Here is a 1,153,433-nt window from a genome sequence, read left to right as displayed (position 1 = left end):
TTTGGCTTCAGGTCATGATCTCAGGGTCTCAGGATCGAGCCCCATGTCAGGCTCTGTGCTGGGCATGGAGCCAGCTTAAGATTCTCTCTCTCCCTCTCCCTCTGTCTCTCCCCTTCCATCCCTTTAAGAGAGAGAGAGGTTGCGTGCTCTCTCTCTCTTAAAAAAAAAAAAAAATTTTTTTTTTCTCTCAATCCTCTCAACAACATTTTTAAAAAGTTAATTTTTGCTCTTCCCATCAGTGAATGTTCTTTAGGTTGTAGTCCATTTTCCAAAGAGACGCACTATCTACAGTCTCATGAGGCAGGGGAAAGAAAGAGATAAATAAGGAAAAACATATTGTGATTCAAAACAATTCTTTTAAAGTGAGGCATCTTCTGCTCTTTGTTTTGCTGCTATGGGGAAATGTCAGGCCTGAGCTGTGTCATGAAGGACGGCAGTGTGTACAATGGCTTTGGAGGCAGACGATCATTTGTTCACGTGAAACTCTGAGCAGGTCACTAATCTGCCTCCGGGTCAGCCTCCATGTCTGTGACATGTATCAGGGAACCTTGTCCCCTCAAACTCAGTGGCGCAGTAAAGAAGACCACATAAATTAAATGCAGATACAGACTAGGCCGGCAGATTATAATGACTCCTCTCCTCTTTAGGAAGAGGAAAATTAAAGGAAATTAATTAAAGGAAAATTAAAGTCTCTGTGCCTGTGTGTAAGCGTGTGTACATACGCGCGCACATGTGTGTGAGTGTGTGTGTGTGTATACACTAGAGGAGAAGATAGACTGAAGCCAACAGAACTAGAGGCAGGTTAATAATTCCATGTCATTTCTCTTTTTTATGGATAATTTTTACTCCATCTCCCCACTTCCTCTTTGCCATCAGTGAAACTTACTTAGGTGATAGTTCTTTTTCCAAAGAAATGCATTATCTACATTCTTGGAGGTCAGGAAAATATGCAGAAAACCATATATAGAAATATAAATATATGTGTATATATATGTGTGTGTGCATGTGTTTCCTTTGTTCTTTGTTTTCTTGCTTTTTGGTCCTATAAAGAGTGAGCACAAGACAGGAAAAAGCAGCAGCAGGGTTAAATTTTTTATTTTTTTTTTTCCCCCTGCAATGGCCCTGAATTCCCTAAATGTTTTGACTTACCTCTTAGCTCTCTCAGGGTTAACTGTGCTCAAACCATGAAGTCAGAGAATGATGTCAGCCCCACCCCCCACACAGGAACCCCCTGCACACATTCACATCAGTCCTCTGCTCTCTGTCCCAGGAACCTGGAGGACTCTTTGTTCTTCTGGGTGGGTGGGCTCTTTGGAGGTCATTAAAGCCTTAATGACCTGCGCTTGCAGAGGACAGTAATGCGTGCCTTGTCTTCAGGCCAGGACACTGGCTCCCTCGCTCCCCCTCTGCAAAGACGGTCCCAGTTCTGTGAGCCCAGAGTGCTAAGCTGCTCCTCGCATGACAAATCCAGGCGCACACGCTGTAGTTCAGCCCTGAGAGTGTGACTCTTGCCAAGGACATACCCCACACAAACGCTTACTGGACTCTTTAATATTCCCATGCAGAACCTGACATGTGAGCCACAGTCAGTTTGCTTGATTGTCTCTGGATGTCATCAGTTGAGTCATTTTTAATCAGATAATGTCATGCATATTCTTATAAGAGACTCTGCCATTCAGGAACTCAGGAGCTGGTTTAAAAAGGTACAGCAGAAGTCAACCCGTTCTCTAAAGTGGCTGTGATGTGGTAGGAACCATCCTGGAATCGCCTTTCTAAAAAGCTGGTTCAGACCTACATCTGCCCAGTAACTGAGTGGAGTGAACTGGGGCACGTTATGAGATCACCTCATTTCCTTCTCTGGGAGAAGGGCACAGTGATGCCTCTGTACCACGGCAGACTCCAGTAGAGAATCGATGGGAATATATATTATGTAATCTATTGTAGGTGATATATTCTGTATCCTATACGGTACACTATACGTTATAGAAATATTACATCCTCCATCCTGTACTCTCAGACTCACCATGACCACCTAATCCCAGCCACAATTTCCTCTTTTCTATTAGAAGTGCAGTGACATTTATACCACAGTGAAGACTCAGTGAGAAAATATATGTGAAATGACTTTGTAAACTATAAAATACATCGGAGTATGACTTATTACTTTAATATAAACATAATATAAAATTATATATTCTGTTATATAATATATATGGTATATTATCATGTACTATGTATTATACATTTATATATGAAACATTAATACATATATTATTTTAATATATGTTATGTATTTTATTATATTAGCATATAATAAGCATGTAATATGCTATATATAATTTTATATATTAGGGTGTATTATTTATGTATAATTGCTTTTTATTTTATTCAATATTATTATTGAATATTAATATTATATTAATATTAATTGTTTTTTATTTTTATTCAATATTATTATTGAATATTAAGCTAAGTGTTCCAGACGATCTGACCATGGGATGATGCAAAAATAATTTTAAAGTAGCTTTTAATAAAAGAAAATTTTTTATTATTAAAGTATAGTGGACATACAATGCTGTATTGGTTTCAGGTGTGCAACATTGTGATTAGCTATTTCTATACATTACACAATTCTCATCAGGATAAGTGCAGTTACCATCTGTCATCATACAGTGTTATTACAATATTATGGGCTGTTTTCCCAATGCTGTACTTTTTATCCCTGGGATTGATTCACTTTGTCACTGGAACTTTGTACCTCTTAATCCCCTTCACTTATTTTGTCCATCCCCCACTCCCCTGGCCACCACTAGTCTGTTCTTGAATAATTCCTATTACTCATAAAGTCAAGAAAACAGGTTAAAATTAATTAGTTCCAAAAAATTTTAATTCATGTGGACCTGCCTCTCGATTCCTCTTCAGCTTGAGGGAACTTTGAAGTTATCCCTTATACTTCACTTATTTTCATCCATGTGTGATTTGTGCTGTAAGTTCTATACTTGATGTTCGAGCATGTAAGCTCTTTCCACCTCCTAGACCATCTCTCCACCATGAAGGCACAATGTCAACAAGTGGCAGCACGGGACTACAGAAACTTTGTCAGAGAAAGATCTATGCATTTTCTGATATTATTAAAAGACCATCTTTATGTCAACACTAACAGAAATGATTCAACATTAAAACTGAACCTTACATAAGTTTCTACCATCCATCCATTTGCAGGAGCCATAAGAATAGGCATCATCTTCAACATTCTTTTCTACTTCATTTCAGCATCAAATTTATTATCAAGGTCAGTCAATTTTTCCATCGAGAAATGTACATAATCACCTGCTTCTATCTCCCTCTTCTTTCAACCTCTGCTGTAACCACCTACCCCCCGCCACTATTGTCTCCCCTCTGGTCCGCAGCATTGTCTGCTGAATGTCTGTAGTGATTTTTTTTCACTATAGACATGGGAATATGTCAACCCTAACCTCCACTCCTTCCTTTCACTCTTCCCAATCCTCATAAAGGTTTCTCTTTATTCTTGGGGTAAAACCCCAAACTTTAATTCACTTTACTAACCTTTGAATTGGTTGCCCCACCTACGTATGAGTGTCTCCTGCCCTTTGTTCTTCCTTGCTCTATCCTCACGTAATCCTCACTTTCCTTAATTGTTCCTATGTACCAAGGTCCCTTCCCTTCTGCCATCCTGTCTTTGCACATGCTTCTTCCTCTGCCTGGAATCTCCCTCATCCCAGACCCCTTAATATCTGGCTAATATCTATTCACCCTTCACATTGTCATATATGTCACTCGCACTGGAAACTCTGTAAACACAAGTCCCCTTGTTAATGCACTACATAACTAATTTAGTAACTCCGATCATGCCTGGATTTCATTTCATTAATTTCTATCGCCTCTAACAATAACAGACTAGCAATTAGACCATTCCTACTTACCACAAATCTCCAGCACAAAACAGAAGGTCTGATTGGGACACTCCTAGACAAGTCAGGATGAGTTTTTTACTCTAGCATGCATGCATTCAAAATTGTGTTTAGAAATGAAGTTTGAGGATTAAAATCCTTTGGTTCTATATGCTGTGTTTGTTACAAATGCTTAGTTACTAAGGTCTTAAAGCTATCTCTTTTTCCTTCAAATTAACAGATGAAATATTTTCTTTCCAAAGTTAATTGCTTTGTGTCACGTTCGTAAATTTTCCTTGCCGGAGTTTCAGTTTCCTAGCTGGTAAAATTCATTACAAAGTAACTTTTTAAATAAAATCTAGTATTTTTGAAGGAAAGAGTTCTCAACGCAGTCCTGCCACTTACTCTATGACCTTGAGGAAAAAATCTCAGTATGTTCTTCCATCTATAGACCTAATCATTCCAAATTCACGGGATTATGATAGCAATCAGACACAATCATGTATATTACTGATGGCTACTGGGGTCGGGGAGGAAACGGGTGAAATAGGTGAATGGGATTAAGAGCACACTCGTCGCGATGAGCACTGAGTAATTGTATAGAATTGTTGAATTACCGCATTGTGTACATGAAACTCATATAATACTGGATGTTCGCTATCCTGCAATTAACATAATTTTTAAAAATCTAAAATTCTACTTTCCATAGAGTAGGAGCCCCTTGCATTTATGTGTCCCTCTTCAGTTAGGGAGTTCCTCAACTAGAAGTGTGAAAAGGACCCTCCGTTTCCTGTGTTCATTTATGAAAGCCGTGGCCGGCTTCTCTTCGTCGCCTACTCTCAACCTGAAACCTCCGTGATTGGCAAAGAAATCACTGTATGTCACTTCCCAGAGACCACTTCAATGAAATCATGTTTCTGTTCTCTCAGACGTATCTCAAATGGTTTTGGGCTTTCTGGTGATTTTATTAGGAGCTGTTCGGTGTTCATCTAAGACATGATAAGCAAGTATGGGCAGAAGGCCACACGCCAGCTGCAGAGAGAGCAAGGCCGTCTCTGTTTCAGGTGAAAGCCCTTATGCTTTTGTTTCCACGAGACTTCAAGGGAAGGTTGTGCGACAGTATTTATTTGGTTTATGGTAACCTCTCAGCTGTAGTGCATCTGCTTTGCAGTAAAGGATGTGGGACTCCCTTCTGGTAACGTGCTGCCCGCCGCAGACAACAGGCGTGTTTGTCCTTCTTGGCTTTGATCTTTCTTGCCTAGTATCTAAATGAAGGCTTTCTTGTGCCTTCAAAGCTAAGTGGCTTGTTTGGCTTCCAGTTACAAACAGCCGTGCTCCTCCTGCCACCGGGGCTCCCCAGTCTTTGCTTCCATTCTGGCTCTGGCCGTGGGAGGATCGCAGGGAGCCAGGATAAAGTACAACCAGCATGTACCAATCAAGTGTAGCAAACAGAAGAGAGAACTGGTGCTTTCTGGGGACAGCTCCCAGGAGGCGGTGTTGACCTGGTGGTGTGACCTGGGAGATGAGGTCTGGGGGTCGGAATGGGGACAGGGGAAAAAGAGACCATAGGAAAAAGTGACATGCTTAGAAGAATGTATACCACTGAAGTGAAGGACCCAGATGCCAGATTTGGGCAGCCTAGGCTGGAAGCAATTATTAGCTGTGATGAATTCCCTAGGTTGCCAGGTCTGTTTTCCGGTCTATGAAGGAAGGGTGATGATAGCAGCCATCTATCTCATCATGAGTATTAGATGCAAAATCACAAATGATGTGCTTAGTACACCCCTGGACGTAGAGCAAGGACTCAGTGAATACTACTTTTGGTTATTAATAGTAGTGATGTGCATTTTTTATTATATTACTCAGTGTCCGCATGAAATGGTCTCTCCCATTTCCTCTCTGAAGAAATGGTACTGACTCATAAGGGTCACATTCAGATGTCTACTTCTGAGCATATACTCCAGTAGCCTTGTCATCTAGTCAGTATGGACACTGGATCCTAGAGCTACACAGAGACTACTTTAGAGAATTATTTAGTCTTTTATGTCTTTAGTTCATAATTTACAATTCGATTATAAGACTGGTAACAGCCTGAGTTGAATTAGTTGTTTGGTTACTTGGCTAGTCCGAGAGACTGTGAGCCCTTGAGGGTGGGTCCCTGGTGTCACCCACTCCTGTGTCCCATGCAGATGTAGACTTCGGCAAATGGGCCGTGCTATTTCAGAACTCACTTGATTAGCGCTCACAGCAGAGAAGCAAATGGAATGTGCCTTAATCTTTTGCCTTCTGTGTTATTTCTCCCAGCAAATTGGCCAGTTTGACCAAATCACAGCGATGGTGAATCATTTTTCCTCCTCCTCCAGATGTTTTGCAATTTCATCTCATTTCTGATATATACTATACATCAGATGGACAAATAGATAGTATCCTGATTTGTCTCTACTTTCTTCCTAAATACAACCAAGTGACCTACTGACATTAAATACGGATTTTGGGGCCACCTGCATGGCTCAGTGGGTTAAACCTCTGCCTTCGGCTCAGGTCATGATCTCAGGGTCCTGGGATCGAGCCCCGCATCGGGCTCTCTGCTCAGTGGGGAGCCTGCTTCCTCCTCTCTCTCTCTCTCTCTCTCTGCCTGCCTCTCCACCTGCTTGAGATCTCTGTTTGTCAAATAAATAAATAATATCTTTAAAAACAAAAAAATTTGAAAAAAAATATGGATTTTTATACTGGATTCTTTTTTACACAAAAAGATTTAAATAAAGCAAATTCTTACTATGTTTGTTTACATTTAATGCTTTCTTAATTGAGACGGGTGACATTAGAGAAGATATTAGAAAGAATGGAAAGACTTTAGATAATAAAGACATTAGAAAGATCTTAAAGTAATATCAGAAAGATATTAGAATGATCTAGAAAGATAATAGAAAGATTAAGAAAGTAGGGAACAAAGAAAGGAAGGAAGAGAAGAAGGGAGAGAGGGAGGGAGGGAGGAAGGAAGGAAGAAAGAAAGGAAAAAAGAAATGAAAATAACTTTTCCTCTTGCTTTCCAAAGCAAACTATGAGCTCAGGTTTTCCATATTTGTTTAATAAGTATGTGGGTATGATATATATTACATGTCTTCATTCCCTGTATCAGTAGTTCTCATAATTTTTAGTTCAGGACTCCTTTACATTCTTAAAAAAATTGAAGACACCAAAGATCTTCTTTTTATGTGTGTTATATTTATTGATTTTACTGCATTCAAAATTTTAAAGAGATTTTAAAGAATATTATCTATTAATTTATTTTAAATAGTAATAAATCCATTACATGGGAACATAAATAGTCTACTTTTAATTAATAATTACTGTGTTTTCCAAAATAAACAACAGCAACCAAAAGGTTCAGTGAAGAGTAGCACTGTTTTACATTTTTGCAAATCTTTTTAATTCCAAGTTTAAAAGAAGAGAGTTGGATCCTCATACCTGTTTCCACAGTCAGTCTGATACAATGTGTTATTTTGTTTGGTGTATGAAAACAATCTGGTCCCACACCGATATATAGTTGGAAAAGGGAAGAGTATTTTCCTAGTCTAGTTAGATAATTGTGGATGTTCTTCTTTGATACTACTTCAAAATTCTACAGGCGTTATTTCCTTAACAATTGCAATGTGTAATTTAAAACCAGATTAATGAATCTTTTATACTTGGTATACTCACATGACAATGTGAAGGGAAAGCAAATCATGTCTTGATAGAATAGTTTTGCCCTTGTGGATCTCATGAAAGTGTTCCAGAGATGCATATGTATGCCTAGACCACGCTTTAAATACCACTGCCATATGTCATTAAATTCTTATAATCTTATTGTAGAAGACAAAAAAATAAAACAAAACAAAACAAAACAAAAAAACCCAGCATCACTGAGAAAATTATGCAAGAAACTTAGGTAAATTGCCTAACCTTTGTCCAGTTAACTCAGGATAGAACCAAATTTGGATTCAGTCTTCTTCTCTTATCGCTCCCATAGGACATATTCCTTCCTCAAAATATGGAAGTGAGGAAATACAAAAGCATACAATATGATTTTTCCCTAGGAATCATAATTGTCAAGAGATAAATTGGATTTTATAGCTACTGAGAATCAAATTCTGGAAAGAGCATGGCTGGTGTTTTAGCATTGCTATAAGGTCACATTGAGTGAGAAGATCTTCCGGTTTAATGAAAAACAAACTCCAGGGTGAAATTTAGGAAGGAACAGAAGAACCAAAGTAGGAATATGGAAGGAAAGCTTGGAAGAGGTCAAAGAATAAGTAATACGGTCCATAACGAAAGCTCCAAACATCCTGGGGCAGGGTAGGAGATTAATATATTTACCCATGTCATAGTAAGGCTGTCAGCTTCTCCTGCAGAACCCGGAGGAGACGGAAGAGGAGGTGACAGAATACCTGTCCTTCCTTGTCCCCCACTCCCCGACCGTGCCCCCATCCATCCAATTTTTGATTCCAGGCCAATGAAACAGGGTTCCTTGTGATATTCAAACACTGGCATTATTATGGAGAGCACGTATTGCATGGAGCATTGGGTATGGTGCATAAACAATGAATTCTGTTACACTGAAAAGAAATTAAGTTAAATTAAAAAAATAAAAATAGCTGAAAAAACAAAAAAGAGAATAAAGAAAATCAAAGAAAATGTTTTTAAAGTACCAATATTAATAAAATGTGTTTAATACAGTACTGTGATATATGCAGGTATAACATAACCAAATTCTATTTTAACCAGAAGATGGAGAAGGGAGTGGGCACCCACGGTACACCTGTTACAGATGTGTCATGCATGGCACCCTGCTCCATGCTTGAGATAAAGCAATAAAAAACGTCAATTAACTAGGTATTGACACCGGGATGTCCCATACCTCTCACTAACAGAAAAACTAGATTTACTGAGAATGTCTAAGAAACTTTAGACTAATCCCATTAAACCTATATGATAACCATAGATTTTTCAAAATTGGAAAACACCGCTAATGTTATGGAATTAAACATTTTACATCTCACGACCTACATTTTATGTATCTGTTTCTTTCAAGAAATTATCCAAGGTAAAACAAACAGTATACAGGGTAAATCTAGGTAGGTTTCTATTTTATTTAATTAATTAATTAATTAATTTTTTTGACAGAGAGAGAGGGAGAGATCACAAGTAGGTAGAGAGGCAGGCAGAGCAGGAGGGGGAAGCAGGCTACCCGCAGAGCAGAAAGCCTGATGTGGGGCTCCATCCCAGGACACTGAGATCACGACCTGAGCTGAAGGCAGAGGCTTAACCCACTGAGCCATTCAGGCACCCTGGCAGGTTTCTACTTTTTATGCTACTTTAGCAAATACCATAGCTGTGCTATTATGTTAGAAATAAACTTAATAAGCCCAAAATAACTAGAATTCAGTTTAGTTTACAAAATTAGATTTGGTTAAAATTAAACTTTACTAAACCAAGTATAAATAGAAACATTTCGTTAAGCAATTTTGAGAACATTTTAATGTAAGGCACGGATAGGCTGAGGGAAGGAGAATGTCATAGGTCAGTTTGAGATTCTAAAGACTTGCAAGAGTTTTACAATATTTTTTCTGTAATGACCAGAAGAAATAAAAGATGCTGTAAGTTTTATATTATTAAATTTACTTCCATTTACATAGCAGCAACCCTTGATAAAACTTTTTCAAAAAAATACTTATTTACTTATTTGACAGAGAGCAAGAGAGATCACAAGTAGGCAGAGAGCCAGACAGAGAGGGGGAAGCAGGAACCCGCTGAGCAGAGACCCTGATGCAGGACTCGATCCCAGGACCCCGAGATCATGACCTGAGCTGAAGGCAGAGGCTTAACCCACTGAGCCACCCAGGCACTCCTCAAAAAATTATTTAAAAGCCTTGCTAGTAAAACAAAACAAAACATAACATAATCAAAAAAGTGTTGCTAGTAACCAAATAATGTTAGTGATCAAACACATTAGTCTTTAAGCTTCCTATCAACTGGGATTATATCTACCTGTCCCATATTTTCTTCCCAGGGCCTTCCAAAGTACCTGGAATATGGTAATGGAACAGTATTTGTTGACTATTTTCAAGGAATACATGTAAAAAAGGGTACTGTCTTCATTATTCCTTTTCACAAAATTGAGAAATTGATAAATATAAGCATATCTTGGTCTACCTTTACCTAGATTTTTACTGTCTGGATGCCACCTGTAAATCAAGAGTATGGATGGAGTTATTATTCGGTCAAGGAGGTGACATCATGGATCAGACTGAGCCAGAAGTGGTACTGAGCGGGTGGGGGGGGTGTCCACTGGTACAAATAAAGAGCTAAGAACAAAGAAGAAAGCCCTATCTAAGAAGATTCCTGGGTTTGGAAGGAAAAAAGGCAAGAGAAGAGAGAGAAGTGAGACAGTGTCTGGAGAGAAATCACCTGTGAGTTCAGAAGGCAATGGAATAAGGAACACTTAGTAATTTGTACTGGGAAGATATAAACCTATGCATATGTGGCCATGCAGTGTAAAAACCACGCAGTTTTTACACAGAAGTGTCTACTTTGAGGCGCCTTCCCATTGGATGGGACCTGGTGGCAGAGGCAGTGAAAGGATCCACCCAAGGTGGAACAAAGAGATACAAGTTTACTGAATACACGCGAGGGAGGGACAGGCAGGACAGCAGAGGACAGAGTGTCTGCCACGAGGTTGGAGTGATGAAGCATGGGAACGTTTGGAATTTTCTCTCTTTAGTAATCTTAGGAATTGTCCATGGCTGGTGGCAAGTAGCCCATTGGTCAGTTAGGACCTATGGCTATTTCCAGGTGGGTCTTTTAATGAGACTTGTTTGTGTCAGCTCAGTGGTCACTGTGAGCCCTTTAGCCTTGTTCAAGTTTTCATTGCTCAAGCTTGTTGCCTAAAAGCAGCCTCTACATACTTCTTCCAAGGACTAGAAGAACTTCCAGTCACACTGAACCAAACCAGACCCCTACAGTTACCCTGTTTAGTGCTTTGATGGAAGAGACTATTTCTGAGAGCAAGACACACCCTCTGCCTGCCTGTGGGTCTAAGAATCACATCATTTCTCCAACCACAGTCTAGTTTCTTCCACTCTCAGTGGATCTATGCAAGCTTCTGCTGGGGAAACTCATTGGTATTCGAGAGAACAGGTCTGTTCATCCAAACCCAGAATGCCTTCTGCCATCTTAGATCTATGGATCCAGTCCTCTCCTCCATTTAAAGGATGGGGTTAACATTTAACATGTTAAAATGACATATAGGGGGGGCGCCTGGGTGGCTCAGTGGGTTAAGCCGCTGCCTTCGGCTCAGGTCATGATCTCAGGGTCCTGGGATCGAGTCCCACATCGGGCTCTCTGCTCAGCCGGGAGCCTGCTTCCCCCTCTCTCTCTCTATCTCTGCCTTCCTCTCCGTCTACTTGTGATCTCTCTCTGTCAAATAAATAAATAAAATCTTTAAAAAAATAAATAAATAGGGACGCCTGGGTGGCTCAGTTGGTTGAGCAGCTGCCTTCGGCTCAGGTCATGATCTCAGGGTCCTGGGATCGAGTCCCACATCGGGCTCCTTGCTCATCAGGGAGCCTGCTTCTCCCTCTGCCTCTGCCTGCCATTCTGTCTGCCTGTGCTTGCTCTCTCTCCCTCTCTCTGACAAATAAATAAATAAAAAATCTTAAATAAATAAATAAATAAATAAATAAATAAAAATAAAATGACATATAGGGCCATTTTAACATAACCCTGCATGTCCCCCTCTTCTCAAGCCTATAACACCTGTACTTGAAAAACACATAAGTCACACTTCCTTCACAAAGATATTTGGCATATCCAACCATCAATCAATGCACATATGCATGAATGAGTGAGTTCTTTTCAAAGTTAGGGTGAGAGGTAGAAAATGTGACTTAAGTTGTTTCTACATCTCTATCTTTCACCTACACACATGAAGGTGCGTTGTAGTTTCAAGAGTCATCATAGTGAAATAATAGGGGAAAATAAAGTACAAGAAAATGCCAAGTTTTATTACAACTTACTGGTTAGAGCAAGCTGTGAAGACAGAGTGCTTAGACTAGCGTACTGAGTACTTACTCTACCATTGGTAAGTTATGTGAACGTGTTAGATATAAATAAATAGATATAAACCTCGGCTTATGAGGTTTGGGGACTATTATCTTAGAGCAATAGCTGGTGCATAGCATTTGCTCACTTGTTAAGTATTGTGAGGGACTAAAGAATATAAGACAGCCTGTGTTTTCTAGTAGAAAACAAGGTATTCGGAGAGGTGAGGCATATACATTCAGTTACAGAGAAGTTACATATCTGTCTAACTGTACCAGGATGAAAACGAAGCCCAGCGCTGTCTAGTGCTTGTGTCTAGGGGGTATGTATTTGTTCTGACACTGTCTCTTTATTGGCTCTTCAATTTATTTTTTAAGTTTTTGCTTTTGGCCGTGACCATATCCTCTATTACATATCACATATCCATGCCACCTCAACCACTTCAATCATGACTCATCTCATGCAAAAATCACCTACTCTTATTTTCAGTGGGTTTGAGGCACAGGAAGACTGGTTAGATCTGACTTCAGCAAGATGGCTTGGCTAGCATTCATAGCCGACATCTAGAAAGAGAAGCAATTGTCCCCCTGTGGTGCCACAGTTTTAACAAACGTGAACCACTAAGTTGGACTTGAAAATGACTCGCTTCGAGAGAGCCAGGGTTCAGCGCTCTTACCTCTAAGAAACAGACCACTGCATTCCAGGGCTGTGCCAGAAACTCAGCTTTCTCCTCTAGGATGTGACTTGAGGCTGGAGGTGTAGGGAGATTTCTGGCAGAGGGTAGAATACTCATGTCCATCTTGTCTCCCTCCATAAACCAAGTTTCTCAATCTACCAAAACATCAGGAAATGTGCTCATTTCAAGATCTGGATCATTTCAGCTCCGAATTGTGGGATTGGCATCCCTCTTGTGGATTTCAAAGCACACACCCACACCCACAAGCTCCCCGCCCCGCCCCCACCACTAATGCACGCTTTAGGTTAAGGCTTTTAAATGACATGTCCCTCTTTCTACGTCTCCTGTATGTCCCTTCTACTTTCCCCTTCCCCCCACTTTGGCCTCTTATTTGTTTACAAGCCTTGTATTTCAAGCCACTGAAAAACTCAGGTCTTTTTACTTGAAAAATGAATTTCCATTTGGGAAGGAAATTCGTAGGAGCAAAAAGGCTTAGCTGAACTAGTACTAAATATCTTTGTGTCCCAATGACTGAGAGAACTGGCCCTTGGGCCATCCCTCGCATTATTCTCGGAATGCCATGACCTATATGTGAAAGTGAGAGGATGCTAGGGGATGGTTCTTGTCTTTGAAAAGCAATGCTCCAGGGACAAAGAGGTTCTTTTACTGGACAGTAATGACGGCCACGAGGTGGGAGCCATAAACCAGGCCAGCCTGGGCAGTGTGCATGCTGACATTTTTCATTCCTGATATCCCACAAGTATTTCCAGCTTCAACAGAGCCTCTGTGCAGATGAAAAGGAACGTTTTTGTTTCTTGATTTTGTTATATTATGTTTGAAAATTCCTACCAGCCTCCCAATGACCCATTTGAAGATAGACTAGCAAAACTATTTTTCACCACCTTTATATCCTCCCTTTTATAAGCAAAAAGAAACACGAATATCGGTGTTGTTTCCTGTAGGTAAATGAAATCCGTGCTTCAACTTTCCCCAGACTGCGTCGCGTCTTTGCGCGTGGGGCTTGGAAATCCCAGGAGCTATTGTTCAGCTCGGCCAGCCCACGGGCCAGCCTCGGTGATGTCCAAGTAAGCAGATTAGATCCCAGACATTAAAATTAAAGGAAAAAAAATTAAAAAATAAAAAGCACGGCCAACTTTTGTAAACATGAATGACCTATTCTGAAAGAAAAAGAACAAGCCTTTTTGCACAAAGACAGATGGATGTGTGTGGGGAGCAAAACTGCCAAAGTCAGCAGGGGCAGGATGTATGGGATAGATGGACTGTCGATGACTTCAAGAAGCAGCTACAGGGCAGTTTTTTTTTTTTTTTTGAATGGGAGAGGAATGCAGGATTATTCCATACCTTTGATAAGTTCACTCCTTATTTTTGTTGTCTGTTGGTTTGTTTTTTCCATGTAGAGACAGTTTACAAGAATGTGTCCCCTTTGTTCTACACTCCCCCCATCCACCTTGTCACGCAACATATCTTCTTTGGTGGAAAACTCCATTTAGAGCCTCCTTCCCTCCCTCCCTTCCTCCCTCCCTCCCTTCCTTCTCTCCCTCTTCTCTTTTTCAAACATTTTTGAATGTGTGTTATATGACAGGCACTGGGCTCCGTTCAAAGGAACAAAACCATCAAAAGTAATGACATAGTTTCTTCCTTTATAGTTTATAAGCTGGTTGGGAGAGGACATTAAATAGATAATTATGTACATAAATCCACCGTTAAACTGCTATGAAGCAAAATCGAGGGCATTATAGGAGTGTACACTGAAGACTTAACCTCTTCACAGGTGTCATTCCATTTTCCCTGAGGAATGGTATTGAAGCTGATACAGAAAGGGTGAGAAAGTACAATGAAGTATCACAGAATTTATAGTGAAGTCTGTTTAGGATACCATGAAGGTGCAAAGAAAGGGGAATTCTACCTGGGAGAAGAGAACTACGGAGCTTTCTAAAGGAGGCTGTGTTTGAGCTGAATATTGAAACACTGAAAAAGCTGAAATAAAATATATTCATTCTCAACGAAAATCATATTGACTTTCATTCAACAGGTGCACACTCCTTCCCTGCGTTTAGGTTGTCTTCACTTTGCTCTCTGAGCCTATGGACTGTGCCTGGTTTACACCAGTGAGTACCTCTTTCTTCACATTGTGAACTCATAGTAGGAGGAAGAAGTCACATCTGAACTCATTTCCTTTTTTTTTTTTTTTTTTTGCTCACTTACAATAATACACAATAATCCTGACTATGTTTGAAAAATATCACAGGGAAATGGTGGTAACAAGAGTTGTTCAAGAAAATAGATTTATAGGTGAATTTTCCATTTTTTAGTTTGCTCCTCTATTCTTCAAATATACATGCTGGGTTTTTTTTTTTTTTTTTTTTTTTTAGATTTTATTTATTTATTTGACAGACAGAGTTTACAAGTAGGCAGAGAGGCAGGCAGAGAGAGAGAGGAAGGGAAGCAGGCTCCTGCCAAGCAGAGAGCCTGATGTGGGGCTCGATCCCAGTGATCGATCCTGGGATCATGACCTGAGCCGAAGGCAGAGGCTTTAACCCACTGAGCCATCCAGGCGCCCCTATACATGCAGTTTTAAACCAAAGTTTTATCTATTTCAATCTTTAAAATGCTTAGTGTTTATAAACAGTGTTACTATCTAGGTTTTTCTATATTATCTTTGGTTTGATACAAGTCATCCTAGATGCATTCTTCTTTAAAGTGAAGGTATGATGAACAAATTTTCAATAGTTGAGGCTGCCTTTACCTACCTCTCCTCTGAAATTTGTCCTGCTCTGTTAAATCAAATCCCCAAAACAGCCTGAAATTCCCACCCCCAAGCCATCTTAAACTCTTACTTTGGAGTGAGAGTATTAACTGAATGACAGTGTCAGCTAGGTGATAATGTTCCATAAATGGCCTTTCTCCCAGACTATGGTCTATTACTGTTTGGATTTTCATTTTTGCCTTCACTCATGTGATTTATAGCAATCTTTTAAAAAAAACAATCTGAGAGTTTTTATTGAAAACTATAAAATTAAGAGCACTTTGACTTAAATTTATGCTGTAAAGATAATGTGTTATATTTTTAATAGTAAAAGTGATCAGGGAAAACAGCTTTCTCATTTTATAACCTTAATATACTTTCCCCCAACAGCTAAATTAAATCAGTTATTTCTCATTATTTTACTTCATCTGTGATATCAATAGCAATACTCAGCATTTCCTTAGTTTTGGTTGAGGATTAACTATATATAAGGGCTTTATAACTTTTGTCATTGTTTTGCATTCATTAAGATGGTTATAAGTTAGGGCGCCTAGGTGGCTCTGTCATATGAGCATCCAGCTCTTGGTTTCAGTTCAGGTCATGATCTCAGGGTCATGAGTTCAAGCCCCGAGTCAGGCTCCCTGCTCAGTGCAGAGTCTGCTTGGGTTTCTTTTTCTCTCTCTCCCTCTGCCCCTCCTCTCAACCCAGCCCATTCTCTCCCTCTCTCTAAAACAACTAAATCTTTAAAAAGAAAAAGATGGTTGTAAATTTCTTTTCTCCTTTAGTCTGTAATATAATAAATTACCTTGATTTATTTTCAAATAGTAAGTTACTATAGCTTTCATGCAATAAACATGATTTTGTTGTGATGTACCATCTATTTGTATATCAGTGGATTTGATTTTTCTAAGATTTTGCTTAGGGGTTTTATGTCTATGTTCATGAGAAAGAAATTAGCTTATAATTTTTATCTCTTGTAATGTTATTTTAAGGTTCAATGGGAAATGTTCCTTCTTTTTTTTTAATTTTTAAATTTATTTTCAGCATAACAGTATTCATTGTTTTTGCACCACACCCAGTGCTCCATGCAATCCATGCCCTCTCCAATACCCACCACCTGGTTCCCCCAATCTCCCACCCCCCGCCCCTTCATACCCCTCAGATTGTTTTTCAGAGTCCATAGTCTCTCATGGTTCACCTCCCCTTCCAATTTCCCTCAACTCCCTTCTCCTCTCTAACTCCCCTTGTCCTCCATGCTATTTGTTATGCTCCACAAATCAGTGAAACCATATGATAATTGACTCTCTCTGCTTGACTTACTTCACTCAGCATAATCTCTTCCAGTCTTGTCCATGTTGCTACAAAAGTTGGGTATTCATCCTTTTTGATGGAGGCATAATACTCCATAGTGTATATGGACCACATCTTCCTTAACCATTTGTCCATTGAAGGGCATCTTGGTTCTTTCCACAGTTTGGCGACCGTGGCCATTGCTGCTATAAACATTGGGGTACAGATGGCCCTTCTTTTCACTACATCTGTATGGGGTAAATACCCAGTAGTGCAATTCCAGGGTCATAGGGAAGTTCTATTTTTAATTTCTGGAGGAATCTCCACACTGTTCTCCAAAGTGGCTGCACCAACTTGCATTCCCACCAACAGTGTAAGAGGGTTCCCCTTTCTCCACATCCCCTCCAACACATGTTGTTTCCTGTCTTGCTAATTTTGGCCATTCTAACTGGTGTAAAGTGGTATCTCAATGTGGTTTTAATTTGAATCTCCCTGATGGCTAGTGATGATGAACATTTTTTCATGTATCTGATAGCCATTTGTATGTCTTCATTGGAGAAGTGTCTGTTCATATCTTCTGCCTTCTTTTTTAAAATTATCTGGTATAAGTGTATAAGATTAATGTTGTCTTTTCCTTAAATATTTTGGAAAAATTCAGCCCTGACATCATCTGAAACCATGAATGAATAAATTGAGCCCTGGAAGGTACAATCATGAGTCACCCAGCAAGTTAACAGGAAAATTAACACAAGAACCCAGGTTTCTAGGTTTCCAGTGTGGTGCTATGCTCACTCTTATTCTCACTTCAATTGTGACTTTCATTATGCTATCTATAATCATCAAGATTTGTTCTGGAAAATAGAAGTCATTCTAGATATCTTTGAAAAATGTAATTCAGTACATGGCATTAGACTCCTAGAGCAGATGGTTAGAGCACTTTTAGGGATTCTGGAAGTCCAAGGATATTGTGAAAGTGACCCCCAATGGTCTATTTCTTCTGAAGCACTGGGGTAACAGATTCTTTAAAGGAACCAGGGAGCCAGGGAACAAACCCCACATTCACTGTCTGTCATGGACCAGGTGGTTACTGATAGCTCCTACCATAAAGTATGGCTTACTTCTCTTCCACCATCCAGATCTCAAATGAATGCCTCCCATTGGCTAAGCTAATAGAACACTGCTGGCCAAAGGGACTATTGAATAGGTTCTGAGAGTCTTAGTCTTACCATGAGGTACAAGGAAGAGTGTAGGATATTGCAGAGCAACCACAATCAATATCTGGCATTAATTAGAGTTCAAATGAGTATCACACCCTTTTTTTCTTAATGTACTTTGCTAATGCTCTTTGGAGATGAACAGTAAGAGTAAATAGTCTTATTATATTGTTAACTATTTAATAAAAATGATTCCTCTTAAGCTCTTTCTTGTATTTACACATTTCACTCTGTAGTTTTAGTATTTTTTCAGCAAAGATCAGGTAGATGGTGGCATTATCGAATCACTCTCGAACACAGGTGTGTGTGCCTGGGCAGGCTGTTTGATCATCAGCCCGACATTTAAAGTACCTGCAAAATGCCATCTATGTTTTTCTGTATAGCTGATAATTATCGAAAGGTGGTCCCTGAAGGTTTATTATATGGCTATACAAAGAGAACTGGGAATTTCAACACTTGAAAATCTCCATGAAATGATTTCATTTATATAGGACAAAAGGTCTTGCCATGTAACCTGTATCAAAACAAACAATGTGGACAGAAATACAAGAGATTACTAAATTTCAGGAGTGAAAAATCTGGAAACAGTCTTGAAACTTCTTTCAGAGGGACAAGGTCTACAGCTATGTATAACAGTTAAAAATTTGCTTATGATTCAGTAGTCATGAACTTCATAAAACATATCTGATCATAAAAACTTCTTTAACCCAGGTTAAAAAACCCTGATAATAAGTAATGAAAGACAATGATCAAAGTAAACTGCAAATAAAATACTTTAACTTTTTTTCCCCTAAATATTTATTGTTCGACTTTTTGGAATAAATCTCTCAATTCTCTGTATTTTGTTTATGTACCAAAACTATTTATAAGACAATTTCTCCAACCACAAGTAGTAGTGACTATTTGGGGATGCTCACTGTACCTTTTTATATTTGTTATTTGGTTTAATTCTCATGGCAAGCCTATTATCTGTCTCCTTGTGTAGAAGAAAATACTGAATTTTTTAATAGTTTATGTAAATAACAAGTTTACACATCTTGCTGGTGTTGGTATAGCTATTACTGAGCAGTCTCAACCCAAAGCCCATGTTCTTAACCATTATGTGGAATTGCTTCCCAGGGAAAGGTAGTGACATGAATAGATCTAAATTTAGTAGAAAGAACACAGGGTTTGGAGTCATGTAAGCCTCGTTTTGATTCCAAATTAAGTGTATCTTGAGCTCACAAATTTTTATTTTATTTTACTATTTTATTTTATTTTGTTTATTTTATTTTATCAGAGTAGGAACATAACATGAGTCTACCTCTTAACATTTTAAGTATACTATACAGTATTGTTGACTATGGGAACAGTATTGGACAGCACATCTCCAGAATTTATTCATCTTGCTTAACTAAAACTTTATGCCCATTAGTTAACAGTCAATGAGCTCAGGGTCTTTTTAATCTCCCTGATCTTCAAACAAGGAAAATAAGTTAGAAAATTATTTAGAAAATTATGGAACTCAGCACATCACAGTCAACTTAAAAACTGAGTATTTAAACAATCCCTTCTCCCCCAGTGCCTTTCCCAAACATGCCAAAAGGAGGTGAAACTTGAGGTGAGAGAAAATACTGACACTTTGTTTATATGGTTTTAAACCACACACATTATAATATCACAATTTACCTAACTGTGCTCTACAAACCATGAGAGTTTCTTGAAATATTTCTTGAACTATATTAACATTTTAAGAGGCCAAATAAATATAGGAAATTCTGTGTTCTATTTAATTCTTTTTGGAGGATCACAATACATATTAAAACATTAAACTCATTTCTGAGAATTCCCACAATAAAGAAACTGAGTTAACTTTTTAAACTTATTATATCAGAAATCAAAATTTAATTTATTTAAATAAAGAAAAGCAGTTAACATCTTACCTGTTACTCATGTCCTGCAGAAGATATTTTGGTAAATAATGCTTTACATACTTTATTTGGACTGTGTGTCAACTGCAGAATAACTAAAGTGACAGTTACTTCATTTTTAAAATAGAAAAATTCAGAAATCTGCTTCATGGATATTTAAGTGCTAACTAGGGAAAATTCATTATGAACAGTGAGTCCTCAGAAAAGACATACCCTATTATTGCTGCTTCTGAGTGATTTATAAGCAGTGCTTGGCTAGCTCAAGGAAAAGAATAAGGCTGAGCTTGTGTTTGTATCCACAGATGTATTTTGGTCACAGATTCCAATAACCCATCCAATATTGAATCACAAAAAGATGATTTTGTTTGGTTTCCGTCTAATTCCCCTGAGTCACCATGATATTTTCTAGGAAATAACAGGAATTTTATTCTTAGAGATAGTTTTAGCATCTTATAAATGTATTTAAATTAGATTATATTTTAATTCTTAAATGTTGTTGGCACAAATGTTTTATAATTTACAATTCTTGTTCTATTATTCTGACTTAGTTGTGATTTCCTATGGAAAAAATTAAGGCTTTATAATACTACTTTTCTAGGCAATCCTTAAATTTCTTTTAGAAATAAGCATTTCAAAACCATACTTCTTTAACTACATTGCTCTTCTTGCCAAGAAATTCACTGTTAAGCTAATTAATTAATTTGCATGATTTTTCATAAAATATTTGAATGCCTCATGTGTTCTAGGAACTGGAATAAATGTTGAAAATGGGGAACAGAATTAAGTTTTGTCTACTTTTATAAAGTCTACAACCTAATTGGGAGATAGATATTATGCACGATAGCAGATATAAATATAAAATGAAGACATTAATAAGAATAGATATGGGGTGTGTTATAAATTTATAATTGGGTAATGTGACTTATTCAGGGAGATCCACAAGATTTCCAAGAGGAGGTAATAACTAAGTTCAGACCCCCAAAATGAAAGATTATTAGATAAAGATAAGGTGAGGAGAATTGCAGCTTGTGGGGACAGCATGTGCAAAGGCCCTGGGATGGAAAGGAATATGGCATATTTTGGAGCTGTAAAAGTCCAGAGGATCTGTAGTAGAGAGAGAGGAAAATCTTGATACAGTTGAAACTAGAGAAACAATAGAGACCAAACTATTCAGGGCTATGCTGGCCACATTAAGAATTGCGTTCTTTGGGGTGCCTGGGTGGCTCAGTGGGTTAAAGCCTCTGCCTTTGGCTCAGGTCATGATCCCAGGGTCCTGGGGTCGAGCCCTACACAGGGCTCTCTGCTCAGTGAGGAGCCTGTTTCCCTCTCTCTCTGCCTGCCTCTCTGCCTACTTGTGATCTCTGTCTGTTAAATAAACAAACAAACAAAAAATCTTAAAAAAAAAAAAAAGAATTGCGTTCTTTATCCCCCAAATAATGAGAAAGCATTGAAATATTTTAAGCATGATCAGATTTGCATTCTGAAATTATCACTTTAGAAGTACTGTTGAGAGAAAAGATGGTAGCTTGCATCAGAATAATGGTGTTGCAGATGGAAAGAATTGGAAGGACTCAAGACATATTTAGGATGTAAAGTCTAAATTTCCACTTGATAATGGAAAAGGATGGGAACACTGTGAAAGCAGATGTTGTCAAGTTTGACTTGAATGACTCCTCATATTGTATTTTGAGGAAATAATAGTTTGTAAGGGTCTAAGTTGGTTTGATAAACTTCCAGACTTCTGGTAAATTAAGAAAATGTAGCTACACTGTATACCTAACTGGAAAGCAAGCTATGTTGTTCACTAAAAGGCCATGGTAATTATAGACAAAAAAACTTGAGCTAACATCTTTTTTTTTTTTAATCTTTTAATAGCCCTTACATAAGTTTGATCCATTTTAAATTCAAGATGGTGCTACTTATCTCATGGGTCTTTCTAACTATGAAATGAGATCTAGTATTAATTGCCTCCTATTAATGGTTTGAGGACATGTGATTGAAGTTGAAGACACAATAACCTGGAAGGTTAATTAAAAGTGAATGTTTCGGGGATGGGGTGATACCCAGGTGATGGGCATTAAGGAGGGCACATGATTTGATGAGCATTGGGTGTTATATGCAACTGATGAATCACTGAGCACTACATCTGAAACTAATGTACTATGTACTATGTACTATGTGTTGGCTAATTGAATTTAAAGAAAAAAAAGGTGAATGTTCCTGGATGTCTCTAGAGAACCACTCAATCATGCCCAGGAATCTGCATGATTAATTCTCTAAATGGCTCTTAAATTAATTAAAGTTTGAGATATACTCACTGAATGCAAGCTGAATAGATTTCTATTTCATTATTCATTTTTTACCCTGTGCTAAAAGTGATCATCTCCTCCTTAAGGAATACTCACCCTTTATGTTGAAGTCTGACTGGCTTGCAGTGTTTGTTACATATGTTTGGGTCATATATGAGGTTTTTTTTTTTTGTTTTTTTTTTTTTTTTTTTTTACAAAAAGCTTTAAAAAATGTTCTTAGTTCTCATGTGAATGATTTCTTAAACTATGTCTTATATTGGAAACAGATGTTTGTAAAAAACCACTGCCTAAGGACATTTTAACACCCTGCATGATCCTTTCATTTCATTTGGGTTCTTTTTTTAAAAAATTGATTCAGCTTTTCACTTTATAGTATATTTTGGTGTATATTCAACACCAAAAGTATGTAAATATGGTAAAATGTCATTCCCCCAGCCTTTTTCCTTAGCTGAGTATAAAATGTGATATTAGAAAAGAGCTATGACTTGTTTGATATCCAATATACATTGATGAGATCAGGCAGAATTTCTACCTCTGGCTTAAATAAGTATGAACTATCTATTAGCTCTTTTGGACAAGGCATACAACATATTCTAGATTTAGCTGTAACGTAGTTGGAAAAATTAAAGGATTGTCTACAAAAAATGTACTGAAAAAATGCAGAATGTCAGTAATCAATAATTCACTGGATGAGCTTACAGCAAATTGCACACTGTGGAAGAAAAGCCCATTGAATTTAAAGAGACATAATAGGATTATACAAACTAAAGAATAGAGAGAAATATGATTTTTAAAAGCAGCAGAAATTGATAAAATAGATAGTAAAAAAATAAAGAAAAAATTGAAAGATAAAAGTTACTTTTTTGAAAATATTAATAAAATTTCTTAAATCATAATAAATAAGGCATTAAAAAACAGAGACAATCCACATATTTCCTTGGTTGGCAATGAAAGAGGAGACATCACCACAGATCCTATAGATATTAAAAGATAAGGGAATTGTATAAGAAACTTTATGCTGATCCATTTGAGAACTTAGATGAAATAGACAAATTCTTTGAAAAATACCACTAATCAAACTGCACAGTAAGAAATGGGAAATTTAAATAGTCCTATACCAAAATTTTTAAGTTGAATTATTAAATAAAACCTCCTCCCCAAAGAAAACTTTGGTCCCAGGGAGTTTCACTGTTTTTTCTATCAAACACCTAAGGAGGATTAACACCAATTCTAGATAAATTATTTCAACAAATAGAGTACTGGAGAACAATTTTGAACTAATTTTATAAGTCCAGAAAAATTTGGATAGCCAAATCTGACAAGCATATTACAAGCAAGGAAAACTAAGACCAATATCTCCTATGAACATAGATGAAAATGTTCTTAACTAAATATTTAAAAATATAAAATGCAGCAATAATTTAAAAGGATAGTATATCACAGTTAAATTGGAATTATTCCAGGAATGCAAAATTTGTTAAATATTCAAAATTCCATTAATGTAACTTGACTCTCAAAGATATCAGATGACCATCTCAATGGATGAAGGAAAAGCATTTTTAAAACTCTTCTACCTATTATAAAATACCTGAGCAAAGGTAATAAAAACAAGCTTTATCAATCATATAAAGAGGATCTACAAAAAAAAACAACACCTTAAGTTAATATCATACTTAATAGAGAAGAGATGGAATGGTTTCCCCTATAAGACTGAGAAAAAGCAAGGCATCTATTTGCAGTACTTCTACTCAACTATTCTATAGGTCCTAACCAGTGTAACAACACAAGAATAAGAAATAAAAGGCATATGGATTGAAAGACAGAATTACAACTGTCTTTGTTCACAGATGAAATGATTGTTGTGTGAAGAAAACCCTTAGAAATATACAAAAAAGATAACAAGCAAATTTATCAATATCACAGCTTACAAGGTAAATATACCCCAAAGTCAAATGTATGTCTATATAATAGCAGTAGCCAACAAATTTTTTAAAAAATGCCATTCACAATTGCATCAAAAAGCATAAAATACTTAGAGATAAAATTTCAAGAATTTGTGTAAGATTAGAGCCCTGGAAACTATAAAAATATGTTGAGAGAAATCTACAAAGACCTAAATAAATGAAGGAATGTACCATGCTTATGGATTTTGGGATTGTTACCTTTTGGACCCAAGCATTTGCGATTTTTCTAGCACACCAAGCATCTTTCTCTCATTGCTCTCAGGCCAGTGAGTAGCTGACATACTGTTTTCAGGCAGGTCTACCCTAACATTTGTTGGGTTGAGGGTAACCCACAGACCTCACGTCTAAATGAGCTTGAACTAACAAGCTAACAAGAATATGCTATGTTATCTTATATCCTCCAAATATGTACCTATAACACAGAAATTATATTGTACATAGGTAGAAAAATAGGGTTTATGTGATTGCAGGTCAGTAAAATATCAGATAATTGAATATAATGTCATTATTATTGCATGTCTCAGTGTTCTGGTTGAAGGGCTGGTGATTATTTAGATTAGTAATAGAATAAAGGCATACATATTTTATAAACTATTATATAATAATTCCATGAATCTAATTTTCTTGCCTTTACTTAGCAATATCATTCATTGTATTGTTGTACTCAGTGTGTTTGTACAATTTGGAATGAATTCACAATAATGATTAATAGGACCAAAAGTAAAATTTAATTGATTTGAAGTATACCATATTTGAACATACTTAAAATATATAATATTTGAGTATGCTTTTGTCAGAGTTGTAAACATTGTAATATAAATATCAGAAATAATATATTATTTGTCATGTTTTTAAATGGTTATTTTTAACTAAAATCATTAAAATTAGAGTGCTTGCTTCGGCAGCACATATACTAAAATCATTAAAATTAGAAAGATAAAAGACAAATGATAATGTATGGCTATTGTTTTGAAATAAAAATTATATAACATTTTAATATATTTCATATAAACATTTATATATTTAAATTTGGGAGTTTTAAGTAAATATTAAATTTATTACATTAGGGCGCCTGGGTGGCTCAGTGGGTTGAGCCACTGCCTTCAGCTCAGGTCATGATCTCAGGGTCCTGGGATCGAGTCCCGCATCGGGCTCTCTGCTCAGCAGGGAGCCTGCTTCCCTCTCTCTCTCTCTCTCTCTGCCTGCCTCTCCATCTACTTGTGATCTCTCGTCAAATAAATAAATAAAATCTTTAAAAAAAATTTATTACATTAAATTTAATATATAATTATTAAATTCATTTAATATAAGTGAAATATATTTTAACTTAATAAAAATTTTTATATAGTAAATATTAGATTTATATATTTAAATAAATAGTAAATAATAAAATTACAATTTTAGAGTTTAAAGACTATATCTCAATGTAAAGATTTTATGTAAGACATCATGCATATTACATTAGATCTACCAGACATAAGTAGACATATAGATACAGATGAAATAGATGTATATTTACATAGGCACAGATGTATACATGTGTATAGGCAGCAAATACTATCCTGATTTGCACCCACCTCCAGAAACAAAAATTTAAAGACAAATAGCAAGAAAATAGACCTATTGTTGCACTAAGAAATGATTCTTTCTATGAGAGACTCTATGTATTTAACAGAGAAGAATTTGCATTTTTTCTTACCTAAGTAAGTCAGTTGCTCAAATCCTTCATGAACTCCAAAACAGTGTCCACTTCAACATGAGCAGTGGACAATGCCAAACCTCCACTGTATTTGTTTGGAGGACAAAAGGCAAAGAGAGTTGAAGCCTTTTCCAGGGACCTGAATCCCACTAGTCACAAAGGTAGGCGTTTAAGGTCAAAGCCCATATTGTGCCTAGAATAATAGATAGAACATGACTTGTGTGTTTGCATGTATGTTTTAAACAAATTTGTCTGTGTGTGTGTGTGTGTGTGTGTTGTGATATTCAGAGTGCTAAAGTACCAAGTCTTAATCTAAATTCCTACCACAGGAACATAATACCTTCCTTGACTTCCAGCATAATTGTAACTTCCTTTCCCTACTAATCACTTGCTATTATGTTTTATCTTCTTTCTAGTACATCTCATGATTTACCTTATTACCTTATAGTTATCACCTTACATGATCTTATAGTTTTCCCTATTCATAATGGGACACCTCTCTATAAAACATAAGTTTAGAGGAGGAATTTTTTTCTGTGATGCTCCTCAAAGCAACTTTGATAAAACAGAGCTTTGCACATAGTAAGCTCTCAATAGTTATTAACTGAATGAAGAAATAAACTATACATTTATCTCTAACTTATTGGGCATCAGGAACAACTATGCCTTTAAAATGAATCACTCTTTCCTCATGAATATGCTCTTCCCTTTATCCCAGTTTTGAAATGTCATTTCCCACAAATATAGTCTTTCATTCTTCTGAAACGGTCATTAGAGTAAAACATGAAACAAGTCATTGTTCCTAGAAGTAAGGGAATATGAAATTATCAGAATATGCTATGGAGGACATTGTGTAATGTTTTCTGCATAGTATGTATAGTATACCACAAAATTTCCTCCTTAAAGATTAACCGGAATTTGTCTTTGTAAGTTCAAATGAGTAAAATGTAAAAGTTGTTAACTTCTTCCTTTATTCTTCAAAAGTACAGCTTTTATTCTTCCAAAGTATATTAATCCTTTCTTTCCTTAAGAAATCACAAAATCTTCAAACAATACAATACACTTCAGTAAGAGAGACCAGTTTCCAAATCTCAGATCATTTGGACAAGAACAGATCAAAATCTACCTTTGCATTTATCTATGAAAAACAGTTTGCTAATCATGTAATACTGCCAAGATTATTTCAAACAGGAGGTTTTAAAAAACAACTGATTTCACACACTTAATAGTAATTTATACAGCATGATATTATGCTAACTTCCAAGATGTTTGCCTTTTTCCAGTGCGTATCTGCTCAGGCCACATCTGGAAAATTTGTAATTAATCTCTGTTATTGTTTGTGTCTGAGAGTGTTAACAAAGTTAGGTTAAGAAAGTACTGCCATACAAACTAAGCCATAAATTCAACTCTGCTGTTTACACACACATGTGCACTAGCGCACACTCACAAAATAATTGTTTTCTTTGTGAAAAATAACTGTTCATATCCTCAGATAATTTAACATTACGAGAGAAAATGTGTTATTTCCAGAAATAATGAGAGCTCAGCTTCTGAGAGATTTTTTTCTCCACTTTTTAAGTTCATTAGATAAGTAGAAAGGACCAGATTAAAAGAAGAGCTTTAATGTTTTAAATAGACAATATATTCACACATATATACAGAAACACACACACACGCAGAATTTCTTTTTTTTTTTTAAGATTTTATTCATTTCATTTGACAGACAGAGATCACAAGTAGGCAGAGAGGCAGGCAGAGAGAGAGAGGAGGAAGCAGGCTCCCTGCTGAGCAGAGAGCCAGATGCGGGGCTCGATCCCAGGACCCTGGGATCATGACCTGAGCCGAAAGCAGAGGCTTTAACCCACTGAGCCACCCAGGCGCCCACAGAATTTCTTTTTCATCAACCTAGCTAATAATACTTTTCATAAAATATTAACTGTGTTCTATAAGAAGAGACCCCATACTCACCCCCCCCCCATTTTTTTAAAGATTTATTTGAGAGAGAGAGAAAGACAGAGACAGAGGAGAGCCTGAGCAGGGGAGGAACAGAGGGAGAGGGACAGCAGACTCCACAATGAGCACTGAGCACTACACGGGGCTCGATCCCACAACCCTGAGACCATGACCTGAACTGAAACCAGGAGTTGGACACTCAACCGACTGAGTCATCCAGGTGCCCAAAACCCCCCAAATTTAAAAACTGGTGAGATCCTTATTATACACTTGATTAAAATTATAACATAAATGGACACATATCTACAATAAATATTTAATCATATTTATCAATTAATCATGTGGCTTAATAAAAGCTAGATTTGTAATATCAGGAAACACTCTCTTACATCTTTATTCCTGCTGATGTTGGTGAAATGCTATCATACCACCCATTTCCATCTTCTTTTGTTTTAGACCCACTACCCCACTGCATACAGAAACCCATGCTTAGAGGAAATTCAAGCATGTAATTATTTACAACTTCTATCCTCCTGGCCCCCCATAGGCAAAGCGTAGAGGTCGAGTTTACTCTTATTTTTCTATACTTTGCTTTGGATCTATTACATCAGATATTCACCAGACATTTATTGAGAAAATTACGTGGCAAATACAATGTTAAGCGCTAAAGAAACAAAATTGACATCTTTTCTGATTTAAAGGAGCTCACATTATAGTGGGCTTAAAAATATGTAAACAGCATGTCAACTACACTTCGATAAAAAATAAAAAGGGACTTCTTTAAGTGTGTGTGTATGCAGACACACACATATATACACAAATAAGAAATATTTAGTACAGAAATGTTTGATTAATGTATACATGTGGGGAAATGGCTTTGCCACTTTACCAAAATGAGTTTGCAAACTTCGTTCACTTGAATACCGTCTTCCTGATATTTGCTCTTTTTGCATATCTGACCCTCATGTATTTATTATTTTTCCATGGGTTGATCTATCATTTCAAAAGAAACATTTTTATAAGACTCGTACATAGAAACTTACATCTTTTGCCACAAAGGAAGCTCCTTAAAAACAAATGCAGTGTTATACAGTTACGGCCAAATACTATCCCCCAAATACCATCACCAGCCACATCTCCCAATCTGAGACCGGCTCTCTCTACTTTAGAAAAAGAAAGGTAAGCGACATCCGAGAAGCGCTATAGATTTCTGTCAGGGCTGAGGCACCTGGGTGGCTCAGTTGGTTAAGCAACTGCCTTCGGCTCAGGTCATGATCCTGGAGTCCTGGGATCAAATCCTGCATCAGGTTGCATGGTCAGCAGGGAGTCTGCTTCTCCCTCTGACCCTCTCCCTTCTCATGCTCTCTCTCTCTCTCTCCAGTAAATAATAAAATCTTAAAAAAAAAAAAAAAGGAAATGAAAAGATTCCTGTCATTGGACTGGGACTTCTGCCGGATTTGATCAGAAGTTCAAGAAGCACTAAAAAGGGAGAGATTTTCTCACTATGTAATTCAACACTACCTTGGTTTTTGGTTTGTTCTCTCTGTTTTGCCTTTTTTTCTTTTTTTGGTGTCTCTTTTCTTTTCCCTGTCTTCCTGTAAGTCACTTGAACATTTTCTAGAATTTCATTTTGACTTATCAGTAGCGTTTTTGAGTACCTATTTTATTCTCAAAATAGTGTAACCTTTCCATGGGTGCTCTGAGTGTTAGGTTTCGTCACATTACATGCTATACAATGGATCACAGTCTGTTTGTGTCCTCATTTTACCAGTTTCTGTGACGTCTGGAAAGCTTAGCACACTTTACTTCCCTTAACTCTCTCCCATTCATAAAATAATTTTCTTAAATATTTCCTCTGCAAACATTCAGGACCACATCAGGCAGTGGTATAATGTTTGCTTCAAATGGTGTAATTTAGAAAACATGATTTAGGAATTCAGGAGGGGAAAAAAAGTCTATTGTATTCACACATATTTTTGCTTACTGTGTTGCTTCTTCCTTCCAAAGTTTTTTGTTTCATTTCGTTTTTTGTTTTGTTTTGTTTTTAACTGTCAGAAAAGAACGTGCGTATACCCCTTCCTCTCATCATTCTTTTTGGGCAGGTCTGTTGGTGACAAAGTCCCTTACTTCCCATTCATCTGAGAATGTCTTGATTTCCCCTTCATTTCTGAAGGATATTTTCCCTGAATCTAGGATTCTTCAGCACTTGGAAAACTATGGAGCCACATTTTCCTGATGTTTATGTTTTCTGATGAGCAACGGGCTATCATTCTGATTTTTCCCCTGAAGAAAGGTGCCATTTTTCTCTAGCTGTTTTCATAAGTCTTTGTGTTTGGTTTTCAGAGGGTCCGTTATCAGGTGTCTAGGAATGATTTCTTTGGGCCCATCCTGTTTAGAGCTTGTTTCTTGAGTCTATAGGTTTGTCTCGTGCCAAATTCAGAACTCTCAGCCATTATTTCTCTGAGTACTTTGTCAACTGTGCTCTGTCAGTCTTTCCTTCTGAGACGTCAGTGAAGCAAATACTGTATCTCTTTGTTGTAGTCCCAGAGGTCCCTGAGGCTCTGTTCATTTTCTTTTCACTCTGTTTTCTCTCTTTTGTTCAGATTGGGTGCTTTCTATTGTTCTATCTTCTAGATCCTCGATTCTTTTCCTCTGTCCTCTCTATTTGGTGACTGAACCCACCCACTGATGTTTTTATTTTGGTTATTGTATACTTTAGTTCTAATATTTACCTTCGATTCTTCTTTATTTAGTCTATTCCTTTGGATTTCAATTTTAGAAATTTATCTCAAGCATATTTATAATTGCTTATTAAAATGTTACGATGCTGCTTTCAAATCTTTGCCACATAATTCTAATATCTGTGTTATCTCTAAATTGTCTTTTTTCAGTCAGCTTGAGATCTTCTTGGTTCTTAGTATGCTAAATAACTTTTAATTGAAATTTTGGAAATTTTTATATTATATTATGAGAGTCTGGATCTCTTTAAAGATTTATTTCTTTGAAAGAGAGAGAGTGAGAGAGAGAAAGAGAGCATAAGCAGGGGGAGGGGGAGAAGCAGACTGCTTGCTGGGCAGGGAGTCCAATGTGGGCTCCATTCCAGGACTTCTGGATCCTGACATGAGCTGAAGGCAGTCACTTAACTGCTAAGCCATCCAGGCGCTCCTCTGGATCTCCTGCAATCTTCTGTTTTACCTGGCAAGTCATGCTGTTGCCCCAACTGCAGAAGGCAGAAGGCATGCCACATCATTACTTCCTGGTGGAGTCAGAAATCCAGATTCCTCACTCTGCCTCACACATAAGGAGGAGGATTCCTTATTACTGGTTGGGGGTGTTAATTACAGATATGCACACAGACTCGACTGATATCACAGTAGTGGGTGCCTCATTAACACTAGGTGATGATGAAAGTCCTGATGGTTTACTAGCTTCATTTGACACCATGTTGATGGCTAAGCGAAGGCGTACCTAATTAGTGTTCGTGAGGGTGAAAGATCAGGTTCCCTAGCAGTCACCGACACTACCTTTTCAGCATCTCTACCACCACACAGGTGGAGGTGCTGGGATGCCTCATCACAGCCTCACGAGGGTAAAAGTCTAGGTGCTTCATTTTGCCTTTGCTGATGTGGGTGAAGGAAGAACCAGAGAATTTTTTCTGTAGTGTTTGCCTAGCATAGAGGGATTATGGTCTTAAAGTTTTTTCTGTCTTGCTCATCTGTCTCTCTCCTGGTTCTTTGACTAAAGAGAGCAAGTTTCTTGGAGGAACTTTTGTGTGTGTGTGTCTGTATCCCTGGACATTTCCAGGTTACAACGATTTTAGTCTGGTCAGGCTATCATGAAAGAACACCACAGCCCGGGTGGGTTTATAAACAACATAAACTTACTTCTCATCATTCTGGAGGTTGGGAAATCCAAGGTCAAAGTGCTAGCAGATAAGGTGTCTGATGAGAACCCGCTTCTGGGTTGATAGACGGCCATCTTCTCACTGTGTCCTCACCTGTGGAAGGGATAGGGGAGCTCTTGGGGTCTCTTTGATAAAGACTCTAATGCCATTGTGAGGGCTCCACCCTTTCAACCTTATCATTTCTCAAAGACCCCACCTCCTGATATCATCATATTGGGAGTGAAGATTTCACCATAGGGTTTTGGGAGGACATAAACATTGTCTATAGTACCAGCTTCTTTGGTGCCAAGTGTAGGATCCATGAGGCAAAAAGAAGACCCAGGGAACTCACCATTGTGCCATTCCTTGGGTATCAAGTCGCAAGTCAGGTTGTCATCTCTCCACCTCTCAGAATCTTCTTGTCTTTGTTTTATAGAATGTCCAGGAATTTTAGTTACACTTAGTGAGATAAAGCACAAGTCCAATTCAATACTTCAATACACCTTGCTGGATACCACTCAAAATTATTTCAAGTACCACTAGTACCTGCATTGCAGCTTTGAATATACTCATCTGAACACTTTAATATCATTTACTCTCATCCATCATGTCTTTTAAAATAGTATATCGTTTGGACCTGCTGTCCTTATTTGAACTGAATTTCTAAGCCTGTAGTATAACGTTGTGAAAAGAATACCAGATTACAGCCAAACAAACTGCATTTGGGTTTCATTTCTACCATTTGCTAGCTGAGCAGTCTTGAAGAATTTATTCAACCACCCAATGGATTAAAGTCTTCTTTTGTGCAATGATTTTTTTTTTCAATATTTCCCTCTCCACAGATTTTTTTTTTTTTTTTTTTTTTTGGTGAGGTTAAAATGTAACAACGTGTATGGAGACATAATGTCCTTACAACATAATAGTTTAACAAATATTTATGGAATCTAGTGTCTGTAGCTGCCACTTGCCCCTTAAATGAATATGATTACTTTTACTGTCATTACTGAAAAGAAAGGTAAGAAGGTCTAAGTTAAAGGAGGGATGGGCTAGATGGTAGAACTGAGTAAGTTACACCATTTTGGTGGCTAGCACCCTCAGAAAAAGAAGAAAAATGGAGGTAACCCTACTTGACTAGTTCTAGCATTTGAATTTAGCTGATATACTTTAAAAACACAGCTTCACTGGCTTTAAACATTGAAGGTTTATCTCTCACTGACTCATGCCTCCATTTCCACAGCAGCTACCACACATTGCCAAGGAAGGCTGGGAGCATTAGCAATTGGTGTAGTAATTAAATGCTCTTTGCTCAGAAGTAACATCCATCATAAACAAATTTCATTGTGCAAAATTAGTCACATGACCTGGTCTCAGTAGGCATGGAATTTCATGCTTATCTTTGGCTAACCAGAGGAGGAATACACGTGTTGGTGGGCATCAACAGTGTCTATCACAAAGACTTTCCATACTGTGCCATTGTGAGGGATAAAAATGAATGATGTCTATGGGGGACCTGACTGACTGTGTCAGCAAAGCATGTGACCCTTCATCTCGGGGTTGTGAGTTCAAGCCCCATGTTGGGGGTAGAGTTTATAAAAAATAAATGAAGGATGTATATATGGCAGAGGTAGCAGCTTACTCCCCCAGTTTTTATGTTAAAAGAAGCAGGACTTATTTACTTTAGGGGAGACAGAAATCCTCTTTGCTCCTGGAGGTGAATCTTGATTAATCTTCCAATCACAGCAATTATTTGGCTAATAAGTAGTGAAAGTCTCTTGCCACAGATTGCTAGAAAATATTCATGGCCGTTAAAAAACAGCATGAGTTTTTTTAAACAAAATAAAATGAATCTGTAATATTTATTTAAAGTGACATAGCATTTATTTGACTTTAATGTACTATAAACTTAAAGCAAGTTAAATGTGTACTCATTTTTATAAACCAACCTAGCAAAATATTATTACCATGAGTACTAAGACCTTAAAAAGTACTTGTCAAAACAGCCTGCTTAGGAGTGAAAACTTCTATCTAGAATTAAAATGTTTAGAAAATACAGTAACTAGCTTTGGCAATTTAGTGTTTTCTAAAACATTGGAACCGTAACTAAATAAATACACTCTCCATCAGTGTGTTGAAAGTACTGATTTGCCCTCAGGCACACATGTTAAACCAGAGACTTCTTCCCCTTCTAAGCATGACTACATTTGTATTACTTGTAGTGTATTAGACACTAATAAATAAATTTTGATAATATTTTATATTCATTCAGTCAATCCAGGATCCCCGTCACACATGGGGTTTACTGGATTACCTGGGCCTGCCAGGGGAGGGTAGGCACATGCTGAGCCAGTCACTGTTGTGTGCAGCCTGGACATAAAAGGTCATCACAGACCTGATATTGCTCAATCTTGGGTGGCTGAATGCCACTTGTCCCTCTAAAAAGTTGGAGGACACCGATGGCTCCTGGGTTGCATAACTAGTTAGCATGCCAGATTTCATTCTTTATTGAAATTAACCAGACAAATTGCTCCACCAACTAACAGTGATGCAACACCACCCTCTTCTTCCCTTCCTCCCTCCTGACTTGATTGTATGATAATAAGAAACTAGAAGCTATAGCATTCACTTTGAGATCTTGAGTGGACAAGCTGAGGACCAAGTCTTCCATGCTAAGAATGGCAAAGCATGGAGATATTAGCAACCTGGGTCCTTGGTGATTCTATGAAACTGCTGAATTAACTGACTCTACATATTGACCGTGTTGCTATGTGAGATCACAGTTTCTTCAGTCACTTTCAGCTGAGTCTTCTCTTATTTGGACAGGGTTTAGGAAGATCTCATAAATTACTATGCATATATAGAAAGAATTATACAGACAATTGGAAATTTAGATGTAGAAAGACAAAGAGATATATCTAGATATTTAGTATCAAAAGGTTTTGAAATAATATATAGAGGCATATTGTTTTCTCAATCTTGCCTCAAATAATGAAAAGGAAATCACAGTGACACCCTATCTCTCCATCTTTAGGATTGCAGTAATTTCCTGTCCCCAGAGCTAAATAAACACTTTCGGGGCACCTGGGTGGCTCAGTGGGTTAAAACCTCTGCCTTCGGCTCAGGTCACGATCCCAGGGTCCTGGGATCAAGCCCCGCATCAGGCTCTCTGCTCAGCAGGGAGCCTGCTTCCTCCTCTCTCTCTGCCTACCTCTCTGTCTACTTGTGATCTCTGTCTCTCTGTCTGTCAAATAAATAAATAAAATCTTTTTTAAAAAATTAATAAATAAATAAACACTTTCATGGAAATAGACAGTGTTTAGCAAAGGAAAAGTCCACCGACAGTTCTGCCTTTATGAGCTGTGTAAATCCAGAGAAGAAATTCTATCACAGAGACTAGTTGTTGACTGATTAACAAGTGGTAACATCGCTGTGTGAAGAAAGGGGCGGGTTGTTTTATGCAGATTCCCAAGGCCTAAGTCTTCTGGCACTGCTAACTAACTGGTGGTGCTCCTCCCTCAAACATTAGCTCTACCCCTCGGAAGGTTGATACTCCCAGTGGGTAAGCATTGACGTACAGCCGGAATGGTGTGTGAGATCAGTAATGCACTTTTAATCATTTTGGAATTTAACTTGAAGCTAAAGCCTCAATTAAGGGGATTAAAGGTAACTAACACATGCCTTACTTAGTCATCTTTTCTTACACTGCCCAAATATCAGCAGAATCATTCTCATGTCAGGCTCTCTAAAATTCCACTCAGAGGAGTGCTGATCAATTCTTTGGTTATTTATCAGACATTTATTGGGCAGAATGCTGGGTCCTTTAAATGAGACAGAGTTAAGAAGACCTGGGCCCAGCCTTTGGTGGGGGGGGATGGTTAGGTCACAGGCAGCCTGTCAAAAATATAGAGAGTAAGGGAAGATAATACAAGGTAATACAAGAAGAAAAATGACAAGGGCCTCAGGAGTGGAGAAAAAAAGAGATGTTTCAAATCTCAGGGTGATCTACTTAGGGGAATTATGAAAAGTTTGTGCAGTCAGTGATCTTGGGACAGGTCACGAAGGAAAGACTCAATTTAAACATAAGGATTCGCAGACGTAGAGCATTTTAGCATCACAACACAAACTAAGAATAAGGGGCTCACGTTTGAACCCAGATGGGTTTGCAACCTGGCTTTGCTCTTACTAAATGGACTCACTTTAGGAAATGAGTTAATCATTATGAGTCTGTTTTTTCATCTTAAAAATGGGGATAATAATATCTTATAGACTAATTGGAAGAATTAATTTCTATAGCCTATGTAAAGGTATTGGTGTCTGACCTACTTTTTATCTTAAATATATTAACTATTATTACAACGATTTATACCAGTTTTCCTGAACAGATGACATCTGAGATTGCTTCTTGAAGGAAATTCAACAAATGGAAATGTGGCATTATAAATGACTGAACAACATATCTAAAGACCCAAAGAACTCAAAGAACAGGAGCCAGCGAGTGGTCTTTTAAAGAAAGTCGTACAATTCGGGAGAAATGAGAGAAATGGAGAGCCTACAATGCAGGTGTGACTTCAAGAATGGGGCCTGGGAACACCAAAGTTCCAGTCAAGACATCAACATACAGCTTTGCTGAGTTGGTTGTATTAGTCTTCTAGCACCATAGCATGAACAACGAGACAGAGTGTGTCAAGGTCAACAGTCTAACGGCAGATAGAAGAGAACAGTTAGAGTTGACCAACACCACTGGAGCAACCTTCCTACTGTGATTTCACTTTCTGAGGAGCTCTAATACAGAAAGAAACTCAGAGAACAAACATTTATGTTAGCTGCTATATTAGTACTGCAAATGACATGCACGCCAAGACTTTCTCCATCTACCACCTGTAGATCTATGCAAGTACATGTAGATGGTATCACCAAGGGTTTGTTACAGCTGAGGTCTTGCCCAACTTCATTAGAGACTCAGTATTTTTCCCTGTATAGCATGTGTGGCAGCCACTAGCACTAAGTTGGAGTTGAAACCTGCTTATGTCCCTGTTTTGGTTTTGCTAGCTTGTTGGACCTTAATTATACTAAGAACTGGCAAAAGTCAAGTTTTTGAGCTGTGAAACTGAAGATCAGGCAGAGAGATGTGGCAGAAGAGGAGGTCAGAGAGGTTTGAAGTTTGACTTCATTCACCACTGGGGGCTTTGAAGATGGTGATAAAGGGCCAGGAGCCAAAGAATGTAAGTAGCTTCTCGAAGACAGGAATGAACCCCCTTGCTGGCAATCAACAAGAAAATGGGGACTTCAGTCCTACAACCACATGAAACTGAGTGCTTCCAACCCCCTAAATGGGTTTGAAGTGGGTTTACCTACAAACCTTCCAGAAAGTAGCAAAGTCCTGCTGATATCTCAGTATCAGTCTTGTGAGACTCTAGGCAGAGAATTAGCTCACCCTTCCTTGCTTTGCGGAATTTGACCTTCAGAAACTGAAATAATGAATTTACAATGTTTTAAGCCTCTAAGTGCATGGTAATTTCTTAAAATAGCAATAGAAAATTAATGTACTATTAATTGAAACTTTCTAGGAAATTTGTCCTAACTCCCAAGCACCATGAGAAAATACCCCAACCCCAATACCTTCACACCAGGCCAAGAAAGCATTCACTGAACACTCAAATGGGCAGAAAATTTGAGTCACCTCCAGTACAGAGTAAGGATTAATGTACATGAAAGTTAGATTACTGAACTCATGGGGCTGTGGAAGTCCCTTCTGTAACTGGAGCTCTATGGCATATGAACACAGCTGCAACTTTCTAGTATTAAATTCCCAGTGTCAGTTCTAAAGGAATGGGAAGCAGGAAACAAAGGAAGTAGAAAACCTAATTAGTAAGATTAATTATGATAAGACCCACAGCAAGTTTGGGGCTCTGTATAGCTGTGGATGATAAGGATACAATGCATGAAACTACAGATAAGTCCCCATATTCATGAGAATGATTATTTAACAGATGTTTCCCAGCCTGGGGATACAAGAGCATGGAGGGAGGGGTGGAGAGGGAAGAGCTAAGAATAATAATTCTATGGCTCATTGCACTAGCTAGATGGCTAAGTTGCAAAAGTCCAGCTGGCTTCCTCTTCTTGACCCTCATCCATACTTCTAGCACTTTCTGCTCCTGCCAGATCACTAAGGGATAGAAACGAATAAACTTCACCTTGAAGCTGAGGTCGAATGCAGTAATGTCATGCACACATTCATTGCTTGGCCTGTGCAATGCTGTTATATCCTCACCATCATTATCATCAATCAGCCTGTACTGAGCACTTACCACATGCCAGGCACGTGGTCTACATTATCTTGTTTAATGCTAACAATAATACCCTATGAAGTAGGTACTATTATTATTCCATTTTGCAGATGAAGAAACTGAGGTTTAGAGGATAGATTACTTGCCCGACGTCTCAAACCAGGAAGTGACCACTGACCCCTAGAAGTCTGACTTCTTCATCTCATACTTCAAAATTTCTTTATCATACCGAATTCTTTATCTCATACCAAATTTTCTCCTGGTAGAGGTGCCTCGATTCCTCTAAAGTGGCACCCAAGGGCTGGTCTGCTTTTGACCTGATGAGCTCCAAGATGAGGACATGGCACAACTGTGAGGCAGGAGGTGGAAGGTGCCTTGGGCTCCTCTGCTGGTGCTGAATCAGAAGTTGGGGACAGATGGTCCTGAGTACCAGCAGAGAGCCTGGAGCAAAGGTCTCAGAGGTTCCCAAGCCCTGGGCACCTCTCCAGATCTGCCTTCTAGCCTCTCTTCCAAACATGGAGCTCTGTCCTGGAATCTTATTCTCTCTGCCTTTCCTCCTGCTCCTTGTCTACTCAGAGGGTCTCTCTGGATGTTGCCTGTAGCAGGACTCTTGAGTCTAGAGGCTCTTTGACCAGACCCCTTCCTCCCACCAGTGCTTCACCCAGTCTAGCCCCCAGCACCTCGGACCCTGAACTTCTGTCTCTGTCCTTCAGGCACACAGTTTCTTTGAGAAGACAACGTCACACCCCTTCAATCCATCAAACATGGCTATCATCAAGCCATAACTTCTCATTGCTATGATCGTGCTTTCCAACCTGGAACCTTGGATGCTTTTAATTTATTCTCAGTTGGATGCAGCCCCTATTTCAAAACTAGTTCAGCTGCTTCTCCCCACTTTAGGTGTGTCTCTGGAAATGTATTCACTGGAGTTTCATCTGCACCAACAGCCTGTAGTTTTCTGCTCCCTTGTTCACACTTTCCTCACCCAGAAGGAGCGTTTTTCTTTCCCGTAGACATAGCGCCTATGCCGGTTGGAATTCTACTGCTCTCCGTCTACACCACAACACTTCCTTTTTAACCCAATCTGGGCCTTTTAAAACAACCATTTGAAAAGTAATAAATACACATGGTAAAAAGTTAAAACAGGGTAAAAAGATATTTAATGAATAACATACTTCCTTTTCCATTTGGCCAAAGGAGCCACTATTGGCTCTTCTTGCTCTAGCTATCTAGAAATTTTTCATGCAGATACACAAACACAGTTACACACTCGTGTGTGTATACATTTATACATATACCAATATATTCTTTTGCTTATTTTAAATAAATGAATTATATTATTGTAATATATAATATATTATATTTTGTGGGGGCTATTCCTGTGGGAGGTATTACCTCATCAGCACATGCATAAAACCTTACTTCATTTTATGGGGCACCTGAGGGCTCAGTCAGTTAAGCATCTGCCTTCTGCTTAGGTCATGATACCAGGATCCTGGGATCGAGCCCCACCTCAGGCTCCCTGCTCAGTGGGGAGTCTGCTTCTCCATCTTCCTCTGCAGCTCTCCGTGCTTGCTCTGCTCTTTCTCTTCTCTCTGTCAAATAAATATATAAAATCTTTTTTTTTTAAAGAGCCTTACTTCACTTTTTAACAGCTATGTGTAAATATTATTTACCTATCCATACTATAGTTTTTTCAATGAATTCCATATTAACAGATATTTTAGTTGTTTCTATTATTTTGCTACTATAGCATTATTTTAAGGAACACATATGGATAGCATTATCATAATGAAAATATATGTCTATGTGAATGTATAAGTTATATACATATGTCTCCATTTAGTCTATCAATTCCCACTCTTATCCCCCTTATATTATTATAAATTTATCTAATTTTATCTATCTCAGTTTATTTGTTTGTTTAATTTACTTATAAAGATTTTATTTATTTATTTGACAGAGGCAGACACCCAGAGGGAGGGCACACAAGCAGACGGAGTGGGAGAGGGAGAAGCAGGCTTCCCAATGAGCAGGGAGCACAACGGGCTCAATCCCAGGACCCTGGGATCATGACCTGAGCTGAAGGCAGATGCTTAATGACTGAGCCAACCAGGTGCCCCTCAGTTTATTTATTTGTATTTCGCTTCCCCCCCCCCCACTAACCTGTGATCTAAGCACAAGGACTTTATGTAGGTGTGTATGTATTTTGTTCACTCTTATATCCCTAACACCTAAATTAGCATCTGAAACCAAGGAAATATCCAATCATTCTTTAAATAAATGACTCATTGAAGAATGGTGCCTTCTTGTACGTGATTTAACGTAGACGTGTGGGACAAAGCAAAGTGGAGATGTGAGTTTAAGACACTTATTGGTATTGCCAGCTGTCCCCTAGAAGAGGTTGTAGCAATGTTTAGTCTGTCAAGAATTCTGAAGTCTTGTTTGCAGACATCTCCAATCAATTCTGGACAATCAGCTCTGTACCTAAAGTTATAAGGACATGGCCCTTTTTCCTGCGCCACCAACCCTACTGATCTCAGTCCCTTACCTCAATGACCTGTGGGTTTATGGACACCCCAGACCACACATCAGATCTCTGTCCACCACTTCCCCCACAGACGCCCTCAGGCCTCACTTGGACCTTTGGTTTTGGTTGCTCAGACTTCTGTGGCAGTCACCTGAGGGCTACAGACTCAGGGAAGATGGTCACACAGGAATCAGGCTCAATCCAGGCTTTCCCTTTCCCAGAGCATGATCTAAAGGGACGTGTGTTGGCGGACACATCCCTTAGGTGTACCAGCGCAGGGATGTCTTTTTCTAAAAAATAAATCCCTGAACACCATGCTTCCTTCCCTCATAGCTTCTAACAAGAAGCAAAATAGAAATGTCTACAGGAATGGAGAACATTGGAAAAGATGGAAAAAATTGCTCTCCAGTGTCAACATTACCTATTGTATCTTTGAAGCAAGAAAATTCAGGAAAAACAAAAGGATTTAGTGTGAACATTATAGGTCATTAACATACGGGAATTCTAACCTCAAGAAGATGTGCAGACTGGAAATATAAAATATTGTATAGTCCTCTCAGCTGAAGACTATAGTTTCAAAAACGTTTTCTTGCAAAGAAATTGCTGGCACCTGGATGGCTCAGTGGGTTAAAGCCTCTGCCTTCAGCTCAGGTCATGATCCCAGGGTCCTGGGATTGAGTCCCATATGGGTCTCCCTGCTCAGCTGGGAGTTTCCTTCTCCCTCTCCCTCTCCCTCTGCTGCTTTTTCTCTGTGTCAAACAATAAATAAAATCTTTAAAAAATAAAAATAAAATAAAACTTAGGTGATATTAAGCTATGATTAGGAAATATAGATATAAATGCATTTATCAAAGCACTTATAGTAAATATTTTGTGTGCATATTAAATAAAAAGGATAAATTCAACAGTTTACCTAATATGATTATCAACGATATTTTGTATATCTTAAAATAGGAATACTGGACAATGTAAAATTACCTTCTCTTGCTTGGCAGAAACTTTTTTTATTATCTTCCCCCACAGTTTTAATGTGATGACTGTAAATTTGCTCTACTTTATTGGAAAAAAATATTAAATCTAAGAGAGTACTTCCCACTATCTATGGTAGATGTCAAATTTTTTCCTTTCCCAATCCATCCTTGACTGATATTTTTGTAAAATAAAATAAAGAATGAATCACTAGAAATGTAAAATGAAAAAGGCAGGTAAATACATAAGATGAAACAAAATAAAAGCAACACAAGAAACCGAAGGCATACGTCACAGCCATTTTTTACAATCAGATGAAAGAAACATAACATTATTTCCAAACTACTGGACAAGTTGCTTACAGCTTGTTCTCCGTGTCTATCCTTCTCCAGCAGACAGATAATAACCCCTCAGGGATTGGCCCTGTCCAGAGACCACAAGAGAGGACTCTCCCAAGGGACCTATTTATTTTCGAGGGTTGGATTCCTTGTCCATACATTCAATTCATTTCAGACATTTTATGAAGTTTTGACTCATCCTTGGCACCCTATTTAAATCCTTTCTTTATTCCTCCTGGAAATTCAAAGTAACTTTTGACAGAAAAGGATTTGGAGGACCTGGATTTAATCCAGTGGCCAGGGCTGAGCCCGCAAATTCCTGTTAGCAATTTCACTTCCTTGCTAGGCCACAGTGCGCAGGGCCCCATCCCTATAGGGCTCTCGCCACTCCGACTCCACTCCTCACTGCGGGCAGACCCTCCAAGGCATTCCTAAGACTCGGGGTCCTTATTTTATTAAATGTCCTTTATTTCTCTCAAAACTCAATTGTGATGACCCCTACAGCCCCCACTCTCTTTATCTCCATTTTTATTTCTCCAGTATCTTACTTCTGCTTTTGCGAAGGCTCCACAAGAGAAGCCATGTAAAGATGAGTACGTGATGAACACAAAACTCTCCTAGTTGAGGAAGATAGAAGTAGATGCAAAAGACTTCTGCCAGAATCTCAGGTCAAGGTAGAGCTCGCAAAGAAAATTCATTTTAGGCATAAAAATATTTTAGTTCAATTTACGGAAGACAGATCTTTAATGGACTATAACAAAAATCACATGTTTGAAGAACTTCCCTAAAGTTTTTGGTGTTGGCATCTGCTAAGACTAGGCACGTCTGTACTGACCGAAAGGGTCTGATGCTGTTTGCCCAAACATATTTTCTTTTTGAAGTCGTTGAAACTGGACTTTTAAGCTCTCTGCCACCATATACAACCAGCTGTGAGCTCTCCCTTGGAGAGGTTCAATAGAAAGCCCTATGGCGGAATGGCGCCCCAGCTCGGAACCCGGCTCTGGTGCCAACAATCTGTGTGATTTTAGCACCTCACTTAATTGGGGGCTTCTGACTTGCCATTTGTTAAATAAAGACAATGACACCCGTCAGAGGAAGAGTGAGGATTGACAGAGGTATTGCTGAAATTTAAAAGCCAAGTCACCTCTCTGCAATGAAACAGTCATCGCTAATGACCTAATGAGATTTTAATCTGAGCTTTTCATTGAACATATGCTGTCTGCCAGGCTTTGTTCTAAGTACTTTATGGGAATTAACTCCTGTAAGTCTCACGACCGCACGATGAGGTATGCACTATATTCTGCATTTGAGCAAACCAAGGCACACATGGATTAAATCACTTGCCCGGGAGCACATGGCTGGGAAGTCAGGGTGCCAGGATTTGAGCTAAGATCATTCCTGAGTTTACATCCTTAACACTCTGCTATACCTTGTCCTGGAGAGCATGTGCTCTAATTAATACTGGCACCCAGATGTTGTTTTTCATTTTGACTGGCAAGTCCCAGTATTTTTACATATAGAATATTTTAAAAATCTATCCCTTGCTCTGAACTGACCACACTGTTTTTATTCAGGTCATGTACTCACACATCAATAAATGATTGTTAATAACATAGTCTCAGGCATTTGTTAAATGCTGGGGCTATCAGAGTGAACCAGCCACATTTGTTGCCATAATCATACTTATTGTCTCACAAGGAAAGAGAAAAAGAGATTATTTATGGTGATACCAGTTCCTTCTTATATTCTTTGCCTCCAGATTTTGTGCTGCAGTAATTAAAATTGTTTCTAGTCTCTAGTTGCTTATGCATGCCCTGTGTTTTGTCATTCTATGCCTGTGTTCCATCTTTTCTCTCCTGGTTCGTACTACTTTCAAGAACCCTTTCCTTGGAAACCTTACCCAGACCCAAGTTAAGATGATCTACAAACAAATCAAGTGAAGTGTTCATTCCTTGATCAGGTACTGTGTTTTTCCGTTTTTTTTGTTTGTTTGTTTTTATCACTGAATAAAGATGCTGTCTTAGTCTGTTTGGGCTGTTATAAGAAAATGCCATACCATCCACTTAAATGAAAGAAATTTAGGGGGCACCAGGCTGGCTCCAATTGTAGAGTATGTGAATATTGGTCTCCAGGTTGAGTTCAAGCCCCATTTGGGGCATAGATCTTATTTAAAACAAACAAACAAACAAACAAACAAACAAACAAACAAAAACAGTAAATGACAGAAATTTACTTCTCACAATTCTGAGGCTGAGAAGTCCAAGATCAAGGCCCTAGCAGATTCAGTATCTGATGAGGATCCACTTCCTCGTTCATCCATGGCATTTTTTCACTGCGTCCTCACGTAGTGGAAGAGGAGAGAAACTCTCTGGGGCTTCCTTTACAAGGAACCTAGTCCCATTTATAAGGGCTCCACCCTGACAAACTGATCAACTCTTGAAGGTCCTACTCCTTAATATCATCAGCCTAGGGGCTAGGAACATGTGATTTTGGGGGGATGCAAACATGTAGACCATAGCAGGTGCCAACCGCAGTGTCCGGTACACCTTCAACATTCAGCACGTGTGCACAGAAATAAACCAGAGAGGTTCACATGTTCTACCCTCTCTCCCAAGTGGGTAGTCCCAGCCTTGTTTCCCTCCCACTTGCCTGCAGAAGAGCATATTTATAACTATATCATAGTGTGGATAATCAATATTCTTTCCAACCACCATTCTCAGCACATGTTAAGTTCTTGCTAAATTAAGCACCTGAATTCTGCAGATCTTGGGAAATTCACAGCCCAGATATCCCCATCATCCACACATTTGATGAGGAAAACAATTACTCACTTTCAGCAGGCATAGAGATTTTTTTTTAAAGTATCAAGATGATTCTGCAACAACATTGCATTCTTTTTTTTTTAACCTTGTAGATAGAATGGGTGGGGTTGAACATATAATATATCACATAATAATTAAATTTTGTCGTATTCTAGAACCAGACTTCATAGACAGTACAGGTGTTTGACAAGCTGGTTCTATTAATTCCTTTACATAATCAGTACATATTCTCTTTGTTCAATATATTGGGGGAAGGCCCAGGAACATCCAGCAAAGATCATGGCTGAAATGGTTTCTACCATTTCTACCACGATTTTCTACCAAAAATGGGGATAGAAATTATGAGTCAGAAAACAAGTTGAAATTACATTTGTAAACTAAATAACCAACTTTTCAACCCATCTGTCAACTGTTCCCTTTATGGTCACACACCCATCAATGAGAAAATTGGCATTTACAAAGTCTAATATAGATTTCTAAGGATATTATTTTTTTCTAAAATTGTTTATTGTTGTATATGAAATAAAAATTAATGTACTGACCTTTTATGTACATGAAAATACGTTTAATATTTAAAGCTTAAGGGCAAGAAACATCATTGTGCTTTTCTGCCTTGGCCTGAGAAAATAGAAATTAAAAGTATTCTGCAAGTTTTAGAAAAGTCTTATGGGAAAAGCCAATAAAAATCAAAGAATCAACAGAATTCTGTAGTACTCTTGAAGTTAAAATTGTGAGCTATGTACTCCTGGTTTAAGTCTGAAGCAGTAACTACCCTTCCGAATGTATGGTGAAGGGCATCATTCCACCCAAAATCAGTCACCTCAATCCTTCTGTATCCTGCCATAAAATGTGCCACAAGCAAATAAGAACTTATTTACTGCTGCATAAAACTTTGGCTGAACAGGCAAGGAGAGGAAGTCTGCTTTCGATTTCAACCATCTGGAAACATTACATCTCAAAGCTAAGATCTTTCCAATTTTCTTGTAGGATAAGAAGCATGTCTTCTCCTTAACTCTACCCTCTATAGACCAGAGCAGATATCAGAGAAATGAAGATCATCATAGGGAAATTAACCCATGTGAGTCTATCGGTCCTCCAGAACTTTCAAAAACTTGGAGAAAAATATTAATAATGGCCTTTTCAAATGTGAAATCCCCACACGTTTTAAATTAGAGAAATAATTTGCAAAGTCATCACTGCTGTGTTTTGTAATCCCTTGTAAATGTTGAACATAGTTCTTTTACATCTATTTACCCTCAAAATTACTTCCAAAATAAATAATAATCACTTTTTCTCAAGAATATCCGGGTAAGGAGATGTGCCCTGAGTTTCTAGATCAGCCCCCTGAAATATAGTTTGACACTCTGCAGGTTACTTGACGCCAGTGGAACTTCTGTTTCTTTCTATGCCTAATACTGACCACCCACCGAACCTAAGGACATAGAAACAGCTTCCGACAGGAGTGTGCCAGTGCTGAGGATGGTAGTGTCCCATAAATTCCAGGGAGGCAGTGTAGTCCAGTGTGGAAAGTTTCAGTGAACCCACCAGGAGACCAAAGGGTTTTGTTTTCAATTCAGAGGCTAAATGATCCTCAAGACGGAATCTGCTCTTAGAGCCTCAAGCCTGCCCCCACAAGGGAGTGTCCAACCTCAATCACTACTCAACTGGGTTTCAAACTCTTTTGTCTTGCTTATTTCAATTTTTTCTCTTATACTCTGAGCAATTATCCATTTTCTTTTTCCAACACATTTGAATTTATTTATCTATATTTTGGCTTGTAAAATATGAAAACCGTTATAAGATCGCAGAGTTCTTCTTGGGAAAAGCTAATGGAAATGATAAACATAAGTAGCAATAACTACCTGGAGTGTTCTCCAAACAGATGAAGTGCTTTTGCTATTTTCAAGGAATAGACCAAAATGAAATCGGGTTTCTTAATTCCTCCCTTCTATTGGTCCTCAATTTAGTCTGACCTTGAAGGAAAGATTGAAGAAAAATTCCCCATGTCATTTTAACCATGAATTAAGGCAAGTAAAATTTTTTTAAAATTATTTATTTATGTATTTATTTGACATACAGAGATCACAAGTAGTCAGAGAGGTAGGCAGAGAGAGAGGAAGAAGCAGGCTTCCCGCTGAGCAGAGAGTCTGATGCTGGGCTCGATCCCAGGACCGTAGGATCATGCCCTGAGCTGAAGGCAGAGGCTTTAACCCACTGAGCCACCCAGCAGCCCCTAAGGCAAATAAAATTTTGCACTCAGTACTGGAAAATAAATTTTATTCAAGAGATAATGAATAGAGCTCATCCAATAAAAAAATTTTAAAATAAATAGCAGTAAATGTCTTCAAGTTAAAATAATCACATGAGTCACATCTAACTACAGTAAATTCAAAGAGGCAATATTCATTCATATTGCCTTTATTATGGTTAGGAACAACCCTACTCAAAATAAGAAGACCTTTGTACAGTGCTTAACAGTTCTATTTATTATTTGATGATTTGAGGTTTTCATAATATTTGCTATTCTGGGACATGATCTTTTTTTAAAAGCTCTGCAACGCTTACTCTTCCTAAGCCAAAATAATTAGGAATGTGGCTTTCATGATGATAGACATAATACACTTTCAGATTGTTTCTGCTTGGTGCTTCCCATTTGTTTCTCAGTATGTTGATTACATGTGTACTGGACACCATGGATAGACCCCCAGATGTTGAACGGAGTATAGAATAAATACCTGTGACAATAGTCCCAGGTGGGTGTCAAAGTGCTTAAATGACCAGCTGCAGAAAGTATGATTCCTTGCCAGGAGATTTAAGAGGCTGTGCTCACTTGGATCCAGTTGTGCTTTTTTTGGAGGGAACCATTGCATCTAATTTCCCTATTGAGAGAGGAAAAATATAGAAAAAAGACAGTGGAACTGTAGGATGTTCTTAGTTGACTTCCAGTAGTACATATCTTAAAACGAAGTAGAGAGACATATTTGATATTTAAAAAAGAAGGGAGAATAGAAAATAAAAGAGAAGACTTTAAAAGGCATAGAAGTAAAAAAGTCCTTCGCAGAGAATCCTAGTACATAAATCAGGACTGTGCAAATTCAGTACTGAGTTGTGGAAAATTTGCCATGATTTTCTGTTTTGCAGATTCACTCCAAAGAACGAATAGACACAGACCAGAAATACAAACTAGTCCCAGAGGTGATTGAAGCTGTAAAAATAAGTGGCAAGAGGAAAAAACGAAAAACAAAAAAACCCAAAAAACCAACTAGCTAAGAAACCAGCAAGACTCTAGTAAGTGTGACAGAAGAACGCAAAGGCATGAGGTGTCCACATCCTTCATGTGACAAATGGACTAGAGAAGCTAAAAAATATCACGAGCACCCTGAGGACTAAGGTCTGCAAAATGGAAAAGGGAAGGAAGTGAGGCAAAGGACAAAAAGGAGGAGAGCAGCCATCTGTGAGGTCCTCAGGAGGGAGTCCAGATGAGAAGAACCAACGTGCCCCAGCTGACCGACCAAAGGCACCATCTCCCAGATACATGAATGGAACCAGCTTGGATCCCAGCCAGTCAATCCGCCGTCATCTGATTGCAGTGGCCCAAGAGAGTCCAGGTAAGACCAGTAGAATCATCCTCCCACCCACAGAATTGTAGGGGAAAAAATAAATTGTTGTTCAGAAAACAGATCTATCTTTTTGAGTCTGTATACGCCACAAGGGAGTATAAAGTCCATTTGAACCATGTTACTCGGCACATAATAAAAGCAATGTTTTCCTTTTATTGTTTTGTTTTGTTTTACATCTGTAATCAGTCCTTTTGGCAAAAACATCTGTAAATTCCAAATAAGGTAATTTGTCACCAAAAACATTAATTTTGCTATAATCCAGAAAGCAAAGCAGGTTGAATATCAAGGAGTGCACTAAGTGTCTTATAACAGTTGCTTTAAGCTGTGGAAATTCCAAAAATTCAGGTTCAGTAAGGAGTTTCCAAACCAGAGCCTTAAGGAATCTGTCTTTCCATTAATCCTGGTGAAAGTTCTGAATTTCTTAATGGCATGATCTCCATGTTGTGAAAAGAACCAGCGATATGAAATAATGAACAAATGCTTCCATGATAGGAGCATGTTCTAACCTAGGACACTGATTAATGGCCCCTTCCTTGGATCTTATATGAATCAAGTACATTCGAGAGATATGTGTGGTTTCTTTGCTGTTCATTTTGATTGTTGAGCTCTTTCAGTCAGCTTGAAGAATCATTATTTTCTTTGTGAAATGGAAATTATGGTTCTCATATTACACAAGAGTTTTGCCATGACAACATAATAGTCACAGAAAGAAACAAATCCAATCTTAAGCTACCATAAAATATTAAACCTCCTATTGCAGAACCCTCACAGTTACAACGGGCTACAACAGCTGGGATGATAGCGGGGGAGGGGAGGATCTTCAAGACCAAGACTAGAAGACCGGGACTGGCCCCCCAAAAATGCAAACCAAGGTTTTTCACGCAGTGACCACTAATAATCAGTTAGTTGTACCAGTGCAAACATAAAATACACACTTTTGGGGTGCCTGGGTGGCTCAATTGGTTAAGTGTCTGCCTTTGACTCAGGTCATGATCCCGGGAGTCCTGGAATCAAGCCCCATACTGGGCTCCTTGCTCAGTGGGGAGCCTGCTTTTCCTTCTGCCTGTTCTGTCTGTTCTGCCTGCTGCTCCCGTGCTTGTGCTCGCTCGCTCGCTCTCTCTCTCTGACGAATAAATAAATAAAAATTTTTAAAGAGATAAACCCTTTTGGGGTGCCTGCGTGGCTCAGTGGGTTAAAGCCTCTGCCTTCAACTCAGGTCATGATCTCAAGGTCCTGGGATCGAGCCCCACATCGGGCTCTCTGCTCAACAGGGAGCTTGCTTCCACCTCTCTTTCTTTGCCTGCTTCTCTGACTACTTGTGATCTCTCTCTGTCAAATAAATAAATAAAATCTTAAAAAAGAGAGAGAGATACACCATTTTCTCCATCTTTTTATTTTTCATTTTAATATTTTTGCATCTTTTCCAGTGGCCCCATCAGCGTATTTAACAGGCTCCCTCTTTTGTGTGTTGGTAGCTGGGTAATGCCAGGTCTATAGAGGCAGGTCTTAAACATACAAATAAACAAACACTACTATTCATTATTTTTTTTTTCTAAATTACCCTGGTCAAAACCCAAGCTAACCATTGCAACAAACAACTATGATTCAAGAAAGAATGAAATCACACACGGTCATCAACAGCAACGCAGGATGCTGAACTTTCTCCCCCCAATATTAGAACAACCATGCCATTTGGCATCAGCAAACCGCACTCCTATTACCAACTTCCCTTTAACAGAGTTGGCTATAAACTTTTCTCTAGGTGTTGCTGCCATCGAGGATTTGTCTGCATATTTGAGGAGAGCCAGGAAAAACAGTCATCTTTGCCCAAGAACATAAGTCTACCCAATAGTGGAATAAGCCCCGGATATCAAAGTGAGCTTTGGGTTTTGCACTCAGCTTAAAGGTGATCCTTCCCTTGATCTTTTCCATGCATTTTCTTAAAGGTTTTGAAAGCTGAACGCCTCTGCAGAAAGGTTTCTGCAAACAAGGCCAAGAACCCTAAAACCTCAAATCTATGTGGATGGGATCAGCTGTTCGTTCTAAATCTCTTACTCACTAGGAGCGAGTCAGCTAACCCCACTCTTTTGCACACACCCGTGTCTTCTTGGAATAGAATGATATCTTGGGAGGGTTAAGTAAGGGGCCAGAAACCTCATAGCTAATGACTGGACTAACAGAGTGAGGATTAGAATATATTAGAATATATCCCATCCCTGACTCCCGATCTTCATGGGCAGGAGCCCGTGTCTAGTCTCTATAGCGAGTTTCGACAAGTGTGAGATAAAGGACTGTCCCAAAGGAGCTTCATTCTCTTCCAATAAGATGAAAACAGCATCGATTAAATAATAAAATATTGAAATGGTCCAGAAAAGTGGTGGCAAACGCATTTTTAATACCAACATTTCAGAGAAGGTTACAACTGTAAAAAGCACTTAATCATGTGTTCTAGAGATAATAAGTTGAACAGGCCAACTCCTAACTGGTTTTTCACTTAGGTGGAGCAGAGAAGAGTGGAGATAGTCGGGAACTGGACTGAGGAGAGCTCGAAAGCCTCGCCTGGAGTCTGAGATCTAGGATCAGGGCCTTCTGCTACCTTGAAAAACACACACTCTCCTCCCAACACCCTGTGTATATTTCCCATGATCTGTCTATGGTGGAGGTTTTCTCTGCATTTTGAAGTGATAGTTACTAACTGAATAAAAAGAGGGCAACTTTTTTAAAGGGCTCAGAAGCACATGGTTACTAACAAAAAAGTATATTTGAATCTTGCCTTTTGGAGCTGGCGTCCCCAGATTATTTTTCCCCTGTTGGTGATTCATGGGCAGGGAAAGGGAGCGCTTTTGCAAGTGAGGTGGTGGAATGCTCAAGTTAGAAAGAGCTTCCTGCGGTCCCTGGGTTACATCCACAAGGCTCCTTTGTGCATAACATCACCATCTAGGTCAGTAACTGCTAGGTACCGAAGTTCGAACAACACGTGGTGATTAACATAACATTTTCACTTGAGGTGTATTAAACTGACACAGAATAGTTATTTCCTTTTTAGAAACCAATCTTTAAGCTCAGGAACTTCTAATTTATCAACAGGGCTGCTGAGCCATATAGTCATTCCTTCCGATGCTGAAGTCTTTTTGTGATAAATTATTTTATCCACGTGTTTACTTCTTCACCCTTCTATGCAGCCCCAAGCAACTTGGACGCAGTTTAAGTCAGTCACAGGATGCCCTGAAGTTTTCACACTGCCCTCCCAAATTTGTAAAATAAAAACTATGTCGATCATTTGGATGGAGAAAAGACATAGGAAGAAAAAGCTTCATTGTATCTATATTGTTTGAATTCTTTTGTTTTTCCTTTTGGTTAAAAATGTGGTTACAGAGTGTACCTTTTTAATAAACAAAGGGCAGAAAATGGAAATTAATTTTATACTACTTATTGTAGTATAATAGTGCTTATTTTAGATACATAAATAATAATTGGCGAACAGTTAGCTTATTAAGAGTGTCACCTAATAGCTATGGGTTTGACACATACTGTGTGGAACTTTCATAGAAATACTTCTACCAGATGTTTGATTTGCTTTTATTCCCATAGCCCACAGTGAGGGATGGAGTAAGACACAATGTTATTAAACTAGCTTTTGCTTGAACGCTACAGGTATAATTGAAATGGGGGAAATATCTTTCAGGACTTGAGTCTAAGAAAAGCTTGGTTTCCCTTGAGTAGCAAGTACTGATGTTGTTGACTTTTCTGCCTTGGCCTTTGGGAGGTGCAGAGTTAACTTGAGTCAATGTAATTGGTCAGGACCTTCCCAGATACATTTTTTTTTAAAGATTTTATTTATTTATTTGACAGAGAGAGATCACAAGTAGACAAAGAGGCAGGCGGAGAGGGAGAGAGGGAAGCAGGCTCCCTACTGAACAGAGAGCCCGATGCGGGACTCAATTCCAGGACCCTGAGATCATGACCTGAGCTGAAGGCAGCGGCTTAACCCACTGAGCCACCCAGGTGCCCCCAGATACATTTATTTACAGCACATTAACCCCTGGCTTCATTTGCTAGTCTTCTCTTTTATCCCATAAGGCTTTAATTTTTTTTTTTTTAAACATGACACTTACTGTTATGGAGTGAATTGTGTCCCCTCAAAATTCATATATTGACACCCTAACCATCAAAATTCATATGTGGACACACTAACCATGTTGACACTTTAGAGGCTGGGGCATCTAAAGAGGTAATCAAGGGAAGTCATGAGGGTGGGACTCTAATCCCATAGGACTAGTGTCCTTGTAAGAAGAGGAAGTGAAACCCGGGAATGCTCTCTCTGTGCATGTGCAGGTGAGCACCCCATGAGAAGGCAAGGTTCTGCAAGCCTGGAAGAAATGTCTCGCCAGAAATTAACCTTGTGATATATATATACAATGGAATACTATGCAGCCATCAAAAGGAATGAAATCTTGCCATTTGCGATGACGTGGATGGAACTAGAGGGTATTATGCTTAGCGAAATAAGTCAATCAGAGAAAGACAACTATCATATGATCTCCCTGATATGAGGAAGTGGAGATGCAGTGTGGGGGGTTTGGGGAGTAGGAAAAGATTAAATGAAACAAGATGGAATCGGGAGGGAGACAAACCATAAGAGACTCTTAATCTCAGAAAACAAACTGAGGGTTGCCAGGGGGAGAGGGGCATGAGAGGATGGTAGGATTATGGATATTGGGGAGGGTATGTGCTAAGGTGAGTGCTGTGAAGTGTGTAAACCTGGTGATTCACAGACCTGTACCCCTGGGGCTAATAATACATTATATGATTATAAAAAATAAATAAATAAAATAAAATACAAACGTAAAAAAAAAAAAAAGAAATTAACCTTGCAGGCACCTTGATCTTGGACTTCCAGCCTCTAGAACTGTATGAAAATAAATTCCCATTGTTTAATTCACCCAATCTCTGGTATTCTGTTACGGAATCTCAAAGAGACTAAAATCCCTACCATAATTTTTTTTTTTTTAACCAGTCAAACAAACCTTCAAGGTAGAAAAGCGAAATTGCACAATGTAAGCCATGTAGCCATCCCTTCTTTGCCTGTCTCCTTAGAGATACTGTTCTGTTTCTACAACCCTCTCAGAGTGGTTACTGTGACTGTGGTGTACTTCAGGGATAGTCACTTGTACTGTTCCACCTAATGTGCAGAAGTACCCTCTCCCTTTAACCACATCTTCCTCTTTTTTTATCTGTTGTGTGGGTCAGGGGCACAGGGGGGATTATTGATTCAAAAAATAAAATCTCAGTCCATGTTAACCCATTCTCATTCTTGTAAATGCTGCAGCCTTAGATGTCAGTGGCTTTCTTGGCTCTCCCTCCCTGGTCTAATAAAAGCTGTTCCATAAGGGTCAGGAATGGACTCTTTTTAGTGGTTTTCTGCTCCTGCTTACTTATATAGAAGCAAGGATGAGATGGCGAGAACATGCGCTTGGGGTTATGTCTGGTATTTTATAGAGTACCTAAAATCAAACACATCTTGCCACTTCCTTCTGAAGCAACATAAATTCTCCCAAATAATCCAGGGACATAAAAAGTCATATGCACTCTGCCATGAAAACCTTGTTACTAATTCTTATGAATGAATAACCATGACCTTATTATGCCAGGAGAGCATTTGCCCCTTCTCTGCCTTAAGTTACATTAAACATAATGAAGATTTCTACATAGACTAATAATAGATGACATCCCCCAAAATGTCATCTCTCTAATGAATCGTCAACTCCACCGACCAAGAGAGATGAGAGGAAACATACAGTTCCTCTTCCCATAATTATTGATGCAAACTGAGTCATTCCTAAGAACTAAAGATGACAGACTGTTGCAAAATTGCTTTCATAGCCCTGTGATATCAACTTGCAACATTTCTAACACAAATTTTGTATCTAAGTAGCTTGCTACGTTAGGAGTGCTTGGTTGATTGGTTGTCATTTGTCTTAGCTGCTATAACAAAATACCATAGATTGGGTGACTTAAACAATAAGCATTTATTTCCGGAGCCTGGGGAGTTCAAGATCAAGGAGCTAGTAGATTCAGTGTGTCTGGTGAGAGTCCTCTTCCTGGTTTGCAGACGGCTACCTTCTTGCTACGTCCTTACATGACAGAGAGCATCACCATCTCTCATGGCTCTTCTTACAAGGGTACTAGTCCCATTCATGAGCTCTCCATCCTAACGACCTAATTACCTCCCAAATGGTCCACTTCCAAATATTATCTCACTGGGGATGAGGGCTTACACCTAGGAATCTGGGGGAAACACAAATACTCAGACCATAGCACTGTTTTGAAAACATAATGAGGCAAAGCACTACTGTTGGAAGGCTTTCCTTGAAATTGAGAGGGAGACATCACTTGCCCTGAACACTTTCATCTAGCTTTAGTTGTGTTGAAATGTTGGCCTTGCCTTTTTAAAAGAATATTTGAAACTCTCACAAACTGACCTAAAAGGTCGAACTTTTGATCAGATGATAGGGTGAGAACTTCTAGTGAGACATGGCCAAAGTGCACTCAGTAGATGTTATTGTGACCAGAAAGTCCCAGAGAGCTTATAGCTGTCAACAGTTTCAAAGATTTCAAAGGCCAGTCTTCCTACTGCTTTTAATCCTAGACTTTTAAGAGCCACCAACTTTTCAAAATGGATACATTCTGAAGCGAGCCCTCGGGCACTCTCTGTGAGCTTAGCAGCTTTTCTTGAAAGATGCATAGATGTTAAGAGCTAGAAATTTGACTCTTTGGCTTTGGTACCTGGAAAAGGACAAAAATTTTCTATCAAACCGTGGAAAGAAGAAGCATGTGATTTTTTTTTTTTTTTAAAGATTATTTATTTATTTATTTGACAGAGAGAAATCACAAGTAAGCAGAGAGGCAGGCAGAGAAAGAGGAGGAAGCAGGCTCCCTGCTGAGCAGAAAGCCCGATGTGGGGCTCGAACCCAGGACCTGGGATCATGACCTGTGCCGAAGGCAGCGGCTTAACCCACTGAGCCACCCAGGTGCCCCCGAAGCATGTGATCTTGATTTAACTCAGGAAAATGAGACCCAAGACCCTCATTTTTTCCTTGCAGCTAAGGTTCATTTCAATTTTACCTCAATCAGTTCAAGTAATAAACGAGTCTCTTGGATAAAAATAGCTCTGACTCAATAAAATAAACACCCAATACGTGTGTGAAGGTGTGCATCCTCATATTTGTGTATGTGTACATCTGTTCATGAATGCATGTGGAGAGAAACATCCATCTCCCGGATGAAAATTCACATTTACTTTTTTTTTTTTTTTAATTTTTTCCATGTAAAATTGAATTATTTCTTCTGTTTTTATTTCTCAGACATAATGCTGGATAGGAGTGTTTTAGAGTGTTCTATCTTCAGCCATGCATACCAACTGGTTTAATCTCTTGGTACTGACACTCTCTAGTTTATGAAATCATTTCTTGGGTATGGTGACCTCTATCAACTACAATTGGGTGAAGATTAGAAGAGATGTATGGAAATATGATGCAACTAACATTCATTTTTTCTCTTTTAGGACCTAGATATATGGATTAGATTCATGAAAATAAGTTCTGAGGGTATCCTATTAGAACACAGGGCATAAATTAAATAGTTAAGTAGCTCATGATGACAATTTATTAACTAACCATTTATTTCAGGCAAACTACCTCTAAATGGCTGTGATTGCTTCTTCATCAAGAAAAAACATCACACAACCCAAATACATGTACAGATTTGGAAAAACATCCTATAGAGTACAAGATGTACAAAAATGGGCATTTAAAACTATTACATCAAGATGAAACAAAATTTTACAATTTTTATTATGTTTAATAATAGTACAAAAACATTTTGCTGTCATTAAAATATTATTAGCAATTACATTAATCTGATTAGTACTGTCTCCCCTGTAGTAAGGGCAGTGACTTTTCATTGGCTTCTCATAATAAATTTTATTTCTGGCTTATATTAGAGTCCAATGTCAATATGCTTTCTGGGATAATTTTCTCTCATGTGACTTCAGGCTGAGTTCATATTACAACACTGAAATATGCAGCCTCCACAATCACTTTGAAAAAGAGAAATAAGATCTAAAAGATTGCAGTAGAAGTTTTAAGGGCCAGGCTCAGAAGTTAGTGCTCCACCCTTCAACTTATATGTCTTTGGCTAGAATTCAGTCAAATGACCTGATCTTACAGTGAGCAAGGCTAGGAAATGAAATCTTTACCTGTGTCCAGAAAAAGAATGATAGACTGAACATCTAGCATTGTTTCTGTGATAACAGTATGCATTATTGTTACTATTAATGCAGTTGATTAATTTAGTAAGAGCAAAACAAATTAACAAGCTTAATATTTTATAAAACATTGGTTTAATACACCATATTACAGAAATCTAAAGATCTCGTTCTAAATTGAATTTATTTCATAACTGGCTTTCAGGGCTTATAATTACTTAAAAAGTTACTTCATAAAGATATATAGATTTGAATAGGAGAAGAGAATTTGAAAAGGATGTTTTTGTTTTATGAGCCTTAAAACTCTTGCCTGAAAAAGGACTGCATTTCTCCTTCGGGCCCAGTTGTCTATCACATCCTGCAGGCGTTTCTCTTCAGCAAGCAAATAGCTGATATTCTAATGATTTCAGCTTGTTGCTAATAAAGAATCTCAACAGTGGTCCCTAAGCATTTATTTCACCTTGAGAGGAATTTTGAAAAAATGCCTGCTTTAGTTCCAAATATCTTAAAGCTTTGTTAAAAAAAAAAAAATCAAAGGCCTACATCTTGCTAATGATGGTGTCCTGCTGGTACTGACTTACAAACTCTCAGGGCACAACACGCCCTCAAGAGGAGCTTCAAAATTAATTGAAATGGATACAAATCCGTAGTTGGCATAGTCTCCCAAATAATTTTAAATATTCAGGTTAACATCTTACTTTTATTTCAAAGCATGGGGATTAAAAAGCCTGTTCTGGGAGAATGGGTTATTCTCTATGTCCATGTCAGATGCTACTGTGCATACCTTATTAATGCCAGCTTCAATTTCAATGTCTTAATAGGAATATTTTAAGCCACTTGCTCATTTCATTAGCATTAGATTTTTAAACACTAATTGATATAATTTATAAATTCACTTAAGTGGTAAAGGTAAACTACAAATTATTGCAATATATAAAATACATATATATATGAAAATGAAAGTTCCACAGCCAATCCCTCCACATTTTGAGACTTTCACTCTTCCCTCTGGACATCTCTTGAGTAGTAGGTGACCATCTGCTAGATGGCCTGAATAGGGCCTCCTTTGTCCATCTATGTGTTAAATATTTGTAAAATAATTGACTTATGTTCACAAATAAATACAAGCAGAAGTTATTTTCTTCCTTCAAACTAATGGAACATCTTGGGCATTCCCTGAAGCCACTCTCCAGGAACCTACAGATGATAAGAGTTTTTAGGATAGGTTCATCTTAAAAGTTTTAGGCAGAAGATAAAACTGCATGTTTTTGCCTGCATGTTTTAGTTTTCTAGGTTACTACTATTTTCTTTTTATTGTTTATCATAATCTCTCAGTGTTTACATTTTCTAAAGTCTTAATCTGGCTCTGCCCTTTAGGGTAAGTGAATTATTTTTATGTGAAAAGTTCAGGGGTGGGAGTGCAGGGGAGTATGGGGATTCAGCATGAGCCAGCAAGGCTACTTCTGCCCATGTACTGAAATCAAGGTTGTTTCAGTTTTTGACTACCATCCACTGGCAAATTTATCTAAGAAACAGAAGATGCCCCATGTTTTAATGTCTACCCAGTTTGTGATTAAAAAATAAGAAGTAATTAAAGGCTTTCTTTTTCAACATTCCTCTGGCTATTCAGGTCCTTCTGGTTCCATACAAATTTTAGGATTGTTTGTTCCAACACTGTGAAAAATCTCGGTGGTATTTTGATAGGGAATGCATTGAATGTGCAGATAGACATTTTAACAATATTTGTTCTTCCCATCCATGAGCATGGAATGTTGTTCCATTTCTTTGTGTCTCCCTCAATTTCTTTCATAAGTGTTCTGTAGTTTTTAGGGCACAGATCCTTTACCTCTTTGGTTAGGTTTATTCCTAGGGGGTCTTATGGTTTGGAGGGCAATTGTAAATGGGATTAACTCCTTAATTTCTCTTTCTTCTGTCCCATTGTTAGTGTATAGAAATGCAACTGACTTCTGTGCGTTGATTTTATATCTTGCCACATTGCTGAATTCCTGTATGAGTTCTAGCAATTTTGGGATGGCATCTTTTGAGTTTTCTACACAAAGTATCATGCCATCTACGAAGAGTGAGAGCTTGACTTCTTTGCCAATTTCAATGCCTTTTATTTCTTTTTGTTGTCTGATTGCTGAGGCCAGGACTTCTAGTACTGTGGTGAACAACAGTGGTGAGGCTGGGCATCACTGTCATGTTCCTGACCTTATGGGAAAAGCTCTCAGTTTTTCCCCACTGAGAATGATATTTGCTGTGGGCTTTTTGTAGATGGCTTTTATGATATTGCGGTATCTTCCCTCTATTCCTACACTGTGGAGAGTTTTAATTGAGAAAGGACACTTTTTCTGCATCTATTGAGAGGATCATATGGTTCCTGTCCTTTCTTTCACTAAAGCGATCTTTCATGTTGATTTGATTTGCGAATGTCAAACCACCCTTACAGCCCAGGAATAAATCCCACTTGGTCATGGTGAATAATACTTTTAATGTACTGTTGGATCCTATTGGCTAGTATCTTGGTGAGAATTTTGGCATCCATGTTCATCAGGGATAGTGGTCTGTAGTCCTCCTTTTTTGGTGGGGTCTTTGATTTTGGGATCAAGGTAATGCTGGCCTCATAGAACAAGTTTGGAAGTTTTCCTTTCATTTCTATTTTTTTGAAACAGCTTCAGAAGATAAGTATTAGTTCTTTAAATATTTGGTAGAACTCTTCTGGGAAGCCTTCCAGCCTTGGACTCTTGTTTGTGGGAGATTTTTGATTACTGCTTCAATTTACTTGCTGGTTATGGGTCTGTACAGGTTTTCTATTTCTTCCTGTTTCAGTTTTGATAGTTTCTAAGTTTCCTGGAATGCATCCATTTCTTCCAGATTGCCTAATTTGTTGGCATATAGTTGCTCACGATATGTTCTTAAAATTGTTTGTATTTCCTTGGTGTTGGTTATAATCTCTCCTCTTTTACCCCAAAGATTCAAATGTAATGATCCAAAGGGGCACATGTACCCCAATGTTTATAGCAGCAATGTCCATAATAGCTAATAATAATAATAATAATAGCTAATAATGGAAAGAGCTGAGATGTCCACTGAAAGATGGGTAAAGAAGATATAGTATACACACACACACACACACACACACACAATGGAATATTACTCAGCCATCAGAAAGGATGAATACTTACCACTTGTATCAACATGAATGGAACTGGAGGGTATTATGCTGAACAAAATAAATCAAGCAGAGAAAGACAATTATCACATAGTTTCATGTGTGAAATCACATGAAATCACATATTTCATATGTGAAATAAAAGGAAAAGCACAGAGGATTGTAGAGGAAGGGAGGGAAAACTGAATGGGAAGGAATCAGAGAGAGAGACAATCCATAAGAGACTTAACTATAGGAAAAATGAGGGTTGCTAGAGGGGAGGCAGGTGGGGGGATGGGGCAAGTGGGTGATGGGCATTAAGGAGGGCATGTGATGTGATGAGCACTGGGTGTTATATGCAACTGATGAATTACTGAACTCTACATCTGAAACTAATGATGTGCTATACATTGCTAATTGAATTTAATTAAAAAATAAGTTTTAAAAAAGATGTAATTAGAATGCCAGGGTGGCTCAGTCAATTAAGCACTGGACTCTTGATTTTAGCTCAAGTCAAGATCCCAGGTTTCCAGGATCCAGCCTTGCATCGGGCTCTACCCTCAGCTCAGCTGGGAGTCTGCTTGAGATTCTCTCCTTTTGCCCCTTCCCTCTACTCAAGTGCCCTCTCTCTCTCTTAAATAAACAAATCTTTTAAAAATAAAACAAATCTTTTAAAAAATAAGAAGTAATTATAATTCATGTATATATGGAATTTCCTAAATTTTGTATCAGATTTTATAATACTTTGGGTAAAGTGTTATTACAGCTACTAAACATACCAAACACATTGTGGTGATTAAGATGGGGCTCTGAAGTTGGAGTTATCTGGGTTTGAATACTAGCCATGCTACTTAATACCTGTACAGCTTTGATAATTTATTTAATGTCCTCAATTTTCTATCTCATAAATTCATTTGAAGTATAAATAATACACAATCTTGTATGTAATGCTCAACAGACAATACATGTCCAATATGTAGTTTTATTATTATACTAATAGATATTACTAATATCTATGACCACTGCCACTGGATAGTGTAGGGGTAAATACGTACATATGTGTGTATGTATGTATCCTTTGAAAAATTTAATTCTATTTTAAAATGTTTAAGTTTCTTGATTCATCCTTAGGCCACTAATACTAAAATCCTCTATCCAACTTTCATCATGACCATTCTCCCTTTTGTGCTATATAAACTTAAGGGTAAGAGAACGGACATCAGAATGTGGGTCTCAGTGAATCTATTATAAGACTCTGATGTGCCTGGAGCATTTTATTTTTTAAGTACTATTGTTTATTTATGTATTTATATATTTGTTTTAATTTTTTATCATACTACCCCATTATTGTTGTTGTTGCTGTTATTGATCTATGGATAAAGCATTTCTGGATTTCAGTGTGGAGTACAAAAGTAAATGCAAAAACAACAAAAAATTGTCCTGTTTGTATCACAGGCTGGCCCCATGACTCAAGGTCAGTATTGAAGCCAACAAAGAAAAGAAAAATAAGCCAAGGGCTGAATTCATATTTGGACTGTTGCATTCTGGGTGTGTCATGGGGCTTCACAACCTTTTAGGTTAGATTACTTACTCTGTTCTCATTTCCCCATGCTCCTGTGTTTTTCAGGAAGAGCTTCCAATGGAAAAGGCACTGGTCCATACCAGCTGCAAGGAGTTTGTTTATAATGATCAATTTAAACGAGCAAACAGTAATTGAACACCTATCCTATGACAGAATTCATGCTAAGTGGCACAACACAGAACAGGGAACCAAATACGAGGTCTGCCTTTCAAAGGTTCAAACTATAGTTGAAGAAAGAGGAAGAGGAGAGGCAGAGAGGGAGGGAAAGAAGGAGGAAGGGAAACAGGGAGGGATGTCCCTCAGGACTTCCACAAAGATAAGCACTAAACAGAAGAACAAACAAATTGTAGTAGAAGAAGGGATATGAGCTAAATTGTTTCAATAGTCCAAAGAAGATAGGAGTCCTTTTTTGAACCCACCTATAAACTAAATTTCCTACTTGATTTTGAAATTGTAGAGGGATATCCAGGTTTCCATTTCTTATTCCTTTTATATTAAAATTAAAACTATTTTTTTAATTCCCAAAGATGTGATGCTACAAGTGGAGACTGGTTTTCCTTGCTGAGTTTATAGTATATCTCACTGCTTTAAACAAACCTACCTCATTCTATCCAGGGCATTAATAAAGCCAGAGTTCATCTAGTCTCCCCTAGCCCTTGCAACTTAAAGCAGGGAGGGGTGGCTGGCTACTAAAGGGTTCTTCCTGGCAGCAAGTCAGAGTTATTTTGGGAAAGGATGGGTTAGGGACAGGTTCCAACAATGGCTGCCCAGACAGAGCAGGCAGCAAGTAATTGAGATATGTGTGCTTCCATTCCCAATGTACAGATGAGGAAACAGAGACAGGAGGTGCATTTCTCAGGTTCATGTGGCTAGAAAGCTCTAAACTGGGATTTGAACTCTGCTGATCTTAACCCCAAGAAGCCACTTCTTATTTCTACTCTATCATAAGCATCTCCATGCCATGATTACAATCCTCTCAATAGGAGAATGTCTTTTTGGACATTGAATTGCAAATAATTTTTATTCTACATAAATTATGTTCTTAGAGATGCTAATTTATTATGGATCAATTACTAGAAATGAGCAATAATAATGAGAAAGTGGAACTAGGATTTCATCTGTTAGGAAGAGAGACATGGAATCTCCTAACTTAACAGAAGGCTTAAGCTCAGGTTCTCCCTCCTTCATTGATTGATGAAGTTCAGAGAGGGTGATGGAACCTACCCTAGTTCTAACCGACCCTAGTTCTCAGCTACCTTGTTGAAAAGCAGGGGTAAGAATCTGCATGTCCTGAGACCTCATCTAACCATCTGTCAACATGGATTCTTCCCCCAGTCGGTCTACTAGTTGTAGCAGCCATGTTAGAACTGGCAATATTTCAGTCTTTCTTCAACCTTCTCTTGTCTGGCTAGGTCTATGCATCTGGGAGCTGGTAAGACTCTATTCTACAGAATCATCTTCCCCCTACATCTACGCTTGCTTAAGAGCATGGTGTGCATACATGTATTTTACACAGTTTTCCAAGAAAACTGTTTCGTACTACACATCACTCCAGGGATCTGATTGTTTTAGGTGAACACAGGGAAGCATAATACATCGCTTAAGAGCTAAGCATTTGGGACCCCATCAGGGTTTGAGTCCTGGGTCTGTCCCTCACTAGTGATCTGCCTTTAGGCAAACTATCATCTCTGTGCCTCAGATTTCTCATATCTAGAGTAAGGGGGAATAATGAAACTTACAGAGTTACGGACATCGGAAGAGGTACTATATGGAAATATACATTGCATGTATTGGGAATTCGTTCTTTTTTTGTTATTGATCACATTTATTTATTCTATTGATGGGCAGTTGAGCTGTTTCCAACTTGGGGCTATAATAAGTCAAGTTGCTATGAAAATTTTTTTAAAATATTTTATTTATTTATTTGACAGAGAGGGAGATCACAAGTAGGCAGAGAGCAGGCAGAGAAGGAGAGGGAAGTAGGCTCTCCACGGAGCAGAGAGTCCAATGTGGGGCTTGATCCCAGGACCCTGGGATCATGACCTGAGCTGAAGGCAGAGACTTAACCCACTGAACCACCTAGGCGCCCCCGCTATGAACATTTTTGTACAAGTCTTTTTGTGAATATTTATTTTCACTTTTCTTGATTAACTACTTCGGAGTATAGTGTCTGGGTCGTGGGGTAGATGTGTACTTTACACCAATAGAAAGAGCCAGATTTTCCCCTGAAGTGGTTGTACCACTTTATATTCCCAACAACAGGGTGTGAGGGTCGAGCTGGCTTTGTTCATTTTCTCTATTACACATGTTTTCTTTTCCATTGATTTCTGCTATTGTCTTTATAACTTCCTTCATTCTTCTTATTTTGGGGTTACTCTTCCTGTTGTTTCCTACTTTCTTAAGGTGTAATCTTAGGTCTTCTGGTTGAGTTCTTTTTTTCATTTTTACCAGAAGCATGTAAGGCTATCCATTTCTTTCTGAGCACTGCTTTAGCTGTATCCCTCAAATTTTGATACCTGTTTGCATCGTTGTGTTAAAACTATTTTCTCATTTCTCTTTTTAATAAACTGACATTCCAGAAGAGTTTTGTTTTATTTTATTTTATTTTATTTTATATTTTCAGTGTTCCAAGATTCCTTGTTTATGTACTACACCCAGTGCTTCATGCAAATGACACTATCAACAAAGGACTAATATCCAAGATCTATAAAGAACTCCTCAAACTCAATACCCAAAAAACAGATAATCACGCCAAAAAATGGGCAGAAGACATGAGCAGACACTTCTACAATGAAGACATACAAATGGTTAGCAGACACATGAAAAAGTATTCATCATTATTAGCCATCAGGGAAATTCAAATCAAAACCACACCGAGGGGCACCTGGGTGGCTCAGTGGGTTAGGCCTCTGCCTTTGGCTCAGGTCATGGTCTCAGGGTCCTGGGATCGAGCCCCACATTGGGCTCTCTGCTCAGCAGGGAGCCTGCTTCCTCCTCTCTCTTTGCCTGCTGCTCTGCCTACTTGTGATCTCTCTCTTTCTCTGTCAAATGAATAAATAAAATATTTTAAAAAAACCACATTGAGATACCACCTTATTCCAGTTAGAATGGCAAAGATTATCCAGAAAGATTTTTGACTTACAAAAAAATTGAGAAGCTAATACAGAGAGTTCCCATGTACCCCCCAGTTTGCTTCCCCATTATCAACATCTACATTAGTTGGTAAATTATGTACAATTAAGGAACCATTTTGTACAGTTATTATTAGCTAAAGTCCAAACTTTATTCACATCTCCTTAGTTTTTACGGAGCACAGTTTTTCTGTTCTAGGACCCCAAAGGATATTACAATACATTTAGGGATCCTATTGGCTGTGACAGTTTCTCAGACTTTCCTTGTTTTGATAACCTTGACAGCTCTGAGAAAGACAGGTCCAGCATTTTATAGAATTTCTTTCAGCTGGGATTTGGCTGATATTTTCCTCGTAATTAGACTGGAGTTATATGTGATTTCTTTTTTCACAATGGGCTCTTGATAAATGTGCTTATGCTATCCACATGTTTGGGATTATTTCGTGGATGTATTATTATTAATAACTTCTAATTTAATTTCACGTGTAAAGAAACCATGCTATTGTTTTTTTTTTTTTTAATCAGGACTCGAAGATCAAAGTGCATGGTACCATTTTTGAAGTATCATTTTGAAACATCTTTTTCTTGATCTTGGTGAGTATACCATGAACAAGTGAAAAAAAAAAACATGTATTTGACAGTTACTGAGTTTATTCTTGCCTAATTATCAGTTAGGGCCACAATTAATGTCATTCATCTTATCTCTATCTTTTCTGATTCCTTTTTTTGTTCTGTTACTCTCTCAATGACTGATAAAGGGGTGATAGAAACTTTAACTGTGATTATAGGATTGTCTATTCTCCTTTTCTTTCTGTCAGTATTGAAACTTTGGTACTAAATACACACATTTATAGTCTCTGATTAACTGACTTTGTTATCATTGTGGGATGTCTATATTTTAATTTGGTGATACTCCTTGCCTTAAAATGTACCTGATATTAACACCAGATAAAAGAACTCTGCTTTCTTATGCTTACTCTTTGCATGATATATTTATCTCCACTTACTTTCTTAATTCCTATTTGTGTCTTTTTATGTAAATTGTATCTCTGATAGCTCGGCTTACAGTTGTATGCAGTGTGACAAGCCTTGCCTTTTAAGAAGAGTATTTTGAGATTTTACATGGCAGAACGATGGACCACAACAAAGCACAGAATTCCTAGCTTTTAACTTCAAAAGCCACAGGTTAGCTTTTTTCAGCGTTCAGGTTAAAGTTTCTATAAGCTGAATAAGGTAAATAGGAGGGCAACACACAGATGAGTAGAGTTAATATTTTGAGATGCTATCAAGCTCACTGAGAGTTCAGCAACATTCGTCCCCAGGGCCAATAACATTTAGAGCGATTGTGTTACTGCAGGGAAATTTTCTGGGTTATCCACTTCTCCCTGTACAAACTTGAGCAAATTTCTTTATCTCTCTGCCTTTAATTTTTCTTTTCTGGAAAATCTCAAATTTCTTGGATTGTTGAATTCTTAGCTGAAATAGTGCTTCACTGGGGAGACCTGTCACCATTCCATGATCAGAAGTTCATCTTTAGGTTACTTTTCATAATATCTATCATGGTACTAATCGTGATTTGCAACTATAATTTATTTATGTGTTAACTTTTTAAATGTCTTGCTCTTCAAATAGGCTGTAATATACATAATGACATGTTTAATAAATATTTTTATCTGTGTGTGTGTGTATACACAGGTAAAAATATTTATTAAATATGTAAACACATATAGTGCCTAGTCTAATACCCTGACATACTAATAATCATCATTTGTTGTGTATTTATGATGTGACAGACATTTCTCTAGGTATTTATATGCAATTTTCATAGCAATCTTATGAGGCAGATATGACTATTTTTATGCTTATCTCACAACTGAGAAAAGCAACATAGGACCCAAAACACTAAGTAATTTGCCTCAAGTTAAAACTAGAAATGTAACATTCTGGGTCAACTATACTAAAATAATAAAAAAAATTAAAGAGATAAAAACTAGAATAAAGTACAGGCAATTTGGCTCAATAATGTTACCTGAACAAATTCTTAGGAATATTCTATGGTGATTCATAGGAATATGGAAAGCACCCAGAGAGCATTTTTAAATGTATATTAAAAGTTTAAAAGCTAATAATTTGAGATTGTGCCAAATAATTTACACAAAACCATCTCATTTATTTCTCTGAGCAATGTCATGACATAGATGCTGTTGTAATCCTATCTAATGATGTAATAGTAAGTGGCTGGACCCAAGTCACACGACTAATTTGTTTAAATGTCTATCTTTATCATTGAACTTGCCTCCAAAATTTTTGAGAGGATGGAACAAAGAGTGGTTGTAAAATGCAGAGCAACTTCTGGTAGAGAATTCTCACAGGATAGTGTCATCTATAGTCTGCGCTCATGCGGAGGTACCACCTCAGCTCCTCAGGCCTCTTCATATGACATTCTTTGCCATGAGACTTTGCAACTCTTTCCGCTGAGTCAAAGTCTGTTTAACCACACCTCGGGCTGAGCTTGCCTTCATGACCTGTTTGTCCAATGAGACAATCAACAATATGACACAAATAAAGGCTTGAAAATCACTTGTTTATCGGGACTTTCTGCCTGCTGCTCTTGGGAATCCTGCAGCCATCACCGTGTGAATAAATCCGGGCGAGGCTGTGGGATAATGAGAGACATGTGGCCCGTCACCCCACTGACACTGAACCAACAACCAGACTTGTGAGTAATGCCATCCTGACCACCCAGCCCCAGCCGAGCTGCTAAGTGGGCCCAGACTGGAACTGCTCAGCCAACTCACAGAATTGTCAGGATTAATACATTTTGTTGTGTAAGCCAAAATGTTTTGGGGTGATAGTTACATAGCAAGGATTAACTGACACAATTCCCACCTCTGGTCTACATGTTACGTACTTTTTGGGTATGCGTCACTAGGTACACGTTCCACGTGGTGTTTGTGGTGCTGGAGAGGGAGTTGGTTACTGAAAATAAGATAAGCAGTCTCAACCGATCGTGTGATCAACAGATCAGTGTGCCCCATACTGTGCAATATCCTGATTCATTTTATGTAGAGTAAGAGAAATATGAATTCAACAGTGGCTAAACGCATTCTACCCTTAAGTACAAATAACTATGGTGGCGATGAAATATTTTTGGTGATTATATTTTACTAAATATAATGTAATACTACTAAATTAATTTTAATTAATTAAATTAAATACTAAAAATAATTTTACTAAATATAAAGGATCTTTTTTTTTCTACTATCCAAACACACTAGCTGGCTTATTTTGCAAGACATCTTGGAAAGAGCATTAATGAATTTTCATGCTAAACTTGTTCTGCAATGTTGGCCTTCATGGAGGAATGGATGTTAGGGATCACTTCTGTAATGTCTCCTTCAGATCATTTTGTCTAATCCTCTTCTAACCATAAGACACCTTCTATAAATGCAAATATTTGATGTTACTTAAAACTACAGATAGAATCTATTTAATATACAGCAAACATTGCCAGGGTATTGTGGTAAGCTCACAAATTCAAACATATGGTTGACTGTCATCAATCAAAAATAAATTGGATATTTTTTATCAGAAAGCAAACAGGAATCCATTTAAAATATACAATACTTAATGAGTTATAGAGTTCATGTTTGTCATTGTATGGGAAAGCTCATCCAGACACGAGATGCCAGGGTTCCTCTTGGACAACCCAGGCCAGTCTTTTGTCTTGGGCCAAATAGCTTATGCCAGGCATATGGAAGGAACACAGGGTTCAGATTCCAAAAAATTCTTTTTGATTTTTAGCATTATAATTAAAAAGCCATGTTTTGTGGGATAATTAGACTACTTAATATCTTCACAAATAAACTTTCTTATCTCTAAAATAGCTTTTATTTATTGAATATTTACTAAGTGCTGGGCACTGGACAATACGCGTTATATGGGATACCTCATTAATTCTCACATAAACCGTAGGAGGTAGACTTTTCATTATTTTCATTTTACCTACAAGGAAATTAAAGTTTGGAGTTTAAATAATTTGTCTGAAGTGATAAAAACTGTTATTTGTAGAGCTGGGGTTCTAGATGGTTCTGACTCCAGAGCTCAAAGCTATAATTATTCCACCATAATCATTTTCCACACACCCCCGCCCCAGCTACCTCCATCTCAGTTCTCTTGGGAATTTTGCTCCTTTTCAATATGAAAGCATTAAAATAAGGACAAAATGAGAATGCATATGTAAGAGTTTATGTACTTTCAAGCTTAGTGCTTTCAAGCACTATACATATTAATATTCATTCAACAAATAATTATAAGCAGCCACCATGGAAGTAACAATTGCCAGACTGGATTTCAACCAATCCAGTGTATGGATACAGAGAGTTACTCCCAGGAATACATGCTACAAGTCGGAATTGTCCTCCATAACACCAATATCCAAAAGTTCATGATGTACCCCAAATATTTTTGTTGACGTAATAACTTTGTTGATCGTCTGCAAACGTATGTAAATATTTTTGAATTAGTATGTGTATCTTCATTCTCTACCTCTGGGGTAACAAGTTCCATATGTTTATTCTCAACTCAGTTGTCCTTTTGTTTGTTGCTTAAAGTCTCTCAGATTTCAAAGGATGTTTCTAGTATTCTGAGATCTCATGAATGAGTTACAGCGAACTTATTTAAATCCTTCGTAATTGTATAGATTTCAATTATATCTAACTTGGTCTTTGTTGTCCCATCTTCCCAATCTGAAGAGTCATAATATTTTTGAAACTCTTTTTAGAAACATTAGGTGTTGTCTCTGTGATGCCGAACATCTGGCTGAAAATGGACTAAAGAAGGGAAACATTAGGATGCATTCACATATCCAGCTGTTTGGCATTAGGTAAGTAAGTTTCTAGTTCTCATTCAGATACATAGAGGCAAGGACTCGATGGCCAATGGCCGTATCATCCTTCCTCTAAGGGTTACTGACTGGTGCAAGAGGGTCATAAGGTTTAGGAATGATAAATCAGGATGTCATGGTGTCAACACATCCAAGGAGGTGATTAAATTCAATTTCTGCTCTCTGGCTTTGAAACAATAAGATGATTTTCCTCTGGTGACTTGCAATGGCAGAGAACCGAAAATGAATTCCAAAAAGGAAGCCTCCAAGAGTGTTTAGTAACTAGATGGGAGCTTTGTTGCTGTTGTGGTAAGTTTTAAAGTTGGGACATCCTGTGGTTTGGGAGGGATTAGAAAAAGCGACCAGGAAGAACTATTAAGAAAGTGTTCTTGAAAACCCTTTTCTCAAATGAGGCCATAATTGTGAAACTTGTATATAGTTGCAATACTTTCATAGTGTGCTGCACAAGACAACTTCCATGATAAATTACCTACAACATTTGGATAATGGAAGGAAAGGGCCATTTAATATTACATACAATGAGCAAAGTATTGCGGTTTCTAATTAAGTGCCTAAGTCTGTTGTACAATGAACTATTTGTTGAACTTTTAAAATATAATTTGGAACCTTTGAGTAAATGACTTACGGCCATGTGGCAAAAAACAGAGACATTTATGCTGGGACACATGGATTGCATTATCTTTTCTTAGGCTTGCTTGCTCTTCCACAGACTGGGCAAGACTACCTGGTGTAGCCAGGAAACAAGAGTCCAGGTGATTTGGCAGGAAAGACCCTGCTCTACCTTAGCTGGCAGTAAGCCAAAGGTCATTCTGAAAGAAATCCTTAGATTAGCTGTTGTCTGGGAGCTGGTACCTTCTGATTTTGAAATTTTAGAGGCATCAAGGACAAAGAAATCCCAGTAGGGCCCAGGGAACTGTGTAATAGTTTAAGAAGGGTTCCGTAGGTCACGTTGTGCAACAACCTGTTTCCTGAAATTTACCTTCAGGGAGAAATTGAAAACCTTCCTTGTGCTTAGATATATAACTTCAGGACAAAAGACCACATGCCAGCGTGTTCATGCATATATTTTGATCCCTTTAATAGTCTTAAGTTACTTGAAGTTCCCATTTATTGGGATTTGGCCAGACACAGTCTCAGTTCTCAGAAAAATAAGGTCTTAAAGAACCACCAAGAGGCCCAAGAAGCTTCTTGGACATCAGACATCTTTACAAACATTTTTGATGAGTCAAGTGTAAACAAATGAGATAGATAGAGGCCAATTTTTTCTTGACAAACATGAACTTAATAACAAGGGAATGAGAGTTGGGAGGAAGAAAGAAAAGGTGGGAAGGTCTTGGGAAAACATGTTCTGAGCTTTGAGGATCACAAAGTGTCATACAAAGATTTCTTGATACATGAACATGACCAGAGCTGGATTCACTCAACATTGTGATTGTTCCAGCAGGAAATCTGGTGATAATATTTGGTTCAGTTGCTATTTAGTATCTGCCCAAAGTGACTCTGATATAAAACTCTTCATGATGTCACAATTCTGCATAGTAATTGATAGTACTATTTGGGGGTGTCCCTTTTTTTTGAGAATTAGAATACTCCCTTGCTTAGTGAATGTGAATATAATCACATCTAGAATTCAGGAAGTACAAGTAAGGATATCAGAAAATACAAGAGGATACTTAAAATGAGTTTTAAGGGATATAAAGAATTTAACCATTCGTAGAAATGTGGTCAAGTTTATAGGAAAAATGCTTCAGATACAATAAAAGCGAAAGGCACTTTCAGGAAACTGCAAACTGTTTGGATTCCTAGAATGTCAAATGGGAGGAGGTGGAAGGGGATGAGATTGGAAAGGAAATTAGGGCTCAGAGCATGACAATATTTTGAGGGTAATGATTAACTTTAGAGAGGTTATAATGAGGAAGAGGAATGGCCGCATTAAACCTGGTGCTTAGCTGCAATGTGGAAAATGGATTACACAGAGCTAAGACTATAACTGGGTAAAAGATTTTTTTTTTTTTTCATTAAAAGTAATGTTGCAGTATTTCAGGAAGGATCTTGAAAAGATCTCAAAAGTGGCCATGGAAATAGGGATAGACGACAGGATGGGAGAGTAAATAAAGAGCATCCTTTTCTCTAGTTAAAATACTAAAAGCTAACAAACTTGGAGAAGTCATGGATAGCCTTCCAATTAGCACAAACTCTGGAACACAGATTTTGGGTTCGGAAGTCTAGGCTCAAATCCCACCTCCAACACTCACCAAATAGGTGAGCTTAGACAACTCACTTAATCTGTCTATCCCTTAATTTCTCCATCTGTCTAATGGGAATAAAATAATCTAACTCAAAGGGTTGTTATATGAGGATTGACTTAATATATGAAGCATATAAGGATTGTCTGGCAAAGGGTAAGGATTATACATTATGTATTTTTAGTGCTATGCACAGGTATTTGCCCAGCTCTTAATATCTATTTTCTTGGTTAATCTTTAAAATAACCCCATGAAAAGGGCATGGCCTTCTTATTTTTCAGATGAGGATACTGTGGCTCGGAGGGTTTACATAACTTTTCCATAGTCTCAGAGCCTGTAAGTGATAAAGATTCAATGTAAGTCCAGAGCTCCATGCCCTTAACATTTTGTTATGACTTCAGTGAAAGTTCAAGCTTCCTTTCCTTTGAAAAGGGAGAAACTCATGCATAATGTGCAATATATGATGTCTCTCCTCTTTGTGTCCAGAAGAGAATGGTTGCAGCAGTATTCTTTGTAGGAGGTGGTGTGCTACTGCAGCAAGTAGGGGTTCAAATTTAGGACACCTGGTTTAGATATCAACTCCCTAGTTCATGATTATTGCTTTGAGAAATTTCTTCATCTGGGTGTGGTTGAAGATGGAAGATAATCGAGCTGGAGAAAGCCCTTTTTAGATGATAACATGCCAGATAAGCATTAGTCACTGATTGTCCCTTTAAAAGGAGTAAAATACTAGTCAGCCATGATAGTGACTCCTTTTCTCAACCACCAAAACCAGCCATAAATAAAAGTCATCCCTCTCTGATATCATTAATTCTACATCTTCCGAAAAAATATCTTTGTCACTTTCGATTGTACACAAACTTGACAAAGTAATTCACTGTTGCTTCTTCCTTCCTTCTAGTCATCACGACGTTAGCATGACTCAAACATTATTCTAAATCATTTGTGGCATAAATGAATGCTCCTTCTAGATGGGAGAGGAGAGGAGGAAGACCAAAAGAGAGCAGCTTAGAACTTCCTAAACTAAGATCTTTTGTCCTCTGTGGATCCTAGAGCATATTCCCAATAGTCCATGAGATTTATTTTGACTTGGGAATTTCATATCAATGGCAATCTACAAATATGTACATAAACATATTTTTGACATCTGATGGCAACGTCATAACCAAGAATTGTCCCCATATTCAATAATGTTTTTGTTTTGAGTTTGTTGTACCCACGTTGTTCTACTTCATCCTGGACTAGAGTGAAAAAAAAATGGAGGCAGACTTACTATGTAAATGGTGCATTTCTGCCAAGTGAAGGCCAAATGACATCATGTTATGGTTTCACAGTAGTTGGAACAGAGAACAGTGGTGGAAAAAATGACTGATCTCACAGCACACAGATGTATGGGCATGATGACCGCAAAAGAACTTGAACCTTAGCAGTGAGTACCATGTTCCTTTGTGAGTGGTTTTAATTTCAAGAAAACAACAACAGCCCTCACATTAAATAAATGTTACTAAATTGAATTTTACTGGGTTGCAACTTTTGTTTGCATTTAATTAGTAACTGTGTTTAAATTTTATAGTTTAAATGATTTATAGGCCAAAGAAGTTACATCCAGGTTTCAAATTGGAAATATTTTAGCAACATTATAACAAAAATAATCTAAATCAACACTGACATTAAACAGAACTTTTGTTTCTTTTGAAGGCGGTCTATCCATCACTCAAATTTGAGAAACACCAAAATAATGGGAAAGAATACAGGTTTTATATTAGATAGAATTGGGTTCAAGCCTCAGTTCTTCTGCTCCGTGGCTGTGTCATCTTAGGTGACTTGCTTGACTTTTCTAAGCCTTAGCTTCTTTCTTTCTAAAAGGTATTCGTTATAATAATCACAAATACAAATTCAGTTCTTCCTCTGTGTCAGAAATGCTGAAAGTCGGGGCGCCTGGGTGGCTCAGTGGGTTAAGCCTCTGCCTTCGGCTCGAGTCAGGACCTCAGGGTCCTGGGATGGAGCCCCACGTTGGGCTTTCTGCTCAGCAGGAAACCTGCTTCCTCCTCTCTCTCTCTGCCTGCCTCTCTGCCTACTTGTGATCTCTGTCTGTCAAATAAATAAATAAAATCTAAAAAAAAAAAAAAAAGAAAGAAATGCTGAAAGTACTGAGCCTATATTAACTCTTACTGCTAAAACAGTCCTATGAAGTATAGGCCAATATTATTTGTTTTCACAGGCAAGGAAAATGGACATAGAAAAATCAAGCAATTTGTACAAAATTACATAGTTATCAGAACATGGATCTAGGTCATCTGGCTCTAGAGCTGAAGCTAAACCACTTGTTACAGTGCCATTAGAACAGCCACCATGGTTTCTTACAGAAATTTGTGTTACATATGGGGCACCTGGGTGGCTCAGTGGGTTAAGCCTCTGCCTTCAACTCAGGTCATGATCTCAGGGTCCTGGGATCAAGCCCCACATCAGGCTCTCTGCTCAGCGGGGAGCCTGCCCCCCGGACACTCCCCCCCCCCCCCGCCTCTCTGCCTACTTGTGATCTCTCCCTGTCAAATAAATAAATAAAATCTTTTTAAAAATTGTGTTGTAAATATTCATATGCAGCTTTCCAGGATTAGTTTCTGAGCTCTCTCCTGACACAATCCAAATTCCATGACTGTTCCTCCCCAAACTGGTAGAAGCACATTTGGGGAAAAGCTGGGAACAGTTCCAAAGACAACCTCTGCTAGTGTCACAAGGAAGGCTAACTCACTCCTTCTCAATGTCCACTGAATGTCAGACAATGTGCCTAACAATTTACATGGTGACCTTATTCAAACGGGAAGCAACACATTTAACAAATTGATTTCATTTAAAAAGGAAACTTGTTTAGTGCTGAGTAATATTCCATTTAATGTATTCTTTAATGCCCTCATTCACAAATGGACATTTAGGTTGATTCTGTGTCTTGGCAAATATGAATAGTGCTGCAGCAAATATGGGAGCTCAGATATCTCTCAGGATCCTGATATCAGACCCTTCAGATGTACAGTCAGAAGTGAGATCGATAGACCATGTGAAAATCCTGCCATTTGCAGCTACATGGAGGAACATGGAGGTTGGAAGGCTAAGTGAAATCAGCCAGACACAGAAAGACAAATGCTATATGATACTTCTTACTTGGAAAATCTAAAATAGTCAAACTCACAGAAGCAGAGAGTAGAATGGTGGTAGCCAGGGGCTGTGAGGAAGAGGAAGTGAAGAGATGTTGGTCAAAGAGTACAAAATTTCAGTTACGCCAGATGAATGAGTTCTGGAAATCTAACGCACAGTGTAGTGTTATAGGTAACTATCTTATGCTTATATAGCTGACTCTTGAACAATGCAGGGGTCAGGGGCACCAACACTCACTCTCCTGCAATTGCAAATCTGTGTATAACTTTCGACTCCTTAAAAGCTCAACTATTAGTAACTTTCCATTGCCTGGAAGCCTTACCAATAACATAAACAATAGATCGACACATTTCGTATATGTTATATGTATTAGACTGTATTCTTACAGTAAAGTAAGCTAGACAAATGTTATTAAGAAAATCACAGTGGAGAGGAAAAATACACTTGGAATACTCAGTGTGTGTATTTTTTTTTCCAAAAAAAAAAAATTTTTTTTTTTTTTTTTTGGAAAAAAAAAAAAAAATCTGCTTAGAGTGCCCCAGCAGACCAGGGATTGTGGAGGCAGCTGGCCTGGCCCCAGGATTGTGATGTTCTGCTGCCTGGGGGCCTGGATCTTCAGCAGCAGGCACAAGCAGACCCACAGGAGGTAACAGTGGCTGGGAGGCATAGTACCTAGAGCAGCCTCTTATGTGGAGGTGTGCCCCTGGCCAGTGGCCAGTGGCCAGCAGCAGCCGCTGACTTACATGGCTACCTGGCCTCTGGAAGCCTCACGCTGGGAGGAGGGTCCTTGCCAGCCCAGGAAGGGCCCAAGGCCAGCGACCCTGGAACTCTGAGAATTCAGATGTTCTTGGGATTGCTCACTGGACCACTCCATCCTGCACACAGAGTGACATGCAGCCCAGCATGGTCCTGGCCCTGAAGGCTGCTAGAAGCTTTGGCTGGCCTCCATGGATACTCCGAGGACAGCAGGTGAGATCTCTGGGCCAGTTGCCTTTAATCCGATCCTGTGAAAACTTGGGCAGGCAGTTGTAAATAAATGCCTTGTGGCTTTTGCTGTCAACTCTGAAAGAAACCCATGTATAAGTGAATCTGTGAAGTTCAAATCCATGTTATTCAAAGGTCGACTGTATATGTTTGTGTATGTATATGTGTGTAAAAAAAAAAATATATATATATATATATATATATAGAGAGAGAGAGAGAGAGAGAGAGACAGAGACAGAGACAAAGACCAAGAGAGACAGAGAAAGATTTATTTCTAGGGATTGCTCATGTGATTATGGAGACTGGTAAGTCCAGACCCAGGCTAGCTGTTCGTATACATGAGTATGGTTTCAAGAGCCCAAGAGCCAAGATAGCCAATGCTTAAATTCTAGTCTGAGTGTGAGTCCAAGTGTTAGCTTTTATTACTTGAATTACAAGAGAAGACTCATGTTCTCAGCTTGAACACAGTCAAGCAGGAGAGAAAATGTTCTACTCAACGTTTGTTCTTCAATTCAGACCTGCAGTGAATTGGATGAGGCCCATCCATTTGGGGAATAAAAATGACTCAAATGCTAATCTCCAGAAATACCTTCACAAACACACACAATAGAGTATTTAAACAAATATCTGGGTGCTTCATGGCCCAGTTGAATCGACACATAAAAATAGACAGCACAGTAATCCTTAAGATGGCTGATTCAGTCACTGATGAACTTCATTCATGTACTCATTCAACTAGGGAATCAACAGATATCTGACAGGCCTCCCTGTGCTGGGCACTACACAAAGCTGAATATTCAAAGGTAATTATAAATCTCATCCTGTCCTCAAGACTGCAAAATCCATTGGTCACATTGATAAATAACTATTTTGTATGATTATAATATAAAAATTGTCCTCATAAATATTCTATGATCCTTAATAATTGCAACATTTAGTGTTTTGTCAGTATGTTTTAAATATACAGGTTTTACACTTTTATAAATGGGATCCAAGCTCAAGCCACATCTTCATATGGAAAGTCTTGAAATCCAAGGGTAAAAGCATCAATTAACGTCTGTGAACTTTAGTTCTCTCCATTGGAGTTTTTCATAGGGTATATTCCACAAAGTATGGATCTTCAGTGATGCCTCACTGGATATGTTCTGAGGAAGTGGAAATTGGAGGAGTGGGGGTAAGATTCCTATTCAGCTTCTCTACAAGCATCTTTGACACAGTGGGAATGGGAGGTGAAAGCAGTACAGAAAGGATTCATTCATCCAGCCAACCAGTAAAATGAAAATCACCCCCTCATCTACAGGGTATTAAGCACCACAGGGATCACTCAAATCATGTTTAGCAGTAAATTAGAATTAAAATCCAGTGTAAGGTAGGGAAGGGTTAGAGGCAAAGGATGGGATACACCACTTACCATGTCTTTCTCGAGAAGTGAACTTTTTTTAGGAAGGGAGCTCAGACTAACACTTTGTTTTATGTACCCTCACCCCTTCTCAGTTCTTAGCGTGACTGTTGGAAAGAAAAACTCTGGGGTTATGAAAAAACATAGTTGAGAGGTAATTAGGTAGAGCAGGCAAGAACTTGAGCTCTGGATTCAGACAGATACGAGCTGGAACCCAGTTTTGCTATCAAGTAGGTGTAACACCTTGGGGGAGATATTTAATTCCCTGAGGTTAATTTCTTCATCTATAATATGGGAGTTGAGGATCAGACCTAATTTTTAGGCATGATGCAAACATACATGTGGGAAAAATCTGGAGGGGGACTGAACCAGAGAACGGCACTTGAGTAGTTAGCTTTTATTACTTGAATTAAACTAAGTCTAAATAGATGTCTTTCTTTTTGTAGTGATTGGCACAATGGAAACACTCTGAGAATTGCTAATTGCTAGTGATAATTGTTGGTAATGTAAAAATTATAACTGCATTTTAAAATTACACTATCATAATACAGAAACTTCGTGAAGAAAGAAAGTGATGGAGAAAAACAAATTGTCGTTGTCAAACGAGACTTCAACCAAAATCTCAGGACGAGTCTGCTTTTTCCATCTTGAAAATGGCCGAATTTTACCACAGGTTTTCTACAGAGAAAAAAAAGCTTACCTTGTCTCTACTTCATCACTCAACCTCACAAAACAGAAAACCAGATTATCCAGTGTGTCTCTTGTTCTTAGACCAAGAGTAGACATCCTCTTCCATGTGCTTGTGGGAAGGTTTGAGGTTTGTCTGGTTCCAAAAACCTAATCCAAGGAAACATCTTCCATTCTTTACTGGGATATTAATCCAAAAGAAAATTGGAGGCTGCTGTGGCTGAGCAGTTGGAAACATTTCCCAGAAATAGTTAGCATGTTACAATTCTGCATTAGCCCTTCTCCTTTCTAGAACTGCAAGGCTGCATTGAATTGGCATGTGTCGATGTCATCACTTATGGAGGGCTTTCTGTGTGCTAGGCTCTGGCAGGTGTTCTGTAAACATTATCTCATTTTCGTCTTAACAACGGGGCTGTGAAGTCAACACTAACACCCCAAATTTACATGTGAGAAACTTGAAACTCGAAGAGGTGATCCCTAATGAGGAGTACCCCCCACCACCACATTATGGCAGACAGTTTTGTTAACTATTTTACTCTTGAGTGAGTTTGAAAGGACTCGGGTTGGTGAGGAAAGCCAGGTTCATAGGCTCCTCACCTCTGGCCATGGTGTTAATCCCAGTCCTTCTCAACTCTGGGAGTAAGGCAGCAACAACCACAGTGGTGCTACTCGCTGAGTATGGGCTGGTTCTCTCCACAGAATGGGCTGAATAGACAGTTTGTTGACTGTGCCTTGGGCCAAGAAAACCTGCAAGCCATGTGCTCCAAAGAAAAGCCAGACTTCTCAGGAGAAGTTATCTTTTCCAGATTGTGCAAAACTTTGGAGAGTGAAGCTAGTCAGGTTAATACAGTTGAGCGCAAAGGCAAAGTAGGAGGGGAAAGAAAGCAAAACTAATGAAGCTCAGCCTTTGATCTCTGCTAATCAAGGCATTTCATGAGGTACTTTATGATCATGTAGTACTCGGTTCCTAATGAAAATGGTTTAAGTATGATTTTACTGGAGAGATCTAAGAAGCAACCATTTAGGGAAGCCAGCCAGATATTAGGTAACTCAAGACCACTCAGGAAATCAAAACAAAGTTACAGCTCCATTAGCCAAGTGTAATGTTTTCAGAGGGAAGGCAAAGGGGCCCAGGTAGCCAGAAATTTTCCCTGCCTTCATTCTCCCAAGGGAAAATATCAAGTACATTGCACGTTCTGGGGCATCTTAATCCCTATTCTTAACCCATATGCAAGCAGGGCTACAAGTCTTTACCACCTTTGCACACCAGCACCCAGCTGTTTACCTTATAATAATTTGCCTTCCCACTCTTGGCAGAGTCTAACTTGCCAGATGGACACTTCATTGAGTGTACATGTTCTGGAAGGAAGGAAATGTCTCTCGGGATGTGTCTGATGGAATACAAAGATGTCCAGTGTATTACTCGACATTTCAATAGCACTTCATATTTGCAGAGGGCTTTATCATAATGTTTTATTAGTGATTGCATAAAGCAACCCAATGATGGGAGATGGTGATGTTTTTGCCATACAAACAAAACTGAGACACATTCAGGCTAATTTGCTTCAGCCCACACAGCAAGGATTAGAAATTCCAGACTCAAAGGTAACACGTTACCAGAGCCTCACTTGCTTTATGTTCTGTGAGGTTGCGGCCGTGTGTATACAAGCTCAAACTGATGTTGAATATCAACTTTTAGTGGTACTCTGAGTATCCTTGCTAAATATAAACTTTATATAAGGCCCAATAAATACATCGTAATGGAAAGACCATGAGAGTGGTTTGCCACTTTGTTCTTTATTTGGATGATCTCACATTTTTCTGGTTCTTCCACTTGATCTACAGTGACATTTCTGTTACGCCTCCTTTCTCCATTCCTGTCCCAACTGTGAACACCCCTGAGGGTCTGACTCCTGTGTTTCTGATCCCATTACTCTGTCCGCCTTCAAATAACACCACAAAATTAATAAATCCCAAATTACCAAATTGTTCTTTCTCTTCCTAATTCCTTCTGTCTTTTATTCATTTGTTGATTCAACACATGTTTCTTTTATCTACCACGTCCTAGGGGCACATGACAAAAGAAAGGTTAAACATCAGACCTTCCTTTCAGATAGGTCATGGGCGATCAAGAGAGCCACATAGAGAGAATTCCAGTATTCCATAACAAATGTTGTAATAATCTGGTTTTAGTAGAGCAGAGAAACATTTTGCCTTACCTGAGACTGGCAAGTCAAGAAGGAAATCCTGGAGGAATGAATCTTTTCCCTAATTCTCAGTCCTAATTAATCACTCAATCATTCATCTATCGGGTGATTTATTATTTAGCACTTACCGTATGCAAGCCCAGAAGGAGAACACAAAACATTACATAAGCCACTTATCTGTGACCTCAAGGATTTTACTATATAGTCAGGAATAAGGGGTATTTCTACAAAACCAGAAGAAATCCTCATCGTGTTAATATTTGTCTTCCTTTATTTATCTGATTGAACAAATTTTATCTCTCACCTTCATTGCTTATTTTTGGTTTTGTTTATTTTTGATCCTAGTGGGAAACTAGTTTTCAAAAAGATTAGATCCTTAATGGAAAACTTTGTGTCCACTAACTAGTTGCCATATAGCTGAAAAGAAATTGAATAGCCTTTTTGAACTTAACTTCTTTTTGTCCCAAATGGGATTTACTAATAGTATTAATACAATAAGAATGTTGTGGCCATCAAATTGCAGGGATGCAATTTTAGAAAGTATTTTTCAAACTCTGGCCTCCCCACCATGTGAGTAATGGTTACATTATTTTTTAATATTTATTTATTTATTTATTTGAGAGAGAGAAGCATGAGCAGGAGGAGGGGGCAGAGGGAGAGAAACAAATTCCCCACCGAGTGTGGAGCCCCACATGGGACTCCAACCCACGATCTAAAGATCATGACCTGAGCCAAAACCAAGAGTCAGGTGCTTAACTGACTGAGCCACCCAGGAGCCTCTGGTTAGATTATTTTTACATTTTAAGTACGATAGATTTATTTTAAATGTTTAAATTATTTGCAAATACATGCATAAAAATGTTATCACATCTATTTCAAGTAAGATAGATTATAAGATGTTTAACAATCTTGAATCTATTTTCATCATATGTTCCAAGTAATTCGTACAATGTTAGTAACTGTCAAAGGCATTGGGTATCAGAATTTTGATTTTATAGGAAAGATTCTAGAAATCATCAAGTGATAGCTCTCATTTTTGCAAAAAGAGAGTTGAGACTTACAGTGGTTTAGTATCTTTCCTAGGGTCATAAAACTGATTAAACGTAGACATGAATGTGGAGCTCGTGCCTGCAGGTTTCTCATGCATTGAACTGTACTTCTTGAATTGAGTCAATTTCTTACTGGAGGCAAATTACTTAGGTCATATTAGGCCAAGGAAAACAAGATCCCATCTGTGGGATATGTGATCCAATGGATTTTATTTCTCTGCTGTTCTGCTTTACTTAGCACCATGTTATACATAAGATGGAGAGGGAAACATGTTGGCACCAAGAATAATGGACTCCCAGAGGGCAGGCTTGGAAATTTGTCTCTCCTGTTATGAAGTCCCAGAAGCTCTGATCACTTATTCCTCAGGACTCCATTCATTTCCATCTCCAAATCTCCCACCCACCACACACACACACACACCCCGAAGATCCTCTGAATGGTCTCCTGAGAGATGAGAGAGCTAGGCATTTATTCAGCACCTCTCATTCCATATCGGTCAGGGGCTGGCATACAGAGAGACAATTCACTCACACCTCCACAGATGATGCCTGGGGGGTGCCACTGGGAGAGTTACACGCTAGTGTCAGGGAAGAATCCAGAACAGAAAATGAGAGATGGCCGCTGTAACTGTAGCAGGTACCTACACAAAAACTGAGCCATCACTGAGGCCCCTGCTGGAGTGGGGCATGCCAAGAATCAGTGAGGGCAAACACTGTGTCTCATATATTCTCCTGTGCAAATATTGACCTAGTACTTACTACGCGTCATATATTCCTCCATACAAACACGAGCAGAGTTTTTAATAAGCATCCTACACTCTTTGGACTGCTTTCTACATATTAAAGTCATGTAATCCTCATGATAACTTAGAGTGTAGGCAGTAGGACTATATCCATTTTGCAGATGATGAAACTGAGGCAGAGAGATTAATCGAGTTGCCCAGATTCACACATTACCAAGCGGTATCACTGGGAGTTCAACGTGGGCATGCTGGCTCCAAAGACCATGCTCGGGCTATAGGGCATTGGGCAATGTTTCTGAGGTGAATACAGAAGAGAAATGTTTGATTTCTAAGCTGGTATAAAATGAGTAACGAAAAACATGCCTGAGTCACTCTAATGATTGTAAGAAAGTTTAATGTAATACTTCAGAGAACGAATTTTGGGGTCAGACAGGCATGAATTCACTTTTTAAAAAAAATATTTTATTTGTTTATTTGACAGAGAGAGAGATCACAAGTAGGCAGAGAGGCAGGCAGAGGGGGAAGGGGCAGCAGGCTCCCTGCCAAGCAGAGAGCCCGATGTGGGGCTCGATCCCAGAACCCTGAGATCATGACCTGAGCCGAAGGCAGAGGCCCAACCCACTGAGCCACCCAGGCGCCCCCGCATTAATTCACTTTATCATCCTTCCCCTGGCTACCTTGCACAAACCACTTAACCTTTATACCTCAGTTCTTTCTTCTGTATAAAGGACCATATTTATTTCATAGGGTCATTAGGAGAAGCAAGCAACTCTAAAATGCAGAGCGTACTCAGTAAGTCCTTAAGAAATAAATGGTAGCTTAAAATTGTGTATTTTAGGGAAATTTTATTATGTCACATGTCTCTTCTGCTTTTGAAAGAAATGGGAACAAACAAAGCTTGGTGCTGGCAGTATATGGCTCAGAAGGAGGCAGGCACATTATTTATTTATATATATCTGCCTTTTAGTTGAAATTCCTCCAAAATATTTTTCCTGCCCTTGGCTAACACAAAAAACAAACAATCCTAACACAGGAACAGGACTTTGTCTCTGAAGAACAACCCAGAGTCTGCAGCATGTAAGGGGTCCTAGAGGGAGTGGTCTGAGTTAGAATCCCAGCTCCATGATTACTAACCTGCTGGGTAATTTTTTTTTTTTTCTTAACGTCACTGAGCATTATTTTTTGTATATTTGAATCATATATAATAATAATGCTTATCTAGCAGGTTGGCCTAATGATCAAATAATATAAAACAGATAAAGTAACTGACCCATACTACATTCCCAAGACTGTCTGGTAGGAAAGAAAATATGAGTCCAAATTCTGTCCAAGGGGAAAAAAAATCCTTGCTTTGATTTTTTTCCACCCTTATTTTCCTCTTTATTCTCTATTAGTGTTTCTAGGGCCAGGGGGAGGTGCCTTCTGTGTATACTTAAGTTGGTCTTTGTTTATTAACCTAGTGAAATGGCCAGTGGCTAAAGAAGATGGGGCTAGTCTGTGACAGAATGCATAAGCTTGGAGTGGAAATATTGGTAAATAATAAAGGAGCAATCCATGCAAATTTAATTGGGATGCAATTTTGGAAGAATCACTTTCAAAGCATGTAGTACAATGTACTACGTGCAATGCATTTTAAGAACAGAGGGTAGGAGTGTCTGGGAGGCTCAGTGTGAACCTCTGCCTTCGGCTCAGGTCATGATCTCAGGGTCCTGGTATTGAGTCCTGGGTCAGGCTCTCTGCTCGGCGGGGAGCCTGCTTCCCACCCCACCCCCTCCCCCACCTCTGCCTGCCTCTTTGCCTACTTGTGATCTCTATCAAATAAATAAATAAAATCTTAAAAAAAAAAAAAAAAAAAGAACAGAGAGCGGGCCAGAACCAAGTCTTATTGGTAGGTGATAAGAGAATAGAAAAGAAAGGAACTTAGTCTGTTTTCCAGAGATTCAGATGGGACACTTTTGGCCCCACAGTTTCTTCTTGGACACCATACCTACAAAACTGGTTGAGCATCAGTTCTTGTAGTCTGAGGTCTGAGCATGAGGCCGGGTCATACATAAGACTGCTCATCTTCTGTTTAGGTCTTGCTTTGATATTTGGCCAAAGCCGACGTTGGACAGGTACATAGTCGCCTCCCAGGAGGTTGTTGGATTCAGAGCATAGCATCTGCGTTACAGCAAAGATCACATCGTGGATATTGCGCATGAAATCTCCTAGCACTCATCATATCCAAATCCATTCGGTACACGATGTAGATTGGCTCTGGGATTTAGAAATGAAGTTGGCATTACTCAATTTCTCATGTAAATGTAGTGATAGTATATTAATAGACATAATATATATTTCATGGTTCCAGACAAAGACCTGCTCATCAATAATTTCTGGGGAAGTATCCTTTCCCAGATGGGGGAAGTCTTATCCTTGCCTATAAACTTCTCATGACTCATGCTTTTCCGTGGTAGTCGCCCACCTTCCTCCAGCCCGCATCCCTCATCCACACTAAGGTGCCCTGTCAATGACGTCACCGCTTTAGACTGGTACATCAGGCTATTCATTGTTTGTGACTTCTGAGAAATGTTGCCAACTGTATCAAGAGTACTATTTCCCAACTCACCCAATGTTGTGACATTCTGGAGATTCCAAAATGATGTTTTGCTGAAGACTTCCTAGGACTGGAAAAATCTTTTTTTTTTTTTTTTTTTTTAATGCAGAAAGAGAGTAAATAACCTTCCCCTCTTACCCAGAGGCAGATGTACTCTAGGACACTATAAGGGGCCCTAGCAATGTGTTCCCATTGTTCTATATTTTATAATATTCACAGCATATGTTTAAACTGCAGTCAGTTAAGACTACTGTCTCTTTCTTCTACCCCTCTGTCATATTTAGCCCTGTGTCTAATGGTGTTGGAATGGCTAAGGGTATTTGGAGGATCCAGCTGAGGGAAAGTTGAATTGGAGGATTCTTTAGCTTGGATTTAGTATGTGGTTTATAGATATTTCTGTGTTATGATTAATATATTTCTAGCCACCCAGTATAGAAATGGCTTCTAGAAATACTTCTGCTGCCCCATCTGCTGGCACAACATTGTGATATGGAGTTCCAGGCCAGATGATTTAATGTGATATTAATGGTTCGTCTGGCATGCAGAACTAGAATTATATGGCTAGAGGGAAAGAAGAAACAAGTTTGAAATATAGGACCCAGGAGCCAATTCTGGAAAATTCTACCATTTTTTAAAAGATTGTAATTATTTATTTCACAGACAGAGATCACAAGTCAGACAGAGATCACAAGTAGGCAGAGAGGCAGGCAGAGAGGGAAGCAGGCTCCCCACTGAGCAGAGAGCCCGATGCAGAGCTCAATCCCAGAACCCTGGGATAATGACCCGAGCTGAAGGCAGAAGCTTTAATGCACTGAGCCACCCAGGCGCCCCTACCATTTTTTTTTTTTTAAATGCAAAATTGCAAGCAGAGGACTTGGGTTTCATCAAAGCCTAGAGAAAATGGAAGCCCTCCACTGTCAGAAACATACATGATGATGTAACATAGATAATTATAAATGTTCCATATGCTTTTTGTCTTGTACATGTAAATCACCCACAGTGGAATTTATCATTAATTCTGTGTTTATAAGGGCATAATTCCAAAAGATACTACAAAGAATGAGTATGTTTATTACTAAAGTTGCATATTTTATGCATGCTATTGATAATAAAAAGGAAATTTTGATCGGTTATAATAGAGCAAAGGCTGAGTTATCTTTCTATTCTATTGCAAAAATCACAAAAATGTCCTATGACTAGGTGGTGATCAAGGAACATGTAGCCAAGAAATGTAGAAAAAAAGAACTATAGAAGTGTCAGGCAGTTAACAAAAATATCATTTTTGTGGCTCGTTGGGAAATGTTTATAGTGATTATCACTATACAGGTGATATATCACTATACAGAGGTACAAGCACCACTGTACCTTCTGTCATCCAGTTCCAGGATGGCTGTGCCTTGATTGTGCCTCTGTGCAGTATGGTGAACTCCCTTTAAACCATTCACTCAGCTCCCACTGCCCCTGCTCCCTACTGTTTCCGCCAACGTGCATGGGGTTGAGCCGGGTAATAGGAATCATTCTGATCTCTTCCGAACCCAGTGACCTCATCGACTATCTCTAATCTGAATCACTGACACCCCCCGCCCCCCAGACCACATCCTTTCAGGCTGCTCCTGTCCCAGGCAATCAACACATAGACAACAGGGGAACCTGACTCCTCACACAGACATGTGGAAATCTCAGGACTGGCTGGTGCAGGACTCCTGCAACAGAGCGTAGTCTAACCGAGGTAACGAAAAGAAGAAACAACCATGTGGGTGTGAGCACCAAAGTCCTTAAAAAATTCCTAGGAAGGGCGCCTGGGTGGCTCAGTTGGTTGAGCGACTGCCTTCGGCTCAGGTCATGATCCTGGAGTCCCGGGATCGAGTCCCGCATCAGGCTCCCAGCTCCACAGGGAGTCTGCTTCTCCCTCTGACCTTCTCCTCGCTCATGCTCTCTCTCACTGTCTCTCTCTCTCTCTCAAATAAATAAATAAAATGTTTAAAAAAAAATTCCTAGGAACAAGTTTAGGGAAGCTGAGTCACTAACTTAATGATGGGCAAGAGAAATGCTCTTCTTTGAACAATGAATTGCACCACACCACTCTCTGGCCTAACGCCTTTCTGTAACTTTCCTTTGCATCTGAAATAAAACTGAAAGACCTGGCAACGGTCTTCAAAGTCCTTCATAATTTGCCCTTCCCTCCAAACTTTCTAACCACATCTGTTGTGACTTTGAGTTTTGTTCACCAAGCTCTGCCCATCTGACTTGTCCAGATTTCTACCTCTGTGCCTTCAAATATCACATCTTACCTTCTAGACATTCTCGTCCATGCTTTTCATCCAGTTTTAATTTTCTCAGGCTTTGGGTATTCACTTATACGTCTCAAACTTCTCAAAAAAGACTTTCATGACCACACTATCTAAACGAGATCCCATCCCTTACTTTCTTTCTCAGCACCAAACACTCAGTATTTAGCACTTCTTATAATTATTAATTAATCTATATACTTACTTGTATTTTTGTCTGACTCATCACCACACTAGAAATTAAAGGTACCTAGAAGGTTCTCCAAAGATATTTGCATATTATCTTCAAGTGGCATTATAAATAGAGCCACAGGAACTGAAAATGATGTATATGATACTTTAAACATGTGTACAGTTTCAGATCACACTGCCTGTTGATAGATAGATGGATAGATGGATAGAAACAGTCAGATAGATGATAGAGATGATAGACAAATGATAGATGACAGATAGATAGACAAATGGATATGTGCTGAATTAATACATGGTACATGCATGAATGAGTGATTCATAAACTGAAGATAAGGGCCAGGAACAGAGTCGGGTGAATGGCATAGGCATGTATGACCTAGGCCACAAAATTTAAGAAGACTAACATCCTTGGTTCCTGAAAGTTTCTTATAATGTTTCATATGATGATTCTACACTTCTGTGAACTTAATAGAGAGCCTCCTTAAATTTTCAGCTCTAGCCCTTTCTCTTATCTCATCCTACTCTGAACCCTGAAGTAGTGATCTAGCAGAGACTTCAAACAGGGACAGTTGTCTTTTGCTTGCCTTAACTGACTGTCATTTGGGGTGGGAACACATCCCATGTTCACAATTGGTATGGACGATTTCACTCCTTAGCCATGTTCTTGCTGGCACAGATCTTGATAACTCATAGCCTGGTGGTTCTCCATATTCATGTGCATGGTGAATCCTACAGGATGCTAATTTAAAAACGTGGATTACCATCTCTTACCCCAAAAGTTCTGATTCAGTGATCCTCAGAGCACAGTTTGAAACTAACTGCTCTGGTCCTTCTTAATGTCAGCTGTGTGTCCTTCAATCAGCTCTATGTGAAAATACAACAGGAACCTGTGGCAGAGACATTGTTACAGGGTCACCAAACCCTGCTTTATTTTCTTTCTAGAAACACAAGCCACAACTCCTACCTACCTTGAAGTCAGGTGAAGCCATGGGACTGATTTCTGGGCAGGAGAGATACATGTCACATCTGGGAGAGGTCCATAATAAAGGCCCAGTGGATCCTTTCTGTTCTCTTCCTTCTGTCATTGACCAATCAGATGTAGAGCATACAAGGGCCAATCTAAAGACACAGGAGATGAGAGGAACCACTGAATGGAAGAATCTCACATCTCTAATTGCGTAGAGCAGCTCCCCTGGATCCAACATGATCTGTTCTATAATGTGAGTAAAAACTAAACATTTATTGTGCTAAGCCACCAAGATTGTGTGCTCAACAGTTAATGTCACCTTCCCTGACAAATGCGAAACTCAGTTTTCCCCTCTGATCAAGGTAAACAAACAAACAAACAAAAATGTGGTACTTGGCGTTAACATGCTGAATTACTTTTAAAATTTTCCTTTGTATTCAGCATATTTAAATTCATATTTAAATATGGAGATGACAAAGAATTCATTATAGGAGATGACAAAGAAATTCATAGGAGATGACAAAGAAACACATTAGCTCCATATTGAAGATCAAGGCATGGGCTCTAGAATCAGACTACTTGGGTCCTCATCCCAACTCCACCACTTACTAACTGATATTTGGGAAAAGATGTGTAAACTTTCTGAGCCATGGTTTCTCATTTATAAAATGAAAGGGATAATATCATCCTATAACTGGTAATGATAGTATGGTAATGATTATGACTATAATCATTATCATCATCATTAGCATATAGTTAACATGATAATTTTTATTTTTACTAACATTAATAATGTATAAAGTATATAATAATAATGTAGTTATAAGATATAATAAACCTATTGTATTACTATTACACATCAATAATAATATTGATGTTCATTGTTATATATAAATATTAGTACAATATTTTTATATAACAATATATTAATATTAGTAATACATATTAGTAAATACACATTATTAGTAATTGGAAAATTGCTTAGTAAAATTGGGAACATCTTACATGTATTTTTTTTCTTGATCATATTTTCAGTTTTGCAAATCCAGAGTTTTTATCCTATGTACTGGATATTGATGTTATAATTCTAATTATGTTGAAAATATTCTTAGTTAATCCACAAGGTTGTTTGATAGCATTTTTTGTAAATAATTAGTGTCTCTTACTTTAGCAAATATGTGACCCTACTGAGACACTGTGAGGAGTGAGGGTACCAGCCACTGTCCCATAGCTGCGCAGGGATGTTTTATGTTGTTGGTTTCTACTTCATGAGGTTATGCCATGATCTGTTCTCCAGGCTTTTTGTATCTGATTAAAATAAATAAGAAAATGTCTGAATTTTGTGTTACTCCTGAGATATAAACAGATTTCAACAAGATGTCAAGTTAAATACAACAAATGTGTACCCACAATCTTTGCCAATAGTATTCCAAGAGACACTGAAGTCTCTCTTATGAAAAATTTGACTCAGAGAAGTTTCATCTTTTAATAAATTAAAAGGAGAAAAAATGACTCATTTTACATATCAGAGATAGGCAATCTATATGTTGATACATATTACATTAAAAACGTGTGTATGTAAAAAGTTATAATTTAAGAGTTGACAAGAACAGATTTCTTTTTAACTGCTTTATGGAGGTATAAATAACATTCACTAAACCACACATGTTTCAAATGCACCATCTGATATATTTTGACAAATGTCTGCACCCATGAGCTTATCATCACAATCAAGACGACAAATCTATTGGTCACCCGCCAAAATTTCCTGTAACCTTTGAGAATCCCTCCCTCTTTCTTCTCTCTAGGAATCACTGATCTGCTTTTAGTCACTACAGATTAGTTGGCATTTTCTAGAATTTTATAGAAATGGAATTCTATAGTATGTACTGTCTGTTTGGCTTCTTTCTTGGCTTCTTTATTTGGAGATTTACCCATGTTGTTGCATATGTAAACAGTCCATTCATTTTTATAGTTGAGCACTATTACATTGTATACATCTACCACAATTTGTTTTCCCATTCACTCAATGGGCATTTGGATTGTTTCCAGGTTTGGGTTATTACAAAATAAACTGTTACATATATTCATGTAAGTGTCTTTGTATGGACATATGCTTTTATTCCTTTTTGATAAATTCCTAGGAATGGAACAGCTGGATCATGTGGGAGGTATACATTGAGTTTTTAAGAAACTGTCAAACTGTTTTCCAAAGTGGTTGTACCATTTTACATTCCCATACACAGTGCATACGATTTCAAGTTCTTCCATAGCCTCATCAGCACTTAGTATGGTCAGTGCTTTTATTTTAGCCATTCTAGTAGGTGTGCAGTGTAGTGTTTTAAATGTGCATTTCTCTAATAACTAATGTAGGTGAATGTCTTCACAGGTGCTTATTTCCATTTGAATATCTGTGATAAAGTTCCTGTTCAATCCTTCTGCCCATTTTGGGGGGGGGGGTATTTTTAATGTAGGATTTCAAAAGTTTCTTTAAAATCCTGGATATAGGGGGTGCCTGGGTGGCTCGGTCCATTGGGTGTCTGACTCTTGATTTTGGCTCAGGTCATGATCTCAGGGTTATGGGATCAAGCCCCACATTGGGTTCTGTGTTCAGCAGGGAGTCTGCTCATCCCTCTCCCTCCTCCTGCTTGTGCTCTCTCTCTCTCTTTACTTTTTTTTAAACATCCTGGATATAGGTCCTTTTTGCGATATATGATTTGCAAATATTTTCTTCTAGTTTGTGGCTTTTCTTTCTCTTCTTCACAGTGGGGCAGAAGAGTTAACATCAGTCTTTTAAGAAAACAGGACACTGGCCTTAAGTCAGTTGTTAACAAAATAAACTGTGAGTTGTGCTGCTAAAGCAGTCCATGTTTATTCACGTATGATTTCCACAAGGTTTGGTGGCACCTTGCTTACCTAATGGCCTTTGTGGCAGGGGTACCCTTTGTCTTTGACACTCCTCTCCTTTTCACTATCCAGTCTGCCTTACTTATCCTTCATACAGTTAATCATTGAATGCGACCAGAGCACCCTTTCAAACATGTAAATCCAGTTTCATTGCTGTTGTTATAACTATCTCTGATCAAACGAGAAACAGCCAGGATTCTGAAGGCTCAAGCCCTTCACCACCTCCCAGAATGGTGTGACACTTCAGAATTTATAATACACAGAGCATGGGAATGTACATGTGACAACATGCAGCACCCACAGACCTGCAAGAGAAACATACAAACCACCACAAGTATCTCTGTAGAAGGAGACCTAAGAAACGTGGGATTGGCTTTCGCCATAGACTGAATGAGAGAGCAGGCTTTCATGTACAAGCAGGTTCAAAGCCTGACTGGGCCACACTTTAATTCTGCAAATTAGGGTAAGTCATTTAGTATCTTTGTACCTCAATTTCCTATTCTAACTCAAAGAATGGGTATGAGATAATATATCTAAAACTTACATAACATGAGATCAAATGATACTTTTTCATTGTTGTTGTCTGTAAACAATAAAAGTAGAACAGGAAAAAGTTGTTTGGATCAATAATTATGCCTGATAACATTTATAGAGAGCTTTCCATGTGCTAGGGGTACATCACTCTTATTCCTATTTTACAGATGAGAAAATTGAGGGAGACGGATTAAGAAAAAAAAAAACTTGTTCACATTGATTACATCTTGAACAAGGACTTTCCCATAGGCATTTTGAATGGGATGAAATCCCTCAAGTTATCTGGTCTACTTATTGTCTGTCTGGTGAATTCTATGTCAGGGTTTCTCAGTACTATCAGTGTGGACATTCTGAGCCAGATAGTTCTTTGCTGTAGGAGGCGGTGCTGTCCCTGTGTTATGTACAGCAGCATCCCTGGCTTCTAGTCACTGAATGTCAGTAGCACCTTTACCGCCCGCCCCTGCAAAGTGTGATAACCAGAAATATCTGTGGGCTTTACTGAATGTCCCCAAGAAGATACCATCACCCCTGTCGAGAACCATTTCAATAAATGAAACAGCCACTCTGTAAGTAGATAGAGTTTGGGCCTATAGGTAAATGAGTTCATAACACAACATCACCCTGGGCAGTTAATACAATCCCCAAATTGTGTGCCTGACTTGTGAGGTTGTCAGATTACAAAATGCTCAGGTAATGCAGGGGGGCCTGAACTTTGACTCCCGCTTAAGAAGTGGAGGTTTGGGGCGCCTGGGTGGCTCAGTGGGTTAAAGCCTCTGCCTTCGGCTCAGGTCATGATCCCAGGGTCCTGGGATCGAGCCCTGCATCGGGCTGTCTGCTCCGCGGGGAGCCTGCTTCCTCTCTCTCTCTGCTTACTTGTGATCTCTGTCTGTCAAATAAATAAATTAATTTAAAAAAAAAAGAAGTGGAGGTTTGAAGGTAGTTGTCACTGTGATGCATTCTGGATCCTCCGTCACTGTCACCAAAAGCTTGAACATGTCTTTGGGACACCTTCCTGGCTGGGCACATCTGTAATGTTTCAAGCTTTTGTGTGCAGGAGGTCAGTACGTTCTATTCAGGGGAAGAGAGCCCTCCAGAGAGCTGGAAGTAGGTCCCTGGGTCTTGGTGGGAGCTTTTTTGCCAAAGGAGTTAAAACTGTGGCTTCTCCTGGTCTCAGGGGTGGCAACACTTGCATATGTTACTAAGACATATTTTCCGGGGTCTAGAAGAAGATGAAAAGTGAGACATATGTCATAAAAATTGCCAGTGGGTTCACTTGGCCCTTGTTGAATGGATTCTGTTCCATAGGCACATCCAGTTGGACCCTTGGTTTTTTAACAAATATCTGTGGCCCCCAAGCCTGGGGCAGTTTACTCTCCTTCATAGATTTGGTCCTTTGTAAAGGAAGAACTTGTGGGAACTGAGAATACAGGAAGCACATCTGGTGGCCTACATGGCCTGCTTCTTGGGGGATGGGGGTCAGAGTAAGTGAGGAAGCTAAGGGTGTGCGTCCCACCAACTATGTGCTGAAGAAACTATTTTAATGCTAAAAAAGGCTTAGCAGTAATGGTAGGACTTGCTGTGTGAGCTTAAGAATGGCTTCTCTTCTGAAACTCATTCTCCTCCCTTGTAACTTAAAAGAGTCTGACTAGACCACATCTGATGTCCTGCTAATCAAAGAGTTATCGGCACTGGAGTGACTGGGTGGCTCAGTCGGTCAAGTGTCCAACTCTTGGTTTCGGCTCAGGTCATGACCTCAGGGACGTGAGATGGAGCCCCACATCTTGGCTCCCCACTCAGCATAGAATCGCTTGAGATTCTCTCCCTCTGCCCCTCCCTCCCATGCTCTCTCTCTCTCTCTCTCTGTCTCCCCAAAATAAGTAAATAAAATATATTTATTTTTAAAAAAGTTATTGTCAATGCTATGGCTAAAACCTGGGTTTCCTGACTGGTCCTTCTCTTGGAAGAAAATGGAGTTCTCAGTAAATCATCATCAGGAAAGAACTTTCAGCTCTTACTTTTAAAGGTCTCACAGATTTGTTCTTGGATACCAATAATTCAAAGGAGGTGTCTTGAGAGCAAGTGAAATGGCTTTCTAGTTGTAACTGAGATATTTTCATAACTTACTCCTGAGAGCTTCAGAGGAAATATTTTTATATTCTCGTGCTGAGGAGAACTCCTTTTTGTTCAAGATAGTGATGGTTCCTTGCCCTTTTGGAACTTACAGCTTGGTAATTAAGAAAATACTGGACAACAAATTCCAGATCCCATGTGAACCCTCTGAGCCAGAGAAATGCAATGATTGGGCTTGAGGATATCTCCTTTTCTTGAATTAGAATTATTTTTCTCTATTTTATTTTCCTCGCTTCCCAAAAAGTAAGTTGGAGATGAGAAGTGGTATGAAAGAGAAGACAGTGACATAAGTCTTGGAATAAACTAGGAGCACCTGGGTGGCTCATTCGGTTAAGTGTCTGCCTTCAGCTCAGGTCACAATCCTGCTATCCTGAGACTGAATCCTGTGTGTGGCTCCCCACTCACCGGGGATTCTGCTTCTCCCACCCCTTCGGGCCTTCCCTCGTCCCCTCTCCCTGCTCATGTTCTCGTAAGCAAATAAATAAATAAATAAAATCTTTTAAAAAAATGTTTAAAAAAATGTCTTGGAATAAACTATATTTCTTTTTTTTTGTTATTTCTTTTCAGTGTAACAGAATTCATTGTTTTCGCACCACATCCAGTGCTCCATGCAATGTGTGCCTTCCATAATACCCACTAAACTATATTTCAATGCATTACTACCATGACTTTTGCTATCTGTATAATCCTGATCCTCCATTTTCTCATATGCAAAATAAGAACAGCATTTTGCTGGGCTCTTGTGAGAATCAGATTTCAAGCCAGTACCTGCCCTGTAAAATGGGTAAAAAACTGATAGTCTCAGAACCACGGGACAAATGAAAAGTCAATAGCAAAATGGGCACTAAACATTTTAGACAGGAGAGATGTCCACAAATATTGGAGAATATTCCAGGTTCGTGTAATTGGCAAAACCCAGGAAATAACTTTCTCCATAATGCCAAATACTTCAAAACTTAGAACTTTATGGAGAGTTAAATTTTAATGTTTCCTTTCAGATGTCTGGCATTGTACAGACATAACTGAAGAACAGTGCAAGTATTTGCTCTTATTATAACATGGTCTTTGTAATCGGTCATTGCACATCTTCTAAATTCTCTCAGACAATTGAGATAATGATGACCTAAAGCACCTGAGTCTACTCTGTTTTCCAAGGACAGTTTTAGATCTGGCACAGGCTGGGAGGTATGAGAAGTATAAAATCTAACCCTGCACATTTCCAGGACTCCATTTAACATTCATTCATTCATTCAAAACAATGTATTGAATTCCCGCCATATGCCAAAAACAGTGCCAGCGCTGGAGAAAGCCTAGTCCTTGCCCTTAGGAGGGTAATTGTCTAGGGGACAGAGCTATGAATTAAATAATCAAACAAGCAAACCCGAGAGTCCAGCTATGATGGGGTATTTTATCAAGAAAGCTATGGGGCCATGAGCACACATCATAAGGACTGACCTTCCTGATAGCTTCTCTGAGAAAATAAGACTCACATCTGGGGAAAGGTAAAAGAAGATTGAGTCAAGCGGGAGGGAAGAAGATTCCAGGCAGAAGAAACAGTATGTGTTTAGACCCTGTGTTATGGGAGAGTATAGGAAGCATATAAAATGGAAGGAAATTTCTGTGGCTAGAGAGGCTCAGTGACAGGGAGACCATGGCAGTGGGATGGACAGTAGATGACACTAGGTGTGGCCAGTGTAATTCAGTGACATAGGACTGTTTCAGTTTTAGCAGGAGCCAAAGCCTCCCCATTTCCCGACGAGCAATGGGAAGACACTGATGACGACTTTAAGGCAAAGACATGATTGATCAGATTTATGCTGCGTGGAAAGGCTGCTCGAGCTGGTGGGTGACAAATAGATTGTGGAGGGGGTCAAGGTGAGAACATGCAGAGAACCACTGAGAATCTACTGAAGTTTACATGGAAGAGAATCACAGCTCAGAAGGCTATTTTGTTTGAGGTAGAGAAGGAAATGCAAATATAGGAGAGATAGGGGAGATGTGAAATCCACAGGACATGCTATGGACTGACCGTGACTGTGGGCGAAGTCAAAGAGGTTGAGGACAAGTCTCGGGCTTCTGGTTCCACAGCCAGATCTAGAGCAGACCCTCTGTCGCCACAAGGGTATGAGATAAGGAACAGGCTCAAGAGTATTAGAAAACTATAAATTACGTTTTGGACGTATTAAGTTTAGGAAGTGTTTGGAGGAGATATTCGTAAGGATTCTGGAGGGGCGCCTGGCTGGTTCAGTTAGTATAGTGTGCGACTCTTGATCTCGGGGTTCTGAGTTCGAGCTCCATGTTGGGTGTAGAGATTACGTTAAAAAAATACAATAACATCATAAGGATTCTGGAGATGAGACCAAGCAAAAGTAAAGGTTTCTTCTGTATCACTACACTGGAGAAAGTGAACTGTGGTACCGGTAGGAGGCATGTGGATGAGAAATGGGTACTGGTTTCCAGCCAGCCAGCTCCACCTCCGGGAATGAGTAAGGAGCTGGGTGCTGAGCCTCATGAAGAGGCTTGGACGGTCTAGGCATTTTCCAGGACAACCACTCCCATTTCTTGTGTCATCCCTCCGGAGTTCTTCTGGAGTCACAATTCTAGCTGCCTGTTCACTGAGACCGCATGTGCCTGGGGCACCAGGTGGAGGGCCATGTGCAAGGAGAGCCAGGAAGAGCGTCCCACTTTGCTCCAGAAAGGATGCCTCTGATTCGAAATGTGTCCTTGCCATTCAGAACTCATCATGAAACACAGGGCTCTTTGACAGTGAGAGAGAGGTAAGATATAAGTGGCCTGCTGAAAGGAACATATGCGGAAGAGGGAGTCTAGGAAAGGTTATTATCCTTCCATATATAGGAAATGACTTCATCCTGATGTGAGGAGAAAGAACAAACGGAAAAACATTATCTGAGAGTGCCATTTTTGATGGAAGTTAGAAACACATCACATCTAATTGCTAGATAAGCTCATTTCCCACTCACTCACATTCTATTGTTACTTACCGTATTAATTTTTCCACCCACTTGGAGAAAAAAAATTAAAGTGCATCGGTGTGATATTCTTCTCCCCACTACCACCACCTGTTTTTTCCTTCATGAAAACTGGAGGATCTTCATCTGTTATCTGCCACTGAAACATGAAGAAAAGGTAGCTGGAAAAAAAAAATCTTATTTCCATCGTCCCCCCAAAATCTCCCTCTTTCTGTTTGATAAGCATTCGCTTTGTTTGACTTGAACTAATACATCAACTGAACAGGGAGAAAATGCTGAAGCAAAGGAGAGATTCTTCCATTAAAGGGTTTGCATGATACTTGAGATTGGCTTGCTTAACATCTTTTCCATCCTCCTTGGGTGTGTTTTCCAGGCTCAGAGGCTGCAAAGCTGGCTTCCAGATGTGATTTCATTCCTGCCAGTTGGGTGCAGTGATTGGCAGTGAAACTGAATTCCAAACGGGATTAAGTACGGAGAGAGGCGGCAGGATCCAAGGCACTCGTTTTGCTTGTGCAATGGAGTAGACCCAGCATCGCTCCGGAGCTAATTCTAGAGGTGGTTACTTGTCTCTTGACAAAGAGTATGGTTATCCCAGAAGAAGGCATCATTTCCAACTCTGCAGCTCCTGCCTGGACCAGAGCTAGCCATCTCCTTGGCAAGTCAGCTCTGCGGTGTTATCCTAGAAGTCACCGCTGGAGGCACAGCTTTTCTGGTCCTTTCAGGAATTTGGAAAATACCTTATTCTCTGTAGAGTAGAGCACAGTCATTGGCAGGTATACTCCAGGACCAGAATAGTTGGGTTATAATCCTGGCTTAGCTAATCAGTAGCCCTCTTACTTTGGGCCACTCTCTGAACTTTGGGGTTTTCATCTGAAAAATGGGGAAGTTGCTTACTACCAGGGCTGTTGTGAGGACTGAATCGGTGGGCATACACAACACACTCCGTGCAGAGCCTGGGACAAAGGATGTACTCGATACATATTAGTTGTGACCGCGATTAAATCCTTTACTATTTACAACGGTGAAAGTGTTTCCTTCTTCCCGCATCTGAATCCTGATTGATACAAAGAGGATTCAAGTTTGTCATCAGTTGCACAACTCTGGATGAATTGCATTTTTAGTTACAAGGTTCATAGTCTCAAAGATGAACATGATTTTGATGGCCAATGAACTACATTTGAATACTTGCAAAATCTATTTCTCCAAGTCCTGAAATATACAAGAAATATTAAGGAAATAAGCAATGAGAATATAGGGTAAGTGCATTACTCTGCAGGATTAATAAGGAAAGAAAATGTGGAGTTTTTTCCCTCATATATTTGGTCTTTTAGATAGATACCCTCAATTTTCATGAAATCCACATGAAAGTTATGATTTGCACTTCTGCACCTACAACAGGAAACAGTATTCTGAAGCGCCACTGTTTCTTCCCTTTGTAAAATATTTGTTCATTTCTGCTTGTTACTAGCTGCCAGTTGCAGGAAGCATTTAGAAGTGAAAAAAAGCATTTAGAAGTGAAATGCACGAAGCATTTAGAAAAAAAAAGGGAGTTTATGTAAAGTTGCACCTAAAGATTATTTTGGGCCAGTAAGAACTAAGAGTAAGAACAATAGACCAGCAACTGAAGTGACTTTTCTCGCTCACTGTTTCGAGAGGTGTTGTGCTCAATCAAGATCAGATAAAAAAGGAAAAGAGTGAACAACATTAACAACTGTGCTTGCTGTTGGCTATTCTTACCATTTGCCAGGCCTCGTCCTCTGAACACTAACAAGATCCCTGTGAGGCAGTATTATTATTACCCCCACTTTACTGATGAGGAAACCAAAGCACAGAGAAGTAATTTTCCTTGTCCCATAGTTACAAGGGACAGAATCAGGGCTGAACACAAAACATATGCAGTACTGAAGTCCACACATTTAATCCCTGCATCACACTGCCTTTGTTTTATTAGAATAGCCTTGCTAGGTTTTCATCTTTATTTATTTTTTTTAATATCCTATTTATTTATTTCAATGAGAGAGAGAGCACAGGCAAGGGAACAGGGAGCAGGGGGAGAGGGAGAAGCAGGCTCCCCACTGAGAAGCCCGAGATACTGGGCTCCATCCCAGGACCCTGAGATCATGACCTGAGCTGAAGTCAGACACTTAATACAGAAGCTTAACCCACTGAGCCACCCAGGCACCCCACCAGTTTTTCATCTTTAAATCTAAGATAGAGTTCTCAATATATAAGGACCCATACTCTTCCCATGTGAAGAGAAGGGACAGTCTGGAGATTAGGGGTAGGCAGCCACAAATCTCTTTTTAAACACAGCAGAAGCCAATTTCCTTGTTTATTTATTTATTTATTTATTTATTTATTTATTTTTAATTGTTAAAGATTTTATTTATTTATTTGACAGAGAGAGACACAGTGAAAGAAGGAACACAAACAGGGTGAGTGGGAGAAGGGGAACAAGCTTCCCTTGAAGCAGTGAGCCCGATACGGGGCTCGATCCCAGGACCTTGGGATCATGACCTGAGCCGAAGGCAGACGCTTAACGACTAAGCTACCCAGGCACCCCTTCCTTGCTTAATTGTGTGTGAGATGTAGCAATTTATAAACTACGACATATCCAGCCATCCACATACAGGTAAACTACCCAGAGTGAAGAATGAAATTACATCTGTCTTCTCACAAGCCACGTGTCTTCTGAAAGGCTGCTCAAACTAATTACCACAGGTAGAGACAGAAGAGCTTTGAGTTTCTCAAAGTCTGATCTTCATATTTCCAACACATGAAAACATCCTATTAGGTATTGATGCTTATTACCAGAAAAGAGCCTATAATTTTTCGTCATTTGGCAAGTGTTCAGGTATTGCTAACCTTCAAGTTTTAGAAACAGAGCAGGCATTTTATCATGAAAATATATATGTGTATTAATATGAAATGGAAGGAAATTTCTACTAGTGTGTTGGGCTGCATTTATATAATCGTTATTTCTTTTTTCTTCCCTATTCAGTGGAGACCTTAATTAGGTACTATGAAAAATAGTTTTAAAATTCTCATTTTGCTTTTCAGTAGTAGATAAAAACTTTCTTTGAAAACACACACACACACACACACACACCCATAGCCATCATCATACGTTCTGAAGGGGATATATTTCCAAAAACAACATTATATATAAAATTCAAAATAATACAAATATGTTCTGTATATTTATCTGAATCACTTGGTGTATAAATAACATAAATGTTCATCCTTTTTTCAAGGTAGGCCAATAAAATGAAGCTCTATTAATATCTACATTGCCTCACTGAAAACATTTTAAATCAAATTCATATCAAATATAGAAACAGAAAAAAAAAAAGAAGAACTGCATCGATTTTCCAATGCCCTATGCATATCTATATTAAAGCCTACGTGTAGAAACCAACCAGTTTATCAGGAAATATATCAGTCTGCAGTTGGGTCAAATGGTGTGGGTCCAATATGAAAGTACAGAAAATACCCTTCAAAAACAACTTAAATATGCATATACTCTAAGGAGAGTCTGTCCACCAGTGATTCAGACAGAGGTACCCATGAGCCATTTAGGCTTTAATCTTCTGGCCGGAATTGAGTTGGAACTGGTTGGAGCAGAATTTGTTTATCCAATGTATCTGGAGTCAAAGCCAGTAAGTCTCCTAGCTCTGAATACCCTTAAATGCCTATTCCCATTTGGACAGGGTTGATAAGCCTATCTGAAGATAATTAGTCCCCACATGTGAGCTTCTGCATGCACTTTGGTTGGACCAAGCCATGTTTTGAAAAATGGCCTCCTCTACAATAGTATCTATATGTGGATTTCAGGCTTGTGAGGTTTCCTTCTTTCTCGAGTGTTTGAGGTAAATGTATACGTTGGCAAATGTGACTGTTGGCCTATCAAGCAGGAGATGAATGAAGGACAACTGAACAATAGATCGAAAGCAAGCTACACTGCTCTGCATTCCTAGGGAAGGATGGACGGGATGGGTCACAGTAAGACGATCTAGGTTTCATTCAGGGAGGAGAATGGGGAAGAACAGGATGGTAGGAAGGTAGCCAGCTAGCAGAAACCTACAGGAAAACAGTCTGAGGGAATTAGCTGAGACAATTTTGAAGAAAGCAGTGAAAGGGATAAAACTTTTGTAGGGAGAACCAAAGAGAATTACTGAATCCAGAATGGGGGTGTTGGGGGTCATGTTAATCTTCATGCCTATACTGCCTAGAAAAACCTTTAAGTGGTTTTTCAGACAATAGTAGTTGTTCTTACCATTAAGAGTTGAGGATTTTTCCTGATCTCAAAGGGAAGGCTGTCAGCTTTTATCCATTGAGGATGATATTCGCTGTGGGCTTTTCATGGATAGATTTTATAAAGTTGAGGAACGTTCCCTCTATCCCTATACTTTGAATTGTTTTAATCAAGAACAGATGCTATATCTTGTTAAATGCTTTTTCTGCATCAATTGAGAGGACCATGTGGTTCTTCTCTCTTCTCTTATTGATTGTTCTATCACATTGATTGATTTGCAAATGTTGAACCACGCTTGCATCCCATGGATAAATCCCACCTGGTCATGGTGGATAATCTTTTTAATGTACTGTTGGATCCTATTAGCTAGGATCTTGTTGAGAATCTTGGCATCCGTAGTCATCAGGGATATTGGTCTGAAATTCTCCTTTTTGGTGGGGTCTTTGCCTGGTTTGGGGATCAGGTAATGGTGGCTTCATAGAAAGAGTCTGGAAGTTTTCCTTCTGTTTCTATCTTTTGAAAGAGCTTCAGGCAGATAGGTATTATTTCTTCTTTGAATATTTAGTAGAATTCTCCAGGGAATCTGTCAGGTCCTGGGCTCTTGTTTTTTGGGAGGTTTTTGATCACTGCTTCAATCTTGTTACTAGATATTAGTCTATTCAGGTTGTCAATTTCTTCCTAATTCAGTTTTGGATGTTTATAGGTTTCCAGGCATGCATCCATTTTGTTTGGTTGCTTAACTTACTGGCGTATAACTGTTGATAATAATTTCTGATGATTGTTTCTATTTCCTTAGTGTTAGTCATGATCTCTCCCTTTTCATTCATAATTTTATTAATTTGGGTCCTCTCTCTTTATTTTTTTATTACTTTGGGCAGTTGTTTATCAATCTTATTGATTCTTTCAAAAAACCAGCTTCTAGTTTCATTGATGTGTTCTATTGTATCTCTAGTTTCTATCTCACTGATCTCTGCTCTAATCTTGATTATTTCCCTTCTTGTATGTGGGGTTGGCTTAATTTGTTGTTGATTTTCCAGTTCTTTAAGGTGTAAAGAAAACTGGTGTATTCTGAATTTTTAAATTTTTTTGAGTGAGGCTTGGATGGCTATGTATTTCCCAATTAGGGCCACCTTTGTCATATCCCATAGGTTTTGGACCCATGTGTCTTCATTCTCATTGGTTTCCATGAATTGTCTAAGTTCTTCTTTGATTTCCTGGTTGATCCAAATATTCTTAAGCAGGGTGGTTTTTAGCTTCCAAGTGGATCAGAAGAATAAACATTGTTAAAATGTCTATACTGCTTAGAGCAATCTATACTTCTAATGTCATCCTGATCAAAATTTCACCAGCACTTTTCAAAGAGCTGGAACAAATAATCCTAAAATTTGTGTGGAACCAGAAGAGACCCTGAATTGCTAAGGAAATGTTGAAAAAGAAAAACAAAACTATGCTGGCGAGGATGCGGAGAAAGGGGAACCCTCCTACACTGTTGGTGGGAATGCAAGCTGGTGCAACCACTCTGGAAAACAGCATGGAGGTTCCTCAAAATGTTGAAAATAGAACTACCCTATGACCCTGCAATTGCACTGCTGGGTATTTACCCTAAAGATACAAATGTAGTGATCCGAAGGGGCACGTGCACCCGAATGTTTATAGCAGCAATGTCTACAATAGCCAAACTATGGAAAGAACCTAGATGTCCATCTACAGACGAATGGATACAGAAGATGTGGTATATATATACAATGGAATACTATGCAGCCATCAAAAGAAGTGAAATCTTGCCATTTGCGATGACATGGATGGAACTAGAGGGTATCATGCTTAGCGAAATAAGTCAATCGGAGAAAGACAACTATCATATGATCTCCCTGATATGAGGGAGAGGAGATGCAACATGGGGGGTTGAGGGGGTAGGAGAAGAGTAAATGAAACAAGATGGGATTGGGAGGGAGACAAACCATAAGTGATCTTAATCTCACAAAACAAACTGAGGGTTGATGGGGGGAGGGGGTTGGGAGAGGGGGGTGGGGTTATGGATATTGGGGAGGGTATGTACTATGGTGAGTAGTGTAGTAGTAGTAGTAGTAGTAGTAGTAGTATGCTGTGAAGTGTGTAAACCTGGCGATTCGCAGACCTGTACCCCTGGGGATAAAAATATATGTTTATAAAGCTGTAAAAAAAAAAAAAAAGAAAGAAAAAAGAAAGGATGAATACCCAAGTTTTGTAGCATCATGGACGGGACTGGAAGAGATTATGCTGAGTGAAATAAGTCAAGCAGAGAGAGTCAATTATCATATGGTTTCACTTATTTGTGGAGCATAACAAATAGCATGGAGGACAAGGGGAGATGGAGAGGAGAAGGGAGTTGGGGGAAATTGGAAGGGGAGGTGAACCATGAGAGACTATGGACTCTGAAAAACGATCTGAGAATTTTGAAGGGGTGGGGGGTGGGAGGTTGGGGGCACCAGGTGGTGGGTATTGTAGAGGGCACGGATTGCATGGAGCACTGGGTTTGGTGCAAAAATAATGAATACTGTTATGCTGAAAAAATAAAAAATTAAAAAAAAAAAGAAAAAAGAAAAACAAAACTGCGGGCATCACATTGCCTGATTTCAAGCTTTACTACAAAGCTGTGATCACCATAGTACTGGCACAAAAACAGACACACAGACCAGTGGAACAGAGTAGAGAGCCCTGATATGGACCCTCAACTCTATGGTCAAATAATCTTCGACAAAAATACACAGTGGAAAAAAGAAAGTCTCTTCAATAAATGGTGCTGGGAAAATTGGACAGCTATGTTTAGAAGAATGAAACTTGACCATTCTCTTACACTATACACAAAGATAAACTTGAAATGGATTAAAGACCTCAATGTGAGGCAGAAATCTATCAAAATCCTAGAGAAGAATATAGGAAGTAACCTCTTTGACATTGGCCACAGCAACTTCTTTCAAGAAATGTCTCCAAAGGCAGAGGAAACAAAAGCGAAAATGAACTTTCAGGACTTCATCAAGATCAAAAGTTTCTGCACAGCATAGGAAACAGTCAACAAAACAAAGAGGCAACCCATGGAATGGGAGAAGATATTCACAAATGACACTACAGACAAAGAGCTGATATCCAAGATCTATAAAGAACTCCTCAAACACAACACTCAAAAAACAGATAATCCCATCAAAAAATGGGCAGAACACATGAGCAGACACTTCTCTAAAGAAGACATACAAATGGCTAACAGACACGTGAAAAATGCTCATCATTATAGCCATTAGGGAGATTCAAATCAAAACCACATTGAGATACTACCTTACACCAGTTAGAATGGCCAAAATTAACAGGACAGTAAATAACAAGTGTTGGAGAGGATGTAGAGAAAGGGGTATCCTCTTACACTGTTGGTGGGAATGCAAGTTGGTGCAGCCACTTTGGAAAACAGTGTGGAGATTCCTTAAGAAATTAAAAATAGAACTTCCCTATGACCCTGCAATTGTACTACTGGGTATTTACCCCAAAGATACAGATGTGGTGAAAAGAAAGGCCATCTGTGCCCCAATGTTCATAGCAGCAATGGCCACAGTCACCAAACTGTGGAAAGAACCAAAATGCCCTTCAACGGACGAATGGATAAAGAAGATATGGTCCATATATACAATGGAGTATTATGCCTCCATCAGAAAGGATGAATACCCAACGTTTGTATCAACATGTTCGGGACTGGAGGAGATTATGCTGAGTGAAATAAGTCAAGCAGAGAGAGTCAACTGTCATATGGTTTCACTTACTTGTGGAGCATAAGGAATAACACAGAAGACATTAGGAGATGGAGAGGAGAAGTAAGTTGGGGGAAATCAGAGGGGGAGACAAATCACAAGAGACTGAGGACTCTGAGAAACAAACTGAGGGTTTTGGAAGGGAAGGGGGTGGGGGTTGGGTGAGTCCAGGGGTGGGTATTAAGGAGGGCATGTATTGCATGGAGCACTGGGTGTGGTGCATAAACAATGAATTACGGATCACTGAAAAAAAAAGTTAAATTAAATTAAATTTTAAAAAAAGAGTTGGGGATTTTTCTTTTTTGGTTGAATCTTTTTGTTTTGTTTTGTTTTGTTTTGCTCTCTTCCCTCCCAACTGATAATACTCAACTGATATTCAGAAACCTCAATATGTCTGCCTCTATAGGCTATCGTTTGCAAAAATTGACTCAAGTCACAAGATTAGAACAATTAGTTTGAGATTTACAGTTATTCAATTTATCAATATTAAAGCCCGGGTCAACTCCATGAATATGCAAGCTACACAATTTTCACCAGACCCCACACTCAGAAGGCCTTTCTTGAGGTGTAATGCTCGGAGGACACCATCTTGAAATTCTTAATAATTCACTCTTTGAATTGGAGTTTTGTAGGTCAAGTTGGACAGGACAGTGGAGCATGAGCAAGGGGCCTGGAGACTTGGCACCCAAACAAACCACCTCTCGCTGCCTCCATCTCTGCCTTCCTGCCTTCCCGGGATAAGTTCTTAGCCACCTGCTCTGCTCCTCCCCTCAGCAATCACTGACAAGCTCCACTTCTGGGGGTCAGTGCAGCAAGAGCTGGGATCAGGTTCACACACTCTGTGTGCTGAGTAGTAGGGTGGGGGCCTGAACCCCTGGGAGGGTCTGACTCACCCTCAAATGTCCCTGTGCCCAAGGGACCGTGTGCTTAATTAGAAAATTAAAACCGCCATCAGAAAGAGAGAGAGAATGAAAACAAAGGACACGGGGAAAGCTTTGTACTGCTTTTTGGTTTTTTGTTTTTAAAGATTTTACTTATTTATTTGACAGACAGAGATCACAAGCAGGCAGAGAGGCAGGCGTGAGGTGGGGAGGGGAGGGAAACAGGCTCCCTGCTGAGCAGAGAGCCAGATGCAGGGCTCCATCCCAGGGACCCTGGGATCATGACCTGAGCCGAAAGCAGAGGCTTTAACCCACTGAGCCACCCAGGCGCCCCATTATATTACTTTTTGAACAAGGGGTTCTGCATTTTCATTTTGCACTGGGCCCCATAAATTATGTATCTGCTTCCAACTAAAGATTCCTTTTTTTTTTTTTTTTTCAACCAGAAAGAAAAGTGATTGTTTGAAGGACAGGACTCATTTTTCAAGGAAACATTACGGGAATCACCCCCCACTTAAAAGAGATCAGAGAGAAGCTGCCTTTTCCTGCTATCCCATGAAGTGCAAGGCCCCAGTGATTCTGTTTCCTCACTCTCCCTCCTCCCACAGGAGACCACCACCCAGTCGTGCAATCCTACAGCTCCAGAACAGACCATCTGAAAATCAGTCGGCTATCCCATACTCTTCATTGACAGAGGTGGAAACCCAGGCCCAGAAATGAATTAGCTTCTTCAGATTCACAAAATGTTTCATGGTCGAATCCTGGTTAGTATCCAGATAACCTGATATCCAGGCCCATACTTTCCTTCCTGTGTTGCCTCCCTTCGGATACTTCCTTGCAGTTTATGAAGGAACAAGCCTGCCTTGGTGATGTTGAAGGATGCCCTAGATGGCATCCACCATGAGCATGTTGGTTGTAGCTGAACATGTGTCCTAGGGGGATGTCCCATGCCGGGGACACAAGTCCTACTTGGTCACCTAAATGTCCCCTCTCCCTCACTTCTGCTTTTTCACTCTGTATTTTCCATATGCTAGCCACTGAGCTAAGAGCTTTGCTGAGAATAATACTACCCTTACTTCCCTTGGTACCTCTCTAATTGGTCAGAATCTGTGCTCCTTATTCTAGACACAGGGATACGGATCCCTAAAAAGGTTAAGTGAAGTCCATCCAACCAGGAGTGGCAGAGCTGGGATTTGAGCACAAATCTGGCTGTCTCCACAGTCTTATGCACCCACCTGTAGGCAAGCCATCTCCTTTCCTAAAGAGAGGCAAAATCAGAACTAGTCATGCCTGTGCTCCTAGGGCTCTCCAACCTCTTTCAGCCAGGAACCTAGAGATCTGAGGACCTAATGGGCCTCTCTCCAATGGGGTAACAAGCATCACCCACTGCAGGAGGCTGCCTGTGTTTAGCATCTCCTAGATTCCCAAGGATGGGATGGGACTAACTATGCATGGGAGCTCAGATAGAGTTGCTCAAGGTGCATATCTCAGGAGTATATTCCAGAGGGAAACTAAATCATCAGTTCTAATGACTGTGTGAGCTTCTGAGCCTGCAGGCCCTGTGGTTGCAGAGTTGCCAGGGTCCACTGTTGCCTCTTCTAGCGGCCCTCTTCTAGCGGCCACTCTTGGCGGGTTGACAAATTTTACCAATGAGGGACAACTCTGTTGTTGCTTCTTCTTTGGATCACTCGTAACACTTCAGGAATTTGCTACAGCTGATGCCCTCAACCACTGGAGTCTGGACACAAAGTTTGTCCCCACACTAAGGAAAGGGGGTGGGAGGTTGACAGCAGTCATGTTTTATGAATATTGTTCTTTTTCTGCCTCAAAGGAGACATTTGGGGTGCTTTGTTATTTGGGGGCTAAGTTCTCAGCTTAATTAACACTGAAAATTTTCTTCCCAGACACACAAGGAAATTTGATGTTACTGCATTGCAAGATAAATACTATTTACAATATAATATCTGTAGGCAATAGAAGCGCTCAATATATGTGAAAGGCAGTTTCCTGATTTTAACATTTATTTCAGATTCAGGAACCCATAACTGCCCTTTCCCTGAAAGTTTCAACAGAGCAGTACAAAATAATAGTAGTATATTTTACATTAGATACATTCATGCATTTTTACCACAATATTTATTAAATATGTGTTATTTTCTAAATTTTGCACTAAGGGCAGAGGACGTGGGAATATATTGGCTCCATCCCCTCCCCCGAATATAACTGGACCAAGAACTGAAAGTGTTGTGATTCAAACAGTTTCTGGGTACAGGAAAGGCAAAAAGGAAAGAGTGGTTGGTAGTACTTGGGGTTGGTAAATGTGGGGCTGGGAGAGACAGTTCAAGAAAGCTTCATAGCTTTCTTAGCTTTCATAGACTAGAAAAGTACAGAGTAGAAAAAGGAAAAACACTAGGCAACATTCAATGAATTTACGTGTAGTGTTTTATTAGTTAACTACCTTATTTAATTGACATGATCTCATTTGGCTTTTGTGCTACACCAAGAGTTCTATAACAAAGGGATCATCTCTATTTTACCAGCAAGATTGTTTTGGGGAACGATCAAATAGAAGGTAAAATACAGAGCCAGGACCCCCTCCCCCGGTGTTTTTTGTTTTTGTTTTTAATCCTACTTACCTTCACTTTCCATTATCTAAGAGTCAGGGCAGGGCACAAGGCTGCTGGTTATTACTATAATACCACAATACCCAGTGCATAGTCTATCTTGATGACTCAGCAACACCCCAGCAAGAACATAGTAATTCATCAGAACTGCAATACAACTCTGTTGTCATAAAAGTAAAGAAGCCCTTAGGATTGGGACATCAAATTCAAATCGCCACACTGTCACAAGGTAGGGGTAAATCACTTGGCCCATTTGTAAGTTTCTTATCCTGTACAATCAGATAAAGTCATGCCCAGGACACATAATTACTGCAAGGGAATGTTTCTGTTGGAAACACATACTTGATTTTAGTTGAATCTAAATTTCAATTCCCTCTACCACTCCTGCAGTCCATAGCAGCCAACCCCAGTAACCTCCAACCCATCAAAGATGGCGGAGCTATGGAAAACCGGTGAGCCGTAGAGTGACAAGGTCAAAAATGTTTTCAAATTCATCTTTCTTCTTCATGTCACCTTTCCTTTAAACATTTGTTCATCTCCCCTTAAAATTCTTTTTTTTTTTTAAAGATTTCATTCATTTATTTGACAGAGCGATCACAAGTAGGCAGAGAGGCAGGCAGAGAGGTGGAAGCAGGCTCCCTGCTGAGCAGACAGCCCGATGCAGGGCTCGATCCCAGGACCCTGGAATCATGACCTGAGCCAAAGGCAGAGGCCTCAACCCACTGAGCCACCCAAGAGCCCTGTCCCCTTAAAATTCTTTTTCAGAAAAGTTGACCCTCCCATGGGTGAGACACAAACCCTCACTTGAGTATTTTCTTCCATCTGTTCCACCTACTGAAAGGAGGGGTTCAACATTTCACTGCAGTGGGTGTGGATACAGGGGGATACGAGCATCTGAGGCCATTGTGGTAATCAACTCGCAGCTGCAAGAAAGAGGCAGAAATGCAGTATCTCCCTTTATAGCCACAGTGAGAACCATATCCAGAAATATAGTCAGAAGTTTATTTTAGGTGATTTGTTTTCCTTAACGGATCTACTTCTAATTATTCTGTGCACATTGGAGCAACGGCTCTGAACATGGGAATTTCTCTAACATTCGAGTCTGGCGGGGTCATCAGAAATCAAGCGAACAAGGATCGGTGAGGCCAGGGAACTAATACCAGGCAGCAGCCAGACCCCATCAAGCCCACATTTCAGCCAACGGGGCAGTTCCTTAGAAGGGGGTAGGGATGGCTTTGTAAATGTCAGGAGGAGCAGGGAGGGGAAACCAGATGACCTCAATGCCCGAGCAGTCCAAGCCCTGGCCATTGCTATGACTAATGATTTGATAAATGAAAAAATGTATGTCAGCTGACAGGTCACTACATAACCATTGTGTGTTTTCCTTTAAACCCTGACAGCCAGAAAGGAGGATCCTTCTGCTGTTTGCAACCAGAAATTGATGATTTATTTTCTCACACGCAGACTTGGAAGCAGGGACCACATCACTGTTTTTCACATCGTAAGCTGTCCTCTCACGTGGCCAGGCAGGCGTTCCCAGCATAGCCTGCCTCCACCTCTGGCCTCTCCCGGGTATATTTCAGCTGTGATGGTTTTGAGTCATTTACATTATGGAAAGAAATAGAGAACAATTAAGTGTGACCACTTAGGATGTCTGTATTCATAAGATTCTATGGCATACCGTATCAAATTTGAAAGCAAAAACATGTAATTTCAATGAAGTGATTTGTTGAAAGATTAGAAGGTGTAAAAGGCATCGTTTGTGGTGTTAGAAGAGACCTGACAGATGTAAATGATCGAATTGCATGTTTTTATCACATTAATACACTACAGATACCTGCAAACACTTTTTTTTTTTTTTTTTTTTTTTACTCATCTTCCAGGAAAAGTAGGTTTCAAATAACTCACCCCTCTTTGAACAGAATCGCGTAACTATCAGCCGGTTACATACATGAGTGGATCAGAGGCCAAATCATTTCGCCAGTATCTTGGCACTGGACTAACAATGACCACATCTTAATGGCATTTTAAATCTACTTTCATTGCTTAAATGTCAAATGCCATTTTGTCACTCGAATCAGCAAAGTAGTGATAAAGGTGTTCCAATTCTGAGTCCAAATCTCTATTCACAATACAGATATAATGAATTCATGACTAATTTATTTCTAATCACAAATTTTATATGTGGTATCCAAACAAATACAAACCTTTCACTAGAAGTTGCCACGGAGGTCATGAAATATTTAGGCTTATCGCTTTGTTTTGCTTTCCTTTAGCACGTAGAACTAATATCTTGATCGATAGCCCAAATTCAGAATATTCCTGTACTCTAAAACAGAATTTCCTGCTGGGAAATTTGTTCAAGAGAATTTCTTGTAAAATCTCACTAATCCAGGAGATTTGGGATCAAATTTGCATATTCATCCATTTTTAACCCTTCCCAAACCACTCTTACGACACAGTTTGTTAGTTCCCTGAGTTAGGGTTTAGATTACAGTGTACTCGCTGGATTTTGTTTGAAGGCTATTTAAAGAAGGGATGTATCAGAAGGTAAGGCATTAAAGAATGAAGAGAAAATCCAGTTTTGGCAAGGACTTGGAAGACAGGACTGCTCTCACATTCCCTGTTACATGCAGTAATTAGTACAATCTTTCTGGAGGGCAATTTGGCAACAGGTATGAGAAGCTGTAAACATAGGCATGCCCTTCCATCCATTAGTTCCACTTCTAAGAATTTAATTCAAACAATGAATTAGACCAGTCTTTATAAAAGATGTGCATAAAAACTCAGCATTCTTCATTCCAGTGAAAATGAGAAACGATCAAAATGCCCATTAATTAAAGATTGGTCAAATACGTTCTGGTACCTTCAGAAAAGGAAACAGTGTCATTATGAAAGTAATGATATAAATCAGAATGAAATGATATTAAAAGTGGTTTCAATATTAAGTAAAAAAGCAGGTTCCAGAGCAGTGTATTTGTGATTCTACTCTAGTAACTACAGCAGTAACTTTATGTGTGTGTGTGCGTGTGTTCGCTTATACATATCCATATGGATTTGTGTGTGTATACACACAAAGTCGGTAGCAGTATGAACAGAGTATAAGCAGTAGGTATACAGGGGTGGTAGGAAAATGATGAGAAAGGTGATGATTACTTTTTAATTTCTATTTTTTTAATTTTCTTTTTTTTTCTAAGATTTTTTATTTATTTATTTGACAGAGATCACAAGTAGGCAGAGAGGCAGGCAGAGAGAGAGGAAGGGAAGCAGGCTCCCCGCTGAGCAGAGAGCCCGATGTGGGGCTTGATCCCAGGATCCTGGGATCATGACCTGAGCCAAAGGCAGAGGGTTTAACCCACTGAGCCACCCATGCACCCCTATTTTTTTTTAATTTCTAGTTAAACTTTTAAACTCAGGTTACTCATATCAAAATAAAACACAAAAGTAGAGTAGGCTAATTCAGTTCTTGTACTTCCCTAAAGAGGAAACGAAACTGCTGCCCAGATAATTCATTGTCCAGACTAGTCTGGCTGATAAGGGACTCTTGAGGCTATTTGAATCATTTATCCTAAGGAAGTTAGGTAGCTAATACAGAATCAGATGATTTATCTAAAGTTATTCTTATAGAGAATTTCTCAATAACAAATTTTCCTTGTCTCTTCCAAGTTTCCTTTTATTCAGAACATTCTGACCACTTTTTTTTTTTTTTTTTTTTTTTTTTTTGGTCTCTGTCCTAGTGATTAGTTTGTCTTTGTCTATTAGGAAAGAGACATGGATCCCCTCCCCCCACTGCATAAATCAGGGTACAGCATTGCTCAGCACACATACACGGCCCCGTCGTTCATGGTGACCCAGATTCTCTAGCTGTATTTTTTGTATAAAACCTCTTCTGTCCTCACAGTCTCTGCCTCACACTGAGAAGGAGGAAGAATATTTAGGTTTCCAAAGTGCAGGAAGAATTTGGATAGAGTCCTCAGACAACTTACTCATTTTTTTTTCTCTTCCTGGTTTCTGGCTGAGATATGTGATGTTGGAACATTATAAATCCACATCCCAGTCTTTAAAAAAAAAAATGAGGAAATACCTCTGTAAAGAAACAAAAGCTCCTGAATTGGATGCCCTTCGAAATCTATCTAGCTATAAATAGTCTTTAGAAAAAGCAGTCTGGGTGCTGAGAGCGAGTAAGTTGGCTGGGGTTACACTATTTGTATGTGGCACAGCCAGAATTTGACCCGAAATTCTCACACTCTTGGTCAGATTTGGAACGGGGTTGGGGGCAGAACTAGGGAGAAGAACGTTAAGAGAGTGTAAGGATGGTATATGAAATATTTGTTAAATATTTGTTAAAATTAGAGCCAGTAATAAATCTCTTCACTGACCAAGGTCTAAAGGGAATAACAAATAAGAATAAGACAATGGGATGGCAAAGATGGCCTTTATTACTGGTAAAACTGATACAGGAGGCCGTTACTATATCTGGGAAAGTGGACTTACCAATACTGAGCCCAGAATGAGGGCAGGCATCCTCATCCAGATACAGAACATTCTGGAAAACCATAACTTCCTCTCTGGGAGCAGGCAGAGAACAAAAAGGAACCCTTGTTCTCTATAGGCAGGATACCCCCAAGGAAAAGAAAAAGTGGGAAGTGAGCTGAGTATGCCCACTTCACTTTTCCTTAACTTACCAGTAAGGAATCTCTCCTCCTCTCCTACAGAGCAGTAGATAAAAAGTCAAGAAGAGATCAGGAATGTTACACTAGGAGAGCTTTCTCCAAGTGGCAGGAAACATCAGAGGTGTGGAAGAATCTTTCCCATACAGCAGTCTGTGGTGTGCAGTCTGATAATGTCAAGCACCAAATAGTGTTTTCTTTTTCTGTTATCCTGAATTTGATGGATTCCTTGCAAAAAAAATAAAGATGACATGACAAACCGGGAGAGCTGGCTCTACACGTTCCTCCTCCCCCCATCCCATCACTTCTTGTCCCTTCCTGCCCCAGATGAAGTATATATGACTCTGAGTTAGAGGAAGAACACTTTATTTGTAAAGAAAGGAGATTTTTGGAAGATGAAATTCTCAGGTAGGAAGGCAGTTGAGGAGCACCTAACTGATGTCCTCTTCAGGTTGGAAGGACCCACAAGGTAGAAGAGGCTAAGATTTTTCTCCATAGATTGAGTATGATGAAAGAGAGCTCAGCAGATGTGTCCTGGGACTCTAGGACATGAGAGAGGGTAAAAAAAAAAAAAGAAGAAGAAGAAGAAAAGAAGGTAGCATGGTCTATCTAGTAACAGCTCCAGTACCCACAACCCACCAAGTGAATAGAGGAGATTCAGAGTACCAGCTTGACAACAAGGTAAGCGTGTATCTGTTGACAGTAAATCTTGGGTCACAGACCCTGGTACAAGAGCAGAAGAGGTGAGGAGAGTATTGTCAGTTGGTTTCATAGGTAAAAAGTCTGAGGAGAATCAACAGGGTTGAGAATACTCTGTCAAAACCGAAATAGCCTCTCAATGTAGCCAGGCAAAGCAATGGGATGAGTATTCTCATCCATAGCATAAAGTGCACAAGAGTAGAAATTAAATCCCACCTTCATACTGAAGGTCATCCGTGACCATCCGTGTATGGCCTCCCATGAGGAAATTGTCCCCTACTTGCCCAAGAGATCCCCTTCTCTTCCCCTCTGCTTTATTCTTGAGAATTTAGGATTGAGGTCAAGTAGAAAAAAAGGAATAGCTAAGGGAAAGCTTTGAACTGGACTGAATCTGAGGAAGCAATCTTGAATTTCTACAAAAAGCTCTGGATTGAACTAATACATTTAAAAAAGTTGTATCCGTTATTCTGTGAAGGACCAGAAATGGGGCTCATGAGCTCAAGTAAGAAAAGTTCCTTTTTGCATATGTGGGTTTTATGAATTATTTTGACTGTGAGTCAGTATAACCACATCCATAATTTCATGGTGCTATTGTGGTTTTGCTTCGAACCACTTCAACTTCAGGTGGGGGTCACTGAATAGAAAAATTATAATTTATCACATGCACTATAATTAACAGAGAAGCAGATTTTTACAGACCTGATTGTAAAGTGCTCCAAGGAAGGCAATTCTAAGTACTTCCATGAGAGAATATTTCTCAGTTGTTCTTTGGCCTTTGACTAAGACCCTCAAATGAGATAAATCCAAAATCACAGCTCCTGACAGCAGTAGCTGAGAAGTGGTTGTTTGGAGGATGTAATCTCTATGACAACTTTGTGTTTGAGAGAGTTCTTTTTAGATTACATCAATGATACAAATTTCCTTGGAGAATGATGTAATGGGTTTTAATACTCATTTTTTTTTTAACTTTGCATAGATGGTGATGTAAAAGGCTGAACAAAACATGACAACCAGTCTTCTATCTACCATTCCTGTGTTGCATTGGTAACTTACAGCTGTGGTTTCTATGTAGTAATTAGAATATTTATGGTTAACCATCATCATATAAGTTATCTAGGTGTTCCACAATATGTGATCCAATAATCTTAGAATCAGAGATTTAGAGAAATTTACATATCTTTCCAGTCTCCTTCTCCCACTCCAGTTTCACAGATGATGAATCCAGGGTTTAGAAGAGTATTTTCGGGGCGCCTGGGTGGCTCAGTGGGTTAAGCCACTGCCTTCGGCTCGGGTCATGATCTCAGAGTCCTGGGATCGAGCCCCGCATCCGGCTCTCTGCTCAGCGGGGAGCCTGCTTCCTCCTCTCTCTCTCTGCCTGCCTCTCTGCCTGCTTGTGATCTCTCTGTCAAATAAATAAATAAAATCTTTAAAAAAATAAAAATTAAAAAAAAAAGAAGAGTATTTGCTATTTGGTTAAGACAACTGAATTCACCTGTGGCAGAGAGAATCTAGGTCTTGGGAAAGCCATTCTTGGCTTCTTGTACTTGCGAGTAATGTATTTCTATTTTGATTCAATGTCACAGAAAACATAATCTGTGAAGATGTGTTGTCAATCCAGAATCAGGCAGGAGAACATAGAGGTCCAGAGCTTGGCCCCTGAGATTAGACTGCTTGGTTTCAAACTTGATGTCACCATGTATTAGCTGTGTGAGTGGGTAAGTAGCTTAACCTCTATAGCCTAAATTCTTCATTTGTGTGATGGAAAAATTAATAATGTCTATCTAATAGAACTCTTATGAGGGTTGAATGGTTTAATGCATATGTAGCATTTAGAACACAAACCTACATAATAAGACTCAATAATGTCATCTCTTCATACATATGGGGACATTCACCCAAGGACTCACACACCAACATAAGCATGGTGAAGGGCTGAAAGGCCAATATTTTTTGTGTTTATGTTTACAATTTGCTTGTATACAGATATAATATTTATAGGGATTGAGTGGAGATGTAACACTGGTAAGAAAGACTAAGAATTCTGAGTAATTCAGCCCCTTAATTTGGGATATCACCCTTTGTTCTCTGAGATATTTTTAGCCCTTTTTTTAATCATTTCTAAAATTATAAGGAAAGTTTTAAAGGAAAAGGGAAAATTAAGAGCAGCTGATGGAATTCTGCTGGCTCCTTTACTGGCCACTCTGAAAATGTAGAAAGAGTGACCTAAATTCAAACACAAAACATCCTGTGGATATCCTAGAATCCCCTTTTCCCTGATTAGCCTTATTCTCCTACACTGCATCTCTCAGCTGGGGAATTCCTATTTGCTAATCTCAATGTGTCCTCATTTGGATGAATCCTGGGAACCCAGACATATCACACAGCATCTGGGAAACATGGGAAACCCTTGAGTTTGCCTCCCCAGCGCTATCCAGGGATGAGAAACATCTGTTATCATCTTTTCAGTGACAGGGTATTTGATGGGTTTATTTTTCTGCTTCGCTTGGGATATTCTCAGCTCAGCAAAATATTTTCCATAAAGAAGTCATCACAAATAAGGTATGATAAACTTCTGAACTTGAGGTGTTATCAATCATAAAAATACTGTAAAACATCCCAGCTATCCCCATTATTGAAAAAAATGTACTTATAATTTTCAAAAGATTTTTTAAAAAGGAGATTTTCAAAAGATTGTGTTTGGGGCTCTTTGTAGAAGAGTGCCCAAGAAGCAAGCTATCTGTAAGAGTAGTTTGAATATAACTGGAAGAAATTTTAAAAAAAAAATACAATGAAGCGGGTGCAAAGGGTGTTATTGTCATTGAGGCATTGATGTAACTGTCTTAAGTCCCATAAAAGAGTAGCATTTGGCATGTCTCTATATAAATGAGGTTAAGTTTGCCAGAAAAGTAAAGTGACACTACTGGTAAGTTAAAAAAATCATATCCTATCAGAATTTCCCTGCATTCCATCCAAAACTTCTACGAAACTTTAGTAATAGGCTGATTCATCACATATAAATTCCATTCCAAAAAATAAAAAAGGAACTATAACTTTCCCACTATTGCTCTGTAGAAAAGAAAGAGTGATACTGAAAAAATATTTGCTAGTTTCTTGTTCATAAAGAAACATGCCATTTTGCTTAGTGACTATTTCTCTCTTGGGCTCTACCTCACTAAGGTAGAAGTGTGATAATAAGTGGAGTATCTACAATGATAAAACTGGACTATAAAATATTCTTTTTCATAATTAAATGGCTTTGGTTACATGATACAAATGAATATAGAGGAGTCTGCCTGATTGAAAACAGTCATTCATCTAAGTTTCAAATTGTTCACCCATTTAAGCAGCTGACTTACAATAAGTTTAAGATTGCAATTCCAATGGGTAGCTTTAAACCCTGATTAATTCATAGATCATAAGGTCTAGAATTTTTTTTTGTTATGGCTGTGAGGAGAGAACGTGCTGGAAAACAAGTGTTTGGATGGAGTACTGGGAACATTTTTTTTTTTACTATTAAAATCTGTTTACAAAAAAAAAAAATCTGTTTATAGATTCCTGCCTCACGTTGAGGTATTTTATCCATTTCGAGTTTATCTTTGTGTATGGTGTAAGAGAATTGTTGAGTTTCATTCTTCTACACATAGCTGTCCAATTTTCTAAGCATCATTTATTGAATAAAATCTGTTTACAGTCTACAATGTCCCCTTTGGGCTGCACTTTAGCTAAATAAAATGATAACCATCTTCTGTTTATATCTTAGAGATTCTTGTGGTTGTGGACCTTCAACTCTGGGACTAACCTTAACTCACAGAGACCCCTCCCAACCCCCACTCCATTTTTCTTACCCATAAGGCTTTGCAATGATTCCACTTCCAGTTCAGGAATGGATGCCCTAGAAATATTGCTTAGGAGTATGAACTGGTATGTATGAAAATGATAATATGGAAAGTTATTTGCTTAGCTGGTGACTATAAATAAAAGTACACTAGTTAAACTTGTTAAGTAGAGATTAGGCTAGGCTGGTGCCCAAAGGAAAACAATCTGTAATAATATGAGCCACCTCACCTTCAAAGTAAGGAGTCCAGAAGATAGAAACGGTGAGGGAGACGTCCTACCCTGGGAACAATAATCAAGGTTTCTGACTATTGGTTCACATGAAGCAACTCCCCCAGTTGGGTGGATAAAACTTTTAGTAAGCCACCCGCAGGGAGAAGCCTTACAGACCATTTTCCCCCACCAGCTATTGGCATCCCCCTGACATTTGCTCACCTGCCTGAAGAATTGACTAGAAAGCCCCTTAGACATGATAAGTCCTTCATGACAAAGAAGAGGGATGGTGGGTGAACTGAGAGAAGTCAGAGGCTCCATAACATGACAAAGGGTCCAGGAGAGTTTTTTGGTCCCTCTTCTAACCAGTTTCTCCACTTATGTTCTCCAGAGGAAATAGAGGTTGGAAGAGGAATAAAAATAAACACTTGAGGGGCGCCTGGGTGGCTCAGTGGGTTAAGCCGCTGCCTTCGGCTCAGGTCATGATCTCAGGGTCCTGGGATCGAGTCCCACATCGGGCTCTCTGCTCAGCAAGAAGCCTGCTTCCCTCTCTCTCTCTCTCTGCCTGCCTCTCCGTCTACTTGTGATCTCTCTCTGTCAAATAAATAAATAAAATCTTTAAAAAAAAATAAAATAAAATAAACACTTGACACGTCATGCCTATCTACCTTTGCTCTATTTGTTGGCCAGGGTCAAAATTATTCACTACGAGCAAAGGGTTTTTTGGTATGTAATGCTATGTGAAAACAATTCAGGTTTTGATATTTAAACTAAAAAGACAATTTCGTTGTCATTAATCAAGCATGGTGTTGATCAATGTCTGAAAAAACAACTGTCTAGGAAGGACGAGTGTCTTCTGAAATATTAGTAAATTCTTCATTAAAGCAAATTCTGTGGTCTAATTAGTTTGGAAATCACAAGAAACAAAGTTAAGTGGATTTATTTTCTGTAGAAATTCTCACAACGTTTAATACACTCTTGATTTGCTATCAGAGCTAATTAATTATCCCAGCTAACAGTATTATCAGACAGAGAAAGAGAAGAGACAGGGGAGGGGGAAAAAAAAACATAATAAATTACTTTAGGGAGGCAACCAACCATATCTGCTGAAATGTAATCAGCATGCATTATGGTTCCCCTTTGGCCAGGAAAAAAGTGATAAATAATACTGCATTAAATATCAGTTTATATTTTTTAATCTCCCAGTTAACATAGTTCGGGAAAGACACCAGGCACAACCCTGCTCTCAAATCTCACAGGTCACTGTCATGTGTTCGTGCAAATTAACTTAACTTCTCGGAGCCTAAAACTTCTCAGCCATAAAAGTGAGCCAATGCCTAGCTCTTGGGTTATTGTAAATGTTGCACGCAATTACGAATGCTCTGCCAGGTACAGAAAATCCGTCGTTTCCCTCTTTCTCTCCCAGACCTTCACACTTTCCCCAGCCTCAATCAGCCATTTGAACATAAAGTGACTCACACAAGAATGAGAGTCACTCTCCTGCTACAGTGTTCCACTTCTCTGGGGGAACAGTGTCCAAGGGTGATTGTCCCTAAAACGTCTTCTGCTGTTCATCCCATGTGTCCATTCAGTTAAGCGGTGAACACACCCTATGAGGATCAGGCACCAGGCATGCTTCGTTCCCTGACTGAGCTTACTGTCTGGCAGTGGAATGCATCATGAAACAAGCACCAGATCTGAGGTGAACGTTCAGGGTGCTCATTGTGCCCCTGGGGATCTGGGAGAAGGAGTAGAAGCATAGTACAGCCCACTCTTCCTCTGACACACAGTGAAGGAGCCCGCATAAGAACCACATCCATGGTGAAGAAGGAAGTCAAGACTGAAGTGAAGAAAAGAATGGGAAGGACTGTGCCTTCAGGTTTTCTCACTTGACCTCCACAGCAACTCACAAAGGTGGTAAAGCAGAGTAAAGAATTTTTCCCAAGGGCAAAGAGCCAGTTGCCAGTGGAGCCAGGGCCATTGTCCAGGATTTCTGAGATCTAGCCCAGACTCTTCACCATTGTATGTGTATGTAAGTGGCCACAAGTGGGATAAACCTAGAGGAACTTCCTTAAAACCTCCAACTAAGGATGACCCTATGATTAGTTTTTTCAAATAACACTTCTTTAGAATTCTGTTGTTTTCCCTGCTGGCTTTGGCAACACATATACAGAATTCTGTTGTTTTCCTTCTCACTTATGCTATTCCCAAAATTTCGCTTTGTTCTTACCAATGTCATAACATATCTGTGTGTACTTACACAAAGCCAAGGATAATGTCATTTCTCTCCATGTATTTTCAGTACCTAGCTTATGTTGACTGATTTAATTAATTAATTGAGGGGTGCCTTGGTGGCTCAGTGGGTTAAAGCCTCTGCCTTTGGCTTGGGTCATGATCCCAGGGTCCTGGGATGGAGCCCCACGTCGGGCTCTCTGCTCTGCAGAGAGCCTGCTTAAAAAAGAAAAGAATAAGAATAAGAATAATTAATTAATTGACATGTTAACTGAGATTAGCTTACACTACTTTATATAAATAATTAGTAAAATCCTAGTTTTGTTTCTTTTTTGAAGTTTTATTTATTTAAGTAATCTCTATACCTTCCATGGGGCTGGAACTCACAACCCCAGGATAAAGAGTCACATATTCCTCTGGCTGAGCCAGCCAGGGCCCCCACAAAACCTACTTTTTAAATTTTATTTATTTATTTATATTTTTTGTTTATTTTAAGATTTTATTTACTTATTTGACACAGAGAGAGAGATCACAAGTAGGCAGAGAGAGAGGGAAGCAGGCTCCCCACTGAGCAGAGAGCCTGATGCGGGGCTCGATCCCAGGACCCTGAGACCATGACCTGAGCTGAAGCAGAGGCTTGACCCTCTGAGCCACCCAGGTGCCCCCAAAACCTACTTTTAAATTGGATATTTTTGGTGAAATGTAGTAAGATCTTACTGAAATTATTTTGACCTTCAATTTTGCTACCACTCTGTCTATCCATATAAATGACTAGAGCAGAGAAACCATGGTAGTAAGAGGAAAGGTCTCCTCTTTGAGTGATATACTGGAGTCTAAAGAGTTTATAGTCTTTTTCTCACAAATGCCTTCTGGAAAAAACATATTAAAGACCAACAGAAATTATGCTTGATCTCCTCTCCCCCATTTCTGCACAAATGGTGAATCAGTTATCTTTTAGTGCAGTAAAGATGATCAAGCTAAAAATCTTTTGGAAAAATTATCAAGACAAGTCAAATAGAACCCAACTCAAGCACATAGAGCCTTATTAATTTCAAATATCTTTTTGGAAATAACTTATTCTTCAAAAAAAGAAAAGGAGCATATTAGATACCAAGTTAGTCTTGAGCTTAAATGGTCATGTTAATGTGGATTTAGAAATCCATAGGAAGAGCTCTCTATTGATGATGAATGGGACTGGGGGATATGTTTCAACAGGCTTCGTTATCCTACAGTTGTGTTTCAATTTTAAAGACTTGCAGTTCACCTTAGAATCTGGTGATTCTATTCACAGACATTGTCCAGTCACTTAGCAAAAGATGAACAAACTAATTTTAATGCTAGAATTGTTTTAGTACTACCTTAAATGATGAACATTAACTCCTTTAAACTAGAATTGGAAAATAGTTTGCCTGCTTGTTTGTGGGAAGCATCTTCTATGAATTCATTGAGATCTTCCTTCATTTGGCTTAACAGTCAAAATTTGGTTAAATAAATATTCTCACTAAAGAGCTAATGTACATAACACAAGTCAGGAAATAATGTGCCTTTTGGGGGCACTGGGGTAGCTCAGTTGACTAAGTGTCTTACTCTTGATTTGACTCAGATCACAATTTTGGAGTCCTGGGATCAAGCCCCATGTCAGGCTCTACACTCAGCAGAGGGTCTCCTTGAGGATTCTCTCTCTCTCTCCCTCTCCTTCGCCCGATTTGTGCTCTGTCTCTCCCTAAATAAATAAATAAGTAAAGTGTCTTAGAATATAGCTTTTCTAGAATATTTTGACACAATTTTGATTTAAGTTGAGCATTGTCACCAAGGGTAGGAATGAAAATCTCTCCTTTACTCATCTTCCAAGGCTGTTTATATGACTCCATTTGTCTGCCTCTAATTCCTTAGGGATAGAATTGTATTATTGGATTTCTTGAAGGGTGTTTCACATATTTATATGGTTAGTTTAATTTCACATTGCCCTTTCTGGACAGGACTATTTGTCTTGCCAAATGGAGAGCCCACACAAAAGTCTCATGAACAAGTTTAAGAAAAAAAATTTTTTTTACTTGAAGAAGAGACACCACTTCTTACTCTAAAAAGATATAGAAGAAACCAACCCTCTTAGTCTATAACTGGTTATTAAGAACTTTTGTTTGAATTATCTCAGTACAAACAAAAAACTTGCTCATCAACCAAATGTGTTTCAATTACAAGGTTTTATTTATTGATTTACTTTATTATTATTTATTTTTGAAGTATAATTGACAGTGTTATATATTGATGTACTTCTTAAGTCAAAAGTGAGAATATTAAGACAAATCTACTATGGAGCTAGTGAGAACAAAAATATTTGATAATTAGGGATGCCAAGAAACCTTTGAATAGACAGGATACACAGACACTATTGCAGAATGATATGAAAGATAGGGAATTGTTTGGTAATTCTGGCACTGGGCCTTTCTTATCTCATGTGATTTTTCCATAGACTTAAGATATATATAGAAGTCCGATAAAAGTCAGAGCCCCAGTAACAAAAGACTGAATTTCCAGAAAGCTTGATAATGCACAGGCAAAATCACCCACTGCTAAAGATCTGCTCTCGTTATTCAGACAAGACCAAAAGACACTATCCAGATGAGACCCAAACACATGCACACATATTCTTCTCTCTTTTACTCACCATACAGATTGATAAAACTCACCTATGTCCAGATTTAAAGAAATATAAAAGCTCTTGGTTTCCAAAGGTTTCAGACAAATTCCAGCTCCCAGACAGTCTTGGCCACAATGACTCAAGAATACCCTTGGCCACTTCCTAATTTATTTTTACTTTGAAATACATGCTTGCCTCTCCCATTAAAATATAAGTCCTATGAGACCAAGGACTTGGTTGTGTTCTTTACTGTCTACGCAGCACTTAGAACAATGCCAAGAACATGGTGGATACTCAAGAAATATTTCTCAAATGAATGAGTGGTATCATTTGATTTTCACAGTCATCATGCAAAATAACCAGGAAAGCCAAATTCCTTGAGGCCAAGAGCAATTTCTGTCCTTCTATAGCACTGTCTCCAGCTCCTAGCATAGGATCTGGCCCATAGAAGTTGGAGCTGGAAACTATTTGTTGACTGGCTGCTGCTACTGAGATTTTAGAGATGAAAAAGTTGAATGTTGAAGTGCTAATTGATTGACACAAGGACCTAAAAGTACTGTTCTAGATTTAAAATACAGACTTTCTGTCTTGAAATTTGATGTTCTTTTTAACACCCTATTCCATATTCATCTCACCAAATTACATTGTGTGCATACAAGGGATCAAGTACATGGGATGCCTGGGTGGCTCAGTCGGTTGAGCGGCTGCCTTCGGCTCGGGTCATGATCCCAGCGTCCTGGGATCGAGTCCTGCATCCAGCTCCTTGCTCGGCTGGGAGCCTGCTTCTCCCTCTGCCCCTGCCTGTCTGTGCTCTCTCTCTCTGACAAATAAATAAATAAAATCTAAAACGAAACAAAACAAAAAAAATGGATAAAGTACACTAGGAAATACAATGAAGAGAAACAAATTTAATCCGTGGACTCCAGATATTTACTATGCACTGAGGGAGTTAGACATTGGTTACATAAGCACACAAACCATGTAGAAGTGGCACTGTGATGTGATCTGCAAAAGATAATGCTATGACCACAATAATAATTTTTGATATTATAGAAACAACAGTGACCCAACAGACATCTTATTTCCCTAGTAGAGCTTCTAGGTCCGTTACAGAGGCAATATTTTGGTGATATAAGCACTGTGCTTTGATTTATAAGACCTGGTCATAGTAATTTAATATAACCTGGGAAAAACTTTCTGCTGTGTAGGGATACTAACACATGCCTCAGAGTGAGGTACTGATACCATTGAGAATGTCCACCCTCTTGCCATGCTCATCTACCAGATTCTGGTAAGTGCCAGACTTTTTTAAAAGATTTTATTTATTTACTTGAGAGGGAGAAAGAGAGGGAGGGAGAGAGAGAGCACACACAGGGGGAGCTGCAGAGGGAGAAGGAGAAGCAGACTCCCCGCTGAGCAGGGAGCTAGACATGGGGCTCCATCCCAGGACCTTGGGATCATGACCTGAACCTAAGGCACTAAGGCAGAAGCTTAACCAACTGAGCCGCCCAGGCACACACACACACACACACACACACACACACACCATTTTTTTTTTTTTTAATCTCCCTAGACTGAGCTTGAAGTAGACTTGACCTCTTAAATACTATCATAGCACAATTCCCAGAAGGAGTAATTGGTTCAGCGGATGAAAGGCCCTGATTTTAGTTCTAACTCTGCTCCTGATGAGTGGTTGCCCTAGTATAAGTCAGGGCACACTTAGGACCTCAGTTTCCTCTTTTCTCAACAAAGAGATTTGCCTGGATTAGTTCTAAGGGCTAATTCTCAAGAGGGTCCACTCCTGCTCACCACCACTGTTCTCCAGCACATACATACCTCCCCTCACACACACAAACTTTATAATCCTCAGCAAGAATCTACCTCTCCTATTGCTCTGTCAGCCTCGGGTTACGTATCTATCATGGACTGGAGAGGGAAAAAAATGGAAAAGAGGAAGAAGTAGCCTCAGGCACAAAAACTGATGTCATCCATTTACCCCTGCTAAGATAGTGCCTGCTTTCCAGTTCTATAGACTCCCTGTAGCCTCTAACAAGTGCTCTTTGGGGGTAAGGGTGAAGGGTCTCTAAGTTCATTTAGCATTGTGTGCTAATAAGACTTCTCAGCATTAGTTCCTTGGATGAGGCTTTGTCCCTGAGCTGCATTCATAAACAAAGCTGTCACAGCGTTAGAGGAAATTTGTTCCAGGAAGGAAAATGCTATTAACTACAGAAGACAAGGGTAAGCAGAGTCCTTTGCAAATGACTGCTAATAAACACGCAGGGCCAGGTGTGAAGTATGATTTACATTCTCCCATGGTACAAAGCCTTACAATGCCTTGGCTGCCGATGGTCATCTTGGAAATGCGCCATTCTCCTCCAGGACGTAGTTACGGTCCAGCATTCCAGGTGGGGAGCAGCAATTCCTTGGTTTTTATTCACCTCAAGAAGGAAAGTTCTGGGCCAAAATTAATAAAGGCAAAAGAGCATGAGGGGAAAAGGAGATACGTGACCAATGGTGAAAGAAATCTCTTCATGATTGAAAGTCATCTGGTCTGAGGGCTCCACTGGCCTGGGAAAAACGTCCTCCAACGTTGCAACCGAGAGCAGAGCTCTTCCCCACGTTCAACAATCTTTCTTCCAGAGGTTTGTGCTAGTCCGGACTTATTTTTTTTTTTAATTTTAATTTTTATTTTTTTTAAAGATTTTATTTACTTATTTGACAGACAGAGATCACAAGTAGGCAGGGAAGCAAGCAGAGAGAGAGAGGGGGAAGCAGGTTCCCTGCTGAGCAGAGAGCCTGATGCGGGGCTCGATCCCAGGACCCTGAGATCATGACCTGAGCTAAAGGCAGAGGCTTAAGCCACTGAGCCACCCAGGCACCCCACTAGTCCGGACTATTTGACTCTCGACAAGAGTGGCCTTATGCCAGGTCATAGAGGTAGCAAACTGGGTGACATTATTCCATCTTCTGCCCGGCCGGCCCATCTTTTTTTTTTTTTTTTTTTAAACATTTTATATGCAGTTTCAGGGGATTTTTTTTAATTTAAAATTAATTAATTAACTTATTGTGTATTATTAGTTTCAGAGATAGAGTTTAACGATTCACCACTCACATGTCACACCCAGTGCTCATGCCATCATGTGCCACCTTAATGCCCACCACCCAATGACCACATCCCCCAACCAGCCCCCCTCCAGCAACCCCCAGTTTGTTGCCAATGGTTAAGAGTCTTTTATGGTTTGTCTCCCTCTCTGATTTCATCTTATTTTATTTTTCCTTCCCTTCCCCTATGCTCATCTGTTCTGTTTCTTAAATTCCACATACGAGTGAAATCGTGCGATAATTGTCTTTCTCTGATTGACTTATTTTGCTCAGCATAATCCCCTCTAGTTCTATCTAGGTAGTTGTAAGTGGTAAGATCCATGTTGATAAATGTACTGTGAAAAAGAAGATTTTTCTTCAGGAGAAGAAAAGTAGAAGCTGGGCAAGAGGTATACGGGAACTCTCTGTACTATCTTTGAAACGCTTAGGTGAATTGAAAATTATTTCAAGAGTAAAAGTTAAAAAGAATCGAATTCCTGCCTTCTCTTTGCAACCTGATACAGTCCCATTTGTCTTGCAAAACCCAGCTCCTATCCTGTCACAGGTAATGTCTTACCTAGTTTTTTCAAGAATTCCTGCTTTCTTCCTCAGTTTCCTTAACTGTTTTGTATCACAAAACCTGAAAGTTGTCATTTCCCTTAAACCCCTGATCCGGAACTCATTAGAAATTCTTTTGGATAAAAGACAAGTTATTTTAAAATGCAAGTTCAGGGGCACCTAAAGCATCTAACTCTTGGTTTCTGTTCGGGTCATGGGTGGTGAGATCCAGTCCCATGCTGGGCTCACAGCTCAGTGCTCAGTGCAGAGTGGGCTTAGGATTCTTTCCTTCTTCCTCTCCCTCCTCCTCCTCCTTCCACATATACTCTCCCCCTCTCTCTCTCTAAAAATAAATAAATAATATGAACGTGTAGTCCTTTAAAAAATGCAAATTTATTTGACAGAGTGAAAAGCTATCAACCGCTCATGACCTAGGTTGACTTGCTTTGATAGGATTAGACTCTCCCCACTACCTCACTGAGAAAAATTGGGGTTTTGTTCGTGTAGTACAGAGGTGAGGAAGGAGGAGGCAGCAGGCAAGCCGGAATCCCATGGTCACCTGAAGGATGGAGACAGAGGGGTCCAGAAGGACACAAAAACAGGGAGAAAGGACAGTGAGAGCCAGCGCTTAAGAACATGTCTAATGAGTTACCTTCCACAAGCCTCTGAGAATAAGTTTGGCTTTGAAGTGTTCCCTAGTTTGGGTTTCCCCAGGAAGGAAAGGTGTTTCCCCGGAAATTGCTTGAGTCCCCATCAAGCAATTTACATGGGAGGGGATTGCAAGATACACTCAAGAGCGGGGTGGGAAAGTAGACAGGGAAGACAGAGTGAGCATTAGGAAGGCAGTTTCCAGCGCATGGCGCCGGAGCTTTGTCCCGCTGGAGACCTCCAAGTGTCGATAATGTATGAGTCTCAGAGTTTTCCCACCCAGAAGATATTGGCGTCGGAGTATTTGATTTATATACTGCTTGCCGTGATCCATCGTTGGCTGCCTGCCAGGTGTGTGTGTGCATGTGTGTGTGTGTGTGTGTGTGTAGCAGGGGATGTTCTCTGGGACTCCTAGCCTACCTTGGGGCTGCCACTGAAAGCTCTCGGGCAGGGATAGCTGGCTTGCCCCCCAAGAAGGAGGAGTTGTAGACGGGCACCAGACACTTCTGCTACAGGGAAACCAATCAGCTCAATTCAAATTTCAATTTTTCTGCTTCCTAACTGGGGGAGCTTCGACAAGTTACATGGTCCCTTTTTCCTTGGGCCGTTGTGAAAATAAAGAGATGGATAGCGTAACAGCATTTAACTCATGGTCTCTGACCTGGAAGGAACCCAAGAATTATTCTGCCCACACCTCTCCCCTCAGACCATACCCACTTTCTGTGGCACAGACCCGGAGCTACAGCCTCAGAGATCATACTGGGACGTGGAAACCAAATACTCCTATGACTGCAGAATTCCATGCTGATAGAGGGGATGTCTCCCTTCGTTCAAAGGGGAATGAGGGTAGAGGAGGGAACAGAGTAGCAGATGGAAATGAACATCATGGCAGCTGAATGGCTCTTACACTGAATTTCTAAGGCCCATGTGAAGAAGCAGGAAAGTCTGTTTCCATAATTACCTTTCTCTTGGGGCCTCCCAGGGATCACCCCCACATAAGGCCCCATTAGCCCCTTGACATATGTATTACATAATCCAGCCTGCAGGTTTGAGGCACCAAGATGTTTTTAACGAAGTACATTTATGGTGCTTTGCTAAAAGCTCCTCATAGAAAAACTAATATCTTTTCCATTTCTTGGCTCCTTGGGGAAAGATAATATTATAAACCATTATCCAGAGATTCTTCTTAAGACTTTCACAGCTTGACAGCCCTTCCAGTTTCATATTCTTTTCCTTGAAGGTTGAGTTCCCATTGTTTATGCACCAATGTTTTCTGAAGTCCCCTTTTCATCCCAAATCTAACAAAGTTAAATGGGAACCATACATTTTGAACAGGAACCTCCCATCGCTAAACCTGAAATAACCGCTACTGAACAAGCAGGGCCCTCAAATAACTGAAATTTGGTGAGCAGTGCTTTTGAGAGCAAAGAAGAAAATGTCAGTGTATCACTCTACGAGGAGAATTTTTTTTTTTTTTTTTGAAGCAGCCCCTTACGGGGAATGGTCTGAGGTAAGTGACCCTCAGTTTCATGGCTCAACCACCCTTTATTTCTATCTCTGGATGACCCAAAGAAAACCACACAGCTGCCATTTATGCTAACGATAATGACCTGCCCATGAAGACAAGGAAACCAATCCTTTCTAGTGACTTCACTGAGAAAATGATACTGATTGGCTTCTCCTGGTCAACTCTGAGACTGAGCAGAGCCTATCCCCCACAAGACAGGAGCAAGTGACGAGAGGAAAATTATAGAACTAATTATACTCAATTAGTTACAACATGTGGGCCATTTCTTCTCTGAGTGTTTTCACCCCAGCACCTTCCTTTCCATTTTCTTCGCCAACCTCACTTTCAAACTCTCACTCCCACGGCACTGGGATGTGTCCACGGATACTTAGCTAGTCGCCCTGCCTCTGTGGATCCAGACCACAACCTGATTCCTTCAGTTCCTCATCTTCCCGCCCTTCCTCAGAAACCCGTAGCCTTCTCTCCTTTTCAGACGAAAAAAATGGAGACTCCTAGAGCTGGGACCTTGCTCCCACCCTTAATGTGGACTACTTCCTTGCATAAATCTCCCCCCTTTTCAGGCTAGTGTCTTTATAGTCTCTCAAACACAACTCGTGATTTCCTCTTTCCACGTGTTTGGCATTTCTTCTTTGCTCTTTTTCAAATATCACCCACTTATCAAAGGCTGACTAAAATCGCACCTCCTCCATAAACCTCACTGAAGCATAAAGGCCCTGCTGAGAGGGAAAGAGGGGGGAGGGGGAGGGAGAGACAGAGAGAGACTGAGCCAGACAGAGAAAGAGGTACAGGTTCTAGAGACACATTAAAATGCTCTTGAATCTGGAGGGAGACAAGCCATAAGAGACTCTTAATCTCACAAAACAAACTGAGGGTTGCTGGGGATGGACATTGGGGAGAGTATGTGCTATGGTGAGTGCTGTGAAATGTGTAATCCTGATGATTCACAGACCTGTACCCCTGGGGCAAACAATACACTATATGTTAATAAAAATAGTTTTTAAAATGTTCTTGAATCTAACTTTTGCAATTTATGAGTGATGAAAGTAAATATCTTAACTTCTTTGAATCTCCTTTGTAGACAGTCATGCATATTTTAGTGAGTTTTTGTTCGGAATAAGAAGATCAGATGCAAAAAATTCCCAAAAGGAATTTTGGGGGCAATCAATTTATTTATTCAACATTTTTTTTAAAGATTTTATTTGAGAGGGAGACAGAAAGAGCACACATGATGGGAGGAGGGGCAGAGGGAGAGGGAGAAGGAGACTGCCGTTGAGAAGGGAGCCCAGGGGACGCAGGGGCTCCATGAACTCAAGGTCGTGACCTGAGGGGAAGGCAAATGTTTAACAGCGTGAGCCAACCAGGTGCCCCTTTATTCAACAATTCTCAATTCGATGCCCCTTAACTTGTAAGCACTGATGCAATGTGAGGTTACCACTAAATTTGTTTGTGTGATTTAGTTTCACTGAATACTCAGAAACTGAATGAGACTATATTACTGAGTGAGGCTCTATTACTTAGGCATTGCACTCTTCGATATTTGCCAGAAAGAAATAAAGATACATGTCCATACAAAGATGGTACCCAAATATTCATAGTGGCTTTATTTATAATAATCCCAAGGTATAAACAACCCGAATGTCCAAGAATAGGTGAATGGTATACCCATGCAATAAGATAGTAATTAGCAATAAAAAGGAATAAATTGTGGGTAGAAGGGACAACGTGAAAAAAAAAAAAAGGGACAACGTGGATGAATCAAATATTCATGCTGAGACAATGAAGTCAGATCCCCCACCCCAAAAAGAGTGCCTATAATGATTCCATTCATATAGAATTCTAGAAAATGAAAACGAATATATAGTGATGAAAGGCAGGTGTTGCTGGGGTTAGAGGTGATCAGGAAGAGGGGACTGCAAAGTGACAGGAGAAACCATCTTCACAGTGGACGCAGACATGTCAACATGTATCAGATTACACACATTGCCTTTGCTCAAATTATTGTATGTCATTTATACATCAATAAATCTGTTTTTAAAAAATTAAAAATAGCTGTATTACATATTTGGTGCAAACGGCCTGTAGAGCTATGCAAAGACAGAATACAGCCTTTTTGACATCATCTTCATAACCCCGAAATTTCTAGGACTATTTGTCTTTACTGGGATGGATGGTAGGCACAAGGGGAGGAGAAAAGAATATGTCATCGAGGAGGAAGGATCTTCATTCTCCTTTTGGAAATTTAGGTGAGAATCCGCACACTGGATGTTCAACATTCAGGAAAACTCTGGAAGATTAGAATTTTTAAAAAAATTCATTTATGAATGAGCTTTCTCATATATGGCCTTCAAATGGCATTATTAAAATACTGAGAAAGTTAAATACTGTTCTCAGAGGAACTTAAAGGCTATTCTCGTTTTTACTATTGTTTGAGGGTGTATTTACAATAAGGAAAATAGACCTCCTAGCAGATCTTCTCTTTTCCTCATTCCTAAACACCGGGGCTCCAAATTCCAGAAAGGAAATCTTTCCACGAAGAACAAGCGACAGAGTAGAAACCACAGAGAGGATTTTGGCTGACCCTAAAGAAGAACATTTAACAGTCAAAAATGTCACTAAGTGTTGTGAACTGCTTCAGTATGGAGTGAATTTCCTGTCACTGGAGGTATTTGAAATATGCTACATTCAGCAGGATAATATTGCAGGAGAGTGATGACCTGGGGAGGCCTCAGAAGGAAGATGGGAACAGAAGATCTTCTCATTCTGTGGAGAACTCCATCCTAAGGCAACGGCCTCCGCAATCATGTTGTAAGGTTGCAAAGGTAGAATTATAATAGCATGGGACAGAGATTTTTGCCCCTTCTCCATAGTAAGGAAGAGGTCCCAGAAGATCTGTCATTCTCTTCCAGGCTACCACCAATTCCTAGGATATTTTCACCTCCCTCTCTATGGCAGAGAGTGGATAATTTTAACATAGGAGAGACACTGTGCACATTGCTTCTCATTGGCATTTAGGGAAACGCATTTGCCATCTTTTCTCAAGTTGCACAAGGGGGGAAATCCAGAGGGAGTTGGCTGGGCCAACAGAAGACAAGCCTGTCCAGTACACTTGCATGGATCTGTCTTTGGCTCATCCTATGCCAGAGGAAAGGGAGAAACGATTCTGTGAGTGCCCTACTAAGTACTCACATTTCCTTCTCCTTCTCCTCCTCCTTCTTTTTTTAGTATGCTCAGTTAGCCACTGTATAGCACATCATTCGTTTTTGATGTAGTGTTCAATGATTCATTAGTTATGCATAACACTACTCACATTTTCCAAGGGCACACTTTTCCGGGAGAAGGAAATTGAATTCTCTGATAATCTGACACCTCTTCCCCTTCTCTTCCCTCCCCCATTCCCCGGCCATTCTCTGCCTTGGAGGAGATTTTTCTCCTCTGTAATAATAACTTACAGGTGGGAAAGTTGACATGTTCAAGTCTGTTTCCTCTTCTCAATCCTCTACCATAACTACCTACCCATTCGCCCACCCACCCTGAATCTTCCTTATCTGGGTTCCCCTAATAAATAGAAGTATTGGCACTATGATCTTAAATGGGGAGAAAAAAAGAGGAAGCATGAAAACACAGGGGGCTCTGAAAGAGAAGACAGTATCATCAGAAAGTCCTGCAAACGAGTCTTATTTGCGAGAAATGTCGTACACAGCCCTTAACTCCGGCTTGTGCTGAAGAAGGAGTGAGGCTGCCAGTTCTGCCCCAAAGTGGCTCTTGTGACCTTGAGTAATTCCTTTCATCTGTCTGGGTCTCTGTGTTTTTTCTCTGTAAAGTGTTGAGCTAGAGAGTTTCTTGAATAATGCAAATTTAAGACAAGTATGTATGAGGGGAAAAAAAAAAGAAAGAAAAGAGTAGACAATTGGGAGGGGACATTCAGCCACTCTGCAGCGGTGACATATTCTGTTTGTTTAGCAGGGTGGTGGGGAGGTTGAAATGTCATTGGCACAAAACTCCCCAGATTGTGAAAATTTACCAACGTCTCCTTTTCCGTGCATGAGGAAATGGCAAGGCATGGGGGGGGTGGGGGAAGGGCCTGATAAAGATCCAAAGTAGAACATTATTAAGAAATTGCAGCTTCTATTGATGCTGGTAAAGCCTGAGGATCTCTTTGTAAGACTAACAATTCCAGGGTCACGGCTGTGTTTTAAATTATTTCTAAACCATCTGAGCCAGAGTTATGGTAATTGCTTTATGAGGTAAAACTTATCAGCCTCTCCCAGCCTTGTTTTTTATTAGCGATTAGAGGTTTCAATGTGAAAACTGTGAACTCTGATTCTTTGGAGGTGGTGTTTCCCTCTGTATCACCCCCTGGACATGTCAGTCTCATACAGAAACACACATGCGTACAGTTCCCCCGGGTCCACACATGACAACGCACACTCACACACAATCCTGGATCAGATCGTTAGCCAGATTCAACCCTCAAATGTCATGGCCTTCATCATATCTCTACGTTTACTCATTCCCTCATCCTAAGAAGAATGCTCAAGCTTCTCTCTCACCCTCAGTTTTCCTGTTGGACTGCTCAGCCACACAAAAGTGTTCTTTGTCTAAAGGAATTGCACCCAAAATCCTACAAAAAAAATCATCTACTCATCTTTGGTCATTTGTTCCAAGAACACCAAGCCTCTGAGTCTTTTCAAATCTGAGAAATAATATTTCTTTAAATAATTTTTTGAAAGCAGCCTCTGAAATCAAACTAAGGAAGAAGATGATGTAAGGCACGAGGGAAAAGAGAATGAAATCTAGAAAAGGAAGCAAAGATCTCTGCGCTCAAGGAGCCATGAAGATCACCAGAAAGGCAAGATTAAGAAGAAAGAAAGAAAGAGACACAAAATGTCACATAACAAACACAAAGTCTCATGAGCACAAAGGACGAACCACAGCCCTTAAGTGATGGATATCCAACCACAGAAAGTCTTGTAGATTTGGGTCTGTCTTGGCTCTAGTTGGGTCTCCTGTGATTTCTGCTCCATTTCCAGCCACATTTTCACTCCCACATCTTCTCACAGTCCCCAAGTCCCTTCCAGTCTTTCCTCGCCACTCCTCTCTCCCCATGATGTCCTCTCCCTCCTCTGGATGCTGCTGCCTTGAATATTCTTTACCTTCTTAAGTGCCCAGCAAATGTCCACTCAACTGTGCGAACATCTCTTCTGTGATGAAGCCTTCACTCACCTATGAAGTTTCAAGTCAATAACTTTTTTTCTCATTGTCCCCAGAGCACCTTGTACCTGACCATCAATGCTGGCATTTCAATAGTTGATTATGATCTCCTGTTTCCATGTTGCTACTCCCCAAAACTCTGTGCTTGCTTTTTTCCTGGGAATTTTCAATCACTCCAATCATGACCACTTACGAACTGACGCTGACTCATAGACATGGAACTCTGGCCAAAGCCTCACTCCTGATTCCCTGGCGGCCCAGGCAGATGCATGCTCACTGAACATTTCCACATGGATAGGATCACCATTGGCCTTTCACTGTAGAACATGATCCTGTTTCTGTATGTATTAGGAGTTTATTTTATGTGTCTCCAGACTCCTACTCTTATGGAACACATATTTGTTGTTTAAGTGAGAGTCTGACATATAGTTAGGCACTCAAGACATATTTTTATTTTTTTAAGATTTTATTTATTTATTTGGAGAGAGAGTGAATGAGAAAGAGAGAGAGAGAGAACATGAGTGAGGGGAGGGGCAGAGGGAGAGGGAGGTGCTGATTCTCCTGCTGAGCAGGGAGCCCAACATGGGGCTCTATCCCAGGACTCCAGGATCATGACCTGAGCCAGAGGCAGATGCTTAACTGACTGAGCCACCCAGGGTCCCACTCAACACATATTTTTAAAGTATTTACCCCAATGTGAACTTAGTATCTTTCTTATAATGTGTGTATCATCTCCTGAGCTCCCTACTTTGCTCAGTGATATAACCATTTATTCATTCACTCAAAATAGGGGTCATTTTAAATAACTCTCAGTCTTACTCTTAACGTCCGTTGGAGGATAAATGCTTCTTTTTTTAATGATTTTATTTATTTATTTGACAGAGATCACAAGTAGGCAGCAGGGAGGAGGGGACAGGCTCCCTACTGAACAGAGAGCCCAATGCGGGGCTTGATCCCAGGGCCCCGAGGTCATGATCTGAGCCGAAGGCAAAGCCTTAACCCACTGAGCCACCCAGGTGCCCAGAGGATAAATGCTTCTTAACATTTCCTTACCTCTTTCCCTAATGATGGCTTCAGCTCAGACATGAATCATCCCCTGAAACATAGCCATTATCCCAAAACTGCTCTCTTTACCTACGTCTTAACTCTCTCCAGTCTTAAGTCACTATGCTGCAGAGTGATATTTTTTGAACATTAAATGTTCTATTCATTTTTTTTTAAATCTCTTGACTACTACAGTTTAGAAAAATGTAATGTAATGAGAAAAATGTAATGAGAAAGCATCGAATATTAAGAATAGGAAGAGGTAAATTGACAGGGCTTTCTGAAGGAGGTAAACACAAAGCTCAAAGGATATGAAAGAAGGAGCATGGAGGTAGGACTTACTATATCACATGTGGAGGATAAAAACCCAGTGGATTTTTTTAGAAGAGACTAGTCTTCTTGAGGAGCAATGGAATCAGCATATGGTCAAATAACCTATCTGGCCATGTCACCATGCTCTTTATAATTTTCCCTTGCTTTTCCAGGGCATAGTGAGGGATCCTAGAATCCCAGCCAAGGCTTGGCCTGCAGGGCTTCTGCTCAGACATTGTATTTCACAATGGCAAATAAATCTTTCAGCCAAAGTAGGCGGCAACTTGTCTTTTGAAGATAGAATGAGACTGCTAAAACTTATCTAGCTGAACACATTTTCCTTATAGCTGTTGATTTTTGTTAGCTGTATAGAATGACTGTTTGCTTTGGCTAATTCTTAATCAATTTCCTCTGGAACACCTTTCGTTTTGAGACCTCTTTTTGGACAAGTATTCACTTATAAATACCAGTTGGTGGATTGTATATTAAAAACACTGAAGTGCTAATAGATATATTGCAGGGGTTGATGAATCTACCTGTGCATCAAACATTATATGATTAAACTGGTAGAAGGATCTGACATGTAAAATGCATTTTTTGTACAGATAGACACAGTTAAATGAACACAAATTTATTTGAAAAGGATTGACTGCATAGCAGCTCCCCATTAGTATATTTTTTTGGCAATCAACTGACCCTAAAATCATAAAACTATCTTGTTAATGTCATGGAGCAAGATCTATGATGTATGTTGGTATTATAATGTGATTCTCAGACTAAAAAAAAATCAACTATCAAAGAATTCCAAACGAAGGGCTAGAGCCACATAGTTTCCCAGTTTCTGGTTCATTTATCTGCTATACTTACAAACTGTCTAACAATTTGTCTAACAAAAACCTAAACAAGTAATTGGCTAGCTACTAATTTCTTGTTCCCTCATTTGTCTGGCTGTCTCCCTTCTTATTGGTTCTCTGCATTTTTTTTTAAAGATTTTATTTATTTATTTGACAGGCAGAGACCACAAGTAGGCAGAGAGGCAGGCAGAGAGAGAGAGAGGGAGGGAGGCAGGCTCCCTGCTGAGCAGAGAGCCTGATGCCCGGCTTGATCCCAGGACTCTGGGATCAGGACCCGAGCCGAAGGCTGAGGTTTTAACCCACTGAGCCACCCAAGCGCCCCTGCTTCTCTGCCTTTGTGTCCCTACTATCTCTACCCTTTGATATAAAATAGTCCAAGTCCTTGGTGACTGAGAACTCAGTATTACATTCAATAGCTCATCCCATGCCTCATTCTGGAATCTCTTTCTTTCCCCCATCCTCACATTGGCTTCTCCTGAATGATGCCCACGTCAGTCCATGGTAAGCCCATCTGCTCAGTCGCTTTTCCTGAAAAACTTGGAGTCATCTGATTCATTTTCTTGACTCATCCGTTGGTTGTTGTTCCAAATGAAACCCTGAAATCTGCTCACTTCTCACTATTCCCATCTCCAACATGCTGGTGCGGACTCCTGCCTCTGGGTGCCTTCTGGATGGTGGCAGTGACCTCACAACCATTCTCTCAGCCTCAGTCCTTGCTCTCCTAAGGTTTGTCCTCTACCCAGAATCCCACTGGATCAATACTCTTCCATAACCCAGCTGTTCAGTACTGTATTTAATCATGCCCCATTTGACCCAGAGTAAAAGCTGAAACTCCTATATAGCCTACAGGACCCGACATCGTTTGGCCATGCGACTTTCCTCCTTCACGTCTTCCAGCAATCTCCCTTGTTCACTCTCCTCATTCAGCTGCACCAGCTTACTTGCTAGGTTGAACATTTCAAGAGTGCCCCCTTCCAAAGGGCTGTCATGTAGGGCCTATTTCTTCGGGCTTAAACACTCTTCCTTCATATATCTTCATGCTAATTCTTTGCGCCCTTCAAATCCTGGCTGATCTTTGTGAGCTCTACTATAACCACCCTACTTAAAATTGCTACCTATGAATATTTTACCAGCGACTAACCTATAGGGACTTATCAGAGCCTAACTGACCAAAGAGAAAGGACAGGGCAAACTTTAACCCCTCTAGACATTCTGTGTCACCTAAGAAAGGAGAGAAAGATTATTAGGTATTTGTGATATTTACAGCCCAGGGACACGGGCTCACCAAAAAACTGAAACCTAATCGCAGAACTCTAGCATGCTTCTCATTCCCCCTTTCCTTACTCCCACCTCAGCAGGGAGTCTGCTTCTCTCTCTCTCTCTCTCTCTCTCCCTTTGCCCCCCTACCGTGCTCTGTCTCATGTACTCTCTGTCTCTGAAATAAATTAATAAAATATTAAATATAAAATAAAATATAAATAATGAATACAAAAGAAATCAATATAAAATACATGGTTATTACACAACACGCTTCTAGAGAATACTAGAGTCAAAGAAGAACTCTCAAGAGAAATTTAAATTTATCTTGAACCAAAGACAAATGAAAATACAACTTAACCAAATCTGTGTGATGCAGAGAGCAGAGCTTGGAGGGAAATTTTTAGCATTGAATACATATATTTAAAAAGAAGATCTAAATTCAACAATTTAAACTTCCAGCTTGTGTAACTAGAAAAAGAAGAGCAGGTTAAATCCAAAATAACAGAGACAAATGAAAAGACATAATAAAAATTAGGACAAAATCAGTGAAAATTGTAAACAGGAAATCAATAAAGAAAACAACTGAAGGAAAAGTCAGTTCTTTGAAAAGATCAATAAAATCAATAGTAATTGTCAAAATATTATGTTGTATAGCTGAAACTAATACAATGCTATATGTCAGCTATATTTCAATTAAAAGTTTCTTTTTTTTTTTTAATGGGAAAAAGAACTGAACAGGCAGACACTTCACCAAAGAAGATCTAGAGGTAGAAAGTAAACATATGAGGGCGCCTGGGTGGCTCAGTGGGTTAAGCCGCTGCCTTCAGGTCAGGTCATGATCTCAGGGTCCTGGGATTGAGTCCCATGTCGGGACTCAGTCCCTGCTGAGCAGAGAGCCTGCTTCCCTTCCTCTCTCTCTGCCTACTTGTGATCCCTCTCTGTCAAATAAATAAATAAAATCTTAAAAAAAAAGAAAAGAAAAGAAAAAGTGAGCATATGAAAAGAGCAGCATTCCATTCTGCATTGGGGAACAGTAACAATTTCTACATATGCTGTTTTGTGGAACTCTCAGAATGGATCACTTCTTCTATCATGGTATAATCACTATAAAATAGAAGATGATCAATGTAACGACTTTGTGGGGTAAAAGGAAGATATTGCCAAGACAGCATAAAACCATGAAATGAACATCTAATTGCTGAGATCAGATGTTTCAGCAGCATACAAGGAAAAAACTTATTTAGAAGCTACAAGAGTTGTTGATTATTAATGATTCAAATTAGATCAGTGATCTTCGCAGAACAAAAACACAATGTGTCAATCAGAGGGGGAGTGTCAGCGTAAGATGTCGGAGAAAGAAGCTTCCAAACAAAATCTTTGGAAGTATTTGTTCTGTAGTGTGACTCGGAAGGGAGTCTTGGCCTTCAGACTTGACATCGCCAAACTGTAGGACCAGCACAACCTAATTTTGTGTTGAGAAATAATGTGCACGCTAACTGGGAGTGTCAGCTATGAAGTCAATGTATCCTGGGTGTGATACGGATCCAGGCACTATCTAAGCAGAGTGGTGTTGCATCAGAGTTCCAACCCACTTAACAGGCAGTTTTTATATATGAAGAATATAATTGCTGAAAATACCATATATAACTGCTGTTACGGTTAAGCAACATGGCAAATGCTTAACAAAGAGTAATTTCTCAGTAGATGTTAACTGTGAATTTTATTTTTGACTGTTTAGGCTATGAATTTACTGTACTGGCATATTGTTGCATGGTTCCACTTACTACCATCTCACGAGGCAACCTTGAAATGAGGGTCAAGACCATCCAATAATGTTTTCATGTGTTCTTATGTGTCTATATGTTTATGTGTTTTCATATGTGGCCTCAGACCCATCAAACAGCAAGCTCAATAAAGGTTAAATTTTCATTGGTTTTCCCGAGTAAATCTGCCCTTAAGAAGAGATTGTTAAAAAATGAGTATTTTAATTACACATCTGTATCTTGTAAAAATGGTTTTAATAACAAAAAAAGTGTGATAGTTTAGGGAACTGAGAAGGGTGAGGGAAGATTGTCCAGAAAAATCTGAGACAATAAAAATAGTTAGTGGATATAGATTCTCTACAGTGGAATTAAAATAAAAAATAGTTATGGAGATTCATCAATCAATATCTGTCTAAAGTCAAGAGAGACGTCAAGAGAACATAGAAAATTGTGTTTTGATTTTGTCTTTGCCTTATTTTAATGAACCTATAAATATCCAAATTATATTACAGGTTTATGCTGACATGAGACTTCATACTATTATTCTCATAAAAGGTGACATTCTGGGGGACCTGGGTGGTTCCCTAGGTTAAGGGTCTGCCTTCGGCTCAGGTAACGATCCCAGGGTCCTGGGATCGAACCCCAAGTCAAGCTCTCTGCTCAACAGGTAGGGAGCCTTCTTCTCCCTCTCTCCTCTCCTAGTGCTCTCTGTCTCTCTCAAATAAATAAAGAAATAAATAAAATCTTTAAAAAAAGAGGTAGAATGTCTAAATAATCCTCTTTTGGAGGATTTTACTTCCCCAACTCCTATGTTTGTGCAGAATCTATCATATTTTGGCATTAAATTTTAGGAAATAGAAATGAGGGGAGCGATGATTTTGGAACCAGAAAAGTGTAGTAGAAATGCCTTGGTGCTGGGAGTCAGGAGACCAAGTCCCAGTCTGGACTGGGCAGGAACAAGTCACATACCTAAGGGTGGGCTCCATTTCATGTCTATAAAATATAACGGTTTGAGCTTCCATAAATCAATTTACATTCTTACTTTCTGGGATTCCATTACTCGATTTAGTAAAGACTCTGAGAAAGGTGTAACACTTAAACTCCCTGGGTTTTTAATAGACTCAGAGAGAAAGAGGAACTTTCTTAGAGTTTTACGGTTGCTGTAACAAATTACCACAAATGTGGTGGCTTAAACCAATGCAAATTTCATCTATTTTAGTTCTAGAGGCAAGAATTCCAAAATCCGTTTCAACAGACCAAAGTTAAGACAACGACAGGGCAGGCTTTTTTTTGAAGGTTCTAGGGGAGAATCAACTTCCTTGCTCGGTCCAGCTTCTAGAAGCTCCCTGAATTCCTCATGAATTCCTGACCCATCACTCTAGCTTCTTGCCTCCAATATCATCTCTCGCACTCCTGTACTCAAATCTCCCTCTGCTTCTCTCACATAAGGACCCTGGTGACTGCATTTAGGGCACCCTAGGATAATCCAGGATAATCTCTCCACCTCAAAAGGCTTCACTCAATCACACCAGCGCAATCTCTTTTTCCATATAAGGTAATATTCATAGGATCCAGGGATGAGGACTTACATATCTTTGGGGGCTGCTACTCGGCCTATCACTAGAACCATCCCAAGAATCCAATAAATGAAGTCTTATTGGAGCCAGTGGAGAGAGAGAAAGGATAAGGGTTTACTGGCATCAGATTATGAAAAATTTTTAAAGTCAGTGGTATTTTAACCTGCCCAACTGGGAGAAAATGGACCTCTGGGAAAATCTAGTGCTAACAAGCGTATGGGAATATGGAAGACTTTCTTTTATGTTATTTTGGGGAGTATAAATAGCTACAATCTTTTTGGAGGGCAATTTGTCAATATCTATCTAAAATGTATAGTATTTGAACCAATCATCCCACTGTCTTAAATTTATGCTACCCATCTGCCAGGATGATTGCCTCTCTATTGAAAGACGTTCACTATAAAGTTGCTTATAATAGGAAAATTTGGAAAGTCCAATAAACACATTGCTGGAGGGCTGCTTTAATCAATTTTGGTATGAACACACAAAAGAATACTCTTTGGCTATTAAAACAAATAACATAATAAAAATATTCATAAGATACATTGTTGCACAGAAAAGTTAAGATGCACAGGGAAGTATATACCATGATCCATTTTGTGTAACAAGTAGAGTTTATTTACAAATTAGAATGGGCATGACTTTTTCCCCCAGAGTCATATATATATGAAGCTATTAATAGAAATCTCCCTTGAGCAGAGGCACTCTGGGGAAGAAGACTGTGTTTCCTTTCTGCCTTATACTTTTTCTATTTACTTAGAAGTTTCTAGCTATATGCCTATGTAGTACGGTTTTGAAAGTGCAGCGTCTGCTACCAGAGTTTGGATTGTGACATGAATAGGCCAGTTCATCACCTGCCTGTGCCACAGTTTCCCCAACTGTAAAATGGGGCTAATAGTACTTCATCCCCAGGCTTGTTAAAAGGATTACGAGCAAATGCGTCTAAAGCACTTAATATGGTGCCTACCATATTGTAGCTTCCTAAAACATTTATCTATGATTACGTGTTGCTTTTATTTACATGAAAGCAATAAATGCTAGCTAGGCAGTAAAATTATGGGATATGTTTGGGTCTTCTGAGTATTTTCTGTATGTTAACAAAAGTCTAATAAGTGCTATTTAAAAAAATAAAATAAAATAAATCAGTGTAGGTCTGGAAGGTTCAGGAAACCTTTAGAGGTATTTGAGCCGAGGAAGCCGAAAAGCAAGCAAGCACATAGTGCACAAGAATATAGATAGCGCTTACTTTGTCTTTTACAGTCAACGAAACACTTTCAGGAATCACTTGACATTTTACGTTTAGAAGCATGCCACGCCAAAAGAAGACAGATAAATCGGAAGGGAGATTGACTTCAAAGGTGCCAGAAGTAGAGGTACAGCACCTCAGCTACAAGATATCAGGAGTTGTGCCTGGGTGGTGGAAGCAGAGGAGACTAAATGGAGCTGGTGGAAATCGGGGAATTGGGAGCTGGTGATTAGTTGCATAAAGGTGATCCAAGAAAAGGAAGAATCAAGGATTTCCAGCATGGGAATCCGTCAGAATGGTGGTACCAGCAATACAGAGAGAGTTTGGTAGCACAGAGGAAGGTAGAAGCTAAGTGTCCGAGTCTCAGTGATGGGATGGTGATTAGTTTGAACAAACACTGTCATCGAGGGGCGATGTAATTAAAGAGAAATTCATAAAATACAAAAGCACATGAATCAAATAACAATTTAGAGTAAGAAGTATCTTCATTATAAAACCCAACATCTTTTTTTTTTTAAATATACCTTAGTGTTGATTCATTTGATCCCATGTTTTGAACATTTCAGATTAAGACATCAGAGGGACCTGCTCTGTTATAGGATCAGTAGTAATATGTCACCATAGTCATTTACCTGCTTTGAGTCTCAGTTTCCTGGTGCATACGATGGGGGGGGTAATAATACTATCTATTTATATGGTGGTTATATTGAGGTAATACTTGCCAAGTGCTTGGAGGTGATAATGCTCAATAAATTTAAACAGAGGTGAGAATGGGTATGGGTTGAAAGTGTTTCTTCATGCTGCCTTCTGACCTATGTAGAGTCCCCTGCCAGATCAATCATCTAGATAGTCTGGATGAATTCGCTACATATTCCATTTCAGCTGTTGCTGTGAGTAGGGAAGCAAGATTTTGAATAATCAAGAATCACTGTCTTCAGACAAAGGTCAGTAAAGAGCAGAGAGCCAGAGCTGCTCTCTCTTTTCCATGGTAGATGTGACAATGCAACGCGGTCCTAGTACCTAATTTGAAGCTGACCCATGGGTTTCCTGGAAAGTAAGCGTCCTCATGTTAGATGCAAGTTTTCTCATCATGAGGCTTTCTGAGGAAGCTTTATGGTTAAGTGTGAGCATGTTTTATGCAATTAGCCAGATGTTTGGGCAGCTCAGAGACAGGGACGGTCCTCTGATCCCGGTCACTGGAATTTGGCAGTTTGATCTCCACCCAAAGTTATGGGAAAAGGAACTCAGCAAAACGTGAAGGAGCTTTAAAAAGGGAGAGGAAGAGAGAGAGAATTTTTTTCTCCCTTTTTAAAAATCGATTAAATGTGATCTTTCCTACCCTTACTGCCGTCTCCCACACACAAAATTCCGAGGAACATTCAGACACCAAAATCTGAGAAAGAACCAAAGACCATAAATCTCTCTTTGTCGGCGAGGAAATGACTAACTCCATTCCCGCTCATCCCTTCTACATGAGAAAGCCTCATAAAGCGATCCTGAGTGAACCCTGACACAGACGTTTGTGCACATACGTGTGTGCACATGAGTATGCACATACAAAACTGGGAGACTGTCCTAATGCTTTCTGTATGTTCCATCTCTAATTCCAGTGTCCAAAGTGACAGAGTCGGTGACTTTCCTACACGGTTTCTGCAGTTTACACAAATAGCCGTGTTCCCTGGCTCCTAGACTAACAGACACCCACATTTGTGATTTTGATGGCACATTTCTCTGCCTTAGGGAGTCAACTGTAAGGGTGTGGATGTCTGCATCAGATTGACGGTGAACTTATGCACAAAAGTCACCCATCACCATGATACCAGCAGTGCCTGGGAATGAGACCAATTCTTTTATTAGAAGAGACCTCAGTTTTGTGTGTGACTTTGCCACTATGCGATGTTGCCCGTCTTCTGATCTTATTGTGGCCTCAGTTTGCTCATCTGTAAAATAGGGTTCACAATGACTATCTCATCAAGTTCTTCCCAAGTGACTGGCTCCTCTCTCTTCACATCATTCCATTTAATCCCTATCCAGAGCTTAATATTTTCTAACATATATTCAAAACATTCTGTGTCAGTAAACAGATATGAGGCAAACTTTCTTCTTTCATGGGTAGAGAGGGTAGATAGAAGATTACGGTCATAAGAGAATGTGCCAAAACACAGTTTAAGAAATTCTTGGCATCTGGAGCGCCTGGGTGGCTCAGTGGGTTAAAGCCTCTGCCTTCGGCTCGGGTCATGATCCCAGAGTCCCGGGATCGAGTCCCATATTGGGCTCTCTGCTCAGCAGGAAGCCTGCTTCCCTCTCTCTCTCTCTCTGCCTTCCTCTCTGCCTACTTGTGATCTCTGTCTGTCGAATAAATAAATAAAATCTTTAAAAAAAAAAAAAAAGAAATTCTTGGCATCAACCGATCAACACTAATACACTCTGGAAACATGTTTTTAGCAGATGTCAGTAGCTAGAATAATGAAATGCTATCAAAACCAAGGAAAATTTCATGTTCAAGTCAGATAATGGTAAATGTGTATTTACACAAATCCCTATTTTAAAAAGTCACATTTCATCAGCTGTTACCCAAAGTCAGAGTAGAACTCCACCCCCAGAGCTCCACTCAAGCCTTGAGTCTGCGAGGAGAACAGCTCATTGACCTCACAGCCACACCACTGGAGACATACCAGGAGAGAGGAAAGAAGAGGGGAGAACAGCAGATTTCGGATTTCATAGTGTAGTTAAATAGGGCAATTATACCTTGTCCCTCCAGTGCTTCCAAGTTTTGGAAGTGGGAGGCAATTGTAAAAGGAAAGAGTCTTATTTGTTCCTGATGATGAAAGGGCACTCCTTTTCTCTCTCCCTTCTTATTAATGCCACATGCAGATCTATCAGTTCTTTTCTTACAGGAAAGAGAACTAAGGATGTGGATAATCATGAAAGTACGCCTTGTCTGTAGACTTTCTTTTTAAGTAAATGGAATTTTAAGATATAACTGTTTTGTTAAATGTAGCACTCATCATAGTTACTGAATGTAATGAATTGTTAAGTGCTAATAGACACTAGATTTTTTTAATTAATATTGAGCTTTTCATAAGTTAAATTTAAATAATCAACTCTCCTGTTCATGGAGAGAAGACCTGATGAGCACGGCAGGGTGGGGGTGGGGGGGTTGTTGTGGGGATAGCACTGTATGCCAAAACTTCTTTAAAAAAAAAAAAGTTTATTGGGGGTTCCTGGGTGGCTCAGTTAGTTAAGGATCCAACTCCTGATTTCGGCTCGGGGTCCTAAGATAGAGCCCCGTGCCTCAGGGCTTAAGATTCTCTTAAGATTATCTCTTTCCCTCTGCTTCCCCTACTCAGGCTTGCTCTTGAGCACTGTCTGCCTCAAACAAAAACAAAAACAAAAACAAAACAAACAAACAAAAAACCAACAACAACAACAAAAACAAAACCAGTTTATTAATATTTATTAAGTTCTTAAGTGTAATCCAGAGACTCATTTAAGTGTTTTATACACACCTCATTTAATCTTCACTTGAGATTTCTGAGGTAGATTTGAACACCCCTATTTGACCAACAAGCAAAGACACAAGTTACACAGGTAGCAAGGGATAGAGTTGGAGTCTTAGCATGCAAAGTCCCCATTTTATTGATGGGGAATAGGGAAAACCGTGTTGGGGGAGGGGCAACCGAACATGAAAATCTTGCCCTGCTCATGGAGAAAGCATGGACTTTCTCTCTTTGATGACAATAAAACTCTGGTTGAACAGAGTGTTTCTCAGAATCCAGGCTTCTCAACCTCTACACTATCGACATCTTGAGCCAGATAATTCTTTGTTGCGGGGACTGTCCTGTGTATGGTAAAATGTTTATAGCATCCTTGGATGTAAGAGTACCTCCACCAGAGCCGTGACAGCCAAAAATGTCTCCAGACAGTTCCAAATGTCTCACCAGAGGCAACAGTCACCTCTTTGAGAACCACTGCTTGAATCTACTCAAAATACTCACTTTGCTTTGGTATCTCTGCCTCCAAGCCTCATATGCCTGGTATAGAAAATGCTAAACTCTGAGAGTATTTGAGATCATATTTATTTTAGGCACATTTCATAAACAGGTCTAATTTTCAGAATATTTAAATGAGTACCTTACTCTCAAATATATAGGCAAAGTATTTGAAATCCCATGTTGCAAATAAGGACTTGGAAACCCAAATGGTCGAAAGAGTGCATCAAGTTGATAGAGAGAACTCAAAACACCAAACAGCGTTTGAATTTTACATCTGCAAACTCGTGAGCAGACCTGGGGCAACTCTCTGATTCTCTATCTCCATTTTCCCCATCTATTAAATGGAAGTTGTAAATCTTGTTCTGTCCCCTCACAAAGCTCTTGGATGGGTGACGTCAAAAGATGCATATACGGGGCGCCTGGGTGGCTCAGTGGGTTAAAGCCTCTGCCTTCGGCTCAAGTCGTGATCTCAGGGTCCTGGGATCGAGCCCCACATTGGGCTCTCTGCTCAGCAGGGAGTCTGCTTCCCTTCCTCTCTCTCTGCCTGCCTCTCTGCCTACTTGTAATCTCTCCCTCCGTCAAATAAATAAATAAAATCTTTTTTAAAAAATTAAAAAAAAAAAGATGCATCTACAAGTACAAAGTGGGACAGGGTTTATTACTGTTGATTTGCCCCTGGTCACCCAGAAAAGTAAGGGTACAGCTGAGACTAAAAATATCACAACTAATCTCTTTTCTTAAAGTAAGTGTGAGAAACGTGTGGGCCCCACTTCCCTGCCTGGGCAGATACTGCTAATTAATCACAGATCCGCTTCCTAATGTGACCCCAGAGCTCAGCAACACACTCCAAGTGACTCTAAACTAAAGGTCAGATTTTGAACTTGAAACTGGATCTACTGGTTATTTCTATATTCAGCAATGCTGCCGCTTCGTTCCGAATCCTTCAGGGATCAGCTACTTTATCCCTTATTTTTTTATGTGAAATATTAATTTATAGGTGTTTATTTAGGTTCTGTGACAAGCAAGTCAGGTATAATCCGCAAATCCAATGTTCATCTCAGACCTTCCAAGTGTGAGCCTGTGGTGAGTCCAATCTCTATCCTCCTTTGGGAATCAGGGGTCAGAACACTAGTTCTCAGACTCTGGAGGACATCTAAGCACCTGTACAGCTTGTTAAAATGCAGATTGCTGGACACACCTTCAGAATTTCTGATGCAATGGGCCTGAGACCAGTTGGAGTATTTGCATGTTTAACACACTCCCTAGTAATCCTCCCTACTTCTGGTCCAGGGACCACATTTTGAAAACCACTGCCCTAGAGAGAGAAAAGACAACCGTCTTAGAGCAAGTAGATTTCGGCTTGAGAAATCCTTCTTTTTTTTCTAATTTCTGTAATCTTGGGGGAAATGGTAGGTCTTTCTGGCTCGAGGCTAGTGCTTTGTAAGGGAGCTAATGAAAACTGATCTGCTCACCTCAAAGAGTTGTTTGAAAGATTAAATTACACAGAGGATGTGGAAGAGTCTTACACATAGAGAAAGCTCTAGATGAATAAATCTTGTTAGTGCTTTTGTTGTTATTTGGGGAAGGTGCCTTTTTAGCCTGGACTTCTAAAGATTTTATTTATTTATTTATTTGTTGTTTATTTGACAGGCAGAGGTCACAAGTAGGCAGAGAGAGAAAAGGGGGAAGCAGGCTCCCCGTTGGGCAGAGAGCCTGGCATGGGGCTCGATCCCAGGACCCTGGGATAATGACCTGAGCCGAAGGCACATGCTTTAACCCTCTGAGCCACCCAGGCGCCCCTAGCCTGGATTTTTAACCACCAATTTATGGACCCACCGCTTCTGGACGGCTGACCAGTTTTCTCTCCTCTCCAAGGAGCTGTATGAAGCGTGTCTCTACAAAATATTCCCGCCTCTTTCTCAGGCTTAACCAGAGTCTACATGAAGGAAATGGTTTCAGAATGTTCTGGACATTTGGCCCACCGCATTGTTCCCCTTTGCTGGTCTCCAGGGACTAAAGGAAATCTGTCAATCAGCAATGAAGGGGTGGAACCGTCCTCCATTGGCAGTCACTCCTCAGAGATTTGCTGGTGACTCATGGCAGCAACTTGCCAGGAGGAGGGGGAGGAAATCATCTGGAAAACTCCCTCCCTCCATAATACTGAAACAAACATTCTGGGAAAGAGAGAAAAAAGTGAAAATAGTGGTGAAACGAAGTCAAGGTCCCCCTTAGGATCTCTGTCAGTCTCGGGTAAATTTTTTCTTTGGTAGCAGAAAAGAACCCAGATCTTGACATTCAGGTTCCTGGTTCAGACCCTGGTTGGATTGTGTGTCACTGGAGACATTACTTCTCGACTCTTAGTCTAAAAGCTCCAGGGAGGCAAAGACCACCTCTGTCTTTTTCAGAACTCTATCCACAGTGACAGATCAGTGACAAACATGGCTGCTTGATAAATATTCATTCAGTAAAACTCTCCTAGCCTCAGTCCCCTCGATGTCAAAGGGGACTAAGAAGGCACAGGTCTCAGGGTTCCTATAAATAGCCAGTGAGCTGGTGAGCAATACCCAGAGCACAGCAGGCCCTCAGTAAGAGGAGGCTGCAGTTCATGGAAGTGGATATACCAGTAAACCATATTTTTTGTTCTTAATGTCCATTCTTTGAACTTATAGGCATTAACTCAGTTGAAATCTTTTGGGGACTCACGTCTTGATTAACTTTTAATAATCCTAGAAGGAGGGGTGCCTGGGTAGCTCAGTTGGTTAAGCGACTGCCTTCAGCCCAGGTCATGATCCTGGAGTCCCGGGATCGAGTCCCACATCAGGCTCCCTGCTTGGTGGGGAGTCTGCTTCTCCCGCTGACCTTTCTCCACACATGCTCTCTCTCTCTCTCTCTCTCTCGTTCTCTCTCTCAAATAAATAAATAAAATATTTAAAAAAAATAATCCTAGAAGGAAAGGAATTAACTCAAGTGCAATACTGTTTTGACTCTAAACTCAAGGCACAACTAACTACCTAGTTTGATGAAAAGAAACATTTATTCTCAAGTCAACTTTGCATTTAATATAATTCTGTTAATTTTATGTTAATTGTGTGGTTTTCAGAACCTTGCTATTTTTTTTTATGGTCTTTTTTTTCCCAGGAGACAGGGTCCAGGAGAAGGAATAGAACAAAGATTAACCCAGAGCTTTGATAAGCTTCTTGTAAGCCCCCGAGAAACCAAATGTGGTCATTGAGTCCACGGTCCGCTTAGAAAACGTAGAGGAATAATTCTTCACCCATCACTGTCTCTGCAGGGTCTGAAGGGTCAGAAATCACTAAAAGAGCCTTTAAATGGCTCAAAAAATAAAAAACCTGTTCTCCTCACAGGACTTACTGGAAAGCCTGCACTTCTTTGTTCACTTAGAAGGACCACAAAGAGCTGTAATGTTCTCTCTCAAACCAAACCCACCCATTCCTTCATTCACTCACTCACCTCCTCTTGTCCAGTTACTAGGATTAGAAGCCCCATGACTTGATCTTCAGAATCCTTCGCCATGCCAAAGGGCAGGCCCCAGAAAATCTATACTCAAGAGTAAATTCAATCAGGTAGGATGCGGAATTTATCCTTTCCCTTTTACTCTGGTCCCTATCTAACAGGTCTGTTGCCTTTGCCTTCAGACGTAGGCATCCTCATCTTCCCCCGTAGTCCCCAAAGTTCCAAAGTGCATGTTGCTCTTGCTTTCAGCAACTGGTTCTTTTCTATGTGGAGACCAAAGCCTGGCCTGGGGCTTTCAAAGTTCTCTGTAAAATAATACTTTGCAATTGTTACTTCTAAGACTCTTACTCTCGAAAAACACATCTCTCCATGAACTAAGTGGTACCATCAGAAGGGCAGAGACGGGGAGCTAATCTCCTTAAAACCTGACTTTTTTGATTCTCTTTTCTTGAGGTGACTTATCTTCTAGGACACTCCACTATGGACAACTCCAGAACTCATGCTTGAAACACCCTTTTCCATTCCGAAATATATTTGCTATCTCAGCCTTGAGCCCCAGCTTTTGTCTTTTCAGCATCTGTGGATCGTCCCCCCACCTCAAACTTGCCAACTCTATCAGTATTTCCATTGCCTGCTAATTCAGCCTTGATTCCTTTTAATGGCTTATGTCCCAGCCTGGATGGTCATTTCATAAGACCATAGTCATATTCCCTCCAAGTGGAATGGATTTGGGTCTGGTCCCAAAACGAAGATAAAGCCGGCCTTAAAATCGGCTGAACATCATTGAAATCTCTGTATCAAAGCACTGATAGTAATAGGAAAGAAACATTGATAGTTTACTGCCGCCACACCCCGTGTGCTTTGTATTACTTAACTCAATTTTTCTCATAGCAATCCTATGAGGCCGACACTATTATTATCCCCATTTTGTGGATGAGAAAACTGAGGTACATACAGCCAGCAAGTGGCACTGAGGTGATCCGAGGCCAGGCAGTCTCCCTCCAGAGTCCACATTCTTCCTTCCCTCAGTCCCAGGACTGCTCCAGAAAGGATGATGGGCTTTCTAAGGCTTAGCTCAATGAATCATCATAGCAACTCTATGAGTTAATTACTGCTGTCATTCTCATTTTTATTTGGGAAAACAAAGGTGCAGAAAAGTAAAGTCCTGCAATTTATTCAGTATGGAAGTGGAACAGAAATTCATGTAGGACTGATACCTGAGCCCTTGCCCTTAATCACTGCTCTGTTTTATGTTCATCTGCAAACATCTTCCTCGTTAGCCCTGCCAGTGACACTTGACCCAGTGTTACTCAAACTTAAGTCATGACTGGTATCACGAGACATAGGGAAAAAAAAGTATTCTGAACCCCCAAATTGATTTAAATTACTCTGTTTTATAAATATATACAAATATAGGGGCATCTGGGTGGCTCAGTGGGTTAAGCCTCTGCCTTTGGCTCAGGTCATGATTTCAGGGTCCTGGGATCAAGCCCCACATTGGGCTCTCTGCTTGGCGGGGAGCCTGCTTCCCTTCCTCTCTCTGCCTGCCTCTCTGCCTACTTGTGATCTCTGTCTGTCAAATAAATAGATAAAATCTTTAAAATATATGTATATGTATATGTATATGTACATATAAATATATGTATACAAATTTAAAACTAGATATGTAATTTCTATGCTTCAGTTCCTTTATGATTGCAAACCCAAAATTAGTTTACAAATCAAATGAGAATAAAAACAAAAAATCAATATAATTCCAATTAATACGAATACCACCAACTGTCATTCCAGTGCAAGGTTTTGATGGGTAAGTGTGACCTGAAACGACACTTGCAATGTGCCTGGGGGTGACAATTGCTATGAAACACCCACTTGGAGCCCGCAGCTCCCAGCCAGCATCTATCCTGTGATGGTGCTGTCTCCCGCTTGCTGTCTTTCTTCAGGTCCTGAGGAACTTTGATCCATTCAGTGTCGTTTGGTTTTCGCAAGCATGAAGACATTTGCATAGGAAGTTCATCTCTGTTCCTGCATCATTAGGCCCCAGTAATGAAAATAGCTTAATTTGTTGTTGCTCTGTCCATGACACAAGGCACAAACTCCCTCAGAGGGCAAAGACAAATTTGATCCATTAGTGAACTGCATTTGAAGGTTATCTAAAATTTTGAAATCTCTCCCTGCTGGAAACACTTAAGTACTTTTAAAAAACAAGAAAAAAAAAAAGGGAAAAAAACCTTAAAATGCTATCTCAAAGTGGACCTGTAGAAAATACCTAATATACACTATTGTATAAGAGTATACGTGTACACACACACACACACACACACACACACACACACACACACACACTGCTCTTTATGGTGTATTAAATGCTAAGTTAAATTCAAGTTTCAGTGTAATGTTCAAATATCAGCTCTGTACAAAGGGAAATACATTTTAAAATTAGGATCAGGGGGCACCTAGGTGGCTCAGTTGTTAAGCATCTGCCTTTGGTTCAGGTCATGATCCTAGCGTCCTCAGATCGAGCCCCACCTCCGGCTCCCTGTTCAGCAGGAAGCCTGCTTCTCCCTCTCCCACTCCCCCTATTTGTGCTCCCTCTCTTTCTATGTCTCTCTCTGTCAAATAAATAAATAAAATTTTTTTTTTTTTTTTTTTTAGTTTTGAATCGGTTCCATAGGTAAGGAACCAGAATGCCTGTTAGTTCCATTACCAGCATGCTATTAATGTGTAAGATTTTGATTCAAAATGGAGTGGCATGTCCTGGCTTCTAAGTCAAGAAAGAAAGGGACCTGGAAGGGAATCAGGTGGAGGTCAGTCATGGAAGTCATTTTTTTTTTTTCCTTTTTGCCATGGTACATGGAAGAGAGCAGACTGACCAGGAGAAATGGAGCTAATGTTATCCTCTGAGCATGACCTTCTGTAACCACAGGAGCACTGAGGCTCCAGAATGGAACAGGTTTAGGGGTAATTGTACTCCTGGAACCAGGTGGCTGTGTATACCTTCCAGGAGTACTGAGAACCCTGTAGTTGGAAGGATTAACCTGTAGGAAGTTGAGAGGAAAAGAATTCAAATTGATAAGGCTTCTGTTTTCAAAATAGAAAGTGTCATTTCCATAGAGTTTGATCATTTGTGTATATTAAACATACACTTTTTTTTAAGATTTTATTTATTTGAGAGAGAGAGAAAGCACAAGCAGGTGTTAGGGACAGAGGGAGAAGCAGGCTCCTTGCTGAGCAAGGAGCAGGATTCGGGACTCGATTCCAATACTCTGGGATCATGACCTGAGCCAAAGGCAGCTGCTTAACCAACTGAGCCACCCAGGGGGCCCAGCACTTTTAATAATAGCAATAAAGTAGTATTTACTTGCATTTTCTTTATTAATTTCATTACTAATATTTATTTGCATTTTTCTTTAAATAGATTATTTTATTTGGCCCTCTTGATGTCAACAACCACATGAGGTGGGCACAATTAAAGTACCCATTTTATAGATAAGAAAATTTGGCCATGCAGAGGTTAAAGAACTTGCTCGAGGTTACACATCTATCAGATGACAGGGCTAGGATTGGAGTCTAGGTCTCCACAATTACTAAACCAGAGCTCTTAATCCCTAGCACCAAATTTCTTTCCAAAAAGCATTCCCCAGGTAATCAAATCCTAATAATATAATACACCTTAGGAATTTGCTGTCAAGCCTGCTTATAATAGAGTTGACACACCTGAGACCCAGAGATATTAAATGAATTTCTCCAGGTTATACAATTAGAGGTAAAACCGGTTTCACATTCCCAGCAACTTCTGTGACATATATTATTATTTAATAGAAAAACTACTCACATTCTATGTTTTAGGTCTAATTTAATTCCCACAATACTGTGTTTCCAGTAGATAACTTTTTTTATATATATATAAAGATTTTATTTATTTATTTGAGTGCATGAGCAGTGGAAGGGGTAGAGCTGAGCAAGGAGCCGGACGCGAGACTCATCTCAGGACCCTGGGATCATGACCTGAACCAAAGGCAGATGCTTAACCGGCCGAGCCACCCAGGCGCCCTGATAACTTTTTAAATATTAATTTCATAGATAAGAAAATCGAAGCCTAGAATTTGTTAAACAAATTCTTAGTAATCTCAAAATTAATGGTTTTGACTTCTGTTAAAACAATCATAGTTGACAATAAAATGGAATTATCCCTGCCCTTTCTGTTAACTTTGGCCAAGCATTCATAGGCTACAGTGCTGACTATCAAGCTAATTCAGCTTCCCGATGGGTTGTGTTCATATCTGAATGCCTCCTGGCTGGTTTCCAGTTTTCCTGAGCCCGGTTACCTCTTGTTGCCACAATCCAACAGTCCCTGATAGCATTTAGAGTGTAAGTTTATACCAGCAAAATACTTAGAAACTAGGGTGACAGGCTATCTTGTTTCGTCCAGGACTGAGAGGAAGGGAGTTCTCAGGACACGGAGTTTTTAGTGCTAAAACCATGAAAGGGTGGGGAAAACCAGGGTAAGTTAGTAACCTTATCACGTAGTATAGCGGAGGGACATTGGAGTCTAGCTTGATAAACACATTCCAGGCATCATTCATTCATTCATTCATTCATTTCAAAGAACATTTCTTTTCTTCTCTATGCCACACAACTGCTAAGCACAAGTGATCAGAGCAGGACAGAGAACCTCTCTCTTCAGCAACCACAGCATCTAGAAGATGGCAATAAGGCAAGCTTATAATCAACTGTAACCCCAGGCAGAATGATGAAAAGAGCACTGAAAGTCCAAACTCAGGTTTGTTTCTCTGTCTTTGCAACATGGTGATACGGGTCCCACTTGGTAGCCACGTGGTATGGTTGAAGGTCCTGGGAATCCGAACCCTCTGCCTGAAAAATATGACAAGGTCAATACAATGAAGGCTGCATTGCTAAGGGTGAACCTAAGTTCTTAGCTGTTTCTAGGGGATCCGACTTTTAAAAGGAAATCCCAGCCTTTAACAGAAAAGCCATTCTTGTGGGGAAATCAATATTTATGAGATAGTTTCTTTTTTACATACATGCAAATGCCTCTTAATTGATTTACTTGGACACTGGCAGCTTCGTTGAACATGAGCTGTTTTTTTTCAGGTGAACCTGGGGGCGGGGTGAATGGGCCTTGGAAAACCTCCCAGGGGTATTAGCTATGGAAGACCAGTAGCATATGGCAACCAAGCTATGAAAAGTAACTTTATTACCATTTTCCATGCTGTCGCAAGCTCTGTATTTCTGCTGAGAAACACTAAGGAAACAAGTCAGTAGAAGCCTGATGTATCCATCCGTACCGTGGGCCACATCCACTTAACAATCCAACAGACCTTCACGAATCATATCTAGTGACAGAGAAGGAAGTATTACAGTGAAAGAAGAAAGAAGAGTGCCTGGGTGGCCTTCAGCTCTGGTCATGATCCTGGAGTCCCGGGATTGAGTCCCACATCAGGCTCCCTGCTCCACGGAAAGTCTGCTTCTCCCTCTGACCTTCTCCTCGTTCATGTTCTCTCTCACTGTCTCTCTCTCAAATAAATAAAATATTTTTTTAAAAAAAGGAAGAAGAAGAAGAAGAAGAAGAAGAAGAAGAAGAAGAAGAAGAAGAAGAAGAAGAAGAAGAAGAAGAAGAAAGAAGAGGAAAACTTGAAGGAAAAGGTCACACTCGACTGGAGAATTGATGGTTCGGTAGTTAGTTGTTCACTCAGAGGGCAAGAGCAGAACTGTCAGCTTGGCAAGTCAAGAGGCGAGCAGATGGCTGCAGATGAGAAAGGTAGGAAAGAAACAGCGATGGCCAAAGCGAAAAAGAGTTGGCCAGACAGAGGGGAAAGGGTGGGGACAAAAACATAAAATTAACAAGTACTGGTTATTGAACTTGAACTCTGTGTCAGCCACGGCTGTGAGCCTTTCTTGTATTATCCCACCAAAGGCCCTGACATCAACCCTGTGAAGCCGGAGCTGTCCCTGTTTGCAGATGAAAAGCAGACCGAGGGTGATTTGCCCAAGGCCATGCAGGTGGCTGGCATGGAGAGCTGTGCTTGGACCCCATCCCTTGGACTCGGCCAGTTCACCATAATGTTCTCTCTCTCTCTCTCTTCATGGCCACACTGGGGACACCAGGGTCCTAGCCTAGTGAAAAGAGAAGTCCCTTCCCCAATGTCATCCTTATTTTCCTACCTACCTGCAGATGGGGATCTCTTTCTGGCCACTGTGGAAATGCCCTTAAACAGCTGGGTCACACTGTGCTCAGAAATAAGAGGCGACCAGTTGGTATGAGGCCATATGATCGGTCACAACATCCTGAAAGCCAGAATCTGTGCAGATGTTTTGCTCTAACATTGGCCCCCAAACTTCCCACATGACGCTCTCCCAGCCAAAGTCACCATTCATTCTTAATGCTCACAGAACAGCGACTCTAGTTTCCAACCCCAAAAAGGGAAGCAGAGGAAGTGAGCTCGAGAGTCCGTTGGCCTTCAAAGCGCAGTGCCAAGGCATAAAGCAAACGAGCACATTTCAAAATGGAAAGCTCCCCTAACTTCGACTCGGGGAAAGTGCTGCAGGGGCCGGTGAGGCTGGCTGCTCGGCGGCTCGGCACAGCTGGACCTAATTCGGCTTGGGTCTGGGAAGCCTCTGGTTGCTGCTGGCCTCCTGGCACGCTGCTGAGAGGAGAAATCCAGGGAGACAAGAATATGACTCTGCATTCCATCAGAAGCAGCCACGGATACACTCTCTGCTAGGGGACATGGAAACATTCTAACCTACAAAGAAAGGGGCTTTCCGTGGATTTCCCAATAATGCGCATTTATCTGAACAGGAAAGTAAGAAAAAGCCCCAGCCAGTCAGACAGAAAGCAAGTTCTGTCCCCGGCACAGTGCAGGCTCTGTTCTGACTTCATTCTTATGGAAGAGACGCCCATGACACATACTGTTTTAAATAACTGACTATTTGCTTCTCATTTGGGATGCGTAATCTACTCAATGAAATGGGCACTTAATAACCCTCTTTTTGAAACAGAACAATTGAGTTAGGGGCTAGTCACACATTTCTGTCTCTCACCCTGAACAAACATCCACGGAGTGAAAGAGGAAACTTTTCAGGGTTCTTCCAACATAGAAGGCTTTCTGCCTTTCTGCCTTTGCATAAGATGGTCCCTTTGTCTCGAAAACTGCTTTCTCTCTCTTTAACTAATGCTTAAGAATCCTTCCAGATAGCAATGATGGCGGTGGTACGCTGGTGTTGATGATGATTGGAATACAAGATTTGTGAGAGCGTAGTCTGTGGTGCATGTTCAAATTTGCACGGATTGTTTCATTGATTTCTCAAAGATAAAGGGCTCTAAATAGCCCCCCTTTAATATACAGGAAAACTCAGGCAGAGGAGGGTGTGTCCTTTAGGACATATAGCAAAAACACTGCACTCCACATCAGCTAAAAAATTGAAAAATCAGCACACAGCAAATGTGGAGAAGGAAACGCTCATACGCCGCTGGCTGGCGTGCAAATTAGTGAAACCACATGGGAAAGTTGTTTGGTTGCATTTACTCAAGTTGACAATAAACATACAAGTAATTCCACTAAAAGGTATATAGACCACCCCCGCCCCTGCACCATCCTCACCAAAAGGCAAATATATATTTGTCTACTAGAATTCATCTATGAAAATACTCCATCCCTGGATATGTAGACCCAACTGAAATGCAAGTGTATGTTCACTAAGAGATTCATACAATAATGGTAATAATAGCACTATTTATAATAGTCCCAAATTTGAACTATTCAAATGTCTTCACCAGCAGAGTAAATAAGATTGGGTATAATTACACAATTGGATAATAGAAGACAGTGTGAAAATAAACAAATTACAACTAAGTGTAACAATATAGAAAAGCTCACAAAATAATGTGGAAAAGGGCACCTTGCTGGCGCTATCAGTAAAGCCCATGACTCTTCATCTTGGGGGTGTGAGTTCGAGCCCCACATTGGGTGTAGAGATTTCTTTAAAACAAAATATTTTTAAAAAGCAATATAGAAAGAAAGAAGCCTAACACAGGAACGTATATACCCATTATTTCACTTACATAAAGTTCAAAAACAAAGTGAAATGATCTATAGTGCTGGAGGTTAGGGGAGTGGTTTCCCTTGGAAGAGTAACTCTAATGGAAGCTTCTAGAATGCTGATTATTTCTGTTGAGAGAAATACAAATGAATAAAAAATTTTTTAAAATCTTAAAAAAAAAAGATGTTACACTGTCGTGATAGACAAGAATATCTATTCTCATTACCCTTAATCAACATAGTAATGGAAAAGTAGCCATCACAATAAAGCAATAAAGAGAGAAATAAGAGCATACAAATTAGAAAGCAAGAAATAAAACTGTGCTTTTTGCAGAGGACATAATTATGTATGTAGAAAATCCTATCCTCCTAAAACCCCCCAAACATTCCTATAACTAAGTGAGTTCAGTAAGGTTATAGGATATAAGATCAATGCAAAAATTAATCATAACAGCAAACCCATGGATGTACATATTAAAAACACAATATCATTTGCAATTTCTCTAAGGAAGTTAAGATATTGAGGTATAAAGTTAACAAAACATTTGCAATATCTGAAAAATACAAAATGTTAATGAAAGAAATATTTTTAAAAGATTAAATGCATGAAGAGCCATACCAGGTTCGTTGACTGAAGTTCCATCCCAGTAAAGATGTCACTTCTGAACTCGATCTGTAGGTTTCATGCCAATTTTTATTAAAATCTGGCAAGGTTATTGGTAGACACAGAAAGATTAATCTAAAATTCATATGGAAAAGCACAAAGACAAAAATAGCTTAAACAGTTTTGGAAAAAAAAGAATGAATTAGGAAGGGGCCACAGCTACTTGATGTTAATCAGTAATCAAGACCATTGTGGTAAAGGCAGACGGATGGACACAGAGATCAATGGAACAAAATAGAAAACCCATCTCCATTTTATAGAGGAAAAAAATTAAGGTCCTAAGAGGCTAAGTATGTTGCTCAAGGTTACATATTTTAAAGAACAGAGTCAGAATTTGAATTCAGACTTGAGTGTGTTGTTCTGTACTTACTATGTAAGTCCATCACATAAGACTTCCTTTATTTTATGAATAAAAAAAGAAAGTTGGGGTGCCTGGGTGGATCAGTCAGTTAAACGTCTGGCCTTTGACTTCAGCTCAGGTCATGATCTCAGGGTCATAAGATGAGTCCCACGTGGGGGTCCATGCTGAGCATGGAGCCTGCTTCAGATTCTCTCTCTCCCCCTCCCCTTGCTTGTCCATCCCTGCCCCTTCACACCCAACCTGTGCACTCTCTCTCTCTTTCAAAAAAAAAAAAAGTTAAAATAAAAAGTCTTTGGCAGAAATATGCTTGTGGGCTCTGAGTTTCTTACATATTTATGAATAAATCCTAAAGCAAATCATACATCTGGTTGTGTTATACATTTGATTGTGTAACACTATAAGAGACTGTGAATGTTAATTAACTGCAATGGTCAATTATGAAATTAAGTTAATTAACATACTCATCACCTCACATAACCCCCCCACCAGCCCCATTGGTTGTTTGTTTGTTTGTTTGTTTACAGTGAGAATGCTTAAGATCTACTCTTTTAACAAAGAATTTTCAGGTATGCAAGATTGTAACATACAGCACGGATTCTTCCTTTATGTCCCTCCATAGTGTTTTCAGAAGCTAACATTCTGAACCTCAGTTTCTCCATTCAAAACCAGGCGAGTATCTGCTATACAGAAAGTAGTTTGTGTCTTTTAATCAAGCATGTTAACAGTCCAAAGTTATCTCTTATTGGCACATTAATTTCATCGCTTTGGCCAAGATGGGAACACGTTGATCACAGTAGCTTGTCACTTCAGTGTCCTAGAGCATAGACACAACACATCTCGAACATCTGGCTCTTGTATAGCAATCCCTGATTGAGATCATATATGCATATTCACTGAGTCAGGACATAGATGAAGACACACTGTTACACCCCATACACTGTGCTAAGAGCTAGGAGTACAAAGAAATGTAACAGGGTTTCCACTCAAGGACCTCCTGGTCCAGAGGGACCTCATAATTTAACAGAACATAGGGGCACCTGGGTGACTCAGTTGTGTAAGAGACTGTCTTCAGCTCAGGTCATGATCCCAGAGTCTCAGGGTAGAGTCCTGCATCGGGCTCATTGCTCAGTGGGGAGTCTGCTTGTATATTTTATATATATGTATAGTGTGTATGCTTTGTGTATGTGGGTGTATGTTGAGAAGGAGCGGCAGAGGGAGAGAGAAAAGCATATTTCCCGCTAGATCCCAGGACCCTGAGATCATGACCTGAGCCCAAGGCAGACCTTTACTGACTGAGCCACCCAGGCACACCACAACATTTTCATATCTTAAAAATCTCCAAAATCAAGCCAACAAGTAAACACTTTGGGCCCTAAATACATTTCATTATCTATTGGGGTCCTCTTCTCTTCATGAACTTCCAGCCTCGTGTGAAGGATTTCCTTATGAAGGACAATAATAAATAAATAATGCAAAGTTAAGTGCCGCTTTGAATTACCATGATAGAGACTCTAAAAGGAGTCAGAGTTCAGAGCTACGAATACTTATGTTGTGCCGAGTACATGTCAGGTAGTGTTCTAGGAGTCTGGAATACAGAATGAACAAGACAGATTCTCTGCCATTGTCAAGTTTACATTCCAGTGAGGGACATAATAAATAAAGAGATATGTAATAATTCATATATTGTGAAGTGCTATAAAGAAAAATAATAAAGCAGGCAGGGACCATGTGATGGGAGGAGGGCAAGGTATTTTAGATAGTGTGGTCAAGACAGTCCTTTGAATAGGGATCCTTTCTGTGCATACTCCCTGCATCAGGGCAAAGAACCTCAAGGTAGGAGCAGCAGCCCATGCAGGCGTCCTCAAGAAAATGAGCCCTTTGTTGTGTGTGAACCGGCGAGAGGGCCCCTGTGGCCGGAAGGGAGTGGGAATGACAGACAGAAATAAGAAATGAAACTGCAGATGTAAACATGAGTGTGAGATGAAGGACCCCTTAGGCTATGAAAAATACTTTGGATTTTATTTTAAGACTGATGAGAAGCGATTGCTGCTTTCCATTCGGGAAGTGACTTGACGTGACAATGACCACCCTGTGACTTTAGCTGCAAAGAGTTACTATGAAGACTGCATGCTCTCAGAATGCTGGCGTTTGTAATACTAATATTAATTCTGTTTTGGGGTGCCCGGGTGGCTCAGTGGGTTAAGCATCTGCTTTCAGCTCAGGTCATGATCCCAGGGTCCTGGGATTGAGTTCAGCCTCGTTCTCCCTGCTCAGCGGGGAGTCTGCTTGTCCCTCTGCCTGCCGCTGCCCCTGCTTGTGCTCTCTCTCTCAGACAAATAAATAAATAAAATCTTTTAAAAATACACAATTCTATTTCATAGACTCAAATGACTTTCCACATGACCAGTGGAAATGTCACTTTGCTATCTGATAGAAACGCCATCATGCAGCCATTAGAGTGGTGTACTGTACAGATAAAATCTAGGAGAAAAAGAATTAAAATCCAATTGTTATTTTAGTAGCCCTGTGATATCATAGTGTTAGAAATTGAATTATTTGGGGACACCTGGGTGGCTCAGTCTGTTAAGATTCTGCCCTTACCCAGCATCTTGGGATCGAGTCCCCTGTCAGGTTCTCTGCTCGGCAAGGAATTTGCTTCTCCCTCCTCCTGCCCTTGCACGCTTGCTCACTCTCTATCTTCCTCTCTCCCTCTCAAATAAATAAAATCTTAAAAAAAAAAAAAAAAGAAGAAAAGAAATTGAATTATTTGAATTTTAGACCATGAATATTTACTTATGTGAACCTTTTTTGGTCATTTTATTTTATTTTTTTTTTTAAGATTTTACTTATTTATTTGACAGACAGAGATCACAAGTAGGCAGAGAGACAGGCGGAGAGAGAAGGGGAAGCAGGCTCCCCGCCGAGCAGAGAGCCTGATGCGGGGCTCGATCCCAGGATCCTGGGATCATGACCCGAGCTGAAGGCAGAGGCTTAACCCACTGAGCCACCCAAGTGCCCCCTTTTTTGTCATTTTAATGATTAAGGTAAAGTCCCCACCCAGGTATTCTGCTAAAGATCTTCGATGGTAAAAGGCCATTTTGGTCTTTTTTGATTTCCATCAAAGAGCTAAAACCCTTCAAAAAGGGAAAAACACAATCTCAGGGGCCACAGCCTTATTGCTACGTGAAACATTGTAACCAAGATGGTGCCTCCCCCTCTCTCTGCACAGCCCATTCTTCACCCTCCAGCTACTTCAATACATCATCTCCGCTTTCTACCTCCTTCCAAAATGTATCCACTTCAATGATTTTTTTTTATCCTTTGAATTTCAAGTCAGGCATCACAACTTTGATAATTTCTCCATATTACCTCAGAGACAGTCTCTCTTACACACTTCCTACAGTTGTTCTGCCATTACAACTAATTAACCAAACTTGCTAACATTTGAGGATTTTTAAACTTGTTTTTAATTCTTTTTAGTTTTTTTTATTAAAGTATAATTGACCCACCAGGCTACATTGGCTTCAGGTGTACAGCGTAATGATTAGACAAGTGTCTATGTTATGCGAGGAGCATTTATTGTATACTAGAAGAACATGTGGCATATTGTGTTATTTTTCTCCTATTACAAATATGAAACGTGAGACTGTAGAGCTGGTAAGTAGCTTATAGGGGGCCTGGACGTACTGAGTTGCAGAAAACAAAACAATGTGAATCTCATCTAGCTTTGTGCTGTTTGATGGTAACCCTTATTTAGATGCACGGTTTCTAACGTGCACAGTGGGGTGTCCTGAGATGCCTCCACAAATGTAGGGGACCGCTGCAGGATATTTTAGATTTTTAAGGGGAATACAGAGCTGCACTCTCTATCAGACACTGCAGGAACGTCTAGCTTCAGGTAATTCACAATTCTGTTAGGTGACACTGCATTTTTTTCAATGTCTCATGAAGTTACAATGCTGGCTTTCTTACGGTTGCTGTGATGAACACTGAGCAAAAAAAAAAAAAAAAAAAAAAAGAAATTGTCAGCATGCAACAGGAAATGAGGGTGATGAGGTCCAACCTGATTTCCAGTTTTGAAAAGTTGTGCCTGACAAGTGTCCGCATCTCATCAGTAAGGAATTGTGGCTATTTAAGAATGAAATAAAAATATTGCTTTTTCTTTCTGTATGTGTGTGTGTGTGTGTGTTTCCAAAAGGCTTATAAATTAAGACACAAATACTCATAAGGTTGCTTGGACATAGCTTGTTAATTAAAGGAAATTTCAGGTGTTTCTTTTGGTCCAGGGGTGCTGTGAAAAAAAAATTGCTGAGATACCAAAGACACCGTGAATGGAGAAGGTTGGGGAATTTCTGGCTGATATAGCTGTCTCACCTACAGATGGTGATTTTCTTAAATGTAGGATAAAATCAGATTGCGGGAAGTAGACAGAAGAAGCAATCTTTTCCTTCTGGTCTTTCTCTCCTCTGTGAGAGCTGGAAAGCTTTTTGCTGCAAGAAATAAATGATCCAACTCATCTTGTCTTAATTAATAAGGAGGAGTCAGGGAAGCATGCAATGGGGACTGGCTTGTGTAGTATATTTCCTTGTTTATCTCCTTGAAAGGAACACATCTCCTTGGCCCATATTTGTTAGTGAACGTCCATAAATTACATCGCTACCACCTTTGGGATAATCACATAGATGCTTGCTAAAAAAGTAACTGAAAAATCCTGATAAAGAATCTGGAGAAAGTATATGAAAAGAAACCTTTCATGACATTTCTGGCTAAGTTCTCTGGATAACTATGTCAAAAGTATCTCCTTTTGGGTACTCAGTCCCTCTTCAGGAGGAATAAAAGGATTTATAATTTCCATTATAAAAATGGATTTATAATTTCATTGCAAGTGATTAGTAGAGAACCCAGCTCACCTGGGGGCAAAAGAGATCAGGGAAATGTATCTCTAAATTCTTGTCTTTCAATCAAATATTCACTGACATTTCTAGATGAAAACTAGTGTTGCCCAATTTATCCAGTAAAAATTCAGGTGGTTCAGTTCAATTTAAATTTCAGATAAACCCAAGGAATAACTTTTTGATATAAGTATGTACTAAATATTGCATAAGGCATACATATACTTAAAAATTACTCCTTATGTATCTAAAATTCAAACTGAACTGGGGGTCCTGTACTGAATCTAGGAACTCCTTTGAAAACAGAAATTCACTTCAAATACACTTATTAATGTGAACAGCATTTAATTATTACCATTTTACAAGCTCCTAATGAAATAATGGATCTAAAACAGTGATTTTTGAAGTGTCATTCCCTGAGCAGAGACATCACCAGCATCTCGGAAGCTGTTCAAAGACAAATTCTGGCCATCCACCCCATACCTGTACCTCAGAAATGCTGAGGGTAGGGCCCCAATATCTGTGTTTTATTTTTTTTAAGATTTTATTTATTTGGGGCGCCTGGGTGGCTCAGAGGGTTGAAGCCTCTGCCTTTAGCTCGGGTCACCATCCCGGGGTCCAGGGATCGAGCCCCGCGTCGGGCTCTCTGCTAAGTGGGGAGACTGCTTCCCCCTCTCTCTCTCTCTGCCTGCCTCTCTGCCTACTTGTGATCTCTGTCCATCAAATAACTAAATAAAAATCTTTTTAAAAAAAATTTTTTTATTTGCCAGAGAGAGAGCACAAACAGGAGGAGCTTCAGGCAGAGGGAGCCAGAGGCAGATGCTTAACCCACTGAGCCACCCAGGCGTCCCACAGAATCTGTGTTTTAATGAACTTTTCAGGTGATTTGGATCTGCCAAGTTGTGGTAGGCAGAATAATCTTCCTCCAAAGATGTCCATCTTAATCTCCAGAACCTTCGAACATCTGAGCTTGAATGGAAAAGGGGAATTAAGATTGCAGAGGAAATTTTGGTTACTAATGATCTAACGTTAGGGAGCGTGTCTGGTATTATCCAGGTGGGACCAATGTAATTGTGAGCAACTTTAAGAGAGTCATTCAGAGGACGACAGGACATGGAAAGAGGGTGGTGAGAGATGCAATATCGTGGCTTTGAAGATGGAGGAAGAGGGTTATGAGCCAAGGAATGTGGGTGGCCGCTAGCAGCTGGAAAAGGCAAGGCAAAAAATGCTCCCCTGGAGCCTCCAGAAAAGAATGAAGCCCTGGTGACACCTGGGTTTTAATCCAGCGAGATTTGTTGGACTTTTAACCTAACAACCATCCGATAATTTTTTTCCTGTTCAAGCCATTGAGTTTGTGGTCATTTGTCAACAGCCATGGAAGAAAGTTAATAGAGCACTGATCACAAATGCCTGCTAAAACCATTAGCTAACAGACCGTGCTCCAATACCAGAACCGGACTTGGATGGTAGTTAATATCAGACCCTTCTGTGGTTATTCGTGTGTGTTATTGCTAACTTATTTCTAACTTATCTTACCAATATGTACAGCATTTATGTCTTTTAAAATAAGCATTTAATTATTTCTAGTGTCTACAGCTCTATGGAAACAACAAGCATCGGTATACTCTGGATTGAATGTTTGTGTCCTCTGCCCCCCACCCCCACACCCCATTCATATGCTGAAATCCTAACCACTCCCCCCCACCTTGGGACGCCTGGGTGGCTCAGTGGGTTAAGCCTCTGCCTTCAGCTCAGCTCATGATCTCAGAGTCCTGGGATCGAGCCCCGCATGGCTCTCTGCTCAGCAGGGAGCCTGCTTCCTCCTCTCTCTCTCTCTCTCTCTCTGCCAGCCTTTCTGCCTACTTGTGATCTCTGTCTGTCGAATAAGTAAATAAATAATCTTTTTTTTAAAAAAAGGGAGAGAGAGAGAGAAAGAAAAAAGAAATCCTCACCCCAGATGGGATTGTATTAGGAGGTGGAGCTCATGGGAGGTAATGAAATCCTAAAGGTGGAGTCCTCAAGAATGGGATTAGGGCTTTTACAGGGGAGGCCCCAGAGAGTTCTCCTGACTCACCCCCAATCCCTCCTGCCTCGGGAGGACCGGGGAAGAACACAGCCGATTGTGAGCCGGGAAGCAGGCTCTCTCACCAGATCCTGAGTCAGCTGACACCTTCCTCTTGGACTCCCTCGCCCTTAGAACTGTGAGAAATACATCCCTGGTGTTCCTAAGCCACCGGGTCCATGGCATTCTGTTCCTGCAGCCCAGACTGACTGAGACAGGGTGTATTTGAGAAATCGGAGATTCAACCTAGTGTTGGCCAGTATGGGCGAACTGGGTAAGCCGGTCTGGGGTAGATGAAATCTGAACTCCTCTACCTGTTGGGTTGAAATGATTTCCCAGACAAGCGTAGTGTCCCTGTTTTTCCCCTTTCCCTTCTGAGCAGAGGGAATCTCCTCGCTAATTTATTTGGAAAGTAGCCCAGGGAGAACTTGGGAATAAGGAAAAGAGCTAAGGACACATGTCCCAGAGGCCTCCAAGCAGTCACAGAAGGAAATTTTTTATCATGACTTTACCACAGACAAAGAATGCATCAAGTTTTAACAGTTTCCCAAGAAAGAGTTCTCATTTTCTCCACATATTCTGTTTGTACTTAAGCCTGTCTAAATCAGCATGAAGGGGCGCCTGGGTGGCTCAGTGGGTTGAGCCACTGCCTTTGGCTCAGGTCATGATCCCAGGTCCTGGGTTCGAGCCCCACATCGGGCTTTCTGCTCAGCGGGGAGCCTGCTTCCTCCTCTCTCTCTGCCTGCCTCTCTGCCTACTTGTGATTTCTCTCTGTCAAATAAATAAATAAATAATCTTATTAAAAAAAATAAAAATAAATAAATCAGCATGAAGGCAGAACATTCATGTGAATGCTACCAGTTAACTAAAATTTGGGAAAATAAACAATTTTGTTTCTTTTTATGTTTATTAAAAACATCATCTGTGGCCACATAGAACCCCTGCCAACACTTCTGACTGACAAAGAATCTTTAAATTTTTGTTCATTATTGTCATAGCATTAATAGTAATCTACAGCTGTTAAACAAAAAAATGACTTGCTTTGGAATATAGAACAATCGGTCTGTGTGAGTCACTTGGACCCTGTCCTTGACAACCTCTTAAGAAGAAACCTTTGAAGAGTTTCTTACTGGTGTGTTTAGCTGTCTTGTCCTAAGTCACAAGAGCCAACCAATCAATTTTCAGGACTTCTGCAAAACTGTTGTTTAACATGACAGTTACTGAAATTTAAATTCTATAAACTTACAATTTTAAAAATCATATTAAAAATTTAATATGCTCAGGGTGCCTAGGTGGCTCAGTGGGTTAATGCCTCTGCCTTCGGCTCAGGTCATGATCCCGGGGTCCTGGGATGGAGCCCTGCATCGGGCTCTCTGCTCAGCAGGGGGCCTGCTTCCCTTCCTCTCTCTCTGCCTGCCTCTGTGCCTACTTGTGATCTCTGTCTGTCAAATAAATAAAATCTTTAAAAATAATAAAAAATAAATAAATAAAAAGTCAGTATGCTCAAAATGCCTCACTTTCTAGTCAGTTTACTACATTTTACTATCATCTGTGCTCTGACGTTACTGACATTATCAGGTGTGTATGGTAAATACAGCCCATAATGATGTACTGCTGGGCACCTCTTCCCACCTCTGTGTTCAGTGAAGTCACTTTGGTAGCTTGGAGGACGCCACAGTGGGTGTATTTACACAACAGAAATGAGCCAATGTTACAAATGAGTTGTGATGACATCTATAAGCATGCCGCCCATTCCAGTTCAAATGAATCATTTGGAAGCCGCTGTAGTATACGAGGCCATGATGTTCTGATTTCACATTCAAAATGGATCAGTCTTGACTGATATTGGAAATTATCCTAATTGGAAGAGGAGGTTAAAAAACATCACACAAGCAACATAAGTGAACATGTTCCTAAAATGATATGGGCTTTTTTCAAAAATTAGGAAGTTATATTCACTTTGGTTTCAAATCCAATCTTTCTTGTTTTCTTTCTCTCTCTCTTTTTTAAGATCCATTTATATTATTTTAGAGAGCAAGCACGTTGCACAGCCAGGTTGGAGGGGTAGGGGGAGAGGAGGAGGGGGGAGAGGGGGAGAGGGAGAGGGAGAATCTCAAGCAGACTCCCTGCTGAGCAAAGAACCTGATACAGGACTCAGTCTTACAACCCTGAGATCATGACCTGAGCCCAAATCAAGTCAGATACTTACCTGACTGAGCTACCCAGGTGCCCCCAAATCCGATCTTCCTTTAATGGAATTTTTTTTTTAACTTGAAGGATCATAAGCTCTGAGAATTAAAAGAGGAAAACTTAGGTTCTCTAAGGCATTTCCCACCCTCTCCTGAACACTACAATCATTCTTCCTCAGATAGGAAATGCTTTGGTCCTGAATTTTGATAACACACTATTTGCATCTTGAAGAGCTATGACCTTTTTAATCTTTTTCAAGTGTTCATGTTTTAATGTATTTATCTTCCTTGTAATACTATGGATAAGTTAAAGTAAATTCTACTACAATATAAAGACACATCCCCATTTTTTCAATGTATTTTATGGTTTAAATACAAGGTTTACCGTGGATTCTGTGTTAATTACTGTGCTTTGAATCCAGTTTTTGTTGTCTTCCATCTTTCTAGTCAGTTATTACAAAATTTTAATAAATTGTTACATACAATTCACCTAAAATAGTTGCTAAATGTATTCAAATATTCAGCTTTCAGGATCTTACGCCCAGAGGCTCTGCTTCAGAAAGTGGAACAGTTAACAGAAACTACAAATGTAGGCATTCTTGTTAAAGTGGAGATAAAAAAATAATCTTCATTCCAGGAGTTTATAGAAAATACAACCAAGTCCACCATTGTCATGTTTATCTCTAGTTGGGAAGCTGGAGAAGCAGAGAGAAAGGAATCTAACATCCTTTATTTATTCACTAGATATCTATTTAACATGTAGTCTCTCGCACTGGCTTCTAGGTGTTGGGATGACAATGTTGAACAAAAAACAAAAATCTCTGCATGACCAAGAATATTTAGAGAGAATACTAAAGATGAATATGGAGATTCAAAACATGTGGAAATAAGAATATTATGTGTCCAGGGGGAGGAGTCAAGATGGCGGAGAAGTAGCAGGCTGAGACTACTTCGGGTAGCGGGAGATCAGCTAAATAGCTTATCTAAAGATTGCAAACACCAACAAATCCAATGGGAGATTGAAGAGAAGAAGAACAGCAATTCCAGAAACAGAAAATCAACCACTTTCTGCAAGGTAGGACTGGCGGAGAAGTGAATCCAAAGCGACGGGAAGATAGACCGCGGGGGGAGGGGCCGGCTCCCGGCGAGCGGCGGAGCAACGGAGCAAAATCAGGACTTTTAAAAGTCTGTTCTGCTGAGGGACATCGCTCCAGAGGCTTAACTGGGGTGAAGCCCAGGCGGGGTCAGCACGGCCTCAGGTCCCGCAGGGTCGCAGAAGGATCGGGGGTGTCTGAGTGTCGCAGAGCTTACCGGTATTAGAACGGGGAAGCCGGCTACAGAGACAGAGCCGAGGAGTGACTCTCAGCTCAGGGTTGCCTTGAACCGGTCGCAGGCTCGGTCAGCTCGGAGCGCGCCCGGAGGCCAGGGTGACGGGAGTCATTTGGCACTGTTCTCTGAGGGCGCACTGAGGAGTGGGGCCCCGGGCTCTCGGCTCCTCCGGGCCGGAGACCGGGAGGCCGCCATCTTTATTCCCGTCCTCCGGACTCTACGGAAAGCGCTCAGGGAACAAAAGCTCCCGAAAGCGAACCCGAGCGGATGACTCAGCGCGGCCCCGGGTAAGGGCGGTGCAACTCCGCCTGGGGCAAAGACGCTTGAGGATCACTACAACGGGCCCCTCCCCCAGAAGATCTACGGGAAACCCAGCCAGGACCAAGTTCACCTACCAAGGAGAACGGTGGAATTCCAGAGGAGAAGAAAGCAAAGCACGGAACTCATGGCTTTCTCCCCATGATTTTTTAGCCTTGCAGTTAATTTAATTTTTTTTTCTTTTTCAATTTTTTTTTCTTTTTCTCTTCTTCTGCTAAATTTTTTTTAACTTTTACCATTTTCTTTTTTTTAACGTTTTTTAAATAGTTTATCTAATATATATATATTTTTTCCTTTTTTTATATTTATTTCTTTATCGGCTTTCTTTTTTTTAATAGTTTTTTTTTTTCTTTCTTTCTGAGCCCCTTTTTATCCCCTTTCTCCCCCCTCACAATTCAGGATCTCTTCTGATTTGGCTAAAGCATATTTTCCTGGGGTTGTTGCCACCCTTTTAGTATTTTACTTGCTCCTTCATAAACTCTTATCTGGACAAAATGACAAGGCGGAAAAATTCACAACAAAAAAAAGAACAAGAGGCAGTACCAAAGGCTAGGGACCTAATCAATACAGACATTGGTAATATGTCAGATATAGAGTTCAGAATGATGATTCTCAAGGTTCTAGCCGGGCTTGAAAAAGGCTTGGAAGATATTAAAGCAACCCTCTCGGGAGATATAAAAGCCCTTTCTGGAGAAATAAAAGAACTAAAATCTAACCAAGTTGAAATCAAAAAAGCTATTAATGAGGTGCAATCAAAAATGGAGGCTCTCACTGCTAGGATAAATGAGGCAGAAGAAAGAATTAGCGATATAGAAGACCAAATGACAGAGAATAAAGAAGCTGAGCAAAAGAGGGACAAACAGCTACTGGACCACGAGGGGAGAATTCGAGAGATAAGTGACACCATAAGACGAAACAACATTAGAATAATTGGGATTCCAGAAGAAGAGGAAACAGAGAGGGGAGCAGAAGGTATATTGGAGAGAATTATTAGAGAGAATTTCCCCAATATGGCAAAGGGAACAAGCATCAAAATCCAGGAGGTTCAGAGAACCCCCCTCAAAATCAATAAGAATAGGTCTACACCCCGTCACCTAATAGTAAAATTGACAAGTCTTAGTGACAAAGAAAAGATCCTGAAAGCAGCCCGGGAAAAGAACTCTGTAACGTACAATGGTAAAAATATTAGATTGGCAGCAGACTTATCCACAGAGACCTGGCAGGCCAGAAAGAGCTGGCATGATATATTCAGAGTACTAAATGAGAAAAACATGCAGCCAAGAATACTATATCCAGCTAGGCTATCATTGAAAATAGACGGAGAGATTAAAAGCTTCCAGGACAAACAAAAACTGAAAGAATTTGCAAATACCAAACCAGCTCTACAGGAAATATTGAAAGGGGTCCTCTAAGCAAAGAGAGACCCTCAAAGTAGTAGATCAGAAAGAAACAGAGACAATATACAATAACAGTCACCTTACAGGCAATACAATGGCACTAAATTCATATCTCTCAATACTTACCCTGAATGTTAATGGGCTAAATGCCCCAATCAAAAGACACAGGGTATCAGAATGGATAAAAAAACAAAAACCATCTATATGTTGCCTACAAGAAACTCATCTTACACCCGAAGACACCTCCAGGTTTAAAGTGAGGGGGTGGAAAAGAATTTACCATGCTAATGGACATCAGAAGAAAGCAGGAGTGGCAATCCTTATATCAGATCAATTAGATTTTAAGCCAAAGACTATAATAAGAGATGAGGAAGGACACTATATCATACTCAAAGGAACTGTCCAACAAGAAGATGTAACAATTTTAAATATCTATGCCCCTAACGTGGGAGCAGCCAACTATATAAACCAATTAATAACAAAATCAAAGAAACACATCGACAAGAATACAATCATAGTAGGGGATTTTAACACTCCCCTCACTGAAATGGACAGATCATCCAAGCAAAAGATCAACAAGGAAATCAAGGCCTTAAATGACACACTGGACCAGATGGACATCACAGATATATTCAGAACATTTCATCCCAAAGCAACAGAATACACATTCTTCTCTAGTGCACATGGAACGTTCTCCAGAATAGATCACATTCTTGGTCCTAAATCAAGTCTCAACCGGTATCAAAAGATTGGGATCATTCCCTGCATATTTTCAGACCACAATGCTCTAAAGCTAGAACTCAATAACAAGAGGAAATTTGGAAAGAACCCAAATCCATGGAGACTAAACAGCATCCTTCTAAAGAATGAATGGGTCAACCAGGAAATCAAAGAAGAATTGAAAAAAATTATGGAAACAAATGATAATGAAAACACAACAGTTCAGAATCTGTGGGACACAACAAAGGCAGTCCTGAGAGGAAAATATATAGCGGTACAAGCCTTTCTCAAGAAACAAGAAAGGTCTCAGGTACACAACCTAACCCTACACCTAAAGGAGCTGGAGAAAGAACAAGAAAGAAACCCTAAACCCAGCAGGAGAAGAGAAATCATAAAGATCAGAGCAGAAATCAATGAAATAGAAACCAAAAAAACAATAGAACAAATCAACGAAACTAGGAGCTGGTTCTTTGAAAGAATTAATAAGATTGATAAACCCCTGGCCAGACTTATCAAAAAGAAAAGAGAGAGGACCCAAATAAATAAAATCATGAATGAAAGAGGAGAGATCACAACGAACACCAAAGAAATACAGACAATTATAAGAACATACTATGAGCAACTCTACGCCAACAAATTTGACAATCTGGAAGAAATGGATGCATTCCTAGAGACATATAAACTACCACAACTGAACCAGGAAGAAATAGAAAGCCTGAACAGACCCATAACCAGTAAGGAGATTGAAACAGTCATCAAAAATCTCCAAACAAACAAAAGCCCAGGGCCAGACGGCTTCCCGGGGGAATTCTACCAAACATTTAAAGAAGAACTAATTCCTATTCTCCTGAAACTGTTCCAAAAAATAGCAATAGAAGGAAAACTTCCAAACTCATTTTATGAGGCCAGCATCACCTTGATCCCAAAACCAGACAAGGATCCCAACAAAAAAGAGAACTACAGACCAATATCCTTGATGAACACAGATGCAAAAATTCTCGCCAAAATACTAGCCAATAGGATTCAACAGTACGTTAAAAGGATTATTCACCACGACCAAGTGGGATTTATTCCAGGGCTGCAAGGCTGGTTCAACATCCGCAAATCAATCAATGTGATACAACACATTAATAAAAGAAAGAACAAGAACCATATGATACTCTCCATAGATGCTGAAAAAGCATTTGACAAAGTACAGCATCCCTTCCTGATCAAAACTCTTCAAAGTGTAGGGATAGACGGCACATACCTCAATATTATCAAAGCCATCTATGAAAAACCCACTGCAAATATCATTCTCAATGGAGAAAAACTGAAAGCTTTTCCGCTAAGGTCAGGAACACGGCAGGGATGTCCGTTATCACCACTGCTATTCAACATAGTACTAGAAGTCCTAGCCTCAGCAATCAGACAACAAAAGGAAATTAAAGGCATCCAAATCGGCAAAGAAGAAGTCAAACTATCACTCTTCGCAGATGATATGATACTCTATGTGGAAAACCCAAAAGACTCCACTCCAAAATTGCTAGAACTTGTACAGGAATTCAGTAAAGTGTCAGGATATAAAATCAATGCACAGAAATCAGTTGCATTTCTCTACACCAACAACAAGACAGAAGAAAGAGAAATTAAGGAGTCCATCCCATTTACAATTGCACCCAAAACTATAAGATACCTAGGAATAAACCTAACCAAAGAGACTAAGAATCTATACTCAGAAAACTATAAAGTACTCATGAAAGAAATTGAGGAAGACACAAAGAAATGGAAAAATGTTCCATGCTCCTGGATTGGAAGAATAAATATTGTGAAAATGTCTATGCTACCTAAAGCAATCTACACATTTAATGCAATTCCTATCAAAATACCATCCATTTTTTTCAAAGAAATGGAACAAATAATCCTAAAATTTATATGGAACCAGAAAAGACCCCGAATAGCCAAAGGAATATTGAAAAAGAAAGCCAAAGTTGGTGGCATCACAATTCCGGACTTCAAGCTCTATTACAAAGCTGTCATCATCAAGACAGCATGGTACTGGCACAAAAACAGACACATAGATCAATGGAACAGAATAGAGAGCCCAGAAATGGACCCTCAACTCTATGGTCAACTCATCTTCGACAAAGCAGGAAAGAATGTCCAATGGAACAAAGACAGCCTCTTCAATAAATGGTGTTGGGAAAATTGGACAGCCACATGCAGAAAAATGAAATTGGATCATTTCCTTACACCACACACGAAAATAGACTCAAAATGGATGAAGGATCTCAATGTGAGAAAGGAATCCATCAAAATTCTCGAGGAAAACACAGGCAGCAACCTCTTCGACGTCAGCCGCAGCAACATCTTCCTAGGAACATCACCAAAGGCAAGGGAAGCAAGGGCAAAAATGAACTTTTGGGATTTTATCAAGATCAAAAGCTTTTGCACAGCAAAGGAAACAGTGAACAAAACCAAAAGACAACTGACAGAATGGGAGAAGATATTTGCAAATGACATATCAGATAAAGGGCTAGTGTCTAAAATCTATAAAGAACTTAGCAAACTCAACACCCAAAGAACAAATAATCCAATCAAGAAATGGGCAGAGGACATGAACAGACATTTCTGCAAAGAAGACATCCAGATGGCCAACAGACACATGAAAAAGTGCTCCATATCACTCGGCATCAGGGAAATACAAATCAAAACCACCATGAGATATCACCTCACACCAGTCAGAATGGCTAAAATTAACAAGTCAGGAAATGACAGATGCTGGCGAGGATGCGGAGAAAGGGGAACCCTCCTACACTGTTGGTGGGAATGCAAGCTGGTGCAACCACTCTGGAAAACAGCATGGAGGTTCCTCAAAATGTTGAAAATAGAACTACCCTATGACCCAGCAATTGCACTGCTGGGTATTTACCCTAAAGATACAAACGTAGTGATCCGAAGGGGCACGTGCACCCGAATGTTTATAGCAGCAATGTCTACAATAGCCAAACTATGGAAGGAACCTAGATGTCCATCTACAGACGAATGGATAAAGAAGATGTGGTATATATACACAATGGAATACTATGCAGCCATCAAAAGAAATGAAATCTTGCCATTTGCAACGACGTGGATGGAACTAGAGGGTATCATGCTTAGCGAAATAAGTCAATCGGAGAAAGACAACTATCATATGATCTCCCTGATATGAGGGAGAGGAGATGCAACATGGGGGGTCGAGGGGGTAGGAGAAGAGTAAATGAAACAAGATGGGATTGGGAGGGAGACAAACCATAAGTGACTCTTAATCTCACAAAACAAACTGAGGGTTGATGGGGGGAGGGGGTTGGGAGAGGGGGTGGGGTTATGGATATCGGGGAGGGTATGTGCTATGGTGAGTGTTGTGAAGTGTGTAAACCTGGCGATTCGCAGACCTGTACCCCTGGGGATAAAAATATATGTTTATAAAGCTGTAAAAAAAAAAAAAAAAAAAAGAAAGAAAGAAAGAAAGAAAGAAAGGATGAATCCCCAAGTTTTGTAGCAACATGGACGGGACTGGAAGAGATTATGCTGAGTGAAATAAGTCAAGCAGAGAGAGTCAATTATCATATGGTTTCACTTATTTGTGGAGCATAACAAATAGCATGGAGGACAAGAGGAGATGGAGAGGAGAAGGGAGTTGAGGGAAATTGGAAGGGGAGGTAAACCATGAGAGACTATCGACTCTGAAAAACGATCTGAGAATTTTGAAGGGGTGGGGGGTGGGAGGTTGGGGGCACCAGGTGGTGGGTATTGTAGAGGGCACGGATTGCATGGAGCACTGGGTGTGGTGCAAAAATAATGAATACTGTTATGCTGAAAAAAAAAAAATTAAAAAAAAAAAAAAAAAAAACAAAACTTTGTTGTATTTCTTACAGAGTATCCTGTGGCATTGTTCATATCCTTTTATCTACCCTTGTTTTGACTTCAGTCTGTGTGTGTGTGTGTGTGTGTGTGTGTGTATATTTTTCCTTTGGAACAAGAAGGACATTAATTGCAACAATTGTTGATCAGTGTGCAACCTGGAAGGGGTCATCTTATGTTGCCTCTGAGAGCTATAACTTGCTTAAATGTATGATGGCAATATTAATGCCTTGGCAATATTAATGACAGAACAGATGGAACTCTGATGCTTGGCATGTACCTGCTCTGCAAAAGGTCTCAGAATCTGGATCTCCAACCAGAGCATTAGTGACGGAAACTGTCAAGAATGCCTCCAGTAGGAGTGCCTGGGTGGCTCAGTGGTTAAGTGTCTGCCTTTGGCTCAGGTCATGATCCCGGGGTCCTGGGATCGAGCCCCACGTAGGGCTCCCTGCTCTGCAGGAAGCCTGCTTCTGCCTCTCCCACTCCCCCTGCTTGTGTTCCCTCTCTTGATGTGACTCTGTAAATAAATAAAATCTTAAAAAAAAAAAAAAAAAAAAAAAAAAAAAAAAAAAAAAAAAGAATATTATGTGTCCAGGGGCACCTGGGTGGCTTAGTCAGTTAAACCTCTGCCTTTGGCTCAAGTCATGATCCTCGGGTCCTGGAATCGAACACCCCCATGTTGCCGGGGGCGGTGTGTGTGTGGGGGGTCCCCGCTCAGTGGGGAGTCTGCTTCTCCCTATACCCCTACCTCTGCTCATACTCTAGCTCTCTCTCAAATAAATAAATAAAATCTTAAAAAAAAAAAGAATATATATGTCTTAGGTGGTCGCTAGAGAGGTACCAGCTGGGATGTGTGGGGCAGGGTTGAAGCTAAAGGGTTAGGAAGGAAGACACATCAAGGGTGGAGGGCAACTGAAGTGAAATTAACCAGTGTACATACGTCACAGTTTTGGAGCTGTTCATTGCCCAGCAGAAGCTGGGATTCTCTGATACACAGGCTGACTTCCTTGTCAGAAACTTGAGACAGACCAGATGTTCCCGAAGGAGTACCTCCACATCTGGTCAGGCAGGCAGGGCATGGTCCAACTCCAGGTGGCTCTATGTGCTTCGGCATTTGACAATGGCACCTTCGTTGTACCCCATGGCAGCTCTGCTCTGGGTCATGTTCCAAGAGCTCACCACACCCAGCACTGGGAGGTTCTACTTTCACAGATTTATTCTCACCTAGATAATTTTTAAAATCTTGTCCAATGACATGGGGGATAATTTACATCTGGACCATAGAGATTCCTTTAGCTCCAACTTTCTATAGGGCTAGGTAATTCTGTAATTGTTACAGTTTTTAGAAAACTTGAGGAATTAGAAGAATAGAACAAATCCCACTCATTTTTCAGGGCTCAACTCAATTCTCACATCTCCCCAGCACCTTTTCCTCACCATCACTGCTTTCTCTAAGCTCCTCTAACAATTATGCTCTGAACTCTCCGAGGCTTAGGTCAGAGCAAGCAAGGTTCTCAGGAAAAGGGCTGTTGAGAATAAACAAGATGCTAGAGTAAGTCATAATGGAAAACTATAAAAATCAACAAAAGGTGTGGCCAGCTGTCCAAAGTATGCTTTCCTGGTGAGGATGGTGATCTTAGCCTTCCTTAGATAGGCTGTCACTATCAAGGGAGGTATATGGGAAGGGCAGAATACATCTAGAAGAAAAAGGTTTTTCTACACGTGCTAGTAGGGATTCCAGTTGTCATCGCACTCATAGCAAGATCACGGGAGAGTGGGGGTAGCCTGGAACAGCATTGAGCTCTATAGGGAATGGCACTGGTGAGAGCCAGGCAGCTGGACTGAGACATGGCTGATTGGACGATCTCCGAGACAGCTGAAGTCCCCTGTGGAAATAGGAAAAAGGGAAAGAGTGTGTGTGTGTGTGTGCGCATGTGTCTAGGAGAGGGGCTTGGGGTAGACACTCACCTTCATGGATGCCGGCCAGCAATTCCTTGATGGGCTCTCAGAGACCAGGCAATTTAGAAATTGATTAAACCAGCAAAACTCATTTTGATTTACACTTACTGCTGTACAAAGTGTTGCTGATGATTAGTCAACAGAGCAAGGAAGGCAGAAGCTGATGCTCTGTTTCAACCCTTTTATTTTCCAATTGTTTCATGCGGTTTAGCAAGAACATAATGAAGTGTTTACATATGCGTATATACAGAATATGGAATATGGAATATATAACTATATGTAATAAATACATTATATTTAATACTCGTATATTACATATATAAGGTAGATTATGCATATATTAATACAATGGTAGGTACATAGAAAGTGCTCAATAAATATCTGTTGAACATTAGCCTGTGAAGTCCACAAATCATCACTATTCTTTGATTTTCCATATTCAAATGGATTAATTTTCTACAAGTAACTGTTCACTGAAACCCGAATCTCTACATAATCCTGGGCTGCCTGGGTGGCTCAGTTGGCTAAGCGTCTGACGTCAGATCAGGTTATCTAGTCCTGAGACCAGAGGAAAGAACAACTATTTTCTAGAACTAGTCTCAGTTCCATGGGACAAGAAAGCAGTCACACCAGAGGCTGTGCCCAAGGACACAAGGCTTGCCATGGATCCTGGTAATTGGAAAGCATTAGACCAGATGTCAGATTGAAACACACATTTCACAATGTTATATGTATATCAAATCATCACCATATACATCACCTTAAATATATATCATTTTATTTGTTAAATACACCTCAATAAGCAAACAAACAAATAAATTGGAAAAATTGCAGATGTCAGGGACAGAAGAAAAAAGACTTCTTTAAAACAGTAGAACAGGGACACCTGGGTGGCTCTGTTGGCCAAGTGCCTGCTTTCAGCTCAGGTCTTGATCCCAGGGTCCTTGCTCAGTGGGGAACCTGGTTCTCACTCCACCTTCTGCTCCCCATGCTTGTCCTCTCGCGCTCTCTCTGACAAATAAATAAATAAATTTTTAAAAAAAAAATAAAAATAAAACAATAGAAGAAATTAGCAAAACTTATAACATTCCTGGGCCTGGTCATGGTCCTAATAAGTGAAGACTTCTAGCAGCCAGCAGATTCCTTAAAATTCCTCTCAAAGAAATCTTAGAAGTATCCCTCTCCTCTTATCCAGCTGCCTCTAAGCAAGCCAGCGGTCATCTCTCTCACACACACACACACACACACACACACAAGCAGGTGCACAGTTAAACACACACATATAGACTCGAGAACACATACACTTAACCTGTCATAGACTAAGTGTGGCTCACAGGTTGGATTTCGGGGAAGGAGGCGTCGTACTTCTCTGCTTGAAAAAAACTTCTCTGTTTTATTTTCATTATAATATTTGTCATAAAATATTTCAGACTCATTAGATTTAAAGTTATCCCTGGAATTTATACATTTATTTTTTAAAAATTCAAAGTCATTTCCAAGCTCAGGTAAGGCCCAGGTCCCTAAATCAATTTCACAGCCTCGGGAAAGGAGGGGCCATTTCCATTCCTCCTGTGAATTGGTAGAGTCCAGCAAAGAGGGTTTAAAGGAAGAGAGGCCTCACCGCACTCTAATTATTTGTGTTAGAGCAAAGAATTGAATTGTCAACCAGACAGAGCGGCCAGCAGGCAGACCTTTGTATGGAAGCGCGTTAGCCTCATTAGATAAAGACAGGAAGTGGAAGGAAATCAGAGAGTTTATTTTAACGATCCTATCCTGTCTTCCATCACACCGTAAACAGCCATCCCCTGTGGCCGTCCAGGCGACACCGCCTTCCACAGCCTCGTGCGGCCACAAATGGGAGCCCCACACCAACCAGCCACTGCTGGCAGAAGATAAGGACGAAAGTGTGTCCATATGAGGTTTATTTATTTTATCAGAGGCAGCAACTGTCGGGGGAAGACTGTAAATGCCATGCACTTTATTCTGGACAGCCTGTCAACTTCAAAGCGGAGGTCTGAGGTGAAGAGTCTGGAATGGTCTCCCCCCCTCCACGAAGCAAAGCCTCCCACCCCCACAGGTTAAGCCCAGCTTCTGCAGTGTGTCTGGGAAATGAAACATACACAACCGTAGGCTGTGATTTTGTTGGCAGGTAGGAGTTGTTAAGAAGAACGCTGCTGCTTGAGAGGGTTCAGAGCTGCCAAGGCAGAAAACTCAGGGCACAGCGGACAAAAGCTGGAGTTTGTGTTAACCCTTGGCCCGTGATATTCCTGGCCTTTTTGCATTACTCACTTCAGGATATTTTAAGAAAGAGGACTGTGTTTTCTGACTGTAAATATGAGTGCAGCAGGTTGAACCAGGATACACCAAATATTTTTCTAACTGAGGGAGACCAATGTAGAATTTAGATGCCAACAAGATGACTAAACAGCCATTTGTCTCATATTTACTCATTTAGGGCTGATGGGAGTGGAAAGAAACAGCTGGTGTGAGCTATTTCTATGGGAAGCAGCAAGATACACCATGCCATAGGGGATTATTTTAAACCCAAGGTACGTTATTGTCCCAGGTCTTTTACAGAGCCCTCACCCTCTGGAAGCTTCTTTGTCGCTGTATATACACATACACAAAGAAGCTTTAACTGCTTTTCATGGGTGAGATTTTTTTTTTTTTTTTTTTTTTTTTTGGTCAGCACACTTTGCCTTTAAACCATAAAATACATCTGTGTGATAAGAAAGAAAAGAAGACTGTATTCAAAGTTAGAACTCAAGTTGCTTTTAAAAGAGCAATGAAAAAGAAAAAGGAATGTAAAAACAAAACAAAAAAAACCCCCAAAGTCATGTTGTGCTACATTCACCCTTAATGGTCACAAGAACTGCCCTGTTTTTTGTTGTTTGTTTGTTTGTTTGTTTTGATTTTAAGAAGTGTCCTGCTAGGGCATCTGGGTGTCTCAGTCGCTAAGCATCTCCCTTCGGCTCAGGTTATGATCCCGGAGTCCTGGAATCGAGTCCTGCATCAGGCTCCCAGCTCCACAAGAAGTCTGCTTCTCTCTCTGACCTTCTCCCCTCTTATGCTCTCTCTCACTGTCTCTCTCTCTCCAATAAATAAATAAAATCTTTAAGAAAAAAGAAAGAAAGAAAGAAAGAAAGAAAGAAAGAAAAAAAGAACTACCCTGTCAAGAAAGCGCTATCCTCAGTTTTCATGTGGGATGGAGAATGACTGAGTGGCCTCCACTTTTTTCCACGAGCAGATGGTAACCGCCTCACAAAAGCCTCCCAAGGCCCGAAGGCTTGAGCACACTGACTTTTCCATGACTAACACTTCCAGCACCAGGGCCAGCCTCGGAGTCTCCCCACCACTAGGGAAATAGCCAGCTTGGATTCTCTGGAGGAAGGGCTTCAGGTAGTGCCACTTTGTATTTCCCTTACTAGTTGAGGAACCTTGATCCAAAAACACAATTCTAAGGGAAGGTCTCTGTTCTCATAGAATTTTAGGGCCAAAAGCCATTGGGGGAAGGGGGGCTTCAAAAAGTCAGTATCTTTTTTAATGGGGATAGCCTCAAGATGGAGCAAATTGCCTGGCATTTAAACGCTCCATTGATGTTAACTAATTAATACCAATGGCCTTTTTTTCAGATCCCTGTAGCTTTCATTTCCAATACTGGTTCTCATTATTCAAGATTCTTGCCGTGGCCATGGAAGGGTATTGTGCAGGTATTGGGTATCTGCTTTTTTAATTTTTTTCTTTGCCAAATCTCTGCTGGTTGTCTTATGTCACACTTGTTATGGTGGTGGTTCTGTTTGTTTGTGCTTTTATGTTATCTGTTTCTTTCTCCCGAAGACTAGCCCAGGAAAAACATACTCGATGTCTTTTCTTAAGTGCGGCATCCTGATCTCAAGCTCCTCCATTGCCAGGACTCACACACTCATTCACACACACACACACACACACACACACACACACATATTCAGGACTCTTGCAAGGGACTGCTCTCTGGACTTCGGTCATCCTCAGGAATCTATTTCCTGCCACATCCCCCAATAAGGAAAAGTTATTCTTTTTAAGACAACTCTTAAAAGCTGCAAAAAATCTCATGTCTCCCCATCTTCACTCCCAACATGTCTTTCATGCTGACATTTCAGTCCTGTGCTTGGCTCTATTTCATAGAAGGCCCTTTGAGATCACTTTCATGGTACAACCTTGGGAAGAAATTAAATGTTTCGGCCAAGGTCTCCAATACAGTAGTACCAGAAATAAGGTAAGCACCCAGGTCTTCTGAATTCCAGGTCCATGCAATTTCATCAACCTGAAGGTCTTTGATCCAGGAGACCTAACATTCTCAGAGGGAGAGGGAAAAAAAAAAAAAAACCAAGGCAACACGAACAACAATAATCACATTGTACAATGATTTCTCTAGAGCTATAAATGTCTACTGTGTTACTCAATGAAATAAACTGGTGCCAAATCAAATAGCATGAGCTGTGCCCAGAGGCGATCGGAGGGTAACAACAGAAATGATGCAACCTCGGGCAAACCATAAAGCAATTGTGAGATTGATCAGAGGGCCAGGGAGATACGAGAATGGTGGTAACCCAAGAATTCCTGATGGGAAAAAGCTTAATGAGAGCTTAGCATCTATGATATCTCCAAAAAAAAAAAAAAAAAAAAAAAAAAATCCACTCCAACCACAAGGTATACCTGCTTTCCCATAAGTAGCATCATTGCTTACATTGTAGCCGTTGTCCAAAGTACCTGTCCCTTTCCATCATCCAAGCTCTACATTTTCCTCAAGATTATATTTTGCCCCATGAAAAATTCCCTGAGTCTTGGCCCACAGTTTTCCACCTTACTCCTGAAACCTTGTCTGTGCTTTGACCCTGCTTAAAAATCCTTTTTTTTTCCAAAAAAATATTCTGTGTATTATTTTCCCCAGTTGGCTGGAAACCCCTATGCCTTCTAATCACTTGGGTTTTTCCCCAAATAGCTCAATACAACTCAACACATTTTTTTAAGAGTGTATTTGAAAGAGAGAGTAAGTGGGAGGCAGAGGGAGATAGAATCAGAAGCATACTTCGTGCTGAGCACAGAGCCCAACAGGGAGCTGGATCCCACAAATGCAAGATCAAGCCCGGAGCGGAAACCTAGAGGCAGACACTTAACCAACTGAGCCATCCAGGCACCCCAATACATTTCTGATAATGACCTGACTCGGGGGTCAGGGAGGAAAGTTACGTGGCAGTTACAGTAAGAGGTAGGGAACATTCTGGATGTCTCAGAGGTGTGGGACCTGCATTTGTAGTCGGTCTCTCCTTGCATCCCTCACCCCTCCGTGTAGAAAGTCATCCATGGCCATGAGAGCTCTGCCTGAAATTCATGAATAAGGGCAAAGACTTACTATACATTCAGGTATACAGATGTCCATTAAAACTAGGGAGCAAAAATTATTTACAATTATAATATTTAATGAGTCTGAAATTGGAATATAGGGCCAGAGAATGGTTTTTCCCCCCTAATTTTTAAATATATGTTTCAGTGATGGTGCCTGGGTGGCTCAGTTGGTTAAGTGACTGCCTTTGGCTCAGGTCATGGTCCTGGAGTCTCAGGATCGAGTCCCGCATCAGGCTCACTGCTCAGTGGGGAGTCTGCTTCTCCCTCTGATCCTCTCCCCTCTCATGCTCTCTCTCTCTCTCATTCTCTCTCTCAAATGAATAAACAAAATCTTTTTTAAAAAGTCTATGTTTTGGCAGGAATGCATGACCTTAAAAAAAAAATTCAGCTTTTAGAATGACCAGCATCTGGAGCACTGACAACACCAAAGTAAATTGACAGTAAAAAGATTAGTGGTTGTCAAGGTTGGAGGAGAATAATAAAAAGGCAGAACACAGAGAATTTTTAAGGCAGTGAAAGTACTCCGCCCGATGCTGTAACGACGGATGTATGTTCTCCTACATTTAACCAACCCATAGAATGTACAACATGCAAAGCAAACGATATTTTGAACGACAGACTTGGGGTGATAATGAGGTGTCAAATGCTGGCAAAGACGTGGAACAACATGAACCCTCATTCATTGTTGATGGAAATATGGAATGGTACAGTCACTTTGAAAGACATTTTGGAGGTTTCTTACAAATCCAAATATACTCTTATCATATAATCCAGCAATCAGATTCCTTGGTATTTACCCAAAGGAGTTCAAAACTTAGGTCTGTAGAAAAGCCTGCACATGGATGTTTATAGCAGCTTTATTCATAATTGCCAAAACCTGGATGCAAACAATGTATCCTTTAGTAGGTGATGGATAAATAAACTGTGGTACATGTGGACAATGGAATATTATGCAGCCCTGAAAAAATGAGCTACCAGGACAGGGAAAGACTCGAAGGAAACTTAATTGAAAGTTACTAGGTAAAAGAAGCCATTGAAAATCTTTACACATTGGGTGATTTCAATTATAGAACATTATGGAAAAGGCAAAACTAAGGAGATGGTAAAAAGATTAGTGGTTGCCAGGGTTAGGAAGGAGAGGAATAAATAGGCAGAGAGGCAGAGAACAGAGGATTTGGGGGGTCAGTGAAACTACTCTGCATGATTCCATAATGATGGATACATGTTCTCACACATGTATTCAAACCCACAGAAGGTGCAACAGGAAGAGGGAATTGTATGATGAACTACAGACTTGGGCTGATAATGATATGTCAGTGTAGGTTCATGGCTGGCAACAATGTATCACTCTGACAGGGGATGTAGGAGGAAGGCTGCCCATGTGTCAGGGGCAGGAGGTATTTGGAACATCTTTACCTTTCCTTCAGTTTTGCTGTGAGCCTCAAATTTCTCCAAAAATAATAATAATAATAATAAAGTCTCATCTTTAAGGAAAGACACACAAAACATAAACGTTAGTTATGTTGATATGCCTGCCGAAGTATATGGGGGGGATCCACTGCTATCTGCATGCAACTAATCTTGAAATACACCAAGATGGATGAATAGACACGGACGGGTGTACGGGTGTGTGACAGGTGTGCAAAAAGAGCACAATGCTGATTATTGACCCTAAGTGGTAGGTTAACAGATATTCCCTGTAAAAACTCAACTTTTCAATCCTTTTGAAAATATTTATTATAACCAATGTTGAGAAAAAAATCTAATTATGATGTAAAAAGGCAATAAACATAGGCATTCTCCTATTTTACTCACTGATTAATCTAGAAGCAAAATGTGATCTTTCAATAAAGCCCATGCATGTGTCTGTGTGCACATACATGCGCTAACAGTCTGAAAAATTCCATGTGTTAGTAAAACCAGCTAATATTGACTAGGTTCAAAAGATATCTTGATAGATCAGACTAAAATGTGTTCATCTCACCTATCCCCTGCCTTCTCTATGCCTGGTGAAGGAAGTCCCTATCTACATGGGGCAGAGGGCACATTTTGAAAATAGTAACTCACCTGAAGCTTAAATAAAAATATTTGATGTGCCAAAAAAGTTTACCTTTTTTCCTATTGTAAATGTAACAAATACTAGCTATAGAAGAAAACAGATGATATGGAAAAATGGAAAAAAAATTTTAAATACATTTTTTTACACTTTTTTCTATGCATAATTTTTTTAAAAATTTTTTATTTTTTCAGCATAACAGTATTCATTATTTTTGCACCACACCCAGTGCTCCATGCAATCCGTGCCCTCTACAATACCCACCACCTGGTGCCCCCAACCTCCCACCCCCCACCCCTTCAAAATTCTCAGATTGTTTTTCAGAGTCCATAGTCTCTCATGGTTCACCTCCCCTTCCAATTTCCCTCAACTCCCTTCTCCTCTCCATCTCCCCTTGTCCTCCATGCTATTTGTTATGCTCCACAAATAAGTGAAACCATGTGATAATTGACTCTCTCTGCTTGACTTATTTCACTCAGCTCTATGCATAATTTTTATTATTTGCTTCACATAGTTAAACTTGCTTATTTTTAGTATTTATTTATTTCTCATTACAAGAACAATATATTGTCATTGTACTATTTAGAGTACACAAAAGAACACCAAGGACACAAAAACACTCTGTCTCCATGACTCCCATGCAACCATTTATAAATTTTTTATGAAAAGCTGAACAAAGGTATAAAAATTAAATCATGCAAATCACACCTAAAAAATAATTGAGAATTTTCCCAACTTCAGGTTTTTTTGGATCCAGCCAACCTAGAGTCAGATACTCCTTCCCGAGAAATACATGTTTTTCCTCCTTGCTTTGTCCATGGTCCCACGTCTCGGGGTTTTTCCAACCACAGGGAAGACATCATTTCCTCCCTATTGCCTGAAGCAATCCTCCTTTGGGCTGAATATCACCTCCCTTTAAAATAGTAGTTTAGGGGCGCTTGGGTGGCTCAAGCCTCTGCCTTCAGGTTAAGCCTCTGCCTTCGGCTCGGGTCATGATCTCAGGGTCCTGGGATCGAGCCCCACGTCGGGCTCTCTGCTCAGCCGGGAGCCTGCTTCCTTCTCTCTCTCTGCCTGCCTCTCTGCCTGCTTGTGATCTCTCTCTCTCTCTCTCTCTCCCTGTCAAATATATAAATAAAATCTTTTAAAAAATAAAATAGTAGTTTAAGGGTGGCTCAGTGGGTAAAGTGTTTGACTCTTGATTTTGGCTCAGGCCAGGACATCTGTGATGAAATGGAACCTGGCATTGGGCTCTGCACTAGGCAGAGTATTTTAAGACGCTCTCTCTCTCTCTCCCTCCCCCATTGCTCTCCCCGACTGTCTCTCTGTTTCAAATAAATAAATAATAGTTAAATCCAACCTGGACCTGGATGGATGGATGGATGGATAAATATAAACAGATAGATAGAGAAAATAAAATAAAATAAAATAAAATAAAATAATAATATAATATAATATAATATAATATAATATAATATAATATAATATAAATAGTAGTTAAATGTGACCTGGACCTGGATGGAGGCTCTTAGGGAACATTCTGGAGATTCAGTGGTTTCTCCTCTCGCCTCTGCAGGTGTGCCAACCCCCGGGGCAGAGGGGAGGCACAATCTCAGATCTGATATGTAAAAGCTGGGAAATCTGGGCTTCAGCCTTCTCATCCCTACACTAGGAATAACGAGAGTAGACAGATGAAATTGTTGCAAAGGTAAAATGAGTCAGTACATGCAATATTCTCAGGAGGGTGCCTGGCACACGGTAAATCCTGAATAAATCTTAGCTCTCAGACAGGGTTGTCCTTGACCTTCCAAGTGGATCTCTTCTTTTAGCCATTGTCCACGTCTCCTTGCTATTTTTTAGTCATAATGTAAAATGAGATGCTATTTTGAGATTTCTTTGTGAAATGTAAGGGCTTGATCTTAGCATTTGTCTCCAGATTTTTCCCTGGAAAGAGGGACACTCTGACTCGGGGTGGTAGGGACCCACACAGACCTGGGTCCTACTTTATCTTCATAACTTTATCCATTAGGCTTTGCTGGCCTGCCTGGTTAATCAACCCCATCACTGCCTGCTCAGCCTGACTTTGCTTCCAGGAAACCAAACGTGCCCCCATCACGAATCCATCTTCAGCTTCCCCTGGTAGAGCTCTCAGTGCTTTCTGGCTGCATCACTGATTTCTGGATGTTTCTTTTTAAAGTAGCAAATTTTACAGCAAATGTTTCATTTAATGGTGAACTACTAGAAGCATGCTATTACTTTTTATGTAACCTCGTGGTGCAGGTGTTAGCCAGCTCAACAAAAGAGTAAAAATAAATAAAATTATATGAATTAGAAAGATATAAAGTTCCAATTATCACATATAATATCATTACTGAAAACCCAAAGTAAACTATAAAATAATAACTCCTGAGAGTTGAGAGATATTGTTGGGCATGAGATCAATTGCATGAATATATACCAGTAGAAAATTTAGAGATACAAAAAAATAAATAAACAGAGTACTATTTGTGCAATGATTGGTAGACCAAAGAAACAACAGAATTAAAGGCCCAGAATCAGACCAACACATGTTATTTTTTAATAGGTGTTCCCTCTTTTTCTTTTTTTTTTTTAAGATTTTATTTATTTATTTGACACAGAGAGTGATCACAAGTAGGCAGAGAGGCAGGCAGAGGGAGAGAGGGAAGCAGGCTCCCCACCAAGCGGAGAGCCTGATGTGGGGCTTGATCCGAGGACCCTGAGATCATGACCCGAGCCGAAGGCAGAGGCTTAACCCACTGAGCCACCCAAGCGCCCCCCCCTCTTTTTCTTATATGTCTTTTTTTCCCCCAGGTGGGCCAAAATGTCATTAGAGATAATATTTATTTCTTCTAAAGCACCTAACACAGAAGGACGGACTGTTTTACAAATTTTATTTTTGTTGGGGTTTTTTTTAGTACCAAATTTATCTTTGGCAGAATATATGAGGATGTACATACTGGTAAGTTTGGGACATAAATGATGGAAGACATTTCCAAAAAAATTATAGTAAAGGTTAAAGTGTAAAAAATGGAAGGAAACCCTAAAAACATAAGTATCATAAATTGACCTACAGAGTAAATCTACCACAGCTTTATTAAAAAAAATTTTTTTTATTTCTTTGAGAGTGATCAAAAGTGAGAGAGATCACAGAGGGAGAGGGAGAAACAGACTCTCTGCTGAGCAAGGAGCCTGATGCGGGGCTCCATCCCAGGATCCTGAGATCAGGACCTGAGCCAAAGGCAGATGCCTAACCAACTGAGCCACCTAAGGGCCCTATTGCTAGGCTTTTCATGCCTATTTCTCTTGCTGCCGTGCTAAGTCTGTGCCACAAGCAGCTGCTATGTTCTCACATCCCTGATGTCACACTGCCTCCCTAGCCCTAGACATCGTGTCCTATCTGGGAATGCTGCTCAAGAGATCTAATTGAGGGCATTTTGGAAAATAAAAAAACTAGATAAAGAAAATAAGATGTCGGGGCGCCTGGGTGGCTCAGTGGGTTAAGCCGCTGCCTTCGGCTCAGGTCATGATCTCAGGGTCCTGGGATCGAGTCCCGCATCGGGCTCTCAGCTCAGCAGGGAGCCTGCTTCCCTCTCTCTCTCTCTGCCTGCCTCTCCGTCTACTTGTGATCTCTTTCTGTCAAATAAATAAATAAAATCTTTAAAAAAAAAAAAAAGAAAATAAGATGTCAATCATCCTACGTGTTTTTATGCTGCTTACGTATATCCTCACTGTCCTTATAGGACAATCATAGAAGCTATGACAATTTTACATTGCCCTCTGGGTTATCACGTGCTTATAAATGGTGTAAGTTATGTCCAATAGGTTATTGTACTTCCATCATTTCCCTCTTAGTCAATATCGATTCTTCCCATCTTTCCTATTATACAGAATACCGTGATGCATGCGCTCATCAAAATTTCAACATTTCCTCAACACACTATTGTGAGAAATACAATGACCAGGGTCAAGGTCGAGTGTTTCTCTTCAGACACTTGAGGAATATTGGTTTTTTCCAGACTGCCTTAAGAAAAAGCCCAAAGATTCTCCTAGCACGATATGCTGGTCACACTTTTCAGATTATTAAGTATTTTTTAATTTTTTCAAAGCTGATAGTTGAAAATTAGAAAATTATATGTACCCTTATATGCATATTTCTATATGCATAGAAAACACATGCAATAACCTTATTGCAGCATCATTTGCAGTAGCCAAGATAGGAAAGCAGCCCAAGCATCCATCAGTAGGTGAGTGGGTAAAGAAGTGGTATTTGTGTATACATACATATATAATGGAATATTATTCATATATTACTCATATATATAGAATATCACACACACACACACACACACACACACACACACACACACACACACACATAATGGAATATTACTCAGCCATAAAAAAGAATGAGATCTTGTCGTTTGCAACATGGATGGGAAGATGAGTGAAACAGATGAAAGGATTAAAAAAGAAAATGAGAGAATTATTGGTTTTATTTGCATTGTTTGATTGATAATGGTGGCAAATATATTCAAAAGTGTACTAGCCGTATGCACGTCTATGAATTACTTCTTCAGGTATTTTAGCTATTTTCTATAATAATGTAGGTATTTTTTCCAATATAGCAAAGATATTCTTTATCTATGTTAGTTTGAATAAATATTTCCCACCATTACTTTTCATTTGCATCTACATTTCAGTTGTATTTAGAATATGTTGTAACATAGAAAATATATAATTTAAAAACACACATACACACAAAATGCACCCATCAGAAATGTACAGATTGGTGAGCTTTGGCCAATGCATAAATTTATGTAATCACCACCCTAATTAAGGCAGAGATTCATTCCATCTTCACAAAATTTTTCTCAGCATCCTTTTGCAGGCAGTTCTTCTCTACCCCAGCCCTAGAAACCACTGGTTTGCTTTCTGTTGCTCTAGATTGATTTCACCTTTTCCAGAATTTCATATAAATGGAATCCTATAGAATGTGTGGCCCTTTCTTTCTGTCTTCTTTGGCTCAGTTTATTGCTTTTAAGTTTCATCCATAGTATCAATATTATCGGTAATTCATTCCTTTTTATTTGTATTTGTTACAAAGCACTCTACTTCAAAATGCTAAATTTTATTATTCTCTATTTCATAAAGAATCTGTTACATTCTTTTCCAAGATTTTGTTTTAAATTTTCTTGGCTTCCTACATAAAATATATTTTAGACACGGATCCTTCTTTTGAGTCTTCAGAATAATATGCATCTCCCCTTTCTATATTATTTCTCATGTTCAAACTTTTTTTTTGTTTTTTTGCTTTGCTTCATTTTAATTAATTTTGAAAGAAGGAGAGATGTACCCAGACATGCCAGCAAATCTCTGCGTGAATTACCCTTGGCTTCTCTCAATGCTCATTTGCTGTTAGTTCAATCTTATGTCCTGATTAATAGGTGAGGTGAAGAGGGAGGGTAAGGGGGGGTAGTTTGATAGTTTTTATTTTGACCCCATTCCCAGTCATGAAGTCACCTGCTTTAACTCTGGTAACTTGAAATGGGATTGTGTCTAATGTCTAGTACCTGATTCTTTATCATTCTGCCTAAAATCCCCAGCATGTCATCTTACCAGATTCCCATTTCTGCCCCATTCCCTACCTAATTAACTTCCCAAATGTCTTTATTATGGAGACATAGATCCCCAGATTCAATGCTTTATTGCTTTATACAAAAGGAAGATAAGGATGATATAAGTCTATAGGCTCGTGTCTAGTACACAAGTATGCAACAAGGGTTGCGGGAACACAGGAGTATGAAGAAAAACACTCTAACTAACTCCAAAATATAGAACTGGATATTAGAGGAGCAATCACATAATTTCTCTTGTTCCTCCTGGTTGAAACAGGATTTAAATCCAGAGCAGTTTGACTACAACATCCAAGCCCCCTACAGCAGACACTGCTTCTAGAAGCTGATCCATTTTTGTAAAAAAGAACCCAAAATTTTCCATCTCATTTATACTACAAGATAGACAAAAGAGAAAGACGTGTTCTTAGCCCTCAATGGTGCAAACGCCTACCTATAAAATAACACAATTTGCATGGTAAGTTCTCGAGTAGAGATAAGGTAAAGGAATACATTTCTTAACATGATTATTAGACGATCCATTGTCATGATACAATAAACTCCTCTTGGTACAGAGCACTATAAAGAGTGGGTATTTGGAAGGTGCCTGGGGGCTCAGTGGGTTAAAGCCTCTGCCTTCGGCTCAGGTCATGATCTCAGGGTCCTGGGATCAAGCCCCGCATCAGGCTCTCTGCTCAGTGGAGAGCCTGCTTCCTCCTCTTTCTCTGCCTGCCTCTCTGCTTACTTGTGATCTCTGCTTGTCTAATAAATAAATAAAATCTTAAAAAAAAAAAAAAGAGTGGGTATTTGGGGTAAATAAGAGCTGCAGCACATTAGGTGTGGTCTGCTTCATGCCGAGACAGCAGGAGGATCACTCCCTTTGGTCTGGACACTGCAGCCCTGTTAATTCAGTCCCAGATCAAATTATCCTCTTGGCAGCCTCAACACACTGGTGACTCATGTTGGGCTGGCAGTCAACTGAGATCGCTAATCCCTCTCACACGTGCAGCTGTTTAACCACATCTCCCCCATCCTGGCCTGGTGGGTCGCTTCTCAGAGCCTGAGTGCTAGGTTCTCATATTCCCCTAAAACATCTCATTTGCAAGGATGCACATTTCACACACGGCATAATCGTCACGACATAGAGATGAAACAAGCTTAAACTGCTATTCATTTGCCCTGTAAGCTTGAAAGTCTAAGTAAGTCAGAAAAAGAAGCAAGAAATTAGGAAGAATGTCAGTGTCCCCCAACCTCACATGTCTAATAAATCAACATTTTCATCTGTCCTCCCCCTGAATATAAAGATGATACAAATTCTCTGTCCCTGTATTTTCCCTGTAAAGGTCCTAGCTAAGAACTCCTGGGGAATTTTTTTTTTTAATCTATTTATTTGACAGAGAGAGATCACAAGTAGGCAGAGAGTCGGGCAGAGAGAGAGAGGGAAGCAGGCTCCCTGCTGAGCAGAGAGCCCGATGCGGGGCTTGATCCCAGGTCCCTGAGATCATGACCTGAGCTGAAGGCAGAGGCTTAACCCACTGAGCCACCCAGGCACCCCCCCGCCTTTGGGGAATTCTTAAACACAAGGCAGAGAGGTACTCTAGGCCCTCTAAGCTGGTCACCTACTCCAAATCAAATGTGATTCTAAATGTCTGCGTGTCCCCCGGGAAAGATGCCTTCTTTCGAAATGAATGGGCCATGCTAAGGGGGAACTCACCTTATCTGAGCAACTGCTATATTTATTCAGGTTTAAACCCTTTCTTTAAACATGCTATTTATTTCACTGTCATGACAACCTTGTATGTTACACATGACTCTCTTTGTTTTATGGCGACAGAGCTAGAGGTACACGGAGGATAAGGATATTATCCTTGTTTTCACTGAAAAAAATAAAGGAGCGAGCCAGGGTATGACCATCAAAGTGTCTGGATTTAAGGCTTAGTCTGTTCAATAAGCCATATAGATATCCCTTGCCAATGCATAGATAGCAGCCAACTCCAAGAGGGAGGGTCTAGGGTGGAAAAAATGAAAAGACACTCACTCTGAAGGGTAGATAAATGAGGTAGTATGCTTACTTTGGTCTTGGTTTCTTTTTTTTTTTTTTTTTTTATAAAGATATTCTTTTTTTTTTTTTTTTTAAGATTTTTTATTTATTTGACAGAGAGAGATCACAAGTGGGAGGAGAGGCAGGCAGAGAGAGAGAGAGAGGAGGAAGCAGGCTCCCTGCAGAGCAGAGAGCCCGATGTGGGACTCGATCCCAGAACCCTGAGATCATGACCTGAGCTGAAGGCAGAGGCTTAACCACTGAGCCACCCAGGTGCCCTGGTCTTGGTTTCTACAGCAATGCCAAAGTCATAATAGACATTCAAGAAATCATTGAAAATTAATAAATAGCCAGGAAATGGTCAGGTATTTTCAATTTTCTTATCAAACCAGTAACTTTCAATTAATCAGCAGAAATTTCTTAAGTTCTTACTGTATATTCAATACCTCCTGGTGTATCATGAGTATATGACGATCTAAGACAATCTGATTTGAGTGAAACCCAATATACATGACCAATATTCTCCAATTTAATCAAGTAGCAAAAATCAGCATAATACTGATTGTTCATGCTACAAGTATTTAGAGATAGAATGCTTGAAAGGATTTGGGGGAACATATCTACAGCTCACATGACATAGTGCTCACATGATGTGAGCCTAAAAGGATAGATAGAAAAATCAGTGCATTTTAGGAAAGGAACACATTATGAGGAAGGGAGGCAGAGGTACAGAATGGGGAAAAGGAGAAACAGAGGCATTGGAGTGACAGGAAATGAGTGTAAGTTAAGGCAATGTTAGTTGCTGTTAACAAACAGAAATGTATCATGCATGGGAAAGCTTACTGAGAGCTTTTTAGACCAGATCCAGAAGTGATACTCAACATATTAACACTCACATTCCATTGACCGAAACTCAAATATTCAATCACACCAAACTGCAAGGCAGAGTGGAGAGTGTTGTCTTTCTGTGTATACAGGAAGAAGAGGAAGTGGTTTTGGTGAATAACTAGCCAGTCTCTGCAATAGAAATGAACTAATTTGGCCAAAAAAAAAAAAATCACATAGAGCTCAAGATTGAGACCTAATCACTGCTTGAGTTGTCTCAATTGTACAATGGAGCTAAAACCCTTGATGAAATACTCATAAGCTTGGCTTTTAAGGGGGCAAAATGAATGAGGAATATAAAATTGCACTGAAAACTCAATGGATTTCCTGATTTGGGGTTGACTTCACTTCTTAGATGCCAAGAAATTGTTATGCTGCTACCGTATATAAAGAAGATGGAGAATACAGCAATACCTTCAAGAATCAAGGTAGTCCAAAGCAGTTTGGACTGGGGAAAATAGGAATAATCCTTTTAGGACTACTCCCCATGATTCCAAGAATTTGCCAGCTATATGTTAGGTACTAGTTAAATATTTGTTGGGTTGATGAATAGGGCCTTATTTTCTTAGTATCCAGAAAATGTATATCAAGGTCATATTTGGAAAAGAGAATTCTGTGAGTGAAGATGTAAGACAGAACAGAGGATGAGAGAGAGGGAAAGAAAAAAAAAGAAGACAAAATATAGAAGGATCAGCGATTGTTACTTTACTTTATGACTGTGGGTTTTGTATACACATTATAATGTTTCATAATGATAACTAAATTAGGGATGTATTATTATATTCATTTTGTAGAAAAGGGAACAAAAGTCTATAAAAATTATGTCAGTTGGACAAGTTAGCATTGTCGATCATTGACAGAACTAGACTGAATCTGAATCAGATTCCAAATCCATGCTTTACCCCCGATCCTCACTACAGCTATTAATTAACAAGGTAAGGAAAAGACTGGAGAAATTTAAAAAAAAAAAATCGTGGGGCGCCTGGGTGGCTCAGTCATTTAAGTGTCTGCCTTTGTCTCAGGTCATCATCTCAGGGTCCTGGGATGGAGTCCTGCATCAGGCTCCGTGCTCAGTGGGGAGCTGGCTTCTCCATCTCCCTCTGCCACTCCCCCAGCTTGTGCTCTCTCTCTCAAAATAAAATCTTTTTTAAAAAATGTCTATGCTACAGAGGAGAAAGTTGGAGAAAAAGGAGGAGCTGTGTCTTGCCCAGGGTCAGAGAACTTTAATGGCAGATCCAGACCTAGAAAACTCAGATCCCCCAATTTATGGTTCCACTACAAAAGTTTCAACTAGGGAACTGCTTTTTAAAACAGCATGTAGTGCTATAAAGTCATACTATGCTTGGCAATATACACCTAGAAATTTCCCTAGATTTATGCTTCCCACTGTGGGGTATTGTGGCAGAATTATACCCCAAAGTAGAGCTGAATCAATAAATAGTACCTGAACTAGGTTTTACTGAGTGAGGTGAAGTGGGCACTGAGTAAAAGGAAGGGTCAGATGTATAAGATCAGGATTCCTAACTGAGTTACAGAAGTGATCACCTGATATAGTGGAAAGGAACTCAAGTGGAGAGTTAAGAGATCTGACTCTTCAAACCTGAGTGCCCCTGGCTACCTCTGTGACCCTAGCCCTCACATCCTCTATTTCAGTAGCTGGATATACTTCATCTCTTTCACAATAAGCCCATAAGCTGAGTACCTAACATTTTCAAAAACCAAGGTTCAGAGACATTGTGTTGATGAACATCTATAGGTTAGAGATTAGGTTCCAGGGGTCTTGACTATCAGTCTTATACAAAACATTGTGCCAGGAGTACCAAGTGCAGTCCCCATCAGCATCACCTGAGACTATATTAGAAATGCCACTTATCGGCATCTCCCAGACTTCCTGAATCAGAATATTTGGGGCTGGGTCCTGGAATCTGTGTTTTAGCAAGCCTCCTATGTAGTTCTGATTTGAGAAGCATGGCGTCACTATGATTTGGCATGGATATCATCACGTGTTAAATGATACAGAGAAGGGAACCCAAGATATAAGCCAGATGGAAAGGTAAAGTTCAGGAAAAAGAGGCACTGAATCAAGAGTAAGAAGATGGGATGATGACGCATGGAGTCCAGTAATTGCCTGGAATGCAACCCATTAGTTTTGGATTAATTTGAACTTTTTGTTTGAAAATAAGTATAAATTCTCAGGAAGTTGCAAGAATAGTACAGGCAAGTCCCATTAACCCTTAGCCCAGTTTTCCCAATATTTATATTTTAGATAACTATAGAGAAATATGATTACCAGGAAGTTGATTTTGGTACAATGTGTGTAGTTAGTTCTATCTCATATTTATCACATGTGTAGAGACATGTAACCATCACTACCACAAAGATCTTCTCAAGTTATACCCTCTTGCCATCCCATATACTTGTCAATCACCACTTTTGTCTCTGTTGCTATAATTTTACCATTTAAGGAATGTTATATAAATGTAATAACATAGCATATGACCTTTCATATGTGCTTCTTTCTCTCAGCATAATTCCTTAGATCGTTCCAGGTTGATATGTATATCAATTGATTATTCTTTCAATGCTGAATAATACGACTTAGCGTGAACATACCAGTTTTTTGTTCATTTACCCATTGAAGGACATTTGTGTTGTTTCCAGTTTGAGGCTATTATGAATAAAGATGCTATGAACATTCATGTACCAGTTTTCACGTGGACATAATTTTTCATTTCTTTGAAACAAATGTCCAAGAGTATGATTGTTTGATTGTATAACAAGTATATATTTAGTTTTAGTTGTTAATTTTTAGGAAACTGCCAAATGATTTTCCAAAGTAACTCTGCAATTTTATGTTCTCAACAACTGTGTGTGATATCCAGTTTCTGTGCAGCCTCATGAACATTTGGTATTGTCACTATTTGATTGTAGTTCTTAAGCGTGTGTAGTGGTATCTCATAATGGCTTTAATGTCCTTAATGGAAAGTGATACTGAACAAATTTTTATGTGCTTATTTGTTATATGAATATCATTTTTGATGAAATATATCTTTTTCTATTCATGTTTTTCACCCATTTCCTACATGGATTGTTTGCTTTCTTACTGTTGAGTATTGCATATTCTTTATATATGCTAAATACTAGTCCTTTGTCAGATATGAAATTCACAAATAATTTCTCCCTCTCTGTAGTTTGTCTTGTCATTCTCTTAATAGGGCATTTCTCAAAGCAAAATTTTTACTTTTGATGAAACCCAATTTACCAATTTTCTTTTTAAGAATGGTGATTTTTAGTGTCATACCTAAAAAACTCTTTATCAAGCCTTAGGTCCCAAAGACTTTTTTTCCTATGTCATTTTATAAAAGCTTTAGAGTTTTATATTTTACATTTAAATCTATGATCCATTTGAACTTGATTATTTTTTAAACTTTTTACTATGCATGAACTTTGAACATACAGATGAACAGAAATATAAACTCTGTAAACCTATCATCTAGATCTGACATCATGTTATATAAAGGAAGGCAGGCAGCAGGGCAATTGTCTTAATTGAAATTTATTTAAAAGACCAAACAGTCAAATGCAATGAATGGAAATTGAATAGATCATAGTTTGAATAGAACAACGATGAAATACATTTTGAGATAATTCGGGAAAGCTGAACATGAAGTAGGATGGTATTAGATAATATTGATACAATTATAGTAAGTTGTATTGGGTATAATAATAATCTTGTCATTAAACAAAAAAATGTTCTTACCTTTTAGAAATACATACTAGGGTTTAGAAATACATACTAGGATATGTAGTGGTAAACTATCAAGATGTTTGATATTTCTTTTTATAGTTTCAGCAAGAAAATTATGAAGTAAGTATGGAAAATTGTTACCAGCTGTTCACTGGTTCCCTAAAGGGACTGGAACAGCTGTTCTAACATCTTAGTCTTTGAAGTATGGGACAAAGGGACAGTAATCAGGTAAATTATGAAGCAGAACTTGGGACAGACTTGATTGAAAAAGAGAACATGGGGGAGGGTGCCTGGGTGGCTCAGTGGGTTAAGCCACTGCCTTCGGCTCAGGTCATGATCTCAGGGTCCTGAGATCGAGTCCCGCATCGGGCTCTCTGCTCAGCAGGGAGCCTGCTTCCCTCTCTCTCTCTCTGCCTGCCTCTGTCTACTGTGATCTCTCTCTGTCAAATAAATAAATAAAATCTTTTAAAAAAAAGAGAGAGAACATGGGGGTAATAGTGAAAATTTAACTAACTTAATTCAATCTAATGGATATTTACTAAGGAATTGAGCATTTGTTTTCTACAAAGTACTGTTCAGCATTTTGGATGATTTGAAGGTTGATAACACAGTCTCTCCTATCTAGAAAACAAAGTGATGTCTTCAAAAAGTTATAAAGTATTATAGGAAGGATGAGGAAAAGTCTTCCAGGTAGAGGAAGTGGAGAAGTCAGGGGGCGAGGACATCCAGACAAAGACATCACCTTAAGTAAATACATTCATGGGGCGCCTGGGTGTTTCAGTCTGATGTACATCTGACTCTTAGTTTTCTGCTCAAGTCATGATCTCAGGGTCATGAGATTGAGCCCTACATTGGCCTCCCCACTCAGGAGGCAGTCTGCTTGAGATTCTATTCCTCACTCTCTCTCAAAAAAAAATAAATAAATCTTTTTAAAAATGCATGCATTCCTTCATTCATTCACTGAATTCTTGTTAAACACTGTGGATGCAAGGTAAATAAATCAGGGAAAATCAATACGACTAATAAAATCCTGCATAATATCTAGCCCAGGGAAGACTTTTCTTCTTTCTTAAATCAAGTTCATCTTTATTCTTAGAATGACCTATGTATTCTTTTCCTAAGGCTGCTCTAACAAAGGAGCACAAGCTGAGCCCCTTAGAACAAGAGAAATGTATTCTCTCTCAGTTCTGAAGGCTAGAAGTCTGAAATCAAGTTGATGACAAGACCATGCTCTCTCTAATGGCAGGGGGAAAGAATGCTTCTTGCCTCCTTCTAGCTTCTCATGGTTGCTGACCCTACTTAGTAGCTTTTTGGTTTGTAGCCTGTAATCTCTGCCTCTGTTGTCACATGGCCGTCTTCTCCCTGTGTCCCTCTTCTCTTCTTATAAGTCCACCAGTTCTACTGAACCAAGGACTCACTCTACTCCAGAATGACGTTATCTTAATTTCGTTACATCTACAATGGTCCTATTTTCAAATAACCTCATATTCAGGAGTACTGGGGGTTAAGAGTTCACTATAGCTTTGGGGGGACAGAATTCAACCCATAAGAAAACTGATTCTAAAAATCAATTATTTCCATAAAATGTGTGCCTTGGGTTTAGCTAACTTAGAAATATGACAGCTTTGCCTCAGGAACAATTTCCTTTTACCTTTTTTTTTTTTTAAGATTTTATTTATTTCTTAGAGAGAGAGCACAAGTTGGGGGAATTCAAAGGGATAGGGAGAAGCAGGGTGCCCCCTCAGCAGGGAGTCCCATGCAGGGCTCAATCCCAGGATCCCAGGATCACGACCTGAGCCCAAGGCAGACACTTAACTGACTGAGCCACCCAGGTGCCCCAAGAAACAATTTTCTCAACCTACATTGGACTACCCAGTCTCTGAGATAAGGTCGATAGTATTTAGTCTCTAGCTTTCTGTGATCAGTAAGTTCTTGTCCTAATTCACATTATTTAATCATGAAAACATATTTTTAGGATGTTAATGATGAATCCATCTTATATTGCACAAACATAAGTTAAAGCTTTAAAGAGCAATCTTTCAGAATTTCATTTAACAATGGATTTATACATCTGTTTAGTGCGAAGTTACCACCACACATAGGTTTCTTGGCAACTGAGCTATTTTTGCCTACAGAGAACTAAAGAGGAACTGAAGGGTATTTAAAACAACAGATTCCCAACTGTCGGGAATTATGAGTCTGTGTCCTTGTTTAATATCTTTCTGGACAGCTGCCTCCTGCTTTAATGGCTCTGGAGCCCTGCTTTCCACTGACCAGACACGTTCTGAATGGCCCATGGCAGGGCTGGCAGAAGCCATCAGGCAGCATAGACTTTACATCAACAAGATGCTGCATAAACATTTGTCACGTGAGAGAACGCTGTGAAGTCAGGGATGTTGCTTGCCTTGGGAATGCTGTAAGGTTTATTTCAGTTAGTTTCTACCTATAGTGACTGATGTGAGCTACAGCAGCATGGCACTGTGGTCAAGGATGAAACTGTGGCCCAGAGTTCATGGGTGTGGGTGAGGTTTCGCAGCAGATTCATAACCTCTTTCATGCCCAAATGTCTTAATTGGTGAAATTGTAAAATAAGATCCACCCAACAAATCTGTGGTGGCAGTCACCTAGGGGAGAGCCTGATTTGCGGAAGGAGGGCAGAGAAATTCTTGCTTTGACTCTTTTCCTTTCTTTCATCTTTCCCATCCTTTTGGAGTAACCCAGGGACAGTGGGAGTCCTTTTTTGGGGGGAAGGGGGTGGATTTTATTTTAAGACAGTAGGGCTTTCTTTCTAAAGAGGTGGGAGCTTCATTCCCTTTCCACCCGTTCAAGGGAATAAGAAACTCTACTGTCCTGGATTCCTGTCCTCAAGAAGATGACACGTGGTTGAGGAGGAACGATATACATTTTCTCAAACTTCGCCATTGTTAGCATCGTCACATTCCCATAACCGTCATGCTACCGTCATCATTATCAATAATCATTAGCGTTTATGAAGTGTCTACTATGGTCCAGACACTGCACTACAACCTGTTTATACAGGGCTCATTTCGTATCACCTGAACCCTTTGACTTAGGTTCTGGTCCTTTCCAGCAAAGTTGGAGAAACAATGCAGCATAGCAAGTAGGCACTGTGTCACCAGAGCTGAACTTGCTAGGTTTAAAGCCCTGTCTGCTGTGTGTAAGCCTGCCTCCCAGGGAGCCCTATTTAATCACTCAGTGCCCTGTTATTCTCAATAAACCAGGGGTGACAATGATGATAAGAGCACCTGCATTGTAGGAATATTATGAAGATGACATAAGTTGGAAGCATATCGTGCTTTGAACATATTTCACAGGGTAAGAATTCAGCCAATGCTTGCTATTCTCATCTCTCTCTTTTAGATGGAGGAACAGACTCTGAGTTTAACCCACTAGACAGAGCTGATGCCATTTTTAAATAGTGGCACTGAAATCTGACCACGGGCAATGCGATTCGGCCGCTCGCATTCAAAACCTCAATGCTCCGCAGCTAAATTGAGTTTAATCATGAAAAGCCATTGGCCATCAGAGAGCTGGCACGGTGCCATGCAAACCTAAGGGCTGGGGACTGGCACAGCTGATCGAGGCTCACACCGCATTCCCACAGGCTGGAGTAAAAGTGAAATGTGGCTCTGTTTGGAGATTCCCATGACACCCTCCAAACAGGGTGGAGACACACTGGTTTAAAACCCTTCAAATCCTAGAGATTGAATTGCGGGAAAGGTCAGGAGCAGGGATATGGGAAACTCTCATTGGCCTTTTGAAGGCTGAACTCAGCTGCAGTTTCAAGAGGCATGCACACAAAAATTCCTCTTTGCCTTCCCTTTCCTCTTGGGTTCCGTAGACGAAGCCCGAGGACAGCCTGTTCTGAGGGTAGATTGAGAGCAGAAGTTGGGACACCCAGGGTGGCTTAAGTTACTACACTGAATGTGGAACCCAGTCTCTCTATCGGAGCCAAGGCTTGGGCTGCCCGGCCCTGTAATTAGCAGGGCTGTTGAAATCCACAGATTTGTCAGGCAAGGAAATGCCCTAGGCACAAGGATCCCATCCCAGGCACTCACCTTCCAGTTCTTTCTCACATGCATTTAGCTGCAGCTGTGATAGAGGTCGGACACTGAAGTCTGATGATACTAAAAGCACTGGCTCCATATTTTATAAGAACAAACACACAAGTCTTTTCCTTTTTGCTATTTTTTGATTATAGGCAGTCTTGAGCCAAACTTCTCTGGAGCTTGGAGAGTGTTTTTTGTTTTGCTTTTTTTTTTTTTTTTTCCCCTCCTTCTCAAATCTGGCACCACAAGTACTACATGACAGAGTTGAATCAGAATCAATCTTGAAATCTTCTACTTGGAGGGCCCAACCAGACCTAAATGAAAACCACCATCGCCAACCCTAGGGGACCCTAAAGTTTGAGCACAAGTTTTGTCACGGGGGCTGGTTGCCAGGGACCTTCCTCTTTGTTACAGGGAGCTCAGGGTACCTATGTGTTCCAGAATGCCATGTTCTCTGCTAACTTCCAAAAAGCTGTATGCAGGGCATATGGATCCTTTATTTATTTATTTATTTATTTTAATTTTTTTTTTCTTTCCAAAAATGAAGACAGAGAGCGAGGCATCTTTAAGTAACCTCTTTGTCGAAGCAGTGAGCTCTGAATAAATGAATCCCCCATCTGCAGAACGTAAGTCAGAAAGCGTTAGTCCTTTCCTCAGACCACATCCCCATCTCTCTCCTGGACTTCCTTTTCCCCAGCTCGTAGACCAGACTGTTTGGATTTTCATTCTGGGAACTGGTGTGGTGTTAATGTTCGACCACCGCTTCTAGAGTTCTGACACCTGACACAGAGCTCATCTTCAGAATGTACAAATCATGACTCAGACCCACAGAACAGCCAGGCACACATTGACTTCAAGAATCTCAGTATGCAAAAGGGATTTTATAGGTTACCTCATTCATTCATTTGGCCTTTGTTCCTAGTTCTCCATATAACTGATAAAGACCTCTGACTTCAAAACCCACTTCACAAGCCCCTTTTCTCTTGTTCTCTTGTGAGCTTCAGCTTTTCTCTCTGAGGAAGATGGGCTTGACTATGTCCGATGTTTCTTTTGACCTGTAATTACATTTCCGATTCATTTTTTAGTATCCCCCTTCTACAACGCAGCTTCCTTAACCTCACAGAGGAAGTATTATAAATATAGAAACATAGCAGGCAAGGCCAAGTTCTTACAATTCCTGATTCCCCAACTAATGATCAATTACATAGGACTTTTTAAAATTTTAAGTATCGAAAATTGATTCTAAAATCGTGAAACCCCAATCATTAATACTGGCGTTAATCAAGCAGTCTGTGACTCGAAGACCAAAGGTATCTGCCTTTCTCTTCCCCTCCTTTGAGTTCCGGTCCTTCCATTGCCATCTTCAGAATAACCCCATGAAGGAGTTGCATAGATGTCTGTTGTTTGCCAGACTCATGGGTTTTTTGGGTAAGAGGATTTCTGTTACCTTTTGGAGAATGACCTCCTTTTTACTGTGTATAGAATTAATGGCAATGGCTGTTGAGTTCTGTCCAACCTTAGCCAAAGGGTAGTCATAGGACGTATCAGAATAGACTTGTGGACCAATCAGAATCTCCCTTGTGAGAATTTAAACAAAGACAGAACCTGGGCTGAAGCTCACTCCATGTGGGAGGTGGGCATGGGAAAGAGTAGGAATCAGGAAGAGAATTCTCCTTTAGTTATCTAGAACTACTATGTGCCTACCCTCTTCTTTACTTGACTCTCTGGTCTTTCCTCATTAGAAACTCCAGTACATTCTTTCTCTCCTCTGATTAGCCAGTCATGTTCTATTGCATTCAAGAGAAGGATTAGTTAAAACTGAGAAAACAGGGGCACCTGGGTGGCTCAGTCAGTTAAGTGACTGCCTTCGGCTCAGGTCATGATCCCAGGGTTCTGGGATTGAGCCCCATATCGGGCTGTCTGCTCATGCAGAGCCTGATTCTCCCTCTGCCTACCTGTGCTCACTCTTGCGCTTTCTCTCTCTCTCTCTCTCTCTGTCAAACAAATAAATAAAATCTTAAAAAAAAAAAAAACTGAGAAAACATAGCCTCATTGAATCTGTATAACCTATCCAGGGTTACCCATCTTATGAATGGCAGAGCAGGATTCTAATTCATGCCTTTAGCCCAATCCAGTGTTTTTAACCATTCCAATTTTAAATTCTTTTAGATTCTCTAAGCTCCGTATTGTTAGATAAACAGATATCCTTTTTTCTTTTGGTAATTGGTGTAACATAAATGGACTCCGTTATTTTAACACCCTCCAAAAATGTGTTTATTGAGATATGACTTGATGTAATGTTATTAGAATTTATAGGGGGGGAAACAATGTAAGGAGGTTATGAGAAATTGGAGAGAGCATCAAACATGAAGGAAGCAAATCTTTTTAAAATTAATTCTGCCTCATTATAGACTTTTAAAAAGTTTTTTATACTGCTGAGTCCCAAATTCTTCATCTATACAATAGGGTTATTATGGAAGATGAAAAAGTTGAACAGCAAATGTCATTATTCTGAGGGATATCTCTGTTGATGCCAGTTATCTTTTTTTTTTTTTTAAGATTTTATTTATTTATTTGACAGAGAGAGATCACAAGCAGGCAGAGAGGCAGGTAGAGAGAGAGGAGGAAGCAGGCTCCCTGCAGAGCAGAGAGCCCGATGCGGGGCTCGATCCCAGGACCCTGAGATCATGACCTGAGCCGAAGGCAGCGGCTTAACCCACTGAGCCACCCAGGCGCCCCGATGCCAGTTATCTTGATTTCTATCAATTAAGTTCAATAAAATACAAGTTTGGCCACATAGTGAACAAATTCTTTTTAAGTGAGACACTTTTCTCCTTGTTAGATCTTGAAGTCGGCACTCGCTCCCTCAACCCTGTTTCTTGACATCTTCCTTACTAAAAAATGAAAGGGTATTAATATTTAATTTATAGGCTTGTTTAGTGTTAATGAAATCATATATTCAAAACTGTCATTTGGTAAGCACTCAACCAAAATTTACTTGTCATTGACTTAAGAGTTCTGTATTTTTTGCTAAACTAAGATAAATTACTTTTATTCACTCACTTGATCAATTATTACTTCATCAGCAAATACAAAGTCTTCAGTTGATAAGCATTTCATGTTGGCAAGATATGTTTGCAAAGATGAGTAAGACATAGCCCTCCTCCTTGTGCATATCACAGTCTGTTAGACAGAAGAAGAGAGAAACTTTTAAATAACTAAATATAGTATATTAAGGGCATTATTACTGGAAAATACAAGTGCCATATGGAGACAAAAGATGGAGTCACTGACTCTTGTTTCGTCACTACCCAAAATCTTCACAGAGGAGGTTGTTACTTCACGTGGATCTTACGGGATGACGTAATAGGTTGAGGGAACTAATCAGGACTGGTGAACTAGTCTTGGATAGGGATCAGTTGAATTAAAGTAATTATCTATGATTAAAGTGATTATCCACTATTTTTACTGCAAACCTAAGTCTTCATCCAACTGTACCATTCACACCTGTCAACTTAGTTTCAACAGGAAAAAAATGAAAAGATTTTATCAGTGGATTTAGAGTAAAAACAAAACAAACAAAACAACTGGTCCATATGTTCTCATTCATGATAGTAGAAAGAGAATGAGGTTATAGCTGGGGCCCATATCCATCTGACTCCAGAAGTTCAGCTGGACTAGATCAACTCTGAAAAAATATTTCAGTGTTTATATATGAATTCTCACCCAGTTATATTTCTGTAGACTGCCCATTATCTGGTCTATGAAGGAAATGAGTCAGGCATAGAAAGGAAAGACAGATAATACCTATGGCATCATTGGATTTGTCCCTTGCCAGATAGTATCATTCCAACGGAGATGCTTTCTTAACTGGATCTTGTCCAGCCTGGGCGTCTGTCCATGCAGTGAGATATCAGCTCTATATGCCCAGAAGTAATGTTCTGAACTGTTTGGAAAGTGGTCATCTAATGGGGGTCACAGCAACATAAGCAGCCTCAGTCAAGGTCCCAGAAGGTCAATGGAAGCTTTTAGCCCTCTTTACACTCTCTAATCTCTAGCTGTTTCTTTTGCTAAAAATATACTTGTGGAAAATTATTACTGGTTCCAAATTGCCATGCAATGCCTAGGTTCTTGGCAATGGTGGGTGGGACTTTCCCTGGGTGGAGCTGAAAATTAGGCAAGAGATAGCTGTGGTCATCAATGCACACAGAATTAGTGTATTTCCCTTTCTAAAATTATCTTCTCCATTTACCCAGACGAAAAAAAAAAATGTTGCCAGCCATCAAAGACAGTAAAAAATTTAAAACCCTGATTTGTGTGCTTAAACACACTTTCATGCAATATTTATTAAAACATGGATAAAAACAGTTTTGGATCCACAGTCTATATATAACCAAGTCACACAGTTTTAAGTATTTCCTTGGGTCTCACTTGAGTAAGTTCTTGATTTGTGGAAATGAATAGCAGAGAAGAGGGAAATCCTTTTTCAAAATTTGATTTTGGGTAGGCAGGTACAAGATTTACAAAAGTTGAACCTTTAGCCCCATTATTTTGGACCTGCATGCATTCTGTAATGTTTGTTGGGCACATTCTATCTATCGAGCACTGCTCTAGGCTCTGAAATCTAGACTATTCCCCCTGCTCTCTGGGTTTTATTGATACTCCAGGTCCCGAGAGAGACAACAACCAAGTAAACATAAATATGTATTGTTGTTTCCATTAATGATAGATGTGTTGAGAAAAATCACAGGATACTGTGTTGGAAAGTGCCTGGGAATGGGGATGTCTCTTTAGGGAACATGGTTATTAGAGATAAGGTCTCTCTGAGGAAGTGAACTACATAGCAAATAAATAGCAACAGGTAGTGATCCTGAAGTAGAAACAAGCTTGTCTTGGCTGAGGAGCAGAAAGAGTGCCAGTGTGTAGTGTAATAAGGAAGAAAGATAGGAGTTTCACAGAGGTCATGAAAACAGAAGGCAAATCATGAGGAACCCTGTGGAGCATGGTATCCCAAGAGAAGAAGACACTTGAAGGCTTCTACACAGGTGAATGACATGATCTCACACTGACTATTCCATGGAAAAATGAAGAGGAGCAAGAGTGGAGGGAAAGACGGATGTCTGTGAAACTAGGGACAAGATGGTAGGCAATGTGGCTGGGTGGTCGCAATAAGTACCCATGAGGACTTGGGGCCCCAATCTGACTTGTGCCATAGTACATATATGAATGTCTCCTAATGCTCAGAACTCATAACAGGAACTCAAATCTGAAGGATTTTTCTGAATTTCCAATGGCCTTTCCCTTCTTTTATTTTTATTGAGCCTGTCAGCAGCCCTATGAGCTTTGTAGCAGGGGAGTTCTTAGACTTTGACAAATGAAGAAATTGGGGTTTTTGCTAAGAGTCAACCAAAACATAGTAGAGCCAGGACTCAAACCCATCAGATGCCAACTCCATGCTCCCACTGCCCCCCCCACCATGTTTTAGGCATTACAGAACATTTAATTTATCAGACACAAAATTGTATTGAGTTAAGTGCTCTTCTCGAAGTCAGAACATACTAGAAAATTATAACAGTTCACCTGCTTTGTATCTAAAGGAAAAGAAGGCCCCGTATTCCTAGGAAAAAAAAAAAATCTTCGGGATGTATTAGAAGCCACCAAAAGGGTGATTTAAAATGCATTTTTGAGGGCACCTGGGTGGCTCAGTGGGTTAAAGCCTCTGCCTTCAGCTCAGGTCATGATCTCAGGGTCCTGGGATGGAGTCCCGCATTGGGCTCTCTGCTCAGCAGGGAGCCTGCTTCCTCCTCTCTCTCTGCCTGCCTCTCTGCCTACTTGTGATCTTTCTCTATCAAATAAATAAATAAAATCTTTTAAAAAATTTAAAATAAATAAAATAAAATGCATTTTTGAGGTACGTTGAAGGACACAACTGGTGGCATTGGTGCCTTTTGCAAGACTGAAATCATGGCAGGTTCAGAAACTGCTGTCCCCTTCCATTTCACTGGTATCCGAAAAAACTTAACTCTCATACTTTCATAAGTAGAATGAATTGTGTACTAGACACATATGGGGGCATTGCTGTGATGGTCTCAGACTTAACGTTAAGGTCTAAAAACACATTACCTGTGAAAGCAGCATAAATGGGTTTTATACCTTACTACAGCTGTTGAGTTCCCCAGGCCTAGAGAAGCTAATGATAGCTCATCATGTGATAGTAATTTGTACAATACATTATGAACCTGGGGCAGGGGGAAGAAGTTAGGATAAAATGCATTTCTAAGAAGTAAAATTCCTTGGTATTTGAGTTAAATGTCTCAGCCCTTGATCCAGAAATTGCTATGGAAAGAAATTTTAAGAAAGAAGGAACAAATGAAAGAAGACAAAGATGAAGACGAAAACAAAGACGAAGACGAAGATGAAGGAGAAGGAGAAGCAGAAAGGAACATAAATGAGGTTAGTTGCTTAGGAAGAAGGGGGAAATGAAAATAAAATTTTATTAAACTTCTATTATGTGGCAAATATCTTTCATAGGGACATTGCATAGGCTACCTTGATTGCACAGTAACTTTGAGATGTGGCATCTCCATTATTATTCAGACGAGGAAAATAAGGCTCAAAGAAGTGGGGTAATTCCCAGTTTAAGTCAATCTCCAACCAAAGCCCAGCTATAAAATAAATGAGACCTCCAAACTTGTTCTGGCCTTGTGCACTTCCAAAGTGGGTAGGATGGCAATGATTTATTTGAGGGCAAGAACTTAGAAGATCCATTTTTGATAGGTTATGAGATTTCTTCATGGTACTGAAAATTTCAGGTATTGTTGTAGACAGCCCGGGGTGGTTTTTTATTTAAAGTCTAAATATCAAAGACCCATAAAGCTGAAAAGCTTATAATTTACAACTCTTTTTGCGGGGAATGGATTTAAGCATAGCCTCAATCTGTCAGATTTAAGAGAGTAGCTGCCCAGAAATTGCTAATTTGAGGTTTTCTGCATTATAAAGCAGGCCAAAACATCTGGATAAAAGAGACTCAGATGCTATCCTCAGGGTTTGTAGCCAGCTGTGCAACCTTGAGCTCTGTGCTAAAATCAACTGGTTTGCAGTTGATTCCTTTGAGATAAGGAGCCTTCGCTCTCCCTTTCTTTCCTTAGGTCTTGACTCATTCCAGCAAGGATTTGAGGCAGCTGAGTTGGACTCCTGTGAACTTCAAAGTTCCTTTGTGCACTGATGATACTGATAGTTTCATTTAAACAGCCCTTCAACTTTGATCCCAGCAATCCTTCTTCCCAGATTTTTATTTCCTTTAAACTCTCGTCAGTGTTCTTTGGGTTTTACTGGAAGAGACATACCACATGTTGTCTAGAAAAGTGGGATGTGTCCTTACATGACACGCTCCCACCTCCCTTCTTTCTGAGTGAATGTGTACAATTGCGATCCTCACCTGATCTAGTTAAAAAATTATTGCATTCGATTTTTCAACTCGACAACCCAACTCAACCCAATATAAAAGGCGACTTTTTCTTCAATTTGTGAAACAGATGTGCTTCTTCTGAGTTAGTGCCCTATACGATGCCAAGTTGTTTCAAAGGTTAGGTTCACCTAGTCTTTGCACATTTCCCCAACATACCAGGATTGAACTCCCGGTTGCCCTGAACCGCAGAGCTAAAACAAGTCACCTAGGTTTGTTGAAGCCAGTGGGGAGAGCTTTGTGATAGCAAATGGGCAAACTGAGATCCTTGAGAGGAGCCTGTCTCTGTGGCTCAAAGGCCCAGCGGAAGGAAACTGAAGGCTCCTCCCCCCTTCACTCCTGTGGTCTCCACACCTGGAGCTGATTACTCAAGAAATAAGGAGCTTAAACGTTGCATGTTTTTCCTAGATTTGAGTGGAAACAATTCCAACCTGCGGTGTCAGGAATTATACACTAGTGTTACCTATACAAATTCTGCAGGATAACAGTGTTAATCCAGATGTGACCTCACTTCCCTGTAGAACGGACACCCTAGTTGTCTAAGTGTAGAAATTTCTGTATGTGATGGGCCTTCCTTGCAGACTCGTAAAACATCATCAGCATGTGAGGTTTCTGAGAATTTCTGCAGGAAAGAAAGCTGACTAAGGTAAAAGGCAAATGTGTGCAAGGGGGGGCAAAGCAATCTACTTTAGTAGGACTGCAAAAAAGAGTAGGATTAAGGCCTGCCAAGAAAGGGTAGAAACAGATCAATCATTAAGCTTGAAGTTTCTTGAAGAGATTGAATGGTTTTCTCTTGTTGACAATGAGATGAAATTAAACCTTTGTATTCAGAGTAAGGTCTTAGAAGGAGAATTGTAACAGAAATGTAAAGAATCCGTTGGATGGAACAGAAATGAGGAAAAGAGGTAGTTAGGAGGTATCTTCACCATTCAGGTAAGAGATGGAGATTGTCTTAACTTGGGTGAGAGAGGAATTTGAGTGTCATGGCAAGCAGGAAATTAAACAGTTGTTGCGACCAGCTGGTTACAGGGTATATAAAAGAAGCTGAAGATGGTGATTGAGCAACTGGAGGGAGAGCTGGAGGGAATGGGATGAAAGCAGTCAAGCGCCTGGAAGAGCAAACTTGAACGAAATCTCCTATTCGTTTATGTGGGACACTCAAATCCAAACCTCCATCATGTAGTTTGGTTTGTGGTATTTTTAGCACCCCGTTCAAAATTATCTACATACCCTGTGCCCTATCAAATTGAAACATCTCATTCTAGTACTTCTCCCAGTTGGATTATGGGAGATACCCTTCAATTGTATTTTTTTTTTTAAAGATTTTATTTTTAAGCAATCTCTATGCCCAATGTGGGGCTCAAACTCACAATGCCGAGATCAAGAGTCACATGCTCTACCAACTGAGCCATCCAGGTGTCCCTCAAATGTACTTTCTATAGCTTAGTTTGCCCTCTTGGTTAAATACCAACCCCACCTTAATTAAACTTGTTAATTCTGTGAAAAGAACATATACCAAAATCATACCTTTATTACTTTACCCATATTCTTTTCATCTGAAAAGTCCCCATAAAATCTGTACCTCCTTAAAGAATCACCCCCACACCACACCACCTTGAAGGCTATCTTAACAGAGCTAATTGTCCACTCCATTCCTTCCTTATATATCCCCATGCCATTCTTCACACCTTTATTATTCCATTTTGCACTGAATGTTTGTGTAATTATCATATCCCTCTTACTCAGTTATAAGCTCTTTGAGTCCACCTTTTGATTTCTTGCTCAAGACAGGTGTTCAGTAAGCTTCCTTAAAACCAGGTGTCTGTCAACATCCATATTTGAATAGCTCAAAAGGAAAATGCTAATATTTGAATGACAGTTGTCACAGAGATGATGCTTCGTCTGAGGAAAACAGAAGATACTAGATTAGAGCAACACTTCTCAGATTCAGGGTGAGGAAATCATCCGAGGGATTTCATTAAACAAGTTCTGGGGGCTGGCCTGGGATTTTGATTCGGTGGGTCTGGAGTGGGGTCATGCCTTTGCATTTCTAACAAATGCCCAGGAGATGCTGGTGTTGCTGGACCATGGATTGCGCACTGAGTAATCACCTATTCAAAGGGTTAAGTCTGACATCAGATCGCCTCCCCCTAAGTTCCACCATCACGATTTACTAGCTGTTTGAGCTCAAGGTACCAACTCAATCTTTAAGCCTGTGATTCCTCACCCGTAAACAGCAATCATAGTGGAACCCCTTCCTCAGACTGATAGAACTAAAACAGCCGGTCTATACACTGTGCTCCTGGCAGTCCCTGACACCTGGTAGGTGCGCAAAAACTAGGTGTTGGTTTGAGTATTTAATGGTACAATGTACAAGGGTACAATGGTATTTAATGGTACAAATAAATCAGCAGATTCCTAAAGAACAAGGGCCATTAAACCATGGCCAAACCTGGCTCATTGCCTGTCTGAGTAACGCAGATAAACTTGGTATGGTTTTAAAATACTTAAATGACTAAAAAATATGAAAGATTTCATAATGCATAAAAATTACAAATTCAAATTTCGATGTCTGTAAAGGGTTATTGGAACATGGGCACAGGCATTCGTTCGTATAATGCCTGTGGACACTTTTTGTGCTGCAGGAGCAGAGTGAGTAGTCCCATGACTGACCACATGGCCAGGAAAGCCTAGAGCACACACGCACTAGCCCTTTCTATGAAGTTAGCCAACCTTTTAAAAAGCACCGAGTGACTTTATCAGTCAACTGGGATTAGAGCCATCACTAGATGGCAATAATATTCAGTGGCTACTGTATGTATATTCATAAACTGTTTATACATATACTGTTTATATATATAATTTATATACTCTTGTATATATGTATATAATTTATGTTTATAGACAGATAATTTAACTGTACCCAAGTAACAAGGGAGCCTTAGGAAACAAATTAATAAAAGAAATTGGGAAATAAGATGAATTTGAGGGATGAGTGGCAAATTGGATTACCATGAAAGCTTCTCAAAACAGGAAACGCTATTAGATGTCCCAATCCACTTAAAAAAAAAAAAAGCAATACTTATTGTCCTTTTTCTGATTATCAAAATAATACAGGATCATGGCATTTGGAAAATACAAAAATGTATAAGCATAGAAATCGGTGATATTCCTAAAAATAGAGATAACCACATTTAAACATTTGTATTTTTACAAAATCAGGATGTTACTGTACAAAATGGTTATATATTTTTAATGTAACATTTGCTCAATTTCTCATATCTTGAGGATATTTTAATGGGTAGTAATGTTCCATTGTTTGGAAATGCCCAAATTCATTTAATTATTGCTCTCTATTAGTTTTGAAGTTACTTTAAGATATTGCTATTATTTATAATTAAACAAACTTAATCAAGTGACTTTTCTGGAAATGTATCCCCCCCAAACACTCTGATAAATTACTGTAATAAAAGTTTGTCTAAATTTGAGCTGTTTCCAAGAGAAGTAGAAGGTTAAGATTAAAGGCAAAGTTTATATGAATTGAATCTTTCTCTGTATCTGTTTTCCAGATTTCCAAACCACACCAATTTAGGGGATTTCTGCTTCATGATTAGTAATATAAGTGACTTTTATTATCTTTGACCAGGCATGTTTGTTTTCTGCATACCCCATTCTTGAAAATCTATTCTACTACAAATCAGGAAAACAAAGCTTTTGTTTTGTTTGAAATGCCCCCTTCCCTTAGAAAAAAAGGCAATGCTCTTATCAAAAATATTTTATTTACAAAAAAAATCAATTATACTATACATCCTATACTGGAAATACATTGAATAATTGCTAAAATAAATACAGGCAATTAATTCAATCTCTTAAAAGAATGAGAGAATTTGACATTTGAAAGTTATCAAAGCTTAACTTAGAACATAAATAGTTAAAAAGGCAAACTCAAGTTTTAGTTTCATTTATTGGCATGCTGTGCTCTGTTTCCCACAAACTCTCCCATCCGTGAGTCTGAGTTGCAGAATGGTTATGTACCTTTTTGAAGTCCAAAGGTAGAATGTGCAGCTTTTTCTTAGGCAGAATAGATGAAACAGGGCGTCTGCATGGAGAGGAAGCACATGGAAGCAAGTGGCAGAAGCAGGTGGTTGAACACGTCTCCACATTCACACTCCACTTCATCACAACATTTTTTACGCAACGACTCATGTGTTTGTTTCTAACACAGGTCTACACAGCACCAGCTACAAGGCAAGATGGGTCACATCGAAAAGTCAAACCAGATAACTGAGGCCCTTGGAGTAGTGAATTAGCCAGGTTAAGGGAACCTGGTTCATCCATTTTTTCATGTGCCAATTCTTGATACACTTCTTAAACCTGGGTATTATTTTGATTACGTAAACCTATCTATGGAGGCCAGTAACAGGACAAATGGATCGATTATCTGTATGAATTCAGGAAAAAATACCCTCCCTGGGAAGGAGAAGATGAGTTTAATGCGCCAATTTTGTAATCTGTAAGCTTTTACACTTATCAATTGTAGCCAACTCACCCGTGTAAAAGTCCTAGTAACATGGAAAGTGAACTGGCAAGCTGAAAGAGAGACAGGTCAATTATGTTCAGTTTGTTGACAGGGATCTGGTGAATTCAGGCCACAGAACAAACGATGAACTGCATTGTAGTTGTCCAAATAACACAGGTAATTTCTTCCACTTTCCCTTTTACTCAGCCTGAGAAAACACCGCCAGAAGCTCCATATTTGCCCAGTGTTTTCTTTCAAGGACTAGCATTACTCCCCCTTTTTAAAAAAATCTTATGAAAAATTGCACTTTTCTACCCCCTTTGGCCTTGATTTTCAATGATTTCCTTTTGTGTGTGTGCACCTAAGTATGTATTTCTACTCCCAAAGTGTGAAGGCCTTTTCTAAAAGAAATGAAAAAAAAAAGTTAAAATATTGAAAGTTTAAATATTTTTCACAGAAATAAACTATTCCAAGTTAAAAGGTAGAGAGAGAGAGAAACATTTTATTCTTTCTATCATGAACAACATCAGTCAACCACGCTTCACATTTTGGGTAGGTTTTTTTTTTTTTTAAAGTATGAATTTTTCAGAACCTATTTTAATAATAATAAAAAAGAACAGGTGTATTTTGGCAGAGAAGTAAAATATAGAATATGCAAAATTTGTTTTAAAAATCGGCATACAAAATTTTAAAACACAGTACAATTATATAAAAATACAGCACAGCCAACGGCCTTTGAAATTTCCTTTGGCATTTCATTTGGTAGAGTTAAACAGAAAATCCTTTCTTAAAAAAAAAAAAAATTAGCTATCGACACAGTCCATAAGTTAGGTTGTATATGTTGAAAGAACTTTTCCTTGAGTTTCCAAAATCCTTTTCTTCCATGATAACCCACATAAAGCATGGCTAGTGAGGTATATAGGGCAAACACTGTTAGGCAGATGTACATAAGGAAAAAGTGCATAAACAAAGAATGCTTCCCATTTTCATAGAAATAACAGGTTAAATCTGAGTTTCTTCTCATTGATGTCGTTTTACTTTGGCTGAATCAAAATAAACCCACAGAGACATGTCTTGGTTCAAGTCCCAGCAGCAGTGATGTGTCTCCTTTGGTGGCATTATTGGATGCCACAATACTGTACAGTCCCGAGAGGAACTAAGGTTTTGTGTGTGTCTGCGTGTGTGACTGCAAACGTCAAACAACGTAAGATCATACATCGAGCACCATGTCATACTGTTGTCCCTTCTTCCTCCTGCCACATTTATTGATGAGAACCACATAAAGCGTCAAAAGCATGACCCAATAGCATGCATAGAGCAACGTTCCAACAATGAGAACTGTCTGCTTGGATTCTGAGAATGGCTTTTTAGATTCCTTATAAATGGTGAAAATCACACCACCCAGGAGGATTGTAAACCACACCGATACTGGAATGAGTCCTATGAAATTGACAACAATGGTCTTCCTTCCAGACGTGCCCCACCCAGCTTTGTTTATCGTTGCGATTGCAAACATCTTGGCAGGAAGTAAACTTGACATGTATAACACTGAGTAGAGGGACATGAAGACCATGACAATATTTCCTCTAAGGCAGCTGGCAAAGGACGACTTTATGAGACCTACTAACTGGACAGTTAACAAGAAGAGGAGGATGTTCCAAATTTTACCCCGGTAGAAGAGCTGGATGACTGTCGCAATGAGAAAGAAAGGGAAGAATCCAGTGATCACGGCCTCGTAGGTCATCCACAAGTGATGTTTATGAAACCACATCGCGTTGTACAGCCACTCTCGGAAGTATGACTTGCTCCAACGGGTCTGCTGGTTTAACCATCTAAGATACTCTATCGGTGTCTCCGTAAGGCACTTGGATCGAGCTGTGTATTTTGTTGCATAGCCCAGGCTCAGCACTCGGTTCGTTAAATGCCGGTCATCACCAAAACTACACTGGCTGCCCATAAATTCCTGATTGTACCAGTCTTCCACAAATTCATGCAGTAAGGAGTTTCTGTACATCCCCAGAGGTCCACTAATGCACTGGACACACCCAAAATAAGACTGGCAGGCCCTTTCTATATTAAAAGCCATCCAGTATCTCACACTGCTGAGGAAAGAGATCCAGGAATCGTACTTGTTTAAAATCTGCAAGAAGGAAAAAAAAAAAAAAAGAAAACAAATAAGTAAAACATAGGCCCCCACTAAAATACCAACAAAATCCGCATCATCACGAAATTACTACCTAAAGTGAGGTTTGTTGTTTGATCCTCCGGGTATTAGCATCCTTCTTATTTTTGACATGATTGTTCTTTATTTTCTCTGATTCTGTGTTACTGGATTAATCTGATAAATTGTGTGCCTGTGTTGGGACTCCTGGATGAGCAACCGTTTTTCTTCTACATGACCCTGTCCTCTTTTTTGCCCAGGGCTTTTGTTGTTGTTGTTCTTGTTATGCTGTGATATTGAGCGTGTTTTTAGGCTCTAGTTCTCAGATCCTAAATTTTCCCACTCTTTCCTACCATCTAAGATTTGAAGGTTTTTAAGCCCTATTCTCTCCTGTTCTGGTTAATTTCCAACTCATTCAATTCCATTAATTTTCTTTCTCCTTCTTGCCCTCCTTTATGCAATGCCAGTGATTAAACTGTTTGTTCTGGCCTCTCCCCAAAACTTAAGTCCTGAAATAATGCTCTATGTAAAGGCTATTGAAAGTTATCAGCTTTTTCTTGGCAGTATTTCTAAATTCTTTCCTCCATCTCAATTTTGCACGGTTCTCATCTGGATTTTGCATGTTTCCTCTTTTTACACCAGGCTGTTTGTCTATTCCAGGCATTGTCTTTGCCTTCATTATCTCCATGCACGTATAAAATGGGTTACATAGCAACACAATACCTAATTTTTTTTTTTAAGATTTTATTTATTTATTTGACAGAGAGAGATCACAAGCAGGCAAAGAGGCAGGCAGAGAGAGAGGAGGAAGCAGGCTCCCTGCTGAGCAGAGAGCCCGATGCGGGGCTCGATCCCAGGACCCTGAGATCATGACCTGAGCCGAAGGCAGCGGCTTAACCCACTGAGCCACCCAGGCGCCCCCACAATACCTAATTTTTAAAGTTAAGTTTCCATGGGCTTCTCACCTTTTGCTAAAATTTGATCACGCATTGGCAAAGCACTCATTTTAATCTTCACATGTGATCACATATTCACATATATGTGCATTTCCCATCCCACAGATTCCAAGTTGCCTTCATTAATATTGACTTCATTGTTTCTCCATTTTTAGCAAATAATGGGAAATAAATAATTATAAGTGGGAAATAAGTCATAATCAGAAAACCCACTTAATTATTTGTTCCTTTGCCTTTCTTACCATTATAAATCTAAGTTGCTATTTCTCTTTTCTTCTTTTGTGTTCCAACTTGAATTTTTAATCAACCATATATTAATCATCTTTTAAATACATAGGTATAAATATAGAATCCATCCTCAGCACTTCCATTTTTTTACCTTCACAACTAAATGACCTCCAACATCAGATTTTTTTTTAAGATTTTATTTATTTGACAGGCAGAGATCACAAGTAGGCAGAGAGGCAGGCAGAGAGAGTGGGGGAAACAGGCTCCCTGCTGAGCAGAGAGCGAGAGGCGGGCTTGATCCCAGGACCCAGGGATCATGACCTGAGCAGAAGGCAGAGGCTTTAACCCACTGAGCCACCCAGGTGCCCCCAACATCAGATTTTACCAGAACATTAAGTTATGGTTCGAGAAGATATGGAGATCATTACACATTTAAATTAATTATATGTAACTTATATAACCTATCAGCCATACCTAACAAGGGTTACATTCCAGGGTTTAAAAAAAAAAAAAAAAAAAAATCCTTTTTTTTTTTTTTCAATGTAGAAAAGAAGAGAGACAGGGCACCTGGGTGGCTCAGTGGGTTAAGACTCTGCCTTCAGCTCAGGTCATGATCTCAGGGTCCTGGGATCAAGCCTTACATCAGGCTCTCTGCTCAGCAGGGAGCCTGTTTCCCCCTCTCTCTCTCTGCCTGCCTTTCTGCCTACCTGTGATCTCTGTCAAATAAATAAAATCTTTTTTTAAAAAGAAAAGAAAAGAGGCAATAAAGTGGGTCCAAGGCACATACTCATGTGTCTCTATCACCAAAGCAACATCTGGTGTGTAGTGAATATACATGCAAAGAATCAGTGTGTAAGAGTTGATCTAAAAGGGAGGTGAGAAGGAAGTGAAGCCATATGCACCTGGACATCTCCCCCGACACCTCCAACCATGGGGTCTTCTTCTAAAACTTTCACCATCTCCACAGAGGAGGCAGGGTCAAGCATGGTGTCGGAATCACAGACCTGCAAAGAAGAAAGCAGAAATGAGTTAAAGAGGAGGAAGAATTATGAGTGTGGTCACTACCGTCAAACTGGGCACACAGAGTAGGCCTTCAGCTTGACTGTCACAGGGCCTCAATAAGCAAGTACCGCAAGGATGACAGTTTGTTTTGTCATGACCAATACAAACAGCACGCTCAGTACTGAAGGAAATGGCACAGCTGGAAGGAACAGCGGCAGTGCTAGGCGTGTCCTGCAGGCTAAGCAGCTTGTCTTGGTTTACCACGGCTGTTCCTCATCTTGGCAATGAAAAGTCTTAGGTCCCAGGTAACATCCCAGTTTTCCAGAACTTGGTAAACAACTTAGGTTGGTCACCAGAGGTCTTTTTTTATTGTTGTTGCTATTGTCTTAGACAAGCCCTTTATGTAACTTATCCCTCAGGTCTGAATGATGGTCAGAAAATCCTTTGAAGACTATCGAAAGGGAGCATGTTTAACAATAATTTCCCTCCCTATTTTAATATGGTGACTAAAAGACAGGAAAGCAATTCTCTTACGTCTGGTTGTATACTTTTGAAGCAAGATGTCCGTAAGAGCTGGACTTAGCCACTGATACAGCATCAGGAAGGGAACTAGCGTGATCTGCAGACCACCTTCTTATTCTAAAACATTAAGTATTCATCTAGCCCTTTGTACATAATGTAAATTATCATAAGTCATTCTACAAATGCTAATAATTGTTCTTAAAAACAATCTTTCTATGGGTTCAAAAAAGTAATTCTGAAATGAAACCAAACTACAGCTTCAAGAAAATTATTGGGATTAGCCTCCACCAATGAACCTCTGAGAGCCCCTTCTGTTGGAGGCCCAAGGGGGCAGGGTTATAAATACTTTTCTTTCCAGCCTGATTTCTGAGCCTACTGGAAAATGAGACAGAAAATGAGGGAGATGAGAGACCAAAATATTACCTGTATAATCCTAAAGAGAATAGAGAGAACAGATCTAATTACCTGTGGAATAGCACGCTTCATAATTAGACTTTACTGTATTAGACAGACCTATCAAGTCCAAGTAACATCTAAGTGGGGTCAGATAACCTGCATTCCCTTCTAAAAGGATGGAAGATGCCAGCTTCTTAGTGGTAGCCCACTCCCAGAAGAAACGGGAAAGGAGGAACCAGCAAACCCTTCTCCTATACTCACTAATCAGATGAAATCATTTGGGGAGGAAGGAGTCAGGCCTCTGAGAAAGGCTACTACTGCCAGGTGGGTTACACCTGTGACCAGACCTTCTAACACATGATCAAAGAAAATCAGAAGTAGGGAAATGCTCCCAGCTCTCTATCCCTGATTAATACCAATAAGACACAGTATCCTTTTCTGGACACTGCAGCAAAGCCTAGTAGATAAAAATTGATCAGAGTTGACCTATAATGAACCACTTTCATTCATATCCCCATCCAAATGACAACATAACTGATAGGGACTGGAGAGTTATCAGCAATTCCCATTATTTTGCCATCAACTCTGACTACACTGTATGGACTTAATCAAGATTTAGTCTATGGGGCGCCTGGGTGGCTCAGTGGGTTAAGCTTCTGCCTTCAGCTCAGGTCATGATCTCAGGGTCCTGGGATGGCTCTCTGCTCAGCAGGGAGCCTGCTTCCCCCTCTCCCTCTGCCTGCCATCTCTCTCTCTCTCTGTCAAATAAATAAATAAAATCTTAAGAAAAAAAATTAATCTATTTATTTGTATCAAAAGTAATTATTTTTACAGTTCTCCATACTACTTCATTAAAATAATAGGGATTTGATATACCAGTTTAAAAAAAAAACTAAGAAGCATAAACTGAGTTTAAGGGGCCTCTCCCCCCGCCCATATATAGTATGAGTCTCTCACATAAATAGCTATGGAATTTCAACATTTTATTTTTAAAGATTTTATTTCTTCATCTGACAAAGAAAGAGACAGTGAAAGAGGGAACCCAAGCAGGGGGAGTGAAAAAGGGAGAAGCAGGCATCCCGCTGAGCAGGGAGCCCAATGCGGGGCTGATGGGGGGTTTGATCACGACCCCAGCCTGAAGGCAGTGCCTAACAACTGAGTCACCCAGGCGCCCTGGAAGTTCAACTTTTTTTTTTTTTTTTACAGACAGAGATCAGAAGTAGGCTTAGAGGCAGGTTGGAGGAAGCAGGCTCCCTGTTGAGCAGAGAGCCCTATGCAGAGCTGGATCCCAGGACCCTGAGATCATGACCTGAGCCGAAGGCAGAGGCTTTAACTCACTGAGCCACCAAGGCGCCCCGAAGTTCAACATTTTTAAAACTGTGTCTGTCTCCATTTTACTAACAGCTACATTTTTCTGCAAAAAATATTAATATATATTAATGAATATAATGTTGGTGAAAGCAGCAATTTAAACGCATTATTGGAACTTGTAAATTAAAGGTATATATACAGGGTATTCGGTTATAACCTTATAAACTCTCTGGATTTAACTAATCATAGTAATTTTAGGGTTAACATCTGAATTTTTTATTTTATTTTACTGGTTTAGAACCATTTATTTTCTAAATAAAAACCGTTTATGTTGCTTCATTTTTCAGCATTCTATTTTGGTCCGGCATGATCTCACTTAGGCAACAGCAAGGCATTAGTTTTTCACTGTAGAAAATAGGATTTTACTAATGCTTGGGTTGGTACACTAGCCTCAAGACTAAACAAATTTCTCCAGAAGTGACTTTTTGCCTCTCGCGTGCCTTGTCTATTCACAGGTTTGTAAATGGATGGCGGCAAGCTTGTCCAGCCCTTCATGAGGGTAGAAGCTGCGAAGGCAAGAGTTCAAACCACCTTCAGCATCCAGGATCCTGAGTCTATGGCCACACCCACCTCTATTGACTCAGGCTGGGAAAGGTAAAACCGGAAAGCTAAAATAAGCATAAAAACAACAGGAAGGGGGCAATCTAGAATTAATGTTCAAGTAACTCCGCCTTGTGAGCACAGGCAAGCCAAGGGAACTGCTCCTTTGAAATGACTACCCGTGAACCAAACTTCTGAGGTTCTGAATATTTAAATGGGTCCTGTCCTTGCCAGTTTCCAACAGCAAAGCGCCAGCAGCTCTCTGAGAGAGACTGTTCTCGTGGTGGGTTGAGCTGTGTCAGAAGGGAAATCTCCCACAAGTCTCCTGGGCAGGGATATGCATCAGCCGAATGAAAGTGCTTTAGAGAAACTCAGTTTCTGTGACTGGCTTCCAACTGGGAACCATAGAGAGAAGACACATGTGGCCCCTGGGTATGGGCGACATCCAAAGCTGTGAAGCATTCCATATTAAAAAAAAAAAAAAGAAGAAGAAGAAGAAGAAAAAGAGAAATAAGAAGTTCAAAATCTGGGTTTCTGGATGCTCTTTGGTGACAGAATGCCAGCTGGAAAGCCATCACCTGGGACAGTCAGCATGTATGTTCACGGACCTACTAGTATGTATTCATTACTCTCTACAGAGTGTGACTTGAGCCCCTTCTGAGTATCTGTATAGTGGGAACAGGATTTCTAGTTGCCTTCCCACCAATTATAACAAGTATGTAATTTCATAAATGTCGGCCATTTAGCTCTAGGCTAGACTGTGAGGGACATACACCAGCTGACATAGAGCTTGACCTCACCTGGGGACACAAACTACAGGGCGTGATTTGCCCACAGGAAACAATTAGAGAACAAATCGAAACGTCTCTCTGTGCATACTTGAGTCTCCCTGTCATTGGTTTAAAGCCACGTGATCACAAGTCATAAGATTTCTCACTAGGAGATATGGAAATGAAGTGAAGTCAGCAAAATCTCACTAAAATGAGTGGAAAATGTCAAGACAAAGACACTTCTGGAAGGAACCAGCCACCTCAGTCTCAGTCACAGAATCATCAACTGAAGTGCCTAACACTGCTCTCTTCCTCCTTCCTCCTGCCCTTTCACAGTCAAGAGGTGGCAGCCTCCCTTCCCCCCACCCCCGACACGGCTCCCACCACTTCCACTCCCCACTCCCCACCCCCCTCCCGGTCTAAAACAGGGCTTGACAAACTTAGGTCTTCAGGCCAAGTCCAGCCTGACACCTGTTATGATATGATCTGTGGAGTCATAGTGGTTTCTACCTTTTAAAATAACTGGAAAAAATGTTTTAAAGTACTATTTGTGGGACATAGAAATTATGTGAAATTCAAATTTCAGGATCCGTAAGTACAGTTGTACTGGATCTCAAGCATACCCATTCACTGTCACAGCATCTATGCCTGCCTTCACACGAAAACAGCAAAGTGGAATAGTTGTAATAGAGACCATATGGCCCGCCAAGTCTAATAGTTCCTATCAGGCCTTTTACAAGCAACGTTTGCCAACCCTGGGACTAAAATAATTGGTTGCAGGGGGAGGGTTCTCTTTCATAAAATTAAAAAAAAAAAAAAGTTTAGATTAAGTATGTTCTAAACCCAATTTTAATTCTAGTGGATTTTTTTAAAAACATTGCCTCCATCTTTATGTGTTGTAAGGAACAGGAAAGGCATAAAAGGTGTAAAACATTAGGTAAAGTAGATTTTTTTCCTTTGGCCAAGATTTGCCCATTGTAAGGACAAATGCCTTCAGAGTCAAGAAGTCTTGGGGCCTGTATCTCGCAACTTCTGAGAACTTTAACAAGTCATTTACCATCTGAATGGTACTGGAGTGAGATTCTGCATATCAAGTCCCTTGTAAACTGAAAAGGACCTTAGAAAAGTACACCATTAGCAGGAGGTAATAATCTTTACATTTTTGTGCTAAGTAAACCCATAACCTAAGGGATCATGACAATCCTTACCACCAATGGACGGTTCAGCAGAGCATCTCTAGAATGACCATAGGAATTGATTACATATCGAGGATCTCTTACCTCAGTGAACAAATTCAATGTGTCTGCAACTGTCTGTAATTCAGTTACAAACTATTAGTTTATAGTCTATTACATACGTGATTAGACTATAAATTCATTCCAACTTATCTCACTGTAAATTTAATCTAACAAACTCTCCTTTAGAAATATTGTTACCTGTTCTACCAAATGCTGTTCAAATTCTAAGACCCAAGACTAAAACAAAATGTTAAGTCTCTGTGTTTCACTTTTTTAAATGTTTCACTTTTTTTTTACGTGTTTCCTTTCAGACGGCCTGGTGGATCTCCCCACCCCCGCCTCCACCCCCATACCACTTCAAAGGGCATTGAGAGCTACACAGATTAAGAGAAAATCTTAATTACTCTGGCTGCCTTCATTCAATGAGTTAACAGGTTGAAAATAAATCAGGTCCCCTTCTGTTGCTACTGCCTTTATCCTTTGCCTACTTGCAAGGCTTGACCCTTCATCTTAACCTTGACCCAGGGAAACTATTTTTTTTCTGTAGTGTGTGGAATTTACTCTTGGTCACGACCCCGCTACCAGCTTTCCTGACACAGCTTTACATGAAGTAAATAGAGTCTCCCTCCTTCCCCCCTCCTTTCCATCAGGGCATTTCTCTAGCGAAAAGGGATAGGCCAGAACCACCACCAAAAATCACTATTTTTTAGTGATTTTATTTATTTACTAGTTATTTACTAGCAAACACAAGATGGTGCCCTCCTTGAACTCTTACCAGTGTAGTACCAGAAGAAACACACTACTGTAGAAGAGAAAGCACCATGCAAATACTGGAACCAAACAGATCGGTCTCAATCCACCACTCATGAAGTTTATATAAACATGGACTAGTTTCTTGACCGTGGTGCCCTCACCTCACCTTTCTAAGCCTTCACCACTCAGATGAAAAATACGGATCATCACATCCACCTGAAGTTTGTTGTGTTGGTAAGTTAATTCGATAATGCATGTAAAACACTGAATAATGGCTAGGTCGTAGTAAATGCTCAATAAAAGGAAGACATAAAGTGATACCTAAACCAGAAGTGACAAACCAAAAACAGAGGACCCAGCTAAGGACACTCATCCAATGAGAAGGGGCTTTCATACCCTTACTGTGGGTATGTGAAGGCTCAGGGAGAAAGGAAACTGATGCCTACTCCAATACCCAATAAGCTGAAGTTAAGAAAACTGAATCCTGGGCAGGCAATATAAAAAATTGGGTCACTCACTAGAGAAAAGAAATTTAAAAAAAAAATTAAAGAGCAGTTTGCAGCTGATTAGTATTCATTCATAACCTTGAATGTACCCTTGGGGTGTAATGTGTGGAAGTTCATCTTTTCCCAAAGGATAGACCCTGGGCCCATTAAAACTTATAAAAGTGTTTGTTGCATCTTGACTTCATGCCTCATTGACGTTGAACCTGCTGAATGTGATACAATTTAAAAGAGGAAAATACTCTTCGGTTTTGTAAGTATCTAAATGTATGGGACAGAATTTTATTTTTTAAGGGGCGCCTGGGTGTCTCAGTGGGTTAAGCCTCTGCCTTCGGCTCAGGTCATGATCTCAGGGTCCTGGGATCAAGTCCCGCATTGGGCTCTCTGCCCAGCAGGGAGCCTGCTTCTCCCTCTCTCTCTCCCTGCCTCTCTGCCTACTTGTGATCTCTCTCTCTGTCAAATAAATAAATAAAATCTTTAAAAGAAAATTTTTTTTATTTTTTAAAAATGGACTTGAGAACTCAATTTTATCTGCCAAAAAAGAGTACATAATTTGATTGATACCACAGACATGCAGGAGATTGGGGAACTAAAAAATAATAATGGAAAATAACCTTCACAAAAAACAGAATATTGCACACAATTTAAAATTTCTCATATAACCAAAAAGGTTATTCAGAAGTTCATAGTATATGGTAATTAATTTTATTATAACAAACTTCTAGGACCTTATCAATATTGCATGATACTTTTAACTTTTAAAAAGTCTTGATTTTCTATTTATTTGGATTCTGGATAAATGGAATTTACAAGTAAGCTATAGCTAAATTTACTAGCCTCAGATTAAAGTGGCAAATACAAAATCATAAAATCTAAAAATTTTAGAACTAAAAAGACACTTTGAAATTCATTAGTAAAACCATTCCAGAAAAAAAAAATACCCTCAAAGAAAAAAAGATAAGGGGTGCCTGGGTGGCTCAGTGGGTTAAGCCTCTGTCTTTGGCTCAGGTCATGATCTCAGGGTCCTGGGATCGAGCCCCACATTGGGCTCTCTGCTCAGCAGGGAGCTTGCTTCCCCCTTTCTCTCTGCCTGCCTCTCTGCCTACTTGTGATCTCTCTGTTAAATAAATAAATAAATAAATAAATTAAATAAAAAATACAATAAATAAAATAAAGAAAGATAATCTTTTGTGAGAGGGAGAAGGATAAGGAAGACCACCTTTTCTTACCATCAATTGAGATTATGGCAAGGGGTCAAATCTAGTCAATGAATATCTAAGACCATCATGAGTATCTGAGACAATCATAGACCTCTAAGCAATTTGGCCCTTCTCTGTTGCTTAAAAAAAAAAAAAAAAAAAAAAGGAAGATATATGCCTTTCTTGGTAGAATGAATTATCCAAACTATTGTAAAATAATTACTGACTTTGGTCAACCTAGAATCTCTTCAGAACATGAAGGTTAAAAAAGGAGTCATTGGTCATTCTCTTTTTAGGAAGGCTTACACGAGTGAAAAAAGTCACAGAAGGTGCAAAAAAAAAAAAAAAAAAAGGTGACAAGCCAGCTGGGAACATGGGAACATGGGAAACCAAATGTTATCACCTCTAAGGCTTAAGCCATTAAAACACCCTTATTCCAAATGGCTGGAATTCTCATTCTAAAGAAGGGAGTCAGGAAATCCCATTATGGTGCCACTTAACACAGGGCTTACATTCAAGAATCCAAATTTGGGGCAAAGGGCAGATTAAAAATGAAAGTGAGGGGAAGCTGGCTGGCTCAGCCAGTAGAGTGTGCGAATCTTGATCTCAGGGTTGTTGAGTTTGAGCCCCATGGTGGGTACAGGGATTACTCAAAAATAAAATCTTTAAAAAAGAGAGAATACAATAAAAATGACAAAATAAAAATGAAAGTGCAAAACAGGACAGTAACTGCTAAATGAAAAGCAAATTCTGGTAACCCCCTCCCCCTGTTTTTTGGCTTTGTTTTTTGACTATACTCATGCAAAGTCTAGGTGTATTGCCAGAAAGAAATTACAAGGTCAGAGGAATTTAAATTATCCTGGAAAATTTAAAAAAAAGAAGAAGAAGAAGAAGGGGGTACCTGGGTTGCTCAGTGGGTTAAAGCCTCTGCCTTCAGCTCAGGTCATGATCTCAGGGTCCTGGGATTGAGTCTCCCATCAGGCTCTCTGCACAGCAGGGAGCCTGCTTCCCCCCTCCCCTACCCCTGCCTGCCTACTTGTGAACGGTCTCGGTCAAATAAATTTTAAAAATCTTTAAAGAAGAAAAAGAAGAAGAACCAACTATACTGAGCTAGAGCTTTGAGCTCGGGATGTATCTCGAAGATCATTTGTTCTACCATAGCAAGACAACAAGAGTCAAGTCTAGAATTCAGATTGCCCCATTCCTGTTTCAACATACTCTAATCTCACCCTCTAGTATGAACAATACAGGAAAACACAACATTCTCAACATTGGCCCTCGGAGTATTTGAATTCCTTAGGTTTCCCATAGAGAACAGGAACCAAGGAAATATGACATCGGGTGATTCTCACAATCCTGGACAGTTACGTCCCACGAAGTTTCCACGAACACCAACTTAGAGTAACACCAAAACAATTGCCTCTGGCACAAATATGGGTTCAGTTCCTCTGAGCCTCTGGTTGCAAATTTTTGTCTATGGATCAATACCGAATCCTGTTTTATTTGCATTTCTGTTTAAATACATCTTAAAATGTGAATTTGAGTCATTAACATTGAATTCAGGGCCGACAGCACTTTACTGACCTCTGAACAAAGCCCCCCAACAAATCCAGCTCCTCCGTGAGGCAGTCCCACTAGCCAGCACTCAGCACTACATTTGGGGGGCACTTTAAACAGCTGTATCGCCCACAGAAGGCACAACAATGTGAGAAACATGATACGAGGCAGATTATGAAGCTCCTTGTTTACGCTGTGCTGTACCATGTACAGGACAGTTGAGAGCACGGTCTTCTCTGACCTCAGTCGGGAACACGCACGTCAGGTGACTCAAACTGTACGCTGTTCTCCACGTCTGCAAATGATCCCCACGGCACTGCAAGTGCTGATTTGAGGCTTACATTTTAGTGAGTGGGGTCATTTACAAATACAGATTCCATGAATAATGGAGGTCAGATCTACAATTATGAATAATTTAGTCTTAACTTTTCTCCTGCTAAAGGATCATGGATACCTAGGATAGCATCAAGAGTAATTAATCAGGGCGCCTGGGTGGTTCAGTGAGTTAAGCCTCTTTCTGCCTTCTGCTTGGGTCATGGTCTCAGGGTCCTGGGATCGAGCCACACATCTGGCTCTCTGCTCAGCGGGGAGCCTGCTCCCCCACCCATACTTGTGGTATCTCTCTCTCTGTCAAATAAATACATAAAATCTTTAAAAAAAAAAAAGTAAATTAATCATAAAATTGTCTCCTCTAATCTTCCCCGGTAGAAAATGTTTATGCTTAGTATGTTATTTTGTGCCTGGACAATCCCTAATACACACATCAGGGGATAATGATAGTTACACCTTGGTCACATGGTTACCAGTGGCCACTTATGTTGGAATATCCATGTTCAGTAAAAAGGCAGAAGAATAAAGAAATTACATAATCTAGGTATCAAAGTACACCTAAAAAGTCTTCTGACATTGTTAAGAAGTAATAAACAAACAAATAAAAAAAGGAACTACAATATAATCTGAAAACTATTTCAAAATAGGGGAAAATCAGAAAGGTATAGGCTGTCAAGTATCAAATTTGAGACTCTATAGGTCAAGTATTTGCTGCGGAGGATATTAACTTTGTTCATTGCGCTTTTCCATATTTTTAAACACACCACCATGTGTTACTATAGTAAATAAAAAAGCTAGTAGAAGTACTATTTTGCAAAAGTAAGACAGACTTTGCCCTACCTTACTTAAGCCATACGAGACAGATCTGTCTCTCTTTGGGGGAAAAAAAAAAAAGTTCTTTCCAGAAAACACTTTGATTCGAAATTCAGAAAATCTTCCCCATTCTCCTCTTTTATTTCTCATTTCCTTCTTTTCTCACTTCATTATTTATGTTTTCCTGTATTCTTTATCTCTGAAAGCAGCCACTAGCATCCTAGGTGAATTTGCTACCACACTGGCTTTCTCCCGGCTAAAACTTCTCTGTATTCTAGGTCGGTGTTAATCATTTGAAAAGCTTAAGGCGGAGAAGACCAGACAGGAGAGCTGAGACAGGTAGAGGGACAGGCAGTAGAGCCTTGCAGTGGTAGAGATTAGAGGGAGCTGCCCCAGAGTGCCCAGGCGAATATGCAGAAAGGTTCACCTTGAGACAAGAGGTGAAGTTGGGAACCTTTGCCACTGTAAAGGAGGAAGAGAAAAGACGACCTTGACAGCATTTAGAAGCAGTACCTTTGATTTTCTCTTGTCGGAGGCAGGGCTATGTGTTAATAGCTAGGGAGGAAGTTTGGGTCGGTGCTGGAAGGGCGGTGAAGGCATGAAATAATAGGTCATGAGAATAAGCAGGACAACTACTCAAGGTCAAGTGGAAAGAGAGCTAACCAGTGCCCAAGACCCAGCTGCAACCAGAGGAGACCAATCGCCTTGGCTGTGTCTGCACAGCTAAGCAGTGTCTTCAGCCAAGTTAGCAAGCCTGTGAGCCGATGGTCCTACACCCGCCCCAACCCTGTCTTCTCTTGTGTGAGCACCTGAACTTCACTTCTTTCTGTAGCTAACCTGCTCTTCCCATTCAGTCACTTAAATGCTTAGTAGCCAACCTCCTTTAACCCCCTCTCCTTTGTCTTTCTGTGGCTTCTGCTTTGCAACGCTTGGACCCTGGGTCACTCAGAATGGATGGTGAGAATGCACAGGTTTGAACCATAGGACATTTCCATTTTTATAGGACACACACGGTTAAATATCGGGGGATGGGATGAGGGATGACAGCATGGAATCACCTGGATTCAGAATGCCGAAAGGTTTTCTACCCTTGTTTGAGAGCGTAGAATGGGCTGAGAATTCCAGCAGGATTCAGGGCCCAGGGAACAGCTGCTGCTTGGGTCAGCCTCTCTGGAGGCCTCAGCTTGATGGAAGGAAAGTTCTCGAACCTGATTAGGGCTCTAGCAAGAAGCCTACTCTAACATTTCACAGTTTGTGTTATTTTGTCCTGGTCAGGCACAGTGTCAAGTTGTCAAGGATACAAACAAAATTCAAAACAAGAATGAAGGGAGAAGATTTGGGAAGAACAGGCTTAAAAAAGAAAGAAAGAATGAAAGCGCTCACAATGACCTCTTGATTAGAAATGACAAACATAGCAATGGTTTTAACTAGAATTAAAGGCAAAATATCAAAACATGCTTCCTCATTTTGGGCCCAGAGCTTCAGTCTTCAAACCCTCTATAAATTCCCCAGCCATCCCATCACTTCCTTTAAAAGGGTCATTTTAGGGGCCCTGGCTGGCTCAAGGCAGTTAAGCATCTGCCTTCAGCTCGGGTCATGCTCCCAGGGTCCCATGTCTGGCTCCCCTCCTTCTCCCTCTATCTCTGCCTGCTGCTCCCCCTACTTGTGTGCTTTCTCTCTCTGCATCAAATAAATAAATAAAACCTTAAAAAATATTTATTAAAATAAGTAAATAAAAGGATAATTGCCTCCCCTATCTGGGCCTGAAGTTGCATTATGAAAATACATAAAAATGTCCTGAGTTAACTAAAAAGTACCTCAACTGTGACCATTCCAGAAATTAGGAGATTAGGAGAAACTAGAGAATGAAACTATATATCAACTCCCCAGAAGATAGTAATATGCAGACTAGTGTGAACTAAAAAAAAAAAAAAAAAAAAAAAAAGTGCCTCAAAACTCTTCAGCTATTAACCAAAATTTACCCCATGGTAATCCCAAACCCCTTATGAGATTGGTTTATTCTATGCAGGAAACTGAGGCTTAGGGAGATGGTCCCATTCGAGGTCGTCCAGCTAGCATCAACCGATTCTGAAGGCAGTGTCCATTCCCAACCCATGACACAGAGCCTGTCATGCCACTGCCCATGACTTTGTGGCAATCAAGTCCCCTAAAGTATATGACAGTTCTTCTGAAAAGTAGAATTTCACCTATTAGAGGACTAGGAGGGTATCCCAACGAATTTTCTTAAGTCAGAGATAGGTCTCCCTTTTCCATATCATCGTGCCAAAAACCTAACGAAAGTATCTGCAAGACAGTTGCAACCAGCAAATTCACAAGGACCCTACCAACATTCTAAAGAAAGCTTCAGTGAGAACCAAGAGGGGAGAAACCCAAGGGCGAGCAGTCAGGGAATTAATGACAGACACAGCCTGTCTCATTTTCATGAGAGCAAACACCATCACAAATGCTTTCAAAGGTCAAGTGCAGTGAGTGAGGTAATGCTGTTTGGGGAGTGAAATAAACATTACTTTGGTTTTGCTCTGGGAAGGGTTTTTTTTTTTTTTGGGTCTGTTTGTTTTTCTCTTTTTTCTTTTCCTTTTCTTTCTGTCTCTCAGTTTTGAATTCTTTACCCTTTTAAATCAAAATCGTTCTCACCAACCCCATTTTGCCCGGTCTCTGTGAAAAACGTTTTTATAGCCATCTCTCAAGCCTGCAGATTTTCTCAAGACCCTTCTGCTTGGCAGACACTATTTTCTTACCAGGCTGGAGATTTTAAGACTGTGGAAAATGACGTTGGATTTGACTTGGCACAACTGAGGGGGCAGAGAAGGTGAGGGAGGGAGGGAGAAGGAAGGAAGGGTCTCCTGTTCAAAATAATCTTGATTTCCAACCCATAACACTGCGTAAGTTAAGCATTTTCATAGATAGTCTTAACAGTTACCCAAGATTTTTTTTTTTTTTCCCTCTCTTTCAAACTGTGCTTTCAACAGTCAGGCTGTTTTCAAATGAACTGAAAGGAGTACTGTGTTCAGAGAGACAAGGATGGGCTATATAGCACATGCCTGGAGAGATACAAAAGCTGCTTTATTTAAATGTATGTTTGCCCTGGCAGGAATTCGGAAACCCACCTGTACATAATCCACACTGCGTCCCAGCGCTCTGAAGGCCGTGTACATGACTTCTCTTTTTCCACCCCATTTTTGCATGATGCAAATACTTTTGTTGGACAGGACCAACTGGGTGACATGTTGCGAGCTTTCTTTATGTGACTCCTCCGTCTCACCAGGACCTTTCTCGTGGAAGTTGTTCTTCCAGATGTAGGTGGCTGATTTGTCCCTGCCCATGACTTCACTAAAGATGTCCATCATATAGAGGTCGTCTTCCGAGTTCCCGTCTATGACCATGACAACTTTAATCCCTGGGTAGGTCAGCCTCTTCACCGATTGCAAACATTTTCGTAAGTAGTCTGGATCTTCTTGATACGCAGCGATGCAAAGAGCAACACTTTTATTCAATTTAATGGGTGTTTCTAGGGATTTTTTCATTTTTCGGTGCTCCAAAAAGGCAAACAGGCTTTGGATGATGAGGTGGGACGCTAAAAAGGCACCGTACAGTCCAAAAGAGAAATAGTAATTATCTGTTTGGATAAATTGGTAGCCCACGATATAAGCAGCGGTGATTCCGAGGAGGAGAGACACTCCGAAAAGCGTGGTTCCAATTATTCTCAGGATACACAGAAACCTCTCACAATGCATCTGGAAGAAAATCAAATGATACTGCTGGTTAACCACTCTTTTTTTTTTTTTTTTTTTTTTGACAGAGAGAGATCACAAGTAGACGGAGAGGCAGGCAGAGAGAGAGAGAGAGGGAAGCAGGCTCCCTGCTGAGCAGAGAGCCCGATGCGGAACTCGATCCCAGGACCCCGAGATCATGACCTGAGCCGAAGGCAGCGGCTTAACCCACTGAGCCACCCAGGCACCCTGGTTAACCACTCTTGTCCCCTACTTGTTATAAACATGGCATCATGGGGAGTATTGGGCTAGAAGCACCTGAGAGCTCCAAGCTCACTTTCTCACTTAACTAGCTGCGTGACTTTCTATGCCTCAGTCTTCTCATCTGCAAAATAGGGTAAGGATGCCCTTCTGATAGACCCCAGAGGGCTGTTTCAAGAATCAATTGAGATGATGGTGGCGAGGTGCTACTGGAAACCATACATGTCAAAAACATATGTGGAAGTATTATTTTTAGCATTTTGGATCACTTACCTAAGGATACACTCTATGTAGGAGGCCACAGCTAGGTGTAGAACCTAATTGTTCTAGAGAGCAAGGCATTCTTTCTTCCTATACCACAGGGCCCTCTACCCCCCAATACTGACCAGTGAAAAATGCATTGGAGATTTTCCTAAATTTCATCTCCTCTCCAATGCAAATCCCTCAGCTCACACCCTCTCCATGCAGCCATCCGCGTTTGAAGATCTGGATTCTAGTACTAATTCTTCCAACAATTAGCTGTGTGTGACCTTAAGTCACTTTACCTCTCTGAGCCTCAGGTTTTTTAATCCATTACATGAGGGAATTTAGACTCCAAATCTCTGCTGACATTAAAAGTTCTTTAAGCCTAGGGACCCAGCACATACATCTCTCAAGCCCCTGTAATTCTGATTTGTACTCCTTTGTTCAGAAGTCTGTTTCCTCCAACCACCAGCACAAGAAATCCTGAGGATCAGAAATCTTACTGTAACACAGTCAGCACACAGTAAGTGTTTATAGAAACCATTCATAAATTAAGGAACAAACAGCAACACACTGTAATATATTAGACCTGAAACACATTTCAGCTTTTAATGGTAGCCGGTTGCATACTCCTCTCTAGAGTTTGTATTATCTCCTAATAAGGCTTTGAACAACCAGAGTATAGGAGGACATTTTTTTTTTTTAATTTCCTTGAGTATCTCCAAAGCTGAACATAGAAGAGTTACCTGGCAGACTTTTGTTATTTTGTTTCTCTTCTGGGGTTCTTGGACCCAACTCTGGTGTGTGATGGGAAGGAGGTTTCCCACACACCCAACAAACAATTCTCCAGCAACAGTGGTTGTCCCACCATTTAACTCAATTCTGACACAATCCCCCCAACAGCATCAGACTCCTCAGGTTAAGGGTTCAGTCCCACAGGACTGCCCCCATCTCCACAACTTCAGAAACCAGTCCCAAACCCAGGGGGTGACCTGTACTTCTGATCTACCAGTTCTATCTAAATCAGAGGTTCCCAAGACCCACCTACCTTGGTTTTGATTAGTTTGCCAGAGCGGCTCACAGAGAACTCAGGAAACCAGTTTACTCACTAAATTCCTGGTTTATTTTACGAGGAGCAGCAGCCAGCAAAAAAGGTCTGAAGGAAGGGCACGGAGCTTCCATGCCTCTCCAAGAGCACCACTCCCCCCAAATCTCATTGTGTTCACCAGCCCAGAAGCCCTCTCAACTCTCCCCTTCTGCGTGTTTATGGAGGCTTCATTACACTGGGGTATCTGATTAAATCATTGGCCATTGGCAATTTGAACTCAATCTCCAGCCCTTCTAGACTCCCCAGAGGTCTGGGGGGTGGGACTAGATGCTCCAATCCTCTAATGAAATGGTTGGCTCCACCAGCAACCAGTCCTCACCCTTACTTAGACTGTCTAAAAGTCACCCCATTAACATAATAAAAGACACCTCTATTGTCTCACTTCAAAATACCAAGGGTTTGGGGCACCTGGGTGGCTCATTGGGTTAAAGCCTCTGCCTTCGGCTCAGGTCATGATCTCAGGGTCCTGGAATCGAGCCCCGCATCGGGCTCTCTGCTCAGCAGGGAGCCTGCTTCTCCCTGCTATTTGTGATCTCTCTCTCTCTCTCTGTCAAATAAATAAATAAATAAAATCTTAAAACAAAAAAAAAAAAAAAAAAAAAAAAAACCCACAAGGGTTTTAGAAGCTCTGTGCCAGGAATAAGATGAAAACCAAATATATATTTCTTACAAAAAGCCATGATAACAATCCCCCACCCCGGAGTTTATGTCTTCCTCTTCCAATAATGAACTATAATGAAGGATGTCACTGGTGTCTATAAACATGGTGTCCCCATCTTCAATCATTCACTCTGACTTTGGGGTTTTTGTCATATCTATATATAATTAATACTTGACCTTTTTCTTGAATTCAACCAGCTTTTGAAAACTAAATAAATCTATTTTAAGTGGAAACTTAAGCGATGATCTCTGCAAAGTCTCTTTCTGTTTTCCCACTCCACGTTGACTTAAAATTGAATGCCTACCCAGCACCTGGTATGATGTTGGTTGTTACCCGGTGTGTGGCCAACACGTCTCCCAGATCCAAGAGGCATCATTCATAGTCCAGTGCCTGTCGTTACACACTGAGGTGGTCTTGAGTGGAAACACATTGTGCTTTGGGGAAACTTTGTGTGACTTCTCCATCAACCGTGTTTCCCCTCCTAAGCACAAGATGGCTTGGGGTGGCTGGCTCTGGTCTTCCAGCTTTTAGAACCCTGACATGGGCCACTTCCGATAGGGACTTGAAGGAGGGTCTCCTGCCATCTCTCTTTTCCTTCCACAGGCTCGATGCGCATACCGACAAGGTCCCCGGGGTTTGCAGAGCCCAAAGATCAAGGAATCTTGTTTTTTTTTGTTTGTTTGTTTGTTTGTTTGTTTTTAGTTTTTTTTAAAAAACATTTTATTTATTTATTTGAGAGAAGAGAGAGACAGTGAGAGAGAGCATGAATGAGGAGAAGGTCAGAGGGAGAAGCAGACTCCCCACGGAGCTGGGAGCCTAATGCGGGACTCGATCCCGGGACTCCAGGATCATGACCTGAGCTGAAGGCAGTCGCCCAACCAACTGAGCCACCCAGGTGCCCGGAATCTTGGTTTTTGAACTGCCACATGGAAGGGAGCCAGCCACCAATCAGGAAGACCTGCCTTGGATGCTCTGTTAGCAAGAATTAATTGCTGAGTTTTGGTTTTTTTTGCTTACCCACTACGAATTTTGAGTTCACTTCACTCTAACTAATACAACCCAGGTAATGCAAAGCAGCCTGGAGACCAGGATGCTAGCTTGTGGACATGATTTTCTTTTGTTAAGAGGAGATAATAGTATTTGTCAGGACCCCTTCACAGAGCTGCAGTGAGGAGCCAAATCCTTATGAAAGGGTTTTTAAAAACCCAAAGCATGACAGTTCCAAGTATTGGCTAACAAGAAAGCTAAAAACAACACACACAGATGCGTGTTCCCCTTCCTGCACTTAATGCAGGACATCAGAGGCTGATAAAGGTAATCGGAACACAACGGAAAATTCTCGGAGCTGGGGAGCAGCGAAACGTGAGTTCCCAGTGGAAGGCCAGAGAGCACAGCATCCCTCGTTAATTAAAACAGCTGACAGGATGCTGAAAACTCCCACCGGGCACCTTAACCAATGCCTAAAGGTGCGCGGAGCCCCAGACTTGGAACTTGTCATTTCCAAGATGTGAGTCATTCTCACAAGAGTGAAAAATTTCAAGGGGACTACTGCGCTCTGCCAGGGAGAAGCTGAAGTGTGTGTTTCGCTTGTGTTTAACATCGCCAGAGCCAGCAGAAGAACTGCCTGCCATTCTTTTCCATTATTCACAGTTTCCTTGCTTTTATCAGCACATGCAGACAAAGAGCGTTTGCAGAGCATCTGCTGGCCACAGCTGAAGTGGGAACACCCTCTTACATCAGAGGAAGTCTCCAGAATGTCCCTTTGAAGCCTGGGAAAAGTTGCTAGTAAACCGCAGCAACACAGTTAAAAATCGAACCTTTCTATTTCTGCAACATATTGTACTGCTGCCCGTTAGGACACACGCAGCATGTCGGTCCGGGCCAGAGGGCACAAGGCACATTTCAGAGCCAGCTTTACGGAGATGCATTGATCTCCAGAAGGGACACACAGTGTGTGTTGCTTTCTAGTCCCCCCCACCCCGCCGCCCCCCAGGGCAACTTCATAGATATGGGCACCATATGTGTGAGACTTTGAGTCTGAGACAATCCTCAATTCAGATACTCTGTTTCATAAGCAAAGTCTCCTTGTCAGACATACGGCTTTATTGTTAAATTGGAAAATATAGTTAGTTCCATCCTGAATCGTTAAGAGTTTATTGCTACATGGAAAAAGGACCTAGAAATCACCTTCTGTAAGCATTTAAAACATAAAACTTGGATTTTTTTTTTTTTGCCCAAATCAGACTTTAATTGATTTTTAGGCTGCTATTAGACCTGATACCAGTTAATTCACTGAATACTAGTCTTCACAGTAAATTCTTAAACTAAGCCAAGTGTTAACGAATATCTTGATGTACCATAAGGTAAGTTCCGCAAAGTCAACAGATTTTTTTTTTTTAATCTATTTTCACTAATGTGCCCCAAGGGCATTAGAACATTGCCTGGCTTATGGGTGGTATTTAGTAAATATTTGCTGAGTGAATGGTTACAACTTTACCCATCAATATTGTCATTGGCATCATTGTTCTACCAGCTAACATTCCCCATTCACTCTGTTCCAGGCACCAGGACAAGTCTTGTCTGTTTTGTTGAGTAGCATGATCCTATTTAATCTTAACAGTTTTAAATGGTAAATGTATTCTTAATCTCATGTTACAAATAACATCTACAAAGGACGAGGAAACCTAGGACTCTCCAGTACAGAAGTAACTTGTCCATAGTCCCAAAACCAGGGGTAGGATCCACAGGGTAGCATTAATGCCAGATTCAAGTATTCTCCATAAATATTTGCTGAATAGATTTGACTCACCATGATGCAACAGGCACCATCCCTTTGTCCCTGGCTAATACAACATGCTGTGAAAAGAAATTTTAGCAATGAACCTCTAGCAATGAACCTTTAGCAATGAACCTCTTTTCCTGCTGTTATGGAAAATGGGGAACTGACAGGTACAGATACAAGATCAACCAACACTCCAGAAGGATTTCTGGGCTCCTATACTCTTCTATGTGGATGCAGCCAAAAGTGACATAGAAATTCGTTATCCCAAAGAAAGCTGGTGGTCGCATCCATTCATGTCTGCAGCCCAAATCCTGCTTTCCCATGAAAGACACTCTTGCATTCACTGTTCCATCTGTAGAACAGAGAGCAGCTTTGCTGTTAGCTCGCGTACCCCGAGCTGGACTCCACAGGTCATTGGGTATCAGAACCTTTGTCCCCCTTGACCTGTTATTAACCAGAAGTAACATGGGATGAGCTAGAATGACAGCTGCTCCCACAGCACTAGCGCCGTGGCACGAACTGTGTTCCCATAGCTTCACAAAGGGGTCCTTATGTGGGGAACGTGGGAGAAGAGGAATTGAGTTCAAATGATTCGTCAGCATCTGGGAAAGGCTAGAGATAAGCGCCAAGGGATTCCTCTTCCCAGAGGTCTTAGCTTACCACTTCCTTCTAAAATGATTCCTCTCTCTTTACTCCCTGTTCCACTCCCCAGATTCTACTTGATTTTCTAACGAGCCCTGTGTACACTCTATGGCTACAGGGCCTTGATGATCTGTCAACTATGTGTTCTTGTACCCAAAATAGGGTCCACCATGTAGTAGGCATGCTGAGTAAATGAGTAAGTCCTTTTGGAGTCAGACGGTCAATGCAGAATAAGAACAGGTCCCTCTCCTATCTTTGCTGCAGGGGCGATGGGTACATGTTGAACCCTTAAGGATACCCCTCATCTGGCAGGATTTTTTTTTCTTTACTTTTGAATGATTTTTTGCCCAGCTATCTAAATGTAATGGTTTTAGGGAGTGCCAGACCAGCTGTAGAAGCCCTTAATGATAATAAAGTTAGAAAAGGGCAAATGGCCTTCTGAAAGCATTTCCAGAAATTGTGAGTTACAGTCTGAAGAACTTATGAATTCAGGGGTCAAGTCTGGGGCACGGGGCATACTGGTACTCTTACACTACTTACTGTCCATTGATCCATACACTGTTTTGTGTTTGGTTCTAATGATGTGTGTGTATGTGTGTGTGTGTGTGTATACTTGTGTGTTGCACACATGCCTACACGTCTCTGGAACCAGACTGAACTGGGCCAGATTCAGGGCTCTTCCTTTTAATGGCATGGTACACACTGAACCAGTTACGTAATACCTGACATCGTCAGTTACTCCATGTAAGATAAAAGGGAAATAATCATGTTGACTTCACAAACAGATTTTTAAATTAAAAAAGAGAACACATTTAAGCACATAAAAAAAAAAAAAAAAGACCAACAGAGCTCAGCGAGGTTAGCCCTCTGCCACTTGTTGTCCTTCCGCTAACTACCCCATCAGCCTGACTCTCCTTCCCTCTGATCCACTGTTAGTTAATAAAGGATAAGCATGGCATAGTGAGCACAGCTGGACTGGGAAGAAATGGACTGAAGCCCAGGTTTTGCCTCATATTAGCTCTCTGACCACCTGAGGGTTCCTGTGAATGAGCCATGTGCCCTTAGACAATCAATATCCCTGAACTTCAGATTTGGGGGACAGGGTTGAAACTTTATTTTCCTATCACAACCGCCCACAGCAGAGTGTCTAGGTGGATGAACGTTATGTTGCAAAGGGGACGTGCTCTTCACCTGGGAGGAGTACAGAGAGTAAATTCCTTTTGGTATCTGTCTACTCCCTGCGCTTTATTTCTTCTCTGCAAAATAGGAATGTAACTTTTTGTGGGCTTGCTGTAAGCAGTCAAGGAATATATATTTTTACATATGCATATATATATATCCATCCCAGCTTCTGTGGGATACTAATAGCTTTAATGTCCTAATGTAAAGAAAGAGTAACTTAAATCATAAAGTACACCTGTCCCTCTTCCTCATCATATTCCAAAACCCACAGAAGACTAGATTGCTGTCTTTTTAATTTGTAGCCAATATCTACACATAGAGAGCCCAAAAGGAGATCCGTAAAGAATATTTCTTTAGCGAATGCACTGCTCAAAATCATATCTCACAAACAGCCGAACTGGCTCTGGAACACAGGTTTTCTTAACCCTTAACTTGTTGTACTGCAGGGGGTGGGGGTGGCCAGGCCTGCAGTCATAGATAGAACGATTAGAATTAAGAATATTAACTTAGGTGGGAGATCCTAGCGAGGAGCATGGAAACCTGCTTCTTTGTCATGTAAGACATACTCTGCTTTTAGCCATTTGCCTGCTAAGGGTGGGTTAGGAAGGCATGGTGAGCAAAGAAAAAACAGGAGTTCCCAAATTTTCCTGTACATCCACATTACTTGGCGGGGGGGGGGGGGGGGGGGGGGGGGGCGGTCTGTAAAAACTACCCATGCGCGTCTTCCACAACATCCTGTGTTCATTGGTATGGAGTGCTAAAAGGGCATCAGTAATTTTCAAATCTCTTTAAGTGATTCTAATTGCAACAAAGTTTGGCAATCACTGGGTTAAAGTCCAAGAAAACTTCAATGATTTGTTTGCATCCACCCGCATCTCTCCTGTACTGCCTCTGCCACTGTCCTCAACCAGAAATCCGAGGAAAAAGTGCCCAAATAGAGCCTCTCAACAGACTTCACATTACAGCACATTCCCCTCTGGGACATATTAGAGCACATGACCCTCATCTTGTCCCCTTCTGACCTCCTCTCCCTCTCTGGCTTTGAAGTTGGCCTTTGTCTCTCCAGTCCCACTGCATTGATCCGAGAGAGACCCTGGAGCCAAGCTTGCAAGTTTAGGCAACGGGCCTCCCCAAGGCCTTGTCACTCCAGCTGTGTCTGGATCCAGAGCTCCGGGTTTCAGATTTCTCTCCATTTGTACCATCAGTACTAATCGATCACTCCCAGGATGCCAGTTCTCCCAACTGCCCTATTGGTTCCTAAACTTCACCATCATAAACTTCATCCTGAAATTCAGCATGGCAAAGGGGAAAGTTTGCAGAAAGACGTGGCATGGAATCTTCGTTCTCTGTGTTCCTCCTCCATTGGCTCTTGGGCACGATCTTCACGGGTCAGAGCCCCAAGAAGCCACAGGCACCACAAAGGCCAAGAATCCTAGAGAAATCTTTTCTCATTTCTCTCAGATGTGGTTTCTCCTCAACGCTGGCCCCCATAAAATTCGACTAGTCTGGCTGCAGCATAGACCCGTTCAGGGGCCTTATATTCGAGAAGTATTGGATTTTTTTGTTTAAAGATTTTATTTACTTGAGAGTGTGTGAGAGAGTGCATGAGAGGGGAGAAGGTCAGAGGGAGAAGCAGATTCCCCATGGAGCTGGGAGCCCAATGCAGGACTCGATACCCGAACTCTGGGTTCGTGACCTGAGCCGAAGGCAGCCACTTAGCCAACGGAGCCACCCAGGAACCCAAGAATTGGTGGGTTCAATTACATTCACACTCCTCTCTAAACACTGTGACTTTGACTGAGTTGCTTCATCATTCTGAGGCAAGGTTCCTTTAACTACAGAATCTTCTTTATGGGGGGTTGGGATTAGACATAATGTATATCAAGTATCTAATTCAGTGCCTGATACATATTAGACGTGATATATAGCAGCTATTATTTTACTTTTTTATGGTCCCCATTATATTTTGCCTTACACTATGGTTATTTATAAAGACTTCTCTGAGTGTATTTTTTGTATGACAAATTCCATTAAAATGCAAACTGCATCTTATTTGTTTTTTAGAACTTTGCAGTAAAAGTTATGCATTTAAGAGGCATTCTTTTCTATTTTATTATTTAAGTTAAAAAAAATATTTAAGATGGGCACCTGGGTGGCTCAGGCAGTTAAGTATCTGTCTGCCTTCAGGTCAGGTCATGATCCTGGGGTCCTGGTATTGAGCCCACATCTGGCTCCTTACTTGGTGGGAAGCCTGCTTCTCCGCTCCCCTCTGCCCCTCCCCACAGCTTGTGCTCCTGCTCACTCGTGCTCACTCTCTCCCCTGAATAAATAAATCTTAAAAAATATATATTTAAGAGTGTAACCTCATTATATTTAATGTTGAGTCCTGTATCAGTAACATCTTCCTAGATTGTGAGGGGCACCTAGCTGGCTCTGCCAGAAGAGCATGCAACTCTTGATCTCCGGGTCATGAGTTCAAGTCCCACCTTGAGAGTATCTTGGAAAGACATTGTAGAAAAGACCATATATATATATACACACACACACATACATACACACACACACACACACCCTACACATCTGTATACACTGATGACATTCAAGATATACTTGAATAATTTAAGGTCTATGCACCGGGGTGATACTTATTCTATGCAGATTGCTCCTAGAGAGGAAAGGATTAAAACCAAGTTAGGGTGGCAATGACTTTTCTGCAGGGAGCTGTCTCCCCATTCAGCTGTCATACCAGCTGCCACTGGCTTGGTCCTTGCAGCCTCTTAGTGGGACACAACCTGAGTGAATTTGAATTTAAAAAAAAAAAAAAAAAAAAAAAAACAACCCAGAAAGGGACAGTGGAGTTTATGTTCTGTTCTCCAATTACATTAACTCAGCACTCCCACATTACGCAAAAGTCAAGAAGCTAATAATTCAACAAACCACTTGTTCTTAGATTGAAAAAAATGTAATTGTGTAAGTAAGTCAAGTGGTAAAAGGCACAGCATAGGGAAAACGGTCCATGGTACTGTAGTACTGTCCGATGGTGGGGGGGGGTTGGGTAGTTATACTGGTGGAGAGCATGGCATGAAGAACAAACTTGTTCTATCACTTCTATCACTGTGTTATACACCTGAGACTAATGTAACATTGTGTGTGAACCACACTTCAATTAAAAAAATGTAACACTGTACTATAACTTGGCCAAAGGGGACCTATACATTATCCATAAGGGCTTTCCCCATAGTTCTAATAATAGATAATAAATAAATCCGTGAGCAGTCTGTGCCTAAAATTTCAAGAAAGAAAATTGTCTCAGGGGCACCTCGGTCTCTCAGTTGGTTAAATGTCTGCCTTCGGCTCAGGTCATGATCTTAGGGTCCTGTGACCGATTCCCACTTGAGGTTCTCGGCTCAGAGGGGAGTCTGCTTCTCTCTGTCCCTCTACCCCTCCCCCACCCCAGCTCATGCGAGCGCGGGCGCGCTCTCGCTCTCTCTCTCTCTCTCTCTCAATGTCAGCTCTTAAAAAAAAAAAAAAAAAGGTTTAACAGAAAGCTGGTACGGAAACCATGTATAAAAGTGTTTACGAGGGACGCCTGGGTGGCTCAGTGGGTTGAAGCCTCCTGTCTTCCGCTCGGGTCGTGATCCCGGGGTCCTGGCATCGAGCCCCGCAACGGGCTCTCTGTTCAGCGGGGAGCCTGCTTCCTCCTCTCTCTCTGCCTGCCTCTCTGCCTACTTGTAATCTCTGTCTGTCAGATAAATAAATAAAATCTTTAAAAAAAAAAGTGTTTAAACTATGAGGCTCTTCTATAAACCTAACAAGAACAGTTAGTTTCAATCTGACTTACTTTCTAGGAAGTTTCTTATTCATTTATTGCTCAATTCCTGTGTTCCAGGATGGCAGCTACTTCCTTTGCTTTGGAGAGTGACATTCAAATTCGAGACTAATCACCAATTTAAGACCTTAATTTATCAAAGATGCAGATCTTTCTCTGGTAAAGATTTGGCTCTAGGTACATTACCGGGTAATACATTGGCCAATATTATCTACAAGACATTTTCCTACTCTCCCACCTCAGGAAATACATAAGAAAAAGTGAGTAGGAGTGTTGATATTCTAATTCCAATGCTATCATTGAAAAATGTTGACCTAGAATTCTGAATACTTGTTCCAAAACTGCAAACTTACACATGACATAATATAAAATCTATAATAGGCAACTTTAAAGAGTTAACCTTTTATTGAAAATGTAAAATAGCCAAGGAGTAAAAAGACCTGCAATGAGCATGATGGGTATTATAAATGCAGTACCAATCAATCAATAGTAAATAATAAAAATAAAAATAAACGTAAAAAGGCAGTACCTCAGTAGTTTGAGTAATCTTATTTAGCATCTAGAAAAACGCAGCGAAAATATAATGAATGAGTCAATTTGCACACACTGGAATGAAAAGAAAATGTTTAGAACTTAAGTATTCTTTTCAATCCTAGTCTCAAAACTTAAATCCGTATCTACAACAGTTTACCGGGCATAAATATTTGTCCTAACCAAATCTATATAAATACACCTTTTAATTTTAAGCCTTTCATCATTGAATGTGTCTGATTACGTGCTGACCTTTTAAAAAGTTAAAATTACCTTTCTAAAAAAATCACAATCCCCTTTAACGCTTTCCCAAAATACATTATCCTACTCCTTCACTGCAATGAAAAATCTGCGAGGAGAAATGCTTGAAATCTACAAAAGGCAGTGAAATCTACCCCCCTCTTAATCGTCACCCTCACTTCCCCAGCAGAGTCCAACTCCCAATACCATTCTCTCTACTCCTAACCCTGAGCCGAAAGTCTATATATACTCAGGCTGCCAGGTCGGGGAAGCCCTTTGTAGCCAATCAGAGCTTCCCGATCTATTGCGTCACACCTCCCCCCAGGGTGTGACGTCAAAGGCAATCCCAGGCCAGCCACGTGGGTTGGAGTGCAGCGGTTCTGGGCAGCTGCTCAGGAGACGCCCGGCTGCAACGGTCCCCAGGCGGGGGGAAGCGGCCAGGGAGGAGCCGCCAGGACTCCGACACGCACCTTCGGGGCGCACGGCTGTAGCTGCTCGCGCACCCGGAGGCGCGCAGGGCTGCTGAGTCCAAGTACACCACGAGAGCGGTTGGGGGGGGTGGTGGTGGGGGATGCAGGAGAGGCGCTGGCACCTAAGCCGGTGTAACAGGACCCGGGTCTCGTAAACCCTCCTCCCCAGGCACCGCCTCTCCGCTCCCAGCCCCTCTTTCCAGCCTTAATTATTCTTTCAGCGCCGCTTCCCCTCAGCTGAGTGAGTCTCCCTGGCCGGAGGGAAGAGGCTCGGTCGCCTGCCCATCCCGCCCGCACACAGACCCTCCTTTCAGACCCGCCCTCCCGCTCGCAGGGACCCACTTCGGAGCCCTCGCTCACGCTGGGCGGGAACCGGCGTGACGAATTCCGCCCAAGGTGTTGATTATCCATCCCGACCCAACCTCTGGCTCGCCTCCCACTTCGCCCCGGCTACCGCGGGCCCCCGGCTCCCACCCCCCGGCCGGGCGCTAGGGACGGCACCCCCAGGCCCCCCACCCTCCCTGCCCCGCGCTGCAGCTGCGGAAAGAAGCGCCAGCGTGCTCGGTGCCACGTCGGAGTTGGCTCCCGGGACGCTGCAGCTGCGTGCGCTGCAGCGCCCGGTCCCCACGCACGCCCTGCTCCCGGGCAGCGGCGGGAAGAGGGACGCGCGCCCTCCTCCCTCTGGTGTCCCTGAGTGCCACCGCCCGCGTCAGGGACCCCCGGCCCGAGTAAGACTTCCGGAGCCGAGCAGAGCCGGGGCAGACCCAGCCTGACACTTTCCTGGGGTCGGAGGAGAGCAAAGGAAGGGAAGCCCGGGAAAGTGGGAGTGGCCGAGCGAGGCCGGTAGCCGCGAGGAGGTGGCAAAGGACCCTCCTTCTCGGGGGTCCCGGCTCTCCGGAGCGGGGAGCCCGGATCGCTTTAACCCTTTGCTTTCCAAGTAAGAAGCGGGTTTCCCACTTGAAAGTAAAAGGCTCTGGGCTGTTGCAGGGTTTTCCTCCCCACGTACAGTGTGGGGAGGGGGGGTGGGGTGGGGAAGGGAAGGGATGGAAAGGATAGGGGCAAAGGGTTGGGGGGAGTAGGGGTGCTGTGCGGAATGCATTTTCCTTGCCCAGTGGAAATTCCTGTTTCCCAACTTGGGAGCCCCTCTGCGGCTCCGGAAGATGAGGAGTGGAAAAGTACATCCCGGGACACGCAGTCTTTTCCCAGGCAGAGAGGTTACCTGTGTTCCCAGAAAGGCAGCGGATTTCTGGCGAGCGCCGCAGGGATGAGAAAGGGCAGGAATACATTGCCAGGCCTGACAGTGATCTGAAGTAGCCCCTGATTTTCAGTCTGTTGGAAATTGGCAGACCTCAAACCTATCTGTCGAAAACCAGCTTTACAATTTTCTAACACTTACTTGGATAATTTCTTCCCTCTCCCTGGCCTATTCGGGGGGCCCTCCTGGTTCACCATATCGCGCCAGTGTAACGTACCTTGTTCAGCTCTTGGTCATAAAGTTGTCCTCAGCCTGTCTGTGTGGTCCCGGAGGGTTGGTGGCGGGCAGTTTCCAAAATTGAGGTAATAAGAGATCAGATGAATTTGAGACGACCGGCCAAAAAAAATAAAAAATTTAAAAACAACATTTAAAAAGATGGGGGAGTCTTAAATGTTTGGTTCTCCCCCACTTTAAAAGGAAATATCACTACTATTCTGTTTAATTTCTCCGTTGCACTTCAGTCTAATTCTTAAAAAAAAAAAATTGTGCTTTAAAAATAAGTTAACTTTATTTTATTTTATTTTATTTTTTGCTTCAGTTCCCCCTCCCCTGATATCGGAAAGTCTCTTTTCTTATTCGGATCAAGAAAAGCCCGGTGACGACTCAGAAGAACCCAGGAAGCGCAGAATCAGGAGAAAGTCTTTGGCTGGGGCTGGTTCAAGTCCCTGGTTCAATGGGCTGCTGGAAGCCAGGACTGGGTAATTCTTTCCAGACGTCTTGACTTCTCCTTCCTCGCTGTTGTTGCCTTTCTGCCTCCTCCAACTTAAGGGGGTCTTAACAAGTGAGCTGGTGGGTGTTTTAATAGGGCGGAGGAGGGAGTGGGGGGTGAGGGGAGTGGAGAAGGGAGGTGCGGACTGGGGAACCCGGAGGGGAGGGAACTGGGAGCGCGGGCGGGCGGGCGGGCGGGAGGCGGGGAGGGGGAGAGGAAGAACGAGAAATTGGCCATTCAAAGCCCTCTCTGAGCTAGAGGCCGGTTCTAAACTCCAATGAATTCAATTAACTTGATTGCTAACGTGTGCAGAGAAATTCACTGCACAGATGCTGGTCACCACCTGATTCCTTCCTTCCCTCCAGCGGTGGAGCGGGGAGGTCGCCTTTGCGGACATCCCAGAACTCCAGGGTGAGTTACAAGGATTCCCTCTTCGCGAAATAACTCCCCACACTGTTCCGCTAATCCACTTTAAGGCCAAATGGTGCCCTTAGGCTAAGGAACAGCCAAGGGGAGAGATATCTGGGAGGTGTGTGTGTGTGTCTGTGTGTGTGTGTACACACACCTGGAAATTCGAAAGCCGCCTGCGACTCTAAGTAAAATCAGCTACAGGTCTACCGCGTGTTAACCCTTTCTTCCCGGGAGCTCAGAAGTTTCTGAGCATATGTCAAGTGTCAGAGCTTCCTTACACAGACGTTTTCGTATTGGGTAACGGAAAAAGTGAAAACATGATCATATTTTTTTTTCCTAACTTGAACCCCTCATGTAAAAATACGCAAGCAGCATGCATTATAAACAAAGCATAAAATAAAAACCGTGCTCTGGAGAACTCGGAGGCAGCGCCATGAGAAAAAAGCCATTTCCAAGAGAATGGCTTGAATGAATGGCTTTTGCTTCTTGTGAGCCTTCTAAGAAGCTGACGAGTCAGAATGCTTCCATTTGCTCCCAGGCGCTCTTTTCTCAATCTTTTTTTTTTTTTTTTTTCCCAATGCCCTAAAGCTGGGAAGAGTTACTTTTCCCGGTTAATCTCCCCTTTATTTGTTTGGTCCTCGCCAACACGTCTCCTGATGACTTAAAATGGACAGTAGGTGGCACTGTTTAGGAAAAAATGGGAATGAGTTTACACAGGCACCGCTTTGGCCATAGACGGCTCCGCTGGAATTATTACAGGGGAACAAGAGATTCCTTCCTTCCTTCCTTCCTTCCTTCCTTCCTTCCTTCCTTCCTTCCCTTCCTTCCTTCCCTTCTTTCTCTTTCTTTCCTTTCCCTTCTTTCTCTCCTTTTCTTTCTTTCTCCCCTTTCTTTCTTTACCTTCTTTCTCTTTCTTTCTTCCCTTTCTTTCTTTCCCTTTTCTTTCTTTCTTTCTTTCTTTCTTTCTTTCTTTCTTTCTTTCTTTCTTTCTTTCTTTCTTTCTTTCTTTCTTTCTTTCTTTCTTTTTCCCTTCTCTTCCAAGGTTTCTCTGAAGTGTGGACTTCTTTGGAACTCGGCTAGGCCTTGAAAAGTGGGGTTTTGCTCCTTATCACATATTTTGGATAATAATGAACAAGTCAAAACAGAAAAGTCGAGTGAAATTTGAAACGATGCTTTTCAAGGAGTCGCGCAGGGTGTGGTGTTAGGGGATGTGCTTGGAGGTCAAGAATTTTATGGCAATACCAGGTAGGCAGCCAACCCAGTCCCCAGGGGCAGACCTGCAAAGTACCACGCATTTCCGCCAACACCTCCCCCCTCACCCCCCACTGGGAAGCATTACCCTGGCCTGATGACTTCACACCGCTCTGGAGAAACCCACTTACTAATTTTCCCCTACACACCCTCAAGGCTTCAGCCTTTGTTTGAACACTGCCTTAGGTGTGATTCAGCTCCTGAGGAACTGGCTTAAGCTTCAGAGCTCAATTTCATCCCACTTAGACTCCTCTTTCTTGAATTTTAGTTGGATGATAGCTTTTTTTTTTTTTTAAGATTTTATTTATTTATTTGACAGAGAGATTACAAGCAGGCAGAGAGGCAGGCAGAGAGAGGAGGAAGCAGGCTCCCTGCTGAGCAGAGAGCCCGAAGCGGGGCTCGATCCCAGGACTCTGAGATCATGACCTGAGCCGAAGGCAGCGGCTTAACCCACTGAGCCACCCAGGCGCCCCTGGATGATAGCTTTTAAATGCTAAGTTGTAATTTAAAATATATTATCCATCTTATGCACTCTTACATATACTATAGATTAAGCTTATTTAGGGGTAGGGTGAAAATCGTGGGTGTCAGGTGTCTAGCTGTGGGACTTCACAGGAACACTTAACCTTGGCTCTGAATTTCCATGGTATTATGTGTAATGCAGGATTGCGGATTCTTGCTTAGTAGCATTTAGCTGTCCCTGTGCTAACAGTTCCAGCAATGAGAACATTTAGTGAAACGGGGTTTCTTTATTAAACAGAAACACATTTGCTGTTTGTCCCCTTGTACTTGTAATTCATGGCCCATAAAGAAAAAGTAAAATGTTTAAAAAAAAAAAAGTAGAATGTTGCCTATGGATGACTATAAAAGCTCATTACACATCCATGGATTTCTATCAGCTCCCCCACCTCAAGAGAACAGGGAAGAGGCTAGTGTAATTTAAAGCCAGACATGAAAGTTCTTTTTTTTTTTTTTTTTTTTTTTTTTTTTTTTTTTTTTTTGACAGAGAGATCACAAGCAGGCAGAGAGGCAGGCAGAGAGAGAGGAGGAAGCAGGCTCCCCGAGAGAGCAGAGAGCCCGATGCGGGGCTCGATCCCAGGACTCCGAGATCATGACCTGAGCCGAAGGCAGCGGCTTAATCCACTGAGCCACCCAGGCGCCCCGAAAGTTCTTGAAGGTAGATACTATATATACATACATACATATATATGTATGTATATTATATATACATATATTATATATATATAAACTTACATATAAATGTTTATATATTTTATTTACATATATTTTAAATATATATGTACTTACTTACATTTATATATGATTTTCTTAGAGAGGATCCAGGATAAGAGACACCTGAAATTCAAACCCTACCTTTGACATGGCATTGTGTGATGATGTGGAATCCGTTTGTGTGATCCTGGAAGTGTACTCACCCTCAAGACCTGTATTTCCTAGTTGATAGATGAAGAAGAAAATACCTGCTTTACACAGTTATGATGATATAGTTTGTTCAATACTTGTAGGAGATTAGCATAGAGCCCAACATCTACTCTGAGGTAGTGTGAGCCGTTGGTTCCTCATGTAACCCAGTGGTTTCTCATACAACCATTGTGTGTATTCAAAAAACATTAGTACCCTTCTCTTGGCTTTCTATTCTTTATATTTTCTTGATAAGCATTCACTGAGGTTTTGTCCCATGTTCATTTATTTGACCGACTTCAGCTTTCCACTGTCCCCTCTGTGACTCTCTTGGATTAAACTATTCTGTGTGCCTGTGCATATACCCAAACCTTCACATTTAACCAGAAAGCCTTTCTGAGTCCCAGGCCTGAATTACGGCCACCAGCCATCCAATACTGATTTGCAAGCAAAAGGTTAGGGGACATGAGACCGAGTTTCACAAATAAGCTATGACACCAACCGATTGAATAACATTTGATAATCTAAATTTTAATTTCTATTTTAAACATGAGCCACTTGGATGGATCAGAAGATGACAGATGTTTCAGGTTTTGACATCCTAACTCCTACCTCATCCAACGTTTTCAGCTCTACAAGACAATGTGGCAAAGAGCTTCAGAGGTAAGAGTTTTACTTCAGTTAACATAAGGTAGCAGTAAAGTGTTGCAGATCTCCTCCCTCCCGCATCACAAAGGAAGTGCTCATCATCTGAGAGGCAGCTTCCAGAAAAAGGTTTTAGTACCTTCACGATTCTGTATATTCTAAGTGGTTCTCAAACTTGTTGGTGTCAAGGGCCTCTACATTCCTAAAAATTACTGAGGGCTTCACAAAACTTTGTATGGGTTATCGCCATCAATATTTACGTTAGAAATAAAAGCTGACTGAAAAGTTTAACAACATTTATTAGTTCATTTAAAACAATAACAAACACAATAGCCTGTCAGTAACACTTGTGTGAAATGTAACATTGTTTTCCATTTTTGCAAATCTCTACTAGCTGGCTTAATAGAAGACAGTAGGATTCTCACATTTTCTTTATCATCCAGTTGTTTTTGACTGAAGTATAAAAAAAAAAAGTTCTGGCTTCAAACAGATATGTAATGGGAAAATGGAGAAGTATCTTCCTAGTCTCTTTATTTATTTATTTATTTATTTTTCTTCCTAGTCTTTTTATTATTTTATTTATTTTATTTATTTGACAGACAGAGATCACAAGCAGGCAGAGAGGCAGGCAGAGAGAGGAGGAAGCAGGCTCCCCGCTGAGCAGAGAGCCCGATGCAGGGCTCGATCCCAGGACCCCGGGATCATGACCTGAGCTGAAGGCAGCTGCTTAACCAACTGAGCCACCCAGGCGTCCCGACAAACTAATTTTTTTTAAAGTAAACTCTACCTTCAATATGGGGCTCAAACTCATGATTCTGAGAGTCACTGAGCCAGCCAGTTGCTCCAACACAGTAATTTTATAAAGGCGAGTTGCAGTGTTGTATCTAAAACAACAGGAATGAACTGTATGTACTCTGTTACATTAAAATCTCTTGTTTTTTTTTTTTTTTTAAGATTTTTATTTATTTGACAGACAGATCACAAGCAGGCAGAGAGGCAGGCAGAGAGAGAGAGGGAGGCAGGCTCCCTGCTGAGCAGAGAGCCCAATGTGAGGCTCGATCCCAGGACCCTGGGACCATGACCCGAGCCGAAGGCAGAGGCCTTAACCACTGAGCCACCCAGGCGCCCTCTTGGTTTATCTTAAACCTTAAATGCATCTTTACAACCACTCATGAGTTTATATCCTGAATTGATTCTTTGGAAAATACCAGTTCACTGAGTTATGCACATTTTCCAAATGTTGATATATTTCATTATTTCATGTACATGTGAGATGTAGCATTTCTCTAAACCCTAAGACTGTACCCCTGTGGGGATTAAAACACAACATTTTTTCAGCTTTACAAGAAATAGAACTCTGTGAGTCTGAGTTATACAAAGATGGAAGGAGATTGACCTGAAATTTTGTTTTCTAGATCCCTGTTTGGATTATGTGAAGGAGTTTCCAGTAATCGCGTAGAAATTGGAGTTCTTACTTTTAGTGTTAATTCCAGGCTAAACTCTTGAAGCTCTAGTATTAATTCAGACCACATTTCGAAGAAGGTATGGCTATCTGTGCTAATGACTAAATTTGAAGATGTGAATAGAGAGAGATATGGAATCAAGGTTTTAGAGTGAACACGTTGGAAGAGATCAAAATATTTATTGATGATAGATATAGAAGAGGATAATTTATTTATTATAATTATAGCTTTTGACTATCTCACCGTATCAGAGTAGTAAATTATCAATTGTTGATGATTTCAGATTAGATACTGAATTGTTATTAGAAGTATGCTTTAGGGGACGCCTGGGTGGCTCAGTTGGTTGGACGACTGCCTTCGGCTCAGGTCATGATCCCGGAGTCCCGGGATCGAGTCCCGCATCGGGCTCCCAGCTCCATGGGGAGTCTGCTTCTCCCTCTGACCTTCTCGCTCATGCTCTCTCTCACTGTCTCTCTCTCAAATAAATAAATAAAATCTTTAAAAAAAAAAAAGAAGTATGCTTTAGGGATTACTCAAATGAAAGAAAAGGGACAAATGTATCTCATCAGACACTATAATTGTCGTCTAGCGTTTCTTTCCATGGGTGAGGAAACTGGCTTTAAAATATTATATGACTGGGGCGCCTGAGTGGCACAGTGGGTTAAGCCTCTGCCTTTGACTCAAGTCATGATCCCAGGGTCCTGGAATGGAGCCCCACATGGGGCTCTCTGTTCAGCAGGGAGCCTGCTTCCCCCTCTCTCTGCCTGCCTCTCGGCCTACTTGTGATCTCTGTCAAATAAATAAATAACGTCTTTTAAAAAATAAAAAATAAAATATTATATGACTTAGTCTACACTTTGAAAGGTGGCTACTCGAAAGCACTTGAGATTAATGATTATCAATTTGATTGACAACAAAATCCCCTAAATGCAACCATCTGGATGATTTATTAAGGAAGGAAGGAAGGAAGGGAGAGAGGAAGGGAGGGAGGAAGGAAGAAATGAAGAGAAAAGAAAAAGGGAGGGAGAGGGAGGAAAAAGAAAAGAAAGAGGGGTTCCGGGCGGTCTCTATCAGTAGAGCACACAACTTCTAACTTAATATATGTTTACATATACATTTTTTTTAATTGAAAAGAAAACTTTATATTTTGGAACTTCACCTTAAATCACTGAATATGGGGGAGCTTTACTTTCATATTATTAGACTATTTAAATTTTAAAAATTACAGCCAGACTCCTATATTTCAGATTAGAGGGGGAGCAAATTCTTTTCCACAGCCTAAAGGACACTTTTATCACTTGCATTTTTCTGACTCGGGTTACAGAAAAGGACAAAACTATTTAACCTCCTGGATGTAAATGCCAACTATTTCTGTCAACAGGGGTTTATAATTTACATGACAAATCAATAAAAGCAGAAAGTGCCACACAAGGGGAAACCTGTGGTCTAATTGTCCTTTGATATTTTAGTAGCCTTTTTTTTTTTTAGAGGATGTAGGTTTTGTTTTTTTTTTTAAGATTTTATTTATTTGACACAGAGAGAGAGATCGCAAGTAGGTAGAGAGGCAGACAGAGGCGGGAGGGGGAAGCAGGCTCCCCTCTGAGCAGAGAGCCCGATGCGGGGGCCCAATCCCAGGACCCCAAGATCATGACCTGGACCGAAGGCAGAGGCTTAACCCTCTGAGCCATCCAAGTGCCCCGATATTTTAGTAGTCTTAATCAGAATGACTAACGGAAAGATGTTACCATGTCTGTGTCCACAAGCAGTTGCTAATAGTCTTAATTGTGGAATTCGAGTAAATCATCGCAATATTTAAATTATCTGCCTTGGAGATTTCAACTTATTCCTGAAAAGATTAAAAAACTTCCCAGCCTTTAAAAAAAAATCTTAAAAAGGATATGCTCAATTTTAAGAAATTAATTTATTTCTTATTCTTTGTTTTTATTTATTATAAACTAATTTATTTCTTCCTATTTGTTAAAATTTTCTAGGTAGAGGGGACCCCTTTTTTTGTAATAAAAAGGGATTCTGTTCCCAGAAAAGTGAATATTCACTTAAGATTTTTCATACTAGTTCAGGGGTTCCTAGATTGCTTTCCCCAAAATCTGTTCACGGAGGAACTGAAAATCCCCTTCTTCCAGGGAAGTATTATTCAGTCTTTGGAAATACATTTTCCTAATTCATTGTAAACCACACCCTATACTTAAAGGTTGAAATAGAAGACAAAGGTGGAAAAAAACTAAGCAAACTTTCTTTTCTCTAATGATTCACACTAATTTTCTTTTTAAATCATAAATTGCCGGGAGAGGAAATCTCAAGTTAAAGGAATCTTGGGCATTTGGGAGAAAGCCCTTCAAAAGGGAATAGGAACCTAGACATGAAAAGGTTTTCAAGAATCCATCACATCTAACCTTCCTCAGGCACTGAGACCTGATTTTGTATTTTTAGGAAAACAACAACATCCCAAAAGTGATTGCAGACTTTCCTGGTAAGAAGCCTGCCTTCCAGTAGAGGTGCTGGAATCTTTGGGAGGAAAACCCCTGAACCCACTTAGTGAAGTGAGACTTCCTACCTTTCTCCAAGAGAGGTGTTAGCTCCAAGACCCAATTAGCCGAATTACCATCCCAATGGCACCTGAGGGCTGGTCCTGCTGCTCTCAGGCCTAAACATACCATTAAGAGGTGTGACACCATGCATGGCATTAGTCACTTCCTGCCTACCGTAGGTATCCGACAACCAAGCCACGGAGCCGCTACCCTGAAAGAATTACGTTTTTCTGAATGATGCAAATGTTTTCACCCACAGAATTTTCTCTCTAGTGTTTTAAAGTTACGGCACTCAGCCTAGATCTTACGGTTTTGAGAACTTAGTAGGCCACGGTTCCATCTGCGTATTACCCTGAGTCCAAGAATCAGGACACACACTTTGATTCGGGTCCTGACTCACTTCCTGCAGTTAACACCTGGTGTTTGTTCGCACCGAATTTGTCAAGCTTCTAATTAAGCAATTTGGGAAGTAGCCTTATTGTTTGTTTTGAAAAGTCAGGTGTCTCCAAGAGTCTGAGGTGACAAAAAATTTTAAAAACTCTCTGCACGTGTGGTTAGAGGGTGGCTTCCATGGCAGTTAGCTGGCTGCTTTTAAAATATCTGTAGGGATGCCTGGGTGGCTCAGTTGGTTAAGCCGCTGCCTTCGGCTCTGGTCATGATCCCAGGGTCCTGGGATCGAGCCCCGCGTCGGGCTCCTTGCTCCGCAGGGAGCCTGCTTCTCCCTCTACCACTCTGTCTGCCTGTGCTCACTCTCTCTCTCTGACAAATAAATAAATAAAATCTTTAAAAAAAAATAAAATATCTGTAGATTCCATATCCAAATCCCAGGCCTCCTTCAACCGAATCTATAGCAGCGAGTGCAGGGAACGTGCCAAATTGGAAAAACTGCGAAGGTGATCGCAAAAAGTCTTTGCACCCTCTGAGGCTTGAAAGCTTCTGCTGTAGAGATGTGGTAGGTGGAGAGATCATTTCCTGGGCTTTGTACACGTAGCTCTTTAAGATTTGGATTTTTGTCTCTAACTCTCCTTGGATAACAAAAGAGTGAAAATGCCTCTTGCAGAAATCAACTGAATTGTGAACTCCAAAGAATTTCTTTTTGAATCGCAGCATCTTGGCTTTCAAGAGGTTTGTATCCTCCATACATTGTCCACTAGTGTCTGAATCCAGTGAGTTCTACCACAATCGAGGCAATTATCGAGTATAAAAGGGAGAGTTCTAACCTCGAACTACCTGTTTGGGGCAAAACTGTCTAGTCTAGGGCACCTGGGTGGCTCAGTTGGTTGAGCGACTGCCTTCGGCTCAGGTCATGATCCCAGACTTCCAGGATCAAGTCCCGCATCGGGCTCCCAGCTCCTTGGGGAGTCTGCTTCTCCCTCTGACCTTCTCCTCTCTCATGCTCTCTCTCACTCATTCTTTCTCAAATAAATAAATAAAATCTTAAAAAAAAAACAAAACTGTCTAGTCTAGGGCAAACTGCTTAATCGCTCTAGGCCTCAGTTTCTCTTTATGTCAAACAGGCATAGTAGTAAAACTTGACTTTAGAAGTTCATGTGGGCAGTAAATAAAATTACCCATCTTAAGCTCTGATAAGTGTGCAGGCAATTTTTTTTTAAAGATTTTATTTATTTATTTGACAGACAGATCACAAGCAGGCAGAGAGGCAGGCAGAGAGAGAGAGGAAGAAGCAGACTTCCTGCTGAGCAGAGAGCCTGATGCGGGGCTTGATCCAAGGACCCTGAGATCATGACCTGAGCCGGAGGCAGAGGCTTAACCCACTGAGCCACCCAGGCACCCCAATGTGCAGGCAATTTTAACCATGATTATTGGTATCAGGGAAAACGGTTTTTTTTTTTTTTAAGATTTTATTTATTTATTTGACAGAGAGAAATCACAAGTAAGCAGAGAGGCAGACAGAGAGAGAGAGAGAGGAGGAAGCAGGCTCCCTGCTGAGCAGAGAGCCTGATGTGGGACTCGATCCCAGGACCCTGGAATCACATGACCTGAGCCGAAGGCAGAGGCTTTAACCCACTGAGCCACCCAGGCACCCACGGAAAACAGTTTTAAGTGGAAAGACAAGCAGCCAAGAATTTGTCCCTTCATCGGTATGGAGATACCCTTCCTGGTAGGCTTCCTGCTCCTGTATTATTTCTAGATTTGCTCAGAATTCAAAACATTTAAAAACTAGTCAAATCTTGAAGATTTCAAAGCTGCAGATTTGGTTTTTAATTGCTGAAGAAAATCCTTTTAAGGGACTGAGAGCCAGAAGGAAGTATGCAGTTCATAAGGCATTTGCTAGGCAAGTATTAACCAAATCCACCTACATTATCTGAAGCCCCATATTTAAGAATTGAAAGCCAAATTTAAAATACTTCTGTGAAAGAATTGAATGTTTTTTCTCCCATGACATATTTACCAAAAGAAGCCGGTTTAGAGGGAGCATCTGGTTTTCAGCACACCCTTGCTTTACATCTATGTTTCCAGCGGAATGTTCTGTGGTGCTGAGAGGTCAAGTGACTTGCCCCAGGTCACACACACAATGAGTCAGTGATTCAGGCCTGATTGAATCAAGGATTTTTATCCCCCAGCTTCTGGTAAATTTCTTTGGTAGGAGTGTCCACAAATAAATGGTTAACTGAGACAAATATTTACGCTTCTGTTTTTAGAGCAAGAAAAGGAATACATTTGCTATTTTTTGCGTCTTTATTAAATTTAAATTTCTAAATAAAATTAAAAAATATATTCCTAAATATAATAATTCAAACATGGCTTACCAGCCGTCTTCCAAATAACTAAATTTATGCTGTTTGACTATACTGAGTTGAAAGTATAGCAGAAGAAAATAAAAAAGTATAGCAAAATAGTTTGTCTTGGAAATTCTGGCCAGTTTGGTCTAATTTGGTCTAACTCCTCAGTTTGAGTTACTATGATCATTGTTGCTGAGTGTTCATTCCCCAAAAGTGTCTCGATTATCTGCTTTGGACTATTGTAAAGTCTTGCCACTAACATTTGCAAGACTCAGCACGAGGGTACTAAGGCAGGCTTACATGCCAAACGTCTGACTGCCTAATATTTGTAAGTCAAGGTGACTTCTTTTTTCCCACTCTAGGCTGCATTCTGTCATGTGATGTGGAACTGAACCCATGCGAGTTCATTCTTTAGTGAGTCAGAAACTGCCCTGGGTTGAATTGTACAAAGAAAACTTCTATTTGCAGTAAATAAGGAGAGTGCAGAATGGCTTCCAAAGCCAAGGGTTCCCAAGAGAGGAGGAATGGGTTCCTTTTGTTTAGGGGGAGGATGAGTATTTAGATAGGGAAGCCTTGTCCTTGCAGATAGAGGTGGCAGAAGTTCCCGCCTGCACCTTAGGAAAATGTGCCTATACCTACGTTCTTTATTACGTAAATGAGGCTGAGGCTTCTCCTTGGGTGGAGATTTTAGTATTATAATGAAGTAAAGGTAAGGGTGGGTCATTCCAGAGGTCACTCCATGGTCCTTCTGCTCAGGTGCTAGTCGGGTGTAGCTCAGAAGGGGGTGGGGGGTGGATGGAAGTCTTGTCAGGACAGTCAGCATCACCTGAGGCGGGGGGGGGGGGGGGGGGGGGGGTTGGGGTTTCATTTGCCTGAGTTCAGAGGTAGGTTGTCAAGGAGATCTTAAGAAAAAAGGTAGGATAAAAAATAATAATAATAAATTAAAAAAATAAAAAATAAATAAAAAAAAAGAAAAAAGGTAGGATAAATGTTAGTGACTACAAGCAGGTGGACAGTAAATGTCAGGTCCTGGAGACTAGGTGGTGACAGTGGCCTTGAACACATGCATTGGATACCAGCTTACACACCCCAGTGCATCCAAGGTTCCCAGCATCAGGCATCCCTGCATCATTCTTTTGACCCCTGTCCTTCTCCCTAAGGGAATGTGAGCTTGCGGGGAACAATCCTTTTCTTTCCCTATTAACTTCTTACCCTGGCCTCTTTCCTATTCTGTACACCTCCCCGGGACTCCCCTCTGCTTGCTGGCGGGATGCCCCATTTCATGAATCACTTAATAAAACTGATTAGATCTTTAAATGTACTCATTGTCTTTTTGATCTTTAACACCAGTGGACTCCTGGTAAACAAGTTAGAGTATGTTCCCTTCGAGGTAACTTAACTGTCTTTGTCCTTTCTGCGTACTTTTTCCATCTCTGCCCGGCTTGATACGCGGACTCATCCTTCCTTATCCCTTAGGAGGCTCCAAGCTATTCTCTCCTTCAGACATCCCTTACTAAGTCTCTAGTTGTATGCTTCAACTAGTTTTGGTTGTGAAGTCTTACAGACTAGTCCAGTACTGTTCACTTTCTTTCAGTTCTTTGAAAAGAGCTTCTTTTGTTTTTGGTTTTGTTTTGTTTTTTTTTTTTAGAAATTATGCTTATTTGTTGTAAATAAATCACACCACAATAGAGGGCATAAAGAGAATAAAAACCCGGAAATGTTGCCAGTTTTTTCCATGTAGAATCATGGATTGAGGTATAGAAGTTATACAGAGAGGAACAGGGATCTTTTGTACCTTTTCTTTTCTATTGATAGAGATCTACATAGTCTATTTAAGTGACTAATTATTATTCTATGCTAGCATTACTTTAAATTTGATTTAACCAATCTCTCTTGCTTCACTGTTTATTTATGCTCTGTTATCTATTATAAAATATATTATAAGACATGTTCTTCATTTTGAACAGGTCCAGTCATGTACAATTATCCCCTTGGGATAAATTCTTAAAACTAGAGTTTCTATCCTGTCAAAGCAAGTGTGCCATTCATTTTTGCATCTCTTGGAGCACCTGATGTAAAGCCTAAAAAATAATGGATATTAAATAAATATTGGCTACATGAATAAATTCATTAGTAATTTGTGATTGGTTACTTAATATATCTATTTATGTAACTGACCTAATACAGTACTGTAATTGGATGTTCTGGGAAGAACCATCTGGATTTATGCTACTTGTTTACATAGACAGAAATTGAATGAAAGACAAGAAAGGAAATAGTAAGTCTTAAAACCGAAGGAGCAAGGTCCCTTTACAGTGATACACTTCATTACCTGTAGGCTGTTTTTTGTTTTTTTTTTAAGATTTATTTATTTATTTGGGGTGGTGGGGAAGAGCACGCAAGCCAGGGGGAAGTGGGGGGTAGGGTCAGGGGTAAGGAGAGCGAGAGAAGCAGACTCCCACTCAGGGTTCGGTCTCACGAACCTGAGATCACGACCTGAGCTGAAACCAGGAGTCATGACACACAGCTGCCTGAGCCACCCAGGTGTCCCCATTACCTGTGATTATTTGCTTTTCCTACCAAAGCTATGAAAAGATTAAGATGATCTCATTGCCTCTATTTTGCAGATGAAGAACTTGAATTCAGATAGAAGAAAGGATTTGCCCAAGGTGACCTGACTTGCCCAACACTGTTTTCCCTCCAGTCTAGTGTTTTCTCAAATACACCACTTTGCCTTTTAACTAAATAATGGTTTTCCACCATTGTATCTTTATGAAGAACAGGCACTGGCTTCTTAGAATCACTGTTTCTGTATAGGCGGTCTCTCTTTTTGCCAGTGGGGAAACACAAATTGGAGAACAACCTTCTGTATCTTTGATGGCCTCTGACATAACCAGCTACACCTGAGGGCGACTCCTTTTTTCAGTGGGTGAAGATTGCAAGTTGGTCGAAAATCTTGTCACTTGTTCAGATGAGGAAGCAATGTGTGCTGCCCAACTAGGAGTTTTGTTTTTTGGATTTTGTTTTTGTTTTTTTTTAGATTTTATTTACTTATTTGACAGAGAGAGAGAGAGAGAGAAGCAGCGAGAGAGAGGAAACCCAAGAAGGGGGAGGGGGAGAGGGAGAAGCAGGCTTCCTGCCAAGCAGGGAGCAGGATGAGGGATTCCATCTCAGGACTCTGGATCATGACCTGAGCTGAAGGCAGACACTTAACGACTGAGCCACCCAGGCGCACCCCCGCCCCAAACTAATTTTTAAGTAAAAACATGTAATTCATTTTAGGCGGGGACAGATTCTGCCCTATTCTTTGACTAATCCCTAGCATCTAGCATACTGCCTGGTATGTGTTAGATCCTAAAAATATACATATTTATATAAAAGGAGGGAAGGAGCAAAGAAGAAAGGAAGTCTAATGCTGATATCTTCTACAAACTATTATTCTTTAACAATAACTGTCACTGGCTTATTTTTATTTTGATAGATGAAATTTTCATCATCCCCAAATATCCACAGTAACTGACCCAAGTAAGATTAGATCAGTCTTCAAAGGTTCTTTGTTCTTTTATCTCTCTCCAAATACATCTATATTTATTTTATATTATAATATATTATATATATTATATATAATATATAATATATATAAAATATATATTTTTATAAATATATATTTATATATATAATATATATAAAATATAATTATATTATATTATAAATACTCCTATTTATATTTTGAAATATGGGGCTCTAATCTAAAAGACTAAAAGTTTTTATTTTGGGGGAAATGGTGACATTAGGATCAGTGGGGGAAAATGATTGTGGTTTAAAAATGATTGTTTAAGCAAATTGGCATAAATCGTGCTTCTTCTGACTTTCACAAATATTTCTATTCTTTGTAGAGACTAACACAAAAATGTTTTCTATTGCTATAAAAATAATATCAAGTTGAAATAAATATAATTATATAATAATATATATTAATTTGTATAACAATATAAACAAAATATATAAAGAAATATGTACAGATATATATAGATTTTTTTCTCCCCAACCACACACGTATCCACGTTCTTTAACTAAACTGACCATAGAGGGAGAATTTACTAGGCAGTCCCCATTTCAAATACTCTAAAACTTTATTCACTTAATGTAGTCCATGCAAGTCTTGAGTCTAGGAGAAAAGTGGTGTCAGTACCTACAGCTGATAGAAATGACAGGCTCTGACAGGATAATAAGGAAACTCATTTGCATATATCAGTCCCCTGAATCTAAGTTACAGTACAGTACAAAACACGACCCCAAATCACAAGAAACTTGTGAAAACCAAGGTTTATTTCTCTCTGTATTTGAGTGATTGACTGAGGCTCTGCTTCTTGGCTTTTTAATTTGGGTCTAGGCTGAGAGAAATACTCCTGCCTGGCGAGGAGGCTGGATTCTGGAAGCTTCTGCTCATAATTCACTGGTCTAGACAAGTCACATGGACAAAACTGACATCCGATGGGTGGAAAGTATAATTCTCCCACAGGGCGGGGGCCTCCCAAAGAACAGTACCTCTAGGGAGAGGAATGGCATGTTTGGTGCAAGTATACTCCAGTGATCCCGTCTGGTACGTCCTCCCAGCTAGAGTTTACAAAGTCATCTTTTTGTCTGCTACTTCCCTCAATCAGTGAACACTCAAGTTATTTTCATTTCATACTTTTCCCTTCTAGACATTTCTCAGATCTAATCTCCCCTCTATAACTCACCTACCAGTCCTTTGTTCAGGTTCTCAGTACTTACAAACAGGTCTTCCGATCATAGATGAATTCCATGTATAGCCACCAGGGTGAAGCACGCAAAGCGCACAGATCTAAAATGTCATTTTTCTGGGGCACCTGGCTGGCCCACTAGAGCTTGTGGCTCTTGATCATGGAGTCATGAGTTCAAGCCTCATAGTGGACATAGTGTTTGCTTAAAAAAAATCAACTGAATTCAGTAAAAACTTCTTTAAAAAGTCAGTGTTATAAAAATGGGTCTTTTATTTTCACAAATAAAATTGTATGACAGGGGCGCCTGGGTGGCTCAGTGGGTTAAAGCCTCTGCCTTCGGCTCAGGTCATGATCTCAGGGTCCTGGGATTGAACCCCACGTCGGGCTCTCTCCTCAGTGGGGAGCCTGCTTCCTCCTCTCTCTCTCTTTGTCTGCCTCTCTGCCTACTTGTGATCTCTCTCTCTGTCAAATAAATAAATAAAATCTTTTAAAAAAAAAGTATGACAAATAGAACATATGAAACCAGAGGTAAAAATAAGTCCAATTATATTTTTAAAAGTCCAATTAAAATGGCAATATAATACACATAAGTGTATTTCCATTTGCAAGATTTCCATTTTGCCTATCTCTCTCTCTCTCTCACACACACACACACGCACGCACACACAGAACTCTACCACTTTTTTCCTGAAACAGACATATTTTCAGTGACAAAAAAAAGCCAACCCAAAAAAGAAAGAAAACTAATAGAAATTTAGAAATGATGGATAATACACACCAAATGAAAGCCATAATAGCAATTTAGTATCAGTTGCTACTCTATTCTATTTAGTAGTAAAATTGTAGCTACTTATATATTTCCTGTATTTTTCATTTGTTATTTATTGTGGCAATTAACAATATCCTTTTTGTCTCTTAGTCATACAAATTTGTAAATCAGTAGCAGTAGTAAAATAAATTAGCAACTGGTGGGATTAAGAACATACAAATGAATCTAAGTTAATATGTAAGAATTTTTTTCAAGATTTTCTCTCATACTTATTTAGATATTTCTTCTTTTCTAAAGCAGTCATGTAGAACTATAAATTTCCCTCTCAACACTGTTTTAACTACTCCCCACATGCTTTGGTGTGCTGTATTTTTATTTTCATTCCATTTGGTATATTTTCTTATTTACTTTGAAAGTTTCTCTTTGACCCATGGCTTATTTAAAAGTATGTGGTTTAGTTTCCACATGTTTGGTGATTTTCTTTCCTTTCTGTTATCAATTTCTAATTTGATTCTACTGTGGCAGAAAAACACAGTCTGTATGATTTCATTTCTTTTAAATGGCCCGTGATACTATCCACCTAGCAATACTTTTTGTAGACGCTCGAATACGTTCCACTCTTGGTGAATGGAGTGTGAATGGTGCCGGCTGATGGTGTTGTTCCATTATACTATTTCTCTGACTTTCTGTCTGGTTCTCCCAGTTGTTGAGAGAGCAGTATTGGAAGTTTCTGTGTGAATTTGTCTGTTTCTCCTTTCAATGCTATTATTTCTTCCTTCACAGATTTTGAAGCTCTGTTGTTTGATGCATGCACATTTAGAATTATTTTTTTTTTGTGTAGATTGATCTATTTATCATTATCATTAAAAATTTATTTTTATTTGCATTCAATTAACATGTAATGTACTATTGGTTTCAGAGGTAGATGTCAGTGATTCATCAGTCTTATATAATACCTAGTGCTCATTACATCACATGCCCTCCTTAATGTCCGTCACCAGGATACCCCATCCCCCCATGTATCTCCCCTCCAACAACCCGAATTAGTCTCTTATGGTTCGTCTCCCTCTCTGATTTTGTCTGGTTTTATTTTTTCCTCTCTTCTTCTATGATCCTATCATTATATAATATACCTCTTACTACATGGTAATTTTTGTTTCTTTGAAATCTACTTTAGTTGATATCTATACAGCTATTTCTGCTTTCTTTCCATTTTTTTTAAGTTTTTTTTTTGTTGTTGTTTTTTGTTTTTTTTAAGGAATCTCTACCCAGTGTGGGGCTCATAGACAATGTCAAGATCCAGAGTTGCACGCTCCATCAACTGAGCCAGCCAGGTGCCCATGCTTTATTTTACTATTTATAAGATTTATCTTTTTCCATCCATTTAATTTTAGCCTACCCATATCATTATATTAGAAGTAAGTTTCTTATACAGTGCTTATACTTGCACCATGTTTTTTTAACCTACTCTGCTTGTTTACATCTTATAATTGATGTATTTAAACCATTTACAGGGGTGCCTGGGTGGCTCAGTCTGTTAAAGCCTCGCCTTCGGCTCGGGTCATGATCTCAGGGTCCTGGGATCGAGCCCCGCATCGGGCTCACTGCTCAGCGGGGAGCCTGCTTCCTCCTCTCTCTCTACCTGCCTCTCTGCCTGCTTGTGATCTCTCTCTGTCAAATAAATAAATAAAATCTTTAAAAATAAATAAATAAAATAAACCATTTACATTTAATGTTATTATTGATATGTTGGAGTTAAAAGTCTACCATTTGAAATTTTTTTATCTTCCTGTTCTATTTTTCACTTCTTTTTTCCTTTCCTTCCTGTGGATTGCTTAAACATTTTTTTAAAATTCCAGTTTGATTCATTTATAGTTCTTTCAGTTTATATCTTTTTTAAAAGGATTTTATTTATTTATTTGAGAGAGAGAGAGCGCAAGCAGGAGGGGTGGCAGTCAGAGGGAGAGGGAGAAGCTGACACCCCACTGAGCAAGGAGCCCCATGTGGGGCTTGGATCCCAGGACCCGGGGATCATGACCTGAGCTGAAAGCAGACGCTTAACTGACTGAGCCACTGAGGTGCCCTGGTTCATATCTTTATATGGTTGTTGTAGATACTAGAATATATATATATATATATACATATATATATATATATATATATGTATATATATATATATATATAATTACATATATATATATGTAATTTTATCACAGAATACTGGTCTTGAAATTTTATCAGCCTGAGTGAAATGTAAAAGCTTTACCTCCACTTCGTGTCCCTTTAACTTCCACATTTTATAATTGTCATAAACATTTCCTCTTCACAAATATTAGATCTTTCATGATAGTCCCATAGGTTGCTAAGGCTCTGTTCTTTTTATTTTTTTCTGTCTATATTCCCTCCATTTTCCAGAAACAGACTTTTCAAGGTCTTCTTTTGTTTGTCTTCCATATAATTTCAGTGGTTTTTAGTTGTACATCGTAGGAGAAATAAAGAAAAGTTTATCTACTCTATCTTTGTAGAAGTAGAAGCTTACCCTATTTTGGCAGTTATGATTGTGGTTACTTTAATAAATGATACATAAGTTACAGACCATTGTGTATGTTAGGGGTAATAAATTGATCTATAAAAACTAACATTATTTGAAATAATGGTCATCAAATTAGGTATTGATGAGAAGCTACTAAAAATTTTCAAGGTTTCTGCATTGAGATCATGTTCCAAGTGTTTCTAGATTTCTTGCTCTGCCTATGGAAACCAAAACTGAAATTATAGAAGTTGCATCACTGTTATGGCTCATAAAAGATAGATGGTATAGATGAGTTGACTTATGTTTCTTCTCTTCTCCAAAATGCCATATCTATAGATCAAAAGACTGACGAATTAAAGTGCATTTACATGCAAAGTTAAACTAAAATATAATATTTATTTAATTTTTTAATACTTTAACTCTTTAAATCTTGATTGGGAAGGAGATGTGAGATAAAAATTCTCTATTTGCTGCTCAAATTTGATTTCCCACTTTAAATGTATCCCTTTAAATTAGCCGGACTGAAAAAGTGAAGTTGTCTCTTAGAAAATTTAGATTTGTCCTACGAGACCTAGATCATTCTTGACTGAATGGTAAATGGCTTTGACAGGTAACTGAGAAAAATCCACCCAAAGAGCAATTTTAACTTAATATGAATGTATCTGTGATTTACCTTTTAAAATAGTCCTTTTTGTGAGACGTGGTCCTTATGTTGCACAGGGGTGCACATACGCATGCATGTGTGCACACACACATGCACACACACGGATATGCTTCATAAAACAAAGCTAGCTATATCCTTGCACCTGCAACTTCTGGGTGGTAATAACTTGAATTACATTGAAACCCATGTGATGGAGATGTTAACTTCTCTACTCTCTTTGGACAGTGGAACAGATGCGGTCTTAAACTTCAAAGGGCCTTGACTACTTTCTGAGTTTCATTAATGAACAACAACTTTTCACAGCTTGGCTTAAACAAAAAAAATCTAACAAAACATACAAAGGAAAAAGACCAATGAGGAATCCATCAGTATTTTCCTTCTGAAATGTTTTTTAGGAATAGAGAGGAAGTCAAACTCAAAACATTTGATCTTTCCCAGGAAACTGGACTGCCCTGTATTTATTGCTTTTCAAATCTGACAGTTCATCCTGTGGCCTCACATCATGGTAAGGGACCCAGTTGTATGAGGCGAAGATGGGCTTGGGGAGATAATTTGTTTAAGAGTTGGATAAAAAAAAGAAAACCCAATTGGTGATAAATGTTTCTAATTTTTTTTCTGTACTATCTTCTTTAATTCTGGCCGTTGAGGTTAACACAGTTTGAAGACAGTAGACAAAGAAAAGAATACAGACTCAGTAGTTTTGAGTATTCTAATAGAGTCTTTAGGTTCTGAAGAGAAGAAAGTAGGTTGATCACTGTTCTAATCAAAAAAAATTAAGAAAATATTCAACTCCTAGAAAAATTTTAGATCTCCATTACATTGACTGATTTATTCCAGGGGATTTTTTTTTTTTTTAATCAAGAGATTACTTATTTGTTAGCTTTGTACACACAGTTACAAATTTCTTCAAGAGAAGTGGATGAAGGTTTGGCTTCTAAGTTTACTAGACACAAATTGGAATACCAGCCTCACCATGTAGCTGTGTCATCTTGGGCAAGTAACTTAACATTAACAACCTTTTGTTTTTGTAAAACTGATGTGGTGATAATGGCTTATAATCTTTTAACCAAAACTCAGGATCAGCTGTGAATTTAGAAGTAAAATATATAGTTTTTATGTATAAACTTCTTTAACAAATATTTTATTTATTCGACAGAGGGAGAGAGAGCACAAGCAAGGGGAGAGGGAGAGAGAGAAGTAGTCTCCCTGCTGAGCAGGAAACCCCTACAGGGGCAGGATCCCAGGACACCGAGATCATGACTGCCTGAGCCACTCAGGCACCCCTTTATGTATAAACTTTTATTGAGGAAGTGGTTTAATATAATTCAGATATTCATTAGACTCCTAGTTAAGCATTTTTTATGCACCATGAGTAATACAAAAATGGATGAAACTATCCTCACTGTCTAGGGGCTTAGGATTCTGTATAACAAATGCAGATGGACTAGAATGCATGATTAAGTTTTCTTATAGAGTCAGAAAAGTCTCCGGAAGCTCAGAGGGAGAAAATGAATTCTGATGCAATGTGGTGATTCAAGAAAATTTATAAAAAGAGGTTGTATTTGGACTTATTCTTCAATTTCATTAACTTTTCATTAATTATTTTTACTACTCAAGTTCATTTTGTGTATGTGCGTGTGGTTTCCTTCTCTTTTGCAAACACTGCTACACTACTCACTCACATGTCATTACAGATTTAAATCCTGTGTAAATAGCACTCAAGTATTTTTTAGCAGCTAGATCCTGCTTCAGTCTAAAACCCCAAACACCAGGTCAGCTATTACAGGTGTTCCTTAATTAACTTTCTTATTCCTAGTAATGATACATGTTTTTCTTTTTGTAATGGCCTTGTGAACATAGCTTTATGAAGGTATGATTTATATATTATATACATTGAGCTGTTTTATGTGCACAATGCAATGATTTTTTTTCAGGTTTTATTTTTAAGTAATCTCTACACCCAACATTGTGCTCGAATTTAAAACCCCGAGACCAGTAGTTGCATGCTCCACTAACTGAGCCAGCCAGGCATACCCAAGTCAATGATTTTTTAAGGAAATTGACAGAATTGTACAACTGTCCTCACAATCCAGTTATAAAATATTTCCATCATCCTTGAAAGATACAATTTAGAAGTTTTGAATAATAAAATGTAATGCAGTGCAAACACTATATATTATCTAACAACCTAATGTATATTAACAGTCTCAGGGGATTTGAGAAGCACACCATTATAAAAAATATTAAATTTCTATAGTGAATCATACTCATGCTCACACTAAATAGAATAAAGCCTATTCATAGCTTTATGTCAATTCAAGTCAGATTTTTGCCTCTAAAGCAGTTCATGTCAAATGACCCAGTGATTAATGAAATGCTTTCAGTTCATTTTGGAATTGCAGGAAAGGTACTGCTGACTGAAAACACTCACCTTATAAGATCGCTGTGAGAAATAATGAGAAAATGTAGTAAGGTGCTTAGCACAGCACAGAATACACAGTGAGCTCAGTCTCTGTGCCTGTGTGGGTAGTTCATGCAAGCACTCTGTTAGAGAGCACGTGGTACCGTATAAAATGCACTGTTTGTGTGGCCAGAGACTTGGGTTCTTAGACCCCCTGTTCTGTTAACTGGTGTGAGATGTTGGGTAAGGGTGGGAACTGACCTTTAATACTTCCGATGAGTCGGGCACTGCTCTTAGCACTTTACATATGCCAACTAATAAATCTTTATATCAACTTTGTCTCATAGATATCATCATCTTCCACTTTACAGATAAGCACCGAACATTTCAACAACTTGCCTAAAACCACAGAGCCAGCAAGCAGTGAAAGTGATAGTCAAACCAAGGCATTCCATCCCAAGAACCCATCCTTTGAAACAGCACCCTTTATTTCCTAAATACCATGAAGAGTGCTAACACTCTCTGAGCTCTGCTTTTCTAATTTTTGAAATAAAGAGAAGTCGGGGTGGCTGGCTGGCTCAGGCAGTAGAGCACCTGACTTTTGATCTCAGGGTCATGAGTTCAAGCCCCATGTTGGACCTAGAGCTACTTTAAAAATAATTAATTAAATGAAATAAGGGGAGAACAAAAACTGCATGTTTTAATTTACATGATGTTACAATTACAAACTCAGAATTTGGGAGCCGAAAAAGAACTTTGTAGTTACTGTTGGGCCCCCCAATAATGGGTCCATGGTCAAAGGAGCGAGACTGATACAAAGCAAAGGTCAAGCAAAGCTTTATTTCGCGCCAAGCATCAAGAATCAAACTGACCGGGGCGCCTGGGTGGCTCAGTGGGTTAAGCCGCTGCTTTTGGCTCAGGTCATGATCCCAGGTCCTGGGTTCGAGCCCCACATCGGGCTTTCTGCTCAGCAGGGAGCCTGCTTCCTCCTCTCTCTCTCTGCCTGCTTCTCTGCCTACTTGTGATTTCTCTCTGTCAAATAAATAAATAAAATCTTTAAAAAAAAAAAAAAAAAAGAATCAAACTGACCGTCAAACAGACCCGTCAGGGCCGCCCCTTACAGAGAGGGCAACCCCTCCCTGCCTCACAGACTAACTTTTATAGAGCAAAGACCATGTGGTTGAGCCTGGGAGGTGACCAATGAGATTGCAACACACAGAAAAAGCTGCACAGTCATGCTAGGTCACACACGGGTGGCCAATTGAATTACAATTCACCCCATAGTAGCTATTTGAACTAACGTATCACCTTGGTCAGAATTGGCGCCCAAAAGGTAGGGGCCCACACTCCTTGGTAGCTAGGGAGACAGTATGTGCTCTTTATCGATTGGATGTCTCCACCTGACCTGACCCACTCTTGTATTTGGGCTTTGTTACCTGGGACTGGTTTCCCGGACTTGCTTTTAAGTAAGTTCCCCACCCCACCCCACCCCCCCTGTGGGGGGGCAGTGTCAATTTAAGTTTTACTGCATAAACAACAAAATGGCTGTTCAACCGAGGTGGGACCGCTCTGACTAAATAGGCCCTTACAGTTACATAGTCAAATTAGCATTTTATAGCTAAAGAAACAAAATTCTAGAGATTAAGCAACATACTCTGGGTCACATAATTAGTGACAGACCTAAAACGTAGTCCTCGGGTTCCTTAAGAGGCAATCCTTAGTGAATGCCAAACAACATGTGTAATAAGGATGCATGTATTAATATAGGTAGACACGATACCCTAAATTGTATATTTACAGAACAAGTAACACATTAATCTTTAATTATTTTAATTTTATTTTATTTTTAAAGATTTTATTTTTTATTTGACAGAGAAAGATACAGCGAGAGAGGGAACACAAGAAGGGGGAGTGGGAGAGGGAGAAGGAGGCTCTCCACTGAGCAGGGAGCCTAATGCGGGGTTTGATCCCAGGACTCTGGATCAATGACCTGAGCTGAAGGCAGAGGTTTTTTTTTTTTTAGAAGAGTGTATTTATTTACTTGACAGAGAGTGAGAAAGAGCACAGAATGGGAAAGAGAGGGGATCCCCGCTGAGCAGAGAGCCCTATGTAGGGCTTGATCCCAGGACCCTAATATCCTGAACAGAACTGAAGGCAGATGCCTAACCGACTGAGCCATCCAGGTGTCCCTTATTTTTTTTTTTTCATTAAAAAAATTTTTTTTTTAAAGATTTTATTTATTTATTCATGAGAGAGAGCACAAGCAGGTGGAGAGACCAAGGGAGAGGGAGAAACAGACTCACTCCAGAGCAAAGAACCTGATGCGCAGCTCGATCCCAGGACCCTGGGATCATGATCTGGGCTGAAGGTAGATGCTTAACTGAATGAGCCACCCAGGCACTGCCCACCCCCCTGCTTTTTTTAATTATTAAAGTAATCTCTACACCCAACGTGGAGCTTGAACTCCAAAACCCAACATCAAGAAATGCATACTCCTCCAAATGCACCAGCCAGGCACCCCTTCCTAAGCTTTTAATCATTAAGCATTTTCCTTTTAAGTATTCTTTTACAAAAAATGATTATGTTCTTAAAATCTCCTTTATAAAATCCTTTAAAAAAAAAAAACATTTAAGCTCACATAAACTCAAACACATGTGAACAATACAGCTTTCTCATCCTCCCGCTTGTTTTCAAAACCAGACCTATGGATAAGGCTGGGCTCTCCCAGAAGACACTTTCACAATTTAAACTCATCCAAAGAGTTAGGGAATTCACACATGTTTCCCGTCCGCTTCTTGTTAGACTGACCCTTGTGCTCAACGAACCAGACTGATTCCTCCCTAAAGAAAAGTCTAGAAACTACAAAACTCTGAGAATAAGGTGGGGTGGGTTCTTATTTTCATGTCTCCACAGTATGGCTTTCAGATCCTTTCTAATCACCCTTAAGGCAGCCCCACCCCCTTGGATCCTGTTTGTTGTTTTAATTTCCCATCTCAAGAAGCCAAACTGACAATCTAGTTCCCATAAGAGGTAATTAGAGTAAACCATCCACAAGGACTTACGAAGCTTCAGCGGCAAATGATTTCACAAACGGCAGTCAGTTCCAAGGAATTCAATCTAATGCGATCCCATCAAATGGGACAGAGGCCTGCCAGGTTCCCTACTCTGGGAGATAAAAAATGAAGTCAACGCTGTCGGCAAGAAGTTCACAGTCTTATAGAGATAAGCCGTTGAGGCCAATCCGGCAAGTCCCTGCAGTGCCGAGAGGGAGGTGGGCGTGGGTTGCTGGGAGTAATGGAGGATGGCGAGCCCCGTGACCTGTTGCATTTGGAAAGAATGGATACGAGGGACCTGGTAGGCAGCTGGTGGGGAAAGACATCCTGCAGGTCTCTGCATGCAGGTTCGTATGCTGAAAAGAGGATACAATGTCTAAAAGCTGGAAAGGAAGAAGCATTCAAAATGGAATGAAGGTAATGTCATGGAAGCATGAAGGACACCCTGAGGGGACAGAGAAGAATGTCATTTGGCCAGGGTGCCCTTCGATAAAAGAGTCAAACTAATGCTCGATCTGCAGGTTAAATAATACCAAATTACCTGTGGATTGCCAGTTATTTGATCTTCATGTACTATTTTAATAGTTATTTAATTATAACTGTCAATAAAGAGGTAAAATGTATTGAACACATAAAGAGGCAGGCAGACGGGGGTGGGGGGAAGCAGGCTCCCTGCTGAGCAGAGCGCCCCGATGTGGGGCTCGATCCCAGGAGCCTGGGATCATGACCCGAGCCAAAGGCAGAGGCTTTAACCCACTGAGCTACCCAGGTGCCCCGGCATTTTACATGTTATCCTCAACAGAACACAAAGGAGAGTGCTACTGTTATCTCCACTTTCCAAGTGAAGAAACAAAAGAGACAAAGGTTAAGTGACTTGCCTCAAGTCCAAGGTAGCAAGAAAAGCTCAGGATTGCAAATTCAGTTTCTAGAGCCACAGGCTGACTCCCAACACAGACGGGAGTGCCCACTGTATGCCGAACCGTTGTCTCAGCTCTTGAGTTAAACGTAAATGACTAAGGGACACAGTCCATGCTCTCTGGGACCTCCTCTTGCTCATCAAAGGATTTCAACAGCTTCAATTAGATGGAGCAAAAATGCCAGGAATAAAAAGCCAGTTATAAAAGGCCCCTTAGGGGCGCCTGGGTGGCTCAGTGGGTTGAGGCCTCTGCCTTCGGCTCGGGTCGTGATCCCAGGGTCCTGGCATCGAGCCTCGCACTGGGCTCTGCTCGGCAGGGAGCCTGCTTCCCTCTCTCTCTGCCTGCCTCTCTGCCTACTTGTGATCTCTGCCTGTCAAATAAATAAAAAAATAAAAGGCCCCTTATTCCTTGCTACAGTTACATATAATTCCGCAGTTCAAAAGAAGGGGAGGCATAACCACTTGAGAGGAGAGTAGAAGAAAGGGGAAAAGATGTCTGTGCCAAGGACAGGTTTGCCTACCAGACCGGTAGGATTGTCGTCTTCACAATGGGACAGCCTGGGGATAAAGAATAAACATACAGATACGTTGCAAGCTACATGTTTCCACATGCATTTGTCCGTGTAATTCCTACAGCCAACTTGTGAAATAGGTACAGTGATCCCATTTTATAAAAAAGGAAAACAGGAGGATGGACCGGTAATTTGAGACCACATTGTATGGAATAACATAAAAAGTGTGACATGACCTTTGCCTGCTGCCTCTTTCCTACCTTAAATGGTAACCTCTTGGTTCAGACATTCTGCTGCAGATTAGAAATGAGTATTAGAAACCATGGCAACCGCAGAAATATTCGGAACACAACAAATGTATGTGGGATGGAAGTATATCCAAGAACACGGCGTAATTTAGGACAACAAGGTTTGAGGGGCACCCCCTCCCGGGATTCGGGGGCTTAAGTGGAGGTTTCCTATGAACTGCTGGGTGAAAAAGCTAAGGCTTTTAATAAACAGAAAAAAGTTTCTCGGCAAAAGTTGGCAACGAGTCGTTTGACTCTTTGTAGAGATATGATTCAATAAGTTGGCCTCTCACCTTCAACTTGGGAATTTGTCTTCCTATTATTTAATGACAACAATAATAATAATTGCCATTTATTGAGCACAGACAGTGCCAAACACCATATTGGATCTTTTCCATACATTATCTGAGATCTTTTTATTATCCCTGCAGGTGAGAGTTATCTGTTTTGTAGATGAAAAAGCTGTGGCTCAGAGTTTAAGTAACTTGTTCAGGGGTGCCTGGGTGGCTCAGTTGTTAAGTATCTGTCTTGGGCTCAGGTCATGATCCTGGTGCGGGGGAGGGGGGGGCCTCTGCTCAGAGGGGAGCCTGCTTCTCCCTCTCCCACTCCCCCTGCTTCTGTTCCCTCTCTCACTGTGTCTCTGCCAAATAAATAAATAAAATCTTTTTTTTAAAAAGGGAGTAACTTGTTCAATTTACTACAGATTAATAGAGACAGGATTAAATTCAGACTCTTTCCATTAGGCCATCTTGAATTCATTAGAATTATTATTTGATTTTAGCATGGGAAACCAGTGGCCCACACTGAGCTGATGTAATTCCAGTCAAAAGCAAATAAATTAGTTAGCATGCAGTCTGTCTTCTGCTGATGGTGGCCATAAACAACTGAGTTTACTGAGATGCTAAGATAGGTGTTAGATTCGTGAGCACATCATTATCCTGGGACTAGGTTTGAAATCACCGACCTCACCTCTCCAGGTCTTGGCTTCGCCATCTCGAACACAAGAGTATTGAATTTGAAGTCTAAGGTATGAGGCAGCTCTGTTATATTTTCACTCTTTGCTTCCCATCTTCCATTGTCTACAGGACCAAACATCTCAACCCATCAGGTGTTCTGGATTTTTGAGATTTCTGGAGACTTGGCTAAATCAAGGAGCATTTTCTTGTTTGCAAGGGTGGTTTTTCTCCTTTCTTCCTTGAGACTCTGCTTAAAGGGCTTCTCAGGCTCAGGAGTGAGATGAAAGTTCCTGGGTATCTTTAATCTCCCTAACTTCATGAGCTTATCAATTTGCCCTGTTTGACAGTGCTACTGTCCTAAACAGTAAATTGGATCTCATGGCTTTCTAGCTTCTTCACAAATCATCACATGTGAAAACCGGAAACATAACAGAAAATTATCTCTTTTTCCTAAGAGATAAGAAAAAGTTCTAAGGAGCTCCTCTGCAGAAGAGCACTTAAGAGCACATCTTAGGGCTCCTCGGAAATCTGCATTCCAACATGACTCTCCGTATCTACTGGGCAGAATCTGACGCTGGGTGGTCTGCTTTCTCTCCTCCACACCTAACCGATAATGCACGGATGTTGAAGTTGAGACAATGGGCAGCGTGTCTGTATCAGGCTGTCTCAGAATTGGAAAGTCGGAAGAGGCAATTCAGGGTCAAGAAATAATCTAGGTTCAAACTGGACCAGGTCTCCTGCCAGAACCAGGCTCACCCAGTGTCTAGACATGGCAGCCAAGTTTCCATCCGCTTTGCCATGATTAACATGTATGGAGACATGCATTTCTTAGTAACAGAATGTGAAACCAAACAGGAAGGTAACTAGCTGTGAGAGTTGAGGTTTCGTTTCTGGGTAGATCAGCAGTCATCTGACAGAGGCGTTCCTTCTGTGTGTAATCTGAAACCAGCTTAGACAAATGAGACAGAGTAAGAGAAAATGTGTTAGCAGCTGCTTTTAAATCCCCCCCCCCCCCCCCCCCCCCCCCCGGTCATCAGGATCTGTCTTCGTTTGGGTTTTAGACTCTTTAAGGTAGCAGTTGTCATGTTCAACTCTAGATAACCCCATAAATCCGGAAATCGCTAATGTGATTCATGTGGGAATCAGTTACGGTAATGATCTATGCCCAAATCTTGGTTTTTCAGTCATACCTATTCCAAGAACCTATTCTAAGAGCTGTGTTCTATGATAGGATGGCAAGTCAAGGTTTCTGCAGCCTTGAGTCACTGCTCCTTACCTACATAAAGCCTATGATCTGGCCTGATTTTGAAGTTGGCCTGTTTGTCAGGCTCTTGGCCAAGTTTGGACCTCCCGGGCCGGAGTGACAGTGGGAGCTGGGGGAGGTGGAGAAGGTCTGCTCAATGAGATGAGTATAAAGTGAGAAGATCTTTTAAGGGTTACAGAATATAAATGTTCCAAAGAATTGTTTATGTAAGTTGCCTTTGTGATATGAAGCCTGAGATATTTGTGTGTGTGTGTGTGTGTGTGTGTGAATATTAAAGATAGTGAAAGTTCTAGCAAAACTGACACACCTCACCCTCTTCCTCTTCAAAAACTTCTTACCTTCATCTCAATTAACCAAAAATATAATTGAGGATCTGCTGTGTTAAAAGCTCCCCTATGGAGGTTACAAATAGGAAGACAGAAATGTACAAATGTCATTCTAAATCAGGGCAAGCTGGGAATGGTAGAGAAATCACTTCATCTTGGAATCTTGCTCTGACCTAAATGTGAGTTTCTGACCCTTCATCTGAACACCTGTAACAGACTGTCTTTGTGGCAAAGAATACCTACCACCAATCAATATCCAGTCCCACCTTCTTAATAATGGAACCCCAGTGTTACTTGGGATAACAATGCACATATTAGAATAATCCACTTCCCATCCTCCTTTTGCAGCTAGATGTGGAATGTGACTAGTGTCATAGATATGGCAAAGTAATTAATTTCTGGCCAATACAATGTGAGTGGAAGTACTGTGTGGGACTTCTAAGCTGCTTAAGGGATGCAGACTCAGCTGGAAGAAATTCTCTTTTTAGCCCTTCACCATCCTCCTTGAGCCAGCCTCGAACTTAGATGTGCTGGCCATGTACCCAAGAGCTAGCTATCCGGGACCAGAAGTGGCCCTGAAGGATGGAAACCATGTAAGTTCTCTGAGAACTTTGGAGAGGTGTTCTATCCAACCTGGACTATTCTCCTGCCAAGATGGATGGATGGATGGATGGATTCATTCATTCATTCATTTTACATGAAAGAAATTTATATCTTTTAAAAGGTCTATTTGCTTTATTCTTCAAGGAACACAAACCTAATTATAGCTAACATACCTGACATAAAACTTAACACACTGCATGTGATCGCTTATTTCATTTTCTGATCTTCCACATATCCAGACTTTAATCTGCTTAATGAGGGGCACCTGGGCGGCTCAGTCATTATGGTCTGACTTTGGCTCAGGTCATGATCCCAGTGGTCCGGGATCGAGCCCAGCATCTTCTCCCTCTCCCACTCCCCCCTGGTGTTCCCTCTCTTGCTGTCTTTCTCTCTGTGTGTCAAATAAAATCTTAAAAAATAAAAAAATCTATTTAATGAAATAGACCTTGTTTACTTAGTCCTCCTTGTAAAGATTTATGGGTTAAATTGAAAGATAGAAAAAGTGGGGCATGTGGGTGGCTTAGTGGGTTAAGCCTCTGCCTTCCACTCAGGTCATGACTTTGGGGTCCTGGGATCGAGCCCCACTTCAGGCTCTCTGCTCAGCAGGGAGCCTGCTTCCCCACTGTGGAGTCAGAGAAAAATTAAGGCCATCCTACCTCAGGTTTAGCCTTAGCATAAGTACAGCCATCTTAGCTCCTGCAGCCATCTCAGACCCCTGTGTCCAAGGGCTGAACTTTCCCTTATTTTACTTTAGTTCTAAGAACCCTCACCCTGCTGTAGTAACGGGAATCCCCACCTTGCTTTAGTAACAGGAACCCATAAATACCCCTGCCTTAACTAAGCTCGGGGTCTAAGTCCCTACTCCGCTGTGTCGGATATACTTGGGCCCAAGCTTAAGCTTGTTAAATAAACCCTCATGTGATTGCATTGGTGTTGGCTCCTTGGTGGTCCCTCAGACATGAAAACTTGGGTACAACACCACTCTCTCTCTGCCTGCTTCTCTGCCTACTTGTGATCTCACTCTCTGTCAAATAAATAAATAAAAATCTTTAAAAAAGATAGAAAAAGTAGATTTATTAGATTGGGTGAATTTCTTAAGTTGAAAGATGTACAGATCTATTGGAAATTGGAAATGGATCTGAGAGCACAACAGAAGCCAAGTATGACTTACAAGTATTTTGTCTGAGCAGCTGAAAGGATGGTTCAGGGCAGGTTTGGGGAGAAGATCCAGCATTTGGTCCTGAACATACTAAGTTTCAGCTGGGCATATAAATTTGGGAGTTGTCAGCAAATAATTGTGATTAAAGCCATAAAACTAGATGAGACCTTCCAGGAATTAATGCAGGGAGAACAGAAGCAATCACAGGATTCAGCGTAAGGCAACGAATTCAACTGTTAGCAGTCTGTAAGATAAGGATGGTCAAAAAAAGAAAAAGAAACCAAGAATCATCACTGAGTTAAAAATGAAAACAAAAGGGCTCCTGGGTGGCTCAGTGGGTTAAGCCGCTGCCTTCGGCTGAGGTCATGATCTCAGGGTCCTGGGATCGAGTCCCGCATCGGGCTCTTTGCTCAGCGGGGAGCCTGCTTCCCTCTCTCCCTCTCCGCCTGCCTCTTTGTCTACTTGTGATCTCTCTCTGTCAAATAAATAAATAAAATCTTTAAAAAATAAAATAAAATAAAATAAAGTAAAAAAGAAAACAAAAGTGGTTTCCTGGGAAGCTACATTAAGAAAAAATTTCAAGGAGAGGAGAGTAATCAGCAGCCAGAGACCTCTGAGAGGTCAAATAAGCTAAACGCATGTCACTGACCGTGAGACTTAGTGCTGTGGCAATCACTGGATATTTGGATGACATGGTGGCGACTGTATGGTCCCACCAGAATGATTTTGAGGAAAAGCAAAAGCGGAGGGAATTAAAGACTACATTTTCAAGGAAGTTAGTGTCTGAAGTCACTGGAAAATGGTACTGGAGGAGATTTCAGTGTCCTAGGACAATTTTTAAAAAATATTTATGTATTCGACAAAGAGAGAGATCATAAGCAGAGGGAGAGAAGCAGGTTTCCCACTGAGCAAGGAGCCCAATGCAGGGCTGGACCTCAGGCTCTAGGATCATGACCTGAGCCGAAGGAAGGCAGTCACTTAACCTACTGAGCCACCCAGATGCCTCCACCCCAGGACAATTTTTTTGTTTTTATTGTTTTGTTTAGGTGGAAGAAATCCTGCATGTATCCCAAGAGAGGCAATTACTGCTAATTCCTGAGAGAGGGAAGCATTGATAAAACTTGCCTCCCAGTAGTCTTGTTGCTTTCATGGTTTGCCCCTTGTATTTGATTCTCTTATAAAAGAATTTATAGGATCATAGGGAGCTTTTTGTGCCTTTCCTTCCATGCAATTACACTGTAAACTCTTTGTAGGCCTGGCCCAGGGTTGAACTTTCAGCTCAGTGGGCGGTAATTGATAGGTTGATTAGCATCATAAAGTGTTAATGACGATGGGAGGTTTAATGAGTCACTAGGACCCAGAGACTTCTGAGAAGCTGAAGCTCAGAGAGGTGTTGCCTTATTCTTGGACACAAAGGGATGGCTCTCAGTGATGGGATTTGGGAAACCCGTAGCAAGTGATTAGGAGGCGGGGACAGGAATTCTTCCCAAGGTTTACTGTACATTTTGCCTAAAAGAGCAACTGGAATAAATGCAAAATCTTCCCTGTGAAATCCCAAACTATCCATGACCACGCGATGAGCAGACAGTCCCTCAGCACCACAAGGAGACATTGACCAAACCTACTTACACATGAAGAAAGCAATGGTTGGGTGGCTCAGTCTGTTAAACATCTGCTCTTGGCTCAGGTCATGATTTTGGGTTCCCAAAATCGAGCCCAAGAGGGGACTCCCTGCTCAGTGGGAGTCTGCTTCTCCCTCACCCAGCTCATGCTCTCTCTCTGTCAAATAATAAATTTAAAAAAAAAAAAATCTGAAAGAGTGAAAAAGAAAAGAAAAAGAAAGAAAGGAAAAGAAGGAAAGAAGGAAGGAAGGAAAGCAAGCAAGCAATGGTCACACCCCTGTTCCCTATGATAATTTTCTTCCTAAACAAAGGCCCTTCAAGAACAGAGCTTTCTCACTGACTCACAGTTGGAGAGGTAAGCACCAGGCAGTCAGGAATGCCTTCCATTTACCATCACTCACAGAAGAGGTGGCGCTTGTAACAAGGCTCTCTCTCACTCTCTGCCAAAAGAAATTGTCTTCCTACAGGTTCTCCATTTTTTGAGGACTGACTCATTCAGTCTAGAGATGACCCAGGTAGGGTCATGACGTAGTCACTTCCCTCTCCCTTCTCATCTACATCCCACCTGACAGAAAATAATCATCTTGAAACAGTCCTCTTGACAAAGCAAAAGGACTGCTTAAGGCAAAGGGGGCAAACACACTGATGAAGGGGAAAGTTGGGGATTTTTGGGAAAATCTACATATTTTATTTCTGCTGTAAACATGAAAGATTTTTTTCCCTGTGTGATTACTTCATGTAGGATAATGAATCGTATACTTTGAAGCTGCTTCAGACACCGTTGCCCTTTCCAAGGTTTATTTAACACATTTTTCTTGAAGATGTACATTCAAGAGTTTATGGATTAAGGAATAAATATTTGCCTTCCTTTTCCCACTGCACTTGCCTCCGTGGAAGTGCTAGTAATTGCTCCCGTGAATGACTACAGTAATCAATCGTTCAGCCGAACTTCCTTCTTCTAATCCTGTGGCATTCATGCAATTTGCTGGCACACCTTCCAAAAGCATGTTGGAAAAACTACCCACTCACAAATTTCTAAACTGACACATTTCTAAATTTCCAGACAGTTTCATCTTAAGTTTGCTGTAAAACATGTAACATCTAACACGTCATAACATTGACATTTAAATTATTGCTGCATCACTTTAAAACATATCTAGTAGAATCCAAGTTTGGGAATGACTTGATGGGTTACATTTAAATTTTAAAACACCCTGGGGGACGAGGCACCTGGGGGGCTCAGTGGGTTAAGGCTTCTGCCTTCAGATCAGGTCATGATCTCAGGGTCCTGGGATCGAGCCTCACACCGGGCTCTCTGTTCAGCAGGGAGCCTGCTTCCTCCTCTCTCTCTGCCTGCCTCTCTGCCTACTTGCGATCTCTGTCTGTCTAATAAATAAATAAAATCCTTAAAACACTGTGGGCGGGGAACCTGGCTGGCTCAGTGGGTAGAGCGTACGACTCTTTGATCACAGGATTCCAACTTCGAGGCCCACATTGGGACATAGAGCTTACTAAAAAAAAAAAAAAAGAAATAAAATTTGAAGACATCTTTATTGATATATAATCCACATATTATATAAAGAGTTCTTTTAAAGTGTTCAGTTCATTGTTTTTAGCATGTTTACAGGGTTGTGTGGCATTTACCACAATATAAATTTAAAACATTTCATCACCTCTAAAAGAAACTGTACCTGTTAGTGGTCTATCCTTCCTCCCCCATAATCTTCCTTTCCCTCATTCCTAGGTAGTCACTAATTTACTTTTTAAATATATAGTTTGCCCACTCTGGACATTTCAAACAAACAGATTCATAGGATATGTGGTCTTTTGTAACCGTATCCTTTTTTTTTTTTTAAGATTTTATTTATTTATTTGACAGAGAGATCACAAGTAGGCAGAGAGGCGGGGGGGGGGGGAGCAGGCTCCCTGCTGATCAGAGAGCCCATGTGGGCCTTGATCCCAGGACCCTGAGACCATGACCTGAGCCGAAGGCAGAGGCTTAACCCACTGAGCCACCCAGGCACCCTGTAACTGTATCCTTTTAAGTAGTAATATTTTCTAGGTAATATGAGTATTTTCATTGTGCAATGACATATTTTCAAGTGTAACATTTTCAAGGTTCATTCTTATTATACAGTTTATCAATTATGTATGGTACTGACCTTCATCAGTTACCCATCATGTTACAATATGTATCAGTACCCGCATAAAAACAGACTCATGAACTAGTCAGAACAAAATCAAGAGCACAGACATAAACTCACACATATGTAATGCAACTGATTTTTGACAAGGGTGAGAAGACCACACAATGGGGATAGGACAGTCTGTTTGATCAATGGTGTTGGGAAAACTGGAGATCCACATGTGAAAGAATAAAACCGAACCCCTATCCTACACCACTCACAAAAATTAACTTGAAATGGTCCAAGGCCTTTAATGTAAGACCTGAAACCATAAAAAACTCTTAGACAAACAGGGGATAAGATCCTTGCCATGAGTCTGGGCAAAGATTTCTTTAGATAAGACACCAAAAGCACAAGGAACAGAAACTAAAATAAACACTGGGACTACACTAATCTAAACAGATTCTGTACAGCAAAAGAAATAATCAATAAAATGAAAATGCATCCTACAGAATGAGGAAAACATTCACAAAACATGTATCTGATAAGAAGTTAATGTCAAAAAGGTATAAAGAACTCATACCACTTAATAGCAAAAAAGCAAATGATGTAATTAAAAAACAGGCAAAGGACCTGAATAGACATTTTTTCCAAAAAAGATATACAAGTGGCCAGTAGGTATATGAAAGGATGCTCAATATCACTCATTATCAGGGAAATGCAAATCAAAGCAACAATGAGATACCACCTCCCATCTGTTAGGATGGCTAGTATCAAAAAGACAAGCGATAACAGATGTTGGTGAGGAAGTGGAAAAAAGAGAACCCTTCTACACTGTTGATGGGGATGTAAAATGGGTAGCCATTTTGGGAAGCCATAGGAAAGTTCCTTGAAGGGCACAGGGGAGATGCATAAGGCTACAGACTTACAACTAGTAAATAAAATAAATTCTGAAGATCTGATGCACATGTCAACCTAAATAAAGAAGGAAACAGAGGCAAGCTTGAATGACCAGAAATTGAGTTAATTTTGGAATAGCAGAGGAATTGCAATTCATGCAGCAGCAAGCCATAGGAAGTCCATTGAGAGTTTGGGATGGATTCTATCTATGGGCAAGGAGTGTGAGGAGGGGAAGTCCAGCCAAAGTCCAAGCAGGAAGTTTATTGGCTTGAGGAGGGGAGAGGTTCTTGTCAGATACTCATTGGTCAGGAGGTAAGTCTTGGTCTTGGGTAAATCAGGCATATATGGAAAATCAGTCTCTCAGATTTCAAGCTTTGTCTTAAAACTTTAAAGCCATGAGGATGCATGCATGAGATTGATTCTTCATTTCATACCCTCCAGTTCTATTTTAGGTTGAAATTCTCTCACATACAGCATAGGGAATATAGTCAATAATTTTATATTATAAACTTCAATATTTCTTTCTTTTTTTTGAAGATTTTATTTATTTATTTGAGAGAGAGAGATGATGAGAGAGAGAATATGATGGGCGGAGGGTCAGAAGGAGAAGCAGACTCCGCGCTGAGCAGGGAGCCTGACATGGGATTTGCTCCCAGGACTCCAGGATCATGACCCCAGCCAAAGGCAGCTGCTTAACCAACTGAGCCATCCAAACTTCAACATTTGTAAGGGATAAGACCTTAATTGTTCTCACCACGAAGAAAAATGATAATTATGTGATGTGATTAAGGTGTTAGCTAATGATTTGGTGGTAAACATTCTGCAATATTATAAATATATCAAACTGAAACTTTGTACATCATAATCTTATACAATTTTATTAACTAAATATAACCTAATTTTTAAAACTTTTAAAATAATTTTGGAGGGGCAAATAATACCCTCTCAAAAAAGGAGGCAATATCTCTCTTTAGGAAAGAAATGGGAAAAACTAAGCACCACCCCCCCCCCGCCCCGCCTGCGACCTCCAGGCTTTTTTCTCCTTGTACTGTTTTTCATATGAAAACAATATAATGGAAGATTTGGACTACCAAAAAATAATTTTCAGGATTCTAGCAAAATAGAATCATCTTTCTGTTTCCTTCCAGCCAGTTTCTACATGTGTGCATATTTTTGTATCAATGAAACCATAGTGTACACATAATTTGAAAGTCTGCTGTTTCTAATTAATAGTATATCATAAGACTTTTTCATGTAGTTACTCTAATATCATTTACAGCTGCAAAATATCCCATTGAGGATGTAACTAATTTGATTAACCATCCCGCTATCCTCAGAAATTTACTCTACCCTTACTTTGGGGGTTTATAAAAAGCAATATGGCAAACATCTGTGTGCATGTAAGTTCTTGCTTTCATTTGGATTATTACTTTAGGCTAGATTGATTTTTCAAATTAGTAGGATTAAGTAGGATCAAAGGGCATGATCTGTTGTTTTTTTTTTTTTAAATGACCAATTTTTAAAGAATACATTTTTTCCCCCTAAACTTTAGGGTCACAGAGAGATAGGGCTAGAGGGAAATTTTACGAACGCCTCATCTATAAGATGGGAAAACAGAGGGCCAAAAAGGCAAATGGACTTGTTTAGTGTTAAACATTAAATAATGCAGTAGATTAAGATTGAAGTTATATAATAAACTAAGTGACAAAACCAACACCAGAACACATCTGAGCATCTTCAACAACCTTAAAAAAAAGTCCTTTCTAATCCTTTTAAAATGTAACTCCTGAGTTAAATTGGTATTCAAAATATCTTGACTTTTTTCCTGTCACCTTTACAGTAAGCATATTTTGGGCAAAATGTAAAGTATATTTAATTTTAGTATTTTAGCAAATTGGGGCTGGATGACAGACGAAAAGTGCAGACAAATGTAAGAGAAGACGGAAATTGTAGAACTGATCATTTTCTGCGTGGAAAAGTAAAGTGGGAGGTTTGGGTCATGTAGAAAATGTGTATATATCCTATTTGGTATTATGTCATATTCTGTTAAAGCTCTTCTTCATCAGAACTTAACAAATCACTTTTTATATGCTTTTTCTCTCTCCAGTGCTGACATAGCTTTCTTTTTTGCATGTGATATCAAAGTGCCATAGTGATAGATAGTGATAGATATATATACTGATAAAAACCTATATATATGATATATATAAAATATAAATATATATACTTACAAAGCAAAAACATATATATGATATATATAAAAATATAAATATATATATTTATAAAGCAAAGAGAGCTTCATGTTTTTATCAGTATATATATATATATATATATATATATGTACATATATATTTTTTAATATGTTTCATGCCTAACATGGGGCTTGAACTCATGACCCAAGATCAAGAGTCACATGCTCTATCAACTGAGCCAGCCAGACACCCCATATGATTCTTGATATATCAATAAAAAAAGGGTGGTCAAGCTTCGCAGCAATGAAATCAGTCAGAGTCAGCAATATTCCATATTTTATCAACTATAATACATGCATGCATAACTATTCTTAAATTATTATAATAGAGTTAAAATGTGGACATCTATATATCAACTTTATGATAAAGTTGTGTGTGTGTGTGTGTGTGTGTTTTTAAAGATTTCATTTATTTGCCAGAGAGAGAGAGAGAGTACACACAAGCAGGCAGAGAGGCAGGCAGACGCAGCGAGAGAAGCAAGCTTCCTGCCAAACAAGGAGCCTGATGCGGGACTCGATCCCAGGACCCTGGGATCATGACCCGAGCCTAAAGCAGCTGCTTAACCAACTGAGCCACTCAGGTGTCCCAAGTTGTGTTTTTGAACCAGAATATCTCTGGAATAGATATATGGGTTGTAAGAATAGATTAGACTAGGAAAATGGGTGAGAGACTGTCCTGGCAGTTTGGATACCTGTGATTAGGAAAACCTACTTGCAAAACAATAGACCTTATGACACACGGAAAAAAATGAAAGCGAGATACCATTTTTCAGGAGACATTAATTATCCTAAGGATTTACTCACATATTTTTTTTTACTTATGAGAATATGTACACTAATTTACTAAATGTACTCATTTACATCCTTCTAAGCACAATGCCCTGTGCTAACTCTGTGGAAACATGTTACAAGTTATGTAGAATTGATGCCTGGAGACATGTCTGATGTCATCCAGCTTTAAAGCTATGGAGTAAGAATGTGAACCTAACTATTATCCTAGGAGGGAAAAAAAAAAAAATCAGCCAAATCTACTTGGAGCTCTGTGTTCTGGAAAACCATTCTTTATTCATTTTCCAAAACCTATTATTTCTTCAGAACACAAATTCTAGTTCTAGTAAGTAAGTCCCTGCTTTGGTTTATTTTGTTTTGTTTTCTCATTTCATGTTCAAGAACATATCTGGCAGCTTCATTATTATTATTATTATTATTCATATTCTGACTTCATTATTCCTCAGACATCATTAGGAAAATATTCACATACTACAAGGGTGCTGGCTGCTGTTACTCCTTATTGAGTGTGTCTTACTAGTCTTTACACCCTACTGAAGTACCTATGTCTTGGGAGGAGACAGAAGAGAGCAAATATGGATGATGGTGCGTTTTTATTTTATTTTTTTAAAGAGTTTATTTATTTATTTGACAGACAGAGATCACAAGTAGGCAGAGAGGCAGGCAGAGAGAGAGGGCAAAGCAGGCTCCCTGTTGAGCAGAGAGCCTGATGCGGGGCTCGATCCCAGGACCCTGGGATCATGAACTGAGCCGAAGGCAGAGGCTTAACCCATTGAGCCACCCAGGCGCCCAATGGTATGATTTTAAGGCACTGATCACATGTACATATTTTATTTTCAGCAGCAACTCCCTATACCTCCCTTCCTGCACCATCATCAACGCTTTTTCTGAGCAATGGCTTCTTACGGTAGACCTGGGATAAGCATGGGGAAGTGGCACAGTTATGGGTTAGTTATGGGCTGTTACTGAGAATAAATAGTGAGAGCGAGCAAAGAGAGCTTTATGTTTTTATCAGTAGGTCTTTGTGTAGTAGGCAACCCTGTTTGAGTGAAAGGAGACAAAATTGAATTCAAAATTGTTCAAGGAAATGGGAGATTTCTGGTGTATACATTGGCAAATTTCAGCTGGGGGTTTCTTCATTTATAGTTAGATTAAAAGGCTCAAGCAATGTGTTAGAAGATATACTGAAGCATATTAAAAATTTTAAGAGCTTGTTTGAGCAAAAATTGATTCCGATTGGGCAGCACTAAACTGTAAGTGGTTGGGAACACACCTTGGAGCCAGGGGAAAGACAGAGAAAGTGTAGAAGCAAAGAAAGACAATTACTCAGTTGTTTATAGCTTAAAGACTGGAGTTTGAATGAATGCAGTGTAGCCTCAGAGCAAATTTTAGAGCAAATATTCCTTCTCTGTTCATCCCAAAAAAGGCCACAAGGGAAGAGAAGTGTGCAAAAAGATAAGAGGCTAGTGGGCTAAATAGGTGTTTCTAAATGGAGGGAAGGACAAGAATGTGCCTTCAGTGAACAGGGTGGTCTCTGGAGAAAGAAGAGAACAATCAGGAACCTTCTGGACATGAGATCAAAAACCTTCTGGAGAACCAGAAGGAAATCAGCACAGAAAAAAGTGCTCCTTCCAGCACTGAGAAAATAGTAAGCCATCAACAAACATGGGAAGACAAACTAGAAAGTCAGGAGTGTTAGCTTGAGAGAGAAAAGGCAAAAAGTCATTGCTATGGTTCTATAGGGCCTACATGATATATCCAACATCTTACCTGGAGGAGCAGGGAGTTTATAGCATTTAATGCCTGAGATGTGCAGATTTTGTCTAAGTGAAATATATCATTCCAGCACTGGTGTTTCCAAAACTAAACTCCAGTATGAAAAATCAGGTATTTACCTCTCTGTTACACTTCTCTACTACCTAATAATATCATTAGGACCACAGATCACACCAAGATTTGAAGCCTGTTGCATCAATGACTTCATTTCAAACCGTCCTAAGCATCTATTCGATAAAGGACTGTAGGAATTTCAAAGAGCAAAACTGCAGCCAACCGTCAGATGATATAAAGCTACAAAACATGTGCAATGTCCTTCCAAACATCAAGAAAAGCCTTCCTGTATACAGGATTTAAAAAAAAAAAAAAACTCTTAAAATTTAGGGATGCCTGAATGGCTCAGTCAATTGAGTGTCCAACTCTTGATTTTGGCTTGCGTTTTGGGATCGATTCCCACATCAGGCTCGGCAATCAGCATGGAGTCTGCTTGTCCCTCACCCTCTGTTCCTCCTCACTCTCTCTCTCTCTCTCTCTCAAATAAATAAATAAAATCTTAAAAAAAAAAAAAAGAAAATTTAGATCCTTGAAAATCACATAGGACATCAGCAGAAAAGGGATTTGTTGCTTCTCAGTTGCTGGAATGATCAAACACAATTTATGCACATAAATCATACATGTTAATTCTTGACACTTAATAATTGAGTGCACACACACACACACATAATGCTTAAACTGAATTTACAATGAACTATTTTGCAGGATCAAAGTCCTTTCAAAACTCAGCATAATTAGGAGGTATATTCATGACTTTTCAGAGAGCTGTCAAATAACATTATCAATGTCATCAATATTACCTGAGATACCATGGAACATAACCCAAGCTCTACAAATAACTTTGTGTTAAGATTCTGGGGTGCCTGGGTGGCTCAGTTATTAAGCGACTGCCTTCAGCTCAGGTTATGATCCCAGGGTCCAGGGATCGAGCCCTGCATTGGGCTCCCAGCTGGAGGGGAAGCCTGCTTCTCCCTCTCCGACTCCCTCTCCTTGTGTTCCCTCTCTCGCTGTCTCTCTCTCTCTCTGTCAAGTAAGGAAATAAGATCTTTAAAAAAAATTTTTTTTAATTAAAAAAAAAGATTTGAGGTAACACAAGCATGGCCTGTGACTATCATCTCTTAATTTGTAAAACACCAGAGCATGGTGACAGTTTGGCCTGACTACGACTACGTCTGAATAAAGTACTTTTCCTTTTGTGTAGTAAGAAATCTTCTAGTATGGGAACTCCTTTCTCTCCTTTCAGTTTATTTTAAAAATCATTTATTAATTTTCCCTCTGTTTAAAGTAAAAGTAATTCCAGAGTTTGCCTTTTTTTTTTTTCTTTTGAGGAATAAGAGGTAACTTTTCAGGCAGTTTCCTTAGTCATTCTAGGCAACTTGCCAATGGAATATAGACTAAACAACACAGAGGATATTAATTTTACCTCACTACACAGGCACACAGCTAGTGATGCATAAAGTCTTCATTCCAGAACTGACAATAAAAGGGTTGTGTAATTGTCTAGAGTCCAACGTCACTAACAGTTTTCTGAGGGAGTTGGAAGAAGATAAGAGAATAGACCTTGGGGAATAATTTTAAAATGGCTAAATCATGATGGCAGAGCCAAACTCATACTTACATCAGTGGGGTGCAGAGAATTAATCTTGGAATATCTTTAATGCTGAATTTGAGAAGAGAAACTTCACAATGAACCTTAAAAAAAAATCTGTATTTCACTGTTATATTTGGTGTTTCCTGGTGGTAGAAGAGGCTGGGTAAAAAGAGGATTTTGAAAAAGCAAACTTTTTATTAAAATGCAACATGCATACAAAACAATTCACAAATCAGAACTCCTGGATAGCTTGGTCGGTTGAGTGTCTGCCTTTGGCTTGGGTCATGATCCCAGGGTCCCCACATTGGGCTCCTTGCTCAACGGGAAGCCTGCTTCTCCCTTTCCCTCTAATCCCCCTGCTTGTTCTCTCTCGATCTCTGACAAACAAATAAATAAAATCTCTTTAAAAATTCACAAATCCTAAATCTAGAGCTTGGATAAACTTTTACATGGGAATACACTTTGAAAGCAACTCTCAGGTGAAGAAACAGATCATTGACTCCCTCTGTGAAGACATGCCCATACCACCACGCAGTTAACACCCTCCCTCAGGTAAACCACATTCTGGCCCATATCATTACATTAGTTTTGTGTATGTCCATTACATAAATGGACAATAAATATGGTGTACACTTTTTTACGATGTTTCTTTTAAATTAACATTTTAATTAAGTGTGGTTGTAGTACATTCTCATTGCAATACATAGTATTCTCGCTGTGTCAATATACCTCTCATCTTATCAATCTGTGACTATACCTTATTCATTCTACTATTAAGAACTATTCTGGGTAAAACAGATGATGCTGATCAAGGAATGTGTGTGTCATGATGAGCACTGAGTAATGTGTGGAATTGTTGAATCATCATATTGTACACCTGAAACTAACGTTACACTATATGTTAACTACCTGGAATTAAAACAAAACTTAAAAAAAAAGAACTATCTTATTTTACTATTTGAATACAACATATCATACATTTTGTATGTCATTGTTAATTTGTTAATTTAATTTAAAAATTGTTTAATTTGTTAATATTTTCTTTTGGACTTTTTTAAAATCAACATTCATTAGAGAAGTTCTGTAATTTTTGTTTCTTGTAATTAGTCTTGCTGTGTTTGACATAAATATTTTTCTGGCTTTATAAAAATCATTAGGAAGTATTTCCTCTATTTCCATTACCTAGATTTTTATTTTATTTTTATTTATTTTTAAAGATTTTATTTTATTTATTTGACAGAGAGAGAGAGAGAGAGAGATCACAAATAGGCAGAGAGGCAGGCAGAGAGAAAGGGGGAAGCAGTTTCTCCACTGAGCAGAGAGCTCAGTGTGGGGCTTGATCCCAGGACCCTGAGACCATGACTTGAGCTGAAGGCAGAGGCTTAACCCACTGAGCCACCCAGGCACCCCACCTGGGAGATTTTTAAAATAACATTAGCATTATTTCTTCCTTAAATTTTTAGAAGACTCAATTAGCAAAGCCTGGAATATTTTTTTCTTATAAACCCTGAAAGGTCTTGGAAATTTCTGTTCTCTCTTTGACAGATGTTTGATTTAACCTTTCTGTTCCCCTGGCCTGTAACTTCAAAACTTAACAATGTCTTCAGGAAGAGGAAGGCTCTGTATTTTATGTTGTTTTGTTCTCTGATTTTGGCACTTCCATTATATGGAACTCCCCAAAACTGTCCTGGTTTCTTTGTCCCCCAGGAAGACCTTTCCCAGGGCAAGCTCCAGTTTCTAACCTATAATACATTCCAAGACCAGCTAAAGCTTCTAGGGAGAAGAGTAGATCTCCAGCTCACCTCCAAAAGGTTTCTTTCTCTCTGAATGCTTCTGCAGACCTCTGATATCTTCAAATATGTGAAATTATCAGGTAGTTTTGGTGTTTTGGAGCATAAGTTGGCCTTGCATAAATTACCCCATCCTTTTCAGAAGATGAAACTAAAAGGAAGATTTAAAAAAAAAACAACAACATTTTCTTTCATATTTGCTTTGTGCTGACTGCTTATAAGAAATTCCAGTACCCCCTAGGGCAGTTTGCGGTCTGAAGTGGACAATTACACATCTAAAGAATTTATAATTACAAATAATAGTGAATGCTAATTCAGCCACCTTTTAAAATAATTCCACTTAAATTGTTGTCAAGAACTTTTAAGTGTTCCTTTGTGTAACTATTCTAAAATACAGTGCTCTTTGGAACTGTTAAATATTTCTTTTCTTCCTCTCTTTCTTTTCTTTCTTCCTTTTTCTCTCCCTCTCCTTCTTTCCTTTTTATTTATTTATTTATTTATTTATTTATTTCAGAGAGAAGAAAAAAGACAGCATGGTTGGGAAGGGCAGAGGGAGAGAGAGAGAGAGAGAATCTCAAGCAGTCTCCCTGCTGAGTGCAGAACCTGATGCAGGGCTTGATCTCAAGACCCTGAGATCATGACCTGAGCCAAAGTCAAGAGTCAGACATTTAGCCGACTGAGCTGCCCAGGCACCCCCAAGTTTTCCTTTTTTCGGTTAAAAGTTATTTTAAAAAGTCATCTGCACAATGAGTAAAAAGCTGAAAAAACTGAAAAATCAGCACCCTTTTTAAAGAAATGAGGTCACAGGGCAAACCGTTGCCCCCAAACAGGAGACACCAACAAGCAAATACAGTGAATCACAGCTGACTTTAATATTATTAGAAATCTATGCAGGAATTAGTACCATGGTAGGGAAACCTGCGCTGTAATGGAAAAATTGCTAGAGGCTCCGTGTAGAAAACTCTAAGAGCTAACTCCAGGGACACTTAGTCATCAGAGGAGCCCCAGACTTTCTTGAGTTGTACCTCTAGAACTCTCCCAGGTTCTCACAGAAAACATCAAAGAAAAATCCTCCAATGCTTCTGGCAGGGGAAGGGAAGAGGAACCATTCTGAAATATCTCAGAGCAATCTGTCCTTCTTAACAAGATCTGCCACCAGTAGAAATTATTTAGCCACAGCCTAACCTGCTAGGGTTTTAACAAAGTCTAACTGAATTGGGGGAAGGAAATGTGCAATTCCAGCTGGCTCAAGCCTTCCATGTGGATTGAGGGAAATTACAAAGTTTGGCGTACTCTGGCCATCCCAAAGAGCATGTGTGAAGTCCACAGTCCAACAGTACTAGCCCATACAATTGAGACCTAACCATGAGACTACGGAATGTCTCTCCTCTCCCAGCACCTTACCACCACATTAATAAAGGCTGATTTACAGCAGTGTCTTTTACTTAGTACATCATGTCTAACTATAATGAAGAATTACAAGAGATACTAAAATACAGAAAACACAGTTTGAGAAGAAAAAAGGAAGAGCACTTACCAGAACCAGACTCAGCAATGGTGGCACTGTTGGAATTTCAGACTGAGAAATTCAAATAATTATGATTAATATGGAGAGGGTTTTTTTTTTTTTTTAATGGAGAGGGTTCTAATAGATAAAGTTAGTAGAATGCAAAATGATGGGTGATGTAGGCAAGAAGGTGGAAATTCCATGAAAAAACCCAAATTAACAAAAAAAATGCTACTGATCAAAAACACCTAACAGAATTGAAGAATGCCTTTGATGGGTTTATTAGCAGATGAAAAGGCTGAGTAAAAAACCTCACTGAGCTTAAGGATATCTCTATAAAGACCTCCAAAAATGAAAAGCAAAGAGAGAAAAGACAAATAAATAAGTATCCAAGAAAAGACAAATAAAACAGTATCCAAGAACTGTGAGACAATGACAAAGAGTGTAACAGAAATATAAGGGGAGGGGTGCCTGGGTGGTGCCATGGGTTAAAGCCTCTGCCTTCAGCTCAGGTCATGATCCCAGGGTCCTGGGGTGGAGCCCTACACCGGGCTCTCTGCTCAGCAGGGAGCCTGCTTCCTCCTCTCTCTCTGCCTGCTTCTCTGCCTACTTGTGATCTCTGTCTGTCAAATAAATAAATAAAATCTTTTTTTTTTAAAGATTTTATTTATTTATTTGACAGAGAGAGATCACAAGTAGGCAGAGAGGCAGGCAGAGAGAGAGGAGGAAGCAGGCTCCCCGCTGAGCAGAAAGCCCAATGTGGGGCTCGAACCCAGGACCTGGGATCATGACCTGAGCCAAAGGCAGCAGCTTAACCCACTGAGCCACCCAGGTGCCCCAATAAATAAAATCTTAAAAAAAAAAAAGAAAGAAAAAAAATAAACGTAAGGGGAATATCAGAAGGAGAATAAAGATAGGAACAGAAAAAATATTTTGAAACCAAAATGACTGAAAATTTCCCCCAAATTAATATCAGACAGCAAACTATGGATCCAAGAAACTCAGAGAACATCAAGCATGATAAATACAAAAAACAAATAAACAAACAAGCGGCAAACACCCCACTAGGCTTTGGTACATCACATTTAAATTATAGAAAATCAAAGACAATGAAAAAGTCCTAAAAAAAGTTAGAAGGGGAAAAAAGAAACTTACCAATAGAGGATCAAAGAAAATAATTACATCTGACAGCTCCTCAGAAACCATGCAAGAAAGAAAAGAGTAGAGTGAAATATTTAAAGTATTGAAAGAAACATACACACACACACACACACACACACACACACACACACACAAGCTAAATTTTGTACCCTGTGAAATTATACTTCTAAGGTGAAGGAGAAATAATGACTTTCTCAGACAAACCAGTAGTCCTGCCTTAAAAGAAACACTACAAGAAGTTCTTTCAAGAGAAGGAAAATATTGTAGGTCAGAAATTTGGGTCTACATAAGAAAGGAAGAACATTGAAGAAGGAAGAAGGTAAAATAAAAAAGTTTTATTTTTCTTATTCTTAGTAGACCTAACAAATAATAGTTTGTTCAAAATACCAACAATATTTGAAATATTTAAATTTTAAATATTTCAAATATTTTAATATTTGATTGTATATTCTTATGTATCCATAATCTTATATGTATATATTCTTATCTATATAGTGTATATGTGCTTATATATGTGTATATATAATGAGTGAATGACAGCAGTGATATAAGAGAAAGAAGGGAAGAATTAAGATTGTTTGTAATTACAAGGTCCTTGAGCTACCTGTGAGGCAATGTAGTGTACTCAGAAGTAGACTTCTATCAGTTCTAAGTGTATATTGCAAACTTAGGAAAACCTCTAAAAAAAGAAGAAGAAGAAGAAGAAGAAGGAGGAGGAGGAGGAGGAAGAGGAGGATGAGGAGGAGAAGAATGGTAACTGTTGTGCTAAGAAAAGAGGAAAAACTCAGGGCACTTGGGTGGCTCAGTTAGTTAAGCATGTGAGTTTGGCTCAGGTCATGATCTCAGGTTCCTGGGATTGAGTCCCACATCAGGCTCCTGGCTCAGTGGGGAGTCTGCTTCTCCCTTTGCCGATTGTTCCCCCTGATTGTGCTCTCTCTCTCTGGCTCTCTCCGTCAAATAAATAAGTAAAATCTTTTTCAAAAATAAAATAAAAACAAAAACAGGGGTACCTGGCTGGCTCAGTTGGTCCAGCATCTGACTCATAATCTCAGGATCATGGTGAGCTTGAGCTCCACTTCGGGTATAGAAATTTCTTAATAATAATAATAATAATAAGTGCAAAACGGCATAGATCAGCTGTAGTAGCATCCTGGGAAATCAGGGGGTGGGGGCGGGATGCACATTAGGCAAAAAAGAATGTGGAACACAAAAATAGGAACAAGGACAAAAAAATAGAAAACAGTGACAAAAATGATACATATATATTTGAAAATAAGAGAGATCTAAAATGAATAATCTAAGTTTCCTTTAGGAAACTAGAAAAGGAAGAGCAAATTAAATCCAAAGTAAGCAGAAGAAAAATGAGAAGTAGAGCAGGAATCAGTGAAATTGAAATAGGGAAATCAAGAGAAAATCAATAAAAACAAAAGTTAGTTCTTTGAAGAGATCAATAAAATCAATAAGCCTCTAGGCAGGCTAACTAGAAAAAAGAGAAAGGACACAAGTTACTAATGTTAGAAATGAAAGAGGGGATATCACTACAGAACCTCTGGACATTAAAAGGATATGGTAAAGAATACTACAAAAAACTCTATCCATCTGAAGCTTTCCCACTAAGATCAGGTAGTAGGCAAAGATGGCCCTTCCTACTACTTCTCTTCAACACCATACCGGAAGTTCTAGCTAATGCAATAAGACAAGAAAAAGAAATAAAATATAAACAACTTGGAAGGAAGGAAGAAAGAAATGAAATATCTTTAAAAAAAATTAACATATAATGTATTATTTGCTTCAGGGGTGCATGTCTGTGAATCATCAGTCTTACACAATTCACAGCACTCACTGAGCACATACCCTCCCCAATGTCCATAACGCAGCCCTCTATCCCTACCTCCCTACCCCCCAGCAACGCTCAGTTTGTTTCCTGAGATTAAGAGTCTCTTATGCTTTGTCTCCCTCCCAATCCCTTCTTGTGTCATTTTTTCCCTCCCTACCCCCCCCAACCCGCTACCTCCCTCTCAAATTCCTCATGTCAGAGAGATCATATGATAATTGTCTTTCTCTGATAAAATATCTTTTTTAATGATGTGATTGTCTATGTGGAAAATCCAAATCAATGAAATCAAAGAAGAACTAAGCAAATGGGCAGACAATCCATGTTCATTGATAGATGTAATATATCAAGTTACATTTTTTTCTCAACCTGAAAACCTGAACCTACAATTATATGATTCGGTGTCTGTGTTCTCCAATAAATGCAAACTCTCTGAAGGCAGACACATTTTAAGTTTTTATCTTTCAACACCCAGCAACTGTCATAGTGCCCAACCAGAGATCCATAAAAGTTGAATACATGGATAAATTTCTAGAAGAAATTTCTATATTTCTATATTATATTTCTATAAGAAAATATCATACAACCAAAGAGAAATCACTGAACTATATATAATATGCTTTCATATTCAAGTTTGTTTGGGGAAATAGCCTTACTCATGATGTCAATGACAGAGTAACATACACAGCAATAATATCCCTTTTTGTGGCATTAGTATTCACAAATAAAGTGGTAGAAAGCCCTGATACTCCTCTAGTTATGATTTGGTTCTCAAAATAGAGAGCAACGGGGGGCACCTGGGCGGCTTGGTTGGTGGAACATCCAATTCTTAATCCATAGAGTCATGAGTCATGAGACCCAAAGTCTTACTTTGGGTGTGGAGCCTACTTAAAAAAAAAAAAAAAAAAAAAAAAAAAAAAAAAAAAAAATTAGAGAATAACAAATATTCTAACCAGGAAGTGACATGAAATTACGTGTGTTCCAGAAAGATCAATCTGTCAGTCCTGTGAAAATTAAATAGGGGAGGAGTGAAGATTGAAAAGTGAGAGAGGTTGGGGGCACCTGGGTGGCTCAGTTGGTTAAGTGTCTGACTCTTGATTTTAGCTCAGGTCATGATCTCAGGATCCTGAGACTGTGTTCTTCTTTGGGCTCCATGCCCATCTCAGAGTCTGCTTAAGATTCTCTCTCTCTCTCTTCCTCTGCCTCTCTCCCTGCTCAAGCACATGCTCTCTCTCTCTCTCTCTCTCTCTCAAATAAATAAATAAAATCTGAAAAAGAAGACAAAGAAATAAAATCTTAAAAAAAAGAAAGTGTGAGAGGTTACAGCTTGAACTATGGTGACTGTAGTAGGGCTTGAAAGATTTGATTGCTGTTGCTTTAACTTTTCTCTAGAAATTCTACAATGTGTGTGTGAATGAAAATATTAGAAAATACATCTCTTTGCTAACATTATCTTTTTTCTTATTTATTAGCTTAAAATCAAAGACAGCAAACTTTATATGTCAGGGTCTTTCTAGAAAAATCTGTCTAAAGTCCAGTTAAGCTGTAATTTAACAGATGCACTGTGGGTTTACCTAATAAAACTTTTTATTACCAATCTAACTTTTACACCATTTTACAAAGACCTGGTAGCCAATGTGTGAGTTTATTCTTTTGAATGTGCTTTTCATCTCTTGATTGGGAATGGGGCGCTAACTAATTCAGCTGTTTTTAACTGGTGAACAGAGAAGTTTAGGCACACACAGGGAACAATGTTACCCACCATACATAGGAAATGCCAGTTGGCGGTAACAGGCATATTGAAAAGAAAAGGTGTCAATTTAAAAAGGAAAAAAATTTTTGATGTGAAAATATCTTTGTTAGTGCTATTATTCTAATTTACCATATTTTTGTTTAAATTTGGCATGGATTGACTAGAGCTCTGTAAGTTCTGAGCCTTAGTTTCATCATCTGTGAAGGATTTTATGAGATTAATTTTTCACCTAGGGAATAAGCAGAGTCAAGAGCACAAACTTTGGATTTCAAGGACAGAATGCCCAGCTAAAATTCCAACTTGACCTCTAGTAGCTATGTGACCTTGGGTAAGTTATTTGCTTTCTCTGTACTCAGTGCCCTCATCTGTCAAATAGGGATAATAATAGTACATATTTTGTAAGGTTGTTAGAAGCTTAAACAAATTAATATTTACAGGGTGCTCAGAATAGTGCCTGGTACATAGTAAGTACTGTGTTGTTTACTAAATATATAACATTAAAAATGGAGAATAAAATAATTTGGTCCCAGTGAAAGCTTCTTTCTTTTTTTTTTAACATTCCAAATGCTCCATAAAAGAAAAACTTAAAAAAGTCTCCTCTGGATGAAATATAGTATATGATTTACGTCAGTAGTGAGTGACCAGTGAAAAAGAACATTTCTTTTTAAAACAGTTTTCCACATTTTCCTTTAAAATCTCTTCCAGGCATATCCATACACATAAATGTTTATTTTCATAGGAGTGGGACTTTGTGAATATGTCCATGTTTACATACATAAATAAAAGTAGTTTTATGTAAAATGTTATCTCCAATGACCTCTGATTACATTTTTGTAATTGTTATGATCTCTGGGAGGATGACGAGTTTCTGATGGACTGGTCAGCCAATACCAGGACCAATAGTGGTCTCAGCTTCTTACTTTCTTGTTCTTTGATAGACCAGAACTGGAAAGGAAAAAAAGCAATAGTGTTCTGATTTAGTTCTGATCTATCTTGCTTTGCAAAAAGGGATAGTGTTTACGTTAGAGTATTTGGCAAGCAAGAATTCGATTTTTTTTTTTTTTTTTGGAGGTCTGCTTTTAAGGCCAAATTTGTTCAGGGTGGGGCTGTGCTCTTGGCTTAGAAGCTGCGTTCACCACCGGCCCTTAGCTGGAAAACACAAGTGGTCGATTATGTATGCTGGGACCAGTTGCTGAACTATTACAGGCGTGCATAGAGAGTTCTCAGCAAACAACCTTTAAGATGCTGGCGGGCTGACGGTGTCAAAGATCTCCATTCCAAGGGAAGGACTTTATCACAATGCAAATCGTGCCTGACTTTTACACTGGAGGCACTCTGGTGACTATTTCATTTGGCAATCAGGAGGGTGACTCTGTGTAACGAGAAGGGACCATCCTGGCAAGAGAATAGAAATGCCAGGAGTGTTTTCACTGCCGATGTAGGCCCCCCACGGCTGGTAGGCAACTACAGGGCTCTAGAACTTTCCTGAAGAGACATCTAAGGGTTTTCAGTGCGATGTGATTTGATAGCTTATTTGGGGGGCTTTTCCTGACAGCTGAGGGAGGGGCAGGGGAGGGACGGGAGCCCGAGACAGGTAGGTGGGCTGCATTTCCTTCAAATGAAGACGACTTTTTAAGCTTCCAAAATCAAGGTGGTTGATGAAATCGCTCTTACGTTGAGTACGTGTGTGCGTGTGCTTTTTTTTTTTTTTTTTTTTGCTAAACAGCTATTCGCTTTCACACCTCTTTCCTTCCATCGCCCTACTCGGGTCGGGTCATAGCAGATCCTCCCTCAACCGTCCCGGAAACGGTCTAAATGAATGGGGAGGTGGTTACAAGAGATGACCCACCCGCCGAGCTGCAAAGAGTTTCACCGCGGGGGGCGAGAGGCTGCCTCTTTGCTGTTCCTTTTACTTCTTTTCCCCTGGATCCCTCCCTCTGGGAGGGAGCTCTATCCCCTTCTTAACTTCCTGGAGATCGCATTGTGATAATGATGTCTTCCAGCTGCTCGGTCGCTTTTCTTGGAGGACCTGTTCGGATCCCCAAGATCTACTCAGTCATTTTCTTGATGGTCCCTCTGTAGACTCGCGGAATCTTGCCAGAGTTGCACTGATAATTTTTCACCACCCACTTCAGCAAATAAAAAATTGTAGGAAAGCAACTAGTGCAATGGCTGTATTTACATATTACTCGACTAGAACCCACGAAGCCTATACTCCAAGGACAGTAACGCTTAATTCTGTGGGGAAGGGGAACCGCTCCCACACTTAGATATTTGATATCTTGGCAGTTAATTCTTCTACTCCTTAAATTTGTCTCTGCAACACTTTGACAGAAGTTTTGTTATGGTACGGGTGGTCTTGCTAATCACTTCTCTGCTCAGAGGTCCCTTCTCTGTGCTTTCTTTCTCTATGTTAACATTTTTGTTTTTTTAAAATAATTTTATTTAATAATTACATTAAGTTAAAGTTTAATAATTTTAATAATTTTTAATAAAAACTGTATATATTTAAACTGATATCATATATCTGGTCAAGCTAATAAGCATACTGTCTCCTCACATAGTTATCTGTGTGTGTGTGATAAAAACACCAGAAATCCTTTCAGCAAATTTCCAGAATTCAACCCAGTTTTACTAACTCCAGTGACCAGCAGATCTCTAGATTTTTCCATCTTACAAAACTGCAGCTTTGAGCCCTTTGGCCAACACTTCGCACATCCGCTGACCACCGGTCTACTCTCTACTTCTCTGTGTTTGACTTTTGTAGATTCTCTATGTGAGATCATGAAACTTCCTTTTCTTTCTGGGTCCCTTTACCTGTGTTTTCTATAGTTTGAGTAATTCTACCAGCATACAGAAAATTCAGCCATTTCATCTGTAATTATGCAAAACTGCCCCTCCTTCCCAGAGGGGATGGTCGATAAAAGACTAAAATTAGAACTACCAAAAATAAAACTCACAAGTCTGCACAGAGTTGTGTTTCTTCATTCTGTGAGGCTTAGGACAGGGTGTGAGGCCTGCCAGGAGGACTGTGACTCCAATTACTTTTTAAATTATCTTCCTGGGGATTAGGCTTTGGGAATCAGTGGAGATAAGAGCTTTGATGTTTCTTGTTTTTGTTTTCATTTTTTTTTTTTCCTCTTTCTTTACAGAAAAAGCAATTTCGGGCTGCCGTAGGGATGGCCTTTCCAATCAAGAAGGAGGCGGCTTCTGAGGGCTGTATCAAATAAACCCATAATAATAAAAATGGTGCAAATAACATGGAAGACAGGGGGAGATGGAGAGGAGAAGGGGGTTGAGGGAAATTTGAAGGGGAGGTGAACCATGAGAGACTATGGACTCTGAAAAACAACCTGAGAGTTTTGAAGGGGTGGGGGTGTGGGGGGTGGGAGGTTGGGGGATCCAGGTGGTGGGTATTAGAGAGGGCACGTATTGCATGGAGCACTGGGTGTGGTGCAAAAACAATGAATACTGTTACGCTGAAAAGAAATTTTAAAAAATGGTGCAAATATAAATTATAAAAATGGTGTGTCAGTAAGCGTGCAATGAGTGTTCCGGAATCTTACATTGCTTGGGGTGATTTTGCGTCCGCAAATGATGAGTGTCCAGACTCTAACCAAGAGACTTGGTCACAGAGAGACTTCTGCCCCAAGTCTGAGATGTTTTGACAGTTCACTTGGATCGTTGTTTCTGTTCACAAGGCCATTCGATCTGGTAGACTGCGGAATCAGGCCCCATCTGCATCCCAAGCTCTTAATTATCTATCTGAACTTAGATAGGGTTTGAGTTTAGTTTTCTCTCTTGTAAATAGGAATAGTAGCGTTTGCTTCAGAGTGTTGCCGTGAGGTTTCAATACATGCCACGTATTAAATAACATGCCTTTTCCCTCCTTTTCCTTAGCTTATGGTCTTAAGAACTTACTTTCTATTTAAAAAGTAGAGCATTTTTCTCTCTCTTTTTTTTAATATTGTATTTATTTTCTTAGAACATGTGGGACGGAGAGAAAGAACATGAGCAAGGGGAGAGGCAGAGGGAGAAGCAGCCTCCCCGCTGAGCAGGGAGCCCGACATAGGGCTCGATCCCAGGACCCTGACCCAGGGCTCCATCCCAGAACCCTGAGATCATAACCTGTGCGAAAGGCAGCTGCCTAACCCACCGAGCCACCCAGGTGCCCCAAAAAGTAAAGCATATTTCTAAGGAAGGGCTATCCTTTAGTTACTGATCACATCCTTTCAAAAACCCAAGAGTCATTCGATGGCTAATAACAGGAAAATAATTAGTAGCACAATGATGAGTAGTTCTGAATGGGTAAGCAACAAATTAAATTTCCAGAATGCCCCCAAATGATGGCACGACAAACTGCAAAGAAGTTAGGAAAATGGATTCCAATAGGTGTATGCATCTTTTAGGACTACTGGTTAACTCTCGGGGAGGAAGATGTTAGGATATTTTTTTCTTATTTCTTGAAGCAGAATCTAGAGGAAACCTCCATGCTTGGGGAGTCAGGTTCCACTGCGTGCCCTGGACCGATGGGTCTTTCTTTAGCTTAGAGCTACTTCAACACTGCCTCCTGGTGGTGCAGAGAAGAGATATTTTATAGACAAAAGGTGCAAGAGCTACTGGTTTGATTAAATAACACTAATTAATAAAGGTTCCAAAGGAGAACTAAATTCTGAAATCCAAAATGGGAACAGTATCAAATCAAGTTAACCTATGTTTCCTACTCTGGGCAGGAAACTGGGTTAGCACCACGATGGGTTAGATTTGAGAATCCTTTTATCAAATATGAGCAATGGGTGTTCCTTTGGCAGATGCGAGATGAAGAAGTCACAGATTGGTTGAATGAGGGAGATGGGGATTATTTCATTCTAAGTGTTTTTGGGAGGAACAGTGTTTTTCCCTGTAGTCATTATAGTAAACTGGTGAACACCTAGAAAATTCAGTTAAAGACTAGTACAATATTAGAGTTGAAAACATAGTAAGTGTCCTTTAAGCCCAGCTCCTATACTGTATTGAGTACTATCCCCAAATCACACAGGCAATGAACGGTCGGTCTTAGAACCTGGAATAGTCGTTATTCTCTGAGCCCTTATTAAGGGCCAGCTATTATGCCAAAGAACAGAGGCACAGTGACAAAAGACAAATAGAGTCCTTGCCCTAAGGTAGCCATCGGCACACTGATAACCAGTTCCTCTGTGTTCTCCCATGAGGAGACTGTAAAAGGAATGAACTTCAAAGCTGATACTTGATTGTTTGTAGATATCATAAGTTCAGGCAGTAAAAGTCCTGGGAATTCAGATTCCTAGCATAGGCAGGACTCTGCCCCCACTTAATTTATAATTGTCAAGAGCGATGACGTCAAGTCCTTGCAGCAGATAAAAAAGAAATGAAGTCTTTAACATTAAAGTAATAACGGATGGATCTCATTTTCACTTTACTGATGTTTGTCTATAGAAGTCTGGGTGTGTCCGGGATATCTGGTCCCTGCAGAGGAAGGCGAGGACTTACTCACTGTAGCCAAGATGGAAGGAGTTTACCTGTCACTGCTTTAAGTCATTACCTCATACAGCGCTGTAATTGTCCAAGTATGAAATTCATGAATTGGTTCAGAGCATATTTCATCATAATGATTAATGTGGTTAAATAACAGTAAATGGACTGTATCCTTCTCAATGGTGTAATGAACTCCCGATGCATTTCAATATAGAGGCTCCAATTATCTCCAAAATCACTGATGATAGCTTTTAGACTTTTGTGTTTATCGAAGCAGAGAAAAACAAGTGGTATGAGAATGCGAGTGTGTTTCATTGTCCCTCCCCCTCCCACCACATCACCAAAGAGAAACAATAGGGCTCAAAGGGTGTTCTCCTATAGTTTCTCATTCTAGTCTAATTCTTTTGGATGGTTGAGGGCACGTGATTATCAAGTTCTCATTCTATAGACAATTTAAGGATATAAAGTTTTCATACGTGTGTTACGAAAGCTCAAAACACGTAGACCCTTCTTGTCTACCGTATAAAGTTTCTTGCCAAGTTGTTTTGAACAAATCACCAATTTGCTTTGACAAGCCTTGACAGAAGTATCTTGTTGGCCCAAGTTGAAATGCCATCGGTGGTACTAGGCACTTATATGCCCAAAACACAGTAGCGATTAATTTTACTATTTCACAAAATAATTGCCAAGTAAGCTGATAAAGACTAGTCAGCAGAAGTCCAAGTAGGTAGGTAACTATCAGGCATCACATTGTCCACAGACCCAGTCATAGGGAGATTTGTGTCCAAGTAGAAGATTGTACGCATGTGGGGGTGGATAGGATACAGAGCAACCACATAATTATTGTGAAACCGTGGCGTGAGATGGAAATCTTAGTCGTTAAAGACTTGAAGAGGAAATAGCTATTTCAGGGCAGGATTGAGACACAAAGAAGGGAACGCCATCTCTGGGAGTGTGAATTTCAAATCCAAGCCAACCAGTCGCAAGTGATCCTAGCATAGGGATACACAACCCTCCATAGGACATAGGGGCCGGTAGATCTTCCTTAATCTTTATTAGGACTGCACACCTCCCTGCCACTCTCCTTGTTAGGGCTCTGCTAGGAAGGCTAGAGGGAAGAAGGGCAGGACCAGCAATTGGTTGTTTTCCAATGGTAGAGTCAAAACTGGTGAGGGAAGAAAGGACTTAGTATAGACTCCAGGAAAATGGGTGTTTGTGCATCTAAGAAAACTGGCCCTTGAACACCTGGAGAAGAAATTAATCCTTAAACAAAATCTACAATCCCTGTGCAATAGAAAACAAGCAAATAGGCTAGAATTTGGAGCCACAATGCTGTGTTTGATTTCCCCCTCAACCTTGGACAAGGTACCTACCCTTACGGAATCTTAATTTTTTTCCTCTGTAAAAAGCAGTGCACATTAAAAATGCAGAGTTATTACAGCAAATGAGAACATGCATGTGAAGGCATGTTGAGGACTGTAAATCCTGCAGAATGCTTCTCATTGTCTGTTTTTACCCACTCCTCCCTGCTGTGTCTTTTGCAATCCTTCTTCCTCTCTTTCTGACCATGCTCCCCTACATTCAGAACACAGTAGGTTAGACCAATGCCTTTTCCCCTCATATGAACGTTGGCAACAGGGGGTTGGGAATACCTACTGGTGTTGACCTCACAGAGGTAAAAGGCAGGGAGCTCCGCAGGACAGAGGTCCTGGCTGAGTGGCTCAGACTCTAGTCTCTTAGCTCTTGACTTCTAGTTCCTTGCCCTCAGAAGAATGAAGACAGTACCTGGCACAGAACTACTTCCCGAATGGGTGGAAAATCATTGAGAGGCTCTCCTTTTTATGAGAGGTTCTCTTCTGCCTGCCCATCCCATTAAGTTATCTGTCCTTTTCTAATTTTATGGTTTATTTGCAGATTTATTATTACACTGCTCTTTCCACTTGGAACACCAACTGGTTTCCTTTCTGTAGGCTCTTTGGGGTCTCTTCCACGATTCTGTACCTGTGGGAATGAGAAAGGGAGGGTCTTTTATTTCAGGGGCAGGGAGAGCCCCCTGAGAACGATGCACCGATTTCTTAGGGAGAGGGAAACAGACTTGTGTGATTTTTATAGAGAAAATGCATCCAAAGTTGAAGAAGCAAGGGGCAGTGCAGAGGAGCTGGAGAGATGATTCTCTGATGAGAAGAGACCCATGACATCACAGAGGAGGGATCTGCTTCGGTTTCATGGGCTATCACTGCAGTGAGAGCCTCTGGCCTAATTCCACTCTTAGTCGGGGTCAAACAGTTTAAAGCTTACGTCTGTCTGCATGTCTTGGTGCTGACAGCTTGGCAAAAGATGGAACACAAGGTATAACCATCAGAATAAATTTATGGAGGGATCATTATTTGTTATTGTCTTTGTTTTACTAGTTGCTTTGGGATTCAGAGTTTTCCTCCATTCTAATGGTGATTTTAGGATACTGAGCTAAAAACATTCCATTCCACTCTGAAACACAACATATTTTTCTTTCTTTCACAAATGATTATCAGGAGTTCATTCCGTGCTCCACACCGAGGAATTACTATGTCCATGAAGTCACTTCTCCAATCTCACACATCTTCACCACCCTGCCTCTCTGCATTTCTGCACCTTTTGTTTCTGGCAGAACTTTTCTTAACATCCAAGCCTGAGGCAAAAAGTTGGAAATAGGTTTTTCTCCAGGGCTATCCTTTTCCTACAGTCAGGAAAAAATTTTTATTTTTCTACCACCTGGATGGGATGGTATGGAAACTTCAGCAAACAGAAGTTAGTTTGGTTGGGTCACTTCCCTTAATTTTGGGATCCTTGAGAGAAAACCCTCACTCAGTTATGTTTTGTGGCATGGGGGAAAAAAAATCATTGTTTATCACAGGTTATTTATAAATATTTAATGTCGTGTGTTTTTCTTAAAAGAGTTGAGGGCACTTTCATGCCCATGGTAAATTGGATAGTTGATATTTTATTTTATTACTTTATAATTATCATACAATTCATAGTTGATTATTTCATTAAATTCTGGTTGCAAATATTCAACTAATGTCTTGATATTCAACTGTGATCAAGTCATTAACCTCAAATATGCTTTGTACTGACTATTGCCTCTTTTTTAAAAAATTTTATTTTTTTTATTAACATATAATGTATTATTAGCCGCAGGGGTACAGGTCTGTGAATCGTCAGGCTTATACACGTCACAGCACTCACCATAGCACATACCTTCCCCAATGTCCATAACCCAACCACCCTCTCCCGACCTCCCTCCCCCCAGCAACCCTCAGTTTCTTTTGTGAAATTAAGAGTCTCTTATGGTTTGTCTCCCTCCTGATCCCATCTTGTTTCATTTTTTCCTTCCCTACCCCCCAAGCTCCCCACTTTGCCTCTCAAATTCTTCATATCAGGGAGATCATATGATCATTGTCTTTCTCTGATTGACTTATTTTGCTCAGCAGAATACCTTCTAGTTCCATCCACGTCATCGCAAATGGCAAGATTTCATTCCTTTTGATGGCTGCATAGTATTCCATAGTATATATGCCTCCTCTTCTTTATCCATTCATCTGTTGAAGGACATCTAAGCTCTTTCCATAGTTTGACTATTGTGGACATTGCTGCTATAAACATTTGGGTGCACGTGCCCCTTCGGATCACTACATTTGTATTTTTAGGGTAAATACCCAGTAGTGCGATTGCTGGGTCGTAGGGTAGCTCTATTTTCAACTTTTTGAGGACCCCCCCATGTTGTTTTCCAGAGTGGTTGCACCAGCTTGCATTCCCACCAACAGTGTAGGAGGGTTCCCCTTTCTCCACATCCTTGCCAGCATCTGTCATTTCCTGACTTATTATTTTTATCCATTCTGGCTGGTGTGAGGTGATATCTCATTGTGGTTTTGATTTGTATTTCCATGATGCTGAGTGATGTAGGGCACTTTTTCATGTGTCTGTTGGCCATCTGGATGTCTTCTTTGCAGAAATGTCTGTTAATGTCTTCTGCCCATTTCTTGACTGGATTATTTGCTCTTTGGGAGTTGAGTTTGATAAGTTCTTTATAGATTTTGAATACTAGCCCTTTATCTGATATGTCATTTGCAAATATCTTCTCCTATTGTCAGTTGTCTTTTGGTTTTGTTAACTGTTTCCTTTGCTGTGCAAAAGCTTTTGATCTTGATGAAGTCCCAATAGTTCATTTTTGTCCTTGCTTCCCTTGCCTTTGGCAATGTTTCTAGGAAGAAGTTGCTGTGGCTGAGGTCAAAGAGGTTGCTGCCCTGTGTTCTCCTCAAATATTTTGATGGATTCCTTTCTCACATTGAGGTCTTTCATCCATTTTGAGTCTGTTTTTGTGTGTGGTGTAAGGAAATGGTCCAGTTTCACTTTTCTGCATGTGGCTCTCCAATTTTCCCAACACCATTTGTTGAAGAGACTGTCTTTTTTCCATTGGACATTCTTTCCTGCTTTCTGACTATTGCCTCTTAAATGAAAGTTCATGTCTTAACTCTACACACACTTACACAGAAGTAGGTCTAGGTTTTTATACCAGCACCTAAGTTGGTATAAGATAGACACTCAATCAGTACTTGGTGACTGAAGGCATAAACATGGGGCTGGGGGCACAGATCTGGGGACAAGGCTTGCCTGGGGGATGAGTCTTACACTTTTCTTGGTCGACAAGGGAGCAAACTTTAAAGAAAGGAGATTCCACTAATCTTTTTTTACACTATCTATCAACATTTGCAAAGTTTCCTTTAATCATCTTCATCATAATTTCACTAACATTGGGTCAACATACTTTCTTTGAATTTAGATGAAGCCATGCCGTATACATAGAGCGGGCTTCAGGAACACATGTTCTCCATCATTTCCCCCAAGCAATATTTCTGTCCTCAGGACTTGACTTCTCTATCTGCCTTATCTCTCACCATTTTTTTTTTAAAGCAACAGATTTTTTTTTTTTAAGATTTTGTTTATTTATTTCACAGACAGAGATCACAAGTAGGCAGAGAGGCAGGCAGAGAGAGAGAGAGAGAGGATGAAGCAGGCTTCCCATTGAGGAGAAAGCCCAATGTGGGGCTTGATCCCAGGTGCCTGGGATCATGACCTGAGCCGAAGGCAGAGGCTTTTACCCACTGAGCCACCCAGGCACCCCTATCTCTCACCATTTACTGGTTACTTGCTTTCTGGAAAACAACTTGAGAAACATTGGGGTAGTTGATCCCTTTTGATTTGAAAACTATTTATTTCTGTGTTGGCTCACCCAAATACTATATTTATATCCTCTGTAGGTAGTAAGGTGCCAGGAAATTCCTTTTTGAATTACTGATGGCAGCATCTACCCAACTCAACCCTCTGCTCCAGAAGGATAGAGACCTATTGCCTGGAGTTGCTTTGGTGGTCTCCTTCCGAAGGCAGGCTCCCTTAGGTGCATTTCTCCATCACTTCGGGTCATCTCTTCCGGGACTGTCTGTGTTTGTATGTGTGATAGTGAGTTGGGAGTGGGAAACATAGTTTCCCAGAGATTGTGAGAAAACCTCCTTTAGAAGGTTGGGAACATAGACCACTATGCAGGTAAATAAGTAAAGAGGGAGTGATCAGATTGTCTGAATATTGAGATTTTATTTATTTTTTTTTTTAATTTTAAGTAATCTCTATGTTCACCATAGGGCTTGAACTCTTGACCTTAAGATCAAGAGGCACATGCTCTACTGATTGAGCCAGCCAGGAGCTCCTAAATTTTGAGATCTTTGTTTTGTTTATTTTATTTAAAATTTTTAAGCCATCTCTACACCCAATGTGCAGCTTGAATTTACAAGCCCAAAGTCAAGAGTAGCATGTCACCAGCTGAGGCAACCAGGTGCCCCTACCTACATTTTGAGATTTTTAATTTTTTTTAAAAAAGACTTTTATTTATTTATATGACAGAGAGAGATCACAAGTAGACAGAGAGGCAGGCAGAAACGGGGAAGCAGGCTCCCCGCTGAGCAGAGAGCCCAATGCAGGGCTTGATCCCAGGACCCTGAGATCATGACCTGAGCTGAAGGCAGAGGCTTAACCGGTTGAGCCACCCAGGTGCCTTTACATTTTGAGATTTTAAAGGGATATGCTTCTTAGGAAGCTAGCTATGAAACCCTGGAGAAGGAAAGGAGTCATCATTTTAGATCCATGGGATTGTAGGTGTTTTATCAAGTCCTAAAGACTTGAATATAAACTTCCTAAGAGCAGAGACCCTGTCCGGGTTGTTGACCATTGTACCTTCAGAACAAAACATAGTGCCTGGAACATAGTAGACACTCCACATCCAGGACACATGATAAATATTTATTACATGAGTAAGTAAATGACCCAGTATGCCTGATTTGGCTCGCTCATTTAAAGGCACTTTGCATTTGAACACAAAATACTGCAACCTTGCAAACCCATGGCCAGAGTACTCTAAAATGGATTTGGAATTTAAGAAATGGCATCATTCCATAAAGACCACAACGGTCGGCTCAGGAACCTGGGTCAGCAGGTGACGCTCTCTCTACGTGACTAACAACTTTTCAACCTCAACTTCATATCATATGGAGAATCGTTAGCAGTTGAGGGCTGGTGGGATGATATCTCTGGCTCTGTATGAGTGTAGAAACCTGCCTGATGCCTTCCTTTGAATCATACAATTCCCTAGAGTTCTTTGGGAAATCCAAGTAGAACCTCAAGAGGAAGATCTTGAACTGCTTCCTGCCAAAACAAAACAAAACAAAACACCCAACCACAAGAACAAAATATGCATGTTTTTATATTATTACATAAAAAATTCAAAGAACTGTGACTGCATGTGTGCTGAGTTTGTGGAGTAGTTCTTTCCAAATGAGAAACTAGATAAACACATGAGACCCGATTAGAAATAAGGTATAAGTATGATGCAATGGATACGTAGTGTCACTGCTTTCCTAGAGCTATTCTTCGAATCACTCCTTCACTCAAGCAGAAACATCGCACAGATTACACAAAAGCTTTTTAACAGAGGCCAAAACACCTACCACATACAATCGGCTTAAAAAATATGGTGACTTGTCAAGAACACTGGATTGGGCTCAAGCCACCTGGCGTCTGGATCTTGCAGGCAGCCCTGCCACGTGGTTGTCATGCAGTCCTGGGCAAGTGACTTCATTCTCTGACCTTCTCTCCTTTCTCCTCTTGAAACTGATGAGGGTAGGTTAAATAAGTTTTTCCTTTCAAGACTCACGGTTCTTTTATCTCCTGAATGGGACATGTTGTCAAAAAGTTTCCTCCACCTTGGCTCGAAGAGTAACTTTTTAGAGGCTGTTCTGTAGCAAGAGAGAAACTGAAAAAGATGAGATTAATGGTTATAAAACCAAAATGGTTTACAGGCTTTAAAAAGTAGGATTGCTTGGGGTCCTTTATTCATTGAGCAAAATCCAGTGATGAGCTCATCATTTCCATTATAAATGGAGTACTTCTTGGTGTTTGTAAGTTAATTGGAACATTTTGCTTCGAATTGAATCCTGCCAAGAAGTTTTTCAAGAGCTTTTAACGCAAAAGTGATACTCTATCATTTGGTAAGAAACCACAGGGGGAAAAAAAAATACATCATGAAACACTGGTGACTTTGAAATCTGGTGACATACCTTCACAAGTCATTTAGAGAATCTTCACCTTCTGGTCTTATTGAAAGTTAGTACTTGAAGCCAAAGGAAGAAAACTGAGGAACAGTAGGAGGGGAACAAGGGTGTGCATGATTTAAAAAGTCAAAAAAGGAGAACAAGAAAGTGTACTGTGATTGATAAGAATTTAGTTTCTGGAGAGGGGCCCACCTGGATTTGAACACTAGTCCTGCAAGTTCATGGTTTCATGAATGTCAGAGAGAAGAACTGAGGCAGGATTCTCTTGAGTGAAATGTCAAGGTTGGACTACAGAGAGAGAAAAAGACATGTCCTGTTACCATCTCCTTAAATTCCTAAGAGTAGTGTGGGCTTTAGAACCAAAGTAGAAATGCAATCCAACTTTGCAATCAGATGTTGGCCCAAGAAGTAGAGAAAATGGGGAAAAGAAATATAGCCTGTGGCAAGAATGGACTATAGCCTAGCAGATGACTGGCCTAACTGGATGGTGCCCTTTGGAGACCAAGAACTATCCTGAGAACTTAAGGCTCTGTCTGGGTGGTCCCATTTCAATCAGGACAAACAATTTCTTTTATAGGGTCTTAGATGTTTATGGCATGAATTTCAAAATTTCAAAAGCTCAACATAGGCAATCCATCATCTTAAAAGGAACGCTTGACTTTGAGTTCTAGTTAAAGAATTATGACAGACAAAATTACTAAAAACACGTTCTAATAAAAAATCCTATAAGTGATGGATAAAATATAACGTACATTTTTTTTTAAAGTAATGTCTACACCAAACTTGGGTCTCAAACTCACAACACTGAGATGAAGAGTTGCATTCTCCACCCACCGAGCCAGCCAAGTGCCCCAAATACATTCCTTTTGAAAGCACAAGACTGTAAACTACAACCCCAAGGCTTAAAAACAAATCATAACTAAAAGCCAGGTTGTTGGGTATATAGACATCTACTAAGACTTCCCTGGAGGTTAGAATGATGAGGGTAACTAGTTGTTTGTTTTAATCGAAGTTTATGTACCATTAATATAAAATATTAGCTTCTAGTATACAGCAGAGTGATTTAACAATTATATGCATTATGAAATGCTTGCCATAATGAATGTATAGGATAACTACTTTTTGATATCTAACAAGGGACAAGAAAGAAAACTTAGAACATGTGTCTCACGGGGAATTGGGACTGACATCTCTCATTTGGGTCCAGAATCTGGGAAGTTATACACCCAAAGTAAAAGAATGAAATAGTAGAAAACTCTACCTATCAGGTTAATAGCAAGGAAATCTCTCTCCCAACTGGGCTGTAGATAGGGGAAAAACAGTTTATACTGAGAATTTACACTGCAGGCTAATTCTTCCTGAGTTTTGATATTAAAAGCATTTGTTTCTACCACTGTTGAAGAAAATGCAAAATCACTATAGAAAGACTTGCATTCATCCTATTTTGAAAATCTCCACAGATTAAACTCTGAGGATAATGGGCTTACAATCTAAAATTTCAAAACATGTTAAGAAACAAACAACCAGGATAGAATCAGCAGATCCAGAATTAGGCCACACTCCAATGTAAGAACGTCAGATATAGAATTCTGACTAAGGGACAGCTGGGTGGTTCAGTTGGTTAAGTGTCTGACTCTTTTTTTTTTTTTTTAAGATTTTATTTGTTTGTGAGAGAGAGAGTGAATTAAAGAGAGAAGGATGAGGGGAAGGAGCAGAGGGAGAGAGATAAACAGATTCCCCACTGAGCAGCACTCGATCCTGGGACTCTGGGATCATGACCGGATCCAAAAGCAGACACTTAACCAACTGAGCCACCCAGGTGCCCAAGTGTCTGACTCTTGATCTCAGTGCCAGTCATGGAGCCTACTTAAAAATAAAATAAAGTCGGGCGCCTGGGTGGCTCAGTGGGTTAAGCCGCTGCCTTCGGCTCAGGTCATGATCTCAGGGTCCTGGGATCGAGTCCCGCATCAGGTTCTCTGCTCGGCAGAGATCCTGCTTCCCTCTCTCTCTCTGCCTGCCTCTCCATCTACTTGTGATCTCTCTCTGTCAAATAAATAAATAAAATCTTAATAAATAAATAAATAAATAAATAAAATAAAGTAAAAGAGAGAGAGAGAGAAAGAGAATTCCAACTAGAGATGACAAAAGCAATGTATTTAAATAACTGAAAATGCAAAAGGGAAAATTAAAAAAAAAAAAAAAAGAGAGAGAGAGACCCAGAAAAATTGGGCAGTTCTTCAGAGTCAAGTGAGCTATCTAGAAGGAAAAAGATAGTTGACATAAATGTTTAATTAATAGTGTGACAGAGACATAATTTCACACACCTCCTCCTTTCATTCTCTCTTCTTTCTAATAGAATTCTGGCGAATGTTCCTACTTGTAAACAAACAAACAAATAAACAACAACAACAACAATAAAAAGCAAAAACATTCTTAGCCTCCCATGTAAGTCTAGCTTTGTTACTAAATTTTGGCCAGTGAAATATGAGCAGAGCTTATTGGCTAAGTTTCCAGGAACCATGCTGTGACTTTATTTTATTTTTTAAAAAGATCTATTTATTTTATTTGAGAGAGAGAAAAGGTGGGGGAGGAGGGACAGAGAGAGTCTTATGCAGACTCCTCGCTGAGCACAGAGCCCAATGGGGAGTTTAATCTCAAAACCCTGAATTCGGGACTTGAGCTAAAACCAAGAGTTAGATGCTTAACTGACTGAGCCACCCAGGTGTCCCTGTGCTGTGACTTTATGAATGGAAGCCAAATGCTAAGATTACTGTGACCTCACAGAACTGCCGTAACAGCACAAGAAAGCATCTTTCTGGATACTTTTTTAATGAGAGAGACAATAAGCTATTGGCCTTTTTTTTTTCTTTTGGATTCTCTATTTCAAGCAGTTAATTATCATTATTTTAGATAAATTGAACAGCAGAACACAAACTGCTAAAAAGAGAACTGGTAAATCAACAGATAGAAATGGGAGGACAATTTCTCAGGAATGACAAAGAGAGCTAATGGGGTGGAAAATACGAGAGTGAAGGTCAGAACTTTGGAAGACAGAATGAGAAGGTTGTGTGTGTCTGTGCGTGTATGCATATGTTACTGAGGATGAGCACACAGAGAGAGAGTTTGGGGAGCAGCAGAGGCATGTTAATGTGTGGGGAAGAAATGTTTGAAAAGATGATGGCCCAGAGTTTCCTAGAACTTTGAGAGCTCAGCTTCAGAAAGCTCAGCTTCAGAAAGTACATACAAATAAATTTCTTGATAAAACAATGGAACACTACACAGAGATCCTGAAAGCAACCAGAAAGCAAAGACAGAGTGTCTTCAAGGGAGAAAAGGTAGACATCAAAAGGCAATGGGAGAATGGAATACAATTTTCAAAATATTGGTAGAAACAAGACAACCTATGGTTCTATACCTAGCTAAAGCATCCTTTACATTTGAGGGGGAAACTGAGACATTTTTAATTCTATGAATCCAAACAGTTTGGACCTCTAAATCCTGGAAGAACTGCTGAAGGAAGCACGTCAGAAGAAAGCTGAACAGAGGGAGAGGGGAAGTGACTGAAGGAATGGTAAGCAAATAACTTGTAAACATATGTGTCAACCTAAATAAATACGGACGATGGTTGATAATAAAAAATATTGATGCTTAATTGTGGTGTACCCAACCTCAAGGTATAAGTCATTGGCTAACAATAATGCAGGAGACAAGTGAGGCAGAGCAGAGTTAAAGCATCCTAACCTTCTTGCATTTCTGTAGAGGAAGGTAGACATACTGATTATCATTAGATCTTGCTACATAAAATTTAAAGGGAAGCTCTGTAGTGTCAGTACAAAAAGGGTAAATGTGTGGAGTTTTAAATTTTTTAAAAAATTGACATTTAAGATAATATGTCTGACCTGTGAGGACTGCCATATATACAGAACTACAATAAATGATAAAATGAGCATAGAGGCAGGAAGTAGGAATGAGACTGGTAAATAAATAAATAAAATCTTAAAAAAAAAAGAAAGAAAGAAAGTCAAGTAAAAGGACAAAAAAGAGCAGAGAACCAATGAGACCAATAGAAAACAAGGAGAATGATGTCAGATTTAAGTCATATGTCAGCAACTATATTAAATAAAAATGAAGTTTGTCTTTTACAAAACAAAGGTAATAAATGGATTTTTATTTTTTTAAAGGTTTTATTTATTTATTTGACAGACAGAGATCACAAGTAGGCAGAGAGGCAGGCAGAAAGGGGGAAGCAGGCTCCCCGCTGAGCAGAGAGCCCCATGCAGGGCTCAATCCCAGGACCCTGAGATCATGACCTGAGCTGAAGGCAGAGGCTTTAACCCACTGAGCCACCTTAAAAGTCCCTAAAACAGACTTTTAAAAAAGTTCAATCCTGCTTCTCAGAGACACAACTTAAATACAGGAACCCAGAAAAGTTGAAAGTAAAAGGATAAGAAACAAATGCAAAAATTAATAAAAATAAAATTAGACTAGCTATATTGATGTCAACAAAGTAGACTGTATAGCACGCATGAGTATTGGCAATAGAGATATTTCACGATGATAAAGAAGCTTCTTGAATAGAAGGATAGAATAATTCCAAAATTTCATGCACATAATGATATAGCCTAAATCCTAAGAGAAACTGATAGAACAAAAGGAGAAATGAGACAATACACCTCACGGGATACCTGGGGGGCTCAGGGGGTTAAACGGCGCGTTCTGCTCAGGTCATGATCCTGGGGTCCTGGGATCAAGTCCAGGTTCCCTGCTCAGAGGGGAGTCTGTTTCTCCTTCTGCCTGCTCAGCCTGCAGCTCCCCCCTGCCTGTGCTCTCTCTCTCTCTCTCTCTTAAATATAAAATCTTAAAAAAAAAAAAAAAGATTTCATAAATGATGTACATGCGCTAGGACACAGATGGGAACAAGAAACACGAAGGAGTCGCACCTTCTCCATCCCAGCAAGAAGACTGCTCGGTTAAGGACAAGGCTAAGCTGACTCTGGAAGGTTAATTTCTAATTATCCATGTGGAGAGAGTGGGGAAAGATATCCAGGTAAAAGGCACACTTGAGCAAATCCCCACGTGTCCTGTTGCTGAAGGACGAGAGTGCAGTGCTTTTTAAAAATCAGAAGCAAATCGCTTCTCTGCCTTTTGGCTAAGATCAAGTGTAAAAACCAGAAGCAAAAGAGAAGGCATTTCAAAGAACTCATCCCCTTGCCAGCCATCATCCTTCTCTCTCTCTCTCTTTTTTTTTTTTTTTTTCCAGCCAGACTGTGGGCTCTCTGAGGAGAGACACCCTGGCCTGTACATTTCATAACAAGCTTTACCACCTTCTCCCAGCCTTTAGAGTCACGATTTCTCTAGCGCCCAGCCCTGGGCCTGGCCAGTGTGTGCGGATTGAATAAATGAGCTAGCAAGGAGTATCCCTCCCTGGGAATGATGTTTGCATCTGGGATCCCTGGGGTCCTTCCAACCCGGGACCCACCTGCCACCCCACCCAGACCCCAGCGTGCTGCTGTGTGGCCTCTCACAGCTGCTGTGTCCACCCGACATCAGCTGTGCCTGCGTCATTGCGGGGGGGGGGGGGGGCGAGGGGGGGTAGCTAAGGGGGAGGGATGAAGGGATCCCCGTGTACCGTGCGCACACTGCCTTGTTTGTGATGGATTGTTAGCCCGAATCCCCCCGGGGAAAGCCGACTGCTCAGCCAAAGCTGCCCTTCGCGTTTCATGTTGTTGTGTTTTGTGGGAGGGCGTGATGGGGTGAAGGGCTCGGGTGGGGGTGCTCCGCCTGCAGCCTGGAAGGACGCGCCCACAGGTTGCCACGCTCCGTGCCTTGCTCCCCAGGCAGCAAGGGAGGGGACCAGCGCTGTTCCTTTCAGCACTGCCAGGTCCCTGAGCAATCGGGGAACACCCCCTCTCTTTGCCAAGTGGGCAGTGTTTCGGCCGGGCCTGGCTAGGAAAGCTGCTGAGTCACTTGGGACTGAAGCGGAGCCTGCTGCTGGGCTGGGGAGAGGGAGGAGAGCCCGGGTGCAAACAACGCAGACAAGTTTCCTGTCTGCAAACACTGAACCCCAAAGCACACCGATGAGCCTGTTTGCACCCCTGCACTGAGACACCCAGGTCCCAAGGGCAGCCCGAGTTGTCACAGGCCTGGAGAAGATATATTTAAAAGGGGGGGGGGGGGGCGGCTGTCTCCTCTTCTCCAAAGAACAACAACAAAACCCCAAAGCAAAAACCTTTAGATCTCAGTCCCAGGATATGTCTGCTATTTTAAAAATTTTGTTTTTAGGGGAGCCTTGGTGGCTCGGGTCAGGATCCCAGGGTCCTGGGATGGAGCCCCACATCAGGCTTCCTGCTCCATGGGGATCCTGCTTCTCCCTCTCCCTCTCCCTCTGCCTACCCCTACCCCTGCTTGTGCACTCTCTGTCAAATAAATAAATAAAATCTTAAAAAAAAATTTTTTTTTTGTTTTGTTTTAAAAAATGATTGTTGTTGGAGTGCCTGGGTAGCAGAGTCAGTTAACATTGAACCTTGATTTGCGCTCAGGTCATGATCTCAGGGTCTTGAGATCAAGCCCCACAGTGGGCTCCCACTCAGCGTGGAGTCTGCTTCAGATTCTCTCTCCCTCTCCCTCCACTGCTGCCCACCCCCATGCTGCTCACGTGCTCTCTCGCTCTCTCTCTCTCAAATAAGTAAATAAATAAGTCTTTTAAAAAATAATTGTTACTTAATTATATTACTAAGAGAAAAACCAGAGTAGGGGCGCCTGGGTGGCTCAGTGGGTTAAGCCTCTGCCTTCGGCTCAGGTCATGATCTCAGGGTCCTGGGATCGAGCCACACATCAGGCTCTCTGCTCTGCGGGGAGCCTGCTTCCCCTCTCTCTCTGCCTGTCTCTGCCTACTTGTGATCTCTCTCTATCTCTGTCAAATAAATAAAAATGTTAAAAGAAGAAAAGAAAGAAAAGAAAAACCGGAGTAGATACATCAAGCCTAAAATAAAATTTTAAAGGTCTGGAAGAAAAAGTTTTCTCCACAGGTAAGAAGAATGTAGATGGAACAATATGTTGCCTGGGATTTAACTTCAGGTGGGGGAAAAGTACTGACAGGACACAAGGAACACAGGCAATGAAGAGGTGGTGACTTTCCTCTGCCCTTCACCCCCCCAGTGTTCTCCTCTGGGGATGTCAGGGCTTGGGCCAGGGGATTTCTAAATTTCTGAATGAACCAGTCTCAAAGTCTATGGTGCAAAGGTTTGTGATGCGCTTTTAAAAGCCTCTCAGGTTTCTCAGCCTGTTTATTCAGTGGACTAAATCTGGCCATCCTCCCCTCTGCTCCCCAAAGGGACAACCCTACATAAAGGCTGGTGAGAAAGCAGAAGAGAGACAAGGGGTAGGAGTATCTGAAGCCTTGGAAAGGATAATGAACTAGAAGAAGGAGGCTCTGATATCTGGGATCTGTTTCATGCTTTGACTCATTAACTCTGGGCATTCGCTTGTCTGGAGGTTTGATTTAATGATGTTGTGAGAACATTAGTTCACATGAAGGTCTGTGTTTCCGATGACTCTGCTGAGGCCAGGAATGCCAATATCTAGTACTGAGGACAAATGGGCATGGGCCCTGTTAACAGTGGGGGATGGGGCGAGAGGGAAAACCGGCTGCTTCCATGCTCGTCCCCTGGCTCCCCGGGGACCCGCAGGGTGAGGTTGGCTGTCCTGCCCTTAACAACTTCTCAGTGTAATCCAGCGACAGGTGGATCTGGAACTGGTTTTGGGTGCAAAGTGACATGATGGGGTTCTGAGTTTCACTGGACATGATTCTTGACTTCCAAGCATTCTAGATTGCAGAGAAACAGCCCTCTGCTGTTGGAAATCCATGCACAGGGAAATCCTCTACAGCCAAAGGCATGGCTGCTTGTTGATAAGATTACAAACTCCAAATCACGCAGCCTCGAGTTCAAGTTCCCGCTCTGGTAATTCTTAGCTCTGTGTGTCTGGGTCACTGCTGTCTACGGTTGTGCAGGCTTTTCTCTACCCCAGGGAGTCAGGCCCGGAAGTGAAGAGTGTCTGAAATCCAGCCTCTACCTTGCTCCGTAAGCCTAGTGGCCTGGCGCAAGGGCAGCTTCCCCTGGGAAGAAGAGGTTTATTTCTCTCACTAGCACAGAGACATCATTCACTTGCTAAACCGTATGCCCTTGGGATGCACGCACTTAGAGGGACCTTTTTCTCTTTTGCAAAAAAGGCATCATAAGACCTAATGAAGAGGTCGGGAGTGGACTTGTGAACTTTGATGGTTCTCAGTTTCCTCGTCTGGGAAGGGAACAGAATGAAAACGCACTTGGTAGGATTGTGCCCTGGTGCGGGTAAGCGAGGAGTCCAGGAAAGTGCTCCGTACTCCCGGATAATAAATGCTCAGTAAATAGCACTTTTATTATGGTCCTCATAATCTCTAGCTTCGAGATTTGCTCTGAGGATGAGCTCTGTAAAAATCATGAAACAACAAGTGTGCGTTCCACTAATGTTAGCAGGGTTTTTGTTTTTGTTGTTTTTTTTTTTTTTTCTTTTTACTCTGTTTTGCACAAGGTGCTTGATGGTATCATGCTAAGGAGCAGAAACGATGGATGAGATAAAACATTTTTTCTCTTTCTTTAAGATTCTATTTATTTATCTGAGAGAAAGCGCACCTGTGGAGGGGGAGGGGTAGAGGGAGAAGCAGACTCCCCCCTGAGCAGGGAGCCTGATGCGGGACTCGATCCCAGGACCCCTGGGATCATGACATGAGCAGAAATCAGCAGCTCAGCCGACTGAGCCACCCAGGAGCCACCAAGGGGCCCCTAGAGGGAGGTCCTTTCAGTCAGGGACTGGAAGTCTCTTTGGGGTAGAGGTAGAATTTATGTTGGGTGCTTTATGCAGAGACCGTTTGGGAAGGAGGAAGCATGAACTGAAGCCAGGGCGTGAAACTCAGATTTTTCTCTCTACTCTCACTATGTCTTAACTCATTAACTAAATATCTAAATAACTAAATTTAAAATATATAAAAATATCTTAATATTTATATATTTATATAAATATACTTATATAAATAAAATATATAAAAATATATAAATTTAAAATATAAAAAATATCTAAATAACTAAATATCGAAGGGAGAAAAAACCATCATACAACTGGAGATTTCTTTTTTTTTTTTTTTTAATAGCAGTGGCTGGACATCATTCAATGGAGACACCTTATCTCGGGAGCCACAGCGGGTCCTGGAGCCCTGATAACGGTCTCTCAAAGGAATGTGCCTGCGCTGTAGGCGGGCGGGCAGAGGAGCAACAGCTGCACTTGAAGAGAGAAAATCTCCTCCACGCTTCTGCTGGTGGCATGTCAGCGAGAGGGGAGAGCCAATGGCAGCAGCTCATGGATTTGTCACCATCGATTTCTATTCCACGAGCCCCGTTCTGTCAACAAGCCTGACGGCTGCTTATTCCTTGAAAGACTGAGAGGCACGATCTTGTTTCTGTTGCACGCTCCGAAGTCTGCTCCGTCTAAGACTGTAGACAGCAAAAGGATACAGTTCTCTTCTGGCTCTTTTAAGAGTAGTAGAAGCCTTGCAGCTTTCAAATCATCAAACGCAAACATGAAGACTCTTCTCTTTCCCATTTTTCTGCTTTTTGTTTTGGGTCTAGAATCTAATTCTGCCTCTAACTGCCCGTGTGACCTTGGGCCAGTCACTTAATCTCTCCAAACTTTTTTTTTCTTTCCATTTATTGTTTAAATTGATAGAACTTCCCTCATACCCTTTCTAAGGTAGATCTTCCTATTATTCTTTATGGCACTATCATTTTTATTAACCTTCTAGGACTTAGCAAAAGTTGTAACTAGTATATGTGTTTGTTATTATTTTATTGTTTAAAACGCTGCCTCACCTGTCTAGCAAAGGCTGCGTCTATGCTCTACCCTATTTTTAAATTAAGTTTTAAATTTTAATTCCAGTATAGTTAACATACAGTATTAGATTAGTTTCCTGTGCACAATATAGCGATTCGGCAATTCTGTACATGACTCAGTGTTCATCACAATAAATGTCCTCTTATCCCCATCACTGATTCCATGCCACCCCCCCACTCACCTCCTCTGGGGTATCAGTTTGTTATCTGTAGTTAAGAGTCCATTGCTTGGTTGATCTCTTTCTCTCTATTATTTTTATCTTTGTTTATTTGTTTTGTTTCTTAAATTTTATATATGATTTAAATCATATGGTATTTGTCTTTCTCTGGCTGACTTATTTTGTTTAGCATAACAGCCTCTTGTCCATCCACGTTTTTGCAAATTACCCCATACAAGATTATCTTGTAACATACAAGATGGAGTCTTAGTGCATGGGAAGTGCAGTGATGTAATGAATTGATCACATTCATTAAGTATATGGACCTTTTGGTGGGGGGAAGGGTAAGCTATTACATAAATTTCAGTCATTATCTTAGTCTTTATTTGCCATTGAATATTTATTTTCAGTCATTTTTCCCGCTAGTTCACTCTTGGGTTAAAGGTAAAGTCAGGAGAAAAATGTCCTGAATCATGTCATTACCACTTAGACTGTAAAAATCTAGGACCATTTTTAACCCAGAGCTATTTTGTGTGCTTTAAAGGATGTCACTTCTGCCCTAAGGTCCTTTTTTTCTGCTGTCAGCCACTTAATTCTGCCCTGAGACATGAGCTTATTTGGTTAAGGTCTTCTATCTCACGTGTAGGTAACATAGGATAGAGAGAACTCATTCACACATGACCAATCACTAACAATGTTCCTTAGGATAAGGAGCACTGCTGTTCATGAAAGCCACGTGCAGAGAGCTGGTGGAAGGGAATCACACAGACACGTAGCCATATCTTTATAAATAAGCAATGCATTCCGGCATGAGGCTATGTTATTCCGTGTATAGAGAAGAATTAAGTTGGAGGTAAACAGAGTCTGCAGAGAGAGAGAGAGTTCAGCTACCACCAAAACTGTCTCACTGTTACAGGAGTCAGTTTGAAGCTATGGGATATATCTTCATTATAGAAGATTTTTCTTTTCCTTATTTTAAAATTTTACAACTGGGTAATGAAAGGGTCTTTTAAGTTTTGATTCCTGCCTCCTCAATGGGAAAATAGCCTGCCTTTAACCTTCTGCATCTTGAAAAGCAGATAACTATTTGCCACTTTAAATTCGTAACATTTCTGGGGTGCCTGGGTGGCTCAGTCGTTAAGTGTCTGCCTTCAGCTCAGGTCATGATCCCAGGGTCCTGGGATCAAGCCCAAGGCTCTCTGCTCAGCGGAAAGCCTGCTTCTCCCTCTCCCACTCCCCCTCCTTGTGTTTCCTCTCTAGATGTCTCTGTCAAATAAATAAAATCTTAAAAAAAAAATTCGTAACATTTCCACTTGCAAGATTAATGACAACAATGAAAGTCTTGGAGTTCCATCTCAGACACAACATCTCATAATATATAATGGAAATCAAATATAGTCACAGCCTATCAGATGTTTGCAAATAGCAGTAACAACCAGAAACTACAAAGAATAGCTTCAATTTATTACATCCTTACAATATTTCAGCCATTATGGTGGGTGTTTGCAAGTGTATATGTTTGTTAATCCTTCTTCATAAGTTATTCTTGAAGACTGAGTCAGATAATACCCCATAAAACGCTATTTCTAAACAGATCTGAAACCCCAAATCTAGTTTACCAAAATCCATTTTCTCTCTTTCTCCAGTAGCAGAGTTGTAGCTGGACTCCTCCTTACGTGCTTAAGAAAAACAGTTTAGTTCTATAACCTACTCTTTATCTCTGCCTCCTAACAAAGGAGATGAAGCTGGCTCTAGCAAACTTCGAAGCTTTGTCTTAAGGATGACATCACAGCTATCGTCCTCAGTCTCAGAGTGACCATGAGGAAGAGAACCTTGGACTCTCATGTGAGTGAGCAAGAAAGTCCTTTTCTCTTTTGAACCACTGAATTTTATTTTATTTTATTTTATTTATTTATTTATTTTAGAGGTTTTTATTTATTTATTTGACAGAGAGAGAGAAATCACAAGTAGGTGGAGAGGCAGTCAGAGAGAGAGAGGGGGAAGCAGGCTCCCTGCTGAGCAGAGAGCCCAGTGCGGGGCTCCATCCCAGGACCCTGAGATCATGACCTGAGCCGAAAGCAGCAGCTTAACCCGCTGAGCCACCCAGGTGCCTCGAACCACTGAGTGTTAGAGAGTCTTTTCAAAATTGCAGTTCTCATTCCTCTAATAGGAACATTAAAGAAAGTTCCCGGAATATAGAAATCATTGGATAATTGCTAGTTATCATGATTTTATTACTAGGAGTAATTATTCTCCCAACAACCCTGTTTTTAATAACAATTACAGTAGGCAATACAGTGAACACTGGAAAATTGTGTGCAATATGAGACGATAATTTCTAGTGAATGAAAGAATAAAGTTCCGTGGAGGAGATGAACATTTTCCTTGTTATTTTAATTACTGATTTGAAATCTCTCTTATTTTTTATAAATTACATTTTTTCCCTGTTCTGCAAATCGTTATGATAATGGGAAGCTGAAAAATAGCAAATGCCCTTAAAAGTAGAGGGATTCACAATGAAACGTGTCTGAGGAGGGAAGCTTTTAATTCCAGCTTTTAACCTTCCCCGCAGAGGAAGGGTCCCATAAATCTTAATTCTAAGGGGATAGGAGAGGAAACCCTGGTTTGCGTTTCTTCTAAATCCTCGTGGGGAGTGTTGGGCCATCTCAAGAAAAGATGTGAGTGCTTCTGATCATCGTGTGTGTGGGTTAGAGCCAGGAGATGGAGGAAGAGTTCTGTATTCCATTTGTAAAATGTGGACTGCTCTGGGGTGCCTGGGTGGCTCAGTGGGTTAAAGCCTCTGCCTTCAGCTCAGGTCATGATCTCAGGGTCCTGGGATAGAGCTCCACATCGGGCTCTCTGCTCAGCAGGGAGCCTGCTTCCGCCCCCCGCTGCCCCCCTCCCATCGGCCTGCCTCTCTGCCTACTTGTGGTCTCTATCTCTGTCAAATAAATAAATAAAATCTTGAAAAAAAATTAAAAAAAATAAAATAAAATGTGGACTTCTCTGTCCATACTTCCATGAGCCATACTCTCAGATCCTATCAGCTTTCCTCATCATGCCACCCCAAAATGGTTGAGGCTAAAGCTAAGACTTAAAAAGGAGAGGAAATAATTGATTGAAAACCCTCCAAAAGGAAGAATTGGGTCATGACCTTTCCGAGCAGGCCTCCCTTTGTCTGTTTCCCCCTTTCTCTACAATGGTACCACCTCGGATTGTTCCAACAAGCTCTCCATATACAGAAAATCTGCATCTCATTTCTGCTGAAATATGTTTTCAATTTAGGATTTGAGTTTCCAGATTGACTTGTGAACATCTAAAGGACTCAATGTCACCGTGACATAATGTTCCCCAAAGGCCAGTTTGCCGTCAGCAAAGAAATGGGCAGTGATTAGCTAGCTGTCAGTGGTCAAAGGGGCTGATGGGACCACAGAAAGCAACGTGGGAAAACTGAGAAGGAAAGAGGGGGAGACCCGGGGTGTTGTGGGGGAGGGAAAATGGCACAAGGGCAACTTTATAAGCTAAAAGGATTGTTAGGAGATGAAATATGAAGGACTCGATGGGCAAAAATGGAAATTTTGCAGATAATTTGGACCGTGTTTAAAGGACCATGTTAAATAGAAAAATCTTAAGAAACAGGTTTTCAAACCAAAGGATAGGAACCAGAACAAAAAGGAAAGGTAATCTACATCTGAAGGTATTAGATTCACCCCAAGGCCAGGGGCTAATCGTTATGGAATGTTTCTAAAAATCATGATAATAAATATTTAAAAGCAGTAATGCCAACTACTATGGCTACCATCGCTGAAGATCTGTTTACATGCCATTCATTTCTCCAGCTTTTAGTTTAGATCCTCTCGAATGATCATTTGGGGGAGTATCACTCCCCTACCTCAGAGGAGAAAACATAAAAATCAACAAGTCTAAAACGTAACTTCGCTCTGCTTCCGCTGTATTCTCTCCTCCCTAAAACAATGATTTGACCAAGATGAATTTAACTGCATTTGTTTGAAAGGTGAAAAGGAATCCCAACTGTGTAACTCAGGACATGCAGAGAGGGGAGGAGGGAGCCAGGCTGTTAAATTTATTTTGTGAATGATGAAGATGATATTAATGGGATGTGTTTAATTTATTAATGTATATAGGAATCCCCCCTCCACTCACATACCGACCCTGGGAACCACTTCATTTTTCCTCGTCGGCCCCTCTCTGACCCCCAGTCTGGCTGCCCATAAAGCAGTCATTCCCTGTACCTCCAAGGAGATGCTCTGATTGATTCATTGGTTTTAGGGACAGCTGTGTCCAAAATCTGTCTCTTACATAACTGAGAATCGTGAAAAGAGTTCATTTTTTTGTGCTATCTATGGGAAAGTGGCCTGGAGGAAGACAACCCTTTTCCAGTATTTGACTTGATTTTGTTCTGTGAGAAAAGAAAGCTCAGTAAAGCTTTTTTGTTCAATATTTGTGTATCTAGCACTGTATGTATACACTATACACACACATATATAATAGAAGTTTTCTCTCTTTCTCTTTCTTTCTTCCTTTCTCTCTCTCTTCCTTCCTTCCTCCCTCCCTTGCTCTTTCTTTCTTCCTTTTCTTCTCTTCTTTCTTTCTTTCTTTCTTTCTTTCCCATTAAAAGCCCCCTCAAGGAGCCACTCTTGGAAAAATAAGAAAGTTACAAACTTTACATAGGTGCCCTCATGATCCCCTTTAAAGTCTTTTTTTCTCTTGTCCTCCTAACCCCCCAGCCCTATTCCATTTCATGCTGGTTTGAGTTTATTGAGAGTGGGTTTTTATTTAAATAAGAATGAGATCCAGTTGGACAGAAAGTTTGAACCCAAGGACAAGTAGTTCTGGAATTATATCGAATACTGTTTCTTAGTAGTTGTGTGACTTCAGTTTTAACATCTCTGAGTTTTGTCTTAGCTGTAAACATGGGGATAATAAAGCTTTCCTTTCATAGTCCTTAAATAGATCCTATGTGAACGGGCTTAGCTTTTTCACAAGTAGCAACTTCTCAATAAATAGTACTTTACAGTTTTGAAGTCTTAAAAAAATCTTTAAGAGTCCAAGAAAGTAAGTTATAATGATGGAGTAGAGCTCTGTGGGGAATGTATCTGTTGAGGAATTTTCTTTTCTTTCTTTCTTTTTTTTTGGAATTTGAATTCAATTTTTAAAAATATTTTATTTATTTATTTGACGGAGAGAGAGCACAAGCAGGGGGAGTGGGAGACGAAGCAGGCTCCTGCCGAAAATGGTTAGTGACCCTTCGCTATTACTTTCCACTTATCCCATGGTTCTGAGATGGTTGGTTTAATACACATTTTATAGGCCAGGTATTGGCTTTAGATCAGACTCTCACAACAGCCCCAGCAAAATGCTGTTCCTATTTTGCAGATGAGAAAATTGAGGCTCAAGTTTATACCCATAGCAAGAGTGATGGTAGTATTGCCATATAGTTTATTCCAAGACTTATTAAAAAACATTTTAAAAAAGATTTTATTTATTTAGCTGAGAGAGAGAGAGAGAGAGAGAGAGCGTGCAAGGGAGCACAAGTTGGGGGAGGGGCAAATTGAGAGGGACAAGCAGACTCCCCACTGGTCAGGGAGCCTGACACAAGGCTGGATCTCAGGACCTTGAGATCATGACCTGAGCCAAAGGCAGACACTTAACACTGAGCCACCCCTGGAATTTGAATTCTTTTTTTTTTTTTGATATTTATTTGACAGAGAGACAGTGAGAGAGAGCATGAGAGAGGAGAAGGTCAGAGGGAGAAGCAGACTCCCCATGGAGCAGGGAGCCTGATGTGGGACTCGATCCCAGGACTCTGGGATCATGACCTGAGCCGAAGGCAGTCGCCCAACCAACTGAGCCACCCAGGTGCCCTGGAATTTGAATTCTTGATCAGAACTAATTCTTGCTTCCCTTCTGCCCAATAATCCTTTCTTCGAGTTGGTAACATAGCCCTTGCCATGCTATAGGAACTAATTGTTAACATATGTGGCCCACTGTTAGGTTATCCATTTCCTGAAAGTTGGGATTATGCCTTTTATATTCTTTGAGGTTCTACAGGACCGACATATATTACTGGATACTTACTTCTTGTAGTCAGTGTGTGAATTGGCTTGGTGCCTCCCGCTCTTCTGAGACGTTGTAGAAGCCAGCTTTTAGTCCGGGGCCATGGCTAACTTGGCTTTTTGAGACTTGCAATGAATGCACTTTTCTAAAGTATTCTGATGTCTTCCTCTTTCTTACAATTAGAGTGCTTTTCTTTTCTTTTTTCTTTTTTTTCTTTTTTTTAATCATTTTTAAAAATTTATTTTCAGCATAACAGTATTCATTGTTTTTGTACCACACCCAGTGCTCCATGCAGCCCGTGCCCTCTCTAATACCCACCACCTGGTTCCCCCAACCTCCCACCCCCCCACCTCTTCAAACCCTTCAGATTGTTTTTCAGAGTCCATAGTCTCTCATTGTTCAGAGTGCTTTTCTAATTAAAAATGACAGTGGCACCTGGGTGGCTCAGTCAGTTAAATCTGACTCTTGGTTTCCACTCAGGTAGTGATCTCAAGGATCACTACCTTGATCCTTGCCCCTCCCTACTCATACTCACATGCTCACTTTCTCTCTCACACATACTCTCTCTCAAATAAATAAATAAATTTTTTTTAAATTAAATTTTTTTTTAAATGACCAATTCCTGCCCTAGGTTGGACAGACAGGATACCTGACACCTGTATGAGATGCAGCTCATAGAACAGTGATTTTATCAACCTATCTGCAAGTTATTACATTTCGATTATTGACACAAATGATTATTTCCCCCAAGGAATTCCCTGGAACAAGTGACGGAAAAGTGAATGCTTTCTCACCATTGCTCAGAACTTATAGTTCAGGTTTCAGGTGTTCCTTCATCCTTTGGCAACAGAAAGGAAGACAAACAACACAACCAACACCCAAACAACATAACTAATTGGTTGAGTCAATCCTCAGCTTGTGTCTGTTGGGATGATTACCTTGGGGAGTGATACCACCCAATTCTTCTGTCTGGGATTTTAGCTTCAGTAATTCTATTCTCTGCATCTCAAATCTGCTTACTCAATCTGACTTGGAAAAAAAGAAAAGATCCTCACAGTGAACCAATGAGTTCATTTGGTCCATCTGCTTCCTTTGCTTTCTAAATTTTCACATGCAGATATGTAAGTTTTAATTGCCAAGATGTGAAAAATATCTTTAACTTGTACATTCTGACCAGAAGATACACTAGAGAAATCATATTCTGCCTAACAATTTTTTTTAACAGATTTTATTTATTTATTTGAAAGAGAGAGATAGCCAGAGAAAGCATGAGCGGGAAGGAGAGGGAGAAGCAGGCTCCCCACTGAGCAGAGAGCCCCTTGTGGGCTGAATCCCAGGACCCTGGGATCATGAATGGAGCTGAAGGCAGACACCAACTGAGCCACCCAGGCACCCATCTGCCTAACAAATTTTCTGATTAAAAGGTTGTCCTGCAATGTGTTCAGTGTGGACGTATGAACTTTTTCCTAATGAGTCGTCCTTATGTGAAATAACTGAGTATTTAATAGTGCAGATAATTTTTTGTGCTTAGTCTCATTATACAAGCTTTATAGTACTGAGGAGCGTCGGTGATACTTTTAAGAAGTTATCTGTTCCAAACTGTAATAGTAATCCCTGCCCATTACGACCTTGAAGTGAACATGGTGAAATGTTGAGTCTGAGTTTGGTGGGTGACAGGCAATCCATATTTACTCTATAATAGCATGACTTTCAAAAGGTTCCTTCCTTTTTTTTTTTTTTAAAGATTTTATTCATTTCATTTGACAGACAGAGATCACAAGTAGGCAGAGAGGCAGGCAGAGAGAGGAGGAAGCAGGCTCCCTGCCGAGCAGAGAGCCCGATGCGGGGCTCGATCCCAGGACTCTGGGATCATGACCTGAGCCAAAAGCAGAGGCTTTAACCCACTGAGCCACCCAGGCGCCCCAAAAGGTTCCTTCCTTTTTTATCCTCTTTTCCCACCCCCCTATTTCAATCTACCCTACTCCATAGAGAAAACTTTCTGCCCTTTCAAAGTTAAAAGCTACTCCTATTCTTTTGGCTCTGGACTTCTCTGGATGACCAAGTTTTGTTAACGTCTCCGAACTGGGTCCCTTCTGAGGAAGTTCTTTAGAGGTCAGAGACTAATGGTATCAAACGTCGGGCTGTCTGGTTTACTGTAAGGATGTTTGTTAAGATCTAGATCTCAGATAAGAGTGGAGTTGCACTAGCTGGGAACGGAAATGGTTTCCAATACAGCACAGCAATTCCTAGAAGGAAGCCAAGAGCAGGAGAGCCACTGAACACGTGTTAAGTTGTAGTTTGTTTTTCCTTAAAACTGTTAGATTGCCAAATACCATCATTTCATGAGAACCAAATGTTGAATTATAGGTAAAAATAAAACTCACCTCCAGATCTACACGATTAAGCTGAACAGCAAATCAGAGGGCTCTGAAGGAGCTGTGAAGCAAAACAAATGAGTTTCCAGTTCCCTGAGTTTAAACCCATACTCCCTGGATTTGGAGGTCAAAGCTCACCACTCAAGGTGACACCTCATATTTTATTTAAGCACATTTCTTCTAAGGAGCTGAAAGCACCTGGCAGACATGGACTCTTTTGTGCAAAGAAAAGATAGATATCACCAAGTGAGGAACTACAAAGATCCGAGTCCCTTGGTCCATTCAGTTTAATGATATTGATTTTATCCTCACATTACTTTGTTTCTTATGTACACTTTCAAGGTGATCTATCACTTTAGCCAGGGGCCTGGTTTACAGAAGACAGCTTTATCTCCTTGAAATCTTATCTTTACAGGGACCTCAGAGTTTCCTCAGGGTCACCACAGAGGCCCTATGCATGAGATTGTGTTCTGCTAATATTTGTTCTCACTGTCCCCCTAAATTTTACTTTCACTGATCAAGGACAATCTTGATAATGTCCAACTGTCAACTGAGGAGAAAGCATTCAGAAGAACATGGAGAAGAATTCCAGTATGGGCAAAAAATGAGGAAAAGTGTTTACGGTGATACTGTAGTTCAACCTCTTCATGTTACTGAAGAGGAAACTAAAACCCAGAGAGTTCCAAATTCTTTATTCTCAGGAGGGAAAAAAAAAAGAAAAGAAAAGAAAAGAAAAGAAAGACTCTGTGTTTATGGTGCAGCTGTCCTTTGAAATTCCAACCTTAGAGGAAGTCCTGGTTAGGGCAGTAGCTAGTCTGGGAAGGACCACAGTTCTGGAACCACCTTGCATCGTCAGCATTGTCCTGGGTGACCTGCGCCTCAGTACCTTAAACCACGGCCACGACTTCCAGCTCTTAATGATGAGAGTAGCCTGGTGTTCCTCCCTTGGATCCTCTGACTATATATTTTGTTCTGAATTAGGTATGGCCTTAAAGCCCAAGGCTCATGTGGAGTCAGTGATTCATGTCTGGCTGGCTTTTTCACACGTCACCTCACCTCAGTTGTTACTCTGGTTGCATTTTTTTTTTTTAAGGCTTCCAGGTACTCTTTGGGCATATCATGGAGGAAGGGCCAGAAAGTATTTGTTGCCGTGGATAACAGGTCATCCTTGACCCAGCTCAGCTGGTTCCTGGGATCCCAAGGGCAGACCACAACATTCTTCTGTATCTAACCATTCTTTCAGAAACAGCATGAGTTCATTTCCTCCATGAAGTCCTACCTGACCTCCGTAAGCTGCTTCTGAGCCATTATGGTTCCAACCACATTGCTTAGTTGACACTGGCTCTTGGGTTTATTTTTGGCATGTGCCTTTTGCACCTGTCTTATCTCCTCAGTGACTCTGTGAAGCCCATAAAAAAGGGAACTATGTCTCTTGCGTCACTGTGTCTACTCTGCTGCTGGACATGAAAGTAGATGCTTATAGTAGTAGATTAAATTTTTTCTCTCCTTCAAAGGCTGTAGTTGCAAGGAAAAAACTTCTTCCTCGGTTTTGTCCTCTTACTCAGTTCCTCCCCACCCACTGTGACAACGGTTGCTTGAGTGTGACTAATACTAGAGTAACTTTACACTGGTTTACTCATGTACCTTGAAGTTTCATTCTCAAAATCACACTGTGAGAGAAATGCTATTATCCTTAGCTTTTAAACGAGAAGGTAGAGGTTCACAGTGGGGTAAATAACTTGCCTGGAGCCAAACTGGCAGCAAATGGCAGAGTAGGCATCTAAGACAGGATGTAGAGCTCCGTATTGGGAGAGCTTTCCCTAGTCCTTGATGTCTCTTTGTCCTCCCTAAGATAATGTGACAGTGTTGCATTACACAAACTGCTCTGTGAAAAATGCTGTGATTAAATCCAGGTGTAGACAGGACACAATCATAAAGGAGATGTCGTTTCTGTTGGCTACTAGTGTTTTATTTTCAGGAATTTTCACCCTTAGTTATTCTCTTGTCTGGAGACACTCAGGGTTTCTCAGTGTCCTCATGCTCTCACCATCCTTTCTCAACCCTCCTACCCCACGTACCCACAGCCCTTAAACTCACTGACATTGGCATACCGGTGACCGCCAAAGTGTATTTCTTCTTCTGCAGTCATCTGTAATTCTCAGGTGGAGAACATTACACAGAAGAGATGGTTTTTGACTGATTCAGACATATCGTGGAGAACGCGGGGGTGTCCAAAAGCATCCCCTGCCTCATATTTTCCCTCACACAGAGCCACAAGATAAAAATAAAGATTTGGGAGGAGAACATTGTCCCTGAGGCAGATTTCCAAAATCATATCCTGGTTTTCGAGGTCTCTGGATCATTCTGCTGCAGCAGTAGTCTGCGCAAAAATGTGTAGTAGTAAAACCTACAGGTTGGGAGTAAACCACGTTAGTGTCCCCAAGTGGGCCTAATCCAAAGTCCAGATGCTCCCCTCAGAGCAGCTCTATGGTAACAGCGAAACAAACAGGTGCAGGACAGGTGCCGTGAGATAAAGACTGCCTCAGCTAGGGAGCTGCAAGGGGTATGGAAAGATCCAGAGGAAAAGAACAGCTCCTGCCATGCCAGTCTTCCATATTTTTCCCTATTAAGCCATTTTACTTAGGACTAAAAGTAAAGTAAATCCAGCAAGGCTTTCTGGTTGAGAATTTTAGCCAACTCCAGAAAATCTTTTGTTAGTTTTTTATTCGATTACTCAACTTAGATTACTTTTCCTCACTCATCATTTCCCCCCAAATTCATCTGCTTTGTATAATTTGATTGCCTCCACAGCATCTACTCTGTTCCTTATAGGCTCACAAGGATCGGGATCAGGACAGGATTAATCCGCTCCTATATTCAGGGGTTGGTTCTTATTAACATGACCTTGCATATGTCCACTCCTCTGTACTAAAATGATTGGTTCATAGATAAGTGTGTAACCCAGGCTTCTTTCAGTTTCTAAGGTTAGGATATAAGTAAGTCCAATGGTCCCTTGACTTCGGTTCGTTGGTTGTGGTAGAGAATCAGCATCTTTTTCTGGACAGTGTGCGGATGTAAGGCCTAAGATGGCTATAGATATTTTGTTATAATAAAAAGTGTCAATCTGGAAACAAAGTCTATAAGAAGAATAATGAAGAAGAGGTAATTTTAGAACAGTGGAACTACAGCCTGGATCAAACAACACCTATAGCTATAATTGGTCTTTTTATTTAAAAAAAAATCTTTATTGTTTAAATCTATTTGTCAGATTTTTCTATTTCTTATTACAAAACTAATGCTAAATGATAAGCCATCTATTGTAATATATTGATAATTCTACCTCATATGAAATATATATATATATATACACACACATATATATGTATATAAGATTTATCTTAAAGGAAAGATAAAGGAAAGATTTATCCTTTAAGATAAATCTTATATACAGGAAAATGCACTGATTTTGAGTGTACATTTGGACAATGAGTATACACTCATATAAATAACATTTAAATGAAGATCGAAATAGATTGAAAGAATGGCTACAAACTCTTAGAATCTCAGGATGGTCATCTGAATGAACCTGAGCTATTCTGCTGGGTGATAGGAGGACACCTGGAGGGGAACCAAGGAAACCTAGCTTGGAGCTGGCAAACAACCAGACACATGAAAGAGCCCTTCCTACAGGATCCAAATCATACAGAGCAGTATGTATGAAAGATGTGTAAGATCAGCTGAGCTTGTCCAGAGGACAAAAATCATACAGCTGACAGAAAAAAATCATGAGCTAAATAAAGTAAATTTTGCTTCAGGCTATGAGGGTTTGCCGTGGTTTGTTGCACAGTGAAAACAAACTGATGGAAAAGTATAGAGCATTCCCCTTACCTTGAGAAGTTTCCTCATGCCCCTTTTCTGTCGAGTCTTACCTCACCATAAGCTACTCTTCTGATTTCTATCCCTATTATTTATGTCTGTCTTAGACTTCATAGAAACAAATTCATGTATACTTCTTTATGTCTGACTTCTCTTACTCAATATAATGTTTCTGAAATCTTAACTTTTGTGTATTTGTTCCTTTCATTGCTGAGTAATGAATGCATCATTGTGTGACTGTATGATAAATTGTTCATCCATTCTCCTTGATAAACTTTTGGGTTGTTTTCACTTATTGAATTCTGTCTCTTAATCAAGCAAACTTTTTTTGTTCGTTTTCTTTTTTGTTGTTGTTGTCGTTTTTTTGTTGTTGTTTTTCCTGCTTGGTTGAAAGCAGCTACTAGAATTAACTATTAGAACCTCCTTCTGGATTTATTTTAGCAACTCCCTAGCAACTGGTTTCTTTATAGGGACATCACTCTTTCAACCAGAACAGTAAATCACACAAATAGTAAGTGGTTTTAATATCTAAGTCTTAGTCAGACTTTCAGTCCATTTTTCTTTCCACACCATAATCCGAACAGGAGGAACATAATCCTGATAACAGAGTAAGCGAGAAGGAAGAGGGGCACTGAGATCTTTTTTGTATGTTATCTAATCTGTTAATGCTTGAAAAATCTCTATTTTACTTGGCCATCGTTTTTACTTCTTCCCTATGACACTCTAAAGTTACTGTCCCCAGAGAGCTTTGTAATTCAAGCCTTGGTTGTCTCAAACTGAAAAAATATTTTCTCTTTTTGTTGTGAGCATTTATTAGTTAATTTCTAAATTACATACTGTTCAGATTCTTTTCCTTTTTACCTCTCCAATTGCTTTATTCTAGAGAGAATACTTTATCCATAAAAAGCTTAGCCTGGTGCTAAAGCCTTGGTTGGGGCTTGATCAATGGTATTTTTGCTTTATTTTTCCTTCTGCTGAATGCAAAGGCAGAGTTAAGGACAAGTGGATGTGTTCATACGACATGTATGAGGTGGAAATAAAAATATTTCTCACCAGGCTTAGGTTGAAGAAGTAATGCACCCAACCACAGCTGACAAACCAGTTGGCCAATTCCACAAAAGGTAGATGAATAGAGTTTATTTACAGCAAAACAAAAGGCTTGGACTTAACAACCCACAAGCAATTTTAGGGTGTTATGAATTCTTACTCATTTTCTTTGCCTATGAATTGTAGTTCTAAGGCATATCATCCTAATATTTGACTGTCAGTTTGATGAAAAAATTCTACATGGATGGCAAGAAAATAAGAATATACTGATAACCAAATTTCTTGGCGGGATGATAACATATTTATGTTGAGTTTTAGGGTTATTACACTCTGTCGCTTTTTTTTTAAGATTTTATTTATTTATTTGACAGAGAGAGACACAGAGGGAGCATAAACAAGGGGAGATGGAGAGGGAGAAGCAGGTTTCCCGCTGAGCGGGGAGCCTGATGTGGGACTTGATCCCAGGACCCCAGGATCATGACCTCATGACCTGAACCGAAGACAGACGCTTAATGACTGAGCCACCCAGGAGCCCAGTTTTTGAGGGACTAAGATATTTCCTGCCCTGTACCTCCACATATTCTTTATTGGCAGAAACAGAAATTCTGTCTTAGTGTTTGATTTTTTCATCCATCTAGAGAATAAACATTATCTCTCCACTGATGAAAATAAAAGAGATTTCAGGATTTACCATAATGGATCTTAAATGAGTATAAATACAGAACAGATCTGGGTGTCCCCAGATGTCTGGGTCTAGTGGCACCCTGGCATGCCTTTCCCTCTTAAACCTGCCTGTAGACTAGCCTCATGACCTGGTTAACCCCAATCTGATGGCATGGGAACTGGGAAGACTCATTTGAGACCACTCTCTCAGGCCTTTGATTTTAATGGAATTAACCTTGTTTTGTTTTGGGGTGTGTGTGTGTGTGTGTGTGTGTGTGTGTGTGTGAGCCCTTGAGCAACATCACAGTGAAAATTATAAATGAAAAGTGGAGAGAAGTATAGAAATCAGAGCATCTCTCTAATTGGCTGTGTTATGCCACCAATGGAACACAAATAAGGTGAATGGGCAAAGGAGAGATGAACTATAAAGAACATTTGAGGAAGAGCCTTCATCTTGAATAGATGCTCCTTCATGTTTGCTGCTAAGACTTAACTGATTTTTTATTTGCCTAGGAATTCTTTTCTTTGCACAAAATGAAATATGTTGAAGTGTATTTATGTCATAGAAGAATGATCAAAGGAAATATGTCTTCTCTCAAATTAATAAAAGAACTCATTATACACTTTAATGAAAAGTAGACATGTTTTTAATTAATATCTCCTTATAGAGCTGCTGGACTAAATGATACTATCCATTCACTCAATCAGTCATATGGCTGAAGCCCACAGTGTTCTGAAAGCTCATGACTAGGAGGATTTTGTCTAGGTGTCTACACGCCCCTGCTCCTATCAGATGAGCTGAATGTTTACCAATTGTCAAGCATGGTGGCTCCCAAATTTGTTTATGCCAACCCTTTAGAACCATTATGTAATTTAATTAAACATCAATAAAACCAATTAAATATGAGTGTGGAAGAAGAGATTGTTTCTAAGAAAAATAAACTCTGTGCTTTGCAAAGCATGGATGTTCTACACCATTAAAAAATGCTGCAGCATATAGAAGGACAAGACAACCATTAAAAGAAAAAGTGTAGGGCAAACTGTAAGTCTATAATGTCTCTGCACTTGAGTTGCTTTGCAAGTATCTTTCAGCAGATTCTGCTCCAACTTGAAAGCAAATGTAGAAATCTCACAAATGCATTGTGGTGTGATTTCATAAGAGAAATGATACAGATTTCAAATCAGTGAACCTGTATTCAAAGAAATGTCTTGGCTTTACATCAAAATGATTGACTAATTTTAGGGGCTCCTGGGTAGCTCCATGGGTTAAATGGCTGCCTTCAGCTCAGGTCATGATCTGAGGGTCCTGCTCAGCAGGGAGTCTGCTTCTCCCTCTCCTGTCCCTACCCCCTGTTTATGCTCTCTCTCTCCCCCTCTCAAATAAACACATAAACCCCCCCAAAAAAAAAAGTTTAGCTAATTTTAAAAAATTTCATTAGATTAAATACTTATGTATTTATGTATTTAATATTTACATGTTTATGTATTTAATATTTTTATTTACATAAATATCTATATATTTAATATTTATGTATTAAATACTTATATATTTATATATTTACCATTACTCTTTTTTATTGTTCTTTTCTTTAACTGATGTTTTGATTCATAGGCTTATTATACATTTTAAGATGAGTCTTCAACAGTGTAGTGTTTTTCTTTCTTTTAACAACAATGCTATGAGGAATATAGGACAAAATTATTATAATTTAGATATAAATTGGAGTATCTTTGCTCATAAATCTAGTTAAGTTTTTCCTCAGCCCTACTTTCTATAATCTATTAAAAATTCAAAGGTGTTCATCTTATTTCTTACAATTAATGGCTTCTCTTGGCAGTCTCTGTTTGGAGCCCTAAATCCACAGGTATTCCTGGTATGATAACCACTTTTCACTCATTATCCTGGAAAAGTTGAGGGGCCTAAATAAAATAGGGATGCAAAGATGTTAGCCCAGAACCTGGCACTCTTTCAAGTGTAGTAGTTGATGCTATTAAGATTTTTGTTGTTTTTAATCACAACAAAACTTTGCAAAATGGCATCTTTCCCATTTTGTTAAAAACCAAGACTCAGAAAAATTAAATTTTTTTTGCCCTCTGGGTTGCATAAAAGTAAGTAGCAAGACCAGGATTTTAATGTAGGTCAATTCCTCTTCCAAGCCGGCGGCTGCTGTGTATCTGTGATGTATTGAAAGAAACCAAGGCTTCCCTGAGCACATCCAGAACCAATCCAAGGTAGGGGGAAAATGTGATTCCAGCCTTCTTTCCAACACAAGAAGGATGAGTGTTTTTGTATTCCAGCCTCAATGGATTGGTTTTTTTCTAGCCACCATGCCTCTGCTGAGATTTCTTATTTCTTTTTTTCTTTTGTTCAATACCTCCTCCTCCTCAATCTATTTTCCATTGTGGAAATCCTCCATTCTTTGTGGATTCATGTAATTTCTCCAAATCTTCTTGTTAAAAAAACCATTTTATCGTTATTGATAGTAATAACAGCCATAATAATACATAACATTTGTTAACATTTCTCCTGTAGTAGGCAATACATTAAGTGGAATATTTGACGCACAGGGTACCCATGAGGTCGGCATACAGATGAGTGTATTAAGGATTAGGAAATATTAAGGAAATCCCAAGGTCATCCAAATATTTTTTTTTAAAGATTTTATTTATTTATTTGACAGAGAGAGATCACAAGCAGGCAGAGAGGCAGGCAGAGAGACAGGAGGAAGCAGGCTCCCTGCTGAGCAAAGAGCCCGATGCGGGACTCGATCCCAGGACTCTGAGATCATGACCTGAGCCGAAGGCAGCGGCTTAACCCACTGAGCCACCCAGGCGCCCCAAGGTCATCCAAATATTAAGTAACAGCTTTGGTTGGAATGTTTATGTCCCCTTCAAATTCATATGTTGAAAACTTAATGCCCAGTGAGATGGTATTAAGAAGTGGGGCTTTGGGGTTGTAATTAGAATGTAGGGCAGAACCCTCATGAATGAGATTAGTGCTTCCATAAGAAAAACTTTCTCTGCCATGTGAAGATACTATAAGAAGTTGGCAGTCTGCCACAGAGGAGAAGAGGGCTTCCATGAGAATCTGCCCATGCTGGTTGGTATCCTAATCTTGGACTTCCTGCCTCCAGAACAGTGACAAATAAATTTCTGGTTTTAATAAGCCACTGAATCTCTGGAATTTTGTTGTAGCAGCCAGAGCTGACTGAAAGATGAACACAGTGGGGTTGAACTCAGGAATTTTGACTCTGGAGTCTAGATTCTTACCCACGGCATTCCCTTTGGTGAATGGATGTGTTATATGCATTCAATATTTACTCTTAGGAAGCCTGGAGCAATTTATCTTTCTCTAGGGTTGGTAAATCTGTTAAAGCCAGGATACAGGTTTTACCTGGAGTTGAAACCTTTCCATGAAGCAGAAGAAATCATTTTTGAGCCACCAGACCCACAGAGGTTTGATTACGAAACAAAGATGTTTTCAGCATGAAAACAGAAACATGAAAATGATAATGAAATTGTTATTCAACTTTGAAAGAAAATGTCCTTGGTAAGAACATCACTTAGACTTCAGGGACAGAAGAAAGTCAAAGGAAAGCTAAAGTGAAATAAATCTCAATGGATTTTCCCTTCCTTCTTCCCTCGTGTTCCCCACCCCATCCCAAATTTGCCATATATACATACACTTATTAAATACTTAAATCACAGAAAATTATTTTTGCCCACTTCTGTCTTTACACGTTAATATTTCCCTTTGGTCTATCTGATTTCTTATTTTAAAAATAATGGAACAAATACATGTAAAGGAATTACTATAAATCAGTTTCACACAAGTCCAAGATAAAGGAAAACATGTAAATTACTGTACTAATTAGAACTTGCAGTGCTCTTCAGTCATATAAAAGATCTTTGTGAAGTATTTCTACTCTCTTTGTTTTCTACATTGTATGAGTAGACACTTAACCACAAATGTAGAAATTTGGAGAATTGTTTAATAATGCCTCATAAAAATGCCTGCCAATCTCTATTGAGTAACTGATGGATGGATATTTAACAACTTGAAGTGTTAACATATTTTGACATCCAATATTTTATCTGGCACGAAAACGAATTCTTTGTTACTGCTACTAATTCTCTTCTTTCCATTTAGCAGTCATAAGAATGTGGTTTTGTTATTATTTTGATATTTAGGATTAGATATTTAATGAAAAGTTCATAAAACTGTCTAAATATTAAACTTTGGATAAGGAACACATGACAGATAAACTCAAAAATTGAATGTAAGTATAGCTTGCAAACCCAAGTATCCCGAGTGTGTACTATAACGCCTGGCACATAGTAGATGCTCAGTAATCATGTCAAAATCAAAGGAAATCAACACAAAAAGTAGCAATAAACTGTATTTGAAAGAGTCCAAGGTGAGCTCTCACATTGAGTATTTTGTCAAAGTGTGTGATAGAGTATGCATTTGAATCACCATTCTCTTACATGTTAATTGTGCGAGTAAATAATTGAGTCTCATTGGGAAATTGCTCTGGGCCTCATCTTATCTTCACTATAAAGTGGGGCTTGTCATAATACTTCTCTATAGAGCTGTTGGAATATGCTCCAATGGCTCGCACATAGTCAACAATACATAGATGCTAACCTATTTAATTTCATACTATTGCTATTTTCCTGTTTGATATTATTCCTATCTTTTGAACATGAAACATCTTGAAAACTCAAGGTAAGCCATGTTTTGAAGGGATATCTACTCCATGCATTGAATTTTTTGAAGGTCGTTAGCTCTAAATAATAATGGAAACTTAGCTAGACTTTTGTGTTCTTATGCTTGCATTTTTAAAATAGATTTTTCTGGCTTCATTTGTTTTCATTTTTAAAAATTTCCTTCTCAGCCCCAATTAATTATTTCTCCTTTTGTGACACCCAAAGGTTGCTTTTTTTTTTTTTAAAGATTTTATTTATTTATTTGACAGACAGAGATCACAAACAGGCAGAGAGGCAGGCAGAGAGAGAGAGAGAGGAGGAAGCAGGCTCCCCGCTGAGCAGAGAGCCCGATGCGGGACTCGATCCCAGGACTCCGAGACCATGACCTGAGCCGAAGGCAGCGGCTTAACCCACTGAGCCACCCAGGCGGCCCCCAAAGGTTTTTTTTAATTTTTATTATTTTTTAAAGATTTTAGTTATTTATTTGATTGAGAGAGAGAGGAAGAGCACAAGCAGGTGGAGCAGGAGGCAGAGGGAGAAGCAGGCTCCCCACTGAGCAAGGAGTCTGATGCAGGACTCAATCCCAGGACCCTGGGATCATGACCTGAGCCAAGGCAGACACCTAACTGACTTGAGCCACCCAGGTGTCCCCCCTGAGTTGTTGTTGTTGTTGTTTTTAAAGGAACCAACCCTCTTGCAAATTCAGCACGTACATTTCAGGTAAGAATCCATCCTGCCTCACAACAGGCTTCCTTTCTCTGTGACTGCTATGTTTGTTTCATATCTGTGACTAGGGGGCTAACTAACTAGAATTAAGAACAATCATTGAGACTATCTGGGGGGTCCTGGAAGGAGCAACAGGCATACTTTGTTTTTTTTTTTTTTTTCCAGCTTTTATCGAAATTGGAAAATAAAAATGTGATTCCAGAGATATTGGAGACGCCTGGAAGTAAAAGATGAGGGCAAGAAACTGAATCTTAGTCTTATATTTGAGCCATTGGAGTCCCAGGTTCACAAACAGGTAAGACATAAATTATTAAGTTCTCTTTCCTAAAGTGAAGGTAATAATTTTTCTGTCACTTGGAACCAAGAGAAAGTAAAGCGATAATTTACCCAGAATTGGGTTACCATTACTCTATTTTATTTTATCAGTGTCCTTGTCTCTCCCCAACAATCCTCAAAACACCCCACTAATTTGCTACTATTAATTGACTCTTGGTTTAGAAATGAAAACCCATTTGTTCATATTTTATCCTAACATAAATCAATAGGCTCTAATGAGTCTTGACAGAATTTTGTGACATGTGTATTTAATTTCTTCGAAACATTCTATTTTTTCAAAACTTTTTTCAGAATCTTGGCTTTATTTTAGATCATTCGTGCTGCTGGATCATAACATATTGCTGTAGGATGCCTGTAGAGCCTAGCATCAAATCTCAAACTTATCACTGAGGAGTGCTGTATATCCGAAAAAGTGACCTACTATTTCATCCTGTCAGTTTCTTATTTTGCAAAGTGGGGATAAGAATACCTCACTTGGTTGAAATGAGGAGTATAGTATAAGCAAAGCTCTTAGAACAAAACATGGCATATGATGGCTGCATATCAAATCTGCTACCCCCTTTTAAGTTAATCTCTAAGTTGATAGGATATTTCCAACTATTCAAATGATGATTATTGACCCAAGTATTCTGTTCATAGACTTTTTTTTTCCCCTCTTCAGTGTTTATTTTAGCCTATTTCATTTTCTTCTTTTACTTCACAGGAGAGAGCCAGAAAGAAAGGAGAAAATGTAAATAAATATTACTCTTTGTTGCCTAGTTGGTATCAGACATGTCAAAAAAGGCTAAAGCTTTCGTTTTTATGCGCTTCAGGGTTTGGATTTTCAGTAGCATATTTCTTTGTTCTTGTGTGTCCTCTATGTTTAAAAGTTTATTTTCTGCAAATGCAATGTTCTTAGAAGAGCATTTTACCAGACATTTAAATTCACTGAGGCAACTCCTGGTTTCATATCCGTTTAAACACCCCTATAATTTCAGAGGAGTTATTATATATTTCTCAGCATTCTAATCATTTAAATGTGCCTTAAATGCATATGCTTTTCTTGTTGGTCTTCCTGTTCCACCGTCTCTCTAATTCGTCCTGCCTTCCCCACATGGAAGACAGCTAAGAAACCTGCTCAGATTTCCTTTCTTCAACCTCCCTGCTGCCAGCTTCCCTACTCCTCTGTATCCCAGAGGAAGCCAAGAGACTGTTCAAATTTCCTTTATGGGGGATGTGACCCACCTGGCTTCTTCCTCGCCTGTTGGGGAACAGGTGGTTACTTTTGTTCTGTCAGTGCTCCCTACCCCTGGCTGTCAGAATTCATTCCCAGTGGAAATGTAGACATTTGAGTTTCTTCCAGACTTCAATGGGTAAATTGCCAATTTCCATTTTATGAAAATAATTTTCTTTTGATGGAATAATCTTGTTCCTAAGCCATTCCATTAAGCCAACAAACTGGATTTTAGTCATACTTAAAGGCTGAATTAGTCATTGATCTGTTTGTTGCCTCTTTTAAAAATTTCTTTCAAAAGGTCTCCACGCATGTGGATCATATCAAATTAACCAATGAGCAATGAAATCAGAATTCTGGCAGCCCCATGTTTTAGCCATGTTGTATCATGGATTTCAGCATCCTTCTCTTTACCATTGTTTTTGGGTTGGAAAAAACGAATAAATCAGAATATCTGAGGATAGAACACAGGATTATATGCTTAAAAATTATTCAGCCCAGGTGACAGTAAATGTTCGTTAGGTACGGAACCAACTGGACAAATCAATGTCTTAGCAATGGTAAATGACAATGTTTAATATGTGGACTGAGGAAGGGACTAAGAAAGCAATGCCCCCACTCCCATGCAAAAAGAGGAAATGAAGCCTAAAGGACATGATCAAAATGACAAATGATCTCACCAATAAACACCAGGTATGAATTTTTGACAGCAATCTCAGGAATGTGAGAAATGACACACATTTAAAGATTGATCACACTGGATTTTACTCTGAGCTCTCATCATGTCAATCTGCCCAAAACTTCAGTCTCTGTTATTACTGGGAATTATTCCCTTCCCCTTCCTCAAGAATTAGGCAAAGCTTCATGTGATCTGATACAGAGTAGAATATTCTGGAAGGCCCTTCCTTTCTTAGTTCTTATGGGTCATCATTAATGGGTTCTCCATTCTAGTCCCCATAGTGACTGAGTATCAGGAAGCACTCTGGCTCCCTCGCACTTTTGGACATTGGATTCTTGGCTTTGCCAGGAAGTGCACCAAGGCCCTCTCTGAGGGTAAGCTGCCTCAGAAAGCCTCAGTAATGGACCAGGACTTGGAGCCGCTGCTCAGTTTCTGCTGACATCTCTCAGGTAATCACCCTGTCCTTACTCTCTGATCATTTGTGGTTCTGCCCATTGATCAGCAATCCCTTGTCATCTATTACCCTCAAGATGTGGTATGAATTCCATGTTCAAATAAGATTAAAACAGCTTTCATCAACCTTTTCATTATTAGGGGAAGAGGAGCTTTGGGGAAACAAAGGACAGAGTGGTGTAAAGGGAATAATGTTAGCTTGAGAGCTATACATAGGGAGGCTTAAAATTGGAAACGGCCATATGCATGGCGCATGTCTGAGTATAATTCTCTAATTTCTGAAGTTAAGATAGTAATACTCGTCTGCTCTAGAGGTAACATTGCCACAAAAGTGGCAGCATGTGATGCCTCCAGAGAAAGGAAAAAAGGAAAATAAAAGAAAATGTAAAGCAAATCAATTGGGCCCGTCACCAGCCCCAGTGACAGGCGATCCAGATCTCATACACAGCTGATCGTACTGGAGGACAAGGGAAGAGAGGTAAAGACGGCATTCGATACAAAGCACAACGCAACCCATCACCTTTCTGTGTTTTTCTGTCGTGTCACTTAAAATTTAAAGGGCAGTTCCCCCATGACAGCCCACCCCCACCCCCAGCCCCAGGAAAAAAAAACAAAAAGTAAAGACCCAACACCACGGGAAAAGACTATGGAGTGTGTTAAAAATGCTCATGGATGGGCCATTAGTTTTTGAAAGAGCCAAACCGAAAAGAAAAAAAAAAGTACCATGCCAGTTTTATTCCCATTGAATATTTACACCTTGGACAGCAAACCTTGCTCACATACAGTAGAAAACGGATGCGATAAACATGGCTTGAGAAATGACCAGTGTAATACACTTGGCCTAGAACCAGTGCTCTCTCATTATTAGGTACCTGATGGTTGGCATGAGACTGGGTGGACCACTGTGAACAAGGAGTGAACTTATATCAGCCTTTAGATGATACCCTCAACCAAGAGAGCTCTGTGTTTTTGAGTGTAGGAGTCCAATTTCCTCTCTTCATGAGAGACCATTTTTCTGTTCTTTCATTCAACAAATGTCTATTATTTAAGATAAATCATATCCATTGCTATATTCTATGATTTAAATAATATAAGCTAATACAACCTGTCACAGAGTTTATATTGAGGCACACATATGGTGGGGGATGGCAGCCAGTTACAATGAAGTGTGTTGGCTGCTAAGACAGATGTTGTAAAGAGGACCTTGTATTCACAGTGACAGCAGACCAAGCCTGAGTGAGGGAGAGAAGAGATATTTAGACAAAGAGATCACCACCTTCTACTTTATTAATTCATGCGCTATTTGTTTCTTACCTTTCTTTCAAGGCACAAAATGTCCCACAGTTACTTGGGTCATGCTTTAGAACACAAGTGTTTTCCCCAAAGTTCTTTTCCTTTAATTTACATTTAGTTGCATCAGGTAAAAAAAAAAAAAAAAAAGAAAGAAAGAAAAGAAAAGGCTCTACTGTTCATGTTGGTAGCGTCTCACACCCTTCCTTCTCTTAACTTGCTTATTAAGATTAAAGAAGTAATTTTTCCTTCTTTTTTCTTGTTTAAATTGGGTATATTGGGTATATTTGTTTATATTGTTTATATATAATATTGTTTATATTGGGTATATTTTTTGGAGTATTAAATATTTAAAATAGAAAAAAACCCCAAATATGTTCCTGTTAATTAAGAGCTTCTCAAGTGTTCTCTGACCTCTCCTCATGATTCTTACCTAACACTCTAGAAATCCCCCTACAGAACCCTAGTTTAGCTAGGATAGAGTCAGACAGGTCTAGGAAGACGCCAAACTTTCTACAAGAGAATTATAGTGAAGAAATGATTCTGAATTTGCCATACCTGAAATTCAGGAGTTTGGTCAAGATGATGCTTAAAATTATTTTTTGTGGTAAGAGTTTACGGATAAATGATGCTTTATTGAGATTTGAACACCTTTTGTTCAGAACAGTTTGTCTTGCGTGTCAGTGATGTTTTTCAGGTCACGTAGATTCCAAGCCTGCCAATGTCACTGGAAAACGATATAAAACATTTCCCAACAGAATATGAAGAAAGGGTGCGATGGCATGGTATCGCTAATCTTACTCTTGGGGAAGAGCATGGAAACTCTGTGTTTCTTCTTGCTGGTCTTTCAAAATTCAAAGTCTCTCGTTTCATATACAGGGATTTGAAAAGGTCAGTATTCGGTAAGAGGGGAAAGATTTGGCCATATTTTATGCAACTCGCGGGTGAAAGAGAGCGCAAGAAAGAAATTTTCCAAGTGGTTGCACGAATGAGATATTATTGTGTGGTGTACACCTTGCAGCTGGTAGTAATCACCCCTCAACATCATACAGTTATTTTCCGGTATCAAATGTGAACACATGTGAGCCTTTCCTTTCAAGGACACTTTTTATTCATGTTCTTGAACATAGGTTATCATTGTGATCCTAACCCACTTTTATTAGAGTCTGTTTTTAATCAGATGAAAGGTCTTTTACTGGAGAATATTTCTTGTGGGTAAAAAAGTAAACCGACTGAAAAATTAATAACAGAACTTCTTTGATAATTCATTTAATTTTCCTTCCTTTTGAAAACATGCCTTTGGTAATGTATGTATAGAGGCTGCTTATTCACAAGCGCTATACTTATCTGTTTACAGTTAAGAGTTTACAGCTCTAAAAAGCAGTTCTCTTGGAGAAGACTATCATCTATCTTAATTTAAAATGATCTTAATGAGCATCAAGGTAAAGGGTATTTTGGCCTCACTTCCATTTATTTTCACAATATTTAAAAGCAGTTCTTTAAGATATACATTGGTATGATGTCAAAATGGTCCTTCAGAGACACATTTATGTCCTAATCCCTGGAATCTGTGACTATCACCGGATATGGAAAGAAGAGTGAATGTTTCCTTGAGCGGCAAAAGATGTGATTATGTTAAGAATCCCGAGAGGAAGTGTTTTGGCTGGATTATCCAGCAAACCCTAATGGCCATCACTAGAGTCTTTTTCAGAAAGAGATAGAGGGGATCAGAGATCTACAGAGGAGAAGGTGATATAAACATGGAGCAGAAAGAGATGCAGCCACAAGCCAAGGAAAGCTGACAGCCAACAGAAGCTAAAAGGGACCAGGAATGGATTCTTCCCCAAGGTCTCTGGAGGGAGTTTAGACCTGCCAAAATCCCGATTTCAGGCTTCTGGTTTCCACAGTTGTGAGAGGATAAATTTCTTCTATTCTGAAATACCAAGTCTGTGCTCATTGTTAGAGCACTCACAGGGAACAGTTAAAGTTATGTTTAAAAAGTAAGAAATGAAGCTACCAAGGAAAGTTTAAATTCTTATTCCATGATGAAATGCAAAACCACCTCCAGCCTCTGTGAATTGTAGGGCTTTTTATAGGTTAAATTCATCCTTAATCCATTTTCCCCCATCCCATGGTGCATTTTTTTTTTCCTTGTTGCATTTTTCTTGAAACATTTCTTCATTTCTTCTGATTATGGCTCTTCATGAGGTATGAGTCTGATTGACTTGGATAAATCTGGGCCTGTGTTTAAAATTCAAAGTTGCTCTTGTCATCTGAGCTGCTGGATTTTCTCTTTCTCTGTTTTCATTCATCATATGTATGTTTATGCCTCAGTGAAAATATTAAGCCTGCAGGATTCATGATTAATTAATAAGTTAGGTGTGTTCCTGGCCTTCATGGAGTATGCAGACCTGTGAAAGGGTAAAGCAAAAAGAAAATTTACAAAGCATTGAGAAAATATTCACTCTACATGAAAGCTGTGTTGTTCTGATCAAGTTTTGGAATAGCCATTATTTTATGGGATTCTTTCAAAAGGCTTAACAAAGAGGATATTGATTTGAATCCACGCATACAACATCTGTGTGTGTGTGTGCACATATCTATACACAAACATGATTCTTAATTTTTTTTTGTTCTTTCACTGAAAAGACAAGGAAATCTGATTATAGTAGTATGAGTCTACAACACTTCTAGTGCTCTGGCATTAAATGTGCTGCCAATTATACAATATGAAGACAGAAATTAAAATTCTATTCCCTCATGCCAAACTCATCAAGTCTACCTGTGCCACCCAGAGCAACAGGGCGAGGGTAAAGGGATGCCTTAGAATTTACTTCTCGCCTTAAGTTTCAAGTACTAGCATCCTTTCTCTGTGAAATTATTCCTAACGTAGAATGTGTAGGAGAAAACCTTAATTTACTATTTCATTAAAAGGCTGTCAACAAACACGTATTAGCCATTTGTCAAGGGTTGGAAAATAAAGCAAAATCAAGTGCAGAGCCTGACAAAGAAAGCTTGGTGAAGAAGATGGATATTAAAACAGACTCCTTTCTTTGTAGAGCATCTTATGAAATCCCATGAGCCGTAAGAAATAGCTGATATTTAATTATTTTTGACCTACAAAAACAGTGTTTTCGTATTTTTCAGTAGAATAATTAGTGGAGATTTGGCAGCTCACAGGTGAATTGATTTGGACTTAGTGTAGTGTGCCAAATCTGGGAAATTTATTCAGCTGGTTTTCAGTTTGCTTCAATCATATTCACTAGAAATGAGCGGTTTTATTTTTTCCTCCTACATATGTATAGACTCAATTGCATTTTCACAAACACCTCTGAGAAATACTCAATTTCTATTAGGCTGCCATTCCAGCAAAAGAAGATGTCCTTCTCATTTAGTTAAGTTCCTTAAGACTCTAGACCAGAGATTGACAGACTTTTTTTCTGTAAAAAACTAGATAGTAAATATTTCAGGTTTACAGGTCATATGGTCTCTGTGGCGATGAGTCAACTTTGCCATTATAGTGCAGCTAAGCCATAGATACTAGGAAAGTGAATAAGTATAGCTGGGTTCCAAGAAAGCTTCATTTATTCACACTGAAATTTCAATAGAAATATTTTGATATTTTTGATGATTTTTCTTTGGATAATTTTTCAATTGTTCAAAAAGGCAGAGTCCAGTCTTGGTTAATGGGCCTTATAGGATCTTGCAGAAGGTCATTGTTAGCTGATGGGCTGTGGTTTGTTCACTATTGTTCTGGAAGCATGCTTGCCAAAATGTTTAGGAAACTCTTTGTGATATTCGTTGGGTCCATAAAGCGTCAGGTTTGATGGAAAAGCCAAGAGAATCCTTCAAGTTTAAATTTCCCAGAATCCTACAACTTTAAATTTCTACCTGGGAAGGCCACAACTTCCATTATTCTAATATTCCGGAAGTTCTGTTTTTAGAAAGAAGATGTCCTTTATTCTCCAGAAGATATTTTCAGCAGTACTGTACACTAACTTACTGGAAAAAAGGTAAGAAAATCGGAGAAGAAACTAAACTAAGGGAAATTTCATTTCCTCTCTAGCAGAGAAATACCAGGCAGTGTCAGGTTTTCCTCCTCCATTCATCAACACCTGTTCCAGATGAAGGTAGCGCTTTGAGGGTCAAATAGAACAGAGCACTGGGCATCCCCATTGAGATCCAAGGACTTCCTCATGAGCCGGTTTCCTCATTTTGGAAGCCCTAAAAGAGATTAACTTGCTTCTTTCTTTTCCTCTGTCGTTTTAACTATTAATATCTACTGAACGATCTTTCATTTTGCCAGCTATAATCACAAACAGCCACAAGGTTGGACAGTTTATGCCCCTAACTTAACAAAGGTTTCATTGAGTGATTGATTTCATGTCTGAAAAAAAAAGAGATTACCTACAAGGTGTAAGTAATTGGGTGTGAGCAATCCCTCTTTTTCAGGAAAATGAGGACTTCATTCTGAGCTGGAGGTTGGCCAACCCAACAGCGATCTGAGGCCATTTTTTTCATCCTCTCCTTTCTAACTACTCTTTCCATACTAGATAACTAAAGTTTTCTCTTTCATCCCTGTCTAAAAATCAAGCCATTTGCAAATCTATGCTGCTTTGAAAGGGCTGGTTAGGAAAAGAAGGGAATAGTGTTATTTCATCCTACCTCAAACAGAATAAGGTGATTTCAGTTAACAAAGACCTCTAATGCATAGTTGAATCTTTTTTCCCTTAATATGGAAAAAGTCCAGGCAGAAATTATTGGCTTAAAAATAGTTAAAAATTATAAAATCAATTCTTAGTTAATGGGCCATTAAGAAATGCAGGAGGTCATAATTAGCCCATGGGCTATAGTTTACTGTTCTCTGCTCTATTACATGTAAAGTCCTTTGCTTTTTGCCATAGTGGTGGGTTGTAGAGCTACGATGCCCGGTTTGATTCAAAAAAGTTTCTTTACCTCCCTGTGCCTCAGTATTCTCATCTGTAGAATGGGGTAATAAATAGCAGGCTATTCTGAGGGCAAATGAATAGCTTCATGTTCTTTGTATGGTTTGCTTCATTTAATTATTATTGTCCCAAATATCAGCATCTCTACTACCCAAATTCCACTCACTGAGTACATCCCCCTGGGAAGATAAGGATATTAGCCCTTGGAAAACCTGCTTTTGCTTAACTCTTGTTGCTTTTCTACTCAAACCCTGTATTCTAGTCACAGAGAAGATCAACCTTGATCCCCAAAGGCTACTAACTCCTACTTCTGTTCCTTTATATATACATTGTTCCATCAGTTTAGAAACCCACTTCTCTTTCCCCGACCTGCCTAAAAACCAAATTTCTAGATGCTTAGATAGCTTCTCTTTGAGGAAGGCATCCCAGCCTTCACTCTCTGCTCCCCATGCTAAGCCTGAAGTTTCTGGGCTATAGGCAGACCTTTTCTTGAGCGCTCGGATGGCATGATCCATTGATCTGCTCCCAAGGGTTCCATACTGGTACCTCTTCACAGCAAATGGCTGGTTTTCTTTAGCTTGAGTCCCTTAGCTTAACATTAGGTCAGAAGTAAGAAATTAACCTTATGAGCATAACTGAACGGTCAAAAAAGATTTAAAATGACAGATTGAATTAGAGCTGTAGAGAACACTTGGAGAGGCTTTCTTTTTTCTGCTTAGTCTTAGAGACTTAATCAAGAGCAAAAGAACTATGACAGCCAGAAGAAGGTTGGCAGTACACCACGTTCTAGCCTTACAACCTGTTCAAGATTCCTGTATTTGCTTAGATTCTGCCGCATTACATGTGGTCCTGTTCTTTCTCCTAGTACTGCATTCTTTTATGTCCCATGCTCGTGTCTGTGTCACAAGACACTCAATAAGAGCCGAGGAAATGTAGGCAGAAGATGCCCCATGCCCTCGGGGACAGCCTCTTTTTGGAACGCCTCGAATCATTTTATCAGGAGACAGCCAAGAGACAGCAAGAGTAACAGATGAGATGACGAAGATAACATGGAACCAGCAACCCCATACTCGTTCCTAGAACACAGACAAGCCAAATTTTCAATGTGTGCTACTTGCATGAAAGTAGGAAGATCTGTGTATTATAATGAAGCATACATTGGACCAAGGGTCACAAAACCGGGGTCTTGTCCTGGCATGGATCTCTTCCCAGCTGTTCCAAGTGTGTGTCATCCTTTTACTCCCAATTTTTGCATTTGTGCAGCAGAGTTGGTTATCTTAAGCTCTGATATGCTTTCCCAACCTAAATCTTATGTTTCCACCCTGCCTCTCTGGGACACTGTTTGGCTTGGGAAGTTGTGGAGTAGTGATTTTTGGGGGAGAGCACCAGCAAACAGGATTGCTTCTAGTTATAAAAAGCCCATGATAGGGGCACCTGGGAGGTCTCAGTGGGTTAAACCCCTGCCTTTGGCTCAGGTCATGATCCCAGGGTCCTGGGATCGAGCCCCAAATCGGGCTCTCTGTTCAGTGGGGAGCCTGCTCCCCCCTTTCTTTCTGCCTACCTCTCTGCCTACTTGTGATCTCTCTCTATCAAATAAATAAATAAAATCTTAAAAAAAGAAAAAAAAAGCCCATAAGAAACATAAAGAAGGCTCTGGAAGCTGGGCAGGCATTCTCCAGAACATTCTCCAAAATTTCACTCCGATATGTTTCATTCCCTACCCAATTATAGGATGGGATCTACAGTAATCAGAAGAAAGTCCCCTAGACCTTATTTCAGGCTCTGTTGGGACAACTCATTCATTGTGACTTAGCCCATGGTGCTTCTGTAACTGGAAAACTGTTACAAAGTAGTTGTCAAGGACAATTTATATAGTTACAAGCCACTGGTGGGACTCAGATCCAGAAAATGGGCTCAAATGAGTTGAATTGAAGTTTCCCATCTTCTGATAAAGATCATCTTTCCTTTTTTTTTTTTTTAAAGATTTTATTTATTTGTCAGAGAGAGAGGAGAGCGAGCGAGCACAGGCAGACAGAATGGCAGGCAGAGGCAGAGGGAGAAGCAGGCTCCCTGCCAAGCAAGGAGCCCGATGTGGGACTCGATCCCAGGACGCTGGGATCATGACCTGAGCCGAAGGCAGCTGCTTAACCAACTGAGCCACCCAGGCGTCCCAAGATCATCTTTCTTATGCTGAATACAGTGCTCCTTGCTCTCCCTCCACCCCTTAATCCTGGGCCCCAGAAGCCTAGGCGTTGTGGGAAAAGTTTTCATAAATTAAAGGAGATGACATTTGTGTGTCTATTCAATTGAAAATATCTTTTCTAATTAGTTTATTTCTTCTTTTAATTAAGGGATGCTCTTCCTTCCCTTTCTCTGAATTTATACTTTCTGTTTCCTTCCAGAGTCCCACTGTGCTCATGTATCTGGCTCTCCCAGAGGCGACCGTTACATCTACCCCTAACTTCCCCATCCCCCCATCCCTCCTCACCCCTGCCCCCCCGACCCGGACACCCATCAAGTTCCCAGCTCTGAACTCTAACTTCTCTGGACTCTGCTATATGAGTAATACAGATGAAGTTAAATTGTCAATAGCAGGTAAGAGTATAAGGCTTCTATCACATTTCTTAAATATTAACAGCATTTTAATGAGAATAAATTAGAGCTATAATCTGTGGGGTAGTATTTGCTAATATCAATTGGTAGTTCCATATTCTGCCTTCGATAAACTTGGCCCCGTCCCTATGTTCTGTCCTGTGATTTGAGGCCTTCATTCTTCCGGAGTTCCAACTACCTCTGTAGACATTTACTTCCATGCCAGGGAAGACATTTTTGCTAAAAAGAGGTATATCATGTAAGATCACTTATACTGATATCAGTTAGCCAAAGACAAGATCTTAAATTTATCTGCACCTCATCCTTGCTTTCTTCTCTGCTCTTACCCCTTGATTTCTGCAATTTCTTGGCATTGTGTTTTACGAAAACATTGCTTGTACTGAATGTGTTGAGAGGGATGAAGAGTCATTCCAATTGCGCTCCTGATATTGTCAAGGAATAAATTGTCCCTACACCTCATTTCTCCACTCTGTGATCATCAAAATTATTAACAAATGTCAGCGGAGAGCATCCTCATTCTGTTGGACAGATTCTGAGCAGTAAACAAAAATTAGACTTACTGCATTTTGAGGACTCAAACTTATTTTGAAGCTTCCTAAATGAATTAATTCGTACAGGATTTTTCTTTTTAAAAACTTACTATGTTCCCTTCACCCTAAATGGTATCAAACTTACTACTCTTCTGGGGGGAAAAGGAGATAAGATTTTGAGCTCCAATTTATTCTTAAGAGATTTGAATCACCAGACAGATAGTAAAGGAATTGATTCAAGTGTATTTGGCAGAAAAGAAAGGCTTTGTAACCCACCTCCCCCATGTGGTTGCCATTGCGAAACCACCAAAGGAATGAATGGGAGGGTGCCTCTCCTTGGGATGAGACACCATCATGGTGACGTCTGGATTGGATTAACTATTCCAACCGAATGTTCACTCCCTCGCTGAAGCAGAAGCAAGGGCATGGTCAGATTGTAAACACTTAGCACAGAAGAAATGTCCAGAGAAATCCTAGGGTCCCTAGCCAGCCTTTGAGAATTCACTATCAGGCCCCACAGGATTGATCAGCAAAGTGGGGAAGTATATCTAAGTTTCCTCATTGAGTTGAGTTCTCTTCCTCTTGCTGGCTGACTCTTGCAGAAAGAAAGAAAAAAAAAATGTGTATCAACAGCAAAGGGACCACACCCTGACATTTTATTTCACCAGGATTTCATAGCCAACTTGGGACTGGTGAAAAATAAAATTTCAAGTCAAGTTACATTCTTGGTCGTTTTGTGGCAGTTTGTTCTTATTTGGCAAATAAATAATAGGGATGTGAGAAGCAACATGTCTGTTGTTTCTGATTTTTAAGACGACACATACAAAATAAACCAACATTTTTGGTCAGCATGAACTTTGTCAGGGTCAATTACTTTTGTTTCCCAGGGGAGGCTTAAATAACACATTCACAGCTAGACCTTTAGCCTTGGGTACAGACTGTCGGGATTTCCTTAGCCTTTGAGAAAATACACGTTTCTCTATCAATCTACCTTATTTTCCTTAACATATTGATGGGATTCGGTAATTTCTCTGTAGGCTCCAGACAGCACGTTAAAACACGTTTAAGAGGTGTATATATATAAATTCTTCACTGTAATTGATAATCTAAAAGATAATTCCTGTTTACACTCTCCTTGGTCTGGTTTAAATAAAAATGATAACTAAGGTCATATTCATTTGTACATATATTCCTCTTTCATTCATTAATTCAGTGTCTTCTATGAGCTCAAAATATTGTAGACACCAGGGTTATTGTGGTGAAATTTAAACTCTAGTACACAGAAGCCTGAAGTGGTGATGTGAGGTAGACAACCCGTTTGTATTCAGTGATCAAGGAAGACCTCTCTGAGATCTGAATGACAAGAATCAGAGTCCTGGGAAGAATATTCTTGCTGGAACAAATAATTTAAGGCAGAAGTGGACTTGACATATTGAAAGAAATGAAAGAAGACCATTGGTTGGGAGTATGTTGGAGAAGGAGAGGGGCAGTGACATGAAGTCAGAAACAGGGGCCAGGTCACTTAGACCCTTGTGAGGATAGTGATATGGGGTTTGAATTTATCCTGAAAAGCCACTGGAGGGTTTTCAATTCATAAATAAAGATTTGGTGTTGTCATCATCATGAAGAGTTCTCTGTAAGCTATTACTCCCATCTGCATAGAAAGGAACAGATTGAGTATGTAAGTAAGGTTCATGATTTGAGCTAAGAACTTTAAAATGGAAGACAAGAGGTTGTTTTTATGCTTATACCTATGTACTGAATGAAGGGAAAAGAATTAGGGAAAATTGATGGGAATTAGAGCACATAAATGATTACTCTTCGTGGAACCAGAGTGATGTTATAGAATTGCAAGTCACAACCTCAAAAAACAACAACCAACCATACTAGGACAAGGCTGCCAATGACAGAGCGACTCTCCTGAAATACCAAGATTCATGGTCATCTAGAATGTTCCGCGTTTTCATGGTATTGGGCCAAATAATTGGTCACTTTGGTTGAATGACCTCTACAGAGCAAGCCAAGTAAGTATCTGTCCCTGAGTCAAGGACAAATGGTTGGATGGAAAAAGAAAAATTCAGCTCAATGTACAGACGTTTCATCAATGGAACACCAATCAAGTAGATACTGTGAAATAGTCGGTATTTATTCCGCGACTGTCGTGGAGTTGAAGACCCTAGATTTCCAGAACAGGAAATATTTTAAGTCTTTATTTATTTAGTTGACAGAGAGAAACACAGCCAGAGAGGAAACACAAGCAGGGGGCGTGGGAGAGGGAGAAGCAGGCTTCCAGCTGAGCAGAGAACAGGAAAATTTGTAAATTAAGAGCCTTGTATAAAGAGTGGAGTAAGCTGTGGGAGGTTCAGCTACAAAGTGATCTTGCTTCTGATTCCTCTTAATAATATCAGATGTTTTTTTTTAAGATTTTATTTTATTTATTTGAGAGAGAGACAGTGAGAGAGAGCATGAGCGAGAAGGTCAGAGAGAGAAGCGGACTCCCCGCGGAGCCAGGAGCCCGATGCGGGACTCGATCCCGGGACTCCAGGATCATGACCTGAGCCGAAGGCAGTCGTCCAACCAACTGAGCCACCCAGGCATCCCAATAATATCAGATTTTTAAGATCGAAGTGTTTCCTGTTCAGTAGTACTTTCGCCTGCATTCACATTGCCATTATCATCATCCATTTCATTACTAATATGAGAAGTCTGTTACAGTGCGTAGTAAATGACACACAGGCAGTAAATGTTAACTTCCTTCCTTTCTTGTATAAGTGTATCATTTGGTTAATTTGGAAAGCTATTGAGCATGATGTATATAGATTAGCCTCAACTTATATTTTAGCACTTTAATTCAATAGGACTAACTCTGCACTCTTTGGTAACTGCCTGTTCACAAGCTACCCACTGTACACAGGCTACCTTTGCTAGCCTGAAATTTGCTTCTTCTGTTATTTTTTGTTTTGTTTTGTTTTTAAATATTTTATTTATTTGACAGACAGAGATCACAAGTAGGCAGAGAAGCAGGCAGAGAGAGAGGAGGAGGCAGGCTCCCCACCAAGCAGAGAGCCCGATGTGGGGCTCAATCCCAGGACCCTGAGATCATGACCTGAGCTGAAGGCAGAGGCTTTAACCCACTGAGCAACCCAGGTGTCCCCCCCCCCTTTTTTTTTTAGAGAAAGAAAGAGTATGTGTGCATGGGGGTAGGGGGAGAGGAAAAGGAGACGGAGAGAGAGAGAATTTTAAGCAGGCTCCATACCCTGCACAGAGCCTGAGTTGGAGCTCAGTCTCATGACCCTGAGATCATGACCTGAGCTGAAATCAAGAGCAATTAGGAGAGACTAAGAGAGCTTAACGGACTGACTCACCCAGGTGCCCCGAAATTTGCTCCTTCTGTTTTTCTTTTGAATTGAGTCCTCAATCCAAATTTTCTCACTATCTGTGGCTTATTTGTGAGCAAAACTTGAATTTATTCACTTACGACTTATTTTCTAATTTCTTGGAGGAATGACTTTCAAGACAAATATAACTATGTAGAAGATGAAACCAATGTTATCAGATGTTAATATAGTAAAAACAAATGAAGATTTCTTCCTACTGTTTTCTTTGCAGAAAATTGATACGTTTTTATGTTTTAACTTAGCTGATTTCTATTTCCTTTTTTTTTAAAAGATTTTATTTATTTATTTGAGAGGCAGAGATCACAAGCAGGCAGAGAGGCAGGCAGAGAGAGAGGGGGAAGCAGGCTCCCCGCTGAGCAGAGAGCCCTATGTGGAGCTTGATCCCAGGACCCTGGGATCAGCACCTGAGCCGAAGGCAGAGGCTTTAACCCACTGAGCCACCCAGGTGCCCCTGATTTCTATTTCTTATCTAGTTTGTTATTCCAAGTCATACATAAAAACTTTGATTCCTTTTACTGAATAATGTTGGTCTCAATTATAAAGAAATTGCTTCAGTTCTCAAGTTCACTTTTCTAATTTGAAAATATCTAATATATGAACAAACATATTCTTAAAAATATCTGTTGCTCTCTAGCATAGTGGGTCTTAGCCACAGGGCCATGAATTCTTCAAGATCATACTACTAAATTTCTATGACTTGAATTCTTCAAGATCATACTACTAAATTTCTATGACTTGATGTGTTTATTTTTGGTGTAAATAAGACCATATCCCATCAGAGCATTACTTGTTAGATGTAATGCAGAACTGAAATGAAATGGTAGATCACATTTTTATTAGATTGTGCAATAATTTGGGTTCATGAGCATGTAAGAGAGTACAATCTGCCAAATTGACACAAATTTCAGTCAAGTTGGGAGGCATATTGCACAGTGATCAAGTGAACAAATGAATACTTTTATAGATATTGGGTCTTTTTGTTGATTTTCAACTCTAAATTCCTTTATGTATGCTACTCAAATCCCAGTATTTGAAAACAGTCCAGGAACACACCAGAAGCATGGTCCTTTGCTCTATCATTACACCTTAAGTGACCTACCAAAACTTTTATATTTAACTCAGAGGAACAGGTAGCAACATAGTGTTTCTTTGAAGTTAGTTACTTTATCACTTGAATAAATAATTTTATTAAAATACTACAATATTATAGTTAAGTGCAGACCTGTTACATTTATTAAGAACTTACAGTCATTTTTCTGATGCATTTCTAAGTATACAATCACATATTCTTGGAAGAGTGACTTTCATACTTTCTTCTGTACACATAGACTGTACCCAAAGATATAACCAAAAGTGATCCTTATTTCTATGCTCTTCCTTTTGCCTAGATACTGCTCTTTAATAATCTTATATCTAGTTTATTTGAAAAGATACACATTCTACCAATTCCATGATATCATTTCTTTCTCTTAAAATAAAACATTTATGTTCCCACCAGGACAACAAAGTTTTCTCTTTATTATATTTATCTGCTCGGAGAATGGATTTCCTAACTTAATTTTCAGGTGATGATTAGGTTTTTCAATAACAAAAGCACTGGCCCAAATTGCCACTATTCATAGAGCATCTTTGTACAAGACTATGTGCAAGGCCTCTTACCTACATCCTCCCAGCACTTACAATACATATCTCCCCTCAACCTTACATAGGAGGGAGCTTTGCTCTAAGAGGGGAAGTGGACTTAGCTGAGCTCAGAACGTTGGTAAATGGGGAGGTGGGTGAGGGATGAGTTAAATGGGTGATGGGCATTAAAGAAGGCACTTGTTATGATCAATACTAGGTGTTACATAGAAGTGATGATTAACTAAATTCTACTCCTGAAACCAATATTACACTATATGTTAACTAACTAGAATTTAAATAAAATCTGGGGGAAAAAAAAAGTTGGTAAAGGGAATTGGAATCAAGGTCTATCTTACTTCATAGTCTATACTCTTTATAGTATAGATACAGTATGTAATATATGGTTTACCTGTAACCTAATATGAATAGATCACAGAGAATTATCTATTGTGTGTGTGGGCTCCAGCGCCTCCTTTCTTGGATTATGGGATAATATTTGATTCTGCCTAATAGACTCAAATTGTACATTTTAGGAAAGACAGTTGACTCTGCCATAAGTCTCTTCCATTTATAAATTTTATAATAAATAAATCAAGAAAAATTTATCAACATGTAATTCCATGTTGAAGGTTGTTATATTTTGCCCAAATATATCATTTAAGTATATTGCTTAATTTTTTTAACTTACCATCTATTTGTCACATATTCTGGCCAACAGAATCTTTAAAAGAAATATTTGAAATAGACCCTGCAATTGCACTACTGGGTATTTACCCCAAAGATACAGATGTCGTGAAAAGAAGGGCCATCTGTACCCCAATGTTTATAGCAGCAATGGCCATGGTCGCCAAACTGTGGAAAGAACCAAGATGTCCTTCAACGGATGAATGGATAAGGAAGATGTAGTCCATATACACTATGGAGTATTATGCCTCCATCAGAAAGGATGAATACCCAACTTTTGTAGCAACATGGAGAGGACTGGAAGAGATTGTGCTGAGTGAAATAAGTCAAGCAGAGAGAGTCAATTATCATATGGTTTCACTTATTTGTGGAGCATAACAAATAGCATGGAGGACAAGAGGAGAAAGGAGTTGAGGGAAATTGGAAGGGGAGGTGAACCATGAGAGACTATGGACTCTGAAAAACAATCTGAGGTGTTTGAAGGGGCAGGGGGTGGGAGGTTAGGGGCACCAGGTGGTGGGTATTGTAGAGGGCACGGATTGCATGGAGCACTGGGTGTGGTGCAAAAACAATGAATACTGTTATGTTGAAAATAAATTTAAAAAAATTTTTTTAAATAAAAAAAAAGAAATATTTGAAACATATTTTATCTGATTTTCTTCCATCTCAAGCATTTTATGTATTGTGGAATAAGCAACCATTCTACACTTTTTATCTAAAGTCAAAATGGAAATCCTCCCTTAAATTTGATTGATTAGATTTCAAATAGTTTCATATATGATTCTATATATTTCTGAAATCAAACAAAAATACCTTGTGCTAGCTAATTTCCCTTAGTGTATATACAGAAACCATAATTTACAACATACACTTACTCAAGAAAGTTAAAACAATTAACTATATAATATATAATTATTTAGTCAAAGTAAAAAAATTAAATATACAATCATTCTAGTAAAATATATAGATAAGATATATAGTCACTCTAGTATGAATTTAAAAAGTTCTCTAGTGAGAAATAAAGAAATTTAAAAAGTTAAATTTGAAGTCTGAGTCTAGTGCTTTTCTCAGAGAGGTTTCTTATTCCATCTACTGCTAAATTTGTCCTTTTATCTATGTTGGAGGTTAAATTTAAAAATTTAAATATTTTTCTTACTAAAATATTTTCTATTTTTAAGCTCAGAGTCTTCTAGTGCTAACATATAACCCTTGGGTTATCTCTATGGTTGTATGGCAGCTTTGTACAAACGATTCCTGCAGGATATGGTCTTCTGTCTTTAGTTACTCAATATTTGGAGAAGGCTTCTTCTGTTCATCTTCTAATAACAGGCCCAGTCAAGCCAGTTGGCATTATAGTGGCTTTGGGTCTAAAGTGAGCAGAGTTCCAAGCAGCTGCATAGACTATTCTCTCTTTCCTAAGGAAATAAATAATTACATTATTTATTTTTTTAAAAATTTTTTAAATTTTTAAATTTTTAATTAATTTTTCTAGATACATAGTTATTTTTAGGTGACAAAGACAAATATTTTTTCTTGAATAATTATAAAAACAACTAAAAGGAGAACAAATAAATTTATGGGAAATCCTACCATTCCTATCAATAGTAGGATTTATAAAAGAATTTTTAAATGAGAATTTTTTTTGTCTCTCTAGGTGATAAATAGCATACACTCATGGCCCTTAGCCAAGCTAAGGATGCATTTATGTAAAAAATAAGACAAGAATCACCATGAACTCCCCTTCTAGGTCTTGTCTTATGTCACAGCCTTTTTCTCTAGAGGGCCCTCTGTGTTTCAGTTTCTGGGTTCAGAACTTCTCCAAAAATAGAATTAAGATTATTCCAACTCATTGTCAATTTCTCTCCAGACTTCTAACTGGAGTACATTGTAATACAAAAGAAAATCAATGAACACATGGTTCTAATAACAAAAAACCTAAAAGACATCATACGATAGCAAGAACATTTATGAATATCTCATTTTGCTAATTAACCAGGTTTCAGAAAGATTCACTGTTAGGTCTTTAAATGTAGGTTTAGAGCACTACATTGACCTGTTCAAAAAAAGTAACAAGATCAGATTTTTAAAAAGTAATTTTGAAACTTTAGGAACTTTTATAAGATAATTTAGGGGAAAAATAAAAAGAAAGCAATCATAATATAATTAAATAAATTCTAGTGTAAAATGCAATAGACTACTAGGAAATTGTGAAAAGTGAGGTAGTTCTACATGTCTTGACACAGAATGATATTCATAATATATTGCGAGTAAAAGAAGTTAAGTTACAGAAAATATGTTTTGTGTGAATGCCTCTCCTTCAATGTCCCAGACTAAGACCTTGAAATTCTCCTTGACTCATCTTCCTTTATCTCACACTCTGCTTCCAATTCTTCAGGACATCTTTTTGGTTCTACTTTCAGAATGTGACACCATCTCTCCCATGTCGTAGGCTCATAGGAGCCTCTCCCTTTGCTCTTACCTGTGCCTCCTATCTCAAGATAGCAGAGTAATTTTTTTTTTTTAGATTTTATTTACTTATTTATTTGACAGCGAGAGAGGGAACAGAAGCAGAGGGAGTGGGAGAGGAGGAAGCAGGCTCCCCGCTGAGCAGAGAGCCCAATGCAGGGCTCGATCCCAGGACCCTGAGACCATGACCTGAGCCAAAGGCAGAGGCTTAACCCACTGAGCCACCCAGGCGCCCCTCTCCTCTGCTTCTTACTCCGTGCCTCTTCTGATCCATTAGTTTCCTTGCTAGTCCAGGAACATACCAGGCTTTCCACCTTAAGGCTTTCTCATGCCTCTGGAATGACTTCCTCCAGAATTTCCCATGGCTGACGTACTTTATTAAGTCTTTTCTCAAGTGTCATCTTCTCAATGAGACCTACTCCAACCACTTTGTTTAAAATTGCAAACCACATTCCCAGCTTCATCTCTAGCACTCTCCAGTCCCCTTACCCTCTTCTCCCTGTTCTATTTATTCTTTTTTTGATAAGTTTTCGCATTTCCTAATATACTATTTGCTGTTTATTATAGTTATTATTTATTGTTTGTTTCACTCTAAAAAAAGTAAGAGGATGGTTCTCTGTCCTTTCCCTTTACTCCTATATTCCAAGTATCTATAACAGTGCCTGGCATGTAGAATGTACTTAATAAATATTTGTGTAAAAAACTTGTTTTTAAAAAATAACATAGAACCTAGTCTTAAGGAATGAATATCAACTGTTAGTGAAGATTATGACTGAAAAATATGGATAGTGGGTAGAATTTTTACCCTTTACCTTCTATATACCTTAATGTTAGAATTTTTTTTTTTAGCAGTACTACTTTTATAATAACAATCTATATCTAGAGACAAAAAGGGGAAAAGAAATCACCCTTTAATCTACTAACACATTCAGTACTGATTTTTCCTCTTCAATAAAATGGACTTGAAATTAAATTTGGATTAAATTACCTTTGCAGGGGCACCTAGGAGGCTCAGTCAGTTAATTGTCTGCCTTTAGCTCAGGTCATGATCTCAGGGTCCTGGGACTGAGCCCCAAATCAAGCTTCTTGCTCAGCAGGGCATCTGCTTCTCCCTCTGCCTTTTCCACCTACTCTGTGTGCCTTTCTCTCGCAAAAATAAACAAATAAAATCCTTTTAAAAAATAAATAAAAATTAAATACCTTTGCAGTTACATCCTTTTGGGAACTTGATTCTCATATACTGTTCTAAATTTCTTTTTATTATGAAGAAAAGATTCTTAATATATGTGTAACTATGAGTTAAGCAGAGTAGTTAAAATCCAGACTGGAATTTTTAGTGTCACCCACCATTAAGACTGCATTTACTCATAATTTCTGATGAGGCTATGCTTCAGAAGAAGTAGAAAAAACCCACAAAATGATACTTCAATGTGGTATGACTTGAAAGACCTGAGGTCTGTGTGGACACAGATACATGATAGTCACGTATGTATCTCTTTTTTAAAATTAAAAAAAAAAATTTTTTTCTATGTGTAAAGCCCATCAGACTGTGGGTATTATCCATGATTCTTTTCCTAAAAGAATCTGCCTTAAATGTAGGGATAAAAAATTAATAGATTAAAGATTTCATAAGGGTCAACCTTTGGCAAAGTATGTTTCTCTTGGTGGGTCGTAGTCATAATATCTCAAATAAGCGTAAATAAGAAATTTTCTGCAAGACTACTGCTAAGATTTACCGCCTTTTCCAGGAAGATGAACACTGAAAAGTGACAGAACTACATTTCATTCTGATCAAATGGGCAACTGTTTTCGAGCATGGGCTTAAAACAAAGGCTCAAAAAGAGATTAACTGTACAGGGTAAGGAGAAGATGTTATAGGGAATTTATAAGGGAGAGTGGAGTGGCAGAGAGGGAGAGGTAGGTGGGAGGGGCCGTGAAAGGGGCAGTCATGGCTGTCCGGAGCTGCTTGAAGGACCCAAAGCACATCTTGGATTCTGCCCCTACCGAGAGCCAACAGAACTGCACTTTTTCCACGCAATCCGTTCACTTACCAAAATTTCACTGAGCACGTACCATGTAACAAGCACTGTGGTTGGCCGAAGAGTACATTTGTAGAAGATTAGGACCCAGCATGTGCCTTTGAAAGGGACTGCATTGGAAATTCAATGAGGTCAAGTGTCTGTTGCTTCCTGCCCCAGAGCAGCCCTTGTCAAGCTCACTTGGAGCTTTTCTTTCATTTCCTGAAGGGACTAGGCCAGTCCCAAAGCTGCCAGGAGCATACAGCAGTTTACACAATCTGACTCCCGGCTGCTGGAGCAGCTCACGTGCCCAGCTGCTTGGACGATGACATGGAAGGCAGCTGTGCAAGCCCACAGGCTTTGCCTGGCCACCCAGGAGCTCTCCCCAGAGGAGAGAAGCCGGAGCTACAGCCCACCTGGCTACTACCGGACACTGAGAGGTCAAGCTGAGAAGGGCCTAGAGTCTGCAAACCAGCGCCTTCACTGCTGAATAGTGCAGAAGAGAGGTTTTTTTTTTTTTTTGGGGGGGGGGGGGTATCCTGGGGCCCGAATAAACTGTGTTCCATCCTTGCTTTCCATGGTTTGGCATGGGGAGGAGAGTAAGAGATGGGTTCTGGCAAATATAAAGCTTAATTCAAGTAGAATCTATAGCTGTAGCTTAACATCTGTGTGATTCTGAGTGAGGTACTTTACTTCTCCGGAGTTCAGTGGCATCATCTGTAAAGTAGGCAGAATAATAAAACCAACCTCAAGGCTATCATGAAGAGTGAAGGAGGAAATATATGTCAAGTAATTACTGTATTTCCTGGAATGTAGTAAAGGTCAATGTTCTTGACCTGCTTGACACTTGTTGTTATTACCTTTTTAAAAATTTTATTTTTTTCTAATTTTTAAAAAAGGATTTTATTTGAGAGAGAGAGAGAGAGAGCTGATGTGGGACTTGATCCCAAGATCCTGGGATCATGACCTGAGCCAAAGGCAGATGCTTAACTGACTGAGCCACTCAGGCTCCCTTAACTTTTTTTTTTTTTTTTTTAATTTGCCAGTTTCTAGACCTACTTTCCTCATCCTCCTGATCTGTCCTCATATTTGTGAAGCAACTCTTTCTTGCCATTTTACAGAACCCTGAAGATTATGGAGGTGGGATGGATACTGCTCCTTCAACTAAGAGCTCTGAAAACTTCAAGGAAAGAAGAACGTCACCCAACACTCATGTGTTCCCACTGTGTGTCAGGATAGGAAAGGGCATCATATGCAAACTTACCCGATGCTCACAGCAACCTCAAACGTAGCTAAATATTATTGCCAGCTAATAGGTTAGGAACCTGAGCCCAGTGCTCAGCTAGTATGTGGTGAAGGAGTGTACAGTATAGGTTTCCAAGCCAGAAAGACCTAGAATAAAATCCCAGCTGTCCTATCAGTATTATGTTACCCAGCGTGACCTTTTGAGGTACTCAAAGCTGCTCACTATTTTACTGTAAAATGGGAATAATAGTTAGTCCATTGGGTTTTTCTGAAGATTAAATGGAATCAAATACCCAGTATTAAACCCAGTTTCCAACACACCAATGGCACTAAGTAACATTACGATTATGTTGTGAAAATTGACATTTAAATGTAGGTCTGTCTGACTCCAAAACTCTAAAACATACTCTCTTATTATAATAAGTTATAAGGAAATGAGCTAATGGAACATTTACTTAAAGAAAAGCTTTAAAAGTCAGTTTTACGTAGGAGTTCTTTCTGCAATTTAAGTGTGTCTTTGTGTGTGTGTGTGTGTGTGTGTTTAACACTCCCCTATAACTTTTCTACAGTGTGTTTTTGCTTTTTAAACTCAATTTTCAATTTTGACAAGGGGGAAAGAGATGTCTGCGTTCTCCAGGTTGGTGGAACACTGCTCCACCGGCCATCAAGAAAACCCAGGCGAAAGCTGGACCCCACTGTAGGTTCCTCCTCTCTGTAGGACTGAGAAGAGGATCAGTAGAGGGGAAGCAACATCCTTTAAGTAACCGACACGGAAGTTGCTAACAACACATCCACTGACATTCCGTGGCCTCTGTCAGCTGCCAAGCAGGCTGAGCAACATAATTTCTTGCTAGACAGTCATAGGCCCGGATACAACACTTATCTATCTATGCAGGACAGTTTGAGAAGAGAGAAAAAGTAATTAGGAATGGGGAAATGTAATCCTGATTCTAAGTTCCAGATAATTTATCATGCACCATCATGGAATTTGGTTGGTTTTCCTTTTATATGTGATTGAATGAGTTGACTGTCAAGGTTACGGACTTGGCAATTGGTGACGTCTTTGGGGGCACCACTTTTAAGACCCAGCTTAAATAGAATCCTCTGGAACACATCTTTTATTATTGCAGATACAACTATTTTGCCTCTCCTCTATTTTTATCCATCATTAATGTTTTATTTCATAAGATATTTATATGCCTATCTCCCTTCCTAGATGATCTTCTCCACATAGGTAAGAAGTACTGTCTTATATATCTTTATATCTCAAGGGCCAAGCAATGAATCTGCATAGATTAGAAGATTAATATTGAATACATGAATAAATGAGCTGAAATATATAACATACAAATATATTTACATACACATTTATATAAAACTATGTAATATATATTTCTTAAGTGGTGGTTGAGTTGACTCATTTATTGAGTATATTTTATGGGATGTTGTTAGATGATGATGACTGATGACAGAAAAACAGATTACCTCCCCCCCCATATGCATTTTAAATATATTCAAATTTATTTATTCCTATCCTAGATATATTCTTGATTCCCTGAGGTATACAAAAGCACTAAGTTATTTAAAAAGCAAATAGCAGTGCCTGGGCAACTTCAAGGTCAAGATACATAGTTGTTTATGATATAAAATGTTTAATAAAAGGCACTTCCTCTCTTGGATCTCTGTTGCATTTGTCTTCATTCCCAGCTGAATCTTCTGAAAGGTTTGCAATTCAAGTAAAGTTTACAGGAAGCTTCTTACCTTCCTGAAGCAGTTTATGAGAACTTAAAAGAGGTTTCTCCCCACTCCCAACAAAATAAGCTTGTCTGTTGATTTATTGCACTTTCCTCTCTTTTCCCGAAATCTCAATCTCTTAAACACACACACACACACACACACACACACACACACACACACACACACACAGAGCTTTGCCTGTTTTTAATTTTCATTTCCCTGGCAAGCTGTATTGCTTTTTCTTTCCTTTCATTTTTCAGAAATGCTCTCCCGCACTCCCCCTCCCCCTCCAGTCACCACTGGTTTGAGCTTCTTTGTCCCAAAGTTCTGCCTTTGTTTCCTCAGCTACAGTGCAATGAAATGTCTTTCTCTAAACATTCTGACCCCAAACCAAACGATTTTCAGGATGAGCTCTCATGTTCCTCTTGTGTAATATCATATTATAGATGTAGGGAAATTGATACATTGCAACTTGTTTGTAATAACTTGCATGTTTAACAAATATAGCCAAGAGTACTTAGAATGTCTTTAACGGTTTCAGAGGGGACATATAGAGCACATAAAATCTGTTGGCTGTTTGTAAATCTATCAAAATTCTTAGATTAGGTGAATGCTACTTATATCTATCTTAAAGTAAACTTAGCCATATTTATTCTTAAATAAACTACATTCCGATCCAATATATGCCATTCAGCAAATAGCCTTCCCCAAATGAGACTGCTACATCGATAAAGTTTGGTAAAATGTTCTGTGTGTCTATATAGCACATCTCCATTTTGCTATGTGTGTGTACCCAGACATCATATGTGTCTAAACTTTCAGCTCTTTGTTGTCCCTTATTACCTGTTTATCTGTTGCTGGAACCTGAAAGTGTTCTGAACAACATAGATGCTTGATAACTGTTTGTTGAATAAAAACTTTTTTTTTACTCCCTAAATCAAGCATCTGCTCTGTGCCCAGCATTGTATCAAGTACTAGCAAACAGGAGTGAATGAAGCACAGCCTTCACTCTCAAGGTGTTCACAGTCTAATTGAGAAGAGAGAGACAATTGGAATCATTGTGATAAATTACCTGATAAGTGTGTTAAAGGAAACATATCCTAGACTTAATCGAGGTAGGCACGCATCTAGATCGGGGTAGTAAATGTTTAAAAAGACAAATAGTAGTTTCCCAGGCAAAGAAAATGAGGATAGAGTTGTAGATAAAACACATATCTGGGAGCCTAAATACTGTACAAAAATGTAAACAATGTATTTTTCAAAAGTCATTAAAAATTATTATAAATATTAAATAACCATACCCTTGTGATAATTGCCGTATACTTTATTGAAATGACTGGCGTGTTGAAGGTGGTGTGACTCACTGGGCTGCAAATTAATGCCTGGGGTGACGCCATAGTTTTTACTGCAGAAATAAAGACTTCGGTGCTTCCGATAGCCCTCAGAAGCTGTGCCCTTCCTGCAGCTGGCGTGTGGACATACAGAATTCACATGGTGTCGTACTACAGAATGAAGATGCTTATAAAAATCTGTGCCTGGTTATCTCCCTGTATGCAAAGGCTACTGACACCAAAGTCAGACAATCCCAGCAAAGATAATGAGCATTTATCAAGGGAGTAAGTGTGGGTAAGTACTTCAAAGTCACTGAGATCCAGGGTCCTCAAAGTTGAGAGAAGGTCAAGAGTAATTGCTTAGCATGAGGATTACATGAGATTAAACTATCTCTGTCAGAGTTCTTCAGAGAAACAGAACCAATAGAACGTGTATATATATACACGAAGAGATTTATTTTAAGAGATTGGCTCACATGACCACAGAGGTTAATGAGTTCCCACATCAGCAGGGTAAATTTACAAGGTGAAGACCAGAGAAGCTGGTGATATAGTCCATTCTAAGTCAGAAGGCCTGAGAGCCAGAAAAACCAGTGGTGTGGTTCCAATTCAAATGCTGGTCGTATGAGACCAAAGAAGACCCAATGTTTCAATTCAAATCTGAAGGTAGGAAAATTGATTGAAAAAATTGAAGTCCTTCCGCACTTCTCTCCTTCTCAGGGAGAATCACCCATTGTGTTCTGTTCAGGCCTTCAACTCGCTGGATAGGCCCAGCCACATTAGTCGGAGGAGATCTGTTTTACTCAGTCTACAGATTTAAATGTTAATCTCCTCCAAAAACACACTCAGCCAAACACCCAGAATAATGTTTGACCAAGTATCTGGGCATCCCGGGGCCCAATAAAGTTGGCATGTAAAATTAACCATCACAATATCTAAAGTTCCTTGCACAATGATTGAAATAGGGCCTCATAAAAGTTTTAAATAAATGAAGGAATAAATGAAACCATGTTAAAAATGAGGACAAATGGCTTTCTTCATTTGTTTGATAGGGAACAGGAAAAAATTGGCACCATATAATTGTTTCTGGAGAAGCTAAGTGTCACTTTGGGAGAATGAGATAGAAGAGTGAGGAGGAACCGATCTCAGGAATTTACTATAAAATACAGAGTATTGACATAGTTTTCACAGGAATGAATATGGCACACAATCAACCATAGCAAACCACAGAATGAGAAAATCAGCTTGTGGCCAACCCAAAGGACAACTTTCTAACCACAAGCTGGGATGCCTGATGAGCCATAATTCTAGTGGTAATCCAACATGGAAATGAAAGGAAAAATCTTGTGCTTGATGCTGTATCTATCAGTGGACTCTATATCCAACAACTCCTCTAAGACAACAGATAAAGGCAATGAAACCACAAAGCATGGTTATGACTTAATTTTTCCCACAGAAATAAATGAACTCCTAATGGAGTGGACTCCTAATGGGAAAGAAGCTATAGATATGAACATGGCCTGGGGTATGTCTTTCAACAGATCCTAGCATTTGGACTTGAATATATCTGAGTACTTTACATTTACTCAGTGGCTGTTAGTGCCAAGCTGACTGCTACCACTTATGTTGCATTCATATAAAACTTCTGTAAGACATATGCAGGTATCCATCTAACAAATGAGGATCCTGGACCTTCCATTAACCTTGGGAAGGTTAATGTCACTGGAGAACAGTGGGTCTGGAATTTCAGCTCAAGTCCTCTAATTCCAAAGTCAGACTATTTAATAATCTTGGGTATTCTTAATGTGGACCCTTTTGCTCTTGCATGAAACATGAGAAATTAAAATTATATTTTAGAAATTCTTTGAAGATTATATAAGCTTCTGTAAGCTACAAGAAATCTGGCCTCCTAGATACTTGGGTAGAATTAAATTTGTCAATATTTTATCATTTGAATGTAGAGCAAAGTAGAAAAATCTTGCATAAAGAAAGTAACACTATGCCCAGTTGGACCATCTATCATGGTGAGAGGGGAAATTTAGTATTACAATGTCTTTAAGGTTCATCATTAAAGTTACACTACATGTGTATGGCAGTACTCTTCAGTGGCAAAGAACGTGGCCTGTGAGTACCTTTCTAGAACAAGGAAGACTAAAGAGACATGAAAACTAAATCTTTAGATCCTGGATTGAGGAAATATGTCTACAAAGACTATTACTGGAATAATTGTTTTTTTATTTTATTTTAATTAATTAATTAATTAATTTATTTATTTATTTTAAAGATTTTATTTATGTGTCAGAGAGAAAGAGAGAGTACAGGCAAGCAGAGAGGCAGGCAGGCAGAGAGAGGGGTGGGGGGAAGCAGGCTCCCCATGGAGCAAGGAGCCCGATGCGGGACTCGATCCCAGGACTCTGGGATCATGACCTGAGCTGAAGGCAGCCGCTTAACCGACTGAGCCACCCAGGCATCCCTGGAATAATTGTTTTTAACAAAAAGAAAAGTCAGTACATTTTTGACAACTGATGAGCCTAGACAAACAGTATATTCTTGCCTCACTCTTGCCATTTTTTGGTTAGTTTAAATTTTATCAAAACAAAAATTCGGGAGATAAAAGCAAAAATAAAGTAAAATACCTCCTTTCCAAAAAATAGCATGGGTTTTGTAGCTGGATAGACTTGGTTTGGATATCAGGTCTGCCATTCACTAGTAGATACGGGGCTTTGAGAGGGGTACTCAATCCTTCCAAGCTTCAGTAATTTCATCAATAAAATAGAATAAAAGAAACTAATCATGAAAACATGCTGAGAAAATTAAATAAAATATTTTATGTGACATGCTTAGAATTCAGTATATACTAAAAGTAAAACATTTTATGATAATTATTGTAATAATTACAATTTCTTTGATGAGTTTAACTTGCCTGTATTGTCAGAGCAATTGCTGTAATCTGGTCCTCCCGCCCACCCCCACCCCCCCGTCCCACACCCCACCCTCGCCCCCACGGGATTCCTGTCTCAGAATTACTGCAAAAAGATTTTGCTGCATCTGGTCTTCTTAAAACATCAACTTTGATCTCAGAGTCTGTCAAGGTATATTATATATCACTTTTTAGATAATTGTATATCTCTTTGGGAAAAGCCACTGGGTTATTTTTATAAGGCTAATAATAAAAACTTCTAGAAAGAGTGAACAACCCTGTTTTACAGATTCCAGTCTTTTCCCTAGCAGTGTTTTGTCAAAACAAGGTCTTTTCCCACAGGAAAATCTGTCAGAAAACCCAGCCTCTCCCCAGCTACTGTTTAATACCATTTTCCTTTCAGCGGGGCCACCAAATAAACCAGAAAACCTACTGTTAACAGAAGATTATAATTGTCTAAGAAATATCCTTGGTGCAAAGAATAGCATTTAACTGTTTGTAATAAAATTACCTTAAGTAATAATAATAATAAATAGCTGACACTCCTTTAGATAATTTAAAGTTAACTGTGTGATTGTATTTGTGTAATATTCTTTAAACGGCAAAATTATAAAGATAGAGAATAGATCAGTGGTTGCCAGGGCTTAGTTGCAGATGGAGGTGGGGTGGGGGTGGGGGACCTAGGTCCATTGTTTATTAAAGGTCAACTTTATTAAAGGTCAACATGAGGGATCCTTGTGGTGATGGTAATGGAATTGTTCTGCATCTTGAGCATGGTGGTAGATACAGGAACCCACGCCTGTGAGTGTAGGCAAAACTCATACAATCTAAATAAATTTGGTGGATTTACCAGTGTCAGTTTTCTGATTGTGATATTGTGCTACAGTCTTGCAAGGTGTTATCACTGGAGGTAAAGAGTATTTTGGAACTCTTTGCGTTATTTGTTTCAACTGCATGTGACTTCATATTTTTCTTAAAATAAAAAAAGTTTAATTGGGAAAATATTGCTTAATATCTTTAATCTACCTTGATGCGGATGGTAACCTTTTGAGGGACAGGAGAGGTATTTTCCTAGGCCATTTACATGCATTTTAATAACGCTTTGATATTTGACTTCCAGATAGAATCTTCGGCTTTTTAAAAGGCCAGCAGTTAATACAGAACTCCTGACTCCAGCATCCTGAGATAAACAAGTTAGGCAAACGTGGTTGTATTAGATCTGTCATTTGATAAATGAGGAAAAACTTCTCCAGGAAGAATAGGAGTAGCTTGAGTGAGTCCAGCATCTTGAGCACGCCCAGGGGGAAAATGAAGTCATTGTTATCTGATGTGACACCTAGAGCGGCCTGCCTCGCAAGCCTGCCACCAACGACGACAGTCCATAAAGAGAGTCTGGGATCAATTAAGGAAAAGTGAACTTCTAACCTATGGGAACTGTCACGGGTGAGTCCTGGCCTAGCTGATCTCTGAGTTTCCCGAGGTTAATCATAGCCCTCCATAGCTGACAAGGACCTCCCCTCTTTCCCTACCTTCACTGACTAAACTCATGCCCGCTGAAACCCGGAGGGGACAAAGTTCCATTTCTCCTTTTTCCAGAGGGGTTGGTGGGGGTGGTGGGGATGAGCCAAGGATAGTCTTGCCCAAGAGTAAACCTCCCTTACCTGGAGCAGGAGCTGGCATGTAGTAGGTGCTCAATGTATTTGTAACAAATATTAATTTGAAATTAGCTTTAGGAGGAGTTCTAGCTCACAGCTCCTACCTACACACCAGGGAAAAAAATCAATCATCTATCTGTTAAATGCTATGCATCAGACATCATCTTTACATATGTAATTATTAATCATTCCTTTCAAGTATTTTATACAGTAGTTGATATTTTTAACATCTGTTTAACTGATGAGGCCGTGGAGGCATAGGGAGATTGAATAGCTTCCTGGGTCACACGGCTGCTCAGTGGCGAAGCTGGATGTACGTACAGCCAGAGCATTCCCAGTCCCTGTGGTTAGACCACCAGCTTGTCTAGCCCCTGATAATTTATGGGGATTCATTAGGCAGAAGTATGTATTCAAAAGTGAAGGCATCCATTTTGGTTAGAACTTAACCAAAGTTCTCACATAAAATTTCTAAAAACATTCTAATCGGCTTTTAGTGTTTTTAGCACTCCTATGAAGTGTAAGATATCAACCTTATTTTATTAAATGAGAAAATGGCATCCATGAGGTTAAGTGGCTTATAATGATAACCCATTTAATAAGTGTTGAACTCTGTCTCCTGAGTTTTATCTTCCAAACCAGAATCTTGGGACTACCGTGTGCTGTTCCTTCTTACATTTCAGGGTCAACCTACCTTCCACGAGAATTTTAATTAAGTTTTAAGGCCGGACTCTGACTAATTAGGCTCATTGAGCTTGTTGAGATACAATATTTGTAATAATATCTGCACTTTCCTTCTTGGTCTGTTGATGTGAAGAAGAGATGAGATAATGCAATGAAAAGTCTTTGTCAGCAGTAAACTAGTAGGCACATTGAAACTGCCACTATGGTTATTACTTTTCAGAATCATTTTTAATTCTATGGCAAATGGGGATCTTGTTGGATTATAATTTGGGGGTATTATACACTTAAGTCTGAATTCATTCATTCATTTGCTCAACAAGTGGGCTTTGGGTTCTGAGTATCTATAATATGATTTGCATTATACCAGAGCCTGTAGAAAATGCAAAGTTGTAGTGCCTTGCATAAATATTATCTGTCAAATCGTAGGGCACAGAAACCATGTCTTACCATTACTCTGTCCCACCCCCATGTCTAACCATAGCCAGCACTCAATAAATGTAGATTAAATGTGGAAAAAATAGAAGGCTCAGTCTTTTTCCTTTAGAAGTTAATGATACAGAAAGATCATGATACAGAAAACAGATACCTAGAGTCAAAACAGACATGTAGATATAGCCTTAAAGAATTGAATGAATAGAAACTTTGTAGGATTATAATTGTCCAGTTGAGTCTGTGAAAGAAGTGGGAATTACCCTAGATGAAGAACTTGATATCCTTGGTTAGTCAGGAATTATTTACAAGAGCGATTTTCAAACTTAGTTATATCAGTAGACCTCTCTGTCCAGAGATTCCGTTCTGGTTCCTTGGACCAGCCTGAGGACAGAGAAACCGTGTTTTTCAGAAGCACTGCAGGCAATATTTATGGTCAGGTAAGTTTCAGGAACACTGACGAAGAAAGATGAAAGCTTTTACGTTGGGTAAAATCCCTGAAAAAGATGAGAAAGAAGGCTTAGAGAATTATGATGATAGTGTCATCGTCCCTCCCTCCCATTCAGCAACAGTAATCTTCCAGAAACTGGCAACATTCGGCAAAGAATCTTTCAAATGTATGTAGGTTTAAGGACACGGGTTAGTACTAGCACTCATGCTCTTCTGTTGGGTTTGACTTGGTCATTAATTAATACTTCATGCAAGTGATTATAAACTTCTGACAGTGCTCACGCTTACCACCAGCCGTGTCTTCTGCCCCAAATACACACACACACACACACACACACACACACACAAACAGTGTGCCAGGCTGTAGATATTCAAAGTCTTAAGGATGTCACAGTCTCTGTGAAGTAAGACAATTAAATCAATTGCTGTCACTCCAAGGACTCTATAGGGTTATGCAGAGAAACCTGGGGCTTCACAATCTGATACTAATGCATGGCCTTATAAAATCATTTAGCCTTGGTTTTAACCACATCAGACTAGAAGAACAAATGGATCTAAGAACTAGAAAATTCTATGCAGTGAATGTTTTTAAAACTGCTAACAGGAAGAGGTTATCTCCAAACAAACTGGAATGTTGTCTCTCAGTGTAACAGGTGTTACTTTATCCCCTCTCTATTGTAAACACTGGATTTCTTGGCATCTTTGAAAATAACCACCAATTCTCTGTAGGCAGAAATATATTCTCTAGAGCTGTTTTTCCAATAACATTTATTTTAACAATAATATGCTTAGTCTGCTGTGAAAATACAACCTCACTGATTAGATAGCCAGCCCAGTCAAACATTGTTTGGGGTTATAATTGTAGCTATTAATTGTTGAACAATCTCATAATAGCAGAAAAAGAAGCCGGGTTTGTTTACATGCAGCAATTTAAAACTTGTTTTCCTCTCTTCACCCTTTTTCCTCTTTAAAAGAGAACTCGGGCTAAGTCTAGCCTGAAGCCCCAGAGTATAATTAAGTCCCCTACAAAAACGAATCAGGGCTAGGAGGCTCCCTTTTGGTTAAAGTAAGGAGCTGTTGCCATGATTTGTTTTAATTTGATAAACAGAGAGAGCTGTTCCGTTCTGAGACCTCTTTCCCCCAACTCAGAAAGGGGGTGTTTCTGTACAGCTGTGGGGAATTATTCACAAGGGGTTTAAACAGTGGAAAAAGAAAACCTCCTCTTTTCTTTTTGGACCCACCCAGCCCACCAAGGTTTACAGACGTAGCCAATGGAAAGATAGATTACAGCTCATTGAAAACTCCCCTTGGAAAACGGAGACCCAGACTCCATCAGGAGAGTTACCAGATGGGAAGGGCTGGAGATCGGGCAGGGGGGATGGCAAGGCGGCATCCTTGGGAGAGGCTTTGTTCAGAGACAGCCTGTAGATTAGATACCAACGTAGACACAGCCATAGGGACGGGGGTTGTAGACAAATGTCTGGTAGAGTGAAAATATTGCACTATGGTTCCTGCAGGGCCATTAAACTCCCTCTTGGCCAACTGCACAAAATTTAGATTTTCTTATATCCTTATTTTGTACAAATGTTAGATAAAGGATAGAAAGGTCTCTTTCAATTTTTCCCTCAATCATCTCTTTCTATGCATTCTATTTAATCACTTTGATCTGTGCAAAACAAGCAGATAATTTAACTAACTGAGGAATTTGGTTAAAATACCTCAGAGTAATTTGCTCAGCAACACCTTGAAATGAGTGGTTAAAATTTTAATAAGTCAATCACTAACTGTGCTATCATTTTTTTTTTCCAAATTAAACATCAAGGGTTACTCTTTGTGGGCTATTTTTTTTTTTTACTTGTGTATAATGTATAATTTGTTTCAGGGGTACAAGTCTGTGATTCATCAGTCTTGTACAGTTCACAGCACTCACCATAGCACATACCCTCCCCAGTGTCCATCACCCAGCCACCCCATTCCTCCCACCTCCCTCCCCTCCAGCAACCCTCAGTTTGTTTCCTGAGATTAAGAGTCTCTTATAGTTTGTCTCCCTCTCTGGTTTCATCTTGTTTCATTTTTCCCTCCCTTCCCCTATGATCTTCTGTCTTGTTTCTCAAATTCCTCACATCAGTGAGATCATATGATAATTGTCCCTCTCTGATTGACTTATTTCGCTTAGCATAACACCATCTAGTTCCATCCCGATTTGTGGGTTATTTTTAAAGATAGTGAGTGTTGACCCACTTGCTAAGACCTATAGGGAAACATATTTAATGTTATGAGAAGGATGAATTTTGAGCTCTAAAAATATGCAGTATATGCTTTTTCTATTACTTTTCGGTTCTCAGGACTTTGAGAAGTGAGTCATGAAGTAAGAGTTCTGAGACTAACTAATAAATAATAAACACATTATTTTGAAAGTATAGAATCAAATTGTAATGTTTTGTAGCTTACATTTTACCTACTATAGTTTAAAAAGAAGAAAGAAAAGAGAAAAATAGAACATTTCATGCTTGTTTCTCAGACTGGAATTCACAAAATAATATCTATCATAATATCTTTATGCAGAACTGTAATAGCTATATATTTCTGGAAAAAAGCATTTACAGAAAACTTTCCTACATGCATGGCCTAGTTAAATTGAGCTTTGTTAAATCTTCCTTGAACTATTGAATATAACAGTAATAAATTACATAACTGAGAACTCCTTAAAATATTAATACACCTGCTTTAAATAATTTTTCCAAATTGTTGTGAAGATGTGAAAGTAAGGATAAGATTCTTAATTTGTCTCAGTATCTCTGCATCACTAGACTCTTAAAATATCTTCTTTTTAAAAAAAAAATTTTATTAAGAAAATCTTACACCCAACGTGGGGCTTGAACTCACGACCCCAAGATCAAAAACTGCATGCTCTACTGACTAAGTCAGCCAGGCACCCAGGGACTCAAAATACTCTTTAAAAATCCTCTGACTAAGTCAGCCAGGCACCCAGGGACTCAAAATACTCTTTAAAAATCCTCTACGTCTCACTTGGAGTGACATGAAAATATGTTCAAAATCAATAATTCTGAATTAATTTCATTCACCATTTCTAAATTTATTTTGAATATTACGCCCAATTATGGTGATCCAATTTATTAATGGTAAACTCAGGCACTAGGTCATATACACATGTTTGCCATTTTCACCTCTAAAATGATACAAAATGAAGATTGTTAGACTGAATAGCTTTCTTGTTTGAAAATGTCTTTCATGATGAACCTGGATTTTTTTCTTTTGAAATCTAACTTCCAAGAATATCATTATGACTATTTCACAGGGATTGGATTTCTTCCTTAGAGTGTATACAGTTGTTAAGCAGAGATAAACTAAAATCAAACATAATCAACAATAATAATGGTAGAAACCCCATAAAGTAGTTAGGATTTTCCAGTCTTTTGTTTATAATGATAACAAACACTTTATTCATTTAATTCATTTTTTTAAAGGAAAAGATATCATGTATTGATTAGCATGTCTGATATTATTGGGGAAACCCAAAAGTCATCATTACAATGAGATCATTCCAGAGACAATGTTTGGTTTATGTGAATTAGCCAGTAGTTGGAGAAGAGGAATGCACCTTCAGTTTTCTATAAAAAAATCAAAACCTTAACTTTCAGTTTTGGGGGGTCTTTTGCAGTAAGAACTGAATGATTTCAAGACACTATTCTTCCTTTCCTCCACTCTTAGCTTTCTTTCTTCTTGCTCTCATGATAAACTTGCTTTTATATTTTTAAATGTCATGATTAATTTAATTTTATTTTTAAAGATTTTTTATTTTTAAAATTTCTTTTTGGTGTACCAAAATTCATTGTTTGTGCACCACACCCAGTGCTCCATGTAATACATGCCCTCCATAATACCCACCACCAGGCTCGCCCAAGGATTAAATTTATTTTTATTCCTCTTCCTAAAACATGATGTCTAATTTTTTTGTTTTGTTTTGTTTTATTTCACCATTGTGAACACCGTTGTGTACAACTCTACAGTGTTGTAAGGTGGTCTCCCCTATCTGGTACATATCAGCTGTTCACGAATACTCGTTGAGTGAAAATGAGTAAATTAAATCATACGAATCGCAGAAAATGTGAAAAATATCTCCCACCCTCCAGAAGAAGGATCTAGAAGAAGAAAAGCCAGATGTTTGACATGCTGGACCTTCCACCAGTTTCTCAATATCTGTGCAAAACCTGCCCTTGGGTTTGTGAGTGCCCTGAAGCCATTTTTAATCTAGTTGTGTCCCTCTTTGAAGACCTCTGAGGAGGTGGGCACAGCTAGAAAAGGTAACAGAAGCAAGCCAGATAGAGGTAGCCTTTAAAACATAATTACCCTGGACTCCATGGGCTTAAAAAAAAAGTCCATTCATGGATAGAAAATGAACATTATTTATCCAAAAAGTTGCAGCTGTTACATTCTCTTGAGAAAACACGAAGACCTCTCCATGCCAGGTTTTTCTCATTGCCTAACTTCAATGATTCAGAGATAAAATCCCAAAATAGGCATTTATAAAGGCAAGGGTGAGAGGAAGAAAGGACTCAGAACTGGGGTTGGTACTCACGGCAGCTTGTTCTCAAACTACAAACACATAAGCTATTTTTCTTCTAATTTTGCCAGTTTGCCTAGAGGACAGTCCTGCGCCAGCCAAAACAGTCAAAGGCATTTCCCTACAATATATTCTTCTCCATCTACACGGGTGGTGATTTCCGAAAAACAGAACAACGGAAGCCCTGAATCAAATAATGAAACCAGAAAATTTAAGCCCTTAGATTAAAAAGAAGAAAACAAAAAAGAAAGAGGAGAAAATGTTATTTTCCCAGGAATGTTCACATTTCTGCAGACTCAGTTTTCAAAGTGGATTTTCTTTGAATAGGGCTTGGATTTGCCAACCGGCTATTAGGATATAATACACCACTCACAATTCTCCAAGAAAGGATCTGAAGTTTGTTGTAATTTCCCCACTTTCCCAGAGATGGGTAGAGCCAAGAGAAAGGGGTGAAGGCAAGTAGGCAAACGATTGTGGAAGCAGAAGAAAACTTGCTGGATCCCATCCAGTCATCTTCAAAGGATAACCTCTTCCAAACAGAGCAAACCTTCAGGGTGCGATTATGCAAAGCCCCTGCCTTCCAGCACCCCTGAAAACCTGCCACCCCCTCCATTCCGATTTGAGGATTAAGAAAACCAGGGGAATGAAAGCATGCATTTAGCTCTGGTCCATGTCAAGAATTGGTCTGGGCTGGATCCTATGGCTTTATTGGTGGTGTGATCATCTCCTTTGCCTTTTTTTTTTTTTTTAAATGGGGGGCAAGGAGGGGGGAGCATCTGCCTTATTTGATAGTTCTGTGTTTATTTTTTCAACAGGGATGCTTAATTGTGTAACTCCTGACTTGATTTGTCTTGCCAAATGATAGAAATCAGAGCTGGAAAAGACCTATTAGGTCATTTTATTCTAACTCATGCCAGCGAGAATTTCGCCTCTAAGATGCAGGATGAACGTCCACCCCTTCCCTTGGGAGATTAGCTTCGACAATCCAATTAGCCCACAGCTGCCAACACATTTTCCCTGACATTCAATTTGCAATTAATGTCATTGTTTTTCTTAATTCCATTCTGACAAATTAAGTATTTACTTTCTCTTACTGTTTTCAAATTTTACTCCCCCGGTAAGTCCATTTCCTTATTTCTCCCCCAAACACACTCATTTGTCTCACTTATTTATTTTTTTTCCTAGAATCTTTCGTTCACTTGCTCACGTTTGTTATTCTTTGCACAGCTCTGGATGTCTTTGATACGGAGATAATGAAGGCCTTTATTTTCCCAACTTGGCACATCTCATTAAGAAGCATGTATGCCGTGGAAGTAAACAGATAATCCAGACACTTCCATTTTTTTCATAAAAGGCAGCCTTCCTCGATATGTTGCTCCTATTTTCCAGAAGTTTCTGGAAGGGCAGTTAGTGGCTTGGGATATGTCAGCAATTTCTAATGTCTCAGCCTTTCATTGCGTGTGTGTGTGTGTGTGTGATGTTTTCTGCTGTGGAAACCCTGGCTCCGGTGATCAACTGGGAAAAGGCAGGCAGAGATAAGAAGGAGGAGGAGAGGACCTCAGGGGCTGAGGTAGCTCAGCCACCCACTAGGAAACCTCAGTCCCTGAGGAGAGAGACCTTTTCCAGGCTGTGGTGAACCACTGTGGGCCAAAGCCGCCCACTGCACGCATGTGGTAGACCTCTCTGCTAGGGAGGCTTTGCCCTCCTGGGATTTATGTCCTTATTGCTTAAGGAACTGGCTTTGCTCCTGCTTTTCCCCGTCCCCCTCTTCTGATCGCCTGGCCTTCTTGTGGCCAGCAGATTACATTGGCCTGTCCAGTTGACCATATAAATGCATTCTCCTCCTCATGACCTCTTTCTTCTCAGACTGCCGGTCTAAGGGAGGAGCCCCTGTTTCTTGATCCTGCCCTCTGACTAAGTTCTCTCTTGCCCGATGAGCCAGTACAGACACCTGCCCTAACTCCACTTTTTCTCTACATCTCCAATTATTTGGTGGTCAGGACTGCCTGTCCACTCAAACGTGCCTCCAGCTTGCTCAGGGGCGGTGGCTCTGAGGAAAACAGCCTGCTTCTAGAGTGCTTTAAGAGATAGTCGACTTTCACAAACATAAGGAAAAAGTTCTTAGAGAGGTCTCAAAGGCCCTGGAGAACTCCTGGCAGGCACCATAGCCCAATGCCATGCCATCTGTCCTCCTCTCACTCTACACAGCCATGTTGGCTTGTCCTTAGTTCTTTTCCTGGTGCTAACACAGACGTCTTCTCCACTTAGGGATCATCCTGTTATTCCCTCTGCGTGCTGCACGCATCACGCCACAGCTTACATGGGACTTAGAGAGATCATCTCTAAGTACCTTCACCTGGACTGAGTTAGGTCCCACTGTTGTACTTCTGCCTTTAGCCCTATATTTGTGTTGATAGCACTTTCCCGAATGCTGAGCATATTTGTACTTAATTGCTAAGTTATTTGACATTCGTGAAACTTGATGATACGTGAAGACAGACCCATGATTATTGTTGATTTCTGTTTGTGTCTAGTATATTGTGGGTACTCTGTTATTTCAACTATGTCACTTCAACCACGGAGGCAAAAAGTAGGGAGTAGAATAAAAGTTGGCCAAGTCAATCAGCCCTGTATTGATAACCAGTTGTTGTAATTTACATCATTCTGTTATTTTTCTTCAGACTTTTAAACATATGGTTTGGCTTACATGAGAAATTGGCATTGTGCGAATCTATGTCAGATATTGTGTCAGTGAAATTTTTTTTAATTTTAGGCAAGAGAGAGAGAAATTGTACTTTTTTTTTTTACTTAAAAAGGGGCTTTTTGGAGAAAATAGGGGGCTTGTATAATTAATGAAAAAATGGAGGATTATGTATGGTACACAGATAGAAATTAAACGAGCATAAATCTAGGCAGTAGGAACAATGCTTTCATGATGCTTGTTGTCACTATACCATTGCTCCTAGACACTGTTGGAATTCCTAGCCACTGTCTTTGGCTTCCACTAGAGGACACCATGTTAGCTATCATGAGTGAGGTTCAGCCCATCCATTTGTTTGCAACTGTCTCAGGCTTCAAAGCCTAGGACTAAAAGGCTGCTTGACCAAGTCCTGATCAGCTAACCGAGCCCTGTTCTGGATCAAAGGATACCCCACCCTCTGCACAGGCATTTTGAGGTAGAGAACCTCTCATCATCTCCAACTCTTCATGCAGTGAGTTATTTCCCCCAAAAAAGTACGGGAGGTGAATAATGGACATTTGTCCAGCAACAGATCTACCAAACCAGCCAACAGAGAAACCAACAAGCAGCTGCTAAACCTTAGTTATATGCTCAGGATAGGCTGTTTCTAATGCTTTAGGCATTAATCTTGCTTCATGATCATCTCCTATGTTGCTCTCCATATTATTAATTCCAGATTTTGTGTTTTTTTTTTTTTGAATCTGCATTTCTAAAATCTCAGAGATATCAGGCTGGTAATTTTGAGGATTTTATTTATTTATTGAGAGAGGAGAGAGAGCACAAGCAGGGGAGAGGCAGAAGCAGGCTCCCTGCCAAGAAAGGAGCCCAACCCGGGGTTTGATCCCAGGACCCTGGGATCGTGACCTGAGCTGAAGGCAGCCATTTAACCAACTGAGCTACCCAAGCACCCCTATGCTGATAACTTTGAATTATACTGCAGGTTCCTTTGACAGCACAGATTGTTGTAATATTGTCTTAGACTAGTTCCCTGGGAGCTAAATCAGAGACCCTAATTCTATTTATTTATTTATTTATTTGAGAGAGAGAGAGAGAGAGAGAGAGAGAGAGAGAGAATGAGAGAGAGAGAGCATGAGAACAGGGAGGGTCAGAGGGAGAAGCAGATTCCCCACCGAACAGGGAGTCTGATTCGGGACTTGATCCCGGGACTCCAGGATCAGGACCTGAGCCGAAGGCAGTTGCTTAACCAACTGAACCACCCAGGTGCCCCTCGGAGACCCTAATTCTTGAAGAGGGGATGTATTGGCAGAAAAGCCCATAAAGAATGGAGTGAAGCAGGACAGAGAAAGGGAACGTGTTGACCAAGAAAGTGGTCTCAGATAAAATCTAGCCTTGGCTTGGTCCATAGTGGAAAGTCTTTGAATCCTTAGTCACCTAGCTGTGCTGTCCTGCTGGAGGCAAGGGGATCACCCTTTGGAAACCCCACCAGTCAGTTATTTGCCTTGAGCTGCCCCCAGGGGGTGGACATAACTCTTTAGCTGGAATAGCAGCTGACAGTTAGGGGCACACTCTCCAGAAAAGGGGGAATTTATGAGCCATCAGCAGGTGACTCTCAGGGAAGATGGGATTGGGAGATGCCCAAATGAAAGGTGATGGCGGAAGGGTGGATGGGTCTGAGAAAGACACCACAGTATGTACTCTAGGTCTCTTCCATCTAGCCTCTGTTGGGCTGATCAGTTTATTGTTTGTGTTTTCAAACACATCAGCCAAAAAAGAACATTATAGAACTTACAACCCTTGCGCTTTTTTTTTTTCGACTTTGCCAAGGTGTAAAAATGGCTGTGGCAACATCGTGCCAAACTTCTGGATGAAACAGACATGATTAAAACACCTGAACATTTTGCCTAAACGACCCCAAACATATGGACACTTAGAAGAACACAGATCAACAATAAACTGATGATTTTATTTTCTCATCCAGCTCTTGAGTGTTATTTTGAAGCATGAGTACGATGAGTAAGAACTGTGGTGCCTTTCTGCATAGACTCAATTAGTCCTTGCATAGAAGCCCTGAAATACTGGAATTGAGATTTATTATTCAGGGAAAAAAAAAGAAATCTACGATGGTACTATTATTAATAATAACAACCTCAAAGTTTTCTTTTAAGTCCTCTGCCTACATTAACTCATTTAATTGGCCAAAAATACTCTGTGAAAATCTCAACATTATTACTATCCCGATGTAACCCTTGGACGCACAGACAGGTTCATAACTTCATTAAGGGCACACAGCTAGCAAGTGACAAAGTTGGAATGATTTTTTTCATTACTGCTGGGTGTGTCAAAATGACTTCAGCATTTCCCAACAGACTGCAGTTCATTTTTACTCTGAATTAGAGGGTTGATAACAGAGTCCTTTGTAAATGTCTCACTTTCAACTCTGTGCATTGAAATCTCAAAGGGAAGCAACCCTCTACTCTTTGGAGATAAAGATGACCTACCACCGACAAAGGAAGCTCTAACCTAGTAGCAGTGCATAGTGCACTGAACCTCCTGAGGGTCCCTCTCTGCTTACCATCGTGAACAAAGCTGAGTGGCCCATACAACAAAATTAAGCTAATTAATTGGTCAATCCAGGAAATGAATATTAATCTCATGAATATTAGTAGCTATCGTTTTTGAGAACTTAGCTGATATTATACCAGATACTCTAAATGATGAACAAGCTATTTTACTACTTAGTTTTGGTTTGACTCACACCTTCTCCTCCTTGTTTTGGTCCAAGATCACATTTTCCATATCACAGTTCTGGAAACATCACTAAAACCGGGCCAATTGTATGATGGATTCCATTCACCAGACAACAGCTGAGTGGTCCAAAAATGAGCATGTGACATAAGTGGGAACATATCAACTTTCTTCCCCAGGATTTTTCTAACTGAAGTTGGTTGAAGAGAACTTCTTTTTTCTTCATTAAATTTATGAGACTATAAGCTCCTGGCTGGCTATAGTTTTGTGTTTAACCCTGTAAACATGGTTAGCTTGAAAGAACACAGCTCCTTGCAAAAAGAGGCAAATACAGAAGGCAGAATAATAATCGAATGGTTTGACTCCACAGATTCCATTATGGCATTTTGTTGGTTTTGTTTTGTTTCTGTGGTTTGATTAACTGAAATAATTTTTTCTGGTCTTACTTACACTTCCCGCATCTTGCAATCCAAGTGCTGTGCATGATACACTTATATTATTACTGACGTATACAGAGACCTCCTGAATTAGGTATTATTATTATTGTTATTTTACAAATATGAAAAATCAAGGCCCAGGGAACTGATGTCATTGACCCAAGGTTGCACAATTAGCCAATAAGTTACAGATGTTGGAGTCTAAATTTTCGCACTTCAAAAACAGTAGTTAGATGCTAGAACTTTTAAAGAGAACCTTTAATAATAATAATAATAGAGAAACATAATTGTTTGTCAAACCTAAGAGGTCCTGACATGAACAACAATGTGGATTTTACACATGGGACAATATGTATATGTTAGCTGTTGTTGGTTGGTTGTTTGGTTGTTTTATCCAGGATTTTTCGCTAGTTAGTCCTTCACTCAAAATGGTTAGTGTTAGTACAAAGTTCAGGAAATGGAATAAAATGAAGTAATTACGAACATTTTAAGATTTTTGAAGGAAATTTTTTTTACCAAGTATGTAATACCATACAATTTTGGATTTGGAGCAAATAAACAAAAATATTAAGTGAAATGCATCCTTTCACATAGTGTTGTTTGCACATTGGAAAGACTTAGAAAATTTATGGTTATCTACGGATTTTAATGATTTAGTTAGTCAAAAATATATGTTTTTCAACTATGAAACACCTCACATGCTTTGTTGTGTGACAAAACTGTCTGATAGATACTTTTCATTCTTTTATCATATCTAGAAATAAAGAAACCAATTTTTTAGAATTATAAGATGAGAAAATAAGAGTCTGTTTCATGATGACTTCACACAAATAGAATAAGAATTTCTTAATATATTTTATCTTCCGTTTGTGTCATTTATTAAAGTTTGTCTGAAGAGACTTTATGAATACTCAAAGACTGGGTCTAAGTTTCACTGTCTCTGAGATGCCCTCAGATATGAGGTTTCAAGAGTTATGAGATGGGGATCAAGGAGTGTTCCTGTTGTGATAAGCACCAGGTGACATGTGGAAGTGTTGAATCAAGTACATTGTACGCCTGAAACTAGTATTACGTTGTATGTTAACTCACTGGAATTAAAAACAAAAAAATAAGTAAAAAATAGGGTTGAGGACAACCACAAACTAATAAAATTAGGTTTTACTGGTAACATGTAAATGTCTGTTTATGTGGTTTAGCAGTTAGCTTTCACTTTGCAGTACTACGGGAACAATTTCCAAATCTCAGCGGATTAGAGCAATTAAGTTTTAGGTCTCACATTCCACTGTCAGCACAGGTCAGCTGCAATTCTGTTTCAGTCTCTGGTTCGGCACCAGGTATCTTATTCATTCTGAGATACAGGCTGAAGGAGCAGTTCCTATTTGGGCGATGGTGATCACACAACAATTCTTAATGTTTCCACTTCTGTCGCACACAAGTCACTTGCACACACAATTCATTTATTGGACAAAAAAAGTTCAGTATGTTCAGTATGTTCTTACCATGGAGTCTATGTAGGTCTCCAGAGAAGGGGATGCATAATCTTCTTATGAGAAAGGCAGCAAATAATGGAACGATGGTATAACCTTCCGCATGTGGTTCAAGAGAAACAAATACGACCGTATCTCCATGGTACAGTTGGATGACCTCAGAACCCTCATGCATGAGCCATCTGATGATGGTCGTCCTAGACATTCCAAATCTCCACTTGTGGCTGCCAGTGTCCACAGGGGTAAAAGAGAATGGCTATCAGTGTGTTTGCCAATGAAGATGAAGGTTAGTGGAATGAGGATTCTTTACCACTGATGGATAATAGTGATTCACAAAGGAAATACTGTGGGCTATCTTCTCTTTAGTCCATCAACACCAACCATTCCAACCAGATGATTGTTTAGAATATTGCCCACAAAGGGACATAAAAAAATTCATTGCTGTATCCCCAGCACCTAGCAAAGTACTTGGTACATTGTTCTTGGTGAACAAATTTTTTTAGAATATATTGAATTATTCTTAACTCTGACTATCAAAGAAAGAAGGACTGTAGAAATTCAGTAACTGACATAAATGAGTATTTTATGTTTGGTGAATAAACAAATAGAGTGGACAGAGATAAAATACCCTTAATTAGCCTACATTTGTTCTGATCATCTAGGTAGATATTCTCCTTGTATTTGTCAACGGTTTCAGAGAGTAGTAGCATTATCCAAAGCTATGACAATCATGAAGAAAAGGTGCCAAGGCTTTGAAAATCTCCAAATACTCAAAAAAACTTAGCAAAAATTTTTATTTACAAAATGCTCATATGGGAAAAAATTAAGAGTCCTTTATACTGTTAATAATTATATATATAATTATATATTACATATAATGATTATATATATAATAATTACATATAACCATTAACAAAAATGTTAAATTCCATTCCTTTCAAATCATATTTCCATTAAAATAGCCTCATAATCTAAGTAAATTAGTTTTTTACCTTTTGCTAATATTTAATCACTCACTGAATAAGAGGTTTTTTGCATTGGATAGAGCATTTGCTAAAATACTTTCACAAATGTATTTTTTCTAATTTTGGAAAGAGCATTTATGAACATGTTAGATATTCTAGCTATAATCACCTTTGACACATTCTCTTTAATTTATATAATACTTCTACTTTTCTTCTAAGAAAATCTGGTTAAATCCTTCTCATTTACTCTTTATGTCTATAGGTACTTTGCTTGATTTTTCTTGCTTATTTACTGTGAGAGTCATTTGAATCTCTTTTTTTACATAGAAAATGATATTTCCCCAACTTCAACAGACCTGTGGTATTAGAAATGCGAATGGAGGAAATAACACATACAGAAGTAAAGAGCTGTGGCTCAGGGAGAGTCTAGCAAAGTGACTCATGCTTGTACATCTGCCTCCCTCCTGACTCACAACTGCTTCACAGGACACCTCATTGAAATTTGTACCCCAATAAAATACCCATTATTTCATGACATATGAGTTACTAGGCAAGAATTGTAATATTTGATGTTCATTCTAGCCAAAGACACCCGCTATATAGGTATCCTAAAATATCACTAATAATGTGATATTTTGCCTAAAGAACTTCTAGAGAAGACTTTGACATGAATTTACTCACTCTCTCTCTCTCTCTCTCACACACACACACACACGAAACTATGGATCACATGAACTCTAATAGCCATCTGCTTATTCATTCATTTATCACTATTCATCCTTCAGACCTTTAGAATTAGCACCAGATCCTAAAATTCCCACTGAGATGTGCAACCAGCGAATGCCTGAAGATTCGAAACTCCTCCATAGAGCACTTTCCTGTGTCTGGGCTAAAGGAAAGGTATTTCTTCCCAACCTCATAAAAATCACATCACAGAAGTTTCTTTTCGAATGCCCAAACTGCCCTCATTATACCTCCTCTGGCCTTTTTAATAGTCTAATTAAGACCCCTGATTCTTTGCAAACAGGACCTAGTCTAATTGCTCTCCTCCTTATGTCTTCCTGCCAAGTGTGTGTAATGAATGTATCATTTGGTATTTCACTGATAGTAGGAAAAGATTCAACCTTTTTCCATTCATCTCAGGATATTTAACCCACCTCTTTTGTCCTCATGTATCTTAGGCCAAAGACCTTAAAGTCCAGTCAGAGCAATGGGAAAGGTAGGTTGGTATTAAGTTCTAAAGGAGAGACTAGTCTTCAGTTGGGTTTGAACATAGGCTTGTAGGTTTAAACTTCTGGGAGTTTTCCAGGAGAAGGGAGTAAAATAGGGCTGCCTAGACAAGGAACCCAAGAGCTAGACTGTGATAGTGAGACTTATTTGGACAGTTGAGTTTATTTGAACATGATTGACTTCTCAATAAGCGTTTTCTTCCCCCTGACCACAGGCTCTGACTCCCAGCTGCTTGATTAGTGGGCCTAAGATACTGATGTGTGCCATCTTCTTTCTTTGTACTATCTTGCCTTGAGCTGGATGACCTGAACCTTGGACACTTTACCCTTGCCATCTCTGAAAATTGTAATTTCATCTATGGGACAGGTATTTTATGCTTTGTGATTGTCCAAAGTTCTCCAGAAGCTGGGGAGATCCAGGGAAAAGAGCATACAGACTGCTCAGGCAATGAGGCATCATAAGGCAGCAGCCTTCTTCTGTTTTAAATGGTAGGATTCCCAGAGAAAAGCATCAGATATGATGGGTGGGATGGGTAGATTGCAGAAGAAAGGGTGAATGAGATAAGGTTCCTTAAGGAGAACTCATTAATCTTAGATACGGAGATGAGCTGCTGATGTTGAAGATGTTGACTGCAGGGAAAGGGTTAATAGTAAGGCAAGAGGTCTGCACTCGGGAGAGACAGTCTGGGATCTTAGCTTAAAAATAATTATTCTGTAATGTTGTCAATGTGAATGCAGCATCTTTATGTGTCTGTGCTGATGGTGTTTACGGAGTAGAATCATGTCATCTTCTATTGGCGATTATCTCAGAATCCATCCGGTTCAATTTCTGATCAATGCAGAAATCACCCTCCCCCCCCCCACAAACACAAGGGAACCTTAAGACACTCTCCTTCCTCTCTTCTCCAACATATCTAGTGACTGACAACTTTTTGGAGTACCATTTCTCAGACTCAGACTATGCTTGGTGTGAAAATGGTCTTTTTTATGCTGTACTAAAAGCATCAACATGGTGGCTGCCCTTGAGAAGGCTCTCTGTCTCAGTTGTGCTGATTACAAAGCTGAAGTCTTGCAACTTTGATTTTTATATTTTATGTCTTTCATCCAAGCTAAATGATGTGATGAGAAAGCTGGACCATTATTATAGAACTCCAAGTTGTAATACCTTAAAAGGAACCAAAATCAAAACTGTGGTTCATTTGCTTTATATCAATTACAGCAATTAATGGGACCAGCTTACCAATCTTATCCACCAGCCTGTACCCTCAGAACTAGGGCATATGTATTTAAAAGTTCCAGTTTCACAAGACCGTGGTTGTGTTTGATTATAGTCGCCATATATTGCTCATTGATAAGTCATGGTTATTGATTTGTTTATAATTTTATGAAAGAAAGCAGGAAAGATGACTTTACGTCCTGTTCAGTTTGGGATTGGATTCTTTCAAATACTGGGAAGTTCTGGGTGACAGGTGGGGCAGTTCTCTCTATGCAGATAGTTTGAATATTCAGAAGCTCCCTACACTTCAGAACAAAATAGCCTTTAGCCTTAAACAACAGCAACAACAAGTCTTAAGCAACAACAACAACAACAACGAGGACAGCGACTGTTCTTCCTTTTAACCAGAGATCAACTACTGAGCATCTTTGGATCTGAACCTTTTTTTGGTAACTTTTAGGCTGAAAACAATTTGTATTTTCCTTTCCAGACTGGTTGGAATCAGCCCTCCAGCTGCTCTGTATTGATTACTAGGACGTATCTGGGAGAATCCTGGCTGTGTCCAGCCTATTGTCACCAATCCTCTGTAGGTTCGCTCTGAGAGTTTCCATGTGGGCTCCAGGGAAGGGCTGGATTGTCAAAGGATCATAAATATGAGCCTTGGGTGGGGCCCAAGTCTTCCAGATGTGACTCGTTTCATATTTTCAATGTGAATTTAAGGACCTACCCTCCTTTCTGACGGAGATAAGTGTCTTTGGTCCCATGGCATCTCCAGAAAAATGTGGTCATTTGAGTGGGAATGTCTGCAAACAGCTCTGTGGCCCTGCCCTATGGCTAATAGGCATGACATGTTCCCTTCTCTCTCGTTAACCAGGCTTCTGCACCATGCTGGATCACTGAATCTTTTAATATCGAGGATTTGGCTCCATCTTTACCTATCTTTTTATGAGAATAAATGAGAGAATTTTGACTGGTAAGAAAGTTATCAGAGGAAATAAATTATCAAGTGAGTCAATGTGTGTCTGACCAGAGTTTCCTCTTTCTGTTGGCTTCCCTTGCGTCTGACATGCTCAGGCTTACTAGTGGCAGGAAGTAGTTCAAACTAAATTCCTGTGGTCACTCTTTCCATTCTCAGGCAATGGGTCACTCACTGTTCATGGCAATTAGCCAGGCATTTTGCTTCTTTTTCTATGTCACTTAAGTGTAGTCCTTTTAAGGCACATTTCCTACCCAGAGGGGAAAACGGACAATATGTAAAGGAATCTTTGGCCACTTGCTAATTGCTATGCTACTAAATTAGTGGGGGACTTGGTGGAATGAGGGGAAAAGTTATTAGGGGTGAGTAGAATTCTACCTAGTCCTTTGTACATCTAGCTTTATTTCCTTCAAAATATGGTGTATTAAAACTCCCAAAAAATAGAGCACCCATGAGTGGAAACAGTAGATAAACTGATACCTTCTTCACATATTTCATGTGGAATATTGTAAATATTTGGAAGTATTTTAGTGTATTCAGTTTTTGGATCCAAAGGAATAAATCTGACTTTACTTTTAACAAGCTTTCAATGTATACCTCGCAATGACAATATACTTTTTCAAAGCCTATAAGCTAGTTTCAACTATACTTCCATTGCTTAAAAAACAGAGCTCCTCTTTTTGTACAAGTCAGTAGATTTCATCTTTTCTCCTAATCAAACCCACCTGAAGTGTATCGTGCACTACCCCCTCCTTCCTCCACCAGCCTATGGGTCATTATGGCCGTGAGTCTCCAATGGAGGTGGCAGCAAAACAGATACTCCTTAGAAGGATGCGTCAGAAGCATTTGTGTTGGAGTTGGGAAAGATGTTCATTGCCATATTTTGTATGATCTAGAATGTTCGGAGATGATCAAAATGTTCATTACTAAGGATGTGACTAAGCAAATTACAGGACATCTACATAATTCTGTAGATTATTTGTACTACTTTTCTACCACTGAAATGATGCTTATAAAGGTGCTTTTAGTGTTACAAAAATAAGGCTAATAATATAAGGCAGGGTATAGAAATCGATATAAATAAAGAAACTTTCATATTGTCAGTCTGATTGTCACCTAGATGAACACAAAAGAACGGGAATAAAACTGGAAAGAAATGTGCCAGAAATGTTAACAGTAATTCCTTGTGTTCACTGGGATTATAGATGGCTTTCCACTTCTTTGTGCTTTGTTTTGTCTAATTATCTGCCGTGGGCTGCCATTGTTTTGATAGTGGAATAACACTAAAAATGGAATAAAACAAAACAAGAGTGCTTGAGGCAGAACGGGAGCTCACATATTCTGTCTAAGTTAAAAAGCTAGATATTGGGAGTTCATTCCCCACTTTGAGTAAACTGGGCCATTCACTGATAACAGGCATCCTTGAGCCCTTATAGCTTCTTGAATTGTTTCCACCACTCCTTTCTATTAAGCTTCTCCTTCAAAGTCAAGTAGGCACAGCTCTGCTTTCAGTTCAATTTACTTTCTTTCCTATATATGAGAAGAGCTCTCTTGCTGGAAGGAGGTTTTCAGAAGTCTATGGGTGTTCTTCATGTTCTCACAGTCTCATCTTGAGCTGCTTTTTAGACACTGCTCATTCATTGCATGGGGCAGAATACTTAAAGATGGCTTTGTCTCCTTGTTCCCATTGGTTGGCAGATGCCTCTGAAAAAAGACAGAAAAGCCCATCCACTCTTGGACCGTCAGCTAGCCATTCATGTATTGAAGTCACTGGAGGCTGATGTAATGATAGCAACCATTCATGTTGGCAGACAAGAGAACTCTGTATGTAGTACAGAAGACTGGGGTGATTTTAACTGGCCATTCCTCACATGGAATCATTGTTGTAGGGCTCTGATTGGCTGGGCATCGACAGATTTTGAAGGGGGTGCGAGGTGGTCTGAGCTAGCACAATGCTTCCAGAGGGTGTCTCCTTCCTCCTTCAGTCTGATAAGTAAAACTTCAGTTTCTAATTGCATTGGCCTTTGGAAATAAGTAGCCAGAATATGTGGAATATTATGAAAATCAGTCATAAAAAAAAATTTGTCAAGTTGTTGATGAACCATTATGGTATTTTTTTTTAAGCCCTGAGGTTAATACCCCCAAACTTGTCTTTTTCCCATATAAAATTAAAACCAACATTAAAGAAAAGGCTACTGGCAAAAATGTGAGTCCTGGGCACTGTTTTGTGCCTCAGGATTAAAGGCATACAATGTGGTGATTAAAAACATGCTGACTCTAGAAATTTGGAGCTTAATTAATGAGTTAATGAGGGGAATAGAGCTGTTTTTCTTTAGAATTTAAAATTCCAATTATAAGCATTTGTGGTTTTGGAAGTTCATCACAAAGGATCTCAAATAGGTTGTTATTGAATGACTGATTTATAATAACACCTGGGATCTGATAGCTGCCCAAAAAGGTGACAGGAACCTGGGGTTTCATGAATATTTCTATGGGAGAGCTTGTAGGCAGACACTGTTTTTTTTTTTGTTTTGTTTTTTTTAAAGATAATTTTCCAGAGTTTCATTTAGCAAATCTGTCATCAACAAAGTACAAAGGAGATTTGAATACTTATTAGACAATGCACTCAGCATGAGCCAAAGCATTTATGGTCTCAGGCAGTACCTGTCTGAGAAATTCTCTCAAAGATAGGGACTTTTTTTTTTTTTTTAATTTTAATTCCAAAATAGTTAACATATAGTGTTATATTAGTTTTAGGTCTACAATACAGTGATCCAACAATTCCATACATCACCCACTGCTCATCATAACAAGTGCGTTCCTTAATCCCCATCATCTATTTCACCCATCCCCCACACCCCCTCCCCTCTGGTCACCATCAGTTTGTTCTCTACAGTTAAAAGTCTGTTTCTTGGTTTCTCTCTCTCTCTCTCTGTTTCTCTTTCTCTCTTTTTTCTTTCCTCATTTGTTTTGTTTCTTAAATTCTACATAGGAGTGAAATCATATGGAATTTGTCTTTCTCTGATGGACTTATTTCACTTAGCCTTATACTCTCTAGTCCATCCATGTCATTGCAAATGGCAGGATTTCATTCTTTTCATGGCCGTGCAGTAGTCCATTGGGTATACACTACATCTCCTTTATCCATTTGTCTGTGGATGGATGCTTGGGCTGCTTCCATAATTTGGCTATTGTAAATACTGCTATAAACATAGGGTTACATGTATCCCTTTGAATTAGTGTTTTTGTATTTTTTTGGGTAAATACCCAGTAGTGTGATTACTAGATTGTAGGGTAGTTCTATTTTTAACTTTTTGAGGAACAACCATAATGTTTTCCACTGTGGCTATACCGTTGGCATTCCCACCAGCAGTGCACAAAGTTTCTTTTTTTCACATCCTCGCAACACTTTTTTCTTATGTTTTTTATTTTAGCCATTCTAACATATGTGAGGTGAGATTTCATTATAGTTTTTATTTGCGTTTCTCTGATGATGAGTGATGACGAACATCTTTTCATGTGTCTCTTGGTCACTGGATGTCTTAAAGATGGGGAAATTTCAATAAATTGTCCAGATATTTTCTAATCTCTGTTTGGTAGGCAGTACCTAAGCTGAATTAGGACACGATTTTTTGAGATTATGTTGATATTTTAAGCTTCACTAATCTGTGTTCTTTTCTTTTCCTGAGAGTTGATTTCATTGTCTTGCCTAAATGAAGTTGATGGTGGAGGTAGCGGATAACCAGGGTTGACTATAATAACTGGGAAGTCACTTCATCTGCTATTGCCTTGAAGTGACCTTTGGATTCCTATTTCAATCTTTCTGTGGTAAGAAGGAGCAATGGAGACAATTGAACCAAAAGCTGTTAAAAAAAAAAAGTTGAAGATAAAAAAAGAGAGAGAAAATGGTAATCATTTCCCATTCATTCTTGAAATATATATGCAGAGTTGGGGGGGTCTCTATGTCAGGAACTCTTCTGGGTGCTTGGTTATTACATGTATTCGACAAAGCCTGTTACTGCCCCCAGAATGTTTCCAATCCAGCAACAAAGATGAACATTCAGATATAAATACAATGACCTCATTACAGTTTGGATAAGACACAGAACCATAAGGTACATAGTTGCACATTGGTCAGGATGCTTTTTAGCTGAAAATGACAGAAACCCCATTCACACTGGTTTAAAGGATAAAAGAAAATTCTTTGATTTACAAACCTAGAAAATCTAAAGGCAGACTGGCTGAATCCAGGAGCTCAGGTTACATGGCTGGAGCTTAACCTGTATTCATCCTCTGCTGTGGTTACCTCATGGAGAAGATCCGAAACTCTCCTTCCCCCATGCTAATGCCCCAGTTCATATCCTCGCAATTCTGAAGCCCAGCAGAAAAAGGACTTCTTTGTTTCCCATACTCCCAAAATAGAGAATTAAGAATCATTGGTTCTAGTCAAACCTCGGTCAAACACTCATACTTCAAAGTATGAATAGGGTCAGCCTTATCTCATCACTATAGGCTAAGAGTAAGACTATATTTTTCATCAGAGAAAATCAAGACCATATTATGAGAAATGAGGGAAATGGTCATTGCACAGGAAAACCATAACAGCTGTCACCACGCAGAGGACTCAGACACATCAGTTGGGATTTTCTGCCTGCTAATGAAAAAAAATCTCAGAAATCTTTGCTAATTGCACCTCAGATAAGGGTGCTCAAAGAAGGAGACTACCATTTTGGGCTGAAATATTAGTCATGAAGGAAGATCTGGTGGTGAGAAAATTGTGACCATTTCCTTTTGGGAAGAATCTCCCACCTCATTGTTTATTATTTCTCTAGTATCCATGGTGTCAGGCATTATACAAAGCTCCTAGATAGGATGAAAAGTGAAGTTAGAGTCAGATGTGCTATGGACCCTAGATAATTAGATTTTAAATTCCTCAGGGAAACATTAAAAAGAGAATGACTCTAAGGAGAAGTATGTCTCTAGAAGAATGGATGGTAAGTAAAAAAAGTATGTTGCAGACTATCCAGTGCAAACAAGTTTAGGATTAATCAACCATCAATTTTATTTTAAATTTAAAAAATGAGACTTCACAGGGAAACATATGATGAGGTCAGATCTGGTGTTAAGAGGACTGCAGAAAAGACAAAAGTCCCTAACTTGTGCAGCTAGTCACATGTTCTCAGAGATAGACTCTCTGAGGTCTACCATTCATTCACCTTTAGCTTACCTTTAATTCAGTTACCTTCCAGTTCAGGTATCAGTTATGACTAAAGCAAGTACATCATCTACATTGACATCACCATTTACAGGTTGTGATCCCTAGAAATAAAATCTCATGCATGCTTGTTGGTCTTTCCTTAGTATCCTTTTCTGCCATTCAAGCTCAAATTTCAAGCATCAGTGAAGATGAGCCTGTGTAACATCCTGATCTTAACAAATGGGCCAAATCTATAATCCGTATCCTGAGCATCTGCCCAATTTCCCTCCTCTCAATTTCTGCCTTGTTTCTAGCTCTTTCTAAATCTAAACCATGTTCCAAATTCTAGCTGCCTCCCTGAGTAGAATCCTGTCTCTTTAATCCACGACAGATAAGTATACAAAATGGGTTAGTGCCTGGGAATGGATTTCCCAAAATGATGTGGGTGGTAGACAGAATATGCTTTCCCCACCCCAACTGGCCAAAGATCTCCATGCCTTCATCTCCAGAAACTGTGACTATCTTGCTTTACACGGTGAAAGGAGCTGTGCAGATACAATTAAGGTTACAGACCTTAGGGGAGGAAGAGTATCCTGGATTACCCCAGTGTATACAGTCTAATCACATGAGCCCTTAAAAGCAGAGAAGTTTCTCTGGTTTGAGCAAAAAAGATGTGGCAGAAGAGGAAGGATGAAGAGATGCAAAAGATGGGGAAATCAGAGAGCTTTCAAGTGTGAGAAGGCACCATTGCTGTCTCTAAGTTATAGGGGCTCACCTGTGGACTGAAGAGAGGCTTCTAGGAGCAAAAACTGAGCTCCCTCACTTACCAGTGAGTATGGAAATGGTACCTCAGTCTTATAACAGTAAGAAACTGGATTCTGCTGGCAACATGCAGGAACATGGAGGCAGATTCTTCCTAGGGCTCCCTAACAGGAGTGAAGCAGACTGTCACTTTGATTTCAGTCTTGTGAAACCCAGAACAGAGAGATCAGCCAAGCAGACTTGGACTTCTGATTTACAGATCTGTGAAATAATAAATTTATGTTGCTTTAAGCACTAAATTAGTGACGAGAAAATTTTTTTTTGCAGCAGCAATAGAAAATTAATACAAGTTCTAGATAAAGAGGAAAAGTATGAATTAGAAGGAGGTGAAATCATGGAAGTCAAAGAAACAGGTTAATTTCAAATGGAAAAGTTTTCTAGTGATGCTCTATATGGTTCTGACTATAGTCCTATCTTGTAAAAAAAAATGAGTAATTGTCCATTAAGGTCCAAGGTCCAAGGTCCAAGTCAGTATCTAAGGTCCAAGTCAGTATCTAAGTTATAGGCATAGTTTGTGATGAGATAAAGAGACAATGAAAAGTAATAAGTGGAAGATATAAAACTTGCCACATGAGTAATCATCAATCCTACTGGTATATGCCTAGTCTTTGAGTTAAAAATAAATCTTTTATGATTTGAAGACAAGTCTCAATTTTTGGAAGGGTCTCTTTAATGTCAAACCTCATCGGATGTGTTGGGGAAAAAGTTGGAAATAAGAATTGTTATAAATTAAATAGAAATAAAGCAATTGACAGATTTTAACATTCTTGTTAGTTGTCTTGCCTCCAAAGAAGTGACCTTCTATGATGTTTTATGTGTGCTTATGATATGGTAGATGGCTCCCTCATCTGTACTGAGAAGGATCACATGAATAGAATCTCATGACTTTGCAAGCAGTTGTACCCCAGGATGAGCATGAAATAAGCCTGCCAGAAAATAAAAATAAAAATATTTGTTTTAACCACTTTCACAGGCACTAGACATTTCTAACTGCAAAGGATGTTTATATTCATGTTGGGCTATTTCCAAGGTTTTATTTGAGCTATCTCTTTTGGACATAGGCCTTCTCCTAGAGAAAGGTATCTCTTTCCTCTTTAAGAAGGAATAAAAATTCTTGCAATTTGGAGAGAAGAAAACCACCAATGAGACTTCCTGCATTTTTAATGATGCATCACAGTCTTCCGCCAACCACCATATCAAGGGCCGGAAATGAAGAGAGTGTGTCATGTCTTAGATAAATCAACGGGTAATATTAGCTTCTCGGCAATAACAACCAAAACATGTCCAAATTTTGGAAGTCAAAAAAGCCCAGTCAACTAAGCTCAAGAGATTTTTTGGATACGTAGATAATACCAAAAGAGATGGAAAATTTGGAGTTTATTTGGAGTATCCTTGATCTGATAGGGATTTCCCCAAGAGATTATGACTATGAAGGCATACAGGCAGGCTTTTCTCTTTTCAGACTGTTGAAAATGCTCTTCCTCACAGCCCAAACATCTAGGAGAAGCTACTCAAGGTGTGACCCATTATCTAATCCTCTGGAAATTCATTTTTTTCCATACAAAGTTATCTTTTAAATCTTATGTACTTGGGGCACCTGTGTGGCTCAGTGGGTTAGTCTCTGCCTTTGGCTCAGGTCATGATCCAGGGGTTTTGAGATTGAGGCCCACATCGGGCTCCCTGCTCCACGGGGAGCCTACCCCCCCCCGACCTGGCTCTCTACCTACTTGTGATCTCTGCCTGTCAAATAAATAAATAAAATCTTTAAAAAAATAAAAGTAAATAAATCTTATGTACTCAAATTTATCAAACTTATCTTTAGGGGAATCTAGATTTTGGTCATAATAGACCATTTTTCAGTTCCCTGATTATAAAGGAAGCCATCCACATACTACTTGAGTGTTTATGTAGCTTTTAGTTTTGCATTCAAATATCTAAACCATTTTGAATTTATTCTGTTATATGGTATGAGAAATAGATACAATTTTAAGTTTGTACTTATGGGTAGCCAGTTATCTCCCTGGTTTTTAAAAATTTTATTTTTCCTTATTGCTTTGAAATATCCTCTTTATCACATACTAAATTTCCGTATGTATTTTTATTCATTCTGGATTTTACGTTCTGTTCATTGGTCTCCTTCTTTATTTGTGTACCAATATTGTACTTTTTGTAGAATAAAGAGGCTTTATGATATGTTTTAATGATCTATAAAGATCAACACTCTTCCCCCATCTTTTCTTATTTTTAAGGGTTTCCTAGCTAATTTCACTTTTTTTTTTCCTTTTAATTCTTTCCACTGAATGTTACTGTCAATTTGTCTTGCCCTAGGGAGGCAGGGGAGAGCATTATCATTGGGATCACGTTACATTAAACAATTAACACAAGGAGAATTGACATCTTTATTATACTGAGTCATCCTTAGCAAAAATATGGAATGTTTCCCCATTTATTCAATTTAGCTCTATGTTTTTAAGAGTCTGTGTGTAGGTGTTCTACTCTTCTTTTGAAGTTCAGGCATGTGTCCTATTTCAATTCATTTTATTCTGCTTTTGGAAAATTAAGTTTGCTCCTCCCCTATGTGCTCCATCTGATTATGTTTGTATACATGTAAGTTATTTCTTTTGGCCGATTTTGTACCATACTCTGCTAAATTGTCTTGTTTATGATAGCTATTATATTACATTTTTAAGGTTTTTCCAGGTTTATAATTTTATAATCTGTAAGTAAGAATTGTTTTACCTGTCCTTTGCCCTCTATTTGCTTTTTAGACTCAACGCACATGAGCTAATTCCTCCAATACAATTGTATATAATAGAAGAGATCATGGGCATTTTTGGTTTGTTTCATGGTGTCCTGTGCTCTCACATCGTGCAGTGAAATGTTGGTTTTCATCCCAGCACAGCTTTGGAGACAGCATGGTGAAACTGAAAGCACACCACCTTTAGAGTCAAACAGCAATGTCTTTGAATGATGCTTTTATCATTTCCTGGCTGTGTGACTGTAGGCAAAGAGCTTAACCTGTATGAGTTTTAGTTTTCCCACCATAAAATAAGAATGGTCGCTTATGTCTCGCTTTCTGTTATGAACATTAATTGCAATGAACAATGTAATGACCGACGTGCGGTAAGACTCAAAAATGTTGGCTCATTTTTCCTATCACCTGAGGATGCCTTGAAAATGCAATAAGTAGAAGACCCTAGACAAAAGAAATTGCAGCGCTCACAGTCACTGAGAATGGAATACAGGGCAAGTGGAGATCAAACACCCTCCGCGGCAATTTCTGGGGAGCCGGGAAACCATTGCTTCAAGCCTCCAGCCTGTGTATCCAGTTCAAAAGCTTAGCTGGGTCTCTGTGCAGCGCCCTCTGGTGGTTAGGATATGTTGCTGTAGTTTTGAAAGCCTAGATCATGCAGCACAATGTTAATAAAAAGAGCCAATATTTAGTTATCGCTTGCCATGTTTCAGGCCCTTTGTCAAATAATTTACATGTATGCTCTGATTTAACTCTAACAAAATCCCATGGAGATACGCATATGTTTGCTCTTTCTACAAAGGAGGACATTGATACTTGCAGAGGTTAATTAATTTAACCCAGATCACATAGCTAATTACTGGGGATGCTGGGATTCTGTATCAGATATGTTTCGTTCTTATCTGCTATATCTACACTTGTAGTTATCTACACTTGTATAGAATATGAACAAAACATTGACTTACAAGCACCTTAGAGATCATCAGTGCTCACTCATATTTGACAAATAAATGAAAGCCCAGAAGGAGAAATGCAAAGTTAGCTACTGAAAAATCTGAGCTGAATTCCTGAGTCCCCGGACTCTAATTTTTGTTCTTTTGTTTGCACAAAAGCTGCCTGGCCTTATTTGATTTAATTTGCCTCTCCTGTGAGTGTTTGACATTTCCCCAGGATAGTAAGACAGCCCTACCTACCCTTATAAGAAAAAAAAAGGGGGGTGGTGGTGGTGGTGGTGGATAACCTCTACCAAATTTGACAACTCATTAACTACACTTTATTAAAAAGATTTAATTGCTTGCCTTATATCCTGTTTTCAGCTTTCTTCTTCAGTAGCAAATATCAATTAGATTCCAATAACAAAGAGTCTTACTGCAGTTGACAAATAATCCTTTTTAGGAGAATTGCCCTCGGTGACTCTCCACAGGCAAAATTTACAATTCTTTCGGCCACAATTCTTTGCTGCTGTTTCCTCTAACATCGGATGTGACAGGCCTGCCAGGACAAGAAACAGGCTTGCCCTCTGAGGGCATTTTCCCATATAATGAGGTGGCCCTTGCAGAAATCACTCTGCAGGTAGTGACAGGCCACTCTAACTCCTGAGGGCTGACCATACAGCTGCCTATAATTCACCCAGCTGACCAGCATCAGCGCAGGACCAATTTCCTAGGACGCTGTTCTGGTTTTGCAGAGAAGTTGTTGCCAAGAGAACAGCAAAACTAGATCCCTTCACCCAAAGTCCCAGGGAAATAATTTTACCTCATCTTGAGGCAGCCTTTTGTCATAACCAGAGCATATAAAAACAATGTGCGCTTCTCAGAAGGCACCGGCTTCCTCCAGCCATGGTGTATATTAACGTAGAATCTGATTCACCAACCGGTCAGGATATGGTCAAAATGACTCAAGCTCTAAGCCAACTAGATAACTGTCAAATTCTTTTCCAAGCCCTGGGGTATGTGCTTCCTTGATTTAATCATCAGTTTCCCATTAGTGACCATTGCTCTTAATTTGCTCTGAGCAATAATGTGCTGTAGCTACAGAACCAAAAATTAGACTCCAAAATTTTGACTCCAAAAATTAGAAAAGCAACAAATCAGTGCCATCAGAAGGGCGAACGAACGTAAGCCACAGATGGCCACTGGTGTTGGTATATGAACTATATGTCTTATAATTTTGAGGTTAGGTCAAGGACGGTAGTAGAGATCATAGTTCCAGGGAACTTACCTGCATGATTATTAGCCAGACCACATGAGATTCAGAGTGATATTAGAGACTCAATATCTTGTGCACAAAAGGTATGGGAAAATAATTTAGATGATTTCCAATATCTCTTTCAATTCCAGCCTTCTATGAGTCTAGAAATGACTTTGAGGAGATCATCCATTGATCCCTAAGTGAACAAAGGTAATAAGAAAACCCACACTAGATTAAGAGCTCAGATATCTGTGGTTATCTTGTGCTTATCCTATTCTATGTGCATATAAATTTTGCTTGAATTATATATATAATTTATTTAAATCTATCTATCTATCTATATATTTAAGATTTTATTTATTATTTATTTGACAAACAGAGATCACAAGTAGGCAGAGAGGCAGGCAGTGGGTGGGGGGAAGCAGGCTCACCGCCCAGCAGAGAGCCCGATGCGGGACTCCATCCCAGGACTCTGGGATCGTGACCTGAGCTGAAGGCAGAGACCCCAACCCACTGAGCCACCCAGGCGCCCCTATATATATATATATTTTTTTTAAAGATTTTATTTATTTATTTGACAGACAGAGTTTACAAGTAGGCAGAGAGGCAGGCAGAGAGAGAGGAAGGGAAGCAGGCTCACTGCCGAGCAGACAGCCTGATGCGGGCCTCGATCCCAGGACCCTGGGATCGTGACCTGAGCCGAAGGCAGAGGCTTTAACCCACTGAGCCACCCAGGTGCCCCAAATCTATATTTTTTGAGAGACTTAATTATGGCATATGAAGAATAGTAAATCCACTGAAAGTAGTAATCAAATGAAGAGAAGATACAAGGACTACGTAATGAGTCTTCAAATATAGAAAGGTATAAAAGTCTGCCATGTCCGTGAGATCCAACTTGTTTTACATGACGCTAATAGATATGAGTTAGAAGAAAAAATAATGTCTATGTCACAAACATGTTGCCAGATTGTTGGGAGAGAGAATAGTCTACCTCCCACAGGATATTAAATAGGGAATTCAAGTATCATCCCCCTTGCCATCTTGTGATTTTGTCATTCTACGAATCCAGTCCTACAATCTCATTTATGAAGTAGGATGGGTAAGTCCTTGTGAGGCCAACCAAACCGGTTCAGAAGAGTTCATTACTCTTCAAGGATATGTACGAGCCAAACAGATTGGTTATGGTCCTATCTTTGGTAGTTTGTAAACCCTCCTCTAGCTATTCCTCATTGCAAAGAAAGCAATTTCCCCCAAGAATGTCCCCCTTGCAATTAAGTTCCACAGAACATGGGGCTTCACAGCCTGCGATCTTTAATTCACTCCTCCTGGGTAGAGTCAAACTTCATCATGCCGCTAAGTGAAGGGATACCTACCACAGTCAGGAAACAAACTGGGAAAGTATATCTGTCAGAACCTCTAGCCACCCAGAAGGAGCTCCAAGAATCTTAATCCTTAGTGAACCATGAAACTCTGGGGCAGGCCGCTTACAGCTGGGGATTTGTTTGCCTATGCAAATTCCCCCATAAATCCCCTCATCCTCAGCTCAAAGGCTAAGGCGAAGGCCAAGGTGCTGGTGCTGCACTATCCTTGGGTCACAAAGGCTCAGTATTTATGAGCCCAAACTGGCGCAGATTGGTTCAGTCTTTCATTAAGTTGGGTACTTGAATTCCCATTTTCCAGATGAAGAAACCATAATCTCAAATATAATAGACTTTCCTCCTGCCATCTGGTGCTATATTTCCTCTCCAACCAATCTGCCGAGATCAGTGACTTCAATTCCTGTTAATGTCTCAAAAGCTAATGATGGTGGGAAGCACCGTGACATTAGGTCAGCGGCTAACCCATCATTGCCTCTGGTCGCTGACTGTGTAGTTATGTATGGCAGTTGCTAAACAGTCAAAAGCATTCCTCCACCCACGTCATCATTTCTGCGTTTCCTTGGTGAGGAGTCACAACATGTGTTTCTTGACAAAATGCTTTCTGTTTTCAGAGAACTAAACAGTTTCTCCCTGCTGGCTCTGAGTAGTAATAATGTTGTAAGGGCAGCCGAAGGGATAGGTGATTTGAGCAGGGCTGGGTGTAGTCCAGGGCAAGGAAGAGAAGGAGAGAGAGAAAATGCAGAAGACACTTAACTATAAATCCCAATGGTAACATACAGATCTAAATTTGTCTGGATGTGAATATAAATTTATGGGTGGATTTGGAATTGGAAGATTTGAGTTCTCTCTTTCTGTGAGACGCACACACTTGTTCAACAGGCTTGAGAACACATTCGCCCTCGTGGAGCTTGAGTCTACCTGCAGGGAGAAAATGGATAATATCCTGTGTCCCCCAACACACACACACACACACACACACACATACACACACAGTGCACGTGAAGACTGCATTAAACGAGATAGCATATGGAAAAGTCCTTCTGAAAATTATGAAGTAACATAGGCATAAAGAAAATTATGTGTGCAAGGCTAATGTTGAGGTGGCACTTGGTTACAAGGAGTCATCTAATGGTAACCCTGGGGGCTGGCCCCACCTCCACCTAGGCCCACTGGGGTTCGAATCTTTACCCCATCATTTTCTAGTTATGTGGCACAGAATGATTTATTTAAATTCCCAAAGGCTCATTTTCACCTTCAGTAATGGAGACGACAGTCCCTTCTTGATCTCTGTCCCAGGGCTTTTGCAAGCCAAGGGATGTGAAACCAAATGCTTTGAAACTTGAAACCTATATTATGCCCACAGTTAAAGAAATCTTATTACTATGGAACCTTAGTCTCCCAGGAAAGGCACTGGACCTCCTGGTCTTCTGGTTGGGGAACTGTGTATTGTGTTGCATGGAACACAGTAGGGTGTGGTGATTAAGAGAAGGACCCCAGGGACACACTGCTTGCCTGTGCTCTCTGATCCTACCATTTGCCAGAAACATGAACCTAGGTAAACATTTTACTACTCTTAGTAAACATTTACTACTATATGCCTCTGTTCCTCTGTCTATTACATTAAGATAAAAATGTAAACTCATAGGGCGATTTTAAAGATTAGCTGAGCTAATATGTTTAAAAAGTTTAGCGGCACGCTCAGCACATGGAAAATACTCTCTAAGTGCTAGCTACTGCTTCCCTGGCTCAGCCCAGTGTAGACCCCCTTTCTCAGGATCAACCTGCAAAAAAGATTTATCTTCAGGACGAAGGCAGGGAAAGGCAGGTTCATATTTATCTCTTAGTTTGTCTGCCAGAATTTGCCTCCTCTGAGGACTCAGCTTGGTCCCAGAGATACAGAAGCTTATTGGTGCAGATTTCCCTAAGTCAGATTGGCTGTTCTCAATTCTTGGGTTCTTTTCTTAGTTTGTGGCCTTTTGGGATCCGTTAAGGTTGTAGGTCTTTTCTTCATGATTTCACTACTTCGCGAAAATGCAAACAATTAAGTATGAGACCAAACTCAGCTACACGTATCGACACCTATTGGCAAAGAGCAGAAAGTCCTGTAACTTCTTGTGAAAGGTCAATGGAATCCCAGTTCTCTGTTGTTTTAGGTGCGCTAGTAGCTTCTTGAGTAAAAGGGTCACCTGATCATATTCTCATTAGGATATGGCCAAATGCCTGGCTGGGGCCCCATGAATTGTCCAAGCCAGACAATGGACAGAATTTCTTAGAAATTAACTTTATGGTTTTGTTCCTACAGGAATAGACATCTGGCATAACAGACTCCTCACACATTACCTTTGCTAAAGAAGAGAGTACGTCTATGGTATTTCTATCCAATCCACATACATTCAACCCCATTAATGTAGCTAATCCTCATTTCTCATATCCATGATACTCTGGTTTCACCAATTAAAACTCCCTTTTTACAATTACGAAGTTAATATAATCTTTGGTCCTGAATAGAGATGAAAAATTGACGCCTTTGTGGTAGCTGCCTCTTAGGTAGATCAAAAGTTCTAGGGTGTAAATCCCCAAATCAACTAAGTAACCTACCCTAGAGTAGAAATTAGCAATTAACATCCACACATATACACACACACTCACACACACATGTCATTTAGGTTGAAGCAATTTCCTAAAATAATTTACAGGGACATGTGGATGGTTTAGTCCGTTAAGTGTCTGCCTTCAGCTCAGGTCATGATCCCAGCGTCCTGGAATTGAGTCCTGCATCAGGCTCCTTGCTCAATGGGGAGTCTGCTTTTCCCTCTGCCTGCTGCTGCCCCTGCTTGTGCTCTCTTTCTCTCTGATGAATAAATAAATAAAATCTTAAAAAAAAAAGTGAATTACAGACCATTGATCAATTATGTGGAACAGCTGATATATTTCGGGGATGGTAGTGCATTTCAGTCATCCTGTCTGAGAATTTCTCAAAAAGCTTCTGAAGTTTTCGACTAATCATCATCAAAGAGACACTGTTTGTAATAGATCCAAATTTCTTAGACGACTTCCTCTAACTCAAGAACTGAAATCATTGTTTTATTTATTTACTTATTTATTTTTAAGATTTTGTTTATTTATTCAACACACTCTCTCTCTCTCTCTCACACACACACACACAGAGATTACAAGAAGGGGGAGTGGCAGAGGGAATGGGGGAAGCAGGCTCCAAGCTGAGTAGAGAGCCCCTTGCGGGGTTCCATCCCAGGTCCCTGTGATAATGACCTGATCCAAAGGCAGATGCTTAACCCACTGAGCCACCCAGGTGCCCTGAAATCATTGTTCTTTAGGCACCATTAGCTTTATCTAGACTTTTGCTCATGTAAACCCAATGTCTTCTCACTTTCTTAAACTTTGTCTTCATTGATCCTTCTTTCTTGAATGCCCCTTTCCACTTATTCAACATGATGATCTTCATCCATACTTTTAATACATAATTCAAACCTTCCCTTTGACAAAAATTCTCAGATTTTTCCAACATAAAACTCTCATTTCATATGATACTTGCCATGCTAACTTCTGATTTAATTGTGTATTTGTTTCTACTAGACTATAGATTCTTGAGGGCAGTAAATATATCTGTTCTATCTCTATGATCATCACAGTAAATATACTGCCTTTGATAATCATGGCATCATATACTGCCTTTTCTTACAATCAGTAACTACTTATGGAAAGGACTCCTTTTCAGTGGGTTGTAGAAAGAAGACCTGAATTATTGGACTACTATCTTCCCACTTCTCAAATGTGTGACATTGTGAGACCCATTAGCTTTTTATCTATAAAATGTAAATAATTATACTCAACTGGCTTATTTCAGGTTGTTTCAAGAATCAAATAAAAATGAAGATATGGATATGAGGAATTTGAGAGGCAGGGCAGGAGGGTCGTGGGGCGAAGGGAGGGGAGAAAATGAAACAAGATGGGACCGGGGAGGGAGAAAAACCATAAGAGACTCTTAATCTCAGGAAACAAACTGAGGTCTGCTGGGGGTGGGAGGGGAGGGATAAGGTGGCTGGGTTATGGAATGATGATTCACAGACCTGTACCCATGAAGTAAATAATACATTATATGTTAATTTAAAAAATGAAGATATGAAAACCCTTTGTTCATTCTGAAAATAAGATATTACTGATTCACCTATTTGGGTGATTCTCCATTTCATAGGAGAATAGCCTCAAATCAAAGGCTGTTTAGTAAACCATCACCATTTTACAGATGAAAACAATGAGGTTCAAGAAAGAGAACTGACTTTGGTGAAATCTACCATGCAGATTCCATGACTCTCCACCCTATATTATGTCTCCTACATTTTCCTCTACTGATCTAACATTTTCAAAACTTTTTGATATCCAGTGAGAGACCCAGAGGTTTCTAAGTGATCAACTAGACATTTTGTTTGTTTGTGTTCAAATTTAAGAAAAACATGATTCCTTCAAATAAATCACAAAAGTTGGGATATTCTGATAGCTTACTTTCCATATTATTTTGAAAGCGAAAGCAATAACATAGAGGCTTCAACATTTCTTTCCTCTCTCTTTCTCTCTAATATCAATGTGTAGGTCTCACAGATCTCCACTGGTTTTCTTAGGGAACTCTTTCCAGATCCTTGCCATTTCATTGGATGAAGTCATAGTTTAGGACTCAAAGAAAGGCAACCCTTCTTCACAGGGTCTTTGTGAAACTAAATGATGTGTATAGTAATTTTAGCAAGTATGCTGTTTGACACAACAATTTAATCAATCGCCAAGTGAAGATTTGAGAGGGCCTGGTGGTTGTCCTCCCACTCCAGTGGTTTTGATTTGAATCCAGTGTTCACCATTCACCAGCTGTTGGCCTTAGGCAAGGTAACTGCCCATTTCTCATTTTCCTCAACATGAAATTAAAATTGAGAGAAAAGGACCTAGTACTATTGTCTTGCAGACATATGCACAGTTTCTAATACAGTTCCAGCTGTGCAGTAGAGCCTTCATGAATAGCAACTGCTCTTCAAGTGCCATATTTTTGCCAGGGTCTCTTATCGTTATGTCTGTATGTCTGCCCGCTGTGAACGGGAGACAGGATTTGAGCTCCCACAGGTATTGCTGTATCTGGACAAAGCAGGACAGCATTGACATGCTTAATAAATATTTGGTGAATGGGGGGATGAAAAAGCAGCAGAGAGGCCTCAGAAGAGAGGCCTTATCTAACTCCTAGTCTGGTCTTCACATCTGAAATACATCTGTCCTACGTGGCTTTTCATGATGATAGTCTAGAGATTGAGGCCATCCAAAATGTGAGCCTCTTTCTCCATTTTTTTTTCCCATTTGCAATGTTTTTATATAGATATTTTCTAATCTTAAATAAGCAGCCACATGAGACATGATGACCATAAAATAAACCAACATATGCCTTGATGAACGAGGAGGAGTTAGAACTCATGTCTGAACTGGGTTGGAAATGGTAGTGGTGCTGTGGGTGTTATGAACTGATTCACACAATTCTTTCTAATTTTTTAAGATTTTATTTATTTACTTGAGAGAGAGAGAAGAGTGAGAGGGAGAAGCAGATTCCCCATTGACCAGGGAGCCTGATGCAGGGCTCGATACCAGAACGCTGGGATCATGATCTGAGCCAAAGGCAGATGCTTAAATTAACCAACTGAGCTGCCCAGGTGTCTCTGATTCACACAATTCTTATTTTTGCACATCTTAATGATGTCATCAGTCTTTCTTCTATTTCCTGCTGCACTGAGTGACTCTCTTCCGTCAGCCAATTTGATCCTGAAGTATCAGCTTAACTCATCTAAAACCACAGGGCTCAGTATACTCTGCTCACAGCTAGAGATGAAACCATCCTCCTATGCCAGTCACACTATTAATCATTCTGGATGGAGATGACAATGATTGTATTGATAATTCTAAGGTCTAACCACTCATGGCCTCACCTAAAATAAATAACACCTATCTGTTTTCCATGGCAAAGTTTTCATAGCTTTTATGCCAATTCTGTCATATAAGTCTTTCAGGAGGTAGAAGAGGTATTATTATGTCATTTTTTTAAAAGATTTTATTTATTTATTTGACACAGAGAGAGAGAGATCACAAGTAGGCAGAGTGGGGGGCAGAGAGAGAGGGGGAAGCAGGTTCCCTGCTGAGCAGAGAGCCCGATGCAGGACTTGATCCCAGGACCCTGAGATCATGACCTGAACGAAGGCAGAGCCTTAACCCACTGAACCACCCAGGCACCCCTTATTATGTCATTAGTTAAGACATAAAGAACTAAAGTTCATGCTGGTATTACCACTTCAGAGTGGGAAACTTTATGGTCTCAGTAAAACTTGGCCCTACTCTCATCTTTGGAATGAATCTGTTGTTTGATGTTAGGCCACTCGTGCTCTTTAAGTCTTGATTAGCTCCTCTATAAAGTGATTTTACGCTTAGGAGCTGTCTTGGTTTCTTTTCAGATCTAAGATCGCCCAGATTCTTACCATCATTAAGGATAAAGAATGATGGTGGCAAAACTAGAACCTGGGTCCTCTGAGTCCTAACCTAGTCTTTTTATAGACAGCTGTCAATGGCCACCATGAAGACAGTCCTGGGTATGTCCTTTATGCCAGGGGTTTCCAGGTCTGAATGCTCAGATTCACCTGGCTTTGTTAAAAATGCAAACTGCCTCAAAGATTCAGATTGCATAGGTCTTTTTTTTTTTTTTCAGCCTGCTTTGGGACTCTTCAAATTCTATTTTTTTTTTCTTTAGGAAGTCTGATATCTAACTCGCAATTGTTGTCTTTCTCCCATTTAAGGCCAAGTCTTAGGATAGAGAAAATGGGGTGAATGAGCATGATATTTAAGACCCCAGAGCCATGTCTATAGGGGGAAATGATACTGAATCATCTCCCCCAAGAATATCTTTCAGCAGGAATAAATTAATTTAATTAGCTGCTATCAAACAACTGAATTTCCGACAATGACATTTCATCTCCTCATTTCTCCCACAGAGAGAATGTGAAGGGTGGCCCCATGGTTCCTGCTGTTAAGTGGGACCTAAGTGGAAGAGAAGAGGGACCTTTGTTTCTGAGCTGATAATCAGCTAAAAGAAAAAAAATAGCACTTAACAAAGTCTAGAAGGGATCTCAGTTGGAGTTTTTATGAGGTGCAAAAATGTTCTGTTTCTAGGTCTTTATAAGTTATATACAATAATAAGAAAAGCTTGAGAAAATGAGAGCAATCAAAGCCGATCACATTACAGTATAAAACTGTGAGTCAAATTCTTTCATATATTTAAAGTTATATGCTCATGTATTCTTTTTTAAATTATATTTTCACAAAATAAGTTAAAAGTCCCAAATAGCACAAGTCTCAAAGTAACTTTCTGGCTTGGCCACACACAGAAAGGAAGTCAACAATATCCAGTAACAGTGACCTTTGGGTCACTAGGAAGTAGCAACACACAGTAGAGGAGAGTCACGCACGTTAGGTTTGAATCCTTATTCTGCCTCCACTATGAATGCGACTTCGGGCGGAATCACTAGCCACTTGAGTTGTGGTCGGTAAGCCTCCTAATGAGCTCGCTGCTTTTGTTGTTGCCCTTCAGTCTCTCCCAGCATAGCAGCCAAAGAGATCAGCCAAAATGCAAGCCAGATCCCGCCACACTGTGGCATGACCTCCCATCTCCCTCAGAGTCAAAACCAAAGTTCTTGCACTGGCTTACAATGCCCTGCATGATCTGAGGTCCTCCACTGTTTCTCTTATAACCTCATCTTGTACCTCCCCTTCTTCACTCTGCTGTAACTGTGCTGGTCTCCACAGCATCCCCAAATGTGCCAGGAGCCCTCCCCTCGCCGAGCTTTACAACTGCTATTATTTCCTCCGAGATCGTTCTTCGTTCGGATAGCTGTGGGGGCTCACTTCTTCTGTCCTTCGGGTCTTTACCCAAACGTGGCCTTCTTGGTGAAACATTTCTCAAACAGTCTATTAAAAATCACAACCTTTCCCCACCACATGCTTTATCTCATTCCATGCTGACTTTTTCTCCTTTCACCATTTTGCAAGCTGTGTATTACTTATGTCATTTACTGTCTGGCTCTCTTCAGTAGAAGGCAGGCTTCATCAGGAGAGGACAGGGAATTTTGTCCGTCGTGTTGACTGATCAATTCTTAGTATCTAGAATTAATGCCCAGCACATGGTAAACATTCAGTAAATATTTAATGAATGAATGTGGGAGACAAGGACTGTAGTAGAGACATTAGGATTCTTTAAGACTCATTTCCTCATCTATGCAATGGAAATAACACCTCCTTGCATAGCTCTGTAGCATCCTAGGTACATAAACCATCGCAAATCTCTTCTTTACATCAAGGCTCATATAAAATTAATTTCTATCATCTGTATCCCAAAGATAGCATTAACAATAAATTAGTTCCTATAACACCAGCATTCTATCCAATTCTGCAGTCCCTTTATCAAGATTTCATTTCACAAATTAGTTTGACAAATAGCTTATTTCTGATTGGTCCATGCACTTCTACAGAGTGGATGCTCAATAAATATTAATTTCCTTTTTTTCCCCTCTCCTTCATTTTTATGTATGTGAACACTATCTCAACCAGTAGCTCCTTGTAAAGATGCTTTGCTTATCTCGGTAAAAATCTGAAATGCCACAATTCACAAATACTAAGCAGAGACTCAATCAATGTTGGTTTAAATACATATAAACGATCAGGACCATACTGATATTTTTCTCCTTCCAGAAACGCATATCGTTAGGATTGCTTAGCTGGTTGTTCCCAGACATGAGCTATTTTCAGGACAAGCGTGGACCCTGCTAGAACAGCCAGGATTTTGCCTTGGGTTGCTTATATCTCTTAGAGGCAGTGAACAAAGGGCTCCGCAGGCCCTCACCAGGGGCTGCTCTGTTAGGATTCTGTTGTCCACAGGGATCTTCCGCTGACCACATGCACACTTCGGTTTATTTATCTAAGCACTCCTCCTGCAGGGCTAGACCAGAGGAAAGGGGAAGGTGCTGCCAGATGTGTTAAGAAAGGCAAGTGCCTGGAAAGCCTTGGATAGAGTTTCAGCTAGCAATTATAAAATGCTAAGTATAATCCGGGGCACTCTAGTTTCCCTTCCCAGACCACAGAGCCCTGGGGGAAAAGCTACTATAACAAATAAAGGTGCCCTCTTAGCACAAGGGGGGAGTAGTCCCAGATTTTCAGAGAATTTTTTCTTCGAGAATCCAAACTTGAATTGAATCATGTTTATGTGTGTGTGTGCGTGTGTGTGTGTGTGTTCCCTACATAACAATGGGTAATGAAAATAAAATGGTTTATAAGTAAAATCCCAGGTTTGAGGACTCAGTGATATTATCCACACTGCTCAGTCTGTGGTCCTCTTTCCTTTAAACCCAACAGGGAAATCGTATCACGTTGGCTATAAACTTCTTTCCTAGACTGTAATGAGGTTAAAAGCCCAGACAGAGCAGATACAAAGAGCAGCTCTCAGGGGAGGAAATCTTCAAGGCAATATTAATATACAGAGAAGCAATTATCTGGATGACACAAAGATATTAGGTATTGTGAAATATGTAATTATTAAGGAAAAAAAACACCTCCTTGAGATATGTGCAATTAAAAATGAAGAACTAAAGACAGGTGAAAATATTGGTAATACAATACTAGAAAAGAATAGCATCTTTTTTTTTCTTTTATAGAGATTAAGAGGGAGAGAGAGCACACATGGGGGGGGCAGAGGGAGAGGGAGAGAGAATCATAAGCAGGCTCTGCACCCAGCTCAGAGCCTGATGGGCTCAATCCCATGCCCCTGAGATCTTGACCTGAACTAAAAACAGAGTCAGATGCTTAATTGATTGAGCCACCCAGACGCCCTAGGAATCAGCATTTTTTGAATGCCTATTTACTCTGGCTGACCCTGAATGAGGCATCCTATATAATTATCTCAACTAATCACAAAGTAGTCTTTTATGGTAGTTATGGTCCCATTTTACAGCTAATGAAACTGAAAACACATAGAACAAGTGACTTGCCCAAGATAACACAGTTACAGCTTAGGAAAACTGACAAGCTAGGTTTGTCTGCCTCCAAAGTGCACAGTCTATGTCCTATGTTAACACAGACTTACTAGTTAACAAACCTGAACTTTGAACCATGTAAAACCAGGAGACAGATAATTCTCTGGTTTGGTGCAAGAAAAAAGTGCATTTCAAATGACTAACAAAATGCTAGTAAGTGTGAAATAAAATGAGATTTATTTACTAATGACTGTGATATTACTAAAATACCTTTTTGAGACTTAAGGTTTGGGAACAAATGACATAGACTCATTTCTCCCTGCTCCTCCTTGCTAAGTACAATTAAAAACACCTGGAAATGAAGGATCAGGCAACCATAGGTGAACTCTGAAGGTGGTAAAAGAAGGTGGGTTGACTGGGGACCCCAGGACTTGAGGAAAAGCTCAGTGGTCTGATGTCTCCCGATTTTGCACCTGGTGGAGGAAGGTGGAAGAAGCCTTGTATCCCATTGCTTTACCCATTCAGAGGTGGTAGCTCAAGTAGATATTTTCCTTTCCTAACACCAGTCGACAAAGCGAGAGCCCTCGCAACACTTGCCAGCCTGGAGAGCAGGCCAAAGGAAATGATATCTCAGCTCCTAAACAACAGCCTACAAGGTGCCTTCCTCACCCACTGATGGCCCCAGCAGGGACCAAGCAGGAAGCTCACCAGCAGCCAGCAGCTTAGAGAAGAGCTTCCCACCGACACTGGCCCAGAGTCCTCTTTCCATTCCCACACGAGCAGTACCAGGTCCAAGGACGTACTTTCTATCCCCATATCTGCTGTAACACCAGCAGAAATCAAGCCAGACCCCAGATGTCGTGTAGAGGACAGCTCTTCAAGAGCTCTGAAAACCAAAATGGCCCTTGGACCATGGCCTGCTGAAACAGGCACGTGCCTGTGTGCTCAACTGAAACACAGCTAGTGCCTGCTAAAATAGAAGCTTTCAATAGGGTCCAGAGTCTTCTAACATAGTATCCAAAATGTCTAGGAGACAATTAAAACTCACTCCTACCCAGAAACAGAAAACTCACCACTTGAATAAGAAAAAAAAATCAAGAGATGGCTAATTATTTGACAAGGATTTTAAAGCAACCATGATAAAAGTACTTCACTGAGCAATTTCAAATACCCTGGGGGAAAAAAAGGAGGAAAAAATAAAAAAAATCTCTCCAAAGAAATAGGAGATATTAAAAAAAAAAAAAACTAAATGGAAATTACAGACCTGAAAAATACAATAAGTTAAAAAATCTCACTGACTGAGCTTGAGAGTAACATGAATATAATGAAGAAAAGAATCAGTGAATTTGAAGATAGACAATTATAAATTATTATCCAATTTGAACAATGGAGAAAAAATAGAATAATAAAAAATGATGAATAGAGTCTCAGGGGTCTATGGGACAATAACAAAGATCTGATATCCATACCATCAGTGTTCCAGAAGAAAGAGGAGGAAGAATGTGGGGCTGAAAATTTATTTAAAGAAATAATGACTGAAAACTTCCCAAATTTGGTATCAAGATACAAGATTACAGATTCAAAAATGCTGAGCTAACTACAAATAGAATAGACCCTAAGAATTTCTTGCCAAGGCTCATCATAATCAAACTTCTGAAAACTGAAGACATAGAAAAAATCTCAAAAGTAGCCAGAGAAAAATGACTCTTCCTATAGGGGAACCCTAATTTGAATCCACAAATTTATTTTTTCATCTGCAACTATCATGGCCAGAATGAAGTGGCACACTTGAAAATAATTGTAACTGAATCCTATATTCAGTGAGAATATACTTTTAATATGCAGAGGGGAAAAAAATTTTCCAGATGACAGAAAACTAAAAGAATTTATTGTTCACAGAATAAAGAGTAGCTAAAGGTAGTCCTCCAAACAGAAAGATAATGATTGAGGAAGGCTTGGAACTTTAGAAAGGACAGAATAAAGAAATGGATGAAAATAGGGATAAATACAAAAAACTTTCTCCTCATGAGCTTTTTTTTTTTTTAAAGATTTTATTTATTTATTTGACAGACAGAGATCACAAGTAGGCAGAGAGGCAGGCAGAGAGAGAGAGAAGAGGGGGAAGCAGGCTCCCTACTGAGCAGAGAGCCTGATGCAGGGCTCGATCCAGGACCCTGAGATCATGACCTGAGCTGAAGGCAGAGGCTTAATCCACTGAGCCACCCAGGTGTCCCTCCTCATGAGCTTTTTATACCCTATTTGATAGTTATAGCAAAAATTATAACATGTGGGGGTGCCTGGGTGGCTCAGTGGGTTAAGCCTCTGCCTTCAGCTCAGGTCATGATCCCAGGGTCCTGGGATAGAGCCCCACATCGGGGTCTCCGCTCAGCAGAGAGCCTACTCCCCCACCAACCTGCCTCTCTGCCTACTTGTGATCTCTGTATGTCAAATAAACAAATAAAATCTTCTTAAAAAAATTATAACATGTGAAATGGTGCTCAATGCACACATTAGACATAGGACAATTATATTTCTTGAATGGAGAAAGGAAAAGGACCAACGTAGAAGTAAGTTTTCACTACACTGGAAATGGTAAAATGTCAACACTAATAGACTGTTATAAAGTATGTATGTACAGGAGGACAAGGGGAGATGGAGAGGAGAAGGGAGTTGAGGGAAATTGGAAGGGGAGGTGAACCATGAGAGACTATGGACTCTGAAAAACGATCTGAGAATTTTGAAGGGGTGGGGGGTGGGAGGTTGGGGGCACCAGGTGGTGGGTATTGTGGAGGGCACGGATTGCATGGAGCACTGGGTGTGGTGCAAAAATAATGAATACTGTTATGCTGAAAAAATAAAGAATTAATAAAAAAAAAAAGTTAAAGTATGTATGTACATGGTAATACCAAAAGCATTAACTAAGAAAACTATACAAAGTGATATATCTAAAAATACTAAATAAATCAAAGTGGTATTCCAAATAATGATCTTGTAACTCACAGGAAGTCAATTAAGGAGAAGCAGAAGAATGAGAAACAGAAAACAAATAGACAACAAAAAATAAACAGAGAGACTTAAGCCCTAACATTTTAATAATTAGTTTAAATGCAAGTAGTCTGAATGTACTGATGAAAAGAGCTTGGCAGAGTAGAGAAACAAAACAAAATAAAACAATATAAACCATGATCCAACTGTTATGAATTGATGTTTGTTTCCCAGAAAAATTCATATGTTGAATCCTTACCCTGCAAAGTGGATAGCATTAAGGAGCGAGGCCTTTGGGAGAGACTTAGGTTTAGATAAAATCTTTTTTTCTAAAGATTTTATTTATTTATTTAAGAGAGAAAGATAGGGAGAGCAAGCACGAATGAGAGTGGGGTGTGGGGAGGGGGAGAAGTAGGCTCCCCAAGGAGCAGGGAGCCCTATGTGGGGCTTGATATGAGGTTGGATGCCAGGCTCGATCCCAGGACCCCAGGATCATGACCTGAGCTGAAGGCGGATGCTTAATTGACAGCCCCCCAGGGGCCCCTAGATGAAGTCTTTAAGGTAGTGTTCCATCATGGGATTCGTAAACTTACAGAGGAAGAGACACTAAGGCTTCTTCTCTCTATCATGTGAGTATATGAGGATACAGTGAGAAGGCGGCCACGTGCGAGCCAAAAAGTGAGTCATCAAGAATTGAATCTGTGTACACCTTGAGCTTGGATTTCCCAGACTCTAGAACTCTGAGAAATGTCTGTCTCTTTGGGCCACTTGTTGTAGAGTATCTTTGTTATAGCCGTCTGGCCTTATTTACTAAGACACCAACTACGCTGTGTCCAAAGGAAATCCTTTTCAAATATAACATGAGACATTTAGAATTAAACAGGTAGAAAAAGATACTTTATGCAAATGTTATTAAAAATAGTTGGAGTGACTATATTAGATAAAATAGAATGTAGAACAAAACAATTACAAGATATGTTGCACAATGATACATTTTAGTTCTTGACTTCAAGCAAGGAATCTTCCAGTATTTACAGTGACAATATGTATTAAATGAAATACATAGAACCTTTGTTTTGTAATACAGCAGGGAAGTACACAGTTTATCATGTAGCTTTTCATACAACCTAGAGGCTTTCACTACTATTAATATCATTATTGTTTTTCTTTTCTGGTTATTTAATTAATGCAAAACAAAACAAAACAAAATCCAGCCAAATTGATAAATAACCCAAAGGTCTATAGGCTCAACAATCTTAGGCATGTTAAACATAAATAAAGCCTATATAGCAGGAGGGAAATTCTTTGGATGGAAAGTGAGAGATGAGTTTAGAGAGACAGCCAGAGGGCCAGACCATAGAAGGGCTTCTAGGCCATGGCAAGGAGATGGGCTTTTTATTCTAAAGGCAATGGGTGGGAGAATTCTGAGTGTAGTCGTGATATATAGGATCAGTTTAGTGATTCCATAACTGTTGGGAAGAAAGAGAATGTGAATATAGTTTAGAGAATGTTGAGACTGAGATACATGTGGAACATTCAGGTAGAGATGCCCAGTTATGCAAAGCGGGTCTAGAGCAAAAAAGAATGTTGGAATTACAGATGCGAGAGTCATCAGCTTACAGCTGTCATCCAGGAGAACTGAAAAAAGACCAAAGAAGTCTCTTGGAAGAGACTAAAACATCAAGAAGAAAAACCTAGATAAGACCAATATAGAAAGTGAAGGAGAGAACCAGAAGGAAGTCACCAATTGCCTACCTTTTACATCTGAGTTTATTTCCAGACCCAGAAGCTATCCCCTTACCTTGTGTTATCGAATCTTTCCCAAACCTGAGGAAATGGATTGAGAAATCCTTTGGCCTTCGCAGTACTTTATTTAATGCAGGTTTTAAATCACTTTATCATATAAAAGTGGTCTTGGGGAAGAGAGGGGACTAGAATTTAAAACATACGAGATTGTTTTGTTTGCATCAGTGTGTGATGAAGAAAGCAAACTACCCACAGGCCGTTTAATCTGGATTTCCGTACTTCTGCACGTGTGACTGATGGTAGTCGTTCCAGAGTTAACACTAAATCAACCAAAGAAGGGATACATGTTAACAGCCCCCTTCATCTCATATCTTGTTTTCAAATCATTGCCTCTCACTTGAGGTTATGACAAGAAAGATCATCCTCCTCCTTCGATCTCTCTGTTTCCATATGTTTATCTCTTCTTTAACAGAATGACCATAATTTTAAACTTGGAAGCACTATTTCATGAAAAAAGAAAAAAAAAAAAAGGAAGACCTAAAGTTTGTAGCAAAAAAAAAAATGTGCAAAGATAAAGGAAGTAAGAGCAATAGCTAAACGTTTTCTCGTTTTATGAGTAAATTAGTATATTTAGTGAGCAAATTTTTAATTTGAAGTTTCTCTTAACAAGATGCTGACTTGAGTATCACTTTAGTACACATACTGCCAATAATGTCTTCTAACCTGAATGAGAAGAGATACTGCTTAAAGATAAGTATACACGTAGGAAGAGAGACTCTTGACTTTGGCAGGAGCAAGGTGACTGACTCAGTGAGTCAGAGCCCAGCATGAAGAGTGCATAGAACCTTCAAGAAACTGAGGCACCTGGGTGGCTCAGTAGGTAAAGCCTTTGCCTTTGACTCAGGTCATAATCCAGGGGTCCTGGGATTGAGCCCTGTTTTGGTCCTGGGACTGAGCCCTGCTCAGCAGGGAGCCTGCTTCTCCCTCTCCTTCTTCCGTTCCCCCTGCTTGTGCCCTCTCTCTCTCTCTTTCTCAAATAAATAAAGTCTTAAAAAAAATCCTGAAGGAAACTGAGGCAAATATCCTGCCACAGGGATGTACACATCAGGTCCCAGAACACTTGACTCTTACCTCCTGCCACAGTTTACTTCTCTGGGTGCATTTGATCCTAGAACAGTCATTAGGTTATTCCTTTTTGTAATGTCTTAAAATTGAAGGCAGGAAATTTTAAAGTCCTTTACAATAAAATCAAGAGAGGTGACAAGACACAAATCAGAAGGCTCAAATAGTAGGCTGGCCCCTATCTGTGGGGAAGGTGTACTAGAAAAGTTTTGGATTCCAGCTCTAGCTACGTGGTCCCTGACCTGAAGTCGCCTTTAATCATTTAGATCCTATGAAACAACTTGCACCCTGTGAAGATTTCAGAGAATTCACTTGGTAAAGTACCTGGTACATCGAAAGTGGGCGGAATTGTTTATAATGATTGCTTATCTCACAGGTTTAGCCATCTCTTTAAAAATTAAGAACAGCTTTACATTTCCAAATCTGACCAACAGAATCTCATCACAAAGTTTTGCAATCTGAACGTCTGATGAAGAGGAGAAGAAAGGGGGAGGTGGGTGGGGGGATGGGATAACTGGGGGATGGGCATGCAGGAGGGCGCCTGATGTAATGAGCACAGGGTGTCCCATGCAACTGATGAATCACTAAACTCTATCTCTGAAACTAATAACACACTATGTTAATTACTTGATTTTAAATTAAAAAAAATAGGAGAAGAAAGGGCTGTGGTCTGGGAGTCCTTGGTTTACACTACTTATGCAATGAACTTGGACAGAATCCCTCCCTACTCTGGCCTCCAGTCTCATCAGTTATAAAATCTGTTTATTTGCAAATGGCGTTTGGTTGCCCCGGTTACCACACATTCAAGAGCGGTTCAGCTTGGCCACGGTCATTATAGTAGTAGTAGTAGTAGCAATAATAATAGTGCTTATCACATGCCAGGCACTATTCTAAGCTCTTTGTTCATATTCACTGAGGTAACACATCAACTGCAGGTAATAAGTACTATTTTTTTAAAGATTTTATTTATTTATTTGATAGATCACAAGTAAGCAGAGAGGCAGGCAGAGGGGTGGGGGGAAGCAGGCTCCCTGCTGAGCAGAGAGCCTGAGCGGGGCTCAATCACAGGACCCTGGGATCACGACCTGAGCCGAAGGCAGAGGCTTAACTCAGGCGCCTGGTAATAAGTACTATTATTACTATTCTCACGTCTTACAGGAAAGGAACCGGGGCACAGAGAGGTTAAGCGACTGTCTTGGTGTCACCAGCCATGGTAAATTGCAAAAGGAAGGTTCACGTGCAGGCGCTCTGCAACCACCTTCCAGATCCCTAACCCCCATGCATACTGCATGTTATGGCACCAGCACACTTGGCCATTTCCACTGCTGCTATTTTTGAAGAGGAAATTAGGACTTTTAAGACTTTTAAGTCTTCATGGGTGGAAAGGAAGAGGGCACAGAGTGGTGACCTAGAACTGGAGATTTCTACTCCAGTTTGCCAAGCATGAAGGCTCTCACACCTTTTGGGGACTCTGGTGGTCTGGAACAGCTCCAAAGTTTGTGCCCATAAAGCAAACAGACAAAAAAGGAGTCTGGTTTGACACTGATGGCATGCTTATTATGCACGGAGGTTTCTTGCATATTTTGCGTTTTATTCCCCACCCCAGTCCTCTCTGTGCTCTAATGCATACTGGAATTTTCTTCCTGGTTCAGCCTGTGCACAGCTCATTCACGCTGCCCTGTGACAGAAGATAAGAGGCAAATACCTTGATGTCATCTTTTCCCTGTATGTTGTTCCCTTTTAATTTTCACTTAATTTAATTTTTTAAATTTCCACTTAATTCTTAAATACCAGATTTTGCCCCAAACAGACAGAAGAGAATAAACAGTAAAAAGAAGGGAAGCAGCATATGGTTGGGCAATAATTCCTCCTGGGTTTAAAAGTCTGAATTCTTTTCCTGATTATGGGGAATCCAACATTGCCTTTTCTGAATCTCTCCTCCTCCATGTGGCTCGTGTGCCCAGGGATTATTATGTCCGTATCAGCATATGAAATCTTTCATGCTCATTATTTCATAATGGAGTTGTTGAAAACACAAGAGAAATTGTAACACTTTTAATGAAAAAGAAAACTCATTACACTAGAAATGCGTAAATCGGAGGAGTTCAGTTGCCTTGGCGTTAGGTCTCTGGTGCCCCACTTCACAGGGTTTTTTCTTTTTTTTTTTTTTATAATTTTTTTAATTTTTTATAACATATTTTTATCCCCAGGGGTACAGGTCTGCGAATCGCCAGGTTTACACACTTCACAGCACTCACCATAGCACATACCCTCCCCAATATCCATAACCCCACCCCCCTCTCCCAACCCCCTCCCCCCATCAACCCTCAGTTTGTTTTGTGAGATTAAGAGTCACTTATGGTTTGTCTCCCTCCCAATCCCATCTTGTTTCATTTACTCTTCTCCTACCCCCTCAACCCCCCATGTTGCATCTCCTCTTCCTCATATCAGGGAGATCATATGATAGTTGTCTTTCTCCGATTGACTTATTTCGCTAAGCATGATACCCTCTAGTTCCATCCACGTCGTCGCAAATGGCAAGATTTCATTTCTTTTGATGGCTGCATAGTATTCCATTGTGTATATATACCACATCTTCTTTACCCATTCGTCGGTTGATGGACATCCAGGTTCTTTCCATAGTTTGGCTATTGTAGACATTGCTACTGTAAACATTCGGGTGCACGTGCCCCTTCGGATCACTACGTTTGTATCTTTAGGGTAAATACCCAGCAGTGCAATTGCAGGGTCATAGGGTAGTTCTATTTTCAACATTTTGAGGAACCTCCATGCTGTTTTCCAGAGTGGTTGCACCAGCTTGCATTCCCACCAACAGTGTAGGAGGGTTCCCCTTTCTCCGCATCCTCGCCAGCATCTGTCATTTCCTGACTTGTTAATTTTAGCCATTCTGACTGGTGTGAGGTGATATCTCATGGTGGTTTTGATTTGTATTTCCCTGATGCCGAGGGATATGGAGCACTTTTTCATGTGTCTGTTGGCCATCTGGATGTCTTCTTTGCAGAAATGTCTGTTCATGTCCTCTGCCCATTTCTTGATTGGATTATTTGTTCTTTGGGTGTTGAGTTTGCTAAGTTCTTTATAGATTTTGGACACTAGCCCTTTATCTGATATGTCATTTGCAAATATCTTCTCCCATTCTGTCAGTTGTCTTTTGGTTTTGTTAACTGTTTCCTTTGCTGTGCAAAAGCTTTTGATCTTGATAAAATCCCAATAGTTCATTTTTGCCCTTGCTTCCCTTGCCTTTGGTGATGTTCCTAGGAAGATGTTGCTGCGGCTGAGGTCGAAGAGGTTGCTGCCTGTGTTCTCCTCGAGGATTTTGATGGATTCCTTTCTCACATTGAGATCCTTCATCCATTTTGAGTCTATTTTCGTGTGTGGTGTAAGGAAATGATCCAATTTCATTTTTCTGCATGTGGCTGTCCAATTTTCCCAACACCATTTATTGAAGAGGCTGTCTTTTTTCCATCGGTCATTCCTTCCTGCTTTGTCGAAGATGAGTTGGCCATAGAGTTGAGGGTCTATTTCTGGGCTCTCTATTCTGTTCCATTGACCTATGTGTCTGTTTTTGTGCCAGTACCATGCTGTCTTGATGATGACAGCTTTGTAATAGAGCTTGAAGTCCGGAATTGTGATGCCACCAACTTTGGCTTTCTTTTTCAATATTCCTTTGGCTATTCGAGGTCTTTTCTGGTTCCATATAAATTTTAGGATTATTTGTTCCATTTCTTTGAAAAAAAATGGATGGTACTTTGATAGGAATTGCATTAAATGTGTAGATTGCTTTAGGTAGCATAGACATTTTCACAATATTTATTCTTCCAATCCAGGAGCATGGAACATTTTTCCATTTCTTTGTGTCTTCCTCAATTTCTTTCATGAGTACTTTATAGTTTTCTGTGTATAGATTCTTAGTCTCTTTGGTTAGGTTGATTCCTAGGTATCTTATAGTTTTGGGTGCAATTGTAAATGGGATAGACTCCTTAATTTCTCTTTCTTCTGTCTTGTTGTTGGTGTAGAGAAATGCAACTGATTTCTGTGCATTGATTTTATATCCTGACACTTTACTGAATTCCTGTACAAGTTCTAGCAGTTTTGGAGTGGAGTCTTTTGGGTTTTCCACATATAGTATCATATCATCTGCGAAGAGTGATAGTTTGACTTCTTCTTTGCCGATTTGGATGCCTTTAATTTCCTTTTGTTGTCTGATTGCTGAGGCTAGGACTTCTAGTACTATGTTGAATAGCAGTGGTGATAACGGACATCCCTGCCGTGTTCCTGACCTTAGCGGAAAAGCTTTCAGTTTTTCTCCATTGAGAATGATATTTGCGGTGGGTTTTTCATAGATGGTTTTGATAATATTGAGGTATGTGCCGTCTATCCCTACACTTTGAAGAGTTTTGATCAGGAAGGGATGCTGTACTTTGTCAAATGCTTTTTCAGCATCTATGGAGAGTATCATATGGTTCTTATTCTTTCTTTTATTAATGTGTTGTATCACATTGATTGATTTGCGGATGTTGAACCAGCCTTGGAGCCCTGGAATAAATCCCACTTGGTCGTGGTGAATAATCCTTTTAATGTACTGTTGAATCCTATTGGCTAGTATTTTGGCGAGAATTTTTGCATCTGCGTTCATCAAGGATATTGGTCTGTAGTTCTCTTTTTTGATGGGATCCTTGTCTGGTTTTGGGATCAAGGTGATGCTGACCTCATAAAATGAGTGTGGAAGTTTTCCTTCCATTTCTATTTTTTGGAACAGTTTCAGGAGAATAGGAATTAGTTCTTCTTTAAATGTTTGGTAGAATTCCCCCGGGAAGCCATCTGGCCCTGGGCTTTTGTTTGTTTGGAGATTTTTGATGACTGTTTCAATCTCCTTACTGGTTATGGGTCTGTTGAGGCTTTCTATTTCTTCCTGGTTCAGTTGTGGTAGTTTATATGTCTCTAGGAATGCATCCATTTCTTCCAGATTGTCAAATTTGTTGGCGTAGAGTTGCTCATAGTATGTTCTTATAATTGTCTATATTTCTTTGGTGTTCGTTGTGATCTCTCCTCTTTCATTCATGATTTTATTTATTTGGGTCCTTTCTCTTTTCTTTTTGATAAGTCTTGCCAGGGGTTTATCAATCTTTTTTTTTTTTAAGATTTTATTTATTTATTTGACAGAGAGAGATCACAAGCAGGCAGAGAGGCCGGCAGAGAGAGAGGAGGAAGTAGGCTCCCTGCTGAGCAGAGAGCCCGATGCGGGGCTCGATTCCAGGACCCTGAGATCATGACCTGAGCCGAAGGCAGTGGCTTAACCCACTGAGCCACCCAGGCGCCCCAGGATTTATCAATCTTATTAATTCTTTCAAAGAACCAGCTCCTAGTTTCGTTGATTTGTTCTATTGGTTTTTTTTGTTTGTTTGTTTCTATTTCATTGATTTCTGCTCTGATCTTTATGATTTCTCTTCTCCTGCTGGGTTTAGGGTTTCTTTCTTGTTCTTTCTCGAGCTCCTTTAGGTGTAGGGTTAGGTTGTGTACCTGAGACCTTTCTTGTTTCTTGAGAAAGGCTTGTACCGCTATATATTTTCCTCTCAGGACTGCCTTTGTTGTGTCCCACAGATTGTGAACTGTTGTGTTTTCATTATCATTTGTTTCCATAAATTTTTTCAATTCTTCTTTAATTTCCTGGTTGACCCATTCATTCTTTAGAAGGATGCTGTTTAGTCTCCATGTATTTGGGTTCTTTCCAAATTTCCTCTTGTTATTGAGTTCTAGCTTTAGAGCATTGTGGTCTGAAAATATGCAGGGAATGATCCCAATCTTTTGATACCAGTTGAGACTTGATTTAGGACCAAGAATGTGATCTATTCTGGAGAATGTTCCATGTGCACTAGAGAAGAATGTGTATTCTGTTGCTTTGGGATGAAATGTTCTGAATATATCTGTGATGTCCATCTGGTTCAGTTTGTCATTTAAGGCCTTGATTTCCTTGTTGATCTTTTGCTTGGATGATCTGTCCATTTCAGTGAGGGGAGTGTTAAAATCCCCTACTATTATTGTATTATAGTTGATGTGTTTCTTTGATTTTGTTATTAATTGGTTTATATAGTTGGCTGCTCCCACGTTAGGGGCATAGATATTTAAAATTGTTAGATCTTCTTGTTGGACAGATCCTTTGAGTATGATATAGTGTCCTTCCTCATCTCTTATTATAGTCTTTGGCTTAAAATCTAATTGATCTGATATAAGGATTGCCACTCCTGCTTTCTTCTGATGTCCATTAGCATGGTAAATTCTTTTCCACCCCCTCACTTTAAACCTGGAGGTGTCTTCGGGTTTAAGATGAGTTTCTTGTAGGCGACATATAGATGGGTTTTGTTTTTTTATCCATTCTGATACCCTGTGTCTTTTGATTGGGGCATTTAGCCCATTCACATTCAGGGTAAGTATTGAGAGATATGAATTTTGTGCCATTGTATTGCCTGTAAGGTGACTGTTATTGTATATTGTCTCTGTTTCTTTCTGATCTACTACTTTTAGGGTCTCTCTTTGCTTAGAGGACCCCTTTCAATATTTCCTGTAGAGCTGGTTTGGTATTTGCAAATTCTTTCAGTTTTTGTTTGTCCTGGAAGCTTTTAATCTCTCCTTCTATTTTCAATGATAGCTTAACTGGATATAGTATTCTTGGCTGCATGTTTTTCTCATTTAGTACTCTGAATATATCATGCCAGCTCTTTCTGGCCTGCCAGGTCTCTGTGGATAAGTCTGCTGCCAATCTAATATTTTTACCATTGTACGTTACAGACTTCTTTTCCCGGGCTGCTTTCAGGATCTTTTCTTTGTCACTAAGACTTGTAAATTTTACTATTAGGTGACGGGGTGTGGACCTATTCTTATTGATTTTGAGGGGGGTTCTCTGAACCTCCTGGATTTTGATGCTTGTTCCCTTTGCCATATTGGGGAAATTCTCTCCAATAATTCTCTCCAACATACCTTCTGCTCCGCTCTCTGTTTCCTCTTGTTCTGGAATCCCAATTATTCTAATGTTGTTTCGTCTTATGGTGTCACTTATCTCTCGAATTCTCCCCTCGTGGTCCAGTAGCTGTTTGTCCCTCTTTTGCTCAGCTTCTTTATTCTCTGTCATTTGGTCTTCTATATCGCTAATTCTTTCTTCTGCCTCATTTATCCTAGCAGTGAGAGCCTCCATTTTTGATTGCACCTCATTAATAGCTTTTTTGATTTCAACTTGGTTCGATTTTAGGTCTTTTATTTCTCCAGAGAGGGCTTTTATATCTCCCGAGAGGGTTGCTTTAATATCTTCCATGCCTTTTTCAAGCCCGGCTAGAACCTTGAGAATCGTCATTCTGAACTTTATATCTGACATATTACCAATGTCTGTATTGATTAGGTCCCTAGCCTTTGGTACTGCTTCTTGTTCTTTTTTTTGTTGTGAATTTTTCCGCCTTGTCATTTTGTCCAGATAAGAGTATATGAAGGAGCAAGTAAAATACTAAAAGGGTGGCAACAACCCCAGGAAAATATGCTTTAGCCAAATCAGAAGAGATCCCAAATCGTGAGGGGGGAGAAAGGGGATAAAAAGGGGTTCAGAAAGAAAAAAGAAAAGAAAAAGAAACTATTAAAAAAAGAAAGCCAATAAACACAAAATATAAAAAGAGGAAAAATATATATATATATTAGATAAACTATTTAAAAAATGTTAAAAAAGAAAACGGTAAAAGTTAAAAAAATTAGCAGAAGAAGAGAAAAAGAAAAAAAAATTGAAAAAGAAAAAAAAATTAAATTAACTGCAAGGCTAAAAAATCATGGGGAGAAAGCCATGAGTTCCGTGCTTTGCTTTCTTCTCCTCTGGAATTCCGCCGCTCTCCTTGGTATTGAAACTGCATTCCTTGGTAGGTGAACTTGGTCCTGGCTGGGTTTCCCGTTGATCTTCTGGGGGAGGGGCCTGTTGTAGTGATTCTCAAGCGTCTTTGTCCCAGGCGGAGTTGCACCGCCCTTACCCGGGGCCGGGGTGAGTCATCCGCTCGGGTTTGCTGGGTTTGCTTTCGGGAGCTTTTGTTCCTTGAGCGCTTTCCGTAGAGTTCCGGAGGGCGGGAATGAAGATGGCGGCCTCCCGGTGTCCGGCCCGGAGGAGCGGAGAGCCTGGGGCCCCACTCCTCAGTGCGCCCTCAGAGAACAGCGCCCAATGACTCCCGCCACCCTGGCCTCCGGCCGCGCTCCGAGCTGACCGAGCCTGCGACCGGTTCAAGGTAACCCCGAGCTGAGAGTCACTCCTCGGCTCTGTCTCTGTAGCCGGCTTCCCCGTTCTAATACCTGTGAGCTCTGCGACACTCGGCCACCCCCGATCCTTCTGTGACCCTGCGGGACCTGAGGCCGCGCTGACCCCGCCTGGGCTTCACCCCAGTTAAGCCTCTGGAGCGATGTCCCTCAGCGGAACAGACTTTTAAAAGTCCCGATTTTGTGCTCCGTTGCTCCGCCGCTCGCCGGGAGCCAGCCCCTCCCTCCGCGGTCTATCTTCCAGTCGCTTTGGATTCACTTCTCCGCCAGTCCTACCTTTCAGATAGTGGTTGATTTTCTGTTTCTAGAATTGCTGTTCTTCTTCTCTTCAATCTCCCGTTGGATTTGTAGGTGTTTGCAATCTTTAGATAAGCTAGTTATCTGATCTCCCGCTACCCGAAGTAGTCTCAGCCTGCTACTTCTCCGCCATCTTGACTCCTCCCTCCACAGGGTTTTTTCTTATCAGTGACCCCAGTGATTACTGGGTTTGTCATCGTAGATAATGAATGTAACCAAAATTGGAGTTCAGAAATTAATGCTTGAATGGTACAGCGATATGTGTGTGCGTGTATGCGTGTACATGTATGTATATGTGTATGCATTTATCTGCATATATGTGTGTGTGTGTATATTAAAGAGATATATGTCTTTAATTCCTAACCATTTCCAAATCCAAGTTCCTTGACTTGGGTTTATGATTCTTGAAAACTGGGAGTTTACCTTTCCAAGTATCCCTAAACACACGTGTTAGTACTTCAAGTGTGCAAATCCAGGTTACTCAATTTTCTACTAAGGTTGAAGGCAGGTGTTGAAACCTTCACTTCAGATTATGGGAAGTGGCCAAGACAAGCTGAAAGATTGAACTATTGGACTAGCATTGCCTTTAATTTTAAATTTACTGTAACACATTACTCACTAGGTGGACCAAGTTTCCAGTTGTGATATCCCAGAATCAAGAAGTGCCCATCGCAGAACTTCTCAAGATAAGCCATCTCCCTTGTTTGCAGACGGGATCTCTACCCAACCCCAAACCCTGCCTGCCCCAGGCCACTGGACCCACCTGCCTTTAAAAGGATCCATTGGCTTTGAAAATATTCATTAGGATCAAGTCTGTACTATTCAGTGTGGTTTACAAGGTTCCTGCCTGTTCTGACTTTTTCCTCTCCCTCTAGGTGAAGCTACTTGCCCAAGAAACTGTAGACACATGGACTTTTTCTTCTTCTTCTTCTTCTTTTTTAAAAAGATTTTAATTTTATTTATTTGACAGAGAGAGAGAGAGAGAGAGGCAGTGGGAGAGGGAACATAGCAGGGGGAGTGGAAGAGGGAGATGCAGGCCTCCTGCTGAATGGGGAGCCTGAAGTGGGGCTCGATCCCAGGACTTTGGGATCATGGCCTGAGCTGAAGGCAGATGCTTAACCACTGAACCACCCAGGTGCCCCTGGACTTTCTTTTTGTTCTTCCAATCTTCAAAACTATCTCTCTCATTAGGGTTTTTGATCATCTTTTTCCTCCTCTTTGGCGTATTCCGACCCCCCACTCCCTACCTAAAGCTCATCTCTGCCTAGTTAATGCCTCTCTCAGCCTATGAGGTAACTACTACTCTCTTGGCTTCAGGAGAAGCCCAAAGAAAAATCCTAAAAGCCCGAGAAAGGAGTAGCCAGTACATGAACTCAGTTCTCTCCGATTTCTTGCACCTGTCCTTTTACCGCATAACACTATCTCCCTTTCCAATACTCTTATTCAAAAGCCTGAAATGATAATGAATGTTTTTTTGTGTATTCAGGCTGTTAAGAATTTAATTTTAAAGCATGATACTCCTGTTACTTTTGTGTTACCCTGACCTGCTACAGACTCATTGTCTGAATGCTAGCTAAGTCCCCATGATGGTTTGGCATGGTTTGGTCTCTTGTCCCTTGACCATCAAGCTTACACTGCTCTCTCCCCCTCTCTCAAGGCTCTGCTCTTTGGCAATTAATCATGTCATGCATAGCAATATCTTTTGAATCTCAGTACAGTATTACTAACTCTTACATCATTATTATTTTTGAATATGTATCTCTGATTCCTTCAAGTAGTCTAAGTTCCTCAAGTGTAAGGGAAAATATTTTACACTATCATTTGCGTGAATACTACAGCATATAAAGTTCTTCAGTACCACAGTTTTTCGAGAAGGCAAGATGGTTGTTCTACAAGTGAGGAAATGGAGATCAGAGATACAATTGACTTGTCTACCACACCATAACTTTTAAGGAGCAAAAGCGGTCTTTGGATTTCTGATTGAACCTCTTTTGTTTCAATTTTCCCAATACACCAAGCTGTCTTTTACACACTGCCTACCACAGGGTTCTCACATAAAATAGATACTAATTATTTGTGGATTGATTGTAGATTTTTAAAGAAACCAGAAAAAAAAAAAGTAAGGAGCATCAGAATCAATCTGCATGACAAACATTTGCATGGAAAGTAAATAAATGAATTCACTGCCTGGATTCTTCCAAAATGTCCATGTTTCCTGTTGAGGAAATGAATCGTTTTGGCTGAATTGATCTAGAGTTTTCCTTTTTTTCTAGAATATTTATGGTTCGAATACAGCTCAAATCTTGCAAAAACTGGAGAGCACATGTATGAGTTAAAGTAACTTTTACAAGTGTCCATTTTGTCAGGACCTCGCATGCCTGGGATTGTTGTAATGGGAGTAAACAGCTCTCTGTGGCCTTCAGCTCATGGTGAAGGAGGCGTGTTGCGTCTGTCTGGGAAGTCAGAAACATGTGGTGGCTCAGGATCTTGGGCAAAAGAGGGTAACAATAATAGTCATTTTTCATTTTCTAGTCCTTGGTGTCTAGAGGACTTGGGGGAATTTAACAAAATATACATAAAGCCCAATTCTGAAAACAAAGCCACACATGCCCCAGCCTCAACAAAGCAGAGCTTTAGGGAAAATAATAATAAACGCTTTCCTTCCTTTGCCACCAACAGTTATAAACTATCAGCAGTGGCAGTGGGAACAAAGAAGTCAGAGGTTATGGGAAGGGGAAAGGGCGAAAGGAGAGAGAAAATCAAGAAGAAAATGAAGGTACTTGATGTTTCTAGAAACTGTTCTAGATGTAGGTAGAACACAAATTTGACATAAAATACCAGCCACTAAATGACCCCTCCTCACACACACATACGATATACACACAACCCTGTCACCAATTACATGAAAATACCTCAAAGGGAGGCCCGTCATCATATAAAAGGAGGAAACGGACTTAAGGTCACAGGTAGAAATACTAGACTTGCTTATTAAGTGATGTAATACATCTTAATAATTGAAAGACGCTTGCAATGTATTACTTTAAAAAAAGCAGATAACAGGGGCGCCTGGGTGGCTCAGTGGGTTAAAGCCTCTGCCTTTGGCTCAGGTCATGATCTCAGGGCTCAGGGATTGATCCCTGCATTGGGCTCTCTGCTCAACAGGGAGCCTGCTTCCCTTCCTCTCTGCCTGCTTCTCTGCCTACTTGTGATCTCTGTCTGTCAAATAAATAAATAAAATAAAATAAAGTAAAATGAAATAAATTAAAATATAAAAAGCAGATAATAATTGATACTACATTTTGTTCTATTTTTGATACAAATGTGGATATACATATGTGCAACAATGCATGTTAGGAATGCATTGAAATATGAATAATTATTTTTCCCTTTTTTGATGGGGAGAATATGGACATTTTAAAATTCCATTCTTTAATTCTATTCCAGGCTCATCTGGTTTTGGTATTTATCTGCAATGACCATTTATTGCTTTGTCATAAAAACAAATGTTTATTAAACATTTAAAAATACCAGTCATTAATGGCAAGCCACACTCACACAGAAATCCAAAAAGACGAACTTGGGCATGATCACTGCTTAGGAATTTGATGAATTGAGGGTGAGATGAATCGGGGACTTTGAGATTATGGCTGAAGAAGAGTTTCTATTTGAAGAAAGGGTACTTTGCTGGGTATCTCCATGTTTCTCCTGCGGATGTCCAACTCCATCTCCTCTAACAGTTAGTGTCAAAGTCTGGCTCCAGATGTACCAGATGTAAACTCGGCAGTTTACTTAATCTTCTCTGCCTATATTACCCCAACTGAAAAATGGAGCATAATAATAATACCTTATTGAAAATGATAATATAATATAATATGATATATATTTTTTGATATATTATATTATATTATAATATATATATTTTATAATACAATATAAAAATATAATATAATATAATAATACCTTATTGAAAAAACCTTATTGAGCTTGTTGAGTTTTTTTTGAAGATTTTATTTATTTGAAAGAGAGAACACACAGAGAGAGAGAAAGAGAGAGAGGAGAGAGCATGAGCAGAGGTGAAGGGCAGAAGCAGAGGGAGAAGGGGACTCCCTGCTGAGCAGGGAGCCCCATCCGGTGTTCGATTCCAGGATCCTGAGATCATGACCTGAGCCGAAGGCAGAAGATTAACCGAATAAGCCACCCAGGCGCCCCAAGTTTGCTGAGTATTAGATAGGACAGTCCATGTGAAATGTTTGGCACAGGGCCTGACAACCCGGGGTCGACTCAGTAAGTGTGAGCTAATAGTATCGTGGTCGGCAGAAACCGCGTCCTCCTCAGATCCGTTACTCTTCCCTGAAAGGACCTCAGATTTATGTCTCCAACTGGTATCTCATCCGTATTCTCCAAATCCATATATCTCAACAACAATTCAACAACCTATTCTTGAACATATCGACAGTTTTAAAACCCAAACATTTCACACACAACCCATGTAAGTTTCTCTTTCTAAACTAAGCTTCATGCAGTCATTGGCATTTCTGTGAATGATTATACTCTCCATCCAGTTGTACTGGCCAGAACCTTAGAAGACATCTTTACGGTCATCTCTCCCATCTATCTGACCTATCTCATTTTTTTAAAAACCAGGTTTTGGGTTTTACCATTTTATCATCACCCTTCTTGATCATTCTAACATCCTCTCTCCTGTGGACTGCTGTGGGAAATTCCCAACTGGCCTCTTCATTTCAGCAGCCCTAGTGGAAAGCCAGGACATAATTAATTTCACCAGCATCTATGTTACTCTCAGAGAAGGAGAATTACCAGCCCAGAATAAGTCCATTCTCCTTGCTTTGGAACAATTGCCGTCGCCAGGTACGTCCAATCCTATATAACTGGGCTGAGCCAGGGACATGAATGCAGAGAAGGAAATGGGGACATAAAACTTGCCAGACAGATTAAAACAGAAATCACCAGCTACCATAGACCACTAGTTCTACATGATCCCAAGAATGATGTCTCAAAAATAGGCCAGAAACTAGAGAGAACAAGACTTCAGCACAATACTGTGTTCAACATCTTAAAAAAAAAAAAAAAAATAGTAGAAACTGAATAAAGGTGTTGAAATAAGTGACTTGGTGAAGTGGTGAGTTCTTCATCTCTAAAGACGTTCAAACAGAGGCCAGAAGATACATTCCTCGTAATGTCTGAAGAATATTTTTTGATTGCATTTGCTCGAGCTTCATGAGCTGTGGAGAAGGCACTCAGGGTTTGCACGAAACACAGATTCAAACAGAGCCTTTCTACTTGATCTCTTTCACATGCTGGACTTCCTTATTTGTATGGTTTTAGAAGTGGTTTTATCAACAAGAAGTGAAATGTACTCTAATAACTGGGGTAGGTATTCCTTAAATAGCAGATCAGACAGCCTTTAGATTGTGAGATTTCCTATAACCCTGTACGTGAAAAGAGATCAAGAAGGATCATCCAAGTTCATTTGAATGATAGAGTGCTATGATTTTACAAGCCTTTTGAAGTAAGGTGCTTCGGCCATGGGGCACTCGAAAATACTAACGCAAGTTTCAAAGTCTAGCTAGGATTGAAAGATCAACAAATTCGCCTTCTGGAGGCTTCCAGAAGCATGGAACTAGCTTCCATGAAGCTAGTTCAGGCGTGCTCCCTTAATAAGCAGCATTCGGTGTTTCTTTCACATGTTCTGGCCCCACGTTCTAATGGGTCTAATCCAAGTCAAGCTGTTAAATTTAAAGAATTTTTTTAAAAAGACAAGGGAAAGGTGGCCTATTCTTGGGTATTTCCAAAACATCATTCATTATCATCTCATCTGGGGAAGTGTGTAGAACAGGGCCCGTGGCTATGCATTTTGCAGACGGGAGACAGTGCATTAACTTGCCTGAATTTCACAGGTAGTGAGATCTCTGACAAGTTAAGTTTATTGACCCCTTTTATGATTAAAAGCAGTTTGGATTTTAGAGTTAGGGAAAGAAGTGTGAGGATGGAAAGGGGAGAGATGATTCAACTAGCAGGTAGATCTGGGAATGCTGAAATTTCATATTCTCAGGGATGGCAGAAACAGGAGACCAGTTCCTTTCATTGATTCAAAGAATTTGGATTTATCAAGGGTCTTCTCTGTAACAGACACTCTGCTAGGTGCTGGGGTACAAACATAAGATGCGCTTATGTTTCCCGTAAATCATCTAGTGGGAGAGAGAGGGTAAAAAGAAATGGTGATTGACATGTTCAAACGTTTTGTGGGGAGGTCATGGGGCATAAAAGACAATTTGTATAATCAAGGAGCTTGAAACATACAAATATACAAATATATTTATTTGTGCTAGTAAATGTCTTACTATTTCTAAAAGGAAGCTGTAGGAAGGTATAACAATGGTACTATAAATAGAATCTTCTGCCAGAATGGAGGACAGACTTTTTTCTCCAGGAAGGTCTGCGGGAAATTCTCAGAAGCAGCAATATGTAGAACAGGATTTTGCTGCTTCATTTAAAACTGATTCTAAGAGTAGAAATTTCTTATACTCTGCTGGCTCGGTGTGGATGGTTTTTGTTATTTTTCAGCAGCTGAGTCAGTAATATCTCCCATTTCACACCGATTCTGCTCATTCCTGGACTCAGGTATCAATGGAGCATTTTTAAAATGGCATTGTGAAGTTTTTTTTAAGATTTTATTTGAGGGGCGCCTGGGTGGCCCAGTCGGCTAAGCGTCTGCCTTCAGCTCAGGTCATGATCCCAGGGTCCCAGGATCGAGAGAAAGACGCTTGCAATGTATTACTTTAAAAAGCAGATAACAGGGGCACCTGGGTGGCTCAGTGGGTTAAAGCCTCTGCCTTCGGCTCAGGTCATGATCTCAGAGTCCTGGGATCGAGTCCCGCATCAGGCGCTCTGCCTGGCAGCGAGCCTGCTTCCCCCTCTCTCTCTGCCTGCCTCTCTGCCTACTTGTGATCGCTCTCTGTCAAATAAATAAATAAAATCTTAAAAAAAAAGAAAATATGAAGAGGAATAAAATAACTCTCCATTTCTAATAACAAGTAGCTCTTTTTTTTTTTTTTTTTAAGATTTTATTCCTTTAAGCTGTGACAAGGCAATTTTGACCCAACTTGACCCAAAGATAGCTTCCATGGTGTGGTGGTAAATTTGGTCCCTTGAATTTTAAAAAAGTCCTTTTTTCCTAGGCGCCGACTGGCTTCCACATGCCAGTAGATGGCCCTGCCCAGAACCAAGAGGGAAGGAGGATGCCACCTAAAACAATGATGTCACAAGCTAGGAAAGAAACTGGAACTAAAATTATGACCCTAAGTGCCAGAGACATACGAAAATACATTTTAAAAGAACAACTAGAACCTTTGACTTCCCTAGCTAAAATACCATTACTTAACGATGATCTTAGGCTAAAGTCCAGAATCTTTCCCAAGGCCTGTAAGTGTCCACATTATCTTTCTTCCTTACTGCACGCCCTTGGATGCTTGTTGTTTTATAAAAAGTGGCATCTGCTCTTTTCGGCCACAAGCTGGCGTAGGATCTGCTCCCTGCCCTTAGCATAGCCAACAACACATACTCCTTTTTGAGTCTCAGATATAATGTCCCTTCCTTAGGGTGGATTTCTGAGCCCGACCCTCTCCATTAGCTCATGCAAACTGTTACACAGGTACGCCGTTCGCTCTCACAGGATACCCCAGTCTTTCCTATTAGCACTTACAGCAACTCTAGTAAAGCTGTTTGTCTTGTTGGCTCTTTGTTACATTAATAAGTAAAACAAGAGAAACAAAGAACTCAAGTATTCCTCAGGAGCGGAGCTGTGACTAGAACCTATTTTACTTTTAAATTATTTTTGCTTTTAAAACTCTCCCATCTTCTAGTCCCACAGTGGCTTGCCCAGTGGTATCACCTTTCCTTACGGATGCTGCCCACGCTTGTCTCATCGAATCAATCAGCTCGCTAAAAAGAAGTCTTAGCCGCTTGAAAACTTTTCAGCAAACCTCCTCTTGCTTCTATACTTCAAGGAAGAGGTGCGTCTCGCTGCAGGGGTGCTCCTGGAGGTCGTGCGGCTGTGGAGGCTGGGGAAGCCTTGAAAGTACAGTAGGTCCTTTGAAAGTTCCTAAAGGCTTTTAGGGAAACCCGAGTCTCGCGCCCTCCGCTCAGGGTCCTCGGGCCGTTTTCATGGCTGAAGGTCAAAACAAGGAAATACAGAATTCTCCAGGCAGAACATCAAGAGGGTTTTGAGTTTCACGTGCGCACTTGAGAACCATCTCCCTCAGCGCATGTGGATTTCCACACACTTTCAGCGGAACACCGTCAGAGGCACACCGGAATATTTTTCCTATTAACCTCTTCCTCTTCTCCCCTTGTGATTTGACATTTCCTTCCTCGGTTGATTTTCTCCTAGGGCTTAGAACTGGGATTTTGAATTTCTAGAGCTGAGTGTCCAGACGCCCTTTTCGCCTTGCCTCAGCTTTGTTTCCGAGCCATCGCCTGTGTCCTCAACTACAGGAGGGGGGGGGGGTGTAGTTCTTCAGGCCACGTGCCGTCCTCTGTCCCTCTCCGTATTTACAGCTTCTTCAGTCCCCTTCCTACGTCTGTCATCTCACTCACCCCTGCATCACTGGCTGAGAGGCAAGCCTTCATTTCCGGAGTTGGGAGTATGGTTTCTATTAGAAAGCTCTGTTTTCCCCCCTGGTCATCACATACTGGCTTTCAGAATCCCTGTCCACTTTTCATGACTGTCATCCTCTGGCCACAGTTTGCCTTGTTAAAACAAAATGATCTCATCTTCTCTTTAATGACTTGACCTCATTTCTTCCCCTGAACCGTATTACATTATGGGTGACATTATTTACGTGTTCCTTTTTGCCCCCGTGACATGCTTCAGGCTGTCCATTTTCCCATGTGTGGGGTCAGAAAGCACAGGCCATGTGTTAGCACAACCTAAGTTGATTCTTTCTTTCAAAAGGACCCCTCCCAGGGTCCCACAGATGCCCTCAGACCTACATATACTGAAGTCACAGAGATAATTTTGCCAAGGATGTCAACCAGGTAGGAAAACCTTAGATTGGGAATCAAATTCCTATTTTCAGCTTAGAAAGAAAAATTAATGGTTGAATCATCTCTTCAGGAAAAGGATGGAGGAAGAGACTGTGAAAGTGTAGATTCAGGGCAATAGAAAGAAAAATCTGGAGACAGGAGTCTTGCTTTTGTAACCCCATCTTGGGTCCTTGCTTGAGTGATTTCTTCAGTCCTGAAGTTCATGTTTTGTTCCGTTTATCATTTAAAAAAATGGCTCTAATAATACTTGTCCTCTTTGTCACAGAATTAATCAAAAAGTCTTGAGCTCTCAAAAAGGTTTGGAATCAGCAAGACAGTAAAGGTAGAGGGTAGTGTTTAAGAGCATAAGCTTCTGAGTCATACTTCCTGGCTAAAGTTTAGGTCTTGATCTTGAACGAGTTATTCAACTAGAAAATGGGATAACAAAAGTTTTCACTTTACAGATTTCTTATGAGTGATAAACACAATAATTACACTAAAGTCCTTAAAAGAGGGTTTCATAGAATGTGCTTCATAAAAACATGGGGTGTTGTTACTATTAACAATATCTAATATCTCTACAACTTCTAAAAGCAGTCTCAGAGAATGGAATTACATGGAATTACATTTGTTTATACAAGTTTACTTCCCTCAACCTGACTTTGGATTCCTTAGAACAGATAGCATGTCTTTACTTTCTTTCCTTAGCACCAACTACAAGGCCTGAGACATAGAAACTTGGTAACTGTTGTGCGCACTTTGAAAGAAGACAGGTGATGGGCCATCTGGGTGGCTGTTAGTTAAGAATCTGCCTTCGGCTCAAGTCATGATCCCGGAGTCCTGGGATGGAGCCCCACAGTGCTGAGCTCCCCACTCAGTGGGGATTCTCCTTCTCTCTCTGCCCCTCTCCTGCTTGTTTGTGCTCTCTCTTTCTCCAGTAAAGAAATAAAATCTTAAAAAAAAAAAAAAAAAAAGAAGATAGGTGACAACATCAGTGTCTCTGCATCTGAGCCTCTTCCAGCATAATTGCTGGACAATTTCAGGTCCTCTTTTTCATTTGCCTGAATCCAAACATAACTCATGTGTTATGTACACACTGTGTCAGGGGATGGGTCTTCCTTCCTACTATTAGGAGGTTTTGTTGGTTACTTTTCTCTCACTCCTTATTTTTTCTGTAAAGCCCAATAAAAATCTTAACAACAAAAGTCATACAAAGTTACTCTAAGATCCCAATTCAAATGTTAAAAAAAAAATTAGTGAAACTTATTCCATCTTTTCTTCTTATTGGCAAATGGTGTTGATATTCTAGTATGTACTTCTCCAAATTTTTCTTTGTGGAAACTTTTACATACCTATCATATACGGTTTGTTGTTTTGTTTTAAAAACATTAGACTATAAATATTATTAGTCTTGCCTTTTCTACTTGTATTGATAAATAATTTCATGAAAATACACAATTTGAAGAATATCATGTATATCTGGGCAACTGAGTTACTTTCTTTTAGTTCCACATTTCAAATAAATATACATTGCTGTCTCTTGATTCAGCAAGCTTAAATATTGACTATTTATATTCTACTAAAAAAAGGCAAGTTTTTAATTCTCTTCCTTTTTTTCCTGCCATTTTACCAATATATATATATATTGGTAAATTTTACCAATATATATATATTGGTAAATTTTACCTATATATATATATATTGATTAAATTTTGTATTCCATACTTTTGTTACTAAGACTGTATAAACATTTGTTTTTCATTGCTGAACCAAGTAGTTCTTAGGGTAACATTTTTTTCCCCCTTGAACAGCTGCCCAAAATCCTTCTCCTGGATTTGTTATTGCATAATTTTTTCATCCTGTGGACATTTAGCTAGATCTTCCAACATCTAAAATAAGCTCTATAAAGTGTCTCTCAATCGAAGTTCTTACAGAGTTCAAACCAGCTACATAATCTATGAGTTCCATTTTTCCTAGAGGTATCTTCTGGAGTCCTCTTTTATCTGTTCCAATCTGGATTTGGTTTTGTCTATGACTGCCATACTGCTGTTGTTCTGGGAATTTCCCCCAGTATCCTAGGAAGTGCTTTCACTTTTCATCTGTTTTCAGTTGCCTGTTTCTAGGAGCTCATGTGTTTGTTTGTTTCTTGATTGACTTGCTTATATTGGGACATTTTCTTGAGAAAGAGTTCAAGGATATTTCACTCTTTGAAATTACTTCTCTTAGTTACTAATTTGAATGGGTCTAGAATTCTAGGTGGAGATTTATTTATTTATTTTTAAAATTATTTATTTTTTTAAAGAATTTATTTATTTGACAGAGAGAGATCACAAGTAGGCAGAGAGGCAGGCAGAGAGAGAGGGAGAAGCCGGCTCCCCGCTGAGCAGAGAGCCCAATGCGGGGCTCGATCCCAGAACCCTGAGACCATGACCTGAGCTGAAGGCAGAGGCCTAACCCACTGAGCCACCCAGGTGCCCCTGGAGATTTATTTTTGATCAGAATTTTGAAAGTATCAGTCCATTACTTTTCAGCTTCCATTATCATTCATTTGATGCTCTTTGTGTGCAAGATTCTTTGTATGTTAATTCCAGACCCTTTGTATGTGGTAAGGTTTTATTTACTTCTTCTCTGAAAGCTTTTGGAATCTCTTCTTTAATCTTGTTTTTTTTTTTAAGTTCCCAACCGTTCATCTTGGAGTGTGCCTTTTAAATTTTTCTTTTGGTTTAAATTTTGTGGGCACTTCCAATTTGGAGAATCATGGCCTTCTGTTATGTTTTATTTTTAACTTATTCATTAATTTTTTCTACACTATATTCTAGGCATTTTGTTTTTTTGATGTTTATTTCACTGATGGAATATCTTTTTCTGTTGTTGAGATATGACCTATCATATAAAAATAATTCTGAGTTCTGTTTTTGTTGTTCTTGTTGTCCTTATAGTTCATGGTAAAAACTTTCCTCCAAAATTTTGTGATCTTTGAGCTTTTAAAAAGCAAAGAATTCTTTTTGAGCCTTTGGAAAAAAGAAACTCGATGAGTCGGCAGAGCTTAGTAAGAAGGCTATCAAGTGGATGGTTAGCATTTTTCAAAGGACTTATCTCAATTTTCAGAATTTATAGGCCTTCTGTGGGGCAGTTTAGCATCTCAAGAGAAAGACATGAGCCTCTTGTGAATAAGACAGAGGGAAAGGACCTGAGGTCCTTCCTTTCAGGCTCTGTCCCTTGACTTTGTCCTTCATGAAATGATTTCCATCTGGATCATTAACTTTTATCCTTTTCTGAGCTTATTTCCTCATGTCTCCAGAATACTTTCCCCTAGTATCCAAAAATAGAGTGTTCCCATGAAATCTTGAGTAAGCTGAAATGGCCAAAAGCAAAGAAGCAATTACCATTTTGTAAAAGCAAAAACCCACTGAGGACTCCCTGCAGCTAGCAGAAACAGGTACTGATGTAAGTCTTTACTGATGTAAGGAAACCTGTGTATCTCTTCTCCTGTAGAGAGAGATAAGGGGTAGTCATTTATCTGCATAGGGTAGGGATGAAAATGACCCTTTCCAAACAAACTACGTGCTCTGGTCCAGCCTCTTCACCACCACCTTGTTCTGCCTACTGCCTTGGTCTCTGAAGTTTGAGTGGTTTCTGTGGGGGCAGTCATCCCGTTTCTCATTGGTTTCCTATTCCACTCTCACTTTATCTGGTCTGCTTTATTTCCTATTCACCCTTCCAAATTCTGCTGAATCATACTTTGCAATTCAGTTACTGATACTTCAGTTTCATTAACAACTAAAGATGTCCTCTCTTCAGTTCTCTTTGTAAGCTTAGGGAAGAAGAGGGCAAGAACATTTTGGTAATTTTAACTCTACTTTAACTGGTTGAGGTAAGGTAGGGTCATCAGTTTGAGCATTTTTAATTAGAACTTGATGGCTTTAATGACTTAATTTCATAACTGATGTTACAATTCTCTTTTTTCTTTTATAAGTTTTAGTTGGTTGATTTCCTCACTGCTTTCTCATGCCACCTTTGGCAGCAAATAAGAAAATAAATAAACAAATAAATAGCACAAAGTTCATGAGCAATACAGTATGACCATGAAGCAATAAAAAATAACTTGAAATAACACTAATTTTTTTTTCATATTTTGCAACACTGAAGTTTGCTAAGACTTTCTCTTACTACAGGATTTTTACTGTTTCACACCACATTATTATAAATAAATTAATGGCATAAGATACTTAATAAAATAGGAAAATACAAAATCATAACACTAAAAGTAATAGATATAAACTTAAAAAACGTAAAACTAGAGATAAGAACCCCTCCCTCCCACACCTACAGACGACGACATTTCTATGATATATATTCCATTGTAGTCACATATATTAATTTTCACATGCATTTTGTTTGGTGCTTCTGTGTATGACCAATGATTCAGTGGATTTTACATTTTAGTTGTTATTAAGAGAAGGATTTCAGTGATAAAAGGCTGAATAAATAAGATACTCCTCACACCTCCTCCATCCTTGCCTTGTTCTGTTTCATGTTACTACTAAGTTATTCACACATATCTTCTAAATAACTTTTTTTAGGAAGATTTTATTTATTTATTTATTTGAGAGAGAGAGATCACAAGTAGGCAGAGAGGCAGGCAGAGAGAGAAGGGGAAGCAGGCTCCTTGCTGAGCATAGAGTCTGATGTGAGGCTCGATCCCACGACCCTGAGATCACGACTTGAGCCAAAGGCAGAGGCTTAACTCACTGAGCCACCCAGGCACCCCTAAATAACTTTTTCTATTCAAAATGAATTCCCTATCCATCTGGATGTAATCCCTGAGTATTAGGAGGCCTCTCTAGTAACCTTATCTACTTGAGACTATTTATTTTCTGGCCTGACCTTGGGTTCCAACCATGTGCAGCTACACTCACTCCCAAGTGACTTACAAAGGTGCCCACCAAATGACACTGTAAGGACCTATTTTATATTTTTATTTTAGCCAGAGGCTTCCATTGAGGTTAAACAATAACTTTGTTGTTTAACACTTAAACTGTCCCTGCTCCCCTTCCCCCAGGGGACTTACTTAAAACAAGTCCCAGAAACCAGCTCCAGGTAACAAAGCACAGATACAAGGGTGGGTCAGGCCAGGTGGAGACATCCAATCAGTGGGGGTGCATACTGTCTCCTAGCTACCAAGGTGATGGGCTAGTTTCCATGGCTACTGTGGGTGAATTGTAATTCAGTTAGCCACCTGTGTGTGGCCAGGCCCAACAACATGGCTTTTGCTCTATAAAAGTTAGTCTGGAAATCAGGGAGGGGTTGTCCTCTGTAAGGGGCAACCCCCACCTACAGGTCTGTTTGATGGTCGATCTGATTCTTGATGCTTGACGTGAAATAAAGCTTTGCTTGACCTTCGCTTTGTATCAGTCTCACTCCTTTAATCACGGACCCATTATTGGGGTACCCATTTTTGGGGGGACCTAACAGACACCTTAATTTCTAGGCTGGGATACTGAAACTATCTGATGGTCAGTTTAAAGCCTTTCTCAAGCTGTTGATGACTTACTGATAAAGCTGTGCCACTTAGGAGGTATAACCAAGCAACCAATGCAAAAATCTCCTGGATGAGCTTTGATAGAGAGCATGCACTGGGATTTGGATGGAATGTAACTTCACTTCAGGCTCTGCCACTTTCTGGTTAACTGATCTTGGGGAAAATCATCTCTTTGAGGTGATTCTCATAACCATCAAGATTTAGAGATTTTTCAAATAAGTGTCCAATGCTTAGGAGGTACTCAGAAAATTATAGTGCTGGCTACTATTACTTTCATGTATAGCAGAGAACTTCCATAAGGATATATCTGTGTGAAGAATAGAAGTAATTTCAAGAGGACTTCTGACCTAAATACTCCCTCCAAGGATTTCCCTTAGTGCTGGAAATACCTAAGGAACACAATTTGTCATACGTATCCTCAACTGACAAATCAGTATATGACAGTGATAGTATATGATGGTTCTATGAGAACTGTAGAAAGCATCCTCAGATCCTTTCTGGTTGAAGCTGAGATATAAATAACTTTAATGGAACTAGAGGCATGAGTTAGGGGGCACAATATTCCTGATGCACATAATCTGGCTATTAATATATTCAGTACATTATAGTGAGCAGTTAAACTTTTTCCAAAAGTTACTAATCTGGATAATTATCTAACAAGACACCTCTAAGTGCAATGAAAGAACCAGATATAGAGAAATCTGATTTTCTAAGGGGAAAGTGGGTGGAAAACATGGAACACAAAATAGGCATGTTGAGGTGAGGCTCCTTGAACAAGATGAAGACATTATGTTTCTAGGTGGGGAAGGAGGATTCTTAGAGTTGGGGGCATATATCAGAATTGAGATGGGGCATTTTTCAATATTAGTTTAGTTTAAATTGTCATTGGCGAGTTCTCTAGCCAAGTCCACTTTCTCATGACTCATTCCATGTCAGTATCATATGGATCACTTGGAAAAAAATCAACTCTATATTGAACATCTTTCCCCCAGTATCTGGGATTACACTATAAAATTTCTCCTGTGAGCCAACTCTCCTATGTCACTTTGTTGAATACATTTTTTAGACCTCTCTGTATCGAGGAGAGAACGTTTTAATAGATCTTCCCCCCTCCCCCCCCCAATCTGGGTTGGCCCTAGAAATAAAGCCTATGCTCCTTGGGGTGATGATGAGCCTTAGGTGAGATTTGCTCATAACCACAGCAGAGCTTCTTGGAGGAATCTCACTGTGTCATCCTTGCTTATGTCTTCTGCCAAAAAAGGACTTTCTTTAAGTTCTGGCTTCAATAGCTCTCACATCTTGAAATCTCCTATCAAGTCCTATTGATTATTGCTGCACTGCTCAAAGATGTTTTTCATTTGTCTCTAAACCTTGATTTCAACCCAAGTGTTTGGATGACTCAGAATCTTAGTTTAATGATAATAAATACCTTTTTGCAGTTTGGAAGAGGGAATGCTTGAATTTATATAGGCACATACTTAACCTAAGGGTTTCCTTTATTTATTTATTTTTTCCCATGCACTTTTGGTAAAATTTTTCAATACAGAGATTTAGGAAACAAAACAAATAAAAAAATACAACTATGTCATCTCTGCATTGTTGTCAAAGTAAATTTCCTTCTATTGTTTCTACTGCTTCATATCATGTTCAAATTAAGTGAATTTACTCACTTTCATAGCAGACTTACACCTGCTTTGTAGGGTTTCTTATAATAAAGAATGGCATAATTAAACAAGAAAGGAAGAAAAGTGTTACAGGGAATCAAACCTGGGTAAGGTACTTGTTTTAGCACCTTGGAGTGATAAAATTGCTTTTGAAGAAAACAAGAAGTTTAGAAAGATGGCTCCTTAAAGTATAAGGCAGATTTTAGTGGTATATGCAATAGGAGGGGGCATTCTAGACATAGGAAAGTATCAATGAAGGTAGGCAAGGTAGGGAAATAATCCAATCCCTTCAGGGATATTGGTGAAAATATCCATTATAATTTGTAGGCAATAGTAACAGCAGCAGTGAAAATTGTTATTTAAGCACTATCATTTCCTGAGTACCTATTATGCGTAGTCTTTTATATATTTTAATCCCATGTGACTCTTATTATAACAGCAGTTTAGATAAGCCATATTATTTTTTTAATTTGCAAATAAGAAAACTGAACCTCTTTTTTTTTTAAGATTTTTATTTATTTATTTGACAGACAGATCACAAGTAGGCAGAGAGGCAGGCAGAGAGAGAGAGAGAGAGAAAGGGGGGAGGAAGCAGGCTCCCTGCCGAGCAGAGAGCCTGATGCGGGGCTCAATCCCAGGACCCCAAGATCATGACCTGAGCCAAAGGCAGAGGCCTTAACCCACTGAGCCACCCAGGTACCCCAAAAACTGAACCTCTCTTAAGTAACTTGCTAAACTAAGTGGTAAAAATGAATTTCATCTGAACCAAAAATTTTCTTGTATTTTCACAACATCATGAGTTTGGGGGACTAAATGTGATCTTGCTGCTGGAGAATCATCAGAATGATGCATAATCTGGGGCCCCTCAACTACTATATGATAGAGACAGGATTAGAAAAAGAGGGTGAGAGAGAGGGAGAAAGAAAGAAAGATAGGATTTTGAAAGGTTGGGGCTTATCACAAAGAAAGATGTTTGGTATATAGTGAACAAGAAAAATGGATCTCTTCCATTGAAGCCCATTAAGGAAACAGAAATTCAGGTTTAGGAGGCATAGGGTGTCCCAACAAAATCAACCCAAGAAAGTCCACACCAAGACATATAGTAATTAAAATGGCAAAAATTAGTGATAAAGAGAGATTTTTAAAAGCAACAGAAAATAAAACAGTTACATCCAAGGGAAACACCCCAAGGCTATCAGCTGATTTTTCAGCAGAAACTTTGTAGGTCCGAAGAAAGTAGCATGATATATTCAAAGTACTTAAAGAAAAGAAATTGCAATCAAGAATATCCAACAAGGATATCATTTGGAATAGAAGGAGAGATAAAGAATTTCCCAAATGAACAAAAGTTAAAGTTAAAGGAATTCACCACCACAAACCAGCCTTATAAGAAATGTTAAAGTGGATTCTTTGAGTGGAAAGGAAAGACCATAAGCAGGAGTAAGAAAAGTAGGAAAGTACAAAAGCAGTAAAAGTAACTAGATCTATAAAATGTAGTCAAGGGATTCACAAAATAAAAGGATGTAAATTCTGACACCATACCTAAAACATGACAGGGAGAAAAGTAAAAATTTAGTGCTTTCAGAATGGTTTCAAACTTAACATAAACTGTTATATGCACAATATGTTATATGTAAACCTACTGGTAACCACAAATCAAAAATTGGTAATAGATATGCAAAAAATAAGAAGAAAGTCTTCCAAGTACATCACTAAAGAAAGCTAGCAAATCGTGAGAAAAGAGAGCAAGAGAAGAAAGGAATGGAGAAGAACTCTAAAACAATCAAAAAACAAGTAACAAGATGTCAATACACACCCACCAATAGTTACTTTGAATGTAAATGGACTAAATACTCCAGTAAAAAGACTGTAATCTACAAAAGATTCATTTCAAACCTAGACACATGGAGATTGAAAGTGAAGAGATGGAAAAGCATTTATCATGCAAATGGAAGTGAAAAGAAAGTCAGGGTAGCAATACTTATATCAGACAAAGTAGACTTAAAACAAAGACTGTAACAAGAGACAAAGCAGGACACTACATAATCTTAAGGAGAACAATCTAACAAGAAAGTATTACAATTGTAAATATTTTTGCTCCCAATGTCAGAGCACCCAAATGCATAAAACAGCTATTAACAAGCATAAAGGAAGAAATAGATTGTAATACAATAACAATATTACAATAACAAGCAGAGGACTTTAACACCCTACTTACATCAATGGAAAGATTATCCAAATAGAAAATCAATAAGGAAACAGTGGTTTTGAATGACACGTTGGACCAGATGGATAAACAGATATATTCAGAACATCTCATCCTAAAACAGTGGAACATGTGTATTTTCCTTTTTTTTTTTTTTAAGATTTTATTTATTTATTTGAGAGAGAGACTGTGAGAGAGAGCATGAGCGAGGAGAAGGTCAGAGAGAGAAGCAGACTCCCTGTGGAGCTGGGAGCCCGATGTGGGACTCGATCCCAGGACTCTGGGATCATGACCTGAGCTGAAGGCAGTCCTCCAACCAACTGAGCCACCCAGGTGTCCTGGAACACGTGTATTTTCAAGTGCACATGGAACAGCTTCCAGAATGGTTCACATGTTAAGGCACAAAACAAGTCTCAACAAATTCAAGAAGACTGAAGTCATAGCATGCTTCTTCACTAACCATACTATGAAAATAGAAATCAATCATAAGAAAAAAATCTGGAAAGGATACAAATATATGGAGGTTAAATAACATGCTACTAAAAAATGAATGGGTCAACCAGGAAATCAGAAGAAATCAAAAAAGACATAGAGACAAATGAAAATGAAAACACTATGGTTCAAAATCTTTGGGATGCAGGGGCGCCTGGGTGGCTCAGTGGGTTAAGCCGCTGCCTTCGGCTCAGGTCATGATCTCAGAGTCCTGGGATTGAGCCCCGCATCGGGCTCTCTGCTCTCTTGGGGAGCCTGCTTCCTCCTCTCTCTCTGCCTGCCACTCTGCCTGCTTGTGATCTCTCTGTCAAATTAAAAAAAAAAAATTTATAAGAACAGCTGAATCATTTAAAAAAAAAATCTTTGGGATGCAGCAAAAGCTGTTCTGAGAGAGATGTTTATAGCAATACAGGAGTACCTCAAAGAGCAAGAAAAATCTCAGATATAAGAACATAATCACACCTAAAGGAGCTAGAAAAAGAAGAATAAACAAAACCCAACAGTAGAAGAAAGGAAATAATAATAATTAGAGTAGAAATAAATGAAATAGAAACTAAAAATATTATAGAGCTGATCGATGAAACCAGGAGCTGGTTCTTTGAAAAGATCAACAAAATTAATAAACCTTTAGCCAGATTAATCCAAAAAAGGACTCAAATAAACAAAATCAGAAATGAAAGAAAAGAAATAATAACCAGTACCACCCAACACTACAGAAACACAAGGGTTATACGAGAATATTATAAAAAAAAATTTATGCCAACAAAATGCACAACTTGGAAGAAATGGATAAATTCCTACAAACATAACTTCCCAAAACTGAATCAGGAAGAAATAGAAAATTTGAACAAACCAATTACCAGCAATGAAATTGAATCAGTAATCAAAAAACTCCCAACAAACAGGGACACCTGGATGGCTCAGTGGGTCATCTCAGGGTTCTGGGATCAAGCCCCGTATATGGACTCTATGCTCAGCAGGGAGCCTGCTTTCCCCTCTATCTCTGCCTGCCTCTCTGCCTGCTTGTGATCTCTCTCTCTGTCAAATAAATAAATAAAATCTTAAAAAAAACCTCCTAACAAACAAAAGTCCAGGACCACACATCTTTACAGGTGAATTCTACCAATTCTACCAAACATGTAGAAAAGAATTAATAGCTATTCTTCTCAAACTATTCAAAAAAATAGAAGAGGAAGGAAAGCTTCCAAATTCATCCCATGAGGCCAGCATTACCCTGATACCAAAACCAGATAAAGACAATGAAAAAAGACAACTATAAGTCCAATATCTTTGATGACTATAGATGCAAAAATCCTCAACAAACTATTAGCAACTGAATCCAACAATACATTTAAAAAAATCACTCACCATGATCAAGTGGGATTTATTCCTCAAATAGCCAAAGACCCCAATTTTACTGCCTCAAAAGCAGAGATTAATTGCCTTTACATGTCACTAATGACTTGCATTACTTCATGATATGGTTTCATTATAGTACAATATGCTTATTACTCCTCAAACAAAAATGCTATTTCTCTTCTTAAAATCTGTAACTCTGTACTTCATTCCTCCCTCAGACATTGCCTTTTCTGCCAGGTGCACTCCTATTCATTTTTTCAAACTTAGTTCAGATTTCCTCTTTGAAATTATCTCAAATAGTTTCTGACATTTATTTCATCAATCTAATAGGCAGAGTTAAATATTTGTATTTTAACACTATTTATATTCTACTAAAACCAGGTGTTTTTTCCTTTGTCCCCTACTAGAATACATGTTTCTGCAAGGCAGAAATAGTTGTCTTTTGTATCTTTAGCCCCTGAGGAAATGACAGTCAGTAAAGTATTTTTAAAGTTTATATTAAATAAAGATTAAGTTTATAAGCCAATCAAAACAATGTTTCATTTGTTCGCTGATAAAGTTGTTTCTTAAAGATTAAGGTAAAACCAAGTCCTTTTCTATTTTCATTTATGGACAATCAATATAAAATAATGTTTTGCTTTAAGCCCATAAAATATTTTGCAAAATGAATCACCAAGGTCTTAAAAATTTATCATTGCATTTCTATATACTCATAATGAAGTAACAGAAAGAGAAATTAAGAAAACAATTCCATTGACAGTTGCACCAAAAATAATAAAATGCCTAGGAATAAAATTAACCACGGAGGTGAAAGACATGTACTCTGAAAACTGCAAAACATTGATAGAAGAAATTGAGATTAAGATACACATATTTACCCTAAATTCAGGGTGCCAAAGACCACTACTGGATTTCCTATTGATTTCCTATTGGAACCCATTAAGGATATGTTGTAGAGAAAATAAATCAAGCTTTGGTTGGAGAGAGGGAGGGGCTGGCAAGATAGCTCCTGGCTAAAAACAACCCTTCTGTATCCATCCCTTTAGTTTTTCCCTAAAGATGGGTGGAAAGTCACAGACTCCATATCAGAAAAAAAAGGAAGCAATTCCACAGATTAGGAAGTTAACATGTCCCCAAGGCTGCCCCTCTATAATATTTTAACTTTTCTCTCCTTCTTTTTCAGATCATTGACAAGTCACACTTCTCTTATGGTGTCAAATAATTTGCTCTTCCACATCTAAGGCTTGGTGTATCTTGAATCTCTATATTAGAACAAGGAAAAATAAATAAAAATATATTTGCATATGTCTGTATAGACACATAAATTGATCATGAAGAATATTCCAACAAACATTTGAAAATAATTATCTCTGGAGGATACAATTATGGAAAACTTTGATGGGTTGGCTTTTATTTTATGCTTTATTTATTTTTGGTATTGTTTGAATTTTTTAAAAATAAGAATGTTCTGATTTTTTATTTAACCAGAGTATGGATTTAAGCTATTTTTAACTTCCAAATGTCACGAAAGATTATTTGGCTGAGTATCATGTATAGAAAATGGGAGGAAACTTTCCCATAAACTGGTCTGAGCTTATCTTGAGTGATTTATTTTTACTTAATCCTGGGTACCATATTTTAGAGGTGAGGTGAACACTGAAAAAGAGAGTTTATATCAATGGTTGACTATGGGAACCAAGGCTGACACATAGGGATTGTGCTGATTGAAAAAGGACATACTAAAATCCGATGAGGGCAGAGTCTCCCACAGTGTTTTGTAGCTAGCTATGGAAGCAAGCAAGAGACTTCTAAAATTTGCTGATGTTTAAATGACGGAAATTAATTCAAATTATTTAAAATCAGTGTCTAGCCTTAAAACTTATGCCATGGGCTGCCTGAATGTAATCTCTGATCAAAGAAGAAAGTGGTCATGATAAGAAAGGCTCTAGAAACTAGTTCATAAGTAGAATAGCTAAAAGCACCAGAGAGTTTTCCTCCTATAGAATTCAGAAGAAAAACTTTTAAATGGCATGGCTCTCTTGTCAATTTTATTTTCAGAAGCTTGATGACAACATTAAGGATAAGGGATAAGTGCAGTGATCCCTGCACTGTGTGGTATGATTCATTATCTCTAAGATCTTTCCAAATATTGTTTGAGTCTTCATCCGAGCCATAAAGGAAGGATACAATATTGCTTTAGCTGCTGTGTCTTTCAGGAAGTCAATGCAAATTGAGACCATGGACCATCAAAGTCACAATGTGTGATTTTTTTTTAAATGACTTTGTTTTTTAAAGCCTGTTGGATTTCTAGGCTCCCCACTAGAAAGCCCGAATACATATATATCATTTTAGCAGGTAAATAAGACTGTAAAAAGTCTTATTTACCTGCTAAAATGTAAGTTTTATCTGAATCTTTTTACATTTCTCATTTTAATAAAAATTTTAAATATGTGGTTGTGTTCAGATATGATTTAAAATATTTTATTTATTTATTTGACAGACAGAGATCGCAAGTAGGCTGAGAGAGAGGAGGAAGCAGGCTCCTCGCGAAGCAGAGAGCCCAATGTGGGGCTCGATCCCAGGACCCTGCGATCATGACCCAAGCTGAAGGCAGAGGCTTTAACCCACTGAGCCACTCAGGCACCCCTCAGATATGATTTAAAGCTTTGTATCCCTGGTGATAGTTGTGTGGGTGTTGTTTTTTTGTTTGTTTGTTTGTCACGGCCAGCATGACAAATCGACCAGGAAAACGTGAGGGCTAAGAGGATGGTGAAAAGAAATTAAGAGACAAAGAGATAGGGGTAGGAGGGACACTGAGGAGGATGTCCAACAGTGCCAATTTTATTCCACATCTTACAATCATTTATAAGGCAGACCAGAATAGGAGGAGTAATACATCAGTACCTAGTCAGATGACCGCAAGTTTCTATAACAAGTTTACATTAACTACAAGCAAACCTCGTGATGTCAGGTAGTTTCGGCTAAAGCCATTAGCAAGACAATCAACCAGGGAGTGGGTTATGGGAGGTACAGAACAACAAGGACCAACTAAGAATTCATGACCCTGACCACATTGTTCCCTTCTGTAAGGCGGAGTGTGTGGGAAGTCACGTAGGCGAGCGCACGACACATAGCACAGACCCTTTTCTCAGTGTACTCAACTTTCCCATCCTTAACCTTGTCAAGGTGTCCGGACTTCGAAGGAGACACAAGTCAGGGCCTGGTTTGATTCTTGATTCCAACCGTGCCATGGCCTCCAACATTTGTTTTTTGTTTTTTTCATTTTTACACCTTGTCAAGAAATTTATTTCTTTGTTCAAAGTGTTTTACCTTTACTGGAAGCCAGGAGACTCTTTGGTGAGGTTTTACTATTAAGTGCTTATGATACACCAGGCGCTGGGGTGGGACCATTTCATCCTTGGAACACCTGTATGATGAAAGTACTTATTCCCTAATATTCCTGTGGAAACAGAAGCACAGAGAAGTTAGGCAACTTATTCAAGGTCAGAAAGCTGGTAAATGGTGTGAGTTGGGATTTGAACCCAAGCGATCTTGCTCTAGTCTGCATTCTTGACCCCTATGCTATGGTGCCTTTCAAGTCTTAGATTCATTTTGATCTGGAGTAGAAGATGACATTGAAGTCTAGTAAATTTCTTCCTCATCTTAATATTTTTTTTTAAATATTTTATTTATTTATTTGACAGAGAGAGATCACAAGTAGACGGAGAGGCAGGCAGAGAGAGAGAGAGAGAGGGAAGCAGGCACCCTGCTGAGCAGAGAGCCCGATGCGGGACTCGATCCCAGGACCCCGAGATCATGACCTGAGCCGAAGGCAGCGGCTTAATCCACTGAGCCACCCAGGCGCCCCCTCATCTTAATATTTTAAGTAATTTCTGATAAGAGCCAAACTCTTAACACCTAGCTGGTAGCTCAGAAATACTTACTGAGTAATGAATTAATGAATTAATATGCAAATTGTTGGTGAGCCCCATACTGTGCACACATATACACACATATATATATTTGCATTCTTCGTTTTGCTTAAAATAGTTTTGACCATGATGTTGATGCACAGTGTTAAAATAACAAACAAGGCATTGTAGAGTACAAGTTCTCCTGTAATACTTTTCTAATTGAGTCATCAAGGATTACTGGCAGATGGTATAGTGGATATTAATTAATTGATATTCCTTTCCCTGGTGTACCTTTTCTCCTCTCCCCTACTCAACAGGGTCTATTTTCTATAGAAAGATCGGGGTCCTAATAGGTCCAAGAGGGAAACTTGGACCTCACTTTCAGGTCCAAGAATGAGGTATATGACCTACACTGAGGAAGTCATTTATTTGACCACGGTGATTGCTTTGGAGTTTGGGGAGAAAAGGAGACACATATTCTAATGAGAATAAATTTCTGGACATCTGTTAGAATGTTAAGACAAAGGCTTCTCACTGGATGGGTAAGGTAGTATGTGTAAGAAGAAACCAAAGCTGCTCCAACTCTTGAAGCCAAACCAGGGAAGAAGTCAATACATGGATTTGGGAAAAATAATAGAAGCTTGGAGCCAGAGTCCCAATGACAACACAAACATCTGAATCAACCTACACCTAATCTGTCTAATCTATGTTGGATCTTTTAATTGCATGAAACAAGAAATTCTCTATTTAAGAATTGTCTTTTAGCTCCTATTATAAAATATACCAAATGTTCAGAGAATAATTTCACTACTGTTTATAGCCCAGACCTAACTTTAACACTTTGTCCTATTTGCTTTGGAACTTTTAAAGAAATAATAAAAATAATAGTCAAGTTCAGGCCCAGTTGAAGCCATGTGTATGTACCTTCTCAATCTAATTCCCTTTACTTATCAAATCTTAAGATCTATTATTATTTTTTTATTATGTTATGTCAGTCACCATACAGTATGTAATTAGTTTTTGATGTAGTGTTCCGTGATTCATTGTTTCCATATAACACCCAGGGCTCCAGGCAATACGTGCCCTCCTTAATGTTCATCACCAGGCTAACACAGCCCACCACTAAAACCCTCAGTTTGTTTCCTGGGATCGTTAGTCTTTCATGGTTCATCTCCCCCTCCATTTCCCCCACCTTTGCTTTTCCCTTCCTTCTCCTAATATTCTCCACGCTATTCCTTATGTTCCACAAATAAGTGAAACCATATGATAATTGACTTTCTTTGCTTGACTTATTTCACTTAGCATAATCCCTTTCAGTCCCATGCACATAGATGCAACAGTTGGGTATTCATCCTTTCTGATGGCTGAGTAATATTCCATTGTATATATGGACCACATGTTCTTTATCCATTCGTCTGTTAAAGGGCATCTTGGCTCTTTCCACAGTTTTGTTATTGTGGACATTGCTGCTGTGAATATTGTGGTACATGGGGCCCTTCTTTTCACTACATCTGTATCTTTGGTGTAAATACAAAGTAGTGCAGTTCCTGGGTCATAGGATAGCTTTATTTTTAATTTTTTGAGGAACCTCCACACTCTTTTCCAAAGTGGCTGTACCAGCTTGCATTCCCCCCAACAGTGTAAGAGGGTTCCTTTTTCCACATCCTCTCCAACACTTGTTGTTTCTTGCCTTGTCAATTTGTGCCATTCTAACTGGTGTAAGGTGGTATCTCAATGTGGTTTTGATTTGAATTTCCCTGATGGCTAATGATGATGAACATTTTTTCATGTGTCTGTTAGGCATTTGTATGTCTTCTTTTGAGAAGTGTCCATGTCTTCTGTCCAGTTTTGACTTGATTATTTGTTTTTTGGGTATTGAGTTTGAGAAGTTCTTTATAGATCTTGTATATCAGTCCTTTGTCTGTAGTGTTATTTGCAAATATCTTCTCCCATTCCGTGGGTTGCCTCTTTGTTTTGTTGACTGTTTCCATTGCTGTGCAGAAGCTTTTGATCTTGAAGAAGTCCCAAAAGTTCATTTTTGCTTTTGTTTCCCTTACCTTTGGAGACATGTCTTGAAAGAAGCTGCTGTGGCTGATGTGCAAGAGGCTACTGCTATGTTCTCCTCTAGGATTTTGATGGATTCCTGTCTCACATTGAAGTCTTTCATCCATTTTGAGGATAACTTTGTGTATGGTGTAAGAGAATGGTTGAGTTTCATTATTTTGTATATAGCTGTCCCAGCACCATTTAATTGATTTACTCTTGAACAAGGCAAAGTTTTTAGCCTGCATTAAGCACAAAATAAACTCTCCTTCTTCCTTGATATTACTTTCAAAATCTGACTTCTACTTAAAAAAAGAATGAAACAATCATTATTTTCTTAAAGTTGTTTCAAAAAAGTAAGAAAACTGTATAATCAGGTTGGTTCTATAGAAATAGAATGATTTCATATGATTCTTTTTCCTGCCCTTTTCTCTTCACTTAGTACACCTAGTATAATCTCAACTCTTTAGCCTGTATGAAGTCTTCCCTCCTCCAAGAATCCTTTACAGGCTATCTGGGTCCAGTGATGAGCACATAGCTGACATTTTTCAACACTTGGTGACTTTGACATTCATTTGACTGCCAGCTTTAAATAACATTCTGGTATCTCATTATCTTTTAATTTTATTTTAATTTATCTTTAATTTAATTTTTTATTTAACTTATCTTTAATTTAATTCTCCATTGTTATATTGACAGTTTTCAATTTTTCCTTAAGTATGTCTTGTGTGTTTTGAGGAAAAGCTTCATAATCTCATAATTCTTCGTAACCCCCTATTGGGGCTTTCCCACAGCAGGTGCTCAATAAATGCTTCTTGATTATCTATCAGTAAGTGAAACATTCCCAAAGGGGTTGAAACTCAAGATTTAGTGCATGGTCATTAAGGAGCCATGGTGTTAACTGATGAATTGTGGAGTGACTTCATGCTGTGTAACATGAAGAAAAATATCTTCAACTAAGACAGCAGTTTACCCAACACCCATACAATGCTAATCAAGCTGTTCTCAATTCCCCTTCTGTGAGCTCCTGAACATATGGAGATAGTTAAACTGCTAGCACAGGGCAAGAAGAAACACAGCCACTGAGCCATGCAATAGCCAAAAATCCCACAACTCTCAGTGCAGCAACTGACAATGACCCAACTTATCACGTATGTTTGTATGAGGAACAGCTTACCAGTAATTTTTTCTGCTTGTGGTTGTCATGGTATCAATGTGTGTGTGTGCAGAAGTGCTGGGGGATATAGAAGCAATATAGCACAGCAGGAGGCACTGTGATGTAAAAATCAGAATAAGACATATAGGGATTTAAAATGCTGGTCATATGATTTACTTGCATTTTGTGACCTGGGAAAAATTACTAAAATTGTTTGAACATCAACTTCCTTGTCTGGAAAATGGGTATAAGTATATTCAGCTCCTAAGATTATTTTTAAAGAGTAGAAAAGATATATTGCATGGAAACTGTGTCGGCTAGTACACTGGATAGTTTACGATAACTAATATTTGAATTTTTATTAATTGTATTGGATGGGGAAAATAAAAGCCAAGAGAATACAAATATTAAGGGAAAGGTGTTTACTAATAAAAAGTTGCATGGGAGAATTGCTCTTCCTGTGGGTGAAGAACTCCTTCAGCCAAGGTTGGGTCTGGTTAGATTAAAAAACATTATGAAAACCTTTTTGGAATTGCTTTTTGAAGCAATTGGAATTGCTACTACAATTCTTTGTTTTGCTAATTGCAAGGGAAACCTACCATGGATGAAAGCAAAGAATATGCCTCTATTTCTGCCTTCTTGGACTTGGGAGTCTCTGAACCTTTTCCATTCATTCATACACTCACCCATGTATTCAAGAAACATTTGGGCCCTTCTATCAATACATAGATGTGAAAGGTATTGCAGTTTGACCTACCTGCAGTATTTTTGGTGTAAATGAATTCAAATGGTCTAAATGAATTTAAATGAATTCAAAGTTCAGCCTGATGCTCAGTACATAGTAGGAATTTATCACATAATTATTGAATGAATAGATGATTTTGTAAGAACAGATTCTGCTGAGACAAGTAAATAAATGGGTGCTGTCTCGCAAGTCTGTGTGACTATGCTAGAGATTTCCATGGATATCTAGCATGGTGCTGTTAAAAGATGTATAACAGTAATTCACGTTGATTTATCTCTTTTCAGTTCATGTACTATTATACATTCTTTTTTCCCTTGGATCTGTCATCTCGCTTGCTATTTTATAGTGGATACAAGGCTTAGAAACAAAAAGCATGTACAGAATAGGTTATGAAGAAATCCCAGCATGGATAGTACATGGTGAAGGAGAAGAGGACCCTTGGCTTTGGGACTCAGTTTCTTCACTGAGTTACTACGTGAATTTCACGGAGTCCCTTCTATTCTGTGGGCATTATGTCTGCGATCTGAATAAGGAAATGAGGTTAGATCAACTCTAAGGCTTTTATCAGCTTTAACATTTTCAGTGACATTGAAATTCAAAGAATAGAAATATTGGAAAAGGCAGCCTCATGTTGAGCAAAGCGCCAGGCAGGCATGGTTCAGAGTCTAGCTGTTGTGACAGCTGTGTGACTTGGGGGTGAGTGGCTTAGAGAAACCTTAGAGCAACACTGTGGTGTAGTAAAGTCTGGGCTTAGGTGGGGTTCAGACCCCACTTTTGCCATTGTGTAACCCTGTTTACTGGGACAATTTATTTAACATCTCTTCACTTCCTTTACCTCAAATTTAAAGATCCACATAAGCCACAGAGTTGGGGCAAAGATTTTTAAAAAATGAATATTTGGAAAGCTGAGCAATATTTGATATATATTCAAATATATATATATATATATATATATATATATATATATATATACACACACTTCATATATGTAAATATATCCATATTTAAGAGCTAGCAATTATATTATGTAAGTATATATATGTCTGTGGATATGGTTTTGTATATAATGTATATTTGGTGAGGATAATAATGCACACACGGTCAGTATGTTGTTTTTTTGTAGGGTTTTTTCAAAGAATGTCTAGGCACTTGCTCATAATCATGGACCCATTTAAATGAGAGCTAAACATACATTAGACAAGAGCCTGGCAACTTTATGCGTCCCTGTTGTTTTTAGGGATTGGTGTAATTACAGAAGGCTTTACAGGAGGTGACAAGCGCTGGACTGTGGAGGACTGTTAAAATTCATAATACCATTCTCACTAGATATATAGCATATTCTTTTCTTGAAAGCAAACTGTATGTGGTAGACACTGTCCCAGGAATGGAATGAATAGGAGAAACCAAGTATCCACCCTTATTTAGAATATATTCCAGAAAAAGACATTGCCAACATAAAAATAAATAGTTTTGGTAGCAAAAATTTCTATAAGGTAAGTGAAGCAATGGTAGGGACTCATGACTGATGGGATGAAAAGAGATTTAGAAAACTGTCAGAGATAAAATATATAGAAACGGGAGACTCTTTTGAGTATTGCTTACAGGGAAGATGTTCTTAACACAGTAGTATAAAAAATTGAATAATACATGTTCCTTTGACTTATATTATTTTATAACCATTTTCCTTTGCCATTTAGCCTGAATCATAAATGCCTGTGGTCTCCTCATCCACAAGCTCTTTCTCTGTTTCAGATTCTCTGACATGTGGGTCATCCAAAATAGAGTGAATCCACACAGGATTGGGTCTACCCTGTGTCAGACAAGGGGGGCATATGGCAATTTTTATTTGAATCGATAGTTTATTTTAGGTTTATATAGGCAGAGCCATAGATGCTTGAAACACTTTTAGTTTTACACTTCCTGCCAGAATTTGGAAGTTTCAGGTATGGTGCCTGGTTCAGGACTTTGGGTGGGTGTGGTTTAATACATCCATCTTTCCATATTTGCAAATGACATATCAGATAAAGGGCTAGTGTCCAAAATCTATAAAGAACTTAGCAAACTCAACACCCAAAGAACAAATAATCCAATCAAGAAATGGGCAGAGGACATGAACAGACATTTCTGCAAAGAAGACATCCAGATGGCCAACAGACACATGAAAAAGTGCTCCATATCCCTCGGCATCAGGGAAATACAAATCAAAACCACCATGAGATATCACCTCACACCAGTCAGAATGGCTAAAATTAACAAGTCAGGAAATGACAGATGCTGGCGAGGATGCGGAGAAAGGGGAACCCTCCTACACTGTTGGTGGGAATGCAAGCTGGTGCAACCACTCTGGAAAACAGCATGGAGGTTCCTCAAAATGTTGAAAATAGAACTACCCTATGACCCAGCAATTGCACTGCTGGGTATTTACCCTAAAGATACAAACGTAGTGATCCAAAGGGGCACGTGCACCCCAATGTTTATAGCAGCAATGTCTACAATAGCCACACTATGGAAAGAACCTAGATGTCCATCAACCGACGAATGGATAAAGAAGATGTGGTATATATACACAATGGAATACTATGCAGCCATCAAAAGAAATGAAATCTTGCCATTTGTGATGACATGGATGGAACTAGAGGGTATCATGCTTAGTGAAATAAGTCAATCGGAGAAAGACAACTATCATATGATCTCCCTGATATGAGGGATAGGAGATGCAACATGGGGGGTGAAGGGGGTAGGAGAAGAATAAATGAAACAAGATGGGATTGGGAGGGAGACAAACCATAAGTGACTCTTAATCTCACAAAACAAACTGAGGGTTGATGGGGGGAGGGGGGTTGGGAGAGGGGGGGTGGGGTTATGGATATTGGGGAGGGTATGTGCTATGGTGAGTGCTGTGAAGTGTGTAAACCTGGCGATTCGCAGACCTGTACCCCTGGGGATAAAAATATATGTTTATAAAAAATAAAATTAAAAAAAAAATCTATCTTTCCTTCTCTCTGTCTTTGACCATGTGAGCATTAGCACAAGAAAGTCTTGTGAATCTAGGGAGGGGAACTGAAACGGTTGGGAAATGAAGCCAGGAGGTGAGCTTTGATGCTGTGCCTATCCCACCTTGCTCCTCAAGCGACTTCAGATGGGGTGCACATGAACGCTGTGGAGACCCACTGTCAAAGAGTTAGTGATGCGCAGAAACCGAGGTACTCTCAAACCAGAACAGCTACAGAACATCTGGCACCAGCTTTGCACTTTCTTTTAATTCTTTTAAGATCGGGGGTATAGGAAGAGGAACACAGAGCTATTTAGAAGTCCTCATGATAGGGAAATGGAGACAGGTTGGGGATGGGGAACAGCAGTTGCTTTTCATGGAGGAATGAATGAGAACTCATTGTCCTGCGAATTTCTGCATGCTAGACATCACACACTCTTACAAGCTTTATCTCAAAACAAAACTGAACAATGTTACTACTTAAATTCAAACAAAGTTTTCCATGTACGAAGATCCTACGTTGTTCCTCATTGTTATTGTAACAAATCTCTTTTTTAGATATATAGTGGTTTAAAACGTGAGTTCTGGATCAGGATTGGTGGAATCCAATCCTAACTTCACTACATTTTTGATATGTGATTTTGATGAATGTCTTTCTTTCTGTGCCATGTTGTTTCCATTTCTAAAATTAGAATAAAGATAGTATTGACTAACCTGGAACGATTCAGCAAGTACTATAATAAGCGTAAAGCACTGAAACTAGGCCAGCGGCTGGCACGTAGCAAGTGTGCAGTAAATGCCAGCTGGTATTATTACTCTGCTATTACAGTCCAGGAAAAGGTAGCTTTGGAAAATAAGTGTCTTATCCATGAATATACAGATAACAGTGGCAGTATAAGACATTCGACCTTGATTCATTTTTTTTTAAGATTTTATTTATTTATTTGTCAGAAAGAGAGAGAGAGCAAGTGCACAAGCAGGCAGAGTGGTAGGCAGAGGCAGAGAGAGAAGCAGGCTCCCCGCTGAGCAAGGAGCCCAATGTGGGGCTCAATCCCAGGACCCTGGGATCATGACTTGAGCCGAAGACAGAGGCTTAACCCACTGAGCCACGTAGGCGTCCCTCATTCTCTCTCTCTTTTTTTTTTTTTTTTTTAACTCACATTGCATTTAATGCCCTGTGATTAACATGGAGGAGAAAGATGAAAGACCTAGTGCTTGCTCTTAAGACAATTTCCTGGTCTCTTCTTCTTTGGAGTAGAAGTGAACCCATGTCATAAGAAGCAATGGGCAAAAAAAGAGTGTTGGCCTGTATCTTAGCATTTAGTAGTCTTTACCCAAGAAATTCAGAAAGTATTCACTGAATACATTCAAAAGTATTTAACAACTTTTTCAAAAGATCTTCAAAAAGTTCACACTAAGTGATGAATAAAATAGCATTAGGTGATAGGCTTTGATTTTGTGAACTAGCAAATTCCAAAATATCTCATCAACGTGTGATAAAGAATAATAATAGTATCCTGGGTTTTTTTGCAAGCTGGAGGTCCGTGACTAGACTAGCAAGTAGAGGGGCTAGTTTGGAATGGTACTCACCACAAAGTTTATTTTCTATAGATAACTCTCCTGTCGGTTAGAAACATACTGATTGCCAATTAATATCCTTAGACTTGGAACAAGAGGTCAACTTTGGGACTCACAGACTTAACTGAGTTTTACCTTTGTAAAGGGACGGAGCTGCGAGAGCTTAGAATTTTCCCCTTCCGGCCAAATGCAAATTCTCTGTGTGCAACAATGACATCACCTCCTTCTCCCTCTTTCTCTTCCTTTTTCCTCCAGCTCCGAATCCTTCTGTACCTTCTCCTCTTCCTCCCCTTCTTCTCCTTCTCTCCCTCTTCCACCTCTTCCTCCCTCCCGGTTCTTTTCCTCCTTCTTTTTACAACTCTTATTATCTCCATGGATGCTCCAATGTCTTGGAGATAAAGGATTTTGCTATTCCTTTATCCTCAGGACAGCATTCATATGCAAGTACTCAGATGACATTCCCATTTGTATGGATTTATTTCACAGGAGAAAGAGGTTTACCTAACTTTTAGTCATTGTTAACAATTCAGCTCAGATTGGTTATCCCAGAAAGCCATTTCGGAAGACACCCTTCAGTGAAGTTCCTTCTTCCCCATTCTTCACAGAGAAGTGTGTGGTGAAGTAAACACAGTATCCAAATCCCACCTCTACGAGTTCAAATCATGGATTTTCCCCCTTGGTCAAGATACTTAACCTCTCTGGCCTCACGTTATTTATCTAAAAAGTAACCAGTGAATGACAACAATGATAGTTCCCTCAGAGGAGATATATATATTCAAGATGCTGAACAGATATAAATATATTATTTTATTATATATACCATACTGATGTTTATATAGTCAGTTACATATCTGTATCACTTTCTTAAGTTAGAGCTTTTAGAGCAGTGTTGGCCAACTGAACTATAACGCAAGCCAAAAATTAGGGCCCTATATAAAATATTAATTTTTCTAGTCACCATATTTAAAAAAGTAAAAGAAATAGGTCAATTAATTTAATAGGACAATTTGATAACACCATAGACCCAACATATTATTTCAAAAAGTAATCAAAATAAACAATATGAACAATTAACATTTAATTCTAGAAATTATATTAAATTTTAGAAATTAGATTGTTCTAGAAATCCAGTGTCCATTATACTTTCAGCACATTTTAGTATGGACGTGCCACATTTCAAATGCTCAGTCTTCACACGCACCTAGTGGTTACTGTATTACACACACAGTACCTACCATGTGTACACGTGTATGTAAACACAAGTCTAGAAGACAGGGAGCATTCCATTCCATTCCTTTGTACTGCCAGTGCAGAAAAAGAGGTCTTCTGGTATAGAAGTACTTAAATACATATTTTTAATAATATATTGAAATAATAAAGCATAAGAATAGAACATTTCATAAATATTAAGGATATGAACATATTTAAATGAGAAAATGTACTACTTTGTGATTGACATATTAACTTATCCTCTCCATTGACAGAAATGAGCATTCTGGTGCAGATATAACATTTTCCAGTAGAGGGCAGAGATCTAACCTGTAACTAGACAGTGACTGCTTAATGGTGCACGATAGGTTTTTTTCAGTTTGGTAGAACCATTCATACCTAAACTTTAGAAAGGGAAAACCAATGTGATTTCTCACAAGGAAATGCTGTCATTGCACTGATGGCCCAGACAACTTTGTCAATGGGCATACAGGGGAGGAATAGAGCAGTATTTCTTTCTCTTTCTGGTTTAAGTTGTCTTGATAAATGCCTAATTATTTAATAAATGGACTTCTTTATGTAAGGTTTACAAACCCCAAAAGGATAGCAGTTCACATAGGAAGTTGATAAGTCAGCCCACATCCTTTTTTTAGGGATCCTTTTTTAAAGAGATCATTTCATTTATTGTTCTTAAACTCCATAAATATTTTGACATAAACCTTCTTGTCAGTGCCTCTGTATTGGCAAAGAATTTCTCAATCTCACTGCTTCCTCCTATTTCTTCCCTCTTTTTATTGTTCTTTGGCATTCCTTGTAAAATCGCACAGAGGAAAGTGAAAAATACATGGGATTCATATTTTAAAGTTCCAAGACTTTTCTTGAACAAGCATGCCAGAACTCACGCATTCACATGAGTGTTGCCTCCCAGTATAGTCCTTTTAGATTTTACTTAATTCTCATCATATTTCTGATGAGATATATTTTTATATTTTAAGAATTTACTTAATTCTCATCATATTGCTCTAGTAAAGATATTGCTGTGACTCCTAATGGCACTGATTTCAGACAGATTTTAAGCAACTCCAAAATACCAGTGATTTAATGAACACAGTTTGTCTTCTTTTTGAAATACTGCATTATTTTGTTAACGACACACATTCATTCACAACACTAGAGTGTGGATAACTTTTGCCTACTTTCAAAATAATATTCACCTATAAATAAAATGACTTTTCAAAGGTATTAAGGTAGTTCCTAAAAGATGGTGAGAAATGGTAGTATTAGAATAAACCTTCAGGGGCTGCCTGGGTGGCTCAGTGGGTTAAGCCTCTGCCTTCAGCTCAGGTCATGATCTCAGGGTCCTGGGATCGAGTCCTGCATCAGGCTCTCTGCTAGGCAAGGAGCCTGCTTCCTCCTCTCTCTCTCTCTCTACTTGTGATCTCTCTCTCTGTCAAATAAATAAAATCTTTAAAAAAAAAAAAAAGAATAAACCTTCAGTCTCCCAAAGGAACTATTCTGAATACGCCTTGCTTACATTTCATGTGTCACTATACAAAATTTAGACTCACCTTTAACTTCCAGTTACAGGAAGAGGCTCTGAAGATAACCATATTTGCAACTCGATACTGTCTCTGACAAAACCTATGAAAATTATGACACAGACAATGCAATAAACCATAATATCTTGTACATCATTAGCACACAATTTTTACATTGCTCATAATAGTAGACCTTGCTAGACTGTGAGGTCTTACGGCAAGACTGAGTTCACCTCAATCTAGTCTGAAATCCTTTCCAGCCTGACTCAGTAAAGATGGTCTATATTTACCTCTACCCATTCTACTTTCTACCCAAGCTAGAGCTTATTTTCTGTGTATTTCTTGCTCAACACAGTCCAAATCCATTGACTAAACACTCACTCTGACAGTGGGGACTCCAAACATGAATCTGATACTGTTATTGAGGACATGAGCTTAAAATTGGTTAGAGAACCAGACACTTGAATGGTTCATTTTAATTTCTCATAGTCAGTGTTATGGTGGAGAGATGCAGTAGTTTTGATTATTATTGATTATATATGCGCTAAAGGGCAAGTACTGATAACACGAGGTGTCTGGATGGAGTTGAGCTCCTGGTTGGGCCTTACAGAGAAGTGGGGCGTGTAACAGATCTTAGTCACCAAGGAGAAAAGAACTCATGTGATTTCCCAGAGTTTTCTCAGTTTGGATTGATGTGCATTTTTGAAAAAGCCTTGTGTCTCTGAAAATTGCTCTTTCTCCCAGTCCCAAGTTCTTTTGAACAGTTTAAATTGCCAAGTAATTCCATATTTTATTCATTGAACACTCTGTCTGTGTCTTCTTCTTTCCCCCCATCCTACCACACATGGTTCTGTTTACCTCATTTACATGCCCGGATCCTATGTTCATCTAGTGCACAAAGATTCTTACAAATGAACATTGACCCCTGTAGACCTTTAACCTTTATAGACTACATACATCAGTATACAAATGGCATTCTCTGTATGGGAAAAGAATATTAAAGTCATTTTCTGGCTGTTTGGGTATGAGTGTATCCTTTAAACCCAGAGATGCAAATAGTCCTCTCTCTATACATGCTTTGGCTAAAGCCAAAAATGACCAAAAGAAATTACAAATATTACAAGTGTTCCTTGTGAGACATTAAAACACATCTAATTCAGGGCACATGGGAGGCTCAGTTGGTTGAGGGCTGGGCTCTTGATTTCCACTCAGGTCATGATCTCAAGGTCCTGGGATTGAGCCCCATATTGGGCTCCGTGCTAAGCAGGGAGTCCTTGAGGATTTCTCTCCCTCTCCGCTTCCCCTGCTCATGCTCACTCGCTCTCTCAAATAAATAAATCTTTTAAAAAATAAAGATAAAATGGCTTCCAAAGAAATGTACCTAATTCATAACTTCAGCAACGTACACAACACCTGAGACTCACTTATAACCCTCCTGACAACATCTATACTCAATATTTCTTTTTCCAGTAAAAGCAACTTTTATTCTATCTCCCACTCTGGCTCTTCTCCCCCACCACCTACATGGTATATAGACTGACTTAACCTTCCATCTACTGTCCTGCTCTTTCTCCAGCCTTCTCTGCTTTTACTCTGACAGCATGCACCATAAAAGAATAAGAGTTTGCCTAACCAAGATCGAATCTTCGGGCTTAAGAAGAGGGTTTGTGTGTTAGCAATAAGAGAAGCCTCTTTTGAGGACTAGCATAGTCAAAAAGTTTGCAAATACTCCCATATTATTAATTTATTTCTTTATACGTGCATATTTATAGCTCTTGCACACAATAGATGAAACATTTTCTTAATCCAAAGTAAACTGAATCTAAGTTCTTCAAGTAAACCGTTGATTTTATGGTGGTTTTACATTAATAAACTCAGTGTAACTAGGTCTTATATTTTATTTACAGGTCCCATTGCCATAAATTGATGTCCAAAGGCTTAGAATCTTGTTTTTATTAAAATTAAAATCTGATGTTCTAGGAATGGGAGTTGTTAGATGTGGCTTTGCCCCCAACAATGCTTTCCAAATAATCTGTTGCAAATGTTGAAACAGGGTACCAGGGAGTAGTGTTCTGTAAGATTTTGGGCAATACAGATCTGTGTCTGAATAACAAAACAGGACAATGGCATCTACTGCTGGCTCCTACAGTCTTTAAGCTTTCTGATCTTCAGAAAGGGCTCTGGCTGTGTTTCAAGTTAGAAAGATCCAGAAGGAAGAAAAACAAGTCTTCTTGTTGGCTTGAACTTTGGTTTGTTTTCTAGGAAATGTGTTGTGTTATTTCATATTTTGTTTCATTTTTTTCCCTGTATTTCCAAAACAATTATACTAGAGTTTAAACCACAATTTGATGGTAATCTTGTGCTTATTTCTTTTGTTTTATGTGTATCATGTCTGTGTCCCTTATGGTTTCTATGATACAGAGAAAGAACTTTGTCTCCCTCTTGTTTAGCAGTGGTCCTAGATATACAGTGACTCTTCAGAAAATGTACGAAGTTGGAAAATTCTCAGGGAAGTAAACTAGAATGAATTGAGGGATTCCCATATTCTAGGTATCGTGCCAGATGTTCCAGTGCATTGTTCTTTACTGAAACCTCACAACAATGCAGTGTGATTCTTTTATTCTTATTTTTTGAAATGAAGGTCTTCATACTCAGAGAGGCTATTTTTTATTTGCCTGCTATTCTACCACTAGTAAGTAGCGCATTTGAGATTTCTGCATTTTTTCTGGTTTACTTTTTTTTTTTTAAGATTTTATTTATTTGACAGACAGAGATCACAAGTAGGCAGAGAGGCAGGCAGAGAGAGAGAGAGAGGAGGAAGCAGGCTCCCCGCGAAGCAGAGAGCCCGATGCAAGACTCGATCCCAGGGCCCCGAGACCATGACCTGAGCCGAAGGCAGAGGCTTAACCCACTGAGCAACCCAGGCACCCTATGTTTTACTTTTAATTTCATAAAATACTTTGTCCATGTTGGTGTATTTATGAAAACATCTATTTACTTTAAAAAATGTTGGAATTGGTTGAGCACAGATATGAACTTCTTTTTTTTTCAATCACTGTGCTCACACCTGCTGTGTCATTTTCCCCCTCTTTGTCTGATGGGGTCTCAGGCAGTCACAGCTGGCCAACCTCATCTTCAGTTTCAGATGAAACTCTGAAGTTCCAAATTTCTCCACCTTCCAGGTCAGACTGACCTTCAACTTCCACGGTTGAAGGGGGGAAAAGGAAGTCTGCTCTGTGCTTTGTCTCCCGGCCCTCTGCTCTTTTGCTCTTCCTGTCCTCCTTCGACCCCAGAGATGCTTCTGAATTCTCCAGGTTTGGGAAAGTGAAAATGGTTCATGAAAGGAATGGATTGGTTTTGTTCTACCTTCACTATTAAATGCCTTCTGTGAGGCAGATGCCAAAGATTCAGATGTCAGTGAAGGCTGCAATATGGAATAGTTTGTTAGATGGTTTTATTGTAAAGAAAGACCTCATTAATGTGGCTTTTTATTTAGAAAAGTCTGGAAAGTGAATGTGAGATGACCCAATGGAGAAATGAATTATAGCAGTAAGAGAGGAAAGCAATGAAGGAGAATTTCAATGGAGAAGACATTCAGAAAATTAGAATTGGTGAAAACACTCAAGTGAACTGAAAACAAAAAAAGATTTATGAGATCCGTGTAAGCATACTGATACAAATAAAATGGAGAAGACATGTGAAGTCAGTTCTGGGTTGACAAAAGCGATAAAGGAGATACAGACTGAAAGACCATCTGTCTTTCATTTCCCAAGTACATGTTGATTGAAATTCTCATTCACAACATATGATGATTTGATGCAGGGTTCTGTAATTGCTCAGGCTCTATAAAGAGTTCTGGAATCAAGAAACAATAGGCAAACTCACAATGGGGCTTGTGTGTTGAAGGGTAAGGAAGGAATATAAAGAAAAATAATGAATACGTGCTTTCATTTAGAAAAAAATACAGTAAGTTTAACAAACCTATGAGAATTTTGTTTGTGAAGAGAGTTTCCCTCTTTCCATCACATTGAAGTTTAGGTAACGAATCCTCTGAGAGCATCAGCATGTCAATTGCTTATTGTGTTGTGGCTTATTGTGTGGTCTACTTGCCTGTTGGAATCACATGAAAACTTTTATCTCTGATCATATTTATTCAAAAACTATTCTTGATTGGCTTCAGGTTTCACTGTAAGTGTTCACAGGAACATCAGCAGTATTTTTCTAGTACTTTTAAAGCACATTATGAAACATTACATTTTTTTCTCTTCTTTTTTTTTCTTTTATTGGGAGGGGGAGGGGCAGAGGGAAAGGAAGAGAGAGAATTTTAAGCAGGTTCCACATCCAGTGCTGAACCTGACATGGGGCTCAATCTCATAACCCCAAGATCATGACCTGAGCTGATATCAAGAGTCAGGCACTTAAGTGAACCACCAATGTACCCCTGAAATATTATATATCTATAAAACTCTTTATAACAGACTGTCTGTTTAGGTACCTGAGCCTATGGTGGCAGAAAGGATTACAAACTACAGTGTGATTATATTGCATTGATCTTATTTTTTAAACTATCCAGATTGGAATATATCATAATTTTTGGATTATCAATCCTCAGTCTTAGTTAAGTCTCAATAACAATCATCATCATCATCATCATCATCACCAGAATCCATTGACTTTTTTCTCTAAGAGTGCAAATAGGATATCAGTTGCCTAAAACATGAAATACTCATTTGGAGACATTCTTTCTCTCTCTCTCTCACTCTGTCTCTCCCACACTCTACTCTTCCCACATACACTCTTACACAAGTTCACATTCACACTCCACTGTCCACATCTCTATAATTGCTAGATAGGGATTGTCTTCTCCCACAATATAACAATCTTTAGGAAATGTCCTAAATAAGAAAGCCTTTCCAAAGTCATATATTTGAAAACAATTATACATTCTCAATGCTGATACAGTAACAAAGTTAAGTCACAAAGTGGGGCAATAGGGATGCGCTGGTCCTGATAAAGGAGGAAGGGGATCTATACCAAAAGAGTTGAAGAACCCAGCCAGCATGCACTGGCAGGAGCTGGGAGAGGATGATAGGAGTAGATTCTGAAGATGTTTAATCAAAAGATGGGAACATAAAGTTGAATAAGGGAGAGTTTATCAATTTAAGAACATTCTCCTGATATACAGAATTTAACACCATAGCAAAAATAACAGGTAATATCTTCTGATGACTCCTAGAATGGAGAGAACTATGGCCAGAATTGCTGTGCCAGATGAGGGAAGATGGTATTAATAGTCTCCAAGATGTGGACATGCTTAAGTGGATATTCCACACAAGGCTAGAGAACTCACCAGAGGACTATGTTCTGTGGGAAGACAAAGAGGATACACCACTTATAATAAAAATGCACTGATGAGGGGGACACCAAAATAATTTAGAAGTTCAATGGTAACCCTGGATTAATAACAGGTGATGCTGTTTTAGAACTGGGTTCTTTAATACAGGACAGTTGATAAACCCCAAAACAATAGAGGCCAGATGGTTTTGCTTATCTGTCAGAAGCCAGGTAGACAATGTCAGATGGATGGGAGGGATGTCTGACTCTGAAGGGCTATAAAGATAGTTTAGAATAGAATAGAATAGAATAGAATAGAATAGAATAGAATAGAAGAATAGAATAGAATAGAGTCACCCATAAAGGGGTGACCAACAAGGTTACTACTCAATATAAGCAATCATAAGAGAACAGAGAGGGATGATCAGAATAAAGGCAATGGCCCTAATAAAAACCAGGCCCTTTGCCCAGTTTTTGGAACTGAGTCTGTTTTTGGACTCAAAACCAAATGACTGAAAGAGAAATTGGATCTATTACTACGGAAGGATTTGGTAAACTCAAGTCTTGACTTAATTCTCATTCTGTTCTCTGGTGTTTAGTGTTCTCCCTTGGCCCTAGATTGTGCCTTCTGGAAGGTCCTTACCTGTCCATTATTCTCCATGATGACTCTGGAAGATGGGGTTGGGATCACATCCTAATAGAGCTGTATACCACTTCCGAAGTCCAAAGTAACAAAGTTAAGTCACTGTGAGGCAGTAGGGATGTGCTGGTCCCGATAAGGCAGGAAGGGGATTCTATACCAAATTTCCAGTTGGTGCAAGCATGGAGCTTGAAAGTTGATTTAAGTCTTTACACATTTTAAAATTTTTACCCTAAGCTCATTTTCAAGGGCAATATAATGCCTATGAAAGTTTATAGTAAGTTTCCATTTATTTACAAATTTATATGCTAGTAATCATACTGATGTCCTTTTTTCTTTTTTCCTTATTATTTTATTTATTCTCAAATCTGCTCTCTTTTCTTCCTTTTCCTTATGATTCTCTTTCAAATTAATGATGACTATTTTGAAGTTCCTTGAAATAATATGCTTTGGTAGAAAGGCTACATAGCTAAGCTTTTATTCATCTCAGGATTGAATGTTAATGAGACTTTTTAATTCTAATCCTTTTATAGGCTTATATCTGGTCACTCCCAGTACGGTAGATAGAAAAATGTTCTCTCCTCCCCAAAGATGTCTGTGTCCCAGAAACTATAAATATGTTATGTGATATAGCAAAATAGACTGCAAATGTGATTAAATTAAGATCTTGAGATGGAAAGATTGTCCTGGATTGTCTAGGATATTTCATTGTGCCCAGTGAAATTACAGGGGTCCTTTCCTTATAAGGAGGCATCAGAATCAGGGTCAGAGAAGATTTGCCATCAGAAGCAGAAGTTGGAATGATATGAGGATAGGAGAGATGGGCAGCCCCTAAGTGCTAAAATATTGGGGGTCTTTTAGCCCACTACTACTTCTTAACCCTTTGGCCTGGCAATGACGTATCACAGTTTCATTCATATTCAATGGGCAGTACTAGTCACATGCCACCCAGGGAAGTAAGAACAGACCAAGAGTTGTAGAACCATGGCCAGAAAGAAGAGTGAATAGATTTTGATGAACACGTAGAAGTTCCTGTTACAGTCAGATGAGGTCTTCTTCTGGAAGTGGTTTTCATGCTGCACTCTGAATCTCAGTAGGAAACAACCAGGTTAACAGGAAGTAGACTGCTTGATATTAATGAAGCACTTAATAAATATAGATTAAATAAATGCATGGATGGAAGAGAAGTCACTGAGCAGAAATGAGCATAGCAGTTTGAGAAACAGAAGATCCTGGTCGGTGAAATAAAGTGAATAAGGTAAAAAGTGTTTGATGGTGAGGATAAAATATAGGCAGGGGCCAAATCATGCTCGATTTTTGTAGATTCTGTTAGTTTTTAAGTTAGTTATATGTGTGACGAATTTCACAGAAGGATGGTAATGGTGGGAGGATACCAGTGATTTGCATGATTGGGTGTGAGACAATGATTTCCCTAGGGTGTGAGACAATGAACAGACAGAGGTACAATAAAATAAGACAAATTTGAGATTTTGTCATAGTATTTTTGATAGGAAAAGTGGTAATTACATTTTAATTTAAAGAAACCAAGATGAAATTTGTGATATGTTTAGGAATTTGTTTCTCCTATTGGAGCCATTATCTCCTCCAGTTTGAAATCATACACCGAAGCACATGCACACCACACACACACACACACACACACACCCCAAAGAACTTTCTTTTCATCGCTATCATTGATTTTAAAAAAATTACTTAATACTTTTGGTCCAAAGGAACACCTGCTAATGGAAACATAAACGTGGAAAATGTACATTAAATTTAAACACAGAAGGGTAGAGTGACTTCAGGTAGACTGGGCACCTATATGTGAGCTGACTGAATTATAATGTGTTGAGAAGAATTCCAAGACAAATTTGAGGCAGAAAGAGCGCCATGACCGACCCTTTCTGTCAACTATGGGCACAGAGAAAAAGGAGAGGTGACCTATGTGCCATATGTATGTGTTAACATTCTAGCAATGAGGCAAAAAGTCATTATTTCCACTCTGCCTCCATTTTCAGATCTTTCTTTGGACTGGGGAAAGCAGGAAAGCACAAGAAAAGAAGGAACATGCCAAGAGGGGCCACTCAGGCGCTTGCCACAGCTGTCTCACAACAGGGAATTATAAAGGAAACATTAGCATAAGAGGGATACAGTATATGTCTCGTGATTGCAAAACCATACTGAATTCCCTGTTCATTTGAGTCATGTTTCACATCTGGTCCATATGTGTAAATGGGAATCTCAGAACTGCATTTTCATGAAGGAAGATAAAGATGCCAAATGCTTTGCAGAGACGATTTATTTGTTTGTGAGTAATACGCATGGAAATGTGACAAAAGGAAAGCTATGCCTGGAACTGGGATGTAGCACTAACAAGTGAGAGAAACACTTCCTTTGTAAGGAGGTATATAAGCAATTGAAAACTTTTACTCGATTTAGCATAAATTAATAACCGGAAACTGAAACAAAGCACAGATGACATAAAGTCCATCTAGAATCTTCTGGAAACCTTTCTTAAGACCCCGCCCCCCCAAAAAAAAGCCATAAAAGAAAGTAGAAATTGAAAATCTGAATTACTCAAAACATCTTGCTCAAATTCAGGAGGCTCCTTAATTCAATGCATATCTTAACTGAATCTACATGATGCCAAAGCATCCAGATTGCTGGATAATTAGAGATGAGGATAAGGAATAACTGATGAATGGTGGAATTTTTGACTTGTCATCCAGATGTTCTGACCCAATAATGAACGAATATTTTATTGCAGATGATAGTAATTTGGCTTCAACATCTTACATAAAAACCATCAACAAGATTACTATTGTATACAACAAATGTATACTTTTATAGCCTACCACTCATCCTTATAATTGTCAACGGTTCCGACATTTCCTCCTATGAGCATTTTGCTATTTTCATTGTTTTCTTGCTTTGAACAGGCAGGTGAAGCAAGACCATCCTCTTACTCAGCGGCCCTAGGGTGCACGTGTGAGTGTCCCAGAAGGGTCACAGGCTCTTGTAATGCACTTCTCACCAAAAATATCTCTAGCTCTGGCCAAATTGCTTGTTCTCATTGAACCTCAGTTTTCTTTTCTTATAAAGGCATTAGGATTAATAACAGTAACAGGAATACTCTGAGTATAATAGGAGAAACTGAACTAATAGAAAGTTGGCCAGAAATAGATTTAATTTTTCTTACATAATAAATAGTCTGGAGGTGAGTAGTCCTACATAGGGCTAATGACCCCATGACATCCTTACCGACGAAGGCTTCTTCCGTATTTGTGCTCCGCTACTCCTAGCTGCTTGCTTTTCAGCTCATGATCATACAATGGCAGACAGTATTAGTTCCAGACATTGGGTATACACCCAAGGTAGCAGCCGGAAGACAAATGGTACTGCTGGCTGTGCTGGCTCCTTACATTAGGAATACATAATTAAAAAAAAAATAAAGCCTTAATAGGCGTTGTCTCATGTATCGGTAACCAGAAATATGTAATATGGCCACCTCTGGCTGAAAAAAGGGAAGGTAAAAGCAAATATAGCCCTGGATACATTTTCACTCCCAACCCAAAGAGTGCTGTTAGCAAGGAGAAAATGGAGAATGACCAGTTCATAGGCATCTGTCTTTCCCAGGGATTCCAAAGGCCCCTTAGAGATTCCAAACTCTGTGATGCAAAGTGAGGATAGGTAAGGTTCAGGGAAATTGCCTAGCTGGTGTTAGGAAATCTTTGTCCAGTTCTTGTCACTATTTGGTGGGTTGCCCATAACTGAGAAGAACCCTTTGGATCTTCCCATTTATGATTACAAAATTTAACTTCTACCAACGCAAATTGCATGATTAAGAGAAGTAACTTAAAACAAGAAGTACAAGGATCGTTTCTAAGTTTTTGGAAAGATTATCACATTACTTCTAGGATTCATGGGCTTTGTGAGAAAATTCCTGCACAACTTTCAATTAAATTAACAGTTGTCAGGATGTTGCCTTTTTAATATGGTAGCCAGATGTATCATTTTAGTCTGATTGTACTCACTCTTTTTCTGCCTTTCTGAAAATGGATATAAATGTGGGTTTTTACTTTGCCAAATTCCTGTGTGTGTTGTGTGTATTTGTGTGTGTGTGTGTGTGTGTGTGTGTGTGTGTCTGATGGCCGAAGATAAAATCATGTTGCCATGGGATTCTGGAAGATGAGCATACAGAAACAAAACTTCGCTAGAGTTTTGGAAGGGTTCCAATACCTTTCCAGCTATTCTCCTCTGCTGAATTACTAGAATCAAAGAAGCTACAGGGACGTTTAAGGCATTCATCCATTCACTCAACAAATATTTATGAAACTCTTACATAGGCTGTATGACAGGCACTATTCTAGGCTATGGGGGTAACAGTAGGAACAAGAGGGAAGAAATTCTTCTCTTCATGAAATTTATATTTCAGTGAAGACACAGCAGTGAAGACACTCCATTCTGCTGGAGAATGGGAGAGGAAGTCATTAGGTGGGGTGGGGTGCCATTTAAGATAAGGCATTCAGCAAAGGCATTTCCCTGACTTTTGAACTAAGGACCAATGTTCCTTTCCTCTGTTTAATCCCAATTTCTCAACTCATTCTTCCACAAAACTCCTTTATATGAGCTTTCTGACCCCCCACAGATCATTGAGTAATTCATCATTTTCCTCCAGAATTCTCAATGTACACACTGGGGCAAAGAAATTTTGTGAAAGTTGATATATATTCATCTTGAAGGACCCGCTTTAGGAAAAAAAAAAAATTACAATTAGAAAATTAGATATGAATGCAAATACTTATTTATACTAGGGAAAAACATACTAAATTAGAAGAATTTTAAAAGCTGACAAATTCCCTAAGCATCACAAAATCCAGAAAAGTAACAACATTTTTAGTAATTTATTGATCAATTCACTCTATAGTCATTTCCTCTTTATTTTGGCTACATGGTGAATAATTTGACATAACTGGACAACTTTGTAAAATAATTTCTATAAAGAAAATGAGAAAGATAATTTACCCTTGCCTCTGGCATGACAGACTGATTTTTTAAATGTATATTCAGAATGCATGGGTCATGTAAGCTCTCACAAAATATATTCTATTCTCACTTTTTATTATAGGTTGTACTGGACATATTAAAAGAATCTTATTATCATGCACACTGAAAAAGTAGAAACAGAGTGGAGAACTTTTATATGACTAGTTAACACTTGTTTATGTTAACACATAAACATTTTCTACGGTAATATTATCTAACTAACATTAACGTTAACAGCCCAACTTCTGGCCTTGCACATCTATGCCAGAATGAGCCAATCCCACACGGGACAACTAGCAAGAAATAGACTTGTAAGTCATGTTTCAAAAATCACATAATTCTATTCTATTAACCCAACACAGTTTCCCATTAATCATATCTCACAAATGCCTATTGCCATTCCCATGTCCCCTTGATATAAGGGGAATTGAAGTAAGGGGAAAAAGCAGTAAGAGTCTACTGATCTTATGATTTTTCCTTGGACAGAGCCTTTCTATATTGTTTATTTCAGATAGCAGAAGGTGATGGCTCCATTCCTTCATAGACAGAGAAAGTTCTGGCAAAACTTAGAATTTCTGGTTTAAAATTTATAGGGCGTTGAGCCTCTAACTCTTAATTTGAGCCTCTAATTCTTAATTTCAGGTAGGTCATGATCTCAGGGTTGTGGATCCAGCCCCATGTCAGGCTCCACACTCAGCCAGGAGTCTTCTTCTCTTCCTCGCCCTCTGCCCTTCTGTGTGCAGTATGGTAGGTCTCTCTCTTGCTCTCTAAAAATAAATTAACAAACCTTTATAAATAAAATAAATAAATTAAAATAAATATATAAAATATTAAAGTAAAATTAAATTAAATTTGTAGAAGCTCCATTTGACTCACTGATATTCCATGTCGCCCCCTGGTGAAAAGGTGAGCATTCCATCCATTCCATCCAGATTCTCAGGCCCTAATATTTGAAAGGAAATAAGTCAATATATCAGTAAAGCAAATTTCTCTCCATTTTTCTCTAAGTTAGAATGTTTTGGATTTCAAAAAACAGAAATTCCAAACCAACTGGCTTAAAAGTAATAAAGAATTTTATTGGAATGTATATCTGACAAGGCAGGACACAATGTAGCACAGTTTACACCAACTCCAGTCAGTAACTCTCTTGGCTCTACCCTCTTGTGTATGTGGCTTCAGCCAATTTCCTTCATGGTAGTAAAACTGCAAAAGCTTCCAGACTTATATCCACAGGTTGTATAATCTCAGGGAAGAGAGAGCTTCTCTCTTGTATCTAGAGAAATGTTCTGAACGAATTTTCATAGGCCTGTGATGGGCCAATTTCCTAACTGATAATTGAGGAAAAGGTAGATTACAAATTCCTCAGCTGGACCGGCCTGTTTATGTCTGAGCCTTTCCCAATCTGGTTTCACAAAAGCAATGACTGGGATGGAATCTGAAGGTGCAAACACCAGCTCCCACCTGTTTACAGGGCATCGCCCTACTGACCAAGTACTTTCACATACTATATACGTACAACTTCTTTGAGGCAACTTTTCTACATACAATTAAAAAGTTGAAAACTTAGACACTATAATTTCCCATAACTATTTGGGTCCCTTCATGGAACATTTAAAATGTTTTCCAGTTACATCAGCTTGAACAATGGACCAAAAGAGAATATGAAATGGCTTAAAAGAAGAATCAGGAAATTTGGGGCAAAGCCTTGCTTGTAGCTCTAGCTGTTTGTCTCATTCTGCTCAAGTCATACAGCTTGCCTGGGTCTCTCTTTCACCATCTTAAAACCAGAAGTAAGAAGGTGCACCATGAAGTCCCTAAGTTTCTAAAACTGGAGATACATACATAACAAGGTTGACTTCCTTTTATTGAAATGCAGAGTGTGGTTGAGAAGGGAGGGAATCAGAAAATAAAAGAAAGGTGATGGGGGTGCCTGCATGGCTCAGTTGGTTGGACATCCAACCCACTCTTGTTTTTGGCTCAGGTCATGATCTCATGGTTGTGAGACTGAGCCCCAAGTCAGGCTCTGTGCTCAGTGAAAAGTCTGCTTGAGAGTCTGCTCCCTCACCCTCTGCCCCTCCCCCCTGCTTGTGCCCTCACTCTCTCTCTGCAATAAATAAGTAAAATCTTCTTTAAAAAGGATGATGTAGGGGCGCCTGGGTGGCTCAGTGGGTTAAAGCCTCTGCCTTCGGCTCAGGTCATGATCCCAGGGTCCTGGGATCGAGCCCCGCATCGGGCTCTCTCCTCAGCGGGAAGCCTGCTTCTCCCTCTCTCTCTCTGCCTGCCTCTCTGCCTACTTGTGATTTCTGTCTGTCAAATAAATAAATAAAATCTTTAAAAAAAAATAAAATAAAAATAAAAAGGATGATGTATAGACAAGATTAAAAAACCCTTATGTATAACTTCCATCCTCTTCCTTTTATGGAGGCCCAGGCCAGTAGACCCTATCAACATAGATTACCCAGTTCAGAACTGGTTCTCAGAAAGCTTCACCCAGAGAGTTGCTGCGCCTATAGCTAAAAAGTGAGAGCAAAATTGTATCCATAGAGATTGTTCAGGATTAAAATATGGAGAAAGATGTTAAAATACGTCAAAATTACAAAGGCTTAGCAACTCCCCATTTCCTGCTCTCCCCAGCCCCTGGCAACACCATTCTTTTCTTTGTTTCTATGAATTTGACTCTCTTAGATACCTCATAGAAGTGGACACACACAGTATTTATCTTTCTGTGACAGACTTGTTTTCATCTAGCACAACACCCTTAAGATTCATCTATGTCCTCACACGTTACAGGATTTCTTTCCCTTTTTTAAGGCTGTATGCTATTCCACTGATATACAACGTTGTGCCTATAGACAGCAATTCTGTATTGTCCCCTTGTACACTTAAAACTGTTGAGAGGGGGGGCGCCTGGGTGGCTCAGTGGGTTAAGCCGCTGCCTTTGGCTCAGGTCATGATCCCAGGGTCCTGGGATCGAGCCCCGCATCGGGCTCTCTGCTCAGCAGGGAGCCTGCTTCCCTTCCTCTCTCTCTGCCTGCCTCTCTGCCTACTTGTGATCTCTCTGTCAAAAAAAAAAAAAAACTGTTGAGAGGGCAGATATTACAGTCAGCATTTTTACAAAAATATGTTTCTTAAAGGAAAAAGTCTCAAGGGCTTAAAGCTGGATACATAGACAATATTAAAGAAAAGTGGACATGCACAAATGGGAGATCCAAGAGGCTAGGAAGGGCAGATGCAGTGGCATTTTGAGTGGGCATTCCAAATCCATTTACCAACTGGGACATGGTATTGCTTTTGTAAATGATAAGATTAGAGTCAGTATTTAATTGGAACATTTTAATATTTTGAACCATGTTAAGTTTTCAATAGCACATCTTTCAAGAGGTTTGCAAAGAAATTTTCTACTGAATTCAGAAAGGAAATTCATTTATGTTGGCCTTATAATAAGCATGCCTCCCACAAGATAGGGTAAAAAGACAATAATCACCTATATAATTTTTAGACATTATATTAGAGAAAAATATTTGTTGAGTGGTATGCTCAGGGTTGAATCTTTGATATTTCTGCTTATAGTAGGAATGCAGTAGGAAAAGGTGGTTGTACTTTTTAGAATTTTAACAGAGGCTTTGCCCACACATAAGAAGCCTTTTTAAAAGTGTGAAACCCAGTCAGTCACTAAATATTTTGTAATTTTCCTTTTAGTTAAAAGTTTTGCTGAATCATCCACATTTTCCCCCAAATTTCAGGTTTTTAAAAATACTGTTTTTTTAATTTAAAAGAGAACCTTCTGAATCATACATTAAGAGAGAGGTACCATATTTTGCTGGATTTGTACTACTAGTCTGTAGTCTAGCCTATAGAGTGAAAACTTTAGATTTAGATATTTGGTTTCTACTTGTCTGGTTGGTAGGGAACTCATCCATTAGCAACTTTCATGTTTTTTACCAGTAACCTGCACAGCTGCAAAATATGAGAATGCTGGATTTTCTTCTAATATACTAGAATTCAATGAGATAACTCATATGTAATAACTTAGGGTTATGTGCATTTGTATTGCCAATTGTGGAGGATGGAAAGTTAAGTCCAAGTGTGTGGACCTCCAGGCTTCTGGAGGCAAGAGGCAGTGGTAAGAAGACTGACCCACCAAAGAAGTATACACACATAGGAACAGGATTATCTCTTAAATGCAAAATTACATAAAGAAAGTATTTTATATTTGGTAAATGAATAAAAGGTATTGTTTTCATAATGAAGATTAAAGGAAAAAATTTACAAAGATGTTTGAGAATTACTAAGTAGTCTGTTAAAACCACTGTAGGTTAATGGGTTCAAAAATCAAATATTATATACAAGTTCCTGGTAGCCCTTCCTCCATGTCACTATAGGCATTCCTCTGCCATTTGCCTTGGCATGGATGGTTTATTTCTTTATTCTACATCTCTCTCCCACCATTTTAGCAAGTGGTACTGGATGAAAGCTGTGTTGGACAAGAGAGCCATTAATCTCCTAAAGAAAATGAGTGCCCACCCACCCCACAGCATAGCGGAAAACAGCCAAACTGTGGAGTGAGAAAACTCTGGGTCAATATCACAAATCCACAATCACAATTTTATTGCACTACCTTGGATAAGTTTGACGACTAAATTGAAGGTAATTTTTTGAGGATTCATGAGAAAACTATGGGAAAAGAGGTATGTGGGAGATCAATTTTCTTTGAAGTTTAAAAAAGCATAGTTGTATTATTAGTAATAACAATAGTACTAGTATTATTAGAGTAATAGAATAGGAATAATAGGAAGAGTAATAATGATAATTATTGTTCTCCATTGCTGAAGTCACCCTTGGCAACAGCTATTTTGGAAGCCAAAAATCACAAGAATAAGCCAGTTAATTATGAAAATATGAAGCAAATACACATTCTTTTCTCTTGAGGAAGCCCTCGAGCAGCAAAGTAATCTATAGTCAGGTGCTTCAATGTGAAATGTTAAATATTCTCTTCAGAAATATAATCTGGTGCATTAATGTAAGCAGAACCAGACAGAGTTACAACTTTTTCCTAACTCTCATTTTTTTTTTTACTTTTGGGAGGTGTGTATGTGCGTGTGTGTGTGTGTGTGTGTGTGTGTAAGAGACAAATTCTGGACTGGTTTTTCCTTCACGGTAGGATGTTGGAGGGCTCCAGGAACCAAACTCTTGGGCCTCACACATATTTAAGATCAAATTGCCCACTCTTCGAGATGTATAACAGGGGCTTCCTCAACCGGGTGCAAGATCCATAAGTACAAAGACCAGGTTTGTTCTTGTTTGATTTTGTTGTTATTATTTGTAGTCATGGACTACCGCTATCTAGTGCAATGCCTGGTACTGGAAATTACTATACCTGTTGAATAAATAGATGACATAATTTTAAATGAGTGAATATCCACCAAAGCATTCACCTTGAGTAAACAGATGTTGTCATCTACATCCATCCAGAGGGCAGAACTGATTTGTTCCTGAGCTTATGGAAGGAAGTTCTACCATATTTGGGGCTAAGAGGAAGTTGAATCTGGACCCTAAGGAATAGAAATGAAAAGTGGCTCTTATTACTGGGAATTAGCTTACCTTCAGCTCATAGAAGTAACAGGGCTTGGGAAGGGACTGTGAGGGTGAATTTGGTCTTTATTTCTTAAGAGCATTCATTTGTAATAGCAAAGTATTCAACCAATTAATTATTAGTCTGCTTTATATATGTATGAAATCAGATAACTATATAGTTATATATTATATATATAGACATATATATGGTTACAGAATTATCTATGCTTTGAAGAAATCACCTTAAGATTTTTAAAAATATGGTAATCTTGAACTAGTAGCAATTAGCCTGAAGGCATCAGATTTTATGTGATTTTTGGAAAGTTAGCTCAAAGGAGGATGACCAGCTGGAGAGACAAGTGAGATACAGGAAAAAGTTGTAGAGCACATACATGATTTCGAGGGGAAATATCAGACACCGCTCCAGGAGAGGAGCCTGGTAAAACCAGGAAAGATAAAGGTGTGAAACAGAAATGTTACCTTCTTTCTTTCTTTTTTTTTTTTTTAAGGATTTTATTTATTTATTTATTTGACAGAGACAGAGATCACAAGTAGGCAGAGAGGCAGGCAGAGAGAGAGGAGGAAGCAGGCTCCCCGCTGAGCAGAGAGCCCGATGTGGGGCTCGATCCCAGGACCCTGAGATCATGACCCGAGCCGAAGGCAGAGGCTTAACCAACTGAGCCACCCAGGTGCCCCAGAAATGTTGCCTTATTTCTAAACAAATGTTGGTAAAATCTGAGGGTACACCTGTGACATACATGGACGGCATCCCTAGAAAAACTGTCTGGCACATAGCAGGTCCTCCTACACTGGTCATCATTGCCACTATTATTATGTCTGTACATATTACTCTGATTGGTGTTATTATTTTTTAACTATTACTCTGATTCACATTGTGTCCAGCCAAATAATACATATAAAAGCACTTACTCAATATCCTGCACTTCTGTGGTTGTGAACCAAAACTTGGTAACACCTGCAGTAAAAAATGTAAATTCATCCTTTCAGATAAGATATGTGTTCTGAAAAGATCTCATCAACAAAGAAATAAAGCATATAATAAAAGAGAAATGTATTTACTACTACAAGCTAGGGAAGCTCATTCTTTTTCACTGAGTGCTCGGAGTCATGACTAATTCTGGAAAGAAGTGGTCATGGGCTCCCGGAGAGAACTCATCTCGTCTCCAGTTGTGGCTAAGTCAAAAATCAAAAGACTTATCCTATTAGTTTTGCAGCCCACGGAAACCCAAAGTTGAATGGACACTTAGGCAGGACATGGATTTCAGGTCTTACTGAATTTCAGGTCTACTTTGCCAAAGCAAACAAATGTCATTTTACTCCTCCTCCTCCCCCTCACTCTCCTCCTCCTCCTTTTTTAACGGGGACATAAACAATTGTAAGGAAGCTGTTATTGCTGCAAAGGGATCCAGATAGTGAAAATCCATGGAAAAATGAGGCATCTTTTTCAAGGTCCATAAATTTCCGATTCCTTCCCCAAGAGCTGAGAACAAGTGTGATTCTTCAATGTGCAGGGTGTTTTAATTAGGAAATGAGCTAACAATTTCCTTTTGAGCAGCCCTCTGTGCTGCTGACTATCTGAAGCAGAAATGTTCAGAGAGGCCAAATCTGTGTTCATGTGCAATGTGAAATGGCAACACAGGAGACAATATTTCGGCCAATAAATTCAGGCCAAACCAATTTTTTTTGTATGAATTATGCAAAGAGAGTATAAATTTTCTGTTTTCCTTATATGTCAAGCCAGCATTCCTTGAAAAAAAATATTTTATAGCTTTCTTTTGGATCATAGACTTGTCAATGGGAAGGCAGGAGGAGACTCGAGATATAAAGCTTAATATCTTTTCTCTCTGAAGATGTAATTAAAGGCTTTTTAAGTGGGTTTTTTTTGAAGTTTTGTTTATGCTTATTATCATCCTAGTATAAAAGGGAAAAATGGATTGACTTTTTTAAAAGATTTTATTAATTTATTTGACAGACAGAGATCACAAGCAGGCAGAGAGAGAGGGGGAAGCAGGTTCCCCGCTGAGCAGGGAGCCTGATGAGGGGCTGGATGCGGGGCTGGATGCGGGGCTGGATGCGGGGCTGGATGCGGGGCTCGATCCCAGGACTCTGAGATCATGACCTAAGCCGAAGGCAGAGGCTTTAACCCACTGAGCCACCCAGGCACCCCATGGATTGAGTTTCTTAAGGAATGTTTTAAGAACCGCAAACATGAAAACTGGAAGCTTTAGTTTATAAGTTTCCAAATGGAAAATGTATTGTTCTCTGGTTACCTAACAGGTGCTCATCATAAATGCTTACTATAAGCTAAAGAAAATAACTTGTATGGAACTGGAAATGGAAAAAGTGAACTGTAGTTAAGCAGCAGGAAAAAATTTAAAGGTAATCAAATTAAAAATTCGTGTAAGCAATCTGGAGGAGAATAGTGAGCTTCTCCTTCTGATTTGATAAGTAAGAACTGAAACAGGAAGGGTTTATTTAAGTAGTTAGTATGTGGAAAGTACATAATTCATAAATAAGAGGCTAATGCAGACATCAAAAAAAGAAAAATGTCGCTTACAATAGGGTAAAGAGAGAAAACTGAGAATACATTATTAATTTATTTATTCAGTCACCAAATATAACTTGGCACTCACTAGTATTTAAAATTGCCCTAGGTTCTAGGAGGGAAAAAAAAAAAAAACAGTGTGCCAAAATGAAAAAAAAAAAAAAAGTAACATTTAGAATTAATATCTAGGCAAAAATAAACTTTCATTGACTCTTTCACATCTACCCAGGACCCCAACAGTGAAGAGAAAATCTGATGAACATGAGAAGATGTGTTGTATAAAGGCAGTCCGCCCTTCTCTTTCAAATTGGTGACCTTTGGGATATATTTTATGTGCAGTTTTTAGGGTTCTGTGATTCCAAGGATCTCAGAAGAATTGATAAATCAAAACTGGAACAGATGCAAAGGACAAATGCAGTTTTCTCTTGGTCTAATGTATTCAGAGTATGCTATTGGGGATCTTTGACCTATTTTCGTCAATTCAGAGAACACAAGTATCATACAAGAAAACACACCATTATGTAGTCTTCATAGCCACCCAAATATACTCCACATTACCTTATGGTTACAGGATTCTTGATCTTCTACTTTCTACTGTAGTGTTGATTTTATTGTTACCAGATGTTTGGCCCCGTGCCTTGGGTTACCCAGGTTCACTGGCCCAACAAACAAAACAAAATTGGAATCATACTGAGTACATACATTTGATGAAATAATGATATGTAAGAGAAATGAGAAGGATAGTGCCAAAGGGGGAAAAATTGAAGTGCTGTCTTATGAGGGTAGAAACACAAATGCCAAAAACCTTCAAGAAGAAACTCCGCATTCTAAAGAAAGCTTTAATGTGTGAGCAAATTCCAGTGGCTACCAGGACAAACTGTACTTTTATATGATTCACAAGGCTTTGTTTTAAGGGACTGGGAGAGGGACTGACTGTGCAAGAAATGAAATGCACATTCCCTTCATGTCCAAAAACCCACTGCAGTAATCTTTGTCACAGCCCGCATGAAATTAGATTTTTAATACATTTTTATATTTATGTTAGATTGATCTTGGCAGATAGTTTTTAGTAAATCCCAACATTCAGTAAATCATGCTGAACAACTTACCTTAGAGCACAGATTCTGCTGTTGCTCAAATAAACAATAGCTGTGTGTTTGGTAATTTAAGAGAAGAATTTTCAGACAGTCCAATTGAAATTGATCACCCGGCTTGCCACCTTTTCTGGATTCTACATGCTAGCCCTACTGAGCACTCTTTTGTTAGCCTCTTGGATTCCTACCTCCTGAAGGAGGACAGATCGGAGACATCAGGGACATATGTAAGGTAATGGAAAAGAAATGTGTCACTTGGAGCCAGAAAACAATAGGCAGAGGAAGAGCTCTGCCATTTCCAAGCTATGTGACTTTGGAAAACCACTACCTCTCTGAGCTCCAGTTCTGATATTTTATCTATGAAAAAAGGATTGTAATATACTCCTTGTCTATCTAATAAGGGAGGTGTGATGACTGAATGAGAACATGTGTGGAAAAGCTTTGTAAGTGAGAAAGGACCTCACTATTGCAATCTATTTACAAAGTGTGAAAATAATATTTAAATCTGAAACTTGAAATTGTGAACATTTGACAGGGTGCCGTTAATATGTCAATAAGTATTTTAGAGACATTTGAACACATCCTGTCTCATGGGCTTCAATTTATTTTTGATTCCATTTGATCTGAGAGAACCTTGACCTACTTGTTGTTATAACACCCGTGTAATTGTATATTCAGAATATACGAGGGGCTAACAATAAGTGTTAAGCTACCCCATGTTTCCACTGAGATGAATTTCTGGGTAATACAGTTTATAACAAAAGCCAGAACTGTGGCCTTTGACTTCCCAATTACAGTGACCATTTTCTTAGCCAAAACATGGAAAGGTGTTTGTGTATGTGTGTGTGGCAAAAAATAAATAAATAAATAAATAAACAACATTAAATATCTCACCTTAACCATTTTTAAGTGTATGATTCAGTAGTGTGAAGTATAGTCACGTTGTTGTGCAGCAAGTCCCTATAAATTTTACTCTTGTAAAACTGAAACTCTATGTTGTTCATTAAACACTAATTTTCCTTCTCATCTCCCCACATCCTTGTTTCTAAGATTCTAACTGCTTTAGATACTTAATATGTGTGGATCATATAGTATTTGCCCACCTGTGACCAGTTTATTTTGTTTAGCATGATGTCCTTAAGGTCCATCTATATTGTAACATGGGACAGGATTCCTTCTTTTTTAAAGCAACATAATATACCACTGTACATTCCACATGTTCTTATCCATCTGTCAAAGAACGTTTGGTTTGGTTTCCTTCTATCTCTTGCCTATTGGAATAATGCTGTGGTGAACATTGGCGTGTAAAAATCTCTTTGAGAGCCTGCTTTCAGTTCATTTGAATACATCTTCACAAGTAGGGTTGTTGGATCATATGCTAATTCTATTTATAATTTTTTTAGTAACCTCCATGATGCTCCCCATAAAGGCTACACCATTTCATATTCTCACTAACAGTGTACAAGGGTGACCGTTTCTCCATATCCTTGCCAACACTTGTTATTTTCTGTTCTTTTGACAGTGGCCATCCTAATGGATATAAGGTGATATCTCATTTTGGTTTTGATTTGCATTTCTTTTGCAATTAGTAATGTTGAACGTCTATTCATACGCTTGCTGGTCATTTGTATATCTTCTTTGGATAACTGTCTAGTTAAGTCCTTTGCTCATTTTTTAAATTGAGTTATTTGCTTTTTGGTTTTTTGCTTGTTTGGGTGTTTTTTTTGTTTTTTTGTTTTTGTTTTTGTTTTTACTTTTGCTTTTGTTTTTTTGTTTGTTTTTGCTATTGAGTTGTACAAGTGCCTTATACATTTCATGATATTAATTCATTATTAAGTATAAGATATGCAAATATTTCTTCCTATTCCATAGATTGACTTTTCACTCTATTGGTTGTTTCCTTTGGTGTACAGGTGTTTCTGAATTTAAGATTGTTAAAATATCCATACTTTGGGTACTATATATAGATTCAATGCAATCCATATCAAAATCTCAATGGCATTCTTTGCAGAAATAGAAAAATATTATCCTAAAATTCATATGGAATCTCAAGAGACCCTGAATAGCAAAAACAATCTTGAAAGAGAACAAAGTTGAAGGCCTCACACTTCCTGATTTCAAAACATATTATATTGTAATCAAGATGGCGTGGTTTTGGCATAAAGACAAATATATAAACCAATGGCACAGAATAGAGAGTCCATAAATAAACTCTTACATATATGGCCAAATGATTTTCGACAGGGTGACACAATGGTGAAAGCATGGTCTCTTCAACAAATGCAGTTGAAAAAACTGGAATATTTACATGCAAAAGAATGAAGTTGGACCTTTATACCCTACACAAAAGTTAACCCAAAATGCGTTAAAACCCTAAGTATAAGACCCAAAACTTTAAAACCCCAAAGAAAACAGGCAAAACGTTTAGGACATTCGATTTGGCAATGGTTTCTTGGAGATGACACCAAAAGTACAGGCAACAAAAGCAAAAACAGATAAATGGCATATCAAACTAATACACATTTTAAACTAACAAAAGTACAGGGTAATGAAAATTATGGTATGAAACTTCATAATATGTCAAATAACCACAATAGAAAACACTCTAAATCACATAGGGGCCTGTTGGCAAAGCATTGGGGAAAATGTTGGCATTGGCTAAGTGAACTCAGTAGGGGTGGACATGGCCGGAACCCATGTGTGATGGTTTAGAGACCTGAGACCATATGACCCAAGCAAGGAGGTTTAAATAATCTGGTTTGGCTGGAGCAAAGCATACATGTAAGTGAAAGAGATTGCAATCTGCCCCATTTTCTAGGGGACGTTATATCGAATTCCCATACTTTATCTCACAATTCATTATGGTCTGAAATAAGTACAATAATTCTTGCTCAATTCCTCTCTATCTTCATTTATGACAGATAATATAAAATCTTTATTCATTTCAACATTTCGTGAGTACTTCTTATATAGAAGAGGGCTAGGACTGCACTAAGATATAAATCTTCTAAAATCCATATTCCCTGAAAGCCTCTTCATGTTCTTAAATCTAGTTCACTCATAGATTTATTGAGTTTCTGGTATCTATCAGGCCACATGAAAGGCACTGGGAGTACAAAGAGAAATAAATTCAAGTTCTTTTCATTTGTATCCATAGGTTCTACTTACAATGTTTTATCTTTTCTCTGAGTCAGGCCCAGATTGTTCACGAACATCCTAGATTATACAGCTCGGTCCTAGATGTAATGCTCTTATCAGTGTCTGACAAATGGAATTTGTTAGATACTTACTTGTGTTGGATTCAGTAAACACTGAGCAACCTTACCCATGAGGCATCGATGTACACTAGACAAGTGAAGGTAGAGAAGGTGCCACCTCTCCCCTTGGAATAGGAAAGGACAAAATGATGGCATAGGAATATCTAGCACTTATCTTCCTAGAAACATCATTTTAAACAACTATCCGCATGTGAAAATACCTTCAAGAGAGCCAAGGATCCCAAATAAGAGAGGATAGCATCTGAGCGAAGCCCGGGAGGGTAGGAAAGATGGATTCTGACTCATCCCATCACCCTTCCCCCAAGCCCAGGCAGTCCAGGAAGGACTTTCTTCCACTGGGAGAAGGAAAATGGGGTGAGCACCTGATTTTATCGTGGATCCCAGAGCCAGGCTGCTCAGCACCAGGCTGACTCCTGCAGCCCTACTGGCTCCTGCAGACTCCTGCAAAAGCAGGCTCCCATCACCCAGTACTTGCTGGCTCTGGTAGTGCAGGCATCATCCTTGCTACCACATTCCCCATGGCTTCTGCAAACCCAGGCCCCTCGTTCACCCTAGCTCCCACTGTCTCCAGGGGCCCCAGGCAACTCTAACAGCCCAGGCAGCTCCTGTGGCACCAAGCTCCTAGCTGGCTCCTGTGAATCCAGGCTCCCCGGCAGTGACTATCAACTCCAGGGGTCCCAGGAGGATCCTACAGCTCCAAGTGGCTTCCTAGTTCCAGGCTCCCAGAGGGCCCTAATGAACAAAGGCCCCTAAGCCATCAGGACACTGGCTAGCTACCTCCAGGGACCTCAGGAGGCTGGGGAGGCCCCAGTCAGCTTCCATGGCATGAGGCCCCCAGAGGCTTACACATACCCAGGATACTGGCCATCCTAGTACCAGTTGGGCCCCAGGCCCAGGGCTGCTTCTATGATGACAAGCTCCCGATCAGCCCCCACAAACCCAGGTTCCCAGCCAGGCCCACCTCCAGGCCAAATACCATGGATACAGGTTTTTAATGTACCCCAGTATCAGGCTCACCCCACGGACCTAGATTTCAGACTGGCTCCTACAGACTCAGGCTCCCACCTACTTCACTACCACGTGAACCTTGTGGTCACAGCCTAGAGGTTGGTTCCCACAGACACAGGTTTCTAGCCATCCCAGCACAAGATTGGCCCTGCACATGCAACCTCCAGGTTGGCCCCTGAGGCCTCAAGTCACAGGCCTCACTTCCCTCATTTGTAGAAGAAAGATCGTACAGAACATTCTTCTCTCAGATAATCTGGTTGTACAACCAGCTACAATACGTAAGATTTCTGAGTGGTGCCTGGCACTGGTACATACATGTTCAATAAATTTTGGCTGTTACCATTAATTTGTCCTAAGTATGAACTGTGTTTTCTTTTTCTTTTTCAAATGTAAAGGCTTGCAAATGCAGGAGTGTGATTTATAAAGAAATACATTTCATCTTTGTTTTTATTGCTGTCAGATGTAATAGCTCACCCCATTTTCCTTATAAGAATAATAAACTCTTCTGCTCCAGAGTGTGAAATTCCTTGGCCCAAAGATAGAGTAATAGAACTTGGTACAATATGTGAATGATGGAATTCATTGGTATGTGAACCATACCATCTGAGAGGAGAATATCTGGGCCATGGATGTACACTGATGCACTTTACTTAGAGGAGACAGGAATGGTACATTCCCTGAATGAAAAAGATGCATGATCACACAGGAGACATTAACTCAGATCACGTGACACAAGAATACCTGGGGGGGAACCAAACAGTTAGGAACTGGGCCTTGGACTCTGGTCCAGGGGCATGGAGAAAGTGGGTTCCACGGGTAGCATAGAAGTTGTACACTAATCCTCAAGCAGAATACACAAGGTTGGACACCATTTTTGTATGACTAGAATGGATAGAAAACTATAGGCTCTTTTCCCCCAAATGATCTACACTGCAAAAACATCAGCATTTATGTGTTTTGCTGTGAATCATAGAGAGCATTTGGATCCCCAATGCATAGAGGAACTACAGTTTCCTGCCAAACTTGAGAAAGATTTATTTTGATAAGGCAAAATAAGGTGATTATTTTTTTATCTGATAATCATAGAGCATAAATATACCCATTATATTTAACAACCCGAGAAAAATACTGTATTGAGCCCATGCCAATGTCATGTTATCCAGCATTATCCTGCCTCTCTTCATGGGTCTGTTCTTTATTGTGGTGATGGAGATGAGTGGAAATGAAACTAGTAATATCAAATGTTCTTTCCACAAACACCAAAAACAAAGAGGCAATAAATTGGAACCATGTTGGGTCTAAGGTCATGCTTATTTAGAATGAAGGGAGCCCTGGAGGATGAGAAAGACCCCCCATTTGGATGAGCAACTCAAAAATTAAATGGTCACATGTGGAAAAAAAAAAAAAGACGACAACACTAGCAACACGTGGTCATTTTGCATAGGGGAAGTTTACCAGCCAGGCTGACTCAGAATTCTAGAGATAACACAGGGTACTTTATGCACAGGTGGAAGACTGTGTTGCTGAGTACCAGAATGTCAAGAAGGTGGCATGAGTTTGAAACCCAATTCTGTCATTTACTTGTTGCACATCTTTGTGTAAAATATTTTACCATTCGGCTCTCATTTATTTTATAGTAAAACCTGGGATAATCATGGTCAATTGGGTAGAAATATTGTAAGAGTTATATTATTGCAAGAGTTAATTCACATTTGAGAGTCCCTCACTCTGTACATGGTACATTTTAGGAACTTAATTTAGTTTAGTTGAGTTGAGTTGAGAGTCTTCCAATCAGGACTAATTTTTTAAAAATGTTGGTAAAACATCTGGTTGTTCTGGTGTTTTCTAGACATGTTGGATTGACTCTTACTTTCCAGCCAGATGTTGGATGTTTTACAGACACACTAGGATTATATGTTTAACTATAAAAGGACAGCCAATAATGCATTGTCCAAATAGATATGCATGCAGAGAGAAAAATAACAAATTGACCTAAAGCATTTTAGAAGCCCTGAATCTCTTTCTTATACATTTTGTGAAGTGTTCCAGGAATTTTAATTTATGGAAAAGCTGAAGAGCATGAGTTTGATTTTAAGAGTTGCTTGTGTAACATTCGATTTACTAAATGAGAGCAACAAGGCAGGGGGGACAATCTGGAAAAGGACAAGGTGGAGCTACCAAGTGCTTGTTGTGCATTTTAGACTCAAGATTGGAAAGAAAAAAAAGTATTAGCAGAAACTTATCAAAAAGATTGTTACTAGTATTTGGATGTTGGCTTGACAGAAGTCATCCAACAGCGGGGAGAGAAATACAAATAGCGTCATACAAGTAAAATGTCATTTTACCCTTTCATGTCTCCTTTCTTTTTCCTGCTCCAGACTTAGAAGACTAGGGAAATGGGATTTGGAGAGTATAAAAGGCCAGGGAAGAAACTAGTCACATCCCACAATTCCACAGCAAGTGACTGAGCTTAGGTTGGGCACATACTGGAAATAAAGGTGGCAGGGGGCCCAGGAGGGTGTGAGGAAGGAGAATAAGAGGCAGAAAGAAAGGGAAAGAATCAACTAAATAGGAGATTGAATTATAATGACTAGATCACAGTTTAATAGTAATATATTCTTTTTCTAATTCATAAAATGGAGCTGTTATAATAACACAAAGTGCCCCAAATTTATTACATTTTCCTGATATTCTGAACAGTGACAGGGATTAGTTAGGTAGGAAGGGCTATGGTGAAGAAAAATAGAACTATGGCTGATTAAGCCTCATTAAGACTTGTAACATCAATATGTCTTTTACAAATATATTCCAGAAAATTTCTAAGAAAACTCCAACTATGTTCACGATTATTCCCAAAGAACTCACATCTGCTCTCAACAACTTTGGCACAAAAACACCTCTCTTTACTATGACATCAATTAATACAAGCTCAATGGCATCTATAATATTTTTTGCAGTGAGCCGAAGCTGGCTCACACTAGCTTGCAAGAAACAATTGTTACATATTCAGAAATTTTGCAAGCCAGTAGTTAAATTTAGTAAAAATTAGATTATGCTAGGTATAAGCTTACAATCAAATAAGTTATATTAAAAACAAAGGTAGTAAGCACTCAAAACTCATCACTTTCTAATTATTGTTACACATATCACTATCATCCATGCTTAAGTTTATTTATGAATACTATATTTATATGCTTGAAGTACTGCATAACACAGTGCTACTGTGCATCTCTTTCCAATTCCATGTTCAATGGCATCCTGTTGGTAGCTTGACATAAGTGAGATTATTTACACCACAGAAATTGGCACATGCTATAAATCAGATTCCTTCATTTCCTGTTTTGTTTTGTTTGTTTGTTCATTCTTTCCTGGAGAGCCATTTTTAAAATCTTTACCAGTACACCACTGGTGATCCCTTTTAAGAGATCTTTAATACCTCCATATTAGTTTAAGAATTGCCGGGGCACCTGGGTGGCTCAGTGGGTTAAGCCTCTGCCTTCGGCTCAGATCATGATCTCAGGGATCTGGGATCGAGCCCCGCATCCGGCTCTCTGCTCAGCGGTGAGCCTGCTTCCCTCTCTCTCTGCCTGCCTCTCTGCCTACCTGTGATCTCTCTCTCTCTCTCTCTCTCTCTCTGTCAAATGAATAAAAATAAAAAAAATTAAAAAAAAAAAGAATTGCCTTCTCATTTTGTTCATTAGAAATCCTTACACCTCTTTCCATTCCAACATAGTTGGTCTCAACATTCCTTCCAAGAAATTAGTAAATATTCAGAAATTGTATATCCGTGAGGAAGTGTTGTGAACTAGTAATGTTGTGCTATTCTAAAAATATGTTTGAATGGTTCTTAAAGGAAAAACTCTTTTAATAAAAAAAGGATCGCTAGCCTGAGAAACTTCTTTTTGAAACAAAGAAAATATTTAATGCTAAAGATGTTTGTTATAATTTACCTTGTGAAAAGAGAGTAGGATATGTATGTCTATACATGTATCTCATTTTTTACATCACTGTCAAATGAATCAAAGCCAAATATAATTGGCCAATCTTGAAAAAACAAGAGAAAATGATTATCAGAAAAAAAATAAGTAGCAGGAAAAAATCTAATGACATATTCAAAATGCTGAAAAAAACTATCAATCTAGAATTCTACTCACAGTATTATTTTTATATCTATATCTATCTATGAATACATATTCATAGTTCACTTCTTTTCATTTTTAATTGCATAAAACAAAATATATATGCAGAATTTTGCTTGGTTTATTTTATACATAATGTAATATATATGAATACAAGAGCATAAAGGATGGAAGAGTAAATGGAACTATATTTTTCAGGGTTCTTATATTAGTACTGGTAGTAATTCATTATAATAAATATAATTTAATTATGATAATCTAAAGATGATCATTATAATTCTTAGAGCAACTTCTAAAAATAATTCAGACAAACGTATAAATCCAGTAGAGGAAAGGAAATAGAATACAAAAATATCTGTTCAGTACAAAACATAGCAAAGGAAGAACAAAAGAAATAAATTTATGAGACGAATAGGAAAGACATAGCAAATGGCAGACTTAAATCCATCAGTTTCAGTAATTACTTCAAATTTAAATAGATCAAGTACTCCAATCAAAAGCAGAGACTGACAATAAATTTAAAAGAAGACAGAGTTATATACATCCTAAAAAAATTCACTTCAAGTACAAATATACAAGTAATTTGAAGATAAAAGAATGATAAAATGCAAACAAAATTATCAGAAGGCCAGAGTGGCTATACTGATATCAAATTATATAGCCCTCAAGACAGACTTGTTTATTTTGAGGTTAAAACAGAACATTCATAATGATAAAAATGATCAATACATCAGGGAGATGTAGCAATTATAAAGACATATGCACTGAAAAAACAGAGTTTCAAAAGATGTGAAGCAAAATCTGACAGGTAAAGTGGGAGAAAGATGGGTACCTTGTTAGAAGAAGAATGAGATTAGAAATTATGTGATAAGGAGGTAGGTATAGAGTGGGTGCTAATGGGAGTGTAAGGGTCACATCAGGACTTCTATACTACTGTCACTTTCACAGTGAACATGACTTGATACTGAATCTTGAAAGTCATTCATTGTTCATGCATTCATTTAGCAAATATTTATTGAGCATTTGTGTGTGGGACAATAAGCTTAGGGTGATTATACAGTAGGAAATAAAATAGACATAATCCCTGCCAAAATAGAATTTGGTGTTTCTTTTGTAGGAAGCTGATTTAATATAACGATTTTTCTTCAGAAAGAGAAATTCAAGTTTTCCTAACCAAAAGAGAGGAGAAATGGAGAGACTGACACTAGGCTGGATGAGACCCTAAGTAATTACAAGTAGAAAATACCGAATTACATATGCCAGAGGACAGGAAGCAGGATCAAAATAAGTGAAACATAATCTTTTTTAGTGAAAAAATGACAATAGGATCAAGAAGACATGTAACAGGACTATGGAGCTTAAAGTGATTTGTGCAATATGAATTCCTAAGTGGTAATAAAGCAGAATAGAATGGGGAAAAAAAAGAAAAGAAATAGACACATATAAATACAAATATGTAATATTCATGATAAATAAATAAATAAATCTAAATGAAATAGATATGTTTCAGAAATAGGCAAAGTTTTGAGAACTGCTTGGAAGAAGTGATAGAAGACAAGAAGGTAAGTGTGGTTAGGTTTAAGGAAGAATATCACAAAGCAAGGCCATATGTAATTTGGGTAGAGCTCTCCCAAGGGGCAATGGTAGCAGATATGCTCTGTAGTGTTGAACACAACAGAAAGTATTGAGAAATGAGAATGGAGGAGAAGGGGCTAGGGAAGAATGCTGATGAATGTTTGACAACTAAGTTTTATTTTTTATTCTTTTTTAAATTTTTTAAAAGATTTTATTTATTTATTTGACAGAGATCACAAGTAGGCAGAGAGGAAGGCAGAGAGAGTGCGAGGGTAGCAGGCTCCCTGCCGAGCAGAGAGCCCAATGTGGGACTCGATCCCAGGACCTTGAGATCACAACCCGAGCGGAAGACAGCAGCCCAAACCACTGAGCCACCCAGGCGCCCCGACAACCAAGTTTTAAATGAAAGATGGAAATGTGAACAAAAGAATAATCCAAATAAAAATGATGTTGGAGAAAAATTATCCTTGCTGCTCTGTCACAGATTTGGAAATGGATTACCACATCAATACAAGTTGATCAATGCCTCTTACTTCAGTCCTACTTAGTTGAAAGATTATACACATGCCATTACATTCCCAAACTTGTGGGTCTAGATCAAACACACTTAACTAGGGAAGAGGAATAATTAATTACTCAATCTCTTTAGAATATTAGACACCTACATCATAGCAAGTTAGAAAGTCTGAGTTGAGCATATTTTCCATTAACTTTAAGAAATGAGGAAATTGAGTCCCTGAAAAAATGAGTCATTTAAAACTACATGTTGATTCTGGGGCTCAGCCCAGGATAAGGTTAAGCTTTCAGATTCTAGTTTAAAGCATTGGAATGGCCAAATTCCTCTAACTAAGCTGAAGTGACACCACTGGCTATTGCATATTGAATGCCCATATTGTGGTGGCCACTGGGTAGATTGACAAAGAGAAGTTCGACAGCTGTTAGAATATCTAATGACTGACTAACCACTAAAAGAGATTCAAGGAAAACAATGTCAAATACTCAGAAATACATAATTTGGACTATATTTTAAAGGCGAATTGTGGGCACATCTTACAGAGCCAAAATGGCAGCTCATCAAAAGCATACTTATTTGGGCTTTAGCCATTGAGACAAATCTAGATTCCAAAGGCAGTTACTCTAAGCACATATGTTTTTTTGTTTGGGGGTTGGATTTTTTTTTTTTTTCATGTTTCAAACCCTCTATGCCTTCTGATTAGTTATCAAAAGTAGTCTCAGGTGGTTGGGTTACGGACATTGGGAAGGGTATGTGATATGGTGAGTGCTATGAAATGTGCAAGCCTGAGGATTCACAGACCTGCACCCCTGGGGCAAATCATATGTTATATGTTAATAAAAATAATTAATAGAAAAAGAAAAGAAAAAAAAAGTAGTCTCTATCAGCAAAATCAAGGGTGCAAATATAGCCTTACATGATAGGAAAACACCAGAATCATGTTTTCCAGGTTATTTAGTGATAGTGAAGGCAAAGACTATTTCTGTTTTACCAACAGTAATTGGTGCTTCTGCAGAATTCATGATTTCTGCTAAGAAAGTCACTTAATAATCATAATAATCTGAAAGCCTGGCAGAGACTTACGTATTAATAGAAAGCATTTGCTCTTGATGTTTATGCAGATTTCAAAGGGTATTTGAAATCATTGTACAAGGATTTTATATGTACTTGAAACAAAAAAAATGAAAACAAAACAGAAAACTGGGCATTATGAAGAGCACTTCATTATTGAAAAGAGTGAGTTTTATTTTATTTTATTCTACTTTCACCACAAATGCATTTTCTTTTTTCTTTCATTGTTTTTAAATTTTAATTCAAGTATAGTTAACATACAGTGTACTATTAGTTTCAGGTGTATAATATATGATTCAACAATTCTATACACCATTTCTCAGTGCTCATCTAAGAGTATTCTTAATTCCTGTATTCTTAATCCCATTCACCTATTTTACCCACTCCCCCCACCTCCCCTCTAATACACTTTATTTTAAATGAGTACCCTCAGTTAAAGTTATTTTTTCTTTTTCAACAAGAACATTTTTTACTTGAAGCATACTTCAGAATACATGGTTCTAAAAGATATATAGAAAACATTCCATCTAAGAAAATAGAATACACATTTTCTTCAAGTACGCACAGAAGAATCCCCTGGTTATTTCACATAAAAAGGGACATAACAAATATTACAAATTTAAGAAGATTGAAATCATGCCAAGTATATTTCATAATCATAATGGCACAAAATTAAAGATCAACAGTAAAATAAAGCTAGAAAATCTACAGTGTAAATATTAAATAACAGACTACTACACAAGCAATGGGCCAAATAAGAAACCAAACATCAAATCAAAATATGCCTCAAAACAAAAGAAAGGAAGGTAAGGGAAGGGAGGAAGGGAGGAAGAAAGGATTAAAGGAAGGAAGGAAGAAAAAGAAGAAAGAAAGAAAGAAAGAAAGAAAGAAAGAAAGAAAGAAAGAAAGAAAAGTCACTATTCCAAACCCTATGGGATGCAGCAAAAGCAGTTATTAGAGTAAGATTCATGCTATAAATGCTTGTATTAAGAAAGAAGTTCAAATAAACAACATTATACCACAAGGAACTAGAAAAAGAAAAAAAAAAACTTAGCTGAAATTTGGGAAGAAAAGGAAGAAAATAAAAAAGAAAAATTACAAATAAATAAGATAGAGACCAGAATAAACAATAACATAGCATTAAAAGCAATGGCCAAAAAAATGAACAAAATTGGCAATGCTTTAACTACATTAACTAAGAAAAAAAAAGAGAGAAGACTCAAAAAACCAAAAGGAGAAACGGAAAATAATACAACACATAACTACAGAAATAGTGTTCTAACACATTATTATAAACAATTATGTACTAACAAATCAGATAACTCAGAAAAATAATTCCTAAAAATGCAGTTTACCAAGACTGAATCATGAATTTTTTTTATTTTATATTTTTTAAAATTATTTTTTAAGTTTATTTGTCAGAGAGAAGAGAGAGAGAGCTCAGGCATGGAGAGTGGCAGACAGAGGGGGAAGCAGGCTCCCCACCAAGCAAGGAGCCCAATTTGGGGCTCGATCCCAGGGTCCTGGGGTTATGACCTAAGCCGAAGTCAGACTTAATCTACTGAGCTATCCAGGCAACCGAATCATGAATCTTGAATCCAAGAAATAGGAAATCTTCTTAGAACAATAATAAGAATGAAAGTTGAATTAGGAATCAAAAATCTCCCAGCACAGAGGAGCCCAAGACCACATGGTTTTTCATTGGTGAATTGTACCAAACATTTAGCAAAATAATTAATGACAGTCTTTATTCAAAATCTTACAAATAATGGAATAGAGTGAACATATTCAAAATCATTCCATGATTTTATTTTACTTTCACCACAAATGATTTTCTTTTCTTTTTTTCATTAAGTTTTAAAATTTTAGTTCAAGTATAGCTAACATACAGTGTTATATTAGTTTCAGTCCAGTACTGTCCAGTACTACCCTGACCGTAAAGCAGGATAAAAACAATACAAGAACAAAAAAAGCCTAGTTTGTCTGATAACAGTATTGCTATTCTGATTTTCCTTTGACATCTGTTTGAGTGATAAATGTTTCTTCAGCACCTCACTTTCAATCTGCAGGTGTCTAAAATGAGTCTCTTGTAGGCAGCATACAGATACAGATGGGTCTTATTTTTTTATTTCATTATGATACCCTATGTCTTTTGATTGGAGCATTTAGTCCACTTATATTCAAAGCAGTTATCAATAGATATGTGTTTACTGTCATGTTATTGCTTGTTTTGTCATCGTTTCTGGAGATTTTCTCTGATCCTTTCTTGTCTTTGTCACTTTTGGTCTCTCCTTTGCACTCACAAAGTCCCCTTTAATATTTCTTGCAGGGTTGGTTTAGTGGTCATGAGCTCCTTTAGTTATTGTTTCTCTTGGAAACTATCTCTCCTATTCTGAATGAGAGTCTTGCTGGACAGAGTATACTTGGCTGCAGATTTTTCCCATTCAGCACTTCAAATGTATCATGTCACTTCCTCCTGGCTTGCCAAGTTTCTGTTGAGAAATCTCCAGCTGGCTTTATAGGTTTTCCCTTATAAGTTAAGGACTTCTTTCATCTTGCTGCTTTCAAGATTTTTTTAATCACTATATTTTGCAAATTGAATTACAATATATTCTGGTGTTGGCCTGCTTTTGTTGATTTTTATGAGAGTTCTCTGTGCCTCCTGCATCTACATGTTGTTTTCCTTCCCCAGATAAGGGAAGTTTTCTGTTATTATTTCTTGAAATAATTTTCTCCCCCCTTCTCTCTCTCTTCTTCTCTGGGACTCCTATAATACAAATGTTATAATGTTTGATGGAGTCACTGAATTTCCTGTCTATTCTCCTGTTGCATAATTCTTTTTATTTTTTGTTTAGCTTCATTATTTCCCATTATTTTACCTTCTACGTCACTAATTTGTTCCTCTGCTTCTTCCAGCCTGCTGTTCATTGCATGAAGCCTGTATCCAATCTCATTTATTGTATTCTTCATCTCTGATTCTTTTATAACTCTTTTATCTCTGTTGTTAGGGTCTCACTGATATCTTTTATTCTTTTCTCAAACCCAGTGAGTATCCTTATGATTGTTGCTTTAAATTCTCCATCAGGCATGTTACTTATATCTGTTTTGTTTAGATCTCTAGCCATGGCCTTATCTTGTTCTTTCCTTTGGAATAAATTCCTCTCTCTTGGAACCTTGTCTAAGTCTCTGCCTTCTTCTCTGTGTTAGAAAAGCTAGCTATGTCTCCTGCTCCTAAGGGTAATGGCTTTATGAAGACAAGGTCTTGTACTGCCCAGGATCTGACACTTCAGGGAGTGTCTCCAGTGTGTGCTGCATCCACTCTCCTATTGTGTTTTGGCTGCTTTTCTTCTTGTTTTCAGGCCAGTCTTCTGCAGAGGCTCCCCTTGCAGGCTGTGGGCAATGTCTGGTCCCTGGTCTGACTATGATGAGTTTTAACTAAGTGTGCTCTGGTCTCCTTGTGAAATGTGACCTGACACCAACTCCACCAGTACTGAAGCCTTGAAGAACTCTGGTCCCCACCACGTGGTGCGGACAGAGGCTTGTGCCAGTCTTTCTTGGGGAGGAGCCTGCCACACTGGGACTGAGGCATGGCTGACTGAGAAGGGCATTGCTGCCAGAGTACAGGGTAGTGGAGCTTGGTGTAAGCAAGTTAGGCAACCAGTGTCTGCCATCTCTATGAAGCATGTCTCCCAGGGAAGTGCTCACAGAGTCGTGAATAGTCTCCGTATTGTGTGCCCCAGGCATTCTTCGAATCTTAGCTTCCACACTGTCTGCCCTCGGGTTGTTTGCCTGCTTTCTCTCCAGTAATAGCACAATGCCCTCCAGTCCAGGCTCTATCCCAGCCAAACCCACTGACCTTTGAAACTCCAAGCTTTAAGTCCTGCTCATTGTAAGAACTCCTGAAATTCAGCCCCTCTCATTTTCCAAGCCAATAGCTTTGGAGAAATGTTTTCCTTATGCGGTCCCTTGTATGTTCCTCCCTCTCACACTCTCTCCCTTCTTTGCGACCGTGGGTCCCTCCCCTCCACAGCACTCTCAGTCCATTTCTCCCCTAAGCCACAACTCCACACTTCCTATTGTCTTCAATGTGGCCTCTTCTCGCCCTTTAGTGGAGGAGTTTGTTATGTCAATCCTCAAACCAATTTCTGAGGTATTTAGGATGATTTGATAGTTATGTGGTTGTGCTCATGAGATGAATCAAACCTAGGGTCCTCCTACTCAGTTACCATCTTGGGGCCCAAAGAGCAAGAGTTTTAAACTGAGGATATTTTTCTTGACTTGATAACCCCAACAAGAAATATTCACAATTCCACTTTAAGCGCCTTAAAGGAAAGGACTGGAAGTGGTCAACAAATATACAGCTGACCTTTGAACAACATGGGAATTAAGGGCACTGACACCCTGCACAGTCCCAAATCTGTGTATAAATTTTGACTCTCCCAAACTTAACAACTAATAGCCTAGTACTAACCAGAATCTTTACTGACAACAGTTGATTAACATATATTTTGTATTTTATATATATTACGTACTGTATTCTTACAATAAAGTAAGCTAGAGAAAAAAAATGTTATTAAGAAAATCATAAGGAAAAGAAAATACATTTATAGTATTGTATTATAGGGGCGCCTGGGTGGCTCAGTGGGTTAAAGCCTTTGCTTTCAGCTCAGGTCATGGTCTCAGGGTCCTGGGATCGAGCCCCGCATCGGGCTCTCTGCTCAGCAGGGAGCCTGCTTCCTCCTCTCTCTCTCTCTCTGCCTGCCTCTCTGCCTACTTGTGATCTCTGTCAAATAAATAAATAAAATATTAAAAAAAATGTGTTGTTATAGTATTGTATTATAAAAAAATCTGTGTCTACAAAAAATCTGTGTGTAAATGGACCTGCAAAACTCATATCCATATCGTTCAATGATCAACAGTATATTTGGGTCTACTCTGTGTTTATTTGAGGGCCTATAACAAACTAAAACAAATTTGACTTGGTCTGGGTCTTTGGGAGTTTACAGCCAAAAGAGAATTATGGACTCCTAAGAAGATACTTTGAATAAAATATGAACATGGGGATAATAGGGGGTTGCTTGGGGTTGTCAATGAAACACAGAGGACAGCACAGAGAAGTCAGGGAAGATTTCCTTGGAAAGCTATGTGTTAGCAAAATCTTGTTAATTTTTCCTCACTTGTTTTTATATGTGTATTATAAAGTAAGTTAAAGTGAAATCACCACATCAATCTCTGTTTAGAATAGGAAAGAATCTTAAAAATCATATATTATCCCAATCCAGGGAGGTTTAATTCATGATTCCAAGAGACTCAGTGACAATGGCCAAAACAAATGGAGGCATTACATGGCCCATGAGGTTCCGAGTACAGTTTCACAGTTCCAGAGGTTAACCAGGCTAATTGCCTAGTAATGTACTTCGTTTGAATAAGTTTCCTTACTATTCCCTATTATTATATCACTATCATGAAACACCAGTGAAGCTAGCAAGGAGAGAATAATTTTTCCCTCAACAGGGATGCTTCAAAATTTTACTAGGACACTTTGCTTTTTTTTTTTTTAAAACTAACATATAATATATTATTAGCCCCAGGGGTACAGGTCTGTGAATCACCACGTTTACACACTTCACAGCACTCATCATAGCACATACCTTCCCCAGTGTCCATAAACCAACCACCCTCTCCCTCCCTCTCCTTCCCCCGGCAGCCCTCAGTTTGTCTTGTGAGATTAAGAGTTTCTTGTGGTTTGTCTCCGTCCCAATCCCATCTTGTTTCATTTTCTCCTTCCTTACCCTCCAAACCCCCCATGTTGGCTCTCAACTTCCTCATATCAGGGAGGTCATATGATAATTGTCTTTCTCTGATTGACTTATTTTGCTAAGCATAATACCCTCTAGTTTCATCCACATTATCGCAAATGGCAAGATTTCATTTCTTTTGATGGCTGCATAGTATTCCAGTGTGTGTGTGTGTGTGTGTGTGTATGTATATATATACATATATATGTATATATATACCCCATCTTCTTACTTTGCTTATTTTTAAAAAGTAGGAGTGTCTCTTCTGTCCCCTCAAGACTGTCTCTGTCTGTAGCCCACAGACAGAAGTTTGGTAAGAAGATGTGCATTTAAGTACACGAGCACCCTACTTTGATGTTAAAGGTACCTTTTTAGGTTTTCAGCTAGGTTTGGACTTTGGAAACAATCAAAGAAAAAATCATTTTTAGTATGTTGTATTAGTTTCACAATGTTGCTGTAATGAATTACCAAAAATGTAATGGCTTAAAGGAATACAAATTTATCCCACATTCTGGAGGTCAGAAATCTGAAATGAGTCTTACAGGACTAAAATCAAGGTGTCATTTGTTTCTTTTGGAAGCTCCAGGAGAGAATAAGTTCCTTTGCCTTTTCCAACTCCCAGCGTACATTCTTTGGCTCAAGGCCTTTCTACACTGCAAACTCTCCTACAACTGTCACATCTCTGTCTTCTGCCCCTCCTGCCTTCCTCTTGTATGGATGCTTGTGATTACATTGTGTTCACCCAGATAATCTGGGATAATTTCCCCATCTCGATATCCTTAAATTAATCACACTTATAAAATCTTTTCTGGCCACCTTGTAAGATAAAACACAGATTTGGGGGATTAGAATGTGGCCTTCTTTGGGAGTCCATTATTCAGACTATCATACCCATCCATAACTAAGTCAGAAAAAAAAGAAAACAAAATAATTTTCAAGAAAGCAATACCTTTCAAAGCAATAGCTGTAAGAGAATATCTTCTGTTTCTTTTTTTCTCAAAAAAAGAGGCAAAGACACAAGTATCTCTATAACCAACATAATATGAACATAATAAAAATTAAATGCAAGATTTTAAGTTCCTTCCAGAAAGTAAATGAATGTTTGCCAAGTAAGTCATAGTTTCTGATTTCTAGTGTGGTCAAGGATAAACAAAATGTCACTCTGCTGTATGAGGAAACTATTTAACATGTACATAGGGGAAAACTCATTTAGAAACACATTATCTGCCAAAATAAAATCGCAATTTTAACCTACCAACCTGAAATTACACAGAAATTCCAAAAGTAATTTAAAATCATAAGCTGGAAGGGATTAGAGGCAACATAATCTCCTAAATGTGCTAGACAGATGCTTATTTATGCCAGAGGTCAATGTTTAATTATTCTCTGTGTGTCATCAGCTGAGCCAGACAAAGGGAGGATGTGTGGAGGGAAAAATGGAAGAGAAGAAGAAGATCAGATATTAAGATACACACAACAAAAAAGGGGGGAAATCAAATACAGGAGAAGATGCACTATAAGCAACCAAAGAGGAAGAAAACAAAACAACCTGCCAGTCATTTTCTGCACGGGCAATTCCTGAGTGTAGAAAAACAAGTAAGACACTGACCTTGGTTGAGCATTCTACCATGCATGTGACACAAATCCTGCATCACTTAATTTAATTCTTTTGGAAATCCTGTGGGGGAGACACACCTCTAGTCATTTTATAGATAAGAATCCTAGAGAACAATATATTGATGGGGTGAAAGTCACATGGCAAACTTGGCAGCAGAGAGAAAATTCTAAATTGGGCCCTTTGCACCCTCTTTCACACACTATTTCCTGCTGCCTTAAATTTTCTGGGCGGGGGGTGGGTGGGGAACCTTCTGTGTTACACTTGTTTACATTAGAAGACACAAAGAAGACACAGTATTTTTCTCAAGGTAACGGAAGTGAATTGTTGTGATTGCTATTAGACAAGATATTGTGATGGATAGATAGGGTATATTATATGTGTAAAAAGCTGACTCTTTTGCCTATATTCTCAAAACAGAACAAAAACTATTCAATAATACAACAAATAGAAAATCTCTACAAAATGCCAGACTCTGTTCCAGGAGTTAAGAAATCCAGTGATAAACCCAGCATGAAGTTCCTGCCCATGGGGTCTCACTGTTTAAATGGGGAGCAAAAACATTGATTATGTTAACATTGATAATAAGAAGGGATAATTATATGATAAGACAAGTTTAAGTTGTAGTGTGTACTCAGAGTAAGGGCAATGAGCTTGGTTTCTAGAGAATCAGAGATGGCTTCCAAAAGAAACGGCTTTTGGACTGAGACTCAAAAGATAGGTGTTAGCTAGGAGTAAAGGTAAAGGTTGATTAAGGGATATTATCTAATTAATGTCTATATTTCAAGTATCCTTAGCCCAGTGCCTGAAACATTAAGGTTAAAAATGAGGAATACCATTCTTGTTGGCAGTTATAAGGGTATATGATTACAAGCTGTAAGGATGCTGAAGCTTGAAGAGGGGAAGTGCCGAGTTCTTTCCCCTGACCTTGTATAATAGAGCTGGGGAGAACCGGCTATAAGAAACTCTGGGAAAGGGGCACCTGGGCAGCTCAGTGGGTTAAGGCCTCTGCCTTTGGCTCAGGTCACGGTCTTGAGCCATAGTCCCAGGGTCCTGCGATCCAGTCCTGCATCAGCATCAGGCTCTCTGCTCTGTGGGGAGCCTGCTTTCCCCTCTCTCTCTGTCTGCCTCTCTGCCTATTTGTGATCTCTGTCTGTCAAATAAATAAATAAAATCTTAAAAAAAAAAAAAAGAAACTCTGGGGAAAAAATTTCTTAATGTTTTTAGCAGCATAAAGGAACTATGAACTTTGAGACCCTCTAGACCTTAAACTCCATGAAGCATATTTTATTTCATTTTTATTTGCAGTGCATTCCCAGCATGAAGCTGAGGACTTCGCTAATGTTACCATGGTCTTCTCATAGTGTTGTCCGGCTGAACGCTTTGCAATGACAGAAATGTTCTGTACATCTGCGCTATTCAACATGGTATCCAACATAGGTGGCTACTGAGCCTTTGAAAAGTGGCCAGTGTGACAAGCTGAATTTTTATTTTTATTCAGTTTTAAGAAATTTAAACAAAAATAGCCTGTTGAACAGCACAGATCTACATCCACATCCCCGCAGGGAATAATAGAACATATCATTTCTAAGAAGAGACTTTGGTTAAAAATATACAAGTGTCCAGATGAGTTCATAGTTTTATTGTTAACATATCTGTGGTTGAGATCAAGAGAACTATATTGTGTTCTCACCATAGATTTTAAGGTGTTGGAGTCAAGGACCGAGTATTATCTGGGAGACAAAACATAGGAGTCTTGTGGTAACTTCAGAAGACTGACACATATCTCTAAGTGCAGGACGTCGAATCATCCTGGATTAAACTCCACGCCTACCCTCTGCTTAGTATCCATACATTTATGGCAAGTCTCTCCATTTCTTTGTCAGTGCCCTCACCTGAAAGATGGGACCATTAATGACCACCAAACCCAGCATGTGTTATTTGACTAGTTCAGTATCTGTCACGTATTACGCACATTAGAGAAAGGAGTCGATTATCCTTTCCAGAAGTATTTAACTCATTTGGAAGGAGAATGAGTTGAACTCTGGGCCGCATTTAACACTGAGGATTCATTTATGGGTACTTTCTGACAAGTCAATGAAACGCAAATAGGAGTGACTATTAAGATGTAGACTGTGAGGAAAGACCAAGACAACTGGTTAATTTCACACTCTCCGGAAGAGCCAGCATGAAAAATAACTGCCTTTATCTATTACAAATCATGACTGGAGTTAAGCTGCTGCTAATCCTTGGAACCATTCAGACTTTCCAGAGGGGATGGGAGAAGAAAGGAAGAAAGAGCAAACCCACAAGGCTCTAGGTAAATCTTCGCAACTGTTTACAAGACAAAAAGGAACTTCTCTATAGAAACCAAATATAAACAGCATATGTTATTAAACTCAAAACACATGAAAGAATAAAAGAAAGTCACATATATTTTCTCAATGTGACAGAGTCTGAGGCAAGCTTTGGGGGAAGTTGAAGAAGGCCACAAAAAAGGCCTTAGCTTCTTTCAAATATCATTAAAATATGCCCCCCCCAAAAAGGGATTTTGTCTCTTTAATATGGATGCCACTCAGAAGCCCATAGAATACATTACTTTCTTAGAGTATACATCCATTGTTATGTGGTAGAAAGCAACTATAGATGCATCATGTAAATTTATAATTGGATAATGAAGGTCTTTCCTGCTTAACCCTTTGAAACAGATGAGGATTGTTCCCTGAACTTACTTTTCATTTTAAAGGTTTCATTACAATTTCTTCAAAGAGGGGAGCAACTATCACTTATTTTACAGTTAGTTCTTATAAAAACAAGTCTGTCATCCTCTATATCTGCTTTTTACTGTTGTGTAATGAATTATTACAAATTTAGGGGTCTAAAACACGCCCACTTATTAGCTCACAGTTCTGTAGGATTCTCTGGTATCTCGCAGAGCTGAGGTCAAGATGTTGGCTGACTGTATTCTCTTCTGGGGTGTGGGGTCCTCCTCCAAGTTTATTCCTGTTGTTGGCAGAATTCAGCCAACAGCTCTGTAGCTAGGAGACTGAGTCTATTCCCTTCCTGACTGTCAGCTTCAGGCTCTCTCAGTTTTTTAAAGTCACCCACATTCCTTCTCTTGTTGTACCTTCTCTCTCTTCATACCAGCATGGTGAGGCAAATTCTTCTCAAGTTTTGAATCCTCTGACTCTCATCCCACCACCGGTCAGAGAAAATTCTATGGTCTTAAAGTGGCTTGTATGATTAGATCAGACCCACCCCTATCTTCAGGTCAGCTCTGCCATATAATATATCGTAAACACCAGAAAGAGATCTCATCCCATTTATAGATCCAAGGGATGAAGGCTTTAAATCTGGGGGGGGGGGGCATTCTTGGAATTCCCTACCACGCTTTATATGGTACCCACAGGATGTCTTCTCTTTCATGCAAGTAATATCAGCAGCATTAAAATACTTCCCAGTTTTTTGCTCTTCTATTTAAATAAGCATTGCTAATGTAACCCATTTTCTGGTACCACACCACTCCCAGAAAAGGGAAGATTGGTTTTTTCTGGGCTCATTCCTCTAATTCTGAGTATATTCATTTAATAAAAATGTATTGAGTCACACGAGAGGCCAAGACACATGTTGGTTACTCTGGATAGCAACGCAAAGAAGAGGAGGTCTGCTGCGCATAAAGAAGTTGTAGTTGTAGTTGTACTTGTACTTGTACTTGTAGTTCCTTAGTGCAGGGAATGAATATGCAAACCACTGTGATAAATGACAAAACGTGATAAGTGTCATGCTGAAGGCCTGTGTGAAGAGCCACCTACTGCAGCTCTTAGTTGGTTAACAGCACCTCTGATGTGATAGAATGTAAAATGCATACATCTTAGAGACCACGGAAGACATTCACCACCGAGTAGCTTTTCAAACTTGGGATATTTGCTTAGCCTTTTCGAGCCTTGATTTATTTAGATATTTCATGGAAATAACCAGAGATACCCCTTGTGTTTGTTGGAAGATTATAAGTAAACCAATATGAAAGCCCAAAGTATATCTTAGCATTTATATGTCTGTTTCTCTTTTAGAGGAAGTCTTCATAGCCTCTACCTCAATGCCAACCCCAGAAGTTCAGGTGGGAAGTGAGCCAAACCAATAGCTTTATTTTCAGGCTCCTGATAGTCAAGGGGAGATCTACCCCAGAAACTGTCCTATCACTTGGTCCTTCAGGCTTCCATTTTTGGTATTTTGGCTAAAATTTAATGAAAGGTGCTCTACAAGTTGATTTGCATATAGGTATGGAACAGTAAATACTTATATTGTTTTGTCCTTCAGAAGCTTTTGGATTACTCACATAATAACCACCTAGCATGTGATGATAATTAAGTTGAAATAATAATGCACCAATGAACAACACAGATCTCCAAAAAAGGCTAACAACAGCCGGTCAGTTCTTGTATGTCAGCTATCTCTCTAGAACTTCTATTTGCACTGCCGACTGGCTTATTAGATTTTTTCTTTGTGGGTAGAGAAAAAGAGGTGTTTCATACATGTTTGAATGACTGCAGATTCTAAATGAGTGGGGCCTGAATCAATGATATATTCATCAGTGTACATGTTCTTTCAAGTATTTTTCACTTGGGTTCGTTGGAAAATGGCAGAATTCATTCCACGGAAACAGGTTCCGCGTTAGGCTTAATTCTGAGAATTATGAACTTCCTGTGTTTATAGTAAACATTGGGAATTCGAGACAATTGGGCTCTTTGTCAATCTCATAATGAGTGACTCTGAAAAGGTGAACAGATCCAAATGTAAGATAAGGCCAGGATCATGTGTCCTAGTTGCCTAAACTTCATCAGTCTCCAAGATTTAACTGTAACAGTTATTTACAGCCACAGTGGGAAGCTCACAGTAATTTGTTGGTTGTGGATTTAAAGACAACCTCAGTTAGGGAAAAAAAATCTAAGATTTCAATGTTTCTTCTTAATCAAATTAAAAAAACAACAAAATTTTAGAGCTTGAAGTCCGGAATTGTGATGCCACCAACTTTGGCTTTCTTTTTCAATATTCCTTTGGCTATTCGAGGTCTTTTCTGGTTCCATATAAATTTTAGGATTATTTGTTCCATTTCTTTGAAAAAAATGGATGGTATTTGATAGGAATTGCATTAAATGTGTAGATTGCTTTAGGTAGCATAGACATTTTCACAATATTTATTCTTCCAATCCAGGAGCATGGAACATTTTTCCATTTCTTTGTGTCTTCCTCAATTTCTTTCATGAGTACTTTATAGTTTTCTAAGTATAGATTCTTAGTCTCTTTGGTTAGGTTTATTCCTAGGTATCTTATAGTTTTGGGTGCAATTGTAAATGGGATGGACTCCTTAATTTCTCTTTCTTCTGTCTTGTTGTTGGTGTAGAGAAATGCAACTGATTTCTGTGCATTGATTTTATATCCTGACACTTTACTGAATTCCTGTACAAGTTCTAGCAGTTTTGGAGTGGAGTCTTTTGGGTTTTCCACATAGAGTATCATATCATCTGCGAAGAGTGATAGTTTGACTTCTTCTTTGCCGATTTGGATGCCTTTAATTTCCTTTTGTTGTCTGATTGCTGAGGCTAGGACTTCTAGTACTATGTTGAATAGCAGTGGTGATAACGGACATCCCTGCCGTGTTCCTGACCTTAGCGGAAAAGCTTTCAGTTTTTCTCCATTGAGAATGATATTTGCGGTGGGTTTTTCATAGATGGCTTTGATAATATTGAGGTATGTGCCGTCTATCCCTACACTTTGAAGAGTTTGATCAGGAAGGGATGCTGTACTTTGTCAAATGCTTTTTCAGCATCTATGGAGAGTATCATATGGTTCTTGTTCTTTCTTTTATTAATGTGTTGTATCACATTGATTGATTTGCGGATGTTGAACCAGCCTTGCAGCCCTGGAATAAATCCCACTTGGTCATGGTGAATAATCCTTTTAACGTACTGTTGAATCCTATTGGCTAGTATTTTGGCGAGAATTTTTGCATCTGTGTTCATCAAGGATATTGGTCTGTAGTTCTCTTTTTGTTGGGATCCTTGTCTGGTTTTGGGATCAAGGTGATGCTGGCCTCATAAAATGAGTTTGGAAGTTTTCCTTCTATTGCTATTTTTTGGAACAGTTTCAGGAGAATAGGAATTAGTTCTTCTTTAAATGTTTGGTAGAATTCCCCCGGGAAGCCGTCTGGCCCTGGGCTTTTGTTTGTTTGGAGATTTTGATGACTGTTTCAATCTCCTTACTGGTTATGGGTCTGTTCAGGCTTTCTATTTCTTCCTGGTTCAGTTGTGGTAGTTTATATGTCTCTAGGAATGCATCCATTTCTTCCAGATTGTCAAATTTGTTGGCGTAGAGTTGCTCATAGTATGTTCTTATAATTGTCTGTATTTCTTTGGTGTTCGTTGTGATCTCTCCTCTTTCATTCATGATTTTATTTATTTGGGTCCTCTCTCTTTTCTTTTTGATAAGTCTGGCCAGGGGTTTATCAATCTTATTAATTCTTTCAAAGAACCAGCTCCTAGTTTCGTTGATTTGTTCTATTGTTTTTTTGGTTTCTATTTCATTGATTTCTGCTCTGATCTTTATGATTTCTCTTCTCCTGCTGGGTTTAGGGTTTCTTTCTTGTTCTTTCTCCAGCTCCTTTAGGTGTAGGGTTAGGTTGTGTACCTGAGACCTTTCTTGTTTCTTGAGAAAGGCTTGTACCGCTATATATTTTCCTCTCAGGACTGCCTTTGTTGTGTCCCACAGATTCTGAACTGTTGTGTTTTCATTATCATTTGTTTTCATAATTTTTTTCAATTCTTCTTTGATTTCCTGGTTGACCCATTCATTCTTTAGAAGGATGCTGTTTAGTCTCCATGTATTTGGGTTCTTTCCAAATTTCCTCTTGTTATTGAGTTCTAGCTTTAGAGCATTGTGGTCTGAAAATATGCAGGGAATGATCCCAATCTTTTGATACCGGTTGAGACTTGATTTAGGACCAAGAATGTGATCTATTCTGGAGAACGTTCCATGTGCACTAGAGAAGAATGTGTATTCTGTTGCTTTGGGATGAAATGTTCTGAATATATCTGTGATGTCCATCTGGTCCAGTGTGTCATTTAAGGCCTTGATTTCCTTGTTGATCTTTTGCTTGGATGATCTGTCCATTTCAGTGAGGGGAGTGTTAAAATCCCCTACTATGATTGTATTCTTGTCGATGTGTTTCTTTGATTTTGTTATTAATTGGTTTATATAGTTGGCTGCTCCCACGTTAGGGGCATAGATATTTAAAATTGATAGCAGACCTGTACCCCTGGGGATAAAAATATATGTTTATAAAGCTGTAAAAAAAAAAAAAAAAAGAAAGAAAGAAAGGATGAATCCCCAAGTTTTGTAGCAACATGGACGGGACTGGAAGAGATTATGCTGAGTGAAATAAGTCAAGCAGAGAGAGTCAATTATCATATGGTTTCACTTATTTGTGGAGCATAACAAATAGCATGGAGGACAAGGGGAGATGGAGAGGAGAAGGGAGTTGAGGGAAATTGGAAGGGGAGGTGAACCATGAGAGACTATGGACTCTGAAAAACGATCTGAGAATTTTGAAGGGGTTGGGGGTGGGAGGTTGGGGGCATCAGGTGGTGGGTATTGTAGAGGGCACGGATTGCATGGAGCACTGGGTGTGGTGCAAAAATAATGAATACTGTTATGCTGAAAAAAATAAAAAATTAAAAAAAAAAAAAAAAAAAAAAAAAAAAAAAACAAAATTTTAAAGCAGCATATGCCTAATTCATGAATTCCACTCTTAGTCTTCAAGGATCCCTGCAACTTCATAGTGATCGTACTGATCTCTTTTGTTCTACTTAATAGTTGTTCTATAACAGTTTAATAAAGACAAGTTGAAGATAGGAATGTTCCCATCATTTTTATTACCTAAAGAAGAATAGAAATCTGCCCTTCATCTTTCCATAGAGAAGCTTAGATATCTATCTATTATATATTAAACAGATCTATATATTAAACAGACATGTAATATATTTACATATATATTACATATGTGTGTGTGCGTGTGTATATATATATATATATATATAATAAAATGAACTTTAAAATATATCTAACTCCCTCAGAAATTTGTCCCAGATTATAGTAACACTTGGGTATAGCCACTCTCTGTTATCAGAGTTTGAATATATCATCTGTGGTTTATATAGGTCAAGAGCTTCCTCCTTCTTTTGTGCAATTTCACGTTTATAACCATTTCACTGATACGTACAACATTTTTCCATAAATACCAGTACTAGTAAGTACAAATGTATAATGATTAAAAATGTAAAATATCTTAGGAAGACAGTGCATCATATAAAAAAACGCAGTAGGTATTTTATGTGTGATACAATTATTTAGCAATGCTGCAGATTTTTTTAATACAAACTCTATAGGCAGTATATTTCCTCATTCATAAAGTGTACAGAGATTGAGTTTTCTAATAAATTTCACATGAATTGCAATTACATGTTTAAATAATTTTCCTTTTCAGAAAAAAATGTCACAACAGGACTCTTTGTCCTGTTTTGCAATTTCAACTCCTGGGTTTTTAAACAATACCTCATAGTTTTATTTTCTATACTCCAGAAAAATATAATCTATAATTATTCACGAAACAGTTACAACAATCCTTTAATTATTATTAAATCTCCATTTTAGAGCTTAGGCATGAAAGAGGTGTGATTGAGATATGTCTGCTCTGTATTTCTGCCTCCTCTCTTCCCCTGATAGCCAGCTAACACACAGCAATATTTAAGTTGCTGAGCTACTCATAGATTAAGGTCCCAGACTTTTCAAAATTTAAAACCACACATATACACACTGCACACAAATCTGATTTTAGTTTCTTGGAGAAAGTGGCTTTTAGGAGTTTTCAAAGCTTATATTCATGTTAAGATGGATTAAGCATCCATCCACTAAAATTTGAACTTGATAAATTGTCATAAATTGCTGTGAATCTGTGTACATGTCCCAATTTGAATTCTTAATTTTTTAATTTTATTTGAATTTTTATTTCCCACCTAATAAACAACCTTTCAGTGACTCGGAGACACTGATGATCAAGAACTACATTAACAAGAGTAAGAACATAGGTCAGGAAGTGTGTATTATCCTTTGAAATGAAATAAATAGAAGAGACCCTTTGTCAAAGCTCCTGCATCTTCACAGGGCCCCTTTGTTACCATAGGACAGGAGATGAATCTTGTAGTTTCGAAAATGTGTGGGAGGTGGGCTCATTGATTCCAGAAAGAGGGGTAGGAATGGTAAAGAAAGAATCTCTTCATCCTCGAGTGTCAGGAATTTTGTCAATCCAGGTTGGGACTAGTTCATGAGAAGCTTTAAAGATAGGAGCAGGAAGAAATGGGCTTTTTTAGTGGGTAACTCTCCTCGGAGCAAAATAATTCCCCACCTGGGTTAGGTGGAATAGTGGTTTGTTCCATAGATGGAGAACTTGGGGAACTTTTCTTTTTAAATATTTGTGATTTGTATGATATTTATGAAATGAGTTACCATATTCTTGAACCAATTATATCAGCTTTCTTACCCAGCTTGTAGTGATTGAGCATTGTGGGGGAGGGGTTGCAACTGTGTCTCTCTTAACTCAGCCCAACTTCCCATTACTTATTTTTGAAAATGCCCTATGGACTCTCTAGTCATCAAATATTATTGAAACCCCATGTGAAATAACCAGAACATTTGTATTGAGTTTCCATATGGATTATGCAGGGGTTTCCAAAATAACGCAAAATATAATTGGTTTGCTGGGTCTGCACCATGTGAACGTAAGATTAAAACAAACCAACACAAACTAACCATTTTTTCACGAGATTATAAACCTAGGGCACACCTGGTTTTGTCAATTAGGCCACTAATAAAGAAGAGATATGGAACCAAAAGCCCAAAGAATGGATCTTCATTAAAAAGGAAAAGTTCACCAAGCAAGTGGAGAGATGACAGTCATCAAAGCACTTGTGAAACAACACAGTGTGATGAGGAAGGCCTTGCCTGGGGTCAGACAGACTGGGGCCTCAGAACTGCTCCACCCTCGACCAGCCATACCCCTGACAAATTAGTTGTCCTTTCCAAGCCCCACTGTTATTTTTTTTCCACATATAAAACAGTAATAATGGCAATTTTCATCCATTTATATTCATTTTCATCCATTTACGACATTGTGTTGAGCGCCTCTTATGAGCTACACCCTCTTTGGGTGCCAGGAAAATAGTAACAAAGACTATAAACAAGAGCGTCTGTCCTTGTGAAACTTACCTTTTCGTGGGGGTGAAGAAAAGATAAACAAAATGATTAAGTAAATGGATAGTGCAGTAAAAGATGAACAAGAAGAAGATGGGGAGTGCTATAGGTAAAGAGATTGTAGGTTGTGTGGTCACAAAGAGACTTACTATTATAGTGATGTTTGAGCTACTTTTTTTTTTTTTAAGATTTTATTTATTTGACAGAGAGAGAGATCACAAGCAGGCAGAGAGGCAGGCAGAGAGAGGAGGAAGCAGGCTCCCCACTGAGCAGAGAGCCTGATGCGGTTCTTGATCCCAGGACCCTGAGATCATGACCTGAGCCGAAGGCAGAGGCTTTAACCCACTGAGCCACCCAGGCGTCCCTTGAGCTACTGTTTTAAAGATGAGGAAGTGAATAGATCTTACCTGGGTGAAGAGATTCGAGGGAAAGAGAATGTGGATCCACTTTTTTGGCCACCATGTTGCTCTTCTCCAAAATAAGAACACTTAGCTCTCACGGGTAACGTCCTGTTAGGATCAGCACCTCAGTGAACCTGGATTCAAGGTTGACCTTCCAGTAGGGGATGAAGTTGGGGTCTCTCTCTGTGAGAGACAGTGTGCTGGAGTTAGACGAAAAATTCATGGCATGTGACCAATATCCATCTTATGCCTCATGTTAGAGAAATAGTGTATAATACTGTTTCAAAAATGGAAAAATGGGATTTGAATTCTTTGATTGGCATTTCTCCTAATGGATAAATCAGTCATGAGAACAGGAAAAAGAAGAAGAAGAAATGCAGTAATGTTATTCTAAGTGACTATTTAAAATTAAACAGAATCACAAACACTGGACTCTGATGATACTTTCTCCAGATTTTTTTTCTTTTCGATCTGTGTGTGTGTGTATTTTTTTCCATGAAAATTCATGCTAAGGAAGACCACATTCTAGAAAGTCTAGTTTAGTTTATGACTATTATGTTGACTATTAAGCCAATTATTAAATATGCCTACATGATCAAGTCATATTTCCATTTTTTACCTCCATTTTTGATATGTAGAGAAAGCTTATAAATTATCCCCTGCCTTACTTATAAGTATCCAATAAACTAATTTGACTATTTCTCCACTGGTTATTTAATGGGAAACTTCTGGGAACCATTTTGTAAAACAAATCAGTCTCAATTCCTCTGAATGCTTATATATTTACATAGGGCTTTTTTCTAGTATGGGGAACCCCCATTTCTTCAGCAGGAAGGACAACTCAGAGCTCCAGGAAATAAAAGCTTGTCATTTTCTTCCTTTTCTCGCTGTCTCCTGCCCAGGCTAATCTTGTGTGGCCCGGAGAGGAGCTGAACTGAAACACCCATTAGACTGCCCCGTATACATCACCGGGGAAGTGAGTGAGAGCTGATCTGTGGACTGCTTTGTTTTGGCATCGTCACAGCCACTCTGCTGACATGGAGAGGGCAGACAGGGAGCCCAAATTGACTGTGACCTTGGGAACACAGAGGAAGGCTGCTCCACCTCTCCATCACACATGAATCTGCAGCTGACCTTTGTATATAAGTGTTGAAAGCTTATGCTTTATGGAATTCACAGACGGCATTCCCAAATTCCCAGCAAATTCCCTCTCTTTAACAGGTGAGCTCTATGGCAGGAGAAATTAAGGGATTAGCATACTATGTCATTACCCTGACAAAATCTTCTCAATATAGTTCTAAGACTTAAGAATAGCATTCATGCATGATTCTTATAACTTGGAGCTATAAAAAAGCAAACACTGGAGTAATATCTTAAAGATCAGACTAACAGGGGCACCTGGGTGGCTCAGTGGGTTAAAGCCTCTGCCTTCGGCTCGGGTCATGATCCCAGGGTCCTGGGATCAAGCCCCACATCGAGCTCTCTGCTCGGCAGGGAGCCTGCTTCTCTTCCTCCCTTTCTGCCTGCCTCTCTGCCTACTTGTGATCTCTCTGTCAAATAAATAAATAAAATATTAAAAAAAAAAAAAAAAGATCAGACTAACAGAGGGGATGTGGCTTTCCCATGGTGGCTCATTTAGGACCCAGAGGTAGAATGGATGGATGCTATTATTAAATATACAAATCTATTTATATAACTAATCCTTATTGCCTCCTTTTAAAAATTTTTATTTATTTATTTGAAAGAGACAGAGAAAGCACAAGTAGTGGGAGAGGCAGAAGGAGAAGCAGGCTCCCCACTAAGCAGGGAACCCAATGAGGGGATAAATCCCAGGCCCCTGGGATCATGACCCAAGCCAAAGGCAGATTCCCAACCGACTGAGCTACCCCAGTGCCCCTAATTATTGCCTCTTTAATAACACTAGTATTAGAGTTTGCCTAAGGTCTTAGAGATATGTATTATTTCCTCACCCAACCAATACATGTCGCAATAAAAAGTTAGAAACCAAGCCCTAATCCTGAATCTATTCATTGCTCTCCCTCAGCTCATCTTGAACATGGCCTCCAAGGAAAAACTGCAGGTAATTACGCAGATAATTATGTTGGATCCTCAGCAACCTCTAGTATCATCCTTCCCCTTCATATCCTATTGGGGCTTACACATACGCCTTTGATCTTTGTGATGTGTTGTCTAGTGAGAGGAATTTGCAAGCCATTCATGAAATTTAGTCAAAGCCGTGTTAAAAATGTAACCGGTACCAGGAATACTGATTTCAGAAAATATCTGAGAACCATAAAAGAGAGAGCACAGAGAAAATAGTAGGTGTCCATGTTTCTTTGCCTCTCTGTGTATTTAAAAGGAACAAGTATTTTCCTGGAGTGACAACAGAAGAAAGATCATTTTTCAATTATGTTATTAATTTTGCATCATAATTCTACTCATCACTTGGCTTTGTTTGTATGCATATGTGCATGTGTTTTCTCTTTTGAAAGCAAGGAGAAAGGGTTGGAAACAGTAACACTGCCCAGGAAGGGGCAAAAAAAGTTTAAATGAGTAGATGATGCTTGGGTTGGAATCTAAAAGATGATGCTTCTAGTTGGTTGAAAATGGGGAAAGAAAAGCAAGGCAGAAAGAATAGAGTTTGCAAAGGCACAAACAGGCACATTCTGGGCTTGCTTTGAAAAACCATGTTAAGTTGAGCCTTAAAGCATGGCTTTTAGCTTGGCAGTGATGAGAGGAATAACTTTCCATCTTAATTCGAGTTCCACCAGAAGAAGATTCTGAGGCAAGGATAGTAGTGCACAGCACTGAGTTGGCAAGAGATCCCAGGAAACTCATTTAAGGAAATATGGGAGTAAATAGGGAAGGGAAAGAAACCACAATCTGGTAAGTTATGTAGACATTTATCACTGTGGACAACTGGAAGTCAATCCTGCAAGGATTGAATTGGGAAGAGTATAGAGAATATAGTTCAGAGTTTATCAAGACCCAAGCACGCTGGGGCATTAACTAACTAATCAGTTTGTCATCATTGGAAAAAAGCACTAGCTCTGGTATGTGTGGTTTGTTACAGTTGAAAAAAATCTAAAATCATGTCCATGACCTGCAGAGCTCTAGGTGATCTGTGTGGCCCTTCTTGCTTGTCTGGCCTCATGTTAACTTAGACCAATTGGAGCTCATTCTGGTCTGGCCATACTGGTCTCCATCCTTTTCCTTCAACATGGCAAAGTCCTCAGGGATCTGGATGTTCACTTCACCATCCTAGACATCTCCTCCCTATGTTTCTGCTCGTTTTTCATTTTATTTATATCTCTATTTAGAATTCACTTTATCTGAGATGTTTCCTAACCTTCTGTTTTGAGATGCCGCCATGCTTCCACTTTATCTCCTCAGGCTTCCTCATGGTTGGTTTACTTTTTGTTTACAGATTCATCCCTAGTGCCTGGTACATAAAAGCTACTCAATAAACATATGTCAGATGAATAAATGACTTTGGGTCCTAAGCCGGACATTTTTTTTTTTTTTTGGTCCATCATATCTGAATACTTTTCCACTTCTCAAAACTGATTTTAATTTTGTGATTGCAACATGAAAGATGCCAGACAGTTTCCCTACAGATAAAATTTAATGGAAAAAAAGATCATATATGGATCCCAAAGATTATAGAATTTATTCTTATGGAGAAAAACCAGCAATTATTTGTGCATGATTGTCCTATCTGCAGTGGATAAAGTTTTCATTAGGGAGATAGAAATTTATAGGAAAGGGCACAAGGTTGCATTTGTGTGAGGACTAGTGATGGACATAGTGATCCTTTTCTGTGTGCTTATTTTGTTTGCTTTACTTTGTTTTGGTTTGATCCAGAATGCAAGGGTTTCCCTCTCACTCTGTCACGTAGTTTGTAAGGTTATCCTGACTCCTAATGAGGGCAGGGCAGGATATTAGTTTCACTTTGGGTTCAAGTTTTTGCCTTAAGGCAAGGATTTGACAGCACTTATTAACTTAACAATCTTCTGAATCACTATGATTCATTTGGTGTTTTATTTGCCTGTTTATTTACATGAGCACAATAAGAGCTGCTGATTAATACACAAAGAACTTCTTAGTGTGTGGTTAATAAAATAGTCCTAAATTATATTAAGACTTAAAAAAAAAAGCTTTATGTGGAGATTTTATATATCCTCGGGGGTTATAATTTCAACTTTTGTGTGCCAGAAATATCTAATTGCCTTTATTAGCTTGCTTATAGATAGCACGAACCAATAAATATTGTTTACTTCTCTGGGTTTGGTCTGGCCTGCCTATCACTGCAGAAACATCTTTTTTTTTTTTTCTTTAATTCTGAGATCCCCTAGCTTGTCTCTGCTCCTGGCTTGCCAAAAGGAGACTTTTTTTTTAGCTTTTTGTAAAGCTCAGATCCCTTGAGTCGTAGACCAGATAATGGGCCAGTGACCATGGAAGACTTTTTAGATACCAGTTCTCACTTTTTATTACATTATCCAGAATTTCTAAAATAAACACGTTACTCCTGGGACAAAGGGGAAAAAAAAAAAATATATATATATATATATATATATAAAGTAAAGGTGTGGGAATGATATTTCCCCCTGTGGGCACATTGAGAGAGAATATCTACCATCCATTGAAAAGTCATGCAAAAGGAATTTGGCAAACAAAAGACATAAGGAAAAACAGGTTCTGGTAAGAACTCCAATTAAATGATAAATATGGTCTCTTGAAGTAGTATGGTTTCAATGAGGTGGGTCTGATTATTGATTAAAAGAATAATCTTAAATGTTTTCTTAAATATCAAGCCAATACCCCAAGGTATCTTCAGCTTCTCCTTCATCCGTGTGCCAGGCCCATGGAGAACTCCTCCTGGAGGTTAAGGGCTGAGCTGTTTGACTTTTCTCAACCACTGATTTCTGCAAGAAGGGATGCCTTTCTGATTTACTTTTCCTCACAGCCTTAGTGTAATCACTTGCACACAGTAGGGATGCAATTAGTGTTTTTTCAAAAACGTGCCATATAAATTTATTCAGTGACATTTTCCTTGTTGAAGATATTTTAAAAGAAGATAACTGATATTTTATGAAAAGTAAATATCTAGTAGAATGATTTAGATAATGGGAATATACATGATTTAGCTCCCAAATATCCATTTTTGTTTTCATTTCAAACATCTTTTTTTTTAAAGAAAAGGAACATAAAAATGATAGATTGCTGCATTCCTCTTCTTTCCTGATTCTCAGAAATTTTAATTCAACTTCCAGTCATTTTCTCAACTATACTCCTACTTTTGAATGGGAAAGGTATCCACTTTCTGTTTTCTTAATGGTGATATTTAGGTTTTCTTTCTCTGATTCTTTAAGAAAATGGTTCACATTGGTTTCAAATAGTAATCGAATCTGGTCCAGAAGGTAATGGGCAACTACAGATCTTTCTAATTTTGAGAGTCTGAGATGGGAATCTATTCAAAGTATTCAGCTTCAGTTCTATGAGAAGAGTGTGTGGATAACCACTCAGGCAACTTGGGATGACCTTGGAAGCTCTCTGCAATCCCATCTACCACCCAAACCCTGAAACTGGCCCTTCTACCCACACAGAACTTTCCAGCAAGCTGGAGTCGGATAGCGTCAGCTTTAGCTTCCAGTGTCCTACCGTATGTCCATCAAACATACATTCCTGCAATCGAGACTGTCATTACTGTCCCCCAAGTGCCAAGCTATCTCCCTGGACAAATGGCCCAAATCACTGTGAGAAAAATCAGACCTAAGACTTCTAGTAAATCAAGGCAGCTAGCTTTTTCCACAGCGTGCCCAGGAACCACATGCACTAGTTCTTAACCCAGAAGAAAGAGGCAGGTTGATGAACGTCAGTTAACACTAATCAAAACCCCAGTGAAGATGAACACTTGTCCATTTGGAATCAGAAAGGCAGTGCTCCCCTTGGCAATACACACCCTAAAATTGACATCACAGAGGTATTTATATCTGAGGAATCAACAACTGAAATAACCCAGGGGGCTCTCAGAGACCCCTGGGGTATATTTCTTTATGTTCAAAGAGATGATAATCCACTTCTTTTATAGTCTTCTCTTGGGCATCTTTCTCACTTAGCATATCACTTAAAAATTCTTCCATTCATGCTTCATATTCCAGTTCTGACAGAAGTCTGAAAAAGTACTTTTGTCAATCAGAGTAGCTTGCTCCTTCCTGTGTTCCACTCACTTCCAGGGGAGTAAAATAAAACACCGCAAACAGTAAACCACAACTACTCAACCCAAAGAATAATTTTAATATTTTTCCCTTCCTTACCCTCTCATTAAATAGTTCCTTCTCCTTCAGAGGAAGTGCTCACCACCATCCCCTGATGCCCCCACATATTTACAAGGATTGCAAGTAGTTTCTGCACTGGTTTAAGAATTATCAACAGGAGAGAAGCCAGAGCTGTTGAAAAGAAGTGTAGGAAACTGCACGCATCACTGTTCAAGCAGGCATGATCTTTTATCAGTAGCTGCCTTGAAAAAGAGTCATTGCAGACAGTGCATTTTTGGGTAAGTATTCCTTACTTTTGGTACTCCAGAGGCATCCTGTTCTTCTGTTATTGAAAGTCCTATAAAAATGAAAGTTTCCAGGCAGAAAAGCCAACGTTTTCTTGTAAAATGATTTACTTCCAGGCCCTGACACTTATTTACTATGTGGTTAATTTGTACTTGATGGCGGTCCAGTGAGGTTACAGCTAATGTGTTACATTTTCTCCAGTTGGTCACTGAATTAGAAAAAAAAAAGTACAACTTAGTAGCAGGCTGTAGGTCATAGAGGAAGGTCATCTTTTTTTGCTTATCCTAGCAGAGGCAAAAGTCAAGATGATTCCTTCCAGTTAGAGACTGTGTTTGTTTGCTTGCGTTTTGGAGTTAGTAAGTATTGCAAATGCCTCTTTTTCTTCCCTGCCATAAACTCAATGAGGGAAAGAACAATGACTTGTTACTATTATAATACCAACACCAGGGACAATACTTACAAATAATAGATGCTCCATAAATATGTTGAAGGAAAGAATGCAGGAGCCAGCAAAACCATTTCGTAAATGCTCATTAGAGCGCTGTGGTGAAATCAAGTAGACTTGACCTAGAAATCAAACAGGTTCAAGGCACAATCCCTCCCATTTTCATTATCTATCCTTTCCTAAATCTTTTTTTTTTTTTTAAGATTTTATTTCTTCATTTGAGAGAGACAGACAGACAGAGAGAATACAAGCAGGGGGAAAGGCAGAGGGAGAGGGAGAAGCAGGCTCCCCGCTGAGCTGGGAGCCCGACATGGGGTATCATCCCAGGACCCTGGGATCATGACCTGAGGGGAAGGCAGATTCTTCACTATCTGAGCCACCCAGGTGCCCCGATCTTTCCCTAAATCTTGAAAGTTCTAAGCCTCAATTTCCCTAGCTAAAGAATGAACAGAAATCAGTCTGACTAGACCTTCGAAGACTCGTGAGCTTCTCTGAAGACAATGCAAAGGCACGGTGTGTTATAAACTGCTGTATGAATGTATGTTCAGACATGGCGTGCCACCCTGACACCAATCAGGGAAATAAATAAATGTTGGAAGAAACATTTGATAAACCACTTGAAGTGATGGGTGAGAGCTTTTAGCACTCCTATACCAAGAGACATGCTCCTTTCAAATAATGCTGAATGAAGCTTTCTTCTAAGAAGAAGTTCACTTACTAGCAGACTTTTGAATCTAGAGAGGGACAGAAGTATGGAGCCAGAGGTGCATTGCCTGAGGCACAGAGGATGACTCCTCCACCCCCAACAGCTTTCCCTGAAAATTAAAGACACAAAAATTTATTTCTTTAAATTAAGGCTTTGAGATGATGTCTGCCTAACAAAGACAACAAAGTAGAAGTCTGCCTGGGATGTACACCTACTGTCCATCCAACCTCCTGTATAATCATGTGAGAGTCTTATTGGACTACATCAGACCTGAAGAAACTCAGGTATCATGAAGTCAGAATATATTATATTAATGCAGGAGGGACCAAGCTCAGTCTTATTGGCCAAAAAGTTAATCTCGCATGGCAATGTTGGGACAGACCTGGAGTGAGAACCTCCTGGTATACCAAATGTTTTACAGGTGATTATATTTTAAGTATTGATTCAAAATCATTGAACAGATTGGTTATTTGGAGCACATTTTCCATTCTCTCTGTCTTGAAATGGATGGACTCCACTCCAACCAGGAAGATGAAAACTGGTAACAGCTTGCTAATGGATGTCAGAATCTTAGCTCATTTTATTCAAGTGTTCTTTCCCTTATTCCTTAATTCATCAAACATGTATTAGATGCCTAAATTGTCCAAGCATCTGGAGTTGCATAGGGAATTATAGCAAATACAAACAAACATTGTGTATATGTGTGATCTGAAATGTTTACTAGTTGTGGTGTGGGAGAAGAAACATACCATTAAAATAAAACATTTGGCTCTTGGGCTAATTTCCAAGGTGTTTGGAAAAAAAAAAAAAGAATGTCCATTTTGTGTGTTCCCTCTTCATGACTGGGTTGGATCAGGAAAAGAAAGCCACCAGAGATTTGACTACAGTATTTCATTTCTCTTCTACAAGTTAATTAGAATACTGACATTCAAATTCTGCCTACTCTCACCTTTCGCAAGATTACCCGAAAACTTCAAAACAGTTTGAAATAAACTCCCCTATTCATTAGTGAATTCAACAAACATTTATAACACCTATCCTGTGCCAGGCACAGTGAACAAGAATGGGGGAGAAAACACAAATAAAGAGCTCCAAAAGAGCTCATTATTTGAAAATACGCTGCCGTTGAATGAAGAGCTTACAATTCTGTGTGATAGTATAACTGTATGATTTCATACAAACTACAGAAGAGGCATAACGCGGAGAAGGGAGAGGTTGATTGGACCTAGGTGTTCAGAGGTTTTCTGGAAAACATTAAGTTTAAGTTACATCTGGAAGGAAGGATGGGGGTGAAGGTAGAGACGGGCATGTCAGAAGGAAGGACCAACATTCACCGAGGAAGAGACACCTGCAACAAAACGTGTGCCTGGGAAATTTAATCAATTCATGACTGCTGGAGCAAAATGTGCTGAACAGTACTTATATACTTAGTTTTTCAGGTATTGAGACCTTGAGTATAATGACCTTTCTGATGCATTAGTTGAAAGCTGCATGGAGTCTTCCACATTCTCTGGCTGTTCTTGACACTATGGTGCCTTTGTGATCATATAGTTATGATATGGTTAAACCCAACAATGTCCTTGTGAAAATGGTCAAGTGTTTGTAGAATTGACTACATGAGGGCAAAGATAAAATTGGGAGACCACTTTGAAATACTTGTCTATGGCCACAGAAAGATGTGTCCAAGATCTCTAGCCCTCTTTGCCATCTCCTTCCTAGCAACTTTTATTTTCTAATAGGCTTTTTCATCCATTCCCTCCCTTTACCCTCCCCTTTCTCCCTCCCCCTCTTCCTCCTCTCCTCCCCCTTCTCCTCTTTCTTCTTCTTCTCCATCCCCCACACCCCTTTTCCTCTATGACCTTCTATGTTTATGACTACATACCAAACCTGGCCTTTCATCTGTAAAGTGATTTTAAATCTATCCTTCCAGAATTCTTTAGAACTTCCTGTGGAGAATCCTCGGGGATGACTGAGTCAGTGACATTATAGGCTTACTGTCTTCACAGACCTTTGACAGAGTCATATAGATCTACTATTTAAATTGGGGCTTTGGGCAAGATTTCATTTGAAAAAAGAGTGCTTATGCCTCTTTCAGTGTTAAAATTACTCCCCTTCTAGTTTAATTCTCATCTTTTGAGGATAAATGGAAGTAAACAGAGGAGCAGTGACAGTATCAACACCATATAGCTACCTAGACAGAATTACACTCAGACATGGGTCTTTTATTCTCAGATGTTCATCCCATAGGTTATTCTAGGCAAAGAGTCTCCTCTACCACCTTGCCCCTTATAGCAGAAGAAATCCCTGTCTGGCAGCTGTCATGACAAAGAGGGTCACCATGTCCTCCGTGTTTCCCCCTCAACTTAGTTATCTCCTAACCTCCTTTTGTCAGAACCCCTCTGTCCACAACTTTCCATACTGAATTCAATTTGAACCATTTACTATGTTTATTATGCTCAGCCTGGGAAACACAAGGTTAAAGGTGTATGTGCAGTCTTTGAAATGGAGTTTCTCATGACTTCTCTGGGGATGGGGGACATAGACCTGCATACACCCGACTCCTTCAGTGAAACCATGAGAGTCATGTTGTTATGGGTTGAACTGTGTCCCTAAAAAGGTATGTTGAAGTCCCAACTCCCAGTACTTCAGAAAATGACTTTATTTGGCAATGAGGTGGTTGTTGATATGACTTGTTAAGTTAAATGGGGTCAGACTGGAGTGGGGTGGGGCCTTCATTCCACATGACATGCCCTTGTAAGTAGATGGCCGTGTGGAGACACAAGGAGAGACAGAGCACACCATGTGAAGATGGGGGAGAGGCTGGAGTGATGGATTCACAGCCCAAAGAACACCAAGGACTGCCAGCCATTATTTGAGCTTAGGAAAAAGGGATGGAACAGAGTCTCCCTCAGAACCCTCAGAAAGAACTAAACCTGATTTTAGCTCTCTGATGTTGACTTCTAGCTTCCAGAACTATGAAACAGTAAACTACTGTCTTAGGCCACCCAGTCTGTGGTACTTTGTTAGAGCAGCCCTGGGAAACTGAGACAGAAGCATAACATCCACAGGTGAACAGCCATTTTCAACTTGGCTGTGTGTCTGGCACACCGCTGGGAGTAGATGACATTTTATTTGGGTGCTCACGGGTAAGTTGAGATTGTTCAGAGGGGAAGAGGAGGATGGGCATTCACAGCAAGGAAGAAAAAGCAGAAGCAAAGGACAGGATATGAAAAGATCTTTTGACGTTTCAGCAATGCTGAGTAGCCCTGTACAGCCAGCCTGGGACATGAGGTGCTTTGGGTAAAGACTGTTGCAATGTTCTTTTGCAACAAGAGAGTTTACTTAAAAAAAGGGAAAAAATCAAGTTTTGAAATCACTGTGTGTTTTTGTCTGTGTGTGTGTGTGTGTATGCTTGCGTTTAAATATGTATCTATCCCCAGATGGTTTTTCTTTCTTTCTTTTAATTTCTTTTTAATTATGGCAGCTATTCTCCAAACATGTTTTTGTTTATCTCAAACTAAGTATACAGTTTCAACATATGGAGCATATTTTGTTTTACTTCAGTTTATCTTAAGAAATCAGCTTTCCTAACTCTTGTTGGCAGTGGACCCAAATGATTTCTTACTTTTTATTTCCCTCTTTACTTTCTCCTCTTCCTTCTTTTCTTTCAGTTATGATTGGTCTCTCTCTCCCTCCCTCTTTCTTTCCCTTCTTCCTCCTTCCTTCTTTCCTCCCCTCCTTCCTTCTTTTCTTCCTTCCTAACTTCCTCCCTCCCTTCCTTCCTTTCTTCCTTCCTCCCTCCCTCTCCCTCACTTCCTCCCTCCCTCCCCCACTTCCTTCCTCCCTCCTTTCTTTTCTTTTTCCTTCTGGAACGTTATAACAGATTTCCCATGTGGATGTACTGGCTCATTTAGTGGCAGGAACCAACTGTTCCTTGGCTTGTGCACATTTAGCCAGCCTAGAAAATACACAAACTGGAAATAATGGGAATAAACAAGTCAGGAGTAATATTTACTCTTTCATTTATAGCACCATGAACCTGGTATTCAAGTCTGTTCATAATCTGGGCCCAAACTTTTTTATCAGCCCTGTTTTGCATGATGCTTTTCCAAAACTTGGTGTATTTGTCTCCCTTACACTTTCTCTCATTAGAAAGCTCATTTTCATCTTCTCAGCCTCCTGAATTCCACTGACCCTTCAAGATCCAGTACAGATATCCCTAGCTTTCACCCATTTTATGATGCTCCTTGGCAGAATTAATCATATTCTCCTCTGGATTCTCCTAGAGCTTTGTATGCCTCTATCCTTGCTTTATTGTGATTGGTATTTACTTCCACATCTATCTCCTCCACTACTCTGAGGTCAAAAGTGGTTTCTCATTGTTCTAAACTCTTCAGTCCAACAGAGCAGTGGCACAGAGTGTGCGCGCCATAAATTCTAACTGGAGATACACTGGACTGCAAAGAGATTGCAATCCTTCTACAAGGAGTGAAAAGCTTGTCTTTTATATCCTTGCAACTCCTAAAATCATTTGTGTTCTTCCCAATTTGCAGAGTGCTGGGCACCTGAGGCATAAAGCCACCTGGAAGGCTGAGTATGAGACTGTAGGGCAGCTTATGGTTTCTTGGTACGTATATCCGTGTAGCAGAAACTGGACGTCAAGCAGACTTTAAATGTAGCGTAGACGCGCAGTCATACATTTGTGAGTATTTCTGCGGTGACACTAGACAAAAGTGTTGACCACTTAAGCCAACTTTAAAAACTGGAATCAGTTGCACTATTGCTGAGATGGCTTCTGAGGGTAAGTGTGCTGGCAATGACACATGAGGTCTGCCACAAGCATGAAAGGAGTAGTGGCATGTGTGATGACTACTTAGCACGTCTGTTCTCCCCTAAAACAAAGCCAATGTCTTTGGTCCTAAGACCCCCAGCACATTACTTGACACACTGAATATGATCTACGCAGGGCTGCTAAGTGAATGAATGAATGAATGAATGAAGATTGTCTAATCTGATACATAGCAAAAATGCCAAATTGCCAGTTTCATAGGCACAGCTCTGCAATTCTTTTTTTTTTTTTAAGATTTTATTTATTTATTTGACAGAGAGAGAGAAAGAGAGAGATCACAAGAAGGCAGAGAGGCAGGGGGAAGCAGGCTCCCCGCTGAGCAGAGAGCCCGATGCGGGCCTCGATCCCAGGACCCTGAGATCATGACCTGAGCCGAAGGCAGCGGCTTAACCCGCTGAGCCCCCCAGGCGCCCCCCAGCTCTGCAATTCTTACACTCCTCTATAATTATGAAGCCTCTTCAATGACCCTGTGATATCAGAAACGTTAAAAATTATATTGCATGACCCCTAATTTCAGCAACTTAATTCCAGTATCAAAGAATTATAATGGCCTTTTTTTTCCTGTCCTCCAAGCACTGTCCAATGGACATCGGTGCACTGAGTAGAGTTAGTGGTCCACAAGCTAAGCTTAGGTTCAAACCATGTTACTTACAATGACTGTGGTTCCCCCTCTTCTCGGCCACCTTTTTTCTTTTTCTTTTTCTTTTTTTTTTTTTAAAGATTTTATTTATTTATTTGACAGAGAGAAATCACAAGCAGGCAGAGAGGCAGGCAGAGAGAGAGGAGGAAGCAGGCTCCCCACTGAGCAGAAAGCCCGATGCGGGGCTTGAACCCAGGACCTGGGATCATGACCTGAGCCGAAGGCAGCGGCTTAACCCACTGAGCCACCCAGGCGCCCCATCTTTTTTTTTTTTTTTTTAAGAGAGAACATGCAGTGATGAGAGGCAGAGATTGAGGGAGAGATTCTTAAGCAGGCTTCCCCTGTAGCACAGAGCCCAGCTCGGGACTCAATCCTATGAAGCTGAGATCATGGCCTGAGCCGAAATCTGGAGTCCGGCGCTTAACCAGCTGAGCCACCCACGCACCCCTGATCACCTCTTTCTAACAAGGGGCTTGGAAGTAGCAGTAATATAACGTGGGAGAAAAATGCAGAGAGGATGAAATGGATGAGGTGGCTTGTGAAGCCAGGGAGGAAGGCAGATCACAGGTGGACGTGGGTGCCGGTGGGTGGGGTGGAGGAGGAAGACCAGAGGGCCAGTTGTGCAGTATGGGGACCCACGGGCACCAGGAGTCAGCCTCACCACCCAGTGCCTCTGGACTTAACTGTGCTTCTCCCTGACGTCCTCACCTTCACTCCTTATGGGCAGATCGAACAGCTTTGTGTGCTATTATACTAAGAGACTTCTACATCTGTCTGGCACTTTCCACGGGAGAGTCACAGCCCTGAGCCTGCCTTAGGGTATGTTTGTGCCACATCAGGACTATGGGACTTTGTGACGGAGGAGAAATCCTACTGGCTTCTGTCCATCCTCATTAAAAGTGGTGCGCGAGGGGCGCCTGGGTGGCTCAGTGGGTTAAAGCCTCTGCTTTCGGCTCGGGTCATGATCCCAGGGTCCTGGGATCGAGCCCCACATCGAGCTCTCTGCTCGGCGGGGAGCCTGCTTCCTCCTCTCTCTGTCTGCCTGCCTCTCTGCCTACTTGTGATCTCTGTCTGTCAAACGAAATGAATAAAAATCTTAAAAAAAAAAAAAAAGTGGTGCAAGAAGGAACCGAGATTGCAGATGAGAATTACAGAATGTCAAATGCTACAGACGTGTGTCTGCATTATTGTCTTTATATGGTCCTTGTGGTAGGATATTACTTCTCAGCTGAGGAAACTCCATCTCAGGCCCCAAACCAGAGCCTGAGAAAGCACCCAGTTCCTCAGTGGCTGAGTTCTAGAAGCCAGCTTCATGGCTTTCACTCCCTTCTGTTCTTGTTTTTGCTTCCCTCACCCTCTTCTCCAGAAACCAGGTTGTCTCTGCTAGGAAGTGGGTGAGTTTTTGGTTTTGGTTTTGGTTTTTTGTTGTTGTTGTTTTTCATTACAAAAGCAAAACCTCACTTATTATATTATTATTTAAGGACCTTGTTTCATTTTTCATTTAAACTTGCAGTTAAACAATCAAAATAAGGAATTTATGTCTATACTTGGAAGGGAATTTTCTAGTTGAACATCTCCCAGATCTGGATGCTGAGTTCTGAGCGTTTGATAAATTGCCTACCTGGTGACTAACGAACTAAAGCTGGGGGGTGGGGGGCGGTCCCTCACTGACGCATGTCTCCTGGCCCAGGGTTGCCTTTCATGGAGAGCAGGGTTAATCGAGAGATAACGTCTTTCCAAGCAACATTAAATATTTCAAGCAGTACCTGACAGTGGAATCCTAAACCAGCCATGCCATCAAGTCAGGGGTCTTAAGAGATTTTCCACATGCATGTGGAACTTGGATCCAGCAGGCAATTGTTCTCAGGTGTCCTGAGTGAAAGAAAATAGTTTTGATGAGGAAGGAGCTGGGTCCCGATCCCCACCACATGCTATGGAGAGGGGGAGTGGTCCAGTCCTCCTTAGGGAGCAAACATGGAAGGAAGGTAGGCAGGACACCCACAGGGGAATTGGTTATAGTTCACCACAAGACCACCCAGCTACCAACCCATCAGTCACCAGCTGACAGGTTTCCCTCCCCTTCTTCCTCTGTTTTGCAGTGAGGAAAATCTTCCTCTGTTCTCTGTCCTGGGAGACATCCTGGGTTTCTCTGGCTCTTCCCCTCTTCAGCTAAGAAGCACACACACGTATGATGAATCAGACTATGAATGCATATTGTCAGTCAGAGGATGGCTTCTTTAGAAACAGCCACCGGCTGCATATTTAATGCACGGAAGCACATTTTCACCCCAGGAGTTAAGCTAACTTCTGTTGAGAATTGTTCCCAACTCTGTCAATGAGGAAACAGAAGCTTCTCCGTGAACCCCAATTTCATGCCATGAAAAGATTGCACTTTATGCTAAGACTTTAAGAATGGTTTGGGTGTGGGGGGAATGTTATAGACTTCTAACACAGGAAACCAACGAAACTCCCACAAATCTTCACATCACATAGTGATTTCTAATTTACAAAGCACTTTCCACTGGCTGGCCTTGTCTGTCTTTGACTTTTAATCACAGAACAACCGCACTGGTTAGGAGGAGTCCATCATGGAAATCTACCCCACTACTCTCCATCCAGCTCCACTGACAACACTTGGGCCCTTGAAAAAGCCATGATCCTCTCGTCTGTTCCCACTGTTTTCCTCTGTCAGCACTTCCCAAGGGAGTCCTGCCCATTCTCTCCCCGATCCTTGTAAGGAGAAAGTTCCTCTTACCCTTGAGTTGTGAGCTCAAAGTAAGTTTTTCAGGGATCCCTGTTCTTTTGTCATCCGAACATTCCTTTGTCTTCCTATTAGGTTATGTTTCATTTCTATGTTTCGCTTACTATTTTATCCATAGTACATGTTTAGCGTGGAACAGCCCCGTAAGTAATGGAGAAGGACGTGAATGACTACCATTCACTTCCTTTTTTAGCTAAGAAATTTGAATCTAAAAGCAACATACCTAATAAAACCAAACATACTAATAAGAGTTTGGGGAGTCAGACTTGAAATTTCAAATTTCAGCATTGTCATGCTCTCACTTGGGTGTTTTTTCTTTGAGTCTCTGGTTCTCCTTTCTTTTATTTGTTATAATAGAAACTAAGAGGGTAGTTATTAAGTTCTACAAGAGATAAATTATATATATATATAAATATATATTTATATATATAAAGTATATTTATATGATTTATAATTAAATAAATTTATAATTAAATTTATAATTAAATATATATAAAAATTATATTCTTTTATTTGTTATAATAGAAACTAAGAGGGTAGTTATTAAGTTCTAAAAGAGATAAATTATATATAATATATATATATAAATTATATAATTATATATATATATTTATTTTATTTACAATTAAATAAATATATATATAAAAATTATATTCTTTTATTTGTTATAATAGAAACTAAGAGGGTAGTTATTAAGTTCTACAAGAGATAAATTATATATATTATATATATATTTATATATATATAAATTGTTCTGTGGTTGTTCTGTGGTTAAAAATATATATATTATATATAATTTATCTCTTGTAGAACTTAATAACTACCCTCTTAGTTTCTATTATAACAAATAAAAGAATATACTCTGAATAAACTCGTTCATATCTTTTAAGTCTGTTAGCTGGACTCCTGATTTCACTCTACAAAATTATTTCTCGTGGTGAAACCAGCCTGAACTCACAATGCTTGTACCGGTGGATTTGCTAATGGATGGAACTGTGGAAACAGCCAAGATGGTACTTCAGTCGTCTGAAAAGGAGAAAGAAAGAAAGAAAGAAAGAAAGAAAGAAAGAAAGAAAGAAAGAAAGAAAGAAAGAAAGAGGAAAAAAAGAAGAAAAGAACTAGAAGAAAGAATAAGCATCAAAAAGGGATACTTCACCCCAGTTTCTCGACAATCTTGTGTTCGATCTGCCAGGCCACCTGGGGTGCACTATAATATTATTATGTCTAATGTGTAATTTGTATCCTCTGCATAGTATTCCTAAACTATTATAGGCAGAACACAGATCCAGAGTACGTATATAAAGTATTGAACTGTAATAACAAGGGACTATAAAAGTACTATTCTTCATTCTATTCATACATTCATTCATACATTCTATTTCAGGCTAAAGATGAGAGAAGGATGTTGGAAAATCCACACATATAGGACTTAATATAAATTATTTAATTTATCTAACTTTAAAACTGCTTTAAAATAGCTACATGAGAGGCAGTAATTACAATTACAATACAGTAATTACATGTATTTAAACCTAGCTAGAAAGAGCTGATTGAAAACATTGACATGGATAGCAAGATGTTTGTGTATGAGAATAGGCAAGGGAATTGTGGTAAAAAAGACCTGGCTTCCCATTCTAGTTCTGCCCTTCACTGTATGATGTCTGGGACATTAAGGTTAGGAAGTGAAATGTGAGGATAGTAATGCCTACATCACAGGACAGATATCATTAAATTAAGATTAATGTGGGGTAGATTTCCATGACGGACTCCTCCTAACCAGTGCGGTTGTTCTGTGGTTAAAAGTCAAAGACAAAATTAAAATTAAGATTGAAAATAATTTGAGTTACATCCATATACTAACACCTGTAATATAGTCGATTCCATAAATTCTGTTTTCCCCCCTAAAAGCATTTGTTCTTTCTGACTCTGATTTTCTTTGGACTTTCTTGTTTTTTAAACAGGAGAGAAAGGATAAAGTATCTTTGAATACTAAATGGTGTACACTTCCCATGCTACCAGAAACTGGAAAGTAAATTTGTTTTGTTTACTGGAATGGTGCTACTCTCATCCACTCTACACCTGATTCCTTCCACCTCCTCTACCTTTACATCAGCTACTTTAAGGAAAAAAAATGAAAAGGAGTGAGGCCAAGATCTCCCTCATTCTAAAGGGGAACAAAGATCAAACACATACATTGGAGCACGCTGGTGATCTTCAGGAAGGAAAAGGATTCAAGTCTTTTTTACTCTGCATATGTGGACATCCACGTCACTTTCTTTTCCTTGACCTATTGTACTTGCTGAAACCTCTATTACAATATTTAAATAGAAGTGAAAGAATGAGTATCCTTGTCTTGTTCTTGACATTCGGGGGAAAGCATCTGGGTTTTTCACCATGAAAATATGGTATGAACTGCATGATTTTCATAAATGCCCTCTAGTAGATTAAGGAATGTGTCTCCTATTTCTAGGTGGATGAGACTTTCTTTTTGGGAATGGATGTTGAATTTTGACAATTTTTTTTCCACATTTTTGAAGAGACCATGTATTTTTTTAGTCTGTTAATATGGTTAATTAAATTGATGAAATTTAAATATTAAGATAGTAACCCCATCTTGCATTATGAAAAAATTATTTTGATCATGATCTATTATCTTTTTTTTATGATTTGAATTGAGCTAGGCAAAATTTGAATTAAAAAATTTCTGGACTTAGGGATGCCTGGGTGGTTCAGTTGGTTAAGCCTCCAACTCTTTGTTTCAGCCCCAGCCATGATGTCAGGGTTGTGACGTCAAGTCCCAAGTGGAACTCTGAGCTCAGTAGAAACTGTCCTTCTCTCCTCCCTGAAAACCACCCCCCACAATTCTCCCCTGCTTGTACCACTCATATCGCTCACACATTCTCTCTCTAAAATAAATACATCTTTAAAAAAAAATTTTGGGGGGGGATTTATTCCATGGAAGATAGAAGTCTCTAGCTTATTTTTCTTCTAATTTTTCGATCTGGTTTTGGTACCAGAAGAATGCTGACCTCATAGAATGATTTGGGATGTGATCTTCAAGTTGATGGAAGAATTTTTGCAAAATTGTGTTATTTCTTTCTTAAATACTGGGTGTAATTCGCTATCAAAACAACTTAGCCTGGAGTTTTCTTTGTGGGAAGTTTTCTCACTACAACTCAATTTCTTTGATAAGTACAATGCTATACAGGTTATCTGCATTTTCTTTTATGAAAGTTGGTGTTTACTGCCTTTCAAATAGTTTTTCTATCTCACCTAAGTAGGTGAATTTACTGGCATAAAGTTGTATATAATATTCCATTGATATTTTTTATATACATAACATCTGTATTGGTCACATCTGCCATTGTAATATTGGTAATATGTATCTTCTCCATTCCCCGTTATATGTAATCTAACCAGAGATTTAGCAATTTTATTGATATCCTTAAAGAAGCCTTTTTTAAATTTAATTTTATTTATTTATTTGAGAGAGAGAGTGAGAGAGAGCATGAGCAGGGAGAAGGTCAGAGGGAGAAGCAGACGCCCCCTGGAGCTGGGAGCCCAATGCAGGACTCGATCCCTGGACTCTGGGATCATGATCTGAGCCGAAGGCAGATGCTTAACCAACTGAGCCACGCAGGTGCCCTAAAGAAGTCATTTTTAATTTTTGATTTGGTTTTGGATATTTTTTCCTATCATTTGCTATTGTTTTTCTATTTTCTATTTCACTTATTTCCACCATAGTCTTTATTATTTCCTTTATTGCTGACTTTAGATTTTATTTGCTTTCATTCTAATTTCTTTTTTTTTAATTAAATTAAATTTTTTTCAGTGTCCCAAAATTCATTGTTTATGCACCACAGACAGTGCTCCATGCACTACATGCCCTCCTTAATACCCACCACCAGGCTCACCCATCTCCCCAACCCTTTCCCTTCCAAAACCCTCAGTTTGTATCTCAGAGTTCACAGTCTCTCATGGTTCATCTCCCCCTCCGATTTCCCCCAATTCACTTCTCCATCTCCCAATGTCCTCTGTGTTATTCCTTATGCTCCACAAATAAGTGAAACCATATGATAATTGACTCTCTCTGCTTGACTTATTTCATTCAGCATAATCTGCAATGCCATCCATGTTGATACAAAAGTTGGGTATTCATCCTTTCTGATGGAGGCATAATACTCCATTGTATATATGGACCATATCTTTTTTATCCATTTGTCTGTTGAAGGACATCTTGGCTCTTTCCACAGTTTGGTGACTGAGGCCATTGCTGCTATTCATTCTAATTTCTTAAGATGGAAGCCCAGGTCATTGAGAAGATTTTTTTCTTAGTAATAGATATTTAAGGCTACAAATTAATCTCTAATTCTGTTTTAGCAGCGTCCTGCACATTTTGACATTTGGTGTTTTCATTTCATTGAGTTCAAAGTACTGAATTTTAAAAATTTCTTTTTTGATCTTCTTGTGATGCACAAGTTATTATTTGGAAATTAAATGATTTCCCATGTTTAGGGATTTTCAGATATATTTGGTATTAATTTCTAATTTTTTTTAAGATTTAAAAAATTTTTTAATTAATTAATTTTTTAAATATATTAGACAGAGAGATAGAGAGCACAAGTAAGCAGAACAGCAGGCAAAGGAAGAGGAAGAAGCAGGCTCTTGGGTGAGCAGGGAACCCGATGCGGTTCTCGATCCCAGGACCCTGGAATCATGACCTGAGCTGAAAGTAGTCACCTAACCAACTGAGCCACCCACGCCCCCCTCTAATCTGGTTTTATTGTTAGGAAATAACATATTTTTTACTTGAATTACTTTACCTTTTCTGGGGGGACAGTTCCCAGAATATAGTTTATCTTGGCAAATGTTTTGTGTGTACATCAGAAGAAATATTACCAAACTGTTGTTGGGTAAAGTGGTCTGTAAATGCCTATTAAGTTGGCTGACAGAATTGTTCTAGTCTTACCTATCCTACTGATTTTCTGTGTATATTTTCTATCAATTAATGAGGAAATAATCTTGAAATCTCTGACTCTCATACTGGATTTGTCTATGTTTTCTTGAAGTTCTACTAATTTTTCTTTCAATATTTGGAATTTCTGTTGTTTGAGGCATAAACATTTAGGATTGTCATTAATTGTTCCATTTATCATGAGATGGCCCCCTCCTTCTCCATGTAGGATTGTTTTGAAATCTATTTTGCTTGAAATTAATTAAGCTACTCTGCTTCCTTTGATTAGTGTTAACCTATTGTTTTCCATCTTTTTATTTTTTTTGTCTTTATATGTAAAGTTGTTTTATTAGAAAGAGTACATAACTGAGTCTTGCATTTAAAGCAAATGTTGGGGGCATCTGGGTGGCTGAGAGGGTTGGGCCTCTGCCTTTGGCACAGGTCGTGATCTCAGGGTCCTGGGATCAAGCCCCGCATCGGGCTCTCTGCTCGGCGGGGAGCCTGCTTCCCCTCTCTCTCTCTGCCTGCCTGCTTGTGATCTCTCTCTTTCTCTGTCAAATAGATAGATAAATAATCTTTAAAAAAAAAAAAAAAAAGCAAATGTTGCTTTACTGTCTTCTATGCATTGTTCCAGTGACAATCAGCTGTCCTTTTATTCCTTTGTATATAATGTCTTTTCTTTTCTTTAGCTACTTTAAGACTTCTTTTTATCACTGATTTAAGCAATTTGATTATAATGGGCCATGTTACCACTTTCTTTGTGTTTGTGATATTTGTGTTCATTGAAATTCTTAGATATATAGACTTATTTTCAACAAATTTGGAATACTTTCAGCCATTTTTTCTTCAAAAATTATTTCTCCTATCTTTCATTTGAGAACTCCAATTATTCATATATTAGGCTTCTTAAAATTCCATAGCTCATTGATCCTAACAGTTTTTTCAGTCATTTCTTCTCTATTAGCTTCATTTTATAGTTTTTACTGCTCTACCTTCAAATTCAGTAATCTCTTCTTCTATAGTGTCTACTATGCCATTAATCCTGTTCAGTGTATTCATTTCAGACATTGTAGTTTTAATCTATAAAAGTTCAATTTAAGTATTTTTTAATACCTTTTTATGTCTCTATATTTTAAATATCCCTTCTGGATTCTTGAACATACAGAACACTGTTACAATGTCCGATGTAATGTCCTTGTCCACCAATTTTGTTCTGTGCTCATTTGTATCCGTTTCAACTGATTGAGCTTTTCCCCTCAGTATTCATTATATTCTCCTGCTGGCTTTATAAACTTTTAATGTTTTATTGGATGCCACAATTGTGAAGGTTTTTGGGGGTTGGGTATTGGATTTTTGCCTTTCCAGAAATATTCTGGAGCTTTGTAATGAAATGTGGTTAGGTTATATGAAAATAATTTGTTTCTCTGAGTCTTCCCTTTAAGGCTTGTTTGGCCAGAATAGGCAGTCATTAATATAGGGTTAATTTTCCCCACTATGGAAGCATAGTTATTCTGAGTATACTACTCAATGCCCAGTTCTTATGAGACTTTCTGCTGTGACTGGTTGGAACAGGTGCTATTACTAGTACTATGTAACCTATGGGTATTGTTCCTCCTAATCTTTCAATATTTGGGGGGAGGGATACTTTTCTCATGTGCATGTGCTAATTGCTATCCAGTGGGTACTCAAAGGGGACTCTTCACTAATGTCTAAGATTTTCTTTCTATTAAGCTTTCTCCTCTTTGGTATTTTGCCCTGTGGACCCTTGCTATCTTGTCTTCCCAGGACTTCCTCTTTCTTTTCCTCAACTCATGGAGACAGCAAAGCTCTGCCTGGGCTCCCTCTTCCTGCACTATAGTCTGAAAACTCTTTCCAAGCAATAATCTGAGGCGATCATAAGATTCATCACGTTTGTTTCCCATGTTTTTGGTTGTCATTGGGCTTTAATACGTGATGCCCAATAGACTGAGAACTGTAGTTTCACATATTTTGACCAGTTTTCTATTTTTTTCCCTGGTGTTAAGGTAAATGATGTCTCTTTTATTCCATTTCTCAAGAAGTAGAAGTCATAAATCAGATCTAGCTTTTGGTTCCAGGTCTGTATTTTACTTAGTTGGAAAAGTCAGTAACCTCAATAGATACTTTACTGGTCCACACGGAGATTAAATATCAGTTTACTTTCAAAACTTAAAATTTTTTTTTTCAAATCAGATGTAGCATTTGTGTGAATGACTGGAACCAATTGGCAGGCAAATAATAATACGGTACCCTGTAATGATTCAATATAGTTATTCATTCTTCCTTTCTTCAGAAAATGCTCAACCACCTAGGAAAAATCATTTGAAAACTGAAAAAATTATACTATGCAAATGATTTAATTTGAAGTTAAATTTTAAGTCTATACTCATTTTGTTTTTTTGTCTTTTATTTTCCTGGAGGGAAGTCAGAGCAGCCTACAGTGACAAGCAAGGACATAGAAAACTCTTTTTGCTGACTGCATGTCAAGTTCTATTTCCTATAGTTACTGCCCTTCATGTGAGCATTTTTAATTATCAAATGTATAAAGTGATGATAAAAATCAAACTGAAAGCCTGGCTGTCTCAGTTGGAAGAGCATGCAACTCTTGATCTCGGGGTCATGAGTTTGAGCCCCATGCTGGGTGTAGAGATTACTTAAATAAACAAATAATTTTAAAAAATGAAACTGAAAGGTTTTGAAATTTTGCAAAGAAATAGAGTGTGGTACTTCACTGCTTTAATCACCCTAATACGTTCTATTGAACTTTGAATTCAAATTTCACATGACTCATGTAATGCAGTCCTATTAATTATCTTAAATTTGAAGACTGCATGACCTACAGATCTTTTATGATCTTATCTTTTTTGCCCTTGGCATTTGGACCTTCTGTTTCTTGCACCCACAAAGTTACCTCCTACAGCAAAGCCTACATACACATTATTTCTTCTGCTGGAATTTTTTTTTCCATGATTATTATACAGCTGGCTTCTTTTCAAGATTCACGTTTCAACTCAAACACTACCTCCCTAAGAAGTCTTTCTTGTCTATGCTAGTTAATGTGGGCTTACCCACTGTGGTAGTGGTTGGAATTTTAAGATGACCCACAATTACCTATAACTTTGTATAAATCTACTGTCTTTGAGTATGCATGAGTCCTGTGAATATGTTTGGATATTACTGTCATCATTATGCTATGTTATTTGGCACAAGGAAGTATACAGATGTAATCGTGTTCCTAATAAGTTGACTAGAAATTAATCTAAAGGGCACTTATCTGGAGTGACCCTGAGCTAAGCAGGCAGGCCCTTTGAAAGCAGATATTCTTCTGTTTATGTGGAAGAAGCAATCATTTTGTGAGAGCCCATGATAGGAGTCACATAGCATGGACCTGAGGGCAGCCTCAAGATGCTGATACTACTTCCGGCCAACAGCCAACTAGGAAACAACGACCTTCGTCCTACAATTGAAAGGAACTGAATTCTGCCATCAACATGAATGAGCTTGGAAGACTACCCTGAGCACCACAGGAGAATGTAACTTCAGTTCACACTCTGATAGCGGCCTGAGGAGACCTTGAGCAGATGGCTCCATTAATGCATGCCCAGACTCCTGACCTAGGAAAACTGTGAGTTGATAAATTGTGCTGCTTTAAATTGCTAAATTCTTGGCAATCTGTTATGCAGAAATAGAGAATGAATACACTCCAGACCACTCTCTATCACACTGCTTTGTTTTATATTCTTCATGGCCTAAAACTCTTTGAAATTATCTCATATGTATTTCTTGTTTATTTCAGTTATCTACCCCTAGAATATACATTCTACTAGAAAAGCAGTTTTGGTTGTCATTCTGCCAGGTTGATTTTGGCTATATTGGCTATTTGGGAGGTAGATTGAAGAGAACTAGAAATCTGTTTTTGTTTTGCTGTTTAAAAAAAGAGAGAGAAGCTAATATAAACTGTATAATATTGACATTTTCTCAGTGGGACAAAATAATCTTTCTTTGGTATTCTTCAGTTTAGTATATAATTAAATATGAAAGAAAGACTAAAAAATTCTTGAAAATGAGAGAAGCACCAAGCCAAAATTTCACATAAAACAGAGGCATGCAGCTCTGTTATTTTTCAAATAATACAATTGTTATGGAAGCCATGCAATATTTCAGCACAGAATTTTATTTTGCATAATGAATTTTTTTTCTTTCTTCCTTCTTCTTCTTCTTCTTCTTCTTCTTCTTCTTCTTCTTCTTCTTCTTCTTCTTCTTGCTGCTGCTGCTGCTTCTTCTTCTTCTTCTTCTTCTTCTTCTTCTTCTTCTTTTTTGGATTTCAGCCTCTGTAGTTATTGTGACCATGTGTGGTGCCAGTGCCAGAACATTCCTCCCTTGTGTTTCATGCCTAATATGATCCTCATATTCAGGGCTTCCAGAAGATTCTGTCTGTTTCGTGAATTATTGCTATTGTTATCCTGAAAAGGTAATCAGCAGCTGCTTGTGCCAAAGAGGAGGGAGAGAAGGAGCTACATGATCGTCTTTTGTTCTCTTATAGGAAGAACTGAACTATGGCACACTCTTTACTTTTTATTGAACTAGCAAGCAAAAAATATATTGTTCGTTGTTTTTAATCACCATATTTTCAGGTATCTATTCCTTTGAGTAAAAATTCTTCAAGCCTTTGTGGCCTCTTATACTCATGTTCGAAGTCTTAGAACTAAGCAAATGTTGCATTCCTTATCACCTTGAATTCAAATGTATTGCAACATCTGGGCTATGTTCTTCCTGACTGCCTAATGTTTGCAGCTGTTAGCCACTGTAAACATCTGTAATAAGCAAGCTCACCCTCAAATCATAGATCTTTACAATGTCACTAATTATTTTGGATTAGCATGTGTCTCTTCAACTAGTCAATCTGTTGATGAAAGTTCTAAATCCCAAACCCTCCATTTAAACCAGTTTCAATAATATCATCTGAATCTATCCCAAGATTTCAAAACCTGGCAAACAGTTTCAGACATATGTGTGGAAGTATATATCAGTATCTCTTTCATACGAGTTAAAGGATTCTAGAAATCACCCTCTTCAAAAGAAATATGTCTCCCACTGATCCTCATTGGCACCTAAAATTTTACCATCAAATGAAAAAAAAACTGGCTTAAGATTTACTGCTTACAAAATGATGGAGCTAATACACAAAATCTCTAATATATTGCATTTTTGTTCCCTGAAACCCAAATCCAGTTTATCTGGTAGGCAGAAAAACATTGGGGAGGGAACAGCCAAGGAGTCCTGGTTTAAGTCTTGCCTCTATCTTTTATTAGCACAATCTTGAAAGCTTCTGGGCCAGCATATCCTTAAATATTAAAATCAAATACAACAATTCTTATCTTACTAAACTATCATAAATATATCAGATACCATTAGACAAAGACTAAAACCAAACACAATTATTAATGGCTATTATTGTTATTCTTTTAGGTGACCTGCTAGGGTATTTATTAAGTGTCTTCTAAAGGCAGTTCCCTTGAGATATACGAAAATGGGATGGGTTTATTTTATGTGTCTTCCAGGACAAAATTACAAATTGAATAAGGAAACTCTAGGAAGAAACAAAGTTTACTTCATTCAAAAGAAAGGAAAAAATAAATTACTATCTATCTGTGGAAATTAATACAGGGAAATGCCACTAAAATAGAGTTGGGGGGCCAGAAAGGCGAACTCTCTTGTCCTACAATCTGTTGTTATTTACAGACCTCAGCCGGAGCAGACATACCTTGTAAATTGATACTACTTCATGGCCCCAGCTAGAGCAAGAAAGGTTTTCTCCCCTGGCAGCAGCCCAGTGGATGGATGAGAGATTGTCACAACTCAGCTAAAGAAAAGCTACTGTACTTCAAACTCTCACTTTAGTCCAATGGCCTTTTTGTTTATAACAGCCCTTCCAAACTCCTCCTTTCCCCTATAAAAGAGTGTTGCTCTCCTTTGTTCTCAGGCCTGCCTGTGGTTTTGCTATAGCTTGCTTATCCCTGACTGCAATTCTCTGCTATTCCTGAATAAACATTTTGCTGGTAAAATAACTGACAATTTTACTTTTAAGGTTAACAAATCATCTTTGTATTGTTGTTACTATTATTTATTGACTGACTACTTCCTACAGGCAAGATAGCATGCTAATTGCTTTCATGTATTGTGTCATTAAATCTTCATAACCCCGTAGTTTTTCCTATTTTATGGCAAAACATACTGACCAAGGTCAAAAAGAGCTATAGAGCTATGATTTGACCTCAGATATGTGAGATTACAGAGAGGATAACAGACGGGACCTATAGGATGGCCGACTTGTAAGTACACGTAATTCTCAATTAGACTTTGTATAACTTCACTTAAATTGCTAAAGATTTATTAATGTACATAGAGTCTGGATTAGTTATCATGGAGGTCTTATATGATACTGTGACATTTATTTCACATGGACATTTGGAGAACTTTGAGGATGTCAAATAACACAGTTGTAAAATTTGAGAGTATTTTGGAATCTTATGATTTGTAATATGAAATATATAGTTAGTCTTTGTCCCCTTTTCTGGCACAGAGCTCCCCAAACCCTTGTAATTTCTTAGATGGTGGGAGAAATAAAGTGTCTTTTGTTACGTTAATGAGGTGGCTTTGGGAAGGCACCTAAGGATGGGGGTGGTGCCAGTGGGTTCTGACCATGTGATTAGAGGGTTGGAACTTTTAGTCCCACCCCACTGACCTCCAGAAAGGGGAGGGGTGCTGGAGATTGAATCAGTTGCCATTGGCCAATTATAAAATCAATCACACCTGTGTAATGAAGCCTCCAGTAAAAACCCAAAAGGAGGAGGTTCAGAGACTTGAACTGGTGAACACATGGAGATGGAAGACAATAAATAGTGTGCCTAGACGAGGGCATGGTAGCTCTGTGCCTCTTCCCACATACCTTGCTCTATGCATCCCTTCCATCTGGCTGTTCTGAGTTTCTTCCTTTTATAATAAACTGGTATAATAAGTAAACTGTTTCTCTGAATTCTGTGAGCCACTCCAGCAAATTAATCCAACCTAAGGGGCGTGGTGTGGTCTTCTAGGTCTGAACCTTCAGTCTGTAGAATCTGATGCCATGCGGGTAGTGTCAGAGTTGAATTGAATTCTCAGACATGTTGCTGGTATCTGAGAATTGCTTGTTGGAGGTATTGGAAAACTCCCTCCCATAAGCTGGAACTGGGTCTCAGACATCAAAAGAATTTGCAAAATTGAAAACAGTAAGAGACGGGCTTAGTCGTGGATTAGAAGATGACCACAACACTACAAATAGTTATGAATCCATCAATAACATCTAAAGCATCCCATGAGGTTAGTTAAAATGACGTAGAAAGGTATGAATGACTTTACAAGAATTATACCCATAACAAGCCTCTGATAGCTGCTGATGGTAGTGGTAATGACTAAGCAATTTAAACCAACATGACCCAATAAAACTAAATGCATTCATTTGCAAATTTATGTATCTATCTAATCGTCATCTCAGGGTACAGCAATCCTATATGAATGGCAAAGACTAGGGCTGATTCTGTCGAGGAAGTATTTTAGTTAACCATCACTCAAACTTTATCCAAAGAGGACAAGATAGCATCCAAAAAGTCTCCTTTCATTTGTTATTCAAATTTGACCTGTCCAGTTTTGGCTACAAAGGTTAAACTTGAATGAGACAGCTTGGGTACTTTTCTTAGTGGATCTCGTAAGGTTTTGCACACCAGAGTAGATTGGGCAACAGTCTGAGATGTATGGCTTTCAGGACACTGACATGAACTTATGTCCTGCAGACAGCTCTCCAATCCTCTTAAATGGTGACACTGGGATTATATCAATGGAACTTTAATTTTTAGGTCAAGATACTAATTCTAATAAAGACAGATGGGTGGATTGTTCTTCTGGTTACAAACAGAGATTTCATTGTGAGTTTCTGTTCCTTTTCTAAAAAAGAGTTTTGATAAGAAGAAATTAAGAAATTAGGACTTTCAGAATGTGGGTATAGGTTGCAAACGAGGCATTTAGTAGAAAGAGGATACTTGAATCAGCACTCTATTCAATTTAAGGATTCGGTAGAACTAAAATCCCTGAATTTTAACATTGCTTTGAGCTAGATAACAATCTAACAAATGAAAATTTTCATACCTTTAAAATAAGTTATAATACATACTTCATTGAATTTGTGGAGATTAAATGAGATAGTTTATAAAAATTTTCTTCTACAAATGTTTATTCTACCTTAACAAAAATAATTTATTTTCTTCTTAAATTTGCTGAAGTCCCAGAAATTATCTTTGTGGGTCTTATATTCTTTTTAATTATTCTTTTAAACTTTAATAAGATTATTGATTTTATATTTATCATTTTTATAGATGTGTTTATCATGTTTTCAATGTTAAAATTATTTTTATTGCTATCATTTAATTACTAAACATTTTTTGGTTCTACTACTAGGTATTACTGCAGTCGTATGTGAGTTTAGGAAATGTGAGAACAGCACATCAAACAACTGATGTTTTGAAAAAATATGTTTTAGTTTGATGATCGGGTACTGATTATAAGTGAGTAACCCCTTGAAAGTTTACATTTGATACTTAACAAAAAATGAGTCTAACATGTGTTGTTCTCCCAGTATGACTTTTTTTTTTTGGCATGATCTGTGAAAATTTATGAAGTCACGCAATTTTAGATAAATCTGAAAGACACTTGGGGAAACATTAATGTAACCCCTCAATTTATAGGTGAAGGGACTAAGGCCCCATATTTATATGATATTGCCTATTACCCAAGTTGCAAGATAGAATATGTAGTATGATGTGTTCTTACATACAAATAACCATATATAATAATCGGGAAGACAATATGCAACCTGTCAGTTGACCACAAGGTTGTCATCGGGAGCACTCTTCCCCACTTCTCCCCTGCACTCTTAAACAATAAACCCCTCCTTATTTAAAATTTCTGCTCAGTTGCTTTTCCTTAGAGAAGCTGTCCCTATGTATGTCTAATACGCACTCCCTTACTTGGTTGAATGGTATGGAATGTATATAGAATGTTTTTAGTATTCATTTTCACACTTAAAAAGTATTGTGGAAAGATCACTTGCCTAGAAATCTACCCTCTTAGCAAATACATAGGTGTACAATATATTATTGTTTACTGCAGGTATAATGTTGTATAGCAGATCCCCAGAGCTTAATCATTTTTGCTTCATTGAAACACTATGCCCATTGATTATAACTTCACCTTTGTATGTATTATTCTCTCATTAACGTATGTATTACCCCAACCCGTGGGTTCTAATACCGCAGTGGCACTCACTGCCAGATGTTTCTCACCATGGAATTCCCCATGCTGAACACAAATATTGACTCATTACATATGATCAATAAATATTTATTGAATTAACAAGCAAATTGTAACCCAATTCTATTTTGAAAATAATCCTTAAAAAATCCAGAATTTTGAGGGAGAGTTTTCTGACTACATTTGTTATCCTAGTGGTCTTTAGAATCATGTCAGTGCCCAGTTTATTCCTAATCATAGATATTTCTGGAAAAATTCTTAGATACCTCTCCTGCCTGTATCATAGAGCAACTCTGTGTGTGTGTGTGTGTGTGTGTGTGTGTGTGTGTGTGTGTGTGTGTTGAGAGAGAAAGAAAGAAGAAGGGAGGAAAAGAGATGGAGAGAAGCAAAGCATTAAGAAGCAGAGATCAACTTGTTACAAAGAAGGGGACAAGTTCAATAAAAGAGAAAATGAACAACTTTTGTAGTGAAACCCTAATATTAAAGACATTAAAATGTAAAGTATGGGGATTGTGTGGAGGATAGTCCTTTTTCCTCTCACTGTATGAATCTATATCTTTTATGATAGAGGATGGGATAATACCACCTTTCTAAATATAAAACAACAGTAACAACTGCATTATATTTGAAGTTCATTCTGAGGTATGTCCACTCTGTGAACATCTCTATTCTTATTAGCCCCATTTCAGAACCATAAAGTGAGGTTAATAATAATAACTTATATAGTACTTACTATATATTCAGTTACTCCTGCCAAAGCATATATGTGTATTAACTTATTCACAAAAAAACTTACGATGTAGGTATACTACTTTTCATTATCCTGAAGTAGAAACTGAGTATTTTTTTAAAAGATTTTATTTATTTATTTGACAGAGAGAGAGAGAGAGAGAGCTAGAGAGGGAATATAAGCAGAGAGGGGAGAGTGAAAGAGGGAGAAGCAGTCTTCCCACTGAGCAGGAAGCCTGATAGAGGGCTCAGTCCCAAGACCCTGGGATCATGATCTTAGCTGAAGGGAGATGCCTAACTGACTGAGCCACCCAGGTGCCCTGGAACCGAGTCTTAAGTAAACTTATTGTAATGTCAGAAAATGACTTGGTTGCTCATCCTGCATTTCCTCTCTTCCTCCTTCCCACCTACTGGGAAATGCAAAATGGGATCAACAGTTGAATCGGCCTCCTTGAATCCTGAAATACCAGCCACATTTTGAGGATGGCAGAGCCATTGTACAAGCCTGGATCCTTGGATAACTTTGTGGAGTAGAATGATTTACCTACATTTGACCACGCACCTAATTTTGGGTTGTTACATCTGGGGGAAAGAAATGTTTATCTTATTTAAGCCACTGTAATTGGTAGTAAATTTATCACAGGATATTACCCTGTGCTCGAACAACAAAACAACCACACAAACATGCTTCTACCCAGTATTTTGGGGATAGGTAGAAAGTTCTTGAACCAGGTAGAACAGAACTAAAGTTTCAGAGAAAAGAAAACCCTCATGAGCAATATCATGGTCTTGTCACAATAGCAAAATTATGGCTTCTCATTTCTGTAATGAAGAGATATATACTCTAAATAATGTGCCATATCTCAGAATCTCAATGTTGCAAGCCAATATATCTACTATCGTCATCATGTGAACAGATCCATCTGCTGAGATAGATTAAAATGGACCAACTTCTTGGGCCTGATGTGTAAAAACAATGCCAATTTTTGAATTTACAATAAGAAATCACTGTCACACAATCAGAGATAGTCAAGTTCATGTAACCAATTTATTTTCTTCATGTAGTCAAGATGAACGGGATGCCAAATTATAATCAGAAGCTACTGCACAGTTTTATGAGAACTGGATATACTTAAAGCCTATATAATCAGCCCCTTGAGTCCCTGTAGGCAGATGTACATGGGAAGCCAAATCTTAATCAGAGGTTGCTTCACGACCATGGAATCAGATGTGAGGAGTTTGATGATTCAGACGTCACATGGTGCAACTTACAACCATGATTCTCTTGGCAGTGGGAACAGATAGGCTCTTGCACATCTTTAGCTAAGACCACTCTCATAATGGTAAGCCATTTCCATCTGTGTTTCCAGATTTGGAGCGGCTTTATCGTGGGGATCAGAAAAACTCAAAGTCAAAACAAAGGCTAAGGGTTCTATCCACTTTTACCCTATTTGTTTCCACTTCGTGTGTGTGCCTCATTTTCCTGTGATTCCTCTTCTGATTCACTTACTTTTTTTTTTTTTAGCTCTGTGCCTACATTGCTTTGAACTAACTTGCCCTACTTTTGTGGCAAATTAGTTGATTTACTGCTTAGTTTTCAAAAGGCAAATATTTCTGCATTGTGAGGGCCCATAATTAGAGCTCTCAGTTACTAACACTAGAAGAAACTTTTTCCAAAGTTACCTTTCAAAAGAGAAATATTAAGGTCAAGGACTATAGATTATCAAAATTTTATCACTTCTTTTCTCTCCTCTGAAATTTAACTTAACTTTTAGCTTTTTATGGCATTCAACCATGTATTGCTTTATAATTTGGTCATTTTTATACCTTTATAGTTTACGCTTCAGTTTGCAAAGTGACTTAGGGCAATGGCTATTTGTGATTCATCATTGTGGTCATTTCAAGACTCAGGACAATGTCTTATAAAGATAGGCTCAATCAGCATTTGAATAATTGATTCAATAAAAAAGTTAATGACAACATTGAGGTGAAAAGAATGCTAAGGTCTTTTTTTTTTTTTTATAGCTAGTGGGATTTGGCTAACACCTTGACAATATTTCTTAGTCAATACACATCCCTTTACATAAAACATTTTATATTCCTCAGAAGATAGTAAATTCATATGATTATACATTACATCCTCATATGCTAACATTACCACCATGATAATGACCTAAAAGGTGTGGTTAAAATATGCATTATTTCAGTTATTGTCCTCAAATGTTTTGAGGTACTGGTAGTAGTTATTCCTCTTTTCAGAGCTGGAAACCAAAGTGTAGAAGAAGTCACTCATGGTCCCCTGTTATTTCTGAAATCAAATTTCATACATGATGAGATGACATAGCCTATGCTCTTAACTCTGTGCCAGCCTGCCTCCTGAGTTCTCATGGATTATCTGGTTTATTCTCCTCACTTGCAGATATGGGGTAGATAATGAGATAAAAAGGATGATGGCAGTCTCCCATAGTTATGGTTTAAGTAAAGTGTTTGGTGATTTGTGTGGGTAGGGAGGTATCATAGATTAGTTGGGTAGTTCTTCTGTTTAGTCTTTATTTTATTTTTATTTTTATTTTTTTAAAGATTTTATTGATTTATTTGACAGAGATCACAAGTAGGCAGAGAGGCAGGGGGAAGCAGGCTCCCTGCTGAACCAAAGGCAGAGGCTCTAACTCACTGAGCCACCCAGGCACCCCTCTGTTTAGTCTTTATATAATATTCTTCTACCTTTGCTCTGACTGCCCTTTGTTATTCTGCTCTCTGTTCCTTCTTGTAAAATATCAGCATCTCCCGTGGCTCAGTCTTCCATCACATCTTCTACTTAACACAACTGCCTTTGCCCCACTTGCCTGGCTTGTCTCTCTAACTCTCTCTCTGTTCACCATCTTTGGATTTATTGGTTCCTTGCTAGACACACACACACACACACACACACACACACACACACACACACATGCATTTTCCATTTAGTCTCAGCTCAAATTGGGTTTTTCCCAGGAAGCTCTTTCTGACCCTTCCCTGCCAAATGATCTCTCAGCATTTTCTTTTTCACACTTATTTCAGTGTAATGTAAGGTAAGGTAACTATTTGTTTACAGGTGAAAGAGATGCCAGTTCCCTGGCAGTGCACAAGTCCTCTGGAATAATGGCATCATAATTTTCTCTAATATTTAAATACAAATGGGTTGACCGTTCACTCTGCACACATGGAAGTCCAGACTATTCCAAATATTTTAGGAATTAATAGGGAACTTAAATTTCTCTCGATCATTTCTGTGTACAAATCCCTATGATAGTGGCATGCAAGTTATCTACCTCTTGCTACCTGCACCTTTGAACACGTTTTAAACACCTCCTTTCTCCCCATAGGACATGACCCCTAGTCTTTTCCTGAACAGAGCACAAGTATTTCAAACTTGCCTGAAAAGTTGGGGGCGCTGATAGTGGTGGTGGCGGTGGGTGGAGTGGTTTCACATTCTAGCACAGCAAATTAATAGTACTCTTGGAATCGTCTATTAGAAACACTCAGTGAGCATTACAAAAGTCCCGTTTGGGTCTCACCCAACCAATGAAATCAGATGTTCTGGTGGTGGAGCATCATCTTGTACTTTTATTGTTGTTTTAATTCACGTGTTATTTTAATACGCAGCTGGGTTTGAGAATCACTGAATTAAAGTCCATTAAATTACTCTAAGGACCTGAGTTTTTCATACTGAGAAAGTTCATCCAGATATTTTTGTAAATAAACATAGTCTATTCACCAGACAAATACCCTCTTCCCCTGACTTTCTGGCTTTAATAAAAAGCATTCTTTCCACCATACTAGATGGATTTATTATTTCATTTCTATTTCTTTTGCTAGATTCTAAGCTCCATGAGGACGGGATTAAAATAATTGTCCTGTCATTATAGTTTCCCAGGGAGAAAAAAATCCCACAGTGCCTGAGACATATTAGTCACCCAATAAACATTTGTTGAATGAGTCAAAGAATTTACAGTTTCAGAAAATTTGTAACAGAAAGATTATTTATCTGTTTGAAAAATTAATGTGTAAAGAATTAAAAAAAGATATTTAACTACTGATATTATATTAGTAGCTAATATTTTTATTAGAAGAATAATTCCTTAGAAGTTTAGGAACATAAATTTGCATTATGAGTAACTTTGATTTCTCATAAAATTATCATGCTAGCTTTCTAAATTTAATTGCAGGCAAAGAATTGGAGAGGAAATAAACTGCCTTTAATCTTCCAGTCTTTCAGACACTGGCTCTAAAAGTGACTGGAATAAGAAAAAGAATTTCAGACAATGGGGGATTTTATCAAATGTATTTTCCCAACAGGAAACAGGGCAAAGAGATTTGCAGACTTCAGCAGGAAGCCTCGAGCAAAGATTTGGGGCCATATGAGAGCTGAGAAAGAGGACAGTGGGCTACCCCCTGTCTGATATTTGTATGGGTGTTCTTAAAAGTGGGGGAGGGGAGTGGACTTTTTCCACAGCTGAATTCCAGATGTATCCAAAGGAACACATTTTACGCTCACTGATGTCAACTGTCTCCTGACTCCTTCACTAATTATTACAGATTGGGCATTGTAAACCGATGTCAATTCAGGCAACAACAATGTTTTTGGTGTATGGTACCAGTCTGATCTCTGTTTCATAGCTTAATAATAACAGCAACAATAAAAAATAGTGCCATGTAATGAGCACCTACTCTTTGGCATGTCTTTGCATACGTTATCTACTGTAACATCACAGCTAACCCTGGCAATTACCACCGACATTTTACAGACAAAACCAAGGACCAGAAAGTGTAAAGAGGTTGCTGGTGTTCAGAGTTAGTGAACTCAGTTCAATAGCTTCTCAGACTGAGGGTTTCTTTATAGCAGTGTCTCCTGCCAAACCTACAAAAGAAATCCTTAAAGAATGAAGGTCGAGATTAAATGTGAACATGTTAATTTCATTTCTTCTTTCCAGTCCCTGGGTCAACATAATGACCAAATAACAGCTCTATTCAGACCAACCTTTGGACGACTGAGCTCTCCAGATAGCTAACTGACGAGCCCACAAATAAATGTATTGTCAGTTTGATCTTTTAGAGTCAAAACATATGATTTATTAAAAACACTTCCATGGTTTTGTTGTTCTCAGCGCTGTAGTTGAGTATAATTATCAAACAAATTGGTGCTCTCATGGCTTTTGTGACTTCTATATCTTACTCGGCCTACGTTAAGGTATTTCAGGGATTTAATGGTTAAAAAAAATGTATTTATCTTGTCCAGCCCAAAACGTGCTTCCTAACCTACTATCTAAGAACGGTTTCAGACATACGAGGCAGGGTAATGGCCAATTCAAGCCTTCTTCCAGATGTTTGTGTTTTGAGACAGCCAATGCTATTTGCCAGCTGGAATGTAATTGGATTTGGGAAAGGATAATTTCCACCATGAAACTTGAATAACTCATTACTTTAGCCTTCAAGACAAGATCCCTGGTAGAGATCTAATCCCAAAACTCTAAAAGAAAAAAGAAAAAAACAAAAACTAAAACTAAACAACCTTCTCCTAAGAGGAAGCCATAGGAGCTGTAGGACACTGGAGGTTTGATTTCGCAGAGACAGTGATTTTGAAGGATCAATTAGTGAGACACAGAAAGTGCTTCATGCTATGATGTACTCAAACAGTGATGGACAATTGTTATTTTCATACCATCATGTTCACAGTATGAGTCTCTGCTTGACTGCTAGTCTTTGCTCACACTACTTCCTCAAACCAGACCATGTTCAGTCTAACTTTCAGGATTTACTTGGACCAAGTCCTCAGGGATCTTCTAACTCAAGACAGAACCAATGTAACTAGTATTCTAGGACTCAGCTTCAAGCACTAATTATGTACCCAGTTCGACCCTATTTCTGAGATGTGGACCACATTTGTACCGCCTATTTGGTAACCAGATCCCTGTTTTGTTCTTTGTCCTTTGCTTTTTTTTTATTTGGGGTCCCCTACCTCTAAAACTGGGATCCAGAATTATTCTTTTCAAGCCAGTTGCTAGAAGCTAACATTCTGGCCTTGACTCCTTGCCTTTATGCTTGTGGCATTTTGACTCAATTGCAGAGTTTCACTAATACTTACCCACTGCCTAGATGCCTTGCTCTGAATTCCCATCCCCTCAGTAAGCCTCTATATCTACGTCATCAAACTCCTATCTCATAATAAATGCTTCTGGAATGCCATTTGGCATTAATTTTATTTTTTTTGCACTTGGGGTTATATGGATGGACTGAACTTCCTTCTGGTACCTGCGGTTGCTCACTCACTCATGTCTCCCAGAGCATTTCTGTTTGCCCCATTTCATTGCATCACTAAACTTGGTGCAGACCTATGACACACAGGATCCCATAAATCCTAGCTGCTGAATATGAACACAAATATCCCATTCTGGTCAGTGTGTGGGATTGCATAACCCCAAGGCCATATAGCACTGCTGGCACATATTCTTGCAGGAACAATTCCTCTTCCTGGAAATAATCACAACCAGAAGTATTAAATTTTGCAACACCCTGGGAAACCACTTGAATTATTCTGGGAGAGTGAAGAAGATATCAAGTGTCAGTTCTGGAGTCAACTTTTGTTAGAATAAGAAAACTGTGTTTGTGCTATCTTGATCACAGAAATTTCTCCCTGAATATTTTGAAAAAAAATACATGTGCTTATATTGCCTTATATATTTAGGTGCACACTGCCTAAATTCCCCACTTCAAATTGTGAGTATATCTGAGCAATGGAGGTGCTTTTCCAGAGCTCTTTAAAATTAAGATAGGTTCTCATTATTTGGGATTCAGCTCAAAAGCAAAACGTCTACCCAAATTTCTGGCTCCATATCAAACCCTGAATCTCTAGGCTGCATTTTGTGGTATCCATTTTGGTTCCTTGAGGTCCATTTTACATAATGCATTTATCACTAAAATTGTAAGAATTATAAATAAATAAATATATGTATATAGAGACACATGTATATATGCACACGTGTATATTCACATGGCATTTTACAAACTGCATTGGCATGTGATGTTTCATTAAAAATCTCAATGTACATTGTAAATGAAATATTACCACCATTTTACAGATAGTGAAGCAGAAATTCTTTTTTTTTTTTTTTTTTTTTTGGAGAGAGAGAAAGAGAGAGAAATTATGAGCTGAGGGAGGGGCTCAGGGGGAGGAAGAGAGCAAAGCAAACTCTGTGCTGAGCACAGAGCCCAATATGGCACTCAATCTCACAACACTAAAATCATGACCTGAGCTGAAACCAAGAGTGCGTTGCTCAACCAGCTGAGTGCCCCAGTGCCCCCAGAGGCAGAAATCTCAAATAAGTTGATTAAAACCTCTAGCAAAACCATGAGCTGAATTTAGGTCCTGTGGTTCCAAATCTCCTACTGTTTCACCAGGTCTCACTGAACAAGCTCACTGCCTTAGTCATCACCCCTCCCTGTGCTAGGTGCCAGGATGGAGTATGCTGTTCTCTGGTACGTATGCCAAAAAAGGAAGACACACCTCAGAATTTCAACAAAGCATCCAGCCTGGTAAGTTGTAATATTTTATGTCACCTATCCTTGAGAAAACATTACTGACTCCCTAGATAACCTAGAATGGAAAATTGTATCATTTCCTCTTACCTAGAATGGGAGAGCAAAGGAGCAAAATCATCAAGACCTGTCCTCGGAAATCAAGGATTTATATATTGTTCCTATATTTATTTAGCCAAACAATACATTTTGATTAATGTAATGTACTAAGTATCAGCCACCATGATAGAAATTGCGAATACAAAGATTAAAAGGCAGTGCCTATTCTGAAGCCGTTCACAGTTTTGTGGAAAAGCTGTAAATGATTTTTAATGTAAGAATATACAGAAGATTATGCCAACTTAGGGAGGAAGATTCCACTCTACTTTTGAAAACATAAAAAGTCTTATTGAGTAAAAAGTCACTTAAAGAAGACAAAGGAGAAAAACATACAGCTGCTAAGTGAGGATTTCAGATTGAAGTAAGCCCATATAGTAAGGCTTAAAATCATGAAATTATAAAGCGTATTCTGGAATTAATGTGTTTTGGAGAAAGAAGGGTTTTCATGAGTCTGGAGGTAAGCGTGGGACCATTCCAAGAAGAATCGCAGATGTCACTCTGAGATTTTTCTACTGATTCCATAGGCAGTGGGGTACACCCCCAGGTTTACAAATGGAAGCATAGAGGGAGATCCTGAAATCTCCTGGCCACCTTCCTGAATTGGATTTCCCTCAAAAGTAGAGCCTGAGACAAACATTTTGCTGCAAGCAAAATTTGGGATGCAAACTCAGGAATCAAGGTGAGAGAATGGGTAGGGGAGTTAGGGAAAGGAAAAAAGCCAACAGCGGATGTAAAAATGAGCAGCTTCTCACTGTGATATCTTGAGCTCAGTTCAGCTTCTGATTCACTAGGAGATGCAGAGCACACCATAGTGCCACCCTACTAACTTGGAGGAATCCAAGGTATTCATCCCCACACTCCGCTGTTGAGGATAAATCCTGGGGCATTAACTCCCCAGAGCTTCTGGCCTAACCTACCCCAGAGCATTGTGATGTGAAAAAGTCTTTAGGTGGAGAGATGAATACTAGCTCGTAGAGAAGGCTTAAGTTGGCTTAGTTTGGTAGGATTACGAAGAAAATCATGTGGGGTTTTTTTTTGTTTGTTTGTTTTTTGGGGTTTTTTTGCTTTTTAAAAATTTTTTTGTATTTTATTTATTATTATTATTTTTTCCCTGGTTCTACAAAGTGTGAAACTAGCCTATTCTATCTGGGAGGCATCAGGGAAGACCCCCTTGAGGGGGCTGTGAATTTTAAGTCATTAGGGTTTCCTTTCTCATCATCTCCTTCCATGAGCCTGCCTCCATGGTAAATCTGAAACATGCTGGGGCTGCATGGCCCATGATAGAGTCTCACTGCCTGCTGAGAGGGTTGGCTTTTAAAAGCAGGGGTATCCTAATTGCAGTCAACAGGCTTCTTTTGAATGCCTGTGGGGCTTGGGAAAGCAAACTGTGTGGTTGTTATTTGTCCTCCCTGGGATATACAGTATCAAGAAACAAGGCCTACCTTCCATCTCTTTTGTTGCTCCAGATTGCAAATGACATCCTTGTGTGGGATGCATTAAGATCCTTTGTGTCCTGGTATCAGCCGGAGGCCTGCTCAGTGTACACCCTGGCAGCTCTCATTATGAGGAATAATAAGCAACATGTTTCCTTAAGATTTGTTATCTTTTCTCACTCAGCCCCAGCCAATGCGTCTGCTGGGCATTTTCTGGGCCCGGCTTTGCTACAGCAATGAAGAAGGCGAGATAGCAGAGCGGTATTTTTTATGAGATCCCAGCTGTAAGCCTGACATCTGCTGAGTATTCTGTATCCTTCTTTGAACATAATTAAATACAATCACTAGCCTCCCCCTTGGCCTCCCACCACAGACCCCATTAAGACAGGAGAAGAATCTGACATCAAACCTACGTGGAAAATGCTGAACGATGAGACTAATTCAACCTCAATTCATCCAGCCGTTTTTGCTGAAGAATCATTTGAATCATTAGAGCCCTAAAATTTGCTCTGCTTTTCTTTCTCCCTTCCTTCCTTCCTTCCTTCCTTCCTTCCTTCCTTCCTTCCTTCTTTCCTTTTCTCCTTCTGTCCCTCTTTACCCACCCTTTTTTTTTCTCTTTTCCTTTCTTTCATTTTTGTGAGTGGAGGGGAGCCTACACAGTTCAGAAATCCTTACAGTGTTTTTTTCTCTCTTTCTTACACCCTTAAACAAATATTTTATTCAGTCCATTCCGATACTCATGCAAGATAGACATCTGCCCTTCTGCGTTTAAAGTTCTCATTTAAAACAAGTTCAGAAACACAGAAGCGTGGTTAGTGGGAAAGTCCCTGGCTGTGGAGTCAGAATTACCTGGGTGTAAATTCTCCTCAACTATTTGTTATTATTTTACCCCCATGGGGCCCTCCTTTCCTTATGGATAAAGTGATGAATGCTAGTCTTTAACCTCACCAGGCGGAAAAACAAGATGATAAACCCCAGCGCACAAGGCAGCGCGTTATAGCTTTCTTTTGTTCTACTTGTCTCAGATGGTCCTTTGAAAAGGGTGAGACACTCCCTGAGTACTGAATAAATATGTACTGAAACAGAGAATATAGGGTGGTGTGTGGCCAGATTAACACATTGCCATACTCACAAAAACAAAACATTTCAGAGTCGGAGGGGACTTCTCCACACAGACGAGGAAACAACTTGAAGCAATATGCCTCAAGTCATACAGCTAGTTGGGGATGGAGGGCTGCAGACACCTGAGTCTTGTGGCTTCCCTTCAAGGCTCCTTCCCCTTCATTCTCTAGAATCAATGTGAGAATATGGGCACCCAGTCCAAGTGGAGTGGAGACTGTGTTACTCTGTTCCAGCCTCTCCCACACCAGGATGTATCTGCTACTATACGTTTTCTTTTTAAAAAGTGTTTGTAACACTGCCATTCACATTTTTGTGATAGAGAACATCGCTTGATCACAGAGCTGTCACCCTCTTCCTCATCTGAAAAAGCCTTCATGCTACATAGAAGCTGAAAGTGATCACTGCTTCCTTTTCTACCCTGTTCTGAAGCTAAAATAGGGGGATGAGATTAACACAGGCTGGTGGTACAGAAGGGGACGTGTTCTGTTATTTACAATTTACAAACTGTCAAAAAAGGTAATTGAAAATAAGAAAACCCATACTACATTTGTTTGCATGTCTTTGCATATATACACATCTATGTGTGCTCACATATACACACAGATACATGGCCACTGCTAAGTAATATTTTGAAGACTTTTCTGTATAGTATTACTAATTTCCCATACAATTAAAGATTCTCCTACCCCCATTATTTTGGCTCCACAATAGTCTAACTTGCGACTACATGAATTTTTTTAAATCATTTATTTTTTTTTAAAGATTTTATTAATTTGACAGAGATCACAAGTAGGCAGAGAGGCAGGCAGAGAGAGAGGAGGGAGCAGGCTCCCCGCTGAGCAGAGAGCCTGATGCGGGGCTCGATCCCAGGACCCTGGAATCATGACCCGAGCCGAAGGCGAGGCTTTAACAGACTGAGCCACCCAGGCGCCCCTACATGAATGTTTTTTAAGCAACTCCCTATTGTTGATCATTTAACTTATTTCCAACATTTTATAATATAAATAGCATTTTCATGACCATCCGTGGAACTAGAGTTATCTTTCTTTCCCCACAGCATATGAGTTTTCTCAAAACACTGCATTTGTAGTGCAAAACACTGCACTGTAATGGCATTACAAAACAACCTTTACTTAAGAAGATTACAAAAGAACCTTCTTTACTAAAGAACCTGCAAATAGCAAGTCACTTTCATGTAGTTTTCCATTTTCCAAGGTATTATTATATTCAATATCTTTTTTACTCTCACATGGATCTTTTGAAGATGATTGGAAAGCTTTTATTAACTCTGTTTTCTTCAGATGAAGAAATTGAAGATGACACTGGATTTGACTGGCTAAGCTAGTATATGGCATGTCATGAGAGGTTTCGTTTAACTCAAAAGTCTAGTACCTTACATCTTTCTTTTCTTCCTATCTCCCTGCCTGTGTTCTTGCCCCATTCCACCCCCATTTTTTGGACAAAAGAAGTCATTACCTCTGTCCTTGAGGACACTGGAGAAGAGCAAGTAAATTGATATTTACATTATCTTGTGAAAAATGCAGTCACGATACAATGAAGGTGTGGCTCTTAAATCAAACAGGACTGCTATGAAGAGCTTCCTAGGAAAGGTAAAATTTAAGAGGAGATACTTGGTATTAAGTTCATAATTCTCACTAAGGAGTTTAAAGTTCCATCTAGCCAATTATATTCTCGCTTTATCTCCACTCCTTTGAAATTACAGTATTACATCCCAATAAGGCAGAGTTCTTCCTTGTCTTTGGCCATCAACCCTTATGCTCACCCTAAACTCCTTGGCCGTATCCATCTTTCTCCATTGTGTATACAATCTGTAGTCTTACGAACACTTACCTCACTTAAAATAATCTTCCAAAACTTCTGTCCCTCTAAATCCTATCATCACATGGAACCCACATTAAGGTTTATATTCTTACATGAAACCAAGATCAAGTCCTTATGGCTGTGCTGAAAAATGCAGCATTCTCAGAGCATCTTGGAGAAGACTTCATTCTGTAAAATTTTCCATTCTCTTATGACAATTAGACACTAGATTGCCTACTAGAATCAGTTATTGGGACTTGGACCAGGGTTACTAAGATATTTGGGTATGATCACCATCATGAGATAGTGCGATGATAGCGGTCTCAGAAATGACTTCTAGATGTGTGTCCTTTTTCTTCCCTCTCATGTTTCTGTCTTTGTAGATTTCTGAGGAATGTGAGTATTAAACTATAATGGTCTTGCATGTTAATTTCTTAATCTTCTCAGAAGCTTAGAATAGCTTCACAACTGAGACAAAATATCGGGAGGCTAAAGAGATGCCACTCGGGGAGGAGACTGAAAGCGCTGGAGAATGGAAGAATGCCCTTCAGATATACAACAAAGAGGCAGCCTGAGAAGGTGTTGATTGACAAAGAAGTCCACTCAATGGGGTTTGCCTTTGGAAGCCACTTCCCCTCGATTCTCAGATTTTTCTGATAATGCTTGACAACACTGTTGCTGTTGGAAATGGTACTTAGCTTTACGTCAATAGACTTCAGTGTAATTAAAATCAATCAAAGCATTCAGGGGATTTGGGGAATTTTACCATCTTGGCATGAGATCAGTGCACTAGAGAAAAGGCATTTTGGTTGATAGCTGAGCCATACTCCTAGAAATATCACTCAAGAACTCAGCATTTTTGGCACTGAAAACAAAAATACTTAAATATATTGCTAAGGGCAATTTCCATAAACTGAATCTGAGTTACCAGACCATTATGGAGGGCTCAAAGACAGGCAAGTTATGCAAACCATTAATGGCTAAGATGATAGGTATAAATTAAAACAGCTCCAGAATGATTTTGTATTCTGGAGGCCTGACTGTCCACACAGAGAAATACATTTAACTTTGTAATAAATATTTTATTAGCTATCTCTTGTTGCATAACAAATTACCACAAATTAAAAAAAAAATGGGGCGCCTGGGTGGCTCAGTGGGTTAAAGACTGCCTTCGGCTCAGGTCATGATCCCAGGGTCCTGGGATCGAGCCCCACATTGGGCTGTCTGCTCAGTGGGGAGCCTGCTTCCCCCTCTCTCTCTGCCTGCCTCTCTGCCTACTTGTGACCTCTGTCTGTCAAATAAATAAATAAAATCTTTTAAAAAAATTGTGGGGTGCCTGGGTGGCTCAGCGGGTTAAAGCCTCTGCCTTCGGCTCAGGTCATGATCCCAGGTCCTGGGATCGAGCCCCACATCGGGCTCTCTGCTCACCAGGAAGCCTGCTTCCTCCTCTCTCTCTCTCTGCCTGCCTCTCTGCCTACTTGTGATCTCTGTCTGTCAAATAAATAAATAAAATCCTTTAAAAAAAATTAGAACAATGCATAGTTTTTATTCCCATGTTTCTGCGGATCAGGAGTTTTACTGGGTTTCTGTAAGGCTCTACTCAAGGTGTCAGTTGGACTGCATTCTCACTGGGAGGAATGGCTGATGAATCTACTTCCTACCCCTATGTAAAGAAGTTCATGTAGGTTTTTGGCAGAATTTATTTCCTTGTTGAAGGACTGATGACCCCAGCTTCTTGCCCAATATCAGTTAAAGGCTGTCCACAGGTCCTAAGGGTTACCTACCATTCCTTGACATGTGGGTTTTTCCAACATGGCCCTTTAATTTGTCAAGATAGCAAGAAGAATCTCTGGTGTAAGTTGATTAGCAAGGTAGAGTCTCATATATTTTAACACAATCATGAGAGTGATGTCAGATGCATCCCCTCTGCCATATTTTATTGATTAAAAGCAAATCACAGGTCCCTCCTACACACAATGAGAGGAGACTGCTCAAAGCTATAACTACCAGGAGGCAGGGATCTTGGCTATATCTTAGATCTGTATGCCACTGTAAGGAATAAAAAACTCCTCATTGCAGGGTGATTAGGTGGCTCAGTGTGTTAAGTGTCCGACTCTTGATTGCAGCTCAGGTCATGATCCCAGGGTTGTAAGATTGAGCCCTGTGTTGGGCTTACGCTGGGAGTGAAGCCTGCTTGAGAATCTCTCTCATCTCCTCTCCCTCTTCCCCCATCCTCTCTCTAAACAAAACAAAACAAATGCATAAACAATGAATTTTGGAACACTGAAAAGAAATAAAATAAATGAAAAAAAAAAAAACCCCAAAGCCCTCATAGATTCATATGGATACACTGAGCTCTAAACCCAGGAGCAGTCTTTAACCCTACATCTTTCCTCTCTGGACTCCTACTACAGTTTCCTAATCATCACTTAGCCCCCAGTTTTACCCCTAAAATTCACCCTCCAGAGAATAAGGTTCATTTAAAATCCAGTTAACATGTCACAGACTGCTGGTTCCTCCTCCCTCCAGTCTTGCCCCTCCTCAGGTTAAATTCAGACTGAGTAGAACTACTGAACGGGTACAATGTCTCCTCAGTTTTATTTCTAGCATTTTCAGCTCTGCCTCTTATCACACTTCTTGTAGTTCCCTACACACAGTATGCTACTTCTCTCAGCATTTGCCTATGGTCACCAATTTCCCTCCAATAATTTCCCCCCCTCCCCCGGCACTTCCTTCATCTGGAAAATTCTAACTTGTGCTAAAAGAAATTTCTGTCTGCACCTCCTGTGAGAAGGATTCTCTAGGATTTCTTTACAGAACATGTTAAACCACTTGATGCTCTACATACCTCAAGAACTTAGTACTAACCCACTATATTATATTGATCTTTTGATTATTCTGTCTCTCCCATTTGGCTCTGTACTAACTGAGGGAAAGGTTATGCTTTTCTCCCTTTCAAAGTTCCTGATATTTAGCATTATACAATGTCATTTGAATAAATGGATAAATTAACATGATAGCTCTGGTCAGTAAACATATAATTGTCAATTATTGCTTCAATATTTTTTTGGAGTGCACATTCTTCCTTAGATGTCAGTGTATTGTAACTTCAGTAATAGTATCTGTTTCTACTTTATTGAGTGTTTGAATTTCACATTTGTTTTAGAAAAATTTCTAAAAGCTTATGACCATTAGATTTTTGAGATATAAATTGCAAATATTCCCCCTTAATTTATCATTTAATTTTGTCTATTACCCATTTGGCCATAGTTTTAAAAATTTTATGAAGGCAAATATTTTCTTTTGTGTGTTTCCGTGATGTTACCTTCTCTGGCCAACAGAGAAAATTAAATTGCTCATGTGCCAAAGTGGAAGAGGGTATTTACTTCTTCTCTGGCTAACGCTTATACATAACATAATCAGAGTAACTACAGAATATGTTGCTTGCATTAAAGTACCTCATACACTGTCTTGTACACATCAGGTATCTGATAAATAGTAGTTGTGACCCACTATTATTTGCATTGTAGCCTCACAACACCTATACCTACAAACACAAACAAATACAGAAACACAAACTCACGCATTCATATATTCCTAATTCAGAAACTAAACATGTTTAGGGTTTTTCTGAAATAATTATATTTTGTTTTCTTTTTTAACATGTATGGCTTAAACCAAAAATTATTTATTATACCTCACCAGTGAATGAGTTGTTAGGTTTGCTGGGTGGTTCCTTTGCTAGGGTTACCTGAGGTCATACAGGTGACCACAGTCATCTGGTTGACTACCTGGGGCTGGAGGCTCCCACAAGCTTCACTTCCATGTCTGGTGATGAATGCAGACTGTTGACTGGCCTCTCTCTCCACATGGTCTCAGTGTTCTAAGGAGACAAGTACAGAAGCTACAAGGCCTCCGGAGACCCTTCTCAGAAATCATATGAAATCGCCTCCATTATAGTCCACTGGTCAAAGCATATCACAAGGCCAGATCAAAGTCAAGGAATGGGAAACAGACTTTTTGTTGGAAGGGGCTGCAAAGAATTGAGGCCCGTTTTAATACCCCAAATTTTTACACCTATACACGAGGACAAGTTCTAATGGGGTTCTACTCAGTCATTTGAGCAAGTATTAGAATACCAAAGGAGCTTAAATACAGTCCTGAGCAAGTCAAGGGAACTTTAAGGAGAGAATATTCTTCTGTTCATTAATCATTGTGAAAATTTACATTGTGTTAGGTGTACCCCACACATAACAGGAAACACTTGAAAATCTCCTTAGCTTTTATATCCCAGCAACCTGGTTTTCTTTTAAACTCCTGACTTTGCTTTATGAATAGGTATGTGTATGTTCATATACGTAGAAATACATAAACATATGTATTATTTACCTATAAGCATGCTGTTACTCACAAACTATATATAAATATACTTCCATAGTGAAAAATATTTTAAAGTTTCAATCCAACTTCTTTATTATGATTACATAAGAGAGGAAAGTAATTTATGTAAATATCGCCTGAAAGCCTTTCAAAAATTCCCTATAGCACATTTTTGGCTTCTCCCATCATTTGTTGATATAGTGTGTGTGATAAAGACCACACAAGATTTCTAATCGTATATATATTTTTAAATCACGCACACAAAAACATGAAATAAAAGGCAAGGTTGGAAACATTTTCCCAAAGGGTCACTTGAAGTGATTTTTCACTCTGGGATAGATTATAGCAAAATCATGAAGGGCTTCTTTGGGTAAAAACAGCACAGATCAGTATAAGAAGGCTTTGAAATTTGTGATTCATTTTTTGGGAACTTCAGCATGTGTCTTGCTAACCCTTTACAGTTTCAATGGACCCAGGTCCAGTGTCTGTCTTATTTCAACTTCCTATGTCCCTAAGCCTAACTTCAGAATACTTTGATCTGCCTTTACCTTCTTTTTTAGGAGGCAGGTCAGCAATCCTATTAGGCGAGAGATAATCATAAGTTACAGTGAAATCCAGAACAATGCTAACAGGAGTTTAACGAAGAACAGAGACAATTTTTGTGATACATTCATAAGGATTAAAAAGACATGGATAGAGAGTTTAAAAGAATAATGGCAAAAGCAAATCAATGAATTTTGAGTTCTATGTATCACCAAATATATATACACACATATATCATACATGAATATGTATGAACATGATACATACATATGTATGAACACACACACACACACACACATCCCAGATGGTTGTAGAGATTTGCCCTGTGTCTAGGGCTGCAGTTGGCAAACTGGTCTGTGTTGCAAATCCCACTCACCCCCTGCTTTTGTCAATCATGTTTTATTGGAGCACTCTCACTTGTTAGTGTATTTTCTGTGACTACTTTGGCTCTACAATGGCAGAACTGAGTCCTCATGACAGAGACCATGTGGTCTGCACAACCTCAAAAATTCCTGCCTTCTCTTCACAGAAAAGTCTGCTGAGCCCTGCTCTGGGGCCTCAGTTTCCCTCTAGCTAAATCAATGATAACAAAAAGGAACAAATGAAGGCAGGAGACATTTGGGGTTTATTGGGAATCATATTTTCATCAGAGTATTGTCAGAAGTTTTGGGTTTGAATTTTGGACTCTGGACAAGCTATTGAATGTCAGATTCTTCCCTTTCCGAAGTCCCTGCTACCGAGAATGAAAGTGGATTATCATTACCTTGAACAGCTTTGGGAATTGTAAATCTGCAGTGTAGATGTGAATTACTGTTAATCAGAGTAATCATTTAGTATCGTTGACCAATGTACTTTTTACCTCTTTAGCCTTCCATAAACTTTGTAGAATTGCAGGAATAAGATATGCCTATGACTGTGTCACTTCGCAAGAAGATCCCTTGGTAGGATCTGGGAACATATTAACTAAAAATGAAGAAAATCCAAATTAGGTGTTAACTTTCGTCAATAATAACCTATCAGCAGTGGTTCATTTGTTGTTGCGAATGTACCATTGTTGTGGTCAGCGTTAACAACGAGAAAATGGTGTAGAGTTTATATGAACTCTGTCTGATCTTCACAACTCTTCTGTAAATTGGAGACTATTCTAAAGTAAAAAGCATCTTAAAAAATATTATCTTGACAAGAATTCCTAGGGACTCATACATTTTCTCAATAATCAAGCCTTCAATAATAACCAGGGCTTTCAGGGTCCTGTCAAGGCTTAAAACGAAATGTTCCATTTGCTGTTCACATATCAGTTTTATTAACTCATGAACGCATCAATCCATCCAAATGAATATTGCTGAATGGCTGGCTGCCTTATAGAAGATCTAACTCCAAACACCATGCTAGACACAGGAGATATGTTAGTGAACAGCTCATAGAGTTTAATCAGATTTTACCTTTTCTCGTTAGTTGAAAACAGAACCAAAAAAGTCCTTGGGTCATTCTGAATTGTACTTGTTTCTCTTCTACCGTCATTACTATAAAATATTTCAAGAGTAAAATCCTCAGTTTTTAAAGCGTATAACAATTGAGTTCAGGCATCTCTGAAACAGGGGTATTTCTTAGATTTCCTTCTTGCCAAAAGGAATGGATATAAATCTCAATTTGGCCATGTTGGTTCAAAAGCAGAACACAGAGATCATTGTTAAGAGATGAAGATGTAATGCACAAGGAGAGAGAGAGAGAGCAGAACAGTACAGCAGGCACAACTCAGTACAATTCCCTGGTGATAAGCCACTGCCAGCAGACTTGTTGCTGAATGTATTGAAGACAGAGAGAACCTTCTTAAATTCAGCGCATTTTAAACAAAGACCCCAGCGTAGTTACAGATAATGAAAACTGAAGTTTGATTGCAAACTAGGAGTTGTGCATTCTCCTCAATCCCTGAGACGTGCTCTGATATATAAAAACATCCCTGGCAATGCAGAAACAAGGCAGAAAGAAATGCAGTAGAATGCGCAAAAGTGGATAAGAATGTTTTAATTCTTAGGGCTCAGAAATTGGAAGTTGTTGTTCCTATACATCATTTAGAGTTTGTTTTGGGAACACACACAAACACACATAAGATGAACCTTCTGCTCAACTTTATAAAATTCTCCAACCATAGTGTGAAGTTCAATCAGTCTAAAGTAAGAAAGGCTCTCCAGGAAATATTCCGTATACATACGCGCTCGTTGGAACGGATCTGACAGCTTTCAAGGCTGTTGCTGAGGTGTGCCAGAGAATGTACTCTGTGATCCTGCTTGTGTTCTCACAACGGCACAGTCTGGAATGACTATTTCCATTTAAATGAGGAAACTAGTCCATATGAGTAAATCAAACTGTCAAATACAATATGGCAAATTAGCACTGCATCTAGATTCAAACCCACCTTCCTAACAAGTATGACTGAGGTTCTGATTATCTGGGTAGGCAAAATTAATTATGATCCCCCTCTCCCCTAGAAAAGGCCACTTTAGGGGTGCTTGGGTGGCTCAGTGGGTTAAAGCCTCGGTCTTCAGCTTAGGTCATGATCTCAGGGTCCTGGGATTGAGCCCCTCGTCGGGCTCTCTGCTCAGCAGCGAACCTGCTTCCTCCTCTCTCCCTCTCTGCCTGCCTCTCTGCCTACTTGTGATTTCTGTCTGTCAAATAAATAAATAAAATCTTAAAAAAAAAAAGAAAAGAAAAGGCCACTTTAGCTAGAACTGTATGGGTGTGGTATACTGAACAGAAAATGCATATATTCGCACCAGTGAAACTGCTCATGATGAGCTGGTTAGAAACAGTAGAGTAGAGAGTCTGATTATTTACCATGGTTTCTCATGAAACACTAATGTTTTCAACCCAGAATGCACAGGGTAGATTTGAATGGGATGACTAGGTGGCTGAACCAAAACAAACAAACAAACAAACAAAAAACACCTTCCCTGAGAGGTGGCAGACACAACTGAGTTAGCAGAGTGGTGCTGGGGTCATCCAGTAGGAGACGGATTGATCAGTCGATCGATTGATGTCTCTAGTCAATATATATGGAGATATCTAGATATCTAGATATCTATATCTATATATTATATATAATATAATCCATAACCTCTATATAATATAATCCATACTCTGTATATATAATATAATCTATAATCTATATATATTTTCAATATATGTTCTCTCTATATATGTCCAATGTATATATTCAATCTTGTTTTCTCCCTCTACTACTTTGTTATTCTTTCTCTTCTCCAGCTTACTGATTTGGGGGGCACTTTTTTTTTTAAGATTTTATTTATTTATTTGACAGACAGAGATCACAAGGAGGCAGAGAGGCAGGCAGAGAGAGAGGAGGGAGCAGGCTCCCCGCTGAGCAGAGAGCCTGATTCGGGGCTCGATCCCAGGATCCTGGGATCATGACCTGAGCTGAAGGCCGAGGCTTTAACCCACTGAGCCACCCAGGCGCCCCTGGAGGCATTTTTATATTGAAATATATCAAACATTATAAAGCCTATAGGACACATTCTCATGGCTAATGCCTGTGTAGTCAATACCCAACCAAGTGTTGTGGCCATCTGTCTATCTTCTCCCGCCTCTTTTCCTCCCTGCAAGGGGTAACCCTAATCCTCAATTTTATCTAAATCATTTCCTTGCTTTTCTCTGTACTTTCACCACCTAGTGATGTATCTGCATTTAATAAATTATCTAGTTTTGGTTGGTTTTGGTCCTTCATGTAAAGAGGATGATCATATATGCGCCTTTGCCATCATGATGAGTTTGAGATTCATCGCTGTTGATAGTGAATGAATTCTTGCTTCCTGTGGTTACTACTTCAGCTTATGAATCCTTCAGTTTATTCAGTCCTTCAGCTGGCCTGAGCATTTGGTTGTTCCCAGTATTTTGCTGACACTGTTGTGAGTATCTGGTGCCTGTTGCCTGATCCAGGGTACAGGACCAAGTTTACTGAAGACAGGAACTGTCATGGATTATGCAATGAACATGTTCAAGTTTACTCCCCATCAAAAACAGTTGTGCTAATTTATGCTGCACTAGCAGGGGATAATAGTCCCATTCTCCATATTCTCATCAACATTTCATATAATCCAGCTGCATAATTTTATCAAACTGCTTTGTATGGAATATCAGGCTAGTGGTTTGATTCGTATTTCTCTGAGAATACAATTAATTGACAACATTCTATAGGGTTAGAGTCATCTGTGTTTCTATTTTCTGAGAAATGTCTGTTTTTGTCTCTTTTTATTTTACTTTCATTTCTTTCCTTTTAATAAATAGGAATTCTTTTTATATTCTGGACATGAACTCTTTGTCCATTACATGTGTTAAAAAATATCTTTGTCCTGTATGTGACTTATCTTTTTCACTCTCTTCGTGGTATCTTTTAATGATTAAGCATTTATGTTTTAAATTTTATTGTGGTTACGTTTATCAGGCTGCCCCCTTATGTTTTATATTTTTAATGTTCATTATAACTTATTTAAATACACGTTAGGGGGCTGATTCTGGCTGGTGGGACTGCGTTCTTCTATTGTGTAGGTCATATTTATACCACTGAAGCCTCCTTCAGCTCAGCCTACAAGTTTTTCTTTCAGTTCAGTGCTTCTCAAAAGTTGTCTGCTCTTCCCCACTTCCCTGTTTGAAACTTCTTTGTAGGCCATTGCCATCACTAATTGAAAATTACTCTAAATACCCCCAAAGTCCAAAGAATCACTGTGTGTTGGTTTAAATATCAGCTTCTTTTCACCAACTTTACCTCACATCCAGTACACTTCCTGAAAGGTCAGGAACTTTAGGATTCTCTTTCCATGTCAACTGATCATCGTCTGAAATCACGGCAATCAGGCTCTGTGAGTACCTTCATTTCATCTGGGCAGGAATACTGTATTTAAAAAAAAAGAAAGAAAGGTTTTCTTTCTAATCCCACCCAGGGATACGTTCCTTTTTGTAGCCAGATCCACATCAAGATGAATCATTTGCTCTGATTTTTAAACACACTTGAATGAATTGTTTATCTTAAAAATGGTACAATTAAAGATCTTTTCAGATTTCTATTCAGCCATGCAATGTGGCTCTTGGCCCAGGCTTGTTCCTAACCACAAGATCTCCCACCAAACAATAGAAGCACAGAAATATTTGTGAGCCTTATAAAAGATGCAGATAATCTTCTAAATATTTTTTCCTTTGTTATGAAGTGAAAGGCAATATTCTGGAAAAAATTTTGTATTGCAATTTAGAAGATGTGTCTTGTAACCTTAACTCTCATGGTAGAATCACTCCCTGTGGCTCAGTTTCCATATCTGCCAAATGAGGGTATAGAACTAACTGTTTCAAAATCTTTTGTTGTTGTTGTTGTTTTTAAACAATTCTTTTTTTTAAGATTTTGTTTATTTATTTAACAGACAGAGATCGCAAGCAGGCAGAGAGAGAGGGAGAAGCAGGCTCCCCGCTGAGCAGAGAGCCCAATGTGGGGCTCGATCCCAGGACCCTGAAATCATGACTGGGCCGAAGGCAGAGGCTTAACCCACTGAGCCACCCAGGGGCCCTTGTTGTTGTTTTTATTTAAAATATATATTCACTATTTGAACATTGCTTCTGGAAGTAAAGGCTCCATATTTTCAAATGGTAAACCAGGATATGTCCTCTTTATTGGTTAAGAAGATTTATTGCTGGAAGAGGGGCAGTAAAGCCCTTCAAACCCCTGATACTTTGAGATAGGGTTGGAAGCAGTTCACCAGGTTGACTAAACATAACTGGACATAGTATCTTATTCCAGACACTGACCTCATTTACCACTGTGGAAGGAAACAAACTTAATTCTGTCCAGCTGTATTTTCCAGCCATATTTTCATTGTCAGTGGGCTCAGACAAAGCCCAGTATTATTTTCAATATAAGTTGGCCTTGATTATATATTGGTACACCAAATTTCAGATTCACTCCCAAAGAAGAAAGCATTTTCATTAAAACATGTTTGATTTTAGACCTTTTCAATAACTCTTTTTCTTCCCTCCCTCCACCACAGGCATATAAAACTGATTCTGAAATACAAGACAAAAAGGTAATTCTAAAGTTCTTTTTGAATGTGGAAAGTATAGTGTGAATTCACATGTGAATGCTTACTAAGGGATATGTCAATATCTGCTCTAGTCATTCATCTAAAAGTTTTTATTAAAGTTTGGTTTATGAGAAATGTGTCAGGCTAACTCTTGTCCCAGTTCTCATGAAACCAATAGGAGAGAAAGACTATAGAATAATTTTAGAAGGCATTATTGCTCAATCTAGAGATGTCTAAGAAATATAACTTCATTGTGTATCTATCACTTAATATTTTTTTCTAAGTCACCACTCTGCTGGAGGGAAATGGCCTCAGTTCTCCTGAGGGTTTTCTGTCTCTAGGGTTATGCCAGTGATTGTGGGTCATTGTGGGATCTCCACTGTGGTCTTCAGCCTTGGTCTAGGTGGCCTTAGGATCACCATTGTCTGAGTTTTGTGGCCCCTTTGAGTCTTAGAGTTTTCTCTGTCTCTTCTCTGCTACGTTTGGGGCCAAGTCATATTTGTTAGAATTTCTATTGTTCTAGCTATCCTGTACAACCATCTCTTTCATTGGGTCTTTTTTGTTTCCCCAGCAGAGCTGCCAGGAAGTGGTGCTCTGACTTCTCTTCCTCCCATACTTCTCTTTCCTTCACACAAAGCCTGAGTGGTAGGTAGGTAGAGTGGCTGGAATTTCTAATCTTGGATAAATTTTTCTCACTTCCTGCTTCTAGGAAGACACCTGTCCTCTGAAGAGATTACATTTAAAACAGATCTAAAGAAAAGAACTGAACAGGAAGAAATCAGAGAGGGAGACAAACCTTGAGAGACTCTTGACTCTGGGAAACAAACTGAGGGTTACAGAAGGGAGTGGGCACAGGGGAATGGGGTAGTCAGGTGATGGGTATTAAGGAGGGCACGTGATGTGATGAGCATTGGGTGTTGTACAACTAATGAATCATCAAACACTTCATTAAAAACTAATGATATACTATTAAAAAAAGTAAGTGTCATTCTATACAATAAAATAAAATAAAACAGATCTGAAGAAAGACAAGAATCTGGCCATTCAGAATGAGAGAAAAGCATTTTCAAGTAGATTCAGCAAAGTTTGATTGTGTTTGAAGAACAATTCTAAATATATTACTTCAACTATTCTCTGTAATAACTCTACGAGATAAACACTTCTGATTTTATCAACAAAAATTAAAGTCCATATTGTAAAGTAATGCCCAAAAGCCTTCAGCTAATACATACAAAAATAACTATTTTGATTGTGATACCTCATGAGACTGAAAAGATGTGAGATGGGATAAACCAGGGCACCTGTCCTTGGAGAAGAGGAAGAGATTCCCTGAGAATAGATATATAAGTGAGTCCTGAAGAATGAAGAAGCAGTTGAATGAAAAGTCAAAAGAAAAACTTCACGTTATGAGGACCTTATCTGTGAAAAACCTTATATGATAAAAAGGTGAAATGTTTGATGAATCAAACAGAGACTAGAGTTCTAACATTGAACATGAAGACGGCAGTGCCCCAAAGTGAGCATAAAGAAGGGAAGAGAGGTGCTGCCTAGTCTTAAGAATCAGGATGAGGGTTTGCAACTTCAGATTACCTTATGGTTACTTTATTATATGATTCTAATGTCACCATGAAAAAAAAAAAAAAAAGAAGTTGAAAAAGAAGAAGGCCCGTATTATTTTCCTATTGCTTTGTGACAAATTCTCACAAACCTAGTGTCTTAACACAACACAAATTTATCTTATAGTTTTTGAGATCAGAAGTCAAAAATTGTGATTGGGATTAAAATCAAGATGTCAGCAAGACTGCCTTCCTTTTGGAGGCTCCAGTAGGGAGTCCATTCTTTGCTCTTCCCTGCCTCTAAAGGCTGCTTGCACTCTCTGGCTCATGACCCCCTTCCAGTAATGACATCACTCTCTGAGTCCATCCTCCTGTCGTCTCCTTCTCTGACTCCAAGCCTACTGCCCCCTCTTTTATAAGGACTCTTGTGATTGCATTTGGCCCACCCAAGTAACCCAGAATAACCTCTCCACTTTAAGGTCTTTAACTTGATCAGATCTGCAAAGTCCTTTTTACCACGTAAGGTAACATTCACAGATCCAGAATTATTAGCCCACAAACATCTTTGGGGGACCATTAAAATGTCTAAGTAATTACAAAGATTTTAGAAACATTAAGGGTGAATATGTTTCTTTGTACTTCTTACAGAACCAAATAGATTATATTGTGCTGGTATAATATTAAACAGTAAACAAATGGAACTCCAGAACAATATTTAGTGGTAAAGAAATGGACTAGAAGAGATAAAAATGAACTAGACCCCATTTTATAGAACAATTAACTAAAGTATAAAGAAAATATAAAAATTAAAATGGGTTCAATAACTTGAGGACTGATTAGGGACATTCATTTTTTTTCTCCTACAAATAAAACTATCCAGAGAGATGTGATAGTATCAGATGAGAGATATCTACTCTTTTATGAAAGAAAGAATCCATATAGAAGAATGACAACTGATTTACCAGATGTGTTGGATATCTTCCCTTTGCCCTTGCAGATCTACTTTCTCTCTTTTTTCATTCTGATCTCTGTCCCAGAAATCTGATCTCCATGGACTACATTGAAGGCTGTCCTTGCTCCCTGACTTCTGGTTGAGCTAATACAATAGGGAGCCTCAGAAAGACATTTTTAGAGTTAAGGAATCTATTATTCTCTCTGAGGTTGCTGGAGATTAATTCATCCCTGTGTCAAAGGCAACTGTCCCTAAAACCCTCTCTCCTATTTGTTCCTCCTCATTACTCTCTTCCTCCATTCCATGGGGTCTCTGCTGTTTGTTGTGGCTCCCTACACTCTGCTCACTGCTTTGTTAATTTTATTAAAGCTTCTTCAGATCATCTTATTTTGTAAAAACCCATCTGTTTCTTGCTGGAGCTCTCATTGATGCAGTACACCAGAGGGAACCATGCAACCAAAAACATATGTAAAGAAAATGGCGTGAAAGAAGTGGTGATATGTGGTAAAGAGTGCAGGAAGAGCTCACATCTTGGAAACAGAAGATAAAATGGAAAGTAGAAACACTGAATGCAAGCAGAAACAGGGGTGTCGGGCAAAAGTTCACACTCGAGAAAAGTCAAGCCTATTCCTCATGTCCTCAAACAGGATTCCAGCAGGCAGGCTACTACTTTCGATTCAGCACAGATTTGCATGTAAGGAAAAATGAAGCAAAATTTTAAAAAAATTCCAGATATTTAAGTACCCATAAGATTTATTTCACATGTACCTGTTCTAGGTAAGGTACTCTAGGATGTGCTTCAGCAAAATGAGGGAAGAGGAAATCAGAAAAAAGGTCGCCAAACTGTGGAAAGAACCAAGATGCCCTTCAACAGACGAATGGATAAGGAAGATGTGGTCCATATACACTATGGAGTATTATGCCTCCATCAGAAAGGATGAATACCCAACTTTTGTAGCAACATGGACAGGACTGGAAGAGATTATGCTGAGTGAAATAAGTCAAGCAGAGAGAGTCAATTATCATATGGTTTCACTTATTTGTGGAGCATAACAAATAGCATGAAGGACAAGGGGAGATGGAGAGGAGAAGGGAGTTGAGGGAAATTGAAAGGGGAGGTGAACCATGAGAGACTATGGACTCTGAAAAACAATCTGAGGGCTTTGAAGGGGCGGGGGGTGGGAGGTTGGGGGAACCAGGTGGTGGGTATTAGAGAGGGCACCGATTGCATGGAGCACTGGGTGTGGTGCAAAAACAATGAATACTGTTATGCTGAAAATAATAATAATAATAATAATAATAATAAAAATAATAATAATCAAAGAAGACAGGGGATCTATATAAGAGTGAGAAGAGTAAAAAGATGTCCCAAGATGACATCTGGTATCACTATCTCAGAAAGCATCTGGTTCATAGTGGAGCAAAGGAATGGAAATCTTCAAGAAATGAAAGATAGTTGTTTACGAGCTCTTTTAGCCTTACCTGGAAGCTTCCTTTTTGTTTCTATTTTAAAATAAATAAGAATAGATCACTATATGTTAAGATATTGATTTGTCATGATGGTGACAAATTATTTTCCCAATGTGTTGTGGACATTTATGCTTTCATTATTATCTTGTGGTGTAGAAGTTTGAAGTTTGTATTTAGTTAAACACTTGAAATACTTCTGTGATTTCTTCTATCACATTTCTCCACTGAAATTTTTCTGCTATAAGGTCTAGCCATATATAGTCATATAATTTCTCTTTCTAAATTAGACTTCACCCTTCCATTTTATAGATATTATTTTGGTTTGCAATAGAAAGGGCATGATTTTGTTGAGTAGTTTTTAAAAATAATCTCCATTACCAACCATTCCCCTTTTTTACTGGCATTATTTTTTATAAGATCACATAGTAATTACACATATATAATAAGTGCAGAAGTCATAAATATTGCTTTTTTATACTATATGCACACTTAGAGTAGAAAATACATCATGATCAATAGCCCCAAAGCCCCTGTCATGCTTCTTCCCTGCCACCATTGCCCTGATGTCCACAAACACAACTATTATATCGAATTCTAACATTATACATTAGTTTTGCCCATTTTTGAGCTTTATATAAATGAAATAAGAAAACATCACAAATTATGTCTAGATCTGTTTACTCAACACTCTATGCATTCTTTGATATCCAAACATTTGGAGATTTTCTAGTTATCTTTTTGTTGTTGCTTTTGAGATTAATTCCTTAAAATTTTGAAAATCTTTCCAAAAAAGGGAACACTATTATTAAAGTTCTTCCTTTCCCATCTGACAGCAGCACAGTTGCTGAGTTGTAGGTAACTCTTTCTTCGGCACCATGTTTGGCCACCGTGCGGTGTTTAGGCATTAGGAGAGAAGAGCATTGTCCTTGTACGTGCAATGGCGACTATCTTTTCTGAATCTGGCCAGTGGAATCCATGGTCCTCTAAGGTATACTCTAAAGACAAACTCCGACCAGTAGAGAGGGGATAGCAGTGGCAGCTTCTGTGAATCTGTGCTTCCATCCAGCATAACTCTTCCTTCAATGACGAAAACAGTCATAGCACATTTGAAAGTGCTTGAGGTGTCTGTGTCTGCCTGCCAAAGGCAGAATCAATGAAGTATAAGTTTAAAGCCAGATTAGCTTTGTCATTTTTAATGCACCCTTGAATGTATGGTAAGATATTTCATTACTCCAGATAACTTGTGGTTCTTCTCATGAAATTCTCATAAGCTCTAAGTAATATAATTTGAATAGATTCATAAAAAGTCATCCCTTAAAAGTGAGTGCCAGTTTTGGAAATAGATATGAAGTGCCTCATATAGAGAGGTGAATGGTGTGGATAATACATTTGACACCAAAAATAATATGAAATTACAAACTCAGGAGGCAGGGTTGTGTCGATGATAACTGTCTTAGTCCATCAGGTTGCCACCACAAAAAATGTCATAGATTGTGTGACTCAAACAACAGATGTTTATTTCTCACAGTTCTGGAAGCTGGGAAATCCTTGATCAAAGCACCAACTGACTTGATTCCTGGCCAGAGCCCTCTTCCCAGTATGCAGATAGACTCGTTGCTCTGTCCTCACAGGGCAGACAGAGAAATTCTCTCTCCCATGGCTCTTCTTATAAGGGCACTAATTCCAAAAATGAAGCCATCCTCATGACCAAATTGCCTCCTATAAGGCCCACCTCCCAATGCCATCACATCGGGTATTAGGGTTTCAACACACGAATACTGGGAGGACATAAACCTTTACTCCATAGCAATAACCAGCTCTGAAGGCAGTTGACAGAACAAGAGCTCAGCTATCTTTAGAGAAATGATATGACACTTCTGCCCAAATCTGGTCTTATTCTAGTTTTCATCATCTTAATAAATGGCATACTGTATTTGGCAACAAGTCATAAATTACAATTTTTATTAAAAATGTCTGTGTTTGGCTACCAGTATATTTTCAAGCTTCCTAACATATGTCCTCCATGACGAATGAGATCTAATGTCTTATGTTCCCAGTTGTCATATAATAAGAACTAATAACTCTTCACTGAGTAGAAAAGTAAATAAGGTGTTTTTGGTCACACGAATGCCCAGTGTTTCTTTTTTTTTTTTTTTTTTTTTCCATTTACTATGGGTGTCAGGGCAGCCTCAATCCATACAACATTCTGGTCCTGCCCTTTCCCAAAAGCTTCTCTCAACTGTGTTTCTGCTTTGGATCTGTCATATGGACTGAATAGCTACTTCCATGAAAGTTTCAGGGAGCTTTCAACTGATACCAATGTTGAAATATGAAACATCTAATGAAATGAAGAGTTTCAGCACTCAGACACAGAACAACTATTCTGGTTATCTATTAACATTTAACAACCAACCACAGAGCTCCGTGGCTTAATACAGCAACTTAGCATTATCTTTCATGATGCTGGAGGTTTAGACACTAAGCTGTGTATTCCTCATTTGGTATTTTTCATACAATTACAGTGAGGTTGCAGATGGAGCTGTAGTCATATGGAGGCTTCTTCACACATAGGTCTGGAGTCTGAGCCAGCGTGGCTAGCACAGCTGGGGCTTGGTGCCGCATCTCTATATATAGCCTGTCCACATTTCTAGCACAGTCGTCTCAGGGATCCAAGAAAGAATGTTCCAAGGAAGCAGAAGCTGCCAATATTTATGGAGTTGGCCTGGAAATTGGCCTAGTGCCATGTTTACAATATCCTATTGGTCACTGCAGTCACAGATCTCACCCAGATTCAGAGTGGGAGGAGTTTCATTACAATTGAATTTTCATTGGTTCCATCAAAAAAACAAGGGCAATGGTTACTCATCATGTGGAGTGTGGAGCACGTGTTGGGAAAAGGGCAGAGGCTGACAGTTCCTGATGAGGTTAAGTATTTGTGTTTCAGTTTGAAAATAACACCTAAGAAATCAGTGTTTCAGTAGATAAATTCTCAAAATCTGAAAGAAATATACTCAAACCTTTCAATTATAAACACAATAGACATTTAAATAAGTCTATAGACAAGGCTTAATTCAAAATCTGACTTCTGGAGTCTTTTGCTTTTAACAAGTTAATTTAAGGTTAATTTAACAAGGTTAATTTTTCAGAAATCCAAACTTGGTTGATAGATGGTGGAAGAAATAAAATATAGTGCTTAATTTGACCAGGGTCACTTATCAAATAATCCCAAACAACAACAAAAAAACTCTGTATTCTTGAGTTATATCTCAACCAATATAAGGAAACCTTCTACAGTCAGAACCAAACAGACATTGTACATATGGGAAGACTGAGAAATGGCTAAAATGCTGACCCATAGCAGTCAATCTCTCCAGTAGACCAAAAAAATGTGAAATTATGAAATAAGATATGGTAGAAGAGATCTTTTGAGCCATTGGCAGTGGTTGAAACATTTTGTTGGTTGGCAATTAATTATAGCAGTGAAGTTCCAACCTCCTCACTGCCAAGCAGCTCATGTAATCTAAAAATCAACTTGGCACCTGTGAGCTAAACTTACCGTTGAGAAGGAGATGGCTTGCAATAAACCTTGACATCAGACCTGGAAGATCTCCCCAGTGTCAGCCCTCTAGTCCACATTTCTCTGTGTGTCAAAATTATTTGGAGATCCTGGTGAAATATAGACTCTTATTTAGTGGATCTGGGCTAAGTGCAGAAATGCTGCATTTCTAACAAGCTCCCAGTTGTTACTGATGTGGCCAGTCTATGGACCATCTTTTGAGTAGCAGGACTCATGCCAACATATCATTTTAGTGAATGGTTATAACTATAAGTAAACTTGAGATGAAATTTTTTTATGATTCAAAAGTTCTACGAAGTGAGACACCAAGTCTCAGTATGTAAATTAAATAAATTACATATGAAGCTCAAGAATTCTAAAGCAGATAGAGACCTTACAAATTGTTTAATAAATTAACTGAAAATAAGGAAGATGACCCAGCCAATGAGTACCAAGTAATAGGTGTGCAATGTATTTGTGTTCTAGACTGTCTCTGGTTAACCAAGATGGCTACATACCTCAAGAAGGGATTATCAAATTGTATGAGAAGATCAAAGGACTGATGACATCCATGACAGGTTTCCACAGAGCTCATCATAAATGTAGTGACAAAAATGTAGAATCACTACAATGATAGGTTTATAACATTCTGGCATATTCCATTCTGATTACAAAGAGCTTGCTTGTGTCATTACTATGATAAAGATCTCACTTAAGAAAAGAATATCACATACCCACTGTTACTTGTTTTGGCAACCCACCCATACAGCTATTAGAGAAGAAAATTTAGCATAAGATAACAAGTCTCCACCCATGCACATCTGTCAGATTCTTTCTCATACACACCCTTTCTGGTGGGTTGAATATAACATAGCCTCAAGCTCTATCACTCTGCTCTTAATTAGGTAGGAAAATTGACTAACATATAAGAGAAATTGTAAGATTTAATATTATGTTGTGTGTGTGTGTGCTTACATACCTATCTATGTATTTATTTGTATCTTTCTAAATTCCTATCTATGGATAAACAAGACCTTTTTTTAAGAAGGCTCTGGAATTTGATTTTGATCACAGTAAGCCAAAAGAAGGGAGTGGGAGAATTTCAGCACCAACTTAGGGAAAAGGGATTGTTTTCAAAGGAATTTCATAGAATTGGTTGTTTGATTGAGTCTGTTTTTCCCAGAAAGGGCCAGGGGAAATAAAGTCCTAGCAACTCAAGTCTCTCTAGAATGATCCTCAGCTTTGGTCACCTGAAAAGGATCTGGTAGTAGGACTGTGATTTCAAAATGCAGAAAAGGGGATTTGCTTCCAGATACTTCCTCTCTTACTACTAATGCTAACCTTTCATGTCACATTAAGAAACAAATTCCAAATGCCAACACCCCTGTGGATTGTTGATTTATTTTCCTTCAAACATTCAGTTTCACTTCGTATTTCTGAATTTTTTTTTTACTTTTTTTTTTCGTATTTCTGAATTTATTGAGGAGTATAATGTGCCCACCACCTATACTGGCTACCATGGAATAAGAGTAACTAAGACATGCTCTTGGCCTAGATTCTCTAAAAGCAAAGCTCAGGGCAAGGATAAAAGCACAGACACATACTTGGGGGCCAGGCACAAGTTCAACCAACAGGCATTTAAAAAAATAGATGTGAAGCAAGAAAAGCTGAGAAACAATTCATTTAGTTACTCTGCTGGTCACTTTCTCAGTCAGTCTCAAAGAGAAACCATTGGGTGATGTGAGGATGGTTTTCTAGCACATCCCTTTCTCTGGAGAGCTCCATAGAGAACCACATCTCAGAGTAGTTCATAGAAAGGAGAGGAGGATGAAGGTATCAGCCTGATCCCTCCCATCTCCTGCTTCTTCTGGTCAGGGTTTATCTCTGGGAGTCTGATCAGACCCCCAGTTCACATCATCTGTTTCCCTATGACCACTCAGTAAGGCAGATCCCATGTTCCCTTTTCATCCAGTTCTGAAGAAGGAGGGCATGTGACATGAATAGAGTTCAGCCTGAGGCTTCAAATCAGACTCCAAGCAGGTGATTCAGGAAGCTCAGTTAGGGTGCTGGAATGAGTGGTATCAGTGTGATCTGGGAGGCAGGTGATATTTTGGAAAAATGAAGCAGTCAAAAATATCTGAAGTAGAGCAAAAGGCTTCTGTGTAACAGTCAGCTCTTCACTGCATCATGTCTTATGTCTTCCAGAATATCTGGCTTCTCTACTACATAATGAGGCATCCATTTTATTTGTTTTTTTCTTTCCTGAGAAAATGACACTTTCACTCCTTCCAAAAATGATAATTACAAGCCCAGTCAGATATAGAGTCTCTCTCAATATGTTAATTAGCTAGATGTCATGTCTTGGAAGTCTAAGGTGACAAGGTGTCTAAGGTGCTTGCTAGTTATCTATAGGGATAAATCGATCTAGGAATCAAGATGTAGTTTAAGAGATTGTTTGGAATCCAGTGACAGAAGGCTGTATGAACATTGTGGCAATGAAATGACACTGAAGCCCTATGAACCCCACATTGTTCATTCTCATGTAAAATGGGGATACATGAGCAATTGGCCTTGTGGTAGGGTTCACACTGACCATGAAATAGAAGTGTTTGAATACTTAAAGTCATGACAGATATTCAAGAGACTACTAACATAGTTACTAAATCAGCTGTGCTGGGTTTTCCTCTCACTGACTCTCAGCTATCTCAGTGTCTGAGAAAAACCCCTGACTTGTTCTATGAGGGCATTGCTTGGGAAAAGTGGGATTAATGGGATGTTATTGCTTATGTCCAAAATTTCCATACTATGGAGGCCCTATCACTTCAACTACATAGATGACTTATTCTCCTGAATGGGGAAGTCATTTGTGCCATGTCGGTTCTGGATGAAGGTAGAGTTCTCAAATGTGAAACTGGCTCTAAGATGCTATGCTATGCAGTAAGCCACAGGCAGGAAAATATGGAAATGCTGAGGTATTTAAATGTTCTGGAAAGTATCACTTGTCCTGAGGAATTGGCCTCTGCCATGTGGAAGATGACAAGGACTTACAAGGCAGTGATAGATCCAGATTATAGATGACATGACAGAGATTCAAGTTAAGGTAATTATATTTATAGCACTGTTTGGCTTGTCTTGACTACAGTTATCTTCTCTTCCAATGCTGTCCTAACAAAAATAAGGAAGTTCAGTTACAAAAATTGGTCCACAAAGATAGAAGATAAACTATACTGGGATAGATAAATTATAGAGATATACACATCTTTCCTGCTTCTCTCCACTGCTGATCTCTTCAATATGGGGTAAAGTTTACTCTACTAAGGGGGTAAGTAGCTCTCAATGTGGTATCTGGAAGATAGTGGGAATCAGAAGCCCAGTGGAAGTTCTTTCTTTTCCCTTCTAAATAGAAAGACATGCCTTACAGCACCAACACTAGACTTTTACAAGAATTTATCTCAAAAAGGCAGTAAAGATATTTGTTTTGGGCCCTAGCCATTGATGAAAACATAATTACCTCACCAGATAAACCATTGTATACTTGCCAGGAAGTCATATAAAGGATGGCAGTCAAAGAGTAATGAAAGATGAGTCTTATGTTTTCCTCTATGTATAGCAGAGTTGGACAGATATCTATTGATGGAGGTCCAGAGGTTGGGAAGTTCTGGTCAGGGCAGCCTTAGGTAAAATTGTGAAATCATGATTCTACTTCATATGCTTATTACATTTTTTGAAATTCACAGAACACTCATGCAATTTCATCCAAAGTTCAGCACAGCCTGCCATTATTCCCATTTTTCAGATGAATGAACCGAGGCTCAGGATAGGCAACTGACTTACCAAAGTCGTATAAACTCTTACAGATAGAACCAGAACAAGCATCTAAGCCTTCTGAATCAAATGTGTAATAGATATTTTTATAATAGTAACTGGGTGAAAAACAAGAGATGAGACGAAAATCTTGGACAATAATGTAATATATACATCCTGCTAACATACCTTCAGAGGCTCACAAGGGGCACACATCCCAAGCACTCTTTCCCCATTAACTAGGAACTATGTAACACATGTAAAGAAAATAAAGGAGCACAAAAGATTTACAATAGAAGTCTAAGCACTGGCATCATACGTAGTAGAAAACCTCGCCTATGGTAGATTAGAGATACTAGTTCATCACATTGTCCTCTGGTCCTATCCCCCATTTATAAGTGAGGGAGGGAGAGAGTTGGGAAAGTAGGCTGCCTTCAGATTCCCTTTTCACTTGTACACTGCACACTGTACAAGTTTGTACTGCATGAGCTGTGAGGGATTAGGGTGGGGAAGTGAGAAAGGGATTATGTCCATGTTCTGTCACAGCAAGTTCTGTTGTTGTCTGCCTTCTGTTGGGTCTTTGCTAAAATCCAAGCTGTGCTGATGTGTTGACATATTGGATGCCCAGGAAGCTTTTCCGAACACCTAGATGAGGAGATTGAAAGCATAGCAGAGGAACAAGAATCTGTTCACGAATTAGGTTTGATCCAGTGCTTGGCCATGTCAGTATTTCACAGGAAACACCTTGATGTCATGCAGAAGAAGTGTTAAGAGCCCCTGGCTCTTGCTCAAACCCAACAGCAAAGAATGCAAATGTTCTGTGAGTAGTTGGAGTAGATAATATCTTTCCAGTAGGAAAAAAGAAGAAAAAATTCAAAACACTTGGTAGATCAAGCACCTGCAGAGACTCAGAAAACCATGTGCTGTTGACCAGACAATTCCAAAAGAGACCCTCATTCTGGCAGGGACTAAAGTCGGTGGTATCTTGTTCCTCCCATGCAAGTTCCTCACCTGTTTCCGGGAAATGAGTTCATCAAGTATACTTATCTTGTTGAGTTGGGGTTAACTAAATGGCATGTTTAATTTGATTTTAAAGAAAACCATACTTGAAACCTAGCTTTAAAAATATAGAAAGTAATAGTTGTAAAAAGCCACCAACTAGTTTTTCAAGTAAGGAATTAGGGGCTCGGAGGTGTCAAAGACTATTCCGTAGGTCTAGACCATTAGCGACAGAGCTAGTGATAGCAGAAATTTTATGTGTAAACTGTTTATTATGCACCACACATGGTGAAGCGGTTCACACAGTGTTCTCTTAAAATTTCATCAGAATCCATTTACTTCTACAAATAAAGAATATGAGAATTGGAAAAGTAAAATTATTTGCCTAAATGAATTTCAACCCTAAGATAGGATATGAGCCCACCATACTTGGCTCAGCCTATGCTCTAGTTAGTTAGAATTCCAGAGTATTTAATTTGCTCACTAATCTAATCTAGAGATTTGCATGAAGGCATTTTTTTCTTTCATAATTAAGATTTTATTGGTTGGAAAATGGGGGACGCTTCATGAATTCACATACCAGCCTCGTGTAGGGGCCACACTGATCTTCTCCATATAGTTCCAATTTTAGTATATGTGCTGCCCAAGGCATTTTGTTGGGGAAGCAAGATTGTGCAAAGAAGTGCAAAGCTATTTCTCAGGCCACTGCCAACCCCTTGGGGAGCTCTGGAGCTGTGAGCAAGGGTCAGGGCCTTTACTTCCCTCTGTCCAAGGGCAAGGACCTTGGGCAAGGAACATATAGGGAATACCAATCTATGAACTGTCAGCTTTCCATACAACTGGGGGATGAAGCCTTCCATCTAAAAAGGACAAAAGGCAGGGGTAGAAATGTGAGTGATACACCACAGTAGCCACTTCATCATTCTAGAAGGAACCTGTAGTCCTTTGCTTGGTAGGTCATGACCAGAAACTAAAATTAATATTTCCTAAGTATTTTCTGAATTCCTTGTAGCTGTTAGTACTGTGCCCAAGAGATGCTGGCCAAATAATTTGCTGAGATAATTTATCTTGTGCTCTCCAACAGAATTTTCACTTTAAAGGTATATTAATGAGGTATGTCAGACACATTCCATCTCCATTTTCTAGAGGAGAAAAGTGAGGCATTGACTGATCACTGGAGTTGGTCAATAGCACAATTCATTCAAGAGTTTCATTTTTTAAGGTTTTATTTATTTATTTTTGAGAGAGAGTGGGAGAAAAAGAGAGAGAGAGAGAGAGATGCACAGAGGGAGAGGGAGAAGCAGACTCCCCACTAAGCAGAGAGTACAAAGCAGGGCTTGATCCCAGGACCTTGAGATCATGATCTGAGTCAAAAGCAGACACTTAACCCACTGAGCCCTGCAGGTGCCCCCATTTAAAAGTTTCACTGAGAAAACCTAGGTCTCAGGACTCTCAGGCTGATTGTCTTTGGAAAAAAAAATGTACTCAATTAACCAAATACAAATAGTAGCTCAAAAAAGGGCTACAGTTGGGTCCAGAGTTCATAACCTTGCTCCCTAAAACCCTTTTCAAAAATTCCTGCTTCTGGACCTCCCTGAGGTGCCTCAACTTGATAAGTTATTAGACTTCCTTTTGGCACATTTTCATGTGCAAAGAGCCAGAGCTTTCAACTGAGATTTAAAACAACTTTGGCTCATTGCCCAGGGCTCATACTGTGGACAGAGCAGAAAGCATCCTCCAAGAATCTTTAAAACAGTCACTAGGCAGATGACCTGAAGTGTAATCCCCTGAAATCATTTTTCAGGAGATGTGTCACAGTCATAAAAACAGGTGAAGTCATAAAAAAGCCCTGTTTAAGATAACAATGTCCCCTTCCCATTCCCATCCTTGTTCCTAGTCCCACCCCCATAAGTACTCTACTATTACCCTCACGCACCCCAAATCATAGCTTTAGCAGAGAAAAATCACCTATAATGTAGCCTATTTCTAGGAAAACATCAATCCCAGCCATATACATGAATCTGTTTCTGTTGCATGGATATGATCTGGTACTCAGCAGGATTTCTTGTTTACTGCCACTGCTAAGAACTCCAGAAGATTGAGGCAAGAGCAGGCCTGCTTCAAGTACCTAAAAAAATCAAGATCTGGGCATCATCACCTTGGCTAGTTACCTCCTTTTCTTTGGATTCTTGACATATGGAAAGAAATCTGTATATACAGATCACACCTAAGTACTTGTGACTGGCTATATACACGGAGTTGTTAGAGCAGCGTTAGTCTTCCATTCAATGTCAAATCAATTGTCCTTCAATGTAGCTCTTTTGGTCATTACTCCTGCTCAAGGGCCATCAAACATCCCTGTTCGTAATGCCAAATCCTGAGCCTAGATCTACTAGCCCTCCACAATGTCCAACTCAGTTGCCATCTCTTCTTTGAAGACATCTGGTGCCCCACTGCTTAGCCCAAAGTGTGGTTCACATCATTTTCTGCCTTGTATTATTTGTGTTCACATCTCCTCCTGTCTCTATTAATTAGTAAGTTAGGACAAGGGCAAAAACCAGATGTCAGTCATTTTTCTCTTCCAACCATAATTGGCACAATACACTGGGATAAAGTCAATGTTCAACAAAGAATCGAAAAAGCAGTAGGTGTGTCTTCCAATGGACACTGCAGTATATATAAAACAAATTTGGGAAATATTTCAAACATTTCTGTTACCTTTTTATTAAAGTTTACCATATGTAATATGGAAATAACTACTAAGTATATATGTTGAAAATTTGTCAAAAATGATTAAAGGCATGTAATCATCTCTAAGAATATAGAGACAACCACATCCCTTGCCTCACAGTCAACTCCTAAAAGGAATCACTATAATATCTACCATCTTAGACCACTTTTCATCTCTTTATATGAATGGAATAGAGTGGTGTGAATTCCTGTGTGTCTATTTTTTATTTTATTTTGGGTTTTTTTGCTCATTGTTATGATTATAGATTTATTCACTTGATTGTTCCATAGCCCTCGTTCATTTCTTTCACCGTTAACTGATAAGCCATTCTATGAATTTGTAGCAATTCATTGATGATAATGGACATTTGGGCTCTTCCTAGTTTTTAGAAATTATGAATAAAGTTCCCTGAACATTTGTGTATGTGTCTCTTGGTGGAGTGTGCATGCCTTCTGTTACATATTTAGCAAGAATGAAAATAGCCAAGCCACTGTGTATGCATTCACTCAACTTTAGTTGATATTACTGTACAGTTTTTAAAGCTGTTTTACCAATTTGAACTACCATCAACATTGTGTGAGAGATCCTATGGCTTTATTTCTTCACCTGCACTTGACATTGTCACATATTTAAAATTTTAGTCATTCAGGTGGGCATATAGGGGTTAGTATGGTTTTAATTTGCATTTCCCTGATGATAAATAATGACAAGAACAACACATTTTCTAATGCTTTCTGGCCACCTGTGAAATAAGTCCTTTGATGTGTTTAAATTGTATTGTTGTACTTGTCTTATTAATTTGTGGTATTTTTAATATCCAATTATTTTTCGGATACAGTTTCTTTGCCAGATCTATGATTACAAATCCCCACACTGCAGTTTGCATGATAGCTCTCTTAATGGTATGTTTTGATTAAAAAAATTATCAATTTTCATCAAATCTAATGCATCGGTCTTTCACTTCATGGTTAGTGATTGTGCACGTGTGCATTAGTGTGTTCTTGTTTAAGAAATCTTTGCCAAATTGGGTGCCTGGGTGGCTCAGTGGGTTAAAGCCTCTGCCTTCGGCTCAGGTCATGATCTCAGGGTCCTGGGATCAAGCCCTGCATCGGGATCTCTGCTCAGCAGGGAGCCTTCTTCCCCCTCTCTCTCTCTGTCTGCCTCTCTGCCTACTTGTGATCTCTGCCTGTCAAATAAATAAATAGAATCTTTAAAAAAAAAAAAGAAATCTTTGCCAAACATAAGATCATGAAGGTTTTTTTTCATATTTTCTTTAGAAGTTTGTAACTTTACCTTTCAATTTTAGGACTCAGGTACATATGGGATAAATTTTGGTGCATGGTAGGAGGAAGGTGTCAAATTAATTTTTATAGAATATACAATTAATCTCAAGGCATTTATCTAAAAGATCACATTTTCCCTCATGGCACTGCCACAATACTTTGCTATAAATCAATGACAATTTATGCGTGGGTCTAAAACTGGATATTCTATTAGGTTCCATTGGTCTATATTTCTATCTTTGTGCACAAATAATAATTTTTAATTACTGCTTTATTATCTTATTTTTAAATATGTTAGTTCATGCCTCTCAACATGGTTCATCTTTTAGATTTTCATTGATACTTTTAGTTGTTTAGAAATATAGTTATTTCAGAGAGGAGTCAAGATGGCAGAGAAGTAGCAGGCTGAGACTACATCAGGTAGCAGGAGATCAGCTAGATAGCTTATCTAAAGATTGAAAACACCTGTAAATCCAATGGGAGATCGAAGAGAAGAAGAACAGCAATTCTAGAAACAGAAAATCAACCACTTTCTGAAAGGTAGGACTGACGGAGAAGTGAATCCAAAGCAACGGGAAGATAGACCGCAGGGGAAGGGGCCGGCGCCTGGCAAGCGGCAGAGCAACGGAGCACAAAACAAGGACTTTTAAAAGTCTGTTCCGCTGAGGGACTCACTCCAGAGGCTAAATTGGGTTGAAGCCAATGAGGGGTCTGCATGGCCTCAGGTCCCGCAGGGTCACAGAAGGATTGGGGGTGTCTGAGTGTCACAGAGCTTGCAGGTATTAGAACGGGGGAGGCGGCTACAGAGACAGAGCTGAGGAGTGAGCTCTCAGCTCTGGGTTACCTTGAACCGGTCACAGGCTTGGTGAGCTCGGAGAGCGGCCGGAAGCAGGGTGATGGGAGTAATTGGGCGCTATTCTCTGAAGGCGCACTGAGGAGTGGGGCCCCGAGCTCTCGGCTCATCTGGGCCGGAGACTGGGAGGCTGCCATCTTAGTTCCTGTCCTCTGGAACTCTACGGAGAGCGCTCAGGGAACAAAAGCTCCCGAAAGCAAACCCAAGCGGAATACTCAGCCCAACCCGGGGTAAGGGCGGTGCAACTCCACCTGGGGCAAAGACGCTTGAGAATCACTACAACAGGCCCCTCCCCCAGAAGATCAACAATAAATCCAGTCAGGACCAAGTTCACCTATCAAGGAGTGCAGATTCAATACCAAGGAAAGCAGCGGAATTCCATAGGAGGAGAAAGCAAAGCACGGAACTCATGGCTTTCTCCCCATGATTCTTTAGTCTTGCAGTTAATTTAATTTTTTTTTCAATTTTTTTTTCTTCTGCTTTTTTTTTAACTTTTACCCTTTCTTTTTTAATGTTTTTTAACTAGTTTTTCTAATATATATATTTTTTTCTTTTTTATATTTTTTCTTTATTCATTTTCTTTTTTTAATTGTTTCTTTTTTTTTTCCTGAACCTCTTTTTATCCCCTTTCTCCCCCCCACGATTTGGGATCTCTTCTGATTTGGTTAAAGCATATTTTCCTGGGGTCTTTGCCACCCTTTTAGTATTTTGCTTGCTCCTTCATATACTCTTATCTGGACAAAATGACAAGGCAGAAAAATTCACCACAAAAAAAAAAGAACAAGAGGAAGTACGAAGGCTAGGGACCTAATCAATACAGACATTGGTGATATGTCAAATGTAGAGTTCAGAATGACAATTCTCAAGGTTCTAGCCAGGCTAGAAAAAGGCATGGAAGATATTAGAGAAACCCTCTTGGGAGATATAAAAGCCCTTTCTGGAGAAATAAAAGAACTAAAATCTAACAAGTTGAAATAAAAAAAGCTATTAATGAGGTGCAATCAAAAATGGAGGCTCTCACTGCTAGGATAAATGAGGCAGAAGAAAGAATTAGCGATATAGAAGACCAAATGACAGAAAATAAAGAAGCTGAGCAAAAGATGGACAAACAGCTACTGGCCCACGAGGGGAGAATTCGAGAGATAAGTGACACCATAAGATGAAACAACATTAGAATAATTGGGATTCCAGAAGAAGAAGAAAGAGAGAGGGGGAGCAGAAGGTATATTGGAAAGAATTATTGGAGAGAATTTCCCTAATATGGCAAAGGGAACAAGCATCAAAATCGAGGAGGTGCAGAGAACCCCCCTCAAAATCAATAAGAATAGGTCCACACCCTGTCACCTAATAGTAAAATTGACAAGTCTTAGTGACAAAGAGAAAATCCTGAAAGCAGCCCGGGAAAAGAAGTCTGTAACATACAATGGTAAAAATATTAGATTGGCAGCAGACTTATCCACAGAGACCTGGCAGGCCAGAAAGAGCTGGCATGATATATTCAGAGCACGAAACGAGTAAAACATGCAGCCAAGAATCCTATATCCAGCTAGGCTATCATTGAAAATAGAAGGAGAGATTAAAAAGCTTCCAGGACAAACAAAAACTGAAAGAATTTGCAAACAGCAAACCAGCTCTACAGGAAATATTGAAAGGGGTCCTCTAAGCAAAGAGAGAGCTTAAAAGTAGTAGATCAGAAAGGAACAGAGACAATATACAATAACAGTCACCTTACAGGCAATACAATGGCACTAAATTCATATCTCTCAATAGTTACCCTGAATGTGAATGGGCTAAATGCCTCAATCAAAAGACACAGGGTATCAGAATGGATAAAAAAACAAAACCCATCTATATGTTGCCTACAAAGAACTCATTTTAGACCTGAAGACACCTCCAGATTTAAAGTGAGGGGGTAGAAAAGAATTTACCATGCTAATGGACATCAGAAGAAAGCAGGGGTGGCAATCCTTATATCAGATCAATTAGATTTTAAGCCAAAGACTATAATAAGAGATGAGGAAGGACACTATATCATACTCAAAGGATCTGTCCAACAAGAAGATCTAACGATTTTAAATATCTATGCCCCTAACGTGGGAGCAGCCAACTATATAAACCAATTAATAACAAAATCAAAGAAACACATCGACAAGAATACAATAATAGTAGGGGATTTTAACACTCCCCTCACTGAAATGGACAGATCATCCAAGCAAAAGATTAACAAGGAAATAAAGGTCTTAAATGACACACTGGACCAGATGGACATCACAGATATATTCAGAACATTTCATCCCAAAGCAACAGAATACACATTCTTCTCTAGTGCACATGGAACATTCTCCAGAATAGATCACATCCTCGGTCCTAAATCAGGTGTCAACCAGAATCAAAAGATTGGGACCATTCCCTGCATATTTTCAGACCACAATGCTCTAAAGCTAGAACTCAATCACAAGAGGAAATTTGGAAAGAACCCATATACATGGAGACTAAACAGCATCCTTTTAAAGAATAAATGGGTCAACCAGGAAATTAAAGAAGAATTGAAAAAATTCATGGAAACAAATGATAATGAAAACACAACAGTTCAAAATCTGTGGGACACAGCAAAGGCAGTCCTGAGAGTAAAATATATAGCGGTACAAGCCTTTCTCAAGAAACAAGAAAGGTCTAAAGTACACAACCTAACCCCACACCTAAAGGAGCTGGAGAAAGAACAAGAAAGAAACCCTAAACCCAGCAGAAGAAGAGAAATCATAAAGATCAGAGCTGAAATCAATGAAATAGAAACCAAAAAAACAATAGAACAAATCAACGAAACTAGGAGCTGGTTCTTCGAAAGAATTAATAAGATTGATAAACCCCTGGCCAGACTTATCAAAAAGAAAAGAGAAAGGACCCAAATAAATAAAATCATGAATGAAAGAGGAGAGATCACAACAAACACCAAAGAAATATAAACAATTATAAGAACATACTATAAGCAACTTTACACAAACAAATTTGACAATCTGGAGGAAATGGATGCATTCCTAGAGACATATAAACTACCACAACTGAACCAGGGAGAAATAGAAAACCTGAACAGACCCATAACCAGTAAGGAGATTGAAACACTCATCAAAAATCTCCAAACAAACAAAAGCCCAGGGCCAGATGGCTTCCTGGGGGAATTCTACCAAACATTTAAAGAAGAACTAATTCCTATTCTCCTGAAACTGTTCCAAAAAATAGAAATAGAAGGAAAACTTCCACACTCATTTTATGAGGCCAGCATCACCTTGATCCCAAAACCAGACAAGGATCCCATCAAAAAAGAGAACTACAGACCAATATCCTTGATGAACACAGATGCAAAAATTCTCACCAAAATACTAGCCAATAGGATTCAACAGTACATTAAAAGGATTATTCACCACGACCAAGTGGGATTTATTCCAGGGCTGCAAGGTTGGTTTAACATCTGCAAATCAATCAATGTGATACAACACATTAATAAAAGAAAGAACAAGAACCATATGATACTCTCAATAGTTGCTGAAAAAGCATTTGACAAAGTACAGCATCCCTTCCTGATCAAAACTCTTCAAAGTGTAAGGATACAGGGCACATACCTCAATATTATCAAAGCCATATATGAAAAACCCACTGCAAATATTATTCTCAATGGAGAAAAACTGAAAGTTTTTCTGTTAAGGTCAGGAACACAGCAGGGATGTGCCTTATGACCACTGCTATTCAATATAGTACTAGAAGTCCTAGCCTCAGCAATCAGACAACAAAAGGAAATTAAAGGCATCTAAATCAGCAAAGAAGAAGTCAAACTATCACTCTTCACAGATGATATGATACTATATGTGGAAAACCCAAAAGACTCCACTCCAAAACTGCTAGAACTTGTACAGGAATTCAGTAAAGTGTCACGATATAAAGTCAATGCACAGAAATCAGTTGCATTTCTCTACACCAACAACAAGACAGAAGAAAGAGAAATTAAGGAGTCCATCCCATTTACAATTGCACCCAAAACTATAAGATACCTAGGAATCAACCTAACCAAAGAGACTAAGAATCTATACTCAGAAAACTATAAAGTACTCATGAAAGAAATTGAGGAAGACACAAAGAAATGGAAAAATGTTCCATGCTCCTGGATTGGAAGAACAAATATTGTGAAAATGTCTATGCTACCTAAAGCAATCTACACATTTAATGCAATTCCTATCAAAATACCATCCATTTTTTTCAAAGAAATGGAACAAATAATCCTAAAATTTATATGGAACCAGAAAAGACCTCGAATAGCCAAAGGAATATTGAAAAAGAAAGCCAAAGTTGGTGGCATCACAATCCTGGACTTCAAGCTCTATTACAAAGCTGTCATCATCAAGACAGCATGGTACTGGCACAAAAACAGACACATAGATCAATGGAACAGAATAGAGAGCCCAGAAATGGACCCTCAACTCTATGGTCAACTCATCTTCGACAAAGCAGGAAAGAATGTCCAATGGAAAAAAGACAGCCTCTTCAATAAATGGTGTTGGGAAAATTGGACAGCCACATGCAGAAAAATGAAATCGGACCATTTCCTTACACCACACATGAAAATAGACTCAAAATGGATGAAGGACCTCAATGTGAGAAAGGAATCGATCAGAATCCTTGAGAAGAACACATGCAGCAACCTCTTTGACCTCAGCCACAGCAACATCTTCCTAGGTGCATCGCAAAAGGCAAGGAAGCAAGGGCAAAAATAAACTATTGGGATTTCATTAAGATCAAAAGCTTTTGCACAGCAAAGGTAACAGTTAACAAAACCAAAAGACAACTGACAGAATGGGAGAAGATATTTGCAAACGACATATCAGATAAAGGGCTAGTGTCCAAAATCTATAAAGAACTTAGCAAACTCAACACCCAAAGAACAAATAATCCAATCAAGAAATGGGCAGAAAACACGAACAGACATTTCTGCAACAAAGACATGCAGATGGCCAACAGACATATGAAAAAGTGCTCCACATCACTCGGCATCAGGGAAATACAAATCAAAACCACAATGAGATATAACCTCACACCAGTCGGAATGGCTAAAATTAACAAGTCAGGAAATGACAGATGCTGGCGAGGATGCGGAGAAAGGGGAACCCTCCTACACTGTTGGTGGGAATGCAAGCTGGTGCAACCACTCTGGAAAACAGCATGGAGGTTCCTCAAAATGTTGAAAATAGAACTACCCTATGACCCAGCAATTGCACTGCTGGGTATATACCCTAAAGATACAAACGTAGTGATCCAAAGAGGCACGTGCACCCGAATGTTTATAGCAACAATGTCTACAATAGCCAAACTATGTAAAGAACCTAGATGTCCATCAACAGATGAATGGATAAAGAAGATGTGGTATATATACACAATGGAATACTATGCAGCCATCAAAAGAAATGAAATCTTGCCATTTGCGACGACATGGATGGAACTAGAGGATATCATGCTTAGCGAAATAAGTCAATCAGAGAAAGACAACTATCATATGATCTCCCTGATATGAGGAAGTGGAGATGCAACATGGGGGGTTTAGGGGTAGGAGAAGAATAAATGAAACAAGATGGGATTGGGAGGGAGAGAAACCAGAAGTGACTCTTAATCTCACAAAACAAACTGAGGGTTGCTGGGGGAGGGGGGTTGGGAGAGGGGGTTGGGGTTATGGACATTGGGGAGGGTATGTGCTATGGTGAGTGCTGTGAAGTGTGTAAACCTGGTGATTCACAGACCTGTACCCCTGGGGATAAAAATATATTATATGTTTATAAAAAATTAAAAAAATTAAAAAAAATAGTTATTTCTATATATATTTTAGAATTTAGCTTGCCACTTTCCACAACAAATTGCCATATATGATTTATAATTAGAGTTTTATTGATTCTATACATCATTATAGGAAGAATTGACATCTTTAAAATATTAAATCTTCAAACATAAATCTGGTATATACTTCCACTTATTAGGTCTTTAAAAAAATTTTTCCATAATACCTTACAATTTTTAGTGTAGAAGTATGAATGACTTTTGTTAAGTTTATTCTAAGACACTGAATGTTTTTGGTGCTATCATAAATGAAATGTTTTCTAATGTTTCATTTGACTTGTTTGTTACTAATAATTTGAAGTAATAATTGAATTTTACATATCACTTCACATCCAGCAATGCTATTTTCAGTTATTATATGTGTTTTTTTTAATCTATAGAATTGTTTTGCATGTTTAACATACACAATTACATTGTACATGAATAATGACCATTATATTTCTTTTTAATTCTTATACCTTTCATTTATTCTTCTTGCTCTGCTGTATATGAAATGTTATAAAAATACTAGTAGATGCTATATCACTGGATATCCATATCTCTTACCAGACTTCAGTGTGTATCTTTAATATTTGATAATCAAAAAAGATTTAGAGGTTTTTGTGGGTAGCTGTATTTTAACAGATAATTAAGGAAAATTCTATGTCTATTTCATCATGGATTAATCATGGGGGATGTATTTTATTAAAGGCTTTTTATGAATCTTTTAAGGTTTTCATATGGTTTTTATCTTTTATTCTGTTATATTATGATTTATTTTCAAATATTAAACGAGCATTTCACTCTTGAAATAAACTGAGTGTGATTATAACAAAGTATTATTTTTCTGTATTTCTGGATTCAATTTTCAAATATGTTCTTTAGATTTTCTTGTGTTCGTGTTCATGAGAGATTTTAGCCTATACTTGCTTTATCTTTTTTGCATGGTTTTTGTCAAGTTTTGTGTTAAGGTCATACTGGACCCATAAAATAAATTTGCAAATGTTTCTTATTTTTCTGTTCTCTGGAAGAGTTTGTTTAAGATTGTTTTCTGTTCTTCATATGTTTAGGAGAATTCACCAATGAAGACATTTGATCCTTTAGGTTTACTTGTGGAAATGTTTTCAATTAAGAATTCAGAAATTTTGTGCATATTTTCTATTTTTCCCTATTTTGCTTCAAGTAAGTTCAGTTTTCATTTAAATGATCAAATGTATTATGATGAAATTTTCTCAATATCTTCTTATTTTGTTAATCTGTGATATATGTAGTGACATGTTCTCTTTCATTTTAAAACTACATAAACTTTATTTTTACCATAGTTTTGGGTTTACAACAAAATTGAGCAGAAAGGATATGGAGTTCCAAATACCTCTTGTTGTCACATGAATATGACCTCTTCCACAAATGTCCTGTGCCAGAGCAGTACATTTATTACAGTCTGTGAATTTACACTGAACATCATTATTATTCAAAACATGTAAATTACATAAAAGGTCATCCTAGGTCATATACATTCTATGCATTACCACTGATCTATAATGACATGTATCTACCATTGTAGTATGATGCAGAAGAGCTTCCTCTGTGCTGCACTTATCGCTCCCTCCCATAAAACTCTTGACAGCCACTAATCTGTTTGTTTTTCAATTTTTTATTTCAGTTCAATTTAGTTAACATATACTGTATTGTTAGTTTCAGGGATAGAATTTAGTGACTGATCAGTTGCATATAACACCCTGTGCTCATTACATCAAGTGCCCTCCTTAATGCCCATCACCCGGTTACCCCATCCCCCCCATAAAAACAGAGAGGAAGACAAACCATAAGAGATTCTGTTATTTTATTTTATTTTTAAAAGATTTTATTTATTTCTTAGAAAGAGAGAGACCACAAGCAGGGGGAGAGCCGGCAGAGAGAGAAGCAGGCTCCCCGCTGAGCAAGGAGCCCAATGTGGTACTCCATCCCAGGACTGCAGGATCACAACCTGAGCCAAAAGCAGACTCTCAACCATCTGAGTCACCCAGGCACCCCAAGAGATTCTTTTTTTTTTTAATTTTTAAAAATTTATTAACATATAATGTATTATTAGCCCCAGGGGTACAAGTCTGTGATTCTCCAGGTTTACACACTTCACAGCACTCACCATAGCACACACCCTCCCCAATGTCCATAACCCAACCACCCTCTCCCTACCCCTCTCCCCCCAGCAACCCTCAGTTTGTTTTGTGAGATTAAGAGTTTCTTATGGTTTGTCTCCCTCCCGATCCCAACTTGTTTCATTTTTTCCTTCCCTAGGAAAGGGAAGTGTAGGAGGGTTCCCCTTTCTCCACATCCTCACCAGCATCTCTCATTTCCTAACTCGTTAATTTTAGCAATTCTGACTGGTGTGAGGTGGTATCTCATTGTGGTTTTGATTTGTATTTCCATGATGCCGCGTGATGTTGAGCACTTTTTCATGTGTCTGTTGGCCATCTGGATGTCTTCTTTGCATAAATGTCTGTTCATGTCTTCTGCCCATTTCTTGGTTGGATTATTTGTTCTTTGGGTGTTGAGTTTGATAAGTTCTTTATAGATTTTTGGATACCAGCCCTTTATTTGATATATTGTTTGCAAATATCTTCTCCCATTCTCTCAGTTTTCTTTTAGTTTTGTTAACTGTTTCCTTTGCTGTGCAAAAGCTTTTGATCTGGATGAAGTCCTAATAGTTCACTTTTGCCCTTGCTTCCCCTACCTTTGGTGATGTTTCTAGGAAGAAGTTGCAGTGGCTGAGGTCTAAGACATTGCTACCTGTGTTCTCCTCAAGGATTTTGATGGATTCCTTTCACACATGAGGTCCTTCATCCATTTTGAGTCTATTTTTGTGTGTGGTGTAAGGAAATGGTCCAGTTTTATTCTTCTGCATGTGGCTGTCCAATTTTCCCAACATCATTTGCTGAAGAGATGGTCTTTTTTCCATTGGACATTCTTTTCTGCTTTGTCGAAGATTAGTTGACCATAGAGTTGAGGGTCTATTTCTTGACTTTCTATTCTGTTCCATTGATCTATGTGTCTGTTTTTGTGCCAGTACCATACTGTCTTGAAGATGACAGTTTTGTAATAGAGCTTGAAGTCTGGAATTGTGATGCCACCAACTTTGGGTTTCTTTTTCAACATTATTCTGGCTATTCGAGGTCTTTTTTTTTTTTAAGATTTTATTTATTTATTTGACAGACAGAGATCACAAGCAGGCAGAGAGGCAGGCAGAGAAAGAGAGGAGGAAGCAGGCTCCCCGCTGAACAGAGAGCCCGATGCGGGGCTCAATCCCAGAACCCTGGGATCATGACCTGAGCTGAAGGCAGAGGCTTTAACCCACTGAGCCACCCAGGTGCCCCTATTAGAGGCCTTTTCTGGTTCCATATAAATTTAGGATTATTTGTTCCGTTTCTTTGAAAAAAATGGATGAGATTTTGATAGGAATCACATTAAATATGTAGATTGCTTTAGGTAGCATAGACATTTTCACAGTATTTGTTCTTCCAATCCATGAGGGTGGAACATTTTTCCATTTCTTTGTGTCTTCCTCAATTTCTTTCATTAGTGCTTTATTTCTGAGTACAGATTCATTGCCTCTTTGGTTAAGTTTATTCCTATGTATCTTGGGCTTTTAGGTGAAATTGTAAATGGGATTGACTCCTTAATTTCTCTTTCTTCTGTCTTATTGTTGGTGCATAGAAATGCAACTGATTTCTGTGCATTGATTTTATATCGTGACACTTTACTGAATTCCTGTACAAGTTCTAGCAGTTTTGGAGTGGAGTCTTTTGGGTTTTCCACATAAAGTATCATATCATCTGGAAAGAGTGAGAATTTGACTTCTTCTTTGCTGATTCAGATGCCTTTTATTTCTTTTTGTTGTCTGATTGATGAGGATAGGACTTCTAGTACTATGTTGAATAGCAGTGGTCATAATGGACATCCCTGCTGTGTTCCTGACCTTAGCAGAAAAACTTTCAGTTTTTCTCCATTGAGAATCATATTTGCGGTGGGTTTTTCATACATGGCTTTGATAATATTGAGGTATGTGCCCTGTATCCCTACACTTTGAAGAGTTTTGATCAGGAAGGGATGCTGTACTTTGTCAAATGCTTTTTGAGCAACTATTGAGAGTATCATATGGTTCTTGTTCTTTCTTTTATTTATGTATTGTATCACATTGATTGATTTGCAGATGTTGAACCAACCTTGCAGCCCTGTAATAAATCCCACTTGGTCATGGTGAATATTCCTTTTAATGTACTGTTGGATGCTATTGGCTAGTATTTTGGTGTGAATTTTTGCATCTGTGTTCACCAAGGATATGGGTCTGTAATTCTCCTTTTTTATGGGGTCTTTGTCTAGTTTGGGGATCAAGGTAATGTTGGCCTCATAAAATGTGTTAGGAAATTTTCCTTCCATTTCTATTTTTTGGAACAGTTTCAGGAGAATCAGTATTAATTCTTCTTTAAATGTTTGGTAGAATTCACCTGGGAAGCTGTCTGGCCCTGGGCTCTTGTTGGAAGATTTTTGATGACTGTTTCAACCTCCATACTGATTATGGGTCTGTTCAGGTTTTCTATTTCTCCCTGGTTCAGTTGTGGTAGTTTATATGTCTCATCCATTTCTTCCAGATTGTCAAATTTGCTGGCATATAGTTGCTCATAGTATGTTCTTATAATTGTTTGTATTTCTTTGGTGTTGGTTGTGATCTCTCCTCTTTCATTCATAATTTTATTTATTTGGGTCCTTTCTGTTTTCTTTTTGATTTAAGTCTGGCAGGATTTATCAATCTTATTAATTCTTTCAAGGAAACAGCTCCTAGTTTTGTTGATTTGTTCTATTATTTTTTTGGTTTCTATTTCATTGATTTCTGCTCTGATCTTTATGATTTCTCTTCTCCTGCTGGGTTTAGGCTTTCTTTGCTGTTCTTTCTCTAGCTCCTTTAGGTGTGGGGTTAGGTTGTGTATTTGAGACCTTTCTTGTTTCTTGAGAAAGGCTTGTATCACTGTATATTTTTCCTCTCAGGACTGCCTTTGCTGTGTTCCACAGATTTTGAACCATTGTTTTTTCATTATCATTTTTTTCCATGAGTTGTTTTCAATTCTTCTTTAATTTCCCAATTGACCCATTGATTCTTTAGAAGGATGCTCTTTAGCCTCCATGTATATGGGTTCTTTCCAAATTTCCTCTTGTGATTGAGTTCTAGCTTCAGAGCATTGTGGTCTGAAAATATGCAGGGAATGCTCCCAATCTTTTGGTACCAGTTGAGACCTGATTTGTGACCCAGGATGTGATATATTCTGGAGAATGTTCCATGTGCACTAGAGAAGAATGTGTATTCTCTTGCTTTGGGATGGAATGTTCTGAATATATCTGTGATGTCCATCTTTTCCATTGTGACATTTAAGGCCTTTATTTCCTTGTTGATCTTTTGCTTGGATGATTTGTCCATTTCAGTGAGGGGGGTGTTAAAGTCCCCTACTATTATTGTATTCTTGTCAATGAGTTCTTTGATTTTATTACTAATTGGTTTACATAGTTGGCTGCACCCATGTTAGGGGCATAGATATTTAAATTTGTTAGATCTCTTTGTTGGACAGACCCTTTGAGTATGATATAGTGTCCTTCCTCATCTCTTATTATAGTCTTTGGCTTAAAACCTAATTGATCTGATATAAGGATTGCCACCCCTGCTTTCTTTTGATCCCCATTAGAATGGTAAGTTATTTTCCACCCCCTCACTTTAAATCTGGAGGTGTCTTTGGGTCTAAAATGAGTTTCTTGTAGACAGCATATTGATGGGTTTTTGGTTTTTTATCCATTCTGATACCCTGTGTTTTTTGATTGGGGCATTTAGCCTATTTACATTCAGGGTAACTATTGAGAGATATGAATTTAGTGCCATTGTATTGCCTGTAAGGTGACTGTTACTGTATATTGTCTCAGGTCCTTTCTGGTCTATTACTTTTAGGCTCTCTTTTTGCTTAGAGGACCCCTTTCAATATTTCCTGTAGAGCTGGTTTGGTGTTTACAAATTCTTTTAGTTTTTGTTTGTCCTGGAAGCTTTTTATCTCTCCTTCTATTTTCAATGATAGCCTAGCTGGATATAGGATTCTTGGCTGCATGTTTTTCTCGTTTAGTGCTCTGAACATATCATGCCAGTTCTTTCTGGCCTGCCATGTCTCTGTGGATATGTCTGCTGCCAATCTAATACTTTTACCATTGCATGTTACAGACTTCTTTTCCCAGGCTGCTTTCAGGATTTTCCCTTTATCACTAAGATTAGTAAGTTTTGCTATCAGATGACAGGGTGTGGACCTATTCTTATTGATTTTGAGGGGTGTTCTCTGTGCTTCCTGGATTTTGATGCTTGTTCCCTTTGCCATAGTAGAGATATTCTCTACAATAATTCACTCCAATATACCTTCTGCTCCCCCTCTCTCTTTCTTCTTCTTCTGGAATCCCAATTATTCTAATGTTGTTTCATCTTATGGTGTCACTTATCTCTTGAATTCTCCCCTCGTGGGCCAGTAGCTGTTTGTCCCTCTTTGCTCAGCTTCTTTATTCCCTGTCATTTGGTCTTTTATATCACTGATTATCTCTTCTACCTCATTTATCTTAGCAGTAAGAGCCTCCATTTTTTATTGCACCTCATTAATAGCTTTTTTAATTTCAGCTTGGTTAGTTATTTTATTTCTCCAGAAAGGGCTTTTATTTCTCCAGGCAGAGTTTCTCTACTATCTTCCATGCCTTTTTTGAGCCCAGCTAGCACCTTGAGAATCGTCATTCTGAACTTTAGATCTGACATATTACCATCGCCCATATTGATTAGGTCCCTATTAGGGACCTAATTAGGTCCCTATCAATCAAAGTACTGCCTCTTGTTCTTTTTTTTTTTTTTTTTTTTTTTTTTGGTGTTGAGTTTTTCTGCCTTGTCATTTTATCCAGATAAGAATATATGAACGAGAGAATAAAATACTTTCAGAAAGTGGTTGATTTTCTGTTTCTAGAATTGCTACTCTTCTCTTCAATCTCCTGTTGGATTTGTACATATTCAAATGGTTTGATAAACTCTCTAGCTGATCTCTTCCTACCTGATGTCATCTCTGCCTGATACTCCTCTGGCATCCTGACTCCATATTCATCTCCCCACAAGATTCTTAACTATAGTTAACAAACTGAAGGTTGCTGGAGGGGAGGTGGGTGTTTGTTTTTGACAGCCACTCATCTTTCTTAATGTTTCTGTAATTTTACCTTTTCCAGTATCATACAATATGTAATCTTTCAGATTGACTCCTTTACTTAACGAGTAGGCACTTAAATTTCTTCCTGGTGATTTTATGACTTGATAGCTCATTTCTTTTTAGCCGTGAACAAAACTGCATAATCTGGCATACCACAGTTCATTTATCTATTCACTTACTGACTAAGGACTAAGGACTTCTTGGTCACTTCCAAATCCTGGTAATTATAAATACAGCTGCTATAAACATCTGTGTGCAGGTTTTTGTGTGGACCTGTTTTCAGTTCAGGTGGGGATAAAGAGCAAGGAATGTGATTACTGGATTGTATGGTAAGAGCTTATTGAGTTTCGTTAGAAACTGTCAAACTATTTCCAAAGTGCCTGTACCATTTTGAATTTCTACTAGCAATGATGTTCTACACCCTTAACTGCATTTAGTGTTGTTAGTATTTTGGATTTCAGGCATTCTAATAGGTATGTAGCAGTGTTTCATTTTTGTTTGAACTTGCATTTCCCTGATGACATATGAAGTGGAGTATCTTTTCATATGCATATTTACCATCTGGGTATCTTTTCTAATGAGGTTTCCATTGAAGTCTTTGGCATTTTTTTTTTTTTTTTTGGTGTGTGTGTTTTATTTTTTTTATTTTTTTATTTTTTTTAAATATATTTTTAAAATTTTTTATAAACATATAATATGTTTTTATCCCCAGGGGTACAGGTCTGTGAATTGCCAGGTTTACACACTTCACAGCATTCACCATAGCACATATCCTCCCCAATGTCCATAACCTCACCTCCCTTCTCCCAACCCCCTTCCCCCCAGCAACCCTCAGTTTGGCACATTTTTAAATCAGGTTGTTTGATTTCTTATTGTTGTGTTTTAAGAGTTCTTTGTAAATTTTTAGGTAACAGTCCTTTATCAGTGTAGCTACTGTAAATGTTTTCTTCTAGTCTGTGGCTTTTCTTCTTGCTCTCTTGACAGCATCTTTTACAGAGTAGAAGTTCTTTAAGTCTGGCTAATCCATTCTTATTTTTTTCCTTTTATCATTTCGTTGAATAAGACCAAAAGCAATCCAATTCACAGACTGAGTAATTGTTTCTTGAACAAAAGAGTTCTTTTTTTCTTCAATTAATATATTGTTACTTAGTGCCAACTTATTTTCTGGACACTTAGTACTAACAGCACAACAGTGAATAAATCTAGCTTCTACTATCATATAATTAAATACATAATTGTGGTGGAGTGAGGAGAGATAGGCATGTAGTTAACCAACTAAAATCATAAAATAAGGCAGACCAAAAAAAGTAGAATAAGCAACTAAAATCTTCAGGGAATAGAAAAAAGATTATTATAATTATAATCAAAATCATCATTGCCATCATCATCCTCTTTATGTTTTTATTGTGGTTTTTCAATGATGTTCATGGGAAAATTAACATGTTCCTGGCCCCCTGCTAAGTGATGGTATGTGTATGAAGACTCTTGTATGGCTTCCAAGTTACTAGCTGCATTATTAGAACTTTTGGTAAATAACATGTAGGACATATAAATAGTGTTACATAAAGAACAAACTGGGAGAAAATGTAAAATTTTTAAAGATCTCTGCGGAACTATACTTTAACTGTGTTCTACAAGATCTGAAGGGCTGGGGGAAGGAAGGGTAAGCTTTAGGTATCCTTAACAGAGAGAAGAGCATTACATTTTTTGCAAGTTGCAATGTAACTTTCACTTACTTTAACTTTTTTCACTTGGCCTACTTTCAAAAATACAGCCTCTGAGATCAGTTTGGAAGAGATACCATTATTCCCTCTCTAACAGATGAAGAAATAATGAACTGAGTATCAGTAACGGTATATGACATAACCAAGTTTCCATAAGTCAGTTAGCAGAGAAGAGACTTGACCTTGTCTATACTTAGGACTATTGCCAGAACCTCCATGAAAGGCAGGAAAAGAAGCTTTGGTGAGAAAGCTTGCAAGAACAAAGTATTTAAAGGTGTTGAAACCCTGTAAGCAAATCTGAAATTAACAGAGATAACAGTTGCTCCCTGTTTATGGGGGATGAATGCCAAAGCCCACAGTGGGTACCTGAAATCATGGATGGAACCAAACCCTACACAGACTGTTTTTTCCTATGCATACATACCTGTGATGATGTTTAATTTATTTTAATTAGGCACAGTAAGAGATTAACAATGATAATAACAAAATAGAACAATTATCACAATATACTGTAATAAAAGTTATGTGAGTGTGGACTCTCTCTGTCAAAACATCTTGTTGCTCCATACTCATCCTTCTTTTTTTTTTGTTTAGATTTTTATTTATTTTATAGAGATCACAAGTAGGCAGAGAGAGAGAGGAAGGGAAGCAGGCTCCCTGCTGAGTGGAAAGCCCGATGCGGGGCTCGATCCCAGGACCCTAAGATCATGACCTGAGCTGAAGGCAGAGGCTTTAATCCACTGAGCCACCCAGGCGCCCCCATACTCATCCTTCTTGTGATGATGTCAGATGATTAAATGTGCAAGAGATGAGATGAAGTGAGGGGGATGCTGTAGGCACTATGACTTAGCATTAGGCTACTACTCACCTTCTTATGAGAGGTCAGATGGAGGACAATCTTTTTCCAAACCAGGGTTGAGTAAGGGTCACTGAAACCACAATTAAGAGGGGAGTACCATAAATAGAATGGTGAAGGTAATATCAGAGAGTGTGATGTGATTTCAGAAAACTTAGTTTGACTGAGTCTGTCATTTGGGGGTATAGCACCTTAAGATCACTACACCCTCTACTCCTCAGTTTCCTCCTTTGTGGAATAGTGAAAAATACCAATACTATCAGCACCACCAACCCCCCCACAAAAAAACCCAAGGATCATTCTGAGGATAAAGTGAAATAACATAGGGAGAACACTTCAAAATTATAAATTTGAGTTAATTTTATTTTTTTTTAATTTTTTATTTTTTCAGCATAACAGTATTCATTATTTTTGCACCACACCCAGTGCTCCATGCAATCCGTGCCCTCTACAATACCCACCACCTGGTGACCCCAACCTCCCACCCCCCACCCCTTCAAAATTCTCAGATCGTTTTTCAGAGTCCATAGTCTCTCATGGTTCACCTCCCTGTCCAATTTCCCTCAACTCCCTTCTCCTCTCCATCTCCCCTTGCCCTCCATGCTATTTGTTATGCTCCACAAATAAGTGAAACCATATGATAATTGACTCTCTCTGTTTGACTTACTTCACTCAGCATAATCTCTTTCAGTCCCGTCCATGTTGCTACAAAACTTGGGTATTCATTCTTTCTTTCTTTCTTTCTTTCTTTCTTTCTTTCTTTCTTTCTTTCTTTTTTTTTTTTTTTACAGCTTTATAAACATATATTTTTATCCCCAGGGGTACAGGTCTGCGAAACGCCAGGTTTACACACTTCACAGCATTCACCATAGCATATACCCTCCCCAATATCCATAACCCCACCCCCCGTCTCCCAACCCCCCTCCCCCCATCAACCCTCAGTTTGTTTTGTGAGATTAAGAGTCACTTATGGTTTGTCTCCCTCCCAATCCCATCTTGTTTCATTTATTCTTCTCCTACCCCCTTAACCCCCCATGTTGCATCTCCTCTCCCTCATATCAGGGAGATCATATGATAGTTGTCTTTCTCCTATTGACTGATTTCGCTAAGCATGATACCCTCTAGTTCCATCCACGTCGTCGCAAATGGCAAGATTTCATTTCTTTTGATGGCTGCATAGTATTCCATTGTGTATATATATCACATCTTCTTTATCCATTCGTCTGTAGATGGACATCTAGGTTCTTTCCATAGTTTGGCTATTGTAGACATTGCTGCTATAAACATTCGGGTGCACGTGCCCCTTCGGATCACTACGTTTGTATCTTTAGGGTAAATACCCAGCAGTGCAATTGCTGGGTCATAGGGTAGTTCTATTTTCAACATTTTGAGGAACCTCCATGCTGTTTTCCAGAGTGGTTGCACCAGCTTGCATTCCCACCAACAGTGTAGGAGGGTTCCCCTTTCTCCGCATCCTCGCCAGCATCTGTCATTTCCTGACTTGTTAATTTTAGCCATTCTGACTGGTGTGAGGTGATATCTCATGGTGGTTTTGATTTGTATTTCCCTGATGCCGAGTGATATGGAGCACTTTTTCATGTGTCTGTTGGCCATCTGCATGTCTTTGTTGCAGAAATGTCTGTTCATGTCCTCTGCCCATTTCTTGATTGGATTATTTGTTCTTTGGGTGTTGAGTTTGCCAAGTTCTTTATAGATTTTGGACACTAGCCCTTTATCTGATATGTCATTTGCAAATATCTTCTCCCATTCTGTCAGTTGTCTTTTGGTTTTGTTCACTGTTTCCTTTGCTGTGCAAAAGCTTTTGATCTTGATAAAATCCCAAAAGTTCATTTTTGCCCTTGCTTCCCTTGCCTTTTGCGATGCTCCTAGGAAGATGTTGCTGCGGCTGAGGTCGAAGAGGTTGCTGCCTGTGTTCTCCTCGAGGATTCTGATGGATTCCTTTCTCACATTGAGATCCTTCATCCATTTTGAGTCTATTTTCGTGTGTGGTGTAAGGAAATGGTCCGATTTCATTTTTCTGCATGTGGCTGTCCAATTTTCCCAACACCATTTATTGAAGAGGCTGTCTTTTTTCCATTGGACATTCTTTCCTGCTTTGTCGAAGATGAGTTGACCATAGAGTTGAGGGTCCATTTCTGGGCTCTCTATTCTGTTCCATTGATCTATGTGTCTGTTTTTGTGCCAGTACCATGCTGTCTTGATGATGACAGCTTTGTAATAGAGCTTGAAGTCCAGGATTGTGATGCCACCAACTCTGGCTTTCTTTTTCAATATTCCTTTGGCTATTCGAGGTCTTTTCTGGTTCCATATAAATTTTAGGATTATTTGTTCCATTTCTTTGAAAAAAATGGATGGTATTTTGATAGGAATTGCATTAAATGTGTAGATTGCTTTAGGTAGCATAGACATTTTCACAATATTTGTTCTTCCAATCCAGGAGCATGGAACATTTTTCCATTTCTTTGTGTCTTCCTCAATTTCTTTCATGAGTACTTTATAGTTTTCTGAGTATAGATTCTTAGTCTCTTTGGTTAGGTTGATTCCTAGGTATCTTATAGTTTTGGGTGCAATTGTAAATGGGATGGACTCCTTAATTTCTCTTTCTTCTGTCTTGTTGTTGGTGTAGAGAAATGCAACTGATTTCTGTGCATTGATTTTATATCGTGACACTTTACTGAATTCCTGTACAAGTTCTAGCAGTTTTGGAGTGGAGTCTTTTGGGTTTTCCAGATAGAGTATCATATCATCTGCGAAGAGTGATAGTTTGACTTCTTCTTTGCCGATTTGGATGCCTTTAATTTCCTTTTGTTGTCTGATTGCTGAGGCTAGGACTTCTAGTACTATGTTGAATAGCAGTGGTGATAACGGACATCCCTGCCGTGTTCCTGACCTTAGCGGAAAAGCTTTCAGTTTTTCTCAATTGAGAATGATATTTGTGGTGGGTTTTTCATAGATGGCTTTGATAATATTGAGGTATGTGCCCTCTATCCCTACACTTTGAAGAGTTTTGATCAGGAAGGGATGCTGTACTTTGTCAAATGCTTTTTCAGCATCTATGGAGAGTATCATATGGTTCTTGTTCTTTTTTTTATTAATGTGTTGTATCACATTGATTGATTTGCGGATGTTGAACCAGCCTTGGAGCCCTGGAATAAATCCCACTTGGTCGTGGTGAATAATCCTTTTAATGTACTGTTGAATCCTATTGGCTAGTATTTTGGCGAGAATTTTTGCATCTGTGTTCATCAAGGATATTGGTCTGTAGTTCTTTTTTTTTATGGGATCCTTGTCTGGTTTTGGGATCAAGGTGATGCTGGCCTCATAAAATGAGTTTGGAAGTTTTCCTTCTATTTCTATTTTTTGGAACAGTTTCAGAATAGGAATTAGTTCTTCTTTAAATGTTTGGTAGAATTCCCCCAGGAAGCCGTCTGGCCCTGGGCTTTTGTTTGTTTGGAGATTTTTGATGACTGTTTCAATCTCCTTACTGGTTATGGGTCTGTTCAGGCTTTCTATTTCTTCCTGGTTCAGTTGTGGTAGTTTATATGTCTCTAGGAATGCATCCATTTCTTCCAGATTGTCAAATTTGTTGGCGTAGAGTTGCTCATAGTATGTTCTTATAATTGTCTGTATTTCTTTGGTGTTCGTTGTGATCTCTCCTCTTTCATTCATGATTTTATTTATTTGGGTCCTTTCTCTTTTCTTTTTGATAAGTCTGGCCAGGGGTTTATCAATCTTATTAATTCTTTCAAAGAACCAGCTCCTAGTTTCGTTGATATGTTCTATTGTTTTTTTGGTTTCTATTTCATTGATTTCAGCTCTGATCTTTATGATTTCTCTTCTTCTGCTGGGTTTAGGGTTTCTTTCTTGTTCTTTCTCCAGCTCCTTTAGGTGTGGGGTTAGGTTGTGTACTTTAGACCTTTCTTGTTTCTTGAGAAAGGCTTGTACCACTATATATTTTACTCTCAGGACTGCCTTTGCTGTGTCCCACAGATTTTGAACTGTTGTGTTTTCATTATCATTTGTTTCCATGAATTTTTTCAATTCTTCTTTAATTTTCTGGTTGACCCATTTATTCTTTAAAAGGATGCTGTTTAGTCTCCATGTATATGGGTTCTTTCCAAATTTCCTCTTGTGATTGAGTTCTAGCTTTAGAGCATTGTGGTCTGAAAATATGCAGGGAATGGTCCCAATCTTTTGATTCTGGTTGACACCTGATTTAGGACCGAGGATGTGATCTATTCTGGAGAATGTTCCATGTGCACTAGAGAAGAATGTGTATTCTGTTGCTTTGGGATGAAATGTTCTGAATATATCTGTGATGTCCATCTGGTCCAGTGTGTCATTTAAGACCTTTATTTCCTTGTTAATCTTTTGCTTGGATGATCTGTCCATTTCAGTGAGGGGAGTGTTAAAATCCCCTACTATTATTGTATTCTTGTCGATGTGTTTCTTTGATTTTGTTATTAATTGGTTTATATAGTTGGCTGCTCCCACGTTAGGAGCATAGATATTTAAAATCGTTAGATCTTCTTGTTGGACAGATCCTTTGAGTATGATATAGTGTCCTTCCTCATCTCTTATTATAGTCTTTGGCTTAAAATCTAATTGATCTGATATAAGGATTGCCACCCCTGCTTTCTTCTGATGTCCATTAGCATGGTAAATTCTTTTCTACCCCCTCACTTTAAACCTGGAGGTGTCTTCGGGTTTAAGATGAGTTTCTTGTAGGCAACATATAGATGGTTTTTGTTTTTTTATCCATTCTGATACCCTGTGTCTTTTGATTGGGGCATTTAGCCCATTCACATTCAGGGTAAGTATTGAGAGATATGAATTTAGTGCCATTGTATTGCCTGTAAGGTGACTGTTATTGTATATTGTCTCTGTTTCTTTCTGATCTATTACTTTTAGGGTCTCTCTTTGCTTAGAGGACCCCTTTCAATATTTCCTGTAGAGCTGGTTTGGTATTTGCAAATTCTTTCAGTTTTTGTTTGTCCTGGAAGCTTTTAATCTCTCCTTCTATTTTCAATGATAGCCTAGCTGGATATAGTATTCTTGGCTGCATGTTTTTCTCATTTAGTACTCTGAATATATCATGCCAGCTCTTTCTGGCCTGCCAGGTCTCTGTGGATAAGTCTGCTGCCAATCTAATATTTTTACCATTGTACGTTACAGACTTCTTTTCCCGGGCTGCTTTCAGGATCTTTTCTTTGTCACTAAGACTTGTCAATTTTACTATTAGGTGACAGGGTGTGGACCTATTCTTATTGATTTTGAGGGGGGTTCTCTGAACCTCCTGGATTTTGATGCTTGTTCCCTTTGCCATATTGGGGAAATTCTCTCCAATAATTCTTTCCAATATACCTTCTGCTCCCCTCTCTGTTTCCTCTTCTTCTGGAATCCCAATTATTCTAATGTTGTTTCGTCTTATGGTGTCACTTATCTCTCGAATTCTCCCCTCGTGGGCCAGTAGCTGTTTGTCCATCTTTTGCTCAGCTTCTTTATTCTCTGTCATTTGGTCTTCTATATCGCTAATTCTTTCTTCTGCCTCATTTATCCTAGCAGTGAGAGCCTCCATTTTTGATTGCACCTCATTAATAGCTTTTTTGATTTCAACTTGGTTAGATTTTAGTTCTTTTATTCTCCAGAAAGGGATTTTATATCTCCCGAGAGGGTTGCTTTAATATCTTCCATGCCTTTTTCAAGCCCGGCTAGAACCTTGAGAATCGTCATTCTGAACTCTATATCTGACATATTACCAATGTCTGTATTGATTAGGTCCCTAGCCTTTGGTACTGCCTCTTGTTCTTTTTTTTGTTGTGAATTTTTCCGCCTTGTCATTTTGTCCAGATAAGAGTTTATGAAGGAGCAAGTAAAATACTAAAAGGGTGGCAACAACCCCAGGAAAATATGCTTTAGCCAAATCAGAAGAGATCCCGAATTGTGAGGGGGGAGAAAGGGGATAAAAAGGGGTTCAGAAAGAAAGAAAAAAAAAAAAGAAACTATTAAAAAAAAGAAAGCCGATAAAGAAAAAATATAAAAAGAGGAAAAAATATATATATTAGATAAACTATTTAAAAAACGTTAAAAAAAGAAAACAGTAAAAGTTAAAAAAAATTTAGCAGAAGAAGAGAAAAAGAAAAAAAATTTGAAAAAGAAAAAAAAATTAAATTAACTGCAAGGCTAAAAAATCATGGGGAGAAAGCCATGAGTTCCGTGCTTTGCTTTCTTCTCCTCTGGAATTCCGCCGCTCTCCTTGGTAGGTGAACTTGGTCCTGGCTGGGTTTCCCGTTGATCTTCTGGGGGAGGGGCCTGTTGTAGTGATTCTTCAGGCATCTTTGCCCCAGGCGGAGTTGCACTGCCCTTACCCGGGGCTGCGCTGAGTAATCCGCTCGGGTTTGCTTTTGGGAGCTTTTGTTCCCTGAGCGCTTTCCATAGAGTTCCAGAGGACAGGAGTGAAGATGGCGGCCTCCCAGTCTCCGGCCCGGAGGAGCCGAGAGCCCGGGGCCCCACTCCTCAGTGCGCCCCCAGAGAACAGCGCCCAATGACTCCCGTCACCCTGGCCTCCGGCCGCACTCCGAGCTGACCGAGCCTGCGACCGGTTCAAGGCAACCCCGAGCTGAGAGTCACTCCTCGGCTCTGTCTCTGTAGCCGGCTTCCCCGTTCTAATACCGGTAAGCTCTGCGACACTCAGACACCCCCGATCCTTCTGCGACCCTGCGGGAGCTGAGGCCGCGCTGACCCCACCTGGGCTTCACCCCAGTTAAGCCTCTGGAGCGATGTCCCTCAGCGGAACACACTTTTAAAAGTCCTGATTTTGCTCCGTTGCTCCGCCGCTTGCAGGGAGCCGGCCCCTCCCCCCATGGTCTATCTTCCCGTCGCTTTGGATTCACTTCTCCGCCAGTCCTACCTTGCAGAAAGTGGTTGATTTTCTGTTTCTGGAATTGCTGTTCTTCTTCTCTTCAATCTCCCGTTGGATTTGTAGGTGTTTGCAATCTTTAGATAAGCTATTTAGCTGATCTCCTGCTACCCGAAGTAGTCTCAGCCTGCTACTTCTCCACCATCTTGACTCCTCCCTCGAGTTAATTTTATAATGATTGTCATGTCTCTCAAACTTACCCAGATTTTCATACTTTTAAGAAGAGTTATTTCTTGTTTCCATATTATAAGAAGTTTGGTTTTATGTATCACTTCATGTCTCTTTGTTTATTCTGTATTGAGTGAGTACACGTGTCCTTGGGTGTAGACTGCTAGGGTAATGAATCTGGTGCCTGAAGAATTATGATTTTAGGTGGGGAGCATGAGGCAAATGGATGGACATAAGTCTATGTTTCCTCATAACATCCTAAATCATAAATATTGTGGTGATGAAAAGTTAGCAGACAAATTACACAGTCTGGACCGAGTTATAATGCAAAAATTATTTCTCTCTAGAATTATTGGAACTTTGCAATACAATGAGCTCCAATATTCTATTGCTATTACCATTAAAAAGTAATGGTAATAAGGCTAATGCTCAAATAATGGATTTGTATGAACTTATTTCATTAGAATTAGTCCTGTTGACAAAGTACATTAAAATAATACTCAAAAGAACTTCAATAAATGGAAACCTAAATTAATAAAAAAAAATGTTCTTCATATTTTCTATTTTATGGAGTAGAAGTAGGAAGGAAAGAAAAAAAAAAAAGGAGACCAAAAAAAAAAAAATGGGGAAAGAGGGAAGAAAGAAAATGTTACCTTTTATGGAGGGTCCATGATGATAATCTGAGAGTAGATGGGCTCAAATGTTTGCCATGTCTGAAGCAATAATACAAACTCCAAGTACATTCTTTTGATTCATTCAATAGCTGTTGAGATAAGAATGATAATTTATAGGAACTAGTACAGAATCTCAGGATTGTACAAAAAGAAGGAGGGTTAAAAAAAAAAAAAGAAGAAGGAGGGTGCCATGGTTGGGCACACACATTATAAAAATTATTTTCTACTCATTAGATCATTTAAACCTTATAACAAAAGTTATTATTAAACCCATTGTGCAGATGAGGAAATGGGACTCTAGGAGATTAGATTGTTTGTCCAAGGTATGAGAAGGAAATATTCAAATGCACCCAGTTCTTCTTGAATTTGAACCCTTGTTTGTTTGTTGATACCATACTGAACAAAGGAAAACACATGAAACGTATTAAGTTAAAATGGAAAGGAGTTTGTGATTTTTCACCTTTAGTATGAAGCCATTGGAAAACTTCAAATAAAAGAGTGAATTTCTTCAATTACTAATATTAGCCAGAATGGTACTCAGGAATAGGTCTTCCATTTTACAGAACATGACATAGCTATTAATATGTGTAATGGGGCTAAATGAACTGAAAGGGGAAGATGAGAGACATGAGGATGTCTTCAAATACTTTGTCAGTAAGTATGGAAATCTATCCACCCGAGGGGCTGAAATTGTGGACAGTGTCACCAAACAGTGAGCACACAGGGCAGGGACACATGAAAACATTTCTCAGAAAAAACACCATTTCTCCCTTTTCAGTTGAGACAATGTTTTGTTTCTGTTTATGAATCATAGAAACTACGAATGAACAAGCTGTATTGGGTCATCTAATCTGCCCCTCAGGGAGGGCATGAGCTGCAGTTTATTCAATTCCCTTCCAGTTTCATGTGGACACTCCAGTGTGGGTTTTCGCCATACACTCTGGCCAAGGCTCTGTGCTCCAAGTCAGTATCACAGGAGTGTTGCCGTGACATTGGAAAGAAAAGGAAAAAGAACCTCCAACAAAAACATTTGTTGAGGGGGACGATTAAAAGAGGTTAACCTTATACAAATCTGTGAAAATTGAACACATGTAAGAGGAACTATATTTCTCAATGTTGAAATAAGTAGGGTTTCATAATTTTCATTAACCAAAGATAAAAAGGTAATCCTTCTTCTATTCCTAAGTGCAAGTGTACTGTCTTGTATTTGTCAAAGACTGTGAGATTAATGAGTGTTTTAAGTTTCTTGATTTTTAAGAAAATTGGGTTTAAAAAAAAACCATATAAATAGTATCCTAAACACTTTAAGCTTGCAAGACACTCATAGCCATGTGTAAAAGGGGACATAGATCCATATTTTGAATTTTGTTGAATGTTTACTATGTGCCAAGCCATTATGTTAAATATATTACATAAATTTGCTTCATAACTGCTCATTAAACAATGTGATATATTTTATCCTTTTTCCAGATACATAACAAACAATCAAAAATTGAACTTTAACTAGCTTGTTTGATTTCATTACTGTGTGACAAAGTGGAGTTCTGAGGTCATATTGGTCAGTCGGATTCCAAAACTCTGAACCATTATCTTTTATTTTGCATTCCCACCACACCTAGCAATACATTGAACAATTACCAGGTATTCAACAATTTTTTTTAAAGATTGTATTTATTTACTTATTTGAGAGAAAGTGAGAGAGAGAGCATGAGCGTGAGCAGGGAGAGGGTCAGAGAGGGAGAAAGAGAATCTTAAACCAACTCGCCACTGAGCCTAGAGCCGACATGGGGCTCAATCCGATGACCCCAAGATCATGACCTGAGCCGAGACCAAGAGTCCAACATTTAACCAACTGAGCCATTCAGTTGCCCCTAAAGAATTTTTTTAAATAGACTATCCTTTTAGATAGAGAAGAGCAGGAATTTTTTTTTTAAAGATTTTATTTATTTATTTGACAGACAGAGATCACAAGTAGACAGAGAGGCAGGCAGAGAGAGAGGAGGGAGCAGGCTCCCCGCTGAGCAGAGAGCCCCATGCGGGGCTCGATCCCAGGACCTCGGGATCATGACCTGAGCCAAAAGCAGAGGCTTTAACCCACTGAGCCACCCAGGTGCCCCAGGGATTAATACTGGATTTCATGAGCATAGGGCACTTGTTTCTGTCCAGAAATATGTGAAGACTGTAGATTGCAGGGTTCAGAAGACTTGATCTATACACCTGCTGTGTTGACCCTTGGCATGCTATATAACACTTTTGTGTCTGCCTCAGTTTTCCCATATCAAAAATGAGGGATTTTACCTTCATTCACAAGGTTTTTGTGAGGAATTAAATGAGTGGATATAGAAAGGCAGATAACATACTGTCCAGCATAAAATTAAATAATAACTCTCATATTATTATTATTATTATGTGTTTATGATTATACTAACAGCTCCATTAAGGTTTTCATTGTTCAAATATTTATTATTTATGTTATACTAGATTTATGTATTTTAATCTATTAATAATAATGATCACTGTCATTGATAGGATCTGAAATCTCTCCATTGTATACCTTCAGAGCTTAAATCTCTTTAGTTCTGTATGATTTATTAATTGAATGGAAATACCTCTGAAAGGTATATTAATTTAGTCCTTATTTGCAATCTGATTGTGAGTTAGTATGTCCAATTGTGTCCTTCTATCTGGTCTGGAGAAGGATCTGAGCCGATGAGTCTAGTAGCCCACATGGTTGGCCTGCAGAACATGCAACAGGAAACAGTGGCTACACTTGGAGTGATAGGTACCCAGGACAAACAGGCCCTTCTCACAGTTTAGTCTCTGCATTCCCTGGAGTGGCTGATATTTAATATGTGGGATGGTTCGTCTTCTCAGAAGTGAAAACATAACTTGTATTCATCCTCTCCAAATGTGAGATATTTTGGATTTTTTAACTTCTAAGTTCAGACAGTTATTTAAGTAAATCAGCTAACTTGAAAATGCTTTTGCAGTTGGAATTCTATAATTAAGTGTTGTATACACTTTTCAATATTATTTGAAAAATGGGCAAAGTTCTTTTTATTAAAAATAAAACTATATTTAATATTAGTACTTAAAACTTATACTCATGATGGAATATTAAGAAAACACATTAAATAGAAAAAAGAAAAAGATCACTCAAGGCACCAATATTCAAAGACAAACAAACTTAACCTTTCTTATGTTTATTTTAGTATTTTCTTTATTTAAATATTAACATTTGTTCTATTCTTTTGCTTTGTTATTTTTATATGCATATGATAATTTGGTAACTGCTTTTCACATAGTTAGATATCCACATATTTTCCTTATTATTGCATGGTATTAAAACATTTTTAATGCCTGCATAAATCAGTTCAGTAGATCTGGTTTCTGTATTTTATTTAATCATTTTTCTAAATGAACCACATTTATTTTATATATCATTTACATATTATTTTGATTTATTGTACCTATAAATAATACTATTCTGAACATTTTGTGTGTAAACAAATGCATGTTAAAGCCTGAACATGTGCCAGACCCAGAGTTTGCCCCTATGGGATCAATACTGAATAAGTCATGGCCCAGCCTGTGAGGACCTTAGAATCCATAAGAAAGATTAACAAATCAGTAAAAGGCATTTCTTTGCATGGCTCAGTAAGAACTTTGATCTCATGTTCAAAAGTTGCTTTGGAAGCAAAAAAGGAAGAGAAGCTGCTTCAGGCAGGGGCTAGGGACAACTATCTGGATCAGGAAATGCTTGACCTGATATTGAAAGTTGAATTGAAGGGCATCTGGGTGGCTCAGTCGGTTGAGTCTGCCTTCAGCTCAGGTTATGATCCCAGGACCCTGGGATCGAGACCCACATCAGGCTCCCTGCTCAGTGGGGAGTCTGCTTTTCCCTTTCCCTCTGCCTCTCCCCCGAGCTTATGCTCTCTCTCTTTCTCACTCTCTCTCAAATAAATAAAATCTTAAAAAAAAAAAGTTGAATTGAATTTAACTGGGTAAAATGGTGGGTACAGAAGAATTTCTTTTTGGGGCACCTGAGTCGCTCAGTGGGTTAAGCCTCTGCCTTTGGCCCAGGTCATGATCTCAGGGTCCTAGGATCGAGCCCTGCATCGGGCTTTCTGCTCAGTGGGGTGCCTGCTTCCCCCCACCCTCTGCCTACTTGTGATGTCTAGCTCTCTGTCAAATAAATAAATAAATTCTTTTTTTTTTTTAAGAATTTCTTTTCAAGAGGAAAAGAGCTTGTGCAAATATGTGCGATTTCTGAGGAATACTGACTAGTCCAATATGATAAGAGGAAAAAAGCTAGTAATTGATAAGATATCCTATTTGCCAGGTGCTGGGTTAACTACTTTACAAATATTAGCTTATTTAGTCCTGACAACATCTTTCTGTAGTAGATATTCTTATTATCCCCAATTTCAGATGAGAAAACAGGGGCTAAATGAAATTCTGTAGCTTGTTCAAACACACACAATGGATTTGCAAGGGGTGCTGGGTTTGACTCACACAATCTGATTCCAGACACCAGTCTCAACTGTCAACTTATTTAAGTGGTTGGAGATGATACTATGAAGACTTCAAACATTAAACTGTATCCCAAAAGCAAAGAGAAAAGTTTAAAGATTTTCAGTGATATAGCGGTATCACTAGATTTTTTTAAATTTATAAATATCATTAGACAATTATAAACTATACATTGGAGCATGTAAAAAAATGAAGGAGTCCTAGATTAAGGAAATGTTTAAGAAATGTCTAGGAGAAAGTTTTAAAAAGTAGGATAAAATATGCTGGGCATAGTTACAGATAAGCAATTCCTATAATAGACGTGTTTGTTCATAGGATGCACTTATTTTTAAAAGTCTTGGGTATATTTTCAGAGAGGGTGTGTGTGTGCACACCTGTGCACTAATTATTAAACTATTTTTTCTCAGTCAAAATTTCTTCTTAACCTGGTTTGTGATGCTGGGTCTCTTTCTCTGTAAGCCATGTGTCTCATTTGCCAGCTGGATTTCTGTTAGACATTTCACCCTGGCAGAAATATTTGGTTCTAGTTTTCAACATTTTTTGGTGCACTGACTTCCAGTACTAGGCAGTTACTCTTGGAAGTACCAGGACCAAAGGGTTCATTTGTTCTCTTGAAGTCTGAGCGTCAGCTCTGGAGGACTCCTCAACCAGCTTCTAGATTTTCAATGCCCCAACCTCTTTAATCTGTCTGCAACTGTAGGAAGCATCTTACATCTTTTAATTCCTTATCTCTGTGTTACGGAAGTGTCTCCTTTTGACATTTTCCATCCTCCAACTTCTTATATTTTATGTAATAAAGTAATTGGTGTGGGTTCTATCATCTTGGCCAGATACTGATGGGTACTTTTTAAAGGGATGATGACAATTCCTGGTTCCAGCCGTATATTTCTGCATTAATTAAACAAATGCTTATCAGAACAAGTGAAATATTTTAGAGGATATTTTGAGGGAAACAAATCCACTTAAGAATTCATAGCACATTCTGTATTTTCTACTAGTCAATACTCAATAATTAAATATCTATTAAGTATCTTCATCAATCTATTTGCTAGGAAACATTGACCCATTCTATGACTTTATACTGTGATTTGTCGATTTTGACTTAATTCAGTGGGCCCTTAAATTTGTGTACAAATCGTCCAGGTTTACAAATCCACTTAGTTGTTTGATTTATTAATGTTCAAAAATATTTGCAAAATAAGGGTTGTTTGATTTGGGATTTCTAATATTACATTTGTCTTTGCAGAAAATTTAAAGGATAAAAAATGCTTAACATCTTAATATTGTAATAGATTCTGAAATGATATTAAAGTGACTGGATAAATTTAAATGAAACAGAAAACTAGGAGAAGTATTAATAATTTCCCATTTATTTAAATACTTAAACCATTTCCAGGAAAATTTAAGTTGGATAGCAGAGAAACCAATCATGGATACCACAGAACAGAAAAACATAACCACAGAAGGCTTAAAAAGGAATTAAACAATTTTTTCCCCATTTTAACATTTCTATAACTGGTAAGTGAATTATAATTTCTATATTCATTTAACCTAGGATTTCTTCTTTTATTTTTCCTCAGGAAATATTAATAAATTGCTGGTACATTTTAGCATTTGAAGATATCTTAAATTGAATGAAATGTAATAAATGTGAATATGTATACATATATACATATATCATCATTTTTGTATATATTTTATTTTACTTTTTTGGGATTATACTTCTTGTATATATTTTTAATTTTGACTGCCTCTTCTTATCAGTTTGACTGATTAATTGCACAGCACGTAACCTTTTTTTCTATGTAGGTATTCTTCAGTAAAAACCTAACCCAACTCAGGAAGAGAGAAGAAACCAAAACGATAAAAAATAATGTTAAGAGAAGGATGTAATTTGGAGGTATGTTCATTTGTAACTTTCCATGAATCCCTATTTTCTCTACGTATATTTTCCCTTTCCAGTCATTAGTGACTAAGTTCCTTGACTTAATCATGCTGAGTGAATTCACATTTAAAGAACTGAAGAACTTCTGATGGAAAGTATAAGGAATGAGCTAAAAATGAGTATACACCAATTTTCTAATATCTCCTTCCTTTCATTTAATGATTTACAGATTTTTACATACATCGTGGGATGCATGCTCCTCACTTTGGAAATTACTGCATTGCAAAGATCGTGAAAAGATTAGTATAATGACTTTTAAAAAAAAAATTTGACTTTTGTATTCACATTAAGATTTTGAGTTACTTATTAATAAACTGTGTTTTTCCCCCCCTAGAACTGATATGGAGGAAATTTTGAAAATTGGCATGTTGTGAAGGATTTAAAAAGAATACAAAATGATTTCCACTTTCTTGAAGGCTTAAATCTAATGAAACAAACTGATGTGAATGCCTTAGAGTGTGAAAAAGTCTTAATAGAATACAGGAGGAATAGAAGAAAAAATAGCTTGCTGTAAGAGTGTAAGAGTAGGAGAAAGTCATTCTTCCTAGAGGCTCAGAACAGATTTCAAAAACAACCACATTTTCCCACATTATCAACCCAGTTTAGTTCAATCTGTACATGACTGCAAGTTGTTAGCAGTATATCCCAGGATGCTCTTTGTCAGGCCTATGATGTTTCAGTATTCTAGAATAATTTACAGGAAACCAAATATGGTAGGACCACAGAATATTGTTAATTTTATGGATGCCATAATCTCTTAGATGAACCCTATAGAAACAGGGAAATGGATAGAATTAATCCAAGAGTATTTTTATACAAAGGAGAGAAAGTCCTTCTTCTCCATTGCAATATTTCACATACTCACCTCAATTTCAGGCTAAGGCATAATATGCAAAGTTAACTCTGGATCAAAAAGGTTTTTTAGGGACGCCTGGGTGGCTCAGCTGGTTAAGTGACTGAGTCTTAATTTTGGTTCAGGTCAGGACCTTGGCTCAAGTCAGGATCTCAGGGTAGTGAGAAGGAGACCCGCATTGGGCTCTGCTCTCAGCATGGAGTCTGCTTGATATTCTCTCTCTGCTTTTCTCTCTGCCCCGCCCTAACTGCTTGCACGTGCTCTCTTTCTCTCTCTCTTTCTAAAAAAATAAATAAATAATAAATAAATAATTTTTTTAGTGATTCTGAATTCATACCATGGTGTTAATTATTAAGCTCATCTAAACATTTCACTATAGAAGGAAATGGACATTTTTATGTATTTAATAAGAGCATGGGAAATGTAAATTTAATTAGACAAATATTACAGAATCCATAATATGCACACAACTCTGATTGTAACTATGAAAAAGACCCAAGCTTTTACCTAAGAAGCTTAGAACTGACCCTAAGCACCCTGAGATGCTTAGCATTGAGAGATCAGGTCTGCCCATCTTTGTCTATATTCCCAGGAAAAGCTGGTCTGAATCTTCTATTTTAACTGTTTTGTAAAGTAAGTTGTGCTATTTAAATGCCTGCTGTACTTACAGACTTGCTGTGTCCAAGAAGAATACCACCGAAGAGGGAGTGTGGGGAAATTGAGTCAAGAGAAGACAGCCTAGTAAAGATGTAATTGAGACCTAAACAAAATTACAGTTATCCCAAGGTCTAACTCTTCTGACTTTTAAAAATATTTTATTTATTTATTTGAGAGAGATAAAGAGGGCATACATGCACGCGTGTCCCTGAGAGAGAGAGAGAGACAGAGACAGAGACCAAGAGGAAGCGAGCATAAGCAGGGGTGAGGGGTAGAGGGAGAGGGAGAAGCAGACTCCCCACTGAGCAGGGAGCCTGATGCAGGCCTCAGTCCCAGAACCCTGGGATCATGACTTGAACTGAAGGCAGACACTTAACCAACCAAGCCACCCAGGTGCCCTAACTCTTCTGATTTTTAAAAAAAGTTTTCCTATTGTTTTTCACCTTTTTTTCTGTATTCTTGTCGCAATGCTCAGTTTATTGTGAACTCATTCTTGACAATTAACAGCTTTACACTTGGGCATTGTGAAATGACTTGCTCTGGTGACCACCCCTACTTTCCTTACAAAATAAATCTTAAACTGTTCATTTAACTTGTCTTTTGTGATACGATTTTTCTCCTCTCCTGCCTGTACTGGATTCAGTGGAGGAGGGTCTGAGGGTCTCACATTCTCTTGTCTGTAAGAGAGTGAGATGCACCTGGCTTGCATCAGTCAGAGGAGAGGTTATCAATTGGCTGGTTGCTTCTAGGTCATTTTCAAATTGAAATAAGAAATAGCCCTTACAAGTAAATATGAAAGCTTCTTCAGTACAAGGTCACTACTCTCAGTATTTGAAATTTGCCTCTTCAAGCCTATCTGTCTGGCTTTCCTTTCCTCACAGACCCTACCCCTTTAGTGCTAATGAGAACCTCATGCCTTCCAGTCTGAAAGCAGGATTTGGACCTATTTCCCCCTTGTTAATGTAAAGCATGTCATTCTGGGCCCTATGCAGTACTATTTGCTTTTCTTACCGCTGAGTCTTGCCTGTAGGCAGTTTTGTATCATCCAGAAGGTTTCATATCTTAGCATTGTGTTGATTCTTAATTCCCTGGTCTCAGAATCCAGTGAGATATATTTGATTTACTAAGAAACTAAGCCTCTTTTCATATCCTGGTGAGATCTGCAAGAGACAGAGGTGAGATTTAAGAGAATAAAAGTCCTTTTGGCGAGGCCTATCTTTTCCTTGGTCTTACAAAGATTCTGTTTGGTAAGTGATTAAAGCTGGTCTGGACAGGCAGCAAACACCAGAGTAGATTTATAGCATCTAAAACAATACCTTCAAAGATCTTCTCCCAGAAAGCATGACCTAGAGGCATCCTTTCTATTGATCTAAGGCTCTAAGGAATTGCTCCAGAAGCAAACAAAGACCAATTATGCTTCTTTACTAAGAGACTTTGACATTTTATGGTTTTCTATGAAAATCCTGAACAGGAGTAAATAGGAATCTTATAGCCTTTCCTTGTCTGAATTGTAGGCATGCTTTGTCCCTCTGCAAAGCCAGCTGCTTTACTATTGTGACCTTACCCAGAGCATTGTCTCCCCACTATACTGGGTCAGTAGTCATTCCCCACACGAACTCCTGTTCTGGGGATAAAAGCAAGGGAAATAATATATGACCCCATCTTGGAGGTGATAACTTACTCTTCATCAAATATCAAGAAAGGTAAGAAAAAGAAAGATGTCATTTTCAGTACTCTTTTAGGTTTTTGATATTTTAGGACTTAGCATAAAATATTTTTTACTAATACCCTGTAAAATTTTGAACTTTCTTCCAGAAAGAGGTGCAATTTTTGAAGTGTTCTGAGCTTTTCAGAACACTCTTATCACTGAGGAAAATTCCGTATGCGTCACTGTCTTCCTACAGTACAGTTCTCTGTTTCACCCTCCAGAAAAGGATCTCTATTAGAATAAGAAGCATTTTATTTATTTGGTATTGACTATGGCCCCTAATGGACTATGTACCAGGTAAATAGAAAGTTCAATAAATTCTGGTTGGATTGAAAAATCCTTGTTCAATTGTTGATTTCTTTTTATGATTGAATAAAAGCAACCTCATTTCTTTCTATGCAAATGAAGAGTCTAATTCAATACTCTGTTCAAGTCACCTGTCTAACTAGAAGTTAGACTCATGGTCATGTACTTTATTGCTACTATCTGTGTTATATCTGTTGTTTCCACACCAAATTATGGTTTTCTGGAGGGCAGGACCCATGTCCAATTCAACTTTGTGTTCCCAGCATTGTAGATGTCCACATAATGCTTGTTGAATGAAGGAGCAGAATGATTCCATGGAATAAAACCAAGGTTCTTACACAGGGATTAAATTCCTGATTTACCCATTACCTATTACCCTAAAACTCTACATAATAGGCAGGCATAGTAACAGAAATTACAGGGATAGTCTGTTAATTGGTATCTCATACAAAATAGGTGTTATCACAAGTCTATATTGCCCATCCTACAATTGGCTATCCTTCACCTAAGTTCACGTTTGAAGTGTTTCAAAATTAAAATACACTGTATGTACCAAGAAGGCTCAGCAGCATGAAAAGCACATGGAGCAAGCGAAGAGAAAGGCAGAAGAAACATTGCCAGTGGTTGAGTTTTTTCCTAGTTGCTATTGCCTCAACTGTTCTGTCATGAGAAAGATCCTTCAGTTCGTAGTAAAAAAGTTGTTATATATCAAGTAATTACACGTTGCCTGCCGAAATGCTCAGCATTTACATGGACACCTTCGTGTAATTCTTATCTTAAAGTTACTAGGTAAGTACTATGATAAGCCCTATTTTTTTAGAGCACATTCTTGTGAATTTTATAACCCCTATTTTAAAAAGAAACAAAACAGAAGCTTTGAGTATTTAAGAACCTTGCCCATTGCATAGCAAAAAGCAGGTTGGAATTGCACCACTTTTGATTTTCTGACATCATAGTGAAAGCTCTTAAGTGCTGTGCCATACGGCCTACCCTTAGGTTTTGTTGTTGGAAGAGCTAAAGCTTGTATTGTACTGTGTGACATCAACAAGCAGAAGTAGGGCCAGTGCCTGAAAACCAGAGAAGGAAGACTTCGACTTCAAAGAAAGAAAGATATTTCCAAAGACTAGAACTATCCAGACTAGGCTCTTTTTGTAGCATCATGCCTGATGCACTGTAGGTAGTCAATAAAAGTTTGATGACATGGCAGTAGGCTGCCTCCAGACACAATGAGATGAGTCACTGTAACTCTTTCAATTGAAGCTGAACGAAATCTTTTGGAAGATATTGAGGAGGTAGGCCTTGTTTCGTAAGATTCGATTATGTGATCTCTAAGTGCTTTCCAAATCTGTGATCTAATTAGTTTATGATTCAATGATAATCTAGATATTTTAGAAATGAAATAATAGGAGAGGGAGGGAGATAGGGGGAGAGGGAGAAAGGGAAGGCTGTGGAACAGGGAGGGCGGGCAGAGAGAATGAGAATTGCAGAACCTAATACTCAATTATTTCTAGTGGCTGGTATTTAATAGACTAAATTCTTATCTGCTCAACTTGTTTGAGTCATTTTACCTCAAAGGGAGGTAGCAGGGGATATATCCCTAATCTACCGAAGAGGTTGAGGTGATGATGGAAATGATCAAGCCTCCCATGATCCCCCAAATGGGTTATAATTAGCTTCTCTACAAATCCCCCTCTCCCTATTGCCACATGTCATGCAATGAAAACCAGCGCACAGACTTCTAACCTCTCAGGGCCAGATTTCCCCATCCTCACGTAAAAGACTATTCTCCTGGTAGAGTTCTCTGAAAGTTTCAGAGTTTAGAAACCAAGTGAACTGTCAGCAAAGTTTCTCAAATAGGGTTGAGGTTATATTGAATAAGCCAGCCATCTGAACAACTGAGAATCAGTGCTCACTTTGCTACTCTTCTGCCAAAATGTGTAACATCTACCTGCTTATGTGCTAATCGAGGTCAACATTTACTGGGAGTTTGGGGGATCTTCTTCCAACAGAAGAGGGTTTAGACTATTTCAATAAAATGAATTAAGCTGGTTCATTTACCATAGATTATAAAATACAATATTTTTTCTTGCCTAGCCAACTTATTGGCTGCTTTTCTTATTTTGTTTTGATTAAACTTTTTTTTTTTTAAACAAGGGAAAAATCTCTTTGATTTAGATTTTTGGCAAGAGTTATCATTCCCTCTAACTTGGATCTAACTCCAAGGATCTCCCAACTCACTAGCATAGGATGTCACTTCCCCTTAACTGTTATCTTTGTTGTTAGTCAACTGTGGATATCTTGATCATGATGGATTTCTTTGTGGCCCTGAGTTGATCAAAATTCTAATTGCTGAGCGATACAGGAAGGGAGGTCTTTTTTTTTTTAAGATTTTATTTATTTATTTGAGAGAGACACAGTGAAAGAAGGAACACGAGCAGGGAGAATGAGAGAGGGAGAAGCGGGCTTCCTGCTGAACAGGCAGCCCAATGTGGAGGGTGGATCCCAGGACTCTAGGATCATGACCTGAGCCGAAGGCAGACATTTAATGACTGATTGCCCCAGGAAGGAAGGTCTTATCCACTGACTAGCAAGATGCATGATGTTGATATGAATTTTTCCCAACCCTGGGGAGGTTAGTTCCCCACAAGACAATTATAAATATGGAATGAGCTCAGAACCAAAGTTCAGAAAATAATAAAGAATTCAGTGTTCAGGTAGCATATGCACAGTGGTATGGAAAAAATAAAATTCTAGAGTAGTTTTAGAGCTAACATATAAAACTGAACTTCTACCAATAGTTACTGAGTGGCTATCATTGGAAGAGTGCTGGAGTAGATGCTGTAATATGATACCCAGATCTGCCCTTAGCATGGGGGCACTCATTGCCTAGCTTCTGTGAACATAGGTGGCTGAAAATTCTCAGCTGACTCCTCTGGGAATTGCCTCAGTTAAAAGAAGCTTTCTTGTTTGAGTGTGTAACCTTCCAACGAGCCAGCCTATAGCCAATGAATGGTTCATTTAAGGGTACGATGGCCTGGTTCATTTGCTTCCAAGTGGGAAAACGCTGAAGCGTTTGCTCATCTCTAGACCTTCCTGTGGGATGAGTGAGGTCTCCATGATAATTTTTTGTCACAGTCCATTTTCCCCCTCTTGTGCAGTCTTGTTTTTCTACCCATTTAGAGGTCTTGTTGCCAAGAATACTGCCTAATAATCTTCTGCTTTTAAACCTCCATCTCAGAGTTGTTTCCCAAGAAACTTAGTCTACGAAAACTACATCTCAGAGTTGTTTCCCAAGAAACTTAGTCTACGAAAACTACTCTTCTTAGTACTGAATGGTGATGCTTGGTTCAGTCTGTGGATACTTACTGTGTCCTCTGCTTACTTAATGAGATGAAAAATATAGAATGATAAGTCGCTAACTATATTATAAAAAGAAGACTATTCCTTCCCCTGTAAAGCATGTTTGGTTGGCCCCCCTTTTTTTTTTTCATTTTATTTCATTTCTTTTCAGTGTTCCAGAACTCACTGTTTATGCACCACACCCGGTGCTCCTTGCAATACGTGCCCTCTGTAATTCCCACCACCAGGCTCATCCAACCCCCCACCCACCTCCCCTCCAAAACCCTCAGTTTGTTTCTCAGAGTCCACAGTCTCTCATGTTGTCCCTTTTCTTTGCTTCCATGTGCAAACTTCTACTTTGATTGTATCATATTACATTATATAATTGTGTTATGTGTATAAGTCTCTTGCAAAAGGTTTTGAGAATGATAGGGACAAGATTTCACCTTGTTTACCTTTATATCCCAGCCATGCTGTCTGCAATATGGCAGGTACTAAGTAATTTGTGTTGATTTGAGAAATTAATGAACAAAAATAAGTAACATAATTTGGAAGTTTGATACCAAAAAAGTATGGCTATGGAATGATAAAAATTCAGAAAAGAGGTAGAATTTGTTTGGCATCAAAGAAATTTAGTAGATTTGGGGCATATGGGTATTTCAAACTAAGAAAGCAACATTGATTGTTCAATGGAAATAGTGACTCAGTCATAAGTTTGTAGTCATAATAACGAACCAACTTAAGAAACAAGAGACATTAACTGAAATACAATGGTTTATTTTTTAACACCACCTCAATTGTACCACATGTACCACAGGAACTCTAATATCAGAGACCACACGTGTTCCAATTGTCTCCTCAGAAAATAAGCTCCCAGATGGAGAGATTGTTTCTGGAAAGAACATTGTCTACTCATTCTTCTGTTTCTGTGCAAACCTTTACCTGTAGGTCACCCTGACCTCTCCTTTCAAGAACTAAAAAGAGACTACATGAAGGTGTGAGAACAAGAAGAGAGATAATTGCCCCAGCAGCGGCCAAATATCAATTCCTAGTTTAATCTTGAGATCAACAGGGGTGGTAGGAGACACTTCAGAAATAGAGCTTCCCTATGACCCTGCAATTGCACTACTGGGTATTTACCCCAAAGATACAGATGTAGTGAAAAGAAGGGCTATATGTACCCCAATGTTTATAGCAGCAATGGCCACAATAGCCAAACTGTGGAAAGAACCAAGAAGCCTTTCAACGGACAAATGGAAAAGGAAGATGTGGTCCATGTACACTATGGAGTATTATGCCTCCATCAGAAAGGATGAATACCCAACTTTTGTAGCAACATGGATGGGACTGGAAGAGATTATGCTGAGTGAAATAAGTTAAGCAGAGAGAGTCAATTATCATATGGTTTCACTTATTTGTGGAGCATAACAAATAACATGGAGGACATGGGGAGATGGAGAGGAGAAGGGAGTTGAGGGAAATTGGAAGGGGAGGCGAACCATGAGAGACTATGGACTCTGAGAAACAACCTGAGGGGTTTGAAGGGGCAGGAGGGGGGGAGGTTGGAGGAGCCAGGTGGTGGGTATTACAGAGGGCATGTATTGCATGGAGCACTGGTTGTGGTGCATAAACAATGAATTCTGTTACGCTGAAAAGAAATAAATAAAAAAAATAAAACACACACACACACACACATCCACACAAAGAAATAGAGCCTGAGTAAGCCTATGAATGGAGCAGAGGGGTGGATATGATAGGTCAGCAACCTTAGGAGGTATTTGCTAAGGCACAAACCTAGTGGATTAGAAGAATTTCCATCCTAAATAGTGGGAATTGTTATCGAATTCAACAATTTGTTTTGTCAAATTTTATAATCCAGGGTGCGTGTTTGTGCATGTGTATGAGGGTGACAAATTGGATTAAATAATTGCATTTTGGCAGTAGTCTTCTGTTCAAGATTATATTTGTATTCAACTAACATTACAACCATGCTGAGTTCCTCCAAGGCATTCTGTGCTAGGGAGGAGAAGTGGTATTAAATAGAGAACCTAGCTTTGCAAAGTCACCTTGTCCAGGGTTAAGAGCTGCCACATATAATCCTCAGAATGGGCAGATTCCTAAACAAGCAGCATCGTGCCCAAACCCAGTGGTAAAATAGTGAAATATGTAATTTTTATCTTCAAAAACTCATGGAGTAATGTGAGTTTCAGTGACAAGAGGTGTGGGGAGCAGTGATACAGGGAACAGTACAATGTGCCAAGCACAGTGACAAAGAGCCAACTGCTCTGGGGGCCCCTCTCCCTGGAGGCGCCAAAAATGTCTCAACATAAGAGGTGCTATCTCATTTGGATTTTCAGTAATGAGTAGTGTTGGCCAGATGGAGATGGGGAAAGGAAATTTCAGCAACGGGAACAATAGGTGCAAAGCCAGAGTATCATGAAACATCATAAAATGAGTAATGGGGAAAAAAATTCAGTAGCCAAAGCAAAATAGGTTTGTTTTTTGAGCAGGTGAGGGAAGGAAGCAGGTAGAAGAGTGAGATAAGAAGAATTCTGAGCAAAATTTGAAGGGATTAAAGGGTTTGCTATTTTACCAAGGCACTCTCGATAAAGTTTTTTTAGGTTTTTTTTTTTTAGTTTTGAAGTTTTTTTTAGTTTTACTTTTTTTAGTTTCTTCTCTAAATGCCACAATATCTGGTATGTTGTTAGCCTAAAGCAGGTGATCAGCAAATACAAAGGGAACAACCCACAGCAGTAAAGCTTTCGAATGGAGAATCACTAGTTGGGTTATTTGTACATATACTATATTTGTATCTTTTGCTGCAATGCTGTTTAGATGTTTCAAAGCCCCGCCCCCCACTATGTCTAACCACAAACTTAAACTTGTACAGTTTTCCAGACATCTGCAATCAGATGTCTGCCGCACACAACCAGTTTAATAAAATGACAACAGAACAGCTAATGTTTATTGATTGCTGCTTAGCAACTGAGCACTGGTTTTTGTTTTTGTTTTTGTTTTTTTAATATTTGACAGACAGAGATCACAAGTAGGCAGAGAGGCAGGCAGAGAGAGAGAGAGAGAGAGGTAAGCAGGCTCCCCGCTGAGCAGAGAGCCCAATGCAGGGCTCGATCCCAGGACCATGGGATCATGACCTGAGTGAAGGCAGAGGCTTTAACCCACTGAGCCACCCAGGTGCACCACTATCTTACTTACTACTCACACTGATCCTGTGATCCAGGTAATACCATTATCCTCATCTTACGGACAGGGAAACTGAGTTATGGAGAAATACGTCCAGCAAGCGGTATAGCTGGAACTTTGAAGCCACAAAGACCGACTCCCAGTTTTTTGCACTAAATCCGGTGCATCCACAGGCAAACTATTCTATTTCTGAAACGTACCAATATCACTCCTGTCTCTCTACTTTAACTCTTGTTTCCCTGACGGTAAGAGTCAGGGAAAGAGTCATCTTTTGACATAAGAGTCATCTCTCTGCCTCTCTTTTGTCATCTACTCCTAAGAAGACTGCTTTAATATTTCATCCATATAGGTTTTGTATTATCTTAAACCTTCTGAACTATACTGTGCTTAATTCATGCACTCATATATTGCTTATGTATGTTCTACTAACATTTGGTAGGCTTATCTCTCTGGAAATATATCCTTCCTTCCTCCACTCTATAGCACCGAGCCCCGTGCTGAACCCATTTTCAACGCTCAGTACAGAGTTAAGAAGTAGTAGATTCCCAGAGTGCAGTTTTAAGAATTCTGGATCCTTTATCAAATAGCAACCTAGTGGGATGTTTACAACCAACACACACTAAAACTCTGACACACTGGAAGTCCTTTATCCTCTGTATGTGCAGGTTTCCATGGTGGCAACTATGGGCACAACAGTGGATGAATTGAAGAAGGCATTTGCAAGAGAGGGGGGTAATTTAGTGTGACCGAATGCCACCTGCAACAGAGTGATACAAGTTTACATGAGAGAGAATAGAAAAATCAGTATGTTTGGACAGTTTGTATCTTTTCCGATATCCATTCCTACTTGAAGGATGGGCAGGCTGAAGATGAGTAACAAAAAGCAAGGCATCACAGTGAGCAAGGTACACATACCATCTCTTGAATCAGTTTCCCAATGTTATTCAGCAGCGTTGTCTCAAGTTTACTTTCCCTCTTGGCTCCAGTGGTAAAGGTCTGAATTTTATAACTACAAGATCACTGCATCCAGCGTGCCTGTCGAAATGCCCTTTGGTAGCAATTAACATTTATTTTATAAGCCTTTTTTCTATTGGGGAAAATTTTGGCAGGAATAAGCCTCAGAAGTGAATGGGGGTAAAAATAAATGGACTCAGAGTTGAACAAACAATTAAAATCTACGAAACTGTAAAGCAAACTAAACCATGGTGAAGATTTGCTCCAGAAGGTTCCATTACTTCCATATCTGCTGTTTTTAATCTAGACGCAAGGCCAAGACAGAAGGGGGTCTTTGCTACCCTTACTCATGGATTACTCCAAGTGAAGTAACACACACACAGAATAAAAATTCAGGGTCTGCTCTGTAACAAGGCTGACATGTGGTTCATCAGATTTAATGTAGATTTTAGGAAAAAGTATATACAACTTGCTCAAAAATAACAAATGAACATATGTCAAGAATCAAACAAAAACCAGAATTGTAGACGAGAAAACTCGTGAGATTTTCTCTTAAACAAATTTATGATGAAGAGGATTAGGTTAGAAAAAACACTAGTCTGGTGCGCTTTCAAAGGCAATTGTAGTTGAGCCCAGAGCCAAGTTCCTCCACTCGCCTACTGTACACTCAGCTCTATCAGTGACATTATGTTACTTAAATAGAGTTAAAGAACACACTGGGGCATAGGTTTATTGAAGAAAAGTTAAAGGCTGATCTTCATGGTTAGAAGTCACTGGGGATTAGAATGGGAGTGTGAATGAACAAAAAATTTAGAAAATGGCCTGTGGGCCTGTCACTTTGCATCATGTCTTGGTTTGATCTCTTCCTGTTGGTTATCCACTCTCAGGTCTCCTTCCCTCCAAGCATTATTCTGCTCTTTTGTGCTCTTAAACCATTTCTGTTCACATCTTGTATGACATTATTGAGATTACACAGAAACCAAGTAGGGATGATGTGAAACTCAGTTGAGGAAAAAAAAAAATTGTATGTGACACGAGTCAAAAAAAAAAAATTAGCACTAAGACAAGGATTCAACCCTAAAACTCACTGAGTCAGATTCTTCGAGAGTAGATGCTGCTTCCTGGAGAAGAATGTTTTGCTTACTGTGATATGCACTGCCAATTCCTTTACGCCATCAGATGTGGTCTGCCTTACCAATAAGTCATCTGACTCTCAGGTCAAAGAATTATTCTCATTCCATGCCTCTAGGTCTTAATTTATGATACTTCACTCTGCCCATCTCAATGACCCTTCCTGGGGTTCCATATTCTATGCCTTTGCAAAAGCTCATATGTTACCGGAGTACACTGCTTCCCCTGGAAAGCTACACCCACCCTAGTTTCATCAGTCTTTCTCCTGAACTTCCAAAGCACAAGATTTCTTATAGAAGCTATTTATTTGCCTTTTTGTGCTGTAGACACGTCACACTCTAGTGTATCATCTATGAGATTTACAAAGAATGTAAAATATTTTTTAGTTCATAAAATAACATACATAGGATTATAATAGAAACCAACATATGAGAATACAGTTATGAAAATACTAAACAAATTTGTGATATATGATTATTAGTGTATTTAAAAATAAGAATCAGCAATTACTATAATTTCAATGGTATGGTGATGTAAATAAAATTTTGAAACATCTGTAGCACTGAGGTGTGAAATGAAAAACTAGAAGTCCAGTGACAATTCTTATGTGTGTTCCTAAAACCACTACGTGTGTGTGTGTTTCCTACATTCATAATGGAAGGAAATGCTAAGTTCCCATTAGAGCTGAGTGAAAGTTTCTGAATTCTACCAGGTTGAGAATGCCCAATTTATTACTTAAAGAAATCCCTTATTATCTGCCTTATTAATGCAACTAGCTGGTGTAATCAGGGCACAGACAACACAGCTTATTCTCTTTATACTTCCTTCAGAGAATGGACTAGTTCTCAGTTCTTTCTAGTAGTTGAATAAGTAGTTACTGAAATAATGAAATTAAACAACTTATGCATAGCTAAAATGTGTCAAGCCAACCATGAGCATTTCCAGAGTTAGTTGGTTCTGTGGTCATTTGACATATTTTCTATTTTGCTTTGTAATATACTTAATTGTTTGCATTCCTGTCTCTTCCGGTAAATTTTGAGTTCTTAAGGGTGGACTCTGCATCAAGTTATCTGTATTTAGGTAATGAAAGCTTAAATAAAGTGGCCATAAGAGTACATCTGTGGAATAGGTTAAAATAATATAATGAGAAGGAAGAATTGATATATTTCCAAGTGAGTAAGAAGAGCCAAAGTTTGATGCAAGATTTTGGACTAGAGATTCTTGGAAAGTTAATACAAATAGGAAAGCTAAAGTACAATGAGTGTGGTGGGGTTCACACTTAATGTTCTTCCATTTCTTTTTATAATGAAATTACTACCTTTCTCATTTAGAATACAGCACAATCTGTAATTGTCTGCAGTATGATAGAATAGAAAATATTTCTGAGGATATTGTGGGAAGGGAATGTAATAAGCCAGATAATTATCCTTATGGAAGAAACCAAGAGTAAGATAAAGGAAGACCAAAGACAAATTGTAGAAGGAGTTACTGGAAAGCAGAAATGGGATTATGATAATGAGGTAATATTTAAGTCTTATGGAGACAAAAGTTTCAAGAAAAATTAAAGCTGAGAAATTTCACTGAATTGAATAATTGGAAGAAGACTGATAGAAGTGCAGCTTTATTAGAGATATTAAAATATTGAAGAAAATATAGGGAACAGAAGCAGTAAATATAGAACTTTTTACCAGTAACCGGAAATAGAAAGACAGCAGATTTGTAGGAGTGGCAGAGTCATGAAAATCTTTTGGTTTTGCTTTTATTTTTGTTTTTAAGATTTTACTTATTTATTTGAGAGAGAGAGAGAGAGCACAAACAGGGGAAAGGGCAGAGGGAGAGGGAGAAGCCATCTCCCCACTGAGTAGGGAGCCAGATGCAGCTGGATCCTGGACCTCAGATCATGACCCCCCAAAGGCAGACGCTTGACCCCCTGAACCACCCAGGCATCACTTGCTTTTCTGTTTTTTATTGACAAAGCAAAGGTGAGACAAGCCTTTGGAGAAAGGGTGGAGATGAGGGAAGATACAAACAAAAGATGAGCTAATTGACCAAGATGAGATAATTCAGTCTCTGAAGGGATAGGAAGGAGGCAAATTAGGGGCAAATCGAGGAATGAATTTTAAAAAGGAACATTGGGAAATATATTTCTCTGAGTCAAAAAAGTCAAAAAAGAAAGACTAAAAAAATATGTAAAATTAGAGAGAATTAGAGGTTTTAAGTTGGTAGATGAAGAACAGGCTCGACTGTTTGAATGTATTAATGAAGGGATAACGTGTAAATGGAAGGGAGGAAATGTACTGCTGTCCTTAACTGAAAGCCAAGTTGGAAGGGTCAACCTGGGTACTCTCCTCCACAGAAATCCCTGAGGCCATAGAAGACAGGCTGGCATGCGGTTCCCCAGCTAAGGAAAGTAGCCAAGGACAAAAGAACAGGACTGGTGGTGAAAGGGACCCTACATGCTGAGGACGTACTTCAAAAGCAGAAGAACATTCTCAGTGGCAAGCAATTGGTAAAAGCAATATGGAGCAGTTAAATCAAGTTTGCCTATTTCTCAGTTAAATATAAAGTTAAAGAGTTAATGGGTATAAACTCTTTGGGATTTGGCATTCATTTGAACAAACAGAGGGATAGGGTGATGGAAAAGAGTTTTCTTTTGGATTTGGCATGCAGAAGACAAGATTTACAAATGCCCCATATGAAATCCAGCTTTTAAAACGCTGAGACCCGTTGGACTTCAATAGGATTCTAACACGTACATGTAGAACAATTCTAATTCCATCCGGTTGTTCGTTTCTTGTCTTGCATTATGCAGTGCTGACAGAGTGGCCACATTTCCCAAGAGCTCCACTTTCTTCAACACAGATGTTGCTCCAGTTGTGATTTTAAAAAACTGAATGTTGCAGATTTACCCATTGTTTACTTTTCATGCTGTGACTAATTCAAACTATGGCCAAAGGTTGACCTGGTGTCTAAGAGAAAGGGTCACGTATCTGCCTTGTTCTTCTGTCCATGGAGAACCCAGGGACTCAGGAAGGCATCCCTACAAACACTAGATACTCTCCTGTAGCTAACCAAGTACCTACTGAGACACATTTGTGAATATGTCTATTTTCTTATTTTCATTATTCCTGACCTATGCATCATTCTCTTCCCTTAGAGGAAAATGCATTCTCTTAGATATGCACTTGCTGTAAATTTTGTTTTCCTGGGTGTCAGCCTTCTCAGACTGAAAGAATAATTCTAATGTATTTATGATCAATGCTCCTTACATGTAAACAGAGGCTGCTGCTGCTTCTTCTTCTTCTTCTTCTTCTTCTTCTTCTTCTTCTTCTTCTTCTTCTTTCTTCTTCTCCTTCTCCTTCTCCTTCTCCTTCTCCTTCTCCTTCTCCTTCTCCTTCTCCTTCTCCTTCTCCTTCTCCTTCTCCTTCTCCTTCTCCTTCTCCTTCTCCTTCTCCTTCTCCTTCTCCTTCTCCTTCTCCTTCTCCTTCTCCTTCTCCTTCTCCTTCTCCTTCTTCTTCTTCTTCTTCTTCTTCTTCTTTTTTCCTGACATCTATTTGGGTCAAGCAGGTGTATCTCTGATCTCTTTACAGAATGCAGTCTAGAGGTTTGAATATAAAATGCTAGGAGCTATTAACATTCATTCAGATTACTGTTTTTAGAAAAGCATAGATGATAGAACGGGTAAAGGAAATTAAAGGGAAACAAATGCAGACCAGATGTTGGATGGCAAGTTTCCACTCTGAGAATAATAAATGCAGGCACTGGGCTGCCAGATGAGGTTAAAGAGCACAGATACCAACTTAAATTAATAGAGAAATAGATGTTCTCTTTGGAAAGGCTGGTGCCAATTGAGACCAATAATGAGTGTATGAAACTGAGTTTTCTTTTTCTCTCTATCCTGCCCCTCATGTGTGTGTGTGTGTGTGTGTGTGTGTGTGTGTGTGTGTGCATGTGTGTGTAAAAGTACATATGGGCCAGCATTCATATGGATCAGCATTCATAATGACTCGAACTTACGAGAGCTTTACACATCTAAAGACTGTAGTAAAGAAGGTCTAATATCCCTATGGTTTTATTCCCCTGGGGGTCTTTTCAAGGAGTGGGGCATGGCTCAAGGGTCCCAGAGGGAAAGAAGATGAGATAAAGGAAGAAACTATCCATAATTAACAGAAGCACTTGGGTTCAAGCAATATTCTTCTGAGCTGTGTGTCCAGCAAGTGTTTGACTCAAGCTTGGAGATTCTCTGTGTGGTGGTTACATTGGTCAGGTTCTTGATGAGAAAATATGGGTGCAGAGACGCTCTGTGACCTGATGAAGGTCATAGTGCTAAGTGGCAAAATAGAATTCTGATCACCCTGCTCAGCGTCCATAGTAACACAAGCCCATTGTCTTATTCCTTTTCCCCATATTTGCTATATAGCTGGTATCAACACTGTGTTAGTTTCAAATATCTGCTGAAAAATTAAAACAGCATGTATTTATTGTCTTTGAGTTCTCTACATTTAAAGTCTGATATGGGTCTCATTGGCCTGAAACTAAGGTGACGGCCAAGCTGTCTTTATTTATGGAGACTCTAGGGGATAACAGGTTTCCTTGTGTTTTGTTTTTTGTTTTCATCTTCACTGGGCCACCCATACTCCTTGGCCTTTGGCCACCTTTCTCCATCTTCAAAGCCAGTTGAACCTCTTTCATGTTTAGTTTTTCTTCACATTCCCCTCTGATTCTGCTTACCTGCCTTGCACTTCCACTTCTAAGAAGCTCTGATTACGTTAGGTTCACCCGAGTAATCCAGGATACTCTCTCCTTCTCAAGGTCCTTAACTGAATCACATCTGCAAAATTCTTTTTGCCATGGAAGGCAACATAGTGATCGGGATTTGGTTAACCCAGGACATTCTTCTGTCTACCACAAACATACAGCCTCTCAATCCTCCAATGAGCGTTCTCCACCACCTCATCTGTTTCCAGGGTTCATCTTGCTATTTGTGTCTTTTCTTCTTTTCTTAGTTCTGCCAACTGAATCCCCTTCTTATCCTTATGTTCTAGAATAGATCCATGGTTAAGATGATTTCTCCTGATTGATTCTCTGTATGGCCTATGAGAGTGAATAGTGTCACTCAAGGAGAGAGGCATACAGAATGATTTCCTGTCTTTAGATAGGTCATAACATGGATGAAACACATGGATAACATTGATGCAACAGTGTGGGAAAACAGACTATGAGATGTAGTTTAATGTGTAGGTATTTATTCAAGAGTTGTAATTAACCTCTGAGGAAGAGAAGGGAAGGAAACAGAAGTGGGCTGAGGGAGAAGTTGAGCAGAGAAGCAGGTCTCAAAATGGCCTTGGAAAACCCAGTGGGGCCCTCCAGAACTGAAAGGATTCTTCAGGTATGTCTTGAGGTAAGCTGGAAAACTGGGCATTCACCTCTTCATTGATTGATTTCTGAATAAACGTAGCCTCTCTTCCCAGCTGAGGGAAGCCCTTTCCTGAAGGACTGTCTGAGTGGCCCATCACTGGGCACATAATTCCTAATGACCTTCTTTCCTAATGACCTCCTGTTTTCTCCTTTGTTTTCTTCTCCTTTTATTTGTCACTTCACTGCTTTCCTTCAACTCTTACTGTTTTACCTTCAACAGTTCTGCGTCTTGAGTTTGCTGAGCATGAATACTGAATCTGTTCATTTTGCAGAAGACACAAAACAGCTCTCATGGCTTACACAGTACACCCTTACTCTGGATATTATATGAAAGTATAAAATCACATCATAGGAGGAAGCCATGGCCAAGAGCACATTTAGTATGGTTTATGGCTCTCCCACAAGTATTTGGGGTTTGGAAGATTCTTGTGTTTTAATCTCTTGGATTTTCCTTTGTTTTTCTTATCACGATATGGAATTTTCTCCATATTTTATTCATTTTTTTTTTCCTTTATCATGATATCCTTCTGCATTTCTCTGTCCTCCCAAAGACAATCATTTTAGTATGTGTAATTGAGTAGAGTTTTATGGAGGTTTTTGTTCTGTTTCAAAAATAGACTGCTGTTTTGTGCACCACTTGGCTAATTCTCTCAGATAACCAAGTAAAACTTCAGTTCTTCCGTTGGTGTTGCCACGTCTTCCCCAGCTCCAACAACCAGCACTTTATCACACAAAGTTAGGAATCAGACATTGTAACTCTATGCCTTTAATGTCTTTTGCCTTCAACTGTTTTTAATATCCCCTTGTTAACTTCTCAGTTCAGTCTGCGCTAATTCTCTTAACTCTTCAACTGTAGCAACCTCTATCGACTTTCAGGTTCTGCCTGCTGTTTTCCCCAATCATTTCCACTCCATAAGCTATCAAAAGGACAATGATCCTGTTCCACAGAGCTAAGCATGCTTGAAATCTTGACTAGTTCTTCACTGACAATTTTATTTCCATAAAATATGTGATCTTGTAAAATATATTAGTATCTACTACCCAAACAGATCTTTGGTTGTCTGGTTTCCATGTCTTTGTCTATGTGATCCTCTTTGTTTTATGTGTTTTTCCTGAATCTCTGGTGTATGAAAGCTTCTTCTCCTTCAGAATTTTTCTTTATAATTCCTCCTCTCTAAATCCTGCCCTCATTTCATTTCTCTCCCAGATGCTCATTCTCTCTCTCTCTCTCATATTTATGCATGTTTGCTTTTACTCACGGTCTTGTGTAGCCCAAGACACAGTCTCCCTTGTATCATATCAGCCAATCCAATCAGAATATAAACACCATGTAGACAAGGACTCAATACCTTATACAGTACACACTCCACAGCATCTTATACAGGACTCTGGGAATATTAGATGTTGCATAAATTACTGTTGAGCTGTATTTGAAATGTAAACACTCCTTGGTAAGCAGAGCATAAGGTCTAGAGCTGTCCAATCACTATGTCATACACCTGAATCCAATGTAACATTGCATGTCAACTCTACTTCAGTAAAAAAATAAAGTGTACTCTTGCTGATTACATGAGCTTAATTTAAAAGAATTTGGAAATTGTGAAATAAAGTCATTAAATATTCAGAAAATCACTAGAGAAAATTCTACAGCTAGAGTATCCATCCTCAGAGGCCATATTCAGGAACTACTGAGTTCTTTTCTAAGACCCACTCATTATTTTTACAGCTGGGAAAGTCTTGAGAAAATGTTCTAGCTTGAGAGATCACCTTTTTCACAGGCTGATGCCAAGCTAAAATAAATTCCATGAAAAAAGAAATATTCCAAAGCGAACCAGGAAATAGCAAACAGAAAATACCCTTTTCTTTATCCTTGTGAGTTTATTTTCTTAGCATTGGTCTTTTTCATTTCCTCTAGTACAGTGTCTTTCGTTAGGAAAAAATAGGCACAAATTACATAGCTCACTCTCTATAGATGCCCATTTTTCTTAAGTTGCAGACACTGTAGTGAGATCACTTATTACAAACTCTTTGCTACAGAAAACCTTTCCTCTCCATTCTTATCCCAATCAAAATTAGGATATCCCTCTACTTCCTTACACAACAGTATCCATTGAAGTCCCATGGTCATATTTTCTTATAGAGTAGTAGTTGGTGGAATAAATAGTATTTAGCTTGATGATTAGGAAATAAACCAGATGAAACTATGGGCAATGTACGATATTGGTATAGCTTACATAAACTATGAAACAGATTTGCAAAACTCTATTCTGGAAAACACACATTCTGCTTCTACAATCTATAGCAAACACGGAATGCTATCTCCATCTTAGTAATTCAATATACTCATTAGCATTTAAGGTTCTGAGAAATCCTACATAAAGGAAACCTATTAAAATATTTTCTCCAGAAGGGTTTTATTTTTGCCTTATCTGGCTCCCCTCTTTTTAAAAAATAGATAATTAATTAGCATTTATAAGATATTTGAGATCTGCAGATCTACAAATTAGAAATTACAAGTTAGAAATGACAAGAATATCATAGTGTTTGGAAAAGATTGAAGTTTGTTTCTTTTTCTTGAGAAAACAAGTCCAAAAGTAGGCATTATATAGCTATTATGATGGCTCCAACGTGCTGTTGGAGACATAAGCTCCTGTTTCTCTACTCCACCATTATAATATGTGGTTTTCCTCTTCATGGTCATTTCAGAATAAAAACTGGTCGTTGGTTCTCTGATGCCTAAACTGATGCTAGAACCCAGAAAAAAAGGAGAAATAATAAAATGACAAAGCCAAGATAAAATCTTTTGAAGAGATCTTTCTAGAATTACCATTACTACTTATATTACTTTGCTGCTTAGTCACATGGTTACACATAGTTTCAAAGGAGGAAGGAAATACAGTCTTTAATCCTAGGTGGACATATTCCCACCAAAAATAAAAGTTCTATTACTCAGGAGAAAGACCAGTTTAGGTGCATGGTGGGAAATCTTTTCAATAATTACGGTAAATCTACAGTGTTGAAATAAATCATCATTGGGTTAGTTGGCCCTAGTTTTCTGGCCTTCCTTTATTCCTGTCTTCTGGTTTCTTGCCATGGTGATTCTAGGTTGAACCATTTGAATTGCTTTGGCCATTAGGGTAATTACTGACTTACCATAAGTAGAGGCATAAAAAATACTTGTGGGTGTCCGTTTCCTTTTTGGAATCCCTGCCACACCATGTGTACAATCCCAGAAAAAGCTCTTGGAAAAAGAGAGACCATGTGGTACAAGGTCTTGTCATCTCCTTTGAAGATAACCTGGAAGAGTTAACCCCTCTCTGACTGACATAAATGCATGAGCAAGTCCAGCTGAGATCACCCACACCTGGTTCACATGGGCAGAACCACTCCGCTGACTCACAGACTTAGAAGAATTCATAAACGGATGTTGTTTTAAGTCACTAAGTTTTCAGATGGTTTGTTACATGGCACAACTAATTGTAGCTAACTGATAGAAAACAGCTGTCTATGTTAATTCTTTCTGCCAAAGTAGGTGAGGTGTGATTAAGTTAACTATTAAAATAACAACCTACCCAGGATATGTTTGAAAAGCTGAGAAATGGTGGAATTTATAGCAAAAGCAAGAACAACTTTGAAGTAATGGGTCTTTGCTGTTGTCAACCAACTTCCTCCCCATTCCTCCTAATATTCAGTGAGTGCCCCTCTGTACTTGCTGCTCAATGCTATTTTTAAGCAAGGCTCCCATCTCCATGAATGATCTACAAAACTTGTGCCCATTCTACAATATTTATTTGAATTTTACCTAACCCTGTTTAGTCCTCCTACAGTCCTCCACTCAGGTTGGAGCTAACTGATTAATGGAATAAAATACTCTCCGGTGTAATGCTATGAAACTGTGGATTATTTATACTTAATCATGTAGTATAACATTTAGGCAGTGATTTCTAAACTATAATACATTCCAGAATTGCCCATATAGTAAAATAATATATAAACCATATTACATATAATGTACAACACATACTAAAATATTATATATAGATATAGGATACCTCTATAGATATATATCTTCCTGAGTCTTAATACAATGACTATTTCTAAGTGTTTACATTTGAAAAACCCACAGGGAATTATGAGGAATACTTAAGATTGAGAAACATTGCCCAAAGGGATATTAATCAGGACTGACATTTCTATTGTGGAATGACAAAAATTGAAGAATGGGACATGTTAGTGTACTTTAAAGCACTTCAAAAGACAGATGCTGGGCGCCTGGGTGGCTCAGTGGGTTGAGCCGCTGCCTTCGGCTCAGGTCATGATCTCAGGGTCCTGGGATCGAGCCCCGCATTGGGCTCTCTGCTCAGCAGGGAGCCTGCTTCCTCCTCTCTCTCTGCCTGCCTCTCTGCCTGCTTGTGATGTCTCTCTGTCAAATAAATGAATAAAATCTTTAAAAAAAAAAGACAGATGCTTATTGAATATACATAATAGATCATGTCTTGCTACCTGAAAGTTGGAAATAACACAAACTTATTTCTTTAAATAAAGATTATTCTCTATACGTGATCTTTTTAAACCTTGACAATGGTTGATGTTAGGATGCTTTTAATTTCAAGTAAGTCCATCCACTAGTGGCTGAAACAAATAACGGATTGCTTTCTTATGTCTCTCTCTTCAAATTACAAGTTGTCTGGAGAGAGCTAGCTGCTGGCAATTGTTCAACAGCTTGGTTACATCAGGGTGACTCTCAGATCTTCCCAGCTTTTACTTCTGTACAATGTGAGTGTTGCAAATTTAGGCATCATGGATTTTAAGGCAGAAGGAAGAAGTAGCTTCAGTGTACTCTCTAAAGAAAACAGTCTTGAAGAAGCCTCTGCTTCTGTTTAATTTGTCTAATGCTGTGTTGAAAAGGAATCAAGGAAGGCTTGATAAAAGGAAGGCTGGGGAGATCCTACAAATCCCCAAGGTGGTGTAAAGGTTGAAATACCTAAAGGAAATAAAGTGCTCTGCAGACTGCTTAATACATAGTAGGCCTGCCAAAAGAGGTGCTATGAAACCAAAATAAGAACAACGACAACAAAACCCCAAAAAACAAATAACTATGCTCAGGATTTTCAGTTTTGTGGTAGCAGTATCTTTCATTGTATCATCATGAAAATTAAATGAGACAATTTCAGAAAGAAATTTATTGAGCTCTTATCAGGGAGCAGATATTCTTGGCTTTGGGGACAAGTTAGAGTAGTGCAGACATAGTTTCTCTATTCACCGAGCTCACTCTCTAACTGGGGAAACTGATCAGAAATAAATAGCTTCAAGAATTGATAAATCAATGAAGAAGACAGAAGTAGGTTAAGTTGTAGAAAGAGATTTGTGTTTGTTAGAAGGAGTGGTAGGCAACAATGGTTAAAGGAAGTTCTCTCTAAGGGAGAGGTAGACCAGATTATTAGAAAGTAGAACACTTCAAACAAAAGGTTTAGCTAGGAAAGGTGGCTTGGATTTTGTACATGTAAACAAACTGAAGCAAGTATGGCTGAAAATCAATTCATAGAATGAAGAGTAAAGAAAAATCATGTAAGCCAACGTAGGCAAACCCTGTTTATTATTTAGGGCCTTATATTTGGGTAAAGTATAATGGGACACCATTGGTTAATATTTTAATCAGTGAGGTGTATGATTTAAGGAATGCTTTTACAAAGATAACCATGGCTTCCACTTAGAAGATAGAACAAAGGAATGTAGTATTAGAGGCAAGGAGACCAGTAAGAAGGTTCTGTGCTGTTCTAGTTGAGAAATAGAAATGGCCCAGATTGTAGAAGTGGCAACAAAGATAAGTGATTGGATTCAGGGTGTATTTTGAAGGTATATTATCCTCCTGGGTCTTCTGATTTGTTTGATGTACAATATGAAAGAAATAGATGATTTCAAGATGACTTCTAGATTCTAACACAAAACAACGGAGTGAAATAGAGTGTCATTTACTGGGATTAGTGAAAACATGTAGGACGAGTCATTTGGGGGCATGTGGAGAAAAATAGTTCTGTTCTTGCCAGTATAATTTTGACATGCTTATTGTACTCCCAAAACCAAACACAAAATAGAGCATATGCATTTATGACTATGCAGCTCAGGAGAGACTTTTAGATTGGAGATATAAATTGAAGGTCACTAGTTTTTATATGTTATTTGAGGACATACAGTATCCAATGGGAAAATGAAACTAGAGAAGAATATACAGCAGAAGACAGAGGCTGGAACATGGACAAATTTATTAAGGAAGTGAAAGAGTAAGACATAGAAAAGGATCATGAGAAGGCCTATACAGTGAGACAGAAAAATTGGGGGTCATGCAAACTGAGAAAAAAAACTATTTTTAGAACAAAGGAGTTATCTCTTCAACTCTTAAATGAGTCTGAGAGTCTTAGTAAGATGAACACAGAATACTAACCATGGGTTCTGATGATATTGGGTTCACTAGCAGCCTGCCTGAGAGACATTTTAGTGAGAGGCTGGAATTAAAAGACCAACTGGAGTGGTCTGAAAAGGGACTGAGTGTCAAGAAGAGGGAACAGGAAGAGTAGGTGGTATTTTGAAAAGCTTGTGTTGAAGCATATTGAGGAATTGGCAACCTAACTAAAGGAATCAGGTGGTCAAAATTTCGTTGCATGTCCATTGCGTTTGTTGGCTTGCTTGTCGGTTTGTTTTGACAGGACTGTTAAGGCATGCCTTTCTGCCCACAGGAATGACTAGGAAGAAAGTAACTGATGACACAACAGAATGAAGGGAAAAGTGGTGTAGTGGTAAAGGTGTCTTCACAAGACAATACCAAGATATATACCAGACCTGTACTTGTTTACTCCATATAACACAGTGAAATGATAACATAATTTGGATTTCAGGATGCAGTAGGACCATTAAGATTCGCTTACTTCTATGAGGCTCCACAATGAATCATGTGCAGCTGATGAAGATGAAAACTTTGCCCTAAAAGAAGTTGAAAAGATGGGTGCATGGGTGGCTCAGTTGGTTGAGCGACTGCTTTCCGCTCAGGTCATGATCCTGGAGTGTTGGGATTGAGTCCCACTTCGGGCTCCCTGCTTGATAGGGAGTTAGCTTCTCCTGCTGATCTCTCTTTCATTCTCTCTCTCTCTCCCAAATAATAGATAAATAAAATCTTGGAAAAAAAAATAGAAGTTGAAAAGAGTTTTTGAAAAACCTTTTGCTTCAGCTACTTCTTCCAAAGAAAACTGACAGAACTTACAGAGGAAAAAAAAAACACAATAGAAGGTGTGATGTGCTCTTCACTTCTCAGACCACTGTAGTAGGGCACAAAAGTGAAAAGAAGTGTGTGGTTGAAATTGTCTTAACCATTAGTAAAAGACCAGGAGTCCGCACCTCTAGAAATGTGGGCAAGGAGTCCCAGCTGAGACAGTTTCTTCCTGAGTCTGTAGTGTAAAAGTCATGATGAGGACACAAAGGAAGTCAACCACACTGAATCCCCCAAAAGTAAAATTAAAAAGGTGTGAACTGTGTGTGTAAACACATGAAAAGGAAAGTATAAAGCATTTTTCCAGTGACAGTGATAGAACCGTCTCAAATGAGTTACTTGTGCAGTAATGTCAATGACATGAGGAGAGGAGTCGTCTGAGTGTTGGTCCAGGCCTTTCCTCAATTTGAATAGTTAATACACAAAATATCCTGTGCAGTTGTCATGGTGCAAAGGAACACCAGTTGACTTCTGGGATATCTCTGTCGCCAAATCAATGAGCCACATCACAGATGCTATTGAGAATGCTTGTTTTGATGGCTGCCCCGCAGTTTCTACTCAAAGACACCTAAGTGGATTCCCCATACACAGTGACAGGATACTAAAAGAGTATTTGGGGAGTGATGTGAAAATGAATTCTGAAACTTCTCATCACACCAGTTTGGTTGATACTTTTATATTCTCAGGCACACAAAGAAGGTTTCCTGGGAGTCATCTCTGTTCAGTGTCTGCATTTCACAACATTGATTGGATTTATGCAATGCTCTTGACTCCCCCCTACCCCCCAAAACGCTTGCACATGTGGACTTACTTTAGACTCAGGACATTTCAGGGAGATAGATAGGATGGTCAGATTCATCTGCATTTTCGAAGCCAGAAGCTTTTTCAGAATGGGAGATACTTAAACCATAGCCAAAGAAATCTCCACAAATGACCTGTGGAGGACCTGTGGTTTCAGTTGGAAAAACCTACATCTGGTCACATCTGAACTCCCTAAAAGCATGTTCTTTGGCAAAATTACCTCAAGTACTGGGGATCAGGAACTGCAGCCAAACATTCTTACATATCCAGATATACTGACCTGGCAGAGATGTTACAGGAAGGGGGCAAAAAGTAAATCCACACAGCAGCTACACAATTTATGTACTTTGCAAGATTATATATTCCTCTATAGGAAATTGGGAAATAATAGATACTTTAAATTATCCTCAAAGATCATACTTTATTAAAACTAAATGGACTGTTAAGTTTACAAGTATTTTCCTCCTATACAACAATTAAAAGCTGCTGCTTCTGCTTCTCAAAAAAAAAAAAAGGGTGGGTGGCGGGGAAGAGAAGAGAATATAAATTTCCAAGATTTTGCCTTCCTTCAGGTATTTTGTGGTACCTTTCGTTCTGGACTTTTACTCTAGTGGTCATAAATAAAATCAATTTCTGATGATTTTTCTTCAAAGTTTTACTTTTTTCTTATCAATTATCATTAGTTATGATTCATTTTCTTTCATATGAATAAAAGAAATTTGGAAAGAAGATTTGGAAGGAAACAAAACCCGAATACAGAGAGAAACATCTACTGCATGTCTTCTTCTTGGAAGTCAGGATTTAAGCAAATCGATCCATAGATATATAGCTTGAGAATCTCAGCTTTGTTTGTAAGCATCCTGCATGTTTTAGCCCCTAACAATGAGGTACCAGAAGCAGAGTCAAAGCACACATTTTGCTGTCTAAGTCTTTACCTTAGAAAAAAATAACTGATTCCCTGTCCTCGTTTGCCACACAGTTTGTGTGCATTTATGTGTGTTTTTTAATATAGAGCCCAATTGTGACATATTTGTTTTCTTTTGTGTTCTCCCAACTGGCTGAAAATTAGCCAGATGAATAATCTGGTGTCAGTTTTCTGGTCCCTTCTCTGAAGCCTGGTATTAGCTGTTAAGCTCATTTAACTCTCTCCTCTACTCCGGCTTCAAGCTCTCTGTGTAGAAATGCACCGGAGCACCATGTCCTACTTAGTTGCCTTAAAGAAAAACTTTTGCATAGCAAAATTTCATTTGTCAAAGATTACACCTAAATGCTATCATTTCTGATAAAAGTGCCATTTGGAATCCTTCCAGAACCGTGCAGCATTTTTCTGGCAGCAATTACCCTTAACAAATGTATTCCAATGCCACATGCGGGATGGAGAGTCCCATGGAAAAGGGAGTAGCTCCAAAATTCCCAACAGTACCATGTGGTCTGGCCAATTCATGAACTAAAGCTTTTCAAACTGCATAGAAATGCATTACTTCAAAGCACATCCACAGTTGTTATATTATTTTCACATTAGCTTTATAGGATAAGGGTAAAGCAGACAATTAACATTCCCATTTTATAGACAGAGAGACGAACATGCAGCAAAACTCAACTCCCATTGTCATTTTCCTTATTTCTCCTAATGTCACCAGTATTCTCTTGGAAGTTTATCTATTCGTTACTTTTTTTTTTTTGCAAGTGTAATGGATTTCTTTATTTAAGCTTACAAAATACATGCTTATAGAAAATTAAAACATTATAGGAATATATAAAGCCAATCATGAAAGTTCTCCCACAATATTCATTACTTTTTAATAGAATCTACTGAGTTATTACTAGGATTCATTCTTCTCCCTCCATTTCTGGTGTCAGTATTCTGACCACCAATTCTTCCCACATGCCATGATTATTTCCATAATGTTCTAGATTTCTCCCTAGTTATGTTCTCTTCTTCTTTTAGGGTGTGTTTGGAAGTGACACGATTATAAAAGATGGGCTAAGTTAAAAAAAAAAAAAAAAAAAAAGTTCCAGAGAAGGAACATCAGCTTGGAGAGTTCTTAAGGAACTACAAGATGTTTAGTGTCCCTGGAGATTGTAATAGAATGTAAGGGGTTGTGTGAGATGAGGCCAAGAGATAAAGTGGGAGCAGGTTATAGCAACATTTATATTCCATGTCAAGGAGGGTTTAAGCTGAAAGCAAGGACATTTTGAGAGCTCTATGTGCAAAAATTGCATAATCAAATGTGGATGCTTGCAAAATCATCCACACATGTTATAAAATGAAGACAATATATTAGTACATAGGGAAACCGTACAGTTTGGGATGAATTAATTTGGAAGCCTGTTTAGTAATCTGGCCAAGAGATTATGGTATTCTGTATTAAAGTGCTGACAGTGGGGTGAGTAAAGGTAGACTGCTTTAAAAATATAGAGGGAATAGACTTAAAATCCATGGTTGACAATTGAAAGCAGAAGTAACCTATTAAAAAACTCAAAAATAATTCATAAACTCTCACTTAAGAACTGTTTTTAATGGTGCTTTTCCCTGATTAGCTAACAAGAAGAATAAGTGCCAGGTTGGAAATGATGAGCCTGAAATGATTGGGTATATCCAGAGGGGGATGGCTCATGGACAGTTTAATGTGCATGATTGAGGGTCAGGAAAGATATACACTTAAGTGTCATCTGTGTGAATGGACCGGCTGTTGAATGAATACACATCTGGTTATGTGTTATATGCAGGATGTTAAAAATGGTGCTATTTATTTCATTTGTCTTCTCTACTTTGGGCACCAGTTTTGGGTCAAATACATAAAATAATTCTTTATCCAAAGTGGGTAACTTTAATTTTACTAAAACAATTTAAAAGGTGGTAAAAGCATAAAAAATAAATATACATAGCCATGTACTTACTATGAACAAGGCACTATTCTAAATCACTTCTCTTTTTGCTGCATAATCTACTTAGAAACTCAACAGTAGTCCCATTTTGCAGTCGCTCAAAGACATAAAATAAAGGACCCTCATTTCCTTAGAAGTCCGGGAATAGAGCCAAATTATGTATACGGTTTCTTGAAACAACATGGTTAACTCTATTAACTAAAGTCTCTATTTTATTTTACATTAAGTTACACTACATAACCTCGTGTAATGAATGGCACAGTTAAATGTAAACATAGACACATAGAGACACAGGTATCCAAAGGAGTCTATGATTCATAGACACCCAAATTCAGTGTATTTCAGTCCCTCTTTCTGAGAAACACATACCAGGAAAAGCCATCCATCTGCTCCCAAGCACCCCTGAACCCTGATCCAGAAAAAGCCTGACCTGGTGGCATATGAAAAGTTAATTCTCTAACAGCCAACAAGGTTTAGAAAAAGCTTAGGTTAACTCCCGTGATTTCCTATCTACATCCCATTTTTAAGGTAATTCTCTTTGAATGACCTTTTCAAAATTGAAGTTCTATATTCCTGTGCTATTTCCTCACCTGGCTTGTTTAGTTGGGTCCTCACAGTTCTTGATCTAATTCCCCTTATCTAGTCCCATTTGATAAATTGGCATTTTACCCTCACTTTCAATTAGGCCAAATTATTCTTTGCATGGCTGATCTTTCTGTGTTTTTTGGTGCATTTTCTTTTGTCTCCGGGCTTCTCCTTTGCTTCTCTGCTCTGAGATCCAGTCTTCAGTCCCTCTGCTTTGCTCTGTCATGCAAGTCTGAGAGTGGCAAACTGCATTTCTGAATGGTTTTAACTAGTAAATGGAAGTGTTAGCAGTACTGGGAGAAAGGGACAATCTAGGGTATAACGTCCCTTCCTTTGGCTCTGGGCACTGATTTCAGGGGTGGCTGTGTCTCCTTCACGATTCTACATTTTACTCAATGAGCTGCTGGCTTCTAGCCTCTGTTCTCTCTACCTCCTTTAATTCTTCAACCCAGCAAGTGTTTAGGTTGTTGATCTCTGCTTTGTTAATCTCTGCTTTGTTTCACGGTCCTCTGATTGGCTTTTCAGCCTCCAACACTTTTATAGCTATTTTGCTACATGCAATGTCTTCCATTGAACTACCAGTTATGAACCGTGTTTTCTTGATTAGCCCCAGATCAGTATACCTTTCCATCTACTTCTAGCTGAGAATCTTCCAGCTGAATTTGAACTGAATAAGGACAAGATAATGATAATCCAAAAATAAGTATTTTCCCTATGATCTGTCCTTGATTTTTTTTTTTTCCATCACACTCTCTTTGGTATTCCTTAGTTTATTCTTTCTTTTTTTTTTTTTTTTTTAATTTGACAGAGAGATCACAAGCAGGCAGAGAGGCAGGCAGAGAGAGAGGAGGAAGCAGGCTCCCCGAGAGAGCAGAGAGCCCGATGCAGGGCTCGATCCCAGGACTCCGAGATCATGACCTGAGCCGAAGGCAGCGGCTTAACCCACTGAGCCACCCAGGCGCCCCTAGTTTATTCTTTCTACTCCTTTCTTCTTGACTATTTTCTTAGGTTTTCCTCACTACCTCAGAAGCTTTTGCCCATTTATTACTTATTTGTTTGTTCATTTGTTGTCATATCCCATGCTCTTCCATATTGGGATTTTACTTTTTTTATACCATTTCTAACATGTGTTTGCTAAGATTTTTTTAGGCTCTCTTGCAAAAAGGTTAAAATTTAGACTTTGTATATTCATTTTTCCATAGTAGATGTCAATTTTATCTCAAGTTCAAATATGTCTAATGTGGAAAATACAACTCTTGCTTCCATAGCATTCCCTACGAAATTGTTAGCGACAGCTGTCAGCAAGTACTCAAGAATCCAAGAGTGGCTTTTAGATCCCTGCTGAAAGGGTGGCCTTTATTAACCTCCTTGGCTTTTGTCAAGAAGAGATGTACTTCCAATGAGTCTTGATTCGTCATACTTGCACAGAGTCATACACACGCACACTACAAAGAAACAGCAAAACAATTTTTTTCTACTTTTCCTTTTGCATTATTAATCACTGTTCTGCCTGGTGTTTATTTAACCACTTTGAGCATATCTACATATGAGTTATAGAAATATGTAGTGCATCCTATCTTTTAATGGCATTTTTTTCTTTCCTTCCTAATAAATAATGAACTTCTTGAATAGCTTAATCCCACTTGACAGTCTGACAATCCTTCCAAAAGATTTGCATATAGTAAATGTGTGATAATTGTTAATTAGAACTACACATAAAAACACTGAAATGTAAAAATGTTTAAAAATCAGAAGTAATTTCTTCTCACTTTGGAATACTGTTAGCTATTCTTTTTTTTTTTTTTTTTAATCCATCCTTAGTAGATAATACTATTAGGGCTCTAAAAGTAACAAATACTTTCATAATATTCTGTTTGAAAAATGTAAGACCTAGATTCCATAAGATTATGATGAAAATACCTTCCAGGGTAAAATTTTACACATTGGCAAGAGATAAACAAATGGATGCTGGTTGAAGAAATGAATTGCAAATCCCAGAGATGAAGTCTCACTTGTTTTCATAACTTCCATTTTATTATATTATATTATATTATTTATTTATTTATTTATATTTATTTAGTATATTTATTATATGATATTTTTATCCCTTAGAAGTCTTGGCACCAGATAGTTTGTCAATATGCCTTTACAAATTGAATGAATAAGATAATTTTAGAAGTGGATTCTCATCTACTTTGATTGTTTCAGAGACTGACTCCAAATTTTATTCGTGGAAGAATGGAAAATATTATACCATTGCCTAGGAAGTGTTATGTGGATCCTGTCTTTGAGTAGTATAATTTACGACATGACTTTTATCATGTCATTAGTAGATGGCTCGCGATCTAACCCCTGTCCTTGGAGCACAGGTAAGGGCCTGTACATCCCCCAGTTATACGCCTCTTATATATAGTTTATTGTGAGCATTTGAAAGCAGAAATGTCACCCTGTTCATCTTTGTGCTTTGAAAATTCAAGTTCCACCACACTGCACCAGTGGTACCCTGTCCCTCTGGACATATATAAGAGTTGTAGGAATATAATTGATAAATAATAAATGTTCACTAAATGAATAATTTAATGAAATAATAGATTCATGCAATTGCCCTGGAAAGCAGGGGAATGAAGCAGCCAGCAGTACTTCCAGGAAGCAACTGAGAAACACCCTTTGGCATTCACCATTCAATCCATCTTAACATCAGCCTTGAAGCTTAAGAAATAAAATTTAGGGCCAAGTAAGCATAGCTCAAGCCAACTACTTTTTCATTTCTCAGACCACTGGTTGCCTCACTAAACCTCTCACTTTGCTGAATATGTGAAATCAATTATTATTGTAGGATACAAGAGGCAGAAACTTTATGGAAAATTGTTTTGATTATTAATAAAAGATGACAATGTCAAGCATGAGTTACCACCATAAAACCCCATGTTAGCATTATTTGAATTCAGTAAAACAAAGACAGAAGTAGATTTGTCAAATTACATCTCTGTGTCTTCTATGCATTGTAAACAATACCCCTAAACCAGTGCAATGTTCTCAATAGTTGCTTTCTTCCAATAGGGGAACACTTCAAAGTCTTATAAAAATATCTGACTTTCAGGTACCCACAGATCCTAAGGGAGTCACCCCAGATCTAACCTCCCAATCACCTTTGTAAACTTCACTGTCATTTTATTTCTCTGATTTCTATCCAGTTTCTTGGCCTCTGATTTTTGTCCTTCAGACCAGAAGCCTTTGAAGCACTGGGCAAACTACCAGTCCTTGGACTATGTGACAACCTTGGATACTGCCTTAAAGATTTTCCTGATTTTATTTCCAGTTTGAGAATTACCATACCTCTACTTTTATTGTGGTGCCCATTTCTGGCCCTTTAGAAGCTCAAATTTCAGCCAACAAAGGCCCAGGGCCCTTTATCTTCCCCAAGAGGAATTTTCAGACAAGCAGACGAATCATCTCATTCTTCCATAAACAGTGATCTGTGTTCTTTTCCTCACCCTCTTTCCCCATTTAAAAACTCTTTGTTTGTATACTTCATTAGTCTAGTTCTTAACTTATAATTCAAGACTATTGCAACCATCAGCTCAGGAAGCTACCCCATACTAACCAATGTGTAGCTGAGCATTTCAAGCATATATTGGCTATGCCTCTCATTTGCCCTTATCTCCTCTTGCCTCATATTTGAATAATCTTTTAAGGTATAAATATATTACACTTAACAGTAACTCTGAATAATTATGATTATTTTAGAGGGTTCTGGGGGAGTTATAGAATTCTTGGTATCTCTCACCATCCTTGCAAATTGCTTTGCACAAAAGTAAACTATAGAATGGTATACAAATGAATATTTAAATGTTTAGTTATTTTTGACCAATTATTCTTAATATTATAAATCATACTATCACTTATTACCTTGTGAAATACTTTATTAGTTGTGTATCTAGAAAAGATGGACAAATTCAGGTCAGCACTACCATTCCTGTATAATTATAATTATTTTTTACATGTTCAGTAATTTAAGCAAATTGTACTTAGTGCAATTAATTCTTGATTTGATCTACGGCATAAGTTCTTGCCCAGTGCTTGGGAAGTTGACTTTGACATGGAGATTTGGATTGCAGGAGGTTAATAGGGGAATAAACTAGGGAATACCTCCTGTGCTGGTATGAGAAACCAAAGACTGGGAGAGAAGGTTGAACTCCAATACAAGTGAAAATGAGGGCTTCGTGATCCATGGGGTGGGAATGACCATTCACAGATATTCTGAGTTGAAGCATAGGAAACACTGAAACCCAACATCAACCAGCCACTGAGAAGAGAGCTCTGAGCGTGGAAATATACGATCAAGTGAGGTGGCCGTCATTGGCTGAGTACATGACAGGGAGAGGCCCTTCACTTTCCTCTAATAGTCCTATATAAAGATCATGATTTTGGAATTATACTAAAATTTAAAACGTATATCTATCATTTTCTGTTTTCTAAGGCCATTTATTATAAATTACTCCTTTAATCTGAAAAAAAGTAATTAAAATGTAAAATTTTTGAGGCTTAAGAACTCTGTAAAATAAACAAGATAGTATTAAATTTTTAGTGTCCAGGAGATTCTCCATAGTGGTATGTGTGTTTACTTGTTTTTAACTATTTTTAAATCTTCTCTTTCTAGTTAGATAGTAGTCTCGTAAAGTCAGGGACTGTTTTTTTCTATTTCTACAGTTAGAGCCACAATCTCCAGCACAGATGTATGGAGGATAAGATACTGAGAGTGGTTTGAATTCTCAAAGAAGATGGTGAAAACCACGATCACTGGCTGGGTAAACAAATTTTTAAACTAATCAAAGTTCAGAGGAGATCAAGAGTGTTGGGATATCGCTATGCTCCTTAATCACGTACATACTGCTTTGTTTTATCCTTTCTCCGTTCAATAGGATAAGAAATCAAACATGAATCGTATTGATTTGGACCAAAGATCAATAGCATTTTATTCACTATAAATTGCTTCTTTTGCAGGGTCTCCTATCGCCATTCTGATAACCTAAAATTAAATGTTTCTTTAAAATTGCCTAAATTCCAAACCATAAGTCAAACAAAATTGTTGATTGCTTTAGGAAGGGTTTCATGAAGTTAAGAGAAGGCAGGAATACATTGCTTTCAAGGAATTTGTCATTTAAGATGAATGCAGCTATGTTTTACAGACTAGATTGTTGAACTGGGAGTCAAAGTATTTCGGTTCAAATTCCACTTCTGCTTTTGAATAAAAAGCAAGTTGCTGAACTGCCTTAACTGCCAACTTTATTATCCATAAATTGGAGCTAATTCACCTCAAAAGGCCTTTGCATACACGAATGAGATAATAAATGTGAAAGCACTTTGTAATCAGTAGTATACTATACAAATAAAAGTCTTTGTTATTACGAAGACTCAAAGCCAACTTTAGAAAGAATATGTTATTTGTTGGTCAATGGAAATGACCCCTGGAGACCTCCTTCCCCAAGTCAAGGAACACTCTCCTAAGATGTAATACTACCTGTCATTTCACCATGTGCACTGCATTGCTTTATGTTAAGTAAGCCTTCTCGGATTTCCATTTAAAATGGCAATACCTCCTAAAGAGTAATAATTAAAGTCACAGCTCCGAGTGAATAGGTCTCAAGGACCTTCTGTTAAATGCCTGGCACCTGAGCAACATTTATATGTGTCTTCTCTACTACTCTTTCTGACTAGGGCAGCAAAATTTAAAACATGAGTACTAGACGACTTGAAAAGAGGTAATGGGGGAAAAAACCAACAACCTAGAAACTGGAGAATATGTTGGAGAGAGGTCAAAAAGAACAAGAGTCTACTTTTCCAATTATCCAGAGTGAGACTTGTAAATAGCAGACAGAGATTTATTGCCCTAGTGATTATCACCAGTCTGTATTTTTTAATTACTGAAGTATAAATTGACATATAATTTCATGTATTTAAGTGGACAGTTTGATGAATTGGGGACCATGTAGTTGTGCATGAAACCATCACCACAATCAAGAAATTAAACAAAGCCCTCAACCCTGTGCCCATTGCAAATGTCATCGCTCCTTTTCTCTCACTCCCCCTTCCCTGGCCTACTGTCTATCACTCTGTAGCACTTTGAATTTCTTAGGATTTTATGAAAATGGAATCATATGGTATGTATCTTTCTAAAAATCTGGTTCCTTTCACTCTGCAGTTATTTTGAGGTTGATACGGTTACAACATGTATGGAATTCATTCCTCTTTATTGCTGAATAGTATTCTATTGTATGACTACCAGTTTGTTCTTTCACATGTTGATGGATGTTTGGATGATGCCAGTGTGTAACTCTTATGAATAAGGCTGCTATGAACACACACATACAGGTCTTTGTATAGACACTTGCTTTCATTTATCAGGTAACTATCTAGGACAAGATGGCTGAATTATATATCAAATATACATTTAATTTTGTAAACACTGATTTCCAAATTTGGAAATTTGGACAATTTGGCTTGACCACCAGCAGTTCATTGGCATTCCAATTCCTCCATATTTCTCCAATCTTGGTATGGTCAGTGTTTTTTTTAGTTTAACCATTCTAATAGGTATGTAGTATCAAAACACTCTGGTTTTGATTTACATTTCATTAGTGACTAATGATATTAAGCATGATTTCATGTGCTTATATGCCAACTATGTAAATCTTTGGTAAAATGACTGTTTGAATTTTTGTCTTGTTGTGTTTTGTATCCTTGAACTTCAAAAGTTCTTTATTTTGAATACAAGTCTATTATCAGTTAAATACTTCAAAGTTATTTTCCCCAGTCTGTGACTAATCTTCTCTTTATTATAGACTTTTGAATCTATTTCTGGACTCTTTTCTGTTCATTAATCTATTTCTCTATCTTTACACTAATACTGCATTTTGATTACTATAGCTTTAATTTTGTTTCATTTCTTTTCTTTCTTTTTTTTAACTATAACTTTAAAATAAGTCTGGAAATCAGGTAATATTAGTCCTCCAACATTTTCCTTTCTTTCACAGTTGTTATGGCTATGTTGTCCTTCATGAGGGTTTTAAATCAGCTTGTTAATTCGACAACAGAGTGGGGAGGAGGAGGAAGAGAATTCTGGTGGAAATTTGGTTTTGGTTTCTTTGAATATTTAGATTGATTTGGGGGAGAAGTAACATAATGTTGAAACTTCTAATCCAACTTTATCTCTCTTTCTGAGCAATAAGTAAGGAGTGTACTTTGGTTTAGTTTGTTTCCTGTGCTTAAGGTTCATTGAGTTTCTTATATCTGTGAGTTAATAATTTCCATCAAATTTGGACAATTTGTAGGTATTATTCCTTAAATATATTTCTCCTCTCTCCTTTTTCAAGGGCTCCAATTTCATGTATATTAAACCTTTTGAAATTGTCTTACAACTTGCTGGTGATTTATCCATTTTTTATTATTCTTTATTTCTGTCTGTTATTCATTATGGATAGTTTCCATTGTGTCCTCAAGTTCACTCGTCTGCTGCTGCAATGTCTAGTCCACACTTATTCCCAACTAGTGTAGTTTTCATCTCATAAATCTTAATTTTTACCTTCAGTAGAATTTCAACTTTTTTTTTATCTTCCATACATCTACTTAATTTTTGAACATATGGAATAGAGTTATACTAACATTATAATGTCCTTATCTGTTAATTCTAACATCTGTGTCTATACTGGGTCACTTCATTTGCTTGCTTTTATTCCACATTACAGGGTGTATTTTCCTGCTTCTTTGTAGGTCTGGTTTTTGGTTTTTGGTTTTTGTTTTTATTTTGTTTTATTTTTTTTAATTGACATATAATGTATTATTTGCCCAAGGAGTACAGGTCTGTGAATCATCAATCTTACACATTTCACAGCACTTACCATAGCACATACCTCCCCAATGTCCATAACCCCACCACCCTATCTCTCCCCCACCCCCAAGAACCCTCAGTTATTTTTGTTTTTAAATGTATGTCAGATATTGTGAATTTTACCTAGCTTGGTGCTGGATTTTTTTGTCTTTTTTTTTTTTTTTGCCTTCCTTGTTACATTTTGTAATTTTTTTTTAAAGATTTTATTTATTTATTTGACAGGCAGAGATCACAAGTAAGCAGAGAAGCAGGCAGATAGAGAGAGAGGTGGAAGCAGGCTCCCTGCTGAGCAGAGAGCCCAATGTGGGGCTCGATCCCAGGACCCTGGGATCATGACCTGAGCCGAAGGCAGAGGCTTTAACCCACTGAGCCACCCAGGTGCCCCACATTTTGTAATTTTTCAATTTTGTTCTGAGATGCAGTTAAAGTACCTGGAAATAGTATGATATTTTCAGATTTTGCTATTAAGATTTGTTAGGGGTATAAGATTTTTAAAAGTAGTTTTCAGTCTAGGGCTTATAATTCCTTATTATCGAGGCATGGTCCTTCTGTGTACTTTATTTGATATCCTGTGAATCACGATGTTTTTCCAATCTGGTTGATGGGAGAAGGCACTCTACCTGGATCTGTCTGAGCTCTGGTTACCTTTACCTCTAATTCTTTCAGGTGGGTCTCTCCCTCCCTGCAGGTAATTTCTTCATGCATGTTCAGAATAGCAAAAAGACATCCTCTCTAGTTCTTTTGAGTTCTCTTCTCATGCAGCTCCCTTCTGTCTGGAACTCTGCCATAGGAACTCCAGTTGCCTTAGACTTTCAAGACTCTTACCTCCATTACCTCATCTCAGGGAGTTCAATGTATTCTGCCTGGGTGTGCCTACTGCAACCTGGAAATTCTCTCAAGGCAGTATGCTGTGGTAATCTTAGGGTTCACCCCATTTCTTTTTCTCTCTCAGAGTTCACTCTCTTCGGTGAATGAAGTCAGATGTCTTGCAAACATTTTATAAATATTTCATTGTTTTTTGGAGGGGTTAATCTGTTTTCTGTTGCTTCCTTTTATCTGGAAGCAAAAGTCTATAGACAGTATTAATTAGGTAACTAATTACAGCAAACAAACCCCAGCATGTTTTTTTAAAAATTAGAAATTACTTTTGTCGTTTTTGCCCCAAGTAGATAGTTTTTGCCCCAAGTAGATAGTTTTTGCCCCAAGTAGATAGTACTTCTTAATGTGGTAACTGAGGGATCCAGGTTCTTTCCACAGAATGGCTCTAGCATGACCTATATCCAGGAGTATTTTGAATTCAGTTGGTAGGCAGCAAAAGTGAGCACAAAGAGGATATATTATTTCTTAATTACTTGGATCTGGAACTGATTCTACTTTTGCTCACTTCTCATTGATAGAGACTTTAAGATCCCATCTGCAGGTAATGGGGACAAGGAAATGTAGTTCCTACATGAACAACCACTTCCCATGAGCAACTTTATATGATGGGAGGATTTGGGGTAGACGATAATATGACTATACTACATGGTCTCTTAATTTTTCAAAACACTGACATTTTATAAAGTCTTTGGAACACATTACTATATTTTGTCCTGCCAGTGTTATTTGAAGTATATGTCATTCATGCATTCATCATCCCCAAATCCCAGTTATAGGAAATGAGGCTCTGAAACTGAGAGACTTCCTTAAACTCCCTTAACTGGTAAGTGGCTCTATCAGTGAGGAAAGCATTGCTTTCTGATTCCAGTTCAGGCACTGTTCCCTCACGTGATGCCATTTTCAGTGGATCCTGGGGAATTCAACTAGATTTAATTGTTTATACTGAAACCAATGCCTTCCCTTCCCGAAAAAACATTTAAGATTGGTTTGCATAAATGTTATAAGAAAATTAAAACCATACAATTATTATATGATTTTTTTCTATTTGTTCTTGACTGATTTGGAAAAGAAAATAATTGAACAAAGTATATATATTGATTTTAGGTGCTATAAAGTTTTTTGAAAGTTCTTAAAATGCTGGGGCCATATTACTTATGTCTACTTTCTTAATACTTAGCACAGTGTTTAGGAGAAAACAGTCAATTTATTTTTGTTTGAACAGTTACTATTAGTACTAAGATTGGGTGAGAGGAAAAAGCACATTTAGAGAAAATTAAGCATTTGTTCCTGGAATTGAATGGGAAAACTACATTTTTTTTCTTTAATAAATTTTGAGCAAAATAATTTCTAATCAGCTTATGTTCAAGTTTCTACTCTCGAATAGATAGCTTGGATATAGACATCAAAAACTGTTGAACTTAATGAATAGTTATTCAACCAGTTAAGGACCCACGGTCCTATAAATGCTCTAAGAGGATATAGCTGAATGAGAGACTAACAACCTCTGGCTGGTTCATAAGTTTTCTTTGGGGGCTTTTAGTCACTTGGCAGACATGCCATTTGAGTACTCAACTTTCCTCTGCCTTGGATGCCTTCTTCTCCAGTGTAATAGTGTAGTTCCCACTCTACTAGAGAGAAATACAGCTCAAAAACAACCCTGTAACCAATGCAATATCATGGTGCCCATCCAAGTTCTCAAGTGAGAGTAAGATGTATCAGCATGTCACCATGCTAGGATTTAGGGACAGTTGCACAATACATTTCATAACAACAAACAGACTCATCAACTGCCAAGATAATTTAATTGTTAAAGCAGTCAAAACCCATCAGCTTGAACTTAATTCAGCCTAAATAATATGTTCTCTCCCAGCAGCACAAATGGCAGAAAGACGATGCCCTAAATTATTACGTGCTATACAGAAGACAAGGTGTACATTTTTTATTTGTCCCATTAATCTTATGATTCTCTACAGCCTACGTGCCATTCTTAAACACGTGTAACCTTTAAGTAATTCACACTTCACCTTTCTATTATTCTATACAATTTGGATTCCTTTTTCAATTAGTATTATTCATTGTCTCTGATTCCATAGGAAAATGTGTCTCAGGAATGAAATTAGGCTTCTGGCTGAGATGAAATAACAAGCAATGGATTTACTTTGCTATATAAAACAAGAAAACATTCTCAACAAATACTGGAAACAAAAGTTTGGAAGACACTGGGAATCAAAAAACAAAGGATGGTGATCCCTGAGAGATGGGAACCGAATGAGTTGAGTCCGATGATTGCCCCAGGCTTCTACCTTGAGAGAATCTTCAGGTTTCAGAGCAGGGAGCAGCAACCCAGTCAGAACCCAGAGAAATCCCAGAGCTGAAGAGATGGTTTTGAGTCCAGGAAGAACGAAGTGCTAGAATTTGCAGAGCAGAGCACTAAAAGGGTGATCGCTACACAGAACACTCTGGAGCTTCTATAACATTGGTGATAAAGATAAACTAATGAAACAGAAAAGGGAGTGTAGAAATAGACTCACCTATTTGAATAACTGATTTTTGAAAAGTACAAAGGTTTGATTAAGAGATTAGACTTTTCAACAAATGTCTCACAAATAACTAGGTAACCATATGCCAAATTAGTAACGTTGACCCATATGTTGCTACATATACAACAATTAACTCAAAATAAATTACAATACTAATTTTAAAATTTGAAATGACAAAACTTCCGGAATAAAACCCAGGAGAAATTCCTTATGATCTTAGATTGAATAAAGATAACTATAGATATGATTATCTATTCAAAAAAAGAGAGATAAATTGGGAAATCATTAAAAGTGCTTGCTCTTCAAAAGACACTGTTAAAAGAATGAAGAGACTAACCACAGACAAGGAAAGACAAGAAAAGGAAAAAATATGCCCAGACAAGGAAAAAATATGCCCAAATCAAATACCTGATATATGGCTTATATCAAGAAATCCTAAAACTCAATACAGAAACAAGTCCATAAAAAATGAGCAAAGGTTATGAACAGACCCTTCAGCAAAGACAGCAATTTAGCATGTGAAAAGTTGCTCACTATCATGGGCCATTAGAAAGAAGCAAATTAGGGGTGCATGGGTGGCTCAGTCAGTTAAGCATCTGCCTTTGGCTCAGGTCATGATCCCATGGTCCTGGGATTGAGCCCCAAGTCAGGTTCTCTGCTCAGCAGGAGCCTGCTTCTCTCTCTTTCTCCCACCCTCTTCCTTCCTTTCTCTCCTGCTCCCCGTGCTTGTACTTTTTTTCTCTCTGACAAATAAATAAAATATTTTTAAAAAATGGGTCATCATTAAACATGTATTATCATGACAAAAATGTAAAAGATAGGAAATACAAAGTTGTGGACAAGAATGTGAATTAACTGAAATTGCATAAACACTGGTGGAAATGTGAAATGTAAACTATTTTGGAAATCCATTTGGTTCTTTGTTTTTGTTTTTGTTTTTAAAGTTTTATTCCTTTATTTGAGAGAGAGAGAGTAGGAGTGGTGGGGAGGAGCAGAGGGAGACTCCCAGCTGAGCAGGGAACCAGAAACTGGGCTTGGTGATCTCAGGACCCCAATATCACGACCTGAGCCGAAGGCAGACGCCCAACCGACTGAGCCACTCAGGTGCCCCGTTTGGTAGTTTCTTAAAATGTAAGTGTGTACCTATCATATAGTACAGTCCTTCATTTTATATATTTACTCAAGAGAAACGAAAGCAAATGCCCATACAACAACTTGTATATGAATATTTATGGCAGTTTTATTTTTAATAGCCTGAAACTGGAAACTCCAATGATCTTCAACAGATGAATGTGGAAAGTGGTGTATCCACACAATGGAATACTACTCAGCAGTAACAAGGAATGAACTACTGATACATATAAACACATTGCAAAAAGTCCAATGATGCTCAAAGAAGCCAGAGGGGTAAAAAAGAGTTCATACTGTATGATTTTGCTTTTAAAAATTCTAGATAATGTGAAATAATATATAATGACCAAAAGCAGATCGCTGTTTGTCTGGGGATGGCAGATGGAGATGGAGCTGTGAGGAGAGGCAACAGAAAAGCATTACAAAGAAGCATAAATTTGGGGGGTGATGGTTATACTTTTTGTTTCAATTATGGTGGTTTACATGAATATTATGTCTATGTCAACATAATAAATTATTCACTTCAAATATGTGCAATTTATTGTATGTCAATTATACAGCAAGAAAGGTGTTTAAAAAAAAGAAATGCCCATTTTTTTCCATTAAATCAACAGATATTTACTAAGCCATTACTATGTGCTATGAACTAGGTAAGATATCAGTGATAGATGGAAATGGTCCGCTGTCACAGAGGTTCTGCTCTCGGGGACAATGCAGATTCTAAGTACATCATCACAGCACGGTGTGATTGATGTTATTCCATGACTGAGTACAAGTTGTTCAAAGGACACAGATGTAACTACTATAGGCCCTGCTGTCAATGCCCTGTCCTCATCCCCGAGGTCAGTAAATGCTCTCGGTCATGTACGTTTGCTGCTCAGGTAGATGTCTACCTCAAGCACCTGCATTTTTCTGCCTGAGGATTTTTCTTGGTTGCAGGGACATGGCCAATTAGACCAGGGGACAGGCCTGAAGTTCCAAGGGATAAACCACCCAAGGAAAACACTAAAAAAATAAGCCATGAGAATTGTTTTAGGAATTCTCCAGCTTCCTTGTCACTCTGTGGAATGACTCCAAGCTGGGCTCCGTGTGACTCTGGACAACCCCAGGGCTTGAGACCTATTTACACATGGCGGTAAACTGTCCATTAATGGATCATTTACAGACTCCTCCCTTCCTGCTTTCACATCTTTCCCCCTTATTGCGGTCTCTGAAATCACCTTTGCTGAGCTCTCCACGTACATAAACCTTTGTTTGGGGGTCTAATTTTGGAATAACCCAAATGAAAGACTTTAGTCATTAAATACAAACACACACACAAATACCTTGTCTGCTATGTGGAAAGTGGTTTGTAGGGAAAAGACCTACTATTATGCAGATAGTTAAGTGACTGGCAGAGATAAATCTCTTTTCTTTATACCACACAGCTTCCCTGGGACGATACCACTAGACCTACATTGACTAAACTAAGAGACACCAGTGGGGTGGGGTAGAGGCAATGCTTGAGTAGGAGTAAATAAGCCCACAATTTTCCTTTCTTCTGCCACTAACTAGCTGGGACATCCTAGGCAAGATAATTGTGGTCTCTGGGCATCAGCTTCTCCCTCTGTAGAATTAGGATGTTGTTCTGGATACTCCCTAAATGCTATTTCTGTTCTAACACCTTATAATTCTACAATTCCACCAACCAAGAAAGGTTTTTTTTTAAAAAAAAAAACTCTTAGGCAGGGGCTTTGGAGAAATTATTTGGTTCAAAAATCGTATTAGGCAGGGTTGGTTGGACAGTGTGCTTATAACCTGTCACGTCTGAAACAGAATTCCTAATTTTGTGTTGCTGTTTATTTGCAGTAAGGAGAGATAACTAAGATTACAGAAAGACAGAATTAAAAAAATGCTTTGATTCAAGCTTAAGTTCTGTCACTGTGTAGCTGGCAAGTAGCAAGTCTCCTAATATTTTTGTGCATCATTTCCTAAAATTTTTTTAAAGATTTTATTTATTTATTTGACAGAGGGAGACACAGTGAGAGAGGGAACCAAGCAGGGGGAATGGGAGAGGGAGAAGCAGGCTTTCTGGCAAGCAGGGAGCCTGAGGCAGGGTTCCATCCTAGGACCCCGGGACCATGACCTGAGCTGAAGGCAGACACTTAATGACAGAGCCACACAGGAACCCCATTTCCTAAAATTATTAGTGGGAATAATAATATCTATTTCTCAGGATTGTTGTAACAATCAAAGATTGGCTATAATTGATAACCACTGATGAATTTTATATACATGCACTTATGTTAAAATGTGCACATTAATGACTTTGACTCTGATTAATTTTTCGTGTCATGAAAAAATTAGCAAAGATGAAATATAATATGTAGTGAAATGATAAGTTTGGGCTTAGAAAGCTAATATAATGTGAATATGAGTCTTTTACTCTGGGACTCCCACTCCCCATGTTTGAAAATATAGGTTAAAATTCAAGGTGTATAGGCATTTTGGTAAGAATGGAACATTTCAGTTCCTACCATTCTTCCCATAAGGAACAAAGGCTCACTTTTGGTTTTAGGTCTGGATCTCTCAATAATCTTTGTAGAGACAAAGAGAGGAAGAGATTAACAAAAACCTATAAAAAACCACATGGTAGAGATATGGCTTAATTTTTACTTAATTCTCATAAAGCCTCTGTGAGGTGGCTGATATTATGTATTTTGCAGGTAATGAAACTGAGGAGGTAGAGGAAAAATATTTTTTTCAGGATCACAGATCCAGAGGATAAATTCAAACACAGATCTACTTGGCCCTTGCCAGTAATTCATCCAGCTTCTGATTAAGGTAGAACATTTTATTTTATTTTATTTTATTTTATTTTATTTTTTTAAAGGTTTTATTTGTTATTTTGACAGAGAGAGCACAAGCAGGCAGAGGGAGCATCAGAGAGAGGAAGAAGCAGGCTCCCGCTGAGCAGAGTTCAGCTTGAGGCTCGATCCCAGGACCCTAGGATCATGACCTGAACTGAAAGCAGCTTAACTGACCGAGTCACCCAGGCACCCCAAGGTAGAACATTTTAGAGGAATGAAACTATGTCTGAAAAATGAACAGACATCATAACTATATGTGAAGAGAACCTCTGAAAAATATTTCTTTTTAGGGTCTCCGTAAAACTCATCCTGAGCTTCAAACACAGGTCCTTTCTGATTCTCCTCTGATTTAGTAGCAAAACAGAGTCAGAGATGAGCAATCCTCCAGAGGAGGGACTAAGTCACTGAACAGGCCAAGGTGCATTTCCCCTGTCCTTCTACTCACAAAACCTCAGGCAGGTATCTTTTTTTTTCTACCCAATGGACAATGACTTCAAAGGGGAAATGAGCTTCCTAGCACTACTGGATTCAAAAGATTCTTTAACATTTAGAAACATTTAGAAACCTTTAACATTGAACATTGAACATTTAGAAATCCACTGTTCATACTTGAATCTGTTATTGAGTGCAAAAATTTACTGGGTCTCTTTGTGATTTTACAGTTCTATAATGAGCAAACATATTAGACATAATCGAGATATGCAGATATTTAATTATGAACTCTGTAGCTGGCAGTGACTTCCATAGAATAGCCAAAGTATCCCTACAGTGCCATACATGTTTTGTTCTTGGTTTCTCTTTAGACTTTCTTGGGCATAACTAAAATTTTGAAAATATTTAAGACTATAGAAAAAAAGTCAAGGGGAAGAGTCTCTTAGAAGAAGGCATATCAGGGATGCCTGTGTGGCTCAGTCAGTTAAGCATCTGCCTTCAGCTCACGTCGTGATCCCATGGTCTTGGGATTGAGTCCTGCATTGGGCTCCTTGCTCACTGGGGAGCCTGCTTCTCCCTCTGCCTTCTGCTCCCCCTTTGTACGCTCTCTCTCCCTGACAAATAAATAATAAATAAAATCTTAAAAAAAAAAGAAGGTAGCACATCAGATCATATCTCTGGTCATTATAGTGCTCCATTTGGTGCACACGGAATTCCTTCAATTCACGCATGCATTCTTTCACTTTTTAAATGAATATTAATTAATGAGCACTTGCTATATTCCCAGTGGAGTTCCAGGGCCTGGGATGCCATTTCAAATAGAGTGATAAGGCCAGGTATCTATCAGAGAGTGACATTTGAGCAAATATCTTCAAGGAAGTAAGGAAGAGAGTCATGCAGGTATGTGTGAGTGTGTGTGTTGGAGGTCAGGAGAGCATTGAAGGTAGGGTAAGTAGCAAGTGTAAAGGCCCGAGTACAAAGTATGATTGCATGGTTTGAGGAATAGTACTAAGATCAAACATGGTTGGAATGGATTGAGCAAGTAGTAAGGTAGTAAGAAATACATCTAGGTTAACAGGGGGCAGATCTTATAAGGCTTGTGATATACTGTAAGGGCTTTGGATTTTATCTTAAGCAATAAGGAGAATCATTGGAAAGATTTAGCTAAATTTTAGAGAGATTACTTAAGCTGCTCTCTTGAGATTAGACTGTGGCTGGGTCAGGGGAAAGGACAAAAAAAAAAAAGGCTTCTTAGGCAGTGTTTGCAGTAATTTAGATGAGATAGAATGATGATGTGGCCAGAGTAGAAGGCTTTATAATGGTAGAAAGTAGCTAGATTATGTATTTCTTTTGAATGCAGACTTAGGAGGTACTAATAATAGATGGGATGTGAGATGTTGGAGAAAGACAAGTTATGACAACATGACTCTAAGTTTTGTGGAAGGATGGACTTACTATAGATTACAATGAGGAAAAGAGTGGGAGGGTACTTTTTGGTGGGGTAGGAATAGGAGAGGAAATCAGAAATTTGATTTAGTACAAGATTCTGTGAGATGTGTATGTGGAGATATTGAGTACATATAGTGAGTATATAAATTCTAAGTGTAGGAGAGAGGTCCTGGATGGAAATATATATTTGAAGCTATCAATAAGTAGATAATTAGAGATATAATTTTGATGAGGTCATCAAGAAAGTGAGTGAAGAAAGAGAAGTTAAGAAGTGTAAGTAAATGCCTTAGAGCACTCAGCTATTAAACATTTTAGGAGGGGAGAAGGGAAAAGCACAGGAGACTGAATGGGGGCTGATGCTATAGAAGGAAACAAGGCAAGTGCGATGTCTTGGACACTACAGGAAGAGGGCTTTAGGGAGAAAGAGGTAGTCAACTGTGTTAGATGGTTTTGGTAGGTCAAACAGACATGAGAATTGAGAACTGAGTTCAGCAAAGAGGAGGCCATTGGTCACAATGACAAGCATAATTGTTTTTTCTGATGGAGTGAAAAGGCAAAATTCCATGTGGAGTGGTGGACTTAAGAGACAAAAGGCCATGAGGAACTGGAGACAGCCAGTCCAGATAATCCTTTCAAGGAATTTTGCTTTAAGGAGACCAGGAAACTGGGGTGATAACTAGCATGGAGAAAGTGAAATCAAGAGAAGTTCCTTTGTAAAAAAAAAAAAAAAAAAAAAAGTCAAAGAAATATCAGTGTTTGCACTGATAGGATTAATCCAGTAGGTAGGAAAAAATGATGATACAAGGCAAAGAGGGCAATGGTTAGAAAAGGCGTTCTTAGTAAGTAAAAGAGAATAGGGGCTAGCTCAGAGAGGAAGAGGTTAGCTCTAAGGATGAACACAGGCAGCTTACTGACTATAAAATGGGAGAAAGCAGAGTATGTAGGTATCAATGTAAGAAAGTGGATATATATGAAAATAGAAGTTTATAGAAATTCTATTATGAATGATTCTATGAGAGGCAGTGGTGTTTTACGCCCAGTTTTGTCTCACAAAGGTAGAGTTCAACAGTTGTGCAGAGACCAAATCTTGTGACAGAGACCCCCCAAAGCCTAAAATATTTATCATGTGGTCAGGAAAAGCTAACCAAAGAGTTGAGAGTTTCTAAGTTCCAGTGTAGTCACATGTTAAATTTTAGGAAGCATCTACTCTACACCATGTTCTTTGCAAGGTAGTGGGACAGAAAGAGCTACTGGCATTATCTCCCATTATTTTCCCTGCTTGTGATGCCTGGTTATTTTACTCAACACACCATTGAAGCAGCCACTGCTTCAATGCCTTGTCATTTATCAATTAATTCCATGGGTAAGAACTTAAATGGTATGTGCACCAGAGAGTCTCTATCTTACTCTTTCTCAGCCAATTTTGAGCATATTAACACATACACAGGTAGACTGGGTGGACCCAATTCTGTAGGTGACCCTACAGTCACCCTTCCATCATCTTTATATGGCAAGTTTCAACTCCTATTCCAAGAAACCAGAGATAATCGCAGATGACTTACAGATCACTGCCTTGGGAGTCTGGAAGGCATTCACCAAAATGAAATAATAGAAGAGGTATTGGGTCCATAGGAAGAACTTAGAAATAGTTATTTGGGCCAGAAAGAAATGCAATTTTAAGAATCATTAGCATATAGATGATAGTCGAACCTATGGGAATAGGGAAACCTATGGGTTATTCAAGGAAATTAAAAATAACCAGAAGACAATAGTATAGTGCAAGTCAGTTTGATTCAACTAACTTATTTTCCCCCATTCTCACTATTTGCCAGGATAAATGTAGAATTTGAGCCAAGTAATAGACTCAAATTAAAGAGTCTATTAAATTAAAGAGGGATAAGGCTCAAAACCAATCCCAACCTTCTATATTACTTGGCCAAAAAAAAAAAAAAGTGTCCTTCATTGAGTGAATTTACAAAATATACTGCATTTAACCATATTTTTTAAAAAGATGTATTTATTTACTTGGGAGACAGAAAGAGCACAGCAGGGAGGGACAGAATCCCGAGCAGACTCTGCGCTGAATGAAGAGCCCAATGTGGGGCTTGATCTCAGGATCCTGAGGTCATGACCCAAGACCAAACCAAGAGTCAGACACTTAAGCAACTTCACTACCCAGGCGCCCCTGTGCTTAACTGTATTTTGCATACATTCTATCACTATAAATTATTGAGTGCTTTGTCATTACATTTACCTAGCCAAGTCACCCAAGCAATATTTTCACACAATATTTATTTTTTGCAATTTTTACAAAATTTGTTCAAAATATCATATGCCTTATCTGAATGCATTACTTTGGAGGTTATTAAAAAATGGCATCCTGGTTTCCTTCGGGCCACTTTTCACATTAGAACATGTCAAGAATGGCTATATTTGAGGAATGATGGCCTGAATTTTTTTTAAGTTTACAACTTTCCCACTTTTTTTTTTTTTTAGCCTTAAAATATTGTTTCCCATGATGGCAGAATCAAAGCAATGTTGCCCTGTGTAAATCCTTCCATCTTTTTGTTTCAATCTATAATGAGTAATAAAACTGTCAACTTCCTAATTCTTCCTCTGCCCACCTCTCTTTATGAGCCTGAAGTTGATTTATAAAAAGGGAAGCTGTTAGGTGCACTGTTGGTGGGCTGGGTTCTCAGAAGTATACAATTTCACAGAGAAAGCAGACTTTGGGTGTTTAAAGAAACACTTTTTTTTTTTTAAGTACTTCTAACAAAGGCAAGAAAAACAGCTAACCATTCGGCTGATTTGATTAAAACATTACAAATCACACGGCACGATTTAAAAAAAATGTATAAAATAATTGAAACTAAAAAATAAGTGTTTGACTAAATGTATTTTTTAAGCAAAGGTTTTTCTAATATATATAAGTGCTTTTATAATATATTACTTTGCTGTTAGTTTCTCAGGTGCAGTATGACAGGCATTTTACAAAACGCTATCCCTCTCTAAAGTGATATTCATCTAGATCAGGGCTTCTCAATCTTGGCACTATTGACATTTGGGGCCAGAAATATGTGTAAGAGTCTGTCCTGTGTATCTCAGAATGTTTGGCTGCATCCCCGGCTCTTCCTCATGAGATGTTAGGAGTGTCTCCCAAGTTGCAACAAGCAAAAATGTTTCCAGACATTGTCAAATGTGCTGGAGAGGAGCAGGGAGGATGAGAACAAATGGTATAAATTGAACAAAACCGATTTTATTTAATGATACTTATTGAAGGAAGAATTTGATGAACAGGTTTTGGAGTTTTGGCTTGTTTTACTTTGTCTCTGTCCCTCCCTACCTGCCTACCTATCTCCCCACCTTCCTTTCTTTCTTCCTTCTCTCCTGTCTCCCATCCTTTTCTCTTTCTTTGCTTTAATGGGTAAACTCTTACTCAACAAAAACTTTACATGGAAATCCAATGTGTAAACTTTTACATGAAAGTCCAAGTTTAGAAGTCTAACTGATGAGCTACACTTACAGTGTATTTACCATGATTTTTATTTTCTGTATTTTATGATTATGATGATCTTAAAAAGCTTGCTGGCCTGGGAGAGATGACTCCTCCCACAGTTAAAACTTTTCTTAATAAAGGGCTTGACTGAGAACACTTCCCTCATAGACAAGCCAACCAATCTGAGAACCTAGCCCCAACCACCTCCTTGTCAACTTCACACACTAAGCCAGCACCGTTTTGCCCTCTGTACTATGTACCGGGCAACCTGAGATCACCCCTAGAGCCCAAAGCCTGCTGGAATCATTCAAACTAGTCAATCCCAAACTGTGTCCTCTGCCCTGCCTTGCCTTTTCCCAGGGGATCCCCAGTAAAGGTTCTGACTTAGAATCTGCCCTCATTCCTGTTTTCTGCCACCTGACCCAAACTTGGGGTGGCCAAGTGTGGCATGGGCCCCTCGTGGGACAGGTGAGTAAAATGAACTTCTTCCCTTTAAGGCCCATTTTCATTTCTTCCTATGGCCACACCAACTTTACCATCAAAGTCAATATCTATCAAAAATAAATATCTATTTACTTTTCCTCAGAAGTTCAACATGTAAAATTTTATATGGAAGGCTAATGTGTAAATGTCTGATGGGGGACTGCTCTCTTTGAATGGTGTGGTCCTAAGACTGACTATATTAATCGTGCTTTTTTAAATTTTCTGTATCGTACAATAATTATGAGTTATAAACAACATTTATGTTCTTAGAACACTTACCCCCTATCTAGTCAGTGATCACTGAACAGGTGCTATGTATAGCCTGGCTTCTTAAACCTCATGAATGAACTAATCAACCCAAAATTAGAGAAGTGGTTGATTGCCCAAATTCAGTTGTTATTTTTTTCCCATTGAATATATTTTCTTAACTTGAATCTCAAATAAGAAGGAGCTCCTCTACCAGGCTTGTGCTGTATGCACTATGTTCACCAACATTAAAGAATAAATGCTGTAAACCTGAGACAAAGGTAATGTTGTGTGTCAACTACACTAAATTTTTTTTTAAAAATTAAAACTTAAAATGTTAAAAAAGATTGTTGTCGTCCTTTAGTTCAGGGATTAGCTTCAACCTCATGCATTTAAGTTGCCTTAGTTTGTTTCCCCACAATTGACTGCCTTCAAACTAAAGTGGAGATGTAATTGTATCACCTTTGCTAGATAACTTCCCATTATTTATCATATACAAAGTAAGCTCCTTAAAGTAGCATAAGATACAGCTTTTGCCTCCCTCTCCAGGTCCATAAGTCACTCCAACAACATCTAACAGTTCATAACTTTTTTTGTGTCTAATTCCCACCTTCTATGCAAGCTTTTCTGACCTAAGTACATATGCATCTCTGTTTGGAAGATGCCCTTCCTATTAGCTAATTCCTTTATATCTTTTACAGTGCAATTTATGGATGGCCAACCTTGGAAAAATAATCCTAATCTTAACTCCAGGTTATAGAACCTTCTATTCTTGATACCCTTACAATAACCTCTTTTCTCTATCATTATTCTTAATATGTAGCGGTATAATGATCTGTTTTGATATGTATCTCCTCTATTATCCGATACATTTCTTGAGAACAAGATTGTGACATTAATTTTGTTATATCAATGCATTGAATAGAGCTAGGAATATAGGAAACATTATATAAGTCCTTGTTGATACATGGATTAATTTTCTCTGAATAACCTCGGCTTACAACTAGGTTAAATTTTTATAGTGACAGTTGAAAAAAAAACAAAACTCTTTTAAAAATAGAACAGTTTCCCTGCCTTGCCTAGAAAGCAGTATTGACTGCGAATCTCAAGATGAGAAGGTGTGGAGAGATGCACAGAAATCTATCACCTTTTTTGAAAAGCAATTATAGGACACATTTTTTCCCTTACTTATTGCCACAGGCAGGATCATCTATCTTTGAGGATAAAGACTGGCATGTGATATTTCAGGGAAATTTAATAGCAATCAGAAATAGAACATGACTCATCGAGCCTTTAAGTGGAAGGAAAAATAGTGTCAAGTTGCAGTTTCCAATGTAGATTAATATATAAGCCACCCGGAAGGCATATGTGTTTTAAACTTTGAAATTAAAGTAAATGAGTAGAGGGAGGGAAGTCAGAAGTGAGAGAGTCAAATGGTTTATGGAAAGTACAGATTTAAGTCATCTTGTTGAAGTAAATTGTATTCTTATAAGACCTAAAATGATGAGGACTTTAGAAGCTAAATGCTTAGGCCGTCCTTAAACAAGATCAGTGGTTAGAAGAGAAAGTCTTTTGCAATCAGGGAGGCACAGGTTTCAAGGTGGTGGTTGTTTGATGACAGGATTGTCCTGGTCCAGCCTCTTTGACCTTTACAAAACCTCAGCAACTTCTCAGCCCATGCTCTCATTCCCTAAAACTCAAATTATTTGTCTTTCCTTTCCAATGTGGTTGGAGGGCTACTGGAAACTCAAAGGAAAATTATGTCCTTCTTTAACCAGTAAACTTCTTTCTTTGACCCTGGAAACAAAATCTCAAGTCTCACTTGACTATACCTGTAAATTGAGGTTGACATATCATTCATCAGGGATCAATTTAAATGATCTATTCTCAGAAGGCATCTTTAGGCTAAGATCACAAAAGCTCTGCATGTACACAGTATCTTACAGTGATGTAATGGGTGAACAATTATAAAATGAGTCACTAGGATCCTCTACCTTTGCAAAAGCAATTCTCTTCCTTGAAGTAAAAATTAATTTCTGAACTTTCCCAGCTGGTTATGTTTGAACTTAATTGAAGGACACCTCTGCTATGATGATGTGGGAATGTTGTAGCTAACAGTTCCTAAAAGCCTACTGAAATGTCAGTCATTGCATCATTATTGTGATACTAAGAGGTAGAATTTTTAAACCCATTTTATAGATAATAGGAGGAAGTATCAATACCGTCCTGTGACTGCATTCTCCTACTTCTTGTAATAGTCTACACAGCCAGCTACAATAAAAGAACAGTTCAAGGTCAGCAAGGCCCTTTGGTTTGGAATACTCTGCAAGGGCTGGTATGGATGTCCAGTGCACATGGCGGGCTCTCAAGAGGCTCAGAGAATTCATTCACAAACCCAAGGATGATAAGGACATAGATGATACCTTTTTTTTTTTTAAGATTTTATTTATTTATTTGACAGAGAGATTACAAGCAGGCAGAGAGGCAGGCAGAGAGAGAGGAGGAAGCAGGCTCCCTGCTGAGCAGAGAGCCCGATGCGGGGCTCGATCCCAGGACTCTGAGATCATGACCTGAGCCGAAGGCAGCGGCTTAACCCACTGAGCCACCCAGGCGCCCCAATACCTTTTTTTTTTAAAAGATTTTATTTATTTATTTGACAGAGAGAGATCACAAGTAGGCAGAGAGGCAGGCAGAGAGAGAGGAGGAAGCAGGCTCCCTGCTAAGCAGAGACCCGACGCGGGGCTCGATCCCAGGACTCCAGGATCATGACCTGAGCCGAAGGCGGTGGCTTTAACCCACTGAGCCACCCAGGCGCCCAATAGATGATACCTTTAGACCTAGGCCAGTTTGAACATAAAATCTCTGTTCTTTTCTGCTCCATCATCTTGAATTCGTTTCAGACTCTCCAAAGCACATTCATGTGATCCCCACTGCACAGATGTATGGCCCATTGTTTATACAAATCTGTCTTCCCAAATCTGGCTCAACATTTTCTTCTTTCCTTGTGATTCTAATTACATTTTACATGCTGACTACATTTTTAAAAAAATTTAATGTCCCCCGATTGTCTTCTTTGCTAGTTATATGAAAGTGCAATCACTGGTTCAGCTTTTTGCTCCAAAACCATTTTCATGGAAGATGTTTTAGAAGGAAAAGCAGCTGTTTTTTTTTTCCCTCTAAGGGTTTTTGAAATCTCAGGGGAGAAGCAGAACATAAATATCTAACCCATAAGGGAAAATTATTTGTGCATATATACATACAAATTAATAACATGGATTTTGGAATTTTCGATTATTGGGATTCAGAGTAAATGTGAAGGTGTTCTGGGGTGATATTAAATTGGAAAACTTAAAACAAAAAGTGATGCCTTGCCAGCTGTCTCTTGAAAGTATATGGAATTTTCTTTAGCACACTGGATAAAAAATATTGTGAGGTGCTCTTGCAGTAGCAGGATGGGGATGACGAGACACTTCTGGGCTCAGTGTCACTAGTGAATCTGATTAAGACTAAGTTAAGAATCCAAATGTTTCCCAAGGGTTTAAGCTCCAGTTCTGATGCCTTCTTCGTTGAAGAAGACGCTTAACGCGTTCAAGCTGCCTACAAGACGGAGATTTCATTTTTTCGAAGGACATGAGAACTCAGCATGTCTGGGTTGTAACATCTCTTGCTTCTTCCCACACTGCGAAACTCCCTGTCTCCCAGGGTTCCTCATGTTGGTGAAGGAGCAACCACCGCTGTAGTTGAAAAAGCCAAAAAGCCAGGAGCAAAAGTTAATGCTTTACTCTCCCGTATTCTCTCTATATGACCCAGTTTGCTACTGTGCTTCCATTTCTTTCTCCCATTCATGCTTCCAAATTCAAGTTACAACCAGAGCTTGCACAGAATCCTGAAGTCTCCTTCCAGCTGTCCCTCCTATAGTCACACTTGCCTTCCTCTAGGATGTTACAGTGTGTCAACAGATGTGTGTGAGTGTGTGTGTGTGTGTGTGTACACGCATGTTTTTCTTTTTGAAAGTTAAATGAAGTTAACCCTGAAATATCTCTGCTGAAGACACTTCAGGTCCCTCTTCCTCTAAAAACCACTGAACATACTCCTGCCTATGCTGCAGCAGCCTTCCTCTGGGAACCCCTGCACTTTTTTATATCTCACTGTAATCAACGCTTGCTTTGGTTTATCATCACCTCCTAAAGAAACTCTTCTCAACTCCCTACATCAAGTCAAGTTATTTCTAGAATGAACTGGAACAAATAACAACAATGACAACAATAACAAAACCAGAAGTAGATGGCTAGGAGAGCTGTGTTGAGTTTACATTTGATTTAATGTTTTTGGTCTTTAGAACAGTTTGGGAAGAAAATCTATAGACCTTCTTCCTAGAAAAAAGAGAAATATTCACAGACACGAAAATTTGCATAAGGTTATACAAAATGCTTCCTGAAGACACCATGTATTTTATAAGCCCAAGTTAAAAATTCTGATGATTTTTCGGATGTTGGGGTTAAAACACATTTTCACAATCCCTACCACAGAAACTCAGATTAAAGAGATCTAGAATATACTTCAGGAATGGCCAGTGGGTTTTTTTGACTTTGTTTTTTAAACACATACATGTTCCCAGGACTGGTAACCTTTACTCCATTGTGAGAAATGATACTAGAAAAATCATCTGATAGCTGAAATCCAAATGAAGATACATTCTTTGAAAATCTTCTGGTTATTAGATAGTTTCTGGGGATAAAATGCTCAACATGATGTCTATAGCTGACAGTACTGTTTTGCTTATTTGAAAATTGCTGAGAGTAGATCTTAAAAATTCTCATCACCAGGATAGACAATTGGAACTGTATGAGGTGATGGACGTGTTTTTGTTTGTTTATTTTGAGATGATGGATGTGAACTAAACTTATCGTGGTAATCCTTTCATAATACATATGCAAAGGTGAATAGTATGTTGTATACTTCAAACTTATACAATATTATATGTCAATTACACCTCAATTAAACTGGAAACAAATATTCTGGATCAGGAAAAGAAGAGATCAGTACACTTAAGATGTCATTAATTTGCCAGGTCATATGAATTTGTGTGCAGACCTACATACCACAACCTATACACAGCAGAAAATATTGCTTTGCAATACTTTGAAGTATTGTCAGACTTCTCTCTTTCCTTTGTACATCTTCACTGTATACCATCATGGGTTTGCCCTGATGTAGTCGTTACCTCAAGCCGGTATTCTGGGTTCAATACACCTTCAACTCTAATCAGTAACCTGTCCTCTTGGTGCTCTGGCATGTTTTATTTAAACTCCAGAAAAGGCATTATTAGCAAGACATTAGATTCAGCTACTGGAACTCTTATGAAATATGAATTTCAAAGCCGCCCTATCTGCCAGACATTGTTACATCAGCTTCCGGTTTCCAATTGAGACATTTAGATTGAAACAAGGAAGCAAATTTACAAATCCTGAGAAAGTGAGCTGGTGGGATCTAATGCTGAAATTCTTGAGTCACTGAGTTACATAATCATTGCCTTTCTGTGTAATCACTGCCCTCACCACCACATGGGCACTGGTAACTTTTTTAGAGCAAGTTATACCCAAGTTCCAAATTTAGAACACCAGTGTATTCCAACAGCTTAGAGTAGATCTGCCACATAGTAGGTTTTTCCATACATTGAAAGAATCAATATGTGCAGACACTGAACACACAGTTCAGTGAAGGAATCTAGAAAATGAAGATTTTTTTCCCTGCTGTCTACTTCTACCCTCTTGCTTAGGCATGTGGAAATAGTGTGGTTAGAGGGTTGTACACTAATATCTGATCACAATCTGGCTGGGTGATCTTGGGAAATCATTTCAGTTGTCTGTGATTTTACTTATTGTAAAATTTCCTACAGAAGTCTGACTAATTGGAAATGTCCTGTTATCCTTGAACTCAGCCAAGGAGAATGGCGATATAAAGCAGACAAATATATCTGAAAAGACACTGCCATGGCCTGTCATGACTTCTGTACACCTTTAACTCATTTTCCTGTGACTTCAAACCCAGTACCTGCAGGCCTGTATGAAGAGCTTTGAGTTCAAAATTGTGACCCATCCTCCCACAGATCACTGTAATATATCTCTACAATCATTCGTAAAGATCACTTCTAGTTACCATACTCTGCCTACTCAGGCTAGAAAATAGCTGGTATATTTTAGAAGATTTTTCGTAAAGTAAAAAAAAAAAAATTAAGTGCTTGGTCATCCCTTATCTACAGTTATTGTGTCCACCAACTGTGAATTAGGTTATCTTTTGTCTTCAGCAACTTGATACATATTTGTCCTCACACTGATTTCTCTTCATAGTTGTATCCTCTCTTAGAGGAGTTTCCTCTTCTCTCCTTTGATTCCCATACGCCACCCCTTTTCTCTTCTGTACCCAGTAATACCCTCACTTCTCTTGTTTGATGGCTCCCATTGCACTGCCTCATTCCACTCCACCTTGAAATATGCACACATGCCTCCTCTACTGAAGAAATGACAACAAACATTACAAAAAAAAAAAAACTTCCTGCTCCCCTGCTTTTTTAAAGTTTGGCTTAGGTTTTTGCTTTCTCTCACCACCATTGTACACAAACTCCTACATCTAATCTCATCTTTTGTTTTTTCATCATTTATTTTGCTCCTTTAAACTCCGGGCTCAAATTTCGTGGCAAAACAGCATAGTGATTAAAAGCATAAATTCTGGTGCCAGATAGCTGGGTTTCCAATTACATCCTCAGTTCTTTATAGTTGAGTGATATGGGGCACTGGATATAAAATCTTAATGCTTTACTTTTTGCATCTGTAAAACAGGGATTTAATACACATACCTCAAAGACTAATTATGGGATTGACTTAAAAACAGATAACACAATTAGAACTGTACTTGTCACACCACAGGCACCCAATAGTTGTTAATATCTTCATCATCATCATCATCATCATCATCACCATCATTATAACCCTTCTCCCAATTCCACTGAAGCTGCATTATCAGTAACACTTGGGTAATTCTAACTTTTAAAACTAATAGATTTTCGTCAATCTTTCTTCTTCCTGATTTATATTCACAAAATGTGGCCCTGTTGACCATTTGTGTCAAAAAGATTCCAGTGTAGAAACAAACCACTCTACATATTTCAAGCATTATGGGATTGAATACTGGGAATTACTTACAAAATTGTTTGATGGTGTGGAGGAGTAGAAGTCAGAAAGGACACCAGTGTACTACTGAATCCAAGAGCATGTCGTCATTGATATGACTCAGAGGTCAGGATGCTACTCCAGCCATTGCCATTTTCATCACTACATGTCCCATTCCACTCCTGAAGCTAGGGTCTAGCCACTGGAATCCAAATCCTATGACTAAACTGTTTCTAACAAATCACACTTCACCCTATTGCCTGGTAACAGAAATGGCAGCAGGAAGGAAATCATTATCGCCTTCAAATTCTAGAGAAAGGAGTTTGGGGCACGTAGTTTTTAGCCTCTTTTTTTTTTCTTCTGTTTTGTCCTGAAACTTCTGTCCTCATAACTTCAACTGTCACTTGTGGACAGCTAACTACCCAACCCCGACTCACAGCTTTGACCTCCTTTCTCTAATTTCAAATATGTAACTCCAAGAAATATTGGAAATTTCCCATGTATATTACACCATAACCTCAAACTCAGTGTATGTATAGTATAACTATACAAAACAAAAACAAAACAACAACAAAAAAAGCCAAACCAACAACAACAACAACAACAAAAAACTCAATCCAACTATCTCTCTGCATGATTTTAATTAGTGATACAATTTTCTCCCAAGTGCTCAGGTGCAAACTCCATGTTTCTCACACCTCAGATTTCTCCTACTCTTCTTTGGTACCTAGTTAAATGATAGGAAATCTAAAAGAATGAAAAGACTGCATGCTCTTCAAATTATCTTCCTTGCATATCAAATCTCTTATTTTGGCTTTTCTTGGAAACGGTCAGTAACAGCTAGAATTTATATTCCTTATCATGGCATGATATTACAGTGCATTTCTTTGGTTCTGAATCACAGTGGATTTTTTTTTAAAAGTTTTTTTTTTTTAAGATTTTATTTATTTATTTGACAGAGAGAGATCACAAGTAGGCAGAGAGGCAGGCAGAGAGAGAGAGAGAAGAGGAAGCAGGCTCCCTGCAGAGCAGAGAGCCCGATGCAGGGCTCGATCCCAGGACCCTGGGATCATGACCTGAGCCGAAGGCAGAGGCTTTAACCCACTGAGCCACCCAGGCGCCCCTCACAGTGGATTTTTATATTTAACCACATATAACTGGGAATGTTGACATCCCACAATGGAAATTGAGGAATCTAACAAAGAGACTTACTGGATGGAGAAATTGTTACAGTATATGATATAATTTACTGGCTAGGAATTAGATAAAATCAGACAGAGAATAACTTTATCTTTGATGCTTACTAGATGTTTGACCTCGGGAAAACAGCTTCAAATCATTAACCCCAAGTTTACTTAAAATAGAGGCGAAAATGGTACTCACGTCATATAGAGATCATTACAAAGATTAAATGTGATAATGCTATAATAAAGTGCTTATATTACAAGGCTGTAATCATCAAGACAGTATGGTACTGGCACAAAAACACATGATCAATGAAACAGAATAGAGAATCCAGAAATGGACCCTCAACTCCATGGTCAACTAATCTTTGACAAAGCAGGAAAGAAAGTCCAATGGAAAAAGGACAGTCTCTTCAACAAATGATGCTGGGAAAATTAGACAGCCACATGTAGAAGAATGAAACTGGACTGTTTTCCTATACCATACACAAAGATAAACTCAAAATGGATAAAAGATCTAAATATGAGACAGGAATCCATCGAAATTAGAAAGAACACAGGTAGCAACCTCTTCAACCTCAGCAGCGACAACTTCTTGCTAGACACGTCTCCAAAGGCAAGGGAAACAAAAGCAAAAATGAACTATTGGGACTTCATCAATATAAAAAGCTTATGCACAGCAAAGGAAACAGTCAACAAAACTAAAGGCAACATATAGAATAGGAGAAGATATTTGCAAATGACATATCAGAAAAAGGGCTAGTATCCAAGATCTATAAAGAACTTAACAGTTAACTCAACACCCGAAAAACAAATAATCCAAACAAGAAACTGGCAGAAGATATGAACAGACATTTCTCCAAAAAGACATACAAATGGCCAACAGACACATGAATAAATGTTCCACATCACTTGCCATCAGGGAAATACAAATCAAAACCACAATGAGATACCACCTCACAGCTGTCATAATGGCTAAAATTAACAAGTCAGGAAACAATAGATGTTGGCGAGGATGAGGAGAAAGGGGAACCCTCTTATACTGTTGATGGAAATACAAGCTGGTATAACCATTCTGGAAAACAGTATGGAGGTTCCTAAAGATGTTAAAAATAAAGCTACCCTATGGCCTATGCAATTGCACTACTAGGTATTTACCACAAAGATACAAATATAATGATCTGAAGGGGCACGTACACCCCGTGTTTGTAGCACCAATGTCCACAATAGCCAAACTATGGAAAAAGCTGAGTTGTTCATTGAAAGATGAGTGAATAAAGGAGATGTGGTATATGTATGTGTGTGTATGTATATGTGTGTGTGTGTATATATATATATATATATATATATATATATATATAATGGAATATTACTCAGTCATCAGGAAGAATGACTACTTACCATTTACATCAATGTGGATGAACTGGAAGGTGTTATGCTTAATGAAATAAGTCAATAAGAGAAAGAATTATCATATGGCTTCACTCATATGTGGAATATAAGAAAAAGTGTAGAGGACCATAGGAGAAAGGAAGGAAAACTGAATGGCAACCCATCAGAGAGGGAGATAAACCATGAGAGACTTTTAACTACATGAAACAAACTGAGGGTTGCTGGAAGGGAGGGGGTGGGGGATGGGGTAATTGGGTGATAGGCATTAAAGAAGGGCATGTGATATGATGAGCATTAGGTGTTATATGCAACTGATAAATTACTGAACTCTACATCTGAAACTAATGATGGCTAACTGAATTTAAATAAAAAAATAAAGTGCTTAATATGGTGGTAGTAGTAGTATCAAGACAAAAACAAACAATAAATTTTGATTAACTTTTTTGTTTGTTTCCAATTTTTATTTAAATTCTAGTTATTGGTTTAAGGAGTAGAATTTAGTGATTTATGTTGGTTTAAGGAGTAGAATTTAGTGAGTTACCACTTCCATACAACACCCAGTAATATTGGTTTAAGGAGTAGAGTTTAGTGATTGACCACTTCCATACAATACCCAGTGTTCATCACAATTGCCCTCCTTAATGCCTATCACCCATGTAGGCTTTCCCCCAGCCACTACCCCTCCATCAACTCTCAGTTTATCCTCTATAGTTAAAGCTCTCTTATGGTTTACTTCTCCTTTTCTCTTTTTTTTCCCCTTCCCCTATGCTCATCTGTTTTGTTTCTTAAATTCCACATATGAATGAAATCATATGGTCTTTGTCTTTCTCTGACTTATTTCACTTTGCATAATATACTCTAACTCCATCCATTTCATTGCAAATGGCAAGATATCACTCTTTTTGATGGCCAGGTAATTTTCCATTGTGTATATACACCACATCTTCTTTATCCATTCATCAGTCCATGGACATTTAGATTCTTTCCATAACTTAGCTATTGTTGATCATTACTGCTACAAACATTAGGGTGCCTGTGCTCCTTTGAATCAGTATTTTTGTATCCTGAGGGTAAATACCTAGTAGTGTAATTGCTGGGTCATAGTGTAGTTCAATTTTTAACTTTTTGAGGAAACTTCATACTTTTTTGCATTCCCACCAACAGTTTAAGAGGATTCAGTTCCCCTTCCTCCACATCCTTGCCAACATCTGTTATTTCCTGTGTTGTTAACTTTAGCCATTCTGACAGGTGTGAGGTAGTATCTCATTGTGGTTTTGATTCTTATTTCCTGATGATGAATCATGTTGAGCATCTCTTCCTGTGTCTGTTAACCTCTTTATATCTTCTTTGGAAAAATGCCTGTTCATGCCTTCTGCCCATTTCTTAACTGGATTATTTGTTTTTTGGGTGTTCAGTTTGGTTAACATTAATGTTATCATTGCCGATATTGATGCCATCCTCCCTTTTTTTGAATATGTTTTAGGATTATGCCGCAATTGGCATAATTTGATATTCGTTATTAAACTTTGTAGATTCACAGCTATATAAGTGATTGGAACCACTTCAGCATCTGGGGTATAATTCCGTGTCAAATACTAGGGTTTCATGTAGGTAGCAGATGCACTATGTTGCATAGATTGAAGATGAGAAGAAATATGTAGGTCTGGCTCAAATCCCCACAATCAATTTATAAATATTTAAAGTGATTACCTTTGTTTGTAGGGGATGGGGGACCAGGTGCTAACCAGAATTTGAAAACCTTTAGCCTGAGTCATCAGTAAAAAACATTCTCTTCTACTATACATAATGGTAGACTATGTTGATGTTTACCAGTAAAATGTGAGATTTTTTTTACTTAACAACACACTATAAATATGTTAAACAAACAATGTAAGAAGAATCTTAAAATACTAAATAAAATTTAGGTTCTTACTTATGCCTCTATTTCTCCATTTCAATTGTGGCTTTGATTATATGTTGAAATAAGACTGAAAAACCCCACTATAATATTTATTATAAATCACCAGGGATTATGTACTTTGGGTCAGAAATTGTCTTACAAACACATTGCAATTGATAAGATAAGGAGTTCCCTGAAACTCTATACATGGAATTGGCTTAATAGTAATAATAAAAAAAAAAAATCCTTCAATACATGAATGAAGGCATTCATTTATTAATTAACTACTTAATGAATTTTAACTTAATTTGCCATTACACTTTCCTCCTCCAATTTTCAATTCTGAAATTTAAAAAAAAAAAAAAAACATTATTTTTCACATTAGATACCAAATAACTAAACTCTGTTAAATGCGGACAAGTTTTTTCCCTGCCTAAATCAGCAGCTTTTAGAACCATTTTTTTTTTATTACCAGCTGCTTGATGTACCCACAGCATATAGTTACCAAGCAAATTTGAGAGGTCACAAAAGAATAGGGTTGAAGAAATGAGAACATCATAGGGAGGAGGAAGTTGTCATCAAGGCATGAGCACATGTTGTTCCTCACCACACTGAGCACACCAGTGCACAGAGCACACCCTGGGACATCCCCACCATAGACCTATTTCTGGCTTCATCTAGGAGAACCAACAAGTTCATAGTCTCTGCTTCTTCATGGCAGGAAGAGACTTGCTGAAAACTGGTATCATCTGGGCTTGTCTCCCTTCAAGGCATAAAACACAACATCCAAAAAAGTCAAACATGTTCTCTCCACTGTGACGAGGGTAGTGGTGGGGAAGCTCTACCTGCTTGGCACAGAGAGCTCTTTAACAGGAAGGCAGCAGTTCTGCAAGGCGAGGGAGCTGGGGAAATATTCTGAAAGCCACACCTCTGCCTTTTGGCATTTAAATCAACTGAAAACATTCTTTGGGGACTGGGTTTTGGAAAACTTCTGTGCTCATGGTGAAGCACACAAGTTCTAACAGAAGGTCTGTCACAGAGCTAGAGCTTAGGAAGGAAACTGCAAGAGAACATTCTGTTGTTTTTAATTATGTTTAGTTAGCCACTGTATAGTACATTATTAGTCTTTGATGCAAGGGAACATTCTTAAAGAAAACCCAATGTTCTCACGAGATGGTAGCCCACTTGGGACAGATGATGTAGGCTACGTTGGAAACACAGACATTGCCATTATAGAGTCTACAGTAAAGTAGGAAGGTAAAATGTACAGAAATACAGCCTTGGTAGAGATAGTAGTACAAACTAAAAGAAAGGTACAGATAAATTGTTCATGGGATCAAAGAATGGAAGAACAGTTATTTCCATTTGGGAGAAATTACCAAAAACCTTATAGACGATGCGCAACTTATAAATAGTACACAGTGAAACAAAGTTGGAGTATTAAAAAAAGCCTGGAAAATAAGTTTGAAGCCCTCCCATCTTAAGGAAAACAATTGTGTGTCATGTTATTCTATCTTTATTGAATTAAAAGTAATTAGAATCCATTCAGCTAAAATACCCTATTGGAATTTTAAATGGGATTGTATTACATTTATAAATTAACTTGGAGAGAATGGATATCTTACAAATATTTAGTCTTAGTCTACAGGCTTATCTCACTGAATTAACCCACTTCTTTCTCTATTTGACCAAGAGAAATATGTTGGATTTTTTTTCCTCATATAATATCCATTTCCATTGTTCCATCATGCACTTTGTTTTGTCTTGGTAAGTGTTTGGATTTCTTGTCATTAAAATATTATTGGGATTGGAGTGTGGGATAAGATCATAGAATGACCCTGTCCAAAAATAATGTCTACCTCTGGGGTGAGTGTAATAAAGACTATGTGGCCTCAAGACAGAAAATGTGTTTTCTAGGGAGATTCACTTTTGTTGTGTGTTTTTTTAACCTCTGTCACCCTCATCTTTCTACACACACTGTGCCTTCTAAAGTGTGGAAACAAAAAGCTAAGACTCCTTGATTTAAAGTGGATTAAAGGGATGAATTCACGTTGAGAAATGTATTCCCCACTGAGAGAACATGTTTCTACCCATCTCACAGGGGCACGACATTTGAGACTAGCCATTTCTGTGGGAAATAGCAATTATAATCATTTTTTAAATTTCAACTAACATATGCTTAAGAGATAATTTTTTTGGAACCAATAAACTATGTCTGAATTTAGTCATCAACACCAAAGCAGTATGGTCTCTAGAAAAAGAGTTAAGGGGTCATCTCCCTAATGCTTAAGTATTGAATTAACATGCATATATATTCTTACAGGAGATTATTAACTGTTTCACGGTCACTTAAGAAAAAGATATATGTAGCTTTGGATTCAGTTTGAGGGAATTTTTTGAAACCTAGATATCTGTCCTTGGACCAAGGGTCAATGGATGTCAGGTCAGGACGCTATGATCTATCTTATTTAAGATCTCTTCATTCTTTTTTATTATGTTCAGTTAGTCACTGTATACTACATAATTAGTTTTTGATGTAGTGTTCAATGATTCGTTAATTAAATATAAGACCCAGTGCTCATCACATGTGCCCTCCTCAATACCCATTAAGATTACCTTTAAAAGTATTAGCTGCAGTGTTCATATGGTAGAGATAAGACCAACCCCACTGTGGGATGATCACATTTGTTGAATACTGGAGAGGGTCTGGAGATCAACAGTATCTATAATTAAAACTCAAAAGGTAGTGTTCTCTCAAAGTTCCCCCCCCAAAAGAAAGAAAAATCTTTTAAACAAATTATTTATGCCTTATTCATGTGCTTTGAAAATGAGCATTTATAAAACAAGAACTTTTGTCAAACCAGCTATTTTATATCATGTGTTCAAAACCTGTGTAATCACATAAGGGGCTCTAAACAAAGCTAATCTTAACTGAAAATAATCAAAATTTTATTCTACAAATTCAACAATGTTCTTCATTATATTCATCATCATCTCTTAATCAAATAGAAGCTAGTCTCAATGTATAGCTGCTTTAAAAGTATATGATGTAAATTATTTTGTTAACATAAAAATCCATTTGTTTTTTGTAGAGATTTCAGATCAACTTTAAATAATCATGGTTACAATCAATACTATACTTCTAAGCAAAAATGACGACATGCCCTAGTGATAAGTGACAGGGGGAATTGTTGGGGCAGAAAATAGAGCCTCTGGGAACAAGCAGCATTGAAAGAGAGATTTGGCTGAAAACTATGGTATCTTATATGAGGTAAAACCAATGCTCAGAGAATCACTTTCAAGTCTTGCTCTCAACCCTAAGGTCAGAGGAACGTTATTGGAAACATTTCTTTGGTCTACAGGCCAATTTTCTTCACATCCTATCAACGTGCTCTAGCATGGTGATGAGGTTAGAAAATTTTGAGGCTGAAACCTAGAAATCTCGATAATGAGGAACCCCAGTATTTCTGTCCCAGAAAATACTGAAAGTCCTGGAGGAATAACCATCCAAACCCAATGAAAGAAACTAAGCTCTCACCCAAAACTTTGATCAAATCACAGGAGAAAAAAAAATCAATGGAATAAATTAATGCTGGATCTCACTTACGGCCAATGCCCAATTTGCACTGAGGATAGGGCCAATATGAAAAAAACAGAAACAAAAACAAACAAAAAACACACAAAACCCAAAGCAATGAATAACACCACAGGCAGATCCAGGTTTTGTGTGGCCTGACACTTATATAATTTGTTAAGTCCCTCCTTTAGAAAATTAATTTTAAGTACCATACTTTGTGAAATTTACAACCGAACCTACAGTGCTATGGCTCCTGCAAGAATCTTGGGAAAAGCCCATGCAAGTTACAGGACTTCTTTGCCTTCATAGTAACTACCTTTGAGATAGTTATAGAATGGAGAAAGCAATATATGAGTTTAATATCTACTCCACACAACTGTTACAAAGATTGTATGTAAAAATATATCACCTACTGTATTACCATACATTTCAATAAATTTTCATTTGCTTCTCCCACCCTTCCTTTTCTATTTTACATAGATATCAATAATTGCTTTCAAAAATCACAACACAATAAGAAGACTCTGACATAGTTCCATAAAGAGAAAGTGTGTAACATTTTCATACAGGTGTTTTGAAATAGTATATATTTTGGTATGGTAATTTCAAAGTTGGCATTCTCCAGCAGGCTAGGGATTTGACATGTTTTTGAAAAGCACTTAAACTATGATAGATTGGTTGATGACTACTATTTCAGACCTTGTTCCTAGAGAAACAGACTCCAAGATGGAGATTAGCATGCAGAAAGTTTATTGGGGAATGAATGCACACAGGACTCAGCCTGGGAGCGGAAAGGTAGCAAACCAGGCAGAGGGAGAGGTTGGGCAATGAGGAACTCACACTGATGGCCTCAGTCAAAGCCATAAGGGTTCTAAAGATGGAATTATATTGCTAATCCTTCTGAACTGGGTGAGGAAGCAGTGTTTTTTATCCCTACATCAAGCCATCATGATATACAGGCTGCCTCTGGGAAGTAGACAGGACCTTGATTAAGCCAGCACAACTTCCAGAGAAGAGTTAACAGATTAAAGTTGTCATTCAGTTAGTCTGCCAGCATCTGGGGGAATGGGTCCTTCAATCCTGCAAGAGGGAGCCAGGACATGTGGCCCATGATCCACTATAATTTACTCCTTGACCGTGCAGCTCCCCCTCTTCAAAAAAGTTCTAGAGTAGCTCCTCCAGGATATTGGCTGGTCTCTTGAAGGAGGAAATGTATAAAATTAAGTTTAATAGTGCCAACTGCATCTTTCCTTTCCCCATAAATTTCCTTGTCCCACTGATGCTGATATTGTGATGCTCATTCTCTCCTTCCTCTTCTATCAATTCTAAATTCATCTTCTCCTCAACCAGCACCTATACAGGTCTAGGTGGCTTACCTAGGTGTGACGTAGATCCTTACACCTGAAACATATCATCCTCTAGTCATCATGCCATCATCAGGCTATCATTACTGCCCTCCTTCATTTGTCATAAAAACTGGCCAGGGGTATAATAGGAGACATTGAAATGGATCGTTTCTATGTCAAAGATCTCTCTCCTTGCTAGGATGGTGACTTAGCTTCTTGTGTGCAATTCACATACTGTAAGGAGTCTCAAAACACACACGCAGCAGCTACACCTTAAATATAAACAGGACTTTTGCTGTTTAACCTAGTAGAACCAAGGGACCAAGAACAAGGAACCAAGACCTCCAAACCCAGAAAGCCCACATTTGTGAATATGGAAAGCACAAACTACTCCTTAAGCAAGTCGTGAGAATGATGATAATTGAGTCCATTCCTATTTCACACCTTGGTTCCTGGATCTTTGTACATCTTGGGGTCTTAGCACTATATAGATTTTAGTGTATTTACTGAATTCAGGAAGGTGGCTTTTAATCTTCACAAGTCATTACTTTTCGTACCTCATCTGTACCTTCAACAGGTCATTCCATCCACCATCCTATCAGGCAATAACTTAGTGATATAGATGGGAACATTGGATCCCATTATCATATGCTCATTACCTCTCTTTTTTGTTGTAAAATGGATTCTATAGTCTGTTACAATAACTTGTGGGAATCCTATGTGAGTGGTTCAAATATTTTGCAAGCCCTGAAACAATGTAAGTTTAAGCTCTGAGGGTATCAAAGGTAAACTAAGGGTAGGAAAGGCAACTTAACATCTAGAATACGTACCTATTCCAGACAATGGAAGACATTATTCTTCCTTCTATAGTGGAACAGACCCACTGTAGGCAACTTGCCCTCAAATGTGGGATTTGTCTCTTGAAAAGATAATACAATGCTGGAGACTGCTTTGGTCTCTGCTGCTGACAGTTTGGATATTTGCTAAGAACAACAAGTAGATCAACTTTTTGTGAATGAGAGCTCATGTTTTGGGGTATATGCATAGCCTCCATCCCTGCCCAAATAGCTCTTCTTTTCATATGCCCAGTCAATGTGGTCCTATGTGGTCAATGACAGAAGATGGCAGTTTTAGTAATCAATAGGTTCAGTCATTTTATCTAGTTGGTTGTTTCTGCTTAATAGTACTTGCTCTCTGGTGGCATTACCTTGTGCTACAAAGACCTCCATACACTGTGACTACTCCCATGGATACACCCAAATGCCTATACTCTGAACCTCTTTTCTCCTGGTATTCCAATTATTTTCCTCCCAGGACCTTTGACAAACTGGCCAAGACATCTGTGATCACCCGTGAGTGTACATATGCACTAAGAGTCATTTCTCTATCCACAAAAAGTGGGTAACCAAGCACACCTCTCAAAGTTCTGTACATCAAGATGATTTAGGCTTACTACTTTTTTTTTTTAAAGATCACTCATTATTGGGAACTTTAATCAATGAGTAAGTCAATATTGTAGTTTTTCTCCTCTGTCAGCTAGCAATAAGGATCATCCCCATCTGGCCACACATAATAGTTGAGGTATAGGTATTGGTATTATAATAGTGTTGGGTGCCATGGGGGATCTGGGCCATCAGTTACACGACTAACCACTACCTTCCAGCCTTCTTTATGCCTAGTCCCCGATTTATCACTTCAACCTTAATTTGTATTGATTCTGAATTGGTTTGAATTTAGAATTTCGCAGGTCTGACAGAACTCAGCTCTTGAGTGCTATTCTGGCACTTGCTCAGGAATTAATGTTAATATCAGGGAATAATACACCTTAAGGGATATTTTTTAGAAGCTATATAATCCTAGACTACAGATAGCTTTGCTCCAGAAAAATAGGGATCTGTCTTGTGATTTTTCCATCAGGGTGTTTTTATTTTGTTTTGTTTTTACCAATACAGATATATTGGATCCTACAGTATTTGCTAGAATGATGCCACTCTATCTTGGACATGATATTGGGTCCTTTTTCTGCTCTGGATCCCATTTAATCTTTTTTTTTTTTTTTAAGATTTTATTTATTTATTTGACAGAGAGAGATCACAAGTAGATGGAGAGGCAGTCAGAGAGAGAGAGAAGCAGGATCTCCGCCGAGCAGAGAGCCCGATGCGGGACTCGATCCCAGGACCCTGAGATCATGACCTGAGCCGAAGGCAGCGGCTTAACCCACTGAGCCACCCAGGCGCCCCCCATTTAATCTTTGAAGAGTAGTTAACCATATATACTTTCAAGGTGTTTCAGTGACCTGCTTCTTGGGGAACTAGACTATTCAATCAGTGGATTTCAAATAAGAAAATTGGTTCATTTCTGGAAAATAAAAAGGAATCATAACATTTTGCCAGAGGCAGATTTAAATTCGTAATCATCCATCCATGATATCTTTTGGTCATTTAGATTAAGCCTTGGCCACGTTGAAGGCACATTCATCTCATCCCTAAGGATCCCATCATCCTGTGAGTCAAGAACAGCAATGTTGGCCTTGCTGTTCACTACAGTAATTGCATCTTCTTTCTAATGTTTAATTACTATTACAAACTCACTTTATCCTGAAGATCTCATCCTTCTCATTGTTATGAGTGAGGCCAGTTCTGTATTGGTATCAGTTACTATCACTCCTCTCCTGCAGAGCAGACCCAACACTGAATTTTTCAGTGAAGGAAGGCCCCCTCTTACCAGTAAATTACTTAGTTGCTTTGGTAAACATTATTCCATAGGTGTTCCTGAAGAACCTAGTAGTCTGGAAGTTTAGTAATTCTTTTTTTTTTTTTTTAAGATTTTATTAATTTATTTGACAGACAGAGATCACAAGTAGACAGAGATGCAGGCAGAAGGGGGTGGGGAGTAGGCTCCCCGCTGAGCAGAGAGCCTGATGAGGGGCTCGATCCCAGGACCCTGAGATCATGACCCGAGCCGAAGGCAGAGGCCTAACCCACTGAGCCACCCAGGTGCCCCTGGAAGTTTAGTAATTCTTACACAAGATATACACTCCAACATGTCTACTCAGGCTCTTTAGTCATTTATGCCATCACTTCCCATAGCAATTCTGACATTGCCACTTAGTTCACCGTAAGTTGTTATTTTCTCCAAATATTTAAGACCCGACCTAACAATACGTAAGCCCCATCTCAGAAGTTTTTGCTAGGAATTAAATAGTATTGTTCTCCTATCGTTACAGTCTTCCTTATCAAGTTTTATGTTCTGCTCCTCTTCCTCTGGTATCCTCAAAATCCATACCTGTATGTACTTTCTCAGTTCCAATGTACAGTATGGCTAGTTCCTGAGGATTGTTTAGACATACTTCTTTATATCCTTGGTAGTCCCAGCACTTTTCTGGACAAGTTATCTTGTGCCTTAACCTTGATTTTTGGTCTACTGGCCAGAAATGAGAGGTGGCGGACTTTCCTGGAGATGGCTCCTATTCTTTTGCAAAAAAGTGGTGCTTGCATCCCCTTCATGCAAAAATCAGGAGTGATTGTCTCTAACAGGGAGGGGTTGACCATGTTTGCCTGCCCAGAATACTTAAGAAAGAGTACCAAGTCCTACTAAAAGTCTTTCAGAAAACAAAAGGAAACACTTCTTTACTCATCACAGAAAGCCAAAGACATCGCAAGAAATGGAAACCATAGATCAGTATCACCCATAAACACAGATACACATAGGTCCATTAATTTATAAGTATAATAAGGCATTGCTGAGGGAGATCGCAGCCAAAAACCTGAATGTGTTATAATTTTGTGACATGTGCAACTGATGAATTATTGAACGCTACATCTGAAACTAATGATGTACTATATGTTGGCTACTTGAATTTAAATAAAAATGAAATAAAATTCTATTACCTATGGGGGGGAAAACAAGTAAACCCAGACTTTCAGCCATTAGGATCCCTAATCTTATGAGGATTTCAACAATGTTTTATATATTTTATAAAATACATATTTTACAAAATATAATATTTCATAATATTTTATAATGGGACCAATACGTGTTTTCCCTTTAAGAACTCAGGGCAGGGCACCTGGGTGGCTCAGTGGGTTAACCCTCTGCCTTCGGCTCAGGTCATGATCTCAGGGTCCTGGGATCGAGTCCCGCATCGGGCTCTCTGCTCAGCAGGGAGCCTGCTTCCCTCTCTCTCTCTCTCTGCCTGCCTCTCTGTCTACTTGTGATCTCTCTCTGTCAAATAAATAAATAAAATCTTTAAAAAAAAAAAAAAAAAAAAAAAAGAACTCAGGGCAAAACTCATCTTAACCTTCATTTGCTGAAATAAAATTGTTATTCCTAAGTAAAAAAAAAAATGTTTGTGAGTTAGAATATTAAAACCATACAAATCTAAAGAAAATGTACCATCACTGTCCTATGTACTCTTACTTATTTTATGTTTTAGTAAATTTTCCATACAATTTTATGCTTTGTGCTCTTCTAATGAGAATAAAGATCATATAGCCATTCCTGATTTGACACTGAATTTAAAACAGAACTATCAAGAAATTATATATATATATGTATATATACACACACACATATATAAAATAGTTAAAGTTCTACTTAGATATAGGAAGAAAAAACTTTAGGATTTGCCAATCAAAAGTTTTAGGTTTGTTTTGTTTTTTTTTGGGGGGGGGGTTACGTGTCTCATTTAGATCTCAGCTAAAACTTTTAATCTAGTGAATATAAATTCAAAATCTGTCATTTCTCACACATACCATGTTATTCCCTGGTATGTCCTGAAACCACAGGTGCCTTTGCCTGCCTATCTTTCCTACTTGCCTCTGGCATCAAATTTGCAAATAAGATCAGCTGGGCTTCAGTTCCAATTTTGACAGTTGGTTATAGTGAGACTTGGGTCTTTCTCTTGGTTCTGAGTCTTATTTTCCTCTGGAATTTACACTTTCCAGGGCCAGCCTCAGGCTAAGAGATAATGAGTCCTTTCTTGTAGGATAGAAATTTGGTATTCCAGGCAGAATTTCCATTAATGAATTCTACTGCTCCAATGGGGAGGTGCTCTAGAGAACATATACTTTGTGACAAAATTCTTAACCACTTTGGTCTGATATACTTTACTTTTCTATGTATATATTTTTCTTTATCAGTGCACACATATTTTTTCATTTCTTTTGCATACTTACACATTCTGCTAATGGTTAGTCTTACCTATATTAAAATCAGCTGGTATTCTTGCAATTACCTAATTTCCAACATAATTCTCTTCTGTAGGTCCATTCTTGCTTTTCCTAATCTCTCCTTTATGTTATTGAATACTCTACCATTTACTTTACTTTTCCTAAAGTTTATTCTCCTTTGTCATTTTTTAATTAAATTTTTTTCAGCTCACTGTTTGCCTTTCTCAAGAAATCCATCATGAATTCACCTTTTATTCCTGGTTTTTCCAAACATCTTTTTGGAATAAATGTGGCATATAAGAGAGATGTTATTATCCTCAGTTTATATCAACTACATTTTAAATTATGAAGAACTATATTTAAGAAAACTTCAAATAAAAGTCAATGAAGGTACACTCATTAGAACTAAAATTGTCTTGCTTTTAAAAAAAACTTCCAGGGACGCCTGGGTGGCTCAGTTGGTTAAGCAGCTGCCTTCGGCTCAGGTCATGATCCCAGCGTCCTGGGATCGAGTCCCACATCGGGCTCCTTGTTTGGCGGGGAGCCTGCTTCTCCCTCTGCCTCTGCCTGCCATTCTGTCTGCCTGTGCTCGCTCGCTCTCCTCTCTCTCTGACAAATAAATAAAATCTTTAAAAAAAAAAATAAATAAAAAAAAAATAAAAAAAACTTCCAAAAATATACCAGCCCATATTTCTCAAACTGATTTTACAATGATAGCCTGTGTGTTCACATACATGTATGTTGTGAGTGGTATGAATAACATGTCTTAGAAGGAATGGACATAACTCTTATTGTTGTATTATCTATTCTGTAGGTTTTATATTAAACCAACTGAACAATTAATTTATATATGTGATTGTCAGAAAGAGCTCTTAATTACATATTTTGCAATGATAAAATTCACTCAAACTAGGTTAGCAAAAAAATTTGTATATGTTTATGTTTGTGTATCTCCCTCTGTATTAAGAAAAGGTGCACACTCTCAGTGCCTACGTCTTTCTTTGGTTACCTCCCCCTCATGTGCTCTCTGTTACAACTTCTCTTTAAATTTGGCTCCCTTTCTATAAATTCAGTTTTCTCTTTCGCATGTTCTTTGCTGAACTTGACATTCTACATCTCCCTCACTCACATGTTTTCCCCCAAAGTCACACTGTTGAAAGAGACTAATTAAAACTAGTGTGTCTCAATTCTATACTCACAAGGCAGAATTTAATTAATTTAATTCATCCTGAGGAGACTGTGAACTAAAATCTTTTCAAACCAGCTCTTCCAAGCTTACATACAACCATTAATGGCTCTCCTTGAAGATAATCCTCTGATTACTGGCTATATTAGTAGAAGCTGATCAGCATACACTTTACCAATGTCGTAGGTATGAATTTTTAATATTTACCATGAATAGGAATGTGAAATTTAGGCTCTATGAAGAAGCAATTGTTAGGAATATAGTTATGCTAAGGTAGCCTCATAGGAAAAAAACACTACATTTCTTCTCTGGGACACCCCTATGCAGCAGAAACACTTGCTCCTGCCATATTGGTACTGCTGCACATGCATCCTGGAAGAAGATGGAAAGAGTTACCCAGGGGACCCATTCACTGCTGAAATATACTCCGGCACTCTTTCCTTTCTGTTCATCTGTGTTAGCTACTGAGAGAAGTGGCATTTCTGGGGGCTTGCCTCTTGCTAGTGAGTACCCCTTAAAGTCCAACATATGAAGTCTGAGAATAGACTTCTGGCAATGACCGAGACCCTTTGCTTAGATTATGCATCCATAACTCATGGATTAGTAATAGCTGGAGCGACAACATCAATTTCTGCACACAACAACACTTCTGAAGGGCTAGGCTTCTGTAAGTATAGAAGTCACGCGCAGAAAAGGGGGGTATGGACAAGGAAGACAACCCAAAAAAGTGTGTTGATTATAAACACAAATTGGATACTAAATCATAGCTCTTTCATGTACTGAAAATAAATCCCTAGCAGAAATGTTAAGATGTTAAGAACTCAACAGCATATAAAATATTGGGTCCAAATGGCAGTGGACCTCTGTTAAACTTGACCTTTTTCCAAAGTACTCCAAAGAGTTGGCTCAGAAAGATGTAACTTTCCCAGAGTACTGACATCCTTCAACCATACTAAATTCAAACTTTAAAAATGTATATATTTATTTCCAATTGAAGTGTTTTACCTTTCAATCACAAGTGTCCTTTCAAATATATTTACGGTCCTCCACTAAATTCTAGGCACTGTGGTGGGAGGAGGGAATGTAGCAGTGAAAAAAAAAAAAAGAGAGTAAAATATCATTTTCCCACATCCAAAGGACAAAAATTTAGATGTTAAATTTTCCCCAGGGGTTTGGGATCACAAATTGCACTACTGGTGCAGCATAAATTTTGGCAATAAAGTTGGTAAACAATGTGGCCAAAGTTAGTGTAAATCAGTATTCACAAACCCTGAAACCCGGTGATAATACTCTTGCCTCAAAGACACAAGTCTTTAAAGGGAAATGGACAAATATGTTCACCATGGCATTAGAGGTGTAGTGTGGAATTATAAGCAAACTAGAATTGTATTAGTAGGCAAATGTGCAGTGGCTGGATACCAGCTGTATATACAGTGATAAGTCTAAAAACTATAATACTGAGTGAAAAACAAGTAAGAAATGTATATCAAAGTAATACCATACATATGAAAAGTTTTAGATATAAAATACCAAAAATTATTATACATGTATATGTATACATACAAAGGTATGCACATACATTATATGTAAATGATATATACAGGCATGTACACATATAAAACATTTGAGTAGTTATTTCTTAGGAAGAAATGGTACTAAGGATTAGGAATAAAGTAGGAAAACCAAACTAAACTAAAGCAAACCAAACCAAAACAAAAGGGTGTCCTCAGACAGACCAGAAACACCAGAAGCATAGTGGACTTTCCACACCAGTGCACCTGTGTATCTTCCCCTCTCCCCACTCCACACCCCAAAGAAATTCTTTTAAGTGAGAAAAATGGCATAATCATGACCTTCCTGGAATTCTCATTCTAGCAAAATAAATTCATTGACATTGGGGGGTTAGAAAACGAACGTCACACTGCCAGTATAATGCTTACCCATCCTGCCTGGAATCTTCTTGAAATGTGTTAGTCAAGAAAGCAAAACTAGAAGAATCAGGCATACCAGTGTGTCCTACATTTGTAACGTTTTTTGGTGAGAGATATTATTTCCTACACAGTTCTCTTGAGCATATCTCCTGCTCCCCTTCCTTGTTTTTCTCGTGTTCTCTTTAACTGCTACTCACGTGGTGAGGTTCTTGTCACCTGAGCTCAAATCCACCATTTACTTATGGTCCCAGGAGCACTTGGATGGGCATACTTGGAAGCAACTTGGTTTATTTGGTTTTATAACAAGACAGAGCAGTTTTTATTGACAAACAAATGTAATGTAGAACTGTTTTGTGGCCTGTCAAGGTGTGCTCGTGGGTGAGGTGCCCAGGCACTCTCCTTTGTGCCCTCATACTTTAATTATCCTCCACTATATTGTACTGTAGTGATTCGCTGAGAGCCTCACGAATGCTTAAAGATCTGGTAAAAATGGCCCAGATTTCAGTTTCAGCTTCTGAGACACCTGAAGCATCTTCTCACGAATTCCACAGTTCTTCATGCTTCTTTCAGCTTCCATGTCCTTGCACCCTTGTTTTCTGCCTTGGTTGAGTCCCAGGTCAATGACGGGCAGACATGGCCTCTTTGCCTCCATCCTTCAGAAAGCAGACTTGGCTTTTCACTAGTTCAGCAACTTTACTGCTTATTTCAGGGTTACCTGGCTAAGATCATATTAATAGCCCCTCAATGTTTTGCTGACCCTCAATTTACCCTTTTCCAAAATCCAAGCTCCTGAAGCCTAGCTTTCACATTCTCCATTTAACCACCCCTTTCAAATCTCATCCCTGTCACCCCATTCAAACCTTATCTCTTTCTTCAAATTGCTTCTCATATATCATGATATGGTCAATATGGTCAACAAAATTGTTTTTATCTTACAATAACTGTAATTATTTACTAGCATGCTGATCCTCTGAGTTACACTGGGCACACTCGGGGAGCAGAGATCTTCACATATTCACCTCTGTAACCCCAACCCAAAATAACAGGTATCCATAAAGAGTTTATTGTATTAATAAATGTATTAATTAATGAATAGGAGGGTGATTGCCAAAATAAAAAGGAAACCAAGAACAGTTAAATATTTCTTTTTTTTTTAAGATTTTTATTTATTTATTTGACAGACAGAGATCACAAGCAGACAGAGAGGCAGGCAGAGAGAGAGGAAGGGAAGCAGGCTCCCTGCTGAGCAGAGAGCCTGATGCAGGGCTCCATCCCAGGGCCCTGAGATCATGACCTGAGCCAAAGGCAGAGGCTTTAACCCTCTGAGCCACCCAGGCGTCCCCAGTTAAATATTTCTAACATGAGCCATTATAGCCACAGATTTTCAAAAAGTCTCTGGATTAAATTGAAAACAATACTGTAAGTGAAAGGAAAGGAAAGGTGTTTCAGTGATCTATAAAAAGCAGTTTGATGAAGTACAAAGGGCAACGCAGTGGTCCCCAATGAACCCTGCTGTATTTATATCCCTGTGTAATCTCCTCCCCTGGAATCTCGACTGGCCATTTGATTCTCTGTCGAGAAATGGAATGGAATGGAATTGATAAGGCATGAGATTTCTGGGACTAGGTCCTATGATGCCTTGCGACTTAAACTGGATCTCTTAGAACACATGCTCTGGGGAAAATTACCACAATGTAAGAAGTCTGACTACCCTGAGACTACCATGATCTGGAGAAATCCAACATGCAGAGGCCATCTGAAGAGAAAAATGAATGACTATGCTCCAGATCACTCCAACTGACGTGCCAGACCAAGGAGCCAGTCTAAGAAGGCAGTATCTTGGACAGACAACCCAGTAGAGACTTCACATGACTCAGCCTCAGTTGTGGATAGAGGCAGATTCTCTTGCATCAGAGAGTTAGTCATCATGAAACAGTATTATATTTGGACAATAAAACCTCTGATAAACTTCCTGATTTTTAACTTGTGTGTGAATGAATTTCTTTCTCTGCCACATATATTATTCAGCTTTTTTCATTTTTGGTCTAGATAACTTCTTAGGAGAGTCTCATCTCTAAAATTATTTGATTTTTTTTTGGTCTTATAATATTGTGCTATCTTTAGCTCCTAAATTAAAATGCATTATAGAGTCCTATTTCAGTAAGATGTATTCTCAACTTCAGTTCTATTCTCAGTAGTAACCTACTCAGCTAGGCCTTTTATAACAAATAGTAAATTCCTCTTCATTAAAAACATCTTTATCACACTTCCAAAGCCTATGAAATAAAATTATAGCTAGGAAAAATTATTTTATATGAAAAGGATTTAAAAATCAATTTTTACAAATAGACTCTTTTTTTTTTTTTTTAAACAAATAGACTCGTAAACATAGAGAACAGACTGGTGGTTGCCAGAAGGGAGGTGGGTAAAATAGGTGAAGGGGATGAACACTTATCGTGATGAGCACTGAGTATAGAATTCTTGAATCACTATATTGTATACCTGAAACTAATGTAACACCATATGCTAATTATACTGGAATTAAAATTTTTAAAAATCAATTTATACACATAACAAAACATCTGAAATAATGAAGTTTGGGAAATTATTGATAAACTTAAAATTTGAGTTCAGTGTTTGTCAGAATCTACTTTCTGTTATAGCTGTTTGCTGGGGTTTTTGTTTGTTTGTTTGTTGTTGTTGTTGTTGTTGTTGTTTTAGCTTTAGAGAAAACTGAATCATTTCAGCCATTCCTCAGTTTGGGATCTTGAGGTGGTCATGGTTCAGTTTTCTAGTCGGTAACCTGAATATGCAAGACTCTGGATTCAGATAAAAGTTATCTGGAGTTATTAGGCAAATTTCATTATCATTAAATAATTTCCTCATAACCCACTTTATAGTACGCTTACACATTTTTTTTTCTCCTAAAATGAAGTGTGGGAAAAAAAAAGAAATTCTGCTGATTCAGGAGTCTGGTTATTTCAGAGATCTTCACATATTCATAATATTACTGTAATATGATAAGGCTTCTTGGCTAACTATACTGCAACCAAAACAACAGAACAGGGAACCACAAAAGGATATGTAGGCATTTGTACCACCTTGTTTTACAGTGTGATGGGACTTCGACCCATATCTTATATTTCCATCTGTTACTGGTTTCCAAAGCAGCAGTCTCCTGCTATTCACTAATTCTGCTGGATACATGTGTTCTCTGTACTCTAACACTGGCTTGAGTCCCTAATATTTGGAATTATGTTTTGGGGCAGCTTCTTATAAGTGCGATATTAAAAATAATGTTGTGCTCACTAATATCTACCCTATAGTCTGCTTCTTCTATATGGCACTCAGTTTGGAAAGAAATAATAACATTGTTTTCATACTGTTTAAAAAAAAATGTAACATTAATATCTGTTCCTTCATTTTTTTCTCTCACAGTCCTTGGGGCTAGGGTTTAGTCTGCAATTTCCCTAAGCTTTCAAAGCCAATCACTAGCATATTGGGCACTTTTCTTCTAAGTACCATGCCCTATCCAGAGGAATCCTTTCTAGCCAAGAATTTCTAAAGAAAGATTCCCTGACACATCTCCACTAGGAAAATTGCACTTTAATGGCCTATCAGACTGAAATGTTCAAGAGAATTTGCTTCTTGTTGACCTTGTTGGGGTGTGTGTGTGTGTGCGCATGCATGTGTATATAATTTAAAGTTTTCATTCAAACAGCAACATATGCCTCTTACTACTGTCTTCTTTTCTACTTTCCATTTGCATTTTAGTTTCTGCATTTCCTTTCTCTCCATTCACGGACTTTCCCCCAAGCTTATCTGGAATCATAGCACCTCTCTTATCAGTAAGGCAGCTTTTTTTTTTTTTTAAAGATTTTATTTATTTATCTGTCAGAGAGAGAGAGGGAGAGAGAGCGAGCACAGGCAGACAGAATGGCAGGCAGAGGCAGAGGGAGAAGCAGGCTCCCTGACAAGCAAGGAGCCCGATGTGGGACTAGATCCCAGGCAGCTGGGATCATGACCTGAGCCTAAGGCAGCTGCTTAACCAACTGAGCCACCCAGGCGTCCCAGTAAGGCAGCTTTTTCTAAGAAGGTGAGCTCATACTTCTTCCCAGATACTGAAAACAGCTCAGTGTGACAGTAAGATCATGTCTACTCTAAATGCTCTACCAATTCCACCACATGCCACATTTCTTCCTACAAGTCCTTTGGGAAAGGAGGGTACTTTCTTTGTAATCACAAGGTGATTGAGTCCTAGACTAAAACTGACCCCATAAAGAGATGCATGCATTCTCTGACTCTCACATGCTGGGTTAGTTTTTCCTCCCTTGGGTTCCTGGAACACTTTCTACTTACATCCGTTATATTGTATTTGTCACGTTGCATCCAAATGTATATTTTTATCTACTCATTAAATGTATATTAACATATACCAGGATAAAAACAGAAAAATATCCCTGTTCTCAAATAGCTTCTAATCTACCAGGAAAAAAGAGAAATGACATGCCACATATCGTGTGTTTTTGATAGAACATTAAGAATCATGGTCCTCTCTAAAAAAGCAAGCTTTAGCCCCACCTGGGAATCAGGAGAAAGTTCCCCAGAAACAAACAAGAAATGTAATGAAGCTACAATCATGAACTTCTTTATAGCACCTCACAAAGATTCTTTTATTCTTCCTTTAAGCAATCTTGCCAAAAGTTTGTTTTTTTGTTTTTTTTGTTTTTACTATATCCACATAGTAGAAAATAAATGAAGATGCTTAAGAAAGGTAAAGAAACATATGGTGAACCTAAAAACTATTTTCAAAATCAAATATCCAAAACTCAAACTTTAAAGTGACCTTCCAAAAAAAACATTGGTGTGGGCTATGTTGCCTTATATATGAGTAATCCAGTAGAATGGGTGATTTCCTTCCTACATTAAATACACAGTCATTGTCTTCTTACTATCTTCCTAAGGAATGGGGAAATCAATTCAGTAATTTTCTCCTTTCCTCACTCCAGCACCCCACCTCACTCTACCTCTTACTACCTCTACATCCTAGGAAAAAAGCAAAGTCCACCTAAATGTTAGCATTTTCATTAGGGCAGGCTTCTTATGTGAGATAAAATAGAAGAAAAGATTGTGACAGTCATGGACTTGAACACTCTTAAATAACCTACTGTCCCCTCTACCACCCCGTTCCTGCTCACCCCATAGTGGAGTGGAGAAGGCAGCATTAGTCTAAATGGAAACCAGGTACTTGGGGTAAATGAAGTGAGAAACTTACCCTGGGAGGTCTTCTAGGTGAATCAACCAGTTCCTCAGATAAATTACAAATTTTATTTAAAAACAACAACAACAACAACAGATTTTTTAAACTTGAGGAATGTGGGTTCCATCCTAAAATCTAGCTCACTCATATATCTTATTGATATAACCATTTTAAAAATCCTGTCACCACTAACATCAGTCTCCTAGAGGGCCCACTGTTTCCATGTTTCCTGCCTCACTCTTCATTTCATCACTCAGTAAAAAGTGACTTCTTGTCTACATTGTCATTCTACTTCATGACCTTGACTAGGAACATTACTGTAAAGTAAAATTGGTCATCAGTGTAGACCTTCTTTTTTTTTTTTTCCCTTATTACAAGATTATACATGGTAATTAGAGAAAATTTAGATAAAAAATATAATAATGGAATCAGAACCACCATAATAAAATCACCCATATTATTAATGAGAAATACCACTCATAAATATTTTGTTCGACAAACAGACTCTTACTGATTTCCATCATGGGATTATGGGGAAGGTTCTGGTTACAACCTATCAAGGAATTTTGTTTCCTTCTCCTTCCCTGAATCAAATATCCATAGGATTCCAATGATGGTTTAAGTAATCTTTTATTGAGTGTACAATTAATTACAGGATGTTAAGAGAAGAAAATTAGAAATTAAGCCTCTCACCCAATTATATTATCTTATATCTCAACAAGTAAAAAGGTTTATTGCCTAAATCCTTAGAGAACGTCCACTGGGGTACTTTCTTGGTCTCTAACTCTCTCCCTTCACTTTCATGCCCATGGTTTTCCACTAATATTTTCTTATTTGGAATCTTTGTACTACATCCTCTTCTGGATGTGCCACATCTTCTTCCAGAAAAATAATTCCCTACTTATTGTCCATTTTTCAGGTTTTCAATCTTAAGAACATTTGGAATTCTCTGAAAGGCAGCAACTTCTTCTGCCCAGTTTCTGCTCATTTTAGGATGAATGAGGTGATGCTGTGTCTAAGGTCTTCACCCACTAGGGGAGAGTCAGTGGGAAATTTCCATCCTGTCAAGTGTTTCTCATTTTCCTACGGTTTCTGAAATCCTATACCTTATAGCCATTAGGAATCGTTGTCTTGTGAAATCTACTCATCTAACTAACATGACATTCATCACATTTACTTAATGCAATCTAATCCTTCTTTTTTGGGGGGGAGGGCAAAGTAATGACTCTGACCCAAGGAAACATTTTCATCATCTCTCCCCAACCCCTGCCCCACCACACACGCTACTCAAGGTGAATTCATAAAACTTTCTTATTTTAACTGGAATCAGTTTTCATAATTCCTAGGTGGTTTTTTTTTTTTTTTTGATAGTCTGAGAAATTTCTAGTTTACTTGTTATTTTCTCCTTTATAAATATTTGTCATGACAATCATTTGGTTGCCACTGCATTAGTTAACCAACCGTTAAGTTCTCAACATTTGAGAGTATCTCTCTTGCTCTTGTCTAAACAATGCTATTATCACTCTCCTAGTAGTTAAATCTTTTAAAACTATCTTCAGTTTTGGCCTTTGAACAGTGCTTTCAAAGTGGAATTCTCCATCAGACTATGAACTTTATAAGAATATTAATCCATACGGCCAACTTTGCTTGCTGACAGATTACATCAATTTTCATTCTAACAGCCATGTTTCTAAGTTTTTGTTTTTGGAAAACATTGGACATCTTTGCTTGTTAAAAATACTTGTCCACTTGGTAAGCAAAAATAGCCTCTAATTGTTATGATAAATCATACATTTATAAATAAAATGATGAGGGTGGGTTTGAGGAAAAGAGAATTAAAATAGGAATCAAGTAATGAATGTAATACATATTGTGTGACTAATAGGAGTAGAAGCATGCATTTTAATACTGATTGTTTTTTAAATACAGAGTCCAGAGCTTAATTCTTTTTCAAACACCCTGTTTTTCTCAAATCTGCTGTTTTAATCCATAGAAACATTTTATTGTTGCTATTTTTTAAATTCTAGTATGCAAAACTCTACATTTCTATACTTTTAATACATTACAATGCATATTTTCAGCTGTGCTACCTTTGTTTGGTGGTTGATTTTGTTCTTATTTCAAAATAAGGAGGAGGACATTGGGCCCCCGAAAGCTCAGTGACTCCACCACAATCACATTTCTAGGAAGTGCCAGATCCCAGGCTGTATAGGAAAAGAAGAGAATCAGTGCTTCTTTTTGCTCTACCTCCTGGGAAGTTCCCACATTAACACTGGCTCAGTGAGTAATGAATAGATTCTTTCAGAAATAGAGTTGTCACAGTCTGATCTAAGTTAGCAAGCTTTCATTTTGCGTAGACAAAGAAAACAAAATGTTAGGCTGGCTTCTCAGCCTGAGGGCCTCAGAGAGAAGGAAGCTGCCTAGAGCAGGGATCCTTTCAGCTACACTGAGCATGAATTAGCCGACTAGAAATACATGGTCTGCATGAATATGGGCACATCCGGATTGTTATTTACCCTCGCTGGAGGGTGGGTAACCTGATGCGACCACAGACTCTGTAGACTTTCACAGGCAGAGAAGAAGAATGTGGATTTGGATCCTCTATTTGTATAGCACCTTTAAGGCGAGACAGTCTCAAGACTTTGGGAACCAACAGTCAAAACTACGGGGAAGTCGTGAAACACTAGCTGTCCATCAGTAAATATGCAGGAGACCCCGGACAACAAAAGTCCCCTCTATCCTTTGCAGTGAAGAGGAGAGATCATGAAGCAAAGCTCATAAATAACTACCTATATTTGATTTGGGGGACAGAAGCTCCTGTCCCCAGGAGCTTATGTTTAAGACCTGAGGGCTATAATTTAGTGTTCTGAAATCTATTTGAAGAGAAAAATCCCCAAGGTGGTTCAGTCATATCCAGGATCCTTTTAGTATTTGGGGATTACAACCAGCCCCTCTCCTCAGTGTTTTATACAAACATGATTGCATCTGATTTATGCTGAGCACAAGCAGTAAGTACTGTTGTTCACATTTTAGAGGAGAGTAATAGGAACTTAGTACAGTTGAAACAAATAATTGACAGAAACCATTACTTTCTAATCAAGGTGGATCCTGGCAAAAGGGAAGACATTTTCTTGCAGGGTACACCTTGGATTTGCATATAAGAAGGAGAACCCAAAAGTGGTTGCCAGGGGCTGGGGTGAGGGGGGGGATGGGCAGCTGTTGTTCAATGGGTACAGTTTCAATTACACAAGATCAGTAAGTCCCAGAGACTTGCCGTATAGCGCAACACCTGTAGTCAACAATACTGTATCATGTACTTCAAAATGTGTTAACAGAGTATATCTCATGGTAAGTGTTTTTACCACAAAAATAATCAGTAAGTCAGGGGTTATGAGGAAACTTTGGGAGGTACTGGATTTGTCTAGCCCCTTGATTTTGGTGATGGTGTTATGGGTATGTTCATATGTTACAAAGAAAAATGAAAAAGAATAAATAACAAAAGATGAAAAAGGAGGAGAAAGAGGATTCTGGAAACCATCTGTGAAAGTGTCCCTCTGATAGGCTGGTTGAAGGTCCTTTCAAGCATAAGGGACAAGTAATACTTATTTGTGTTTTTGTGTTGCTATGATCTAAAACCATCATAATCTGTAGAAAACTCAGGTTTTTAGTAGGAAGTTATATCTGAACTGAGCTGTAAATGGTGAGTAATGTGGAACTGATGGAACTCACTTCTTGGTAGACCAGTTAGATATTTCTTGAGTCTTGGTAAGCCCAGATCTCAATCTGCCTACATAAATGAAAGACAGTAAAGTGTGTTCTGGTAGTGGTTTTAGATGATACATTTTCAAAACTTATGGTTTAATGCTAGCGTTTTGTTTGTGTAGTGGAACATTATTTTTTTTATGAGACCTTTGTAATGATGACAATGAAGAAAAAGAAGAAAAATGAGGAAGAGGAAGAACCAGACAACAAGGAGATATCATTGCATTTTATCATGGAGAATTTTGGCTTTGCAGCCATGATTTAAAATTACCATCTTTAACTCCCCCAACAATAAGATATCATCAAAGAAAATTGGCTGTCAAATTACTTCACAAATTAAACTGCAGCGTAACATATCTCTCTGGGAACTAGAGAAATGAGAGACCTAATTTTTTATGACATTAGAGATCATTTCATCCAACTTTCTCATTTTACGTATAATGAAACTAGTGCTGAGAGGGTTTAAATGTCAGCTGCCAAATTCCACAGTGGATTTGCAGCAAAGTCTTATTGAAAAATAATAAATGTATTCTAGGGAGATATAGTGGTAAAATACAATAAGAAATGAGTTCTGAGAAACAAAATTTGCAAGTATGTCTGCTTCTATTCTCTGATAGTTTTTTGTGAACCACGGTATCTTTACCAGTTGTAAATGGTCATGTATTTACATAGTGCTTTGCTTGTTCTCCCTTATTTTTCTATCAGTTCCCCAAAGTAATCTGGAATACAGCTTTCAGGCTATACCCTTTCATCTCTTTCCCATCTCTGACCAATGAACCTGTCACTCATAAAATTTAGGAAAACCTGCTCTAAAAGCAATAATGTGGAGCCTATTGGATCTTCTAAGTCATTGAATGTTAGTTGAGATAAAGGATATGGAAAACTCAGGTTGCTTGTTCGATTTCTTGAATGTGGTGCCACATGACTGAAAGACAGTAGTTAAAATACATTTCAATGCTAAAGTATTTGTAAAAACTTTTCTCTCTTAAGTTGACTATCGCCTAAGGTATTACCTGACGACCGAAGTGAATGCCAAGCAGCCAAAAAAAGTCCAAATATTTTTTCACATAAACTGGGTCAGCTTTCTCTTTTAGGTTATTTTAGAAATATATATATATATGCTGAGAAATATTGCATTGTGTGTGTGTGTGTGTGTGTGTGTGTGTGTGTGTTACATCTTCTTTATCCATTCTTCTGTCAGTGGACCTCTGGGCTCTTTCCATATCCTGGTTATTGTGGACACTGGGCATTATATGCAACTGATGAATCATTAAATTCTACTCATGGAGCTAAAAATACTGTATATATTAACTAAATTGAATTTAAATAAAGAATTTTAAAAATTAAAAAAAGAAATATGTGTGTATAAATATGTTCACTAAGGAAAATGAAGAGATCCGGTGTTTAGTTTTGTTTCAATGGCCCAGAACTAGGCAAGATTTTTAAATTTTTACATGCCTTGCTTTATTTAATTATTATATTGATTTGGGGGAAGCATTTTTATTTTACAAATGTGGAAACTGAAGCTCAGAGACAAAATCACCTTAACATAGGTCATACAGATTCCTTTAGCATCTAAAAATAAATGTCTTTACCTTGGCTTTGTGGCCTACATGATTCTAAATAAATCTGGTAATAATTTAGGTCTCCCATCTCTCTCATACCAGTCTTTACTTTTATTTTTATATTTGAATTCCACTGCTTTCCACATATCAAGAGATTTCCCTGCCTTGTGTCTCTTCTCTTGCCTCCCCTCTTCATATAGCACACTTCTCCTTACTTAGGTTCAGTTCAGAAAGCCTCTTCTGAACTTCTCATCTAAAATGGGTTGAAGGAGCAAACCTCCCAGGTTCCCTCCTTCTTCAGGAGCTCTGTGCTGTGCTTTTGCTATCCCTCAATAAACCTCAGTTTGTTGCCCACCAAAATAAATAAATAAATAAATAAATAATTAAAACAAAATAATAAAATAGGTTGGAAAAGTTTTTTACTCTCTCAGTAATACATAATTACACATTTTTCCTTTATTTTACTATCTCTGTGAAGGTAGAAATCTTAGAATAAGATCTAGAACACGCCATGTGAATAAAAAATGTGAAGAAATGAACACACTTAAAAGTGGAAAATTTAATAAAAGGAATTGAAACCAGGTGTGTTTCACAATGCCCTTGCTCGCCGTGCCTTCACCCTGTTTTATTTGTTATATATCATTGTCCAGCTAACCTGCACCTATATCTAGGCTCACTGAAATATCTCCTTTCTCTGAACTCTGTGTCCTTCAACTTATAATGAATTGATGAGACTTACTGGTCAATAGTTAGTGGGTTGCTAATGTATTTCTCATCCTAATTGTATCTACACAAGCCATGGTTTGCATCTACCATTGTGCTAGGTGATATTTCACCAGTGACACCTTCATGTATCACTGAAAGTACTAGACACAGGATCCAATGAAACTATGAAAGGGCCAGGAAATGGAAACCTACCATCTGTCCAGAAAGGAGGAGAAGCAGACACATTTGTGAACACAAGTCAGGGCTCTATAGGAAGAATGAAAGAAAAAATAAAAGAAGAGAGGGAAGGAAGAAAAGCAAAACAAAGAAAAGAGCTACTGAGTGAAAACAGTAACATTGTAACTAAGGATTACAGTTGTGACAGCTCTTTGGACATGTCAACTTGGTTAAGTCCCCAGTTATTCAGTCAAACACTAATATATGTGATGCTGAGATTTTTTTTATATGTAATTAAAGCCCCTAATCATCTGCTTTTAAGTAAGGGATGTGGACCTTAAAAATAAAAATAGCCAGTTATTTTACCAGCACAAAGAGTCTATTTATAAATAGCAGAGGAATTGCAATATGGGACATGCAAACTATGGCAAACCATAGTCAAGTTCCAAGAACAAAAGAGAGGAGGGTTCTTTTATAGAGAAAAGTTTGGAGTGGGGGACCATGGGAGGAGTTGTTTTGAAGAGAAGTCCAGTCCACTGGAGGGAACTGGGAGTTTGAGGTGTAGTAGTTTCTCATTGGCTGGTAGATGGCAGCATCTCATTGGCTGGTAGATGCAGCATCTCATTGGCTGGGCTATTGCTAAGGCAGGAAAAGCTTTCTTCCTCCTGCTAGGGGAAAGTAAGCCTCTTCCTGCTGCGGAATATAAAATAAGCAGAATAAGTAGTACATGCAAGAGAGCTCCCCTCAGGGATTCTTGACTCCATTTTCAAGGAGGTTTTCCTTTATTAATTTTCAGAGGAGATTTTCCTGCAAATTCTGGATGGGTCCAACTTAATCAATTGGAAGTTTTAAATGCAGGGCTGAGGTTTCTCCTAATGATAACTTAAGAAAATTGATTCAGTTAAAACCTGTTGAATAAAATAAAATTCCTGCTTTTAACTAGGAAGGCGCTTTGAACAACATCTAAAATTGGCAAAAATTCCCACATTCAGTTAAAATCACTGAATGATTCTTAGCTACAAAAGGTAGATATTAATTGAATATTTGATCACAGTATTTTATGAAATCGGTCAAGTACAGTACCATTAAAAAAATAGTGAAAAGCAAAGACTCCAAGTTAGATAAGAAGGTATGAGAACCACTCAGGGAAACTGAGAAAATGTTTCTTCTCCCATTTTCTTAAAAAGCAAAAGGAGGGGCGCCTGGGTGGCTCAGTGGGTTAAAGCCGCTGCCTTCAGCTCAGGTCATGATCCCAGAGTCCTGGGATCGAGCCCCGCATCGGGCTCTCTGCTCAGCGGGGAGCCTGCTTCCCTTCCTCTCTCTCTCTGCCTGCCTCTCTGCCTACTTGTGATCTCTGTCTGTCAAATAAATAAATAAAATCTTAAAAAAAAAAAAAAAAAAGGCAAAAGGAAAACAAAACCAAAAACAAACAAAAAGCAACTTTTTCTCAGGGTTGTTCAATAAAGTAGTAGAGATAAATTACCCAAGTTCCCACTTCCCACCATCTCCCTTGTAGAAATTTGGCTTTGAGAGACTTTAAACCTAGGAGCTGCCAAATTTTGATTCATTCATCTTGGCAACTGCCATGGAGACAGGCTTCTAAGATGGCAAACCCTACTGTTTTAACTGAAATAGACTGTTGTGTATAAAAGAGACACCTGAGTCCATCGGTGCCCCTTTCCCATGGATGTTATTATGATGGGGTCCGAAATGTTCCCAGACTTCTGAAACCCTACTGCATTTCAGTGCCATAATGCCACTGCATTTCATAATGCCATGAGGACAAAACGAATACGTGCTTGGGGAGAGAGAAAAGATGAAGGGCCAAGTCAGGAAGAACTTGAAATAAAAGGACATCAGAACGTGGGAAAGTCTCCTTTCTGTAAGCATTACATTGGAGAAACTGGCCAAATTAACCCCAGAGCCCCCATGCTCCCTGCTTCTGAGCAGCGTTCTACAATGTGCTTTGCTCAGGGACAGCAGCTGAATGTACATTCTGAGGTCCTGGCACCCCTGTTCATTTAGAACAGGTCCAAAAATCACAGTTCTGTGGGCCCTGAGCTCTATGTAGAAACAAGCTGGTTATACAAGGCAAATGGAGAAAGGAAACAGGTCTTGCTTCAAGAGAAAGCCAGCTTCTCACAAGCCATGGTAATGTTGCTTTGTCACCAACCTTTGCTAGAATGAGAGCCTGGATAAGTCAGGGTCATAGAGAGAAAAGGTATGAGAGGAACCTGAACCTGAGGGCAGATAATTTCCTCACCAACTTAGACCAGTTTGAATCTGACTTCTGCGAAGGTAGCTACAAAAGTACGGATAGACTCTTTGGTAGAAGATTACAAAAGCTTACCTGCCTTAATTTACCACCTACTTTTTGCTAGACATTTGCCAAAATAAGGGGTCTGCAAACTATGACCCATAGATCAAATTTGGTCCATAGCGCATTTTTCTAAATAGTGTTTTACTGGAATACAACCACACTCGTTTGTTTATATATTATGGTTGTTTTCTTGTTACAGCAGCAGAGTTGAGAATGCTTTGCAAAACATAAACATGGAAAATATTTTCTGACCCCAGGCCTAAATGTTAAGGCTATGCAGAAAAATAAAACATGGCCCTTTCTTTGTCCACAAAAATACAATAAATGGAAAAAGGTTATTATAAAATAAGCTGTTACATGTGAAGAAAAAGATATCCACACCATGCTATGGGAACAAAGAAGATATTTAAGTCAGCCAGATTATTCAAAAAACCCTTCCTGGAGGAAATAATTCCCAATCTTATTTTAAAGGAGAAAGGAGTGTTATTTGGGTACTGAGCATTATGGTGAAAGATATACAGTATGTTAAACAAAGAGGAAAATAAGTGGATATGATTATTGTGGCCTAGAAATACAATAATAATAATAATAATAATAACTTAATAATAAAGCAGTGTAAGTATGTAAAGGTCAGAAACAGACTGGGGACTAGGTATGGACAGAACAGGGACCGTCTACACTAAGGAGTTTGGACTATATCCTGTAAGATGTGAGGCCACCAAAAGGATCGGCGTGTTGTAGCATGATTGGATTTATGTTTTTCTCTAGCTAAAGTTGGTTTAGAAAAAAAAAATAGATTCAAGGAAAATAGGTCAATACTACTGTCCAGGTGAAAGAGAAGTCAAGATTAGCCAGAGGTAATTAGGAAAGACAAGGGGGAAGAGACTATAAAAAACATTTAGGTAAAATCAGCAGGTATTGATTTTTAGTGGTTTTTAGGGGGAGGAAGAAGGAAAAAGCACGTCTAAGGATAAACCCGGGATTTTTGTGTTTGAGTGACCCAAAAGGTGGCCACATTCAAAATACTACCTCAGGGGTGCCTGGGTGGCTCAGTCCTTAAGTGTCTGCGTTTGGCTCAGGTCATGATCCCAGGGTTCTGGGATGAAGCCCCACATCAGGCAGACTCCCTACCCTTTCCCACTCCCGCTGCTTGTGTTTCCTCTCTCGCTGTGTCTCTCTCTGTCAAATAAATAAAATCTTTAAAAAAAAATACTACCTTAAACTTTTCCAACACCAAATATTTAATTGCTTTTCATTTCAATTATTTCCTGATTAAATATCTTATAATTACATAAAAACTGTAGAGAACCAAACAATAAACAGCCTTTCTTAAACCATTTATCTGCCCTTCCTGAACGCACACTCCACCTTAACCTCTAATAAAATTGTATCTTAAATTTTAAACTTTTTGTTCACATGTGAGTCTTCTTACATTTACTGTAAATGTATATATTCCTAAATAATAGCTAATATGGTTATACATGCTCTTAAACTTCACATAATTGGAAACATTATACGCATACTTCCATAAGTTGCTTTATTCCTTCCAATATATGTGTTTGAGATTTAGCAGGGCTTAACTACATGGATCTATTTTATTCCTTGTTCTTTTAAAGTTTTACTCAGTATTCCATCGGATGCATATCCCGCATTTTTATACGTTCTTTTGTCAGAAAGCTATTCAATTTTTCCCACTATAAACAGTATTGTTATGAATTTTCTTATGGACTTTTAGGAGAATATTACAGTCTATTGCTGGGTCAAGGTGGGTGTAAATCACCACATTTACTAAATACTGTTAAATTGCTCTCTAATGCCATTATATAATTCAAAACCAAATCAACAATGTGTAAATGTTCTGGATATGCCACAACCTTGCCAAGATTTGTATTGTCAGGTTTATTAAATTTTTCTCATATGGTTATCATTAAAAAAATCTTATTTTGATTGTAACGTGCATTTCTCTAAGCATAAGCACACTTAAGATGCTTTTTGTATGTCTACTAAATGATCTGGATTTCCTCTTCTGGAATTGTCCACACATCTACATTCCCCACTTTTCTATTTTTTGTCTTTTAATTACTGATTTGTAGGAATTTGCTGTATACACAGGGAAGATTGTCATCAGTTTTTGAAAAAGAAAGAGAGAAGCCGGAAGGAATTTAAGATCCATAGAAATGGACATTTTTTCCTATGTATTCACTGATACATCTAGAATATCTAGAAAAGTAGTTGATATACAGTAAATGTTCAGTAAATATCTTTTGAGTGACAAAATGTTTTTACCTAATTTGTGGCTTAACTTTTACATTTTTGAGATTTCTTTGGATGAAGGGAAGTTTATAACATTATTAACTTTAGCAAAGCATATAATATTAATCATATCCTATAATTAATATTAATTAATAATTAGTAATTAATGGAAAATATGGAAATGGAAAATTAGTGTAGGTGTTCCCATTCAGCCAATGCTATTTTTCATGTGTTGATTTGAGGAAAACAAACTTCTTTCCATCCTTGACTCCTTCATTCAAATTACATATGGAAAAAATGAAGATAGAAAAGACTCATCTAATGGGCGCCTGGGTGGCTCAGTGGGTTAAGCCGCTGCCTTTGGCTCAGGTCATGATCTCAGGGTCCTGGGATTGAGCCCCGCATCGGGCTCTCTGCTCAGCAGGGAGCCTGCTTCCCTCTCTCTCTCTCTCTGCCTGCCTCTCCGTCTACTTGTGATCTCTCTCTGTCAAATAAATAAATAAAATCTTTAAAAAAAAAAAAAAGACTCATCTAAGTCTTAAAATCCCCAGCCCAGGGACACTCCCACACATATACGGACTTTGAACATGCCACTTCAAAGGAGAGTTCAAGGATGGTGTTTGCAATTAATGAAGCTGAAATCATTGGTAACACATAGAGCAAAAAATAACATTAGACTGACTCACATCTTACACAGAGGAAGAGAGCAATATAGGAAAAGCAACCACACCAGCCATTTATAACAATATAGAAGGATATTTTTATGACTTGAAGAAGAGCAATATCATTTGGAATGACACAAAAAGCACTAGCCATTTAGTCTACTGCTAAATCATATGAAACTTAAGAATGATTAAAGATATCTTTAAGGGGCGCCTGGGTGGCTCAGTGGGTTAAGCCGCTGCCTTCGGCTCAGGTCATGATCTCAGGGTCTTGGGATCGAGTCCCGCATCGGGCTCTCTGCTCAGCAGGGAGCCTGCTTCCCTCTCTCTCTCTCTGCCTGCCTCTCTGTCTACTTGTGATCTCTCTCTGTCAAATAAATAAAATCTTTAAAAAAAAAAAAAAGATATCTTTAAAATAGCAATGTTTGGGTGCCTGGGTGGCTCAGTGGGTTAAACCTCTGCCTTCAGCTCAGGTCATGATCCCAGGGTCCTGGGATCGAGCCCCACATCGGGCTCTCTGCTCAGCAGGGAGCCTGCTTCCCTCTCTCTCTCTACCTGCCTCTCTGCCTTCTTGTGATCTCTCTCTCTCTCACTCTGTTAAATAAATAAATAAAATCTTTAAAAAAAATAAAATAAAATAAAATAGCAATGTTTGAAAAAGATACATCACAAAGTGGGAGAAAATAGTTGTAACTGTAGACTTCTATAGAAACAGAAGAGTCAAAAAGTTTTTCTTTTTTGCCTTTGTGCTAACTGCCTAGAAGGATTTAGTTGGAGAACCTGTTCCAGGAAGGAAGTTATTACCATAATTAAGCATGGTATAATATGAACTAGGTATGGTAGACAGGAACCTAGCAAGGCCTGTTTGATCAAAGTCCTCTATGTCCCATTGTTTTTGGATGGCCCAGCAAATATTTGTTTATCAAACATTTACTTTCTATGAATTGCCTTCCTTCCTTTTGTAGCTCCAGAACTCTAGCCCTTTCTTTTCACTCTAGAATAACATATATACCTCATTTTACCAGTTTTTGGAATCTTTCATGTTTATGTGATTCCCCATATGTATGTAATTAAATCCAATTTTCTCCTGTTAATCTGTCTCATGTCAATTTATTTTTTTTTAAAGATTTTATTTATTTATTTGTCAGAGAGAGCGAGGGAGAGAGAGCGAGCACAGGCAGACAGAATGGCAGGCAGAGGCAGAGGGAGAAGCAGGTTCCCCGACAAGCAAGGAGCCCGATGCGGGACTCGATCCCAGGACGCTGGGATCATGACCTGAGCTGAAGGCAGCTGCTTAACCAACTGAGCCACCCAGGCGTCCCAATGTCTCATGTCAATTTAATTCTTAGACCAGCCAGAAGAATCTTGAAGGGTAAAGTAAATTTATTCCTCCGCAACACAATATTAGTAACCAACAAGTACTAGTATCCAAAATATAAAAAAATAATTTCTGCAAAATAAACTAGAAAAAGACTGACAATGCAACAGAAAAATAGCATTTACAAAGTTTAATTTGAATGGTTATTAAAGAAATGAAAAAGTGTTCAATCTTGTTATTATTAAGAAGAGGAAGTAAATTTAGACCACAATGAGATAGCACTATTTATTCAGTATATGGGTGGCCAGTTTGAAAACAATACCAAATGCTGACAAAGATTCAGAGCAAGAAAAAGACTCTTGGAGTCCTGATGGGTATATAATGTGATAAGACCATGTTGAAGTTCAGCTTTATCTAATAAATTCAATATACATATTATATGATCCACATTTCCAATAATGGAAACAAAAACAAAAACATCTCCTCATTTGCAGCATATTACATGCACAGGAGTGTTCATAGCAGCACTGTTTATTATACATAAAACTGGAATAAGCCCAAATATCCACCAAAAAAGAATGGATCAGTAAGTCATTGTGTATACTTAGCAACGAAAATAAGTGAACTATAGGTAACAACATTGATTAATCTTAAAATATGAATACAAGTATATATTTTAAGTGGGGAGCAAAATGTAAGACCCAAAAGATATATAATACATAATGCAATTTATATGAAGTCCAAATGTCATCTTTTCCTTGAATAAATACAGTAATTCCATTTCATTTAGGTTTTCTTTACTCTTTTATATATAATTTTCTATATAAAGATTTTGCAGTTATTAGGGTATTTTTTTGAAATATATATTATCCTTTGAAATGCCATCATTTAAAAAATTACATTTATTATTTTCTTGTTTTATAGGAATTAGATTTTTTAACATTGCATTTATAGCCAGCAATCATTTTTCACTAGTTCTAATTATTTTTATGTATTTAATTTTTATAAGTAGAAATTCATCTCTTTGTAAATTATAGTTGCCTGATTTCCTCAATTCTAATCCCTTTCTTTTATTTGCTTTATTTTAGGTATCTAGATCTCTTGTCTGTTTAACATATCAGAACTTTTAAAATGATGAAAAATTAATGTGGTGATAATAAGCATTTTGGTCTTTTTCCTAACTAAAATGCATCTATTTTTCAAATCTCTATATTTAGAAGTGTTAACCTTCAGCAATGTTATATGTGAAAAATAAACTATATTTCTCATGTGTTATTTTTATTTGTTCAATTATTAACAACTTTGAGTAAAATTTCAGGTGTTTATCAATTCCTTGTGTTATCTTTTATGAGGTGCCTGTTTTTCTTTTCCTTCAGAATTATTTATTTTAAACCTACTTAATTTTGTTTGTCTGTTTTGTCTACAAACTCTGTGGCATCATACATGATAGATATTGATGATACGGTGATGTGTCATATAAATGACATGTTTATATGTTAATATAATTAACTCATAATTTTATGGAGATTATAGTCTAATGCTAACACCCTACATTTGGGGAATTAGCAGTATCAATCATATGTTTGTTATAAATAATTTTCTCAACATGTCTTTTGTGTATTTTATGTCTTTGCCTTGAATCCTTTTACTCCTTTCCCCATTCCCTCCTTCCTTCTTTCCTGTCATTATTTATTTCCTTTTCTTCCTCAACACTTCTTCCCTCTTATTTCACTTATTCCCACTTTTACCACTTATTTCATTTATTCTCTCTCTAACCTTCTCCAACTCTTTCTAGCTTCTATTACTTCCAATAGCTACCATTATTTTTCCCTTTTGGCCTTTCAGCCATGTGTTTATATATAAATGAAATTTATCAATATTTTTCTATAATAATTCTGAGTTTTAAATTACTCTTAGAAAAATCTATGATAAAATTTGATTATCAAGCATTAATATTTTATGGTAATTGCTGTAATTAACAATGGTTATACTGGAATATATATCTGGAATTTAGTTGTATTGTTTCCAAATGACTATCCAATCCTTTATAACATTAGTATTGTGTAACTCATTTTTTTCTGCTTTAGATTGGAATTCTGCTTTCAATTTTCATATCTCTTTGGTTCTAATGCTTAACGCCACATTGTTTTATTGATTTTACATGGTTCTCCTTGTGCCAGTACCTTACATTTAACCATTACTCAAGTTCTGAAATATGTCTTAATACCTGGCAGGGCTCCTTTGCTTTCATTACTCAATTTTCAACTCTTCATTTTTTAAATTTCATATTTGTTTTTATGTACACCCCTTAGGATAATAAGATTACCAAATAACTCTCAAAATGCCATGCTGCAGTGACTTTACTTTTTTGTGTGTGTGTGTGACTTTACTTTTTATTTATGGGTAAACATGGAGTAAACTGACATCTTTATAAACTTGCATTTTTCTAAACAATAACAAATACACCAGGGGTTTTATTTTCTAGCAATACAGATGATTAGATGTTCAAAAAATTTTCTAGGTATAAAATACCTACAACTGTTCAATGGATAATTTAAAGATATATGGTTGGTTTGGTAAAGAAAACGAATATTTTCAGGAAAAAAAATGCAAGAATGCACAAGTTTAGATAGACAATTGTTAAAGCTTGTATTTGTCCTGGGTATTTTGGATTGTCCCTGGTAGTTTAGCACAGTTGGTTTATGTGGATTACCACTCCAGAGCTAAGAGATAAAGCCTTTTAAAACCTGTGCAAATGAGATGCCTATCTGATCAGAGACCCTTGCATAAAACCTGACCCCTGAGAAAGGCAACCCACAGTGAATGAACCAGGAAAAACAAAAACAAAGCAAATGCTTATTCTCAGAAGATGTGAATGTATCTAGGCATGCGAGATTGGAAGGAACAGAAAGGCAAAATTTCCCCTTGGGGTTTCCCAACCACAAGTCTGATCTCATGCCTGTGTGGAGAGAGAATTCACTCTTCTTTCACAACCTAAAAATATGGCCAGCAGATCACTTAGATTAAAAAGACCCCAGATAGGAATGCCTCTATGATTCTAGAGACACAAACACAAACTGTCCCCGGGGAAATGAACTAACTAACTAAATAAAACTAAAGCCAGAATTTAAAGGTCAAGTTTCAAGGATTATTAACTCACAATGAACACATATGAAATAAGCAGACAGGAACAAAATTAAGCATTAATATTTAATAACAGAATCAGAGACAGAAGCACTGCTGATGTTGGAAGTATGAGAAGTAATTGATTTTAACATATTTAAAAATTTATACAGGGTACCTAATTAATCCAGAGATTATTAATAATAGTCTTTTGAAAACAACTAAAAATTGCAAGACAGTTTAAAAGCACAAAAGAATTAAATTTGAAAATTTAATAGCCAATTTAAACATCGAGTTAGACAAAGTAAAAAAGAGAGTGAAGCAATTTGAAGACAGAGTCAGGAAATAATGCAGCAGAGAAGGACTAAGTGACACAAACTATGGAAGAAATACTGAGCCACATAATAAAATAATAAGTATTTTTAAAACATCTGTCTCCTTAGGATTCCAGAGAAGCCAGAATAATGAGATTGAGGACAACCCTGAAATACAATTGAAAATTTTCCACTCCTGCAGAAAGACAGGGATTGTCATATTCAGGAAGCTCCAATACTCTTAACATTGGCAATTCAAAATATTACAGTAAAATCAAATAATATGACATTAGAGAGGAACCAAAAATGCAGCCAACACTTAAAAACAAATAGTTTACTTACCAAGAATGAGACAGATGATTTTGCAACAATAAAAAGAGAAACCTTTAAAAGTAGAAAAATATCTATAATGTGAGAGAAGAAAACAATTCTCAGGACACCTTCCAAGAGCAAATTAAAGATTCAGACATACAAAAGTTGGAAAGATTTACTAAAAAAATTTATTAAAATATACACAAGGAAGAAGAAAAATGCCAGAATAAAAAGGAGATTTCAAAGGAAGAATAATAGAAAAACATATGGCTAAGTCAAGAAAAATTATTAAACAGAACAGGCATAAATAAAATAAATGCCTAATTTTTGGAGTTAGAGTTTACAAGATGGAACTCAGTCACTGAGTTGCAACAGCATTTTATTCAGGAGAAAATAAAGCCCACGTGAAAGTATTTTAATATCCCTGTATTGTTTGGAAGAACAAAAAGCTGTTTTGTTCAACTATATATAAATTTTGTTAAGCCAAATATTAAGGATCGTTAGTACCAGTGTGGAAAGAGCATGTAATCTTCAAGCTAATGAAGAGAAAAAAAATAATGAAATGGAAAAGAAAAATACTAGATCTAAGGAAAACGAGCATTAATTATATGACAAGGAGACATATCTTTCTTCAGTGTTTCCGTGGGGCTCCATCCCTGGCAGACAAACTGTCTCTTGCTTTGCTCTATTTCCTTTGCCTTTTCAGTCTAAATTGGGGCCTGCAAGGTGAGCCAGCCAGACCTCACCCGCGGAGCCAGTTAGCTCAAGAGTTTGAGTTTCCTTCCAACTCTCCTGTTCAGTTCTTGGATGAAGCTTAAATCACTAATACCTAAATCACTTGGGGTGGGTGTCACCGAGTATAAGATACAGAGAAGCCTGGAAATGTAAAAACTTTTTACCTTTTTTTTTTTTTTTGAAATATAAAGATCCAACCACAGAATGAGTCTTACTGTAAAACCTTTGATAAAATCGCCCATGGAGAAATGATACCTGGATTTATTAGGTGGGTAATATATCAAAAAGGTTCAGAGCACCACCATGCGAAGAGCAACTCTTCAGGTAGGGCCATTTGGCAAGGACCATCTGTGCCTGAATGTGATGAGGAGCCATGTCTTTACAGCAGAATAAGGTCCCCTGCTGGGCTGCGTGGACTTTTGTGTCTTCCATAAGCAAGAAGAAAAAGAAACAAACCCCATAGAAACCCGTTAAAACTCAAGTCTAGTTTCTCAAGTTTGTTTATTTTCTTGTCCCTGCTGGCTTTTAATATAATATAATCACCCAAGAATTTTTGCACCAAATTATCTTTGTTTTTGCTATTTCCTATGCAGATTTCTGACCAGCTGGCTTCTCGAAGAACAGGTTCTGAAATCTAATCTTTATTTCCTTGACTGTTTACCTTGTTGTTTTAGCCCTACTGTTCAGTTCTGGTCTGTCCAGCCCTAGTGTTTGTGGTATCAGTAAAGTGGTGGAGAGTTCTGGAGATAGAGCCAAAATGCCTGCGTTTGAGATCTGACCTTTGCAAGATACTAGCTGTGTGTTTAACATTTGGGCAAACACTAAATCTCTGAAATATCCATTTTCTCATAAGAACAATAGAGAGAAATAATCTGAACCAGAAAAACAAGCAGAAAGAGGAAAACAGTTATAAACATGCAGTTCACAGAAGAAAAACTGCAAATACTCCAACATATAAATTAGAAAGAGATTAATTTTTTTAGAGATGCAGCGTTTTACTAGAAATGATAGATGTTGGTAATATCTTGTGTAGGGATGTGAGGGAACAAGAACTCCAATAAATTTTCATGTAGAATGAAACATAATTCTAGCTTTTTGAAAATAATAGTATCTCTCCAAAGAGTTATTTTTAAAATGTACTTTATAGAAATATTTACATATGTATAATACAGACATAACAGGATGTTGATTGAGTATCTCATTATATTCATAAAAATTTGAGAATATACTAGATCCATCAATATAATAATAATTAACATAACATGCTATATATGATGAACGTAATATTTTCCTACTATACTGTGAAATGGAAAATCAGGTCATAGAACAATATGTAGGTACAGTACATGCAACATATAAGAACAATATGTAATAAGCACAGTTTATATTTAGTCATTCTCAGTGGTGTGGTTAATTTTTTTAGAATTGAAATACAACCATAATGGTTGGTAAACTCTGCAGGTCAAAGAAGAGTTGGGTATTGACTCAGTTATTTAAGTCCATGTTTCCCAAACTTCCACTGATCAGAAAATTTCACAAACTAAATACTGACATAGACTTGCCAAATTTTATTTTGCTGAATTAAGCCATTAAGACATCAATCATGCAATTTCACCATCAATTTCTTCAAGAAAATATTTCAACACCAAAAAAGTAAAACAATACTTATCTTGGAATAAAGAAAAAATTCTTATAGCTGAAAAAAATTGACTTGCAGAAAAAATTGACAATTTTATTCTAGTTTTTTCTGTTCTCATACAAAATCTGATTATAGATCCTATCATTTGTGAAATAATGACTTAGATATTTCCCTTTTATTTGTGTCTATTTCCAACAAATAGAGAGAGAAGCATTTGTGCAGCTGAAGAAAAGTAAGCTGAAATTCACACGTCCACTGAGATAGAAACATAAGCAACATGTGAATGAGAAGATGACTTTTAATCTCAGAATCAAAACTTGCCTTGCCAATAATCCATGTCAGTAATTCCCAACTCGTGCTGTCAATTGGAATTACCTACACAGCTTTAAGAGAAATGTGATACATTAATCCCATCTCTAGAGATTCTAATTCTATTGGTCTGGTGTGGGGCCAAGCTTAGGTATTTAAGAATTCCTCCTGTGATTCTAATGAGCAGCTAGCGTTGAGTCACAGATCAAACTTTTTTTTTTTTTTTTTAAGATTTTATTTATTTATTTGACAGAGAGAGATCACAAGTAGACGGAGAGGCAGGCAGAGAGAGAGAGAGAGAGAGGGAAGCAGGCTCTCTGCTGAGCAGAGAGCCCGATGCGGGCCTGGATCCCAGGACCCTGAGATCATGACCTGAGCCGAAGGCAGCGGCTTAACCCACTGAGCCACCCAGGCGCCCCAGATCAAACTTTTTAAAATACATGTAATGAAAAACAATCAATCAATAGAGTGAATTGTAAGCATTCACTTTGACATATATGCTTGAAAAACATACGAAATAAACAGAAAACAATAAAAACATGAGTTTTTCAGAAATCATATCCAAACATCTCATTTTGTCCCAGTAAACCAGGGATCAGATCATTTAAATGACTAAGAGTCACAGAGCTACATGAAATCATTGGTATCAATGTCAGATCTATACATAAACTTTACCTTACTTTGAAGATGGTATTTCTTCTAAATATTATGATTATACAGGTAATTTTAATCATATAATTAAATATAAAGGTAATTATAAATATCATGATTTCTTGAAATCGATGCAGTATCTCACATACTAATTTTAAGGTGAAAATATAAGGGTTCCTTTTCAAAAAGTAGTACTTATTTCTCATGGAAGAAATGTAGTAATATAGGTCAGGGATATGTTTTGTGAATGGTTAGAATTTTGAGACAAATACAAAACCTGGTAAAACCAAAGTGTAGTCGAGAACTGATTCTCTCTTTGCATAAAACACTTGAATTAATTTTTAGGGTGGTATTTTTTTAAATGTGGTACTGTAAGTCCTACCTTTGTTAGTATCGTACAACAGTCAAAAATACAAGTTCATTGTCTGGAAGAGATCTGGAAAAGTGTCTTTGTTACCACTGCCTTTATGTTTCTTATTCGCACCAAAATTTAAGAACCATTGTTCAAGGTCTGAATCAGGTGGTCCCAGAGCCGACTTTGAAAACCACAGTTCTGTTTACGATACAGCCTTCTTTAATTTACCTATTGTGTTCACATGGGGGTTGGATGAAATACGGAGTATAGGACAACATTTCTGAGCAGGGTTTTAATAAGCCCCTGCCATGTGATTCATAGTGAGAAGTAAGGCCTCCCAGTTCGCTTCCATAAAGTCGCTAGTGCTGAGTAGGTAGATAAAGAGAAGAAAACGCCATCCTCTCATCTTTTCTAGACTTTCAGACTCCTGCCACCCAGAACTCCGCCTATCCTGCCAATGTAGAGATTAACAAGCTTTACTGATACACAATTCTCATTTTCCTATGGCTTTTAAATTCATATATGGGCTTGGTGCTTGAGCACCTGTTCTCTAATCCATAGCTGCCAAACCCCTATGTGGGTAGATAGTAAGGAATTTCTAACGTTGCAAGACTGTTATAGGAATAGCTATATTGGAGGTGGGAAAATATTACTCCAGGAAGACATACAATTGTTACAATGGAAAGATCAAGCCCCATTTGATTGTGATTTGTTTAGAATTGGTGGGATACCTTTTTTTTTTTTTTAAAGATTTTATTTATTTGACAGACAGACCACAAGTAGGCAGAGAGGCAGGCAGAGAGAGAGGAGGAAGCAGGCTCCCCGCTGAGCAGAGAGCCCGACGCAGGGCTCGATCCCAGGACCCCGAGATCATGACCTGAGCCGAAGGCAGAGGCTTTAACCCGCTGAGCCACCCAGGTGCCCCGGTGGGATACCTTTTTATCTATAATCATTTTTGACAGATTAAAAAATAAGTGTTCAGAAGAACATATAAATGTTGAGAACAAATTAGTTGCCCTTTTTTTTTTCACAGTCAAAGCAACTGTGTCTCATATTAATTCCCAAACGAATTTTTTACTCTAACCAGTGAATATCTACTAGGTTTCAAAATATCTAATTTTTATCCATATTTTTAATATTTTCTCTGTCTTCTTAAATTTGACTTGCTTAGAGCTTATTCTTACATACTGCAGCCTCCACTGTGTTTTTTCACTAAAACTGAGAGAGACTGACGTTTGTGTCTCCTGGAAGGAGAAATCTATAGGAAGAACTCTGATAGAAGGACATCTCACACACTTCTGTTAAGAGAATCAGAAATAATGATGTAGTGCATGTAGGAGATTCTACCACAGGCAAACAGAATTGAATATAAACTGGTATTTTATTTCTGGAAATGAACTTAATAATATATGTTATAAGATTTATAACTACCTATACCCTTTATATTAGTGAGTTCACTTTTAAAAGTTGACATTAAAGAAATAGTCAGAGGCTATCAACGTTATAATTGTAAGGATGTTCATTCAAAATGGTATTTTAATAGAAAGCTATTGAAAACATCTAAATATTCAGCATCAAAAACATCTATATAAATTATGGTTCATTTATTTTAAAGATATTTAACTTGTAAAATTATGTTTTTAGTAATATTTAACCAATTGATAACTGCTCTCCACTTAATATAAATAAATATGAGATAGAAAATTATAAATATAATTTATTCTAATCTTTGAAAAGTATGTATATCCCTGATACTGTTCTGGACTCTGGGAATACAGCAAAAACCCAAATGAACAACTCTACTTTTAGGTCATTTATATTCTACTAAAAAGGAAAGGTGAGAGATGTTTGGGGAAACACACAATCACCAAATAAAACTACAAATAATGTAAAAAAGTTATTAAGAGAATAGATCTTACCAAATGTTATCACACGCACACACAAGCAAGTGGTAGTTATGTAAGAGGATACAGGTGTTGGCTAATCTTATTATGGTAATCATTTTGCACTATATACATGTCACCCAGAGAGTGAGGAGCCGAGCCGGGGTGAAAGTGCAGGGAACAGGAGCAGGGAGTATGTAGGTGATGGAGCTGGAGCAGGCGCTGGGGCTGGCCTGGTAGGGACACTGCATATACCCCACTTGGCGCTAGCCATTTCCCAGCCCTCCCTGCTTACCACCCACCCACTGGCTGCAGAAAGAGGTGTCCTGGAGTAGGAGTACCTGGGAACTGTCCCCTTTTCTGCTATCTCAATAAAAGGTCCTCTCTGTACGGTTAGGAATAACCGCATGCCAGCGGGAAGGGCAGGACAGCCCCATCCCTGTTGCCTGGCAACCTGAGTCAAACACACCATCAGAGGGGATGAGCCACAGCACCCTGGGGGCACACGAGGGGGGGGGCGGAAAACAGTGTTGAAGCCCTTTAAATTCTAATCTCTTTCTGAGATGCAATGGTGCTAATTAGCTGAAGAAGGGGAAAGAGTATAAAATCTGTAGGAAGAGACTTTAGCCTGTATGCACAGAAGCCGATTTTGTATTCCCAATGACACAAGGGTTAGTCTTACACCTAATTCTCAGCCACTTCTACCTCCCTTTTCATGTCCCTGGTATCTTGTAGTATGTAAAATGAAACATTATTTACGTGGATTCCTGTCTTCCTATCGAATATTTACCATAACTAATGGATCACCAAGTCTCTAAAACATTCTCATTCCAGCCCTTCCTTATCTAATTCTACTGTTAGTCTTACGGGTTAAGATTCCTGAGCTTGGCTTTAGATGTTATCCTGATATATATTCCCTGCTGCTAAGTTTTTCACAAACTGTCTTTCTAAAGGGCACATCTCATTACTTCATTCTGTTTCTTTATATTATTTGATAGCTTACCGTTTGATATCTTACTGTTTTTTGCAAACTTTTTAGTGTTGGTTTGATAAATGACAGGTGCTTCTTGCTTAGTGCAGTAACTAGCACCCAGTAAGTGCTCAACAAGTATCAACCCTTTTTTATACCAAATTATTCTAGACCTGTTCCGTATCACACCGATTATGGTCATTTCTATTCATTGAGAAAATGAGTAATGAGAAAATAAAAATAAATTATGTTATGAATCTGCATTAATCCTGGAAGCACTTACATACATTTGAAAAACAGTAAAATAGGTACGTGTATATAACATAGTTCATGGATGAAGCTTGGTGCATCTGTGAGCTCTGTGCTCACCCCCTACCTCCATTCTACTCTACAGTCCAAATGAAAGAATCATTAGTTGTAGAGTAGCGCCATCGTTTCTTTTTTTCTTTTTTTAAGATTTTATTTATTCATTTGACAGAGAGAGAGATCACAAGTAGACGGAGAGGGAGGCAGAGAGAGAGAGGAGGAAGCAGGCTCACTGCTGAGCAGACAGCCCGATGCTGGGCTCGATCCCAGGACCCTGGGATCATGACCTGAGCTGAAGGCAGAGGCTTTAACCCACTGAGCCACTCAGGCGCCCCAGCGCCATCATTTCTTAATGTGTTATCATAACCTCTACCCAATTATGCCGTAATCTTCCACTTCCTCTCTATCCCCATTTCCTTTCCATAATATCTAATCTCAAGGTGGTCATGATTTGCCTTTTTTCCCTCTTCATCTAAGATCCCACTGAATTTATGCTTTATAGAGCTCATCATATTACAGATTTATCATCTTTATTTACATGTCTTTCTTTACTATAGAGTCCACTAGGCAGGATTATATTTTTTATAATTCCAAATATTAACCTAGGATCACCTCCTAACCCATTTTAGTATTTGGGCTACATGGCTGTTTCTTATACAGAAATTTTCAGACTCAAACAGACAGCCTGCAGGGGTACCTGGGTGGCTCAGTCAGTTGTGTCCAACTCTTGATTTTGGCTCAGGTCATGATCTCCGGATGGTGGGATTAAGTTCCATGGCATCAGGCTCTGTGCTCAGTGGGGAGTCTGGTTGAAATTCTCTCCATCTGTCCCTCCCCCCATATACTCTCTCTCTTTCAAATAAACAAATCTCCAAAAAAACATATACAGCCTCTGCAGGGCACCTGGGTGGTTCAGTCGGTTAAGTGTCTGACTTCAGCTCAGGTCATTATCCCTGGGTCCTGGGATTGAGCTCCATGTTGGGCTCCCTCTTCAGCAGGGAGTCTGCTTCTCGCTCTCCCTCTGCCCCTGCCCGAGCTCATACTCTCTCTCTTGCTCACTCTTCCTCTTAAATAAATAAATAAATAAATAAATAAATAAATAAAATATTTAATATATATATATACATACATATATACATATATACACATACACACACACACACACATGCACACACACAGCCTGTGGAAAAAAATATTCAAGCAAATATTAGAAAGAAGAATTTAAATGTTTTCAATTTATAATTTAAATGTTTTCAATTGTATTTTTCACCTGGAACATTCATTTTTCTAGATGTTCGAAAAGTAACTGTTTAATTTTATGACTAGAGTATACACTTCATGATATATGAAAATATATTCAAGGGCCAACTTGGATTTGTTTATCAATGTCAGTGTCCAATATAACTTGCTATGATGCTTATGACAGTTTTGCCCTTTGCCAAAATTGTGCATTTGCCCTGATCCTTTTAGTTGGAAGCAAATGATGACTGAGAAAGTCATGTCTCTGATAAGATTCAGAAATTAAATATATTGAATAATTTATCTCTTTAGTTCCTACTATTTATTCTTCATTATAAAATAACCACATATGATTTGACATTTTTATATAACATAATTAATAGCACTTGCCCTAGGAGGTTTTGCACAGCAGAGCCTACCATGGATCTTAATATAGCCGTGAACAGCATGAACTCAAGTACTGAATATCCCCATGGAAAAAAAAGACAAAGACTGACAATACATTTGAAGCATAATTTCCCTCTAGAGTTTATGGGGAGTCAACAGAAAAGTCATCAGAAAAATATCTATACTTTGAAATCACTGATGGGGATATATTCATCCATCATTAAGTAAATTGTTACTCTAAGAAAATAATGCACAGATGATATATATTAAATATCTTTGAGCAAAGCAATGAGACGAATCTACAGAAAGGAGGAGAATACAAATGGTCAGAACCAGTAAGAGAAGTAGTCTCTGACTTTGTGGGAATTTCAGGCTGTTGGTAATGCAGTACCAACTATCTTCACTCCCCCACTTCTCATTCATTCTTCAGTATCTGATACCCAGCTTTGGTCCCTATTTGACAGTAGACACTGCTACTTGCCTACTTTAATGTCTGTTCTGCTCCTTTTTTCAATAATACCAGAACTTTAATCTTTATCTGGCTTATCCTTCGAGGGATAAAAAAAAGACTATATTCCTAGGAATATTTGGGGACAGGAATCATTAGAGAGCCTTTACAATTTCATATATTTTCTTTCAGGAGTGGCTGACCTATAGATAAGGTACACAACCAGCTTTGTGATTTGATATGAAGGACACCTCTGAAATGGCACCCTTGCCTAAAATTCCCTTTCTGCTTTCCAGACATTTTGTCACAGTGACTGAAATATCACCACTATTGATACATTCCATGACTATAAAATGCATACTCCTTGTTCAAGTTCAAATAAATATGGGCTTGTTATTTTTAGCTTTTACCAGCAATAATATACCATCTCTTATTAGTAGAAGAAATATATCTAATTGATACAATGGAAGAAAATTTGAGATATCTAAGCATTCCTAACCCCACTGAACAAATAAAAATTAAGTTCAAAACATATCTATAACTGTATTTCCTGAATTGGAAACAGAAGATCTTTGCTTGGGCATTTGCTAAGGAAAAAAATCTAAAATCGGAATAAAATGATATTCTTTTCCTAAAATAAAATCTTTCTCTGCATATCCTTTGGGAAATGGAGGTATTAACAGCAACAATGAGGAAGAATGGGGTGTCAGGGTTTTACTTTAGCCTGAGAATCTAGAATCTCATGAAGGAAAGGCTATTGAAAAATCTGCTCTCAGTATAATCTTTTAGAAGAGGTGAATAAGCTCTCTGTCAGAGTTGTAGAGTGAAAGTGCTTTCTATTTTAGAGGAAGAATTTCTTATCGCTTACATATTTATAGAAGGTATTAGCAAAGATGTATTATGCTGTTAATTTTAGGGTCTGAAGAATATATTCATGAATTAAATAAGATCCACTGAAATGAGGATAAGACTTCTACTTGAAAGAATGAGTGATGAGTAGAAGATGATATATAATTATGAGCTAAATGCACTGCTTTCAGGCAAATACAAGATTAAGTCAAGCCAGACTCCCATCCTCAAGGATTTTAGACTTGTTTAACTCAGAATATATTCAGGATATATGGTGTTTTGTTTTGTTTTTTTCCCCATCTAATTCACCTCTCTCATGCTCTTTTGAAGTTTCTGGCAGGCATATCCAACCCTTATGTTTTTTAGTAATGTACACTTCACCCTCAATAATATCAATGTTCATGTTTTTCTCTGGCAGAAAATAGTTACCTGAGAATCACAGAATCTACAATGGGAATAAGCCTAAGAGCACATTTGTACTTCGGCATCTGAAGCCCGTAAAAAACAGTCAACATGAATTGTTTTGAAAGTCTGAAGAAAACTATGGACCCCCTTGTTCTGAAAAATCACATGTGTCTCAATATGAATGTGTATAGACGCACAACATACACACATATATACACATATCACATACATACCACACACATATATACACATACATACATCATGCATTACACATACATTTACACACACTACACACACCTCACATACACAGCACATGTACCACACACACACACCACACATACTGCTCACACACACACACACACATACACATGTAAATGCACACACCCATTTGATACAACTACTTAGTTGACAAATTTCCTGAAACCCTTCTATAAATTCCTTGGATTCCCAGATTCCAAGAATACAATTCTAATATTAAGGATTTTACATCTTCTCAAAGTCTTCCACTACTATTTTATGCCTGAATAGTCTTAATAAGCTATTCTTCTTATATCTGCAATTTTACTTTTAAATTATTAAAATTATAATTGCCCCTTAGAAATAGAACTTGATTTTCCCTGCCTGTTGAAAAATCCAGCTTTGTCTTGATGTTGTTGCTACAATTTCTTTTTTTAACTTTTGGATTTTCTTTTTGATTTGGCAACTATGGCACAGTAATAACTGTTCATAATTCATAACTAGTTCATAATTTTTAATACATTAATTTTAAAGAAAAACTGTCAACCATATTAAATTAGAGAAAGAGCAAATTTTAAAGAGATAATCGATTATTAACTTCTGGAGTTTGGTAAGTGAAGCAAGCAATATATCACAAGGGAATGATCAGAGGACAGAGAATCAGGAAATCAAATCCTTATTCTTAATTCTACTGCCATACACTAGCCAAGTCTGTCTAGAAACTCTAAAGAGTCTGAAAGATTTTCTTACTTCTTTTCTTTCTTCTTTCCTTTCCTTTCCTTCTTTCATTTTTTTCCCCTTTTTTCAGCCTATGGTAGTAGCCTTTAAATATAATAGTATAGAAAAGTTCAAAATGTAAGGTGAAAGTGGTATTTTATTAGTATAATCCTATTTTGCATGTACCGAAAATCACCATCTTACAACACTGATCTCATTAATATAAATATTTGAAATACAGAATTATGGAAAGTGTTATTCACTCTTAGAAGTGGTGCCCCTTGAATAAAAGGATAGCAGATTTTCTGAAGCACACGAATGACAGATAAACAGGAATGTTCAATTTGTTAAGCTTTTTGTATGACGGTAAGAAAGTGAAAGCTCAGATAGATGGGAATCCCAAATCTGAAGCCAGGCTCTACATTTTTAAGTCACATGACCTTGGACAAGTTATTTAAACTTCCTAATTCTTTGTTTGGTCTTTCAAATGAAGAAAATACTACTACCTTTCTAGCATAATGTTAACATCAAACAAATGTTAAAAGGGATCAACTCAGTGTTTAACATATAATAGAGAGGCAAAACCAAACACTTCCTTTCCCCTTTGAAATAGTCACTTCCATTTGCTAGATTTAAATTTCACAAAATGCAAAAGAAAGATGTTATACTACATTAAATCATCCAGCCAAACAAGCTCAGACTTCAACTAGTCAACTCCACAGCTAATTTGGGCTCCTATACCTGGCCTGGCCTGCTGATATGTGCTACTTCCTTTAGCACACCAATATCATGAGAGACACAGAACAAATCAAGTTCCCATGCACTCTATCAGCGTCTCTAAGTGGCAGGAAGAACTGCAGAAACTGATACTAAAAACTAGACAAAGCTTTGGTTTCTTTAAATATCTTGGTAAAGGAAGAATTCAGGGCAGAATCAGCATACAGCACTTTCCATGAATTTCCATTTCTCCATCATTATTTCAACAACATTCCAAAGCACACAGCATTTTTCACTATCAGAACTCAGCTCCCTTTGGTTGGAGTGTTTCCGGGATTAATTTATCTTATGCTGAAAATTCATTTTGAGCATCAACCTTTGTCAACCATGATTCAGAGATCAGGCTGCCCTTTAGAGATTCCACAAAGAGTAGTTGCCCAATACTGGAAACTAGAGAGATCATTCAGCTCTTAAGATATGGTGAAAATTCCTGTGGTTTGAAAACCAAGGCTTTCATGTGGCCTCAGGATGCCCACTGCTTGCTAATTCTTTTGCGAACTCTGTATGACTCACTGCCTGGTAGGACAGTTCAAGCCCTCAATGAATAATTGGTACATAATTGTCAAATGAATCTAAGTATCATTGTTGTGTGCCTGGTATCAAGGTGAGAAAGACTTAGTGAGAATACAGAATAAGATGGGAAAGGAGCAGTTTTGTATGGCAAGATTTAAAAGTTCATTGGAATAGAGTACAAGTAGAACCCAGAACCAATTTGTCATTAGCAGAATTGCTCCGGACTTTAGGCTAAGTATTGAAGGTGTACCACCCAAATCAAGTCTAAGAAAATACTGGCATCCTAGATAAATTAGAGGTAGAAAATGAGAGAGATGAAGCAGAGGAAAATTAACAGTAGAAACTTAGTGTTTGCCTGCCCTGGGAGAATCATCCCTTTGAAACACAAATTAATAAATTATTAATTTAGTTCTAATTTATAAAGTAAACTTGACAGATGACCTGTGAGTTGATTCTGCTTAGTCATTTTGCTCAACTTCACCTTATTTTAGGTCTCTACTGTGTCAATGACTTAGAAATTATTCCTTTTACCTAAAAAATTACCTTCTTTTATACTTTGTAGCTATGTGGAACAACACTGGCAATGCATTGTAGTAGAAAGGGGATTTGTAATCAGAAGACATTATTCCCCAGCTCAGCCATTGGCATGTGCATCCTGTAGCTGGTACATGCTAGTTGTCCCACATGGAGAAAAGGTCAACCCTCCAGAAACTAATTCATCAAAACATCATTTTTAAAAAAATCTAACTTGACGAATGGACCAATCTACCCAAGTCTTCTTTGATGATGATTATTAACATCTTCATAGACATAAAATCTTACTATGAAAAGTGTTCTTGAATATATTCAGTCAATATCAACTTGTAAAAAACATTTTTAAAGGGCTGTTCAACTTGTCAAAGAAGGTTACTGGATGACTTAGTTTTTCTTTTAAATTCTATTTTCTTATAATTATAACTTAAATCTCATGTGATATGTGATGCCATTCTTTATTGATTTCTTCTTAATCTTTTTAACGTTGCCTCCAATTTTTCTAACATTTTACCAGTTTTTAGGGATTCTTTCTGAACTTTGTTGATTGAAAAATTTTCCATATTTTCATATTTATGTACAAATAAGAACTTGTTCACTTTATTTAGACAATTTGCAATGCTCAATACCAATTTAGTTGGTTTTAACTGTGTTTGAAGATTTTCACAAGGGCTCATTAGGCTAGTTTTTATTTTAATATCATGACAGTTAATTAAGAAAACATTCACTGGTCTCTGCCAGCAACCTGATACAGAATCTTAAAAACTGGTACAGAGCAAGAGGCCCCTCTGCTGGCAGAAAGACAGGCAGGAGATTTAGTGTAAAACCCTGCCTAGCTTGCTAACCCTAGAGCAGGGCAGAAAGAAGAGAGGCTAGCAGCAGGATGGGGTATGAAGGTGCTAAGGTCCTCAAGTCAGAGCTCCAGAACTTTCACTTTAGCCTTACCAACTTATCCCACCTGAATTGCTGTGGACTTTAAAAGTTAATTAAATTTTAGATTTGGATACACTTGGTGAATTAAGTGAACTGGTTGTTTGGCTAATTGATCATTTGGGCAATGGACTTCTCAGCAAATCAGTGTCAGAATATTCATTTTAATCACTATATAAAAGGCTATAATTTTAAAATTTTAGGACCCAAATCAGCACCCCTTTAGGGGCATATTTGCTAAAGTAGTAATTTCATTGCTTTCCTCATTAACTCACTTAATGCATTCAGTAAATATATCCTAACTATCATGTGACAAGTATTATTTTGGATGATGGGATACATTTTGCTAAGAAGTTCACAAATTCAATATTGTAGGTTATATGACAAACCTATATAAAATACAGAAAAAACCAAAAAGGATGGTATTGGTTAATTCCACTGTTGCCAGTAGACATGGGAATTACAAGGAGTGAGATGTTGTTCAGGAAGTTTCATAGAAAAGGCAACTTTTGACATGATTTTTGCAATGAGGTTGGAAAAGTGGGCTCAAGAGGAAAGTGCACCAAGGTTAAAGGAAGTACACAACACACAGTCAGTATGATGAAAGGCCAAATGTGGGGATGATGTGGTGAGACCATGGACTACAGGGAAGGGAGTAACCCAATTAGGAAGACTCATGAGTGACTATGCAAGGGTTTAGTGGGGGAGAACACTAATTGACCATTTTGATGATGGGAATGCAATTTTTTCAGAACTGTGGTAGATGACTGGAGTGGGCTGAGGCAAGATCAGTAGGCAGAGAACAGTAAAAGGACTATTGCAATAGTCATCAGGGATGAGCTAATGCAGTGGCTTTCATGTTGCTATATGCAGACTGATGAGAGATTTAGGAGGACAAAGATGGCTTATAACATGGTTTAATATCACAAGGAAAGGAATTCTAATTTGGATATGTTGATTATAAAGTTCTGGGATATATTGACAAAGTCCATGGACTATCCATCAGTTAGTGGCCTGGCTGCAGAATTGTCTCAGACTTCTTAACACATTAGCTGTGAGTACTGAACATAATTACACTCTTTGAAGAGATAAACTTATTTTCATTCTTGCTTCTCATCTACTCTTGATAAAGAAAAGAGAGGCAGATCCTAGCGGGTAGATCAATATTAGAAATACGAAGGAAGTTCCTTATATTATGCTAATAGAGGGGAAGAAGTTTAAGAGCTCAATTCAGTGGTCTGTGAACTCTCTAAGTTAATAGGACATATTATGTGTAGTTAAAAGAGAATCTTTACTTCCGCAGCAGATCCCAAGACACTCAAAACAGCTCCCAACAGATGAAACCAGTGTGTTGAGCAGGACTGACATTTTTCTCAAGCAAACTGTAGTCATGGTTTCTTCAGTCACTAGGTATGTCTAGCTGGGTCTTGGTCTAGTCCATTCTAAACACCTCTAATTCCACATACACTCCTGCATCACCAAAACCAGTCAGATCACTATTTTAGAGTTCTACTAGTTTTGTCAGTAGTCTGGTGACCTTCTACAGGAAGACTTATTAACCTAGTGAGAGCAGAGTATACTATGTGCATATGATGCTATCAACAAAAAGACACTAAGCTAATTACTCAATAAAGATGGAGGTTTTATTTATCACTCATGTAACAGTACAAAACTGGCCAGGGCTCCATGGGGTTAGGCAACTCTGCTCAGTTGTCCAGGGTTCCAAATTAATTCTATCTGTGTTGTTCCATCCCTCTTTAGGTTTTGGGCCTTGGCTGAGTAATTGGAGTTGCCAGCTTATCTATACATGTTAACGTTCCAGCATTATGCAACATAAAAGTAAGCCTGTGGAGAGTTATTTAAGAAGACCAATAAGTAGTACACATCACTTTAGAAATGTGTAATATGTGATACATATAGAAATGTTTTCTATATAGTATACATGTGTATACATAACTATATATAGGTGTATATGTGGGTTTGTGGGATTTTGTAACTACGAGTGAAACTGTAAAGCTAATAAGCTCATCTGTAGAGTGAAAAGAGAAGATAACACACATTAAAAAAAAAAAAAAAAAAAAAGGACTAAACTCTCCAAAGAGAAACCTGAGGCAAGACTAAGAAGAAACAAAGTAGGAAAAAAATTGTGGTTCATGTAAATTGAAAGAAAAGAAGTTTTGAGAAATTCTGGATGCCACAGTGAAGGCAAGCAAAATGAGAACTGAAAGCAATCTGCTAGATTAGCCAACTAAGTGATTATTTATATCTTGTTCAATATCAAGTGGGGCACAGAACCATAAAAACAAAAAAACCCTCTTTTCTTGAAGAGTGAAATTAAGATGATTACATAGACCAAGCATATGTAGGGAGATCTGCAGACTGAATAAAGTTTAAGTGAAAAAACTGAGTTAAATACACAAAGATGTGGTGGCTTTATATTTGATTTGTAGTTTAAAGAACCATAACAGATTTATCTTGCTAGGTTGTAGTGCACTCTGGCACAGACTTATAGAATACCTACACCATATATATATATATATATATATATATATATATATATGTATATATACATATATATATATATAAAATGCATATATGCACGTACTATGTCTAATGTATATAATTAATATATAATGTATATAATACATACATACATATATAATATACACTATACTCTGGCACAGAATTATACAATATTATAATAATATTGTAATATCCAAATATTATATGGGAGAAAGGATTTGGAGAAATTTTCTGGTGAATTTAGTTCTTTCCTCATACCTAATCTAGGTAGAAATAATTTTGCCTCAAAAATGCCCCATTCTGCCTTCCCAGATCATGGCTATCCTGTGAAGAGTGAGTTAACATAGTTAATGCAAGGGAAACTTTTATGGGGTCTAGCTTCAAAGTCAAAGAAAGAGATAATATAATAGAAGGATAGAGGCATAAAGTTGCAAGGAAGGGTTTTTTTTCCTTAATTATTATTACTTTAGAATGAGAGCATGTTTATTCCCTAAGAAGAAAGAGCCAGTAGAGATTGAAAATCTGGGAGAAATAAAGTGAGAAAGGAAGGAGGGGAGAGGAGAGAGAACCAAAAAAGAATCAGTGTTTAAAGGAAATTCTTGGAGTGCTGAGCTGAAAAGAATAGATGAAAGGTTTGACAGCTAAAAAAAAAAAAAAAGGGATGAGAAAGTTCCTTCTCTAGAAGAAGATGGATTTCCACACACAAGAAAATCTCACCATTCACCTCGACTCTTTCCTTCACAGGTAAGAAAGCAGATACCCAGACAGATGCGGCAACCAGCAGGTAATCTGAAATAGAGCCTTTTTGGCCTTTCTTTTTTTTTTTTTTTCTGTGCTTTACATATTTTTAATAATTTTGTCATTTTTCGTTGAGTTCTTTTCAGGCCCTCCTTCCCCTATTTAAACTTTCGTGTCCTGAGTCAGTCATGAGTTTCTAAGGGAACTAATTGAATAAAATGCTATGGGACTATAAGACTATGTTCTATTTAGCCTACCTCTTGGTCACTTTTTTTCTTTATTAATTTTTCTCTCTTATAACTTATTACCCTTTTTAATCAGACATGACCTATCTCTAAGCCTCTAAATCTCTCTCTGTTATCAGATAACATCTCGACAGTGCTCAGGCTGAGAAGCTCTACGTGATGCCCATTGCAGCATCCAAGTTAAATGCCCAAGTAATTATCACTCTCATCAAAATAGTGGAAAAAAGAAACAATGTTCTCCGCGTGGCCAAATCAAATCCTTGCTTTTAAATACAATGAAAGATAATTTTCTCCCTTTTCCAGAACAGAAATTCTAGCCTTGCTTAATTGAACCCCATCCCAGTGACTCAGTTTTTTACGGGCTTGCTCACCAGTTCTCTGTTTCAGACCTCGGTGACGGAGGAACAACACTCACCATTTACTCCACCCCACGGGACTTCTTGGTAAATATCAGGCAGCAGCAGATGCAAGCTATTAGGGTCCAACCCAGATTCTACTTTTCCAGATCACTGCCTATAAAAACTTGACTGTCATGGAGAAAGCAGAGCTCTGTTATGGTGTTTTGTTTTGTTTTTTAATGGATAAAGATAAAACCATTATAAAAGGGAAGGATATGGACCACAAAATAGACTCTTCTAGTCAAAATTGTTATACTGTCCAATGCCACTAAAATGTCATCATTTTAGATTTGCAACTGCTTTCAGTTAGCATCTACTATCTTTATAATGTTCGCCTTCCATCTCTCAGCCATGAGGTGGGGTTGACTTCGTGTGCAGTCAGCGGGACTGTTATTCTTGGGAATTCTAGGTAGGACCTTTGCATTATGTGATTTTTGCCTGAAGGAGGCCCTTATAAGGACTTCAACAAATAGTCCAGAGAAATATGCAATCTTTTCTACCATTTCTTAGCCACCCTGGAAGCCCTTCAATACAGAGGAGCCTGCTGTACCTTTCTTCCCCAGCTGGATGAGGCTCAGCCTACATCTCTCTATATCCATATATAGTTCCACATCTATAAGCCCTTGGAACTTTTTTCTTCAGTTCATGGACTTTCATTGATTATTCAGTTAACACTGTAAAAAGAGAAGAAGATAAAGAGAGAAATTAATGTATCTAAAATCTAACTACCCAAAAATGACCATTATAAAAATTGTAGTGTCTTTTTCTTCTTTTCCTCTCTTTCATACTTGAAATAAGAGATAATATGTGTACATTACAGGATGTACATGCAGTTCAGGGTAGTGTGGCAAGAAACAGGGGATATGGGTAGGAACCACATACTTTTAAACTCTTCTTTCTCTAAGACATAACAAAAAGCTTCATGAAAAGAGGATATCTTTTACCTTTTAATAGAGCTTACGAATCCAAATGAAAAATAACACTTTGAGCCCTTCATCCATACTGGCAAAGTGCTTGAGAATATTGAGAAAGAATTGAGAACATTTGAATGCCAAAAAAGTAAAACTGATAAGCAATATAAATAGACCACATGCACATACATGTACAAACATACAGAATTCATAAGATTACAAAGATAGCCACTCATCATCCACCAACAAAATGCAAATAAAACCCAATACTATGTATATAAAATACATAACATATATGATACTATAGCAAATATATGTATGCATATATTTGTGTATGTGTGTATTATTTATGCTCTTTATCAATCTTACCTTTTTTTTTTTTTAAGATTTTATTTATTTATTTGACAGAGAGATCACAAGCAGGCAGAGAGGCAGGCAGAGAGAGAGGAGGAAGCAGGCTCCCTGCTGAGCAGAGAGCCCGATGCGGGGCTCGATCCCAGGACCCTGAGATCATGACCTGAGCCGAAGGCAGCGGCTTAACCCACTGAGCCACCCAGGCGCCCCCAATCTTACCTTTTTATATAATCATAAAAATGATTATATACAGCTTTGGAACAGATGAAATGTTTTTCTATCTTCCTTATCTTTTGCTCAGGCCACCCTCATTTCTACTTTCTTGCATCCCCTACCACTTTTACAAAGGAATTTTTGGCCTCCATGTTGACTCGTGGACTTTACTTATAAGATCCCTTTTAAAACATATCATGATTCAGGCCTTTTTTCTTTCAATTTGTTCCATAGACTATCTGCACCTGAATCGCCCATTATGGGCTTGAATGACACCAGTACTTAGAAACAGAGCAAGAGAAAGGCCACCACATTCTTTGAATCTCTGAATCCAACCAGCTCTGAAAATTTCTCTTCTCCTGAACTTCCAAGATAACAGATCTAATAAATCTTATTTTAGCTAGCCTGAGTTGGAGTTTTATTAATTTTTATATATATTGTTAATCATTTGATTTGAAAGTTGAGGCCAGAATTGCAGTGTGGAAAGTAACATACTACAAAATAAGGAAGTGACTGAGATAAAATGAACTGGAGATGCTTTGAGGGGGAATAGGGAGTCCATTTCTGGTTACACATTAGGAAAAGAGATAGTTAAACTTTTATCTGGATTTCAGTCTATATGCATACCAGAAACAGAACTTGAAACATAGGGAACTTGACAGAAAAATATCAGAATTTGTGGATATATTAGTTTCTTATTGTCTTTAGTAGACTCCCCATAGAAAGGAACCAACTTCCATCTGAGGTAACCTGTCTGACATGAGAAAGAATATTACATACAGTTCTTTTCTTTTTTTTAAAGAGAGACTTTCTACTTTATGCCAACAATATGAGGGCATGCATCAAATAATCCTCTGGTTTCCAGGAGTAAAACAAAGAAAACAAAATATTTTGCAATGAGCAATTAGTCAACAAGGACAGCGGGGATTGATTTTTGGACCCAGGAGTACTTATAAAAATGTTTCCCTTATGACAGGGAAACACTGAGCTATGCTTCATCAGCCATGCCAATACTTTACACAGTCTCTAGGTAGAAAAGACAATGGATGTCATTTCTCTGGGGGATAAAAGAAAGGATAGAAATGACGTAAGACTATCACGTAGAAAAAGAAACAAGTGCAAGATCCAGATTCAACAATTATGGATTTACAACATTTCTATAAGTCAATTCTAATCCATGGTGCTTATTATAACAAAACTGACTAGCTGCTAAACATTTCTTTCTGAGAAACTCCAAACAATGTTATACAAAAAACTGAGATTTTTTTTTTTACTGCATAATCTAGCCAATTACAATGAATGGCTTCCTGTCTCTTATTATGTTCACTTAAAATGCCCTGAGTTATGTCATCGGTAGTCAAAGAAAAATACAGTTATCCTAGGAAGCATTTCTGTATGTTGCCAGATTCTTAAACCAAGGAACTCATTCTATTATCAAAGAAGAGATTATTCTTTAGCCTAGGCAAAAGGCAAGTGAAATCTATACACCAACTTAGTTATTTACTTACTACCTATTATTTATTTATTGTGTGCATGTGTGTGCATACTTGTGCATGTGTACACATGTGTCCTTGGAGATTCAATGGTGTTCTCTCTGGACCTCTATATTATGGAAGGTTTCTCAGCAACTGTATGTTTTACTGTGGGGTGCAAAATGATAGAGCCACATCTGACCTAACAGAGGCATGAAGATCACCTCAAAATCCTTCACTTTAAGCTGGAAGCAGATACTGAATGTGATTATAGACTGTCTCCTTAGGGAAGGGTAAAGTAATATAGTGGGTGGGTGTGCACACACACGCGCATGCATGTTTTCAGCCCACTGGTCTATCCTACAGATTTCCGATTTGCCATTCCCCATAACAGCATGAGCCAACTCACTAAAGTCTCTCTGTAAATGCATATATATAAAAGTATACATAATCATAAGTAGATAGATTTACATATATAAGTATATGCATATGTATACACACATATACAACTTACATATACACAGCTGAGTACACTTTATAAAACAACTTGTAGTGTTTTGTTTTTTGTTTTTACAATTTGATAGTTTCTTAAATGTCAAATATGCACCTACTATATGATCCAGCCATTCTACTCCTGATATTTACTCACGAGAAAAGAGAGAATGTCCACATGAAGACCAATATGTGAACATTTATAGTAGCTTTATCTGTATTATCCAAGAACTAGAAACAATCTTCAACAGGTTAATGAATAAGTGAACTGTGGTAAAAATTATACAACCCAATATACTTGGCAATAACAAATAGACAGAACTATTGGCATATAGTACTAATAGACAAACACAAAATAATTATCCTGAGTGAAAGATGCCAGACAAAAAGGGGTATGTACCATGGGATATCCTTTATATACAAGTCTAGTATGTATAGGAGTTATTTTCTATGTACACACTATGTACTTTTCAGATTGTAATTGTTGGTTTACAAATGGGCCTCTCCATGTCTCTCTTTGCTTAACCTTGAGTTGCTTACAGGTAGTCAAAAAAGATGTCCATACTTCTATTCATCGTTTTTCTTACTTTACCCTAGTAAGCTTTTAGTAAATACTGGCAATACTATCGAATTCCTAAATGATAGTATCTTCCAAAATATTATGGGCAAATGAATAACCTATTGTTTTTTTAAAAAGAATCCAAACTCTGCTCCATTAAGCTGTAATGACTATTAAGAGCTCAAATTCAAGAACATACAACAAATTCTGCTACTAGGAAACACAAGGTCCTTATGGGCAAGTTGGGGGTGGGAATTGGTCTCAAGGTAACATTTGCTATTCGTTCCTTAATTCATTCAAATATTGAATTCAAAACTTTTAACTTTCCTCCCCCTCATAGGAACAATCAGAAGACAATGCTGGCTGTCTTCATTTAGGCCCAGAAAGACCTTCCAACATTACTTGACGCTATGCAATCCTCAACTCATGCAGGCTACCAAGTATTGTTTTTATTTATTTATTATTTTTTTTAAAGATTTTTTAAATTATTTATTTGACAGACAGAGATCACAAGTAGGCAGAGAGGTAGGCAGAGAGGCAGGCAGAGAGAAAGGAAGGGAAGCAGGCTCCCCGCTGAGCAGAGAGCCCCATGAGGGACTCGATCCCAGAACCCCGGGACCACGACCCGAGCTGAAGGCAGAGGCTTTAACCCACTGAGCCACCCAAGTGCCCCCCAAGTATTGTTTTTAAAACAGGGGTAGGATTGTGGGTGCCACAGACCCATCTGTGGCTTTAGAACAACTGTTGTTTTAAGAAATGCCTTCTCTATGACTATTTCAAAGAGACAGTATGTCAGTCACCATCGCAGATTTGGCATTAATCCTGATGAAAGAGCTGAGGTGGTGAGAGTATGACTGGAAACTAGTAATCACTATGGTGAAGTCTTCCCCACTCAAGTAGGAGGAGCCTTTAAAGACTACAGTGCAATTTGCAAACTTTGGTTGAGAATGTACCCTTTGAGATTCCCTTTTGGAGCTGCATTGTATGAATTGCTGAAAACAGAACCTTAAGTAATATTTATAGTGATCCTAAGAGTTTTTTTCCCATAACTGTTCACAAATCAAGTCCTAAATGCCATTAAATCCATTCATTTCTCAAAAACGTCCAGGTTTGCCGTTTCTTAATGTCATCATAACAGGTTGGTTCTTCTATTCTTTTGTATTTGTGTTGGTGTTTGGGACATTTAAAATAGTGTTAAATTAATCAAGTTAATAGTAGCAAGACTAAGCTGGCAGCACTGTATCAATAAAGACCATTTTGTGTTTCTACAGTGTTCTTTCTTTAAGGAAACAAAAACTCAAACACTGGGGCATTCATTAATCTTGAAGATGAATATCTTAAAAAAGAAAGGAGGATATTGTGCAAGGCATCTTTCTGGAAAGCATTCCAACACTCACAGTTTCAATTACTAGCTTATAATCAGCCATGTGCCAGGCACTGAGATACAAGCATGTATAATAAAGAAAGCTTTAACTTCACAAAAAAAGATGATCAGGTAAACACTTAATTGCTACAGAATGTTCATAATACCATTATTATAGTAGAAAACCACATACAGAGAGTCTCAACTGTTTTCTCTCGCTAACACATGAAGGATAAGACACAATTTCATGAGTAACAGTTGTCCCTGAGGTCAAAAATAGGAGAGAAGGCCAAAAGCAAACAGTGTATACAAATATGACAAGATATAGAGACAACTAAATCTCACTCATATGGTTGGAATGCAGAAGATAGGATATGAAGAAAGGAGTATTACTTGTGTAGAGACCCAGTGGGATACAAATTCTGAAACATTTTGTATATCATAGTAAAAAGTTTGTGCCTAACCAAGGTAAGTAAGAACCACAGAAAAATTTTACATGAAGATAATATATAATTTAGAAATTTCTATTAGGTGGCACTGTAAAGAACAATTTTAAGATGGACAGCTACAGCTAGGATATGGGCAAAGCTATAGGATAGTTTCAAAGGCACAGCATTAATACACTAATATAAATTTAATGCTGCTTTTACTTCCTGATGACAACAGCACTGACATCAAACTCAACTGTGTTCTCAGTCATAACCAAAGTCATCTTTGCCATTAAGCTAGGGAAATTTAGGGACTTATCTACCAGGATTATTTTCTTTATTTAAGTATAATTAACATACAATGTTATATTAGTTTCAGGTATACATTATGATTCAACAGTTCTACACATTTCTCAGTACTCATCAAGAGAAGTGTACTTTTAGGGCGCCTGGGTGGCTCAGTGGGTTAAGCCGCTGCCTTCGGCTCAGGTCATGATCTCAGGGTCCTGGGATCGAGGTCCACATCAGGCTCTCTGCTCAGCGGGGAGCCTGCTTCCCTCTCTCTCTCTCTCTCTGCCTGCCTCTCTGCCTACTTGTGATCTCTGTCTGTCAAATAAATAAATAAAATCTTAAAAAAAAAAAAGAGAAGTGTACTTTTAATCCCTGTCACCTATTTTCCCCATCCCCCACCCATCTCTCCTCTGGTAACCAGTCTGTTCTCTGTACTTACAAGTCGTTTTTTTGGTCCCTTTCTTCTGTGTTCATTTGTTTTGTTTCTTAACTACCACATATAAATGAAATCATATATGTTGTTCTCTGACTTACTTCACTTAGCATTATACCCTTTAGATCCACCCACATTGCTGCAAATGGCAAGATTTCATTTTTATGACAAATAGTCCACACACACACACACACACACACACACACACACACACACACACCAAATCTTTATTCTTTCGTCTATCAAGTTGTTTCCAAATCTTGACTACTGTAAATAATGCTGCAATAAACCTGGGAGTGCATATATCTTTTTGAATTAGTGTTTTGTTTTCTTTCAGTAAATCCCAGGAGTAGAATTACTGGATCATATGCTAATTCTTTTTTTTTTTTTTAAGATTTTATTTATTTATTTGTCAGAGAGAGGGAGAGCGAGAAAGCGAGCACAGGCAGGCAGAGGGAGAAGCAGGCTCCCTGCTGAGCAAGGAGCCTGATGTGGGACTTGATCCCAGGACGCTGGGATCATGACCTGAGCCGAAGGCAGCTGCTTAACCAACTGAGCCACCCAGGCGTCCCGCTAATTCTTATTTTTAATTTTTTGAGGCACCTCCATACTGCTTTCCGCCGTGGCTGCACCAATCTACATTCCCACCAATAGTGCACAAGGGTTCCCTTTTCTCCACATTCTCATCAACACTTATTATTTCTCGTGGTTTTGATTCTGACAAGCATGAGGTGATATCTCATTGTTGTTTGGTTTCCCTAATATTTAGTGATGTTGAACATATTTCCATGAGTCTGTTGCCCATCTGTATGATTTCTTCGGAAAAACGTCTATTTGGGTTCTCCACCCATTTTTTAACAGGATTTTTTTTTTTTTTTTTTTGGTATTGAGTTGCAGAAGTTCTTTATATATATTAGATATTAACCATTTGTCATATATATCAATTGCAAATATTTTCTCCCATTCAAAGCTTGTCTTTTTATTTTGTTGATGGTTTCCTTTGCTGTGCAAAAGTTTTTTGTTTTGGCATAGTCCCAGTAGGTTAATTTTGCTTTGTTTCCCTTGGCAAAGAAGACAGGTCCAGAAGAGTGTTAATATGAGTAATGTCAAGGAAATTACTTTCTATCTTTTCTTCTATGAATTTTGTGGTTTCAGGTGCCACATTTAGGCTGTTAACCCATTTTGAGTTTATTTTTGTGTATGGTGTAAAAAAAAAAAAAGTCCAGTTTCATCCTTTTGCATGTAGCCGTCTACATGCAACACCATTTGTTGAAGAGGTTGTCTTTTTCCCATTTTATATTCTTGCCTCCTCTACTAGTTATTTTGATAAGTCCCTTTCTGTATTTTTCCAGGTTACCTAAATGTAGTATTATGGAATTATTGATCCTCTCCTTGTGAGAAGGGTAAAGATTTCAGTTACTCCTATATTTCTAAGAGGTGCAGAGAATAAGGAAACACCACCATTTCTTTCTAAGTGCTCACAGAAAGGACACTGCCATCCAAGATGTGTAGGTTGTGAACTCTGTCAAAAGGAATTTGAAGTGTCTGCTTATTCCTTATCTAGAAAATGGAATAATAATTCCTACTTTGCCAGACTACTGTTCACAATTAGAGAAATACATCCAAAGTGCCCAAATTGTCTTTTATAATAGATCTTAACAAATCATAATCATTTGTATAAATTATTCTTTAAATTCTGTAAGTTATTCTTATAAAAAGGGGCCATGAGCCACAGAAACACCTGGGATAAGGATGCATGGAAATCTAAAGAGGAAAGGGATGTGAGCAAGGAGGATTCATTTATGTTATTCATGAGATTTCATAACTTTGACAGAACTTCTGACACTCTGAAGCATATGTTTTTTTTTTTTAAAGATTTTTTTTTAAATTTATTTATTTGACAGAGAGAAATCACAAGTAAGCAGAGAGGCAGGCAGAGAGAGAGGAGGAAGCAGGCTCCCTGCTGAGCAGAGAGCCCGATGTGGGGCTCGAACCCAGGACCTGGGATCATGACCTGAGCCGAAGGCAGTGGCCTAACCCACTGAGCCACCCAGGCGCCCCAAGCATATGGTTTTTTAAGACATGTGGTAGTGAAAGATGGGGGTGGAGGAACTAGGGCAGATAAGGGTCTGTGTGTAGATCTGAGTTGTCTGTCAGGATGGTAACTATCAGGAGAGATTAGCAGGCATCTAAAGAAGATAGCAGGGGTTGAAAGCACCAACAGAGGGGAGATAAATGTCAAGAAACTTAGAAATGAAGGGTAAAATCCAATGTTATCACTGGAGTTGCTGAAAGACAGCCACAGTGCTCCTATAAAGCTTCCGAAACTGAAGTAGTCAAAGGAGGTACATGAAGAAGACAAGGAAATCCTGTGCAGTAACAGAAGTGGAAGAAACTACTTTAGGAATCCCCTTCAGCAGATGAACTGAACAACCGCAGTCTCTGGAAGACAGACACCGTGTTTGCAAGTTACAGCCAGACAATGTCATCCCCAAATTTGGAAGTTTGCCGTGAGAAGCTTGAAGCTCATCTGTGCTTATGCTCAGATTTTCTCCCTTTTCACACCTCTGAGATTTTCTACACAAACTCAATCTTTCCACCACCATTGGGTCAATATCTTCATATAGAGAATACACATCTACTACTTTCTTGGGAACCCCAAATTTAAATTTGGGAAAAATATCCGTTCATTCACTCAACCAGTGGGCTAGGCTCTGTGCTGGTTTCTGAGAACAATGAGATGATGGGCATGGGGTCTGGTTTATGGAACACTGCATTCTAGTAAAGAAGACTAATACTAAATGACAAATCACACAATTACTTAATCCTTAAGTAATTAATGTGGGGTAAAATGTGGGGATGCTCTTCAGAATGTATACCATTGTACTCACTGTTGCTTTTTATTCAATAAGAAATGGAAAGCCACTGAATAAGAAAGGGCCTGTCATGGTTGTATTTGTTTCTTTGAAAGGATCACCTAGATAACCTGATCAGAACAGTTTCTATTTACTGATTAAAGCTCACTTTAGGCTGGTTGCCATCATTGTCATTCATTAGAATACAGTCCATCTGGGAACCGTAGGCATTTATGATGCTAACTGGAACCAACAGTTCTCAGCTGTTGCCCACCTCCTCCCCCATCCCCACCTTCTTGGATCCAAGGAGGCATGGGAGATAGTGGTCAAATGGAGAAGGGTGGCCTCACACCAAGTTCATGACTCACTTTTGCCCTTGCTTTGAATCTCAAACTCTTCTCTTTCTTGAGAAACTCAAAAGCTGTCCAGAAAACAAGGACAGGATAGACGGTACACCACACCTCCAATCTCCATGATTTTGTGTACTACAGACCCAGTGAAACACACACACAGACACACACACAGATAAAATCTTGTATCACTTCATATAAATGATCAGATCTTGTATATTTGTGTTTGGCTCCATTCTTTATAAAAGAATCTCAAATACCCATAAACACAAATGTAAAAATATTTAACTTATTTCCCTTAAGTCATTGCAAAAAGAAAGGTAAAATACTAAGAAGATGGGTTTAAACAAGCTGACGTATCCTTTCAACTACAAAGAATTCCTGTTTACTCATTTAGAAATCTGTGGAAGTATACATCAATTTGAAGAATACATTTACTAATTCCATTCTAGGAAATGCATTTATTCTGCAGGCCCTTTGATAAGAGCTTAGTATGCCAATGAATGATGGGTTTTACAAAGGAGTAAAGAGTCTCCTGCCTTACTTGCATCTCAAGCCTGTCACGATTCTTATATAAGTAACAAATAAAAATTGTAAAATGAGGGGCACCTGGGTGGCTCAGTAAGGTTAAGCATCTGACTCTTGGTTTCAGCTCAGGTCATGATCTCAGGGTGGGGTGATGGAATCCCACATAGGGCTCCATGCTTAGCATGGCGTCTGCTTGTGATTCTCCCTCTGCTCCTCCCTCGGCTCGCTCTCTTTCCCTCTTAAATAAATAAAAAATCTAAAAAATAGAAATATTTATGATATTCCTTTCGGTAAACAAAGAATATGTATTGTCTCCATATCACTTATTATCTGGAAGTACATATACATTTTATTTATCATCTATCAGTCATTTATCCTTTGGCCCATTTCCCTTCATTTAGATTGTCACATCCATGAAGTTTTCAATACCAGCAAGAATTTTGAACAGTAAATATAAATTGACTCCTCTGATCCATGAATAGTACATTTCTCCATTTATTGGGGGCTTCTTTAATTTTTCTCACTAATACTTCAGTTTTTCACAGTTCAGCTAATGCACTTATTTAATGAAATTTAAACATTCACGGGGCACATGGGTGGTTAGTCAGTTAAGTGTCTAACTCTTGATTTTGGCTCAGGGTGTAGTCTCATGGGTGAGATCAGCAGGGTATCTGCTTGAGATGCTCCCCACTTGTGCACGTGTGCATGTGCACATACACTCTTTCTCAAATAAATCTTTAAAAAAGATCCATAATTCTTATGTTATTGTTTTTAAAATTATAATTTACAACTATTCTTTGATAGTATATTGAAAATCAATTTATTTGGGGCCCTGCTCTTAATTCCATGTTTTCTGCATGTTTTGGATGTCTATTTTTTTTTCCTAGTTTCTTAAAGTGCAAGGTTAAATCACTATTTAGATAACTTAGAACATATAAACTTTTCAAAACAGCACATTAGCATTATTCCATAATTTGAAATGCTGTATTTCAATTTTATATTAATTATTTTTTTTAATCTTTCTATGATTCGCTATTTGATCCACAGTTTAAGTGTAGAGTAAAAGTGCTGGGTATTTGGCCATTTTCCACATATCTGTGTGTTCATGATTTCTAGTTTACTTTCACTCTGGTCAGAGAACATACTTTGTCTTGTTTCAATCTTTTTGATTTATTGAGACTACTTTTATGGTCTGGGATATTCTTCATTGATTCTACCATTAACAGTCAAAAATGACATTTGTGTACATATGCATATGTTTTACAAATATTTGGTCAAATTGGCTGACAGTGATGTTTGTGCCTTCTATATACTTACTTTCTATGTCATTTGTTAACACTCAAGTGTTGAAATCTTCATGTGTAATCGTGGATTTCAAAATTCTTTTCTAAGTTCCAATAGTTTTTACTTGGTATACTTAAAGTTATTTTATTAAGTAGATAGCTATGAACTGACTCTTTTATCATTATATTATGTCCTTATTCATCCTTCTTTATCCCTGATAATATTCTCTATTCTGGTCCACTTTTTATGATGGAGACAACACCACTATAATTCCTTTAATTTTTTTTTTATTATGATCAGTTAGCCATTGCATAGTACATCACTAGTTTTTGATGTAATGTTCAATGATTCATTAGTTACATATAACACCCAGTGCTCATCACAGCACATGCCCTACTTAATACCCATCACCTTGCTACCCCAACCCCCCTCCCTTCTGTAACCCTCAGTTTATTTCCCGGGGTCTCTCATAGCTCGTCTCCCTCTCTGAATTCTCCCTCTTTGGATTTCTCTCCCTTCCCCTATGGTCCTCCATGCTATTGCTTATGTTCCACATATGAATGAAACCATATGATAATTGTCTTTCTCTGCCTGACTTACTTCACTTAGCATAATCCCCTCCAGTTCCAGCCATGTCGATGCAAAGGGTGGGTATTCATAGTTTCTGGTGGCTAAATAATATTCCATTGTATATATGGACCACATCTTCTTTATCCATTCATCTGTTGAAGGGCATCTCAGCTCCTTCCTCAGTTTGGCTATTGTGGACTTGCTGCCATGAACAATGGGGTATATGTGTCCATTCTTTTCACTACATCTGTATCTTTGGGGTAAATACCAATAGTGCAATTGCTGGGTCAGTGGGTAGCTCTATTCTTAACATCTTGAGGAACCTCCATACTGTTTTCCAGAGTGGCTGTGTCAGCTCACATTCCTACCAACAGTGTAAGAGGGTTCTCCTTTCTCCACATCCTTTCCAACATTTGTTTTTTCCTGTTTTGTTAATGAGATACCACCTTATATCAGTTAGAATGGCAAACATTGTGGTTTTGATTTGAATTTCCCTGATGGCTAGTGATGTTGAGCATTTTTCAAGGGTCTGTTAGCCATTTGTATGTCTTCTTTGGAGAAGTGTCCATTCATGACTTCTGCCCATTTTTTTTACTATGTTATTTGTTTATTGAGTGTTCACTTTGAGAAGTTCTTTATAGATCTTGGATATCAGCCCTTTATCTGTACTGTCATTTGCAAATATTTTCTCTCATTCCACTATCTCTTTGCTTTGTTGACTGTTTTCTTTGCTGTGCAGAAGCTTTTTATCTTGATGAAGTCCAAAAGTTCATTTTTGCTTTTGTTTCACTTGCCTTTGGAGACATGTCTTGAAAGAAGTTATTGTGGCTGATGTTGAAGAGGTTACTGCCTATGCTCTCCTCTATGATTTTGATGGATTCCTGTCTCACATTGAGATCTTTCATCCATTTTGAGTTTATCTTTGTGTATGGTGTAAGGGAATGGTCCTGTTTCATTTTTCTATATGTAGCTGTCCAATTTTCCCAGCACCGCTTATTGAAGAGACTGTCTTTTTTCCATTCAATATTTTTTCCTGATTTGTCCATTAGTTGACCATAGAGTTGAGGGTCCATTTCTGGAGTCTTGATTCTACTGCATTGGTCTATGTGTCTGTTTTTGTGCCAATACCATGCTGTCTTGGTGATCATGGCTTCGTAATATAGCTTGAAATCAGGCAACATAATGCCCGCAGCTTCGTTTTTCTTTTTCATCATTCCCTTGGCGATTTGGTGTCTTTTCTGGTTGCATACAAATTTTAGGATTGTTCATTGCATCTCTTTGAAAAAAAAATTTATTAGTTTTTTTAGCATATTTTTCAATTCTTCTACTTTTAACTTACATATATTTTCATATTTAAAGTAGTTTTCTTGTACATAGCATATAGTTGGTTCTTGGGATTTTTTTTTTAATCGAATTTACTATCTTTTTTTTTTAAGATTTTATTTATTTATTTGACAGAGAGAGATCACAAGTAGATGGAGAGGCAGGCAGAGAGAGAGAGAGAGAGAGGGAAGCAGGCTCCCTGCTGAGCAGAGAGCCCGACGCGGGACTCGATCCCAGGACCCTGAGATCATGACCTGAGCCGAAGGCAGCGGCTTAACCCACAGAGCCACCCAGTCGCCCCTCTTTTTTTTTTTTAATTAATGTGTTCAGAACAGGGTTTGTAAACTTTTCTGTAAAAGGCCAGATCATAGGGGTACCTGGGTGGCTCAGCTAGTTAAGCATCAGACTCTTGATTTTGGCCCAGGTCATGATCTCAGGGTGGTGAGAGTGAGCCCTGCCTTGGGGCTCTAGATGTGGAGCCTGCTTAAGATTCTCTCTCACTCTCCCTCAGCCCCTTTGCCTCCCCCTCAAAAAAAGGGGCCAGATCATAATTATTTTCATGTTTTCAGGCCATTAGATCTCTGTAGTAACTAATTAATTCTGTCAGTGTAGTATGAAATGAACCATAATCAATATGCAAACAAATGGGCATGGCTGGATTTGGCCCTCAGTCAGCGTTTGTTGACCCTGGTTTAGATCATTGAGATTTAATATGGTTATTGATATGGTTGGATTAAAATCCTCCCAGCTGTTTTCTATTCATTTTTCTTTGTTTGGATTGAGTATTCTTTTATTGTTTCATTTTATATCTATAATCAGCTTACTAGTTAGAACTGTTCTATAATAAATATGTCCCTCTCAATAGATGTTGAGTCTACAATATGTGTATTTAATTAGCTATGGTCTATACTCAAATAATACAGGACACTGTAGCTGTAATCTAAGAACTTCAAACAACATACTTCCAATGCATTCTTCCTATCCATTGTACTAATTTTGTATTACATATTATTTTGACATATGTTATAAACAAATGAATGTTATTTTTTCACAGTCATATTTAAGAGCAATTAAATAGGGCAAAAATTTTGTATTTCCTATGCCATTTCCAACATTATTAATTTGTGTAGATCTGCTGTTTTTTGTTACTTGATACATGCTGAGGTAGTGGGATGGAGGGGCATGCTAGGTTTCTTTCATTCAGTATCAATCTCAACGAGGCAGTTTTTTTCTTAAAGCAGGCTCCACACCCAGCATGGAGCCCAACTCAGGGCTTGAACTCATGACCCTGAGATCAAACCTGAGCTGGGATCAAGAGTTGGATGCTGGAGGCGGAGGGAAGATGGCGGGGAAGTAGGAGGAGGTGCCATTTCAACCTGTACCCTAAAGTGAGCTGATTACCTACCAAAGAACTCTGATCACCCACGAAATCAGCCTGAGATCAGAATTAGAAATGTCTGGATCTCTACAGGGGCAGAAGATGCCAGTGGGCAGGTAAAGTGGAGGGGGAATGTCAGACTGATATCGGAAGATAAACAAAAAGGGGAGGGAGCCACCAGTGGCGACCGATTGGAAAGTAATACCCCAATACGAGAGTACCCTGCATCTGGGGACCAGCATTAACTTGGAGACTGGTTGAAAGCGCTCAAAGAGAGCAAAGGATCACGGGGGGGGGAATTGTGGGAATCGGGGGGCTAGGGACAGGGGCTTAAGTCCCGGGACACAGGACAGCCTCCCCTGGTGCTGAGCCAGAGAGAGTGCAGAGAAACCAGGTCTTGGTCCCTGAGCCACGTGCGCGCCCAAGAACGCATGGGGTCCGGCTCCTGTGAGGGGCTGGAAGCCTCACCAGATGGCAGAACACCGAGCAGAGCCTGAGACTCGTGCACCCCTCATACTCCCCTGAGAGAGGTACGTGAAGGCCCAGCCCCGTGCTCTTAGACCCGCGCCATTCCACCAGAGCCTGAGACGGGTGCACGCCCCTCACCCTCCCCTGAGAGAGGTGCGTGCAAGCCCTGCACTCTTAGACCCAGAAAGACCAGGCACTCCCAGCCCGGGCCAGCGGGAAAATCTCAGTGTGTGATCGCTGCTTGGAACCTCTCTGGCGGTCTGGAGCTGCCCAGACAGCTGCCACTGCCGTGGTTTTGGGTACAAGCAGAAGATCCTGCATCCCCAGGGACCGCGACTCGGAACCTGCTCTGCCAGCGGCCAAGGGGGAGTTTATTTGGGCTCTGCAGCCAGACTGAGGCTTCGCTCTGAGAGGGGGTCAGGGTGCAGTTTGCTTTCCTCTAAACCTACAAAAACCATCAAAAGCGGTCAAGGCAAGAGAAAAAAAAAAAAAGTGAACAAACATAAAAACCTCCAGAGAACAAAAGCCTGAAAAAACCGGTTTCCTCAGAGCCCACCCCCTTGAGGGGGGCGGGAGGACTTAACTCAGGGAACATCATTGACTGAAAAACCACGTGGCAGCCCCCCCCCCCCCCCCCAGAAAACCAATCAGGAAAGGAAAAAAAAAAAAAAGACGACAAGAGAACAACCACCGGGTGCTGCCTGGGTGGCTCAGTGGTTAAAGCCTCTGCCTTCGGCTCGGGTCATGATCTCAGGGTCCTGGGATCGAGCCTCGCATCGGGCTCTCTGCTCAGCGGGGAGCCTGCCTCCTCTTCCTCTCTCTCTCTGCCTGCCTCTCTGCCTACTTGTGATCTGTCTGTCAAATAAATAAAAAAATCTTTAAAAAAAAAAAAAAGAGAACAACTACCACTACTTCATAGGACAACTTTTATTTTTAACTCATTCCCACTATTCTGGTTCATTTTTTTTTATATAGACAATTTTTTAACCTATTTACCATCACAGTGAGATGTACAGTACATCAAATTCCATAATAACCTTCTAACCTGAACTTTTTGATACATACACCTGTGTTTTTCTTTTGCATTTCTATTTTTTAATTTTTTTTAAAATTTTAGTTTAGTTTAGTCTAGTTTATTCCTTTTTCATTTTTATTTTCTAATATTCATATAGAGTTAAACTTCAAGGTAATCCCCTTTCCCCAATCAATGCTACCCCTATAGGTAAACCAATTTTTAATCCCCTTTTAGCTTAGGAAAGTTGAGTCCTTTAACAAAGATATCAAGATACATCCAGGAAGAATCAAAACAACCTTCCTTGCCCACATTAGAATTTATTACCACTCTCCCATCTTTTTCTTCCGCCAGTGTTTCTGTGTTTTTGTGTTTGTCCTGATAGTATATAAATCTTATACTTGGGGTTCTTTTTGATGAGGTTCTTCCTTTATTTGCATATATATATATATATATATATATATATATATATATATATATATATACATTTTTTCTCTTGTTATATACTTTTATCAGTCTTTATGTTTGTCTGTTTTTGTTTGTCTACTTCATAAATCTTACCTTGGGGCCCATTTGGGCTGAAACTTCTATCTTCCCTTTTTTTCCCTGTCTCTCTCTCTCTCTTTTTTCTTTTTCTTTTCTTTTTTCTCTCGTTTGCGTGGGGAATCCTGATTGCTCAGAAGCTTTCCAGGGTGCACCCTGACTGCACCACGGTCGATACATCCAGCTACATCCGTTCAGTCATCTCTCACCAAAATGACTAGGAGGAGGAATGCTCAACAGAAGAAAAATACAGAGGATGGGCCTCCTGCAACAGAGCTAACGGCTATCAACATAGACAATATGTCGGAAAGAGAATTCAGGCTAACAATTATCCAGGCAATAGCTAGGTTGGAGAAAGCCATGGGTGACCAAACAGAATTGATTAGGGCAGAGCTGAAAGTGACCAGAGATGATGTTCACAATGTTAGGGCAGAATTGAAAGCCACCAGGGATGAGGTTCACAATGCTCTCAATGAGTTCCAATCTAATCTAAATTCTCTAAAAGCTATGGTAACTGAGACAGAAGATAGAATTAGTGATCTGGAGGACAAACAGATAGAGAGAAAGGATCAGGAGGAAGCCTGGAACAAATAGCTTAGAAGCCACGAAAACAGAATCAGGGAAATAAATGATGCCATGAAATGTTCCAACATCAGAATTATTGGAATCCCTGAAGGGGAGGAGAAAGAAAGAAGTCTAGAAGATAGAGTGGAACAAGTTCTTCAGGAAAATTTTCCCAATCTTGCAAATGGAACCAGCGTTCATGTACTACAGGCCGAACGGTCTCCACCCAAGATTATAGATTCCAAAAAAACATCAAGGCACCTGATAGTCAAATTGAGGAATCATAATTGTAGATATAATCTCTTGAAAGCAGCTAGGACAAAGAGGCTCCTTACTTACAGAGGAGAGCCCATCAGAATAACGTCAGACCTGTCCACAGAGACCTGGCAAGCCAGAAAGAGCTGGCAAGATATATTCAGGGCACTAAATGAGAAGAACATGCAGCCAAGAATACTTTATCCAGCAAGACTGACATTCAAAATGGATGGAGAGATAAAGAGTTTCCAAGACTGGCAAGGCTTAAAAGACTATGCAACCACAAAGCCGACACTGCAGGAAATATCAAGGGGGGTTCTATAAAAGAGGAAAAATCCTAAGAATAGCATTGAACAGAAATATAGAGACAATCTACAGAAAGAAAGACTTCAAAGTTAACAAGATGTCAATAAAAACGTATCTATCAATAATCACTCTCAATGTGAATGGCCTAAATGCACCCATAAAATGACACAGGGTTGCAGATTGGCTAAAATGACAGGACCCATCCATATGTTGTCTACAAGAGACCCATTTTGAACTTAAGGATACACCCAGACTGAAAGTGAAGGGATGGAGAAGCATCTTTCATGCCAATGGGCCTCAAAAGAAGGCCAGGGTAGCGATTCTCATATCAGATAAATTAGATTTTAAACTAAAGACTGTAGTCAGAGATACAGAAGGACACTACATAATTCTTAAAGGGACTATCCACCAAGATGATCTAAAAATTGTAAATATCTATGCCCCCAATATGGGAGCAGCCAATTACATAAGAAAACTGTTAATCAATATAAAGAGTCATATTGATATGAATACATTAATAGTAGGAGATCTTAACATGCCTCTCTCAGAAATAGACAGATCATCAAAGCAGAAAATCTATAAAGAAACAAGAGCATTGAATGACACATTGGACCAGATGGACCTCATAGATATATACAGACCATTCCACCCTAAAACAACAGAATACTCATTCTTCTCAAGTGCACATGGAACCTTCTCCAGAATAGACCACATACTGGGTCACAAATCAGGACTCAACCGATACCAAAAGACTGAGATTATTCCCTGCATATTCTCAGATCACAATGCTTTGAAACTGGAGCTCAATCACAAGGAAAAGTTCGGAAGGAACTCAAACACCTGGAAGCTAAAGACCACCTTGCTTAAGAATGCTTGGATCAACCAGGAGATCAAAGAAGAACTGAAACAATTCATGGAAACCAATAAGAATGAAGACACTTCTTTCCAAAACCTATGGGATACAGCAAAGGCGGTCCTAAGGGGAAAAAACATAGCCATCTAAGCCTCCCTCAAAAAAACTGAAAAATCCAGACTATACCAGCTGTTTCTACACCTTAAAGAACTGGAGAATCAACAACAAACTCCACACATCAAACCAACTCCACACATAAGAAGGGAAATAATCAAGATTAGAGCAGAGATCAATGAGGTAGAAACCAGAGATACAGTAGAACGTATCAATGAAACTAGAAGCTGGTTTTTTGAAAGAATCAATAAGATGGATAAACCATTGGCCACACTAATCCAAAAAAAAAAAAAGAGAGAAAGCCCAAATTAATAAAATTATGAATGAAAAGGGAGAGGTCACAACTAACACCAAGGAAGTAGAAACAATCATCAGAAGTTATTATCAACAGTTATATGACAATAAGCTAAGTAACCTTGATGAAATGGATGCATTCCTGGAAAACTATAAACTCCCAAAATTGAACCAGGAAGAAATTGACAACTTGAATAGACTGATATCTAGTAACGAGGTTGAAGCAGTGATCAAAAACCTCCCAAAAAACAAGAGCCCAGGACCTGATGGATTCCCTGGGGAATTCTACCAAACTTTCAAAGAAGAAATAATACCTATTCTCCTGAAGCTGTTTCAAAAAATTGAAGCAGAAGGAAAACTTCCAGACTCTTTTTATGAAGCCAGCATTACCCTGATCCCCAAACCAGGCAAAGACTCTACCAAAAAAGGAGAATTTCAGACCAATATCACTGATGAATATGGATGCTAAGATTCTCAACAAGATCCTAGCAAACAGGATCCAACAGCACATTAAAAAGATTATCCACCATGACCAGGTAGGATTCATCCCTGGGCTACAAGGATGGTTCAACATTTGCAAATCAATCAATGTGATAGAACAAATTAATAAGAAAAGAGAGAAGAACCACATGGTCCTCTAATTGATGCAGAAAAAGCATTTGACAAAATCCAACATCCGTTCCTGATTAAAATGCTTCAAAGTATAGGGATAGAGGGAACATTCCTGAACTTCATAAAATCTATCTATGAAAGACCCACAGCAAATATCATCCTCAATGGGAAAAAGCTTGCAGCCTTCCCATTGAGATCAGGAACACGACAAGGATGCCCACTCTCACCACTCTTGTTCAACATAGTATTAGAAGTCCTAGCAACAGCAATCAGACAACAAAGAGAAATAAAAGGTATCCAAATTGGCAATGAAGAAGTCAAACTCTCTCTCTTCACAGATGACATGACTCTTTATATGGAAAACCCAAAAGACTCCACCCCCAAACTACTAGAACTCATACAGCAATTCAGCAACGTGGCAGGATACAAAGTCAACGTACAGAAATCAGTAGCTTTCTTATACACTAACAACAACAATACAGAAAGGGAAATTAAAGAATTGATTCCATTTACTATAGCACCAAGAACCATAAGATACCTGGGAATAAACCTAACCAAAGAGGTAAAGGACCTGTACTCGAGGAACTACAGAACACTCATGAAAGAAACTGAAGAAAACACAAAAAGATGGAAGACCATTCCATGCTCTTGGATCGGAAGAATAAATATTGTTAAAATGTCTATACTGAATAGAGCAATCTATACCTTTAATGCCATTCTGATCAAAATACCACCAGTATTTTTCATAGAGCTGGAGCAAATAATCCTAAAATTTGTATGGAATCAGAAGAGACCCCGAATTGCTAAGGAAATGTTGAAAAAAAAAAATAGAACTGGCGGCATCATGTTACCTGATTTCAAACTTTACTACAAAGCTGTGATCACCAAGACAGCATGGTACTGGCATAAAAACAGACACATAGACCAATGGAACAGAGTAGAGAGCCCAGATATGGACCCTCAACTCTACGGTCAAATAATCTTCGACAAAACAGGAAAAAAATATACAGTGGAAAAAAGACAGTCTCTTCAATAAATGGTGCTGGGAAAAGTGGACAGCTATATGCAGAAGAATGAAACTCGACCATTCTCCTACACCGTACACAAAGATAAACTCAAAATGGATAAAAGACCTCAACGTGAGACAGGAATCCATCAGAATCCTAGAGGAGAACATAGGCAGTAACCTCTTCGATATCGGCCACAGCAACTTCTTTCAAGATATATCTCCAAAGGCAAAGGAAACAAAAGCGAAAATGAATTTTGGGGACTTCTTCAAGATCAAGCTTCTGCACAGCAAAGGAAACAGTCAACAAAACAAAGAGGCAACCCACAGAATGGGAGAAGATATTTGCAAATGACAGTACAGACAAAAGGTTGATATCCAGGATCTATAAAGAACTCCTCAAACTCAACACACACAAAACAGATAATCATGTAAAAAAATGGGCAGAAGATATGAACAGACACTTCTCCAATGAAGACATACAAATGGCTATCAGACACATGAAAAGATGTTCATCATCACTAGCCATCAGGCAGATTCAAATTGAAACCACATTGAGATACCACCTTACAACAGTTAGAATGGCAAAAATTAGCAAGACAGGAAACAACATGTGTTGGAGAGGATGTGGAGAAAGGGGAACCCTCTTACACTGTTGGTGGGAATGCAAGTTGGTGCAGCCACTTTGGAAAACAGTGTGGAGATTCCACAAGAAATTAAAAATAGAACTTCCCTATGACCCTGACATTCCACTACTGGGTATTTACCCCAAAGATACAGATGTAGTGAAAAGAAGGGCCATCTGTACCCCAATGTTTATAGCAGCAATGGCCACAGTCGCCAAACTGTGGAAAGAACCAAGATGCCCTTCAACGGACGAATGGATAAGGAAGATGTGGTCCATAGACACTATGGAGTCTTATGCCTCCATCAGAAAGGATGAATACCCAACTTTTGTATCAACATGGATGGAACTGGAAGAGATTATGCTGAGTGAAATAAGTCAAACAGAGAGAGTCAATTATCATATGGTTTCACTTATTTGTGGAGCATAACAAATAGCATGGAGGACAAGGGGAGATGGAGAGGAGAAGGGAGTTGAGGGAAATTGGACAGGGAGGTGAACCATGAGAGACTATGGACTCTGAAAAACAACCTGAGGGTTTTGAAGGGGCGGGGGGTGGGAGGTTGGGGGAATCAGGTGGTGGGTATTAGCGCGGGCACGGATTGCATGGAGCACTGGGTGCGGTGCAAAAACAATGAATACTGTTACGCTGAAAAGAAATAAAAAATTAAAAAAAAAAAAAAGAGTTGGATGCTTACCCGACTGAGCCATCCAGGTGCCCGAGGCACTCTCGTTTTAAATGTATTAGTCAAGTCCAGTCAGGAGATAGAGACCTCAGAGTAATATGAAATGGGGATTTTTAATATAAGGAGTAATTAACTATTAGCAAGGAATTAAATATTGCTAGGAGATAAAAAAGACCTCAAAGAATATCTTTGAGTTGAGGGGGAGTATCCAAGTGTGAAACAAATATGGAAGGCTCTTCCCAAAGCTGGACTTCAGTCATTGTTGAAGAGGGTATAATTGCAGCCCTCTGGAGAGTGGAGAATGCTCCTGAATTCCTCTTGGGTAAGAGATTTTCCACAGTTGGCACACGTGCTTATGGGATTAGATTGATGCACAAGGCAGTATGAGCTCGGAATTGAGCATGTAGGAAATTCCCCTTGGAGTGCCAGAAGGCCACATTGGGTGGGCAGGAAACCACTTTCTAAGGTGCTGAAAAAATATGCTGTGAATCTGGCATGGAGAAGCTTTTGAACTTGCTGGAAAACTAGCCAGGGTACAAGCTGGATTCAACACAAAGCCACTGGGAAACAGCTGAGAAGAAAGGGGAGTGTATTAAACTGTCTGGGAAGCTGGCTATGGAACTTGCAGAACTGAGAAACTTAGCATGTGAGACACTGCTGAACATGGGGAAGCCAGCTGGGCCACCCATAGAATTCAATGAGAATCTGCCCATGTGGGTTGCTGCTTAACTTGTCAAGAAATTAGATGGATAACCCCTGGAACTTGCCCAGATATTGTTCTTGGGGAGAAACGCTAGACTTGTTTCAGGGAAGTCAGGTGAGGCATCGGTGGCACTCTCCATTGTGTGGAAAAGGAAATCCTAAACTAGCCAGTTAGGACCGCAGATCTTTCTGGGTAATTCTGTAAGCGATGCTGCTCAACAATCAATTGTGAGAGCTGCTGAAATTCACAGAGAATTTGCTTTCCTGGCTGTCAGGCACACTAGTTCAGTTTTCCCCGCAGCAGAAAGAAACAAAGAACTTTAGAACCAAGAGGACAAGTCCCATTCTCCCTGAGTGTCACTCCAGTGCCCTCTGCTGTTGAAACTTTTTTTAAGTTCCAGTATCATGATTCGGTGAATTTGGAGCTCAGACAAAAGAAATTAATAAATGGTCCAATCTATTCCCAGGCTCAATCCCAAAGGCAGGATCAAATCAATCCCAAACCTCATCTTTGTGAATCTATCTCATGATATGACTTATGGTACCAATACTGTATCATCTAAGGTCCAGCCAGAGACAGAAACCATACAAAAATATGGAAGAATCAGGAACTATTTCCAAGGCATTGACTACTAAAAGGAAATAAGAGAAAATCACAAAGAACCATCTACTTCTCAGAGAGAGTACCTTAGGAAGGCAGATTTTGAGGGAGATAATCCTCAAGCCTGGGATTCAGATTTTGGTGGAGGATAGAGGGCTGCAGCATCTATATCTGCTGAACTGTGTATGCCCAGAGCTGATCCACAGTCTGTGGGCTGAGCAGGTGAGCTGAAGAGCAGCTAGGGCTGACAGGCTAAAAACCTCCCTCTGGAACACTGGTGATAGGAGGATGGTAAAAAGAGAACTATAGGCCAGAAGAGGCAGGCAGTGATTTTTTTTTCCCCCAAAACCTTATCAGCAGACTGAGGTGGGTGGGTGGGAAATTAAGCAGCTGTCAAGCTGGCAGGTGTGTCGTTGAACTTACAGGGGACGTGGCTGGGCACCAGCAGGACTTACCAGGTAGTCACCGGGAAGAGGCCAGCAGAGGGGAGGGTGCTATGAAACTCTCTAGAGAGCTGCCTGGGGCTCCCAAGAAGGATCCGAAAAGATGGTTGTGGGGGAACCTCTTAGTGAAGACACCTGCAGAATGCCACGGACCCTTGTGGGTGAGCTCCAACAGGTGCCATCATGTCAATATACCAGCCCTTAACTGGTACAAGAAGCAGCAAAGCATTCCAGGGTTAAGAAGAGAGGATTTGTCCTCCTCCAGTGTTCTTTTAAGGAAACAAAATGTTTAATGTTTAAGTGTCACTTAGGACAAAGAAGGGCAGGTGCGGTGTTGAGAAGCAATGGGTCAGTTGTTCAAACACTGGCTCTCCAGGCAAGTTCTTCCTAGGGATCCTCTCCATAAATGATCTGCACCATGGATGTATTCCTTCCCCTGCTCTAGGCATAGAAGGTTTTCTGTTCCCTTCCTTCAGCTGCAATGGATCTTCATCTTTGGAGAGTGAGAGGGTGAATTCCTTCAGGAACGTACAGGAGAGGCAAGGGTCCCAAGGCTTCTGCCAGGCCTGCCTCAAAGGGAGGCGTTCTCTTCTCTGAACTTGTTCTCAGTTTTTCTTGTGGACATTCATTAAGGTCTGTGAAAAAGTCTTCAAGTGGGTGGAACCCTTCCTGCCTATGCCACTCAGGGGGTCCAAACTCTCACAGTTGTTCACAATCAGCCCCTACAGCATTTTGTCAAAAAATGCAGCTCAATTCTTCCTACTTTCTGGAATGCCCCCCAGAATCCACTAGCTGCTCCAGATGAGCAAATCCTCCTGTCCAATCCTCTTAACAGCACCTATCTTTGCTTTGATTTGGGGTCCATTGCTTTCACTGTGACTCCGCTCTCTGATGAATTCAAGAAAAGCTGTAATTTTGCAGATTATCCACTGTGTTGTTAAGTTGGAAGCAATGCTCCTTCTAGCTTTTTACATTATAAGGGCAGGAGGAGAAACCTTCCCATAAAATGTTATGTTTGGAGAAAAGCGAAAGAATAAATACAAGTAATGCCTTTTTTTTTTTTTTAAGGTAAAACATTTCTAAGTCACCCAAACTGGAAGTTATTTGGATCATCGTGATTTCCTTCATCTGGGCACATACTAGTTATTTAGTATTCCAGTTAAAATGTGTTCTTTAAAGTTTAATACAATAGGTTTGTATTTAATACAAACAGGTTTGGACCAGGAGGCTCTTATTTAAATTTCCTCTTAGAACATCTTGTTTGAATTGAGCACCTATATTAGAACGTTATATTTAACTTTCAGTCCATTTATTAATTCATTTATCTGTTCATGTATTCATCTATTCACATACCTACATATTTACACCCATACATTATACTACATGACAATAATATTAAATATTAGAGAGGCAAAAATAAAAAAATTAATTAGAAAAGCATATTAAAATATCTATTCCATATCACAACTTAGAGACATGAATGTCTTTAAAATATTTTTTATACAATCTTTCTCTTTTATCTTGGTTCTCAAGTTATCTCCTGCTCAGTGCTGCGTAGTTTATATTCTCTATTCATCAAAAACTTGGCAGGCAGTTTGTATTTTTAAAATATAATAAACCTTGCTTTCTTTTTTTTAAAATCCAATATGGTTCAAATTATTCTGTAATTTAGCACTGTAATAAATGGATAACCATAAATGTTTGTTCTCCATTGTGTTACATATAGTCAAATCTTCCAACTCCCTCACCTTAAATAATGTCTTCTAACTGATCTCCATCATCCATTGTTAGCAGCCCAGTGCATTCCACTGTGTTCTGTCTGATAATTCTATATAGGAAATGTGAACTCCAACTTCTTCAGAGTTTTTCACAGCAATTAGAATAAAGTCCAAAGTCTGGAACTCGTTCTAAAATTCCCCAAATGATCTGCCTTTTACATTCCATGTTTATTCCTTACATGCAGCCACACACCCCCCCATTGTTTAAAAGTTTTATTATCCTCCCTGCCTTGCCATCTATGTGAAAGCTGCTCTCCCTGGCAATAATGCTTTCCCCCAGCCAATAATCAAAACTTTTCCAAGTTTCCTCACCAATCATCTCGTTCTTCTCAGACTAAACAATATGGTCTACCAAAAAAAGGGGAAAAAAATCTAAAAGTCCTGTTTATTTTCCCTAGTACTATGTGCCAAGAGTACTGCATAATGACTCCTGGCCAGCCTCCTGAGATGCTTGTGCATCACCACCATCCCTGCCAGATTCTAAGCAAACTGAGGGCAGAAATGGTGTCTACTTTCCACAACAGAATCTCTCAGAGGAATGCAAGGTTTGGCAATACTGAAAATAATAAAAGTTTGGAAGCATGCTGAATAATGTTTAAAACAATAAAACAAACTCTTACCCAAATACATTTGCCTCTCCCTTCCCCAACTGGCTGAGTTTTTAAGATTTTTAATCTATTAGGTGTTCTGTAACGTTTGTGTCCTATCGTTTCTTTATAACATGACTTAATATGTGATTCTCAATTGCTCAAATTGTGGTCTAAGGTCATTTTCATGTCAGTAGTTATGTCTGGTTACTCATAATGGGCTACTTTTCTGACATGTGAGAATCAAGTTCAGAAAAAAAATACACAAAAACAGGTATTTTCCAAACACAAATAACTATGTTAGATGCCACTGGAAAATAAGGAAGCACAAAAGAGAGTTATTAAAATAAAACGTTTCTATATCTCCCAATAGGTGAGAATGGAGAATGTGTCAAGTCAGTAGTGAAAGTGTAGACAAATATTTTTTTCATAGGAAGAAGCATTAGACTAATGTGGAAAGTTTTTCCAAAGGACAGGAGAGATAAGGGAAGTCAAGGGTCTACTAAATCTTAAGTAGCAAGACAAGTTTCAATAAAAGTGAAGAAGCTGGTGTGCTCAAGGTAGAAATAAAAGAGTGATAGAATTAGAACCAGAGGTGTATAAAGTTTTTGACAGAAGCTCAACTGCCAAAGCCAAGGTATTAATAAATTCTGAATGTTAGGCTAAGAGGATTGAGCTTAATTTTGGGGTAAAAATGTAAAATAGAAAATTAATTACTCATTTCTGTGTGACACAAAGCTGTGTTTGAATGTGACATGAAGCTTTGTGATGTGCTGAGGCAAGCACAAAGATAGGAGGTATCTGAAATAACAGAGCTCAAATAGAACATGCAAATTATACAATGGAGAGATTCAGAACTCTCTTATACCATACTGAGCTTCAGGATCACTGTAGTGAGTGTAGAGGAAATAAAATTGAACAGAGGTGGGAGACGTTTTGAATATAGTGAAGGAGTAGGTTGTACTTGCATTCTGGATGTAATGCCTACAACGTTATACAAAAAAAATTTGTAAAGTGGGAAGGCATTGTATGGCTGCATATAAGGTGAATTAAAACACAGGATAGAATGAAGCCAAGAATTATATATCCGACAATGTAAGACCAAAGAATTTTTCTTTAGTAAATTAATATAGCAAATATTTTTCAATGTCCTCGATATACATGATGTTAGGCTAGATGCTGAAAATACGAAGATGAATAATAAATTTTCCTGACTCTATATAGATTCACAAATGTGAAGAAAATGCACATTTATTAGAATATTTCTAAATAAAGTGATGTGTTTCATTACGTTTCTCTGTGGTCTGAATGTTTGTGTCCTCCAAACTTTATGTGGTGAAACCTAACCCCCAATGTAATATTAGGAGGCAAAGTCTTTCAGAGGTGTGATTAGGTCATGAGGGCAGAAATCTTATGAATGGAATCAGTGTCCTTATAAAACAAGTGTTAGAGAGCTCCCTGGTCTCTTCTGCCCTGTGAGGCTGTAAAAGGTAGTTTCAACCTGGAAGAGGGTCCCCAACTGACCATGCTGGCACCTTGTTCTTGGGCTTTCACCCTCCAAACCTGTGTGAAATAAATTTGTTAGGTCATAGTAGCGTAATAGTCTGTCTATGGTATTTTGTTGTAGCCACCCCAATGGACAAAGACAAGTTGCTCTGGGAGCACATGGTGAAGAGGCCTCAGCAACCCAGAAGCCCTGAGAAGACTCCCAAGCTGAACAATGATAGAAATTGTTACAGTTGTCTCTTTGGAATACACTACTACTGGACTGTTTTCCCCTAGATTTGGCCAAAGCCCCTGATGTTCTGGTGTATTTGCTCTCTGAGATGTTGAGCATCTATGATGCCTCAACCTTCCCAGTTCAAGATTTCTTACACCAATATCTCTGAAATCAGTTTTCAAGAATTGTTATAATCTATAAATTTGGTCTTATTTATGCACAACATAATCCAACAACTGGATGCTGTAAATGTTTCCATCCTTCTATTAGACTAGAGTCATTCTAAGACTTAAATGAACATGAAGAGGCTCAACCACCAAACAAATCCTGGCCCACAATCCTGTCAACGTGCTCATTAATTCTGGTAACAGTGAAGTAGTGTTCATGTTGGTCCATGAAGTTAAATCAATGCTCAAAAATAATGCATGCAATTAGCCAGGTCCTATTCTAAAGCATTTTGGAAATGGCTGACAATAACAGAGTTGAGTTCCTAGCTCCTGCAAAGCTCAAATTCTAAAAGAAGTAGTGGATGAGCAAAGACATAAATATAGTGTGTTTGGTGGTAATACAGTTTACAATAAATATAAGTCTTAAGAAGATAGACAGCATTAAGGGACAATGGGACTCAGATCTAGAATGCCTCTTATACAAAGCAACACTTGAGCAGAGATTTGAATGAATGGGGACAGATACCAATATCTATTTCTGGTTAGTGGTTTTCCCTGGAAACTGCCTGCCTTTGAATCCTGGCCTTGCCAGTTGCTAGCTGGATAACCTTGGAAAGTACTATCTTCCATAGCTACAAAAAAAGTAGTGATAATAGTACACACCTACTAAAGCATGAAATTATGGCATTAATTCATAATACCAAGTATTATTATTATATTTCATGTAATTTAGCTAAGCTATTTTATTCACTTCTTTGCATACGTATGTGATTTAGGATTCAGTCAAAAACATGGGTATTTGTAGTATGACTAATTCCCTTCTGTGATACCCATCACTATTTGATAATTATTTTGTTAAAATACATAAGAATGTAGTGTAATCCATAGAAAATATAATAATATCCTAAGAAATCACAACTCTTTGGTTAAGTACAAGGAAAAGTACAGGGAGGAATTAGAAGTGTTTTCATGCTTGTATCACTCAAAGTAGGAAGTGAATAGGTATTGACTGGAAAGAGAAAGTAGAGCATAGAAAGCTGTAATTTAGACAGTATTCCAACAATTTACAGAATTACAAAAGAATACATATGTACCAAAAAACATTAAGTTTTAAATATATGTATTACATACACAAACACATTATTGTGTATTACATACACAAACACACACACACACATACACCACATTGTCTTTATCTGTTCATCTGTTAGACATCTGGGCTCTTTCCATAGTTTGGCTATTGTGGACATTGCTACTACGAACATTGGGGTGCATGTGCCCCTTTGGATCACAACATTTGTATTCTTTGGGTAAATACCTAGTAGTGCAGTTGCTAGGTCGTAGGGTAGCTCTATTTTTAACTCTGAGGTACCTCCATACTGTTTGCCAGAGTGGCTGTACAACCTGTATTTGAGGTTGTGGAGTAGCAAATTTTCACTTTGCTGAACTTCTTTGACAGCTACATTTTTATTCCAAAAGAACTTTGGTAGTCTTGCTTGGATGGATTGATTTTGTTAACTTTCAAAACCACATTTTGATTTTATTATAATTCTTTTCTAGAGAATATAAATAACATTTACTGAATGCTTACATTATGATAGATTCTGATCTTTTTTCTGTTTTAACTTGTAAGAATATAAAGGTGTAGGGGCACCTGGGTGGCTCAGTGGGTTAAGCCTCTGCCTTCGGCTCAGGTCATGATCTCAGGGTCCTGGGATGGAGCCCCGCATTGGGCTCTCTGCTCAGTGGGGAGCCTGCTTCCTCCTGCCTCTCCACCTGTTGCTCTACCTACTTCTGATATCTCTCTGTCAAACAAATAAGATCTTAAAAAATATATATATATAAAGGTGTAATTCTACCTACTTACAAGTAAGCAAGCTGAAGTCCAGCCATTTATCTAGCAAATGAGAAGTACAGGAGTTTGGGATGTCTTTAATTTTAACTTGACAGGGCACAAGCTACAAACTCAGATATGTGCTTTACAAATAGTTTCTCTGACAGAGGACTAGGATCTAGAAGGTATAAAGAACTCTCCATACTCACACAAACTCTCAAATAATTACATGGAGATATTTTAATATTAAATATTTCAACATGATTAGCCAACAGGGAAATGCAAATTAAAGCTCCAGTGAATATAAATGTGCATCTATATGAATAGCTAAAATAAAAAATAATGGCAGCACCAAAGACTGATAAAATGTGGAGAAAATGGGTCACTCATATTGCTGGTAGGACTTTAAAATTGTATGGTCATTCTGAAAAATATTTCAGCAATTTATTAACAAACTAAATATGCAGCTACCATATGATCCAGAAATTGCCAGTCATTTGGCAACAACCATTTATCCATGATTCCCAATAAAATAAAAAATTAGATTCACACAAAAACATGTACACAAATGTTTATGGTAGTGTTACTCATAATTGTTCCAAAGTGGAAACAAATCAGGGACGCCTGGGTGGCTCAGTTGGTTAAACGGCTGCCTTCGGCTCAGGTCATGATCCCAGCATCTTGGGATCGAGTCCCGCATCCGGCTCCTTGCTCCGCAGGGAGCCTGCTTCTTCCTCTGACACTCTGTCTGCCTGTGCTCTCTCTCTCTTTCTGACAAATAAATAAAATCTTAAAAAAAAAAAAAACTCTCAAAGTGGAAACAAATCAGATGACCTCTACCACATAAAATGTTAAACATAATGTGGTACTTCCATACCTTAGAATATTAAGGGATTAAAAAAAATCTATTGATATAATAAAAGCTAGGATGAATCTTCAGAGAATTATACTGAATAATAAAAAAAAAACTCAAAGGATTGCATACACTGTGATTCTATTTATATAACATCCTTAAGATGTCAAAATTATAGAAATGGAGAACAGATTACTGGTTGCCATAAGTTAAGGAAAGGATGGATGCATGATAAAAGTGAATGGGCTGTAAAAGTGTAACATGAGGAATTCTTGTGGTGAGGGAATATTCTGTATCTTCATTGTATTAATGTCAACACTACTTGCAAATTCACATGAAGTTATAACAAATGATACAGAATGATCCTATATATCCTGTACCAGTCTCTCTCAATACTAACATCTTGCAAAAGCATAGTGAAATATCACATTTCAAAGTAAAAACAAAACAAAAAAAACCATAATAATGTTTAAATTAATCTAAAATAGATAGCTCACAAAGATTCATATGGCCATCAAAGCATCAGGTTTATTCAGATGTACACCAGAACCAGACTACTGAAAACATCTTAAATTTCTACCACAGTCCACTTCTAGTCACCAGTGTTTGCAGTTCTAGTCTCTCTTTCTCTCTCTCTCTCTCTCTCTCTCACACACACACACACACAACACACACAATCTATAATCAAAGGAAACAATTCATAAACTGAATCCATTATTGTCCTCCTCAAAATTCAGAATTTTATGTTATTATGTACAAATATGTCTACTCTTAATTCAAATATCTAAGGACTAAAAACAAAAATGTTTTCAAATACGCACATGAAACATCATAAAGAAAACTGAATAATACATAAAATTCACTGCTGTGTAACAATTCTGATAACCTGATAGACATTTTAAGGACACCTTCATCACAGGGATAGCTTTGAATCAAATAAAAAGGTTTCAAAAACATAAATTTTCTTTCCTTGTAATGTTTCTGTGGCTCTCAACCTTAGTCACTGCTGGAGAAATCTGAGTCTCCAAACTATGATCATTTTCTACTTTAGGTCTAGAGACTGAGTGCACAAGTAATTTTCAAAAACTACTTGACTATATCAGATTAGTCAAGGTCCTCCAGTGGGAGATAGATACAGATGGCAGTTCTGTAGCAAATCTCTATCAATATATGTTTAGAGGGGGTGGTGGAGAAGATGAAAGTGGGGGTGGAAAATAAATTGATTATAGGGATTGGCTCATACAGTTATAGAGGCAGAGAATTCCCCGTGATTTGACATCTGCAAATGAAGAATCAAGAAAACCAGTGGTGTAATTCAATATACAGCTGAAGAAATGAATATTGGCCAGGGGAGATGGAGTAGCCAATGGTGTAAATCGTAATCTCATTCTGAAAACTCAAGAACCAGGACAAGAGAAGAAGAAGCCTCAGCTCAACCAGAGAGAGTAAATTTGCCACTCTTCTGCTTTTTTGTTCTAATTAGGTCCTCAATGGATTGGGTGATGCCCACCCACATTGGTGAGGTCATTCTTCTTTACTCAGTCTACTGATCCAAATTCCAATCTCTTCTAAAGGCACCCTCACAGACACACCAGAAATACTATTTTGCCAGCTATTTGGGCATCCTTCATCCTGGTCAAGTTGATACATTTACATAAAATTAACTATCATTGGTTAATTTTTTAACCAATGACTGTTTTGTTCACTGTTGCATTCCCATCACCTGACACATAAGATACCTTCTATACATTAACTATAGCTAGCCAAAGGTGAGTCAGTATAACATTCAGTATTTTCATGTGAATAGGAAGTATCTTGACACAGATAGCGAGACTCATGATGTAAACAGGAAGGGCAGACTATATCTGTGTTAATTAGAGTCTTGCCACAGTATTTGAAGGAATGATTCAGTATTACAGAGTATGATTATGGGCTATTATGGACTAGCAACAGAAACATAGGCAGTAACCTCTTCAACATCAGCTGAGCAACTTCTTTCAAGACATGTCTCCAAAGGCAAGTGAAATAAAAGCAAAAACAAACTTTTGGGACTTCATCAAGATAAAAAACTTCTGCACAGCAAAGGAAACAGTCAACAAAACAAAGAGGCAACCCACAGAATGGGAGAAGATATTCGCAAATGACACTACAAAGGGCTGATATCCAAGATCTATAAAGAACTTCTCAAACTCAACACCCAAAGAACAGATAAACAAGTCAAAAAATGGGCAGAAGACATGAACAGACACTTCTCCAATGAAGATATACAAATGGCTAGCAGACACATGAAAAAATGTTCATCATCATTAGCCATCAGGGAAATTCAAACCCAAACCACATTGAGATACCACCTTACACCAGTTAGAATGGCAAAAATTAACAAGGCAGGAAACAAGAAAAGTTGGAGAGGATGTGGAGAAAGAGGAACCTCTTACATTGTTGGTGGGAATGCAAGTTGGTGCAGACACTTTGGAAAACAGTGTGAAGATTCCTCAAAAAATTAAAAATAGAGCTACTCTATGACCAGGCAATTGCACTACTGGGTATTTACCACAAAGATACAGATGTAGTGAAAAGAAGGGCCATATGTACCCCAATGTTCATACAAGCAATGTCCACAATAGCCAAACTGGGGGAAGAGCCAAGATGACCTTTAACAGATGAATGGATAAAGAAGATGTGGTACATATATACAATGGAATATTAGTCAGCCGTCAGAAAGGATGAATACCCAACTTTTGCATCAGCATGGATGGGACTGGGAAGAGATTATGCTGAGTGAAATAAGTCAAGCAGAGAAAGTCAATTATCATATGGTTTCACTTACTTGTAGAACATAAGGAATAACAGGGAGGACATTAGGAGAAGGAAAGAAAAGTAAAGGGGGGAAATAAGAGTTGGAGACAAACCATGAGAGACTGTGGACTCAGAAACAAACTGAGGGTTTTAGAGGGGAGGGGTGTGGGAGGATGGGTGAGCCTGGTGGTGGGTATTAAGGAGGGCACATATTTCATGGAGCACTGGGTGTTTTGCCTAAACAATGAATTTAACACTATCAAAAACTAATGATGTATTTTATGGTGACTAATTAAATTAGTAAAATTTTTAAAAAAATAAAAATTTAAAAAAATGAAGTCAATCAATTGGTTGATATACCTAATCACAATGAGATAACAACAAATTAACTGTATGAAATACAAATGGCAAGAAGCTAGGAAGGTAGATGAAACCTTAAATAGGGAAACAGTAATCTGAAAATAAAAATAAAATACAGAGCAGAAAATTTCCATATATTTTTAGCAGAATGAGGTTTTGTGATGGTAGAATGATGCTCATACTATCTTATCATTGTCAACCTAGTTTGGGAGTCTCCTGCTAAATTGCTGATAATGAAGTATGTAAGGAGGACCACATTCCTGGTATCATATGGGAACAGTTCAATAAGAACCACTGTAACAGACAATATCAGTGTTCTATTCCTTCAGATTCTTTATTAGCTACATATGCCAATCCCCCATGTTCTGCATGTTTTCTTCTCTCACCTGGGCTTCCAGAGGATTTCCTTTGGGCACTCAAGTTATCTTGCAGGTTTGGAAATCTAGAAGTACCTGGAAATTTTATCCACACCCCCAACACACACATAATGTTTCCTGAATCTAAGAGCTAAAAAAACCCCCAAAGCCCAGCACGTTCAATGCAGACAGTATTCTCAGGTGTAACTTATAATCTATAGCTCTAGGAGTGCCTGGGTGGCTCAGTCAGTTAAGCATCAGATTCTTAGTTTTGGCTCAGGTCATGATCTCAGGATCATGGGGCCAGCCCCACTTCAGGCTCCACACTCAGTGTGAAGTCTGTTTGAGATTCTCTCTCTCTCTCTCTCTCTGCCCCTACCCCCTGCTCACATTCTCTAAAATTAATAATATCTTAATATATAAATAAAATCTTTAAAAATAAGAGACGGTCACCCAGATGGCTCAGCAGGTTAAGCGTCTGCCTTTGGCTCTGGTCATAATTCCAGTGTTGTGGGATTGAGTTCCACTTCTGTTCCTGTTCTCTTGAGCACTCTCAGTCTCACAAATAAAATCTTTAAAAAATTTTTTTAATTAAAAATAAATAAATAAATAAAATCTTTATAATCTATAGCTCCATTTGGAACAGAATCTGAGATTTCACCTGAAATTAAACCCTTGCTTGAATTCTTTCTCTATCATGCTTCCCAATGCCTTACTGTTTTTTTCTGAGAGAATTTTTAAAAAAAAATCATTTCTTTCCATGGTCAGAATCTACTTTTAGGAGAAGCCAATCTAAAATACTTGATACCAAGAATGATCCCAAGCAGCAGACCCTAATGATGAGATTCTGTGTTTGGATTACTTACTGTTGAGATGGAAAGGAGGAGCCAATTACTGGTAAGAGGTAGGGTATCAATAGCCCTTAGCATGCTCTGGCCTTAAAATTGCTAAAATTCTCAACCGTGGTGATATCAATGAAAAACACTCTGACTTGACTGTAAGGTCTATGGTAACAGATGATTGCCAATAATTTTGATGTTCTGAATAAAGAAAATGATTATGCATGTTGGTCAATTACTAACTTAAGGCAAAGTGTGAAAATCAGACAGTTGTCCTCTAGTATTTAAAAGACATTTATCAAAGAAATAAATAAGAGACCATTATCATTTATAGCCTGAGGGCATACACAGTTAAGACTAGGTACAGAATCTAATCTAAGAGTGATGACATTTGCAAACATTTAAAGAAAGCTGATTTGCAAACTTGGTCAAGTCTCCTACATCAAAATCAGTATCCTAATGGAGAAGAGGGATCATGAAACTTGGAATGTAATTAGATGTATGAATTCTCCTGAATGCCTAAAATGAGAACTTCTGAGTCTGCAGAACTGCCCACTTGTTATAACCATACTGCAGAGTTGGGATGGACCTTCAACCAAAATTTAGTTTGAAAATCAATACTGATGACATCACTCAAACATCAAGAAGATATGAGAAGGTTTATTGTTCATCCACTGAGATTTTCTAAAGAAAGCAGGGCAGTTCCAAAGAAAGTCCAAAAATGGCTTTGGAAAGAAGACTGGCTTGGGGTTTTTATGGCATTTATAGGGTTGGGCTAGGATGATGCTTCCTGAGAACGGTATGAACTTTCCACCAGCACCATCAAAAAGCACTTGGGCATTATCATCAGCTGACCAAGATGTAGACCAGAGGGAAAGAGTGTTGAACTCAAAACTCAGCAAACATCAAAAACTAGTCAGACTTTTTATTATGCCCACTCACCTCTGTTAGCTTATACCAACATGTTCCCCACCATTACCTGCATACTATGCAAGAGAAGTTGTGAAGAAAAACAGTGCTTATTCCCCTTAATATTTGCTTAACTCCATTCCATCAAACCAATAACTAGGGCCAACCCTCATCATGTTTAAGTGCCAAAGTGTTGAACCTAACAAAAAAGGAATTCTCACTGAAGGAATTGCAAACCCTGGATAAAACAGACCCAAGGGAGCCAGGTGAGCCTGCCTGGCCATAAATTTTTGAGATTATGAATCAAGAGGACTAGAACACTAATATAGACGCAACAACATGGGTGGACCTTGAAGCCTTTATACTAAGTGAAATAAGCCAGAAAGAGAAAGACAAATACCATATGATCTCACTTGTATGTGGAACCTAAAAAAAATTTAAAAGTTTAAAATTTAAAATTTTTTTTAGAAATTCAGATTAGCTGTTTCTGGAAGCAGGCTGGGTAAAATGGGTCAAGGTGGTCAAAAGGTAAAACTTCTAGTTATAAAATAAATAAGTCCAGGGGATGTAACATACAGCATGATGACTATAGTTAATGATACTCTGGTATATTTGAAAGTTGCTAAAAGAGTAGATCTAGAAGCTTCTCATTATAAGAAAAAAATTGTAACTGTGTGTGATGATGAATGTTGATTAGACATACTATGGTGACCATTTTGCAATATGTGTATGTATATAACTAATATAATGTTGTATGCCAATTATATCTCAATAAAAAAAGATACTTAGATAAGGGGGAAATGATTAACTAGCATGCAGCTACTCTTCCATGACTCAGGAATAATTACTGAGATGATTTTTGGAAGTACAGTAAAAAACAATAGCTCATATTAAGTAATGAAACTGTTTCCAAACATGACCAGTTAGAATGTGAAATAAGGGATCCAAAAAAGGTCACAAATAGAAACACAATCTAGTTAAAATGGATGTTTATAGTTTTTACACCTAGATCTTTCAGATTCCAACCAATGGGCTGTCCACCAATGGATTTGTTATCCCATTCCAGCCAATGGGTCGTCCACTGAAATTATGAACCTGGAAACATCTAGTAATAGTAATATGTATATATTGCATTTTGTTGATGTTGCGGCCAGCACGACAAATCGACCAGGAACATGAGGGTAAGAGGATGAAGAAAAGATCTCAAGAAGCAAAGAGATGGGGGCAGGAGGAGCACTGAGGAGGATGTCCAACAGAGCTAAGTTTATTCAAAGCATTAAGGCCATATATATAGTGATAGGAGAAGCAATACACCTGTGTCTAGTTAAACAACCACAAGTTCCCATAATAAGTTTCACATTTAACTATAAGCAGACCTCGTGACACCAAACAGCTGATGCTAGTACAATTGTTCTGTATTGATACAGCAAACCTGAAAGTAATTTATAAGCAGTACTAGGGCAGCAAGGACCAGCAATGAACTTTTGACCCCAACTGAATTGTTCTCATTTGTTTAGCAAGCATGTGGGAAGTCACGTAGGCAAGCGCACAACACATAGCACAGACCCTTTCTCAGTGCTACTCAACTTTTCCCATCCTAAACCTTTTGTTAGGTTATTCAGACTTTAAAGGAGGCACAAGTCAGGGCCTGGTTTGGTCCTCGTCTCAAGCCTCCCACATGTTGACTTGCCCTTTAAATTTAAATCCTTAATGTATGTAGGATATTTGCAGTATTTGAGAAGTTAAACTGCCCATAAAGATACTCAAAATACCCAAAATTTCAACAGGTCTAGAAGCCAAAGAGAAGGCCATCTTGTCCCTGTGAGGAAGTTCCTACTCTTGTCTGCATCAGCTGCTGCTGGAGCAGTCACAGCACAGACACCTAACTGCACAGGCAGACCAATCTAAGTGGGAAGAGTCATTCTTCTTCCGTGCAAGGTGGCGTGCCTAGTGTGTGTGAGCCTTAATCCCTTCATTGGCAAAATTAGAGGACTGGTTTATTCTTCAGGTTGTCTCCCAGAGCTGGAACCCAGGCAACTATCATTCTGCAGTTCAAATACTCTGCCTGTGGTCACATCATTAGGAAACAAAGGACATTTCAGTTCTTCAGGTTTGTTTGTTTCATAACAAAAATTAGAAGGAGTAGTAGTAAAAGAAGAGCTGTTAAAATATTTAAGATCTGTATAAAGTGAGTGTGTGATCTATTTTTAGTTCTCAGTTGATGTGAGGTATTTTATTTTGCACTTTAGCAGGAGAATATCACACTAATATGACACTAGTATTCTATTTTAAAGATTCAAGATGTTGGACTTTTTTTTTTTAAGTCATTAGGGAGAGGGAGAATAAAAACAAAAACAAAAAAAAACCCCCAAAAAACGTATGCTGTTGTGTATGTTCCTATCAGAGAAAATTTTCTTTTTGCCAGAGGGAATGAAAACAACTTTATCTGGCTTGTCTCATGGGCACCTACATATAAAACTAAGAACTAAATGTGTTTCATGTTCATATTCTTGGATTTTGGATGTGGTTTCGTAAGTTAATCATACTTATTTCAAGGACACACCCATTACTGCCACACATAGGTTCCCCATTTCTTTATCCTCGGGAGATGCTGTTGAATTAAGTTTGCTAGTGTTGAGATTTGTATATATAAATAAGAAATACTGGTCTTAAGTTTTCTTTTCCATCGGAGTGAGTTTTTATAGTTTGTATCTTTCTTGAAATTTGTTCATTTCATCCACGATCTAATTTGTTGGCGTACAATTCTTCATAATGATCCCTTATGATCTTTTATTTCTCTAAAGTTGATAGTAATGCTCCTTTAATTTCTGATTTTAGTAATTTGACTTCCTTTTTTTTTTTCTTGGCCAGCCTAGCTACAGGTTTGTCAGTATTGAGAATTGTTTTCAGAGGGGTTAACTTTTGCTTTGGTTGATTCTCTCTGCTGTCGGTCTATTCTCTGATTCTTTATTTTCTGCTCTAGTCTCATTCTTTCTTTCCCTCTGCTTGCTTTGGGTTTAATTTTCCCCTCCGCTTCCGATGTCCCAAAGTAGAACTTCAACTTGTTGATTTGAGATCTTTCTTCTCTTGAATGCAAGCACTTAAAGCTACAAATCTCCACTGTGTCATTCTAAGTTTTAGAAAAGTATTTTCTAATTCCCATTGTGATAGTTTCTTTGAAACATTGTTTAAGAGGATATTGTTTGGTTTCCAGATACTTGGGAATTAACCAGATGTGTTTTTAATTTCCAACTTCATGTCACTGTGATTGAAAAATATACTTTGTAAGATTTCAGTCCTTTTCAATTTGAGTCTGGTTTCATGTACTAGCATATGATCTATCTGATGGGTGTTTCATGCACGCTGGAGATAATATGTTTGTCTGCTGTTGCTGTGTGGAGTGTTCTACGGATGTCCACTAGCTCAGGTATGTGGGTGTCATTTTTCAAGCGTTCTATTTCCTTGTTAATCTTCAGCCTATTATATCTATTACTGAAAGCTGAGTATTAACATCTATTCCTGTTGATTAAAATTTCCCTCCCCTCCAGTGTGTCACTTTTTCCTTCTATATACTCAGGTTTGTTTCTGTTTTAGGGCACATATATGTTTATAGTTGTTATAATTAAATGATACATTAAACATTTTGTCATTATAAAAAAAATCCTTGCCTCTTACTTATATTTTCATTTTTACCTAATTGCACTAGCTATGATCATCAACACAGTGTTGACTATAAGCAGTGATAGTGAGAATCCAGTCTCAAGCCCACCTATGATATGACACTTCAGTGACAACCTCTCCCCAAACACTAACACTCCCCATGCAACCAACCCATGTTTTTCTTTTTGCATTTCAACTCTCTTACTCCCATTCATTTTTGCAGACTCATCAAATCTCTATTTATATTTTGCTGCAACAATGTGGCTTTCCATACTATGACAATTTCCTCTTCTCTCCTTGTTTTCTTGTCTGTTTGCATTCCTTGCTTTTATTACATAAAACATAATTTACTAGCACAATTATTTGTTCTTACTTATTCAAATTTTAACCTCTCTTAAATATTTACAGATAAAATCATAAAATGTCTGAGATTGACTATAAAATATTGCAGCATAGAGCAGAGGAAGAGAAAAGTAGCAACAGAGGGACTGCATTGGCCATGTGTTGACAATTACTGAAGCTGAAGTATACATTATTGCACATTGTACTCTTTTAAGGTTTTATGTTTGAAAATGCCCACAATAGAGAAGTTAGCATGAAAAATAAAATCTGTCGCTTCTGATGGTAAAATTTGTGAGTCAAGGTAATGTCATTTTTTTCCCTCCAATCAATATGCCTAGTGACTAGCAAATTTCCTGGCACACATTGGTCAGTCATCAAATGATTACTGTTCATTGTCCCAGTTTCCTAATTTTGAGTAACAGCTAAACACAAAATGTAGTAGCATAAAATGAATTCTTATTTCTTGTGTTTCTGGGATTTTTCCTCAGAAGATAATTTCTTACAAGGATTATTTGAGAGAGAGAGAGTAGGGGAGAGGGGCAGAGGGAGAGAGAATCTAAAGCAGACTTGGCACTGAACATGGAGTCTGATGCAGGGATCAATCTCATGACCCTGAGATCACAACCTGAACCAAAACCAAGAGTCAGACACTCAGCTGACTGTGGCACATACGCACCCCAAAAGATCATTTTCATTTGAGATTTCTCATGTGTTTGCCTTTATATGGAAGTGGTGTAGGAATCATGGGAAGACTTCTTCATACATATCTGACTATACCAGCTTTGAGTTGGCCAAGCATCTCCCTCCACATGAATTGCTTACATATCCTTAGAGTTTGGGAGTCACAGGGCAGTAGAACTTTGTTTTGTAGGTGGTTTCTGGCTACTCTCAGACAAGTTTTCCAAGAGACTCAGGTGAAAAGTACAATATTTCTAGTTATCCAGTTTTGAAAGTACCATAATATAATTTCTGTCACATTCTGTTGGTCAGGCAAGGCATTAAAGTTGAGCCTCAATCAAGGGGAGAAAAATTTAACTCTATCTTTGATGTAAGTACAAAGATGGAAGAAATAAAGGGCAGTCATCTTTAGTGATTATTTATCAGAATTATTGAATACATGAAAAAAATGACTTAATGATACATCTAATCTCCAAAGAGAACCCGTGTATTGATATAACAATTGCCAGTTTTTAGAATTCATTTTTTCCCATTGCTAGATGTCTTGTGTTTAAAAGTTTCTACCTATGTGAAATGGAATAACCCATATCCATTGTCCCACCAGTGTCTCTTACTATCATTTTAGACAAAGCTGATGTAAGTTTTCCTCTTTCAATGTGGGAAATAAATATTTTAAGATCTGGTTAATTGAAAGAAAAACTGCCATTAGATCTATGTGTTTATAAAGCAGAGATATCTTTCAGGTAAAGTAATTGTTCATCTGTTGTCCTGATTCAAGCATCATGGCCTTTGCTCAAATTTTACAACGTGTGGGAGATGTTGGAAAATTTCAGGTTTTTTAGGCATTTTGATCTCACTGATAAATACCCTGACGAATACTGGCAACTTTGTGGAAAACTTTTCAGCAGCCATCCCTGCTCACCGTTGCTATACACATCTCCTTGACAATGCCACGTTTGTCACCAGCAATTATATGAATTTAACAAAGGAAGCTCTCCTGAAGGTCTCCATTCCCATGGACCAAAACTACAAACCAGAACAATGCCATCGATTTCAACACAGGGAAAACTCTCAGACTCCAGTGTGTCCACCACAAATACCAGTGAGCTAGAGGCAGAACCATGCTTCGATGGGTGGATTTATGAACAAAGAAAGCATTTTCACCTCTAGTATTATGACTAAGATATGACACAAATACCATGAAAACAAGTAGTAACCAAACTTTTCTAGGGCATAGTTCTATAGTAAATCTACTCAATGCACTCAATTATAAGACATAATTCACGAGTAATAAGTAAAATAAGAAAAGAGAACTCTGAGTATTTATCACCCATAAAATATGTTACTTTTTCTAACATAGAAAACATTGATTTAGACTAAAGGTTATGGAATCATATATTTCCAAACAGATCAAAGTCCTTGATTTGGTACACATTTGCCATGTTCTTACTTGAGAGCTTATGCTAGGTTATAAATACACAAACATGATGTCTAACAGAAAAATATGAAACATACACGAGCTCTAGTATGAATAGTAATATAAAACAAAGCATTCCTTATTTCCCTGACTTACTGATACTCATATATCATGACATATATTTTGTGTGTCTCGATTTCTATCATCTTGGAATACTTTCATTTTTCATGACCCACCACTAGATCTGCTGCCACTGTTAAAGTTAATGGTATAATCTGATTTTGAAGCATATAAAATCTGTAACTTACCTCCATTTTTCTGGATATCATGTTTAGTTTCATAATAAATTTGGAGTCTCTTTTTAATGATTGATAATTCATATTTTTTCATTGTTTAATTAATGCATTAATTTATTTAAGAAAATAAATCTTATACTTTTCTAGTGTTAAAACACAAGAAAGGGTGCCCGGGTGGCTCAGTGGGTTAAAGCCTCTGCCTTCGGCTCAGGTCATGATCTCAGGGTCCTGGGATCAAGTCCCGCATCAGGCTGTCTGCTCAGCAGGGAGCCTACTTCCCCTTCTCTCTCCCTGCCTGCCTCTCTGCCTACTTGTGATCTCTGTCTGTCAAATAAATAAATAAAATCTTTTTAAAAATACACAAGAAAAACATGAAAAAGAAAAACCAATAAAAAATCTATGAAAACATTTGTTTTACATGCTTCACAAGCATCATCTTTCCCCAAACTTGCCCCTTAAGTGCTCACTTTCTATAGAAATGGCACATGAACACATTTATCCAATAAAAAACTCATTACTTGTGCTTCTTTTCCATATTTTTATTTTCAAATTCTCCCCAAATATCATCTAATTAAGAACTTAAATAAAATATTCATCAACTGTTATACCTCAACTCCTACAAATATGTCTCAATAGTGTTTCTCATTTATATCGCCGTGATATTCTCCCAACAGTGAAGTTTGAACCCTTATCCACATAATTTCCCAAACTGCAACAAGAGGGATTATTCCGAAAACAGAAATATTATACCTCTTCCTTGAAGATTTTTCAGGACTGTACACTGTATTTTTGGTTTGGTTGGTTGGTGGTTGGTTGGTGTTTGTTTTTTGGGTTTGTTTTTTTTTATATATATAAGCTCAAGTCTCTATCCAGAATTATGAGCTCCTACATGATATATGACTTTAAAGATTTCTCCGCTCTTCTGTCATTTCCATATCTTCCCTGATATTTGTACCTATCTGTACTCAACTTTACGTGTTCTCTGAAGTGCTGTAATCCACTTATTCTTGAGTGACTAAATTTTATTTCTCTGCCCATAATTTTCAGTTCTTCATTTAAGCTTACATAGTATTTTTTCCTCGTTTTTCAAATCTTGATTTAAATAGCCACTTGTGATAGGGTTTCTAGGCACATTACAATCGCATACCATTCTATACTTACTCCTGGGACTCAGTATTCAAGCTTTAATTTGTCTTATATCTTTGATTCCTCCCAGAATCTTTTAAACATGAAAGCAGGGACAGTCTTTCTAGGTCTCTGCTTTAATTCCAGTGCCTGGCAAACTACTTGGAATTTAATAGTCTTAGTTTAAAGCACTAAATAAATCCAAATGTCTTACCAGATAGCTAGTTTGCCTCTCAAATACTTACCTTGCAATTCTGTCCCTTCATTCAGTTTCTCTGTAAACCTGCTGTTTTTATTTATATTTTTCAGTGGGATTTAGTGTGTGATAAACAGTCACTCAAGTCATTGTCACAATCCATATTTATGTCAGGGCAAATGATCAGAACACCAATAAGTGGCTACTTTGCTGAGAGGTGAGTCTCCTAACCTACAAATGATTAAAAAGTAATGAATAAACAACCTCTTTAAGATCATTATTCCACATGCTGAAGGTTAGAAAGAGATCTACAGCAAATGAAAAAAAGTTGGAAAATTTTATATTTTTTAAATTTTTTTAAAAGAGTTGGAAAATTTTAAATGAGCAGTACAAACTGGATAGAGATAAACAGCTCCAAAGAAAGAATAAGGCCTAGAATCAGCAAGAACAGACTTTCAGAAGTTAAGAAGATCATCTGAAGCTTTAATTATAGGAAGAATAATATGTAGAAGAACTCTGATAATGTAGGATACATTACAGTAAAATCCTAGTAGTGGAACTAAGATCAGTAAATAAGCGGAGAAAGGTATACTCAAGGTAAGGGAAAAAGAGCATAAAGGACATAAGTTAACTGCATACCATTCATAAAAGGTATAATGTTAGAGAAGGTAAAATGCCCAGATTTTGAAGACCTTTGAAAGACAGTCTAATGAGATTTCATTGTCTTCTGAGGCCCCAGGGTACAACAGAAAATTATTGATATTTTCTGTGAAATAATGGAAATGGGTTTTATGAGAAATGGCTTGATAGAGAAAAGTACAGGAGATGGGAGGAATATGATACAGTAGGTACGCAAACACTACAGAAATAAAATAAATAAAATACCTCCAGCATTGCAAAGTTGTAATCTGTGATGAAATACTCAGACACAGAGAATCAAGTTAATTAACGGAACCCCCTTTATAAGAAAGAAATAACATAATAGAAACATGAAAAATTATTATGAAACCATGATCCCGTTTTGAAAATCTAAGACGAAGACTGTTTTGTAAGTATCTCAGGACAACAGATGATTAATTAGTGCTTAAAATTTGCCAGGAATTGTACTGAATGTTGCTTCTCTAATATCATTTCTGATGGAAAGTATTTTAAATTTTCATGAGGAATATGAGCTATTCTTAGAACAATTCCATCTAGTCTGATAAATGTAACAATTGAGGCAAGAACCAGATCTTGTAGGATCATCTTTAGGAGGTCTAGGTAAGATTTATGTCTTTATCTACAAGTACACAATATTTTTTTAATATTTACTAACTCAATTTATTATTCTCTAGATGTGGCCATAAACAAATATTGCTATATTCTTCTCTGATTATTGGATTGCTGGGAACTTGCTCATTACTTGCTCCAACTTTCCAAGTTTACTGTATATTAAGATTCATTATGGTAATAGCACTGGGCACAATACTTGGCAATAACATTGTACTTTGTAAGTTAGTTTTAGTTCTCAGCCTCCAATTTGGGAAATATTTTAAATGCTTCCCATTTTATTGTCCATTAAAACTCTTTTTCCCCCTTTCAGTTGTAGAATGGATTCCAACAAAATCCTAGCCCATAGTCGTGACAACTCTTTCCTTGTCCATCAGCAGTGACCAGATTTTACTGTCTGCATTGCCTTGTATCTTTCAAGAATGGCACATTCTATGATTAGTCATCTCTGTGCCCTATATTGCCTGTTTATTTCTGCAGTATATTAAATTTTATTTTATGGTTTTGTTTATTTGTGGGACATAACAAAAGATTTGCCACACTGTTCTGGTTATTACTCTGCAATAAACTCTCCATGGTCTAACCGCATCATATTAGAGACCCCAAGCAAGAATTCCCAGCAGATTCAAAACAGAGAGACGGGAGAGAATAATAATTCTTTTCCTACCATTATCTGTAGGCCCTTTCACTCATATATCTTCCTGGAGTGGATGGCTGGAATGGGTAGGGGGTGGGTGAGCATCTCTTTGTTCACAAGGCTTCTCCAGAGAGCTAGCTTGGGCTTCCTCACAGCATGACAGTCTCAAGTTATTCAGACTTCTTTTATGGCAGTTGGCTTTCCCCAAAGTGAACATTCTAAGAGACAGGAAGCAAAACGTGGCAGTCTATTAAGGTCTGGGTTCAGAAGCCGGCACAGCTAATATCCTCCATATGGCATTAGACAAAACTGTCAGATCCTGTGGAGATTCAAGGGGAAGAGATCAGTCTTCATTTCTTACCAGGTGTGCCCAGAACTCTGCAGCCATTTTTGAGCTGCCAAACTTATAAGCTTACTCCACCGAATTCTATTCCTAATAAATAGGTGAAGTGAAAAGACTTAAATACTTAAATACTAGGACTTGGATTTAGAGAAATTTGAAGATGCATTTTAGTATCTACTATTTTAAGCAATTATGTTCATTGGTTTAATTTATTAAACTGACATCAACCTTGTGTTTTCCTATTCTTTGCCATAAGTGGTTACTTTGTGGACAGGTGCACCTCTGGTTCTAACCAATAAGTGGTTAAAAAATGATGAATAAGTGGGCGCCTGGGTGGCTCAGTGGGTTAAAGCCTCTGCCTTCGGCTCAGGTCATGATCCCGGGGTCCTGGGATCGAGCCCCACATCGGGCTCTCTGCTCTGCAGGGAGCCTGCATCCTCCTCTCTCTCTCTCTGCCTGCCTCTCTGCCTACTTGTGATCTCTGTCTGTCAAATAAATAAATAAAATCTTTTAAAAAAATGATGAATAAGCAATCCCTTTGTTATGAACATTATTTTTCATGTTAACAGTAGAAAGACATTTGCAGCAAGTAAGAAAACAAAATTGGAAAGGGTTAACTTTGCACTTCCAACTATTATTTACCATGTTTAAATGTCCTCTTTGAAAACCTATAGATTTTAAGGGTTTCTATTTCTTGTTTCTTATTCTAATAAAGTATACATGTACTTGACTATCAGACATTGCTTTGTGAAAACACTTTCACATAATAAAGTAGTGGGTTTACTGGAGATTCAATATAGATAAATTTATAAAAATTAAATAATGCCATAAAAAGGCTAATTGTTCAAATGTGGAAATAGGATTGGCCTCTGATGACATGTCTGCCACTCTTCATACAGGTGTTTTTTTCAGAATCTGCATGCTGGCTGATTATAGCTGGCAAACTAGAGAAGGCCTTGAAAGAACTGAAGAAAGTTGCTCAATTTAATGGCAAAAAAGATGCTGCAGAGAACCTGAATATTGAGGTGAGAGAAAAAAATAGCTCTATCATGAAGCTTGTTTCCCATCCCTGGAAAACATCACAAAAGCAAGAATTACAACGGTGATGTATCATCGTTAAACAACCTCAAAACAAATATTACCAATGACAGTTGTCATTCTTGGCAATCAATTTACCTTACTAGAAAAAGATTTTAAACCTCTTTTACTTTGTATACCACGATAACTGACAAGAATAATGTGCATTATTCAGAGTACAATGCATGCATACACATAGACATACATACATAGTATATCTCCTCTAGGTTTTATATATCAGAATAGCTCACCCTTCTGAGAAAAGACCCAGTGTTCCTAACTACATCTGATAATTTTTGGTTAAAGTTGCTCTCAGATTTTTCAATTTAATTCCCTTCTCATCACTGATACTGACTGGAAAATTCTGCTCTGATTTGAACATGCCACAATACTAAATGATAACTGACTGCTATTGAAATGGACTCAAGACTGGTATCTACAAACCTATATTTTAATATGCCCGTAGCACATAACTAGTACTTATGAGATGCTGTAAAAGGTACACTGTGCCTTGAATAAAATCCATTTTATTCAGATAGGCATTCCATTTTCTCTTTAAAAACACAAAGAAGTTTGGTATTATTTTACAAACTCTAGAGAGTTAAAGGAGATGGATAAAGAGAGAAATTATTTTCTCATTTACCTTTCCACTACCGGTCCATAGTTATTTTATATATCATGAGGTAAATTTTTCAATTAGGATTATGCCAACGGCCTGATAATACCTTGAATTAAACCAAACTTCAGATCCACACAGGTACTAGAGCTGGATGCCAGGGTGTTATGGAAGGGTAATTAGATACGACTAACTGCTTTAAGACAGCAATACTCTCACAGCAGTAACAAGGCATGCACGGACTTGCACAGTATAGTGAAAGATACATGCAAAATGGACTATTATACAAATGTAATCTTTGAGTATGGAAGACCCTGTGTTGAGATGACATAATATAAGACCCTTCCTGTAATATAAAAGAATAACCTATTTGTTAATAAAACTTGTGGAGAATATTACATTTAATAATATGTATATTTCAGAACAAAACTGATAGGGAACAAATGAGATATTTCAAAATACTCCCACTTGATTAATAAATGGAAAGAGAGGAAATCAAAATTGAGTGTCTATTTGAGTAGGATTTAAGTAGTAATAGAAAATGTTTCCAAAAAAAAAAAAAAAAGATCTGCTAATGGTGATTACATTCAGACATTGTTTTTGGCACTTTCCCTAGAACGCTAACAATAAATATGCTTCTATTTATTTACTAATTTTTAATGTGGGAGTTCTGAGATCCATGATGCCAGAAGAACTGGCTTCTCTAGAACAGTACCATCCTAAAATCAAGGAGATCATTGCCAGTTTTGCCACGTGCAGGACTCTGTGCTGCCTCTGCTTTAACCAGTTTGAATATTCTCATCATTCCCTACTTTTTCCAAAGCCTTCTAGCACATTCCATGCATTATGGTGTAGGCTTAATTCAATGGGCTTTGAAACAAAACAGTTATATATATTTGAATAGAAATTTGTGTGTGTATAATATATTTGCATATATCTTTCTGTGTATACATATACCTCTTGTATAGACAGAGACCAAAAATACAACTAAACAAAATTAAAACACTGAACATTAATTTCTTCAAATTTTTCTATAAAAGTTTGAGATGATGCATTTATGATGCATTTTTAATGGAAGGCTACTAGACACTAACCACGCAAGCAGAGAACTCCTGGTAGCACAATTCATCCATGGAAATCAACTTCATTTATATTAGAAGACAATAGGGGGTAAAGGTGTGGTATTTTAATTCATAGGGAATTACATTCAAATCTCTATTCATTTTATTCCTAACTTAACTTATAATCTAGAGCAAATTAATTACATTCCTTAGTCATTAATATGTTACCTGGGAAATTAAGATACCAATATCAAATTCACATGGCAGCTCAGTTTGTTATATGTATTTGAAATTCACCAAATACCGATCATATACTCAGCATGTACATAACGATGTACATGATGAACATAACCATTCTAAGTCTGAAACTAGAGCAATATAAAACATATACAACTCCTGCTTTCACTGGGGATTACATGCTGACAGGCGAAGGTGGATATAAGCTAACAAACACATGGCTAATGAATGGCCTGTTTAATAGGATGGCATTTAAGCAAAAACCTGAATGAAGAGATCACGCTAACCCATTTGATTCTATAAAATAAATACAAACAGCATGCTTCTTAAGATTTCAAGGCCTAGAACCAGAAAGCCATACTTTAATGCTGGTTCCCTGACTAGGATTTGTACAAATTCAGACAGCTTACCAGATATTTTATGGCTTCGTTCAAGCAGGAAGAACAGAAAGAGAAAAGACCTTGAAGTAGCATGATTAAAGAATATTAAGGAAGATGCAGCTTAGGGAAATACTCATCAAGAGCGCTTAAAAGAAACTTAAAACGATCTCCATGGGAAAGAACTTACATTACTGTCGACATAAATTCAATACTCTTTAAGGAAAACAGTAAAATCCAGACACCCAAAACATTTACAATTCACAATGTTTACCATCAAATCAAACATCACTGTACTTACAAAAGAAACAGAAAATCTGACTCACAATCAGGAGAAAAAACATCCCATTAAAAAAAAACAGTGTTGATGTGATTGACAGAAAGCCAAGTCCAAGCAGCTATTATTAACTATGTTCAAGAAAAGAAAGAAAGCATGAATACACAGAGGAGCTAATTGGATGATTAAAAAAAAAAAAAAAGAACTAAATGAAACTGAAATACTCACTGGATGGGATGAAGAGAAGACTGGATACTTCAGAAGAAATGCTCAGTGACTTGAAGTCACGGCAGTAGAAACCAATCACCGCAGTTGAGAGAGAAAAGGAATAGAAAAATACAGAGTCTGACATGTGGGAAAATCAAGCATTCTAATCTATAGGTAACTGGAACCCAATAGACAGTAAAGGCAGAGTGAAAGATCGGGCCGGGGTGGGGGCAGGGGTGGCCAGAATTGAAAAAATCCTGACAAAAATTTTCTAAACCTATAAATCCCCCAAATCCAAGAAGTTCACTGGATTTATTCTGCTTGGTTTCCAAGAAAACTAAAAAGATACAAATGTTGAATAAATGATAAAAATGTTGAAAGCAAATGTTGAATACTAGTATTGAGGAAGAAATCTTAAAAGAAGCCAGAGGGGGAAAAAAAAAAAAACATCATTACTGACATGAGAACAAAGATCAGTATAACGGACTTCTCCTCTGAACTATGCAAGCCAGAAGACAATGAACCAATATCCCAATTATTGTTTTTGCTGTTGTTCAACACTATCGACCAAGCCTTTCTAAACCCAGTGACCATTCCTGAAAGAAATCAAGTTGAAATCAAACTTTTTCTCATAAAATCAAGAGTTGAAGAAATTATCTCCTTATTTCAAATAAATTCCTCTACTAAAATTGGATAGATGTGTTTATTAATCAGTTTCAAAATGTTAAAATGTGTATTTAGGGATGCCTCAGTGGTTCAGTGTTTTAAGCGTCTGCCTTCAGCTGAGGTCATGATCCCAGGGTCTTGGGATCAAGTCCCACATTGAGCTCCTTGCTCAGCAGGGAGCCTGCTTCTCCCTCACCCTCTGCCTGTCGTTCTGCCTACTTGAGCTCTCTATCTCTCTCTGTCTGACAAATAAATAAATTAAATATTTTTAAAATTTGTATTTATTTTTAAAAGCAAATTTCTAGAAGTTTGGTATAGCTAGGAGCAAATGACTACACTAAGAAATAGAAGAGTTGTATAAAATATGATCGTAAGATGCTTAGAGAAAGCAGACAGTTGCTGAAAAGAAGAGAAAAGAGAACCAGAACTGAGAGAACAAAAAACTTCAGAAAGGGAGTCAATTTCTTCATCTTCTGGATGGAGACCTACAAATAATTGCCAATTCTGGGTATATGGAAGAAACCAGAGGAAAAGCGCATTGGCATTTACAGGCTGAGGGTGTGTTAAGCACACACAGTGTTTCCCTCTTCAGGACATTTGACACATGACATGGGAAGCTAAAAGCAAAGCAAAAAGGACTTGAAAAGAGGAGTATACTGGTCTCAGGAAGCCAAATTAGAAGTTAAGACACAACAGGGAGAGATATGATGCAGAATACAGATAGCCCTAGTTAAAAACAGTAAATTACCAGGCATGTAGCACAGGTAAATATCACAGGTACAATGAGACTCACCAATTCATCACACGTCCTGCCTGCATTATAGTAAACAGTCGTCATGCTACCTGCCCGGCAGAGGAAGTGTAAATCCTTTCGAGATGGCAGCATAGAGAGCCTATCCAATTTTCATGCACAAAGTCCAGAGAGCCTGCTTAATTCTTATGCACGATGCCCATACCTTATAAGCATGTTGAAAAACACAGGCCCACATCATTGAAAATAAAGAGAAATCTAACTATCACAAACTAAATTAGGTTTGATTCAGACTTTGAAGTTAGCTCACCAGGATTTTAAAACCACTGCAATAAATATGATACATAACAAACAGTTAAAAGGGAGACCAAAAAACGAAAGGTTGGGGAATGCCTAAAGAATTAGAATATATTAAAAAAAATCAAATGTTAAGAAACAGATCTAGTGTTAAAAGTATTATATGTTTTGAATATAGATTTTTCCAAGAATACAAAAATTAATTTTATTTAGAAAATCAGCCGATACAAATCACATTAAGAGAGAAAAATCATGTGATAATGATGAATATAGAAAAAATTCAAAATCTTTTCACAGAAAAATCTCTGTCAATATAATCAAATAACAATAAAATTCAACCTGATAGCAATATGCCAGGAACAAGTAATTAGAAAATCCAATGTTAAAAGGACTCTCTTTTTCTATTTCTGTTTTGGATGAAATAACTAGAAGCAGGTCAATATTCTGCCAAGAACTAGAAAAGCCAGATAAAATAATATAAACTGATTGCCAGCCATAGGAGCTGTGAAGACAGTGGAGGAGGGAATGAGATTCCAAAGGAGAAAAATATTAATAGCTGAACTAATTTCTTTAGCTGCTTTTGGTAGGCATTGAATAAATCTGGGCACAAAAGAAAAAAATGAAGATTTTGTGCCCAAAGAGGGCAGCTGTTGGAGGACAAAATCAGAGTTTTTCAGGAAGATTTGGTTGAGGGTGGCTCAATCACATAGTCCTTTTCATCTATATTTGCTTAATTTTTTGAGTGCCCAATCCAGGTAATTAAAAACCAAAGAGCAGAGCTTTCAGACTCTGGAAAGAAAAATACTTAAGTTTATGGTCATTCACTTCTGGGAGGTCAGAAAGAATATGAAAACCATTCCGTTTGAAAACCATGGAGAACCAAAGGTACCCAGAACAATTCTATGCCTTACCACGGATTCAGCTGAATCTTGAGTCACACAGTCCTTGAAGTATGAAAGTGAGCAGTCACCGTTCCACTACCTTAGAAGATTGGAACAAAGTAACATATAGAGCTCCTTCATCTTTTTATAAAGAACTTGTATTAACTCAAAGATTACTAGACAAGCCAAAAAGCTAGGACCACATACCTCATAAAAATCAACAGCGATAACAACAACAAAAAAAACACAATAAAGCAAAAATAATAGAAATAAACCTGCATTATATCCAGTTAATGGACTTTAAAAAGCTATGATTATTATGTTCAAAAGTAGAGGAAAAGATGATGACATATATAAAAACATGAAGAATATTAACAGATAATTGGAACTTATATAAAATAACTGAATAATATATTAAGAAAATAGAGGAAAAGATGGGCTTTATTTTATATGGATTCCCATTTCTCTGTTGAAATTCTTTTACATATAATCAAATGAAAATGTCAGAGTGAAATACATAGTATCTAATATTAGAAACTGATTCGATGGATTAATATGCAGACTAGACAGAGAAGATGCATCAGTAGAACATAACTAAACCAAAGACAAAGTGAGAAAGAGAGAGAGAGAAATTTAGGTGAGAAAAACACCTCAAGTGATACATGACGGTGTTCCAGAAAGACAATATGAACAGAAGCAGCAGTTAAAGAACTACGGAGGAATAAGACAATTTTTTCACTACATACCATGTTGCATTTTTCAGATTCTTTTACTCTTACTTAAGTAATTGTTTATTCTTTCTACATCCAGACATTGATTTGCTAAAAGGGATTCAAATATTTTGCATGTACTAATTACATTAATTTAAAATTAACGTTTATTAATTAAAATGTTACAGCCTCTGTTCTATAATCTTAACTTCAGGAGACTACCATGAGGTACCTAATATTGTGCTCGTTTTCCAAGTCAGTATACTAAGAAAGAGATATATAGCAACAAACAAGAAATCAAACAAACATTCATTGCAGCAAAGAACATGCTATTTCTTATTTTCAGGACACACAAATAATAGAGACATTCAGTGATTTTCAAGTAATTCAGACCTTGCTTGCCTGGAAGCTCTGAGTTCATTTTGGAGCACTACTTAGCCCAGATTATTTGGTATAAATATTTCCATTTCTACCTTTTTATGTTTTTGAGCTTTGTACTTTCACACCCCCCCCACAGGATTATTGGAATATTCTCTCTTGTTTTAAGACCTTTAAATCCTCAGTATGGCAATTTATAAATAATGAGTGAACGTAATAAACACCAAGGTAGAAATAACAAATTGATCATGTAATTAGCATTTGTTAACTTTTCCTTTGTCTATTACAAGTTGTCAACAATTTTTTTTTTAAGATTTTATTCATTTATTTGAGAGAGAGAGAGAGTGTGTGTGCGCACCTGAGCGGGGGAAGGGGGCAGAGGCAGAGGAACTAGCAAATTCCCTGCTGAGCAGGACACCTGATGCAGGGCTCAATCCCAGGGTCCTGAGATCATGACCTGAGCCTAAGGCAGACACTTAACCAAATGAACCATCCAGGCACCCAACATTTTTTTTTTTTTTCCGTTTTGGCCTGTGGTTGGATTTACACAATTTGAGGAATCATATATTTCTGACTCAATCTTTACTTGGAGTAATAGAGTTTGCAACACAATATCTTTCATTTTTTGTAATAAAATATGTCAGTCGATGAGCCTTGATAGTTTTGTCTTCTTTGTTGCTGGAAGTTCTTTTCTAGTCAATATATTTGTTTGCCAAACTGAGATTATCAGAGCTTTGGAGGAAAAACTAGAAGATTTATCATGTTCACTTTACATTTTGTTTTATGCTGATCAAAATTACCTACTGCCAACAATTTTAACCTGATGAAATGTAACATGTTAATATCACTAAAGAATCAAGGGCATTAAATAAAGATAACCTTTAAGAAATTAAAACGAGGGGGGGTGAGGTTATGGATATTGGGGAGGGTATGTGCTATGGTGAGTGCTGTGAAGTGTGTAAACCTGGCGATTCGCAGACCTGTACCCCTGGGGATAAAAATATATGTTTATAAAAAATAAAATTAAAAAAAAAAAGAAATGAAAATGAAAGAAACTGAAACTCACCTAATTTCACACAAAAAATCATGCTAAGATTTGTGCTAGCAACAGAAGATAAAATGATGAATATGCTATGCTTTCGTTGGAGGACCTGCAGTACAGGAGATAGAGTGCATTCAACACATTGCTTAATTGTAACAAGTACTTTAAAAAAATATGAAGGGTTTAATTCTCTCTTAATTACCAAGGTTGATCAAATTAATCCTATTTGGAATGTTTATAAAACATTCCTGGTTAGCATAAAAAAAAATCAACAAGATGTATTTATTAAAAGGCCCCAGAACTGACAGTGAGGGTGGAGTCAAGAATGTGGCCTCCATGATTCTCACTGGGTCAGCTAGGTGGATGGCAATAAAAATGGACCCAGGAGAAGAACAAGTGTTAGAAATAAGGTAAGTTTATTTTTGAACATGTTGATTTGCATGTACTTTGTCATACCCTCCCCCCAAAAGTTCTAATAAGCAGAATATAAAAGTTTAAATCTCAGAGGCAAGATCAAGTTTTAGCTCAGTGATGGTCTAGAGACATTAGAGTGACCTCAGGGGAAAAAAATTTTATTCATGGGATTCATGCTGAAATTGAGCAGGTGTGTCCATCTTTACCCATAATTTTTTTTAAAAGATTTTATTTGAGAAAGAGAGCATGAGAGAGCACAAGCAGGGGGAGCTTCAGAGGGAGAGGGAGAAGCAGGCTTCCCGCTAAGCAGGGAGGCTGACGCCAGGCTCATTCCCAGGACCGTGGGATATGACCTAAGCCCAAGGCAGATGCTTAACTGTCCAAGAAACTGAAGTGCCCCAATTTATCCACAAGTTTTAAAATAATTTTATTTGCATTTTAAAGAACTAATCATGACATGGACTTTCAAGAGGTCATAAACCTTGGAGGGTGGTACCCTCATCATTTGCTTGTTTGAAGAAGAGTGGAGAATGAATCTGAGAGCACGGTATCTTTCCCTAGATCCCTTCACAACTGACTTCTGAACAGATTCCCCCATGTGCAGTACCAGTGGGAGATTCAAGGACCAAAGTAAATACTTAATTTTTTCCATCTTCGAGTAGCTTCTTCAAAATGAGTTATTTTCCCTTCATGAAGAGAACTAAAATAGTCTGATTTGTTGTTCTCTGATAACATCAACCATTCCTCTACCCACCTAGCCCTATAGTCCACAGTGGGTTCCTCACTGCTAATCTCTGGGTTGACTCAATATCCCATTGACCTTTTTAGCCCTTTCCATTCTCTTATAACTCCTCCCCTAAATTAAAGTCTTTCTACTGAACTACTTCGCCAGGGCTCTGTTTTCCTGGGTAAAATCTGATAACAACAATACTATTTTGGTTATATGGATCATTTCTTTTGTGTGTTTATGTGTTCTATTTCATAAACTTCTACCTTCAACTTTGTTAGCTCCTGACTAATACTTTTTGGGGGAATTGTTTTTGCTGTTTTGTTGTATATGTTGCTGGTAAGCTTCATGAGTTGAACATTTAAGAAAAATTACTTTCAATGTTTCTTTTTTTATTATTATTACATTCAGTTAGCCAGCATACAGTACATCATTAGTTTTTGATGTAGTGTTCAATGATTCAATAGTTGCGCACAACACCCAGTGCTCATCACAATGTGTGCCCTCCTTAATGCCCATCATCTGGCCACCCTGTCACCCCATTCCCTTCCCACCTGTAACCCTCAGCTTGTTTCCTAGAGTCTGGAGTCTCTCATGGTTTGTCTTTCTTGTTTTCTAATAAGAGCATTTAATACTATTTAAAAAAACAACAACAACTGTAGGTGGAGGGACTAGCCTAGAAGAACAGGAAGAATATCAAAAAGCAAAAAGGTAAAAAGATATTCAGAAGTATCTAATTTACATAATATAGACAAGGTTCTTGGTGAGACACATTTTTAAAATATTTTATCCAACTCCTTATTAGTAAAAAGATGAAATTGTTCATTCAAAGGGAGAGAGACTTTTACTGTTGAAGACAGCTTTGAAGATAATGAATAAAGTTGTTAAAATTAAAATTGTATATAATTAAGATACATCGATGAATCCAGAGGACACCATGCTGAGTGAAATAAATAAGACACACACAAAAATATTGCAGGATCTCTTATGTGCAATTGAAAAAAACAATTTATAGAAGCAGAGAATAAAAAGATCCTGAATCTTGCGTGAAAAGTAATGACAAGTATATCAGAATATTAAGACATAAAATCACTCAGCCAATAATATACGGCAGCATCAATGAGAATTATACTGTTTACATACATTCCATGAACTGTTCCTCATTTTTTATATAACCCAGAGCCCATGCATTTTCCAAAATCAAGAAATGCATCTGAACTAACCCAATTTACTTTTTCTTTTAAATTTTCATTTGCCTATGTAAGCCCACCTTTTTAAAGTATACAATTTGTGTATAACACCCATGTTCATTACAACACATACCTTCCTTAATACCCACCATCAGGCTCACCCATCCCCCACCCCTTCCCCTCTGAAACCCCAGAGTCCATAGTCTCTCTTGTTTCATCTCTTCCTCATCATATGCAAATAATGAATCATGGAACACTGCACCAAAAACTAATGATGTACTGTGTGGTGACTAACAACATAATTTTTAAAAGTTTACAGTTTGGTGGCTTTCCACAATATAATCACTTAAACACCACAATGCAGATACAGAAAATGTTCATCACTCCTAGAAGTTCTCTCATGACAGTAGAATGATGGTTATCAGAGGCTGGGAAGGGAAGGAAAAACTGAAAGTTTGTACCCTTTGACCAATATCTCCCACTTATAAGATGAATAAGCTCTAGAGATCTAATGTACAGCACCGGGACAACAGTTAATAATGCTGTGGTGCATACTTGAAATTTGCCAAGAGTAGATATTAAGTGCTGTTGTTACATAGGAAAGAAGTGATAACTATGTGGGGTGACAGATATGCTGGTTGGCTTACTTGTGCTAATCCTTTCGCGGTGCACATCAGTGCATGTCAGTGTACATCAAAGCATCACTTAATACAGGCAATTTTTCTATATCAATCCTACCTCGGTTCATTTGTTACAATTATTAGAACTAAAAGATTTTATATTTATTTTTTAGAATACGCAGTCCAATGGTGCTTGTTCTAAGTCCCTGGAAATAGATGAAATCTGTTTTAGGTTTAGAATAATGGAGTCTTTTATTACAGATTAAGTTTACTCAGTATAAGCTTTCTCATCATGGAAAGTTTCCTTAATCATTATAATTGTTTCCTCACATATAAAATGCAAAATAACTGTTCTATTCTACTTAATTTGATATTAATATTATAACAAATACAAAATCATTCTATGTTCTTTATAAAGTCAGGATAGCATACATGCTAAAAAATTTTTGCAATTAATATTAATGAAATATTAAATTGAATTGATTGATACACTATCAAATTTACATTAGGCTTTCAAATTTCAGAGAAACATAGACCTTAGGGAAAACAATTTCCCTAAAACATATCCATAAAAGTAACTGAGTAGACTGAGTGATGCAAAATACAAGGTTCAAGATCTGTCTTCAAAAAGGATACAGTTCATTTTTTTAAATGATTTATTTAAAAGGAAGAATTAGTCACTGGTAATATATGCACACATAAATAAGACATGACCATGATCAGTGGACCTTTTTAGTGATGCTGCCCACAAATGGGCATAGTGTGTGAATACATCGGGCTAGTTATGAGATTAATATCTCTCAGTTCCAAACACACTCTTCTTATCTCTACTTTGTGATGTGAAAAACCACATTTCTATTTTTCCAGCAGAAACCTGTAAACCTTTGCCAATAGGGGGAGCTAGACATGTATTGCAAAGGTGCAACAGGAAGCGAAGACACATTTCTTCGGGTCTATTTCCTATTCCTGTTAGTGTCCCTCCATAATGCCTCTTCACTGCAGTAGTGGCAACACCTCCTTGTATCAACTCAACCCGCTTTATCATACCCCACCAAGAGTTAACAGCTGGTTTGTGCCCCCTCTTCAGAGCCCTGAGTCTAGGCCATGCAGGCCCCTTCTCTTAATTCAGAGACATCAGCACTAAATGAGTGCCACCTCCTCAGTAGATAAAAGCTTCAGCTCTACTACTTTCCAGCTTCTAAATTTTAAAATCCCAGACTTCTCTTTGTTTTCCAAGACCTATCAATAATACCTGTTTCCTACTATCATTGCCCACAGGCCACTTAAGTGTCTTCCTCTTGACTTTTCAGCTTGAGTTAACATTTTTTCTAAATTATATGACAGAGTTGAATAATTGTAAAAAGCTTGAGACTGTTTAGTCTATAAAGCCCAAAATATTTACTGTTAGACAAAATTTGCTGACCCCTGATTTGAACATCCTTGGGCATAGTAAGAAAATTCAGTATCACTTTGATGTGAAGGGAAGCATTAAAGAGCTTCAAGCAAGAGCGGAGCTAATAGAAATGCCAGTTATGATTTTTATATCTTAGTTTTGTCACTTGAAAGTATTGGGCGTATACATATAAGTGCTATTAGAATGCACATAATGTAAAGATAATCTTGAGTGGAATGGAAAAGATTCTATAGGAAAAAAAGTAAGAATCAGAGTCAATTTGAAGTGTTTTGCTTTAAAATAAATTATCTCTTTTCATAGGTGCATTATTCAGGGCATATCTACATTTACTAGTGGTTTAGTTGCAACACTATGTTCTTTAGTATTGATAACTGATGGTATTTTGCACCATTTTCAACATTCTCTATGACCCCTGCCATCATGGATTCCATATGTGTCTACTTCCTACCAGAGACCCAAAAGCTCTCTCTTCCTGATACCATAATGGATGTGGAAAGATGGTGAACATAATTCATTTATTTTTTACAAACTAGATACCACTGTAGTATAGTGACACAGGATGAATCCAAATTTTACATGCATTTACCTATTTGGAAATTTCTTTATAGTGATCTACTGTGGTCAATGTGTACATGTGTCATTTTACTTAGATTTCAAAAATACCATAACAAATGATTGCAATAAAAAGTGATTATGCATATTGGTAATCCATATATTGACAAGAAACTTTGTAATATTTAAGTACATTTATATACAGGATAAAAGGAAGCACTTAGCCACAACAAATACAGATGGGATTAACAAACAAATATCATTTCTTCCTAATTTAATCTATGAATTCAGAGCAACATTAATCACAATATCAACCTAGGTTTACATAAAAGTACATTTTAAAAAGAATACAAGAAAAGCCAAGAAAATTAAAGAAAGGATATTTATGTATGGAGGTGAGTAGTGGAAATACCAAGACATAGAGAGAAAATGGTGCTTGCCCAAATATCTATTTCAAATGGGCAGATTACAAATATGATATTGGCATCAAATTAGAAAAATTTTACTAGAATAGGACAAAAGAACAAATATATGCATACATATATGTCTATATGAAATAATACATATATATTGTACATGTCTATATACATTTTGATGCATGTACATAGATGTTATATATGCATGCATATACATATGTGTGTATATGTATACATATACATGTTTTTATATAGGTATGCTTGTATATAGGCACATATGCACATTTATGTAGTCATTTATAACTATATATTGGTATGTATATAACTCATAATGCTGAATATTAGAAAATTATAGAATTATAAAAATATAAAATATTTTATATATTTGTAAGTATTTTAATTCTAAAATAATGTACTGGAATAATACAGACCAAATTTACTAATGTGGTTGCTTCATTCTAGATCTTCTCCCCTGAGGCAAAGCTATTAATATATTAGAGCAAATTTCATCCTACTTAATAGAATCATGTGCTACAATTAATCACTGTTCCTCCAAGGACACACGTCCCTTATCTGGTTTACAGAGTCCCACAGTACTTTGGTTTTCTCCAAAATACTGGTGTTTCCTTCTTATATTTTCCAGATCTTCCTTTCTCCCAACAGTTAAATGCTAGAGCAACCTAAGGCTCAGGCCACTAATCACTGCACCATTTACATGCTGTAATTCATAAATTTTAATCGTTTATCCCAAACTCAATTCATATATCCAGATGCCCAATCAACAACTCCATTGGTGGCAGCAATGCCATTCTACTTGCTCAGGTCATAAAATATTGTAATCATTTTCTTCTTTCTTTTCTTGCTTACTCCCATGACATCCATCAGGGAATCCTTTTAGCTGAATTTCTGATCATGTTTAAAAAAAAAAAGAAAAGTGAAACACTTCTTGTTCCTTCCAAAACCTAAATCAGCTCATATCACACACTGATGTAATGGCTCCTGTTACAGTCTGGGTTCTTTAAAACAGATGACAAAGGAGAGAGAGTTTGGGGTACAACCTATTCATTGGATAACAACATGTGTAAAAGGAAGGGGCAGAAGCAGAATTAAGAAGAGGGTCTAATGTCTCAATTCACAATTTCTTTAAAAAACATTTTTTGTTTCTTTTTTCTGCCATGGTGGGAAAAAAAAAGTCACAGATGTGTGGGTTTATTAATTGCCATATTTCTGTATCTTTGAACTTTACCATTCTCCTCTGCAGCACTTAGATTTCATCTTCTCCCACCTTGGGAGAAGTCCTTACATCTATCTGTTCAGTTTCCATATTCCAAAACATTCTTCAATATCATCTCCTTAGGGCTTCAGTTCTATCTTCTAAACAATTTATTTGTACTTCACATGACTGTTCACTAACCTTAAATGTATGTGCTGCTAAAAGCAATAGGTTGCAATTAATTATGGCACAGATTAGCATCATGTTATGTACGAACAAGTTTCAATAAATTGTACTTTACTTTACCTGCACTTAAATCTACCTTTTAGTTTCTTTCATTTTGGAGACAGAGCTTGTAAGAACTCTAACTGCAGAAGCACAAAGAAATGACCTTTCAGAACACACAGAGTGCTAAGGAAGTGTTGGACTGTTTCAAAGAAGACAAATCAAAAACTTGCTCATATGCAGATTCCTAAAAGCATCACTCAAGACAACCTCTCCTCCACACTTGAGTCAAAGGTCCAATTTAAGTATAACGAAATCCTAAATATTCTACCCAGATATTTATCTCCTAGTAAAAGTAAAACTTGGTTTTCATATTTTAGGCCCAAGTTACAACTCATTCTTAGCCACATGGTAATTGTTAGTCTTCATAATTCAGAATTTTTCCCTCATTTCTGAAATAGAATAATACACTCTTCCCTTTCAGCTTCATACAACTATTGCAAGAAAAAAATGTATAAAATTAAATTATAAACATTTGAAAATGAGTTATTTTATCCAGAAAATTATTGATGTATTCTATAACTTCTTTTACTACCCACAGATTCTTCTAGGATTTGAAACTGACAAGCCTATAATCAGCAAATCAGCAAATTAGATTTTTTTTCCTTTTTTTTAATTATCACATTTCAATGTCACATTAAGTGGTCATAGTGAGTTTCCTTTAACTGTTCCTATTTTATAAGCAATGATTATACTTTAATGTAAAATATAGTTTTTTGTGTATTTCTCATATGTATACTTTACCAGATAAAGTAACTATCCTTTAAACAATATACATAGGTCACTTACAATGCTAGAAGAGATAACTCCTAGAAAGTATTATTAAAAGGAAGACACTCCTTAAATAATTTTTTAAAAAATCTAAGAAAAATATGTACAATCTCTGGGAAAAACTATAAAAATTATAAAGAATAACTATATATGGCATACTACAGGACATTTATGGATATACCTTACTATTGTATGGATTCCAAATGTTCTATAAATTCAACACAATTCCAGTAAAAGTCCCAATAGGAGTTTTCATAAAAACTTGATTCAGAAACGTCTATAAATATTAATGGCCAAGAATAACAAAGGCACTTCCAAAAAAATTTCTTTTAAATGTTCCTAGTAAATATCATACATACTATAAATCATAAACCCATGGTAATTAAGATAGTATGGTATTAAAACATAAATAAGACAATGGAACAGAATATGGATCTCAGAAATAGAATGAACATACACTAATACAGGTGGTAGATCTTTATATACAACAGGAATAGCATATCAAAGTGCATCAGTGGAAGATGAGTGATAATTCAATAAATACACTGAAAAAATGTTTGTCTAAGTAGAAAATTAAAATTGAGCACTGTTATATTGAATACCAAAGGAAAAAAATGGAAATGGTTAATATTTTAATTTATTGAAGAAAATCAAACAATCTCGTGAACATTAACTCTAAGAAAAAAATTTTAATAAAATCTAAGTTAGCATCAATCATGAACTTACACTCATTAATAATCACCTTAATATTGAAAAGACAGGTCATATACTGGGAGAAGATATTTGCAACATGTAAAACTGAGAAAAGTTACAATCTATGACATGATTTCCTAAAAACCACAAAGAAACAATCTAGAAGAAGTACCAAAAATATACAAATAGCCATTTTATAGTAAATTAATATTCTATCAATAATGTTAATATCTGACTATTGAATTCTTTAGTCCTATTAATCATCAGAAAATTACGTTATCCAGACCATGGTATGACATAATTTAATATATACCCAACTGGCTAACTGATAAGCACTTATACATGCCCTAACATGTCTGAATCCCAAAATGCTATACTGAGTAAAATAAATCATATCTATACAGCAGAATTCTATTTGTATAAAATTCAAGGTGATATAAAACTAGCCTCAGTTATAGAACACAGGCCAGCAGTTACGAACTCAGAAGACTGACTGGAAAGGGATAAAAGATAATTTGTTGGGGCACCTGGGTGGCTCAGTGGGTTAAGCCCCTGCCTTTGACCAGGTCATGATCTCAGGGTCCTGGGATCAAGCCCTGCATCCAGCTCTCTGCTCAGCAGGGAGCCTGCTTCCCCCTCTCTCTTTGCCTGCCTCTCTGCCTACTTGTGATCTCTCTGTCAAATAAATTAAATAAAATCTTAAAAAAAGATAATTTGTTAATTGTTCTGTTGGTAATATAAAATATACCTAAATAAGGAAGAAAAAATGTAAGTTGTTTCATTGGAATCATATAGATATGGGTGCAATACACAGGTTAGAAGTTACAAACTAAGTGATATCTTTTATGGTTCTTATTCCTTGTAACACTCAGTTTTCTAATTTATAATAAAAACTATCCTCATGGAATTATTGTAAAGTTTCAATGTTATAATTTGTGAAAACTATTTTAAAATGTTCTTTTTCACTGAAGACACTGCACAATGGAAATGATAGAATTAGTAGCCACAGACAGTAAGTAAGTTATTAATATTGTCCATATGTTCAAAAAGTTAAGAGAAAAGCAAGAGCATGTTAAGGAGAGTCATGGAAAATATAAAAATACACCAATTTAACTTCTAGACATAAAAACATATTGAAAGTAATGAATAGAAGAAAATATTAGTGAACTGGAAGACATAGCAATAATTGCTATCCATAACAAAGCCCAGAAAGGAAAATATTGAAAAGCAAATGAACATAGCATCAGTAAGTAGTAGAACAAATTCATGCAACCCTGTAATTACCGACTGTTAGTGGACAAAAAATAAGACAAAATACTTATTTGAACAAATAGTGGTTCACATTGTTTAGATTGATTGTAAATTCTAGAAATAAAACACTGTAGAAAAGATGAAAAATGTATTTGAAAGGGCTCATTTTCAACTCAACACAGCTAAGCAAAGAATCCATTAACTTGAAGAATGTTGACTGGAAATTATCCCAATGAAACACAAAGGGAAAAGCAATGAAAAACACTGGGACAGTGCATCCAAGAACAGTGAAAAATACCAAGTTTTCTAAAACATGTTTCAGAATACAAGAAGGGGAAAAAAGAATGGATGGGAAATATTTGAAGTTAGTATTTCTTCAACTTCCACAACATAATTAAGACCTCAATAATTTCCCAAAATAATTAGTAAGATGACCAGAAGAAACATGAAATAGGACATGGATATAAAAGTGAAAGAGTAAAGAGGGAAACCTACATGATTGTTATTACCTGTAGAAAGTATGAAGGACAAGTGGACATTGCAGAAAGCACCTGGGCCTGAGTAATCTTCTACTGTCTTAACCAAGAAGTCTGCTTACCAAAAGAGGGAAAGGAATGCGGTGGATTGCTCTGACAGGAGCTAACGGGACAACAGGTTTAAAGGAGCTGGATCAAAGTATATAGTGGAAAGACCATAGAACAGAGTCCTTCCTTAAAACTTACATAATTACTCTCTCCCCAGAAAAGCACCAACACCAAATACCTTTTTACTCAGTGGGAATCAACATTTTATCAGTTGCAGCCAAACCAACAAGGAGTTGATGATAATTGCTAATGGGGAGGGGGGGGACACAGTTTCCTTCTTATCTAGCAGCCTATATCTATCATAAGCAAAGAAAATGTCTCAGAAATGGATTACACACATATCCCACTGTTTATTCCAGATGCCAAGAGTTTGAATTGGAACAGACAATGCCTTCTCCATACTTCCAGATCTATTAAGCAGACGCCCAGACTACACTGATGAGGACCTTAAGATACTTAAATATGATTTCAGAGTTTTAACTGGTACTAGACCAAAAATAATAGAAACAGACTAATTCTAGCTTTGAGATTCCAGAAGTTATGAGATATACCTGGATGTCATTAAGAAAAAAATGGGATTCCAGGAGCATATTCAAAACAATGATGTGGGGGGCACCTGGGTGGCTCAGTGGGTTAAAGTCTCTGCCTTCAGCTCGGGTCATGATTCCAGAGTCCTGGGATTGAGCCCCACATTGGGCTCTCTGCTCCACAGGGAGCCTGCTTCCTTCTCTCTCTCTCTCTCTGCCTGCCCCTCTGCCCACTTGTGATCTCTGTCTGTCAAATAAGTAAATAAAAATCTTTAAAAAAAAAACAATGATGTGGGGATGTCTGGGTGGTTCAGTCAGTTAAGTGTCTGCCTTCAGCTCAGGTTATGATCCCAGGGTCCTGGGATCCAGTCCTGCATCAGGCTCCTTGCTCAACTGGGAGCCTGCTTCTCCCTCTGCCTGCTGCTTCCCCTGCTTGTGTGCACATACACTCTCTCTGTCTCGTTCTCTCTCCAACAAATAAATAAATAAAATCTTGGGATAAATAAATATTATAACAATGATGTGAAATATGAAACCACTCAATGAGTTTAAAATGCTCAATACCGTCCTCAGTAAACAGTTGGTTTTGTAGTAATTTCCTCAATTTGCACTCTTAAGGATTTAGGGATATATATATACTTGGGTTATAACCATACACTAGATTTTTTTCCAAGACTATTAGACACTGTACCTAAAATGACATCACAATCCAAAATTTCAAAGGGTCACCATGGTCCCTTGTTAGAATGGCAGAGCATGGAGACTAGTTGATAAAATGAAATTACGATTCAAGTCCGGCTTACAGGGAGCTAAGTGACCCATGGATACACTGTTCTCAGGCCTGATTTTATAATTGTGAGACTCATTGGTAGCTGGCACAATGCTGAACAGATTCCTTAACCCGTGTGGTAAGATGTGTCATAGAGGGGAAGGCAAATTGAAATCTTCCTCACTGTATTAGTCTGCTAGAGCTGCCATAACAAGATACCAAAAGACAGATAACTAAAACGAATGAATTTTAGTTTGCAGAACTGTGAGAAAAGAGTCACATTGGATTAGGGCATACCCTAATGACCTCATTTTAACTTAATTATTTCTTTAAATGTCCTATCTCCAAATATAGTCATATTCTGAGGCTCTGGTGGCTAGGGCTTCAACATGTGAATTTGGGAGGGATCACAAGTCAGTCCATAACATTCACCATGACTAAATTAGTAAATTAAAAGCCTATTTGGCCAATTAATAGTGAACAAAACAGGTGAGAATATACAACAGTGAAAGGCTCGTCTCTTCAATAAACAGTGTTGGAAAAATGGATCTACAACCAAAAGAATGAAACTGTACCCTTATCTTACTATGCACAAAAATTAACTCAAAATGGATTAATTTTGACATGAAATCATAAAGTTGCTCAAAGGAAACTTTGAGAGTAAGCTTCTTAACACTGGCCTTGGCAATGACTTTTTGACACCAAAAGCAAAGGCAACAAATGCAAAAATGATCAATTGGTACTATATCAAACTAAAAAGCTTTTTCACAACAAAAGAACCCATCAATGAAATGACAATCTATGCAGTGGGAGGAAATATTTCCAAACCAAATTTCTGATAAATATTTATCCATAATACACAAGGGAATAATACAACGCAATAGCAAAAAATAAGCCAATTTTTAAAAATGGACAAAGGACCTACACAGACATTTTTCCAAAGACATACAAATGGCCAACAGGTACATATAAAGGTGCTCAGGGAAATGTACATCAAAACCACAATGAGATATCACCTCACATTTCTTATTATGCCTATTATAAAAAAGACAAGCAATAACACCAGACAGGAGGTGGGTGGAGGGGGGCGATGGTAAAATAGGCAAAGGGGTTTAGGTGTGCACTTGTCCAGACAAGCACTGGGTGATGTATGAAATTCCTGAATCACTGTATATTATACCTGAAAATAATGTAACACTACATGTTAATTACTGGAATTTAAAAAAAAAAAAAAAAGACAAGCAATAACAAATGCTGGTGAGGATGTGGAAAAAAGGGGAATTTTTGTACACTGTTGGAAGAAATGTAAACTGGTACAGTCACTCTGCGAAACAGCATGGAAGTTCCTCAAGAAATTGAAAACAGAACTACCATATGACCCAGAAATCCCATCTTAGGTTATATCCAAAGGAAACAAAATCATTAGCTCAAAGATATACCTGTGTTTTCATGATCAATTGTAGTATGCACAGTAATCAAAATGTTCATCAGTGGACAAATGAATAAGGAAAATATGGTACACATGCCCAATGGAATACCACTGGGACAACATGGATGGACTTTGAGGGCTTTATGGTAAGTGAAGTAAGACAGAAGAAGATAAATACCTTATGATCGCACTTATATGTAGAGTCTAAAACACAAAACAAAACAAAAAACAGAGCTCTTGGATACAGAGAACAGAGTGGTGGTTCCCTGAGTCAAGAGGTGGGTGAAATGGGTGAAGGGGGGGGGTCAAAAACATACCAATTTCCAGTCATTAAATAAATCAGGGTGTTGTGATGCACAGCATAGTGACTAGAATTAATACCATATTGCATATTTAAAAGTAGCTAGGAGAGTAGACCTTGAAAGTTCTCATCACAAGAAAAAAATTTTATAACTGTATGGTGACAGATGTTAACTGGACTTACTGTGTCAATCATTTTGCTATACATATAAATATTGAATGATTACACTGTATACCTGAAAGTAATATAACATTATGTCAATTATATCTCAATGAAAAAATGAGCAGCATGCTCTCTCCTCTTTCATTATCTCCAAGAAAGGAAATATAATTTACTTAATCATATTGTAGCAAACTCACAGACAATGGGAAAAAATTTACACATTGCAAATTTCCTATGCCTTAAAGAGAAAAAGAAACCTCTAATCTTTATACCTCTTTAACTTAGCAAAAGCATGAAAATGGGCATTAGAAGCAAAAGTGCCATTCATGTCGTTTTGTGCTGTGTGAAGCACACAAGGCAGATTATGAGGCAGACCTGTGATCAGCGTAGCTGAGAAGAACTTGAGTTCTGTACACTCCAGAAGGGCCAGAATATATTAATTCATGAGACACAATCATGCTTAATTTGCTTCCTCAAATCCAGCCTCTATCAGAGACCTTCGATGTGGGCAATATGTATTAAACATGTACTTTTCCATCTGTTTTCTCATTGATGTGACTCCCACACTGATATGGTGTTTACCCATTGGTTACTACCCAGAATGGGAAAAATGGCTAGTTTTCTGATTCCTAACCGTAATATTGATATACTCCATCCTTATTATATTTACAGTTTGTCTAAAAATATTGAAATGTTAAACTTATATGTGACAGGCAGGGTATTTTAAAGAGTGCTTTAAAAACACAACAAGAAAGTTAAGACTTAGCTTTACTTAGAGACTCATAGCAGTTCATCATGTAAGTGACAATCACAAAATTCATCATGTTCAATATCTTTCCTATGCTTATTCTTATCAGATTTCTCAACTCAAAATATATATCTCCAATGGAAACTATGAAATGTGAATTAAAGTGCTTCTTGGAGGGAGGAAGAGCAAGACGGTGGAGGACTAGAAGACCTAAATATCATCAGGTCCCAGGAATTCAGTTAGACAGTTATCAAACCATTCTGAACACCTACAATCACAACAGGAGACAGAAGAGAAGAAGGGCAGCAATTCTAGGAACAGAAAAGCAACCATTTTCTGGAAGGTAGGATGTACAGAGAAGTGAATCTGAGGCGATATAGAAGAAGATAGACTGCAGGGGGAGGGGCCGGCTCCCAGCAAGTGATAGAGCAGTGGAGCACAAAATTATAACTTTTACAACTCTGTTCCACTGAGGGACATAACTCCAGAGGCTAAATGGGGGGTGGAGCCCTCATGGAGAGAGTGTGGTCCCAGGACCGGCAGGGTCACAGAAAGATCGGGGGTGCCTGAGTGTGGCAGATCTTCCAGGTATCGCAACAGAGAAGCTGGCTGCAGAGACAGAGCTGAGGAGAGGGCTCTGAGCTCGTGCTCTTCAAGCAGGGACCCTATGAGTGGCAGATCCAGGGAGACCCCTTCCTTTCTCCTCTAGGAGGAGCAGCGGGAGAGCATGCTGCAGGAATATGCTGGGTTTAGAGACTCCAAACGGGGCTGTGCACTAGAGATAGAAATGCTCAGTCATGGGCTGGGTGAGCTAGGAGTATGGCCGGAGACAAGGGAGATGGGAGAAACTGACTGCTTTTCTTTGAAGGTGCACTTAGGAGTAGGGCCCTGAGTTCTCAGCTCCTATGGGCTGGAGATTGGGAAGCCATCATTTTCATTTCCATCCTCCAAAGCTGTATGGAAAGCTTTCAGGGAACAAAAGCTACCAAGAGCAAAACGGAGCAGACTGCTTAGGCTGGCCCCTGGTAAGGGTGGTGCAATTCCACCGTGGGCAAAGACATTTGAGAATCACTACAACAGGCCCCTCACCCAGAAGATCAGCAAGAACATCCAGCCAAGACCAAGTTCTCTGATCAATGAGAAATGCAGAACTCCAGAGCTAGGAGAAAGCAACACATAGAATTCATGGCTCTTCCCCCATGATCCTTCAGTCTTTCAAACTTAATTTTTTTTTAATTTTATTTTTTTATTACTCTATTTTTTTAAAGTATTCCTCTTTCTTATTTTAACATTTTTAAACTATTTTATCTTATCAATATCCTTAAAAAATATTTTTAAATTTTCATTGTTATAGTCATATTTTATCCCTCCCTTGTATTTAAACTTATTTTTGTATATATATATATAGGTGTTGTTTTTTTTTTAAATTTTGGGACACTGTTTCTTCTAATAGATCAAAATATACCCTAAATCTAGTGTGTAGCTTTGTTCTAGTCTCCACCCTGAGCACATTCCCTCCTTTTTTTTTCTTATCTTTTTTCAACCAACTTATTATCTTATTAATTACTCTTTTAGAATCTTTTTAAATTTTCATCTTTTCAGTAATATTTCATCTTTCATCGTGTTTAACCTTATATTTGTGTGTGTGTGTGTGTGTGTGTGTGTGTGTGTGTGTGTATTTATATATATATAAAGTTTTTTCTTCTTTAAAATTTTGGGAGGTAGTTTCTTCTAACAGACTAAAATATGCCCAAAATCAAGTGTGTGGCTCTGTTCTATTAACCAGTATAATATATATATATTTTTTTTTTCTTTTTTTCACCCTTTCTTTTCCCCCTGGTTTTGGGTCTCTTCTGATTTGGTTAGTGTATATTTTTCTAGGATCATCGCTACCTTTTCAGTATTCTCCTCTCTCATTCATCTTTTCTTATCTGGATAAAATGATAAGGCAGAAAAACTCACCAAAAAAAAAAAAAAAGAGAGAGAGAGAGAGAGAGACAGTACTGACAGCTAGGGATGTAATCAATACAGACACTGGTAATATGTCAGAACTAGAGTTCAGAAGGATAATTATCAAGGTTCTAGCTGTGCTCAAAAAAAGCATGGAAGATACTAGAGAATCCCTTTTTAGGGAAATAAAATCCATTTCTGGAGGAACAAAAAAACTAAAACCTAACCAAGTTGAAATAAAAAAAGCTATTAATGAGTTGCAATAGAAAATACAGGCTATTATTGCTAGGATAAATGAGGTAGAAGAGAGAGTGATATAGAAGACCAAATGATGAAGAATAAAGAAGCTGAGCAAAGAGAGACAAACAACTATTGGACCACAAGGGGGGAATTCAAGAAATAAGTGATAGCATAAGACAAAACAATATTAGAATAATTGGGATCCCAGAAGAAGAAGAAAGAGAGAGAGGAGCAAAGGTATACTGGAACAAATTATAGCACAGAATATCCCTAATTTGGTGAAGAGAACAAGCATCAAAATCCAGGAGACATAGAAATCAATAAAATCAATAATCTAATCAAATCTGATAAAATAAAAAAATCAAAATCAATGAAATCATCTAATAGTAAAACTTACAAGTCTCCGTAACAAAGAGAAAATCCTGAAAGCAGCTCAGGACAAGAGGTCTGTAACATACAATGGTAGAAATATTAGATTGGCACCACACAGAACTGGCAGGCCAGAAAGGACTGGCATCATATATTCAGAGCATTAAATGAGGGAAATATGCAGCCAAGAATACTATATCCAGCTAGGATGTCACTGAAAACAGAAGGAGAGATAAAAGCTTCCAGGACAAACAAAAATTAAAAGAATTTGCAAACACCAAAACAGCCCTACAAAATATTGAAAGGGGTCCTCTAAGTAAAGAGAGAGCCTAGAAGTAAGAGACCAGAAAGGAAGAGAGACAATATACAGTAATAGTCACCTTATAGGCAATAAATGGCACTAAATTCATATCTTTCAATATTTATCCTGAATGTAAATGGGATAAATGACCCAATCAAAAGACACAAGGTATCAGAATGGATAAAAAACAAGACCCATTGATATGCTGTCTACAAGAAGCTAATTTTGGACACAAAGACACCTCCAGTTTTAAAGTGAGGGGGTGGAAAACAATTTACCATGTTAAAGGACATCAGAATAAAGCTGGGTGGCAATCCTTACATCATATCAATTAGATTTTAAGCCAAAGACTATAATAAGAGATGAGGAAGAACACTATATCATACTTAAAAGTTCTGTCCAACAAGAAAATCTAACAATTTTATTTTTTTATTTTTTATTTATTTATTTATTTTTTACAATTTTAAATATCTATGCCCCTAACATGGGAGAAGCCAATTATATAAACCAATTAGTAACAAAATCAAAGAAAAACCTCAACAATAATACAATAATAGTAAGGGACTTTAACATCCCCCGTCACTGAAATGGACAGATCACCTAAACAAAAAATCAACAAGGAAATAAAGGCTTTAAATGACACACTGGACCAGATGGACATCACATATTTTAGAACATTCTATCACAAAACAACAGAATACACATTCTTCTCTAGTGCACATGGAACATTCTCCAGAATAGATCACATCCTGGGTCACAAATCAGGTCTCAACTGGTACCAAAAGATTGGGATCATTCCCTGCATATTTTCAGACCACAGTGCTTTGAAACTAGAACTCAACCACAAGAGGAAATTTGGAAAGAACCCATATACATGGAGGCTAAAGAGCATCCTCCTTAAGAATGAATTGTCAACTAGGAAATTAAAGATGAATTTAAAAAATTCATGTAAACAAATAAAAAGGAAAACACAACTATTCAAAATCTTTGGGACACAGCAAATGTGGTCCTGAGAGGAAAGTATATAGCAATACAAGCCTTTCTCAAGAAACCAGAAAGGTCTCAAGTACACAACCTAACCCTACACCTAAAGGAGCTGGAGAAAGAACAGCAAAGAAACCCTAAACCCAGGAGGAGAAGAAAAATAATAAAGATCAAGCAGAAATCAATGAAATAGGAACCAAAAGAACAGTAGAACAATGAAACTAGGAGCTGGGTCTTTGAAAGAATTAATAAGATTGATAAACCCCTGGCCAGACTTAAATCAAAAAGAAAAGAGAAAGGACCCAAATTAATGAAATCATGAATGAAAGAAGAGAGATCACAACCAACACCAAAGAAATACAAACAATTAAAAAACATATTATGAGCAACTATACACCACCGAATTTGACAATCTGGAAGAAATGGATGCATTCCTAGAGACATATAAACTACTAAAACTGAACCAGGAAGAAATAGAAAAACCGAACAGACCCATAATCAGTAATGAGATTGAACAAGTAATGTCATAAAAAAAATCTCCCAACAAGAGCCCAAAGCCAGACGGCTTCCCACAGGAATTCTACCAAACATTTAAAGAAGAATTAATACCTATTCTCCTCAAACTGTTCCAAAAATAGAAATGGAAGGAAAACTTCCAAACTCATTTTATGAGGCCAGCATTACCATGATCCCAAAACCAGACAAAGACCCATCAAAAAGGAGAATTACAGACCAGTTTCCTTGATGAACTAGGATGTAAAAATTCTCACCAAAATACTGGCCAATAGGATCCAAGAGGACATTAGAAGGATTATTCATCACGACCAACTGGGATTTATTCCTGGGCTGCAAGTTAGGTTCAACATCCACAAATCAATCAATGTGATACAATACATTAGTAAAAGAAAGAAAAAGAACTATATGATACTCTCAATAGATGCTGAAAAGGCATTTTACAAAGTATAGCATCCTTTCTTGATCAAAATTCTTCACAGTCTAGGGATAGACGGTACATACATCAATATTATCAAAACCATCTATGAAAAACCCACAGCGAATATCATTCTCAATGGGGAAAAACTGACAGCTTTTCCCCTAAGGTCAGGAACATGCCAGGGATGTCCACTATCACCACTGTTATTCAACATAGAACTAGAAGTCCTAGCCTCAGCAATCAGACAACAAAAAGAAACAAAAGACACCCGAATCATCAAAGAAGAAGTCAAATTCTCACTCTTTGCAGATGATGATGATATAATACTTTATGTGGAAAACCCAAAAGGCTCCAATGCAAAACTGCTTGAACTCATACAGGAATTCAGTAAAGTGTCAGGATATAAAATCTTGCACAGAAGTCAGTTGCATTTCTATACACCAACAACAAGACAGAAGAAAGAGAAATTAAGGAGTTGATCCCATTTACAATGCACTCAAAACCATAAGACACCTAGGAATAAACTTAACCAAAGACCCAAAGAATCTGTACTCACAAAACTATATAAAGTACTCATGAAAGAAATTGAGAAAGACACAAAGAAATGGAAAAATGTTCCATGCTCATGGAGTAGAAGAACAAATATTGTGAAAATGTCTATGCTGCCTAAATCTATCTATACATTTAATGCAATCCCTACCAAAATATCATCAATTTTTCTCAAAGAAAAGGAACAAATAATCTTAAAATTTATATGGAACCAGAAAAGACCCCGAATAGCCAGAGGAATGTTGAAAAAGAAACTCCAAGTTGGTGGCATCACAATTCCAGACTTCAAGCTCTCTTACAAAGCTGTAATCATCAAGACAGTACTGGCACAAAAACAGGCATATAGATCAATGGAACAGAATAGAGAGACCAGAAATAGACCCTCAACTCTATGGTCAACTAATCTTTGCCAAAGCAGGAAAGAATGTCCAATGGAAAAAAGTCTCTTCAAAAAACGGTGTTGGGGGGCCGCCTAGGTGGCTCAGTGGGTTGAGCCACTGCCTTCGGCTCAGGTCATGATCTCAGGGTCCTGGGATCGAGCCCCGCATCGGGCTCTCTGCTCAGCAGGAGGCCTGCTTCCGTTCCTCTCTCTCTGCCTGCCTCTCTGCCTACTTGTGATCTCTCTCTGTCAAATAAATAAATAAAATCTTTAAAAAAAAAAAAACAGTGTTGGGAAAATTGGATGGCACATTCAGAAGAATGAAACTGGACCTTTTCTTCATTCCACACACAAAAATAGACTCCAAATGGATGAAAGACCTCAATGTGAGACAGGAATCCATAAAATCCTTGAGAAGAACACAGGCAACAACCTCTTTGACCTCAGCCACAGGAACTTCTTCCAAGAAACATCACCAAAGGCAAGGGAAGCAAGGGCAAAAATGAACTATTGGGACTTCATCAAGATCAAAGCTTTTGTACAGCAAAGGAAACAATCAACAAAATCAAAAGAGAACTGACAGAATGTCAGAAGATATTCACAAATGACATATCAGATAAAGGGGTAGTATCCAAAATCTACAAAGAACTTATCAAACTCAACACCCAAAGAACAAATAATCCAATCAAGAAATGGGCAGAGGACATGAACAGACATTTCTGCAAAGAAGACACCTAAATGGCCAACAGACACATGAAAAAGTACTCAACATCACTCGCCATCAGGGAAATATAAATCAAAACCACAGTGAGAATGGCTAAAATTAACAAGTCAGGAAATGACAGAGGTTGGCAAGGATGCAGAGAAAGGGGAACCCTCCTACACTGTTGGTGAGAATGCAAGCTGGTGCAGCCACTGAGGAAAACAGCATGGAGGTTCCTCAAAAAGTTGAAAATAGAGCTACCCTATGACCCAGCAATCACACTACTGGGTATTTACCCTAAAGATACAAATCTAGGGATCCGAAGGGGCACGTACACCCGAATGTTTATAGCAGCAATGCCCACAATAGTCAATCTATGTAATGAGCCTAAATATCCATCAACAGTTGAATGGATAAAGAAGACTTGGTATATATATATATATATATATATATATATATATATATATATATATATATATATATATAATGGAATACTATGTAGCCATCAAAGAAACCAAAATTTTGCCACTTGCAATGACATGGATAGAACTAGAGGGTATTATGCTAGGTGAAATAAGTCAATCAGAGAAAGATAATTATCATATAATTTCTCTGATATGAAGAATTTGAGAGACAGGGCAGGGGGTCGGGAGGGAAAAAATGAAACAAGATGGGATCAGGAGGGAGAAAAACCATAAGAGATTCTTAATCTCACAAAACAAACAGAGTTGCTGGGGATGGGGGAGTGTAGGGACAGGATGGCTGGGTGATGGACATTAGGAAGAGTATGTGCTATGGTGAGTGCTGTGAAATGTGTAAGCCTGATGATTCACAGACCTGTACCCCTGGGGCAAATAATACATTATATGGTAATAAATAAATAAATAAATAAATAAATAATAAAATGCTTCTTAGAATTAGATGGAATAGAGCCATTTTTTTCAAGATTTTGTTTCTATATTTGAGAAAGAGTGAGAGTGAGTAAACATGAACAGGGGGCAGAGGGAGAATGCTGGCTCCCCACCGAGCAGGGAGCCCCATGTAGGGCTCAATCCCAGGACCCTAGTATAATGACCTGACACAAAGACAGACATTTAACATGCTGAGTCACCCAGGTGCCTCTGCTATAGGTCCATTTAAAATGAAAGTTGAAGTAAAGTTATCTAAGAAAAAAAATTTATTGCACTAATTTGTTTTTCCTTTTTTATGGTGGGAGCCTGATTTCTAATATTTAATAATGCTATAAATTTTAAATGTACATTTTTTTCATTGACACATATTTGTAATTTATCTAATAGCTATATTAGTGAACACCCACCAAAGGTCAAAGTTTGAGGTTACATTATTTGGCATTACAGGACATTATGTCTAGCTCTTCCAGTCTGTGGGTTTTTCTGATCTCCTTAGCACTCGGTGGTTTCCAAAAGGACTCTTTTTCCTATCTGGTGGCTCTTACTCCTAAGCTTGTCAGTAAAATAAAAGCAGCAAAAGATAAACAAGTAAGTAGCCATAACAGATCCAGAAGAAATTTCTGAAAACTAAGTTTGGGGTACACTACACTACAGTTTATACAAGTCTTACACATGCATTAATTGTCAACGTCCTCTTGATAAAGTGGTAAGAAATTAACATTTTCCTTTTAAAGATAATTAAAACGAGCTTCCCAATGGCTCTGAGACTTCATGTAACTTGCCCAAGGCTGCAAAGTTACTTAGAATTAGAAGCAGGTATTCAACTAGGAATACAAGGCTCTTGGATTTTGTGTTCATTTTCTTCCCTTCCACATACTGGAAAATTATTTTTGCCACTCAATAAAGATATCTATTTCATATGAGAGGTTATTATAGGACAAGAAGCATCGGTTTCATATGTATGTAAAAAGTGATGAAAAGTTGGAACTTGGGATATTCACACTGACACTAAACAAATAGAATATGAGAATTTTAGCAAGGCATTTCACAATGTATTTCTGTCCTTCTTGGTTATTGAAGTTTTAACTTGAAAACTTGAGGCATTACATTAGGAAACTGAGAAGGTATTTAACTATACATTTTGGTGAGTTTGTTACTATAGATCCTTTCAGTGGTGACTGAAAATACTTTTTTGGTATAGCCATTATCATTCCCCTCCCATGATATTTTTTTACACTCAAATGGACTTATTTATTCGATTCATTTATTGGATTTATTGGATTATTATTGGATTCAGCCAAGTGTTCACCCTGGCCCACATACTGGTTTTGTCAGCAAAGCTCTAAAAATACATTGCCTTAAAATTCATTCGTTCCTGCTGCTATTTGTTACGTATATTCTTCATATGAGATTCTGCTTCTTGCCAACTCTTCAGCCATATCCATATTAACATCAAACTTCAATACTTACTAGAGGTGCAACACTGTAAGACTTCACCTCTATCACATTCAGGTTCTTTGTCTATACAGCAGTCATTATACATTATACCTTACACATTATATATTATAATATACAGGTGTCAATTGTGATGAGATGAGAAAGTGAAAATGAGATTTTTGAGTGCTCAGTAACTTTTTTGGTGATGGCACAGCAAATGATGAATGCCTTTAACCCAATGAAATGGTTTTTAGTCAAAGAACTCTGAGGAAATGCTAATCACTGCAATTTGTGTTTCAGGAAATAATAGGTCTTTCGGTCAAAGACTTCTACAAAATATTACCTGTATAGTTATTAAAAGTTGTGAAGGATCAGAAATGATCACAAAATCAATCACTCAATTTTAATTATAAAAAAGGGGTGCCTGGGTCACTCAGTCATTAAGTGGCTACCTTTGGCTCGGGTCATGATCCCAGCATCCTGAGATCAAACCACACATCGGGCTCTCTGCTCAGTGGAGAACCTGCTGCTCCATCTCCCACTCCCCCTGCTTGTGTTCCCTCTCTCACTGTATCTCTCTCTGTCAAATAAATAAAATAAAATAAAATATAAATATAATAACCAGGACATTCCTTTTTCAGCTACTGTCCTATTAAAATCTATGTAGCAATTACTTGGAAAACATTAAATTTGGTTATACCAATTACAAGGATAGTGCTTAATATGTGACATTTAAACTTATCAGGAAGAGTGGAAAGAATATAAGATTTGGATTACTTAGGATCCAGTTCCAACTCTTCATTGGCCAACTTTTGGATTATAAACAAATCCCTTATTCTCTCTAATCTTCGATTTGCTCATGTACAATACAGGCACAACACACTGAGTGTTTTTATTACACAAAAACATCTCCTATGGGTTTTCACCATGATGTTGTTGGGGTCCTGCCTCTGTATCTATACTGTTCTCTCTTATTCTGTCTCTGTATCTACTTATTTGTTTCTGACTACTTCTCTATGGCTCTTCCTGTGTCCCAATCTGTCTCTGCCCCCCACACTACTGCTGCTTCCATTTGTTAAATGTGTTCCCTGCCTGTCATACACCCACAAACTGGCTCAAAAATCTAATTCCTAATGGCTTGATGTTGAGCTAAATTCAGGTACTTTCTTCTGTCAATGAGATTTCCTTCTTTTCTACACAAGGGAGTATATTCCCATCTTAATCATATCAGACCAAATTCCCATCTTAATTCTCTGAGTTATTTCTTGATTATTGCCAGTTTCTTAAAATAAAGATATTACATAGAAGCTTCTTTTTTGTAAGTGAAAAAATGTTGGTATCGCTTAGGGAATAGAGAAATTCACTGAAGTTCATGCTAGTTCTGTGGGAAACTTGTCTTGTAAATTGAAAAGCAGTTCATGATATGTTACATTTTGGCATGAAGGGGATTTCTGATGATCAAACTGGCATTTGGGAAATGGATTTAGGTTCTTTGATGTCCAACTGAAATGGTAACATCTTACATCATTGTACAGTTTATACACAGACTTAAGTATATATTACTATAGAAACATAAGTTCCTCCAGAAGAGAAAATTCTGGAGTTAAGTTTAGAAACTAAAATAAGATACAGACATAGTGAACAGAAGGGCCATCTGTACCCCAATGTTCATACCAGCAATGACCACAGTCACCAAACTGTGGAAAGAGCAAGATGCCCTTCAACAGATGAATGGATAAAGAAAATATGGTCCATATGTACAATGGAGTATTATGCCTCCATCAGAAAGGATGAATACCCAACTTTTGTATCAACATGGATGGGACTGGAGGAGATTATGCTGAGTGAAATAAGTCAAGCAGAGTCAGTCAAGTATCATATGGTTTCACTTACTTGTGGAGCATAAGGAATAACACGGAGGAAATTGGGAGTTGGAGAGAAGACGTGAGTTGGGGGAAATCGGCGGGGCGGGGCGGGGAGATAAACCATGAGAGACACTGGACTCTGAGAAACAAACTGAGGGTTTTGGAGTGGAGGGGGTTGGGGGGTGGGAGGGCCTGGTGATGGGTATTAAGGAGGGCATAGATGGCATGGAGCACTGGGTGTGGTGCATAAACAATGAGTCTTGGAACACTGAAAAAACAAAACAAAATAAAATAAAATAAAATAAAATAAAATAAAATAAAAAAAGGAACTAAAATAGATTTGCTCACTCAAGTCCTGAACAGGATCATAGAATGAAAGCAAACGGGTCGGGTTATTTTTGACATAATCATCAGAAGAGTTTAGGTTTTTCAAAAACAGGTCACATTTATATTGTATCTATTACAAAACAGTTTCAGCCAATGTAACTGATTCCCCTCAAAATAAAATTTTCTTTTTCTTTTTAAGCTAAATTGCTTCTTTATTATTAATGGGTCATCTAAGCCTCTGTTAGTTCCCTGCTTGTTGAAAGTCAAATCACCCCTACATATTCCCTAGTGACCAGAGATGAAAGGGCCTAACTATATTGGTTCCTCAGGTGCTCATCCTTGGTACACAGTGGAAAAGCAGCTAGGTTATATGTGGTAAAATGGAAACAACTAAAATGATGAATTGGCACCAAATAGATAAAAACCACTTTCACATTTAAGGTCAATGCCTGTACATTTTGTATGTGGCAACAATCATTTACCATCTAGTACATTATCATAATTTTGATTACAGATAACTCATTTATGTGCCTTAACATCCAAAAGCTCTTCTTCTCTACCAGTGTTCCAGAACTAGAGGTGATGGTGGGATATGGTGGGGCAGAGGGAAAATGTGGGGCATATGCATGTCTTTTATCAAAATAGAGGAGATTTATTTAGTGTCTACCATATGCCTAACCCTCTGTTACATGCCTCAGAAAACAACAAAAACGTATAAAGTATCTTCCCTCCCCAACTTTTAAGTTACTTGCACAGACAAGTAATTACTCATCAAATTACTAAGAAGTAAGAAATGATATATGGTATAGAAAATAAGGAACAAAGGTCTAGTAGCTGCCCTCTGTATATATAAAACATTAATGTGTATCAGCTACTGTACTATATAGTTTAAACCCATTGTTTAAGGTTCACAATAATTTACTTGTACATTTTATAACTAAGGAAACCTCTCCAAATTCACACCACTAGCATGAGGTAGAGTCAAGATATGAATCTGTTCTGCCTCAAAATACCTTTAAGTATTATAATAATTTTTAGGATTAGCACATCAAAAGAAAATAGAGAAATGTGTGAAATGGAATTCTGATAATGTGTCTGTTGTATACGTGTGTGTGCATACATGCAGTATGTCTTATCATCAAGAATTACCATTACATGGCAAGATCATTGATTTGCCTAGAGTTCTTTCATCTTCAAAGCCCTAAGAACTTCCTTTTTCAGGAATCTTGGGAATACTAGTCCCAGGAAATTTAAAAATGTGTTTAGTGTTTCCCAACATGAATGTCTCAGTGCAAGATCCATGGTAATCCCAGTAGCTCTGTCATAAGCCCCAGGGAGAACAAAAGCCCAAAACATTGCCAGATCATTTCTGTCAAGTTACCATATCTTCACTTGTAGGTAATTGTAGGTAATTGTAGGTAATTCAATACTAAAGAATGTTTACTGGCATTTCCTTGGTGCTACAACCATCTTGTACCCTCAAAAAGCAACAGTAGTCTCCTTGGTCTTCTGTAGTAATCTACTAATCTATACAAACTGTCTCTGTCCCAGAGAGCTATCCATTATTTACATATTCCTCCATCCAAGCCCTGAATTCCCGCCATCCTGAGAGAATACTTCACCTTCTTCTGGTGAATGTGGTTGTTAGATCTAGAGTGAGGGTCAATGGGTGCCCTAACCTACCCTTATGCCCATGCCTGCCACAGCTTTCAGCCCTAACAAACTCACAAAATAATCAAGATTCACCTGCCATGTTCACAACTATTCTCTAAATGTGAATGGTTTTCATTTGAAAATCTTAGGGAACTGAAGAAGGGGAACAAAACTGGCTGAGAAAACAGATCATAAACATCTGTCAAATGTATGTTGAGGACATGGACATTTATTTCTCTTGTTTTAGGAATAAAAGCTCAAAAATCAAGTGACCAATTACTTTGTGACTCAGGAACCTAGACAGATTTATGATAGGATTTTTAGAAGTTCAACATCAAGAACTGTTTGACCAAAAATGATCCTTGCACCTGATGGGGGGAAGCAAAGCTGGATTCCCCTCCACTGTACATTTGACAAAATGTAGAAAATTTATTGGATTCCTAACCACAAAAGGGCCCTTGAGAGCTGATCAGACAATCTAATCCTCTGCCCTCCAGGCAGATCTATAGCAAGATCTGTATGATGTGAAACGATTTAGGAAAATATTGAAAATATAGTTAACCATCAGGGATTTTGTCTACTTGACATCAATCATCTGCAGGTTTTACAAATTCACTCCTTTTTTTTCCATCTCAAGTAGATTTCTTTTTCCTATGCAGCCCCTTTACCCAATCATTCCAACGATTGAAAGACTAAGATATTTTGATTCATTGGAACTCTACTGAGGAGAAATTCCTGTTAAAGTTGTTAAGGTAAAATTCATTTCCCCAGCTCTTCAACTATCCAGATGTTTGGCATCCTGTAAGGAAGAAACATCAGAATAACTGCCTGCATTTTTCCCTAAATAACACAACCCTTATTTAACCCACTCAAAAAAGGTCACCTGTCAAACTCTGAGACCCAAACTTTTCAAGATATCTCAGAGTCTGAAGTTAGAATGACTACTTCCTTAGGGAAAAAGAATATAGATCCCTTGACAATAGGGCCTTACCAATTAATTTCTCCTCATTCAGAATATTATAGAACTCCAAGTAGCTAAATTTTGTTTACTAAGAGAGTAGAACTAAAGAGAGAAAATGGTAGACTTTTATGCTTTTACATTAAATAGTTTTAGTTGTCTCAAAATTATTAATTAGCATAAATTGCTTTCATAATTTTGAAAGTTAAAAAATAAAAAATGATAGCTTTCTTTAGGGGGTTCCATTAGCTATGACAACCATCAAGGACAACTACTGACTGATCTAATCGTGATCTGACAGGATGATAGACTGAATCAGACTACATCTCAATTCCACTTGACAGATAATAGCAAGTAGGACATCGCCCCAGCAGTGGTCAGTTCCATCTTTCACCCACAGGCTCAAACCCATCCTGGTCTTAAACCCATCTCAATCAGGGTAAGACCCTTTTAGGAACATCCAGCTTGAGGGTCTGAATTGTGGAATGCCACCATTACATTAGCTTATGTGTGCTGAGCTTGGAGAAACCCTGTATTCTTGCACAACCACTGAGCCATAGACTTCACTGTATCCTAATCCTTTCCTTTTCTTACTGACTTACCTTCTGTCTCACTTCCTGTTTAGCTCTTCAATTCCCTGCTAAGAGTAGATTCTTACTCTGAAAGTCAGAATCTGGGTCTCAATAACCTATAAGCACTCTTGTCAACCATCCTCCCTGGCAAGCAGGACTTTGTGGGAATGTGCTTTCGGTCGCCTTTTCATCTAAAATATTCCAAATAATCTGATTGTGAATATATATCCATACTCTAAGCCTGTGCATGCCACCAATTATAAACTCCCCAAAAAATGTCACTACCTCAATGAAGTCCAGGTTCTTTGTGCTACTTTGCCCATGGCATTCTTAGAATATACCTTAAAGACCAAATCCATACCTCTATTATTTCCATACTCTGGTCCCCCCTCCTTCCTATCTTGTTTCATTTGTCACCAACCTATGTAAATGTATGAAGAAGTTGGGTGACTGGAAGACCAAAAAGGAGATAACAGGAAAATAAAGAAAAATTTTGGTTTAAAATATCTAAATTTAATCTGCCTAATATTATATAAACACATTTAAAAATATTCCTTTAAGACAAATTATTTAAAGAATATGATGATAGAATTGGACTATAAAGACCAGCCATATCTCTAGTCCTTTCTCTCTAGACCTGTCTCACTTGTTGCTGCCAGCTACCCATCTTTACTTATTAAAAATACAGAAGACTTTAGAGGAACTGCAGCACCTCAGTGTTTGAGTGGTTGTTGGAACTCAGAAAACTACATTCTAAACAAGTAACTTCCCCATCTATAAAATGAAGGATTGTTTCTGGGACTATTAACAAGTTGTGTACATCAAAAATCACCTGTACAACTTGGGTATACATAGACAAATGATTGGAATCGACTGCCAGCTACAAGCCACTATCCAAACATGCTCCATTTCCAAGGATTCCTTGCCAGCTAGCTCTGGTTAAAGGTCCGGGTAGTGGAAAACACTGAAAAGAAATTCATGGGTAAGAAAGGAGAAGCCACGGTGTAAACCCCACCCCTGAAGCTTTATTTCTTTTAAAGTCAGATTGGGAAATACAGATAGAAACATAGGAATTGGCATATTAATATTGATTTAAAGTTCAGACATCAGGACTTATCTAAGGGGATGAAGAGACATGGACAGCAAGTCTGCCAATATCTAATAAATATCTCTGGGTGGTATCCCTGCTAATAGCTTTGTTGTTTCCATGGCTCCAGCTCTTGCTGGAGAGCTTCTAATTCTTTAGTTCCAGTTTCCACAGCAAAACCTCCACTGAGGTTCTAGCTGCTTGGAGAGTCCTAGCCTCTGGGTGCTGCTATTACCATCTCATATTTGTCTCTATAACCTTAAACACAAGTAGTAATGTCCTGTTCTTGGGTGACTTGTTTTGCTCTGTTTGATTTTTCTCATATTACCTCATTAAGTTTCTTCTATTTGAAACATTTAAAGTGGATTCTATTTTAATCAGATCCTGACAAATACAGCCGTTCTCTATAGAGATTTTTATTCAGGAGGCCCATGACGGGATCCTAATTAAATACTGGTGAATAAATGACCTTTAGGAGATCTTGCTCTAATTTATTATGAATTACATGAAGATAGATTAATAATTCAATACAATTTAGTAGCCATTTACTGAGCCTTTACTATGTATCAGACTATGTCCTATGCTCTTCAGGAGATATAAGAATCTTAAAATAGGAGAAATAAATGCCACCATTGACAATGATGTAGCTGTTTCCCTTAGAAAATGATCACTATTGACAGCAAGATTCTCCATGTATACCAGTTTTCAATTAAAAATCCAGTTCATTTCCAACTCATTTCATTGACTTAGTATAGGTCACTTGACCATATATCCCCTAGCTATAAGAAAGGCTGGGGGTGTAATAAAGTCATTTCCTTAGGTTGGCCAACATCAAATAAAATGCTTTTTCTCACAGGTATTTTTAACCCAAAATTATATTCCTAATAAATTTAATCACCCACCAAAGGAAGAAACAAAATTTTTTTCTAGTTAATGAATCTAGCATAGGATCTATAAATTAAAAAAAAACAAAAACAAAAAAAAAACAAAAACAAAACAAAACAAACAAACAAACAAACACTCCAGGCCTCTAAAAATTGTTTCAATAACTGGAATGGGACCCAGGCATACATATTTTGAGAAGTAGATGAATAATTATGCTCACTATTCCAAATGACCTCTAAGCATCCTCCCATCACTAAAGTGGATGAAATTCCAAACATTCATGTAAATCCAAAACTCCATGATTACGAAGTGATAAAAAAGCAAATACCTTAGAATACAAGAAATCTTTAATTCAAGAAAAATACTGACAATATACAATCAGCATTGCATTCCTTCCTTTATTATTCAAATCATACCACAATTTTGCTTCCGCCAGATTTCAGACGGCCATGATTCTTTACCTAACTTTACTCCTTGAGAATTAATCCTCTGGATTATTCTGGTATAACACAGGTTTAGTCATCTATAAACTTATGAATGAACCTGCCATAATTAGGGGATGTAGTGAATTCCTGAAATTTTTTTAATCTTTCTCCCACCCTAGTTCTGTAGAAGCTACACCATTTCTACTTTAAGGTGAAGACTAATAACTTCAGCTAATTGCATAACCCACCTTATAACCCTTCATTAACGAGTTGCCTAAGAAGTTCAAAATGTCAACATGGATGTTTGAGCTTCCATTTCAGGGTGAGCAGTGATGAGTTTTTGGCTGTCTCTTGGGTGTTCAAAGTTTTAAGGCAATATGGTCTGAACTTCTGGAGGAGAAAAACAAAATATTATGTCATTCTGCCATTTTTAAAGTCAGTTGCTTCTGGGTGATTGAGAAACCAAAGAATCATATGAGCATTAATTAGCTTACTGTCTTACTACTTTTGCATCACAATATGCTTCCTATTCCAAGGCAATATTATGTATTAATATGACCGGGCATTGATTATACGGTAAGCCCATTGTTAGTAGAGTTGCCAAAAAGTAATAGACAAACAATAAATGGAAATTTATATATGAATGCCTATTCCAGAGAAGATAAATCACTGTCCCCTATAAATCACAGAAGGTATCCCATGTAACAAACTTGCCATTCCCTTTATCTGCTGTGTTCGATGACCCATCCTAAGCAATTAGAATAGTACCTGACACACAAGTATCCCATTGAGTAAATAAATGAGAGGCTCCATCTGCATGGTTACTTGATATCTCATGATCAACTGTTTATTCTCTATTAACACCCAGAAGCAAGCCACAAGCTATTAGCTGTTAGAAGGGTGAGAACCACTTACACGCAATGAGGATAACCTTGCTCCAAAGTATTTTGCATGATTTTTCCCCAGTGGACCAGCTGATAGACCAACATTCAGCATCTTGTTCTCCCATAGACATTTGGAATATTATAGTATATATTAATTCATAAGGCTGAATGGTAGAACTGCTTACCTTATATAATCTTACATTTGGATGTGCTACTTTGACCTACTTACCATGCTCTTGAAAGCTGTTGACTTTGAGTGCTTTCCAAATTAAAGAAGAATCTCTAACTATAATACATGTTACATTCATAGTCTAAAGTGGTTCAGGAAGTACAGTGCCTCCTTAACAGGAGAAGGCACAAGGGGCAAGTTGTTTTTCACATTAAAGAGAAAACAAGGTCTTAAACTTTATAAAGCAAAGCTGATTTCACAGATCAAACTCTTGGTGACCACCCAGAGAGTTAGATTTTCATCCAAATTGCCCAGACAGCTTAAGACATTGCAGATGCCACTGTCATAGATAGTTCACGGGGCCAGGTTTAGCTGTCTTTTCATTACCTCTTGGCTTATTCATGACAGAAAGAATGACATCAAGAGCCTGCAAACAGGTCCTACATAACCTTACCAGGTTCTAGCCTAAGAAAACTGCAGTCACTGCTTCTGCCTTTCTCATTTGTAGAAATCCATATGATACAGCCTGCACTTACTCCTATCCTTGCCTCCTGATGGAACATAACGTAACAGTTCTGTGCAGCCCATTTTGTCCCATCTGCTATAGTTACCTCAACAAATCCAGGGTTATTACATAATAGACAATGTCACCTTGATATAGAAAATCTACTCAGAGAAAGATCCAGCATTCTCACACATTGAGTGTGAAACTCTTCTCAATCCTTTCCGGAAGATTAATTTCCCTGTGAAACGGTTTTGGCGATAGTTGAACAGCTCTCCTTAGCTCAATCTATCATTAACAGAATCTTCGTTTTCTCCAAATTTCCAGCCTTCTACACCTTGTGAAAATTCATAAAAGGAAGCCTCACTAAAAGGAGTCAAGAGGCCAGCAGGGAGAGCTCTCAAGACCTAATACTCAGTCAATTGCAGATCCAAAAGGAAGAGACAGACTTTGCAGGTGGATACTATTTTGTTACTACTGCAGGAGTAAAAAAGATTTTCTCCTTCCCTGGCAATGGCCCAGCCAATGAGGGACCATCACAACTCAACCAATGAGAGGCAAACATACTTCAAACTGCCAGTTTACTCCAATGGACTTTTTGTTCAACAGACCCCAACTAAACCTTTTCCTCTATAAAAGAAGCACTCCTTTCCTTTGGTTTCTGGACTTGCCTATGGTTTTGCCATAGCTTGCTTGCTTGCCCCAGACTGCAATCCTCTGTTATTCCCAAATAACTTTAAAAATGCAACTGCCCTTTATTTTACAAAAATGGATGTAAAAAGCTTTACAATTACCTTTAGATGAATGGATTTTAAAAAGGAAAAAAAAAAGAAGAAAAGAAAAAAGAAATTGATATTCTGCAATTCAACATTTCATTTTTAAGTATGACCCACTCAGGCTCAGCCATGGCTTAGATTCTACCTTCACGTCTCTACTTATCACTAAGGGAGACTTTTTGTTTTATAGAAGCTAGAAAGAGTCATTCTTTCCTTCCATCTACCTACTTATTCCCAGAGAAAAATCCTATAGCATCACACTTCACTTTTATCTATTAATTATCCCTAGATTTGCTTCCTATCCATGATGACCAACCATCCAACAGACCCAATTTCCTGGGATTAAAGACTCTCATCACTAAAACCAGGATCATCCTGGGAAAGTGAGATCAAGTTAGAAACACTAGGTCCTATCCACCTTCTCAGCCATGGTTTGCAAATTCTGACATATTTGCACTATAAAACTGATCAGATAAACTCTACTAACTAACTTTACCAGGCAAGGATAGCCAGATTTGAAAATATCAGGCATCATTTCTGAAGAGGTTCCTGAAAATTTCATAGCTAGTTCTAATTAACTGAAGATAGCCTTTCTTTTGTTTTCTGTTTTCACATTTAAAATACTTTTTTTTAAACTTATAATAGCGAACCTGTGTTGTAATATGTTTAATTACTAGTGAAGTTAACATGTTTCAGTGTTTGAATTGAGATTATCTAAAGAGAAGGGGAGTTTCAGTTGTGGATACTGGTGTATACTGCCTATACCCCCAATTCAAAACAGGTACTCATTTCCCCACCCCACCCACTCTACCCCCACTCCCACTGCTAGTAATATTGGCTACAGGCAGCTCATGGTTGAGTCTACCTTCAGGAACTGACCAAGAGACCACAGATTTGCCTCCCTCAACTCACACCCCAGCCCCAGGGGCAGCCCATATCCAATAACTGAATAATGATAAATTCAAAGGTCCAGCCTCCTTGCCTCAGTTCAAGACAACTCGACTCAGCTGATCCTTAGGGAACTTTGGAACTTTGGAAGTTCTTCAGTTTTGCAACTGTATCACAGTTCAACCTCTTTGCCTGATCTTGCTCTCTTCACTTTCCCACTCATGTTGAACCTAAAAGCACTACTGCATGTGAATCTCCATCTCAGGAAACTATCTTTGATCAAGATCCATAGAATGACTATTATATCTTCAGAGCCCTTAAATGCATAAGTAAATGGTAGGGGGGATACTTTGGAAGTAGGGTGTTTAGAGATTATAAACACTGACATCCGCTTTAATTCACTGACTTCCCATGAAAATCATGAGAAGATAGAGCAAGACCATAACAGGCAAAATACACCACAAATACTGCATGTACAGGTTTTTCTGTATTTGAAATAAAATAAAAATCTTACTATATAACCTATACTTTAGTCAGCAGATACAAATCCAGCACCAAAATTATAAATTATTGTGTTTAAATAGGATAACTACTATTGTCTAGTTTACAACTATTGTCTGGAAATTAATAGTGTCCCCTTTCATTCTCAAAAAGATGTCAATTTGGACAACAAAAGATGTGGTCACCTAGTTATAAAGAATTCTATTTTACAAATAAACGAGAATCTTACATGATATAGGGGGAGATGGACCTAGAAAAATGAGTGTGTACTATCAAATCACAATATGAATCTAAGAATTCCTCTCTATGAACATCTTCAAATGGAGCAGACAAAGCAGAACAAAGTCAACAACTATTTTAAGATTGAAGATTTACAGATTCATCTTGAGCCAAGGTGGGGTCCCCGGCATGCCACTGATATTGCTCTAGTAACAGAGAAAGCTATCAGTTGCCTATGATTTTAACATAGTATTGTCAAGCTTTTATTTCAAGATCAACTATACCACCTGAAAGCTATTAATGTGTCATCAGTCTCTTATAGTGACTTGTAAAGCTGTTTTTAGAAGTTAGAGGTTACACTGAATTTTTCCACACAACTAGCTATTGATCCTTTTGGTTTTATAATGATTGAATTTGATATTTGGCTTCCTTTAAGGCTCAGAGACAGGAAAACTTCCTATCACTGAAGACAAGAAGAAAAAATGACAAAAATTATTACTACTCCTCCAAAGTGAATACAGGGGACTATGGCAATACTCAAGCCCTAGACTATTCTTAGCTTTACTGACAGTGCTAATAAGTGACCTGGAAGAGGGACAAGTATATGCTGGGGATGAGAGAATCAGACAACAAAACTGTCTTCCGTTGCCTCCATCTTTCTACCTGATGTCCACCAAGGATCAGTGACTGTTCAGAGTTAGGTTTACCATTGTGGAATGCTGGAGAGCAAGTGGACAGATGAAGTCCATGAGCAAGGGCAGTGGGAAAAAGAAAGAGGATTCATTTTTTTTAACTCAAAACAAAACAAAACAAAACAAAAAACACCTCCAGTAAAGTATATGGGAGAAAGAAAAGGAACAAATACAAAGAGTTTCTAAAATGTCATTTATTCAAGGAAATCCAACCCAAAAATATTTGGCAGCTGTGAAAGAAGGGAGCTATGATGCTCCAGCTGCAGCTGACCCCATTAGTGCCCAGCATCCAATATGGTAGCCACTGAAATGGTACTGTCCCTTTTTCCTCAAAAACTGAACCCAGGCAAGGACACTAGGCATAATGGGGCAACATCCAATAACAGAAACATCTCAAAGGATGAATAGATCTGACTTTGTGATAATTAGCATGAGAGATAAAGAAGACACAGCCTGGAGACATAGGAGTTCCCTGAAGGAAGGAGCTCCTGATATTTCAGATAGCAATGAAACCAGGAGGAAAGCCTTTTTGCAAATCTTCATCTGGGATCCTCGTGTCTAAACTTATATTTTCCACTAACTAGCAAAGTGGGAGTTTGAGGCACCATTGAGAGAAAAACAACAGGGCACATAATGGTTCACTCTTTAAGAAATCAGAGAAAGTGTTAGTAAGCACTGTCATCCAGTGAGACTGATGTGTCCATTCAAGTCTACTTGGCATCAGCTCAAAGGATAAGTTTTTTCAACCTGCCGATAGCCAGAGAGACCACACGCACTCTGCAGAATAAAAGAGTTTAAAAGTTTGGCAAGGGACTTGTTCAGTCATCGAGGCTAGATCCTGGTGTGGTTGAGTCATTTTTTCAGAAGACCCAAAAGATTTTCACATAACTTTTTCCCAAAATTATTTTAAACTAAATTCATAATTCAGTAGAGAAAGCATTTTATTTAGTGGCATTACACTCATACCTTAGTTTTCTGGCCCTGTGTTTAATCGAGCTCTGGTATAAACTTACATTATTATGATTATTTTCCCTGTTAACAGGTCGTAAGTACCTTTTTAATCACTTTTCATGTAGCATATTTCTATGTCCCACTGTGCTTAGCACTGTATGCACATTATCTTATTTAATTCTACAAAGTAGCATTATCATCCCATTTGACACAAGAGGAAACTGAGACACAGAAAATTAATCTACCTGAAGTCATATAAATAAGTGGATTTGCCAGAATTGGACCCAAGTATACCTGATCTCCAAGCCATTTTCCTTGTCTAATCTGACAAGGTGTAAAAAATATCTCACAGGTGTAAAAAATGAACAGGTGTCATTCAGATGTTAGATATCATTAATTGTAGCAAATAAAAATAGAAATACTCTATTCCTACTCAGCAGGAAGTCTCCTTGTCCCCTCTCCCTTTACCCTCCCCCACCAACTCATGCTGTCTTGCACATGCACATGCTCTCTCTCTCAGATAAAATCTTTTTTTAAAGAGGAGGGGGGAACACCTGGGTGGCTCAGTTGGTTAAGCATCCGACTCTTGATTTTGGCTCAGAGTCATGAGATCAAGCCCCACATCGGGCTCTGCATGCAGTGGAATCTACGTGAGATTCTCCCCCTCTCCTGCTCATGAGCATGTGTGCCCTCTCTCAGTCTCTCTCTCTCTCTCTCTGGCTTTCTAAAGGAATTATATATATATATATTATATATATATATATATATATATATATAATATATATATATATATCAGAAATCCTGCAATGTAAAAATATATATATATACATATATGTGTGTGTGTGTGTATTTATATATATATAAAGATTTTACTTATTTTTTTGCCAGAGAGAGAGATCACAAGTAGGCAGAGAGGCAGGCAGAGAGAGGGGGAAGTGGGCTCCCTGCTGAGCATAGAGCCCCATGCAGGGCTCGATCTGATACAGGGCTCTATCCCAGCTTGATCCCAGGACCCTGAGATCATGACCTGAGCTGAAGACAGAGGCTTAACTCACTGAGCCACCCAGGTGCCCTGTAAAATATATTTTTAATAAATCTCAAAAACAATATACCAAGCAAAATACCCTAACAGAAGTACATATACTGTGTGGTTCCATTTATATGAATATCTAAAACAAGTGATTAAATTTATAGTGATAGAAATTTAAAAAAATGCTTATTTCTATTAGGGAGTAAATAGGTATATTGGTTATATGTACACATTTGTCAAGGGTCAAACCATTCTCTCAAGGTCTGTGCATCTTACTGTATGTAAATTATACTTGATAAAAATTATAAGAGAGTAACAGGGGTATGGAAGTGGTCCCATAAGTTAAATGGGTTTTAAAGAAGTAGAAGGTTTTGATCATTTCTGAGCAATGTATACTTTGAAGAGGAATTCTTATGTCCCCATTTGACAGAGGAAATGAGTCTAAAACCAAACTGAGTATACTGGTAGGTGGGGCTTTCCTTTGAAGTGATTGTTCGTTTCCAGACAGATGGAAGGAAGTGAAGTACTAGCTTTGGAATCCCCATCTGCTCCCCACTTGGTGTCCCCAGAAGCATAACAGGGGGGTTGGCATCAGACTGACAACAGTTAAGAGGGAAGCCCTGTGAATGCTCTGAGGGGAAGTAGGGTGAGGCTTCTTAGCCCTACACTCAAGATTCCTGTGATAACCCACAATCTCTTCAGTCATTTCCCCCTTAAAAGGCCCCTTTGTGCAGTCAGTCCTATAGGTATGATTCATGATGTCCTCAATCCAATACTACCCTTCCCAGTGACGTCTCAGCTCCATTACTGTGTCATTGCCTAAATGGGCCAGATTCTCATGCTCTAGGGAAGCTTGGGGAGAATCTGGAATGGAATGGAGCCCATGTTAGCAGTGCTGATAGCTGCAAATCTTCATCCAAATGCCTATGTCAATTTTAGGGCTACCACATAATGTGGGTGGCCAGAAAGTACATTCTTCTGTGGCTGCTGAGCTAACTGTATGATTTCCCACTACAAGTTATTCCTAGTGACACATCTAGACGAAGTTACTATAACTGTAGATGCTAGTTAGACAGCATCTAACACAAGTTAGACCAGTATCGATAGCAATTCTATAGTTTAGCATTGGGGTTACTTGCTAGCTCCAATCAATTGGCTGTAACTTCCCAGGTCATATCACTGATCATATTTGCAAAGCATGTTCAGGCTTAGAGAAAAGACTGATTCACAATGATCTCCATGAGGTAAAGTGGTGAAAAATATGATAGTGCACCATGCTATTTGTCACCTCTGGTACCACTGAAAGGGCTTAGGATCCAGCCATGAAAAGACATGAATTCTAATCCTGCCCCTAATACTAACCAGCTCTGTGACATGGGTAAATACTGCAACATTGTAGGGTCTTTATTCTCAAGAACAGATTAGGGGAAAAAAAAAATAGTTGATCTCTAACCACTATTCCACTGATACTATTCTGTGAATCATCAAAACTATACCTCTCCTCCTCTAGTGTTAAAAAGAAAACCAAAGGCCCAAAATGGAGTCACTTAAGTAGAGTCCCCAAACTGGGCTCTAATACCTAATCTAACTTCAGTTTCAACCTCCCCAGAAATGTAGTCTTAATGGTCAGTCACAAATTTTCTGCTCACAGCAGAGTCTGTCACTTGGGCCCTCTCCATCCCCCAAAGGAAGATAAGGTCATCTTCATGACAAGACTTCTTCTACTTCCCTCTAGGGGAATGGGCCTTCCCTGGAACAATTCTTCCCAGCAGCTAATAACTTTCTTGCCTTACTCCGCTTCTTATAAAAACCTTCCTTTTTTAAAAATTAACATATAATGTATTGTTTCAGGGGTACAGGTCTATGAATCATCAGTTTTACACAATTCACAGCACTTACCATAGCGCATACCCTCCCCAGAGTCCATCACCCAGCCACCCCATCCCTCCCACCCTCCTCCCCTCCAGCAACCCTCAGTTTGTCTCCTGAAATCAAGAGTCTCTTATGGTTTGTGTCCCTCTCTGGTTTCATCTTGTTTCATTTTTCCCTCCCTTCCCCTATGATGCTCTGTCTTGTTCCTCAAATTCCTCATATCGGTGAGATCATATGATAATTGTCTTTCTTTTACTTATTTTGCTTAGCATAATACCCTCTAGCTCCATCCATGTTGGTGCAAAAGAAAGATTTCGGGGTTTCTGATGGCTGCATAATATTCCAGAGTGTGTGTGTATGTGTGTGCACGTGCATGTGTATACACATACCACATCTTCTTTATCCATTCATCTGTTGATGGACATCTAGGCTCTTTCCATAGTTTGACTATTGTGGACATTGTTGTTATAAATATCGGGGTGCATGTGCCCCTTCAGATCACTACATCTGTATCTTTGGTGTAAATACCCAGTACTGTAATTGCTGGGTCGTTAAAAATCCTCCATTTTTGTAAGTTCTTGGCGTTCCCCTCCAGCTGTTGCATGGGAGGGTGCCCAATTCATAGATCATTTAATAAAGCCAATTAGATCCTCAAATTCACTCAGTTGAATTTAGTTGCTTCACCCCAGGCTTTTACTCCATACTATCCATTAAGTGTACAGAGGAACAGACTGAGGCAATCAAAAACAAAAACCCAAAAGAACACGTTAACTTTCTTATCAGGGTTATGATATCATTGAATTCATTCAATTTCAAATAAACATGTTTTGGTGAAAGGCCTGGACTCTGTGACCCATACAGAGACTTTAATTCTAAATTAATGTTATCCAAAATTTCTACCTATCATGTTTGTTTCCTGAATGAACATTCTATGACTCCTTCTCAATGATAAGATTGTCACATGCTTTCTAGTTTGCAAGCAAATAGGTTTGGAGAAATGAAGCCGTTTGCTTTGGCTGATCCATTCAACTGGTAAATGTCAGTGGAGCTGGAACGCAGGTGTGCTGGCTCATCTGCAGGCTCTCTGCTCTGTGGGGACAAGAGTCCAAGTCCTCTAACTTCACAGCTACTATTCTCCCTGCCCCTCGAACTACATTAATTGGTTTAAAAACCTAAAACAAATGGTCACGTACCTGGAATGATAGAGGGTAAGAAACCACAGGGGAGGGAGATAATGGAATTCAAGCATTGAAAGAAGGGTCAGGATGGGTTATCTTTAAGGCACAAAGTCTGAAATGCTATCGGCTCAATGACAAAAATATACTTTCTTCCCATATTGTCCAAGTGATGTTCAGTTTTTGTTGTTCTTTGCTTTTGTTGTAGGAAAGTCAGAGGCAGAGAGAGAAACAAGCCAGAGAAAGATAAATTCAAGGACTCACATGTGAACAACTTGGTCACTGTTACTGATCATTGCCAGGAAATGGTCAGAAGTTCCCAAATCTTTGCAATTTTGTTTGTGAATCCATCATGTGCCCCATCATCTGCCCCAGGGACCCTACCCTCCTGAGAACAAAAGCCATAGTCTCTAGAAAGATTTTTTGTCTGTATGGCTGAAAGATAGTGGAAGGGACACTTAGAAGTATTTGTTGGGACAAAAGAACACAGAAGGAAAGAGTCAATAGAAGAACAATAACCAACCTTCTATTTAGTGCTTTCTAAATACTAGATGGTGCCACTTCCCTGAACAAAATTTGTCACTAAAATGGAGGGTTGCTAGGACATTAGAATAGTTTTTAATGGCGACTGCAAATTTGTGTTTATATGCATGAACGTGGGATACACCTGGATTCTTTTCTTCTCCAGACAAGTCATCAGATGGAAGCGTTAATTGATTTGAAGAGATACAAAACAACTTTAAGTTGCTGCTTTTCAAATGTCCACTATGATAACAAAAACAACTAAGATTACGGATACTGTGTCTGAAAAAGAAAGTTTGTTAAATCTGGTAAAAATACATTTAAGAGGAGTCACCACTGCCAGGAAGTAAAGAAATCATCTCTTCTAGCAAAATGCAAAAGTGGCAAGTCAGAATGCCAACGAAGACTATTCTGTAAGAACACTGGAAATGTCTAGATGTATTAAAGAAAGGTAAAATGTGCAAAAAATATTTATTCTTTCCAGGTATAAATAGAGTCCATGTCTAGACAATTTCTGCATTTAAAGCTGCCTTCTATTTTAACATGATTATACATTGTCATCATACATGCCAGTTTTCATAGACAAAGCCAACCTTAAATATTATGTTATGTTGAATGAACCATTACAAAAGCTTCAGTATTTCAGCAAAATGGAACTGATCAAAGCAATATAGCAAAGCTTTAAATGGAAATAAACTTAAATCAAAAAGATTAATAGCCGAGAAAAGGAGGCACATAACTTAAAGAAATATCTCCATTTTTCAGACATGTGTTCACAATACACACATACAATAACTATATTGTATGTTTCTAATTTTAAGTGTGTGCAGGTAGCATGGCTCAGATCTTACTATTAGAAAAATACTAACTATAAATATCCTCACATTTGTAACTTCAATGATTGACTTCAAGTGAAATTATAATACCGGTGACTTTAACAGGGCTATTATATTTGCTTTAGCTCCAGCTTAAAACTATTTTAAGAAATTTAAAATATATTTGACTAGAAAGTCTCATTTTATAGTCCACATGAGTACAAAAAGAAACATAGCGTATCATCAGTAAGGATTTTCAAATGCACTATCCTTCTGCAAAGAAATGTGGATAGCCATAAGGAACATTTTTGTACTTAATGTCACAAGGGAATGAACATTGCTCAGCCTGGGAAAAATATTATCACATCTCATAATCAAAGACATGCAGTTATCTGACAGCTCTATAATATCCAAAACTCCAAGAAGACATTTTTTAAAAGATTTTTTTTAAAAATAGAGCCTAAAGTAAAAGAAACATTATTTGAGTAACATTTTAAGACTCAAAGAGTTTTCTACCTTCGATTGTATCTCGATAGAAAAATAGGTGAAAAGGAAATATGCCTAGAAAGGTAGCTATAGACATAGAATGGAGAATTTTAAGCATCAAATAAATAAATGTGTACTTAATATTTTTCATTCAATAACACAGCAGGCACTGTGCTAGAGTGCCAGTGATATGGCCATCGCCATATTCTACTCAGCTCCTGCCCTCATGAAACTTACATTCCAGTAAGTATATGCTCAGTAAGTTAAAGAGGAAATACTGAGTTTCAAAATACAAAGGATGGGATAGATAACTCCTGTAAGCAAATGGAAACCAAAAACATGGTTTCAGCAAAAAAAAAGACGAATATCTAAGAGTTTGGAAGTGATTACCACAACCATCCTCCCCACTACTAAATTTAGAAAAAGCTGAAAGAGACACAGGAGGCAGATAAGTGGAAATGAAAATTTCAGCATTATCACTGTTCAATCTGCACTGAAGAAGTGGCTCAACCAGGCCCTGCTTCTGGACTTCCTAAGATTCCTGCATCTTTCCGGTGTTACCTCAGGACTCCTACTTTCGCTTCTGAGAATCCATGGCCTTGTTCTTGGAGGTCTGCACTTTCCCCACAAGACAAAATCCTCTATCATTAAATCCTTAATTTGAATTTTGTTGGCTTTACAATTTTTAATGATTTATAAATTTATTTTGCTTTTATAGTTATATAAGAACTTATAAATGTGAGTTTTGTAACTAGATTATGTGAACGTGAATTACATAAAAGTGAAAAAAATTCCATCAATGCAAGTCCGTGAGAATACTGTCTTTTAAAATAGCAAATACAAGGGTGCCTGGGTGGCTCAGTGGGTTAAAGCCTCTGCCTTCGGCTCAGGTCATGATCCCAGGCTCCTGGATCGAGCCCTGCATCAGACTCTCTGCTCGGCAGGGAGCCTGCTTCTGCCTCTCTGCCTACTTGTGATCTCTGTCTGTCAAATAAATAAATAAAATCTTAAAAAAAAATAGCAAATACAAAAAAAAAAGCAAATATAGGACTTGTATTTGAAAATTGCTACTGTACAATTCCTCCCAAGAAAACATTTGCCTGATAGAAAATTCCAAAAGTAGTTACTGTGGTTTCTGAAGAAGTGACCAATAAATAAATAAATAAATAAATAAATAAATAAATATCAAGCTTCTCATTTGGGGCTTATTTTAATAATAATGTAAGAAATGTAAAACAATGTATTAAACAGTGATCCACATCTGGATCCAGATGCCCTGTTACAGACTAATGAAAAGTGTACTACAAGACAGACATTAAATGTAATCAACTCTCATATTTCTAGTAAAGCAATGATATCAAGATTAACAAACACCCAGATGATTGATAACTGCTGTTTCACTGCTCATGAAACAATAGAATAGGTGTCTGTGGTTCCTCCTGAGAGTTAAATCCTCATGGAGGAATGGCTATGAAAAATATATTTAGTTTCTTTTAAAAATATGTTCAGTGTCTTAATATATATGTTTATTTATACATATATAGATATATGCACAAGCAAAAGAATGATAAAAGGCAAAATTTCTCTGAGTCTCACCATCCTTCATGAGTGTGTTTATTTGTTGATGGGATGACAGCTCAGCCCTTCACGCCATGGAGTATTTCTAAAGAGAGTGAAACTAAGTCTAAAACACTTACAATATAAAAAATCCTGGTGTCAATATCAAGTGCTTTTGTATGTGGACAGCCAGACTATTTCTTGCTTTATCTCTCTGTTCAGAAGAGCAATCATTAGCAGATGGGATAAAAATCTGGGTTGAGGGTGGCAGGAGGAAAACCAAGTGAGCAGAAATAGCCACCTGGGAAAAATATTTCACAACGAGTATTTAAGAAATAACTAACTTGATGCCACCCGGTGTTCCAGCTACATTAATTGGTAAGTTGAAATCTAACAATAATTAATCATCTAGCATATGCCAAATTGATAGCCACTCCAAAATGACTAAAAATTCTAATAAGACAGTTATAAAATTAACCAAAAAATACTTACAAGACACAATCAGGTTTCTAGCTTTGAAAATCTGTTTACCCACTGAAGGTTTCAACATATGATGCAATAACAATAGAATGTAAAATATTTGACAGATGAAAATAGGGAGAAAGGATGTCCCATTCTTTTGCAAAATAGGAACATGGTAACAATCAATACTTTTGATGGGCTTAGTTGGATGTTTTTTCCCCCAAGGAAACTGCTTTTACAACAGCTTTTGACTGATGGATTTTACTGTCCTCTGGAGAGCTTTTTTCTATATCTGGGCCTTTTCTATCTCTTTTTTCTATCTCTGAGCAAACTCATATGTTTGCTCAAAAATGGGCAATCCCAGACACTGAGCATTATATTCCAAATGGGATTGTGGGCAATGACTATTTTCCAAAATCCCAGAATCTGAAGTCATCCATCAATCACCCCCGGGGATTTCCAATTTTGGTAGCCATCCACAGGAAGCTCTCAGATACCAGGTTCCAGGAACTCTGTGGATAGTAGTCTCTATATATTGAATGATGAAGAACTCAAACCTCAGGCTCATACAGACTTGAATTTTACTCCTGTTGTGCTCTGAACACAGCTATAGGAGATTGAATGAGTCACTTCAAGTATCTTAGCCTCAGTGCCCTCATCTTTAAAATGAGGATAATACCTACCTTGCAGGATAAACCCAAGACTTGAGTTATATTTGGAAGCACTTTAAGTAGCTATGATAGGGCTTTGAAGAACAGAGGGCTGCTAGAGGCCAGTTCCAGCTCTGCCTGCTGGTTAGTAGAAAGCATAGATCCTGGCCCATTGTTCTATTTCCCATGAATCTATCACCAGAGATTTGCCATTTATACTACAGAGCAAAATGAAATCCAAGTGAAGAAATGTAAAACTTCCAATACAAAAAGCAGAAGTTTTAAGTGGACAGCTATGTGACCTCTAAATGGCTGTGAGATCATGGGAAGGGTTTTTAAAATAAGTAATTTCCTATATTTCAAAGTTTTCTATAATGCATTTTTAAATTTTCAAACTGAAGAATGTAATTAAAAAGCAAAACCACTACCAAAACATACTAATTATGGTCAATAAAATTTATATAGTAACCTTTCAATGTTTTTCTTTTGTATTTTCTTCATCTGAGAAAGTTCTCATTTATATGCATTGTCCTATTATCTGATAGAGCAGCCCGGTAGAGTTTTCACTATTCTAGATCCATTTCTTCTCTGGGAGGAAATCCACAGATCATGATCACCTTTTGCTATTCATTGCCTAGACAGACCACAGAATACACAAGACTCTAAACATGGATTTTTCATTAGCTTCATGCCTCAACTATGGAAGCTAGGGGTGGCTTTCACCAGGCTCCGCTACAAATACACAGTTCTGATGTGACATTAAAATCTCAGTACTTGTGAAGTCTGCTTTCATCTAGAATATTCCTCTACATGGATAGATCTTCAAGCTTTCTAATATTTACTGGAACCCAGAAATATTTCTGTTGATAGTGGTGGCAATTTCAGGCCTACTTTTAAGCCAGAAGGCTATATAACCTGTACACCCCTAATACCAAAAAAAAGCTGCCAGAAAAGCTTTGGTGTTGCAGCACCTGGTTGGCTCAGTTGGTTAAGCATTTGACTCCTGATTTTGGCTCAGGTCATGATCTCAGTGACAATACCGAGCCCCAGACTCAACATGGAGTCTGCTTCTCCTTCTACCCCCTTATGTGCATTCTCTCTACATAAATACATAAATAATAAAAATCTTTTTTTAGGGGCGCCTGGGTGGCTCAGTGGGTTAAGCCGCTGCCTTCGGCTCAGGTCATGATCTCAGGGTCCTGGGATCGAGCCCCGCATCGGGCTCTCTGCTCAGCAGGGAGCCTGCTTCCTCCTCTCTCTCTGCCTGCCTCTCTGCCTGCTTGTGATCTCTCTCTGTCAAATAAATAAATAAAATCTTTTTAAAAAAAATCTTTTTTTAAAAAGAAAAGAAGAGAAAATCTTTGGGATAAAGCATTTTCCTACTTAAGGTTCTCTAGGAAAAGTTTGTCAAGTAATAGCACAAACTATATAGTACTCAAAATATTCCTCTGGTCATATATGCACTAAAAAATTTCCATCTTTGTTTACAATTTTCTTAGGTCTATGTTTTTTCTTAAATATATGTTTATTGAGAGGATTAAAAAATTTAAGTAAAATTTTAGCCAGACTTGGAGTTTAAAAAGACAATGGCTTTAGGTTGGAGAATATGAAATTCTTAGAACCACACCCCCCAAACAAAAATATCATATGAAGGAGCGCCTGGGTGGCTCAGTGGGTTAAAGCCTCTGCCTTCAGCTCAGGTCATGATCCCAGGGTCCTGGGATCAAGCCCCGCATCGGGCTCTCTGCTCAGCAGGAAACCTGCTTCCCCCCTCCCTGCCTTGCCTGCCTTTTTGCCTACTTGGGATCTCTGTCTGTCAAATAAATAAATAAATAAATAAATAAAATAAAAATAAAAAATATATATCATATTAAGACACTTCTAATTGAAAATTTTGAAGATTAATATCTAGTTCTATGTGTATGGCTGCCTTTGGACAACTGAATGTCTATTATTAAAGTGGTGAAATATATAATGCATTTATATATGTATATATACATAAGAGTAAAACACTAAGGGATAAGATTAAACAGATAAGATTTAACGCACACAAACACACACCCTTAAACACATCACAGTTAAACTGGAGAACTCTAAAAAAAGAAAAGGAATTTTTAACAGCCAAACTACAGATCACCTAAAATCTATTGGTTATTGTATTGACAGCTGACTTCTCAAGAGCAACAATGCAATCCTAAAGATGATGGAATACTATCTTTAATGAGTTGAAGGAAAATAACTACACACCAAGAAGTCCACACTCCACAAAACTATCAAGAACAAATACTAAATACAGATATTTCAAAAAGAGACCTAAATACCAGAAGAATTTAAATAAAAAATTAACAATGGTTATTTTTAACTATTGTGATTATTCACATTATGTTTATAAATAATTATAAAGTCAGTCCTGGCTTTGCACAATAGTGCAGGATCACAAAAATGACTATGTAAGTGAAAACCTTATAAAGTGCTCTTAATCAATGGGGAAAATTATAATTGTTCAATGACCTCTAAAATTTGTCAAAATATTAACTACCTTCTTCCTATCAGTAACAAAGACAAGAAAAAAAAAAACCCTCCTACTATTTAGTTAATATAGTATAAATGAAAAGATTAGAAACATTAAGAAATGAAGTGTTATTTCTGGTAAAAACTTATCAAGTTTTGTTTAAGCAATCTTTGCCTTTATACAACTGACAAGAGTGAACATCTTTGTTACACTTTGCTAACTTGTCATATTTATAATTTTGGGTCATCTTCAAACATTTATTTTATTCTTAGTGCTTTAGGAGTTTTTCTTTGCCAGCTTTACCTCCCTTGGGACATCTTTCATCACAATTATTTTTTCATTTATGCTGACAAGTTCATCTTCACTAGGTTCCTCTAACTTCATATCAATCTCAAGTGGCAACATTGGTCAATGTTGTCAGAGGCAACTATTTCTTCTAGAACTCCCTTTATAGAAGGTTCAAGTTTCACTTGCAGCTTTGTCATTTTTTGTCTCTGTTACAATTCCATCTTAATTGACCAATATCCTCTTTTGGTTAGCTATTTTTGTAAAATGTTACATGAGTTTATCACTGAAAGAAAAGGAGTCACTCAACTGCATACTTTGCTCTCTATCAGATGTGCTGTGAGCCATCACTTATAGAGTTTGAAAGAAGTGATATGATTGATCACTAATCATGAATTTGCATTTTTTATTTTTTTTTTGCATTTTTATTTGCATTTATTATTTTTATTTTTATTTTGCATTTTTTATTAACAGTCACTTGCAGAATTAAGAGCTAGCTGCAAATATATATTTTATGCAATTATTCACAGTTAATGCAACATGGTAACTGAAACATGAAATGTGTTGGTGGGAGACTGATGTTAACCTGATTCCTGCAATTTGTACATATTGAAAACATTCAAAGTGAAACTGCCTATACATGATAATATGCATTTTCTGTAAGATTTTCTATATTTTCTATAATGAACATCATTAATTTTGTGATAGGTAAAACAATTTTCAGACCAACAAAAATTGAGAACATGTACCACCAGCAGTCATTCAGAAATGTAATCATAAAGGATTGTACTTATGGCCAAAACAAAAGGATACCAAATGGGTGATATGAGATAAAGAAAAAATATATTATAAATATATGTGTATATTTAAAATATCAAATGATTTTATTAAATCATCTTAATGATTTTCTTAAAATGTGTGCATAAGAACATGATAGATTTAAAATAACAAAAATTTCATTATTTTAGAAAGGTTGTCATCAGGGATAAGTTGTTCTAATATACTTATTATACAAAAAAATAAAAATGTTATTATTTTGTTAAATACTGTATGTATGTTAAGATAGCTGGAGTGGACACTAAAAGAATAAATATACAGAATGTACATTCCAAAACATAGAGGGATAAGATAGGAGAAATTAGAAACATAACCTAAAGAAAACAATCCAAAAAAAAGCAAGAAGGGAGGGTATAAAAAGAAAAAAAAAGGAAAAAATACATAGTAAAAAGGAAAATATTTCACAATGCATGAATATTAAATACAATGCATATAAAAGTGATAACTGTATTCTAGATCTCCCTCAGGTATTTGGTTAATGTAAGTTTAATATGAATCAGACAGTTCATCATGCATATACAATGGAACAAGGCTCTCTCTGCTTCTATATATCTTAGATATTGGAGTGAAATTAGACTTCAGGTTAAGTGAATACAACATTTATTCTACAACAATGAAATGTGCAATTTCTTGAGAAATGAGATCTCCGTACCATGTAGAATTTGCATGTATTATAATTATATTTCATGGGCAAACAATTTGGGGTCAAGTCTAATAGAACCCCTGATGCTCCAACTGGCTGGACATGATTATAATTCTAAATTCTCAAAACACATAGGGCTCTGACTCTAAAAGTCACAATTAGATCTCCTCACAATGATGTGTGCTTATCCAGTGCAAAAATGCACACACAGTGCCTATCTGTCCTTTCTTGCAGATCCTTAAGATTTGCAGCAAATAAAGTTTTGGTAATGACTGAGGATTCCTACCTTAGTCTGTTTCCTAGATCTAGTCAATTTATGTACCCCAAGTTCAGAGTGAGTTTCTAATAAGCACTCAACACAGTGGACTGGGTTGGAATGGACAACTAGTATAAGGCCCAGGGAAAGTTAAAATTATTAAATTTGGGGAAAAATAGCTGCCATGAGATAGACAAAAGAATTCTGTTTGCCTATCCTTGAAAAAGAGAGGATTCTCATGGAATGTAAGATACTTAAAATAAATTCTCCACCCCACAGGAGACTGATATTAAATCGCTTTTCATTTTTTCATTTGAGAATATACACGGCAGTGATTTTTATAAACACAGATTCCTCAATGTAAAGTTGAGCGAAAATGTGATTACCAAAACAAAGTTCTTTCTCTGAAGGTTTTTAGGAAGAAGAAAACAACTATTTTTTCTTAAGCAACTATTTACTATGTGACAAACTTTTTCACATAAGAGAGGGACATATCTGTGTCTAGCTACACCTACATGTAATAAATATATATGTGTGTACACTATATATATTGTATATATAGTGTACATACATGTAATTAAACCTCAAAGCAACCCTTTGAGAATGAAGAATTAAATATATTTTACAATAGAAGAAATGGAGAATCAGATTTGGCAATTAGTCCCTCTGGTGCCAGCTCCTCTATGCCATCCTGCAGGTCTGTTTGGGCTGATTTCACCGATTTCCCACCTCCAAGTAAGAGGCAGAGTGTATAACAACCTAAGCTTTCTAAACTTGCTCTTAAGATTCTTCTGGTACAGGAAGCAGCAAACATTTTCTATAAAGGTCAGACAGTACTTTACACTCTGCAGGCCACGTGGTCTCTCTCACAACTCTACTTCCTTGTCGCATGAAGACAGCCATAAAATCAAAAATGAAAGAGAAGAGCTGGGTTCCAAAAACTTAGACACTGAAATTTGAATTTCATGGATTTCTCAGACATCATGAGCTATCATCCTTTTGATTTTTTTCCAACCATCTAAAAATGAAGAAAACCTACTTAGTTCATGGGAAAGGGGAATAAAAAAAAAAAAAGGGCAATGGGACAGATTGGATTCACCAGCGTATTTTACCAACCCCAGCACTGGGAAACAACTATAGGAAGGCACTGGCCTCCACAGCTTTTACTGCCCCATTTGGGAAGAACCAGAGCAGTTTCTCCCGCTAAATAGTTTAGTGAAATCTGGACTAAGGCCTAGCAGAAACCAAACCATTTTAATGAATGGTCTCCCTTTGTCTGTGCCTGGCAAGGTTGTTTGCAGCAGGCATGTTCTTTGAATTAAATTTAGCAGTTGGAGTGTAAACACACTAAGCATTGGTTCATTAGCTTCACAATAAGATTCTTAGCATCAAGGATTTAACAGTTTGAAAATAGCCTCTGGCTAGAAAGAATGAGAATTCAGTCTTTAATCCTAAATTCTTCAGAAAAACCAAAATGTCTGTCTAAATAAATTTGCTTGAGAAATCATTTGTCAAAGATAAATGTTTCTGGAGACAACATGAAATTCATGAAAATGAAAGTTTTGACAAGTATGGGCATTCTTGAGCTTGGGGATTTCAAAGGAGATGGGCCGTGTTTCTTAAAAGGTTTGGGATTAGAGAAAGGCACATCATCGTCAGAATCAAAGTTCTCCATGGTTTCAGTCTTTTCAGTGCTAATTCAAACAAACTTTGAGACTAATGATTTAAGCCCTGTGGGGTTTACAGCAGGAAAGTAGTCATCATAATTTTGAGTTTACGAGTTCGTTCATATCACAAAAGTTTTGGCCTAAAATCCTAGCATAAATCCCCAACTCCTACTTCACTTCCACCTGCTGAACAAAAGCATCTACCAAGGACAGTTTGAGATTTGTTGCTTCCTCTGAAATCAGAGTCCTGGCCCCACACCAAAGTTTTTATTCAACAGCTACCAACAGTAGCAACCCTGCTAAGGAGGCATGGGGCTACCTACGGCTTATGCCTCTGGCAAGAGGCACCAGACCATTATTGGCCTTAAATACCCCTGCCATCTGTTCAATAAATATTTGTGGAACATGTCTTGTGCCTCTACAAACGGATAATACACTTTATTACTATTATACAAATTGTTCTTTTTTTTGCATTCAGGTGTTTCATATATTGTCTAGATGAAGGATTCCATTAAATTAGGGAATTAGTGACTTCCCAACAAAAGATTTTGTTGCCAAACTTGGATATTTTGCAAGGGTTCAGTCAATATTGGCGTGGCTCCTCTTTTTGTAGGAATTCTTATGCTTATAAATCTCTAGCAACTCTTGAGCACTACCTTTGGTGCCAGAAACTCATTTTCCCTGTGAGAGAAGGGCTAATGTGATTCTGATTTTACAGATAAGCAATTGAGACTGAGAAGATAATTGGCTTAGACTGCACAGCAGGGACCAAATTAAGCCCCACCACCCATTTCTTTTTGACCCAAAACTCTGTGGATTTGGCTACTCAATGCAGCCTCTTAGCCCATAAGCTGTTAATGTTTCTCACAGGAGAGCTGACCAGAGAATGATCATTTACACCAGTTCACAGATTCCTCTTCACAAAGCCCTACCACTCCCAGTATACTTCAGGTTTTTCTAGAGAAACAACCGACTCTCAGAAACCTATTCAAATCCAAAACCCAGGAGAATAAAAGCAACTGAACCAGACTTTAGGTAAATACAACTCCAGAAAAAACCCTTCACTTTTATTTTTCCCTTTCCTGGTCTTAACTATATCTGGGCTCCATTCGTCAATTTCCAGCCCTGCCCTGTCCTTTCAGCCTTTTTCAAGCATGCCTTTTGCTGCCTCCTTGGAGTTTAAGTCTTTCTTCTGGGTAGTAGAGGGAGAATGGTAGAGACTGAGGAGGAAGAAAAAGGACTCATTATGCACTTAAGAACTTGCCAAGACTAGGATCAAAGATGCAAACTTGTGCATTAGCCAAACATGCAATACATTTGAAAGCTAAATGTCTTTATGTTGAGGGTGGAGCGTATAAGAGAAGGCAGTAAACGTCTCCTCTGTTCTGTTTTTGGTGGTGTTGCCGGGAGGGATGTTGGGAATTTTTTGTTTTTGTTTATTTTGTTTTTTAACAGAAATCAAATCATTCTCTGTTAAGAATGTGCTTATTAACCGGGTAGGGCCAACACATCCAAATACAGATAAGTTCGGCACCAAAAAGTATATAAATTCAGCCAAACACAACATTCAATCAAGTTTCAATTTAAAAACAGTTAAAAAAATAGCACTCCCTAGTTCAGTTTGTTGTGTCCCCTGAATATTTCTTCCTTGACCTATCTGTTGTATGGAATCTACATGGTTGTGTTTGTATACTCTGTGGGGTTTGGATTAAATGTTAAAGTAAAAACAGTCTTTCTCAACAAAGTGCACAGTAAATGACTGTACCATCATCGATGAATTAGGTAAAACAGGACACACACAAGAACCCACAGGCCTGTCTTAGATAATGAAGTTGGTTTGTTTTATTTTGTATTTTTAAGGGATCAATTTTATTAAAAAAAAAAAAAAAGTCTGGGTTTCTAATATTTAAAAATCCACATAAAATTCAGTTTGTTGCCACACAGAAACCATCAATTAAGATTTTGTGTGTGTGTGTGCCACAGTAAGCTGAAGCTGAATAGAGGCTGCCTCCTACAGATGCAACATATGTAATCCAGTTCAACACTATGCCCAGCCTGGTAAACCCATGTGCTTTATATACTAGGCCCCTCAAGAATTTCAGTTTACAACTTCTGATGCAAAAAAATAAATAAATAAAAAATAAAAAGTTAAGGACTTTGTCATCAAAGTATGTATCCCATGTGGGACGAAAAGAGAAATCTTTAGAATTTTAGAACTTCAGGAAATTTTACATTATAAAAGAGTTTCTCCCTTGTCTAGCCTGAAACATCTATCAACACTTGAATCATCTAAGAAATGGACAAATTTGGACAAATTTGATGATCTGTTCTATGTTCAGAAAATGTATCTCAAGAATCACTGAAGATCAGTTTCTAGTATTGGTCTACATTGGCAGAGAGGAGTTAAAAGAATTGAACACCTTTTATGATTTTATCACTGGGATAGTAAATTCTGTGCAATGTTTGGAAAGTTTTATAACACAGGAAAAATTTCCTCTTACAGAATCTTACATAGTCCAAATGTCAAACAGATAAACACAAGCTGCTTTGCTTGAATACAAGGAGGAATTTCCCACCTCTCTTGGAACACTTTGCACAATCCCTAGGTCACAGCAAATAAGAGTGAGAACCATGGTCACGCTGAGTTGTAAATATCTATCATGCTTTGACAGTGGGATGACATCTCTTTCTCAAAGTCCTCTTACTGGCCATGTCACCTTAGGCAGGTGACTTACGATCTCTGAGCTGCTTCTTTGACTTTGAAAAAAAAACAAAAAAGGATAATAAAACCTATCATGCATGTGCACACATAGGGTGTTTGTTGTGTTTTTGTAACCCACTTCCCCCACCATTGTCAGCCTAATATATTCAGATAGAGTTGACTCCATCCTCTGATACCAAAAGTGACACAAAACATAGGCTGAAACTGGAAAAAATCATGCCCATGACCTCTCAGTAATATGTTTCATTTGGATTACTGAGCTATAGAATGTAGAAGATCTAGAGCTATTTGCAGGCAACTTTGTCCCTATGTGACAGATGGCTAACTGAGAATGATGTGAACAAATCAAATCAAAGCAGAGTAAAGAAAGAAATCTCCACTGTTCTATTGCTTGAGCATCTGAACCCAGCTGTGCACAGGCCATCCCAGACTTTAGGGAATAGTCTTTATCCCCCACAGGGATATGAGCCAATAGACTGGCTTAATTTAAAAGCTAGTCCCTTTAGAGTTTTCCATCATTTGCAGCCAGAAGAGTACAAATAACAGGGTCCTAACTATGTAGTGGCCCTAAAGACTGAATTAAGCCATGTCAATGAAAGCCATGTTTAAATTAAGTGCTGGTATTAATTTCCTTAAGTCAGCCTTTTGAGAATTCCATCATTCTCATCCAAAGAGAATTTTCACCTCTTACCAAATTCCATGTATCTTACCTTTTCTAATTCAAGGTGACATAAAAAACATTATGTCTACTTACATATTTGTTCTTTTTGCTCACAAACCATGGTTACTTCAAATTTTATTCAGTCTTTAATGTGTAACTTACGAACAACAGCAGGTCTGCCAATATACTAGATGAAAATTCACTACCAATGTTTGCTAACAACAAATCAGTCACAAATTCCAGATCCCTTGACTTTTTCAGGTTACTTTTGATTTCCTAACTGCAAAAGACCTCTGGATTTCTAGACCAGGAAAGTTGTATTATCAGATGTTACTGCATTTTTAAAACACAGAAATGAATAAGATCAGGAAGAAGAGCATGGAATAAAATACAAGAGGAAAAAAAGACTAAGACAAAAATCTGATTACTTCAGTAGTGGAGAAGGAGTTGTGAAGAATAATTTGAAATGCAGGAAATTAGTGAGGTCATAGAAACTAAGGGAGATGACTTTCAAGAATTCCAAAAGTTACAGAAAGCACAGAGATGAAAATGAGAAAATATCCACTGGATTGGTGGCCAACGCTAGAGCACATTTGGTAGAATTAGGGAGGGGAAAGAGATTAGAATGGAAAAAAAAAGTAAAAGAGAGAAAGAAGTAGAAGCAGTAATTATTAGCTACTCTTTTTAAAGTCTAAAGATGGGGGAAAATAAAGAATTTATTAAGAAAAACATTTCTGAGTGAACTGAACAGAATTTGATCCATGCCCATGTATTATTCTAATTTCTTATACATAGTGCAATTAAGCTAAAAACTAGAATATCACACCAGCCCCTGGACTGACCTGATAATTATGGATCCAAACAGACTACACGTTTCCTGAAACAGACAATGATGCAGAAATTTGGGAATCAGAGTTAATGGTAAAGAAAGAATTCTTGAGACATCTTTGATGCAAAAAGTTGGTTTTATTAAAGCACAGGGACAGTACCCATGCGCAGAAAGAGCTGCGCTGGGGTTGTGACACGTGACTGGTTATATACTTTCAGTCTGGGAGGGGGTTAGGGATAGCTTATGTTTCTAAGGGATTTTGGAAGCAAGGTTTCCAGGACCTTGAGGGGCTAGGTATTGTTAGGAAAAGGTCATTTATTATTATCTAATAACACCTTAGTCATGAAACCCTTCAGATGTGTATTAGTGGACCATATTCTTAGAAAATGACTGCTAACATATATCTTTGGGAATAGAGAGAAAGGAAGTTTCAAAAGAATTTTTATATGTTAAGTTAGACTTACAGGATTCTGGGGGATCGGGATAATGTTAATCTAAAGATAACCTTTTGCCCTTAGTGTAGTACTAACATAGAGGCAGTTGAGTTCCTAACAGAAGGTCACTGACTCTCTCAAGGACTTATCAATGGGCTGTAAGTTATAAGGAAATTTAATCTTTTCTTTTGTCTGTTTCTTACATTGGATCATATCTTTCAATTCTTTGAATTTTCCATACTACTTAGCTCTGTAAATGGGACAGAGTAGCTACAAGATCAAAATAACCATGTGAATGAACAAACTAAAAATACTAATTTTGTCACAGTTAATAAAAACCATTTCAGATTTTATGCCTTCTGTATAAGAAATATAATCAGTGAGCAAATAAACTGGACTCTTCAAATCTTCTTCTGACAAAATGATCCAGAAGAACATAAGTTATAGAAATGGCCTTAATGGTTATCGTTTCAAATTTAACAGTTTCAGAAAAAAAAACGGTAGGCCCCAAAACAGTGTTCTTTTAAAGGAAGACAACTCTGAAATAATGAAATAAATCTGAAGGAACATTTTTAAGTGTTCAGAAAATAATAAACTCAAAACCAGCTAACATAACTTCACAAAATGTCCGACCCAAGAAAACAATACCTATTCTTGTGACTAAAATACTGAATTTTTGCCTGAAGGAAGAGGTTCTATGGATTGCATATTAGTGGTTTTAATAAAGCAACAGATGGTGAAGCAGTTACAAATCTGAGCATAAATCTTTCTCAACTACCGCAAGCTAACTGCCCATTGTGTTTTAGGTCAGGTTCTTGGAAGCAGAACATAAGGCCAGAGTCCATGTGCCAAGTATTTATTAAGGAAGAGCTCCTGATGGTAAAGGAGTAAATAAAGTAAGATAGGAAGGGGGAAGCAGCCAGGAAAGGATGGGATTTTTGGCTACGTACCAACCTCAGACAAGATGATTTAATCCTGTACCAGCCAGTCACCGGTATAAACCACTGACAGTGAGCAGGCAAGCAGGGGGTAAATTTCCAAATGGGACTGGGGAAGTACATGGCTCTAATAGATCAAGGGTAACCTCTTTAAAAAAAAAAAAGTTTAAGGTTCTACTGTGTAGAAGTGGGGTGTCAAGGTACAGGTCAGTTAAAGGGATCACAGGGAAATTAGGGAGTATACCAACACAGCTCTTACTGTGGGCTAGCTACTTTAATTTTTTATATAAATTTCAGTTAGTTAACATATAGTGTAATATTAGTTTCAGGTACAAAATACAGTGACTCAAAACTTATACATTCATCACTTAGTATTCATCACAAGTGTGCTACTTACTCTCCATCACCCATTTAATCCATTGTCCTGCCCACCTCCCCTCTGGTAACCATCAGTTTGTTCTCTATAGTTAAGTCTGTTTCTTGGTTTTCTTCTCTCTTTCCCCCCTCCCATAATTACTTGTTTTGTTTCTTAAATTCCACATGAGTGAAATCATAAGGTATTTGTCTTTCACTGACTGATGTTGATGTATTTCCCTTAGCATAATATTCTCTAGCTCCATTTACATCATTGCAAATGGCAAGATTTCATTTTTTTTTTTACGACCAAGCAATATCTCATTGTATATCAGTGATCATCAGGGAAATACAAATCAAAACTACAATGAGGTATCACCTTACACTAGTCAGAATGGCTAAAATTAACAAAGGAATCAATAGATGTTGGTGGAGATGCAGAAAAAGGGGAACACTTACACTGATGGTGAGAATGCAAACTGGTGCAGCCCCTCTGGAAATCAGTATGGGAGTTCCTCAAAAAGTTGAAAATAGAATCACCCTACAATTCCACAATTAATACTGCTAGGGATTTACCCAAAGAATATAAAAATACTAATTCAAAGGGATACATACACCCTCATGTTTATAGCAGTATTATCTACAAGAGCTAAATTATGGGGCGAGCCCAAGTGTCCATCTACTAATGAATGGATAAAGAAGATAAGGTCTAGCTACTTTTGCCCATTCAGCCTCTCTTCTACCATCATTCTACTAGTGATGGTAGGAGGCCAAAAATGGTATTTCCCTGACTTCCGTTCAGTTAAGGTTCTGTATTAGAAATAGGTTCTATGAGATCTAGATGGTGGAAATGAAGTAGAGAAATCTTCCTGAACTGTGAGCTATCAGTGCCATCCAGCGGGGTCATTAAAATCATTAATATGCCCTAAGCAGAGCTGTTGAATACATTCTCCAGCTTTGTACAGGTCAAAGTGCAGTGACAGAGAATCAAAAGGAATAAAATACTTAAGAATAAACGTAGCCAAGGAATAAACTTAAGAAGGAAGAAGAGTTGTATACTGAAAACCACAATTGCTGAAAAAATTAAAGATGATACAAATAAATGGAAAGACATTCCATATCCACAGATTAGAAGGCTTCATATTCTTAAGATGTCCACACTATCCAAAGCAATCTACAGATTCAACACAATCCCTGTCAAAATGCCAATGGCATTTTTATCAGAAAAAAAAAAACCCTAGAATTTCAAAGGACTTTAAATATTCAAAACAATCTTGAAAAATACAAAGCTGTAGGCTTCACAGTCCTGACTTCAAAATTTATTGCAAAGCTACATTAATCAGAAGAGTACATAATGGCATAAAGACATAGACCAATTGACTAGAATAGAGAGCTCAGAAATAAATGTTCATATATATGGCCAAATGATCTTCAACAAGGGTGTCACGAATAAATAATAGAGAAAAGATAATCTCTTCAACAAATGGTGATGGGGGAAAAAACCCACATGCATACCCACATGCAAAAAGGTGAATTTGGACCCTTACTCCGTATACAAATATTAACTTAAATGGTTAAGAGACCAAATGTAAGACCTAAAACTGTAAAACTCCTCCTGGAAGAAAACATAAGGGAAAAATCTTCATGACACCAAATTTTTGGCAATGATTTCTTAGCTAGAACAACAAGGCACCTAGGTGGCCCAGTTCGTTAAGCATCTGCCTTCAGCTCAGGTCATAATCCCAGGGTCCTGAGATTGAGTCCTGTGTTGAGCTCCCTGCTCAGCAGGGAGTCTTGTTCTCCCTCTATCCCTGCCCTCCCTGCCCATGATCTCTCTCAAATAAGTAAGTATTTAAAAACAAAAACAAAAACAAAACAAAAACAAAAACAAAAAAAAAAACACCAAAAGCACAGGAAACAAAAGCAAAAATAGATAACATCACAGTAAAGGAAACAACAACATGAAAAGTCAACTTATAGAAGAAAATATTTGCAAATCTCATGCTTGATATGAGGTTGATGTCCAGAACATTAAAGAACTACTATTCAACCAGAATAATAATTTGATTTTTTATATCTGCAAAAAACCATAAATAGACATTTCTCCAAAGAAGATCAACAAATGGCCAATAAGCATATAAATAGATGGTCAATATCACTAGTCATCAGAGAAACACATCGAAACCACAATAAGACATGCAAATGGCTAACAGACACACAAAAAATGTTCAACATCACTAGCCATCAGGGAAATACAAATCAAAACCACAATGAGATACCACCTCTCACCAGTTAGAATGACAAAAACTAATAAAAGAGGAAACAACAAGTGTTGGTGAGGATGTGGAGAAAGGGGAAACCTCTTACACTGTTGGTGGGAATGCAAGGTGGTATAGCCATTCTTGAAAACAGTATGGAGGTTCCTCAAGATGTTAAAAATAGAGCTACCTACAACCCAGCAATTTCACTACTAGGTATTTACTCAAAGATAAAGATTTAGTGAAAAGAAGGGGCACATGTATCCCAATGTTCATAGCAGCAATGTCCACAATAGCCAAATGGTGGAAGGAACCAAGATGCCCTTCAACAGATGAATGGATAAAGAACATGCGGTCCATATATACAATGGAAAATCACTCAGCCATCAGAAAGGATGAACACCCACCATTTGCATCAACATGAATGGAACTAGAGAAGATTATGCTAAGTGAAATAAGTTGAGCAGAGAAAGACAATTATCTATGGTTTTACTCATATGGGAACATCTGAGTGTCCACTCTCCAGGTTCTGTTGTGAAAAGCAGTTATGGTATCAGAGGTAGCATACCATAATTTAAGCTGATATCTCAGAAGTGCTCTTCTGAAGCAGGGGTTTCTGTACTGTGAAGCAGTACACACAGGTCACTGGGAGATTTTATTAAAATTAGATTTTGGTTGGGTGAGTCTGGGGTGGGGCCTAAGATAAATAAGCTTTCTGTCCTCAGACCACACTTTGAGTATCAAGGCTCACACGGCAAAGAACTGAGGGCTACCTCCAACCAATAGCCAGGGGATTGCTGAACCCCTTGCTCCAGCAATCCTTGAGAAACTGGATACCACCAACAATCATGTGAATGAGTGTGGAGGAAACAGACATTTCCCCAGTTGGGTCTTAATAGGAGTGCAGCTCCAGTCAGTGTCTTGAGTGTACCCTGTGACAAACCTGAAAGCCAACGACCCCATTGAACTGTATCCAGATCCCTGATTCATGAGAACTACAACTTGGTAAGCATACATTGTTTTAAGCTGTTTTAATTTTTTTAATGTAGACTAATGTAGGTACTTTAATAGAGAACATGGCCCTATCCCTGGATCTGACCTTGATCTCACCACAGGCCTTAAGAAATGGCATTACTCTTAGACTTTCAAATGCTCTGAATTCCAGATATTAATAAAATCAATCCTCAGAGCCAATCAGTAAAATGATTTTTGAAGAAGAAAAATTTTTGTGCACTTCAGTGATTAAATTTCCCCTGTTTCATTTCTATTCTCTGTGGGGCCTGGAATGATGCATTTATGTCTTTTTCTGGTGATTCATTTCTACCCTATGACACCCACACTGGTCCTTAAAACACAAAAACACCCCTGATATTTTAAGCATTGGCAAATAACCATTAGAAAAGCTGAATTAGCCAAGTAGACATTGCTTAGGACTAAAACCATATGAAAATTGTCCCCCCATTAGAACTGAGGTATAGTCCTTGCCCCTCATTAAAGGTCCCATAACCCTCTGTGCCATCTTGAGGGCCCCAGCTGTGCCTGGGTCAGTTACTACACAGGAAGAAAGGAGTCCACTGAATCCTGACAAGGCTGGAGGTCCAAGTGGCTGAGTTTACTTTCTCCAGGCATGAATTCAATTCTTTGTTAAAATAAAGGCAAAAAATAATTTTTACCTAGCTAAAATTTCTAAATCATATGGAAGACTATAGATTCCTATTTGTGATTTGCTAGCTTACCAGTCTTTTAACAATTCCTTCTGTGCGTATTCTCACTTCACTGCATAGGTTATATCCCCATTTCACTGATGAGGAATCAAGCACAGAAAAATAGCTCCAGATCTACACAGCCAACACACAACATGGTTCCTTGATATCTATCATCTCTCTTTGTGGCCACAAGGTAGACTTCTCTGAATGGCTTCTCGAGCCCTTCTGCAAAGATGGCTTTCTTGTCTCTGAGTAGGTATTCTAGTCACTTACCTTTCTCATTTGTATTCCATCAAATCTTTCCTATATTCACTTTTGCATACCAGGAGAATATGTTTTATAATGAGTCAGAAAGGCCTGATGACTTACAGTCTCTTTTCAATGCACTCTGGCAGCAAAGTTGCCTGAGGACTTCTCAGTTTAATGCATGTGTGTTTCTGAATTTCTCTGCTCCCACCCAGAGGGAGAAAAATATCCCCCTGAACATGACTATGTCTAGATTGAGACTGAATTAATTTGTAGGCACTTATCCCCTTGCCTACAAAGGTAAGTAAAGTAAAAAAAAAAAAAAAAAAAAAAAAAAAAAAAGACATAGAAAATCCAAAACAGCAAGGTGCTTATAGCATTGGCAGCCTTGGATTTTTAATATACCTCTAAAAGACTGTTTTCCTCATTAAGGAAGGTTGAATAAGCAGGTGTCTTGAAGTTAGAGACTTAAAATTCTTTGTCCAACACAGCTGATGCAGACCAAAACACTATTGCAAGAACATAAAATGAAAGGCTTTAAATTCCTCATCATTTTAGTTATTTATTTAACCTTACGAAATGGGTGTCCATGTGTAAACAATAATTTCTTATTTTGCTATGGAGAATTTTGTCTTTTCAGGAAAGAATCCAGGGACCCAAACTTCCTTTCCCACTATATCCCAGAATTAGGTGTTTTCTTATCAAAGTTACTAGCCCAAAGGGACAAGTTGACCAGGTTTTGTGGCCCTCTCAATTTTGAAATATTTAAGACCATGAACAACTGAATAAAAGAAAATCAAAAGACATTTCTGTGCTGCACTGAAAACTGTTTAAGGACAGGAAGCAAGTGGCACTTATCCCTTGAGCTTCCCTATGGACATTGACTATAATAGTAGAGGTATACTACCAAGAAAACTTACTCTAACATCCCCATTTTACAGAAAAATGTAAGTTGCTGACCCCAACTTACAGTTAGTATGGAGCAGGCATTCCCTTAGTATTAGAGAAGAGGAGAAGCAGAGAGGGGAAGAAGGGAAATAACAGACTGGCAAGTAGTTCTCATCCACTCTCCCAACACTTTAGTTATAACAAACTAAGGTATATTTCATTTGGTCTGCCCTTTCCCTATTCTGTCCCCTAAAGCAGGTGTTATTTGATGGTGAAATAATCTAAAACGCAATAGTATAAAAAGGAGAAGCAATGGTCCAGAATAATCCAGGGGGGAAAAAAAATCTTTCTAGTGTTAGCATGATAGTAAATGCCCCTTAGACATTTTCTTTTTTTAAAGCAGAGCACCGTGGTATAGAGAACAAGAGCCAGCAGGCAGGGTCCTCATTATTTATCCTATTAGCAACTAGCAATGTGATTCTGAGACTATACTAAAACTATCGTTTCATCATCTGTAAAAGGGTAATTTTCAGATTGGGATTTCTGGGATGACTTTAAAAGATGGTATTGATGACAGAGCTTGTCAAATGACTGTCACAATATTTTCATGAAGTTTAAATCTGAGAAGTATTCAGGAAACGGCAGTCATCATCATGATCATATAACAGGATCAAGAGATCCTGGTGTGCATTTAAAAAAAGATGGGCAGAGAGTATATGAAACAAATAAGAGTTTGGAATTCCATAGCTTATCATCATTAGCCTAGACTTTCTACTTGCAATTACATAGTCTTTGAGTCACTAGTCTGGTTTCTGAAATTAGCCTTCTACAATCCAGCCAAAATGACACATGCAAGCAAAGGAACAAGAGGTATCTTGAGAGAGATCTATTTCCCTTGGTTCACACAGGTTACAATCTAGGGGCAGAGCCCTTTGCAGATGCAAAGATATTGAAGACTCTGCTTCTGGCGAAGTTGAGTAACTGAAAAGACACCCATCACTGGTCATCAGGGACGTGCAAAGTAAAATCACAGAGGAAGGGAAAGGGAGGAGAAAATAAAATAAGATTGAAATCAGAGAGGGAGACAAACCATGAGAGACTTTTAACTCTAGGAAACAGAGGGTTGCTGGAGGAAGGTGGGTGAGGGAATGGGTCATCTGGGTAATGGGCATTAAGGAGGGCACATGATATAATGAACACCAGGTGTAATATGCAACTGATAAATAACTGAACTCTGCATTTGAAACTAATGATACACTATGTTAACTGAACTTAAATAAAATAAGATTTTAAAAAATGAGATACTGTTCCATACCCTCTAGGATAGCTAAAATTTAGAAAGACAAAAAGACAAAAAGCAGAACCAGACCCAGAAATACAGACAACTGACTGTTGCCCATGGGAAGGGGAATAGGAGATACAGCCTTCCAGTTATGGAATGAAAAGTGATGGGAATAAAAAGTACAGTTTAGGAAACAGAGTCGACAATACAGCAAGCAATAGCATTGTACGGTGACAGAGGGTACCTACACCTGTGGTGAGCATAGCATAATGTAGAGAGACACTGAATGACCATGTTGTACACCTAAAAGTAATATGACAATGTGCTATCCTCAAAAATTAAAATAAGAAAGTAAATGGCTGGCATCTCCAGGCATGGGAAATTTTTTTCTCTCCTTGTTTGGGCATATTGTTTGAATTTTTTAATAAAAATAGTAAAAATGGGGGCGCCTGGGTGGCTCAGTGGGTTAAGCCGCTGCCTTCGGCTCAGGTCATGATCTCAGGGTCCTGGGATCGAGCCCCGCATCGGGCTCTCTGCTCAGCAGGGAGCCTGCTTCCCTCTCTCTCTCTCTCTCTGCCTGCCTCTCTGTCTACTTGTGATCTCTCTCTGTCAAATAAATAAATAAAATCTTAAAAAAAAAATAGTAAAAATGTTTTTTTAAAAATACAGTTTATCAGTAAGATTTTTTTTAAATGTAGAACTCATACCTTGCTAATGGGAATGTAAAATGCTACAGCTACTGCATAGTTAACTATTTTTTTTCTTGGCAACTAATAAACAATCAGAGGAGAAACCTTTTAAGACCATGCAAATGTGCTACTTCTTCTAAAAATTTTCTTCCTTGATTAAACCTTCACTGATCATTCTTGCCTGGAACAATCATCAGTATGATGACTGCAGGATTAGGAGTAAGCAATACCTGTACTCTCTCCACATTTACCATTAGACACAGCATTCCACTGTAATAGCTCTTTGGTTCCCTATCTTTGTATTTATTATCAGAATGAAAGCAATACATAAGAATGAAAACAATAGATAATTCGATACTATCAATTATTTTGCACTCAAATAGTCCCAGCTTTGGCCAATAGGAATCCCTTCATGTTGACTCCCACGTCCTTGGGATATGTCCCATTTAAAAAAAAAAAAAAAGCACACACAAAAAAAACACACTTGATTATCTCTTGACTCTTCAAAACTTTCAGAAGTAAATCTAGTAGGAATATACTTCCTCTGTTTGTAAACTCCTTAATATCCAAATCCTCCCCCTCATTCATGTCTGTCTGTATTTTAAATTTTAATTCCAGTATAGTTAACAGTGTTATGTTTCAGGTGTACAATACAGTGATTCAACAATTCCCTATATTACTCAGTGTTCATCAAGTGTACTCTTAATCTCCTTCACCTAGCTCACCAATCCCCCACACACCTTCCCTTGGATAAGCATCTGTTTGTTCTCTACAGCTAAGTCCTGTCTGGTTTTTGGTCTTTTCCCCTTTGTTCATTTATTTTGTTTCTTAAATTCCACATATGACTGAAATCACATGGTATTTGTCTTCCTCTCACTTATTTCACTTAGCATTATACTCTAGATCCATCCATGCTGAAAATGGCAAGATTCTACTTTTATGGCTGAATAATATTCCATTGTATATATACAACACAACTTTATCCATTCATCTATCAATAGACACTTAGGCTGCTTCTATAATTTAGCTATTGTAAATAATGCTGCAATAAATATAGGGGTGAATGTATCCCTTCAAATTAGTATTTTCATATTCTTAGGGTAAATACCCAGTAATGTAATTACTGGTTCATAGGGTAATTCTAACTTTTTGAGGAACCTCTATAGTGTTTTCCACAATGGCTATCCTAATTTGCATTTCTACCAACTGTCCACAAGTGTTCCTGTTTTTCCACATCCTCGCCAACACTTGTTTTGTGTTTTTAAATTTTTCTATTCTGACAGGTGTAGGGTGATAGCTCATTGTGGTTTTGGTAAAGCATTTCCCTGATGAGTGATGTTGAGCATCTTCTCATGTGTCTGTTGGCCATCTCTATGTCTTCTTTGGAAAAATGTTTGTTCATGTCTTCTGCTCATTTCTTAATTGGATTACTTGGAGTTTTGGTGTTGAGTTGTGTAAATTCTTTCATGGCTATCCTAGCCCCCCTACTAGGCCAACAAAATCCCAAAGAGGGAAAATAATGTTCTAGCCATCCTCAGGACCTAGGGCATACTAAGTACCATATGTTCACACACACACAGAGACACATTTCTCTCCCTTTTATGAAGTTACAACTGTAAAATAAAAAAGATAATTATTTCCCTGGTTCCGAGCACAGTGCTTTTCATATACCAAGTACTCAGTAAGCATCTGTGGTAAGAATTGAAACTACTACTTAGAAAGAAGAGGGACAGATCTGTTAAGAGAAATTTATAAATATATCTGCAATGCTGGGTGATGAGGTATAGAATATGACATGAAAAAAAAAAACTCAACATGTGGTTTTTCTAATCAGCTGTCCCTTTTGTTCTGTCTTTTGCATGTGGTAGTTGACAGGGAGTTTTGCGGCCAATGCCCAAGTTTCCTGAGTGACTCAGCCTTGTTGCCCCACATGTTGCCAAGAGCTAATTGCCTTCATGCTGCTCTAATAGTAATGGCAACCACCATATCTTGAGGGCATTTTAAGTGCCAGATATGAGATGGATGGTGGCCTTCCTCAATCTGTTCACTGCACAGTAAAAGGAGCCAAGGACTACATATTTATGTGACCCCAATTTATTAGCGCTAAATCAAATTCTACCAGAAAGCCTTTTTTCTAATCATCTTCCATGGAGCCCATTGTCTTCCCTACTTAACAAGTTGAAGCTGATGTGGTAATTTGGCAGGTGTCTTCTGCTAATCAGTTATCATCTCCACCCTTCTATGTTCTCTGTTGTACGATCAGATAGAGAACACCTGGAGAATACATATCCCTGATACCTTTGAAAGGAGGGAAGTTAGATTCAGACAAATGAGAGATGCTTGTGTGAAATTTGGATGGTGGAAGAGAAGGAAATGCCACCACTGTGCTGTCAACACCTTCCCAACACACTCTCATTCCATTCTCTAGGAGCAAGACTTTCATTGACTTGATTCTTCCTTTGCCAGGCAACAAAATCAAGTCCTAATGATTACTGGATCAATTGATTTTACTGATCAAGGCAAGTTTTCTAAATCAAATCTAAATCTAAATCTAAAGCCAAATCATTCTGGCTGGGACACAGTGACCTGTAACAAAGTTATCTTTGATCCATGACATATTTTGAGCATAAACCTGTTCACTGTTTGAATTCTAAACATTTGCATAAACTATATTTTCAAAGGAGAAAAAAATCATCACCTAGGGAATTTAACACAAATGTTGCTATCTGCTTAATTTTCTTTCTTCTAAATTTAGAGAATCACCAAAATCACAAACACATGAACAACAGGTAGGTAAAGATGAAAAGTAAGGACATTTTAGATTTAAAGACTATCCTGATTAAATGCATTGAAAACAAGGGAAAAACAATAGGATGGCTTTAGTTTGGGTTTTTCAGTTTGTTTTTTTAAGATGAAGGGAGATTAAATGCATTCAAACATATTCAATTCAGTTAGGAGTTCTATACTTTTGATGTAGGGCTCAACTGAATATCCTAGTGTTGTAAAAAAACAGATTTTTTTTTAACATTCTTTGAACACAATACACTTGTACAATGAAAGCCTGCAGTTAATGTAACTAACCATCCAGGTTTGACCAGATTGGAGGGATTCCAAAGACACAAGGTTTGGGATTGAAACCAGGTTAAGTCCTAGGCAAACCTGGACAAGTTGGCTACCCTACCTGCCCTCATGAAACAAAGACCTCATAATGTCTTATGAAAACCCAAAAGGTTTTGCTTTAATAAAATGGCTAGAGGAAAATCTTCTATTCACATAATTCTTTTTACTTCATACACATTAATTATTGCCACAGCTCTTAAGCTAGTAGTTCTCAACCACAATTATGTATTAGGATCACTGTGAGAGAGGCTTTAAAAGCTAGTTGCCCTGAAACTACCCACACCACCCCCCCCCACGCACATACAAATTAAATCAGGCTTATTTTGTGAAACTCCCTGCTAAGTATGATATGCCGCTGAGTCAGTAAAACTTCTAACTTTAGTTTAAGTCCCAGAGTTCCATTTTACAGAAGAAGAACGTGGAGTTTGAATGACTAATGTCATAGCACTATTTTGTATCAGAGATGGAACAGAGTCCCTAATCTTCTTGAGGGATAAAGGAGGTATAATGACAGCTGAAAGTGTTCTGATTCAGATAAGAATCAAAATCTCTCCCCTGCCAGACAACAGTCAGTCTTAGGGGTAATTAAGAGGTTAAAGAAGGAAAAATATTGGAGTAATCATATAGTTAAGCCTCATTGTTTTAGCAGACTTTCCCCTTTAGAGATTTAGTAGACCCACAGCTGTGCACTTGAGGGGAAAGGACCGTATGTCTACTTCCATTCTTGCTACTTAAGAGCACTCTTCAGGGACAACAAGGAGTTACATTTTGGCTAATGAGGTTTGGGTGTTACTGCATTGGGGTCATGAGTTCAAAGCTGACTCACACAAAACTGTAGTTTTTAGAAGGAAGAGTAGGCAGCAGAAAAAGGACAAGAGCTTAGAGGAAAAGCAAGGATAACTAATAGCCATTAGAGAAGATCAAATTGAGAGACTGTGGAATCTGAGTCTGCTTCCCTATTTTCCTACAAAATCTTTGGTAAAATCTTTCCTTTTTCATGAATTGTGGAGTTAAATCAGGTTTAGAAGATGCAACTATGTGCATGGGAGAATTGTCCCATCTGGGTTATATTAGGAATACTTACACATCCTTATATTCACGTATTAAATGTTCATCAAGTATCTAGTATGTAGTAGACACCATGCTAGTCTCTGGGGATAAAAAGATAGAGAAGTCATGCTCTCTGCCCTGAGGAAGGTTATAAACAATCCAGAGTGTGCTGTTTAACCTTTTTAGTAAGAATTTAGTGTCTGATTATTCCATCTGAAGTGAAAGACTCTTAGAGACAGTGCCATCATGTCTGATAAACCAAATACACATCAAAATAAAGAATCCTCAGAGGTACTGTTTTATTATCTTACTTTCTACATGCTTACTGTGAAGCAGTAGAAAGAATCAGGACCTCAGCCAATCTATCCACTGAGGTAAACATTGGTCCATTGGACCTGGAACTGGTAGCCTGAGAGTCAGCGAGTTATACTCAGATGGTGAACAAATTTCAAACAAAGCTCCCTGACAGAAGAGCCATGGAGAGCTGTGTAGGCTGTGCATTATGGAAACGCTAAAATTCAACCAGTGCTCTGTTTGGGAAGTTTGGTACTCTGGAAGACAACTGCATCCACCAAGAAAAGCCTGTTGGGTTTTTCATTGGTTTTGTTTTTTGTTTGTTTTCAATTAATCTGATTCACACCAAGACTCAGTTTGTCCTTGATGGTTCCTAGAGTCTGAATGGGTATGCTGTAGCAAAGATATCTAAACAAATCCCCTGTAAAGATGGAACAGTAGAGAACAGACACTTAGAAACACATTTGGACTCTAGAAATCATCTCTAAGAGCTTAAATTAAAGGTTTCTTAGGAGGAGTTTTCCCATCCCAGCCCCTTAGCACTTACTGGTGTGTCTGCAGTTGCCTCTGTTGCTGTGGTCACAAGAAAGACACTAGGCACACAAAAAAAATGTAGAAATGGTCTCAGTGGTCATTAAAGATGTTGCTGTGAACTTCATCCTGGAGGAATGGGCCCTACTGGCTCCTTCACAGAAGAAACTCTACAAAGATGTGCTGTGGAAAACCTTCAGAAACCTGGTCACAGTAAGGGAAACAATGTGGGAAAGGTTTCATTTCTCATCTAGGTTTCCAAAAACATGAAAGAAATCACCATGAAGAAAAACCCTACAAATGTAAGAAATGTGGGAAAGCCTTCCATTTTCATGAATCCTTCCAAATACATGAAAGGATTCATACTGGAGGGAGGAAAAAACCCCTCCTAATGTAAAGAATGTGGGAAGGCCTTTATGTGGCACACAAGTTTTCAAAAACACATGACAATGAATATGGGAGATGTACCTTATATACATAAAGAATGCAGGAAAGCCTTACATTGTTCCACTTCACTGAGAACACATGAAAATGGAGAAACTTTATGGAGAAGCTTTGATAACACTGAAAAAGTCTTTAAATACCATTAAACTTTTTGAGCACATGGAAGGACTCACAGAAAAACCCTGTGAAAGCACAGTGTGGTCAAGTTTTCATTGCTCACCTACAGTCCCAAATATGTGAGAGAAATCACAATGGAGAGAAAATCATAAATGTAAAAAGTATAATAACACATTCAGTTCTTCCAGTTCTTATTGAAAACGTGAAAATACTTCACACTGGAAAGAAACCATGAATGGAAACAACATGGCAATGCCTACAAGGATACAGTTCATTATAATCACACGAAAGAACTCATACTACAGAGAAACCCTCTGAATATAAGGAATGTGGAAAAGCCTTCAGATGTTATCAGAGTTGTAGAAGACATGAAAGAAATCATACTGAAGAGAAACTCTATGAATGTAAAAAGTGTGGTAAAGGCTTCAAATATTACAGTTCCATATAGATAGACCAAAGGACTAATACAGAAGAGAAACCCTATGAATGTGAAAAATGTAGTAAAACTTTCAGTTCTTCTCATTTTCTTTGAAAACATGAAAGAACTCACTGGAGAGAGATTCTATGAATGTGAGGAATGTGGGAAAGCCTTCACATTTCATGCAAACTTTAGAGGACCTGTGAGAGTGCACTCTGGAGACACACCAGAAAATGTGCAGAATGTGGGAGCCTTCTGTCACCCCAGGTGATGGAAAGGCATGAAAAGACTCAATGGATAAAAACCTCTAATGTAAATGGTGTAGAAAAGACTTCAGTTGGCCCGCATCCTTAAATGTGAAAATTCTTCCTGAAAAGAAATACAAAGTAACATGAAAAAGCTTGATGGGAATTAATCCATGTATAGTGTTCCAGGAAACTTTCAACACAGAAGAATTGTTATTAAAGTTGTGTGTGTGTATATATATATTCTGCTTACTGAGCCTCTTTCTAAAAACACATCATCGCAATGTGAATTTTTACTAATCACTCTCAGAAATGAATATTGAGGTAAGAGAATTCTGAGCTATCTTTCAACAAAACTACCTAAGATTACAGGTAGTGTTTTTTCCTATGTCAGTTAATAATATTTTCTCTTTCCATTATGAAGTCTGTTGGATCCCTGGATGAATTGAAGTATATTTCTAATATGTAATTAGGTTTAAATTTTTGTCATGTTTTGTGTTAGAGGGCCATTGAAATATTACAGTTTGGTATGTGTTGGTATTTTCTACTGGACTTGTGCAGCAGTTTCTGGATATCCTTAATCCACTATATGTATTATACTTATCTTGCTGAGAAAGCTATTTATTTATTTATTTATTTACTTTAGGGAGTAGAAAATGAAAGGCTTCTGTATCTTTTTAAGATTTTATTTATTTGGGAGAGCATGGGGAGAGGGGAAGAAAGAGACAGAGGGAAAAGCGGACTCCACACTGAGCAGGGAGCCCAATGCGATGCAGGGCTCTACCCCAGGACCTCAATATTATGACCTGAGCCAAAGGTGGACATTTAATCCACTGAACCACCCAGGTACCCCTCATTTTCCATAATAATAGTTGAAATAATTTTATTTATGATAAGTTGAAAAACATTTTTTAATTAAGGTAATTTAGGAGAAACTAAGAGGAAGAAAAATTCTTTTCTCAGACTCAAAAAGTATCACAAATGAAGAGTTTTGAGAAGATTAAGTGTATCTAAAATAGCATAATAATAACTGTTCAGACTATGAAAACAAGAGCAAATTTATGATTATAGCCTTTGGGAACCTCTCCAAAGATACAAGCCTATGATTTTTAATGATAAACATGTAAACTTTAGCAGGTACCTAGAAATGGAAACCCAAACTAAAGACGCAAAGATGACCTTCACGCAAAGACCGCCCCCCCACCCCTGCAACCCCAGGGAGGAGGATGTAGGGCAGTGCTCAGGCAGAAGACCCATGTATGCAGAGTCCCTGCAATGGAAAGAGGGCTAGGATTCTTGAGAAACAGGTTGGAATGGAGTGGCCCAGGAAGGGATTAATACAAAATACTATCAGAGTCATCATGTAGGGCTTGGTGGAACAGGGTAAGGATTTTCTTTTTCCAATTCTAAGTGCAATTGGAAACATTTAGTGACTTTAACCAGGAGCATTTTGTAACCAGATTTGTGTTTTTTAAAAATCACTCTGGTTGCTGTGCAGAAAGTGAGTTGTTGGAAAAAAATAATTCTGTTGGACAGCAAATTTGACTGAAAGTCAGTAGAAACAATGGGTTTAACATGTGCTCCCATCATTTACTAGAGAATTCTTACATCAGGTCTCAGATCCAAATGGGAAAGTAACTGACAAAAACATAAACCCATGGGTAGCTCATGTCTATATAAATGTTTGTATTCAAAAACTGTTGAATAAGTAAAGGAATTGTAATTCCTTTTCATTCCAAGGGGGCAAAAAGCCTCCATTTCCTCTCTATGTTCACTACCCCATGAGAATTGGAGGAGGGTGGACTGTTGCCATATTCTTTCCTTTGAATTCCAGAATCAGAATAAATGGGGATTTACAATAGTCACATGTCCCATTATTACAGACATTTTGTGTGCACTCCAGGGGAACAATGAGTAGTAACATTGAATACAACTAAATGGCTTATTCATTATAATCCCCAGAGATTCAGAATGCATGTGTCAGGATCAATGCTTTCCATTTCCATGAACTAAAGTTTTCCAGCATATCATAATGACTGTTTTACAACTGAGTCTAATGAACAGTTATAGGAACCATTACACATACCTACAACCATTCAGATCCTGGGTTCTAAAGTCAAATATAAACTATAATATTCTACTCATTGTTTTTTTTATAAAGATTTTATTTATTTATTCGACAGACAGAGATTACAAGTAGTCAGAGAGGCAGGCAGAGAGAGAGAGGGAGAAGCAGGCTCCCCGCTGAGCAGAGAGCCCGATGCGGGGCTCAATCCCAGGACCCTGGGATCATGACCTGAGCGGAAGGCAGAGGCTTTAACCCACTGAGCCACCCAGGTGCCCCATCTACTCATTAAATTTTGATCCTCTCTTAAAACCTTGTAATTTCATCTTCTGGGTCCTGATTTTAATGAGATCCAATAATCCTCACCTTTGAATTTGCATTTATCTTTGTTCTTAAAGAATCAAGAGCTCTTTTATGTTGGGTTTAATTGTGATGAATACACTTCATGCTAACAATTACCTAAGTAACATCAGAATGTCTGAACATTAAACTCAGCAAATACATTTTCTCTCCCAGACTTGAATAACTGTTCAAATACCATCACAAGTTTCAAAGTCTCTCTCCTTAGTGGGCAAGTCATATGTGCTATATTTTATTAGTGGAAGGTGGAAGTTTTGATTTGACAAAGGGCAGCATAACTAAATTTACACATGTGACCATGCCAAAGAGAAAAATCAACTTCTACATGCTTGTAAAAGCTTTGGCAATTGATTCCAATGAGGAATTAGGGAGAACTCACAAAACAGTGTTTCTTCTACAAAATTCCAAATCTTGTCAAGAGTTTTCAGAAATCACTGACAGACCACTAAAAGTTCATTAGTACTCAAACAGTTCTTTGATCTCTTTCCGATAATTCCCATGTGGGAAACATGAAAACTGACAAAAAGATTAGAAAATTTCAAAAATATCAGAACTCCATCAGACCTTCTGATTTCCTCTTCTATTTTTTTTTTAACTAATAGAGTAAGATTATGTGTCTCTTGAAAGACAACTTCACCTTCTTTCTGTTGGTCATATTGATACAATCATTCTATCACAAAAAATGTTTAGTCAATGTAACAATACATCCTCTGGGTATATAAAGTCATTTACGTGTTTAGATTCATTCCCCGAGTTAACTTTAGGATGCAATTTGTTAAGAGAAATGTCTAAGCAGCAGCCCTGGATTTATCATTTTTTTTTCTTTTTTTAATTGCTTGTATCATAAATGATAGGTTAGGGTAGAGAGAGAAGAAAAAAGGAAAATGAAAAGAGAACAAATTAAAAGAAATTATGAAGATATATAGACAACCAGGGGGAAAAAAGCATTTGGACCATGTGACCATCTGGAACTAGCCATAAATCTTTTATTAAAAATGGCTTTGATACCAGTCATAGCTAAGGATAAAGGTTTTAATAAGAAAAACTCAGCAGTCAGAATTTAAAGAAGTCAATGAAATTACCACTGATACCAAAGAACACTCTTGCCAAGTTACTAGGTTTAACACCAACATTCTGTATATTCTAACTGACCTTGCTGCTTTGGAGACAAAAGTGAAAAACCAACTTATTAATAATGTGTTAGCAATAATCAGTTCAAAATAAGAAGACTTCACATTAGCATTTCTACAACATAGACCAATATTAGAGAAAGGAATAAGATCAATGCAAATTATTTCCAATTTAGGTGCACCTTGAAAAGACTTGTCACCAGAGGCAATTTTACTGTCTAACATTGATAGTTTTTATTGGCAAATGGTATTTCCTTCCCAAACAACCATAAACCTATACATCAGCTCTCTCACTTAGATCAAATCAATTGTTAGGGCTAATGTTCTATTTTGATTTTTTGTAACAAAGTTACTTAACAAAACATTTGAGACCCTCACCTGATGCATAATTATGAACATGGGAACACAGAAATTTATATTGGAATGAGAAAGGCATGAATTTTTGTAAAAATTTTGGAATGACCATAGTTCCATTAAATTTAGGCTACATCTTGCCAAGCTTTGTATTCAAGATAAACATGGCTGAGATTAGAACAGCCTGACATAGAGGGCCCTTGCTGAGAGCCAGGTCCTAGAGTCAGTCCATGGTTCCTATGATGACTTGGTATGTGGTCAGGGCAAATTTCTTCATGGAAGCTTTGACACCACCCATAAGACAGAGGTCTAAGGGGAATGAATGGGCTTATTCATGTGAGTCATAATCCCATCAATCATGGCATGGTTCATTTTCTATCAGGTGTGACATGATAATTTTTAGTGAATTCTATTGTATCAAAATAAACTTTTTCCCTATTTATATAAAGTTTATTCATTTTATTGCAATATATTTGCTCTTACTACAAAAATAATCATCCCTCTGAGAGTGGAATGACTTGGTTAAAATCAATCATAGAATAATTTATTTTGATTTTGACCCTGTCAAACTTCAGTGATTAACATTTCATCGTTTGTGCCATTGGACAGTTTCTCTGTATTCAAAGACAAGACCTGGAAATTGGACTTGTCAGCACTCCTTTTAAGCTTTTGGCATAGCTGTAATTTTATGGGTGTGTTGGACAAAAAGAGAAAGTTCTAACTCAAGGTAATACTAGAGCCCTTTGAAATAAGGACTCCTCTAACATGTGTTCAGACTTTCTTCATATGTGGAAGAAACTGAGGAAACTCCCAGAACTTCAGTTTCCACATCAACCTCGTCTTTCACAACGACTATAGGAAAGTTGATGAAGGCACTTGCCCATTTTCCTTTGTTGGTAAGATCCTAACCAGAGACCTACTAAATCCCCATTATGGAGGTAATCATCTTAAATTATGGCAGTGTGGGATGCTTCGTAGTCTTTTTTATTCATTAAGTCAACAAATACTTTTTGAGCTCCTAGGGCAGGACCTGGAGATATGATAATGGACAATATGGAGAAGTTCCCATTCTTATAGATTAAATAGTCTCACAGGATAGGGAGATAAATAGGCAACTCCAATACTGCATGATAAAGGCTATGACGATGTTCAAGAGTAACCAGCTGGAATTCTAACCCAGTCTACAAGTGACAGTTGAGACATGCAAAGTCAATCTTCATTATCTTCATTATCGGGACTCCATATTTACAAAATTGCCCATTGCTAAAATTTATAACCCCAAAATCTATACTTGAGGTGCTTTTTTGGGCATTCACAGACAGGCTCAGAGATTAAGAATATCTGAGTGTCCACACTCACACTTCCTAGCTGAACTGAAACAAGATGGCGCTCTGCCTTCCAGCTGAACTGAAACAAGAAGGTGGAGGCTATCTACAGATGGCTGTGCAGGACAATGCAAGACACACTGAAACCAGCCAGTTAGACAAGGTTTGAACGCCAACTCTGGCACCTGTTAGTGGGGGACCTGGGGGAAGACACTAAACACTTCCAAACCTCATTTTCTCTTATTTAGTAGTGTAGAGTCAATAACATCTTACCTGTCTAACGATTAAGGTGTCTCTAAAAGAGTTACAGAAAATTATAAAAGTGCTTTGTAAATGGTAAAAGATGGTAAATGGTAAAAGATCATAGAAAAAGATTAGTTATCAATACTGGCTGCCTTTCCCTTCTTATAAACCATAAAATAGAAGGCAAAGATTTGGGGATAACAGCTTCCAAAAAGAGAAGACAGATGATTACTGCAGATGTAACATTTCCATTAAATCAACCTGTTCAGGAGGCTTGCTATCTTAGTTTTATAGAGAAATGTAAGCCCACAATGAGATACACCCATATCTCATGTGTGTGCATAAAACATCTAATTGGTTATGTGAAGGAAAGTTAACAATTGATTTTTGTGATTTTTTATGATGTTTGTGCATTTTTACAAGAAAATGAAAACTTTGTTACTTCTGGCTGTCAAAATAGATGTATTTGAGAATATGGAGGGCCTTTCACAATTAACAGGATAGATGCCTGCAGGAAGCATCTGCTTAAATGTGGGCAGGAACTGAGGAGGAAGGAGTAACAAAAGCTTCAGCACCAGCTCTGCTAGAGAATGCTACAAGATTTTTGCTGCTAACCATGACCACTATATGCCCTAAATGTTCACTGTGTCTGTGTTGATCTGCCCAGTTTCAAAACCCAGGTGACTGGCTCTAACAGGCAAGCCAAGATGACATATCCTCTCCCTGGCTGCCATTGGAAGGCTAAGAAAGTGGATACCCTCTTGGGCATTTTTATGGATAGCTGGCACTGTCTTCCAACAACACATTTCAAAATGGCAAATTTCTCACAAAATAGGAAGGCACATTGGATTTGTATGCCTCAAAATAACAAATGTCCAAATATTCCTAAAATATTGGAAAGAAAATACTAAGTTACTGATGAAAACAGTCCCTTTGAGGGATGACAAGGCAACTATGACACTATTTCAGTGTCTCCAATGTCTTATGTCTTAGGCACCAAAGGCCCCTTGATCCAAAGAGACATAGACAGGAAGAAGCACATCCTTATTTATTATCTACTATCTATGGGAGGACACAAACTAAGGCATCCTTGAAGAGTGGTCCCCAATTCATAGAAAAAAAAAATATCCTTAATACCAAAATGCTTTATTGATGCAACATCACTGACTTACAGTCCCTCTGTCATTACTGAAAACTACTTCTGCTTCATTCTCTACTTCCATCTCTTCCATACCTCCCCCAACATGGCCATTCCCAATCCCAGTCAGAAAATTTACATTTTGAACTAGAATTTCTTGAGTACATTATTTAGTTCAAGAACTAGATTTGTTAATATGCTTGACATTTTTACAAACAATATCTCTAAAATTTACATCAGCCCTCCCTATTTTTTATGGATGGAGTAGAGGTTAAGTAACTTGCTCCAAATCACATAGGAAGCATATATGAAAAAGGAATTTCAAATCCAGATGTGTAGAATTTCAAAGGCATTTATTGTCAAATTACAATGCCTTCTCATTTTTGTTCTTTACCATCTGAGGAGATCTGAGAAAGTTTATGAAATTTTTAGGTTCTGTTTTAGATAAGCTAGATAGGACTTCCATTGCCCAAAATTTCATAGTCCTTAAACCATACTTAGAACTGGTTAACAAAGTTAAGGAAGTCTTCTATTCCTCCCAAGAAATAAAATTTCTCCCCTACTTCCTCTTGAAGATTCCTTTATTCTTTTATCTGTTCCCCAAAGCAAGTGCTCCCCTCAATACTATCAGAGGCCAGATTAGTCATGACAGCTTTCTCCCTATCTCACTGCATTGAGGAAGCTATCTATTTCCCATGTGTCTCAGCAAGACAACATGTGCAAAATGGAGGTAATTATCAAAATATTCAATAGCAGGCGTTTCCTGACTGAAAGAGCTATACAGTTATTGTATTATAGCCCTTTATCTCTGAACTCTGTCAGGGAAACAAGACTGAGGCACAATCACTCCCTCCAGCAAATGGATTTTTTTCTGGTATCCCAACTATCAAAGAAGAAAACTTAAAGGATATAAACTGTCCTTGTTCAAAGAAAAAAAAAATCATCAAAATGCACTTCCCAGAAACTATGGTTTGTAGTAGCTCTTAACAGTATGACTTGTATTATGGACTACACAACATGAATCATTTAACTCTACTCTTCTTTTCTTCCCTTCCCTTGAATCTTGTCTCACATCTTCTCTCCTTACTAGACTCCCACACTCATCTCATCCTGGAGTGTCTTGACGATGAAACCAGTAGGAGCCAGAAAAGCCCATATGCACATAAGTAGATCTCACAGTCAGAGACTGATTTGGGAGATAGTACAGAGTTGTACAGAGCCAAATACAGGAGGGAGGTTATATGCCAGCAGTTGGCGGGGTGGGGATGGCAGGATATGCAATGTCTAAATAGTATGGACCATTCATAAAGTCCCTCTTGTTCTCCCAGAAGTTCCTATTAAGTATTATCTCCTCTTAATTGATGAAGAAATTGAGAAAGGAAGTGACTGGCTTGACCTTGAACCATGCAAGTGATACAGCCCACTCATTCAGTTATGTGTGAGTGGGGGCAGGCATAACTACAATAAACAGGTTCCCAGGGCCAGGGCCACCCTCCAGCACCAGCTGACTATCTCCCAACAGGAAGGAGGCTTCTCAATTTCCAAAAGATAATGGAAATTGTTGTCGGAATGTGAGATAATCTAGGTGTATTCTCTATGAGCTGATGCAGCTGACCAGTGTAGGACATTTGCCCTTCAACAACTGTTAGAGCAGATCCAAGCCTAGGACACTCCAGTCTTCTGGCTCTGGACTTGGTGTATTCTCCTTACACCACTTTCAGCCAAATACTATACCACGTGTGTATGCATAGAGGCTGAGGGCAGGGCAGCCAGATGGTAGAGGGGCCTAACAAGACAGCTCTACCAAGAGGCAGAAAAGAGAACAAAAGAGGTACTTATTAAAGAAGACATTTTAAACATGACTGTCATCAGCAATAAGGTTAACTCCTCACATTTTCTCTCAACAAGATTCTTTCAACTTGACTTACTTTGGAGAAGAAGTACGTAAGACAAAACTCTTTCAGTTTCATGTCAGTTCAAAGTCCATAGCAAAAGACATTTGGGGACAGAAATACAACTGAAAAGTCAGGTACGGGAGACCTTTTATTATGGATGTCAGGAGTTTCCATTTGCTCATTCAGTGCCCCGTCACTGTGTATTTCTATAAGCCAGCCACTGGGCTTGATGTAGGCAGGACAAGGCTGCTTATATTTAAGAGGCTCATGCCAATAGGAGACCACAGACTTCATTAGGAAATAATACAAACTGAAGACTGTATGTGCTAGGTCCAAGACAGCCTTAAATTTCCCTTCAGCTTGACTGAACATTAGACTATAGGCCCCTGACCTCCCTTTTCTTAGAAGGTTTACTTTAAGAACTTTTTCATTATATAGGTCTTGATCCCTTTGAGATGTTAATCTTCTCTTAGCCTCTTGCCAGATTTACAACCCAGGAATAGCTTTCTCAAGGACTTGGGAGCCATTCCCCTGAAATGAATTCATCAAGATAGCATATCTCCCTGTTTCTGTGAGGAGACAGGAGCCCAGCTTCAATAAGCAGCAGTTAGCAAACAGAACATAGTCACATTGACCAATTCCTCTTCCAGCACCTTCCAGTAGTACATGCCGAAGGCTTAAAAATCTTCCCATCTTTTCCATGGGGCTTTCAATCTCACTCCTCTATTGCAGTAGTCTTGAATAAAATCTTCCTTGCCCTTTTAACTTGTCCAGCCCAATTTTTGGCAGCTCCTGGCTTGTGAACTTGAGGGAGAGAGAACTAAATCATTGGTAACTGGAAAAGATTCAAACATCATATTAGTGGCTACAAGGCAGGAACTTTTGAAAGATGAGCAGTGAACCGCACTAATCAGACTGAGTGGTACAAGGATATTCCAAGTGGCAGTTCTCCCCAGCACCGTCGCAGAGGCATGAGAGTGGCAGGTGTGGAAACAGCTTGAAATAAGCAGTGGGGTATCAAAAAGCTGAAACTATCATGGTGAGAGCTTCTGTGACTCTTCTGCTCTAGTTCCCAGTTCTATGTTGAAGTTCATTTTAGGAGTTATCTCTTTTTTTTTTTCTTAAGATTTTATTTATTTATTTGACAGAGAGAAAGAGATCACAAGTAGGCAGAGAGGCAGGCAGGGGGGGGGGGGAAGCAGGCTCCCCTGCTGAGCAGAGAGCCCAATTCAGGGCTTGATTCTAGGACCCTGAGATCATGACCTGAGCTGAAGGCAGAGGCTTTAACCCACTGAGCCACCCAGGCGTCCCCATTTTAGGAGTTATCTTAATTTTTTATAAAACTAAATCTGTAATGGGAAATCGTCTTAGCAAAAATCCATGGAATTCAGTAATTAATATTTATTGAGTGCTTACTATATGCCACACAGACAGATACAGGTGCCCTGGTAATAAAACAGGGTTAAGAGTATGGGTTCTGTACCAGCCATGTGACCATATGACCCTGGGCAATTGACCTGTTCTCTTATGACTTGTTTCCTCATCTGTAAAAGAGTGCATGGTTTTCTTAGTTGTTATAAAGAATAGATGAATTAGGAGAAGGATTTGTAACAATGCCTGCACACATTAATTTCTTAGTAAATATTATGTATTATTAGACATTTATTAAACCAAGTTTAAGTCTTATTTATGGCTAACACATATTTCAAAGATCATTATTACTAATAATGGAGACTTAGGAGAAGGCACTACTCTTTGTTTTCTTCCTTAAAGTTCTTAATTTTTATGGTTTTTTAAAATTTAAATTCACTTGATTAACATAGAGTACATTATTATGTTAGAGTTTAGTGATTCATCAGTTGCATATAACACCCAGTGCTCATTACATTAGAGAAGGCACTACTTTTTAAAAATTGCCTTTCATATACTTCTTTTCTGAATATTCTCACATTAGAGAGAGGAAGTCCCCTGCTGAAAAATATTCCCAACTCTCTACTCTCTCACCAGACATGCCCAGTGCAAGCCCTGGGGCTCAGTGCACCCATTTCACCCAGTTCTCAGGGTTTCTACAACTTCACTCAATTGGCATAGCCTTGTTACTTGGCTGCTGGAATTAATGAAGGAAAGCCTTCTTATTTAGCCTTCTTTCCTCATTATCCATAACATGGGCTAGGTCTTCATCTTTATTTACTCTTCCATTCTACAATGGAAAGAGGAGAAACAGAAGGGAATGGGGGGCGGGGAGCAGAGAATGAGCATGAACAAGCAAGGGCAATCCCTGGTCAGCCTGGGAGCCAGTCTTCCATCATGCTTAGACACTTAGGCTCTGGAGCCAGGAAGCCTGGGTTAAAACCCAGGTCTATAAGCCATGTGACCCTCAGCAAATGACCTACTTCTCTATGTCCTAGTTTTCTGACCTATAAATTTCAGAAAATAAAAGTACCCACCATCATGGGGTTACTGAAAAAAAAAAGTTACATAAAGCACTTGAAACAACTTGACACATGTCAGCTTTTATCATTAATCTAATGAGAGCTGTCTGCCAACATTTTTCCCTTTTCCATTCTATGTTTCTTGATTCCTTTCCGATGAATTCTTCATTTGAAATGATAGCTTGTCTGAGTGCTGTGCACTGAACTGAAACATTTGATCCTCTTACAAACCTTCACACAGACTGGAGTGAGTGCTCCTTCATATTTATTGTTCTTCCCACTAAAACCCAAGTTCTTTATTATACCATGCAGTCCCACACCTGGTACAGACATTACAGACACAGTGGTCAGTGACTATTGACTGAACTATGCAAACTGCTATGAACACAAATTGCTTTCTAAACTTACTAGGCAAATTTGATATGCAACATGTTAGTGGTGTCAGCTAACACTGTGTTGATAACCACATTAAAATACATAAATGTACCAAATAAGTGATATATACCTTAAACTTATACAAGGTTCTAGGTCAATTATATCTTGATTAAAAAATTTAATTTCAAAATATTTCCAAACATTTCAGATTCATTTACAAAAATTAGACAATACAAAAATGCATAAAGCAATGTTAATTCTGAGAAAAATCTCAACAGAAACTGTATGCCCGAATGTCCCCAGCATAGATATCTCTAGATATCTTGAAATTAGTAGAAGGGCCAGAAATGTATGTGATCAATTAGAATCCTTCAAATAGTCTCAGGGGGCAGAGCTGAACAAAAGATTCACAAATCTAGTGCTTCCTCCTAACTGTCCAATGAGTTGAGACTTTGGGTAGAATCAGAAAGATAATGAGCCCTGGAGAGGCTTCAAAGTGCAATAATGAATAGAGAATTGAAAAGACATGCCTATGAAGAGGACTTCAAAAGGATGGCAGGGAGTTAGCACAATGAACCAGCAACACTAGAGGAGTCAAAAACATCTGGATGAAAAGTAGAAACTATCATCAAACACCTGAAAATTATTAAAGATGAATTTATATTTAAGGAGACAGAAGTACATGTGTGTGTGCATGTGTGTATGTGTAGTTTCAAGAAAATAGATATGAAGATCATAAAATCTACTGGACATTGGATAATGCAAATTTCTTCAAGACTCATGAAAACAGATACTGTTTTTCAACAACTGAGTACAATTCACCAACACCAGTACAAATAATTTTTCCAAGAAAAAAAATTTAAGATCCAACTTCATGCACCAGTCAGCTTTTTGTTCATTTCCTTAAATAATGAGATTATAGAGACAGAGACATCATGAGATGTAAAAATAAATTCTTATAATAAGATAAAATTACCTTATATGTTATCTATTCTAACTCTTAATTTTATAGGGGAAAAAAAAGTAACCTGGGAATCTATAAAGTTAAGCCACCTCTAGATCATAAGAGTTATTCATGGAAAACCTAAAACAGATTACTTAAGAATTTAGATTCTATCTTCTTAGACCACAATCAATGATTAGACTACAAAATCATCTTTTTTTTTTTTTTTTTGTCTTCATACTTTCTGAGTTTCTAAGTCAAGCCATATGCTGTGCCAGGTACTGAGTATCATTTACAAACAGATAAAACTCTTCCCTTAGACTATAGAGTCTAGTGAGAACACACTACCGACCAAGCACTCCCAGAAAGAGTTGTGTAGGCTCCTAGCTCTGAAATAGAACATTGGAATGGATATCTACTTAGAAGGATCTGGGAAAGGTGCTAAAATTTAAGCTCTGACCTGAAAAAAGAAGGTATGCATATCAAGGTGTGGAGGAAAAAATTCTTGGCAGAGGGGGAAACTTTGAAAAAGTTTCAAAAACAAGATGCAACTTGGCCTCAACTTGTTGGAAAACTACATAAAGTACATTTGGCTAGAATCTACCCATGCAGAGCCTCATGGGCTAAGATAATGGGTAATCTATGATTTGTCAAGTGATTTGAAGCTTGAAAGTTACCTGGTCAAATTCACTTCTGTAGAAGAACACTCTGGCACTGAATCAAAGGAAAGAGCCAAAGGCAGAAGTAGAGAAGCTTATTAAGATGCAAACTCAAGTTTGGATAAGAGGAGTCAGCTTGAACTAGGGTGGGTATAATGGAGATGAAGGAAATCGCATAGATTCAAGAATAGGTATGTAGGTACAACCAAACCTTGATAGAATAAATAGTGGGATTAAGACAGAAGAATCAAGAGGGACTTCTTGATTTCTGCATTCAGTTGAGGAATCTGTGATGCCACTGACTGCAACCCCAGTTGCATTCCCCAACTGAAGACTGAGGAATAAAAAGAAATCAAAGATTCAGATTCAGGGGTATTCTGTTTGAGGTGCTTGGTAATTTACTCAAGAAGAAGTGACAAACTTACAACTGGAGATGTGAAATGGGCAACTCTGAAGAAAGGCCCAGGTTAAGACTGATTTTTAGAAATCTATGTTTTTAAGTCTTAAAATGGATGGGATCATCTCATGAGAGGGTGTACAGAGAAGAGAGGAGACCAGCTTTTGAGCTCTCATGAATGGCAACATTAACAATTTCTTCCCCTTTTGTTCAGGTATATTAACTTCCATTGCCTCTTTCACAAGTTGTTTCTTTAACCCTACCTGTGGATATAACCAAATAAACCAAACATCTTTTTTTATTTCAATTCTATTAATTCAGTTTCACAATAACTAGGATATTTGTATAGAGGAGATTACTTTTTCATTATATAATGTAACCAAGAAATGTTTATCTTAAATATTTTCATAGCATTTATTGAGAACTTTTTTGCACCACATACTATGCTGTTTTTCATTAGTTTTTCACAATCTTATCAGTAACATAATCGCTATTATCCTTGGTATGCAGATAAAGAAATTGAAAGAAATTAAGAAACGCTACCTTATGATTGCACAGCTAATATGAGAGCAACTGGAACTAAACAGATGAATGATAACTCCAGAATCCTGTCTTAACATTGAGCTAAATAACCTCTTTTTAACTCTCGCTTTTCAAGGTATTTTCATATAATCCTAAAACTGCTTGGTGAAAAAGGAAATACAGGATATAGAATTTAAAACTGTAAGACTCACAAAAGGTAATTTTCCAAGTGCATAGTGTCAGAGCTGAAGAGAATATTTGCCACAGTGTTGCTATGTATCCATATACAACTGGGCCAAGTATGGACAAAAGGTACATCCAAAAAGGACAATGAATGACAACAGAGGTTTCATACTACCCCTTTACTACTAGAAAATTCAAAGGCTTATCCAACTAGTTTAGTGGTATAAACAAAGGTTTTCTTATAAACCAAAGGATTTACATATCTTCCTACTTTAAAAAGGACTGCTGTATTCCTGACTTGCAAACAACTCCACTCCCCAACAATGGATGAAATGAAGGAAAGAAGAAAGGGAAGGACAAAAGGAAGGAAAAAGAAAGGCTAGTATTTTGCTTGATTAGAAGATTCATACACATCCCTTACTTGTAATAACCAACTTCACTTTTATTACAACACACTGTTTCTCAAGGAAACATGAAAAATGGACATTGTTCAATAAAAATCTCATCAAAAAAGGGTTGTTTGGTCTGTTGAAGGCCAAAAAATCTGCTGATGAATGAATTCTTCAGATATGCATTGTTTATTTAGGATTGTGCAGATGGGTGATCTCTTTTGAAATTTCAGCCTCAAACATTATCTTATTCAGTTCCTTAAAAAAATTTATTTACCATAATTTGTTAAAAAAAAAAAATCTGTGGGTGAAATTTTACAACATGCCTGGAAACCACTAGAAGCAACAACAGATTGGGAAATCCCTGGTGTAGCTAACAGCTTGAGTCACTCTGTTTTTGCTGTTGTATAGCCATTGCCTTCAAGGTCAGTGATGGATGAGTGATGGAGTCAGCTTAATTCTTTATAAAATCCATGCCTGAAGTGGCAGCCAAGGCCAAAGGACAAAGCTGGCTGGATCTCTACACCTAGTCTACTGTTCCTGCTACTTTCAAGGGCTCTGGGGAGGCCCTTTGATGGGGGGGGGGGTGCACGGAGTATACAGACTTAATATGAATTCACTCTTTTCCTACTCCTCTACTCAACACACATTGTTGCTCATTTCCACGACAAACTCCTATGTTCTGGTTGCCATATCAAACATGCCATCCAGGTTCACTGCCAGGATAGAAAAAGTGATTTTGCTTGGCTGAGGCAATATGAACCTATTCATAAAGCCCACCTAACAAATACAGTCTGATTCAACCACTCCATTTCTTCCCAGTCCCATTTACTGAGACGTGTACTTTGGCTTAAATGTGTATTAACAAGGAAATCTATGTGGTGACCTGCTCTGAATGAGCCCCATTCTCCCAGAAAGTCTTCTATTATACCAAAGAGGGGAAAAAAAAAGCTTGATGGGTTGGGGAGAGTTATTCATAGAGAAAAATGTGCTGACAGCTCTGAATGAATAGCTTTCCTCCTCTAGGACTCCAACTCCATTAGGCCCCCAGGCGAGGGAACGTCCTCACTCACCAGAATCCCAAAACAGCAGTCACATCCAACCAAATCCTGGAAGTGATTAGAAAAGAGGCCTCTTTCCTGAAAAAGCAGCTTTCAACTTGCTGCATGCAGTACTTTTTTTTTTTTTTTTTTTTAAGTAGGGGGGGAGAAAAAGATGAAGTTTTCAGACCAAGTTTCAGTAGGTCTGATTTCTCTGTCCACAATGGCTTCCTGCATTTGATGTGTGATGAGCCTAACGGGGCTGCCATGTTGAAATAGTTATGAGCTACTCGAGAGCCTATAATAAATTGAGATTCCATGTTATCAAGTTGTTGTTTATCCTGGCAACAAAGCAGACAGGTGGAGGCTACAGACATCATTAAGGATCATTTCCCTGGGGGCACCTGGGTGGCTCAGTGGGTTAAGCCGCTGCCTTCGGCTCAGGTCATGATCTCAGGGTCCTGGGATCGAGTCCCGCATCGGGCTCTCTGCTCGGCAAGAAGCCTGCTTCCCTCTCTCTCTCTCTCTGCCTTCCTCTCCGTCTACTTGTGATCTCTCTCTGTCAAATAAATAAATAAAATCTTTAAAAAAAAAAAAAAAGCATCATTTCCCTGGATGGGGAGAAGTCCTGGGTTCAAGTTCCATTTATTGTCAATAAATCTGGGTGACACATGACAATGTACTAAGATTATCTAAATCTTACTTCAAGGAAGAACACAGATGGCTTCTTGAATCTAAGCAGCTGGGTTTCATTTATTTTATCATTTTATGTTTTAAAGAACATTTAAGACAAAAATAAACTTGAATGCTTTAGGGTGGTAAAATCTTTCCTGTCCTCCATAGACCCCTGCCACTTCCTTTTGGATTTCACCCCACTCCACCTATACATTAAAACAAATTCCTATTGAGCATCTCCTATGTGTCAGGTACTAGCTTGGCACCGGGCATTCAGCCATCACCCCCCCACACAAAAAAAAAGAGAGAGAGAGAGAGAAAATCTCTTCTCTAATGGAGCTCACATTTCTATAAGGGGCAGGGTCAGACAATAATAGGCAAGCGGGTAATGCACAAGATAGCTTAAGTGTTATGGTGGGAAAAGAACAGGGTGAAGACAAGAGACAAGGGTTGCAATTTCAGATAGGGGTTCTTGTGAGAAACTGACAAACACACAGTCACCCCTTCTATAAGAAGCCTCAAACCTCCCATCAGTCCTAACATCAGAAAAAAACTAAAGCAAACCCTCTTCTTGCAGGTTACCAGGATTTTCATCTCCTGTCTACTCATATGGCAGATAATAAGACTAAAGCTCCCCAGTATCTAAGAATTTAGCAGGAAAGACATTTCTATTGGCAGAGGATGGGAGGAAGAAAGGCCAAGGTTTGTTCTGTTTTTTTGTGTTTGTTTGTTTGTTTTCATTTTTTAAATTTATTTTCAGCTTAACAGTATTCATTGTTTTTGCACCACACCCAGTGCTCCATGCAATCTGTCCTCTCTCCAATACCCACCCCCTGGTTCCCCCAACTTCCCACCCACCGCCCCTTCAAAACCCTCAGATTGTTTTTCAGAGTCCATAGTCTCTCATGGTTCACCTCCCCTTCCAATTTCCCTCAACTCCCTTCTCCTCTCTAACTCCCCTTGTCCTCCATGCTATTTGTTATGCTCCTTGATCTGTTATTCATCCTTGGGTTTTAACGTACTAATGAATCCTCTCTTTTGAAACGAGGTTTTCTTGTGGAGAACTCAGATATAGAATAAGCATGTTCCTATAGAAATGCTGAATTACACCTGAAACTAATAGAACACTATGGTAACTGGAATTAGAATAGAAAGTTAAAAAAAAAAAAACTTTAAAAATAAAAATAAAAATAGCATGTCCCCACTTATTCCCAACTCTCACTTCAATGGCACCCATTTACAGTACGCCCCTGAGAGATTCTCAGACTTTCCCCCAAGCTCTGTTCTAGAGTTTGCATAAAGGGTCTCTACAACCAATTCAACTATAGCCATGTCCAAGTCCCAATCCTGTGTTCTGTCATGTCTGTCATCAGAGCCTCACACTTTGTCCCAGGTATGGTTTGTACTTTCTCTGTTCCCTGAACCAGTAACTCCAGTTCAGCAGGTCCACAGTTTCTGATTTAGCCCTTCCTGGAGATGCTCCTTCAGGTAACCACTCTCTGGGTTCAACTGAGAGAACGGCAACATGTCCCTGCACTGCCCCAGGTCCCTGAGCTCTCGGGGCATATCTGAGGAGGAACCCTGGGCAAAGTACCACACACATCTCCGTTCTTCCTGGTGCTCCAAATGAAGCGACATTCATCCTCCTCCAGATAAGACAAATAATCACCTCAGATTCTCCTTCCAGGTGTGTGTTTCCCCCTCAGCATTTATCTCTAGACCCCTCCAACACACACGAACTGGGGAGTGAGAGAATTCAACAGAAAGATCTTGGAAATAAGAACTCACCCAGAAAAAAAGTAAGGCTTTCAGAAAATGTTTCCATTTGTATCAAAAGTACTAAAAACAAAGAGGCGGGTTTTGGCAGGTAGGGTTACTAACCAATTCCAGACAAGCAGGGAATCTGAGTGTAATGGACTAGAGCAGATGGTCGCTTCCTATCGTTAAGATGGAAACAGTGAATGGATTGCACAGAGAGGAGAGGTTATCCAGAGAGCCATCCAGATAATCGAGGGTCCACTGCAGGATAGTGCTAATGATCAGGTGCCTCTGTGTGTGGCTCTTATATTTATGCTTGTGTTTTATAAGGCTTGTCCTCGAAATACTATTGACTTCTTCCTATTTGGGCTTTGGATGGGGCTAACCTCTCCCAAGTGGAGGTGGTATCCTGAAGACAGGCAGGTACACCAGAGGAAAATGGGCTTGGGAGCCAGGTATGAACTGGAATCCCTTCCCTGCTACTTATTATCTGTATGGCCCCCAGACAAGTCACCTTGCCCTTCTGAGCCTCAGCTTCACCCTTCACAAAAGAGGAATAATAGTGTCACTCTGCAGAAAATACCTATGAAATCCCTAGCACATTAAAGGAAGCTATTATGTAAAACCAGAGCTGTTTATAAGAACAGTGGTCATCATTAAAATATACATATGATCTCCCTGATATGAGGGAGAGGAGATGCAACATGGGGGGTCGAGGGGGTAGGAGAAGAGTAAAATATACATAATTATTTATATCTCTTAAATATAAGAGATAAACATTTAAAATATCATTTTTAGAAATATCTTAAATATATCTTAGAAATATCTTAAAATATACATTTTTAGAAATATACATTTTAGAACAAAATGAATGCCAATATGTTGCCATTCATTAATATTCACTAGAGCCAAACAGTCATTCTCTGCTCAGTGAAGCACAGCTATCCCCCCAGGCCAGACTCACATTTTCTTAACTTGGAGTTGAAAAATCACCAAGGCATGTTCACACCTCTGGTAGGTGTCCAAGTATCAGAGAAATCTGGGATTCTAGTACACAAAGGAAGGAATTTCATTTAAGATTATGAGTTTTAAGAAGACATTTCAAACTTTTTATCTTTTCCTCAGCAATGTATTCTTCTCTCCTCTAGAGTTTTTAGACCAACCACTAATACATCATTTCGATTCCTTCAGAATTTTCTTTCCTTCGCCTAAAACTGTTTTCTATATTTTTACAAAGGATACATTAAATGCTTACCTTATCCAAAAATCAGAGCTCTAGCATGCTGGGTATTTCTGTTTACCAGCTAAGTGGCAACAGTGAGAAAGTATACTTTATAATCTGTTAAGTGTCCTAACTTCAAAATTTTACTGAGAAGTGGAAAATTTCAGTTTGAAGGGTTTCACATTTGAAGTTACTAACTTAAGACCTCATTAGTGTTTCCGTGGGCTTACTACTCCAAATCAGCATAACTCAAATTAGCATAAAGTATGATCCGGTTGATTCTATCTGGGGAGTCTTTTTCTCCTCCCCATAGTTCATTCCTGAACTATGTCATACAACCTAAGGGTAAAACTTGCTGGGCTCATGACTGAAATGTGTTACCCACTGAGCAGGCACAAGGCAAAAAGAAAACCCTTCAGGGCATCCTTATGTCACCTCCAAATCTTGCCTAATATTATTACTTCATTTAACTGAATTACAATTTAAGAAACATTTTTTATTGTTTATATGCACCAGGTACCCACCAAGTACTTTCACATGTATTGTCAGAATACAAGATTATTCTTAGGATACAAATAAAGAAAACAGGTTGTTACATAACCAAGATTACACATGTAACAAGTAGCAGAAAGATACTTAAACCCAAATCCTCTAAATTCTGCTCTTTTCAATATCCTACATAGCCCAGTGGCATTTATATATCAATATTTCTATCCAGGAATGGGTTGTTGGGGTAGGGAAAGAATGAAAAAAGAGAAAATTATAATACAACAGTTTTGAAATCAGAATAGTTTGAATTTTTGAATAACACATTGGTTAGGAGGAAATAAAATTTTCAAGTTGATTCTGGTTTAGTCCAGTAATTATGAGAACACTAGATCAGGTTCCAGCATGAACGTGTTCAGTGGTTTCTTGAATGGAAAAACATCAGTTCAGTATTTAAGTCAGATATTTAGTGTATTTTATTCATTGGTTAGCGGGTCAGTTGGCTAATCAACTGGCACATTGGTGAGTGAGTTGTTTTAAACCATTAGATTAAAAGTAGTTATCTTTAGGGGCGCCTGGGTGGCTCAGTCAGTTAGGCGTCTGCCTTCGGCTCAGGTCATGATTCCAGGGTCCTGGGATAGAGTTCCACATGGGGCTCTCTGCTGCTCCCCCTGCTTGTGCTTTTGCTCATTCATTTTCTCTCTCCCTCTGCCCCTCTCCCCCTTCCCCCGTCATATAAAACCTTTTAAAAAAAATAACTATCTTTAATTCCCAGGGCTATTCTCAGTATTCCAGAGATGCCTACACTAGGAGAATCAGTCCTAGGCCACCCCCTATATCTTTTGGGGGACATAACAGAAATGGAGCTCTGTGAAGGAAGTCTTTCTTTACAACCTTCCCTTTCCACATTTAGAATATAGTCCTAAGTAGTCAAGACCAGGGTTTCACAATGGTACCATGCCCTTTCAACCAACGCATTTCTTTTTTTTTTCTCTTTATTTTTTTTATTGTGTTATGTTAGTCACCATAAAATACACCATTAGTTTTTTTATGTAGTATTCCAAGATTCATTGTTTATGTACAACACCCAGTGCTCCATGTAATACATGCCCTCCTTAATACCCACTACCAGGCTCACCCATTTCCCCCACCCTCTTCCTCTCTAAAACCCTCAGTTTGTTTCTTGGAGTCCACAGTCTTTAATGGTTCACTGCCCCCCCCCTCCAATTTTCCCCAATTCACTTTTCCTTTCCTTCTCTTAATGTCCTTCATATTATTCCTTATGTTCCACAAGTACATGGAATCATATGATAATTGACTTTCTCTGCTTGACTTACTTCAGTCAGCATACATAATCTCCTCCAGTCCCAACCATGTTGATGTAAAAGTTGAGTGTTCATCCTTTCTGATGGCTGACTAATATTCCATTGTATATATGGACCACATCTTCTTTATCTATTCATCTGTTGAAGGGCATCTCAGTTCTTTCCACAGTTTGGCTATTGTGGACATTGCTGCTATGAACATTGGGATGCATGTGGCCCTTCTTTTCACTATATCTGCATCTTTGAGGTAAATACTCCAATTGCTGGGTCATAGAAACCCACTCATTTCAAATAACTCTTAGCTTAGTCCCACGTGTTATATCCCTTTGAAAGCCATACTAGGTTACCCCCCAAAATCATTCTCCAAATATCTATAAGGAGAGAGCAGCGCTACCACAGGCACAACTCCAGAGAGTGATGTGGACATTGTAACTGGAGTGCTCCCGGAGTTGTGCACTATTAGAGCCCACATGGCCATAAGCAGCACTGTAGCCTCCGATTGGCCCCCATCTCATGACTCCAAGAGAACATTACAGATTAGATAGAATCTTAGACCTAGAAAGGATCATGGTGATCAGTCCAATCACTAAACCTATAGCTGAGAAAATGTGGCTCAGATAAGTTAGATTTCTAAACACAGATTGTACAATAGAAGTGGGAAGGCTAAAACCCATCCCTCAGTGCCATATTCCATCTGATTCAGACAATACCTACACAGAGCAACAATGAACAGTTCTGTAAGCATTTTACTGATTACTTTATTCTTATTATTTGGAAAGCCTTAAGTACTAACACATTATGGCAGTTTAATGAGATGAGCAGCTGAGGCTATCCTACGTGTCAACTAGAGTATGGCATGATGGTTAAGAGTGTGCAACATGGAGTCATACAGACCTGGGTTTGAAATCTTTTTCAGCATTTACTAACTCTTTGACCTTCGAAAAGTTCAACCTGAGTCTGTTTCTTCATCTGTAAAATGGGATAATAACGGTACTGCCTAATTTACTCCTGAAGAGGTCTGTGAGAATAGTACGGTTAGAATGCTTAGCACTCATCTATATTATTTATCTACTCGTTGCCTGGAAGAACTGAAAAGTGCCTATATGAGGCCCTGGGATAGAACCGTGAACAAAGGTAGACAGTTGATCTTCTCAAGGACTGTGCACTCTGCTGTACTCAGGATGTAAGAGTTCCACAAGGGAACTCATGACCTCATCACAATGAGTGCTTGAGCAAAGATGTTCTGCCCATCCTGTATGCATGTGTAGCTGCAGTCTGTCCCATCCATCCAGTTCCATTTTTACCCAGTTCGGCTACCTTCTCTTGTCTGGACTCTTCCACTAGCCTCCATTCTATACACAGAAGCCAGGATAACCCTCGTAGTATGTTACTCTACTTCTTAAAACTCTCCAACCACTGCTGAACTCAGAATGAGATCCAAATTCTTTACTTGTCTTATAAACCCTGCATGGCCCGAACCTTTTAGATATCTCCATCTCCACACATTCAACTTGCTACCTCTGCCCTCACTGACCTCTGTTTATTGATTTCTGCTTTACTGAACATGCAGAGCTCTTCATCTTAGAGGTTTTACAAGTGTTGGTCATGCTTTCTAAAAGGTTTCCAACCTCCCTCACCAGTTTTACAAAATGAGCACATTCCCATCCCTTAAGCTGCATCTTCTACCTCCACCCCCCAAAGATACTCTCCAGTATATCTCCATGGCTGCCATGTACATTTGTGCAGATTGTACCCTACAAAAAGGCATCCAACCAGGGGCTGGAGTCCAGCAGGAGTTGAATCCAACTCTGTCTGCTTGCCAAGTCTGTGTTCTATGCTCAGAGAAAATGCCATTCTAATTGTCATGAAGGCACACAATGGGCCAACAATGGCACTACCCACCTACTAATTTCCTTCTTCGATTGTTCCACAGTTTTTTTTTTTTTATTGTGGCTTTATTAGGCTGTTTCCTTATTCATTTGTATGCCTATTCACATAACCTACAAGCAAATAAAAAATAGGTCCTGTGTTTCATTCACCATTGTTCCAGAATGGTCACAAGGGTGATGGTGTTTGACAGAAAAATTCCAACAGACACAGTAAAACACCTTTCATGGAAGAAATATATGGCACACACAGAGCAAGAAGCAGAGAAGCCTACAATAGGGAGAGGAGCAGGATTCTCTGGTCTCCATGTCCCCATGAGGATACAAAACTGCCAAGGATGTGGTCTAACCAAGAAAAAGATCACCTTAAAACAATTGCCAAATATTTTCTAATTGCCAATACATTGGCAGTATGTTTTTTAATCACTATCAACTCCTTACCGAACATCCCCACAGAGCCTCACATCCCCTGATGTGATGGTGTTATCAGGGCATACCAGCCACTCTGCTCTGCAGTGAGACCACCCACTGTTTTTATTGTTGCTATGATTTGAGTCATCCCACTTTGACACTACCCCCATTACAGCAAAGGGAAAAGAAAGAAAGGCAGGGTCCTTTTTAAGTCTTTGAGATTACCTCTCTTTCCTCTTTCCAAGACTTAGTTATGAGTCTTCCTAAATCAGTTTCATGTTGGTCAAAGGACGAACAACAAGTACAAAATTTTAACTATAACATGAATATATTCTGGAGATCTACCTTACGGTGTATAGCAATTAATAATGTACTATAATTATTATAGTCAACAGTACTGTATTATATACTTCAGAGTTACTAAGAGACTAGATTTTGAATGTTCTCATCACAGAAAATAATAATTACGTGACATAACACATATTAACTAACACTACAATGGTAACCATACTGCAACATATAAATGTATCAAATGAATATTATGTAGCTTGAACTTCCATGAAGTTATTTGTTCATTATATCTCAAAATATAAAGGATATATTATGAATTCATCAACATCTCTCGGCGAAGTGGAGCATGTTACAAATAAGTTTCCACATTCTTTGCCATTAAAGAAACTTCATAATCTTTAACCCTGTCTGTGGTCATCCTTCTGTCAACACAATCACAAGTTCTTGTGGTCAAGTGCCTTGACCATGGCAGGCACTCAATATGTGTCTGTGGAATTAATGGAGTGTGGATGGTTTTGATACCCTTGCCTGGAAGGGATGTACAGGACTTCCACCCACACTCCATTGGTTACAACTCAGTAATATGGCCACATTAACTGCAAGAAATGTTGAAAATGTCATCTTTATTCCCAAAGGTAGAAAGAGATTGGGTCAAGAGCTAGACCACAATTGCCTGATTTCACCTTTGCCACAGCCATGACTGGTTTCACCTTCAAAAATCAAAAGGAAGATTATTTAACTGTTTAACCATCTTGTCCATCTAAAAAGGAGTTATATACATCAAAAATGTCATCTGAGAAATTAAAGTTTCCTTAACTATGTAAGGAAAAGGATATAGAGATCAACCAAATTAGGAAAACAAGGCCTATATATCCTTGAACAAAAAAAAACAAACAAAAAAAATGGAGAACCGGCACCTAGGTGGCTCAGTTGGTTAAGACTCTGACTCGTGATTTCAGCTGGGTCATGATCTCAGGGTCCTGAAATTAACCACCTCCTTAGGCTCCCTGCTCAGCAGGGAGTCTGCTTGTCTCCATCTCCCTCTGCCCTTCCCCACTGCTTGCGCTCGCTCTCTCTCTCTCTCTCGCTCTCTCTTGCTCTCGCTCTCTCTCTCTGAAATAAATCTTTTTAAAAAAAAAACTGGTGAAAAAAATTAAGACTTTCAGGTGCTAGAGGAAAAGTAAACAAAGATAAATGACTGAACTGGATATTAATCACAGCACGAAGATTCAGAAGTTGAAAGTGGCATAAAACTCATTATTAGCATGCCATTGTCCTTTGATGCAGATGCATAAAAACTTAGGAAGAAGACGTATATGTTTTAATTGTTTACTTAAAGAACCTAGAAAGCAGCATGAAGATTATGTGGTTTTCCTAGATTGACTCCAGTGGACGGATCTAAGGAAGGTTTGGCACATTTTAAGCACAGGAAATAAGACAAATATGGAAACATCTCTTAAAAAAAATAATAATCATTTTGGCTCTCAAAAAGCGCCTTGAAAGGGAACAGATCTCAGTGTGATTAAGGGTATATATGACAAAGAGCTAACATAATTTTCAATGGGGAATAACTAAAACCTTTTCCTCTAAAATTAAAAACAAGATAAGGATGTCCACTCTTGCCATTTTCAACATAATACTGGAAGTCTTAGCTGCAGCAATCAGACAAGAAATAGAAAGCATAAAAATTGGTAAGAAAGAAGTAAAACTATAACATGGGATTTATATAGAAAACACTATAAAGACTCCACCAAAAACTATTAGAATAAATGAGTTTAGCAAAAAATCACAGGATACAAAATATGCAGAAATCTGTTGCATTTTTATATAATAATAAAGCAGTAGAAAAAGAAATTTGGGACATAATCTCATTTGCAATTACATCAAAAAAATATATAGGAATACACTTAACCAAGGACATAAAAGACCTGTACTCTCAAAACTATAAAAAGATTGGGGCACCTGGGTGGCTCAGTGGGTTAAGCCGCTGCCTTCGCCTCAGGTCATGATCCCAGGTCCTGGGTTCGAGCCCCACATCGGGCTTTCTGCTCAGCAGGGAGCCTGCTTCCTCCTCTCTCTCTGCCTGCCTCTCTGCTTACTTGTGATTTCTCTCTGTCAAATAAATAAATAAAATCTTTTAAAAAATAAAAAAAACTATAAAAAGATTGATAAAAGAAATTGAAAATGACACAAATGGAAAAATATACTATGGTCATAGGTTGGAAGAATAATGTTAAAATGTCCATACTACCAAAGCAATCACGCAGATTCAATGCAATCCCTATCAAAGTACCAATAGCTTTTTTCACAGAACTAGAATAATCTTAAAATTTGTATGGAAACACAGAAGACCCCACATAACCAAAGCAATCTTAAAAACAAAGCTGGAGCTTAAGATATACTATAAAGCTGTAGTAATCAAAACAGTACAAAAACAGAGACATAGATCGATGGATCAGAATAGAGCCTAGAAATAAATCCATGCTTATATGATTGATCTATGACAAAGAAGGCAAGAAAATACAATGAGGAAAAGACTCTCTCTTCAATGACTGGTGTTGGGAAAACTGGACAGCTACATGCAAAAGAATGAAACTGGTCTAATTTCTTATGCCAGACACAAAAGTTAGTTCAAAATGGATTAAAGGCTTAAATGTAAGATCTGAAACCAAATAACTCCTAAACGAAAACACAGGAAATAATCTCTTGAACATCAGCCTTAATAACATCATTCTAGATAGGTCTCCTTGAGCAAGAAGAACAGGCAAAAATAAACTATTGGGACTACAGCAAATTAAAAAGCTAACACAGTAAAAGAAACCACAACAAAATGACAAAGCAACCTACTGAATAAGATATTTACAAATGACATATCTGGTAAGGGGTTAATATCCAAGCTATAAGAGAAACTCTTGCAACGCAACACCACCCTCCAAAAAATTTTTTTTCCAATTATTTGGCAGAGAACCTGAATAGACATTTTTTCTAAAGCCATACAGATGACCGGATTCGTGACAAGATGCTCAAAATCAATAATCACTAGGAAAATGCAAGTTAATACCATAATGAGGTATCACTCATGATGATGGCTGGTATCATAAAGATAAGAATAACAAGTGTTGGCAAGGATGTGAAGAAAGGAGATCCCTTGTGCTCTGTTGAGAATATAAAATGGTGCAACCATCAATTGGAAAACAGTACAGAGGCTCCCAAAAAAGTAAAAACTGAAATACCATGTAGTCCGTTAATTCCACTGTTGGGTATTTACCAAAATACAACAACACTACTAATTTGAAAAGATATATGCACCCCTATGTTTATGGCAACATTATTTACAATAGCCAAGATAGGGAAGCAACACAAGTGTCCATTGTTAGATGAATGGATAAAGAAGATAACTTTGCATTGTGCATTGTGTGTGTGTGTATATAAAGTTATTCATCCATTTAAAATAAAAAAACCTTGCCATTTGCAACAATGTGGGTGATGTACAGGGTATTATGCTAAGTGAAACAAGTCAGACAGAAAGACAACTATCCTATGTTTTACTTACATATAAAATCTAAGAATACAAAACAAATGAATAGAAATGAACTTATAAATACAATAAACTCATGGTTGCCAAAGGGGAGGAAATAGAGGGATGAGAAAAATAGAAGATTCAAACTTCCAGTTATAAATAAGTCATAGGGATGAAGTCAAATAATAATTTCTGTGAAGTCACATAAATAAGTCACAGGGATGAAAAGTATACCAATAGGAAACACTGTCAATATTGTAACACCTTGTATGGTGACAAATAGTAACTACACATACTGTAATGAGCATTGCATAACATACATAATTGTCAAATCACTATGCTGTATGCCTAAAACTAACATAACATTGTATGTTAACAATATTTCAATTAAAATTTTTTTAAAAATGCGAAAAATGCCAGATGAGTCAGGTGGCAAAGTCAAACTCCATTCAATGAGAAGACCATGATGCTGCCTAATTTGACTCCTACAGATCTGAGGCTTTCCTGGTAGAAACAAATGATGCAGAAGGGACAGCATCATGCTTTCAATAAGGAGTTAGGCTCTGAAATTATCCTGTGATAAGGATCATGCCAGAAACCTCAGGATGATCACTAAGTAAGAAGAAACCGAATGTTGTGCAGAGAGCAATGATCCTGGAGTCAGGAGACAAAAACTCATGCCCATATTCCTACTCGTATTACAGCTCTCCTTCCAGAATTCCAGGAAAATTTCAGCCCTCTTGGGGTCTGTGGAATGTTGCAACTACCACCTCAAATGAATAAGTCTAGTCATTTTGGTTTGTGCAAGGTCATTACTATATTCCTTTTTTTTTTTAAATACTCCTGTCCAAATGTATCATTAAATGGTCAAAATGTTTGAACATAAGGCAAAGGGCAGAGATCAGTTTTACAATACCACAAGCTTAAGAAAATAATCCAGAAGAATTTGCCATCTACTCTAATAGGAAAAATAAAAAATAGAAGTTCAGATAAATAGCACATATACACACATATAGTGAATATTGAGTTCAATTCAGAAAATGATCTGTTGTAAAACCTAGTGTGTAGCCTAATCCCAGTCTCTTAAAATCCCTGATTCTCATGCTTAAATTGGTGAAGGGGAGCAACGGAGTAAACACAACTATATCCAGATAGGCCAAAAAGCATCAGAATCAAGATGGGATTGGGCACACAACCCTATATGATGCTTTTGTGTTTGAACACTGAAGAATCACTGAGCTGAAGATTGACAAGTCTGTTAATGGTTTTCTTTTTTTTTTTTTAACATCTTAACTTTATTTTTTTCAGTGTTCCAAGATTCATTGTTTATGCACCACACCCAGTGCTCCATGCAATACATACCCCTCTTTTTTTGTAATTTTTTTCAGTGTTCCAAGATTCATTGTTTGTGCACCACACCCAGTGTTCCATGCAATACATGTCCTCCTTAATACCCACCACCAGGCTCACCCATCTCCCTAACCTCCTCCCTTCCAAAACCCTCAGTTTGTTTCTCAGAGTCCACAGTGTCTCATGGTTTGTTTCCCCCTCCAATTTCCCCCAACTCCCTTCTCCTCTCCATCTCCCAATGTCCTCCATGTTATTCCTTATGCTCCACAAGTAAGTGAAACCATATGATAATTGACTTTCTCTGCTTGACTTATTTTGCTTAGCATAATCTCCTCCAGTCCCATCCACGTTGATACAAAAGTTGGGTATTCATCCTTTCTGATAGAGGCATAATATTCCATTGTATATGTACCTCATTTTCTTTATCCACTCATCTGCTAAAGGGAATCTTGGCTCTTTCCACAGTTTGGCGATTGTGGCCATTCCTGCTATGAACATTGGGGTACAGATGGCCTTTCTTCTCACTACATCTGTATCTTTGGGGTAAATACCCAGTAGTGCAATTGCAGAGTCATAGGGTAGCTCTATTTTTAATTTCTTGAGGAATCTCCACACTGTTCTCCAAAGTGGCTGCACCAACTTGCTTTCCCACCAACAGTGTAAGAGGGTTCCTCTCTTTTCGCATCCTCTCCAATACTTGTTCTTTCCTGTCCAGTTAATTTTGGTCATTCTAACTGGTGTAAGATGGTACCTCAATGTGGTTTTTTGTTTTGTTTTGTTTTGTTTCTTTATTTATTTGAGAAAGAGAAAATGAGAGAGATCATGAGAGGGGAGAAGGTCAGGGGGAGAAGCAGCCTCCCCATGAGCCGGGAGCCCAAAGTGGGACTTGATCCTGGGACTCTAGGATCGTTACCTGCTCTGAAGGCAGTCGTTCAACCAACCAAACCACGCAGGTGCCCCTCATTGTGGTTTTGATTTGAATTTCCCTGATTGCTAATGATGATGAACATTTTTTCCTGTGTCTGTTAGCCATCTGCATGTCTTCTTTGGAGAAGGGTCTGTTGATGTCTTCTGCCCATTTTTTGACATGATTATCTGTTTTTTGGGTGTTGAGTCTGAGGAGTTCTTTATAGATCTTGGATATCAGCCCTTTGTCCGTAGTGTCATTTGAAATATCTTCTCCCGTTCCATGGGTTGCCTCTTCATTTTGTTGACTGTTTCCTTTGCTGTGCAGAAGCCGTTTATCTTGATGAAGTCCTAAAAGTTCATTTTTGCTTTTGTTTCCTTTGCCTTTGGAGATGGGTCTTGAAAGAAGTTGCTGTGGCCAGTGTCAAAGAGGATACTGCCTATGTTCTTCTCTAGGATTTTGATAAATTCCTGCCTCACATTGAGGTCTTTCATCCATTTTCACTTTATCTTTGTATATGGTGTAAGAGAATGGTCAAGTTTCATTCTTCTATACATAGCTGTCCAATTTTCCCAGCACCATTTATTGAAGAGACTGTCTTTTTTCCACTGGGTATTTTTTCCTGCTTTGTCAAAGATTATTTGACCATAGAGTTGAGGGTCCATACCTGGACTCCCTACTCTGTTCCATTGGCCTATGTGTCTGTTTTTGTGCCAGTACCACTCGGTCTTGGTGATCACAGATTTGTAATAAAGCTTGAAATCAGGCAACGTGATGCCCCAGTTTTGTTCTTCTTTTTCAACATTTCCTTAGCAATTCGGGGTCTCTTCTGGTTTCAAACAAATTTTAGGATTATAAATAGTCTTAAGATATTCTGTCTTTAAGATAATCATATCTCTAATAAAAGGTAATGGGGTAAGGGATTATGAATTGTCCCTTCTCTCCTGCAGGTTTTATCCCCCCCCCCCTTTTTTTTTTGCTTAGTCTACACATCTAGTAGATGTGTTGTGAAGTGATTAAAGAATGCTTAACATGTGTTTTCAGTGTAATTGTGGGAAAAGTCTATGCTTTGACCTCCACACCATCACCATGGCCCTATTTTCTTGTTCCTGAGACTTAGCCTGGCTTTAAAAACACAAACTTGGGGAAGAGATGGAGGACACACATAGGTGCTGCTGAGGACACCGCTAATTGTTTTCTAGAACCATATTAGCTGCTGGTAAAGCTGTCCCTTTGGGAAGCAAACCGCAACCTATCAAACTGGCAATATTCAAATATCTTTCTGAAATGGAAGCAGAAGCTTACCAAAACAATCCAGAAACTTGTCATAACACCAGAAAATCATATGATTCAATCAAAAGACCCTCAAGTCACCTTGTCATTCATTTTGGGGGATTTCTTGATTGCTAAGATGACAAATAAAATCCTTGTTTACTAAGAGGATTTATAGAAATGAAGTACCTTTTCTACTTAAAAAAGTTTGGTTTTAGTTAAGTACAATTTTCCTTCTAACTACTAAGAGAAAGCCATTGATTCTTGCTTAGGTGGCTAACAGTGAAGCTGTTAGAAGGTCTAGACTATCACAAACTACAGCACTGAAAGAATCCCCATAATTGACCATAACACACATTGGTACAGTTAAGCCTCTTAGGCAGAGATTTCCTTTATCAGTTGTTCTGAGAGTGTAGGACAAAAATAAAACAATTTCTTTTTGCGGTTATATTCATAATCTGTTCATAATGACTTCAGTAAAGCCTCCCAACTACAAATGTCCTGATATCATAGAAAAAGAAATAACTAAACAAATGACGGTTCATTCTCCTATGGGAATGCCTGGTTACTCCTCAAAGCCAGGTAAATGAAACAGACAAACCTGATATGTCCAGATTACTTTGTGTTTTTTTGGGAGAGAACACAAGTTATATACAATGCAAAAGCAGAGGCATCAAATGCACAAGAATGAAATTTCAGTATAAGATCTTAAACTGTGAATAAGGACTATTTTCTGCATCTGCATACAGGGTTCACTTAAGGTGAGACTTATAAACACCTGGGTTCTCATCCTGCTTTCTGTTTTCATAATAGAATGTGTCACCTTGGGCCAGTCATTAACTAATTTTTTTTCTCCAGTTTCTTTTTTGTAAGTTAGAGTAACTCAATGTGGACTTATGAGTGCTCTGAGAATCCTGATGCAGAATGTAAACTGCTCTCCTTGATGAAGGGAAGGGAGGAAAAAAAAAAAAAAAAAAGGCTAACTCTTCCAGGGCTTACCACCTAGGGGGTCAAAGCTTTCTCATCTCTCTCCACCCCACCCTTTGCCTTTGGAGACGTGTTTCCATGAGCCAGGGTCTAGCAATCTCACTTCACTGGCACCAATTCTTCTGGTGTTCCTAGACCTAATTCCAATGTTGGGCTGGGGTGGGAGGAGAGGAGAGAATATATACAACACCAAGCAATTCTCTAACACTCTCCTGGTATTGGAGAAATCAACTCAATTCTGATACTATCATCCCCAGAGGTAGCATCAGATTCCACAAGTCAAGGGCTCAGTCCTACAAGACTGCCCCAAACCCCACCCCACACTTCAGGCCTCAGTCATAAGCTCCAGGCTGCTAACTTGTGCTTCTGACCAACCAGCTATGGACTGGAGAGTCCAATGACAATTCTTTTGCTAGTGTGGCTCATAGAACACAGGGAAACACATTTACCTGTTTGTTAGAGAATATCATTAAAGACTAATCAACAGCCAGTGAATAGTTAAATAGGTGAGGTAGGGGGAAAGACTTAGGAACTTCCATGTCCTTTCTAGGTTTGCCACTCTCCCTGCATGTCAACACACTCACCAACCCAGGAACTCTCCACATCCAGCCCCTTTTGGTTTTTAATGAGGGTTCCGTAACATAGTCATGATTGACTAAGTCATTGGCCATTGGCTGACTCAACCTCCAGTCTCTCATCCTTCCCCAGAGGTCACAGTGTGGGACTGAAAGTTTCAACCCTCAAATCACAAGGTGAGTCCTCTTAGCAATCATCCCCCACCCTTAGGTGACTTTTGGACCCCACCCTCATTAACAACAAGACCCCCATTCCACCTTTATGGCTCTGAAGCATTCTTAGGAGCCATGGATGAAGACAAAATATACCTAAGAAATATAATTTGGTCATCTGAATGACCAAATATGTATTTCTTACAAATCATTACAGTTGGCCCTGGAGCACAGGTTTGAACTGTGAATCCACTTATACATGTTTTTTATAATACAGTACTACTATAAATGCATTTTCCTTACAACTTTAAAATTCTCTTTCCTCATCCTGATGATTCTCTTAACATTTCTTCTCTAACTTACTTTATTGTAAGAATACAGTATATAATACATATATAAAATATCTGTTAGCTATTAGGTGTAAGGCCTCCAGTCAATGGTAGGCTCTTAGTTCAGTTTTTCAAGAGTCAAAAGTTCCATGCACGTTGTTGACAGCACCCTGGAAGACCTCACCCGCCACACTGTTCAAAGGTCAACTGTATAGCTCAGTCCACCCCCTGATCTTCAAACAAGGATCCCTTGTGGCAAAATGATACCTGTCACAGCACTTTTACTTGGTGTAGTTTTCTAGGACAGGTATGGCAATAGTACCAACACAAATAGGCCTAACACTTGGAGAAGCTAGTGTGGGGTAGCGATAGATTTACCAAAATTGCTCATTTGTCCTATAAAGCCATTACATTTTTATATTCTATTAGTGTGATTATTCTTTCCTCACCCCCTCATCTACTGCTATTTGTATCCTAGGATAAATTTGTGCAGAGGGATTTAGCACAGAAATCAGCTGGTGATTAGCTAGATCCAGTTCCTCCTCAGGCCATTATTATATCTTGAGGCAGCTTTAGTTCAATCTCCCAATACATTTGATCAACGTCTATATTACCAAAAGCCTTATTTACATGAAGTAGTTGAATTTTAGCAATGATCCCAGTATTATAATATATCACAGAATGGTCATGGTACAACTCAGTTTCATTACAGAACAAATCCAGAAATATTACAGAGGTGTTCACTTTGCCAATCCAACAAAAGCAGTCCTTGTGGGGCACCTGGGTAGCTTAGTTGTTGAGCATCTGCCTTCAGCTCAGGTCATGATCCCAGGATCCTGGGATCTAGCCCTGCATCAGGCTCCCTGCTCAGCAGAGAGCCTGCTTCTCCCTCTGCCTCTGCCTGATGCTCTGCCTACTTGTGCTCTTCATCTATCAAATAAATTTTTAAAAATCTTAAAAAAAAAAAAAACAGTCCTTGCTCATATACCATATATTATTAAGGACAAGAGTCCTTAATCCAGTTAGTTCTGGATTCCAAATCAGCTGAGAACAAAGCCAGTCACCACCGCCCTGCCTCATCTCACAGGTCTATACTAAGACTGGTTACCACTGAGTGTTGTTATATAGGTCCCAACTCCCCCCTCTGGTGAGGGCACAAGTGATATATACATCCTGAAAAAAAGGGGTCAACAGATACTGGCACCCACTGGAATTCCATTGAATCATTGACATTTGGTCCATTTCCTCGACATATCTGATGATGATAATGCCTCCCAGAACAACATCACTCAGGTTTGCAGGTTGCCATTCAATCTTGTCTGATTCCAAAAGCAGAGGTGATCTCAGCAAACACAGCTTCACTCTTCCAGGCATCTGGTATGCCACAGAGAACATTACTCATTCTCAGCATCTCTTGAAGTCTCAATAAAATGTTGGATTTTTTTCCCCTTATTGCATAACCCGCATATTACCCATATCCCTTTACCCTCAGCTATTTATCCTTCTCTCGATCTGTCAATTATCTTTACCCAGACTCTTCCACCTCTGGAAGGGACATTAGGTTTGGCCACTCTGCTGATCTAGATTGCTGGCAGTAATACTAGTCTAGCAAGTACCTCCTCCTCAGTCCCCTCCCACTCATACAAGGTGGGGTTACACAGGTACAGAACTAGTGGATTGTCCCAATCAGGAGACAACCCAGCAGCATTCATCATCAGTTGCAACTTTGCCAGATAAGCAAACAGCCCACCCCATTAGACCCTTAGGAATACTGAGAAAGACTTAGGGGTATTATAGTTGCTTGCTCAGTAATCATCCCTGCTTCATTCAGGTGGCCACAACTGCATACCTGCTCTGGGACCACTGCATGAGGTAGGAAAAAAAGAGTTACTGCGATGTGAGGGGAGAATTACATAGTTGTACCACTATCCTCCCCACCCCTCTTTCCCAGATTCCTCAGAAAGGTAAAAGAAACAGTGGGGACCCTCCCTCAGCCCCCCTCAGGTTGAGTGTAAGCACAGACCCTTGAAGGCATGTAAGACTTCCCCTCCTGCTTTGATCTCCCCCCATTTTAGACAGTAAATATTTCAACTGCCCATTCCAATTCTCTGTTACTGTGAAGAGGATCTCTGGCTATTGTCAGACATTATAGGCTGTAGAGTGAGTTCCTGGTCTGAAGAAACGGATGGTTGGCTGTGCAAGGTCTTCTGTTCTGGCTCTGTTACAACATCCTGAACAGTTGTATCTACCACAAAACTCGGTCCAAGGGCAGCATCCATTCCTGTCAGGACCCATTTGGAGCGCCCCCTGGGGCTATTGGCACCAGAGTTGCCAGCCATATTGAGGGCCTTCCACCAGTGAATCTGCCACGTGGCCACCTGTAGTCCATCTCCCTTGTTGACAGCATGTTCTTGTTGGTGTTTCGTGCCTCATTCAAGAGGAATAGGCGTAGATTCATCCTATCTCTGTACTGCTGCTGTCCCCTCTGTCCATTCATTTCATGGACCCAGATGGCCAACTCAAGGTAATGCAACAGAAGGTCCATTTGGTGGTTCTAATCACCTTCTGAACATGGAAGTATGGGGGGGCGGGAGGGTTCTTCTGATGGGCATCAACATGTCCTACTTCAATGTGCCCCTCAAACTCCCAGAGTGATTTCTACAGGACCATGTTCCACAAAGACAGCCTTGTTGTAGTCCAGTCTTCTACTGCCCATCTACCTGACCAGATAGCCAGGCTACTGGTGACAGCCAAGCCATTGGCTACAACCCATGATCCAGGAAAATCCCAAGCATGGGGCTTCTTTTTACCACTGCTTAATTCCTCCATTACTGCCAGGCAAATGACATGTGATTCAGCCTACTGAACCAATTAATTCTTGCCTTCTTCAGAATCTTGGCATCCACTGGTCTTAATATGGCAGCTTACTAAACAAGGTACTGTCCATTCATCTTGGAACAGCCATCTATAAACCAAACATGTCTTTCTTCATTTCTTCAGTGGAGAACTGTTCAGTATCCACATAGTAGTTGGTTCAGGGGGGTTGAAAGTTGGTCCTAGAGGAAAAGAAGCTACCAACTCATGGATACAGGGGGTGCCCCATTGCTTTCCCCTGGTAGTATTCTCCTGTATGAACTATTTCCGTTTTATTATGTCACTCTTCTGGGCTCTGCCTTCCTTACTAGACTGTTTCTCTGACATCACTCAAGACATGATGAGACTCTTAGGTTTCATAATCATTTTATGACCTTCAGTCACTAAGGCAGTCTCAATTCCCAACAGCAGGCTAATAATTATCCCTCTGATGGTGTGTACTGGGCAGCAACATCTGGAAATTTTCTGGTTCAAAATCCCAACAGTTGCTACTTATACCCCAGTATGCATGAGTATGGGTCTCAGACATTTCCAAAATCATACCTTATGGGGGTGATAAAGGCCCAACGGCATTGAGAGATCTACCACTTTTTGTAATTCAGACATGACCTGCTTTTGTGCAGGTTGCCACTTAAATATAGCTTTCAGGTAGCTTTATAGTTGGGAGTTAATATTCCCAAATGTGGAATATGTACTCTCCAAAATCCAGATAAACCACCAAATTCTGGGCTTCATCTTTGAACTTAGGGGTGGGTAATGACAGCAGGTTTTTTCAGTCATTTTTGGAACGTCTTGGGTGGCTCCTGCCTAAGTTATTCCTGGGAATTTTACCGTTTAGGCAGGCCTTTGGACCTTTGCTGGGCTAACTAGCCCCAGAAGGTTAGGCATATCAGAGTCACATTCAAGTCAGTTTTAATTTGCTCTTCAGTTTCTGATCTTATCATGGTATGAATATAGCACATTATACTTGAGATGTGCATCATGTCCAGATCCCCAGCCAAAGGATAATAAGCAGGGCAGCGCAGAAGTAAACTGGGATCCTTCCCACAAGAAGGAAAAACTGGTGGGCTATTTTCTGGGACAGAGTAAGGTCTGTTTCTGAGTACCAGCCTCCTTTAGCCTGATAGGTTTTCTGCTTGGTGGAGACCATATCTGGAACTGCTGAAGCTCTGGGCAGTACAACTAAATTAGCCTACTATTAGTTTCTGTGAACCATCTGCCTTTTCCACAGTCTATGCAGGGCAACAGTATAGCAAATTCATCGGCACCAGCACTCCAGTGTCTAGCAGATCATCAGTATTTTGATCTACCAAGTATTGTATTGCTTTCAGTTGAACACGTGTGTGGGCTTGGGCATTTCTAGTGATTCCCATTGAGCATGCCTGATTAAAACGGGCATGAGGGTAGGCTTACATGCCCTCTGTTTTACAATATGAGGTAGGGGAGCAATCCATCATCATAGTATCCTTCCCAATAATACATCCAGGTAAAGAATATGTGACCACCTCACACAAAATCTGCTCAAAAACCCCAATTTTCACCCAGACTTTTACTTAACTTATTCCATCAACCATTGTATCTCTGTATCCTCCCAATCTAAACTTAGCCCCTGCTAATATTTCAACAGGTTGTAGAATCATAGTGCATTGGGCTCTTTTATCAAATAGTCTCGAGTCCTTTCCTTCCCTCCCCCTACCTGAGGCCATTTTACCCAGGTGTGTGTATATGGCCTTGGATCCCTGGTTGAGGGTAGGGCCAGAAGACCCTAGCCTCTACATCAATCTTCACCCTGGTTAATCTTCCTAAGCATTGTCCAAGGGAATTTCTGGTCAAGTTTCTCATTGTAATCTTTGCACTCTGGCTTTTTAAATTCCTCCAAATTGAGGTTAATAGAGCAGACTTGTTCAGGGCCCTTTAATGGGAGTCCTAATGGTCCCCCCAATCTCTGGTAGTACTGTGTCAACACCTTTGTTTGAACTCCATCAATGCCTGTTTTTAGATATCCCATTTCTCAATAACCAGCTAAAAATTTCCATTCCACTGGATTGAGCCCCTTGGCTCTCCCCTTTGTCTCTTCTCATTTTCTTAATTACTTTAATGTTCTTGGTATCAGTGAGACCAATACAGGAAAGCTGAGACAGCAAATCTGATAAGCCTTCTGAAACTACTGTTCAATTCTGTAACCATAAAGTTGCACAAGGTGCCTATAATAGGGGCCTTCTTAATTACAACATTTACCATAACCTGGGTAACATGCATACTCAGGGGGTAAATATCCTGATCATCAGAAAGCCATTTATCTGTGATGTTCCATTTGGCATTTATGGGGGGAATTGGGCAGCTGCCCATCTCAGGATAAATATACTTTATAGTGGCTCCACTCCACTCCACCAGGCCGGCTCTTCCCTCAGGAATAACCTCCCATGTTTCTGGATCATGTATCACCAACTGCAACTGTTAAATAGTGATCTGCAGGTCCTGCATCAACCCAAACCTGTTTTTATACTTTGAAGCATCCAAAACCAAGACATATCCCCTAAACTGGTTATTTTCTCAATCCATTTCATTTCAGTCAAGGTTCCTTAGAAAGGTGATGATGTTGATACACAAAATGAGGCTACAGGCATACCTCATTTTATTGCACTTCAGATATTTCATGGGTTTTTTTGTTTGTTTTTACAAAATTGAATATTTGTGGCAATCCTACATTAAGCAAGTCTATTGGCATAATTTTTCCAACAGCCTTTCTCATTCTCTGTCTCTGCATCATGTTTAATTCTCACAACATTTCAAACTTTTTCATTATTTTATTTGTTATAGTGAGCTATAATTATGACTTGTTAAAAGTTCAGATGATTAGCATTTTTTTAACCAATAAAGTATTTTTTGGTTAAGACATGTTCATTGTTCTCTAAAAATAATGCTGTTACACTTAATAGAGTACAATATAGTATAACAAACCTTATGTACACTAGGAAACCAAAAAATTCACTTGACTCAGTTTATCATTGTGGTCTGGAACTAAACACACAATATCTCTGAGGTATGACTGTACATCCCCTGGTTTTAGTAGCTTCTAGGTTTTGTCCCTCCTCTATATTAATTACCTTCTTGGTGACCAGAGGTCTTAGAGGTACTTTCTATTGCCCCTGCATAATTTTGCCCTTTCTAGGCAGCTCTGTAACCAATAGCAAAAGCACAGATCAACATAAATGCTGGGTCTTGGTTCAGCATCAAGGCCTGACCCAACATTCTTTTATTTTCATTTTGGCTATTTCAATGACAGTAACCAGGGCATTAGATATTACTCTACTTGTTATTTCACATTCCCTTATATATACAATGAGCCAACTCTTCCAGAGTCTGTTCTACTACAATTTCTAAATTCCACTGGTAACATTCACATTTAGTAACTGATAGCACTGCAGCCATCGTTTCATACCATCAGTGACTAGGAAGTCATCCAAGGGTCAAAGGTTCCTTATCCCCGGCCTAGTATTCTTTCTCTTCAAATACCACATGTTTCTATGAGCCAGATCCATTCTAATAAAACCCACTTAACTGACACCAACACATTTAGGGTTTCTGGACCCAATCCCAACATGACGGGAAAGGGTCTCTAACACTTAACAGCAAGCAATCCTCAGACACCCTGCTGGTATCAGAGGATTCAACTAAATTCTGACACCATCTACCTAGGGATAGCATCAGATTCTACAGGTTATAGGTTCAGTCCTATAAGATTGCCCCCTGCACCCACCTCCCACGTCAGAGACCAGTCTGTAGCTCCAGAATGTTACCTGTGTCTGACCCAACAAGCTATAGATTGGAGGTTCCAGTGATCTCCTCCTTAGGTTCAATTCATTTGCTAAAATGGCTCACAGAGCACAGAGAACACATTTACTGGTTTGTAAAGGATATGACAAAGGAGACAAATCAACAGCCAGATGAAGAGATACATAAGGTGAGGTATAGGGAAAGGGCCTCATGCTCTCTCCAGGTGTACCTCTCTGCCCATATCTCCACAGGCTCATGAATCCAGAAGCTATCCAAACTCAGTCCTTTTGAGTTTTTTTTTAATTTTATTTTTTATAAACATATATTTTTATCCCCAGGGGTACAGGTCTGTGAATTGCCTGGTTTACACACTTCATAGCACTCACCATAGCACATAACCTCCCCAATGAGCATAACCCCACCTCCCCTCTGCCAAACCCCCCTATCAACCTTCAGTTTGTTTTGTGAGATTAAGAGTCACTTATGGTTTGTCTCCCTCCCAATCCCATCTTGTTTCATTTACTCTTCTCTACCCCCTTAACCCCCCATGTTAATTTCCTCTCCCTCATATCAGGGAGATCATATGATAGTTGTCTTTCTCCGAATGACTTATTTTGCTAAGCATGATTCCCTCTAGTTCCATCCACGTCATCGCAAATGGCAAGATTTCATTTCTTTTGATGGCTGCATAGTATTTCATTGTGTATATATACCACATCTTCTTTATCCATTCGTCTGTAGATGGACATCTAGGTTCTTTCCATAGTTTGGCTATTGAGAACATTGCTGCTATAAACATTCGGGTGCACGTGCCCCTTCGGATCACTATGTTCGTATCTTTAGGGTAAATACCCAGCAGTGCAATTGCTGGGTCATAGGGTAGTTCTATTTTCAACATTTTAAGGAACCTCCATGCTGTATTCCAGAGTGGTTGCACCAGCTTGCATTCCCACCAACAGTGTAGGAGGGTTCCCCTTTCTCCGCATCCTCGCCAGCATCTGTCAATTCCTGACTTGTTAATTTTAGCCATTCTGACTGGTGTGAGGTGATATCTCATGGTGGTTTTGATTTGTATTTCCCTGATGCCGAGTGATATGGAGCACTTTTTCATGTGTCTGTTGGCCATCTGGATGTTTTCTTTGCAGAAATGTCTGTTCATGTCTTCTGCCCATTTCTTGATTGGATTATTTGTTCTTTGGGTATTGAGTTTGCTAAGATCTTTATAGATTTTGGACACTAGCCCTTTATCTGATATGTCATTTGCAAATATCTTCTCCCATTCTGTCAGTTGTCTTTTGGTTTTGTTCACTGTTTCCTTTGCTGTGCAAAAGCTTTTGATCGTGATAAAATCCCAATAGTTCATTTTTGCCCTTGCTTCCCTTGCCTTTGGTGATGTTCCTAGGAAGATGTTGCTGTGGCTGAGGACGAAGAGGTTGCTGCCTGTGTTCTCCTCAAGGATTTTGATGGATTCCTTTCTCACATTGAGATCCTTCATCCATTTTGAGTCTATTTTCGTGTGTGGTGTAAGGAAATGATCCAATTTCATTTTTCTGCATGTGGCTGTCCAATTTTCCCAACACCATTTATTGAAGAGGCTGTCTTTTTTCCATTGGACATTCTTTCCTGCTTTGTCGAAGATGAGTTGACCATAGAGTTGAGGGTCTATTTCTGGGTTCTCTATTCTGTTCCATTGATCTATGTGTCTGTTTTTGTGCCAGTACCATGCTGTCTTGATGATGACAGCTTTGTAATAGAGCTTGAAGTCCGGAATTGTGATGCCACCAACTTTGGCTTTCTTTTTCAATATTCCTTTGGCTATTTGAGGTCTTTTCTGGTTCCATATAAATTTTAGAATTATTTGTTCCATTTCTTTGAAAAAAATGGATGGTATTTTGATAGGAATTGCATTAAATGTGTAGAGTGCTTTAGGTAGCATAGACATTTTCACAATTTTTATTCTTCAAATCCAGGAGCATGGAACATTTTTCCATTTCATTGTGTCTTCCTCAATTTCTTTCATGAGTACTTTATAGTTTTCTGTGTATAGATTCTTAGTCTCTTTGGTTAGGTTTATTCCTAGGTATCTTATAGTTTTGGGTGCAATTGTAAATGGGATGGACTCCTTAATTTCTCTTTCTTCTGTCTTGTTGGTGTAGAGAAATGCAACTGATTTCTGTGCATTGATTTTATATCCTGACACTTTACTGAATTCCTGTACAAGTTCTAGCAGTTTTGGACTGGAGTCTTTTGGGTTTTCCACATAGAGTATCATATCATCTGCGAAGAGTGATGGTTTGACTTCTTCTTTGCCGATTTGGATGCCTTTAATTTCCTTTTGTTGTCTGATTGCTGAGGCTAGGACTTCTAGTACTATGTTGAATAGCAGTGGTGATAACGGACATCCCTGCCGTGTTCCTGACCTTAGCGGAAAAGCTTTCAGTTTTTCTCCATTGAGAATGATATTTGCGGTGGGTTTTTCATAGATGGCTTTGATAATATTGAGGTATGTGCCGTCTATCCCTACACTTGGAAGAGTTTTGATCAGGAAGGGATGCTGTACTTTGTCAAATGCTTTTTCAGCATCTATGGAGAGTATCATATGGTTCTTGTTCTTTCTCTTATTAATGTGTTGTAACACATTGATTGATTTGCGGATGTTGAACCAACCTTGCAGCCCTGGAATAAATCCCACTTGGTTGTGATGATTAATCCTTTTAATGTACTGTTGAATCCTATTGGCTAGTATTTTGGCGAGAATTTTTGCATCTGTGTTCATCAAGGATATTGGTCTGTAGTTCTCTTTTTTGATGGGATCCTTGTCTGGTTTTGGGATCAAGGTGATGGTGGCCTCATAAAATGAGTTTGGAAGTTTTCCTTCTATTTCTATTTTTTGGAACAGTTTCAGGAGAATAGGAATTAGTTCTTCTTTAAATGTTTGGTAGAATTACCCCGGGAAGCCATCTGGCCCTGGGCTTTTGTTTGTTTGGAGATTTTTGATGACTGTTTCAATCTCCTTACTGGTTATGGGTCTGTTCAGGCTTTCTATTTCTTCCTGGTTCAGTTGTGGTCGTTTATATGTCTCTAGGAATGCATCCATTTCTTCCAGATTATCAAATTTGTTGGTGTAGAGTTGCTCATAGTATGTTCTTATAATCGTCTGTATTTCTTTGGTGTTAGTTGTGATCTCTCCTCTTTCATTCATGATTTCATTTATTTGGGTCCTTTCTCTTTTCTTTTTGATAAGTCTGGCCAGGGGTTTATCAATCTTATTAATTCTTTCAAAGAACCAGCTCCTAGTTTCGTTGATTTGTTCTATTGTTTTTTTTTTTTTTTTTTTTTGGTTTCTATTTCATTGATTTCTGCTCTGATCTTTATGATTTCTCTTCTCCTGCTGGGTTTAGGGTTTCGTTCTTGTTCTTTCTCCAGCTCCTTTAGGTGTAGGGTTAGGTTGTGTATCTGAGACCTTTCTTGTTTCTTGAGAAAGGCTTGTACCGCTATATATTTTCCTCTCAGGACTGCCTTTGTTGTGTCCCACAGATTTTGAACCGTTGTGTTTTCATTATCATTTGTTTCCATGAATTTTTTCAATTCTTCTTTAATTTCCTGGTTGACCCATTATTCTTTAGAAGGATGCTGTTTAGTTTCCATGTATTTGGGTTCTTTCCAAATTTCCTCTTGTGATTGAGTTCTAGCTTCAGAGCGCTGTGGTCTGAAAATATGCAGGGAATGATCCCAATCTTTTGATTCTGGTTGAGACCTGATTTAGGACCCAGGATGTGATCTATTCTGGAGAATGATCCATGTGCACTAGAGAAGAATGTGTATTCTGTTGCTTTGGGATGAAATGTTATGAATATATCTGTGATGTCCATCTGGTCCAGTGTGTCATTTAAGGCCTTTATTTCCTCGTTGATCTTTTGCTTGGATGATCTGTCCATTTCAGTGAGGGGAGTGTTAAAGTCCCCTACTATTATTGTATTATTGTCGATGTGTTTCTTTGATTTTGTTATTAATTGGTTTATATGATTGGCTGCTCCCACGTTAGGGGCATAGATATTTAAAATTGTTAGATCTTCCTGTTGGACAGACCCTTTGAGTATGATATAGTGTCCTTCCTCATCTCTTATTATAGTCTTTGGCTTAAAATCTAATTGATCTGATATAAGGATTGCCACTCCTGCTTTCTTCTGATGTCCATTAGCATGGTAAATTCTTTTCCACCCCCTCACTTTAAACCTGGAGGTGTCTTCGGGTTTAAGATGAGTTTCTTGTAGGCAACATATAGATGGGTTTTGTTTTTTTATCCATTCTGATACCCTGTGTCTTTTGATTGGGGAATTTAGCCCATTAACATCAGGGTAACTATTGAGAGATATGAATTTAATGCCATTGAATTGCCTGTAAGGTGACTGTTATTGTATATTGTCTCTGTTCCTTTCTGATCTACTCCTTTTAGGGTCTCTCTTTGCTTAGAGGACCCCTTTCAATATTTCCTGTAGAGCTGGTTTGGTGTTTGCAAATTCTTTCAGTTTTTGTTTGTTCTGGAAGTTTTTAATCTCTCCTTCTATTTTCAATGATAGCCTAGCTGGATATAGTATTCTTGGCTGCATGTTTTTCTCGTTTCGTGCTCTGAATATATCATGCCAGCTCTTTCTGGCCTGCCAGGTCTCTGTGGATAAGTCTGCTGCCAATCTAATATTTTTACCATTGTATGTTACAGACTTCTTTTCCCAGGCTGCTTTCAGGATTTTCTCTTTGTCACTAAGACTTGTAAATTTTACTATTAGGTGACGGGGTGTGGACCTATTCTTATTGATTTTGAGGGGGGTTCTCTGAACCTCCTGGATTTTGATGCTTGTTCCCTTTGCCATATTGGGGAAATTCTCTCCAATAGTTCTCTCCAATATACCTTCTGCTCCCCTCTCTCTTTCTTCTTCTTCTGGAATCCCAATTATTCTAATGTTGTTTTGTCTTATGGTGTCACTTATCTCTCGAATTCTCCCCTCGTAGTCCAGTAGCTGTTTGTCCTTCTTTTGCTCAGCTTCTTTATTCTCTGTCATTTGGTCTTCTATATTGCTAATTCTTTCTTCTGCCTCATTTATCCTAGCAGTGAGAGCCTCCATTTCTTAATCACCTCATTAATAGCTTTTTTTATTTCAACTTGGTTAGATTTTAGTTCTTTTATTTCTCCAGAAAGGGCTTTTACATCTCCCGAGAGGGTTTCTCTAATATCTTCCATGCCTTTTTCGAGCCTGGCTAGAACCTTGAGAATCGTCATTCTGAACTCTAGATCTGACATATTACCAATGTCTGTATTGATTAGGTCCCCTTTGGTACTGCCTCTTGTTCTTTTTTTTTGTGTGGTGAATTTTTCCGCCTTGTCATTTTGTCCAGATAAGAGTATATGAAGGAGCAAGTAAAATACTAAAAGGGTGGCAACAACCCCAGGAAAATATGCTTTAGCCAAATCAGAAGAGATCCCAAATCGTGAGGGGGGAGAAAGGTTCAGAAAGAGGTTCAGAAAGATAAAACAAAAAACAAAAACAATTAAAAAAAAGAAAACGTATAAAGAAAAAATATAAAAAAGAAAATATATATATATATTAGATAAACTAGTTAACGTTAAAAAAGAAAAGGGTAAACGTTTAAAAAAATTTGGCAGAAGAAGAGAAAAAAAAATTGAAAAAGAAAAAAAAATTAAATTAACTGCAAGGCTAAAGAATCATGGGGAAAAAGCCATGAGTTCCATGCTTTGCTTTCTCTTCCTCTGGAATTCTGCTGCTCTCCTTGGTATTGAAACTGCAGTCCTTGGTAGGTGAACTTGGTCCTGGCTGGGTTTCTTGTTGCTCTTCTCCGGGAGGGGCCTGTTGTAGTGATTCTCAAGTGTCTTTGCCCCAGGTGGAATTGCACCGCCCTTACCAGGGGCTGGGTTGAGTAATCCACTCGGGTTTGCTTTTGGGAGCTTTTGTTCCCTGAGCGCTTTCAGTAGAGTTCCAGAGGACGGGAATGAAGATGGCAGCCTCCCGGTCTCCGGCCCAGAGGAGCCGAGAGCCCGGGGCCCCACTCCTCAGTGCACCCTCAGAGAACAGCGCCCAATTACTCCCATCTCCCTGGCCTCCAGCTGCGCTCTGAGCTGACCGAGCCTGTGACTGGTAAAAGGTAACCCCGAGTTTAGAGCTCACTCCTCGGCTCTGTCTTTGTAGCCGGCTATCCCGTTCTAATACCTGCAAGCTCTGCGACATTCAGACACCCCCGATCCTTCTGTGACCCTGAGGGACCTGAGGCCACGCTGACCCTGCCTGGGCTTCACCCTGGTTAAGCCTCTGGAGTGATGTCCCTCAGCGGAACAGACTTTTAAAAAACCTGATTTTGTACTCCGTTGCTCCGCCGCTTGCCGGGAGCCGGCCCCTCCCCCCGCGGTCTATCTTCCCGTTGCTTTGGATTCACTTCTCCGCCAGTCCTACCTTTCAGAAAGTGGTTGATTTTCTGTTTCTAGAATTGCTGTTCTTCTTCTCTTTGATCTCCTGTTGGATTTGTAGGTGTTTGCAATCTTAGATAACCTATCTAGCTGATCTCCGCTACCTGAAGTAGTCTCAGCCTGCTACTTCTCCGCCATCTTGACTCCTCCAACCAGTCCTTTTGAGTTTTTAATGGAGGTTTCATTGCATAGTCATGATTGACTAAGCCATTGCCTGATTCAACTCCAGCCCTAGGTCATAGGGTAGGACTGTTAAGTTCTAACCTTCTAATCACATGGTTGGTCCTCCTGGCAACCAGCCACTGTCCTTGGATAGGATCCAAAAGTCACCTTCAATAAGGTGATACTTATTTCACCTCTGTGGCTCTGAAGCATTTTCAGGAACTATGGGTAAAGACAAAATACATCTGAGAAACATATATTTCTTATAAATTATATTATAGTATTGATTATAATCAATTAAAAATTAGGATACTTCAGGAGGAGCAGGATGGCAGAGGAGTAGGAGACCTAAATATCATCAGATCCCAAGAGTTCAGCTAGACATAGTTATCAAACCATTCTTTTTTTTTTTTTCAAAGATTTATTCATTTATCTGACAGGCAGAGATCACAAGTAGGCAGAGAGGCAGGCAGATAGAGAGAGAGGTAGAAGCAGGCTCCCTACCAAGCAGAGAGCCCGATGCGGGGCTCGATCCCAGGACCCTGGGATCATGACCTGAGCTGAAGGCAGAGGCTTTAACCCACTGAGCCACCCAGGCGCCCCATCAAACCATTCTGAACAGCTACAAGCTCACTAGGAGGGAGAAGAGAAGAAGAGCAACAATTCAAGGAACAGAAAATTGACCACTTTCCAGAAGGTAGGACATGCAGAGAAGTGAATCTAAGGCAACATTCAGAAGGACAGACCATGGAGGAGGGCTGGCTCCAGCAAGTGAGAGATCAGCAGAGCACAAAATTGGAATGTTTAGAAGCCTGCTCCACAAGGGATGTTGCTCCAGAGGCTAAGCGAGGGGTGGAGCCTTCATGGGGACAGTGTGGTCTCAGGACCCATGGGGTCACAGAAAGACCAGGGGTGCGTGAGTGTGGCAGAGCTCCCAGGTATCAGAGCAGGGAAGCTGGCTATAGAGACGGAACGAGAAGTGGGCTCTCAGCTCAGAGTTACCTTAAACTGTGATCCAAGGCACAGTCAGGAAACTGCTCTTCGGACAGGGTACCAACAAGAGCAGCTCCAGGGAGACTCACCTTCCTCCTCTGGGAAGAGCAATGCGGGAGCATGGTGCAAGAATCTGCTGGGTTTGGAGACTCCAAACAGGGCTGTGCACCAGAGATAGAAATGCTCAGTCACAGGCCAGGTGAACATGGATGGTGGCCAGAGACCAGGGAGAAGGAAGGGATTGACTGCTTTTCTCTGAGGCACGCTGAGGACTGGGGCCCTGAGCTCTCAGGTCCTACGGGCTAGAGATTGGAAGGCCACCATCTTCATTCCCGACCTCCAGAGCTGTATGCAAAGCGTTCAGGGAACAAAAGCTCCAGAGACCAAAACCACACATATTACTTAGCCTGGCCCCTGGCATGTGTGGTGAAATTCCACTTCAGGCGAAGACATTTGAGAATCACTGCAGCAGGACCCACCCCCCAAAAGATCACCAAGAACATCTAGCCAAGTTTACTGATCAATGAGAACCGCAAAACCCCAGAGCTAGGGGTAAGCAACACATAGAATTCATGGCTTTTTTCCCATGATCCTTCAGTCTTTCAAACTTACATTTTTAAAATTTTTTTCTTATTCTTTTTTAAATTTTTCCTCTTTCCTATTTTAATGTTTTTTAACTATTTTATCATATCAATACCTTTTTAAATATCTTTAATTTTCATTGTTATAGTCATATTTTATCCCTTCATTGTACTTAACCTTATTTTTTGTATACATATTATTATTTTTTTAACTTTGGGATAAAATTTCTTCTAATAGATCAAAATACACCCTAAATCTAGCACATGGCTTTGCTCTGGTATCTAACCTGATCACATTCTTTCCTCTTTTTTTTTTTTCCTTTTTTTTCCAACCAACTTCTTATCAATTCCTTTTTTAGAATCTTTTTAAATTTTCATCTTCAAAGTCATATTCCATCCATATTCCATATTCTATCCCTTCATTGTGTTTACCCTTATTTTTGTGTATATATATATGTTTTCTTTCTTTAAAATTTTGGTAGGTAGTTTCCTCTAACAGACCAAAATACACCCAAAATCAATGTGGCTCTGTTCTATTCACCAATAAAATATATATATTTTTTTCCTTTTTCCCCCTTCATTCTTCTCCCCCTGGTTTCAGGGCCCTCCTGATCTGGTTAGTGTACATCTTTCGGGGGTCATGGCTACACTTTTAGTATTTTGTACTCATCCATTTATCTTATCTGCATAAAATGATAAGGTGGAAAAAATCACCACAAAAAAAAAAAAAAGAAAGAAAGAAAGAAAGAAAGAAAGAACAAGAGGCAATACTGATAGCTCGGGACCTAATCAATATGGACATTGGTAATACATCAGAACTAGAGTTCAGAATGATGATTATCAAGTAACTAGCTGGGCTTGAAAAAGGCATGGAAGATATTAGAGGATTCCTTTCTGGAGAAATAAACTGCCTTTCTGGAGAATAAAAGAACTAAATTCTAACCAAATTGAAATCAGAAAAGCTATTAATGAGGTGCAATCAAAAATGGAGGCTCTTACTGCTAGCATACATGAGGCAGAAGAGAAAATGAGTGATAAGAAGACCAAATGATGGAGAATAGAGAAGCTGAGCAAAAAAGAGACAAACAACTACTGGACCATAAGGGGAGAATTCGAGAGGTAAGTGATAACATAAGATGAAGCAATATTAGAATAATTGGGATCACAAAGGAAGAAGAAAGAGAGGGGCAGAAAGCATATTGGAGCAAATTATAGTAGAAAATTTCCCTAATTTGGCAAAAGGAATAAGCATCAAAATCCAGGAGGCACAGAGAACCCCCCTCAAAATCAATAAAAATAGGTCCACACCCTGTTATCTAATAGTAAAACTTACAAGTCTTAGTGATAAAGAGAAAATCCTGAAAGCAGCTCAAGACAAGAGGTCTGTAACATACAATGGTAGAAATACAAGATTGGCAGCTGACCTATCCACAGAGACCTGACAGGCCAGAAAGAAACGGCATGACATATTCACTAAATGAAAAAATATGCAGCCAAGAATACTATATCAAGCTAGGCTGTCATTGAAAATAGGAGAGATAAAAAGCTTCCAGGACAAAGAAAAACTAAAAGAATTTACAAACACCAAACCAGCCCTACAGGAAATATCAAAAGGGATCCACTAAGCAAAGAGAGCCTAGAAGTAACAGACCAGAAAGGAACAGAGAAAATATATAGTAACAGACACCTTACAGGCAATACAATGGCACTAATTCCACATCTTTCAATAGTTACCCTGAATGTAAATAGGCTAAATGGCCCAATCAAAAGACACAGGGTATTAGAATGGATAAAAAAATAAGACCCATCAATAGGTTGTCAACAAGAAACTCATTTTATACCCAAGGACACTTTCTGATTTAAAGTGAGGGGGTGGAAAATAATTTACCATGTTAATGGACATCAAAGGAAAGCTCGGGTAGCAATCCTTATATCAGATAAATAAGATTTTAAGCCAAAGACCATAATAAGAGATGAGGAAGGACACTATATCATGCTTACAGGGTCTGTCCAACAAGAAAATCTAAGAATTTTAATATATATGCCCCTAATATGGGAGAAGTCAATTATATAAACCAATTAATAACAAAATGAAAGAAACACCTCAATAGTAATACAATAATAGTAGAGGACTTTAACAATCCCCTCGCTGAAATGGGACAGATCATCTAAGCAAAAGATCAACAAGGAAATAAAGCCTTTAAATGACACACTGGACCAGATGGACATCACAGATAAATTTAGAACATTCCATCCCAAAACAAAAGAATACACATTCTTCTCTAGTGCACATGGAACATTCTCCAGAATCGATCATATCCTGGGTTACAAATCAGGTCTCTACTGGTACCAAAAGATTGGGACCATTCCCTGCATATTTTCAGACCACAATGCTTTGAAACTAAAACTCAACCATAAGAGGAAAGTTGAAAAGAACTCAAATACATGGAGGCTAAAGAGCATCCTACTAGAGAATGAATAGGTCAACCAGGAAATTTAAAAAGAATTTTAAAAGTCATGGAAACAAATGAAAATGAAAACACAGCTGTTCAAAATCTTTGGGATACAGCAAAGACGGTCCTGAGAGGGAAGTATATAGCAATACAAGCCTTTCTCAAGAAACAAGAAAGGTCTCAAATATACAACCTAACCCTACACCTAAAGGAGCTGGAGAAAGAACAGCAAAGAAAGCCTAAACTCAGCAGGAGAAGAGAAATCAGGGATCAGAGCAGAAATCAATGAAATAGAAACCAAAAGAACAGTAGAACAAATCAATGAAACTAGGAGCTGATTCTTTGAAAGAATTAATAAGATTGATAAACCCCTGGCCAGACTTATCCAAAACAAAAGAGAAAGGACCCAAATTAATAAAATCATGAATGAAAGAAGAGAGATCACAACCAACATCAAAGAAATACAAATAATTTTAAGAACATATTATGAGCAACTATATGCCCCCAAATTTGACAATCTAGAAGAAATGGATGCATTCTTAGACACATAGAAACTACCAAAACTGAACCATGAAGAAATAAAAAACCTGAACAGACCCATAACCAGTAAAAAGATTGAAGCAGTCATCAAAAATCTCCCAAAAACAAGAGCCCAGGGCCAGATGGCTTCCCAGGGAAATTTTACCAAACATTTAAAGAAGATTTAATACATATTCTCCTCAAACTGTTCCAAAAATAGAAATGGAAGGAAAACTTCCAAACTCATTTTATGAGGTCAGCATTACCATGATTCCAAAACCAGACAAAGATGCTATCAAAAAGGAGAATTATAGACCAATATCCTCGATGAACACGGATGCAAAAATTCTCACCAAAATACTAGCCAGTAGGATCCAACAGGACATTAAAAAGATTATTTATCACGACCAAGTGGGATTTATTCCTGGGCTGCAAGTTTGGTTCAATACCCACAAATTAATCAATGTGATACAATACATTAGTAAAAGAAACAACAAGAGCTATATGATACTCTCAATAGATGCTGAGAACACATTTGACAAAGTACAGCATACTTTCTTGATCAAAATTCTTCACAGTCCAGGGGAAGAGGTTACACACCTCAATATCATCAAAGCCATCTATGAAAAACCCACAGCGAATATCATTCTCAATGGGGAAAAACTGACACCTTTTCCCCTAAGGTCAGGAATATGGCAGGGATGTCCACTGTCACCACTGTTATTCAACACAGTACCAGAAATCCTTGCCTCAGTAATCAGACAACAAAAAGAAATAAAAGGCAACCGAATTAGCAAAGAAGTCAAACTCTCATTCTTTGCAAATGATATGATACTTTATGTGGAAAACCTAAAAGACTCCACTCCAAAACTGCTAGAACTCATACAGGAATTAAGTATAGTATCAGGATATAAAATCAATGCACAGATATCAGTTGCATTTCTATACACCAACAGGAAGACAGAAGAAAGAGCGATTAAGGAGTTGATCCCATTTACAATTATACCCAAAACTGTAAGATACCTAGGAATAAACCTAACCAAAGACCCAAAGAATCTTTACTCAGAAAACTATGAAGTACTCATGAAAGAAATTGAGGAAGACACAAAGAAATGGAAAAATGTCCCTAGCTCATAGATTAGAAGAACAAATATTGTGAAAATGTCTATGCTACCTAAAGCAGTCTACACAGTTAATTCAATCCCTATCAAAATACCATCTATTTTTTTTCAAAGAAATGGAACAAATAATCCTAAAATTTCAAACTATTGCTGCCATAGGATTGTTCAATCTGACCATGTCCAAATATTCAAAATAACTCTTTATCTGGAATTCCACTGACCAGGTTAGATTTTAATTCTGGGATTGTTAAGGAATTTTAAAGAGATGATCCATATGCCACCCCATACATTATAAAAGGGGAGGGAAAGTCCAGTTTTAAAAAAAAAAAAAAGTCTTTCTAAAATACATTCAGGCTACCAAATATTGGGAGAAAGAAGACTTTGCTAATAAGCATTGCAACAACTTTCTTAAATTTAGCCGAATTTGTCTTCAGGGAGAAAATATAAAAAGCTGAAAAACACCATGTAGTTAGGAAAATTATTTTAAATTCCTACGAAAGAATTCTTAAAGCAACCATTAAACTTCAACTGGTCAGAACTTTTAGCTTTGGGTTCTAGGTCAAAAGACTGTTCTAGGGAGTCTAATCCCAAAGTTTGGTGGGGGGTTTTTATGTTTTTTTTTCAAATAATGTTTTGATCTTGGATACAGAAACTAACTCTTCTTCCTTTGTGTTGAAGACAAACTCTTTGACTACTTTAATGGCCAGAGAAAGTGAGGTGAGGTTGCTTAGACACATCAAGTGCATATTGGCCAAAAATGGGATTGTCATTGGAAGCACAAGACTCAAAGTAATCTACACATTTATAGCAATCCCATTCAAAATATCAACAGCACTTTTTAAAGACCTAGAAATACAGCCCTAAAATTTTTATGGAACCACAAAAGACCCCAAATAGCCAAAGCAACCCTGAAAAAACAAAGCTGGAGGCATCACAATTCTGGACTTCAAGTTATACTACAAAACTGTAGTAATCAAAACAGTATAGCAATGGCACAAAAACAGATACATTAATCAACAGAACAGAATAGAGAGACCAGAAATAAACCCATGTTTATATGGTCAATTAATCTATGACAAAATATACATTGGGAAAGGAGGCAAAAATATACATTGGGAAAAGACAGTCTCTTCAAGAAATGGTCCTGGGAAAACTGGACAGCTAATGCAAAAAAAAAAAAAAAAAAAAAAGGAACTGGATCAGTTTCTTATACCATACATGAACATAAATTCAAAATGGATTTAAGGCCTAACTATGAGACATGAAACCATGAAAATCCTAGAGAACACAAGTAGTAACCTCTTTGACATTGGTTGTAGCAGCTTCTTTCTAGATATCTCTTCTGAGGCAAGAGAAACAAAAGCAAAAATAAACTATTGGGAATACATCAAAATAAAAAGTTTCTGCACATCAAAGGAAACAATTAATGAAACCAAGACAACCTACAGAATAGGTAAAGATATTTACAAATGACTTATCTCAGAAAGGGTTCATATCCTAAATACATAGAGAAGATATTTGCAAATGACATTACAAAGGGCTGACATCCAAGATCTATAAAGAACTCCTCAAACTCAACACCCAAAAAACAGATAATCATGTCAAAAAATGCGCAGAACACACGAACAGGCGCTTCTCCAAAGAAGACATACAAATGGCTAACAGACATATGAAAAAAATGTTCATCATTATTAGTCATCAGGGAAATTCAAATCAAAACCACATTGAGATACCACCTTACACAAGTTAGAACGGCCAAAATTAACAGGACAGGAAATAACAAGTGTTGGAGAGGATGTGGAGAAAGGGGAACCCACTTATACTGTTGGTGGGAATGCAAGTTGGTGTAGCCACTTTGGAAAACAGTGTGGAGATTCCTTAAGAAATTAAAAATAGAGCTATCCTATGACCCTGCAATTGCACTACTGGGTATTTACCCCAAAGATACAGATGTAGTGAAAAGAAGGGCCATCTGTACCCCAATGTTCATAGAAGCAATGGCCACAACTGCCAAACTGTGGAAAGAGCCAAGATGTCCTTCAACAGGTGAATGGATAAAGAAGATATGGTCCATATATACAATGGAATATTACACCTCCATCAGAAAGGATGATACCCAACTTTTGTATCAATATGATGGGACTGGAGAAGATTATGCTGGGTGAAATAAGTCAAGCAGAGAAAGTCAATTATCATATGGTTTCATTTACTTGTGGAGCATAAGGAATAAATGGAAAACATTAGGAGAAGGAAAGGAAAAGTGAAGTGGGGAAAATAGGGAGGGGGAGATGAACATGAGAGACTGTGGATTCTGAGAAACAAACTGAGGGTTTTGGAAGGGAAGGGGGTGGTGGGATGGGTGAGCCTGGTGGTGGGTATTAAGGATGGCACGTATTGCATGGAGCACTGAGTGTGGTGCATAAACAAAATCTTGGAACACTGAAAAAATAAAATTTAAAAAAATACACAGAGAACTTAGACTTAATACCCAAACAACAATCCAACTAAAATACAGGTAGAAGACATTAATAGACATTTTTCCCAAGAAGACATACAGATAGCCAACAGACAGATGAAAAGATACTCAACATCACTGATTAGGGAACTACACATCAAAGCTACAACAAGATATCACCTCACACCTATCAGAATGGCTAAATTCAACAACCTGAGAAACAACAGGTGTTGGCAAGGATGTGGAGAATAAGGAACCCTGTTGCACTATAGGTGGGAATGAAAACTGGTGTAGCCACTCTGGAAAACAGTATGGAGGTTCCTCAGAAAGTTAATAGAACTACCTTATGATCCAGCAATCACACTAGGTATTTACCCAAAGAATACAAAAATACCAATTCAAAGGTCTACATGCATCCTGATGTTTATAGCAGCATTATCATCAACAGCCAAATTATGGAAGCAGCCCAAATGCCCATCAATTGATGAATGAATAATATATATGTATGTATTTGTATATATAAATATACAATAAAATATTACTCAGTCATCAAAAAGAATGAAATCTTGCCATTTGCAATGACATGGATGGAGCTAGAGAGTACTATGTTAAGTGAAATAAGTCAGAGAAAGACAAATACCATATGATTCCCCTTATATGTGGAATTTAAGAAAAACAAGGGTTAAAAAAAAAGAGGCAAACAGAAAAAACAAACTCTTAACTATGGAGAACTGATAGTTACCAGAAGGGAGGTGGGGGAGGGGGATGGGGATGAAGTAGTGCCCTTGTGATGAGCATTGGGTGTTGTACGGAAGAGTTGAACCACTATGTTGTACACCTAAAAATGTGTGTGTGTGTGTGTGTGTGTGTGTGTGTGTGTGTGTGTGTGTACGCACTTTGTGATGTCCATAACCAACAAGTTTTCCTTTGTTTTTCAAGATCACTTAACCAACACATGGTATTTTGTATCTAGCTTGAAGGTCATAGGACACCAAAAAGAATAAGGGGAATAAGATAAATAGAATGAGGGAGACCATTTTATCTTCAATTAAGATAGGAACACCATTAACTCATTCTTTAAAGTGCAGCCCAAATATAAAATATAATGGAAGAAGCACTTGGGTGTCTACATCCTGGAGTTCTTCCAAAAATTTTATCAGCCCATAGCCAATTAACTTCTCTGAGGTTCAGTTTCCTGCTCCATACACTAAAGGCACTGAAGTCAGTGTTTTCTATGCACCTGTGATTTGAGTCTTTTAAAATTTTGGAAGGCAACACAAATTTCATGGTTCTACTAAAATATCATTCCAGGGAGTAGTCTTTGATCAGCCAAGACTGAGTAAGGTGCCTCCCCTAAAAATCCTTTAATTCTAAAAGCTTTTGAAATCATCCATTTATCTACTTCATTAAACAATAAGTCCTCTGAAGACCAGGGTCCTGAGTCTTTCTGATCCATCAGAGAAGCAGAACAGCATATTGGGTAAGATCAGACTCTGAAATTATACTGGTTTGCATCTCAGATAGCTTTGTGTCCTTGGGAGAGTTACCCAATAATTGTGTCTTAGACTCTTATATGTAAAAGGGAGACAATAACAGCAGAGGATACACAGAATCACTGGGAGATTCATGCAGTACAAGACACGTAAAAAATTTAGAAGGATAACTGGCCCATAAATACTAAAGTCAGGTATTATTTCCAAGGTCTAACAGTTTCTGGCATGGGGTAGATACCCAGATTTCTGCTAAGTGAAAAATGGATTGAAAGATTATAACCACAACCTTCAAGATCTAAACCCAAAACAGTCTGAATTAATGGCAAATGCCTATGACTTGGCAATTTAATCCAAAACAAGTTTCTTTTGTTATCTAGATTCAGTGTAGTTGGCTTACTTAGGACATATTTAGAAGAGCTGTTGAACAATAAGTTAACGGATTTTTTGTACCTTGTTTCACTCTAGTGAAGTCTCAGTCAAACTTGATACAGTAGAGATTGTAACATAGGGAATCATCCCTATTGCCAACCCTCCGCCTCAAGATATATTTATTATAGGAACAAAGACTATAATGAGATATGGTCAGATGGAAAATTTGGAAACCCTGTGGGGGTGGGTGGGGTAGAGATCACCATGCTGTGTAATTTTCACACTGGTCACACTGGAGCATTGCCTCCATTCTTCTAATTGGATACTGAGACTTCATTTTTGAATTTTTATCTTTGTACATTCCCCCATCATTCTTTTTTTTTTAAAGATTTTATTTATTTATTTGACAGACAGAGATCACAAGTAGGCAGAGAGGCAGGCAGAGAGAGAAAGGAAGGGAAGCAGACTCCCTGCTGAGCAGAGAGCCTGATGTGGGGCTCGATTCCAGGACCCTGAGACCATGACCTGAGCTGAAGGCAGAGGCTTAACCCACGGAGCCACCCAGGCGCTGCTCCCCCATCATTCTTCACTGAACACTCCACTGTTGTTTCTACTTCTGTTACTGGCTATGTGATAATATTATTGTGGATTTTCCCCTAATTATGGTACTTTTTTAATAAACTTGTTTAGAATGCATTTGACATGCAGAGTATGTTTTGGAATACTGGAATACTGCAACCTTAGACTTACATACACAAAGTTACTCAGAAAAATTTATTATAGCATCATTGAGATGGATAGCTCAATATTTTAGCTTGTACATGCTCAGAAAAATAATACTAATTTAGCTAGTTCCTATTCTTTCATGAAAAAGGACAGCCCTTTAGGAAGGAGTATTTTTTTAAAAGGTATCATATCTGAACTGCCATCTTTATAAGAAATAATTGCTAGGTTTATTAGCTATTATGATTTGTACATGGAACAGGATTTCCTTTACAAACACTTTTTCAATAGATGTCTGAGTAGGAAGGATAGCCAAATAGGTACCGTAACACTCCACATAAGCATCAGTTCTTGGCTGTGAAGGCCTTCCCGTAATTTCAGCCAGAAGTTAGAAGGAGCTAGAAGAATGTGGGGCTGAAGATTTGAGCAAGTGTCTTGCTGTCTCTGAGCTTTCCTAGGAGGTGATCAGCGGACTGCCAGATGAGCATTCCACTATAGTAGTCCATAATCTCATGTTCTTACCACTCTCTAATGGCCACTCCTGGTTGTAAAATGATTTACTTTCTCGGTAATTAGCAAACTACACTGACAAAGTACACTGCATACATTTTAGCTTTGAAATATTTTGCTTCCAACGTGGTTTCTTAAAACAATAGTGCTAGGAGCAGCTTAATTTGTCAGTAAGTTGACATTAAGTTGTTTTCTCAGCTGTTAAATGCAAGAATCAGTTCCACATGTTTATCACAGACTATGATTGATGATTCTTGAGATGAACTTGGTAGTTTCTTTCCCTGGAATTCATTTTTAAAATTTTAATTCTGAGGCTATTAGAAGGGAGTATTACTTCCTTAAGAGCTTGTTTTAATGACTACAAGGAAGGTAGGACTGAAGTCTTCAAATATACTCCTATGCTATTTCAAAATGTGTTCTTTCCAGTTGTAGAAAATAAGGCATATATTATTGAACATGAAAGACTACCTATATGCTCATCTAACAAAACTGGCAAAGCTGCTTTAAAAAAGAAAAACTGCTTTAGCAATTGGTTCTGCACACTGTCACCAAGGCAACACTCAAATGCTAACAGCCAAAAATACATGGTCTTTCTGTGTGAAAATATTTCAGATAACCTTAACTGTAAAAGAAATTAGATCAGAGTCTGATTCTGTGAGAAAAGGCGGAACTGTACCCAAATTTCCCCAAGCAGTGGGATGTGGTCTGTCTTCATAAGCTGAAAAATCCCTAGACTTGCCATCCAATACTCACTGTAATGTCCCACAGGACTTCTATTTACCCCAGAGGCATTGCCACTAGTAACTATGACCATGGATGACTAGCCCTGTAAGAAGTGAAGCAAGAGGTTTGGTGAAATCAGATGGCTAGCCTGAAAAAGTAGAATATTCACAGCTCCCTCAAGTACACCCTTTTCATTAGGTTTTCAGATATTTCTCCGGGACCAAGAGGAGGACTAGATGTTTTCAGCAGAGAGGTTTGATATGGCTACCAATGCATGTAGCAATTGAAAATAGGTAATAGGAAGCAGAGGAGTTGACATTGTTAAAAATAAAAACTTTACAATAATCTGTAGAAAGTGTCAGGGTCAAAGAGGTTTTCATTTAGGGAGAAGAGGGGTGGAAAGCATTGTTCAAAGTAAGATACATATGTATTTTATGAAGAGGTCCTCTGTCTTACAGCACAATGCCAGCATTAACAAAAGGACGTCAAAAGGTTGAATATAAGTTGTTTTATCATTGGTTTTGTTTCCAAAATTATGGCTAAAATCTATTTTAGTTAGTTATTCTGATGTTAGAACAAAAGGCAGGGGTTCTCACTTCACTTGTTGTAAACATATAGATTATCAAATGTTTGTTGAATAATGAAAAACCAAACCTATACCTAGTGTCTGCAACCTCTTAGTGCAGTTAAGAAGCATGATGCTGTTAAACCTGTTCTTAATAGATCACACCCCATGGGAAAATTTCCAAGACCTTACACATGATGGAAAATGGGGGTGGGAAGGTACAGCTGGACCACTGAAGTATTTCACAATTCCCAGTCATCTATGATATTTTATAAGTGGTAACATGAAGACCGACACATTCAGGGTTATTTGGGTTGAGAAGGAGTCATCACTTCCTATTTGGAGATGAAATGGTATTAATCATAGCTAAAAAGTGAATGCATACCAATGAAGAATTTTATATTAGCCTAAGAACCCAAAAAGTTGTTAATGGTTTACATTTGAGTGCTTACATTGAAGCAGACATAGTGCCAAGCCTTTTTCATGTATTTGATTCTCACGCATGTTTTGTGAAGTATTATTTCTAGTTTGTATGAAGAAATTAAGTCTACAAGTAGTAATTTCCCTATACTTACATAACCTGTAAGTGGCTGAGCTATGGTGTCAGCCAAGTTCAGTAGAATTATCTTTGTAGTCAAGCATTTTCACATTCCAGTCCTTTGAGATGGACCTTGAAGGATAAATATATTATAGATGTTCCCAGATGGGGAAAGAAAAGGCATTCCAGGCAAAGGGAATGGTTGTTACCTCTGAGAATAACTCTGTATGAGCCTAACCCAGAAGAATGGGAGACAGACCTACATGATCAATGTTGAAAATCATAACCACATGTATCTATGTACATGATTATTAGCCTCTGTTCAAAAAAAAGTAAAACACATGAGCTTAGATATTTTAACTTTTAATTGCAATTTGTTTTGGATAACCAATTCTTCTCCTTGGTTTGCCCAAAGCCAAGACTTAGAAGCAATGCCATTAAGATGGAGCAAACATTCTGACAAAGAATCAGAAAACAGTGGGTAATGCATTTGATTTGTAAACACAGAGAGGGCTCCACTTGCCCAAAGAGACTTAAAAGAAAAAAAGATCCCACAAGGCATGGCATAAAATGGACAGGATTTTACTCAAGACTATGAAGTGGCTCTGAACCACAATGTCAACACTGAGGGACACACTGTTGAGTCATCTGCCCTCTCTCAGAAAAAAAAAAAAAAAAAAAAAATAGTAAGTCAGACCAGGTTTGGTATATGGAGAAAGAAATTCACGAATAACAGGAATCCAGACAAGCCACTCATGGCTAAGAGAAAACTCACCGACCATACACAGGAAATCAGACATGTACAATTTCGGTACCTCAAAAGACCAAAGATTTTCACATGGGAATAGAAGGCTCTGGGATTCATATGTTTAGAATCTTCCCATCACAACATTGAGTTGGGTAAGTCCTTTTCTTCAGTAATCTGATTAACTCTTTTGAACTAAAGTCAGGCTTATTCTAAAAAACAAAAAACAAAAAAAAAACAAAAACCAAACCAAACCAAACAACAACAACAAAAAAACCACCATGTATTCCCAAAAGTCTTGCCCAAAATCTTAGAAACTGACACAGATTAAGGAGCAGACACCCTCCAATTATCCATGTAAATAGTGGAATTTGTCTGGGTCCACTAAAATAGTTTTCATCCTCTTGGCAAATAGTGTAAGAAGCCTCGATGCATCTGTGTACTTCACTCTCATCTCCGGCGGAAGGAGACTGGTGAGCCTAACAGACAAAAATTTGAACATCTTGCTTAGCAGACTTTCCCCTCTATTTTGCATTCTACCTGCTCTTGGAACTAGTGCATTTTTTCTGGGTCTTTCACTACAGAAAGTAAGAAGTGATGGGTTACTGCTCACCATAGAGGCTTTACTTTCTGTGAAATCTTTTTCTTTTCTCACTCTAGTGGAGCTTCTATGCTAACATAAGGTAGTAGTTCTGCTTGTCTTCTCTGCAGAACCAGACTCAATTTCCTGAATTTATCCAATATCTAGAATTGGGGAGGTAACAATAATAGAAAGCCCTCTTTCCTTGGTGAGTCTTGGAAATATTCTACAATTCAGCTATACCAATTATAAAGCAATTTTTTTTACCTTGATGTCAGTGACTCATACCTTTTTATTAATTTGTTCTAAACACAGAGGGTAGAACAATTATCCTCCCTTCCCCCCAAAATTTATCCAACACATAGATTCAAAGTTAAATGTTAGCAATTATAGACAACAAAGAAAAGAAATGTTCTTGGGGTTTTTATCCATTTATTTTTGGGTTCATATTTTGTCTTTATCTCTTAATATCTTTCATTTTAAACAATACACTGGCTTCTCTAAAACTCCCTTTCTCATTTATAAAGAGGATAATTCCTTCTTCAGGTTGATTTAATTCATCTAAGCATACCTGAATGTACTTAATTAAGGGACATAATTGAGCTAAGCAGTGGCTAGCACATATTAAGTACTGAACACTTCCTATTAATAAAGTGGTTTTTGGTTTTTTTTGATAAAGATTTTATTTATTTGACAGAGATCACAAGTAGGCAGAGAGGCAGGTAGAGAGAGACAGGAGGAAACAGGCTCCCCGCCAAGTGGAAAGCCCGATGCGGGTCTCAATCCCAGGACTCTAAGATCATGACCTGAGTTGAAGGCAGAGGCTTTAATCCACTGAGCCACCCAGACGCCCCTTAATGAAGTGTTTTATCTGAACAAAATCTCATCATGAGTCCTCCTGTTGCCCCACCTTCCGGAGGTGGAGGTCAGGTACAAGCCTTACTAGCACATTAAAGGGAAACAAATCAATTTTTCAAATTGTCCTCAGTAAGTAATCTACAGCAAGTTGGTGTAGCCACTTTGGAAAACAGTATGGAGATTCCTAAAGAAATTAAAAATAGAGCTACCCTATGACCCTGAAATTACACTACTGGGTATTTACCCCAAAGATACAGATGTAGTGAAAAGAAGGGCCATCTGTAACCTACAAATTATTAGGAAAGCATATATCTACACCAGAAAAAGTATGTTTATTATTTTATGAATGTTTTTAGAACCCTGATACCATAAGAGCTTTTTTTCCATTAACTATAATGCACAGGTTCTTAATTTTCTTTTTAACAAATATAAAGGATAACTGAAGTTTTAATATTTTAGACCCACTGACCTAGGTACAACCAGTATTAAATCCAAAAGAGTTGATGAAAATAGTGGAATTCATTCTTTCAAATGGTTGAGTCCTAAGTGCCAGTTACTGTTCTAAGAGCTGAGGATAAAGCATTGTACAAGATAACCATGGGGGTAAACATGCATGGGTTTTAATTCTAGGCAAGAGAGATAAAAAAAAATTAAGTACCAAGACAGTATCATGTAATAATCAGTACAAGGATAAAAATAGAAATCAGATGATGAAACAGACAACAGTAGATAGGGTGCCTGGGTGGCCCAGTTGATTAAGTGTCCGACTCTTAATTTCAACTCAGCTCATGATCTCAGGGTTTTAAGATCAAGTCTCACTTCAGGCTCCATGCTGGGCATGGAGCCTGCCTAGGATTCTTTCTCTCCCCCTTAAAAAAATGACAACAGAGACATTGCTTTTTTAGACTACACGGATTGTTAAGCTCTTCTGAGGTGAGACCATTCAAACAAAGAACAAACACAGAGATCTTAAGGAGACGATGATCTCAGGGTGTCTGCTGGCAGAAAGAAGGCCAGTGTCCATACATTAAGTTGCAAGGAAGGGAGTAGGAACAGACAGAGTTGGAGATAAGTCATGGTGAGTTTAGATTTTCTTCTACCTATAAAGACTTGAATTTGAGAGCCATGCTTCAACAAGAATGCTTCAACTAAGAAATCTGAAGTGAAATCAGTTTTTAGTGGCTCATCCTTATAAAACAACCTCAAAACCTCAAAACTCTGATAAAACACAACCTATGCTGGCTTTTACTCTAGCTATGCCAAGATCAGCTGCTCTTTGCAACCTAGGTCTTCCACTAATTACTTACTTCATGAACTACCTTTGTGCAATTCTAAACCAATCACCTGAGTATGAAAGTAATATATGTAAGGGATACTATCCCTGCTACCTAAGGAGAAGAGTGGCATCAGCAACTGAATGGACATAAAGGGACAATGTACAGGGGACAGCTGTCCAGAGAAACAGGAAAGAAATATCCAGGCTGGGAAGCCATGGTAGGTCACTATGGAAAGGCAGCAGAAAGCATAGAAGGTAAAGGAAAAATACACAATAGTTCCTGTGGGACTTAGAGAGAGGTGTGCTTCCTATAGGACACACTCTAGAAGTCAAAAGGAACATAATTGTTTTTCTAGTAAAAGTGGGAGAGTTGAATTTTTGATCAATGCAGTACATGACAGTCTGTAGACTTGATGATAAAAAAAATTGAGATAAAACCACATGGTCCTGCCATGTGTCTAACTGATCCAGCTCTGTGAATTTAGCTCCAAAATAGTAGGGTTATTTTGGATAGTGAGATTATCCCTACCCAAGACCTAAAATTCACCGTGAATAGACTTTTAGCTAATGATGGGTTATTAAAATGCAAATATTGTAATTTGTAAAATGCAAATTATTGTATATTGTATATTGCTGTAAATTATTATATATTGTATATTGTAAAATGCAAATATTGTCATTAACACCAAGCCCTTACTAAGTAGTGGCCGTGTATAACATGCTATGCTAGGGACGAGAGATCATGTGGCAGTCATGGGTGCTGCGCCAATCTTCCTTCAAGATAGAACTATAGGTGAGGACTGGAGGAGCAGACTATGTAGCTATTGCACTGTCTAACCCACTGTGGTGTTCACATGGAGGGCATGCTCCCTTTGGGCTACCTCCAGCCAGTGGAGGAGCACAGCAGGGGTACTACAGCCATGCCATTCCTGCCCAAAGTGGGACTCCTGCAGCAGGTGACCCTTGCTCGGGGGCTCCCCATCAGTCTGGCTAAGACTTTCTCAGAGCTGCCCTGTAATTGGCATCTTCCTGTTCAGTGTACCTTTGCTTCCTCTCCCCCTTCACAGCGGTTAGATCTGCCTCACTCTCCAAGCCTCTCTCCAACTCCTCCTGTGACTTTGCCCTTTATCCTTCACAGGCATTTCTAATTCTTAGTGTTTGTTTCCTAGAACATCCTAAACTGACACAGATCAGAAATGTTAAGATTATGCATTGCAAGGTCCTTAACAACTATTGTGGGGAAAAAAATCTTAACAGTTTGAAGAAATTTGATGTCCTCCAGCTCAACTTCCTCATTAGCTCGGCATCTTCTCTACAGCAATGACAGATTTGTATTTGAGCATTTCTGAAGATTGGAAGTGCCATACTCAACAGAACAGCTCATTCTATGTCTGGGCCCCTCAGCTTCTCCCTACAGAAACTGCCTCCATGTTACTTCTCTGCACTGTTTCTAGTTTTGTTCCTCAGGACCACTCAATGAGCTTATGTCCTCTTCAGACAGTGACCCTTCAAACATTGGAAGGCACATACTTGTTTAACCATCAGACCTAATACCCACTGTTACGTAGTTGCCATGGTTTGCAGAGTCAATCATGCTTGACCCTCTTCAGACCCATTCCAATTTCTCTTTGTCTCTTTGAAAATATATCACTCAGAATTGCAAATAATCATCATCCACTCTGCAAATCCACTGTCACTGTAGGCACCACAGGGCAGATAGCAAATCTCTAGTCTTTATCACATAGTTAACACATAATAGAAATTCAATGTACATTTATTGAATGAAGAAATGGATGCTTGTACCAGTATCTCTAATTTTCTCATGAGACCAATATTCCACCTAGACTAGACACCAGTCCTAACAGGACTTGAAAAAGATACTAATCAGGTCTTCTTGATCAAGTCAGGGTGAACCCTCCCCATTCCTGATGAAGGTAGATGGTCTTCATCCAGATAAACTGTCCATATCCTAGGTGACTACAGGGTACAGTAATTTCTGAGACCTTCACATGCATATTTTATAGCCATAACTTATGAGAGCCACATAGAACTCTGAATTGATTCTATCAATGACAATGTTCTCTAGCTATTTTGGAAATAGAAAATTTCCCAACCTGTGACCCACAGAATCCTAAATATATAAGATACCAATATGTGTTGCCTTTTAAAATAAAACCCATGGTCAAATATGTTTGGGAAAGAATTAACAACGATAAGCTATTTTGAGTTTTTTCCTGTGGCTTTTTACTGAGACCAATGCAGTCCTGAGAGTTACTCCCAGGGCACTCACTCTGCATAGGTGTGTGCAACAGCAATTAGGACTCATCAGTCGAAGAGTAAAAATGTATTGCTGAACTTTGTTGAGGCAGAAAACTGGGAAAGACTGAACTTTATATAATCCTAGAGGAAGAGAAAACCATGATTAGTGAATCATCAGCTTCAAAATATAAGTGCCCAGCATAAATAAGTCTCATCATGGACACATGGGAGACAACATCAGACACGGAGGGGCGGGGGTCAAAGACACAGAATGACAGGCATAAAGTGGAAGAGGACCCAGACTAGAGTGGAGACCTGGGCTCCCAGCTAAGCATTCACCAAATGCTAAGAGCTTTCAATGGTCCATTGAAACAGAGCAGACAGCACCATAGCTAGCTTTCATTTAAGGGTTACAATAAGACACACCGACACCCTTTTGAAAGTAGATATGAGATTTTAAAACGTAAGCACTTCAAACTGATCCAAACCAGATTCACCCAATTGATTCCAACTGCCAAGGGCAACCATTCTATCAAAATGTGAAACAGCTACATCTGTTCAGGGAGCACTTCAAATCTGCCCATCTTTCCTTTTCCCCCAGTATATGTTTTAGGTGAAAGACTCAGGGCTTTTTTTTTTCTTTTTTTTTTTTCCTTCCTTTCTTTACTTTTTAGGCAAAGTCCATCCTTGGCAAATTAACTCATGACAGTTTTTCCAGTCTCATTTCCTTAGGATGGTGTATGCAGGAAGAAAATAAAGGTATCTCCCTTCCCATTACCCCCTTCTTATAGTTCTGACCCACATACCTGCTCCCTTGCAACAAGTTTTATATATGAGGAGTGCTATATAGTCCATCAGATTGTTCATTCCACTGCTCAAAACCTTCCAGTGACTTCTCTCCTCATGCTAAAAAGGGGGTGGGGGGAGGGGACCCAAGCTCCTTAGTATAGGATCAAAATCCCACAGGACCTGGTCCTCACCTTGCTTCCTCCACTGCAAGGACACTGGACTCCTTGCCTCTCCTGTACCAAGCATGCTCCTGACTCCGCCCCTTACACTACCTGGTGCCCCTGCTGGCATACTTTGCCCACGTAGCTTTATAAATTCCATCTTTCCCTTCATTCAGGCTCTGCTCAAATGTCACCTTAGCAGAAAGGCTTTCCCTGACTATAAAGGAACATCCCACTCTAGTCACATCCTTACCCCTTGATACAATGTATGTTTGTGTGTTAGTCTCTCTCTGCCCAGGGAGTGTAACAATTTGGATCACAGAGTCTACACAAAGTAGCTGCTTAATACAATTTGAATTGTTAAATGAAAGGTCTCTAATTCTTTCCCTGCACATCATATTTGGCTCACTTCTGCTAACCCTATAAGTTATATGTAGAACAACTTAAGCCCCTGTTGCCCCCAACCCGCCACACACACCCCTGAGGACAGGTCAATGGAAATTAGTGTGCCTTGGCATTATTCAAAAATCCCAGAGGGGGCCTGTCCTGTATTTGTCCCCATGATCAGGCATTCTTTCTGCCCAAACATTAGAGCCCCATTGTGCCAGCAGGACGCTTCTCTTAGGGACTCCCCTCATTTCACCTACGCCTGAATAATAAATCTCTGAAGTACTTCACTGGCCCTTGTATGGTGTGTATGGATGTGGAATACCTGAACCTGAAATGGAGAGAAAGCCAGACCCAGCAACCAGCCAGCTTAACCCCTGACACCTGCCACACTCACTACACCCCTCCAGGTGAAGGAAGCCACAAGATTCCTCCTTCATCACCCTAAGTCAGGACACCCCTCAGGAGCCCTTCTTTGTCTGGACTCACCTTCAACCCTCTCCACTACTACTTCATTTCTCACTATTTTCTTCTTGCCTCTCCCTCAGAGAGGAGTCTGCTTCATTTACTCCTCTCAGAGAAGGAGTCCATTTCACTCAATTCCACTGCCACTAACCACATGTGGTAGACACCAATTAGGGTTTCAGTTTACCTAGCACCCCAGGGAACACCTCTTTGCCCCAGTGGAACTCTATGACCTCTACCTATGGACAAGTAGGAATCTCTGCTTCTGTGAACAGTAACTATTTTCAACCTTTAGTGTAGGTTTTGTCATGCTCAGTTAATCTTATGCAGTGCTCAACTACAGAACCCCTCCAGGTATTTCAGTGATCAGAAATTCCAACCTATAATAACCCAGCACGTATCATAAGTTTGAAAAGCAGCTGGGTATTAACACAACAGAGTGTGGAGATTGTGACCAATAGAAAGTACGAACCTTGTCAAAGGGGTTTCTAATTCAAGTGTATTTAGCATTGCTGTATACTGGCCAAACAAAACAGATCTTCAGGCTGGATTCAGCTTATAGGAAACTAGATTATAACCCCTGAGATATGGTTAATGAATGATAACTAAATCAGGTGGGATAAACTGGCTATTTTGACTAAGATAGCATTTCTCAACTTTGGCCACACAGTCATGTTTAGATTTGAAGAAAAAAAAATAAATAAAACAAAAAACAATGCTAAGTTCCTAACCCTAAAGATTCTGATGTAATTGCCAGGCGTAGCCTGGGTACTATGCACTTTGAAAGATCCTGAATGATGCTAAGGTATACCCAAGTAAGCACCAAAGGTCCTTTTAAGGAAACTTACTATGCTGCTGGTAGCACATATGAAGTCCACAATGAAGTCTCACTCCCAAAGTAGTGAACATTTTTTAAATAAAGAATATCATCAACTTGGAAGCAAAGCCAGTTGACTGTAAGAGAAACCAACAGCAACTATTTAAGGGACAAGAGATTTCACAGGAATATAGAGCAGCATTAAATTCATAACAGCCAATTCCTAACCAAGTGTTCCAACAGTGCCTTAGAACAACACACTTCAAGCACATAATGTACCTCTCTCATTGCATATCCAAAAGAACTGGTATTATTTCAGGAAGAACAAGTCATCTCTAAGGGTCTGCGCAACATTTCTGGAATATCTTAACATTAAAAGAATTATGTTTTCTTTAGAAGACTCATGGGCATACATACCCCAAGGTTCATTTCAATCCAAGCCATGGATTTACCCACAGATGTTGTAAGCATCAACCCCCTCATTGCCTTGTGGTAAAAATGATGAAACAGAAATTCTTCAATAGTCAAAGGATAAGGAAATCGTGCTACTCTAATGGAGTTGTGGGATGGGAGATAAAATGAAGTCAGTGAACCCATAAAAACTTTGTTTACCTATGAATCCCACATTCTTTGCAAAAAAAAAAAAAAAAAAGCCATGATTTGTAACAATGTCTTCCACAAATGCTTGGGACTTCACATTCTTAGAAATTGCTATATTCAGATTCCTGAATCCCTTCATTCTGGGTATCCTAATGCCTTTTCAATCAAACCAACTTCATCTAGAAGCACAGAGCTTGGGAAGCATGAGGCTCCCCTTGAATGATGCTGCTAGAAAGAAATGAACTATCAGTTCTTATAATGATGGGAATCACTACCTTGCCTGTATCCTCTCAGTGCAGTGATCATTAAAGGTTGTCCTGTTTAGAAAAATGTAAACCAGAATGACCCAAACTGTGCCCTGTTAAATATTCTCACAGTAAGGAATGTATGGGAAAATAAATTTAGGAAAGGTGTTCAACATACTGCTCTTTTGTAAATTCATAATATTCATTAGAATAAAAGTTCAAAAAAAAAAAGAAAGAAAGAAAATAAGTGCCCAAAACAAAGAATCCCAGAATTCTTTGATTAGGTATCATATTATTCCATGGGATTAGTGTTTTGAGGTGGGCAGTATGCTTTTGAAAACATTTATGTTTAAAGCAGAATATGGGACTCAAGAGCACAAAGTGAAAGATCTAGTTTAACTGGTACAGTTATATGACCTTGAGCAAACCACTTAGGTTCTCCCTTTTCAGTGTACAAAACTGTAAAAGAATCTGAACTTAAAATTCTAGCTTGCTGGGGCGCCTGGGTGGCTCAGTGGGTTAAAGCCTCTGCCTTCAGCTCAGGTCATGATCTCAGGGTCCTGGGATCGAGTCCCACATCAGGCTCTCTGCTCAGCAGGGAGCCTACTTCCTCCTCTCTCTGCCTTCCTCTCTGCCTACTTCTGATCTGTCTCTGTCAAAGAAAAAAATAAAATCTTTAAAAAAAAAAATTCTAGGGCGCCTGGGTGGCTCAGTGGGTTAAGCAGCTGCCTTCGGCTCAGGTCATGATCTCAGGGTCCTGGGATCGGTCCTGCATCAGGCTCTCTGCTCAGCAGGGAGTCTGCTTCCCTCTCTCTCTCTCTGCCTGCCTCTCCATCTACTTGTGATCTCTCTCTGTCAAATAAATAAATTAAAAAAAAAATTCTAGCTTGCTCTTTGGAAATTTCTGGATTCCAATAATTTACCATTCACTATTACTTCATATCTATACTTCCTTATCCACAATTTCAAAATACAAAGAGCCTGTGAAAACCAGAAAGTAAACTTGGCTTAAACTAATGTTTATACATTTTTCCCCACTAAGCTTAAGTATTCATCCATTTTGGGGTACAGAACTGTCAATATGTTTGATTACAGTATGCCCAGACCCTGTTGCAGTTCTTAGGTTAAATGAACCTTTGTCTCATTATCACTTTTCTAAAATCTGGAAAAGTCTCAATTCCAAAATGTCTATCCCTCAATGTCTCAGATAAGAGACTATGGGCCTATATGAATGCTTCTTATCATGTCCAGTTGCCATTCTAAATGCTTTAGAAATATTAACTCATTCCTCAAAATAACCCTATGAGGCAGAAACTAGCATTATTCTTACATTCACTTTTGAAAACTGAAGACTAAATAACTTGCCCAGAGTACACAGGTAGTACACAATGGAACCAGGATTCAGATCTAAGCCTGGTTTCTATCATCTACCTTTTTTACCATAATGCTAGTGGATAAGAATTTTTGAGTCTCATTTAAACAATCTTTGATTTCCTCCCCTGCAAAATAGTATTAACGGCTACCTTTCAGGGAAAACTTAAGGCCAACTCTCAATGGCTTCTGTAAAGGACAATCCATTGAGTTATCAATAACTTTCATATGATATTTTATTAGCCATATCCAAGACTGCAAGGGGCAACCCAGCTCGCTGACAGAAGGTCCTACATAGTGCTGGATACTCATTTTGATCTAAAGCATTCCCACTCTCCTGAGGGATTTAGACACCTACATAAAACTGGTGCTATGCCTAGAGGCACATTACAGATTACCTAAAAGCACACTGCAATGTGCCATTTAAAATTGATATGAAACACTATATAATCTCCAATCAAAGCAGTTTAATATCAGGAACTGTGAAGTTTGGGATCTGACATATAATGAAGGCATTGAGGGCCCTTTTACCAGCAGCTGCTCTAACAGCTACCCATGATAAACACCTAAAAATCATGCCTACAAACAGCCTTCCCAAACTGAGGTAACAGCTGGACAAGCCACCAGGGAAGTAGGAAAGGCAATACACTAAATAAACTTGATTTATTTTTATATCTCCCTAGAGTTCTCTAGGTTGTAGGGTTCAAATGTATTTACCTTCCAGGTGCATTTGGTTTCCACCTTTGGATCTAACCTTTGAATCCACTCTATTCGTACCTTCCTCCTTATTTCCATACTCCCTTTACCTACAGTTTGGTTAGCATTACCCTCCTGACCTTAGGCTGATTGTCTTCAATTAAGCCAAGGGTTTCCTCTTCCTGGACCAAAATCAGGTTACAGAATAAGAATAATAAAAGACTGAATAGGACTCTACTGTCATAGCCAGGGCCCCAGTGTCTAACTTCTGAGAACAACCTGACTTCGGATAATCCATCCCACTAGGAGACCCAATTACAGCAGCATGGCTGTCTATCAGTTTGGGAGAATCAGTTATCTATGCCAAGAAGTTTCTCTAGGAATTTGATTTCTCATTTAAAAAAAAATGGACAGAGGGAACCAAAAGGAAAAAAAAATGCCAAAGTATGATAGGTTATTTTAAAAATCTACTGTAATTAATCATATTACATAGTCATTTCATATGTTTGGAAAAATTCAGAGCAAGTGACTGTACTAGATTTTAACAAATATGGATTCTCAATGAAGAAGATATGGTCCATATACATAATGGAGTATTATGCCTCCATCAGAAAGGATGAATACCCAACTTTTGTATCAACATGAATGTGACTGGAGAAGATTATGCTGAGTGAAATAAGTCAAGCAGAGAGAGTCAATTATCATATGGTCTCACTTACTTGTGGAGCATAAGGAATAACATAGAGGACATTGGGTGAAGAAGAGGAGAAGTGAGTTGGGGTAAATTGGAAGGGGAGACAAACCATGAGAAACTATGGACTCTGAGAAACAAACTGAAGGTTTGGGAAGGGGGGGGTGGAGGGATGAGTGAGCCTGGTGGTGGGTATTAAGGAGAGCATGTATTGCATGGAACACTGGGTGTGGTGCATAAACAATGAATCTTGGAACACTGAAAAAATAAAATTAAAAAAAAAACAAATATGGATTCTAAAAAATAACACACAGCAAATAAGTTGAGTTTTCTTAATAGGTTCAGTAACATTCACCTTAAGTATAAAATGCAAGTTTACAAAGCATAAGGAAATGGTTATTAGAATCACTTATGGTCATTAAAAGTAGAATCTGTGTTTTGTTTTGTTTTGTTTAAAGATTTTTTATTTATTTATTTGACAGATCACAAGTAGGCAGAGAGGCAGGCAGAAAGAGAGGGAGAAGCAGGCTCCCTGATGAGCAGAGAGCCTGATGCGGGCCTCGATCCCAGGACCCTGGAATCATGACCTGAGCCGAAGGCAGAGGCTTTAACACACTGAGCCACCCAGGCACCCCAGTAGAATCTGTGTTTTAAATATAAAAATCAGCATGATTAAACATCTAGACCTTCCTAAAAGCAATGATTTAGCAGGGAGTATTTTAAATGATGCACATTTGGACTTTGTGGAAAACATTCAACTATCCCATTAGTAAAAATCCTCAAAATACTCCTGGGGAATAGGCCAACCCTACAGAAGAGTTTCTACTCCAATTGTGACCACTAGACCAGTAAATTAAATATGGTCAGCTTTGCCTATGAGCACTTTATGCACAAATCTTTTCTCCCTTCTTTTACCCAACATATTAGGCCACCCACCTCCACACCCTGACCCTTTTCTGCTTCTTTCAATATTATTCCAAGCCTAACACCACATATATAAAACAGAAAAATAACCAATTATTCTTTGTTGCCAAAGTAATACATATTCAGCCTCAACCAGGACTTATTCTGTCCATCTTGTTCAATGCCTATAATAAGCCACACCCTCCCAAGCAACATGGCTCCAGACCATAGTACCTAGCCACTAATGGTACCAGTACTCTTATCTATGGACTTCCTGCTGGTTGTGTCTGTCTGGTTTGTCCCTGCTCATTCAATTTTCCTCATGCATTGGCCTCTGTCTGCCATAAGAATACCACAAGCTGGGTAGCTTAGACAAAAATTTCCACAGTTCTGGAGCCTGGAAAATCCAAGATCAATATATTGGTAGATTCAGTTCTTGGTGAGAGCACTCATCCTGATTTGTAGTTGGCCTCCTCCTTGCTATATCCTCACATGGTGGGGAGACAGCATACGAGCAAACACATCCTAGTTAGCACTCTCGTGTCTCTCCTTATAAGGATGCTAATCCCACCCTGAAGGTTCCACTGCTATGACCTAATTATCTTTCAATGCCCTACTTCCAAAGACCATCACAGTGGGGACTAGGGCTGCAACATATAAACTTTGGGGGTACAAACATGCAGCCCACACCAGCCTCTTTTGTTTCAGCCCTAATTAGTCAAATCTCTTTCTCAACTACTAAGAAGGTACCCTGGTTTTGAATTTTTTTATATTGACCTTGGCACCCCTTCATGAACCAACCTCTAGTCTCTGCCTTAGTAGACAAGACACATCCTGTCCCCACACCAGCCCTAAGCTCTCCATTACTCTCTGGCAGGCTTTTCTTCACCAGAACCCTATTCAAAAGGAAAGAAATTGGGCATCATTATTGAATCTTAAAGTTAAATGAGACTCCTTGCAATGGGCCAGACTTTTTTGTTCCTCACAATGATGTTTCAGGTCACAAAGCTCATGGATACCTAACCACTGGTGTCCAGGCAGGAGAACATTTTTACCAATTTATCTGCATTCAATTCTAAGTTAGGAATTCGGTCTATTTGTCTTCTCTCTTTCCCTTGACTTCTAATCCACTCATTTAGAGGATTTAATTCTTATACTGATAGCTCAAATTTTGTCCTGGAGTTTAAAAATGTGTACTTGCAAAGTTTTCTGTGAAAACGATTGCAATCTGTAACCTTTTTAAAATGGATCAACAGGGGCACCTGGGTGGCTCAGGTGAGTTAAGGCCTCTGCCTTTGGCTCAGGTCATGATCCCGGGGTCCTGGAATCAAGCCCCGCATCGGGCTCTCTGCTCAGCAGGGAACCTGCTTCCTTCTCTCTCTCTGCCTACTTGTGATCTTTGTCTGTCAAATAAATAAATAAAATCTTTAAAAAAATAAAAATTAAAATTAAAATAAAATAAAACGGATCAACAGCCTAACAGAGCCAATCCGTCTCAATGCACAAGTTATTTTAAAATTTTGAGATTTATGTTAAAAGACACCTCAATACTTCTTTCTTTGTTTACCTCAAACAGTCCAGAGAGTCCATTCATTTGGGTGGATAGTGATAAATTAAGCTGTTTGTAAAGGTAAATCCTCAGGTACCTGTGTACAATTTCTTCTATTACTAGGGTTCGTGCAGACATGGACAGGGTACACTGTAACGGATGTCTCTACATTGTAAGAATAACTATACAACCTTCACTCCACTATCTAGATGGTAAAATGAGCTGCTACAGGCAGGGCAGATACCTAACTTCTGGATATCAAGCATAATTACCTGCCTCCCTCCCCTTACTCCCTTAATTTATTGGTCAATGAGTGGGCACCAATTCCAAATTAGATCAATCATAATTTAACACCGTTTTAAAAAATATCAAGGAAAAACTAACACTGTGGTGGTGACTCCAAGACCAAAAACAAGACAAAAGCCTTTAAAAACATGAAGTAGAGGAAGTTGGCAAGAGAAAATACTGACACATAGAAAGCAGCAGCGACAAGAGACAGTTCCAATAGTGAAATCTGTTTTCTGTTGATCATGGATTCCAGCTGTTCCCAAAGTCCTGTCCCTCCCAGCCCAGTTCTTGAACGCTACACTTTGAATCTAGACTATGAATTCCTCATTTTTAACCTATGTAAGTCTACTTTGGAACTATGCACAAGATCTTTCGAGTATATAGGTTAGATATTGCAATGTAACAAGTTACTCCAAAATTCATTGTTTATAAGTTAGAATGTTCTTCTCTCAGCTGGCCATTCTAAAACTTGAGGCAACTGCTTTTCAATGCCAGAACTGACAAATGAGTGAAGCAACAATGGGCAGTTAAAGCTCAGCCTCATAGGAAAAATAAAATCAAGTGCATGGCCGTCATACTCACAGAAAATCTAAATGGATGAAGGCCATAGCATGATGAATTTAGCCCTTACTGAACTACTATGAGCAAGTTCTAGAAATCCGTGAGACAGCTGTTAACTATAGCTGTTACTTGAAAGAACAAATTGTTAAAAACAGAGATAATACTCAAAATGCACTTTCTAATTTTTTTGTGACATTTTGCTATTATCTGTGCTCTTTGTATTATTACCGTATCACTGTGGAGGACACACATAATCATAATCAGTGATTTTATGTTGGTAGCTTGAAATGGGCCAGGGTGGAGTATTTTTACCCTGGAAATCAGCAAATCCTATTAAAAAAAACTGGATTTTTGTGTCCCCCCCCCCAAATTCATCTGTTGAAACCCTAATTCCAATGTGGTGGTATCTGAAGGTGGGGCCTTTAGGAGGTAAGTATTTCATGACAGTAGCATCCTCATGAATTGGATCGGTGTCCTTAAAAGAAGGGGCCAGCTAACTAGCTCTCTCCCATAAGTGAAGATACATGAGAAGATGACCATCTGTAAACCCAGAAGAGAGCATTCACCAAGAGCCACACCCATACTGGCACTCTGATCCTGGACTTCCAGGCTTCAGAACTGTAAGAATTATTTAAATTTATGGTAATTTGTTATAGCAACCTGAATAAGACATACTACAGATCAGGGCTTCTTCTCCATTCCAACTGCTGCCCACACCAGAGAACCACAATTAAGACATTTATCAGATACTAGTCTTAAAAGGTTTTAGAGGAAATAGACCTTTCCACAATTAAGTGGAGAGATGGAAAAATAATACAATCTAAGGAGTATATTTGGAGGAAAACTATACCCTCTATTGGCACATGAAGCTGATGGAGATTAGATTAAGAAGAGAAAGAGAATTTGAATTACATTACCAAAAGAACCACCAACTTGGATTAAAAAGTGAGTGTACTGTTTGAGACTTAAAACTAACTTTGAGTTTCTCAATTATCTAAATACTGTTGGTAGGCTAAGACAGCATTCAGACCCAAAGTAAGGTGCATTTGCCAATGCCTTCTTCTGATGGTCAAAGAGAATGATGGAAAAGAACATACCCATGAAGGGTGAATCTGAAGTTCATAAATAACATGTGAGTTGGAAGATGACCCCTGCGCCTCCTCCCTACCCAGGGTTAATCAAGGAACATTCACAACCAAGGTAGCACTTCAGTGTCTGCCCAGTGGGATTTCAAAATTGCTTCAGAAAAGTGACTGTTGCATCCCTCTCATTCCTGCCCTATATGAACAAAAGGATTGTTGTAATGTCCCTGTTCTATCCTTATCCTTTATATTAATTATGAGTTGGGTGGGCAGAACAAGGCAGATCCTCTGGATCAAGAGGAATGACATTCAAACCTGGTATAGAAGTCACTACATACTTCTCCCAATGAAAAAAAACTACCTTATATCATCTAGCAATCCTGCCTTTCAACCTGGGTGCAGGAAACAGATTGCACCTATGAGTTGATTCCTTTGTGAAAGAGAGGAGAGTTTGTTCTCTTTGTCGTATGCAGAGTATTTTGTGAGAAGCATAAATGGTGGTAACTATTATTTCTGTCTACCAAATATCCCCACTTCTTCCAGACATTTAGTGTGATTGTACTTCTCTAAAACTTTGAAGATGGGTGTGGCCATAGGTCATGCTTTGGCCAGAGAAATGTAAGCACCAGTGGTATGGGTAACTTTAAGAGGAATAAGCAGTGTATCATTTCTTTTTCTCTTGACCACAATGACCAGCAATGTTTCCAACAATGACTATTCCATCAACGTGGATCCTGGAGAGAGGGTGACATGGAGAAAATCTCTCAGCCAACCTGGAAGAGCACTTAGCATCAGCAAGAAATAAACTCTATGGTTTTTAAGTCACTCAGATTTTGGCATGATCTACCCACTCTGACTGGTACAACCACAATTCCATATTTTCTGGCAAAGCACACTCACAAGTAGATGAAGTTTTGTTACATTTCATTACTGAAACACATGCCAAAAGATTTCCTATCACATATCAAGCAATGCAACTGAAGACAGGAAAAGTTGCCAAATTGCACAAGATAGTTTAATCTCAAAGCAGTGAAGTACCCGTGTGACCAAGTTATGCATCATTCAGGACCGCATTATACTGCCAAATGTCAATGTGTCAAAACTTCACTGACTTTAAACAAACTGCTTAGCTTCTGGCTGGGAACATGGGATTCGATGGGGGGTGTGGGCGCTGGACAAAAGAGAAATGGGAAAATGCCAACATCAAAATTGAAGAAATAGTGTGAGCAGCTTGGGCAATACAGAGGCTGCTAATGGCAAAACATTGAGTTTTAAAATGATTCAAAGGATATGCATGTAGAATGTGTAGAGTCTTTAATACCTTAATGATATTTTATATAGTTTATAGCTTATATATACAAAAATTATGTGATACACATTTCTATCTAAGTCAAAAAGAGCTTGAGAATTAGGAGTCTAAATTCTAAGTGCTTGGAAAGCATTAGGTCAGAATTTACTTAGCAGCATCATTTCTTCCTTTTTTGGTAGTACAAAAAAATAAGGTCTTAAAAAAAATCAATGGTCTCAGAATCAACAAAAGTGTAAGTAATAATGATCATAGGATATGGCAGGGTGAGAACATGACCTATTCAAACAAGGGAAAGATCATCAGTACATTTTCCTTCATAAGAATAAGGCCCACCTACACAATTAAAAACCCCTTGTCCAGGTGACTGTGCTTCAAAAACATGTATATACTTACATGCTTACACTCACATACAAATACTCATATAATATATAAAATGGAATTCATTTTGGATTACTTTTTCCAGTGAAGTGAAGTGAAAAATGGAGAGAAATGCTCCTAAGATAAAGATACCCTCTGGGAAGCTTCGAAAGAATGACATCAGATTGGTAAACTTGGTACCTCAATTTTTCCAACTACAAAACAAGAACGGGAGTAATGACTATAAGTCTTTCCAGGGAAATTTCTAAGTGAATATGATAAAATGCCTTTGAAGAACAAGAGGAAGAAGCATCACTGAGTCACAGGAGGTAAAAGGCCCCTTTCACAGTGTCCCATGTGTGCTGACACATGGTAGTAGCCTATATTTCAACTTGCGACATTTGCTATGAGAAGTGGCCCAACTCTGGTGGCCTTATGCATTGCATACTCAATCTGCAAAGGAATTTGGGAGATGATGTTTTTGTTTGGAAACAAAACCAACCGGTTTTCCAAGACAACTACTTCAAGTGGCTCAACCAATTGGAACTTTCATCACTACAAGTTTGATTCCCTTCTCTGAACTTGGGTCTCCAAGGCTGTGTCTTGTCCTTTAATACCTAGTTTTTTACTCTTGTATTCATTTCAAACACTGATTTCTCATCTGCTACTCTCCAACAGTATTATAAGTTCTTGAGGGTTACAGAAATGAACCTACAACTATAATATGGTCAACTAATCTTCAACAAAGAAGGAAAGAATATCCAAGAGGAAATAGTCTCTTCAACAATGGTGTTGGGAAAACTTGACACTAACATGCAAAAGAATGAAACTGGACCACTTCCTTACACCATACACAAAAATCAATTCAAAATGGATTCAAGACCTAAATGTGAAACAGGAAACCATAAAAATCCTAGAAGAGAGCACAGGCAGTAACTAACATCCACCATAGCAACTTCTTTCTGGATGGCTCTCCTGAGGCAAGGGAAACAAAAGCAAAAATAAACTATTGGGACTACATCGAACTAAAAAACTTCTGCACAGGAAAGGAAACAACTAAACTAAAAGGCAACCTACTGAATAGAAGATATTTGCAAAGGATATATTTGATAGAGGCTAGAACCCAAAATATTTAAATAACTTATACAACACCTAAAAATGAACAACCCAATTAAAAATGGGCAGAAGACATGAATAGACATTTTTCCAAAGAAGACATACAGATAGCCAACAGACAAGAAAAGATGCTCAATATCACCAATCAAGGAAATACAAATCAAGACCATAATGAGATATCACATTACACCTATCAGAATGGCTAAAAATCAACAACACAAGAAACAGGTGTTGGCAAGGATGTGGAGAAAGGGGAACCCTCTTGCACTACTGGTGGGAATGCAAACTGGTGCAGCCATTCAGTAAAAACAGCAAGGAGGTTCCTCAAAAAGTTAAAAATAGAAGTACCCTACAATCCAGCAATCACACTCTTAGGTACCTATTCAAATACAAAAATACTAATTCCAAGTGATATATGCACCCTGATGTTTGCAGCAGTATTATCAACAATAGCCAAACCATGGAAAGAGCCCAAGTGCCCACTGACTCAAGAACTGATAAAAGAGATATGGTATATATCCTGTACCTACACACACACACACACACACACACACACACACATGGGAATATTACTCAGCCATAAGAATAGGAATGAAATCTTATCATTTGCAATAGTAAGGATAGAGCTAGAGAGTATTATGTTAAGTAAAGTAAGTCAAAGACAAATACCATATAATTTCACTCCTATGTGGAACATAAAAAACAAAACAAATGAGCAAAGGGAAAAAGGGAAGCAAAGAAACAGACTCTAAACTGTAGAGAATTGATGGTTACCAGAAGGGAGGTGGGTGGGGGGAAATGAGTGAAGTAAGTGATGAGGATTAAGGAGGGCACTTGTTTTGAGGAGCACTGGGTGTTGTATGGAAGTGCTGAATCATTAAATTGTATACCTTAAACTAAAATTGTGCTCTATGTTAACTGGGATTTAAATAAAAACTTAAAGATGTTTAAAAAAATGTTCTTAAGGTTTAAAAATTTGGCTTCTACTTAAAACCTGCTAGTAATAGTAATAGCAGCTAACATCTACAGAACATTTACTTTGGGAGTTTCACTGGGTTTGGTTTTACATTTTTTCTCTTGTAATTTCCATAAAGTTAGTCACACAGTTGTTTAGGAACTCAAAACCACATCCTACTATTCTATACTGACTGACACCCATGCAGCTTCATTTTGTGTATGAAGTGTTGGTATAGGAAGATGAACACTTTAATGCAGACATGCATTCATATAAACACTGTTAACTTTCCCTAACATACTGCTTGGGCTGCCACTCTGGATGCTAGGCCTCTGATTGGATATATGTTGGACAATACTGGGAGTATCTTTTAACTCGGCCTTCTATAACGCCAGCAACTAAAACAATGCATTTCAAACCAACTCAACCCTCACTATAGAACTAGAACCATATGGAATAGTCTGTACAGAGGTATTTGACTTCCCTATAAATTAAAGAATTAAAAAGAAATGCTGATATTGAGGTTAGAAAAACCCTGAGGAGCTGGGAGTTGAAACTCCCAGCTAAGAGTTAAAAGCTTGAAGTGATCACATATGTGTTTGTTCATGTACATACACTAATACATCTTGGTGGTTCAAGTGCAAACTCCCAATATCCTCTACACGCTATCCCCACTCTTGGTCAGGAATGTGTAGAAGTCTTAGCAAGGTGAAGTCCATGTGCCATCTACATTAGACTTATCCAAGTTGCTTATTAAAATGTCAATTCCCAGATGCCACCCAAAATTTCCAGTGCCTCAGCTTGGATTCCCCAGCAGCAGACTCTGAGTCAGAATTGGTAAGGCAAAATGAGGCAGGGATGGGAAGGAACCAACACTAAGCAGGTTAAGGAGTAGTTCACTGCTTTGACACCGAGGGCTGAATTTCTCGGAGTCTGGGAGAAAGTGTACAGCCATGGTTCTCAGATGTTTTGGTCTCAGAACCCTTTATACTCTCACAAGTTTGTAGGAGTTCTAGCCACTGACTCCTACCATACTAGATATTAAAACTAATTTTTTAAGATTTTATTTTTACATACTCTCTACACCCAACACAGGCCTTGAACTTACAACCCCAAGATCAAGAGTCACATGCTTTACCAACTGAGGCAGGCCAGGCATCCCATAAAAACTAAGTTTTTTAAACTCACAAGCACTCATTCCGTTAGCCATCCTAGATGTGACGTTACCAACTCTAGGAAACTCTACTGTATCCTTACAAGAAAAAGTAGAGCAAAAGAGGCAACAATATCCTGGTGTAAGTTCAAAATAACTTTGATCTCTCAGACCTAAAAGGATTTAGGATTTCCAAGAGGGTCCTGGAACACACTGAGAGCCACTAAGATAGCCATATCTCAAAGTTATACCATTCAAAGGTTAAGGAACTAGGTATGTTCCAACTCCCATTCAGGAGTGTCTGAGAGTATACTAACTCTCTGAAATTTCCAGCCTGTCATGTATTCAGGTTGAGTATGTCCCTCTAGTCAGTGGAAAAGTCTAGGCAGAGAGTGGTAGGTACTGGTGGTGTGGGGTCTCAAGGGGCAGAACAGGAGGAGCCCAGGAAATGTGCAATGTACGGACAGCATCTGCCATACCACAGAACCTGGACTTTAAACAAATCCCCTCCTTGATATTTGATGCACATTAAAACACTAAGGCACCAGGAGCACTGTCTTCTAGACCCTAAGTGAAGCATCTCAACTCTACCCAGTCATCATTCCTTTTTGTTTTTGTTCTTTCTAGTCTGTGCTGTAATGGTTACACTTTTTTACCTGAGCATTCAATACTACTTTCAGAGAACAGCCATCTCCAAGATTATAGTTGCTCAAAGTTCATGTTTTATTAACTACAGGGTGGTTCTCAAATGTATTTTTATGAATTCTTATGAGGTTTTGATTTCTGCCAATACATGCTACAAAAATTCTAGCACCTGTCACTTATAATTCTAGAATTGGCTGCTTTATTAATTCACTACTAGAACTCAACACAGTTTCTCCTACTTCAATATTCAGTAAGCCATGTCTGTGTGCCTCTGCTACAATGGGAGAGAAACATACAGCCTCTGGTATTTCGGTAGACATAATATCTTCCAGATTGGACCCAAGAAGAAAATGATTCATCATGAAGAAATATTGGTGTCAGCCTCTAACATACTACTGTTTCTCCCAGAGAAAAGAAGTGAAGGTTTCTAAACTCTTCCAGTCCACTTAACAAAATTAGTCCAGGATACAACATTCAAGTCAAGTGTGCTTTGTCCAGAAATGGGAGTGAATGTCTGGGTTCTGGTGCCTTGCACTGGCAGGCTCTGGGCACATAAGGATGTAAGGATGTTGCCGGAAGGTAAGGGGCAGTGTATGCTGGAACCTACTTGCATGAACTCACACGAGTTGAATGTGCACACACCTTGTTCCTACAGCTCCGTGTACCTAAATACACAGATGTGTTTGGGATCTCCATGGCCGTGCCAGTCCTCCTCTTAGAAGTCCTACCCACCTACAAAAACCCGCATAGAAAACCGTATCTCCTCCTACTTCTCATTCTTTTTTGGTGAAGAGGTATCCCTTCCACCAAAAGAAATTCATCCTAATTGTCCTAGAACAGATAGGGAGTCTAAGGAGTCCCCTGTTCACTTGACCAACACGAGGTGGAGATGGAGAAAAGCTGAACCGCTGTGCTGGTTCTGATAAGGGAATGCATCATTCTCTCCAAACCAGGAGAAACCTTCTTAACAAATTCTGTGATCCAACCTTTGAGCTGCTATGGGTTTTTTTTTTGTTTGTTTGTTTTTTGTTTTTTTTTTTAAGAAAGTAAGGCTAGAACTCAGAACTCTGGCTATGGATTATCAGAAAGGTTTTATACTATTATCTCTCTCTCTCTCTCTCTCTCTGCGGTTCTCACCATCTCCAACAGATGCTGAATCTGGAGAGAGAACATTAGCAGACATAATGGTGAAATGTTAAAGCCACCAAGCAACAACCACATCACTCTGTGCTACTAGGCGGTAGCAAAGAATATGATAAAACGTGGTTAACTCCATCCTCAAGATGAACTACAGTTTTATATTCTGCAGACAGTTGGTCCTTCTGAGGGAAGACCAGCATGGTCTAAGAGTTGTTCTGCAACTTGTTTCCCTTTGGCTTGTCACAGAACAGAAGAAAGCTAAAAGGTCTGAGAAACACTTTTCTTTTAATTTTCCATCGTATCATGACTTATGGTATTCGTGCATTATTTTGCGATCAGAAATGGCTGATCTCTGCGGAAACTCACGTCCCAAATCTAGACCATGAAAATAACAGTCTTGACCAAAACACAGTGGCCAAACCAGTTTCAGAATGCTTGCCTTGGTCTGAATCTTTGACACAGCCTCTGTCTCCCTCAGTAGGCCAATCCCTCACACCCAGATACTGACCAACAAATGGAGATCTGTACTAAACAAGGATAGCTAACAAAGTGGTGAAACTAGAGTGTGCCGAGGGAAATCATAAGTCCCTGTAAATACAGACCATGACCTGGGGAGGTCTGCAGTATCTCTTCATACAAAGTTGTGGGGTTTTTTTTAAGATTTTATTTATTTGACAGAGAGAGAGAGAGAGATCACAAGTAGGCAGAGAGGCAGGCAGAGAGAGAGGGGGAAGCAGGCTCTCCACTGAGCAGAGAGCCCGATGCGAGGTTCGATCCCAGGACCCTGAGATCATGACCTGAACTGAAGGCAGAGGCTTGACCCACTGAGCCACCCAGGCGCCCCAAAGTTGTGATTTAAAAAAAAATAGTTTTTCCATAAATGGGCCGGATCAAAAAGATCAAAGAAAGCACTATGTCTGACTCAGGAGATAAAGGAACAAAATAAATTCACAAGAGGATATTCACTAAATATTCAGTTAATCCTACCTTGCACATATAAGAGAAAGTCTGCATGCTCTGGGCAAAAATGAGCAGGATCCCCATTAAATTCCAGTTGTCTGGTTACACTCCTATTGGGTTGTTATATAAATAGAGGTGGTGCTTTTATTTTATTTTATTTTATCTTATTTTTTTGAGGTGATTTTAGTCCACACCATAAGACTCAGTGTTCCCTGCCTCCTCCCCAGCCTCAGCTAGCACAGAAGCTGCAGCACATTAGTGAGCCTACTCCTGACAGCTATAACCAGAAACTAAGTAAATACAGCTCTGCAGATGTATTTCACGTGGTGTATTCTTGCCTTATGGAAGGAAAAGTCTACCAAACTTTCCGGCACCAGGTCTGAAAGGTGCTTCCACCAAATCCTGAGACCCTAGAGCTGCTCCCACTAATCAGCCCAGACTGAGCAAAAAGAACAAAGCGCCTCAGAGCCTTTCCCTAAATGTATAGGCTTGTGGGTGTCTATGTGTTTAATGCTTGATGTTACAGAATTAAAGGAAAAAAGTTCACATGCAGAAGGATAGATTAGACCCTCCAACCTTTTCTCTGGACTGCACCACTCTCTCCATCATTGCAACACAAACTCTTGAAACCACAGAAGATATTTCCAAAGGCAGTGATTCATTACTTTTCAAATAAGTTAAACAAAATTCTATCCAAAAGCACTAATTTGAGCAGTTCTTAGAGTAGGCTAAAACTTTAGGCAACAGCAAACCATTGACAAGAATGTACTGACAGCAAAGGGTAGAGGCAATGTTGTGGTCTTTGACAGTCCAGTCAGAACCGGTTTGAATGTTACCCCTAGCACTAGCTGTGGACTTTGGTGAAGGAATTTAGCATCTCTGTGCCCTCATGTCCCCAGTAAAAAATGGGAAGTAACTCTTACTCATTGGTCTTCTATATGAGAATTACATAAGTTCACGCATGTAAAAGCTTACCACTGGGCCTGAGAGCATTTAATAAATCAACATTATAGTTGCATGCCATGCACTCAAGACCCAAGAATGAATAGGAAAAGGTCAGGGCTCTTGAGAATGGAGAATCTCATAATACTGATCTATTTCACTGTATGAGGTCAGGTTAGAACCATAGGAAGAGACAGAATGGAACACTTTTGTGAACAACTTTTGGGGTTATCTGCCCAGCCTCTAGAACCCCATCCCCTTTGTCAAAATAGCCCCTAGCAGTCATATCTATACCACCCGGTTCTTCCTTCCTCACTGCAGCTTAGTCAATGCAATCAGTCCAAAGAGGACACTTGACCCAGGCCAGGACAAGGAGTTTTTGTCTTCTAGGAATTAGAAGCTCAACCACAAGTGTTGAGCAAGTCTCCATGTGTGGCCTGCAACAATAGGATTTTGACCTATGAAAAAGCAATGGAATAGAGTAGTCTGGTCTTCAGAGGAGAGAATAACTCAGTAGATACAAAAAAAAAAAGGGGGGGGGGGGAGAAAGAAAGAAAAGCAGAGAATAAAAGTGAAGAAAGTGGCTTTTTCATTCCTGAAGACCAACTGCATTTTGCTTTGACATTCCTGAGACAACTCTACACACAAAATGTAATGTTTTCCTTTTCTTGTTGTTGCCAGAGCAACTAAGTTCCTAGTACTCCCTTAAGGATGATATTAGGCGGCAGATTTAGTCTCTTTTTGGTCAACAAAACTGAAACAGGTGCCCAGGAGACTATAGAAAGGTCATAGGCTTCAATGTTTCTGGTCTTAACCAAATAGGTTGTTCATTAAACTTCCTTCAATACAAGTATTAACCATAATAGGCCCATGTCTCCCAAATCTAGGTCAGACTTCTCCCCTAAACTCCTATAAATCCAACTGGATATGAGAATCATCATTGATGATTTACTGGGGAGCCAAGCAGGGTTCTTGTAGGCATTTTACATGAAATAGTTTTGCCAAATCTTTGCCACAACCCTACACTATTCTCATTTACATACACAGAGACTAAAGCCTAAAGAGTTTAAGTGACTCACCCAAGGACTTACAGAAAGAAGAGAAACCAGAGACTGGTGAACTCCCACACAAAGCCAGAGTTCTTCGCTACTACGTTCATTATAACTCTTCATAATCAATAGATTAAAAAATAAGATTAAAAATAAGACTGGAGTTTGAATCCAGTTTTGATTCTTCACAGTCACATGATCCCAGGCAGTCACTTCAAACCCTCAGGCATAATTTATTTCTCAGCAAAGTCAGTGCAAGAACCCCAGCCCTACTTAAGAGTTGTGCCAACAATTATGCTACTCTTCTCACTTAGCCTTTGTGGTTTCAACCTCTATAAGATAAAAACACCGGATCTACATTCTGTTGAGCCTCTTTGATGATTAAATAAGATACACAGGAAACTCACGAATTCTAAAGAGCTATGTAAACTCGAGGGATTAGCATATTAAGCTAACCCTGAATTCACTGCATGATTTTCTTAGCCTGTTTCAACACAGACTATGCTCCATGATGTCTTCAAGTTTGTGATTTTTAGAGAAGGCAGAAAGTTTAGGGAAGTAAGGGAAAGTAAGAAGCTCTAAATACAGAGTAAAATTTCTTGGATGTAAGTGTCCTGATCAGCCTCTCTCATTGCTGATCTCTGACCTTAGCTGAAGCCTTCCTGAACCCTTTGTGCTGCCCTACTTAGGTTCTCAGGCAGCTTCATACTCAGTGTCATACGAACCTGCCTCACAGGTATTTGCTTACACTCCCGCAATCCTCTCTAGACTGTGCTCTGATTGAGAGCAAGCTGTAGTGTAAAAGGCCTGACAACTGCCTTTTGTGATCATAACGAAAAAACTTTTGACTCCTGAAACATCCACTTGAAAGACATCCATTTCCAATGAACGCACTGCCAGCTACACAACTTGATAAAGAATCAGGCTGCCCAACAGGTGAAGTTCCCCTTTTTATAAAGCCATAGGTGACCTAGAGTAATTGACTTTTTCAGTGACCCTGCTTCTCCCTTCCCCCTTTAATTCCTGCTCTTATATTTTCATTTCACCAATAAAGAGTAACTCCAAAGTTCCCCCACCCCACCCCGCCCGCCGTTAGCACTGACCCCAAGGGGCCCACCGCCTACCCACTATATTACACACTTAGTAATTTAAATGATGTAGCTACAACACTGAGAAATATCTTACAGTTTAATAGGCTAGAAGTCTAATATCAGGTCTCACTGGGCACAATCAAGGTGTCATAAGGGTTCCCTTCTTCTCAGGATATGAATCCATTTCTTTACCTTCTCCAGTTTCTAGAGGCCACTCACATTTCTTAGGTCATAGTCCTCTTCTTCCATCTTCAAAACCAGCAATATTGCCCCTCTCTGAACTTCACTGGGTACTCACATCTTCCAACTGAGCCTCTTCTACCTCCAATTCTTCTCCCCCCAAGGCCCCCCCAAAAAACCCCCATCTCCCTACCCCCTCCTTTTTAAGGGCTTGTGATTACATTGACTACACCTGGATAATCCAGGCTATTCTTGCTAAAGTCAGCTACTTACAAGTTTAATTCCATCTGCAACCATAATTATCTTTTGCTGTGTAACCTAACATATTCCCAGGTTCCAGAGATAGGATCTGAGCATCTTTGACAGTCCTTACTCTACCACAGAGATATTTGAGGAAAAATGTAAAGTAAATAAGGAAGCAAACCTTGTGGAAATTTGACAAGAAGAGCTTTCCAGACAACGCAAAGTGAAAGCCAAGCTACTTTTGTATGTGTGTTCTGGACTACTCAGGACTCAAGACTAAAAGCCTTGCATACAGTGTTAAGTGTTGAGTAACATTCCCTTCATTGAATGGATTTTTAAAAAATTGCAAGGCCCAATAAATTTGAAAATTAAAGCATTGTTTTGTCCAGAGAGTTTAAACTATTTTATTTCTACCACTGAGAAAGAACTGTAAACCTAATTATTAAAATTCACAGATACCAGAACAACACTGGCTACTCTGCCATTTTCCTATAAAGTCTCACAGAATTGCAGAATATTATGACTGGAAGAGACTTCAGTAGACATCTTATATCTTAAGCAGTTAGTATACGACACACACTAACACACAGTAGATGATCACTCATTATTTTCTGAATACCCTCAGATTAAATGTGAGAATTGTAACATCATCACCCCTCTACACGCTCCTCCCTATTCTCAACTTATATCATTGAAGTTGCCATATTTCTACATGTCCTCATGCCTCTACCAGTGGTTAATTATCCCACCATAAGCACCTAGCCCAAGCTGGGTCCATCAGAGCTTTTTCCTAGGATTCTAAACATGGTACCCCAAAGCAGTCTCTGCTAACTGGTAGAAGTTTTAAGGTATACAATTTGGGAGCTTTCCTGAGAGGATATAAAGGTGATATCCAGAGAGAAACAAATGAAAGAGTCAGTGGCATCATTGAGCATATGATTCTAATATTTTCTGAAGCTCTGATGAAGTCCCTGTGCTTCCAATGTTTTCTGGGACTCCATGAGCCAACTGATTCTGCTTAATTGTGCTTCTCTCAGTGCCTAAGGACTGGCAACCTCAGACTCACAGTAGAGGAACATGGAAACAAGAGAAGGTGAAGTCTTTTATCGAAAGGTGATATCCATGGTTAGTGAGAGAGCCAGGGATCAACAAAGGTTTTATTCCTCCACTGAACCCCCTTCGGATCTCTCCACTGAGTAATATGATCCACATGACGGACTCTGCCTTCACACCATTTCCTACACTTATTCATTCATTTACACTTCACTACCACCTCACTAGTCCAAACAACTAGCATTTCTCATCTGGACTACTGTTCCCTGTTGTACCAAGGGAAACAAAACAACATGCTCTTACATTTCATACAATGCTCCAGAATGCTTGCTTTTCTAACCCCAACCAGTCCTCTCTCCACTGCAGTCCAGGAGTTCCAGCCATGCAGGCTCTCTTTCAGTTGCTAAAACTTGAGCCTTTTCTCTCTTAAGAGACCTTGTGTTGTTATGTCCTCTTTCTGGAAAGTTCTTCCCTTGACTCTACATAACTAACTCCTTCTCACCTCTCACCTCCCTGCCTTCTGAGGGCTTCCTTCAGCACCTATTAAAGTAGGCTCTTGTCTTCCCTTTGTATTCTCCATAATTACTGTAAAATAGTTTGGAATTAGGGATTAAAATAGTGTTTTCTTTTTTAAACAAATTGCTCAGTAGACAGTAAGCTCCATAAGGGCAGGGAATTTATCTGTGTTCCTCACAACTGCATACCCAGGACTCAGACAAAAACTTAGCGGTCAACCTGACTCCTCACTTTCTCTCACACACTACGTCCAATCCATCAGTAAATCCTGTTGGCTCCACCTTATAAATGTGTTTCAAATATGGCTACTTCTCCTAATGTCAGCCACTACCATTGTAGTCCACACAACATAACCTCTCATTTGGACTAAAATGTTTCCTCCCGGAAGGTCTTCCTGCTTCCTCCCCATTGGTCTCCTGAAGTCTATCAGCCCAAAGCAGAGATCCTCCCAGGAATTCTCTTACAACATAAATCATATCATGGCACTCCCTCTTTAAAACCCTCTGTGTCTTTCTATCACTAAAAAATATATATACAAAACTTGGAAATAAGACAAGATGTTCTTTCAACATGATGCTGTTTAACAGGTTTACCTAAGAAATGTTTAATTACCAGTGAGAAGACATGTTAATTTGTCTTTGCTATTTAACTTTTGATTAGAGCTCAGATTCTATGAAGTTCCACTTGTACATTTCTGTCTGCTAAAAAAGATAATCCCAAGATTACAACTGCATTGTCCTATGGAATATGAACCAGGGTATACGTATGAGTAAGTTTATTTCTCCATTTTCACTGAATACTTGACTATATAAATCTCCATTCTTCCAATTTTCTTTTAAACCATCTTACTAGTTCTTTCATTAATTAATGAGTTGCATAAAATATTCATTTTATACATATTCATTTGATATTTGTTAAGTCATCTTTCCAAGTTTTTGAACACTTAACCGGACAGTTTTGGAGGTCTCACCAAGATGTCCAAGTGGACTCACCCACCAGAGCCAGTTAGACTATAATTGCCCAAAAAAGGGGGGGCGCCTGGTGGGTATTTCAAGCCCACCCACAATTTTTCCTCCTGAAACTATTTCTGAGAAGTATGTTCTTATTCGAAGGCTACTGTAACAAAGCACCACAGACTGGTGGTGCTTATAAATAACAGAAGTTATTTCTCAGAGTCCTGGAAGCTGAGAAGTCAAGAGATCAAGGTGCCAGCAAATTTAGTTTCTGTTGCTTACATGCTCTTTGGTTCACAAACAGCTACTTCTCACAGTGTCCTCACCTGATGTAAAGGTGAAGGATCTCTCTTGGACCTCTTTTATAGGAGCACTAACCCCTTCTTGAGGCTTTGTCCTCACAACTGAGTCACCTCCAAAAGCCTCACCTCCTTGTTCCATCGCCTTGGAAGTTAGGATTTCAACATGTGAATTTTGAGAGGATACAAACAGTATATAGCACATTAGAAACTTATCTTTGTTGATTGTTTTTTATTTTTGTGACTCTGTGTTTTGCTTTTTTTCCTTTTGTTTTTGCTTCTAGTTCTTAGCCAGATTTGGTTCTGGCTTGTTCAGATGGATTATTTTGTCTTGCATAATATTCAAGACTGAACCTCTAGACTACAAGCTTAAGCAATTGTGAGAATAATAATAATATTGTCTAACATCTGTTGAATGCTTATTATGTGCCAGGTACAATTCTAAGTATGAATTATTTAATCCTCATAACAAACTCCATGAATAGGTATTATTTTTTCTATTTGACAAATGAAAAAAATACACATATTTCCCTTTGTTTGTTTACAAAGCAATTATGACACGCATTTTTTGCATTTCGCCTTGAGAAGGATGCTATAAAATCAGAAGTGAAACAATTCTTATTCCCATTTTACAGATGGGGAAGTAGATTCAGATGTTAGATGGTTTTCTGCCTCCAAACCGAGTATTTTTGCTTTCAGAGTCCATTCCCTCACTATAAAAGAGCAAAAATAGAATAAAGACATCACAACAAACCTAAAAAATATAAAATTTAGGTAGTATACTCAAAGAGACATTACCTTATAACAACAAAAAAAAGAAATAATGACATATGTTAAGTCCTTTCTATAAAACTGCTTCCTATATTTAAAACAAAAACACAACATACATATTAAACCAAAATATTAAAAAAGATCTCATTTTACCTTGCACAGCACACAGATGTTTTCTAAACCATTATATATTAAAAATATCAGCAGTAGTTTTGGGTAACCTCTGAAGTGAACCAAGAGAAATCATTTAAAAAAAAAATATTTTGACAGGCTAACACTATTCCTAAGAAATTATTGCTCTGACTTGAAAGAACACCAAAGGGGTTTCAATTAAACTAAATTTTCCTTTGCAGGATTTAAAAAGTAATGTTCACCAAACTCCTTGCCAACTCTCCAGGAAGAAGTAAGTAAAGGTCCAAGAATACATTGAACATCAGATCCAAGTAATGTGTCAGTGTGGATGGAGTGAATATTATAACCCAAGAAAACAGAATCTGAGTTACATTACGAGAATCTACAGATCCACTAAGGAATTCTACCTACTGTACACTGTCATCATAACTGAGATTAAGAGGTTCCTATAAAGGCAATGCAAGACTTGTGATTTCAGAATCCTGGCGCTAAGATGTGCTATATTTATCAAGAGTGGAGTTGAAATTCACTAATATTGAAGTGATCTCAAATGGTCATAAACCTGCAAATCTGGGGCACCTGGGTGGCTCAGTGGGTTGAACCTCTGCCTTCAGCTCAGGTCATGGTCTCAGGGTCCTGGGATTGAGCCCCGCATCAGACTCTCTGCTCAGCAGGGAGCCTGCTTCCCCCTCTCTCTCTCTGCCTGCCTCTCTCCCTACTTGTGATCGATCTCTCTCTCTCACTGTCAAATAAATAAATAAAATCTTAAAAAAAAAAAAAAAACCTGTGAATCTACCAAACTCTCTTAGAGAAAATACCAGTGAATGGTAAATGGCCATATATTTGAACGGTGATTATCCTTTGATTCTGTCCTCTCTCAAATTATATCTTAAAATACTTGTACTATGTTTTCCAGAATATTTTTTGCCTGTGTGTTAAAAATTTTTGGTGCGATATCTTCCTCAAATTATAACTCCATCACTTTGTTTACATTCAAAAACAAAAAAAGCCTTAACACTCATGTACGCCACACTTTTTTTTTTTTTTAACTCGATGCAAGATATTTAGAAGAACAATCTATTACTACTGCCAGTGAGCCTACTGGTATATGGGAAAGACACAGGTATGTTTATATGCATACCCTCACACCCATACAACCATATGTGATGAAAGCCAATTCATTTCTTTTTTTATTTTATTTTTTCAATGTTCCACAATTCATTGTTTATGCAGCAACCCAATGCTAGTTTTTCTCTGATTTTCTCACAAAGCATCCACCACCTTCCCTTCTAACAAAACACCTTTAGCTACACTGCTATTTTATTAATACTTATCAGACCTGTAGCCATTTTTAGGGCTAAAAGTTCTAATTAATGCTAGAATTGATGCACTGGAGGCAATGGGGAGTGTATGAAAGAAACCAAGATTAATATCAGGATTATATTCTTGACTGGGGGAAGTGGGAAGAAAGGAGATCTCTTTATAAATTTTTTTGTCCGTGGCTTTACTTCCCAAACTTTAAGTGTGAGATTTATATACAAGCAAACCTGAGTTCATATTCTGTTCTTCCTCTTACCAGTACTAAGATCTTTTAGAAGTTCTTTATTCTTCTAGCCTGAATTCCCCCATTTGTCAAGCTGAGATGATGACTTGCCGTGCAGTGTTGAAATATCAAATAATGAGATCATGTATGTAGGGGGCTTGGTGAAGTGCCAGGCACATAATAAATATTTAATAAATGGTAGTCACAATCATGATTTTTCATGCTGATTACCATGTATTCATCAATCCATTCAACAAGGAACAGTTGAGATTATGCTATCATATTTTCTCAATCCAGAAAGCAACATTTTCTCACATTTTAGTATTTTCAAAGTCAAAGTGACAATTTCACTAAACATGTACAGTATATAACTATTTCTTCTCTTTTTTTAACATTTTTTTTATTTGACAGAGAGAGCACAGGTAAGCTGAGAGGCAGGTAGAAAGAGAGGGGGAAGCAGGCTCCCCACTGAGCAGAGACCCCGATGTGGGGCTTGATCCCAGGACCCTGAGATCATGACCTGAGCCAAAGGCAGAGGCTTAACCCACTGAGCCACCCAGGCGCCCCTATAACCTTTTTCTTCTGAAAGATGTAAATTTGTTGAAGTTATCCTACGGTGATAGTGTCCTAGTGCTAGCCAATGTGCTAGAAGGTAGATGGTGAAGAAAACAAGAAAGCCCTGGCTTCTAGGAATGTACAGACCCTAATGCCCAGCAGAGAGGCCATACTGCTTTAGTCTATGAAGAAGTGTTTTTATTGCCTACTTTGGTATCTTATTCAAATTGTGGCAAAGATTTAAGGCACCACAAGCCACTTTGAGAATCTGATGAAGGTTATGGGCTTTCTTTTCCAGACAAAATATACATATATATTAGTTTTATGTACAATCTTGGGAGTTTTGCAGACTCTTCAAAGATAATCCATAGTCTCTCCCTATCCCCCAGAAATATATGAATCCTAGATAAGTACACCTGCGTACCCTTTTCTGAAAAATCTCCAGTTACTCTGCAGGTCACTTTTATGACTCTGTGAGTTTAAGCATCAGATGTTCTGAAGATGAAGAATAAAGTGCAGAGCTAAAAAATCACTGACTCATAGAGGCCCTGACAACAGTTTCTGCTGGGCTAGTAGCCAAAAGAGTCTAACTTAAGGAAAGAGAAAAGGAAGTTTATATCAACCTTAGGAAAAACAACCTACAACTCATTCCTTTTCTCATTCATTTAGTGCAAGTCAACAAGCCACAGAGTCAGTTGATTTACTATCCTATTAGATGACCCATCTTTATAGCCCCATACTCCTACTCCAAATCTAGACTCGTGGTTTGGCTGTGTATCAAGCCTGTACCTATAAATGTCAATGTAAGGGTGATAAAATCAAAGCAATCTATTTTCAGGAAACCAGTGTACAAATGCATCATTATAATATAACTTTTTCTACAATTTATAAAACTCTGGTCAAAGTGCTTGTCAGAAAATAGAAAGTTCCTCTTAGCCCTTAGGTCCCACTCTAAGCACAGGTAATGGTAGTGCTTAGTTACTGGATAATTTAATTACCGGAATAATCTGAAGTTCTGGAGCATGAAAGGTTAACAATACCAACACAAACCCAAATTTAGCTCAACATCTAACTAGACCAGCTCAACCCCATACACAATAATAGCCTGATAGAAAAAGAGGTATATCCATTTCTGAGCATAAATGCTATTTACCTCAGCCTCTATACTGCACACATGATATACAGCAATGACTCAGAATAATGAGACACATTAAAAACAAAAAGAAGCAAACAAAACAAGAACAACAACAAAAACAAAATGCCACTTTCAAGAGATAAAGCAATCAACATAACCAGACTCAGATGACTCAGATGCAGGAACTTCAAAATAACTACCACTAATGTGTTAAAGAGTATAGTAGAAAGGGTAGACAACATGCATGAATATAAGGGGAATTTCAGCAGACAGAGGTAATATAAAATAAGAATCAATGTGAGATGCCAGGTTCAGCAGCTGAAGGTTTACTGAGTCAGGTAATTTCTGAGCTGCTTTAACCCTGGCATTCTATGATTCTAAGACTACCACTCCTAGAAGGTCAGAGATGAAAAATCAAAATAAGGAAAAGAATGGTTTATGTGGAGAAAACCTGGGACAGCTGATAGTCTTCCACTGGGATTGTTCCTTCACATCTGCAATTTAAAACATAAAAAGGAATAAGAGGGACGCCTGGGTGGCTCAGTGGGTTAAGCCGCTGCCTTTGGCTCAGGTCATGATCCCAGCATCCTGGGATCGAGTCCCACATCGAGCTCCTTGTTCTGTAGGGAGCCTGCTTCTCCCTCTGCCTCTGCCTGCCACTCTGTCTGCCTGTGCTCGCTCTCTCTCTCTCTGACAAATAAATAAATCTTAAAAAAAAAAAAAAGGGGGATAAGAAATTACTTCACACACCTCTGGTTAGGAAGTAAATTCTATTAACATTTTTAAAAAAATGCCTAGTGGTTTGCCGATATGAGCCATTAGGCTCTCTTCTTTAACAAAAGCAATTCATTAGGTTGCATTTAAAAACACCATGAGTCTGTACTGGCTCTATTTAGATGAAGGCTTGGAGCATCCAGGGGGGTTCTCTAGGGGTCTACATTACAAAGAGAGGAAACCCCAATTCAAAGACCAAAGTTGGGACACAGTTACAGAATCAGGGTCTTAGAGCAGGAAATGCTCATTTGTGACATGATGGCTGCAAGAACAATGAGATGAGAAAGCCAGAAATCAAACATGATTATCAAAATCCAATTATTAAACACAATCAAGAAGAACGAAAATTCTATAAAAAATCAGACACAGAAATTGAAGTTGGGTAGAGTCAAAATTTGGGGAAAAGGAGGAGATTTAGTAGTTTTGAATATAAACAGTGAGAGAGTAAATTAACCCTAGTTGAAAACACTTTCTCAGTTTTTCATGGAGCCCAATCCCTGAAGGTAAGGCTGACAATAGAGATTCTAGAATCTAGATTCAAGAAGAACTTTTCAGATAAAACACAATTTTGAATATTATCTACACATGCCAACAAAGGAGCTATAATAATTCTTATCCTGTTGCTAACAATTTACAATGTTTAAAAACAACTAAAGGACTGGGCGCCTGGGTGGCTCAGTGGGTTAAAGCCTCTGCCTTCGGCTCAGGTCATGATCTCAGGGTCCTGGGATCAAGGCCCACATCAGGCTCTCTGCTCAGCAGGGAACCTGCTTCCTCCTCTCTGCCTACTTGTGATCTCTCTCTCTCTCTCTCTCTCTCTCTGTCAAATAAAAAAAAAAAAAAAGAAGTTTAAAAAAAAAAAAAAACAACTAAAGGACATGTCTAGAAAGTAAATGCATAGAAAATTCCTCAGTGGTTCTCAACTAGAGGTGAACTTACCCCACTGGAGGCTTTTGGGTATGTAGGAAGGGGCCTGGTTGTCATTAAATACCAGGAAAAATGTGCTATTGGTGTGCAGAAGGTGAGTGCCAACGGCTTTAAGTGTCCTATAGCAGGAAGTATAGGTGAGGAAAAGTCATTTTCCTTTTACCCTCTTAGGTTCAAAAGGAGGCCCACAAAGGGAGCTGAAAAAAAGGCAGGTTAACAAGAAAAAAAAATGTTTTAAGTATGTACATACTGTGTGTGTGTGAGAGAGAGAGAGAGAGAGACAACAGATCCAAAATGAAGTCACTTGTGCTAAGCCCCTGTCAACAAACTAAGACTTAATACCTAACCTAATTGCAATTTCAGCCTCTCCCCAGAATGTAAACTTAACCCATCATTCTGGAATTACCTGGACAGCACCATGAGGTAATCCCCCAAGGAAAGGTGACCTTGCCTGAAACAACCAACACTTTGCTAAAATAACCTCCCTGTCCTGCCTCCTTCTGCCCATAAGTCTTCCATTTTGCTCAACTTTTAAAGCCTTGTTTGCTAGATGTTTGCTAGATGTAATGCTGCCTGACTCATGAATTGTTGACTAAAACCAGTGAGAGCTTTAAATTTCTCAGCTGAATTTCATTTTCTCACAGTACACACAGGAGTTTACAAAAGAAGATGTGGCTCAAGGAGACTTTTTACCATCTTAGGCTAAGTAAAGGAAAAGGGTCTGGGGCTTCCAGGATGGGGGAGCAAGCTATCGAAAGTTGAAATGTGTGGTAAATAAGGACTGTCTTGCTATGCTGGTCAAGTCTCCCAGGTGATAAGAGTTGCCTCCAAGGAGCAGATCTCCTCCTAATATGGAGACATTTTTACAAATGGAAATTTCCTATATGAATGTAGATTTCCTTTTAGTAGGGGGATATTTATACTCTATTTTTAGCCAGTTAGGGGGAGGTAAATTAGAGCTTTTCCTGAACCTGCTGGTTCTCAGTGGCCTTTTGCTTGAAATGATCTCTGTGTCTACAAGGCACAATTTAGGGTAACATATCTTGGGACCCTTCAGTGGATCATGAAATGAAAAGTAGTCCATCCCAAAATGCCAATATTATCTCAAAGTAATCAATCACATTGATTTGGGACCCAAGGTATAATAGAGGAAAAGCAAATAAGACTACTATCTGAGGTGGCTCAGTGGGTTAAAGCCTCTGCCTTTGGCTCAGGTCATGATCCCAGGGTCCTGGGATTGAGCCCCACATTGGGCTCTCTGCTCAGCAGGAGCCTGCTTCCTCCACTCTCTCTGCCTGCCTCTCTACCTACTTGTGATCTCTGCCAAGTAAATAAATAAAATCTTTTTAAAAAAAAGACTATTATCTTCAATAATAGTCTGTTAATTAATAGTCTTTATTAAGTAATAGTTTTTATTAATATTTAATAATAATAAAGACTATATCTTAGTGGTTTATGAACAAATTAGAAAATGTAAATATTACGTTGAGACGTGGCTAAACATTAATATTAATACAAATAATTACTTAACTTCTCTGTGTCTGTTCCCTTATCTGTGAAATGGGAATAATACTAACTACCTCATAGGGCTGTTAAGATTTGATGGAGTTAATATATTGAAAGCATTTTGAAAAGTACTTGGCACACAGCAATCCCTAAGCAATACATTGTTTTTATTATATTATCTCTAAGAAAAAAAGTTAAACTATGAATATTTCCATTAAAAAAAAATTGTTTGAGTAGCCTTGATTCCATAATGAAAGGTTTTCCGAATCACTATACATGCTTTTCTCCTCACTAGCTCCCTACACCTACCCATCTAAGGAAATGTACAGTAAAGTCCTTTCCACCAAACCCCAATGCTTCTCTAAGCCTAAGGGGATTCAGAAAGGGCAAGCTGTGTCTACCAAAACCTATTCCCAGAAATCATCAGACCGGCTCTGGCCCCAGCTATACTCCAGGGTCACAACTAACAGGTAATTAGCAGCAGCCTTTCCCAGCCTGCTAATTACAAGTCCCTTTCTTCTTTCTGGGCTTCTCAAAGAGCTTTGTGAGTTGACTCTGATGCCACAACGTACAGTCCTCAATCTTGTCAAAGTTTCTTTATTGGGTTGATAGGGGACACTCTCAGGAAAGGTTTAAAGAGGTCTCAGCCTCGCCTACCAGCACCACAATGGCCTGGGTATTTCCTGAGCTCTGTTCTGATCCTTTAACATTTCCTGGGACACTGCTTATGTCACTGGCATCCTATAGTGCCCACTGCCCTTTCTCATGGAGATGCATTCATTTGCGTCTTACATTACTCTTCAGTTTCATTTTACCACAAATGAAGAGATTTGGAAGACTTAAAATCTAGAGAAAGTTTGGGAAGTCAAATAATTTAAGCACTGATTATGTCTCTCTCTTTTTTTTTAAAGATTTTATTTATTTATTTATTTGACAGAGAGAAAGAGCACACAAGCAGGCCGGGGCAGCAGAGGGAGGGAGAAGCAGGCTTTCTGCTGAGCTGGGAGCTTGATGTGGTACACAATCCTAGAGCTCTGGGATCATGACCTGAGCCAAACACAGATGCCCAACCCACTGAGCTACACCTATGCTGATTATGTCTTGATCCACAGACCTGTTTAGGCAAAAGCATGACGTATAAAGATAAACCTACTTTATAATCCCAGGGGCCTAACCACAAGCCTAAACAGCAGTCTTAACACTTTAAAGAGAACTGAATCCGAGGTCATGAATATTTTCTGAACTCTGCTATAAGTTCTACTTCAATCTAAGAAAGAAAAAAAAAAAAATCCCTGTCAATAGAAAAAAAATATTTTCTTCTAATAATATGTATCACTGAGATAAAGCAATTAAAAACCTAGATATGGATTTGAATCTTGACTCTATAACTTATAAGATAGGAAACTTGAAAGTTTTTTGATGTCTCTGAGGCTCAAATTCCTCATTAACTTAATGATAATAATATTACCCACTTCATGGGCTTGCTGTGAGGATTAAATGTGATAATGTACTTAAAGCATTTAGTAAGTTCCTGGTACATAGAAAATTTTCAATAAATGGCTGCTATTACCATAATTATCATTTTCATTAGCAACATGACCATTAATTGTGCCTCAACCAAATAATTAGGAGCTTGCTATTCATTAGATTAACAAATATTTATTGATCACCTGTTATGTGCTAGATACTATCCTAGATATTATCTGCTAGATAATGCAGGCAAAGAAAGTTTCTTCTCAAATGAAGTTTATATTCTGGCATGTTTTGTATGTGTTGTAATTTTAAAATATATATCCAGTCTTTGTCCCTAGTTCCTGGCATGGAGTCTCTAAAACCCTTTGAATTTCCGAGTGATAGGAGTGTCTTTTGTTACTAATAATGATTCCTTTTTGACCATAACTGAATTTATACTAAGGAGGTAACTCAAAGAGAGTGGTCCAGATAGCTTCAGGATGGGGGTGGGTCACCAGAAAAACAAACCACAGCATTAGAATGTTCGAACTTTCAACCCCACCTAAGGGGTAGAGGAGGAGGTGGGGTGCTGGAGACTGAATTCAATCACCAAGGGCCAATGATTTAATCAATAATGCTTATACAATTAACCTTCAATAAAAATGCTGAAATGATACAGCTAGGGAGCTTCTGGGTCGGCAAACACATCAAGATATGTCCTATGTATCTCTTCCATTTGGCTGTTCCTGAGTCATATCCTTTATGATAAGCCAGTAATTATTAAGCAAAGCACTTTCCTGAATACTGTGAGTCATTCTAGTGAATTACCGAACCCGAGGGGTACCTCATGGAAACCCTTGAACATGTCATTGGCCAGGCAGAAGTGTGGGTAGCCTGGGCACCCCATTTTCAGCTTTCATCTGAAACAGGAGCAGTCTCATGGGACTGAGCCCTTAACTTGGGTCTGCACTTACTCCAGGTCGCTAGTGTCAGAAATGAATTAAATTGTTAGATACCCAGTTGATATCAGAAAATTGGAGAGTTGGTTGGTGTTTCATAAAAACCACAGTGTGTATATGTCATAGGGAATGGTGACAGGATACAATAAACAAGGAGATGGACAGACAGATGAGAGACATGGGACTCAATCAGATAATGGTAAGGTGCTCTGAAGAAAACCTCTGCCTTCGGCTTGGGTTGTGATCCCAGGGTCCTGGGATCAAGCCCCGCATCGGGCTCTCTGCTCAGCGGAGAGTCTGCTTCCTCCTCTCTCTCTCTGCCTGCTTCTCTGCCTACTTGTGATCTCTGTCAAATAAATAAATAAAATCTTTAAAAAAAATAAAAAAGAAAAAAAAAGAAAATGATAGAGTGGTGTAGGGGAGGAAAATAATTTTCCCTCTATTCTTCTTAGTTCCTAATTGACAGCCTTATAATTAAAGACATATTGACAAAAGAAAAACAAAATATACCTGAGAGATACCCAGGGAAAATGAGTAACTCCTGAGGTGGCTTAGAATTCAGATTTAAATACCATCTTCATCGGGAAAGGGGAGGGGGATGTAAGTCTTTTAGGTGACAGGAAACAATTTTTAGGAAAGATGAATGGGCCCTTAAAATAGATGGGAGGTATGATAGTTTCTGACAAAGTTTGTCTGGGTGTGGGGTCAACTTCTTAGCTCCTCTCCTGTGATAAGGTAGAGGTGGAGGTGGGGTTCCCTTATTGATGAAATGCCCTGAGAAGGGATTTGTAACAACTGAGTTCCTTTGGAGGATCTGTCATTTGGCAGGTAAGGAGAGTTCAGAAAAAGCTATGTCTGCAGTGGCTGATTTTCAAGCACCCATAGCTCAACATAATCAATATATCAAAGTGGCATGTTTCAAGGTCTCATGTTCTGCTGTCACTCAGTGGTATGAAGAATAACAGGTGGTGGCCACATTTCATAGGGTAGTTGGGGGCAGTCTCTCAGAACGGAAACACCGCTAGACACAATACACACTAAGCAGTATTTTCTTCATTTTGTAAAAAGAGATACTGTGGCAGAGTGAGATTACATCATTTACCATGGCCACCCAGCTAAAAAATGGCAGAGCTAGAGTTCTTACCAACATTCCTTACCCATATCAATCTGGTTCTTGCTGCCCAGTAACACATTCCAAAGGGACAGAAATGGTCTATATCTGTGCTGCCCAATAGTCCATATGTGATTAACTGAGCACTTGAAATGTGGCTAGGGTAAGGAACTGAATTTTTTATTCCATTTAATTTTAATCATTTAAATGTAAATAGCCATAGGTGCCTAAGGATTACTATCTTGGACAGTGAAGGTCTAGGATTTCTCCACTGGGTGATGGCTTGCATCACTTAGCTCTATTTTGCTGATATTCCAGCACTTTTTGACTCTACCTTCCATCTGAGAAAGATGTTGTTGGCTGGCAGCAAACACACCTGCTAAAGATTAGCTACATTAAACCCCCCACAGGCCTGTGTCATTCTAATTAGTCACTGTGTCTCAAAAAACAGGATATTAATTCTCTGTCTTTATTTCATTTTACATTTTATATGCATACTTTTTAGTGTTGAAAAAAAAAAATCAATGTTTCAGGCACACCCATATTCCAGAAGCCTATTAAACCAAAGGTGCAAAGGTGAAAAGCTGATTGAGACCACATGGCATTTTCATAGAGTAAATCTTAAGAGAAAAAGGCAATATGAAGGAAGTCTCTGCCTTATCAAATGGTGGCCACTGTAGCAACTCCGGTTGTCAAGTAAACCTCACAGATAGCAACCACGGACAGGGTGACTTACTCTTTCAGCACCAAAACCTAAAGCAAAAAGACCAGCACTGCAGATTAAAAAATAAATAAATAAATAAATAAATCATGGTCTAAAACCAAGCTCTGGATCCTTTGCCATTCTTTTTTTTTTTTTTTTTAAGATTTTATTTATTTATTTGACAGACAGAGATTACAGGTAGGCAGAGAGGCAGTCAGAGAGAGGAGGAAGCAGGCTCCCCGCTGAGCAGAGAGCCCGATGTGGGGCTCGATCCCAGGACCCTGGGATCATGACCCGAGCCGAAGGCAGAGGCTTTAACCCACTGAGCCACCCAGGTGCCCTTCCTTTGCCATTCTGATTGCCTGACATGAGTCAAGCTATGGGGACACTGCAGAGCTAGCTCAGGAAGTGGTTAAAAATACATGCTGTGGGGTCACATAGACCTGAGTTTCAGATCCAGCATACTGCTCTTCCCCAGCCACCATCTTCTATTTAAATCATATACTTCTGGGAGATTGCCAGATTTTGTCATTTTAGTACTAATCCTTCAATGTCAGTTTGCTAATCACCTACCCTTCATGATCCCAAAAAAGCAAAGGCAAGTCCTTACCCTTGAAAATCTTTCAATCTAGTTGATGGTATGTGGCCAAAACACAGCAAACAAGCTGAGATTAAATGCTTAGAGACAGCATGGATTTGCCAGTAAGAACAGGAATTTAAAGAAAGGATCAGTTAAAGGGATAATTTAAGACAATAAACATCATGTAAGTAATTTTGTTTCTCTTTTATACCTTAACTGCAGAATGCTCAGAATCCAATCTGAAGTTCAATTACTTCCATTATAATATCCCATGAAGTATGTATGCTTGTGGTATTGTCATGCCCTTGGCACTAAGGTTTGAGGGGTGATTAATTTTCAATTTCTATTTTACATTTTTGCTATTATTTGTTCTCCAAATAACTGACAACTCTCCTTCATTTCCTTCATTTGTCATTCATGACAAATTTCCTTCCTTCATGTTACAGTTGTCACTGTAACAAAATTATCTGAGATAAAAATAAATAATAATATAGACAGAAACCGTCAGGTATTACCCATCTTTCAATTTATATATTTAAAAAGTATACTAATGAAATGTTTGAAGCAACTTATGAGCACACACACTCCAAATTTTTCCAATTAGGCAAAAACACAGAATAGGAATTAAGTAAAGGAAGCAATGATAACAGAGATTTCCAAGTGCTCGAGATTAATTGAATACTAAAATGGACCACAATAGGGGCGCCTGGGTGGCTCAGTGGGTTAAGCCGCTGCCTTCGGCTCAGGTCATGATCTCAGGGTCCTGGGATCGAGTCCCGTGTCAGGCTCTCTGCTCGGCAGGGAGCCTGCTTCCCTCTCTCTCTCTCTCTCTGCCTGCCTCTCTGTCTACTTGTGATCTCTCTCTGTCAAATAAATAAATTTTTTAAAAAAATCTAAAAAATAAAATAAAATAAAATGGACCACAATATTTTTTCTAAATTTGATAGCAGCTCATATTTGAAAAAAGGAAAAAAAGAAAAGGAAATGCATTATTTTTCTTTGTCAGAAAAAGACCATATATGCCACCAATCAACCATTGAGATGCCAATCGATCTCAATGAGAAATCTTTGCATGCATATTGAGTGTCCGGAGACAGGCTGAAGAAGAAAAACACAACTCAGTATACCAGGAATTCACAATGAAGCAGAAAACTGGGCTATGTATGTAAGCAATGATATACTTTTTGGTGCAGCAGGTTCTAGGTGAGAGACAACACACAATTACTGAGAAATTTCCATGACCCCAGAATCCTACTTTACCTGTTTAGTGTAATGAAACCCTAGCAATCAAATGAGGGGATTATTTCTCTTCTCCATTTTCTAGAGTGGCTATGGATGTTAACACCCAAGGAACTGCCATGTGATGGGTTGGAGGGGATGAATAGAAGTTCTCTGGTTGGGATATGAGAAAGATATTCCTGAGAGGGAAATAGCCTGTGCAATGAATAAGACAGAGAAGTTCATAAACCACAGCATTTGCAGAAGGGATGTGGTACCCTGCAACTTAAAAGTAGAGAGTAATGAAGGAAAGTGGTAGAAAAGGAGATTGAAAACAAAGAACATCATGATGTGATGATCTATTTCCCTATACATGTATTGACCTCTTATTTCAGCGACAACATAATAGTTATTGCACACATTAAAAATCAACATTCTTGGGGTGCCTGGGTGGCACAGCTGGTTAAGCATCTAACTCTTGGTTTTGGTTCAGGTTGTGATCTCAAGGTTGTGAGAGCGAGCTGCAGATGGGCTCCTCGCTCAGTGTAGAGTCTGCTAAAGACACTCTCTTCCTCTGTTCCCTCCCCCCGCCCCACTCATACACATTCACTTTTGCTCTCTAAAAAAAATAAATAAATATTTTTAAAAAATCAATATTTGAAATCCAGAAGCCATAGGAAAAAAACTAAAATATACTTATAATTCATTATACTAAAGTATCTGCCATATATGCATACACATAAAAGACATTAATGTCCATTATAAAGTGTTTCTCATGCATATTTATAGACAAACTATATAAAGAGGTAATTCACAGATGATGTACCAATTGCCAGGTAATATATTAAAGGATGATCAACCTTATTGGTAATCATACAAATTTAAATTAAAACAACTAGAAACTATTTTTACCTAATAAATGAACCAAAAAATAAAAGATTGCTAATATATTGTAGGGAAGATGAAAATTTACCTCCACCCATCTTAAGTTTTCAAGCTGGAGCTCTTTAGAAAAAAAGACAAATTAACAAGAGAAAACCAGTTTACAAACGCATGCAGTACACATCTATGGGAAAAACTTAAAGGAACTCCACCGGGCAGCCCAGGATTCCAGCTCTGTAGAATCTTCAACTAAAGACAATAATACAGAGAGAAATGACAGGTCCAAGTTTTAGGCTGCTACAGGTGGCAAACTGCAAGAAGGTAAATATATGGAGGAAACTAATGGAGTAGGATTTGTTTGCAGATTCCCCCAGTGCCATCTCTGGACTGATGAGGAGCTTTGCTCCTTTTTTTTTTTTTTTTTTTTTTTTTTTTTATGCTTCACAAATCTGCATGTCATCCCTGTGCCAGGGCCATGCTGATCTCTGCATCTTTCCTATTTCAGTTTATATGCTGCCGAAGCAAGCGCTGCTCTTTCTTAATTGCCTTCAGCTCAAACTAATTTTTACGTCAAAGAGGCACATTTTGGGGTGACATATTCTGGTTTTCTTCAATATTATTTCACAAATATTGTGATGAAATTGTTGCTTTCTTTCATTGCTGGTGAAAATATAAACTGGTTCAATATTCTGGAGGTTATTCATCAGAATTTACAGGGTGCATCCTGTTAGTTAAGTAATTCAACTTTGGAGAATCCGTAAGATCTATCCTACCAAAATACTTGCACTTGGACACATAAATGTATCCATAAGGATGTCCACTGTAGCACTGTTTACAATAGCAACAAGATGAATACAATGGAAATGCCTTATAAGTCATGTTACTGTCAAGTTACAGCTACGCTATGGAACACAATGCAGCCTTGAAAAGAAAGCGACTCTTAAAATGAACATTAAAATGAGCATTTGTTTTTATGTATCATCCAATGTACATTTATATATATTTCCATAATAAGTACTAAATGAAAAAAAATGAATGAATAGTATTTATAGTATGATCTCATTCATGGCTTTTGAAAAACTAAATATGTGTATACGAACACATATAGGCACAGAAACTAAGGAAAAGAAGTGTGGAAAGATGGGGAATGAAAGGTGGAGGCACTATCTCTCTGGGTGGAATTAAAGTCGGGGAGCACTGTGAAACGGAGGGTGGAGCAGAGAGGGGCAAGGAAGAGAGTAGAAAGAAGACTTTATTTTTATTCTATATGCTTTGATAATATTTTAATTTTCTTATGAAAATGCATCCATGGACCTTATATTATTTTTCAAAGTAAAAATAAAACTAGTTCCATCATAGCTTGAACATGTCCTCATTGTGGTCATTCTTGATTACCAAGGCTGCTACATTGCCTAGATTAGCCAGGCCTCACTCTGATTTAGCCACCTCAGAGAAGCTCAGCTAAGCCCTTTCGGATCCCTTAAGAATCACAGATTCTCAGAATTGTATTTTAAAAGTCATCTACTCAATCTCTTATTCAAGCACTTGAGACCTGCCTTAAACATGTCTGCAAATTGACCTCCCAGCCTTTGCTAGATTCCTCTCCTAGTGACAAGAACATTACTTCCCATGGCCTCCTATTCTATCTTCCAGCATCTCTACCAGAAAGACCTCCCTTGTATTAAGCCAAAGTAAGTTTCCTTCCCTAATCCTATGTACTCCTGTGAACACAGCTTACACATCTTTCTCACCCAGAAAGAGAAAGGAGGTCACCACCACTATCCTCCACAGGTGAATTAGAAGAGCTTTTTCTCTACTTAATGTTCATCATACCACTAACCATTCTGTATTATAATTAGACAATTATAATATACAACCAGACCGAAAGACCTAAACATGGAGCACCAAATCCCTATTACCTATATCAGGGTCAGGCTCATGGGAAGTTTTCAGGAAACAGTTGACAGATACGAGGATGGATGGATGGATGGATGGATGGATGGATGGATGGATGGACAGATAGATAGCTGGACTTTATAAGTTATCATTTATTGAGTACTAATTTTATGCTTGGAGCTCACTCCACTTGTTAAATGAACTACGAAGTAGGTATCACTATAATTATCTCCATTTTACCACTCAGGAAACAGGCTCAAAGAGTTTTGCTCATTCAAAATAAGGCTCCATATTTAGCAAAGTTGGGGTCCAAAATTTGGACTACAAAGTTTACACATTTAACTACTTCATCAGAGTGCCATGAATTAATAAATGAGTGAGAGAATGACTCAATCTACCAAACAATTTCTTATAGAATCTCATTGTTTCAAAAATTCTCCATGTGTTTTGGAATTCTGTTAACAACTTTCAAAAGAAAACACAGCTTCGATTTGGCTAAGACCAATTTGCATTCAGTCAGTTCAAAAAAAAAATTTTTTTTTAATAAAAAGAAATCATCAACCAGCCACTACTCCCAATTTTACAGGTGTGAAGTAGACAGGATTTATTTCTAGCCCCCTCTTTGAACTGAGAACAAACCTGAAATCTCATCTGTGGGGATCTTATAGGTACAGCAGCAGAGTGTTAAAACTTATATGAATTTCATTTAAACTTTGTTTGGGCTCCTCCCTTACTTGGGAAAGCTTTACATCAAATTTTGTAACAAAAGAGAACATATAATTTAAATTAAAGAATTGGAGGAAGTTTGGGTACTTTCCAGGCTGGGTTAGCAAACCCCCAAAGCTCCTAATTAGGTTTCCCCTCTGTTTCTTCTTAGTCTGATCATCAAAACCATGGATGAGAATAAAGCAAATCAGATAGATTACCTACTCCTCCTTCAAGATACAAATCCATTATAGACACAACATATTTTAAAGGATATTTTGCAAATACTTCCCAAATTTGCTGGGTTGGCCATATGATCTTATTCTGGTCTGTCCCATACTGTCTGTCCCATAGTAATTCTAAGGACAAAAATACAAGATAATTTTAGTATTGAACAGATCCTACCTTGAGAAGTGGCTTTTTAGTTTCTCATAGTGGCTTTTCAAAGTCCATTTCTTGTGTTCCTGAAATATAAAAAGAGGAGAAATGATTCACCAATCTCAGGTCTGTGTTCTATCTAATAGAGACACCAGAAGATACATTTGGGGCATGTAATGAAAGTTGTAGTTTCTAAAGTCACCTCAAAGACCTATAATTACTCTCTTAAAAATTCATCACTGGTTTTGTCTGTTTGTTTGGCTCTGTTTATATGGCATAGGCACAGCTGACTTTCTCTAGAACGTCCAGAGTCTGATTCACCTAGTGAAAAATACACAGATGAGCTCTTGGTACTTCTGGCTCTAGTCAACATAACAGAGCTCAGATGATTTCTTTGCCTCATCTTCCTTATCTATGAAATCAAGTTTCAGTGATGCTTAGATCGGGATTAAGAAATGACTACCCTAAAACCCTCCTTCACTGTGGGTTTCCAGGGCTTGTATCATCTTCCCTATGGTTCCCCTACTCCTCCAACACTTGTTCACTATTAGTCAGGTTGATAACAAGGCTGAAACAGTTATACTGAAAATGAGAAAATTACCATGCTGGCATCCAAGCTCAGGGAAGAATTAAATCGGTTGATTATAGATATACTTTCCTCTCTGTGACATATGTAATAGATTAAAGCAATCTACCACGTATTTGTCAATACCTTTTATTGGCTTATGTTTCACAGAAATTTGTAAAAATTTTTTTTATAAACTTTATTATCATTTAAATGCTCTTTGATAGCTATCTCTTCATTTGAACCTATCTTAAAATATTTTAAAAGCAAATAAGGCAGTCAAATAGTAATGAATTGGGGCACCTGGGTGGGTCAGTTAAGCAGCCAAGTCTTGATTTCCATGATCTCAGGTCCTGGGTATCGAGCCCTGCATTGGGCTCCCTACTCAGTGGGAGTCAGCTTGAGGATTCTCTCTCTCTCTTCCTCTGTCCCTCCCCACCACTCTCTCTCAAAAACAAATAAATAAATCTTTTTTTTTTTAATAGTAATGTATCAAAGTCAAGCACCTCTACATAACTCAGTGGGGATGTAACCACCAGGCAAAGAAAAAAGAAACATACTTTGCTAGTCACAAATTAGTTCTGCCTATAAAGATTCAGCTTCTTCATGGAAAAAACAATGATGATGACCTAACAAATGACATGACCTAGCATATAATAATTTACAACATGACATTTTATCATCTAATCAATTGAGACTCTCAGCAGTATTGTGTAGGTTTACAGAATAAATATATACGTTACAGATAAAGAAACAGTCTAAGCGTGCATCAGAGTGGTTAAGAGTCTTGCACAAGCTCACTCAGTTAACAGGTGGTTAACAAAACGCACTCTTACTATTACAAATCCAGGACTTCTTCCCCAATGTCAGTACTCTACCCACCGACCCCCCCTACCCCCTGCCCCATCTAGAGAGAATTGGATCATGGTGCTATCCACCAAGGAAAGGCTCTGACATCATTCTCACCTTCCAGGACTAATTTTAGAAACATTCTAAAAAAGATCAAGTTTAGCCAACCTGTCTACTCTGTGTTGTTTCCTCTTTACCCAGCTCCCAATTTTGAGATAGAGAAATTGAGACCTGGAAATAATAATTTTCTGGAGATACCACAGCTTGCATATGTATGAACTGGGTATCAAATCCATGCCTATCTTACTTCAAACCATACAGAATAAAATGTAGCAGAGAGTTGGATTTCAAAGCAAGCCAACTGAAAACGCCAACTCCTCCAACTATCCACTCTGTGACTTTGAAACCCCTAGAAGCCTCAGTATCACTTGCTGTAGGTATTAATTGAGATGATACAACAGAATACCTATGGGGGAAAAACAGCTAGTGTTATAATTGTAATAGAACAATTGTTTTAAAGGAATGTATCATGGACTATATGATTTCAGACACCAGATTTGAGATGAAGCTGAGGGGTCCTCTCAAAATACCAGTATGCACATCACAGAAAAACATATCTTTTCTATAAGGAGCAATGAGGAACAGAACCATAAATAGGTCTCCAGACTCATTAAGCCAGCACTACAAGCCACCATGAGTCTCCTGTCCTGTAGCCCAGATTCCTTCCTGCTTGATAGCCCAGTGACTCCCTCTATCCTAAAATCATCACTCTGGAAAATGTTGTATGACTACCAGATCTGGAAGGAGGGCGGGGGAGCAGTAAGCATGATAGTTCTTTATCCTTGACCAGACCCGTCCCTATAGTCAGGCTTAATGCTTGAAGATGAAAGCTTCCTTGGGAAGAAGTCACCAGAATGGCTATTGGTGCTAACAATCAAAAGATAGTCTCATAATATGAGATACTAAATGAGAGAAGCCTGCTGTCAGGACACAAGAGGACTCAGAGGGAAGGGTGAGCTTCCTGCCAGGCTTCAGAGTCCTAAGCATATCCCCCAAAGTAAGAATTAACAACAGGGAAGAAGTTCCTTGTGATCACTTGTTCTACCCTCATCCTTAATACTTAAAAGCAATGGGTGCCGATTTATAACCCCAGGAAAGCCATGCCATGGTCATCCTCCAGCCTCGGATGGAAATGGACAAGCCCTCAAAGATTTGTGCATGAATCCCAAGATCCCTTAACTTGGACAAATAACTTAAGCTCTCTAAGCCTCAAGCTTCATCTAGCAAAATTTATAGTAAAAATGTACTACCGGGAGGAGTCAAGATGGCGGAGAAGTAGCAGGCTGAGAATACTTCAGGTAGTGGGAGATCAGCTAGATAGCTTACCTAAAGATTGCAAACACCTACAAATCCAACGGGAGATTGAAGAGAAGAAGAACAGCAATTCTAGAAACAGAAAATCAACCACTTTGTGAAAGGTAGGACTGGCGGAGAAGCGAATCCAAAGCGACTGGAAGATAGACCGCGGGGGGAGGGGCCGGCTCCCGGCGAGCGGCGGAGCAACGGAGCACAAAATCGGGACTTTTAAAAGTCTGTTCCGCTGAGGGACATCGCTCCAGAGGCTTAACTGGGGTGAAGCCCAGGCAGGGTCAGCGCGGCCTCAGGTCCCTCAGGGTCACAGAAGGATCGGGGGTGTCTGAGTGTCGCATGGCTCACAGGTATTAGAACGGGGAACCCGGCTACAGAGACAGAGCCGAGGAGTGACTCTCAGCTCGGGGTTACATTGAACCGGTCGCAGGCTCGGTCAGCTCGGAGCGCGGCCGGAGGCCAGGGTGGCAGGAGTCATTGGGCGCTGCTCTCTGAGGGCGCACTGAGGAGTGGGGCCCCGGGCTCTTGGCTCCTCCGGGCCGGAGACCGGGAGGCCGCCATCTTCACTCCCATCCTCTGGAACTCTACGGAAAGCGCTCAGGGAACAACAGCTCCCGAAAGCAAACCCAGCAAACCCGAGGGGATTACTCAGCCCGGGCCCCGGTAAGGGCGGTGCAACTCTGCCTGGGGCAAAGACGCTTGAGAATCACTACAACAGGCCCCTCCCCCAGAAGAGCAACAAGAAACCCAGCCAGGACCAAGTTCACCTACCAAGGAGTGCAGTTTCAATACCAAGGAGAGCGGCGGAATTCCAGACGAGAAGAAAGCAAAGCACGGAACTCATAGCTTTCTCCCCATGATTCTTTAGCCTTGCAGTTAATTTAATTTTTTTTTTCTTTTTCAATTTTTTTTTCTCTTCTTCTGCTAAATTTTTTTAACTTTTACCGTTTTCTTTTTTAACGTTTTTTAAATAGTTTATCTAATATATATATTTTTTTTCTTTTTATATTTTTTATCGGCTTTCTTTTTTTAATACTTTCTTTTTTTTTTTCTCTTTCTGAACCTCTTTTTATCCCCTTTCTCCCCGCTCACGATTTGGGATCTCTTCTGATTTGGCTAAAGCATATTTTCCTGGGGTTGTTGCCACTCTTTTAGTATTTTACTTGCTCCTTCATATACTCTTATCTGGACAAAATGACAAGGCGGGAAAATTCACAACAAAAAAAAGAACAAGAAGCAGTACCAAAGGTTAGGGACCTAATCAATAGAGACATTGGTAATATGTCAGATATAGAGTTCAGAATGACGATTCTCAGGTTCTAGCCGGGCTTGAAAAAGGCATGGAAGATATTAAAGCAACCCTCTCGGGAGATATAAAAGCCCTTTCTGGAGAAATAAAAGAACTAAAATCTAACCAAGTTGAAATAAAAAAAGCTATTAATGAGGTGCAATCAAAAATGGAGGCTCTCACTGCTAGGATAAATGAGGCAGAAGAAAGAATTAGCGATATAGAAGACCAAATGACAGAGAATAAAGAAGCTGAGCAAGAGAGGGACAAACAGCTACTGGATCACGAGGGGAGAATTCGAGAGATAAGTGACACCATAAGATGAAACAACATTAGAATAATTGGGATTCCAGAAGAAGAGGAAACAGAGAGGGGAGCAGAAGGTATGTTGGAGAGAATTATTGGAGAGAATTTCCCCAATATGGCCAAGGGAACAAGCATCAAAATCCAGGAGGTTCAGAGAACCCCCCTCAAAATCAATAAGAATAGGTCCACACCCCATCACCTAATAGTAAAATTTACAAGTCTTAGTGACAAAGAAAAGATCCTGAAAGCAGCCCGGGAAAAGAAGTCTGTAACGTACAATGGTAAAAATATTCGATTGGCAGTAGACTTATCCACAGAGACCTGGCAGGCCAGAAAGAGCTGGCATGATATATTCAGAGTACTAAATGAGAAAAACATGCAGCCAAGAATACTATATCCAGCTAGGCTATCATTGAAAATAGAAGGAGAGATTAAAAGCTTCCAGGACAAACAAAAACTGAAAGAATTTGCAAACACCAAACCAGCTCTACAGGAAATATTGAAAGGGGTCCTCTAAGCAAAGAGAGACCCTAAAATAGTAGATCAGAAAGGAACAAAGACAATATACAATAACAGTCACCTTACAGGCAATACAATGGCACTAAATTCATATCTCTCAATAGTTACCCTGAATGTTAATGGGCTAAATGCCCCAATCAAAAGACACAGGGTATCAGAATGGATAAGAAAACAAAACCCATCTATATGTTGCCTACAAGAAACTCATCTTAAACCCGGAGACAACTCCAGGTTTAAAGTGAGGGGGTGGAAAAGAATTTACCATGCTAATGGACATCAGAAGAAAGCAGGAGTGGCAATCCTTATATCAGATCAATTAGATTTTAAGCCAAAGACTATAATAAGAGATGAGGAAGGACACTATATCATACTCAAAGGGTCTGTCCAACAAGAAGATCTAACAATTTTAAATATCTATGCCCCTAACGTGGGAGCAGCCAACTATATAAACCAATTAATAACAAAATCAAAGAAACACATCCACAATAATACAATAATAGTAGGGGATTTTAACACTCCCCTCACTGAAATGGACAGATCATCCAAGCAAAAGATCAACGAGGAAATAAAGGCCTTAAATGACACACTGGACCAGATGGACATCACAGATATATTCAGAACATTTCATCCCAAAGCAACAGAATACACCTTCTTCTCTAGTGCACATGGAACATTCTCCAGAATAGATCACATTCTTGGTCCTAAATCAAGTCTCAACCGGTATCAAAAGATTGGGATCATTCCCTGCATATTTTCAGACCACAATGCTCTAAAGCTAGAACTGAATAATAAGAGGAAATTTGGAAAGAACCCAAATACATGGAGACTAAACAGCATCCTTCTAAAGAATGAATGTGTCAACCAGGAAATTAAAGAAGAATTGAAAAAATTTATGGAAACAAATGATAATGAAAACACAACGGTTCAGAATCTGTGGGACACAACAAAGGCAGTCCTGAGAGGAAAATATATAGCAGTACAAGCCTTTCTCAAGAAACAAGAAAGGTCTCAGATACACAACCTAACCCTACACCTAAAGGAGCTGGAGAAAGAACAAGAACGAAACCCTAAACCCAGCAGGAGAAGAGAAATCATAAAGATCAGAGCAGAAATCAATGAAATAGAAACCAAAAAAACAATAGAACAAATCAACGAAACTAGGAGTTGGTTCTTTGAAAGAATTAGTAATATTGATAAACCCCTGGCCAGACTTATCAAAACGAAAAGAGAAAGAACCCAATTAAATAAAATCATGAATGAAAGAGGAGAGATCACAACGAACACCAAAGAAATACAGACAATTATAAGAACATACTATGAGCTACTCTACGCCAACAAATTTGACAATCTGGAAGAAATGGATGCATTCCTAGAGACATATAAATGACCACAACTGAACCAGGAAGAAATGGAACGCCTGAACAGACCCATAACCAGTAAGGAGATTGAAACACTCATCAAAAATCTCCAAACAAACAAAAGCCCAGGGCCAGATGGCTTCCCGGGGGAATTCTACCAAACATTTAAAGAAGAACTAATTCCTATTCTCCTGAAACTGTTCCAAAAAATAGAAATAGAAGGAAAACTTCCAAACTCATTTTATGAGGCCACCATCACCTTGATCCCAAAACCAGACAAGGATCCCATCAAAAAAGAGAACTACAGACCAATATCCTTGATGAACACAGATGCAAAAATTCTCGCCAAAATACTAGCCAATAGGATTCAACAGTACATTAAAAGGATTAATCACCACAACCAAGTGGGATTTATTCCAGGGCTGCAAGGTTGGTTCAACATCCGCAAATCAATCAATGTGATACAACACATTAATAAAAGAAAGAATAAGAACCATATGATACTCTCCATAGATGCTGAAAAAGCATTTGACAAAGTACAGCATCCCTTCCTGATCAAAACTCTTCAAAGTGTAGGGATAGACGGCACATACCTCAATATTATCAAAGCCATCTATGAAAAACCCACCGCAAATATCATTCTCAATGGAGAAAAACTGAAAGCTTTTCCGCTAAGGTCAGGAACACGGCAGGGATGTCCGTTATCACCAGTGCTATTCAACATAGTACTAGAAGTCCTAGCCTCAGCAATCAGACAACAAAAGGAAATTAAAGGCATCCAAATCAGCAAAGAAGAAGTCAAACCATCACTCTTTGCAGATGATATGATACTCTATGTGGAAAACCCAAAAGACTCCACTCCAAAACTGCTAGAACTTGTACAGGAATTCAGTCAAGAGTCAGGATATAAAATCAATGCACAGAAATCAGTTGCATTTCTCTACACCAACAACAAGACAGAAGAAAGAGAAATTAAGGAGTCCATCCCATTTACAATTGCACCCAAAACTATAAGATATCTAGGAATCAACCTAACCAAAGAGACTAAGAATCTATACACAGAAAACTATAAAGTACTCATGAAAGAAATTGAGGAAGACACAAGGAAATGGAAAAATGTTCCATGCTCCTGGATTCGAGGAATAAATATTGTGGAAATGTCTATGCTACCTAAAGCAATCTACACATTTAATGCAATTCCTATCAAAGTACCATCCATTTTTTTCAAAGAAATGGAACAAATAATCCTAAAATTCATATGGAACCAGAAAAGACCTCAAATAGCCAAAGGAATATTGAAAAAGAAAGCCAAAGTTGGTGGCATCACAATTCCGGACTTCAAGCTCTATTACAAACCTGTCATCATCAAGACAGCATGGTACTGGCACAAAAACAGACACATAGATCAATGGAACAGAATAGAGAGCCCAGAAATGGGCCCTCAACTCTATGGTCAACTCATCTTCGACAAAGCAGGAAAGAATGTCCAATGGAAAAAAGACAGCCTCTTCAATAAATGGTGTTGGGAAAATTGGACAGCCACATGCAGAAAAATGAAATTGGATAATTTCCTTACACCACACACGAAAATAGACTCAAAATGGATGAAGGATCTCAATGTGAGAAAGGAATCCATCAAAATCCTTGAGGAGAACACAGGCAGCAACCTCTTCGACCTCAGCCGCAGCAACATCTTCCTAGGAACATCACCAAAGGCAAGGGAAGCAAGGGCAAAAATGAGCTATTGGGATTTTATCAAGATCAAAATCTTTTGCACAGCAAAGGAAACAGTTAACAAAACCAAAAGACAACTGACAAAATGGGAGAAGATATTTGCAAATGACATATCAGATAAAGGGCTAGTGTCCAAAATGTATAAAGAACTTAGCAAACTCAACACCCAAAGAACAAATAATCCAATCAAGAAATGGGCAGAGATGGGCGCCTGGGTGGCTCAGTGGGTTATGCCTCTGCCTTCGGCTCAGGTCGTGATCTCAGGGTCCTGGGATCGAGGACCGCATCGGGCTCTCTGCTCAGCGGGGAGCCTGCTTTCTCCTCTCTCTCTCTATGCCTGCCTCTCTGCCTACTTGTGATCTCTCTCTCTCTGTTTCAAATAAATAAATAAATAAATCTTTAAAAAAAAAAAAAAGAAATGGGCAGAGGCCATGAACAGACATTTCTGCAAAGAAGACATCCAGATGGCCAACAGACACATGAAAAATTGCTCCATATCACTCGGCATCAGGGAAATACAAATCAAAACCACAATGAGATATCACCTCACACCAGTCAGAATGGCTAAAATTAACAAGTCAGGAAATGACAGATGCTGGCGAGGATGCGGAGAAAGGGGAACCCTCCTACACTGTTGGTGGGAATGCAAGCTGGTGCAACCACTCTGGAAAACAGCATGGAGGTTCCTCAGAATGTTGAAAATAGAACTACCCTATGACCCTGCAATTGCACTGCTGGGTATTTACCCTAAAGATACAAACGTAGTGATCCAAAGGGGCACGTGCACCCGAATGTTTATAGCAGCAATGTTCTCAATAGCCAAACTATGGAAAGAACCTAGATGTCCATCAACAGACGAATGGATAAAGAAGATGTGGTATATATACACAATGGAATACTATGCAGCCATCAAAACAAATGAAATCTTGCCATTTGCGACGACATGGATGGAACTAGAGGGTATCATGCTTAGCAAAATAAGTCAATCGGAGAAAGACAACTATCATATGATCTCCCTGATATGAGGGAGAGGAGATGAAACAAGGGGGGGCTAAGGGGGTAGAAGAAGAGTAAATGAAACAAGATGGGATTGGGAGGGAGACAAACCATAAGTGACTCTTAATCTCACAAAACAAATTGAGGATTAATGGGGGGAGGGGGGTTGGGTGAGGGGGCGTGGGGTTATGGATATTGGGGAGGGTATGCCCTATGGTGAGTGCTGTGAAGTGTGTAAACCTGGCGATTCGCAGACCTGTACCCCTGGGGATAAAAATATATGTTTACAAAATAAATCCATACTCTATCTAAAATAATAATAATAATAATAATAATAATAATTTTTAAAATTTTTCAAAAACATATGTCCAAATAAGAGAAAAAAAAATGTACTACTACTACTACTACTACTATCCAGTATTCCTATCTGTTATCATTTTTATTATCCATACTAATACCATACTTGCTTAAAATTGATGTATCTACTGTAATTATTAAACTAACTCCTATATTTCCATTGGCACCTCAAGATGCACTCTCAAGACGTTCACTTTGCCCCCCCCAAATAAACCCTCTATAAAATGTATCAACATGTTCTCTTGCCCTCAGTTTACAGTTTTTTTCAATCAAAGGTAAGACTTGGGGGGATCATATCAGAGACAGAAGAGAATGAGGTTGGGCTAGTCTTGACACTCCCTCTGCCAGGCTGCTGTGAGTTAGCTATATTTCTTTCGCAAAAGCCACAATTTCTATTAAGCAGCTCTTTCCTTACATCTCTTTCCAGGTTACAGTAATCATTCTCCCCAACTTACCTCTTCAGTGCTAGGGATGGTAATGGTGCCACACCCTTGGTAGCCCTAAGATCCTCTAGTATGTCTTGTTGGTTCTTTATACCCTGCTTACATCTTTATAAACAGTCTCTGTATTAAACAGTCCTCAGTTGTCCAATTGGAATGAGCCATCATTTTCCTATTTTCCTACCAGAGCCTTGACAAATACAAATATTAACAGGCTAATTCATGTAAAATAGCAGTTCAGCTTGCCAGGTCCAAGATACAGATAATTCCCCTCTCTTCTAAGTCCCCATCCAACGGCTCCTTTCAGTCATGGAAATCAACCTTCTGTCCCCTAATCATGGCCCAGTCTCTAAACTTTTGTTCAGTTAACCTCCACCTAAAATGCCACTTAACTTTTTTGCAGTTCAATCATCTGTTGGATTTCCTTTTCTTTCTTCTGTAAATCATCTTTCTACTTCCTTCCATCTCTGATTGCCTATGCTAGCCTTTCTCCCCTTCTCCCCCATTAATAGGCCCCTAGTTTGGTGCTGGTATTGAGGCACTGGTAAACTCAGGGAAGATGGTTCCAGGCCCATAGATGGATCATGATTGGCCTAGTACAGTGGTTGTAATCCCTTTCCTCTTTTTCAGTGACTGTTTAAGGTAGTAGCCATGTGACAAAATCTAGGCTATGACAATTAAGAGGAAATCTGCAGAAGGATAAGGGAAGAAGTAATTTAGAAGAGATGTTCCTTTTAAGAGAAAGAAACAGAGAAAATGTTCTTTTCCTTCCTTCCTTCCTGACTTTGATGTTCTTATTTGAAGATGTGGTGTTTGGCGTTTAGTCAGTCATCTTTTTACCAGGAGAAGAACTCAAGTGAATTGGAAAAAAGCTGACCGGGAGCCTTGACATCAGTGAGCTTCTGAATCAGCAACCTCAAACCCACTTTTCTAAATTTCTCATTACATGAGAAAATAAACCTATCTACATCAACGACTTTCATTTGACTGTTCTGTTACTTGTAGCCCAAAGAATATTAAATGATATACTACCCCAAACTAGTTGCAATCCCACTATGCAGGCATATTCCTATTATCTATTTCCCCTATTCAAAGCAGCTGGCAGCTCTATAAATCATCAAATGTGTCCTAAATTCCTAAGAAAAGGAATGGGAGTGCTGGGCCCATGGAAGGTCTCCTTTATATTGGAACCCACAGTCCCACACAGGTAAGACTCTGTCTTCCTAATCCAAAGGTTAGTGTCTTCAAATCCTTTATCTTTCCTTTTGAGAAAATACAGATGAGACCATTCTGTTCTACAAACATTAACGTCAGAGAAAACAGGGGCCGGCAGTGGCTTCATACTATTTTATCCACACACAGCTTTTAGAAGTCTTTATTTTTTTTTTAAAGATTTTATTTATTTATTTGAGAGAGAGCACATGAGCGAGGAGAAGGTCAGAGAGAGAAGCAGACTCCCCGTGGAGCTGGGAGTCCGATGCGGGACTCGATCCCGGGACTCCAGGATCATGACCTGAGCCGAAGGCAGCTGTCCAACCAACTGAGCCACCCAGGCGTCCCTAGAAGTCTTTAAATAACTAGAAGTACTCATGATAATGGGTAGAATTAGATTTTGGCCAAAAATAAATAAATAACAGTGGACTAAACAAAACAGAAATGTATCTCATTTTCATGTGAATGAAGGCAAGCGTGGAGCCTGCGTAATTTGCAGGCCCCCCAGATCTCCTTCTGATTGTTCTGCTACCTGCAACGTGTACTTTTATCTCATGCTCTAAAATTTCTGTTCCAGTTCCAGCCATCACTTCTGAATTCACAGTAGGAAAATGGAGATGAGAAGAGGAGACACACCTCCCTCCTTTAAGGATACTTCACAGAGTTGCAAATCCACTGCAAGCTTCGTTCTGGGCTGGATATTTTCTGTTTGTTCCTCCACCCCAACTACTCCCCATCCTTTTCTACCCTGTTCTGTGCCTTGGGGAGTTCACCTGAATGGATGACATTAATGGGCTCCCTTGCCTCTGCCTTCTGCTGAGGTAGCCAATAAGAGATACACTCAAGGTTAGGGGATCTATTTCCTCAGCTTGCTCCCTTCCAAGTGGCTAGGGGTTGGATCTATCCCTCCATCTAATGCACAAGTGAGAGTGGTCTACTTCAGGTTGCAAACAATAAAGGGTAAAATAAAAAATTTTAAAAATAGGGCGCCTGGGTGGCTCAGTGGGTTAAGCTGCTGCCTTTGGCTCAGGTCATGATCTCAGGGTCCTGGGATCGAGTCCCGCATCGGGCTCTCTCCTCAACAGGGAGCCTGCTTCCCTCTCTCTCTCTCTCTCTGCCTGCCTCTCTGTCTACTTGTGATCTCTCTCTGTCAAATAAACAAATAAAAATCTTTAAAAAAAATTTTTTTTTAATAAATAAAAATAAAGGGTAGGTACATTGTCTGTAGAGATCATAAAAGTGATAATAAAACCAAATAAAAGTCAACTTTTAATTATGACTGTGCACAATTCTAAACAAGGACAATGATAACATACTCTACCTGCCAAGGCAGACCACTCCCACAATCACTCCACCCCCATGATAGCCACTGCCTCTCCCAAAGGTCATGGCTCCTGTCAATCATCCTTCTCCACATGGTGACTCTCTCCTGGTTTGGTAACCTAGGAGTAGCACCAGTTCTCTGCATATAATCCTCTGGGTTTCCAAAATTCCTACACGCTATATTCACAGCATTGACCAATCAATCAGTCAATGAGAATGGAACTCTGGCCAGTTGGAACAGACACTGCCTGGTGTGCCATTCCCATGCATATCAGCTGGATATCTTCCCTCCCCCTACAAGAGCTAAAGGGATAACAGTTTGGCCTCATCCCTGTACCCACGGACTCTGGGCACCTCCTAAACCCCATGTCTGCTCTGTGAAGTCAGGCCTGTCTACACCAGCCCATCCTTGGCTCCTAGGATGGATCAGCTTCCCAACAGGAAAACCAACTTGACAGCTCCTATTTCTTAACCATGAATTCCAGCCAGCCCTCACTTTTAGCTTGTCAGCATCCACACAGCCACTTCCTTGCAGTACTGGTTTTACTGAGGAAAAGGCAATGCTTAGAGGCAACAAAATGGTCTAAGATGAACAATTAATTGGAGAACTTTGTTTCCTTCCCTAACCACCCAATACAATAACTAGTAAAAATGGATTTCATTGTCTTCTTACAAAACAGTCTGCCCTGGGAGTGCATTTGAAAGGAGTCCCCACAGGCAATGAGATATGCTTTTCTAAGCCATGTATCATTGTCATGGCAATCAGCCGACAGACCCCTATTGTGCAGGAGCCCTGCTGCAGGCCTTCCTAGGAATGTGCTGCTGGTGTTGGCTTGTTGCTACAACAAAGCCTCTGAAAGAACTTCCTAGGGGGCCAATGTTCAGAGTCCCCACAAATCTGAATGCAAGTCTTAGTTCTCCTCTTTGTGCTTGGCTGGAAATGCCTAGCTTTTCCAAAAGTAAGACAAAGCCTTAGGCAGGGAAATGTTGAGGGTGAGTTTTGTTTGGGCCAGTTGTTTTTCATCTCTGTGCCAGACACTTCACACACACATGCATCATCTCTCATCCTCACAAAAGCCGAATGAAGGGTGACCATCCTTGTTTATAGAAGAGGAAACTGAGGCACAGAACCTGGGAGGCAGCAGAGCAATGACTGGACCTCAGGTTGGCCTGATACCACAACCCCATTAGACAGTCTCCAGCTCTGTTAGCACCTTACCCAGAACTGTGCAGCAGGCCAGAGGTGAGGCCCATGGATATAAACCTTCGACTCTGGCCTCCACAACAGACCAAGATGCTGCCTTGGAGAGGAAGAAAATCATATTATCATGGTAGTACCATGACAGTGCAGGCCAGTTGCCTGGGCCAAGTGAGAGGTGATCATCACCACAGGATGGGGATGTAGGACAAGATGGGTTTATCAATTATCTTTTGCCATATGATAATCTACTTCAATACTTAGTAGGGTAGAACAACCAGTTTATTTCTTATGATCTGGGATTTAACTGGCAATGCTTCTTCTCCACGCCATGTCCCTCTGGCATCAGTCATACATCAGCTGATGTCTGTGGTGGCTTGGAAGATTGCAGAGGTCTCCCTCAAGGGTCTGGACCCTAGTGCTGGCTATCGGCTGTGGAGCTGTAGTAGTTTTTCAGATGATTGGCATTCGTGTGTGGGATTTCGCCCTCCAGGATCTCTATACATGTCCTCTCTGTCTAAGGGTATAGCTTGGACTTCCTCACAGCATGGCAGCTGGTTCTCAGTGAATGAAAGCAGAAGCTGCCACCTCTCCCAAAGGCAGGTCCCAGAGCTGGTACAGCATCACTTCTGCTACATTCCATTGATTAAAGCAAATCACAGGCCAGCCCAAGTTCTAGGAGAGGAGAAAGAGACTCCAGTTCCAAGCAGAAACCTGTGCAGAGAGGCAAGAGAGGACCTACTGGCTGCTGTTTTCAGAGAAAATCTACCACAGCGAATGTGTTCAGGAGACATGTACTCTGCGGAGACAATGGAGAGAAGGTTTTCTCAGCAGCTCCACAGTGAACAGGCGTCATCCAGAATGCCAATTCTGATTGATTGTGGCAGTCTGGGGTGCCGAGGGAAGTGGATTCTGAGTCCAGTAGGAACTGAGCATCTGAGTCCAGTAGGAAAAAGTCCCTTACCTGAGTCATCCATTCATCTATTCCTCTTTTGTTTCAAAAAATATTTATCAAGATCCTGTTGTGCGTAGTACATTCTTCCAGGCACTGAGAGAAAAGCAGTAAAAACACACACAAGCACTACATCCTTTCTCAAGAGGCTTGTACTTCAGTGGAGGAGAGAGACAATAAATAAACAAACATAAAATATGCTAGGGAGAGATCAGTGCTCAAAAAGAAAATAGATGTGCATGAAGAGTAGTAGGTGTATTAATCATGTCTCCTTATTTTCTGTATTTGTGATGCTTGACAGCTTGGAGCCTGGCTGGCCCTAGAGACACTGCTCCTTCCAAGGTGAGCCAGTTCCTGGAGATAGTCAGCAACTGGCCCAGGGGTGTGCCTTTCATATGCAAACTTACCGATCTAAAGCCCACACATACACACACCCCCACTCCTCCCAGGTACCAGACAATTGGGGAGAGCCCCCACACTCCTGAGCCAGCTGAAATTATTTAAAGGAGCCAAATCCTATCTGCCTTGCTTCACCTGCTCCTCTGCAGGGAAACCACAATAAAGACTCTGGCTCACATTTTCCTTACTCCCAGTGCCTCTTACTGGACCCCCTCCTTGCTCCCTGTGTGGCCTTGTGTGGCAAGGCATGCTCCTTCCTCTTTGGGACAACGAGTAACAAAACATCTTTTCAACAGCAATTGTCTTCTGATCTGTTGACTTCACCATACCTGGATCATAACAAAACCTCCATTTTCAATAAAACAATAAGGAGATTTCTAATAAGGTAACATATGAGCAGATGCACAAAGAGAAGTCAGCCATGAGGGTAGGCAGAGATGAACATTCCAGAGAGATGGTAAGTGTAGAGGTCCTAGGAAGTCATTCTCAGCATATCTGAGGAGCACTGTGGCTGTAACAGAGGTAACAAGGGGGAGAGTGGTGAGAAATGAGACCTGAGAGGCAGTGAGGCAGAGAATGAGGCTCAGCCATGGGGAGGTAAGGGATGTTCAAGCTACACTGTGGCGGCGCCGTCCAGTAGAAAGGCAGAGTGAGCCCTGAATACAAGCCACGTATGTGACTGAAATTTTCCAGCAGCCACATTTTAAAAAGTAAAGAAGAAACAGGAGCAAACAATTTTAATAATCTACTTTATTTAACCCAACACATAAAAAATATCATTTCAACATGTAATCAATATAAAAATTATTAACAAAAAATTTTACTTTTCATATGAAGTCTTTCAAATCCAAGTGTGCATTTTATCCTCACCACACATCTTGGTTCAGACTCACCCTACTTCCGGTGCTTGATAACCACACGAGCCTATCGGTTACCCCACTGAACAATGCACTTCCATATCATCTAGACTTGGATTTCCCCAACTTGTCTATCTCAGAAAACTGTTCTTATTAATAAACACATAGAGAGAACAATTTTCTCTGTCCTGACTATAGACTGAGTATCTGTGTCTCCCTGCCCCAAAACTCATAGGTTGAAACCAGATCCTTAATGTGGTGGCCTCTGGAAGGGGACTAGGTTGCAAGGGTGGAGCCCTCATCAATGAGATCCTTGCCCTCAAAAAGGAGACCAGCCTTCCACCAAGGTGAGGACACAGCGAAAAGACAGCTGTCTATGAACCAGGAAGAGGCCTCTCACCAGACAGCACATCTGCCCACTCCTTGATCTTGGACTTCCCAGCCCCCAAAACTGTGAGAAGCACCTCTCTGTGTATGATACTGTGTTACAGCAGTCCTAGCTAAGTACTCAAACAAAAGCAAAGAAACACTAGTTAAACCAATTTAAAATTTTTATTTTAAAATGATTTTAAGCCCAAAGGAAGGGCAGAAGTGTTAAGGTGTTAATTTACACTACGAATCTCCTAGAGAGGCATAAACTAAGAACGCAGGTAATACATTTTTAAGGGCTGCGCTTTGGGAAGTCCCAGGAGCTTCCAACCAGAGACTCCAAGGGAACTCCTTCCCTCTAGGTTGCTAGGCAAGTAAGCTCAGAAATTCCCCATTTCCAGCACAGCAGCTCTGCCATAGCTGATGTTCATGGGTGTCCTTGATGACCACTTAATGTGATATTCCCGTTGAAAAAAAGTTTGCAAATCTTTTTTAGAAATCCCTGGTTCTCTAAAGCTTTCATTTGTACCTCAGGGAATAATCATTCCTCTTGGAAGCTACAAGTATTTTTTAGAAGTCAGCTTTGCAAAGGCACTTAAGGGCAGACCTCAGGTGACAGCATCTTCTGTGCAGACTGCCTTTTCACTGTCGCGGGCACGAGAGGACCTGAGACACCGTCCTGGCTGATGGCTCCATTCCCACCAGCACACGGCTGCTCTGATGCAGGCTGTTTATTCATGAATGGCCACTGCTTCAGCTCACATGGGGAGCTCTGTTGTCTAAAGCAAACCTCAGACCCCTGGGACAATGGCAGTAATTTCTGCTTGCATTCACAACTACAACCCAGAGGGAGCTGCCCTCTATGGCAACTTCTTTTCTCATCCATTCCACTGATGAAGCTCAGCACTCTGCTCTGCCCCCAAATTTAAAGAAAAAACAAAACTTCCACGATGCACTCGTGAGAAATAGGTACGTTATTAAAGATTTTGTTGGAAGGCATCAGGCTAGCTCAGTCGGTAGAACATGGGACTCTTAAAGATTTTGTTGGAGAGAGTGAGGGTTTTTTTTCCTTACTCTTCTTAAGGGTCATTTAGCTCCGCTATCACTCTCTATACCCATCATTTCATACTTTGTCACCAAGTATGGCTTTGCTTGCAGGGAGGGGCATGACTTTTTTTCTTTTCTTTTTCTCAAGTCCCCCAAGATATACACAACCATGAGTTAATTACATCCTCTTATTCACTGCACATTAGACAGATCCAGGATTGGAGTCCAGCTCGACCACTACTGGTTGGGACCTGGGCAATCCACTTAACCCATGTGAAGTGTACTTTCCACGTATCCTACATATAGACTGTAACATCTATGCCAACAAATTCTTTCAAGGTTTGATGTGAAAGTGCCTCCTTGATCTCAAAACATTCTGTAAAAGATTGCAATGACTACCTTTGCTGCCTCCAGATGAGTGTCATGGACAAATATTAATCACCTTGTGCAACAGGCAAGCTCTCCATGAGAATGAACATGAGTGCAAAGGGGAGTGAGGTGGATGAACCGCGAGGCGGGGGTGAGTGCTAAGAAAAGAAGCATCTGGACACTGATGCCTAACTTGTATCAGCAGTCTCTAACTTGTATCAACAGTCTCTACACACTTACATTGCTTACTGTACCAGTCAGCGTCCTAGCAGAAAACAGAGAACACACTCTAAATCATTCGAGGACAGGTTAATAGGACTATTTTTTAAATGTACCATGTGGAGAAGCTACATGAGAAGGAGCAGTACGATATCCCAGGACTAGTGGTTGTGGGGGCTGGTACCACTCCTAATCCTGAGAGGGCACAAAGCAGGAGCCGTGGGTAGAATCTGGAGGCCAAGGGAGTCATGTAGGGAGAGTTGACAGGTGTAACCCTCAGTTGAAGGACACAGCCAACACATGGGAACATCTCAGGGAGGAAGCAGAGGGAATAAATACCCTGACCTCACTCTCTTCAATATCCTGCCAGGGATCTACATCAGCCAAATATAGAAACCAGAGAACAAAGAAGACATTGACATGGTCTGTCCACTCTCCCAAAGCAGAGTGGAGGAGGGTTCCTGTTTCTGGGGGGTTTCTCTGGAAGGAAACACAAAGGACATCTAGCACAGTCACTCCCATATAGAGTTGGATCACAAGCATATTGGGAAAGGCACTTGCTCTTTCTCTGAGTCCATGAGCTCTGAAGAATTTGAAAATCCTGGGGCCATCTTGCAACCATAGAGGAAAAATCTGAGAATGAGAACAAGCAGAAGCAGGCAAAGCTGAGCAATCTAAGATGACACACTCTGAACTCCTGAATCCAGCCACACCTGAAGCCAGCAAAACCTGCAGCAAGCCATAACTGAAGCTAGATTCACCAGTACTGTGAGCTGATAGGGTCTATTTTTCTTAAGCTAGTTCACATTGCTTTCTATTGCCTGAAGCTAAAAGATTCCCAATTAACACTTCTTATTGTAAAAGAAGAAACTGAAATGCCAAGAAACCAATTAACTTGAAAAACTTCACATGTACACTAAATGGCAGAGCTGTGATTCTATTCCAGTTCAGCTCCCAATCCTGTGCTCTCCACTACACCCCACAATGCCCTGGAGCCTCTTGTTCCCCTGACCTCTGTCATGGACCGTGATTTTCAGACATGCCTATTTCTACTCAGGCCACAAATGCCTTTAGATTACAGATTCTGCTGGAGATACATTCCCACGGAACTCATCCAGCCTCTCGCACTTCTCTTTGTTCCTCACCTTACACCATCCTCATCTCCGAAAGCTGGTTTTCACGATCTAAAGAACTCAAAGAAGTAAGAGCTCTGACTATGTCATAAAGAGAGGAAAATAAATCTTGCTGATTTGGGATACGACTATAAGACAAATTTCCACAATAGCCCTTGGAGTAAATGACAAGTTCCATTCTCACCAATGGCAGAATGCCATATTTTGACAATGGCTTCAACATGAGCAGTCTGCTGGGAGGGCGGTGTTGGTGATGCATCTTGAAAAATCCTTTTAAAAGAGGCAATGTGCTTTCCCACATGCCAATTTGTTAAAAAAGGGGAGAAAATGTCACACAGGAAAAATGAGATGACTTTTGAAAACTCAAACAATGATAGCCATTGATAAAGGCACGAATGTAGTAAAAAAAGAAAGGAAGGAAGGAAGGAAGAAAGAAAGAAAGAAAGAGAAGAAGAAGCAACACTCCCTTCTCCCTTACTAGAAAATTCAGAACACATTGTGTTCTTGGCCATGGAGTACACTCTGTCTTGGTAACTGGATCCTCACCTTGTAGGAAAATCAGTCAGACATGAAAAGGACATAAAACAGAGTGGGGGAACTTCCCCTCAAATTCCTCACAACACACATTCACACACACACATACACACACAGTCACATAAGTGCACACCAGAAAACCTACCCAAATGCAGCAGTAGCAGAGACTGCTTTGGCTTTGGAGACAGAAAAAAAATGGATATAAATCTTGGCTCTGCCATTTATAGTATGTGAACACTTGAAAGACAACCTCTCCAAGCCTCATCTATAAAATGGAAATAATAACCTACTGCTTTAGCCTGTAGAATGTAGAAGGTTATGTAGACTCAGTAGGATAACATAGCTGGTGTCCCATAAATGGCTTTGATTGTTAATTAGCTTCCCTTAGGAACTGCTCAGGTTAGGTCTCCCTCCTAGGTCTTCAAGCATGGCATAATGGTAAAGCTTTGGTTTCAGACAAATCTGGGTTCTAGTCTTGACTTAGTCAACTCCTAACTCTGTGACTTAGGACAACGCATCAGTTAGCTTCTGCTGCTTAAGAAATGACCACAAAATCTCAGTAGCATTCGGCAATAAGCACTGATTTCATGTGAATATCTATGGGTCAGGCAAGAATTGGCTACTCCGTCAGGTGGCTCTTCTGATTCCTCTAGCACTTGCTCGCACACCTTCGGGTTGGCCAGGAAAGCTTTTCTGAGGAGGTTTTGCTCCACATGTCTCCTGTTCTACTCCTGGAACCAGCAAACTGTATTTCTCAGCATCTGGGCATATTTTCATGGCTATTTTAAAAGCACCAGAAGGCAAGCAAAAACACACGAGACTTTCAAGGTCTCAGCTGGGCACTGGCATACCATTACTTCTGCCGTATTCTATTAGTCAAAATGGGTATCACGGCCAAACCCAAAATCTCTTAAGTGGGAAGAAGTACAAAAGCACATGGTAAAAGTTATAAAAGAGTGAAGAATCAGGGAGGACAATATAATCTGGCTCAGAATAGTTACATAATATGCCTTCATTCCTAAATCTATCAAATAGGAATACTACTACCTACAAAACAGATTATTTTACAGATTTTATTTATTTTGTTGGGAGAGAGAGAGCAAGGGGAGGGGCATGGGGAACAGAGAGAATCTCAAGCAGAGTCCCCGCTGAGCACGGAGCACGACACAGAGCTCCATCCCAGGACCCCGAGATCATGACCTGAGCCAAAAGCAAGAGTAGGATGCTTAACCGACTGAGCCACCCAGGTGCCCCAGAAAGGATACTTTTAAATATTAATGATGTACTGTGGGCTCAGAACAATGCCAGGCTCATAAAGAACACTCAATAAAGGTTGGCTAATAGTAGTAATTCATACTGTGGGAGTAGAGTGGCACCCTCCCCAATTTGTCTACAGTTTTCTGGGCTGCTTTACTCATTCATCCATTTACTATTTATATATATTTATTAAACCTCTCACTTACCATGTGCCAGAAACTTCCTCAGGTTGCTGACCCCCACAAGAGTGATTTCAATTAACACTTGCATAGCATTTTCACATCCATGATCTAATTTGATCCTCATAACTACCTTTTGCTGTAGGTCTTACTATCCCTACGAAATGAGAAATGAAGCTAATATCTTAGTGATCTTCAGCAGACATGCCACAGATAAAGAGTCACAGTGTCATGAAGTCAAAATTCTGTACCCAGGCACTACTAGGGTTACTTCAGGATGGGACCACCACTTTGAATCTTCTTCTCACTCAGAATTCATGGATTCTAAAAGGTTTCAAGGAAATACCACAGTATTATCTCCCTCTCTGATTTCTTCCCATTCAGTTTTCCCTCCCTTCCCCCGTGGACCTCAGGGCTCCAGACTAAACTGAGGGTTACAGAAGGGAGGTGGGTAGGGGGATGGAGTACTGGGTGATGGGTATTAAGGAAGGCATGTGTTGTGATGAAAACTGGGTGTTATAAGCAACTAATGAATCATTGAAAACTACATAAAAAACTAATGATGTACTGTATGCTGGCTAATTGAACATAATAATAATTAAAAAAAACTTTTAAAAAATCACAGTATTCCATGCCACATCTGATGCTTGTTCCATTCATTCTCTTACTTATTATGAAACAGTTAGTGTCTGGCTTATGTCTTAAGGATGATGGGCATTATCCTGAAGGAAATGGGAGATCAGAAAAAAACTGGGCATTATAGACAGAAGCACAGTGTGAGCAAAGGCATATAGTGGGAAAATTTAAGGTACACATAAGAAAGTGAGGAAGTTCAATGTTAAGGCATTTGTTTCAAGGCTGAGATGGAGAAAGAAGTAGTCTGGTATTTTGTCAAGGAAGGCTGTGTAGATCATACAAAGGAGCTTAGATGTTAGATTATAAGCAGAGAAGAGTCACTTGAAGGTTTTAAAAAGGGAACATGATGGAGACAAATCTGAACTTTCTAATGGGCTGTCTGCCAGCTGTGCAAGTAAAAGCTCTGAAGAGTGTCCCGTCTTCATAAAACAACCAGGAAGTATCCATGCACTTGGCTACTATGCAGAAAGGAAGTGGATGGAAGGGCTGGCTTGGTTAGTGACATAACCAATGAGGAGAATAGTTCTAGGAGCACAAAAATGGGTCATGATGTCAGAGCTGAATATAGCAGCCCTGAGTGGCTGGACTGTAAGGAACTGTGGAAGGCATTCCATCACCCCTCTTCTTACAGGTGAGAAGATCATCGCCCACATATTATGTACTCTGCTTAACGTCACACAGGGGCCTCCTCAATGACATCCTGTTCTTGCCTTAACCCATCCAGACATCCCACCTCCTCTGAAGGCACACGGGGCACCTGAGCACTTATGGGGTGCAGATAATCCAGAGGTCAGAGGACTGGAGCTCCTTGGGAGATACAGTCACTTAGGAACCCCTGTCTTTGTCTCAGTGGCCCCAGAAACTATGACTGGTAGCATCACTGGCTCCTCTTTCTTGGCATGGCCCCCAACAAGTCCTTCTCTCCTCATACTTCCCACACTCTGGTCCCTATGGAGGTTAAGGAGACACGATACCAACGGCATGCAGAGCCAGCACCAGCTATCCTAAGAACAGATCTCAGAATCCAATGGAACATCTGTGAGTGAGGCTAAGGTTAATCCTATAGGAGATGCTGAGACCAATGAAAGTGAAAGACCTCAGGAAACTAGACAAAGGATGGCTAAGGAAGCCCAGTCTAAACTTCCAATCTGTCCAGTGGACGCTATCTTAATGGTCCAACCCTTACTTTATTCCCCACACACTTTAACAGTCCCCTGGCAGCCGCTTTCTGCCTTCTGATCCTAATCCTTGCTGAACGGAAGAGTCTTCAGTCTGACTCCCTGGCTCATACTTAGACATCAATATGTACGACTGTGGCTGTGCAGGTCAAGGTCTCCATGACTATTTCTCATCACTAAAGTAAAAGGCTGTTAACATTGCCAGCCCAATAATTTACTCACAGAATTCTCCAACATCCCTAGCAGAAACTACACTTAAAATATACCAAAGGGAGGCCCCTTGCCTCTACCATAATGCAATTGTTATCATAAATCAGAAGAAAATAAGAGGAGATGATAGAAAGGATAAATCTAAAGGAATGTATCTGGGGTTCAGGGTCTGTTGGCAAATAATCATGTCTCGTCCCTCCCAGGGTTCTATGGCAAAAAGAATAGTATATTATTAGTGGAAAGGCTCTCCATAGAGAAAGATTAGCTGTGAAACAGGTAGCTCAAAAGACCAAAGGCAGGCACAGTGCCTTCTATTGTAGCTCTGGGTTGCCCCATGCAATTAGCGTCACCCCTGTGGGCTATGAAGTCCCGCTCTGGAAATAGAGGGAATCAGACAGGGTGAGTCTCCACCTCTAAGAGTCTATGATTTAACCTGAAGCCAGATTGAGGAAGATTAGAAATCAAAGCTCATGACCGCAGGGGAAATCAAACTGAGTCCCTAGGCTTAATTTAGTGTCTTTATTGTTTCTTTGTCTACTTTCTAGGTTTTCTTCCTTATGGGCAATCTAGTTTTCCTATAGCATAAAAAAAGATTTTTTTTCAGCAAAAATATAAAAATGCTCCCAGGGTTGGGGTGGGGGGGGGGGTCTATGGGTTTATGGGAAAATGGGACAAGGACGAGCTGTCCTAAGGTAGCATAGACAGAGAATCCAAGCAGACCCACGCTCCAGGCCCACTTCCAAGTGGGACGTGTAAGGCAATTACAGAACTTCTCGGAGGAGCCTGGGCTTCAGAACCACCCACAAATCAGTCCCAGGACTGCTCTGGCCTGTGTCCTGTTGCTAGCTGGCTTGGCATCTGCCGTGTCAGTTGAAGCCCCATGTGGTCCACACTGCACACAGACACAGAGCCAGGCTGTCACTCAGATTCTGAGACGTTCCCTTGGCACGTGAAGCCCTGGGAGTTACCTCACAACAAATACAAAATAGAGGCTTCTGAGAGGATCTTCAAGGGATGTCAAATTTTCTGCAGCTTATTTTGAAATATATCTAAAAATCGTTTTTGCTTTCCACAAAGATACCTTCACAGGCCCCTCAAATTGGTTAGACATGTAGGTTTAGAAAATTTGGACACTCCAAGGTTAGCCATAAAAGCCGAGTAACTGAATATTACCTAAAAGCTGCAAAGACTGTTCTTATAGGAAAGGAGCTCTTATTCAGAGTGGAATTCGTATGTTCTGTGCTAAGCACTTGACCCTCGCAGCTGTCCTCTAAGGAAGCATTTTGCTGTGGTTAGCAGGGTTGTTGTTTTTTTGTTTTTTAGCAATTTTAATATTACAGAAAAACTGAGCAGAAGGTACAGAGAATTTCCATTTCCCACTTATTCCCTACCCTCATTTCCCCTATTATTAACATCTTGCATTAGTGTGGTACATTTGCTTAAACTGATGAACTAGTATTGACACCTTTTTCTTACAAAAGTCCATAGACTACATTAGCAGTCCTTCTTTGTGCTGTACATTCCGTGGGTTTTGACAATAATATATAATGACATGCTTCCACCACTACAGTCTTTATTTTTTTAAGATTGTTATTTATCTATTTGACAGAGAGAGAGACAGTGTGAGAGAGAGAGAGAGCACAAGCAGGGGGAGTGAGAGAGGGAGAAGCAGACCTCCCGCTAAGCAGGGAGCCTGATGTGGGGCTCGAACCCAGGATGCTGGGATCAGTGCCTGAATAGAAGGCAGACACTTAACAACTGAACCATCCAGGTGCCCCACTACCACAATCTTATACAGAATAGTTTCACTGCCCTAAAAATCCTCTGTGCTCTGCCAATTCATTCCTCCCTCCCTCCCCATTAAGTCACTAGCCACCACCGATCCTTTTACCATCATAAGAAAACATTTTCATCCACTTTCTATTTTTTTTAAAATTTCATTTAAATGCAATTAATTAATAGTGTATTATTGGTTTCAGAGGTAGGGCTCAGTGATCCTACAGTTGTATGTAACACCCAGTGCTCGTTACATCACGTGCCCTCCTTAATGCCCATCACCCACTTACCCCTCCCCCCACCCACCTCCACTTTAAAGATGGGGAATCTGGGCCTCAAAGAAGTTAAGAAATTAACTTACCAGGCTAGCAGGAAGTCAGAGATCTACTAGGTGTCACGTGATTCCAGAGTCAGGCTTCCCAGCATGCATTTAGCCACCCACCTGCCACTTTCTGACTACCGTCAGCCATGGTGCAGGTGCTGGGAACATCATGATGACTAAAACAGCAAAGCTCCTACTTGTATGGGGTTCACAGACTAATCAGAATCAGACATTAAACAAATTAGCACACAAATAATATAAACAGTGACAAATGCTTATAGGAAAACAGTAAGTCATAAAGTATAATAAGCATTCTTATTATAGGGAGACCTATAGCTTCTGTTGAAAGGAGGTGGCTGGGGTGGGAGCTCTCAGAGAAGACCTCTCTGAAGAAGAATGAGAAGCAGTTCTTCTGGGGCAAAACTGGGGTGTACAGGAAAAGAGGAGTGAATGTGTGCCAGAAAGAGCAGTTTTCACAAAAACCTTGAGATAGAGCAGAAATTGGCTCCTTGAGGAAACTCTCCCCCATACAAAGTGATCTAAAGTTGGTTTTCCAAATTTGTAACTAGTCAAGAGCACTTTTAAATATGAGATTTCTATGATCCAGAAAGTTTGAGAAAGTTCCATAAAAACATATACTTATTCCCTAATACCAGGAGAGTTGCTAACTACCAATATTCATGAAGTGTTTTATGACAAGTTTGATAGGTTTGAATTTTATCTTTATCCCCGTTTTATAGAAGAACAGAGACCTGGAGAGAAGTAACTTTCCAAAGGTCATTAAGTAGGTACTGTCTGCAGACTGTGCCTCCTCTGGAGTGGAAGAGTAGCCTCCTAAAGTCCCCTCCCACATCAAGAAATAAGTGAGAAATGCAGTGCCTGGCACACAGTGCTCATCGAATCGATGTGTGAAGAATGAATGAATGCACGCATGCATCCACGAATGAATGAATGCCACTGGTACCAAAGGGAGGCAGCTGGATAACTTAAGTGTTGGTTCTGGATCCAGTCACCCTGGCCAGTCATCTCTCCTCTAACAAAAGACTTTGTTTGTCTCTCTGGCCTCAGTATCCTCATCTGCTCATTAGGAAGCATGTTATTTTAAATTGAGAAGATAATCAATACATTTTTTTAATTAAACATAACTATCAAAAACTTTGGGAAGATGAAGGAAGACAGGTGGAAAGGAGGCTACAGGCTTATATGGATTCCCACATCTGTGGATTCATGGTTCACTCAGTTTCGTACTGCACATACTCATAACGGTCACCACCACTCTTCTCCTCCTCACTCGTGGCAGACATTACTATTCAATCAAGGCACGCTTTCTCATTGAGCCCATATGAGGGCTCAGAGCACAGGACTCCAGGCAGCCACTAGGACAAAATATCAGTGACTCTCAGGATGAAACCCATTTATGAGCACTATACCAAAAAGGACTTCTTGATTAATAGCAACTTCCAGTGAAAACTGGAGAGTGAGATTTGGATCTTACTGGTAGAGCTTTAGCAATCCTGAAATTCTCCAGCAGGACATAGGTCTTCATCAGTGTCTTAGCCATACCTAGGTTTTCGCTAACTCTGTAGCACTTTCTATTTTCAAGAGGGTGGTACTTTCATCAGATGAGACATCAAGCATCCCTCCAGTCTAAAGTTGCTAGGGAAATGATATAAATTCCATTTCCCTAGCACTATAATTTCCCCTCTCCAGGACTCTTCCCCCCTGCTTCCTTCTCTGGTCAACCACTACCTCAGAGTTACTATGCAGCCTTTCCTTTCATGTTTTATATTTTGTTTTTTGTTTTGTCTGTCTCCCTCTATAACTTGTGAGATGCTTACTTTATTTAGACAGATAGATGACTGATCAATCCATGCTGATACATAATAGATCAAGTTGATTTATTTTTATTACTTTAAAATAATCCATACTGTAAATATGACACAATCCACTTTCCATTGTTTTGTTGATGAACTTTTATACTGTTCCCAAATTTTCTCTATTTTCTATTACATTAATGTTGTAGTGGACAACCCGAACATGTTTCTCTATGCATATGTGTCAGGATTTCTGTAAGATATGTTCCTAGAAGTGGAACAGATGGGTCACAAGGTATACACAGTTTCAATTATACTAGATTTTGCCTAATTTTTTTACTTGTAATGATTTCTTTACAAGTCTATCTCCTAGACTGTAAATTCCTTAAGTGACTGGAATACATTAGGAGGTACCCAATTAATATTTGATGAGGAAAATCATTTAAATTTCAGACAGCGGACTGTCAAGAGAATCTGGGACTGATTTTAACTCCACTCTTAATCCCTCATTTGCCCAAACCACCCTTAGCATAAATACCACTGTCGGCTGAATTGTTCCCCCAAAATTTGTATGTTGAAGCCCTAACCCTCAGAACGTGACTGTATTTGGAGACAGGTGATTGAGTTAAAATGTGCCATTAGGGTGAGCTATAATCCAGTCTGACTGGCGTCCTTATAAGAGGGAATTTGAACACAAAAAGAAACACCAGGGTTGTGTACGCACAGAAGCAAAGACCATGTGAGGACATAGCCAAGAAGACAGTCATCTGCAAGGAGAGAGGCTTCAGAAGAAACCAATCCCATCAGCTTCTTGATCTCATACTTCCAAGCCTTGGAACTGTGAGAAAATAAATGTCTGTTGTTGAAGCCACCTAGTTTGTGGTATTTTGCTATGGCAGCCCAAGCAGACTAAAACGCAGAGTAAGTCATGTCCTGCGGGAAATGAAATCAAAATTGCTGCCTCAAAGTCCCTCTTGTACATTAATGTTGAAGTCCCCCCTTTAACTCAGAGATCCAAACTTCTAGGACAGTAATCTTTCCACTGTACCAACGAGTTTCAGATAATTCTATGGGATTTCAAGTTACACCTAGTTGGGAGCCATTCTGAGTAAAATTCTGGTGAGTTGCAGACTCCAGGCTCCCTTACCGCTGTCATGAAAATAGCTTCTTAAAATTGGTCTTCCTCACTACATTTTCTGAATAAAGGACTTCACTGGCTTAAAAAGTAAATTGGGAGTGGCTTTAAAGAGGTCATAAAAGTGATTAAAAAAAAAAATTCCAAGAAAGAGATTCAAGTTTGGAGGCAGGTAGTGAAAATGCTTAACAAGGCAATTTTATTCATAACAGAAAACTCTAAACAACCCAAATGTTTATCAAAAGGGGAATGAAAAACAAATTGAAGTTTAGCATTACAATTGAATACTACTCAGCAATAAAAATGAACATTCTACTGATACACATCAAAACATGGACGCATCTCAAAAACAACATGCTGAGAGAAAGAAGCAAATAGAAAAGAGTACATACTGTCTGTTTCCATTTATATGAAAGTCTAAAAAAGCCAAAACTAATCTTTGGTGATGAAAGCAGATTGGTGGTTCCTAGGGACAGGGGTAGGGGGGAACAACTTGAAATGTGCACTAGGGAATTTGGGGGACGATGGTATCGTGACTGTAAAAACAATTACACCAGCATATGTATTTGTCAAAACTCATCAAATGTTATACTTCCAATGTGGTCATTACTATGCAGTGTCTTGAGTGGGGTGGAGGCAAAGTGTTTCAAGCTGTGTGTGTGAGTGTAAGTATGTGTGTGACTTAAATCTGGAAGGAACTGTCACAAGAGGAAGAGATGGAGATCCAAGGGGCCTTCTGTGGCTGATAGTTGGCAGTTATGTTGAATAGCAAAATCTCACCACAATACAGTCCCACACGAAACCTGAGAGAGGAAACTGCGAAGTGCTCAATGGGCATGTCAATGTCACAATTGATGCAAGTCTTGAGAAGACCAGGTATGCAATTAAAAAAAAAAAAAAAGGTGGTATTTAAGCACTAGATTAACTTCTCACTAAGATTCCCCTCTAAATCCCAAATCCACTTTTCTGTAAAATGGAAATAATAAGAGGAACTTCTGGAGAATTAAATGGCATATGAGTGCAATAAATACATGCATGGTTCATAGAAAGTGTTCAACTTGTCATTTTTGTTGTGCTTATTTATTTTTTTTAAGTAGTCTCCACACCCAGACCTGGAGCCCAACATGGGGCTTGAACTCATGACCCTGAGATCAACACCTGAGCTGAGATCAAAAGTCAGATGCTCATGTACTGAGCCACACAGGTGTCCATGTGACTGTCCACAGTCAATTGTTCTTATTTCTTAAACTTGTTAAAGAAAGTTAGGGATTGTGGCTTTTGGTTTTCTGGAAAAAAAAAGTATGGGAAAATATTTTTCTTATTATTCATAAATTTCCCAACTGTAAATTTATGAAGAACCACATAGAACATGACATCTGGTTACTCTTCCTGTATTAACAAATATATATGTATGTGTACATACAAATACTGATTTTCTGTAGGAAAATAAGAGCACAATTAATTTCTCTAAAAGATTACCATTCCCTCTTACTGAAGTGATTTTAATATTATTGTGTGTGTGCCAGGCATTGTACTAAGAACTTGTGATAAATCAAAGAAAGAAAAAAAAAAACAGACAAAAGTCCCCTTGTGCATTCAAATGGTGGCAGTTGTTCAGGTGGGAAATGCTTAGGATCAATAGTGAGAATGTGTGCTTGGGAATGAAGAGTGATAAATCTTACTTGACTATATAGCTTTCAATGTAGTTTTAACAATATGAGAAAATGTGTCTAGTAACCACCTCACAAAGTTCTACCCAAAGAAAGCGGAATATAGGAAGCTTAAGTGACTAATGATGGGTCACTTTTCAGACATACCAGGGAGGCCATTATAAAATAAGCCCTCACTACGCCTTGGAAGTACCTGGGGTGTTTTAAATTACTACAGCCCAAGCCACACCCCATAGATTCTGATTTAATTGGTTGAGAATCAGGCATTCCTTTTGCTTTAATTTTTCAGGTGATTATAATGCGCCAACAGATTTGAGAATCACTATATCGGTTCTCCCTGAACTGCAGAGAGACGGCACTAGTCAACCAAAATCATCTGTAGCAGAGGAAACAGTGTCTGTAATAAAGACTTCACTCCTGAACCATGGAATGACTGAGTTCAGAGATCTCTAAGCGCCCCAAGCCTAAGCATCAGAGCACCCACAGCTAGGAACTATTCCAGCAACAGACACAAGAGGACTCCACATTTGCTTTTTTGTAACTACTTAAAATACTCCAGCCTACAATTTCTGTCACCGATCAAGCAGTTAAACTGTTGATTTATCTGGAATATGAACTGATAAGAGTGATACACTGTCACTTGGAAGTAAATATAGCTAAAGTTATGGTTCTAAAAGCGAACTCTTTCAACATGAAAGAACCAGAAACCTTTTAGTTAGGTCAAAATTTCTTCAAACGTTATTAAAGTTATTTTATGGTTCTTGTTTTCCCCCAATCAGTTTGGAGGGTAGGCTCCTTGGAAAGCTATCAAGATTATTTCTGCCATGTGCCAGGAAATGAGCGTTCATATTCCAGTCCTCATTGGCAGGAATGACTTTTTTCTAGTTGTGATTTGTTGACAGAGCCAGGGATCAATGACTCTCTAGGAGAATGGACCAATTCAGAGGAGTGGGTAGTTTTTTACATGTTATTTCTTCCTGTCTGTCAAATAATTTAGGCAGTAATGAAGTGAAGCTCACAGAAAAAAGGTATTTTATATTTCATAAAAGAAAACCAATTCCATCTTTGTCCTACACCCATAGTTATATATGTCAGTCTAGTAAATGACAACTGGGGAGAGGCCCATCAGTAAAAGTGCTTGGCCTATGCGAGCTCACTGGCTCAGGCCTGAGAAAACCTTCTTCATCCTTGGCTACTACTTGAGGAGCTTGTTTAATTTTATCTGTCCTCTGCTTACTTCCCAGATCCGACAGGACAGAGTCACAGAAATAAAAATGAACAACACCAACACATACTTTAATTTTCTGCTGTCTTCGTTCTACTTTTGACATCTGTGTGTGTATATTCCAGGAAAGTTCTGGTCATTGTTCCATAAAGAATGATACAATAGAGATGGAGAAGGTCCAGAAAAAATTAAACTAATGACCAAAAGATTTGGCAAGCTGCCATATGAAGACAAAGAGTGAAAGAAAACAAAACAAAACAAAACAAAAAAACCCCACAGGCTGAGGAGGGATATGGCTGAAATCTATTAAACCACTACAGATGTGGACAAAACAAGTACATATTGGTTCAGAAAATCCCAAATACCAGTAGTGGAGAACACTCACCTGGAATCCCTGAGGAAGAGATTTCTAGTGAATTATATAGTGATTTCTGACATACAAAGCAATATTCCAGTGAAAGTGGGTTTATATGTCTTCCATTTCACAAATAACAAATCTGAAGCTAAGATTTTAAGTGACGTATAAGATTGCACAACCAGCATATATGAATGTAAATAATAATAATAATGATGGTAGCTAACATTTTTTAAGTTTTTACTATGTGCTGGCTACTGCGATAGGCATTTTCATGCATTAAACTGCCCTTTTATTCCCTGCAACCACTTGTTGAATCGGGTACTGCTATTATCTGCTTTATGAGTGAGGAAGCTTAGACTCTTTAAGTAACCATATAATATCTCAAAATTTCACAGCTGGAATGTAATGGAAGGAATTTTGTAAACCAGGCCATCTGATTCCAATATTCACACTGATCAGACCAACTGACTGCAAATCCCCTCAGTCATTTTACTTCAGTGTATCCGTATTTACTTGTGTGTATCCCAAGAAAGATTTGATTGTAGAAATGCAAATTTAGTAAGTAGCAACCCTGAGATTAAAATTCAAGTTGTCTGACCCAAGTCTGGTTGTTTCCTTTAAGCCAGTTACTTTATTTTGAACAAAGGGGAGTTTTTATATTGTAGGCAGTAAAAATCATGAGTCTTAACTCCAAAGAAATGGATCAGGCTAACATACCAAGTCACTTCAGGAAGAGTTAAAACCTATTCAATGTTTGACATAGGTTATCAAGAAAAGCTGGAACACTGGAGCACATCTATTACCTATGACAATCACATCCAGGTAAATAGCTATGTCCCTATCACACCCCTTGTCAGAGACGTAATACTAAACTGGCTAGCTCCTGGGTCCAGCATACAAAGCAGTTCTCAGAGCTCTGAGGAACCAAAAGTCAGAACTACACAAAGCAACATGGAGATATGGGTCAATGTAGCTGGCTCAGCCCCTAGATGGGCTCTGGTTTCCAAACTGTCATGCCAGGAATTATCAAAGCCCCAAATCTATGAAAATTATACAACCTTCCATTTAGTCCAGCTGTAAGACTTCCTTGAGAAGAAAACAAGAAGCCCCAGAGCACAGTTTCTTAAAGGGACTCAGTTTTCTCAAAGCATATGCCTGTGCTTTCACACTAGTCTTGGGCAACTTCATTGCTTTGGCTCTTTTGATGGGTTAGCACAGGGCCACTGTCCATGTCTCTAGTCTTCTCATACTTCTTTCTATTCTTGCCTTTTTAGTAACATTGACGGCTGGCTCTGATTTCTCTTTTCTCATATCCAAAAGGACTGCAGAATTCCAAAGGAATTATGAACCAGAGAAAAGGCAATAAATACAACTGCTTGAGCAAAACAATTTCTTTCATCTGTGGCACTTGAATTTAAAGTTTCTGTCTGGCACAGTTGCAGGAAATACATTTACGCTCTGAAAACATCCATTGTTTTTAGAGCAAAATATTGCCATAACAAAAATATGGAAAACCATCATTAAAGCCATTTATGTATTCAACAATAACCTAGGGAACACATTACGACGTGTCATGCACTAGCAAAGTATTGTAGAAATATGCAGATGAGCAAGATACAATCCTTGTCCTCATGAAAAATTCTACCTTGAGTAGGAAACAAGGCTTTTCAGTGCACTCATCTCGCTTTTATGGAATAGAAAGTGCCAACAGGCAAGGTAACCATGCAACCACCCTGGAGCTATGATGATTAAATGAGATAATGTACATAAAATTAAATGCTATGGGAAGTCAAAGAAGAGCAAACACTATTAAAAGACAAAGACCATAATCCCAGGGGCCGTGGGGGGAGGGGGAGCAGGCAGATTTCCAGAAGCCCTCTGGGACATAACCTTCCCAAATGCATCCAAGATAAAGAAGCTTATAGTTTCCTAAAAATGGTATATTTTCCTATCCTTGCTTCTCTCCTCAGTCTGACATACACTCTGAAAGGTCCTGCTATCTTCTGGAAACTTGGCCTGCCATACAGGGACAAACTCAGTGGGACATGCGTAGGCAATCAGGAGGTTTAAGAGGAGGGAACATAATCCATTTAAAAGGTAAGGTAGCAGTCTTTGTAGAACTGTTTTGCCTGGGGCCCAGAATTTGAAACAGCACCACTGCTTGTAGCCTACAACTCACAGAACAGGAAGGAAGGGTGTGTGCCAAAAACCAGGCTCCAATAAGCTCTAATCCCTTATCCCAGGTTCAGAGCATTAAGGATTCCTGTTTACCAAACATCATGGCTTCCAGTTTGTGTTCTTCTCAGCTGAAGTCCTGATATCCAAAGATCTCAAAGGTCTAGAGACACCCCGGAACTGGCTGGGTGGAGTCCAATGACACCAGTAAGCTCTGGAAAGAAGCACAAACTACGTCCAGCCAAGAAGAAGAAATGTTTGTATGCAAAAGTCATTCCCCTCCCTGTCTCCTCCCTCTTCTATCCACAAAGTCTGGCCTGCAGTATCCGCACAGGAGACCTCAACCATTTGGCTTTATTTATTCCTTTTCCATATAATTTCAACAGCTCTGCCTTAGAGATAAGAAGGAAATTATGGAAGTAGCAACAAGACTTTCAACAGGGCTTCATCACCTACCAAACACTCTTCACGTACACTTCACTTCTCCTTTGGTCCTAACAACACTCCTAAAGGGTCAGTTTTATTCATGCTATTTTATAGATGAAGACCTAATACTAGAGAGAATAACAGACTTAACTAAGTGAACACCCTGATGGGTGATGTGGATTCAAATCCTCTACCTCCAGACCTCACATCCCTTTTCTATATCCCAGGGACTCTCTTCTGAGACCAACATGATTCCAGTCAGGTGGGAAGGCAAACTGAGAAGGCAGGAAGTTGACTCTTCAAGGTAAAATAACTCAAAAAGCTAATAATTACATCTACTCCTTAATATAATATCAGTCAGAGGAGACAGCAAAAGAGAGGACTATAGAAAGTCTTTTGGGATAATAAGCTTTAAGGAGTTTCAAAGAAGACATAATGGAGTCTCACTTATTTCTTTCCTCTCTCTCTTTCCATCCCAAAACCTGAGTTTCCCCTCAGAAATATTCACAAAGGAAGCACTTGGCTGAGGAAATCACTACAAGATGGATGTGGAATTCCATGCTCTCTCAAGGTGGTAATCATAAGGTCATTTTTATATGAAAAGTTAGCCCCCTGGATGCATCGTGATAAAAGCAACCATGAATCAACTGTCTGCTGCAGGCCAGGGGCTGTGGGTCATGGGCAAGGCTCACTGGTCCAGGAGTGCAGATGGCTTTGTGCCCACGTGTCAGTAGCTTCTCGTCCTGACTGTGAAGTGGCTGAGCTGGGGAGCACAGCAGTTCAGCACAGACGAAAGCAAGCTCTGCTGGCTGCAAGTGCCCCCTTGAACTGTGCCCACCTCACCAGCTGTAGACACCCTCCCACTTGCAACTTCTTCAGGGGAGCATCTTAAACTAGTGGGCATTGCACCAGCCCAGAAACCCAGAGATCCAGTTTCATGAGAAAAACAATAGACAAACCCAAATTGAGGGTCATTCTACAAAGTGCTTGACCGGGAATCTTCAAAACTGACAAGGTGATAGAAAATAAGACTGAAAAACTGTCACAGACCAGAGGAGATTACAGGGTCATGACGAAATGTAATGTCATGTCCTTGTTGAGATCCCAAAGGTGGGGGGGAAAGACACTGGTAGAAAAGCTGGTGGCTCTGAATAAAATCTGGGTTTTAGTTTATCATAATGTAATTTTCTAGGGTTGACAAATATCCTATGGTAATATAAGACATTAACGGAGAAAACCAGGGAAAGGGTATGAAGGTTCTCTGGACCATCTTTGCTACTTTCCTGTAAATCTAGAAGTATTCTAGAATTAAATGTTTATTTAAACAAATAATTTTAAAATGCAACATAAGCACTTACTCAACATCTACTAAACATCAGGCACTATGCTAGGCACCAGCGTCACAACAGAGAACAGGAAAAGTTTTGTCTCTGCTGGCCTGGTTCAGAATCTAATGGAAAACAACTATTCCCCAAGCGACCTCAAGTATCCTGGCCTTGTAGGTCAGATTTACCTTTAATATGGAAGTAAAATTACTCAAATGAGGACATGGTGGTTATTTATCACCTCTTGTCCCTTCACTCCTTCCGATCATCTCTGGTTTTTTTGGTACCTGCTCCTTCTGGTTGCTGCCCCCCTCTCTATACTGTTCTGCATGGACACAGCCCACCCCATCTGCTTCCTTTCCCACAGTATTATTAACTCAAGTGGCAACTGTCTAGTATATATAATTGTCTTTACTGATGGCATGGGGATAAAAGAAGTGAATGGCAACACAGACCTGGAAATGTTAATCTAGGCTGTAAACATCACTGAGCTTAGAGTACCTGACTCAGACAATGGGGTCTCTCTCTCTCAGGCTGGGCCATTTTCCTCTTAGGGCCTAGCACACAACTTGTTGCTAGATCCTTTTTCCCTGCACCAAGCCCCTTCCCTATCCAACAAATCTCTCTGCCCTCCTGCCTCTGCCTACCAGAGGGAAAAGAAATAAAAACTCCTATGGTTGATTACACAAAAGGATTTTAACACTTTCTCTGTCTCAACCCTTGCTAACTAGACTCTTTCTGGGGCTTGTCATGGAAAGCAAGGGATCCATTAAGCTCTTTTCCCAAATAATGGGATAGTTCTCTCTACAGAGTATTTTTTCCTCTGCACTAATCTCAAAATTCCAGGCAGGTATATAAAGTCTTTTGGTTGGCTTATTTTTGTCTTTCAAATTAGCATCCTTTATTCTCCATTATTAACATTACTGTCTCAGAGGTCATTAATAGTAGCTACTCATTCATGAAACTTTATGCAACACCTTCATAAACATTACTTCAAATACTCCTCACATAAATCATGTGAAGCAGGTTTTGTTATCATTCTCATTTTATAGAAAAAAACAATACCGAAGTAAGTGATTTTTGTGAATTAATGCAGCTGGTGAGGGGGAAATCCAGGAGTGACTCTGAGATTGTGGATTCCAAGGCTAATGTTTGTTTTACTACATACTTGCATATTAGTCCCATAGCAACTTGGCAATCTCAGAGTTGGGGGGCGTGGTAGAGGCTAGCTATCCCTATCAGCTGGCCAATATAGGACATTTCACCAGTGTCTCAGTTCATTCTACTTCCTGGGCTTCTCTGTAACATCATCAGAGAATGTATTCCATGACTGAGTGCTCTTGTTATTAATAATAACAATAACCAACATTTGGATAGCTCCTTACATCCAGGCTACAATACATGTTGATCTCTCAGGGAATCTTCAAAATCTCCTTCCAAATGCTTATTATTCAATAAACAATAATAAATATTTGCTAGCCCCTCTTACGATAGACTTTGAAGATACTAAGGTGGCTGAGTCTTAATGCCTCCCTCTACGTGTTTGAAAAGTTTTGAAGGATAAATAAGAGTTCATCACACAAAGAAGTACTTTTTAGAAAGAAGAAAGATGGAGTACAAATGCCCAGAGGTCAGCCTAATCCAAGTAATGCAACACAAGTGATTGTCATCATAATAATAACAGAAGTATCAGCAATAACCAACCAATGCGTGTTGGATATTCACTGCCTTATACACATTATTTCATCGAGTCCGCACAATAATTGTCTTATTTTATTATTTGTTATTAATAATTACTATTATTAATAATTAATAATTACTATTTATTAATATTATTATTTAATATTATCATCATTGCTATTTTAAAGATGTGAAACCCAGGGAACTTGGAATTTACCCAAAATCAGAGAGCTAGGGAATGGCTGGGCCAAGATTTAAGCTCAAGTCTGTATGATTTTCGACCCTTATCTTTCAACTTTAAGCAGAAGATCTCTCATGCCTGAATTCTGCCAGTCATGGTGAATGCAGGGCAGATAAGATCCCATCCGTAACCTCAAAAATCTATATTCCAGCATCCAAAGAACTTTCCTCAAACATGTATTAAGAGATGTTTTACTCCCTGCATAGAAACACAAAAATAGACCAGCACTATTAATTCTGGCTTTTCCATTATCCATATTCAGAAGATTTATCCTTGCACTTGTCAATGGCATCACCACACACACAATTAGATTCACTGAGAAGTCACAAGGGAAGACAGGAATGGGGTTTCCTGTATTGTGAAGCTGCCAATGGTGATCATGTAAACATAACTCACAGTTGTATTTAGCTTAAACACACAGTGGGGTGGAGGGATCTCGAGGAGAACACATGAGGCTCGTGGCTTCTTCTTTTTACACAAAGCTTTCTTGGTCTCAAGAAATCGTATTTGGATAACAAGAATGCAGAGGCTCAAAATGTTGAGAATTGCAACTCAGCGAGGACTGAGATGCATTGTCATCAGAGGGTCTTACCTCTCCAGGGTAATTTTTCAAATGGTACCAGAAAGTTTAGCAGATATCATTATTTTACATGACTTTTACACAGAGAGTCCTGGTCATGCAAGGAGGCAAGAAGCAAATACAAGAACTACACTGGGGCATGTGCAGCAAGTAAAAGCTCTGATTGTTGTTTCGAATAATTACACCTTCTATTCAATACACATGTGCTAATTCATAAAGTCACTGTAAATATGAAATAATGCATGGATGGAATCATCTTCAAATGACTATTATCTCATTTGAACATATGAATGGTACTATAGCAAAGCCAAAGTATTTCAATTGTCCCTGTTTTTCAAGATGAAGAAATAAGGCAGGGATCTATAGCTACTAAGTCTTGAAAGTAACTCATTCCCTCCAGAATAGTACCTTTTCTGAGATTTCCTCTCTCTGTGTCTTTCCTAACACTGGGCTCTTAGAAGAGGCTTTCCATGCTCTAATACAGGAGTTTAACGAGTTCAAACTGGCAATCAAACTCCTAAGATGCAACAGACTAATCTGTTAATCTAGTGCTATTTTCGCTTAGCTCTGCAGAACAATACTGGCACGGAACCTTCAGCTCATTGAGAAAACAAGCACCTATATGCATGTCCACAGCTGTTTCCCCCCCTCACCCACACAGATGAAAGCTAAAGACTGGGGTGGCCACTTGACCCATAGAAACTACAGCCTATGTTTCCCACCATTTCTTCCTTCAGGGTTCTAGTCACAGAGGCCCAAGCCCTGCATGCTACCTCCCCAGGCCCCCAACCCAGGTGCCATCCTTTGAACTGCAAAAGAGACATGGCATTCCACATGCACCTGAAGTCAGGAGTTTCCAAGGACTCAGAGCTATAAGATGGTAAAGTCCTGGTCATTCTCTGAGATAGGCCTCTGGGTCAGCCCACACCTGATGTTAACACTTTACTCAGAATCCTACTGACACAGAGTCTTTCCTGTACTTGAGTCCTCAATCAAATGAGAAATGGGATCAAAAGGAGTGCAGATGAGGAACTAAAATATCATCATTACCAACAGCGTTACATTGGAAAGAACAGCTTCCATCTGCAGCTAGCGAACTCAAGCACCGAATCTTAGAATCTGAAAGACTTAGCCAGCAGTAGTCACTAACTGAGACAGTTCATGGCGCAGCATGGCCAGCGTCATGACGCAGAGGCAGAACAGCCTGGGTGCTCACTAGGACAGGCCTACACACAAGCGGAGGAGCAAGAAGTCAAATCCTGCACGATTTCCTTTGTATCAGCACAGGCAGGTGGTCAGCAGGTCAGAATAACACACAATAATGATGAAGAAGTGGGCAATACATTTCTCTACCTAAAATAATGAAGGGTAGGAAGGGCTAAAGTAACTAAAATATTTCTTGTGAATACACTCATTGACTCCACAGATCTTTACTGAGCACCCCTGTTTTCCAGATCCTAGTTTAGGTGTTGGGGATACAACAACATGCAGAATGGACAAATTTCTCAACCTTGTCAAATTTGTATTCTCACTGGGACACCATACAATAGACAAATAGACAATTAGAAGACCAACAGGCTGACACATAGCGACCAGTTCTATGTCAGGGATGGGAAGAGACAGAGTGGTCAGAGAATGCCTCACTGGGAAGGTGACAGGGTCCAGCCATGAACATGTAATCCAGAAGGGAGAGGCAGTGTAATATAAGGGGGAACAGCTAAGAGGCCAATGTGCCTGGAGCTCAGTGATCAAGGGGGAGAAAAAGAGAAAGAAGTCAGAGGTGGCTACAAGCCAGGTCAAGTATGAGTAGACAATGGTTGAGTCTTTGCTCTGCTCTCTGCACCCTGCAAGGAAAGAGAGGGTGGAGGGGACTAGACAAACAAGGATCAATAATCAGAATACAAACAACCTGGACATTCAGGATATTAGCAGTAATTCTGAAGAAAATTGGTAGATATATATATTTTTTTTTAATGTCATTTGAGTGGATTTTAAAATGTGGAATTCTCACTGTTTGCATATGTGATGTAATTCAGAACTGAAGAGACAAATGATGTCTCCCTGCAGTCAAGAAGGAATCTGATACGATGGGTTATTAAAACCCATCCCTTAAGTCTAAACTAAATTCTTCCTGCTGTCACTTAGGACTGTTTCTTCTTATTATGTCCTGACAGCAGGTAATAAACTAGTGGATTATTGCAAAATCCCTTCTGAAGTACTGCATTTCCAAGAGGAATTCTGCCAGGTCACATATAACAAAAAAACGGAGCCGTCTATTCCCCATATACACCCCATATACACCCATATACATCCATACTTGGAGGCATTCTCTTTTCTTAATATTTTTCTCCCTTTTTACAACTATGTGTGCTGTTTAATCTTCACTTGTGATTCCAGACTCATACTCCACCTCTCCTACCCTACTGAGCCCTTAGAGACTAACACTCATGCCTCCAAGTGTTGGATTTAGAAGAGGATTTTTAATTATTGGTGGACCAGTGAAAATTGGGTGATCTGGGAAAGACTCAGCATATCATATCACTCAGTTCCCATATCCGCTGGTTTTCCAGTGGGTTTGGCTAACAGGGGCACCATCAGGAAGAGACAGCAACCAGAGTGTTCCTTCGCTGTCCCCATCCTGGCTCAACTCTGGAGCTCTGGCCAAGCATTCCCTCCTCAATGATCCCACTGGTTCTGTCAACACGGTTTCCTCCCTTTCTTCCTTCAGCCCTGGAAGTGGTAACAGCTTCCCACTGTCGCTAGTCCCTGGGCACAACAATATCCTATGCTGATATCCTCAACCCTGACCACGCTGCTGCAGGTTGTTCTTTTATTAAAATGTCTTCAGAGGAGCACCTGGGTGGCTCAGTGGGTTGAAGCCTCTGCCTTCGGCTCAGGTCATGATCTCAGGGTCCTGGGATCAAGCCCCACATCAGGCTTTCTGCTCTGCGGGGAACCTGCTTCCTCCTCTCTCTGCCTGCCTCTCTGCCTACTTGTGATCTCTGTCTGTCAAATAAATAAATAAAATCTTTTTAAAAAGCAAATAAAAAATAAAATGTCTTCAGATAAACTATCTGAATAGGATTCTGTTTTCTTCCAGAATCCTATTAATACACCAGAGCTAATCTATATTTGGTTCCTTCAGTCCCTGGATAGTTGTTCACTTTTCCCATTGGGTACAGTTCAGCTCTACCTGACTCACCTCTAAGTCAATGTTCTTGAGGCTCCACCCATGTTATTTCTTTCCCTTGGTCTTGATACTCAGCTTCATCCTGAGGTTCTCTGAGATTATTCATTCATTTCACCAAATAAGGTTTATTGAGATATAAGGATGTCAAATATTGTAAATGCAATCACAAATAAGACACAATCCCTGCTTTCAAGTAGCTTATCACCCAGTGAATTAAAAAATGAATAAATCAGAAAAATATTAATAAGGAAGAAAAGAGAGGAGGAACACATGACTCAGAAAGAAGGACAATTAATTAGGGACACCTGAGTGGCTCAGTCGGGTGAGCATTCAACTCTTGGTTTCGGCTTGCATCACGGTCTCTTGGTCATGAGATTGGGCCCTGAGGCGGGCTCCCTGCTCAGCAGAGTCTGCTTGGGATTCTCTCCCTTTGCTCCTTTGATCCTCCCCCACTCACACTCACTTGCTTGCTCTCTCTCAAATAAATATATAAATCTTAAAAAAAAAAAAAGGGACAATTAATTTAATTTCGGAGAGCCAAGAGAAGGAATGCCCAATGTGAGGTCTAAAGAATAAGAAAGTATGAATCAGGAGAAAAGCAAAGAGTAAAACAGAGAAGAACATGAGCAAATGCTCAGAATGGGGCACAGAGAACTGAGGGTGTTCAGTAGGGCTGGAATAGAGAGAGCAAGAAGAGATGAGGCTGGAGGAGAAGATGAGGCATCTCACGGAAGGCCTCGCAAGCCTTTTCCAAGAGTTTGTACTTTATCCAAAAGTCAATGTTGAATCGCTGAAGGGTGTTAAGCCAAGAAATACCATAACTAGGTATGTTTTTTTACGGAATTCTAAGGCAGCTGTGAAGTGGAGAACAGATGAAGGGACCAAGACTGATTGGGCATAAAATGGGGGTGACCTGACCTACACAGTTTCCCTGAAGACTGGAAGAGGTAGGTAGAATTATAAAAATGTTTAGAAGTTGGGATTAATAAAGCCTGGTGATTATTGAGATGGAGAGGATGAATGAGATAGAGAAATTAATAGACACATCCAAATCTACGGCTTAAGGGTCTGCTGGTACCACTCACAAAGGTAGAAAACATAGGAGGAAAAAGGCAAGAGCAAATATTTCTCAATAGTTCAACTGAGTTTGAGGTTCTGACTGTATTTCCAGTGGGGGCGTGTCTGTAAGCAGCTGTGTGCATGGGTCCAGTGCTAAGCAGGGACATCTATACTAAGTCACCCATCTGTCCGGTCTGTTACTCAGATCCCCTCGTTCTCTCACTGCCTTTATGTGCTCTAAATGTATTTCCAGTGGTTACCGCCTGTCCTTCAGCTTAATCAGGGCTCTCATTACTTTCTAGATACATGGTTTCCTTCTAAAATGCCCACATTCCTTTTCCAGAATATATACAAGTATAATTTATTTAAAATGCCGATGTTGGGCATAACCAAGTTGCCTCAGAGATTCCTTCTCTCCTAACCCACCCCCAATCTCTACCTTTGGGCTGTAAAGGGACTCCTATCTTCCAAACCCCAATAAGCAACCATTTCTCACACACACACACACACCCCACCCCCCACCCCACCCCCCAATTCAAATTCCATCCCTGACTCTAACTAAGGCGATGACCCCAGGTCTCTTTTAATGTTTGAGTAGGGGGTATTTCCAATAAGCTATGGCCATGAGTAAAAAATAAACATTCCCACCCAGAGGTGGTATCAATTATTCATTCAGCAAGTCAAGGGCTCCTGCTCTGACAGTAAAACATTATGAGAAGCAGCAGCATCTTATGCTAAGAGCAGGTGTACCTAAGCTTCCAAATACTCTCTTCCCTCTTCCCATTGAGCTCAGCCCCCAGAGGCCCAGGATTAATCTAAATCAACCTTCCTCCAGCCAAAGCCAAATCTCTGCCAAGAAGTAACAAACATATTCACCGGCCACAGCTCAATCTTTAGCTCTGCTTTTCTCATCAACTACAAACTGCACCTGGGGCTGAGCCCTTGATTTCTCCCCAATGAAGGAACTAGCAAAGGAACACACGGGACTCGGTGGGAGCTAGACATCAGTGCTCCCCCACCCATTTGGGCCAATACCTCTTATTTGCTTCACTTCAATTCATCAGGCATTTACTGAGCACCTGTTATGTTCCAGGTTCTATGAAGAGCCCTTCACACACACACCCACAAAAAGGTATGTAAAGGTACCGTCTCTGCACTTGAAGAGATTACTGTTTGGAGGGAAGTAAAGGTATATAATAAATAATTGCAATATATCATGATAAACAGTAACTTTTAAATGCCTGGGGAATACAAGTAAGGAAGCAATAAATCCTCCTTGGGTTGAGAGGAGGTAAGGTAGGGAGAGGTGGAGGAAGGTAAAAGCAGGGATGAAATTAGTAAGATGGCAAAGGAAACAGAATACTAATGCACAGAGGCTGGAGCAGAGGATGTAAGGAGCTTCATCTGCCGTGAGGAGGAATATGAACTTCCATCTATAAACATTGGGAGCCCTTAACATAGGCATTCTCAGAGAGTCCTCAGACTTAGAGAACAGTGCCATTCAAGGTGTGGTCCACAGACCACGGCTGCAGGGTCCAGTCCACCAAGATGAGAATTGAGAATGAGCCTTTTCAAACTTGACATTGATATCCAAGCATGTGATCAGTGGATTCATATCAGGGTGTTGACCAATTCAGATATGGTCCCACTTCAGGGGAATCTTGTGATGTGAGCTAGGTACTAGTATTGATTTGTGACAGATTAAAATTTTGGGAAATGGAGTATTACGCCTCCATCAGAAAGGATGAATACCCAACTTCTGTATCAACATGGACGGGACTGGAGGAGATTATGCTGAGTGAAGTAAGTCAAGTAGAGAGAGTCAATTATCATATGGTTTCACTTACTTGTGGAGCATAAGGAATAACACGGAGGAATAACACGGAGGACATTGGGAGAAGAAGAGAAATGAGTTGGGGGAAATTGGAGGTGGAGACGAACCATGACACTGTGGACTCTGAGAAACAAACCAAGGGTTTTGGAGGGGAGTGGGGTGGAGGTATAGGTGAGCCTGGTGGTGGGTATTAAGGAGGGCATGTATTGCATGGAGCACTGGGTGTGGTGCAAAAACAATGAATCTTGGAACACTGAAAAAATAAAATTTTTTAAAATTTTGAAAAATAAATAAAACGTGTCCTTCACCATAGTTGATATCAAGAATCACTATTCTTGGCAGGGGGCACTCTTGGTTGGACTTTAAAGTGTCCTTGGCATTATATGTAAAACCATGTGGATTCTGGGAGATTTCTTTTTCTCTTTCTTCTTGTTTTTTTGTTTGCTAGTTTTTGAGGAGAATGCTCACAGCTTTTACCAGCTTCTCACATGGATTTCCAACATTGAGAAGGTGACTCTATGATGTGTTCTGTGTGTTAGGAAGATTCCTCCTGGATACTAAGAGTCAGAAGTCGCTTGTCCCAGCAGGCAGGAGTCTCACAATAGCCCCTTACTCAGTAACCCCACACCCCAGTCATCCAATCTCCCAATTTATAAATAAATTAAGAATCAAATATAATGATAATAACATTTATACAGTTTTTTATACAGTTTTCATGCCTTTTTGTACCTTCGCTTTTCTGTCTTCCAAGATCTTTCTCCCCTCCTACCTCTTGCTTGCCTAACAAATTCTTACTCATCCTGAAAGACCCAGTTCTGGCATTTCTACCTCTGACAAACTTCATAACACATCTCTTTACTATCCTCCTGAAGTCCTATTACATACCTTTACTGTTGATATCACTGCAACTCCTTGTAATTATTTTATTTATGCTCATTATCTCCCAATTGAAGACTTTTGAGGGCAAAGTTTCTGACTCAATCACCTATCTCCAAAGGCTGTTGTAAATGTTTTCTTGATGCCAAGAAAGTAGGTTTGATCGACTAGACCGGATCATAGGACTTTGTGTTCTCTGAAGGACGGGATTCTAGAAGGGTCAGAGTACAGGGGGCACAACCTGCATCAGCTGCCCCAGTTGTGAAGTGTGATCAGTCCTGTGGCTGTGGGGGATGGGATATGAGACACAATGACTAAGATTAGCTGGAAAGGAGGGAAGCTCCCTACTGGAAAACTGGAATGCTGTCATCAGAGGAAAGAGGTAATCCTGTGCATGAAAAACAGCTCTCTACTGCAACTGTTCTACCCACTTATAAAATGAGATCATTAATTTTAAAGAATTTACCAATCCATTAAGTTTTGTAGGAATCTAAGTACTGAGCCACCTTCAATATTTCCTTTCATAAGAAACCAAACATTGCATTTTGGGCATGGAGAAAACAAGGCAGGGGGAAGACTAAAGAAGCTGCTGAGACACATTTTGTCCGTGGGTAGAAAGTTGTGTGTTTTTTTTTTTAAGATTTTATTTATTTTATTTGACAGACAGAGATTACAAGTAGGCAGAGAGGCAGGCAGAGAGAGAGAGGAGGAAGCAGGCTCCCTGCTGAACAGAGAGTCTGATGCGGGGCTCGATCCCAGGACCCTGAGATCATGACCTGAGCCAAAGGCAGAGGCTTTAACCCACTGAGCCACCCAGGTGCCCCAGAAGGTTGTGTTTTACTACACACCAAGAAAATCTGTAAAAATCTGGATTAGGCTTCTATCTACCCAACCATAAAACTGTATACAGCCTTGTACCTTTTATACCTTCATGGCATTGTTTTGGGGGCATTGTTTATAATTTTCTACATAGACTGGCCAGTTTCCTTGAGACTATCAATTCAAGATTTTAGCATTCATCATTCATACTTGGGGTTTCTCTGTGAGTTATAACAAGTGCCATAGCAGATAAAAGGAAAATCCAGTCAATGCTCAAAAGTTTCCAAAGGAGGCAAGAGTCTGTATTTGATGCTTTGGCTCCCTTTCCATGTACCATGCGCTTGTCTTGCTCTGCCTTAGTTGTCCTATGAGGGCTGGGATTCACTGTGGAGGAGTATAGAGAATATCATAAAATAAACTTCTTATCTCTCCTCTCCTTCTGGGAGATGGCGGGTCTCAAACACTGAACAAATGTCACTTATTTCTAACCTGTTCAGGTGACTTCCTGAGAACAGGAACCTTATCTCTCTCGCTTCCTGTTATATCCTCGGTTATAAGGCACATCTTAAATATGTGAATGAATGAATGAACAACTTCTGAGAGTTCTATCCTTTTTTGTAAAAGAATTAGGTAAGAATTAAAACCACACTATGAAATCGACCAAATTTAATTCATGGGGAATAGCTATAATACACATACACATAGCTTCCCATATGTAGGTGATTGGCTATGGCTGTAGTATGAGTAGAGCACTACCTAAGGTGCTAGAGACCCATAACTGGGAATATGAAAGGTGATATCTAGTTGGGCTATGCGTGTCTTGTGTTCTCTAATTCACTGCCTTGTCCCCTCCTGGTTTGGGTGCCATGCCAGTTCTCACGGGCCAAGTAGGACTGACCCCCCATCACCTTGGATCAGAAAGAGATTGCTATGTGCATTGAGAAGATTTCTCGGATTATAATCTTGTTATTATTCAAAGTTTAGTCTTTTTTTTTCTTTTTGCATCGTTATCATTTTTTTATCCTTAAAAATAATAACATTCTCTTGGGAGACATATTATAACCAACTGGAAGTACAAAAAGGTAAGGGAAAGTATCATGCATTTTCTCTTGTATCCACTCAACAAATAATTGGGAGCATTGTTCTAAATGTCACGGATACAGCAGAAAATAAGATAAATAAAATCTCTGTCCATGGGGAGCTTATATTCTAGGGGGTCAAGAGGGGAAATAAACTAGCGAACAAGTACAGATATAATTAGCAGGGTGGGTCTAAGGAGTAAGAAGACAAATACCATAAATTAAGGGCTTGGGCCAATTTTGTAATTAAGGGCCCGCAGAGAAGGCCCTTCTAATCAAGGACATGTAAATGGAAAATTGAAGGAAGTCGCCGGGAAAAGCACTGCAGCTGGCAGGGACAGCAAGCAAAGAGGCCCAGAGGCAGGAGCATTCCTGACGTACTTTAGAACCAGGGAGGAGGCCTGAATGGCTTAAGTTTGGGGCAGAGTGACTGTTGATGACAGAGGGGAAGTTGAGGGCCCACAGCCGTTGGAAAGATTTGGGCTTTTACTGTGAGGGGGATTAAAAGCTACGGGAGGATTTTTGAGCCATTTTATCTTTAAAATAATCACTCTGGAAGCTGTAAAAATAAGATATTATAGGAGACGAGGGCAAAAAAGGGCCTCCAATTTGAAAGCTATTAAAACAGTCCAAGGGGAAAGCAATGGTGGCTTGAGCCAGGGGATAAAAGTGAACGATTAAACTAGCTAATGTACGTAAAACATTTGGCATGGTGTCCAGGACAAAGAAAACCCATGATATCCAGCAGCTGCTATTATTACTATTGTTACTAGATCTCCTCTTGCCAAGACCTGCAGATGAAAATCCCACAGATGGACCATTGGCTCCTTGGGGCCTGAATGAGCCTGCCCTTTGCTCTACCTTATGTGGCTTTTTTTTTTTTCTTTTTAAACATATGATTTTGGTTGTTTAGAAACCTTTGCCTGATAACGACCTGTTTTTATCACACGGTTAGAACAAATGCCATTGTAGTGTGTCTAGCAGGAATTAAGCCGGTGAACCCTGAGAAGCTGCAGTTTTTCCGGGCTGTGTGTCTGTGTGTGTGAGCGTGTGGGTGTGCACAACCAGCAAGGACGGTGCCACAAACTGCCAATAACCAGCAGAACCTGCAGCTGGCTTCTATTTTCTCCACTTTGATGGTGGGACCAGGGTCCCTGATTTCTCGGTCCTCTTCTCATCTGTGGAATTCCGTGGACTTTCTTTCTTCCTCACCCACGTTATCCCTTTGTCAGGCATGTTAACTCAGACTCATACAGCAGGAAAAACTATCCCATCCCCTTCCCCACTTCTTACTTCTTAGCTGCCCCCACTTGGCCAGGAATGTCGCTTTACCCACCTGGTACATAATCCCACGCACTTTGATATCTTCCAAATGCTATCTCATCAAGGTCGAGAACCCATAGGGGGTCAGGAGAAACTCTTTGGGAAGATGTTGCCTAATCGAACATTGATTAGGGAAGACTAATGGCCTACGGAGGCTTGCTGGAAGTTATGGGCTCTGACTTTGGGGTCTGCGGGAGAACCATTATCCTTTTGATCTGCGCACCTTTTTTCAAGTGAATTATTCTCCCCCCTCAAGCTTGCTAAATGCATTCACACCCCTGTGACCTGTTTGCTTGTTTTGCAGTGCGTTTGCATCAAGCCTCAAAGACACACAACAAAATGGGAATTTTTTTAAAGATTTTATTTATTTTTTTGACAGAGAGAGACACAGTGAGAGAGGGAACACAAGCAGGGGGAGTGGGAGAGGGAGCAGCAGGTTCTCCACTGAGCAGAGAGCCCGATGCGGGGCTCAATCCCAGGACCCTGGGATCACAACCTGAGCCGAAGGCAGATGCTTAACGACTGAGCTACTCAGGCGCCCCAAAATGGGAATGATTTTGGAATGAATCCACTTAGAGCTAATCCCCACACCTGCTCCCAGAACCCACCAGGAGAGCAGAGAGAAGTAGAATGTTATTGGAGGATGAAATGGAATCGATGAAAAGAACTGTGAGTTCTAGCTGGGGAATGGTGGAACACAAAAAGGATGTGAATCGAAATAACTGAAATCGAGCCCTCGTTTTATTCTGCAGTCTATCAGCCGTGTGATGTGTATTAATTAACCTCAGCTCCCTGAATCTGTTTTCTCCTGTTTTTCTCAGGGCTCCTCATATGCCTGCAATGCATTGGTATGGGATCCCACGTACAGTAGGTGAGGTGATGTTTGGTAGGACAATGGCAGTAGGCTGTCAGCACTGGCTCTCTGCACCTGCCTCTCCGCGGGACAGATCTTGCTTAATTGCCAACTTGGTTCTCAATAGTGACAACATTAAATTTGTTATCAGAAGCCTTCCCATAAGGAGAACTTCAGATTTTATTGCTGAATTCTGTTAAACATTTAAGAAAAAATTGCCAATTTTATACAAACTCTTCCAGAAAACACAACAAGAGGGAATGTTTCTCCAACTCATTTAATGAGGCCAGTACAACCCTGCCACCAAAACCTGAAGAAATGTACGAGAAACCACAATACCACCAAAATCCCTCACAAACTGGCCCTAAATGCATGGCCACCATTATTCATCTCCACTCTGCAAGTGAGCAAAGGAAGGCTTCAGTTAGGGAACTGCCCAGAAGTACAGAGCTAAATAGAGGCAGATCTAGAATATGAACCAAGATTTCTCAGACTCCAGAATTTCTACTCTCAACCAGTATGTTACAGGTGAATCTGATGCAAATATGTTAATATGATGCATACTGAACAGGCCTGAATGAAAGAACTGAATTGCTACAGATAAATTTGACCTCCGGGTGGTGAATGAGGGAGGCACTCTTTTAGGCCCAGGAGGTGACAGGCACCTCTAACTCGAGAATCGTTGCTAGTGGCTCCTGTCCTCAAAAGGCTGTCCTCCATGGTTCCTTTAAGCTCCTTGAGCATGGCCAGGACAAGATCACCATCAGGGGAGACAGGCTCTGGGTTTTAAGAACTGCAGAGACAGCTCAGTTAAAGCCGCCAAAGTCACCACTGTTTAAGAGTTTCAATCCCCTGGAGACACATATGTTCCAGAAAGACCCCGCTTGAAGCCAAGTAAATACTGAGGTGGTTTGACACACAGCCAATGCATGTCTTGCTCATTAATGAAACAGAGCCCCGCATGCAGAAAAGCCAGTGCAAGCAATCAAGTCTCACGTGCTATGCTAGATGTGCCTGGAGTTTCATCCCCAAGGCTCCCTTCCCAGCCTGGTCCTTCGCGTGCCCTCTTCAGCAATCTCTCCTGAACCTCAGCAGAAGAGAGGGATAGAGGTGAGGATTTTGGAGCTGCATCGCCACAGAAGTGCACTTCTGTTGAAAAAGAGTCTGTCCTTCCACTGACCTACACTCAGGTGAGGAACAACACCCACCCTGTTCTGCCCAAGTCTGGAAAGGCCCTCACCAGGGCAACTTTTTACCTTCAAGCCCACAGACCCTCATCAGAACATGGCAGGGATGACACGAAATTAATAACACCCAGTTCCCAAAGCCACCCTCATTTAGCCACTCACAGGCAGAAGTGAGAAGGCCCTCCTTTTGCATCAAGATAAGAAACTATCCCTAGAAGATGAGCCACTCTGAACTCTAAAACTGGTAGGAAAGATTAAAGTTCCAAGGAGTCCTTACAGAATTCTACAAGATGCCAGGGCAAACTTTCACTCACTTATATATTCCTTTTATAAACATTTGCTAAGGACCCATGCTAGAGCTTTCTCTTAGCCCAGACCCCACCTTTGTATGAATTCCTAGAGAGTACCCCTTCCTCCAGGCAGGTACAGCCCAGCACAAGGGCTTGCCCCGTGGAGTAGGTACTCACCCCAGTACCTGAAGTTCTCAATGCCCATCTCCCATCCTCCTCATCACACGCAATCATAAGATCTGCACTCCAACCACTTTATAATCGAAAGCATTTTAGTCTAAAACGCCTACTCAAGAAACCATCCGAAGCAGAATCTGAAAGGCCCACAGTAGCAGTTCAGAGAGAAAATAACAAAGGAAGTCCAGAGAAAAGAATATTATTAGGTGTGCACTACACAGCGGGTCATGTGGAAGAAACAGGGCCTGAGCTGGATGTGGTTACCAGTCCCCAAGATGGCCACCAGTGATCCCTACCTCCTGGTTTTCATGCCCTTTGTAGCCCCCTTCCACTTTCAGTAGGACTGACTTGTGAGGTCAACAGGATAGGAGGAAAAGGGGGAGTGACTTCCAAGGCTAGGTCACAAAAGACATGAGGTTTCTGTAGTTCTCTCAGATCTCTCACTCTGGGGACAACTAGGATGGAAAGAAAGTTGCCACCACCCAGGTGCCCAAAGTGTCAGGGCCAAAGCATGCCTGAATTTGTGTTTTCCACTTGGCACACGTGGAATACAAGAAGAATTTAGGTTGACTTCACCTACACAAGACCTTAAAGAGAGCAAACATTTGGTGCACCTGGGTGGCTCAGTCACTTAAGCATCCAACTCTTGATTTTGGCTCAGGTCATGATCTCAAGGTCCTGAGACAGAGCCCCACATCAGGCTCCACACTCAGCAAGAAGTCTGCTTGGGATTCTCTTCCTTCCCTCTCCCTCTCCCTCTGCCTCTCTCTCAAAACAAACAAACAAACAAAAACAACAACAACAACAAAAACACTAACTAAATAAATCTTTTTTTAAAAAAGAAAACATCCACTTCATCTTGAGATGGATAACTTGGAAAAAAGATGGAAAAACCATCTAAAGCTTTTGAGTTTCTTTAAAGCATGCTTAATCATTTTAATTATATAAATTACTATTTTTTTAATGTCAATATTTTTGTTAAATTAGACGATGATATGTTTATCAGTTGATTGTTACAGGAAGCCAGGTTTACTTGGATCACACATCATGGCCAGGCCTGGTGTAACTGGTAGGTTGCTAAGTAGGGGAAGGAGGTAGGGAAAAAACAGGCTACAAAAGCCAGCAGCATAAACCTACAACTGTTCTAAGTCAGCAGAGGTCACAGTAACTGAAGCATATGGTGTAGGAGTATGAGCTGGCCAAGTCATTCTTGTTTTTCCCCATCCCAATTCCATAAGGACAAAAAAACCGCATTAAGACAACTCAATCATCCCCCATTTCTAGAAAAGCCTAAAAGTACTTAGTAATCTCCAAAGCCAGACCCTGATAGGGGCTGCCCTCCCATCTGGGTCTCTGAGTGAAAAGCCAAAGTGGGATCAATGACAGAAATACAGACTCAGCCAACAATAAAAGGGGGACTATGCCACTGGGGTTCTGAGATCCTTTGTCATGGAGGAATAATGTAGCCTACACTGCCTATATGTAGTCATAGGCCAGATTGGTTCCTGCCTTAGCATACTAAGAAGGGGATAAAAGGAAACTGAACACCTCCCATATATACATGAGCCAAATATAACTGTAATAGTAAACGTGTGGTTCCTTCCTCCCTCTTCCATGGAACACAGAACAGTCAAATAACCAGAGCTTGTGGATTGCTTCGCGAATTCTACAGCATGTCCTAAACTTCAGACTTTCTTTTGCCACCTTAATACCTGTCACATAGCTGTGGATCAACTCTACTGCTATTGATGAGTATTTTAATTTACTCATGGTTGTATTCTAAGCATAGTAGTTTCAAAGAAAACTCTGTAGCGCTACAATACATGAAACACTACTGACATTTATCTCAAGGAGAGCTGGAAAAATTAAATGTAACTAGTAAAAAGAATGTATCTGTGTGTCATTTGGACCATATGCATCGCCTCATGGTAAATCTTGGGCAGTGTGGGAAACCCTGCTGCGGTGGGCTAGGCACCAGGGGTCAGAGTCCTGGCTTCTAGCTGAAGCTATGTCATGCAGAGTATAATCTTGGCCAACTTCCTTTGGAACTTATTTTCTCAATCATAAAAAGGACTTATACCATAAAGTCCTGCCTCACCCTAACATTACATCATCTACTATTCTGCGCTGCTGGTCCTACTCCTCCTCTCTGCTACTGTGTCTGAGAACAATCCATGTGTATGAAACTACCAATAACCCTAATAGCAAAAAATAAAAGAATTTAGCTACTCTATAGGAAGGCTCCTATTTACGTTATGAATATAATTCTCTACCAAAGAGAACATCTCAAAACTATAAATCCCAAACAAAGGCACATCTGATTCTCCCTCCCTTTGTATTATGCCAACAACTTGTTACCATTAGTTAGAATTCTCTCATGGTTCCAAAATTGTATTTCTCCCATCCTCCCCCTAGGGTGACATTATCTCCCCCCATCACTCAGGAGAAGGAAGGAAATCAGAATTGCACTTAGCAGACCGTTGCTGGCTAGTAGTCAGGAATACATACCACCCTGGTAATGGAAAGCAAAGGAAGGTTGTCCATTTCAAGAGCAATTCCCCCTCCACTAATTCCAGCCCTTGCAATTCTTTTATTGTCCAGGTTCAGTGGATTCCTACTCTTCAAAAAGGAACATATATAAAAACAGGTTCCCATTAAATTTACAGATTTTGGAACCCAGAAGGAACCTCACATCCTCTGGCACAGCCAACTTGTTATAATAATGAAGAAATTAAGGTCTCAGTCATGCAGCTAAGAGGGAACAGAGCAGGAATAAGATCTGGGCTCCAAGCTCCCCAGGCAAGGTGATCATATATACTGGAAATACAGCCTCTGCCACATTCTGTCTGTTGGATGTTATTCAAGTCCATTACATCTCTTGGCCTCAGTTTTTTCATCTGTAAAATGGGGATCATACTACCCATCTTTTAGGGTTATTCTAAGAATCAAGAGAAACAACCATTGGTCTCAAATCTGAAGGTTTAGACAAATTGCCAGATTCTATCTCATTCAGTAGTTCTGAAGAGTGAACAGGAGGGTGGGGCACAAGTTTTGGCATTTCCAGCAAGCTCCCCGGTAATGCCAGTCTGCTGTATAAGCAAGAAATGGCCTCAGAGCAACTCAACAGGAAGTTTTGTGAATTCCTGCTGGTATTACTACAGCTGCTCCTACAAATGGGGTTAGGGTAGGATGGGGAAGGGACTTCAGTGTTAATGGTACCACAGAGGAGATGTCACAGGACTCTACAATGGGGTCACCTCGCAGCTCAGACCCCAAGAAGAAGACTCTTCCTGCTAAAGGGGGGATAATATATTCCTGACAACCCAGTAACCAGCAGAGACTCTGATCTTGCCAGTGAGTAAAGAGCCAGAACCCCACCTCCCAAAAGAGTAGAAAAAATGAGGAGAAAGAGCACAAAATTGACCGCAGCATCTACAGTCAATTACCCTTACCTACTAAAGCAAGCAGATACCATTCTGCACAGGTCCAGTACTGGAGAGTATTAAGGACTGAATGTTTATGTCCCCCAAAATTCATATATAAAACACTAACCCCTCAGTGTGATGTATTGAAACCCTAACCCCCAATGTGATGGTATTTGGAAGTGGGGTTTTTGGAAAATAATTAGGTTTAGATGAGGTCATAAAGGTAGAGCCCTCATGGGAGAATTAGTGCCCTTACAAGAAGAAGCAGAGAGCTTGCTCTCCATCTCTCTCTCTCTCTCTCTCTCTGCCGTGTGAGGACACAGCAAGTAGCCAATCATTTGCAAATCAGGCAGAGTTTTCACCACACAGAATGTACCAGTCCCTTGATCTTGGACTTTGCAACTCAAGCTAACTAAGAGAGAGGAAAAAATATTTCTCTAGTTATAAATAGGTAAAGATTTGGGGTTTAAGTGCTCTGCTGTGGGCAAGTGCAAACTCAAAACCAATTATCATCAGCAAGGGGGTACACGCAGCCTGGGGACACGTGTGAAAGTGAAAGAGGCTGCTATGGAATAATTAAGTCAGGACAAGAGGAGTAAACTAACACTGCCCTGGGCAAAGGGGGTCATATATTCCCCCGATAGAAAGAAAACAACTGGGAAGAAGACCTCTCCTGGAACTTCATGAAGAAACAAAAGAATTTCATAAGTGTTAGAAACGAAACAGTAACGACAGCTATTAGGGCTGAGCCTACAGTCTAGAATGGGTGTTCTATTCACCACGGGGCAGCAGAGCACACTTGTGAAGACCTGCAAGGGTCAGCGAACTTTTTCTGAAGAGAATCAGATAACAAATACTTGAAGCTTTGCAGGCCACATACAGTATCTGTTGCATATTCTTTTCATTGTTTTCAATCCTTTAAAGATGTAGGGGGAAAAAAAAAAAACATTCTTAGCTCCCACATCATACAAAAGCAGACTGCGGCCTAGACATGATGCCTGTTATCTGCAGAGGCTCTGTAATGAAGTGACCTGGCTTTGAATCCTGGTTCCACCCACTGCTTACCAGCTGAGTGTGGAGCAAGTCACGTAACATCTCCATGCCTCAGTTTCCTCATCTATAATGGGCAGATAATAATAGTACCTACCTCACTGAGTTGTGAGAAATAAATGAATGTAAGCAAAGCATTAGAATAGTGCCTATGTACATTCCTTGTTATTGTTACTACTTTTGAGAACATGTTATATAATATATACAGTGTTTATGTGTATATATATATAGGAGATAAATAGTATACTAAACAGTGTGCACAGTGTATATAGCCTATATCACATACACACACACACAGACACACACACAAAGAGTATTCAGAGGAATTCAGACAGTAACTTCCAGTTCCTCTTCTTAAGCGCTAGCATTTTACTAAGGAAAAGGAAGCTACACTTGTATTTCATCTAGACTCTTCTAGAAAGTTCTGGAGATCTTTGCCTGGTGTGCTCTATAGTGCCCTAGTCTTATCCATATAACCAATCACAAATCATAACCACAAGTTAAGGAACAGGTCATCACTGCTCTGTGTATGAAATGAGATCACATGGAAACAAAATGGATTTTTCTGTATGGCTTTCACAAACAAACTGTGGCACAAATAAATTATCCTCTATCTTATGTGCTGAATTAAATTAAAACACTGCTGATCAAAGGAAAGAGTAAATAAGCCAATTAATTAAATGAAATGACTGCACCATGGAGAGAGGGCAGCATTCCATTGTTTTGGAATAACATAATAACATAACTGTTTAATTTCATGAACAGAATGAACAGACTGCTTCCGACTGCACAGTTGACCCAACAGCCCATTTTGGGCATGGCTTCCGGTCAAACACATGTCCTTCAACTATCAGAAGACAAGAGAAGGAGGATGTAGAGATTTACTGGCACTTGAACAGGTGCCAGCTCAGACAAGAGTCCCTGTGCACTGAAAATTCTAACTGCCAAGACTTCAATTTTCTAGGTGATGAAGAAATCACAAGGGAAGGTGAGATTAAGGACACTATGGTTTTTGCCAGCAATGTGTTCTTATAATCTGGGACCTTCATTCACCTCAGGAAAAGTACTTTTCAATTTTCTTTGATTGTTTCTCTCGAACCATAACTCTCACATGGGATCCTTTTAAAATCTATAGAATTAGGGAAGTTCTTCCCAGATCTCCCTAATCAGAGTCACCAGGAGGGGCCCCTGGCTATGTGTGTTTTAAACCGTTCCCACGATTTTGATGTTCTAGGGTTGAAAACCAATGTAAAAAGTTAATAAAAGAAAAATGATATCTAAACCATTCCGGCTAATTTTTGAATCATGAGACTGAAGAAAACCTTATAAGCATCAAGGTGGGGGGAAACAAAGAAATCTACAAAGAATAAAAATTAAGGTCAACCTTAAAAACACTAAACAATGTTGAACATTCCAAAATATCACAAGATAACCTATTACTCCAGTAAAGCCAAATTCATTAGAACTTAGTACGGTAGAAAACACCTCCTTGACAGAGTTTTAAGTGCCTCAGAAGAGAGAAGTCAGAAATGGGATCAGAGCTCCCGTGATTTCAGGTAGGTCTTTCATGGTACAGGAACTGATTATGATTGGGTAAAGCTCACGATATAATACTTTAACATTGGTGGACCTAGCACAAAACAAGTAAATTCTTTGATAAGCAAACTCTTTGCCCTCGTGAGCAGCCTATTGTCTCATAAATTGATCTGTAGGAATTTCCTGAAGCCAACAGTGAAGTTATTTATAGTCTTGTATTTCCCAGTCAAAGCTTTCCTGAAACAAGTAGCTAAGCCCTTCTGAGTGCTCAGCATATCATAAATGTTTATATCAATTTAGCTACTGCTGCAAAAATGCTATATAACAGAAGACCATAAAATTAATTTGCTTTAAAAATATTCATTTATTGTTAACCTTGCAGAAGTGTGCATTGGATTAGACTCAGCTGATCCCAGCTGGGCTCACTCAATATATAATATACATGTGTATCTATAACCAGGCTGGGGCCCCACTCGAGGCTGGGATGGTTGGGGCACTTCCACTACACATTCTCTCATCCTCTTCTAGGATCAGTGGTATGGCCAAGGCATGGCCTTCTTATGTCAATGACAGAATAGAAGAGAGAAATCAGAAACTGCAAGCCCTCCTGAGGGCAAGGCTTAGAACAGGAGCACATGCACTTCTGCCTCATACTTTTGGTCAAAACAAGTCACATCGCTGATCCCAGTAAATAATCTCTGCCTCTTAAGTGAGGGGAAATGAAAAGACACACGGCAGAGTGACAGAGATGGTGAAACATGGGGGCCATTAATGTTCTCAAGTACAGAGCTTAATCAGTATTCACTGAATAAATAATCAATGAACTGTGTTTTTTGCCATCTTGGTTTGGAAATTCGGATCATTCTTCATTTTTTTCTTTCTTTCCTTGTATGTATTATTTTATGCCATTATTATCCTCACATTAAAGGTGATGCTGTACACAGATAAGACTAGTGATCTATATAAATCATTCAACTCAACCACCACCACTCTGCCATGCCCCATGCTAAGAGCAGGGCATACAGTTAGCTAAGAATAAAACAGGCATGGTACCCACTCTCATGGAGCTTTCAAATCAGAAAGACTGACTTTGAACAAGAAATTACTTATCTGATAAGTAGTAAGAAAACCAGAGTTGAAATGGTCATGGAAATAGAAGTCATCTTCTTGTGTACAGAATCTGTTTCTGACCAGAATCTTCCAAACAAAATGTTCTGTGAGTGGGAAGTCTACCATTTAGTCATCAGACCAGGAGAGGACATGCCGTGTCCTGAAGTCTTAATGCTCCCACCCTCCCTGACCTTTGATGTTCTGGAGACTATGGGTATCCCTCCTCACCGTCCAGGTCCAGAGAAGAGATAGAGTTACTCTCCACATGTTTCCCAGGGGCTTGACATGGTTCATCATCTGGCTTGCTAACTGTCCAAGGCCTCCCTGCCTGCAGAGAGGTTTAAGACCAGTGAGAGACAGCTGGGGAGGGAACTGTCAGGCCTGCAGAGACTCATCCTCAGCCCCCCGACGCTGGCTCACCGTTCCAGCCCCACGATCCAGGGGCCACTGAAGTGGTTGTTGGACAAGTGTGTGATTTCAGGAAAACAGGACCCTGAGAGGTGAAAACTTAAAAAAGCAAATGACATAGTATCCAATTTATATCCCAACATAAAAGCCTTGGGCTAAGAGCCAGATTATTGTCTTGAATTTGAATTTCCTCAGACCCCTTAACTTAGCCAACTAGAATTCTTATTTTAAGTATCATCCTCTGATTCTCATTTGGAAATGAAGGATTTGCCGCCAGTAAAGATGGAATGTAATGTCCTTGGCTTTGTCAACCCTAGCACAAACAGGACTGTATAGGTTTATGCCATAGGTCTGGCACGTAGCAAACGTATAGATTACAGAAAATCTGTCAGAAGTGGAAGACTGGACTCCTGCCGAGAAACAGATTGAAGAGCAAGAAATACCAAGCTATGTTCCCTCAGGTTATGTGCTAGATCCTAAACTTGCCGTTAATAGGAAGAAGATGGTAAGCAGGAAATTATCAGTCCTCCAGCGCTCCCATTCAATCACTGCACTAATATTTATCATGTGCCTGTTGTTACCAAGAAAACCCAAAAAGGAGGGAATAGGCTAAACACAGCAGAGAGAGAGAGAATAATGGACAAATGTGTGCACAATGAATGATCTTACAGGTTTTACTTACATTACTACATTTAGCCCTCACAACAAGGTCCCGAAATGTTGAGAATTTGCCCAGGGTCACACAGTTGGGCACTCTCTCAGAGATAGGACCCCGACTTCTGCCTGAGGACTCCCTTACCCCTCATTCTTTTCTGCCCACATACCAGATGGAAAAGGGTTGAATGCTGTGATTCCAGTACCACTAAAGTGCCAGAAAACAGACTATTAAACTGGGGTGGGAGACCCTAAATTCAGAAAATCATAAAGGCTCTAGAATTGACCGTTTATCTTAGGTGTGACATTTAGTCATAAAAACCAAGAAACGTGCAAACAAGGAAGAAGATACATTACAGGGTCAATGCAGAAACCAAGCCAGCCGGAAATGCAAAGTCGCTCACTGTCTCTCCAACTGGCCTCCCTTCCTCCTACAACTCTTCTGACCCTGGGCATTAACGGTTCATCCATTCATCCATTCATTCACTCATTCAAATACTCAAGGGCATACAAGGAGCTATGGGATAAAGGTTTGTTCCACGCCTTTGTGGAGTGTACCATTGGTTAAACCAATCATCACATAACTCAACGGATCTAATACAAGTTACAGTAAGGGCTGTGAAGGAAATTTAAAGGGCCCATGAGAGCCTATGCCAGGGGACCTGATTTAGATCGGCATCAGGCAAGGTCTCTCCAGGAAGGGACATTTAGGCTGCCTCCTGAGAGATGAGTAGTACTTTACAGGAAACGTGAGAAAAAAGACTGTCCTAGGCAAAGAACATGGTTCCAGATGGTCTCTCACCTGTCTGACGGTTAAGTGGCTGCTAGCTTGGGTGAAAGGGGTGGATGGGCTGTGTCTTTCTCATGGTGCAAAGAGCTGGTAAGTGTTATCATGCATGGGGGTACATGGAGTAGGAGAGGACAAACTCCAAAGTGCAAGCATTTTTTTCAAGTCTCTTACAGGTGTGACACTTGCTGTTGTCCCACATGGCCAAGTGCAGAGCCAGTGTGCGAGGGCACTGCCTGGAGACAGGACACCCAGGGCCTGGAGACAGAGAAATGGGAACAGATTGGGGGAGTTCCCTGCAACAACATACCCAAGGAGACCAGCAGGGAGGCACTTGCACCCCACCCCCCAGTGAGGATAGCACATGTAAGCATAATCGACAAAGTGTAACAGTAAAGATGGATAGGAATTAAGAGAGAGGGAGGAAGCATGTTCAAAGGTTTCCAAGTAAAGTCAGAAACCGCATAAGGAGACTGAAGATGCTTAGCACTGCTTGATAATACAGAAGAGGCAGAAATGGTTAGGAAAGACAAGAAAGACCGTGTTATAATAGGCTTTAGTAACATTATCAGATTTACATCCTCCTCCACGTGGAGAGGTAGAGGTCTCCTAGTGCAGGAGAAGGGTCTCGCCTAGAATGGGAGCAGTAAAGATCAACAGAAGTGCTCCGAGGGAAGACATAATAAAAAGCAAAATTAATAGGACTTGATAAGAGAGAGTGTGTGGAAGGGAGGGTCAAAAGACCACTTCGGATTTCTGCTTGGGGAAACAAAAACAGAGATGGTGAGAAGAGCAGTCTAACTGGGGTGGGAATGTCACTCTGGATATTCTGAATTGACGTTTCCTGAGACAACCAAGGGTTTTGGAACAAAGTTAGACATACAGGTCGGAGTCTTAGCAGAGAAATAGGAGTGAGGGATGATGTCAGTCTTCAACACAAAGCTGTCGACTAATGCCGTCAAAGGAGGTAGGTGCTGCTGTGTACCCCAAGAAGATGACCCAAGACAAAGCCTGGAAAAATACCAGCTTTTGAGACATACATCAGCAAGATGAGCCACCAATGTACACTGTGCCTTTGTCACAAAGGTGGTAAAAACGGGGAGGAGGCTGGTCACAGGGATGACAGAGGAAGAGAACCCTCCCAAAGGAGTATGTGGGCAGCAGCATGGACTGGGGCTGAGGGGACCTGTAGGCTCAGGACTCACCTTGCCCTCATGACTCTGGACACACGAACCCTAGCGGGTGTTCAGGAGGAGAGGCAGACTGGAGTAAACATACAAGAAGGGAAAATTGGAAAAATGTCAAAAGCCAGTTTGAAAATTATTTCAACAAGTTGATGGTGAAGGGAGAGAGAGGCAGATGACAGAAGAGAATGGGGGTTGGGAGGAGGCTTACTCTTTTAAAGAGGAGAGAAATCTGTGTGCTCAAATGCTGACCAGAGAGATCTAGTAGCAAAGAAAAGTATAACACACAGAAGAAAGGATGATTATCTCTTTAAAGAAAAAGGATAATTGTCCAAGACTTCCTCCCTCCTGGGCCCTTCCCCTGTGGGCTTCGTCTCCACCAGTCTCGGGCCCTCTGCCTGGTCTGGCGGTGGGGATCCCTGGGCCGCTAACTCCGCATGCCATGACCTCCCGGCATGGACATCCCCACCCAAGCCACTGGCCACTCAATTCACTGAACTCCCTGATCACATCTTTCTCATTCCTTGTGGTGGGAAGGCTATTTATCACTTTAAACCTTGCAACGTGGACTTGAAGAGAATAGCTCTCTGACAAATTGCCCCAAGAGAGGCACCACCCAAAGAAACAAACAACCCCCGGCCCCACCCCCATTCATCCCACCCCCCATGATTCCTCCTGTTTTCATCACTTGAAGGCAGCCCAACAGAAACCACACAGCAGCATTAAAGGGCTGGACAAGAACGTTTGGTTGTAAACAGGGTCCAGATGCCAAAATGTGTTAACCCTGTTTACATATAATGAATGAAGACCAGGAACAGCCATCATTTCAGAGCAAAGAAAAGGAAGGAAGAGGGAAAGTGCATTTCCCGATACATGCGTGTGTGTGTCTTAATTGTGAAGGTTGCTTCTCATTCTGGTTCTTTATGAATAATAGTGATCTTTGTTCCCTTAAAGATGAACTGAACAAAATGACCCATCTTGAAATGATCACCCATTCTGCAGGAAGGGGACATGATAGAAACCTAACAGCCTGTTAGATTGCCTTTATTCCAACCTTTCTCTGTATTTAGAGTATTTGCCAAAACATATTTAATCCTATAAAGCCCTGAGATGTACGTACATTTTTTGGCTCACGTATAGACAGCCTTACTCTATTGGAAAAAGATGCTGTATGTCTTCCATTTCCAAATCAAGCTTCTCAGCATGGCCTGGCAGGGCAAGGCTGGAGGGAAACCACAGAAGAGGATTGGGGGAACTTTATCACAGCATGAAGCTGGAGAGGGGGTCACAGAAGATGAAAGAAATCCTGGGAAATGGCAAAGGCTATGTTGGCTTGATACCCATGGGGACTGCCCAAGGAGATCGGGCTCCAAGAGGGACTCTACATCCTGGAGAGTGGTCCCAGTCACAGGGCTGGTAGCCCCTGACCTGGAAAAGGCCTGACACACCTTCCATGGACCTGCCAACAAGGCACAGGAGCAAATTCCTTAGGCTAATTAATTAACCCTACTCAGATTCCCCTAAATAATCACCAGAAGCTGTAAATGGCTACAACTTCTAAGTCCTGCCCTGCAAAGGATCTCTTTTAAGTTCTCTGCATAAGGCTAATAATGGAGAGGAGGGCTAGCCTCAAGCCCTGCTGAGTCTCTGTAGAGCTTCAGTTTTCTTCTTCTTCGTCCAGTTTTCTTCTTCCTCTCTTTTTTTTTTTTTTTTTTTAACCTGAGGCTGCAGCTGCTTGGAAACTGATGAGTCCACTTGCCCATGCTCAGGGTGGCCCTGGGGAAGCACGCGGGTTCTCTACCCTTCCTTCCCCAACCCGGTCACGCACATACCTTTTTGCCACCACTTCCTTTCTCTGTGTTCTTGACCTCAAATTCCTCATCTGTGAAATGTGGAAATAGTCCCTGTCTCATGGGATTGTGGTCACATTTAAATAAATATACGTGTGTATCTAAAGCCCTAACACAGTGACTGACGCCACAAAGTGCTCAATTCTAGCAGTTACTCTTTATGTTATTTTTATTATGTTGTTGCTGCTCCTATTTGGCCCCCAAGAAGCTCAAGCTTCTTGAGGACAAGTATTCTATCTTGTTCTTCCTGTCCATCCCCACAGTGAACAAGCACAGTGTCCTATGGATTCATGTCCAATATAAATGCTGTTCAAAGGAGAAGGAGGGGATAGGAGGAGAAAAAGGGAAGGAGAGGGTTCGAAGGGGAGAAGGGAGAGGGTGGGTAGCGAAACCAGCTCACACATACAATAGGGGCAGCAACAGGAAGTGTAAACTCATCCAGACTCACCAAAGCAGAAATCAAACAACCAAACTAATGGGCAGGACAGCTGCACATGGACTAGGAGCCATACACAGATGGAGGTCCTCACCTGGCTCTGGCACTATCTGACTGCACAAACTTGGCCAAGTCCCTTTTCTTCTGCAGGCCTTGTTTTCCTTATCTCTAAACAAAGAAGGGTAAAGCAGCATGATTTCTAAGATTCCTTCCATCTGCACATGTCTGAGCTTTAATGTTGCTACAGCTTTCTTGAAGTGGGCACCAGATTAGCAGCGAACCCAGTGGACAGCCCACAGTCGATACGAACACTTGTGGAGAATGAGCAGCGTGGGGCAAGGATGACCGTTACAGGAGAAGGGAGAAAGGTCCACAGGTAAAGCATATAGGAAATGAGAACCAAGTCAAACTAACTCCAGGGAGAGCAAGCTGACAGTCACTGAGCTCTGATGATGTTCCAACCACAGCGCAAGGTGCTTTCATGTGCTTTCTATTTTTCAGAAATCAGACTGAAAATGTCCCCATCTGAGAAAGAGGAGGACAGCAAAACACAACCAATGTTTCAAAGCCAGTAAGACAGACGGGAAAGGAAGAGAGAACAGGAAATAGAAATTCACATGTTTGATGATGTGGAAATATAAGGGAAAAGGAAAAGGCTACTACAGCTCAAACCATTGTAGGATCAAATGATAGCTGTTAATGGGGCCTGAGAAACTAAATTATGGAGCTAGAACCCTTGGTACAATTAGATTATTGATAAGCTTTGGTGGATAGAGCCAAGAAGAACTGAAGAGATTGATTGAGAAAGCTTTGTTTTCTTAAGATTTTAAAAAATTTATTTATTTACTTTAGAGAGAGAGCGGGGGAGGAGGGAAGGGAGAGGGAGAGAGAGAATCTCAAGCAGACTGTGCAGAACACGGAGCTCGATACCCATGGTATCAATGTCATGACCTATGAGATCACAACCTGAGCCAAAACCAAGAGTCTGATGCTCAACTGACTGAGCCACCCAGGTGCCCCAAGCTTTGTTTCTTCTAAGAAAAATCTGATTATAATTAAAATCTAGCCTTTATACTTGACTCTAATACTTCCCCATTTCCTCCAACCCCTGCCAAGGATTAAAACCACTCTCTAAAACATGAATTCAGACACTTTCTCTGGCTTGTCAAATTTTAGACGTCTTGGCCTCCCACCCTTCCCCTTCAAACTCTGTTCTTGTCAATATTCCTCACTTCCCAGCCCCTCCAACCTCAAGAACGACTAGAATAGTCTTCAGAGGCTACATTTAATTCACCTGTGAACCCTGCATCCTGCAGCCCATCCCCTTGCCCAATCCAGGCTCTTAGGAGACCTTTTATCAGTCAAGGCTCTAGGGTCCACACCCTTACCAGGTAGAAGAGTGTTTCACAAACTGGTGTCTCATCTGGGAGTGTGAGCAATGTAATGAATGGATGAACTAGGCCAACAAATCCTCGTGTAGTCTGACTGGATCCTTGCCCAGCATCCAACAGCAGGAGCAAGGATGCAGGCTTTCCAGGGGTAATTCACTCGGGGAACAGGGAGACATGTTTTGAGCCCACCTACTTCCTTCAATTTTTTGCATGGTGTCTTTTTTCACATACTTCCTTTTTTCTGGATATTTCTGTTCTAATTTCCCACCTTCATCTACCTTTTACCTCTTTTACCCATTAAATCCAGTCTAAGCATCTCCAACTGAGGGAATCTTCCCTGACTACCCAGTCTGAGACAGACTGGTTTTCAGTACTGCATTCTTTTATTCCAAAGGACTCATCTCAGTTTATAAATATTCTTTCTTAGTTTATAAATATTTACTCTTGATATGACTATTTGACATCACACCCTTCCCCACTAGACTGTAAGCTACATAAGGATAAGGACCTGTCTTCTTGCTCTATAACCTTGCACACTGCCAGACACACATGGTTTCAACAAATATTTGTTTTTGTTTCTGTTCTTTAAAGATTTTTTTTATTTATTTGAGAGAAAGAGAGATCAGGAGTAGCAGGAGGAACAGAGGGAGATGCAGACTCCCCACTGAGCAGCGAGCCCAACGTGGGGCTTGATCCTAGACATGACCTGAGCTGAAGGCAGACACTTGACCAACTGAGCCACTTAGGTGTCCCTCAACATTCATTCAACAATATCTGTTGAATGTCCACATTATTTAAATCTCAACAATATTTGTTGAATGAATGAAGGAATTCAGAGAGACAGAGAAGAGCGTCTAGGTCACTCCCAAACTAACTGTGTCACCACTCTGTCTCCAGGGTGTAGAGTGGAAATGACAAATTTGGTTACTTGGTCTACCCTCCAATTGAATCAGGAAGCCCTCCCACAGCACTGACAACTTCTATCCAAAGGCTCCCCATTCACTCAACCACAGAAATGTATTTCAAAACATTTATAGCTTAATATCCAAAGAGCTGGGTGCTCCTATAGATAACTGTCTAAACATGAATGAAAATCAATTTTAGAATGCTATAAACCAAGTAACCTTGACCACATGAAATAAAAATGCCTACAACTCCTTAGAGAATATCATCAAAGTAGACTATTGATGTGGAACAAAGGACTCCAACAATGCCAGCCCTGCACATTCTGATCTTTCCCAGACATCCGCCAAAGGAACAAGATGTCTATAAATACCATGACTTCCAAGAGTGTTTTCACAATAGTACTAACATTAGATAAAGAGCCGTGCCAGAAGAAACACTTGATTCTCAGAATACTTGGATAATGGCTGGACTGTGGGATTTATTGATAGGATAGCAAACCACACACAACAGACCTAATGTTAGTCATTACCATGAATGAAAATAATATGTATATCAAGATAAATACATATCAAATAATCTGTGTAGACTCTGAAGAGTACTTAACCCTGATCACTTAGCCATCCCTATCAAGCCACTGTGGTCAGCACAGTAGCACAATGTGCCAGGCATTTTCATGATCAACAGTTACATCACTCTTTTGCTCTGGAATCTTTGAAAAGATTTTAGAAAGGAAGCATGTACTATGTTTCAAGGAACACGGGTTTTGGAGTCCTGATGGACTAGATTTGAACTTCAGGTCTGCTGCTTATCAGTTTTGTGCTATTATCTCATCTATAAAACAAAGGCTCATACAGGGATTTGTTAACTATGGTCCTTGGTCCATACACACACACATACACACACACACACACACACACACACCTTTTTTAAACAAGTTTTCTATGGCTAGTTTCATTCTTCAATGGCAGAGTAGCTACAACAGAGACCATATGGCCCACAAAGCCTAAAATACATGGTCTGGCTTTTTTGCAGAAAAGGTTTGCCATCCCTTGATGTAAACTGCACACATACTGTTCCCTGCCTGAAATGCATTCCTCTAACCCCCTTCATCTGGCCCATATTGTCTCACCTTTCAGAGTCATTTCTTTGGTGCAGCTTTCCCATACCACGCAGGTAAAGTCAAATGTCTTGCTCCTACACTCCCACTGTACCACTTTGGATGAGACTTACACATTTCTAAATACTTGTTCCCTGTCTGCCTTCCTAACTAAACTGTTAGATCTGTTGAGAGTCAAGATGATGGCTGCATCCAATAGGTTTACTTAGAAGATCTAAATAAGCATCTGAGTTGAATTCTACATAATCTTGCCCTTCCATTCTACTTCCATATCTTCAGCAGATATTCCTGCAGTAATCAAAGTTTTCTCTAGCACAGAAAAACCCTGTTTCTTTGCAATGACGTGGATGGAACTAGAGGATATTATGCTTAGCAAAATAAGTCAATCAGAGAAAGACAATTATCATATGATCTCCCTGATTTGAGGAAGTTTAGAGGCAATGTGGAGGGTCTGGGGGTAGGAAAAGAATAAATGAAACAAGATGGGATCAGGAGGGAGACAAACCATAAGAGACTTTTAATCTCACAAAACAAACTGAGGGTTGCAGGCGGAGGTGGGTAGGGAGAGGGAGGTGGGGTTATGGACATTGGGGAAGGTATGTACTATGGTGAGCGCTGTGAAGTGTGTAAACCTGGTGATTCACAGACCTGTACCCCTGGGGCTAATAATACATTATATGTTAATTAAAAAAAATACAAAATTTTTAAAAAAAGAAAAAAGAAAAATCCTATTTCAAGTGAAAGTCATTAGAATGGAGGAAACTTCAACTTCCCTACTGCAATTAACAATAGTGGGAATACTGGCAATGAGCCAACACTGTCACTATGGATATACTTAATGGGCTCTTCCCAGAATCCAAAAGTCATTTCATCAACCAATATTTATCAAACATCCGCTCTGTGAAGAAACCATTTTGGTACTGTCATACAAAGAACTATAACCCAGTCAAGTTATATCTAAGCCAAAGAGTGCTTTGAACTCAGATCATGAGGCTAAAATTTCATACTGGAATTCCCTTTGGAGGACATTATGTCCTCCAAATGTATGTCATAAAGTATGACATTGTATACCATTGGAGAGAAAACTGACACCACTGTATCTCCTTTAATATAAGAATACATTTTATTGTTTCCTTGTTCTAGCACCAAATGAAAGAGCCAGCTTGCTTATACACATCATAATATGTTAAAATATAGAACTCTAAATGACAAAATCATACCCAGTATGACAGGATGGGAAATCAATTCACTAATTAGAAGATTGACATCACTCATGTTACTCTTACTTCATTTCATGTGTTCATGTGTTCACTGATAGAATGAAAAATGGAATTGTCCACATTATTTAAATCTCTTTCTCACACACACACACACATACACACTCACATGCTACCAAAGATATATGCCTTAATTTATATAAATGTTCCTATGATGTTACTCTACTCTGCAACCATCCTTCCTCATCTGGTTATCTACCATCGCGTGACAAATTATCTCACCACTCAGTGGCTCAAAGCAACCACTTTACCATGTTCATGATGTTGAATCTAAAATTCTGAGAGAAGCCCTCTGGGGGTTCTGGTTGATGATCTCACCTACATCACAGTTAGAATTTGACTGGATCCACAGTTGTCTGAAGGTTGATGCCCAAAACGTCTCACTCACATGGCTGGCAGTTGATGCTGGCAGGAGGCTGAGAACTTGCTTAAGACTGCCAATCAGAGCAACCCCACATGGCTTGTCCATGCAGTCTGAGGTTCTCTCAGCATAAAAGCTGGTAGTGTCCAAGAGTGAATGTCCCAATAGACCCATCTGGAAGCTTCATGCCTCTTCGCCTAGCCTCTGAAGCCACACAGCATCACTTCTGCACATTCTGTTGGTTGTAAGTCAGAAAGACCACCAAAAGGAAGAGAATTAGACCCTATCTCTCAATAGAAGAAGAATTTGTGGACATCTGCAATCACCCACATTCCACGTGCATAACTCTCATTTTCCCTGAACTCTAAAAATCACTTGTCAACTATTTTATTCTCTGTAGAAAAAATATTGTATATACTATCATAGGAGAATTTATCAAAATATTCAAAGTAATCACATATCCCAAGGACTCATGAAGCTTGGCCACAACCAGCCAAAAGCCAGTTTAGGTCTCAAAAAGGGACCCAGGCTACAACTGTCCCACCTGCTGCAATGAGCTTATTGCAGGTCACATAGACATTTGTGTCACTGACCATATAGTGACAGCAGCATATTAGCTCCACAGAAATGGAATCATACTTATATGTGGAGGATATATTATCATTTGCAAGGTGCTTCCACATTTTAACACCAACAGCAGGCATGTGGCATAGGCATCTAAGGTCTGCCCAAAAGCAGAGCCCGAGACAATATTTGGATGCATCATTCTTCTGAGATATGATCTCAGGGAACATTGAGAGGGACTGGGAGCTTGAGACAGGGAATAGAGGCAAACCAACAGAAGAGCACATTAGCAGGAGGAAGAAGCAAGACGGCAGAGGACTAGGAGACTGAAATATCATCAGGTACCAGGAGTTCAGCTAGATAGTTATCAAACCATTCCGAACACCTACAAACTCAATAGGAGATAGAAGAGAAGCAATTCCAGGAATACAAAATTGACCACTTTCTGGAAGGTGGGACATGTGGAGGAGTGAATCTGAAGCAACGGGAAGACAGACTGGGGAGTGGGGAGGGGTCAGGTTCCAGCAAGCGGTGAAGGAGCAGAGACCCAAATCAGAACTTTTACAAGTCTGCTCCACTGAGGAACAACACTTCAGAGGCAAAGTGGGGGTGGAGCCCTCACAGGGAGAGTGTGGTCTCAGAAACCACGGGGTCACAGAAAGACTAGGGGTGCCTGACTGCAGCAGGTCTCCCAGGTATTGGAGCAGAGAAGCTGGCTACAGAGATGGAGCCAAGGAGTGAGCTTTCAGCTCGGGGTTACCTTAAACCATGATCCAAGGTACAGTCAGGCCACTGCTCTTTGAGCAGAGACCCAAGTGGCAGATCCAGAGAGACCTCCTCCTTCCTCTTTCAGGAGAAGCAGCACGGTAGCATGCTGCGGAATCTGCTGGGTTTGGAGACGCCAAAAGGGGCCATGCACCAGAGATAGAAACACTTGGTCACAGACAGTGTGAGCTCAGAGCGTGGCCAGAGACCAGGGAGACAGGAGGGACTGACTGCTGTTCTATGAGGGAGCACTGAGGAGTGGGGGCCAAGCTCTCAGCTCCTCCAGGCAGAGATTGGGAGGCTGCCATTTTTATTCCCGTCCTCCAAAGCTATACAGAAAGCATTCAGGGAACAAATGCTATCAAGAGCCAAACCCAGCAGATTACTTAGCCTAGCTCCTGGCAAGAGTGGTGCAATTCAGGCCTCGAGCAAAGACATTTGAGACTCACTGCAAAAGGTCCCAGAAGATCCCCCAGAAGATCAGCAAGAATATCCAGCCAAAAAATTAACAAGTCAGAAAATGACAGATGATGGCGAGGATGCGGAGAAAGGGGAACCCTCTTACCCTGTTGGTGGGAATGCAAGCTGGTGCAACCACTCTGGAAAACAGCATGGAGTTTCCTCAAAATGTTGAAAATAGAACTACCCTATGACCCAGCAATTGCACACTGGGTATTTACCCTAAAGATACAAATGTAGTGATCCGAAGGGGCACATGCACCCGAATGTTTATAGCAGCAATGTCTACAATAGCCAAACTATGGAAAGAACCTAGATGTCCATCCACAGATGAATGGATAAAGAAGATGTGGTATATATACACAATGGAATACTATGCAGCCATCAAAAGAAATGAAATCTTGCCATTTGCGATGATGTGGATGGAACTAGAGGGTATCATGCTTAGTGAAATAAGTCAATCAGAGAAATAACTATCATATGATCTCCCTGATATGAGGAAGTGGAGATGCAACATGGGGGGTTAAGGGGGTAGGAGAAGAATAAATGAAACAAGTGATTCTTAATCTCACAAAACAAACTGAGGGTTGCTGGGGGGCGGGGAAGGGAGGTGGGGTTATGGACATTGGGGAGGGTATGTGCTATGGTGAGTGCTGTGAAGTGTGTAAACCTGGCGATTCACAGACCTGTATCCCTGGGGATAAAAATAGATTATATGTTTATAAAAATTTTTAAAAAATAAAATTAAAATTAAAATAAAAAAAGAATACCCAGCCAAGACTAAGTTCAGTAGTCAATGAGAACTGCAGAACTCCAGAGCTAGGGGAAGGCAACACACAGAATTCATGACCTTTTCCACATGATCCCTTAGTCTTGCAAAGTTAAATTTGAGATTCCTCAAGTAATTAAAAATAGAGCTTCCCTATGACCCTGCAATTGCACTACTGGGTATTTACCCCAAAGATACAGATATAGTGAAAAGAAGGGCCATCTCTACCCCAATGTTTATAGCAGCAATGGCCACGATCGCCAAACTGTGGAAAGAACCAAGATGCCCTTCAACGGACGAATGGATAAGGAAGATGTGGTCCATAGACACTATGGAGTATTATGCCTCCATCAGAAAGGATGAATACCCAACTTTTGTAGCAACATGGACAGGACTGGAAGAGATTATGCTGAGTGAAATAAGTCAAGCAGAGGAAGTCAATTATCATAATGGTTTCACTTATTTGTGGAGTATAACAAATAACATGGAGGACAAGGGGAGTTAGAGAGGAGAAGGGAGTTGGGGGAAATTGGAAGGGGAGGGGAACCATGAGAGACTATAGACTCTAAAAAACAATCTGAGGGGTTTGAAGCGGCGGGGGGTGGGAGGTTGGGGGAACCAGGTGGTGGGTATTAGCACGGGCACGGATTGCATGGAGCACTGGGTGCGGTGCAAAAAGAAGGAATACTGTTATGCTGAAAATTTTTTAAAAAATTTATTTTTGTCTTATGCTATTTTCTTAACTTTCCCTCTTTTCTCTTTTAACACTTTTTAACTATTTTATCCTATCAATATCTTTTTTAAAAAATCTTTAAGTTTTCATTGTTATAGTCATATTTTATCCTTTCATTATATTTAACCTTATTTTTGGTATACATATAGGTTTTTTTTTTCTTTAAAATTCTGGGATACAATTTCTAATAATACATCAAAATATACCCTAAATCTAGCACATGCCTTTGTTCTAGTCTCCAGCCTGATCACATTCTCTTCTTTTTTTTTCTTTTTCCAACCTACTTAGCTTATCAATTCCTTTTTTAGAATTTTTTAATTTTCATCTCTACAGTCATATTACATTCATTTACCATGCTAACTCTTATTTTTGTATATATATATATATATAAGATTTTTGTTCTTTAAAACTTTGGGAGGTAGTTTCTTCTAAGAGATCAGAGTACACCCAAAATCAAGTGGGTGGCTTTGTTCTATTCACCAATCTATATATATATAATTTTTAAATTTTTCCCCCTTTATTCTCCCCCCAGTTTCAGGTCTCTTCTGATTTGGTTAGTGTATATTTTTCTGGGGTCCTTGACATCCTTTTAGTATTTTATTCTCTCATTCATATATTCTTATCTGGATAAAATGACAAGGCAGAAAAACTCACCACAAAAAAAAAGAACAAGAGGCAGTACTGATGGCTAGGGACCTAATCATACGGACATTGGTAATATGTCAGAACTAGAGTTCAGAATGATGATTTTCAAGGTGCTTACCTGGGCTAGAAAAAGGCATGGAAGATATTAGAGAAACCCTCTCCAGAGAGATAAAAGCCCTTTCTGGGGAATAAAAGAACTAAAATCTAATCAAGCTGAAAACAAAAAAGTTATTAATGAGGTACAATTTAAAAAATGGAGGCTCTCTTACTGCTAGGATACATGAGGCAGAAGAGAGAATTAGTGATATAGGCGACCAAATGATGGAGAATAAAGAAGCTGAGAAAAAGAGAGACAAACAACTACTGGACCATGAGGGGAGAATTTGAGAGATAAATGATGCCATAAGACAAAACAATATTAGAATAATCGGGATCCCAGAAGAAGAAGAAAGAGAGTGAGGGCAGTTGGTATATTGGAGTGAATTACAGTAGAGAATTTCCCTAATATGGTAAAGGGAACAAGCATCAAAATCCAGGAAGCACAGAGAAACCCCCTCAAAATCAATAAAAGTAGGTCCACACCCGGTTATCTAATAGTAAAACTTAAAGGTCTTAGTGACAAAGAGAAAAACCTGAAAGCAGCTCAGGACAAGAGGTCTGTAACATACAATGGTAGAAATATTAGATTGGCAGCAGACTTATCCACACAGACCTGGCAGGTGAGAAAGGACTGGCATGATATATTCAGAGCACTAAACAAGAAAAATATGCAGCCAAGAATACTATAACCAGCTAGGTTGTCATTGAAAATAGGAGAGATAAAAAGCATCAAGGATAAACAAAAACTAAAAGAATTTGCAAACACCAAACCAGTCCTACAGGAAATATCAAAAGGGGTCCTCTAGGCAAAGAGAGAGCCTAAAAGTAATAGACCACAAAGGAACAGAGACAATACACATTAACAGTCACCTTACAGGCAATAAAATGGCACTAAATTCATATCATTCAACAGTTACCCTGAATGTAAATAGGCTAAATGCCCCAATCAAAAGACACAGGGTATCAGAATGCATTAAAAAAACAAGACCCATCAATATGCTGTCTACAACAAATGCATTTTAGACCCAAAGACACCGCCAGATTTAAAGTGAGGGGGTGGAAAACAAGTTACCATGCTAATGGACATCAAAAGAAAGCTGGGGTGGCAATCCTTATATCACATAAATTACATTTTAAGCCAAAGACTACAATAAGAGATGAGGAAGGACACTACCTCATACTTACAGGGTCTGTTCAACAAGATCTGACAATTTTAAATATCTGTGCCCCTAACATGGGAGAAGCCAATTATATAAACCAATTAATAACAAAATCAAAGAAAAACCTCAACAATAATACAGTAACAGTAGGGGACTTCAATACCCCCCTTACTGAAATGGACAGATCATCAAAGCAAAAGATCAACAAGAAAATAAAGCCTTTAAATGACACACTGGACCAGATGGACATCACAGATAAATTTGGAACATTCCATCCCAAAACAAAAGAATACACATTCTTCTCTAGTGCACATGGAACATTCTCCAGAATAGATCACATCCTGGGTCACAAATCGGGTCTCAACTGGTACCAAAAGATTGGGATCATTCCCTGAATATTTTCAGACCACAATGCTTTGAAACTAGAACTCCACCACAAGAGGAAAGTTGGAAAGAACTCAAATACATGGAGGCTAAAGATCATCCTACTAAAGAATGAATAGGTCAACCAGAAAATTAAAGAAGAATTGAAAAAATTCATGGAAACAAATGAATATGAAACACAACTGTTCAAAATCTTTCGGACACAGCAAAGGCGGACCTGAGAGGAAAGTATATAGCAATACAAGCCTTTCTCAAGAAACAAGAAAGGTCTCAAGTACACAACCTAACCCTATACCTAAAGGAGCTAGAGAAAGAACAACAAAGAAAGCCTAAACTCAGCAGGAGAAGAGAAATAATAAAGATCATAGCAGAAATTAATGAAATAGAAACCAAAAGAACAGTAGAACAAATCAACAAAACTAGGAGCTGGTTCTTTGAAAGAATTAGTAAGATTGATAAACCCCTGGCCAGACTTATCAAAAAGAAAAGAGAAAGGACCCAAATTAATAAAATCATGAATGAAAGAGGAGAGATCACACCCAACACCAAAGAAATAAAAACAATTATAAGAACATATTATGAGCAACTATATGCCCCCAAATTTGACAATCTGGAAGAAATGGATGCATTCCTAGAGACATATAAACTACAAAACTGAACCAGGAAGAAATAAAAAACCTCAACAGACCCATAACCAGTATGGAGACTGAAGTAGTCATCAAAAATCTCCCAACAAACAAGAGCCCAGGGCCAGATGGCTTCCCAGAGGAATTTTACACCGAACATTTAAAGAAGAATTAATACCTATTCTCCTGAAACTGTTCCAAAAAATAGAAATAGAAGGAAAACTTCCAAACTCATTTTATGAGGCCAGCATTATCTTGATCCCAAAACCAGACAAAGACCCCATCAAAAATAATTACAGACCAATATCCTTGATGAACAAGAATGCAAAAATTCTAACCAAAATACTAGTCAATAGGATCCAACAGTACATTAAAAGGATTATTCACCACGGCCAAGTGGGATTTATTCCTGGACAGCAAGGTTGGTTCAACAACTGCAAATCAATCAATGTGATACAATACATTAGTAAAAGAAAGAACAAGAACCATATGATACTCAATAGATGTTGAAAAAGCACTGGACAAAGTACAGCATCCTTTCCTGATCAAAACTCTTCACAGTGCAGGGAAAGAAGTTACACACCTCAATATCATCAAAGCCATCTATGAAAAACACACAGCCAATATCATTCTCAATAGGGAAAAACTGAGAGCTCTTCCCATAAAGTCAAGAACATGTCAGGGATGTCCACTATCACCACTGCTATTCAACACAGTACTAGAAGTCCTAGCCTCAGCAATCAGACAACACAAAGAAATAAAAGGCATCTGAATTGGTAAAGAAAAAGTCAAATTCTCACTCTTTGCAGATGACATGATACTTTACGTGGAAACCCAAAAGACTTCATTCTAAAACTGCTACAACTCATATAGGAATTCAGTAAAGTGTCAGGATATAAAATCAATGCACAGAAATCAGTTGCATTTCTATACACCAACAGCAAGATAGAAGAAAGAGAAATTAAGGAGTCAATCCCATTTACAAATGCACCCAAAACCACAATATACCTAGGAATAAACCTAACCAAAGACCCAAAGAATGTGCACTCAGAAAACTATAAAGTACTCATGAAAGAAATTGAGGAAGACAGAAAGAAATGGAAAAATGTTCCATGCTCATGGATTAGAAGAACAAATATTGTGAAAATGTCTATGCTACTTAAAGCAATCTACACATTTAATGCAATCCCTATCAAAATATTATCAATTTTTCTCAAAGAAAAAGAACAAATAATCTTAAAATTTGTATGGAATCAGAAAAGACCCCGAATATCCAGAGGAGTGTTGAAAATGAAAGCCAAAGTTGGTGGCATCACAATTCCAGACTTCAAGCTCTCTTACAAAGCTGGAATCATCAAGACAGTATAGTACTGGCACAAAAACAGGCATATAGATCAATGGAACAGAATAGAGAGCCCAGAAATAGACCCTCAACTCTATGGTTGACTAATCTTTGCCAAAGCAGAAAAGAATGTCCAATGGGAAAAAGTCTCTTCAACAAATGGTGTTGGGAAAATTGGATGGCCACGTTCTGAAAAATGAAACTGGACCATATCCTTACACACACAAAAATAGACTCCAAATGGATGAAAGATCTCAATGTGAGACAGGAATCTATCAAAATCCTTGAGTAGAACAAAGGCAGCAACCTCTTTGACCTCAGCTGCAGCAACTTCTTCCTAGAAACATTGCCAAAGGCAAGGGAAGCAAGGGCACAAATGAACTATGGGGACTTCATCAAGATCAAAAGCTTTTTGCACAGCAAAGGAAATAGTCCACAAAACCAAAAGACAACTGACAGAATGGCAGAAGATATTCACAAGTGACATATCAGATAAAGGGCTAGTATCCAAAATCTATAAAGAACTTATCAAACTCAACACCCAAAGAATAAATAATCCAATCAAGAAATGGGCAGAAGACATGAACAGACATTCCTGCAAAGACATCCAGATGGCCAACAGACGCATGAAAAAGTGCTCAACATCACTCGGCATCATGGAAATACAAATCAAAACCACAATGATATACTACCTCACACCAGTCAGAATGGCTAAAATTAACAAGTCAGGAAATGACAGATGCTGGCGAGGATGCGGAGAAAGGGGAACCCTCCTACACTGTTGGTGGGAATGCAAGCTGATGCAGCCACTCTGGAAAACAGCATGAAGGTTCCTCAAAAAGTTGAAAATAGAGCTACCATATGACCCAGCAATCGTAAATACCCAGCAAATACACTACTGGGTATTTACCCTAAAGATACAAATGTAGTGATCCAAAGGGGCACATGTACCCGAATGTTTATAGCAGCAATGTCCACAATAGCCAAAGTATGGAAAGAGCCTAGATGTCCATCAACAAATGAATGGATAAAGAAGAGTTGGTATATATATACAATGGAGTACTATGCAGCCAAAAAAGAAATTAAATCTTGCCATTTGCAACGAAGTGGAAGGAACTAGAGGGTATTATGCTAAGCGAAATAAGTCAATTGGAGAAAGACAATTATCATATGATCTCTCTGATATGAGGAATTTGAGAGGCAGGGCAGGGGGTTGTAGAAATAGGGAAGGAAAAAATGAAACAAGATGGGATTGGGAGGGAGACAATCTCAGGAAACAAACTGAGGGTTGCTGGGGGGTGAGGAGGTAGAGATAGGGTGATTAGGTTATGGACACTGGGGAGGATATGTGCTATGGTGAGTGCTGTGAAATGTGTAAGACTGATGATTCACAGGGCTGTATCCCTGGGGCAAATAATAAATACATTATATGTTAATAAAAATTTTTTTTAAAATTTTTAAAGAGCACATCAGCAAATAGGAAGTGTAGGCAACTGGGACCCCATCTTAGTGTGGGCCCCCAAGAAACTGTGGAGTGCATTTTAGGATTGTCCCACTGAGGGGTGAGGAGGCTGAGGTACTGATCCACCAAATCCTGTTCACAGTGATTGTTCCTGGGACATTCAATCCTTGGCACTCTAGCCTTCCATCCAGCCACACATATGAACTAAGCACCTTCCCAAGACCACAGATTGTCCTCAGGAGGAAAAACACAGGAAGCTGTCTTGTATGCACACAACCTCCAGGGTAGGCTAGGGGAGTCTGCAGGACCCCCCCCCCAACCCCCCAGGGTTTACTGTGCTGTGCTAAGAGTTCTCTGAGCTTTATCTCATTTCATCCCTATAACAATGCTGCTGTCCGTGTTGTTGCTATTTCCATTTTACAAAGGAGGCAACTGAAGCTCAGAGAGATTAAGTAACTTGCCCAGGGTCACACAGCAGATACAGGCTGACCTAATTCTAACTTCTATACTAAGCTGCCTCTGAGAGGCCCAGAAAGGGTAAGTGACTTGCTGGGGCCCACTTAATAAACATCCATGCCACAGTCAAAAAGAAAAGTACTGTCACCTTTGGCTTGTCAGCACATTGTGCCTTTCTGTCCTCTTTCCTGGAGCCCTATGCCTTGTAAATGCAGAGCCTCGTGAACAGCTTAACCAAAAACATTTGCATGGTTTTTGACTCAGCAAAGCAGACAATACACACTGTGTAAGTCAAAACACGTGTCCTCTGTGCGATACATTAAGAACCTCTCCAATCGGGGATGCTCTTTCTACCCCCAACTGTGTGGAAACAACCCAGAAGGAATCTCCTCAGAATCAGAATGTACTCCGGATACATGGAAGAGAGGGGGCAGGGAACACACAGCCTCGGCCAAGTACAGCTCCGTTGAGGGCTTCGCTTTTCCTGGAATCCTACTTCAGGGCTGTAGCTCTGGCTCAACACCACAGATGTACAACCTAAACAGAAAGACTGAGTAGCAGGCTGAGTCAGAGCGTGAATGTTTACAAGAACAAGCCTGGACCCAGAGAGTGGCTCTCATGGGGGTGGGGACTGTGGGAGTGCCCTCAGACAAGTGGGGTAGATGGTACTTGTAAAGCAAACCAGCCCATAAGGGTAGAAAAGAACCAACACTTTTTTTTTTTTTATATTTTAGTTACCTCTCTCTCTTTTTTTAATATATTTTTTTAAGATTTTATTTATTTATCAGAGAGAGAGAGACAGAGAGGGCATATATGCAGAGGGAGAGGGAGAAGCAGACTCCCTGCCAAGCAGGGAGCCTGATATGGGGCTCGATCCCAGGACATTGGGATCATGACCTGGGCCGAAGGCAGAGGCTTAACAACTGAGCCACCCAGGTGCCCCAAGAACCAACACTTTTAAGCCATGACTAAATATCCAACACATTTCCCCCCACCTTGAAATATGTATCATGCTCATTATCAATGAATGTCATTTGATCAGTTATTTGAACAGGGTCACAGTGCTAATGAGATCAGAGTCTAGATTTAACCTCTTTCTAGTGGGCCAGACTCCAAAACTCATTGCATGACCCCTCTTAGCCCCCATCAGGTGCTTAATGAGCACCTACACAGCACACCAGATGAAGCAGGCCATAGCATATGACCTTCCCAGAGAGGCCCATGCCTTGTTGAACACTGTGAACTCGGGGCTTTGCACACTGAGCTCCTTAACCAGAGTAAACTCCTTCTGGAGTGGCCCAGGACTTCACAGGGGGATCAAAACCTGCATGCTAAACCACATGCATGTAACCATACTGGAGTAGTTGGGCCCCAGGCACAAGAAATCACCATGGGGCTTTCACAGAGAAGAAAGGTCTGGAAGGGGGCAGAGTCACTGCCATGGTTGAGGAGACGGGAGGTCCAGGTAGAAGGACTGAGACCCATGCTTAGGGATGGGCATGACACAGTCAAAGCACTTTGAGAAGGCCAGCTGGCTAGAGTTTGTGGTTTGTAACAAGGAGAAACAGGGAAGAAGTACAGAAACGTTGGTGGTAATCACTCACATCCTTGAATGTCAGATGACAGGACTTAGGAATGTTTAGGAAATAATAATGCCCAAAATCTAGTAAGAACTTCCCATGTGCCAGACACTGTGTTCCAATTGTCAGCAGGATTTCTCAATGTTGGCACTACTGATATTTTGAGCCAGAGAATTCTTTGCTGTGGGGTCAGTCCCATGCATTGTAGGAAATGTGCAGAATTCCTGGTCTCTACCCGCCAGGTGCCTCTAACACCTCTGTCCCCTGGTTGTGACAACTAATAATGTCTCTGGACATCACAAAGATGGGCCCTGGGGGGCAACATCACCCCTTTTCAAGAGCCAACTTTCTACACATATTTAGTTATTTAAGTTTTACAACAGCTCTAGAAGACAACTGCTATTATTAGCTTTCTTTGGGGGTGAGGAAACCGAGGCACAGAGCTCTTATATACTGCAGCCAAGTTCCCTGAGTTTCTTTTTTTTTTTAATTAACATATAATGTATGATTTGCCCCACAAGTTCCCTGAGTTTCTTTTTTTTTTTTTTTAAAGATTTTATTTATTTATTTGACAGAGAGATCACAAGCAGGCAGAGAGGCAGGCAGAGAGAGGAGGAAGCAGGCTCCCTGCTGAGCAGAGAGCCCGATGCGGGGCTCGATCCCAGGACTCTGAGATCATGACCTGAGCCGAAGGCAGCGGCTTAACCCACTGAGCCACCCAGGCGCCCCAAGTTCCCTGAGTTTCTAAGAGGCAGAGTCAAGACACTCAGCCAGAGCCGACTGAGGGCGCATGACTTTATTCACTATGCTTCATTTAGCATGTTGAAATATCACATTTACAAGATGTACTATGCAGTAAGCCTTGCGTTTGCAATTATGTGGAAACTTGTATGAGGTTGCATGACAACCGATAATAATACACAAAAAATCGTAATAATATAGGTTTAAATCACAGGGGTGAAATCAGAGAAGCTTTATTTCTTTCTATAATAGTGTTAAGTCATATTTTTAAATTTAGGTGAAGGGTTTCATAGACTCCAGGCAAGACTCCTAAACTTACTGCCATCTCATTTTCAAGAGTAACTGGCTGAAATCAGTTCACTTCCCACTCATTCTTTGAGAGTGGTCTCAGGCACTACCTCCTCCTGCAGGAAGACCTTAAAACAGTGCGGAGCATGGGACAAGCACTCCACAAAGGGTCGCTAGTATTGTTAGCTCCTTGACAGATCAGGAACGGGATTCAAGACATTGCTTGAAAGCTTAGGTGACTTCTGCCATTCTGCAATTCCCTCCTAAGGGATTTTTCCCATCAGATGAAGTATCAGGAAAAAAAGGAATCAGTGGCTGAGGCACGGGCTTAGACCCAGGTTTGCTGGCTTCAGGTCCCGGCTGGGTGCTGCAGCCAGAAGTAACCAGGAAAGCGCGGTGTCCGGGAGACGCCTGTGCCTTGTGCTTTGGTGCCCTCTGCTGGTCATGGACTTGGCGGCTGGTAAGGTACACGGGGACCGGGTTGGAGGGCGGGCTGTGGCTCAGGGGAGAGGAGTGAACCAGAGTGTCGATCTGCAATTCAATAAAATCTCCCTGATAGCTAGGTCCCTGCTCTATTTTCTCGTTTTGTTTTGTTTTTTTTACAAAGAGGAGCAGAACGGGCAGAGATTCCGAAGCTGAGTAAAACAGAAGCTTTAAAGGAAGAATATTAAAAATTAAAAATGTAAAAGTAAAGTCTTCAGCCATTCCTCGAAGCAAGTGCTATATGAGGGGGTATGGCCCTACCTGTTTCCTTCCTTTAACCCAGTCTGGGCTGGCAGTGCAGCGGTGTAGGCAAAGGGTCTGCGGACTTCAAGGCACAGAGAGAACAACGCTCCTTGCACACATGCCCATGTGTGTGCCCACCTATTCTGATGTACTAAAAAATGAATTCAGTCATTGTTTGCATGAGCTGTGCTCGAATACGCTGATGTTCGAGGCCTCACATCAGGGAAGTGTCGGATGGCTGTTAATAAGGCCAGGGAAGCTCCAGAATGGAAGAGGAGTTAAGGTCTCTTGAGAATGGACACGACAGGCCAAGGGCAGGCCTTTCACAGGCATATATTCTTGGACTCCCTAAGGTAGGAATTATCATCCCCGTTTTGTAACGTTCTGAACAGTTAGGTAACTTCCTCACAGTCACATAGCCAGTGCGCGCTGAAGTCAGGTGCAGGCCCCACGGAGGGCACAGCAGACCCCAGACAGGCCGACCACCCCAGAGGAGAGAGTGGACGCTGACCCCAACGGGCAGCGGCTCCGATTTGGACAATGGTCTTGCAATCTTTAGGAGGAGCCTTTGCTGCTGCCTGTCAAGGAAAAGAGAAGAGCGCATCTTGGAAGGGGAAAAGTTTGATGCTGAAGATGAAATCAGATTAGCTTTCCTGGGGTGACTGGTTGTTCTGAATCATCCAGTGCAAACAAGCGTTTTGCCATCTGGTAATTACCTTGGGGCTGCGGTGTCAATCCCCTCGCCTTCATCCTGCCCTCCCTAGGAAAACACTGGGCCCTGGGTGGTCCAGATGGCCAGAGGCCTGTGCACAATGAACAGAGGCTGTGATCCATGTGAGCCTTTCTGCCACAGGAAGTCCTCCCATGTAAAAATACATTCGAGCAGACTTTCTTCCTCCTGAATGGCTCGTTAGAGAGTCAACGACTTCTGGGAAGGAAAGCATTCGAAGACCTTGGGACCTCTCTGTGCACCCCCTCCCCATCTCCTTTTTATTAAGCAGCTGAGATGCCTCCCTCCTCTGCCTTGTAGCAGTATGCGCACTACTGTGGGGCAGCCTCAAAGAACTAGCTCCTTCCCGGAGAAAAAAAAGGAGATGCCCTTTTTTCTGGATAACAGGCTTTTTTCTTATCTCAGGTTGTTTCTACCCTTCCTCCACTTTCCTGACCCCTGACAGTAGTTGTCAGTAAAAACATCCTCTAAATGTACTTCATACAGCAACCTGGGGATCTCCAGCTCGCTCCCCCCAGACCGGAGAGTCCCTATCAGCCACTAGGAGGAGGGAAATCCAGTAGAAGAGGCCAGAATTCACCAAGGAGTGAGGGGCAGGTTTGATTACCCCCAATTCTGCACTTCACACTCAAGGGAGAACTTTACCAGGCTCCTCAGAAGTCCTGGACTGCCTCCTGCTGGTCATTTTGTCCCAAACTTCTTCCAACAGCCTTCAAGAACTGAGGTGATACATGCATTAGGGACACATATGCTAGTAAACATGACTTGGGACTCAATGTCTCTGAGCCTTGTTTTCATCCTACCTTAAAAAGGATGATGAAAGTAAATATATTTAAAAGGGATATTGTGATGATTAAACCCATTAATATAGGGATGCCTGGGTGACTCAGTCAGTTAAGCATCTGCCTTCAGCTCAGGTCATGATCCCAGGGTCCTAGGATCCAGCCCCACATCCTGCTCAGCGGGGAGTCTGCTTCTCCCTCTGCCTGCTGCTCCCCCTGCTTGTGCTTGCTCTCTCTGACAAATAAATAAAAATCATTAAACCCACCAATGTATTTGCCTGATTTATAGCAAGTTGCTCATTCAAGTTTTTGTATAACACAATATCGATGTTAATATTGATTTTATTTTGGCTATTCATTGTTATAATCGGTATATACTGACATCAATATTACAAAGGTCAAAGTCATACTCATACCTGTCTTTGAGCTCAAAGTGTACAGTTTATCATCTGTGGTAATGATTCTCAGCCTGAGCACTACTGACATCTAGGCCAGATGATTCTACATCGTGAAGGGCTGTCCTGCACCTTGAAGGACATTTAGCAGCATCCCTGACTTCCACCTGCTAGATGCCAGTAGCACCTTCCCACCACTTGTGACAACCAACGATGTCCCCAGACATTACAATTAATTGTCTCCTGGGCAGGGGCGGGAATCGCCCCTGGTTGAGAACCACTGATCTACCATATCCTGTGCCACTCAATTTCTTCAACTTTCTTTCATGGCAAAAGGGGAGGGTGGATCCTTATATCATTCAAATGATGACTAGGTGACAGATGCTTTAAATGTTGGTTCACTTTTTTCCCCACCGTGATGTATGCAGATGAAGAAATATAAAAGCCCAAGCCCGTTTCCCTGCAGAGGTGACTAGGGCTAAGGGAAGGCCACGTGTGATACCACCTGAGAAAGGAGAGCACGGGGGTTCGTGAACAGGTCCTAGAAAAGCCAGAACAAGAACGGAAGCTAGAGTCGCAGAAAGCAAACAAGAGAGTAGACTAAATGTCACAAAACTGGAAGAGACGAGAGGCCTAGGCCCCACTGGGATGCATTAATTCAGGGGACAGGATCGGCAGGTCTAGCCAGAAGCTCAGGAGAAGCAAGTAACCAGCTGTGGGGTTTCACAGGGTCCTCCTACCCCGAAACTGAGGAGGAACAGCCACACACCACAAAAAGGCTCTCTAGGACTCTATGAAGGTGAGTGTGACCAGCTGGAGAAAAACAGGTCAGAACCAAGGAGAGACGTCAGATGAAGGCCACCGTCCTTTCCAAGAGAAATCTACGTCTGAGCCAGATACCTGTGTTCACCTGTTTGCATGGCCTTTTCATCCTGAAATCCTTCCTGCTGGAATAAAGTGGATTATGAACACTGACCTATTATTCACTGAGACTTGTATTATTAGATGACTCACCATGCAAAAAAAAAAAAGGAGAAGAGAATGAAACAGACCAGAGGGACTGTCTCGGGGGAAGGCAGAGACGAAAACAGGGCTGCTTCCTGTCAGTTTAGTCACAGCATCTGAAGTGCTAAGTGGGGCCACCTGTGTGACTGTTTGCCTGGTGCAGAGCAAAGATCGTGGGAATGGGGGCTCAGATGAAACTGTGTGGGGGCCTACCTCTGAAAGTGACTAGATAGGCAACACTGGGTGGATTGCTTTTCTTCTCTGAGCTGTAAATTTCTTTCTTTTGGAGTCAGGTAACAGCACTTGCCTTGATTAGTTTGCAGCAAGGTGTGGAGAGAGAATTGCATGAAAGCCTTAGTATCAACCTTAGCTGAAGCAAAGAGAGTCATGGGGCTTTCCTCTATCACTAGAGTATTGAGATAATTGAGATATCACTACAGCATTGAGATAATGTCAAGGGCCTGCCACCGAGTTTCCCAATCTTTGGCAGAATCAACTGGTCAACCATTCCACCTAATAAGAAATTTTGCTTAGAGAGTCTCCCTCATTGTATTCTGATTCTGAGGATGTCCCTCTGTCCCACTGGCTTATTGGAAATCTAATTTGCCAGAAAAGTTGCTTGAGCACAATTCCACATTAAAAGGAAGAAATAAAGCCCAGTTCCAAGTCAACACTTACTACTACCATGCCTTGAGAATCCCACCACCATCTGATTCTAACCTCTAGCCATCCCATCCTACCCCCAACTCCTAGCCGAAGACTCAGACACAGGGGAGCTTCCACCAGCCTTGATAGTATGGACTTTTAGGGACAGAAGAGAAAGACCAGTCTCCCACTGGCTCTAGAGAATAGGTCCAAATACATTCTCAAACACGGTGTTAGAAAAATATGGTTCATTTGGTTAAGCACATTCCCCCTTCCATCTCTGAGTCCAGGAGTAGCCACAAGGGACATCTCATCCATATGTTTCTCATTCATTCAAATGTAACTGACTAAAACACTGCTAAGCAGCATAAGGCCAAGATGGGTTTGCATGCTGTATCATTTATTAATTTTGTTTTGACTCCAGAAGCAGTAAATTATATTTTCCTGATAGCAAACGATGTCAACCCTCAAAATATCTACACTCAAGCCAAGCACTGAACCTCCATACTGTACCATGATTCTGCATGAATCATGCAGAAACACACATCTCAGCCCTGGAAGGGCAGGGATTCTCTACTAAGTAGTTTGAAAAGATAAATCTAAGAAGTACAGTGGAATTTTACAGTTGGGAAAAAAGGTGTGCTTCCATAATACAGAGTACAGAATATAAACCATAGAAGTTGACAACAGCCTCTCGATGGCTGGAAATGTACAGGAGATGCCATGACACTCAACCAGACAGAGGGACTATATCAGAGCTGTTGTGGAGTGTACATTTATGTCCCTCAAAAGAGGAAATGAAATTTGAAAAACGCTCATATAGAAGAGAAACACTACCTTTTGTCTTCTCCAGAAATTTCAAAAATTTTTTTAAGATTTTTATTTATTTATTTGACAGACAGAGATCACAAGTAGGCAGAGAGGCAGGCAGAGAGAGAGGAGGAAGGAGGCTGCCTGTGGAGCAGAGAGCCCGATGAGGGGCTCGATCCCAGGACCCTGAGATCATGACCTGAGCCGAAGGCAGAGGCTTTAACCCACTGAGCCACCCAGGCACCCCTCAAATATGTTTAATATTGATGAGTTTGTTTCCTGCTTCTGAAGTTTGCAGTTAAATCTGTTTGATTTGTAAGTGGAAAATTATTTTTCAAAGGTTTCTACTGTTATTACTGATACCAGATCAGATCTTTACTCTCCGCCTATGTAGTAATTCTTGTTTTCTTCCTTGAAAGTGAACTCTCAGGTTAGGAAAAAGAAAAAGAGAAGATTTAGAGCCTGAATTTAGGGATTTAGAATTTAGAGCCTTGAATTTAAGGATTCAAGCTCAGTTCAACCACTCCTTAGTTTGGACAAGTTGTTGAGTCTGTTGAAACCTCAGTTGCTATATCTGTCAAATTTTTGTCATCCTCTGTTTTGCTTCTAGTGCCAGAAAATTTGTTAATTTTCCTAGTGCCTTTAAAAATGCAGATCCCCAAAAGGAAAGAAAAATTAACTCAAAAGAGGTAAAACCAAAGGTCTGAGCCAAAGGCTAAGAGCACAGACCTAATAGACCAGGACACAAAGGCCAAATTTCCCCAACATTTCATGGTATCTCCCAGAGTCAATGGCTCTTAGGTTATTACTGCTGTGGCTTACTAAGTAATAGGAAGCCAGGAAGGGACAGAAAATCCAAGGTTGGAGTGATAGAAAAAATAATACAACCACCACCCCAAAGATGTCCATGCCCTAATCTCTGAACCTCTAAATCTGTTACCTTACATGACAAAAGGGAATTTGCAAGTGTGAATAAATTAACACTCTTGAAAGATGGCCATCTACTAGATTATTCAGGTGAGCTCGACGTAATCACAAGGGCCCTCATAAGTGCGTGAAGGAAACAGGACAGTCAGAGAAAGATATGAGGAGGCACGGATGCTTACGTTGAAGATAGAGGAAGGGGTCACAAGCCAAGGAATGCACGTGGCTTCTAGAAGTTAGGAAAGATTAATGATCAGGGTAAGGAGAGGACCTCAGCAGATGGAATTTATTCCAGGAAACTTCCATCAAGAATAAGTCAACTCTTGACTGATTTACTCCAGTCCATCAATGGTTTTATTCATGTTAGCAACAACTTCAAATAGCATAAAATTAACCAGTCATTAAAATCATAAGACCATTCACCACCGTCTTCCAATTTCTGGCAAGTAAAAATGTTCATGTCACACTGAAATTCGTGGTTTCCCCTAAATTGTCCCCTCAAGACACCTAGCTGATGATCTTCAAATTAAAATGGACCATGAAAGAAAAAGACCTCTGACACCCCGGAAATCATCAGATTCAACCAATACACTTGAAGGTGACTTCAAAAGATGAGTTTCAGATGTGTTTCAGCAAGCAGTGGTGAGGAGGGGCCATTGTATGGGGTCTGGGGAAAAGGCCTTGGAAGGGGATTTATCACATAACTGTTCATTGTTCAATCAAATGTATTTATTCCATCAGTCATCACGCTTTTCTTAATCACACCTATTATACAAAGGAGCTGATGAAAGGCAGGACGATGTGCTTATTTGAGTGGAAAACAACAGTTTCAAAGCAGAGTTCATCTGACATCAAAAGGGTGGCTCCCAATGGCCCTGCAAGGAACCATATGCTGGTTTTGGCACGTATGCTCCACCATCCTTCTGGGCATTCTCTATTTTACTTGGAGACTAAACAGAGAGATGGATGGACGGGTGGATTTTTTGGATGGACAGGTCAGTCCATGATAAGGAACATGAACATTTGTAATGAGGAATGCAAGGCAAGGACAGGATGAGATGTCATCACTGCTGTCAAACAGTCTTACAAAACATTCAGCTAAAATCATTAAATTTAAAATCACTTTTCACATTAGCATCACTCAATTTATTAATTTGATCTGCACCTCTTCTACTAACCACCCCTCCCCATCTTACAAGCTTTTCCTGCTTCCTTAGCCATGGCAGAATAGTCTACTGTCCTACTTACCTTCTTCACCCCCTTCCACTACATTCTCAATCCATAAAAACTCAACTGAAAATAAGTAAGGCATTCCATTTGCCTCAAGACATTGTCCGATGTAATGTTGAAATTCAGTCACAGCTATTTCACCTTGTAACTTACATTCTTCCCCTTTTCTTTTGTTTTAATGTCAGATTTCAGTTTTATCAAACATACAATACCAATATCCTCTATTTCATATCTCAAATCCATTTAGAAAAAAATGACTGTGTGATTCATTAAATCCCTCCAAAAAAACGTGGTACTTGGGTATCTTCTTCATCCATTGTAATCAATTGTGCATTTTTTGTGTGTTTCTTCAACTTGGTCTTGTAAGTGTTAGGAATCTATTTTCTCCAAGGACCAGACATCTGTACCATGCCCTGACCCTAGCAAAAAATTTCTTCCCATGCCAAAGGCTCTTTTACAGTAACAATTAGTCCAGCACATATAGAATATTTACTATGCACCAGATTTTTGGATGAAACACTTTCACATAATTACCTCATCTAGTTCTCATCATGACCGTTTGAAGAAAACACTATTATTATAACCCTACTCTAAAGATAAGGCACATTGAGGTTAAAAAAATTTTCCAAGGCCTTAAGACTAATGAGTGCTGAATAAGACTTGAAGCCTGCTGGCCCAGGCCAGAACCCAAGCTCTTTGCCAGCACACCACATGGTCTTAAAAGAGGAGTAGTCCAATTCAGCTGCCTCTTGAATGTTCTCTTCTCAGATCACCTTCTCTTATCACTCATCATTTCGGTGAATGTGAATTTAAATTTCTAATAGCCAATGACCTTGAATTTTCTCCTCTACCTCCTATCCCATCCAAACCTAATGATTCTGATGTCTCAGATTCACCCACTTGCTCTAAAACCTTTTTAGTAGTCCAGTAGAAGCACCTGGGTGATGCAATCAGCTAACTGTCCCACTCTTGGGTATTATCTCAAGATCCTGGGATTGAGCCCTGTATCGGGCTCTACGCTGAGCAATGAATCTGTTTGAGATTCTCTCTCCTTCTTCCTCTGCCCCTCCTGCTCATGCTCACTCACTGTCTCTCTCAAATAAATAAATAACTCTTAAAAAAATAGGCTATTTTGTTGAAATTCTCTACCATTAACCATTTAAAACTATGCCATTTGGGAAAGCTAAAGATGGAAGTTTTATGATTATATAAGTATTATACTAAGCAGTTTGAAAAACTCATCTAAATGTCTAACTGGACAATAATGGTCCCTCCCTCCTCCCTTCATATTCCACTTGAGAACGTCAGTTTTTGTAGTGGAAAGTCATGGTAGGACTACTGTACTCAAAACTCAAGGAGGCCCAAGAGCATATCAAGAGCAAGAAAGAAAGTATACAACCTGTAGTTACAGAACTGTGATGCAGCAAGAAATTCAGAACCCGAAACATTAGGTCCAGGTAAACAGTGGCAGGCTAGTGGGCTAGCCTGCCCCCAGTCCCCCCTGTCTTTAAAAATGAAATAAAGTGGTTCTGGAATCCTCTGACCTGACCAGGCCTCTTGCTCTGTTTGAGGAACTAAGAGTTCCCTAGAAGACATGTCTCCTTACACCATCACGTGTCCTGGATCTCAATCATGTACTTTGGACCATGGGTCTACTATCCAGGCAGTAGAATGAAGTAAAAGCAACCCAGCCAAGCCTGGTCACTGTTTTCATCAATATTCAAACCCAGGCCAGCCTTCATGATCTAACCTAAGATGCTTAAGCAAGTATACGCAAACACATATACACACATTTTCTCTCTAATTAACATGGGATCACACTGAATAATAACTACTATTTTATAAATGGGAAGTTGGGGCTAGCTTAAAGGTAATTATACTAAATTTCACATCCTTAGTTGGATTTTTCACGTCATATTAGAACAGATATTATGGCACCCTCCCAAGTACTCAGCTACACACCTAAAGGTTTAATTTCCCAAACCCCCTTGCAGCTAGGATTTCCCATGTGACAGAGCTTCTTCCCAACAAATACCCTGTAAGACATGGAAGACAGAAAAGGCCACCAGTAGCAGAATTGCCCAGCTCTTCTGACACACACAATAATGGAGAAGTTAGGTTTCCCTGTGCACACTGTCACAGGGCTGCTAGGTCTGTGCCCTGCTCTGTGGCAGCAAATGAAGCAGAAAGAATCCTATTTGCATTCTGAATACCCCTCAAAACATCTTTACTGCCCACACTCCCCATTCCAAATTTTTGCATCAATTTTCTTGGTTTGGTCAGTCATATCAAACTTGACCTTTTTGAAGGGAATGCATTCTGGTGCCCTTGGGTCCTGGAGACCTCCTTTGCTGAAGCCTCATCTCTGAATCCACCACTTCACCAAGGAGTTGAATACAAACTAGGAAAATCTGAATTTCCTTTATTGATCTCAAAGGCACCTTATAGTTCAGCCTGTTGAAGTGCAGATTTGTGAAAGAAACAAAAATAGTGGTCACTTGTGCATCATTTTTATTCACTTATTCAAAACCATTTAATGGATGACTCTGCAAGGTCAAGGCTTGCAATTCCTCCTCTTAAGGAGCTCCCAGTTTAGTAAGGGAGACTGACAATAAAAACAGGAAATGCTGAGTTGGAGCACAGAGAGCAATGAGCACTAGGCCTAGCTTTGGAGGGTCAGAACAAGTTTTCTCTGAGGAAAGGGCATCGATGGAACACTAAATCAAGTGACAGGCAGGCAAAAGTGATGGAGGGCTAGAAAAACATCATTTTAGGCAAAAGGAACAGCATGTGCAAGGGCCCTCAGATGATAGGGTCAAGAGAATGACTCACTCAGTGTTCAGTTCAAGCTGTCCAGAGTATGGCATGATTGTTATATCAAGACCAAAGCTGTTAGGCAGAGTCCAGATTATGGGATTCTTTTGATGAACTTGGTTTAAACTTGGTCTATTTCCATTTGAATGAAGAATTTTTTGGGCACAGTATAATTTGGTAAGGGGAGAACAAGTATAAGAGCAAACAGGAGAGTATGCAGAAGGATGCTGGATACCTAAAGGTGGGGAGGGAAGAAAATATTCCAGGAGAGATGAAAACTCCAACAAGGAGCTACTGGGAGTCATACCAGTTTGCACAGAGCTGCCTCCAAACCTTTAGGGGAAAACACAGGGTGCAGAACGAGCGTACAATTAAAGAGGAGCCAGATTGCTCTTCACAGCTTCATAGATCTGCCATATGGGTGGGGGACTCGGTAAACATTCCCTTCTCATAACTTGCCTGAGCAGGGCAGAAAGACCGTATCTGAGAGAGCAGGAAATATGCAACATTTTCCCAGTAGGAAGAGCTGGTGCTGCCTCCTGACACTGGTTCAGGGTCTCCCAGAGCCTCTCTAGGCCCCTGCTGGCTGCAGCTTGAGTGACTATAGTCAAGGAGGGGAAGCTCTCATCTGAGCTACGAGAAAGGAAAACCCAACATAGGGTGCTGAGTGGGAGAATTTATGGTTCATCAGCTCTCCATTCTCTATTGAGATAAATGTCCCCACCATGGCTCAGGCAAAGGCCTAGTCCACACCACTGAATTGAAAGTGATATAAAATTTAAAAGCCTTTTTCAAAGATCTCATTCCAGAAAGCCAAAGCCAAGTAAAATACGTGATTACTTCCAAGATGAATGCCTCGCCTGGCAAGCTTTCCCGCTCTCCAGCTGTATGTTGGGGTCCCTTGTCTCAGCACATTAATTGATGTTTAAATCCAAATTTTATTGTTTCTTGTATGAGGAAATGCCTCCCAATTTTAAAAGAAAAATTAAAAGCTCCCTTGCATATGAAATGCAGTAACAACTTTGGGCCTGAGGAGTTCCAAAATCAAAAGACTATTTTCTTTTCACCCCTGGCAGTTCCAGGGGCAAGCTGTATTCCCTAGCTAGGATATAAATCAGAAACATCATACTTGCAAGGAGGCTGCCTTGGGCTTGAATTCCAGCTCTGTTTCTTTACTAATTGTGAGCTCTTAGAGACTCATTCACTTCCCTGAGTCTTGATTTCATTGTCTTTCATGGAGATGATAATAATCCCTCTTCTCAGAGTACTTACAAGGTTTAAATAAACAAGGCAGTGCTAGGGCCAAGCACAGGACTCAGCTCACCGAGAGAGCTCAACACACAGGAGTTGGCTGCTCCACAGACTGGTTATTTTTCTGCTATCGGAAAAACCAGTTGACAAAGGCAGAGGCAAAAAGAGCCTGGCAGGTCACAGTTCACACTGGACTGATTCCAGGGCCTAGGTCAGTGCCTGGCACATGACAGGCTCTCAATAAATGTTTTCAACTAAACTGAATTAGAAAATGGTTTCCAAATGAGCTCTACTGAAATATACATACATACACACGTATGCACATGCACGTACATACTCTAACATGTCATATAAAAGGAATGAAGTAATTGGGGTGCCTGGGTGGCTCATGTTAAGCATCTGCCTTCAGCTCAGGTGATGATTCCAGGGTCCTATTCCACATCAGGATCCCTGCTCAACGGGGAGCCTGCTTCTCCTTCTCCCTCTGTAGCTACCCCTGCCAGTGTGTGCTCTCTCTCTAATAAATAAAATCTTTTTAAAAAAGGAATGAAGTATTGATAATGCTACAGTGTGAATGAAGCTTGAAAACATTATGCTAAGTGAAAGAAACCAAATTAAAAAGGCCACCTATTGTACGATCCCATTTAAATGAAATACCCAGAATAGGTAAATCCATAGAGACAGACTGTAGAGGGATGGTTGCTAGGGCCCAGGGGTGGGAGAGAATGGGGGAAAGGGGAACAGGAAGCGCCTGCTTAATGGACATGGGTCTTCTCTGCAGTGATGACTATGTTTTGAAACTAGACAGTGGTGGGTGTTGCCTAATACTGTAAATGTCCTAAACGCCACTAAATTGGATACTTTAAAAGGACTAATTTTCTTTTATGTGAATGTCACAAAGGAAGTCTTCAGCCTATGTTTTTAAGACCCACAATAAATGTTCCTGGTCCCCAGAGCCTTCTTCCTTGCCATTTGCTCTAGTCAGCCCCTGCTAGACAGACACATATTTTCCTAATCTCTACAATATTTTACACAGGAAAAACAACCAGCTCTCCATTAGAGGCAGAAAAGGTTTGGGAGAACTGAAGCTTATAAAAACTGAGGAGACCATTTAAGAAAAAGAATGCAAAATTATTATACAAAATCAGGTACAAAAATATTTAATTAGCATGAGAAAGTAAAGAGCAAGTTTTCGAAAGCTAGTACTACAAACTTCACAAAATCCACTGAAAAACAAGCATGTTATCTTGTATTAATTAATTGCCTGGCATATATCTGCAACAGTTCTTTTTTCTAGGTTTTTTAGCTACGTACATGTGATTGCCTCTATTTTACAGTATTAGCCATACAGGCAACAGAAATATAACTAGTCTTCCATCTAGCATGCTGACTGAAAATTGTATTTTTATTGATAATTTCCAGAAGTTCCTTTAAGCTTCACAACTCGATATTGGTAATATTCTGTACATTTAGGATTGTGATGAAATCTGAGGAAACCTCTATTTCGTTTGTTTCATATGTAAGTTGTAAGACTTCAAGCTTTCCAGTTTTCTTTTGCAGTGACTAAATGTAGCTACCCTCACACAGCTCCGGTGCCAGAAACCCAGGACAAGTTCAACTGTGAGACCACCTCTGCCCCTGGATCTTGCGTTGGAGCACCTGGTGAGTCAGCTGTGAGGAGAGGGTATTCCTGGAGGCCATCTCCACGGTGGGACAGCCAGTAAAAACAGCACACACAGAAGGGGCTGAGAGCTATGTAAGTGGATCTCGATGAGGTGATTCCAGCTCAGTTTCCCCTTAATTGGATCCCAACAATGCCTGAGACCCCTCAAGCAGTGTCCCACAGGGGGGAATGTGACAGAGGGGGGATCAGAGTAGAAAAGGACCATGGTCTTAATTCACTTGAGTTCAAATGCCTAAATTTTGCAAATTTTATAAAAATCAATGGCAAGTTAACATTGCGGGGCCCCTCCAGGCTGTGGTTCATGAGAGCTGAGAAACTTGTGCTCCACTGGCCTCAGGGCAAACCCACTCTTATTCTGGATGGAGGGGGGAGAGCACGTGGCAGCTCACCTTTTCTCTGGTTCTTTTTTTTTTTTAAATAAACGTCTAATTTCTAAGAAAATAAAACATGCACATCGAAGTTTAAAAGTCAAACCGTACTAAAGTAGGCTATAAAAATAGCATCATCTGTCCTCCTCCTAACCTACCCCCAATTCCTGGTATTCGTAGTCCCTCACTTAGACACTATCTATTTTCTCTCTATTAGAAATAAACACTTATTCTCTTTCACCAGTAAATCACCTTATCTCTTCCTCCTCCTCCCATGTCCTCCACACACCAACAGCTTCTCACCAGACATAGAATCCAAGCCACTTTTTCCTACGGGACCTAGTCCTGCCTTTCTTACCGGCCTCGTCTCCCACCACTCCCTTCCCCCCTTACTCCACCAGGCGCATTAGGACCTTCCAACTGTTCCCGCCCTCTGGCATCTGTGATTAACTTTTTCCCCAATCCTATCTCCCATCCCCAGACCTAAACCTTTGTTTTCCTATACTTGGTTGTATTTGAACATCCATTCCTCTCTTTACCGACTGCATTTCTTATAAATTGACCCTAATTTTTCTTTGAACAAATCAACATCCTCATTCATTTAACAAATATTTGCTGGGGCTTAAACTAGGTACAAGGGAAACTGGGATGAAAGGAGACGTGTTTGCCCTCATAGCCCTTACAATTTCATGGGGAAAACTGAGGAATTAAGCTGAGGAAATTAAATTAAATTAAAACTGAGGGGGAAAAGAGGAGTTATTAGCATGGGGTATGATGAGCATCATGATGAGAGAAGTTCACGGGAAGAGGCAAGGAGTCCCACCACCCTAGTCCAGGTCATCAAGGTGGTGTCCCAGAAGAGGCAGTTACATTGAGACCTGAAGCTGGAACAGAGTCCAGCAAAGTGGGCTTGGGAGGAGGGTGTTCTACTAGGCAGAAGGAAAAGCCAATATGAAAAAAAGTAGTAGTGTCACCAAGGTACTGACGTGGGCCTGCTAAACCTTCAGTCTGGGTTTCCGCTCGGGGAAATGAGACAGATGCATTTCTTAGTTTATGGTTGGCAGCAAGAATTTTGTTGCTCATTAATTTGTAAGCCTTCAGTAAAATAACAGTCCTCATTATCAATGCTTAATGAAATAAATAGAAGATATTACTAGATATCAAAAATGTACCTCTGCAAGGACTGACCCGAATCTGAGTGAAATAATGCATCCCAACAAATTAGATCCTTCAAATTAAGCATCCTGCCTACTTGCCTTTAGGAAGTAAATCATCATATGTATGGGGTAGGGGGTAAGCCAGTAGTTTTTGTGTACCAGGAGTCTTACCTATGATACAGTAATATTAATACTGATACTAGCAGCAGTAGAAGGTACCAATTGCTGAGTATTGGCCATGCCACTTTTCTCATCTTCACAATAACTCTACAAGGTGGGTGTTATGATCCCTCTTTACAACACAGAGGAAACTTGCATCAGAGAAGTTAAATGATTTCCTTAAGGTCACATGGTCAAATATTCTTTTTTTTTTTTTGTTAAGACTCATTTTATAAAATACCTTAAAAAAACAAAGTACTTGAGTTTACATAATAACCAGAAATGAAAAAAGATGAATATAAATTAATTGAACACATAAATATTTTGCCACATTAGACAAGTTTAAGGTCAAATATTCTTACTCAAAGTCCAATCCATGATACCACATTGGCCAAATGGGTCTTCTGGATTCTTCCATTAATCTTTCTTAAGGTCCTTTTATGACCCCCTTGTAGACAGACAGTCGTGTCTTCATGCTGGTCCTGCTTGCTGCTATTCTAAGAAATTCTCCAAGCTCTGGAGTTGTTGGTTTAGGGATTAGGGGGACTTTCTTCCCATTTCTCTTCTTCCTTTCATCAAAATATACCTGCCCTTACTATCATTTCCTTAGGACCCTGCTTGGAAAAGCAGCGTGGTATTTTGGGAAGAATATAGCGAGATTAGGCTTCAGGAAACAGAACTGGATACTTGGATATTCCCCCTGCTGAAACACTCAATTCCTACATCTGTAAAATGAATTCTTGTGCAGATTTAGATGGGATAATAGATATAAAATCTCTAGAGAAATCAGAGCGAGAGAGCTGATGTGATAAGCTCATTCAAATAAGGTTTTAATGGCTGCTAATGTTTTAATTATGTTTGCATCTGAACTGAGCCTTCAATGCCTTAAGGGAAAAATTCAAACTAGCATTTCAGACTCCTCGGCAAGCCAGTGTGGGAGGCACTGCTTGGGAGAGATGAGGGAATTAGAGGTGATCTATAAAGAATACCTAAATTATCTACAGGAAAATCAGTATGTGAATAGGGGCAACCCTGGTCTGCAGAGCTGATCTATACCCACACAGAACCTTCTACTCTGGGAAGATCCTCTAAAGAATGTCCTTCCCCATGAGGAAGGCACCCAATACACCCAATGCACAAAGGGTGCAGAAGTCAGCAAAGGGATGGGGAGGTAGAGGCACGGGATTCAGCTATCCCATCTAGATAATACAAGTGACATAGTCCAGGTGAGTGCCGGGTTTACAGAATGTCAAGGCTCAAAGATAACTGACCTGTCATCTGACCCAATGCCTCTTTCCACAAGAGGAAATTAAGACCCAAAGAGATAAAGCAAACTGGCCAATTTCCTCAGGGACAGAACTGAGGCCAGACATCCCTCCTCCCAGGCCAAAGCTCTTTTTATTAATCCTACTGCCTCTTTAAACTTCAGAAAATGTCAGTGCACCACCTTCAACCCACCAGACTTACCTTTCCCTAGTGCCTCCATCTTCCATGTGGTTAGACTGTTACTTTCCGACATACTGACAGGCCAATCTAACTCTTCAGGCTACCAAAGACTCCGGACTTCACAAAAGACCAAAAGAGCCAATAGTTCGTTTTTCTATCTCATGTGTGACTCTAACTGGAAAAAGTCAACAAGGCATGACTGAACCTTCAAAACATACAGAGACCAAAATGATTTTCATGGTTTTATTTGCTTATTGGGTCCTCCCTTCCTTCAACAAACATTAGTTGTGTGCCAGGCACTCTGCTTAGCACTGGATGGCCAAACTGAAGAAGATGCAATTCCTCCCAGCCAGGAATTATCAGACTATCAAAGAAGCTTAACACAAGTAACTGCAGTGTCACGTTGCTTTCAGAAAGGTACTTACAGAACCTGTGACAAGGTAGGGCGGTGCAGAAAGGATTTCTTTCATTCATTTGTTCAATAATGACTTCAGAAAGGAGCTGCATCTGAAGAATGAGCAGAAGCTCGCCAAGCAGGGAAAGTGAAGAAGGACACTCTTGGCATGAGAGTTTTAATGTGTTTCGGGAGCTGACGATAGTACCATGTGACTGGGAGGTGGGTTGCTTGGGAAGATTGACTAGAGACTGTTCTTTGTTATTGTGCAACAAATTACCCCCAAAACTTAGAGGCTTCAAACAACAATTACTTTTACAATATCTGAGAGTTCTGTGGTTCAGGAATTTGGCAGAGCTCAGCTGGGAGACTCTTATGTTCCAAATGACATCAATTAAAGTCACTCATTGATACTGGTCTTATCTTAGCCCGAATGGCTTCACTCAGATATCTGGTATTTTGTTAGGGCTCGATTAGGAAAAAAAAAAAAAAAAAAAAAGTAGGCACCACTGAAATCACCAACAGAACATCTATGCCTAGCCTCTCAGGGTAGCTGGACTTCTGACACAGCATCTCAGAGCACCCTGAAAAAGAAATAATACCCTACGGGGCAGGAAATGGAAGCTGACATCTTCTTAATGCTGAGGCCAGAGATAGGCAAAGGGTCACCTCCACCAGATTATATCGGCAAAAATAGTCACAAAGCCTACCCAGAAACAAAAAGAGGGCAAATAGGTCTCGCCTCTCTATGGGATCAGTGTCAAAGAATATGCCACCATCTTTAATTTGTTACAGAGATGACTTTGGAGAAGAACTTCAGGACCCCATTGAGAATCATATTAAGGAGTTTATATTTTATCCTGTTGGCAATAAATAAAGAGAGAGATTTTTCCTAGCAGAGAAATAAGTTTATCAGAATTTTTGGAGGACTATCATTCCCAAATCATGGTAGAGGTGAACGAAAAGAAAGTCTGTTGACCAAAAGACCACTGAAGAAGCTACTGCGATCATCCAGCTGTACTTTCTTCCTAGTTCTCAAGTAAACCCTGGAGTCTGTTAACAGGGGAGAAGGAAGGACTGGCTAAGCAATCGGCTTTGAGTAACACAATCCATAAATAAGATCTGGTGATCACCCAAAATGGAAGGAGAAAAGAGGAGCAAAGAAGGAGTTGTGGATATGTTTAAGGTTTGTAGCTTGGGAGACTAAATAAATGATGATTCTATTAATAGAGATGGAAGTCTACTGGTAGTTTATTATTTCAAAGGCTTACTACTCTTGGTGGGTTTATTGCTCCTGTAATGACCCTCAGCTCTTATGAATGCCTCTTCTTCCTCCCTACCATCATCTGTTCACTTCCCCATCCCTTTCATTACTTGTATGTAAGGGAAAATTCATATATATATGTATTATATATGTGTGTGTGTGTGTGTGTGTATATGTATATATACACACACACACACACACACATATAAATAGATGGAGAGATATATACATAAAATTCATGTGACACTGTGCTACCAGAAACTCAGCAGAGTCTCTTATTCGTTCTCTCCAAACTTGTAGCTTTCCATCTCTCATTTCACAGAGAGGTTCAAGGCCTTGCTACATAAGAATCAGTCAGAGGACTAATGAAAAATTCCAGTTCCCAGTGACTACTCCTGTGGATTCTGATTCAATGGACCACAGAGGCTACCAGGCTTGGGAACCGCCACAATAAATGACTGATTTCACTGAATAGCGACAGTGGGTAATAGAAACACACCAAAGGTGCTGATGGGAATGGAGCCCAGCCCTGTTGGAATGCTTCTAAACACCCTCTAGTAACACAGAGCATTTGGAAACGCAGAAGTTTAGTGTTTGATGAGAAACAGGACATGGTTGTGCTAGTTTCTTTCTAGTCTTTAAATGTAATCTTTTATCAGAGGCACATATGTTTTCTATACCTTCGCATGTGGCTGCAGTTAGGCAGGAAACAAATTCCCTACTAGTTGAAAGATTTGGCCTTTCTTTCACGCCCACCAAGCATCATTTCTATCCTCTGTTAGAGAGACCCCAGGGAAATAATTAATCAGCTTGCCTGCCTGCAACACTTCCAGGATTTGGGTCATAAGAAGTACACTGGTCCCAACAAATGGCACAGCTACAGGCTAGAGATCACCTCCCTCCTCCAGCTGCCACCACCGCTCTTGTCAGCAGGGCCCAGCTGGCTACTTCGGTAAGGCTCCTCCCCATATGGCTCTGTGGCTCTAAGGAGGAACCCCCTCTCTCCCCATCCCCCAGTCTTCTCTCTGGTCCCACTGGATAATTAGTGGTTCATCTCAAGGCCTAGCCAAGCAAGGGTGATGGGCAATTTCATTTAAAATCCACAGCCTTAGGGATTAGGCACAGATTTGCCTCCCAAGGGGCCAGGCCCCATCAGCTGTGTAGGTCTGAGCTAGATGAACGACACCTGGAAGCTCCATAGGCATCCAAATCTAAGCCCAGACCCTACTGGAAATCCAAGGAGGCCCCAAATATCGCCATATTTTTAAGATCCCAGGATATCAAAAAGTGAAGGATTGCCAAAGCAAGGTGGCACATTGACAGGAGGCCTTCTTGTTCCATTCTTGTCAGTGTGCCCGCCCATATTAGCTCATTTGGAAGGACAATCACAAGTCTGAACTGAAGCCTTTCACCACACAAATCCAACCAGTTCTCCAGTCTAGCCCCTTCCCATCTCCCACTGAACTAGACTTCACCTAGAACCTCCACGATAACCCTGTACCCAGGAAACTGGTGGCTTGGGAAGAAGAGAGAGCACTTCGGCAGAAGACCTGCGTTTGATCTGTTGTTCAGTTGGAAACTCAGAGACCACCCTAAAAAGTGTTGCCTCCCATTCTTTTTTTTTTTAACAGAAGAGTCTAACACATAATTATTAATTATTAATCATAAGCTATTGTGAAATGGCCTGTGGTAAGAAGCTCTTGAGCTTGGTGTTCTGTGGGCAATTTGAAAGCCCGAGGGCTGCCCTGCTAGTCAGCAGATACCATCGATGCCCACGCCCTTGGCATTCTACACTCAGCACCTTATCCTTTGCTGGTGGAAGCCCTGTGTGCCCAGTGGGTTAGGGTGATGACTGTCATTCCTATTGCAGAGATCAAGAACCTTAGCCTCAGAGAGCTTACCTAACTTAGCAAGGCCGCAGAGCTTGCAGACAGCTGAGCCAGAGTTCAAACCCAGGCTTGCCTTGCCACCAGCCTGAATATTGCCCTTAACTGCTGGAGACTGTGATAAGGACTCCTAACTGGTCTGCTTGCCTTCAGTCTTGCCTCATCAATCCACCCCAATATGGAGAAATAAATGTCCAGCATGATGTATTTATTGTTCAAAGTCACACGTCTAATTAATAACACATGTATGACTTGAATCTCCCTCAAATGTTCCTGCCATTATCCTCTGTATTTGATCACTGTGGTGACACTGAATAAATTAAGATCCCCAAAAAGATCTGCCTTGGATTTATGGGCGATGATAAATTAACTGCCTAGTGACCAAATGTGACGGGCAACCGTCTTACCAGCATCAATGTTATGGGTCCACAGAACATACTTGAGCTGTCACAAATGCTCAGAGCGGAAACTATAATAATATATATGACATAATAAGGCAACAACGTCCCTCTTTAAATCCTGTGGTCATTGGCATGAGTGGCTAAGGTGGTGAGGGTAGGCACAGAGGGGAGGGATGGGGAGACGCAACTCCGATTTCTTGAATATGCGGCATCTGTCTCCATAACAGGATGTTCATGAATTTTCTTTCTTTTCATTTTCTCTGCTGAAGACAGTCTACAACTTTATGCTGTCACAGAACAGTAGAAGCAATGGCTCAGTTTTCCCTATTTACGTAGCTAGGTCTGTCATGTCATTTTGACAGTTCTCCCACATTTTCAACAGTCACAAAAGCTTTTCTAGTAGGAGACTGAGTACATTTTCTTCCCCACCCCACCCCCACAGTCCCGCTGTCACTAGGCTCCTGGCCACAGAAGACCTTGACAAGATCTGGAAGGAAATCAAAGGAAAGAAATCCCCCCACCCCGGCTCCCAGCGCTTGCCAGCACATATCCTTCCAGCTTGCCGACTGGCACTAGTAATCACAGGCATGTTTCTGCTTTGACGACCCCGACTTCTGCCTGAATCTCCTCTGAAAGTTGTCCAGGGAAGGGAGCCGGAACCGTGGACTTGACTTCTATCCCCACCATATAGATTTCATTTAAAACCCCCCTTGAAAAAGCCTTCCCTCCTTCTGATGAATCCATACACAAAAGCAGCAATTGAACCTCAGGCATGGAAATCAAAGCCCAGATTATTGAATATCAAAGCTCACCGTGGGCAACCCCCACCCCGACCCTCCAGCCTGTTCCTCACCTCATCCCCAGCACTGCCTCTCATCTGACAGCTTCCACCTGGACTCCCAAACCTCCCTGCTGGACTGGTTTCCCGCTCATAATTAAATTCAGAATGATCGGCTCACAAAGGACCCTCAGAAACCCTTTATTCAACAACTGTTTCCTGAGCACCTACTATGTACTGGGCATTCTGCTTATCTCTGAGGACTTAAAAATTAATAAGACCCAGTCCCTGCTGATAGTCTAGAGAGTAAGAGAGAGCTACAAGAAAAATTACAATGTCGTGTATAGTCACTGGACAACTTAATAAGAGATCAAATCCTAAACTGTGTTTGCTTTTTTTCTTAACTCATTACCATATGTGTGACCCAAGCGCGTGGGTTCCCAAATTTTAAGAAGCAGCATTCGAGTCCCTGCTCTGCTATCCATTAGCTGTCTAATATGAGGATTATCACTTACTCTGTTCAGGCCTCCACTGCCTGATCTCTAAAATGAACATCAAAATGACACCAAGTGAAGAGAATCAATGTAAAACTCAAATGAGGTCCTCTCTGTGAATGCCCTTTGTAAATCCTAAAGGATAATATAATTGCCTACACCAGACTGGAATTGCCTCAAGGTCAAGGACTAAACCCTTATTCACTCCTGCAGTCCTGATGCCCAGAGCCCTGCCTGGATGATACCTCTGGGCTACCAGCTGGTCCACGCTGCAGATTTTTGGACTATCAGCCTCTATAATCACATGAGCAAAGTCCTGATAATAAATCTTTCTCTATGTATCTTATTGGTTTTCTTGCTTGAGAGAACCCTGACTGATAACTGGTCTTGCGGACACAGTGGTTATCATGGAAATGTGCCTTGTGAGGCACTGTGTCAGGAAAATGAATTGAGCTTCCTGACTGTGGATCATCACACCAGGAACCTGCAAGGGTCGGTCTGGCAGTCCATTTCTCATAGCAAGTAAGAAGACAGGAGCTGGGTGTGGAGCAGGGGTTCTAATGGAACTACTCTGGATATGCCTGGAGGGTGGGTTGCCAGGAGGTAGCTCTGAGTCTATTTTGAGAGGGACAGAGAAACTCCCTGGAAAGGGATTCAACATCTCTAGCAAGACAGTAAGGCACACAACCTGGGTCCAACATGTGGCTGCCCGACCTTGAGGCAGAAGTGATGGTGAATGGCCCAAGAGTAGAGAAGAGTGTCCTCACTCTGCTGGGGACACGAGGCTTCTGTACTCCGGCTATGGCCCAGCAGGCTTGGTGGGCTGTGCAGCTTCAGGCTGACTCAGCAGTGGCTTTAGTGGCAAAGAAACTTAGCCTCAGAGGCCTGGGCTGGGGACATAATCTCACAAACGCAAAGCTTTTGCGCCTGGAGGCTCCACTTGACCAAGCGAGTCAGAGCCAGAAGGAAGGGTTGTCCCTGCCATTATTGTGACTTGGTTTTTATATCCTCAGTTTGGAGAAGCCCAGGACACCCAAATTGAAGCTGTTTATTCCTAGCTGTATTAAGAGGGCATTTGTGGAGACAAATGTGTTGTCTTGTAAATTTCATACCTGGGAAGTAAAGGGAAACAAAGAACCCCCAGCATCCCCAGATTGCCTTTCAGGTAATTCAACAGATGGGGCTAAATGCCAGGAGCCTGGTGCAGTGGCAGAAGAGGGACACAGAGGACCACTGAGGCAGAAAAGGCAAGGCGGGACGGGGAAGGTAGCCACTGGAAGGCAGCCCGGAGACAAGAGCGGGGACCCATGGGAGGAAGACCTGGAACCAACAAAGGAGAGAAAGGCAAGGGCCTGGATGCACTTGATTTTCCAAATTGCTCTGAAAAAGTTCAACTTTGTATCTCAACAAGGAAAAAGTCTGTGGGGTCTGTGGATACCAACAGCACAAAGCACTGGGGTCTCCCTGCCAGCCCACCTACTGGAGGAGGCCAGGCGTTGCTCTCCTGGCTCGCCATCAGGCTCTTGCCGCCTGACTGGGGCTGGAAGCAGAGATCTGAAGGAGCTCATGCTCTGGGCATATTCCCTTTGAGCTCTCATCCCACTGACCAGCGTCAAACATCTAAACCTTCAGAAGAAGACAGACTGCCAGGAGGAGTTGGCTGGAATGCTTTAATAGAGTGGGAAGCCACAAAGCCCAGCTATCAGCCAAGCTCCCAGTTAGTGCCGATTTTTGCCTGAAGCATGTTCAAACAGCTCCCTTTCATTCTTGAAGTAGAAAGCAGAACTCTTTCCCCCATTAATTTCTCTGCCTGGTAAAAAATAGGAAGTCTTTCTTTTCCCGACAAAATCGAAACTTTCTTCAGACATTTGTGCAATAATGGCAGCTCAGGCAAGGCTCATGGTGGGCCTGTGATTACAAGCCAGGTACTCACAAATGAGTCTGGTCTGCTCACTGCAGAACAGTTGCCCCTGAAATATTTTCTTTTCCTTCCAGAACAAAACACTCTTCCTCTGAAAAAGGCAAAGCCATGGAGTCCGAGGCCCCAGTGAGTGACTGGTCTGATCTACTTCCATTTTCCCATAGCTTCCACACAAAGCTCTGCTCAGGAATGTCTGTAATATTGAACCGAAAGAGAAAGAATATAAAATATTACAAAATAAAGGAGACACTGCGTCCTTCTTCACCTCAGAGAGGTAAAGGTCTATGTCAAGAGTTAGCAGTCTTTTCTGTAAGGAGACAGTGAATATTTTAGGTTTTATGGGCCCACAAGCAAAACCAAGATCTTATGGGGATAGGTACATAACTAACAAACAAATATCCATAATTTTTTCCAGTCATTGGAAAATGTAAAATCAACTTTAGCTCTTAAGGATGATGAAAGAACAGGCAGCAGGCTATGGGCCACAGTTTGCCAGCCCCTGGCCTATGTCCTGGGCTATTCTACCCAAGGTCCATCTGCCTTTTCCAGGTTTAAATGTCTAACTCATGGAGCTCAAAGCAAAGGAAGAGAGAGATGCAATGACCTGCCATCGATTTAATTTCCTATCATGAAATGCTTTTGTTCAACCCATGTTCAAATTTAAGCACAAATAGACAACACATACAGAATTAAATTTAGCTCCTGAGCCACACCAGCTGTAACTGTGTTTTAAAATGTATATAAAATGTATGTAAAACAGGGGCACATGGGTGACTCAGTTGAGCCTCTGACTCTTGGTTTCTGCTCAGGTTGTGATCTCATGGGCCATGATCTCACAGGTTATGAAAGGAGCTCCGTATCTGGCTCCTTGCTCAGCAGGGAGTCTGCTTGAAGATTCTCTCCTTTTGCCCCTCTCCCCGCCATGCCCACATGTACACACACACACACACACTCTCTCTCTCAAACAAATAAATATTTTTAAAAAAACTAAATTAAATTAAGAAGTAAATGTAATATATACAAAACAATTGGCAAACCACAGAGTTTTCACCTAAGGAAGGACACTGATTTCTTTGAAAGCTCCTAAGTCATGATAATACATCAGGGGAAAGGAATTACCCAGAACCATCTCCATAAATCTTTAGAAAAAAGAATCATAACCAGATATGGTGATCCTGCTCTTTAGACTCAGATACACTTGGATTCAAGAGCTGACTTGTCCCTCATCACCTGTGTTGCCTTGGGCAAGTTTCCAAACCTGTCTTCTCTGATAAAAAGAAAATAAAACCTATTTTACTGCAGGATTTTTTTTTTTTTTTTACTGTGATCCAATAAAACTTTATTTACCAAAACAAGTGGCACATCAGATCAGGCCCATGGGCTGTAGTTTGCTGACCTCTGCTCTAAATTCTCGGGAGGATTCTTTGGTTTGCTTTCTAATCATGGATTTAATTCTCTTACTGCAGGATTTTAAATAAGATGGGGGTCACATTCTGAAAGCTGTAATTAAAAAATGGAAATATATCTTTATCAAGTACTCATTAATAATTATACAAATTAATCTTTTTAAATTATATGGGGAAAGCAGCAGGCCTGTGGGCATTCACTGAATGGGAGGCATTATTTCCATCAGATTTTTAGCAGTGAGGACACTGGGCAGCACATGGCCTGCATCTTGGCAGGTGAGACGCATTCCTCCAGGATGGAACGTGAGAGGTAAGGTTGGGCAGTCCCATGTGCCCCACCAAATACACTTCCCCACCAGCATCCTAGGATGCCAGAAAGCTCCATGTGTCTCAAGACTTCAGGTGAAGGCATTAAAAACAAACCCCAGCGAAGTATCACTGATTTTAATGCTACCTAAATAAGAACCCTTGTTGACACAATCTCATATAATCCTCCCTGAAACTCTGCAAGCTGATCAAGGCAGACATTATTATTTCTATTTTACAGGCCAGAAAACAAACAAAAAATTGAACACAGAGTCAGAAAATCAGAGGTTAAATTCCAAATGCACTATGAGTTACATGACCTCAAGCTTATTGGATCACCCTCAGCCTTGGTTTTCTTATCTGTAAAATGGGTATTTGGCATTATGAGAGATTTTTATTTGAAATGCCTGGCACAGGCATCTGGAACATGGTGGAGGTCAATAAATATTAGTTTAAACTGTATGGCGAGATGACAAAAATAATACTTAAACGTTGTCTATTGACGTCAGCTTCTTCAAGCCACTTATGGCCAAATGCATCAGACAAGATGAGCTAAAATTCTCACAGTCTGCAAAAATGGGTCTCAGGGGATTGGTAAATTCTTTGAGTCTCCAAATGCACAATTGTTGCCAAATCCCAGAGCCTGCTGACCTACTGGAATGCCTTGGTCAAATTAACAGACATTCTTGGATTCTCAATATCTCCCCTTTTTTTCATTCAGATCTGAAGGACTAACCTTTCTGTATCATGCTACCCAAGGTGTTCTAACTCCATTAGTGACCTGCAACTCAGAAGGAATACATAAAACAAATGCCTGATCTTCTCCTAGCAATGCCTTCTAGGAGTATGTCCAAAAAATCATTTACCAATTCAACACCATTTTCCTGGGCACCTACTACATACTAGGTATACATGTGAATGACTCAAGGCTTCTCTTCTGTGGGACCCAGGCTGCCTACAGCATGGTGAGATAACACAATCTGATTTTAGGAGGTATCACTCTTTCATTTTCCTCCCATTCTCAGATTGTCTCCTGATGTCCAGTCTCCCACCTCATTCAGATATCACTATTTCCAAGGTTCTATGTTTAGGCTTCTGCTCCTCTTTCTCAGGCTTCAATTGGCACCTTATGCTAACAATGCCAAATTAATATGAGTGATTTCCCTCATGAACTCCAACTATCTATGTCCTTGTAGCTGACCAGTGGTCTTCCCTACCTCCTTGTTGTCTTTGTCATTGCCACCCTACCCACAGAGATTCAGAACCCTTAGAGATACACTAGACTTTCTTCTCTTGACCCCCACAATGGATCAGTTACCATGTGTGGTCTTTTCTGCCTCTTAAATATCTCTCTGTGTCCTCTGCTTGCCCAGAATGATCATCTCTAACCTGGATTACTGCAGTAATGTCCTCAGGGGTCTCTGGGAGCTGGGGATATAGCAATGAACACTAGAAACAAAACCCCCGCTATCTGGCACCCTACATTCTGGGGAGCAGAGAAAGTCACTACCTGGAGGCAGAGAAAAAAACAGTATCTGAAGTGTAAAATGTCCAGTCCATTCATTTGTTCCGTCGTTCATTCATTCACCCATCCAGTTAGCACCCTTTTAACAAGCAACTACTCCCTGTTGGCCACTTTGTTCAAATACTACATACACACACACACACAAGTCAAAAGCTGATTTAGTGCCTACATCTCCTCCCCACTCCCATACCCTCCAAAAATTGTAAGCAATGTGGATTGCTTAGTAAATATTTGCTGAATTCATAATATTTGAACAGATGGTTAACTATGAAAGGCTGGGCAGCAAGGCACAGTCTGCCCCTTCAATATGTTCTGATGTATATCAATTTGTAACAGAAAAGTTAGAAACAAAAGTAATTGCTCAAACAGGAACCACTATTCTTCAAGGGCTCTTGCTTTGGAAACAGTGGAGCTGCTTACTGGGTCCGATTTGTTCCAGCAAGCAGGGCAGCCCGTGAAAGCAGCAGATGCTTCGCCCATGCTGTTCCTGAGTCCTAAAGTGAGTCAGATTCTCAAACCTTCCTTCTCAGAGACAAGATAAAGGACAAAAAGGACAAAATGAGCCGAAGAGTCTCCTTTGCCCAGAAGGCAGGCACCTGAAGTGCCTAGAATCATGTGGTGGGCCAGCACCGAGGGAGGTCCAAGTTCTCCAGGGGGCCCTAGTCTCTAGTGAACTCTTTCCAAGGAGAAAATTCCTTAAGTTCCATCTCCTTTCTGGAAACTCTGGCACTGAATTCTGCCTGTTCCCAAGGGAGACATTCATGCCACTGTGATCCCATAGACCCTCATCTGGGCTTTTGAATCCCCTCTGTGGGAGAAGAGTGACTGTGAATCCTCCCAGCCTGAGAGCTCTTTGAAATTGATGGGAAATCTATCTCTAATTCCAAATTTCTCCCTAGAGCTCCTCTTTTTCCCCCAGAAGTATTCTGTCATTCTCTGATTAAGGGACATGTAGCTAAGGCTTACACAGAGTGTAGGCAGCCTGGAGGAGGAGCTCATGTATCTCTTAGAATCAAAGGCTCTTAGAACTGGAAAAACCTTAACTGAAAGATCCACAAGCACCCTTTATGCAATAGATAAGAAAATCAGACTCCAGGTGTATTAGTCTATGAGGGCTGCCATAACAAATGCACAGACCGGGTAGCTTCAACAACAGAACTTGATTTTTCTGACAAGTTCTGAAGGCTCAAAGATCAAGGTGTCGGTATGGTTGGTTTCTTCTGAGGGCTCTCTCCTCAGCTTGCAGATGGCCGCCTTGCTGTGTCTACACGTGGTCTTCCCTTTGTAAGCACGCACCTGTGGTATCTCTTTGGGTATCCAAGTCTCCGTTTCTTATAAGGACACCGGTCAGATTGGCTTAGGGCTCGCTTTACTAGCTTTGTGTTAACTTAATCACCTTTTTGAAGACCCTGCCTCCAAATACAGTCACATTCTGAGGAGCCAGAGGATAGGGCTTCAACATATGAATGGCAGTTGGGGGGGGGGGGGGGCATGGGGCAGGGAGACATACAATTTGGCCCATAATCCCAAGCCCCAAGTTCCCCAGACCTTCTCACAGCTATCTCCTTCTCAACATCCAGGTCTCACAGAAGCCTTCTCTGGCCATCAAACTGAATGTTGTTTCTCTCAGTCACTTTATCTCCAAGACTCTATTTCCTTTTCTTCATAACCCTGTTCGTTTTTCCTCATGAGAACAGCCACATGGAAGGCTCTAGAAGGGAATCCAAATTCTTTATCTTGGCTAACAAAGCCCTGATAGGATGCAGCCTCTGCCACCCTCCCCAGTGTCACCTCCTTCTCCCGCCATACTCCAAACACCCTAGCCTTCCTTCTGTTCCTCAAAAGAACATCCCAACTTCATTTCCATCTCAGGGCCTTTGTACCTGCTGTTCCCTTGGCCTGACACACACTTTCCTCAGATGGCTTCTTGTCATTCAAATTCAGTTACTAATATGACTTCTTTAGAAAGGCTTTCTGTGATGAGCCATTCTAATGCAACCCTCAAGTCACACATAATGGTACCAAAGCATCTGAACTTTCCATACGGCATGCAATACCACCTGATATTTTTCTTGTTACTGACTCATTTCCTTATTAATTTCCAGCTTTCCTTCCCCTTTACCCTTCACTCCATACCCAAATATAAATGACATGAGAACAGCAGCTCTTTCTATCTTCTTCCCCATCATACTCTCCATGCTTAGAATAGTGTCTGGCCCATTAAAGTTTGTAGAGTAAGTGATAAAATGAATGAATACTGCCCTGGAACAGGGTTTGTTCACGTCAGCACTACTGACGGTTTAGGCCTGGCAGCTCTTTGCCCCACGCGCTGAAGGGTACACAACAGCATCCCTGGCCTCTACTCACCAAACACCAGTCATGACCACCAAAAATATCTCCAAACCTTGCCAAATATCCCCCCAAAATCACCCCAGTTCAGAGCCAGTCACTAGACTGTAAGCTCCCAGGTGAAAGAAACTGTATCAGAAACTATCTGATACCTGATGGGTCCGTAATCAAAGGAGCCAGACTGATACAAAGCAAAGGTCAAGCAAAGCTTTATTTCGCGCCAAGCATCGAGAATCAAACCGACTGTTTGGGGCCGCCTCTTACAGAGAGGGAGACCCCCAGCCTCCCAGACTAACTTTTTTTTTTTTTAAGACTTTATTTATTTATTTGACAGAGAGAAATCACAAGTAGGCAGAGAGGCAGGCAGAGAGAGAGGAGGAAGCAGGCTCCCTGCCGAGCAGAAAGCCCGATGTGGGGCTCGAACCCAGGACCTGGGATCATGACCTGAGCCGAAGGCAGCGGCTTAACCCACTGAGCCACCCAGGCGCCCCCAGACTAACTTTTATAGAGCAAAGGCCATATGGTTGAGCCTGGCCACACACAGGTGGCCAATGAGATTGCAATACACAAAGAAAGCTGCACAGTCATGCTAGGTCACACATGAGTGGCCAATTGAATAACAATTCACTCCATAGTAGCTATTTGAACTAGCCTATCACCTTGGTCAGAATTGGTGCCCAAAAGGCAGGGCCCACACTCCTTGGTAGCTAGGGAGACAGTATGTGCGCTCCACTGATTGGATGTCTCCACCTGGCCCCACTCATCCCTGCATTCGGGCTCTGTTACCTCCACCTGACCTGACCCGCCCTTGTATTTGGGCTCTGTTATCAGGGACTGGTCGACCACATTTTACTGGTTTCCCAGACTTGTTTTTAAATAAGTTCCCCTGGGGACGGGGGGGTGCAGGGTCAGTTTAAGTTCTACTGCATCAACAACAAAATGGCTATTCAACCAAGATAAAATCGCTCTGGCTAAACAGGCCCTTACATTACCCAAGATGTGCACAGTAGTTGCTCAATAAATGTTTACTGATGAAAGATTAGTTTCACAAGATGCGAAAACAGATCACACAGTGTTTCAGAACCCATTCTTCAATACGATCTGGCCACTTACTACTTATGTGATCTTAAGAAATTCATTTGATTTTCTCAAGCCTCTGCTTCCTCATCCACTACACAGAAATAGCAGAAATTCCTACATTGTGACCCTGCTTTCTAAACCATAAGGGATGACACAAAAGTGCTATCATTTATTTGTTCCCAAGCTGTGCGTTTTTACTTCACCTCTTGCTAACTTTTGCGTGAAATAACTTCAAAAGAGACTATTTCCTTCTAATTGCCTGAGCTTGGCTTTAATATTTACCTGATCCCTTCTCTCTCCAGCAGCAAGTGGGGCACTTCCTGTGTTCTGTAAAGTTCTGTCCCTTGGTCCATGTCAGTTCAGACTCATCAAAGGAGTTTTGTTTTTTTTTTTTAAGATTTTATTTATTTGACACACAGAGAGAGAAATCACAAGCAGGCAGAGAAGCAGTGAGAGAGAGAGAGAGGAGGAAACAGGCTCCCCGCTCAGCAGAGAGCCCAATGCGGGGCTCGATCCCAGGACGCTGGGATCATGACCTGAGCCGAAGGCAGAGGCTTAACCCACTGAGCCGCCCAGGCGCCCCTCATCAAAGGAGTTCTTTCAGTCAGCTCTTAGGATAAGGTCTGCCTTGGACACTGTTATCACTGGACAACCTGGGTTGTTTGCGATGCTCCTACTTCAGACTTCAAAAAAAGTATGTTCCACCATAAATATTATCCTTTCTTTGGGACCCCCTGATGTCTCAGTCTTCCCTCAAGCAGCTTCCAAGTAGAATTAACTTCTTCCTCCTTCAACCAATTATACCCTCTTCTTCTTACCTCAAAGTACCTCGTAACAGAACAGTGGATGGATCTGTAAGCTTTTTGGGGTGGGTGGGGGAGAGATCCTGTGGTGTTTGAGTAAGGAGATTATAACATGCGTCCTCCTCTCTTTGCCACCACAGCCCAGAAGAAAAAAAAGAAGTTAACAGTCAGAAATACACATATTCCTCTGGGAATCTTGAAAGTACATGAAATCTGCTTTTTAGATTAGGAAAGACAAGTCATATTTCCATGAATTCTAAAAGAGGATACAATTTACAGTATGTATTTTTTGATCAAAGCCAAAAAAAAGAAAAAAGAAAAAGGCAGAGAGGCGCACAGAAAGACAAGCTATGAGCGCCATCTCATGGAGAAGTTGACCTTGGCCCCCTCAGCATATGCCCCTCCATTCTCTGGCCTCACCCAAGGACATGACTGAGGGGCACCACTATCCCTGACACACTTTACCACACACACACACACACACACAGACTTGTTGCCCTGTTGCCTGCATGTCACATCAAAATGAGAGCCATGTCTCTCACAGTTTGCTCAAACCCTCATTCTCTTATCTAGATCTGAGCAACAGCCCCCAGCAACACCAGGCAATGTCAAAGATGAATCTTGCTGCCTATAGTTGATTCAGTGGTGATGGCATAATCCTGGGTTCACAACACGGCACCTAGACCACAGAAGCTTAACTGCAGCCCCTGTAGTATGCTCTGGCCATTTCCTAGACTCAGGTCCACTCTCTGTTCAACCCTTCCTTGGCCTTGAGCTTTCAAAATGAAATTCCATACCAGCATAGCTCACATTGTCTCTACCCTGCTCAAGCTCCCGGGCCATGCTGCCCAGAGTCCCAGAGTATTGCCAACCTCCTGGAAATCGGACGTCCCTGTCCAAGCACACACCTGGACAAACACACGAGAACTTACTGCATCCACTGGACATTGTGGGGCAGCTGTTCCTGACAGTTAACGTTCCCCAGCACCCACCTACCAAGTCAGGTTTTTCCTGCAGGCCATGCTATTACAGTCCCAACAGGCTTCCCACCTGACTTCCTATGAGTTCCTGTTCATCCATCCAAGTCTAAGACCCCGATGTGCCTCACATTCGCCTCTAGCCAGTTCATCATAACAGAGGACAGACTTGAGGCCAGGAAAGGAAGAATGGACATATATGCCCAGAAAGTCATTTGATTCCAACAAATCAAACTGTCACGTAGTGCCTGATAATGAAGTCTTATACCTAATCATGAAGAGTGATGCTGGAGGAAGAATCCAGACTCAAACATCTCTGAGTCAGGAAGAAGAGGGAATAAACGGCATGGGTCAGGTAGGTATCAGACAATCAAGGCAACTGGAAGCACACATCCACTATGATAACTGAATTTATGTGTCAACTTGGCCAGGCTATCGTGCCCAGATATTTGGTTAGACATTATTCAAGATGTTCTTGTAAAGGTGGGTGTTTTTTGGAGAAGACCTACATTTAAGTGGGTGGGCTTATTTTTTGGGAGGGTGGCTCAGTCATTTGAGAGCATCAGTTGAACAAAGATTGACCTCCCTCTAGCAAGAAGGGACACTGCCAGCAGACAGACGCCCTTTGGACTCAGACCCCAACTCTTATCTGGGTCTCCAGCATGCTGGTCTACCCTGTACATTTTAGACTTGCCAAGTCACCACAATCACCAATTCCTTAAAATAAACACACACACATCTTGTTGGTTTTGTTCCTCTGTAGAACACTGACTAATATACCTAACTCAAGGGACCAGCTATTACTCAGATCCAGCTAATCCTTTGGACCAAAAAAAAATGTGTTTAGACCACTACCAACCAGCCTATGAGCCATCAGTTAGGATGTCTGTGCTAGAATTGAGACAGAACCTGCACTCATCTTAAGCAAAACTGCAGCATCTCTGCCCATCCAACTCAGAGACATCATACCCTCCTGCTCCCATTCCTCCTATGTGCTCACCCTTCCCAGTCTTTCCTTCTAACCATGGTTCTCCCCTCTTTCCTCAGCACTGGTTCAGCAAAGAAAATAGACAGCATAATATTTATACAGGCCAGGGACATAATCATCATGATAATCCTGTGCAGTAGACACAATCACCCTTCCCATTTGACAAATAAGGAATAAGCTGAGAGAAATGCAGTAACTTGCCCAAGGTCGCACAGGAAGCGGAAGGGAAGGAAATCAGATCCTGGACTGTCTGGGTCCAGAGCTCAAGGCCCATGAAGCTGGCTTAGTGGAGACCTTCTTTAAAAAAAATATCCATTTTTCAGCAACTCAGGCTCATCTCCAGTAAAGGTGATAACAGCCTTCTGGCGCAAGCCGGAGGTACGGTCAGTGTTCACCGTAGAAAACAGGCAACACACATGTGAAACTCATCGGGTTTCTCCGGCAGGATGACAACTTTATCACCACAGTGTAACCTGAACACCCTCCACACAGCTGCAGCCAGAGCAGTAAATCTGAAACTGAAATCCGATCCTGACACAGACTGTTTAAACCCTTCCTGTGGCTTAAGGACCTCCTGCCTCTCCTCAGCATTTGACCTGAGAGCCAGAATGGAGCTGAATCTTCAGATGGAGATCAAAGTGGCCATCCCAGAGGGGGAGAGGTGATTCCAGAGGCTCAGCCAGGTGAACCATGGGATCTGGAGATTTGAAAAAGGGCAGGTGACCATCTTCCTATGTTGTTGTTCTTACTAGTTATGAGGATGCACTGTGGCCCGCCCAGCTTCTCTGTTCTCTGTACCTTTCCCAACCTCCCATAGGTAATGTGCCAATATTCCCTCTCCAGGAAGATAAAGCCATTGAGATTTACCCTACATTCCCCAGAAACACAGGTGGGAAGAAGTCCTCTATCTCTGCACAGATGTTGTTTCCCATTGTAGGTGAAACAGTTACTCCCACCCAAGCCCCTTCTCAGTCTGGTCTCCTATGGGACATCACAAGGCCTCCAGGTTAGCTCCAGAGTGATTTTTGGCAAGAGAGCGACTAAAGGAGGCCAGGCTTTCTGCCAAATTCTGTTCTTGTGAAAAATCAGTTAGCCCATTCTGACCAGACATATAAAATAGTCTGTAATAAATGTTTCCTGAAAATGTCAGGGGAATTTTTCCATCTTTACATGCTAAGGCTATAAGAGAGTCACTGAAGCCCAAATTAGTCATGCAAACTGCGGAAACCAGATATCTAATCAAGCCCAAAAAAAAGCAACAACAAAAAGAAAATGCCCAAAAGCTCTGTTCCCCTTCATCTATGTTCCTTTCTAGTCGTTGCAAAGGTCAAAGATTAACTTCATAAATCTGTTTGATATGTTGAGATGAGACTACCACAGAATCTAATTGCCTGGAAAACAGGTTTGATGGATATCTTTAGTAACACAAGCAGCTTCAGTTAGACAATCACTTCCACCCCAGAAGGATGCCTGGAAATCAGAACAGGGGTGCCGGAAGCACCTCGGTGTCTTCTGAACCAGGAGGAGGCTGACTCCCTTGTGGCTAAGTAACTGATTTAGGGGAATATAGCCAGTTATGAGCAAAACGAGGTATCCTGATAGGAAGGTCATTTGTCTTTTCCAATTACCAGTGGTCTTCAAACTGAGCTATGGTCACAGGATGACCTCACAAGGCAGACATGGGCACAAATAAACTAGTTTTAGAGGAGGCAAGTTGCAGATCTGCAATGTTCAAATGAATGAATAATCCTTTATAAAATTGAACTGTATGAGAAAGGACTTTGAAGCAGTATGCCAATTCCTTCCCAGGCTCCCTCCCCATTCTTCACCCCTCTAGTGGGGGAAAAAAAGGCATTAATTTGTAGCCATACAAAGGATGCAACAAATCCAAAGTCTGAACAAGAGATAATGCAACATTCTGACATTTGCAGAACTTCCATGAATAGGGAAATCTAACTTCTGCCCCACATTTGTCATTAAGAGAAGCATTTCCAATAATAATTTACTCTTACAGCTAATATTTATTAAAACATACAGCATATGCTCATATGTTTCTTTGATCAATTGTGAACTCTTACTAATTATAATGATAACTCAATCCAAAAGAAATTTGTTTTGAAACCTAGAGCCTTGGAGTCCCAGGAAATAACTTTTGTTTCAATGTTTAAACATATTTTTGTTGCAGAGAAGTGTCATAGGTTGATCAATAAAAGACCTCCAAACATGAAAATATGTTACAATAAGAGAAAATTCTTATTGTGATGGAAGAAGAATCGAAATGTGATTTTTTTTTAAAGATTTTATTTATTTATTTGACAGAGAGATCACAAGCAGGCAGAGAGGCAGGCAGAGAGAGAGGAGGAAGCAGGCTCCCTGCTGAGCAGAGAGCCCGATGTGGGACTCGATCCCTGGACCCTGAGATCACGACCTGAGCCGAAGGCAGCGGCTTAACCCACTGAGCCACCCAGGCGCCCCCGAAATGTGATTTTTAAGGCAGAGAGATGGGATATAGAGTTTCCTGCTTATTAAGTAAAAGCCTGTTCATATGTGCGTTCATTTCTTTAATTAGATGACAGTGGGCATCAGATGACTATGGTGTCTATGCCACTGAATTACTTTAAAAGGCTGATGCATTATTTTATATTCAATATTTATAATATGCTCAATATTTATAATGCATTAAATATTTTGTCCTCTGCAATTATTTAAATTTGTGAAAAAAAAAATCTTGCAAGTTAAGAAATGTGTAAAGGTGTACATAATTCTTCAAAATACTTTTAGGACATAAAGGAGCAAAAAAGCTTTGAAGAACATTGCTTTTTTACTTGCTTTGTGGATGAGCAGTAGAATAGTAGTGAAAAAGTACTCTGGCCTTTGAAGCCTATCGTGCAATGGGTCCAATATGTCAGTCTAAGTCGGATGTTTGCCAGAGGAGACCAGCTAAATGTCCAGCAAACCCACTTTTCCCTGGAAACGCTGCTAAACTACATTTCCAACACACTACATCTGAGTTAAAAAGAAAAAAAAAAAAAGTCTTTTCTGTACATATAAAGTCATTTACTTAACAAAATTAAATAGAAATTTGCCTTTTTTAAAAACGACCTTCTCAGGGCCTTCAATATGCTAATATTTAATTAAAACCCTAGCATCTCCCCAAGCTTATGTGCATGTGGGACCCTTTTTGCCAGAGTACATATTTACATGTGCAGAAGGCTGATTCCTCCACAGCATCTGAAGATGCCCCAGGCTTTCTTCTCTCCAGAAACTTCCTGCTGCAACTCCCTTCATAGTGAACGCTCCTCCATCCTCCCAACCCCTGCCTCCATGGGTCCAAAACTTCCCCGTCCTTCAAGGCCCCCTCTCCACCTCTTATCCGCAACTGCCCTTGGAGCCTCCCTGACGGACCCAATCTGAGTCCAGCTCGCCCTGCTCCGCTTCCTACTGCTTCTCTGTGAGAGCCCTCCTCACATTCTACCTCATCTAATTGTGCCATCATATCCTATCTCCTACGCTAAGCAGTAGATCTCTGAAAGCAAAAACCAAGTATCATTTATCTTTGTAGCTGCTCGCTTCCCTCCAAGCATTTATAACACAGTATATGCTTAATAATTGTTTTACTATAGTGACTGACACTTCAAAGCATAAATCAACCCAGCTAACTTCTAAAGGTCTACCTAACACATATGGTCTGGCTTTTCTGTTTATTGGGTGAGCCTAAAATTTTGCAATATTCGATATATGCTGGTATGCCACGTCAAGGCCAAGTTTCCTTGAGCAATCACTGGCAAGTTAATACCTTGGACATAGGTGGGGGGAAAAAAATGCCATTGCCTCATTACTTTAGCATAATACGTTTTTTGCCAAGAAGTAATTTCATGAGTCACAAACCTCTTTCTTATGGCACCAGTAGCCACCTTACACAATGTACTAATGAAGAACTGTCATATGAAGCAGCAACAAAGGAAAGATCAAGTTCTGACCCATGCTGAGTTTTTGGAACAGCTGGCCTTTCTGCAAGCCAGACCCATGTACCGGGAATGTTTGCTCTGGCCCCAACTACCCAAATCTTAAAAAAAAGGAGCTCATATTTTCCCCTGCCCTTCAATCAGTGTAATGGTTTAACAAATGTGCTAATTCAATAACCCAGTTGGCATTTCTGAGCAGTTAGGTATTTGCCCAGCACAATCACCTGTCCCTGCTAGCGGTGTTTTAAGAAGGGCAATTCTAACACAAATAGTCTTAGAAAGAGATATGCAAAGGGTCCCTGTGAAACAGCTATCCCTTGTCCATAATAACTGTTTTCCCCTTCCTCATTAGAACAATGTCCCAATTTTATTGGGGGCAGAAACATACCCAGCTACTATTCTAAATTTCCTGACCTCATTTTCAGCTCTATGTGGCCATGAGACTAACTGTGGCCCAAGACAGTCAGCAGAAATATGGGGTCTTCAAGCAGGATTGATTAATAGGAGCTGACTCAGCAGGTGAACCCTTTTGTCCTTCCTGCCATCCTCTGTCCTAGTAGGACTTGGGACACTGCTGTAACAGCCGGCACTCCAATACCCATCTTGAACCTTGAGGTGGCCTTGAGATGGGAGCCTTTGAGCAGAAAGGTAGGAAGAGGCTTTCTCACTCCTGGAAGATCCTATCAGGACACCAAACCAGCCCCATCATCCTATCTTTCGTCTTCTTTAATAAGAGAAGATAAAATCTCTAAAATAAACTACTGCTTGATGGTTTCTGTTACAAAGAGCCAAAATGAATTCTTGGCCCTTGAGCTTGGCAGGTTCACTGGCCATTGTACCTCAACCTGAGCATTAAAGCAAATCTTAGACCAACACTGTCTGCTCCAGGGGCTTGATTCGACCCTCACTGTGCACTCTATCTACTTGAACTTGTTCTTCCATATTCTCAGCTTGTTTGTTTTCCCTCCAACTTTGATAGCTGCTTCAGGCCCCTTCATCTAAGAAACACCTGGGTTCACCTGCTGGTTGCTAAATTTTACCTGCCTTCCCAGTTCTTTTCTCTACATGCTGCCTTTGTCCTGGAGTCCCCCAGTGACCCAGGTGAGGAAAACATTCTAATATAGCCCTCCAGCACCACAAAAACCCCATAAAAACAATTCAGACCTTTTGCCCAGACACCACTTCAGACGGAGAAAATCTGAAGGTCTCTGGATAGACAAACAGGTGCCAGAGCCACCACATACAGTTGTACAAGCTGTACACTGCACCATTTTAGGGGGTGTCATTCACATGGTATTCTACCATGTGTCTATGCTTGGTCTATGCTGTAGAAGTGGCCCTGTACTCACTGTTTAGTGGGGACAAGTCAGAGTGGAGCTAGCACTGTTGCTGTGTGGGCCCATTGGCTCATCAGGCAAAGTGTCGTCTCCTGCTACTGTGATTCCCTTGTTGCAATAATAGGACATCCAAAACACCCAGGAAACTGCCACAAACGATACAGCTTACTCTTACCTGTGCTGCTGTACTTCAGGAAAACTGACTCATTTCATGCCTGCAAATGGGAAAGAGTCATGTATGAAGAGTTGTAACAGAGACTTTGAAGAAATTCATTACTGCCATTCTTAGTGATAACAATAAAGGCATAATTATCATAGCACATTCATCTGTTTCCTCCTTATAACCTACTCTGAAATAAAATTAATAGTATGATTAAATAGAAAAAGGAAACTCAGAGAAATAGATGATTTTCCTAAGATTTATTTGCCTGGAAGAAGAGAAGCAGAGTTTAAACCCAGGACCTCCAGGTACAAAGCCAATGTTCCTTCTCTAATGTGCTTACACATTAACGGTTTGGGAACTAGTCACTATTATCATCCCTACTTTATTATTAAGGAAAACTTTTTTAAATGGATAGCTTCATGTATTTAACCAAGGAAAATGACTCTGTCTGGACTTTGAACCCAACTCTTCTCTGGATCCTGGGCTCCTTCCACCACCAGAATGTTACATTTTTCAAATCACTCATACTCACCTGATCTTCAAACTAATTTATCCAACCCCAATCCCATGGCTTCCTTTGCTGGACTATGGGAAGGCATCCAGAAAGGAGCTGAGCCATAAAGAACAAGGCTGGTGCACATGAGGAATATCTTTCAAGTGCATCTGCAGGGTCCACCAGCTCACCTTGTGTGCTCAGCAGCTGGCCACTCAGGACAACACCAGGTGCAGGTCCCTGCCCCAGAGGGGACATACTCCACCAGAGAAACCAGAGCCAATCAGTCCAGACTGAGGCCAACCTGAATGCACCAGTAGACGCTGAAGAGAAAACCACATTGAAACCAACTTGGGAGACACTATCCAGTTCAGACGAAAAGGTGGCAGCGATCACCAATGTCTGCCATGGGGACACTGATAGAGCATAGGAAGAGGGAGAACTATTGCCGTCCAGGGATGGCCCAGGTACAGAAGAATGGAGTAGTTCCTAATGCAAAGACACCTGAAATAGAGTGTGAGCCTCAGGACCATCTCCAGAAAGGTTCTGGACCAGGGCCAACGAGATCTTATTTATTTATCTATTTTTAGACTTTAACCTCAGAATACTCACCACCTGCCCTCTCTCTTCACTCTTCTCCCTGTGTCTTCCAAATGCTCAAAATTTGTGGCGTGCGTGCATGCGTGCGCGCACACACACACACTTTACTCCTATGAAGTCCGTCTAAATGAGCAAACAAAGGTCAGGAAAATCTGAAGAGCAAACAGCTCACACAATGATTATGTGTAGAGGGAGGCACATGGGAACACGGGACCAGGAGGCCATATCAGCTTTGCCTTTGTCCAGAGCTTATTAAAGAAAGAGGATTTTAGAAAGGAAACATTTTTACTGGACTTGACAGACACAGAATCCCAGGTAGGCCAGGAGAGCAACAGCAGACTCAGATCTGAGAGGCCCCTGAAGACTGAACAACAGAGTCTGAGCGATCACTGATAGGCAGCACTAACCTTTGCTCCAGCCCAAATCCCACCCGTCTGAAGTTAGGACACAGACATCATATCTAAGCAAGAACAAGGAATAAGGCACAGGAGGTCTCAGAGGGAAAAGAATGTGAGAAATTTTCTTTCCAAATCAATTTGCATTGGTCCAGGTCTCTGTCTTTAGAAGTTCTGGTCTTAAAGACATGGCCTTTGTCACCACAGACATTTTGAAGGTCACCGACCAACTTCATCCACCAACCAACCATCCCCAAGGGGAGAACGAGGTCCAAAAAGGTGAGGTGAAGGGTATGTAGACAGTTCATGGTAGAGTCACAGCCAGAAGTCAAAGTCTCAAATACTTTTGAAAAACCCAACCTTCCCTCTAAGAGCTGCCACTTAGAGACATCATCCACCTTTTTATAACTGCTCAGCATGTGGAGACCCCCACAGACCAGCCTATGAGGCAGGATTGGGTTTGCCTGCATAGAACAGAGAAGTTACAAATAAGAGTGCATTGCTTGGCGATATAAAAGAAGTCAAGAGTAGACAGTCTAGGGATGCTATGGAAGCCATGTGAAGCTGTCTGGGACTCAGGCTCCTCCCAGCTCAACTTACCACCATCTCCGGAGTATAGCTCTTGTTCTCATGGTCCAAGATGCTTGCTAGTGCTCCAGCTTAGACCTCTGACAACAGAATGGAGGAAAAGTAAGAAAAGAGATCTGTGTGCTTCCTGTAAGGACACTTCTTGAATTCACTCACAAAACTGGTACCACTGGTCAAAACTTCCATCAAAAGTCTCCTTCCCAGCTACAAGAAGATTGGGAAAGGCAGTCATGTAATCATTGCCAATATGCCCATCTCTGTAATGATGAAGGGAAGACAGATATGGGGGACAACATGGGTCTCAGTCATACCCAAGGCCAGTCATCTAAGTCCCCAACTGAAAGGAAATTGGGTAAGAGAAGCTACATGAGTAAGTCAAAGAAGTTTCATGCCCTAATGGCATCTGAAGTAGGAAGAACATGAATTAGAAGCAGGGAGAAAGGAGAAAGCTTTTCACGGAGAAAATCTCTCAAAGACCTAGAAGAGGGGATATTAATCGCTAATGCAGGGCACCTGAGTGGCTCAGCTGGTTAAGCCTCTGCCTTCCGCTCAGGTCCTGATCCCAGGGTCCTGCGATGGAGCCCCACATAAGGCTCTCTGCTCACAGAGGGCCTGCTTCTCCCTCTGCCCCTCTCCCCCCAGCTCATGCTCCCTCTCTCTCTCTCTCTCTCTCTCACTAGCTCTCTCAAATAAATAAATAAAATCTATTTTTTTTTAATTTTTTTATTTATTTGACAGACAGAGATCACAAGTAGGCAGAGAGGCAGACAGAGAGAGAGGGAAGCAGGCTCCCCGCTGAGCAGAGAGCCTGATGCGGGGCTCGATCCCAGGACCCTGGGATCATGACCTGAGCCGAAGGCAGAGGCTTTAACCCACTGAGCCACCCAGGTGCCCCATAAATAAATAAAATCTTTAAATAAAATTTTAAAAAGCTAATGCAGTAAGAGAAATACTTCTAAGATCAATGGCAGTGGAGAATAATCTGAGGAACAAGGTAGGGTGGGGAGGCATTTGTAACTTTTCAAGACCTAAATACCAACACCTCATTTTTTAATCATCCAGTCAACCAGCATTTATTGAGTACCTACTGTGTGACAAGACCTCTGCCTACCTAACAGAAGTAACAGAAGTAACAGAATTTAAATTTAACCAAATTTAAATTTAAACCAGTTTAATTTTAATTTAACTCATGGGTCTTACTCTCCAGAAGAAAAGAAAAACAAACAGGTCATTATAGTACAGGCTGATAAAGACTGTGCTAGAGAAGGTTTTGCGCCATGCAAGCCCTGAGAAGAGGCACCTAAGAAAGTCAGGGCAGGCAAGGGCTGCCTGGAGCAAATGCTTAAAAAGCCAGATAGCACAAGGAGGACAGGGAAGCACAGGGAAGACTCTGCATCTACTTTCCCAGGTTCAAATCCTGGCTCTACCTTTTATGAGCTGTGTATCCTGGCAAGGCATTTATCTTCTCTGACCCCCAACCATCTGATCTGTCAAATAGGGCTGCTAATGGTAACAGTAGCACCTACTTGCTAGGATGGCTGAAAAGATCAAATGAGATACTCCCTGTGAAGCAGGCAGCATGACATCTGGCATGTAAGTAAGTGGTCTGTATAGGTGAGCTATTAAAATGACTATTACCAGTGGTGAGCTAAGAGTTAAGGATAAGTAAGAATTGGTGAAGAAGAAGGAAATAGATGTTCAGACCAAAGGAATAAGATCTGCAGAAGACCTGAGTCCCAGAGTTTCAGAAGGAAAGGGCATCAGCAGGGAGCACTAAGAGAGGAGTCAACCTGCCAGCTCAGGCAGGCTCTGCAGGCCAGTGAAGGCATTTGGACTTTAACCAAGAGCAATAGGGAGCTGTCAGAGCAAGGGAGCTGGTATAATCAGACTGTCACCTTACAAAGATCAATCTGCTATATCATGAATGGATTGACCAGACCCAACCCTGAAGGCCCTGTGTCAATCCGGAGGTGGTAATCTTTGTGACAGATAGTGGTGGCTTGAAGCAAGGTATTAGCAATGAAGGTACAATGCATGGATTCAAGATATCAAGGAAGTGGGATCTATAAGACCTGCTCACGGTTATATCCAACTTGACACAAGCCCTTGGTACAACCTCTTGAATAATCAAAATCCTGCACAAAGCTTGGAAGTTGTTAAAGTATCTGTCACCCTAGTCCTTCTCATCAGAAAGAAGAGTGTCACCTAGAGATAGCATAAATCTTCATCAGCAAAGTGTGAATATAATTTCTAGGCAGCAGAACCACGTAATAGCCAATCAGATAAAAACAATTCAGGAATTTAGGGGATGCCTGGGTGGCTTCGTCAGTTAAGGGCCAACTCTTGATCTCAGATCAGGTCTTGATCTCAAGGTCATGAGTTGAGGCCCTGCATTGGGCTCCACCCTGGGCATGGATAATAATTCTTTTAATATTTTTATTAAAAATAATAATTTTAGGGGCACCTGGGTGGCTCAGTGACCTGCCTTCGGCTCAGGTCATGATCCCAGGATCCTGGGATCGAGTCCCGCATCGGGCTCTCTGCTCAGCGGAGAACCTGCTTCCTCCTCTATCTCTCTCTCTGCCTGCCTCTCTGCCTACTTGTGATCTCTCTCTGTGAAATAAATAAATAAAATCTTTAAAAAATAATAATAATAATTTTAAATTTTCAATTAAAATGTATTTAATTTATTAAATTAAAAAATTTATTAAATGTATTAAATTAAAACTTTTTAATTAAAAATTTAAAAAAAAATTTTAGATTATTCAGGAATTTAGAAATACACTGCTGGGAGCTGAACCACAATCCAGAGAAAAACAACTGTGTAACAGCCCTCTAGGCCTACGGAAATGCCCCATTTCTGGCACTCAAGGCTTCAGGTGAATAACAGCATCGACGTGTATAGGAGATGTTACTTAGTTATTAGTATCCCATAATTGATCCCCCCAAAACACGGGCTTTGTTAAGAACGGAGGCGGTCTCTTTGATGTTACATCAAGACAACAGGCGGAAAATGGGACTCTCCGCCAGCCAAACCAAATCATAAATGTAGGGGCCTGGTTAGCCAGAGGGAGCCATTTGGTTGTGAACTTAGATTGACCCCTCCCCTCCCAGAGGAACTTACTTGCAAACCCCGGATATAGGGACGGGGCAGGCCGGATGGAGACATCCAATCAGTGGGGCACGCATATATTTACTGTGGTGAGTTGAAGTCTCATTGGCCACCTGTGTGTGGGCTGGGCTCAACCACCTATATAAAGGTTAGTCTGTGAGGCTGGGGCCGGGGAGTAGTAGGAGTTTAGAATAGCCATTGGAGTAGTAGGAGGAGTTAGAATAGCAGTTAGACTAGCCAGTGGGATAGCCGTTAGGGTAGCCTTTGGGAGAGTCAGAGCATCATGGTCACCATGGTCGTCGGGAGCGTCGTGGTCGTCGTGGTCGTCCTGGTCATCGTAGTCAGGCAGCGGCGCCACAGTACACAGCCTCGCCGCCAGCAGCCTTGCCATAGCGAGCGGCCTCACCACCACCGAGCCTCGGCCCCACCACGAGCGGCCTCGCCGCCCCAGGCCGCAGCGCTGCTGCGAGCGGCCTCCCCAGAGCGGCATCATTCCAGGAAGCGACCCTGTCCAGGGAGTGACCTCCTCAGCAGCAGCCTCGTCCTGGGAGCGGCCTCGTCCAGAGTGGCCTCTTCTTGGGAGCGGCTCCAACCGGGGAGCGGCCTCATCCTGGGAGCGGCCCCTCGTCCAGAGCGGCCTTCTTGGGAGTGACCTTGTCGGGGGCATCGTCATCGTCTCTTCATAAGAGATGGCCCCTACCAGTCAGTTTGATTTTCGATGCTTGGCGCGAAATAAAGCTTTGTTTGATTTTCGCTTTGTGTCAGTCTCCTTCCTTTGATCATGGACCCTAACAATAAACAGGTTGGTTTTCTCCGCTACCAAAGGGTGGAGTGCTCCTGTGAAACCTTTGTTAAACCGAAACAGCATAAACCCAAGGCGGAAACATTTTTGATTTATACGGAAACATTTTTGGGCACTGCCAAACCCAAGAAATAACCTCTCTCGGGCTTTCTGATACCTTAGGAGACATCTTGCTAATGGAGGCACAAAATAAATTGAAATAAAGCACAGATACTCACCAGACACAGGTCAAAGCTCTGGCGGCTCCCAACGGAGCTGCCGCTGTTGGGTCTGGCTACCCGTCTAACGGCTGCTGCAAAACCAACGCTGAACGCTATTTACGCTTTTCACCTTTTGTCGTAAAAGTGAACATCTTCTTCCGGTTTCTTTCCCTTAGCGGAAACAGGTACTCATGGAGGTACTTTCTAAGGGCAAAGTGACATAACCCAAACTTCCAAAAAGCAGAGGATACCTGTAACTGCTCTTCTTTTTGGCTGCCTAATATTCACCACCCCCAACACACACGCACGCAGTTTTTTGTGAAAACAGTCCCTAGGGCACCTGGATGGCTCAGTTGGTTAGGCGACTGCCTTCAGCTCAGGTCATGATCCTGGAGTCCCAGGATCGAGTCCCATATCAGGCTCCCAGCTCCACGGGGAGTCTGCTTCTCCCTCTGACCTTCTCCTCGCTCATGCTCTCTCTCACTGTCTCTCTCTCTCTCAAATAAATAAAAATATAAAAAAAAAAAAAAGAAAGAAAACAGTCCCTAATGTCCTCCTAAGGAATCATTTGTCTCCGATGGCAAATGGTTTTACTGGGACTGCCAAAGCAGTTGCCAGGAAGTGAGCCCATAATTCCAAGGTAAGCCCGCTGAACTCAGAACTTCGAACTTGATCAGAAATGAAACAAAACATAAAACACCAGAAAGGGCATAACCACATTCCTTCCATCCTGATCTCCTAGCAAGAACACTGAAACATTCCTACTTCTAGACTCTGGGTGCTGAGTATCTGTCCTTTTATGAACCTGTTCTCCAGTCCTTCCTATGGATTCTCTGAGCTTCCTGATGGTATTGCCATAAATTCCTTTCCTACTGTTAAAAATCCTAATTAATAGTATTACCATGAGCTTTAGAACACATAATTCTGACTCTAAGTTTCACATCTGGCATTCACTGACTAGTTTTCTCACCTATAAAATAATATAACACATACTTTATAAACTACTTTTAGAAATAAATGAGATATTATATGCCAAGCACCTGGCTTAGTACCTGGTTCAGAAGTAAGCCATTGGCTAATATTAATTTCCTTCCAATCTTTCTTCCTCTCAGCTAATGTTATATAGATTTGGTTTTGATATTTCATATGACTACTTAGAGACAAGGTAATTGTTAGAATGATTCTGAGTTCATTTAAGTCAAGTTAAATTATGATCTCCAACTGAGATTCAGTTGTTCTCCTAAAAAAAAAAAAAAAGCATAAGAAAAAAAATGTAGATGAATGGGACAGATTATACCTAATCTCCATATCAGTAGGGATAGGGTAGTTTGTGCTGCAGCAACAAACAACCCCGAAATCTCAGTGGCTTTTAACAACAAAGTTCTATTTCTTGCTCACTCTCCATTTCCGTTATAAGTTGACTGGGTTTCTGCTCCAGTTCACCCTCACCCAGTGCATTAGGAAAAAAACAAAAACAAAAAACAAACAGAACCAATAGAATAGGTACATAGAGATTTATTTTAAGGAATTGGCTCATATGGTGGTGGGCTGGCAAGTCCAGCATCTGTGAAGCAGGCCAACAGACTGGGAATTCAGATAAGAATTGATGTTTGTAGTCTTGGATCTGAATGTACAGGGTAACAGCCTGGAAACTCAAGCAGGGTATCTATGTCAGAGTCTGGAAGAGAATTCCTTCCTCTTTGAGAAACCTTCAAATGATTGGATGAGGCCCACCCACATTATGGAAGGTAGTGTGCTTTACTCAAAGTCCACTGATTTAAGTGTTAATCATATCTAAAAAAAAAAAAAAAAAAAAAAAGAAGAAGAAAAGAAAAAAGAAAGAAAGAAAGAAAAAAATCTTCACAGCAACATCTACACTGGTTTGACCAAACAATTAGGCACTGTAGCCTAGCCAGGCTGACAAAAAATTAACCATCATACCCAGTCTAAAAAAATCATCCACCATCCCAAATGTTGCCTGTCACTGTGACAAAGGGAAAGAGAACATAGCAAATCACATTAGCTCTTAACATTTTCTACCAGAACTGATACATACCACTTCCACTCACATTTTATTACCCCCAGCAAGTCATAGAGCCATGCTTAACTTTAATGGCGTTGGGGAAGTATAATCCTACCACGGCCCAGAACAGAACCAAAGTATTTATGAATAGCCTTAATGAACACCACAACCTTATATTCTCATCCCCTTGATTTTTAAAAAGACTACCATTGCCCTTGGTCCTTTTCTTTCTGACTAAGCTTTCTGCCTTGATAATACATAGAGATCCCCTAAAGGAAGACAGGACAAGGACAGCCATTAATATAAATTCATCTCATTAGACTTCTTACCTCAGGGTTCTCAGCCCCTGAAAGTCTGGTCAGATAAGGGTCCAGGAGGTTTTAGTTTGTCCACTGTGAGAAGCAGTAATACCTCTTACTCTATGTACCATTTTGAAGTCTTCTAGTGCTTTGAAAATCCTATAAGAAAGAGGGTCATATTTCTTGGCAGAAATGAGACAGATGGGAGAAGCATCTAAGTTATGATTTCTGAAAGGATTTTCAAACATCTTTATCCAGCTCTAGGACTTATGCCAGATTTCCCTCCTGCATTCATCTAGAGGAATTTTCATAGACAATTTATATGAAACAAGGATCTGTCTCTTGGTGCACAGTCAGCTCAGAAGTAGCCTCTTTCCCACCTTCTGCTTCCAAAAAGTAGATTGGTTGATTTATTTTATCCTGCTGAGGCAGCCAAGCCTAATTAGCATCGTTGGTTTCAAATAATCTGTGCTTCTCTTTAAAAAGAAAAAAAAAAAAAAAGGTCATCTTGTTACAAAATGTATGCAAATGTTGGGCTAATCATTTTTTACTTGACCCCCTTGTTGGCAAAAGTGACATTGATAACCCACTGAGGAGGGTAGATAGAGCTGATACTGGTGCCAATGATAACATGTCAATGATGTCTCCCCTCCATAGGGTGCGGTAAGGATCGAATGAGCTAATGCTTGTGACTGGCTTAGCACAGTGCCCAGCTGCAACCACGCTCAGTGGACAGCAGATGTTCTTATGGGCAGTTCTGCTGCTTTGCTCCAGGTGGCTGCAGGCTCAGGGCTCAGCCCCTAGAGGCAGATAATCCAGAGTTTGATTCCTGACTCAGCTGCTTGGTAATCATGGGACCACAGGCATGTTACTTAAATCTCTGCTTCAGTTTTCTCCTCTCTAAAATAGAAATAACCATAGAGAATACTACATAAGATTATTGTGAGGATGAAAATTTGACATAAACAAAGCACTTAGCATAAGACTGCCCCAGCCCCTATGCATAATAAGTGCTATTAGTCATAACTAATAACAAAATCAAGGCCCCAGCTGGATTGTGTTCCCTCTGCTCAGTTCTTTTCAAAACAACATTTATTCTTTTAGGGACAATGGCTTTCAAGCTCTGCCCAAGGAGCCTAGGTCTCCCCAGAGGAGGAAGGGGAAAGAGAGACCTTAGGGTTTCACTCCTCCTATAAACAGAGAGGTTCTGCTTTTATCTGTTCCAGAAACTAAGATGCTGCCCACAATTTCATCAGTGGAAGGGTTCTACTGTGGAAGACTATTTGAAAATCTGTTCTTCTTTATCATTCCTCACCTTCTCGTGCTTGGGTTAGATCATCAGAAATGAGATAAAGGGAAATAATCATTTATTCTTGATTCTTGTATTTGTTTACTTACTTACTCGTTGTTTTCATTCATTCATTTGTACTTTTTTTTTTTTTTAATTTGACCAGATCCTAAGCTAGGTCCCAGAGTTACAGCCATGAGCAAACAACACAGTCCCGGGATCATGAAAGCCACTTTCCAGTGGGAGAGATAGACAAGGAACCAGGCTGTGACGGCCAGTGTGAGGAGCATCATGATGTAGACATGTACATGGTACTGAAGGAAGAGTATTCCAAAAGTCTTTGGGGTCAAGAGAGACTTTTACAGGGAGAAAGCCTAAAGGTGTATGGGAGAAGGAGAGGCGGCACATTCTCTAGGTAAAGACTCAAAGCTGAGAAAGAACACGGTAAATTCAGGAAATGCAGGCTGACCAGGCTTGTGAAGGCCCACAGGTAGGACAAAAGAGAAGCAAAGTACTTCCAAACAACGAACATCCAAAACCCAAGGCCAAAGTCCTCCCATCAGGATGGACGCTTCCTTTGCAGCAGATCAGGTTATAAATTCACTTCACGACTTCAGCCAAGAACCTGGCATCCCAACATGCCCCCTCCAGGGAGCAGTCTCTTGAAAGATTCTGAGTCTCTTTAGCAAAATGACACTCTTTTGGCTGCTTGGGTTTAAAGGCACATGCTGGGAACAGACAAGGACTGTCACTCTGGGAGAACCTTGCCTGAGGAGACGTGGCTGCCCCTGACAACAGCCTTCCCTCGACTGAAGCCAGTTCCTGAATGAAGTCATTGAGCCATTGCAAGGAGGACTTTGCAAGACTTTCAAAGCTGAGCTCTTCCCAGAGCAGAGACCAGAGCTGAGAAATGCAAAACATGCTGGATGAATCCAGGCTTCTCCAAGCAGGTGTGACAAGTGCGAATGTTCTCAGATTGTGAATGAGGCCATGACTAATTCTCACTTCATACACACAGAATCCCAGCCAAGAGGCTAAAGCTTTGCTTCTTCCTCTATCTCAGTGACTAGAAAATGCAGGCCAGCCCTCAGGAAGGAACCTGGGCATGATACCAAGGCAGAGAAGTGTTGTTATCCTAATAGTATTGAGGTAATAATAATTACAATAATAGTAGTAACTAACTCTTACCAAGCACATACTCTGTGCCAGGTACTGTAATAAGCACTTAGCATAAATTAAATTAACGCATGTCAGGAACTCCATGGTAGTGGTATTAATACCACTACCCCAATTTTACCAAAAATAAATAAATAAATAATGTCCAGAAAAGTGAAACATAGGTAGAGGTAAGAGGCAAAAATTACAAAGAGTTTGCAAAAGCTCCAAAACAAAGTAAACAATATCCATACATAAAAATACTAGCATTTTTACCAAAATTGACTGCATAGACCTCAGAATACACAGCGCACATGGAGCTACCCAGGGCAACCTGTACTCAAATGGGCAACTATAAAAGCCATAAGAGTGGTCCAAGAAAAACGCTTTGGCTTTCAGAGAGAATCTACCCAGCAAGAGGGTATTGGGGAAGGTTCTAGGAAAGAGGTGACCTCTGAGATCTTGAAGAACTGACAAGATGTTCCAAGTTAAGGGAAAGCAGAGAGGGGGGTAGAGTGGAGTAGGTCCCAGGAAGAGCAGAAAGTGGACTGTGGATAGAGGCATGGTTTCAGGGGATTCCACATCCTCAGAGCCACAGGAGGGTCTGAAGCGCTCTCCTACTTCATCTCAGCTTTTTATTTATTTCACACATTGAGCTTTTACACACAATTTCATTTGAAGAAAGAGTTCCACTGATCTCTATTTTCAGAGCATAGCACCAAAAGTTAGGAAAAGTATTGAGGAGGAAGGGAATGGTAAGTTGGAGAAAGAACACAGAGAGCTTCAGTCTGAACATCAACCCCCGCCTCCCACACACATACCACCCTCTCCATTCTCTGCCCTCAGCAGACATCACTAGTGGAACTTGTAATTATTTCCCGCTGTTCCCAGAGACTCAGAATCCTTCCACAACCAGCACCCCAGACATCAGAAGTGGCCTATGATAGAGCTAAGCAAAGGAATGTGGACTTTTTTCTATAGACAAATAGAGAATCCTGTTTTTGAATCGTCCCTAAAGCTTCCTCCACTTCATACTAACAATGGTATTGCAATGGGGCCATAAATCTGTGACCAAGCCCCACTTGTGTACAGACCCCATCTCAAAGAAACCTACATAGGTGATTTCATTGGTTCCTTGAGCTTCCCTCCAACAATAAGCTCCAGATCCATGGCAATTAGTACATCAGTGAAATAAGAAATGAGAGAGGAGGGGCGCCTGGGTGGCTCAGTGGGTTAAAGAAATGAGAGAGGGCTGTCGTAATGTCACAAGACCCACCCAGGTGTGATTCTTTCCATTAGCACACAGTGTGACATATTCCTCAGTTTATTACACAGGTACTAGGAAATTTGGGGGTCTAGGAATGGAGGGGGAATAAGGGCATCAGCCTCATAGTCCAGAGATGGCAGGTGACGGAATGATGGGACCCCTTTGGAGAAGTGGTAGGAGCCAGGGTGACATGCGCAGTAAGAAAGGAGAAGGGACTGTATTAATACAAACCTCACCCACTTTTGTGGTCATTTGGGTGGTCCAGTCGGTTAAGCGATGGACTCTTGATTCTAGCTCCGGTGTTGATCTCAAGGTCATGAGTTCAAGCCCCACACGGTTCCACACTGAACATAGAGCCTACTTTAAAAACAAAATAAAACAAAAAATTTCACCTATTCTTTTTGGTAGAAAGAACAGGTTCTGGAGATATAACTTTGCTCTGTAATACATAGCTGTGTGACTTTGGGCAAGTCACTTCACCTCTCTGGGCCTCAGCTTTCTCATTTATACCATGGAGGTAATCATTTAATTTCCAGGGAACATTTGTTGCTTATTCCCCTTTTTTCTGTCAAGAGCATTAGAATTTGCTTTGGATACAGCCTTGAATGACCTGCACATCAGGATGCCTCAATATTCCCCTCAAGACACTCAATAGTCAAGGAGTGTCATGTGCTCCAGGCTGGGCCAATCAGCCACCCTCACTCACTCTGGAATGGGGATCCTAAGCAAAATAACACACTGAAAACAATGCAAGACAAGGCAGAGCAAAGGCAGAACCCTGAAGAAACTGCCCTTTCATTCCTATTCTCTTGTCGCAAAGCAGCTCTGGGTCCTGTCACTTTGGGCCCTCCCCCAACCCAGTCCCTTTCTAAAAAAGTCCTCTCAATGCCCAGGTGAGACAGAATTACCAGGAACCCTGGGTGATACAGGAAGGGTCAAATGAGGAGAGGATATATGGAAAAGTGCTTAGAGAACCTTAAGGATGTAGACAATGCTGGCTGGTATTTTCTAGAATGGTTGTTACTGTCTACTACCTAACAGTTTCATTTACATGATTATTGAACTAATTTTGTTGAGTGTGCCCCCTGTCCTTGAACAAAACCTTCCAGGGGTTCTTTTGGCCTTTTGTGTTCTCCTGGACAAAGCTACTCATCACTTCCCCTTTGTATCATCTGCAGGTCACAGAGCACTGAGTCACCAGAACATCTTAATCACACAATGGTCAAAACCCTTTGTCCCTTGTCTCTCTGCTTTACTTCTTTATTCCAGACACTTCCTTGGCAGACTAATGTAAAATGAAAGGCCATGGGGGGGAAAAAATTTTCACCCTCAGTTCACACCAAAAAGTCTGTGGGATAGTAAAAACAGTGATGACCAGATGACTGTGGGTCTTTGTTACTAATCAGCTGTGTGACAAGGCAAGACTTTTGTCCCTCCGGACTTCAGTGTTCTCATCTGTCAAATATGAGCTTTGATGAGAAAATCTCTAAAGATTCTTCTAGGGCTGAAAGTCTGTAAAATGATTTGGTCCCACCTGGCTCTCATGCCCCTTCATCTCATGTGCCCCATCTTCAGCACAAAGAGACCAGGAACCCGTTCTCTGCCTGGGCCATTTTGGATCCATGCCAAAATTTCTAAAATCTCTTTGAACTCTATAATACTAAATATGTTTCACTGAGAACATCTACCTCATTCTTCCTCAAGGAAAAGATTATATCTTAAAAGAAATAAAACCCCTGCAATAAAAACTTCACCAAATGATTTAATTACAGATCACAGAAATGAAATATAGAAAAAAATAAGATTTTATTACAGAAAACATATAACTGAGAATTTTCCCAAATGCTGGTAGCATATTTGCAAGCTGTTCAAAATAAGAAAAAGTGCTCCACAACACAGTGTTGAGAAATAATAATAAAATGAAACTGTCCAACGTTTCACAAATACATCCATTCCTGTAAGATGCGTTGTCAAAATAGATCATTCTATCTGTCTCAACAAGTCAGCCTGCCCTAGTGAGAACTGCGTTTCCAGTTCCTGTTGCTGTAGAAAAGGAAGAACTAAGCTTTGAATGGCCTCACGCTGAACTCTGGACGTGGTTAGGGCCCCCTGATTTTAGAGAGGGAGGAAGGGAGCAGGAGAAGATGAAGTACCTGTCCTTTACAAGATCTGTATTTTGGGACTGCCTCCCTCCCCTGTGAAACCAGAGTAGCCTCATCACCAGGTTGCAGCCCTTCAAAACCCATCCTCTCCGCTCCCAGGACAAACTCTACGTCAGCACCACAGCAACGGCCAGAGCCCCAGGAACGGAGCAGTCCTGGCCCCACAGGGGTGGAATTCCCTCCCAAAGCCCTGACTAACTGTAAAAGCTGCCATCAGGAGAGGAGAAAGGAGAACCACAGCTGTGCAGGGATGGGAGCTCTGAGGTTCGCCGAACCTGTGCTGACCCCTCCTGAGGGCTGTGGGCCTAACTGCATTACCTTTGGAGGGCAGAAGAGGTTTTTCCTTTGCATTTGGGTCCCCCTAGTGGAACACTGGCTGGGTCTCCTTAAAGGAGGCACGTAGGGAGATGGAACTGCCCCAGAAAGTTCAAACCTCCCACCAAAAATGTATGGCTGTCTTTCCTGCCACACTCTGGGGTATGAGGCCAGCCAAATGGCCAATCAACATGTAATTTGCTCCTACTGTTTACCCAGGAATAGAGGGCAGGGAAGTGCAGGAGGAACAGTGTGTCACCCGTTTCTCTCAAGGTACTCATAATGTGGGGGAAAGGGACAACAACGCTAATAAACATACAATGACAAGCAAGCACTATTACTTGTAACGACAGTTGCGTAAGGAGGTCACATTATAATGTAACCGTTCAGAGGGAGAGCCTCCAAATCAGACTGCCTGAGCTCCTATGCTGGCCCCTCTGCTCAGTAGCTCAGTGATCTTGAGCTTGTTCATTCAACAAATACATACTGAGCACTTAGTATATACCAAGTACTGATCTAGGCAGTAGGGATACAGATAAAAAAAAATTTTTTTATTCTGAAAAAAAATCCCTGCCTTGTGAGCTTTGCATTCTTCAACTGTGAAAAAACGATATGCAAAACACCTATCCCAGAGGTTAAACAGCACCTAGCACCTTAGCACCTAGGCCTGGCACAGAATAAAGCTCAGTACTGCTTATTTTGTTATCATTCTATTTGTAGACTCTGGAGTCTATATTTTGCTTCAGAGTTCTTCCAGAGCTGTAAGTCAAAAGGGCAGACATCCTGGGCTGGAGTCAAAGCAGCTCAACTTCTAAGTAGCCCTGAACCCCAAATATCAAGGGGCCTCCATTTCCTTATAAGTTAAATATGGGCAACCAGAGGAGGTGATTTCCACAACCTGAGCAATGCTTCATCTCCAGAAGTACGGATGGGATGCATCCAGCTCTCAGACTCTTCTGGGCCACATTTAGTGGTTGAGGAGTTCCTATGGTAGACAGATTGTGCATCTGTCTGTCTGTCCAGCTCACTTCATCCCAAAGTCCCCTCCGTCTGTACTGGTTCTGAGTCCCCCTTCTATTGTTCCTCTCATCATATAATCATGCTCGTTATGGTTCCTGCTCCCATAAGAGTGGACATAATGAAGTAAGATCCCAACGTGTAGATCTGAACTCATTCTGAGGTAGGAAACCCCACAGGCCTAAAGCCTAATGTATGAGCTGCAACAGAGCTTTGCTGGAGAGGACTGTCCCAGGAGTCACTATCCCAGCTAACAACAAGGTCACAACAAGGTCATATTATGTGGATATCTCTGGCCTGCAGAACCTCACAGGAAAGAGCAGCATTGTCAGGACGAGATCTGGCAATTCTGGGTCCTATACTCAAACATCATTACACTTTTTTTTTTTTTAAAGATTTTATTTATTTATTTGACAGACAGAGATCACAAGTAGGCAGAGAGGCAGGCAGAGAGAGAGGGAGGGGGAAGCAGGCTCCCTGCCGAGCAGAGAGCCTGACGTAGGGCTCGATCCCAGGACCCTAGGATCATGACCTGAGCCGAAGGCAGAGGCTTTAACCCACTGAGCCACCCAGGCGCCCCATCATTACACGTTTTAAATCCCATCTTTAACCTGAAGAAAGGAATTGGTCTCCCTGAGATAATCTTGAGTCGTTTGAGCCTTTGTACTCTAAAATCAAATGTTAACAGATAGAGGTCAGGCCTATGGCAAGAGAAAGCAGAAGAAAAGGGTACCGAGCATGATTGTTTTCCAGGGTAGGTTAACGTTAGAAACTGTCATAAATGTCATAAATTTCTGTATATGTTTATGTTTACATGTATATGTTTCTGTGTATGCTTAGTAAAAATTAAAATATGAGTCAAAGAGGGGTTCCTGGCAAGCTTAGTCAGTAGAGTGTACAACTCTTGATCTCAGGGTTGTGAGTTCCAGCCCATGTTGGGCATGGAAACTACTTTAAAAAACAAACAAACCAAAGAGTAAAATGTCATTTCTCTTTCCAGGCACATTGGGGAGACTGTCTTTCCCTTCTCTGTTGAAGTTAGACGAGGCCCTGTGACTTCTTTGACCAGTGAAATGTGAGTGAAAGCAACACGATTCATTACCCGGCAAAAGATTCTCTATGTTCTCTTTTCTTTTCTGCAGGAGCAGTGTTGATATATTTGGAAAGCCTGAAACTCTGAGCTGTATCACATGGAGGACAGCCATTCCAGCAGGTTTCCCAGACCCACAGTGGATTTTACAGAAGTAAGAAAGGAATTTTCATGTTGTAAAGCTACTGTGATTTTCAGGGTTACCTGTTACCAAGCATAACAACCCATTCTGACTGATACATCCTCTTACTCACTGTATGATTTCAAGTAAGTTACTTAATTTCTCTAATGCTCCGTATCCTCAATTGTAAATGGGGGTAATAATAGTTCTCAGCATTCTTGTGAGGATTAAGTGTTAAATGTATCTTCCAGAACTTACTAAACTATCAAGAATTATACAAATTAAATAAATTAATTTAACTCAATACCTTCTGCATGCAGATGCCACTCTAGACAAACAGAGATAAATAAGCACAGTCTTTACCCTACAGGAATTCACAATCTTTGTGTAAGTCACTGTGCTTGTTCTCTGAGTATCAAAATTGAAAATGCAGTCTTGGGAAGCTCAAGGTCTCAGAATAAAAAAAGACAAGAGGAATCCCTCTCTCCCATAAAAGGATCAAAGGAATAGAACTGAATGGTATCAATCTGTCTGTTTTATTCAAACCTACAAAAGGATGCACAAATGACCTAGCAGCTGTGTGCAAAATATGCAACAGGTCCATTTCAATTAACCCTTGAACTCCACTCTCTATTTCTACCTAAATCTCATTGCTTCTTTTCCTCAGTATGTATCTCTAACCTGGACCTCTTTGGCCAGATTCAGGCAAGCAATCCTAACTATCAGTTTGATACTTCCAACTAGATGTTTAATACCATCTCTAGCTCAAGTAACCTAACACCAAGCTCAGCATTTTGCCCTGAAATTCTAGCTCCTCTTCCTCCTCTGTTCCCATACACCCTGTCTTTGAGATTGGAAAACCAATTGCTATCTGTAATTTCTTTCTTTCCATATCCCAAGTCCAAATAATTTTCCAAGCCCTAAAAACATCATCTCCAAAATCTTTTGCTGAGGGTGTCTGCCTTCCTAGGCCTACCACCAGACACATTTCTCTACTATTGCCAAAAAGAAAGAGTCCCTTGATGTGCCTGGCTGGCTCAGTCAGTGGGGCATGCAACTCTTAATCTTGTGGTTGTGAGTTCAAGCCCCACACTGGATGCAGAGATCACTCTAAAATCTTAAAAAAAAAAAAAAAAGAAGAAGAAGAAGGAGTCTCACTTTAGTGCACTCTATATTTTTCTCTACGTTCAGCCTTGATCTTCTGTTATAAAATCTTTAGTAATTTTCAACCTCCTGCTAAATTAATTCAAACAACTCATTAAACTCAAATTCCTCCCACAATCTATTCCTGACAATGTTTCAGCAAATATTTATCAACTTTCTTGTGTACCAGACCCACCCATTGCTTAAGCACCAAGGATACAGAGCAAGACCAGTCCCCACCCTTAGAGAGCCTATAGTGTGCGTGCCAACACGCCTCTCAGATCCCCTTGGAGAGAACTTGCTGCAAGGAGTATAGTTGACAGCCCCCAGCTGCTCCCCTCCATGGATACCATGAAACATGGGTACTCTCAGCCAGTGGCTGAGCATGGCTGGGGAACCAGAGCCAGCCCATTCCAACCCAACTGGGATTCTCCTAATGAGCAACTTTGGTTCAGCTGCTCTCCATTGGCCTGGCCAAAATTCTCTCAGAACCATGTTATGGTCTTTGGCTTTTTCTATCCATCCTTCCCTCCCTCTCTCCTTTCAACTTGTAGTAGCGGATATTGTGTGAGACAGGCAGGCACAAAGTGATATAAAAGCACAGAGGAAGAAAACCTCAAACTGAATCCAGGGAAGGGGAACTTCAGGGCACACTAGGACATGAGACCAGGCTGAACCATAAAGGATGTAAAGTTGATTTCATTTGTCTCCACTTTGTTAATAGTACCCTACACTCAAATTTAGCATACAGATGAAGAGCCTGAATTTTTGTTCCTATACCCACAAATTTCCTCTACCATCACTGACATTTTGAGGGAGCAATAAATAGTTCCATGTTTCCACATATGAATTCTAAATTGGAAAATAGGAGTTCCAGGTGGGGGTTCAAAAATATTATCCCTATTGCTAAAGGGATGAGAGGATGAGATTTCCTGTGAAAGCCAAACAGACCTGTTGGCTGAACTCTGCTCCTTTGGCATCTCCTGAAACCACTGGTAGATAGTTTAGATTTTGGTTCCAGAAGTTTCTGAGATGGGTTAGAAGAAAACATGGGTGGACTAAATCAACTAAACAGACTTTTCCATCCTAATCCAGTCAGCTAGGGTGTAGGGTAAACCTTCCTCCAGGAGAACCAAGAGGAATACCCACTCCTTGTGGGAAGCTCATTCCCAAGGGGAAGAAAAGTGCATATGATCCAGACACGCCCAGTTCATTCTTCCCACACCTCCCAGTCAGATAAGTCACCCTACCTCCCCCGCAACAGAGAAAGAATAGAAATCAAATTGAATTTCTGTAACACAGAAGGAAACATCAGAAGTGGGGAAGAAATGTTCTTTCCCCACCCTTCTTTTGCTTTTTGCTCCCAACTCAGCCTGCTTCATTGTTAAGTCCATGGTCAACTACAGTTTAACTATGGCCCTCGAAAGAGGATCACCATAACATGAGGCTGCACCTTCAGTACCGAACACCACTCCTGAGACCACAGATGAGTGGTTTATACATTGCTTCCAGAAGGCTCTGAAATGTATCAGAACAGAACCGAAATTCAATCAGCGCCAGACCCAAGGCTAAAAATTCCTTCTCTGTTCCATTTTCCAAATCACAATATGTGCAGTCATGCTGTCCAACACAGCATATCCAAGATTCAACAATGAGATTAGATGACAACCTTATAATGCACCAATAACAAACTGCATGAAGACAGTCACATAAATGAATGATAACAACCCAGAGACATCCCATTATCAAATTCTTAGAATAAAACACACATTCAAAAATCAAACCCTCTTTTTAAAAGAGAAACAAATTCTCCTGAAAGTTAACTCTAAAGATGTTCAAATCCAAAGGAATTAATATCCCAAAACAAATGACTTTGTCCTTGGGTGTTAAAAGCCTCGTCTTGCTTTCTATTATACAGGGCCCATATATTTCCAGCACCTGACATGCATCTGTCACCATGAAGACATTCAGTAACATTTTGTTTCATAAATTTATGAAGTGAATAGGTATCCAGTGCTAAAGAACCAACCTCGCTAACTTCCACAGCAAGGTAAGAGCAACCAACAGAATGGTAACCGAATGGTATTTCTGTTTATCCTTCTCTCATTAAATTTAATTATTTTAGGAAATGCTTCTTTGATTATAATCACTAGCAAATGAAGCCAGGCTGCTTAGCATAGCTCCTGGCATATATTAGATATGCAGTGTTATTTGGATTCGATTCTAATTTCACAAATCTTATATTAGGTAGAAGCATTAAGCGTGATCAAAACCTTTTGCCATCTAGAAAGCTAAATTACTTGCTTTTCATTTTTTTCAGCTCCAAGGGCCAAGGAGGGTACTGATTTTTTTACATCAATAACCAAGAAAATAAAGTCAGAGGCTTGTTCCTGCCTGATCCTTTCCCAGGGCCACTTCTTGAAGTTTTGCTCTTCCCCATCTCCCTCGCCCTCTGAGCAGTTTGCTCCTTGCTGGCCTCATCCCTCTGCCCTGACACCTGCCAGAGAAGGAACAGATGCTCATCTTGGCCAGTCATGCTTGGCCACAGCAGGCATCTGGGTCCTCTCTCTACTCCCTGCAGCTGGTGCATGCCCAGGCATTACGTCAGGGAACCCCGGGAGCGAAAACAAACCCTTCCCAAGACGGTCAGACATAGGCAGTCCTCCAAAGAGTCAGTCACGACATTCTGGCACCTTCTGGTCTTCCCCACCCAGCAATCCCCACTCACATCCCACATTGCCCCCTCCAGTGCCCTCAGATCCCAGACTGCACACCTGCTCTTTCCTCATTGCTGTGGGTAAACCCTGCCACCTCTGCAACACCTGATCAAGGCATCTGTCCTTGCATCTCGCTGGCTGGGCCACCTTCTTGGAGAGGACAGTGTAAACTGGGAGCAACAACCATGGGAAGCATCTCCTTCTCAGCAATAGGCATGAGCTCCCTCTGTCCCAGGAGCTCCACACTCCCACCTGTGCTCCAGCCACCTCTTCTCCCAAAGCACACCCTGACCTCCTTTATCTAGCAAACTCCCTCCATTCTTTGCCCAGTCTTTCCATCCTCTCCTCTACCAGTACCATCTCTACTTCTCCAAATGTCTAGGGCTGACCAGAGAACCCTTCCCCTGTAATGCCACCATAGTTCGCATTTATGTCTTGATCAGGTTCCAGGATAGAAACTTTGAGATGGAAATTCACATGCAGGAAGTTTATTGGGGGACGCTTCCAGCATCGACACCAACACTGGGGGAGAAGCTGAGCTGTGATACAGTCACATGAAAATTTTAGCCCAACCTTACAAGGGCTCTGGAGCTGAGCTGAGCTGGCCATTCAGAGTTGTCCCACTGTGAAACATGGGGGCCAAGCCTTTGTAGCTTGTATTGTCCGGTCATGGGCTGCCCTTGGAGAGAGAACATGATCTTGAGTGAAACTGCTTTCTCTCACCAAAGGCAATTCTTGGACAGAGTCTCAACTTAGAGCCACCAACAGCCAAGAAGGAGTGCCCAGGTCCTGGCAGGAGATCTCCATAGCCACCTCTGAATCCACTACACACTTAACACGTTAACGTGCAGCATTTTGGCTCTTCCTTTCATTCCATAAATATTTATCAAGCACACAAGGCCCTGGAGAGGCACTCTCACTGGACTGGCAGTCCATCAGGAGCAGGAATCATCATTTCTCTCTCTGCCTCTAGGGGGTCTATGCCTTGTATGGACTGATCACACAATAAATGGTTGCTGGATAAATGAGTAACAATGAATAACAATTCAAGAGCGCTGGGAAAATAACACCTCTTTCCTCACGAAGATTCAAAATTATTTGAGAACTGGACAAGATCAGACCAAGGGAAGCCGAAATATTACCTTTATTACTAATAACAGGTGCTATTGGAGAATGAGGATGTAGATGTGGGAACGTATAAGAAATATGAAATAAGTAAAAGAAACCCCAGAGTTAGGCCGACTTTTCCACGTAGTCCTGGGCAGTATTAGAAAACCATAGGCCTGTCCCCAAGCACATGGGAGGGACAGAGAAGGGTGATCTTCAGTGAGATTCAAAGACGTGGAAAAAGCAGAACTGAGAATGCTCAGTTGGTTCTCCTACAATTTATCATGAGGAATAAGTCACCCTCCTTGCAAAGGAAAGAGCAGGGAAAGGCCAGAGTGTTAGCCTAGTGATACCATCCCCACAGGGAAGATTTTACCCCTAATATATAGGTACTGAGCGGACCATACACTGAAAGTTTCTAGTCCCTGATTCCAGTTATTATGAAAGCCAGTTTCATCCATGACCTTCCCAATTGCCTGTGCCAGTAATCTCCCTTGCTGGTAAGCAAATGCTGGCAGGGTTCACCTGCAATCTTGAGTTCTCATAAAGATAAAGACTTTTAAAAAATGTAAATGCTAGTAATAGAAATTCACATTGTTAATTTGTTTAAGTTTAAATCCCTGGACTATGAATTTGGAGTCAAAGGCTGACCCAGCCCATGCGGTTACTATGGAAATAGCTCTCCTCTAACTTTCTGTACTGGATACTAGGAACAATTTCTTTGCAACCTACATGAATCTCTGGTGTGGCAGGCAGCCAAATGCCAGGGAAAGCCACCTTCATGGTAATGATAGTATCATCCTCTTGATAGGACTACAAGATTGGGAATTGGCAATACTCAAATCTGAATTAAACAGGGTGAATTCCGTCCGTGTTGTCAGGAAAAACAAAATCAGATTTCTCCCCAGCACTGCACTGGCAACAAAAGGTATATAACTCAGTCTCAAAAGAATAAGAAAATTAAGTTTGCACAGGGACTGTGGCAGAGTGGGAAAGCAACATGGTTTCTAAGCAAGGTTCCAAGACTGAGGAGAATCTCAATTTATGGACTCCTGACAATGGCTTCTCTGCTTACAATAAATTAATGTTCGCTTGGTTTGATGTTTGGGGAAAGCAGGTAGTTTCACAGATTGTTCGCTTAAATGGCAAGCTAGAGCTTTCATTTCCCAAAGATTTGGTAGCATTCTCATTCCTGTACTTTGAATTACAGCTGGAAGAGGAACTTCTAGGATCCAAATTGCTCCCTTGGCTCAAATTAAATCAAATCCAAGACTAGGACACCTACTACTTCAAAAGTTCCCAGTGGTACAAGGCTTTCTAGACAATTATAGACAGAGGGAAAGTCTGCACCCTTGTACCTTTGGGCAGTGGGCTGAGAGAATTACTATGAAATACATATTAATAAAATGCAAATTACAATGAGTCACATATTTCTGTCCTTGCAGTGAAAGACTATAGTAAGGTTTTCCCTTGGCACACTTGCCCATTCTGGAACCTGTTTCTATCCCTGGCTGTCTTGAATTAGTTCCAAAACCTTTGGGCAGATTGCTCAACCTCTCTGGATTTCTCATTTCCATCATTTGTAGAATCTCTGACAATGATAGCTCAAGTCTTTCTATTTCAAAATATTACGCCTATGAGATGTCTACCACTGCACATAACTACTTGGTAAATGAAGTAATGAATAGGTGAGAGGAAGAATGATTAAATGAACAAATACTTCAATAAATGGAAGCCCGGTAACTTGAGAAGACTATCTCTGCCCTTACAGTCATTCTCAATCAGGTTTCTGAAAAACAGTTAAGGTTTAATATCTATCCTAAGGCATCCACTGTAGGAATGAATTTTCTATAATGGTACTAGCTATGTGCCAACTTTGGAAGAATTGGGGAAATAGTCACTCAAATCATTGTCTGTGTTCTGTAGTTCAGTGAAGAAAAATCTGTCAAGGAACCAGAATTTGCTGATAAGCCCAGAAACATGCTAAAACTCCCCATCACCAAGTCCTACACATGCTGTAAGACCTAGAGACTAGTCCACCCACCAGCTCTGCAGCACAGTACTTAAGAAGAATGTGGGCTCATGGCACAGAAAGTCTGGGATTCCCATCCTTGTCCTCCCCGCAAGTTATGCAACTGTCTCTTGGAGTTTGTCTTAGCTTTAATATCCCCCATTGTCTTCTGAATGGAGATCCCAAACAGGGATTTTGGTGTAAGTAATTTATTTGGGAGCCAATCCAAAGAAGCATGGCATAGCATGAGTTTCTCAGTTTTGGCACTATTGGCATTTGGGACCAGATCATTCTTTGTGGTGGGGGACAGTCTTGATGGAACCCTATTGAATATTTAGCAGCATTCTTGGTCACTACCCACTAGATGCCAGTAGCAAACATATCTCCAGTTATAATAATCAAAATGTCTCCAGGCAATGCTAAATGTCCCTTAGGAGACAAAATCACCCTCCGTTGAGGACCACTAGCATAGCAGTTACTGTGGCATTTGGCACAGATCCCTCCCTCAGGACTCATTACCCCAGCAGCTGGGAATGTTGGATGAAGATTGCTCATAAATGCACCCACCCCTAGAGACTGCCCTTGGTCAAAGACACCTGCCTCAGCCCCCTCCTATAATGCCCCATCCCCAGGGTTAGCCTATCTCCTGTGACTGGTCAGTGCTAGAGCTCAAAAGACCCGGCTCTCTTTCTCCAAAGCAGGATAGTCATAAAATGCCACCCCAGCTCCGGTGCTTGCCATGTGATCAGCAGGTAACTCTAGAGCAACAACATCATAGTTGACTTTCCCCCTGTGCCCACTTCGGCTCCCTAGCTTTTCTCCAGGTGCCATGTCCAAGTGCATTCTCCAGCAAAACTTCTGCACGCACATCTCCCCGTCAGAGTCTGTTTCTGGGGAACGTGAGCTAAAACTTGCTGTCAAGAAGTGTCCTAGGAAGTCAATTCCAAAGTGGAACGTGAGCCGCTGAATTCCCTGCTAGCTAGCTGAAAAGAAGTACCCCATCACAGCTGTAGAATACTGGGTGCCCCAGCATGTTGGAACTGCGATAGTTCAAAGTGTCATCTGTTCTGAACTGGATGCAATAGCTCTGGAAGGGAAGGTGCTAGCTGGTGAATATCTAAACCATTCAGGAGGCACGGGGAGAGAAGCCGTCTTCATAAGTACAGTGAACTCAGGGCTGCTGCTGGGTGCTACAGATGCATTAGGGAGAGACAATGAAAGGCTGAGGTCATTCATCACCAAGAAAAGGTAAGGAGGGAGGGTCACAGGGTGTCCTTGGCACCAAGTAAAAATCTCACCTCCTGCAGCCAGAGGGCAGAAAAAACTGAGCATCGGGCTCAGGACTCAATTATAAAGCAACAGAGCCCCAGAGAAGGTTGGAATCCCCCCAGCAGCAAGGCTGCTGTGTCCAGGTTAGAGCTCTGAGTGGGAAGGAATGGGTCCCTGACACTTGGGTGGTGACAACTGAGTCAGGGATTCCAGAAACCTTGAGCCATCAGGTCCTCCTGAGCCCTGTGGCCTCAAGAAGCGATCCATCCCTCCTCGTTAAAAACGCGTCAGGGCTCCCCAATCCTTGCTTCAAGGATGCCTGCGTGCTGAGGCCTTCGCCTCACAAAATAACACGTGCCCTCCCCGGATCTCAGCCCACCTCCTCTCCCGGCCACCCGCACAACAAGTGGCATCAAGGCACTACACTGTCATCCCAGGGAAGTGTTCAGCCTGCTAAAGAGGCACGCATGCCAAAGGAAATGTGGGAAGCAGCCAAAACACACCAGCAGGAGCTGAGAAGGTATGCAGAGGATGGGAGTACTGACTATGTCCCCGGGGACAGCACATAAAGTTGGTAAGGAAGTGCTTTATTGACCTGGGGGAATGATTTTACTCCCTGGCAAGCACAGTAAGAGACGATGCAAAGATGCATGTCGGATGGCTCTCGTAAACTTGGGAAAAGTGTGGTAGTGAAGTAGAAATGTCAGAACTACCACAGCAGACAGCAGAGGAGGGGATAAAAGGCTCAGAGAAGGGGAGTCTGGGGGGCGCAGTCAGTTAAGCGCCTGACTCTTGGTGTCAACTCTGGGTCACGATGAGACCCACGACGGGCTCCATGCTCAGTGCAGAGTCGGCTTAAGAATCTCTCCCTCTCCCTTTCCATCTGCCTCTCGCACTCATGCTCTCTTTTGCTCTAAAATAAATACATCTTTAAAAAATACAGAAGGTTCAGAGAAGCAGGCTTGCTAGGTGACCCTGATGAGTCACATCCCTGTATCATTCCCTCCCCTGAGTACAAGCAGAATCTGTTACTTGCTTCTCACCAGCAGTGTATGGCAAAGGTGAGGGCAGTCACCCCGGGGATTCTGTTACCTTACATAATACTGCCTTAGCCTCTCAAAGTGAGAGCTTCTGCTGGCTTGCAGAAGGGAGCTGCCATGCTGTGAGAGGCCCATGCAACAAGGATCTCGCAGCTCCAGGAACGGAAAGGAGCTCCCAGACCATGGCCAGCAAGAAACTCAGGACCTTGGTCCTACAGCGGCAAAGAACTAAATGCTGCCAATGACCAAACAAACTTTGAGATGTCCCACAGGAGGACCCAGAAGACACCTCATTTACCAAAACAATAAGAAGGATGCCCACGGGGCAGGACACCAGCATTGCCGGAAAGCTCAGTAGTAGTTACCCTCTCTGGGTCATGACTGATGCTGTACAGACCCCTAAGAGCAAAGGGGATGACTGAGTCTTGAAAAACAGAGGCCATGTGGCAATGTGGAAGCATTAAAAGCAAAATGGTCACAATTACCATACTGAGTGGCAAGGTTGAAATGTCATCCCATAAATATTGCCCTCTGCTGTTTTGTTTTCCTTCATGTAGGTAGATAGAAAGGAAGGAAAAGATTTTTAAATCAAATAGCAAAAGGATATCAGAGCCCATAAAGGGTAATATTTCCAGTTAATACATACACACAGAAAATGTTATCCTCTTCGCAAATATTAAGGCAGGTAACAAATGGTCTCTACAAGGCAGCAGTTCTTCTAACTCCCCCAACATAAATAGCACTTGGCCTTGCGACGGAGCAATCAGCTCTTTGCAAGACTGTATCATAGCAACATTCAGCCAGAGAACTTTCAAGATTACTGAAGCGTCCTTCTGTGGTTACAGTTGTCCCAGCAGCAAAATGGAACCAAAAGATAATTCTCAGCTGAGTGGTCAGAGTACTAGATCTCAGAGACCTTAAGCTACCACTAACTTGATACATGACCTTGACAAACCTCTTGATTTCTCTGAGCTTTGATTCCCTTGCCTGTAAACTGAGCACTTAAACTGTATGCATTCATTCATTTATTCACTCATTCAACAAGTATTTGCTAAGCATCTGCTGGGTGCCAGGCTCAGCGTCACTGTGCAGGAGAGGAGGAGGGAATTAGACAACCACCAAGGACTTTTTCAAATCTAACTGGGGACTTGGAATGGCACATCTATAGAGATAAGGATACATGTCCCTAAATTAGCATCTCCCACGTGGCATCCACATGCCCTCTCATAGCCAGCCCCTCAATCCTATGGTTAATGACCCTTTTTTCATTCACACTCCCTTTCTCGGTTAAAAAAAAGAAAGAAAGAAAGAAAGAAAGAAGGTAGGAAGGAAGGAAGGAAGGAAGGAAGGAAGGAAGGAAGGAAGGAGAAAGAAAGAAAGAAAGAAAGAAAGAAAGAAAGAAAGAAAGAAAGAAAGAAAGAAAGAAAAGAACACAGTTCAGAGCCCTTCCTTTGTCCACTGAGAGCAGGTCACAGCGGAAAGGAGTGAGGAGGGAGGCACGGGCATTTGACAAGCCTCACTAAGTCAGCCAGACTCCTCCCGTCTCCCCACCCGCCAGCCTGAGCTCCTCACCCTCCCTCTTTTTCGGAAAGGCACGCCCCCTCTCCCACTCTGATGGCCCTGAAGCTGATTACCATTTTGCACACTTCAGCGAACTGAGCTTTGGAATCTCACTTGTCCTCTCAGCAAAATATCAGATGAAAATGGAGCAGATTTTAATGCAAAGGACAATTACATAATTTGCCTAAATCCCAGCAAAGAAATGCCACATAACTCTTCACTTCTTTACCTTTGCCCTTTTTCCTAGCAAGCCCCAGAAAGTAATCCCACAGCCTAGAACCCAGCCCACACATAACCTTTGGGCAACTGAGGATGCTTTCTTCACATGCTGGGAGACAGCAACACGGCTCTGAAACAAAATCCCTTTTGCTTCTTATCATCATATTAAAAGGGTTTGAGGGGTACCTGGTGGCTCAGTCAGTTTAAGCATCTGACTCTTGATCTCAGCTCAGGTCTTGATCTCAGGGTTGTGAGTTCAAGCCCTGTGTTGAGCTCCACACTGGCCATGGAGCCTACTTAAGAAAAAGTAAAATAAAATTAAAAACATAAAGGACTTGAGATTGTAAGATATATGTGTGTGTGTATACACACACACACACACACACACACACACAAACATATATACATTATTACATCACTGTATGTATATATATTATATATGGACTAAGTTAAATCATGCCCCCAAAATGGCCATCATTTTATTCTCTATACCTGATCTAAATTTATTCATAAGCCCCATTCCAGAAGGGAGCAGGAACTAAGTTGCTGAAGGCTTCTCAGTGTCTTCCAGTGGAAAACAGCATCTTTCAAGGTGAGTCCCTGGAAAGGCCACACTGGGTCCTGCAGACTCTCCCCCACCTCTGTGGGCACCGAAGAAAACTGTTATCGCATGGTGACCAGGGAGGAACATGCAAGTGTTCCCTGGGGTCACGGGGCTAGGTTAGAACCCTGGAGACCAGCAAGAATGTATACTCAAGTACAGGGGTCTCTTACCACCTTTGAGACATTAAACTGCTACCCTGAAGTCTGTGGTCATGGCCCTTGGTCTCTAGTTGAGATGTCTCCAGATCATTGGTCCCGAATCCAGGCCTCTCCTGGGCCCACAGTTATTTCAGGTTCCATGTCTCTCCTGCTGTGTTAGTTTCCTAGGGCTGCACATGATCACAAACTGGATGGCTTCAAACAACAGAAGTTTACGCCTTCATAGCTCTGGAGGCCAGAAGAAAGAAATCAAGGACAATGTTCCTCCCAAAGCTCTGGGCTCAGAAGGAAGAATCCCTCCTTGCCTCTCCCAGCTTTGGGTAACAATGGTCTCCTGGGCCTGTGACTGCAGCCCTCCCTCTGTCCCTCCCTCCTCACATGGCCTTCTCTGTCTCTGCGTCTCAGACCTCCCTCTGCTGTCTTATAAGAACACCAAGTACTGGGTATAGGGCCCACTCTGCATCTGATATGATCTAATCTCTACATACTTAATTTGATTATATCTTCAGAGACCCTGTTTCCAAATAAGGTCTCACTCACAGGTACAAAGGTTCGGACTTAGATATATCTTTGGGGGGCCACAATTCCACCCATTATACTTTCAAGGGCTACTGGGAATGAGGGACTCTCTGACTCCCCTGGCCCCCACTCACAAGCCACAGAGAACCAGGTGTCTCTGGAGACACCTCCCTGAGCTGTTTCTCACCCATGCCAGGTGCCATGAGGAGGCTGGGCTTCTCTGAAAGGCTGTGGCTTCCAAGAGCCCTCCTGCAATGCCTGGACAAGAGTTGCTTCTGCTGTGAGACGACTAAAAGGCTGTCTAGAGTTTCTAGCAAAGCCTCCCATGCCTGCTTCTCCGTCCCTCTGCACCCACCTTTCTTCCCTACACTAAGGCTGAGACAGGGAGTCGAGAAGGCATCCCAGAGGAGGCACCACTGAACAGAGTTTTAAAGTAGAGTCAAGAGTTGGACGGGAGTGCTGGGGGTGGGGAAGAAGCGTGTTCATTCAGAGAGTAGCCTATGCAGACACAGAAGGAGAGTTTGTGCGGCCAGCATAGAAACTGTGAGGAATGGAGCTCTGAGAAATGAGGCTAGACAGCAGGGGCAGGCCAGCGAAGACCTTGAATGCTGTGCTAGGGAAAAGCCTGAAACCATGGGAAGTCGTGAGGGATTTCAAGCAGGGGGCTCTAAACACTGTAGTAGGCCCCTTCATGTAATTCATTTTGAGGCCAAGAGCCTCCAAAGATGATCACCAGTAACTCCTTGCCTCTCTATGCATGCAGGATGTTCCCCCCGCCAAAAGATGGGGTCTCCCTTCCTCCTTGAATCTTGCCCAGCCTCATGATTCATGATTCACCTTTTCCTGTAGAATATGACAGAAGTGATGCCTTCCAGTTCTCAGGCTCAATGTGAAGATACCAGGCAGCTTCCTCTCTGGCTCCAAGAAGCCAGCTACCACCTTTAAAGAAGCTCAGCTCCCTGAATGAGGAGATAACCTGGTCGGAAGAAAGTGGCTAGATGGAGGAGCCATGAGGTGCCAGACATGTGTGTGAGACCTTCCTGGACTTTCCAGCCCAACCTGGGTTCTGGATGGATACAGCTGAGTGAGCAACTCCCAGCCCACAGCGCGTGGAGCAGAAGGACCTCCAAGCCAAGGGCTGCCTGGGTTCTTGACCCCCCAGTCATGGGGAATAATAAATCATTGCTGCTTTAAGCACTAGGTTTTGGGATGATAGGATAGATAGCAACAGATAGTTGAAATGCATTTCATTTCATTTTCAAAATGACCACACAAGGAAATACCTTTTTTTTTTAAACATTTGAGAAAAATGAGGCTTACCAAAGCTTGAACGTTCTCAAAGACAGGGAGTGACCAGGGATTCTAAGAAACATCTAAGATTTAACTCAGCTTTTACTAGCTACAGAGCCTCTGTTCTTCTCACTAGATACGGAGAACAAGCCTATACTCAGCTCAAATGTTGGGTACAGACAGCCTCTATTCTGATTGGTCTGTTGTCTGTTCCAATTAGTCAAGGCCTATTCTTTATTAGTTATTAAATATTTGGAATACTCTCTTTGACTGGGAACACACAATTAAAAGGGGCAAGAATCACAACCAACTTTGAAAAATGTTGGAAGTATTCCAAGCTTATAGAATACACCCCCGCCCCCCGCCCCCCGCCCGCCCCGGTCTTGCTTTCCTGGCCTTACCTACCTGGCTTGCTTTGGACCTATTAGTACCTGAGGCAAGGCACAGAAGTGACATCTGGTCCTCCCATGTGTCCGTGGTGAATCTCATGCACAACCAGAAAGAGTTTGCAGCAGGCATGCCCCACAGGCTGAACAAAAATGCACAGGGTAACAGGTGCACATTTCCTTTTCCTGTCCATATCCCACCTTTTTCTCCTTTGGTTTCATGGTTTTTGCTGTCGGGTTTATTACTTTGGACTGCCCCTTGGAGTGTTGTTCAGGAGTAAAATAACCTCATTTAATTCAATGTATTGCTCTTGGAAGCAGTTTTATATCCTGTACTTTATGCTGGACAGTAAATGAGACACTTCTATTTTTCCCAATCCTACTTCCCTGCCTCCCCATGTGTTTCCATGGTTAAGGAAGCTAACAAATTTATAACATGCCCCATCATTTATGAAGGGTTGGCCTGGAGCCTGGATGGAGAGAAACAGAGATTTCTGCAAACATTTATTCCATACACTCACAGAAGAAAAAGCAATGAACCAGTTATGCTCAGATGGTTGATTCAAGTTTTTAGTGGGTTGTTTTCCCATGCTAAGTGACTCAAAGAATAAGGTACAAATTATTTAATTCCCCCACATTTTTGACAACTCCATTCTGTACATGACAATCTTCCATTCTTTGTAGCAAACTAAGGGAGGAATTGGACTTTGAGTCAGAAGGACAAGTGTGCTCTTCTCAACACATTCCAATAAGACTTAACCCTTGGGTCACCAATGGCATGTCGAGGTCACCAATGCCTGCATCTGACCAAATCCAACAATGGATCTTAATTCTTAACTGAGTATCTCAGTAGCAGTGACACTGTGCATCCTTCTCCTTATGAAATGAAATACTTTACCCCCTTGGCTTCTGGGCCATCCCACATGCTTTGCTTTCTGCCTCCCAGTCTGGCTCTCTACTCTTTCGTTGGGCTCTCCGCTTCTTCCCAAACTTCACATGTGGGCATGCCCCACAGCTCAGTCCCAGCCTTCTGGTTTCCTATGTGTGATATTATCCAGTCCCATGGCTTCAAAGGCAACCTATATGCTGGTAACTCCTAAATTTTATCTTCAATCTCAACATTTCTCTTATTGGGAATCTCGAACCCAATGTGTTCAAAATGGAATTCCTAATTTTTTTCCCTTAAAACTACCCCTGTTTTAGTCTTTTCCAACTCAATAAATGATACTACCATTCACCACGGTGTTCAGACCAAAACCCTAGAATATTTTCTAACTCTTCCTTCTTCCATGCTTCACATTTACTGAACCAGCAAGTCCTCCCAACTCTGCCTCAAATCTGAGTTCTTTTAACTACCTCAATTGCTACCATTCTCATTTTTGCTTTGATTATGCAATAGCCTCTGTGATAGATTGTTCCACAGTTTCCAAGCATTCCCCACTCTTGGTGGAGGATTATATTTCCCCATTCCAATGATTCCAGGCTTAGCCACTTGACTTGATTGGTCAACAAAGTTTAAAGGAAGTGATGTGTATCACAATTAGCATGTGATTCACTGTAATCTCTTTTGTCTCACCCATAAGACCAGCAACTTTCCAGATAGTGGAGATAATGTGTGGCAGAACAACAAAACATGAAACATTGTTGCCATAGCATTACTCAGCCCATCCTTGATTAATACACTTCCAGCTTGACTCGCTAGTCCAATGTCATTGCCCTTCCCCACCACCTGCACAATAAGTTCTCTACATAGTAGACAGAAGCCATTTTGAAAGGGTAAATCAGATTTTGTCATTTCCCTTCTCAAAGTCCTCCAAAGGCTTCCCATTTAACTTAGAATGAGGTTGTTTATTATTCTCATCTTGTTCTATAAGCCCCTTTGTTATTGAGTCCTAGCCCATTTGACAGCATCCCTTCCCCATCTTCCTCTTGCTCACTCCCCTCAGTCCACACTAGCTGAGATGATTGGTGTTATGTGTCAACAGGATTAATCACAGGATGCCTGGGTATTTGACTAGCATATTCTGGGTCTATCTGTGAAGATGTTCCCGGATTAGCATTTGAATCAATAGACTGAGTAAAGCAGATTGTCTTTCCCAGTGTGGGTGGGCCTCATCCAATGACTGAGAGGCTGAATAGAACAAAAAAGGTAGAAAAAGGGAAAATTCCAGCCTATTGAGCTGGAACATTGGTCTTCTACTCTTCATCTGGAATTTATACTATTGGCTCTCCTGAGTCTCAGCCCTTGGGACTCAAAACAAATTACACCACAGGCTCTCCTCAGTCTCCAACTTGCACCGAAAAGACTGTGAGACTTTTCAGCCTCCAAAATCACATGAACTGATTCCTTATAATAAATATATAAACATGTATATACATATAGATATATATGACACACACAGTAGATAGATAGATAGATATACTGTTGGAAAACCTTGACTAGTACAATTCCTTTCTTGCTGTTCCTTAAATATACTAAAAATCTATCCAGTCCAAGAAAAAAAAAAAAAAAACATACAGATGTGTTGACAGCAAAATTCTCCTAAAGAATCAAACAAACCAAATCACATTACCCTTTGCATTTCATTCTAATGAAGTCCACAATTAACAGGTTCTACCCACATACACACAGACAGAGAGAGAGCTTCTAGTTAGTTTTTAAGTGTTCCATTTTAAAATGTGAGCATCAACCAACGATCTCCAGGACCTTAAGGAAATTCTCTAACTCAAAAAATAAAGGTGAAAATATTAGGGGAGGGGAAAGCAACTTGTAGAATACTATGCAGGAAGATAACCAACTGAAAGGAGATTTCATTAACATCCTTTGAGAAGTAGATGTTATTGTGTTAGCAAAAATAATTCTATCAAAAGTAAAACAATTTCAGACCAAAAGAGAGTTCTTAGAAATTCAATGAAATAGAAAGAAAATTTAAACAGAAGGATCAGAAGATAAAATTAAGAAGATTTCTTAGAAAGTAGAGTGGAAAATCAAAGAAATGGAAAATATGATAGAAAAGAACTTTAAAAATAAGTCTAGGAGTCCATCATCTGAATAAGTAAAGTTTCAGAAACAATGAGAACATAGAAAATAGAAGAAAGGAAAATGCAAAAATGTAATTCAAGAAATTTCCTAAAACTGGAGGGCATGAGTTTCTAGATGGAAAGAGCATGTTAAATACAAAATACAATAGATAAAAACAAGTCCATACTAAAATTTATCTCATGAATTTCCAGAACAATGGGGACAAAGGAACAATATTAAAGGTTTCCAAAAAAGTAAAAAGGTTCACTCAAAAAATCAGGATGACTACGGATTTCTCGACTTCAGAGTCCTATAGAAGAATCATTTCCAACCTAGAATTCCATACCCAACAAAGTTATCGATTCAATGTTAGGGTGGGACACAAACATTTCAGACATGATAGGTTTCAAAATATTTACTTCCCTTGCACCCATTTTCCCATCTAAAACTAGAAGGTAAGCCAAGAGAGAGGAAGATATGGGGTCTGGGATATGAAAGCATCAACCCAAGAAAGAGCCAAAGGAATCTCAGGGACAAAGATGAAGGGAGATCCAAGAAGAACAGCTGCACGCTGAGCCTAGAAAGAAAATAGTCCAGATTGGAACAGCTCAGAAGAGCACAGAAGACCAAACAGCTGGCCTTGTAGGAATACCTGATGTGACTGAATGAACTGAGAGGAGATTTAAACAATTGAAGAGAGAGTTTGGGATGAACTTGTGTTAGAAAACAAAGCAAAGGAGGAAAAAAACAATATTAACTATTAACTCCAGGAAAAACTAGCGGTCATGAAAGAAAACAAAAATAATCACGTCCAGCTGTGAATAGTGTTTATATAGACCTCATAATATACACACTAAATATTAACATAAGCAAAATTATGAAATCACAACAGTGAGATAATGGGAAGATGGGAGGTCAGGAATTGCACATGATAGAGCAGGGTGGGGTGGTCAAAGAAAGAGAGCTGACACAATGAGAAGAGAAGAGATAATGCCTGAAGCTGAAAGAAGAGAAGAAAAAAGGAGTAGCATAATCATAGTTTAGAGATAAGGAGATAACATCAAAATAAACCCTAAAAGAGTTAAACATGTTGAGTGTAGAGAACAGAGGAATGGTGGAGCAATGACAAGCTGCTGTGTTTTAGAGCGCCTTGTGAACCCTGTTATAGACTGAATGTCTGTGTCCCCTCACATTAATGTAGTGAAGCCCTAATCTCCAATGCAATAGTATTTGGAGGTAGAGCCTTTGGGAAACAATGGTTAGATGAGGCCATGAGTGTGGGGGTCCCCAAGATGGGATCAGTATCCTCATAAAAAGAGGAAGAAAGACTAGATCTCACTCAGCCTCTCCCCCTCCCTCTCACACTCTCTCCCTTTTTGCCATGTGAGGACACAGAGAGAAGGGAAGCCAAAAATGAACCATCATCAGGAACCAAATCTGCTGGCACCACGATCTTGAACTTCTCAGCCTCCACAACTGTGAGAAATAAATGTCTGTTGTTTAAACCACCCAGTCTACGGTATTTTGTTATGGTAGCCCAAGCAGACTAAGACAACTCCTAAAATTATGTAAGTGCATAACTTTGATGAAAATGAAAGCTACATTTTAAAATGATCATGCATCAACAGTGAATTAAAAGGATGGTTTTAATTTGGATTCCCTTTGTTATGTGCACACATAGACACAGAGCACCATTTGGGCAATACATTTTGCAAAGCATCTAAATGCATGAAAATATTTCAGGGAAGTGTTAATGATGGCCTGAGCCAATCTGTCTGTTGTAAATAGTTCTCAGGAAAGTATACTAATTAGAGCTAGGATAGGCAAATGATACAACAACCCATCAATCAGCAGCACTTGCTGCTCAACTATTGAATATGTAGCAATAGATAGTCAGCATTCTGTGGGGTAAACAACCTAGTGTAAGATAGAGTTTCTGGCACTAAAGATTTTATTATTCAGGGAAAGACATGGGACATAAACTTCTGTAAACTTAAATGGCAATACAATTTTATAAATAATGATTCATTAAAAAGTAAAAAGATGTCATAAGATAATGCATGACTTCTGCTAAATATATGCAAGAAACTATAGATGTGTTAGTGTTTAGAAGAGATTAGGATGCAGGGAAGGAATCTTGGGAGAAAGATATTAAATGTAGGTCTTGAGGGAAGGGCTGGACTTGAAGGGATAGGAAAGGAGGAATTCAAAATGTGGATCCAAGAGAGCAAGAGGTGGTCTTGGGACCATGCAGAAATTGTGGGATCTAGAGCCAAGGCATTTGAATGAATCCACTAACCAAGGTGGGAAGGCAAGACTTAGCCTTGGCCTAAGAAAAACCACATATTCAGAAAAAAATAATCCCATCACCCACAGTGAGGCCAAGAATCCAATCAGGTGTTCTGCTGGGATGTGTATCCATCATGTTATGAGATCAAAAAACCCCAGAGATGGTTTCTGATCCATGTTACAGGCCCAGAGTCCCTGTAAATAGAAATTACCTCTTGTAAAAATCATTAATTAGGACACTGCTTCGATTCTATTGTAAACAATAAAAATATGTTCATGGACTTCTGTACTCAGATGAAAGCACTAGGTTGTGATTTATTGGGAAGACTATTCTCCAAGGAAATATGAAAATGCAAGGCTTACATTTTCATAAAGCTCAAATGTATTACCTCTTCAACGTTGTAATGAACTAAAACGACCTCTGTTCAGACAAATAATTAGAATAGGCGTGTAAATTAGCAAAAATTAATGTTCTGCCATTTATGATAGCCCTTGGAGCCCACAATGAATGATAACTAGAACAGTGGGAAGTCAGAAGCATTTTCTATAAGTAGCTATCACCAGACAAACCTACACATATGATTGTCACTCAAAAAAACTACAACAATAACTACTGCTTTGATTTGCCGGTCATTAAGGGAGAGCTGGGGGCAGATATAAGAAGACAAGTCACATCCGGAGGCTGTGACCTGTTTATATCCTGTTCCAAAGAGCAGGTAGCTGTATCCACCAGTGCCCAGAAGAGGGCAGACAAGAGCTGCTCAGGTGGAATCTTCCTTAGGACACCAAGTTGGTACCAGTCAGGGAAAACCATCCTCTCCAGCCGGAACAGCCAAGATCAGAATCAGCCCAGAACTGACTGGTGAAAGAGATGGGGCAGGGAGAAGCAATGGTGGGTGACATGGAAAAAGGCAGCTGAGATAGATGAAGATCCAGACCAAGAAGAATCTTGGAGAACCCAGAGAATGGAAAATAAAGACGGCCGCCAGAGGTCAAAAGGATCTAGACTCAGGACACAGCAACTCTGATCATGCCACGCCCAGGCTTAGAAGCTTTCAATGGCTCCCTCCTTCCATAACACAAACCCAAACACCTCAGCCTAACATTCAAGGTTGACCTACAGTCTAGCCCTAACCCACTTTAGGATTTACTGGTGGGTTGTTTTGTTTTGTTTTGTTTTGTTTAAGGATTTATTTATTTTACAGATAGAGTGCATGTGCGAGCAGGAGGAGGGGCAGAGAGAGAGGGAAAGAAAGAGAATCTACAGCAGACTCAGAGCCCGGAGCCCAGTGAGGGGTTTGATCCCATGACCCATGAGAGCATGACCTGAGCAGAAACCAAGCGTCGGATGCTCAACCAACTAAAGCACCCGGAGCCCCAGGATTTATGGGGTTTTTTAATCACACACCCAAGATGCCAACCAAACCAGAGATGACTTCCATCCTCTGTGTCTCTGTTCCTGCTGTCCCTTCATTCATTCATACACACTGAGTGACCACTAAACACCAGTGGTGGGAGGGATACAGGATCAGTAAGATGAAGCGCCCACTTTTGAGGAGGTACCGGGAGGAGACAGACATCGATACACAGTGACAGGTGCTACAGTGAGAATAAGCAAGGGAGTTTATGGAATGAAGAGAAGAGTGGCTAACTTCCTGGGGAGGGGACTGTCTCCCTGAAATGTGTTTCCCTCTCCCCTCCACAAGTCCAACCCCTCAGTGCCTGCTAGAAAGCCATCTGTTATTTCATCTGTCCTCCCACCTTCCCACCCTCCTGAAAAGAGTACCCCTCTCCTCCTTTGAAAACTGCTTCTCATTCTCTTTTCCAGGTGAGCTTAGATGGCACAGGCTGGTCAGTCCTATTACTTCCTCCCGCTGTCCACTGTCGTTGGTTTAACGAGTATCCTCCAAACTAATCACATTTCTTCTCTGGATGTGTTTTTTCCCTTTGGGGATCAGAGCGGTAGCTCCCTCTCTCCCCTGGGTTGGAAGCTACCAGAATGCTTTCCAGAGCTTCTGGTGCTGGGTCCCTTGCCCCATAGGGGATTCTGGGAGAATGAACTAAAGAGAACGAGAAACCTGGCACTGAAATCCCAGGACCCAGGTGCACGGAATCAGAGCTGGCCTGCGCTGAACTGTGTGTAATATGAGCCCAACTCCAGGACTTACAAAGAGGAGCTCATTATTCTCAGGTGGCGTGTGATTGAAAGGCTGGCAGGAGAGATCTGGTTTGCAGCCTCCCTGGTGACACCAGAGACCCAGCCCTCTCCTGCCATTTTGCTCCACTGTCCTCGTAACCTTGCTCTCCTTCTCATCTCCCAGGATGACTCCTGCATCTCTAGGTCTCATATCCACATTCCAGGCAAAGAGGATGGAAAGCGTAAGCCAGCTAAGTGAGAGGATTTCCAGATGTGCTGCCCATACATACCTACTTACATCAGAAAAGGGTCACAAGACCACCCTGAGCTGTAAGGGAGCCTCAGGAGTTGAGTGCTTTTAGTTGGGCACATCGAGAAGACGAAGAGAATGTGCGTTGGGTAGGCAACAATTGGGTAGGTGTCTGCCACAACTCCCCAGTCGCCTGGTTTGCCTTTCTAAGTCCACAGTCTTCCTTTTTGCTGAAGCTAGTGTGAGGTAGGTATTTATAACGTTCAGTAAAAAGCCATGACTAATATGCCTGCCGAATGTCACCGCCACCACCTGATCCATCTGCATCAGAATAATCTCGCCTTTGATGTCCCACAGCAGTCTGAGGCAGGGCAATCCCAGGGACGGGGTTCATCCCAAGGGCAGCCAAAGCAGGCAGAAGGACGCTGTGAGTGTGACTGCTGGGACATAATGCCCCTCTCCCCCAGCCTGGCCTTACGGAGGACCAAGAAAGGGCCATCTTTAAAGCCATCAGTAGGATGAACTTCTACCTAGACACTGTTACTGACCCCACCTGAGCCTGAGCCCAGCCTGAGCCCAGCAGTGCTACCCAGGCCTTGTTGGTAACAAAGAGGGCCTCCGCCACTATTCGCCACTGAAACACTTAGTGAAATGCAATATGGTACCTCTATGGGATGGAACACGACACCACAAAGAAGAGAATGGGGAAGTTCTATGTGTATCAATGTGAAATACTTGCCGAAAGGCATTAGTAGGGGAAAGAGCCAACTGCGAAATGGTGTGTATAGGAGATAATCATTTGTGTTGAAAGGAAAAAAAAACACATGTGGGTATAGATATTTCTTCCTGCCTCAAATATCTCAGGGAGGATACACAGTGCAAGGGACGGATGCCTTTCGCTGCCTACAAAGTGAGGAATGGGGAGCCTGAAAATAGAAGGGAGCCATCTCTTTTCACATCCTGTAAACCTTTTCAAGTCTGGACCTCGTGCAATATATCTAAACCTATTTGCTCCTATTTGGATCGGGAAAAAGAATGGAAATACATTTCTTGAAGTAAACACATTTGTGGTCTGTGGTGGTAATGCCTAGTTTGGGGTCTGGAGTGGTTTGGTTTTCCAAGGCAGAACAACAGGAAGGAGGAAACTGGCAGCCAGGGCTGCAAAGAAAAAAAGAAAATTAGCACCCACTTAACAATAAAATAGAAATAATGTATTTTGATTAATGGATGCTTTTTTCGTGTTACTCTCAAAGCATTTACAAACTTGGGCTCACTCATCCTCTCCCTCTTTCTCTTCTACGAGGTGTAGAAAAATTGATTGAATTGCTTTCTGCTCAGAAGGGAGGAGAGGCTTGAAGGACCCACGGAGCCTGGCCTATTCCAGTGTCCTGGAGTCATGCCACTAGGCCTGTGTCCAGAATTCCCTTTCTTTGGCTCTTTATTCCCAGAAGCTGCTCCAACATGCTTCTCTACTGAAAACTGCTGTTCTTTCCTTTAGACCAGGGGCCGGAAAACTTTCTCTAAAGGGCCAGATTCTAAGTATTTTAGGCTCCAAGGGCCATTCGCTCTCTGCAAGTCCTCAACTCTGCCAGTAGGGGGCGAAAGCAGCTGCAGACAACACAAACAAAACAGCCCTCTGTGGGGTCAACACAATTTCATTTACAAAAACCGGCTGTGGGCTGGCTTTGGCTTGCAGCCTGTTCTTTGCCTACCCCTTCTTTGGACCCCCAAGAAAATCTGCCATCAACTAGACATCACGCTCTGCACTACAGTTTTGCTTAACGGTTTACCCTTCTGTCTTCAAGGACAATCTCAATGCAGATTCCTTGAGAATGAAGACTTTTTTCTTCCTCTTTAATGCCCATCCACTAGCCTGGATAGCCACTGAATTGGCCCAAGGTCACTCAAGCCATCTGCCAGGGAGAGAACCCAGCTCAGAGCTGACTGTCCCAGGGCCACATCTGTCAAATCTGACACCAGCCCTTGTACCCCAATTGCTGTCCAGAGGCCCCCAATAGCAATGTCACTGTCTACCCCACTACCACGAGGTCTCTGCTTACAGTGGCTCCCAGAATAACCCAATTAGAGCCCCTTCTCTAAATGTTTGAATTTTTCTGTTTTTTTCTAAGTGTCTGAATTAAATAATATTCAAAGCTATCATATTCAGAAAGCAACATTGTTGAATGTGGAGGCCACACTTGGCCCACTGACCCCATCGCTCACACATCGCCCACTTGGTTTGTGGTTTAATAATACTGTTTTCGGGGTGCCTGGGTGGTTCAGTCAGTTAAGCGTCTGCCTTTGGCTCAGGTCCCGATCCCAGGCTCCTAGGAGAAAGTCCCACATCAGACTCCTTGCTCAGTGGGGAGTCTGCTTCTTTCTCTGCCCCTCCCCCCAGCTCATGCCTACGCTTTCTCTCTCTCTCAAAAATAAGTAAAATCTTTAAAAAAATAATGATAATACTGTTTTCATTGCTATTAGTTTTCTTGTCTACTTTCAACATTCATCAGTCGCAACAAACATTTACGGAACAGCTACTAAATGCCAGGTGCTTTGAGCATTTTAAAACGACATTCGAGGAAAAAAAAAAAAAACGACATTCGAGGGAAGAAAAAAACTTTTACTTTCCATTTACTTTACCTGGGGCTTGATCAGGACCCTGAGATCAAGAGTGGCATGCTCTACCGACTGAGCCCGCTGGGTGCCCTTCTTATCCTTGCATTCTAAGATTCATTTCTGCACTAGCATTTCTATGCTTCCAAGATCAAGGCCTCTGTATTCCAAGACTTGATAACCCAAAAAAGATCCAGTCTTTCTTGGTCCCCTGCCCACCGTGACTGGATCACTGCCTCCAACACCGGAAAGGCAAGTCTACAAAAGGCAGCCTTGTCGACCCGGCAGCCGGCCAGGCCTGCTGTTCCTTCAGCTCCCAGTAGGGGGAGCAGTTGTTCCCTCCATCCGCTCCAGGGGCCTCCTCAGTCCCCAGCTCTTCTCTGTGGTGGGAGGACCTAGGAGTCTCTCCCCAGAGCTTCAGTCGTCCAAGTCTCCGCAGCAAGACACCACCATCCCAGCTTCCTGATGCTGCTGAAAATGCAAAGAAGGGAAATCCCACTGACGTCTGTCCTGGAAGTTAGCTGAGCCTCTCATCTGACTGCCTTCAGCCATCAGCCCTTAAAGTCTTAAGGAAAATGAGTGATGACTTGAAGCTGTCACCATCCTTGGGAGCCATTGGGCTTCCTTCCCTGATTCAATCACTTCTTCCCTTACCTCCCGGCCCACCTTCTAGAGCCTGCCTGGGACCTGAAAAGTACACTTGAGAAGTGACTAATGTGACTAAGGAACTGAAACTGTATTTTATTTAAACTAAGCTAAATTTAAAAACAGATACTTACCTTAGTTAATGAAAAACTTTAAGCTCATTTGGAACTACGTGGGTGGGTGAATCTGTTTTTCTCAACTGTAAATTTTATAAAAATTGAAATACACATCAAGTATTTTTGATGAAAATGGAGTGTCCAGATTGAGATGTACTGTGAGGATAAAATACATCTCAGATTTTGAGTGCTTAGTGCAAAAAAAAAGGAGGAGGAGGAGGCCAACTATCTCATTCATAATGATTTGTATTGATCACATGTGAAAATGGTATTTTAGATATCTTGAGTTCAATAAAATATATTACTAAATTTCACTGTTTCTTTGTCCCTTTTTGACATTATTTTTCTACCGGTTGGCAGTGTTCTAGACTCTCAGCCAGTTTTCCTTTGCACTGGGACACTGGCCAGAAACTCCTGGCAGCCCCCTGGCAGGGCTGCCCTCCTGGTGTTGAGGGAGGTGTTTTCAGAAGAGACCACTCGGCCTTCTGAGGCTTCACTGTGATGAAAGGCGGAAAGAAGGATGGTCCGCAGGTAGAACTGGGCCTGATTTCCTATAGAAAAGCCAGCTCTGTTGCCAGTGCAGCCCCCACAAGGGGATGACAGACGCATGGTCCTGGCCCTCCAGAGACAACGGCTTGATGGAAGGCTCCCGCTGTGGAAGCCTGAGTGCGGTTGCATGGGACACTCTGGAGCATTAACTCAGCCAGAGAAGCAGGGAACTCTCCCCAGGGGAGGTGGCAGTTGGGCAAAGTGGAAGCAGACTCAGAAGTCTGTCCTGCTGGCCCATGTAGTAGCCACAACCCCCTGCTAAGCAGAAGCATGACACGGCCATCATCACCCCTCCCCCTCCCCAAGGCTTGGTTTCCATCCTATCCAACATGAGGGTTTGAGCAGACTCGACTGCAAAATGTGATGATTCAAAACAACAGCCAGTTTCTGTACATAGCATTGGCAGAGAAGTGGGGCTTCAATCAGGCCAAGGCCAGGCCTGCACCTTGCCCCCGTAGAGCAGAGCTACCTCAGGAGTCCATCTCCATGGCCAGCAGCAAGCCCAGGTCTGCTTGAAATGCAGGCCAACTGCTCAATGTAGAGACACAGAAGGGAAGGTGGCTGGGCCAGGTAGTGCCAGCCCTCCCGGCAGCTGCCTTCCTTGTCTCCCGGGAGCACCTCCTTTCCAGGAGGCTCTGAGTTGGAAACACACAAGATGGATTTGGGCACACATCCCCGATCGCAAATGCCAGCAGGGTTGGAATATCCAGCAAAGTGTTTTCCAGGCTGCTGGAGACACCTGGGAGGAGGGGCTGGAGAGAGCCCCGTAGTCAAAACCCAGAACACCAACCCTGATGCCGACTCAGCCAACGGCGAGCTCAGTGCCTTAGGACAGGATAACAGCTGCGTGCTTGTGTAACCTGCCATGTGTTAGGGCAAACAGGATTGTAAATAAAATGCAGTGGTGAGGAGAGATGACCCGTTTACCTGCAGCTTCAGGGATGGGGAAGGACGTCCTGGCAAGGTGGCATTTAGGAGAACAAGTAAGGACAAAGTCTGAGAGGAGAGCCATGGAGGCTACAGTGAGGTGTGTCTCCCCTTGCATCCCGCCAAGTTCAACTTCCATCTACCTCCTCTCACACACCCTCTGCAGCAGGGAGCTGACTCACCTCTGTTCTCGGAGACATGAAGCTTGTCCTCTACACTCAGCACTTGATTATTCGCACTTAATGTCCTCACATTTATTACCATCAAGAACATTTTTGATGGTCTACCACGGTCGTGCTCTGTGAGTGTCTCACCTCTCCAACATCGCGGTCAGTGAATATAAGTGATACTTTTTCGTATTCCCTGCCAGCCTGTCATACAATGTCCGGACTGGAAGGGACCCTGAAGATCATTCCGTCCAGACCCCCAACTTTCTCTCTCCCCGCCGTGCCTCTGCAAGACCGATGTGCTTACTGTCTCTTTATTCTGTTTGTGCAAAAACAGAACATGAAAAACAAGTTCTTTCTGTTTCCGCATCAGCTGATATTCTAAGACAAGAGCTGACTGCTTCCCATTTCAAAGTGAGGAGTAAGACCACTAGGACTTAGGGTAAGACAACATGACTTAGGTTGTAAAAGCCCAATTTAGGGGTGCCTGGCTGGCTCTCTTTGTAGAGCATGCGACTCTTGATCTTGGGGTTTTGCGTTTGAGCCCCACGTTGAGATAGAGTTTATTTAAAAAAAAAAAAAAAAAAAAAAGCTCAATCTACCTAGCCTAGCTCTGGAAACTTAAAGCAGTCAGAGAGGCAGAGATAGGGGTTGGTGTTAGGTAAGGATTTGGGAAGCGAGCTGTCGGTGTCTAGACTCCCACCCCTCCTGTGAGGGCTCCATCCAAGGCAAAGGGGCTTCAAAAAGACCTCCCAGAAGGCTCGACGCTTGTTCACTGGAACATGTGGAAATCAGTAGACTGGTGTCCAATCACACTGAGGAACCCATAGGGCCAGTGACTGTGGCTGACTAGTGGCACTGAGGGTGGTGTGAGGAGAGGTTGTGTTGAAGGTGGCTCGCTTCCCCCAAGTCGTCAATGCAAAACATGTGTGAAGGTTTCCGTGAGCCAGAACTAGCCAGATGCTGGGGCAGCAGGGGAAGGAGAGGTCGTACAGGAACAACCAGAAGAGACAAAAGCTCCTGGTCAAGCAAACCTCAGGCACCCACCAGGAACAGGAAGGGACCAGCTGCCAAGGACCCAGGAAAGAAGGCACAAGAAAACCCAGGTGGCTAGAATAACACCAGTCTGATGAGTCTTTTCCTGCCTCTTTCTTTTCCTCTCCCTCGTCCAGTTCTGGAGGAACCAGAGGAAGCCCTAAATGAAGTGTAGGGGGAGAATGGAAGCACCCAGTGAAGAGAAAGAGACACAACAGCCCCACACCCCTTCTCACTACAGGGGCCAGCCTGATGCAACTGAGAAAGGAAATGGGGAGAAATGCTCATTTTCAGTGAAGACTGGAGAGTCTGAGCCCTGACACTGAAGAGGACATACTAATTAGTGGAGACTGGGTTTTTGTGAGAGCAGGGAGTAGATGCCTTTTCCTTAGGTAAGAGTGACAAAAGCCCTGGGACTTGCTACAATTCCATCAGGGCACAGGATAAACACTGCAAGGCAGGTCTGGTAGGACCACAGGAAGCCAAGAATACAACACATTTCTGGTAGATCCTACAAGTACCTCCCTGTTCAGTGGGATGATGACATACATATACAATTGCAAAATTCAGATTGTACTCTATATGGTATTCAAATATTTTCCCTTCAACGAATAATGTATCATGAAGGGTTTTCCCTTGGAAGAAAATACTCATCTATGAGTTGAGCATTCCACCATATGGACATGCTGTAATTTATTTATCCAATATCTATCCAATGTTTGCTCTTGCAAATCACGCTAAAATCAAATATCTTATGCATAAGTCTTCATACACATATTTGCTTCGTTCCTAAAGATAAATTCCAAGGAATGGGATTGCTAGACTAACAGGTAGAAATGTTTAAGGCTTTTTATCTCAATTGTCAAAGAGCACAGGGTCCAGAAATACATTTTCATTGAGGAGGATTGAGTAGTCCAGACCAGTCCGGCAGAGGTTGAGTATTTCCTACAATCTGCATAGCTCCTCTCACTAGAACACACATGTACACAGAATTCATTGTATACATTTGTATAGTGTCTCCCTCCCCATTCTTTCACATTAATTTCTTGGGGAGATGGTATGGAGCATAATCAAAAGCACAGATTCTAGAGTTGGACTTGGCTCCCCTACACAGTGAACGTGTTAATGAAGCAAGTGTTACCCCACCTCTGGGTCTCCTCCTTTGTAGACTTTCTGTTATGGCTGAATGTGTTCCCCCTAAGTCCATATGTTGAACTCCTGACTGCCAGCATCTCAGAATGTGACTGCATTTAGAGAACTGGTGTTAAAGAGGTAATTAAGTTAAAATCAGGTCGTTAGGGTAGTCCAATATGACCAGAGTCCTTAAAGAGGAGCTTAGGGTGCAGACAACACATAGAGGAAAGACCATCTGACGAGATAGCCATCTCCAAGCCAAGGAGAGAAGTCTCAGAAGAAACCAACCCTGCTGACACCATGATCTCAACTTCCAGGTTCCAGAAAAATGAGACAATAAATTTCTGTTATGCCACCCAGTCTGTGGTACTTGTAATGGCAATGCCAATACAAACAAATACACTTTTCAAATTCGATCAGTTACTAAAAGTACTTAACAAGAAGCCTCAAATTCAGTAAGTGATCAATAAATAATGTCATTATTTATCGTTTTCTGATCTTACCTTACTGAAAGCCTGAATCCAGATCAGATAAATTAGTGGCTCTCAACAGGGAGTGATTTTTAGCAATGCCTTAACACATTTTTCATTGTCTCAGACTGGGGAGAGGAGTGTCGCCAGTATCTAGTGGGTAAACACCAGAGAGGCTTCTAAATTTCTATGCACGGGACAGTCCCCCACAACGAAATGTCAGTATCGCTGAGGTTGAGAAATCCTGAGCTAAACCAACCCTGGCATTCCCCTGGGTGCCAGCTCTTCCATCCAGATGAGCCTTGGTTTGGGGAATACCACTTTTGTGTGGCATTTCCCACACACAGATCTGAGGCCATCTGGTCTACCAACCAGGTAGGCGTGGCCTTTCCTGCCTCCCTCCCAGTCTAGCATGTAACGTGACATGGTAGAGAGGAATTTAATTACCAGGTATATTAGCAAGCTTCTACTGCAGTGCTTCTGCCTAAGAATCACCAATCTATGAGGCAAACAAAACAAACATTTGTATATTGCTCACAGCTTTAGAGGTGGCTGGGTTAGTTCTTCATCAACTTGTGGATCAAGTTCAAGTCTGCCTCATACATCTCATTCTGGAGCCCACGATGGAGAAACCCCAAGAACTGGGGCATGTTCTTTCCATGATAGAAGGTCCCAGAAGGGTGAGCAGAAACAATGGTGTCTCCTGAGTCTCAGAACTGACACGCTTACTTCAGCCCACATTCCACTGGCCAAAACCCGCTGGTGGCTCCCTGTTACCTACATGATAAAGTACAAATGTCTTAGACTGCCTTCAGGTCTTTTTTGAGATCAGACTATGGCGGAAAAGCATTTTAACAAAAGTCTTCAGCAGAACACAAAAGGGCTTCATTGTCCATCTCTTTAGCTCTCTCTGGCTATGCTTGCAGTTTCCAAATGGGTCTGACATACTATTTCACACCAACGGGACTTTGCAGATGCTGCCAATCTTTCCAGCCCGCCCACCCAGAGTGCTTTTTCCCCATCTGCACTTGGAGAATTCCTCATTCTCCAAGTCCGAGTGCACCTGTCTCCTTTTCTGCAAACACCCAGCCCAAACAGCACTAAATGCTTTGCTTTGGCTATCACTGGACATAGAGTCAATGTCAGGGCCCTTCTCACATGTCATTGCCCTTATATCTGCACACTTAGGGAGCACTCTGCAGACAACAACAGCGCCCTATTCATTCTCAGGTCCCCAGCACCTAAGGACTCAAGATTTCTTGACGTAATAAGCAAATTATTCATGAATGAAGAAATGAGTGAATGAATGAATGCTATATGCCATTTCAGGTATGTATACTTCTCATTAATTTACTCAGACAGGAAGGTGCCTCCCGAAAGCCATTATCCTCTTCTTCGCCTTTTTATGAACCCAAACTCAGATTTTAAACCGAGAACATTATCATTCATTTCTCAATCTAACTTGCCCTGAGGTGTGCCCATGAAACTAAGTTCTAGCCCATGATGCATAAGCAGAAATGTTGTATGTGTTATCCTGAATGGCTGCTTAACAGGAAAAGGATGAGCCTTTTTCCATTCCTCATTTCTGCTGCCTAGAATCTGGATGTGATGGCAGGAACTTTAGCAGCGATCTTGGACCATAAGGATGGAAGGTACACGTGGCAGAGCAGAAAGACAGAAGATGTGTGGGTGTCTGACAATTCATGGAGCTGTCCTAGCAGCCCCCAGTACTTACCTCCAAACTTCTTTTATCTAAGACAATATACTCTTGTATGTTTTAGCCATAGTTGAGCCTTTTATTAATAAATAAAATTAATTCAAAAGCACACTTCAAAGATGGCTGCCTCTTCACTGGATGAACACAACTTCATCTCAGTGCACATCTTCACACTCACTTTCCTCTCCATTGTTCTGGCTTCTCTCCGCAGTCATAAAGGACTGGTTAAAAAAAAAAAAAATCCTCTCATACGCAGCTGTCTCGGCATTGCTGCTATTGGTCTCTCTTTTTACTGAAAACTCAGTGTGGGGGAAGAAAAAGCTTTACCACTAAGGTAGTGCCAGGAGATTTTTATAAATTCAGTTACTAACCTCTCTGGTAACAGGTAAAATCTGTCACCTTTCTCCTGGGTGATATTAACATTTTACATATAAAACCAAAATTCTTGAATACAGCTGTTATCCCCCACGGCTTCTCTAAACACCTCTCCAACTCACAAGGAAGACAACCCTTTACGCCCCACATTCTCCACAGGCTTAGCACACATGGCAGTCCTTTGTCCACCCGCCTCTGCCTACTTGATACGCTCCTGGTCTCCTCTGACTGCTGCCCAACTCCAGGGCCTCCCTACTCTCTGCACCAGTCTCTACGCATCCAGCCCTTTAACCACTAATTCCAGCTCCCCTTATCCACACCTGTCCCGAACTAATCCAGTATCTCCATGGAACAATTAGCCTTCCAAATGGAGGTAATTTTTTCTCCTACTTATTCTCTCCATGGACAACGGACTGATAGATCGAGGTATAAAAGAGGGCAGAGATCACAGAGTTCATCCAGAGCAGGGATTTTCACAGTATTTATATTTTAAACTTGGAGGTCTTTGTTCGTCTGAAATCTTAGAGGAAGCCAAATACGCAAAGCAGATAAAGTTAGAGCCGCTAGAAATGGGAGGGAGTTTGAAGGGGACCCAGAGACCTGTTTGCTCTCCCTCCCCACCCAGCAGTTTTAGGGACCCCCACAAAAATACCCTGGTCTTTATGCCTCAACATGTGCTCTTCTTCCTTCTGCCCAAGTGCGCCTCCCCTAGGTGTTTGCATGAAACATCCTGTCCTCCAATCAAGTTCCTAAACAAATGTCACCTCTTCTGAAAGGCTTTTCCTATCACTTATCCAAAGTAACTCCAACCCCAAGTCACAGCCTCTTCTTTCAGGCTACGTCACTCGTGTGTCAGCCCAGGTCCTCCGAGAAAGAGATGCCAACATGGGAGAAAAAATGCAAACATTTATCAGAGGGAACATAAGAGAAAGTAAAAGAAGGGTCATGAGATGGGCTGGGAGAGCTGGCAGGCTACAATGAAGGGCTGCACCTGAAGGAAGGAGAATGTTGGTAGTGGGGAGACAGGAGGGAGAAGAGGTAAGGAGTCTTAGACCACAGCACAATTATAAGAAAATTTAAGCAAGACCATCAGAGAGTATCCAAGCTCAAGCGGCCCTTCCCTGAGTCCTGCATCTGTTAGTGTCTCTGCCATGCTCAGTGATTGGTGAAGAGCAGTTCCTGAGAAGCTTGGTCCCAGTCAAACACAGTGATGGAGCTCAGAGTCCAGCGGCTGAGGCTCTCTCAGTCACTTTATGCCCACCTGTAGTATGAGTTCAGAGAGGCCCATTCTCACAGCTGCCGCATTTTTCTTCACAGCACTTTCACCATCTGACATTACATTTAGTGTTTATTGTTGTTCCCCAGAGAAAATGTAAAGTCTGTGACAATAGAGACTTGCCTGGCTTGTTCACCACTGTATCCTCAGCTCCTAGAAAATTCCTGGCAGATACAATGTGCTCAAAAAATATTTGTTGGGGGATGCCTGGGTGACCCAGTTAAGCAGCTGCCTTCAGCTCAGGTCATGATCTCAGGATCCTGGGATAGGGTCAAGCATCAGGCTCCTTGCTCAGCAGGGAAGCTGCTTCTCCCTATACCTGCTGCTCCCCCTGCTTGTGCTCTCTTTCACTCTCTCTCTTTCTCTAACAAGTAAATAAATAAAATCTTTGTTGGATGGATGGGTGGGTGGATAGTTGGATGAATAGAGGGATGGAAGTTGGGTGGATGGATACTTGGGGAGTGAATGGGCACATGGGTGGGTGGAGGGTGTGTGGGTAGGTGGATGGATGCGTGGATGGATGGATGGATGAATAATTGGATAGCATGGGCCACAAAGGAGGTATAACATGAAGGGAACAGTGTGAAGATTTCAAATTGTGTGGTTGATCAAAGAAAAAACAAAAAGTATCTTTCCATCATGAGTTACCAGGGGTATGGGAGAACATAATAAAATTGAGGGGCCTCCAAAGATATTGTTGCCTTGGAGAAGATGTAGGGTTTAGGGAAGCTATACAGGTGAGGGGAACTCAACCAAGAGTTTGAGGACATAGGACAGCTTGGTGGCCATGAGTTGTAATTCATCCAGGCTGAGAGAATTATATTTGCTTTTCTGAAACTAAAGGGAGGCAAACTTGTGGTCATGAAAAAATGAGAATATAATCTAACCTCCTCTCCTTAGAAGACACACACCACACATATACTCAGACACTGGACTTCTCTTGTGCACGATCATGAAGACTTAGGCATAACGTTATCACTACTCCTCTCCATCCCACCCCACACACAAACCCGCCACCATAACGGCACTGTTGTATAAGTCACTTTCCTGGCTACAAAGGCTCCAAACTCCCAAGACTCTAGATCACATGGGAATCTAACTCTACTATCTAAATTTCCATCAGGAAGCTCTGAGGAGATTAGACTTAAGGTAGCATGGATATGAACATGTGGCAAGGAGAATGGCTTCTCTGTGAGTCAATACTGAAATCTAAAGTGATTTTCCTCCCTTATTAATAAAAACAAAATAGCACCAGCCCTATATAAGAATGTCTGCTCTTAATTTACAGGGCTTTCCAAAATACATGGGCTTTCTCGGCTATGACAAGTTCAACTGATTTGTGTAACAAACCATAAAATTAAATGTATGTACTTAGGGGACTGGGGCTGCCAAATGGATTCTCCAAAGTAACTGTGCCTTTTTTGATTCGTTGCACCATTTTTAGCTAAAGCTGGTATAATGCTCTGAACACTTCAATAAAAATGGAATCTCACAAACGTCCAAGAAGCTAAGGGCAACCTCCAACTTTAAATAACAGAGTTTAGGCAGCCACTAAGGACCCAGAGAAGTCCACAGTGTTTGATGGATTTGAGTTTATGAAAGCAGCTATCGTTTCTGTCCCATTGACCCAGGGATGGGGTCAGAAAGGGGCCTCAGGGACCACAGCAGGAGTTGAGAAGGCGTAGCATGAAGGAGGGGTCTGTAAGCACCCACTACCCCTTTCCTTCTCCAATCAATGCACCACGCTTTCATCTGACATACATGCTGAGCTTTGTAGTAAGCTTTCATATGGTCTGAATCAACAATGTGAATAGCACTAGTCACTGAGATGACATAACATTTGTATCAGATCCTTCCCATAAATCCCCAGGGGGTTACCCATATAAGATTCACTGACATATTTCTTACTCCCCTACACTGAAGGCCTATTTCCAAAATAGAACAGACATTGTCTGGCACACACTGTTTACTGTAGCTCTTAGTGGAAAAGTTATTTTAAAAATAAATAAATAAGTACTATTTCAGTGAACGTTTATTGACTTCTGACCCTGGGTTAGACATCAGGGATACAAAGGTGAGTATAAGATCATCCCTTGCCACAAATAACTTACAGAATAGAGGAGGCACAAAGACAACATGAATATATGTTGAATCATTTAGAATGTACTCACCTGAAAGTAACAGAATATTTCTGAAAATGTGACATAGGCAACAGGGGATTATTACTATATCTCACATATCAAAGAGGGTGAGGGAGAAAGCTCCTAATGTGGTTCAGCAGCTCTGGATAGAAGGGATTTGCTTTACCCTCTCTCTGATTCTCTTGGCTTTCTCCTCATAGTTGCAAGATGGTTGCTGCAGCTCCAAACATCACTTCTCACAGAACTACATTCAACAGCAGAAATGGAAAGGCAGGGACTTCTCTCCATTATTTCTTTGTCATCATGGAGGAAAATGTTTCCAAGAATCCCTTAGTGGATTTAGTGGAGAGGAATCTCTTTGAATAGGAATGGATCACATCCTAAACCTTAGCTGAAAGGCAGGCTGGGAAAGAAAATGTCAGTTTTCTCAGCTTTTGTACAGGGAGAGGCAGATTCTGCCAGTAAGTAAACGAAAGAAGGAATCATTGTGAGTGAGCAATCAACAGGGTCTGTCAGGCACAATGACAAGGAGGTATAAGGCTAACTGTGGAAGCATGGAGGAAGCACACCTATCCCACCAAGAGGAGAATCCCTGGAACTGATAACATCTCAGGTGAATATTAAAGAATAAATAGGATTTCATGAGAGGAAGATGAAGATGATAAAAAGGATGGGTGGGCCAAGGTTCCAGGTAAAGGAATGACATAAGCAAAAGCAAGGAACAGTGAATGAGCAAGATGTCTGCACCAATTTAGTAATACTAAAGCATCTAGCAACAAGAAATGAGCCTTAGCATGTGTCGGAGACATGGTCATAAAGGCCTCCCAGGCTGTGTGCAGGAGCTTGAACCTGCAATATAGGCCAGAAATTGCAGATTCCAGAGCCAAGAGACCAAACGCAACCTCCAGATGTGTTCTGCTGGGCAAGCACACAGTGTTTGCATCCTGAATGTAATGGCTGGAAGCAAGGTACTTCTCTCCCACTGAACCCTTTCCTATTGTCTTCCACTTGGCCTCCTTCCTTCATTTACATTGCCTCCTTATTCCCTTAAGACTTTTGAGCTTGCCTCCCCTGAGTAGGCAGGCTCTGGGGACCCATCATAGGATATTACACTGGGAAATGGTACTGGCATTTCTACATCTTATATTAACCCCTCTGAACTCAACGGGGAAGTTAAGGTTATGAGAACCAGACTGGAGATAAGAAGACAGTAGAAGGTTTATTTTTCAGGACTCCTGGTTGCAAGTGTCAAAAAGACAACTCAAACCAGTGTGAATTATTAAAAAGGATAAATTAGTTCATGCAACTTTTTTTTGTTTTGTTTTAAAGTAAGCTCTATACCCAACATGGAACTTGAATTCATGACCCCAAGATCAAGAGTCTTATACTCTGTCCACTGAGCCAGCCAGGTTCCCCCAACTTAAAAACAAAACAAACAAACAAACAAAAACACAAGAGAAAATCAAATTTAATAGGCATACAGAAAAGGAATCCACACCAACAAGGAATTCCAAAGATGATGGGGCAACATGAAGCTTGTAAGGGCTAAGGAAGAAGGTAGGGGCCTGAGGTCACAAAGGGAGAAAACCTATTAGCAAGAATGTGAAGGAAATGTTCAGAAAAACAAGATTGTTCTACTATGCAGATGAGTTCCTTTGATAGGGGTGGGAGGCATTAATACTTGTCTTCCTGTTGCAGGGTCTCCCTTCCAATGTAAATTTAGACAGTTACAGAGGAGGCAGAGCAGCTCTCTTGATTTTTAACCCAAAATAGTCTTCATACCAATGCGTCACATTTGGGGCAACCTGCCCTGGGCCCCTACAGAACTCGGCCCCCCTCTGGAACCTCCCTAGAAGTTCTCCCTATGAAAAGTTAAGCTGTGAATTGTTCCATTTCATTGAACTCCGCTTCATCCTGACCACAGGTCAGTTCCGTTAAACTCATTTCAGGAGGTGGTGATACAGATGTGTTTTCAAAGGTTAGCCTATGGTTCAAGAAATCAGGGATCAAACAAGAGGCATTTCTATGGAAACAAAGGGAAAAATGATGGTTAATGATCAGGTCATAATAGAAATCAGCTTTTGGGTCCTGACAAAGCCAGTAGACAGGATTTCTAGATGTCAAGCCCGAAGCACCTTCAGATACAAGAGCAGGCAAGACAGTCAACAGATTTCCCTGGTTTGTGGGTCAAATGTCTCGAGATGGTTAACAATCCAACACAGCAGCAGGCATGAGACTTTCTCCATATGAGCTGTCGTGGTGATTTCTCTGAAGTTATGTCAAGTCGTTCATATTCAGTTTGCAGGGCTTCAAGGCAAAGGGCAGTTTTAGTTCTCAAATGAATCCACCTCAGAGGTGGGAGAAAAATCAGACAGGTTAGTTTGGAGAGTAGTAGTCAGGAACTAGAAGAAATTAGGATCTGGTCTAGTTTAAAATAAACAGTATTCGAATCTAATGTTTATTCTAGTATGTTATCGAAACGTTTTTTTCCTTCTATAATCACCCTCATTTGTACCAAAGACAGGCGCATTAATGTGTGTGCAAAATCAGTTTTGAATAGCTTGGCCTAATTATTTACATAAGCACAGCAAGAATACTAATTGGACATGTAGCTTCCTTTTTTTTTTTTTTAAGATATTTACTGGGGCGCCTGGGTGACTCAGTCCGTTGAGTATCCAACTCTTGATTTCAACTTAAGTCATTCATTATCTTAGGGTCATGAGATTGTGTCCCACACAGGGCTCCATGCTGGCACAGAATCTGCTTCACAACCTCTGCCTCTGCCCCTCCCACCCCCACGTTATCTCGTGCCCGCGGGCTCGCGTGCTCTCTCTCTCTCTCTCAAGACTTTTTAAAAAGATTTTATTTATTTATTTAATTAATTTATTTATTTGAGAGAGAAAGAGAGAGCATGTGAACAAGTGAGTGGGAGGAGGGGCAGAGAGAATGTCAAGCAGACTCCACACTCAGGGCAGAGCCTGACTAGGGGCTCAATCTCATGACCCCAAGATCATGACTTGAGCCAAAATCAAGACTTGGAAGTTAAACCAACTGAGCCCCTGGCCATATAGGTTCCTTTAAGCTTTTGCTACAACTTTTCATAAAGAATTTTTAGATTGAACTTTTTTCCCTAAGATTTTTTTCCCTAAGATTTATTTATTTTAGAGACACACACAGAGAGAGAAAGAGAGATCACACGCTAGAGAGAGAGAAGGAGAGAATGAATCCTGAAGCAAACTCCCTGCTGAGGGCACAGCCAGATGCAGAGCTTGATCCCTGGACTCTGAGATCATTATGTGAGCTGAAATCAAGAGTCAGTTGTTTAACCAGCTAAGCCACCTAGGTGCCCCTGATTGAACTTTTAATAGCCTCTCAAGGCCAGACACCCAACCAAAACTTGCATCAAATACTTGCCAGACTTTGCCTGCAATACCTATAGATTTGGTTGAATTCCTCTCTTCTCCAGGTCCCCAACATATCCTGAGGTTCCTGCACCTGCCAGGAAGTGACCTTTACTTACCTGATAAGGCTGCTGGAAAACTGCAAGCAAGGAAGGTATGAGGCCAACATCTCCATGGGACTTCCTTGGCTCCATAAAGTCAACCTAGTTCCTTAAATCTGTCTGGTCATATCTGAGTCTATACATGTCTCAAATAGGACATTCCAGTCAAAGTCTTGATAATATAACCAATGTTTCCAATGGTGTCCTGTTACAAGGACACCATAAAATATAAGAATACTACATATATAGTATTCTTATATTTTAGTTATATATAACTAAAATATAGTTATATATATATAGTTATATACAACTATATATATATACATACACACACACATACATGAATACTCATTGAGTTTTTTAATTTGAGAAGGTTCAAGTAGAAAGAATAAATATTTCAATTCTGCTTATAATAATATAATTAATCAAACTGCTATAGGTCAGTTAGCTCAAGAGAAAAGATTTACTTAGATCTGGAAAAAGACATTTTAAAAAGCCAGCAATGCTTTAAACGAAAAGTCATAAAAATTACTATTTTCCTTTTGCGTTTATTCAATCTCATGTTATTAATTGTTATTTTGCTTGAATCCAGCTTTACCATTAGTTTTGGAAATTCTTACCAAGTTCAGTTTTATGATCATTAAGTTTATCAGAAACTCACTCAAGAGTTCTTTTTCTTCTATGATCCTCACTAAAGAAGAAACACATTTGTAAGAATATCAGTGTAAACCCTAATGCAAAGGACAAGACTTAAAAATGGCGATGCTTAGGGGTGCCTGGGTGGCTCAGTGGGTTAAAGCCTCTGCCTTTGGCTCAGGTCCTGATCCCTTGGTCCTAGGATTGAACCCCACATTAGGTTCTCTGCTTGGCAGGGAGACTGCTTCCTCCTCTCTCTCTCTCCTTATCTGCCTCTCTGCCTACTTGAGATCTTGGTTTGTTAAATAAATAAATAAATCTTTTTTTAAAAAATGGCCATGGTTAAATATTTAATTAGATTTCATTATGATGCAATCCACAAAGAAATTTGGCTATTTCTGTGACATACAACACTCACGATAATAACAAATCAGGGTATCAGATTTCTAAGTATTTTATACATTTTTTAGAACAGTTGTTTAAATTGCATATCTACACAAATATAATCTTAACAAGATTTAGTATCACTTATCTGACAATGCTTCCTATTTAATTTATCATGCCAAATAAGTCTAATTTTTCATAAAATCTTTGAGATATTCCAGGAGCTCTCTGGAACATCTCAGTTAGACTATAGTCAAAAGATTTTGTTTTATTTTTTTTTAAGTTTTTATTTATTTATTTGACAGAGATCACAAGTAGGCAGAGAGGCAGGCAGAGAGAGAGGGGGAAGCAGGCTCCCCGCTGAGCAGAGAGCCCGATGCGGGGCTCGATCCCAGGACCCTCAGATCATGACCTGAGCCCAAGGAAGAGGCTTAACTCACTGAGCCACCCAGGTGCCTCAAAAGATTTTGTTTTATAGAGAAGGAAGGAAACTTCCAAATTCATTTTATGAGGTCAGCACTACCCTGATATCAAAACCAGATAAAAGCACCATAAAAAAAGAAAACTACAGGTCAAAAAAACCTGATGAACATAGATGCAAAAATTACCAATAAAATACTAGCAAACCGAATCCAACAGGAACATTAAAAAAATAATTCACTACATTCAAGTGGCATTTATTCCTAGGTTGAAAGGGTGGTTCAATATTTACAAATCAATCCACATGATACATCACATTAATAAAAGAAAGGATAAGAACCATATGATCATTTCAACAGATGAAGAAAAATCATTTTGCCAAGTACAACATCCATTTATGATAAAAACCCTCAACAAAGTAGGTCCAGAGGGAACATCATCAAGGCCATATATGAAAAACCCACAGCTAACATTATTCCAAATGGGGAAAAACTCAAGAGCTTTACCTCTTATTCTTTACCTCTGTCAAGAACAAGACAGGGATGTCCACCTCCACCACGGCTCAACATAGTACTGAACATCTTTACCACAGCAGACAACAAAAAGAATGAAAGGCATCCAGACTGTCAAAGAAGAAGTAAAACCTTCATTATTTGCAGATGACATGGTATTATATACAGAAAACCCAAAAGACTCCACCAAAAACTACTAAACTACTAAACAGTAAAGTTGCAGGATCCAAAATCAACATACAGAAATCTGTTGCATTTCCATACACCCACAATGGAGCAACAGAAAGAGAAATTAAGGAATCAATCTCAGTTATAATTGCACCAAAAACAATAAGATACCTAGGAATAAACCTAACTAAAGAGGTGAAAGACCTGTACTCTGAAAACCATAAAATACTAATGAAAGAAACTGAAGAGGACACAAATGGAAAGACATTCCATGCTCATGGATTGGAAGTACAAGTGTTAAAATGTCTGTATTACCCAAAACAATCTACATATTTAATGTAATCCCTATCAAAATACCACCAGCATTTGTCACAGACCTAGGACAAATGATTCTAAAATTTGTATGGAAACACAAAGAATAGACAAAGCAACTTTGAAAAGGAAACAAAAGCTGGAGGCATCATAAAGCCAGACTCTAAGTTATATTACAGTGCTGTAGTCATCAAAACAGTGTAAGCTGTTTTATACTGTATAAACAGTGTAACCATAAAAATCCTAGGAGAGGGGGAGTCTGGGTGGCTCAGCCATCAGGCATCTGCCTTGGGCTCAGGGTCCTGGGATCGAGCCCCACATCAGGCTCGCTGCTCAGCGGGAGGCTTGCTTCTCCCTCTCCCACTCCCCCTACTTGTATTCCCTCTCTCACTGTGTCTCTCTATGTCAAATAAATAAATAAAATCTTTAAAAAAAAAAAAAAGGTGTAGGCGAGAACACAGGCAATAACTTCTTTGACATCAACCCATAGCAACTTCTTTCTAGGTACGTCTCCTGCGGCAAGAGAAACAAAATCAAGAATAAAGTTTTGGGGGGCGCCTGGGTGGCTCAGTGGGTTAAAGCCTCTGCCTTCGGCTCAGGTCATGATCTCAGGGTCCTGGGATGGAGCCCTGCATCGGGCTCTCTGCTCAGCAGGGAGCCTGCTTCCCCCTCTCTCTCTCTCTGCCTGCCTCTCTGCCTATTTGTGATCTCTCTCTGTCAAATAAATAAATAAAATCTTTAAAAAAAAATCTTTAAAAAAAAAAGAATAAAGTTTTGGGACTTCATCAAAACAAAAAGCTTTTGCATAGTGAAGGAAACAATCCACAAAACCAAAAGGCAACCTATGGAATGGGAGAAGATATTTGCAAATGACATATTTGATAAATGGTTTGTACCCAATATAGATAAAGAACTTATCAAACTCAGGAGTGCTTGGTTATCTCAGTTGGTAGAGCATGTGACTCTTGATCTCAATGTCATGAGTTCAAGCCCCACATTGGGTATAGATAGAGCTTACAAAAAAAAAACAAACCTACAAAACTCAACACCCAAAAAACAAATAATCCAATTAAAAAATGGGCAGAAGATGTGAGTAGACATTTTTCCAAAGAAGACATACAGATGTCAAACAGACAAATGAAAAGATACGCAACATCACTCATTGTCAGGGAAACGCAAATCAAAACTGCAATGAGATATGACTTTACACCTGTCAAAATGGCTAAAATCAACAACACAAGAAACAACACCTGCTGACGAGGATGTGGATAAAGAAGAACCTGCTTACGCTGTTGGTAGGAATGCAAACTGGTGTAGGCACTCTGAAAACAGTATGGAGTTTCCTCAAAAAGTTAAAAATAGAACTACCCTGGGGCACCTAGCTGGCTCAGCTAGAAGAGCATGCATTGATCTCAGGGTCATGAGTTCGAGCCCCATGTTGGGGGTAGAGTTCACTTTAAAAAAAAATGAATTTAATTTAATTTAGAAAAAAAAATAAAAATACACAAATTCCGAGGGATACATGCACCCCATGTTCATAGCAGCATTATCTACAATGGCCAAATTATGGAAACAGCTCAAGCATCCATTGGTGAATGGGTAAAGAAGATGTGGTATATATATACAATAGAATATTACTCAGCCTTAAAAATGATGAGAACTTGCCATTTGCAGTTACATGAATGGAACTAAGAGAGTATTATGCTAAAGTGAAATTAGTCAGAGAAAGACAAATAGCATATGATTTCCCTTATTTGTGGAACTTAAACAAAGGGGAAGAAAGAAAGAGCGAGAGAGACAAACCAAGAAACAGACTCTTAACTATAGAGAACACACTGTTGGTTTACCAAAAGGGAGGTAGGTGGGGGATGCAGGAAATAGATGATGGGAATTAAAGAGAGTATTTGTTGTGATGAGCACTGGGTGATGTATATATATGTTGAATCACTATATTGTACACCTGAAACTAATATTACACTGTTTGCTAACTAATATTCACTGTATTATGCTGGAATTTAAATAAAAACTTTAAAATTTTTTTTATTTTAGAATTTGATTTTTGGGGGGCGCCTGGGTGGCTCAGCGGGTTAAGCCTCTGCCTTCGGCTCAGGTCATGATCTCAGGGTCCTGGGATCGAGCCCCACATTGGGCTCCCTGCTCGGCAGGGAGCCTGCTTCCCCCTCTATCTGCCTGCCTCTCTGCCTGCTTGTGATCTCTCTCCCTCTGTCAAATAAATAACTAAAATCTTAAAAAAAAAAATTGATTTTTGGGAAGTATGTAAAAAAAATCAAAACTTTTGATTAAATAGAATCACAGACTGTTATATAAAAACACTTAATTACCCATTAAACTGAAGTGACAATAAAAGATATCAAAGACAAATATATAAAGTTACATCTCTGTTAGCAAAATCTAGTTGGTTTGTTTGTTGCTGTTGTTTTGTCTTGTTTTTTAAGTAAATCAAAGACCTGATAAACACAGGAAACTATGTTGGCAAAATAGATCCCTTGCTTTCTAGGCAGATGACTTTTAAAGACATAAACATTTACAGTTTACTATTTAAGAAAAGAGCAATACTTTAAGAAAATTTTATTCTTTTAACAAAGAGAACACAAAAATTTTAATTTCTGTACCAATGTATTTTTTATTTAAAACTCATTTACTTACTTAAATTTATTCTTATCTTAACCAGTACTGACCATACACAAAATTCTCTTCTAAATATTCCTTCTCCATAAAACTTCTACAACTTTCCTGTTTACATTCAGAGTTTGTCCTAAGTCCTTTTTCTTTAAATAATTAGTCTCCTATTAGGACAAAATTACTTTATTTTCCGGCAACAAAAGTATATTCTCATTCCAAATATTTTTCCCTAAAGCACATCTCTTACTTTGCTTGCATGTAATATTGTTTCCGTTATTTCTGGTAGTCTTAATTGCATTTATTAGAATTCTTCGTGCTTAGAAGCCTTAATTTCTTGTGTAAGCTAAATATTGAGCAGTTGCAAATGTTTTTATACCACTATTTTTGGTTAGCTAATTTATGAAAAGTCTTATAATTTCTAAAAACATGCATTTTTCAAAGTATAATTTTTTAAAGATTTTATTTATTTATTTCAGAGAGATAGAGAGCAAAAGCATGTGGGGGTGGGTGTAGTGCAGAGGGAGAAGCAGATTCCCTGCTGAGCAGAGAGCCCAGGTGAGGCTTGATTCCAGGATCCTGGGATCATGACCTGATGGCAGGTGGTTAACCCACTGACCCACACAGTCACCACTCATAGTACAATTTTTAAATAAAGTACAAGCCAAGTTTACTAAAAAACCTGTATTCATCTTTAGTTTCTCTGCAATAAGATAAAAGTAGACAAACCTATGTTTAGTACTTAATATCTCATTATTTTATCTTATTTGGAAATGATCTAGATATTCAAATTCAGCTCATCATGTTATTTAGACAAACTCCAAAATTTCAGGTTACCAAACATTTTGGAACCTACACAAAAGTTAAACCATAAATATAAACCTTTTAATCCTATTTACATCTTTTTAATTTACTTGTTTGTAACAATTATGTTTAGATTACCCACAAAACTTCATAAGGCATTAGACAAAGTCAACCATTATTCTAATTTTGGGGGGACAAATTTGCAACAGAGACAAGAACACATTTGACCTCATTAAGCATAGGTAAAATAAAAGCCTTACATTCAATACATAACTCTGAAGACAATTTTGTTTTAATTAAACCCACAGCCTTAAATTAGCTTTAGTACCGAATAATATCCCAGATTCACATGAGTTTGAAAAAAATATTTGATTTAGTTTCTGAGTTTGGGAATGCCCAACTCTTACAAGTGCTTGCCTTCAAACCAACTAAATAGAGCTCTTATACAAATGAATTTCAGCAATACCATCCAGAGGTAGAAAAAACATAACACGTATAGACACACACAGAGAAAAGATGAATGGACACACACACACACACACACAGAGGATGTAAACAATCTTCTGGCTTTTGTTCTTACTAATATTTGTGGGAAAGACATTAAAAGCCCAATTTCCAAATACCTCCCTTTCTCTCACTCTCTCTCTTTTTTTAATGAAAAACGTTTCCCTAAAGTTCCTAATTCTTTCTATTTCAAAGAATTGCTCTTAGGTCCTAGAAAAGATGGGGAGCAAAAAGTTTACATCACTAAGGCTGAGAGAGAGCTCCTACATTTTGTCTGAGATGAAGATTTGGAACATATCTGTTTGAGATGCTAGAGTCTGGGCACGAAAACCAATCTAGCAGTTTGCATTTCTTTCTTTTTTTTTTTTTTTAATTAACATATAATGTATTATTTGTTCCGGGGGTACAGGTCTGTGATTCGTCAGTCTTACACAAGTCACAGCACTCACCATAGCACATAACCTCCCCGATGACCATTACCCAGCCACCCCATTCCCCCACCCCCAACCTGTCAACCCTCAGTTTATTTCCTGAGATTTGAGTCTCTTATGGTTTGTCTCCCTCTCTGGTTTTGTCTTGGTTTGCTTTTCTCTCCCTTCCCCTATGATGCTCTGTCTTGTTTCTCAAATTCCTCATATCAGTGAGATCATATGATAATTGTCTTTCTCTGACTGACTTATTTAACTTAGCATAATATCCTCTAGCTCCATCCACGCTGCTGCAAATGGCAAGATTTCATTTTTGTGGCTGCGTAATAGTCCATTGCACATATAAACCTCATCTTCTTTGTCTTTCTTCTAAATTTTTCCTTCTTATTTCTTCAGTCTCATGCAATTGTAGGCTGTATTTACATTATAAAGACATAAGATTTATATTTCATAGTACAGAGTGTAAAACAGTTTTTGGGTTTTGCTTTTTTTTTTTTTTTAAGAGTTTAAGGGTAATTGCAATCTAAAATTCACCTTCTTTTCTCCTAAGTACAGGAGAGTTTTGTTCCAGTCTTGATCTTTTACGAAATCCACAAACATTTAAGAGGAATAGGTGAGGTTGGGACTTGGTAAGTAGGTGGGCCTTGACTTCTTTCTGGAGTTCCATTTCTGGTTTCATGGAGATGTATAAGACAATGAATTGTTTTTATTTCCTCAAAGAACTAGATTACAGCCTGAACATCAGGTTGTAATCTATTGATTGGCCTGCCTTTTTAACTAAATTTGCTTCTTTATATTAGGGAGATTTTTAAGTAAAATTGGAATCAAAAGATTTTTGTCTATAGAAAGCATTTCAATAAAAGCCTTCTAATTCTGCTAGTCCCTGAATATTGGGTTTTTCACAAATCATTTGTAGGAAGGACTAGAAGAAATTTTGGTCCCCTTTTCCTCTGAAGGGAAGGTAGCAAATAAGTCTTAACCTTTTAAATTTCTCTCCAAATTTTAGAGGATCTGGTAAATGTAGAAGTAAAAGGGCTTATAATTTAAAAGATTTTGCCATAAACAATGAATCTTGGAACACTAAAAAAAAAAAAAAAAAAGATGACTAATATTAAAAAAAAAAAAAAAAAAAACGATTTTGCCACTAGGGGCACGTGGGGGGTTCAATAAGTTAAGTGTCAGACTCTTGGTTTTGGCTCAGGTCATGCATGATCTCAGGGTTCTGGGATTGAGGACCCTCATCAGGCTCTGGGCTCAATGCAGAATCTGCTTGTCCATTTCCCTCCCTCTACACTCTCCCCATGCTCGTGCTCTCTCTCTCTCTGTCTCTTTCAAATAAATAAATAAAATATTTAAGATTTTGCCACTCTCCAGGAGACACAAATTCTTTTGCAATGGGGCGGGGATGGGGGTGTCTAGGATACACATGCAAAGAACATTGCATATGAATGCCTGAGGCTGGCAGAGCCTGATTCTCAATTCCTGGAAGGTAGGAACAAGGCAAGCCTTATTGTCAGTCTCGCGTGTTTTTGTTAAATTTATTTCCTGGCTTTCAGCATTTACATGAGCAACCTATACACTTTGAACCCAGAGTTTAGGGCCGAGTGTTCCCTGTAAATCTTATAGGGCAGATGAGTCCCTATAAATAGATAAGGCTGAATCTTAAGGGAAATTTGCATTAGATATGGACATTTGTTTCTGGGTCTTAAGCCTAATTTCTGCAATTTTATCTTATCAAGGGAGTTCCTAAAGCTACCCATTATACTACTAAGAAAATTGAGAGCTCTCTGTAAATAATATTTTCTTTTAAATATAGCCATTAATATGACCCATCATGGGCCATTGACAAGTAGAATCTAACAGCAACTCAAACCAATAAGCCTTAATGGCTTAACCAAAGATGCAAGATGTCTCCAAAGGCAGCATAGCTGAGACAGTCCATGACCCAGAACATTACTCCCAAAATTAGGCTAAGAAAGCAAAGACCTTCACTGCACAGGTGGAAAGAATGGTGTGGTGAAAATGGTATGTCCAGTCTACCACAAAATGGTAAGACGCCTCCAGTCATAGACCCACTAATCTGTGACACAGGTAAACAATATTGGAATAGGACTTTCCAGCACTAACAAGCAACAGAGGTTTACGCAACAAAGGTTCCTATGAGCTGGAATCTCTCATGAGAGCTGGCACAGCCAGAAAGAAAGAGAGAGAGATAAAGGGTTGGGGGAGAGTCAAACTCTGTTCCCCAGTCTGTTTGGCCACCAAAGTGTACCCTGTAAGTGCACCTTCCAGTAATGGAAACCAAGAGAATATTCTCATTGGTCACAAAGCCAAGCTCTTAGAACACAGAAGGAGATGACAGGAAAATACATGCTCATCAACAGTCTTGGCTGAGAATTACATCTCTTGGAACCACACGCATACCTAAGAGGGATGTGCCAGGGGTTTGGAAGTTGTGTGATGTTTTGCAGTGTACCTCAATGTACTCAAGTTTTCACTTTTTTAAAATGATATTTTGAGGGTTTATAAATTTTTTAAATTTTTCTTTAAATTTTAAATACAACCTACTCCCCATCATGGGGCTCAAACTCATGACCCCAAGATCATGAGTTGATCTCATGATCAACTCCAAATGAGCCAGCCAGGTGCCCACACAGAAGTTTTCTTGAGGTTGGCAGGTGACCTAGTGTCAATACAACCCATTCCATGACCAACGTATCCTATTAGGGAGTCTTCTTAAGGTGGTAAGCATTCTAACAACTCCTAAGTACCGGACTTGTGCCTACCAACTTTGTGGCTTAGGCTTTCAGGGTGGCCCTTAGAGACACCCTTTACCTCATGTGCACATCATATGACACATACAAAGACCATATCTGGGAGGAAATGGTTCAATAACCAAAGAGTACTCTACCAAATTTAACCAAAGATTTGCTAGGCCCAAGGAACTAGTTCCACAAATATTTTCTGCAGCTAACCTAAATTTTGAAAGAGAGAAAAGGACTCTCACCATTCTTACTCCTTCAGACTCTGCAGATACAGAGTCCAGGAAGCTGACATAGTAAGAAATCTCAGCTTCTGCTGGCTGTTTGTCAGATGTCCCAAGCATCACTCAGCTGCTGCAGAGTCCACGGTGAGCAGTGTCCAGCAAGTTAAAGTAATGCTGCCAACTCCTCCAAATGCTGGGGAGGAAGACCTTCCTCTGTCCTATGGTCCTTCTAGCTGAACTTAGAATCAAATTGGCATGAGACAGATGAACAGGAGAAAATCAGAGGTGCCTGCCTGGCTCAGTCTGTAGAGCATATGGCTCTTGATCTTGGGGTTGTGAGTTCAAGACCCATGTTGGGCATAGAGCTTACTTAATTAAACACACACACACACACACACAGGAGAAAATCAAATTTATCAGGCATACATCCAAGGAATCCACACAGATATGAAATTATCAGTTCACACAACTTTTGAGTCTGGATTAATTTAAGCCTCAGATATGGCTAAATCCAGGGGTACCATGATAATGACATGTCTCTCCACTCTGCTTCGTGTTCTGACTTTATTCTCAGGCAGGCTCTCTGCTCCTAGAGAAAATAGTCTCTCACAGCTCGAGACTAATAGGATACTTAAAGCCAACTGTCTCCAAAAAGAACTCTCTTTCTCCATAATTCTAACAAAATTCCCAGGGAAGACTCTGATGGGCCTGGCTGGAACATGTGACTATCCCTGAGCTAAAACACAGGATTCCCATAAGGAGAATGTGTGGAGCAAGATAAACAGTGGCCAGAGGATAGATTTCCATATAAAAGTGTGAATAAAGAAAGAGAAATCTATAAAGGAAGAGTGGTCAGAGAATTGGGAGTAGAATCAGGATAAAATTGATGTCACAAACACAAAGGAAGGAAAATTTTAACATTGGGTGAGCAGCTCTTTCAAATGCAACTAAAGTATACTTTCTTAAAATAAAGATCTGTGGTATATTCGTTGGATTGGTAGAACAGTGGACACTGGTGATTGATGGCAAGACTTTGGTGAGTTTGTGGGTCCTGAGAAGGAGGTATTTGGCAATGAGCTGAGGAAAGAGAGAAAGTAAAAACAAAACTGTAGATGATCTAAGAAATTTGGCTGAAAGAAGTAGAAACAGAGAGGTTACAGAAAAAGATGCAGGATCAAGGTAAAATATTTGAGGCCGTAAAGAACTTGAGTTAGCAGGTGGGAGGAAGTCTGAAGAAAAGGAAAGAAAAGGGAGTTGCTTTGTTTAAAAGATTGAATTACAAGGGAAATAAATATCAAAAGTATCGACTCAGAAGGTAAAGCAGCTAAAAATTCCTGAAGGGTGTCTGTATCTCCCCACTTATGATGTCCTTCACTTTCATGGAAATTGAAGACATAGGAAGTCCTGCCAGCATCTGATACATTCATTCTTTCATTCATTTATTCACTCACTAAATGTTTAGGAAGCCACTACCTAACCTGGCACAGTCTAGGTGCCAGTGATCCAGCAGTGAACAAAACTGCAAAACCCCTGCTGTCATGGGTGTTAGATGCCTCTGATACATGAGTTGGGGTTTCCTGGGGAATCTGAGCTATGCACTTGACTCCCAGCTCCTTCTGGGCCCACAGGAAGGTGTTACTGGACACCGGGTCCCATCTCTGACAGCTGAGATGTTGGTTCCCTAAACTTTATAGCTGGCAAACTGCTTACCCATTATCTGACCAATGAGAGAATATAGTCATTTCCACATTATCCCCTCGCAAACTTTTTTCTCTTCTTTGCAGAACTCAAACGGGAACAGGGAAAAACAAAATTTCCCCACATCGTCAGCTGCCAGTTGAATTCCCAAAATAAGATAAACTTCTGCAGATGACTCACCTAAAAAACACCCCAAAGTTATGTACCCCTGAAAAAAACAACCAAGAGTAGCTATTATTCTGGACTACAGGTAGAGATTAAAGATGGACATCCAACCTGATGGAGGCAGAGAGTGAGAAGTCTTGAGTATACACACTCCAGAGGAGGACCATCTGAGTTCCAATCCTGGTGCTCCCGCTTATCATCTTTGACACCTTGAGCAAGTTACCCTGCCTGAGGAGAAGTCATCTCATTGGCAAATGGTAATAACGATAATGATAGCACTTACATCAAAGAGCTGTGTGAGGGGAATGGGGTCATTCGTTCAGGAGACCACCTGCACTGAGGGCTGGGTGAGGTGCACCGTCACATCAGAGTTGGGGGCTGCAGCCAAAATGGACAGGCAACGAATGTCACAGAAGCAAACATCCAACATTCACTTACCAACGCTGCCAAATAGCCTTTACCTGAAAGTTCACCCTCCTTCAGACCCACTCAGCCTGGACGGGAGAGAGAAGAAGGATAAGATTTCTCTGTCAACCTTAGACATCGAGGTTGTACAATTCGTACTTAATTCTTCATTCTGGGGCCAATTGACTTAGGTCGTATATTTAAAGAAAATCTATCTTTCTTCTTAACATAACACGGTGCCACCATTAGGTCAAAATTTTGGCTAAAGATTGGTTTCCTGCAAAATGTCAAGGAAAGTGTCTTACCATTTATGACAGGACAGCTGTTGCCTCATTTTCCAAGAAGGAATTAAACGATCTTATTACCCTAAATGAAAATGACTAAAGCATGATTATTTTCCTTTTAATCTTTTTCCCCCAGTGGAAATTTACATAAGACAGAGCTGTAATCCATTCCTTTCATGCCTGCAGTGTGTCAGAAAATCTCTACTCTTGTAGTCTCTGTGGCAGCAACCCTTAACCTGAGCCGAGGCTGCATTCGCCTCGTGGAGTGGATTTGACTTTTATCTGGTGAATTGCAATCAATGTAGACAAGTGGCTTGGATGACTAAAACTTGAGATTATTTCTGGTTTTGAATTCCATGTGTGTCTTGGCCCCCTTTTTTGGCTAAATCCACCCAATGAATTCAAGTCTGTTTGTTACTTGATGTGATGGTGAAATGGCCCGAGAACCCTCCTGGCATTTGGAATGCTGGTTTTCACTCCATCCTGGTGATGGTCCATTTTCCCGTTTTCTGAGGAGGGATGATGCCCCAGACTCACCTCCTGGATCAGTGAGGACATGCTCTTCGAATTGTTCTCTCAGTGGTGGACCACTCTCTGCCAGCTCATCTTTTTGTGATGTTCTGAAAAACACTGACCTGTGGCCACCGAACAGAGTAACCCCTGGGAGGATAAGCTATTTTAAAGCTGACTGAGTGCACCCAAATGGGAATTCAACCCATGATCTGCCCTGAGGAGTGGCAACCAATGGAGCGACCATGTCCAGCACTCTCAAGTACAGATCAGGCTTTTCTAAATGGGAATTTAAAATCACCACTTGTTTTGTGCTAGGAAAGACCCTGTTTAAAGGATGAACAAGCAAGCTACAGACTAGGAGAAAATATTTGCAAGTCATATATCTGACAATCACCATGTATAAAGACTATCTAAAGACTCTCAAAAATCAACAACCAGTACAAAAGCAAATAAAGAATCTAATTAGGGGGCAGCTGGCTGGCTCAGGGGGTAGAAGATGTGACTCTTGATCTCAGGGCTGTGAGTTTGAGTCCCATATTGGGTGTAGAGTTTACTCAAAAAAAAAAAAAAAAAAGAAGAAGAAGAAGAAAAAGAAGAAGAAGAAGAAGAATCATCCAATTAGAAAATGACCCCAAAACATGAACAACTATTTCAAAAAAGAGGAGATACAGATGGCAAGGAAGCACAAGAAAAGTCAATGAACATCAGTAGCCCATTAAGAAAATGCAAATTGAAGCCACATTGATGTATCCCTACACACCTATTCAAATAGTTCAAATAAAAAATAGGGATAATATCAAGGGTGCCTGGTGGCATAGCCAGTTAAGCATCTGACTCTTGATTTCAGCTCAGGTTGTGATCTCACAGTTTTGAGATTGACCCCCATGGGGCTCCAAGCTCAGTGCAGAGTCTGCCTAAGATTTTCTCTCCCTCTCCCTCTGCCCTTCCCTCCATTCAATCTCTCTGTCTCCCTCTCGCTCTCAAATAAATAAAAATATTTTTTTTTAAAAAGAGGGAGGATATCAAATGCTCATGAGACCACAGAGAGACTGGATCTCTCAGACATTGCTAGCAGCAATATAAAATGGTACAACCACTATGGGACAGTTTGGCAGTTTCCTATAAAACTAAACATGCGCTTACCATAGAATTCAGCAACTGCACTCCTTGGGCATTTATCCCAGAGCAATGGGAACTTATATTCACATGTACAAAAACATGTACACAAATGTTCACAGCAGCTTTATTTATAATAGCAAAATACTGAAAACAGCTGCAGTGTCTTTTTATAGATGAGTGATGGAACAAAGTCTGGTATATCCATGATGGGACACTGGTCAACAACAAAAATCAACTACTGATGCACACGACAACCTGAATGGTCCTCAAGGGCATGATGCTTAATGAAACAAGTCAGTCTCTAGAGGTCAAATGCCCTTTGAAGAATGATTCTAATTCTGTAACATTATAAAAAAATGACAAAATCAAACAAATGGAGAATAAGTTCATGGTTGATAGGGAAGGGAGAGAATAGGGAAGTGGGAATACAAGAGTAGTGTGAAAGAGTTCTTCCGTGATGATGGAAGGGTTCTGGACCTTGACTGTGATTGATACAGTTACATGAATCTATACATAAATACAATTATATAGATGCAAACACACACATTTCAAAAAGGAAGCGAACAAAATGAAGTCTGTAGTCTAGTTCACAGTAACATGCCAATGTCAATTTCCTGGTTTTGATACTGACTACAGCTTGATATCATGACTGGGGGAAGCTGGGTGAAGGGTACATGTGATTCTGCTATTTTTTGCAACTTCCAAATAGTCCATAATTATTTCAGAATTTAATATTACAAAAAGCCCTCTATTCATCATTTTCCTTTATCTGTCTAATCATTTATTCATGATATTAATTCTAACAATAATCATTCATGTCAAAAACAAAAACAAAAACAAAACCCTCCAATATACAGCAGATCTCCTTGTTTATCTTCAAAGCACCACTGAGAGCTGCCCTCAGCCTGCCCGTGATCCAGGTGGACACCTGTCTTACACACCATCTCTGACAGAAATATGGAGGGTGGATGGGATTGTCCTTTGTGGGCGGGGCTGCGTCTGGAGCGTCTGCCACGCTCTGCAGCCTCACTCTTGGTCTGTCGTCAGTGAATTTATCCACATTCTTAAAGGACTTTATCTTTTCCAACACTGCAACTTCTACAGTCACTGAATTCCATGTGTTTATCCCCCTTGTTTGAAAACACTAACACTCAATATTTAGAATTCCCTTAACCTTTTGAAACTTCCTGGGTGCCCCTCTTATTTGAGTCTATTGAAATTTGGTGAACAAGTTTATTTGTAGACATATTTTCTCTATCTTTCATGAGTTCATAACAACTGCTTATTTCTTCAAATCTTTGTTCTTTCCATACTTGAATCCATACTCTTTGAGCTCGTGCTCAAATGTAGGTTCCTCTTAATAATTTAGTTTGCCTCTTCTGATGTGTCCTCCACATGTCCTTCCTTGAGTGGCTGAATGAAATCACACACATTCCTGCAAGTGCTGACCCATTAGGTGTTGTACGAGATAGATGAAACAGACCTTTTAGTATCCAGAACGAATGAAATGCTCTTTTACATGCCAAGTTTTAGAGGTATCAATTTTTCTTCTAGGCTTTTTTCTTGCCTCGTACTTTTTAGCCAATTGAAATATGCATAAAAGGAATATGAGGGCAGCGTCTATCAAAGGAACTGAGAAGCTGAGCCCAAGAACATCAGGCACTGGGGAGAAATGTTTCCAGGGTACCCACAGCGGGCAGAGAAAGAGAAAGAAAGAGAAAGGGGAAGGTAGCAGGCATTTACATAATGACATCAACATATTTTAGCTGCCAGCTGTGAGCCCGTCTTCATTTTTTCTTTCAGGTGTTCCTCAAAGTGTGAAACCCAGAGTGACCCCTGGGTTTGTTGGCCCCAAGGACAACTCTGAAAGGAACTACAGTTTATCTTCTGTTTCTAATGCTCCCCCAGAATAGTGAGCAGGATTTTCTCATCCTGATAAGAAACGCACAGCGCAAATGTTTTTAACTAATAATCTACAATGAATACTCTATCTGTTTTCTGATCGGCAATTGAAAGTCATCGTTTTATGGTTTGATTTGTTTAGACCTGTCCTCTTTTAAAGTGTTTTTATACATTTGCCGATCACATGCTTTCTCTCTTCCGCTTACTCAGTGGTTCACTCCTTTCATGTCATTTCTCATTTGCTTATTATGGGCAAGTCCCTGAGTAATGCCCTGGGGGCACACGACAAATAGAACTATGACATAGTCACCAGCGCGTCCTAAGTGGGGCATGTGACCCAGCCTGAGCTAATCAGCACATCCCATACTCCTGGCTATAGTGATTGGCTGCAGATGGAAGGTGTCCAAAGACATTTAATCAGAGCACCCGAGGGCTCTCATGTGAAAGCCCCACCACAAGAGGAAGTTCTTGTCTCTCTTTCTCTCTGTATCTGTAGCATGTAGAAGAGATGTAGTGACATGTAGTGAGCCCTCAATAACTATATATTTTTTAAGATTTACTTGAGAGACTGTGTGAGAAGGAGGAAGATCAGAGGGAGAGGAGGAACAGAGGGAGATGGAGAGAGAGAATCCCCAAGGTGACTCTCTGCTGAGCAGGGAGCCTGGAGGGAAGGGGGTGTCTCTCAATCCCAGGACCCTGAGATCATGGCCTGAGCCCAACCCAAGAGTTGGAGGCTTAGCCAACTGAGCCCCCACCCCAGGCGTCCTTCAAAATATATTTTTTAAATTATTTAATTCTATGGTTTTCTTTTCTGTTGTACCAGAAATCTGAGATGATAGAAGCTAGAGCTGCCATCTTGCCACCACAGAGAGCCCGAGACTGAGCCAACAGAGCACAAACCACACAGAAAGGCGAGATCATATGATTACATCTGTGAGCCTAGATCTTGCCACGCCTGAAGTCAGAGCTGCCCTTGGCCTTCTCTCTTACATGAGCCAATAAGTTTCTGTTTCACCTATTCCATGTTTGGTGGGGTTTATGTCACTGTTTAGTAACCAGGTCCTAAATGAAAAAATGAAAAGAAAGATCATGCCCCAGCCTTCAGCTGGAGCATGTCAGCCCCTTGGAAAGGGAACTTCGGAGCACAGACCCAGGGATCTGAGTTTGATGGAGCGTCTTTTCATGATGATGTGCTGATGTCGGTGGGGGAGGAGTGATGACAGCAGGCACAGAGAGTGAGCTGGCAATGGCGACGATGCTTATAATGATGCTGGTGAACCTGGCGATGTCGGTGATCGTGGCAATGGTGATGGGGGTGGGATGGCTGCAGCGGTGGCCATTAGCACAATAGAAGTGACTCTCCTGGCTCCACCACCATAAACTGACCTTACAGCCACTTCCGGAATAAGAAATCTCAGGTCTCCAAGAAACCTCAAAAAGTATCTAGTCCAGCCTCCTGCTTGAAGGCAGGCAAAGTTATTGTCTTCACTCTACAGATGAGACCACTAAAGCTCAACAACTTTGAGTGATTTTCCCAAGGCCTTCCTGGTGAGCCAGGCACACGGCTTTCACCTGCAGGCAGATCTGCCCACTTCACCCCCATCTTTCATTCCCAACTACCTGCGGTGTAGACGCCACAGGAATGGTCCTCGTTCCTGGGCATGCAGTATGATGGAGCTTTCCATGTCAAAGCCTCAGCCCCACTCCTGACTGCCTGAGTGACCCTCTGGGAATGGGTCCCAGCACAGCAGAACTGTGCCCCCCTCAATATTCCTATGTTGAAGACCTGACCTTCAGTATCTTAGAATGTGACTACATTTGGAGATGGATCTTTAAAGAGGTCATTAGGTTAAAATGAGGTCTTTAGGATGGACCTTAATCCAATCTGACTGGTGTCCTTATAAGAGGAGGAAATTTGGATAGAGTTACAGAGGGAAGACCACATGAAGACACAAAGAAAGATGGCTAACTATAAACTAAGGAGAGGCCCCAGAAGGAACCAACGCTATTGACAATTTGATCTTGAACTTCTAGCTTCCAAAACCATAATAAATAAATTTTTGTTTACTTAGCCTGTGGTACTTTGTGGCCACACTAGGAAATTTATACAGGGTCAGTGCATTAGTATTTCTTAATTCTCCCCAGTTCATTCTAACAGCTAATGTCAGGAATAATTGCCTTATAAGGTAAACTTACACTGCCCAGCCCTCATTCAAGACACTGGCCCACACTTTACCTGTCCAACCACAGATCCAGCTTCCCTATCAAAGTCTCCCACCTCAGTCAGGGCTTTCACTGCACCATCTCTTAAGAAGGCCATGCTAGTTTTTGGCACCCCTTACTTGCTCCTGCTAGCTATTTCCCAACCCCAAAGTCTTCATCCCTCCCTTCCCCCAAACCATATGCAATTCTAATTTTCATTAATCGTTTACTAGGCAAGGTGTTATAAAGCTTATCCAAGTACATATTTTTAAAGAAGAGATTTTCAGGGACCTTTGCTCCTAAACAAGGTGGGGAGGTGTGAAGGGGGGATTTCAACTTCATGCTACACCTCTCAAGTTACACCAGCTGGGAACCTAGCTACACCGCCTGTAAAAAGCTTGACTCTAAGTTCTCAGATAGTGAGAGCAGGAATTTCTGGGGTTTTTTTAAAGACTTCATTTATTTTTGAAGTTTTTATTTATTTATTTATTTATTTATTTGAGAGAGAAAGAGAATGTGAGCAGTGGGCAGGGGAGGGAGGGGGACAAGCAGACTCCATGATGAGCATGGAGCCCAACCCCAGGACCCTGAGATCATGATCTGAGCCATAACCAAGAGTCGGACCCAACATTCAACCAACCGAGCCACCAGGTGCCCTTAAACATTTTATTTTTAAGCAATCTCTATAACCAATGTGGGGCTTGAACTTACAGCCCCGATATCAAGAGTTGCATGCTCTACCAACTGAGCCAGCCGGGTGCCCCTAGAGCAGGTATTTCCACCATCAGAGAGGAAGAAAGCAAGTCCTCTGCTCGGGGGAGCACCATGAAAGAGTTGGTAAATTCATGGTGGCAATCTTTGAGGTATGTTCTCAGTTTCTACACACAGTTTTCTTTGTCCCACACTGCCTTGCTACTCCACCAGCTAATGCTGGTGAGAAAGTATGTCCCTTAACAGCGAAGAGCCTAAGCCCCGCACTTGGAAGAACCCAGTTCAAATCCCAGCTCCTCCACTTCCTACTATCTGGGAGAATGTCCTCACCTCGGGAATAACCAGAACAGAGTCCTGGGTGTTCTTTTGGTGCAGCGTTGGACTTGACTTCCAACTGATTGGGCAATTTTCATCTCTGTAGGGGCAGAGGTTAACTTATAAATTTTGATCCAGGACAGATGCAAATAATTTAACCCTGGTGGAAGAATTAGCTCCAAGAGTTATGGTTTATGGCCTTGTTGGACACTAACCAGCTCTCGGTCTAATACGGTAATCCTTCTGTTTTAATTTCCTGCTGGTGCTGTAACAATCCACCACATCTTAGGGCTTAAAACAACATGAATTGATCTTAGTTCTAAAAGTCAAAAGTCCAAAATCAGTTTCACTGAGTTAAAATCAAGTGTCCGTTGGGTTGGTTTCTCCTGAGGGCTGCAGAAGAGGATGCGTTTCCTTGCCCCCTCCTGCCTCTAGGGTCCCCCACATTCTGTAGCTTGTGGTCGCTTCCTCCCTCTGCAAAGCACATCTCTCTAGCCTCCGCTTCCCTCTTCTCTCACTCCCGTACTCCCGCCTCCATTTATGAGGACACTTGTGATGATACTACCCAGATAATCGAGAATAATCTCCCCATCTCAAAACCCACAACTTAATTAAGACTGCAATGTCCCTTTTACACATTCCTAAGTTCCGGCATCAGGACGTGGACATCTTCAGAGGGTGGGAGGACATTCTTCAGGCTACCACAGCTTTCTTATATTTCTTTGTTAAATCACCTGCATCTACCTAAATTCTCGAATGCTCTTTGGATAAGCATTAACATCTTACTGGTTCCCACACTAATTAATGACTTAAATAAAATCTTTGACATGATGCAATTTGTACTTAAATTTAACTTAATTTAACACTTGCTGGAGGCTGATGATGCACATTTTTAAAAAATAGACTCAGCAGAGCTCTGTGATCCTAGGCAAGTCACTCAACCTCTCCAAATGTTACATCTCTGTAAGCAAGGATGAAACAAATCATAATAATACTTAACTTTGGGGCTTGCTGCAGTAGGGAACAAACTAGACAATGTATGTAAAGCAATTGGTTCAGGTGAGACCTCAATACATGTTAGATGCTGATAAAAACCGAGAGCAGTGCTCTGGCCCTCTGTATCTCCACTTCCCTAAACCCCAAGGGCTGTGCTCAGCACTCCCTGTGTGCCGCTGTAGCTCTCTCTAGCTTTAGCACCAGACATCCAACATCAGGTACTTTTATTCAGTTTGCAAAAAAGCACCCTCCCTAGGTGAAAAAGGCGATGCCATTCCAGCAAGAACACCTGGCTGGGCAAAGGGGTGCTGGCTGGTTTTCAGGCTCTGCTCACCCTTCCCCAGCTGGGTCCCTCCGCGGCACACATACACTGTGCACACCACGTGGAGAGTCTCTATGATTTTGAAATAAATTGATCGTGGTGACGATCACAGGAAGCGCTCCACATTGTTCTCTAGACAGGAGTGGGATGAGGTAATAATCCTCCGAGCAGAAAGGCAGGACTTGCCTTCGTATTGATTTCATGCCAAAACCTGGCAAATTGCATCAGGCAATTGCTAGGAAACTTACTAGCGTCAATACTATTATTCTTGCACATGTACCCACACACACCAAAACTAAACTAAACCATACCTGCCCGAACAACAGACAATCCTCATTCAACAGACTAACCACCAACACTCCCCCCTGTGTCATGTATAACGATGGATGGACGCCTCCGCCCAAGCTTAGTAACCTACAGCTACACACTCGCTGACCACAGAGCTTCTTACACTCAGGGTCATGTTCACACTGTCAATATGTGAATCTACCATGTAAATATGTATCCTCACTTGATTCCTTACAAAAAGGGAAAAAAGAAGAAAAGAAGAAAGAAAAAGAACAGTGCTTAGGCTGAACAAAGCAGCCAGCCCACTCGATGTGGGGTCTGAGTCACCAGCAACTAGATGACTAGAAATGCAGAGTCTCAGGCCCCCAGACCTGCTGCCTCAGAAGCTGCATTTTCTCAAGAGCCCCCAGGCAATTCAAATGCACATCCCAGTTTGAGAAGCTCGGCCCTAGAAACTTCTGAGTGAAAGCAGTGGGTGGTGATATCCTTCTGAATAGCTATCCTTCTTTGTAAGGAAAAATCACAGCATTGCTACAAACCAGCAGGGATGTCAGAGAAGGGAAGTCACGGAATCATTTTTTCTGCAAACATTCATTAGGGCCTGTTGTGTGCCAGATACTATTCTAGGTGCTGAGATACAGCAATGAAAAAAAAAAAAGAAAAAAAAAATCCCAGTGCTAGAGGATCAAATGAATAGTCTATGAATGTCAAGTGGTGATAAACACTATGAAGCAAAATGAAAATGGGATAGGGAGGGTGAAATTTTTGCATTATAAAAAAAATTTTAAACTTTGTTTTCACATTTTTCCTTCTTTTGGCTTTCAAAAGGAAAGGAGAACATAGGTGTGCAATTTCTGCCCTTTTACATAGTATGGTCAGATGATACTTGTGCAAAGATCCAAAGGAGACAGAAAAGATTTGTAAACGTTTCCTGGAACAGCATGGCAGGTAAAGGGAATAGCCCATGCAAAGTCCCAGGAAGGAGAAATGACAGCACGGGTGTATGTGGATGAGAGTGATCCATTGATGATTGCCTGAGGGAGAGGGAGGAGTTGCTGATGAAGTTCTCACATGGGGAAGAGGATGAAATGGAGCAGACAAGAGAGGCCAGCCCCATAGAGGTGCGTGGACTATCTGCCCAATAATGCCAGGGAAGTTGGAACATAAATGCCCAACCTGAGTAAGTTGACAAATGAAGGGGCAGAGCTCCCAGAGGTTTCCTCTAGTGTTGATGGTTTTTTCCTTAAAATAGAAATCAAGTTTATGAATTGAGAGAGACAAGAATACTGAAGTATTATAAGCAGAGAGGATAAGGCTTGGAAGGGTATAGAAGACAGAGTGAACAGACCAGGGGAGCGTGGGCTCAGCACTGACTCCTCCTGGTGACACGTCAGAATCCTCTTGTCTTTCTCCAGCCACGTTCACCTTCAGGTCTGGAGACAAGGAGAAAGTAGGCAGTTGGTAGTGAGGGAAGGGATGGCAAGCTCCCTCTTGACTCCTTAAACCTGCAACCGGAAATGCTCAGCGCTGGAATTTCCCTGGGGAAGGGGGTTGCTGGAAGCAGGAGCCACGCTTCAGGGTCCCCATCCTGGAAACCCACCTGAGTTCAAATCCTGATTCTGCCACTTACGACTCTGCATCCTGGAGCACATCTTCTCACTTCTCTAAATCTGCACCCCCTTATCACTGGTCCTATTACCTCTGCCCAACACTTCCTTTCTCTTTTCCAAGCCAAGGAAATGGTCCTGGTCTGCTGCTCGAAGATACACACTTTTAAATATTCAAATAACTGACTGTGTTCACGCATTCATTCAATTACTCATTCAATCAAGAAATGCTAATAACTAGTATCAGAAGAACAAATGGATAAACCCAGGTTCAAATGCAGGTTCCACCACTTACCAGTTATGTGAAATAGACAGAAACAGCTGTACCAGACAGTTTCTGACTACTCCAAGGCACAGTTTTCTCTTCTGCAAAACAGAAACATAGTAAAAACTCAGGAAGTATTGGTCATTATTAGTCACAACCACATTCCACTAGGCACTGTGCTAAGTGCTGGGGATACAAAGATAAAGTGGGTCACCTGTGTCTTACACATCTCACATTGTCACAAGGGAGACAGCATCTAAACCAATAATAATTGTGACCCAATCAGGTAAGAGATAGGCCAAAGAAACATATACAGTTCTTACTGACATGTAATGGAGCAAAAGATTTCATTGCACCTTGGGAAGAAGAGAAGTCTTCCTGGGGTGATATTTGGAACAGTCTTCCAATGACTAGATGTTTGCCAGTTGGAGAAGGGGAAGAGCATCCCAAGTTGAAGGAGCAACATGGCACCTTGAAAGGACACAGTGTGCTCATGAAGCTGTGAGGAGCCACAGTCACTGGATCGGAGAGGATGTGGAAAAACAGAATAGGAGGTGAAGCTTAAGAGGCCAAGTGTCCCGTGTGAGGAGGACCAAGTCTGCCACCTAGCTCTTAGGGTGTGATCTTATAAGCAATGGGCAACTGTGTTGAGGTTTTCAGGCAGAAGAACGAGATCAGGATCTTGGCATTAGAATGGAACATAGATGAGAGGTGAAGCAAGACAGAGGGTGGAGAGACCATGTAGGAGGTTTTTGTAATAATGCAGGTGAGAGGGGTGCCTGGGTGGTTCAATGGGTTAAGCCTCTGCCTTCAGCTCAGGTCATGGTCTCAGGGTCCTGGGATCGAGCCCCACATCGGGCTCTCTGCTCAGCAGGGAACCTGCTTCCCCCTTTCTCTCTGCCTGCCTCTCTGCCTACCTGTGATCTCTCTCTCTCTCTCTCTGTCAAATAAATAAATAAAATCTTTTTTAAAAAATGCAGGTGAGACATGGTAAGAACCTGAACAAGGGCACTGACAGTGGGCATAGAAAAGAAACTAAGGATGGGAGAGACCACTCAGAAGAAAAATCCATAGGACTCAAGAATGTGCTGGGCTGGATATGGGGTAAGAAGATGAGGGAGTCATTCACCATCAGCCTACTAAACTCATACACCTATAGGTTGCTGAAGCAGAGCTTAAAAATGTTTTAACAAGTGAGGGCTCCAAGTCTAGGGCAGCCCAACAGTTACCTCGGAGCGTAGCTTCTTTGACTCTGATGAACACTTGAGCATTTCTTGGTCATCAAGTTAACAGTAAAGCAAATACCATTCACTACCCTTAGAAAAGACTATCCAACCATGTATCTATAATGCAAGTACAATATTGCTATTAATGATTATGCAATGTGTGTGCTGCAGGGGATGTGAAACAAAGAATAGAAGACCTAGCCTAGGGAAAGATCTACTTCCTGGAGGCACTCATCCATGACTACATTTTCAAAGGAGAGAAATGGGCACCCCAAGAGGAAAGAAATGCCTGAGCTGAGCAGGTGAGCAGGAAAGCATTTCTCAAGTGTGTTCTGAGAGCCTCTCATCCTGTGAGATGCTCTAGAACAAAAGGACCCATGGTCAAAAACAACCTAGAGATGCCACCTCCAATCCCAGCATGTCTCCTTGGACATTCACAACATACTAAAGATCCTGAGAAAATCTGCAGTTAAAAATAATTTGTCTAGGGGCACTTGGGTGGCTCACTCGATGAAGGGTCCAACTCTTGGTTTTGGGATCAGGTCAGGATCTCACGGTTGTGGGATCGAGCCCCACATTAGGCTCCATGCTCGGTGCCGACCCTGCCTGAGACTGTCGTTCCCTCCCACTCTGTTCCTTACCCCCCACCCCACATAAACACACTCTCTCTCTCAAAATAATATAAATAAAGTCTTTAAAAAATTATTTGTCCAGTGAAAAAAGCAAGTCAGTGTTTACATGGGGCAGTTTGGGGGGCTAGGAAAGGGCACAAGGAAACATTTGGGTGAT

The 1,153,433-nt window shown here is 39.4% G+C and overlaps 1 protein-coding gene, 2 long non-coding RNA genes, 1 other non-coding gene and 2 pseudogenes across 4 annotated transcripts; all 6 read right to left on the bottom strand.

Annotated features, from left to right (window-relative positions):
• Positions 1-211,583: 211,583 nt before the first annotated feature.
• Positions 211,584-244,409, bottom strand: HAS2 (hyaluronan synthase 2). The gene is made up of 4 exons (XM_047728348.1): positions 243,832-244,409; positions 229,808-230,434; positions 216,588-216,689; positions 211,584-214,480 (listed from the first exon to the last, which is right to left on the bottom strand). Exons 2-4 carry the CDS (start codon positions 230,432-230,434, stop codon positions 213,551-213,553), a joined length of 1,659 nt encoding a protein of 552 aa, XP_047584304.1. The 5' UTR covers positions 243,832-244,409; the 3' UTR covers positions 211,584-213,550.
• A 224,621-nt stretch (positions 244,410-469,030) lies between these two features.
• LOC125098494 (uncharacterized) lies at positions 469,031-1,079,786 on the bottom strand. Its single transcript, XR_007126846.1, has 13 exons — positions 1,079,726-1,079,786; positions 1,073,367-1,073,569; positions 955,551-955,609; positions 770,020-770,207; positions 611,896-612,044; positions 602,876-602,985; positions 595,127-595,187; positions 560,916-561,041; positions 523,125-523,230; positions 508,162-508,338; positions 475,725-475,770; positions 470,097-470,163; positions 469,031-469,987 (listed from the first exon to the last, which is right to left on the bottom strand). It is a non-coding gene; the product is annotated as an uncharacterized LOC125098494 (long non-coding RNA).
• Positions 513,449-515,171, bottom strand: LOC125098493 (metalloendopeptidase OMA1, mitochondrial-like; annotated as a pseudogene).
• On the bottom strand, positions 575,101-575,204 carry LOC125099505 (U6 spliceosomal RNA). Its single transcript, XR_007127227.1, has one exon. It is a non-coding gene; the product is annotated as a U6 spliceosomal RNA (small nuclear RNA).
• On the bottom strand, positions 952,970-953,069 carry LOC125099523 (uncharacterized; annotated as a pseudogene).
• Positions 1,079,787-1,126,780: 46,994 nt separating the features above from the next.
• Positions 1,126,781-1,130,845, bottom strand: LOC125098496 (uncharacterized). The gene is made up of 2 exons (XR_007126848.1): positions 1,130,793-1,130,845; positions 1,126,781-1,127,637 (listed from the first exon to the last, which is right to left on the bottom strand). It is a non-coding gene; the product is annotated as an uncharacterized LOC125098496 (long non-coding RNA).
• Between the last annotated feature and the right edge of the window lie 22,588 nt (positions 1,130,846-1,153,433).

This window comes from Lutra lutra, chromosome 4, assembly GCF_902655055.1.
Source record: "Lutra lutra chromosome 4, mLutLut1.2, whole genome shotgun sequence".
NCBI lineage: Eukaryota > Metazoa > Chordata > Mammalia > Carnivora > Mustelidae > Lutra > Lutra lutra.
This window is presented reverse-complemented; position numbering and strand designations above follow the sequence as displayed.

Excerpts from the sequence above, each read along its gene's own strand:
- HAS2 (XM_047728348.1), bottom strand. The coding sequence starts at position 230,434 with ATGCATTGTGAGAGGTTTCTGTGTATCCTGAGAATAATTGGAACCACG. Across the intron at positions 216,690-229,807 it reads GCAGTGTGGATTATGTACAG|GTCTGTGATTCCGACACCAT; the intron begins GTGGGTTTCCGA and ends TCTTCTTTGCAG. Across the intron at positions 214,481-216,587 it reads GTGTCGGGGGAGATGTCCAG|ATTTTAAACAAGTACGATTC; the intron begins GTGCATATGGCT and ends TCCTTCTTGCAG.